General features: G+C 38.4%; 3 protein-coding genes, 1 long non-coding RNA gene, 1 other non-coding gene and 3 pseudogenes across 14 annotated transcripts; 3 read left to right on the forward strand and 5 right to left on the reverse strand.

Annotated features, from left to right (window-relative positions):
• Positions 1–108367: 108367 nt before the first annotated feature.
• Positions 108368–605064, forward strand: B3GALT1 (beta-1,3-galactosyltransferase 1). 6 transcript variants are annotated; one of them, XM_054678792.2, is made up of 4 exons: positions 108368–116266; positions 227662–227762; positions 549836–549957; positions 600142–605064. In XM_054678792.2, exon 4 carries the CDS (start codon positions 600371–600373, stop codon positions 601349–601351), a length of 981 nt encoding a protein of 326 aa, XP_054534767.1. In that variant the 5' UTR covers positions 108368–116266; positions 227662–227762; positions 549836–549957; positions 600142–600370; the 3' UTR covers positions 601352–605064. The 6 variants fall into 6 exon arrangements, 5 of the variants coding, with proteins under 5 accessions (XP_054534767.1, XP_024210408.1, XP_024210407.1 ...); XR_008546520.2 differs by lacking the exons at positions 108368–116266; positions 600142–605064 and adding exons at positions 378222–378279; positions 591515–597071 and having other exon boundaries at positions 227731–227762; XM_024354640.2 differs by lacking the exon at positions 108368–116266 and adding an exon at positions 378222–378279 and having other exon boundaries at positions 227731–227762; positions 549836–549973.
• Positions 281096–282323, reverse strand: LOC459709 (hsc70-interacting protein-like; annotated as a pseudogene).
• On the reverse strand, positions 362812–362873 carry LOC112208470 (U7 small nuclear RNA). The gene has a single exon (XR_002942950.1). It is a non-coding gene; the product is annotated as a U7 small nuclear RNA (small nuclear RNA).
• Positions 444515–447213, reverse strand: LOC470576 (cTAGE family member 9-like). The gene is given in 2 exon segments (XM_054679928.1): positions 444515–444900; positions 444902–447213. Coding segments are annotated over 2 exon segments (2346 nt in total). The 3' UTR covers positions 444515–444866.
• A 79630-nt stretch (positions 605065–684694) lies between the features above and the next one.
• On the reverse strand, positions 684695–980874 carry STK39 (serine/threonine kinase 39). Of its 3 annotated transcripts, XR_010149776.1 has the most exons (19): positions 980495–980801; positions 915166–915278; positions 900445–900553; positions 896903–897044; positions 895061–895116; positions 873954–874063; positions 873593–873694; positions 871391–871524; positions 863009–863057; positions 862840–862905; positions 805512–805634; positions 805385–805414; positions 795722–795784; positions 793903–793973; positions 770595–770719; positions 747513–747565; positions 743135–743203; positions 695321–695385; positions 684695–686243 (listed from the first exon to the last, which is right to left on the reverse strand). XR_010149776.1 is itself a non-coding variant. In XM_515880.6 (18 exons), the coding sequence occupies exons 1-18, from the start codon at positions 980700–980702 to the stop codon at positions 686169–686171; spliced, it is 1638 nt and encodes a 545-aa protein (XP_515880.3). In that variant the 5' UTR covers positions 980703–980874; the 3' UTR covers positions 684695–686168. The 3 variants fall into 3 exon arrangements, 2 of the variants coding, with proteins under 2 accessions (XP_515880.3, XP_063646614.1); XM_515880.6 differs by lacking the exon at positions 770595–770719 and having other exon boundaries at positions 980495–980874; XM_063790544.1 differs by lacking the exons at positions 770595–770719; positions 795722–795784 and having other exon boundaries at positions 980495–980874.
• LOC107973816 (uncharacterized) lies at positions 702757–715963 on the forward strand. Of its 3 annotated transcripts, XR_010149778.1 has the most exons (8): positions 702757–702822; positions 706114–706281; positions 706675–706847; positions 708037–708188; positions 712406–712437; positions 712896–713090; positions 714800–714968; positions 715807–715963. It is a non-coding gene; the product is annotated as an uncharacterized LOC107973816 (long non-coding RNA). The 3 variants fall into 3 exon arrangements; XR_010149777.1 differs by lacking the exon at positions 714800–714968; XR_002942828.2 differs by lacking the exon at positions 714800–714968 and having other exon boundaries at positions 706114–706249.
• On the reverse strand, positions 939057–967309 carry LOC104005253 (PHD finger-like domain-containing protein 5A; annotated as a pseudogene).
• Positions 980875–991163: 10289 nt separating the features above from the next.
• On the forward strand, positions 991164–996432 carry LOC134808031 (uncharacterized; annotated as a pseudogene).
• Positions 996433–1001579: the final 5147 nt, after the last annotated feature.

A 1001579-nucleotide genomic window follows, 5' to 3' on the forward strand; every position in this document is an offset into this window, starting at 1 on the left:
AGCCACCGAGTCCTGTTAAATTGGAAGACAGCAGAATAATAGTAAACAGGTGGAAAAGTGTTTTGGGTTTAAATAATCAGTCTTCACTTTGTCATAATTTACTTAGTTGTAATTATGTGATTGTGGATTCTATGATACACAATCAAGAGTCCTCTTCAGGAATGATTTACCGCCACATATGATCAAAGCGCTGGCCCCAGAAGGGTATTAATTGTCAGCTCCCTGCCAGGATTGCTTTAGCTAAAATAACTGACTTTCCAAGGTGGACTATTTTCGTTTTTTGTCAATGGAAGGACAACTCAGCACAACTCTTAAGGCTCACTGTCACTCCAGCTCAGAACTCCCTATAGAATTGGCTGAGGGTGCATTTCAGGTCAGCTTCTGCCAAATCATGCTTCTTTCCCTTCCCTTTCTTTCCCTTGATACCAACAGCATGCTCTAATAAACCTCCTACACCTTAATCTCTGGCTCAGAATCTACTTCTTGGAGAACCCAACCTGGACTAACTGGTATTAGGAGTGGCCCAAAAAGCAAAGACTTGAATGGTATCTTGGAGCTGAATTCTTTTCTGCCTGGCTGGCAATGGGCACAAGGTGGCAGTGCGATTGTTAAAATTCTCAGCAGTGGTACACTAGCATGACTTTACTGGGTGAAGCAAATGCCTAGCTGGTACCATGTATCAAATATCTGAGACATGCAGGGAAAATAGCGATTACAAAGAAAGTGGAACTCGGAAGTCGTTGCTAAATGCTGAGAAAAAAATTAACAAAAAGATGAATAATTAAATCAACAATTAAAAGTAAGAGTGGCTGAGCTCCATGGAAAGTTAAACTCCCTAACACAGTCAGGGACTTTTTTGGGAAAAAATGGGATTTTGAACATGGATGGTTGTATGTTGGTTGATACAACCAAAAATATTAAAATAGCAGATTCCTCTGAACCTACAGAAGTGGCCTATTCCTCTCTTTATTATTATTATCGTTGTTGTTGTTGTACTGCAGCATTATCACCTACACTTTTACTTAAAGATGCTAAAGATGCATCCCCCCCAAATCAACTGGGTAGTTCTGCTGGTCTTTGTGGGCCTCACACAAGCATCAGCACGTCTGCTGGGAACTGTGTTCTAGGCTCTGCTTGGTTGGGGCACATTACCTGGGACAGCTCTACCCTAGGTAATTTCATCATCCTCCTGTGACCTGCAAGTTACTCTGAGCATGCTCTTTTCATGGCAATGGAAGAAGTAAAGGAGAAGAGCAGTGACACACTAGGCTCAGAACTGGCACACAGTTTACTGCTGCCTCATTCTAATAGCCAAAGCAAGCCTTATACTCAAAGAAACAAAGTGAGACAGCACTGCCAATGTGTGTGAATGCAGGGAGTCGTAAAGAATTGAGGCCATCAGGGCAGTATAGATCGTAATTATTTAAAATCAATGTGTTTTATTACAAATACTAGTTCAATATACAGTTAACTTTTTGTCTGTTTCACGATGTGGCTGGGTTGTGCTGTAGGATAGAATTTCACATAGGTGCAGCCCATGTTAAAAGGCAGATAAAGCCCACCTAGGAAGAGACCAGTAAATGATTCAAAGTTGCCGAAAACAGATAACATGCACACCAAGTTCAGGTGCTAGAGTATTTACTTACAGCAATACAGAGAGAGTACACAAGATTCAGGCCCTTGCAATGTTAAGGCTAGTAGGTCCATTTTGAAGATGACAGTGGCCCTTTGGCTGCGTGCACCCCACTTCTTGCTGCGGTAGATGGATCCAAACCCTTTTCCTGCGGTGTCCGAAATACAGGATTTGGGGGAAGAGGAGGAATGTGCTGAAGGGACACAGATAAACACATAACTAAGCAGTTCTGAGAAAGGTTTTCATGTGTCAGATATAGAGGGAACAGGGATGTACTGGCTGAGCTGTTTGCATGCAATTAAAAGCACGAGTTAGCCAGCACATCCTGTACCTAAGACTCTTTGGAAACACAGTAGAGGTGTTGGGCTATACTTGGACACTTCCCTCACATTATCATATCAACTCAATATCACTTCTAATAAATGAAAACTTAAAAGGCTCAAAGACGCAATAATTGGTAATGACCACTACTGTATTCACCCTCTTTTTTGCTGCATGTTTTGTAAAATGGTGACAGATTTTTATTTACTAGTCTTCAAGGTAGTCCAATAACCCCTGTTAAATCATTTCCTTCAGGAGGAGGGCAGACTGGTTAAAGAATACTTCTGGTGAAAACACCTTTCTACGTTGTTATTTGTCCATATAGAAGTTTCCTTAAACAAAAATTAACCTAAAAGACAATTCCAAAATAATTCGTTATTTTCTGAACTCTATCTAACCTAAAATATTTATTGCTCAATAAAAGCTTCAATGGCTTTTAATTGAGATGATATATAAAACATAATTAACACTAGAAATATCTAAGAACAAATAATGAAAAAAATTAGTAAATGCCATTCCCTAGCTCATTAGCTGATTTCTTTTCAATCTTAATCCCTGAATTTAATATTGTGTGTGTGTGTGTTTGTATGTGTGAATGTGAGCATGTATGTGTTCAATAATGTCCAAATTATAAAACCATCGATATTAACAATTTTCAATGCTGTCCAGCCTGTTTTTAGCAAGCCAACATGTTCAATCTTCATGCTATCAAAATCACCAATTCTGAATACACATTTGTTATAAATTAAAAACCTTAGTTGGATAAATATATATCATCAAGTGAGTAATGTTTATGTTACCAGTTGCCGTTCAGATTATTCAGTTTACTCCTCTCAACTATGTTAATACCTGCATTGATTTGTTGTTGTTAATGTAGTCATTGTGCTTATGAGCAAATGTACATCCGTTAACATAATTTCCTATAACCACACTATAGTTGTTCAAAACATTTCACTAACCTCTGTTATCAACTATACTATTCCTAGCAATTTTATTCACATCCAAGGCTTCAATTATCTCTTTAATACCAGTAGCTCCTACATGTATATTACCTTCTGGGAGCTCTGTTCTGAACTCTAGAATCATATAGACAACTGCCTACTTGATAGTTTCTTATGGCTATTTCAGAGGAACCTTAAGTCCAACATGTCCTGATCAGAGTGTCACCCACCTCTAACCTCAAATTTGGGTCTCTGTGAGCATTTTCTTAGACAATCTAGTTGCTAAAACCAGAAAACCAAAAGTCATATTTTATACCCTAATTTCTTTCATTTATTCACAACTTAAATCTTGTACCAAACCCAGTTGATTTTTACTACTTAAACATCTCTGACTCTCACTTTTCCTTCCTAGCACATAGTACATTTGTAATTACACATGGTCTTGCAAATTATTTGATTAATACCAGTGACATCCGCTTACCCCCGATACGGTTTGGCTCTGTGTCCCCACCAAAATCTCATCTTGTAGCTCCCATAATTCCCATGGGTTGTGGGAGGGATGCAGTGGGAGAAAATTGAATCATGGGGTCGGGTCTTTCCTGTGCTGTTCTCATGACAGTGAATAAGTCTCACGAGATCTGATGGTTTTAAAAAGGGGAGTTTCCCTGCACAAGCACTCTTCTCTTGTCTGCCATCCATGTGAGAGGTGCCTTTCACCTCTTGCCATGATTGTGAGGCCTCCCCAGCCACATGGAACTGTAAGTCCAATAAACCTCTTTATTTTGTAAATTGTCCAGTCTCATGTATGTCTTTATCGGCAGGGTGAAAATGGACTAATACAGTAAATTGGTACCAGTAGAGTGGGGCACTGCAGAAAAGATACCCGAAAAGGTGGAAGCAACTTTGGAACTGGGTACCAGGCAGAGGTTGGAACAGTTTGGAGGACTCAGAAGAAGACAGGAAAATGTGGGAAAGTTTGCAACTTCCTAGAGACTTATCGAATGACTTTGACCAAAATGCTGATAATGATATAGGCAATGAAATCCAGGCTGAGGTGGTCTCAGATGGAGATGAGGAACTTGTTGGGAACTACAGCAAAGGTGACTCTTGCTATGAGTCACCTTTTTGGCAAAGAGACTGATGGCATTTTACCCCTGCCCTAGAGATTTGTGGAACCTTGAATTTGAGAGAGATGATTTAGGGTATCTGGTGGAAGAAATTTCTAAGCAGCAAAGTGTTTGAGATTTGACTTGGGTGCTCTTAAAAGCCTTCAGTTTTATTCATTTACCAAGATATGGTTTAGAATTGAAACCTATGTTTAAAAGGGAAGCAGAGCATAAAAGTTCAGAAAATTTGCAGCCTGACAATGCGATAGAAAAGAAAACCCCATTTTCTGAGGAGAAATTCAAGCCAGCTGCAGAATTTTGCATAAGTAATGAGGAGCCAAATGTTAATCCCCAAGACAATGGGGATAATGTCTCCAGGTATATCAGAGGCCTTTCAAGCAGCCCCTCCTATCACAGGCCCAGAGGCCTAGGAGGAAAAAATGGTTTCGTGGGCAGGGGCCAGCATCCCCCTGCTGAATGCAGCCAAGGGACTTGGTGTCCTGCATCCCAGCTGCTCCAGCCCTGACTGGAAGGGGCCAAAGTACAGCTCAGGCTGTGTCTCCAGAGGGTGCAAGCCCCAAGCCTTGGCAGCTTCCACGTGGTCTTGAGCCTGAGAGTGCACAGAAGTCATGAATTTGGGTTTGGGAACCTCCACCTAGATTTCAGAGGATGTATGGAAATGCCTGGATGTCCAGGCAGAAGTTTATTGAAGGGGCAGGGGTCTCATGGAGAACCTCTGCTAGAGCAATGTAGAAGGGAAATGTGAGGTGGGAGCCCCCTCACAGAGTCCCTACTGGAGCACCACCTAGTGGAGCTGTGAGAAAAGGGCCACCATCCTCCAGACTGTAGAAGGGTAGATCTACTGACAGCTTGCACTGTGTTCCTGGAAAAGCCACAGACACTCTATATCAGCCCGTGAATACAGCCAGGAGGGAGGCTGTTCTCTGCTGAGCCACAAAGGTAGAGCTGTCCAAGACCAAGGGAACCCACCTCTTGCATCAGTGTGACCCGGATGCAAGACATGGAGTCAAAGGAGATCATTCTGGAGCTTTATGATTTGACTGCTCTGCTGGATCTCGGACTTGCATGGGGCTTGCAGCCCCTTTGTTTTGGCCAATTTCTCCCATTTAGAATGGCTGTATTTACCCAATGCCTGTTCCCCCTTTGTTATCTAGGAAGTAACTGACTTGCTTTTGAATTTACAGGATCATAGGTGGAAGGGATTTGCCTTGTCTCAGATGAGACATTGGACTGTGGACTTTTGAGTTAAGCTGAAATGAGTTAAGACTTTGGGGGACTGTTGGGAAGGTTTTGAAATGTGAAGACATGAGATTTGGGAGGGGCAGGGAGTGGAATGATACTGTTTGGCTCTGTGTCTTCACTGAAATCTCATCTTGTAGCTCCCATAATTCTCATTTCTTGTGGATGAGACCTGCTGGGAGATGACTGAATCATGTGGTTGGGTCTTTCATGTGCTGTTCTCATGATCGTGAATAAGTCTCACGAGATCCGATGGTTTTTAAAAGGGGAGGTTCCCTGACCATGCACTCTTCTCTTGTCTGCCACCATGTGAGATGTGCCTTTCACCTTTTGCCATGATCGTGAAGCCTCCCCAGCAACATGGAACTGCAAGTCCGATAGACCTTTCTTTTGTACATTGCCCAGTCTCAGGTATGTCTTTATCAGCAACATGAAAACAGACTAATAAACTCCCATACTAACTAGAAGCTTTACAAAGACAGTGACTGGGTCTAATTTTACTCTCCAAATTTCCCCAATTATTAGCAAAAAGTTTGGCATGTGGTAGGCATTTGATAAATTTTGTTGGAAGAGTCAATCAACCTATAAATCTAAAACTTGAAACACAATACATACTGTCTTAGAGTAACATATGGAAATGGGTAAGAATATCTTCTGGATTTTTTTTAGATTACTGTATATGCAAAGTGGCACACAGACCATGCTGATATGTCTAAGCAATAACTCCAAGAGAACTAACTGCAGTTCTACTCCCAGATTGCATATCTAGATGCTAATGGCATCCTTGGGCTGATTTCTAGAAGAAAGGCTGAATGTGTAGATTTCATTATTACAAATAAGGATAGGCAGATTTTACAGAAAAATATGTTTATTATCATAAAATTGCCAAAACAAATTCATTAATTAAGAATAGACAAATTTATATATATATAATATACACATCTATGAAATTTGTATTAATGCCCAAATAAATTCATTAATTTAGAATAGACAAATTCATATATGTATTATATACACATATATACACACACCTATGAAATTTGTATTAATATTCATTACAATATCCTTTAAAGTATACATTTCCCACATATTGGAAGTTAAGACTTTCTGCACATTAAGTTGTATATACAGCACATTTAAGATGGATAGTCAAAGGTTGCAATGATGGTAAGTTTTTATTTAGAGCTCACATTTCAAAAGATGTACCTGTATATAAATAAAATGGTATTATAGATAGAATTTTAAAGTATAACAACTTCTTTCAATTTTTTAAAATGTAAGAGCCTATATGGTAACAACTGTATTTTTAGTGGCTATAGAAGTTTATATAATTATAGTTTATATCGCATGGTAACATGACTTATGTCACTGAATCTTCACAAAAACACTACATTGTAGGTAAATCTTTACCTCAGTCAAAATATGAGGAGACTGAGGCTTAGATAGTTTAAGTATTTAACCCAAGATAACCCAGTAAATTATACATAGAAGAGATGTTACTATCTCTAGTTTATATTCAAGAAAAACAAGATTCAGAGATATTGAGTTGTCTGAGATCAAATGTATAATAAGTACTGAGACACAACAAAGACCTGAAAAACAGCTATTGTTTGAAGTTCCATAGTCTTTCTTCCAATTAAGCAACCTCTGTGGAAAACAGTGTAATTTTCTGACATGCATTTAATTTTTATTCACAGGCTTTATTTGTATGCTCTTGCATTTGTAATTGCATATAGTTGTGCTATATACATATGCATATATTTCACTTATGGATATATGTATATATATGTGTGTTTGTATACATGTAAATGTATTTACATGAATGTTCTAGAACTGTATGAAAGATCCAATGCTTAATCAAAGTCTTATTCGTAATTTGGCTGAAAAATGTCATAATTTATATGTTTTTGGACACATGTAAAGGCAATATATTTAGAAATGTAGCATATTGATAATTTTAATGAATTTAGAAAACCCACAAAGCCCATAAGTTTGATAATACCCTTAACAACAATTAAAAATGGGGAAAAACAGGTCTGGATACATGTCCATAAATGAGTAGTATGTATTCAGCTTCACTGTGTTCCAAGCTCACAGCAAGGACAAACAATATAGGCCTTGATCTCACTTAATCCTCACAAATATCGCATGAGTATGGTATGAGATAAGGTTTTATTATTTCTGGTAAAGAGTCTATGGATTAGAGAGATTGAGTTACTTGACTAAGTTTACCTAGGTTGTAAGTGCTGAGACACAGACTGAAATTAGTCATAGCCGACCAATAAATTCCATTATATATGGGATTTTCAACATACATCTGTCTTCTCAATACTTCATCATGTGTGAAAATGGATTATATATATAAAATGTTCACATATATTAAAATATAAGTTTGCAGCAGTAGCATGCCTATGAGCATATACATTTATATATTATACTAAAGACCCATATATATATGCTGTATATACACATTGCATTTTGTGTGTTTGCATGTGTGTGAAAGGGTATCTATGTGCATATGTGTTTTTGTATACACACACACACACATATTGTACCATGAGTATAACCGGGTATCTATGCCTATACATTCCAAAGATGTATTTATAATGAAAAGTAGAGACAAAAAAAATAAGATCACTTATTGAAAATGTCATCAACTGCCTGGAATGGAATGAAAGAAATACATCAATCCTCCTAACCTTAAAGGCAAGCAGAAAGTAGAGCTGCTCTTTTCAAATCGATGAAATTAACAAAAGCAATTGAACATGGCAAAGAGAAGATGTCAGGTAAGAATCAGCATATGTGAGAACAGAAGACTGAATAACTTAGAGAAAGACATCAATGTCTCTGCTGCTAGTGATGACCTCACTCTCCATGAAGCTATAAAACATGGCAGCGGTTGTCCCTGTGACAGGAAATGCCAGGACTTCAAAGCTTCAGCCCTGGTTATGTGAAACAGGGCAGGAACTATTTGCCCTAAATACTAAACCTTTTAATTTTAAAAGTTTTGAAATATTTAAGCTAGAAATACTTCCAGCACTGGATGATGTTTAAATGGTTACTTTATAAAGAAAAAAAGAAGAGTGTGTGCCTATTTTTTAATTCATAAGAAAATTATTAAATCACTAGCATTTCAAAGAACCCATTTTCAATTACCCAGAGAGAGATTGCCTACAGAAAATGTTCAATTCCAGGCTGGCGTCTCCAACCTACCCAGACCACTGCCTCCCTTCCACCTTCACCTGTGTCCTCAGGGAATAAGGAACTTCAATATCAGCAGAAGTAAAACATAATGGCCACATTTACAGAATAATTTCCACTGATATTTTTATTCCAAGGCAGAAGGAAAAGAGTACACTTGTGCCAGCAAGTATATCTGGCACACTGTGGATTTCTGCTGCTCCTGCGGTCAATTGCAGTTTTTTTCCGAGATCCAGCTAAAGGTTTCCTCTATAGTCCTCCTTTTCAGCTTTCTCCTGCCCTCAGGGCCTGCAACCACCTACTCCCATGCCAGCTTTTCCACTTGTTTCATTAGTTACATCATCTTGCCTCTGTCTACCTTAACACTAGCATGTGACAAGTACTGAATGAATGAATGTCATAGGTTTCCATGGGCAGCAAATAGCAGCACTATGCAAAAGATTCTTCAATCCTTGTGCCCAAATGGAGCTACTAATAGAGGGCAATGGGATAAGGAAGATGGGGGAGGAAAGAAATATTTATGGAATGCTTACATTTTGCCAAAGTTCATGTTTTTGAAAACAATAATGTATCAATAACCACTTGATATGTACTTATGTTAAAACATGTGGGATCTATTTTAGTATTATCATTTTGTAATTGAGGTAACTGATGTTCATTTACTTTTGACAAGATACTTCTGAGATAAGGTGTTTTTATCTCTATGCAAAAAAACTTGTCTTGAAGAGGTTAAACTACTTTACCAAGGTCACCCATCTAGGAAGTGATGAGCACAGTAAGATATAAGACCACTGGGAAACTAGCTAAAAATTAGTATGCCTTAATCAAATCTGGGGGATCTGGGAAGTAAAGATGTGTGGAAAATGGTAAAAGAGAAAGTCATCCAGCGTAAAAGTAGGTTGTTTTTTGTTTTCATTTAAATGAGGGTGGTAATGAATAGATGGAGGAAAAGTAAATTGAGTAGCAACATAAATAGGGGGCTCCATTAGTGATAACAGGTGAAAATAGATGGGTTCAGATTCTGGGACTGAAACCCCAGAAACAAAGATGGTAAAGAACATACAGGTTAGATTCAGTAACCTCAGTTGTAACAGATAAACCCTGAAAACTCAATAACTTAAGACAAGACTATTTTAATTATTGCTCATATCCCAATTTAACAAGGGTTGGTGAGGAAGAGGCTCTGCTTCATAAACTCCTTCGGGAACTCAGTCCTTCCAAATAGTGGAAATCCTGTCCTCCTCTGGGGCCCTGGAGTCTTCTCAATTGACAGGCAGAGGGTAAAATGAATGAGGCTCACCTGTGGGAGGCTTCTGTGGGCCAGGCCTGGAAGAAGTGTGCATCACTTTTACCTGCATTTAATTGGCCAGAACTCAGTGACAAGACCACACCTACCTGTAAGGGAGCCTGGGCAAGGCAGTCAATCTCAGGCCCAGGAAGAAAACAGAAACATCCACATAAGTGAACCTCTGCCACAAAGAGACAAAAGGAAGGCGAGGTTTGTTATCTTTTTTTTTTTTTTTTTTTTTTTTTTTTTTGGAGACGGGGTCTTGCTCTGTCGCCCAGGCTGGAGTGCAGTGGCGCGATATCGGCTCACTGCAAGCTCTGCCTCCCGGGTTCATGCCATTCTCCTGCCTCAGCCTCCAGAGTAGCTGGGACTACAGGCGCCCGCCACCATGCCCCGCTAATTTTTTTTTTTTTTTTTTTTTTGTATTTTTAGTAGAGACGGGGTTTCATCGTGTTAGCCAGGATGGTCTCAATCTCCTGACCTCGTGATCCGCCAGCCTCGGCCTCCCAAAGTGCTGGGATTACAGGCTTGAGCCACCGCGCCCGGCTGAAGTTTGGTATCTTTTAACTAAATACTTATTATTCTTTAAAATTTGTAATTGTCTGGCTTATAGTCTTTCATTTAGTAAGCCCTCATAGATACTTTTATATGTATGAATGAATCTGAGTGAAAGCAAACATGGGGATAACAACTGCAAGGTTGAGCAATATGCACCAGAAGGATATTCTAGAAGAGCAGCCGTGCATAGCTTCAGGAGTTTCGGGAGTTAGCAACAGGTGAAGTCAAAACCAGGCAGGCAGGTACTTTATATTACAGAACTGAAAGTAGGAGATCAGGCAGGGGGGTTTCAATCAAACCTAAATCTGTAGAAGACCTAGGAGTTCAAAGCAGCCCCCAGCTGTAGAAGGGTTGGGAGCTGCTCAAAAGGATACACACGGCAAGAGAGAGGCTCCAATAAGGACTCAGTTACGCAGTTATGCGAGCAAAGATCCAAAGCACAGAATTGCTCCTTTGGAACACGTGAGGATCCCAGGTGTGAGACCCGAGGAGATGACTGACTTAGTTACTCTTCTCAGCCTTATATTCAGGAGTTTTTCAAAACACCCTGCCAGAAACTAGAGAATTCCTGCTAAACCTACAAGAATGGGGAAAGCGGAAAAATGAGAATAGAAATTACTAATGGGTTGGCAAAAATATGGCTCCAGCCTCAAATTCTAAGGGGGGAAGGGATAAGTTGCAAAGTCGATAATTAGTGTTTTCAGATAAATGTGCTGGGGAAAAAGCATTCTAAATTCAAACGCAAATGGGTTTAGCATTGGCATTTTCTACTGCTTTGCATTATCTGTGAACTCTGTCTCTTTGCTGGAGCAGAAGATGGGAAATTTCACATTTTTGGAGCCAGACAATGGCATGTGACAGACCCATGGATTACTTAACGTTATAGCTGCCATTGCTACCACCAATGCTACTATGCTGCCTCTTCTCCCTCTGCAGGGACAACTCTTGGTGTGTGGCCATCTAAAACAATTTAGCCCTGCCGTTTTCTCCGTATTTTGCATATTCTCTTATGTTCTTCCTGGCAATTATTCAAATTGAGTGCCTATTTAAGCTTTAGAGATGGAAAAATTTGGGAATACTTTGGCAGTTGTGCTCTTTACTTTCAATCCATGTCTTTGTGTTATCAAAAGATGCATATTGTGTTCTTGTTAAGAGAACAGAAAAGTGGTCTTTAGGGCTTGGATTCATGGAATAGAATATAGATATTGTTACTATACAAATGGGTATATATTTTTTCTTTCAAGTATTAAAATGCTATTTATAGAGATACCTAGCTTTGATGTCTAATCAGACACAGATGTTTTCTAAAGTCTGTTTGAATTCTAATTGTTGAAATACACTTCAAACATATTAATTAACAAGTTAATTCTATTCCATTAGATATAAAATTACTAGTACCTACAACGAATAGTATGTTGAATGATTAGGGAAAACAGGAATGGTTTCTGGCTGTGGAAGAGAAACTGGAGGTTTGTTTATTTTCCCTATCAAGTACGTGATTTATTATGCACTAACCAGGAATATAATTAATAGATTCTGGTGTCACCTTATTATTCTAAGAGTTGACTTTTTCAGTATTAATTTTAAAAATACACTGTTGGTCTGTTATACAAAATGAGCTTATACTTTTGAACACTTTGTTAGACTATATTTAGAGGTATAAATGTGTTGTGCATAAACCCCTCTAAATAGTGTGACAAGGATCTCCTATGCCTTTAAATTTTACTTCATTTTATCATTATTCTGGGTAAAATACAGGGGTCTCAGAAGCTAAGTTGTGGTTAAATTTGCCTCATCTTTTCTGATTTCCATCCTCCTGCCTTTTTAGGGACCTTGTTCATCAATCACGCTTCTTGTCTCCTGGAACTTCCACCCATTCCTTTTGTCTTTCTTCTTCCCATCACTTTTATTTTAAAGGAAAACAATAATCTCTAGATAAAGTATCCTCCTTTAGCTACACTGTGTCTCCTCTCCTTCCCAAGGAAGCAGCCTGAAATCATATTTTTTGTTGCAACTGATTCCTCCTCGTTTTTCATACACAGGTCCACCAACTATAAACTGGAATAGCCCAACCTTTACAAGTGGCATCCTAATTATTGAACCTAGCAATCACTTTTCAATCTATTTGTCTCTGGCCCTTTAAGCTTGCTTCAATAACACTCTGTTTCCAGGTCCCATGAGTATTTTCCCTTGTTCTCATGACTCTAAATTGAATTTTCATATACTCTACTGACCTGCCCAGACTTGATGATCTTTCTCATGCTCCTCTTGGCATTTGGAACTTCTGTGTTTTCTGTCGTCCTTAACAGTATCTCCCCTTTTGTCTTGAGGATCTTGGGCATCTTCCTGCATGCTGGAATCCCTCAAGCTGTGGAGACTCTTCTTAAATTTGGTCACCCGGAAATAGCCCCAGAAATGGGAGGACTGGTTCATTTCAATTCTATTTTCTGCCATGTCTGACATCATTGACTACTACCACCATGAAACCATCTTCTGCCTTAGTTTCTATGATACACACCTCTCCTGGTTCTCTTCTGATTTTCTAGTTGCTCATTATTTGCCTTTCCCATGTGCTGCTTCTCCTCTGTCCCTCCCTGAAATGTCTATTCCCCAGACGTTTCTTTTCAACCCTCTCTCATTCAGTCATTACACATTCTACCTGGGCAATTACATCCACATGCATACTCACTTTGTATAAAGAAATCCTACTATCATATAACTAACTCTCAAGGCCGGACTCTTGAACTCTGGCTCTGTTTTCCAATTGTTTAACTCTTCCAAACACACACACACACACACACACACACAAATCACAGTATGTTGAAGTGTTCTCCACAAACATTCCTCTTTTGTATGTGTATCTGCATGTTATAGTGTGTTAATCTCTCTCTCTCTCTCTCTCTCTCTCTCTGTCCTTTCTCCCTAGAAGCTTTGTCTTTTCCTTTGACAAGGTTAACTCATATCTCATATGTGTCTCTCAACATCAATTTAAGCGTATTTTCTCACCACCCTAGACTGACTTAGGTTCCTATCCTCTACATTTCCTAACAAATTGTAAAACATCTTGAGGTTGCAAATGTGTCTTTATCATGTCTGTATCCTCATTTACAAGAATAAAGAAAGACAAGGATAGAAAGCGAGAGGTGCGGACTTGGGATTCAGTCATACAAATGGAAGTGGATGTGAATGAAGTTTTCTAGACAGAATATATAAGGACTAATGAATTGAAAGCAACAGAATTGTACATGAGCATGATAATATGTTAGGTTTGCAGAATACATTATTGAACTTTGTATGTGGTACCAGTGAGCTTTGGATTTAAGACAGAAAACATTTGATGCTGACAAACTAGTAAACAACACAACAGATAAAAGAGAAGCAGGAAAATACTTGCTCAATGAGTAACATAAGTCAAAAAAGTAAGAGCAGCCCAAGAGGCTTTTAGAGATTACTACTCTGGTTTCACACTGACAAAATAAGCAGGAGAATTTGAGGAAGTATTTAAACATCAATAACAAAAAAGAACTGGGTAAAATATTGGAGAGGAGGTGTAATGCCAAGAATAGGATGGTGCTTATGGAAATTGGAGTAGGATAATCAGATAAAGAATAAATGTGCTCAAGTAGATGTGCCAGAGGCATGTGGGACGAGGATTAAGACTGGAAGAATCAAATGTCTGAATAAGAAAGAAAAGATATTGCCAGTGGCATATTTCCCTTTTATCTTTAATGTTTAGACTCGGAATGAGTTATGAGGATGTATCAGTATCCTATTGCTGCTGTAACAACTTACCACAAACTTAGTGGCTTAAAACAACACAAATTTATAATCTTACATTTCTGAGAGAAAAAACTCCTTAAATCCAGATCTCCACAGGACTGTGATCCTTGTGGTGTCCCTAGGAGATAATCAGTTTCCTTGCCTTTTCCAGCTTCTTGATGCCTCCTGCAATCCTTGGCTTATGTTTGCTGGCAAAGTAGCAATCACACTATTTCACCATATTTATCTTAATCACATCTGCAAAGTTCCTTCAGCCATGCAAGTATTAATTGTATATTCACAGGTTCTGGGGATGATAACGTATATATCTTTGGGAAGGGCATGATTCTGTCTACCACAGAGAGTCAAAAGGTAATAAAAATTAGACAAATATCTACATTTCATTAATTCATTCATTTAGCATTGGAGAGACTCTTGTACATTTAAAACCCATCCTTTATAAGAAGAGGTTCATGCTAAGATTTTCACACTCATAATCATACTTGAGTCTTAACCCTGTGAAAGAGAGAAAAGATATATCCATTTTATAGATGTTCACACATGTGTTTATAAGAATTTAGTGACTTACCCAAAGTTGCACGGCTAGTGAATACCAGATCTAAAACAAAGCCATGTGTTCTAACTACAAATCAAGTGTTCTTTCTATAACTATAAAACATTTCCTTGTGATTATAAAAGACATAAAAAAAAAGATTGGATTCACCAGAAGTTTGACAGCAGAAAGAAATGAAAAGGTAATTTTGATATTAATCCATCATTATATCTTTCCTAAATACATTCTTCATGTTGAATGAAAGTGAAAAAGTTGAACACGTTTCCATTTGTTTCAAATCTTGTATTTAAGACAGATGCTCAGAGTGGTCTAGGAAGCAGAGGACATAGAAACCGCTACAGTCTTGGTTTACTGCTTGTCTTTCCCCTTCAGGTTTGAAAATACACATTATAAGGTAGCAAGCACAAATGCCCAGAGAGTCCAGCAGGGTCTCTAAATGAGATAAGCAGATTGGATATTAGAACACAAGCTCAATCATAAATAGTAGCTAATATTCATCTTCCAGAACAGAGAACAAAGTGGGGTGGCAAGCCTGTGGCAAACTTGAGTGTGCTTAGCTGATCACTAGGGGATGGCTTTTTCTCAGCACTAGGTGCAATATTGTTGCTTTGTAGAATGTGGACACAGTATTGGCAGATAATCATCTTTTTTAAAAGGGATAAGCCAGAAATTAAAATTTTTGTATTGAACCACCCAGATTTTAATGGTTAGTATTTTAAATCGTTTCAAGACACTAAATGGCCAGAGAAAACATATATGAAGACCAGAGTCCACAGTGTTGCAAATTTATAATTTCTAGCATAAGAATATTGATTGTACTAGACTTATTCATCCAAAAAAGCATTGAAATAAAAGAATGAGGAGGCATTGACAGGTAGCCAATGAGAGGTTGAGAATGAATTATTGTTTATACTGTCCTTTCAACATTCCAAAATATGACATCTGCTCCTTCAATATCCTTTTTAAAATTTATTGGTGGCAATTTTGATGCCATCAATAATTATTATTATTTCAAAAGAAAGCAAACAAATGGAAAGAAAACAGAGTGAGGAATAGATGCAGTAATAAGACAAATATTCTTCTTTGATTTTTTTTTTCTAAAAACTACACTCACACAAAAAAGTCAAAATAACCAAAAACAAACAAACAAACAACCACGTTTTACTCTTCAAGATGTGATGGGAGAATCTGGACAATCTATCCTTCAGTATAGTGGGAGGATATTCTAACATTCCAACACAAGAGCTACATCATTTTTAAGAGATGACAGCAAAATAGAAGAAAAATCAAATGAATCCTGTGTCCTGTAAGCCAAGCTAAGAGGATATGTAGGATTAAGTGAGGATCCTCTCTGCCAAAACTGCTGGGCAGTCAGGGCAGATCAGGGCGGGGAGAGGTCCAGCAGCTCTGGCGCCAGTGAAAGCTTGGATGGCCTTGGCAACGGCAAGTTGCTACTGTGCAGCAGAGGAAGCTGGGATCCTGATAAGAATTTACTTACTAGGCTGGACGGAGGGACAATGGTTCCAGTGAGGGCGAGTTGGCAACAGATGGAGGAAGACCATTGTTGTAGTCCATTCTCACGCTGCTACAAAGAACTGCTCAAGACTGGGTATTTGCAAAGAAAAGAGGTTTAATTGACTCACAGTTCAGCATGGCTGGGTAGGCCTCAGGAAACATACAGTCATGGTGGAAGGGGAAGCAAACACAGCCTTCTTCACATGACGGCAGAAAGAAGTGCCAAGCAAAAGGGGGAAAATTCCCTATAAAACTATCAGATCTCCTGAGAACTCATTCACTATCACAAGAACAGCATGGAGGTAACCACCCCACCGGGTCCCTCTCATGACACACCGGGGATTATGGGAACTACAAGATGAGATTTGGGTGGTGACACTGCCAAACCATATCAATCATTTCCTGTTTTTTAACTTCTGACAGTGTAGACAGAAATGAGTGAAGAGTGCAGTGGCTGTAATGGTGGAAACTCACTTTGCGTGTGTTGGTCTTCTTGGTGAGGAAGGCCACAGAGTGGTCAAAGGCTTGGATGTTCATGGGGCTGGGGTAGTCTCCACAAGCCAGAATTTTCAGTGGTAGAAGTTGTGTCGGCCAAGAAGTGCTTCCACCATGGTTTGGAATTTGTATAATAGTGCCCATTCCTCCTATTTTGATATAATTTAAATAACTTTCATAGAAAATCAATGTAATCCCATCATCAAGAGATAATCACCGCTATTTACAGAATATATATATATAAAATATATATTATATACATACATACTGTAAATCTTATATTAATATACTATGTAGTTTTATTTGAAATGTGTTATATGTAGTTTTATTTATATAAAACATCTTCTGTAAGTATATATAAATATAACTTTCATATATTTTTCATATATATCTTATCTATTACCTAACCTATTATATATTGTATACATATATAATATATAAATAAATGAAAGCATTCTGAGATCTGCTGACATTTTAAATGACTTCTTTTTGGTTTGCACATATTGTTTCACTCTTTCTGCTGTAAATTTACAGATTTGAGAAATGCACTATGTCATGTAACCACCATTGTAGTATCATGCAGAATATTTTCACTGTCTTAAGAAATCCATTCTGCTTCAGCCGTTCAGTAACTCCAATTTGAACTCCTGGAAATCACTGTTGGTTTATTATCTCTGTAGTTTTGTGTTGTCTTGAATGTCATACAAATGGAATAGCACAGTATATAACCTTTGCAGACTGGCTTCTTTCATTTAGCAGTATGTATTTTAAGATTCATCTATGTCTTTGTGTAGCTTGTTAGCTTATGACTTTCACTTTTCATTGTTGAATGATATCCCATTGTATGAATATACTATAGTTTGTTTATTGATTTGCCTATTGAAAGACATCTTGGTCACTTTCAGTTTTTCTGATTATGAATAAAGTTACTGTAAACATTTGCATGAAGGCATAAACATTTTGGGCAACCATAACCTTTCAAATCAGTTGGGCTGATACTGAGGAGCCTAACAGTTAAATCATACGGTGAGACTACATTTAACTTTGTAAGAAACTGCCCAACTGCCTTCCAATGTGACTGTACTATTTTTGCATTCCCAACAGTAATGAATGAGAGTTCCTGTTGCCCTGCACCTTCACCAGCAGTAACTATTGTCAGTATTTTGGATTTAATATGTATGTCGTGGCATCTCGTTGTTGTGTTAATTTGAATTCCTTAATGACATACGATGTTGAACATATTTTCATGTGCTTGTTTGCTATCTATTTATCTTCTTTGGTGAGATCTTTTGTTTCTTCAGCTCTTTTGTTCATTTTAGATTTTTTTTAATTGTTGAGTTTTAAGAGCTCTTTGCATAGTTGGGATACAAGCCATTTATCAGATATGTGTTTGGAATGTATTTTCTCCCAGTTTATGACTTGTTTTTTAATTCTTTTTTACTGGGTGTTTCACAAAGCAGGGTTTTTAATTTCAATAAAGCTCAACTTATCAATTTTTCACTGTCATGGAACAAGTTTGTTTGTTTTTAACCTGCTGTTTCCACTTAACAATATGTTTTAAACATATTTCTTGCTAATAAATATATATTTATAGTATCAAAAAGCAGAAAAAATACTTTCAGACACAGAGAAAAACAAGGGAGAAAGAAATGTTTTCTAAGTTTATTAGGCATGAAAGTACAAAAAACATTTATTTTATGAGTGAATAAATATGTTATTTAAAATTCAACCTATATTATATTCTCTCTATTTTTGATTATCTCTTTTTAATTTAATTTCTGTCCTGCTATCACTGTTGCAATGTCAAGGTGAATGTTGAAAACTGATCAGAATGTTAACATGTCTTTGGTTATGCTACTTAAAGTATAGCCTAGTTCTTTGTAATATAAAATAGAAAGCTTTAAAACCTAAGAATGGACTCCAGAGAGAAAATGTGTAGTGTGGAAGTGAATTTGAATCATAGAATCCCTGAATTTAAAGATAAAATGTAAAAGAAAGTTCAAGACTCTGGGTTGTTTGAGTCCTTTGTATCTTGGTAATAATCAAGACATGGAGGCTTATTACTAATAAAAAGGTTGCATTTAGTGTTCTGTTCTAGAATTTGTACACAAGCTGTCTTTCATTTGCAGTAATGTTAATAAAGTAAATTAGTATGTAATATGCACCCAACAAAAAAGATACCTTGCCTTATGCCATTATCTCTTTAATCTTCTCAGTTTCCCTTCAAAGGAACTATTATTAACCTAATTTTACAAATGAGAAGACTAATGCTCTGAGAAGTTAAGTAATCCAACATCACACAGCTAATAGGTGATGGAGCTGGGTTTTTAACCAAGGACTGACTGATTGAAGAGCCGAAGCTTTCTCAGGTACTCATACACAAATAATTATCATGCAAACCAAGTGTGTCATATATTTGACACAAGCACTTCTCATTTGGGTGGGAGATAAGGCAGAATAGACATAAATATAGTGCCTGGTATGTGACAAAAAATAACCTCATATGATATGATAATGAGTATAATGAGAGATCAGTAAGAACTGAAATAAATTGGTGAGACAGAACTAGTAAGCTGATCAACAAGTCAACTTTCCTTTCCTTCTGGACAGCCGGAGTTCATTTTTCAGCATACTTTCTAGTTATTCTGGTCATTACTATATATCATTTCCAGGCCTGGCCCATAAGAATCACCTATATAATCTTTGTAATCTTATAATACAAGCTGATAGATGTGCTTCTATCAGCCTGTATCCTTGAATGATTGAGTAAAGTAACAACTACCTACCCTCAATTAGATTTTATGAGTTCAAGAAATAAACTTCCACTATATTGAACTAATGATATTTCTAAGTTTACCTGTCACAATCAGCTAGTATTCTTCTGACTAACACATAAATTAGTACCAGAAGTGGGGTGCTACAAAACAAAAACCTAACATAGGTAGCACTGCTTAGAAAATGGGCAGCAGGCTACAAGCAAATTAATCTTATGAGTTGGAAAAATGTAGAATAATAATACCATGCACAGGCAAAATAATTGGAAAAATTGTCTGCAATAAAATTTAGGTGCCCACTGAGCATTTAGAATTAGGAGAAAAAGTTGAAAAACACAATCATAATACTGTACATTATTTGTTAATAGCTAAATTTAGGAAGGTATTTGTAAAGAGAGAGAGGAAGTCTGTTAAGAATTGGTCAGTTTACAAGCAGTAGTGAAAGGGAATAGTGAAAGTCCAAAAAATTGGAGGTTAAAGTGTTAAAAAAAATCATACTGGTTCTAGTCTTCACATATCAGGGATTACAATTTAAAAACAGAATGAGCAACTTGGTCCACTAAATTAGTTTAAACATGTGTTTACCCCACTCATTTATGCTGACCTCAAGGAACCTTCCATTGGGTCGAAAGCTAAGGGCAGAAGGGTAAGGATAAAAACATATAAATAAGGCTTGAGGATTATGTCTAAGAAGAAAACTTCAAGAGTGGATACTAACAAACACAACTGTCTGGAAACAACAGCATAAAAGCCTATTACATTTTTGATAAGTTGTATCGTCAAAGAAATTAGAAGCTCACGCTTCTGAAACAACTACAACAACAACAAAACTTTGACACTTTAGTTTTTAAACAACCATCAAGCTCCCAAACCTGCACCAGCAAGAAGGCTGCAAAAACAGGACAGACATATGCAGCATCACCAGCTTCAAATGGGATCATAGAGAATAATTTACAAGGAAGAACTTCCTGCAGGTGGAAGCAGGGCCATACAGAAATATGCACAAAAGAGTTCCTCCCAGAAAGTAGAATCAGGGCCTCATTAAGGAACTTCCCCTCACCCAGGATCAGGAATTTCACAAGGTCCACAGTAAAGTTTTCTTGACTGCTATGTACCAGTATCTCCTTAGTATATCCCATTATAACCCTTTCTAAAAAGATAGTTTTCAATTGCTACTTTATATGCCATTGTTCATTGAGTGTTCATGTCAGATAACTTGTCTTTTAGTTTATAGTTAATGAAGAGGCACATTAGATTCTGGTAGATAATAATGTGCACATCTTGATTTTGAGCCAGATGCAGTATCTAGTTGGGAACTGGTTTGTTTCTGACCATAGAGGGCTTGAGTGAAATGAAAAAGGACAGCAGAAACTGAGGAATTGTTCACTGAAAGCATTTCTCTTTCCTCCTGGGTACATAGCTAGTCTGTCACCCCCAAATTCTCTTGCAGTTGATGTGGCCATGTCTATGAATTCTGGCCAATAAAATGTCCGTGTAAATGACACATGTCACACCTAAATGATCCTTCTTGCTCTTGCATGCCTTTTTCATCAGTATATTGAGTTCCAGAATGAGTTTGAAAATTATATGTTGAAGATGAAAGTGCCTACATGACTGTGTGGAGCAAACCCCTTTGTCCTTTCTCCTCATATTAATGGAAAAAGAATGAGTTTTTAAAAATCCCCTTGTGTTACACCCTTGATATATTATAGTTTATGTGTTGCAAGATAGCTACACTAATGAATACTTTAGAAAAGAGTTTTTGAAAAAAGAAGGTGGTGAAATGAGCCATGAAATTTACTTGCGATGACGAAACATATCTGCTTTAGCGGAAAACACATGAACAAAAGTCTGAGACTCCACTGAGCTTTGAAAGGTTATATGGAAGTTGAGGCAAGTTAACCACCTCAACTTTATAATTACTGCTACTATAATAATTAATAATAGTGTTTATCTACAAACCTAATGTATACTGAACAATAATCTTCCAGATACTGAACTAAGTACTTTGTACATATTATCTCATTTAAATTTGAAAGTACTTCTAAGAACTAGATATTATTATTATCTTTATTTACATAAGTGAGGAAAGAGAGACATGAAGATATAAGAAACTTGCCTAGATTTCACATTTCATAAGAGGTAGACCTAGAATTTTAACTCAGGTTGATCTGTCCCCAGAACCTACATTTTTAATTCATTCTATTGCCTAGAAAGCAAAACACTTTAAAACTTCTCTGTAAATACTCATTTGATATAAATAAAAATTTGCATGGAATGGTTGAGGTTTTGAGGTTGAGTATTCCAAAATGATCTAAATCATGCTTCTGTTAAACGTATTTTCAGTTGATCACCAAAACCAGGATCCATCTTATTGTAGCTCTATCATGTGTTTATTGTTTAGATAACCCGAAAAATATATAGCTCACCTGTGTTTGTATCAATTTGTACTAATCACTCCACTTAAGTGACTATAGACATAACACATTAATGACCCAATGGTTAATTTTCATTAATTTCTCATTAAAAGTCAAGCACAAAACTGTATTTCATATATTTTAGTTATTTTATTTCCTTCTTTTGACTAATCTGAAATTGTGCCTAATTCAATTACTCTGTTACAATCTAGAAAATTGTGATGTTCTTGCCTTCAAAAGCTAAAGCCCAACAAAGAGGATCTATAGTCCAGTACCAGTATCAGCTGTTGGAAGTTATCTTCTAGCTCTAATGCAATCATTTCTTCTAGATTTCAAAGATTCCTATTCACTTCCCAGAAATAAAAATTTTTAAGGCCAAAAAGACATTAATTAGTTACATTAAAATACCTGATTCAATGTACTATTAAGAGATTTCCAATTTGCTGCAACCACTTGAGATTTTCTGTAACATCTAATGGATAGCCCTGTTATAACATCTTTGGTAAACTTGACTGTGGGATGTAAACCTGGGGGTGCTGTTGGCTTAGTACTGGATTTATTCAAGGATAATTGCATAAAAGACTTAAAAATCACGGGATAGTGGCTCTCTTGAGAGCTGACCAAGCAGGCTGAAGGAGATAAATACAAGCAAAGTAAAATACATTGTCATCTTTCTTATATAAAATAACATTAATTTGATATAACATCTTTCTAGTACCTAAAGCCTAATAGAGATGTTAAAAATATATCATGCCGGGAATCTGACTTATCTTACCCTCTGCAGTCATGTTTTGTAATGCCCTTGTTATAAATATTTATAATTAATGTCTTAATTGAACAGTGCCTGATAATAATCAGAACTGCTTTTCTAAGAATGAAGTACTCAAGTCAAGTACTATATAGGTTTAGCTGCTGAGTATAATTTTAAAAAACTTAATATGATATATACAAATAAAAAATCTCAACCAAAACATTGAATAATACAAAAATAGAAGCCATTATTACTAAATTTTTAAAAATTAAAGACAATAACGGTTTTAGTATTCGGATACTCACATAAAATTATTAAGAATTCACATCTCTTGGGAGATAAGAATAATCTATAAAGGAACAGAATTGTAAGTAATTTCAGAAAGGATTGCAAACCTTGGACATAAAGATGTGGACTGTAAGATCTTTAATGTTCACATAATCTAGATTTTTAAAAAATTGTGAAGTGTGAAACTGTATTTTCATTTTATAATTAAATGAATATTAAGGAGATTAATTTTTTTCTACCATTAAAAAAACATATCCACTTTTTCTAATAACTGCTAAAAATCCTTTCTGTTAACAGATAAAGGCAATTAGGCACGTTTGAGTCTACATGCAATATAACTGGTACATTATACGGTATTAAGCTCATAAACATGCTGTCAACTTTCTGATTTAAGGGGTCAAAAATTCTTCACATAGCAAGTATATAAAATATTTTTTGAGCATTTTACTTTAAGGACTTCAACAGGGAGATGTGCAAGTCTGTTATATTTTTCCTTGTGAATGTGAAAGTGTTCTATGGTGCTCACTGGGTCTCTGCGTAGCCAGCAGGCAATAAAACAGAAGCAACAATGGCTTGCATGCTTCACTTACCAACTAAACAACATAGCCTATGCCCCCCTAGCATCACCAGGTCAACAGCCAGTACTAACCGACTACATCACAGGTATTGAAATATTCTTGGCGACTTGATGTTATAGACATTTAGAGAAGTGGATTTAAAATATCAATCCTGTTATGAAATATGATCCACTGTTAAATAGACACCAAAGGTTACTGAATATAAAATATGCATGCAGCTAACCTCCATAATAATATGACAAACAACAAAAAAAGAAATTGCTAAAGGAGAACACTATAGGTTTATCTTCCATACGGTACAAAGACTAAGGCAGACTTTCAGAGCAGATAACATTTTTTTAAGAAAAAAAAGCTTGGCAAACTTAATTTCTAGAAAGTAATTATCAAGCTGCATGGTAGCATAAAGTCCTATTGATCCAAATTTCTCTTTCTGTATGAACTTCACAGACTTGCATGACTTGGCATCAGTAAAAGCTAATGATGATTCATGCTATTAGCTTCCATAGCTCCAGTCCCTAGGAACTCAGCTTTGACCTTTTATTAGCAGTTTTCTCCCGAGGCAAGTAGGATTATTCTCTAGGCTCACTGCCTAATCACCCTAGAACACCTGGAGAATTTGTTAAAAGCCAGACTGAGTGAGGGTCTGGGATGCTAAAAGAAAGTGAAGATTCAGTCTAAGGGAAGAACGCTCTTGCCTGTGTAATCTGGACAACAATCCTGGGATACCATAGAAAATAAAATTACTGTTAGAATTCAACTTATGTAAAGTTAAAATAGTCATAATTGCAAAAATTCATGTTAAATATTATAGTTTGGTTTCAACTTTTAGCATCATTTCTCCCTGCTCTTCCCCACAAAACCCCATGTAACATTTATACATTCATTTTTCCTTGACCAAACATTTATTGAGCTCTTATCACTATGCTAGACACTTAAATAGCATTCTGTTATGGTAATACAGGAGTCATTAATTTTTTAAAATTAATTTTATAGTGTCCTATGCTTTAAGTGGCTTCGGAACCTAGTATTGACTAATGAAGCCATAGAGAATGCTTTACAAATAACTTGAAAACTCTGCTCCTTTTCTCCTTCCTTACTCCTTCTTGCCTCTCACTTCTTCCTTACTCCCCCTTCCCCGACACACACAAACACACACACAAGCACATGCCTTCCTTCTACTTTTCCATGTCATGCTGCACCAATGTCATATGTAGCTGCTGTTAAGTAATCACAGCTTAAAGAAAAAAAAATTCATTATTAATAGACGTTGGATTTTCTTACTCAAGCAAATGACCAAATTTTAAATTATAAAAATTGAAAATGGAATCTAATAAGGTAAACAGGTATCTTTTCCGCAATTTTGGTAATGACTTGATTTCTATAACATTATAAACAAACACTCAAATGAAGGATTGCATATCTTTAAACATGCTTTTGTTTTAAACATAACAGTAATAAAGACTGTCAATAATTTAAGACTTTATGAAACTATGTCAATTCAAGTTTTTTATACAGCCTTCTGCATAAATCATGACTCTACCTCCATTTTAAAATATTGAACGTAAAGAAACATAACTCTTTTCTAATGTAAATATCCCACTTGAATTATCCTTTCCCCATTCTGCGTGGATCAAATGGTTGTCACCCTAATCGCCCCACCACAATTCTTTTTAAAGGAAACCAAAGATCTTCTCACCCATTCTCACCATCTCTTGTCAATACTTACAGTCAAGAGTTGATTTTCAGATCAAATTTCGCCCCCGCTCCAAAATAAACACTATCCTTACTTTTTCTTAATTATAAATGATCTTCTAGTCTTGTTGCCCTACTATACTCTTTCCTTCGAAATATTTTACATTATCTTAGTTTCAATGATTTCCTCTTTATTGGTAACTCTCAAATCTCAGTAGCAAAGAGTATGTTGTGGTGGTAAGAGTACAGGGCTAGGAATTTGAACACTTGCCTGTTTGGAGTCCTGTTTCCTACAAAATTTTGATGAATGATTTTCGTCTTTTACTTATATTTGTGTGTGTGTGTGTGTGTGAGATGTGTGCGTACACACAGGTCCTGGTATAAAGAATATTTTTAAAAATGCTAGTTATGATTAACTTAGTAGAATCTAATCTATTCTGTTAGTTTTCATTCTTGTCTTCTTGTTTTGATTTTGCTTCAATCTTTCAATGCAAAGAAAACCTAATGTAGCAATCTTATAATATGAGCACAAATATTTATTTTATAGATGTTTTATAGTTTTTAAATATGATAATTGAGGTGTTCTGTATTTGAAATTATCTAACAAGTTATATTATTTAGGGAAATAGGCTTTATTTCAGGTGTAATTTACATCCAATAATAAAACATAAAAGTCTGCCCTTCATTTAAATTAAGATGCCAACCATTAAACTTGCATATTTTAATAATATTGGAAGTGGCATAGTGAAGGAACTAAAGGAAAAACATTCTAAGCTGGGCAACATCAACAAATAAAGTGTAACTGATAGTCAATTTATCCTAAAATTGGTAAAGGAACTCTTTGAAACTTAATATGTTCATCTTTAGAAATAGATATTACATATCCATAATGAACAGTGCCATTGTAAGAATTAAACTAATTCACATTTGAGAGAGGGTAGTATTTATCATTAAATTCCAGTTCTTCACCTTTTTAGAAGGGCTTTTCTGCAAGAGTCCATTGTGGTTTGTAGTTTCAATTATAAGTTAATCCTCATCTCTAAGAAAGGCAGCTATAGGTTTTGTTTTGTTTTTAATCTCTACTTTACAGATAAGGAATACTGGGAAAGTTTAAGTGACTGACCTGTGATTACTCACCCAGACATAACCAGAGCTGGAACTAGACCAATTTCTCTTACTTCTTATTTAGTTTTCTGCCTGCTAGATGTAACTTTTGTCATAATGGATCCCAATGAAGTATTCAGTTCCTATTCCTAATAACTATAGATTTTCTACATCAATTAATATGAAGTTATTTTACATAATTTCAGGATTAGGTCAATCATTATTGACCATTATTGCTGGTACTGACCAAGCCAATTTCTGTCTCTATTAACAAGTGGAATGAATTCTCTCATTGCACAAGGAGAAAAACAGACATATCCGTAGGCCAAAAAAAGTTATTAAATTATCTTATTAAACAGTCATATAATTAAGTAACACTGGACTTTCTGTCCAATACATCCCATGAAATTCATAATAATGCATGAAAACCTACTTAACATGCAATCTTTTCAGATACTTTAAAAATTTTGTCTTGGTTTTTCATCTTTACCGATTTTAAATATTTCATGGTTTTCACCATTAGTACGTTGTTAATTATGAAGTTTTTTTTTCTCAGAGCTGCTTATACAGCATTAGTGATATGGTAGCAACAGTGATATGAGATGTCAGTGTTATATCTGTAGGCAGACTGTTGATTTTCTTTAGCTTTTTTGCTTCTGTAGGATAGTCATTTAATTGTCTTAATCTCTAAAAACATGGTACATAGGACCCATGTATTTTCAAGGATAACTGTTGCAAAATATTGAATAACATGGAAAGATGATATAAAATACTGGAAAATAGCATAATTGGCAGGGCATGGGAGAATGGTTAGAAAAATCATATTGATACTTGTGCAAGCACATTTCTGCAAGTTTCCACATAGCTTACAACATTCTAAAGTCAAAATCAGCTTTTAATGGAAAATCATTCAAAACTTACCTTTTATCAGGCATGTTTCTAAATTGTCATTGCATTTTAATTTTGATTTTGAGATTTAAGTTTTAAGATTTCTACATTTTGCAAATATCAGCTCCTCCCCATGAATAAAATATATTTTTGAATAAATACATTTTTCTTTCTCTCCTAGATTTCAACTTCACTCTTTTATTCCTTCATTATTCATTTTTCCCCTTTATTACCTCATATAGTCAATTAGGGTGCTGATTTTATGTCATTGCACAATAATAAAGAACTACATATACAATTTCTGAAAACAAAACAACAAAAACCCCTCTCTAGATTAAAAATCTAGTGTGGTGTGGTCCATATTCTCTGTTTTTAGCCTTAAAAAAATGAACTTATCTATTAGCACAGCCAGTTCTTTTAAGAAGAGATCATCTGGCTCCCAAACTACATTGGTCAAATTACTGAAGGGGAGGAAGGCATAAGAGAATTGGAAAAAACAGTGATGATATGCACGTACTTTCTATAGTACTAAAAGATGGCAATACACATCTATTTTGCAATCAAATTTTCCTCATAATGCTAGTAAAATTTAGACAGGGTTTGTTTTGGTGATCACAGGATATATGGAGTTTTTAAAGAGTAAGGTAAGTGAAGAAAAGGGTGATTATTATTGCAAACAAAAAGGATCCCTTAAAAATACAATTAGCAAGAAGAGCTTCAGCATCATAGCTAAGACACATTGAATTCCAGCAATTTGTCAACTATGTAGCTGATATACACACTTGATTTTTGACCCTCACAACAACGTTGTGAGGTGGGTATGACTATTTATCAGAGAGGGTCACTTTGGGAAGGTCCCAAGCTTATTAAAACCTTCATGTACAACTTTTTTTTTTTTACTAGAACATTGTAATATAAACTTATTGGTAGAACTCTGAGCCATTCAAACATATTTGTACTAAAGAAACTAAAAATGTTCCATAAGGGAAGATCATTACAATTTAGGGGAGAGTGGTGCAGAAAAACATTTTGTGGCTTTTGTTTTCTTTTTCTTTTATTGCTAAATAACATTACTTCGCTAGTGTTTGAGTCAAACACACATTAAAAATAAAAACTATTAGAACATTCAGACTTGATTATCCAAAGAAAAAGGAAAAAATGAAGCAAACCGATTAGGTTGGCTGCTTAAATTATCTTTCCCCATTCTCAAGGTTTTTTGTTTGTTTGTTTGTTGCGTTTGGGGTGGGGAGGTGAGGGGCGTTTATTTGGAGGGAAGATGGGGAAGGTCCACTCTGCCTACAACTCCGACATTTCTCCGTGTGCCTCTTTGCTAGCTGGGGACACTTCGTGGCTGATTACTATGAGGAGTGGTTCGAAGCCTAAGAAGTAGTACTCTTTTCAGCTGCCAAAGGGAGAAGGACGGGGGCGCTGTCTGGTGACTGTTCGCGTGATTCCTTCAAGGCGGCGACCACCTCCTGGGATTCGCTCTCCAGCCGCGCCGTTCGTACTCGGGTCCCGCGACCCCTCCCCGCTCCCCCCTCGCCCCAGCGATGCCAAGACGCTGAACCGCAGGGACGAGGCTCTGGGGACAGAGTCACCCGGCGGCGCCCTTTCCTGCCAAGCCGCGGGCTCCTGGCGGTCAGAAAGCGCCCCAGGCCCACCCCTGCGGGCCCGGCTTTCCCTTCTCACCTAAGGCTACGGGGCCACGAGTCCCCCATCCTGCGCCCCTCCCGCGCCTCCCCCATCCCAAACCCCAGCAGCGTCGCTGCCTCTCCCGGAAACAAGCCCGCTGAGCAAAGGCGGAGGAAAACCTTGGGCCTTCCGCTCTGATTGGTCTCCCCCCGCCGAGCGGGGCGAGGCAGCGATTGGCTGCCGGGCGTTGTCAGTCGCCGAGGCCAGAGCCATCGCCGGGGAAGCGCAGCCGGGCTCGGGTGCTTCGGCTGCCGCCGCGGCTGCTCGGCTAGTGCAGCTGGGCGAGCTCGCGCGGGCGCCGCCGCCGCCTCCGCTGCTGCCCACCCCGCCGCGCCGCCGGCGCTGCCGGTCTTGCAGGCGGCCGCCGGGGAGGGGCGGCCGAGAGAGCGGAGCACGAGGAGGCGGGGGCGGCAGAGAAGTGATGCTGGCGCCGGGGATCGGGGCAGCGGCAGCGGAGCAGCAGCATCTTCGGGACCCTGGCTGCAGCGTCCCTGTGGCCCGCGCGCCAGCCCAGCGGCCGGAGACCACGCGCCCCGCGGGTAAGGTTCTGTCCGGCAGCGCCCGCGAGGCCCCCGGGACGGCTGGCGTGGTCTTTGGGGGTTACGAGGCGCGTGGTGGCCGGGGCATCCCGACGAAGGTGTTGGGACCCGGACTGTGTGTCCCGACGCTGGGCTGGGCTACTGCCCGCGCCCGTGCGGCTCCAGCTGGTGCGTTCTCCCTTCCGCGCTGACAGACTTTGACAGCGCGGGGATGGCATTGTGTGAGTGTGGATGTGGATGCGTGTGTGCGCGCGCGCGGCTTGGGGCACTTTGCAGCGAGAACAGTGGGTCCCCTCTGCGTGGCCCGACGTCCTTCAAGGACCCAAGCTGGGCTGGAGTGAGTAGGATGCTGTTGGCTCGGCGGGAGGTAGAACGCACGGAGCGCACGGGAAAGTCCACCGTGGCTCGTAAAGAGCCGAGCAAATTGAACTTTATTGCGGTGATTAAAAGGAGCTGTGGACCTGGCGCGCCAGGGGAGAGGCGCGTTCCACGAGGCTCCCCAAAGTCCCACTTTGCCCCGGGGACTTCGGAGGGGAAGGGAGGAGAGGGAAAAGTAACTGTTGGTCCACATTGCTGAAGAAAAGGAGGAAAGAGAAGTTGGGGGTGGGGGTGGAGGTTACTCTTGGGGGAGTGGCGACTTTTAGGTGTCTGAAGCCCCGCGTGGGAGGCTTGCTACACTTTTCTGGAGCGCAGACTTGAGGATGGAGAGTCCCACTCTGAGGTACTGGTAGCGGCTCCTCCTGCCTGGTGGCGGCGTAGGGCGCAGCGGGACAGCTTGGTGGAGGCAGAGCGGGGCTCGGACGCCCGACGGCCCGGCGTCCAGGTGGGGCCACTGCCTCCCCAGGCCGCTTTGGCCCGCTGACCTCCCAGGTTGAGACCCGGCCTGGTGCGCCTCTGGCAGCTGCCAAATGCCTGGCGGCTCCGCCTTCCGACAAAGTTCAGGCCCGCTGGGGTCTGGTCCATCAGACCTAGGGCACGTTAACCACGCAGAGTAACCAGGTTAGGGTACCCAGCTGCCTCCAGAGCGTTTTTGTTTCATATTAGATTATCTTATTTGATAAAGCTGTTGAGAGTTCCACCCGTGCTGCAAAGCCTTCCGCAGAAGGCGAATTCTGTGCGCTGCTGCAAATGGATGGTGCTACTGGGCCAGATCCGAATCTCCGTAGTTCAGTGCAGTGGCTTCTCCATCCCTGCTCAGGACGCACAAACTTACTCTTGGCGATTGTTTTCTATGTGGCTCCTTGTCTCCGTGGGAGTATCTGCTTAGGAAAGTTCTTGAAATACCTCAATACTAAGGAGCTCTCCCCACTGTCTCAGATGGGGCGAGGCTCCGGTACTTGACTGGCGTTGGGGTTGCAGCAGGGAATGGAGGTGGAACATCAGCTCCCTGCCTGCCAGCTTTGGTAAAACAAAAATTGGCTCAATACAGGGAGGCGGATCTTGAACTGGGGACAGCATTTTTCTTGTTATGTAGCTCCGTAATCTCTTTCACTAGAGGGATCTTTTGTCCCAAAACAAAACAAATCACAACACAACAAAAATACCCAAAACCAAACCGCAGAAACCACTTTGATTGGGCTCATTTCTGATTTGGTAAACCAGAGAAAATGAAAGTAAGGCACGTAATAGAAATGCTATAGAAAATCAGGAGGGAGCTGTCCAAATATGTCAGGCATTTTTCGATAGTTATTTTTCATTGTAAAGATTCTATTTTCTCCCAATTTAACAACTAAGTTATTTTAAAGCAGATGAATAACTTACGATAAACTAGTAGTGATGTTAGTTTTGGGTCCAAGGATGGTCTCATGGTTTTCATCACTTAATTGTTGTGCTGTAAATGGATTTTTTATTATGATTTTAGTCACACATACTGCATTTGGACTAGTAAAAAATTGGTGCTAAGTATTTTCTTCTTAGCATTCATCATGTCTGGCTTAAAAGTGTGGTTTTCTGATATGATTAAAGAAAGTATATAGTTTGTGGTGGTTGTTCTATACAAAATTTACCTGCTTCCAGGTGATTAATATTGCAATATTGTAGTTATTGAAACCTTCAGGACTTTGTTAAGGTTACTAAAACAGGCTAAGCAGTTTATGTTAGTTTTGTGTTTCTTTTATGCAATACTATGTGCTGGTAAAACTTTTTGTTTTCCTCATAGGTTAATATGGGGGAAATAGGATTAAAGTGTGTTATACTTATTAATTAACAATTTTAAAATAAACTTAAATTAAAACTAAGCTATCAGTAACAGCCAGTACTAAAAATGGAACTTCTAAGGAAAATTTTAACGACTTGGCTAAGAAAGTGCTTTTTCACCTTGACATCAAGTAACATTTTATATATCCACTGCATTATGTATTGGAGTAAGCCACAAGTCTTAAAATGGAATTAAGAGCCTTTGTGCTCATTTTAAGGTTGTGTGTGTACGTGTGTGTGTGTGTGTGTGTGTGTATGGAACTTTTACTTGGAGGAAATCTTTTTTTAGATAATTTTAAAACGAGTAGGACAAATATAATCAAGTACAGAGAATTGTGTCAATGGTCATAAATATTAGGAGAAGGCCATAGGAAATATGTTTAAGCATAAACAGAAATGATGCAGAGTTGGGGTTGGGGGTGGGCACAGGCTTTAGGGAGCTAATGGGTAGTGCCAGCCACTTAATTTATACAAGCAATTCAAATTGTACCATTTCTGCGAATGTACTTAAGCTTTAACTTGTTTTGCTTCAGGGCAGCCCATGAGCTTATACTGCCATATATTCTAGATGAATTTTAGTAATACAAGTAATGTCAACTTGTGAAGACCCTAGGCCACTAAATTCACTTATTGACTTTACAAAATTTTAATTTTAATACTCATCGGATAACTTTTCTAAGAAGATCACATCAATATGAATAGCAATGCTAATAGATACAATTATTTTATGAAATAAAACTTATTTAATTTGTCAGATAGTCACGATTAGTGTTTGTACGTGAATAGGTAAGAAAGTGAGGTTTATAGCGATTTGTTTTAATTAATAGTGAAATCATTCTTTTTCTAAAACTAACAATGTTAGGGGAATTAAAAACTTCAACTGGTTAGTAAATCAGAAGTTCATTCTCATTTTTTCTTTGTCTCTTTAGTCTGTCTCTTTCTTTCGCGCTCTCTCACCACACAAAAACACATGCATACTAGAAAGGTTCTCAGAAGGAATTTCGCCATGCTGCATTTGAAACAAATTGACTAATCTATTCTGAATGATGAATGTGCGTCATAAAGGAATATTTTCGTTCTCTTTAGTAATCTATTATTATGATACTGGTTTATTCAAATAACATTTAACAAATTGTACTGTGTTCTTACTATGTGCAAAATACTGTTCTGTTTGCTTTGACTGTGTGAATGAATACATACACTATTGTATGAATTCAGTGAATACTTGTATGAGTAAATCACACAAAGATCCCCACCCTTTTGCAGTTTATATTCTATTGGGGTGCAATAGATCATAAAAATATAGTGATAACTTATATAGAATATTTATCTCCTACCAACCTATTTATTCTAATATCTACATCTCATGGACCAATCTCTTTCCATCTCATTTTCTCTTGAACTTATACATCCCCACTCATATATACCTACACAAATTAATTTAAGAATGGAAAAATAATACATATTGATCCTGAAGCTGTGTATGAGAACAATAACACTGCGTAATATGTGAGGGTTAAAGGCAAAAAAGAGAGATCTAAAGATGATTATTCAGCAATAACATGATATGATATCTGTCCTTTAAAATATCTTTAAAATCAAATTATATTTTCGGAGGAACTAGAGGACAACATTATCTTTTAACGTAATGGTTCCAAATTAACAACATTTAAACAAAATAACAGTATTTATGACTGTGCAAAGTCAAATCTACAGAACTTCATTCAAAAGGGATGAGTGAATTTTAGTAGTTAGGAAAGATTCAAAAGCATGTTTGTAATGAGAATTCTTCTTTCTCTTCCACATTGAAGGTATCACATTTATGTACCTCTGTAAAAACTGATTAAAAAAAAAAACTAGGTTTTGAGGTCAAAGTTTCCTTAAAGTTTATGCATCAAAAAAATAAAAAGACTCATGATCTGATCATCTAGTAAGAAATGCTGAAACAACAATTTTCAAGTAAGCTTGTCTTTAATTAAAAATAGATTTGCGTATGCAGTCAGTCCAATTACAGATCAAACTTTGCTAAATTTTACCTAGATCCCAGGTTCTATTCCTTTTTGCAAAAAAAGCTGTACAATTATGATTCCAGTTTCGCTTTCTGTGCTTCTGTTTCATTACTTTCTTTGGGGTCTTTAGCTTACATCTCAGAATTATTACTTATCCTCATATGAAGAATGGAACCTAGCTTGACTTTCAAAAACCAGTTTGTGAACAATATTTTCATATTAGACAGAAGCTGAAATTATACTCCGAAGAAGCTATAGCACATAATGAATTAGTGCCAACTTATTCACAGGTCGTATGATTACAGGACAATAGTGCAGGGTACATCATTCAAGAAAAGCCTTCAAGATTGCTGCTACCCACCCCAGTTTTAGGAGATGGAGAAAGACTTTCTGATATTGTCAACTCAGTATTTTATTTCTCCAGATTCAAGAATGCATTCAGCACTCATTTAAGCCTTTATCTTTTTTGCCCTAGTTTTTCTTCTTTCTGCCTAAATGCAAAACTTCAGGAAAACAATGTTTTTTTTTTTTTTGAGACGGAGTCTCGCTCTGTCGCCCAGGCTGGAGTGCAGTGGCGCGATCTCGGCTCACTGCAAGCTCCGCCTCCCGGGTTCACGCCGTTCTCCTGCCTCAGCCTCCCGAGTAGCTGGGACTACAGGCGCCCGCTACCACGCCCGGCTAATTTTTTGTATTTTTAGTAGAGACGGGGTTTCACCGTGTTAGCCAGGATGGTCTCGATCTCCTGACCTCGTGATCCGCCCGCCTCGGCCTCCCAAAGTGCTGGGATTACAGGCGTGAGCCACCGCGCCCGGCCCGAAAACAATGTTTTTAAACCACAAGTAAACCAACAAATGGTTACCATATCTAGCACACTCCAGCTGATTATGAAACTGTTAATGAGAGCTAAGCAGAAATCAGGTATTTAGAGCTGGGAAGAACCCAGGTGATTCTGCAACTTCCTCTATGTGTAAGGAAGAACTTTACTCCAGGAAGTTGATATTTATTGCCAGTTCATTTGAAGTAGAAGATCTAGAAACACTATTTGTTAACGATGAAGTATATAAGTTAACACTTTGCCAGTTGCTCATTAAACAGTTCTACATTTTGTAAAATAAATAATAGAAATGACTGCATCTACTAGTTTGTGCATTTTATTATTTTAATATCTGACATACTATTACATTGTGTTAATATTATGTTGGGACCAAGAAAATAGATCATAAATAGATCATAAATAGACCAAGAAATTGGGATACATTTAGAGATGTCATCTAAGATTTATAAGGCTGGAGGTAACTTTGCAAGTAAAATATTTGTATTTACTTCATTCTTTATGTCTATAGCATAGAGATGTATATATTCTATATACATATATTTATAGATTCTATAGAATTTAGTTTATAGAATATAATGGATAGAATAGAATTGCTAAAATAGGATTTCTTATTTCCCTTTTCTTACAGGACCTTTTATTTCCCAAGGTCAATCACTTTGGACTTCAATGTGATTGACAGGTGAACTTCAGGGACTCCAGAAAATACCAAAACTGTGTGCAGTTTTTTGTTACTGTTTTTCTTGAATGTTCTAGAATGAGAAAAAAATGCTTAAGAAAATTTAAAAGCTACTGCATTTTTTTTTTATAAAAGAGCAACAACAGAAAAACAAAAAAACTAGGTAGAGAGGGATAACTTGCATGGATAATGAGAGAATTTTAAACAATTAAAAACCTCTTTCTTGGTTCTCAAAGAAAAGAAGAAAACAAACCTATTGCTAGATTCTCTCAGAAAACACCTTCCACAGGGGTTTGAAGAGACATGTCATTCTCCTAAAGTACTAATTTGAAACAGAAGAGATGGTTTATAACTGATATACTGCACTTAGTTTTAATTGTACTTAGTGTTTTGTTTAGTCTTTGGCTATGAGATGTTTCCTAGACACATATAGATGACATCAGGGCTGAATCAATTCCTCACTGAACAGTAAGTCATGTGGGTAACTTTTCTAGGACCCTACCACCCAGGCAAAAACAACTGCCAGAGGTAGAGGTTGTTTGCAAACAATTAGTTGTAAATTTAGATACTACTAGACAAGAAGAATTATACTAAATGTTCACAAATACACCATGGCTTTGTGAATAGGGCATATGAACTAATAGTTAGGCCTCCTCAATTCTGTATCTGTCTATGCCAGTCATAGGGCTTGTGAGTATGTGTCACAGTTCATCACTACTTTAGTTTTTATTTTTATAAAATAGTGATAGCATCACTGATTGCTTGAATTCCAATTTTTGAGGAATTAGATGAAAAATATGAGTAATGCATGTTGATTTCTCCTGAGTGAACACAGCTAATTATAAACAGGAAAGGTGCTGTATTTTAAAATAAGCAACAATTAACAAATAATAGATTGCATTGATAAAATTATTTTAGTTATTATTTTGGCCTAATTTCCTTTATGCAAAGAAATAAAAGATAATCTTTAGCTGACTAAAATACAAAATAGGCAGATCCTGAAATTATTGAAGGCAGCTAAAAATAGTCATTTTTTTCCCTCTGTTGGTTCCTTCTTTCTCTCTTGGTCTCTCTCTTTTTCCATATATATATATTATTTATAAACATATATATATATGGAATTTATATAACATATATTCTTTTTTTAACTTTATATATTTTATTTATTTATTTATTTATTTTGAGATGGAGTTTTGCTCTTATTGCCCAGGCTGGAGTGCAGTGGTGCCATCTCGGCTCACTGCAACCTCTTCCTCCCGGGTTCAAGCAATTCTCCTGCCTCAGCCTCCCGAGTAGCTGGGATTACAGATTCCCGCCACCACGCCTGGCTATTTCTTTTGTATTTTTAGTAGATTCGGGGTTTCACCATGTTGGCCAGGCTCATCTTGAATTCCTGACCTCAGGTGATTTGCCTGCCTTGGCCTCCCAAAGTGCTGGGATTACAGGCATGAGCCACTGTGCCGGGCTGAACTTTATATTTTAAATGTTATAAAGAGTTATTTCAATGCTGCCTGAAAATTTCTCCTGATTTTATGTCATTGTAAGCCAGGAATCAGAAGCTATTAAAATTCAAAAGCTTCCTAAGGGACATTTTTAATAAATGTAAATAAGTAGAGAAAAAGAGTAATACTAAATGTATATATATATTCACATATGTACATACAGACAATCACAGTTAAATTCCAAAGAGATTGTTGTAAAATTTACAGATATTCTAAAGTTCATCTACAATAACAAGTAGGTTATAACAGCAAAGGATTTTAACATAAAGAACGCATTAAGGGAAGTTGCACTTTCAAGTATTTAAAGGTATTACAAGTGATGATTAACATGCAGAAGAGAATAAATGACCTCAGATGCAAACTCTAAAATATGCAAAAATAAAGCACAGTATGAAATAATCACAAATATGTGGGGAAGTACAAAGTGATTAATATATGGTTCTGGGAAAACTGAATAATTATTTGTGAAAAATGTAAACTCCCTACCTCACACTGCATTCTAAAATATCAGATGAAGGGAGGGTAAACATAAACTCTAAGACAAGCTAAGAGCAAATAAAGACTCTATAAACAGAAACATAATGGGGAAAATATTTTACCTTATAAAAGTTAACAACTTTAAGTTAAAAATACCACAATTACAAGTAAATGGAAAATAGAGGAAGTACATTCAACATCAGTGTCTTCTATTAGAAGACTTCTCTCAATATAGAAATTCCTAGTTCATGTTCATCTCCTTTAGTGGACTGAAAGCTTCTTGAAGAAAGAGGCTCATATTCATCATTTTATTCTGAGCGCATTGAATATAATTTGGGCACAGTAAGCATTATCATTGGCTACTAAAAATTATAAGTATCCTATCTAAAGGTTGATCAAGACAATGAAAACAAGATGGACTACAGATACTCCTAAACTTCTGGTAAGATTCTTCATTGATGTTTACAGAATTCTTCAGTTGCATGCTATAGAAATCAGTCATGACTAAATTAAGGAATAAGATCCACAACAAAGGAAGGTATTTTGAAGCTTATAGAATCAAAAGAAAATGAGAGAAAACAGAATGGCTGCAGAGAATATAAGAGGAAATGATGAAGTCCTTTCTGGGTACCATCACTGATGGGCTAAATCAGCATCAGTACTTTTTCTGATCATGTTTCTGTGTGCTTCAGGCTCAAATTCCTAGAATAGAAAGTGTGACTTTACTAGCTTTGGTTTCATGACCATGCCTTAGTCAGTGGATCATTGGGCACTTTGATTACCAGTCCTACCAAGACCACATTCTTTATGTTTGTTTGTTTGTTTATTTATTTATTGAGATGGAGTCTTGTTCTGTCATCCAGGCTGGAGTGCAATGGCACACTCTCAGCTCACTGCAACCTCTGCCTCCCAGGTTCAAGCGATTCTCCTGCCTCAGCCTCCCTAGTAGCTGGGATTATAGGCATCCGCCACCACACCTGGCTAATTTTTAATTTTTATTAGAGATGGTTTCACCATGTTGGCCAGGCCAGTGACAAACTCCTGACCTCAAGTGACCTACCCACCTGGGCCTCCCAAAGTGTTGGGATTACAGGTGTGAGCCACTGTGCCCAGCCAAGACCATAGTCTCCTGCCCAGTCCAAGATCAAGGGACTGTAAATAGCAGAAGGGAAAAATGTCTCCTCAATAGGTAAAAACAACAGACATCCACAGGGTGTATGAAGATACTTAAAAATACTCTTTGTTTCATTAATATCTCTTGTAGGAATTAATTCCATGGAATTAATCAGAGACATTTGTAGTAGTGTGATGGTAGAAATAAACTATTTGGCCAACAAAAGGGGAATAATTAAATTGTGGCATACACTATTAAATCATTGATTTTCAAATGTTGATAACATTGGAAAATGGTGATGAAATAATAGTGAAAAAAGCAGAATACAAAATTTAGTATGAAGAAGGACTCTTGATTTACATATATAAAAAGGGTTAAATAAAATATTAACATTTGTTATTTTTGCATAGTAGGATGATAGGGATTTCATTTTTAAGTATATGAAAATGTTTTTGCTGGGAACAGGCACTACTTTAATAATCATTAAAAAAATCTATACTAAAAAAAACTGTAAAAACGGGTGAAATGATAATGGCTTTGGGCTCCAGACAGCTATACTAGAAACAAAACATTGGAGTGATATGCTTAATTTTGGAAGGAAAGGACTAAATTGTACAAATTTCTGTTTTCTACATTGTTACTATATATTCAGTGATATCTGGTTAATTTCATAGTTGGTAACTTTTCAGGGGTAATTTTAGACTTTGCTTTTCACATCTTTATCTTAATGTAATTGAACTTAAGATGTATTTGCATTTTGTAATTAAAATAAAATTTTTTATTGTCATATCAGGTTAAAAAAACAATAAAAATAATTGCATGTGTTTGTATATACGTGTATCTTATCAGTTGTCCTAATTTGTATTAACTCAAGCTTAAATTGAGACAATATGAGCTATTCTAGTCTAGCCCAGTTATTTATTAAATACAATTAAAGATTCTGTTAAATATGATTATAATAAAGCTAAAAATCATGCTTCCTTACATAAATCCGAAAACAAATATCATGGAAAGTTTTGATGTTTTTTCTCTTGGCTCATATCTGTAGCTCACAAATTATAACTGAAAGAAGAACAAAGGGTTTGGACAGAGAAATAAATGGAATTTTTCTAAAATCATAAATACGTTATCTTGTAATATATTTTTGAGCAGCACTTTGGTATATTGACTGAACTCTGCACAGAATGATTTTGATGATCTCATGAACTATATTTGAGCAAATAATAAAAATATTGGAAAAGAATAAAAGAGGAAAAAGAAAATTGGTTGATCATTGGTTGCCTTGTAGCCATTGCCCTCTTCTGGTTCATGAGAATGTACAATCTGACAGCTGGTTTCTTTTCAGAACATAAGGTAGGGCCAACTTTGTAGTTATTTTTTCCTTTTGTGAAATTTATGTGTTTAATTTTATAATAGATAATGTATTATACAACTGGTTCCAAAAACCCACAGTAAAAATTCTCCCTCTCGTATCCTTCCCCATATACTTAGTTTTCATTCCTCAAATAGGTAACCACTCCTACCAGTTTCGTGGTGTTTGTAATTGTTAACTTTATGTGTCAACTTGACTGGTCTAAGTTGCCTAGGTAGCTGGTAAAACATTATTTATGGGTATGTCTGGGAGAATACCTCTGGAAGAGATTAGCATTTAAATCATTAGACCAATTAAAGAAGACTGTCCTCATCAGTTTGAATGGGAATCATCCTGAAGGAAGCAGAAAGGTAGAGGAAGGGCAAATAGCTCTTTCTGCTTGAGTTGAGACATCTGTTTTCTCCTGCTCTTGGAAACACACACACACACACACACACACACACACACACACACACACACACACAGAGAGAGAGAGAGAGAGAGAGAGAGAGAGACCTTGTTGCTGCCGTTTTACTGGAGAACCCTAATACAAATTTTGGTACCAGGAGTGGGATGAAGCCTCAGGATATTGAGCATTATCTTGCATAGTCATGACTTCAGGGGAAGTCATTTTTGTTTCCATGAGCAATTCAGAGTTTATCCCCTCAGACTGAGCTGGAAAGGCCAATGCCACTGTGGGTTGGGAGGTTGTTACCAATAGGAGTGAGAGGCTGCTTCTACTGGAGATGGAAAGGATGCTTTCACTGGGTTGGGGAGACCTCTTTCCCTGACAAAGAAGACTCATCAGAATTTATAAGCTTACTGTCCCCAGCTTCATCAAGGTCTTCCATACCTTCCCATCCCAATTTACAGTATTCCATTCTTCCCCAATTAATAACCTTACTTTACTAGTAGATACTCTGAAAGGCTGGAAGTTGAACTTGTAATTCAGCTAATCCCAGGATGAAGTTCTGTGTTTGATTTTCAGCAATTTCAGCCCTGCAGATACAGGAGATAAAGCTCTCCTTCATGGGAGAAGAAGAAGCTCTTAAGTCATTTATGCAGCACTTGAGCTGGGAATTCAAACCCCAGAGCTCACCACTTTGTCTAGCAACATGATTATATCCCTTAGTTTTCAAAAATATTTGAAAGTATCATGTACAGAGTCCCTTAGCTCTTTGTTTCTTGTAAGTGGTTGATTGGAAGTATCCAATGCAGTATTTTATGTATTGTTATACTCAGTGTTCTCTTTACCAGTGGAAATAAGGCATTAAATTAGCACCAATAAATCTAATCAGATTAGAGAGCTAAATCCAGAGATCCCAGAACCAATTCAGAAAACTTATCCTTAAAATTCTGTTCCTCTAGAACCACTCTTGGCAACAAAATCTGTTATTCAGGGCTCTCTAGAAACAGAACCAATAAAGTATGTGTATGTGAGCATACAGAGAAAAAGACAGAGAGAGGAGAGAGAGAGAGACAGAAAGAGGGAGAGACTATAAGAATTGGCTCAGGAGAGACAGAGAAAGAGAGAGAGATTCTAAGAATTGGCTCATGTGGTTAGGGGACCAAGAATTCTCATAATCTGCCATCAACAGGCTGGAAAATTAGGAAAGCTGGTAGTATTCAGTCTGAGTCTGAAGGCCTGAGAATGTGGGGAATCAATAGTGTAAATTTATGTTGAGTTTGGAAGCTCAAGATCTAAGAACATCAGTGTCCAAGGACGGGAGAAGATAGCTGTCCCACCTCAAGCTGAGAGCAAATTCACCCTTCCTCTGACATTTTGTTCTATTCACACCCTCAAAGGATTGCATAATGCCCATCTAGGTTAGTGAAGATGATCTTTGTTACTCAGTCTACAGATTCAGATGCTCATCTCATCCATCTGCACAGACACACCTAGAAATGTTTTACCAGCCACCTAGGTATCCTTTAGCTCAGTCAAGTTGGCACATAAAATTAACCATCACAGTATCTTTCCAGATACTGTGCCTATGCACATACAGACACGAAATATTTTCTCACCAATTTTTAGACAGTTGTATATATATATATATTTTGCTTCCTAATTTTTAAACACAGCAATCTTGGAGGACTGTCAAAGTTTACAAGAGCTTCCTCTTTCATTTTCTCAACTCCATCATATTACCTTTGTTGAAAGTGCCATAATTTATTTATTATGAGACAGTTCCCACCTGATGAACAATTAATATTTTTTCTGATATTTTGGTTAACACAACCAATGCTGTAAAGCTCTTGTGCATATTATTTCACACGTGTACAAGAAACTAAAGGACCTAGAAGTGGAGTTGCTAATTTAAAATGTATGTGTGCTTGTTCACTGTGAAAATGTATGTGTATTTATTTTCACATTTGATTATCTTGCCTTCCTTGTCTTCAGTTGCATGGTTAATAATGCTGAATAAGGCTGGACCAAATACCTGGTTTCATGGCATTTGTCTAGAGGCCCCTACCCAGGTTTGCACTTATCTATTAGCGTGCTTTGTGTGTATACACATTTATTGTGAACTAATCTCATTTGGTGATCTTTCAGCATCTGTTTAACTATCTTGACCACAAAGATAGCCATGAGAATAAAGAATTTCTGTTAAATTGTTGCTTAATTTCAGATTTTCTCCTTTGCCATCCTGCGGTCTACTAGACTAAATTATATGAAGAATATGAGGACTAGTTATTCACCTACTAAATAACAGTATTAAAAATAATCATGTTCTGTGTTGGCAAGTATGCTGTGAATCTGGTGCTTTCAGATACTCTTTGGTGCAATTGAAATCGGTATAGCCCTTTTGGAAAACAATTTGGCAGTATGTGGGGAAAATAATTATTAAAAAAATTCTTACTGTCTAATCCATTAATACTACTTCTAGGAATCTATTCTAAGGAAATAGTACAAAATATGGAAAAGGTCATATGTTTGAAGATGTTGATGAATGTATTATGTATAATAAAAAATCAGAAATAACTCAAATGGCCAACAATAGACTTATGTACATACATTTGAGAATAATATGCAACCATTAAGAGTAAATATGTGATTATAATAAAATATAAAATGATTATAATAAAATATAAAAATGCACATGCTTTAATGTTTCTTGGGGATAATATGGTACAAAATTACTTACAAGTCATACTTTAAATAGGCAAAATATACACATATGAACACTGAAATTATAAATATGTTGTAAAATGGTGAAAATAGAGATGATTTCCTCTTTATTTTTATGTCCAGTTTTCTAGAATATTTTATAACTTTAAAAAATTTTTTAATGAAAAAACAACTATTTTTCCTTTTGACTTTAATATTTTGCACTGAATATTAGTCATGGTTTTTGATAGTTTTAACTTATTTCTCACTATTCAGTAGTGTGAGATTTTTCATCTCCTTATATAGGTGAGTTTATCACAGAGTTTGCATGCAATACAGTGCATGTTGTCTTCAAAACTGTTCTCTCATTGTCTTCTATGTAACAAAGTGCATCTTAATCACGGAACTTCCTTTCAGTCTCATTTCTCATGATATTCTTTTTCTTTTAGAAGAACAAATTCAGACATTTTGAACATTCTCAGCTAGCTTCCTGACTTCTCAAATTAATCTAACACTCTTTGCCCTGCTCAGTAAGCCCTTATGCTGGTCTTTCTCTTTCTTAAACCCACTAAGCCTCATGGTTACTATTTAAACATTTTAAAGAGATACTGTGTCTCTTATAATTGGTATTCTCTTTTAGAATAATTAGTTAGAAAAGCAATTATGATCATATTTTGTAAAAGTTTACCCAATTGGACCATCTCCTAATCTTTTTAAAATTCTGCATATTTCATTGAAATAAATTCAGGGAAAGTTATTAAGATAGCAAAAATATTATATTTACCCCACAGATTTGATATATCCTAAAAAAGATTACCGATGGTAGTGGTATATCTTCAAAAGAGCAAATAACTAAAATATAGTGGAAAAGTTCCCTTTATACACGAGTTAATTTGAAGTGAAATAGGAAGAAACAGTGTGAAGTATATATGTTTCTTCACTGTCTCTTTGGGGAATGAATGTGGTAACATTATCTCTCTTTATTGAAATGCATTTTATATCATAGCCTATCTTGTTCTCTTTGTTTAGTTGATTATCACATTATCTTCAAAGTATTAAGCTCATAGTTAATTTCAGAGAGACTACAACAAGAATATGAGTGTCATCTTATGTCTGAAGCATAACATTTTATAGTTCTATGTACTTATTTTTCCTGTCAAGTGAAATGATTTTGGATTTCTCAATAATAAAGATGTTATTTTCTAAGAGTGCACTAATAAGTAGATGGAATCATTTTGAAGTCATGGTGAACAATGAATGGTGAGGTGGTTATCAAAAGGACTTGCTTCTGCCCCAGCCCCTGTTCATGGTTTGCCAGGACTGTCATCAGAAAATATTAATAGATGGAATGTTAAGGAACCCATTCCGTTTTGCTTATATAGTGCTGAGCCTCTTTCTTTTTCATCTGCTGTACCGTTTAGGGATGTCCCTTCCAAGATCTTCCCTTCCCTTTTCCTGTTCAAATTCAGAGATTTCACTCTCTACTCCTCTAAATTCCCCACTCATACCAGTTGATAGTTAAAATAGTTGTGAGTCTTGTTACTAAAAAGACCTTCAAAAGCTTTCCAAGATAGAAAAACATATTCATTTAAAATTGATTTTATTGTTCAATGTTGAGTCCATGATTAGGAGTAAGTATGATATAATAAAACTTGAAAATAAAGTTAAAATATTAATTTAGTAAATGGGAAAATAGTAGCTATCCCATTAAGCATTTTGTGGAGAGTAATATTAGTAACACAAAATAATTATTGGAACGTTACTGTGTGTTAGAATTGTTAATCTTTTTATAGGCATTATATTATTGAATACTTAATAAAACCTTAGGCAGTAGATGTTACTATAATAATATCTCTATTTTATAACTGTTGGGACTGAGAAAGACATATAGGTTATATAATATTTACAAGCTCAAAACTGAGTTTTTGATAGAACCAAGAATTTAATACCAGAACCTCAAACAAAACTTGTACTCCTTTTGTTTATTAGTTTTTGAAGTAGAATGGTATCTATTACTAGAAAGGAGATGTCAACTGAGCAGGCCTAGGGTAGTCTAATAAGGGAAAAAACTGCCCTATCTTTCTTAGACATCGACTGTAATTTCTGTCTGTATTATTCATATCTTCTGTCATATACTTTACTATGCTATTTTATTATTTTCCATTTCAATATAAAATTGAGAAATGAAGTAACTGATACTTTAACATTCCATGTGAAAATCCCTCCAATAAGATTCCTTCTATGTAGTCAGTTGAAAAATGAAGAGATTTGGCTACTACTATCTAATGTTTTTTTTGAAGGGTATAGGTGAAGAGTAAGGAGTTGAGCACATTTCTTCTAGGATTTTTTTTTTTAAAGGCTCATTTCCTGTTAGCTTTTTCCCCTTTTCTTTAGTTGGCAATGGGAAATGACATCCTGTACTTAATCTTCTCTTTAAATCAGATAGGATATGAGAACTATACAGCGCCATCAGTGGCCTGGCAAGTAACTTGATGGCTGATCCTTTTCATCTGTACAAAATCCTGAAAATAACCAAAAATATCTAAAACAATGATGTCAGTATTCAGAATCTCAGTGATAAACTCCTTTTGGACTGTGGCATTATACTTGGACCCTTGTTTCCTAGATGTTTTTAGTCATATTCATTGTCATAGTGATATCTGCAACTTTACCAGTTGCAAATGTAACATATTCAGTAATACCTGGCTTAATATCCAAGGTGCCATGAGTCTCAAATGAGTTCTTTTCTGTTTTTTTAAAAATTAACCCTATTAATGTTTTATGTCAAGAAATTGACTTGTCATAGCTCATAACTGAAGGAAATCATAGCAGAGACTGTTATAAGTAACTTGGTCTATATTTGGTGCTAGATGCTCTAGAGCAGAAAGGTTAGATTTGGCATTAATCATTATTCCTCAATTTTTCTTTCCTCACATTTGTTTTGCTTTCTTTTCAGTTACTTTTTATACATTCAGGGCTAGTTCTAAGCTAAATTAATGTACTGTAAAGTTTCAAATAAATAGCAAGAGTTGAGAATTTCTGAGAATGAAGAAATAGATAATATACAAAAGATAGAAACTTAGAGTTTATGGACCTTAAAATTACATACCTACTTCTTTAGTATTATTCTATGTTTATGAACCACTTTTTGTGTATGTGGCAGAATCAGGATATATTGCACACAAAATTTCATGTCCTAGTGGGACTCCATAGCTACACTGATCTACCTCTTAAAAATTATTTAGGCTGTTTACTAATCTCAGTCATCTAATGATTTAAAACATATAGCATCTGTATTCTCTTTTGCTTTTGAAATCACATTTATAACTCTAAGAACCGAATTCATTAACAATGAAGGGTAAAATAATCTGCAAAAAAGTTAAGTTGATAGTTTTGACAGATTTCATTAGGCAAATACATATTTGACAAAGTTAATAATATGGTACTTTCATTTTGACTTTTAAAATAGGTATTCAACAATGTGGAAAAATATTTAGATAATTCTTATTTATAAATTTTATTCAAATGTTGGTTTTCAGTAAATGGTATTGTCCAAAACAGGCAAAAACCACAAGTCTACTAAACTGAATATTTGGATACTGCATGCATGCAGTACATACTAGTTTTAACAGCAATGTCATGTACATACCACAAAAGAAATAAGGAAGAATATATAAAAGATTTCTGAGTAGAGATAACAAGCAAACTGTTTTCATTTATCAAGTTACAATTAATTTTTTACACAGGATGCATTATTTTCACTGATTAACTTATATTTGTATTGGTGAGCCAGTATCTCAAAAGCAATAGACAAGAATATATAAAAGATTTTCTGAGTAGAGATCACAAGCAAACTGTTTCCATTTAGCAAGTTACAATTAATGATTTTTTTTTCAACAGGGCACATTATTTTCACTAATTAACTTATATTTGTACTGGTGAGCCAGTATCTCCCTTGACAGTGTTTATTTATTTACGTTTGAGAGAGAGAGAGAACATAAACAGTGTTACATCTCAGGTAGTATGATTGCTGTGAATAAAAACAAGACAGAGAAAGGGCAGAAACACTGATGGAAGGATAGGAAGTGTATTTTTGAAGGGGTGGTTAAGAAAGATTATTTGCAAGGTGTGCTATTTGATCAGAGACCTGGGTTAAGTGAGGGCCAACCCATGATAATAATTTAAAGAAAAATCTTCCAGGCGGGGTTTTTGGGGAAAGAATCAAACCAGTATCCTAGAGGCACCTCAGGCAATCTGGCTCCTGGAATGGCCTAAGTGGCAGTAGTGGTTGGAGATAAGAATTCCCTAAGTGTGGTTGGGGAGGTAGCCAGAGCCTGCTAATGAGCCCTTTGTAGAATGTAGAAAGATTTTAGTGTTCTATTTAAGGGTTTTGAATGGAAAGGTGGGGTAATGTGTTCTCTGGCTGACATGAGTAGAATTGATAACAAGAAAAAAAGAAAAGCCTGCTGGAAGATGAGTTAAAGGCCATTTCAGAGACCTTGAGGCTTAGACTAGAAACTCTTCAATTGTGTTCAAGCACTTCTGGAAGTTATTTATTTATTTTGCTAATGTCTCACATTTGATTCAACATTTTATATAAGGACAGTGGCAGAAACTAAGGTGCTGTGGACTGATTTGGGAGCAGTTTTGTCCATTTATCATGGTTGTGCATTTTAGTTTTCCTAAGGCAACTTATCAATAATTAGGACATTAAAATATTTAACTACATAAAAGTTAAATATGCTAAGTAACATTTTCATTTTCTCTTTAGATTTAAGTCCTGCTATAGCATTTATCATTTTATTTGCCTTTTCTTCATTTGATTATTGCTTGCTGACATGCAAGTATTGAGAGGAGATATATGCTATAGTTATACACAGAATGTTATTGTGTACATAGATTTTTAAAGTTTTGTGTCAGTTCAAAATTGGAGTTACAAAAGACAGATATCCAGTTAAAAATAGCTTGCAAAGCTGCGTAATACAAAGGGCAAATTCAGGCATATCTGGATAAAGAGTTTGAACTAGGGAAAATGAGATCATTCCATAATTATCTATGGGTAAAATGGTAAAACAAAGAGGGAAATGTAAATATTTGAATCAAGGAAGGATTATATGAGTGTTCTATGTTCTGTTTTTATTCTTGCATCTCTTTTGTAATTTTAAAAATTTTTTCGAAGTGAAAAGTTAAAAAAATGTAGATGCACCAGGACTTAAAATATTTAAATAATCATATGTAAACTATAATATAGCTCTATAAAAATAAATATATACTTGTTATTTTTATTGAGATCAAAACTCAAACTTGAAAATGTCTGTAAAGGTGACATAACATACTTGAAAAAGAATCATATTAAGATTATGAATTGAAAATGCTGTAATTGAAACTAAGTATTCACTGAATGAGTTTAATGGTAGATTAGATCCAATAGAGAGATCAGCGAGCTGTAACTTGAGGCAGACAAAACACTAAATATTATAGCAGGAAGATATAGCAGGAAAATTAAAGGAGTGTAAGAGAAGAAATAGTGGGAGGACCTTGTATATGCATTTAATTGTAGTTCCAGAAAAACAGGAGAGAGGCAGAAGCAGTATCTGATGGGATAATGCCTGAAAATTTTCCAGAACTGTTTTTAAAAAGTCAGTTCAAAAAGAAAAGAAAAATAAAGTAAACCACACTTAGGTACATCATAATAAAATTCCAAAAACAAAAATAGAAAAAGAAAAATTTATGTTGATGGATTTGGAAATGTTCTTAAAGCAAAAAAAGTAATAAAGCCAGTTTCAAACAAAACTAAACAAGAATCCTGAGTTTATTAATAGCAAACCTATATTAAAAGAGTTACTTTATGTAGTAGGAAAATTACCCCAGAGACGTAGGAAGCAGTAAAGAGCGAAGAAGGTGGTAAATATATGGAGAAATCTAAATGAAATTTGGTTTCATAAAATAATACTGAAATTGAATAAATTGAATGGAGAGAATAAAAAACAAAAATAATATGAATCAAGGGGAAATTAAGTGAAGTTAAACTGGTTCTTTGGCCCTTAAATTATTTGAACAAGGACGTAAGACTTTGATAAGTTAAGGATGCATGCTGCAATTTTTAGAGTAAATCTAAGAGAGCACAAAAGTGTATAAAAATAGACAAGTAAAATGCTCAGTACAAAGAACACTCAGTCTAAAAGAGAACAAAAAAACCGAGAGAAACAGTAACATAGAACAACAGGCACCAATAGAAAATGTAAGATGGTGAAGTCACATCATAATATTTTGATAATGACATAAAATACAGATTGATTACATGGTCTTGTTTAAGGATATAGACTGTCAGATTGCATTTAAAAAAAATTAAACTATAGCCTGTTTTCAAAGGAATATCTAAAACATTAGGTTATGGACAGTTTGAAAGGAAGAAGGTGGGAAAAACTATCACTCTTCACTTTGATTCTGTTTGAGCAGTGACAGTTCTTTTCAAGATAGCACAACAGTTTAGGCATGGCTAGTTGTACCACCATAAATCAGGGAGAAATGTCATGGTACTGTTACAATTTTTTAAATTATTCTGATAAAACGTAAGATTCAATTCACAAAATATACATAAGTAGGATAATTAAAAATACTACAAAGAAGGGGTATAAAACGTACCATTACATTACGACTACAGTTCTATTTTAGTAGTTTTATTCTATTTATCTGGAATTTATTTTTCCCTCTCACTCCCTCAAAATATACTCAACTTCATTAAGCAGTTTTCCAGTGTAATAATCTGATAGAGTAATTTGCCAAATGCTACAACAACTTGGATTAAACAAGTCATGATTTTCTGCTTATTCATGGAAAAGCCAGAGTATCACCACTTTTGCCATCTTCTGTGGAGATCTTACTAACTCTCCCCTTGGAGTAACTTGTACATTTTTGCCTGGCTGTTCCCTACTTTTTATAGAAGAAGGCAGAGGGCATATTTTGAGGTCCACATCCCAATCCCTAAGCTATCATTGAGTAAATAACTAAGTGTTGATTCCAGTAGCCTTACCTAAAAATTTGACAGAGTATTCTTGACTATGACCAATGTGTTAAATGAGTAATAGAATAGTTTTAATTTAAACATAAAGAGATACCTGTATATAGAAAAACTAAGGATATTTTCAGTATCTTAAGTCCAGGCTGGACCTCCCAGTCCAAGGGGATTCTACATACCCTAGTTCTTTGAAGACCCTAGTCTAAGAGGTCAGATAAAGTGTCCCTCCAATACAGATCATCCCATTTGTTTCTTGAACTGGTTAAAGCAGAAAGAAAAACCAGTTCTCAGCCCAGTGTTTGGAAGCTGTCATATGGCCTCTCTTGGTTTGAGACTGTCTATCAGTGCAAGGTGGTCTCTGGTCCTATTTCTGTTAATCAGTTATGTTCTCCATCACTGTGATCCTGACAGATGCACAACAAGCTAGTTTTCCAACAGAAAATTTCCTTCCTTTAGAGACCTCTCAAAGTCCAGGTCACTGGGAGTCACTTAGGTTTTCTTTTACCATTATTTCCCCTTGGCCAAAGAAAAGTAAAACTTGTCTCTTGATTGCATTTATTTAAATCCTGTATTATGTTAAGAGTATGTCTTCCCACTCTGCACCCAGTAATAGTAACGCAGGTTTTTCAGTAGGCTAACATCCTCAGCAAGATCATATCGTGTTATGAGCATCACTGGATGGGAGATTGGAGGGTCTTAATACTTTATACACAAAAGACTTTGTCAACAATATTAATGTGATGTGCTTTTGAACCAAGCTTAGCAGTGAACATTTTCAAATGCTCCCTACTCATGTATATATAAATGCTGCTTGGCACAGGTTTCCAGACTTAAAATGTTGAAGAATAAAATAAAAAAAAAAGTTTGGGAAAATTCACTTAGCTGCTGGGGAATGGAAGAGTCTCCCATAAAGGGAAAGAAGATTGCTCAAAGGATGTTTTGCCCTTTAATAATTTAACGTGGCTTCCTATCAGCACTAGACTGAGTCTGTCACAGTGACTAGCATATACAATGTTACTTTTACTTGTATAACATTATAAGCTAATTGGTGTGTTCCAGTGTTTTCTTTAACAAGTGTTTCTCTGCTCATATATGTTTGCCAGCTCCTCTGATAAAGACCTAATTTGTTCCAGGAGTTGATGTACCATTCATGGTTTTACCAAATTAATTGTTGGTTTGGAATCATACCATGGATTTACTTTGTTGTTTTCAAAGGCGAAAATATTCAAAACTATGAATCGTCATTTATTTACCATTTTAAATTTGTCATTTTATTAAGAATTAATATTTTGTCTTAGCTTGCATGCAAATAAGACACATTTTATGTGGACACATTCTTTTTCTGAGTGTGATAAGGCTGTTAACTTGGATGCAGACATGTTTTGGTACATTTATATGGACTAAAATAATGACTCTATTTTGTATTTTAAAGCCCTTTGAGATTCTGAACTTCCTTCTTCTCACAAATAAAGGTCATAGAAAAGATATTTTACATAAGTTATATGGATATATAACCTCATAGCCTAATAAAACTCTCTTAAATCTACACAAATGGGTTGTTACATATTGACTATCCATTTCTAATTAGAGAGCTGTTTCATGGCTCTGTTCAATGTGTCCATTAGATTACCAAACATCTCCAGAGCAGGAATGTTTAATAAATTATCTCTTAAGCATTATTAAAATAAGTCATACATATTTAGTAAGAACTCTTTTATAATAGTGTGATATATATTCACTGATTCTTACAACTTAATTGAAATATTAGTTAACTCTTTAAGAAAAGAAGAGCTTGTTTGACATAATAAAATGTAAGCCAGAGAATAATAAACTGTTTTTTTGCTCCAGGTCAACCCATATTTAAAATCCCTGTTCAATATTGTGGTAAGTGTAACTCCACCTCTTATGAAGAAGCTCCTGGAAGAGTTGTTAATCTATACCCAAAATAAAGTGAGAATTATTTTCATATAGACTTAGTTTTTTCTGTTTGTATGTCAACAGAAAACACTAATTTTTTTTTTAGCTTGGGTTGGACATTTTCAGAGTGTATTAACCTATGGTCTGTGACATATTAGGTATTTTTTTGACAAAGGTAGGATAAGCAGTAGTGGTTGTCACCAACTTTATTATCCTCCACTTGAGAATTCCTGCTTTTCAGGGCTGGCAGGGAAATCTTCCCTGCTCATCACAGTTCTGTCTGGAAAATGGAAGTAGCATCTTACCTAGCTCAGAAAAGTTGAAGATCAAATGAGGTACTTGTACCTTGAATATAATTATTATGAAATTCAAAATGTATTTTCTCCCTCCTCTTATCCCTCCTATACCAAGTACTGTGCCATTTAACTCAGTAAGTTGAGCAGAATTAACTCCATCTCAGAGACCTGACTTCACAGTCTTCATGTTTACTTCCAAGGCAACAAGTTTATGCTGGGAGAGCTTTTGAAAATGTAATGATAGTTTTATTTTCACACAGGTAGAAAAAATGTTCCACTTGGCTTGATACAATAGGATATGTTTTGAAGCATTTCTATCCGTTATATTATATTTCAAAGTATATTTTGTATATTTGACCTATTAATAAAATGCAGATGTTTTTCAACACTCAGTCTTTTACATATTTACATAATTTTTCATAGTGTAAGGAGAAATGTACTGACTAGAATTTTCTTTGACATTTAACCAAGGCTTGGAAATAAAAATAAAAAATCCTGTTGAATTTCTAGCAGTTATATTTTTTTACCACTACTGTGAGAACTGATAGAGATGGAGGGGAAAATGGGAGAACTAGGGTATTTGGTGCAAAAGGAGCCATGCTAACCTCATTAGAATGTTTTCTTTTTCCTTGGGAGGAGATGGTAAGGAATGCTTTTTGCATGCCTAAGATATGAAAATGGCATGTAGAAAAAGAATAATGAAAACTACAATGGGGTGTGCATTCAACTCACAAAAACCTTTACTATAGGATTTTTGCATAGCACAATGTTGCTTGGCCTGTAGTAGGCAATTGAAAATGAATTTTTGTGTAAATATCAGTCTTGCTAATTTTACTTAAGTATGACTTAAAATATTTTGCCATCACACCTGCTATCTAAAGAAGAGTGGTATCTACCCTTCTGAAAATTTTCCACACATAACCCACTCAGCATCAGCCATGCTGTCACATGTCATTGCTGCAAGTCTTGTCACTCTCCAACTGAGGGCTTTTCCTCAGCCCCCATGCAGGGCAGGTTGGACATGTCCAGAGGTTAGGTCTTGGCTAATAACATATTGAAATTGGAAGTAAATATCCAGCTCCCTTGTCCCCAAGATGAGATAAGTCTGAGGCATGTTTTATGTTGTCTGCCAGCATTCCCTAGCTAGGCAGTTGCCCAAAGTAACAAACTACTCAGCAACACACGCTTGATTGGCTTCCACTCTTCTTTATCTTTCTTCTGCATTTCTTATGGGTGCTTCCTGAGATCAGCTCCCAAATAAACTACTTGCACTCGAGTCCTTGTCACAGGGTCTGATTTTGAGAAAGTACAATCTAAGATACACACCTTCCACAAAATTTGGAAGGCACTAACAAAGGGAATATCATAGCACAGATACTGAAAGGATAAACTGGTTTTGTTTTGTGTGTGTGTTTAACAATTTTGAGTTTCTGTCAATCTTTTGAGACTTGGCAATGTAATGATTCCATTTTCCTAAGCCATTAAGGATTGAGTGGGGTGGATATCCTAGGTTGAGAGGTGTAAACAATAAAGAGAACAGCTCTAATTATTTCACAGTGAAGCACTATAGGCATTTAGATGGCTACATAAATAATGTGTTTATGTCGGAGGACAGACTGGAACATGTGGGCTATTTCAGCATTGATCGAAACATAAATGAACATTGCAGACAATGTTACAGGATCCAGATAATCAGCTCAGCCACTGGCATGGCATTTGAATAGACAAAGGAGTGGACAAATCAGGCTTTGAAGGGAATCATGTGCAAATGGGGCTCAGCGAGCCTCTTGTGGGCTCCAAGTATGGAGAAGGAAAAGCCAGGCTCTTCAGCTCTGCCACCACAGCCCAGTCACATTGTTCCTGGAGGTAATTTCCGAAAACACTTAAAAACATGTGAGCTTCCTGAGCACCCATACCAAGGCGGTCTGGTGAGCTTCTTACAGCCATCATAAAGAAGCCTAGTCACTTATCTGATTTCCAGAAGACCCTTCTATATTCTCCTTGAGTAAGGTGTTTACAGTTTTGTGTGGATATATATTCCATATTTACATCCAGCATATATTCTTCCTTACAAAATCAAAAGTCAGATAATTAAGAATAACTTTTATCACAGTAGTTGTAAGTAAAGGAATCATTGCATCATATGATTTTTATACAAAAGGTCGCTGCTTCTTGTGCATAAAGGGAATGATAGTTTCTTTCCTGACACATTGCAGAATTTAATCTTGAGACTATTTCATGTAAATGTGGGAAAACTTTATTTTCAGAATTTCTGGAAGGTGAGTTTTCACATTGCAAATAGATAAATTCCAACATGAAGGCCTAAATTTCATCATTAGAAGCTAAATATAACCTGATACAAGTTCTGCGAGTATACTCAAGATCATTTGCTTAGTTATACCCAATACCAAAATAATTATCCCATGTGACTGATTTTTGCACTTTTAATATTCTGATCCTTACATTAACAAAATAAAGGGCCGGACGCGGTGGCTCACGCCTGTAATCCCAGCGCTTTGGGAGGCCGAGGCGGGTGGATCATGAGGTCAGGAGTTTCAAGACCAGCCTTGCCAAGGTGAGGAAACCCCGTCTCTACTAAAAATACAAAAATTAGCCAGGTGTGGTGGCGGGCGCCTGTAATCCCAGCTACTCGGAGGCTGAGGCAGAGAATTGCTTGAACCTAGGAGATGGAGGTTGCGGTGAGCCGAGATCACACCACTCCAGCCTGGCCAACAGAGCGAAACTCTGCCTCAAAACAAACAAACAAATAAATAAGCAAAATAAAATACTACTGAAGCCCAAATAATAGCAAATGTTTACTGAAGTTCCATTCCCTAAACAAGTCTGGATGTAAATAGGATTTCTTCCTATTTTTATGAGTGTGTCCCATTATTACCTTCTCTGAAACTTTCTGCAGTCAGGCCCTTATCTTATTTAGAAATTTGTTTTTTAGGAGGGAAGGAAAAAAAATCCACCTTAAGTTTCTGCACTTATTTTCTATATAAGGTTATAAAGTTATTCTTTAAAAACGAGTTCATTAAGATTTCATAATTATTTAAGCTTAACATTTGTTAATCTTAATTATCCTTTTTGGGTTCAGGAATGCGAGCCAACTGCACTCGTTGGCTAAGGAGAGGAAAGAAATTCCTTCTCTAACATCCTGGATTCCCTGAGGTGCCTGGGCTTTTGGCCAGCCTCCCTGGGAGAAATGTTCAGCTGCTATGGCCTATAGACTCCTTCTATACAGAAGCCCAGAAATGTCTCTCTCACAGGCTGAAAATCAGCCACAGAAAGCCAGCTGTGTACAGGATAGTAGGATCCCAGCAACCCAGAGGATCAAGCCTATCAGAGCCTGCAGGGGCCCATTCCCTGAGGAGAACACCTTTCTTGTTACCTTTGCTCTCAGAGGAGCTCCAGCCACTTCTATTTATGTTGTGAAGGAAGCTTACTTCCAGTGGAGCCTCAGCCAGGTCAAATGGGCTTTAGAGAACTTCAGCATTAGACACCATTGTCTTGCTCTGAGATGGTTTTTAGGACTCTTTGTGGGGAATGGTAATGGCCAGGGCACACTGGAGGTTGACCTCCTTTTGCTCATGATGGCTGTTTGGAGCACATTAACAGCAAAGCCAGCATTAATCTCCATGTCCTTGACATCGTTTCTACAATAGGCAGATCTGCATGTAAGTGTCTCTAAACATATAAGGGAGCTTTTCTAAATGTTCCCTGCTTTACTCACTCTAGTTTACGTGTTGCAATTTTCTTCTCCGATAGCTGAAATTCCTTTCTAGGAAGCCTACATCGGGTATTATCCTTTACTAGTCTGAAGATAATAATCATGCACAAATGCAGCAAAAGCTTGAAATGGTTTTCAGTTATCAAATACCTATGCAAACACACAAAGAATAATAAAATTTCTATAAGCAATGGCCACTGTAATAAGAGAGAAAATAGAACAGTGTAAAGAAACACCCATAAGTCACTTATTGGATTTTCTAAGAGTTATCTGATGGGAATGATACTATTGGCTTAATTAATTTTTGACATGAAAAACAAGCAAAAAAGCAAAACACATTACCATAGTTGTAACTCAAAAGAAGAAACATTTTATTATTTAAAAGAGGGGCAGAAAAAGATATATATAATGTTTGTAATTCCTTAGACATAGATACTTAATTATATACAAAAACATCCTATTAATGATTTAAAATCATGACTAATCCCTCTTAAGTGTTTACTGCATGCCAAGGTCCTGTTCTAAGCCTTTTGTTATGATTACTGCCATTGGATCCTCCAGTAAGCTAGTGAATTAGTTCAATATTCAGGCGAGAACACAGGCTCAGTAGTTAAGTGACTTGGTTATTACTTACATACCTTAAGTGACTTAGTTATTACTTACATACCTCAGGTTTCTTATGCTAGAAGTGATAAAGCCATGATTTGGACCCAGATCAGTGAGAATCTTGTGTTGGCATGATCAGTCACTGCCTTACATTGCTTGACTTCTTTTTGAAATAAAATAAAACCTGCCTTTAACAGTTAAGTCAAAGAATACTGATATTATGAATTTATTAAGTGTTTCTCCCTTTATGCAATTCAACATCCTGAGCTCCTGAGCTATCTTCTTTTTTTTTTTTTTTTTCCTGAGATGGAATCTTGCTCTATCACCCAGCCTAGAATGCAGTGACATGATCTTGGCTCACTGCAACCTCTGCCTCCTGGGTTCAAGAGATTCTCCAGCCTCAGCCTCCTGAGTAGCTGGGACCACAGGAGCACACCACCATACCTGGCTAATTTTTATATTTTTTGGTAGAGAGGGGTTTCACCATGTTGCTCAGGCTGGTTTTGAACTCCAGACCTCAGGTGATCTGCCCGCCTTGGCCTCCCAGAGTGCTGGGATTACAGGTGTGAGACACTGCACTGCCCTGAACTATCATCTAAGACTCTGCCTCTGGTGGTCTAAATCTAGGCTTCTAGATTCATTGTAGAGCTGGACATTGCCATGTTTCTGTTAAAGAATAAAAGCCACTATTACCTCTTTGCTCTTTCTCTTTTCACAGTGCCCTCACCCCAGTTCATAGAAGCATAAAAACATTTTTAAGGCACTTTAAGTCATGTTTCCTGTATAGATTACAAACTGATTATCATTTGGCTATATTTTAAGAAAACAACATGTTTTTAAAAAACGAATTGGAAACATTTAACTGGATAAATGGAAATTAAGCAATTCAGGAGTAGTCATTGCCACTATGTAATGGCTGTTTAAGAAAAATAGTTTACCTAATGTCTACTTTTTAAGTTAAAAGGAAAATTTCTAAGTTTAAACCTATTAATCACCGTGAAAACAGCATCCCTCCCCTCAAATATCCTAAAAATGAAAAAAAAAATAAAGTCACATCTTTTTAAGGAATTCTGGTAATTGAGGCAGAAAGGAAATCATTCAGAAGACTTTAAAGGAAAATGAACTTTGTTTGAAAAGTTAGTATGGGTTAGAAATGGGAAGAAAATCTAAAATGTAAGAGTAAAAGCAAGGCCTTCATGGCATTCTCTTTTAATATGGGCTTTTCTGTGTTAGTTAACATCTGATAATATGACCCCCCAATCTATTAATATTTATTATACTCATAAAATTACAGAAAAAACCTAAGAAAAGGTATGTATTGAAGTGGAATGAATAAATGCAAAAAATGTAGTACTTACAACATTTTGAAGAAAATAAATCTTTAAAAATTTTTGTTTACACAGAAAATAATCTTAGAAAACAGTTCCAGCATATATAAAATTATTGGTTTAGTATGCCAACTGTTAGACTGATTGTTTTAAACCAGGAAGCTAAATATTTGCTATATATAATGTCTGTTTTTTCCATTGTACCACCTACTTAAACAGCTTTGAATTCCACCTCCTCACCATTCTCAGCTTATAACATCTCCTGTCAATGCACAGAGAAAATCAAAACCAGAGAACAGAGGATCTCCCTGAATATCCAAGCACCACATCTAATGAGACACCTGCATTCCCAGCAATCCATTGATTCTTTAACCAGGTGAAGGTGGAGAAAACGTCTCTCTACTTGTGCTGTCAAGATTTTTCTTTCATTATTTTCTCAGGAATCTTACCTCCTTCTCTATTCATGCTTCCCCACGTGCATTTAAAAGATTTACTTTCTGTCTTAATAACAAAACCAAAAGTGACTCAGTACCCCATATCCCATTTTAACTGCCACCCTTTCAGCTCCTATTCCACTTATAAACTTCCCAATATGGTAATCTAAACTGGGTCTGTTTTCCCAACTCCCATTCACTCCTCAGACAATTTGTAAGCTTTTTAATAAAGAGAATACCAATATTGAGCAAGTAATTATAGGAATATTTCATTTGAGGAATGAACTATCTCTTACAAAGTAGAATCTAATTTTTCAATGTTAAAATTTTGATTGACTCCAAAAATCCAGGCAGTGACATAGTTGATTCTAATGAGGTACTAAAGGTGAGACCTTCTCCTCTTGTGTATTACCCATGTGAAATAAAGGCGCACTTCCTCAAAGAAATTTAGGATCTGGTTATTTTGAACATATAAACAAATTAATTTTTTGGTTAAAATGTATTCCTAATTTCTATGAAAAAATATTTCGAAAATACTATTCTTCAACATGTTGTTAAAGGGATTATTCTGATAAAATTGTCCCATAATTTCCAATTAAAACATTCCTAAAAATATATTTAATAGTTGAGTTTCTGAAAAAAAAATAGACCAGTATCAAAAATGGGATTCATCTCTCTGAACGAAAAAATGATAAAATTTATAATTATTTTATAATTATTGAACATTTTTGAAGTACAGTTTGTAACATTTTAAAAAATTAAAACTGGATTCAACATTAAATTTAGAAAAATTCATGTATAAAATAATAGTTTTTCTGATCGATTTCTGAACACATGAATGTGCTACATTTTTGCTGTAATAGACTAAATAATTTCACAGTTTATTTGAACGACATTTAGTAAAATTAAAATGAGTGATTTGGATATTGAAAAGTATTTGGTAGTGATTTTGCAAGGGAATGAATAAGAGATTCTGATCCTTACTTTGGTGGATTCTTATCAATTTCCTTGAAGAATTTGTCAAAAGAAGTGTGAACTCTAAGTTTTCTTCTCTTGGTAAAGGAGCCTGTAATAATCATGTAACTACAACTCTAGAACTGTGAAGACCTCTCTGAATCTGAATTACTGGTGAGCTTTTTAGTCTTGATTTTAAACTTATAATTTAAAATGCTTGTTTGTTTCATTCATCACTAAATGGGGGCTTTCAGACAAAATCTTCAATGGTAGAAATCTGGCAGTTCTTTTTGATATTTGGACTGTGTTAGTTTTCCTCATAATTGAAAACAGAGCCAGTCAGCTTAGAATTTATCACTTTTGGCATGACTAACCATTTCTATTTTGTCTCAATTTCATTATGTCTAAAACAATGCCTCTATTTTCCATTTTCTGGCCTTTTTAAAAAATAAAGGCAAAGCACAATAAAACATTATTATGATTGCTCAAACATTCGTTGCTGCATAGACAAAAATGTACTTTATATGAGAGCATAGCCATGCAAATCAGGCAGGCAGGTAGTCTCACTGTTTAATAGCAGCTGATAATGTAAATGTCATAATTTAGCAAAGAGAATAACATTTAAAAGTGTGAGTATATACGATGTGGCATGCATATTGGATATACGAAAGATTCATTTTAGGTGATATCCTAAACGCATGTCTGTGTCTGTATTATAAAATCCTTAGTTGAGGTCTGTGTATTCTTATTTCTACATATAGGACTATATTTAAAGATCACCTTGAGTAGGCAGGTATTCAGAAAATATTTAATGCATTATTAAATAAACAAATGAATGATTATCTTTTTGAAATGCCTGCTTGTTAGGAAACTCAATAATGGAGCAAGATAGGCAGCAATATTAAACTTAGAAAATACAGAGGGGATACTAAGAATGAGTATGTATAGTCAGAAGTTGAAAGAGTGATAGAGCTTTTTTAGGAGAGAATGTGATGCAGCAGAAAAAGTACACTTTGCAGTTCTGTACACCTGTGATCAGATTCTGCTTATGACATTTCAAGCACTGAGAATGTCAGTATATTACTTATATTCTGTTTCCCATTCATAAAACTGAGCCTTAGCTTTTTCATTACTAAAATAAGAATGATTATATTTATCCTATTGAATTTTGTGTGTAAAACACTTCTTAACTCAGTACTTCATGCTTGGTAGACATTCAGAAATTCTTATTTTTTTTTCTTAACTCGAGGAGTTGTACTTGTCCACTCCCTATGACATCTGTGACCTATTACTCCAAAGTTATGCTTTTTGAGTCCAGATTTTGACATTGGCTCAGTTGCCCAATCCCATTTTGAAATTTGGTCAATGTTGCCTTGCTGGTGGGAGCTTCATGGAAGCAATTCAGGCCACAGTCGTCTTGATGGTGGCTTGGTGCTGTGGGCTCACATGTGACTGTGATTGATGAATGGTGCTTGAGCAGGTGCAAGATTTGGCTACATTATTCTGGTTGGAAATGCACTAGCACTCTGCTTCAGAGTGAACACTAATATTGATTCAAAATGCAATTCAAGCTATCAGCATAGGTTCTGAAATTCCTATAGGGTATGGGCCAAAATTACCATACATACAGTTCTTTTTTCTTTTTTCTTAGCTTAATAGTTGAAATTTATAATAATATTTGTTTAAAGTTTTCCAGGTATATAGATAGAAAATCTGTATCTCTGAAATTCTCTACTTGTTTTGATTGTCTTAGTTCATGACATTAGTTCATAGTGCAAGGCACATTACTTTATAATAGATGGTAGAGTGTCAGGCTGATAATCATGAGTAATCAATTATTTATAGATTGTCCACATGGCAACAAAAAATGTGCTTAACATTGCTGCCTGATGCTGGCTTCTATTTGTTATTGTTTAGAAATTTTCTGTGGTAGGTTTTAATTTACTTATACTTAAGGCTTTTTAATGTTAAATTTTTGATATATTAGATTTGAACATATTTATGGGATACATGTGAAATTTTGTTACGTACATAGATGTGTAATGATGAAGCCAGAGTATTTAGGGTCTCTGTCACCTCTTTATCATTTCTATGTGTTGGGTACATTTCATAGCTTTTCTGGCTATTTTGAAAAATGTAGTATATTGTGTTAACTGTAGTCCTCCGACTCTGCTATCAAACATTAGAACTTACATCTTCTGTCTTACTATATATTTGCACCCATTAACCAACCACTCTTCATCACTCCCTCTGCCTCACTACCCATCCATCCTTCTCAGCCTCTGGTATCTCTCATTCCACTCTCCACCTCTACGTGGTCTACTTCTGTAGCTCCCACATATGAGTGATAACATGTGATATTTGCATTCCTCTACCTGGCTTCTTTCACTTAACATAATAATCTCTAGTTCCATACATGTTGCTGCAAATGACATGATTTCATTCTTTTGTATGGTCAAATGATATCCACATTTTAAAAAGTCCCATTTATCCATTGATAGGCATTAAGGTTGATTCTATATCATTGAGATTGTGAATAGTGCTACAATAAACATGGGAATACATATATCTCTTTGATATATTGATTTCTTTTTTTTTTGTTTTTTGGATAAATATCCAGAGTTGTGTTTTAGTTTGTTCTTGCATTGCTATAGAGAAATATCTGAGACTAGGTAATTTATAAGGAAAAGAGGTTTGATTGGCTCACAGGTCTGTAGGCTGGTCAGGAAGCATGGCTGGGGAGGCCTCAGGGAGCTTTTACTTGTGGAAGAAAGCAAAGCTGGAGGAAGCCTTTTCACATGGCTTGAGCGGGAAGAAGAGAGAGAGAAGGGAGGTGCTATGTACTTTTAAACCACCAAACTTCACAATAACTCACTCTCACCACACCACCACCAAGGGGGATGATGATAAACCATGAGAAACTGCCCCCCATGATCCAGTCACCTCCCACCAGGCACCATCTCCAACATCGGGGCTTACAATTCCACATGAGATTTGGGTGAAAACACAGATCCAAGCCATATCAAGTGGGATTGCTGGATTGTATGGTAGTTCTGTTTTTAGTTTTTTGAGAAATCTCCACCCTGTTTTCTTTTTTTCTTTTTTTTTTTTTTTTCTTTTTTCGAGATAGATTCTTGCTCTGTTGCCTAGGCTGGAGTGCAGTGGTGCGATCTCAGCTCACTGCAACCTCTGCCTTCCAGGTTCAAGCAATTCTCCTGCATCAGCCTCCTGAGTAGCTGGGCTTACAGACGTTTGCCACCACACCTGGCTAATTTTTCTATTTTTAGTAGAGATGGGCTTTCACCATGTTGGCTAGGTTGGTCTTGAGCTCCTGACCTTGTGGTCCACCCGCCTTGGCCTCCCAAAGTGCTAGGATTACGGGCATGAGCCAGTGTGCCAGGCCTTCCCTGTTTTCTATAGTGGCTGCACTAAATGTCTAAAAGTTCCTTTTTCTATACATGCTCACCAATATCTGTTTTTTTTTTTTTTCTGTCTTTTTAGTAATCACCATTCTTACTGGAGTATGATGATATCTCATTGTGGTTTTAATTTGCATTTACCTGATGATTAGTGATGTTGAGTTTTTTTTTTTTTTTCAGTATACTTGCTGGCCATTCGTATGTCTTCTTTTGAGAATTGTGTATTTATGTCTTTTGCCCACTTCTTAATTGGATTGTTTGTTTTTTCACTGTTGAGTTGTTTGAGGTCCCTGTATATTCTGCATATTAGCCCCCTGTTAGATGAGTGGTTTGTAAACATTTTCTCCCATTAAAAAGGTTTTCTCTTTACTCTGTTGATTGTTTGTTTGGCTGTACAGAAGCTTTTTAATTTAATGAAGTCCCATTTGTCTATTTTTATTTTTGTTGCCTGTGATTTTGAGATCTTAAAGATAAAATCCTTACCTAGACCAATGTCCTGAAGAGGTTTTTCTATGGTTTTGTCTGGTAGATTTATAGTCTTGAGCCTTATGTTTCAGTCTTTAATCCAAATTGAGTTGATTTCTGTATATGGTAAGAGATAGAGGTCCAGTTTCATTCTTCTGTATATGGTTATCCAGTTTCCTAGTTTTCCCCTGCCCATTTATTTATTTATTTATTTTTTGTAGAGACACAGTTTCACTCTGTCACCCAGGCTGGAGTGCAATGGTATGATCTGGGCTCACTGCAACCTCCACCTCCCGGGTTCAAGCAATTCTCATGCCTCAGCCTCCTGAGTAGCTGGGATTACAGACATTCACCACAACACCTGGCTAATTTTTCTTTTATTAGTAGAGACAGGGTTTCGCCACGTTGGCCAGGCTGGTCTCTAACTCCTGACCTCAGGTGATCCTCCTGCCTCAGCCTCCCAAAGTGCTGGGGTTACAGGCATGAGCCAGGATGCCTGGCCGCAGTACCATTTATTGAAGAGGGTGTCCTTTCCCCAATGTATGTTCTTGAGAGGTTTGTTGAAGATCGGTTTGCTATAAATATGTAGATTTATTTCTGGGTTCTCTATGCTGTTCCATTGATCTATATGTTTAATTTTATACCAATTCCATGCTGTTTTGTTTACTATACCTTGTAATATATTTTGGAGTCAGGTAGTGTGATGCTGTTCTTTTTGCTCAAGACTGCTTTGGGCATTCTGGCTCTATTTTGGGTTTCATACAAATTTTATTTAGGCTTGTTTTTTCTCTTTCTGTGGAAAAATGACATTGGTATTTTGATAGAGATTGCACTGACTCTATAGATTGCTTTGGGCAGTATGGTTATTTTAACAATGTGAATTCTTCTGATCCATGAATATAGGATGTCTTTCCATTTGTGTCCTCTTCAGTTTCTTTCGTCAATGTTTTATAGTTTTCCTTAGAGAGATCTTTATTCCTTGGTGTTTTTAAAACTATTGTAAATGGTATTGCCTTCTTGATTTCTGTTTTGGCTATTTCATTATAGGTGTAGATATGCTACTGATTTTTGTATGTTGATTTTGTGTCCTGGAACTTAACTGAATTTGTTTATCAACTCTTAGAGATTTTTAGTGGAGTCTTTGTTTTTTTAAAATATAAGATCATGTCATCTGCAAAGAAGGACAGTTTGACTTCCTGTTCTCCCATGTGGATGCTTTTTGTTTCTTTCTCTTGCTGGATTGCTCTGGATAGGACTTCCAGTACTATGTTGAATAGGAGTGGTGAAAGTGGGCATCCTTGTCTTGTTACAGTTCTTACAGGAAAGGCTTTCAAATTTTCCCCATTCAGAATGTTGTTAGCTGTGGGTTTGTCATACATGCCATTTATTATTTTGAGTTATGTTTCTTCTGTGCCTGGTTTGTTGAGAATTTTTATCATGACATGATGTTAAATTCATCAAATGCTTTTTCTGCATCTATTGAGATGACCAGGTAATTTCCACCTTCCTTCTGGTGATGTGATGTATTACATTTATTGATTTGTGTATTTTGAGCCATTCTTGTCTCCCTGGTATAAATCCCACTTAATCATGGTGTATTTTCTTTTCGAAGTGTTGTTGAGTTAGGTTTGCTAGTATTTTGTTAAGGATTTTTGTGCCTGTGTTCATCAGAGATATTGACCTGTAGTTTTCTTTTCCTGTTGTGCCATTGTCTGGATTTGGTATCAGGGTAATGCTGACCTTGTATAATGAGTTAGAAAGGATTCCTTCTTCTTCAATTTTTTGGGAAAAGTTTAGAGAACACTGGTATTAGTTCATCTTTATACATTTGGTAGAATTTGGCAGTAAATTATTCTGATTCTGGGTTTTTCTTTGTTGCGAGACTTTATTACTGATTTAATCTCACTACTCATTTTTTATCTATTCAGGTTTTCTTCCTGATTTAATTTTGGTAAGTTGTATGTTTATAGGAATTTATCCATTTCCTCTAGGTTGTCCAGTTCATTCACATATATTGTTCATAATAATCTCTGAAGATCTTTTGTATTTCTGTGGTATCAGTTGTAATGTCTCCTTTTTATTTCTGATTTTATTTGTTTCTTCTTTCTTTTCTTGGTTACTCTAGCTAGTGGTTTATTAATTTTATCTTTTTGAAGAACCAACTTTTCATGTATTTGATCCTTTGTAATTTTCTTAGTCTCTATTTTGTTTAGTACTCCTCTGATCTTTATTATTTGTTTCCTTCTGCTTATTTTAGGTTAGGTTTGTTCTTGTTTTTCTAGTCCTTTGAGGTCTATCATTAGATTATATTACATTTTTCTACTTTTTTTATTTTATTTTTTTTAACCACGTCTCACTTGTCACCCAGGCTGAAGTGTAGTGGGATGATCTCAGCTCACTGCAACCTCCGCCTCCTAGATTCAAACAATTCTCTTGCCTCAGCAACCCAAGTAGCTGGGTCTACAGGGGCGCACCACCACGCCTGGCTGATTTTTGTATTTTTAGTAGAGACGGGGTTTCACTGTGTTGGCCAGGCTGGTCTTGAACTCCTGACCTCAGGTGATCCACCTACCTCGGCCTCCCAAAGTGCTGGGATTACACGAGTGAGCCACCACGCCTGGTCACAGTCTTTATACTTTTTAAATGTAGGTGTTTTTTGCTATAAATTCTCTCTCAGGGAATCTTTTGCTGTACCCTACAGGTTTTGGTATGTTGTGTTTCCATTTTATTACAAGAATTTTTAAAATTTCCATCTTAATTTCTTCATTGACCCAGTGGTCATTCAGTAGCATATTGTTTAATATCCATGTATTTGCATAGTTTCCAAAGTTTTTGATATTCAGTTTTAGTTTTATTCCGTACTGGTCTGAGTGTATTTCATGTTTTTTAAATCTGTTGAGACTTATTTTGTCACCTAACATAATGTGTATCCTGGAGAATGTTACATGTGCTGATAAGAAGAGTGCGTGTTCTGCAGTTGTTAGACAAAATGTTCTGTAAATGTCTGTTAGTTCTGTTTAATCTAAAGTCCAGTTTAAATCCAGTGTTTCTTTGTCGATTTTCTGTCTTGAGGTTGAAGTTCTCCACTATTATTGTACTGCAGTCTGTCTCTTTCTTTAGATCTAGTAATATTTGCTTTATAAATCTGGGTGCTGCAATTTTGGATGCATATATATTTAGAACTTGATTATTTCTTGTAGGGCTGGTCTAGTAGGGATTAATTTCCTTAGCTTTGGTTTTTCTGGGAAAGACTTTATTTCTCCTTCATTTCCAAAGAATAATTTTGCTGGATATAGTATCCTTAACTGGCAGTTTTTGTTTTTTGTTTTTTCCTCTTTCAGCCTTTGAATCTATGTCCCATTCTCTCAATGGCCTATAAGGTTTCTGTTGAGAAATCTGCTGTTAGTCTGATGGGGGTTACTTAATAGATGATACTTTTGTCTTTCTGTTTTTAGAAGTCTGTTTTTGACTTTAGGCAGTTTGACCATAATGTGCATGGAGAAGTCCTTTTTTTGCCTTGTATCTGTTTGGACACATCTGTGCCTCCTGTATCTTATTGTCTAAATCTCTTGCTAGACTTGGGAAGTTTTCATCCATTATTTTGTTAAATAGGTTTTCTAACCCTTTCCTTCCTTCTTCACTCTAGGACCCTGATAATTCATATATTTGGTTGCTTTATGGTGTCCCATATGTCACAAAGGCATTGCTCCTTCTTTCAGATTCTTTTTTGTTTATTTTTGTCTGACTGGGTTATTTTAACAGACCTCTGTTCATGTTCTGAGATTCTTCTGCTAGATCTAGTCTATTGTTGAAGCTTTCAAATGTATCTTGTGGCCAGGCATAGTGACTCACACCTTTAATCTCAACACTTTGGGAGGCTGAGATGAGAGCCTTGCTTGAGCCCAAAAGTGTGATATCAGCCTGGGCAACACAGTGAGACCTTATCTCTACAAAAAAATATTTTAAAAATTAGTTGGGCATTGTGGCACGTGCCTGTAGTCCCAGCAACTTGGGTGGCTGAGGTGGGAGGATCACCTGAGCCCAGGAGGTTGAGGCCGCAGTGAGCCATGATCACACCACTGCACTCCAGTTTAAGCGACAGAGCGCGACCCAGCCTACCCGCACACTCCCCCAAAAATACAGATATGTTTTGTATTTCTTTCAATGAATTCTTCAGTTCCAGAGTTTGTTTGTATCTTTTTATGATGTCAATCTCTTTGGTAAATTTCTCATTCATATTCTGAATTGTTATTCTGATTTCTTTGTATTGTTTTTGGAATTCTCTTATATCTCATTGAGCTCCTTTAGATCAATATTTTGAATTCTTTTTCTGGGATTTTGTGAATTTCTTAAATTGGGTTCTGTTGCTGGATAATTATTGTATTCCTTTGAATGTATCAATTTGCCTTGCTTTTTTATGCTTCCTGTATCTTTATGTTCATATCTGCACATCTAGTGTGACAGTGTTTTTTTCCCAAATTTTAAAATTTACTTTCATATGGACGGACGTTTTTTCTGAAGTTGTATCTGTGGTGTTGAGTGTAGCACTTGGGCTTCAATTCTGGATACATACAGTAGTACAGTCTGGTATTATGATTTTTTGGGGGCGGGTATGTAAATAGCCTCAGAAGGGTCTATGATTTCCTTGGTGGCTTAGGCTGTGATTGTTAGTAGAGGCTGTGGCGAAGTTATTCTGGGGACTGGGATGACAGGTAGGCCAGCTTTGGGCCCTAATGATCACAGTGGGCTGAACATGCTTGCCCTTGAGCCCCATGGCAGCATATTGCTGGTGATGATGCTAGTAGGTCCAAGCAGGCTGATTCTTGAGCCTCCAGGTAGCTTGCTTGGGTGCTGGGGATGATGGCAGCAGTGGGCTGGGTGGGCGGATGGTTTCCCAAGTCCTTGGGCAGTGGTCATGGCATGAGCAGTAGTGGTAGCAGTGTTGGGACAACCCTCTGGGACCCATGTGGTCCATGCTGGTGTTGGCAGTGTATGTGATGGGTTGTACAAGCTGGTCCCTGGACCTGCAGGTGGCATACTGGAGTGGGTGCCAGCTGTAATAGTTGTGGCAGGTTGAGTGGGCCTGGCCTCAGACCCCAGGAGGCATGCTTAGGTGCTACCACTAGTGGGCTGGGCTGAGTGATCCCCAGGCTTCTGGATGGTATGCTGTAGTATTGGATTGGGGAGGAGGGCCAGAAACAGAGCCAGGCTGGGGCCCCCTGGTGGTACCTGAAGACACTGGCTGTGATTTGCAGGGATGGGGTGAGCCCCAGGCCACTGGTAAGGTGCTCAGTTGGAGGTAGCAGCAGCTGTGCTGCAACCCTGCTACTGAGGAAGGCAGAGTTGCTTTCCCTGGGAGCAGCCATAGGCGGGTGGCTTCCCCTCTGCCTTGCTCCACAGCAGTCTGCAGTTGCGGTGGTTGTAGCAGTGGAATTTGTCCTTGAGGCCTCTGAGCATGCGCAGCTGCGTGGGATTGCAGCCCTGGTTGCAGGGCAGGATGCAGTCTGGTGAGGTGGGGGCTATGTTCGCTAAATGGTGCCATGCTGCTTCTGCCCTAGACTTGGGGGCTTGTGAGACCCAGTGTGAACTCTCTCTCTGTAGAAGTGACTTTTCATGGTTTCCAGGATGTTCCCTATGTTAATCTCAGAGTACACAATAGTCAAGGGGACCTCCCATGGCTAGGATTATAGGAGTCCACAGCAGGAATGTGGACTGCTGGGGGCTCTCACTTCCCCTTTTCCTGCAATGGGGAGTCTCTCCCAGCTCCTGGCCGATTCTGAGGCTTTTATTTTATTAGGATCCAAAACCAACAAGAACGATTTTTACCTAATAAATGTAACACACTTATTTGTTATGCAGAAATTACTGAAGCAATATATGAACATGTAGAATTATGTAGTTACCTATTGCACTAATAGTGTCAGTTAAACAGTGTTAGGTTGCTAAATAAGACCTACAGTATCAGCAATGACAGTGCACACAAACATATATTTTATTGCAGGAAAATGATACGATATAGCAACAGCATTTAGTTAAGGATATGTGTCACATCCAAAGGCTGTTTCACAGCAGGAAGTCAGGAAAGGTAGGTGCTTGCCCCAGTTGCCCTCTTTAGTAAAGATCATACAGGATGTACTTTCTCTCTCAGATCAGAAACCGCAGATGTGTGCACAAAACACTTCGGAACCAGGTATGCCCAAGTGGAGTCTTGGCCCAGATGACTCTGCTGGACATGTTGGCAGATTTTTGCCACATAGCCAGCCCCACTAACAGGCCCTCTAAGGATCTCACAGAGAACAAATGCAAATCATCAATCTTACTGTTATCAGTTAAGCAGTGCTGACAAGCTGGTACAAATCTTTCCAAACTCCTTGGACCCACGGTTATAAAGCAACACTATTAATCAGTACATTTCATGCCTTACCTGGGTGTCTGCACTGTGCAGATATATTTTTTATTTTCATGAGACAGCTCAGGCAAATTCCAGGTCTGCTGGATTGCTGGATGTAGCTTTCACAAGCATACCTTTCCTAAAACAAGTTTCAGAAAACTTAATTCTAGGTAATGATGGCAAATTGAACCATGTGCATTTACTTTCACTCTTCCATGAAATTCTGTTAAAATGGTAGTAAAAGGAAGCTTTTTCAAAGGCATAAACTCACAAGGACAAAAAGAAAAGAGGAGACAACAGCAACCCAATTTTGGAAAACAAAATGTGGATGAACAAGCGATAACTAACCTAGCAGTACTGAAATACTTAAACCCTAAAGTAATTATGCAGAAAGCCAAGAAGCTCCCTAGTTTACTTCATGGAGCCCAAAAGACAACAACTGGTGCCGACAGGTGCCTTTGGAAGTTAGTGTAAAGCAGGGCTAACACCAGGAGAATTGGTCAAAATTCTCTTTAAGAATTAGTTAAATCCCCAGACCTCTTACTGCCTCTGCTGATACTATCAAAGTACTGCACAGAGGCAGGAGTTGACAGTCTGAGTACCAGTGTTAGATTGATCGTTGAATCATGATTCTAAGGTGGCTTCCTCATGCTCACATAGCTAGTTAGTGACTGAGGCTTCATAAGCACTGGGTTCTGCATTTCTTTCTACCCACATTGAAACTACCTGATGACCTAGAATGGCAGTGTCAGGGAACTGTATAGGTAACAGGATAAAGCATCTCAAGATGCTGGAACTGGACAATATCGTAAGAAATAATTGGCTTACAGAATGCGTTAGGTGACACTTAGAGAATTAGAAAGCAACGCATTTAGGTTATTGCAGTACTTCAGGGAGGAAGTGAACTAGATTAGCCCAAACTATGGTGAAGTTACTGAGAATGGAAGCACAAGGACAGATTTAAAAAGGCTTAGAGAAAAAACAACCTGTCTTCTCAGAGTGTTGTTTGGTGGCACCGAGAAACCTTCTTATTTAGGCTTAAGAAGCTTTTAAAATCTTTGCATTTTGAGAGCTTTGCACTTTTTGTGTCATTACTTTTTTACTTTCCAGATAATACCTTATAAATTTTTATTCAAGTTCTTTTTAAAAAATTACATCAATTAGAATTTCATTATGTCAGTTACTATATTATAATTGAATACAATTTAGAACATGATCCTATATATATATTGGATAATAAATATAACACACTGCAGTTCAACACATAATTTAGTTAATTATAATAATTAGTGTACTAGTGATCCTCAAAAATGACTTTACTCTGCACAAAAGAACTTAATGATAGCATGGACCATTTGACATCTGACTGCCTTTAAGATTAGTATGGATGGAAAACTAACCATCTGGTATCTCCTCCTAATCTTCTAAGAGGAATAAGTTGGAAAGTAAAAGGACTCTATTCACTTTTAAATAGTCCCTGCAAGGTGGTTTAACCATGCTTTATAATTCATTATGTTAAAGACAGTTGATGAAGCATGAAGCAGTCATATCTGAAGTTCGTTTTAAAGGAGGTCATGAACTGATTCATTCAAGTTTGTAATTTCCTGTGAAATCAGCTTTAAACTAAAGATGTTTTGGGCCATATAAATGTGGACTAACATTGAAGCATATTTTCTCCTGTTACTTCCTTATTGAAGGAAGAAGTTGAAATGAGCAATAAAAATAATAAAAAGTTTACAATCCTTAAATGAAAGATGATTGTGTTTCTTCCTTAAAGAAAAGGAAGCTATTTTAGCATGCCATTTGTTATGAGGAATTTATAAATGTATAAGAACTAGGCAAGATATGGTGAATAAGGGGAACACAGAGATGTTTTAACAACAGAGAGTATTTTACTATAACCAAAAGTTTATTTATATAAACTAATTCTGGACTCCTCTCAAGAATTATGTTATAGACATGAGGTTGCTTTTCTTCTATTGTGGCAAAATAATTTTCTCAGGACTGTTCTCTCAAGTTCCAAGTGATTGTGTTTTGTAATTTAATTTTTTTAGTATTTGTCCAGAGTTGGTTTGTGTTCTTGCTTTATTCGATTTTCTATTGAAGCTGTACTACTATTACTTACTCTCTTGCTAAGGCATTCATGCTTTTTATTTCCTGTTTTATATTTTAACTTTAGGTGTAATTTGTAGCTTGACTTACATGAATGGTTCTCTAGGTCAAACTCCATTTTCTTTAAGTAGCACAAAATATTCCTCTTTCTGTCTTAGTTCTTGATCTGTTTTTTCCAAAACTTTCTCAAAAGAAAAAAAACGGTGGGCGGGGAGGGGGGAGCGGAATAAAAAACAGTAGTAGTACAGCTGAATTTATTCTAAAAAGTAGATTGGCTTACCTTTCTAATGATCTTTCAATTTTGTCTGACTATGAAGCTAGGTTACAGTTCATCCACAAGGACTCAAATATAGAAGTACGGAGTCCTTCTTAGGCCATATTTAGTTTGTTTTAACGGAGGGGATTCCATAAAGTAAAAGCAAGTTTATTAAGGAAGTAAAGGAATAAATAATGGCTACTCCATAGGCAGAGCAGCAGCATGGTCCACGCAGCTGCTTAAACTTATTGTTACTTCTTGATTATATGCTAAACAAGGGGTGGATTATTCATGAGTTTCCGGGGAAGGGGGTGGGCAATTCCCAGAACTGCGGTTTCCTCCCCTTTTTAGACCATATAGGGTAACTTCCTGACATTGCCTTGGCATTTGTAAACTGTCATGGTGCTGGTAGGAGTGTCTCTTAGCATGCTAATGCATTATAATTAGTGTATAATGAGCAGTGAGACAACCAGAGGTCACTTTCGTTGCCTTGGGTTTTAGTGGGTTTGGCTGGCTTCTTTACTGCAACCTGTTTTATCAGTAATGTCTTTATGACCTGTATCTTGTGCAGACCTCCAATCTCATCCTATGACTTAGAATGACTAACTTCCTAGGAAGGCAGCCAAGTAGGTCTCAGCCTCATTTTACCCAGCCCCTATTCAAGATGGAATTCCTCTGGTTCAGATGCCTCTGACAGTATCAGATACTGATTCATTTGATTGCTGGGGAGTAAAAATGGGAGAATAAGAAAGTTTTGATAAAAAAAAAACGATATTTTGCATGCATTATTGCTTTTTCTTGCTTTATCTCAATTATGGTTGCCAGATAGTGGACTACTGATTACTAATATCTTGGTGGTGGGGATTCCAGAGGGAACCTTAGTGGAGTTCACTCTACTTCCACAAATTTACAGCTGTAATGACCCTTGGGTTGAAGTAGTTTTCTACATATCAACCTGAATCCTACTGTTTTATGTAATCTAAGATGATGTGGAATCCTTAGTAACCACATACATTATCCCCACCCTTTCATTGGGTGGACATTGGTGTGGGCATTGGTGTTCATGCTTGGCAAGTCTTTTATGGTTTACCCAGGAAGACAATTTACTGTCCAGAAGGCACTTACTGTAATGGCCATCAACAAAGATGGTAATTAGTTGTCATTCAAATTCATCTCTGAACGACCTTGCTGCTGCAGCACTCTGAGCAGAGTGTTAGGTCAAGGGCATTCTTACATAAAAGCAGGTTAGATTAGTCTGGCAAGACAGGCTGAGTATTACTCACTATTGATTACTGATTATTTTTTCTAGTCCTTTTCTTCAGGTATAGAAATCAAGTTAGGTGTCTTCATTTCCTGACTCTTCTTTATCTACTTATAAAATATAGATACTTATTAGTAATTGTTTCCCATTTTGTTGTTTCTTAGCTATTTATCAGTCTACACGAAGTCTATAAACCAGAAGATGCAGTAGATATAGTATTTTATTTATTTATAAATTTATTTATTTATGGTATATATTGATTTTTTCTTAAATCAGTAGTTGGCCTATAATAACTTTTACAGTTCTAAACATTTCCCTCAAGGGCCCATATCCTGAAATGTGTCATGAATTTAACCCAATAGGCCCAGCCAATTGTAATTTCAGTTTGTAGCCACAGTTGAGATCGAGTTTTACCTGGAAATCTCTACCTCAAACAGAGGTAGAGGATTCTACCATTCAGCTGTCCGAGGATTACATGCCCTCCTTACCTACCCTGCCCCTCTTCCATGGAGGGGATCAGGGTGTGGACAAGCCAGGGCTGGTTAGAGCAAGATCAGAATGTTGGACAATACCAGTATTACTTGAGGGCTGGTTCAAAACTGCAGTGGGATGTGAAGTTGTTCTTCAATTTTAACTGAAAAATAAGCTTCACTCCAGCAGAGCCAAAGGATATATTTTTTTTTGTGGCTTCCTATAATGCAGGTACTTACTAGGGGATATAAGGTAATATGCTGTGAGGATTTCAGCATATAAAATTATTTCTGGAGAGAGAATATCCGTCTATCTTCCTTTGCCACTCTCTCCAAACGCGTGCTCACACACACACACTCTCACACCATACACACACATGCACACGCACACACACCCACACACACCACAATAAAACTTTTCCCCAAATACTTTGGCTTTCTGAGGAAATATCTGACCAGCTGGGTTTCCTGTATAATTTATTTTCTAGCAACAACTTTAGCATTTGAGATGTATAATTAAATCTTTCAGACTGCTGAAATAGATTTGTGTATTCATTTGCTAACTGTCATGCTAACAGTTAAAAAAAAACACAACAAAGAATGCACCTTTAGTTTCAAGTGTCTTTTCCTTGAGCAGTTTCTTTTTTCTAGAGACAGTGTTGTTAGTTGTGTAGTTGCTGCACAGGATATCTGCATTTAAATTCTGAGCTTTAGGTACTTACAGCCATGTAAAACTAATATCCCTTTGTATCCAGTGGCTTTTTAGCACTTACTGTGTAAAAGGCACTGAAAAGTAGATTGCTTAAAGAAGCAATCATTTGTATGCATTTGTTTCCCCCAGTTATTAATTATAAAGAATAATCAATATTATTACTCATATTGGAACCAATTCTCTGGATTCCGAGAAACCAGTTAGAGGAGCTTTCTGGAGTATATATTGCCTTCCCTTCACTGCCACATGGGAACAGCTCTGAAACCCAAGTGGTGAATGGGTCTGGAAATTCCATTACATTCTTCTGTGTGACTGAAACAAACACTGAATATTATAGATTGAAAAGGTGATAAGATTGCATATTTCCAAGATATTTTTTAAGGAAGTGTCCTAATTTCTCGTTTTAGGAAAATTTAATAAGGTCAAAATGGTCACACACAACAGCCAATATCTGTTATTTTCTTAGATTATATGTAAAAGTGTACAGCAGTCATTAAAAGTGTTAAGCTGGAGTAAACAGACTTTTAGTCATCTTAGTTTTTGGTCTTGCATACAAAGCTTGGCAGATATTAGATACATGATCAAAGTTTGTGGTGCGAATGTATCAACATACAAAATTAATCACGGTAGAATGTAGCCTTACTTATCTGGATCACTAACATAATACTAAAAGTATATACAAAGCAGTAAAATGTCAAGAATATTCCATAATTTTGAAGACAAACAGATACATGGTCAGAGAACAAATAGATGACTGGAATTAAATAGACATTCAGAAAAGAAACACATGAATACCCGAAAACTTAGTAGATGATATAAATGGCATTACAAATCAGTGAGAGTGCTGAGACCCAGTGCTACTCATATGAAAAAAAGAAAATTCGATACCTTTTTAAGATAATAACTATAGTTGGATTAAAACCCAAAATGTATAAAGCAAGCATTTATGACTCCTAGAAGAAAATTGAGAGAAGGGAATTCTTTCTTAAACAAGGCAAATATATATAAGCCATAATGGAAAAAAGTGATTAAAAATGAATACTTTGAAGTTTTAAATGTCTGCACGTTAAGAGACCCAATAAACAAAGTATAAAAGAAAAACCATGAAGAGGAAAGAGGTTTTGCAATACATTTAATCAAGAAGTCATTGATATTTAGCATATATAAAAATCCTCCAATAAATAAATATTTAAATTTAAAAAATGAAATGAGATGTCAGTATAATTAGATTGGCAAAATTACAGAGGCTGATTAATCTTAGTATTTGTGAGGCTGTAGAGGAGCAGAACTCCCTTAAAATGTGGATGACATTTAAATTAGAATTATTATCTTGGAGAACAGTTTGCTCAAATTAAAGATATGCATATACTTTGCTCTAGCAATTCTCCTTTTAGGTGTGTACTCCAAAGTAATTCTTAGACATGTGAAAGAAGAAACTCACATAAGGATGTTCATAGCAACATTGACTGAAATGGCAAAGAACGGAAAGCATGCAAATGCTCAGTGAAAGTATATAACAAAAATTGCATATATCAACACAATTTAAATTTCAAAATAAGAATGTTGAATTTTTAAAAAGCAAGTTGTGCAGGTAATACAAATGTATGACACAACTTATATATAGTTTAAACATAATACAAGAGCAAATAGTAAATTATGAATTTGAATGCATATGTGTGGAGAGTGTGGGGGTGAGTGTGGATGTGGGGGGATGTAGGGAAATAATGTAAAGCTGTGTATAAGAAAAGTAAATACTAAATCCAACATAATGAATAATTTGGAGTGAGAGACTTATGTACAAGGACCTTCAATTTTACTTGAAGTAGTTTATTTATTAAGTTGGGGAACTGGTTGATTTATAAACATTTACTTTTTAAGGTGGGTGGATGATACATTGGTGTTTGACATGTTAATCTCTATACTTTATGTATTTTGCTAGTCTAACATAAGCAAATGAGTGTTTCAGTTAGGTAACCGAAATTGAAAACAATATAAGCTTCCCATTTCGAAGAAGGATAGAATAGTTCACAGTAGGGTAAGCCTTAACTAAAAACAAAAAGAAAAATTAATTAATTACAAAAATAGCAAGCAGAACTTTTCAGAAGTGAGCTGAGAATCTGCAGTGGTCCCTCAGGGGCAGTTACTCGATCTCCACACAGGTTACAAGTTGCAAATATGGACTAGGCCCAGATAGAAGGTCACTGTTAGGAACAAGAAACAAGCAGAGCTTTTTATAACCCTGGTGGGCTGGAGAAACAAAAATGGAACTTGAGGGTTTTCAAATGCATGTACATTTTTCAACTCTGACATTTCATGGATTCTAAAGCTGCACAAGATTTGAACAAAAACTTTGTGAAAACAGAGTGCATTTCTTGCATGTATGCACTGTTCAGTAAATAAATACCTGCCAAGGGTTGGAGCAAGGGAAGGTACATGAGATCAATAAATGGGAGTTGAAAGTACCAGTTTGACCTTGATCATCTCCTCAACCTCTTTTTCCCTAGGTTCACTTAAAAATCTGAACGTATTTAGAGGGTGATAAAGCAGGCTTGCACCTTGAGGGAAGACCATTGCTGTGGTACAGGGAGAAAAAAAAAAAACAAAAAAAACAAAAAACCAGAGCTTTTGGCAATGGAACAAGGGTTGGTGTGACAAAATCTGAAACTTGAGGGACCTCTAAAGAACATGCAGTCTACCCCTGAAGACATTAGTCAAAATCTGAAGCTACTCAAAGCAGGAATTGAAGAGGTAGTTCAAAAAGGACCAAAAAAAAATAGTTAAATTTTTGCAGTCCTTTATTGCTGAGGAGACAAATATTTACAACGATTTCCAAGGAAAATCATGAAGGGCCACTCTCTCCAGGAAAAAGGCAAAGGAGAGATAGACTTAATCTTCCAAAAATGGTCATGTCACCTTGACGTAACTCTTTTCATGGCTCCTTTAAGATTATCGGAGTAAGTTCCCACCACGCCATTTTATCTGGCTAGCAGAAGGAAGAGCAAAGATCTTCTCTAGACAAAGTGATCATCATCTGGAGCCTCTACCATTTCATATTTTAAATTCACAATGTCTTCATTCAACAAAAATTAGCAGATATGGAGAAAGAAAAGATAGAAGCATGAAATTGATAATGTAAAGAAACAGGCACTCAATGAGTCAGTTTTTGGTATTGGCAAGAATTCATTTGAAAATAGCTATAATATTATGTTCAAGATTACAAAGGAAATAGGGGAAAAAGATGAAAAGATGGAAAATTGCAACTCAAAACAACAAAATAAATAAAACAATAAAATCAAATGGAAATTCTACAACTGGAAACTGACATTAAGAACTCAGTGGATGGATTTAACAAAGAGCAACAGAAAATAGGATCATAGAACTTGAAACAGGATATTAGAAGATATCCAAACTGAGTCACAGATTAAAATTAAGACAGATAAACAGAAAAGATGATTTAGACTATGGAAACAAAAGTCCTCAAAACAATTCAACAAGGGAAAAACACATGATCTTTTTGGTTGAGTACTTTATTCCAGGGCTTCAGTGAGATGTGAGGGTATTATGATCAGATGAACTCTTTGGAGTTTGATGCACTTCAAATATTTGTTTGCCATTTATTTAGAAGAGAGTCTGATAGCAGAAAAAGGTAAAAATAAAGATTACTGGCTGCGTGTGGTGGCTCATACCTGTAATCCCAGCACTTTGGGAGGCCACGGTGGGCAGAACACTTCAGGTCAGGAGTTTGAGATCAGCCTGGCCAATGTGGCGAAACACTGTCTCTACAAAAAATGCAAAAATTAGCCAGGTATAGTGGCTTGTGCCTGTAGTCCCAGCTACTTGGGAGGCTGAGGCAGGAGAATCACTTGAACCCAGGAGGAGGAGGTTGCAGTGAGCGGAGATCACACCACTGCACTCCAGCCTGGGCAGCAGAGTGAGACTGCATCTCAAAAAAAAAAAAAAAAAAGATTACTGCTCAGCCTTTTCTCTTACAAATGAACAATTCAGCTTTGGCTCCAAATGTGCCCTCTTCACTTGACCCTATAAATGTCCTTCATCAGACTCATTTTTCTTGGAAAGATATTTCCTGTTGTTACTTGGTATGACTTTTGTAATCTTATTTATCCAATGAGCTTATCAAAATATTCATTCAAATTACTTGGAGTATTCTTTCTGAGAAGCATTCTGATAATTACCAATTTCTTCACCTTATTACATTCTTAGTGAATTTGGAAATTTTAAATAAATTGATGGACATTACTTGCCTGGCCGGACCATCCCTCTTAGCCCAGTTTATTTTGAACTCAGTGTTGTTACATGGTCAAGCCGCATAAAAATTATATTGAGACTCAGCAGAGAAATAACTAAAATAATCACAGTTATAAAGTCTTTGAAGGCATCCAAAGAAATTGCTCTAAGCAATGGAAAATTGTAAGTTTTTTAAAATCTAAGGCTCCATGGGGAAATAGAGTGAGTAACATGAAGAAAATATTAAACTGAAAAAAAAGACACATCTTGAAAATGTCGAAGAAAAGTCAAAAGATCTTGGAATCAATACTTCCCAACATGAAGTGGAGTTTATCAAAAAGCAACTCAGACTGGATGCAGTGGCTCACGCCTGTAATCCTAGCACTTTGGGATGCAGAGGTGGGCGGATCATTTGAAGTCAGGAGTTCAAGACCAGCCTGACCAACATGGTGAAACCCCGTCTGTACTAAAAATACAAAAAAATTAGCCTGGTGTGGTGGCACACATCTGTAGTCTCAGCTACTCAGGAGGCTGAGGCAGGAGAATCGCTTGAATTCGGGAGGCAGAGGTTGCAGTGAACTGAGACTGTGCCACTGCACTCCAGCCTGGGTGACAGAGAGAGACTTCATCTCAAAAAAAAAAAAAAAAAAAAGAAAAAAAAAAACAAAACCAATTTTTACAATACTGCTGGAAATGAGTGCATGCCACATTCTCTGGATATTTAGTTCCCATTTCCCCTCCCCATCCTTGTTCCTCTGTAATTCCTTTTCTGCATTTTTTTTGTCTGTTTAACTACAATTTCGATTTCCGTGTACATGGCCTTGTATGTATTCTAAACATACAGGCTTTGACTGGTCATGGGGACACCTTTTTCTGTGGCCATTATCACAGTGTGTTACATCTGTGTTTACTGATATCTTTTATTCTCAAAAATTATGCTTCTTGGCTCTTAAGTATTTGCTGAAAGGAAAAAAGCGTAACAAATGCAAGTGAGCTCTTACAGTGGCCCAAACACATATCACCTCAAGGGGGCATTCAGGATTTATTCATTGTTCTTTCTTGAAAGAAGGTCCTTGTCCTGCCCACTGAATTGAGTGTCTGTGAACATTATAAAATTTGAAAATCCTGTAGTAGTCAGAAGTAGCTTCGTATTTTTCTTTAATTCTTCCATTATAATGGATGAATCTTAACACTTTAAGTGGGAAGCAGGTTGAGTGAAAAATGGAAATAGTAACCAGGGAAAGAGGAAAAGAGGAAACTTGCTTTATGACATTAGATAAGTTGGGGTCTGTTATAGCCATTTATTCCAAACATGCAAAGAGTTATTTCTTCTGTTGACACTCAAATTTTAGGAAGATGTTTATTATAAAGCAGTAAGGTGATATAATCAATGTTAAATAAAAGCAATTTATCACGATGAATATATTTTTCTGAGTTTGACAAATTGTAACACTCAGGGAATGTCTTTAGTTACAAACATCAGAAAATCAGTTACAGGTGGTTTAAACAAACATGGACTCATTTTAAGCAACGACACTGACATGATGGCTAAGCAATGTCAGAAGGAACCAGGCTTTTTCTAGCTCCTGATTAGCCATTATTATGATTATGGGGAAAGAAAAACCTCTTTTTTCATGCTTAGGATGATACTCTGCTCTTAACCTGTGTAGGCTGATATCTTCAAAGAAAGCATGCCCATTGTCCTCCCTCATATTCCTCCCCCTAGAACCCCAACTTTAATTTCTTTATGTTTTTATTAGTAAATATAGGAGGAAGAAAAAAGATATAGATTATGAGCTTGTGATTACCATTGGAGTTTTTATTGTTATGCTTGCATGATGACCTCTGTATCTTCAGGTTTTGGTTCTCTTTTTCAGGCTGTATTAGAAGGGGAAAGATGGAAGAAGCTAAAAGGCAAAAGGATAGGAAAAGATCTGCTTGTAAAAATGCTTGCTCAAGTCCTTTGCCCACATACACTCTGATTTGTACTCACATAGCATTGGCTAAAGCTGGATCACGTTTTAAAACCTTGCCTCTGGAGAAAGAAAAGGGAGAAGGGAGTATTGGGTGGCTATGGGGTGACTATTGTCTACCACACTTATTTCCATCTCTTTCTTTTTCTAGACAATGACAAAAATACTCATATAAAATTATAATGGATGAGTATGATTAATAAGTAAATACAATATCAATGTAACAAGTAGACAGTGTGATCCATGGCCATAATTGAAATAAAACAAACAAGGATTTAACTTGTGAAACGGAGATGAGCAATTGAACCAGTTTGTTCCCATATCTTCAGAACAAACTTTTATCTACTCGCCCCCAAAACAAACTCACCTTCACTTCCAAAAGTGAAGGGAAGGGACAAGAAAAGAAGCAAAATTGAGGACATATTTTTTATCATTTAAATTCATTTAACATTCTATTGTGCTGATTTTTTATTTTGATCATGAGCTCATAATCAACATTTTTCTTCTCCCTTCTTATGGTAATCAAACACTCTGGAATTAAATTAAACTTGACGCTTTGGGTAGATGAATGCAATGACAATTTGTGTAACTCTTCTTGGGAATGTTAATCTATATAGGTGCAGAGCAACATGCCAAGTAGAAAAAAAGAGAGATTGTGTTTTGTTCTCATGGATAATAAAATTTTTCAAATAGGCCCTCATATTAAGTGAAAGAAGACTTTTGTGTCAAGGTAAGTGTTTCATTCTTTATCTATGTGAGCTCTGGTGTGGCAAGCGTGAGGAAAGCACTTTCAAGCTCTTCCTTAACCTTTCAAATAAACACAAAAGTTTACATCTCATCCCATTTGGTAAAAAATATAAATGAAGTTCAGAGAATGTTGGAAAATAATTCAAGACCACATTACTAGTGAATGTCATAGCCAGATTTATTCTCAAAATCTGCTTAATTTTCTTCCAGTCATATGAATGTGGAGACTAAAGGTATTAAGCAAGATAAGGTTAGTGATTTCAACACTGGATTTACACAGACTATAAAAGTAGTTCTCATTTGGAGCTGTCAATTAAGGGATCTTGTTAAAAAATGAAGAAATAAAAAATCCTAATAAAATATTTTAATTTTTATTTAATCAACAAAATATTTATTGAACCCTTACTATGTGCCCATTACTGCAGAGTGTTAAGTAAATGATGGCCACCAGTCTGGAGATCTCACTTGAATCAAGAATGATTGTCTCTGAGGAATGCATGAACTGTCCTTACAAGCATCTCTCAGAAGGATTTTTCTATAAGTTGGCCATTGATAGGAACTGAAGCTTAGCATTCTTATGATAGATTCAAACACTATAGGCTCATGAAGTGTATGTAGGTGGCCTGGTTAATTTTCATCTGTGAGTCTTGACATCTGAGCCCAGACTATCACAGCATTTTTTTCTAATGGAGATTGCTACTGACCACCCTAAAAAAAGATAACTGAAGTCTTTAAGCACAGGGAGTTGGCATGACAACTTTGGTAAGATCAGGGCCCCTACTCAAGATAGGATTTTTGAAGTTTTGATTAATTTTGATAAATTTGACAAAATTATTTTTTAAAATCTATGTTGCTTAATCAGAGCAGTTGTGAACTCTGTTATCAGACCAGCTTAGAAGAGTCACAGAGTTTATGTATTTTGAAGGAAATATTCCAGTAGTATAAAGCCAGGCGTGTTCATTATCCATAATGCATTTATTTATTCCACAAATATGTGCTCGCTGTTATGTCAGTAGGTGAAAATAAGACACAGTACTCTCATGAAGCTCTTAGTCAACTAGTAGAGACATGTGATCTGTTAAAATATAGTGTGCTGTGGTAGATGATTACTTAAGTGCTCTAGGACAACAGAGGAAGAGGCAATTATGCTGGGAGTCTTATAAATGGCTTCACTGAGTGGAGTCTTAAAAAACAATTCTTTGTGGGAGTTTTCTTGATCTTCCTATATCATCATCTGAAAACAAAGTTAAATGGCTTTTGTCCATTTTCACTGAGGTAGACCTGATTCATGGTATTTTTTCCAGCTTACTTTAGCACAGAGGTGGAGTCCCAACTCTTGGTCATCTTATCTAGATACTTACTTGTTGGATTTTTTTTTTCTTTCAAAAAGCATTCTATGAATGGTAACTTAAAATGATGTAGTAGTTATATATTTTAAATAAATATATTGTACACTTTTCTTCCTAGCAGTTTCAGTACAAAAATAACCATTTTGTGATTTGGAGGGGAAAAAAGTATGTCATATCAGTATATTCCATGAAAGGCAAAGGTGACTCCAATGCAGTTCACCCATTGAGTATGCCCCACACCCACTCTAGGGTATAGCACCCTCAGGCTCAGAAAACAAGTACTGGCTCTAAGATAAATGTTTTAATTTACTTATGTATTTGCATTTGCCTGTTGTATATCTATTTACAGTATATATCTACTCTGATTTACTTAAAATAATCCAAAACCACAACATCAAGTTTTTCTCCCAGCCTTAAGTATCACCTAATACCAACTTGCAGAGCCATCTTTAAACTGATCCCTTATGTCAATGTAATGCAAAATTCTAAAATCCTTGAATAATAAGAATTAATGCAAAGTTAAGGAGATTTTGGAATTAAGCAATTTATTTGTACAATGCCAAGGCTTGATGGAATAATGTTTTATTAACTACACAGGAAAGAAATATTAAAGTTATCGTAAGTTGGATTCAGTATCTTGAGGGTCCATTTTCTTTGGGTGTGTAAAACTACCATCACATAAAAAGTATCAAGTCTGCATGATTAATTTCTGAGTTGTTTGTGTGTGTGGGGGGGTGCGTGTGTGTGTGTGTGCATGTGTGTGCGTATACCTGTAATTTAGTGAGATCTGATTTTGGGTCCTTGTCTGAACGAATCATTCTGGTTATATGGAGGGGAAAAAACAATTTTCTACACACTGCTCAAAATTATTGATCCGCTGTTTATCAGGCATTATGACTAAAGCTCTGATCCACCTTTCATTATGTTAGCCAAAAAATTGTAAAAGTTCATATAAATGTAGTTATTATTTTTGTCATTAAATACAAAATATATTGTGTTTTGATAGTGACATTTAATATCCCAATGCAATCATTAAATCTCTCTGTAGTTATCACCAACTAAATATTAGGTAATCTTAAACCAAATGTAAATAACTAATAATTGTTCTAATCTTATGGATTCTAATAAAAGTATTCTGGGCACTTGAATGTTAAATTTATAAAAGAGCCTCATGGACCCAATGCAGAGTCATCCCAGGTAGGTTATTACCTCACTCTAATTAACTTCAGTTCTTAATTATTGGTCGAAAGGGGTATCTTTAAGAGACTTAGGAGCCACTTGCACTAGCTTAGAGCAAGTTGATGCTTAGAAAGAGTGAGCTTAACTTGATGAAACTGCATTAATCCTCTTTTATCTTAATTGACCATTAGGAGCCTTTCAATGGAATTCAGTTCTATAATAATTGTCCTTTCCAAGGGGGCTTGTGAGAGATTCCAATATCTCTCTGATTATCAGATCATCTTTCCAACTGGTTTCTAGAAATTGTGTGAGGTTCTGCATCAGCAGGTTTCATTTGTATTATTTAAAATGAAGGAAAATTAAGTTATATGTGGACTGTATTACCCTTTAGATTCTATGTGACTTGGGATTCACCAAAACTGCTTATACCTGAAAGTGGCTTGACATTTTTCAACATCAGTATCAGTGTCAGTATATAAAGTGTAGATAGGATGGAATCCAACAGAATCTGCAATTCTATCATTCTTGCTTCAGTAACCATGCGTTTGTTGCTTTTCCTTATGGAAATTTAAAAAATTATCATTTTCTTTCTTTGACCATGTAGAAAAAGGAAACAAAATAATTCACTTACTTTTTAACCTGGAAGAGTTGAACTGTTGTCTGAAAAACCCAAATGTATTAATATCTTCAGAAATCAGCATCAAGTTTACCTTTAGAAATATTAGTTTGGTGTTTAGGTTAGTAGAAAGAAGTGACACAAGTTTTATAGTTTGGCTGAACTGTGTAACCACCCCATGTCCAAAACTTATTTACTGTGTGACCTTGGGCATTTCCGAATCTTTGTTTCATCTTCTGTGAAATATTAGTCATTTCCAAATTATGGAACCATTGTGATGATCAAAGATAGTGTATATAAACCCAAATTGTGCATAGCACCTGGCACATAACACATATTCAGTAAAGGTTAACCCTCAAAATATTATTATTAAAACAGTATATACTTTTTAAATATGAAAATTTCAGGAAGTTTAGTACAAGCTATTGACATACATGCGTCCATTTAACCAGTTGTATCCAGATGTCTTTTCAGTAATTTTTATATTGTTTCATCTAAATTGTGTGAAACATGAAGTTTCCTTCAGGCAGTGTTTTAACAGTAAATTTATTTTTTATATTCTTTTTGAGCATTACTACCTTTAATTGCATAGAATATTTTCATGCATAGATAAAACTTCGTAATATAAATTTTATTTATGAAAGTCAGGGCTTAAGATTTGCCAGAAAATTGAAGTAATTGATAAGAGTCTGAGATGCTTAACCATATTAAATGACCTAAATTCAAACTTCTTAGTCTGTTATTCAAGGCCTTCTATGAACTAGTTTCATCCTCTGCTCTAAACTTATGTTCTACTAATCTGCTTCTCCTTATGTGGGCTGAATTTCAGTTTCTGGCATCACAGATTTTTTTTTTATTCATTCAGGATGTAAGGCATTTTCACCCCTCTCAATATGTTCACATATTCATTCTGAAAGTTACCTATTACAGAAAGCTCTCCCAGATTACTCTCAGTTAAAAGTGCTTGCCCTTCCTCTGAACCCCCATTTTTGTCATCTTTATATAGAGGTTTTATAAGATCTATCTTTCACATGGTAATATAATCATAGCCCTCACGTCTTATCTTTTCTATTATATTATAGTAAAAGTTCCTTGGAAATGGGATCTGGGCTTGATTAATCTTTTGTGTAATTGCAGTAGTGAGCAGAGGATTTTGCACCTAGGAGGCACACTGTATATATTTGTTAGAAACTGGTTATGTTTCATATTTTTCAGTTCAGGATAGTGTATTGAAATATGAAATAAGTGGTGAAATAGGTAACTGTATACAGTACTTGCCCCCTGCCATTCATGGTTTTATTTTTTGCAGTTTCAGTTACTCATGGGCAACCATGGTGTGAAAATATTAGGTGAAAAATTCCAGAAATAAACTGTTCCTAAGTTTTAAATTGCACTCTGTTCTGAGTAGCGTGATGAAATTTCCCAGCTCCTCAATCCTTTTTGCCTGGTACCTTAATCATCCTTTTGTCCAGCCTATCCACACTGTTGACACTTCCCACCCATGAACCGTCTGTTATCAAATCTGTTGTTGCAGTATTTCAGTGCTTGTGTTTCAAGTAACCTTTATTTTACTTCATAATGGCCCCAACGTGCAAGAATAGTGATGCTGGCAATTCGGATATGCCAAAAGAGGCCATAAAGTGCTTCGTTTATATGAAAAAGTGAACGTTCTTGACTTTAAATAAGGAAGGAAAAAAATTGTATGCCAAGGTTGTTGAGGTCTATGGTAAGAATAAGTTTTCCATCCATGAAATTGTGTAAAAGGAAAAAGAAACTTATGCTAATTTTACTGTTGGACCTCAGACTGCAAAGTTACAGCCACAGTGCATAAGTATATAGCTAAAATGGAAAAGACATTAAATTTGTCAGTGGAAGACATGAACAGAAATGTGTTCTGATTAATGGCAATCAGGTTCTCCATACTATACAGTTTCAGACATCCACTGGGGGTCTTGGAATGTATGCCCCACAAATAACAGGCGGATTGCTGCACTTAGTATTCCATAAAGACGTAGTGTGTATCTTCTCCCTATAGGAATTTTTAATGGCGCATACTTACATCAATAGCAATTTGTGTTTAAATTTTTCTTTGTAAATAATGTTGAGGAATGTAACCCCAATCAATATATACAGTAAACGGAATACAAAAATGGAACTCCAGTTATAAAATACGTTTTATAAAAGGTCTGATGTCAATGCAAATAAAGTAAATGTATTTTCTTATTTGTAATAACCAATTGGGGACTAATAAGCATTTTCATGGAGATAACAAAGGATTTTTATGTGTAATCTTTAAAGCTTAAATAAAAGGTGATCGTTGAAAAAGATTTTAATTGCATGCCAAACTGCCCAGAATCATAATGCTAAGTAACTGCCATACTCATTTACAGTGGGCTTTTTGGTAAATTTTGTAAATCTCCTTGAAGTACAGTTTATTCATCATTTGAAGATGAAGATAATAGCACATAGCCTGCCTACCCTGTGTGTTACTGAGAGGATCAACTATGATTATATAAGGAAAGGAACGTTTAATTTCTGGATTTCTTATAAAATACAAATATTATAATTGATTATAATGCTTGTTTGTAGTCTTTTAAGAAAAATGGTTTATATATCTGAGCAAAGGGTTCATCCACAGGCTGACGACACCTCCCCTGTGTTCCCAAGAAGATCCTTGTGCTCAGCGTGGATGTGTTAGAAAGCTCACAGATTGCATTGCATGCAGATAACTTAGAGCACATCTAGTACACCCCTGTTGCCTCTGCATCCAGCGTATGAAAACTTTTCTGGAAAATGCTTAGGTATGCATGCAACAGTGACCCTTGGTCATCTCCCAGGATTCTGTATTTCAGTCCCCGTGGGGCAAGGGTTGGTGTCGGTCTACTGCAACACAAAGTGGCATGAATGCAGCCACATGTTCCGCATGGATATAGCCACGTGGGACCTACACATTGCAAGGAGCTGCATCTTGTGCCTACACTCCTTTCTCCTATGTCAGTGCTCTACCACTTGAGCCTGGTATGCATGTTGACTGTTCTCAGCAACCTCAAATCATGCACTGATCTCTTCCCTGGGTATTCCTTATCTGCCTTTTAACCTTGGCTGCATGCATATGTTATTCCATCCTGTGGCACTACCTGACCACCTGGTGAAACAATATCATTTTCGGCTGGGCGTGGTGGCTCACGCCTGTAATCCCAGCACTTTGCGAGGCCGAGGCAGGTGGATCATTTGAGGTCAGGAGTTCGGGAGCAGCCTGGCCAACATGGTGACACCCTGTCTCTACTAAAAATATAAAACTTAGCTGGGCATGGTGGCGGGTGCCTGTAATCCCAGCTACTGAGGAGGCTGAGGCAGGAGAATCGCTTGAACCTGGAAAGCGGAGGTTGCAGTGAGCCGAGATCACGCCACTGCACTCCAGCCTGGGCGAAAGAGCGAGACTCCGTCTCAAAAAAAAAAAAAAAAACAAAAAACCACACACAAAAACAAAAAAATGTCATTTTAAGTTTTGTCCTACTGGAGGTGTTTTTGTACAATCTTTCTTACAAGTTCTCCATGATATTGCAGATGGTATTCCTGTAGTTTTTTCTAAACAAAAATGAAATAAAGTATACCTCCTGACAATAAAAATAAGCCTTGGCAATTTTGCATTAATTACTCTTCATGGCATCAAAAATAAGAGAGAATTTTGCCTCAGAAAGCTGACATAGCTTTGTGAGAAAAGATGTGGTGTAGCAAAGCAACTAAAGTACACAAGTGTGTGTAGAGGAGTGGTCAGGATGGAAGATTTGTTTGATGTTCAGTGATGTTTATATTTCTGAATTTTTCATGTGTAATGAACAACATACTAGTAAAAGAAAATAAGATGGAATTTAAAGGGACTGAAACATTTGGAAAATATGAAATGATTCAATTTTCTTTCTCTCTTACTTTTCGTGCCTCCCTCCATTATTTGAAACTGTTCTCATCTAAGTTTACTAACAAGGATACAAAGACACACATGACCACTACTGTCTTTGCTTTTCACTCTTGACACAGGTAATAAACTAATGTGGTTGTGAATTAATAGCAGTGACTACAGGTGAACAACAGAATCTTCCAATACTGTGAAAGGAGAAGGCTGTTTTTGATTTTTTTTTTTTTTTTTTGAGTCAGAGTCTTGCTCTGTCACCAGGCTGGAGTGCGGTGGCACGATCTTGGCTCACTGCAACCTCTGCCTCCCGGGTTCAAATGATTCCCCTGCCTCAGCCTCCTGAGTAGCTGGGATTACAGGAGTGCACCACCATACCCGGCTAATTTTTTTTTTTTTTTTTGTATTTTCATAGAGAAGGGGTTTCCCCATGTTGGCCAGGATGGTCTTGATCTCCTGACCTCGTGATCCGCCCATCTCGACCTCCCAAAGTGCTGGAATTACAGGTGTGAGCCACCGTGCCTGGCCTGTTTTTTTTTTTTAAGTCCTTTGCTATTTGCTTCTCTGCATAATCAATTTATTAAGAGATATGTGAGCAGTTTGTTTCTACATTTGACATAGACCTGTCTATAGAGTTTGTGTAAGTATATTGGGAGCATGTGAAATAATTAAGATATCTTGAAACTGTAGCCGGGGGCAGTGGCTCACGCCTGTAATCCCAGCACTCTGGAAGGCCGAGGTGGGCGGATCACAAGGTCAGATCGAGACCAACCTGGCTAACACGGTGAAACCCCGTCTCTACTAAAAAAAAAAAAAAAAAAAAAAAAAATGCTGGGCGTGGTGGCGGGTGCCTGTAGTTCCAGCTACTCGGGAGGCTGAGGCAGGAGAATGGCGTGAACCTGGGAGGCGGAGACTGCAGTGAGCCAAGATCATGCCACTGCACTCCAGCCTGGGCGACAGAGCGAGACTCCATCTCAAAAAGAAAAACAAACAAACTGTACCAAGAACTGGAAGGACTGTTACAATAAAAAACACCAGTAGTCACACTCAGTAACCTGAAAGAGTGCCCCAGAGAATGGTGAAATTGGTAGATTACCCAGTATCTCAAAGGAGAGCACACTGAAAGAAGACATGTCTCATCTTCTGGGAGATTGAATCTTAGGATAATGATAATGAGACATAACACTGTACATAATAAACCCAGTGTGATTTGAGGTGCCAAGAGATTATTGAAAATATATGTTTAAAACAGAAGCCCTGTGGGGAAAAGTTAAGAGTGAGAAAGTAGAAGGGAAAGAGACCTATCTCTGTATTGTAAGTATGTCATATATTGACTGGTTTATTCAGTCTTGACCAAGCTATAACAATCAATGAGTGTTCTACAGAGTTGCACGGAGATGGTAGTAAGGTAAAAATAGTTCCTCCTCTTTTATTTCCTGTCTCAACTGGAAAAGAAAACTGAATATATACAGGATAATTGGGACACAGTTATTTCCTAAAATTGTATTTGGAGCTGGTGATTTGAGGTCTTGAGGTGGTGTATTTTAGGTACAAAATTAACAGCCAGGGTTCCAAGAGGAGAGTCAATAATTTTTTCAAGAGTGTCCACTAAGATTCAAACCCTTCTGCAAGTTGGATGACTTGAGCTTTTTCTAATATTGCCAGGAGTTGAACCTTAGTGGTATTTTTTTTTTCAGTAATCACTTTTTTTTTCAGGTGGCCAAATGGCTGTTTCGTGACATTCAGCTATTTTTATATAAGCATTCTCAATGTTGCTGGGTAGGATATTCTCTAAAGTCTTGGGGTGTCTTATTTATTCAATGTATATACACAACTCAGCTAACAGAGCAAGTACAAGTATCATCAGGGTTAATACTTTTTATTATGTAGTTTGTATCATTGCAGAATCCTAGTATGTTAGACAAATAACAGTATAAAATTTATATTATAAAATCATATTGAAATATGTCAGTTTAGGAGACTCTTGATTTTTCAATTTCCTGTACCTGGCTGAGTCACTTGGAATACCAAATACTTGCCTAATAGGTGCTGTGTTTGTTGGTTATCTGATACCTCCTAGAGTTTTGGGAAAGGAATTTAATGTTGCTGTTCTGAATGGTGAAATACAAATCCTCCTTTTCTTTTTTCTTGTGGTAATAAAGGATGATATAAATATGGTTTATTTATGATCATTGTGAAATCTTAAGGAGCTAAATTCATAAATGTACAACGTATGGATACTAGTAGCATTTTCTAGTTCTTTTCTTGTTCTGTAAAGATGCTACCATTTTGGCACACTGACTCACCTGCGGGATGCAGTAAGTCATAAGGAAGCTTTTACCACTTATGTGTCAGCTCCTTTGTCTGATAAGCACATTTTAGAACAATATCCTGCCCAGGTTGCCAAGTTGTATAATAGCTTTCAGTTTTATATACTTCTTTTCCTGACTTATCATCAGGCAATAGTGCCATGATCTCTCTAAAATAGCTAAAGTCTCTCTTTCAAGTTATTACTAACTTTTCTTATTTCCTTCCCTCTCACAGTGATACAGCCACAAGACTAGTAGACTAGTTGTTTCTTTCCTTGGTAAATCGTTTTTTTTTTTTTTTGAGATGGAGTCTCACTCTGTTGCCAGGCTGGAGTGCAGTGCTGCGATCTCGGCTCACTGCAACCTCTGCCTCCCGGGTTCAAGTGATTCTCCTGCCTCAGCCTCCTGAGTAGCTAGGACTACAGGCATGTGCCACCACGCCCAGCTAATTTTTGTACTTTTAGTAGAGACGGGGTTTCACCATGTTGGCCAGGATGGTCTCGATCTCTTGAACTCGTGATCCACCCACCTCGGCCTCCCAAAGTGCTGGGATTACAGGCGTGAGCCACTGTGCCTGGCCAAATCTCTTATGTCTGTTTTCTTCTTTCCACTTCCTTTGCCACCACTTAGGCAACAACCCTTATAACCTACTGCCCAGATTGTTAAGATCGCATTTAAAGGGCTTTATACTTCAGCCTATCTTGATATTCCATACAAGTTATTCCCTGCCTCACAGTCCTTCAATTGTCTTTTATTGCCTGCACCACATTTATTGTCTTCCCGCGCAGTCTAATTCTAACTTATTTTTCATCTTTATCACTCATATTATACATCAACCATGAGTTCTCAGCAAATTGGTTTGCCAGAATGTGCTATGCAGAGTCTAGACTGACACCATGTTTTGCTTATTAGACACCTCCTTATCTTCCTCTTCCTCAAATATCTTAATTCTTTTCATCCTTCATGGCCAGCATCAGGTGTTGTCTCCTCCATGAATGCAGACCAACAAAAGCAGCATGCCTAATAGGCTTTAACTAAGATAATGTGGGACACTAGTTGCAGTTGCTACCTATAAAGTGGTCATTAAGCATGAGTTTCTTTACCTCTTTCTCTTTTCAACATGTCTCAGGATGATGATGCATTTCCAGTTTAACCTTACAGGTCACCATCTCCAGACTTTCGATCGCTCTGAGAGCCCTACAAATAATTTGAAAATTACAGATAATCTAAAAGTGAGCTAACTTTCTTGGTTCATTACTGCAGAAACAGAATTGACAAAAATTGCATTACATGGGTGAGGAAGTGAGGATTGGTGGGCCCAATGCTTTCATAGAGTATTCTGGGTGATCCCAACTTATACAGTTGAACTTGATCAAAACTGTCAAACTCATATCTATGTATTGTATTTAATAACTTTGCAGGATCAATAAATACAGTAGGTTGTCTAGAAATACAGTCTTTTAAGGAATCTGAACTATCTAGGCTATTTAAATATAGTGCCATTGTATATACTCTCCTAGATTTATTGTTCAGTATTAGCCTTTCACCATCTATTGTCCATGAAAAATATTTATTAAAACTAGTCCCTGTCTTATGTTTTTTATATTCCTGAAATTCAGAATACTTTTTAAAATTATGACTTTTTAAAAAATCCATTGTGTTTTTTTTAGACTGACAAATTTTCACAACCACTAAGTTTAAAATATGTGCAATTACTTTGAACATTTGCCCTTAATACCAAATATCCGTAATGGGCATTTTTAATAAAGTGTAGAAAAATTAACATCTACAGCTTTTCTTTCTTCAAAAAGGATAATGGTAAGTATACTGAGTCATTACAAGGGTGGTAAGGATGGGAGAGTATTTTGTTTCAATATGGAAGAAAGAGATCAAACCCTAGTGCTAAAGATGATTCATACAGTTTCCTAGTTCTACAGTAATGTTTACAGCAACTGAGCATATCAAGTTCTTCAAGGAAAATGAGAAACTAAGCACAACTGGTGGAGTGTGAAGCCCAAGATTGGTTAAATCTCCTCTGGCAAGATAGTTACTACCCTAACTTCTCTCCCCTGCTCACTGCAGGAACTGCTCTTGATTAGGTGGTAGGTTGATACTTCATTTATGATACAATATGAACAGTGATGTCTGAAATGGAGATATTTTGCATGTATCTCAGCAACTAAACTTCATACTGACTACACCAAGTAATGAAAATATAATAGATCCTAAATACATATATATGCCCTTGGCCATAATTTGAAGAACGATGGATGGATGAAGATGCAGATTAGAGTGATGTATTTATTTGATTTTTGTGATTATTGTTGTCTTAAAACTGTAGCATAAGGCATACTGTTTTTCATAGTAGACAAAAGTGCATAAATATAATTTTGCTAAATTCCCTCACTTGCTTCTATTATTCTAATTTTGAATTTCTGTGTCTGCAACACTGTGAAAAGATTGTGGTATATAAACAAACACTACATACTAGTGGGAGTTTGATATTTAAATAAAGCTAGCTGCAAATCCTTTTGTAAGATGAAGTTTTTGGTAATTTAAAGAATTATATTTTATTTAATATATGCCAGAACTTTAGACTTTTCTAAAAGATTTGCTTAACCTTGGCTTCAGGGTAAATGCTAAAAGGTGGTTTAAGTAAAATCTAAATAGTGACATATATACATATATGTACACACACATATAGTTATTAAATATATATAGTAATTAAATTTGTATATATTTAGACAGCAACATATTGTTAGTTTCCAAATAATAATTGAGTCAAGCGTCATTAGTGTGGCTTCTTGGTTCACATATAGTCAGAAAACAACTCTCAAATGGATTAGTAATTTAAATGTAAATGAGGAAATTGTAAAAATGTATTTTTTAATAGACAAATCATTAACCTTATTTTTAACATGACTGTTGCAAATGATTTTCCCAGTTTGTATGTGTGTGTGTGTATATATATGTATGTGTGACAGTACACATATAAATGTGAATAAACATTTATGCAGAATTACTTTTCTAGTGCTTTCTAGAACTTGTTTACATTGCAGACAAGTTATGTAAAAAGTGTATAATACATAACAATATTTATGTGTAATACCATTTTAGGTATATATTTTTAGTTTTATCTTGATAAATTTTTTGTGCCTTCCAAGTTTTCTCCAATTAACTTACATTTCTCTTATAGTAAAAATGTTTTTGAAGTAGAATTTGTTCAGAATGTGTAATTAATTCATATTGCAAATCCAGGAGAAAAAATATGTAGTTAAAAAACCAACAAATATTTAATTAATTTTAAAAAATATTATTCCTTTAGAAAATAATTTAAGTGTTTTAATTATTATTACTACCAAAAATGCCAACATATAATTGTACTGACATTTGTCTTAGCTTACTCCAAAATAGAATTTTTGGTATACTAAGTTACATTTGGATATAGTTCGTCACTTGGGTAGTTTGTTAAAGAGGAATTTTCTTCCTCTTTTTAAAAATCCCTGCCACTACAACTTTGTGTCAAAAAGCCAATCTATTCTGTCAGGGACCAATACGGTGCTTAAGAAATTGAAAACATTTCTGCTGGCAGGTTCACTATTCATTTCTGACACTGGCTGGTACAATATTGAGCACTTTAATTTATTGAAGTTGCTATTTGGAAAATAAAAGCCATACATTCTTCTACATGGAACCTATTTCAACATTTCTTTATATCTGTTTGGACACAGTTCATAGCTTTTTAATAAAACATTGCACATTCATCTTTTTAAACTGCAATATAAATGATAGGTAAAACTATAAACAAATTTGAATTCAGGATTAATTTTTAGCATTTGCAGAAATCATAGGATATCAAATAAGAGCATTTTGAATGTGAGTTTACAGTGAATTTCTGTTTCATTTTATTTGAATATATCTTCACAATTTGAGTATTTTGGATAGGATTTCAAATATAAATGCCTGTTTATAAAAAGCCCACTCTAATTGTTTTATGTCAAAGTTACTACTTACTTATTTTTGCAAGGGATAGAGCAAACCTATAAATGTGTTGATCACCTGGATTAATGCTTGGAACCAGAGTTCAGATGGCCAGAAATGGAGTCTGAGCCAATTACATTAGAAAGAGCCAAAGGTCAAGGCAGAAAACCCAAGATAAGTCCAGAAACCCAAAGTCCTAGAGGTAGAAGCATGTATGAGGAGCAAGTGTAGTTTTAAAAAGGAGTGAAGAAAGAAGGCTTCTGGGTGTTTTCAATGACGGACATTGAGTTTAGGATTTACTTTTATGGGCTATTGATTACATCGGCAGATTAGGATGGCCTAATGGTAAAACATCAGGCACATTCTACTTGATAGATCTTGTTTTGTCTTGTTGGAGGCAGCTATACACTTATCGTTAACAGTTTTTTTGTGTATGAATAAAGCTAACAACATCTATCCAATTTTGTTGAGCATGTTTGTGAATTTTTTTTTAGTAGTAACTTTTTTTTAGTAATAATGACTATTTCAAACAGGGCTCAACTTGAAATTGTCAAATCTTGTACTCATTAAATCTTATAACATTAAGAATCCTTTATTTCAGTGTGATATTTGAATTAACACTATATACTATACACTATATTGGAATTATTAACACTGTACAATATAATGTGATAGGATTTTATTCAATTTTACCTATATGGGTTGCTAATTTCCAGCAGTGAATTAGAGGCTGTAATTCTTATTAACAATATAAGGCAAAAGTTTTTTATTTTTTTGAGACAGAATCCTGCTCTGTCACCAGGCTGGAGTGCAGTGGCGCAATCTTGGCTCACTGCAACCTCTGCCTCCTGGGTTCAAGCGATTCCACTGCCTCGCCTCCCAAGTAGCTGGGACTACAGGCATGCACCACCATGCCTGGCTAATTTTTTGTATTTTAGTAGAGACGGGGTTTCACCATGTTGGCCAGGATGGTCTAGATCTCCTGACCTCGTGATCCGCCTGCCTTGGCCTCCCAAAGTGCTGGGATTACAGGCGTGAGCCACCGCGCCTGGCCAAGCAAAAGTTATTTTTTAAAGCAACAGTCATATTGTTATGTTTAATCCATATTTTACATGAAAATACCTGTTAAAAATATCCTTGTAAATTAAAAAAAAAAGCTCAAAAATTTTGTTGTCATTGCCATTAGTGTCTTCTTTGAGTGCACACTAGGTCTGCATAACAGATTTTAGAATATATCAAGGCACATCCTCAATCTGCTGAATCTAATATGTGTTTAACACACTCCCTAAATACAAAATAATAGCTGCATACTGCTCCCTTCTGTAATACCCACAGTAAGTCTCTGCCATTACCCACAACTGCAGTAATTCTAAAATTTTAGGGTGTAAACTTTCAATTACAGTTTATAAATGTCCCTTCCAGATACAGTAGGTCTTATATATACACATTTTTTAATGTACATTCTAGGTGATTCTAATACAGGATATCCATAGATCACATTTTGAGAACATCACAGTACTACCTACGGGCAGCAACTAAGCTGCCCTATGTCAACAGGGCCTCCTCCTGGCTAACCATGACAATTTTAATCCAAGTTTGAATACTTAGCACCTTTTTATTTTGTCCATTCAAGAATGCCATCTTCACAACACCCCAGAGAGTCTGGTTAAATTCATCTTCAGAAATACAGTTTATTGGTTTATACAGGCTTTGCCCTTCATCTTTTTTTTTTTTCCTAAACATTTATCTAATTAAACTAAGAAAACTAATTTCCAGTGGTAAAGAAAAACAACCCCTACCACAGCTGGAAAGTATAAGAAGTAGTGTTATTACATGTTATTAGGAAAAATATAAAGCCCCACATTTTGAAATAAATTAAGATATAACAATCAAGTACTGTGATGAAAAACACTCAAAATTCTCTTTCAAATTTTTATGATAGATTCTATTGACATTCTCCATGTACCATGTATATCTGCTTTTCTCATAATTTTAGATAATAGAAAATCATGGCTGAAAACGTCCAGACAGTTATTTGTATTTAATTTTTAAAAATTTTTCTCTTTTAAGTCAAAATCAATTGTAAAATTAAAGTATTATATATGGGAAAATGTATTGTGACATGCAAACTATTAATATTTATATACTTTGCATTTTTATATACATATTTTGACATGAGGAATCTGTAGGTTAGGAACTGTTATATTCTGCCAGTTCAACCAAGTGTATAGTAAGCAACTACATACCTCTGCTATTGATAGTAGTGGGGAGTATTTTAAACATTGTTTCCAATTAATGATGTGAGCAGAGAACATCATTCTTGATCAAGGAACCCTAAGTTCATTTACTTTTGTTGTAGAAACACAACAAAGTCTTTGAGAACATCTAGTCAGTAGGAGCGATCTGCATCACTGATTTCTAAAATGTAGTCTGCAGACCAGCACCGTCAGTATCATCTTGGAACTTTTCAGAAATGCAATTTCCTGGGCCTCACCTCAGACTTACCAAGTCAGAAACTCCAAGTGAGGCCCAGCAATCATCTTTTAAAATATATTTTTATTGATATATAATAGTTCTACGTATTTTGGGGGTACACGTGACAATTTGATACCTGTATACAATATGTAATGATCAAAGCAGGATAATTTGGTTATCTTTTCTTTATGTTAGGAACATTATAGTTCTTCTTTCTATTTTGAAATATACAATAAATTATTATTAACTATAATTTCCTTACTGTACTATCAAATACTAGAACATATTCCTTCTATCTAATTGTATTTTTGTACTCCTTAACCAGCTCTCCAATGCCTCTTCCTTTCCCTCTCCAGCCTCTGGTAACCATCATTCTACTCTCTAACTTCATGAGCTCCACTGTATTAGCTCCCACATGAATGAGAACATGTGGACATTGTCTTTCTGTACCTGGCTTATTTCACTTAACGTAATGGCTTCTAGTTCCAAGCATATTGCTGAAAAAAATCACAGGATTTCATTCTTTTATGGTGGCTCAATAATATTCCATTATGTGTATATGTCAATTTTCTTTATCCATTCATCCATTGATGGACACTTAGTTTGATTCCATATCTTGGCTATTGTGAATAGTGCTTCAGTAAACATGTGAGTTCAGATATCTCTTTGATACACTGATTTCCCCCACTAGTTTTTTTTTTTTTTTTTTTTGCAGTGGGATCCAGCAAACGTCTTTTAAGAAGTCCTCCATGTGATACTGGGTATATTTAAGTTTGATAACCATTGATCTGCATACATGGAGGTGTCACATGTGATGGGGAGTATATGACCAGTCGTATCATAAGAATCCAAGAAAATTCTCAATAAATTATCTCTCCTTAATTATTACAGAAAAAAATGTTATTAAAGAAACAATCAGGTGATCCAGCAAAAGCTGACAATGCACAGTAGTTTAGAAACCATAAGATGCAAACAAAACAGATATTAAAGTCAGGTGTTAATCAGAGTACTGGCAATTGCATTGCTTCCATATGCACAGCAGATTGTAATCCACGAACAAAAACTCCAAAAGGACAAATAGAAAAAAATTCTGTCTGCTTTTCCTTTGTCAGAGCAACTTACTGCTTAGCATTCTGGGTGACGGTTCATCTGTTACCTTCTTGTCAACATGCTGACAGCCAACACCAATCAACACTTATTCCTGTTTCCTTGTTTATCTCTTTTTTGTTTTTCTTTGTAAAACCTTGTTTGTCCAAAATCAGAGTTTTGGGCTGGGCACGGTGGCTCATGCCTGTAATCCCAGTACTTTGGGAGACCGAGACGGGTGGATCACATGAGGTCAGGAGTTTGAGACCAGCCTGGCCAACATGATGAAACCCCATCTCTCCTAAAAATACAAAAATTAGCTGGGCATGGTGGCAGGCGCCTTTGGTCCCAGCTACTCAGGAGGCTGAGGCAGGAGAATCGATTGAACCCGGGAGGCGGAGCTTGCAGTGAGCTGTGATCACACCACTGCACTCCAGCCTGGGTGACAGACCGAGACTCCATCTCAAAAAACAAAACAAAATCAGAGTCTTGGATTCTAAGAAAATTACCTGTCATGGTAGCAGAGATTTTTTTAAAAAAAATATGTATTCTACATTTCAAAGCTATATAATATTTTGTAAATTCTTCCACCCAAAACTACTGTTTTTCCACTTTTGACTTTGAAAACTCTTTGGACATAGCATGACTTACAAGGTAGGGTGATACATCAAAATATAAATGGAATGTAATTAGTCCCATGAAATATATGTATACATCCCCCACTTTTGCTATGCTAGCCTTTATTCACTTTCCTCATTTCTGCCTTTCTACACATTTACTTCTTGTCACTCTGGGATGTTATCTTTCATTTTCATTTCATTATCTTATCCTTTATTCCCCTCCTTTTCCAACTTTCCTGTTTTAATAAGAACATTTTTCCCAAGTATGAGATTCTGTTTTGATTCATTATTTGATTTACTTAGTCACATTTTCACTTTTTATTTTTTCAGGTTCGTTCATTCCCACCCCCATTCCTTCATCCATGTCCCCGTTGTTTCTTGCTGTAGTCCACCTTTTTCCTTCTGGGCCTTATTTAACTGTCTTTTGATATCTCCCCTTCCTGAGGACCTTCTGTTTCTTAATTTTTTTTTCTCTTGTCTCCTTTTTTGCTCTTTTCTTAATAAAAGGGTGCTCTGAGTAAAACGCATGTTGTGTGCAAAGTTCTAAATTTTTCTTAATCATAGCAAGATGAATAAGGCATGGTTCTTGCCTGTAAAGAAGGCAGCATTCACAAAGACTTTTATTTTTATTTTATTTTTATTTTTTTGAGACGGAGTCTCGCCCTGTCACCCAGGCTGGAGTGCAGTGGTGTGATCTCGGCTCACTGCAACCTCTGCCACACGGGTTCAGGTGATTCTCTTGCCTCAGCCTCTGAAGTAGCTGGGATTACAGGCATGTGTCACCATGCCCGGCTAATTTTTGTATTTTTAGTAGAGATGGGGTTTGCCATGTAGGCCAGGCTGGTCCCAAACTCCTGACCTCATGTAATCCACCCACCTCAGCCTCCCAAAGTGCTGGGATTACAGGCTTAAGCCACCACGCCTGGCCTAAGGCTTTGTTTTCTTATTGTCTAGTATGCCAACTTTAACTGTGCCACCGCACCCAGGAGCATTCAAAAAGACTTCTGACGCACGCCTCTAAAATGTATCCTGTTCGTTTGTCAGCTGGGCCCTTAATATTTTGTGATAATTATTTTACTCATTTCTAATTGTTTCACTTTCACACTTGCCTCATTTTCTTTTCTTCCCTGAAGCCCCATCTCAGTCACCATTGTGTTAGAAGCTGGCTTGCCTCCAGATTCACACACAAAAAAGATACCATTGATCATACATTTTCTCAACTTTTGATTTCCTCTTCTCTCCCTTCAAGCCCCACACTTCACCTGGTAAATCGTCCAGTACATCTCAAGTTGCATACATTCCTACCTCATTTTCTATTTCACAAGGAGTGGCTCACCTCCTTGCCTGTGGCATAGTAATTTTTATATGCCCAGTACCTGGCTCACGAGAGGAACTTAAACATCTGTGGAACCAAATTAAGGTACATTTTCCCACCCATACTCTTGAAACCATTTCCTCCACTCTTTATGGCCCATCACTTACTTTTGCCATGTTTTCATTTCCTTGACTTATTTTTGTTAGTTTTTGAGGGCAGAATTTCCATCTCTGATTCCCAACATCTTAGTAAGTAGCAGAAATTCTCAAAACAGTTTTGCAATGAGAGAATAAACACTGAATCCATCATGTTGTCTGCTATGAAAACTGGTAACAGGCTGGGTGCAATGGCTCACACCTATAATCCCAGCACTTTGGGAGGCTGAGGGAGGCGGATCACTTGAGGTCAGGAGTTCAAGACCAGCCTGGCCAACATGGTGAAACCCCGTCTCTACTAAAAACAGACAAAAAAATTAGCCAGGCATGGCGGCTGGCACCTATAATCCCAGTTACTCGGGAGGATGAGGCAGGAGAATTGCTTGAACCCAGGAGATGGAGGTTGCAGTGAGCTGAGATTGCGCCACTGCATTCCAGCCTGGGCAACAGAGTGGGACTCCATCTCAAAAAAAAAAAAAAAAAAAAAAAAAGGAAGAAAAGAAAACTCCACTTTCAGCACCTCTACCATTCTGCACACTTATATCAAGGTTAATGGGAGTGATGCTAGGGCATAGTTTGCATAAGCTCAAAGACAAAAGATTTATAGCAAGGTGTTCTCATACTGTTTTCATATATATATATAGTTTTTTTTTCATTTTTTTTATTATACTTTAAGTTCTAGGGTACATGTGCACAACGTGCAGGTTTGTTACATATGTATACATGTGCCATGTTGGTGTGCTGCACCCATTAACTCGTCATAGGTATATCTCCTAATGCTATCCTTCCCCGCTCCCCCCACCCCACAACAGGCCCTGGTGTGTGATGTTCCCCACCCTGTGTCCAAGTGTTCTCATTGTTCAGTTCCCACCTATGAGTGAGAACATGCGGTGTTTGGTTTTCTGTCCTTGCGATAGTTTGCTCAGAATGATGGTTTCCAGCGTCATCCATGTCCCTACAAAGAACATGAACTCATCCTTTTTTATGGCTGCGTAGTATTCCATGGTGTATATGTGCCACATTTTCTTATATATATACACATACACCCAGATAGAAGTTGTGCTTTACATTTAGCATAAGTGTTGATATGAACTCATTTCTTCTTTTTCTTTACTTTGTCCCTTCCAGTTTGCATATCATGTATATTGCAAGACTATGTAGAATCAAAATATACATGAGATCCTCCTAAAACCCACTGTTATCTCTGGGAGTGTTAAATATTGCTTCAATAAACAAAATAGAGGGCCTTAAAGTGCTTCTTATAAATGATTTATTAGTAGGTGGACGTTTTCTCTGTACTTTAAACGTTTGAAATATAACAGCAAGAACAATAAAAATGTGTACTGTAAGAATCCACTTTTCCGATGGGCGTTGCGTTTTCTGATTTGTGATATTAGGTCACCAGCAGACTCCAGAACAGTTTGGGAATTTTTTGACTACACGTAGTTTCCTGGGTTTCTCAGAATGAATTACAGTCAAGGATATGGAACTAGAGACTTGCATTTAGGCTCTTTGCCCACCTCTCTTCATAGATCAGAAACTGAAGTCTGAGAACAGTCTCAGAGTGGGAAGAGATCAGAAAGAATTATGTTCTTCCTGCCCTTTCAGTTTGGAGCATTTGGTAAAGCTGCCTGAAAACCTGGCTTTTAAAACCAGGCATAACACTTCAGGTTATGTTTCATTTATTCTCACTAAAATATGAAGAGCTTATTCCACTGTGAAAGGATCAGAGAAATTGGCTCTAGCATATCTGTTCTTGTTGTTGCTGCTGCTTCTGCTGTCATAATGATATTTTTCTTAATCACCCCTAGTTTGCAAGATGCCAAACAGAAGATATAAGAAGATCGTATCTTTTCTTAGGGAATGCATATTCATAATAGAGATACAAATACACACACACACACACACACATACACACACACACACACACACGTGCATGCAAAATGCCCTTTGCCAAATTCTCAGGGGGAAAAAAATTGTGCCTTGTTTTTGTTATTTTTGTTTTCTGCCATTTTATTTCTTCTGGGTGGGGATATAAAAAAAGATGGTCCTAAAATCTTTAAACCATAAAAATGAAGACACACCTACTGATACAGCACATAAAAGAAATCAGGATGATAATAATGACAATAATTATTGAATGCCTCTATAGTACCTCTAACAAGTACTTATACAAGACAGCAGGGCAGAAATAATTGTCCTTAATTTATATAGAAGGAAACTGAATCTCTGAATGATTAAATGACTGGCCAAAGGCTACAGATATGTAAAGTACCTGCGCTCTTTTTGTCTAACATTTTGGAAGACATCAGAATGAAGGCGGCAGAATTGCTTGCAGAGAACAGTATTAGGAAATGTATTATCAAAGATGCACTGTAAAGTTTGAAAAAATATTTGAGAGACTAATAATTTTGAAATACTTGTAATTTATTCTCTGAAATTAAAATTGGCCTAGTATGTGTAAAAGTATAGCAACACTTGGTTTATGAAGCATTTAACTGGTGGTGACTGTGGCTTACCAACTTAAAATTATATAGAAAATCAAGTATATTGATGAAAAAAAATTAAGTTACCTGTTTGGCTCCAAAATTTTCTTTTATATAGGTAGTAATAGATAAGAAATTAGAATCTGGAGTCAAGGGAAATATGCTAACAGTGAATAGGCTCAGATATATAGAATAGTTTTGAAAGCACAGTAATGTGTTTTATGTCACTTGATCTGTACAACATCCCTGTGGGGTTGTCAGGATTTGTACACGGGAAAACTGGGAACACCAATAGCCAAGCAACCTGATTATAAATGGTGAACCCACATCTTCTGATATCTATTGGGTTCATCAAAACATGATAACCATGAGTCATTAGAGTCATTAAAAAAAGATCAAATACAATGTTTCAGTTGTCTGTTATCCCAAAAACGTAGTGGCCTAGAACAACACTAGTCTCATTATTTTCTCATATGTCTGCAACTTGGGCAGGGCACTAGGGAGTTGCTCATCTCTGCTTCGTGGAGTGTTTCAGCTAGCTCAACTCAGCTGAGCTGGAGGATCCACTCATAAGGTTATTCACACATATGTATGTCTGGCAAGTTGACTTTGGCATTGGCTAGAAGCTTATCTGGGGCTATCAGCTAGAAACTTCAGACCTCCTCCTCCTGGAGCTCTCCATGAGACTCAGGGCAGTTGGACTTCTGACAGGGCAACTGGCTTCCTCTAGAGCACAAAGGCAGAAGGTGCCAGGCCTTCTGAAGTCTGAGGCATAGAAATGGCTCAGTGCCACATTCACCACATTCTACTGGTTAAATATCGTCACAGGCCAATCCAAACCCAAGTGGGGAAGACTACACAAGGGCATAAATCATAGGTGGTATGGTTCATTGAACGCTACTGATGTAACAGACTATTACATCACACTGAGTTTAGAATATTCTGATCAACAAAGACAGAGACGTATACATTTTTTGAAAGATTTCCAACAAGTCACGTATTTACAAAGATAAATTTAAGTTAATGGCAAATATTACTTACTTCCTCCAATAAGCCTGGGAAAAAAATCAAAAGAATAAACTAATTTCAAGAGCATTCTAAAATAATGGAACTTAACTATTTTTTCCCCTTAAGCAATGAAAGCAAAATTTGTAATCTGACCTCAACTAGATCTTTCCAGTGAGGATGTGATGGACTACCCATTGCTTAGCATTGGATCTTCTTAGGGAAAGTGGTCAACATTCCCCAGAATTCTCCACTGGATAGAGAGACAAGAGAATAGCCTCTCATTCATATTACCATATTACCTTGTAGAAATCAATTCTATTGCATATAGGACACATTTTTGAGGATTAAGTGAATAAGATATCTTAGAGATTAGATACAGGTTTGTCTGTTATGTGTTCGGCTCTGTTCAGCAAGAGGCATCTGCAATTCTATTAAGAATTGAAAAATCAACCACTGTCAACAACTTTACATCTGGGAAAGGCAACACAGTTCTTTCCATTTAAGTACATAGACTGACCCTGAAGGAATTTGATCAAAAATTTGAGCAAGTCCTTGCCAAATAAAAAAAAGAAAACACCGCCCTTTTCTCCCCTGAGCAAGACTAGGATCCTTCATGGGATATTTATCAAATGCAATGTCTACCTTGCTAACATCCCTTTACACTAGTCTAGTCATTCTTTAAATCATAAATAGGACTCTCTGGAGTGTTTCAAGGTATAGCAAATCAAATATAACAGGACTTCAAAAGCAAGAGTTTTCCAATTTATTCTTCTACCAATCTTGTGAGCCAGAAAAGAATTTTCTGTCATTTGGCACTAAACTGTAGCACTCTGCTGTGAATGCTCCTTCCTTTAGCAGCCAGGCTAAAAAGCAAGAGGACCAAATAGCTATGAGGGACATGTTTTTCTAAGAATGAGAAAGCATGACACCTTCATCTCAAGTAATCTATAGACCAGAAAATGTGAAAATTCTGGAAGCCATTAAATGAGAGCCAAGAAAAAACTAATTTGAGAGAAAAATTGTCTTCTGGAGTGTGTGACTGGAGTGCTCAAGTTCACTCAAGTTTCATCCTCAATTGCCTTGGAATTTATCCCAATTTTTTTATTGCTTTACATAACAATGTAAGAGATGTGTAGATTAAATACGGAAACTATTAAGAAAAATGAAATTCTGTTGAATTCATTACTTGGGATAAGACATAAATCCTGAGGGTTTAAATTTTGGAAGCCTTAAATCCCATTGCCTCCAACTCATGGTTTCCAAGTACCTTGTCCCTAGTCCCTGGGTCTGGCTCTCTAGAGGGCAGAAGTAACAAAGACTACTATGATCACTTCATGGTGACACAGAGGTTATGTAAGTAAAATAGCATTTTCAGCAAGCATTTGCTGTACATGATTCAGGCACCCCTCATTTTGTAGTTTTGCGTAGGTCTGGTACTTTCGTTGCATCTCTTTAAGCAGATTACAGAGAGGAATCACATTCACCTGAAACATCTGATTAGGTGCTATTATTTAAAACGTTATATGATTCACAGTGATGTCTCTAACTTTAACCTTGTGTATGTTCAAATGTTATCCTTACCATGTTGTCTAACTATTGATAGGCTGCTATGTGTCCATGCTCTTTTGAATCTTAGGATCCCTCTACCAACTCAGTCCCAATGCAAAATGCAGCAGTATTTTAATATATCCATCAGTTATTGCATGCTTTCCCCCCCCATGTGAGTATTCCTAAGATAGTAGATGGGATGTAATAATAGCCAGATTAAAGTAAAGAATTCAGTGGCTTAATTATAAGGAATTAGCTTGACAGTTATCACAAAATTTACATTTTTAATCCAAATAAAATATTTTTGTATTGAGAAGATAAAACTCTTATTTGTGTGTGTGTGTGTGTGTGTGTGTGTGTGTGTGTGTGTATCTTTATGTTTCTATGTCCAGTATCTTTGAGTGGAGAAGGGATTAATCTATTTTATATGTGCCCAGCTTTGCACATATAAAATATGTGCAGGCCCCATCGTGTATGGGGCCTCTGTATGCTGACATGTGCATGACAGAATAGGATTGAAGCTGTTTTGGAGGCCTTGCCTCTTACTATCTCCATATTCAGAATAGTGGCAATGAGCAAGGGGTAGAATATTCCATGATTTGAACAGTGTGGGGAAATCAAAGCAAAGTTGCTCAGAATGATAGGCTTGCAGTATTTTGTATTTACTAGATGTGTGAAAGATGAAAGAGGTTTTTCAGGAAAGGGTTATAGTATAGATGTTTTATTTTGAATGGTAACAGATAAGGTTAAAGTTTGAAGTATTACACTGAGTAAACTAGAGATTGAAAATATTTTACATCAACTCACTACCAAATCAACTGAGCTGCGAAATAGTTGAGTAAAAATATATACCTTACAAAGGTGGTGATAGTAATACTCAATTTTGTTTTAACCATCCAGGCGTAGATTGGAGTACATTAAGTGGGGGAAATGAGGCTAGGGTGATTTTGCAGGTCCGGAACAAGATGGCTTTTAGTTTCAATACGGCATGTGCAGCAGCCAACAAGGAAAGGGATATGTGATATTAAGTATAATCATGGTTATGATTAAATAAAAACCAAGTTTTAGAGAGTATTTTAGCAGCGTCACATTGAACTAAAGAGCAAAGTAAAATTCAGCACAGTGCAGATAAAAAATATTCTTCATGGCACTTCTACTTATTTATTTATTTAGGAAGGTGCTATTAAAAAAAAATGTTCCAGGTCAATTAAATATAAATAGTAAGCCAGAAGACACTGAATTCCATTACTGACACTTGGTAATATTCTGTATATTTGTTTGTTTGTTTGTTTCTAATGGAAGCAGTGATGCTTGAAATTAACTGTAATTAAATGCAAAGGAAGTTACTCTTATTTTTTTTAAGTCAGAGTTTCTATTGCTATACAAATGTTAGTGTATTCTCATTGCTTGTACTATGAGATTTTAACATACTTTATATAATTAAGCAAATACTTTATTGCTGTATATACATAGGAGTTTAGTTTAGATTCCCGCCTCTTAAAAAGCCAACATTGTGTCCATTGAACTGTTGTGCCTGTACACAAGATGGTTCATTTTGTTGAGCACATTTCTTGCAGGGGCATATATAACACCTAATGGCAATGTCTGCAAGGATTGAATGACAGAACCAAGAGTTTCTTTGATGATTTCATTCAACAAATATTTATTAAACACATACTCTGTGCTAGCCTAGTGCTAGGCCCTGGGGTAAAGAAAAATGAAGATGATACAGCCTTGCCCTCCAATCCAGCATACACAGACGCAGGCCCCATTTTGGTGACTCTGAGATGGCAAGATTAGTCTACTGGAGCAATTAGAGAGTTAAAGGATAGCTACTTCTGATGGAAAGACATTGAGATGGAGTACGGGAGTGAAAAACATAAGTAGGTATAACTAATTGGTAATTTTCTAATTATTTGGTTGGGCTCTGTCTCCATGGTGTTTATTAGTAGACCGAGGTGGGTGGATCACGAGGTCAGGTGTTCGAGACCTGCCTAGGCAACATAGTGAAATCTCGTCTCTACTAAAAATACAAAAAATTAGCCGGGCATGGTGGCGGGTGCCTGTAATCCCAGCTACTCAGGAGGCTGAGGCAGGAGAATCACTTGAACCTGGAAGGTGGAGGTTGCAGTGAGCTGAGATCACGCCACTGCACTCCAGCCTGGGCGACAGTGCGAGACTCCGTCTTAAAAACAAGCAAACAAACAAACAAAAAAACCTTACTGATCAATTGCATGAAACAATAAAATTGCATTATGAACCATGGATTATAAATTCTGTGCATCTAAAATTCTCATAAGGAAGTAGGGCAGCAGTGATGTAGTAGAGATTGATCCCTTGGAGAAAAAAGAAGGGATAGCAATCAGTGGAGACAGCTATTACAAAATTTCTACTCAGAGTCAAGAATATCAGAGCTTCTTTACAAAAAATGTTTGTTCTATGAGGGCAGGTGATTTTTTTTTTTATCACTGCTATCCCCAATGCCTTGTTGTACATAGTAGGTACTCAAAAATATTTCTCAAATGTTGACATAGTATGTCATAAAACTCTTTAATCTTTATAAAGTCACATCTTTAATTTCTTTGAAAAATTACAAAATAGGCCCCTGTACTAAGGAGTATGTGGCTAAAATGGCAACATTTAGATTTTAAAGATCTCCTGTGGCTACTAGTAGTAATGTGGTGAAATAGAGAATACTGAATTTCCACTTCATATATAATGAGAAAGCCGAAAAATGCCTAAAATGTTCTTGTGAAGTACTTTAGAAATTCTTACAAATAGATTTTATTAAGATTATTGACAGCTTAAATTTATTCAAACTTTGGGTAAAACATTTGACATCTTATCTGAAGAAGGTAATAATGTAACTTGGGATGAATAAGCTATGGAGCTGGATGAATTCTTAGAGATTATCCAATCTAATCCTTATATTTTGTAAATTTGGAAACTGAAAAGGAAGATGGAAATTATGAATTCCCAAATTACACATACTCATAAGTGGGGAAAGCAAATTAATTGATCTATATATGTTTTTAATGGATCAGTTCTGAATCTCTAATAAGAAATAATAAGATGATATTTTTTGCTATAGCAATTATAAAATTTTAATCAGAGGTAAAATTTTTAGAAAATTAGAGACTTCTTAAAACATTTGCTGACATAAAGGGAGTTGATCATATAACTTTAAAATATATTTATAATAATTTTTTCAAAATTAGTAATCTATTGAAATGTGGTTAAAAGATATGGTTAAAATTTCAAAAAATATTTATTCAAACTATACTAAGGAAAATAATTTTATAATAAAAATATTTTCACAATGTCTAGATAGTTTCATTTGTTAGCACATTTGAGTTGCTATTGGTTAATTTTTATACTAATAATGAATAAAAGGGTAAAATACCATGGTTATGTGGGATTTAGCCCAAAAATGAAAAGCTAATGTAACATTCAAAAATCACTTGCTACAGTTTTCTGTATTTACAGAATAATTAGAAAAATAAAAGGATCATCTCAATTAATGCAGGAAAAGCAATTGACCAAATCCAACACACATTTATGAATTTTGTAAAAAATTTCATAGAACTGTCAGAAAACTGAAAATGGATGGAAGCATCCTCAATATTATAAAGGAAATCTGTGAAAGACCTGTAACTAATATGTAGGATGGTGAACTATTAGATGATTTTCCTAAGATTGGAGATGAAGCCCAGAGGCCCCGTTCCACCACTTCCATTCCCCCTTTTGTTGGAGACTCTAGCCAGTAATATTAGGAAAGAAGTAATAGTAAAAGGCCCACAGATTGGAAATGAAGAAAGAATAAAAATGTAATTGTTTATTTAGAAAACCCTAAATAGTCTAAGGACTAACTTCTAAAATTAGTACATGAATTTGGCAAGGTCACAGTTGAAACGTTAGCATACAAAAATCAGTTATGATTATTGATGCCAAAAGCAAAGTTACAAAATGAAATTTGAAGGAATAATTTATAACAATATCAAAGCAAAAGAAATCTAGAAAAAAATAACAAAAATTGTAAAAGGCCTATAAACTGAAAACTAGAAAATGTTGCTGAATAGAATTAAGGAAGACCTAAATAAATGGTGTGATATATCATGTCTATGGATTCGAAGACTTGATATTGTTAAAATGTCAGCTCTCCCCCAGATTGATCCACAGACTCAGCACAATCTCAATCATAACCCTAAAAGACTTTGTGGAAATTTATGAGTCTAAAATTTATGTGGAAATAAAAATGCCCTGACCTAGAATAACCAAAACATAGATACATACATCAGTGGAATATAATAGAGAATACAGAAATAGGCCTATACCTATATAGCCAATTGATTTTTACATAAGGTTCTAAGATAATTCCACTGAGAAAAAGAACATATTTTCAAGAAATTGTTTCAAAGCAATTGGATAAGTTTATGAGAAAAAAAGAATCCCACCTTTGTACTGCACACCATATTCAAAAACTAATTCAAAATGGATTATAAACCTAATTTTAAAAAACAACAGTATGAAGCTACTAGATGAACACATATAAATATATTTACAACTTTTTGGATAGACAGGACACATATAACACAAACAATATAAGAACATAATAAGTAAATTGTTTTTTATCTAAATTTAAAACATCTGCTCTTTGAAAGACAACACTAAGTAAAATGTTGAAAAATAAGCCACAAACTGAGAGTATTCTAAATACATATTTCAGTCTAAAGACTCAATACATATATCAAACAAAGGACTGGTATTCAGAATATTTAAAGAATTCCTGTAAATTTCTAAGAAAAACAGGAAAATAAAAAAGAGGTAGAGCAATAGACTTGAACACACACTCTTATGAAAAGAGGAGCTTAAAATCATGATTATGGTTTAGGGAAACAAAATGAAGATATTAGCATTTAGATATTGACTAAATGTAATCTCAGTGTTCTGAGTAGCTGAGATTACAGGCATGTGCCACTATCCCGGCTCATTTTTGTATTTTTAGTAGAGATGGGGTTTCGCCATTTTGGCCCAGCTGGTCTCGAACTGCTGACCTCAAGTGATCCATCCGCCTCGGCTTCCCAAAGTGCTGGGATTACAGGTGTGAGCCATTGCCTCTGGTCCTTAACTTTTTCTTATAGATTCAGGGGGTACATGTGTAGGTTTCTTACCTGGATACATTGGGTGATGTGGAAGTTTAGGGTGCAAATTATCCCATCACCCAGATACTGAACATAGTACCCAACACTTAGGTTAGTTTTTCAACACTTGACTCTGTCTCTTCTCCCCCTCTAGTAGTCCCCAGTGTCTGTTATTGCCATCTTTATGTCCATGAGTACCCAACGTTTAGCTCTCCTTTTCAAGTGAGAACATGCAGTGTTTGGTCTTCTGTTACTGTGTTAATTTGCTTAGGATAATTGTCTCCAGCTGCGTCCATGCAGCTGGCAATGGATATGATTTTGGTTTCTTTTATGACTGCATAGTATTTCATGATGTTATGTACCACATTGTCTTTATCCAGTCCACCACTGATGGGCACCTACGTTGATTTTATGTTTTGCTATTGTGAATAGTTCTGCGATGAACATGCAAGTGCATGGGTCTTTTTGGTAGAATGATTTGTTTTCTTTTGGGTGTATATCCAGTAATGGGATTGCTGGGTTGAATAGTAGTTCTGTTTTAAGTTTTTTGATAAATCTTCAAACTGCTTTCTGCAGTGGCTGAACTACTTTACATTCCCACCAACAGTGTATATGCATTCCCTTTTCTCTACAGTTATCACCAGCTCTGTTTTTTATCTTTTTAATAATAACCATTCTGACTGATGTAAGATGGTATCTCACTGTGGTTTTGATTTGCATTTCTCTGATGGTTAGTGATGTGGAGCATTTTTTCATGTTTGTTGGCTGCTTGTGTGTCTTCTTTTGAGCAGTTCATGTCTTTTGCCCATTTTTAGTGGGGTTATTAGTTTTTGCTTGTTTAAATGTTTAAGTTTGTTATAGATCTTAGAACTTTGTTGGATGCATAGTTTGCAAATATTTTCTCACATTCTGTAGGTTGTCTGTTTACTCTATTGATAGTTTCTTTTGCTGTGTAGGAGCACTTTAGTTTAATTAGGTTCCTCTTGTAAATTTTTGTTTTTGTTGCAATTGCTTTTGAGGAGTTAGTCATAAATTGTTTCCTCAAGGCCAATGTCTAGAATAGTGTTTTCTTCTAGAATTCTTATAGTTTGAGGTCTTAAATTTAAATCTTTAATTCATCTTGAGTTAATTTTTGGATATGGTGAAAGATAGGGGTCCAGTTTCATTCTACTGCATATGGCTTGCCAGCTATCCCAGCTCCATTTATTGCATAGAGAATCCTTTCCCCATTGCTTATTTTTTTTGTCAACTTTGTTGAAGATTAGATGCCTGGAGGTGTGTGGTTTTACTTCTCTGGGTTCACTATTCTAGTCCATTAGTCTAGGTATCTGTTTTTGTGCCAGAACCATGCTGTTTTGGTTACTGTCGCCTTATAGTATAGTTTGAAGTCAGGTAAAATGGTATGTCTGGCTTTGGTCTTTTGCTTAGGATTTTTGTGGCTATTTGGGCTCTTTTTTAGTTCCATATGAATTTTAGCATAGTTTTTTTTCCAATTCTGTGAAAAATGGCATTGGTAGTTTGATAGGAATAGCGTGGAATCTATAGATTGCTTTGGGAAGTATGGCCATTTTAATGATGTGATTCTTCCAATTCATGAGTATGGCGTGTTTTTCCATTTGTTTGTTTCATCTATGATTTCCTTTAGCAGTATTTTATAGTTCTCCTTGTAGAGATCTATCACCTCCTTGGTTAGATATATTCCTAGGTATTTTTTGTGTGTGTGGCTATTGTAAATGGGATTATGTTCTTGATTTGGCTCTTAGGTTGAATGTTATTGGTGTATAGAAATGCTACTGATTTTTGTACATAGATTTTTGTACCTGAAACCTTGCTAAAAGTGTTTATCAGTTCTAATAGCCTTTTGGCAGAGTCCTTAGGGTTTTCTACATGTAGAATCACATTGTTAGCAAAGAGAGATCAGTTGTCTTCTTCCTATTGCAATGCCTTTTCTCTTGCCTGCTGCTCTGGCTAGTGCTTCCAGTACTGTGTTGAATAGGAGTGGTGAGAGGAGGCATCCTTGTCTTGTTTCATTTCTTAATTGTCCTTCCAGTTTTTGCCTGTTCAGTATGATGTTGCATGTGGGTTTGTCATAGATGGCTCTTACTACTTTGAGGTATGTTCTTTCATTGCCTAGTTCTTTGAGGGATTTTATCTTAAAGAGATGTTGGATTTTATTAAAAGCTATTTCTGCATCTGTTGGGATGATCATATGTTTTTTCTTATTAATTTTGTTTATGCAGTGAATTACATTTATTGATTTATATATGTCGAACCATTCTTGCATTGCAGGAATGAAACCTACTTGATCAGGGAATGAAATCTACTTGATCATTGTGAATTAACTTTTTGATGTGCTAATGGATTCAGATTGTTAGTATTTTGTTGAGGATCTTGTGGCTATGTTCATTAGGGAAACTGGCTTGTGGTTTTCTCTTTTTTGTTGTTTCTTTGCTAAGTTTTGTTGTCAGGGTGTTGCTGGCTTTGTAGAATAAGTTAGGGAGGAATCCCTTCTCAATTTTTTGGAATAGTTTCTGTAGAATTGGTACCAGCTCTTCTTTGTGCATCTGGTACAATCAGCAGTGAATCCATCTGGTCCAGGGCTTTCTTGGGTTGGCAGGTTTTTTATTAGTGATTCAATTTCAAAAGTTGATATTGGCCTATTTAATGTTTTCATCTCTTCCTAACTAATCTTGGGAGATTGTGTATTTTCAGAAATTTATCTATTTCTTTTAGATCTTCTAGTTTGTCTGTGTAGAGGTGTTCATAATGGTCTTTGAGGATCTTTTGAGTTTCTGTGAGATTCGTTGTAATATCACCTTTGTCATTTCTGATCGTGCCTATTTGGATCTTCTCTTTTTTTTACTTTGTTAACCTAGCCAGTGGTCTATCAATCTTGTTTATCCTTTCAAAAAACAAACTTTTAGTTTTATGGATTCTTTGTATGGATTTGGAGGTTTCAATTTCATTTAGTTTTGCTCTGATTTTAGTTATTTCTTTTCTTCTGCTAGCATTTGGATTAATTTGTTGTTTTTTGTAGTCCCTCTAGATGTGATGATAGACCATTAATTTGAGATCTTTCTAACTTTTTGAGATAGGCACTTAGCGCTATAAACTTTGTTCTTAACACTGTTTTTGCTGCATCCCAGAGGTTTTCAAAATGTTGTGTCTCTGTTTTCTTTTATTTCAAAAAACTTTTATTTATTCCTTGATTTTGTTGTTTACCCAAGTCATTCAAGAACAGGTTGTTAAATTTCCATGTAATTTTGTGGTTTTGAGATATCTTGGTATTGATTTCTATTTTCATTCCACTGTGGACTGATAGTATGGTTGGTATAATTTTGATTTTTTTGAATTTATCGAAATTTGCTTTAATGGCCAAGTATGTGGTAGATCTTGGAGTATGTTCTGTGTGCAGATGAGAGGAATGTATATTGTGGTTGATGGGTAGATTATTCTGTAGATGTCTGTTAAGTCCAGTTGGTCAGGTGTTGAGTTTAAGTCCAGAATTTCTTTGTTTTGTGCCTCAGTAATCTGTCTACTGGTGTCATTGGGGTGTTGAAGTCCCCCACTATTATTGTGTGGCTAAGTCTTTTTGTAGGTCTAGAAGTACTTGTTTTATGAATCAGGGTGCTCTAATGTTCAGTGTGTATATATGTTGTATAGTTAACTCTTATTGTTAAATTGAACTCTTTATCATGATGTAATGCTCTTCTTTGTCCTTTTTTACTTTGGTTTAAAGTCTGTTTTATCTGATATAAAAACAGTGACCCCTGCCTTTTTTTGTTTTCTGTTTGTGGGGTAGATCTTTCTCCAGCCCTTTACTTTGAACCTATGGGTGTTGTTATATGTGAGATGGGACTCTTAAAGACAGCAGACAGGTAAGTCTTGTTTTTTAATTCAACTTGCCACTCTGTGCCTTTTAAGTGAGACATTTAGGTCATTTACAGTCAAGGTTAATATTAATATGTGAGGTTTTAATCCTATCATGAAGTTGTTAGTTGGCTGCTATGTAGTTTGTACTGTGTGGTTGCTTTATAGTGTTTGTGGGCTATATACTTATTTGTTTTTCATGGTAACAGGTATTGTTCTTTGGTTTCCATGTTTAAAACTCCCTTAGGCATCCCTTGTAAGGCCAGTATGTTGGTAATAAATACTGTTAGCACTTGTTTGACTGGAAAAAGATTTTATTTCTCCTTCACTTATGATTCTTAGTTTGGCAGGATATGAAGTTCTTTGCTGGAATTTCTTTTCTTTAAAAATGCTGAAAATAGGTCCCTGATCTCTCTTGGCTTATAAGGTTTCTGCTGATAATTCCACTGTTAGCTTGATGGGGTTCCCTTAGTCTGTGATGTGCCTTTTTTCTCTAGTTGCCTTTAATAATTTTTTCTTTAGCATTGACCTTAGGCAATCTGGTGCCTATATACCTTGGTGATGTTCATTTTTTATAGTATCTCGCAGGTGTTCTCTGGATTTTTTGTATCTGGATGTCAACCTCTAGCAAAATTAGGGAAGTTTCCTTAAATTACTCTCTCAAATATATTTTCTGGGTTGTTTACTTTTTCTCCTTCTCTCTCAGGAATGTCAAGAATTCATGTTTAGTTGCCTTAAATAATACCATATTTCTTAAAGGCCTTGTTTATTTTTTAAAATTCCTTTTCTTTTATTTTTGTCTGACTGGGTTTATTCAAAAGACTTGTCTTCAGGCTCTGAAATTCTTTCTTCTGCTTGGTCAAGTCTATTGATTAAAAGCTTTAAATTGTATTTTGAAGTTCTTAAATGAGTTTTTAATTCCAGGAGCTTTGATTGATTTCTTTTAAAGATATCTATTTCTTATTTCATTTCCTGGATTGCTTTAGAAGTTTCTTTGTGTTGATTTTCAACCTTGTCTTGGATGTCATTGAGCTTCCTTGCAATCCATGCACTGAGTTCTTTATCTGTCATTTCTGAGTTTCCATTTTGGTTAGGGATTATTGCTAGAGAGCTAGTGCGATCCCTTGGTGGTGCCACTACATTCAGATTTTTCAAGGTGCCAAAATACTTGCACTGGTTCCTTTTCATCTGGAGATGCTGGCACTTCTAATTATTCTTATTATTTTCATGTAGACAGGATTTTTTTTCTTTCTTCCTGTAATAGTCTGTTTTCACACTGCTGTAAAGAACTTACCCGAGACTGAATAATTTATGAAGGAGAAAGGTTTAATTGACTCACAGTTCAGCATGGTGAGGGAGGGCCTCAGGAAACTTACAATCATGGTGGAAGGTGAAGGGGAAGCAAGGCACCTTCTTCATAAGGGGGCAGGAAGGAGAATGAACACACAAGGAACTACTAAAACCTATAAAACCATCAGATCTCGTGAGAACTCTCTATCATGAGAACAGCATGGGGGAAACGGCCCCCATGATTCAGTTACCTCCACCTGATCTCTCCCTTGACATGTGGGGATTATGGGGATTATAGGGATTACAATTCAAGATGAGATTTGGGTGGGGATACAAAGCCTAACCATATCACTTTCTTTCCCTATAATATTATTATTATCATTATTTTCTTCCCCTTTTCCTTTTTCCCCATTCTCTAGGGGGTGTGACTGTAGAGATTGCTGTGTAGGGTTTTGACTTTGCTTCTACAGCCCTGTGCACTTCTCTTGGCAGTGCTGTGGAGTTCAACCTATAAACCCATAGATGATGCTTAAAGGTAAGAGTTGGCTACAGGCAATGTGGCTGGGCATGTATTTGATTCTTGTTTACTGGAAGAAGCTGATTGTTACCTCAGACAATGGGCTTAGTGGAATGTATAGTGGTCTGAGCTCCCTGCTCAGTCCCAAGACACTGGGGGCCACAAAGGGCAGGGCCATACTGGGCAGGTCCACCTATAGGTCCCCCAGTGGTAGGCACAGGCACCAGTGCCAAGGTAGAGGTGTGCGTAGGCATAGAGCTTGGAAACCACCTTGTCTTCAAGTTCTCTGCACAGGAATGGCCTAAACTTCTAACACAGGAGAATGGGAACTCCAGATGTCTGGAGATCTGCCTGTGCATGTAGAGGAGAGGGCCCCCCTGTACCAGGATCTCTGCTTAGGAAGAGTGTGGTGGCTCAGGCTCCTGATCCAGGTGAGCTGGTTCTCTGAATGCCTGAAGATCTGCCTGGGGGTAAAGTAAAGCGGGTCACACTGCAGCATGATCTATGTCCAGGAAGAGTAGGGTGGCTCAGGTTGCTGATCCAGATAAGCTGTACTCTGAATGCTTGTAGATCGGTTTGGACATGTAGTAGAGGGTGTCCTCCTGCATGAGGTTCTCTGCACAGAAGGATGGATCAGCTCAGGCTGCTGGTCCAGGCAAGCAGGTGCTCTGAATGCCTGGATTTCTGCCTGCAGGTGGAGCAGAGAGGGCCTCACTGCACCCTGATCTCAGGAGAACAGAGTGGGTCACCCAGTGATGGCACAGGCAGCTCAGTTCCAGGTTGCCAAGCTGGACCTCGCTAAAAGTCTCATTGCCCAGGAGAAACTGCAGCTGTAGCAGCTCTGCTCCTGCCCCCAGACTTGTGATGGGGGAGAAAACAATTCTAGCCTTACTGCTGAGGCACTTGCCACAGCTCTGGCTGTGGAAGCCCCTATTCCACTCCAGAGAAGGCATCCCAATCTCTGGCCCCAAACTAAAATGCCTACACAGCCACACTGCCAGGTTGCCAAGGAATGGCTGACTTTGTATGCACCCAGATTAAAAATGGCATCCTGTTCTCAGTCCTGGGTCTGGGAAAACGTCTGTAGTGTTTCCTTGTGTCTTTCCCTCACAGCATCTCCAAGCCTCTCCCCAAGTTTGTTCCAGGGCGTGGGAGAAACAAAGTGCTCTCCCTTGCCCTGGGTTGTTCGGTCCTTGGGGAAAGATGAGTCACAGAGGGAGGCTCTCTGCCTCTCTCACATACTGAGGCTTTACTCACTTTTATTTTACTTTCCATCAATCAGATGCTATCATGGGAGCTGTTTGTTGGCATTCTCGTCTCTGGGATCTGGGGTGTCTTTGACAATTCTGGTGGATTCCCATTTTCCTTCTTGAATTAAGAGATCACAGAGTTGATCTTTATGTACTATCTTGCTGTTTCCAAGTGGTTGAGGCATGCTGAAAGCCTCTAATTCATCATCGTGGGGAAAAAACAAAACAAAATAAAACTTCTGGGTTTTTTTACTTGTTTATTTGTTCAGACAGGGTTTTGCTCTGTCATCCAGGCTGGAGTGCGGTGGTACAATCATGGCTCACTGCAGCCTCAACCTCCCAGGCTCAAGCGATCCTCCCACCTCAGCCTTCTGAGTAGTTGGAACTACAGGTGTGCACCACCATGCTTGGCTAATTTTTTTTCAGAGATGGAGTCTCACTACGTTGTGTAGGCTGGTCCCGAACTCCTAGGCTTAAGCAATCCTTCTGCCTTGGCCTCCCAAAGTGCTGAGATTATAGGCGTGAGCTACTATGCACCTGGACCTGCTTTTGTTTTCAATGGAATTTTATTTCAAATTTTACTCTGATTTATTAAAAATATCAAAACCAGTAATTTTCAATCTTGGCTGCATGTTAGAATCACTTGGGATCGAATACTCAGCAATACACTAAAGCTCAGCCTCCATCACCAGAATCTTTGGTTGAAGGTCCTGGAGACAGCAGCATTCTTCGCATTCTTTTTGGTGATTCTAATGTGCAGCCAAGGTTAAGGGCCAATGATCTAAGTGATACTTAAATGCTGTATTATACTTCAGACTCTAGGTTTGAAGAAAGCGTATGTAAACTGCACTGAATTTGTGCCATGAAAATCTGATTTACCATTGCCAACTTTATGAAGATATGTTAGTTATTATACAACAGAAACTATGGGGAACAAGTAATACCAGCTGTTAACTGGAGAGGGACTGTTGTTTAAAGGTTTAAATAAAAAGTCTTTGTGGTGTTGAGGCTGAAACATTTGCAACCAACATCTCATTTAATGATCTATTTACCTACAATTTTGATCAGTGTATCTTTCTTCTTACTCTGATGATGTAGACAGCGAGATCCTTTTACATTTGGATTGGATATATTGGGCATAACCTACTACTTCAGTAACCAGTACTGCCAACTGTGTTTTATTGGAATTTAATGGTGCGAACCAAAGGTGGCTGATTGTACAATAGAAATAAGTTATTGGGCTTAAACTGAGGCCATTCATTTAAAACCCAATAAATGCAGGATGTAATTTTCCTGTATCTTTGTTTACAGACTTATCAAGTCACTTCTTAATCTCATTTATATAATGTCCGTGATTCCACCATCAAATAATTTCCCGCACGTGGCAAAACTTCATTGGTTTGGAATTGGTAGTCCAATCATAGTTTTGGCATGAAAACTCTTCTCATTTCCATTTAACCTTGCTTTCTAAGTTTTTTTCTCTCTTTTTTGTTTCTTTTTTTCCTGATTTTTTAAAAAATGAACTTTTTCCCTCTTTACTACTTTTTCATTAGTTTTTTCTTTAGTTAAGGATGTTGCTTATGGTTAAAAATTGTATTTGCACTGTTTTGCACCTCTCCCTATCTCCCTCCTTCTGTTCCTCCCTCTCTCCCTCCCTTCCTCCTTTTCTTCTTTTCTTCATCCCCTCTGTGTACTTATCAAGCACCCCCTTATGAGGATCTTTCAAGAGCTAATTGAGCTTTTACTTTAGAATGGAAATCAGTACTTTTCAAAAAACAACCACTTATAGAAATACAAAAGGCAGAATAAACTGCAGTGAACTACACACCTTGAAATTAAACTTGGTGAATACGGCATATAGAAACCTAGCCAAGTTTTCTTTATTGGTGAAATGAAGAGGTAGGGCAGTGGGGGAGGTGGGCGGAGCAGGTCATGTCTGAATTTTCATGGATGCCAAATATTACTCTAAATAAATCACCAGGGAGAATTTTACCTACCTTAACTTTAGAGGCTGTACTTTATGCCTTATTCATAGATATCTCCTACCTTATTTATAAACACCTCCTAGGTTCCTTATATATTTACTGAAAGAGTTGGATTCAAGGGAGGATGAAGAGAAATGTGTTAAAGGTACAAACCTACAGTAAGATAGAAAGAATAAATTCCATGTGTGATAGCAGAGTTGGATGACCATACTTAATAAAAGTGTACTGTACTTGGATGATGTACACCTTGAATACCCTGACTTGATCACCACACATTATATATGTGTAAGAAAATTTCTCATATATCCCATAAATATACTGAATTTTTTTAAAAAAAAGTTGGATTTGATTCCCTTCCAGCTCTGGCTGTTGATAATTCTATGTGCAGTGCCTTTTTTTTTTTTAAATTAGAGTTTATTTGTTAACCTCTTTACCAAGGTTTGCCACCAGAGAACAGGGGTAATAGTGATTCAATTCTGAGTAACTTCTAATTGTAACAGAAATAGTTATTCAAGAAAGGAGCTCCAAAGAAAGTCAATATGAGGAGTCCAAATCAGAGACGTCATGGAAGCAGGAAGTTTGCAAATAACATGAAGTAGGCCTTGACTGTTCCCACTGTTTAAGATATGCTTGTCCAACTTTCATCCTGGTTAACGCCTACACATCCTGTAGAGGTGGTCACTGACCTTCCTGAGCTCTAGAGCCTAGATTTGGAACTACCGCCTCTGAATTTCTTTCCATCATAAAAAATAACACATGATAGGAAAATAATAATTTCTGGGATCATTTTCTGACTCCTCCACTGAGATGGGATCAGGGATCGTATTTTTCAGCTCTGAAACACGCATCTAAGAAATTATGAAACATTATGAATGCTCAATAATTTTTTAAGCAAATGCATGAGTATCTAGATACTTAGTCTGGCTGGTATAACTGTTCGCAGTTCCCCTCTGCAGGTGGCTGCTTCAGTACTGATGAACCAAGCACCTCACAGCCGTTTGCAATATAAACTTTCAGTTATTGACATTGTCAAAGTTTTTCTCAATATTTCCCTAATGTAGCTTCTTCCGCATTTCAAGTTTTATGATTAACGTTTTATATTTTATGGCTAAACTTTTTATTGTGCATTTTAAAATGTAATATAACACTACTATAACACTTTCTAAAGTTGATGTCATACTTTTAAAATGCAAACTATTTGCACATAGGTTACACATACATGGCTAGAGACTGTGGATTAGAGTAAAGAGCACCAGTTACTTCAGTAACCAGCGATTTGAACTAAAGCAAGCCTTTCCATTTTAGTTTTAAAATAGTAGCGAAAAACCGCGATTCCTTTAGTGGGTGAGATGTGGTGCATCTTGTATGAGATAATGTATTAGAAGAGTTTGAAAACTATATTTAAATACCACACAGTGTTAGCTATTGGTAAAATGGTGCTGTCTAATTATCTTTTCTGGATCCTTAAAGATAAGGAACTCTACTAGAAAGCATTCTTCCTCCCTGGGTGGTACAGATGCATGCCAGATAAACCTTGTTTACTGACACACCTCTCTTTTCCCTGAAAAAACTAACAAAAACATGGTAAGCATCATGTGCTCTCTCGGAATTCTCAAGGGATCTTAAGGATAATTTGGGCAATTTAAATTCTAAACTCTTATTTTTGAAACCCCTTCCTGATCCCCATCCACCCACTTCCTCACACATACTTCCTATATTCCCTGATTTACTTGGCAGAAACCATTATCCAGTCAGTTGCCCAAGTTATACACCTCTGATTTCTCTCCTCTCCCTTCCCTCATGCTGTCAGTCACTGGGTTCCTCCAAAATGTCTATCGTCTTGTCTCACCTGCTCCATCCTTACTGCTGCTGCTCTCAGGCCAACCCTCAGCTTGTCTTTCTTGCATTATTGCCATAGCGTTTGCTCAGTATTCCTCCTAGCATCTGGCCTTTTCTTTCTCTCATTGAAGCCAGCATTCATGCTGCTGCTTGGATGATGTTTTGATGTGATCATCCCTCTCACCTGTTTAAAACCTCCATCTCACCAATTTTTCGGGGCTAAAAACCCAATATCCTCCATCTTGTCCCAAAAGTTTCCAAAAGGAGGTTGGTCTCCTTTTGTTTTTTGAGCCCCATCTCTCTCCAAATCATCAGCAGTGTCCTCAGTCTCCTCCCACCACCACCACAGTAGCAGCTCACCATATGCTAAGTATTGTGCCGAGAATCAGTCATCTCATTTAACCTTTACCACAGTCAGGTGCAGAGGAAGAAATTGAGGCTTGGGGAAGTTTAGTAAAATTTGGGAAGCAAGGCTGCCAACTCAGCACCACTGAGATCTCAGAACCTCTGCTTTCTTGTCATTCTCCCCAAAGAACAGGAGCTCTAACTCCCAAGTGTTTGCCTATGCTGTTCTTTCTACCACAAGTTCTCTTCCACCCACTCTGTTTGTCTACTTCCAACTCTCTTTTAACATTCTGCCCACATTCTGCTTCCCCAAGAATTCTTCCTGAACCAGCTCTTCCCCGACACAGAATTAATCACTCCCTAATAGCACTTTAGTGTAACTGTATTTAAACTTACCACCCTGTTAAGAGTTATTTACCTGTCTTCCTCTCTTAGGCGAAATTGTATCTTTTTTATAACCAGCACTCCCTGGCACTAATAGAGTACCCATTACTTGGTACATGCTCAGTAAATATTTGAATTTATTGTATGTAAAATTTCTCCTGGCCTGAAAAGTCAGGCCTGTGATGGATTGATTTGGGTAGCAATGGTAGGAACAATGACTAGCTTTCACTAATAACTTGCTGATCAGGCAACTGAGGGGCAGAGGGTTTATGGAAGCTTCCAAAGACCATACTGCTAGGAAATAACAAAGTTGGGACTGGAAACAAGAAAGCATAACTTCAGAGATGCTGCTGTATTAGACACCTTTTTTTTCACCAAAATTGTTGCCTTGGTGGACACCACTAGCACAGGTTTCTATCCAAAACAACCCTTTGACTACCATAGAATTCCACTTTGCAGCTCGGCCTCAGGTTTCTTGGAGGATGAGGATTAAAAGTGTTCTATCAACCCATCTCCCCAATTTTCCAGCATATAAACACAGTAATGATTGAAAGGAGAACTGTTTATAAACTTTCATTTATATTCCTGGGAAACATATTTCAAGTAAAACAAATAATACCCAGTTTCTTAGCTCTTTTAACTTTTTATCTTTCTTCATTGTATTGCATATTGCAGTTGAGAAGTCAAAACAGGTTAATTCCCTTCAAGGAGATGCTAAGCCTTTAAGTGGCTTTTGCTAACTGACATAGACGAGACTTGAGATTGATACACAGTAGGAATTCTGGTTATCTTTTCTTCAGCAGGAATTTAGCAATGCCTTTCCTCAATAGCACTAATGAAGTTCAGCTATGGTTTGAAACTGCTCTAGGTACCTGAGCAGGCCTTTTTTTTAAGATTGCACTGCTCACTCTTTATGAAGAACGTTCTTTAGGGTAAAAAAAAAATTCTGCTTCCCAAACCCAGGTGATTAGATTACTGCAAATAGTGGTATTAATTTTATGGTGGGAAATCAAATAGAAAATGAGTGAAAACACACAAAACAGTAGTATAAATAATGGTTCTTAATTGAAGGTGAGCAACAGAGTAACCCAGGAATATGTTTTCAAAATATGTAACAATGCAGCTATCTCCTGTTTTCTTTAGATTCTCAGTACACCTGGGATATCACCAGGTATTGAAATTTTGTTTTTTCTGAAAGTTTTTGAAGTAATGATGACATACTATACTGGATTATAAATGTAAGTAATAGTCTCAAATCATGTTACTAGCCTTATACTGCTGTGAGATTTTCTCCTCTCATATCAAAGTCCATACAGTAACAGTGTCTGACATGCAAATTCAGCTTTCCAGTCAGGCTTGGGTCACACAAAATAGGAACTTAAATCTTATTGTAAAGTATCCTTCCACTTCTGGAATTAGAGAAGACTTTAGACACTCTTTCTTCTAATGGTGTTTCAAACTAGTTTTAGAAACTTAAACCATTTTTCCCCAAATAAAAGTAGCCCTAACTGTAAAATAGATGAACGAGAAGACTGGATGAAGTGGAAGCTGTGTAACTGTCTCTTACCTCCTCTGCCGCTTGAGTGACTTCTTGGTTGCTTTAGGGCTCTGTGGAACACAGATTTCAATACTGGTAGGTAGTCTCATCATATCATTTCATGGGTAAGGAAACTGCCTTAGAAACCAGTGTTAGAACCAGGGAGTCTTCATTGCTGGTCTAATGTACTTTGCATTATTGTATTTATTTAATTCTGCCAAGAGAGGGCATTAAAAGATATGGTAGGCTGTCATTGTTGTCATTAGCATTTTGATCAACAATATGCCATCCCTAAACTCAGATTTATGACACTGCTGGAATAAATAGAAAAATACATGTAAAATTAAATTAGTTTTATTATTGCATTAAAGAAACCATTTGATTTTGTCAGTTGGGAAAAATCTAATAAAATCAGATGTTACATTAATTAAGTAGAGTCATATAATGAAGCTTCAAAATTGTAAAATTGGATCTGGATAAGGCCCTGTAGAGGAGGCGATATGTTATCTCATCATATAAAGTCTCATTGTGGCTTCTCTTTTATACATTCAACTGCAAAATATCTTACTCTCTTCCTCCGCCCCGTCCTGCCAAAAAAGACTGAGGGAAATTACAAAGGGAAATGATGGTAAAGAAAACTGAGCCATTTAACTCAACATTATCTTCTTACTTTAGTAACCACTAGACTTGCTGTAAAAACTTCGAAAGAGGGTCTGAATCAATTCGTTACTAATGAATCAATTTGTTACTTGCATATTTCATTTTAAATACACCTATTTACTAGTGAAATCATAGAATGTGCTTATTTACGTGCATTTAATTTAGGTTAAATAACTAAGCCATACAATACTGTGGTCATATTTTGTTTGGAAAAGGAAAAAAAATAGTGTTAATCTCTACTGCCAGTCCTCCCACAAAAGGCTAAAAAGTTGCCTTACTTTGTGCATCTGGCAGAATACAGACTATTGCATTTCAAAATTTTATTTTCTTTATTTCATAATAGCATTGAACGATATTTGAAAGGAACGTATGTAACTTAATGGAATGCCACCTATTACATCACTAATGGCATTTCCTAAAGAGCAAAACTTGAATAAAAATATAAAACAAATATTGAATGTTTTTGAATAGCGGGTGGCATTGGGCAGAGAGATAGCTTTCCCGTCGGCAGCATTAAATATCATTTCTCTAAAGGAGCATTCTAGAGATGGAGGAGACCTTCGGAGGCATTAGAATACTAAATCCTGCATTTATTGGGAGATGTAAAATGATGAGTGATATAGATATCACATATCCCTTAAAGGGAGAATGAATATGGTGTGTAATTCACTGATGAGTGTAAAATAAACTTTACCTGGTAGGATTTAAGACTGCCTTGAAATCCACTGAAGGTTTATGTGTTATCTGAGGGAAGAATCTGGCCTTAAATCATCAAACAAAAATAGCAAAATGTTTTGTTAAGACAAACCATCTGTTCCAAAGCGTCGGAAGGAGAAAGACTGAAGAAGTCTCTAGGAAGGCTCCTGGAGGTTCAGGGGTGGACAGATAGTCACATGGAGTTGATGCTCCCCTGGGCCTCACTCACGTTCTTTTATTCCAGCCTAGTCAGCTTGAAGGGACTACCTGAGAATAAGAGAGTGAAAACACCTGAGGGTAAATATTCGTCCAAGTAACCAAGATTCCAGTGCTTAATAGCAAGGAAAAAGGAAAACAAATTGAGAACCTTGGTAGCCAAGGTTCTCAAGCCTAGCTACACAATAGAATCACCTGGGGAGTTTTGAAAAAAAGACTTAATGCTTGGCCTCACCCCAGGTCAATTAAATCAAAGTCCCTGGCAGATGATGAATAGGCAATAGAAGGATTTGTTTAAAACTCAGCAGGTGATTCAGTGTGTAGCCAGTCTTGAGAACTTCTATACTATAATAATAATACAATAGCAATTCTTCCACAAGAACCAAGAAAAGCCATCTCTACAATAAAACCATATACTGATATTTGACACATTTGACTTCTGCAAATGTAACTAAAGGACATGGAGGTCTTAACCCCTAAGGAAGAATCCATCTGTTTCTTTTGTGGACAAAATAATTTCCTAGAGTGTAAATTATCTTTTTTTTCCGTTTAAATTCTGGGAGAGACATTTCCAAGAATATATCAGCTTTTTGGCTGGCAGGAAGAAGTCACAATCTGGTTACAAAGACAGCCAGTATATTATATAAGAACAACTTGTCATAGACTAAATTCTGTGCTTCTGCTGTGCACATGAATATTTTTGATGGTGAAGCCAAGGCTTAGATTATTTTTTCCCATAGCCAAAAGTGTTGGATAAAAGATTTTGTCTATGTTCAGTATCATAGTTCTTAAATTTGCAAGTCAGAGAACAAATTCAGATGCATAGACATCAGTAGGTTCATTCAGTAGAAAGCAAAGAAAAATAAAAATGTCAATGAATCAACCACTAATTGGGCCCAGGTGATTATTAGTGGCTTGGTGCCATTTTGTCATTTCAATGTGGGTATGAGTAACTGCAATGCCTGAAGGAAACGACTACCCTAAAAAGAGTGTCTGCTGGAGAATGCCTTCAATTACCCAACTTGCTGATGCTACCACTGTTAGGGAGGTCAACCAAATACTTCAAGGCACAATAGAGGGCAGCCTAAGTACCAGGAATATCCAGTTCCACGAACAGGCCTCCAAAATGGGGAATTTTAGGTGATGGTAGGGTGAACTAGAATTGCATGACAGTTTTAGGAAATTTGTTTATTTGCCAGAGGACCCTAGTCAGAGGCCCATGGTATGAGATGCAAAGCCTAGCCACCTACAGAAAAAGAGGATGGCCAGGTGAATTATCAAGAGAACATACTGGCCGGGCAGGGTGTCTCATGCCTATAGTCCCAGTGCTTTGGGAGGCCAAGGCTGGGGGATCGCTTGAGCCAGAAGATGGAGGCTGCATGGAGCTGTGATTGTGCCACTGCACTCTAGCCTGGGTGACAGAGGGAGACTCTGTCAAAAAAAAGAAAAGAAAAGAAAAGAAAAGAACTATCGCATGAGAAGAGGTTCTGGAAATGGCCTCATTGTGACTGAGAGGGACATGAGCTGTATTAAGGAGGCATCAAGGCAGAAGCCCAACTTATATACACTGGGCCATCATGGAGGAAAGAGGAGAAAATCTCAGCTACACAGGATCTCAGGACGAACCCTTCACTGCACTCTATTGATAGCTTCCAAGTCCTGCCCCAGCTGGGATTTATCTGAGAGGCTGAATCCAGAGCCATGTGCAGGTGGGGTTAAATCATTGATTCAAGTTTGTGGGGGCTACAGAAGAAATGAAGCAAGAGCTGTTAGAGTTGCTCCTGGTGTGGATGATCCTGATCTTGTCCCTTCCAGAAATTGTCAACTGTGGTCTACTACTCTTCAAAGAAAATGAGTTTGTTCTCACCTGCCAAAAGAATTTACTTTTCTCCTCCCCTAACCTCCCCATTGCCAATGGAAATGGAACATCAGACTTGCTAAGAGAAGAAGCTATTTTTAAAGATCTCAGACTTGGACTTAGGCTCTAGGCAAAGGCTCTCAATTAGAGTGCATGTATTAACACTACCTTTGAAGCTTTTTCAAACTAAATACACCACTACCTTCTCTTTATCTCCATGTTTTTTCCAGAAATTCTGATATGCCCTTTCTCTCCCTATCTTAGCCCTCCTACCTAGATCCTGGACAAAACGCAGGAATCTCCCGTTTAAGATCTTTCTTCCGCATCATTCTCGATGCTTGTACTTATTTATTTAATGTTTCCTCTGCTAGAATGTAAGCAAGCCATGTTACTAATGTCTCTTGAGGGAAGGTTCTGTGTCTGAAGCAGATAAAGCATTTAGTAAATATCTGAATGAATGAATGAATGAATGAGTCAACCAAATTACTCATCTATTCATTTTAATCTAATGTAGTCATTGATCTCCCTTCCTGCTTTAACAACTACCACATATAGAGCATCCCATCTTTTTATTTATTTTTAAATTGCATGATACCTTGACCATCATTCTCATTTTAAATGACTCTACATAAGGGAGAATAAGACAGGTCTATATTTATTCCCAAATATACTATGAAACTTGCTTTAAGATTTCTCACCTCTGCCACCTAGAATTATTGAAGGGAGAGGAATGTGGAAAGTATGTGAAGGATTCTAGTTTGCTGGATTCCCACAGATGGAGGTTGTACTTTTAGTCCTATCACCCACTGTCATGGGCATAACTAAGTAGCTTAATTGTATTGTAGAAATTCCATTTCCTCAGAACACAGCAGTACTAGGCAGGTGAGTGATGAACTGGATAACAGTACATTTTTGTGGCAGGTTTGATCGTAGTCCCACAGTTTCTGCATTGTGATTATTTTTTAACTATGTGAGCTCCCTGAGGCTTGTTTTTGTTCTTTTATTTTAGCTCATTTGTTATTCAGAAGCTTTCACATAACAGTTTCGCTGCTTTGATAAGATTTAGAATTACCTTTTAATAATATTGGATTTTAAGCCTAATAAATCAGTGATGAAGAACACTTATATGAATCATGGGAATAACTGATGAATGAATAATGAATGCTTTTCCACCCACTGCTGGTTGCTTTAATGATAGCTCTCATTAGGTAGGTATAATTTTGCTAAAGCTCCATGTAGATTTACCTGATCTAATAGACTTTTATGGGCAAATGTGAGGTTTTAAAGTTTCCTTGTTTTAGAGGATCGATAATGTACAAGCATTCTCCTCTCAACTGTCTTTACATTTTTTGTTGCTTGTCTATTAGAACTTTATCCCTATTTTCTTTCTACAGTCCCAGTTTTGGTGTTTATTTTCCATCCTACTGTAAAGGGATTGTAACTTCTATAAGGAGAGCAGGTTGCCTACTTTGTCTCAACTTTCTATCTCTACTACCTAAAGCCAAGCCTAGGACAATAAAGATCCTCAATTAATACCCATTGTATTCTTAAATGATATAACTTTACACTCCCACTTTTAATAAGTCAAAGGTAAATCTGAATGGCAAATGTACACATTTGAAAGTGACTAAATAATGAATCTATCTTGCACCCTTACCGGACTTGACTTCTTGGTCTCTGTAGAACTCTGAAGGCGTCATCAGTTCTGGGTGTGTTTTTCTCCTGTATCATTTGCATGGTCCAAGCAGACCTGTTTTTACTTTCATGTGTCCGTATTTCTCTCCTCTTCCGCTTGAGTCCTACGAGTAAACTAGACCAGAAATATCTCTTTCTCCTCATTCTCCAAATTATTCTTTTAAATCGTTTCTATAAACGTTTAACAATTATCTAACTTGGGAAGTTTGCCCTCGATGACAAAATCATTAGGAATATGGAAGAATCTGAAGAAAGGCCAACCCCTACCAAAAAACAAAATCTAAATAGGGTACTCTTTAACTTTAGGGATATCTACTTCTCAGCCTGTTGATTTGGTTCTTTTATCAATCTTATTTTTATAAGCCCATTGGGCACAAGAGTATCATACAATATATATAAAACTGCTCCAAGTAATTTTGATACTCAATTCATGGTAAAAACAATATAGTCTCAATTGTAATGGCTTTAGGACTGTCCATGCTAGGAAAGGTCAGAGTTAAGAGAATTATTATCGATTTCAATTTTTGAACCTTGTCTTGAGATGTATTAAACTGTATTATTGCTGTTTTAAAGTTGAATTATCTTTTAAATCAAGTAAAAATAATTAAGATTACTTGTCTAATAAATATTTTTAGGTAGCTACTCTGGCTGAAACTTCAGTGTTTTTGGGGAAAAAACCCATAAATTATCACAAAAGAAGATTAAAACGTAAAGACAATAGCAGAAACAGTGTTTTAGTACATTTATTTGACTTAACATATAATTTATTTTAATTTACATAAATCATTCATGCCAAGAACAATCTATAATCCATATGATATTGATGGATGTATCATAACACACTCTCCTCTAGAACGAACACTTGTGAAAAAGCCGTACGTTTCTGGGCTAAAAGTGTACCATTAAGAAATGTTTAGCCGGGCGCAGTGGCTCACGCCTGTAATCCCAGCACTTTGGGAGGCCGAGGCGGGTGGATCACGAAGTCAGGAGATCAAGACCATCCTGGCTAACACGGTGAAACCCCGTCTCTACTAAAAATACAAAAAATTAGCCAGACGTGGTGGTGGGCGCCTGTAGTCCCAGCTGCTTGGGAGGCTGAGGCAGGAGAATGGCGTGAACCCGGGAGGCGGAGCTTGCAGTGAGCCGAGATTGCACCACTGCACTCCAGCCTGGGCGGCAGAGCGAGACTCCATCTCAAAAGAAAAAAAAAAACGAAATGTTTATGTTGTTGGTGAGTTTTTTTTAAAATTATATAATCACGCCTGTGATCTAGTGGAAACTATCTTAAGCACCAAGGTTCATTAAAGTAGATTTGGGCAACACCAAGATACTCAAGAGCAGGGAGAGTGTGGATGCTAAGAGGAGGGATTCTGGGGTTAGGAAAGGACCCTGAAAGCAACATGGATCTCATTTTGTTTCTCCCCTAACAGGAATACAGTGTGAAACAAAGACATATTAGAAAACGAAACAGCTAATATCAATCTGCATTCCCTTATTTCTTTTTAACAAAATAAATACAATTGTATAAATACTTTTTAAAAAGGTAAATTATGACAACAATTTAAATTTCTACATTCCTCCTTTTAAAAATAGGGTTTATTCTCAGTAAAGATGATCTGTTTTCAATAATATACTTCTTTACTGTGTAACCTTTTGGAATTTCATCTCAATTCAATCTTTTGACATAGTATGGTAGTTTTTTTTCAACTGCAGGCTTTTATATGTCACCTCTTAATACTTATCACACAGGGCAAGAGTTAAAGGCAATAAATGGACCTGTACATGCATCATGTTTTAAAGCCCTTATCCACTTGTCTGACTTTGCTCTGACTTATCCAAAAGCGGACATGGAGCAAGCAATATTGTCTTTCATCATTATATTTAAATATAACAATTTAATTTTTACAATGTATTACTCTGCATACATCATACAGAGCTAGCTTGTTGAATTAGAGGTGAGGATGGCTCACATTGCAGAAACGTCTCAATTTTGTTCCAGTTACCAGAGTTCTTATCTAAAATAAGTAAGCCATTCTTCATATTTAATTTTAGCTGTGAAATTAATCCAAAGTATGTAGCAAAACACATTGCTGCCTTAGTGTATACCTTTTAACAATGAAATGTCCATCCACCTCTGAGTTATGAAGATTTTTGATGAAGTTCTATAAAACACAAATTTCTGATAAAAAATGTAAAACCAGTTATGCCTTCTACTGACTTAAACATTCACAGTTTTAGGTCAAACACTCTTTGTTTTCTATATCTATACAGAAGAGTTTTGACAGTTCTAAATTATATCTGTCATTACAAAAATCAGATTATCTCAAAATAATCGTTGCATTTAACTCAGAAACAAAACTGCCCTAACCAAATTTCCACTACACAATGTACTGTGCTGTATTTCTAAAATATAATAGATAATTGTAGCAACAGGATATATTTATATATTGTTCCAGATGTGTACATGATATTTTGATGCTACAGCTTTGATGCAACCCTAATAAAGGGTTGTTTTTTCTTTATGTTGTGGATCCTTTGAAGTCATCTTTTTACTAGGAGCAATTTGATGTGGGAGCATTTTAATACAATTTAAAAAGCATTATTTTCCATATTTCATAACTAAGCGATAGGCAAAATAGGCATTTTCTCTCCATCCCTGAGGCACACTCCACTCAATGCTCCCTATGTCTCCCAAAGGAAGGTGGAAATGAAGTGTTTTATGGGTGGAAGAAGAGACCAGAGGGCGAAATTGTAGAACACAGAATATTATTCTCAGGCATTGAAACCTAATAGAGTTTGTCCAGTTGGAAGTGAAATTACTTAGAGCCAGGGATTCCTTTTTTCTTTCTGTCTTCCTCCCTTTGGAATGAGAATGTCTGTATCTGTTATCTTATGCTGTTCCACCATTGTGCTTTGGGAACAGATAATTTATTTTCTAATTTCACAAGTTCATAAATGGAGGAAGAATTTTGCCCCTGGATGTCTCTTACCTACAGTCTCACCTGCACCTAATTTATATGATTTAGATGACATTTGGGACTTTTGAGTTGATAATATTAGAGGATTTTTATTTTAAATTGATGCTGTGATGGGTTGAGACTTTAAGGGGTAGGTATTAAGATGGGTGAATGCATTTTGCACGTGAGATGGATATAAATCTTTGAGGGCCAGCAGGTGGTTGAATAATGGCTCTTCAGACATGTTCATGTTCTAGATCCTGAAACCTGTGGTTACTTTATAAGGCTAAAGGAACTTTCAAAAGTGATCAAGTTAAGGATCTTGAGATGGAGCGATTACCCTGGATTGTCTGGGTGGGCCTGATGCAATCACAATGGCCCATACAAAGAGGCACAGGAGGAGTCAGAGTTAGAGTAGAAAGTGACATGATGATGGAGATTAGAATAATATGTTTAGAAGATGCAGAAAAGAACCATAAGCCAAGGAATACAATGGCTCCTATTAGCTGGAAAAGGCAAGGAAACTGATCCCTCCCCAGAACCTCCAGAAAGAACGCAGCCCTGCTGACATCTCAGTTTCAGCCCAAAGAAACCGATATCAGACATCTGACTTCCAGAATTCTAAGATAATAAATTTGTGTTGTTTTAAGCTACTAAGTGTGGGTAACATTTCAAGCTGCTAAGTGTGGGTAACGTTTTACAGCAGCAATGAGAAATTAATACAAGGTGTCTACATGAAACTGCTTTATAGTGATGAATTCTGGTAGAAAACAGATGCTTCCTTGGATATTAATTCATACTTCTTGAAAAAAAAATCAAACAAATACAAAAATAAAACTCTTTGTAATGGGGATGGGAGTTGGAGATGAAGTAAAGGTGAGGAATGTTTATTACATACATTGCTGGTTAATAACTAAGAGGAATTTCACAGTTTGACAATATTGTTTTGACTTTTATCCAAAAAACTACACCAATAACCATTTTCATCTTGGTTTTCCTGGATATTTTCTCACCGGTGCCCCTACCCTCACCCCTCCAGAGAATTTTAAAATAGACCTGCAGAGACTCTTCTGAAGGTTAAATGAAGTTCAAGGGCTTCAATTCTTAGTTTCCCTGCTGAGACAAAAGATACACTAATTAATGGCTTTTAAGAAGACTTGGCTTTACTGGAAATACAACCAAATAATTCCTCTGAAGAGCTTATATCTAATTGCTATTTTGCATAATTTGATTTGAATTTCTCATGGGAAACCGTTGAATGGAAACAGAGTTGATTATGAATCCAAAAGTTTTTTCATCTTAAGTTTATCATGCTATTTAGGCAGTATGTCATTTATAAATTTGGCAACACACTTCCTGTTTTGCTGTCCTCTATGTGTAGGAATGCTTAGTAAATAGAGTGAGCCTTTGGGGAATAGAGGGCTTATTTCATTAAGTAGAATAAAATCTTTACTATTTAGAACTCTCAAAAAAGTAATTTTTTTAGATTGAAACATTTTCTGAATAGAATTATTTTCTTTTAATCAAAAGTCTGCAAATATATATATATATGTGTGTGTGTGTGTTTAAACATTTGGATGGAAAGGTTTATAATATATAAATTATATTTATTTTTGAATTTGAAACAATATATAAAATAAAACTTAGCCTTTACCCATTGATACTGTATTAACATGAGACATCAACACAGAAGAGCCCAGTGCCTGCTGAGATGTGTAAGACCTAAGTGTACATGAAGCCCAGGACATGACCAAGAAGAGCCACAGACAAGGTGGTAGTATTTCCAAAAACTAATGCAAAAAGTATAATACTATCCCTCACACAGTTTAGGGAAAGGAAAAACAACTTCTCCTGTTATTACCAAGTGAAGAAGGTCCTCATAAAAATGGCATCCTCTAATGCAGTGAACAGAGTTCTCAACAGCATCCTTGTGGTATTACTACAATTATTTAAGAGAAGTTTTTCAAATAGCCTTCAGACTGGCTAATGTAATAAAATTTGAATGAAACAATCTCAAGCAGAATCTGCCAAGTCTTCAAATCCAACTTCTCGTAAAAGGTTGTGAAATTGTACCATTTGAAAGGCAGTATGGCTTTTAGAGAAAGATTTATATTTCTTATATACTCTTAGGTGAAATCTGATTTTTGTATCATTGATGATCTCTTATTTTGCTTGAAGTTACTTCCTTCATTCATTCATTCTTCCCTCTCTCTCCTTCCTTTCTTCCCTCCTTTCCATTTTCCCTCCTTTGCTTCCTTTTTTCTTTCTTCCCTTCTATTCCTTTTTTTCCACCTCCTCTTTTTAAAATTTCTTTTTAGATTCCTTTGAATCCAAAATGCTGAGCCCATTTTTCCTGAGGCAAATATGAGGAAAACTATTTTTAAATAATTCTCAAATCTTTGAAAAAGTGAAAGGAGAATCTTCTTCCTCTCAACTCAGAAGGCACTGTATTGAAATGTTAATATAGAAAACCTCTTGGCACATTCTGTTCTCACTGGCCCTCTAGTTCTACTGACCAACCCTGAATGTAAACAGATTCTTGGACACTAGGGGAATGGAAGAGAATTAAGGGAGAGTGATCATTTTCTACTCAAATGTTTTATATTGCATATGTAACAAACGAATTATTAAGAAATGTATTGGTGTCCTGTCTTTTCTTGACATTATAGAATAATCACCTAAAGAATGAAAAGCTTTTTCCCCTGTATACCTTTGTGTTCTCAGGTTCTGAATTTTCTTGTCCTGTGAGTAGATCGGGCTAACCCTTATTCCACCTAAGAACATCATCATCAATTAAAGACAACAGAACTATGAACAGAATTCTGTCTCCACCATTCCCAGGCAGTGTAATTCAAGCTGCTGCCAGAACCTAAGAAAGAAGGCAAGAAGTGCCAAGATAGGACATTTTGTTCAGCTAGGTGAATGACTTCAGCCAGCCCTGGATTTGACTTGATTGGTAGAAAAGCAAAGTAATATGACATTGCTTGCACCTCAAGTGTTGTGGAGCAATTAATCTTTGTTACCGTACAAAATAATAGCATGAAACATTTTTATATGCCCCTGAATTTTAAATCCTATTCACTGGCCTATATCTTATTATATATAAATGCTTTATTCTTTAACTTGAACAAAGTTTTTGTTTCAGTCTCTCAGGATATAATCAAGATTAGTTCATGCTAGTACTGGAGTTAGTGGTTATGCAATTAATTGGATCAGGATCCAAGGAAAGACCAAAAAGCTTTGTTTTTCATACTGTCAGTCTAGGTCTAGTGATTACAAATTCCATTAGGTAGTGAGAAACAATATTTGATTTGTTTTTGCCCCTTTCTAGTCTTTTCTCTCTCCCTTCCTTCTTCCCTTCATTGATAGTGCTGTCCCTCTATCTCTACCGTTTTCTTTATTTTTATCTCTATTGCTATCTCTCTATTCTCCAACATTTTAAAAATGATATAGCTAATAGGTCATCTTTATTGAGTGTTTAATGTGTGCCAGGTGTAAATCTTACATTCATGACTCTTACTTAGATTTGGAGGAAAGGTAAAATGAAGAACAAAGCCATTGTATGTTAAAATGTTATGAAAGACACATTTTGATATACATTTTAAAGTGTTAACAGTTCATGAGAGGAATACCCACCAAGGATATTTATGAGAGAATCCACTGAGGTATAATAGGTCTGACTAGACTTAACTGCTCAGAGTATCATTCACTGAACCACTCATTTAATTTATCCCTCCCTTAAGCATGTCTTAGGTGCCCACTATATATCAGGAGTTGGACCAATAGTTGTAGCTACAAAGCAAGGGAAACTTAGTTCTCATCCACCACAACCTGCCAGTGTCCTATAGAGTGTCTTGCATTTCTGTGATGAAGCTCAGTCTTTAGGGATCTCAGTTCTGATGCCAGTATATTTAATGCCAAGGTGACATCTGTCAGCACAGACCTCATATGCCAAGACCTTACTGACTGAAAATAATCCACAGGGTTCACAGCAGTTTGAGCAGTTCTAGATATGGCAAACTGCCATGGCCATGTCTGTCTGGCAGAAACATTTTTACAGCCATTACAGGGCAACTTCTCATTTAATTGAGATGCCTTGGATAGCAGTGGTGCAGGTGGCTTCATTAGGTGCGTGATAGAATGCAGTTTGCTGCAGCCTTCTGAAATCCTAGGAACATGTGAACCAAGAGGAGCAGTACATACCAATAATTGAGTTAGAAGCCTCCGACTAGAAAACATCTTCAAAACATGTGTCAAGTTTCCCTTAGAATGCATGCACTGTGTTATGTTTCTTAGAGCTCAGAATAGTTGTTAATTTATAGGATGGATAGAAATGAATTGGATAAAATTTAAATTTAAATTATTCTGTAAAATGTAATTACAGCCAGTGTAAGTGTAATGTAATAACACCTGTGTCACTAGAAAGTGTATTTTTAGCATCAAGTCCAGATGGCTTGCACTCATTCTCTCTTCATTCTTTTTTCTTTTACATCCAGTGATTTAAAGTCATGACATGTTATAATTTAGCATTTATTGTATTGCTTTCAATTCTTCCTAAGTTTTTTATTTTTGTTTTTTTCTGATTCATAGAAGCAGCATATTCCTTTACCTATTCTTCACATTTTTCATTTTTTCAATTATATAACAAATCCCCTTTGCTCCCAATGAGATCTCTCCTACACTCCTTTATCTCCTACTTTAGTATGAATAGTTTGTTTTCTGGGCATGCTGTAAAGTTGTCCTTATAAGACTTCTCTTAACTTTACTTCTGTGTTGGAGACACTATTTTCTGGGATTTTATATTTTCTTCTGTCTTGTTTTTACCTCATTTTGCTAGGGTATATCCTTAAGTTGCTTTCTCAGAAGGAGGAATTAAAGACTAAAAAAGTAAAAGTCTGATAGTTGCATGCCAGAATGTGTCTTTATTGTGCTCTTATTGTTGCTTAATAACTTTTTGAAACATAAAATTCTAAATCTAAATTATTATCCTTTAAAACTTGAACATATCACTTCAGTATTATGTAGTATTTACTTTTGCTCATTAGAAGTCTGATTCCAGAGTGAAAGGTTCTATTACAAATGATCTGATTTTTAGTCTCTGTAAGATTTTCTCTTTCTTCTTGGAGTTATGAAATTTTATATCTATGTCTGTGTGTGTGTGTGTGTGTGTGTGTCTGTGTGTGTGTATGTGTGTTAGAACAGTCCTTTCCTCATTCATTCTGCTTGAAGCTAGGTGAGCCATTTCAATCTAAGGACTTGTTTTCTTCAGTAATGTGCAATTTTTTGGTCACATCTTTGATAATTTCTTCCCCTTTTATTTCCTCTGTCTTCCTTTTCCTAAAATCTTTTTAGTCAGATCTCAGATCTCCTGAATAAATTCTATTCATTTATATATTTTGCTCATATTTTCCATCTTCTTTTGTATTTTGATATAAATTATTCCATTATGTTTTATCCATCAGCACATCTCTGTCTATTTCCTATCTGCTTTGTTAGCTGAATCTCTGTTAGACTTTTTCAATAGGGAGTACTATGGGTTCCTATACCATGCCTAGACCCTGAAGATACATTAACTTGCAGAAATTTGTTGCAGACTCATTCACTGAAGATCTCCCTCTCAATTCTGTTTTATTCACTGTTGTAGACTTAAACTTTTCCTTGTGCATCTTCACTGCCAATTCAGCGGGATTTGGAAAGGGCTGGAGGGAAAACCTGTGTGACAATTTGGCCATCTTGAACTGAACAGGAGGCACATTTTTAATAGCTTAATTGGGTGAATAGCTTACTAGAAAATCTGGCTTTGTGTAGGAAATATATCCCAAAAGACTGCATTCACAGACAGGAAACAGAAACTGCAACCTAAACTTCCACAGACAAGAATTAAATAGGAAATTATTATACTCAGTCCAATAGCGGGAACTTCAAACAGACAGCTTTGGCTGTCTATTTTTTAGTCCCCTTTTTCTCTGCGCAGATATGTAATCAGCTTAATTGAGTAGGCAGGTCTCAGATGATATACTTAGAAATCATCATTATTTTTATCTTCTACTTTCCCCTTAATCTGCTTGGGGAGGGACTGTACATTCTTGCCTCTGGAAAAGCCTATGACAAACCAATAGTCACTTTAAATTACCAGAGAGTCTCAATTAAGTAATTAAAATAGTTTGATCACAGATAGAATAAAAAATTCTGAATTTTATTTGAAATTAACCTTCCGTCTTTCCTTGTCCCTCTTCCTTCAGCAGGATAACCTAAATTTTCAGCTCAATTGGAGTTTGAAGAAAGCAAGAGAATGATAGTCTTGGATTCTCTGAGTTTAGCAGATGTTTGAAACTGACTCTCTCAATGGAAACTTTTGTGAATTCTGTGTAGAGTTCCACATTGGGTCCTTCTGTCTTCCACTGCCTTGAGATAGGCAGTGTTTCTCCTTTGCCAGACTTCTCCTGAGCTCCCTACAGTGTAATATACAGGCTCTTACCCTTGGAGTCCTCTTTCCCTAGCAGGCTGTCTTCTTTAACAAGACCTTTTTCACAATGACCCTCACTAATTCACTGCATCCCCAACTACAGGAGATCCATATCAAGTTCTCTGAGTTATCCCATAGAATTCTCTGTCACTTTTGTTTGGGATTAGAAGTCTCAGCTCCATTCTCTTCAAAGAAATCCTTCTTTAAAATTTCAGCAGTCATGATGATCTCTCACAGAATCCTCTTTGGCCAGCATCAGCTATGACCTTCAAGCCTCAGCCAAAACCGTGAAGGGAAGAGTCACATTTTAACAGCCTGTTATGTACAGGCTAATACTTCTTAGGACACAGTATTGAGGACAAGTTTGAATTGCTTTTGGGAAATTCTGTGAACTAAGGAAGATTATTTAGGCTTGAATGCCGTAACTGGAGTAGAAGCTCATTAAAACAAGAAATTAAATGGAAATGAATGGGTTGTTGCCAATAAATGGTTTGAGACAGTCCCTAATTTTGAAATAAAAGGTTCTGAGTGAGCACTAAGAATGGACTAGCTTTTAAGAAATTCAGATGGCATAAATTTGAGTAAGAATTGGTTGGGTCAAATTAAATAATAACAATATTATAGATAATTTCATTAAGGGAGCTAAATGTTAAAATAACTACTAATGTTATGATAAAATAATTTTAATTTCTAAAGAGAGTTCATAAAGGACAATGTTTGATTTTGATCTTCATGAATAGTGGAAAGTCATCAACTTAAAAATAATAGCGTGTCATCAATTAAAAAAATTTAGAGTAATATTTCTAATAAAAAAATTTTAGTTTGTCTTATGTGGCAGAACACCATATTTTTTTAAGTCAAAATACCTATCAAATGAAGTGGAATCTGGAAACATGCATTTAGGCAAGATGATTTTGTAAGCTTAGTAAATTCTGAAAAACTACTCTCTGATAGAATAGCTAAGTGAACCTCTACTCTGGTCTCAATTATGAGAAATTGGTTGCAAGTTAATAGCTAAATATCTACTAAGGCTTATTGTGCACTAGGTACTTTCTTAGTTATGAAGGTTTTTTAATTAAATTAGTCTTCACAAAATACCTAGGAGGTAGGTATTATTATTTTCATTTTATACATAAATAAATAAGGCATAGGGAGTTAAATAACTCTATGATAATACAACCAGTAAGCAGCAAACTTAAATCTCAAGTCATCTGGCATCAGAGCTCTGCTTTTAATAATTAGGCTGTTGGAAGTGACCAGACTTTTGTGAAAAAATGGAAGTTATCGTGGTGTCAGATTTCTGAAGTTCCTGAGTTAGTCATGTTTCCATGGCATTAAATTTTGAAAGATGATTTGAAGAGAATAGGAATTTTTCAATAATGCAATCCTGATCGTTCAATTAAAATTCAAAACTTTTAAACAAGCATAATGCAGAATAATAGGAGGACACTCCCATCCCCACTCCCCCACCCCCGATTGCATTCACCTCTAAATAATGAGCAAGATTTGGCTAAAGAGCACCATGTTTGTTTATTTATTTTTATTATACTTTAAGTTCTAGGGTACATGTGCACAACGTGCAGGTTACATAGGTATACATGTGCCATGTTGGTTTGCTGCCCCCATCAACTCATCATTTACATTAGGCATATCTCCTAATGCTATCCCTCCCCCCTCCCCCCACCCCACTACAGGCCCCGGTGTGTGAAGTTCCCCATCTTGTGTCCAAATGTTCTTATTGTTCAATTCCCACCTGTGAGTGAGAACTTGCGGTGTTTGGTTTTTTGTCCTTGCGATAGTTTGCTGAGAATGATGATTTCCAGCTTCATCCATGTCCCTACAAAGGACATGAACTCATCCTTTTTTATGACTTCTTAGTATCCCATGGTGTGTATATGCCACGTTTTCTTAATCCAGTCTATCACTGATGGGCATTTGGGTTGGTTCCAAGTCTTTGCTATTGTGAATAGTGCTGCAATAAACATATGTGCAGAGCACCATGTTTTAAAAAAAAAAAAGACTCAGAGTTTTGGTTTGTACAAATATGGTTTTGGTTGACTTAGTGTGAGGCCAAAGAGTTATCTGGTCAATATTATGATTTGCATAATCTGATGATGGCATGAGGAGTAGTGGCAAAACACAAGGGAAGGGAAGCCCTGCTCTAATCTGCACTGATATGGCTAGAATGGAGTACTGCGCACAATTACTGACAAACTGGGATATTCATAAAGGAGACAACTCTGTACAACTCTATAGGGAAAGAACGTGAAATAAGGTTGGTGAGGAATAGTCGACTATTATCATGGAAAGGGAAGGGAAGGAAAAGGGAGGACAGGATCTTTAAAAATAATGTAAATGTTAAGGCCTGATCTTGAAAAGGGACTAGGGTTAGGTTTTGTTTGTTTGGGTCCCAAGAAGCAAGGACAGATGCATATAAATAAAAGGTTTTAGGTCAATATAAGAAAGTTGTGTTAGTATGTTTGTGTTGCTGTAAAGGAATACCCAGGGCTGAGTAATTGTGAAGAAGAGAGGTTTATTTCGCTCACAGTTCTTCAGGCTGTACAAGAAGCATGGCACCAGCATCTGCTTGGTTTTTGGTAAGGACCTCAAGCTGCTTCCACTCATGGTGGAAGGTGGAGAGCCAGTGTTTGAGAGATCACATGGCAAGAAAGGTGGCAAGGAAAAGGGGAGGCAGGTGCCAGGCTTTCAACAGGTTCCATGGGAACTAATAGAGCAAGGACTGACCTTACTGCCAGGATGACACCAAGTCATTCATGAAGGATCCGCCTCCATAACCCAAACACCACCACCCCGTTAGGCCCCACCTCTTACATTGGGGATCAACATGAAGTTTGGAGGTGGTAAAACAAACCAAATGATAACAGAAATACACTGTCAATGTCAGAGCTGACAAAAATAAAATGGACTATGTTGTGATTAGTGATTGTACTCAGCTGGAGAAAATTTCAGTTAATTAACAGGTTGTAGTGTTTTGGGCTTTGTTTCCTTTCTATTCAGTATAACTTGTTTACCTGGTACTTTTTGACTGATATGCTCAACTTGACTAATTATTTTGAAACTGTGAAGATGCATCACAGTCAATATAAATATGTTCACTATAATGTAAGTCCTCTTTTCATAGTAAAATTGATGTAAGATGGCACAGTCATTCTTCATTCAGTACAGTTTGCGTGAAGACATCTCTATTAACAAGAGCATTTTACCTTCGCCTAGATTTCAAATGCTTTGGTAATTTGTACTGTGCTTAAATAAAGCACATCCTGGCATGAAAATGAATGAATGCCTCCTGGCACTCTGTGCGTGTATTCCTCAGAGTTTATGATAATTAGGATGCTTGTTTAATTGCTGTCCCTTTATTTCCACTGGGTTGTGGCAGCTAAAGAGCAGCTTTTAAACCATGTGTGTTACATACATAGGTAATTTATAAACTCATTTTGCTGTTATGAGCACAGGAAAAAATCCCGAATGTCAATAAGCCAATGTTTTAATTATTTTATCCCCACCATTACTGCTGATTGTACATTTGTTTTCGCTTCTCAGACAGGAAGGATGGGCCTTTGAGTTACTGCCCTTAAGGATTGACTCATTTGAGCCATGATGAGTAAGCATCATATTGCTACAATAGTTTTTACATAAGAATTCTTGAGATTTTTAATAGGTATAGCCAGTTTATAAATGCTATTATTTAAGTATCTATAAGTATAAAGTAGCTGTCAATCACATCAGGAGCAAATATTTAATTCTATATCAGTAGTAGTAAATAATTACTATCATTTAAAAGGACTATGTTTTAATAATACTTTTAATAATCCTAAATGTGTCCAATTTATTAAATTAAGAATGTTTAAAGGATATTGAACTTCCATGTGTTGTTAATATTAACTATAACAGTGCAATAATTATTTTCCAAATGCTATTCTTCTTATAGAAATCTTTCCTTATTATAATGAACTCAGTTTCCTGGCGTGTTATTAGGTCAGAATAGCTCAGAAATTGAGGTGATATTATTTCTTATAAGGAAATAATTTGCAAGTTTATGTTAAAGAAAATAAGAGATCAAGATAAAGAATATCTCACTGTCTTTGTTACATGTTCAGACAAAGGGTTTTCTTTGTGTATATATATATTTGAAGCTATGGAATGAATTACTCATTAGATTCCTTATGCCTTCCCTTTTCATGTGAAATGTAAAATTTTAAATATAGTACGTGGTTTTATTTAATCCCATTTATCTTAAAACTTACTTTGCTTTTGGCTGTGATTTAAATTGAATTTCCCCGTAGAGAATCATGAAATAAACAAATCCAACTATTATCCAGAGAAGCTCAAAAAAGTCATAGAGAATTATATACTCTAAGGACTCAGAGTTATATTCAACAAATACTATTGAATAAATGAAGTATGTAAACATGATAGATGGGTAAATAGAAGAAAATAAAAGACCAGAAAGAAATATTAGAAAATAAAGCAGCTGTTGTGTAAGGGTAGATGGTATTTGGGGAAATTTTTTTTTTTTTAAGTTTTAACATAATTGAAATATTTTAAAGTAATCATTTAAAATGGGCACCCAGTGCAATTTCTTGGTAAGTTGAAAAAACAAGTGTTTTGACCCTACTTTATACCATATGCAAAAAGCAATTCCATAGAGATTGTAGAAATAAATGTGAAGAGAAAAACAATAAAGCTTTTAAAAAGAAATTATAGGGGAAACTTTTCATGACATGGGGTTAGCAGACATTTCTTAATCAGAATATAAAAAGCACTAGACTTCTGGTTCCAAAATGGCACTATAGAAGCAAGCTTCATTCACTCCCCACCACAGAAATCCAGAAACAAATATAGAGCACCAGAATTTTTCACCAGCAACAACCCAGAACTCAAATATGGGATGAAACAATTCCCTGGAGCCACAGAAAAGTGGAGAGACTCCAAGCAGATAGTAAAAGAATCCAGACTCCCACATCCACAATGCCCCTCCCCCAAATTCTTCCCAGCGCCAAGCACACAGGAAATAAATCTCCCCTCAATTCACAGTTTATGTACTTGAAAAAGTGAGATTGAGATGGTCAACCAGCTTCCCCACCTTCTTGGGTTCCCAGCAGGAGACTTGTCCTTGCTTTAACCCACAGGAATCATCATGACTGAGTGAAGGAAGAAATATCCCTGCGGACAGGCAGAGACAAAGGAGGGGGCAGGACTGACATTCCCAGCCATGGAAACTCTGTGACTCAACCAAAGGAGACACCAAATCAGACTCAGCAACACCATGCTGTCGGATGGTACATTCCACAGATACAGATCCCCTGGGGATGGACACCAACTCAGCCTTCCCATCCTGCTGGGATAATCCCTTTGAGACCTCCCCATTCAGGACTGACAGTACTTCAGTAATTTGCTAGTGCTGAGGTGAAACTGGGCTTATAGTGCCAACCAGAGCTGAAAAGGAAAACCTTGGAGTTTAAACGACATACTCTATCTAATAGGCCAAACTGGCATTTATGGAACATTTCAACCCACTACCACAGAATACACGTTATTTTCATTAGCAAATGGAACATTCTTGAGAACAGACCATATCTTAGACTACAGAACAAATCTGAATGAATTTTAAAAAATAGAAATCATATCAAGCATCTTTTCTGAACACAGTAGAACAAAACTAGAAATCAATAGCAAGAGAAACCTCAGAAAATACACAAACACATGGAAATAAAACAACATACTCCTAAACAACCAGTGGGTCAATGAAGAACTCAAGAAGGAAATTAAAAAATTATTGAAACAAATGAAAATGGAAATACAACATACTAAAATCGATTGGATACAGCAAAGCAGCACTAAGAGCGAAGTTGATAGCAATAAATGCCTATATCAAAAAAGTAAAAAGACTTTAAATAAACAACCTAAGAATGCATCTCAAGGAACTAGAAAAACAAGAACAAGCCCAGCCTATAATTAGTAGTAGGAAAGAAATAATAAAAATCAGAGCAGAAATAAATGAAATTAAGACAATACAATACAGAATAAGAACCAAAAAAAGTTGTTTTATTGAAAAGGTAAAAAAAAAAAAAATCAACAAACCTTTAGCTATGCTAAGGACAAAAGAGAGAAGACCCAAATAAAATCAAAAATGAAAAAGGAGACATAACAACTGAGACATCAGAAATACAAAGAATCATTAGACACTATTATGAACAATTATACTCCAACAAACTTGGAAACCTAGAAGTAATGCATATATTCCTGGACACATATCACTTACCAAGATTAAAACACAGAGAAACCTCAAAAAACCAATAACAAATAACAAGATTTAAGCCATAATGTAAAGATTCTCATTAAAGAGAAGCCCAGGACCTGATTACTTCACTCCTGAATTCTACCAAACACTTAAAGAAAAACCAATGCCAGTCCTACTCAAACTCTTCAAAAAAATTAAAGGTGAGGCAATACATTAAAACTCATTTTATGAGGCCAGCATTACCCTGATAACAAAAGCAGGCAAAGACACACACACACACACACACACACACAAACACACACACACACACACACAAGAAAACTACAGGCCAATATCACTGGTGAACATAGACACAAAATCTTCAACAAAATGCTAGCAAACCAAACTCAACACATTAGAAAGATTATTCATCATAACCAAGAGGGATTCATCCCAGGGATGCAAGGATGGTTCAAAATACACAAATCAATAAATGCAGTGTATCACATTAACAGAATCAGAAAAACCTTATGATTATTTGAATAGATGCTGAAAAAGCATTGATAAAATTCAACATCCCTTATTACAAAAACCCTCATCAAAATGGGTATTGAAGGAACATACCTCAAAATAATAAGGGCCATATGTGACAAACCCACCGCTAACATCATACTGAACAGGAAAGTATTGAAGACCTCTCCTCAAAGGAGATGAACAGGACAAGGATGCCCAGTTTCACTATTTTTATTGAACATACTACTGGAACTCCTGGCCAGAGCAATTAGTCAAGATAAAGAAATGAAGGATATCCAAATTGGAAAGGAAGTTAAACCTAGAAAACCTACCTAAAGACTGCAACATAAAAAACTGTTAGAACTAATAAATGGATTTAGTAAAGATACAGGATACAAAATTAACATACAAAAATCAGTAACATTTATATATGGCCAACAGCAAACAATCAGAAAAAAATCAAGAAAGCAAGCCCATTTCCAATAGCTACAAAAATATGAAATACCTAGGAACCAATCTAACCAAAGAAGTGAAGATATATACAAAAAAACCCAAAAAACAAAAGACAAACAAAAAAAAACACTGTGCAACTCTGTTTAAAGAAATTGAAGAAGACACACACACAAAATGGAAAGATATTGCATGTTCATGGGTTGGAAGAATTAATATTGTGAAAATGGGCAATACCAGCCAAAGCAATTTACAGATTCAGTGCATTCTCTATCCAAATACCAATGACATTATTTACAGAAATAGAAAAAGAAACTCCTAAAATTTATCTGGAAGCACAAAAGATCCAAAAGAGCCAAAACAATCTTGAGCAAAAAGACTAAATCTAGAGACATCCCCATACTTCAGTTTGTTTTAGGTAAATATAAAACTGCTCTTTGTAGGTAACCTGACCTTTCTCTCTGGCTGTTCTTAACATGTTTTCCTTCATTTCAACCTTGGAGAATCTGATGATTATGTGTCTTGGGGTTGCTCTTCTCAAGTACTATCTTACTGGTGTTCTCTATATTTCCTGAATTTGAATGTTGGCCTGTCTTGCTAGGTTGGGGAAGTTCTCCTGGATAATGTTCTGAAGTGTGTTTTCCAACTTGATTCTATTCTCCCTGTCACTTTCAGGTACGCCAATTAATCATAGGTTTGGTCTTTTCACATAGTCCCATATTTCTTGGAGGCTTTGTTCATTCATTTTCATTCTTGTTTCTCTAATCTTGTCTTTGCAGCATATTTCAGTAAGTTGATCTTCAAATTCTGATATCCTTTCTTCTGCTTGATTGATTTGGCTATTGATACTTGTGTATGCTTCACTAATTTCTTGTGCTGTGTTTTTCAGCTCCATCAGGTGAGTTAGGTTCTTCTCTAAGCTGGTAATTCTAGTTAGCAGTTCCTGTAACCTTTTATCAAGGTTCTTAGCTTCCTTGCATTGGGTTAGAACATGCCCCTTTAGCTCAGAGTTGTTTGTTGAGATACCATCACATGCCAGTTAGAATGGCGATCATTAAAAGTCAGGAAACAACAGATGCTGGTGAAGGTGTGGAGAAATAGGAACGCTTCTACACTCTAGGTGGGAGTGTAAATTAGTTGAACCATTGTGGAAGACAGTGTGGCGATTTCTCAAGGATCTAGAACCAGAAATACCATTTGACCCAGCAATCCCCTTACTGGGTATATACCCAAAGGATGATAAATCATTCTACCATAAAGACATATGCACATGTATATTTATTGCAGCACTATTTACAATAGCAAAGACTTGGAACCATCCCAAATGCCCATCAATGATAGACTAGATGAAGAAAATGTGGCACATATACACGTGGAATACTATGCAGCCATAACAAAGAATGAGTTCATGTCCTTTGCAGGGACATGGATGAACCTGGAAACCATCATTCTCAGCAAACTAACACAGGAACAGAAAACCAAACACTGCATGTTCTCACTCATAAGTGGGAGTTGTGGCCGGGTGCAGTGGCTCACGCCTGTAATCCCAGCACTTTGGGAGGCCGAGGTGGGTGGATCATGAGGTCAGGAGATCAAGACCACGGTGAAATCCCATCTCTACTAAAAATACAAAAAATTAGGCAGGCGCAGTGGCGGACGCCTGTAGTCACAGCTACTCGGGAGGCTGAGGCAAGAGAATGGTGTGAACCTGGGAGGCGGAGCTTGCAGTGAGCCGAGATCACACCACTGCACTCCAGCCTGGGCAACAGAGCGAGACTCCATCTCAAAAAAAAAAAAAACAAAAAACAAAAAACTGGGAGTTGAACAATGAGAACACATGGACACAGGGAGAGGAATATCACACACTGAGGCCTGTCAGGGGCTGGGGGGCAAGTGGAGGGAGAGCATTAGGACAAATACCTAATGCATACGGGCTTAAAACCTAAATGATGGGTTGATGGGTGCAGCAAACCACCATGGCACATATATACCTATGTAACAAGCCTGCATATTCTGCACGTGTATCCCAGAACTTAAAGTAAAAAAATAAAATAAAATAAATAGCTCCAAAAGCACAGAGCTATGAGGCTTTTTGGCAAAGGGGCATGCAAATTATACTCCCCCAAAACATCCTTGTATAATTGAGGTTCTTATACAGGTCATTAAGATTGACCTTGTGTAAGTGTCACTTATGACCTCTTAGGTCATAAAATGAGGTTCTTAATAGACCTAACAGAAAATGTTGATGCTATACAAATGTATTTTACCTTAAGAAAAGGGAGCATATATCAAATAATTTTATAAAGATACCCATACAAAATAAAGTTTGAATCAAAAAATATATATAAACCTGCTCTAAAAATGTCTACACAAGTGTTACCAAAAACAAAAACAAAAACAAAAACAAAAAAAAAAACGTTGATTGAGGAAACATTCCAGAACATTGGTCTAAACAAAGATTTTTATGGAGAAGACCTCAAAAAAATCACAGGGAACCAGAGCAAAAATAGACAAATGGGATTACATCAAGCTAAAAATCTTCTGTATAACAACAACAAAAATCAACAAAGTGAAAAGACCACTTACAGAATGGGAGAAAATATTTGTAAACTATCCGTCTGAGAAGGCATTAATAACCAGAATATGTAAGAAGCTCAAACAACTCAATAGCAAACAAAAAACAAACAAAAAAAAACACACAAATAATTTGAGTTTAAAATTGGCAAAAGATCTGAACAGGCATTTCTCAAAATAAGACAAACAAATGGCCAATAGGTATATGAAAAAATGTTCAACATCATTAATCCTGAAATATCATCTCACCCCAGTTAAGACTGCTTGTATCAATAGACAGGCAATGACATCTGCTGGTGAGGTTGTAGAAAAGGGGAACCCTCATACACTGTTGGCGGGAATGTAAATTAGTACAGCTACTATCAAGTGTATGGATGTTCCTCAAAAAGTTAGAAATAGAACTACCATATTATCCAGCAATCACAGCACTAGGCATATATCTAAAAGAAAGGAAATTAGTATATCAAAGAAATACCTGCACTTCCATGTTTATTGTAGCACTATTCACTGAAATATGGAATCAACCTAAGTGCTCATCAATAGATGAATGGATAAAGAAAATGTATATATACAGAATGGAATGTTATGCAGCCATAAAACAAATGAAATACTGTCATTTGCAGCAACATGGATGGAACTGGAGGCCATTATATTAAACGAACTAAGTTAGGTACAGAAAGACAAATATTGCATGTTCTCACTCATGTGTAGGAGCTAAAGTGTGGAGCTCATGAAGACAAAGAGTGGAATGGTGGTTACCAGAGGTCGGAAGGGTAGGGTGTGGGGATGAAGGAGAAAAAAGGAATTTAAATGTATTTATTACCACAAAAAGGTAATTAAATGGCACAGTAGAACAAATAAATAAGTAAAACATTAACCATAACAACTAAATACCTATATATTTTGAATAAAATGAATCACAATGTCTCTTTTCATCAAAAAGTCATTAAACGTGAAGAAAAGTAATAAAGAAGTAAATCGAGTTATAATAACAAATTTCTATTCATCACATGACATCAAGTAGTGAAAAAGTCTAGCCAGAGAATGGAGAACATACATGCAAAACCTTTATCAAGCAAAGGACTCTCATATCTAGAATACACGAAGAATGTTCACAAATTGATAATCAAATGCAGACAGTCAAATATAGAAATGAGCAAAAGTCGGGAACAAGCATTTTGCAAAAAAGGGTATACAAATAGCAAATAAAAATATGACAATATATTCAACTTCATTATAAAAAGAAGACTTGAATCTACAACATACCATACCAAATGACTAAGATGAAAAAGAAAGAACTTGTAAGTGTTGACAAGGATGTGAAGCCACTGAAACTTTCATTCATTGATAATGAGAGTATAAGTTGGTACAACCACTTTGGAAAACTGCTTAGAATTATTTACTAAAGTTGAACATATTGTATATTCCGTATGACCCAGAAATTGCACACCTATTATAGAGACAAATGTGTACATCTCTTCACCAAATGGCATGTATAAGCATATTCATGGAATCACTAGAACTGGAAATAGCTATAAACAACTGAAATGTCTACAAATATGTTGTGGTATATATTCTCATATTTGAGTACCTTACAAAAATGAAAAGAAATGGGAAATAAGACACAAACTTAATGGATCTCACCAGCACAATGTTGAACAAAAGACATTATACACAAGAATACATATTGTAATTCCATCTATTGTGATAGAAATCAGAATATCTCTTGCTGAGGGATAACGTCTAGAAGAGTAGCAGAAAGGGGCTTCTGGGATTCTGATAATATTCTATGTCTTGTTTGGATGACTGGTTACAATAATTTATTCACTTTGTGAACGTTAATTGGGTGTACAATGATTGTGTACTTGTATAGATTGTCCTGCAATAAAGCTGACAAGGAGAGAGATGGGGGGATAGAAAAAAATGGAGAACATAAGACATTATATTGATCCTTTAGATTGTACTGAGGCTATTTTATTGACCTAATATATGACCAGTTTTGTAAATGTTTATGTGTACTTAAACAGATTGTGTATTCTGCTTTGAGAGACAAAATTTCATTTATGTCTCATGGTTTAAACATAACAGTGGTTGTTAAGTTATATTTTCGAGGTTTTCTTATATCACTGTATATTTTTTCTGCATGATCTATATTTTCGGAAGAGGGTATGATAAAATCCTCAATCCAATTTTTAAATTCATAAATTACTTCCTCCTATTTTGTCAGTTAATCCTATATATTTTGAAGCTGTATTGTTGAATGCATATGTATTTATAATGAATGCATTCTGTTCATCTACTGTTCATTTTTAAAGTGTATGGCATTTTTATCTCCCATTCTTTGCTTTAAATTTTATGTTTTCAAGTGTCAATATTACTACAGATTTCTTCAGGTTTATTTTCACCTGATATATCCTTTTTCATTATATTAATATCATAGTTTCCATGTCTTTTGGTTTATGTCGTTTACATATATTGTAATTGCTGTTTTATTAGGGTTTTTTCCTGTATTTTTAAGTTTCTATACTATCATTTTGCCTCAGTGTGATTAATTTTTGCTTTCTTGGAATACTTAAAGTTTTTTCTTCTTGGTTTAAAAGGAATACATTCTAATTTCACATGTTATGGTAGTTACCATATACTAAAGAGCTATGTTGAGTTTATTTACCGCAATTGATATATTTAATATATCAGTATTGTAAAGGAAAGCAGATATGTTTCCTTTCTCTATTAGGTTCATGGCTAAGGCCCCATAACAAAAGACAGATTAAAAAGACAAAAGTATACAGATTTATTTAATGCAAGTTTTACATGACATGGGGGGCCTTAATAAGGAAATGGAGACCCAGAGAAAGAAGTAAACCTGTGTATTTTTTATGCTTAGGTTTGATGAAGAGTAGACAGCTGTGCGAAGTATGAATGGAAAACCCTGAATACTATTAGTGTCTTTACTTCCTAAGAGAATACAGCAAGAGGAATGAATATTAACTTTGAATCAGGAAGACTTGTGCTTTTATCTTGACTTGGCAGTTGACTGACTATGTAATTCTGGCCAAGTGACTCTGAGATGTAAAAATTTCTATTTTGGTAGTTAGTTCTAATTTATAAGGTGCAAGAAACCAATTAGGTTATAATGTTCACTTTATGGAAGTCATTTTTGTTCACTATGTGTTACATTACTGCTAAAGTACCACATAATTAACCATGTGTTCCCTTCTTGGTTCAGTGCTTTTTATAAGATCCACAATAAATTAACAGTGCTGAATCCTGTATTTCAATGCAGAAAAGTAAAGTGAACTTTCTCCAGAAAAGCCATTTATAGGAACTGTGGAATCTTAAAGAGATGAGTTATATTAAAGACACATTACGTTTGAAATGAATGCATACTCAATCTTATGAACCTAGGGTAATGCCCACTGTAAACACTGTTGGAAACCTTCAATCAACAACTCTTTGATGCCACTAATAAGTTCGCAGTAATATGGATTCATTCAAATTTGCTTCCATCTTTTATCAGTATTTCACAAATATTGTGAAATATTAACAATCTCAGTAGCCATAGGTATGATGTTTATGAGCTATATTCCCCTAACCCATGGCCCAAACTTCTGCTTTAATTCTTTAACAGATATTTTTCAAACTTAATGTACGTTAATGCTTTTCAAGTGAGAAGGAAATTCACATTTACTGAGTGTTTATTAGATGTCTTACATGCATTATCTCATTTAATTTTGTAGCAACTCGAATGAGATAGATATGTTATACCTCCTTTGCAAATAAGAAACTGCATCTCAGAGTGTGCTATGATTTGAATGTTTGTCCCCTCCAAAACTCATGTTGAAACTTAATCCCCATTGTGGCAGTACTGACAAGTGGGGCCTTGAAGAAGTCATTGGGTCCTGAAAGTGCTGCCTTCATGAATGGATTAATGGGTTACCATTGAAGTGGGACTGGTGGCTTTATAAGAAGAGGAAGAGAGACCTGAGCTAGCCTACCCAGCTCCCTCATTATATGATACCCTGAGCCATCTCAGGTCTCTGCAGGAGATCCCCACAAGTAAGAAGGCCCTCCCTGATGTGGCCCCTTGACCTTGTACTTCTTAGCTTCTATAACTGGGAGAAGTAAATTTCTTTTATTCATAAATTACCCAGTTTCAAATATTCTTTTATAAATGATGGAAAATGAGCCAAGAAAATTGGAACTGAGAAATGGCATGTTGCTGATAATAAATACGTGAAAATGTAGAAGCAGCTTTGGAACTAGGTAATGGGCTGCAGCTACAGGAGTTTGAAGGAGCAGGCTAGAAAACACTTATATTCAGGGGAGGGCTTAGAAGATAAGAATACTAGGAAATGTTTGCAACTCCTTAGAGATTGGTTAACTAGTTGTGACCAGAATACTGATAGAAATAGGGACAGCAAAGAACGTTCTGATGAGATTTCACATAGAACTGAGGAACAAGGTATTGGAAACTGGAGAAAAGTCCATCCTTGTTGTAAACTGGCAAAGAACTTGGCCGCATTGTGTCTGTGCCTTAGTTAGGGCTTTATGGATTGTAGAATTTAAGAGCAATGAATTAGGATATCTGATGGAACAAATACCTAAGCAGCAAACCATTCAGGCTGCTGCATGACTGCTTTTAACCACTTACATTAAGCTGTGAGTTAAAAAAAAAAAATGACTTAAAGATGGAATTTATAATCAAAAGAGAAGCAAAACAAAAGATTTGGAAAACTCTCGGCCTGGCCATGTAAGAAGTGAAAAAGCTTGTTCAAGAGAGGAAACCAAGTAAGTGGCTGAGCAACTTTTGCTAAGATTAGTAGAGAGAAGGAACCATCAAGGTGGTAGAAGAAGACCCTGGAAGCATTTCTGAGATCTTTGAGGCTCTCTCTTCCATTACAGGCCCAGAGGCTTAGGAGGACAGAGTGGCTTTGGGGACAGACTCAGGCCTGCTGCCCAGGGTTACCTCAGGTCTCTGCTCCCTTCATTCCAACATAGTCCTCCTCAGCCACCCCAGCTGTGGCTCAAGTGGCCTCAGGCACTGAGCAGCTCACTGCTTAAGAAGATACAAGTCGTCAGCCTTAGTGGCATCCATTTGCAAATTCTGTAGGCTTGCAGAAAGAAAGAGTTGTGAAGGGTTGGCAGCATTCACCCAAATGTCAAAGGATGCTGCAGAAAGCCTGGGGGCTCAGGCAGAGACTTGTCACAGGGGCAAGGCCCCCAATAAAGGGCTCCAACTAGAGCAATGCTGAGTGGAAATGTGGGGTTAGAGTTGCCACAGAGAGTCTCCACTAGGGCAATGCTGAGTGGAGCCATGGAAGCACCACTGGGACTCCAGAGCTGTAGAGTCACCAGTAGCAAGCAACATCTGCCTGGGAAAGCTTTAGACACTGGATTCCTACCTGTATGAGCTACCATGTGATTGGCATGCAGCAAAGCCATAGAGATGGGGCTACCTGAAGCCTTGGGTCCCAATTCATGCCCCAAGATAACCAGAAGGTGGAACATGAAATCAAAGGGATTATTCTCCAGCTTTAAGGTTTCATGTTTATCTTTCTGGGTTTCAGATTAGCTTGGGGCCTGTTACTCCTTTCTTTTTGCCTCCTCCTTCCTTTTGGAATGAGAATGACTGTCTTAGGCCTGTACTATTATTGTATCTTGAAAGTAGATAACTTGTTTTGATTTCATAGGCTCATAGGTAAGACCAGACTTTGGACTTTTGAGTTGGTGCTGGAACAAGATAAGACTTTCAGGCTATGGGGATAGAATGAATATATTTATGTGTTAGAAGGACATGCATTCTGGGAGGCCAGGGGTGGGATGCTATGGTTTGAATGTTTGTCCCCTTCAAAATTCATGTTGAAACTCAATCCTCAATGTGTCAGTATTGAGAGGTGGGGCCTTTAAGAGGTGATTGGGTCATGAGCACTCTACCTTTATGAATAGATTAATCCATTCTAGGATTAATCGATTAATGGATTGTCACAGGAATAGGACTGGTGGCTTTACAAGAAGAAAAGAGGCCTGAGCTAGCATACTCAGTTTTCTTATGGTGTGATGTGATGCCTGCATCACCTTGGGACTCTGCTCAGTTTCCACCAGCTAGAAGGTTCTCACTAGATGCGGCCCCTCAACTTTGCACTTCTCAGGCTCCGTAACTGTAAGAAATAATTTGTTTGTTTTTCCTAATTACTCCTTTTTAGGTATTCTGCTATAAGCAACAGAAAACGGACTAAGACAGTGTAGTTATGTCATTTGACCAGACTTATGTTAGTCAATTGCCAAGTCAAGATCTGTGCTTTCCTAAGAAGTAGTTAAAGGAAACTAGTATTATTCAAAGTTTTCATGGAAATTTCTGGGACTCATTGGCCCACCATTAAGAGATGGCTTTAGGAATAAGGGTTAGTCTACGAGTGAATAGTTTTATAATTTCACTTCACCCATCAGGCCCAGTGAGTCACAGACTATTATAATAATGGTCATTGAAAGTATTAACTACTCACACAATATTGAGTTCTCTGACAAAATGAGTTTTCCCATTGCTCTGGTGACTCAGATGCTATAATGAGCATTGATGAGCAGATCTTGATCTGGTAAGCTGTACAATATAAATTTTATAGCACAATCAGTTGAATATTGCAATAGTAGTTCCTAACTCTTTTATATTAAGTACTGTTTACTGCGTTGCAAAAGTTCCGCTGTGTTCTGCAGCTTAGAAGAGTTTCTTAGCCCTTAAAAATGGCAGACTTTGGTCATAGTTTTTAATATTCACTTAGAGATTGCATGTGACTTTTTTGTTTTGGACCTCTACCTCATGGCCATGTTATGCTCCTTCGTTTGAAAGCAATTTTAGGAGTCACTTGCATTTATTGTTTCCATCAAGCCACTGACTCTCAAAGTTACAGATCCCAGTCCCTGTGCTTTTCTAGCATTTCTTGAAAGCTCAGATCTTCAGAAATTTGTGAATTAACTCTCTGACTTCTAGTTTCTTTCACTTTCTCTTCTTAGATATGCATATAAGAGACTTGAGGGAAAACAGCTTCATGCAAAGCATAATGTTGTCCTTAGTACCTTAGGGGAAGCAGAGGTAGGGGCATAAGGCATGTGTGGGGAAAGGATGATGAAAAAAAAAAGAGCTCATGTTTTTCTAGGTGATTGAAGGTAGCTTACCAGAAGGGAAGCCAGTTGCATCAGTGCCATAAAAAAACAATTTTCCATTGACTTATCTTAGACCTTCCATAGACCCCAACAACCCTGAAGGCCGTTGTAGAATTAAATTTGTACTCAATAGTGGTTCCTCAACCTTTTCTCATAAACAGGACTCTGGTTTTATCAAAGGCTGTGGCTGAAGCCACTTTCCCAATTTCTTCCTTTATTTATTCCTCTTTTTTTTTTTTTTTTTTGAAATGGAGTTTCGCTCTTGTTGCCCAGGCTGGGGTTTCAGCATGTTGGCCAGGCTGGTCTCGTACTCCTAACCTCAGGCAGTCCGCCTGCTTTGGCCTCCCAAAGTGCTGGGATTACAGGCGTGAGCCACCGTGCCCAGCCTCTTCCGCTTTCTTCTCTCTTTTCCACCCATCTGAGCAAGAAGATGTGGGAGGATTAACTGGGAGGCTCTGACTTCATTGGCGAGTACTGTTATTGCCTTTGGTAAATGCATGCAGCAGCACAGACACCACTTAGCCCCAGGCTGCTTCATTAGAGTCTCACTGTAGGAATGAGATGGCTCTGTGTGTAAAATGATTTTTTTACTATACCAGAAAAAAAATATTATTAGGGAAGTGACTCTGAATCCTCTAGTTTAGGAATAGTACATTGAAATTAAAAACAGTTTGACCATAGCTTAGGAAAATGTATTTAAATGATAAGAAAATCCATAGTCTTATCAAATAAAGAACTGGCAAATAAGTACTAGAATTTAACCTGTTGAGAACTACTGTGATTTCAAATATTATTACACAAAAAGACAACTGCAAAGTTATTTAAAGCATAGATTAGCTTACCATCAGTAAATGAGGTATTAGAGTTTAATCACTGCCCTTAAAAGATAAAAACCTTTAATTTGTGTTTTTTCCTTCCCAAGAATGATTGACATTATACATACCGCTGATAAACAAGTATGTATTAGATGCCTTCTATTTGTCTGGTGCTAGGCACTATGAAAAATACAGAAAATGTATGAGGTATATCCCCTGTCCATAAGCACAGTCTGTATTTGAGAGGCAATAATGGAAGACATCATTACATTGTCATAGGAACTTAGAAAATATAAAAGACAATTATGAGGTAAAGCATCTGGGATGATATTTCAGGGAAAGTAAGGACAGAAAGCCTTTATTTGTATCATCATTCATACCCAAATAATGGAGAATTTTACATCATCCCTGAATTAGTGTCTTAATGCACGAAGAATCATCTGATAGTCTCTCTGCAACTCTGAAAATGCACAAAGATAATTATGCTTGCTATTTTCAGTGGCTGTTTACTTTATTCACCACCTTTATTCAGAAACAGTCCCCTGGGCCTGTCTGTGTCAAAACCAGTGAGTCTCATAATAATATTATTTCCCAGTAGATTTCAACAATACTGTATCAGGTAAAGTTATCAGACTGGACTAAAGCCACTGCTATAATGAGAGTAGTTCATGCTAAGGAAAACATATTACTTTTCCTTTGGAATTTGTTCTAAGTATTTAAAACATAATTAAATATCAGCTTGATGGGATCCCTCTTATAAGATTAGTCCAGCAAACTGATATTTGGCTTTTCTCCATCCCTTAGAGCATCATTCCAAAGTGAAGCTCTAGAATGAGCTGAAGGTTCATTTTGCGGCAGTCCAGAGTGCTGTATATAGTGCAGATTTAGTAATGCATCAAAATTCATTGATGACTTCTGTGCATTGGCATCAGTATTACCTCTGTGTCATCCGTAGTTTCAAATGACAGGATTAGTAACCAGAGAAATGCTGGAATATGCCCATAAGACCCACTGAAGCTCAATCTCAGTGACATTCCACTTAAACTGGTGAAAAATGGATAGCAGCTGGATTGCTTGGCAAACTAACAAACGTAACTACAAGAAAAGAAGAACAACTGTAAATTTATTAGATGAGCTAAAAATAACCTGGGAGCTCCTAGTAAATCTCGGCAGTAGCTAGTTCAACATACAGCTACCAAAGATGGTGTGGTTTTGTTTTTATAAACATTGTGTATTTCAAGAAACAAGGACAGATCCATAAATCAGAAAAACTCATTACACATGGGGCTAACCTCAGAAAAGACTAGTGAACACCTCATGATATAAGGATGTCCTTTGAATATCTAGGGTGTTTTGAAATAAATTTAAATTACCTCATGCCTAGCATGGCCGTGGTAAGCCATATCATCCATGAGATTGGCCTTGGAAACTATATGAACCATTGTACTCTTGCCCATTTTATCAGTTGCACCTAGACTCATTCTCAGAACATACATAGTCATTGCCCCAAAGCTGCTTTTTTGAGGGACAAATGATGCATACTTTGTTAAGGTCTACCTTCTAAACTTAACTTGATTGCATGAAGTAGAGGGAGGACATAGGCATAGTTGTGGTGGCAGATAGAAAGGGACATTATTCGATATTGGAATATTATCAAAAGTAAGTAGCTAAAAAATGTAAGTGACTTATACTAATATCACCAGCTAGACATATTTAAGTGCTAATATTTGCTAATGTGAAAATGATGAAATAACAGTCATTCACTATTTACTGAGTGGAACAATATAATGCATTATAATAGGACATCATTCTGAGTATTGTTCAAAGGAAAATAATTAAAAATCAAGATACTAATTGTCTGGTATTTCACTGTCTGTTGTGGTAAGTACTAATGACATATGGCTGTTTAAATTTAATTATATTTCTAATTTAAATTAATTAAACTTAGATAAAATTAGGAATTCTGATCTTTAGTTGTACTAGTCACATTGCAATTGCTCAGTAACCAAAAGTGGATATTGGCTGCCACATCAAACAAGGAAGAACTTTCCGTTATCACAAAAAGTTGTATTGGACAAGTGGTTGAGCCTAGGGTTAAATGGTTTCTGTATACCTGAAGAAGACAGGAAACACAAAACAGTCAAGCAAACACAAATGGTTAATAACAGTGTAAAAATATTTAGTAAGCTCTCAGGTTCTGTTGAACTTAATGTAGTTACTCTTTGTATGTAGAGTTGTCCTCAAATCCTTCGTGAAGGAGCAGATGAATACTGGAATTTTAAAAATGAGACAAAGCTTTACAAATGGAAGAAAGGGGTTAGTATTTCAAGCATTCACATCTTTAAAAGGGTATTCAAATGTCACTCTTCCAGTCTCATTATTTCAGCTAAATCCACAGAGCTGATAAAAATGAATCTAAGTGCTCCCACCAGAAAGGGAGGTACTAAATTGCATATGCAGTTCTTCCAAAAAAGTGGCCAAAAGATGATGATATGAATGTTGGCTCATCAACCTCTGCTATGGACTGAGGTATGAAATAAAAACAGCTTGACCATAGCTTAGGAAAATATATCTAAATGAAAAGATCCACAGTCTTATCAAAGAAAGAAGTAGTAGTAAAGAAGTAGTAAGTAAGCACTAGAATTTAACCTATTAGGAACTAACTCTGCTTTCAAATATTATCACACAAAAAGGCAACCCTAAAATCAGGTTTTGAATTTCTAACTCCCAGTGTGATGGTGTTTGGAAATGGGGCCTCTAGGAGGTAATTAGCTTATGAGGGTAGAGGAGGAGGAAGAGGAAGAGGAGGAGGATGAGGGGGAGGGGGAGTGCAAAGGGGAGAAGAAAGAATAAGAAGGGAGGAGAAGGGAGGAGAAGGGGGGAGGAGGAGGGAGGAGGAGGGAGGAGGAGGGAGGAAAGGAAGAGGAAGGAGAAGGAAGGAGAAGGAGACGACAGTGACATAAGAGAGCATTCTCTCTCTCTGTCTCTCTCTCTCCCCCGCCCGCCCTTCCCGTCTCCCTCTCTCTGCCTCTGCCCCTCTCTGCTATATGAAGATATAAGAGCACAGCAGCCTGCAAGCCAAGAACAGAGCCCTCACTTGGGAACTGAATCTACTGGTACCTTGATCTTGACTTTCTAGCCTCCAGAACTATGAGCAATAAATTTCTGTTGTTTAAACCACCCAGTCTATGGTATTTTGTTAAAGCAGCCCGAGTTGAGTAAGACAACCCCCTTTTGACTTGCAAGTTGCTGAAGCATGGTTACATAGTCAGGATTTCTTCAGAGACAAGCTGATTGTAATGCTGTGGCCTGTCGTCTCTGCAGTGCAGGGCTCACCACTTTATGCCAAGTGAGAGGCAATTCCAAAGAAACCATGAGTGTACTTGACTTGAGTCTCCTGGAGATTGGGAGGGAGAGTGGTTATGGATACCTGATTCATGCCTGTAAAAGTGTAAAGCTTGGTGGCTGTCAGCTGAATGGAGTTGCCTATGACAGCAGAGCCAAGACTGATGTTCTGGAAATGGCCTCCACTTCCAGAGATTAGAAGGACAGAGGTGCATTTTTTTCCTGAGCCTTATGTGGACTCCACAGAAGGGAGTCAGGCTTAGGTCATCCTGAAGTGGACACCAGCCAAGAGTCCTGGGGTAGATAATCTTTGGGGAAAAGGTGATCTTATGGAGGATATCATGGGGTGAACTACTGAAATACAGAGCTGAGGGGAGCTATAGAAACATCATTCAGAAAAGACATGATCCATGCCATAGAATTGCAGCTGGGAGATTCCCAGCAAAGGAATATGAAAATTCCTCAAAAGTTTCTCAAAGGAGAAGAATACAGCATTTGGGCATCAGAATCCACAGAGCACCAATATTAAGTCATACCCATACCAGTCAAGTAAGACCTGTCTGCTATTTACTTCTCCTTTGTCTCCCTACTCTAACCTGGAGGATCAAGAGGCAGTATTGTAAATGAAGGTAAAAGGCTAGAGGAACCAGAGAGTAAAGAAGTTAACTATACCCCGATCCATATGGGGGTACTGAGCCAGTGTCAGCCCTGAGCTGGGAGAGTAGAGAAATTTTCAGCTGGATGAGTCATTACATTTAACTGGACTGTTTTTTGAAATACCAAAAGGCAACTTTAAAAAGCAGAAGGGAAGAAAGATGTTAAACAGATTGTTTGAAAGGGCCTTGGTGAGAAAGAATCTGTGGACTTTCTACTCGCAATCCACCAGGACCGATCTATGCAATAAACCAGTTACCAATACCAAACGTTTCTCCCCAAAACAATTAGTACTATATTTTAAAATAAAGAGCTGTAAAAATGCACACGATACATTGTCAGGGACGAGCAGATGATTTCCATTCAAATTAACAAACAATATTTCTGCTCATGATTTGTTGTCATTGTTCTTTGCAGCAATTAGTCCCAATCCAAAGAGAGGTTGTAAGTAGCCTGGCAACCAAGAGCAGCACCCAGAAGACTTGATTGCTAGATATAGCAATCCCTATAACTGCTAACTAGAGGCCAGCCTTTAATTCTTGGTACTTCTGTTTCCACATTTTCATATTGGCAATGAAAACCTCTAGAATATAATTCCCCCCACTTCCCCACATAAAGCAAGGAGGTTTCTCTTTTTATCTCTCTATGCCTAGTGCCAAGAACAGTGCCTGGGGAGATACTCAATAAATATTGAATGGATGCCTTTCCTGCCTAGCTCCAGGAATACTGTGAAGATAAGATGAGGTGGTAGACATGACAACATGTTTTTTAAGCCTGACACCAAAGCAGAGATACACACAAAGTATCATTACACAAGACAGAAATGCTTTCAAATGTCCAGATGCCATTCTTTTCCAAGCAGATTCAACGTCTCTAATCATTCAACCGCAATTTATTAAGCATCTAACATGCTAAATTGTTTGCTTTGATGTTTTCATTCCAGTAGTACACATGCCGTAAGTGAAAGGCTCTTGAAAGGAACCAAAGAGGTAAAGAAAAAGAAATTTTGGAACAACAGAAAACAATGTCTTCCTAAGAAAAGAATAAAAAGGATTTTGGGATAACTCTCATGCTACAAAATGAGGAAAGGTGCCAGAAGACCTGGTTGTTATAGGCATCTAAAAATGATGCTGACAATAATGTAATTTGAGATCAGTGGACTGGCAGACTAGCATAATATACAAGGAAGCACAGATGCTGGGGCTTCATTGATCACTGAAATGCCACCTGCTAAAATGCCAGAAGGAAGACATAATTAAAGTTATGTAATCCAAGGAAGAGCTTTTTTTCCCACCTTGAAACTTTCAGAAGTGTTCTCTACATTAGTGTGTGTGTGTTTGTGTGTGTGTGTTTGTGTTTGTGTGTATGTGTGTGTGTGGTGATTTCCAAAATGATGAAGCAAAATAGTTTGCAAGCCATATTTAGATTGAGGCAAGTCTGTAAGTCCTGGGGCTGTCTCATCTCCTCTCATATTTCTATAACTGACAATGAGAATGTATACTTTTGTAATAGCCATTCCCTTTTATAGCCAACGGGGTTCTTGTGAGAGATTATAGAATTATAACAATCATAGAAGACTTACATATACTACACCTGATTTCCAGCAGCAGACAGACAATGAAATTTGAAAGTATCCCGTTTAGATTCTGTGCCTTGGGGCGAGCATAGGAGGAGAAAGAGAATTTTTTTTCCCCATCATTTCGAAGTCAACATTGTATTTTAACCAAATGCACACACATATGCCTGCACTTCTTTCCCCAGCTGCTCCTTCTGGTTAATTTGTTTACTCCTGCAAGCTACATCTTACCAGTGGTTTTATCAGCCTCTCCTGCTACTATAAATCTACCCTATTACCTCATATGCAGCAGTAAATAATTTGTATTTGTGACTGTAAACAGTGCTGGCAACCTCTCTGGATGATGGGCACTTGACAGAGCCTGCAGAGTCTTTGTTGGTAGCAGACAGAACTCTGCTGTTTGTGTCCTGTGTAGAGTGCAAATCTAAAAATGTGAGCTTTACACATTCCTTTGGCAGTTGCCGCTTACCGCTTTAATGTTGAAGTATAACTTCTTTGGTTGTTATTTTGTGTGTGACTCATACTTTTGTCATATTTGTATTGAATAATGCAGTGACAAGCGACATAAAATACAAGAGATTCTGTACCATGGAGTATTAAAGAATGAATCCCAGCAAAGGAAAAAAAAATCACTACACCTATTTTTAAAAAGCATTTATCTCAAATAACAGGTTTTAAAGGATTAATAAGCGTGCAGTAATATAGTTGAGAAAAAAATTACTTTTTCATACATCTCCAGATGATATGTAATTCTCCATTTGCAAGCTGTGCAGACCACTGCCAGATTTGGGTTATCAGAATTAACTCCTTGGCAAATTAGTATGGGAATAAGAGAATTGTTATGCTCCACAGTCTTTTTTATTTGATATTCAGTGCCAGCTTTTCTCAGGTTCTTTTTTCCTTTTCTTTTCATTTATGCACACAAATATATATTTGTACCTGAATATCAGGCTATAATGATTTATTGACTTTATACATGACTTATACACTAATTTTGTAATTACGAGCACAGAAGATGCATGTGCGAAACCAGAAGCACTCAGAAACCAGTGTCCATTGAATTTAAATGAAATCAAAATTCCTACTTAAAAGTCGAACTGAAAAAAATATTATTCTGACATCAGGCATAATATACCATTTTTTGCTGCTTTAAAGCACCTTTTCTTCATTCCCTCAGCAGTTTTTCAAGCTAAGGCATGTAACCTATAACCTTCAAAGAAACAATCCAAGGATTATTTGTTATGACTTGAGAGAAAAATATCCTCCATATACAATGCACATCTTAAACCAATAGAATAGGAGGAAAGAAATTTGAGCTGCTGTTGAATGTGATCTCCAGTTATTACCAGGATGATACATTGGATTCTTTGCCTCTACAGAAGGATTTTCCTGAAAAATTTTGTTCATAGTTCATTGGCTCACCGGAGTATGATAGAAATTTGAAACTTGAGGGGCATTCAGGATTTGTTTATCATTCTTTTTTTTTTTTTTTTTTTTGAGACAGAGTCTTGCTCTGTCGCCCAGGCTGGAGCGCAGTGGTGCAATCTTGGCTCAATGCAACCTCCGCCTCCTGGGTTCAGGCAGTTCTCCTGGCTCTGCCTGGCGAGTAGCTGGGACTACAGGCGCCCACCACCATGCCTGGCTAATTTTTGTATTTTTAGTGGAGTTGGGCTTTCATCCCATTTTGAGGAGGCTGTTCTCAAACTCTTGACCTCAGGTGATCCACCCACCTTGACCTCCCAAAGTGCTGGGATTACAGCCATGACCAATTTATAATGGACACAGTGAAGAAGTGTCTGCTGTATTTACCTTTTTGTTTCCACTACCCAGCACATTGCCTGGAACATAGACAGTCTTAGTAATTATTAAGTAAGTAGATGGATAAATAAATGCAAAGAATGGCCTATGTAACCTGACAAATTTACACAGTTAGGCAGTGACAGAGCTCTCAAGGATGCACATGCACTGCCGATAAGTGTATAAACTGGCAAAACCACTCTGCAAAATGCTGTAGCATTATCAAGTTAAGTTGAAGATGCACATACCCTGTAATGTATGTTGCATTGCACCCATAGGTATATATCCTAGAGAAAATCATGCTTATGTGCTACAGAATATATACGTTCATTGCAACATTGTTTTAATATATCCCAAACTGGATTCAACCTAAATATTCCCCAGCAGCAAAATGGATAAGTTGTGGTATGTCATAGAGTAGAATATTATATAGCAATGACAGTTAAAGAACCACTATGGCTCAACTTTTCAGACATTATATTGAGCAGAACTGAAAAGTACAAAGGGACACACAGTATGATTTCATTTATCCAAAGCTCACAAATAGGCAAAACTAAACTATTGTTTAGGTAAGTTATACAGAAGCAGCAAGCTTAAGATAATAAGGAAATTAGTACTCTGAAGTGAGGACAGTGGTTACTCCTATGGGAAAGAAAGAGAGCTGTGGTTGTGGAGGTGTACATAGGGTGAGGAGAGCATCTGCTTGTTGGTGAAGTTCTATTTTTTGACTTTATTGATTGCTACACTAGTGACCACTTTAAAATTTGTGATTAAGCTCTCTATGAAGGTTTTACATACTCTTATATAAATACAACATATTTTACATTAAAAAGATAAAACAAATGAAAAGTTTAATCTAACTCGTACTTAACAGAATCTATTTAAAGCAGTTGGAAATTATATTTGTCATGAACTACCTGGGCAAGGCATTGTTGGCAAAAAGTAGCAGATCACTAATAACTTTCTCTTGATAATTCATGCTGTACTATCAAGTCCTCGTGATCACCTTTAATGTTGGAATCATAAACTATTAATGTAATCAGTCAGGTAGTCCCAACTCTTTATGTCACTATCCAGATGAGGCCACTGAGACCAAAAGGACTTGGTTAAATTTAGATCAATCTGAGTATTAAAGATCAGAAATGCCCATCTTGTCTCTCCCCCTAATACTATGACATGTTATTCCTAAATTTTTCTTTGGTCAGTGATGTTATAGGAAAAACGTTCACCCCTCATTTGATGCCTGACTCCAGGTTTCTTCCCTTTGAGGCCACATGGCTATGTATCTTGCAATATTTCTTATTTTCTGAACTTTTCTTCCCTCTGTTGCCTAGCCGCAGTACTGTGAATAGGATAAGGTTGTGGCTTAACAGTATTTATTGATTCTACTATGAACTAAATTGTGTGCAAAATAAGTAAGATGAAAAATAAGATGTTTTTGCACAGATGGTGTTCAGGTGGAAATTTTGGTGAAAGATTGAGATTGGTGCAGAAGTTCTTGAACAATGACAAAAGCCCATTAGACTACCAAGAGCCTAAGGTTACAATAATAGATTAAGATGAGGTCCCACAACCTGCCTTCTTGACAAGCACTCATAAGATTCCGATGCTGTGGCCCAAAAGAAACACAAATTGGGTGGTATAATTGACGTGAAAAAGAGTGGGTTTAGAAACCCATTATGAACAAAAAGTTTCCCAGTCTCTTAAGTTATTGGAAGTTTTATCAGAGATTTCTATGAAGTTACAGATTGACCTTAATATGAAGAATTTAGCTTTTTTTTTAGTGTGAATTTTGACTTATTTTTGATCTTAAAAAAAAGTATATGACCTTGTAAATGTTAGTATTTATAAAAGGTTCATACCATGGAAGCTACCAACAAAAAATGTCATCTTTCATGACCATAGCTCCTTCAAAGTTTATAAATGTATAAGAGAGTTTAGGCCTAAAATTTTTAGCCACTTTGGATACTTTCATATAGTCTTTATGTAATATTATTTAGAGACAGAATGTCATTCTGTTGCCCAGGCTGGAGTGCAGTGGCATGATTGCAGTTGACTGCAGCCTCGAATCCCTGTGCTCAAGTGATCCTCCCCTCTCAGCCTCCTGAATAGTGAGGACTACAGGCAGACACCACACCCAGCTAATTTTTTAAATTTTTGTAGAGATGGAGTTTTGCTATGTTGCCCAGGCCGGTCTCAAACTCCTGGACTCAAGCAATCCTCCAATCGCAGCCTCCCACTGGCCATTATTTGGTTTCTCTCATCTCTTCCTTGCACCATGTTTCTCACAGCTTTTGCCCACAAATATCCTTCTGCCTTCTTTTTCCCTCTTCCACAAAACCCTCTAAGTTATTTTAAAGATACAGATATTTGGAAAACAAAAGCAAGAAATATTTGCAAGCTGTTCCTTTTCTCTGCCATGCCCCATGCCTCTCCTAGTGCAATAAAGTGCAGAGTCTGCTACCTGCTAGAATGAATGAAAGGGAAACGGGAAAACACTGGGAGGAAAAACATTGAGTTTTTGCCACTAAGTGTTATCGAGCCACACATAAATACAGATAATACTGTGGGATAAAAAAGAAAATCAATTAATGATTAGAGACATGAGAAAATAAGGATAGGCAAACAAATGGAACTAGAAATAAAATTAGCACTTTTAAACAGGATCTTACCTAACTGTGAGAGGTAGACAGAAAATTTGGTTTTGAATAAGAGCAAAACATAAGCTGTGAATCCTCATGGGAGAAAAGTATATCACTTACTTGGAAGGCCCTGTGGCATGCCAGAAATTTTTTCTGTCATTCCTAATTCAAGAGAATACTGGTGTTAAGTGGACAAGATCCCATAGCAGCTTACGCCAGTTATTCCAGCACTTTGGCGGGGCTGAGGTGAGAGGATCACTTGAGGTCAAGAGTTTGAGATCAGCCTGGCCAACATGGTGAAACCTCGTCTCTACTAAAAATACAAAAAAATTAGCCAGGCATGGTGGTAAGCACTTGTAATCCCAGCTCCTTGGGAGGCTGACGCAAGAGAATAGCTTGAACCTGGGAGGAGGAGGTTGCAGTGAGCCGAGATCGCCCCACTACACTCTAGCCTGGGTGACAGAGCGAGACTCCATTTAAAAAAAATGTGGACATGATCCAGACAACAATTCTTTTGTATATTAAACATAAGCAAAGGTGATGTTTACTTGTTTTTATTGTTGTTGTTTGAGTTTCATGGCTGCTCCTTAGAGTATTTCACACACAATACAAGCTGAGAGTGTAATACTAAAGGACTATTGAGAATCAGGCTATTTTATAAGAGGCCAAAATAATCTGATGCAAGAACACAACTCTAATTTAATTAATAAATATATTTATCGACATACCATCTTATTCTAAAGGGGATTCGAGGAGATTACACAAATACAATACACTACAATAAAGAAATAAATGTTTTGGCTGGGCACGGTGGCTCACACCTGTAATCCCAGCACTTTGGGAGGCTGAGGCAGGCGGATCACAAGGTCAGGAGATCGAGACCATCCTGGCTAACACGGTGAAACCCCGTCTCTACTAAAAATACAAAAAAAATTAGCCGGGCATGGTGGCGGGCACCTGTAGTCCCAGCTACTTGGGAGGCTGAGGCCAGGGAATGGCGTGAACCCGGGAGGCAGAGCTTGCAGTGAGCCGAGATTGCGCCGCTGCACTCCAGCCTGGGTGACAAAGCGAGACTCTGTCTCAAAAAAAATAAAATAAAATAAGAAATGTTTTAAAAATTGGAGGGCGTATGGGAGCAGAAGCTTTTGGAAAGTAGAATAAAGCCAAGGTTAACATTAGCATGCTAAAATTTATTAACTGAAAATTTCTGAGTTTCCTAGTGAAGAACCCAGATGGAAACAAACATTTTAAACACTCTAATGTTCAAAAGATAAAAATGAACCAAGTATCTAGAGAAACATAGCTTAAGACATGTGAGAAATTTTACCTATGGGACAGAAAGGGTAAATTATCTCAAATAGTGAAAAATTTTTTTTATTTAAAAGAAAAAATAAGCACAGTGGCCATATGAGTTTCTGATAAAAGCAAGGACAGTGTTGTAATTTAAAAAGCAAAGGCTTTGAGGATGAAGAGACTAGATTTGGATTTCAGGCCTGTCACTTCCACCTGTGTGACCTCAGCTAAGTTTCCCCCAAGGCCCTCAGTTTCCCTTTCTGAAGAATAAAAGTACCAACGTCATAGGGATGTGAGGCATAAATAATTCCTGTAAAGAACAATGCCTGACCAATACCAAGTGACAAATTTATGTTAGCCTCTAATGTTACCATTATTCTTCACGATCATTTATTTAAAATAGATTTATTAAACACTTGCTATATGCAGGATGCCATTCTAAACACTGGGTATACAACAGTGAACAAAACAGATCAAAATCCCTGCACACAGAGAGCTTTATTAGACTAGGGAGAGGCAGATAACAGACAAAATATTTAAATAAAATGCACAGTATGGTAGGATACCATTAAATGCTGTGGGGAGAAAAATCAGAAATGAGGATAAACAGTGCCAAGGTCAGTGGTCTCAGTTTTAAATAAGGTAGCTGAAGGAGGTCTCTTCAGAAGGGGTTAGAGAATAGGCATGAGGCTCTTTGGAGGAAGACACTCCAGAGAGAGGGAGCAGAATGGACTGTTTATGATTGTCTAAGGAACCACGCGGTGACCAGTTTGGCTGAAGAAAGGGAATTAGGAGGAGAGTGATAGATGAAGTCAAGGAGTTAATGAGGGACCAGACCCAGTAGGACCTTGTAAACACCTTGTCGCCTTCTGAATGACATGGGAGCCCCTGAAGAATTAGAGCAGAGGCATGATATGATCTGACTTGTAATGACATACGTTAATTTTTCAGTTGAGAACTGGCTGTGTGTTAGGGATGCAGAAGAGTCAAAGGAAATCAGGAAGCTTCCAGGTGAGTAGTAATAGTAGCTTGTATCATGGTAGTAGCAGTGGAAGTGGTGAAAGATAGTCAGCATCTGGAGTTTTTTGAAGTTAGAATCAACAAGCTGTGATGAAGGATTCCATGTTGGATGTCAGAGGAAAAAAAGAGGAAGTGATGACCCCAGTGGTTTGAGCAAATAGAAGAATGGAGTTGATACTAACTAGATGAGGTAAGAGGGGCATTATGGGAAGATTGTAGGAGCCAGTTTCAGGGAAATTAATATTGGCATCAACATTATCATCATTATTATCAATAGTAGTGCTATTTTCTTCAGAGCAAAAGTGATGGCATACCCCCAAATTATGATCTAGAGAAAACACTTCAATGAGGATCTCAGAGAATGCAGTATACATGTGCAACTTATTGGTGGCCTAACTAAAGCAAGGATAAAATTTAGGTTATTAGGAGGAATAAATGAACTGCTTATCCTTCGGGCAGTTTCCCATATTATTTCTTGTAACTGCAATTCTTATATTTGGACAACAGAGAATTCTTTGGCATGAAACTGTAATGTCCTTTATGCTGCTGCCTAGGGAAAATCCATGTACTTTGATAGCCAATTGAGTGGATAGTACAATTAATTATCCACAATGAAAATGAAAGAAACAGTCTCGGTTGAATAATCATCCGACCTTCACATAGAGTAAAGTGAAGTAGTAAATGTCAGATTTAATATTTTCCTCAGAAAACAATACTTAGGTAAATGGGAAAATAAAAGCCCTGAAATTCTCTTCCATGGAGCATTGCTCTAATAATTTTAGCCTGGCAAAATTTCAGAGAACCATTATGAATCACTGACCATAGAAAAATTTCAGTAATGGAGCCATGGGAGTTTTAATTTTAAAGTAATATAACTTCTTGATGAATTCTTCAGGAATAATTAAATGGCTAAAATACATCTCTGAATAGCTAAGTGGGTTAACTTTTTCTATAAGATGTCATGTTTAAATGACAATTTAGTGTTGGAAAAATATCTCCCCCAAATAGATATGTTTTGCTTTTAGAATGTTAGTCCTTAATTCATTTTTCTTGACAATAATTGGACATCATGTCTGTCTATTGAGACTTCTCTTGCTTTGGGATATTAAAAATATAAAATTGTCCACATTCTATTTACTGTGAAGGAGGTGCATGCATGCAAATCAGCCCAAATCAGTTCAAGTCATTAGGATACTTGTTTTAAAAGGATGGGCAAAGCATCCTGCTCTTTCAGACCACTTAAAATTATTACGTGAAATTTGGTCAGTTTTCTAGGAAAAGAAGATAGCTTGGAATTGGGGGGAAGGGGATTATCCCCCTCTATTCTAAGAAAAATATCTAGAAAGTGTAAAAGTAGGAGAAAATCCACAACACAACATTGGAAACTCCAGAATAAAGCCTCAAAACTACCACTAATTTAAAATTCTTTCTACTTGAATAAGTGGAGCTGGAGCATGAACAAAGAATTTACTCTTAAATCATGGGCCTAGAAGAGAAGGATAGTCCTATAGGAGTATGCAGTAGATACCCTGGGGGACATAAGCCTTGCTGAGCTTGGAAAGTGAACTGTGAGGCTGATGAGGCAAACTCTACATAGGACCCTATTGAGTCAGCAGAGATCTTGTACACTGCAGGGGCGCCGGATCTGGGGACTCAGAAAAGTAAAGGAGCAGGAAATCTGCAGTAATGATGACTGCAGAGAGTTGGCTGAACACTCTAGTGACAGACTTCCAAGATGAAATAGAATTGGGACACCAATGGCTGTTGATCTGTAATAGTGGCATTCTGATACTGAGTGGGAGGTTTTGTTAACTGAAAAAGAAATAAGATTGGTCCAAAGAAACAAGACAATTGGTTCACCTGGAAGGATTCCAGGTCTCACCAAATCCAGCCACTGACCCAGAGGTTTCTGCAAAGACAGGGAAGAAAGCATGCAGAGACAAAGTTGGCCTGCTGGGATCATTCATTGCCTTAGCAGCTCCACTCACTCGTCTTACTTACTATGTCAACACATGAGAAGCAAGTCCTTTAGATTGGGTTTTAAAAGAACTTCTCTAACAGCATGAAAGTAGAAAATGAGGAAGCCTACAAAGAATCTCCTGCCCTATTTTTGTGGAGCTCTTATCAGGCATAGATAGTCCTCCACCTTTGAAAAAATTTTTAAAAAGAATGTCAAAGTGGAGCCTATGAAAAGATTTTACAATAAAATGGAGAATAAAGTATTCAAAAGGCAGAGGAAAAACATTAATTTAAAGTAGACTTTATCTTTTAGAGCAGCTTTAGGTTCAAAGCCAAATTGAGCAGGAGGTACCCAGAGTTCCTGCATACCCTGGTCCCCACACATGCATAGATAACCTCCCCATTATCAACATCTTGCAGCAGAGTGGTACATTTGTTACAACTGATGAACCTACATTGACACATGAATATCACCCAAATTCTATGGTTTACATTGGGCCTCACTCTTGGTATTGTACATTCCAGGGGTTTGGACAAATGTATAATGATATGTATCTAGCACTATAGTGTCATAAAGAGTAGTTTCACTGCCCTCAAAATACCTCTGCGCTTGAATAGTCATATTCATCCCTCCTTTTTCCCAACTCCTGGAAACCACTAATGGCTTTACGGCCTTGATAGTTTTCCCTTTTCCAGGATGTCACATACTTGGAATCATACAGTATGTAGCCCTTTTAGGTTGGCTTTTTTCACCTAGTAATATACATTTAAGTTTCCTCCATGTCTTTTCATGACCTGTTAGCTCATTTCTTTTTAGCACTGAGTGATAATTCCATTGTCTGGATATACCATAGTTTATTTATCTGTTAACTTACTGAAGGACATCTTAGTTGCTTCCACATTTTGGCAATTATGGTAAAGCTCCTATAAACATCCAAAAACTTATTTAAAAAAATTATATGTGTGGCAAAATGTTCTAGATTCTATCTGCTTCCTCTTTTTGACAAAGGAAGAAAATGTAGAATACATAGGATAAGAGTTCATAGGTTAAAAAAGAGAGATTATTAAAATGGAGCCCTCTCAGAGATCAGTAATGTAGGAAACTAAGGTTCTGAAGTTATGGAAGAAATTTCAAAATGTTTTAAAAGCAATTAAGAGCAAAAACTACACAACAGAAAATTAAAGAGTGTATAGATTTCAGAATGCAGATAATAGCATTTAACTGAACAGAAAAAAAATGTGATATGGAAAACAACAAAGAATTTCTGAAGAAATCAGAACAAATTAAACGAAAATTCTATTAAAACACGTAATAGGCCAGGTGAGGTGGATCACGCCTGTAATTACAGCACTTGGGGAGGCTGAGGTGGGAAGAGATTGCTTAAGCCCAGGAGTTCAAGTTTACGGTGAGGTGTGATCATGCCACTGCCCTCCAACCTGGGTAACAGAGCAAGATTCTATCATAAATAAATAAAACAACCATGTAATGGAAGGAAACATGTCAAAGCTTAAAGATATAATTTGGCACATCACAAACTGCTCTCCAACCTGGGTAACAGAGCAAGAGTCTATCATAAATAAATAAAACAACCATGTAATGGAAGGAAACATGTCAAAGCTTAAAGATATAATTTGGCACATCACAAAATTTATAAAATTAATTTTAAAAGACCAAGACATGGACATAGTCAAGATATTGAAATTTAAGCAAAAAGAATCTAACATTTTGGCAGGAAATAGTGAATAAATAAAACTGCTTGCCAAGAAAACCATATATTCTTAGATCTCTTTCACAGTTGTAGAAAAGAATAAATAACTAGCTTTCCATCCCACATTTGTTCTACAAGAGAAATTTTCAGATATATACAAAAGTAGGAAGACTTCCACATCAACCTAAATATACCCATTCCCCAGTTTAAACAGTATTGACTCATTGCCAACTGGTTTCATCTATATCTCTGCCCACTCTCCCACCCCCCAATCTTGTAAGCAATTCTAAACACTGTATCATTTCATTCATAATTACTTCAATATATCTCTCTAAAATGTAAGTACTCTGTAAAAAAAAAAAAAAAACCCACATAACTACAAACCATTACCATACGTAAAATACACTTCTGTGTATTAGGGTATAAATCGTTCCCAGTTTATATGTTCACTTCTGGTTTATTCAAATCAGCATTCCAAATGTATTCACAAATTGTTTAGTTGATATGTCTCTAAAGCATAACTTAATCTATGAATGACCCCCCCCCTTATTTTTTCCCTTCAACTTATTTGTTGAAGAAATAGTTATTTCTAGAGTTAAAGAGCCAATGCTGTAATTTAAAAATTCTAACTTAGTTAACTCGTCATTTATTTGTTCATGAAATTAGAAAATGTGTCACCCATATATCTCTCCTGAAAAGCAGCAAACAAAACATATGTAAAGAAAGAATCTCAAAGTGGAAATGTTGTGATATAGAACTGGCAATGAAAATAGGATTAAGTTTTAAAATTATAATGTAACTTACAAAGTAGAATGAAAATACTGGGGCTTGTTCTTAAAGCAAAGATACATAATGTAAGAGTCCATAATCCTTAATGATTTTGATAAAACCATATTATTAAACTGATTTTTTCATAGTCAGTGGTCAACACATTCTTTATTCTTGAAGTGAATAACTTAAAAAGGCAAAGTTTAAGAAACTGAAGACATTTTAAGAAAGATACATACATTTTTTAGGATTTACAACAACCTTTGCTTGATACATAATCACAAGTATAAATATATTGAAGAGGATTTATCTACTTGTTTATTACTTCTTACCAAATTCTGGACTCAACATTTCCAAGAACATTACATCTTTATTCTAACAGTCAATTTTCTGTTCTATATAAGAACAGAAAATTCTTACCTAGAATAACACCTAAAATAGGAAAAAGGGAAGAAAAGCCTTTTTCTTTAGCGTGCTTTAGAAACATATGCTTGCAAAAAAAAAAAAAAAAAGCAGAGAAATATATGCTTTTTAAATACTGGGAGTTAGGATGCGAGGAGAAATCACAAGAACCTTGGATATCCAAAAATGTTTGTTCTTAGATGTATATCTGGGAAATGTAAGACTCTTAGTTTTGCAGTCTTACTCTACCTGGGCAAACAAGAGGAGACTGACTATGTGGTGCCTGGTTTAATAAGAGCAAGATAATAAGCTCAAAGATACATAGACGACTTTAAAATGTTTCCATGGGTTAAACTTGTGTCTAATCTATCATCGTTAATTTTGAGTTTAGTTTCATTGTGATTAAGGAATGTTGCCTGTTTCTATTCTAGTTTTTAGAATTGGCTGAGTTTAACTGACATCCTTGTAAGTGATTCAGCTTTATAAATGACCCATAATTACTTGAAGAAGAACATTTAGTCCCTATTTGGTGGGTATGAATTTCTCTGTCTTTCTATCTTGATCTCTGCTTTTCTCCATCTCTACCCTCCACACACACACAAACACACACACACACACACGCACGCACTAGTCCAAGTTACTATTATATCCCTTCTTGCCTACTGCAGTCGACCTGAACTAATCCCTCTGCCCAACATATGACCCCCTGTGACCCTCGTCTAATGGTGAGAATAATTTTGTTGAAAACAACTCATGTAACATCACTTCTCTGCTCAAAACCTTTATTTCGAAAGTAGATTCAAAGTGCTCACCAAGGCCTAGAATGACAAGTACAATCTGGCTCTTGATGACACTTCTGGCCTCTCCTACGACTTCTTACTTTTTGGAACTGCTCTACTCACGCTGTACTCCCTGTTCTTCCCTCAGCCTGCCATGAAGAGTTCCACCTCAGGTCTTTTGCCTGCACCACTCCCCTCTCTACTACACTTTTTCCCAGACGTATTAATGACTTGCTCCCTCATTACTTTCAGGTTTCTACGAATACTTGTCCTTATTAAGGGGTCCTTCCTTAGACAACCAACCAAAAATAATACCTACCCATCCCCTTACCCTGATTGAATGTCTTCATTGCTGTTAGTTACCACCTGAAACACTAAATGTTAATTAATTCATTGACAAATTGTGTTTATTACATGCCTTTCTCCATTGGGATGAAAACTACATTGTTATATCCCTAGATCCTAGAACAGTACATTTACTTAATAAATATTTTTTCAACAAATGTGGCCCACTTTCATCTCTTACTTTGTATACAGGTAAAATCCATACCACCCTAATACAAGATACGGTGTGGGCTTCCAGTAGTCATCTAGTTTGCTCATATCCTGCAGTCCCCCAGTTAAGAGGGTGCTGGAATTCACTATAGTGTAGTGCCCATTGGTTAAATAGCCTAACTACTACATTCATAGTCAGAGGTATTATTTCTGAAATTTGCCCCTGAGGTTAGTGTCATGCTTTCTGGATATAGAATCTTGACCATTTACACTATGGAGACATAAATGGGCAGCTGAGATATGTTTCCCAAGGTGAAAAACTGAGAGGCGGGGAGCAATGTTAAAGTTCTTGTGGCATTATGGAGAAACACTCTCTATGCCCCTTTCTGGAGGAAGTGTATCCCCAAGCTCCTTTCATTGAATTTCTTTTGGTGAGGGTCTTTCTGGAGATGCAAGGTGACAGCTGTGGATTTCTGAATTCCCACTAGGTGAAGCATTTTCCGTACCAAAGTGTTCTGGAAATACTGTCCCTAACGGAGTCAGAAGCTCATTTAGTCTGGTAGGGTAAGTGTGTGTTGTGGTCTGGGATGGGCTAAGCTTAGGCCTGAAAGGTGAAATGTTCAGTCACTGCAAGTATATTATTCGCTAGTTTTTGCCTACCCTATTTTGAGGACAAAGGTATATGCACACTAATTTCAATTCTTCCTGTTTAAATTGTCTTTAAGTTATGCTTCCTGTGTGGGCAGAGTGTTCTGCTAGAAGCAGCAGGCACAAGTTTTCCATTTGGATCTGATAACTTCTGCAATTTGGAGGGTGGGGTAGAAATCACTGTCAAAAGTAGTTTTAAAATTTGTGTCCCCTTCAGAAATCTAAAACACCATGTAATTTTCTCAGAATTGGGAGGTACTCATGGATAAAGCCACTGTGTTCTCTGACCTTGAGCTGAAAGAATAATACCTTATTTATGAATTCACTACCCAAATGAAATTTTGAGGCCCTGGCTCATCTGTTCAAACAGCTTATGGCTTTTTCTCTTCCTCTTTGTCACTTGAAGTGATGGAAGCAATGCATATTTTTTCTAGTGTCACATATTCGTTAGCCACAGAAAATCCCCAAATGCTCAGCCATTCCTTCTTTAAGACTGTCTTGTGTTGCCATTGAGTCCCAGATTAGCTTGACTGTCATGGAAAACAGTTTCCATGACCTGAACTGGAGATATTCACATCTTCTCTGCTGATATCTGATCTATAATGGCCACTGGAAAATTAAAGTCTGTTAAGGTAGACCCATTGACCCCAATGCCAATTCATTGTGTAACAAAATATTAAAATGGCACTTTCTTCCCTCCTAGTGAGGCTAAAAAGAGTAGAAAGCAATAGTAAACAATTTCTATCATGTTCTAAAGTAACAGGCCACCTACACATACTACAAAGGATGTTTTTAACATCCAGCTCTCTGGCCACCTATAAAAGATGACAGAAAAGATGAAAAGGAATTCTTAATTAAAGAGATAATTTCTTTGTAAAAAAGTTGTTGGAATGCTGTGGCATATCCCCACATAGACCACGAGAGGGGCAAGATGGATACTTGCCCTCCAGCCTCAAGTATTTTAAGAGAGGTTTCAAAGAGACCATTCAGAAAACAAGAAGTTTCTCTGGGAGCTCAAGTGACACACTGTTGATTAGTGCCTGACATGCTTGGAAAACCAAAGGGCAGGAAATGGAAGTGACTCATGTCAGCTCAGTAGAAGGCTGTGATTGGTGAATGACTGTTTGGTCAAAGGTTGCTTTTAAAGAACGCATGTTCCCTTGTGGATATATGCAGAGAGAGAATTACTTAATATTGTCTATTGGGATTTTTGCTAAGAGTGCAACCTGGATATTTGGTGGAATTCCAAAAGAAAACTTTTTGGATGGGCATAAATTGCTGAGAACCAAAATCTAAAGTGGTAGGGAATGGGGATGAGGTCATCTCATAAGCAGCCAGCTGGAAAATGCATCAGAGAATTTCAGTGATGGATCCCAAGCAACAAGTATTCTTCAGGGGCCCCACAGGGCAGACTGAAGAGAGAAATAATTAAGCATATACTGAGCTAGAAAACTACTGATTCCAGCTTACAACTCTTTCAGTTTAGGAATCTGTTCTCATCCTTACTTTTCCCCACCACATTTCAAACTTCTCAGAACATTGGCAGTCTAGTGGATTGATACTGGGAGAAAGACAGCAGCTTCAGGTGTAGTCAGAAGAGAGGAAGTGACTATTTCCCCCTCTCCCATGGAAGTGTGTCCATCTATAGCACATAGAAAGATATTGTATTATCTAAAAGTGAGCAAATGAGAGATGGGCTCTGCCTGACACTTCATCCAAGGACAAAGAAAGGCCTGGCTCCCACAGAATAAATGTTCAAAGGCAATCATGAGAAAGAACAAAGTTGCCTTATTATTGCTTCTTTTTTCTTGACATCAAATGTTTGTTTGTTATTAAAATCTTGTACGTCCTAAGTAGAGTTTGCCTTCTCATTCTTTGATACCTGAAATAGTAGTGATAAATTTAGTAATATTGTTGTTCTGCAAATTTTCTCCTACATTAGCAGATTTTGCTTTCTATACTTTAAATTTATGTTGTCTGATTCATAAAGGCTTGTAGTTGTTATATCATCTTAAGCCACATCAATTCCTTTGAATCCTATTTTTCACATCAATATTGTCAACTGTTCTTTTTTCTATTCATATTTTCCTAATATGTCATTTTGTATTTACTTATTTTCAAATGCATATGTTATTTGTTTTACTTGCTAGATTTGGGTGTATATGCATATACTTTTCCCAGTCTGAGAATTCATGCTTAAAATTATAGAAATGTTATGGTCTTATTATTGCTATATTTTTCTAGCTTATTTCTCTTTTTTTATTTTATTTTATTATTATTATACTTTAAGTTTTAGGGTACATGTGCACAATGTGCAGGTTAGTTACATATGTATACATGTGCCATGCTGGTGTGCTGCTTATTTCTCTACTACTGAAAATTATCATTAAGTTTTCAATAGATGTATTTAAATACAAATTTTGCTATTGATGAAAACATCTAATCACTATCTATTAACTTTCCTGTGAATAGAAGACATTTAGCAAATGTTTATCTATTTCTTCTTCCTCCCTATTTACTTTTCAGATTTTGTAGTTTTTTTTTTTTTTACAGTTTCAGCCTCAATGTGTTAAACTACATTTTTCCATTATCCCTCTTTCATGAATCCCTATGTAATAAAAGCAGGATACTTCACAGCTACATTATAAACAATAATTTGGAGTTAAATACATTTTCCTGAACTCTTGGTTTGCCTTTCTTTTACCTCTTATATTCCTGTATCTTGGATTTTTGTTTTGTTTTATTTTGAAAAAATCAGTAAGAAATAATTTAAGGCTGGGCGCAGTGGCTCACACCTGTAATCCCAGCACTTTGGGAGGCCGAGGCGGGTGGATCACAAGGTCAGGAGATCAAGACCATCCTGGCTAACATGGTGAAACCCCATCTCTACTAAAAATACAAAAAATTAGCCAGGTGTGGTGGCGGGCACCTGTAGTCCCAGCTACTCAGGAGGGTGAGGCGGGAGAATGGTGTGAACCTGGGAGGCGGAGCTTGCAGTAAGCCCAGATTGCACCACTGCACTCCATCCTGGGTAACAGAGCGAGACTCCGTCTAAAAAAAAAAAAAAAAAAGAAATAATTGAAAATGTTCATAAACCCTAACATTTTGAAACTTTAAATACATGAATATAAATATGACTTCCAAATACTGATTTAATGTGACAGAAGAGCTGAGGTTTGAATTATTCTTTCCTCATGCCTTATAGAGATTGTACTATGTTTTTTTGTAAAATTATTTCATGTTTTAGATTAAAAGTCTGATGCAAGTATGATTCAGCAAATTTTTAATTTTTGTATGGCCCTGTGATTTTTTCTTTATTTGGTTCTGAATTTAGCTTAGCTATGTCCAAGTGTTTTTTTTAATTTCAATATTTCTCCCTATTTTTTTCTTCAATTATTTTTCCTCTCTGTTGGTTCTGTTATCTCTTTCTAGAATGACTGTTTTGCTAGTTATTTGATCTCTTAAATTGATCTTTCTTATCTCATAGTTTTTTAAGTAAGTTTTCCTTTACATTGTGTTCTAAGATAATTTCTTGTTTTGACTTTCTAGATTCCTAATCTAGATGATCTTTTTTCATTTTTTAATCAATTTATTTTCTCTTTAGCCTTCAGTATTATTAGATTCAGCTTCTTTTTTGAACCTTTAAAATAATGATCAGTTTAATTTTTGAGAATTCTAATGGAATATGGTTATTCATTTGATATTATAAAGAATAGAGTCTAGATTGATCTGTACTAGTTGCTAGACTGGGTTTATTTTTGTCTAATGATCCTCAGGGACAGTGAACCTAGATTCTGATTATAGATTCCCTGGCTGTCAGGATTGGATGGGGCATGTGTTTTGGCCAAATGGTCTCTAGCATTGTGTGCATGACTAGTTCACATTCAAGGTTCATGAAGAGATCCAAAAGTTGCCTGGGACATGATTGCACTTTTGACTTGGATTCCAGCACCCACAGTATGAATCTCTGGTAGAAGACTGATTACTTTAGAGGGTTGTTCTTTCATCTTTAGCTGGAGCAAACTCTGAAGTGAGAAATTTTGAAAGCAGAGGAGTTAAACAGGTATTTTTTTGCAGCCTTTTTATTAATGGGCCCACTGATTGCCCACCCTTCAGCCTTTCTCCCAGTCTCTGCTGCCTCAGGTCTTGGGTTTGTTACAAGGATCTTCTGAGAAGGCTCATTTTTTGGCAATCCTGTTTTTATACTGTTGTGAGTTCTTACATTTTATATGGTTTCTCCACCAATGTTACATGATACTCGTGTTATCTTCCAGAAACTCTTTAAGATTTGATTTGATAGCACTCTTCCTTAACCATTACTATACTGGGTTTATTTTTACATTAATTTATATTTTTAACAGTGGGTTTAAGAAGAACAAATATATTCAGATGCTCTCTGGTTTTAATGACCTGGATTGTTGCATTTAAATATCTGATTATTAAAACACAGATACAGAGCTGGGCAGGGGGGCATGCACCTGTAGTCTCAGCTACTCAGGAGCTTGAGATGGGAGAATCATTTGGGTCCAGAAGTTCGAGCCCAGGCCAGACAGCATAGCAAGATCCCATGTTTTTTGTTTTTTTTTTTTTAATTTATTTTTTTTATTATACTTTAAGTTTTAGGGTACATGTGCACATTGTGCAGGTTAGTTACGTACGTATACATGTGCCATGCTGGTGTGCTGCACCCACTTACTAGTCATCTAGCATTAGGTATATCTCCCAATGCTATCCCTCCCCACTCCCCCCACCCCACAACAGTACCCAGAGTGTGATGTTCCCCTTCCTGTGTCCATGTGATCTCATTGTTCAATTCCCACCTATGAGTGAGAACATGCGGTGTTTGGTTTTTTGTTCTTGCGATAGTTTACTGAGAATGATGATTTCCAATTTCATCCATGTCCCTACAAAGGACATGAACTCATCATTTTTTATGGCTGCATAGTATTCCATGGTGTATATGTGCCACATTTTCTTAATCAAGTCTATCATTGTTGGACATTTGGGTTGGTTCCAAGTCTTTGCTATTGTGAATAATGCCGCAATAAACATACGTGTGCATGTGTCTTTATAGCAGCATGATTTATAGTCCTTTGGGTATATAGCCAGTAATGGGATGGCTGGGTCAAATGGTATTTCTAGTTCTACATCCCTGAGGAATCGCCACACTGACTTCCACAATGGTTGAACTAGTTTACAGTCCCACCAACAGTGTACAAGTGTTCCTATTTCTCCACATCCTCTCCAGCACCTGTTGTTTCCTGACTTTTTAATGATTGCCATTCTAACTGGTGTGAGATGGTATCTCATTGTGGTTTTGATTTGCATTTCTCTGATGGCCAGTGATGGTGAGCATTTTTTCATGTGTTTTTTGGCTGCATAAATGTCTTCTTTTGAGAAGTGTCTGTTCATGTCCTTCACCCACTTTTTGATGGGGTTGTTTGTTTTTTTCTTGTAAATTTGTTTGAGTTCATTGTAGATTCTGGATATTAGCCCTTTGTCAGATGAGGAGGTTGCAAAAATTTTCTTCCATTTTGTAGGTTGCCTGTTCACTCTGATGGGAGTTTCTTTTGCTGTGCAGAAGCTCTTTAGTTTAATTAGATCCCATTTGTCAATTTTGTCTTTTGTTGCCATTGCTTTTGGTGTTTTAGACATGAAGTCCTTGCCCATGCCTATGTCCTGAATGGTAATGCCTAGGTTTTCTTCTAGGGTTTTTATGGTTTTAGGTCTAACGTTTAAGTCTTTAATCCATCTTGAATTAATTTTTGTATAAGGTGTAAGGAAGGGATCCAGTTTCAGCTTTCTACATATGGCTAGCCAGTTTTCCCAGCACCATTTATTAAATAGGGAATCCTTTCCCCATTGCTTGTTTTTGTCAGGTTTGTCAAAGATCAGATAGTTGTAGATATGTGGCGTTATTTCTGAGGGCTCTGTTCTGTTCCATTGATCTCTATCTCTGTTTTGGTACCAGTACCATGCTATTTTGGTTACTGTAGCCTTGTAGTATGGTTTGAAGTCAGGTAGCGTGATGTCTCCAGCTTTGTTCTTTTGGCTTAGGATTGACTTGGCAATGCGGACTCTTTTTTGGTTCCATATGAACTTTAAAGTAGTTTCTTCCCATTCTGTGAAGAAAGTCATCGGAAGCTTGATGGGAATGGCATTGAATCTATAAATTATCTTGGGCAGTGTGGCCATTTTCGTGATGTTGATTGTTCCTATCCATGAGCATGGAATATTCTTCCATTTGTTTGTGTCCTCTTTTATTTCGTTGAGCAGTGGTTTGTAGTTCTCCTTGAAGAGATCCTTCACATCCCTTGTAAGTTGGATTCCTAGGTATTTTATTCTCTTTGAAGCAATTGTGAATGGGAGTTCACTCATGATTTGGCTCTCTGTCTGTTATTGGTGTATAGGAATGTTTGTGATTTTTGCACATTGATTTTGTATCCTGAGACTTTGCTGAAGTTGCTTATCAGCTTAAGGAGATTTTGGGCTGAGACAATGGGGTTTTCTAAATATACAATCATGTCATCTGTAAACAGGGACAATTTGACTTCCTCTTTTCCTAATTGAATATCCTTTATTTCTTTCTCCTGCCTGATTGCCCTGGCCAGAATTTCCAACACTATGTTGAATAGGAGTGGTGAGAGAGGGCATCCCTGTCTTGTGCCAGTTTCCAAAGGGGATGCTTCCAGTTTTTGCCCATTCAGTATGATATTGGCTGTGGGTTTGTCTTAGGTAGCTCTTATTATTTTGAGATACATCCCATCAATACCTAATTTATTGAGAGTTTTTAGCATGAAGGGCTGTTGAATTTTGTCAAAGGCCTTTTCTGCATCTATTGAGATAATCATGTGGTTTTGTCTTTGGTTCTGTTTATATGATGAATTGCGTTTATTGATTTGCGTATTTTGAACCAGCCTTGCATCCCAGGGATGAAGCCCACTTGATCATGGTGGATAAGCTTTTTGATGTGCTGCTGGATTTGGTTTGCCATTATTTTATTGAGGATTTTTGCATTGATGTTCATCAGGGATATTGGCCTAAAATTCTCTTTTTTTGTTTTGTCTCCTCCAGGCTTTGGTATCAGGATGATCTTGGCCTCATACAATGAGTTAGGGCAGATTCCCTTTTTTTCTATTGATTGGAATAGTTTCAGAAGGAATGGTACCAGTTCCTCCTTGTACCTCTGGTAGAATTTGGCTGTGAATCCATCTGGTCCTGGACTTTTTTTGGTTGGTAGACTATTAATTATTGCCTCCATTTCAGATCCTGTTATTGGTCTATTCAGAGATTCAACTTCTTCCTTTTTAGTCTTGGGAGGGTGCATGTGTCCAGGAATTTATGCATTTCTTCTAGATTTTCTAGTTTATTTGCGTAGAGATGTTTGTAGTATTCTTTGATGGTAGTTTGTATTTCTGTGGGATTGGTGGTGATAATCCCTTTATAATTTTTTATTGCATCTATTTGATTCTTCTCCCTTTTCTTCTTCATTAGTCTTGCTAGCGGTCTATAATTTTGTTGATGTTTTGAAAAAACCAGCTCCTGGATTCGTTGATTTTTTGAAGAGCTTTTGTGTCTGTATCTCCTTCAGTTCTGCTCTGATGTTAATTATTTCTTGCCTTCTGCTAGCTTTTGAATGTGTTGCTCTTGCTTCTCTAGTTCTTTTAATTATGATGTTAGGGTGTCAATTTTAGATCTTTCCTGCTTTCTCTTGTGGGCATTTAGTGCTATAAATTTCCCTCTACACACTGCTTTAAATGTGTCCCAGAGATTCTGGTATGTTGTGTCTTTGTTCTCATTGGTTTCAAAGAATATCTTTATTTGTGCTTTCATTTCGTTATGTACCCAGTGGTCATTCGTGAGCAGGTTGTTCAGTTTCCATGTTGTTGAGCAGTTTGGAGTGAGTTTCTTAATCCTGAGTTCTAGTTTGATTGCACTGTGGTCTGAGAGACAGTTTGTTATAATTTCTGTTCTTTTACATTTGCTGAGGAGTGCTTTACTTCCACCTATGTGGTCAATTTTGGAATAAGTGCGATGTGGTGCTGAGAGGTATGTATATTCTGTTGATTTGGGGTGGAGAGTTCTGTAGATGTCTATTAGGTCCACTTGGTGCAGAGCTGAGTTCAATTCCTGGATATCCTTGTTAACTTTCTGTCTCATTGATCTGTCTAATGTTGACAGTGGGGTGTTAAAGTCTTCCATTATTATTGTGTGGGAGGCTAAGTCTCTTTGTAGGTCTCTAAAGACTTGCTTTATGAATCTGGGTGCTCCTGTATTGGGTGCATATATATTTAGAGTTGTTAGCTCTTCTTGTTGAGTTGATCCCTTTACCATTATGTAATGGCCTTTGTGTTTCTTGAGTTTTGTTGGTTTAAAGTCTGTTTTATCAAACACTAGGATTGGAACCCCTGCTTTTTTTTTTGTTTTCAATTAACTTGGTAGATCTGCCTCCATCCTTTTATTTTGAGCCTATGTGTGTCTCTGCATGTGAGATGGGTCTCCTGAATATAGCACACTCATGGGTCTTGACTCTTTATCCAATTTGCCAGTCTGTGTCTTTTAATTGGAGCATTTAGCCCATTTACATTTAAGGTTCATATTGTTATGTGTGAATTTGATCCTGTCATTGAGATGTTAGCTGGTTATTTTGCTTGTTAGTTGATGCAGTTTCTTCCTAGCATCAATGAACTTTACAATTTGGCATGTTTTTGCAGTGGCTGGTACTGGTTGTTCCTTTCCATGTTTAGTGCTTCCTTCAGGAGCTCTTCTAAGGCAGACCTGGTGGTGACAAAATCTCTCAGCATTTGCTTGTCTGTTGAATATTGGCCCCCACTCTCTTCTGGCTTGTAGAGTTTCTGCTGAGAGATCTGCTGCTCCAAGACAATTATGTGTCTTGGAGTTGCTCTTCTGGAGGAGTATCTTTGTGGCATTCTCTGTATTTCCTGAATTTGAATGTTGGCCCTTACTAGATTGGGTAAGTTCTCCTGGATAATATCCTGCAGAGTGTTTTCCAACTTGGTTCCATTCTCCCTGTCACTCTCAGGTACACCAGTCAGACATAGATTTGGTCTTTTCACATGGTCCCATATTTCTTGGAGGCTTTGTTCGTTTCTTTTTACTCTTTTTTCTCTAAACTTCTCTTCTTGCTTCATTTCATTCATTTGGTCTTCAGTCACTGATACCCTTTTTCAGTTGATCAAATCGGCTACTGAAGCTTGTGCGTGCATCACGTAGTTCTCGTTCCATGGTTTTCAGGTCCATCAGGTCATTTAAGGACTTCTCTACACTGGTTATTCTAGTTAGCCATTTGTCTAATCTCTTCTCACAGTTTTTAGCCTCTTTGCGTTGGGTTCGAACATCCTCCTTTAGCTCAGAGAAGTTTGATCATCTGAAGCCTTCTTCTCTCAACTCGTCAAAGTCATTCTCCATCCAGCTTTGTTCTGTTGCTGGTGAGGAGCTACGTTCCTTTGGAGGAGAAGAGGCACTCTGATTTTTAGAATTTTCAGCTTTTGTGCTCTGGTTTCTCCCCATCTTTGTGGTTTTATCTACCTTTGGTCTTTGATGATGGTGAGGTACAGATGGGATTTTGTTGTGGATGTCCTTTCTGTTTGTTAGTTTTCCTTCTGACAGTCAGGACCATCATCTACAGGTCTGTTGGAGTTTGCTGGAGGTCCACTCCAGACCCTGTTTGCCTGGGTATCACCAGTGGAGGCTGCAGAACAGCTAATATCGCAGAACAGCAAATGTTGCTGCCTGATCGTTCCTCTGGAAGCTTCGTCTCAGAGGGGCACCTGGCCATGTGAGGTGTCAGTCGGCCCCTACTGGGGGGTGCCTCCCAGTTAGGGTACTCGGGGGTCAGGGACCCACTTGAGGTGGCATTCTGTCTGTTCTCAGATCTCAAACTCCGTGCTTGGAGAACCACTACTCTCTTCAAAGCTGTCAGACAGGGACATTTAAGTCTGCAGAAGTTTCTGCTACCTTTTGTTCAGCTATGCCCTGTCTGCAGAGGTGGAGTCTACAGAGGCGGAGTCTACAGAGGCAGGCAGGCCTCCTTGAGCTGTGGTGGGCTCCACCCAGTTCGAGCTTCCTGGCCGCTTTGTTTACCTACTCAAGCCTCAGCAATGGTGGGCACCCCTCCCCCAGCCTCTCTGCCCCCTTGCAGTTGGATCTCAGACTGCTGTGTTAGCAATGAGTGAACCTCCGTGGGCGTGGGACCCTCTGAGCCAGGCATGGGATATAATCTCCTGGTGTGCCGTTTTCTAAGACCGTTGGAAAAGCACAATATTAGGGTGGAAGTGACCCGATTTTCCAGGTGCCATCTGTCACAGCTTCCCTTGTCTAGGAAATGGAATTCCCTGACCCCTTGTGCTTCCTGGGTGAGGCGATGCCTCACCCCACTTCAGCTCTTGCTTGGTGGGCTGCACCCACTGTCCGACAAGCCCCAGTGAGATGAACCTGGTGCCTCAGTTGGAAATGCAGAAATCACCCATCTTCTGCGTCGCTCACACTGGGAGCTGTAGACTGGAGCTCTTCCTATTCGGCCATCTTGGAACCTCCTGTATCACAATTTCTTTATCCACTTTTTGATTGGTGGGAATTTGAGCTGCTTCCATATTTTTGCAATTGCCAATTGTGCTACTATAAACTTGTGTGTGGAAGTATCTTTTTCGTATAATGACTTCTTTCCTCTGGTTAGATAACTCATATTGGGACTGCTGGATTAAATGGTTGTTCTACTTTTAGTTCTTTAAGGGATATCCTCACTGTTGTCCTTAGTGGTTGTACTAGTTTACATTCCTACCAGCAGTGGAAAAGTGTTTCCTTTTCACCACATCTATGCCAACATCTGTTTTTTTTAATCTTTTGATTATGGTCATTCTTGCAGGAGTAAGGTGGTATTACATTGTGGGTTTGATTTGAATTTCCCTGATCCATAGCTTTTTTAAAATATGTTTGTTGTACATTTGTATATTTTCTTTTAAGAATTATCTATTAATGTCCTTAGCTCAATTTTTGATGGGATTGTTGGTTTTTTGTTGCTGATTTGTTTGAGTTTCTTGTAGATTCTGGATACCCGTCCTTTGTCAGATGTATAGATTGTGAAGATTTTCTCTCACTCTGTGGTTTGTCTGTTTACTCTGCTGATTATTTCTTTTGCTGTGCAGAAGCTTTTTAGTTTAATTAAGTCCCACCTATTTATCTTTTTGTTTTTGTTGTATTTGCTTTTGGGTTCTTGCCTAAGCCAATGTCTAGAAGGGTTTTTTCTGATGGTATCTTCTAGAATTTTTATGGTTTCAGGTCTTAGATTTAAGTCCTTCATTCATTTTGAGTTGATTTTCGTGTAAGGTGAGATGAGGATTCAGTTTCATTCTCCTACATGTGACTTGCCAATTATCCCAGGACCATTTGTTGAATAGGGTGTGCTTTCTCCACTTTTTGTTTTTGTTGGCTTTTTCTAAGATCAGTTGACTATAAATGTTTGGCTTTATTTCTGGATTCCCTGTTCCATTTTATTGGTTTGTATGCCATTTTATACCAGTACCATGCTCTTTTGGTGACTATGGGCTTATGGTATAGTTTAAAGTTGGGTAATGTGATGCCTTCAGATTTGTTATTTTTGCTTAGTCTTCCTTTGGTTCTGAGGGCTATTTTTTTGTTCCATATGAATTTTAGGATTTTTTTTCTAGTTCTGTGAAGAATGATGATGGCCTTTTGATGGGAATTGCATTGAATCTGTAGATTGCCTTTGGCAGTATGGTCATTTTCACAGTAGTGATTCTACCCATCCTTGGGATGCATTTTCATTTGTTTGTGTCATCTGTGATTTCTTTCAGCAGTGTTTTGTAGTTTCCTTATAGAGGTCCTTCACTTCCTTGGTTAGGTATACTCCTAGTTTTTTTTGTTTGTTGTTTGTTTTTGAAGCTATTTTAAAAGGTGTTGAGTTCTTGATTTCTCAGCTTGGTCACTGTTGGTGTATAACGGAGCTACTGATTTGTGTACATTAATTTTGTGTCCTGAGACATTGCTGAATGTATTTACCAGTTCTAGGAACTTTTTGGAAAAGTCTTTAGGGTTTTCTAGATATATGATCATATCATCAGCAAACAGCAGCAGTTTGACTTCCTCTTTACTGATTTGCATGCACTATTTCTTTTTCTTCTCTGATTGCTCTGGCTAGGATTTCCAGTACTATGTTGAATAGAAGTGGTGAGAGTGAGTATCCTTGTCTAGTTCCAGTTCTCAAGGGGAATGCTTTCAACTTTTCCTCATTCAGCATTATTTTGGCTGTGGGTTTGTCATAGATGGCTTTTATTACATTGAGATATGTCCCTTCTATGCCAATTTTGCTGAGGGTTTTATTCATAGAGGAATGCTGGATTTTGTCAAATACTTTTTCTTTGTCTATTGAGATAATCATGTGAATTTGTTTTTAATTCTCTTTATGTGGTATATCATATTTATTGACTTGTACCTGTTAAACCATCCCTGCATTCCTGGTATGAAGCCCATTTGATCATGGTGGATAATCTTTTTGATACGCTTTTGGATTCAGTTAGGTAGTATTTTGTTAAGGATTTTTGCATCTATATTCATCAGGGATGTTGGTGTGTAGTTTTCTTTTTTAGTTATGTCATTGCCTAGTTTTGGCGTTAGGGTGTTACCAGCTTCACAGAATGATTTAGGGAGAATTCCTTCTTTCTATTTTGTGGAATAGTGTCAATAGGATTGGTACCAATTCTTTGAATGTCTGAAAGAATTCAGCTGTGAATCTGCCTTGTCCTGGAATATTTTTTGTTGTTGGCAATTCTTTTTATTACCTTTTCAGTCTGGCTGCTTGTTATTGGTCTATTTATAGTTTCTGTTTATTCCTGGTTTAATCTTGGAGGGTTGTATATTTTCAGGAATTTATCCATCTCCTCTAGGTTTTCTAGTTTATGCATGTAAAGGTCTAATAGTAGCCTTGAATGATCTTTTGTTTGTCTGAAAAAGACTGTGTCTTTCCTTCATTTATGAAGCTTAGTTTTGCTGAATACCAAATTCTTGGCTGATAACTGTTTTGTTTAAGGAGCCTGAAGATAGGGCCCCAATCCCTTATAGCTTGTAGTGTTTCTGCTGAGAAATCTGCTGTTAATCTCATAGATTTTCTTTGTAGGTTACCTGGTGCTTTTGCCTCACAGCTCTTAAGATTCTTTCCTTCATCTTGTCTTTAGATAACCAGATGAGAATGTGCCTAGGCGATGATCTTTTTTCAATGAATTTCCCAGGTGTTCTTTGAGCTTCTTGTATTTGGATGTCTAGTTCTCTACCAAGGCCAGGGAAGTTTTCCTCAATTATTCCCCCAAATATGTTTTCCAAACTTTTAGATTTCTTTTCTTCCTCAGGAACATCAATTATTCTTAGGTTTGGTTGCTTAACATAATCCCAAGCTTTTTGGAGGCTTTGTTCATTTTTTCTTATTCTTTTTTCTTTGTCTTTGTTGGATTATGTTAATTCGGAAACCTTGTCTTTGAGCTCTGAAGTTCTTTCTTCTGCTTGTTCAGTTCTATTAATGAGACTTTACAGAACATTTTGCATTTCTCTAAGTGCGTCCTTTTTTTCCTGAAGTTGTGATTGTTTTTATTTATGTTATTTCCCTGAAGATTTCTCCCCTTTTTTCTTGTATATATGTATTTTTAATTTCCTTGAAGTGGACTTCACCTTTCTCTGATCCCTCCTTGATTAGCTTAATAACTGACCTTCTGAATTCTTTTTCAAGTAAATTAGGGATTTCTTCTTGATTTGGTTCCATTGCTGGTGAGCTAGTGTGATTTCGTGGGGATGTTAAAGAGCCTTGTTTTGTCATATTACCAGAATTGTTTTTCTGGTTCCTTCTCATTTGGGTAGGCTATGTCAGAGGGAAGGTCTAGGGCTCAAGGCTGCTGTTCACATTTTTTTGTCCCATGGAGTATTTCCTTGATGTAGTACTCTCCCCCTTTTCCTATGGATGTGGCTTCCTGACAGGTGAGCTGTAGTGATTGTTATCTCTCTTCTGGATCTCGCCGTTCAGCAAGGCTGCCAGGCTCCAGGCTGGTACTGGGGGTTGTCTGCACAGAGTCCTGTGTTGTGAACCATCTGCAGGTCTCTCAGCTATGGATGTCAGCACCCCCTCTGGTGGAGGTGACAGGGGAGTGAAATGGACTCAGTGAGGGTCCTTAGTTTTGGTTGTTTAATCCTATTTTTGTGCTAGTCTGCCTCCTGCCAGGAGGTGGCTCTTACAGGAGAACATCAGCTGAGGTAGTTTAGGGAGGATCAGGCAGTGGGCAGTGCCCTAGAGCTCCCAACAGCTTTGTCTTTGGCTACCAGGGCGGGTAGAGAAAGACCATCAGGTGGGTTCAGGGTGATGTATGTCTGAGCTCAGACTCTCCTTGGACAGGGCTTGCCGTGGCTGCTGTGGAGGATGGCGGTGTGGTTCTCAGGCCAATGGAGTTAATGTTTCCAGGGGGATTATTGCTGCCTTTGCTGTGTTGTGCAGGCTGCCAGGGAAGTGGAGGAGAGCTAGCAGTTACACTCACCTCCCATGGAGCCCAAGAGGCTGGTCTCACTCCCACCATGCCTCCCCAACAGCACCGGGTTTATTTCCGGGCAGCCAGTAAGCAGAGCTGAGAACTTGCCCCGGGCTACCGGTTTCCCAGCTGAGAAAGCAAGCTGGGCTTTCAGTTTTCACACCTTCCCTCCTGCCATGGCTTCTGTGCTGTGTCTGCACTCCTGATTCACTCCCTCCCTCAACTTCTGTCTTGAAAACTTTACATTCTGTCAAAATTGTTACAAAGTTCAGCTGAAAGTTTCCTTCTCCCTGTGGTCTTTTCCCAGTTCCTCTGGCAGCCCTCCCCAAGGACCTCTGTGGGACAGTCAGAAATGGCTTCCTTGGGGACCAAGACAGCCCACAAGTCTCTTCCTGCTGCTTCTTCTATCCCTGTATTTCACTCGGCTCTCTAAATTTGTCTCAGCTCCAGGTAATGTCAAATCCTTCTCCTGTGATCTGAACGTTCAGGTTCCCCAGTGAGGGTGTGTGTTTGGGGAACAGATGATCCCTTTTGCACACTTTCACACTTTGGGCACTCACAGTTTTCAACTGTCTCCCAGGGCCTGCAGGAGCAATCCACTTCCCTTGAAGAGTCTGTGGATTCTCTCGGCTTTCCTGGTATGTTCCTGCATACTTGGAGCAAAAGTACACGATGTGAGTCTCCACACGTTGCTCTGTTCATCCGAGTGGGAGCTGCCATTTAGTCCTGCCTTGTATCCATCATTTTCCTCCCAAAAATCTTAATTTTGCCAAATCACATTAAATCTGATCAGGAGGAAATGATATACAACAACCAAAGATACAAGAGGCTGATGTAGAAGCCAAATTGCTAGTTTAATATAACTCTGGTTCTTAACCCTGGGTGCCATGAGAGTCACCTGTAGAGTGTCATTGCTTAAGTCCAATCCCAGGGAATTCTGACTTGATTGGTCTGAAATGGTGCCTGATATCAGTAGTTGCTAAAATTTCCCAGATCATTCTAATATGGAGCCACTTTGAAGATCACAGAATTACATTGGGAATTGTAATGCCAAGTAAAGTAGGTATCTTTATTAGCTAATCAGCACATTCTCAATCCTGAAGAGATGTCTACATAGGCAGTCAAGAGGAAGTTGGTGGCTTGCCCGAGAAACACAGAATCACAAGAGAAGGAGTCAGATAATCTGAGGATCTAGCCTAATCAGGCCTGATGTGCACACCTTCACTATAAGATAAATGTGCTGGCGAGGCTAGCGTGCAGGTATGCCCTCCAGGACCCTTTGCCAATGGATATATTATTGCATTCTGAGCCCCCATTTTCTACACTAAAGCAGGTAATCCCACCTCTGTTCTTTTCCTTAGTTATTTAAGACATAGTTTCAACATTGTTTCACACAAAGATTATAATTCTCTTTATTCCCATTTATATTTCCTAAATCATTTGTTTTAGTGTCAATTAGGATAATGTATGATATTAAATGTATATATTCTACTAATTATCACAAGGTTAATGCAAGAGCTCTAATATTTGAAGACAAAGCTGAAACATGGTTGTTTAGAAGATATTTTGGTTTTGTATTATAGAATAATACTACATTTTTCTGTTGTTTAGGAAAAAGTGTTCAATGTAAAAGGGAAATTATGTTTACAAAAGCACTTTCTTACAAAGACACATCAACTTAAAAACTGAACAAGTGCCAATGAAGTGTTTAAGGGACTCTATTTTAAGAAAATGGTTGACCAAGAATTATCCTTCTTTTCAGGTAAAGTTTTATTAAACTCAGTAGAAATTTAACAAGATCATTTTCAAATATGTAAAAGGAGGAAGGTAGTGATCAGGATTTCTTTGTGAAATTCTGTCAGGCTCATTGAATTTTCCTGTCTGTCAGAATGATAAGACTGATTGATATATCGGCTAAAGTAACAGCTGTAATTTACCTTGACTTTAAATGAGCTTGGCTTCTACTTGTTTGGCATACAAATTATAGATTTTTTAGATTAGACTCTTGCATGGTTACACTTCTGTTTATCCACATCAGAGACATATTTAAAGCTCTCTGATTTTTGTATCTGTGCACTGAGATTTTTCATAATCATGTCTAGGTTATATTTGTATATTTGTAAATTGTATATTTGTATATTTGAATATTTGTATATTCTCTATACAAAAGTGCAGATGAACCAGTTTTCCAATACAGGAATAACAGGAAAGTGTGTGTGCGCGTGTGTGTGCATGTGTGTGTGCACGTGCACGTGTGTATGCCTGTGTGTGTGCGCGCGCACGTGTGTGCATGTATGTGTGCACGTGCACGTAAACCATAGGCAGAGCCAACTATATGCGAATAGAATGTCAGCTTGGTTTGGAACAGTAGGACTGACCTGGAGAAGCCATAGTACATAGCAGGGAATAGATAGCCACTTCTCCCTCAGTCCTTCTCATTTTCCTTTCACTCAGTTATCTGCTGGCCTGGAAGACTTAAAGCCAACCTCAGCATTGTATAAAAGCAAAAAGAAAAGAAAGAGGAGTCTAGGGAGCTGTACAGTAGGATAAATACTTTTAAAGTTTGGAGACCAGTTTCTCAAATACAATTGATATAGCAGGAGAGACGTGGTTCAGAATATGCCTAATGTGAATCTTATTTGCTTATTTAAATAAGCAAATAATGTCAACCTTGTTCTCCTGGAAATCTGAGTATGCTAAGAGAGGAAAGTAATGTTAGAAATAATAAAGCCTTTAAATAGAAGTTTCAGTAATAAACAAAATTCCCATCTCTTATCTCCTTTGCTACTCAGAACATCTCTCTGAGGTGAGATGGCAGTTTTTACTGTAATACCATGTTTTCATATGAGAAAATCAAGGTCAATAAATGTGAGTCTTAACCATGCTAAAAACAATCAACTTAACAAACATATATTGAATGCCTGCCACTTTCCAGCCAATGTTTGGGCCTCAGCCATCCCTGAGGATCCAGAAGTATATACAGGGACCTGCTGGTTGTGCATTTCTGTGCCTGGGATCCATTAAAGAGCAGCAGTAAGCCCAGGGACACTCTCCCTGAAGAACATGTTTAAAATGCCAAGCCTTTAGTTCAATTTACTGACTAACTTCATTTGCAAGAATTCCATGTACGTAAGTTCAACATTTCCAAATAGAAACTTATCCACATATGGATTTCCATAAATGGGACACTCCATACTTTTCTATGTCCCATGATTTTCCTAGATTGAGAACCTCTAAAAAATATGCTCACACATTGGACTTTATGGAATGATGACATTTACTTTTAGGGAAAATTCAGACCAATTGGAACGAGATTAGCTTTTAGTGTTTTCCTAGATTTGAATCCAAGTTTCATAATATTTTAAAAATCTTATGAAAAAGATTATGAAAATCTTATCAGTTTGGGAATGAGCCCATTCCTTGCTTCATTAAATATAGATATATCTATTTAGTTCTGTTTATTTTGCTGGACTTTAAGGAAGGGGAGTAAAATAAAAGTGCCATTTCTCCATCATCTTGAAGTAGCTTTCTCCATTACTTTTTGTTTTCATTAGTTTTTATTTTCATTTTTATTTATGTGTTCTTCTGAGATGGAATTTCCCTGTGTCACCCAGGCTGGAGTGCAGTGGTGCGATCTCAGCTCACTGCAACCTATGCCTCCAGGTTCAAGAGATTCTCCTGCCTCAGCCTCCCAAGTACCTGGGATTACAGGCACACACCACCACACCCAGCTAATTTTTGTATTTTTAATAGAGATGAGATTTCACCATATTGGCCACACTGGTGTTCAACTCCTGACCTCAGGCTATCCACTTGCCTAAGCCTCCCATAGTGCTGGGATTATAGACATGGGCCCTCACACCTGGCTGGATCTCTCCATTATTTTTAATGAATCACTCTAAATGCTGTACTCTTAATAAATATACATCGAATTGTAGAGTACAGCATGTTTTAGTCCCTTAAAAATGAGGCCCAACCAACACATATATAATCACCTAATTTATGGCAAAGAGACCTACAGAACAGTTGAGGGAAGTGACCTTCATATAAATGAGCAGTTGGATATAAGAGAAATGAATATGACCCTGTATTAGTCTGTTCTGCATTGCTGTAGGGAATGTGTGAGACTGGGTAATTTATAAAGAATAAAGGTTTATTTGGCTCATGGTTCTGCAGACTGTACAGGAAACATGGCACCAGCATCTGCTTCTGGTGAGGGCCTCAGAAAGCTTCCAATCATGGTGGAAGGCAAAGGGGAAGCAAGCATGTCACATGGCAAGAGGGAGTGAGAGAGAGAGGTAGAGGTACAAGGCTTCTTTTAAACAATCAGTTTTTGCATGAACTAATAAAGAACTCACTTATCACTAAGGTGATGGAGCTAAGCCGTTCATGAGGGATCTGCCCCCATGATCAACACCTCCCACCAGGCCCCACCTACAACATTGGGGATCACATTTAAACATGAAATGTGGAGAAGACATACATCCAAACCACAACAGACCCCCTAACACATACCATACATATAAATCAACTGCAGGTCATTTCAAATCTGTATATCATATGTAAAACAATAAAACTTTTAGAAGAAAACTAAAAGCATCTTCAAAGACCAGTTGCAAATATCAGGTCCCCAGGTTATTCATACTTCTGTCAGTCCTGGCTAGAAAGTCAAGGGTTCCCTCGAATCCCCCCTCAGGTTTGATAATTTTCTAGAACGGCTCACAGAACTCAGAAAGGCACTTTACTTATGATTACCTGTTTATTATAAAGGATACAACGCAAGAACAGTCAAATAAAAGACATTCATTAGGGATATGGGTGGGGGGCATGTGGAGCTTCTATGCCCTCTCCAGGCCCACCATCCTCTCAAGATCTCCATGTGTTCATCAGTCCAGGTACTCTCCAAACTCCATAGGTTAGGATTTTTTATGGATGTGTCATTATGTAGGCATGATTAATTAAATCATTGGTAATTAACTCAAACTCCACCCCCTCCTTCGCTCCTTGGAGGTCAAAGAGTGGGGCTAACCTCGCTTTCTGGCAACCAGATCCAATCCTGATCCTGATGCTTCTTAGGAGCTCACAGCCACTAGTTATTTCATTAGTATGCAAAAGACACTATTATCACACCTGAGATTCCAATGTTTTTAGGAGCTGTGGAGCAGGAACTGGGGACAAAGGCCCAATATAGGATTCTTATTTATCACAGTCAGTTTCATCAACTTCTTTTTTATTATTATTTTTTGAGACGGAGTCTTACTCTGTCACCCAGGCTGGAGTGCAGTGGCGCGATCTCGGCTCACTGCAGCTTCCGCCTCCCAGGTTCAAACGATTCTCCTGCCTCAGCCTCCCACGTAGCTGGGACTACAGGTGCACACTACCATGCCCAGCTAATTTTTGTATTTTTAGTAGAGACAGGGTTTCACCATGTCGGGCAGGCTGGTCTTGAACTCCTGACCTCAGGTGATCCACCCACCTTGGCCTCCCAAAGTGCCGGGATTATAGACGTGAGCCACCATGCCTGGCCTTCATCAGCTTCTTTACAGAATGGCCATTGTACTCCTTGTTTTATATTTACAAGCAGATCAAAGGCAGAGAGAGTGACTTCCAAAAGTTGACTCATTATTGTACTGTAGCAGCTTTTCCATAATCCATCACCAATTTTGTCTTTATATGTTTTTGGGCTGAAATCATCATATACTAATTTCTCAAGCAAATTCTGAGGACCAGCAGAATGGCTGTGGTGTAGGCTGCTCATCTTGATTGAATCACTGGGGCAAGTCATTTGGTGTTACTGTGAGTAAATTAGACTAGCAGTTCTCAAAGCATGGTCCGTGAACCAGCAGCACTGGCAGCACCTGAGAATTTATTAGAAATGTGATTTTGTGGCCCCATTCTAGACCGACCGAATTAGAAACTCTTGGGGTGCTCCCCAACAATCTGTATGTTATCAAACACTACAGAAGATTCTGTACACACTTATTTGTTTCTCTTCTGTTTTCTATTGTGGTAAAATACATATAACATAAAATTTGCCATGTTAACAATTTTACAGTATGCAATTCAATGTTATTAAATACATTTATAATGTTGTACAGCCATGATCACCATCCCATCTCCATTACTCTTTCACCCTGTAAACTAAATTCTATACCAATTAGACAATAACACCCCATTTCCCCTTCTCCTCAGCCCCTAACAACCACCAGCCTACTTTTTGTCTATATGATTTTGACTATGCTAACTACCTCATATATAAGTGGAATCTTATAGTATTTGTCTCTTTGTGACTGGCTTATTTCATTTAGCAAAATGTTCTCAACTTTCATCTGTGTTGTAGCATGTGTCAGAAGTTTCTTTTTAAGGCTGAATAAGGTTCCAGTGTATGTACATAACCACATTTTGCTTATCCATTCATCCACGCTTGGACACTTGGGTTGCTTCTATGTTTTAGCTATTGTGAATAATGCTGCTATGAGCATGGGTGTACAAATATCTCTTTGAGGCCATGTTTTCAATTCTTTAGGGTACATACCCAGAAGTGGAGTTGCTGGATCATATAGTAATTCTATTTTTAATTTTTTGAGGAACTTCTCTACTGTCTTCCACACCAGCTGTACTATTGTATATTCCTACAGTGTACAAGGGTTCTGATTTCTCCACTCCTTCATAAACACTTGTTATTTTCTGTGGTTTTGATAGTGGCCATGCTAATGGGTATGAAGTGGTAAGTTTCACTATAGTTTTGATTTGCATTTCTCTAATGCTTATTGATTTGTGGCATCTTTTCATGTGCTTATTGGCCATTTGTTTATCATCTGAAGAAATGTCTGTTCAAGTCCTTTGCCTATTTTTAAACCAGATTTTTTTGTTGTTGTTGATTGTTAGTATATAGAAATGCAACTAAGTTTTTTGTATTGACTTTGTATCCTGATACTTTGCTGAACTTATCTATTTGCTAAAATCAGTCTATTTTGTCTAGTATTAGTATAGCCACCCCTGCTCTCTTTTGGTTAGCATTTGCCTGGAATATTCTTTCCATCCTTTCACTTTCAATCTATTTGTGCCTTTGGATATAAAAGTGAGTCATCTGTAGACAGAATGTAGTTGGATTTTATGTTTTCATTTATTCAGCTTATCTCTGTCTTTTGACTGATATTATTTCATTTACATTTAAAGTAATTAGTGTCAATGAGAGAGTTAATTCTGTCATTTTTTCACTTGTTTTCTATATACATTAGTTTTTTTATTCCTCACACCCTTATATTACTGTCTTTTATGTTTAGTTGATTTTTTGTAGTGAAATGTTGAAATTACTTTTTTATTTCCTTTTGCATATTTTCTATCACTATTTTCTGTGTGGTTACCACAAAGATTACAGTTAACATCCTAAAGTTACAATATTATAACTTGAATTTATACCAGCTTAACTTCAGTAACATACAAAACTCTGATATAAAGATAACTTTGTTCCCAACCCTTTTCCTGTTGTTGATGTCATAAAATTACATCTTTGCATGTTTCCTGCCCTAAAACATAAACTAATGGTGGTTCTTTTAAATACATTAGTCTCTTCAAATATGTAGAAAACAAAATGTGGAGTTACAAACCAAAGTTATAAGAATACTAGCTTTGGACTAATAATTTTTTTCAAACGTACTTGTCTCTTAGGTCATGTGGAGAACAAAAAGTAGATTTACAAATCATTATTATAATAATACTAGCTTTTACAATGGTTCATGGATTTACCTTTATTGAGTTTTTTATTTTTTCATATGGCTTCAAGTTACTGTCTGGTGTCCTTTCATTTCACCATGTAGGACTCCCTTGAACATTTCTTGCAGAGCAGGTGCAGTGGTAATGAACTTTTGTTTATCTGGGACTATCTTACTTTCTTCCTTAATTTTGAAAGACAGTTTTGCTGATATAGGATTCTTGGTTGACAGGGTGTTTTTGTTTTTGTTGTTTCTTTTTAGCCCTTTGAATAGGTTGATTCACTGCCTTCTGGCCTCTAAAATTCTGGTGAGAAATCTACCAAAAATCTCATTGAGAATCCCTGTATGTGAGAAGTCATTTATCTTTTACTGCTTTCATGATTCTCACTTTGGAATTTAAAAGTTTGATTAAAATGATTCTTGGTGTGACTCCGTTTGAGTTCATCTTACTTGCAGTTCACTTGAGTTTCATAGAAGTTTATATTCATGTTTTTTATCAAATTTGCAAAATTATCCATTATTTCTTTGAATATTCTCCCTACCCCTTCCTCTCACTTTTCTGGGAGTTCAACAACACATATACTGTTTTGCTTGATGGTGTCCCACAGGTCTCTTACGGTCTGTTCACTTTTCTTCAGTCATTTTCTATCTGTTTTTCTGGCTTGATAATTTCCTTTGTTCTGTTGTCAAGTTTGCTGATTTTTTTTCTTCTCCCTGCTCTGCCTTTGACTCCTTCTGGCGAATTTTTCATTTCAGGTGTTCTACTTTTCAGCTCCAGAATTTCTTGTTTCCTTTTAAAAGATTTTTTTATCTCTTTCCTGATATTTCATCTTCTTCATACATGATTTTCTTGATTTCTTCGAAATTTTCCTTTAAACCTTTGGGCAACTGTAAGAGAGTTGTTTTAAAGTCTTTGTCTAATAGATCTGCCATCAGATCTTTTTCAGGGACAGTTTCTATTTTTTTTTCCTTTGACTGTGCCATACTTTCTGGTTTCTTTTTATGCCTTGTGATTTTTTTGTTGAAAACTGAACATTTGAAATTAATATTGTGGTACCTCTATAAATTGATTCTTCCTCTTTCCCAAGATTTTCTGGGTTTTATTGTTGTTTTTGTTTATTATTTTGTAAGTTAAAAAAGTTGTAGGCTATCTCTGTGCCAAGTACTAAACTGAAGTGTAAACTTAAGATCTTCTTAGGTCTTTTCTGAGCCTGTGCCTTTCCCTGAGCTTGTACAATTGCTTTCTAATTTTCCCTATATATGCAGTTGCTTTTTAATATTATAATCATTAATGCCTGGTTCCTAAAAGGGGTAAAAAGAGAGAAATTAAGGGGAGGAAGGTCAGTGGTCCTTTAATTCCTTTGGAAGCCACTTCAGCTGGAGGAGGAAGGGCTTGCAACAATGGGAGGGGATACAGCAATGGCCACTCATTTGATTGTCTGCACGTCTGTGATCAGAAGCAGTAATCAGTAATCAGAGCACAGATTCCTGATATTTGGATGACAGAGTTCATTCTGCCCACTCTGGGCCCCACAAGCCATGTACCAATTGCTTCAAGAACACATGCATAGTTGCCTGCCATAGGGCTAGGTCTAGGGGTTGGGTAGCCAGTACTGTGCTAATAGCCAAAATTGACCAAAATTAACCACAATTTGCCATTCGGTCATCCCTCTAAAAGTGTCAAACCTTCAATAGACGCCAGATTTCTAAAACAGTTATAGCAGACAGATTCTGCCAGTGCATTTGTTTTCTAGGTGGGGAGACAGATTCCTGGTGCTTCCTACTTCACCATCTTTCTAGAACTCTCTCACCTCTGTGCACAGTAAAATTTGAGAACTACTGTTTTTGACTAATCAGAGGCCACCTCTGTACCTAGAGTCAAACCCTCATACTACATGGCAAATAATTATAAAGGTTTGGAATGTACATATAGCTATAAAAATTTATAAATTATATTTATTTGATAATGAAAAATTTTCAAAAGCATTAGGTTTAGTCAAATGAAGTTGTAAAATGTAATTTCTTTGAGTATATTTTAAATTAGCTAAATTCTTATCTATTTGGATTATTTACACCATTGTTCTTCCAATTTTGGATTGTGATTCTTTTAGGCAATTACATAATTATTTTAATCACAGATATTTTAATATTTTATATGTAATGTAGAGAATATAATAGAAAATAGAGTGTAGCAATGTGACCTTTCTTTCAAATACATACCTATGTGTATGAACATGTATGTTTTACCATGTTGCAATATAAAATGTTTAACAACTATTTGTCTGGGGGCAAGATGCCCTAGTTGTAGTATTTGCCAATTTCTGTGGAGTAAATAACCTCCCTCACACCACTTCATAGCAGATGTCAAGCTACCAGTGTGTCATCACTGAAGGAGAATTTGGGCAAGATGCACAATACACACCATTGTATATTTCCACAATAAAAATACTATAGACATAAATAACCTCAAGAGCATATAGTAAAATGTAGTAAAGGAGTTAGGCAGTGATATGTTTTGAGTGTTTATTACTTTTATTTTAATATAATTAATTTAGAATTATATAATTGAATCTTTAATAATGGCCATCTTTAGCAGCTGTCTTACGAGCTTCTTGAGAATATAACAGTTGGCTCTCAAGAGCTGATATAAACCAGCTTAAGCACGCAATTGTACTGCGCCATAAAATTTGAAAGTCCTTGATTTAGGCTATTCCTCATGGTCCTTACTGCTGACTCAAAATTTATGAGAGAAAATGGCAAATATAATAAACGATTTCAAGACCTTTATCCTTTCCCTGGACTACATAAGCTTCTTTATTAGAAGAAGAAAATCTCATTTCCATCCATTCCTCTTTTCCATAATCAAATTATTTTTCCCCTAAAAATTGGCAGCTGTATCCATCTTTATCTTAGTATACCCGATGAATTGGATTGGGGCCCTGAAGGGAAGAGAGGAGTTGAAAACCATCTGACATTCAAAGGTTGGTGTAATTTTGCATCATTAGCTTCAGTGAGGAGACAGGAATCGTAATAATTTAAATGCAGTTAGCTTCTGTTGGCTGGATCACTTTCACCATTCTGAAGATTCTTTCAGTATAGATTCTTCTCATAGTAATCTTTAGCTCATTATAACACATTATATATTTTTTAAAACTAATGGTAATTATACCCATTCTGTCTGCATTTTATTTCTGTTTCCTGTAAAGGATACCAAAGGAAGCACCTTTTTCAGAGAATAAAATTTCAAATATGACAAAAAGATAAGTGCCATATAAATTTGTTCTGTGGCACTTTTCCTCAGAGTTTTTGAGATTGTTTATGATAAAATAAATGAGAACGTATCTGTTAATGAAATTTGGTTTCTACTTAAGCTTCTGGAAAACACCATAAGCCTTTTCCTGAAGATACAACTTAAGTTTCATCTTTCTTGCAAAATCTTTCCTAATGAGTTGTCCTGGTTATTTATTTTGTCTGTTTCTGATATCTATTATAGTTATTTTCTTGGTGGCAAAATTAGGACTTCATTGTTCTCTCACTATCTTCTTATCTGGGCCAAATTTTAAGATCTATAAGGGCAGAATCTTTTATTTTACTAATATCTCCATAATGCCTAGCAGTATCAGGAACATAGTATCATGTTGTGCCTTTTAAAGTTTATCAGAAAGAAGTGTAAGGTTCTCCACGTGAGTCTATACGGTCATCTCCTCCCTCATAATATTACTAATACACTAATAGCCTGTATTGTTTACTGCTTACTAAATACTAAGCACTATTCTAAGTATTTTACCTGTATTGTCTATAAAATTCTTCTTACAAACCCAAGGTGATAGGAAAAAAAGATATCCTGTGATCCCATGGGTTAAGGACTGGCACCCAGAAAGTTTGACTCTAAAATCTGGACCCATAATCACTTACTTGACCATTTCACATACCTATATGATAAAGCAATAGCACATGTTTCAGATGTCTGCCAACAAAAGTCCCAACTTTGATGGATTTCAATGCTTTCAAGATTGTGTAAAAGTGGAATTTAGAATTTCCAAAGTACTCCAAGAGTAGCCAAGTAAAAGATATGAAAATGGAAAGTGTAAGACCAAATGTAAAAATAGATATGAGAATAAACTGAGTAATATAGACATTTGATTTGAGCTTCTTTGAAAGTGAGAGATAAGAGTTGTATGGTAATTCATTGAAATTTTACTACAAAGACAGGAGGCATTTTTAAGATCAGACCTGACATTTTGGAACTATCGTTCACATCGTTGGCAAGGCCTATCTAACCCCAATGATCTGAGCAAGAGCTAAGACAAGCTGTGCTTTGGGCTATGCCATCCTTTCAGAGCTCTGCCTTACTCAGGTCTGAGAAACTAAATTATTCCATCTTTAATATTTTATATAATTTCGAACAAAAATCAAACTGAAAAGGACTTTCTGAAGCAGTTAATTTAAATGATTTATATGAGGATTTCATTGCTAAAAACCAAGAATCCTGTGCAATTTTTTTTTTTAAAGGATCTATTTTCACTTAATGATTAGAAAAACCCAAAGCATCAAAGGTATGATCAATGTCCTCATGGCCCTGCTTCAGTAGTATCTTGAAGGGGTCACCTGAAAACAAAACAATGGAAATGCAAGTTCTTGATCTGTATGAAATATAATCATTCTTCTTTTCAGACAAGAATTGAGTTTACCCTATTTTAAGTAGAATTGTTTTTCCTGTAAGAAGTTAAAATTGTTGTTTGCTACAGCAGATTTTATTTGATCAACTGAAAGTTTCTTGACATTCCAATTAAGAAGAAAAATATAATCCAAACCATTTCTAGAAATAAAATGTATAGTGCTAATAGTGGTCAGTCGTCTGTTTAGTAGAATCAGAATTCATCCAATATAAAGTAGAGCGAGGCAACACAAGATAGTGGTTATGATCATAGGGGTTTGATGTGACATTTTTTAAATTAAAAACTCAGCTTTTCTGATTATTAGTTGAGTGAACTGAAGTTACCTAAAGTTTCCTAACCTCCACTTGCAAATCTTTGATATGGATATGAATGGACATATTGACTCAAAATATCAATGTAGGGAGGAATAGATATGAGATGCTGAGTGCAATGAATGAAGTTACAGTGATATCATATATACTCAACCCTCTGCTTTTTATTTATGTATTATCCACAGTGTAATTGATCACAAGAATGTTTTTCAAATTTGTATTGGCATTGTGGTCATTCTGCTCAATTGTTTATGTGTTCACATAAATAAGATGCTAGTTTAAAGTATCCAAGTTGTTCTGGAAAGGGAAGGTCTTTTAATAATAAATAAGTAAATAAATTTATTTAGATTCCAGACAAGGCATCCTCACAAGTTACTTTGGGGGTGCCTGCTACCTGCTGTATTTTAATCCTTTGTATGAAACTAAGATTTTCTTTCTAAGCTGTAATGTGAAGAGGAAAGCATTAAGTTTTAAGCAAAAGGAAAATAGTTAATAAAGTAAGAGAAAAATTAGTCCATTGAACTTGTTTGAGTTTGTGTATTTATTTTATTTTATCTTATTTTATTTTTTAGTGACAGGGTTCCAACACTCTGTTGCCCACGGTGGAATACAGTGTGTATGTTTTTTAATATTGCATAAAGTGTTCATAAAAACATCAAACATATTGTCTCAGTCTGTTCTTACTGCTATAACAAAAATACCTTAGATTGGGTAATTCGTAAATTATGGAATTTTTTTCCTCACAGTTCTGGAGGCCGGAAATGCTAGATCAAGTCTCCAGCAGATTCAGTGTCTGGGAACAGCTCACTTTCTGCTTCAAAGATGGTGCTTTGTTGCTGTGTCCACACATGGCAGAAAGGGCAGACAGGGCAAATAGCTCTCTTGCACCTTGTTAATAAGGTTATAATTTCCATGCATGAGGACTCCACCCTCACGACTTAATAACCTCTTGAATGTCCCATCTATTAATACTATTACATTAGTGATAGGTGTCAACATATGAATTTTGAGGGGATACATTTAGACCACAGCAGATATATATTTAAATGTATTTCAAAAAGAACGCCAAGAAGCAAATATACGTTATTTTACTTATCTAAAACATGGTCTAGTAGTTGAGATTAAACTGTTAAACACAATAGCACCAAGTGATAAAATATAACTTCATACACCTGCAGGGAAAGTGGACAATTTGAGGAAGATGTGAGTTGATTTTCCTCTTCTTTTCAATAAGGTTTTTTTTTTTCCCCTCCATCTCCAAGGGCCTTTCTCACAATGACTTTTGTGAAAGAAAAGCTCAGTGACATTGTCTGCAGATATCATCTGCTACTTCTAAGTCAGTCACAGGTTTTGCTTAAAGGCAAGGAAACACATTGCTCCCAATCAGACCTTGGTGTCCCCCCCAACTTCAGAAGGCTCACTCTCCTATAAATGCAACCTCACGCCTTATAGTTGGACTGAAATATTTCAATGAATTCTTCTTAAGGAAATGTTAATAATGGCCTAGCTTCATTGATGTATCCTGGGAGCCATTTTTGTTTTTGTTTCATCCTGAAAAGACATAAGATGCTAAGATAATATCAAAAGAAACAATACATTTGATAATCAGATTTGGAGCTATTCAGTATACATTAAGAAATTTTCATGTTATTTATGAATATTTCAAGAAAGATGGTCTTGAGGCCGGGCGCGGTGGCTCACACCTGTAATCCTAGCACTTTGGGAGGCTGAGGAGGGTGGATCACCTGAGGTCAGGAGTTCGAGACCAACCTGGTCAACATGGTGAAACCCTGTCTCTACTAAAAATACAAAACTTAGCCAGGCATGGTGGCACATGCCTGCAATCCCAGCTACTTGGGAGGCTGAGGCAGGAGAATTGCTTGAACCTGGGAGGAGGAGGTTGCAGTGAGCTAAGATCCCGCCACTGCACTCCAGCCTGGGCGACAGAGCAAGACTCTGTCAAAAAAAAAAAAAAAAAAAGATGGTCTTGAAAATAAAAGCTGTTAACTTGTTCTCAGTAAGCTGTGTACCTTGTTTGTATAATTTTTAACTATTATCACTTTTGTTTTTGGAGACAGAGTCTTGCTCTTTTGCCCAGGCTGGAGTGCAGTGGTGTGATCTTGGCTCACTACAACTTCCGCCTCACGGGTTCAAGCAATTCTCCTGCCTCAGCCTCCCAAGTAGCTGGGACTACAGGCGCCCGCCACCATGCCTGGCTAATTTTTTTTTTTTTGTATTTTAGTAGAGAATTGGATTTCACCATGTTGCCCAGGTGGTCTCAAACTCCTGAGCTCAGGCAATCTGCCTGCCTCAGCCTCCCAAGGTGCTGGGATTACAGGCGTGAGCCACAACTCCTGGCCTATCACATTCGTTTATAATAAAAAATGATACAACTGTGTTGTAGCAGTAGGCCTCCGGATGGATGCAAATTTGTCTACAATTTTTTTTTTTTAGTCAACGTAATCACCAGCAGGGTAGGAGACATTCACATTCTGGAGCTGACGGGAAGGGATGTTAAGAAAAAGAGCCAAGCCGACTGACCCACTCAGGACCTCATTAATACTAGGCATCTTTATCTGTGTTTAACTATAATTTATTCTCCAGAGAAAAAGTGAGAAGAAAACCCAAGTATTCTTTTGGGTTATTACTTCATGTAGGGCCTCCCTCGAGCATTATTTTTAACTCAAAAATAGATTTTTAGCAACCATGTTGTTATAATAATAATAGAGCAAACAGTAAAAAACAAAAATGTCACATCAAGATTTTTAGAAGAAGGCTGCCTTATTTCTTTGAGTTACTCCTACGTGTTTGTAATCCTTATATTATAAACTGTTGGCTGCTGATTGTTTGTTTTGTCCTGTCAGCCAGAGTCTGACATGATGACATATGACTGGCAGAGTTGTGTTCCTTGTAGAGCAGGGGAGCAGAAGGCCATTCCGTGATTAAGACAATGAGGAGATTAACAAATTGGCTTTTAAATCAAAATGCCATTTTGTGTAGAATTTGTATTTTGTTTGTCAAAAATACTTGTTTTCCATTCCTAGGAAAAAATCAATCAATCAAGCAAATTAATTCAACACACCCTTTATGAGCTTGATACAACATACAAACATAGATACAACCTAGAGTACATAGTGTGAGATTAATGTATTCATTGATTCATTTATTCATTCAAAAATATATATTAAATATCTAGCATGTGCCAGACACTGTTTATGACATTGGGGTAAAGCAAAGACCATACATTGTAGTCCAGTAGAGGAAAGTAGATAATAAGCAACCAAAAATATACATATATAATATGTTAGTTGGTGATAGTGCTTGAAAGAAGTATAAAGTTTAGTAAGGGGGTGGAAAAGGATGGGTAGTGATGCCACTTGTTGTTCAGTAGGAGTCTCCAAGGGCCGTGAAACGGTAAAAGAGCATATTTTTCTGGAGTGATACCAATTTTGGAAAAATTCTATGGACTACTAATGTGCACTATCTGAAGGACTGTAATCTTATAGAAAAGGATCTTATGACTCAGGTCTATGATAAACAATTTTTCAAAGTAAATTACTTTTGAGAGTGGGCCATAAAATGGTTTTAAAATCAAATCTAATCAGTGTTGGACAGGGACACTATAAGAAAAGATAAATACATAATACTCTTTCTCATAACATAAATATAAAAAATCTTACAAAATAGAACATAATGATCAAGTTGGGTTTATTCCAATCATGGAAGATTAAAAAGCAATATAACTTACCACATTTACAAAATAAAAGAAGAAATGAATGTTTTTCTAAGTAAATACAGAAAAGAAATTTGTTTGAATTTAACATTTTCCATAATTTAAAAACACTCAAACTTGTAATAAAAATGAATTTTTCCAACTTGACAAAGTGTGTCTGACATCATATTTAATTATGAAATACTTGGCCAGGCGCGGTGGCTCACGCCTCTAATCCCAGCACTTTGGGAGGCTGAGGAGGGCAGATCACCTGAGGTCAGGCGTTCAAGACCAGCCTGACTAACATGGTGAAGCCCCATCTGTACTAAGAATACAAAAATTAGCCGGGCATTGTGGCACATGCCTGAGTCCCAGCTACTTGACAGGCTGAGGCAGTAGAATAGCTTGAACCCGGGAGGCGGACGTTGCAGTGAGCCGAGATTGTGCCACTGCACTCCAGCCTGCACAACAGAATGAGACTCCATCTCAAATAATAATCATCATCATAATGAAATACTTAAAACTTACTCCATAAAATCAGGCATAAGGCAAGAATACCATTGTAGCCACTTATATCCAATATTGTACTGGACCATGTATTTACTGAATAAAATAAAAGGACACAAATATCAAGGGATTAGAAAAATAACATGGTTGTGTATTAAGGTGCAAGGACCTCCTGTGATGCTATTCCTGAATAGTCTGAAACACTCATTCTACAATAACAGAATTGTAGAAATCAAATATGTAAGGTGAGCTACGTAGTGGTATTCTGAGAAGCAGCATGGTGTGGTGGTTAAAATTATGGACTCTGGAGCCAGGCTGCTAGAGTGTAAAAACCCTATGCCACCTCTTGCTAGCTAAGTAGCTTTGGGAATCTTACTTATTAATCTGTGCCTCAGTTTCTCATCTGTGAAATGGGAATAACATTATCTGCTTTATGGGATTATTATGAGGATTAAATAAATGAATGCTTGTAAAACACTTAGAATAGTGCCTGACACATAAGTGGTATGCATTCATTTAATAAATAATGACTTGGAAAAACAAAATTTGGACTATGAAATTTTGAAATTTTAAGTTGAAAATTAAAATGGTTTTATTCACTTATACTGTCTGTCCAAATAATCAGTATCACATGGTTACACTTAAGTAGTACATGTTAACAAATGTGCCCATGGTAAGAATACATTCTAAATCTTAATAAAACGCATCTTAAATCACTAGTAATAGTACTGAAAATGTGACCTACCAAATACTTATGATTGTAAAGTAAAAGTTAAAACTAGTATTATATAAACAACTTCGATAACATACTGTTGAATGATAATTGTCATCCTGGAAACATGAAACTACACTGGAAAGCGGTTTCTAATTATCATTCATGTCTTTAGGTATAACATGTGATTTAATTAATACATACAATCATTACAAAATCATGACAGATAAGAAAAAGCTATGGCCAGCATTAAAAAGTGACTAGCCTATTATGTCAGATGGTATGCAGATTGTCAGATATTATGTTTACTTATTAATAGCAAATTGTATAAATTTTTTAGGACCTGAAAGACTGTCTTTCCCACAATGTTGATTCTCAAGAATAGAATCGTAATTTTTTTTCTTGAACACTCATTTTGTCTCCTTACAATAATAAACTCTCATCACAATATCCTTCCTCTGAATCCTCATCCTGATATATATTTGTGAGTTCTAGTACCAAGGGCTCAGCAGTGCATCTCACCAGCTTCAAACCCCATGTCTCTCTATTTGATTTCTGCTATACCCATAGGGTGTGTGTTTGATGCCATTAATTTAATAATATCAAGAAGGTCCACTAAGTTCACTGGCATAAGCATTCCCAAGAATGGTCCCAGTAATCATTTTCTACTGTCAGATCATTCCAGAAAACACTAAAAATCTGTTAACTCATTTTTCTGGGTTTAGCAATTAAAAATTAAGTAGAAATAGTAGTTTTTATATTTTAGTCTTCCTTTTCTTGAATTAGGAAATAGATTTTAGTCTTGGCATTCTAACTTTAAATTTTAAATAATACAAAACATATTGTAATCCAGTGCAATTTATTGGAATACTGTAAAGAATTGGATTTTAAATAATAGTGTATGGAGTGCTGTGAGGTTATTTTAATAATTATATGGTAGTCCTGTTTGTTTTTTTCAAAATGTTGATGTCTAGATTATATTTAGAAACAGAAGGATCTTTCCTGAAGCAGAAGGAGGGCCTGGGACTCATGGTTATGATTTGAGATTGTCCCACCCCCATAATCTCCACAGCTCACTGCATAGTATGCTCATGATCCATTCTCTCTGTTGAAAATGTTACAATATTAGTTAAGATTGGGTTCATCTTTTAGTTTTACTTTGAGAGATATAGCAAACCAGTTTCTGAGAGCTGATTTCTATTTAAAGAACTGTGCAAAGCACTGAGGAAATGTAAAATTAAAAATAAAATATACACCTACTTTTCCACATACCTTGATCAATTTCATATAGCTATTATAGGGGCACATTCAGAGCTGCTGCTCTAAGGATTCCTTATTCCACAAAGAAAACAGTTTCCGTGGGTTTTGGCAGCCTAATATTTTGTTATGCTTTATACAGGTAGGAAGGAGACTAGGCTGATTGAAGAGATTCATTATAATATAGTTTCAGCTCCTTCATCCTGTCCAATGGGGAAAAGTGAAGAAGAATCTGCTAAAAATAGATAAGCAGAATGCTGGATCAACAAAATAAGGAGACCTTTTCTTCTTTAGGTTTGTTTCCTAAAAAGGCCTGTGGGAACTCTTATTTCTAAACAAGACCTGTGAATTAATTAGCAGATAGTAAAAATATGTGCATTTCAAAAATAAAAATCGACACTTGATTCATTTGTACCACATAAAAAGAGCTAAGACTTGGTGGGAAGAAGCATTCTTACACACAAGCTATCCTTTCACAGGCAGAACAGTTTTATCCTTTCAAAGTTAGCTGAAAAGGAAAAAAAAATCTATATACCAAACCCCATCTTCTAAATTACCCCCATTGAAAATGAAAGATGGGTTTTGGAGTTGAAGATTTCAGAGAGCAGATGTAGAAACTGAGATTTTGGCAGCTTCTATCAGAAACTAATGAGCTTTGGGGAAACCCAGCTGATGCAGAGTTTGGTAGATTACTATAAAAGCTACAGGGTGTCTAACACCTGTAGTGAACCAGCTTCAAGATGGAACATGGAAACTGACCAGAGGTAGCCTTTCCAAATTACTTATAAGATTATTCGACAGTATAAAAAAAAATAAAAAGAAAACACTGCCTAATGTAATATTATTCAATATATCTAAACTTTACCTTCCTATTAATAAATACACCACATATGCATATTCCTTTAAAGTAGGAGGGATGATACTTTAAATTCTTGGTGGGTGGCTTACATTGTCCATTAGTCACCATAACACTGTGGCTGGGCTTTTTTAGTGATTGCTACCTAAGACAATCAGTGGATAATACAATGGCTCTCAGTGAGAGGCCTGGGGCCTTTGGCCAGGTGGTAGGAGAGCAGAGGGGTAGTGTGAAACACTGTAGTAGAAGAAAGTGCTGGCAGACCACAAAAGCTCACATTTCTTATACTCTGTAGTAAGGAACTTCCTTTCTGTGGCTGGTTCCTCTTACAGTTTTGCAGTTTACTTTCTTGCCATGAATGGTAATATACTAAGCAGCTAATTTCAGTGTGTTCATCCTAAATAAAATTAGTACATGTTTGGCTCTTCAGGAATCTGCACATCTGACTGTAGGTTTTACAGGGATATACAAATTAGACAATCGTCATGTGTTGATGCTGGTAAGATGCTGTTATGGGACTTGAAGTCAATATTCATACACATGTATTTTTCAGTTGCTCAGTCCTGCTGTATCAATATGTGTGTTTGGAAGGGTATGAATAAAAGTGGAGGTGGGGGCTATTAACAAGAATGGACAGAAATACCTGTGCCAAAGATTGTGGCCCCCAAGTGTATTAGACCTTTCCAAACCATCTCAGCATCCTACCAACACCTTCCCAATTCATAGGTCTAATTCAGTGTTTCCCATAAACTCTAATCTCACTGTGGGCACTACCCCTTGAGTCCAGTGGATCCATCTTGGTAACTCTTAGCCTGTAGAACCTCTAATTACTTACCATTAAATTTTAGCATAAAGTTCAAGTCTCTAATCACAACCTAAAATATTCTATACAAGTTCATCTCATCTACCAAATTGTCACTGTTGTCTGGAAAACATTCAGGTATCCTTTCTCTTCTCTGAATGTTCCATGCTCTTCCTTTGTCAGAGTCTTTGCCTCATCCTTTCCTCCGCTTGCTGTGCTCTTCCTCATTCTTCATTTTTGTAATTGAAGTATAGTCTTTATTTGGCAGTATCTAAGGAGCAGAGCTGTCAGATGTTAAGTGAAACATGGTGAAAAATGGCAACTGCAGTGATATCAGTATTTCCATTTGTTTGGATTTCTTTATGACAAATTATCATATACATGTGGGAGAAGTCTAAACGTCCTTCTGATTTTTTTGTGAAAAAGTGAAGGAATGTTAAGTCATTTTCCATGTGGCACATTAAAGCTGCCAAAAACAAATCTAGCCTGAATTTGGGTACTTAATTATATAATTAAGAAATCTGTATCGGGCACATTTTGTATTCAGAAATCTGCAGTGATTTCCACTTAGGACCTTAACAGTGTGTTTGCAGAGATTAATGATTCCCAAGTTCAAATCTTGTGAACTCATCTCTTAATCCATAAATACTTATTGGACAACTACTACATGTAAGTCTTTCTAAAAGTGAGCATGTCAAATTTCTAGTTATTGTGTAAACATGTCCTGAGAGAATAGAAGCATTAGAATCAACCTGTGAAGATATTTTACTCTCTTACAAGGGTTACTTAAGAATGTATAGTGTGCCCATCACTGTGCTAGGCAACAAACTTTGTTGTTCCTTGAGAATTAAGAGTTCCTGATCTCAGAAAGGTCACTTTCTGGCAGAAAAAGTCTTAAAAATTAATTTCAATGTATTATCATAAATACAATAAAGTAAACATGTTAACGATACAAAATAATTAATGGTGAGAGAGGTGACAGTGGATCATTAGGAAGGTTTTCCTGAAGTGCCTGAGTTTTGAAAAAAGAAATAACTCATATTATCATCATAGAGTGTTCCCAGACTCCCCCTGCCACCTGGAGCCAAGGTTCTTTTCTTAGTTTCTTTCTCTCCATTGCCTTGCTAGAAAGGGGCTGCCTTTGGCTGATCAGTTTTTTGATTATCACAATCAAGAGATGGAAGAAGGTGACCACATGAGTGAACCAAGGCTGGGAAAGGAGTTTGGGGTTAATTTAGGAGGACAAATAGGGGATGCTATTGTCTATCAGAAGAATAAACAGGAGAGAAAGGTACAGACTTTAAAAAGTGTAGCTCTTCTACATGATGTATCACATTTATTGCTTCAAGAACTTAAATGTCGTAGAGTAGTGTAGAGACACGTGAAGTAATAAATGTTCCACCCATTATTTTCAGATCTGGGAGTGAACCATATGGGACACAGAAGGGTAAGTGGATATTTACTGGGAAGATGAAAGTGACATCCAACCAGAGAAATCGGAATGGCAGAGGCATAAATACATGAAATAGCATGGGCTTTTAAGCTGACTCTAAGAAAGTTAGTATTGACAGCTGTACAGAGGGAAGGGAAATGTGATGGCATGGACATGTCAGTAGATGCAGCTGTGTCTATAGGATACGCCATCTTAATATGGATAATTTCTAATCAGTCTAATGGTTCATAATTTTAACAGCTGTTTGACTGACTCTTAGCATAAATTGCCACACTACCAGCTAATTGACTTGACGTCTGGTGACAGAGTCTTAATTGCTTGTAAAGAAATGATGATTGGATATTAGGCTGAATTGATCCATTTAGCACATTTACAATCTTTTGGTATTGTCATCTGTCCTTTCCCTTGTGTTTCACCTTCTATCTCTTTCACAAATAAAGTGTAGCAAAATGGTATTGATATTAATATCACTTCATTCCTGTGAAACGGGTTGTATTGTCTCTGGTCTGTATTGTTACTGTCTTATCTCCAGAGGTAGATTCAAGGTAATATTAGTCAAGACTAAGCTTCAGGACCTATCACTTCCCTTGGGCTCATTTCACATGGATCTAAATTTTGATGTATAATCATATCTTTTTTCTTAAACAGGAACCCCAAAGTTGTATAAGATTCAGGCCTTATAAAACCTGATTCTACTCCTGCAGTTATCTCTGACACCAAAGGTGCATCACAAGGTGAAATAGTTGTCAACAGTATTTTAATAAGTCCTTGAAGCCACATTCTAGTTTCTTATTATTATCATTTGGTAGACTCCTAAAATTTGATGTGATTTTTGACCCAGATGTTAAAATGTAAATTATTCAAGGTGTAGTTTGCTCTCCAAAGGGAGTACATAAATGTGATTATAAAGTGATTCTAAAAATTCTGTATTGCCGATTCAGATATAATTACTGGGTGATTGAAGACTTTGTCTCCTCATAATAATAAATAAATATACATGCGATGCATTGTAAATATTAAATCAGATTTTATACATCTTTCTACTAAACAACTTTATTAGTTCACTAGGGCTGTCATAAGAAAGTGCAGTAGATACCCCTCTATTAGCAATTTTGCTTTCTGCAATTTCAATTACCTATGGTCAGCTGCAGTCCAAAAATATTAAATAGTAAATTTCGGAAATCATCAAGTTCTAAGTTTTAGATTGCACATCATTCTGAGTAACATGATGAAATTTCATGCCATCCTTCCCTGTCCCATCTGGTACCTGAACCCTCTCTTTGTCCAGCATATCCACACTGGAGACACTCCCCACCCCTAAGACGCTTAGTAGCCCTCTCCATTATCAGTTCCACTCTCAAGGTATCACTGTGCTTGTGTTCAAGTAACATTTATTTTACTTAATAATGGCACAAAAGTATAAAACTAGTGATGCTGGCACTTCAGATATACCAAAGAGAAGCCATAAAGTACTTCCTTTAAAGGTGAAAGTTTTTGACCTAAGAGAAGAAATTTTTTTTTTTTGCTAAAATCTACAGTAAAAAGAAACCTTCTATTAGTGAAATTGTGAAGAAGGAAAAAGAAATTTTTGCTAGTTTTGCTGTCGAACTTCAACTACAAAAGATACAGCCACAGTGCCTGATAAGCACTTGGTTAAGATGGAAAAGGCATTAAGTGTGTGAGTGGAAGACATGACCAGAAATGTCTTCTGATTAAGATCTACTGGGGGTCTTGGAATGTATTCCCCACAGATAAGGGGGTACTACCATACCACAAACTGGCGGGCTCAAACAGTAGAAATTAATTGTCTTACGGTTCTGGGGTCTGAAAGTTTGCGATCTAAGTAAAGGCAGGGTGGGTTCCTTCTGAAGGCCATGAGGGAGAATATGTTCCAGGCCTCTCTCCCAGCATCTGGTGGTTTGCCTGCAACTTTTGTTGTTCCTTAGCAGCAGCAGCAGCTAAGGCAACAAATCTCTGCCTTTATTGTCACAAGGCATTCTTTCTGTGTGCATGTCTGTGTCCACATTTCTTCTTTTTACAAAGACACCAGTCATATTGGATTAGGGGCCCACCCTACTCCAGAATGACCTCATCTTAACACAACTAATTCTATCTGCAACGACCCTATTTCCAGTTAGTTCACACTCTGAGGTCTTCAGGGTCAGGACTTCAACATATGAATTTAGGGGGGCAGTATATACAATTCAACCCATAACAACAATTCATGATAGTAAATGGTTCAGAAAGAACACTGTCAACATTCATTAATTGGTTTGCTTCTGCTGTAGACAGTGCTTAGCATTCAAAAAAGCAGCTCTAGGTATTTATCTTCAGTAGTCACAGGCAGATTTGGGACAGCTAAAAGTATTGAGCATTTGTTTAATGTCAGTAGACATGAATATAAGCGTTTATTATTTTTATGGTCTGGAGTTTAGAAAATATCATATTTGCCCACTGGGTTGCAGCCTCAAGTCACATTTCAATTCTGGGGCCTGCAGCAGAAAACTTTTAAAAAGCAGCTGATGTTGAAAGATATAAATTATGATCCTTCTTGTCCTATTACACCTTCACAGCTTCTTGGTTTTTCCTTTCAAGGGGGGATACTGTGGACAGTTTTGGAATTCTGTCGAATATTCAGGGTATCTGTGTCTTAATAAAACATCCTGTATTGAATCTGTACTCACCCATTAAAAACAAACTATAGATACTTCATTAGAAATAGAATTTGAAAATTCCATCCTCTACACCTCTCACTGAGATAATGGCTTCCTTAAATTTTTGAGCAAAGTTGAACAATTCATTTCATCATCTATAATTTATTCTTAATTTTAACTAATGAAATGGAATCATTAAGAAGGAAATTAAGGGGGAGACAGCAAAGAAGAAAAAGAAGAAAGGGGGATCACCAAATATGAAGAAAAGAGAAAATACTTTTTTTCTGAATTTTCAGAAAGCCTCTCTTAAATAAGTATTGAAGTTCCGTAAATAATTCTGTCTGCAGAGGATAAAAGGAGCAGATTGACCAATTACTTTCAAAGTGTTTGATCATATCCATGTTTTCATCAATTATTCAAGCTTTAGGAGTCATCAAAGAATCCTAATGCGTAACTCAAAATGAGGAGCAAAAGCTAAGATATTGGCAAATGCTTTTCATGTTTCAAATTCCTCCCACTTATAAGCATATGTGCTTTTGAATGTTGGGCAGATTTAAATCTTTGTGCGTGGGAAGGAGGTTGACAAGTTAGCCTTTTGGACAAAAGGGAAGAAGGACATAAAGATGTTAAAAAGCCACGTTGGCAAGTAGAGCTGGAGGTACAGGATGAAATGACACCCTTGGGGTAATGTGACCCAATCTCAGGTTATATTCTATTGTGCCCACGCCCTGTGCCTGGCTACACATTTGCCACTCCAGGCCATGCAGTGATTCACCATATAGAATAGTCAGACCTGAGTCTTTGAACAAAAACTAGCTGCCAAGAACAGTTTAAGAATCATAAGAAGAATAAAATTAGGTGATTAGACAGAAGAAAGAGGAAGGATGATACAGTACGATCCTATAATAATGCAAAAGTAAGTTCCAAAGAAACGTTTCTACTAAGTCTGAAATATATTACTTAGTTTTATCCCGATTGTAAGTTACCAGACCATTTTATGAGCGCTATAATGTCACTAGAAGTGCATGTCTAACAAAATAATAGAGTACATTACCAATTCTGCTGTGATGGCTACTGCAGAGAAACTATTAGACCCATTTGTCAATGTACCTTGGTGTCTAACAATTTTAAAGAATAAGTAGTTGTGGAAACTGTTCAGCATTTTAAAGACATCATTTCTCCTCAGACACATTCCATTGAATCATCAATTTTGGGTACATCTATTTGTCCACCCATGCTTTTCCTGTAAAGCTGATTGAAAAGAAAACAACAAAAACACATTTTGAATGGCAGAATAGAAAATACTAACGATGTATGAATTTGAAAGGTCTATTTATTGTTTCAAACAAGATTGATATTTTGTTATATTTTGGGTATTGTGCAAGTTGGCACAAAACATTAAAATAGAATATATACAAAATAGATCTTCAAAATATGAAAATCTGCTTTGCAATGAAATAAATTTGAGGTTGGAGATAGCAGTATTCGTGCCATTATAAAGAATTTCTTTAGAGTGGATACATTTAGCAGGCATTTTCAAAGCATAGCTTTAGGAACAGTTTATAGTAATAGATTAATGCAAAGGAGTTTGCTTTACCTGCTCTCCCTTCAACCTTCATTCACTGATCTTGTGTTCCCAATCCTTTATAATCCTAAACACCAACCCACTTCACCTTCCAACTATTTTAACAATTATTAAATGGGTGAGTTAATAAGAGGAAAGAAGAGAGCATGGCGATTTATTCCAAAAGAAAGAACTCCTTGTTTGCTCTGTGCCCTTGAGGAAGTCAGTTCTGTCAATCATTAGATAGGGGGCTGGACTCGGTAATCCATGAAGTCCCTCCCAGATCTACTGTGTTAAGATGCTAAGTGAGGACGCTAAAATCAAGGCTCATAAAAAAACAAAAGCAAATGGCAGTGTGAAACCAACTTTCTTTTTTTTTTTTTAGGATTATTATAGTTTTTTTTAAAATTATACTTTAAGTTCTAGGGTACATATGCACAATGTGCAGGTTTGTTACATATGTATACATGTGCCATGTTGGTGTGCTGCACCCATTAACTCGTCATTTACATTAGGTATATCTCCTAATGCTATCCCTCCCTCCTCCCCCCACCCCATGATAGGCCCCGGTGTGTGATGTTCCCCACCCTGTGTCCAAGTGTTCTAATTTGTTCAATTCCCACCTTTGAGTGAGAACATGTGGTGTTTGGTTTTTTGTCCTTGCGATAGTTTGCTGAGAATGATGGTTGTGTGAAACCAGCTTTCTAAATTTTCTTCAAATATTTGAAAACAACTTTGCAGATATAAGCTTCAGCATTATAATATTTTGGATTGTATGCTACTTGGGAGGCTGGGGCAGGAGAATGGTGTGATCCCGGGAGGCGAAGCTTTCAGTGATCCTAGATCGCGCCACTGCACTCCAGCCTGGGCAACAGAGTGAGACTTCAGCTCAAAAATAAATAAATAAGTAAATAAATAAATAATAAATAAATAAAAGAAATGCTGTTTACTAGTTTTGGGACATGGAGTAGATCACTTCACCTTTATAAACCAAAATTTCCCACTGTGTAAAACAAGAATACTGATATTAGTGTATAGGTAGTTGAAGATTAAATGAGGTAGTACAGGCAAAAGTTTAGTTCCAACAAAATGTTCAGTAATATTAGCATTTATTATTATTATCTAGATGTGTATTGGCAATAATTAATGTATTCAGTTACTAATTCAAAAATGTGCATGTATATTTTAGATCAAGCATTGCATTAAATGCTAGGGACCCCACAGAACAAGCTCTTCTTCTCCCTGTTAGTTACTATTTGATTATTTAAGAGTGAACTGATATATGTTTGTGGGAGAGCATATATTTTGAATGTATTAGCTTTTGTTTTAAAACTCTGTATGACTGAGATGGAAATGTAACAAGATTCAAGTGAGTAAAACATAACTTTCATATTTCTGCTAGTAAGCACAATTCAACTCTGGTCTTCTTTTTATTGGTAGCAGAAAATTCAGTCTTGGAATTTGAGATAACTTGGCTACCTCCTATCTCAAAGTGATCCTCTTTGGGTTCAATTCAGGATATCCCACCACTGTAATCACCCAATGGGTTTTTCTTGCCTGCTGCACAGACAAAACCAGTTCACCGAGACCGGTATTGTAATAAAGAAAGAGTTTAAGTAATGCGATGCTAGCCACGTGGTAGAATCACTTAAAACAGTCAAAAGGCTCAGAGGGTTAGAGGCTTTCAAATAGTTTTGTGGGCAGAAGACTACAGAATAGGTGCTGCTTATTAGCTGGGGAACCAATTTTCCACATCATAGGGATGTGGAAAATGGCCCTCATGCGCTGAGTCTGCCTCTGGCTGGGGCCACAGGATGATTGTGGATTGTGTCTGGATGGGGTCAGTCAGTTGCCGGAATGCGAAAGTCTGTAAAACATCTGGAAAGAGCAATCTTGGGTTCTACAGTCATGATGTTAACTATAGGAGCAGTTGATGAAGCTATAAATCTTGTGACCCCTGGCTACATGACTCTTGAGCAGTAAGGGATTATAGAAACCATGCCTACATTTTAGCAGACTTCATGCCCCTCCCACCTAATCTTGTAGCCTTCCATTAGTCTTACAAAGGCAGTTTCAGCCCCCAGAGAGGGATCAGTTTTAGGGAGGGACTATTACCATCTTTGCTTCAAAGTTAAAGGATAAACTAAACTCCTCCCATGCCTAGCCAGCCCCACACCCAGGAATGAGCGAAGCCAGCAGCCTGCGAGGCTAGAAGCAAAATGGAGTCAGCCATGCTCAATTTCTCCCACTGTCGTAACCTCTGCAAAGGAGGTTTCACAGTTAGGGCTGCCCACTCTGCAGCTTTGTGCAGCTGTGGACTCCCATGACATCAAGCTGGAGTGACTCTTTAGGCTTGCTGATTGTCAACCCTTAACTCTGTTTTGTTCCTCAGCCATGGTGTTGAGAACTTGTGAGTGCTAACAAACAACAAACAAACAAACAAAACCACCACAGGTGGGGCAGGGACTATCTTAGGCCTTCTCTTTACCCAGAGCTGCCTTGCTGACATTTCCACCTATTGCAGCTTAGTTTGTTGAAGGCAATCATCAAGGTTATTTTCTTCTCAAGTTTCAGAGTTCACTGGGAGTGAGTCCCCAGTACAAGAGTGACTAAATATTTTGGGAAGTTTCTATCACCCAGCTGGCCAGAGTTTCAACCCCAGAGCAGGTTCAGGGAAGAGGGCAACCCATACTGTCTACACTCCTTTTGTTTCACTTTCCCTATCCTCTTCAGTGCTGTAGAAAAACTGCTCATATGGCATCACTTATCTTTTCCACCTTCACTGTGGCCTTGAACCCTTTGCTCCCAGTCCTATAAGATTTGGTTCTTGATATTTAAATCCAAGCTTTTGGAACTTTTTTTCTCTCCAGCAGCTGGTACTTGCAATTCAAAACCATGGTTTTAAAGACGATTGTCTGCACTGTTGACTTACAAAGGTCAAATTAGTTGCTCAAAGGCCAAAAATGTGCATCTTTGTTCTCTCTGAATCAACCTTACCCTGAGGCATAAAGTCCTTTTTGCTGCTTATATATGGTAGAAAAACATAACTAAAATAAATTGAAAAATTCTTCACTTACTTTAATATCAAAATACCCCACTACAGAACAAACCCACAGTGGAATAAAATGATAGTTGTCCTGTATATTTATCTAAGTTTGCCTGTATACTTATCTAAGTTTAGCTTATCTCCATAAGCTAAAATAAAAACAAAACAATAAATGTTTTAATTATATACCTCTGTAGTCTAACTTAAATAATGTTCCTCCATTAAAACAAAATTAATGCTAAAATGTTTTTGCTATAATAGAGCTGCACATGCTGTCACTAAATTTGCTTTTCCAAAATGTTTCAACACGGCCATGCTGTCTTGGTACAATCTTAGCTATAAACATGATTCATTTATATATTGAATGCCTATGTGCCAGGCACTAAGTGTAAGCAACTGAGAAAGAATGATGGTCATGTCCCTAATTTCCTAAATGCTGAGAATTCCTCTCTGACCAAATGAATATCATTTTTCAAACAGTAACAGCCTCCTAAAGCTTGCCTTTCCAGGAAGTTCACAGCCAAACCTGGAATCTTCACCTGTTCTGTATGGTGGTAGAGTTAATTGTGTGTTTTGTATTTCTTTCTCCACCACTGGAGAGAGCACTCTGTTACATGCCCAAAAGAGTTATTTCAGGATACACAATTTTAAGGCAGAGTTAAAAAGTTAAAGGCAGAGTTTAAAATCCTTTTTTTGAAGGCAGAGATTAAAAGTCTCTTTTAAGTGAATAGTATACAGAAAAACAATGTATTTCTTTTTTTTTTAGAAAACAATTAAAACATATTTCCAACCTAACAGCTGTTATTTTCCCAAGATACAGTTAGCTGTAGAAGGGTAGGAAATGATTCTGTAAGTTTAAACAGCACAAATTTTGTGTCATTCCTTTCCTCCTGCCTTCTTGCTTTCAAATGGATGCAGCATAAAGACATCTCTCCTCACAGTTCTTGGTTAATAAAATAATCTCATAGTCTGACTCTAATATTACTAAACTCAAATGAATAATATATCAAAATCTGAAGAGATGAATCATATTTTTTGGCTACACGGGGGCTTTCAAATCTCCATTATGTCTAGGTTTTTAAAACAAAAACATTTATTTTGAGCTTTCTTTATTCTTATAGTACATGATCTGATGGGAAGTTAGTATGAATTAAAGATGATCATGAGATTAAAATAAATTAACTCTTTCAGGACACCAGAGTTTTATAACTTAGACACTACATTTTCACAAATGCAAAATTTGAAATATACATTGTTCACCTCCTCCAGGCCATTGTTTCTCAAACTTCTACAATATATACTGTGTCTTTAAGACAAAAACAAAAACTAGTACAAAAATCTTCTCTTCGAACCCCAGTGTTAAATCATTTTTATTACATTGTTACTTAAAAATATGCAAACAAAACCAAGCATAAACCTGACCAACACAGTGAAACCCTGACTCTACTAAAAATAAAAAAATTAGCCGGGCATGGTGGCAGGTGCCTGTAATCCCAACTGCTAGGGAGGCTGAGGCAGGAGAATCACTTGAACCCAGGAGGCAGAGGTTGCAGTGAGCTGAGATGGCACCACTGCACTCCAGCCTGGGCAACAGAGCCAGACCCTGTCTCAAAAAAGAAAGCCAAGCATAAACACTCTGTGCTTATATCTCTCACAAAACATAATTATAACGCAGTGTGCTGTATTATGATAATTCTAATATTTTGTGGAGCCTCTGCACAGTATCGTTGTTTGCCTTTTACTATCTCTGTTCTTTTCTCATTAAAATTTCTTGAGACCAATGGCCAGGCGGGGTGGCTCACGCCTGTAATCCCAGCACTTTGGGAGGTGGAGGCAGGCAGATCACCTGAGGATGGGAGTTCGAGACCAGCCTGACCAACATGGAGAAACCCCCTCTCTACTAAAAATACAAAATTAGCTGGGCGTGGTGACGCATGCCTGTAATCCCAGCTACTCGGAAGGCTGAGGCAGGAGAATCACTTGAACCTGGGAGATGGAGGTTGTGGTGAGCTGAGATCGCGCCATTGCACTCCAGCCTGGGCAACGAGAGCAAAACTCCATCTCAAAACAACAACAAAAACAACAAAAACTTCCTGAGGCCAAAACGATAGTATCTACAAACATAAACACTGGGTTCATATGGCAGTACTTGGCTAAATTATTATGGGAAATCAAAACACAAATAAGAATATTCAAAGATAATTTTCCAAAGGGACAAATTCAAATATAAAAAACTATCAAAATGTTATTTAACTCAGTTATTAACAAGGAAACCAGTAAAATGTTAACTGGTTTAATATAGAATTCAAATTAATACACATATATGGTTGAGTCAGGAATGTTGAAATGAATCTACAAATAGATGAAAAACTGGCTTTTTCCCCTAGGTTGCAGTGGAGAGAAAGATCAGTTGTTCCTCCACCAAAAGGAATTTACATGTCTTTGGATAAGTATTATTTTAATTGCTACCATCTATATATAATTTATAGCCTTGTAAAATAGCTCAATCAGCCCTCCATAGAATCAGATAACTTGAAACTATATGTTAAATATATGTTAAATAATGCCTGCTTTTCCAATGAAGATACCTGGTGTTCTTTTGGTTCATTATTTGGCTCATAATTTGTTCATTCAGTATATTTAAGAGGAATGTACAGACCCTATAGAACCTATCCATGGATCGTATGGAAATTCCGAAACCCTCTGTCTCTATTGCACACAACAAGCATCTTCAATGGAGCTATCTCTGTTAAGAACTGACCTCTAGCCACATATAGAAGCTCCATATGAGCCCTATTGTCTTTAAGGAATATATGGCTCTTACTTCAGATATAAACATAAGCAACCTCTTTTAATAAGTTGGATGACCTCTTCTGAGGGAATAAGTATGACAACTAATCTCACATCTTTATATGTGAAAATTTTTGCCTAAGGACAGATAATTACAATGATAAGCCAAGCCTTCAGTAAAAATGTATTGAGTTTTGTTCTTTCTTTTTTTGGGAGGGAGTGGAGTGGAGAGCAATTACTATACCCGGTACTGTACTGAGTACTTTATGTCAACAAAAAAAAAGTCAAACTCTATAAAGTATTTAAAAAGGTTTATTTTGAGCCAAATACGAGTGGCTAAGGCCCAAGACAGTCTCAAGAAGTACTGAGAACGTGTGCCTAAGGTGGTTGGATTACAACTTGATTTTACACATTCTAGTGGGACAGAACTTACAGGCAGGCGTCAATCAATACTATGAGTTATACATTGTTTCAATCCATAAAAGTGGGACAACTAGAAGCAGGGTCTTCTAGGTCATAGGTGGATTTGAAGATTTTCTGATTGGCAATTTGTTGAAAGAGTTAAGTTATTATCTGAAGACCTGGAATCAATAGAAAGGAGTGTCTAGGTTAAGAAGAGATTGTGGAGACCAAGGTTCTATTATGTAGATGAAGTCTCATAAGTGGCTACCCTTAGAGGCAATAGGTGGCAAATGTTTCCTATTCAGATCTTTAAAAGGTGCTTAACTCTCAGCTAATCTCTTCAGGCTCAGAAAAAGAACTAGAAAGGGAAGGGGATTCGCTGCAGAATGTACACTTCCCTCACAAGAGACAGCTTTGCCGTGGCCATTTCAAAATATGTCCAAGAAATATATTTCAGGGTAAAATAATTTCTTTCAGGGCCTGCAGTCTGTCATGTGATGCTAGACTAGAGTGAGTTAGAATTCGGTATCTTACAGCTGTAAAGATACTTTTACATTTTGTCATTCTTAAGATCTCTGTTTCAGTGCTAATGCTGGTCAGTTGTGCCTGAATTCCAGAGGGAAGAGAGTATAGTAAGGCATGTCCAACCCCCACTTCCCATCATGGCCTGAACAAGTTTTTCAGGTTTACTTTGGAATCCTCTTGGCCAAGAGGAGGGATCCATTCAGTTAGATGGAGGGCTTAGAAATTTATTTTTGGTTTACATGCATATATATTATTTCATTAAATATCAAAATATAATGCTATTAATGTGTACATTTTATGGGTGAGAAAATTCTGCCTGAACCACCCACATGGCAAGTTTTGAAAAAAAGATTATTTGAATGGAAAACAGGACAAAACCAAGTGTGTCCTGTTTGTGTAAGCATTTAATGAGGTCTTCTGTAACTAACAATCAGGATAGTATCTTAATTAGATTAGATGGAACAACTGGTTTGCTATCCCAAAGTCAGATGTTCAGTCAATATTTATGGAACGTGTCCTAGTCATTCTCACTTCATCTGGGAAATTGAGTGTCCAGGCTACATATTTCATAGTGCTATGTATACAGTTGTCATAGCACTTGACAAATGGCATTAAGTTATCTTGTATGTGTTTATGTCTCCTTTGACTTCAATGGCTAAGCTATGAAGTTAATTTAGAGGAATGGCCATGTGTCCTTAGTACTTTGCATGAAGACTGCCATATCCTAGGAGCTAAATATATGCTTTTGAATTAATCTAAACTATGCATATGCATTAAAGATAAGCCGTAAATTTGAACCTCTGGAAAAATTTACTCCCAAGTCACTAGTTCCAAAGATTTCACTTCTGTTTTCAAAATGTTCAGTGCCGTTAGTTAGATTTTAGTGTCAATAGATGCATTAAGTTATAGCTGCTTAAAATTTACTCTCAGGACACAGAGGAAAGGCTTGTCTTAGCATTAGATACAAGCCCTGCAGACTGAAGGTTGTGATATCTTTGGGCGTTACTGGAGAAGAAAGCCATGGCCATGAAAAACCATTAGAAATCATCTAGAATTCTGTACCACAATTATGTATCTAATGGATTGAAATTTGAGAAAGTCTTAAGTGCAAATATTTATGAGATTCTTCAGGCCGGACGTGGTGGCTCACACCTGTAATCTCAGCACTTTGGAGGCCAAGGCAGGTGGATCACAAGGTCAAGAGATCAAGACCATCCTGGCCAACATGGTGAAACCCCAACTCTACTAAAAATACAAAAATTAGCTGGGTGTGGTGGCGCATGCCTGTAGTCCCAGCTACTCAGGAGGCTGAGGCAGGAGAATTGCTGGAACCCAGGAGGCAGAAGTTGCAGTTAGCCGAGATCGTGCCACTGCACTCCAGCCTTGTGACAGAGTGAGACTCTGTCTCAAAAAAAAAAAAGAAAAAAAAAGAAAAGAAAAGAAAAAGAAAAGAAAAGATTCTTTATATCTCACAAACTAAATACCACATTTCCTTTAAAGTACCGTATTTAGGCCGGGCACAGTGGCTCATGCCTGCCCAGCGCTTTGGGAGGCTGAGGCGGGCGGATCACTAGGTCAAGAGATCGAGACCATCCTGGCCAACATGGTGAAACCCCGTCTCTACTAAAAATACAAAAACTAGCTGGGTGTTGTGGCGCACGCCTGTAGTCCCAGCTACTCAGGAGGCTGAGGCAGGAGAATCACTTGAAGCCGGGAGGCGAAGGTTGCAGTGAGCCGAGATCACACCACTGCACTCCAGCCTGGTGAAAGAGTGAGAACAAATTAAAAAAATTTAAAACAAGTACCATATTTATGAGAAAGTAAATATGAAAGAATGACGAGGAAATACAGAGAACTGATACTCACATTGGCCAAAAGAAAGAATAGAAAGCAAAAATATTAAAGTGGGATTGGGAGAGTAGAAATTGGAGAATTAGAAGGAAATATCACACAAGAATGTTGGGAAAATGTTCTGTTATGTTAACTCCTTTAATTATCAACCATTTGGCTGTAGAATAAAAAATAAAACATGAGATTTAAAAATGTTTATATTTTTGTTAAAATATGTACTTTAAAAAAATATTAAATATGTGAAATGTATGCAAACAGGAACTATAATTCCTCATCAGTAATAAAAGATTTCTTTTGAATTTATCACTGACCAGAGTGAGAAAGTAATGAAACTGTCCTTGTAGAGTTAGGATTCAAATCTGACCATGTTTTCTGAGGGTGTAAAGTGGCTCATCTATTTGAATTAGTTGTTTCAAGTCCCACTTACTTTGTTCAGAAGGCCACTTTTTGTCCTGCCAGTAGACTGTAGCCCAAACCCTAAATTGTCTGGTCAGAGACTGGGAAGGTAATGTTGTGCATGTTTTGCTGATTAAATATAAAACATTCAACATCCTTTATGGCCTCAGTTTAAAGTAAGCTTCTCATTCCAAAGCGTATTTTTTGAACTACCCACTGTTATTAGCATGTTTCCTCTTAGAGTATTCTTTAACAGATATTGGTTTCCTTCTAGACAGTTTCACAAAATAACAATAGGTTAGCCTTCCTTAGAAGGCTTAAAAATCCAATAACTCTTTATATGGTTCATATTTTATTTATTTTTCTCATGTTAATAATATTCTTTTATCTGTTTAATCTTATGACTCCTCTCATTTTGGAGAGATTTTGAACAAATTGGTTGGGAAACCAAAAAAGAAACAAGAGGATTTTTTAATACTAGTTAGACTATAAAATATTTTCATATGCTTTAAAAATGGGATTGCCCACAGAAGGACTTCATTTTAAAGTGTGAGTTTGGTAGTAGTGAGGGGGATATATGTATCTGAAAGCATTTTATATTGGAAAACGGGTCTATTTGTGGTTATACTTTGTTTGTATATCAAATACTGCACCTGTCACAAGCTTGGATTTATCGTGAGTATGCATAATGCTTGCTTTTGGGAAAGCCTGCAAATCCCCCATTGGCAACAGAATGACCAGAAGTAGATGCACCTGTCTTCCCAGCTGGGACTTGCTCATGGAAAAGAAGGTCATTTAACACCATGTTATTCCTGTGGACAGCTGTATATGTAAAATGCCTTAGGACATAGACGACCTAAATTCTGTTAAAAAAAAGGTCTTCAATGGCCAAATGAAATTTGACTTTGAAAAGTATTTTAATGTTTTGATTCATTAGATTTGGAGCATATATAGGGTTGGTTTAATAGAAAAACATTATTTGTTTTGCTTTGGTCTAAGCACTCTATCAGCTTTTAATGACTCAGCAAACACCAATATTTTCAGCACACATTGGCTTAGGGTTTAGTATAAAGTAGTTCATTCTGTTTTGATGCAACTCTTGGTTAAAATATAGGCCTTCTCCCAATGCTACAGTGATAATTCTTTGTTTTTGTCTACTTTAATTGTCTATTTTCCCCCAACAGACTCTAATGTCTGTGAGAATAAGGGCTGTGTCTATTTTGCTAACCATTATTTTTTCTAGCACACTGCCATTGTATTAATTCTGGGTATATTTGTGCTTAGTAAATCTTTCTCAACTGGATAAATGAATGAAGGAATAAAGAATTGGTTTTCACTGTACAGTTCATCTTAAAGACTGTCACTCAAAATCATACCAAAACTTGAGAAGCCTCAGTCCTATTGTTTGTCTGTTTGTTTTTTAATGTAAGTACAAGTTGAGTTACAATAAAGTATACAGATTTTAAGGTCACAGTTCCGTGAATTTTGTCAAGTATATACACCCATGTAACCATTATCCAATCAAGATAGAGAATTTTTTCATTATTCCAGAAAGTTCCCTCTTGCTACATTTCTGTCAATTCCTCACAGCCACTGTTCTGATGATCATTATAGCTTATTTTTGCCTTTTCTAGAACTTCATATAAATGTAACTATATAGTATGCACTTTTTTGTGTCAGGCTTGTTTCATGCAACTTTAAGATTTTTCGATTTATCCATAGATGTTTAATTGAATTCTTGGGAATCAGGAACTTAGCCATGTTAAAAATAAGATTAATAATGAAGGACTATGATATTACAAAAAAAAATACTTTGTGTCTCCTTGGAGGATTTATTGATGACATTTTCCCCAATCTACAACTACGTGCTTTTAAGAATTCTAAAAATATACAGAATGATTGTTAGAAGTAGAGTTCAGAGGTGCCATCAAACTAACGTCATTGTACTATGAACTTCCATAGGCAGATCATTTGATAAGCCAAGCAGATCAAGAGGGGCACATTTTAGAGCAGGTAACTCAGCCCGGGCTTTCTGACTTCTCCAGTGTTATACATCACTACACCATTGGCGTCCTTTTTCCACAACACACTTCTGTAGATAATGACCTATGCATAACAGTTTGTAAAAGTTAAGGAAAGGCTGCAAAATTAGGAATTCCACTGAAAGTCTTCTTTAAAATAGATTTTTCAGTAACAGATAACTGGGGTGTAGAGGTGTTTGGGTTGAATTGCAACAAGGTTTACAAAGAAACAGTCAGTTTGCAGGCAGTGGAAAGAAGCTTGCCAAGTAAAGCCTGTAGAAAATGGCTTCATTGGCCGGGCGCGGTGGCTCACGCCTGTAATCCCAGCACTTTGGGAGGCCGAGACGGGCGGATCACGAGGTCAGGAGATCGAGACCATCTTGGCTAACACGGTGAAACCCCGTTTCTACTAAAAATACAAAAAATTAGCCGGGCGTGTTGGCGGGCGCCTGTAGTCCCAGCTACTTGGGAGGCTGAGGCAGGAGAATGGCGTGAACCCGGGAGGCGGAGCTTGCAGTGAGCCGAGATCGCGCCACTGCACTCCAACCTGGGAGACAGAGCAAGACTCCGTCTCAAAAAAAAAAAAAAAAAAAAAAAAAAAAAAGAAAATGGCTTCATTGAATTAGAACAGTCTGTGATCAACTGCCAAAGCCAGCTTATTTTCCTTGCGAGTTCCAGAAAAGAATGCCTGAGACTTTGTGTTGTTGGAAGGCTATCTTATAGAACATGCTGGCAGAACACACTTTTTCACTGGCTCACGTCAGTATTATTACAGACTTGATGGGGTACTTTGGGATTTGGTAGGGATTTTTACATTAGAAAAACTTAGGCATAGGAGATTAGGAACCAAATGTGTTAGTTTATCATAGCAGAGTAAAGCAACAAGACAGTATTAAGGAAGCCACAGACAAGACTGTTTAGAACTAACAATATTCTACTTCTCTTGTGGAAATACTTGCTATTATAAGTGAGACCGCAGAATAAAATTAATGTCTAGGGAAAGTAAGCAAATAATTGTGGAAAATTGTTAAAATGACTTTATAACCAGTAAAGACATCGTTTATTCAAAGACAAATGTCTTTGAATAAACGGATAAGGAGGAGATTATAATGATATAAAGGGAGAAAATTCCTTTTCAAATTAAGTGTTCCTCAAGTGCTGATTGTTTTGTGCAGAATAATTTGATGTAAGATATGTGGAAATTTTATGAACTGGTAAAAAGAGAATCTGAACAACTTGAAACAAAGTGCTAATGTCAGCTGAAGTGCCTCCAAAGTTACTCATATATTTTTCTTTCCTTTTAGACCCATTAGAAACGCTTCAAGAGCTGCTCAGTCCAGGAGTGGAGGGATTTTGTGAAGACACAGATGCTCCCTAAAAGGAGTGCAGAAATTTTCATCATAGGGTAATAGCCGATTCCTATTTTTGATTTGATAGTCTTTGAATATTTACAAAACTGTGATATAAAAATAGATGATATTATTCAAAATGTTAAGTATGCTCTGAATTTGCTTATAGCTTTGTAGTATTTCATGCTTTATACCTTTCATGTGAAATATGATCAGAAATAATTCCTCACCAAATATTGTCTTCACATTTGGAGTAGGATAATATGTAGAAACAAGAGTAATTGCAAAGCATCAGTCTGACCACTTTGGAATAGAAGCACCATTAGCAGAGATTGCAAGGTGTTTTGTCAGGCTTCTTGCCATGACACACATGGAAAATGGTAATATTCCTAGGATACACTGTGAGGGGCCTGCTCACAAGCAGAGATGACTGGCACTGCTGAGCAGCTCCAGGGCTGAAGCCTTGGCATCTTATTAGCACATCTGTAAACCCTTGTGTTGGGGAGCTGTGCTGCTGAGCAATACAACCTTTCCTTTTGGAAAGCCCTACAGTGTCTGCTGCTTTTTATGCATGTCTGTGATTGAAATCTGGACTTAGAGGAGTTTTTCTTAGGAAAAAATGAAGACATTGGGTTCTAGATTTTCAGTGGAAGTTAATTTTACCTAAAGATTGACCAGTATTCCTGATCTTGTGTCAAGAAACTTGAACTTGGAATCTTTTCCTTTTTCTTCTCCGTTAACAAAATGATAAAGAAGCTCTTCCTTCGAGGACCCAGGGGCGCATCTCAATTCTGGCAGGATCCCTTGTTTTCTTAGGGTTCTGGAGAAATTTACACAAGACAAAATTTTGCCCCCAGGGTAATGAGAACTCCCCATAATCTGAGGTAGGTGTGTATTTTTAGGCCTCACTTCAATATTTGGACTAGGCCGGGTAACTCCTGATTCTGTTGTGTTAGTAGTCATTCAAAAAATGTTTACGTGCTCAGCAGGTTCTGCACCTGACTCAAAGCCAGACTGAATATTGAAGAGTTGTAGGTTTCAGGCTAATGGGGCCTGAATACTCTGTGGTATTTCTTCTGTACCTTATTCCAATATCATCACAGGTACCACCTCGGGAATAAGAAGTAACAACTGGGAAACCAGGGGTATCACCATAAAAGGCTGCAGTTACAGTTCTAGAAGTTGTCTCATCTGACCAGAATTGTAGTCTTTGTTTGGTTTGGTTTAATTTTAACAACTTCTGTGTCTTTGGTTTTACTTTTGCTTTTTTTTTTTTTTTTTTCCATTAACAGACTTTTTAAAGAGTAGTTTTATGGGCTGGGTGCAGTGGCTCACGCCTGTAATCCCAGCACTTTGGGAGGCCAAGGCGGGCAGATCACGAGGTCAGGAGATTGAGACCATCCTGGCTAACATGGTGAAACCCTGTCTCTACTAAAAATACAAAAAAATTACCCAGGCGTGGTGGCGGGTGTCTGTGGTCTCAGCTACTCGGGAGGCTGAGGCAGGAGAATGGCGTGTACCCAGGAGGCGGAGCTTGCAGTGAGCCAAGATCACACCACTGCACTCCAGCCTGGGTGACAGAGCAAGACTCCATCTCAAAAAAAAAAAGTGATTTTATGTTTTCAGAAAAATTAATTGGAAAGTACACAGAGAGCTTCCACATAATCCTCTCGCTCAATCCACACTCAGTTTTCACTGTTATTAACCTCTTGTATTAACATGGTACATTTGTTACAAGTGATGACTCAGTATTGCTAGAGCCTTATAAACTAAAGTCCATAGTTGCATAAGGTTTCAGTCTTTATATTGGATATTTTGTGGGTTTTGACACACATATAATGACAAATTTCCATTACTGCTGTATCACACAGAATAGCTTCGCTGCTCTAAAAATCCCACATCTTCCTCTGATTCCCTCTTCTCTCCCTCCACTGAAACCTGGCAATCTCTGATCTTTTTACTTCCTCCATAGTTTGACCTTTTCCAGAATGACATATAGTTGGAATAATGCAGTATGTAGCCTTTCAGTTTGGCTTCTTTTACAAAGCAGTATGCTTTTAAGGTTCATCTATGTTTTTCTGTGGCTTAATAGCTCATTTCTTTTTATCACTGAATAATATTTCATTGGACGGATGTACCATAGTTTACCGATTTACCTAATGAAGGATATCTTGATTGTTTCCAAATTGGGAATTACTTTTTTAAGTCACTGTAAATATTTGTTTGCAGATTTTTGTGTGGACAGAAGTTTTCAACTCATTTAGGTATATACAAAGGAGTATTATGACTGGATCAAGTGGTAAGAAAGTGTAGTTTCATAAGGAACTGCCAAACTGTATTTCAAAGTAGCTGTAACATTTTGCATTCCCACCAGCACTGAAAGAACCTTCCTGTTGCCTCACATTTTTACAAGCATTTGCTTTTGTCAATGCTTAGAGTTTTAGCAATGCTAATAAGTATGTTGTGGTTTTTCATGGTCTCATGTTCTAACATAATAAACTGTAAAAGAGAGTGTGACTGCCCAAAAGACTCTGAATTCTTAGCTACTATGAATTTTTTCAGTATGCACTTTGTAATAACAGTGATCAAGAATCTGAGGTTTTCCCTGACAGCACCAAGATTAGTGTGTGTTATATCCAAGTGTGTGTATTTAGAGATGTGTGTATGTGTGTGTGTACCTAGTATTCTCTGTTATAGAAAGAGGTCATAATAGGCAAAGACTCTTTTAATAATACACCATTGAAATAAAAATATGCAGAAGATATAAAAGATTCTGGCTTGTTTAAATATGCATATTCTATAGATCTTGATATTAAAATAGGCCATGTTTGATGCTGTTCAAAGTTAGCTTTCTGGCATGAACTACAGTGTTATATATGAGCCACATCAAATTAGGCAGTCTCAATTTTTGCATTCAGTTAAATTTGGCCATGCAGATATAGTCAAGAAAAGAGATTCTTCATGAGCCTTTCACATTATAGTCATTTTTCTGTATGTTTGATGCATGCTTTAGATTTGGTTATATTATTTTGTAAACCTTTCTGATGATACCAACTTCACTGGTAGAGGGCTACTTTCTCCAGTGTAAGGACCACTCCTCTAATATTTCCATTTTCAAATACATCAGAATGCCTGACACATTTATTTTTTGAATATATACAAAGCCCTACATCAGTTACTATAGAAATATTTTAACAAAGTTCCAAAGATACCAGACAAGCTTTATAATTTAAGAAAAAAATAGGTAAACCATTTCAAGCCATGCAAGTAATTTTGTGTAATGATCAAAACTAACTTCACAGGGTATGGATCTGGTTAAAAATTAAACAACTAACATTCTTATGCAGTTTTTATGTGCAAAAGAGAGTCTCAACAGTGACAGAAATGCAAAGATAAAATAGACATGTTCTCTATTTTCTATAAAAGATGGACTCCAGTGCAGGAGGGTTGGGTGGGGGAAGAAGTAGGATGATAAGAAGTGTATTGGCATTGGAAATACCTTAAATCTATGCTGCAGATTTGCTGATGACATGGTATATGGAATGCTGGATTTTCAAACATTAGTATACAGAAGAGTTTCTTTGGATCCTTGTTTAAATTTCATTTTCCTAGACTTCAGAACTAAATATCTGATTAATTTTGTAGTCCATGATTCTCCACTTTTATCAAGCTCCTCATGTTGTTGTATTACTGGTGATCTATAGGCTACACTTTAAGAAACTGATATGTACCAGTTACAATTTTTATCCCTTCAGTGTGGTTTATGTTAGAAGTACTCCTGAGACAGAGTAATAGGGAGATCTGGGCTAAATATAGGAAACCAAGAGAGTATGCCAACAAGATTGAGTAACTTTATGGCCCATTATAGTTGTATACTTGATTGCAGATTGTCCTAAGAGTCTGAAAATTAGGAAACAAACTCATTGGAGAGACTAGCAAAAAATTGTGTCTAAGATTACAGCATTTTTAAAAAAGAATGAAGTGTATAATTTTAAAATAGAATAAATAATAAATAGATCAAATGCAATACAGTTGCATCTATATTCAATGAATTGTTTATATAAAAGATATCAGTTATGGGCGACAGAGTGAGACTCCTCTCAAAAAAAAAAAGATATCAGTTATGATATTTATATTTTAGGGAAAAAAATAAATACCTAAGAAGTCCAAAATAGGAAAATGATGAAGTAAGTTAGTACCCTCATTCCAATGGAATGTTATTTTCACTGTTTTAAAATATGACAACACGTAAGAAGTATCTAAAATAAAACTATGTCAAAGAAAAATGAGACTGGGATTACATACAGTTATAGAGATAACTATGTTTGATATGATTATATCTACATAAAATAGCATATGTGGTGAAATTTCAGGTAGTTTTAATTCTAAAATTTTCCTAGATATTTTATGGTACTCACAAAATCAAATGTTAGGTTTTAAAATCTAGATGAGGCAAATTAATAATCACAAGCTTTAGTCATACGTTTTTAATTTTAAAGTAAATAATTTTAAAGTTGAAAGGTGTTTTGAGATTTCTCTACTTAATGAGCCCATGGTAAACTCTGTAAAGCAGTGATACCCATATCTGGCAAATTATCAGAATCATTTGGGAGACATTTTGAAAACATAGATTTCTTACAAAAGCTAGACAAGTAGTTCAATTTCTTCAGAACTGACTTGGGGCCCTGGTATCTGATTTCTTTAAATGTTGTACCATTGGCTTTACTGATAAGGGAAAGATGACAACCACTGCTGTGGGGTAGACAATTTCTGTCTTCAGGAATTTCTGTAATGTATATGTATATGACAAAAACAAAAAGATAAGGTAAAATGTTGTCAAATTCTAAACTGTTTAATGTTTGTAACACAGTAAAGTACAGCAGAAATTCAGAGTAGAGAAAGCATAAATGAGGATTATTTGGGAGGGCCTTCTAGAACAATAATCTCATAAGCATTGGTGGCAGACGTAGGAATGCAGAAACCAAAAGCTTCATCATCATTTAACAACCTTCATGTTGATGGGAAGTGATGAGAAAGTGAAACTTTGATACACTTAGAGAAGGTGGTGAAGAAGAGGTGCCATTTTGCTTTTTTCGCCAGCTTGCTTGCCTTTTTTTTTTTTTTTTTTTTTTTTTTTGTGATGGAGTTTTGCTCTTGGTGTCCAGGCTGGAGTGCAATGTCACAATCTTGGCTCACCGCAACCTCTGCCTCCTAGGTTCAAGTGATTCTCCTGCCTCAGCCTCCCGAGTAGTCGGGATTACAGGCATGCGCCACCACGCCAGGGTAATTTTGTATTTTTAGTAGAGACAGGGTTTCTCCATGTTGGTCAGGCTGGTCTCGAACTCCCAACCTCAGGTGATCTGCCCGCCTTGGCCTTCCAAAGTGCTGGGATTACAGGCGTGAGCCACCGTGCCCGGCTTCGCCAGCTTTCTTACCAATCAAAAGTATAAGCCCTATACCCCTTCCCCAGAGTCCCAGATCTGTTCCTAGGCTTTTCCTTCCAGGTTTTTTCCTAGCTTTGAGGCAAGGGATGCCTTCAGGGAAAAGATGGTGCTTAGAATTTTGGGATGGGAAGGCCTATGTAATCCATAAATCAATGTTTCGTATGGTGAAGGGAATGAAGGTGAGGAAAGGCACCTCAGAATATTTGTGGAAGACAAAACATTTATTATTAATGTTTATTAAAAGGAATTATGGCTTTTAAAAGGCATAGAATCAATCACAGAGCAAGTTAAACTCGAACCTTTAAATATAGGTACAATTTGCTTTTCCAGAACATGAAAGTAGAAGAAAGAAACATTTCAGTCATGGGACCACATGTACCTGAGTAAATCGGCCAAGTGTCTTTCTTCTGTGGTCTCGATTTCTTTTTTTAGTACAAATGTTGTTTAAGCTTTTATTCTTCCAGTTCATTTGCCTAAACTGACAGTAAATTATTTTTATCACACATAGGACCTAGGACTAGGAGGTCAACTATTTCTTAAATGAAAAAGTCAATACCAGCTTGGCTAAAGTTGACTGGGGAGTGGGTGCCCATGAGGCTGGATGTGATTGGTAGTCATACTGAGCAGGGCCTTAAGTTCCAGAATAAGGAATTTTGACTTGGCCTTACAGTGAAGGTTTCTAAGAAGGTTAATGAGAAGATAAATTTGGGCTTTGAAGAGGAAAATCAGCCAACAGTAAAGGAGATGGATTAAAGAGAAGAGTAGAAAGAAATGTAATTAGCATGCTAATTGGCTAATTACCGTGAGAAGAAACTTAGACTAGGCTGTTGGCAGTGAAAAGAGAAAGAAGGTAGTGGATATTATAAGGAAGTTTTTAAACTCAATTAGGGTAATAGTCATTGATTACCTTCAAAGTGCCAGTCACTGTTCTAGGCCTTTGTGACATCAGTGAACAAAATAAAGCATATTCTATCAGGGTGTTACGGACTGAAGTTTTGTATCCCCCTCAAAATTCCTGTGTTGAAATCCTAACTCTCAGTGTGATGGTATTAGGAGGTGAAGCCTTTGAGAGGTAATGAAGTCATGAAGGTAGAACCCTCAGGAATGTTATTAGTGCCTTTATATGAAGAGGCCAAAGAGCCAGTTCCCTCTCTTTCTACCACATGAGGATATGATGAAACATTGACACTCTGTAACCCTGAAGAAGGCTCTCACCAGAACCCAACCATGCTGGCACCCTGATTTCAAACTTCCAACCTCCAGCACTATAGAAGTACATTTCTCCTTGCGATAGTTAAATGATGAGTTAATGGGTGCAGCACACCAACATGGCACATGTATACATATGTAACAAACCTGCACGTTGTGCACATGTACCCTAAAACTTAAATTATAATTTAAAAAAAGTACATTTCTGTTGCTTATAGGCCATCTTTTAAATGATATTTTGTTATAATAGCTGGAACTAAGAAAATGGTAAACAAAAAGAGCAATATCTAATAAAGAGAATTAAGAATGTATAATGTGAATTTAGAAATGTTGTACAAAAATACAAAGTTGAACAGAGGAAGGGAAATGAGGGGGGATGGGCAACGGTTACAGTATTAAATATGATGGTTAGAAGAGGCTCCATGAAGCAGGAGGTATCTGAGCAAATATCTGAAAAAAGTGAATGAGCTAGTATCCTAAGGGAGAGTATTCCAGACAGAAGGAAAAGGAAGTGCCAAAACTCCAAAGTGGGAATATGCCAAGGGTGTCTCAGCAAAAGCCACATTTTAAATTTTAAATCAATCTTTAAGCAAGATGCTCAATTGTACCAATCACCAACTACTAAAATAGAGGATTTTTTCCTGGGAAAGGATGTTCCTTCTTAGAAGTTCTGCTTCAGGCTGGATTGAATTGGGACAAAAGAGATAAAAGGAAGAGTTATTAAGGAGTCAGCCTTGGGCCATGCCCATAGCTAAAGAACCTGAGGGAGATTGGAGAAGTCAGCAAAACCAGCATTGTGCCTGTCCTTGAAACTATATGAAGAAGGCTTGGCTAAGAAAAGGAGACTCTGAGGTGACAAATGCAACAAAAAGATTAGGAAGAAGAAAGACTGGAGAAACAAGAACCCGGGGCTTACAGAGGCCATTGATGACCTTAGAGAGAGGCCATTGATGGAGAGCACAGGATTCCCAAGTACCCAACAGCTCATGTTTTCTATACTAGATACAGTGAAAAATCTGTACTTTTAAGAATTAGTAGTATACTAACCAAGGAGTATATGAGTTTTCAACCACCTGTTAAATATTAACAATGTTTTGAAATCTGTCTTTGGTTAAAAAAAAGTGCCACCAAGTTTGAAAGCCTAAAGTTAAATGTGTTAGGCTTCATACTTAAGGTGTGTGCAACTTCTGTTCCGTTTTGCTCTTACCATCTGCTCTGATTTTATAACAAAGCCCAGTACTGACATGTTGAAGAACTGAGGTCTACACATGCTTTGGCAAAGTGATGTTGCAGGATTGCTCAATTTACAGAAATTCCCTGGCCTGAAGTATGGCTTTTGTCAGGTCATCACCAAAGCTTGTGCTTTATTAATGTATGAAGGCTTTTTATAGGACACGTTGATTTTTTTCATTCAAAAACCTGGAAGAAACACATGGTTATAAGATTAAGAATGGAGCCTGTCAATTGAGAGTCTCTTCGACAACTCCTTATTGGATTTTTTTAAGTTCGTAAGAATTAAAACGTAGCAATAAGTAATAACTCAGTATACTTCTAATAGAATGTTAATAAAAAGGTATGCAAAAATCAGGGATTTATGAAATTGGTACAGTAAGCTTTGTTTCCTGCTTTCTCTGCCATGACCTAAAATTCATTTTTTAAAATATCTTTCTATGTTATGTAGCAAGCATACCAGAAAAAGTACTTTGAAAGAAGTAGGAGATCAGACATTTAAAGAATGGGAACAGATCTTAATGTAAGAAAAGAGGCGGGCTTGTTATTCTGGGAAACAAATTGAGAAAGTGTATTAAAGTTGATGTGATAGATGGTAGGAGTCATCTGGAATTTCAGGATTAGTTATATGGGACTTTCTGAAAAAGATTCAATTCATATTCCAAGTCAATTCTTTGCCCCCATTCCCTTTCTTCTCCTTGCAGATCCCCATCATGCTGCCCCTATTAAAAACCACTGTCAAGAAAGGACCCACTCTCAGTCTTTTATAACTTCCTAACTTCATATGAATTTAAATCAGTGTGTTACTTCTCTGAAGAGTGTTTACATTTTCAACAGGAAAAGAGGCTGGTATCTCCATTTAAAATAATTACAAAAACAGCCTGCTTGGTCTGTATGTAAGACCTGGGGAATTTTGTTGGTCGTTTTTTGAGTTGGTGGTTACACTTTTATATTTATTTTTGCTTCCATTTTATATTAAAAGAATTCTGTAGTTCCTGTAATTGCAACATGATGAGATTCTCATTGCTTTTAATTAACCTGCTTTTTTCTTTCTCAACTCCACAATTAACTTGGCTAAATTTGTTAGCAAATGAAAAATTCTGACTGCGTTAGTTGCATGTTGATTTTACTGTCTAGTATTTGATACTTACATCATTATGTTTTAAATGAAACAAATCTTAAAATCAGGTCTAGATTTTATATTCTGTGATAAAAATCACCACATTTTCCCCTAAGGCATTGCCCCAGAAATGATTTTTTTAAAAGATAGCACTATTGGTTTTATTTCTTGGAAGGGAAAAAATGTCAGTCAGAGTAGTAAGGTAGTGATCCAGTTTATTTGGTATCATGAGACTCAAGGATTTAGCAGTAAAACGAAATCTTTGTTAAAGAAAAAATGAGCATATCATATTAAGAGGAAGAGAACTGAATTTCTATATTTGATGGCAAATCTGGCAACACTAGAAGTGGTTACCTAAAATTAAAAGCCTTTTACAAACTTTTTATTTCAACTAGTCACTGTAATTGCATAAAAAAACAGAATTCTTAATTTTTATAAGCACAGAAATATGCATGGATTTTTTCCCCCTTTCACCGTCCCCACCAAATCCATAAGATGTATGCTTGATACAAGCAGAGTTAGAGAGAACATAACACTTAGGAAACACCTCAGTGCCCCACATTAAAGACAAAATAAATTACAGTTCTTCCTTTCCCCAGTAAAGAGAAATAACAATGTAGGTAGAGGAAATAAGTGAGCCAACTGAGAGTATGTGGCTGGGCTGGAATCTGGAGATACCACAGTTAAATTAACTTGATTTTCCTTTCTACTACTATAAGTAAAATACTGGCAGGTCAGGGGTGGTGTGTGTATTTGTGTCCTGTGTGCGTGTGTGTTTGTGCATGCGAGAGAGACAGTCCAAGAGAGATAAAATGGCCTTTGTTCCTTTGAAAACATCATTTCACCTTCTTGGTTCTGAATTTTTCTGAGAAAAACATCCAGTTAATGTCACAATAGCCTCACAGGAACAATTTAATAGTCCCTGGTAAAAGCCTATAAGGACTCTCAGGATAGAAGATGCAGTTTTGCAAAGGAGTTCTCAACCTCTGTCAATCTTAATTGAACAAATTGAAAACCAGATGGGCTTATTTATCGAGACATAGGTCCCAAAAGGCAAGAAAATTTATTTAGAAATTATTAAAATGCTAGTCAAATAATGACCAGACAATTACAGGTTGATATTCTTCAGTGGCACTTCTTCTAAAACATGGGTTCAATGTGACCAGTTTTATATCACCACTTTAAATGATAACTAATGAGAAAAAAAATTGTGTGGGGGTGTCATTGAAATGACCTTTGCAGCAAATTCTCTTCCTTTGTATTTGTTCTATGAATCGGGGGACTGGAGTTGGCACTCCTCTCTGTTTGGCCATATCCAGATTTTCTGGTTATGTTCTTCCCTAGAGTAACCGCAGATAGATAAGAGGCTCTGTGCTACACAAGGATCTCAGATAGAACTTGACTTATAAGAAAAAAAAAATGCACATATTGTGCTCATTATTAAGGCAGGAGTGTTTGCCTATTGCTATATTTTTATGAGCATCAATAAGTCTTTAACGATGAATAGTACTAATCATCTTTTGGCTAATGTTATTGAGACTTTCAATTCATGTGCTAAAGTACTTACTCCTGGGGTAAGAGTAGAAAAATCTTTGGAAGAATGATTAATGGGAAGAAGTTGGTGCCAATGAGGTAATTAATTATTGGTTATTTAATAACCTTTGATTGTTAGAACCATAATCCTTTACTGATAGCAAGTCTACCATACTATCTGGGATAGTGAGACCATTAAGTATAAATTGGATAATTTGGATTTTTTTCATTGGTTTGCTGTTAAATTCCTAGAGTAGAACAATAGAGAACCCATTTAAAATAGACATTTAACGAATCAATGAGACAACTAACTTCAGGATGTATTTTAATAAATTAAAATACAGCCATAATAAAAATGACTATTCTTTTAACTAACCGTATAAGATGTTGTGTGGTAGAAGTAAATGGAAATGGACTTTGAATTCACAAATCCAGAAAACTCTTTAAAGTGGGTATGTTGAACTCCTAATTGATTTTTATTAGTATGATTGAGGCAAAATTTGTTTTTTTCTTTCTGATTGTGTATTATTAAATAGCAAATGAAAGCAAATAAAAAATGTGTATTAACTCAATATTTAAAAATATATTAATATCACTTTATAATTTTAAATAATTTGGTAATATTTTAGCTATAATAATACATAAGATGTTCAATTGCAATTCCTAGTGTTCAAATCTCAAGTTTTCAGTTGCTTCCACTTAAGCTTTTAAATATGCTTTTTAAAAAAATTTCTGATTTTTGTTTAAAGTTTAAACTTAAAAGACAGCAACAAAACCAAGATAAAAACAATACATTTTATTTACAAAACACAAAAAATATTTTTAACATTATGAAACACTTTGCATTAGACTTCTAGTTGTAATGTAAATATAAAATCAATTCGGTCATTTCCAAATTTTGAAAACTTTTTGCTCCTAAAGGCAGTTCTCAGAAATGTTAATTCACACATCTACAGTGGCAAAAAAAAAAAAAAAGTCAGTGAGGCTGAGCAACCATGGGGCTACTCTTGGAGTAATTAAATACCTTGAACTTTATCTTGAAGTACCTACTTGTTTCTTGGCATTAAGCCTTTAAAGTAGTGTTGAGTTTGAGACAAGTACATGAATGAATTGCATATGACATTTATGGCAAGACTTTGTGTCTCATTTTTGTTTTACACTCTTTAAAGTGTTAATTCATTTCATGTTTTAAGCATATTGGTGAAATAACTGTAAATGAAGTCTTACATAACTTCTACATCCTATTTTTATCTCTTTATAATGGAAACGAAAAATAAAAGACCATGGTGGTTCATTCATTCATTTAACAAATATTAACTGAAAGTTTCCTGAAAGGCACTGGACAAGCTATTAAAAGTTTACATTTTAGTAGGGCAGATATGCATTAAACAAAAAATTTCACCAATCTTTCCATAGTTATAATTATGAGAAATGCGATAAAGAAAAGAACAAGGTAAGATGAGCAAATATAACAGAATGCCTTTTGACTAGCCTCTGACATAGTCAGAGGGGTGACTCCCCAGGAGAAAGATCAGTGAAAGTAAGGGGAATATCCAAAGAAAAGCAACCACAATATTCTAGGGATATATTCACTTGGATGCTTTCTGAAAAAACCTGTAGGACCACAAATGTATAGGATTTTAATTATTACTTGTATTAGTCTGTTCTCACATTGTTAGAAAGAACTACCTGAAACTTATAAAGAAGTTTAGTTGCATCACGGTTCCACAGGCTGTACAGGAAGCATAGCTGGGGAGGCCTCAGAAAACTTACAATCATGGAGGAAAGTGAAGACGTAGGAGGCACATCTTAAATGGCTGGAGCAGGAGAAAGAGAGCAAAGGGGGAAGTGCCACACACTTTTAAACAACCAGATCTCATGAGATCTCACTCACTATTACAAGAACAGCAAGTGGGGGAATCCACCCCCATGATCCAACCACCTCCCACTAGGCCCCTCTTTCAACATTGGGGATTAAAATTTGACATGAGGCCGGGCACTGTGGCTCACGCCTGTAATCCCAACACTTTGCGAGGCCAAGGCAGGTGGATCCCTGAGGTCAGGAGTTCGAGACCAGCCTAGCCAACATGGTGAAACCCGGTCTCTACTAAAAATACAAAAATTAGCTGGGCATGGTGGCAGGCGCCTGTAATCTCAGCTACTCAGGAGGCTGAGGCACAAGAATCACTTGAACCTGGGAGGCGGAGGTTGCAGTGAGCCGAGATCACGGCATTGTACTCCAGCCTGGGTGACAAGAGCAAGACTCTGTCTCAAAAAATATATATAAAAATAAAAAATAAATAAAATTCCACATGAGATTTGAGCAGAGACACAAATTCAAACTGTATTATTACTTTATGACATATAAACTATTTCATGATACTTTTAAAGTTAAGATTATTGACACACTGAAACATCTTAAATTTTCCCTTCATAATCCTTTCTACCCAATCATGGACTCACTCAACTATTATAAAAATTATTACAAGCAGTGAGTATACCCGACAGGTATTTATGGATGACTTTTTGAGAAAATTTCAAGGGTGCGTATACTTTAAATCAGTATCTACAGAGTGTCTGGCTACCACAAGGATTCCCTTCACCTGACCACCAGCCAGGCTTATGCTGGTTCCTGAACACTGGCAAAAAGTGAAAAAGCTTAGTGTTAAGCTTTCATCTTGTTAGACTAAAGCCTCCAATAACTGATGTATTTTATGAAATAATGTCAAAATAAAGACGCTTAACACTAAAAACTCTTTACAGTAAATGTGATCGCCAACCTACATTTCCAGCATCATTATCCACTACCTGCTGACACAAATTCTACGTTTTGACCAAACTTACTCTTCCCTTGAGTATTGCATTTCCAAGAAATTTCCCTCAACTAAAATGCCCAATTTCTCTTCTTGAATAGCTTATTCATTCTTCATATCAGCACTGACCACCTCACTCCAGATCACTCTTTTTCTAAATTGCAATTTTAAAAATCACAGGAGGTCTCTAATGCCATTCCATATTCCTTGATGTCCATCCACTTGCTAACACTTATGAAATGGTCATTGCCTTCATTGTATTAAAATTTCAAGTGCAATTTGTTATCTTTGCTGTATGCATGGGTTCCATTTACACATTAGACCCATATATTTTCTTATATTCTAGGTGTCTTTTTTGCTTCAAATTCATTTCTAGCTTTTCTTTAAATCCTTACTTTGCCCATCTTCAGTGCTGGGTTGGTAAAGGAGACAGAAACTTAACAATATCCACCAAGCAACAGAACTACCACATCAACACCAAGAACTTCCTGGCTTCCTGGGCAGATATGCAGTGGGCACAATTTCATAACAGATTAATTGCTACCAATCATGAAGAAGTTAAAATACTCTCAGAATTTAGAAGGTATACTTGAATCACAATGAAGTTTTGTAATTCTGTGCCAAGCCCATAGATTGAATGTCTTCTATTATTTAGTTGGCCTTGTTTACTTAGTGGTAATCATTTCCTGAGACTTTACAGAACATTAAATTGGAATGGATACAATTCTAGCCTAGAGTCTATAGCCTAGAATTAGTTATAAGTAGCTCAAGATTACGTAGTGTATGCAATTATATGTCACCCATGAAAACAAACACTACCCAGTTTTCAGGATCTCAAAATAAATCACCTCAAAGGTCCTGCTTTGATCTGTTTTGTGATTGGGTTGCATGGGAAAGCAAATTATAGGACTATGTGACCATGAAAATGCCTCTTTTCCCTTTAACTAGTGATAAAGAAAAAGTGAAAAGAAAATTACTTATCAGAAAGGAGTAGCATCCTTCAATCTTCATTGATAGCTGACTGATTAATGAAATGATGCATCTGTGCAACATAACACAGTCATACACTGCATGACAGTTTGGTCTTTGATAGCTGTATATATGATGGTGGTCTCACAGATTATATTTTTACTGTACCTTTTTAATGTTTAGAAATGTTTGAATACACAGATACTTAGCATTGTGTTACAATTGCCTATAGTATTCAGTACAGTAACATGCAGTACAGGTTTGTAGCCTAGGAACAACAGACCATATCATAAAGCCTGGATATATAGTAGGCTATACTATCTAGGTCTATGTAAGTACACTCTATGATGTTTGCTCAGTGACAAGATCACCTAACAATGCATTTCTCAGAATGTGTCTCCATTATTAAGTGATGCATGACTATATGTACAGCCATAAAAGAGAATCAGTATATAGTTCTGTATGTATTGATATAGAGAGATCTACAAAATATATTAAGTGAACAGAGCAAGGGCAGATCAGCATGTATGATATGCTACCATCTGTATAATAAATAAAAAGGAATATGGGTGAATCTATGTATACAAAGGATGTATTGGGAAGATTACACAATGGACTGGTTATGCTGGATATCTTTGGAGGCTAGTGGAGCTGATTAAAATGAAGAGATGAGAAGAAAATTTTTCACTTAATCCACTTTGTATCTTCTAAATTTTGAACCATGTGGATGTCTTAACTATTAAAAAATAATCTTTAAAAATTTTTAAATAGAAATAAAAGGGGAGGAACAAAAGAAAGGAGTATTTTTAAGTGTGATAGAGCCAGTGTAGGTTTTCTAAAAACAATAGACTTGTGTGAAGCCTATAACAATCTGAAATACATCTTCAAAGCGCCTCTTCTTGATATTAACACTCACAAATTTATCAATGGCCAAGTTACAGAAATGTGATTAGAGACTCTAAGGAGAAAAGACTCTAAGGAACAGGTAAATTATTTCCTACATGAGGGCATGAAAGTAGATATTTGGAAAGCTTATGCAGTTGATCATGAGGTGTTCAGTGTATGTGGAGTTTGAGCACATACTCAAGACATGTTGGAGAGCTACCTAGAAATCATTGATACCCTGTTCACAAAAATGTATTTTAGATCCAAGTGGGAAAAAAATAATACAACTGGGAAAAAAATCTAGACTCTTTCTACTGAGTAAATGATCTTAAAGACACAGATACTAGGCCCAGCACAGTGACTCACACCTGTAATCCCAGCACTTTGGGAGGCTGAGGCAGGCAGATCACTTGAGGCCAGGAGTTCGAGACCAGCCTGCCCAACCTGGTGAAACCCTGTCTCTACCAAAAATACAAAAATTAGCTGGGCGTGGTGGCGGGCTCCTGTAGTCCCGGCTACTTGGGAGGCTGAGGCAGGAGAATCACTTGAACCCAGGAGGTGGAGGATGCAGTGAGCCAAGATCGTGCCACTGCACTCCAGCCTGGGTGACAGAGCGAGACTCCACCAAAAAAAAAAAGACAGAGATACTAATTCTGTTCATTCATGGTTCAAGCAACACAACTCTATGATGTCTTTCCTTATACCCCAAAGCAAATGTAGATTCTCCCTCCTCTGTATACCAACAGCAAGCATTGCACACCTCTGTTTTCATATAAGTCGTGCTGCCCCTGCTGGCAGATTTTTTGATGTGATTGTTGTCTTTAAAGAGTCTTTATTTTTCACCATTGTATCAATGGCATATAATAGAGTACAATGTGTAGAGATTTAGTATCTGTTCAATGAATGAATGACTTTGAAGCAAAAAGGAGACTATCTAAAATTAAATACTTCTTAAAAAGATGATTTAGAATACAATTTGGTTTTGTGAAAAATAGATTACCACCCTAGAAATAGAACTTATGGCAAATAAAGTGAATGCTTAGGGAAAAGTGTTATGTAGGAAACTCGATGAGCTGATAAAGAAAACTTTAAACTTTGTGGGGTGAGGAAAGAAAGAAGTAAAACCACATACTATGATTTATGACAAACATTACATATACTCAGGCATTCAGGCATGCAAGTGCTAGTATTTCTGGGAGGTGAATAAGACTTAGAATTTACAAGGGCCTTATATTCTAATACAGGAGACACATTATGCAAATAAATATCCACAATATAAGTAGCATGTGGCATAATAGACACATAGATAAAATAATCATGTTGCTTGGCCTTCAAGTATGAGTTGGATTTGGATGGTGGAGAAAGTTAATCCATGTAGGGGAATTAGAACAAGTGTATGGGTGAATGTTTAATGGTATACATTGCAAACATCAAATTTCATTGACTGGAATGTAACATGTATAAAGTGAGTGAGTAGAACATGAACCCTAAAAGATTAGGCGGGACAAGACTATGGAAGCCTTACATACCCTGCTATCACTCTAAGAAGACTCTATTCAATAGAAAATGGAGAATCATTAAAAATTGAAGGGCATGATTATAGTGTGTTTTGTCAAGACTAAAACCGTAAAACTGACATAAAAAAGAATAATAGAAAGTTTGCCAAATATTTCTTAAAAAAATACATTATTAAGAGAATGTGGTTCTGCCACAAGAACAGAAAGATGAGTGGAATAGAGGAGAAATTCCAGTAACAGATCTTGGTGAATATTAAAAAGTAGAATAAGAGGGCGGGTGCAGTGGCTCACGCCTGTAATCCCAGCACTTTGGGAGGCCGAGGCAGGTGGATCATGAGGTCAGGAGATCGAGACCATCCTGGCCAACATGATGAAACTCCATCTCTACTAAAAAAATACAAAAATTAGCTAGGTGTGGTGGCACGCACCTGTAATCCCAGCTACTCAGGAGCTGAGGCAGGAGATTCACTTGAACCAGGGAGTTGGAGGTTGCAGTGAACCAAGATCGCGCCACTGCACTCCAGCCTGGAGACAGAGGAAGACTCCGTCTCAAAAAAAAAAAAAAAAAAAAAAAGAAGTAGAATAAGATAAAGGTGGTATTAAGAAAAGAATAGTTGGAATGAAAATAATTTTTTACTGAAACTTAATAGATCAAATGTTTATTAACTTGGGGGAAAATTACACTAATATATATTAGTAGCTAACCAACACCAAGAGACAGATACGTATTGTGAAGGGATCATGAAACTATGTGCATAAAGCCCTTAGTTATTATATTTGGTAATTGAACATTTACGTTACTTAATTTGTCTTAACATTGTAAGACAAACCATAATTGTCTTAACATTGCAAGACAAATCGTAATTGTCTTACTAATGACAAAACCTTGTACTTAGTGAATGTCTTAGTTCAGGCTGCTGTAATGAGGTACTATAGACTAGGTGGCTTATCAACAACTGAAATTTATTTCTTACCATGCTGGAGGCTGGAAGTCCAAGATCAGAGTGCCATCATGGTGGAGCCTACTTTCAGGTTACAGACTGCCGACTTCTCTTTGTGTCCTCATGTGACAGAAAGAGCAAGAGAGCTCTCTGGGAGTCCCTTTTATAAGGACACTAGTCCCATTTATGAAGACTCCACTCTCAGAACTCTAATTCACTTTCAAAGCTCCACAACCTAATACCATCACATTGGGGTTAGGATCTGAAGGTATGAACTTTAGGCGGACATAATACATTCAATCCATTTATTCAAAATAGTTCTTACTTCGCAGATGTTTCTTTCTTTCTTTTTTATTTTTATTAATTTTTTTTTTGAGACGGAGTCTTGCTCTGTCACCCAGGCTGGAGTGCAGTGGCAGTGATCTCGGCTCACTGCAAGCTCTGCCTCCCAGATTCACACCATTTTCCTGCCTCAGCTTCCCGAGTAGCTGGGACTACAGGCACCCGCCACCACTCCTGGCTAATTTTTTATATTTTTAGTAGAGACGGGGTTTCACCGTGTTAGCCAGGATAGTCTCGATCTCCTAACCTCGTGATCCACCTGCCTCAGCCTCCCAAAGTGCTGGGATTACAGGCGTGAGCCACTGCACCTGACCCAGATGTTTCTTAATAGTGTTTTCTCAGTCAATGAATACTAAAAGTTATGCTCTAAAATTGAACTTTTTTTTTTAGGGTTTCTAATACTCAAATTTTGGAAATGACTGGCATACACCAAAATGTGTTAAAAGTATTAAATAGTTTAATACAAAAATGAAGTTATTACACAATTGGGAGATGATACATAGTAAGTACAATTTATTTTCTAAACTTTTCATAAAAAAAAAAGAAAGGAAAAGTTTGGTAGAATTTAGCAAACACACATTCAACTTTCTGTACACCAAGTACACCAAAATAAATTCAAAGGTACATGACAAATTGAAGAAAAATGCATTGGCAGATTGTCATTAACATGTTTACATAGGAATTTAACATGTTTATTTTTTTCCTTTTCCAATGGGTTAAGGGAGAAAACAGATTAGGCATCTGCTGCTAACCCTTTTGTTCCCAAAGAGTCAAGATAAGTTTCAGGATTTTGACCTTCACAACAGGAGGATGGATGTCAATTAACTGAGAAGAAGTGAGAAGAGCAGTCCCTTTGGAGCAAAAATACATTGCAATTTAAGAAAGATTTAATAGCATTCTTATGCAGAGAGTTCTTACTAAGCAATAGTAGAAAGTTAGCACATAGGAAAAGAAATGAGCCAAGTCATAAGTAATTAATTTAAAATAAAGTAAAATGGCTAATAGACATATAACAAAATTGAACCTCATGCATAATAAATATCAAATGAAATGACACATATGCATTCAGCACTTACTGTGTATCAGGCACCTTTGTAGAATCTGGAAACAACAAATAATAATAAACAACAAATAAAAATTTTCTGGTTTCAGGAGCTTAACACTAGTGGAAGGAGACTATATATATACATATGTGTGTGTGTGTAATAAATAAGGAGACTACATAGGTATTTTAAAGGGTGATAATTGCTAAGGGGGAAAAACAACATAGGTAAGATGAATAAGAAGTATTGGAGGTAGAATTGCAATTTTATTAAGATGACCGAAGAAGCCCTTTTCTTAAGTCCTGAAGTAAATTAGACAGTAAACAAGCCATGCAGAAATCCAACTAAAAGCATTAGGAGGTACAAAGACCTTGACACGAGAGAATGCCTGGCATGGTCAATGAGCAGGACATTCAGTGTAGCTGGAGCAGTGTGAGTTAGGGGAGAGGAATGGAGGATGAGATCAGCAACGTTAAGGGGAAAGACTTTGCAGTTCATTGAAAGGAACTTGGCTTCAACTCAGAGAGATGGGAAGCATTTGGAAGGTTTAGAACAAAGGAATGACGTGATCTGTTTACATTGTTAAAGGATTTATTACTCTGGCTGCTGTGTAGAGAATAAAATGAAGGAAGTTGAGAGCATTTGGAAAACAAAAGAAAGTGCCAGAGAGAGATGAGAATGGTGTACTGAGAAGCGAGAAAAGTAGGAGACAAGCAGATATGATGTGAAATCCAGTAGTGCTGAGTATTAGATGTTGAAAGATAAAATTAAAAGTCAGATCATCAAAGCAGACTCACAATGAATTATAGGTCTTACCCAATATCAAATTTGCCAATAAATTATGGATACAAATAGTAGTCAGACACGAGCCAAGCATTCTTCCCTTTGAAAGGTGTAAAACCATCAGGTGTAACTCTCTGTAAAATGTCTTCTTCATGTATGAGGACATGCTCTGGTTCAAATTTAACATGAGAGATTAAGAAATATATGTGATACATTGCTTGCACAGAATGAGTCATTTCAGTTATGAAGCATCTTCTTGTTATATTTTTTTAATTACATAATTTATGTGATTTTTAATGGAACCATGCCTTATAAATTCATAGATTGCAAGTTTTGCTTTGTTTTTGTTTTTTTTCCAGCCTAAGTTATCCTAGACTAGACCAGATACATCCTGCTGAAAGCATTCCATAGATAAGAACTCCCCACTAGTAAATACTATTTTTATGTTTGGTAGGATTGTGATTGGCATGTTTACAGAGGAGTCTAACTGGGTTATCTCATTCTTTCCCAGATATGTTACAAAGGCAAACAAATTGCAAGCCTGCTGCTAACCTTTGGCTTCCCAGAGTATCAAAGATGATTTTCAGGGTTTTCACCTGGAAAACAAGAAAGATGGAATTGTCATTAACTGTGATGGTAAAGACAGGAAGAAGAGCAATTCCCGTGGAGTAGAAGTATAGGAGCTCAATTTTGCACAGTTTAAATTTGAGATGCAAATTAAAGCATTCAGGTGGAAATGTCAGTTAGATAATTAACTTTATGAATTTGGAATTCAGGGAGATATCTGGAGTATAGGTATAAATATGGGAATCATTAGCATATAGACAATATTTAAAGCTATGAGATGGGATGTGATCATCAGGTGAATGAGACTAGATAAAAAATGTAAATTAAAATAGCAACATTAGAATCAACAAAAAAAGAGAAAGTAAAATATTAATCATGATCCTTAGTATGTGCATACTATTTCAGTTAGAAATTTCCATTTCAGTAATTTGCTCTATGGGATAATCATGGATATACAGAAGGATGTTTGTTTTAGTGTTTGTTTTCTTTAATTAAGGAGATATTGAAAACAGCCAAATGAGAGAAAATAGTTAAATTGTGTTCATTCATCCATTAAGTAATTAAAACAATATGGAAAATGATATGATTTGGCTGTGTCCCCACCCAAATCTCATCTTGAATTGTAGTTCCCATAATCCTCATGGGAGGGACCAGATGGAAATAATCGAATCATTGGGGTGGTTTTCCCCCTTCTGTTCTTGTGATATGGAATTCTTGGTTCTCAGGAGATCTGATGGTTTTATAAAGGGCTTCACCCTTCACTGGACACTCATTTCTCTCTCCTGTCACCACGTGAAGAAGGATGTGTTTGCTTCCCTTTTCACCATGATTGTAAGTTTCCTGAGGCCTCCCCAGCCCTGTGGAACTGTGAGCCAATTAATTAAACCTCTTTTCTTTATAAATTACCCAGTCTTGGGCAGTTCTTTATAGCAGTATGAAAACAGTCTAATACAGAAAAGAATAAAATAGATTTAGAATCAGCTTAATTTTAGATATACCAAAAGGATATATTTTTGCATAGATTTTTTTTTTTTAATTAGGAAAGTCTTCCAAATGTTAGCAAGAAATTGTCACTGAATGGTAGGTTTTCCTTTTCCTACTTTTCTGTATTTTGCAAATTTTCTACATAAATTATGTACTCAGAAAAATGTCATCTAAACAGAAGATGAAAATGAATTTCATGAAAAAATAACTAATAAGATGGACTCAGATTTTAATATATAAAGAACATTTTTGGGCTTGTTACTTTTACTCTCAAAATACATTTATTATTGGGCATCCACCATGTGCCAGGCACGGGGAATACAGCAATGAATACAAAAGACAAAGTCCCTTCTCTCTTGGGGCTCCCATTCTGACAACAGGAGATATAAAAATAAATATATGATATGTTAGGAAGTTAGAAAATTTGAATATTTTCTTCAAAAGTACTATGAAGAAAAATGAAGTATGATAGAGGGCAAATTGTCAAATTCATGGCACACTTTGTATCACAGTAAAAGTATGATTTGAAGTAAATGTAATATTGAGCATCCTTTTCTCATTTGCAACATTAGCTGAAAAAAATTCAGTATTCCACCATTAAAAATGATGCTTGCTAAAGATATTTTTAAAGAAATTCTTTATCAGTTATAGCATATCTCTTATATTCCTAGGCTGCTATGAGTTATGAATACATTTTGAATTTTGTCAAATTCTTATATGTCTATTGAGATTATCCTATTTTTCATCATTATTCTATAAATATAATAAAATGTATTGAATGATTTTGTAATGTTAAAACAACAATGCTTTTCTGAAATAAACCCACTTTTGTTTATGTTAATTATACAAGTCTGTAACTTATATATTTGTATTTTGTATTTATATTATCAATGCATATATACATATGTGTGTGTGTGTGTGTGTGTGTGTATATATATATATATATTTTTTTTTTTTTTTTGAGATAGGGTCTCATTCAGTTGCCCAGGTTGGAGTGCAGTGATGCCATCTTGGCTCACTGCAACCTACAGCTCATGGGCTCAAATGATCCTCCCACCTCAGCCTCCTGAATAGCTGGGACCACAGACCACAGATGCATGCTACCATACCCAGCTAATTTTTTTATTTTTTGTAGAGATGATGTTTTGCCATGTTGCCAAGGCTGGTCTCAAACTTATGAGCTCGTGTGATCTGCCTGCCTCAGCCTCCCAAAGTGCTGGGATTACAAGCATGATGATTCTACCCAGCCTATATTTTATATTTATATATTATTTGTGTAAATATTTATTATTTAATATTTAAATATATTTACATTCAGTGAGGCAATTGCTGTTTGACAGAATTCACAACACTATATATGGGGTATTCATGCCACACAAAAAAAACAAAAAAAACCTGGAATCACTCAAACCTCTAGATCTAACTACTTACAGAAAATTTGGGGGACTCAGGGAAGTTAAATGACACATGAAGAAGTCATCAGCCATGTATAAAATAACAGAAATTTTACAAAGTAAATAACCTCACTTATTCATATTTAGTGCTGAAATATTAAAATCTCTTCACCTAACCTGGAGAATGGGAAAATAAGGATGCTTGCTATCACAGCTTCGATTTCCAGTTGTACTTTTTACGATCTTTGTAACTGTACTTTGTAAAAGGGGAAACAAAGGAAAGAAATAGAGACATACAAAGGACAACAAACGCAAGTGTAGGCCATTTCGCTTTAATGTGAACAAATCAATGGCAGAAGACATTTTTGAGACAATATGGAAATTTGAACATCAACTGGATATTAGAAGACATTAAGAAATTATGGTTAATGTTAGATATATTAAAGATTCTATAGTTTAAAAAGTTACTGTCTTTTATGTTGAAAAGAAGTGAAATGTCTTCAGGGATTAAAAAGCTTCAGAAAATAAGTAAATAAAGTAAAATACATAGTATGGATGGGAATAGAAGAACCAAAATTAGCAAACTCTTACTGAAACTTATGTGTAAGATATGGGTTTATTTTATACTGTTCTTTTTTATTTTTGTGTATGTTGAAAACACCCATCATAAAAAGAGTTTAAATATTTTTTAAAAGAATAAAAAAGAATTGCTGGTTTACAGATGTACACTCTTCAGTTTTATTTTTACTGCTGCTATAAACTTATCTGCTTTGCTTTTCCCTATTACATGTAGTTAATTTTATTTGTATGTATATTTATTTATTTATTTATTTTTCTTGAGACAGAGTCTCTCTCTGTCACCCAGGCTGGAGGGCAGTGGTGCAGTATCGGCTCACTGCAAGTTCCGCCTCCCGGGTTCATGCCATTCTCCTGCCTCAGCCTCCTGAGTAGCTGGGATTACAGGCGCCCACCACCACGCCCAGCTAATTTTTTTGTATTTTTAGTAGAAACGGGGTTTCACCATATTAGCTAGGATGGTCTGGATCTCCTGACCTCGTGATCTGCCCACCTCAGCCTCCCAAAGTGCTGGGATTACAGGTGTGAGCCACCACACCCGGCCCCATGTGATTTAAACTTTAAAATAATTTTCAAAATTAATAAATATTTTACAAGGTACTTTTTAAGACATTTAAACCACATTTTAAAGAGGATCTCGATTATCCCATTTTGTAAAAGAAAAATGTTTGGAACTGAATAAGCAAAATCATTGCAGTTTTCTATGAATAAAATGACATTAATTTTTGAACATTAGATGATTGTCAGACAGCTGTAATATCCTACAAGAGAACAGGAAGAATATCCCTTCTCTGTCTTCCTGCCTTGCAATCTCTCTTTAATGTCCCCCATTGAAAGAATCTCAATGGATGCATATGGCTAAGGAGAAAGTTAGTTTACAGTCCCAGCCCCAGCATCAGAGCCAAGTATAAATGAGTTTATTTGGAGCTGAGACCTAATAACTGCCAAGCTGAGTATTAGTGATTCTATATACTAAAGTTTAATACAGTTTTAGTTTTTGTTTGTCATCAAATAAACTGCACAGAATAATGATTAATAATGTAGACTTTAGAATCAAGCAGCTAATCCTGGCTTCTAACTGGAAATATGGATAAATTCCTGAGACTGTCCAAGCCATAGTCATTTCATCCTTAACATGAAAATAATAATTAGGTTGTTATGAAGAAAAGGTGAAATGTAAAAATAGGTAATAGGATCTGGTTAATAAATATAAACTACTATAATTTGTTATGAGGAAAAGGTGAAATGTAAAATAGGTAATAGGAACTGGTTAATAAATATAAACTACTATAATTTGTTATGATCATTATCTTATTATCATTATGATTTTTATGTTTTACTTAGAAATAGACCAAAAGTTTAGTAAAAAATTGAGTATAAATATTTTGATAATTTTGAAACTAATTTGTCTATTTTTAATTATTGTCATTCATGCATTCATTTTACAAGTCATCATCTTCAATGATATAGCATTTAGTCATCAAAATAATATTGGGAAACAAAAATAATGTTTTCAGCTGGAGCTAACCTAAAATAGCTTGGAAAATTCAGAGAAACATTAGAGATTTTCCTCTAGAGGTAAGTAAGTATATAGATTTCAGCTAGAGACCTCTAGAACTGATGCACATATCTACTTCAAGTGTTATTATTACATTCACTATGCTTAAGGCCAATCAAGCATCCTTCAAGAAACAAATACTTCAGATGGAGAAGGTCTTTACTTCAAATTGTCCTCCTATTTGTGTTGGAGTTTGAAAAAGAATTCTTAATGATGAGCCACTGAATAGTGTTAGTTAACACAGTCCTACTGATTAAGCATCAACTGATAAACCATAAAATTATAGGGAAGCATAAAGCAAAATGCTGAAAAGTTCCTCTGCCAACAGATTACAGCATCAGGGATGATGTGTTGCTAGTATTTTGTCTTTATACTGAGTATAAAGCCACTTCCATTATTGTTTGTCAGTATGGAATATATATGTATATTTTGTTTTGATCTTAAACTACCTTCAATTTCTTTATTTTCTTAAGGAAATGACACCCATCATAGAGCAAGTTTATCTGAAACCTTTTTTGTAAAATCATGATGTAATGACTTAAATTTGAGACCCTCTTCAGAACATATTTACCTAGTGAACCTTCTCACTTTACTAAGCAATCAAGATATTTTTATTACAAAGTAACTTTTATGTTATATGATTAAAGAATACTCTAGCCAAACAAATGACTTGTAAAAAACAACGTGATTAGGTCACAACACAAACCTTCCTAAATTTTCTAGGCCTATCTATGTATTCAGCGTATTCTAGCAATACTATTCTGAAGCAAGGATTAGGCAGAATCAGTTTTGTCTTCTGAACAAAATTTACCATCATTTTAAATTATATTTGCCTATTTGTAGTTTTTCCCATTTTTCTTATTTTTTAGACACGCCTCCCCCCCCACCACCGCAATTTAACTGGCTCTGATCCTACCTCTAGCTAGAAGATTCTGTTGAAATGCTGCAAATTTCAACATAATTTTTTTTTCTGCTAAGAGATATTTGTCATCTGCCTTTTGCTTTCTATCAGGCCCCTGTGATTTTTTGTTAGGACTGATTTAAGAACTTACCAATGGCCCTGACAGTATCTCATTTCCTTACAAGCCATCCTCAACACTTCTGCCTAAGCGAGTTCTCTAAAATATAAACCTGAGTTTTGTTTTTGCTTTTGTTTTTGTTTTGCTTAAGTTTTTTATTTCTTCTATATCATCCTCAGAATTAATGTCAAACTTTACTGTGATATACAAGATTATACTTACCTCTTTAATCCTCAACTCTGACCAAAGTGTTTAAGTTCTAGCTCAATAGTTAGTTGGGTTGCCTTTGGCAAGTCACTTAAGTCACTTAAACTCTATAGGCCTCTATATACTCATTTGTAAAATATTAGAAATAATAGTATTATTTTCAGAAGTTATTGTTGAGAAGATTAAATGAGTTAATATAGGTTAAGATGCTCAGAATGATGCCTGGCACAAAATAGAAACTATATAACTTTAGCCACTGTTACTATTTTGTTGTTGCTGTTTTGTTGTTGTTGCTATGTTTATTTTTCCTATCATAGCCTTATGAAACCAGTACAAACACATGTAATGCTGCAGCCATAATGATCTGATCATACTTAGTTAGCATTCCTTTCTCTCTCTTTATTACTTGTTTTTGCTCTTCAAGATTTACTTCATGTTTCAATCCCGTGACCAGCCTCCACATAGATTACCTGCTCATATGACATATAAGTACTTCTGTGTGTGTGTGTGTGTGTGTGTGTGTGTGTGTGTGTGTGTGTGTGTGTGTATAAAACACTTAAGCTTCTTGGTTATCTATATTAAAAGATTGTAAATATTTTTAAGTCAGGAATTGGTTTGTTGTGAGCTTTTCATTTCTAATCCCTGAACCTCTAACAAAACAAAGTCTAGTGTATACATATATTAAATATTTGATGAATATTTGAATCGTTTTTGTGAAATAGAGACAAGCAGACTCTCCTCAGTTGAGTTTTCTTCTCTCTGTTAAAACACCACTTGCTAATTTGGGGTTTTATTGTTAAGGTTTTTTTTCAGTGCATCTAGAAAGAAATCTAATACTCAGAACCTGCCTTTCTCTTTAGGGCTAAAAGATTAGTAGCAGCAACCTCAGGTCAAGTACAAAACAAGCTTTTGTATTTTTGAATGAAGATACAATTTGTTGAGAGGAGTTATAAGAAAATCTTCTCAAAGCAAAATAGTTTTTAGTAAAGAAGGAGTTAAAAAAAATAGCAACTATTATACTGAACTGATTTCTACTGTTAACCAATTTTAGCCAGTTAGTATACTGCCCATGTAATCAAGAACTGCTTTTCTGAAATTTTATATGCACTTTTTATTTTCTGTTTTATAAGTAAGCCTCATCTTTTTCATTGATTACCATTAGAGTGAGAAGAGCAGTGGTCCAGAAACAACCCATGAATTGCATTATCTAATTTAATTAAGGTGAAATGGAAGTTTCTCTGAAGATTGAACAGTCAGCAGACAACTAAAAATGAAACTTTAAACTAGCTTTGTAGTGGACATAAGCGTCTGCCATTTACCATGACTGTCTACTTTTACATTCTTTGACAGGTTTATGAATAATTCCACAGACAATACAGTGCTGGATTTGTATGAGCAACACAGGTGTTTCCATAAATTAATCTATTGCTTAGTCCCAAACAATCCTAGGATAAAATCCTTAACTCTAATTTTATGAACTATCCTTTTGATTGTGTGCCACTCAAGTCTATAAAAAACATTTTATAGTATCAGTGTAATCTCATTTGATCCCAATATCCGTGAACTCTCCTTGCCATGAGATTTCCTGGTCTAAATTTACAACAACAACAACAAAAAATTGTATTTGTTTTCTTTACCTGAGAAGTAAAGCCAGTTTTGCCATGAGCTCTTCACAACTCATATCCTCATTCTCCTTTCATAAGAATTCCATCGAGGATCCAAATTATGGCCTTTGAATGGTTTTCTTCCACATAAGACTAATTGCCCTATACAGGAATCAAACCTGCAATTTTAATCTCATTAGCACCATATTCTAACCAATTTAGCTGACTCCTATTTACTTATTCAAAAATCAGCAAATGGAAAATTATTTTCTTAAGCTTAATGTAAATTCAAACTACTCATTTTATTCTTTCTGGCAAAAGGCTCACAATAATAGATATTGAAGTTACTAGACCCTTTCATAAACAGTATGAAGTCTTACAAGAAATAAATCTAAAAATTGATTTAAAGAATAACTGAATAAGAAAAATATTTTAGACATTAGGGTAAAATGTGAGAGAATAAAACAAGTAATACTGAATACTGAATATTTGCTCTATTTAGGTAACAGAAAGCAAATCATTTGGTAAGAATTCAGCATGCAATAGCTGATATCAGCATCATCTCAGGAACTGTTCTTACAAAGTTTTATCTCTGTTCGAAAGATGGGCGTCTATTCAGATGCAAATCCAGAACCAAGTCTCGGGATGTGCAGTCAATGAATCAAGTTCTCATCCTCTATTTGTTAGAACTTCAACGTGTGCCAACTTGCTACAATGCATTTGAAGGAAAACAGTTAATGCCTGGTACTTTCCTTACAACCTTAAACTTTATCCTTACCCCAGGAATGTATCTTTTTCCTGAAAGCCACTTATGGTCAACGTTCTACTGATGGAAGCACATTGGTTAGAATATGGTGCTAATGAGATTACAATTGCAGGTTTGATTCCTGTATAGGGCAATTAGTCTTATGTGGAAGAAAACCATTCAAAGGCCATAATTTGGATCCCCAATGGAATTCTTATGAAAGGAGAATGAGGATATGAGTTGTGAAGAGCTCATGGCAAAGCTGGCTTTACTTCTTAGGTAAAGAAAACAAATACAATTTTTTTGTGTGTGTGTAAATTTAGAGTTTGTAGCTTGTCTACTGGAGAGTAGCATCATTTTATATGATGTTACATATAGTTATGTAAGTGGACACTTAAATGGAATATGGACTCAGCGCATTTCTCCTTTAGCTCCATGCCATTGGAAATCACTTGGAATTGGCGGGCATACTGAACATAGATCAGAACTGCAGAATGCAAAGAATAATTGAGAAATGGCCCCCTGCTAGAACAATTATTAAGACTCATTATTTAATTGCTATAAATATTCTATCAAACTGAGCAATACCAAACTTAAAAACACATTCATTTAGATACATTTACTAAGATAAACAATTAAATTTAATTTAATTTTATCCAGTTTGCTTTGTATATTGCAAATCTTTGCTAATCAACATGGATTTTGGAAGTATATTTTATATGTGCCATATGTTTTCTGCATATTAGCCAGTTGTTGGTGTATTAAAAGTAAGGTTAAAAAACTCAACCTGTTTTTAGGTTTATTGTATATATTAAATTACTTTTCACATATTTGATTGTTTTAATAACTCTATAGCATTTTTAACAGGAATAAGTAGCTACCATAGGGAATTTGGAAAATATATAAAAGTGTAAATTAAATGAAAATATGAAGTATTCACATTTTCTGCCAATACACATAATCGTATCATTGCATGTCCTTTTGTTCCTTTTCTCTATACAAGAAAAATATATTGGCCATGCGTGGTGGCTCACACCTGTAATCCCAGTGCTTTGGGAGGCCAAGGCGGGTAGATCACTTAAGGTTAAGAGTTTGAGACCAGGCTGGCCAACATGGGGAAATATCATCTCTACCAAAAATACAAAAATTAGCCAGGCCTGGTGGTGGGCACCTGTAATTCCAGCTAATCAGAAGGTGAGGCGGAGGTTGCAGTGAGCCAAGATTGTGCCACTGCACTGCAGCCTAGGTGACAGAGTAAGACTCTATCTCAAAAAAAAAAAAAAAAGAAAAGAAAAGAAGAACATATTAATATGAAAGATGGAATCAAATACAACATAAAGATACTTTCAAAAGTTCATGTTAAATGGAATTAAAAGATAAAAATATAAACTTTATTTCTCAACATAAACCCCATCAAGACACTATTTAAAGCAATGATACCAGCGTTTTAGTCCATCCCTAAAGTACTAAGGACTGTGGGAATTTAACCATGTAATGCAGTCTTTTTTACATTATAACTGAAGAAAATTAAATGCCTTTATACATTTTTTAAGATTAGGAAACAAAAAGAATTCAGAAGAAGCCAAATCAGGACTGTAATATGGATGCCTAATGATTTCCCATCAAAACTCTCCCAAAATTACTCTTGTCTGATAAGAGGAGTGAGCAGGAGCATTGTTGTGGTGGAGAAGGACTCTCTGGTGAAGCATCCCAGGAGTTTTCTTCCTAAAGCTTTGGCTCTTTTTCTCAAAACACTCATAATATGCAGCTGTGATCATTCTTTGGCCCTCAGGAAAGTCAACAGCGAAAATGCCTTGAGCATCCCAAAAACACTGTTTCCATGACTTTTGCTCTTGATTGGTTTGCTTTTGCTTTGCCTGGATGACTTCTACCTCTTGGTAGCCATTGCTTTGATTGTGCTTTGTCTTCAGGATCATACTGGTAAAGCTATGTTTCATCTCCTGTTACAATTCTTAAAAGAAATGCGTTAGGATCTTGATTCCACTTGGTTAAAATTTCCATTGAAATCTCTGCTCACATCTGCAGCTGATTTGGGAGCAATGGGTTGGCACCCATCAAGTGGAAAGTTGGCTCAACGTTTACTTTTTCAGTCAGAATTGTATAAGCTGAATTAATTGAGATGTCTATGGTGTTGGCTGTTGTTTCTGCTGTTAACCATTGATCCTCTTCAATTAGGGCACAAACAAGATTAACTTTTTTTTTTTTGTAAATTGACATAGATGGTCTGCTACTGTGGACTTCATTTGCAACATCTTCTTTTTCCTTCTTGAAATAAGTTATTTATTTGTAAACTGCTGATTTCTTTGGAGCATTGTCTCCATAATCTTTTTGTAAAGCATCAGTGATTTTGCCATTCTTCCACCCAAGCTTCACCATACACGTGATGTTTGTTCTTGCTTCCATTTTAGTAGAATTCAAGTTGCTCTGATAGAAGCTCTTGTAAAACTCATGTCTTATCTTTCTTAGTGCCTCAAACTAGATTCTGTTCAGAGATCTTATAACAAGTGAGTGAAAGTTTTTTGTAGTGCAAAAAGTACATATTTTCCATGATCCTCTTGAAGATCCCTTTTACAGGCAAAACTGTAGCCTACTTTTTCCCATTTCATGATTATTTTCTATCAGTTTTTTAAAAATATCACTTTAATGGCTGTATAATCTTCCACTCTAGGAATGTACTTACTTAACTACTTAACTACTATCCAAATCTTGGAATTTATTTTTTTATATTAGAAATAATATGACAGTGAACATCTTTGTCTACAAATGTGGCCTAATTTTTCATTGGTTCTTTAGTAAGACTAAAGACTGACATTGTTACTTTAAAATGTTTGAATGTGTACAAGTCCTTTGTCATAAATTGCCAAATTTCTTACACCTTTCCTAAATCATTCAAATTTATTTCGCTACTATCACAATACAGGACACTCAGTTCTTTACAGTCTCACTGCCTCTACTACCATCATTTTAAAACTAGGAGCACCACAATTTTATGTAATTCCTAGAACTTGCTTTGTATAACTCTTTTTATTTCTAAGCAAATTTACATGGTAAAAGACATATCATTCGTGTGTTTTTATTTTATTACCCCAAAATCATACATATATTATTTAGAAAGATATATTCTAGTCACAAAGCAATATTAATTTTTTGTAAATTAATGAAAATAGACATTACCAACATATATGTGTGTGTGTGTGTATATATATATATACACACATATATATATAATCTATATATATGTATATGATTTAAAAGGTAAAATTGTTTAAATGTGGCCCAAAATATATTAGGAATTACTAATATGGCCATTAGACCACAAAAATTATAGATTGTAATGTGACCTCTGCCATAAGGCTTCTAGAAAGGAAATGGCAACCTAACTTTTATGAGACCTTCTTTTGGTATCGTTAATAAAGTGTCGAGTCATTACTCAGCCTACTGGAGGCTGGGTTTGAAAATTCTACTAGGATTTTTTGAGAAGACAAACTAAATATACAAAATCTTCTCCAGATTTAGTCATTCATGTGTGCCTGGGTTTGCCTCTTCTTCTCCCAGCTTTGTTCTTTCTTTATTTTTGCCCTGAAAATATTATCCCAATTCTGGTCAAATATTCCACGTGCACTTAAAACCATATACCAGTAAAAATACTGAATTAGCAGCAGATTGACACATTTTTCTAGATTTTTCTAGAATTTTCTCTTGCCAATATCCGAGATGATCATGAAAGTCTTGGCTTCCATGTTGGGCTAAATTTTCTCTATCAAAAGACATATTTAATTATAAAAAAGATGTCTTCCAATGTTGGTTGTGTATTTAATTCACAAATTAAAATACACTGCTAATTAGCAACTTCTAGATTTCTTTCTATTGAAAGTTAAACAGTGTTTTAGAATTCAAGGTACCAAAAAATCTGTACACATTGAAAAAGAGTAGGTGAAATCCCTATCTAACCTTCCCAAGTCCAAAATAAAATGTTTTTCCTTAAATTGATATTAATATGAGATTTAATGTTTTTCAATTAAAGAATGAGTGTTCTTTATGAACCGTAGACTTCACTGGAGTCTTTCACCTGTGCCTATACATTCCTATAGGATGTACAGTAAAAGCGTTCTAAAGCATGAAGGTGCTTTCAAACAGGAAGAGCCCTGTAAGTACTTCAGAAGAATTTCCAATCTAGGACCAGCCAAGAGCATAGTAGTATAAGTGGTAAACCAGTGATTTTCATGTTGGTGATCTCCCTCTCTTTAGATGCCACTGGATACCCATGACTCCCCAGAAAAGCATCTGCTGTCCCATAGGCACCCATCCTCCACACCTCTTCTGTTTTTTCTTATCTTTAATTCTAGTCTGGATTTTATTTCATTCACAATTCCATGCAGTTAAAACTAAAATTGCTGATTATGTGTCAGATTTTTGGAAAGAACATCTTAATCTGAAAGAATGACTTCTATAATGGAATTGGATCAATGCCTAAAATCACACAAGTTTTATTAATTAAAACTGTAATGTTACAAAATCCCAAATTACTAAAGGGTATGTAATGAAAAGTCTCCATTCTGCTCTTGCCCACACATTCCAGTCACCCATTTCCCCTCCTCAAGAGCAACCACTATCAAAAGTTTCTTGTGTATCCCTTTTTTTTTTTTTTTTTTGAGACGGAGTTTTTGCTCCTGTCACCCAGGCTGGAGTGCAGTGGCACAATGTCAGCTTACTGCAACTTCCGTCTCCCAGGTTGAAGCAATTCTCCTGCCTCAGCCTCCCAAGTAGCTGGGATTACAGGTGTGCACCACCATGCCCAGATAATTTTGTATTTTTAGTAAAGACGGGATTTCACCACCTTGGCGAGGCTGGTCTCGAACACCTAACCTCAGGTGATATACCCACCTGGGCTTCCCGAAGTGCTGGGATGACAGGTGTGAGCCACTGCACCCAGCCTTATTTGTAAGCACTTCTGTCAGTTCCTTGTAAGTTCTACACAAACAAGAGCAGTATATACACGATGTCCTGTACTTTGCTATTTGAAATATAGTGATATCACAAAGACATTTTATTTTCTCACATATAAAGTTGCCTCATTTTTTAATGGATTCATAGTCCATTAGATGGGTGGAGCATTATTTCTTTTATCAGTCACTATTGCTGGATATTTAGCAAATTTTCAAATTTTTATTCTTATAAACAATACTGCAAATGATTATTCTTTTATATATGTAGAATTTTCTTGATATAGGATGTGAACATTTTAAAAACTTCTAACATTTAGTGCTAAATTGCCCTCCATGGAAATTGTACCAGTAGTTCACCAGAGTTTATCTTTATCCTTACCAGCATACTGCATCATTTTTATTTTTGCCCATGAGAAGCAAAAATTGTATCTTGTATTTTAAGTATGAATTTCTTTTCATGAGGTTGGACATATTTTTGTCATATATATTGCTTTTCTTCAAATCATACTAATTTAATACCTGGCCTTATCTATGCACCCCTAAGAAAAATATTCTGTGACCATTAACCACTTGAGAAAAAATGCAGATTTATTGTAAATAGCAGGTTAACCACTGTTCAGTGACCTCTTTATAACATGAAAACACTGTCTCAACATTTCCTTCTCCAGGGTAAATAATTCCTTTCCCAATGGCTATAAACTGCTAAACTCAGTTCATAGCTAATTAATTAGTTTAGGCTGTTAAAAACCTCTGAATGTTTTGTAAAAATGTCAACTCAATTGATTATCTTGTTAGCAGAATACTAATCAAAACTTTGTTAAATGAATTGCATTTTTGAGAGATTGTGTTGAACTCTTCAGGTTTTAAAATAGATAAACCATGAACAATCTACAAAATTCACATTCAAAACAGTATACAATGAAAGTAACTCATCTATGCACCTCGATCTGCCATCAGACAGTACTTCTCCCAGAAGACAAACACCTTTAACTAATTTCTTTGCAAGAGAGAGGCAGAGAGAAAGCTCACAAGTATATACTGTTATCAAGCCAAATAGTCACACTATCAGCACCTTGCCTTTGTTCTTCCGGACAACATATCAACATGTTTTAGAGACGTTTTCATATCAGTATGTCTAAAGTCATATCATTCTTTTTAGCAGCTATGTGGTATTGTAATGGGTAGACATACTTTAGTCCATAATACTGGATATTTAGATTATATGCAGCACAAATTGCCTACATCATCAAAAATGTTGCAGTAAACTATCATGTGCACATGCCATTTCCCATATATGCAAGAGCATCTGCAGAATAAATTATTAGGAGAAATCTTTGATAAAATGGTAGGTATATTTTCAGTTAACACATGTTGTTGTATTGCCTTTCCTGGCAATTGATGCCGATTATACATTCACTTCAACATGTCTCTATATCAGAATGTTTCTACACAGCCTGCACAACCCAGTGTATTTTCAATATTTTTATATTTGTCAGTCTTTGAGAAAGGAAATTGTGTTTTGCTGTAGTTTTTTTTGTTTGGTACGTTTTCCTTTTTATTTTCTAAATTGGAATCATATTGTCTATTTCATTTTTTAGTCTGCTTTTATTCATTTAGCAAAATATTTAGAACATTTCACATTTATTCTTTATAAACAATATTTTAATAAAATTATTTTGTAATATTTTTAAATTTACATAAATATTTCAGAGATAACACATTTGTATTTTCTCTCTCACTTATATACTTATTCAGTCATTTATTTATATTGCTATGGACTTACGTATATTATATAACTTTAGGTTGTAATCCAACACTCTGCTGTTTATTTTGTTGCTCAGATTGTTTCAGATGTAGCCATTGGGAGCTCTTTCATTTTTTCGTTTTTTATTTGTATTTATTTTTGAGACAGGGTCTCACTTTGTCACCCAGGCTGGAGTGCAGTGACACGTCACAGCTCAGGTGACCCTCCCACCTTAGCCTCCCAAGTAGCTGAGACCATAGGTGCATGCCACCACACCTGGCTAATTTTTTTTTTTTTTTTTTGTAGAGACAGGGTCCGCCTATGTTGCCCAGGTAGGTCTCAAACTCCTCAGCTTAAGTCTTAAGTGATCCTCCTGCCTTGACCTTCCAAAGTGTTGAGATTACAGGTGTGAGCCACCTAGCCTGGTGGAAGCTCTTTCAGGTTGGCGCCTATGTCCTTTTGATCACAGTCCCCAACATTTTGTTCCTTGAGCACTTCTTTATTTTCTGGTTCAAGATGCTCCTGGATCATCTTGTACTTCCCTTGCCTACACCTGCAATCAACCATTTCTCCAAGGACCCCTGGTTCCCTTTATTGGAGAATGGTATTTATAAATGAAAATCTGGATACTGTTTATGTTTGTTGCTACTGGAGATTCATTGCTTCAAAGCCATGTTAGTGCACAGAGTTAGGTAACACACACACACACACACACATATATGTATAAAATTATGTCTGTATCTATCCCTCTGTTTATATATTAAGGTAAACATGAATTCCTGTTTATGTCTCCAACCCTTATCCAGTAGTACATTCTAGTCTTCCTTTTTTATTTCTCTGTAACTTCCATCTCTGAGGGTGTGAACAACATGGCTGTCTCCATCCAACATCCGTTTACTTATTCATTCAACCCCACAACAAACACAAAGCCATTTCAGAATTATAACCTGTATCCCTATAAGAATATAACCTTATCAACCCCTGTATGAGGCTATTAGACAAATTCAGTAAATAGAAGTTGAGATATACATGTTTATAAAAAACACTAATTAGGCCTATTTCTTCAAGTCCTCATAAATATGTGTAGTGTTATGTCATTGTGTCATGCACAATTTGTGTGTGTGTGTATATGCACACCTCTCTCATAGGCACGAGTGCCCAAGAACTCATGCATAGGTGTGCTTACACAAATGTAATTTGCATTTTACAGTATCAAAGCTTAGAATATTTTAACAGCTGCACTTTATTTCATAATTTATAGTTACAAATTGTTGTTTCTTACTAATTGTAAATTCAATTCATGGCCTTCGTCAGTATTTTAGAAAACAGCAAAGAAAGATAATATAAATTACATATATTTCTACTACCTACAAATAGTTATTATTAACATTTTCTTGCATTTCCTTTCAGAATTTTTTCTATGACTACGTATTTGAATGCAGATTATTATAGAATTTGCATTCAACTATATCACTAATATATACTGTATATACTGTTTCTAATTCATTTAAATAAAGAACATTTCACCATTATCTTCTATTTCCTTAATATCTGCATTTATTACAACTTATGAATTTGTCATAACTTATTTAATCATATCCTATGATATGATGTTTATAGTCCTTCTACTTTTTCTTTTTTCCTATTTCTCATTTCTTGGGAGGAATTCCTAAATATGAAACTACCACAGTAAATGATATGAAAGATTAATGTCTTTTTTATATAGATTTCAAGCAACCAACCTGATATCAATGATATTTAAGTTGCCCATCTCACACCACTCTCTCAATATTGTGAACTTGGAAGAATCCATTATGTCCTTTGCCCATTTTTTTCCTATTGGCTTTAGTGCTTGGTTGATTTTAATCAGTTTTCTTCATATTAAAGATATTCAATCTTTATCCATTATCTTTGATACAAATAAGTTTCTCCCTTATGTGATTTATACCTTCATTTTATAGAAATGAAAAAAAGCTAATACATTTGTGATTACTTTTCTAGACCAGAACTGAAAATCATATTGTGCCATTTATTTATAAAAGATGTATACTCAGATAACTTTGACTAATAATTTGACTTCCTTTTCACAAAACCATAAATAATAAAACTTTATTTTCAAACTCAAGTGTATTCATCAAAAAAATTATTTGACTCCATATTGCATGCTTTTTTCATAACATAATAATCGTGTGTACTGGTATACAATTTTTAAAATATTATTCATAATTTTATACAATCCCTCTAAACCTTGTGCTTTTCCTCTCTAAAAGTTGAAGAAACAGAGGTATTATATGGTCAAGTGGTTTTCTGAGGACTAGCTGCATATGTAACGGCAATGTCAAGTTTAGAACCTGAAGTTTGTCTACTCTAACCAGAAAAAGAATATTAAAGTTATTTGTTTGTGTTAAATTTTTCCCAGAATTGTTTTTCAAGAAGGGAGCAATTCAATAAACTGTTGCTGTTTTTTGATTTTGGATGAGGGAAGACATTGGATAACATTATAAAAGATAAGGTTAAGTCAGATTGGACATTTGAAGAGAAAAAGCATGTTGCAATATACCATCAAGAGATGGGCCATACATTTTGCAGCCCTCGTGGAGCATTAAAAATGATCCTTCACCTGCACTTAGAATAAAAGCCACACAGTTTACTGTGGCCCAATGAGACAGACATGATCTGGCTTCTGCCTGTTTCTCTAACCTCATTTGTTTGACTTTCCTGCTCTTTGTGCTTCAAGCATCCTGGGCTGGCCTCTGCTGTATTGCAAGAAAATGTCAGGTTATTTCCATGTCAGAGACTTTGCATTTTGTATTTCTTCTACCTAGAGACTCTGCCCTTTGGCCTCTGAATATCTGGGTTTTATTTAATTCTTGGTCTGTTTTGTGCCTCTGGAGTTCCTGGTCCCCTATTTAAGGGTGGCTCTCCTCCATTTATTCACTGTCATATTGCTCTGTTTATTTCCTATAAAGCACTTTCCATGACTAGTTGGTGAGGGACCATGTTCACTTCTTCAAGGAGACAAGAGTGTATAGTCCATAGCCAGACAACCTAGACCAAATTCTACTTCGCTACTATGGTTGCATGACATTAGGCAAGTCTCTTAGTCTCTCTGTCTCTCAGTTTCCTTATGTATAAAATGTACTTAATGAAATACTCTTACAGGAAATAGAACTACATGCTCTATACAGTTTTTTCATTAATTCTTCTCTTGTTAATGCAGGTCTGTGGAGTAATGGGAGGATACAGAAAGGAAATCTTATTCCATTTTACATCAAATAAGGCATTAATTGTTGTAATACTTTTCATTTATTTTGTTTTGTTTTCTAAACATAGAGATCTTAGGAGTCCAAGGATTCCTAGGAGGTCTCCTGTTTCCCAGCTTTGTGCCCTTGATCTTGGGTCTGCTTCTGGCTTCTCTGCTCCCTTTTGTGTTACTAGTAAAACTCCTCTAGAGCTCTGTCTGTGCTTCCTGTTATCTCCCTTTGTGTATTGATCCCGTTTCAGTAGCATTTTCTCTCCTATCACTCCATTGAAATGCTTCAGTTGACATTGCAGTCCAGTAGTCTCCCATCTCACTGAAACTCATGTCATTTCTCATTTTTCATTTACTTTATGTGTCAAAAAAATTTGACACTTTGATCACTCTGTCCTTATTTAACAAATTTTCTGCCTATCTCCTGGAACACATACCTTCCTGGTTTTCCTCCTATCTCACCAGTAGTTTCTTCTCAATTTTTATTACTGGCTTCTCATTCCCATAACCCTAAATGCTGGCATATCTCCTTCCAGACTAAACCTTTGATCCCTTCTATATCTGCATTCTTGCAAGGCGATTTTCTTATCATATGTACCAAAATACCATCTATATACACTGGCAACCTCTGAATTTATACTTCCAGCCCAAACCTCTACACTAGTGCCACATTCTTGACATTTGCCTCTTTGGCACTCTAAGAGGGCAACTAATAGAATTAGGATGAATCTAAGAGTTTTGGTCTGAGCTACTGAAAGGCAGAGGTGCCAGTAACTGAGATGGGGACAGCTGATAGAATTCTCAGACTCAGCATATGGAAAACTTTGTTTCCGATCTCACTCTCCTCCCACATGAGCACCACCATCAGCTGTCCCCATCTCAGTTGCTAGCACCTCCGTCTTTCAGTAGCTCAGACCAAAACTTTTAGATTCATCCTTGATTCTTCTCTTTTTCTTGTAGCTCGCATCTCTTAGTAAATCTTGTTGGTTCTATCTCAAAATATATCGAGAGCTTAACCACTTCTCACCCCTCTTTGTTGCTACCCCTCTGGTACAAGCCACACCATTTCTCACCTGAATTATTTCAGTAGTCTCTTATATCATCTCCCTGACTCTACCCTTCCCCCAAATCTATTCTTGACATAGCAGCCAAAGCAGTTTTTTAAAAAATCATAAATCAGATTATGTCACTCCCCTTCTCTCAGTTCTCTAGTGGAGTCCTGTCATCTTTAAAGTAATATTTCAAATCTTTACAATGGCCAATGAGACTCTACTTGTCTAGCTCCTGTTTACTTCTCTGAGCTCACTTCCTACAAATCTCCCTGTGCCTATTTCTTCCTTGATCATGAGAGCCAATCCAATCTCTGTGACACTGATCTCTACTTGGACTCCTCTTCCTTCAGATATTTGCAGAGCTTGCTCCCTCATTTAATTCAGATCTCTGTCCAAATGTTCTCCTCAAACAGACTCTACCCCCTATTGGCCAGTGTTAACTAAAATAGCACTCACATCTCCCTTTGTCTCTTCTCTAAATCTATTTTTGTTATTATACTTATATATTACATATTTTTGTTTATCTCTTTTTTGTCTGTTTCACCCACTAGAATGTAAGTTGCATGAAGGCATAGGCTTCCTATAACTCCCTTGCTCCTAAGATCAGTGCTTGGCAGCCAGTAGGTGCTTGCTAAACATTTCTAAAGGAAAGAATGAAAGAATGAATGGTCTTCATACAATGCAGTATATACATGCTGCTGGAATAGTTCCTTAAATAAAATGTTAATCCTCTTTTGTGCTGGATTGGACTGAATAATCCACTTTCTTTGATGTTTGATGTTAAAGTGATGCCATAAAACAGCTATTAAAAAATTGAGAATTAAGGATCGAAGAGAATCCAAATGCTCAGCTGACTTAGCTACCACCCTGTAGCCTGCATGGCACTGAGGCAATCATCCATCTTTATTGAATGCTTGTCTTATTTTTACAACTCTTTCAGCCATTCACAACCTTGATGGGAAACCTTTTCCAATATTTAATTATTCTTTCAATTGAATATCTATTTTTTTAAATCAAGTCAGATTTAATCACACCAGTTTAAGCTCATTTCTTTTGTAGATCTTCTGGGGAAATAGAAAATTACTTCTGCATACAATCTGCTTAGGTAGATTAGCCTGCATATTCAGTACAAGGGTACATAATAGGTGCACTAATGCTTGTTGTATGTAGTTGAATGGATTGCATGTGAACAAGAAAGAATCGTTTAGCCATTTCAAGTACTTTAGGGTTTTTATCTTGAGACTGTTTTTATCCATTTAACTATTTTTGTTATTTGGCTTTAAATACTGTTTCATTCTCCTACCAAACACAGACATCAACGTTCACATAGCAAATGAGCAATGGGAACTTTAAAATATTAATCCCAAGGTCTTGAATGTCAAAGTAATAATTACTTCATCTCAGTGACATGTGATGCTTTTAAATAATAGCTCTTCTGTTTGTCTGGTGATGGGCATAAATCTCAGCATAAATCTGTGTGAGGGTGGATTGGGGTGGAGTTGGCAGGGGAAAAGGAAAGGGGATAGAGCAGAAAGGATACTGTCGGGAAATTAAATGAAGGACGGGACTTCTTTAATAATGTAGTCTTTTCTTTTTTTCATAATATGTTAGAGTAACCCAAATGATCAACCACCAGGTGTGAAGATTGAACCTGCTGTGGTGAGTAGGACTACCCTTTGGACAGCATTATTAAAGCCAGTCACAAAGGCATATTTCCAAGATAGGAAAGTCTGATTCAATTATTTCTTTCTTTAACTACTACACAGCTTACTTCTGATCATAAAAATAATATATATTGTTCTAAAAAGTTAAAAAAGAAAGTAAAACACTGTGATACCACCATCTAGATAGAATCATTATTATTTCTGCACTTTATTTCTTTCTCCTATCTTCTATGCATATTTTAACGTGTTACTGAGAGTCGTGTGAACTATATAATTATGTATTATAACTTTTGACTATTATGACAATATATGCCCATTCCTTGCAAACATCTAATTTCAATAATCAAATAATATTTCAAAATTTATCAAGATATTTTAATTTACTTAGCCATTTGCTTATTGTGAATATTTTGGCTCAATGGGTTTTTTCTGCGCAAAACATTTAAATTAGTTTTTGGATAAGTTCATTTTTACAAAGAAGAATTTGGGGTCAAATGTTCTGAAAACTTGCCTTTTTATTAGTAGTGGTTGTTTTGGTCCCATGCATTCCTCATAATTTTATTTTAAATTGCTAAGTTGAATATGTAAATTACTAATTGGATCTCATTGTTATTTTAATTTGTATGTCTTTGCCATAGCTGATGTTGAACATTTTCTCCTGTTTATTAGCCACTTATGTTTCTTCTTTGGGGACTTGTGTCATATAATATTTTAATTTGTCTATTGGGATGCTAGCATATGAATTTTTTAATAAATAATTTCTGCAATCAGGACAAAACAATCAGGTTCACCAGCCATTCGATTTTAGTGCTGTTTGGTTTAACTTACTACTATAGCATAATAAAGAAATGTTCAAGGCCATTGTACCACATAATGTCTTAGAAAATATTCTTTGTTTAGGCCCTGTCCAAACATTTTCTAAATAAAATATTAAGAATTATTTTACTTATAGGCAATACTGTTATACACAGATTCATTTTCTGTATTTTTTGTTTGTTGCTTTAAATCAAGGAAATCAAGTAAAATGTTTTTCTGTATCCACACTTTCATATATTTCTTTACTTCACTCTGTTCTCACCCACACACACACTTACACATACACACACACACTCACTATTTATCATTCATTAGCTTCTCTTAGTTTTTGGAAAAGGAGAAAAAAATAACATTCATACTCACATATACATACTCACATATACATAAGCATATGTTATGCTTATGTATAACCTATGCATGTTGAGTGCTTATTTTTAAAGAAAACAATGCAACATTTCATTTTTAGGTCTTTTTTAATTGCTAGTAAATAAAACTACAACTGAGTTTGTATATTTTGTTTATATCCTGTTTTATAGCTTTCTTAGAGTATTTTATATAGATAATCATGTCTGCAGATAAAGACAGTTTTACTGCATCTTTTTTTTTTTGGGAGACAGACTTTCGCTCTTGTTGCCCAGGCTGGAGTGCAGTGGCGTGATCTCAGCTCACTGCAACCTCCACCTCCCGGGTTCAAGCGATTCTCCTGCCTCAGCCTCCAGAGTAGCTGAGATTATAGGCATGCGCCATCACGCCTGGCTAATTTTGTATTTTTAGTAGAGACGGGGTTTCTCTATGTTGGTCAGGCTGGTCTCGAACACTTGACCTCAGGTGATCTGCCTGCCTCGGCCTCCCAAAGTTCTGGAATTACAGGCATGAGCTACTGCGCCTGGCTACCTCATCTTTTTCTGTGTAAATGCCCTTAATTTTTTCACTTGACTCATTTCACTAGCTAGGATCTCCAGTGTAATATCCACAATAAGAATGATCATCTTTGCATTCTGTCTTTCACCATTACGTTACCTGTAGGTTTCTCATATGTACTTTTTATTTCTACTCCTAGTTTTCTGAGAGTTTTTTAAAATTATAAGTGAGTATTGACACATCAAATACTTTTTAAGAATCTATTAATAGTGTGACTTTTCTTTCTACTAATAGGGCATATTATTTTTGATATTGTATTTTAGATAATTTGATATTTAGATATTTGATTCAACCTTGCATTACAGTGGCAAACCCCAACTGTCATGATCTATTATCCTTTTTTATCTTGCTGTATTCATTTACTAGTATTTTGCTATGAATTTTTGTGTCCCTGATGATGAGGGATATTGGTCTGTAGTTTTCTTATGATTGCTCTATCATTATACATGTAACTACGTATTGTTTTTGTACTATTTTTAACCACTCTAATTGGACATTATTATTGTTGTGCTTGATAGTTATTGTTCAGATTCCCTTACGTTTTACCAATTTATTTGCTCACTATTCCTTTTTAATTTCAGTCCTTCTCTTTGCAACCATGTTTCTTCCTCCTGGAGTACATCCTTTAAAAGGTCTGGTAGTGAGTTATTTTAGTGATAGCACTTTCAATTTGTTGTTTGCCTAGAAATGTCATGCTTTGAATTGTTTAGACAGGTGTACTATTCAAAGGTAATGGGTTTTTTTTCCTCTCAGCACTTTGAAAATGATATTCTACTGTCTTCTAAACTCCATTGTTGCTGTTGAAAAGTTTGTTTTATGATAATTATTCATTTTTGGTAATTTGCCTTTATTCTGACTGATATTAATGTGTTTTCTTTGTCTCTGAGCTTTTACTGTTTCATTACAAAATATATATGGTGTATTTCTTTTTATTAATCTTGTTCAAAGCTTATTTCTGAAGATACTTATCTTTCATCATTTTTGGACCATTTTTAGCCCTTAACTCCGAAGACATTGCTTTCTCCCATCCTCTCTTTTCTTTCCCTCTGGAATCTCATGTTGATTTAGGTTGGGCCTGCATATTCTGTCATCTACATCTCATAACTTCTCTTTTATATTTTGTATCTTTTTTCTCTTCTTTTGTACAGTAGGTAATTTCTTCATATCTGTTATCTAGTTCAATTAGTGCTTTTTTTAGGGGAAAGAGGGAATACAGGCAAGACATTGAAACTTTTGGGGATTAGGGAATGGAAGAGAATTTGTTCACGGTTTGCCGTGTTTTTATGTAAAATATACTAGTTGGAAATATTTCTGTGGGTGGACATTTTTAATGGGGAAATCTTTGCTAGCTATGGAAAATCAAAAATATTTTTCTAAATTAAGATGTTTTAAGTACAATGAGTATCACAAGGAATGGATCAAAAAGAGATCCCAAGATAGTAGTTGAGCTGACTCATAAGCTACCATAAGAACCTTTAATTTCTCTGCCAAACAACTATGACTGTAAACATGAAGAGAAAGTATATAGATATTTAGATATTTATATGAGGGGAGGGCACAGCTACAGTTAAATTATGTCATCTTAGGTAAATTTGTGAAGCATTGTTAGTACCACTGTTCTTACAATTTTAGTAATCAAATCTGGACTGGCAAATATGTGGGAGAAGGAAACCAATATTTATTAAGCATTTGTGATATTCTGCATTAGGCACTAATTATTCTTACAATGGTCCTGAGGTTAAGATTTTGTTATCCTCATTTTAAAAAAGAAGAAAGTCATCTTGGAGGAGTATAGCCACTAAGGTTTACAAAGCTAGCAGGTGGCAGAGCCAGACTCAAACCCAAGGGTCACTTCTAGGACCATGATCGATTTCACAAAGCCATGCTGTTTTATCAGAAGTCCCATTCCCTTGATGAAGCTAAGTCATCAAGGGAACAAATGAAAAAGGGTTATCTTAGAGTAAGTCATTAGAAAGTATAAGGAATAAAAGCAGTAAATCATAGAGTTATAGATTTTTTTTAAGTGGAAGAGACTTCCATTTATGGTAGGGATGAGTGTGCAATAAGGCTGAGCATGGCTGAAGAGATGGAACTGTGTACAACTTTAGGGAGCTTATGAAAGTGGTGACCCTGGAGTTGTTCAGTGCACAATCTATACTGTGTACCAGCCCATCATGGGAAAGACATGTCCATCTGGTCTTCCTAGCTCTGAGATGCCACCTGCAGTGTAACTTCAGGAATACCTCAGATGTGGGGATACTGAATCTTAGGGAAAATTCAAGCTTGGTCAGCTAACAGAGTTAATCTAACTGCTTCAGTATTATACTGGCATGCCTTGCAGAAAGAGGCAGCTCAGTCCTTTGAATTTGTTGTCTGAGAAGAAGACAAAAAGAAAAAAAAAAAAACAGAACAGGTAGGCATAAAAAGGAGAGGCATACCATGTTATCCCTCCAATTTAACAGATGCTCTGTTAATACCCAAGAATAAATGGCTGGCATTATTACGTTTTCAGAGTAATAAGATTGGAAAAGTTTTCTTCTGTATTAAAAAAAAATGTGGTTTTTATCACTTCTATTGAACAACTCCTGTTATATAGAATACAATAATAAAAGCCATTATGAATCAAACTGCATTTTGTATTTAAATAGTGTACAAGGTCAAAAAGTTCAGTTTCAAAAGTGTCTTATTCAACAAAATTGGTTGTCTAGTGTAGCAACATTGCAATTAGATTTTTGTTTGTTTGTTTGTTTTTTGAGACAGAGTCTCACTCTGTCACCCAGGCTGGAGTGCAGTGGCGTGATCATGGCTCACTGCAACCTCCGCCTCCCAGGTTTAAGCAATTCTCGTGCCTCAGCCTCTTGAATAGCTCCACCATGCCCAGCTAATTTTTGTACTTTTAGTAGAGACGTGATTTCACTATGTTGATCAGGCTGGTCTCAAACTCCTGACATCAAGTGATCCACCTGCGTCGGCCTCCCAAAGTGCTGGGATTATAGGAGTGAGCCACCGCGCCCAGCCAAGCATTGCAATTAGATATTGCAGTCCATGCCAGATACACACTTTCTTAAATGTTAGCCAGAAAGAGAGAAAGAGCAAGAACAGGAAATAAAGAAAGAAGGAAAGGAGAGAGGCAGGGAGGGAGGGAAGAGGGAATAAAAGAAAGAGAAAGACATGGAAATAATTAAAGAATTATTAACTCACATGGAAGCAACTGAGGCATTGGTGGTTACAAAAGACAATTTCTTTTTATAATGCAGACTGGGAAACATTTTATTTGTCCTAAAATGGTAAGTGTGCAAAAAGAAACATAAATATACGATCTTATTCATCACTGCTCTGTAACTTCTTTCAATCTGTATTTGAAGGCTCACTGCCCTTCTCTTCCTGCTCTCCATTCTCTATCCTTTAACCAAAGCAATTATTGTATTAGAGATAAAGATATATTTCTGTGTTAGAAGAGAGAGGAAAATGTGAAAGAAAAGCAGTAAACATTTCTGATCCCTCTTACGCAGGATATGTCCCCCTAAAGACTCCAGGAGAGGTAAGACTCCTGTAGGAACCAATGTACCCAGGCCCCTCCACTCTGCTGCTCAGACATGGAGAAGGGAAAGGACCTCCTGCCAGTTGTGGAGGAACATATTGACTAAGGAACTAGAAACTGACCCACTAAAGTTACAGAAGAAAATTAAAATTGTAGCTGCCCTTCAACTCCAACACTCTGAAACTCTATTTCAGAAGGTAAACTCCATTTGCTTGCTTCTTGCCCAACATGGATTTCTGAAAGCCTACTAAAAGTCCCAGATCCCTGGGCCAACTAACTCTGAAGCCTAACATGGTGATTGTATTAGTCTGTTCTCACGCTGCTAATTCCAAGTCTGGGTAATTTATAAAGGAAAGAGGTTTAATTGACTCACAGTTCCACATGGCTGGGGAGGCCTCACAATCATGGCAGAAGTTGAATGAGTAGCAGTGTCAGGTCTTACATGATGGCAGGCAGGAGAGCTTGTGCAGGAAAACTCCCATTTATAAAACCATCAGGTCTCATGAGACTTATTCATTCACTACCATGAAAACAGTATGGGGGAAACCACCCTATGATTCAGTTATCTCCACCTGGCCCCTCCCTTGACACATAAGGATTATCACAAGTCAAGGTGAGATTTGGGTGGGGACACAGCCAAACCATATCAGTGATCAAAAAGGAAAAAAAATACAGTATCAATATGTGCTGTATGTTTCTGAGAGAATCTAGTAAAGACAGCATAGAAAGGGATATAATCAAGAAAAGGACTTAAAATCTAGAGATGGTAGTTAATCATATGTATGCTTCCTTCAGTTACCCCTCCCAGATTTCTGTAAATAGAACAATAATCCATGTAGATGCTGAAGCCAAACATAGGAGTCATTCTTAATTCCTCTCCTTCCTTGTTTTCAAGCCCCTTCCCTGATACCATCACAAAGCATCAGCAAATTCCCTCATCTGTACCTCAGAAATTTTCTGACCTCCACTCCGCCTATCTAAACCTTTTCCTTACTTCTGCTCCTACTAGTGGCTCAAAGTGATCCAAAAATCTATGATTTCTAAAAGTCTGAAGCCTTTTCAAACATTCATCTTTAAATTCCTGGATGCTTGTTCTTTTTTTTTCTTTTCTTTTCTTTTCTTTTTTTTTTTTTTTACAGAGTCTCACTCTGTCGCCCAGGCTTGAGTGCAATGGCATGTTCTTGGCTCACTGCAACTGCCTGCTTCCCTGGCTCAGGTCATTCTCTGCTCAGCCTCCTGAGTAGCTGAGATTACAGGCAAGTGCCACCACGCCTGGCTAATTTTTGTATTTTTACTAGAGTTGGGGTTACATCATGTTGACCAGGCTGGTCTTGAACTCCTGACTTCAGGTGATCCACACACTTTGGCCTCCCAAAGTGCTGGGATTGCAGGCATGAGCCACCGTGCTTGGCCCTGGATCCTTGTTCTAAAGTCACCTGTTCCCCCAGCTTATTACTTTGTGGTGGCTTCCTCTGATTCACGTCATATTAACTTAGATCTACTAAGATTTATGCCACATCTGGATACTAGAAAACAAACAAGCAAAAGATTTTAAACACTATAAACAAACTTGGTTTAGCTGAGTAAATTACACACATGCATGCATACAAATACATATCTGTGTATATGCTTTTAAAGTATGTATCAGTATATATGTATATGTGCATGTATCTACATATATATATATATATATGTATATCTATATTTATGTTTTTAAAGTCCTGAGAATAGTAGGGTGGTTGAGGATATAAAACCTGAAATATTGGTGAGGACGCATTAAGGGTGTGATTTTAATCTCTGTAAGTATTGTTTCACCTTTTTGCTTCTGTATAATATACCTGACCTCTGTAGACTTTAAAACATTGCTGAGCAAATTCCCTTTGAATCACCCTGGGTGGAGCAGCGTACATTACTCTGTTCACAGGAGATGTCTTTAGTTATTCTCCAAACTCGGTCTGTTTTGCTCACCAAAATGAAAAATTATAAAGAAAATAACTACAGTTTATCTTGGTATAACTCAAATAGTTTAGAACATTATATAAATCATAGAAACTACTGGATTTAATATGAAAGTAAACAGATTTTTAGTAGAAGATTCTTTAAAATACTTAACTGTGTCTTCTTAGTTTTCACACACAAAAACTATACCTGCTTCTAGAGCGCTGATATACCTATCAGCGTAATACAGTGTTTAAAAATGTGAAAAAAAAGAGTAATTTATCTACAAGGCCTAATTGTACCTCACGTTCTGTGATAAATATTTCTTGTGCTCCAAATTATTGCCTTGTTACTCGTATAAAAAATTCAAATGAAACATCCGATTATACTTAGTTTATAATAGTTAATGTAAAAGTTATAAAAAGATAAATACACTATTTGTTAATTGTTAATCTATGCTAAAAACTAATGACAAATGAAAGCAGTCCAATAAGAGTAACAAATAGGTTAATTTCCTTAAACTCATATGAATTATGTTATGCTCTACTTTTTCCCCAATAGTGTAAACAGGATTAGAATTCTCAAAAAGAGCTTTAGCAGAAAATAGTTATTTCTTTTTCTATTTAAAAAAAAAAAATGGACTGGGACAGAGTTAGCTTTATCAGTGAAAAAAATCTTTGTAATTTAGTAAAAGAAGAAAAATGACACCTCCAAGGACAAAAATAAAGTGAAAATACCTGTAATTTCTCCGAATGGTAAAGTTATATACATCTAGCAAAGGTGAGACAACAATTATTCTTTATCTCAGATAAACCCTGAATAATGCATTACTTTGCAAAAACAGGTTGCCCTCTTTCAACAGAGTGATATCTATTTTGAACCTCAAATTGATCTTACTTTTGGTACTGATATATTTTGTGAGAAGACAGGATAGTGCTGACTATTCTTTAACATTACAGCATAAATTGTAGGTCACATAAACATGCAAAATTGAATTATAGTAAAATCACTTGCAGAGCTATACTCAGTCTCTTCTCATATAACTCTGTTTTAGTTAACTAAAAATAGCCTTCTTTCTATTTATACAGCTTTATTTGAGGTTATTAGAAGGTAATATAAGGTGAAGATAATATAATTTGGTATCCACAAAATATTATTGAAAATAGGAAATAACGAGATATAATTTAAATATAATTTTTAATTTAATTTAAATGGCTTTCCTGTAAGCTTTTAATTATTTTCTGTTTTCTGAACCTTGGCTAATAATCAAATCAATAATAATTTTTTTCTCTCCAACAGTTAAAAAATAACTCTATTCCTTCAGGAGAAAAGGCATACTGAATATGATTCAGATTTTATTTATTAGGAACAGGTAGAATCTATTAAAATGAATCAATTTAAAGCAATTACCAAATGATCATTTTCTGTCTTGTGCTTGGGAAAACACTAGTCATCTTTCTCTTCCCAAGAGAATTCTGCATATTCTGTTCTTGTCTCCCCTCTGAGTGGCCTTGTCACTCTAGAGTGACATCCATAGGAAAGAGAACCAGCTAGTCCAGGGGTTACCAAGACTGTCTCAACTCCCGGACAGCTTATTCAAGCGTGCACCAAGAAAGTGCCTGCACCTGTTCCTACTCCAAACTATAGGGCCCTGCTATTCAGAAAGTGGTTTCCAGACCAGCAGCATCCTTATCTCCTGGAGCTTGTTGGAGACGGGAAAATCTCAGGCCCCATCCCACAACTACTGAATTAGAATTTATGTTTTAATAAGATCTCTAGATGATTCACAAGCATATTCATGTATGAGAGGCACTGCTCTAGGCTACTTATTTGATGCCTGAGTACTCTTCCTGGTAGTAAACCTGATACTCACTGGTTTTCTTCTAAGTATTGAAAACTATGTACCATGCTTCTTCTTTCATTCAAATTCTGCCAAAAACCTGATGCTTACTTTCTGTTCTATCTTAGAGATTCCAGTTGATGTTAAACAACTTGTCTCTTTTTCATTGTTGTTTTTGGTTGTCCTTATGCCATTGGCTCCATCTGGTAGACAAGCATGCCTCACCTCACATATGTTATTTCTAATGTACCATTAAATCTACTTTTATATTTTATCTCACTCCCTATTAAGTCTAATTCTGGAGAATTAAATTAATTTCACCATCAAATCTTGAAAAACAGAAGGTAGGGATGTTGGAAATATAAAAGTGACTTCATTCAAACAAGGCTACCAACCAAATGGCAACAGTGGATGTTAATATGAAATTATTGAAATGATCACTTTCCAACCTTGGCACATATAAATCAATCATTACAACAACCCAAAATAAAAGCATGCTTTGTTTGGATGAAGTTCTGAAATTACTTTAAAATGGAATTTTTTGTTCTAGCCAAGTGGTAACCTTTTTATAAATAATGGCTCCTTCTTACTTTTTTAAAGTCTCTTTATGCATAAGCTTTTTTACTGAAGAGTAAGTTCTGAGTCTTACTTTTCAAACCTCCTACTTCTTTTTCTATCACTGCATTCTTCCCTTTAAGGTGGAAAACAATATTCTCCTTTCTGATTTTACCGATCATATGATCAAGAGGATAAATCGTCAGTTTTAGCTTTTCTGACTCACTTTGATTAAAGATGCGGTTTCTTGCTCAGCCTGTATTTCTTTCATTTCTATTCTTCTCCTCACATCTAAATACTAATTTATTTTACAATGTACATATAAATGACATCAGATGAGAAAAATCCTTTTTAGGTAAATTGAAGTTGTAAAATTTTTGTGAGTGGCCTTTTCTCCGTACCACTTTTTTCTTATGGATATTTGAAAATGTCTTGCACAAGGATTTAAACTATGTACACATGATGAAACGTGAAGATTTTAAGTAATTCAGATTTTTATAAAGTAATCTCAATATTTCAGTTGTGATTTTAGGAAAAGTCTAAAATATTTAGAAATTGCCTCAATTCTCTACATTCTTTTTATCTGTACAGATAGATTTTTTTTTTTTCTGGAATCACTGCAGTAGTGCCAGCTGAACATTTACTGGGGGCCTGTCTATTAGATTTTTATATTTTTATGCTGATTATATTGTCCTCCATGAATATCTTTCAGCTCACCCCAAACTCCCAACAGTGGCCACATAAGGATACAATTATTTAATTCATTATTCCTAATTAACCTGTTTTGCGTTTACATAACAGTTAATCTCTTGAACATGACCCATTCCCATGAAAGACAAATCATCTAGTTGAAACAGTTCAGAGGTCACAACATGAAGCTTTTGGTCCTGAAGCTGCTATTTGATGAGTGAGTTTCCTAAAAGGAGCTACCTGTGCTCCACGTTTGTATGGCAATATTAATACAGACACTGAACTTAGAGGGATATTTTGAAAAGACGTTAAATTCTTTTTTAAGTCCTTCTGAACCTATTTATTTATTTATTACATGTTTAAATAAATCCTATCACTGTTTTCTTCTGCTTTTATTGAATCCCATCACATATTTTATATATTTTTTAAAATGTTTCACTTATCTTGTATAAATAATGTAAGATGATTTTTCTGCCTGATAGAAAGGAAAGGACCTGTCCTTTCATAAGTTATCGATGTTCTCTTTGTGTTTTCTAAAATTTCAGTCAGTTGTATTCAATTTTCTTTTCTAACATGTTTTGAGATTTAAAATAAGGCTTAAGTGATTCTCCTATGAAGTATCCTGCAAAACACTTAACTTTCTACAATGGGGAACCCAGATGGTGGTGTGAGTGTGTGTGTGTGTGTGTGTGTGTGTGTGTGTCTATGTATGAAATAAAATTTTGTCTTAAGTCTTAAATTAGATTACTCTTATTTGGGTTTTCTGTCTCATGCAGACAAATCTGTCCAATTAAATTTCAAGAAGTAAAGCAAACCAAAAAGAACTTGAGGTGTCTTTTTTTTATTATTTGTCTTTTTTAACTAATATTTAATCTCTTCTGTTCAGGAATATATTTAACCTGGTTCAACTTCTACCTCTCATTTTGTATTAATCTACAATCCATATATACTCTTACTGGCATATGATTTTATATTAATGTTTATTGATGCCTGAATATGTGTTGACTATCCAAATAGGTTGTAATCTCCTTGAAACCAAAGTCCAATCACTTTTTAGAATCACTTATAGTTTCTAACTCATTACTGACAACACATAAACCTCTCAAAAAATATTTAGAGAATTGTATTAAATGAATTATCAATGTTTGTTAGCTATTTATAACAGTTAAAAATAGCAATGCATGTACGTATGTTGGCAGGGGGCTCACAAACTTAGGCAGGTGTTAGTATCCCTATTTTGCAAAGAAGGAAACAGAATCAAAGAGGCTCGTAACCTGCATACTAACCTTCCTTGGATGTCCATCTTGGAAGAGATAGAGCAGAACCAAACCCTGGCCTGCAGAACACATGTCGACTTTCCACAGTGCCCTGCTGCCTCACAATCATAAATAACAGTATGCTCTTCACTCTGTATGGCATACTTCAGACGAGTTCCTGACAACAAGAAGCTTCCCATTAAAGTCATTAATAAGGCATTTCCCTCATATTAGCAAATAATCATTGCTTTCCCTTCCTATGTTCAATTCTTACCTACATCTTTTTTTTTATGTTTGCCTCACACTAATAACTTTTATTTCACTCAGAGCAGTAATCTTCCATACATAAGTATATTCCCTGCCAATAATTCAAAGAAAAAAATCCAAAATGATTAGTAAAGAAAAATATAAGAATTAACAGACCCTTTAAATTTGTTTTAAATATTTTGGAGATTTAAAAAGTGTTTAAAGTTTGTAATTCCTAGTAGGAAAACATTATGTGAATGAATACCCTAATGGCAAACCACTGTAAAATGCTTCAGCTGCATTTGGGGGAGAGGGGTAGGGATTATCTTCAAAGCACCCCAGCTCTCTTGATGAGGTCAGAGGTACACTGGTTTGTATTATTGCGACATCCATAAGGTGATCTAGGTTGCTTTTCCTTCAGCAAGGGCTTTATTTATCAGAAGGACATTACGCTTGACCTCCAAATTTGGCTGACAATTTACTGATGAGATTCATAACCTTTGGGTTGCTCTGATATTTTGACATATTTGCTGGGTTCTGAGCCACATCCTGGAAAGCCACCATAACTTCTGGATCCTGCATGGCTGCAAGAACCTCTGGATCACTAAGAATTTCATTGAGTCCAGGCATTCCGGCCGTTCCAGGCATGCCCCCTCCCATTCCAGGCATTCCTCAGGGAAAATTACCAGGCATTCCCCCAGGAAAGCCACCTGGAAAAGAGCCATACTGAGCTCCTGACTGTCGTCTGGCTTCTTCCTCCCTCTGGGCTCTCTCATGCTCTTCTCGAGCCTTCTTAACTCGTTCTATTCTTTCTTTGATCTCTCGCTCTTCACGTTTTCGCTCATACTTTCTCGGATGTTCTGCAATTTTCTGTGCCCTAGGTTGAACTTCTTTCAGCATTGCACTAGCATCTTCATCATAATCCAATTTACAGGCAAGGGCAAGATCATGGGCTGCTTCTTCCCAGTGGCCTAGAAGTCTGTGTGCTTTCCCCCGCCACTTGTAAGGCTGAGCTGAATCAGGATTTATTTCAATGGCTCTGTCACGGTCTCGGATGGCAGCATTTGGCTTCTGTAATTTGACGAAGACACTGGCCCTCTTGGCATACAAAATGGCCAAGCGAGGATTCAGCTTGATGGCATCTGTGAATAAGTCAATGGCTTTCTGGAGTTCACCATCATTTAGGGCTTCAATAGCAGCCACTTTTTTATCATTTGCCGGATCCATCATCTCCTCCGTTATCTCCGCATTTTCATCTCCCATTTCTTGAGGAGCATCAGTGTCTGGTTCAATCACACCTTCTTTATCAATTTCTAGATAACTTTCCTCACTTGATGGTTCGTCTGCCTTTAAGTCTTCCTCCACCTTCTTACTATCAGGTTTTTCTTCCTTGGTATTTTCTTCTGATTTAGCTTTCTGAGTAGCAGGTGGTACTTTACCTCCCATGCTCTCCACCCACTCCCTCAGGAAGCACATTTCCTTGGTGTGCAGAACGCTCGGATCCTGCTTACACATTTTCACAAAGGCCCGAAGCTCGTTCACTTTGCGGGGGTCCATGGTAGGGAGGTGGTGGGCGAAACTGGGGGGCTACGGCCCAGTTCCAGGCCCAGGCGCTGGCTCGGCGTGACCGCGCAGAAGGGGGTCTTACCTACATCTTTATGAACACTGGCAGAAGTGGCTTACCTATACCTGACAAGTGTGCCTCCCCTTCCCTGGTGTGGAGACATCACTGGGTAGGCATAAGCAGCCTCTCTACCTGCCCACAGCAGCAGACTAAATGTCATTCAGTGAGTATTTAATATAGTCATAAATCTGAGTCTAGATGATTTGAAAACTTTACAGAAACTTGCTGCCTTCTCTCAACCTAATGTTAGCATCAAATATTATTACCATTAAAGGCATGTAATTTTATTTTTATTTTTCCTTTTAATGTTTGTATTGGGTTATTCCAGAGCAAAAGTAGTTTTGAGGAAAAAAAATACTTCGGAAATATTCTTTTATACTCTTACTCTTTGATCAGATAAATAGCTATACCAGACCTACCTTGCAATAGGATATTCTCCATAATATTTTTTAAGGTTTTTAGTTTTCAGGTCTCAATTTCCAATTCTAGTTTTGATTATCTACAGTAGTATTTCATACCATTTTCTACTTTGTTTTAAATGTACTTAGCTTATCACTAACTCTACGTTAACCATAACAGTTGGTTCTAATCTCAAAAGTCAACATCCTTCTCATCTCTTTGCATTGCTATCCACTGAGGGAGTTGGAGAAAGCAGATGGAATATGCAAGCTAATCTCAGATAATGAGGTAATTTTGTATAGTGCATGCATTTCAAAAAATAATTAACTACATTTATTATCCTTTAGTTGAAAGTCTGAGTACTTGTGAGGGAAGTGGTGGAGTTTAAAAGATACACTCTAGACTTTGTGACCTAAAATGCAATAAGTCTCCAGAAACTTACTTTTCCTTTAAGAACCTGTGGCATTTTGACTAAGAGCAAAAAACAAACTCCACGTGTTCTCTTCCAGCAGTAAAGTATCTCAAACCCCAAGCCCAAATCCATTCTATGATAACAACTGGGAAGGTAGAAATTGCATGATGATCTCTAAAATTTTGATAAACCAGAGCTACTTTTCACTTTACTGTAGCCTTGATGTCTTTGGATGTAGAGAGGAAACATGGTAGCATTGAATTTCCTGTACCATATAAAAATAGTGGCCTCTAGTGGTTGTCTGACTTCTCACTAGAGCCTAGCAAATGGAAAGTGGTGCATTTTTCAGTGGGCTTTGGTGATGCCTTTTTAAAGACGTTCTGTTGAAAGAGGGATGAAAGAGAGGAAGTTGCATCTGAAGAATGAGAATGAAGTGACATACACTTAAAAGATGTTTTATTTAGTTTTTGAATGGTAGAGGCTTGAGCACGTGCATTAAGTAGGGTAGGCCAGCTTCTGTAAAAACCACCAATTTCAGTGACTTAACCCAAACACCGTCTCACTTATGTTACAGTCCAGGGAGGGTTGGCATGGCTGGTCAGCTCTGGAGTTTTTCAGGGACCCCGTTCCTTCAATCTAGTGATCCTACTATCCCCCACAGCCCACAGACCTCTACTGGATATTCTGCACATGAGAAAAGATGGTGGTGATGTTGGATTGCCCAGGACATTGTATAGGCTAGTCCCACATGCCTCTGGTGTTTGTCCATTTGCCCATCTACCAGATCTTAGTCATAAAGCACAGCTAACTGTAAGGGAACCTGAAGAATGTAGTCTACCTGTGTGCCCAGGAGGAAAGGGGAAAAGTTTTGGTGAACAGCTAGCCAGCCTCTTCCACCAAATTACTGTTACCTGGAAGGTAGTTGTGTTTTCAGTGTAAATAAAAAGGTGAAGATAAATAAGCAAAAATATGTTGTTTGATTGAGTTGGCAGAAGATGAGCTAGAAGGCATTGGTGGAGATGTTGCCTTTGGATAAGGGGGTAGAAAAATTTGTTCTTTGAGACTAGAGAGAAGGCAATGTAAGTGTTGATAGGTACCCAGTAGAGGACTCTGCAACCATGAAATCACATTTTAGTCTTCATGGAACTAATGAGACAGACAACAGATTCAAAATCAAGATCATTGTGTAGACTTGTGCAGTTTGTGTTTCACAGAAATGTCATGCCAGGAAAGCAGGAAATGATAGAAATCAGCCAACAGCCTGCTCTCTAAGCAGTGCCCTCGGGGGTTGTCTGTATCCTCCTGGATGAGGGGTGAAGTCATCTCCAGTCTGAGGAAATGCAGATTGCCCAGATGAGGTGCCTTTTTCTAATTTAACCACCCAGACGAGGCACATTTTCTTAAATTCACACAGAGGCACCATATGGGGTAGCAGCAGCCCTGCTCAAGAGTAGGGGTGACTTGGACCAGACCGAAGTAGATATGTGAGAAGTGGTACTATGTCTCCCCTGTTGGAGGTCTGGGAGCACACTGGAGGGGGAATTTGAGAAGGGTTCTGGAGTCCTCAGAGCTGAGTCCTTACATTATAACTTCGCTATTTCACTTGAAATAATCCTTTTCAGTAGATTAAACAGACATGGAGCATTTCTGTCATGTTCTAGGGTTTTAACGACTTATTGTAAAGAGGCTGTTTATTTTTCTTAGAGCTTTATTCTCATTGCTAGTTGCTGCTAAGAGCTTGCAGCTGCATCAGTTTTGCTTGCAATGGAAAATTCTCAGTATTGGAAGCAAGGAGAATTGGGTCTAACTTTCCCCCTAACTAACTGGATGACCTTGAGAGTCTTCACATCTTTGACCCTGCATTGTCTCATCTGTAAAATGCACTCATTTTGTTAATACCAATGATTCCTTGATTATATGATTACCAACCTCTCCTTCAGTTCTGACACTTCCAGATTCTAGGGTAAATAGCAAGCACAGCAGTTTAGACAAAGATATTTCATATAAAAATTTAGGAGACCCAGATGTGTACAACCTTGCATTTATCTGTTTTTATGAAAATAAATGCAAGTATTTATTTAGAATATAAAAATAAAAATACCATTTAAACTTCCATAAACAACTTAGTTATACTATAATAAAGCAGATAAGTAGTAAAACAAATTTAAAACATTTGATATGTTTTTGTGTATATTTTAGAATACTGCTTGTCACTTAGCAAATGCAGTGTAGGTATATGTTATTGTTATTATTATTGTTACTATTATTAACACTTTTTTCTTACTGGGACCAATAATATAGAGTAAATAGTCTAACTGTAATCAAAAAAATTCTTCCAAACGGAAGTTGCCTTTCAGTGACTTTGGAATAAGTTTCTAGATTCCTTCATTCTGATGTGGCTTTGACTTTCTCCAAGGATACTAGTGAGCTTTTCCTGAAATACTTTTTCCTTTGGGAAAACTAGTGTGCATGACTACAAATATTAAAATGGCATGGGTTTCCAAACAAGATATTCTCTTTGTGTTTTTAATCATACAGTGCATCCCATCTTGTTGTTTTTTGAAATATGTTTCTGGTCCTTAAATTTCTCCATTGGTCACCTTTATCATCTTCTTATTTCTGATTCCTTAATAGGAGTTTTAATCAAGTCTTCAGTACTTGAATGTGTTGGTACACATCTTCGGGGGGTACTATTTTATCCCTGATTATATAATCAAAACGTCATCAAATATTTATTGTATCATCATCATTAAAATATTTAATTCCAATCCAGAGAATAATTTTTAAGCTACCTGAGCTTTAGATAAGAATGTCAGATTTTTAAAAAGGCTTCAAGGATAACCAAATCTAAAACACTTAGATCTTAGCATAAAAGCTGTTCATATCAGAAAAGCAAATGAGAGGAGTATTCTGAATCAGCATCGTGGTAGGCTTAAACATGAGTAAATAATAACAATGTTTATCTGACATAGCCAAATTGACTCTGATGTAATAAAACTTGGGTTAATAAAATGTTAGGAGCAAGCTAAGAGATTCAACAGTAAGAAGAACCCCTTCTTTTCACATGAGGAAATTGAGACCGAGAAAACCTAAGTGGCTACCCAAAGACAGCACAGCTGTGCAGTGGCAGATCTCGATTTATGGGACCCCTGGCTACTGATCAAGATTTCTTTGTATTTTACCTCCAAGAAAACATGCAGAATCCCATGGCTGCATCCCAGTCTCAGTTCCACCTAAAGGTATGCCCTAGGAATTATACAATCCAAGACCACTTCTGAGCCCTCCATTTCATCTATAAAATTGTCAGCTGGACCATATAGGGGCTTAGATCTTTTTTAGACCTAAATTGCTGTGTTTTCCCACCATGGTTCGTTTTTCTTAGTGATAGAAACAAAATCTTTTTCTTGGGCACAATTTAAACTTGTAATTTTGGAACTACAGCTATGGATATGAAGCTCTTAATCATCAAGGCATTTTTCCTAAACACTTAAGCTGATGCAATTTTCAGAAATTCAGAAAACAAATTTTGCAATCACTTTTCCCAGTGATTAAAAAGAAGGTAAAAGGACAGAGATGAGAGGCATAATTATATGGTACATTTAGTCAACAACTGTACAGGCAAAATGTCAAAAAAATAAGGCACCCATCAAGCATTTCAACCGTACTTGACTAACCATGTTATGGATTTGCCTCCTGGGGATCTGCGTTTATTAGGAGAATAACAGAATAACCTAGTTAAGAGCATGACCGCTGGTCACTGGCCTAGATTCCAATTCTGGCTCTTCCACCTGCAAACTGTATGACTTTGAACAAGCAATTTCCCTAAACTTCAGTTTTCTCATATTGAAAATGGGAATAAGAGCTGTACTTAACTTATGGTGTTTAAGAGAAGATACAGTGATAATGTATTGATACATTTATCATCATGCTTAACATGTAGTAAGCACTTAAGATATGTCCTTTCTGAATAGTTAGTTGCTATGCTGTACAAGTTGTTAAATTTGTACATCTCCTTCTATCTATAAGGAAGAGTGATTGATAAGGAAGACATCACTAAGCCAAGTCACCTCACTCAGTAAGTAATGGTGGATGAACCAGCGGTAGGATGACCAGGTAACAGCCGAAGGTAACACTAAGAATTGTTTCAAAACCAGCATTATTTTAGAAACCAATGTTATGCAGATAATCTGCCTGTTACCTTCTTTCCTAATCGATATACTCTTAGTTTTCTTCTTTTTCCTCCCCTTCTATTGCAGAGCTGGTGTGAAAAATACTAAGTGTATGCAATAAGAGTAAAGACTATTGTAGCCATTTAGATATCACATCTCATTTTCATTGCTATTCCATAAAACTCATAGCACATCTTCCACAAAAGATTTTTTGCCTATTTGCCTGAAGATTATTTTAAGCCTATCCAAAATTTAAGACTAAATTGCTAGTCCAATTAAGCAAAATTAACGTTTGGATTACTTGTAAGGTACCTACTAACTTTAGTAGACAAAGCTAATTCTTTGTGTCCTTTCATATTATTTATTTAGATGTCTTGCCATTTGATCACCATAGAAAAGGACATGTAACTCATCATAAAACATGTTAATTAATCATATACATGGTATCAGGCAATGAAATATAAGGTAAGAAGGATGGCTCTGTCTTCTGGGTCTTCAAACATAAAATAGATGACACAGAAATGACGTATGTGCTGAGTGATATACAAATCCAAATGTGTGTAATAGACTTATATTTCAGCTAACTGAACTATATGCCATGGGAATGCATAGGACTGCTATGTATACGCTTCACTTTTCAAAGTCACAGTTTCTATCCAATCTATTGGGAAAATCTCAGGGAAACAATAGAGGATAGAGAAGCATAGGAATAGACAGTTATTGAATGCATTGCACTCTAACTTTGTGCATGGCATCATGCTTTAGGAATTTTGCATACATTATCATACACATAAATCTCACCATAGTCTCACATAGTGAGTGTCCTTATCTCTGAGTTCAGAAGTAACTTGCCCTCAGGTCACACGACTCCTCATAAGCTGAGATAGAACTGCAGAGTCCCTGTTCTTTCCACTATCCCGTGTTACTAGGATAAAGTAAAATTCAATCTTTTATGGGTATTTTCTTCTTACCAGCATATAGCTCAACTACTTGTCACTGAATTACCACATCTGGAGCTATCTTTTTGCTTACATTTTACTTTTATACACTGTTATAAAAGCTGCTTTCCAGGAAGAAACACAGGCTTTTATTCAGACATAAAAATAGGCTAATGGCAATGACAGGGATGACTGTGAAGGGGAAAGAAAAGCAAGAGTGATATTGCCAAATCTATGTTAGGAGTTACAGTCTTCATTAGAAAAGAACTTGAGCATGTCACATTGTGAAATAGCATGTGATAGAAAATACAATGTGGTACCATGATGGGTTCTACTTACCATATGGCGTGTTAATATATCCTATTTCCTTGGGGAATGCACTAAGGATGAAAGGAGAATGGAATCCTTCAAAAGTGTATTGAATAATCATCTGAGTCTGAATGGATTTTGATTATACCAACATGCACAATGACTCAGTGAGGATAATGAAACACCAGAGGCTCTGAATACATGTCTCACCATTCTGTAGCTATTGACTTTAGCCGAATATGAATTATGCCAATGGGATGGAATCTCCAAGGATTTTTCTATGGATCTCAGGGACAACTTGGAAGGAACCAATGCCAAATATTACTGACTTGTGAATTGCTCTTTTTTACAATTATAGCACAGTAAAGCATCACATTTTCAATGGTAATCAGAAGGACAGGTAATGAAAGGAAAGATCACTCTATATGGAAGGATTCAGCAACATGATTAAGAATATATTAAATATAATTATGGAGGCTTCACATACTCAGAGGTCGAATTAAAAAAATACTGCTGTAACTATGATGCTTAAAACTGAGCACAAATGAGGCATTGGAATAGAAGCAGGTAAACACTTTCGAGGACTAAAGCACTTTAAAATACTTTCATGTAGAAAATCTCTACTTATCTATTTGTCTATAATGAACAATAATGAGAATGTACAAATTTTTAGGAAACAATTATTGGCAAGCATGCAAGCTAAAGTATTAAAAATGTACTATAAGGACACCATGGGGAGATTAAGTAACATGAGGAAGCCTTTCTCATGTTAAAAAAATTCTGCTGTTTTTAAAACTTGTCTTTTTAATTTCAATAATGAAGTTTTATTTTGATCAAAATATTTAAACTCAAGAACCTCGCTGCTTTATTAAAATCTAGAGCTAAGACAATGAAGTAATATTTACCAAAGAGTTGTAGGAAACAACGCAGTGAGTAGACTATTCATCCCTCATTTTCATTGGTCAAGGATGCCCTTAGTTGGAAAATGTTCGTTCACTGCAACTTCATAGAGGAATGAACATTCTAGGTATGTATGCTACACTATTCTCATTTAAGAAAAATTATTTTCTTGTGGAAAAACTGATTACTTCTTACTGTGTGCCATCTTCCTGCAATGGAATATTTATTTCTCACAATAAACCTAGGAGGTAGGTAATGTTGTGTCTGTTCTACAGAAGAAACTGAGGAAAGTGAAAAGACTGGAGAAATAAGGAATTGTCCTCTTGGGTCCAGCCAAAGTTCATTTATGGATCTCTGTGATTCTAAAAACCTGTCTCTTAAAACTAAACCTTTTGGCTGCATATTATAAATCACTCTACATTGTAGAAAAATAATATACTGCCTTTTACAGAACTACTGACTATAAAAGCTGGTTATCTACATAAGTACATTAGTCTTTTTTTTTTAATTCTGTTTATACACCTCAAAGTAAATTATTAAGTGACTTGGAGATGGGTTGTGTGATCAAAGACGTTTTCATTTAAATATCTTATTTTGTATACTTTTATGAATTACAAACACTGACCAACAAAGTGTTCTTTGTTGCCAAGAATGTCACCTTTTCTAATAAAAAGTTATGGATATTTTTACCTTCTCAACTAAAACCTTATCATTTTGATGCAAAGTAATAAAATACTTGGCTACAGAATGGAAATTACCTGATTGAAATTTTAGGTTTGTTATAAATTATTTAATATCTAAAGTGTTTGGCTCTTAAAGTTTCAGTAGAACTTAGAAACATGATATCTTGGATTTCAAGAACAGTATTTGGCAGGACACAGGGCAACGCTCGTTCTTTCTTTCTGCTCTTTGGAGGTCAGAATGTAAGAGGAGAGAACCCTGTGTGCATTCCAGCCCCAGCTCTGCCCTGGATTGTCAAAGTGGTCATGGACTGCACCCCATCCCACAACCCTCAAATGTATAATATGTTTTTCTTGGTAGCTGGTATGAGAGACCAAAGGCATATGTCGGTTTCTTTAACTCACCCAAAACAAATGAACATTATGTACTTTTCTGTTCCACGTAAACAGACATCATTGGCTTGACTGGAGACCAAGAAGGGTACTTACCGAAATTGCATCCTGGGAAAGGGAGAATCCAATCTGTTTGCCAGCATCACTTATATAGTAGTTTTATATTCAGTCTAAACCTTTGCAAACTGTGAGATTTCATCTACATTGCCCATTCAAGGAAAAGGGAGCAAAAGCCCAGCCCACAATGCATTTAATCACTTTTCTTATGTTTATTGTTTCCTGCTTCAGAATGCTCAGCCTTGCTTCTGGACTGGTGGTCATTCACTGAGCCAGGGATAAAAGCAGTAATACTGAGTTCCGGTTAAAATTGAGGTGCTCTCTAATTTTTTACATTGTTTTTGTCTTATCTCTGAAGGAGAATGAAGACAGTGTGTGACAACCTGAAAAAGACAAGTCTTTGGTAATCAGAAAAACTACCTTTAAAGCTAATTTTGAAAACAGATCATTTAGATAAAATAACATGGAGAAGATGAAAAGAAAAATCAAGTTTACAACAGATTCAGAGAACCATGAAGTTGATTATGATTTTAAGAATAACAGAGGAGCCAAGATGGCCGAATAGGAACAGCTCCGGTCTACAGCTCGCAGCATGAGCGACGCAGAAGACGGGTGATTTCTGCATTTCCATCTGAGGTACCAGGTTCATCTCACTAGGGAGTGCTAGACAGTGGGTACAGGACAGTGAGTGGAGCACACCATGCGCCAGCTGAAGCAGAGTGAGGCATTGACTCACTCCGGAAGCACAAGGGGTCAGGGAGTTCCCTTTCCTGGTCAAGGAAAGGGGTGACAGATGGCACCTGGAAAATCGGGTCACTCCCACCTGAATACTGCGCTTTTCCGACAGGCTTAAAAAACAGTGCACCACGAGATTATATCCTGCACCTGGCTCGGAGGTTCCTACGCCCACGGAGTCTCGCTGATTGCTAGCACAGCAGTCTGAGATCAAACGGCAAGGTGGCAGCGAGGCTGGAGGAGGGGCACCCGCCATTGCCCAGGCTTGCTTAGGTAAACAAAGCAGCCGGGAAGTTCGAACTGGGTGGAGCCGACCACAGCTCAAGGAGGCCTGCCTCCCTCTATAGGCTCCACCTCTGAGGGCAGGGCACAGACAAACAAAAAGACAGCAGTAACCTCTGCAGACTTAAATGTCCCTGTCTGACAGCTTTGAAGAGAGCAGTGGTTCTCCCAGCACGCAGCTGGAGATCTGAGAACAGGCAGACTGCCTCCTCAAGTGGGCCCCTGACCCATGACCCCTGAGCAGCCTAACTGGGAGGCACCCCCCAGCAGGGGCAGACTGACACCTCACACGGCCGGGTACTCCTCTGAGACAAAACTTCCAGAGGAACGATCAGACAGCAGGATTCGCGGTTCATGAAAATCCACTGTTCTGCAGACACCGCTGCTGATACCCAGGCAAACAGGGTCTGGAGTGGACCTCTAGCAAACTCCAACAGACCTGCAGCTGAGGGTCCTATCTGTTAGAAGGAAAACTAACAAACAGGACATCCACACCAAAAACCCATCTGTACATCACCATCATCAAAGACCAAAAGTAGATAAAACCACAAAGATGGGGAAAAAACAGAGCAGAAAAACCAGAAACTCTAAAAAGCAGAGCGCCTCTCCTCCTCCAAAGGAACACAGTTCCTCACCAGCAACGGAACAAAGCTGGATGGAGAATGACTTTGACGAGTTGAGAGAAGAAGGCTTCAGACGATCAAACAACTCCGAGCTACAGGAGGAAATTCAAACCAAAGGCAAAGAAGTTGAAAACTTTGAAAAAAATTTAGACGAATGTATAGCTAGAATAACCAATACAGAGAAGTGCTTAAAGGAGCTGATGGAGCTGAAAGCCAAGGCTCGAGAATGACGTGAAGAATGCAGAAGCCTCAGGAGCCAATGCAATCAACTGGAAGAAAGGGTATCAGTGATGGAAGACAAAATGAATGAAATGAAGCAAGAAGGGAAGTTTAGAGAAAAAAGAATAAAAAGAAATGAACAAAGCCTCCAAGAAATATGGGACTATGTGAAAAGACCAAATCTACGTCTGATTGGTGTACCTGAAAGTGACGGGGAGAATGGAACCAAGTTGGAAAACACTCTGCAGGATGTTATCCAGGAGAACTTCCCCAATCTAGCAAGGCAGGCCAACATTCAGATTCAGGAAATACAGAGAATGCCACAAAGATACTCCTCGAGAAGAGCAACTCCAAGACACATAATTGTCAGATTCACCAAAGTTGAAAAGAAGGAAAAAATGTTAAGGGCAGCCAGAGAGAAAGGTCGGGTTACCCACAAAGGGAAGCCCATCAGACTAACAGCGGATCTCTCAGCAGAAACTCTACAAGCCAGAAGAGAGTGGGGGCCAATATTCAACATTCTTAAAGAAAAGAATTTTCAACCCAGAATTTCATATCCAGCCAAACTAAGCTTCATAAGTGAAGGAGAAATAAAATACTTCACAGAGAAGCAGATGCTGAGAGATTTTGTCACCACCAGGCCTGCCGTACAAGAGCTCCTAAAGGAAGCACTAAACATGGAAAGGCACAACCGGTACCAGCAGCTGCAAAATCATGCCAAAATGTAAAGACGATCGAGACTAGGAAGAAACTGCATCAACTAACAAGCAAAATAACCAGCTAACATCATAATGACAGGATCAAATTCACACATAACAATATTAACTTTAAATGTAAATGGACTAAATGCTCCAATTAAAAGACACAAACTGGCAAATTGAATAAGGAGTCAAGACCCATCAGTGTGCTATATTCAGGAAACCCATCTCATGTGCAGAGACACACATAGGCTCAAAATAAAAGGATGGAGGAAGATCTACCAAGCAAATGGAAAACCAAAAAAAGGCAGGGGTTGCAATCCTAGTCTCTAATAAAACAGACTTTAAACCAACAAAGATCAAAAGAGACAAAGAAGGCCATTAGATAATGGTAAAGGGATCAATTCAACAAGAAGAGCTAACTATCTTAAATATATATGCACCCAATACAGGAGCACCCAGATTCATAAACCAAGTCCTGAGTGACCTACAAAGAGACTTAGACTCCCACACAATAATAATGGGAGACTTTAACACCCCACTGTCAATATTAGACAGATCAACGAGAGAGAAAGTCAACAAGGATACCCAGGAATTGAACTCAGCTCTGCACCAAGCGGACGTAATAGACATCTACAGAACTTTCCACCCCAAATCAACAGAATATACATTTTTTTCAGCACCACACCATACCTATTCCAAAATTGACCACATACTTGGAAGTAAAGCTCTCCTCAGCAAATGTAAAAGAACAGAAATTATAACAAACTGTCTCTCAGACCACAGTGCAATCAAACTAGAACTCAGGATTAAGAAACTCACTCAAAACCGCTCAACTACATGGAAACTGAACAACCTGCTCCTGAATGACTACTGGGTACATAACAAAATGAAGGCAGACATAAAGATGTTCTTTGAAACCAGCGGGAACAAAGACACAACATACCAGCATCTCTGGGGCACATTCAAAGCAGTGTGTAGAGGGAAATTTATAGCACTAAATGCCCACAAGAGAAAGCAGGAAAGATCCAAACTTGACACCCTAACATCACAATTAAAAGAACTAGAGAAGCAAGAGCAAACACATTCAAAAGCTAGCAGAAGGCAAGAAATAACTAAAATCAGAGCAGAACTGAAGGAAATAGAGACACAAAAAACCCTTCAAAAAATTAAGGAATCCAGGAGCTGCTTTTTTGAAAGGATCAACAAAATTGATAGACCGCTAGCAAGACTAATAAAGAAAAAGAGAAGAATCAAATAGACGCAATAAAAAATGATAAAGGGGATATCACCACCGATCCCACAGAAATAAAAACTACCATCAGAGAATACTACAAACACCTCTATGCAAATAAACTAGAAAATCTAGAAGAAATGGATAAATTCCTCGACACATACACTCTCCCAAGACTAAACCAAGAAGAAGTTGAATCTCTAAATAGACCAATAACAGGATCTGAAATTGTGGCAATAATCAACAGCTTACCAACCAAAAAGAGTCCAGGACCAGATGGATTCACAGCCGAATTCTACCAGAGTTACAAGGAGGAACTGGTACTATTCCTTCTGAAACTATTCCAATCAGTAGAAAAAGAGGGAATCCTCCCTAACTCATTTTATGAGGCCAGCATCATCCTGATACCAAAGCCGGGCAGAGACACAACCAAAAAAGAGAATTTTAGACCAATATCCTTGATGAACACTGATGCAAAAATCCTCAGTAAAATACTGGCAAACCAAATCCAGCAGCACATCAAAAAGCTTATCCACCATGATCAAGTGGGCTTCACCCCTGGGATGCAAGGCTGGTTCAATATATGCAAATCAATAAATGTAATCCAGCATATAAACAGAACCAAAGACAAAAACCACATGATTATCTCAATAGATGCAGAAAAGGCCTTTGACAAAATTCAACAACGCTTCATGCTAGAAACTCTCAATAAATTAGGTATTGATGGGACATATCTCAAAATAATAAGAGCTATCTATGACAAACCCACAGCCAATATCATACTGAATGGGCAAAAACTGGAAGCATTCCCTTTGAAAACTGGCACAAGACAGGGATGCCCTCTCTCACCACTCCTATTCAACATAGTGTTGGAAGTTCTGGCCAGGGCAATTAGGCAGGAGAAGGAAATAAAGGGTATTCAATTAGGAAAAGAGGAAGTCAAATTGTCCCTGTTTGCAGATGACATGATTGTATATCTAGAAAACCCCATTGTCTCAGCCCAAAATCTCCTTAAGCTGATAAGCAACTTCAGCAAAGTCTCAGGATACAAAATCAATGTACAAAAATCACAAGCATTCTTATACACCAATAACAGACAAACAGAGAGCCAAATCATGAGTGAACTCCCATTCACAACTGCTTCAAAGAGAATAAAATACCTAGGAATCCAACTTACAAGGGATGTGAAGGACCTCTTGAAGGAGAACTACAAACCACTGCTCAATGAAATAAAAGAGGATACAAAGAAATGGAAGAACGTTCCATGCTCATGGGTAGGAAGAATCAATATCATGAAAATGGCCATACTGCCCAAGGTAATTTATAGATTCAATGCTATCCCCATCAAGCTACCAATGACTTTCTTCACAGAATTGGAAAAAACTACTTTAAAGTTCATATGGAACCAAAAAAGAGCCCGCATAGCCAAGTCAATCCTAAGCCAAAAGAACAAAGCTGGAGGCATCACGCTACCTGACTTCAAACTATACTACAAGGCTACAGTAACCAAAACAGCATGGTACTGGTACCAAAACAGAGATATAGATCAATGGAACAGAACAGAGCCCTCAGAAATAACACTGCATATCTACAACTATCTGATCTTTGACAAACCTGACAAAAACAAGCAATGGGGAAAGGATTCCCTATTTAATAAATGGTGCTGGGAAAACTGGCTAGCCATAAGTAGAAAGCTGAAACTGGATCCCTTCCTTACACCTTATACAAAAATCAATTCAAGATGGATTAAAGACTTAAACGTCAGACCTAAAACCATAAAAACCCTAGAAGAAAACCTAGGCATTAGCATTCAGGACATAGGCATGGGCAAGGACTTCGTGTCTAAAACACCAAAACCAATGGCAACAAAAGCCAAAATTGACAAATGGGATCTCATTAAACTAAACAGCTTCTGCACAGCAAAAGAAACTACCATCAGGGTGAACAGGCAACCTACAAAAGGGGAGAAAATTTTCACAACCTACTCATCTGACAAAGGGCTAATATCCAGAATCTACAATGAACTCAAACAAATTTACAAGAAAAAAACAAACAACCCCATCAAAAAGTGGGCAAAGGACATGAACAGACACTTCTCAAAAGAAGACATTTATGCAGCCAAAAAACACATGAAAAAATGCTCATCATCACTGGCCATCAGAGAAATGCAAATCAAAACCACAGTGAGATACCATCTCACACCAGTTAGAATGGCAATCATTAAAAAATCAGGAAACAACAGGTGCTGGAGAGGATGTGGAGAAATAGGAACACTTTTACACTGTTGGTGGGACTGTAAACTAGTTCAACCATTGTGGAAGTCAGTGTGGCGATTCCTCAGGGATGTAGAACTAGAAATACCATTTGACCCAGCCATCCCATTACTGGCTATATACCCAAAGGACTATAAATCATGCTGCTATAAAGACACATGCACACGTATGTTTATTGCGTCACTATTCACAATAGCAAAGACTTGGAACCAACCCAAATGTCCAACAATGATAGACTGGATTAAGAAAATGTGGTACATATACACCATGGAATATTATGCAGCCATAAAAAATGATGAGTTCATGTCCTTTGTAGGGACATGGATGAAACTGGAAATCATCATTCTCAGTAAACTATCGCAAGGACAAAAAACCAAACACCGCATGTTCTCACTCATAGATGGGACTTGAACAATGAGAACACATGGACACAGGAAGGGGAACATCACACTCTGGGGCCTGTTGTGGGGTGGGGGGAGGGGGGGAGGGATAGCATTAGGAGATATACCTAATGCTAAATGACAAGTTAATGGGTGCAGCACACCAGCATGGCACATGTATACATATGTAACTAACCTGCACATTGTGCACATGTACCCTAAAACTTAAAGTATAATAATAATAATAATAATAATAATAATAATAAAAGAATAAAAAGAAAAAAATCAGCTCAAAATAAACTTAAAAAAAAAGACCAAAAAAAATAACGTAGTCCAGGCTCCTTATTTGAATAACATGTGGTTTAGTGAAGTTATGGAGTTTGCTAATTGAGCCATATGAGTAGTTAATACCAATGTTGTAACTAGCACCCACGTATCCAGGCTGAAAGCATGCTTGAGCATGTATAGAATGGGTCTAAAAGAGCTAATGAAGTGCAAAAGGGTGGTAATTTCAATGCTCTCCTGAGTCACTCAGTCCTTTAAAAGGCAGTGCCAGTGACTGTGCCCTCTGGGGGTAGGAGGGTTATTGAGTTTAAATACAATAAAATTGGTCTCTCCCCTTAACATGTTCTTCAACAGCAATTTTTGAATATTAGATCATGAACCATCATCTGAATCCCCTGGGTATTTATTAAGGGTAGAGATTCCAATACCTCTTGCAATCTTACTGCATCTGAATCTCTGGAAAATAGCACAGAGAATTACATTTTTAACAAGCTCTTTGGTAATTCATATAGACTTAGGTTTGTGAAAGCACTTGTGAAGAAGTTGAATTTTAAAGTGGAATGATGATCTCCTTCCTGCATAGTATATGAATCTTCTCTCTCTTCTTCTTTTTCTTGAAGCTGAGGAGAGTGTGGCTGTATAAAATTGGTATTAGAACAGTGACTGGTGATTAGAAAACTGTATCTTAAAACTCAAAAAAATAAGAAATAGAATTAATCGCAGGAGTGTAGATGACAATACCTGATTATATTTCAAATAGTGTTCAAATGAATGTAATCCTTTGATTTAAATATAGGAGTTGTCTTTTATTATGCATGGAATTTTTATTTAGTTTTGATAATCCAAGGCCATCTCAAGGATGTATTAAGCTCTGTACCATTGGAAAAAAGGAATCATTCTCAAAGTTTTGTATTTTAAATAAAGTGAAATGATAGTGACAGTGATGTTTAAATTGGCTTTTGAAAAAATATCTACTGTCACTATGCCTGTTTTGGTTGTTTTATTGTGGTGTTCTTTGTTTTTAATTCACAACTTTACTTTTTTAGAGCAGTTTTATTTTCACACCAAAATTGAAAGGAAGGTACAGAGATTTGCCATGTACTTCCATCCCCCATACATGCCAGCCTTCCCCATTATCAACATCCCCCACCAGAATGGCACAATTGTTACAACTGATGAATCTACACTGAAACAACATTATCCCCCAAAGTCCATAGTTTACATTAGGGTTCACTCTTGGTGTTGTACATCCCATGGGTTTAGACACATGTACAATGACGTATATTCACCGTTATAGTATCATGCAGAATAGTTTCACTGCCCTAAATATCCTTTGTGCCCCACCTATTCATCCTCACTCCCCCTTAGCCCCAAGCATTTATCTTTTTACTGTCTCCATAGTTTTGCCTTTTCCAGAATGTCATATAATTGGAATCATACAGTATGTAGCATTTTTCAGATCAACTGATTTTACTTAGTAATATGCATTTAAGTTTCCTCCGTGTCTTTTCATGGCTCAATAGTTCATTTCTTTGTAGCACTGAATAATAGTCCATTATCTGGTTGTACCACAGTTTATTCATTCACCTACTGAAGGACATCTTGGTTGTTTCCAAGTTTTGGCAATTATGAGTAAAACTGCTATAAGGTCTTTGTGTGGATATTAGTTTTCAACTTTTTTGAGTAATTACCAATGAGCATAATTGCTGGTAAATACCTAGGAGCTCCATTGTTTGTATGGTAAGTGTATGTTTAGTTTGGTAAGGACCTGCCAAACTGTCTTCCAAAGTACCTATACCATTCTGCATTCCCAGTAGCAATGAATGAGAGTTCTTATTGCTCCATATCCTCATCAGCATTTGATGTTGTCAGTGTTCTAGATTTTGGTCATTCTAATAGATAGGTAGTGGTGTCTCACTGGTTAGTATGCCTTCCCTGATGACACATGATGTGGAGCATCTTTTCATATGCTTAATTGCTCTTGAATGTCTTCTTTAGTGAGTTACCTGTTAAGGACTTTGACCCATTTTTTAATTGGGTTGTTTGTTTTCTTATTGTTTAGTTTTTTAATATATATTTTAGATAACAATATTTTATCAGATGCATCTTCTGCAAATATTTTCTCCCAGTCTGTGACTTGTCTTCTCATTCTCTTGACATTGTATTTCAGGGAAGTTTTAAATTTTCATGAAGTCCAGCTTATCAGTATTTCTTTCATGAATCATGTCTTTGATTTTTTTTTAATCTAAAGAGTCATTGCCATACCCAAGATCATCAAGATTTTCTTTCTCCTGTGTTATTTTCTAGGATTTTTATAGTTTTATGTTTTAGATCTATAATCCATCTTAATTTTGGGGAAAGGTGCCATAAGATATGTGTTTAGATTCATTGTTTTGCACGTGGATGTGCAGTTGTTCTAGCACCATTTGTTGAAAAGACCATCATTGTTCCATTTGTATTTTCATCGTTCCTTTTACAAAGATCCATTGACCATATTTATGTGGGCTTTTTCTGGGTTCTTTATTCTGTTCCACTGATCTATTTGTCTTTGCTTTTACTAATACCACATTATCTTGATTACTGTAGCTTTACAGTAAGTCTTAAAGTCAGATAATGTCAGTTCTCCAACTTTGTTCTTCTTCAATATTATATTTGTTATTCTGGATTTTTTGCCTCCCCATATAAATAGTAAAATCAGTTTGTCTACAGCCACAAAATAAGTTGCTAGGGTTTTGATTGAGTCTGTATTGAATCAGTACATCAACATCTTCCTATCTTCCTGGTTATTTACATGAAATATCTCTCCATTTATTCCTTCTCCTTAGATATTTTTATTAGAGATTTTTAGATTTCCTCATATGGATCTTATACAATTTTTTAAATATTTGTACACAAGTATTTCATTTTTGGTGGTGCTAATTTAACTGGTATTGTGTTTTAATTCTAAATTCCACTTGTGCCTTGCTAGTATATGGTAAAGCAATTGACTTTTATACAATTGCTTATCAGTTCTGGAAGTTTTTTGTTGATTCTTTTGAATTTTCTAGACAATCATGTCATTTGCAAACAATGAGCATTTTACTTCTTCCTTCCCAATCTGTATACTTTTTCTTTCCCTTTCTTGTCCTATTGTATCAGCTAGAACTTCCTGCACAGTCTTGAAAAGGAGTGATGAGAGGGGACATCCTTGCCTTGTTTCTGATCTTAGTAGGAAAGCTTCAAGTTTCTGTCCACTAAGTGTAATGGTAGCTGTAAGGTTTATGTAGATATTCTTCTTAAGTTGAGGAAGTTCTCATCTATTACTAGTTTACTGAGAGTTTTTATCATGAATGGGTGTTGAATTATGTCAAATGATTATATTGATGTGTATCATGTCTATTAATATGATCATGTGATTTTTCTCTTTTAGCCTCTGTATGTAATAGATCGTGTTAATAGGTTTTTGAATTTTGAACCAGGCTTGCATACTGGGGATAAATCCCACTTGAACATAATGTATTCTTTACATACATTGTTGCATTTGGTTTGCTAATATTTTGTTGATAATTTTTGCTTCTATTTTTATGAGAGATATTGGTTTGTACCTCTTCTTACATTGTCTTTCTCAGTTTTTGTGTTAGTGGAATGCTGGCCTCATGGAATGCGTTAAGAATTACTTTCTCTGCTTCTGTCTTCTGAAAGAGATTATAGAGAATTGGTGTAATTTCTTCCTTAAATGTTTGGTAGAATTCATCAGTGAACTCATCGGGGCCTGGTGCTTTCTGTTTTGGAAGGTTATTAGTTACTGATTCAATTTCTGTAACAGATATAGGTCTATTTTTTCTTGTGTGAGTTTTGGCAGATTGTGTTTTCAAGGAATGGGTCCATTTCACCTAGGTCATCAAATTTGTGAGCTTACAGTTGTTCATGGAATTGTAATATTTTCAATAATGCTATAAATGTTTTTATGATTTCATATGTTTATGCATTATTTGCTTCTAAGATATTGTAGTGGGTAATAAAAAAAGTGTTATAGTTTTAATGTAGTGGATGATATATTAGCTCTTAATCATTATTTTGAATACTCAGCATTTTTTTAGCTTTGTGCTTCTTACCAGTTAAGTCAAAAAATAAATACAGAAAACTTACATATGTTCAAATTCATGTCCTTTAGTTTTTTTCTTTAGTGCTTTAGAAAGATTTTAATCAGTGTTCTTTTGTTGCTATTGTTTTACCACCCCCCAATTTAAACAGTGTTCTGAAAACAAGGGGTTATATCATATAGTGAGCTTGGAAAATGTGGCTGCTAAAATCTTCTTTTTGGAGCCTCTCAGTACACATTAGCAAATCTAATTCTTGAGGACATCATGCAGTTAAAAAGAAATCTGTTCAATTTTTAATCTTGGTTCAATTGTCAAACAAATTTAGTTTCGCAAGTATAGACTTTTCGATTCTCATACATAATAACATCCTCCACAATAATTTTCTTTTAAAACTATTTTGGAAACTGTTAAGTTACATAATTCTCATTCTGGTGAAAGGAAGATTCTATCTTCAAGAAACACATTTCTTCCAGGTATCACATTCTAAAAGAAATTCACCATGGAGTGAAAGAGGGCTTTTGTAAGGGACATTCAACAACACCACAGATGGGAATTTCAACAGAAAATTTCTTTGAATAATCATTTTGGGAATCTGCCCTTAATGAAAGTCTCTGCATTCACATTAAAGCATAATTCTGTTTAGGTGATTCTGTAGTGGGGGAATCCCATGTGGCTCAAACGTGCCCCTCTCCAATGATCTAGGCACAGGCTAGAATTCCTAGTTCACCTAGAAAAAGCATTTTCCTTAATTCTCTTTATTAACTGTTACTGTGGCAGCCACATGTTTGATAGGCCTGGAGAGAGCAAATTGAGGATTATACTCCTTGAGTATTCTGTGTTTCTAATCGAAGGGCAGCATGTAGACAGAGGCAGGTTCAGCATTTACTTGGAAAAAAGAGAAACCTTGCTTGGATCTTACCCATAGCACCTCACACAGAGGGGTGCTGCAGAGTTCCCTCCAGAAACACATGGGTTCTGATCAGTCACCCAGTTTATGGTTCAACTTATAAACCAGAGTTCCAAGCTATGGAACAAGAATTTTAACCTGGACTTTCCAAAGGTCAAAAGTAACTAGCAGTTCTAGTAAGCCATAAGAATTATAGTACCACTTTCTGTAGCACTTCCGAAGTTAAGCAGGTTTTGTTTGCAGTATACATGCCGGCATGAGTTAGCCAAAACATGCAACTCCAGAGAGCTGAACATAATTGACTTGCTGAAGTGAGTAATTTAGACACTTGAAATTTTATGAAATTATAACTATGGAAACAATCAGTGAAAGGAAGGATAGAAAGAAAAGAATCCAAAATTAGAGTATAAATTATACAACTTTTACAATCAAACAAAAAGATGCCATAATCTAGTTGTATCAGAACCAGAACCATCAAGAAAGAAAATGTCTCTTATATTGATGCAATGTTAAATCAGTATGGCGTCTAAGTCTTGGCCAACATCATATTATGTTATTAGAAGTCAATAATAAGCATAAATGCAGTTAGTAGAAACAGAAGTAAAGGGAAAAACAATAATTAAAATGAAAGTCATTTCATTTACATTATTAATACATACAGGTTATTCATGTAGTATTCTTTCCTTCTCCAAATGTCTGCTTGCTAGTAAATTCCTTCACTTTAATAACTTTCCACGGAAAATATGTAAATGCTATCTGTTCAGGAATATTTCTAAATAAGTAACTTTGTTATATCTGTTCAAGTTGTAAATTATAGGCTACAAACCTCCACTTTTTCAAGTTATCGACATTTTCAGCTTTATGGGAAAACTTCCAGAAAACGTTTTTCAGATTTGGGATGTAGAGTGAACAGATGCTTTGCTTCCTTTCTTAGTTTGTTGAGGATTAACTATTCCAGTACATTAAATTTGCCACAAACTGTAAGCATAGAAAATGAAACAAGACTTTCTCATTTTAGCCATGTCTCACCAACAAAACAAAGATTGGAAGTCATGAATATTTAAGGAAAGCTGTGTGTCTGCTTGCATATCTGGTACACATCTGCCGATTGAGGTCACTACCTCCACTTTGCACCGAGTGTTTCATTTGTCTGGAATTGGATCTTTTGTTATTAATACTGCCCTTGATGTGATCATTTGGTAGGTGACCTAGCTCACTTTACAAAAAATATGTCCGTATTTTTACTCCTAAGGTGACTACCTGGATGCCAAAAGGAGCCCTCCAATGACTTTTGAAGGGACTAGTAGGTTGGTGAGAGATGCTGATGTATGGATGCCTTAGGTTAGAGGGGAAAAAATATTGCTAGTTGCCCTATTAAATTAGAAATAATGAGAGAAAGTAAATTAAATCCTGCTGCCTCCTTGCCCCAATTCAAAGAGACATTGTTGAATTGAAGCTTCTAAAGTTCCCTCTCAAATTATCCCAAGTCCTTAATGATGTTTACTCAAGTTCTTGCTCACAAGAATTTCTTCTGCATGTGCAATTCCTGCTGTGTGCGAAGGTGATCTGTCAAAAAGATGTGCTGAGATAAGACAGGTATGAGGTGAGATGAGGAGTGTCACCAAGGTTGTAAAGAGATAGATTTCTTCTGAAAATAATTTCAGAAGAAAGATAAAAGCTCTTTTAACCAAGAAAATACAATATTTATATTTTACAGAAATAGTCTTTGGGTGTTACTTGATTATCCCAGCAAATTGCTTTTGGTTTCTACTAAGTGAGTTGAAAAATAAAAGGTATAAACTTTTAAGAACTATTTAGAAGATTATTGAATTCTGTTTGACACCAGAGATGACAGCAAATGTGATTAATTGCCACTCATAATTGCAGTTTCATTCCAGTGGTTATTGCTTGTCAGTATCAATTAATAGCTCAATGAAAACCTCATTCATTCCAGAATATTAAAGAATGATGGCTTGTGGGAATTATGCTAAACTAGCACTTTCAATTAGATTTTGGATTTTATAGGATACTGAATAATAGTTTATGAGTTTATAATAGTAAGTACCAGTGAGTTATTGTTGAATTGTAATTGCTGTAATTATGTATGTTTATCTGGAGAATTGTAATTAGCATTTTCTCATGTTTAAAAATAGAACTATTGTACTTAATTTTTCACTTAATGTATAGATTTTGAAGTTCATTACACAAAGAATAGGCTACATAAATAACCTATTCCAATAATCCAGAAAAAAAAGTGTGCTTAGCATGACAATTGGCTTATGGGGGGCAGTCAGAGGGATAAAGAATAAATAATCTGACAAGGTGCAATTCAAGAGATGAAGCTCGTGTGTATCCTACACACAGTCCGAATTCTATGTACAAGTTTCTTTTTTATTGTGCACAAAATTTGCCATATGAATTTATGAAAACAGGGATATATAAGAGTAACAATATGGGATCCAATACAACTTCCTAATTAAGAAGATTAAAATTTAAACTTCAGTTTGCTTCCAGAATCATTTTGAATTTACTTTCAAAATTATTTTGTTTACAGAACTTTACCATCCATCAATCCTCAGAATATAAGAAAGAATATAAATTTCAAATTCAGTACCATAAAATACAAGCTTTGCACTTAGTACTATAATACTATATTTAAAAAACAGTCTACAAGGGCATTTGCATTCAAATGATACCTTCAAAAAGGAGCAGAGAGGTCAGCAGTCCAATCTTAAATTTAAAATCCAGAACAAAAGTCTGATAAAATTGTTAGTTTTGTATATTCAGAGTAAATTGAAGCCACTAAATCTACATCCAATTCCCTTTTTCTTAGCATAAACATACCAGTAGTAGTCAACTAAAAATAAGACAAAGTAGGGACCATTTGATCAAATTAAGTGAATATTGAAAGAAGGGCTGATTATTTGGGAAACATGAGGGTCACCCAGTTGATTCAATTGATGATGTGGTAATTGTACATTAACATGTTTGAAAAAGAAATGAAGGGACTAAGTCACAGGCTACAATTTCACTTGGATATCTAGATTGCTGCCTTCATCAACTGGATTTATTGAATTTCTCAAATTTTCTCATAATTTTCTGTATTGAGCTCAAATTATACCATGTTTGATTTTATGTTATTGTTTCTTCATTAATGAATTAAGAATCTTTATCAGTTCCATATAAATTTAGGAAGTGTATAGGGCATAAAATTAGAATATGAATTAATTTGAAGCAAGATGACACCATATAGAAGAACAGAAATGTTCTCTCTTTAATTCTAGATACATTTCTTCCACAAATGCTGCTTGAGATAGCATTAACCATTCTGGCAACAGTGATGTCTCATACTGAACTGTCAAAGAAAACTTCAACTAAGGGCTTTTAAACCATGTCTCCCCTAACATCCTGTGCTTATGTACTTGTTTTTGGAAACCTAAATGCAGACTTTACAGCATAATGTCTCTAGAATTAGATGGTCTGTACTTTGTTCACACCTCTTCTCTATTTACTGGCTTTACAACTTACAGAAAGTAGCTTCCTTCTCTTTACCTTGGTTTTCTCATCTGTAAAATGGGAATGATAGGAACTATCTTATAGCCCTGTTATAAGGATGAAATAAGTAATACATGTAAACATGAAGAAGAATAGCTGAACACAGTAATGGCTAAAATAAAACATTGCTATTGCTTTTATTCTTTTATATGAGGGATTCAGTTGTCAAATACTGACTTTACAGTCTGGGCTTAAGCCTGGATACGGATGTTTTCTGGCCACAATTACATTCCTGCTGATATCAGCCCATCATTCCAGCCTACCAATTTGCTATAGAACTCTAATGCTGTTTTACAGTTTTTAGCTCTGTGAGGTCTGCAAATATGACAGAATTTCCTTCTGTGTCTTCATACAGGTCATTCATAATAATGTTCATCAAGACATGGTTGAGTACAGAGCTCTTTGGCACACCAGCAGAGGCTCCTTGCCAGGGTGAAACTGATGCACTAATCTCACACTCTTCATACAGTGGATCAACTAGCTTTCCATCTGCTTAACCAGATTATCATTCAGCTCACACATCTCTGTCTTGTGTCTGAGGATATCATGGCAGATATTGTGAAATGGCTTTCTGAAATGCATTTTTATAAAACTAACAATGCCTCTCTCCAAAGCACCTTTTAATTGAAGTTTTATGTAGGCAATCTGTAGGCTTACTCAGTTATTTCACTCTATCTCTGTATCTTCCACATACAAAGAACAAAAGAGGGTGAACCAATGGAATAAACCATTATTATCATTATTATAACCTGATTTTTATGGCTTCCCCAAATGTTTTCAAAACAGGGAGTTCACGTTTTCAATTTCCAGGGTACACATGAAATAGAGCCATTTAGGCATATCTCTTTGTTTCACAGTTTTGCCTCTTCAACAATATATAATTATCTCTCAATAATCTTATACCCTTAATAAACCCCATAAATAAAAATCCATATACTCAGTACACAGTGAATTAAGTTAGGACTATGGTTCTCAAACTTCAAATTTTATAAGTTTTGGTGGAGCCCAGGACTCTGATTTTTGTTCCAGGTGATTTTTGCTCCAGGTGATTTTTGCAAGTTGTCCATAGGCCTCTTTATTTAAACACTGAATTAAGGACTTTATTTACATTTCTGTAAAATACTTCCCTTTTCAAAATGTTTCATTGTAGATCCTTTTAAGAAATGTGCTTTTCTATTACCTTAAAAATCAAAATGTCAAAACTTACCTCAAAAATATTTTTCTGATCACAGAAATATTGTATATAGAGAAATGTCTCTCCAATTAGAATAGTGTACTTTGAAACTTTAATTAAACTGCTCTGATTGCTTTAGCTAGATAATTGCTGATCTCAGTTGTACACTGAAAAGGCACAGGCTAAGGAGAATTTTTTAGTGAGGACAGGTTTAGTGGTTTCATGGAGGAGTAAAAGTAACTCTTTTTTTTTTTTTTTTTTTTCAGTTCACTGAGTAACATTTGATACAATTCAGGGCAAAGGCCTTAGCAAAGGGTTTCAGATCCAATCACTGTGACATACATAAGATAGATAGTCACTAAATATGTGACTAAATAAATTATCAGAGGAGCAGTGTTTATTAGCAATTGACCATTTGTCCTGGGTTTATTTCTATTCTGTCTTTCTAAAGGTGTGTGGTCTCCATTTGCATAAATCCTATTTGTTCCAAGTCTGCCTATTCACTATTAGGGAGAGAGGATGAGGGAAATTAATGCGACTCTCACCACATTTACCCTGCCTTATCTTCTTGCCACCCTTGTGTGATGGTACCTACCCTTCGACTCCAAATATCACAGCTTTTAAGGAGAAAGTAATGGAGAAAACAAAAGAGAAATCCTATCCCTGATTTCTCCCATCTGTCCTTATTCCAGGTACCCAGGAGCGCTAGGCTTAATGTACTCTAGGACTTTCATCACATCATTGTCCTCTCTCTCTTTTTTCCTCCTCTCCCCATACACTAAGCACTTTCTTCTTGAACAGGCAACCTTTTGGTCATATTAGCGATTGGTGAAACGGATGGCTTTTTGGTATAACTGAATATGAAGTCTTAACCTCAGGGAGCAATTATGAAATCCCCTTCTCTGTCTTTATGTGATGTATGATACTTCTACCACTTTCTGCACCCTACTCATCATACTACAATATTAAGAAATGCCTTAGTACGTAAGACTTGTAAGACAGGAAGGCAATTAAATTGAAACCAAATGACTGGAATTCTAATACTGATGCTAACAATTACTTTGAAAAAGTCCCTTCTTTGTGCCCCTCAAGGTATTCATTTATCAAGTGGAAAGATAGGACTAGATTAATAATGGTATATAGATCAATTGAAAATGAACACCTTTATTTTTATTTTTATGATGAGCATTTGGATAAAGTAGCAGAATGATATATGTTTAAGAATGATAGACAATAAGGCATTGCTTTCAATGAATTAATCCAGATGCATCTGTTGATCACTTACCCCATGCTGCATGGATTCATAATGAACAGGTTTCTTTCATAATGAATATTTTTTTTGCTGACTCACTGTACTTCTTTAAGCTCAATCATATTTCTGATTTGTATGTAACACAGTGGCTTATTTTTGGTGTGGAAAATGGCTTCAGGGATTGCAGACATTGAAATAAATTTCCTATAGGTCATGCAGTGTTATGGAAGAAATATCAAATAGCATAGAAATATTACTTCATTCAAGAACATTCTGAATTACTAAAATTAACCTAGCTACTCTATAGTAATTTACTGAAAAAAAAAAGTTAAGAGAAGTTAAGAAAGATGTCTCTTAGTGAATATGCACATGAGAAAACTCTGCCCCTGTAGTCCTATTAGACACTTAACTTGTCAAGTTGTCCTTGAAATTGAGTATATTAAAATCTTGCATAAATAAAGCAATCAAAAATTTTTTTTACCCTGCACAATTCTATTCAGAGATTTATTATAATCTACCATAAACCTTGAACAACAGGAATGTTAGTGAATGGATTTTATTACTTTTTCATTTTATGAGTGCTCTGCATTATATTGGCATGTGAGCAATTACTCTTGTATGGTTGTAAAGCATAGTATTGAGTTCTGGAAAGGGCCATTCAGATATCACCTAGCCTAGCTCTCTAGCAAGAGGGACATACCCAAATCATTTCAACAGAATAAGAAGAACCATTTCCTGATTACAGATGTGAAAACTGGTTAGTGAAAAGTTCTAGGACTATCGAAGGACAAACCGAAATGCCATGGCAGTAGGTTGTGCTAAGGCTGTAGATTACCCCAGACCCACACTGTGTTCATTAGTGTTACTACTCTAATGAGAAACTGCATTTCAAACTGCTGCTAGAATCATGACTAAATGAGTTCTAGGCCAGGATTTTCCCTGATTGCATCAATATATTCAAAATGAATTTTCTTTGAGGTTTTCTAGGGGGTGTTGGAGGGTAGGGGAGCTCACCTTTGAAAATGTAGCCCAGATATCTTCAGCTTCTGTAATAAATGTATTTTCATCAGAGACCAAAGCAACCAAAATGTTCTAATAAGGGTTCTAATAAGATGTTCTAATAAGGGTTCTCTTAAAATCATAACAGATGTCCTGATACAGGTAAAGAAACAAAAATAGCCTGGGTGGGAATGTAGTTAAGCTCTTGAGCTTTAACATAATATTTTTGTCATTTAAACATGTTCCAGGGAAATCCCAGAAGCTGGAAGTCAGTGGTGCTCTGGAACTTAACAGGTACCAAGAGTTATGGGGATATTTGGAGGTCAAATATTCTGCTTCTTCCTTGCAAAATTCTAATATTCAAACCACAGAATGGAGCGTGTATAATAGGAAACCTAATAATATAGTGGGAAGCATTTCCTTTCAGCAGAAAAAGAGGAAGATACAAAAGGAACAGATGGTGATAAGTTTGTGGTAATAGGGCGAAGCACTAAATAGTCTTTGACAGAGCTTGCCCCCAGATAAAATGGCAGTGGCAGGGCTTAAATCATTTTTTACATTGCTCATTGACTTTCTTTGCCTACTAATAAGTCTTCAGAGACTGAATTTAGTTTGCAGCTTGACTTTGCCTTTCTCTGTTAATGTTACATGTGCTATGCTGAATTTGTTCAACCTTATGACCCCAATCTTGATTTCAGTACCCTCTTTTCAATCCTTTCCTCTTTTTAAATAAATTTTTATAGAAAGAAACTCTTGCCCTCAACTATTACTATTCTCTATTAAAATTTTTATAATAACCAGAAATACCTGGAGAAGGAAGTGGTTCTCAATTCTAACTACACATTAGAATCAGTTGGAGAATAGTTTGGTTTTGGTTTTGTTTTTTGTTTTTTTTTTTGTCTTTTGTTTTTGGTTGGTTTTTTTTTTTTTTTTTTTCATTTAAATTCTGATGTCTGGTCTCCACCCACGAACACTTAAATATCTAAAAATCTCTAGATTTCTAGCCCGAGCATTCTGGACATAGGTATGTTTTCAAGGTCGCTGACACTCAATGAGGCCTGATAACTGCTAGGTTAAAGTCCTCAAAAGTAGGAAACATTGTACACAGGCTACTCTAAAGAGCCATTTGATGCACTGTTGAGAAAACAAGGAATTTAACTTAATTGGAAGCCATTCCCTCTTGATACTGCAGTCAGTACCTTTGGTTCATCTTATAGTGTTTACCTCATTTTAGCAAAATTGTTGCTCTTTTTTTGTCTCTCCCTCTCACCTTTAGAGAAGGCAGGGATTAGATTTCATTAATCTGTCTGTCTTTAAAGTCCCTCGCCTTTACACAGTCAGTTGTTAAAAATCAATTCCTAGATGTAGAGACTAGATTTTTAAAAATATTTTAAGTTCCTAGCCTTTACATAGGTGATTGATAGTGATTGATAGATGGTAGAGTTCAATTTTTTTAACTGAACTTAAGCTGTTGAAATTGACAAATTAGGTTAATGCTTCCCAGATGCCAATCATTCTTGCATCATCTTCACGATATTGGGAAACACGGTGTTGGATAAAATAATGATATTTCAGTGTTCTCAGTACTGTATTGCATCTTCTGCAGCAAGATAAGTCCTGTGGTAAGCCACAAATGGGCTCATGAAAGAATACCTTTTAAAATATGCTTGGGCTCTTACTGAAATTAAATAGGGCATTAAACTTACAATCTTTTAAGATGATAAAATTGAAACAAAAATACTTATGGAAATACATTTTGCTTTAGTTACTCTAAAATAAACCCTATTGCTAAAACAATAGTAGCCTCTTGATCCAACACTTTCTCTCCCCTCCAACCCCTCCGACTTCTCTTGTCTAACTTGGCACTTAACTGCTCAGTTCTTTCTTTTTCTTGGAAAAAAGGCCAAATACCAATCCTCCTTTAAAAAAATAAAAACCAAAACCAAACAAGCAGAAAACATCCCCCAGCCTTAGGACTTTAAGGAGAAAATCATTTTAGCCCCAATGAGAAACTGTATCTAACTTCACAATGATACCAAAGCCCCTGTGTCCTCCCTACCCAGCCTCCCTGAAGAAATGCAAACCACTCTCTGTTGGGCCTGACTCTATGTTAAAATATCAATAAGCTTTTGGAAATTTCACTGCTTTTCAGTTCTGTTAGTGTCATGCCAACTGATAAAAAAAAAAATTATTTACCAACATCCAGGAGGAAGGAAGGTGGGGAGGGACTGGGTTTTGTTCATCAAATGTCTATAGTCTGTTTGGAGGATACACTACTGGTCTCCGGTGAAGATAGAGTAAGAGATGTTTCTAGGAGCCGTGTACCCTTGCAGTGGTCAGATGATCTGAGGGAGGAGGCTTCAAGGGCCTAAAGAGACAGGTGTGGAGAGACACTGATATGTGTTCACTACAGTTTCTACTATTATATATTTGACTTTTTAAAATTTGGGAGAAACTCAGAATGGCCTCTTAAGTCTTTTGTTATAAACTGTATTCTCCTCCTCCACTCACCCCATTCTAGGCTCAATATAAGAAATATCTTATTTATTGCAAAACATTTCTTCCCAATAAGCTCTTAAAATTATTTGATGGCATTCCAATTTGATTGATATTAAAGGTTTTCTGTTCCTACAGAGTAAAGGATCATCCATTATCAATTCAACATCATTGATTGCATGCCAGCATCATAAAAAGATTTAAAAGACTGCCCATGTCCAAAGCATGCACACATTTACCTATGGAAAGCACTTTGTAAATAGGCAATTTCAATATAATATATGAACTGTGTGATGTGGTAGAGGTACCTACCCAATGTTAAAGTGTAATGTGCCTTTAGAAACACTATAATAAATTGCTAATAGTCATTAGAATCATACTTCTCCACCTGACTGTTCCATTATTAGTCAACAACCTATAATCATTTCCTTATACTTCCTCTGAAATTTTTAATCCACTGTAAAATGAACTTGCCTCTAATACAACTGAAACAGACTAAGTATTTCTGCTGGGTTGCCTGTTGCTTTAAAACACTTCTTAAACGGATATATCTGGACATCACCAGATCTCCTAGTTCTTGTGAACAAGTGTTTTCTGATTCCAGCTCTGACAAGCCTCCTGTGCCATTCATGCAGTTATATCAAGTGAAAATCATAAATAACAAAGTAATGACAGAGAACTGTATTGCAAGACCAACATAATGTCCATTAAATCAGAACATTAATTTCAGTAATGCAGAGGCTGTTAAAAAACCATAAAGGGGTTTGCACATTTTTTTGAGGAATCACATTCCAAATATTTCCAGAAGGTAGCTATCCTTTTTATTTATGTATTTGTCTGTTGGGAGTCACATGGGTCCTTAAAATTAGAGTGCCCAGAAATAAATTTTTAGGTCTGCTTTCTGTTTATTTTGTTAAGAATGGTCTAACTGAATGTGCCCTGTCTTCTGTGCATATGTGTACTGGTGATACTGCAGTGTTCTTTCTCTGCTACAGGTTATCAGCAGCTTGCAGAGTGACAGCACTAAGATAGAAGAATAGCTCCTCTCCAATGAACTGATCTAAAATGAAAGGAAAAACCAAGCCCATGTTTTTTGGTCCATCTCCCAGATTATAGAAACTGACTATCTCATTAGTGATTAAAACACCAGCTGTTAATGTCTTAGAGCCGGTTGACCAGTTTAATTATCTTGGAATCTGGCTAGATTCCTCTTCTTTTAGCCAACATGGGAATTTTATTCTCTTCAAACTCACCCTGAAGCAAAGAAAAAAAATTCAAATGGTTTTGAAAACGGAGTGTTGTTGTCTGCCTTGGGTTTCCAGACTTGGCATGCAGTTGTTTTAACAATAGTAATAAGCGTTATGAGACTGGCTTTGTGGTTAGCACTGCAGTGGCATCATAAGTTTACTCACACTGTACTCAGATATGCCAAGAAAATATAGTGTCTATTCTCTAAAACTGCTCTTATGTCTTTCACTAGCTTCCATGCACTAAGTAGTAGGAAGTAAAGACATACTAAAGATAGTCCAAACATAACCTGAAGCCAGTAATTTAGTCTCTCTAGATTTAACTGTTTCTTTAAAAAGATAACTTGGTTTTCTCATTTTTCCCTTTTTTATTTTGATCCTTCATAAGATGGTTTTTGGTGATGGGGCACGGCTTAGGTGATCTAGTGCATTGGTTAGGAGCGGTCCTCTAAGCCCCTTGCTGGTCCCTGAGTCTGTGCTGGCAGGAGTCTAGAAAGGATTCATCCAAGCCCATCCCTGGGCATTCTACAGCGATGTGCTGCTGGATCTAGAGGCTGATGTAATCCATGGTTTCACCTCTCACGTCTAAATCAAGGCCCCGCACTGATCCTGGCCAGCTCTGTCTCACACTCATGTTGAGCTTCTGCCATGCTCCTCAAGGCAGCCCAAGACCTCACAGCTCAGCATTCCTGCCATATTGGCACTGAAAGAGCCATGGGCTACACACTGGGCTCTGTGCTTAGCCATCCCACCCCACCCCTAGTGACTTGGTTGAACAGCTCCCTGTTAGTAAGCATCTACCCCACACTACAGTCTTTTCTCAAGGCCCATGAGGGAGAGGGACAAGAACTCCTCTGCTCTCAGTGTTACTTTAAACTTTTGTAACACATCTCCAGCTGCAGCCCAAAGAAGCAAGATTAAGCCTCATGAGTCAGACATTCTACCACCCTATTGCTGTATTGCTGTATTTTTCCTTTCTTTTCCTTTTGTCCCCCCTTGTCCCTTGGATGGCAGGGGCAGACATTTCTTTTATTGCCCTATGTCATTTCCTCTTCATGATGTAGCTGCAAAAAAGCATCTTCTCTACATTTTGGGGAAAAAAATGCTGTGATCTGTCATTTTCGTGATTAGAGGTTCTTGTTTATATGTTAAAGAAATTTAAGAAATTCATTTTTTCTCCCTCTCTCCCTTTTTTTTACCTGCTTCTTCTCTGGGAGTTAGACAACTCGGGGAATGTCTTTTACAAGGTAACTTACAGTACAGCTGTTTATATTTACAAACCTTATATCTGTTACTTTAATTTCAACATTCATCTTTACAGATCAGTATCTCAGACTAATATGCATTTCTCCAGATAGTGTGAACATTATTGGGAATATTTGAATGTCTTAAAACTTGATGTCAGCATTCTTTAAAAATTGCATTTGATATTGATCATATATACTCGATTTGTCAGATCTTAATCACTTTACATGTCCAGGGCAGTAATTCTTAAATTTTTTAATTTTACAGTGTTTTTAATAATCTGACAGAAATTTTGGATTCACTGCCCCATGAATATTTTCTGACTAATGAAATTCTGCTTAAATTTTGGAAAAAAACCCAGGCTGCAAGCTCCACATCTAGAGTCAGCTCCTGCTGTAACAGAATAACTTAAGCCAAACTAACCATGCCTCTAAAAACAACTGTAATAGCAAAATTATGTTTAGACATATATACCAAATACCCAGCTGTCCAAAGGCATTGGAGAGTAATTCAAGATAGCTAGAGACTGGAGATTGGGGGTGGGGGCAGGGTGGCAGGCTGGGGGAGCAGGGAACTAAGATCCCATAGAGAAGAGAAATGTAGTCAAGTGGACCTGGCTTTTTTTCCCACTTTTCATCACAAGATACTTGCTATTTCTTAAATGGCATGGAGCTGAGAGGCTGAGTAGAATATAGCAGTTCTGGAGTTTTCAGCAATTCTTAAAGTTAGGGAGATGAAAATTATAATTAAGAGTAACAATGAAACCAGTGTTAAGGGGCCAAGATTTCCAGGTAAAAGGAAACACAGAGATGCGAGCCCTTTATCCCCTTGAAGCATTTGCTAGTAACTAATTTTTCTATGGGGAAAAAACTCAATTTTTCCCACTATGCTCTGAGATATGGAAGAAAACCCTACGTTTTTCCTATTCTCTACTCTCAATTCAGCACAGTCATACACTTCTGACATCAGATGTATGGGGACTTCTCCCTACCAAGCAAGCAATCAGTTTCACAGCAGATACCAGCTGGGTGTTCTCTAGTTCAGTTCTGACACTATCTGGAGATAGCATCAGTTCCCACAGGTTGGGAGCTCAGTCCCCAAGACTGCCCACCACTTCTGATGCTAATCGCAAGCCCTAAGTTGTTTTACCTGTGATACTTTTGACTGACTGGCTATAAATCGGGGTTCCTACAACCCCCTCCTTGGTTTGACTAATTTGCTAGAGTGACTCACAGAACTCAGGAAAACACTTTTCTACCCGGTTGACTAAAGGATACAGAGGAAGGGATGCATAGGGCAAGGCATATGGAAAGGGGCACGGAACTTACTTGCCCTCTCCAGTCGCACTACCCTCCAGGAATCTCCATATGTTCAGCTATTCAGAAGCTCCAGGAACCCTGTCCTTTTGGGTTTTTATGGAAGCTTCATTACATGAAGACCATTGATTAAATCATTCACTGTTGGTGATCAGCTTAACCTTTTGCCCCCCCTCTCATCCCCAGAGGAGGGTGCTACTGGAGCTGAATGTCCCAATCCTGTACTCCTGCCTTGATTTTTCCTGTAAACAGCTCTCATCCTGAAGCTACCCAGGGGCCTCCAGCCACCAGTCATCTTATTAACAGGCAAAGACACTCTTTTCGCTCTTGAAATTCAAAGGATTTTAGGAACTGTATGCCAGGAAACAGGAGAAAGACCGAATGAATTTTACAATTATCACAGTAAGCTAAAAGGCTAATCAGAGCTCTTGGTGGTGTCATGGTTCTAAGCAAACCGAAATTGGGAGTTCAGTACCTATATTCAGGATGGACAGAAAATTCATGTCCAAAATTTATATGTTGGTCCCAGAAATCTGTTAAACAAAAACGTTAGAAAAGCCCCTTAATAATTGGGCAATCAGTTTAACCAAGCACTTTACAAGAGGCTATCCAAATGGACAATAAACATACAAGAAGATGCTCACAGTCATTACCTCATTGGTCATTAGGGAATTACAAATTAAATCCAAATTAGATATAACTACACACCCACTAGAATTGCTAAAATTTAAGAAAATGACAAATCTAAGGATTTAGAGCAAATTGAGAACTAGTGGGAACGTATATTTGAACATTCGCTTTGGAAAACTTTTTTGCCAAGTCTACCAAAACTTAACATCTATTTTTTACGATCTAATAATTCTACTTCTAAATTTATACCCAATATAAATGAATATATGTGCTCCAAAAGGCAGATGTAAGAACTCATTAACACATTCCTATTAAAACATTGGGAACAACTCAAATATCCATCAATAATAGAGTAGATAATTTTGGGAATAATACCTAGAAAATTTAGGAATAAATACTATGGAAGAATATACAAAAATAAAAATAACATAGATGCTTGTCTTAAACATACTATTATGCAAGTTAAGCAGGCACAAAAGAACGTATATGTGTCCATTTTTATGGAACTCAAACAAAACTGATCTATGATGAGAGGTCAAAATAGGCATTTGCCCTTTTGAGGGCTTAATACCTAGGGCAGCACAAGTGAAGTGTCTAGGTAAAGCGCCATTTTTTGGAGTGGCTGGTAGGTGTATTCACTTAGTAAACACTAATGAAGCTGTGCACTTTGATTTATGCATTTTCTTATATTTTCATAATACTTTGATTTTGTAAAAGTTTACTTAAAAGTTAGATTCAATTTATAAGAGACTCTGTTTTGAAAAAAATTCTTCAATCCTTCCTTATTCCAGGAAGCAGCAATGTGCAAAGTCCAGGAGGCCTCTTTGGGGGCATTTTGCCCAATAATGAAAAAAGTCATATTTTCTTTTTTTTTCTTTTTTTTTTCTTTTCTTTTTTTTTTTTTTTGAGATGGAGTCTTGCTCAGTCGCCCAGGCTGGAGTGCAGTGGCACGATCTCGGCTCACTGCAACCTCCGCCTCCTGGGTTCAAGTGATTCTCCTGCCTCAGCCTCCCGAGTAGCCGGGACTACAGGTGCCCGTCACCATGCCTGGTTAATTTTTTGTATTTTTAGTAGAGACAGGGTTTCACCATGTTAGCCAGGATGGTCTCGATCTCCTGACCTTGTGATCCGCCTGCCTTGCCCTCCCAAAGTGCCAGGATTACAGGTGTGAGCTACCACGCCAGGCCAAAAGTCATATTTTCACAGATACCTTTCAACTGCACATTTAAAGTTCATTTTAACAGAGAGCTGAGTGTTTGAAGTTATATGCTAATCATATGTCACATAGAATTAAAGTGTCGGAATATTGATAACCAGTTTTAAGATAAGTTAAGGAACATAGTGTTTCATTATACTATTTTTCTACTCATATTTGTTTGAAAACTTAATATGTAATTTTTTTGAGAAGGAAAACACAAGGGCGTGCCTATTCAAAAGAAACTAAAACTCAAGAGAGTAACAAAAAACAAGTTATATCCCAAATGGATTCATATAGGAGAGGAGAAAGAAGAGTCAGGAAATGAAATCATATACTTACTAACATTGGATGATAAAGCTTGATTTGCTTCACCTATAAATTTCAGTTAAACATCTTGTACTCCTACCTTCATCCCATCAAATTGAATTCTATTCCTATTTCTAGAGCTTATTTTAACCCCTCCTCTCTAAGAAGTCTTAATTACTACTCTTGTGTCTAAACTCAACTAACTGCTCAATTATTATTTGTTATCACTTAATTGATCCTAACTATATACTGTGCTGGACCAGTTATATTTTTATGCATGTTATTTTTCTTTAAAATATTTTACTACTTGCCTAGGTACCTTGTCATGTCCAGGAAGTATTATTCAACATATTTTTACGTAAAATGTATCAAACCCATATTATCATTTTATTGATTATTTAGCCAATAGTTATTTGTCAGCACCTTTGTAAACACGGCTTCTTCTTAGCTGCTACAAATTAAATATACTCATTAACTTATTTAGTCCTTGTAAAACTCATATAAACTTATTATTATACTCATTTTATAAGTTAGGTAATAAGGCACAGAGAATAGGTTAGAGGAAGTCACAGCAAGTGTGCTAGCTCCAGACCTAAATTTTTGCATCTACCAAATGCTGTCTCTTGTTTATTGAAGCCAGCTTAGCATAGTAGGAAAAGGACACTCCCAAGGTACTCCAAGAATCTAAAGCATTTTCTTCAGCGTTGACTTTTTAACCATAGCAAAATTTTCTTTACTTCACAAGATATGGCACATAAAGTCTATTCTCCTTGAATACTGAGTTTGTATTTTCTTCACAAGACCATTTGAATTACATCACCAAAATTTGGGCCTGAATTCTTGCAACTGGTGTTGAACTGCTCACCACTAATTATTCTGTTTGCAAATTCTTCAGTCTAGTAATTCAATATATTTATTTTATCTCTAAAAAATATTATACAACCTTTTGGATCTAACTGGAGAGACAATCTTAACTATTTTACTGTCCTTTAGAAACAGAATTCAGGTTCCGCAGCTTGTGGAGACAGAGAAATTGCTGCCATGTTATATCACACAGGCTCATTTGATGGAAACTGAGTGTACTGTTAAATATTTGAGAACTAGAAATTGACTGGCACTGATGAAAATTTGCTTACTGATCCTGATGAAATCATTGCACCTCTTTAAACAGGTGTTGCTCTTCTTGGCTGCCATGTATGAAATGTGTTCAGGAAATCCACCATGCCTCTGAAAATAGCCAGCTCAGGACTATGCCTTTTATTTCCAACTAGGGCTTCTAGTCGAAACATATGGAAATGCAAATACGTATTTAAATCACCTGTGAGCTCAAAAAAACTATGATTACCACTGATAACATTGTGGTATATATTTCTTGTCTTCTTTTCATCAACAAATTAAGCTGTTTTGCTAATTAAAGCAAAAGGAAAAATAAGGTACTAGTATAGATTCCACATTTGCATAATTGCCAAATTATTATGTATATAAAATGCTGAAAGACTTGCTGAAGCTAATACAACTTTAGACATTTTATACATATTATTAAATCCCTTTCTTGAAATTTTGAACTAATTTACACTCCCCACAATAGCATATAAGGGTGACAGTTTTCCACACTCATACGAGCAATGGTTATTATTTTTCTATATTTATCAGATTCAGTAGCATCTCAATATTTTACTTTGCCTTTATTTGATTACTGAGATAGATGAGTGTTTTTCATGTGTTTATTGGCATTTGAATTTCTTTTGGGAAGAATTATTTCTTTATACTATTTGCTTATATGTTTTTTCTATTATGCTATTTATATTTTTATAATTTATAAGGTCTCTGTCTATATATGTATATCCAAAAAGAAAATGGTTATATATATATATATATAATTCTTTTTTATATAACTATTCTTTTTCCTTCCTTCCTTCCTTCCTTCCTTCTTTTCTTCCTTCTTTCCTTCCTTCCTTCCTTTCTTCCTTCTTTCCTTCCGTCCCTCCTTCCCTCTCTCCCTCCCTCCCTTCCTTCTTCCCTCCTTGTTTTTTAGAGGTGGGTTCTCACTCTGTTGCCCAGGCTGGAGTGCAGTGGCACAATTACAGTTCACTGCAGCCTCAACTCCTAGGCCCAAGAGATCCTCCCAACTTAACTTCCCAAATAGCTGGGACCACAGGCATGAGCCACCATGTCCAGCTATCTTTTAAAATTATTTTTTGTAGAGATAGGGTCTCCTTATGTTGCTCAGGTTGGTCTCAAACTCCTGGGCTCAAACAATCCTCCCATTGCAGCCTCCCAAAGTGCTGGGCTATTAGGCATGAGTTACCACACCCAGCCTATAACCATTTTCTAAGTATGTTAGATGTGTTTCTTTACTATATTTTTCTTTTTATGTTTTTGACATGTAGAAGTTGAATTTTTAAGTGGTTGTACATATTAGTCTTTTTCTTTTTAATGGTTTCTGCCTTCAATATTATTTTTAGGACAGCCCTACTCCAAGTATTAATAAATGTGAATATTATTTATAATTATTTTTACTTTCAAATTTTAACCTGGCTAAAATGTACGTTCTTACAAGGTGTAAGGTAAAGATTGAAAAATTTTTGTTGTTTGAAACAACTCTGTTTATTCTAATAACATTTGTTAAATAATCTACACTTTGCCCACAAATTTAATATTCCAGTTTTATCACATGCTTCTGATATAATTGATTCTCTTTCTGAACTTTTATTTATTTTCATTAATCTGTCTTTTATGCTGACACTAGTACTACTTTTAGGGATTTTTATTAGGCTACATTAAAATTATATATTATTTTGAAAAAATCACTGTTACCTACTTTATATTTTTATTATAGATATAATAAAACATTGGCAGTTTTCTAATAGCACAAAATAGAGACTTTTTATTATTCTTATTTCATTAGTATTGACAGTTATAATGCTTTGAATAATAAGAAGCTCAGCAACAAAACTTGGGTTCATCTCCAGTGACTCTAGAGGGCTTTCAGGTACACATTTTATATAGTATCCCTATCCTTAACTTTATCATTTTCTCCCCATCTCCATTGCCTAATGTGATTATCTTTGAAAATCTTTTGTATTGTGTTGACAGCTGCTAACCACCTTACATCCTGTTTAGAAATAACATTTAGTGGGCCAGGCGCGGTGACTCACGCCTGTAATCCCAGCACTTTGGGAGGCCAAGGCGGGTGGATCACAAGGTCAGGAGATCGAGACCATCCTGGCTAACACAGTGAAACCCCGTCTCTACTAAAAATACAAAAAATTAGCAGGGCATGGTGGCGGGCACCTGTAGTCCCAGCTACTTGGGAGGTTGAAGCAGGAGAATGGTGTGAACCCGGGAGGCAGAGAGCTTGCAGTGAGCCGAGATCGCGCCACTGCACTCCAGCCTGGGCGACAGAGCAAGACACTGTCTCAAAAAAAAAAAAAAAAAAAAAAAAAAAAAAAAAAAAAAAAAGGAAGAAATAACATTTAGTGGATGCTGGGCTTAATACCTAGGTGATGGGTTGATCTGTGCAGCAAGCCACCATGGCACGTTTATCTATGTGACAGACCTACACATCCTGCATGTGTCCTCCAGAATTTAAAATAAAAGACGAAGGAAAAATAAAATAAAATAGAACCCAAGGGGGGAAAAAAAGAAATAACATGAAGAAATATGTAAAAGCTTTCAAGAGAGTCTCAAAGGAATTCATGACCATAAAGATTATGAGCAACTGTCCTAGGCTATTTAAGATGACTTAGTGGCCAAAACTGAATGCAGTTTTACACATTTTCTAACACTAAGCTACTTTAAAAATCCATGTTTCCCAAATGACTCTTGATATTTTTTTGAAGAAATATATGAAAAATTAAAATGTTAATGTGTAAGAAGGCTGATGCCAAAATAAAGCACCACTCACCAAGTCCAAAACAAAATTCTTATGTTTCAGAATAACTGCAATAAAAATGTCCAGTTGAAAAAGGAGAGGGTATAAAGTAACAGAGAATGGTATCTGCTCTATACTACATTCCATAACCTGCTGGACAGGCATTTATTCATTCATTTTTTATGCATTCTTAAAACACATTGAGCTCCTTATGTGACAGACACCACAATAGGCACTGGAATTATAACATGAACAAAACAGGCCAAAATCCTTGCCTTCTTGGAGCCTACATTTTTATGGGGAGATACAAGCAATAAAAAAGATAAATAAGTGAAATAAATAAATCTGATGTTGCTAAGTACAGTGGAGAATTAGGAAGTTGATAGGATCTGTGTGTGTAAGAACGTAAAAATTTGAGAGAGAATTATTGGGAAAGTCTTACTGTAAAGATGATACTTGAGTAAATAAAGACTTCCCATTCAAAAGTCATGATCTGGGGGCATGCCAAGCAGGGAGGTAGTATGGCTCAAAGTGCGGGAGAGAAGAACAGTAGGCGATGAGGTTACACGGATAGTGAGGTGGGCCTTGTAGACCACTGTAAATCCTTTAACTCTTACAGACACATCAGAGGATGTAGGACAGAGGAGAGATTTGATCTGATCCATGTTTTACTTTATTTTATTTATTTATTTATTTATTTATTTATTTATTTATTTATTTATTTTGAGACAGAGTCTCACTCTGTCTTCCAGGGTGAAGTGCAGTGGTGCAGTCACGCTCACTGTAACATCAGACTCCTGGGCTCGAGCAATCCTCCCACCTCAGCCTTCGGAGTAGCTGGAACTACAGGTGCATGCCACCAAAATACACTGCTAATTTTTTTTATTTTTTGTAGAGATGAGGTCACACTATGTTGCCCTGGCTGGTCTTAAACTCCTGGCTCAAGAGATCCTTTCTCCTTGGCCTCCTAAAGTGGTGGGATTACACGCATGAGCCACTGCACCTGGCCTGACCTGTTTTTGTTGTTGTTGTTGTTATTACAGCAGTTGTGTTGAGAGTAAATAGAGAGGGACAAGGTCAGAGGCATATCCACCAGTAGGGAAGCTATTTCCATGACCCAAAGGAGAGATGATTGTGCTTGGTATAGAGTGATAGCAGGGGAAAAATCAGGTAGTGATAGGTGGTCAGATTCTGAATATAATATTGAAGGTAGATCCAATAGGATTTGACAGTGGGTAAGGTGTAGGGTTTGAGAGAAAGAGAAGTACTGATGATAGTGATAAGATTCTGGCCTGAGCTAGAAATGTTACCATTATCTGAGATGGGGAAATCTATGGGAGGTGCAAGTTTGGAGGCAAAAGATTTGGAACACCAAGTGGAGATGTCAACTATGTACTTAAATATGTGTATCTGGAATTCAAAGTGGAGATCTAAGATAGCAATATCAATTTGGGAGCTTTCAGTGTATATAGTCTTAAAACTATGAGGCTAATGCAGTCACTGAGGACTCTCTGCCCCAATCATGAAGTTTCCATGGTCAGTCAACCTTGCTGCCCCTAATCTAAGAGGATCTCTCTCACCCTTTGCCCTCCATGAAACGGGCATTATGGAAGATGCTCCTAGGCATAGGAGGGAGGTGCTGCATGTCTTTATCAGCCCACTTTCTATTGGTGCAGGTTTGTGGACACAGAAATTTCATTGAGTATGAAATAGCAGACCCATCTTGTTTGAGAGAGAGTGATTTTCTGCAATTACAGCTCTTTCAATTGTTTAATGCTCTATCTCTTTCCATTCACTGAATTCTATGAGCTAGTTATCAAAGCCAGAAATGTTGCAGAGTCATGGCTTTGGAGGGTAGAACCCTTTCTGTGAATGTCTGTGTCACAGAAAAAGGCTCTTTGTTCTTCAGTCCTCCAGTCATCAGTTTAATGGTTTCTATCTTGGCCATTGTTTCCACCCTGGTTTCTGGCTCTAGACAAGTTAAAACACTAGGCTTGAGGGGAGGAGCATGGTTAATCTTATCCTGGAAAAAGACATTTGCAAGATATATTACAGGAAAAGGGCCAATTTCCTTAACTTATGTATAGAGTACTGCAAAGGATCAGAACAGAGACTACACAGCAAAAGAAACAGAAAAGAAAAGAAAAAAGATGGTCAGTGTCATGCGTAATAAATGCAATGGGAAGTCATGTCACCTGTCAAACTAACAGAAGTTCTGGGGAGGGAGATCAAGGTATAGGAAGACTGTGAACAAGATACAGGTAGTGTATAACTAGCATAACCTTTTTGGAGGGAAAGTGAAAAATGAAAATATTCATACCATACACTCTACCATTTCCTCTTGTAGGTTATCTAAACACTTAAGTACAAAGATAGCTGTGCAAGAATATTATTTTTAGCATTCATCATAATAGAAAAAATAGCAAACAACTGAAATACATATAAATAAGGAAAGGCTAGGTAAAATATACTGTACTCATGTGATATATTATACAACAGTTTAAAGAAATGAACTATTTCCATATATATCAATATAGATCCCAAGATATTATTGACTGAAAAATGCAAGTTGCAGTAATACATGTATAAAAGACTATTATATATTAAATGCATGTTTTCCTAACCGCACACAATAATTCCATTTGTTTTGTTCAGTGCAAAGTTTGTGTGTTAGAAATAATGTTTAAAAGTCTAAAATTATATCCACAAAACTCATAACAGTGGTTACAGGGAATGGGCAAGGAAACTAGAATTTGGATAGCAGTCAAATGATTTCAGTTTTATAGATATACTTCAATTTTTTAAAGAAAGAATAATGAGTTATGTGTGCTTATGAAATTTAAAATTATAATAAATAAAATTACTGAGATAAATTAATATGGTAGAAAAAAGAACTGAACACAGCCATTTGAAATGAAAATCCAACAGCATGAACTGAGGTGGGTGAGGAACAAGGGCAGCCAAGGTCCCAGCCTGGGTGATGGGTGGTGCAGTTCCACAACACGGAGCTCAGTGGGAGGAGCCAGTTTGGCAAGGATGCTTTCAGGAATGATGGATTTAAAGTAATAGAGAAAAACTGAAGTAGAGTGAAGGTGAGAGAGGGAAATATTGGACATATAAATTGAGGACTTATCAGGAGGAGATAGGCCAAAACTATGAGAGTGGATAAACCACCCAAAAGTGAATTAAAAGCAAGCAAACAAAAACACAGAAGCCTAGATATTTACAAATTCTGTACTTACTTTGCTTTGGCCTTTTCTATATATTTATAAGGTGAAAATGAACTCTTTTTATGTACCTGGCTTACAAAAAATAGCCACTTAATTACAGGTGTTCAACACGACAAGAGGATTGGAAGAATAGGGTGCAATATATTAATAGTGGTTATCTCGAGTGGAGGTAGTTTTGCTGTGGGAGGCTACGTAGTGTAGATGTCAAAGTCACAGACTTAGCTCCATCCTTTGGGGGTGGCATTAGACAAATCAAGGCACTGCATGTCCTTCTCACATAGTGCTCAGTAAACCATAGGTCGTTTGCTTTCACTGAATATATTGTATACTTCTATAAATTTCTTTTAAAGTCAGGATGGCACCATTATTAAAAATAAAGAAATAGTATTCCAGATCAATTGACTGACTAAAATACTGTATCACCATAGAGGATTACTAAATACACCATACAGTAAAATAATGCATATGGTCCCCATTATGTGGCATGACTAAACTGGGGTTTGAAAACCACTTGTCCTGTCAACAACATTTTTTCCAGAGTGTTTTTTTAAACTTTCTGGAATCAAGTGGCCACTTAATCACTTTTGGCATCACAGCCTTGAATTACAAATGTGTATAAAAACCTGGATAGGGGCCTGGCACGGTGGCTCACACCTGTAATCCCAGCACTTTGGGAGGACGAGGCGGGCAGATCACCTGAGGTCATGAGTTCAAGACCAGCCTGGCCAACGTGGTGAAACCCTGTCTCTACTAAAATATTAGCTGAGTGCGGTGGCAGGTGCCTGTAATCCGAGCTACTTGCGATGCTGAGGCAGGAGCATTGCTTGAACATGGGAGATGGAGGTTGCAATCAGCCAAGATTGGGCGACTGCACTCTAGCCCATGTGAAAGGGTGAGACTGTGTCTCAAAAAAAAAAAAAAAAAAAGGAAAAGAAACAAAAACTTGGATAATGGACAAACGTGTGGGCAGCTGCTTGTTCTGAACTTCATTTAACAATCAACTTAAACCCATCCCTATATATTACTTTGGCACTTGATCTGTCCATCAAGGAGCCAAGTATTTGCTTCTAACTGGGTAGACTTCTAGGGTGAACATTTGACAGGAAAGCAAATGTGGAGCTGGAAGTTCAGCCTACAGGAGAGGATGCAGCAGGCTGGGTATGACACTTTGCAGGGACATTAGGATGGGTGCTGTGTTGTGGGGACCAGCAGAGCAGTCATGAAGGAAATGACAAGGAAAGAAGGTCAACACTAGGGGGCTAACACTGATTATAAAGTTCTCTGGGGGTAATAGAGCAAAAATAGACAAAAATAAGTCGTTTTGACTGTCTGCTCTGCATCGCCCACCCATAACATGTGCTGTCTCATTAATCCATTTTGGTGTCATAATTCTTCTTGGAATTAAACACAATTAGAGCAACATGGTCCCGTTAAATCATAGGTGACTAAAAGCCTTCAGACTGTTGGATAAAATTTTGAAATATTGTGCCTTCCTCCACATGTGTGTATGTATATGTTCGGGGGACTTATAAAAATAATCTACTCTTCATTCTGTTTTACATTTTTTAAATAAAATGGAGAATCACTGAATCCCAAACTCAGAGTACCATGGCAACCCCTAACAATGCCCAATGTCTTTCACAGATGACTTCATCATGGGGACAAGGGGTGAGGTTAAATTATTCACTTTAGAAATATAATGTTTAATATTAATTCCACCAAAATGGAATGAGAACACAGTCAATACTTGTGTGAATTAAAATATGGGCTTTTATACTTTGATAAAATGAAAATGAAAGTTGTTTCTCTGTTTTAAAATATCAAAGACTCATGTGAGAGAGATTAAGAGGGCTGGTTTGTCTCTTTCTGTGTTAGCATCTGCATGTAATGGTTATTCTCATTTATTCCAGAGGGATTTAAGCTTTTCAGTTCTTATCACTTTATCTTCTTACCACCTAATACTGCTATTTTGTAAGAGAAAGGCAAAGCTCCTAGGAGCCTTCCTAGAAGAGAGAATTGTGCAGGGTTCCCTGGTCTCCCTCTTCAGCAGGTAGTGGTTAATTAGTTTGTGCACTTACAGATTGGTCTCCCGAGGAGAGAAATTAAATTTCTTCCTTTTAGCCTAGAAGAGCATAGATATTTTGAGAATGTTTTCATCTTATTTAGACTTCAGGGTAATGCTTTGAGCTGCTTTTGAGAGAAATGGAATGAGAACAACCTAAGCTCAGAGAACGATAGGTCATTTGCTGAGTGTGCCAGTCATCCAATAACAGGAAGTACCTAAAGTGTGGTGCCTTATTTGACTGTGCCTGCTGACTTAACACTGGACTCTAGATATGGTTACATTTTTACATCCTTGCTCATTTGAGTGAAAAAGAGAGGCAGTGTGCTATAGTTGAGAGAACACCCATTTCTAAGTTCCAAACACAATTCTACCATTTATTAAATGCACAACCTTAGAACAGGTACCTACATTCCAAGTCTCATTGTTCTCATCTGAAAAACAAGAATATTCCTACACACTTTAAGGATAATTAGAGATACTGTGTTTACAACACTGAGTATAGTATAGGCCACATAGTTAATTTTCAATAAGTGATAGAATGTCATTGTTATTATTATTGAAATTCACCTAATTTCTCCGTCTCTTAAGTTTTTCCCCAGTAATATAAAAATAGAGGATTTTTTTTGTAGAAAAGCCTAATACCCTTAAATAATAAAGCATGCATTAAGATGGCTACATAATTAATTTTCAATAAGTGATAGAATGTCATTGTTATTATTATTGAAATTCACCTAATTTCTCCGTCTCTTAAGTTTTTCCCCAGTAATATAAAAATAGAGGATTTTTTTTTGTAGAAAAGCCTAATACCCTTAAATAATAAAGCATGCATTAAGATGACCACATTAGTGCCCACAGCAGTTGAATAATTTTAAAGGAAACGTAGATGGCACATTTATTACAAAGTTTTCTTAGGGAGCCCTCAATGTCGTGACTGGTAAAAGAGGAATGACATAGATAACAGAGTGTGAATTAAATGGCATAAGTAGAAATTTTTTGCTAATTATAGATTACACAAATGTCAAATTGGTTCTGGAAAGCACTTTAGAGTTTATCTAAATCCCTTATGTTAAGGATGAGAGAAGTGAGAATTAAAGAACTTGCGACTTATCCAAGGGCATGCAATTAGTGAGTGGCAGAGCAAAAGCCTAGATTTAGTGGCTATTCCATCTACTGTGGTTGCTTAATGTGTATCCATTGTCATGTTTTTTGGTTTTTGTTTTTTGTTGTTTTTTTTTTTTTTTTTTTTAGATAGAGCCTCTCTCTGTCACCCAGGCTGGAGTGCAGTGGCGGAATCTCAGCTCACTGCAAACTCCGCCTTCCGGGTTCATGCCATTCTCCTGCCTCAGCCTCCCGAGTAGCTGGGACTACAGGCGCCAGCCACCATGCCCGGCTAATTTTTTGTGTTTTCAGTAGAGACGGGGTTTCACCATGTTAAACAAGATAGTCTCGATCTCCTGACCTCATGATCTGCCCACCTTGGCCTCCCAAAGTGCTGGGATTACAGGCGTGAGCCACCGTGCCCAGCCCATTGTCATGTTTGAATGGGCCATTTGGTATCCTTCTAGTTCTCTAATACCCTATTGGTATAGCTACCATTCAGGGGCAGAATGTGTAAAATCAGAATGAAATAGTGCTGCCAACTGACACTCAAGAGGGCTTGATTCTGTCTTAGAGAAATGAGGGAGCTTTGGGATTTCCATATCCTACCACATCACCTGTTTCCCCTGAACTAGCTCCAGTCTGCAAAGCCCTACGTGTTGCCTGATACATGAATTAGAATGAGGTATTTTGAAGCAAACCCCTAGGGTTTTCTCACTTTCTTCAGAAGAAAAAGTTGATTCCAAATCTAGGCAGCCATTTTGTAGATGTAGATATAGATGTAGATTTCTGCTACTGGGGAAAACATGTAAAAATGACTCTCCAATAATGCCATCTTTGAATATAAGGAACAGCTTTGCTTCCCCCAAAATAGTTAGCAACTTAAATCACATCAGATTTGTAGATATTATATGAGGGAGAAAGCAGTGGTGAGAAGGTAAGATATGACATAAATTAAACCATAGATAGACCTGCTTACCCAGAACTGCCTTCACAAACTAAAGAAATGGAAAGTCATTTCACCATGTACTTACCAATCTGAGGACAGCTTTGGTATCTAGTTAATCTTTAGGTTTGTTCCTGGAATCTAGTACAGAATTCACACGTGTTTGTTGAACTAAAGAATTCTAGAAGATATTATGTGGATCTAGACTGAAAGGTGGAACTACATTTATTCTGTTATTGAAAAATTGAAGCAAGACTGAAATATATAGCCAGAGAAATCAGAAATTGTAAGCCATGTTTATGTTCAAACCCTCAATTCTGATTGTGTGTGTGTGAGAGTGACATGTACACATACATACACTATATCTAGTATACATGCATTTATATATACATATTGCATAATATAGAATATATTTGTTTTAATATCAAAAGGAAGTTTTTAAGATAAACTGTTAATTTGTCAAAATCAGGGAGACAGCCAATGTGAGTGACAAAAGGACTCAATATGAATTGCCTCAGATATCAGGTGCTGTGCAGAATTTAAGTTTTGTCACTGTAGAGAAGTACTTATAAAATGGAAAGAGAAAATTCTCCCAAAAAAACCTCAAAAGCAGTATTTGGAAAATATTTCTATTATAGGCTCAAATATAGGCTCAAGTATAATTAACTTAGTTGACCCTGAAGAACCGGAGTAAACTGGTTTTCTCTAACACATTCTCACGTGGCGTGTCCATCTCTAACACATTCTCATGTGATGTGTCCAGTATCAGTGGCTTGTGGAATAAGGCTTCCTTTATTAAATCTAGGTGTTTGTTACATATATAATAGGGCTCTTTGCAACAATACCTGAAATGGCTTCAATTATTCCATTTTTATTGGCTTCAGATTATAATTGCTTAAGGCTTTTCACAATAAACTTGATAGTAAGAGTGGGTTAATTAAAATGTGGTAGAAAAGGACATTCTATTATCTTTCTTTACTATTTTCATTCTATTCTCTTTCTTTATCTTTTAGACTATCCAGTACCCCAGAATATCACAGAATCATAGACTTCCAGAGATTTGTAAAATATTAGATATAGAGAGATCATCTGGTCCAAACCTTTTTCTGTATAAATGAGATGAATGAGGCTCAGAGAGTGGTTGCTCAAGGTGAGCCAACAGCAAGTAGAATTAGGTCTCCTGGGTTCACAATCCTCACTGCTACAGTAAGCTGCTTTTCTCTGCATTTGCTTTCAGTAGTGGCTGTTAGCTACAAAATACGCAGTTCTCTCTGATTCAGAGATTACTAAAACCAATAATATTTTATGATGAAAAGGATTTCATTCTTTTTTATTATGTTTTGTTCGACTTTTTAGAGTCTGGAGTTTAAGTCATAATAGAAGATACAAAAGAAGTGGAAAATAGTGAGATTCCACTTTATGAAGATAACAAATCCAAAAACATAGATAACAAATCCAAAAACAGACAGATCACATTTCTGGTTTTGGTTTCCAGTGATATTATCAAAATCTCCATCTGCACATCACATTCAAGAGCCTAGTTACAAGCTCTGTTATAGATTAGGCTTCAGATTGCATAGGTGGCAAAAGACAGACAGTTTTTCATGATGCATGTGTTGGAGAAAGCTGTGATTTTTGTGGGCGTTTTCTTCCCATATGTCATAAGAATATCATCAAATTAAACATTTTTGTTGTGTGTCACCAAACTATGTGTCAGTTTGTCAGTTTGTGGTAGAACATTTCATTTTACATCTTATACATTCCTAACTTTAGATAAACATAAACTAAATTCAGATTCTTTATCACAACATATACTGTTTTACTGCCAAAATTGTTATTGCTTCAGAATTGAACAATTCTGATGCATTGCCAACTGGACACATGTTTTTTTTTCCATTTCTGACAGATTATTTGTGTGGGAAAGTTAGTTTTATCCAGAGTATTTAACACTTGGTTGTTGACGATTAATCGTAGATATGGAAATCTATAATGGAAAAAGACAGCAATAAGCAAAAATGAAACATTTATCATATTTTTATCTGTACTGGAGTAGGAATGTGTCTCCCGTATGCTAAATGCCTTTGCAGACACTTGATATTACACATTACCAATCTACTTTTGTGTTACTTGATGCATTATTTCTTTCTTTTCTGATGGAGACAGCCCATTCAGGATAATATAAATCCCTAAAAAGAGGACAATTTTACAAGTATGATCAAGAGTGAAATGACCTTCAAAATCAAATTAGGACAAAATCCAGCAAAAATCTGAGCCGTAACCACAATGGTAGCATCCCACAATCAGTCATCACCCCTCTTTTACAACTCCAAGGCCACCATGTTATTGAGAACGGCCAGTAGTCTAGCAAAGTATTAAGGTTTTGTGGATTTTGTAGCCTTTTCCAATCTATAGTCGCTATTTATTTGCTAACAATTTTATTGAGATATAATTCTTATACCACAGAGTTCACCCATTTAAAAGATATGATTCAGTGGTTTATAATCTGTTCGCCGAGTTGTACAACCATCAACACAATCAAATTTAGACAATTATCATCACCTCAAAAAAGAAACCTGTACCCTTTTGGTACCGCTCCACCATCCTCCCCACCCACTCCTGTTCCCCCCAGCCTTAAACAACAACTAATCTGTTTTCTATGTGTAGATTTACCTTTGCTGGATATCTCATATAATGGAACTGTGTAATGTGTGATCTTTTGTGACTGGTTTCTTTCACTTAGCATAATGTTTTCAAGGTTCATCCAGGTTGTGACATGTGTCAGGACTTCATGCCTTTTCATGGCTGAAAACATGGCTGAATAATATTCCATGGTATGGATATATCATATTTTGTTGGTTCATTCATTAGTTGAAGGACAGTTTGGATTCTCCTCCGCCCCCCAACTTTGGTTATGATGAATAATGTTTTATCAACACTCATTTACAAATTTTTGTATAAACGCATGTTTTTATTTTTAATTGTTTTTAGTATAAACATAGGAGTAGAAGTGCTGGATTGTTTAGCCACTTTTAGATTTTAAAATGAAATTTATTATTAAATTGAACTAGATTATTATACCGTCAGAGTGTTGTCTTGACTTCTGTAAAGAACAACTAGATCCTCCGTTTGTTTGTTTGTTTGTTTGTTTGAGAAGGAGTCTAGCTCTGTTGCCAGACTGGAGTGCAGTGGTGCAAACTCTGCTCACTGCAACCTCTGAGTCCCTGGTTCAAGCGATTCTCCTGCCTCAGCCTCTCGAGTAGCTGGAATTACAGGCACATGCCACCACGCCCAGCTAATTTTTGTATTTTTAATAGAGATGGGGTGGCCAGGATGGTCTCCATCTCCTGACCTCATGATCTGCCTGCTTTGGCCTCCCAAAGTACTGGGATTACAGGCATGAGCCACCACGCCCAGCCTAGATCCTCCTTTAGAGTTGGTTCTCAGGTCATAGGCAAGATTACATTCCCTCTTTGCCTCAATTCTAGATTAAGTGATTTCAATTCTCCAGATATTTCAGATTTTTAAAATCTATTGCTCTGGTCATTTAGCCCAAAACGCTCTAATATCTCCATTACATGTTTTTACACTTCTGATGAACAAACCTTCCACTGATAGACTTATGGTGTCCATTTATTGACCACTTTACAACCATATGAGATAAATATTATTATTCCATTATTACAGGTGAGGGAACTTCAGTTCAAAGAAATTAAGTGACTCATTCAAGGCCTGCAGCTAATCAAGTGGCAGAAATGTATTAGAAAAAGCCCATATGGCTCAGACACCTGAGTTCTTCTCACACACCAGGTGATTCCATATTGAGAAGTGCTTGACTAGTGACACCAAATAAAATAATTTATCCACAACTGTATGTGATTGCGTCAACCCTTCACTTCAACATAGACACACTCAGCAGTGAACATGAAAAGCTTATGCATAAAAACCTCAAATATCTGTAAATAATTGAATACTTAATACTCTACATTAAATAGCATAAAATGGTGACCTTCAAAGTTCTTTTTATCACAGTCCAAAATAAGAAATATGTTTTATATCAAAACAACAGAACACTACTTATAAACAGAAGTTTCAATCATGGCTGTATATTCCATGCAGATTTCAGGACCCATAGGTTTCTAACCACAATTTTTTAAAACATTGATATAGAGTATCTGCAATTGAAACAGAATATTTTTTAAATTCCAGACTGACCTGAAAGCTACTATGAAAATAGCTAGGAACTGTGAGAATCCTTCCCATTACCATAAGAGCATGAAGCTGCTGAGTAAAAAATAGCAGGCAAATTGGAGAAACAGCAGTGTACAGAGAGCTGCAGCTATCATTTTTCAGAGCTAAATGAGCTCCCAGCAAAGAGAGCATATAGAGAGACAGAGAGCTGCAGTGCCACACAATTGAACAGTTCCGGAGTACTCAATACCTAGTTGTGGGCAATTTGTAGAACATATTTAGAGGAATTAAAACCACTTTAGAAATATGGCTGAGATTCTATTTTCAAATGACTGCAGAGTTAGAGACAAATAATTGCAGGATTCTTTGCAATTTATGGTACAGGCCTTGATACAAGAAAATGGTTTTCTAATATATCAGTGTAGGACTCCAGCAAGCAGAGAGTAGATCAATATTTAGGAATAAAAGCATAATACTAATACTAGTCTTGATAAGCTACTAGCCACATTTTTTAAAGATTTCCATAATTTCTAGGAACAGTGGATTAAATATTTTGGCCTAATGATATACATGTTACCTGTGGTTTGTTATGACTCAAATAGTATTTGTATCTTTATTAGAATTCTCAGCCCATAGTAATCATTTGCTCATCCTGGTCTTTCTATTGCGTTCACAAAATCTTGAGTTTAAAAAAAAAAAATCAATCTATTTTTAGAGATGGCTATTTAGTAGGCTGGTCCCAAATGACAGTTTCTGAAAACTAGGGCACATGAGATCAGCAGCACCCCTTGTATAATATTTCTTTAGTGAGAATTATTCTTGTTTGGCCCTGCACTACATCCACATGAGTGAAGCCACCACCTTACTCAATAATGGCAGGATCAAATAAAATGGCACCATTGCCAGATCTCCTGCTTGGAGAACTTTCTTAGCTTTTCTCCTGACAGGAAACAGGGATTGCACACAAGTGTAGTTTCCAGCATATAGGTCATCAGGATTTTAATAAAGAGGACTTTACAAACATGTTTCCTATTAAGATAACCAATTCTAGTTCTTTGTCAGTATCAGGCAGATGTCATCTTTCATGTGACTTCTCAGCTTTTCCACCTCTACTCACAACTTTATATATCTCAAAATTAGAGCCACAGAATGATGCAGTGGAAGGACCCAGGCGCAAGAGTCAGAAGATACAGATAAATGCCAACTCCATCTTCTTTACTGTGTCTTAGATTGTCTCTTATTGAAACATAATATTAGGAAATTCAGCAATCTTTTTGAAAGCCTCAGTTTCCTCCTGTGTAAAACAGGGAAAACATTAGTATCCTGGTATCCATCATGGGATTGTTGTGAGAGCTGAATGAAACAAAGGAGATGGAAGTTCTGTGTAAGCTGAACATTACTATAGAATGTAAAGATGAGGGGAACCTCATTAGGCAGCCTCTTCCTTTGCACTTGTGATCCTTACATGCTGGTTATCTAAATATTCCTACCCAGCATAATAACAAATTGTTAGAACTGCTTCCTTTGCCTGTTTGTTCACATCCATATTTGGCAGCCAGTTGCCTCTATATGTGATTCTTACCTTTTTGGCTTTCTGGCTCTCAAATCACATCTTCTTTCCCTTGAAGTTCAAATTGTCCTCATTGGGAGATTTTACTATTGTGAAACACAAGAGACTGTCATCACATAGATGCAGGCAGCCGAGAAACACATAGCTAAGGAGTGAGATGTAAACATTTCTTCAAACTGAAGTCTTTAAAAGAAAAAGTTCTTTTTTTTTTCAAATCACATAGAACAAAAACGACTGCAATTTTGAATAATTTAAAATTTCTATGGCTTAATTGAGTTATCTCAATTAAAACAACACAATGAGAAATGTTCTATAGAAAAATTGCCAGAAAAGAAATAATTAAAATAATTACTATGTCTAAGAAGAAATTTCCTGAACTGAATGTACTTTTTATACTAAAAATCTTAAATTATTATAATCTGCAGTAATCATTTTCTTCACATTGCACATACACAATAAGTATTCTGTTCCTAAATTGATCGTGGCCTCTTTGGGTAAAGGAAAGGTAGCTCCCAAAGACAGGGAAACTTTAATATACTGATGCCAAGTGTGCCATGATCATTGCTCAGCTGCCCCCATGTGATTATATGTGATTATAAAGCTCATCAAAGATGACAAGAATTTGCTCCACGGGAAGTAGGAACTTTCAGAGGTTTCAGGAGTTTGATTACATATCAAAAACAAGGGACATTATTGGTTACTGAGTATGCAGTTGTGTATTTTGATACTGTCACCTCTGTAAGGAAATTTACATAGAATCACATAATCACTTTGTTTTGTAGATTACTATAATTTTCATTCACTTGTGTTCTGGGGAAAGACTGTGTACATTTGTAACCTGCAATGCCGTATCTAGTACCACACTGGGTGTAGCAACAATGCTTCAGGGCAGAGAAAGAAAGGCCCAAACTGGAAATCTAAACGGAGTGTCCCTTAGATGTCATAGACTTTGAGGAGATAACTAGTCAAGGCCAAGGGTAAGTGGGTTGGGAAGCATCAGTGATCATAAGGAGAAGCTTAAGAGAATACCGAAAAGGAGAGGCAGGAAGCCTACACAGGCAGGAAATGGGGACAGGCATGTTTGGTGCCCAGTCTGTGATGTTCACAAAGATAGATGGGAAGAGGAGAAGGGAAGCAAATAGAATATAAATCTGGGAAGATCATAGGCAAGGAAGAGTGAGCCTTTCAGGGCTACACCCTTTAAACAGGTTGTAACATCTGATTTGAGGGCAAATATATTCTCTGTCCTGCTTTTTATAGTCATTTAAGAACTCACAAGAGGTTGTGATGTAATGAGAGGATGCGCACTGCAGTGTGTACAATGGAAAGAGAGCACTAGTTCTTCTAGATGTCTTGTATTCAAGTCAAGTTTTCCTTCTTTTTGGCAAAGCGCCTACTTCCCTATCCCCCTACCCCAATGCTTTGGCACTGGATGGCAGTGTGGGACATATTGTCCCTAAAGCCTCTCAGTAGAGCAAAGAAAGAAACATCAACATATGCTTTTTTCCACATCACTGGGGAAAAATAATTGCTTCATTTATTGAGCATTCTTTTGGATAATTTTGCTGTGTAACAAACTACCCCAAATGTAGTGGCTTCAAAAAACAAAACTCTTCTTTTTTCTTCTGAGTATGTGGATTATGTAGGCACAGCTGGGTGGTTTTTCTCTTCTGCATGGTGTTGGCTAAGTCTGTAGTTCTCTTGAGGGTTTGGCTGGCTTGGAGTGCCCATGGTGGCTGACCCACGTGGTTGGTGGTTGGTACCGATTGTCACCTGAGGGCTCAGATGGCATTGTCAACCCGAGTGCCTTGTGTCTCCTCAGGGTGCCTGTTGTATGTCCTATGGGTTTCACATGGCTTGATGGCTGGGTTCAAAAAAGAAGTGTTCCCAGCATGAGAATGAAAGCTGAAGATATGTTAAGGCCTAGCCTTGGAAGTTACACAGTGATATTCCTGTGATATTCTTTTGGTCAAGGCAAGTCTCAGGAGAGAGTTGGAAAGAATTTGCAGCCATCTTTATTTTACTGCATCTTTATTTTATTGTTCCAGGCACTCTAGTAGGTACTTTATATCTTTATCTTCTGTAAACCTCAGAACAAGGTTAACAGAGCAAGTTAAACATTATATGCTCAGTTTGTCAATTAAGAAACTTGATGCTCAGAGATACAGTTTATAGAGTTAATAAGTGAATTAGATGGGATTTGAGTATAACTCTATCTCCATTGCCCAAATAAGCCATAGAGAAAGATTATAGGGATGGTAACAGGCTGTGTGCATGTATCAGGTCAATTGGATGGCTCTATTGGCAAAGACTGTTGGTTATATCCTCCCTGCCCCATTCCTGTCACCTTAAAATCAAGATATTTTTTAAAGCGTATAAGGCTAAGTTGATTAAATTGTTTCAAAATTTCATTGGAACAATTTTCTGTACTAGCTTGCTTTGCTCCTCCTAGTTCTTCCAAAGAAATGGGTGTGTTGAGTTCTTGCCACTCATGGAATTACAAAGGGAGATTAGGGCAAATCATATGCCGCTAAGTTTTTCAATTATGTCCAGTTCTGGCCTGATCAAATATACTTAATTGAAAGAAACCTATGGGGGAATGTGCTTAGCTGAATTGAAAGTAACTATTATCACAACTAAATTTAATCCAAATGAATTGAACTATAAAATATGCATAGACATCTAACACTTTAAGTCTCTGAAAAAATTATATCATTAAACGTATTCATTATCATTTTCTTTGAGTACTCAGTTTCAGATTCTGTTATTTAAGGCTACAGAAACTATGTGAAGAAAGCATTCAATCAAAAGTAGTTTTGTCTATATAAACAGCTGGTTGAATGGGTTTCTTTTCTGCTTCCATTTACTTTTCTACCAAATAGATCAATTGTGTGACTATGGCTTATGAAAGAGAGATATAGAAAAGTTAGAATTGTTTGACGTTTTGAAACTCATTTGTAAGTAAAGATTAAAAAGCTGTTGTGATTTAGTTTAGCCAGAGAAGAAAAGATTGGGGCAAACTTAAAGTGTTCTCATGAATAGGAACTTCTACGCTCTATTGAAAGTAAGACAAATAAAAATGTGTTCAAAGAACAGTTATGGGATGGGTAGACTTCTTTACAGGTAAATTTTGCCAAGAACTTTGACTTTGAAATAAGGATTTTGAAATAAGAACTTCAGACTTCAAAATAAGGATGTAGAATCTTTTACCGTAAGCTCCTTTAAAAGCAATGAAGAGTCTCAGTTTGTAGCATATAGGGGGATGGATTCTACGTGAAGGCATGGAGGTGGAGCAGTTGGCCTACAAAAGGTCCTGCAGGTTATGATTTTATGAAATGCTTGGTATGTATCCCTGGATTTGTGATTGAGAACATGAAACCCCAAAAAAGTTAATTAGCTTAATCAAGGTTAAGCTGAATTAACAAGAAGAAAACAGATTATTTGAAGATGATTATTTTTCTTCTTTCAGTACATAGGTTCTACCTGAAAAGGGAAAATGAAAGAAATAAAAAGAAAAGAAAGCCAGGATGATCTAACTGCATTGCAATGAGTCCTACATTCTTAGAAATGTAATGCTATCGTTTTCCTTTTTTGCTCAGTCATAGTTCAGTACAAATATTCAGCAAGCATTGGCTTTTGGAGTCTCTCCTGGGTCTTTTGTTTTATGCAAGAAGAATATGTAGAATTATGGAGTAGGTTTTCTGGGTCACGACTTCTGCCTACCTGCAATTAGTCAGAACTCAATCATATGACGCCACCTTATTACTTACGATCTTACTGCTAGTGCATATAACTTAGCTGTATGCCCAGGAGTACTGTGTGAGTGTGTGCGTGTGTGTGTGCACACGTGCACACACGTGCATACACGCAGGCAGGAGAAAGGAACAAAGAAAAGAATTTATCTATATGTACTTTCTTTTAAAGCACTTGTTAAGCATGAGTTTTGGCACTACCAGGGTAATACTACAATGCATTAGTGCTTCAAGCATAAGACCTTTTTTAATCTTTTAAAAATATACTTTGAGAACAAATGTTGAATTTTTAGTGTGGACTCCTACTATAATTTCACTTGAAAATCAGACTTGCTGCAAATTCCACTAGAAACTCTTAGGGCTGAGCAATGAAAGAGTGTAATTTTTAGCAAGTGCCAACAATTTCCATGTGAATGGGGCCTTTATTAAACATACTTTAACACTCCTGTGGATTAATAATGTGTTAGCAGAAAAAGACATGTTGAGCTTAGTGCAATTATCCTTCCATCCCAATTATACTGTGACATTAAATCTTGTGACATTTAATAAGAAAGGCCATTTCACCCATGGCTACCTCTAGTGCAGACGATTTATGCAACAGTGTTCCCATAGACAAAATTATGAAAAGAAGGCATTCCTACATGCTGATATGTCTAACGGCCCATGTAAATTAAATAAGGTGTAGCAAAATATATAAATTGTTAATATTATGATTACTTGGTACCTGAGACAAAAGAAAGACGAATTAACAACCTTGGCTTTTAATCCATTACCAAATTAAACAAACATAAGTGGACAACTAATAAGATAGAGAGTTGCTTAGTAAATAGGGAATCAGGAAGCTATTTCTGTCCCACGGGAGGCATTTTAGTTTTTGTCATAATACGTATTCATCTGACGTATTTGGCGTATAGCATAACTTAGTATTTGTGGAGATTTAAATTAATTTGATGTTAGAGTTATAAAATGCCTATCTTTGAGAGTTTAATATGCTTGTATTTAAGATTTAATTCTTAATCTTTTAAATTTAGGTGTTTTGATACCTCACATGTCTAAGTGTGAGTGTGTGTGGTGTGTACTTTATCTGTCAATGGTTATATAACATATTTCTTTCAAACAGTTGTTATGTTTAACACTTATTCTGAATTTACTAGGATTTTCCTGTGAAGCTATTTGTTTAGCATAGGAAGTTCTGATCCAATATTTGTTAAGGTACATATGGACTTTTGTTTCTGACCTTCACACTGTTGACATGATGGAAAAACCATCAAATGCGATGGAAAACAAATCAGCAAATCATACATTTGGAGGGTTACATTAAATCTTGAGTGACCAAGAGGAATTTTCCAATTGTTTTTGGTTTTAAATACAGAAACATAAAGTGTTTAAGAGAAGTTGCCAGATTTCTTACCAAAAAGCCATATTTTTTGGTAAGCTGAGAGGTTTGTATTATGCTACTATGGCCTCTAGACTGATTTGGTCTCATCTGCCTTGTAAAAGTCTCTCATTGACTCAGTGATGGGATCAGCTCCTAAGGCCCCTGGAATATATTATCATTAGAGAAACAAATATTACACTTATTGATGTATCTGTTGCTCATTTCCATTATAAATGTTGCTTCTTGAAAATGGGACCCATGATTTACTTATATTTATAACCTCTTGGCTACTTTCTAATTAATTGTTGTTGATGTAGTCAGAACCACACCAACTGTCATGATCATATAAATAATTTTAGATATTTAAGCTGTTTAGGAACACAGACCAATAATAACATATTTGTTCTATGTTTTCATGACTTAGATTTAAAGGGAAACCTTAAAGAAGGAAAGCTTTAGCTCCCAACTGGGGACAGTCTTTACCCATGTGACCACTTTTACTGTTCCAACCAGTAATGTGGAGAAATTGTGTCAGTTTGGATCCTTTTGGCCATAAATAATAGAAAAGCCAACTTAGGCTGATTTAGGCAATAAGGAAACAGAGCATAAGGTAGGGTGGGACCAGTGGCTCAATAGTGTCCTCAAGGTTCTACAATTTTTCTCTCTTCCGCTCTACCACCCAGAGCATCATCCTCATCCTGAGGCTAGTTCCCCTGTGATTTAGGACAACTTCCAGTGGTTGTTACATACTGCATTGTTCAAGTCAGTAGGAGGTAGAGAGCTTAGCTTCAGCTGATCTCTCCTAAGAGCTAGGAAGAACTTTCTTACAGGTCACCAGCAACTATCTCCTGTATCTCATTGTCCATTATTGTGCTACACACTGTTCTTGAGAGGGTCACTGGCAAAGAGGATGGAATGCCCAAAGGCATATCACAGAAAGATCAATTCCCCTAATTGAATTTTTGCTTCCACATGGAAATGAATGGGAATGATTGTTGCATTACCAACCACCATGTTTACCACAATGGTGTAAGTGCAAGCAGGAAGAGAATAAAGAAATAGATGTGGAGCGAAGGTATTGTGGGGCTAATGGAACCACCCTTTCACTAGAGAGAAATAGAACAAATACAAACCAAGCAAAAGAGTGAAGTTAGAAGAAAAGAACAAATCAAAGACAGTTAGGAATATTTCATTTAAAAAATATATAGTGCTAAACTTTTGCCAAAAAATATTTTTTTGAGAGGAAAATGAGGATATAGTTAAAGAGGACAAAAGGAAAATGAGACAGTGCTATCTTTTAGCGAATGTTAACTCATGATTTAGGATGAAGGTTAGTCGTAAGAAAGACTAACCTTTTGCTCCTGCTTGAATGGATGTATTTTGTCTGTATGTAAAGATTTAACTACGTAAATGTTGACATATTAATTAGATGGTTTGTTTCAAGCAGGCAGAGCACAGCTAATGAGAAATTTAACCGTGCTTAAAATCAATGGCCTTCTTTTTGTAATAGGTTGTAATAAGCCTTCTCTTATGCACATTGGAAAACATGTTCCTTGTAGAAAACCTATCTCCATACTCCTTTCTGGATTTTTGTTTATAGGGGAGATTTTACCGTTTCACAATCAAGATTGTGTTCAGATAATAGTTTCAAAATGTACACTATTGCTATCCAAACATGTCAGTACAGAACCCTAGAAGACTGACAGATTCTCCTGCTTAAAGGTGGAACTATCACAAAAGCAGGCCATGATTAAATATTGATAACCATAATATTTATTCTAATGGTATTTCAAGCAGGAAATAAGAACCACACCTGGTAGTGGTAGTTATTCCAAAATGTCTGCCTCCTTAAGTTTAATCCTGGACCAACCCAGATCTGAAATCTAGGATGAGGAACAGGTATCTGTGTTTGGAACAAGTGTGCGTGTCTAGTAGTGGGACCAAAAAACCATATAGAATCTAACAACCAAACCTGTGTCTTAAGGCGAGTAAACTATAAGGTATTGGGGGTCATAGGACCAACCTTAGAGGAGAAGTTGTTTGGGGAATAATTCAGGAAATTCTCTTCCTGGTTTATTTGTACAAAAAAAAAAAAAAAAAAGAGAGAGAGAAAAGCCAAACAACAAGAACACCTGGACACAAAGAGGGGAACAGCAGACCCAAGAGCCTACTTGAGGGTGAAGGGTGGCTGGAGGGAGAGGATGAAAAACTACCTATTATTACTTTGGTGACAAATAATCTCTACACCAAACCCCCATGACACACAGTTTACCTACATAATAAACCTGCACCTGTACCCCTGAACCTAAAATAAAAGTTAAAAAAAAGAAAATCCTACTATCAAGAACCAGTTATCTGATTAACTTCTATTAATTTTTAATTTTTTAAATTATTAATTTTAATTGAGAAGTTGCTTCACCAATCATATTGCCTATGTAGAATAATTCTAGGCATATGTACACTTTCCCAAAATATGTTCATTTTTAAATAACTGAGCTTTTTACAATATAATATTTTATACTTGTTAAAATATAGCAAACTGCCCTTTCTGGAGGTTACCTGGAGCCCTTCGTCGTTTTCTTTCATTTTCTCAAAATTCTCCCTCTGGCCAAATCTAGACTGTATGTTGGAGTTTCAATTATGAAAGTGTTGAAAAGGCACAAAAAGTCCTTTTTGCATTAAACGCAAAAACCAGCTATCACCTGGCAAGATAGCTGATTTCTATAGAAATATAAGTATAAAGATTATTTATGGTGTAAATAGACATTGCCAGCGAGTTGTAGTTAAGAAATGATGTCCTTGCATTGCCCAGTAAAAGGGGTATATCTGTGAGTATTTCTGTGTACCAAGCAATTTCTAAGGAAGAGCAGCGCCTTGGGGTCACATAGTTACATCTCAGCCAATATCCACCCTTAGTTCTCTCCTATTCCGTTGATACGATGGTAAAATACGATGCACCTGGACCACATTACTTTTGGCCTTAAGGATGACTTTGCCTTATGAAAAAAAAAATTCCTTGTCAAGTTTAAGCAGAAATATTTCAGACATCCAGACTCAAAAATCATTTACAATGTGAGAAATAAAATCCATCATATTTATTCTCCTATGGAAAATAATATCTAACAGATTGTTTAATTTGAAAAAGAGAACAAGTGGCCTGTTGATGAATTGCTTTAGTTCCTAACATTACTGGCAGATAGCTGATGAAAATGTCTTCATATATAATCATTAACAGTAGGACTTTTTCAGAGTGTTGGTGATAGCCTGTGGATAAACAAAAGAATTAATGTACTTCAATCTAAAGCAGCATGCAAATCCATTTTTCACTGTTAAAGGGCAGTTAAGAAAATTACCAATTTCTTTGAATGATCTAGTTTGTAGCTTTTAACACTAGATGGTTAATTCATGAATAGTGGACCTAAAAAATTTAATATTTCTCTCTTGTGATAGTATGTTTGCAGTAAATGAGACATTAACCTTTTTAAATCTTTTGCCTAAAACCAGGAGTCAAATGGTTTTAGCAGATATTATTAGGCCTTTATTATTATTATTATTATTATTATTTTGTAGCATGCTTCCTACTACAACTTGTTCACTGTACTTTTGCATTGTGTATCAGCATAGAATTCCATAATACAACTACCCAGTTCTCTGGTAATCCTGTATGTTGTAATTCCCTTTAAAACATTGAGTAAACTGAGCTGTATACTTGATTTGCATAGGATAGGTGATCGAGGTTTCTTTGTGTCTTGAACTCTGATATTTAAAATTCCAACATTTTTTTATTTGCTTTTTAAAAATATGAAATTTTTTGCTATTTTCCAAATATTCTATAATTACTTATGTGTGAGCTTTACAATGGAATTTTAAAAAATTGTAAAGAATATCCTTTTTGCATTGAAGAATAACATGTTAGTACTGATAATGATGTCAGAATCTAACCATGGATCATGGGAGAAATTGTGAAGATTTACTAGCTTGAGCAATTCTAAACCTTTCTGCACTTTCTACAACAGCTTCTATTTTGGTTCATCTTATTGAGAAAGCAAGATTGAAATAATTGTTTGTCCTGATGAAGAGTTTGTCAAAATTGATTGCTATTGCTAAGTTGTGTTATTGGAAGTCCATATTGTGTGTCAAAAGTAAATGTAGTGTTTTGTTCAATGTATCCTATACATTTGAGCATCTGGCATTTCCCCAAAAGAGGAGCATTGGGGACAGGTAAAGAGAGAGGGAAAAGAATCAGAGCCTTGTGTTCCTGAGAGAGAGGAAAAAGGGAGCTAGGGCTAGCACACTCTACAAAGTCTTATAAATGTTCACATGCTCAGCATTGCAGTTCAGTCTCTAAGATTTTTATCCTACGTAAATAATTGAAAAAACGTTTTAATGTTAACGAAGTTTATCACAGGATTATTTTATAATATAAGAAATGTATATACTACAGAAATGCCTAGTAATAGATAAATGATCAAGTAAAATGTGGTACATTCATATAGTATAATATATTGGAGGCTAGGACATGAAATTGTAGTTGAACATTTTATGACATTGAAAGCTATTCATGGTATGTATTGTTAAGTCAACAATAAGGATAAAAATATAATTATATTCTTAAAATATTTTATATAATATACTAGAAAGAGGAAACAAAACATATGAAAACCCAATACCAGATATCAACTACTCATTGTCTCCTGTTTATAACATGAGTTTTGTTTTTCTTTAGTCTTGTTTATATTTCCAATTTTTAAATTAATGGATGCATGTTACTTCCACCATCATTCTCAGTAAACTATCGCAAGAAAAAAAAACCAAACACCGCATATTCTCACTCATAGGTGGGAATTGAACAATGAGATCACATGGACACAGGAAGGGGAATATCATACTCTGGGGACTGTGGTGGGGAGGGGGGAGGGGGAGGGATAGCATTGGGAGATATACCTAATGCTAGATGACGAGTTAGTGGGTGCAGCGCACCAGCATGGCCCATGTATACATATGTAACTAACCTGCACAATGTGCACATGTACCCTAAAACTTAAAGTATAATTTAAAAAAAAAAAGAAAAGAAAAGAAAAAAAAAAAAAAAAGAAAAAAATGCTTAAAAAATATACTTAAGCACTTTCCCTCTGAGGATGTTGGGAAGAAAGCCCAGATTTCTGTGCTTTATCTCTTAGAAGCCAGAGTAAAAATAGGTTAAGATACCACAAAACTTCTCTATACTCTATATTTTATTTTCTGAAATATTTATTGTGTATAATAGAACTTCCAAAATATGTGGTTTTCCCCAAGAATATAAAGATATTTAAATATCAAGAATGTTTTAAATTATTTAAAAAATCAAGCATCCACTTCCAATACATTTTTCAGTCAACTAAGACTGAAGGTTTTTTTCCCTTGACATTATAATCTACCAGAAATCAAGAAACAAGAAAATATTAATGTCATGTTTATTAAAAGCTATGATGAGACCAAGCTTCCATGAACACTACTCTCGTTTAATATTTTTCTAGATGTTCTAGCAAATGTAATAAAACAATAACACTAAATAAATGTATACATATTGGGAAAAAAGAGAAAAATTAACAAAATTACTATTATTTGTACATAATGTGTATGACACCTAAGGAAAACGTAAGTAAATGAGCAAATAAATGCCTTATTTTAAAAATTTAGTAAATTGACTATGCTTGTTTATACAAAAATTCAATGTCCCACACTATACTATATGTCATTCATAATCAATAGCAAAGAAAATGGAAAAAAACCCCATTCAATTTAAAATAACTTGACATATGAAAAACCTAGGAAGATACTTAAAAGAGACAAAGTCTTTGTGAAAAAAAAAACTACAAAATCATGAGGACAGACATTAGAAAACAAAACTGAATGGAAAGTCTAAATGTTTAAGAGTTTTCAACTGTCTCTGAATCCATTAGTAAGGAAATCTCTGTGAACATCTTAGTAGAATTGTGAGGAAATGTAAAGTTCTTAGAAAAAATGATTCTTAAATTCATCCAACCAAGATCAATATTCAAGAGCAGCTAAAAACAATCATTTTGAATATAAGATAAATGCAAGTAGGCTCATTAAAATGTATTCTAGAGTTCTTATATTTGAAACAGTATGGAACGAATAGATATTTCAGAAATTTATATGTCAGTGGGACATAGTGCAACATCCAGAAGCTGACTAAAATTTAAATGCAAATTGGATTTATAATTATAATGCAAATGCAAATGCAAAATGTGATAAACATATTTCAAATACATTAGAAAAGGATAAAATATTCAGTAAATCAAATAGAGACAATTGGCCAAAAATAGATCAATAGATAGATGGATGGATAGGTAGATGGTAGGTAGGTAAGTAGATAGATAGATATATTTACTCATAGGTTACTCTTAAAAGAAGTTTCAGGTTGATTTGAATGTTAAAAATAAGAACATATAAATACTAAAAGAAAACACAGGAGTTTAAAAATAAATAATGTTTTGAAAATGGACTGCCTAAGCATAGTACCAAAGCAAGAAGTAACAAATGAAAATAATCTTGGATTAACCACATGAAAATGTAAAACTTTGAGTTACATGACACTTCTTAAAAAGTTAAAAAGCAAGGTATGAATAGATGAAGAAATTGTAGTGTATATGCACAACAGAATATTATTCATCCTTTAAAAAGAAAGGAAATCTTGTCAGTTGCCACAACATGGATGAGCCTGGAAGATGTTATATTAAGTAAAACAAGCCAGACACAGAAAGACAAATACTGTGTGATCTCGCTTATATGTAGAACCTGAAAAAATCGGATTCATAGAAACAAAGGGTAGAATGATGGTTACCAAGGGGTTGGGGCCTGGTGGAGGGTGAGGAGAGTAGGAATTGGGGAGATATTGGTCAAAGGATACAAAATTTCAGTTAGGACAAGTAAGTTTAGAAGGTCTACTGTGCATGGTGACGACAGTTAATAATAATGTATTGTATGCTTAAAAATCACTAGAAAAGTAGATTTTAATGTTCTCACTACTAAAAATAAGTATACGAAGTAATGAATTTGTCAATTCTATTTTGCCATTCCACAATGTATACATATATCGAAACGTGTTGCATACCATAAATATATACAATTTTTGTCAATTAAAAAATAAAAAAAATTGAAAAGCAAACAATGTTAAGATTTAGGACAGAATACTAATATCTCTAATAAGAGTAACAATAATAATAACCAGGTCTTATGTAGTGTTTAGCACGTGTCATGCACTGCTCTAAGTGCTTTAATGTAGTAACTCACTTAATCTTCCTGTGAGCCCCATGTGGTAGGGTACTTTATTATCCTCATTTTACAAGCAATGAAACTGAGGTGTGGAAAGGTTTTTAGTTGCCCAAAGTTAGACAGTTCTAAGTGGTGAAGCCAGAATTTGAACCCAGCACACAGGTAGATTGGCTGTTGAGACTGTGCTCTGCTCATTCTGACATATGCCACTCAACATTTATGAGTTATTCATGGTCAGGAAGCTCAAGATAAGCGTTCAGTAGAATAACGGAACAAAACAAAAAGCACTTTACAAAGAAAAAAGAGGAAGGGAATACTTTAGTTTATAAATCCTTAGAAAATGTTAAACAATAATGGTTATCAAATACTGAAAAAGAAAAGGAGATTGAATATCTAATATTTCAAAGCAGTAATGATTCAAATGTTGAATAAATCTCCTGAAGAGTGTGGTAATAGGAACTCTTATGTTGATAGATAAGTACATCTCTAGAGGGCAAATTTGCAAACTGTATAAAAATAACTTAAATCACATACTTTGACCCAGTAATTACTGCCCTGGGGAAACTATTAAGCAAGGGTGTGTGTGTGCGTGCGTGCACATCTGTGTCTCTGTAGGAAAAATATATAATAAAATGTAGGCCAGGCACGGTGGCTCACACATGTAATCCCAGCACTTTGGGAGGCCAAGGTGGATGATCACTTGAGGTCAGGAGTTTGAAACCAGCCTGACCAACATGGTGAAACCCCGTCGCTACTAAAAACACAAAAATTAGCTGGGTGTGGTAGTGCATGTCTGTAATCCCATCCACTCAGGAGGCTGAGAATCGCTTGAACCTGGGAGGCAGAGGTTACAGTGAGCCGAGATCACGCCATTACACTACAGTCCGGGTGATAGAGCAAGACCCTGTCTCAATAAATAAATAAATAAATAAATAAATAACAAGAATATATACTGAAATGTTAATGGTAATTCTGGTTGACAGGAATCTTTATTTCTCCCTGTAAACTTTCTTGTATTTTCTGGGTTATTTGAAATTAGGGTGTAATTCTTATAAAATCAGAAAAAATTACAGCTACATTTTTCTTGATAGTACTTTGAATTGATTCAGATCTCCTCTATCTGAGAAGGTTATGTATTGCTTAAAGCTTTGAAGCAGACAATCATGTCAGTTAGCAATGCTTCTGGCTGAAAGAAATATAATAACCAAACAATGGTCTATTATAAAATAAAAGTTTTTGATTACATCAAGTAACTTGACTTTTGGAAGTAGGCAGTTTCAAGCTTGATCTAGTGACTATATGCTATCATTAAGCACACAGGAACTTTTTGTTTTCCTATGTCCCACCCTCCATATGTTGTTTTTTTCTCCTTTAAACTTAAAGCCTCATGGCCATAAGATAGCTGCCTAAGCTGTAACCATCACATTCATCATCCACATTAAAGGCAGAAAAAATAATGGAAGAGTTGAGGAGAAATGCTTTCTTCTTGTGAGTTTCCATCTTTTTATCTGAAAAGAACATCTGTTTCATAATTGTTCCATCTCAGCAAACTTCAGCTTATTATAGGCAAAACTCACATATTCACTCTTAAACCTATCAATGGCAAAGAGACATGGTATGCTTAGAACAATTATGAGTCACCACCTGGAGCTGGGAGAGAATTCACCCTCGTTGTGATTAAGGAATAGCCCATTATTCCACTCCCGCCTATACAGAATTAGGGTTCTATTAGAAGTGAAAAGGGGTGTTAGGCCACAAGCAGTGTCTGCCATAGAAACTGAATTTTCTTGTTAATATAGTAAAACAAAACAAAAAACCTTTGTAAAACTTTTTTTGGAGAAATAGGCTAGCCCACATTTCTAGTTAACTACATTCTTTTATCAGTTCTAAATTGGGAGGTACAGGATCATAGAAATTTAGAACCGTAAGGAAAGTTTTAAATCCTTAAAAATCACCCAGCCTAATTCACTTAATTAATTAATGAGGAAAGTGGGGGCATCAAGGTGCTGATCTACTCCACACCACTTGGCTATAATTAAAGAGCTGGGCCCAGCCTCCTGATTTCCTCTTTAATGCACTGTCTCCCATGGTTTTGCCTTTAGCATATTTGAATCTAGATAATTAAAAGGAATGTTATAATGGGCTTCTCTTCATTTATTGTTTTGTCAGATCTTTTGCTGTTGGATTAGAAGTTTTTATTTACCACTTCCTGGCTTTCTCTTACTTTAGTTCTTGTTAAATCTAAGTGGAAACCTGTCATATTTTACCATGGCAGAAAACAAACCAACAAAAACAAACAGGAGCGAAGGTAGAAAATGCTTTAGAACTTAATTTTCCTTCTTGTTACCTGTCCCTCTATGAAAATCTCTTCCTTGAACCTTTATTTCACTTCCTTACTTGAGATATTAACTCAGTTTCGGATTCTTAACAGCTAATGCTACAATAATTTCTCTAATACAAAATTTCTGAGAAACATATTGGACCAGAGAATATTTGTTAAACTTTTTATTAAATTCAGATTTATGGAAATATTGCAAAGACAGGACAAAGAATTCCCATGTACATTTCATCCATAGTACTCAACTATTGACATTTTAGCATGTTTGCTATATTAGATATGTGTATGTATAAATTTTTCTGAACCTTTTGAGAGTACAGATATGACATGCCTTTATTCCAGGATACCTCTATATGTATTTCCAAAAACAGAGACATTTTCTTACATAACCACAAAACCATGATCAAAATAAAAAAAAGGTAACAGTGAAACATTAGTACTATCTAATCTACAAATCTTACTCAAATTTCATTAATTATACGACTAATGTTCTTCATAACAAAAAAAATTTCTAGTCTAGGTCAATTCAGCATCATGTATTTCATTTCATGTCTTTTTAACCTCCTGTACCCACAGCAGTTCCTTAGACTCTTGGTTGTTTTTGAAGAATACAGGTCATTTATTTTGTATTAAGAGAATGTCTGTCAGAGTTAGTCTGTTACTTATGATTAGATTCAAGTTAATATTTTGATGGATATTTCAGAGCGATGGAGTTGTATCCTTCTTAGTGCATCAAGAACCAAATTATATCTTTTTCCTTTCCTGATGATGTTAACATTGATCATTTGATTAAGATTTTTTGCTAGCTTCATGCACCCTAATGTTACCTTTTTTTTCTTTCTAGTTAGTAAATATCTTATGGGAAAATACTTTGAGACTGTGTAAATGTTTCTCATCTACCCTACCTAATACTTTTGCCTGAAACAATTATTACTATGGTAGTTGTCAAATGATTTTCTAATTCCATTATTCCCAATACATTTATTAGTTGCCATTCTTCCATTAAAAAACATCTTTCTCTTCTCTCTCATTTATTTTTATCTGTATGCATTCCTAGATTTTTGTTTTATTCTTTAGGTTATACTATTGATGGCTCTCACAAGTACAACTCCAACTCAGAAATATTTTTGGCTCCCCCCGTCCCCTCCCCATTGAATGCCCTCTTAGCACTTTTACTTTACTCTCTAACACATATCACAATTTGCAGTTATATATGTATGTATAATCATTTATAGTATGTATATATAAATTTATATAATCATTCGTCTAATGGCTGCTCCCCAACATACTAGAATTAAACTGCATGGGGACAGGGACTAGGTCTATTTCATTCATTTGACATCCAGTGGAGTGCCTGACCGTAATAGCTACTTTTTGAGAGAACACTTCCGTATCTGAATATATTTTTAAAGACTTAAACATATATATTATATAGTACATTGTGCAGAAAGAAAATAAAGCATGAAGGTTAACAAACCAAATTAAGAAATAATATTAACTGGTTTCATGATTTTGATAAACTGGCATCTCTCAGATCTTTTATGGCAATTCTATCACACATGTTTATATGCAAAGGTCCCAATATAAATGGTTTAGGTCTCACATAGGTAAGTTTTGTCCAGCTTCCAGTTGTCAACTGTGAAATTTCTGTGTAGTGAAAACTAATTAACTTTTAAAAGCACTATTCATTCATTTAGTCAGTCAGCTAATATTTATTAAGGCGCACTGCAGTGGCCAGATATGATGTTAGGAATAGGTATGCACTGGTAATCAAAAAGGAACTATTTTCATAGAACTTGCAGTTTAGTAAGAATGATAAACATTAAACAAACAAATACTGAACTATTTTAATCACATTAAGCTATTTAAAAAGCTCAAAGACGATCTTATGAAGGATATTAACAGGAGGCACCTACTTTAAAGTGGATCGTTAGGAAAATCATGTCTGCAAAGAGTATGATATGTTCGCTGAGATCTGATGGACAAGAAGGAACCAACGGTGTGAGGAGTGTGTGTGCAGTTTGTGTTACATGTGTGTAGGAGAGAAAGAGGAAAAGGGCATTGCAGTGTGTAGGTAAAAATGTAAAAAAGTGTGTGAGAGACTGCAGGTAGGGAAAACTTGGGATGTCCATAGAATTGCTAAATAGCTCATATGGCTAACCCATAAATACAAGGAGAAGGTAGCTAGAATTGATAAATAGCCCATGTGGCTAACCCATAGTATACAAGAGAAAGTAACTAGAGAACAGGCAGAGGGAAGGGCTGGAGTCAAGTTATACAGATCTTTGTAGGCTGTCTTAAGGATTTGGGATTGTATTTTTTTCTGAGCAAAATACAAAATCATTAGTGGTTTTAAGCAGAGGCATCATGGGATTGAAAGTACAATCAATTCTTAGTATTTGCAAATTTTGTATTTATATTTGCAAATTTCATATTTGCAAATTCACCTACTTACTAAGATTTATTTGTAACCCCAATATGTGCCCAAAACTTGTGGCACTTTCACAGTCACAGAGTGGTGAAAAATTTGAGTCACCCAATCAATGCGCACATTCCCAGCTGAGACCTAACAAGGTAATGCCCTGTCTTCCTGCTTCAGCTCTCATACTGTAAACAAATGTCCTTTTTATGGACCATTTAGTGCCATGTTTTCAAAACTTTTAGTTAGATGTGGGCTTAATTCATTTATTCATTTGACATATATTTAATTGGCTGTCAATGGCTATTAAATCATTATCTGTCAGAAAATGTCTTGTTCACCAACTTGTAATATTAATACTAATCAGCCTATAAATGCAAATTTTTTAACCTTATCATCATCCAGAGAGCCTCAAAAAGATATTCCCTTCCCACCACCATCAAGCTGAAGGATGCTTTCTTTCATTTTCATAGTGAGAGTTTAGTATATTAAAATACTTAATGCTAGCTGCAATTGGGATATTTATGAAGTTCCCATCTTTTATATTTTTCAGTTCTTTTTTTTTTTTTTTTTGAGGCAGGGTCTAATGTCACCCAGGCTGGAGTGCAGTGGTACAATTATGGCTCACTGCAGCCTTGACCTCTGGGGCTCAAGCAATCCTGCCACGTCAGCCTCTTGAGTAGCTGGAACTACAGGCACACACCACCACACCTGGCTTATACATTTATTTATAGAGACAGGGTCTCCATACGTTGCCCAGGCTGGTCTCGAACTCCTAAGTTCTAGTGATCCTTCCACCTGAGCCTCCCAAAGTGCTGGAATTACAGGTGTGAGCCACCTTGCCTGGCCAGTGAGTTATTTTCAATCAATTTAACTAAAATGTTATTATTTTATCAGAGGGATTTTTAAGAAGAAAGCAGTCATTGATGAACCTTTCTGCCACTAATCATAAGACTTTTTTTCACTTCAAAGGAACTCCAAGAGCTTTCCATTATAAAGATTAAGCAACTGAGGCAAAACATATTACTTTAGCAAAGAAATTTCTTTAGAAGTTGATATGGTTTGGCTCTGTCCCCACCCAAATCTCATCTTGAATTGTAGTTCCCATAATCCCCACATGTTCATGGGAGGGACCCAGTGGGAGGTAATTGAATCATGGGGGTGGTTACCCCCATGCTGCTGTTCTCGTGATAGTGAGTGAGTTCTCACAAGATCTGATGGTTTTATAAGGGGCTCTTCTCCCTTTGCTTGGCACTTCTAACTGCTGCTGCCTTGTGAAGAAGGACATGTTTGCTTCCCCTTCCACCTTCCACCATGACTGTGTGTTTGCTTCCCCTTCCCCTTCCACCATGATTGTATGTTTCCTGAAGCCTTCCCAGCCATGCAGAACTAATTGAGGGTCAATTAAACCGCTTTCCTTTATAAATTACCCAGTCTTGGGTTTGTCTTTATTAGCAGCATGAGAATGGACTAATACAGAAGTATATACATCAGCAGAGACATACATAAACATATTATATCATACACATTCATTACCTGCTCAAATTGTTACCCTTTTCTTCTTAGCAGTAGTTCAGTATTGTTCACATAATCTCCTCCACATGTCTGTGTTCTTGGGAAAGACAATTCTATCACCAGCCCCAGTAGTTTGGCAATTGAACCACTTTAGCCAATGATGATTATTTCATCCCCTCTGCTTGGGAAAAGTCATGTGATCCAACTCTGGCCAAAGAACCCTGAGTCTGTTGTGATAACATCTAAGAAAGATTTTCCAGATGAAAAGAGACACATGGAAAAAATACGTCTCTGAATGTGGGGTTAAGTGAGCCAATGGTGCCAGGAGATGTCTAAGCCATCTTGCAGCTATAGCAGTTTAAGCATGAGGACAAAAGGCAATGCCCTGAGGAAATATATTAAAAATCTAGGTATATGATGCCACCATCTAATGACCGAATTAACCAACCCACAGTGGAAATTGTATCTGTAGCTTATTGCTTTCAGCATTTAAGACATTTTGGGTTGAGTCTTCTATAACTTGGAGTCATAAGCATCTTAATATGAACCACCATTAGGAAGTTTATTATTTCATACTTCATCATTTGTAAGATACACATATTTGTACATTTTAATATCTCTAAAAAGGAAATGCATCTTACAATTGATGGCACCTCAGCTTCAATGAACTAAAAAATTATTTCTATGAAAAGTTTAATATTCAACATTAAGATATGCAAAAGCATTATGTTAAGCAAAGGTATCCTGATGACATTCTAAGGTATCTAGTCATTGGTAGAACCTAGGGCATTCAGTATTAATCTGATAAAAAATGAAGTAATGCATCACCCATTAGATTAGTTACAAAAATGACTATGGAGTGTGAACTGTAATCGTGGACTCAAGATGAAACAGTCAAGATTATAAAATCTTTTGATTCTCCTCAAATATATTGTTACATATGGTTAGCATTCTTTCCACTAGAAAAAAAAAGGTATTTGCTTTGAAAATACATAGTCATATCAAAGCCACAATGAGATACCATCTCACGCCAGTTAGAATGGCGATCATTGAAAAGTCAAGAAACAACAGATGCTGGAGACGATGTAGACAAATAGGAACACTTTTACACTGTTGGTGGGAGTTGCAAATTAACTCAACCATTGTGGAAGAGTGTGGCGATTCCTCAAGGATATAGAACCAGAAATACCATTTGATCCAGCAATCCCATTACTGGGTATATGCCCAAAGGATTATAAATCTTTCTACTATAAAGACACATGCACACATATGTTTATTTGAGGCAATGACTTAGAACCAACCCAAATGCTCATCAATGATAGACTGGATAAAGAAAATGTGGCACATATATACCATGGAATACTATGCAGCCATAAAAAGGATGTTCATGTCCTTTGCAGGGACATGGATGAAGCTGGAAACCATCATTCTCAGCAAACTTACAAAAGAACAGAAAACCAAACACCGCATATTCTCACCCATAAGTGGGAGTTGAACAGTGAGAACACATGGACACAGGGAGGGGAACATCACACACCAGGGCTTGTCAGGGAGTGGGGGGCAAGGGGAGGGATAGCATTAGGAGAAATACCTAATGTAGATGACGGGTTGATGGGTGCACCAAACTACCATGGCACATGTGTACCTATGTAACAAACCTGCACGTTCTGTGCCTATATCCCAGAACTTAAAGTATAATAATTAACAAAAAAGAAAACACATAGTCATTTCTGATTAATTGAACATAAATTCAATTGAATGCCAACTGTGAATATTGTGTAGCAGGATGTTTTCACTGGACATAAGGGATGTATTTAATATATGAACTCAACATTTTAGGCAGGATAAAAATGCAGACAAGTAACTATAACACATGGCCATGTTTAATCATGGTATTAACTGCTACCAGAACACCAATGAAGTAAAAATGGATACTTTTCTAGGGTATTGGGAAGTCTTAAAGTAGAGGAATCATCTGATCTCAGTTTTGAAGGGTGCATATAATTTAGACAAGTCAAGATTCAGTGGGCTAAGAATATTCCGAACAAAATCATAGAATCTGCAATGGCCAGAGTATTTTCCAGAAACAGGCCTCAAACCAAGATGTTAAAAATGTTAAAATGATGGGAAATAGAGTTGACAGGTAAGCAAGTTTAGATGCATTTTCACCACCAAGTTCTTTCTGTCTGGTTTTCTGGAAAGACATGTTGATGAAATTCTAATCTTAGACCCCTGGAGATTGAAATCCCTCATAAGCAAGAACTGACCTTCAGCTTTCTTTAATAGGCTTCCTTACAGTTTTCCAAAGTAACTTAGGACAGCATGGTAAAGAACAGGAAAGGAAATTGTAGCTAAACACTCATAGGAACTTCAGTTAAAATGAAACTCAAAACAGTTCATCTATGTTACATGCCAGCACTGTGCTAAGCATTTTACATATTTTAGCTAATGTTCAAAGCAACTTTGTGACAGACATGAGCGTTTTATTTGTGAGAAAGCTGAGTTTAAGTACCTTGCCCAAGGTCAAACAACTAGTTAACAAGAGCTAGAATTTTACTGCAGTCTAACTCCCAAATTTAAATTTATATCCACTATATTATATGACTACCAATCACTTTTCAAGTACAGATTTAAATAGATGGGATTAGCTCTTTGGTTTGCCATGTGAAAGGAGGGATTTGGAGGCATTATTTTCTTTTAGTTTATTTGTTCTTTTTGCAAAGTTATTTCTGTTTTAGAATGCTGTTTGCATCAAACCATATGAAGAATGCTCATGAGGAGCATCCAGTATTTATAACTAGGAAATAACCTATAGTTACCTACTTTATGGAAAAAATTACTGAATAGCTGTCTAAAGATTGGTCAATTCTAACTGATCAACTGGCTAGTGATTTTCTATCAGCCTGAAGTATTTACCATTCCCTTGTGTCAAATTTCATTCCAGAAAGAATAGAGGGCTAGGCCTAATTGGAGAATAAATCTCAGGCATGCATCCTGAGAAATATAGATTTTATTTTATCTTCTACAAATAACTTGTCATGGAGGTGCCTGGAACTTCAGGAAAAAATTGGAGTTCTACAGACTAAAGTGCAGGTAAATTGGAAAAGTAGAAACCCTTCCCTCTTTTTCTTTCAAACAATTTAAAATCCAAGTCATGTGCTTTTTGATTTTTAAAAAAATATAGACTAGTCTGCAACTCCAAATGCCGCAAAATGCCATAGAAATAAAAATGGATGGCTAACCTTTGAGAAAGTACTAACATGGCCACAATAATTCTGACCTTCACCAGTTCAGTACTTTGATAACAGCTTTGTCATTCATTTATTTGGAGTACTTTTAAATATTATGTAATGGGCTAAAAAATTTTCTTGACCAAGCAGTATTTAATGGAGCAATACAAACAGGTATGTGTTCCTATAAGATGATTATTTGATTAGTAAAATAAAAATTTTGAAAAGGCCGACTGTCAGAAGAAGAAATTGGATATAAAACACTAAACCAAATCAACCCACACCCTGATATTTATTTTCACATTCAGAAGGGAAAATCCACTAATACCCGATTATTTATTTTCCATGTCAAAGGAGAGCTTTAGATTCGTGTTACAATTAACTGTATGGCATGATTCATTGCAAACTATACTTTCTCTGCAATTTACTTGTAATTAATTTTCTTCTTTTTAATCTTTGGAAACTGGCTTTTGTTTCTGTCCCCCCTTTAATTTATGTAATGATTGTCCATTGACTGCAGAATTATATTTGGGTGTGGCACATTAAAATGAGGCTGTAGTAATGTGTGTAGAGATATTTGTAATGTCTGCTTTCTACTTGAAGCTAGGTCATATAAATTAGAAACCATCCTAGATGACAGAAAAATCAACGACTAGGCCATATATATATATATATATATATATATATATATATATATATATATGTATATATATATATGTACATATATATGTGTGTGTACATATATATATATGTGTGTACATATATATATATATATAACCTAAGCCACAGCAATATTTGCTGAAAACTCCAAAACAATTTCACTTTGAAGGGAACAATTTTCAGCTCAACTGAAAGTACAGCAAAAGGGTTAGGAAAAAGAAACAGAGAAGGTGATTTGAAAAGAAACATGAAGTTGGTCATGAGCAGAATAAAAACTATTTAAGTAAATACCATATTTATTTTTTGGTGTTAAAGTGACAGTGGACCTTAGCCATATCAAGATTTTTTAAATTTTAAATTAAATAATACATTTATAAATAATAAAATCATACTGAAATCTCGAATTCTAATCCAAACCCACATAGATCTTCTTTGCCTTCCTCCATTAAATATGTGTATCTTCTTTATCTCACAGTAAGAAGCTTTGCACTCAACAATATCAATGTATTTACTCATTTGCTCCATCCTACAATATAGGACAACAAACCTATTAAGTAAAAGTCGAAATTGCGTTATGATTCCATGTCAAGAATTTAGGTGTCTGGATAATGTATTTTGAGGCTGAAAATGTTGCCAAACAGGCAGATTTCATCAGAAATAGATCTGGAGAGAACATACAGTTCTTTTTAGTTCCTGATTCATTCTCTTATCCAAAGACCCAGAAAAAAAACCAAAACAGGGAAATATATTTTTCCCTCTTAGTGGTTTTGGATTGTTTGCTATCTTTCTGTTAATATCAATTTAATGAAGAAAGTTAAACATTGAAAAAATATAATATGGTTATTTATTCCTATGTCTCTGTACATGTAGTATTAAATATTCTGTAAGATGCTAATAGGAAAATTTCACAACCAAATACATATAGTAAATATTCAATTAAACATCTTTATAGTCACAGCAGAGACTCTTGGGATTCTTAACTTATTAACATGCTAATAAGGTGGGGGAGAGAGTGGAAAGGGGTACAAAGTCTCTTGATCCTAAAACTCTTTACTCAGGTAGTTTTCTTTGAAACACAAAGCAATTATCACAGTGTATGTTTTCACATTTGCACAGTGACTTCATTAATATCTGCCTAGATGAATGCTCCAGGAAGGCAAGGGCTATGTGTATTTTTCCTCATTTTATTTCCAGTGCCCAGCATAATGCACTTTAGTCTAATTGCAATTTGGGGTCACCAGGGCTCAGGTCTCCATAATTCAAGTTTATCTAATCTATAATGTGTGTGTGTGTGTATGTCAGTTTTTTTATAATGTTTGCTTTTTAAAATATATTGTCCTGTGAATTTTAACAGACCTATACAGCTGTGTAGGCATCACCACAATCAAGATGTAGAATATTTCCATTACACTGAAAAGTTTTCTTATGCTCCTTTGTAATCAGTCTCAACACTTCTCCCCTTTGTCCCCTCCAGACAATCAACTGATACCTGATTTCTGTCTCTATCAGTTTGCCTTTTCTGGAATGACATAAATTGAATCATGCAATATATAACTTTTTGAGTCTGGCATATTTCTTCTAGCATTATGCATTTGAGATTCATCCATGTTGCTGCATGTATCTGCAGTTTATTCCTTTTTATTGCTAGTAGTATGCCCTTGTATGAATGTACCACAGTTTGTTTTTCCCTTTTCTACTTGATGACATTTGAAATGTTGCGAGATTTTTGCAATAAGGAATAAAGCTGCTATAAATATTTGTGTACAGGTTTTATGTGAACTTATATCTTTTTTTATTTTGGGTAAAGACCTGGGTCGTATGAGAAGTATATGCTAAATTTTTAAAATATTAAACTACCAAATCATTTTCTGATGTGGCTGTACCCATTTGTGTTCCCACCAGCCATATGTGAAAGTTCCAGTTGTTCTACATCCTTGCCAGCATTTGCTATTGTCAGACTTTTAAACCCATTATGAGTATTCATATGAATATATGACACATGCTAATAGGTGTGTGGTGGTATCTCATTGTCATTTGAATTTGCATTCCTCTGCTGACTGATAATTTTGAATAATGTTTGATGTGCTTATTTTCTACCTGCCTCAATTCTTTGATGAAGTGTCCATTTGTTGCCCATTTTAAAAAATTTGGATTATTGTTTTATTAATATTGCAATTCGAGATTTCTTTGCATATTCTAGTGAAAAGTCCTTTGTCATATATATGTTTTGCAAATACTTTCTCCCAGTCTGTGGCCTGTCTCTTCATTTTCTTAACAGTGTACATTGTGTTTTTGACCCCAAATGACTTTTTTAGCTGTTGTTCCGTTGTGAATTGGAGAGAATAAACTAAAACCCTTTACATGAAAGTGGCCTTTGTGTATCAGTATACATTATGATTTCACTTTAATTCCATTTAAGGTCTATGAGAGTAAACTTTTAGAAGACAGAGTTGAGATGATTGCTTCTACAGTCATTCTTCCTATTTCGAAACATGGCTTGTAGTACCATTCAATAAAAACTCAGATTGTATATCTAACCTCTACCCAAATCATAGATGGATATGTGGCCAATCTTTTAAGATACAAACTTTGAAGATGAACCTACCTGGCCTCCCGGTTTCACCTTGATCCTCAGCCACCAGTAGGATTTCTGTAGAGTGGTAAAAATAAAAGATAAGCAAGCTAGTGGATTTAATAATTCTCATTTTTAAATCAGTGGTCTGAGTATAAATCATTGTGAGAATTCACTCAAATTCTCTTGTGTCTCTAATATCACTGAACTAGGTAAAGATAACAAAAAAGTGGAGGGTGGAGGCATGGGCCTGGGGATAAATTCTCTAAACTTTATGGGACTTCGGGAGCAAGCTGTCAGGCTTCCATCTTCATTGTATTAACTGTAAGCAGTAAAGGCCTATATTTTGCTAAAAATATATATATTCAATGGAGTGAGGTGGTGATATGTCATATCATAAATTTTATAAGTTTCAGATTTATTAGTGTGGGAAATTTTATTTGTTCTGTGGAAGTTACTTGCATAGGGCACATGGTATAGAAGAAAATGTGCCAGAATCTAGCAATCTAGGTCAAGGTCACTAGTATCTACCATTAATATTTGGAGCCTACCGTAAATTGGACATAAGGGAAGTAAAAATAACCTCTCTGAGTTATATTGTATAGCCAACAGAGGACGGATTGGAGCAGAGGTATGTAATGATTCCTTAGAGAGGCAAAATGGCTTTTCAGATATGGTTTTCCGGTAACAATATTGAATATCAGCATACCTAATCAACCAGAAGAGAAAATCGGTGATCTCATAATGTCTAAGAGATAGGTACATTTTAAGAGAGGAGCTTTGGTGTAAAAGTCCCATTGGCAAGGCCAGAACTTTTCTGAACAGGGATGAACTGGACATATTTGGCCTGAAGTTATTAAACTTTGGAATCATTTAAATAATTTTCCCTTGTTTTAATTTTGACGTCAGCCTATGGGCAGATAATTTATTCATCACATAGATGAGTGTTCCAGCACACACAACTGTTTTATTTCTCGTCATGAATTAATAAATATACACTCCATTTTCATACATGAATTAAGTTAACATAAGCTCATCCTAAAAAAGGTCCTCTATGGATTCATTCTCTTCTGTCATAATTTTATTGCTCTAACTATATAATATCCTCTGAACCTCTGAACCATTGTTTTATTAACATTTTTCTTTAAATTAACTCACCCCTTTTTTAAACTGAGCCTCAGATTAAAGATTAATATCTGAGGTCAGTGAACTAGTTATGTTATTTCCCTAAGATGCATTAGAATAAATTACTACAGAAATAAAAATTTTTTGTGCATGGATCAAAAATTACCTTGCATGCCACACTTTGTAAACACTGCTTTATACCTTGGCAGATTTACAAATGTAATGCCACCCTGTGAGAAGCCAGCTGACCTTTTATGGTGACACCAGCTCATTAAGTGCTTTTTGCATTTGAAAATTATGTACTAAATAATTACATGACTAACCATATCACACAATTGGTCTCTCTGGGCATTTTTTTCTTGGTATGTAAAATTAAGTATTTTCCAACTCTAAATGTTATGACACTAGACAAAACTATATGTGACATACATAGAAAGAACAAGAAAGAGAACACAGACAATATTTGACCTTAGATAATTGAATTGACCTCTCTAACCTCCATGTTCTTATCAGTAAAATAGGTGTACTAGTATAATTAGCATCTCTGGGTTGTTGTAAGGATTAAATGAGATTAGATACACAAAATACACTTACCACAATGCATTAAATGTAGGCATATTGGTTAGTTATGCAGAAGATGAGGGAGTAGAGGAACAAGTTAAATGACATCCTGAGGAAACAACCAAACAGGGTTGATCTCTTCATAAAGTCAGTGTCATCCTTAAAAAATGTATGAAGAAGCTCATTGTTCTAGATTATGAGAGATTTTAAAAACTTGACATCCAGATTCAAGATGTCATCATTAATTAAATACAAGTTCTACAGAAATCAATTGATGACAACTGTGAAATAATTGGAGACATTTTGGTAGTCACTGGGTATTATTAATTATTATTATATTTGAAAATTATTGTTAATTTTTTTAGATACAGAAATGGCTGTACAAGATGATATTCTTGGTTTTAAGCAGTAAGTGCTGAAGGATTTTGGAGTGAAGTGTCATGATATCTGCAGTTTACATTGAAATTATTCAGCAAAAAAAAAAAAGCTAGATAGTTGAAAGATGGAATCATCAAATAGGGCAAAATGTTGATAATTTTAATCAAGACAGGGTGTATGGGTGCTTATTGTACCAAACTTTGTAATTTTCTGTATATTTGAAAATTATCATAATACAGACTTTGAAAGAATGATCCAAATGCATTGATAGGGAACAGATTCCAAGAAATACTGTAGAACAAATATACCAAAATGCCAAGGAGTGTACAGAATAGTCCCATTGTGTACAACTTTCTTGCTCCTTATTTCTCTCCTTCATTCCTGCCTTCTTTCCTTTTCTTCCTATTTTCAAAGAATGAAAAAGAAACTATCAACCATCATTTATTTTTCAGAAGAGGAACTAGGATTGAGGGTAAAAAAAAAGGGGGGGAGGTATTTTACTTTTCACTTAACTTTGCTCAACATTATTTGAATTTTTTACCATATTCATATGTTGCTTTAACTCTTTTTTAATGTTTAAATAAAAGTCACAACCAAATATTTTTAAGTTAATTATTATTAGCTATTTAGCCAAAATTATTAGTGTTTTTCTGAATGAGACTCTTCTTTTGAATAAACAGGGCATCATGTTCTGAAACCAATGATTCTGTGCAGAGTGCCTGCTGAAGATGCTGATTTGACCATAAGGAAAACAAGGGTTGATCAGGACAAAACACCTGGAGAAGAGAAAAGTTTGCCATACACACCTGCCATTCACATGAATAGAAGACATATTCAGATACCTGCTCTTTAGATTCTACAATTTGCCCTTTTAAAAACTCTAGATTAATGTTAGAGCTTTCTAAGATTTTTGTCTAGCAGGATAACCCAATAGATAAGTATTTTTATGGTTTTCTGGTGGAAACTGGAAAACCTGCTAGACAAGTTCTAAAAGAGGCCTAATACTAATCTGGATTAAAAAAATTTTTTTACTAATCTGGATTCTTAATTAATTAATTAAAGTACAGATTGTTTAAATAGTCATGTTCACCCTCATAATGTAATTTTAAATTTTTGTATTGGAATATATTTTTCTTAGTTGTCTTAGTTGAATAGTAGTTTTTTAGAATAGGATAACTACAAATACTAGCTTTCTTTCCTCTCTCTCTCTCTCACCTACCTCTCCTTTTCTTTTCTTTTCTTTTTTTTTTACTTAATCTCTTTTTTTATTATTAATATACTTTAAGTTCTGGGATACATGTGCAGAATGCGCAGGTTTGTTACATAGGTATACCCGTACCATGCTGGTTTGCTGCACCCATCAACTCAGCTACATTAGGTATTTCTCCTAATGCTATCCCTCCCCTAGCCCCCCACCCACTGACAGGCCCCAGTGTGTGATGTTCCCTACCCTGTGTCCATGTGTTCTCATTGTTCAGCTCCCACTTATGAGTGAGAACATGTGGTGTTCGGTTTTCTCTTCCCGTGTTAGTTTGCTGAGAATGATGGTTTCCAGCTTCATCCATGCCCCTGCAAAGGACATGAACTCATCCTTTTTTATGGCTGCATAGTACTCCGTGGCATATATGTGACACATTTTCTTTATCTAGTCTATCATTGATGGGCATTTGGGTTGGTTCCAAGTCTTTGCTATTGTGAATAGTGCTGCAATAAACATACTTGTGCATGTGTCTTTATAGTAGAATGATTTATAATCCTTCAGGTGTATACCCAGTAATGGGATTGCTGAGTCAAATGGTATTTCTAGTTCTAGATCCTTGAGGAATAGCCACACTGTCTTCCACAATGGTTGAACTAATTTACACTCCCACCAACATTGTAAAAGTGTTCCTATTTCTCAACATCCTCTCTGGCATCTGTTGTTTCCAGACTTTTTAATGATTGCCATTCTAACTGGCATGAGATGGTATCTCATTGTGGTTTTGATTTGCATTTCCCTAATCACCAGTGAGGATAAGTTTTTTTTTCATATGTTTGTTGGCTGCATAAATGTCTTCTTCTGAGAAGTGTCTGTTTATATCCTTTGCCCACTTTTTAAAGGATTCGTTTGTTTTTTTCTTGTAAATTTGTTTAAGTTCCTTGTAGATTCTGGATATTAGCCCTTTGTGAGATGGACAGATAGCAAAAATTTTCTCCCATTCTGTAGGTTGCCTGTTCACTCTGATGATAGTTTCTTTTGCTGTGCAGAAGCTCTCTAGTTTAATTAGATCCCATTTGTCAATTTTGGCTTTTGTTGCCATTGCTTTTGGTGTTTTAGTCATGAATTCTTTGCCCATGCCTATGTCCTGAATGGTATTGCCTAGGTTTTCTTCTAGGGGTTTTGTGGTTTTAAGGCTTACATTTAAGTCTTTAATCCATCTTGAGTTAATTTTTGTATAAGGTGTAAGGAAGGGGTCCAGTTTCAGTTTTCTGCATATGGCTAGCCAGTTTTCCCAACACCATTTATTAAATAGGGAATCCTTTCCCCATTGTTTGAAAGTGATGGAGAGAATGGAACCAAGTTGGAAAACAGCGTTCAGGATATTATCCAGGAGAACTTCCCCAATCTAGCAAGACTGGCCAACATTCAAATTCAGAAAATACAGAGAACACCACAAAGATAATCCTTGAGAAGAGCAACCTCCAGACACATAATTGTCAGATTCACTGAGGTTGAAATGAAGGAAAAAATGTTAAGGGCAGCCAGAGAGAAAGGTTGGGTTACCCACAAAGGGAAGCCCATCAGACTTGTAACTGGGCTAAATGCCCCAAATAAAAGACACAGACTGGCAACTTGGATAAAGAGTCAAGACCCTTGAATGTGCTGTATTCAGGAGACCCATCTCACATAGAAAGATACACAAAGGCTAAAAATAAAGAAATGGAGGAATATTTACCAAGCAAATGGAAAGAAAAAAAAATAGCAACAACAAAAAAAAAACCAGGGGTTGCAATCCTAGTCTCTCATAAAACACGCTTTAAACCAACAAAGATCAAGAAAGACAAAGAAGGGTATTTACATAATGGTAAAGGGATCAATTCAACAAGAAGAGCTAACTATCCTAAATATATATGCAGCCAATACAGGAGCACCCAGATTCATAAAGCAAGTTCTTAGAGACCTACAAAGAGACTTAGACTCCCACACAATAATTACAATAATAGTGGGAGACTTTAATGCCCCACTGTCAATATTAGACAGAACAACAAGACAGAAAATTAACAAGGATATTCAGGACTTGAACTCAGCTCTGGACCAAGCAGACCTAATAGACATCTACAGTACTCTCCACCTCAAATCAACAGAATATACATTCTTCTCAGCACCACATCACAATTATTCTAAAATTGATCACATAATTGGAAGTAAAACACTCCTCACCAAATGCAAAAGAATGGAAATCATAACAAACGGTCTCTCAGACCACAGTGCAATCAAATTAGAACTCAGGATTAAGAAATTCATTCAAAACCACACAACTACATGGAAACTGAACAACCTGCTCCTGAATGACTACTGGCTAAATAAATAACGAAATTAAGGCAGAAATAAATAAATTCTTGGAAACCAATGAGAACAAATACACAACATAGCAGAATCTCTGGGACACAGCTAAAGCAGTGTTTAGAGGGGAGTTTATATCACTAAATGCCCACAGGAGAAAGCAGGAAGGATCTAAAATCAACACCCTAACATCACAATTACAAGAACTAGAGAAGCAAGAGCAAACACATTCAAAAGCTAGCAGAAGGCAAGAAATAACTAAGATCAGACCAGAACTGAAGGAGATAGAGACACGAAAAACCCTTCAAAAAATCAATGAACGCAGGAGCTGGTTTTTTGAAAAGATCAACAAAATTGATAGACCGCTAGCCAGAAGAATAAAGAAGAAAAGAGAGAAGAATCAAATAGACACAATAAAAAATGATAAAAGGGATATCACAACTGATCCCACAGAAATACAAACTACTATCAGAGAATGCTATAAACACATCAATGCAAGTAAACTAGAAAATCTAGAAGAAACTTATAAATTCCTGGACATATACATCCTTCCAAGACTAAACCAGGAAAAAGTCGAATCCCTGAATAGACCAATAACAAGTTCTGAAATTGGGGCAGCAATTAATAGCCTACCAACCAAAAAAATCCCAGGTCCAGATGGATTCACAGCCTAATTCTACCAAAGGTACAAAGAGGGGCTGGTACCATTCCTTCTGAAACTATTCCAATCAACAGAAAAAGAGGGAATCCTCCCTAACTCATTTTATGAGGCCAGCATCCTGATACCAAAACCTGGCAGAGACACAACAAAAAAAGAAAATTTCAGGCCAATGTCCCTGATGAACATCAATGCAAAAATCCTGTATAAAATACTGGCAAACTGAATCCAACAGCACATCAAAAAGCTTATCTACCATGATCAAATTGGCTTCATCCCTGGGATGCAGGGTTGGTTCAACATATGCAAATCAATAAACGTAATCCATCACATAAACAGAACCAATGACAAAAACCACATGATTATCTCAATAGATGCAGAAAAGTTCTTGGATAAAATTCAACACCCCCTTTATGCTAAAAACTGTCAATAAACTAGGTATTGATGGAACGTATCTCAAAAAATAAGAGCTATTTATGACAAACGCACAGTCAATATCATACTGAATGCACAAAAGCTGGAAGCATCCCCTTTGAAAACCGGCACAAGACAACGATGCCCTCTCTCACTACTCCTGTTCAAAACAGTATTGGAAGTTCTGGCCAGGGCAATCAGGCAAGAGAAGGAAATAAAGCGTATTCAAATAGAAAGAAAGGAAGTCAAATTGTCTCTGTTTGCAGACGACATGATTGTATATTTAAAAAACCCTATTGTCTCAGCCCGAAATCTCCTTAAGCTGATAAGCAACTTCAGCAGTCTCAGGATACAAAATCAATGTGCAAAAATCACAAGCATTCCTATACGCCAATAATAGACAGAGAGCCAAATCATGAGTGAACTCCCATTGACAATTGCTACAAAAAGAATAAAGTACCTAAGAATACAACTTAAAAGGGATGTGAAGGACCTCTTTAAGGAGAACTACAAACCACTACTCAAGGAAATAAGAGAGGACACAAACAAATGGAAAAAATTTCATGCTCATGGATAGGAAGAATCAATATTGTGAAAACGGCCATACTGACCAAAGTAATTTATAAATTCAATGCTATCCCTATCAAGCTACCACTGACTTTCTTCACAGAATTAGAAAAAACTACTTTAAATTTCATATGGAACCAAAAGACTCCATATAGCCAAGACAATCCTAAGCAAAAAGAACAAAGCTGGAGGCATCACGCTACCTGACTTCAAACTATACTACAAGGCTACAGTAACCAAAACAGCATGGTACTGGTACCAAAACAGATGTAGACCAATGGAACAGAACAGAGGCTTCAGAAATAATGCCACCCATCTACAACCATCTGATCTTTGACAAACCCGACAAAAACCTACCTCATCTTTTCTAAAGAGATTAAAAAAGAAATTGAACTGAACTAAGTAATGAGCACAGTAAAAGCAACTTTGTCAGCAGCTGAGGAGATTAAGACTCTCAGAGCAATATTAACTTTAACCATCACTGGTTCTACTCCTGCCTGGCAGGTGAGCATGGCAGGGCAGGAGCAGAGCACCTCTGATAATGGTGAAATAAAGGGGATTAGTTTACCCCCACCTAGAAATTCGAAAGACCCTCTCTTCACCAAGCTGAAGATATGCTCTGTAAGAAGGTAGGTACTCAGACACTTCTACACTGTTGGTAGGAGTGTAAATTAGTTCAACCATTGTGGAAGACAGTGTGGTAATTCCTCAAGGATCTATAACTAGAAATACCATTTGACCCAGCCATCCCATTACTGGGTATATACCCAAAGGATTGTAAATCATTCTACTATAAAGACACATGCACACATATGTTTATTGCAGCACTACTCACAATAGCAAAGGCTTGGAACCAACCCAAATGCCCATCAATGATAGACTGGATAAAGAAAATGTGACATATATACACCATGGAATACTATGCAGTCATAAAAAAGGATACGTTCATGTCTTTTGCAGGGACATGGATGAAGCTGGAAACCATCATTCTCAGCAAACTATCACAAGAACAGAAAGCCAAACACTGCATGTTCTCACTCATAAGTGGGAGTTGAACAATGAGAATACATGGACACTGGGAGAGGAACATCACACACTGGGGCCTGTCAGTGGGTGGGGGGCTATGGGAGGGAAAGCATTAGGAGAAATACCTAATGTAGGTGATGGGTTGATGGGTGCAGCAAACCAACATGGCATGTGTATACCTATGTAACAAAACTGGACATTGTTCTGCACAAATATCCCAGAACTTAAAGTATAATAATAATTTAAAAAAAAAATAGAAGGTAGGTACTCAGTAGTATGCCCTTATGGCTGCTCCCAGCTACCCTGATTAGTTAGTGCCCATGCTATTCCAGTTTGTTAGATATTTTGGCTCTCACCCGTGTCTGCAGGAATATGTATGGGGAGCAAATTCAGACACCAACTCCTGTTCTGAATCAAGATGGATTTCTGTTGCTTTCACTTCGACTTTGTGGTGCACGTATGTGGTGCTTAAGTGAAATAGAAGGGCTTGAAATCACTCTGCTACTCTTTAGGAGACTAAAACATCATGGGGATTCTTCTGTCACCAATGTTCTGATGGCCACAGCACCAGCACCGTTATACTAATGCCCAGAGAAGTCAGATGCCTCTACCTGTTTTTTTGTTGATACATAATATTTGTACGTATTTATGGGGCACATATGATATTTTGTTACATGCATAGAACATGTCATGATCAAGTCAGAGTATTTGCAGTATCCATCACCCTCAAGTACTTCTCATTTGTATATGTTGGGAAGGTTTTAAGTCCTCTTTTCTAGCTATTTTGAAATATACAATACATTGTTAGCTGTAGTCACTCTACTCTGCTATTGAACATTAGAATGTATTCCTTCTAACTATATGCTTGTACTCATTAAGCAACCTCTCTTAATCCACACTTCCATCCTCACACCCTTTCTAGTATTTGGTTACTGCCATTCCACCCTCTGCCTTATATGATCAATTTTTTCAGCTTCCACATACAAGTGAAAACATGCATATTTGTCTTTTTGGGCCTGGCTTATTTCAGTTAGTATAATGACCATCCATGTTGCTGCAAATGGCATGATTCCACTCTTTTTTTTTTTCTTTTCTTTTGGATACATCCACTATTGACTCATTCCTTGTTTGTATGCCTCACCTCTCTGAAGTCTCTGCCCATAGTTGCTGGGCCAATAATAGAAACAAATTACAGAATACATCAATAGTAGTGGCTATAGTGAACAAAGCAGGAAGTCAGAATCAGCAAAGCTGCTTCCTTTGTCAACATTTGGCAAGTATTTGTCATGCACAGAACACTATATAATACTTCTTTGGATATAGAATAAGACCAATAAGTGGCATATTTGAAAATTCTAGCCCTGTAGATCTGCTATTGAAGTGAGCTCATGGACAGAGCAAACCAATGAATTTTAGATAATCAATTTGAAAATTAAGCTCAGAGATCCATAATTTCATAAATATTTCAATAAAGTTTAACCAAAATGTGTTTTAGGCTATTGTATGATATTGAAACATTTTCACCGTGAAGTAGCACTGCTAAAACAAACTAGCATTGGCATGGCAGTCATATTTCATAAATGAAAACACAGTTTAATGATATGACATTGTATGAACTTAAAAGAAAACTGATTTTTCAATGATCTTGTTTAAAGCAAGCTTTAATGCCCTTTGGCTTTCCATAGTCAGCAGTCTGCCGTGTTTCATGTGTCACTGTACCACGCAGTGAGATTTGTGTTTGAAACTTCTTAAGTCAGAGAGAGGGAACTAAAAGAGAGAACACATACTCCAGTGACTCTAAGGAATGATCTGGTTGTTAGAGCTCAGAATAGGAAATTTTACCCAACATGCAAAATGTTAGTGATACAGGAACTGACACTTATACTTTTTGGAACAATAAATTTGATAATAACACTGGATCTATTAAGTTGTATAATTCTATTGTGTTTTTGTGCCTTCATTAAAAAAAGAGGGGGTTAGGCTATATTCATGGTAAATAAGAAAAAATTTAAATAGAATCTTATTGATGGTTTTCAAGTCTTTCTTGAATATCAAACTTTTAGTGTTAATAGAGTCCATTAATACAGTAAGAAGAGCACCAATCTGGGATTCTAGTTGCAACCCTGACATTGATTAGCTGTGTAAACTTGGGCAAATTACTTTTCTGGTCCTTGATTTCCTGGTTTGACAATTCTGTCCCATCATTCTGTGCTTGTATTTTTTAATTCCATTGGCCTGCCTATTGTGAGAGCAAGGAGTATGCTTAGTTAATACTTTCACAAGTTTGAACTTCTAATTAAGATGTAAGTTGTACATATGCTCAAAAATGATTGGAGGTAAAAAGTAGCCATAGGAGCTCAAATATAAAGTATGCCTGTAATCTCCCCTTCTGGAACATACATTGTCTCCGGAAGAAATAAAGATAGAAAGTTACACATTATAAACCAGCATGGGTCATTAAGACATAGAAAGTTACATAGTGTAAGCTACAATGGATCATTGTAAAATCCAGCCTGAGAAATGTCATGTTGCAAATTTGACTATTTCCACAGTACCCTCCTAGATGTCTGATACCTGGTTTGCCTGTGATTTGAGAATTAATCTACATTTTAGTAATGAGTTTGTATTCTTAATCTAAATGTTGAAGTTTATAGAAATCATTTATTTTTTAAATATCCAGTAACCTGCAAAGATTCTTCAGTCCAAGCAGAAACACATTAAGGAAAGAAAGCCCATTCTTTTGGGTAACTCCTTCATAACTGTTATTCATAGTAAATTTTTTAGTAAATTGAAATTCTATATACCTTAATTTAATCCAGAAGCTATATATTAGTGATTACTGGAGACTTAGATAGACAGAGATACAGGGATGGACAATATTATGGCAAATCAGCTCCCTTCTAACATATACTCATGCAGATAAAGTAACCTTGAAGCACCAATACACTAAATTTTTTTTTCTTTTGGTCTATCTGTGTGTAAATGATGTATCATTCCACAGATCCAGACAACAAAGCAGTCTGCTGCCATTGTTGATCAAAAGAAATAATTAAGTTGACATCCAGATCATTGAAGTATTAACTGGCCCCTGCATATGGTTAGCACCTCAATTCCATACTTCCTTGATGTGAAATCCCAAAGACCCTACCAGGAGGAACGATGTCACTTGTGAAAGTGGATCACAGAAAATTTCTTTTGAGGTTATCTGGGACACATTGTAATTTGAGATGCTAAGAAAATTATTTTAAGATTAAATGATGGATTTGAATATTATTTGTCAGCACTGCTACAGGCAATAGTTTTGTATAATATGATGTTCCAAATAACATCTCTGTAGATAACATTCCTTTGATCTAAGCAGTATGTTGTGAGATGTGCCAAGCAGTTATAAAATATTTACTGACTATAGAAGATACTTTTTTTCCCTTAGAAAAAAATTGATCTTGCATTCTCCCACTTCTATGAATGCTGCCTAAGGCTGTCACCTCAACTATTGCCTCAGAATTGGGAAAGTGTGAGCAGTGTAACACAATGTTCACCTTAACAGTAGTCCTCAGAGCCACCCCCATGCAATGGAGTTTTCCTTAGAGCACACAGTTTTTCAGACAGATCTGTTGTAAATATTAATGATAACAGGTTACATATGTTTTTTCTTCTCTACTCTCATGAAAGGCCTTGGAATATATTTTTTTCTCTTACGGTTTTATTTTTAAACTATCAGCTGCCTTGCTATCTAAAATTTTAATAAACTATGCAAAAAGTCTTTAATTCACTTGTTTTACTGTAAGTTTGATTTTTTTTCTCCCTCAGAATCAACCCTCTGCATTAGCTGAGTAGATATTGTGCAGACCAGAAGTCTGCCATTGGACCAGGTATATCCCATAGCCTTGTTTATTTTACACTGAATAGTATTATTAAAAACATTGAATTGGATGCCAGCACTCTAAAAAATGAGGCATATTTCGCAGGAAAATTCTTGACTTCTGGCTTTTCTTTATTATGCCCCAGTCTTCTTATTCCAAAGCTTAAAACTGACTCATGGTGCTCATTTCCATTGCAGCCTGGTCTCTGTAGGCTTTTGAGCTTTGGACTTTCAATCTAGACAGACAGAGCTATCATCCCATAAATGAACATTTGGATAAATTATTGACTTAACATTTCATAAAATTTTATATATTGAGCTCAACAATGGTCTGAATATCCTTGGGACGTTATACTTGACCTTTCTATCTATTCAAAGCCTACCTATCTATAAAAGCATCTCAAAATGAATCTCTTCCATTAACCTCTTCCTAATCCTACACCTAGTAAACAGTAATTGAGAAATTTGGGTGAGGGCTAAAATATAGAGGTTAAGAAATACAAAGTATGCTGTCAAAGTGCTTATGGTTCAGCAGGAAAGACAGTTATCAGAAATAATAATTACAATTATCAGCACTATTTTAATAACCTCTATCTATGTGGAATATTCTAAGTGCTAGGCATAGTAATGTTTTACATGTCTATACCTGATATCTGTACTTTCTCACTTCCCATTTTCCCTTCAAACCACTTCATTCACTCCAGGTGCTTCACTGCTCTACTGAAACAGCTCTGTTGAAGGCCATCAACGTTATCCATCTTCCTAAATCCAGTAGTCAGACTTCATGACCAGGGGCAAGTTATTAATATTTCCTTCCACAGTTTTCTCATCTCTAAAACTGTGACTAGAACATTACTGACCATATGGGTATTGTGCACAGTAAATGGGAGAATCTGTATAAACTCTTAAAACAATGTTTTGCAGATAATACAGGTATAACACATGTTAGCTGCTATTATTTTTATTACACAATCACTGCTTATTTTTGCAGTGGCATTTGACACAGTTGGGCATTCCATTCTTCTTAAAGTGCTATCTTTTCTTGGCTTGCCTTCCATGACATTACAGTCTCTTGGTTCCCCTGTAATGGGACTGGCCTTGGTTTTCTCTGCTGGCTCCTTCTCTTGTCAGCCCTGCAAATGTTGGCGTGCTCAAGGACTCAGTGGTGGGACCCCTTCTCATTCCTGTCTACTCTTTCTCCATAGTAATCATAGATTTAAGTGCCATCTGTGCTCTTATGACTATTCAACTTGTATCTCCATCCTTGACTTTTCCTAAGTTTTAGGCTTGCATAGCCAAGTGCCTTCTCAACATATCTATCAGGCATCCTTCATTGGAACTCCTAGTTTCCCTCACACATCTGTTCCTTCTATTTTGACTCTTTCTCCAGAGGTTTTGTTCTCCATGAAATAGCACAATGATTGTTTCTAAGTTTCAAATCACTCAGTCCATCTCTGTTGGTTGACAGATAGCTGTGAGCACCATCATCCCTTTGGTTGTGTGATGGCTGATTACTCTCACTGCAGACTTGGGGAGACAGAGCTCAACAGCCATCACAGTTTTCAACTACTCCCTGGGTTTATCACTTGCTACTCAAATTCTAGAATGAAAAAGGGTGATAATCAAGTATTTTTCACCATCGGGGGGTCCAGTCAGGGATTTTATTTTGCCCTAGAAGATAGTTAACCTAAAGCTATGTCTTAGTTTGTATTCATGTGCCGTAAAACCAGCCAGTATAAAAAGTAAAAATTTTGGACTATAAAACCAGTTGTTTTGTCCATGTTCAATGGACTAATTAGTTGAAATAATTTTATTTTCTGATTGCCTTCTTGGATTAGTGCTGTGTAACTACAATCTATCAGAAGAAAAATCATCTCAAACTTGTCCTCCTGAGAGCTCCATTCAAATCTCTGCTCAAATGGCACCCTATTAGGAAAGGTCCTGACCTGATCTGACATTGATCTTAAAAAACATTTTATGCTGGGCGCAGTGGCTCATGCCTGTAATCCCAGCACTTTGGCACTTCATCACTCTATACTCACTCAGGAGAGGAGCAAGGCTAAATATAGCCTATAACCTGCCTTATTTTTCTTCTCATATATTATATATTTACTTGTTGAGTTGTTGTGGTGGTTGTTGTTGATATCTGTCTCCCTCTTCAGGAGTGTAAACTTTGCAAGAAGAGGGACTTCATATTTTGTGCTCCTATTTTATTCCCAGCACTTAAAACATTGGCTAATATAATATTAGGCATCCAATAAATAGAAATTTATAAGTGAATGAATCCTATTAATGTGTAAAATGTATAAAAATGTATATTTTTGTACTTTCAGAGGACTCATACTGCATTATTTCAACAAAAAAACTAAGACCATAGTTATGTGTAAGGATGTAAAGAACCTGCCAATTATAAAGTTGCTTGGAGCTGCAGCTTACTTCATAAGAATTTTAAAAACATATAACAATGGAGTAGGTTAACTTTTATGAAGATAATTCTTCAAATAAGTAAGATAAGCTTTGTGCACATACCATCTATGAAATTCTGTTACAAAGAAAAGATAAAACGTATACATTAAATCTGTGTTTGAATTTACCTACATTAAGAATGAGACATTCAGAGCCTTCTTTTACTCTTTGTTGATGATTCAAATATTTTTGGGATATTATCTCTTTGTGTATATGCTGAAATTGATCATGTTATAAGTGGCATTTAATAATACATTTTGGGATTGGATCAAAAGCCATCACAACTGTGGTTTACATCATCCATCCATTGGCATTGCTGGCCAGAGAGGTGCACTGGCATGACTTGGGATCTGATGCCACCTTGTCATGTTAAGTGGTAGGGGAAAGAAAAGAAAAAACGCGAAACCAAAGTAGTCTATGAAGAATTGGAGTAATCATAGAAAACTTGAATTTGGAATGCTGACCCAGACCACTGATAATAGAAAAGGAGAGGAAAAGAAAAAAGCAAAAATCCCAAATGATTCAAAACATGCCATAACCTCTTTTCCCATAGTCATCATGATAAATGGGAGAGGTCTCCATACACCCAGCCCTCCTAGAATTAACACATTCTTCCTAAAATCTTCCCTTTTATGAAGTTTGTTTAAACTGAACAGTATCTGTTTACAAATCTATAAGGTGTGGGTAAACTGGCAGTACGATTTATATAGGTTGGCGAACCTCAGACACAATAGGCAGACTGGTCTGTGGGAGCAGTAATACTCCTGATTATTATCATACAAGTTATTTATGGGGATAGCTCTTTTTGCCAAGTGAACCAGAGAACTGAAGAAGCTGTTTGGAATTGTCTTGTCTTTACCTCTCTCTCTCTTTCATGTTTAGACAGTGTCAATGTCTGTAAATTGGGTGGGATTAGCAGTGCAGAAAAGAGAGAGAAGAGGAGCAAAATACAACCCAAAATTAAAAAGTAAAGTAAGATAAAAGAGCAGAAAATAACCATAAGAGTTCAGTTCTCACAGTTTTAAGGAGGTGTTTAGAATTGTTAGAAATAATTATTTTTTAACCTGATAGTTATTAGTTTCCATACTGGCAGAAGTGGATACTCATTGGAAGGGCAGTTTTGGAGTAAATGGTCAAAAGTCAGAGTTGGGTCTAAAGTAAGAACACAGATGAATGTGTTTAACTAAGGTGTTTTGGATGAGAGAAAGCAAGTTCTTACCAGTAGAAAACAAACAAAAAACCTCATTATATCTTTAAAAAAATGGGAAGGGACAATTTCCTGGAGGACTTGAAAGGAGCACTACCATTTATTTGACTGACATAATTTTCCAGTAAAAAGCCCTGAAAACCCTGTACCCAGAGTAGCTAAAGGAAACATTTTTCAAGCTCACCTATTTAATTGATATTAAAAAACATTTTACGCTGGGCACAGTGGCTCATGCCTGTAATCCCAGCACTTTGGTAGGCTAAGGCGGGTGGATCACGAGGTCAGGAGATCGAGACCATCGTGGCCAACACGGTGAAACCCCATCTCTACTAAAAATACAAAAAATTAGCCAGGCATGGTGGTGGGCACCTGTAGTCCCAGCTACTCGGGAGGCTGAGGCAGGATAATGGCGTGAACCCGGGAGGCGGAGCTTGCAGTGAGCCAAGATCGCACCACTGCACTCCAGCCTGGGCAACAGAGTGAGACTCTGTCTTAAAAAAAGAAAAAAAAAAAAAAGAATTTACTAGCTTTTATTCTGGCTAATACATTCCTAATAGATTTTCCTTTGCACTTCCAAACAGGAGCCCTCTTTCCAGAATTTGCCATATTGTTATCTAAGCTTAGCACCATTCAGACTCAGAGCCATGTTGATCTAAAGTGCTTAATTGCAACTGAATATTTACTGGAGAAAGTCTGAAACTTCACTTTCAGAATATTTTTCAATATATTTCCCATTTATTCTGAGTACAGCACCATAGAGAGTACTAGGTCAAGAGCTTTCTTTATCTTCACCATAATCCACCCCTCTTGTTATCTTTAAAGCAAAACTCCTAGTGAGGCCAGCAAGAGTAAGGGTGCTGACTTTTGAATGGACTCAGCCATCCACCATTGCTCAGTAAAGGATGCCTGCAGAATTGACCACCAAATGCTGCCCAACCTGATTTATTTTTTACAGCCCCTCCAGATCTTTTCTAGCAATACTTTTATGAAACAAGAATTACTCTAATGGAAGATGATTTTTAAATTTCTTGGCAATATTAAATTCTTCTCCAAAAAGTCATTAATAGCTTTTTGGAGGAGCAGGGTGATGCAGACAAGATAAAATATTTAACTATCAAATTATGAACACAGAAAGGTAAAGCTGTGGACATTATCAGAAATCAAAAGCACTGGTTGACTGAAGACTAAATTGTCAACACATCTCATGACACTTCACTGGTTTTAGAAGTGTTTACACTTGTTCTACCCTTGGCCACTGCCAATAATTTTTTTTTTTTTTTTTTGAGATGGAGTCTCACTCTGTCACCCAGGCTGGAAATGGAATGCAGTGGCATGACTTCGGCTCACTGCAACCTCTGCCTCCCAGGTTCAAGCAATTCTCCTGCCTCAACCTCCTGAGTAGCCGGGATTACAGGCATGAGCCACCATGCCTGGCTCATTTTTTTTGTATTTTTAGTAGAGATGAGGTTTCACCACGTTGGTCAGGCTGGTCTCGAACTCCTGACCTGAAATGATCTGCCTGCCTTGGCCTCCCAAAGTGCTGGGATCACAGGTGTGAGCCACCACACCCGGCCCAATAAAAATGTGTACTTGGGGTGGGAGTGGGTGATTGCGGTGTTTGTAAAATGTCTGTGTGAGTTTACCGTAAGGAGAATGGCTTCAAAAGCTATAAATGGAAATGCAGAAGTGACTTCTGAGTAAATTGTGTCAGCCTGAATGCCCTTTCCTGGTGAACAGTTTTCTATACCTTTTCTGAAATCACAGAATATTAAGTTGAAAGAAAGCATAGAGATGATCTCTTTTGACCCCTCTTTTTACAGGCATCTGAGGTTTGGTGCAAAGAAGTGATATGGTACAAATTAAACTTCCTGAGGATAAATCAGGAAAGACAACTACAAGCTCAAAAAGCATTACCACAGACCTAGTAAAAATGTGGGAGCTGTTCTAAGTGAACCAGCAGGTTGGGTAAAGGAAGATAAGGCCTCCTTGATTTAGCCTTCCAGGTCACTCATGGGTAGGACCCAGGGTTTCTGCCAAACTCCCCTCTTTCTAAGTCATCCAGATCAGAAAGTAGTTCTTTCCTTGCATGAAGGGAGCGAGAGAGAACTATTTTACTATTACCCTGTTCCTCTTCCTTCTCCTAGTGCCTACCCACCTCAGATCCTCTTTGTCCAACTCACCAATGTAGTTGCTTACATAGCTGAAACTACCTTTTTGTGAGTTGCTGTCTTTTGCTCTGTTTCCCCCCACCTGCCATCACAGGATCTTCTAATGATACTTGTAGCCACAGCAGTGGAAAATCAGATACTTGTAAAAATGCATCTAGCAAACAAAGCTGAATTGGCACAGTTCTGAAACCATTTATTCCCTGAGGGTGAGTAAGGACCCACTCCCCCTTGTGAGAAGAAAAAGAAATAAAAAATGACAAGAAGAGAAAGTAATGGCCTGACAAATGATTGGTCAGCAATTATTTGTTAGTGAAATGCACCATTTTTGTGACAATAAATTTTGAAAGTGGGTGTATATTATTGTAAGATTTGTATAGGGCTTTTTTATTTGCAGCATTTGTAAGATTTTAATCTAAATGTATTTTTTTCTTCTCTTGAAAAAGTTCTCTTGCTGTGCTGCTGGGTCCTCAGAAGTGTTCTAGAGATCGCCTCTTTGAAAGCGTAAGTGTAAAGTTTATTTGGCTTACTGTAGTTTCTTATTTTGGTTGCTTTTGATCCTCAGTGGTCTCATCTCACCTTCCATACTAGAAAATTGCCTTTATTAGAATAGAGAAATCACCTGCAAGAAAAGCCAGCTTAAAAATTAGACATGAACCTTCTCAAGTATATTTAATGTACATCTCAGAAAGGAAGTGGCCATGTTCCCCATGAAGGTATCCACACAGCTTACACAATGAGGCTAGTAGGGACCCCAGATGCATGTATGCACAAATTTTCCTGAAAATCCAACTCGACTATTTACTTTTGAGTTTATACTTGACTTGGCTTATATTTCTTACAGCACCAAGCTGAGCATGAACAGGAAAGGGAAGCCCTGAGGGGTATACTTCCCTCAAAGCAGCAGCTTACATGCTGTGTGGTACCCTGTAACAGCATTTCTCTCATCCCATAAGTCTTTGTTTCTTCATCCTTCTGCAGAAATAGACAAATGCAAGAGGAAAGGCAGAATCCTTCCATGAAATAATGATGCAATATGCTGACTAATTTTTGCAGAGTATCCTTAACATTTGAAACCCTTAGAAAGAGTACTAGAGGTGGTCAAACAATGACTTTCAAATCTGTATTTTCTGACCTGGATTCTCTCTTTACTTCCTGTTCTGGATGTCTTCCCTAAAGGAAATCATTAAGATATGCATCTGGGCTCTCAAACTCAGAATGTCCAAGTGGACTTATTGTTCATGCCACAGATCTAGTTTTTTTTCCCAGTCACTCAAATTTTTATAGTGTTTCTGCTCTCCTTTTATTTATCTTTCTTTATTTTTTAAATTTTGTGGGTACATGGTGGTTGTATGTATTTATGGGGTACATGAGATGTTTTGATTCTGGCATGCAATGTGAAATAAGCACATCATGAAGAATGGGGTTTCCATCTCCTCAAGCATTTATCCTTTGAGCTATAAACAACCTAATTTCGCTCTTTAAGTTATTCTAAAATATACAATCATCTACTCTCCTTTTAGTTTCTCATCTTACAAACCTTTGAATCATGATGAATTTTTCAACTCTAACTCATCCTTTTAATTAATCTGCCACTAAATTTTATGCTTATATAATCTTTTCTTTCAGTCTCAGTGTAATCATCCTAGCCTCATGATAATGTTACCTGGATTACCACAAAAACCTCCTGAACAGTCATCTCCCTATTATGATATCTCAAATTTTCAGTTCATTATAAATACCATTAAATTTATCTTCTAAAATTCTGCTCTTATCATATGATGACCTTGCTCAAAGCATGAAGGATAATGTCCAAACTCTGCACACAGGCATTTAAGAACTTCGTTGATCTGGTCCCAAGATTCATATCCAAACTCAATTTTTTTTTCTGTGCAACATAAACTATTACACTAAACAAAGTCCTTACTGTCTCATGTATCCCCTTTCTCATGTCCATCTCATTATGCTCCTTACTTACAAGAAATGTCTCTACTCATCCCATCTCTGTCCAATTCCTACCCATTTCTTAGGATACAATATCAATCCATTGAAATATTCTTACCCATCTTTGCCCCACACTAATGTATAGATTTCTCTTGTGTTCAGATAAAATTAAGTACAATTTAACACCAAATTATTTTCTACTTCATGTGTATTTGTTGTTCAAGCTAAGTGGGTGCTTTTAGTGGCATTTTGTTTAGCCATCAAATGCCACATAAATGCCTTTAATTACCTTATCTTTATTTTTCCATATGCCACCAACTCATCCTCTTTTATGGGAACTATTTCATCCGGTAGCCCCCATTTAATTGCTTTGCCTCATACTTCTGTTTTTCTTCCATTAGATTGACTACTACTGGATGTGTTCCCTGGATTTCAGCTTGGTTTTCCCATTTATTATTCCTTTTAACCTCCATTAACCCACTTCCATGCCTGAGTCAGACTCAGAATATTCTTTCTAAGTCAATTGTATTGGCTTCTGCCTGCCTCCATGACAGGCAGAGGAGATGACAGTAGATTTTATAGCCTTTCACTTGCTCAAACTATATAGTGTCATGCTGTGACCATAGTAAGAGCAAATAATGTTTTTTTATTGACTCACTGGGCCTGTAGAAAAGATTTTTGTTTTTATCAACACAGCTTTACCACCCCTACCTTATCCACAGATAATCCCTTTTTATTTTTTAAAAATGTTTGATTTACTTTTTAATATTAGTCAATTTTTCAAAGATAAACCTTGGCATTTTTCATTTGCATTCACTCTAATTCATGCATAATAAATGTAACACAGAATTTCCTTCTTCTCTTGTTTTTATTTTTATTGAGGCAAAATTCATATAACATAAAATTAACCATTTTAAAGTGTATAATTTAGTAGCATTTAGTACATTCACAATGGTGTGCAATCATCACTACCTTAAAGTTTTAAAATATTTTTGTCACCCCCAAAGGAAACCCAGTATCCATTAAATAGTCTCTTTACATTTCTCTCCTTCCCCAGCCCCTGACAAACACTAATCTGATTTCTGTCTCTAAGTATTTACAAATTCTAGATATTTCATATAAATTGAATTATACAATACAGACCTTTGTGTCTGGACTCTTTTACTTAACATCATGTTTTCAAGGGCCATCCACACCAGTGGAGATGTATCAGTAATTTTTTTCCTTTTTAATGACTGAATAATATTCCATTATATGGATACGCTACACTAGCATGGTTTTCTTAATTTGATTTTTGATTATTGCTTTTATACTGAAATACAATTGTTTTTGTATGTTGATCTTGTATCCTACAAGTTTACCAAATTTGTTTTTTGTTTGTTTTCTGTGGATTCTTTAGGATTTTCTATAGATAAGATCATTTCATCAGCAAATATTCTTGCCTCTTCCTTTTTAGTTTGAATGTCTTTTATTTCTTTGCTTGCCTCATTGATCTTACTAGAATTTACAATACAGTGTTGAATAGATGTAATGAGTATGTGCATCTTTGTCTTTTTCCTGACCTTAGGGGGAAAGCTTTAGTTTTTTCACCACTGTATATGATGTTAGCTCTAGCTTTTGCATAAATGCCCTTTATGTGCTTGAGGAAGTTCCCTTCTATATCTACTCTGTTGAGTGATTCTGTCATGAAATAGTATTAGATTTTTTCAAATACTTTTTCTGCAGCAATTAAGAAGACCATGTTTTTTCCTCTTTTCATTCTACTAATGTGATATATTGTATTGATTGGTTTTGTTTTGTTGAACCACCCTTGCATTTCAGGGACAAATGAAATGCAAGGGTGGTTCAACAAAAGAAACCACTTGATCTATATATATATGTGTATATATATATATATTTATTATATATATAGTGAGAATATATATCAGAGAACCACTTGGTCATATTATATATACATAATCCCTTTGGTAAGCTGCTGGATTCATTTTGCAAGTATTTTGTTGAGAATTTTTACATGTTTATGCATATGTCATATTGGTCTGTAGTTTTCCATTTTTGTGATGTCTTTATCTGGCTCTGATATCAAGATAATGTTGACCTCATAGAATGAGTTAGAAAGTGTTCCTTCATTTTTTGGAAAAGTTTGAGAAGGATTAGTATTAACTCTTCTTTAAGTGTTTGGTAGAATTCATCAGTGAAGATATCTGGTCAGGGACTTTTCTTTGCTTGGAGGTTTTTGATTATTGACTCAATCTCTTTACTTGTTATAGGTCTGCTCAGATTTTCTATTTTTCTTTAAGCAAATTTAGTAGCTTCTGTACTTCCAGGATCCGTTACTATTATTCTTCATCACATTTTATTTCTTCTTCCATCTTCAAAGATTAAATAAAGCTGAAGTTCAAAGAAGAAATACTCCCTCTTTTGAAAGTAAATCTAAATGGAAATATGCTAACAGAAGTAAGCCAATTTCTTCACCAAAACAAACCAAATGAGACAAAAGAATATCTCTTCCTTTTGTATAATAAATGCTCCTTAATTATGTGTTCCCCATGCTTTAAAACAAAATTCTTAAGGAAGCAGATGTTAGATTTGACCTTTCAAAGCCTTTTCTAAACCTGTTTGTTTCTAGAAAGATAAATTGTCCTGAGATTCTTGGTGAAAAAAGCATTCAGTATTTATGCAATGAACTTTTGTTAGGGAACTCAGAATACTATTGCTCCAGTCCTTCTCATGTTGCCTTCCCTAGAAATTCTGCAGCACCTTTGTATGAGTATCCAGATATATTCCTGGAAGAGCAGAAAGGTTGTGTGTGTGTGTGCACGTGCACACATGTGTGCGTGAGAAAGAGAAAAGTAGACACTTTATTTGTGATTATTAGTCACTCTAAGAATAGGTAGAGTTTAGTCCAGACAGTACTACCCATACCCCGAAACTGTCTTCTGATAACTTAACATCTTCATTACTTTCCCTATATATTCGTTACCTCTTATAACCTGAGTCACTAAATTATCTTTTAACGTGTGCGGTCAACATAGTTGTTTCTTCATTCAGAGAAAAAAAGAGGTAAGTGCTGAGATAACCACACACAGCCAGCTGCTTCTATTCCAAGTTCATTCATTCAATTAACTTTTATTGAACACCTACTATGTGCCATGTATCCATTATGTTGGACTTTGAGTACACAATGTTTAACAAAACAGACATGTTCTGTAAAAGATTCAGCCCATGATTCCTTTTATCAAAGACTCAGTTCATGAGAATCTTACTTTTACCACGTGCTGAGTTCAATAGTGCAGTTGAACAACAGTTGAAGGCTCACATACCCTTGGAAGTTAAATAGTAATTCAGCAATGACCCTAGAGTTCTGCTCCCTGGGAAACATTTAATGGTGTTACCCAGGAAGTATCATGACACCTTACAAAGGGGCATCTGTTTGCAACTCTAACCCTGACAAAGAAGCAATTCTTCCTGCCAAAGGGAGTAGAAAAATCCCTTCCCTTTGCCCCAGCACACCCCACACCACTGATCAAGCAGAGAATTCTGAATGCTTACAATAGACAGAAGACTGCAGGGTCAACCAAACCCACAAGAGCCACCCCAGGGGTTAACAAGGAAAGCAGGAAGCCAACATTTTGCTGAACATATTGGGGGGAAGCAAAACCTTGTAGCCATTGACAGAGGCTGTACCCAGCACAATCTCAACAGCCAAGAGTGAGATAATCTACCAACGGCTAAGAGCACAGAAAGGAGAAAGCAGCCGATCTCAGAACAGACAGCCTGGGAAAAGAGTGGTCCTGGCTCAAGAAAAGATGACCAGCAGGGCCAAAGGCAGACAAGCTTGTTCTTGTTTTAGTGGTGTGGAATTGTGGCTGGCCCTAGGATTGAATTCTAGCTCTGCCACTATCCCACTGTGACATTTTGTAGCTCACTGACCCTCTCTGAAACTTAGACGTTTTATCTGTAAAACAAGCTTGCAGCATTGTGAGAATTAGAGAAAACAAATATAAAGTAGACATTCAATAAATAGCAGCTACTTTTATTCTGAAGTATGTGTTCATTCATCACAAATGAATTCCTCAGTAGTCTTCTTAAAGTTCCAACATTATCTTTTGTGGTTAAGAGTCTGGTGTGAAATCAGGATGCCTGCCTTACAGATTCCTTTTAAATGATTTATCTCTGCTTAAATGTGGTACATCTTATGATGCCCTTATTACCTTATTACATATTAATATTTATCTGTGTACTTCATGTCTCCCACTTCCTGCACCCTCTATAATAGGTGCTTTTTCAGGCCAGACCCATGTCTCATTCATCTTTGTCCCCAGTGACTGTGGTAGTTTTTGCACATAGTAGGTATGCTACATATAAATATTTAACATTCTGTATGTCTTTCTTTTTATCACTAAATGCCACATTTTCATACATCTTTTAACTTAAAAAGTCATACCATAAGAAAAATGAAGTTGTTTGTGTGTTTTTATGGATGTGTACCTATGTATGTACATACGTGTGTGTCTTGTGTGTAGAAAAAGAAAAACCACCTCACCTATTAATACCTGAGTGCCTACACATCCTAAGGATTTGTGGAGAATACCTTTCTCATTTATTGAAGGTAATATCTACAAATGGGATTTGTAAAAATATGTACATATGTTAAATGCCAATGATAGTAAAAGCACATAAAGAAGACTCTTCTTCTGTGCTTCAAAAATAAAATGTAGTCATTTAATTTGTGTGGCAGTTGTTGATTTATCACTTAAAAAGTATTTAGTACAAAAAGGTCTGAAGAAATTAGGATTCAAAACAGCAGGCAGCTACCCAATTGTGGTCAATGTGGACATTAACCACAGTGCTTTATTTCCTAATGATTATTGCTAATTTTAGTCTTCGGACTTATATATAGCAGTTTTAAAACCCCGAAAATTCCATGAGTTCTTTTGTTAAAACTCAGCCGTGCCCATGATGATCTCACTGTTAATTATTTTTTAATAAGTAGCTTCACTCCAAGCATCTGAGAACCTGCTTGAGCTGCCAACGTTAAAAGATAGAAATTGCAGAAAGAGCAGCAATATCTCTCTGGAATCACAGAATTATCAAGGCTTCCAAAATGAAAGGCTTTAGAGGTCAACAGGCTCAACTTGCTTCCCTGTGCACTGCATTCCTTCAGCATGATATTTACAGGAGATGTTGCAGGCTCACACTCCTAATAGGCTTCCTCATTTGCTGAGCAGTACCTGCACCCAGTGTCGAGGGTCTATGCTTGAGTCTCCTTAACACCACAAGAATTAAAGTAGCAAAACCACCTCAGTAGCTAAAAGGTGCAAATATATGTGCCACCACTGCCAGTGCCCTGGTGGGAGTTCACTGGTTGGCTCCGTTTAGTCCTCCTTTGTATCACCAGCAGCCATCCAAGGTCCCACCATGCATTCTTCAGTCTTATGAGTTATTTTTCTGAGCTGTTGAAGTTACCTATTCACAGTAGATCTGTGGAGTTGGTAGGCAAAGTCTTGGATGTGGCTCCAGTTAGACAAGAAACAGGAGATGCCAACCTGGCTACCTGAATGGACCATCCTGAAGGGCAGTACAGTGGTGGTTAAAGTGTGGCCTCTGGAGTCAGGTTGGCTGGTTGACATCCAGGCTTCAGTGCTTATTACACCTTGGGTATGTCACTTTTTGTGCCTCTGTTTTCTCTTCCAGAAAATGGAAGTAATAAGAGCACTTAATGGATTATGTGAAGATTAAATGAGCTAATACTCATAACACACTTAGACTGCAAGGCATTTAGAATATATTTGATAATAATACTATCTACTATTAGTCTCTCATCGGGTAGGACTAAAGACAAAACTAACTCCTTATTACCAGCTTCTGCTGACCTCTGAGGCCTCACCCTGTGAAATCTATTCCAGGCTTTCTGCTCCCCACTTCTCCCAGCCTAGGAATGAGTGAGAAGGGGGAGCTAAAAACTAACTCTGAAAGTCTGCGTCAGAATGTTCTCTCCTTTGCCAAACTCAACTGCTTTTTGTTTTCTCTCTCTCTCTCTCTCTCTCTTTTTTTTGAGACAGGGCCTCACTGTGCCACTCAGGCTGGAGTACAGTTGCTCAGTCATAGCTCACTGCAGCCTCTTGGGCTCAAAGGATCGTCTTGCCTCAACCTCCCAAGTAGCTGGGATAGCAAGTGTGCACCACCATGCCCAGCTAATTTTTAAAATTTTTTTGTAGAGACAGGATCTTGCTTTGTTGCCCAGGCTGGCCTTGAACTCCTGGCTTCAAGAACTCCTCCTACCTCAGCCTCCCGAAATGCTGAAAATAGAGACATAAGCCACAACACCCAGCCTCTTTCTTTTTTTTTTTTCCACTTAACTTTAGACTCTAATTTTTGACTCTCAGATTCTGTAATATGACCTTTTATAGTCCCTCTCCCCCAGGTAACTACCCACTAAATCAGTAGTTAGTGTCTGTAATTATCTGGGGAGGATAATGAAGGCCCACGTAAGAGAATTAATGACAAAATTCCATGAATAAAATGGAGGTAAGGGGAATTGATTAATATTCCCTGTAACAAAATTCCATCATATAAATCTGGAACTACACTTCTCCTTAGAGATTTATACTAATATCTTATTCTTTGAACCTACTTAATCTTGATTTTTTTTTTAACTATACTTAATGAGATACACAAATTCCATTTGAATGCAGCACAAATTATTGGCTACATATGTTTTTAAGTTGGATCTTGAAACAAGCAGGAAGATTAACAACAAGACTGCCTATCTCTGTTATCTATAGTCTCAACTTAAATAACATACAACTCTAGGGCTGGCATGTGTACTGCAATTTCATAATATAGCTCATCAGAGCAGAAATTAATTCAGTGAAGGAGGTGAGAATTCAAGAGTTCAGAAGAAAAGTAAAACTGAAGAAAGATCCTGAGCATTTGACCTCACACAAATCAACCACAAATAACACTGACTAAATTTTATCATGCAAATTTCAAAATTAACAATTTAGAGCCTGAAAATCAACATCTTATTACATGTACATAGAAATTATGGAATCATATGGAAATAAAATAACACCCATAGCAAGGGAGCTCAGAAAGTATATTTAGGGCATTGGAAATTTACTTTCAGATGGAACGTGAGAATTCATTTAAAATTGTTCATTGACAGTTTGTAAATCATTTTTTCCTATCTTTATCTGTGTGGTACAGATGGGAGGCTAACATCTTCCAAATTCATTTCTCAGTTATACATATGTGTAAATTAGCCTGTGAAAACTACACATTTTATTTGTATGCCTTATTAAATTCTGTCACAGCTGTTATTAGTACTGTTTTATATTGTCTAGTACTTGTAGAAATTGACAATGTAGGCCTGTGAGTTAGTCAAAAGACTTTTAAATGTCTGATCAAATGTCAGCAAACTAATGAAAATGCCTGAGTATATAAATATCCATGCACACACACACCACTAGCATTTTTATTCATGTAAAAATGTATTCAATTTAGAAAGTGTCGAAGTATTCCATACGTTGTGTCAGCCCCACTGGAAGTCCTCATCTCCTGATGACAGTGACAGTCTCACTGTCTGTTTAGGTATCAGTCTAGTGGACTGAGATGGGGTGTCCTCTTCCCATCCCATAGACATTTTCCAGATTTATGTGAGGACAGAATGTTGGGATTTCTAAGACAGTAGAGGCCTTCAAACTGAAAACCACTTTGTAATCTTCCTCCTGCCCATAATTTTCCTATTTAGAGAGTGCCCTCCCACTCTCCCAAGTTCTAATAGAGCTCAGTTTCACTTCTGAGAAAGTAATCATTCTTGGGTCTTCCTTATGTTTCAACACTTGTAAATAATCACAATAGATCCATGGAAACTTGACGACAAAGAGCAAAAACAAGCAAAGTGACCACAGCAAATTTAGGCATAATGCTCATTGTGGAAAAGAGAAATTTTCAGGACCTTTTTTTCTTTAAGAATTGTACTTAGTAGAGTTGAATTATTTTTACAAAGTATTAATAACTTTTTCAATCCTCTTTTACATGCATTTTCCTGAAAACTCTAAGGAATCTAAATTTAAACTGCTATGATATTAAGGAAGAAGAATTATATTTACTGTATCTTGTGCTTCCAGCATGTAATTGGAAAGAAAAAGGCATCAAAAATGACAATAATGACAAGGCATTCAGGCATTGAATTGGCATATTTGAAAGTTGTGACTTACACTGGATTAGCTGTCCTACAGCTTATTGTTGGTGAAGCAAAGGAAAACTGATTATAGTGTATAATCTATACCAAATTGGACCATATTCCCTTAATAAATACTCGATTTTGGCACTTTCCTAATAGATTGTGTCTGGATTTGGGGGAGAGGTGGAACCCCTAAAGGATGAATAGATTTTTTTGTCTAACTAGAGAAATAATGGTATTCAACAAATACTGAGAACCTATATTTGTTATGCACAGTGCTGGCAGCTGTAGATGCCACAGTGAAGAAGCCAGAGCTCACCCTCTAGTGAGGAGAGAAATCAGGAAAGAGGCATCCCTGAGAAGAGTATAATAAAGGGCAATGATAGGGGAAAAAAATGGTTTTTCAACTGGTCAAGAGTGGTATCATTCTCTGAGATAGGCAACATTGGGAAATGGAAGTGTGCTTACTGGGGAGTGCAGAAAGATGTATCCAGTTTGAGAGCGGTTCCTTCAAGATACCCAGGGGATATTCAAATGGAGATGTCTGGTGGACAGTTGAGTTTGCAAACTTTAAAGCTAAAGAGATATTTGAGCTGAAGAATAAGATCTAGGGAATTATCAGCTTTTGATCATTGAATCCTCGGGACTGGCTGAGTTCAACAGAGGAGAGTATACAGAGAGAGAAAAATAAAGGGCCCAGGAAAGAAACCTTAAGGGTCACTACCATTCAAGGGGTGTGCTGGGGAAGGGAAGCCTGCAGGACAGCCTGAAAGGGGTATTATCAGTGGTGAAAGACACTGCCAGCATGTCCCCACAGTACAGAGGGAACAGGGATCACCCTGCTGATATAGGTAGCCATCTATTACATCTGCTTGTAATTCACAGAAAATTTTATCAGATAAATTTAGTTTCTACTGTGAAATATATGATTTATCAAATTGGGACAAACATCTAATTATTCATTTACCAAGACTTTATAACCAAGGAACAAGTAGTATTCTGTTTAGGTGTCAGTCTAGTTGACTGATAGTGATCAGTACCTATCAATAGTGATAGGTACTGTGGTGTGTAAGGTTTTTTTGAACCCTTCCTAAACATTGTCAGGACATTTACCAATAAACATCAATTTAAATTAATGTGGTCTATTTTATAAGAATGTATAATATAAAAATCATTAAACATTATTTTATTAGTTTCAAACTGATATGAGTCCCTCAAGTATTTTGATGATCCAAGCATACAGTATTATTTTTCATACTCTTTAAATGAATCAAAATCTATTCATTTGTCTTAAGACCCAGGGAATATTTGAGACCAGTGTGTAGAATTAGGAAGAGATTCATTCCCACCAACATAAAAGATAAATTTCTAACAGTAAGTGTTGCCAATGATAAAAGGCTCTTTTACGAAGTTCCCTATTGTTTTCATAAACCAGCAACTATTTGGTAAGTATGTGCTATGTGCCTAGAACTATTATAAGTTCTGGAGAAAAGGGTATGAACAACATAGACAGGGCTCCTGCACTTGTAAGGCTTCCATTCTATTTGAGGGAGACAGAATATAAACACAATTAAAAACCTAAACATGTAAGAAAAAAATATCAAATAGTAAATGCTATTGAGAGAATTGAAAAAGAATATTGTGATTATACATGGCTTGTTAGATGCTGGTAGAAAAAAAATCCTCCAAAAATGAAGAAATTGATGATTTAGTGAGAGGGGAAGTTTAATTAGGAATGAAGTTTTTAGAAAATTAAAAGAGATTGGATCCAAATCCCGAGTTGAAGAATTTATAGAACAACTTTATAGAACGACTTCATCATAATAACGAAAGAGAACTATTTGCTCCTGAGAACAGATTATGTGCATCTCTTCCTAACTCCACTTTAGAGGCTTCATGTTGGTATCCTGAGATTAGTATTTATACCACTGAAATTGGCAAATGATAGAAATAAGGGCTTTTAATTTTTTTGGACTACTGTTTGTTATACATTTACCAACACATTAATGGAAACTGTATGAATAGGTTGATACAGTTCATCATAGGAAGATGGGGCATTTACTGCCTCATATCTACTTATTTCTATGAAGTATAATGCAAGGTAATTAGCAAAAGGAGAACTGATTATAGTGTACAATATGACATATAGGAGTGACATATAGGATATTTGAGGCATTTAAATAAAATCTGGATAGTTGCTGTTAATCAAGGCCATGTAGATTTGTGTATCTGGTAAAACTTTGAACTAGATGATACCAACAGACCTAAGACTATATGATTTTTATCATAAAGGTGATTGCTAAGAAACAACAAATTCTAGTCCACTTTTTGTCTCGAGTTTTATAAATATGAATATAAGAATCACTTGCCACTTTTCTTATTTTAGTTATCACTACTATTCAATTGCACACTAAGTTTCAGTTTGAAAAGTCTGTAATTCTATGATTTAGAACTTGACTGCAATTTGGAAAAACCAAAAAACCAACTCAGAGATATAAACAAGATATAGATACCTGAACAGTTGACATTATGAAACTGATATAAAAGCTTTAATTAGAAAAGCATCTTGAGCTAGTTCCATGTGTTTTTTTTTTTTGGTGGTGGGGAGGGGTGTTGTAATTAATTTTTTAAATTGTTACCCTTTGTCAGTAGTTATTCTGTTATGTTCCTTTGGCTCCACATTGCAGTGCAAGTACTACGGGGTAGTTCAATATTTATTATTAGGAGCCTTTTGACAAGTGACTAGATAGATGAAAACTTCAATACTGAAATCTTACTAGATGAAAACATTGAAGTTTTATCAAAATAAAATTTGTAGAATATTTATTATTTCACCAACACTGTCTAGATGATCTTTATTCCTCAGTCACATACATTGTACGGAGTCAGGAGGCAAAAATGTAATACCAAATAGTGTTTCATGTGGCTTGTGGACAGTAGATGCAAATACTGAAAAGTCCACCTGTGCTGGGCTCTGTCTTCATGCTTCATGATAAAGCCAGAGAAACATTTGTAAAGAGACCATTTTAGCCATTCCAGTTGTAAAATATTTCTTTAATCTCTTGTGACTTGCTTATGAGAGGGCTCCTTTGCAGGGAGACACTAATGTAGCTGATATCCCTGCCAGATCACCAATAGTTGAGTCTTAGGGCATTTCAAAGAGAGAGAATCTCCTCTCTTCTTCCTCGAGTGGATAAAATAATTTTACTCCTACCCTAGAACCAGAGTACCAGCTGACTGTCACTGTGTAGTAGTGATTATTTCCCCCAATTCCAGAACTGATTCGTATTCAGTTCAAATTTTTATCCCAGTTTCAGGTCTGTCGTGATCTGCATCTGGTCTACCCCAAGAAGTATTTCCTAGAAAGGACCCCATAAAACTCTTCGTATCACTGCCCCAACTCCTCATAGAAGGTGTGCCAATTTGTAAACTAGGTGACATTTCATAAACATATCAGGATGTTTTGGCAGGAAAATTTGAAGTTTATGCAGCATGTTCAGGAAGTGGATTTTATCACTCGAGCATTGAGAGCTGTATCTTTTCATAGCTCTTTCTAACTAAAAAATGCAAACCCTGGAAGTTATTATAGGAAGTTGCCTCTAATTGCTGTTTTGCCCTCTTTCTTGCTTGTGTGGCTCTCCACTTTATGGAAATGGGAATAGTGATAGGTACTGTGGTGTATATTTAGCCTGTGCTTTAAGGGTCTAGAAACAGTCCAGTATGTCAGGGAATAACTTTAATGCAGTTAAGATAAGTTCAAAGAGGATTCAGTAGAAGGAACAAGCTTAATGTTCTCTAAGATTGCAAAGGTATTGTGAGGGAAGATTCTATTATTGTAATTTGGCTTTTAAGGTCTCAGGGGCCTGAGTATTTTACATATCCTAATTTCTTGCATACTGTTTCTAGAATAACTCATGAATGGACTGTGCGAATTAGTATCTGTGAGGAATCTTTCAAAATACAAATCATAAGGGTCTGGAACCTCCTTTCAATATGCACGTGAGTCTCACTGTCACTAGAAGGTGTTAGCCACACCCCTATAAGCAGATATTTAGGTAATCCTCCTTATTTTATTGAATGTAGGATGCACTGATGCTGACATTTTCTTTAGCTTATCAAACGATTTTCACATAACTATAGGTTGACAGTGATTGTACGATTGCATTGCATTGCAAGATAAACCTTGTTTCAGAGAGATTAAAAAGTGAAAATATGTGCAGCTGAAAATCAATAGAATAAAGTAATGAGAGAGAATTTCCTGGACTACCCTAACACATTTACAAATTTGATAAATAGCCTTTGAAGAATTGTTGCTGATAGTTTGGGATTGTTAATGAAATTTGTAGTCTTCAGATGTGTGTTTGATCAACTGGAATGAAAAGAAAGAAGGGTACACTGTAATCTCTGGATTTTCTTCGTTGTGCAACGGAGCTTAAATCCTTAATACAGGATGGACATTCACCACCATCATTCATCCTACAAAAGAAATTAATTGAATAAGTAGAAAAATATTCCTTTAAATCTTGGAGGCAACGTTGTCACCCTCTTATCCCTCAATTACAGTGTGTGAAATCTTGTTAGTATTTTATTGAAGATGCTTTTATAGCTCTTTGTGATGTATTAAGCCAGAAAGCAATTTCTATTATATACTATGGTAGGTGCTGAACTGATGCTTGAGTTACTCTTTGGAAAAGCCCATTATGGAGCAGCTTTAACTGTCTCTAGCCCCAAGAAAACCAGTCTTTAGAGGCTGATTTCTTCAAACTGATGAAAATTCTGCCTGCTTAGAATGGTAGCCACTCCATTCTAAACTGTTATTCGAGAGAAGTTTCTCAAACTTAACTTACTGACATTTGGAACTAGATAATCTACCTAGATGGGAGCTATCCTGTGCACTGTGGGTGTTTAGCAGCATTGTTAGCCACTAGGTACCAGAAGCACCCATCTCCACAAAAGTGACAACCAAAAATATCTGTAGACATTGTCTAATGTCCCCTGGGGCACAAAATTGCACCTCTGGTTGAGAATAATTGTTCTGGAGTGCTCTTTTCCAAGTTAAATATGCCCTGAGAGAATAAGGTGCTTTGAGAATTAGTTCTCATCTATGTGATTATAATGATCAAATATGAAACCAAAGGATAAATTAGTCAGGGGTTATAGAAAAACCATAAAAGCAGTAAAACAGATGCTTTCAGGTTCCGGACTCAATATCACAACATGAAGCACACTATGAGATAACTAAGTGTCAGGGGTGGGTTTGAAGACAAGTAGGACAGCATATACCTATCTCACTCTGGGACATTTTCTGTAAAGAGAAATAAAACCTTTAGAAATGTGAAGAAACTTCCAAAAGAATACAAAACCTACTTTCTTTATTTTTGACTCTGTCTTGATCCTGTATATGTTTTCAGAGATGTTAAAAAAAAAAAAGCAGCAAGTTTTTCAACAAGACAGAGAATTACAACAAAGAGAAACAACAAATTCTGTGGTATAATTCAAATAAAAATATTGTTATAATAACATTATTGTTGCCCCATGAATGGTTTCCATCACATGAAAATATTTGTCATCCAGATGCTTGTCCACAAGTACTTTTTTTGTATATAAATAGCCTGTTCTTTAGTAATTCAATAGTTAAGCCATGATTGATTGTGGTTTCTCATTTTATTTAAGATTTCTTTTTACAGCAGCTTTAGTTTCACAGCAAAATTGAGAGGATGGTATAGAGATGTTTCATATGCCCTCTGTCCCCACACTTGCATAGCCTCCCACATCATCAACATCCCACTGTCCCTAATGCTGTGGTGTGAAAAACTAAGTTTGTCATCCCCTCCAACAATCAGTGCCCAGTTGGCACCAGTATGGAATGGCATCATGTCTCCCAAAGACTGTTATGATAGCCGATTTACTACCTCCCTGCTTCCACCTTGTCCCTTAAGGTCTATTCTCCACTGTAACAGACAAAAAGATCCTGTTAACATCACAGCATCATGTAACTCCTCTGCTCACAGCCTTCAGTGGCTCCCCATATGACGTAGAGGAAAAGCGAAAGACCATACAATGCTCTGTAGGGCCCCACCTCTCTGGTTTCATCTCGTATCACCTCTCTCCTTTGCATGCTCCTCTCCAGCTACATTGACCCCTTTGGTATTCTTAGAACATACCAATTTTGTCTCAGGAATTTTGCATCTGCTGTTTCTTTTGCCTGTAATGCTCTTCCAAAGATATATATGCATATGACTGCCTTGTCTTCTCCAAGTCTGCATTAATGTCACTTTCTTTTTTTTTAATTGTATTTTCTTTTTTTATTATTATTCTTATACTTTAAGTTTTAGGGTACATGTGCACAATGTGCAGGTTAGTTACATATGTATACATGTGTCATGCTGATGCACTGCACCCACTAACTCATCATCTAGCATTACGTATATCTCCCAATGCTATCCCTCCCCCATCCCCCCACCCCACAACAGTCCCAAGAGTGTGATGTTCTCCTTCCTGTGTCCATGTGTTCTCATTGTTCAATTCCCACCTATGAGTGAGAATATGCGGTGTTTGGTTTTTTGTTCTTGCGATAGTTTACTGAGAATGATGATTTCCAATTTCATCCATGTCCCTACAAAGGACATGAACTCATCATTTTTTATGGCTGCATAGTATTCCATGGTGTATATGTGCCACATTTTCTTAATCCAGTCTATCATTGTTGGACATTTGGGTTGGTTCCAAGTCTGCTATTGTGAATAATGCCGCAATAAACATACGTGTGCATGTGTCTTTATAGCAGCACGATTTATAGTCCTTTGGGTATATGCCCAGTAATGGGGTGGCTGGGTCAAATGGTATTTCTAGTTCTAGATCCCTGAGGAATCGCCACACTGACTTCCACAATGGTTGAACTAGTTTACAGTCCCACCAACAGTGTAAAAGTGTTCCTATTTCTCCACATCCTCTCCAGCACCTGTTGTTTCCTGACTTTTTAATGATTGCCATTCTAACTGGTGTGAGATGGTATCTCATTGTGGTTTTGATTTGCATTTCTCTGATGGCCAGTGATGGTGAGCATTTTTTCATGTGTTTTTTGGCTGCATAAATGTCTTCTTTTGAGAAGTGTCTGTTCATGTCCTTCGCCCACTTTTTGATGGGGTTCTTTGTTTTTTTCTTGTAAATTTGTTTGAGTTCATTGTAGATTCTGGATGTTAGCCCTTTGTCAGATGAGTAGGTTGCGAAAATTTTCTCCCATTTTGTGGGTTGCCTGTTCACTCTGATGGTAGTTTCTTTTGCTGTGCAGAAGCTGTTTAGTTTAATGAGATCCCATTTGTCAATTTTGGCTTTTGTTGCCATTGCTTTTGCTGTTTTAGACATGAAGTCCTTGCCCATGCCTATGTCCTAAATGGTAATGCCTAGGTTTTCTTGTAGGGTTTTTATGGTTTTAGGTCTAACGTTTAAGTCTTTAATCCATCTTGAATTGATTTTTGTATAAGGTGTAAGGAAGGGATCCAGTTTCAGGTTTCTACATATGGCTAGCCAGTTTTCCGAGCACCATTTGTTAAATAGGGAATCCTTTCCCCATTGCTTGTTTTTCTCAGGTTTGTCAAAGATCAGATAGTTGTAGATATGTGGCGTTATTTCTGAGGGCTCTGTTCTGTTCGATTGATCTCTATCTCTGTTTTGGTACCAGTACCATGCTGTTTTGGTTACTGTAGCCTTGTAGTATAGTTTGAAGTCAGGTAGTGTGATGCCTCCAGCTTTGTTCTTTTGGCTTAGGATTGCCTTGGCGATGCGGGCTCTTTTTTGGTTCCATATGAACTTTAAAGTAGTTTTTTCCAATTCTGTGAAGAAAGTCATTGGTAGCTTGATGGGGATGGCATTGAATCTGTGAATTACCTTGCGCAGTATGGCCATTTTCACGATATTGATTCTTCCTACCCATGAGCATGGAATGTTCTTCCATTTGTTTGTATCCTCTTTTATTTCCTTGAGCAGTGGTTTGTAGTTCTCCTTAAAGAGATCCTTCACATCCCTTGTAAGTTGGATTCCTAGGTATTTTATTCTCTTTGAAGCAGTTGTGAATGGAAGTTCACTCATGATTTGGCTCTCTGTTTGTCTGTTATTGGTGTATAAGAATGCTTGTGATTTTTGTACATTGATTTTGTATCCTGAGACTTTGCTGAAGTTGCTTATCAGCTTAAGGAGATTTTGGGCTGAGACAATGGGGTTTTCTAGGTATACAATCATGTCGTCTGCAAACAGGGACAATTTGACTTCCTCTTTTCCTAATTGAATACCCTTTATTTCCTTCTCCTGCCTAATTGCCCTGGCCAGTACTTCCAACACTATGTTGAATAGGAGTGGTGAGAGAGGGCATCCCTGTCTTGTGCCAGTTTTGAAAGGGAATGCTTCCAGTTTTTGCCAATTCAGTATGATATTGGCTGTGGGTTTGTCATAGTTAGCTCTTATTATTTTGAGATGCATCCCATCAATACCTAATTTATTGAGAGTTTTTAGCATGAAGCGTTGTTGAATTTTGTCAAAGGCCTTTTCTGCATCTATTGAGATAATCATGTGGTTTTTGTCTTTGGTTCTGTTTATATTCTGGATTACATTTATTGATTTGTGTATATTGAACCAGCCTTGCATCCCAGGGATGAAGCCCACTTGATCATGGTGGATAAGCTTTTTGATGTGCTGCTGGATTTGGTTTGCCAGTATTTTATTGAGGATTTTTGCATCAATGTTCATCAAGGATATTGGTCTAAAATTCTCTTTTTTGGTTGTGTCTCTGCCCGGCTTTGGTATCAGGATGATGCTGGCCTCATAAAATGAGTTAGGGAGGATTCCCTCTTTTTCTATTGATTGGAATAGTTTCAGAAGGGATGGTACCAGTTCCTCCTTGTACCTCTGGTATAATTCGGCTGTGAGTCCATCTGGTCCTGGACTCTTTTTGGTTGGTAAGCTATTGATTATTGCCACAATTTCAGATCCTGTTATTGGTCTATTCAGAGATTCAACTTCTTCCTGGTTTAGTGTTGGGAGAGTGTATGTGTCGAGGAATTTATCCATTTCTTTTAGATTTTCTAGTTTATTTGCGTAGAGATGTTTGTACTATTCTCTGATGGTAGTTTGTATTTCTGTGGGATCGGTGGTGATATCCCCTTTATCATTTTTTATTGTGTCTATTTGATTCTTCTCTCTTTTTTTCTTTATTGGTCTTGCTAGTGGTCTATCAATTTTGTTGATCCTTTAAAAAAACCAGCTCCTGGATTCATTAATTTTTGAAGGGTTTTTTGTGTCTCTATTTCCTTCAGTTCTGCTCTGATTTTAGTTATTTCTTGCCTTCTGCTAGCTTTTGAATGTGTTTGCTCTTGCTTTTCTAATTTTTTTAATTGTGGTGTTAGGATATTTCCTGCTTTCTCTTGTGGGCATTTAGTGCTATAAATTTCCCTCTACACACTGCTTTGAATGCATCCCAGAGATTCTGGTATGTAGTGTCTTTGTTCTTGTTCGTTTCAAAGAACATCTTTATGTCTGCCTTCATTTCATTATGTACCCAGTAGTCCTTCAGGTATAGGTTGTTCAGTTTCCATGTAGTTGAGCGGTTTTGAGTGAGATTCTTAACCCTGAGTTCTAGTTTGATTGCACTGTGGTCTGAGAGATAGTTTGTTATAATTTCTGTTCTTTTACATTTGCTAAGGAGAGCTTTACTTCCAACTATGTGGTCAATTTTGTAATAGGTGTGGTGTGGTGCTGAAAAAAATGTATATTCTGTTGATTTGGGGTGGAGAGTTCTGTAGATGTCTGTTAGGTCCGCTTGGTGCAGGGCTGAGTTCAATTCCTGGGTATCCTTGTTGACTTTCTGTCTCGTTGATCTGTCTAATGTTGACAGTGGGGTGTTAAAGTCTCCCATTATTAATGTGTGGGAGTCTAAGTCTCTTTGTAGGTCACTCAGGACTTGCTTTATGAATCTGGGTGCTCCTGTATTGGGTGCATATATATTTAGGATAGTTAGCTCTTCTTGTGGAATTGATCCCTTTACCATTATGTAATGGCCTTCTTTGTCTCTTTTGATCTTTGTTGGTTTAAAGTCTGTTTTATCAGAGACTAGGATTGCAACCCCTGCCTTTTTTTGCTTTCCATTTGCTTGGTAGATCTTCCTCCATCCTTTTATTATGAGCTTATGTGTGTCTCTGCCCGTGAGATGGGTTTACTGAATACAGCACACTGAAGAGTCTTGGCTCTTTATCCAATTTGCCAGTCTGTGTCTTTTAATTGGAGCATTTAGTCCATTTACATTTAAAGTTAATATTGTTATGTGTGAATTTGATCCTGTCATTACGATGATTGTTGGTTATTTTGCTCGTTAGTTGATGCAGTTTCTTCCTAGTCTCAATGGTCTTTACATTTTGGCATGATTTTGCAGTGGCTGGTACCGGTTGTTCCCTTCCATGTTTAGCACTTCCTTCAGGAGCTCTTTTAGGGCAGGCCTTGTGGTGACAAAATCTCTCAGCATTTGCTTGTCTGTAAAGTATTTTATTTCTCCTTCACTTATGAAGCTTAGTTTGGCTGGATGTGAAATTCTGGGTTGAAAATTCTTTTCTTTAAGAATGTTGAATATTGGCCCCCACTCTCTTCTGGCTTGTAGAGTTTCTGCTGAGAGATCAGCTGTTAGTCTGATGGGCTTCCCTTTGAGGGTAACCCGACCTTTCTGTCTGGCTGCCCTTAACATTTTTTCCTTCATTTCAACTTTGGTGAATCTGACAATTATGTGTCTTGGAGTTGCTCTTCTCGAGGAGTATCTTTGTGGCGTTCTCTGTATTTCCTGAATCTGAATGTTGGCCTGCCTTGCTAGATTGGGGAAGTTCTCCTGGATAATATCATGCAGAGTGTTTTCCAACTTGGTTCCATTCTCCCCGTCACTTTGAGGTACACCAATCAGACGTAGATTTGGTCTTTTCACATAGTCCCATATTTCTTGGAGGCTTTGTTCATTTCTTTTTATTCTTTTTTCTCTAAACTTCCCTTCTCGCTTCATTTCATTCATTTCATCTTCCATCGCTGATACCCTTTCTTCCAGTTGATCGCATCGGCTGAGGCTTCTGCATTCTTCACGTAGTTCTTGAGCCTTGGTTTTCGGCTCCATCAGATCCTTTAAGCACTTCTCTGTATTGGTTATTCAAGTTATATATTCTTCTAAATTTTTTTGAAAGTTTTCAACTTCTTTGCCTTTGGTTTGAATTTCCTCCCGTAGCTTAGAGTAATTTGATCGTCCGAAGCCTTCTTCTCTCAGCTTGTCAAAGTCATTCTCCGTCCAGCTTTGTTCCATTGCTGGTGAGGAGCTGTGTTCCTTTGGAGGAGGAGAGGTGCTCTGCTTGTTAGAGTTTCCAGTTTTTCTGCTCTGTTTTTTCCCCATCTTTGTGGTTTTATCTACTTTTGGTCTTTGATGATGGTGATGTACAGATGGGTTTTTGAGGTGGATGTCCTTTCTGTTTGTTAGTTTTCCTTCTAACAGACAGCAGGACCCTCAGCTGCAGGTCTGTTGGAATACCCGACCGTGTGAGGTGTTAGTCTGCCCCTGCTGGAGGATGCCTCCCAGTTAGGCTTCTTGGGGGTCAGGGGTCAGGGACCCACTTGAGGAGGCAGTTTGCCCGTTCTCAGATCTCCACCTGCATGCTGGGAGAACCACTGCTCTCTTCAAAGCTGTCAGACAGGGACATTTAAGTCTGCAGAGGTTACTGCTGTCTTTTGTTTGTCTGTGCCCTGCCCCCAGAGGTGGAACCTACAGAGGCAGGCAGGCCTCCTTGAGCTGTGGTGGGCTTCACCCAGTTCGAGCTTCCCAGCTGCTTTGTTTACCTAAGCAAGCCTGGGCAATGGCGGGCACCCCTCCCCCAGCCTCGCTGCCACCTTGCAGTTTGATCTCAGACTGCTGTGCTAGCAATCAGCGAGACTCCGTGGGCTTAGGACCCTCCAAGCCAGGTGCGGGATATAATCTCCTGGTGCGCCGTTTTTTAAGCCCATCGGAAAAGCAGTCTTCGGGTGAGAGTGACCCGATTTTCCAGGTGCCGTCTGTCACCCCTTCCTTTGACTAGGAAAGGAAACTCCCTGACCCCTTGCACTTCCCGAGTGAGGCAATGCCTCGCCCTGCTTCGGCTCGCGCACGGTGCGTGCACCCACTGACCTGCGCCCACTGTCTGGCACTCCCTAGTGAGATGAACCCAGTACCTCAGATGGAAATGCAGAAATCACCCGTCTTCTGCGTCACTCATGCTGGGAGCTATAGACTGGAGCTGTTCCTATTTGGCCATCCTATCCCATTCTCTAATGTCACTTTCTAATGAGGCCTCCTCTGCCTTCCTTATATAAAGTTGCTGTCCCCCTCCCTCCCCATTCTACTGCCTTTCTCTTTATCTTTCTCTTACTTTTTCCTCAAAACATGTAGCTTCTAATATATTAATTCCTTGTTGTGGTCTGTATCCTTCACTCCTCCTAAGAACAGAATTGAATGAAGACATACTTTTTACTGTTTTTTTCTCCTATTATGTCACAAAAGCTTCATAAGGGCTATTGATGTATACTTATTGAATGGTTCCATAATAAGTTTCAGGGTAGGCTAGTGGCATCATTTGAAACTCATGAAAATAAGTAATGGATATTATAATCAAAATTTATTTTCAAAGTGTAAAATTCAAATGAGTTCTTGAAGTTTCAAGATATCTTGAGGACAGAGTTTCAAATTATATTGAATATGGTCTGGTTTTTTTCTCTGTTTTCCCAAGAAACGAAGAAATGAGATATGGAGAGGAATAATGGACAATTCAAGGAATTTCCCAGTGTGAAATACGAAATGTGGAATTTATTGAATGGTTTTAAATCATCATGATTTTGAAGTATATGTATACTTTATAGGAAAATATCAATCATTAAATTTAGCTTTTGGCTTTAATCAAATTGAGGAAAAAGAAATGTATCTAAAATTTATCATATATTTTGTACATTTACACTTTAGAAATGTATGTAAAATGTATTTCAAATATTTTATTCTTTGAAAAACATATTCTGAGAAGATAACCAATTTTTTTCATCTATATATTATATATATAAGAGAGACCCCCTTGGCCTACAGTTTATCTTATCAGGGAAAATGAGACAGTGCCTGGCTTCCCAAGCCATGTGGGACACTGCCCAAGAAGCCCGCCAATTTCTCACCCCACGCAGAACACTGAGGGGATAAACACAGCTAAATAGTCTGTAGGCAGCTAGGAGCAGTGAAAAGGGGCATGGGCTCACAGGAACCAGGGTTCAGAACTCAACAACAAGCCGCAGATTCTAACTACCTGAGAGACTTCATGAAGAGGCTCATTGAAAAATCTCAGAGGATACATCACCTGCAGACTCCCTCCAAGCTAGCCTATCCATGCTTTCAGTACTCTGCATGTCTTATACAGCTGGCATCCTGTGTGTACACTAACTGATGGTGCCTATGAGCCTCTGAAGATTGTGCATGAGTTCATACAGACAGGCATGGCTCTGCTAGATTGGAAGAAGGTGTCTAACCTGGAACACTTCAGAGCACTACCCTAGGAAAAATAAACAGGAGGCTATCAGCCCCACCCTGGCTTTTCAGGATTTAGAGAAAACATGCAATCCTAAGAATTATCTTCCAAAAAGGAAAAAGGAGAGTAGGGTAGGCACACCCGTAGAAAAAGTCTGAGACCTCCAAGTCTTTAGCCAAGCTGATGGTAGAAGTCTTTCTCTCCCAAAACCAGTCAATAAAGACTGGTAGAGGTGACTGCGTCTTTAAATGCAAAAGCAACAATGCAAGATTTCAGGGAACATACACACAAGAAAAATCAAGGAAGCATGATACCACCAAAGTAATAAAATAATTTTCCAGTAACAACCCCAAAGAAATGGAGCTCTATGAACTGTCTGGCAAGTAGTTCAAAATAATTGTTTTAAGAAAGTTTAGCAAGCTGTAAGCAAACACAGATAACTCAATGAAATAGGGAAAACAGTATACAAATAAAATGATGTCTAAGAAGATAGAAATCATGAAAAAGAACCAAACAGAAATTCTGAAGCTGAAAAATAGAGTAAGTGAAATAAAAAATACAATAGAGAGCTTTAATAGCAGGCTAAATTAAACAAAAGAAAGAATTTGTGAACTCAAAGACAAGTCACTATTCAATCAGAGGAGAAAAAAAGAGTGAAGAAGAGTGAATAAAGCTTCTGGGATTTTAGGACACCATGAAGCAAACCAATATACAAATTATGGGAGTTCCAGAGGAAGAGAGACAGAGAAAGAATGTATATAGGCTGAAAGTGAAGGGATGGAAAAAGATATTCCATGCAAATGACACCCAAAAAGGAGCAGGGATGGCTACACTTTTATCAGACAAAATAGTCTTTAATTAAAAAACTGTGACAAGACCAAGAAGGTCATCATATAATGACAAAGGATGTAACAATTATATATGCACCCAATATTGGGACACCTAAATATACAAAGCAAATATTAACAGAATGGAAGAGAGAAATAGACAGCAATACAATAGTATTAGGGGACTTTAATAACCCCCATGGAAAAATGTATAGATCATCCAGAAAAAAAAATCAATAAGGAAACAGTGGGAGGAATAACACTGTGGGCCAAATGAACCTAACAGACAAATACAGAACATGCTATCCAACAGCAAAAGAATACAAATTATTTTCAAGTGCACAGGGAATATTCTCCTATTTAGATCATATGTTGAGCCACAAAATAAGTCTTAACAAATTAAAGAAGATTGAAATCATATCAAATATATTTTCTAACCACAATGGTATAAAAAGACAAATCAATAAGAGAAAAACTGGAAATTTTACAACTGTGTGGAAATTAAACAACACACACCTAAACAATATGTCAAAGAAGAAGTCAAAAATGACATTTAAAAATATCCTGAGACAAGCAAAAGTGGAAAGACTATGGGATGCAGCAAAAGTATTCCTAAGAGGAAAGTTCACAGTGATTAACACCTACATAAAGAAAAAGGAGAGATCTCAAATAAACAACTTTAAAGCTCAAAGAATTAGGGAAAAAAAGAATAGACTTAGCGCAAAGTAATTACAGAAGGAAGGAAATAATAAAGATTAAAGCAAAAATAAATTAGAGACTAATAAAAATAAAAATGATTGACAAAACTAAAAGTTGGTTTTTTGAAAAGATTGACATTTAGCTAGACTATTTTTTAGAAAAAAAGAGAAGACTCAAATAAATAAAACCATAAATTAAAGAAGAGATATCACAATTGATACCACAGAAATACAAAGGATCATAAAAGACTTCTGTGAACCATCATACACCAATAGATTGGATAAACTAGAAGAAATGGATAAATTCCTGGAAACACAGTATTGGCACTGTTGCTGAATTTGTCATAGAAATTTTTTCTGTTATTTTTTAAAAATATTCCAAACTAAATAATGTATTTGAAAAATTTTAACCTGAAATTTTTCAGAAAGTTTCCAGCTTCCCTTTTGGAGAAACCTGCCATTACCTCATTTCATGGACACCCTCCTTACGATCCCCAACTACCTTTCAGATATTGTCATGTTAGCCCTATGAACCATGGTGCCAGCTGCATACCAACACAACCTAAATTTAAAATATTATTTTCTCAATTTACTAAAAACATTTCGTGTACCAAGAAAGCTAGTACTACACTGAAATTAAATAGGAATAAGAAAAAGCTTGGGTTTACATCCTCTGATCTAGCCCTAAAAATGCACAGCCCTAATGGAAGATGTTCATCTTCATTCCTTCTTCTACATGACTCAACATGAGACTCAAAAGATCTGAGGAAATAACAATTGCACTGATTTTTAGAAAGAACCTGATACAGTGATTAAGAGCCAGATACTCTGGGGTGAAGCCAGCTTTGCCATGTACTTGTGCAACTTTAGACAAAAGTCTAATCCCCCTGTGGCCAAATCACTTCACTCATAAAGTAGAGATCATCAAAAGTACTTACCTTTAGGGTTGTAATAAGGATTAAATAATTGAATACTTGTAAAGCACTCAGAAGAGTGCCTGGTACATAGTAAGTGCTGTATAAGATTTGTACATAAATTAATTTTATAAACTCAGAAATGGTCACAAGGTACTAACCCTAATTTATAAATATAGATAAGGGACTCAGATTGTCCAATTTGAATAATTATAACTATATTTTATGGCAAACCTATTAATTTCACTGCAATTATTCTTCAGACCTCATTGAAGGCCTGTAAAACACCAGTAGATTCTACTGAAAATTGACTAGGAGTGTAAGAGAGAGAGAGACTGTGTGTGTGTGGGAGGGGGGTATCTGGGGGTATCTAATAAAGGTGCAAAATAAAAAGCCCTCAAAAAGTAGACTCAATTAGGAGTTGAGAAAAAGGAGTTGATATAGTAGATAAAATGTGATTCCTATGATAAGGCATGGGAGAACGTTATAGAGCATCAAGGTGGGAAAGATTCCTTTCTACCAGAAAATCTCAAAGATGGCTTTGGGCAGAAGGTGATGACATGAAGTATGAGAGGGAAAGAGGAAAGTTAATTAAAAAGCAGGTTTCTGATCACCTTGTTGTGAGTCATAAACGATAAACCAAAGCACTGTACTTGTTAATGTGCAGAATAAAAAATTGAAAGATAGAAAATGCATTATTTTTAATGATAGAAATGCATTATTTCTAAAGATAGAAAAGGCAGAAAATAATTAGGTCTTGAAATAACAGAAAATAGCACCAACTCTTATGAGAGATCAAGGTGATAATTATTAGATTCTGTAGCTTTGGAAAAAGAAATTGCTGTTAATTAGATTAAATCCCTTAGTTCTACCCATTTACTTCCAATGATCCAAGCACTTAGGGATATACTTGAATAAGATTAGTGTTTGCATACTACCTTGCCCATAGTAAACAAATATTTTATAAATATATATTTATAAAATCAACACTAAAATCCTTATATTGAGAACCCAAAAGGGTCTTAAACAAATACTTTTCAAGATAGTATTAATATACCAAATTATCCAATTAGTAATCATAACAGTTTAAAAATTATCTACTTCAGAATTATTTAGTTAGATATTTAGAATATATTTGGAATACAGTTAGATTTATACAGTTAGCTATCTAGCAAAGCCTTTTGGGGTGAAATATTTTCACGGACCTCTGACTAATCAGAAAATTTGTCCCCTTCATTACATTGCTGAACAAAGATATAAAGTAATCACTAATTATTGTAACATTAGCTGTGCATGATTAATCATATAGTTATATCATTTGGAAGTTATATATTTACTGGTTCTCAGTTAAGCTTTGCTATTCTATTTATTCATGCAAATTGTTATTTTAATTAAATACACAACCATAGTAAATTGCAACAAGTGGTCTCAGGATCTACATGAACTAGTAGTTATCAGAATTTAGTGTATATTAAATACAACTAATATTGGTATTAAAAGAGGAAATTTATATTTGTATTTAGGGCCTTTGCAACTGTGAATCAAATATTTTTACTTGTTATTAAGATGGTGCCTGCCAACAATCTGTTCAGAAATACCCATTAGAGTTATAAAGCAAGAATTTATTTTAGCTTATTAATGGAAAGTTAATGGAAAAGCATGGTCTTTGTCTCCACCTCTCCCTGCTTCCTATCCCATTATAGCTACTACATTTTTTTCATTTACTTCAGAAAAAAAAGTTTATTAAATGTTCCAATTTGTTTCATGTAAGCAAGAGATTAAATAGAAGTATACTTGTAACATAAATGGCTAGTTATGAGGCAAGGGGCCATGTCTGGACTGAAAAACATTTTGATGCAACCTTCAGATAAGCTTTTCTCAAAGAATAACAAGCATATGACTTAACTAAATAGTCCATCCAGAGTTCAATTTGTTCAGAGTTGTATAGACCCAGGTATCTCAAAGGGAGCCTACTACATCCTGTTTTGGACATATGTAAATGATATTCTGGCAAATGCATTGATAAACTGAAAAGTACTTGATGAAAATATTAAGTCAAAGACATGAAGGACCAGGGAAGAAAAATCAAGCTTTGTCTGTTTTTTAAGAAATACAAATTTTTTTAAGAATTTGGATTCTGACTATTTTTAAATACTGGGAAATCTGACATTAAATCTGATGAATAGTTGCATATTTGTGATATGTATATAAAATATATTATCAAATTATTTTTAAAATATTTTTTCTTCAATACAAAAAGGCAAAACTGTAATATATCACCTTCTGAAATTATTTTTGACTGGGTTTCAAGACAAGCAGCCAGCATGGGACCTGAGCCTGGAAGTATATTTTCCAAAATTACAGACACATAACAGCCTTAAGCATCTTGCCCAGGACTGCGGTCTGGACTTCCCAGATAAGCCCCTGTGCACCTTGATGGCTGAGCTCTTGTTTAGCACACACAAGGGTCTTCTTGCTTCTGGTGTGCTTTATCATCCTCAATTTTCCACAGTATGTGAATTAAAATGGCCTCTACTTGGAAACGTTAAAATCAAATCAAGAAATGAACTGGATTCCCATTTCACCATAGTGTAAGAGAAACTGAGTGGTCTGAAAACAGTTTTATGTTACTTTGTCACATTGGCTCTCAACGCTGTCATACTCCAAGCCCCATTTTTATAGCAAATATTTTATGACACACCTGTATTCTCCTCAAAGAAATTCAGATAAAGTACCTGCACAGACTATTTCAAAGAAATAAATAGAATGCCCTACATGCAATCTAAAGGAAAAATATATAAATGCCTCGGAGCAGGACAGTGGTGACATAATGAAATAATCAGACGCTTGCATCCGTTCAGAGGTAGACTGGCTGTCGCCTCATGGTGAATGTGGCAGCTACACAGGCAGACTGATACCGGTGATTGGAATGGGAATTCAACTGCTATGAGCAGTGTTACTGTCCTGTGATGTTATTTTCCAAAACAGTGAACAACTGCTAGCAAAAACAAACCCCAAAAACTCTGACCAAGGTACAGCCTTTCCTTTCTTTACACAGTAGCTCCACTACTGAGAAATTCAATATACATTAAAATCATGCTTTTAAAAATACTTTGTGATTTCATGTGAAAACATTAGGTTTACAGCCTTCTGTAATTACAGCCAGGTATTTCACCTGAGTGCATATGGAAACCCATGCAGGATCGAGGAATATTCTGTATATTACAGGGTATCTAGTACCCCTAGCCCCCACCCACTGAATGCCAGTAGCACCCTCTCCATTTTGGTGACTACCAAAACCATCTCCGGAGATTTCCAAAGCAGCTCCCAGAAATGGTACCGAGGATGTTGAGAGCCACACCTGGTTCTCCGCATGGCACAGGATCGCCCACTATTTCCACCCTGTGTTGGCCCCCTAAGGCGTTGGCCTAGACCACGCCCCTCCCGATGCAGGACGGAGCGAATCTCATGGTTCCAGATGCTGTGCTGCTCCTCCCTCTCCCAGAGGCTGCAGCACCCCGCGCTTCCTCTCACACACGCTGTTCTCAACACTCCCCTCTCTTTTTACGAGTAATTCTTACCAAGTGCAACATGCAAACTCATAAATAACTTTTTTATCCCAAAGGTTTTGTTTTGTTTTGCTTTTTTAACATACTCACAAAAATATGAAGAAAAAAATGTAAGGTTTCAGAGAAGCAGAAAGTACTGACAGTGACGTTTATTTTTTAAGTGAATACGTAAAGGCTTTCAGAGCTAAAGATGCATCAGATGAGTTGTGGAGAGAACCCCTTGAATTTTTATCAACTCTTCCCATCTAACCTCATATATATATATATACACACACATGCACACACGTGTATGTTTATATATATACACACACACACACACACATATGTGTATGCATTTCTTTTGAGACAGAGCCTCACTTTCTTGCCCAGGCTGGGGTGCAGTGGCGCAATCTCAGCTCACTGCAACCTCTGCCTCCTGGATTCAAATGATTCTCCTGTCCCAGCCTCCCAAGTAGCAAGGATTACAGGCGCCCACCACCAGTAGAGACTGGGTTTCTCCATGTTGGCCAGGCTGGTCTCGAACTCCTGGCCTCAAGTGATCCACCTGCCTAGGCCTGTGAAAGTGCTGGGATTACAGGCATGAGCCACCGCGCCTGGCCCCAATAATTAATATTTATAATGTTTAGAACCGTGTATGCACATTATAAGTTCTATATAGTCTTTACTAAGTAACTAAACAAGTACTCTCAAAGTTATTTTAAAATTCAAATTTGGTCCTGTTTCTTCCTTGATCAAAAACTTCAGTGGATTTTTATTTTAAATTCAAGTGTTTTTTAAGAAAGTCAAATATGTATACATAGATAGAGAATAAAATAGTGGTTATCAGGAGCTGGGTGAGGGGTAGGAAAAAGGGGGTGTAGGTCAATTAATATGAAGTATCAGATATGTAGAATAAGCAAGTCTACATATCTCATGTACAACATGAGAACTGTTGTTAACAGCAGTGTATTCAGAATTTTTGCGAAATGAGTAGATTATAGCTGTTCTTACAGAGGAGATGGGTAACTGAAATGATGGGTATATATCTCATAACACCATGTATGCATCTCATACTGCCACATTGTATACCTTAAATATACACAATAAGACTTAAACTATTTTTAAGGAACAGATTCTTTTTTTCACATGAAAATCTTACATGAAAACACACTATATAAAAGAGATAAAAGCAGTTTTGCTCTGGCTAGAACTGGCGTAAGCACCATCCCACTCTAACCTCTTCTTCACAGTGGCTAAAGCAATTCCACAGGACCCTCTTTCTCAGGAAACTGCTGACCCCAAGATTCATGAAAGATTTTTAGCATGGCCCTATAAGGCCCCCAGGCTCTGATCCCAGAACCCCTCAATCACTATAGACACCCTCACACTGTAGCATCCCACCTTGCCCTGCTAGGGGCAGTTCACCAAGTGCCTCAGAATGTCTCCTGCCTTTGTATTTTTTTTTCACTGCTCCCTCTACCCTGGACCCCGTGTAGTAGTCCATTCTCATGCTGCTCTAAGGACCTACCCAAGACTCGGTAATTTATAAAGGAAAGAGGTTTAATTGATTCACAGTTCTGCATGGCTTGGGAGGCCTCAGGAAACTTACAATCATGGCAGAAGGGGAAGCAAACAGGTCCTTATTCAAATGGTGGCAGGAGAAAGAAGTACAGAGTAAAGGTGGGAAAAGCCCCTTATAAAACCATCAGATCTTGTGAGAATGCATCCACTATCATGATAATAGCATGAGGGAACCAACCCCATGATCTAATCACCTTCCAGGAGGTCCCTCCCCCAACACATGCAGATTATAATTCAAATTACAATTCAATATGAGATTTTGGATGGGGACACAGTCAAACCATATCACCCCCCTTATCCAATCACCCAGGTAAATACCTACCCACCTTCTATCTGCTCTCTGGGATGTTTTCCTTCATATCTCTAGATAATTAGCCTTTCTATCTTTGTGTCCCCATTCCACACTATTCTGACATCCATCACAGGTTTCATAATAGCAACTGCTGTTGATAGATAGTTTCCACTGTACCGGGGCTGTTCGATCCGCTTTCCGTTTTAACAATTCTTCCTCATAATAATCCTATGAGATAAGTACTGATAGTGTCCCCATTTTACAGATAAGAAAACTGAGGCCCAAAAAAGCTAAACAATTTCCCCAAGGTTATTCAATGACTAGGAAGTGGGAGCATCACAATCCGAGCTTAAGTAGTCTGCCTGATGAGATGACTGCACCTTATTATTTTTCTTAGCACCTATTGCCTTCTACACTGTGACCTTCCTAAGCACCATTCCCATCTTATACATTTTACAATACCCACCACTCGGAAATGCTGTTGAAAAAAATCAAATGAGTGATTTTTTCATGGGCTCAGTCCACGGATAAACTTTAACTCAAAAATTTATTAAATGTTTGTTGGCTTTTCTATTAATTTCCATTTTCCAGTTTTCCTTACCTTCTTATAAACTGATAAAACTAAGAAGGCTAGATCACAGTATAGCAGCTTGCAGCTCAAATGGTAATCAAAATTTAAAAGATTTTAAAGTAATTTCAATTAATAGATTTATCATTGTTTTCTGGATATACTTTACGTAAATATGTTAAACATCCTTATTTGGTAGACAGTTTGCTTCATGTAATGTATATTTTCATGTCATGATATTCAAGTGGCTTTTTTCCTGTAAAATATCTTAAAATGAGTAATGTATGCACTTCTATTTCTATTTCTATTTTTCCAAAGACTTGGAGGTTTTTAAATTAACTGTATGTAATTTGAACCTTTCCAATCTTTTTATACCTATTCTTTTGTACCTCTTCTGTTCACCATAACTACATTTCTTTTTCCCCAACATTGTTTTTTGTTTTTGTTTTTGTTTTTTTGTTTTTGTTTTTTTTTTTTGAGACAGAGTTTCACTCTTGTCACCCAGGCTGGAGTGCAATGGTGCAAAATCTCGGCTCACCGCAACCTCTGCCTCCCGGGTTCAAGCAATTCTCCTGCCTCAGCCTCCTGAGTAGCTGGGATTACAGGCATGTGCCACCACACCTGGCTAATTTTTGTATTTTTAGTAGAGACAGGGTTTCTCCATGTTGGTCAGGCTGGCCTGGAACTCCCGACCTCAGGTGATCCGCCCACCTCGGCCTCCCGAAGTGCTGGGATTACAGGCGTGAGCTACTGCACCCGGTTTCAACATTGTTCTTAATTCAGAACATTGTAGTGGCCTCTGAGAATTTTCCAGGTCTTGAGAAATCAGAGCTCCCAGTAGTTAAAATTGTGGATCTCAGAATCCATCAGCCTCTAGATCTGTCTTTTACTAACTGAATGACAGTGAGCAAAGTCACCCATCATCTCTGAGTATTCATTTTCTCACATGTAAAAGCGAATTTTAATAGTCTCTACCTCAGCATCTTCAAAACTCTTAACTCAATGCCTGGCTGATAGTATATACTCAACAAATGTTAGTTGCTTTTAAATTTCATATTTATCTTACGGGCAGAGGCTGCTTTTTAAAAATAAATGTCTCAACTTTCTGTTAGATATGAAAGTGAGTACCCTTTCACTTCTCTTGGTGATATACTTATTTCATGGTTTTCCTTTACTGATAGAATGAGTTATCTGATATTGGTCTTTCCAGTTCATAAACATGGGTTTTTTCTACTTAATAAACCGTATCAATGTCTAAATTACTTTTTTTTCCACTACTCTTTGGTGAAAACTTACAGCCTGGCATTTTCTAAATGCTAATTGCTTTCTTTTCTCACTTTGGTAATTCATTCCAAACACACACTTCTGATGTAGGATTAGTTCTACATAAATATTTTGTAAATGGAAAATATAACGTAAAAAGTTAAACCTTTGCTTCAGATGCACGGAACAGATTTATAAATATGCATCAGTGATTTGGAGTCACCACGTTGCTAAAAGCCCAGGACAGGGGGATTTGTTTCTACATTTCAGTAAGCTGATACATAAAAAGTCATTAACAAAAAGTCAATCTGTCAAAATGTTTTGTGTTGAAATCCAGAAATAAAGATTTCAAATAGAGAAACAGATTGACAGAGAGAGAGAGAGAGAGAACTTTGTATGCACTCACAAGTACACATCAAAATCTCCTGGTGGTTTGCATGACATGGAGTGGGAAGGCAGCCTTTCTAATGACCAAATCACTAAAGAACCAAGCCTCCAAAGCATTTGACACTGGATGAGAATTTTTTTTTTTTTTTTTTGGTAGGAGGGAGCTAAAAACCTATTCCCTCTATTTTTATCCTGTTTTTAAGTAGTCAAACTGTTTTCCCAACATTCTCTAAATTCACAGATTCTGAAAGAGCTAGCTATTTGTGATTCATGTAGTTTTTAGCAAGCGAAATGGATATCTCAAGAGGTTAAGGGATTTGTCTAAGCCAAGGCTGTTGAAAATGTAGCACTAGAATGAGGACTTGGAGACATTCCTCATTCTCTCCGATTATTCGCGCAGAAATTTTTTCTTTCAAAGAACTGAAACCATTAAGAAATTTTTATTATACTTCTGATAAAATGAAATAGATAAAATAAAATGACATACAATGCAATGTAAGTTGCTCATATTTGCAAAAATCTGATCTGATATCAGAAATAGAAGTAAGGCACTTTTTAATTTTTCTGTGAATGTGTTCCAGTCATTTAAAAAATTCTAAAGCTGATTAATTCTTTTAAAATTTGTAATTGCAAGGTTGCTATAATTACTGTTGTTGTTTAACCAGAAAGCATAAAACATGACAACAAAGGCTGTGACAAGGAGCTCTGTATAACCAGAAATGAGGTTAGGAAGGGGATGGAATAGAAATGAGGAGAGGAGCTCATGTCAACCGCGCTGCAGCAAGCACACAGCTTGGGAGAGGGCCACGTGATATAGAAATATTAACTCCCAGCATAGCATTTTGCTTTCAAGGAGTGAAGTTGCAGCCATCAGATATATATATATATTTTTTTTATCTATCCCAAAAATCTGTTGTAAGTCAAATTATTATTTTTGCCCTGTCTCTGTTTTAACGACCCAAATCGTCTGTGTAATACCTCCCCATCCTTTCAACCCCAGTGGATCTTATAGGTCATTTCTCCAAAGTCAAACTGATGGTTGCTGTTAACCAGGAAAAACATCTGGAAGCCATCTGCTACAGTTCATGCAGGGAATCTCAGACTCAAACTAGTCCCTGCTGTGATATACAGTGTCCTAAATAACTGTGTCACTGACTGAAGCACCTTTAGTTTGGATTTTCCAGTATAAAAATATAGCAAGAAGACAACTGATTTCAGTGGTTGATTTACATATCACCTTGTTCGAAAGTAGAGGCATGCACTAAGTTTCTCTAGAAGTTATTTTAAGCCAGAAAATTCTACTTCCAATCAGTACCACAATTAATTAATGAGTTCGTATATTCTAAACCCATATATGTAGGGCCTATTATGTGCAAGTCACTGTAGCAACATAAGAAGAATGTGGATCCTACAGCCAAGATGCTCATGGCACCGTGCAGGCCCTAAATCTAAAGAGGATACACAAAGCCTTTGTCAGTAGTGCAGGCTGTTTTCAGTACAATGAAGAATTATGCTGAGCTGTCCTGTTTTTGGCTTGCTTTCCATCGTCCCACTTCTGTGAAGTGATGTCATTAAGGCAAATCATATTAAATCAGTTCCATATTCCAATAATTCTAAAATAATGAATTTTTGTTTTTTTAAGAAAATGTCGCAGCTATTTTTGCTCCTTGCCTTTCCCTTCTAATTGGAGAGCATGTCCTTTAATTTTCCCCTTGTTCTATGACTCACTTCTCCCCATCCTGTTCCTATTGCCTTGGTGTCCAACCTCTTCACTCTTGCTTAGACTGTTGCATCCTCCCTGTCTTTATTCCCGGCTAGCTCCAATTTACTGTCTTTTTTTTGTTTGATATTTTAACTGTGGCATTTTGATCCAATGGAATGAGCTTTTACAAAAGAGAAAATAAATAAGATAATGACCTTTCAACGAATTAAAATTATCAAATAGCTATGAAAATAATTCTTCATCCAAATTCCAAATATTATTTGATATCTTTGCATCTCTCATCTCGTAATTTCTGCTGCCATGTTATCAAAATGGTCCCATTTGCATTGCAAAATTAAAGTGCTCTGCCCTCTTCTGCACAGCTAACAGAGCATTCCTTCTAAAAGGTTTAACCTATTATCCCTCTCTCTTGCTTAAAAGTCTTCAATGACCTATTACTGCAGCAGATTCTCAAACTTGAATATGTGTGAGAATAACCTGAAGAGCTTTTTAAAAATGCAAATTCTCAAAGCCAAGCCGTCCCAAGATTCTGATTCTGATGAGTAGAGGTGGGGATCCAGCCTAGCATGGCTGGGGTGCCCTCTGTCCTAGTGTCCTTCTTTCCTGGCAGCATCTCCACTTCCACCCTCCCCACCTAGTCTCTCCCTCTATCCCCTTGCTGTAAATTCCTTGCAGATAGGAATCTGTGTCCCCAGAACCCGGTAGAGCCCTTAGGGAATGGATGGCTCTTCATAATTACTTTTAAATGAAAGAAGGAAATAATATGTATACTCAAAGTAACTGTCTGATTTGATAAAATTAGAAATCTGTGAGTTTTTGACAACTGTCTGAAATGAATGCATCAGTTGTTCAAGACTGAAAGAAATCATACAGAGCATTCAGCTTTGGCTCTGATTAATATTTATTTCTGGTTACCCTTAGAGGAGGAAATTCTAATTTATTACTGTTATGATTTATTATGAAGATGACTCATAAACATGTAGATTTTTAGAAAAACAATGGACCTGCTTTTAATTTTCAGGGTTGTTCATTGACCAAGGCACAGATTCCCTAAATAAGCAGTTGGAGCAAGAATAGAATATTCTTGATCATTTGTGACAGTGTGTTAGTATTATTAGGTACAGTACTTCCTGGATATCTGTACTTCTTTACATTACAGGGTGGCAGTAGACACCAAAGACCTTCCAAGGAAGGTACAGGGTGATCAAAATAACTATGCACGTAGATGAACGTAGTCTTCTTCAAAGTTCATAAAGCCCTGCCCCTCGCAGTACCAGCCAGTGGAAGCTGTCTGTAGCCCACTTTGCCAGGGCATTGGATTTGGTATAAAGTCATAGCCCAGATAAAACACATCCAAGGGGCCAGGCACAGTAGCTCATGCCTAGCACTTTGGGAGGCCTAGGTGGGCAGATGGCTTGAGCCCAGGAGTTCAAGATCAGCTGGGGCAACATGACCAAACTCCATCTCTACAAAAAATACAAAAATTAGCTGGGCATGGTGGTGGGTGCCTGTAGACCTAGCTACTCAGGAGGCTGAGATGGGAAGAACACCTGGGCCTGAAAGGTCGAGGCTGTGGTGAGCCGTGATTGTGCCACTGCACTCCAGCCTGTGACAAAGTGAGAGTCTGTCTCAAAAATTAAAATTAAAATTAAAAAGAAAACACACACACACACATCAAAGACAATCCAGCTTCTGAAGTACCTTTTGTGATTCCTTAGGAGGAAGTATGTTTCAAAAGAACTTAGGAGAATAAGCATAACTGTTATTTTATTTTTTGTGTTTTGGCCCTGTTGGATGGCAAGATACACTAATGCATTCACATGGACATCCATGTTCTTCTCTCTATCTGGAACACTTTCCTTCTTCACCCATCTCTTTCTTACTCATCCTTCACATGTTAGCATAGAAGCCATATGGTCCAGCAAACCTTTCTGTCTTCTACAACCTAGGTTAATTGACACCCTCTGTGTCTTCCAGAGCCTGTCTCTATCACAGCACCTAATGCAAGGCATCAAAATTTCACATTAACTGGTTAGTCTCTCCATTTAACTATGAGTTCTTGAAGGGAGAAATGCTACTGCAGTCTCCATTGTACCCCCAGTATCTAGAAAAGAGCCTCCAATAACATAGGCAAGGAATAAACATTTGCTAGGTGAATCAATGATTTGTGTATGTTTATTCAATAAAATCAGTGAATATAGTCACAGCCTACAAATTACCTAAATTTTTCCCATGTTCCTGTTTTCTTCCCTCCAAACCTGAAACATTACCCAGTGTCTGATTTAATTTCAATAGAGGAATAAATTGTATAGTCTGGAAAGCCAGACAGCAACAATCTGCATTCGGTCCTGGCTCTATTACTAATTAACCCTCTCACCTTTTTTCAGATCATTATGCCTTTCTGGTCCTATTTTTGTTACCCCAGAAAGCTGATTTCCAGCCCAGAGATTCCATGAGTCCAAAAAGATAGTCTTCATATTTCAGGAAAAATACCTGCTCCCATGATAAATATAAGCCTCATTTGTTCTCCTAGGGTGTGATAAAAGTTTTTATGGTGATATTTTGTAACACTAATCAAAATCCAATGGCTTTAGCCACATAGCATTTTTCCTCTTTATTCTAAGCAGAATTATTATTTTAATAATTCTCATTATTGGAATTCTTTAATTTGAATGTTAAAGAAAGAAAAGGTAACTCGTACCTAATGGTGATGGCAACAGCTTGGCAGTCAGATCAGATGGCAGTGATGCCACATGTTGAAGGATCAGCTAACAGTCCACACTCCTGTCCCATCAGTTAATCATAGCCACCTGGGGCTCGTGAAAAATAGACACATGACAGTTAGGGGCATAAACAACATCAACCACAACCACTTAAATCTGAAAATGAGTCCCAACATAACTACTTCCTACTCCAAACTGTGGAAATAAGGATAATGTCACCTTACTTTAATTGCCTCTCAGATTGTACAAGAGTCTAAGGATATAACAAGATATTGTACATGGAAATCTTGGTAAGTTGTAAAATTATGCTGCAAATGTTAGTTCTTAGACAAATTCAGACTGCCATGGAGCCTCCCTTTAAAATAACCTGAAAGTCTGTCAGTCTGCAAATATTTATTAAACACATAAGTGTCAAACACAGCACTTGGCATGGTTCTAAAAGAATGTTATCCATTATTCTTTTTTTAAAGAGATGGGGTCTTGCAATGTTGCCCAGGCTGGTTTTGAACTCCTGACCTCAGTGATCCCCCAACCTCAGCCTCCTGAGGAGCTGGGATTATTGGTACATGCCACAGTGCCTAGCTATCCATTATCCTAGTTAGAGTAAATAGAAAACAAGCACATAGGAAAACAAACAAAGTATTACAATTGTTTTCAGCGCTTCTGAGAAGGCCTTTAGCAAAGAAGCTCAGGAAAGGCCTGCGATTGGAGTTGAGAGCTCTGAACTTGAGGAAGAGAATCCCAAGCAGATGCAGAGGCCCTGAGGCACAAAGGAGCCTGACATATTTAAAGGATGGAAACAGGCTGAAGGTAGAGAATAGAGAGTGATGCCCAAGAGGTAGAATATGAGTCAGAGAGAGAGCAGGGGCCAGATCTTATAAGGCTTTGTGGACCAAGGTGAAGAGTTTGGATTTTATTCTCTGCAGTGGAATACTATCAGAGAATTCTAAAGCAGTGTAGCCACGTGCTCAATGGCCCCCAAACCCTGCTCTTTTAGCTACTTTTTTCCTTAGAGGAACGAGCCGAAAGGCAGTCTCTCAGGCAAATTTAAATCAGCTAAGGACACGCACTGTTTTGTTTGCTTTCTTAAACCTGTTAAATATTTTACTTTACCTGCTTTACTTAAATAAAAAAGGTCACTTTTAATTTATTTATTATTGGTTTGCTTTACTGAAAACTAAAATAAGATCAAGAGTTATTTGCAATAAGCAGTGACTGTCAGTCTGTGAGCCTGGAATTCAAAGAGAAGGACTGTTAGAGTTCTTTAACCCTGCTTTGACCACCTGCTCATTGTTTTTAGTATTTCATTTTGAGAAAAATTAAAGATAGAAAGATTAGATAGTACATTATGATTTATAAACAGCTGATTTTAATAAAATCTTTTAATACTTTATGCAAAATTTAGGTTTACTAACAAAATCATGTGCTGCATTCATCTCCACGTTCCCACACATTTACCCACAGTTATATACTAGGTTACAGTTTTGTAACGTATTTAGAACCTGATTTTATAGTTCCCACCTAGGCAAAAACCTCACCTATTTAAGATTTTTACTGGAGAATGAAACATAATCTTAGAAAATTCAGCAATGCTTATTCATTCATGTGTATTTTTATCTGATTAGCCATTAGAGGAATCTAGATTGTTTTTTGTGCTTCCAAATATCATAAAATTTAAAGGAAGTGCCATTTTAAGCATCTACTGTAAGTTCTCAAGATCAAACCAATTCCTTCTCCTTGCTATATTGTTACTTATTTGATGATTTCGTTTTTGTTTTCAATTGAAAAGAACAACATTTTAGTAAGTTTTAACTCCTCCTCAAAGCCAGTCAAGTTTTCTAAGAAGTATTTAAAGCTCACAATCACTGTATTATTTCTATTTCGTGCTCATGCCAACATGTCCATGTGCACACTTACACGCATACACACACAGTATATTTCTTTAGTTTTTAATATGTAAGGCTCCAAGAGAAGAGGAGACCAAGCATAAACTTGTGGGTACTGACTATTCTTCACGTAGAGCCACTGCTTTCTCTCTCTGCAGTGCTCATTCCTGAGCAGCACGTCAGGCCCTCTGCTGATTCCTGCAACGCGGACAGTCACACCTTCACACAGCCAGAGGATGAAGTGGACCCACATCCAGAGAGACATTTCTTAATCTGCCAGGAAGAGATCTTTATTGTCATATAATACTTTTCAATATTCTGCCGTGGGTGTGTTTCAGAGGTCTCAATGTCAACCTAGACATCTTGGAATTTAGGAGAAGCTCTCTGATTTATTTCACAACACACATAAATTGTGCTCTGACCCTGAGTGACAAATTCCTGCACAGAACCTGAAGAGCTCTCTTAGACAATAGTTGGACTTTTTAGCTGGCTTTGAAAGAATTATGGAAAATAGATGTTTCATAGCCAGCAACTCTCTTGCATTATTCTCATTGAAAGAGAGAACTTGAGGACTTATCAGAGAACTAACATTTTAAACAAAAATTATAGAGTATCCTAAATTGCTGAAACCACATCTCTAATTTAACAGCGAACATATTTAAGTGAAGATAAGCTAAAGGGTTTGGTAGTCATGGCAACATGATGTGAAAATATACCATGTCATTCAAGTCTATTAGAAAAAAATAAATTATTATGCCAAAGGTTTTTGTTGCTACTTTAAATACTGACTGTAAAGGAGGAAAGAAAATAAGAAGAGAAGAGAGGGGCAAGGATTATATTTAACAATTTTTATTAGGAAAATACTGGTTTGAAAATAACATGATCTAAATTCTAAATAAATTTGACTAAAAACAAAATTGATATTAAAAATAAAGAACATGGAAGAAAAATAAAAAACAAATATGCTTCCTTACAAAAAAGTGTTAAATCTGTTTCCTTCAAAAAAAGAATCTAGAAGTGGAGAATAATTTCATGTTTTTTACCATTTAAATGAATTGCTTTTAGAACACACAATTTTTGACTATTCATATGAGAAACAAAACCCCAAAAGCACAACTTTAAATAAGTTTAAACAAATATACAAACTAGTCAGAGCCTTATTCAAAATCATAAGATAGGCGATTAAATTGAAATTACTGCAGATAGTTTAAGGTACCGAGAGTCAAAAATAGAAATCATCCAAATTTTATATTCATTAAAAATCCCAGCTAATATTTTTGAGGTCTGTTCTTAACTTTTTTCTATGCTAGAAATTCATAGCTAGCTGTGAATTTTTTTCTTATAAAATATGATCACACTATACATATTTGTCTACAGTTTGATAGCTTAAAAATCTGGCTTTGATATCAGATACACTTGGATTCTAGACTCAGCTCTCAGTCCCATTTCTGAAGGTGTGTTTTGGGGCCCATCTGAGCCTCATTTCCCTTATATGAAAAAGAGGACATAATAAAAGCACCTTAGCAAAGGACCTTTGTCAGACCAAAATATATCAAACGGAATGAAAAAGACAATCAATAGATACCAAAACAGATCTGGCATAATGTGAGAATTTTCTGCCAAAGATTTTAAAGCAGCTGTCATAAAAATGCTTCAACAAGCAATTATGAACACACTTAAAACAAATGAAAAAATAAGAGTCTTGGCAAAAAACTAAAAGTCTCATCAAAAAATATAAAATATGAAGAAGGGCTGAATGGAAATTTTAGAACTGAAAAATACAATAATGAAATTTTTAAAACTCGATAGGTGGCTTAACAATAGAATGGAGGGGACGGGAAAAATCAGTTAAAGGTGGAGCAATAAAAGTTACTCAGTCTGAACAACAGAGAGAAAATCAACTAAAAAAAATGAACAGAGTCTCAGGGACATGTGAGACTAATACAATAAAAACTAACATCTTTATCATCAGAGTCTTAGAACTAGAGAAAAAAGGGACCCAAACTGAAAAAGCATTCAAATAAATAATGGCTGAAATTTTCCCAAATTTGACCCAAAACCCCACAAACCTATAGATTTATGAAACTGAGCAAAACTCCAAATAGGATAGGCCTAAAGAAATTCATAACACTGTAGTCAGCATCCACAAGTTTATACTTGTTCACCTCTTTTCTGGGAGCCTTGTGTATTTACTCTGTGTGTGTGTGTGTGTACATGTGCACACAGACATGTTGACATGAACCTGGAACAGAACCAACACAGTGACTTTGCACACTCCACATTACTTGAATACTTTTTAGAAAATTTGACTGGCTTTGGGGAGGAGTCAAATCTTACTAAAATATTGCTGTTTTCAATTGAAAATAAAAACAAAATCATCAAATAGAAATGCCATAGTCAAACCTCGCCCCCAAAAAGACCAAAAAAAAAAAAAAAAAATCCTTGAAAGCAACAACAGGGAAATGCATTACTTACAGAGCAAAACGGTTTGAATGACAGTGGATCTCTCATCAGAAACCATGGAGGCCAGAACACATTGTGAAAGTGCTGAAAGAAGAAAATAGCTAACAATCTTGAATCCTATATCCAGCAAAAATATCCTTCAGGAATGAAGAGAAAATCAAGACATTCTCAGATCAAGAAAAAGTAAGAAAACTTGTCACCAACAGACATACCTGAAAAGAATAATTACAGGAGGTTCTCCAAATAGAATGAAAAGAATAAAAGGAGGAATAGTGGAACATCCAGCAGGAAGAAAGAACATGGCAAGCAAAGATACGACTAAATACAATAGACTTTGCTTTTCCTCTTGAGTCTTCAGGCAAGGGGTAAACGACTGATCACCTTAAAAGGACTTCTGGATTCCAGAAGATAGGGGGAGCCATTTTAAGGTTGGAAGCAGAGGACTGGTGTGATCTGATCCGGCCTTTAAGAGGATCTTCCTGGCTGCTGTCGGGAAACCAGAGTCAAAGCAGCGAGACAGGCATATGATCACCCAGAATGAGATGACAGGGACCCAGACCAGGATGTCTACAGAGAAGGGGATGAGACATGGTCTATTTCTGGATATATTTTGAGGGAAGAATCAACAGGATCTGCTGTTGCATTGATTGTAGAGGAAGACGGAAAGAGAGGTTTTGTTAAGGACTGTGCCAGGATTTCTGTTTCAACAACTGGAAGCATAAGGTTGGCATTACTTGATATTGAAAAGGCTTCTGGTAGAGCAGAAATGGGAATAAGGGAATGAGCTTCGTAAGAAGACATCAAGAAGTAAATTTTGATAAAATTTAAATTCCTTAATTATGTTCTTATACAGACATGCAAAAAGCCACATTTATCTGTTTGCATATTAGAGACATCCTGAAATTTGGAGATTTGGAAATAGTCCAGACCATTAACTGTGATTTGAGCTATAGATAAACAATGATTTATTACGAGAGAAAAATGACAAAAACAATCATTTTAAAATGTTGAAAATTTATGATTTAAAAAAATCAAAATAAATAATACTATAAAATATGAACATTTATAAACATTATAAAACATCAAGTAAAAGTTAACTATAAAATATAAATGCTAAGCATAACTTAACATTCCAATGAAAATAATTACTCAGTAAAAGTAATTACAAAATAGTTCAAAAATAACAAATTATAAGTAAAAATAAATAACGTTTAACAAATAATTTTTAAAAAGAAAGTGAAGTAATATTTATTTTTCAAAAGTGAAATCCTTAAAAAACATAATTGTCATTGTCGAGTTTTATTTTTGGTGCAGATTTTCTCACTATTACAAAAAAGTCTTTCTGAACATAAAAGGGCTTAGGGAAGAGGGAAAACACAGTTATAAACCAATTCCAAATATTTTCCTGTGACTCCATTTTCAAACAATTCTGTGTCTTATTTGATACCTTTGGCAATCATTTTTAACAACTTTCTGTTATTTACAAGAGCTGAAATAGTTTTATTGAGTGAAAGCTGCAATTGTGTTTCAAAGAATGTATTACCAATCTATCGTCCCTAGTTTCATCACTATTCAATGCAGGGTCTACTTTTCAGAAAGTCTTTGATCTGAAGTAAGAATTACTTGTTCAATAGAAGCTTTGCTTTGCCAATTTTCATTGTTCTCTTCCCTTTGGAAATTATTTGCATGCAGAAGAATGCTTTCTAAGCAGGTGCGCCTTTGTTTATATAAAATTTTCATCAGTTTTTAACTCTCTGGCTGAATTGCAACATGGAAATGAGTCTTAATTTCATATTTTTTTAATGGGAAATAACAATAAGAATGCAAACAAAAATATCAGTATTTCAATTATTTAAAATATACAAAATACCAGAACATTTGAATGTAAATAATTGATGTTTAAATTCAATGATAAGTAATTTTCCACTCTAGTATATTTTTAAGCAATTACAGCTAAACTTTTCAAAAACTAAAATCCTTATAAGTAGGTCTAGATCACTTTCCTGTTTCATTTGTTTCCTTCTTCAGAGCTGGTCAGAACTTTCATTTCTGTATGCATATAACCTTTGCTTCAAAGTGTATTTAATTTAAACTGGCTTCAAATGGCCCATTTAGTCCTTCCCGTGTGGAATGGGCCTCTTTTTCTAATCACAAATAAACATCTTAAAGTGTTTTTACCTGTTTTGCTCACAACTAACATTGAAAAGTGACATTTGATTTTAACTGTGCAATCACTTTGTTTTCATCATCAAAACATATAATTAAAGGTTTACCTGTATTTTTTCACATTTAGTAAAAAATTAATACCAACAAACTAAGATCATCACAAAAAAACTTATACAAATGGTATTGTGTCACCATGAATGAAAAGTTTTGACCTCTCAAAATTCACTAAAATCTTCAGGAAGACAGTTTTTGTCTGCTTTGTTCTCTGCTGTATCACCAGCACTTGCATTTTGTTGGTGCGTAGCAGATTCGCTAAATAAATGTTGGGTAATGTGTATTTGCTGTATTTGAGAATATTCAGTTCTTCTATGGAAGACTAAAAAATGAGATGAATGTGTTAAACATAAATAATTAATGTAGTAGCTTAAAAGGCATAGATAAAATGTATAAGCTGTGTTAGATAAAGATAACAAGTAGGCAGCTTGTGAAGCACAGGCAGGACCTATAAGATGTGCATATATAAGTAAACAAGTAACCTACGAGGCATATTACTCGTACATAAAGTAAGTAGAGCTTGTAAGTACCTAATGTGCATCACATGCTAAATATATATGAGGCCTATGTGGGACATGTGCTCAATATTCATGTACATATTAGTTGGCCTTCCTTGAGTGGCACACATTTTAGCAAATAAAACCCATTGCTGCTCATTAGGCTAATTAGTAACCTCTAGCTGTGGCCAGGTGTATTTGCCTCTGTTGTAAGATGTGTATGTTGGTCTAGGCACCTTCCGACTGCCAGGTACCCTTTGCTCACACCTCGTCCTTGATCCTCATGACCACACAATTAGCAGGAAGAGAGAGAGTGGATATATAACATCGTATAATCCAAAATTAAGGCAGCAGACTCCTGCTCTGCTTGCACTTTTCCTACCCATCTCTTGCCTCTTTCTTCTATGTGTTTAAATTGAGTCAATGAACCAAGTGAGTCAGGCATCTTAATTTGGTCTATGAGCCTTTCTATTCCATGGCCTTTGGGGTAATTTGCTTACTCATGTACTTAGAGTCTATCTTGCATCATATCCCATATGGCATAATTTCCATGATATTAGTATATATGTAAATATGTATCGTTTTGTAATAAAAAGAGCATGCATACTCATTTTTAAAAAATTTTAGAGCTCAGCACAATTCCCCCTTATTTCCACTGAATTGGTTTGAGAACTAACATGCATTTATTATTAACTTGGTGCAAGCTTTGTAAGTGCCCTGTGGTTTAAATTTTATGTCTTTCTTTGCACTTAAACAGATATTTTCACTTTAATGGGCTTGGATATATTTCTGATTAATAATAACAATAATAGAACTTTTCAAGAGTTTTAAAATAACTCCAAATCATAAAAATCAAATGCCAAGTGTCATCTACTCAGTAACATAACTACAAATAAATGATTTTTTAAAATTATCTTAATTTTTTTAATCACTGGGGCTCTGCTATTTTAACTCAGTGAATTCTTCATGGCCTGTGGATAATCTGGGAGAAAACTGATGAGATGGGCTCTTCTTTCAAGTTCCCCAGATATGCAATTCAGGCCAATTTCCAACAAGTTTGATGAGCCAAGGAAATGAAGGAAGACTGCAAGAACTCAAGCTGACAGCATTATAAGTAAAATTATAGCCCTTGAGGAAGCAAGAGCAACATAAGGGTTGCTGAACTCGTGATTGAATCTTCTGGGGCTCTCAGTGGGAGCATTGAGATGTTGGTAAGCCAAATGAGAATTCACAACACAAGAGTGCCCAAGGTCCCAGTGCAATACCCTTTACAGAGTATGGGGAAATGGTTACCTAATTTCAGTATTTCAAGAGGCTCTTTTTGAAGAGCCAGACTTGAAACTGAATACCAACTTGAAAAACAGTGGGAGATAGAAACAAAAAAAGAGATGTCAGCAGATGTTGCACCAGATGCCAATGAGTGTGGCAGTCTCTCAAAATAGCCTAGGAAGCAGGAACTTGATGTTAAAAGGCAGAGACCCTTGTGCTTTTCCCATTTTAAAGCCCCGTAGGAAAAGATTCAGTGAGCTTCAACAAGATTGAATAGACAAGGGAATCAATAGAACTGTAGGCTTCATCCAACCTCATGAGAGTGGCAAACACTGTCTGCTGTAAGATGCTCAATCTACAATCTTTTGCAGAAACTGTTATTTGGGAGAAAGAAATTCTCAGAGTGATGCCTCATAAATAGGAAAAAAGAAAGAAAATGCCCCTTTTACAAACTCAATACACTAATGATAAGTTCAGATATTTCACTTTGCTAATTGACACTATGGATGTCTACACTTTCTAAATTTGACGTGCTGTCTGTTCTCTTTACAGCATTTGGTACTATAGATTATCCCCTACTTGAAATGATCTCTTCCCTGTTCTTCTATAACACTCCATGATTCTAAACCATCTCCAACCCTCTCAGATTTCTGTTTCTTCTACCATATCAGTTAGCTATTGCTGTATAATAGACCACCCCATAACACAGAGGCTTAACACAATTTATTACTTCTCCCAGTTCTACTAGTTAGCTGATCTGAGCTGGGCAGTTCTTCTTTTCCGTGTGCTGTTGTCTGGGGTTCCTTATGCAGCTATATTCACTGAGAGCACAGCTGGGACTGGACCATCAAAGATGGCCTCACTCACATGTTTGGAAAAGCTATGGTGACTGGAGCAGGTTAAGGTTGGCTAGGTTCTTTTTGGCACCAATCCCATTCATGAGGGCTTTACACTCATGATCTAATTACCTCCCAGGGGCCCCCCTCCTAATACCATCACATTAGGGGTTAGGGTTTCAATGTATAAATTCCGTAGGGATATAAACACTTGGTTTATTGCAGGCATAATACTCAGAAATTGTATAGCCAGAGACTGAATAAGTAGATAATGGATTATTTTGCCAGCTTTTTACTTTCTGTGGAGTTGAATGATAATTTAAGTTTCAATTAATAGATCATTTAAAATTTTGTTGTTAGATATTTATTTTTGGCTTATACCTCAAGAGAGGTCAAATAATCAAGTGAAATTACTGTAACAAAACTTCCTCCATTTTGTTAACTATGTAAACAAGGCTCTCAATGTTTTCTATCTAAAGAACTAAAAATCAGAGTAGAATTGATGCTGAAATTTATCTCATTCTAGCAAAGAATAATTATTCAATAATCTGTGAAATAATAAATTTTAAAGAAAAAGTAAGAAAAAAAAGTTGGCTAGGCCTTTTCTGTTCATCAAGGAGAAGGCACAAGCCACTAAGATAACAAAAATGGAAGCTGCATGACTTTCCAAGGTCTAGGTATAAAGTTCTTTAGTGTTATTTCCACCACATTCTGTTGGTGAAAGCAGGTGGCCAGATTCAAGGGGCAGCCGAGATTCAAGGTCAAAGACCCTACCTCTTAATGGTGGTAATGGCAAAAAAATTTGCAGTCTCTTTATAAAGCACTTTCATCTACTCCTTTTTGTCTTTCCAATCAATATGTATTTCCATTGCTGAAGAGTTGAATCTTAACTGTCTACTTCTCTCTTTTTAAATTTCTTTGCTTAGATAACTTCATCTGAAAACTCTTTTAAGTATTCCCCAACACCTCCTGCAGTCTGACCATTCTGGATTGCTCTTGTTCCCATGCTCTCTCAATTGAGCTCTGCCCAAAACCTTCTCTACCTTATCACTCCTGTCTTCTCATCTGATTCATTTCTAATCTTCTTGTAGGTCTCAAATTAAGCATCAGTTCTTTTAGAATGATCATCCAAATCAGAAGTAAGTTTTACTCTATGGACTCCAATAGCATTCCATTTTCTCTCTTATTCTCAAATTCAGTTCACTCTGGGATGACAGGTTCTAATTTGTATATCAGCACTCCTGATCTAGATTATTGGATAATCTTCTACCTTTTGTTCCTATTTCCTGGCTGTTTCTTACTAATCATTCCCCAAGTGATTAATTATTGGTTATCTTTAGTCAATCTTTAATCTTTGAGAAAAGAGTTTTTACCATAACACTCAGAGTAGGTAATGAACATACATTTGATGAACAAGCAAGTTAATGAATTAATAAATGTACAAACTCTTGCTTAAAACTCTTCAGTTGCTCTTGTTTACTAAAGTGTAAATCTGTACTCCTCAGCCTTACCAGGGAAATCTCTTCATAACCTGACTTCCCTATACGTCTAAGAATATTTCCTGCTGTTTATCAAATGCACCCTTAGCTTTCATTTTCTTTCTCAACACAATTATTTTTATTACTGCTTCTGCCTTTTAACCTTTGTGATCCCACTTGATGAATTCTTTCAGATACAGGTCAGAATCCAAATTAAAGTCTGAAATGACAGTGACTTAAGTTGGGAAGCTATTTCTTTCTTAAATAATAATCAACACATAATGATTCTAGGGCTAATACTACCAGCCCATGGTGTTGGAAACTTCACATCTTCCTATTCTCAACCAGCAGCTTTCATCTCATGACCTACGATGACTACCGTTGCTCCCACCGTCATGTCTGCATACCAACCAGAGGGAAAGGAGGCAGGGGAAGTGACAGTTGTATACTGTCTGTTGTGTATTTTCTTTTTTAAGAAGTTATACACATCCCTTAGGTCATATTTCACTGGCTAGGATGCAAGCACATGGCCACACGTTGCAACAAGGAAAAATAGCCTTTAACTGGCATCCATGTGCCCTACCACATTTTGAGGATTCTATTCCTAAAGAATGAAAGAATGGACATTGGAATAAAAAGTTGTCCCTGTCACACTTTTAAAAATATACTTATTATATATAGATTTCAAAACCTAACTTACATTCTGGAGTTGGACAGAGTAACGTAAAAATGCCAGTTCTGCCTCTTATTAGTTGTGAGACCTTAGGCAAGTTATTTAACATCTTAGTCTCATTGGTAAGAGGCAAAAAAAAAAAAAAAAAAAAAAAAAAGTACCTACCTGTCAAAGCTATCAAGAGGAATAAGACATGTAAAATACCTGGCACTGTATCTGACATGTAGTAGGTGCTCAATTAATGATGGTTACTATGGTGATTATGTTGTACTACTTTCTTCATTAAAGCTTTGCTGACTGTCTTAACCCTCAAGGAATGCCTTGTCCTTATATTCCAGTTTTACACATTTAGCAATCAGTTCCATGCCATCAAACAGGTCTGCCCTAGTTTCCTATGTAGTGTTACTCTCTCTCCAATTAAGAACAGACATGATATCATCTCAGTTCTATAGACTTTTCCCATTTTGCCAACCTCACATATAATAAAATATTTGGTCAAATTATATCCGAACTGAAGTTAATGTAGGACAACCTCAAGCTGGGAATCAAAAGACAAGAATGCATCATGATGTAAATGGTAACATAAATAATAGCAGTATTGTATAGCAGGTTTCTATAGATATTGACACTTTCAAGAAGACTCATCCATCTCTTCTATCAAGAGATAAGTCTTGGCAGCAACAGCTGTTGATTGATTGAATCTGAGTTTGGGGACTTAGTATCCCTGGGCCTCTGTTTTATAATCTACAAAAACAGGTATAGTGATTGCTAACACATTGGGTTATTGTGAGGATTAAATCAGTGAAGGCACATAAATTACTTTGCATGCTGTCTTGAACACAGTAGGAGTTTAATAATCTTGAGCAGTTGTTCCTGTTTCTGTTGTTCATGCATTGCTCTCAAGACAGATATTGCCTTGACTGACTGATTCAGATGTGGTAGACCTCAAAAAAGGCACAGCATTGCCCTGGATTAAATAAAATTGAACATATTATATAGAAATAACTATGTTGTGAAAATAAGTGGTTGTAACAATTATATGCCCACTTGCAAAGTTTGAATACAATCAGCGACGTTGCTCATGATTAGAGGATTGGTTGAGATGAATAAACAAGGAGTGAATTAGCTGGGAAAAGAAGCCATGCCATGAATGCCCATGCAATTGTGAAGGACCAGTTCCTTTCATCCTAGCATCAAAGCTCCACACCTGGGCTGTGATGGTTGTTTGCATTCCAATAAGATGGCTGCATTGGGTAATTTGTGGTCCTGTTCAACAAGGTAACCCAACTGTCTCTGGTTTCCCATTTGAGAAATATGCTCAGTCTCCTACACTGATGGATTCTTCCACACAACATATCAGCTTGCTATCACTTACAAGGAGTTTGTCAGTGAGTCCTAGTTGATGTGCCCGTCTCAGTAACAAAACCTTCATTTACAATTAAAATTAAGACTTAATTTCTGTCCTCTAGGAGCTAACAGATAGTGAGAATTAACCAGGAAATCAAGTATTATGATACCTAAGTATTCCAATGGAAGTAGGTACTGATTGTTTGAAAAGGAAAAAAAGTATCAGCTGAGAGATGCCACACATTTTTCCCATGAGAGCATAGCTCAAGAAGCAGATAAGTGAAAGCATTGATTAGATTGATCCTTGAAAACAAACAAACAAGCGAAGTGGAAGTGAGCTAGGCGGTCATGAGGAAATCACAGTTTTACCATTTGAATTGATATTTTACCCATCAAAACATTTGCCTCAGAAACACTTAAGTTGTGCAATTTCAGTTGTGTCTTATCTCCTAAAGAAAAGCTTTTAAAAATTTAAATTATGTAGCGTTGGAAATGTATTTATTTTCTGAGTATTATCATGATTGCACTTCATAACTGTGAATTTTAAAAAGACCATGTTTATTTATGCCAGCGCTATGGTTTCTGGGCTGGTCTTAGGAAGCTTGATGGTTCTGTAGGGAGTTAGTTACATCACTTAACCGCATGGTTTTGCAAATTAGTAGTTCTGTGGAAAGAAGGAAAGTATTTTGAAACATCTTGGTCATTGTGGATATTTTGTTTATAAGCATCTCAAGGTTGTGGTTGGAATTTTATTTATGGCTCATTAAGCCATACTTTCAGGTTCAAAAATGCTCTGAGAAATAAACTTAGTGAGGAAAAGATACAAAATTATTTTTAAAGCATTTATTTTAAGATCATCTCCTTCCTATTTTGCAGTCCGTTAGTGTGTTAATGGATTTAAATGAAAAAAGATGTAAAAAATGGAGATTAGAGATTATCTCCCTCAAAGTCCCTCACTTTACAAATGATCACGGCAATTCAAAGTTAAGGTATCTACCCAATCCAGGCAGAGGCAGGAACCAAGCCGGAGAGGTCACCCAACTACCAGTCCCCTGTGCTCTTCTCCACACCATATTGTCATTTCTGATTAAGGGGCAAAGAAAATGAGATGGACTTACTGGCTTTTATTTTAGAGCTTCTGAAAGTTACATGAAGCACAAGACTTTGACAAGTTTGTTCAAGGGTAAGCTATTCCAAAAAATCTTGTTGAAATAGAAATGTTAGAGGATGATTATGCACAATAAAATAACTAACAAACAAAACACTGCCGTTCAATAAGTCTTTGGCCTCTGGAGGTTTGACATTTGCGTTTTTGACCCTGATGGCCCATCACATGCTCTTAGGCAGGAATTTTGAACTTTTCAGAACGGCTGAATTTATCCCTACTTATCATTGAATACATAATAAATCTTCAGAGGATACTGTTTGTGGAATTTCCATCCCCAAAGGGAAGCCACCTTTAATGTTCAGAACAAAAATGACGAGAGAATAAAGAGATCTTAAAAGAAAATAGTTTTTCTTAGTATTAAAATAATTTTTAACATATTTTATTCAATATCTAAAGAACCCATCAGGAGCCAAAAGGGAATTTCTAACTTTTTCGGTTACGGGAAAGATACCACAGAATTACTGTGAATTGGCAAAGATCTGGAGGGTTTTCCCCACTCTGAGGTATCAGTAATAAGTGGTTTTTTAATGGTATTAAAATAATAATTGATTTTGTTTTTTTCTCACAGTTAATAATGACTCTTTAGCAGAGGCATATCTTTATAAAGATAGGTTTGTAAACATTTATATAACATCGCCTTAAAGAAGTTGTTGCAGGAAGGGTACAATACATGTTTGGGGGAGTTTTTGCCATTATTTCTATTTTTTTTTTTTTTTTGAAGAAAACCTATTAACTAAAACCCCAATTAACCACAACATTATATACTCTCCTTTAGTTGAAAGGGTAAATGACATTTTTGGTGAATAGAAAATTTTTGCAAAAATTAAAGTAAATTTCTCACATGTAGTATTACAAGTATGTATTTAGTCTCCTACAATTTTTATGTCTAAATGTTTAAAAATATGAATTGAATTTCATGAAAATTACTTTTAGTTATTATAGCATCTGAGTCATCAATAAAATGTTAGGGAACATAGAGTCCACTTACCTTACATAGGCAAGAATATGAACCAATATATTTTAGACAATATATATTTTTTCAAGACAGAGTTTCATTCTTGTTGCCCAGGCTGGACTACAATGATGCGATCTCGGCTCACTACAACCTCCACCTCCCAGGTTCAAGTGATTCTCCTGCCTCAACCTACTGAGTAGTTGGGATTAGAGGCACCCGCCACCACACCTGGCTAATTTTTGCATTTTTAGTGGAGACGGGGTTTCACCATGTTGGTCAGGCTGGTCTTGAACTCCTGACCTCAGGTGATTAACCCACCTCGGCCTTCCAAAGTACTGGGATTATAGGCGTGAGCCACCATGTGCAGCCTAGACAAATTTTTAGTTAGAGTTTAATATAGTTATTGCTAGCCTTGGCAACATGGTAAAACCCCATCTTTACCAAAAAATTTTAAAAATTATCCAGGCGCAGTGGTACACACTTGTTGTCCTAGCTACTTGGGAGACTGAGGCAGCAGGATCCTTTGAGCCTAAGAGGCTGCAGTGAGCTATGATTGATTCACTGCACTCGAACCTGGGTGACAGAGTAAGACCTTGTCTCAAAAAATAAATAAATAAAATATATAGTTATTGCCATATGACATTTTATTAAGTAAAATATTAGTTTAGCAATCTATATGGGAAAGGTTACCTTTTCTTGATCTGTTAGAGTTTTTTGTTATTTTCCTATTTTATTACCACTATAGAAATAATCTAGAGAAATCACTCCTTTTGATTGAAAAACAAAAGGATACGGCCACCTATGAAAGAGATAAAAATTTTTGGAACATCAATTTTGGGAACTGATCTGCTTAGAAAATGTGCATTTTCTGAGATTTCAAGTCTAATTCTCGATGGACTAGTCTCTAAAGTGTATTAGTATGATAGAAATGTATGTCTTCAAAGAGAAGCAGAGGGAATAAATTAATGGAACACCCCTTTGCTGCTATATCTCAAATAGTTTCAGAAAAGCATATTGGATTCTCAGTACAGTCAAACAAAAAGAAAGAGGAGTAAACTGAAAATAATGGTGCAGTGCGGGTAGGGTTGAGATTGAAGAGCCAACCACGCGTGGAACTACTATGGCGAATAGTGTGACCCACAGGCTCAATCAGATAGCAAGCCTGGGCCCAGATTGGCACTCATATCTCCGGGGTTCACCTAGGGGTAGGGGAGGGGTAGAGAGTGATCAAGAAGAAGATATCTCCAAGAAAGTGTGACATTTGTAATCACATAGGATCGTGATTCAACAGATTGTACTTTCTCAGAACCAAGATCCTAACACCTGCCCTCGTAATAATAGTAACTTCTTGAATGTTTACCATGTACCGTGGATTGTGCCTAGCACAATATAAATTTAATATTCACGTCAACCTTATAAGAAAAGCACTATTTGTTGTCTTTATTTTACAAAAGACAAAAAACAAATTAACAAAAAAGATGAAACCACCTCACTCAGCAGCTTGGCAAGACCTCACTGGTGCAATGAGTTCTACCAAGACTAAGAGTAGACAGAAATGCAGAAGTGTCTGGAAGCTGTAGGAGAATGGAGATAGCAAATGCTAAAACACTAATTCCTGAAGCTTTCTTATGGGGGGAGGAGGGGCGTGACCACCAGATATGGTGAGGGGGAGTGAGTTCCTGGGGAAGAGTCTTGGTGCTAGGTGTGGCGGGGTGACTAGCTGAAGATTTCCAGTGCAGCAGCCTGTGGACAGAGACCACAGGCACTGAAGCTTAGAGCGGCCAAAGTCATCAACATTTTTCTTTAAGAAAATGATCTGCATCCTATAAAGATACCTATGATGGTCGTAAAGTTTACTCTCTAAGTGCATCAGCAGAGTAATGAAGGCTGGGTTTCATAACAATAAAAATAAGTTATGTCTTGCACCTGATTTTTTTCCCCCAAGGATTGTTAAATTGACAAAAGTTTTAAGATCTATGACTTCTTTATGCGCCTTTGTTTTTACTAAGGCAGATGTCCTTGATCAAAAATTAATTAGTTATAATATAAATCAGTGGTTCTGCATAATTGCAAATAAAATGCAGTATGCAAGGCTATCTTTTTCTTTGACTAACATTCAGATAAGCTTTCAAATTTGACATAACGTTTCCTGGCCAGGCATTTTTGAGGACAGATGCTATTTGGCAGCCATCAACATGCTACATCAAGCGTCTTTCAAGTCCTTTGTGAGCTCTTTGGTGCTTTACTACTGCACTGCATTTGGACCTGTTAACACCTGTGATAATTTCTCATCCATTTCAAATTATGCCCACTAAAATTTGGCGTGTCAGCTACCGCCCTGAGTTAAGTTTGAGTTTTAAAAGAGTTGAGACTTTCTGGAATCCTTTGCAGAAAAAACATTATACATTCATAACGTTAGGATCTGTAATTCTTTTAACTAAACCCCAGAGCAGTGGCTTATAAGTATCTCTGTGTGATGTAGCCCTCCACCAGAAGTCCTTCCTTCATGGCTTCCTGAGGAACTCTTATCCCACTCAGTATCCCAACATGCCAAAAGCCCAAAATCTTCCTTGGTCACTCAGCAGCAACTCTGTGGAAAAGCAACCAGGGAAGAAGAAAAAGGATCTCATATAGTCAAACCTAAGTCAGAGTCATTCCTATACCTGCCAAATATTGTATATTATTCCTGCATTACATTATTTCTCTGAGAAATGTTCTCGATGAAGCAATATTCTTCCATCTTCAATTTCTGGATGAGGATGATTAAAATAATGTGCATATATGTTGAAGGGCAGAGGATGGTATTGCACAATATAGATGAAATAGTCATTGGTTTGTTTTACATTCTATGCATTTTTAATGAGCAAATTCCCATTTACAGGAATTAAATGTTCCAGATATTGATTTCAGAGGGACAATATATAATATGAAAATAAAATTCAGTAACATTATGTGATGATTACATGATGTGTAATTCAATATAGCTAGAACCCTGGAAAGTGAATAATATAACCATTCCTATAAAATATTTCAGAAAATCAAATTTATTCCCTGAAGTACATTATAATAAAACTGAAACAATGTTACTTGATTTATAGTCCTCTAATTCAGGCTTTTAAAGCTATTTTCACGTCAAAAATCAGGGATTCTTTCTCCCCTTGTCCCCAGTCTTGTGCATAGTTTATAATGACAAGAAAAGCTACAAAAGAAACATTACAAAGCAGATGTGCTCCCAAGTTTGTTCCAGTTTAAACTTCAGCTTTAAGCATCTTGTGGCTATGAAATATTCATGTAAATTATGTAAGTGCATCTAGTTTAAATCCCAGTCACTCATGGGTTTTCTCACAAAGTAAAATACCATACTTGATCCTGTCTATTTCTAGAGAGTGAATGCTCACCTGGTGGATTTGTACCAACCCCTTAGGGCATCAGGGGGACAATCAATTAGGTTCACTGGGTGTTTTACCTGACAGATACTCTCCTAAATACTTTCAAATGCCCTCTCATTTTGTTCTCACAGGACCTGAAGAAGTAGGTGTCATTTTCATCCACACTTTGCAGGAGGAAACAAATGAGGCTCAGTAAGGTTTTAGTAACTTACTGGTTGTCATACATGAACAGCCAGGTTTCAGACTCAGGAATCAACAGGGCTGCCCTGACTACTGGGCTACTCTCCCTACATTAGATGCCTGGAAGGTATGCAAGTGGCTGGAGTAGGGGCACCAACTTCCATGAATGGTTAGGAGTTTGGTGTATGAGCCCCTGACCCATGCTGAAGTGACTCAGGAAAAGCCTGGTCCTGGGAAACTTACGTTTTGTATTTTTTTTCTCTTTAACAGTTGGTACTGAAGGATTAAAATTATCTTAAGGTTAAAAACAGGAATGGTTGAGCATTGCAAAAAGCTTTTGCTGTTAGAATAGATGACATCTGCTGCCTGGCTACAAGTCATTTTAAGATGACACAAAATGATGCTATGGAGACCACAGAGCTTTTGTAAGAAAGCAGAAACGCTTGGTCACTTTTCCGCTAAGTGACTTCCCTTTATTGGAAGCTGTACTAAATCTGGAATGCTTATAAATGGTTGCAAGGGCAGATCATTTCAGAGTAAGAGATATTTAAAAACAAAGGGCTAAGGGAAACCTCAATTGAAACTAGAGCAATACAAAATAAAATCTCCTACTGAACCCTAAAAGACTCCTGCTGACTGACCCCTCAAAAGCACCCCATATATCTTTCTCTTCTCCTCTGAAAAGGTAACTCAGGGCCCGGCGTGGTGGCTCACACCTGTAATCCCAGCACTTTGGGAGGCCAAGGCGGGTGGATCACGAGGTCAGGAGATCGAGACCATCCTGGCTAACATGGTGAAACCCTGTCTCTACTAAAAATACAAAAAATTAGCCGGGTGTGGTATCAGGCGCCTGTAGTCCTAGCTACTCGGGAGGCTGAGGCAGGGGAATGGCGTGAACCCGGGAGGCGGAGCTTGCAATGAGCCGAGATCGCACCACTGCACTCCAGACTGGGCAAAGGAGCGAAACTCAGTCTCAACAAAAAAAAAAAAAAAAAAAAAAGGTAACTCAGAATTATAAACTGGTAAGTCATGGAATTATGAAGTTTCTATCCTGCCAACTGTGACAGCCTGTCAAAATATTAGAAGTATAATGATGTAGTTTTTATTTTTAACAACTTTTTGTCATAAAAATAATGCCTGCTTACCGAATAATATTCAAACAATATGATAGTATGTAAAGGAAAAAGTGAAAATGAGACACCACTAACACTCCCTAGAGATCATCTAACCTTCCTAATCCTTCTAAGCAGATATACACATATATTTATTTGCAAAAATAGTATCATACCATGCACACACACACATATACCTACATATTATTCTCTAGCCTACTTTTAAAAAAAAACTAGGAATGCCTCATTTATATTAAAGATCTGGCCTCTAAAGATTTTAAAGGATTAAACTGAGCTGGAATTACTGTAGACAGATGCTGTAGAGCTCCAAGTGGGTAGTTCCAGAGAGATCAGTGGTACATTAGTTAGTCTGTTTTTAAGTAAATGAACATGAAAGTTTAAGAAAAAGAGAAAATGTCATCAAATTGATGCATTAAGATGAATTATCCCATCCACATTCATTGGAATATAAAATAGGTTATTAAAGATCACAACTGGTAATCTAATTTCCAGATACCCCAAGTCACTGATTTATTTACTATAAAAGTCAAAGCATCATTTTTCCAAGGATGGAAGCTTTTTAAAAAGCATTGATTTTATCATCACTATGATAAAATAAAGAGGGAGAGAAAGAGAGAAAGTTTGGGATAGGTGTGATAAATTGAGTTATTCACCATAAATCTTCACTCTTATTCATCGTCCATCCCTCCTAGTGGGAAAAGCATGCTATCCCACGCTTGTCTCTTGGCTTGGCTATGTGACCTGCTTGTGTATTTGACTCTCTATGAGAACATGCCCTGAGATACACAGACATAAGCAGACCTGAGCAACCTACAGCCTAGAGCCAAACTTCATTGTACTCAGCCTAGATGAGCTGAACCCAGTCAACCTATACTTGTTTGAGTTGTGAGCCACTGACTTGTGGGGTGATTTGTTACACAGCATGATGTTGCATTAGCTGACTTATGATAGCTATTATAGCAGACCCAAAAGAAAAACTTATCTCAGCTTTAATCCCTGAAGAACTCTTCTTTTGCAGTATGCAAAGCTATTCATCATGTTAGAAAAAATGGGAGAAAGGCAATACAGGCCCGGGGCAGACTTAATCAATGTCAAGGCAAGGCTTGGGGAACCTTATAAGAAGAATCAAGATGCTTTTTTTAAATTCTTTATTTTTTTCTAGTAAAGTGCCTTGAAGTCCATGAAAACAAGATAATTGGCATAGCTCTGTCTTTGGTAAATGCGGCTAACCTCATAAAATAAAACTGATCAGATTGTAAAGTCAGAGTCCAGTTAAACTCTTCATGCCTTTAATTCTGTGATGCAGCTAGAGCTGTAACAATATATAATAGACCCACATACTCCTAAATCTAATTGGGACTCTAATTGCCTCAAACCTTCTTCTTTGGCTCTAGGCAGTTTTCAGAAACTGAGGACATAAAAGTCACACTCATATTCCAACATCCAGAGTCACATTCTGCAATATGGTAGCTACTAACCACATGTGGCTATTTACTTTTAAGTTACATATTCACTTTCTCAATCACACTGGCCACATTTCAAATGCTTAATAGCCACATGTGGCTATTGGACACCATATTGGACAGCACAAGTATAAAACACTTTCATCATTGCAGAAATTTCTGTTGGATAGCATTGACTAGAGGCAAGAGGACCCATACATTAGTTCTAAAATCAAGAGCCTGAAGCAATCTAGGTTTGGGATTTTAAACCCTTTTTAAGGGGGTCGGGGGAGGCTGAAAAGAAGAGACAATCAGTAACTGAACTCTCTATACAGAAGCTACTTTAACTGATATAAAAGAGCACAAGATACAGAAAATTTTAGTTCCCTCGTTTTATCTACTTATTTATCATTCAACCAAGCTTAGTCTTCCAGCTAGGAAACACAGATATAAAGAAATTGTGGCAAAGAAGGCAGAGGACACTAATCTTTCTAATTGCAAGTCGGCTAAGACTATGTGGGATGATGTACCTTGAGTAATTAAAATTTCCAAAGGTTATCTAAATCGTAGTTTTGTTATTGTGAGTCTGAACCTAATGTATATACTCCAGAGTTCAATTAGGTCTGGACTCGCTAGACTCTATTTGCATAAGACATTGAGGACCTTCAAAGAAAATGTCCTATTTGGGTATTCCTTATCAGAGGAAAACTAAAAGCAGAGAGACCAAGAGCTGCCATTCCTCTTTTGTTACAGCCTAACATACACACTCCTCAATGGTGATAGTGAGATGGGAATAACAACAGACTTTTCATTATGCAGAAGACACAGCTGTAGTCAGAAACAAGTGTTAGAAGCAGGAGATGAAAACTAAAAGTGCATGTAGGTGGTAAGTGCAAAACTTACTTTGAAGTACACATGGAATATCCCCAGTGGTCCCCCAGAAATGATTTTGGGATACAGTGCACAAGCAGCTGAGGTTTCACATAAGTGAGTATTGCAGATTGTAACTTCCAAAGATGGCTTCACAACTGTCTGCCATCTCACATGCTTTACTAAAAACTTGCCATTCCTTACCAAGGGATAAATCTCTGTCCACTCCTCTTTAACCTGAGCAGACCAATAGAATCTGACAGAAGTGAAAGTGTATTACTTCCCAAGCTAGGTAATAACAATGTCACATTTTGGCCTAAATCCTCTCCTTTGCTCTCTTGGAATGCTTGATGTTGCAATCATCTTGCATCATGCTGTGAGGAAGTCCAAACAGCCTGTGGAGAGAAACATGGAAAGGGAATGAGTTCCCAAGCCCACAGGCCCAGCTGAGCTTCCCAGCCCACCTCCTGGTTGACAGCTAGTGCACACCTTTCAGCCATGGTAGTGAGCCACCTTGAGAGTGGACTCTCCATGCCCCAAAAGAAGCACCCAAGATGATGGTATGTAGCACTGAGACAAACACCCCTATTGAGCCCTGCTCAAATTATAGGTTTCCAGGCAAAATAAATGATTCATTTTGCTTAGGCCACTTAATTTTGGGGTGGTTTATTATGTAGCAATAGATAACTATTGACAGATATGCGTTTGCTGCCATAATATTCTTGGTGGTTTAAAACAACACAATTTTACTATCTTTCCATTCCGTAGGGTAGAAGTCTAACATGAGTCTCCATGAGCTAAGGTCAAGATCTTGGCAGGTTTGAGTTCTTTCCTGTATACTCTGCAGAAGAATTTATTTTTCTTATTTTTTTTTTTTTCCGGCTTCTAGAAGCAGCCCAAATTCCTTGGCCCGTGCTTTCCTTTCTCCATCTTGAAAACCAGAAATGGTGGAGTCCTTCTCTCACAAGACATTGCTTCTGCCTCTCACTTCCACTTTGAAGGCTCCTTGTGATTTCATTGGGCCCACCCAGATAATCCAGGATCATCTTCTCTTTAAGGTCAGCTGATTAGCAACCCTAATTCCAGCAGCAACCTTAAATCCCCTTTCCATGTAACCTAACACGTCCACAGATTCCAGGGATTAGCATGTGGGCCTCTTTGGAGGGCCATTATTCTGCTATCACAACACGTAAGGGCAAGAACCAATGAAACCTGCATTATAATTATAAAATAGCAGTTACATTGGTAATGGCCTCTAGATATTAGCCAGGGTACCACATCCATTGAGACATAAATAAAATTGGTTCAAACATCATGCATAGTGTGGGTTTCAATGTTCTTTCCAGTCACTTCAGGAATTCCGGTGGAGGAGAGGATGACTTACATTGTTCCCAGTCACCTCTATTTTTACACTCCCATGCCTCCTAAATTTGTTAAGTTTATGGATTTTTTCACCATCCCACACATGGTGTCTCTGCTCTGTACTACATCTCACTTAGATACAATTTCTCTCCTTTCCTTGATTGCCACAAAATAGCAAATCAAATATAGGAAATAATAAAGCCAACAGACAAATTTTACCTGAAGTGTGAGGAGACAGAAGGTGTGCATAAGAAGAACAACTTAAAGTTATACTTTAGACATTCTGATTAGATACCAGTTCTGCTAACTCTGCTCAGCCAGCCACCCTGCATGGTTCAGTGGTTTCTTCTGGAGCAAAACACAAGAAAATGGAGTCAGGCCAGGTGCGGTAGCTCACGCCTGTAATCCCAGCACTTTGGGAGGCCATGGTGGGTGGATCACCTGAGGTCGGCAGTTCAAGACCAGCCTGACCAACATGGAGAAACCCCGTCTCTACTAAAAATACAAAAAATTAGCTGGCACAGTGGCGCATGCCTGTAATCCTAGCTACTCAGGAGGCTGAGGCAGGAGGATCACTTGAACCTGGGAAGCAGAGGTTGCGGTGAGCTGAGATCACACCATTGCACTCCAGCCTGGGCAACAAGAGCGAGACTCCATCTCAAAAAAAAAGAAAAAGAAAATGATATCATCCTATCACTTCATGCAGATTGAACCAGGCAGCTCCTTCTAGCTCCAGCCCCAAGCTCAGCTCTAGCCCTCCCATTGTATACACCAAGCTTATTGATGTGCCCAGTTTCTCATTTCTCCTTCCCTCACCAGTGTCTGCAAGAGGAATGGAGAGAGAGAGATTTATTTCTAGAATAATATAAATAATGCCACCACCTCCATCTCCCCCAGTAAGAAGGCAGAAAATATTACTGTCTATTTTGCTTTAAAATATTTTTTCTCCTCCACTTGGTTATAGGACCATAAAATATTTATGTAACTTTGATATTTGGGGAATTCTGTGAATTCAGGAGTCTGGAGACCTTAGGATAAATGTTTTGTTGGGTATTTTTGCTTCTGCCCATTTCATGCCCTGCTGTGACCAAGAGACCAAAAAGCAGACAAAGCAAGCAGACTGAGAGGCTGCTCATCAACAGGGCAAGTACCTGGTGATGTGTGCTTGAGAAACAAAAGGAGATGTTTTTGCCATGAGCTGGCCTAGGCCCAGAGCAGTGTGGTGCCAAAGGGAGGAAGGATAACAAACCCAGATGGAATCCAGAGTCTGCAGCAGTGCTTTAGAGTTTCCAAGGAAAATTAAAAACTAATAACCAGATAATACCTTCTGAGCACTGTGCCCTGTGGACTTCTGCTGAATTTTGGATGAGGTGAGAAAGAGAGGGAAGGAAGGTGACTAGGGAAAGAAACAAACCTTTAATAAAATCCACAGGTGTAGCATAAACCCCTATTCTAACTGGTGCCCCAGGGCTCAAGATATCATTGGGTTTTTGAGTATGCTAAAATTGTGTTAATATTTGTTTGGGAAGATGTACTAAGCCTTGATAGGAAATGTGAGTGGAGCAGAGTTATGAATAATGAGAGAAATTTAGAAAGGCTACAGCCTCAAATAGCACAAAAGGCATAGTGATGGTTGTACATCAGAATGCTACATGGAACAGCTGGGTTCACACATTGTGTTGTGATAAGTGATTTTCACATATCAACTTATTTAATCCTCGCCATGAGAAGTGGTAGGTATATATCTCTCATTTCCAAAGATAAGAGCCTGACTAAGAAGTCTGGCAGAACTGGGTGGAAATTCTAGCTCTACAACATGCTAAGACTCAGTTCACCCATTTATGAAATGAGACAAATATTCCTACAACTTCTTCTTGTGAGGATTAAATAAGTAAATATGTGAAAATCACTTATCACAACACAAAGTGTGACACATAGCACATGCTCAATAATAGCAAATATATGTTTATGTATATATTTGTGTAAGTACAGATAATATGTTTTTTCTACTCAGGGAAGTGACCCGGCACACTGGGTACCCAGAAAAAAAAATTATTCAAATAAAGGAAAGCATTCTAACTGTGGTTTATTTACCCCTAAAGAGAAGAATTTTACCCCAGGTGCAAAGGGTAGACTTAATGTTCAAGCAAAACTATCTTCACTTGCTGTCACTTCAGAAATACTATAAATACTCAACCAAGAAAAACTTATTTTAAATACAGAATTAAGTGTAGGAATGAAACAATTTTTTTAAACCCTGAAGTATCTTTATTACTGTAACTTATTGTGTATGGCTTATGTACTCAAGATCCCTAGAATAGACCCAGTAGGGTGTTAATCCACAGAATTTTTAAATTAGAAGCAACCTTAGAGAACATCTAATTTAAAACTTCTCATTTTACAGACGAGGAAACCGTGGCTCTTTTGCAGTGAAAATCCTGGCTGTGCTCCAAAGCTACCCAAGGATGGTGAAACTGCTCGGGAAGTTTCTGTTAGGAGTTTGGCCTGCCTTTCATTTAGAATTGGTTGTGCTTCTCAAAGCATTGTCTGCAGGTCCTCCTCGATGTACGATAGACCAACCTCCTAGGGCATTAATGTCTAAAAGGAAATGCATGTATCTACTGCAATCCAGATGTTACTTCACTGGAATTTCATCAAGTGAGCTCCCTGTTTCCCATTCATTTTGCAGAGCTGGGAATATTTTTGCTGAGTTTTTAAGTCTATTTAACGTGATCATCCTTGGTTCCTCTTTTCCTTTTGCTCCTGGCCCCTTCAAATCAATAGGCAAGACCTGCTAAATCTGCTTTTAAGACATACCATCCTGGTCTAAGAGGCCATCATCTCTCACCTGGGCTAAGTTAATAAATAGCCCATAGCTGGTCTCTTTGCTTTTATCTTGTCTCCCTAATGGCAGCAATCTTTCAAGTGGATCAGATTAGTGGCCCTGTGTAAAGCCCTCCAGGGTTTTCCACTGCATTTAGAATGATATCCAAATGCCTCACTCTGCCTACAAGGCCCTATGTAAGATGATCCCTCTCTCCCCACTCAAACTCATCTTTTACCCATCTTCCACTTGGGCCTATGCTCCAGCTACTCTTGCCTTTATCTCTTCCTTGAACATCTTAGGGCCCTAATACTGTGTTGCATCTACTTGGAATGCTCTTCCACCAAAGCCTCCAATATCTAATCAATCCCATCTCCACTTACATGTCACCTTCTCAAGGATGCATTCCCTGATCCAATCTAAACAAGACCTCTGGTCGCACTCCATCACATCACTCCTCTGTTTTATATTTATTGTAGCATCTAATATCTTCATACTTTATTTACTTGTTTGGTTTTCATTGTAACCCAGCACCTGCATTAATGTCTGACAATAGCAGATATTCAATGAATGTTTTTAGAATGAACAAATGGGTGAATGAATGGCACTGCAGGTAGAAAAAGGTAGTACCTGACGGTCCTCTGAGTCACTGAAGGAACTACTGACTGACAAGATTACAGAAGAAAGAAACTTAAAGCACTAAATGCTATTCTGACTTAAGGTCTAAAATAAAATCATTCAGTATTTTTTTTCTGAGTCTGAATCTGGTAATTTCCAAGTGGTAAGAACTTTCATCACTACCAGTTCTACATAAGTAGCCTAAGTCTTGTAAATAAAAATAATAATTTAAAAATTCCAACTGGGAGTGGTGGCTCACGCATGTAATCCCAGCACTGTGGGAGGCCAAGGTGGGCGAGTAGCTTGAGCTCAGGAAGTTGAGACCAGCCTGGGCAACATGGCAAAACTCCATCTATCCTAAAAATACAAAAAAATTAGCTGGGCGTGGTGGCTCACACCTGTGGTCTCAGCTACTTGGGAGGCTGAGGTGACAGGATTGCTTCAGCTGGGGAGGTGGAGGTTGCAGTAAGCTGAGATCATGCCACTATACTCTAGCCTGGGTGACAGAGCACAACTTTGTCTCAAAAATAAAAAATTTCCACCATTTCCTTGGAAATACAATGCAAAACTTATTAGCTTTAGTGTATAGATTTTTTTCCCCAATGTTCAGTTTATTTCTGTGTTTTTGGCTTTCATTCCTTACTTCTTTTAAGCCTTTTGGAAGCTTCTCTTTCTGAATGGTTATGTGGGTTGATTCCCAAATTTTAATCCAAACTTTTAGTAATGGAGCAGTGGGAAAAAAGACAGTGATCAAGGAAATATGGTCCAGAACCTGGATTTACCTCTTCAATTTAGCCTACTACTGTATTTGTATTTTTTAAGAGAGCCTCTAAATATGCTGCAGCATGACATAGCCATGGTAGGTAGCCATACCTGCCAGATGGTTTCCAGAGTACAAACACATGTGATTAGTGTTGGATGAAGAAATGGGAATAAAAATAATGTGGAATCCAGTGAGTCCACATACCTGCAGATAGCAACTCACACTCACAGCATCTAGCATGCCGTAGAGCACAGCCAGACGGCAGCCTGGGGGGAAGCAAAACCCAGCATTTCCTCCAGGAGCCTGATCCTCAGCTTGGCCCATGCTTGAAATGTTTTAAGTAATGATTTTTTAAAGTTTTGCGGGGTTTGTTTTTCCTTTTTAAATCTGAAGGTGCCTTGCTCACTAACCCTGTTGGATTAAATCTCTAGCAAATTGGATTACTCTGTGCTTACTTGAGAGAACTTGGACTTGAAACAAGACCCATTTTCTTTTGTTCTTCTTCCAGATCCTACTGTGGATTCTACTGCACTTGGAATTCTTTGAGCCATTGAAATTACCTGGGGCATCTGTTAGGGCTATCTCCATTTTAAGCACTAGGAAAAAGTGTTGCTTCCTATTGGAAGTGACCCCATCTCTAATAGCAGAGATTTAGAAAAATAATGCGTTCAATGTTAAATTTATTTAAATAGCTGCAATGATTAGTTTCTCTACTGTCAATAGGGGGAAAAATACCATGTCAAGGGGTGAAATCAGTGACCATTTTGGATAATGTCCATATGGGAATATTAGATAACAATGAGTCTTTGGAGAAAGAGGCCCATGGATTTTGCAGGTGCACACATGGCAATTATTATCCCTTCTGAGCAGAATAGACAACTGAGTGCATCTCAAAATTTTAGTCACAATTCTTACTACTAATGAAACATAGATCTATTTACAAACTCTTGTGCCCATTTCCAAAATCTAGAAACAAGTAATTACACAACTTATTAGCTTACTACAAGTTCACTGATAACTCTACTGCAAGAACATGTATAAATTCCAAGAATAAAATATAAATAAGGCATTACGAAGGTTTTCTTGGAAGGAAGATCTGTTTGAACTGAGAGATGAAACATGAATTTTAATTGTTTTAATTAATTATTATCACAAAATGAAGTGAAAATTCTATAAAATGGAAATCACATGGGAAAACACACTTAATTGCACCATCCTAACAAACTTATCTGTATTGTATATCTTTCAGACATGTTTCTACATCACTATACATTTTGGTTTTGTTTTTTTCATATTTAAACCATCTTTATTTACAAAATACTATCCTGAGAACTGTAATTCCATTAAACTTCAATTTGAGAAAAGTGTAATCACTTAAGTAACAGCAGTTACTTAAACTGAAAATGAGATCAGTCAAAATTGCTTTTGAAGAAAGCAAAAATATTGTCAGATTTCTTGCTGTGGTTCTGGATGTTCAGTAGCAGGCTCCTTTGAAGGTGGAATCAACCCTCAAGGGAACTTGCTTCTACCTTCAGAATGTGGGGTTGGGGTAAAATCCAGGTCTTGGATGAAAGTAAGGAGGTAAACCCCTCGGTGGATAGATGTTTCTCATTGCAAATGGAGCATGTGGTGGACCTGGGAAATCCCTTGATAGAAAATAACCTCGTGAAGCTCCAAACATGGTTCCTGGAGGAGGTTGGGGGAAAGGAGGTCCTCTTCTGGTGAACAGGCCCCTTGTATCCACTGGAAACAATGGACCACTGATTGCAGCAAGAGGTGGAGGAATAAAGCCAGGGCCAGTTGCTTCATTTTCAGCAGGGAGAGATGAATCAGGCACATTTAAATGACCAGGATCATCTTTGGCATCATTTCTAGTGGATTCCATTTCTGAAGGCATTGACCCATCCATTTTATCCAAACAAGGCATATTAAAACTTCTGAGTTCTGCTGGTCCAGACAGTCTATCAGAATTAGAATAAAATCTGTCTTCCCTTTGTGGAGGAAGAGCTGAATCAGGATATGATTGTCCTGGTGGAGGAAACATCATCCTACGGTCCTGTTCCCATGGAGATGAGAGGGACCCAGTGTCAGAAGGAGCCCTGTGAGCATCAGTTGACCTATCACAGCTTGGTTCTCCTCTTTTATTGGTAATCTGATGGTCCAGAGGATTCCCTGGGCTGCTTGGGCTTCCTCCTCCCCCTGGAAGCACAGGTGAGAGTCTGAGTGGATCCTCCAACAAAGTTTGAGGAGAGAGAAAAGCTCTCGTTTCAGATGAAGGCTGACCCAATGGTGAGGGACCATATGGCGAAAGCTCTCTGCCAAATGCTGTATTTGAAACATCAAGTGCATTAGGATCTTTTTCTAAAAGTTCAAATTTAAACTCTGTTTCAGTTAATTTTTGTTTGTTGTGAGCATTTTCTTTCCTTAAATCATTGAGGTTTCTTTCAGCAGTCCGAGCTGCCAACCAATTATTATGTCCTTTTTTCTCGTAGGAAATAACCTGCTTTTGATAAAAATGAACAGTTCTCTCCAATTCTTCTTCAAGATCTTTGGCTAGCTTTCTATAGGTCTCCAGCTCTTCAGTGACATGGCTGATCTTTTCTTCCACTTTAGAAAGCTTCTCTTCTTCCTCTATCCGGTAATTTTCCTCTATTGTCAATTTCCTGTGGAGTGTCATTTCATTTTCTTGATATAGTTCAGTCATTATTTTAAGTTTCTGTTGAAGCTTCTGATTCTCACTTTCAAAATATATGTTTTCTGACTGCAAAGATGCTTGTTGAGTCTGAAGATTTTTAATATGCTCTGTAAGCTCTTCCTTTGTTTTGTCCACTTCAGATAACTGAATAATAATGTGGTTTCTTTCTCCTTCTAAGGCTTTTAAAGAAACATTTAACTTAGTAGCATGAATCAGTTTCTTCAAAGCTCGTTTGGGAGGATCATCTAAGTAAGCACCATTTTCCGATTGACTGTTCACTTCTAATTCCAAGTTATCATCATCCGTTGTGTCTTCTTCAAGCATAGCAGCCTGATCTTTCATCTTTAGCAAGTGTCCAGTCAGAGTCTTGTTGTGATTTTCTTTATCATTTAGAACTTGTTCTGCGTACACTTTGGAGTCTTCAAATGTTATTTTCTGTTTATTAAGTTCACTCACTTGTTCTTTCCATACTTCAGCTTCTTGCAAAAGCTGTTTCTGGCTTTCCTGAAGTTGAGAATTTTCACTCAAAGCATCTTTTATTGCTATCGCCCGTCGTTCTTCAGTCACTGGAAGAATCTTGCAGATGATTCTGGCTTCAGCTATTTGTGATTTGAGGGATTTTGACTCATCTTCTAGAGATTGTATCCTTTTTGAAATATCCGCCATCAGTTCATCTTGTTGAGAATGTTTAGATTTCTCTTCTTTTAACTCTATTTCTAGACAGAGGATTTCATCCTCAAGTTCAGAATTGGACCTGTTCAGCTTTTCACAGGTTGCCTCCAAACTTCGTGCTTCTGCTGCCGCCTTCTCAAAGCTGGCATCCTCTAAAGATGACTGTACTTCATAGCCTTCATACTCTTTTTGAATAAGGCTAAATTTTTCAAGTAGTTTACATTTTTCTTCAATTAGTCCAGAAAGCATTTCACCAAGTTTTTTCTCTCTTCCCACATAAAGCCGATTCCTAACAGATCTAAAACTTCTCCACAAAAAAAGGAGAACAACAAAAAATCCAACAACAGCTGCACATACCACCAGTTCGCACGGAAAACCATAAGGATTCGAATCTTGTCTCATACTCTCAGGTAGTGCTGCCACAACTCTGCGTAGCTCCTCCAGGACCAGCCCCAAGTAGGGCCGAGGGGTAGCGCCAGGCTCCTCCATAGTGCCAAGCTGCTCTGGCGGTCACCGCAGTAACACTGGCCACAACAAGCGGTGGAGAACACGCAGCCTTGGGTCTGGAACCCGCATCCGCACGCGGCAGCCAACCGGAGCGGACTACTGCGGAGCCGGCTGCGGAGGGAGCTGGGGAATGCGGGCACCCACAGGCCTCACAGGCCCCGCAGGCCCATGCTGCCCCCCGCACCCTCCCCCGGCCCCCCTGTTACACTTTACATCCTGAGGCAGCGCTGGTCCGAGCCCGACCCACCTTAGTTCTGGCAGTTTTCACATCATATATTTTGAAGCTCTATTTTTTGGTGAATACACTTTTAAAATTGCTGTCTTCTTCATAGATTAAACCTTTGATCATTATATAATCTCTCTGTTTCTGGTAATTTTCTTTGCTTTATCTGATATACATACAGGCACTGTTGCTTTCCTTTCATTAATGTTTGTGTAATATATCTTTTTTCATCCTTTAAATTTGGCCTGCCCTGTATTGGTAAATTTCAAGTGAGTTTCTTGTACACAGCACACAAGAAACATATAAGAAAGGGTCATAGTTTTAAATACACTCTTCTATTATCTGTCTCTTGGTAGATCATTCATAATTAAACTAATTGTTGATACTTTAGTGCATAAGCCTGACATTTTTTGTTTTCTGTATCAATTCTTGTTTCTCTGCTTATTTTTGATGACTTCCTGTGGGTCACTTGAACATTTCTTTTAGAATTCCATTTTGTTATTCATAGTGTTTATAGTGTATCTTCTTTTTTATAGTTTTTTTGGTTGCATTTTATAGCTTAGTGGTTGCATTTTATAGCTTAGTGTATATTCCTTTATATATACATCATCACAGTCAATTGGTATCATCTTTATTCCAGTCTGAGTGAAGTGTAGCAACCCTCTGTCATATTATGTCTCTTTACCCTCTCAAATTTGTAGTGTAATTGTCTTACATACATTTGGAATAACACTAGACAATGCTATGATTTTTGCTTGAAACATCAATCATATAGGAAATTAGAATCTATGAAAATAAAGTGAGTATTTTAGAGCTGCCAGAAAGAAATCTGACACAACCTGTTTTGTCTTTCATTTTTTCTTTCTTTCCTTTATATTGATCATAGATATTATGATGCCCTATCTATTAACTCCAATATCTGGATTATCTATGAGGTTTTTTTTTTATACTTTAAGTTTTAGGGTACATGTGCACAATGTGCAGGTTTGTTACATATGTATACATGTGCCATGTTGGTGTGCTGCACCCATTAACTCGTCATTTAGCATTAGGTATATCTCCTAATGCTATCCCTCCCCCTACTATACATGTTTTATACAGTGATAGTCATGTTGTTATACATAGTTTTTTTTAACTTTTCAACTTACTTATTAAAAGTACGTTCCTTTGTCACCACACCTGTCCTCATAATTGTCATCTTTTTTGGTTGCAACATAATATTCTGCTTAACATAATTTAATTAGTTTATTCACTATTATTTGACATTAAGTTATGATATTAGAAAAACAGATCTTTATAGGTAAGATTTATTCCTCCTCCTTTGGTTTCTTTATGTAGGATAAGTTTATAAATGTGGGATTATGAGATCTATGCTTCTGAACATTTTTACAACTGTTAATATATGATGCCAATTTATTTGGCAAAGGCAAGATAATTAATTCTTTTTCCAGCCATACATGAAGTTTCCAGATTCACCTCAATATTGTCAGCAAAGGAATGTCTATCCATCTGTCTCTATGCAATTTAATAGGTTAAAAAATGCAATTTTCTTCATGCTTTCATTTTTATTTGTTTACTAGTGAAATCATTTTAACATGTTAAGGAATAATTATATTTCTTCCTTTTGTATGATCTGTTACAGTTTTTTTAAATGTGTTTGTCCAGTTAGGGGGAGGTCTTTTCATCAGAAAACTCAGGTTGATGAAGGCAGAAATGCAGAGCATTTTGATTTGTTTGGATTATAGAGTACACAAGAGGGGAGAACAGAAAAACAAGCATGAATCAAACTGTGGCCAAATTACAGAAGGTCAGGAAAGGAAGAGCAACTTTCTCAGCAAGAATTAAGATTCTTTTCTTGCAAGAGTTGTGTTAAATGTGGATTAACAGTTATTAAACAGGATTTATCCAAATTGGTTCATAAACAAAAAAAAAATCCCCAATTTCAAACCTCTCTTATGATTCATGAAACAATCAAATATCATCTTTGTTCTGCAGGGCAAAGACATGATATAAATATGTTAGTGTCATTCTGCATATGCCGAATATATTCTTAAAAAATATTGCTTTTGAGTGTCAATATTAGTTTTTGCAATCACTAAGTTTTAAGTGTAGAACAGTGGAGGGGAGAAAAGCAATATTTTTCTTCACCAGTTGCTAGGTTCATGGCTGAGACTCCTATAAAAAAGATAGATTAACAAGATACAAATCTATTTGATAAATTTTAAATTATTTCATACAAATGTATTTATTATGTTTTATGTGACACAAGGCCTTCAAAATTGAAGACCCAAGAAACAGGAAAACTGTGTGTTTTTATAAAGAGTTGCGCAGAAGTGTGACGGGAGGACAAAAGGGCATGATCTAATGGTCATCAACTGGGTCAGAGGAGATTTAGCAAGGCCTGTTTGTTTAGATTCTTTGTGTCCCTGTGTGACATTCCTTCTTTTCTGGTAGAGGGTAGGACACCTGTCACATGAGGGTGTTCAGGGGAGAAAGGAGGGAGAAGGTCAGAAAATGACCTTTCTAATAAGTTTTATGGCCTGCTTCAGGGGAGGACAACAGAGAACTTCCTGTTTCTGCTGTTTTCTCAAATGCCAAGGTGCCTTATTTTGGGGTAGCATATCTGGAATGCTGTCAATAGGTAGATAGGAATTCTAGTGTACAATTTAACAACGTACACTTCAGTAGGAAAGATGTTTGATTCATGCAACATCATCTCAGTAATAGATTTATTATCAATACACAAATTAATCTAAAAAATAGCATTAGTTATTATAGCAGTCAAGGTCAAGCAAAATAGTGACATATTCAGCTTGACTACCAAAGCACGCTAGCATTTCTATTTAGAGAGTTTGAAATTATCCCAAGTTTCATGACTATAATTTTGTTTGAGTTTACTCATTTTCTATGTTTTTGTGTCAGATATGTGTTCATGTATGTGCATTGATTTTTTGAGATGCTTTTAAATGATATGTAAATACCTTTTTAGTTATGAATTTTGCAAATAATATGCTTGACGTACAGGCAGATTCCGTGAATGCGTGCTTGATATGCTACAAGAGTAATAATAAATACTAAATGATTGCAAGTGCTCTTTTTGCACTAAAGTTTACCTAATATAATTTAACACAAGCTTATCAAATTTATAGAAAATAGGATTTCATGTCTGTGATTGCCATCTGTTATAATAGAATCCTAGTCCCAACTTTATACCTGCAGAGGAAAAGCTTGTTGGTCACTAGATACAACTGCTTTGTTTGAGAGGCTTGATTCTTTGTTTATCAGAGCAGTAGATAACAAAGGTGATAGATAAGAAAGTGCAGGGGACTGGGCGTGGTGGCTCACGCCTGTAATCCAGCACTTTGGGAGGCCGAGGCAGGCAGATCAAGAGGTCAGGAGTTCAAGACCAGCATGACCAACATGGTGAAACCCCATCTCTACTAAAGAATACAAAAATTAGCCAGGTATGGTGGCACGTGCCTGTAATCCCAGCTACTCAGGAGGCTGAGGCAGGAGAGTCACTTGAACCCAGGAGGCAGAGGTTGCAGTGAGCTGAGATCTCACCATTGCACTCCAGCCTGGGCGACAGAGCGAGACCCTGTCTCAAAAAAAAAAAAAAAAGAAAGTCCAGGAAGCCTGGCCCAGTAACAGGTCCTTTGGTGAATGGGGAGTTACAACCGCTGCACTTGAGCAAACTGAGTTGTACCATGTCTAAAATTCTAGCAAACTAGTGTGTGGTTTCCTTTACATCATATGTTGTGATTAAAATGTTATATATATTTTTTTACATAATGGGCTTTCTCAGTAATGCAACTCTAGAGATAAAGCAGGATTGAACATTTTGATAAAAGCAGTACTTGTTTTATATCAACATTTTCTACTTAGGAATTGGCTTTTATATGGTGAAATTGATTTTTATTTATTTAGTTTTGTGGTTTGATGCTGTCTACTAATTTAATCACTTATTTGGTCTTTGCTGGTAGAGGGGATATTATGATGACACTAGCTAAAACATCTGGGGGGAAGTTAAAACATTCCATTATCTGTCTGCTTCACCTACAGCATGGCAAACATCTGGACACTGGAATTTTTCCCAGTTTTTGTATTCAGATGATTACAAATGGTGCCAAACTCAGTCACTGTCAATAAACACCACTTGCATTAAAGTAACACGGTCACACAACTTGCAAGATCCATGAAGAGGATCTCATTTCGGGAGTTCAACAAAAAGAAGGTTTTTACACAGCTGCATAGTCACCAAAGAAGAATCCCAGGGACAGGACATGTGACAACCTCATTTATTCATTCATTCATCTACTCGGTGTCATTCAATACATATATGTCAATGCTGTTGAAAGAAGACTTTGGTTTTGGAAATGGTGCATTGGAGTGTGGTGTTGTTTAAATGTCCTCCAGGAGAAAATACCTCTGCTACACATTGATGCTCTTTGTAACCATTCTTGAAATTTTGGTTTGGTTAATTGTTTACTGAGGATATTACATGGGGCTTTCTGACTGGCATGTTTCTGCCTTTGGAACACTGAGAGTGTAATATTCTCAAGTTTCCCCTAGAGAAGAGGTACAAAAGATGCATTGGGAATCTCACATGAGCCATCCTATGAAATCAACTTTCTATTGTATGTTGTTGTTATTGTTATTGTTACTGTTCAGCATTCTTTCTTCATCTCCCTCCTTTTTTCTCTCTCTCTCTCTGTCCCCCGTCTCTCTCTATATATCTCCATCTTTCTCTCTCTTCCTTCTCTCACTCCTTCTCTTCTCTCTCTCATCTCAGCCAGAAAATGCTGTGCAGGTGTTATTCGTCATTGAAAATACACTCCGTTACAGACAATTTAGTTTATGTGCTAAAGCAAATACACAGTTACAGATAATTTATTTAATGCAACCAGGAAATGCTGGTATCTGATCAGAGCTTCTATTTGGACAACACGAAAGAATTTAGCAGGTTTATATGCAGTTAAAGCTGAGGAAAGGGAAACCATTTGTGAGCAATTGAAGCAGTGCAGAAAAGGGAGAGTTGGTAGATCTCACTGTATTGCCTTTGATTATTCCCTGCTGTAAAAATTCCTCTTTGTGGACAGAGGCAGAAACAGGAAATAGCCATATAAGTTAGATTTTTTTTTCCCATCAGAAAATGCCAGATGTATCTTAAGAGAGGTATAACAGTGTTGTGTTATCTTTCTGGATGCACTGCCTATGGGAACAAGAACACAGACAGCAGCTAGAAATTGATAGAATAAGAATCAGACCTCAAAATAGAGAAAAGAGGAGAAAACTGGGGAAAGCTGTGCAAAGCGCCAGGGCACAAAGCCAATGTTTCAAAACAAGAAACATCCAACTCAGAAAAGAAGAAGAAATCAATGTAGAATCTTGGAGACCTGGCTGTGGCTGACACATCCCAAGGAGAGCTACCTAGGGCTCTGAGCATACCCTGGCCATCAGGCAGCAATGGCTCTGAATCTGGGGAGGGCTGGTCCTGTAGGCAAATGAAATTCCAGCCAGGTAGTAAACTAGAGGTTGAGAGCAGTCAGGGACTGGCATTTGCCACTTCAGTGGCACTATTTTCTTTTCATTTTCCTGAACTCTTGGAGGGTTCAATTATTTGTCTCTAATGATAAATATTCTGTAATGATGAATCCAGTGTTTTTCATTTATTTTGATTGTTTCTTCAAATTATCACCCTTGGCTGTAGTATTCTCTCCAAATTGCTTTTGTTGAAGAAATTTATTCTGTGTAAAGAGGATAAAGGAGTCAACTAATTAGTCTTCTCAAATGTTAATTCTAGTACCAGTACTCGTTTACTTGGAATCTTTGTATAATGATCATAGGCTTTGAGGTAGGCTATAGTATAAATGCACTGCAATGTAAGTATAAATTCCATTTGTAGTTGAGAATTCTCTGCACAGATACTCCGAAGATAATGAATCTATGTAATACTTTATGGACTGAATACTTTTTTCTCCTTTTGACATAACAGTGAATTACAAATTATATAAACAATTGACTGCTCTTCTCAAGCAAAGTCAAGAGGCTGCAATTAACCCAAGAGAAAGACTTTAGTGTCTGTGACCTGACATTGACCACAGTTTTCAACTTTCCAAATGCACTGAATAAGTAGAGAATATCAGATATTCAGAAATCTTCGTTCCTTTTAATTAGCTTTTAATTAACTTTCTATGTCCTTTAATGAAGATTCAAGTTTTTTATAATCATACAGAGTTCATGACTCCTGCGTATCCTTAATACCGCTGAAGCCAGAATTTTACATAATAATTTACTTAAAATGCAATAGCATGGTAGACAAACCATAAGCTGATGGCTTTGAATTAGCGTGGTCTTTGATAAGAGCTTTATTCCACTGCCCTGGGAATCATATGCTTTAGGAAAGATTTGTTTAGAATTGGACAAAAATCAGAAGTAGTAAAAGCTCAAAATTCCTAAATCAAGTGACATGAATTTTAGTGAACCAGGGACATAAAACTGAATTGGCCCCAAAATTATTTCTTCCTTTGGCTTCTATCTCTACTCCACTGTCACCACCTCCAAGGTAACCCAGAAAAAAAGTGTAAAGGAAAAGAGAAAGTTCAATGATAGATGAGTCCAAAATTATTTTATTGAAAGGTCTAAATTCCTTACAGGTAAAAATTCTACTCTTTCCTGAAATACTATAATTTTCTGTGAAGATAGTCTCAAAGTTTTCTGTAAAATACCACTTAATATCACTTAACTAGTGTCAGCAGTCACTATTTTGGGTCGATCTTTTCTAAGGTTGTGATGAATTTCACTGTAGAACTTCATAGCAAATATAGTTTATAGGACAAACAAAAAGAAATAAAGCACAGCAGGTGACATGTTTAAACTACCTGAGAGAACAGACTCTACTTAAGAAACCTACTCTGTTTATGGCTTACATTGGAATGAATGTTAGAACTGGTGATTATTGATGCAGTCTTCTCATTTAGTAGATGTAAAAACTAAAGAGGAGTGAAACTACAGGACTTAATGAAAATTTCAAAGCAGAAGTTTTGCTTTCATTAAAATAAGCCCAACAATAGATGTATTTTAAAATGCTGTTATTTATTAACCAGAAATTTGACATATACTTCAAAATATTAAGATTTAATTCATTTAAATGTTTTATTTGAACATATTACCATTCTCAATTTATTTTCTTTCTTTCCTTTTTTTTTTTTTTTTTGTTTTTTTGAGACAAAGTCTCACTCTGTTGCCCCCAGGCTAAAGTGCAGTGGTGTGATCTCAACTCACTGCAACCTCTGCCTCTTGTGTTCAAGCAATTCTCCTGTCTTAGCCCCTCGAGTAACTGGGACTACAGGTGCATGCCACCACACCCAGCTAATTTTTGTATTTTTAGTAGAGACAGGGTTTCACCATACTGGTCAGGCTGGTCTCGAACTCCTGACCTCAGGTGATCCACTCACCTCTGCCTCCCAAATTGCTGGGATTACAGGCTTAAGCCACCGTGCCTGACCCCATTGTCAATTTATTTTCATATATTTAGTTTGAACTTCATCTCATTAGCCTAGTTTGCTGAGATTGGCCTATAGTCATAAGTCTTTTTGCTCTGAATATAAAGCTTAACAGTATTGTTTACTGTTTCCTATAAATTACACTCTAGTGAAATATTGAGTGACAGTTTTTTTACATATGATACATCTAAGTGATGAAGATTCAACCAGTTACCTAGAGATAACATTTCAAAATGGAATATTTGGCACCAACATCAATAGACATTCTCCTTGCATTTATGTTAAATTTGTCTTCAGTCAATTCAACCATGCCTGGTTGTGCAACACTCTCTTTGATTCTTGGTTTACTCCAGAGGCTGAAATGTAAGTGAATATTGTAATGCCCATCAATATTATCTACAAGGTTTATTCCAAAGCTTAAATCCAGTCCACAGTGGAGGGACTCAGAGTCCTACAGGGGAAACCTCACATGCCTGATGAGCCAGCCCCACATCAAAACAAGTAAATAATCTAAACACCCCAAGGGCAGCGCTAGTATTTCCCAGACAACTTAACATCTACAAACTCGGAAACCAAACGTATTTGTTCACCTTTAAGCTATTATTAAAGGACTGGTTACTTATTCAGAAGAACTTGAATTCTTATGCCTCTATAGTAGTTTTGTCAAACTTTTTGATCTCTGACCCTTTACTCTCTTAGAAATTATTGAAGACCCCAAAGAGCTTTTTACTATATGGGTTATATTTATCAACATTTACCATGTTATAATTTAAAGCTGATAATGTTAACACCTTTTATTGAATTTTAAAGAAGCAATACATTCGTTATATATTAGAAATAAATCATATCTTTTTAAGAAAAAAGAGAATTATACTTTACAAATCAGCGAGAAGATGACAGTGGCTGGCCCAAAGGAAAACAGCTGGTTTCTCATATCTGCTTTTGCAATCAATGTGCCATGATCTGTTATTTTAGTTGGAGTATAAGAAAAAAACTCAGGCTTCATGGAGATACGCAGTTGCAAAAGGACCTCCTCAAATAGTATCAGAGACCTACAGGTGTCCAGGGACCACACTTTGAGAATCACAGCTCCAGAAAAGACGATACCTTTTTCCATTCAGTGCTTGGAGAACATGACCACTGGAGAACCCCAGTTTTATTATTCAGAAATGACAATGAGACTCATTTGTCCAAAAGAATGTAAAAACTATTAAGTCAAACACTTCATTGTCAGAGAGGTTCCTATAATACAAAACCTGTGTGTTCCAGCAGGGGCATTTTAGCCCACAGCTCTCTCCTGTATTCTGATGTACTGCCCTTCAGCATTTTGAACTTATAAAACCCTACTGTCTGTCATCTAGAAGCCTCAAAACTTGGAGGACAACTGTCAATTCAAAGCCATATATGAAGCCCATATTTCTACCAATTCTTGTCCTAGAAGCACTGACTGGCTTCTATACTCTTGTCCCAGTTCTAAGACACCATGGTACTTTGCAACCAAGCCAGTGATACCTTGATATATATTTTGTGTGTGGTCCTGGAAGTGCTTGGTTGAGTCATGATTATTTGGACTTTGGCAGTTCATTTTCCTCAGGAATAAATGTTGCATCTCTGGAAACCCTGAACTAATAATGTTAAGCCAAATACTCCAAATTTCTTATCTTTTATAATAAAATTTCTTGTCTGTTCCTAAGGTATTTAAGTTCAGTCCCTTCAGTTTTTAGAAAACAGAAGCTAAGAAGGGCTAAAATACTTTCCCAAGGGTACATGGAAAGTAGGGCAGAATTTAAGTCCACTTCTTTTTGAACCCTTAATATAAGTGTGGTTAGACTGTCTAATGGACTGAAATAAATTTGGCCCTGGAAAAATATACCCCAAAACCCTCTTCCACACTCTGACCTCATCTAGTTGAAACATTCCACAGTTGACCCCATGAACCCCAAACTCCAGCATCATAGTAGTGTTCAAGGAGATGAAGACCTTCCTGACAGAACCATGTGTTAGTTCAGGATCTCTAAGAAGGAAGGGTAACCCTAAGTCAAACCAATTAAAGTGACAGTTGACTTCTTTCTCTGTATAGAAGAACCAATTCAGAAGACTTCTGTGCAGATATTATGCCACTGCTGACCTATATTTTCAAATATTTATGGGATTAAAATTTTCTCTGATGTTGGGGATCAAATATGCTTTAACAGATCTTGGGCCTTTAAGACAGGGATATGTTGGTTTCTCCATAAAATCAGTTCGATAAGTCTGAGTTGTCTCCTTTACAGGCAGAAAGAAATGGCTTCCCTTGGAGCTATCCATGGAACTTATCTAAGGGACTCATGTTTTTAGCCTGCTTCTCCAGCTTAGGTCTGCCCTGCTTCCAAGTATTTCTAGCACACCAAGCTTCTTTGTGAGTCTTGCTATGACTAGTTTTTGAAATGGAACCTATGTTTTTCAAGCCCAGAGGCCTTACACTGCAGGTTAATATTTCCAGTCCTACCCTCTACCTATTCATCGCCTTCTTTGTGCTAGCCCCATCTTTGCCAGGAATCCGCCCACCTGCCCCTGGTCCAGGCATATTGCCCTGCCCAAGACAGAGACTGACTTAAAGAGTAACCAAGACTAACCTTAAAAGCAACCAGTAAGCATGATTTAAGGATGATTGGAAAACCTTTCCTGCCCCCAAAGTATTCCTCCGTTTTAGACTTGGAATGTGACAAACCTCCTATTTGGGAATGTAGCAACAAAGAACAATGTGACTGGATTTGCACAGGGCACCAGATTAAATATTTTATATACTTTGTCTAGTTGACATTCATAACATCTCTATGAGATAAAAATCATTATCCCCAGTTTACAGTTGAGGGAATCAAGGCCCAGAGAAATTAATAACATGTCTAATTTAACACAACTGGTATGTAGCAGAGGCAGTTTCACACTTCAGTCTAACTGGCTGTATACCCAGTGCTTTCTGCCTTGCAGAATAGAATCTGAAATAACCTCAAGCATCCTTAGATTCATTGTTGTTTACATGTAAGCAACATTTGGCATCTGGCCTTTAATATCTCTTTGCTTTAGGCACTTCATCATTTTTATGTCACATGCTCATTCACCCTTGACCAAGGCTAGGGAAGATATATGTTCTTTGCAAACTGACTGATTGAGTACAGGTGTAAAGCTATGTCATGAAAAACCTTTGACCCCTTTCTTTGTCCCAGGTAACAGGCAATTAAATCAGAGTAGTTTGCTTCAGGCCAGAAGATCATTGACCAGTACAAGGCATCTTTACTTTTTTTTTTTTAGCTTAGAGATACCATTAATGTCACAGAGCCCCGTAGCCAAAACGAAGGACAGTTTTGCAAATGATGGATTTAACCTTTGTCTTTTGGAAGCTAGATGTGATTATCTCCATCAGCTTTTGTTCACACTCTTATAGCTCATTTTCTAGTGTTTTAATCTTCAGTCGTTCTCATTTCAAAGTTCCAAGGCTCAGAGAACTAACTCACTCTGCATTAATAACTAACTTGGCCAGCCAACTAGTTAGATAATCGCTTCTTCTAAAGACCTGAATTTAATCACATATAAGATAATACGCATTGGCTCCTAGGATTAGAAAGAAAACAGACCTTTTGGGTGGGGGGGGCACTGTTTAGCCTACCACAGTCCATCTTCTGATTCCCAAAGATTCATGTTCATTCCACGTGCAAAACCCATTCACCACATTCCAGCATACCCCAAAATCTCAACCCATTACTGCATCAATTTAAAATTCATCCAAATCTCATCTAAATATCAGCACCTAAGAAGTCCAAGATGATTTAGAATTGTCATCAAAATCATTGAAAATAAGGTATATTTGAGAGGCTGGGTACATTCCATCCTACGGCAGAATTCCTCTCCTTGTTTTTTCTCATAACAGGCTCTTTATCAAGACATCTTTCTTACATTCGGGGTTGATATTAAACTTGTGAGGCAAATCAAAGAACTTCCAAGGCCTCACAGGAATTTTTTATTTGGCTAGATTCAGTTTCGTTTTCTGCTTAATTGTATTACAAATGGATGAAAGTTAAACAGCTTGTCTTGAAAGTCAGCTAGAAGCTTTTGATACATTGGTGTCTGAATGAGAGTCCTTCATGTTGTCTGAATCAGTCACACTAGCTTCTTCTGGTTTTGAACCTTCTGCAATCTAGTCCTGGAGATTTGGCTATTTCTAGTACCTTTAATCGCAGTGTCTGCCATGTGACAAACACAATCTTCTGTATACACAATATTTTTCGTGTCAAAGCTGCACCAGGCCGGGTATGGTGGCTCATGCCTATAATCTCAACACTTTGGGAGGCCAAGGGGGAGCGGATCACCTGAGGTCAGGAGTTTGAGACCAGCCTGGCCAACATGGCGAAACCCAGTCTCTACTAAAAATACAAAAATTAGCCAGGCATGGTGGCACCACCTGTAATTTCAGCTACTCGGGAGGCTGAGGCAGGAGAATCATTTGAATCTGGGAGGTGAAGATTGCAGTGAGGTGAGATCACGCCACTGCACTCCAGCCTGGGTGACAGCGTGAGACTCCATCAAAATAAATAAATAAGTAAAGCTGCACCAAAATGTATTTTAAGACAGATTGACAAATAAAATGACAATTAGAGGTACAAACAAGTGAAAATTAAATATATATGGCTATACCATTACAAATAACTGAGGTGAGACACAGATAAACAGAAACTTTTCTTTTATAGCTACATTTGCTCATGCAGGCAACCTTTTATGTCACGACTTTCTGATCTGCTTAGTAACTGTTGACTTGTTTGGGGGTTTGTTGTGAAATATTTCCCAGTTTCATGAATGTTAAAAAGCAAACCTTATGTATTGTAGACTTAAGATTATGTGGTATTTCCATATCATTAAATATCCTTTCATAGAGTCATTTTTAATGATTGCATATTGTTTAATTGTATACAGACAACCACTTTTTATTGAATATTTAGGTTTTTTTCAAAATTTCTCTAATTGGGGCTTGCAGTGTATACCTTTGTACTGAAATGGAGTTCAGATGTTTTAACATTTATTCCAGAAAGTATCTTACTGTGAATTAAGAAGATACCCTGGATTAATACACAAATGGAAATGCTTTTTTTATCTCAGATTCTGACATGTTTTCTTCTTAGCCCTTATTTTAATGTATTGGTTGAATAAATTGACTGTCTATCCCATTAAGTCATGATCACCTTACATATATACTTGTTTGTTATATGTGTTTCAGTACACTGGAAAGAAAGACTTGAGGAAGAAGGCTCAGCCCTGGTGAACTGTGAGGGAGGGAGTGGGGATGATGGGGAAAGTCCTGGACCATGAGTGAGTATCAGGGAAAGGCAGTCTTGCTCACTCACAGGGACACCTAAAAATCATTAAGGGGTAACTTGTTGAATGGGCAGGTGAGGACAGGTGCTAACAAGAATGATGGAGGATGGTGGAAGACAAACATTGTCTGCTTCTTAATTTACCCTAGGGATTCACCTGAATGGCACACTCATTACTATGCTTCCCCTGCCAAAGGGCAAGTACAAATAGTTAACACTAGGACGATGTCAAGGAATTAGAGAAGAGCTGTGGGGAAATGGAGGAGCACGTAGGTCCCTGAAACACCAGCTCAGAGACTGAGTGTTCATAATTATGGAAAGGCGATAATAGCCTGGAATTATGTATAATGTCACACCTCACCAGGGCCTGCAGTGGGAACTTCTGCTGTGAGTAAAACTTGTCAATTCTGTGTATTTCTTCCTCTCTCTATTATGTAAGATTTTTATTTAAATCTTTAATGAAGTCTGGTTTCATTCTTCAACGTGTTTCCCTACCAAATTTTAATGATACATTTCTATCAATCATCACATCCATCCATCCTTTCTAGTGCATTCCCAACAGTCTCCTGTTTCCTACCCACTGTCTGTATGCTTAGACTCAAAATAGATTCAAGCAGAACCAAAAGTCATGTGAAGAAGTGAAGTGGCCAAAATCCCTTTGATAAAAGCATGAAAAGAGCTAAGGGGCATCCTGTTGACCTGCCAAGCTGCAGGTGGTGGCCAAGCCCACCGCAGGTCTTCCTCCTCCAATTAGACCCATTTCTCCTTCATAGGGGGAATTCCAGGGGGTGTGAGTTTGTGTGTGTAGTATGTGAGCCATCTTGGCTTATAGCTGACCTGCAGTGCCCAGAAGGGTGCACCACAAGCATTGTTCCAGCTCCAAAAGAAAGAAAGGAGTCCATTGTCTCTTTATGACAGCCAAAAATAGAACTGCCCTTTTAAATACCGCACAACATTGTAAATGGTCCAATCTATTTTCTGGCTTACTATATCCACCGGGGCGCTCATCCACAATGTTCCTCTCTAGGCTTCTCTCAATCTGTTTGAGTCCTTTCCACACATACAGCAAGCTACATTTTTTTTCAAGGTTGAATTGCATTTCATTTTTTTGTTTGTTTTAAACTAAATTTAGCATAGTGTGTCTCAATTCTTAATGGTGTCTGCAACAACTCCCAAATTAGAAAGCTCTTCAAACTTCACTAGCAAAGTGTTGTTTTCTTGCTTTTTTCAAACCTTCTCACGGTGCTAACATAATAACTAATATTTGTCTAGTACTTTACAGTTTACAAAATACTTTCAAACCCATTATCTCCTGAGAGGTAGTACTATTATATTATCAGGAACTCTCTTTACCAAGGCAGAGACAGACTCAAAGATATTAATTGGTTTGTCAAAAGCTACACAGCTACTAACAAAGTTGAGACTGAAACTGGTTTTCTGGCTCCAGACCCCATGTCCTTTATACCACTCAGAGCTGGCGCCCTTCTTTACTAATTCCTGTCTATGTATTTCCACACAAGCAGTTGCCAATGGCAAATATTATTATTATTTAGCAGGAAACTGAATAAAATTCAATAACTTGAATAAATGTCTAGAAAGATGCTCTGACCATAGATTTTGGTCAGAAATATTGTCTTATGTCTCTGCCAACATGAAAACAAGACACAAAATCAGTGGCAGGTACTTTTAAAGATATTTATAATTGTCATTTATTGAGTACTTACAATGTGCCATACTCCATACGAATTTCCTTCCAAATACTATCTCAGTTAATTCAAAGAATAAACCTATGAAGAAAGTACTAGTATCCTCCTCAGTTTGTAGATGAGGAAACTGAGTTGTAAGAGATCATGTAAGCCCCTCAAACTAGTAAGTGGTGCAGTAGGGACTTGAACCCAGGAAACATGGCTCCAGCGAGCATACTCCTAACCACTAAACCATAAGGATTTAGAGTTCTGGTTCTGTAACCAGCCTTAAGGTAAAATTTCAGCTGCACACTGACTAGCTGAAATTTGGGCAAATATTTAATCTCTCTGGAGATCAATTTTTCATCTGTGAAATGATTAAATAAGTGAAAAAAAATTGGCACCTAGCTAGTCATCAGTAAATGTTAGCTTGTATTCTACTGATGCTACACATTCTTCATTTATTTCTTTATTCCTCAACTAGGTATTGAGCCCTTCCTTGCTGTGTGTGCCAGACGATATTTCTCTGCACACTTAGTTTTAAAAGATTTCATATTTTGTGTACCCCCAGGATCATCAGCGCCCAAGGCTAACCAGGCACTTTTCCTTCTTTCCTGTGTTTGAACACCATATGGAATCAGGATTAGTCACTTTGAGCCTTGTGTGAGTTGCTGTTGTTTCAAATGAGTTTGCAACTGCAGCATCTTTTGTTTTGTGACAGTACTACCAGTCTATCTTTTCCCAATATCTTTTTCTTCAAAATGCTGGAATTCATTTGATTATTTTCTAGGGCTATTTGAGCACACCCTCTGTGTGAATGAAGGAAACCAGGTTTTACTGCAGGCATCTCCCATTTACATGGCATAATTTAAAATTAAAGGCTTCCATTGCAAGGCAGCCTCTGTTTCGTGTTCCACCGTCTTTTCTGCTGATAGGTTGGATCATGGACTGTCCTCTCAAAGTCAGAACAGTGGTGCTTGATGGCTCTGTACACTTAAGGAGATTTGTTTCCAGACCCCCCTTTCCCCAACTATTAATTGTCTTTTCCAAGATACTGTTTTTCCCATTCCTCAACCCTTAGAACTTATTCTACAGACTTTCACTTTGCTTTTGACTTATGACGATTTGGTGAAACACTTTTGTTAAGCCAGGCTGTACTCACTTGGAAGGGCAGTTTTTTATACACAGTATTACAACCTACATAATACATTTCTATGTGAATATGGCCAAGAACAAGTACTCTAAGCTCAATGTCAAACCTGATGCCATTGTGATAAAACAAATACACAATGCCTTTAATTGCAACAGACGTTTTATGATCTCAATATTTCTGTAAACTCAGTCCACGCAGCCAGTGTAGCCAAAATTAGAATACATTAAGAGGCATAAAATTGTAAATTGGACATGTGGATAAGCTTTATTGATATTGTAAAATATTATGGTAAGACTTTCTGTCGAGTCTCCTCATTTTTGGCACCACATTAAAAAACAGAGTTGTGAGTAGTACTGACGTAATTAGAAGTTGAACCTGTTTGGATTCACAGTGGTCACTCCAGACAATTACATTTTTAAACCTTCAGCAGATGGCCAGAATTAAGTCCTGGTGAGCCTTTTCCACAGGCCTGGAGCCAACATGCAGTGGATATGCCACTGGCACAGATTTAACTTCACCTGGAAATAAGCTAGTGGGACGGAAACTGCTGCAGAACAACTGCTTCCATTGTGAGTTCCCACTCTCAGCATGGAACCAAAACAATGGCTGATTGCAAGGGAAACCAATAATTGAATAAGGTGGGGGAGGGAGTAGAAAAGGGAAGTAAATGTTTCCTCTGAACTGGTTATTTGTGTAAGCAAAGTAAAATGTTCTTTAATGAAAGGTATTTCTCTTATACATGTAGTAGTGGTATTCTGGTAACATAACAGTAATCTATCAGGACCCTACATTGAAGATAATTAAATGGAAGGAAAAAGAAGAGCAAAGAATATTCTTTTGATGACTTAGGAAGATTATGCTTTGTTAACAGCCAGCACTTTGAGTGTTTACAGTATGTCAGGGATGGTGCAAACTCTTTAGATATGTTGCCTTGTTAATCTCCACAATATCCTATGAGACAGGTACTGTTTTTATTTCCATTTTACGCTGAAAGAAATAAGGCAAAAGGTTACACAGCTGGTAAGTGGCAGCTGGACTGAAAAGCATCTACTAAATCTAACCATCGGGGGTTTATCTGTGACCCCTGTGAGGGCAGTTTTAGGAGCATTGTTTGTTGGGAGTGGGAGGAGAATCTGATCTTCTTACTAGCAGGATGTCTAGAGGCAGGGACATGAGGGGAACTTATGGATACCTTAACATTCTCTGACATGGATGGCACCCTGGATAACTTCTCATCGGGCTGTTTAGTTCCAGTGCACTCTTAACCATTATGATACCTACCTTGTGATGCCTTATTTGTTTAAATCAAGCTTGTTCAACCCATGGCCCGCAGGCCTCAGGCAGGTCAGGACAGGTTTGAATGCGGCCCAACACAAATTCTTAATCTTTCTTAAAACATTGTGAGTTTTACTGAGATTTTTTTTTTTTTTAGCTCATCAGCTGTCTTTAGTGTATTTTATGTGTGGCCCAAGACAATTCTTCTTCTTCCAGGGTGGCCCAGGGAAGCCAAAAGATTGGACAGCCCTGAATAGTTTCTCACTTTCTAAAACAAGTGTCTCAATTTCTAAAACAAATTGCCTACAATTTGATCGCCTCAACAATCCTGTAAAACACATAGCTCTATTTTACAGAGCTAGCAGCAGAGGCACAGAGAGGCTCCGAATGACTTGCCAAGAATGGAAGGCTAGTTGCTGATGAAGTCAGTATGAGATCTCCGTAACAGTGTTCTACTATTAAACGACCCATGGAACTTAACATTCTTCAAAGCCATTTGCCTTTGGCTCAGGTTTCCACAGATGAGGCTAACAGGAATGCTTCACTGTGTCTCTGATGGTCTTAAGGAGATGTTGTGTGGCAACTGACAGGATCCATGACACACTGTCCTCCTCCAATAACATGGTGATGTTATGACCAAATTCACTCGAAAGTACCAAGCACGTTGCCATTTCCTGGTTTAATCTAACTGCGGCTATTCAGCTTTCAAGGCCAGGAAAGTAAGAAGCAGACAGTTTAAGTTCAAGGTCATAGAGTGAGTCAGAGAGGAGATCCCAGGCTGCTCAGTTCCAAAACAACATGTCACTTTCCCTGTGCACAGGCAGGACATGGAATTAACGGGTTTATTGACATCCAAGAGTCATATTTACAGGTCTATAAAAAATATTGGTTGCTATAAAAATTCAGTAACATAAGTCCAGGGAATGTTCTGCAGAAGAAACTCCCTATGATACTTTCAGAGTGAATCAGTGAGGAAGTAAATGTATGTTGGTCTAGTCACTATTCACCCAAGCCAGGATGTACAGGGGAAAAAAAAAAAGTAGAAGTAGTCTTTGATCTCATTTCCCCCCAGTTGACAAGTTTGTTTGCTTGTGGCTGCCACTGTAACACCAAGTTAAATCAATTTCCAGGCCACTTTTGCTGTAAGGCAATAGCAACTTTTCAGTTTCTGTGGACGTGGTCTGAGTGTGTAGGAACACAGAGATTACTCAGAGAGCCAAAAATGAATGACAAGAATGAGACCCCTGTGCACCATGTGAGTCCTTGGCCGTGAAATCAATGCCATGATCCATTTGCTCCTGAGGACACCAAAAGATGTGCAGGTAGTCCCAACAGCCTTGGCAGTCACTTTTTTAAAGTTCTCAAATACGGATTTCAGAGGACAGAGAATAAATTATGAAAGTTTCTCTTGTAAAATTTCCTTCTAACAATCTGATTCCCCAAGTATCGTTCCTGGACTGCTTTTCTATTAAGTTGATAATGTAAAGGGGAGACTGAGAGACATGTTCCAAGTATGTTGACTTCTGTTCATCATATTTTCTCTGCATCTTTTATCTTCCAATTTTTCTCTTTTATATCTTTTTCCATCCATCTTTCTTTGCTTGATTTCTAACTGTTTTCAAATACCTTATTCATAAGTCCCATTTTTCTGCCCCCTCCTCATTTTAAATATGTTCAGTCTTTTATTTCTCTTCCCTTTCTGCTTATGCTGCCATCATTTTCTCACTCTCTGTTCAAGTAACTGGATTTGCGCATGGTTTTATATTTTAAACAATCACTCCAACAATATTCCAGCTGTCTCTGGGGGAAAAGGAATACAATCGTAAATATAAATCAGCTGGAGCCAAGTGAAAGCAGGCTTAAGCGAAGCATTAAATCCCCCCTTCCAATTTCCAAAACCACACAGAGAAATAGCTTAGGTCAGCTACAGTGAATGTGGCAAAGGTGAAAAATGATAGTGCAAAGAGCCCCTGGTTATATCAAATTCTGCTTTTTTATTACTTTGGACTTGCCAGTAAATTCTGGGGGCCATTCTTTTTTTAATATATTTCCTAGATCTCTACTAACTCCAGCATTTGGCAGATGAAATTTCACTAGACTGTTTAGAGACCTCCTGCTTCTACAGCAGCTAAACATCTCAATGCGCCAACCACAGAGGGAGAGCAATGAGTGTGAGAATTCCAATCTATTTCTCCCTGTGCTTTGCTGTCTTAGCAGGAACTGCTTATGTTTGATAATGTGTAGAATAATATTTGAGAAGCATCTTCACTGGCTCAAAGCTAGTTGCCTAAAAATAGGGAAACAAATGTATCTCTTCTGCATATATTCCTACAGATATAGATATATATAGATATAGATTTGTATCAGTAAAGAATACAAGAGGGGTGGAGGACAGCAAGGAAACGAAATAATGCATAATGATTCATTGAACCTCTACTCTGTCCCAAGTGCCCTAGATACATTATCTCATTTAATCTCACAATTATCCAGTGAAGAATACATTAAAATAAACATTTTTAAAAGATAGAAAAATAGAGGAGCAAGGTGATTGAGTAACTTGCCAGTGGTCACCTAGTAAGTGGTAGAGTTATCTATGAATGAATCCACATGATGAAGAAGGAGAAGGAAGAGGAAGAGAAGGATGAGGAGGAGGAAGAATGTTTATCAAGCCAGACCCTATACTAGCATTTCATATAAATTATCACATTTACAGAAATTCTCTGAAGCAAACAATATTGATACCTCTATTTTATTGATGAAAGACCAAAGCGTAGCATAGGTAAAATAATTTGTCCAAGTCACAGAGCTAGTGGGTAGAAATTTCAGGATCTGAACCACAGTGAACCACTTCAGATTCCACAGCATCAATCCCAAATCCATGTTTTTTCACTATATAACCATGTCTCTTGAGATATTCAAAATGGAAATCCAACATCAAAATTATATTTTAGTGCCACATTTAAGAAAAATGATATGTCTGTAATGATATTATAATAGAAATCCTATTTCATTCAAAAATAGCATTTCAGTGTAGCCCAAATACTGAAAGGCTATGTCAAAAGATAATTCAGCATGTCTGGGAAGTATTCATCAACTTCTTTTCATCACTATAGAACATGTAGGACTCCTTCAGAATGCCTTAGGGGTTCAAGGCAGTGGTGGATGGGGGAGAAGAGAGCAGTCTTTAAATGGCAAGCTCAGCATATCCAGTAACTCTGTCCTTCATGCAGAATTAGATTGCTATTGAACTGTACTAATACATTCAAAAGGTTGCAAAAATTCAGCTAGAATAGATTTCAGATGTTAGGACTCCCAGTAGAATTAAACCAATGAGGCTGGGTGCAGTGGCTCACGCCTGGACTCCCAGCACTTTGGGAGGCTGAGGCGGGTAGATCACTTGAGGTCAGGAGTTTGAGACCAACCTGGCCAACATGGCGAAACCCTGTTTCTACTAAAAAAAAGAAAGAAAAATATGTATATATATGTACACATGAAAAATTAGCCGGGTGTGGTGGTGCATGCCTGTAATTCCAGCTACTCGGGAGGCTGAGGCATGAGAATCACTTGAACCTGGGAGGCAGAGGTTGCAGTGAGCCCAATTTGCCACTGCATTCCAGCCAGGGTGATGGAGTGAGACTCTGTCCCCCCCAACCCCCCCAAAAAAAGAATTAAACCAATGAATTCATTCTGATAAATCCCTTTTACAGCATTAAAGCAATTAATGATGTCAGTATTTCCTTTGTTAAAAGTAGGCTTTCAAGCAATGCAGATTTTAAAATCTATTTTTTTCCAATAATTACCTTTCCGTTTAATTGTTTAGATCTCCTTGTCTTTCACAATAATAATTTTGAGGAGGTGAAAAGAGTATGGCCTTACAGGAGCTTACATTCATTGAATATTCGCCAGGCATCATGCTAAGTACTTTGCTTGCAGTTAAGTTTTGTGAAGTGGGTACTTTTTAATCTCTATTAACTGGATGAGGAAACTGGTTTAATGACATTAGTTAATTTTCCTTTATCACATAACTAAAAAGAGCTTGACTTCAAATCCAGGTGTTTCTGACTACAAAGCCTGAGCTCTTAATCAGCATTCATTGAAGTCATAGCTGATCAAATAATTATATTCAAAAGCTGTGATTTAACACATCATTTCCAGCATGGAAGGGCTGTGTATTGTTTTCAGTTCTGGATCTTGCTGTCTAAAAGTAGTACAGATAAATTGAAGTGTGCTCAGAAAAGAGCAACTTAAAGGGTGAAGGGCCCACAACCACTTCAGTTGAAGAGGAGTCTTAGGGGCCAGCAACATTTTGCTTGAAGAAGAGAAAAATCAATATGGTCCTGTCTTCAGACATTTGGAGAACTGCCCTGAAGGAGGTGAAATGAGCCTGTCAATGGAGGGAACTGTAAGAGACCATCTCCAAGGTTCTTTGGCAATCTGTGATTCTCTGTTGTATTTCCTCATGAATCCAAGGAGTAGAGTCAGTGGAAGCTACATGTTAGCTGAGCATGAGAAAGAATTTTCTGCTAGAGTAAGCTGATGATGGCAGTTGTGCCTCAGACTTAACCCATCAGTGGAGTTTCTAGCATAGGCCAGAAAAACACTTGGTGGGAATTTTGGGAAGGAAATTTAAATATAGAATGATTGATTAAACTAGATGCCTTTCCCCAACCTGAGAGCCGTAAACTGACAAATAAATGCTCCATGATGACAAACGCCAAGACTATCTGCTGAAGTTCCTCAGAGCCTGAGATTTATGTTTCTTTTGCTCTTCCAGAGAAGGCTCTCATTGAAAGGGAAGATTAGAGAGAAGAACTTACAATGACAGTAGTGCAAGCTCTCAGATCTTACACTAGAGTTCTAAAATGGCAGACAAGGTTGTAAGAAAATCCATGCAAGAACTAATGAGATAACTCCTAAGAAAATGTTTCGAGAAGCACAAAACACCATTGAAATTATAGGGAATAAAAGTAATATTAGCAAGTTAGGGAGGCAAAAGTCCCCATTGAAATTATAGGGAATAAAAGTAATATTAGCAAGTTAGGGAGGCAACAGTCCCCATTGATAGGGAATCTTTCTTGGTTAAATGTCATTGTGCATCTATATATGGAGTGGGCCAAGGAGTGGAAAATTCAAATTAAATGAAAGATCAAAATCGTGTTTAAAGTGCAGTAAAATCAGTCAGTATTGGACAGAATGGCAGTGACAGGACCCACTCAGAAAATACCGTGAAGGTGGAATCAGTTTCATCTTTATCAAATGATATTTTTTCTAAAGACAAGCACAAACAGTTGTTAGAAGTCACCACAATGGAGTTCTTATGTTTTTTCCTCTTTCAATCTCAAATACTACTAGTATCTTCTGTGTGAAACATGAATATGGATACACAAACAAACAAAAAAATACCGTAAGATCCGTGTCAGAGAGACAGGGTTACAATTCAAAACTGAAAAGAGAGATTTCAGATTTCAAGTAATGCCTCAAGATTCTTAGCCTTTTAGAATAACTAGAAGTTTCAGAGAAAAGTCAAACTCTCCCTTCTGATGTTCATGTTCTTTGTATACTTTCTTTTGTGGGACCAACTCTTACTACATTTGAAACCAAAAAATAGTTGCACGTTGAACTTCATGTATCCTGGATATATTCCATTTTCTGACATACATTATCTTTCCAGGTTTCCCTTGACGGCACTTAGATTGAAATGTACAGCTATTAAGACAGTATTATAAACAGTCATTCGTTTATGATTGGACATGAAATATTCTGTCTCCCTATGCTACACCTACCCTACATTTCAGTTTTATGGTGGTCAATTCCAGTACATATTCCATTCCCTCTGCCCCTCTGCTCTAGATTGGATTGATATTCTTTCAGCTGCCTTAGCTATAAGAATTGGAATTGTGTAATGAAAAATAAATTGGCTATCATTCTAAGGTGCACCCTGTTGAATGGGGAGATTTTTAAATTAAATTGTTGTTTCTAACTTTTTTCCAAACACCTGTAATTTCTGAATTTAAGACTCACATGTAGCTCTGCTCTAACTTTCAGGATAGCTTGGTGAAGTGATGAAAAGTTTAAATAATCCCTCAGATGAAAGCCCAGAAACCTATTCATAAGACGTAACAGCTTCCTTGGTCCAAGGAAAGAAAGCAGAGGGGAGGATGGATGGAAATGGGAATTAGGAAATATTTGTTCATAGTGCCAAGGTCAAAGATTCTTCCTGAAGACTGCTGTTGGAAGGACCATGGTCCAAGTGGTTTTATTTCTCATATTTAGAAAAGCATGAGAAAGTGACTTGTGCTGCCTTCAATTACATATTTTTGGGTATTTAGCATTAGCATTTTTCTTTCTTCTTTCTGATTCTAGCCTATTTTATTTTCTCCATAGTGCTTTTCTCTACCTAACATATTATGTATTTATGTGTTTATCAGCTTTCATATCACTGGACTGTAAGTTCCCCATCATTCCAAAGATTAACCCATAGAAGTTCAATAAATATTTGTGAAATTAAGGAATGAATGAATGAATAGTGATACAACCTTTTAAAATATAATCCACATTTCTTTAAAAGCAATTCTAGGCCAGGCACAGGGACTCACAGCTGTAATCCCAACACTTTCGGAGGCCAATGCAGAAGGATTGCTTGAGCCCAGGAGTTTGAGACCACTCTGGGCAACACAGTAAGAAGTTGTCTCTACAAAAAAAAAAAAAAAATCTAGGCGTGGTGGTGCATGCCTGTAGACTCAGCTATTTGGGAGGCTGAGGTGGGATGATCACTTGAGCCCAGGAGTCCAAGGCTGCAGTGAGCCATGATTGCACTGCCACACTCCAGCCTGGGCAACAGAGTGAGACTCTGTCTCTAAATAAATAAATAAATAAATAAATAAATAAATAAATAAATAGAAAAGAAATTCTACTAGAGAAGCTTATAAAGCAAAATGTTTGGTGCTGCTCAGATTAGGATAAATGGAACACATTTAATAGGTTCTCTGAGGGGTCTACTTTTTTACAACAGTGAAGGTAGATGGTACCTACCATCTCTAATTTCATGCCAGAAAATGAAGCATATATTTTAATTTGTAAATACAGAATTTTCAGAGTTCTTTGGCCTATTTCTCTCCAGGAATGTTGGTACATGCTGTTCCTGAACATCAGTGAAACCACCTTTAATGAGATGTCTTTGGCCCAGCTGGCATTCCTGACTTGGATCCAAAATGATATTGAAGAAAGTCTTTTGTGGACTTTATTTTAATCAAATAAATGTGGCAAATAAAACAATATTGTTATAGGATGATAATAAATAACTATATTATTTTGCAGATACTTGGCAAATGCATTATAGGAATGGCCCACATAGTAAATTATAATAAAAAGAGTATAAAATAGAAATATATTTCCTGGCCACCCCTCTAAATGGTAGTAAGAAGCAGATGAAATTTATCTTTGTGCAAATACTCTGAAAAGTAAAATATTACTAATTTAAATAAGTAATAAAAAATTTCTAGGAATAGTTCATATACATTGGGTCATATTTAGATTTTGTTCAATATATCATCATAAGCTCTATCCTAAGTCAAAACTTGCCTTCAGACCCCACTATACAACCAACCACACTTTAGTCTTTTGGCAGGCACTGTGGTAACTTCTCAATTTCTGGGCCCACTTCAGCTGGTAAATAAGCCAGTTCCTTTCCATCTCTGGGAGGAGCTCCCTCCTTCCCTGGCACTAGGTGTCATTGATTCAGGGGTAAGCACAGGACTCAAGCCAAGACAATGAGAATAGAGAACAGAAATTGGAAAAGTAGCTTCCTTGCTCTTCTGAGAATGCTTCTGGAATCACTTTTCTTTGTCTCTCTCTGTCATGGACAAGGACTTCTGTAGCCTCTGGTGTTGTTGGCAGCCAGTTTGTATCTATATAGGCCAGATGACACCCCAGAATGTAGGATGGTGAGGCAAAAAAAAGTGGGCATTTGATGACTTTGTTAGTCATTGAACCAAGACTCTCATGAGTCAGTATATCCACTTTATTGTAAATATCAATGTAAATTGGGTGTTTGGTTACTTACCACCGAGCACATTCTAACAAATGAAATTCCTTTCTTCAACAAACATCTACTAAGTGCTAAACTTTGGTATACAAAGATAGTTAAAACATCTTCCATGCCCTCAGAGAAGTTACAGTCTGGTAGGAAAAGCCAACAAGAAAATACCAAGGTTGGGTGGATATAGCCAGAGTGGTCCATCACAGGTGTAGGAGATAAGGGGGTGCATTGTTTCCAAATTATTTAGAATATGATAATAATAGAGATTTGAAATTTGCATACTTTTTATTATCACCATGCATGCCAATTCTAAACAATGCCAGTGATAAAAATACTCCTCCCTGCCAGGGTGGACCATGCCACTCCCTTCAGGTCCCCAGCCCTTGTAACCACAATGGTTGTTAAATAACTATCTATAAATCACACTAAACATCTTTGACCTTGAAGTTCACCTTTAGGGAGAAATAAACTCCCTAAAGTATGCTGTTCTTTGATCATACTGGGAACCAAAATCTTGACTACAATAATGGAGTTGAGCTATCTAGATTTTATAATGTTGGCAACAGAGAGTATATAATTCAGTGCTATGTGAAGGCAACTTCATAACTTACTGAGAGTATATGAAGATACATAAGAGAATAAGGAATATAATATACCACAAGGTATTAATACTGTAAAGTGGGAGTTGATATGAACTTTCAATTTGCCCTTACTGAGAAACTGATGACACCTCTCAGTCAGGTGTGCATAACAGACTCTAACGACTCCAAATGACTCTAGAAGTTTCTACTAAAGTAATTTAATTTACTGATGCTCTTCTGTGCATCTACCTTTCCAGGTGTAATTGAGGAGTCCTTACCGGAAGGTCACTTTACTATATCAGTGTTTTTCACTCTCAGTTTTTGATGAAATACTTGCTTTAAGATTGCTTTAAGTGTAGTCTTTATCCATTGTAGTATGAGAGACAGTTGCTTCACCATTATTGTTTGCTTGGCTGTTTCCTGCCTGATGGATGCAGAGTACACTGCAGTGTAGGGACAGGTAATGTGTAGTGGGAGTTCTGAAGCTGGTGAAGTCAGTCCTCACTGGGCAAAAGAGCATATGTGGTTCCTGAGAGATGAGAAATATTTGTGTAGAAAATCTTTAAGAAAGGGAAGGCATTGAAAGCTTAGGAAATAGTTTAAGAAAAAAACACAAGAGCATAAAAAATGTGTATTCAGTAAAGACAGTGAAAAAGCAGCAAGTCCAAAATATGAGTGTGTAGCGGCATATGGTGGGGTAAAGAAATCTGTTCTATCACAGCAGAAAGATGACTACGTAGCAGAAAGAAGATGCATCTAGAACTTCATGCTAACCACTTAGGACCTTATTTGTTAAATAATAAGAACCCATTTTTTTTAAGTATGAGCACAGAAATGATGTAATTCTGTTTTTCAGATTTTTATTATATAGTATTTGAACATTCAGAAATCTATTTCAAATATGTCATGAATAATATGATTAGTATCCACGAAATTGTTGCCCAACTTAAAGAACTAAAATAATTCTAATACCATTGTGCCTTTCTTCTGCTTCTCCTCTAACCTGCTCTTTACTTCCTGCTCAAAGTAACCTACTATAATGAATTTTGTTTTATCATTTATTTGCTATTTATAAACAAAAAAGTGTGTCACATATATATCATAAACAATATGCATATTGCTTGGTTTTCCTTGGTTTTACACTTCATAAAAACCATATCACATATAGCCTTCATGATGTACTTTTTCTATGAATATTATTTTTAAGGAGCATCCATATATAATTGTTATTGTAGCTATAGTTCACTCATTTTTTCAATGTATAACATGCCAATATGAATATATCACATTTATTTACCCAAACTCCTACTAATAGATTTTTTCCTTTTTTGTTATAACAAGCAATATATCCTGGCATGCATGAACAGAAGTTTCTCGAGTATGTACCTAGGAGAAGAATTGCTGGGAGTTAAGTTTATAAAGGTTCTGTTTTACAAAATAGTAACCAATTTTTTTCTAAAGAGGTTAAACCAATTTAAACCCCCATCAGCATTGAGCCTCAAGAACAGCAGTATTTTGTATAGTCAGACTTCTTGTCTTTTTGCTAAATAAGAAAACAATAGAATATTTATCATTGTAGTATTAATTTCTATATCTCCAATTACTAATGAAATTTTAAAAATATATTTGTGTGCTATTATTTCTTTTCTTGTAAGATATGTCTGTTTTTATCTTTTGCCCATTTTTCCATTGAAATGTTTTTGTAGTTATAGAACTATTTCACTTTTCTATATTTTAAATCAGTTTTGGTAATAATATGTTTCTCTTTATTTTGTCTAAATCTCTGATATATTGGTAGTTTATGTTCTCATTTATATCCCAAGTATTTTCTATTTGTGTCTTCTCTCTTTTTCTGTTAATCAATCTGGGCACCATTTTATCTATTTAAACAGTTTTTACAAAGAAACAACTTTGGCTGTGTTGACCATCTATTTTAATCTGTTTCTTATTCCAGTGGTTTTTTGAAAAACTCATCTTTATTACCTCTGTTATTCTGCTTTAGTAGGACTTCTTCTGTTTTTCTAACTTCTTAATTTGATGGCTTAGCTACAAACATTTAAGACTGCAAAATTTTATTGAGTATTATTTCAATATAACATTATTGTTCAGCTGAAATATTTTCAATTTCCACTAAAAAGGTTTTGATTTATGAGTTATTCAACACTATATGTGTGCCTAATTTCCAATTATGGGGGGATTTTTAAATTAATCCTTTAATTATTAACTTCTAATTTATTTGAATTGCAGTCAGAGAAAATGGCCTATGAGTACCAATGGCTTACTATGTGAATAATTTTTTAAATGCCTCATGTTTCTTGATAAGAATGCAATATCACTAGTTGTGTGCAGGAGTCAATAAATCAAGCTGGTTAATGGTATTGATCAAATCTTTCATATAGTCATCATTTTTATCTGCTTCATCTATTAATAATTGAAAGGGTTGTATTTGGAATCTTTCATTATAATAAGAGATTTCTATTTGTAGTGCTAGCAATTTTAAAATATATTTTCATGTTATTTTATTAGATTAATGTAAGTTTGCAACTATTATTATAGATCTCTCATGAATTAAACCTTTTTATTAGTTTGTAGTGTCCATTCCTATTCTCAAAGGCTTTTTGTCTTTAAGAATACTTTTTATTCCTCAGCTTTTCCTTGGTTAATACTTACCTGTTAAACCTTGTCTATCCTTTTATTTTTAATTTTCTGTTTTCTTATAGGCATATCTTTTTTTCTTTTTTTTTTCTGAGACAGAGTTACACTCTTGTTGCCCAGGCTGGAGTGCAGTGGCATGATCACGGCTCACTGCAACCTCCACCTCCCGAGTTCAAGCGATTCTCCTGCATCAGCCTCCCAAGTGGCTGGGATTACAGGCACTGACCACCACGCCCGGCTAATTTTGTATTTTTAGTAGAACAGGGTTTCTCCATGTTGGTGAGGCTGGTCTTGAACTCCTGACCTCGTGATCCGCCTGCCTCGGCCTCCCAAAGTGCTGGGATTACAGGCGTGAACCACCACACCCGGCCAGACATACCATTTATACACAGTAAATGTCTGATTTTGTTTTTATATTCAATCAAATAATCTCTGATTTTTTTATTGGCAATTTAAGATCATTTACATTTATTTTAATTGCTAATATACTTGGACTTATTTGTGTAATTTTGCTTTATAATTTCTCTGCCTCTTTTTTTTTCTCTTTTTGTCCCTTTACATTTTGAATTAGTGAAAACTATTTTTTGTCTTATTCCATTGTTTTCTATCAACTGGTGTGGAAGTTATCTTTATGAATTTGGTGGTTGCCCTAGAAGTTTTAATATGCATATTTAATAAAGTCTGATATTCCTCAATATATTAATTCTACTCTAAAACCATACAAAACCTTGAAACATGTAATGTAGATTGTTGCTCACCCCCTCTCCTAACATTTACATTATTCTCTATTTGTTTTAATTCCCTAAACTAGACACGATTATGATTATCTATGTAGACACTGTTTATTATGATTTATTTGTTTATTAAACAGTTTCTTCTCACTGTTGCTTCTTGCCTTTCATACTATTCTTTTGAGATCATTTTCCTTCTATGAAGTATATAACTTCAGTATTTCCATAGTGATTGCCTATTAGAAACTCCATTTTGTTGTTTGCTTATTTTTAATGTAAATGCCTCTATTTTATCCTCATTCTTAAAAGATGGCTTTGATATTTATGTTTAAAACTATTTTTTTCTCAGCAATTTGAAGATATTCTATTGGCTTATGATTCCCTTGTTGTTGAGAATCTTACTATCATATTTTCATCCTTTTTAGCTGTTCGGTTTTTTTCTCTCTGTTATGTTGAAAACCATCTATTTATCTTGGTGTTCTGCAGTTTTACTGGGTATGTGTAGCTGTAGAATTCTGAAAATTTATTCTACTGACGTATAGTGTGGTTCCATTATCTATCTGTGGATGCATGTTTTTCATCAGTTCTGGAAATTTTTTAATTAATTATTGAACTTAAATATCATATCTCCTCTGTTATCTCTAGTCTGTCTTACTGGCACTTGAATTGTATATTTATGATTAATATCCTCATATTATTCTTCATATCTCTTAACTCTCTCTAATAATTCTCATTTTCTTATGTCTACATTATGGTATCAGATCTAAGTCTTCACCTTTGTCTAATCTCCTGAGTCAGATGAATTGTTGTGGTTAGAAAAGGAGAAGTAAGGGATGATTTAGAAAGTGGTAAAGTCATTTCAAAGGTAAAGGAGACAAATTAAATTCCTCTATTAGATAACTTACATTAAAACTGTTATTATTATTGTTCTGTTGGTTGTGAAATATCTATAAAATTCATGCTGTGCAACTGATTTGTTCACTTAAAAGAAATTTAAGTGCCCTTCCAAGTATTATATGAGGACATTAATTTTTCTTTTTAAAAGACAAATAAAATGAGATCTTTATTAAGTTTCAAAGTTTAGTTAAGAGACTTGAAAGTTAATGCAGTAACATGCATTTGCAATCTTACTGCATTGATTTATTTGACATAGAATCATCTTCCAAGCCCTTTCAAGCCTTTTTTCTCACATCTATGATAGGGCATGCATGACCTAACCAAAGATCAGCATCATGTTGCGTGAGCATGTGATTTGTTGTTTTCTAAAAAAGTCATAAGTTCAACAAATACAGCTGAATTCTTTTGCTATTGAACAAATTTATTTTATTGACTTGCTTCAGAAATATGTGACAATGGAGCCGCTGTCCCACTCTTCTTAGCAATGACAAATTGGTCATACACTTCAATTAATAATATCTGGTAAATAGCCCTGAGGCACTTGTTTGTAAAAATTAGTATTCCATGTTATACACTAATTAAAAATACAGAGCTGCCATTATGAAGTATGTTTTTAAAGCTCAACATATTATGTGTAATAGCCCTTAAGTTTGCTATGTCTTTGCAGTCTGCCTTTCCCACAGATTCAATCTCTTTTTTCATTTTATAGAAAAATTGGGTTAGTACATATAATTTGATCTCACAGAGGTGTTGAAAATGCATGCATTCTATGTATCTAATAATATATTGTGATAACATTCAGATTAAAGAGATAATTCTTTTGTGCCCTATGTTGCTGCCCTTTTTCCCTCTCTTTCTGCTTTTCTTTCTTCCCCTTCCCCATATTGTACCTCCAACCCACTAAATTCCGATGATTTAAAGCATTGTGTCGACATTTTTCCCTTTTATAATGAGTTCAGCTTTTGCCACTGTCAGTGTGTGGGGCTTATATGTAAAATGACTTGATTATTCATGGTGATAAAGGGGGAGAGCATTGTGGGAAGGAGAGTCTCCAGTACTCTTAGAGCAGGCAGCCAAGATGTTGGGGTTGGAAGGCTGTCTGACCCTTGATGCCACCTTTGAAGACTTAAAATTCTACCAATTGCAATTTATTCTTTGGATTAGGGCATTGCCCCTTATCAAAATGCAAATCCTTCAAGGCCAGAAAATGCCTAAGCTGCTATCATTCATTAACATCATACAACTAATTCATGTATTGGAATCATTCCAGCAGAATTAGGCTGACAGCAATTTTTAAGAAAAATTAGACAGATACAGCTTGAAAGAGATTCAGAACTAGATGAGGTCACTAAACATCCAGAGAGCAGCAGAAGGCCATTGTAGACAGAGAAGAGGGAGAGGAAAAACAACTAGAGGTTAAAGAGGCTCAAGAGAAACTCATCTAATTCACAGTTTTGCCCAACCTTGGTCCTAAGTGTGATTTTATGTTTAAGTGAAGAAAGCAAACATCCACATGAATACCGTGTGAGTCTAGCCCAGGGAACATAGTTTCCTGCGGAATTTCATCTGGGATCACTATATACACAATAGTCATGGAGAATGGGAAGTACCTACAGAAATTAACTTGTAGATGATCAAAAGTATGAAGGCGTCAGAATGGGCTAGAGGTTGTTTATTGCATTTGCAAAATTTCAAAACAAATGTGTAATTCTGATCATGACTATTAAAACTGAGCAGAGCTGGTCAAAAGTCTCATTTCAGGCCAATGGTTAAGTATTTATTTCACCAAATTTTAATTATATATGTCTGCATATGCTCTCTTTTCCTCTTCTTACATTTAGTAAGCATTTCTAGTATCCATATTTGTACGAAGTTTACTGCCAGCATTCTGGGGAATACGAAGAATAAGAAATACAAAAAAGCTGTTTCCAAGTAGCTACTACAAAGCTGCAAGAAGAAAATAAAACAATAACTATAATGCAAGTTAGACTATGATATGAGCTCTCTGGGAAGCACAGATGTAGCACAATGAGATATGTGGGGAGTGTTAAACAATGCTCGATGCCACCATTATAAATAACTTATTCAGCCATTGCTATAAAGATTGGCAGTTGGGGGTGACAATTACTCTCATGCAGATCACCTAAGGCAAGCCATCAGTTATCCACCGAGATGAGCGATAACTTGCAAATCCTGGGATTCATCATTGATGAAAAGAATTTCTGTTCCCCATTTCACTAGAAGTTTCCACAGATTCATTAAATCTTCAAGGAAGAAAATGGAAATTAAAATATCTCTTGAAGCTTTTCCTGAGATTATTCTTTTCAGGTCAGGATCTCTCCTTGTCATGGTAAAGTAGGATTGGGGGTTGAGAGATCTCGCAGTCCTGTAGGGACTTTTGAGCTGAGGTATCAGAAGGCACCAAGTCAAAAGGAAGGTTCAAAGTGGGCAACTATGTGGAAGTGCATGACTCGGAATGTCAGGCAAAACTTAATGGACCACAGATTAGAAGAAGCCAGAGGCAGGTATTGAAGTCAAAGTATAATGCCTAACTGAAGAATTCTGTTAGTCACGTTGAACAATGAATTTTAGTGTTTGAGACTTGCTTTTAAGGAGTCTGTGGGAGAAAGGCCACAGACTAAGTAGATATTGCCAGACAAGCCAGTCTTCCTTGGACAAATCAGCATCTCTGTCCTTGTGTTCTCACACTGCTCAATAATAAGTGATGAGAATCATTCTCGCAGTCATTCATGCCACACACATTTATTAAGCAACTACTATGTTCCAGGCTCCATGCTGAGTGTGCACAGAGATTCAAGTAGAAGTAGTTGGTACTCCAGAATGTAGAGTCCAAAGACACCTATAAATAAAAAACAGACAAGCCAGGCATAGCTAAGATGCATGTATTTTTGTGAGGCTGGCCAAGGGTTGGCCTTAGAACTAGCTTCAACTTTTAAATAGTCATGACTAAGCATCCCACACATGTCATATGATTAATCATGAAAGTCCTTTGGTTCACAACCTTTTCATAGACAGATATTGTGTAACAAGTTAACCTTAAGGACACATGCCTTAAAGGACTATTGAGCAAAAAAAAAAAACTAAGCTCTTTCCAGGTAACACTCAGGGAACTTTTGCAGTGTCATATCCCTTCTCTGGTACCTATGTGTCCGATCTTCCTGCCCATCTGTTTCTTTCACTCAAAGTCCCAGAATCCTATGCCACGGGCAGGATTTTCACCTCTCAATATAGACCCATGTACCTTACCCCATGTTCCAACTGACTTCCTGAGAAATAGATCATTGTCCTTGTATTTCATAAGAGACAACAAACATTGATTTTGTTGTTAACATATGTGAGGCTTCGTTCATCCAATAGACTATATATTTTAATCACCAATAAGTATCCTAAAATTTCAGATGCTAATGCCCTGAGGGATCAACTTTTAATCAATTATTGACTACAGTTTGAGGGGTGCTATGTCCAGATTAAATGCAGTATGATTTATCCTATGGTAAGTAAATCCTCTCCACTTGGAGTCTTGAAGTTGTTTTAAATGCCTTAAACTAAGTTTCTCCAACAGCAGTTTCAAGATTGTGACATTTAATGCTAGTTTTATAGCAAAAAGAATTCTCTAGCAATGTGCTGAAAGACAACATGAGTTCATTCTGAGTCTTTGATTATGTTTAATAAGCTTTGCTGTCAGACGCTGAGTCATGATCTTTCTCTTCTGTTTTACAGTTTGTATTTACACCTATTTGCATTTGATAAAAGCAATGTAACAGCTCTGCCCTTTGGCAGTGATGACTCCTTTATTTTAATCAGTGCAAAGAAAAAAATAAGAAAATTTGGCATGAGAGTGTGTAAAACCCCTTCCTTTGGCCATTTTAAATTTTAGTAGTTATGTATGTATTCTTGTAGAATGACTACTTTGTGACATTAACTGTCAGCACATCCATCATTTGATTTACATTAGAAATTTTGCTATCAGGTTCAATTTAGCAAATAAGGCTAAGAAAAGTTTTTGTCTTGTCTATTTGCAAGCCTGAGTGATGTAGATATTTATAAGCATGGATTTATAATATTTTACTTAATGGGAAAAAAATCTATGCTAATTGTATTTCCAATCCAATAAAGCGAAATTTGTCTAGCAGCAGGGTGTGGCCAGAGTAAATAGACTGTAAGGAAAACACTCACGAAGGAGTGGGGTTGGTATTTCTGAATCCCCACTGGACAACAATAATTATTAACAATTTATCTCAAGCTTGCTCCTCTCTTAGTGGCATTTTTTAAGTCGTTTCTTCTAGAAGTCTTTGAGCCTAGAAAAGCCAAGTTTTGTGTTTATTTCTTTCACATACACTAATGTCTTGAGTCAGATATCACTAATTTGAAAATGGGTTTCATCCTTTTTGGTGAAAATAATTTGGAGTTCAACCAGGTTGGTACCTGGGTACCTGGTATTGTCCCCTCAGGTGTCATATGACTAATCATGAAAGTCCTTTGGTTCACAGTTCACAACCTTTTCATAGACAGATATTATGTAACAAGTTAACCTTAAGGACACATACCTTAAAGGACTGTTGAGCAAAAAAAAAAAAAAAAAAACAAAAACTAAGCCCCTTGCAGGTAACACTCAGGGATCTTTGGAGTGTCATATCCCTTCTCTGGTACCTACATATCAAGTCTTCCTGCCCATCTGTTCCTCTCACTCAAAGTCCCAGAATCCTATGCCACGGGCAGGAATCTATTTAGGATCCAAGCAGTGAGATGAAGTAATGGGTGAGTGTAACATGGAAGTAGGCAGCCTTTTTCTATAAAGGGCCAGATGGTAAATATTTTTGGCTTTGTGAGCCATACAGTCTCTGTCACAGCTCCTCGACTCTGCTGCTGCTGCAAGAAAACAGGCGTAAACAACATATAAATGAATGAGCTTGGCTGAGTTCAAATAAAACTTTATTTACAAAAATAGCAAGATAGATTTGGCTTGTGCATCATGGTTTGCTGACCCCTGGTGTAAGATATCACTCCTCTGTGGATTATATTTTGGCACATTACTAAAGAAATAGTGACAATACAAATTTTCCTGACACATAATACAGAGAAAGTGTTGTGGCTCCTTTGGATACTGAAAAGTTATTTAAAATGTGTCATAATACCAGCAAACCCTTGCTCCAAGGCTTAGAAGACCCTAGGCAACAAGTACTTGAGTAAAAGGCAGAAGAGGACCAGATGAGATTGGACAGAGGCACCAGACAATCTGCCCTGGCATGTTTTCCCAGGTGTTAATAATGTGGAATGGAGTGGAGGAAATAGTCTGGCTGTGGGAGAATTTCAGGACAGAGAATTTTTTTGCCAATATGTCCATTCTAAATAAGACTTCATCCAGGGGCTTAAGGAATTAGGAGTTATGAGGATAATTGGACCCTAGCCTCATAGTCAGTTCAGAAAACAGTCAGTCCCAGTAGAGATGTTGGGCTGCCCACCGGGCACCACTTTGGACTGATAGAAGGTATGTGTGCTGGGTCAGTGGAGGTGAGGGAGTGGTGGGCGAGACATTCAGAAAAATGAAACTTGTGTTATTTCACAGCTCGTTTAGTCATCCAAGTTTTTCTCAGACAATTCCTGGGGTACTGCAAGATTTAGTTAAGGCACCTCTGGAGTGTGTGCCCGAGTTTCTGATCAAACGATGAGTAGGTGTCAGCAGATACTGCTGCAGTCTAGGAAAGGAGATCTTCAAGACCTAGGAACCAAGTAGGGGCTGACCACATTACTACTGTAGGCATTTTGCTCATATATGGCAAACACTATGAGAGCCAGAAATGAACTCTTTCTTTATAAAGTCTCATTTGTACCTCCACAGGAAAATCAGACACTATGCATAACACTGCATTGTTCCAGGAGAGTCTTAGCTACTGAAAGTCGTATTGTCTACCTTTTTTTTTGACACATAAAGAACTTTTACATTGTAAAAAGATTTTATGGGATGCAGTGAGAATTTAACTTGGGAATTGCAGCGTTTTCAAGGTGAAAAGTGGAAACAAAGAGCAGCACAATAGCTATTATGCACAGTAGACACTTCCGGTTAAGATGAGTTAGAGTGATGTAGACTATTTTTTAAAAATAAAAAGAACAATACTTTTAACCTTATGTGTATATTTAAACACTCATAAAACATTTTTACGATTTATGACAAGAAGTCGGGAATTGCAGTGTACTTACAAATGAAAGTAAAGGAGAATACTTAATAGTAATTTTATAAAGGCCGTGTAAATGTAAAGCATATTGCTTTGGTAGCCATGAGGAGACCTACGTGATGTTGCATACCATTTATGTAGATTTATTGTAAACTTTCCAAAAAGAGGTACTCTATTTGTTTTTTTAAATAAACTGCAGACCTTTCCATCAGTGCAGAATAATAGCATCCTCCCCCCCGCCCCCCCCCACACACCCCCCTTCCCCGCTTTAATGTCACAGTTAGTGGCTTCTCTAGATAAGATTTGTCTGAGAGGAAAAGTGCACTCGGATTCTTAGAAATTAACATCTCCTAGGTGAACAAAGCTCCGAAAAGGAAAAAACAAAAAGCCTCAACTCAGCAACTCACAATTGTTGAAAACTGCAGGACTGTCACCTTTAGTCACATCGCTCTTTGGCAAGGGCATTTGGGGAGCTGCGGTTGAACTGACAGAGGCAGAGGAAGTGAATTTGAGATAAACCTGACTGAACTGTCTCCTGAGTGAGCCAGGAGAGATGCAACAGCTGAGTGCATGCAGCACTCATTGTGCTTGGTTCCTTCAGGAACAAGGATAACTCTGCATGTGAATAGTGGAATGTGGAGAGGAGACATGATAGAACATCTGCCCGTAGGTCCACAGTGATTCTGGGAAATAACCATGAATGGGGCAGCCCACCAGTGTTAATGAAGGTCCTACTGCATTCAGAGCATTGCACTGGAGAGAGGGGCCATTGCCATGGAAACTGAGAGCCCAAATGCAATCATACACCTGAGTTTGAAATTTAGGATTATGAGCAGTACTCATTTTAAATAAAGGAAAACATAGGAAAATTAAAACTAAGGTAAACAGCAAAGCCTCTCACACTTGTCCAGATTAGAGCAATACCCAGAGCCATGCCCCTTAGCGGAAACTGTGAGCAAGAGACAGGCCCGTCAGTCTGCGCTAGCCATGGGACTAAAGCCATGCCAGGTTGGGAGAGTCCCTGACCAGCAGGTGAAACCCAAGCACACAACCTGCTGAGGAGTGAAACCATAGTCAGGCTCTGAGGTTCCTGGTCCTTAAGCCATTTGGTGATCCTCCCACTTTCCATGCAGAGAGAATTCAGACATCTAAAAAGCCCTTGTGAAGCTTTTTTCATTTCTGGGAGCTCTTGTGTCTCCACTGAGAAGGCATCCTGGGGAGATTCTGTCCCCACAGCCACCTCATTCCTCCTCCGCCCTGCCCGTGAACATGTGGAAAAATTCATGGACTCACCAAATGGTTTGTCTTGATTCCAGACAACCCACTTTTGTCATTGTTTTAATCGCACAAAATTTGCTTGCCAATGATTTCGCATGTTACCGTTCTACATTGCAGACCTTTCATTCACACTGCTTCACCACAGCCCAGTGTGGGGGTTCTGAGAGAAGCTAAACTCCTCTGGTTGCTAATCTGAGGGAAACCCACCAGATTCATTCACTTAGCCTCTCCACTCAATTTGCACTGTGATAAACTGGGCTTTGCTAGTTCTATGCCTGCTTTATTCAATAGGGATAATGGAAATAAAATGCATACCTCAGAACAAAGACAATGAACTGTTATTATGGCTGATGAAGGTCTGATTTGTTTCGAATGCCAGTTGCTTAGAGGCAAGGATTTTGTAAAAATCAAATAATAAATGGTTACCATATTGGCAATGTAAATATTCCCTTATTGATCTTCTATGAAAATCAGATTTCAGACAGAAAAATGCCTGACATGCTTAAGAATAGATTCCAGGGCAAGTATCTGTGATGAATTGTTATCAAGTTCTTAACTTGCTTACATTACATTTTCAGAAGCACCCTGGTACTTCGACTTACAAATTTTCCTCTGTTACTTGATTTCTAGATTCTACAGGTTAATAAAATTGAAAAGTGAAAGTTTTCATGACTCAGAATGAGGCTATAATGCAGCAGTTCTCTTAAGTCTGCAGTTAGACTCACCTGGGGAGTTTATTTAAAAGACCGTTTCCCACTACCGTATCCTCTAGAGGTTTTGATTCAGTAGTTAGAGGAGGGCCTAGCAATCTGCATTTCCACGAAATACCCCATGTATTTCTATGCTGGTCACCCTTGATTATAGTTAGATACAACCTGCAATAGAGTGCATCCTACTTTTGAATCAGATTTCACAGAAAGAGGAAGGGAAGTTAAGAGGCTTAAAATAGCTAAAATCAACGGAGATCAAGCCTCTGGTTTAGAGTACCAAAAGAGAGGAAAAAGATAAAAAAGAATATATATAGCCAGGCCACTCACCTTGCTACCTTTCCACATCAAGTCCACATCTTACAAGAGAACCCAGCACTAATCCCCAAGTCTAGAAGCACCCACTGAGTTCAACAGTCTCTGCTTCTCAGAAATAAAGACAGGTTTTAGTAAGCAACCCTGCAGTTACAAAGACCAAGGCTACTCAACACCAAAAAATGAAATAAAATAAAAAATAAAAATGTCAATCACACAAATGTGTTGTCTGCCCTACCAATTATTTTAAAACATCTGGCTAGCATACTTAGTCAACAGTTTATCCAGATGTTTTGGCTTTGTGTGCAGAGCCGAGCCATGCATTCAAGCCTTCTCTTTTGATATGTGTTTTCATTCTTGAGCAGTCAGTGTCTAATGAGTATGTTGTAGGGGGCGGGGTGATGGTGCAGCCTAGAGCCATGCACAGGTAGCCCCCAGTTTCAAACAGATTCTGTCCCACAGGTTGGTTTACAATTCAAAATTCGAAGCATAGTTTCCTCTGGAAACCATTTTATGTGCAGTGGTTAACTACTGAGGCCAGCCCACAGAAGGCTTTTTAATCCATAACATAGCTAAAGTAGGATACGGATTAAAATACCCGGATGAATGCTAGAAGTACGATGCCCTTATGAAGCACTGAAGGAGAGGAGGAGAGGAAGAACTTTTTCTTTCCTGGATTCAAGGAGGACCCTGGGCAGAATGTTGACTAGAACATGATTGGTTGATGTTGCGTTGTTTACCCTCCTAGTGTTGCATCCCAGGGCCTCCTGTACTCTCCTCCCTCCAAACTTGCCCTTCCATTTCTTCCCGAGAATTCTATGCTCCAAAATATCCTGCCTCCCTTCCTCACCCCTCCAATCAATGAGGGGTGAGGAAGGGAGGCAGGATATTTTGGAGGGAAAGGGAGGCAAACCTCACTCACCTAACTGCAGTTGGTCTGAACTAAATGTAATGAAGAGAAATGTGGACAAATTTGATTAAGTAACTAAGTGGCTGAGAGTCCCCTAACCTTCCAGGAGCTATTTGCCTTTCAAAAGAGACAATTGGCTGGGTGCAGTGGCTCACTCCTGTACTCTTAGTGACTCAGGAGGCCAAGGCAAGAGGATCAATCGAGGCCAGGAGTTTGAGACCAGGCTGGGCAACACAATGAGGCCTCATCTCTACAAAAATAAAAACACAAATAAATTAGCCAGGCATGGTGGCACAATTTTGTGGTCCCAGCTACTGAGGAGGCTGAGGCAGGAATATCATTCGAGGCCAGGAGTTTGAGATTGCAAGGAGCCATGATGGAGCCACTGCACTCCAGCCTGGGCAACAGAGTGAGACCTCGTCTCTTAAAAAAACAATAAATAAAATAAAAGAGACTGCTTATTTTTATAAAATGAATCTCTAACTGTTGAAATGGGAGGCAGTGTAGCATAATGTTAGAACTACATGAACATAAAAGGGAAATATTCAGATTCTTTTGAGGAAAGGGACATTATAGATAGTCCACACTTACTTAAGAATCCTCCCCTAGCCTGCCCATTCCCACCCCCCCAGGATGCTTCTCACATTTATACCAACAACTTCTAATTCTCTACTTCCAACTGCTAAGATATTCCAAAGGTTATGCGTTAGGTTTTGAGGTAGCCAATATGAAGGCAATGAGACCACCCATAGGTGTGTGCCAAGCAGGGGTTGGGTAGAGCCAAAGGGACAAACATTTGAACATACGGATCATTTGTAGGTGAGCTTCACCACTACTGAAAAACATGTTGGTCTATGTAGACAAATAACTCTTGTTGATTGCATATAAATACATTGAGTGTTGATGGCAAATCATGTTAATTAACACAGACCAACACTTCTCAGCGATATGCTACGATCAATACTGTTCTATTATGATATTCATCTCTAATTAATTTTGGCTCGGCAGGCTAGAACAGCAGACTGTAGCTACCCAGGGAATGGAATTTGAAATATGCATTGCTTTACTTGCGGACCAAACTAGTGAATGGCTAAGCTTCCGGGGGTGGATAATTCATCTCACATCACCGCTTTCTGTTGATGTGTTTCAACCAGAGAACCTCTGCAGAGAGGGAAAAACATAATCACTGCAGGAGAAGAATTTCAGAGGCAGAAAGACAAAGAAACTATGTGGATGTCCAAGAGAATCTTGGGACTTAGAGTAGAAGTCGTCCAGAAGGACTGGCCCATTTACTGCCATTTACTGCAGAAGCTGAACACTCATCTGGTTTCATTCCACTATCTTTGTAAGAGGATGAAATACCTCTTTTTAGTGTTAGGAGGTGGTGGGATGGAGCAATAAATAGAGGGGGTTCTCAAGTCCTCAAGTCCAGGTGAGTAAATTCAAATCCTACCTCTTCTCCACTTCTCAACCATTTTGTTTGGGACAAGTTACTTATTCTCTCAAGCATCCTTCTCCTCATCTATCATACGGGACTCATAATAGTTATTATCATCCACTACATCAGAGGAAGTGGTACAGAAGAAGATATGCCTGAAGAAGCCTGGCACTCTATCAGCATTCACCAGGTCTAAGCAGTTATTAGGTTGAAGGAAATAATTTGCTGCCGTGCCCCATTCAGTTCAGTGTAATAATGGGCTGTGTGTAATAGCATCCTAGCCCACCCATCCAGACATAATCATTACTCTGTATGCCAGCTCTGCCACCCCCATGATGGTGGGTGTCCAGGGTGACAAAATCCACTGTTTCTCAAAGCTGCCTTTCAGTGACCTCAAGTTTCTGAAAGTACAGGTACCTTGCAATGTTCAATATTTGGTTAGGTGAGCAACTTCTAGATGGGTACACACTAGAAGTCTAACCCCCACCATTACACTGTAATATCCATGTAACAAAGTGCAAGTGCCTCCCTAAATCTAAAATTTTTTTAAAGGGGGGAAAAAGGCATAGGTACCTTAGTCTCAGGCTGGACTTTTTTTGACCAGTTAAGTTTCTGGAAGGATGTGGCCATCTTCATTGTAATCTTAGGACAGGACTGATCACAATCTGAAAAGGAGAGAAGGTCCCCCCTCTTATCTAGGTCATATATATATATATATATATATATATATATATATATATATGTCAGCCTATGGCTGATTTGATTTGATTTCCTATTTGCCTTGTAACTGTGGGCCATGTCCAGCATGAGGACATCTGGGGTGTACCTTATAAAGCCAGCCCATAATTCAGGGTATAATTCCAGTTCCCCCAGATGAAGGAAAAGAGCAAATTCCACAGCTCAGGACTGAGGAAGCCATGCAGGTTCCCTCTTCATTATGCAGTGTTGTAACTCATTTGCTATTTGTCCCTCACTCTAATGAGCACTGAACTCACTCAAAATATACTAAGAGATCATTTTTATTAAACATGATATTAAGAAAAAGTTTAGCTTCTCTTTTAGCACTGCAGGCAATTACTGAAATGTATGAATTCCAATGGGAGTAGCATTATAATAGGTTTTTGGTTTTTTTAGGCTTCCCGGATTCCACCCTTTTTCTTTCCTCTCCTTTCCCTCCTTTCTCAGCTCTGTCGAATAGGACTGTAATAAGAACATATAACAATATCCCAGGAGTCTCTTTTAGAGAGCTCTCTGATAGATAGGCCAGCCCAGCCCAAGCATAGTCTTTGGTTGTAATCACCTGTGAATATCTGCATCTGCCTCATTAGATCATAGCTCCTGTAGACAGGGATGGTGTGTTGGCATCATTTTTTTACTCCCAGCCCCGAATCTTCCCTGCCCCAGTCCCGGGCTCAGAGACATTCTGAGATGATCTCAGCGATAGGACATAGTGCTGGGGATACAAAGAAAGGAAGGAAGCCCAGGAATGGGCTCAGCAATTTGCATCCTAATGGGTCATGGAGCACTGGATCCTCAGTAAGGACACATCAGCACCTCTGGGCTCCAGTCAGTGACTCCAGCCTCCTCTTTGACGTTGCTGCCTCCGATGCTGCTCCCCACCACTGCTCTGCTTTCTGCCTAACACTCCTCTTCCCTCATGCCTGTCCATTGTCTCCTGGCCTGTTTCGTGCATTTTTTTTCCCCTATGAATCTCTTGGCATCAGTGACTTCTCTGTGTGTGCCTCATATTTGAACTCTCAGGGAGCAGATCGATTTGTTATATTATTATAAAGGGTTTTTATATTAAGTCATCTCCCTGGGCTGCTGGCTGGTCTACAGGTGGAAAGGCTCAGATCCCTGACCCAGTCAGCTGTGGCCCAGGGTAACTGTTACTTGGGACAAAACGTGTCCACCAGGCCCAGTGTGTTTCTGGTTACTCTGTATGGAAAGAAGCTTTCGTGATGGTAGGTCCTCAGCCTCGCAGCACCTTTCCTCCAGCCAAGAAGATAAGCTCTCCAAAAATGTTTTCTGGATGGCCAACTGGTGTTGGGGGCTGGCCCTTTGCTTTAGGCATGGCAAATAATCGACCTCTTTTAAAGACAAGCACAAACCAGAATACATTTCCAAATGCCAACGCTGTGCAAGACATAGAGGAGAGAATGACTGACGAAACACTGACCCCATTCTCGAGGTTTCCACAGACCAGCAGCAGAAGACGGTAGGAGTGCCTAAGACCAGCAGCATATGACTGTGGCTAAGAGTGTGGGCCACTGAACACCACTCCAAACTATCAGTTTTCTACTTGATCTTAACTTGCCTAGACTTCAGTTTCCTTGTCTCTAAAGTAGGGCTTTGCACTGGGAATAAATAAGAAAGGAAAGATACCAAGGAAATGGGTTGAACCGCTACATAGTCTGATGCTATGTGGAGAACTAGACTATGGGGGCAATAATTCCTAACTTGCATGATGTTTGCACATAAATCACTTAGCACAGTGCCTGGAGCACAGAGAGATCTTACTGAAGGATAGCGATGTATTTTCCAATGCAACCTAAAAGTTAAAATGAAAGTAACCATAAAGTGCCATGGAAGGAAAAAAAGAGAAAATGAGGGCCAGAGAAGCCCCTACTGAGAGCTAGTTGTTAGGAGCAAGCCGGTAATTGGCAGGGTTGATGATGAAACTAATGGGCAGTGTTGATTTTTTTCCACTGTGCTGTCCTGAGCTGTTGCAGCTTCTCTCCCCATCCTGATGGGGAGCCAGAGGCAACTCTGCGGGGAAAAACTGAAACATGCCACTGTGCTAGGGGGCAACTGCAGCCATGTCTGTGGTAAGCTACTGTGTTATCTTGCAAAGTGTGTATCTTGTTATAATAGGAGAGCTCAGAATTTCTATAGATTTGCATGGATTTTGTGTTCATCTAGGCTTTTTGGGGTGTCGTTATAGCTGAGCCACGATTTTGAGGGTTTGTTTACTTAAGTTTAACTCCTCCTAGGGAAAGCATAGAATGAAAAATACATGACTATGGTCTTGGATTTATTTAGCTCAAGTTTTTCTATCATTGAGGGAGTCTCAACCCAAGGTACTAGTTTGAACATCTAATTAACAGTCAAGAAGGTCATTAGAGAAGAACTTGAGAGTTCAGTTAAGGATTCTGCCATACTTAGTTTACTCCATGTAAAAAAAAAATTAAACACAAAACTATTAGCCAGAAAGATTCATTTTTTGCTATGCAATTGTTTTAGACCACATAGGAAAACTATACTTGTTTAAGCTTTGGACTAAAGTAAAAGGTCCCCTGAAATTTTCATAATAAATGAGAACTCATTTTTGAGTAGAGGTCACAACTTATAATATTAACTTGACCAGAATTATGATGGCAGTGAATTTTTGTGAATCACTGAGTATAAGGATTTCCATACACTGGGTATGGGAAAATGCATTGTTTTGATGAATGAAGACGCCGGATGTCACAGCAGCAATTGTCCTCTGTAATAATCAGGCCAAGCCACTACCTGCAACATACTGAGCAAGTAGGTAATCAGAAACAGTGCGATGCATTGAAATGACAAGAAGGATCTGCTAAAAATCAGGCCCATAACATCACAGTCACCGTCTTAGTCTGAGATAAAATGAAATTGCTGAACTTTTTACAGTTCTTGTCATCTTCCTTCTAAACATAAGAAAATTATCTTTTGGTATCAGCTCAATCTTACCTTACACATTTCTTAAGACACGGGCTGATCTAAAGAATAGCAGTTGGCCCTTGCTTGACTTTGGCTTCTTCGTTAGTTTCTCAAGCTACCTACTAAGTAGAACTCTTATATGTGCGTTAAAATGCTTAATACATATCATGTGGCACTAGAAATTCTAGAAAAGGAAGAAAAAGAGGATACAGATGTCACCCATATCTTTGGCATTCATCAAAGAGTTTATAACATTTTTACTGTATGCACCGTTGCATACATCAGAGGCAGGATTTGGAACACAGCATATGTGAGCCTGGAGTGCAGCAGGGTGCTTTGTAATTCAATATTACATGTGCCTGTTTGACCTTAATTTCCCTGAGAACAGACTCTATGGTGGGGCATTCATTGGCAGCATGGTCTCAGGGTTCTAGATCATTTTTCCAAGTGAAAAAGTAATAGAAAATACTTTACCAGCAATCACGTACTGATAGTTTAGCCTGTTATCAGCACCCTTTTTGTAATAATAAAAACAAGTCCAAGTTTGAATTTCAGTAGCAGGTCTTTTTTCTGCAGCTGAAGATATATTTTCAAATTATGATGCTGGATTATACAAAGCATCATTTCCCTCAGAACATTGCTGCAGTTGCCATTATCAGATCCTCCCTCGTTGGAGAAATGTCATACATGAAAAAGGAGTATATTTATAAAAGTTAGAAATAAAATTACAGGTTGGGCACATGTTCCTAGGGTAGCATGCATTCTAGCTCAGTAGATTCACAGCATTATCTCCTTCTCTATGTATGTGTGTATGTAATTTTACCCATTCTTATGAGGTTGTTTGGCAATACTATAAATCAAGGCCTTTTTTTCTTTTTCATTTGTCAACTGGACTTTAAGGGGAAGCATGGGAAGAGGAGAGATTGTGTGAAAGAGCTGATACCTGGTAACCCAAGGCAGTGAACCAGTACTCCTAGATTTGTGACTATCCAGGGCAAGTGAAACCCTTACTATTTCTTTAAGCAGCCTTCTGGCTTTTTGTTCAGAGGTCAAAGTCTTTCCGAAGCTGTGAAGTTCACCATCTAGAAATAGAGATAAGAAATTGATTATCTTCCACTTCCAACATCTCCACAGGATAAAAAGACTCTTAAGTCCTACAAACACATTCAACCAAGACATTTAATCTAAACACATTTAAGGACAGGGTCTGCTCTCATGGTCTCTCATGTCTGTTAAATGTCCAAGTTCTAAATAACTCACCTCTTTTTCGTTATTGACTTCCCATCACAATGCCTGGCTCATAGCAGGTATGCAAATAAGTATTAGTCAAACTAAGTTGGAATTTTGAGAGAGTAAGAATTCCAGATTTGACTTGGAAATTATCAGAGGGTGTAACTTCTCTTTTTCCTTTTTCTAATTAAAAAATATATGTAGATAGGGAAAGGTACATAAAATATAGAAATATGCCATTTAGCAAGTAATTAAAAAGTGAACACCCAGGAGTTTTCAACCTCTTTGTTTTGGCTTCAAAGTGGTTTGGTTTTATTCCCTACAGTTCTCAGCACAATGACATGTCACTTGATGTTTAATTGAGATGAAAATAAGATTTAAAACAATATCAATACATACAAGAAATTCAGATTACTAGACCAAGAATATGGCATTTTGAATGAGAACTATTTCTTCTTCTACTCTGATTCCTTTGTAATTACAATTATATTTTGAGAGAAAATTTACCATTCCTATGAAAATGCTGGGATTAACATTTCAGAAACATCTGAAAGAATAAAAACAGGTCCTCTTCCTCTGGAGCAGGCCACTACTACCTCTGCGCTCAGGTCAAACAGATACCTTAGGAGTCTTAAGATACCTTCCAAGAAAGTCAAAGAAATTGCTTTGTGAATACAAAGGAAGTCTGGACCAAAAAAAAAAAAAAAAAAACACTAATGAACTGAAAAGATAAAATTGAAAAAGACAGCTAATTCTTGCTTAATGATTTATTTGGGTGCCGATGGGACTGAAGCTTCTTTGCACTTAGAGTTTGGGGTATGACTGGGCTCCTTTCTGGAGAAAAAACTCCACCAAATTTCCTGAGAGGCTGGAGAGGAATTTGAATTGAACATTTTGTATGAAGGACTTCAGAAGTGGCTCAATTTAGCTAACTTAAGGTTGAAATAGTGAGAAAACAAGTAAGATCCCAAAGGCAACATTCTTCCTTCTGTAAAAACTAATCTTTGCCAAAAATGCTTGCTTTAGAGCACAAAAAGAATGCTGTTAGATTTGTGATTCTGAAACAGTTACCGTTATTCTTGCCCAGAGGGTGAAATAGACCTGAAACTCATCAGCCAGGTAGGAAAAGTACGTCTGTTTGAAATAAAATGCATTTTTTCTTCATAGAGAGTCTTAATAAATACTCCGTAAGTGATCTCTAGGCTTCAAAATTATTAAGTGTTTTTATTTATTTATTTATTGTTAAAACAATTTTAAACAATGAACCTTTATGAAGTACCCAGAATGTATACAGGGTTATACTGGGTATCTGAAAATGCCGCAAATGAATAACTATGCAGATTCTGTCTTGAATTATGAAATAAATGCTAAAAGTATTCATGAAAGTAAAGATCAGAGAAACTAATATTTTCTTTCAACCTTTAGTTGGCCTTTTCTCTAATTAGCAGTTGGAAGGGCATAAAGGGACAACTTTGTTTAATCAGTTTATCAATAAAAAAGTAAACACTTTGGAAGGTAGATAAGAGCTGCATGTTTTAAACTAAACATAGACTGGACAGCATCTGTTGAGACAAAAGAGGAGAAAAATTATGGTCCATTCTTCCTTCACTAGAGCCTCCTCTATGTCCAGCAGACTCATTTTAAGATCTCTAGTAAACGTAGCCAGGTATGGTGGCACGCACCTGTAATCCAGCTACTCGGGAGGCTGAGGCATGAGAATCACTTGAGCCCAGGAGGCAGAGGTTGCAGCGACCCGAGATTGCTCCACTGCAGTCTAACCTGAGTGTCAGAGCAAGACTCTGTCAAAAAAAAACAAAAAACAAAAAAAAACCTCTAGGAAACTATTCAGGTATGAAAATAGAAGCTAGTCTATTTGTGTTCAAAATAAAATAAAAGATTTTTGATCACTGGAATCATCTCTAGCCTATAAGGAAAAGTACTACATAGTCTAAGAGCGTCAAAGGAAAACATGGCCTACAAGCATCTGCTGGAAGACAGAGGACCCTCATCCTGATGAGTATTCAGATAGGACCAAAAGTATGAGGTAAAACATGACCTAGAGGCATTTACCTGGAAGTATAGTTGATGCTTTTGGAAATGAAATCACTCCATGCTTAAAAGTATGCAATATATAGGTCTCAGATTTTTAAGTGCTATAGGAAGTGGTAGAGTGCATTTAGACACAAAATTACTTTTATCTCAATTTTCAACAGATTTGCTGCAATAGAAAAGTTATCTTTTTTTAGATTTAAGGGCTCCAAATAGCACTGTAGCCTACATTAAGCATCAAGTGCCCCGTTCCCTTCACAAAAGTTTTCTGGTTCATTCGAGTCACTGAATTCCAAATAATGCACATTGGGTTACCAACATTAGTCCCCATTGTCATATTCAGAAATTAATCCTAAATGGTTTACAGTCCTTCTCATTTTTTCCCTTTCAATTATGTGACATAGTCCACACTTTTCATTAAAGTTATTAATAATATAAGGATCTTAGGTGGCAATTTTCTGCACAGCTGGGGAAAAGTTGCATATTCAGTGTAGGTATGCAGATGCTTACTGAATCCCAGAGACATAAATGGTTTATTCCCAGGAATAGTCCTACCTTGCTATTGTTTAATAAAGGTCTAAATTAGATTGGCATCAGTACAACAAAGCATTCATTTTTATTTATGCATCTCGAATACACTTTTATACATATGTAAAATGAACACATTTTGAGAGTTTAATAAGTTTTATAGTTATATTTCTAGATAAATGCACTTTTTGAGAAAGACAAGAAAAATAATTATTTTCTGATGTATTTCACATTAGCAAAAGGGCCTAAAACATAACAGTGCAAATAATGAATGCAAATAAGGAAGGACTCCACAGATTGCTTTCCTTCGGCCACAGAACTATTAGAACGTAAGGATATGAAAATAACTAATGGCTTTCTACACTAGATCTTGATCCCTGCTAGTAGTAGACTGACTGCTTGGGGGTAAACAAGGGAAGCCTTGGTAGTTCTTGCTTTACAAAGGCCAGAGAAAAGGAAGTTCGGGATAGGGTAGAATGAGCTCTTTCTTTAGGTATTGCTGGCACTCCCTGCCTTTAAGTGACTCATCTCCAGATCATAATGGAGATGGGAACCTTTACCCACCTGCATCAGAAAACCGTTCACGCTGGCATTTTGGAAGGAGTAGGGACTCCGTCCAGTTCTAAGGTCACTATTTTTGGCTTACTATTACCCTTTGACCATTATGATTGTGTAAAGTGGCTTAAGTATAAACGCAGCCTGGAGACACAGCAGTTACTGCCTGAGACCGGACTGCCTTCTGACTGGTGATTCACTGTGGAATTATTATTTGGCTGATTGTGTGCACTGTTTATATGGATGGATGGAAGCTCAACAGTTGCTTCCATACGTGTATACAAACAACAGTCCACAAAATCAGCCACATAATAATTTAAAAGGAAACTGAAGCCCAGGTAGAGTATAACAAGAATCCTCTTGTTCCACTCAGCGCTATGGCAAATTTGTGAGTCCAGGAGGAAGTGGGAGCCCCTCAGGTGTAAGTTCTGTCAAGGTTGGTTGGAGCAAATGACACATTGCTAGTGGGAAAATAGAAATAGTCAATAAATCTCTTGTTCTTGATCAAAAGCAATTCATAATAGGTTTTATTTCTAAACAATTGGGTTTATAACTAGAATTTGCCTATTGGCCAAATGAACATTATTCTTTTCTTATTCGGCTGTAATTAATGAATGAATTAAAAACCAGCATTAATACAAGGAGCAAATAAATTTTCATGACAAAAGGATACCAAATTTGACTATAAAATACGTAGACATAAAAATTCTTTTTACCCCAATTTTTAACTCTGATAATGTGTGTTAGGAAATGTCTTTTCTTCATCAGATGAAGATAAATCATGAACATTGACTCTCTAAAGTGTATTATACCGATAAACCTTATAACACCATAATAAGCTTGCACTCTCTTGAGGCTTTCCTCATACCTGGCTAAGGATCTTCCAGAAGCATTTAAACTCTGTTGCCATCTATTAATACACTATTTGAGAGATGAACAAACCTTTGTGACCAAGTGAAAGCATACTTCCTTTACCGAGCTGTCAGCTAGTTTTCTAAACATTCTGGGGTGTTTGAATTCTCCAGACACATACATAAATTTACGGATTGGATGCAAAATTATTTGATTCCCATAGATTACAGATGCCCTAAAGATTTTTCCAACTACTTGGTTTTGCATCCAAGGAAGAAAGAGTCACATGGCTTGCTCTGACAAAATACCAATGGAAAATCAAAGTTGGAACCAGTGTAAAATAAAGGACTTGTGAATGGAAGGAGGATCATGAAAAATTCAGTGATCTGAATGCACTAATGGCACAAGTCTTCTAGCATTACTTCTACTTGTCACTACTAGAAATTGCGACGAAACTCAAAGAAAAACCTTTCTGTAGAAATCGTAGCCACATAGGAAAATCACGTGTACTAGGGGACTCCAAAAAGTTCATGGAAAAATGGAATTGAGAGATGAAAATTAAAAATGTAAACTTTATTTCTCAACATAAGCTCCATGACGTTCAAGACACTTTTATATGCAATAATATCAGCCATTTATTCCACGCCTAAAGAACTGAGGGTCCTGGGAATTTAACCATGCCAATGCAATATTTTTTACATTATTAATTGAAGAAAAAAGGAATGCTCTTTATAGACTTTTTAAGATTGGGAAACAAAAAGAATTCAGAAGGAGCCAAATCATGACTATAAAGTGGAATGCCTAATGATTTCCCATCAAAACTCACAAAATTGCCCTTGTTTGATGAGAGGAATGAGCAGGTACATTGTTGTGGTGGAGAAGGACTCTCTGGTACAGTTTCCCAGGAGTTTTTCTGATAAAGCTTTGGCTAACTTTCCCAAAACACTCTCATAATAAACAGGCGTGATCACTCTTGGCCCTCCAGAAAGTCAACAAAAAAGTGCCTTAAGCATCGCCCCAAAAACTGTTGTCATGACCTTTTTACCCTTGACCAGTCCACTTTTTCTTTGCCTGGATCACTTCCATCTCTTGGTAGCCATTGCTATGATTGTGCTTTGTCTTCAGAATTGTACTGGGAAAGCCATGTTTCATCTCCTATTAAAATTCTTCAAAGCAGTGCTTCAGGATCTTGATCCCATTTATTAAAAATTTCCCTGGAAAGTTCTGCTTTTGTCTGTAGTTGATCTGGGTACAACAGTTTTGACACCCATCAAGTGGAAAGTTTGTTCAATCTTAAATTTTCTGCCAGAATTATCTAAGCTGAACCAATTGAGGTGTTGGCTATTGTTTCTGCTGTTCTTGGTCCTCTTCAATTGGGGCGTCAACAAATTTGAAGTGGATGTTCTGCTGCTGAGGGCTTCTTCTTCAACATCATCTCATCCTTTCTTAAAATGAGTTATCCATTTGTAAACTGCTCATTTCTTTGCGGCATTGTCCCCATAAACTTTTTGTAAAGTATCAATGATTTCGCCATTCTTTCACCCAATCTTCACCGCAAATTTGATGTTGTTTCTGCTTCAATTTTAGCAGAATTCATGTTTCTCTGATTGGGGCTCTTTTCAAACTGCTGTCTTATCCTTCTTCATGCCTCAGACTAGATCCTACTCAGACATGTTATAACAAGTTAGTACAAGTTTGTATTTGTGCAAAAAAATTTGAAATTCCTGTATAGTTTTTCATAATACACATTTTCCGTGGGCAATGTGAAGACACCACATATTTGTTAATGTGTCAGGTACGGAAGAAATCTAGCAGTTTCTTTGAATTTAGCCTTAATTAAGTAAATTTTATTATAAAGTATCTTCTCAAAGGGAGAATTGTATGAAAAATAGTTACAACACTTTATAGTTCTAACTAGGAACGTTTTCTACAGAACGAATACAATATATATAAAGAAATTTATTATAAAATTTTGACTCACAAAATTATAGAGGCTGAGAAGTCCCATGATCTGCTGTTTGCAAGCTGCAGACCCAGGGAAGCCTGTGGTGTAGTTCAGAGAGCTGAGAGCTGACAAGATGATGGTGTAGATTCTAGTCTGAGTCTGAAAGCCTGAAAACCAGGAGATTGATGTCCCAGCTCAAGCAGTCAGGCAGACAGAGAAATCAACTTTCCTCTGCCTTTTTATTCTATTCAGGCCCTCAAGTATGGGGCCCACCCACTTTGAGGAGGGCCATCTGCTTTACTCAGTCCACCAATTCCAGTGCTGATCTCTCTGTCAGAGCATCCTTACAGACACATCCAAAAATAATGTTTAACCAGCTACCTGGCATCCCTTGGTCCAGTCAAGTGGACACCTAAAATTCACCATTACGAAAGGTATTTGTAAAATATGTAGAGAAACTTCTTCATGCTGTAGCAATATATTTACTCCATGCTTCCCAACAACAAAAATTTTTCTCTACACTGAATAGTAGGACTAGATTTATTATGCATCTGGCTGGAATTCTTTCTTCCTTCCTTTCTTTTTTCTTTAAAGAAAATAGTCATCATGGTCTGAAAAATGGTAGGCAAAAAAAACCCTCCTTACTCAGTATTTATGATGCTACATTCTGACGGAAGCCTGTTAACTTGCATGGCATATCCACTCTAGTGCAGAGGCTATGGGATGATGTAATTATAAATTCCACTGATAATAGGAGGATGACAGGAACACATTTATTCTCAAAGATATCAGAACATAAATTAAAATGTCAGATACTCAAACTGACATCTAGAAAAACAAAGGTTATTCCCACTGTGTAAAGTAGAGATTTGCCTCTGACAAGTTCATAGAATGCATCCTTTTCTTGGCATCGTCACCAAAAACTCATGCAGACACCTGAAATTTCCCTACTTTTTAAATGCATTTAAGGTTGCCTAAAGTGTATGAGAGACATTCGGAAATCACAAGGTCTCACTGTGCTTGATAGCGATTATGTGAAGATTCTAACAATAGCCAAGGTGCCTTTGAATCCTATTTGCTTTTCCTAATGCCTTGTCCATAAATTAGAATCTTGTTACCTTTGCTATTCCATTTAGGAAAGTATTGCTTAAGAGGATCCTAGTCATCTTAGAAAAGTAATATCCTTCCAGAATTACTTAATGTTCTCACCTTTAAAGGACTAACATAAGAAATTTTTCTATTGAATCTATCTAATGGCTAGGCAGAAGAAGGAAAAAAATGTATTTGAAATTGCACTCAATTAGTTGCATTCTCCCCTGGGTACCTGGTGCCCAGGGCCAAGCAATCTCTCTGGGGTACTGGGCCACCCTCAGCTGTGGCAGAGAAGCCTCTGAGCTCTGAGACCTCACAGCTGTTATTTCAGCCTGCACAAATCCTAGCGGGCACAAGATGTAGTGTGCTGCAAGAAATATGACTAAAGCCAAATCCTAGCCCCCTCCAAACACCTTCCATGCTTCACCAAAGCTAACCAAGGAAGTCTTATGCTGAGTTACATCAATCTCGGTGCCTTCTTTTTTCGGTACTTTGAATTTTTATTTTCATCTTTTTGAAGTATATGTACAGTAAAATTCACTTTCTGGTATATACTGTTATGAATTTTGACAAATGCATGAAATTCATAACCACAATCACTATTAAACTACGGAATAGTTCTGTCATTCTGAGACCCCCAAAATCCATCAGGCAACCCCTTTCTAGTCAAATCCTTCACCCATCATTAACAGTGAGCAGAACTAGTCTCTGTTCCTATAGTTTTATCATTTCCAGAATATCATATAAATAGCATCATACAATATATAATCTTTTGAGTCTGGCTTCTTTTGCCTAGCTTAATGTATTTGAGATTAACCCATATTCTTGCTTTTATTAATCATTAGCTCCTTTTTATTTCTGAGTAGTATTCCATTATACGGATGTGCCACAGTTTATTTATCTATTCCTCAGCTGAGGGACATTGGGTTTTTGCCAGAATCAGACATATAGGAACAATATATTCAAGATTTTGTGCAAACATGAATTTTAATTTCATTTGAAATATGTAGGAGTAAAATGTATGGGTCATATAGTAAGTGTATTTAACTTTGTAGGAAGCTATCAAACTGATTTCTAGGTGGCTATACCATTTGGCATTCTCACCAGCAATGTATGAAATTTCCAAGTGGTCTACATCCTTCGCTGTACTTGGTGTTGTCTGATTATTGCTTGCTGTGTTTGTATGTTTATTTAGGTTTTTGTTTTGTTTTGTTTTGTTTTTTAAGACTGCGTCTCCCACTGTCACCCAGGCTAGAATGCAGTGGTGTGATCATAGCTCACTATAGCCTTGAACTCCTGGGTTCAAGTGATCCTCCCACCTCAGCCTCCCAAGTAGCTGGGACTGCAGTCATGTGCCACCGCACCTGGCTGTTTCGCTTCATTTTTATTTTAGCCATTCTAATAGGTGTATTGTGATATATCATTGTGGTTTTAATTTGCAGTTCCTTAAAGACTAATGAAATTGGGCTTAAATACTAATGAAATTGGGCAGTCTTCCATATATTTTCCATTTGTATATTCTTTTTGGTAAAATATCTGTTCAACTGTTTTGTCCATGTTTTAATTAGGTTGTTTATTGTTCAGATTTGAGGGTTCTTTAGATATTCTGCGTATAAGTCGTTTCTCAGATGTATGATTTGGAGATTATTTTCTTTCAGTGTATGGCTGGTCTTTTCAGTCTGTTAGTGGTGTCTTTCTCAAAGCAAAAATTGTTAACGTTGATAAAGTCTAATTTACAATTTTTTTCATAGATCATACTATTTCCACTAAACCTGAGAAATCTTTGCCTTACCCAAGTTCACAAAGATTTTTTTCTTATATTTTCCTCTAAAAGGTTTATAGTTTTTCATATCAGTGTCCTATTTTAATGAGGCCAGGAAGTACTCTGTGAATTCTGAGTATTATAAATAGACATAGAAAATTTAAGATGTCAGGGAAATTTTTAAATGCCCAATTAGATTTTTATTTCAGTGAAGGCAAAGGTTGCATCTCCCAGTGATATCGCTGTGCCTTGCCCTATCTCCATTTTCGATAGCAGCTAGATGTTCAATAAACACTTATTAAGAATTAATAAATCCTCTTGGAGAAGCTAACTTATTATTTAGCATTGTGTAGTACAGAAAGAATAGGCTTTTAGTCAGCTGTATATTCAAATTACAGCTCCGTGTCCTGCTGGCTGTATGTCCTTGGGCAGGAGCTTCATAATTCAGTTCTTTGGGCTGGGTTTCATGACTTTAAACTATGGACTAATAATGTATTTTGTGATTTTAGTGAGGATTAAATGTGGTAACGTGAAAGCGTCTTCATAGTGCCTGACATATACTGGCATCCTGTGAAGAGTTATTTTCTCCCTTTTTTCTCTTCTTCCAAATCCTAGATATGTGTGTGTTTAAACAGTCAAGTAGGCCATGTGCAGTGGCTCACGCCTGTAATCCCAGCACTTTGGGAGGCCGAGGCGGGCAGCTCACTTGAGGTCAAGAGTTTGAGACCAGCCTGGCCAACATGGTGAAACCCCATCTCAATTTAAACAACAACAACAAAAAAATAGTCCCAGCTACTCGGATGGCTGAGGCAGGAGAATTGCTTGAACCCGGGAGGCAGAGGTTGCAGTGAGCCGAGATCGCGACATTGCACTCCAGCCTGGGTGACAGAGCGAGACTCCGTCTCAAAAAAACAAAAACAAACAAACAAAAAACAGTCAAGTATCTCTGGTTTAGAATAACTGAAAACTATCATATCATGAATGAATATATTCCATATTTGCCCTTTGAATGTATTGTTTCATGTATACATGCATTTTTAACATGAGAAGACTCAGATAGACATAGCCGTTTTCAATAGGTTCTCTTCTTAGGATTACCCTTCTACTGTACAAAAGTAGAGGGAATGAAAAGGGGCCAGGTTGGGATGGGGACGAGGCAGAGGGGAAATCCTGAAGTGCAGCATCCATGGGAGAGTCCCTTCTCATGCATATTGGCATTTGGCCCAATCAGGGCCAGGAAGCAGATACGCTAACCAATAATGAAATACAGACTGGGGGAGAATGGTTCTGCTCATGTTTGCTTACCAGATCATTACCATTGTAAGTTATGCTGCATTTTATTTTAAAATACCAGAAACTGTTACTGAACTAAGAGGATTTTTCTAGTTAGAAGGGCTCACTAATGACTGACCGGGGGAATCCAAAAGGCTGCCATGGTTTCTAGTCCCAGACATTATGTTGGTAAACTAATCACGTGCCTAATTGACAAGGTGCAAGTAAACACCAAAATTAGTTAGCACAGAAGCACAGGCTGATTTAATGTCTTGAGGTACTCTTAAAATTGATTATTTTGAAAAATAACCTGAAAGGAAAGTCACAACGATATTTTCCCTAGTAATAATGCTATTTATTAAGTGCATGCTCAATGCCAGTGTCATTGAGGGTTTTTGTGTATTATCTAATTTAGTTCTCATAACAACCCTGTGAAGTGAGTGCAATTAGCCTCCTTATTTTATGAACAGGGAGACTGCAGGCTTAGGTAAAATATCTGCCTTAAAGTTGCACTACTGAAAATGACTAACTCAGAATTTGAACTCAAGGCAGTGTAACTGGAAAGCCACTGTTCATAACTGCTATCCTTTATCACCTTACCCCACATGGTTAATAGCTTGTAGAAATGCTCTAAAACATGCAGCCTTCATTTTGGAGTCTTGGTGAATCAGTAGTGTTCCTCATTTTTAGATATGCAGCACAAGGCCTTTTGATTAGGTGCATATATATTTCAATTTGCAATTACCAGATTAAAGGTCACTCTAGTTTTATGTTTCTTTATTAATCTTCTAAACATTTTAGCACTTTCAAATGTATGACACACTATGTTATTCTTCCCAAGCTCATATAAACATATCCAGTGTTGCTGATTAAACATTACTGACACCTGTCAAAAGGTAATTATCATTTAACAGAGCTGTCCAAATGTTTCCTAATTTACTAAGTGCAGAATTTCCCCAGCCAAAAGTAAACATTTCCTTTACCCCTTAGGCCAAAGGGATCTGAAGCCTCTAATAACACTTTCATCAAAAATTTCTATGGGCTTCATAAGGAAAGGAAAATATCCTATTAATTGTGGCACATTGCATTACCTTTCAGGAGAGAAATGATAAATGTTTGTTGTGTTGGTAAATGAATGAATGAATGAGTCTGTTGGAAATTTTTAATTCAATAAGTGTTTTTAGGATGGATGAATTGAGAATTTATTAATCTACTTATAAATTTTAGCCTATCAAATAATAGTTTAACCCATTTAGAATGAATTTTAGAACGAGATAATTTAGAAGCAATCTTTGATATTATATGTTGTATTTGAATATAAAAATGCAAATATGTATTGTGTATATATGTATGTATATACATATTTTTAAGAAAAACAGTATCGAGTTTAATTTACCCTAATTTACTATGCATTTTCATGATATTACATTTATAGTTCATGGATATGTCCTCATGACTAACACTTCTAAATGGTTTACTATAAACTAGATCACTTTTATAAAAGAGCTGCATAAAAGATTCATAAAATAATAAGCAGCAGTCACACGTTAGGTTTGGGACCTTGTATAGACTAAAGATAAGTTAAAAATATAAGAAGGAAGAAATTAACTGCAGAAGAGCAGGACACTGACTATATTGTAGTGGCAGACCCTTCAATTCTACAAGACCCTCCCCAGATAAAGTTACAAAAGTCAGAGACCCTATAATTCTGGGCTCCATTGACCTGGCAAAGTGCTCACTGCATGGAGACTGCTCAACTACTATACTTTCTGTGTTTCTCCCAAAGGCAGTGGGAGCCACATGCAACCACATGTAATCTGCTCTCTCATCTCTCTTTTATATGCTTGTTAGTTGGCTCCGAAGTAAAACAAAGTGGGAGCAACCATAACCAAGTCCAAGTGGTCATTCATTCTTGCCAGTCTACTAATCTGGACAAGACTTTGTCTTCTGACGTAGAGGATGGCCAGCCCAAGCCTGGATGTGTTTTCAGTGAGCTAATTGAAAGGTTAAACTGATAGCTAGTTATTCTAAATGCTCAATTTAGAGAGCCATGCTTCAGATATTCCAACTGAAGTGGTATTCCATTTTTTACAGTATTTGAAAGACAATTTATTATGCCTAAATGTAAAGCACGTTTTTTCATAACCTGATATTCACTTGTTAATTTATTGAGCCATTCTGTGGATATAATGCAATCACCAAAAAAGTAATTTCTATTTGGTGTAAGAATCCCATGTTACAATAAATCAACCATGTGACCCACCCAGTATGTTCAAATTCTATAATACTCATTCTTTGAATATTTACTATTAATGTTAAAATACATATGTATTTAAGAGTCAAAGTCCCCTATGTTTCTTTACCCTGGAAAACACCAGTAATCCATATCAAAATGAGAATATCACTGAAAACAGGTAAGATTGAAGAATCATTTTCTTTGGCATTGTCATTCCAAGACTATTTTCTTTCTATGTGAACCTGAAGGACCTAGTATCCTTTGCATATCTGCTTCTGTAGTTTTTCTGTGTTTGTTGTTTTTTGTTTTTTGTTTTTTGTTTTTGGAGACAGAGTCTTGCTCTGTAACCCAGGCTGGAGTGCAGTGGCGTGATCTCAGCTCACTGCAATCTCCGCCTCCTGGGTTCAAGTGATTCTCCTGCCTCAGCCTCCTGAGTAGCTGGGATTACAGGCATGTGCCACGGCTCCCGGCTAATTTTTGTATTTTTAGTAGAGACAGGGTTTCACCATGTTGGTCAGGCTGGTCTCGAACTCCTGACCTCATGATCCACCCGCCTCAGCCTCCCAAAGTGCTGGGATTACAATAGGCGTGAGCCACCACACCCGGCCTCTATGTTTATTCTTAAAATTTGAACTTAAGCTAATGAACCAAGTTTTCTTAATTACATTAATAAACTTATTAAAAATCAAACTCACTAACAATCAAAGGAATGCAAATTAAAGTAGCAATAGAATATTATCATTTGCCTATCAGAGCAGAAGCACTTATTTTTAAATGGTAATGTTTAATGCTGATGAGATTACCTTTAGATAATCACTCCCATGTGTAACTTGTAGCAGTACATTTAACCCCTTGGAAAGTCATTAAAATGTTTCTGCCTTTTGATCCAATAATCTGATTTCTAGAACTCTATAAGAAGGAAGATAAATATATATTTTCAGACAAAGATTTGTTAATAAGAAAATTCTTTATACTGTTATGTCAGACAAAAATTTTAAGCTAGCTAAATGTTCACAACATGAAAATAAATAAATTATGGTACATCCGAATGATGGCATATATTTCATGCAATAAAAGGTGTGTTTAAAATGTAATGAAATGGGCTGGGCGTGGTGTCTCACGCCTGTAATCCCAGCACTTTGGGAGGCCGAGGTGGGCGGATCACGAGGTCAGGAGTTCGAGACCAGCCTGGCCAGTATGGTGAAACCCCATCTCTACTGTAAATACAAAAATTAGCCGGGTGTGGTGGCGCGTGCCTGTAGTCCCAGCTACTCGGGAGGCTGAGGCAGGAGAATCGCTTGAACCCGGAAGGCAGAGGTTGCAGTGAGCCGAGATCACACCACTGCACTCTAGCTGGGGCAACAGAGTGAGATGCTGTCTCAAAAAAAAAAAAAAAAAAACACACACACACATAATGAAATGGTTATGATGATATAACATTTTATAAAAATATAGACTATGAAAAGTATAACTCCAATTTATTTTTGAAAGTATACACACACACACACACACACACAAAAACTTAAACAGGTGCTTCCATATTCAAATGCATGAAGAAACAGTATGGCGTATATTACCAACTTCTACACAACTGATTACATGACCAGCAACATCTTTACATAAATCAGACAATAATAGGAAATGTGCTTTCACTACATACAGAACTCTACTCCAGGAACTGTCAAATACAGAGCTGTACTCCGGGAACTGTCAAAAGACACGACAGAGACAGTTAACAAAGTCCTTAATCTTCAGGGACCTGTAACTAAATGAAATACACCACAGTACCCGAAACAACAAACAACCAAATACAGAACATGTATTAGGTAACTATATAAGTAGATAATTATGCAACTGTGCACACACACACACACACACACACACAATTATAGGTATTTGGAATGTTCTCCCATTTTCACAGAGACTTTTCTGACCTCTGTACTCAGTACCCAGCACTTGCAGACCTGGATATGGTCTCTTCAATCTTTGAGCATTTATGCAATTAACATAACTTGAAGATACTTTGATACTGAATGACAGGGGACTCCGGACATGTAAACTACGTGAGGGAGTGTTTAGTGAGGAACTTCCACACTATTTTTCCTCAACTATGCTCCCACAGAAATGGACATGGTGTAGAGGAAAAACCGTGACCTTAGAATTCAAAGACTCCCACCCACTCCGAGTTCTGCCACTGGCTGAACTTACTTAAATTACTTTACCTTACTAAACGCTTTCTCTAAAGTATGAAAGACAGAGCTGATGACATAGGGTTTTCTGAGCGGTAAAGCAGAGAACACGAGTGACTGAGCTAGGCAGAGTACCGACCTATGGCAAGCACTCAATACGTTTACTTGAAATTAGATGCAGAGCCTAGATGTGGACTAATGAGGAGTGGACAGGCCAAGAACTCCACTTTGGTTGCTTCTGTGTATCTGACACACTGTTTGGCAAACATGTCATAAGAATTTACTTTCATGGGCCCCTGCCTTGAGGTCATCCGGGTCTATGAAATGGGAACTTATATAACTTCAGTGTCTGTGTTTTAAACATCTGAGGAACTACAGTGGCAAATCTGAATTCAATCATAAGAGACTTGAGAATAACATTTAGAAAAACTTTCTAAATAACTTCTATAGTTGTACACCTTGAGTTTGGTGTTATCTAGCTTCGTTTTGTCTTTGAAAAAAAACCTTACTTTTAAAGTCTTATTGGTTTTGGTCTCCACTTATGTGTGTTGCTTCTCTGTGTGTACACAGACTAAGGTTTTTTTTGTTCTGCTTTGTGTTTGTTTTGGTTTTTACGGTCAAGTAATGATCTATTAACATAGAACAAAGTATATCACAGTAACTTGTCAGTGACTGTTGGAGAGAAAAAGAAGAAGAAGAGACAAACTCTCTAATTTTTCTAAGTATCAGGCATATAGTTGACTTTCTTGCAACTAAAAATATACAGCCCCACTGTTTATTAGAGTTTGGAAAAAATAGAGTTTATAATAGAGTTTTATAATAACACAATCATAAAATGAATAAATAACCATATATTTAATATGAAAATGACACCCAATAACACTTATCAATATATCAATTATGAATGATCATTATGAAGCATCATAGTCTACCAATAAACAATTTTCTTTTCAAAAAACTTCTTATATTGTTGTTGTTTTGTTTTTTGAGACAGAGTCTTGCTCTGTTGCCCAGGCTGGAGTGCAGTGGCACGATCTCGGCTCACTGCAACCTCTGCTTCCTGGGTTCAAGCAATTCTCCTGCCTCAGCCTCCCAAGTAGCTGGAATTACAGGCACCCACCACCACGCCCGGCTAATTTTTTGTGTTTTCAGTAGAGACGTGGTTTCACCTTGTTGGCCAGGCTGGTCTCAAACTCCTGACCTCAGGTGATCCACCCGCCTCAGGCTCCCAAAGTGCTAGGATTACAGGCATGAGCCACCACACCTGGCCAAAACCTATTATATTGTTATACCATTCTTGCAAAGGAGTACATTGTCAATCCCCTGAGACCAAATAACCTAGTTTCTCAATTACAACGTGACATATTTTTATCCTGATGTCTAAATATCTCATTGTCACTAATTACCAAGTACATTTCATAGCACTGAGTAGATATATTACAGTGTGACATAGGACTAGGACAGTGATTCTCAACAAGAAATTTTTTGCCCTCAGGGGACATATGGCAATGCCTGGAGACAGTTCTGGTTGTCACATCCGACAGGAAGCATGGTGCTATGGTATCTAGTAGGTAGAGGCCAGAGATGCTGCTAAACATCCTACAATGCACAGGACAGCCAGTATCACAAAGAATTATCTAGCCCAAGTTGTCAATAGTTCTAAGCTTGAAAAACACTGGCTTAGCACAAGAATGAATTTCAGGGTAATCTGTAACATATCCATTTATTCAGTCCATATGGAGTTAACAGCAATGCAAAGTGCCACAAATAGTTTAGACATTTTGCAGATGAACATTTGCAGTTAGAGAATAAGATAGTAAGAAGGTTTTCTCCTTAACTCTGAATTGGTTTATCACTTTCTTCACTTTATCTTCCTTGTGTTCTACTGTCTCCTCTGTGTTTTATTTTCTCTTTTCCTCCCCCTATTTCTCCCTTCCACCAACTCCCCCATTTCAATTTCCTTTTGTTTCCCTACCACCCACCCTATACCTTTTGTCTTCTTTTCTTCTATCTTTTTTAATTTTTAATTTCTTAATTTTAAAGGGTGTATTGTAATCCTCTAAGATCCAAGTATTTAAACATTCTTTCCAATCTATGCATAAACTATGTGGAAATGCAAAGCCAAGTTGTATTTGTAGAGATATAACTACAATTACAACTCCCTCTTCTCACAGGAAGAAGAGACTGCAGACTTCTTTCATCAGCACTCAGAATAGAGACCCAATAGCTATTACAATATTTTGGCTATTCTCTTCTTTTGTTAGTATTTTGAAAAAGCTTTGGATTTATAAGTAACTTATGTCCTTTTAACAAACAGAATCTTATGTTTTCTTTTAGACCACATGTTCACAAGGAAAAAACAACTTATTTATGAGTCTGTACAAATGTGTGTGGGTGGCAAATCCTTTGGCATGAAATCCTCTGGGAAATGATAAAATATTAAAGCAACCCATTTTCTCTAACTCATCCCATTCTGCTGGACTGAGGGGAGGGGACCACACAGAGCAACTCTCAGACCTCAATGGAAAGGTTAAGATACATAGGATCATTCTCACAGCCAACTTCTCTTTACCTCCCAGTGAGGATGTAATAAGGTTTTTCTGTGACACCTGTCAATTCCTACCCATTAACAATGACATTGAATGAAAATATTTTGACCACAGAATTGGAAGGAGGCTAGATCTATGCAGATGCACTCTACTGGAAAGCCCAGGAAAGCATTAAGAAGAATTTACAAAATAGAAATACATCTTTCTTTCATTCACTCACTTTTCTTCACCCATTCATAGAATGTTACTACATATATGCCAGATGTAAGTGAAGTATTTGGATAACATGTCTTGGTTTTTTTTCTCCCTTTTTCTCTCTTTCTACACATTTTTGGAGGCTGTTTAAACAAGCCACGTAGCAGAAGAAAGACATTCGGAGCCACTTGGAATTGCTTACCATACGTAGATATAATCTGAATTTAATGATCTGCATGATTAGAAGGGAATGACAGACTCACCAGGAAGCTAGTGGAAATGTCTCAGGCTGGTAAATATTTTAAGGCCAACAGATTTCTTTAAGTTACCTGCTATGACAGGTGCATTTTCTTTCCACTGTAATATGGCTCTGACTTGCATAAAATATATCCACAAGTCATTTCCTGTTTTTCTGATGCAGTTAGCCCTGATCAATAAATAAGCTTTTGTTGGGTTGTTGTTTAGTATTTATTGATCATAGCTACTACACTGAGAATGACTGTTGAAATACAAATCAAGATGCATGCTCTGATGGACTATTAGTGTCTTGCACTAATTTGCAGGTACTGGTCATTTTATTTGTCTAGATGCTCTGCAGTTCAGTGCACAGGGCCAAATTTGAAAGTCTGTTCATGAAAACAACCATCAAAAAGAACAGTAAGAACTGGAGCATTACATATTGCATTGTTCTCACAGTGCCACTCAAAACTCCCAAATGTTATTAATTTCAGAGTAATCGCTGAATGATAAGAGTTCTATCCATCTGTTCAGAGAATTGAGGAAAACTATTAAAAGATTTACCACATATGCAGTCTCTTCCATTTGATATAACATATCCTAAAAACATCCAGCATTTTAAAATGTATATCAAAATGTCAATGTGAATGTTAGAAAGATTATTTGCTAAAGCCATTTGTTAACTGCCAAGGTCTATTTTACTGCCCATATCGCAAATACCAAGCAGGTTTGAAAGAGATTCAAGAAAATATATTACAAGTGTTTATTTTTTATCTTTGCTGTGTAACCTCCACCGTATTCTAGAGAGTGCCTCAAGACAGTGATTCAAGAGTTCAAATAAGTTTTGGCAAACACGAACTTTATGCACCTGAGAGAATCTTGAATTACAAATACTTATGGAAGGTATTGCATTGCACACAATGTTTTAGATTGGAGCTTCCAAGCTGGTATGCTGAGAGATTGAACTCTCATTTCTTGTGTGTGTATTGGCAAGGAAAAGGTTGAGAGTGCGCTTTCAACAATCAACTTTAGTAATCATAAGAAAAGCATTTTGTACTTTGCAAGGTCCACTGAAATTCTAAGAACTCACTAACAAAGAGAAGACAGCTATTATGATGGCATCTAGACACACTTGTTCATTGGCAGGCACTTTCAAATAGGTAGTCAATTCCAACAACACTACTCTGCCCATAAAGCTTCTAGGAACTGTCATACCTTTCTGTTAGCACATCTTGACAAACTCTTAGAGATGCACACTTTGTTGGTAAAGCCCGAATTATTGACTAGATTGCTATATTTTGGATGCATCATTGTCCTCTGGAGTTGTTTCCTGACACCACCAAAATGCTACTTTTCTGGAATCAAAGATGTGATCCATGCTGAAGTTTCAGGCATGGACTTTATTGATTCAGGTATTTCACTTAATGAAACTTGATTTCTGCTCTGCAGATGTTATTGTAACTGACAGGCAGCATGAATTAATGTGTAAAGTGTCACTCTATGGTCATTGACAGAATACACCAAGAGGGGTTCCTTTTGGAGTGATGAAAATATTTTGTAAGTCAATAGAGGTGGTAGTGCACAACATTGTGAATGTACTAAGTGCTACTGAATTGTTCCCTTTAAAGGACTTAATTTTATGTCATGTGAATTTCACTGCAATTAAAAAATTTTTTAAACATTTGAAATCAGAGAAATGTAATATTAGAGAGGACTTGGAGCCCACCTAGTGCAGCACATAATTGAGGAAGAACACCCCTCAGAATTACTAAAGTTATATGCAAAATTTCTGTTAATTGGTACATAAGCATAAGAAAGTTTATTGGTCATCTGTAGTGAATGAATGACTCTAAATAAGCCCTACTAAGAATTTTTAGTATTTTTTCATACTCAGAGTTCTTTAATACTATTAAATTTAAGGGTGAAAAAGAGAATGATGGACCATTTTTTGGATCCAGCACAGCAAAGAATGTTTTTAAAATATTTTGGGCAGTGACTCCTCCTAGAAAATATGGCGACATCCTCTCTTCCCTGGCGAAATCTAATTGGTTTTTTCACAAGAACTTTCTCAAAGCCAGGGGTTCATCTCCTGTTTCTATTTAAAGTTAAAGGCTGCCGGATGGGTGCAATACTACATTTAATAAGGCACATTGTGATTCCTCTGAAAGTTATATCTATATGTAAAGCTTCAGGAACCAAAGAGGAAAATGAAGACATAAAGCATATTAAAAAATCACAACGATGTTGGCTCAAAGTTTGGTGTTATTTCCTCACGGTATTTCCAGATTATTTCTGAGTGGCTGATCCCCTTTCCCTCTCAGGCAGGGAATGGACCATGGTCAGTTTCTTCCAGCCTGGGCTCCTGGGCTTGTGGTTGGAGGTGGGGGGTGTTGGCTGCCTCTTTTTTTGTTTGTTTGTTTTTGTTTTTGAGACAGGGTCTCACTCTGTCGCCCAGGCTGGAATGCAGTGGCGCAATCTCAGCTCACTGCAACCTCTGCCTCCTGAATTCAAGCAATCCTCCCACCTCAGCCTCCTGAGTAGCTGGGACTACAGGTGCGTGCCTCTACGCCCAGTGAATTTTTGTACTTTTTAATAGAAATGGGGTTTCACCATGTTGGTCAGGCTCGTCTCGAACTCCTGAGCTCAAGCAATCTGCCCACCTCGCCCTCCCAAAGTGCTAGGATTACAGGTGTGAGCCACCACACCCAGCCAGCTGCCTCTTTTTTATGGTTGTGATGGAGGAAGCCAGAGATAAGAGACCAGAAATTGTAATTCTGACAGAGAGCTGACAGCTAAAACTAGAATAGTAAGTCTCATACTGTGTCCAGGATGCAGGTACCTGGGTGGAGTACACTAACAGAGATTCCATGCTTAAGGAAGAAGCTGAGAAGGTGAGCAGCACCGACAGAGCAGGTGAATGAAAGTGGCCTGGGAATCCTGAAGAGGAACGGCGATGCCCCTGGTGACTTTATTGAACATCCCTGCATGGGTCTGGGTGGGTGTGCAGGGTTGAGGGTTGTCGAAAAGGACCGCAGTGGTACAGATGTGGGGAACTCTTAAGACCCAGCAAAGGGGCCAGGAGTCAAGACCTGGCATCATCTAATACACCTCAAGAAATGTCAGCATCTGTCTGATAAGATGGGGCACAACTCTTGACACTCTGGGTAAATATTTCACATTTTCACAAAAGAAATCTCACCTTACAAATATTCTTTTCAAACAAAATCACCTTCAGTCTTTTAAATGCAACAATATCACAGAAGGATTTGCTCATCCAAGTGAATGTGGCATATTTATCTCAGCTATTCCATAAATAAAATAGGTAATTATACACCCTTCCCAGCTCCTGGGGGGGAAAGTTATTTTAACAGGGTGTGCATGTTAAGATTCTTAGTAGAAAAGTATGCAAGCATTTTTCTAAACGTGATTTCTAAAAACCTTAAATTGTTTACAAAACCTTCCTAAATATGTACAGTTATATTCTCTACCAAAGTCCCCTTGAAAGCCATGTTTATAAGGTCATGAAATTATTTTAGTATGAAGAGTAAAAAGAGAATAATAAGAATATATTAAAGAAATAAACATTTTAGATAAAATACTAGACACAGCATCTGACTGCATGATTTATTGGATCGCTAGGGAGCTCTCACAAATGTATGGGCACAGAATCTGGTGAGATGTTTAATTTATGGTGAATCGGCAGAGAACAAGAAAATAGGCTATCTGCTGTGAATTCTGAATTCATGGGGGAATAAGGTGGATAATTTTAAACTCACCACTTCTGCCTCCTGTGATGCCCCCAATCTCATGGCAAACAAGTGAAGTCTGAAAGAAAAACAAAAGTGATTAGAAAGAATAAAGAGGTATTTAAAAAAAAAAGTAATGCCTCTTTCAATAAGGCTAATCATTGAACTCAACAAGAGTACACGGAGGGAAAAAATGTCAAATGTTTGTGGCCCACATGAGGACATTTTTCTGTTTATCTTCGTGTCAACTACAACTGGCAGTGGTGAGTGAGGAGATGGTAAAAGCTCAGAGTCCATGCAATTATTATTTCCTTGAGCCAAGTGAGGTGCAAAATCCATTATGTTCCCTTCCCACCTCCACCTAACGCCTGACTCTGAGTCACTATGTGCTGCTCCCACCAGTAGAGTGGGAGTTATTTTTCTGGAATCTGAAGAAAAAAAGGAATAGACATTTTCCACACAATTTTTTACCCTGAAGCAAGTTGGGAATTTATTTTCTTATCTACAACAGAGCTGACAACTTTAAGAGCAAATAGGAAAGAAGGGTGAGGTGACTATTAAGCACAGGCTGGAAGAGGAGGAGGAAACTGTGTGATCCTGTCCATATGGCTCCCCAGTGACTCGGCAGGGGGCAGGGGGAAATAGAGGTCAAAGAGACAGTGTGCCCCTCTAGCTAATCTCGGTTTCAAATGCCAAGTCCTGCAGTCAGGTGAAATGGAATTCAGCAAAGTTGCTGTGGTCATTAACTTACTCTGTCTTGAGGAGAACACCCATCTCATTAGATTTGAAAGCCATTTTTCCAGGCTAGTAACCTCTGGGGGAATCCAGGGCTGATGACTGTGTAAAACAGAAATAAGCATGATCATCTGCAGTGACCACAGTGGCAAGGTCTGGGGAGGAGCCAGCAGTGGTGGTTGTAAAACGCTGTGAAATAGATGGCTTTGAGGAATTTGAATCTGGGAATGCCAGAAGAATTCCAAGCAACCTTATCTAGACTTTTATTTTTTTCAAACTCCAAACCATTGCCCCCTGACTCTGTCCCCTGCCCTTCGCTGTCCCCAGGGTACTGATTTCTAGCAGGTCAGCTAAAACACACAAAGGGCCTGAAGCTGAATCATCAGAATACCCAGCCACCCCGATCACTGCATCTGCAGATTGCTGGCTTCCGATTACCAGGAGATGTGCACCCCTGCAGAGTCCTGTGACCATGCTTGGCTGCTGAAGATGCTGTCCACAGACCGTTGTTTTTGTAGAGATTTGCAGCCATGTCATTTTTTTCATGACAGTGTAAATGTTCATCGAGGTAGTAAAAGAATAGAGATCCCCAGGTGCTCCCATTTATTAATGGCAGCACTGCTAATCATTGTTATTTTTCAAGAGTATACTGGCACTGCAAGAGCTAAATAAAATGATCATGCCCCTTAAGCTAAGTATTCCCACCTTGGGGAATTGTCTAAAGAAAATAGCATTTAAGCCTACTTGTACAAAGATGTTTATAGCCACTCTATTTGTAATAGCACATAACTGGAAACAACCCAAATGCTCAACAATTAGGGGGTTATTAAGCAAACTTTAGAACTTTAATATGGTAATAAAGTCTGTGGCAATGAAAATGATGAATATCTGGACTATGTAAATACTTAGAAAGCCTATGTAAAACAATGCTGTATTAAAAAGGAGACCACACAAATATTCCAAGTATAATATAAAATGTTACTATGACATGAATATCATAGCTTAACAATGATAAGAATAGAAAAGACCCAAGTCTCATACAATTAGTTCTCAGAGCGAATGAGGACTTTGAATTTTTAAGGTAATTTAAGGTGGTCTTTTTTTCACATAAAAAATAAAGCTACTTTAAAATGTAATATTTCAAGATAGTATCATTACTTTGGCATGGAAAGCATTGAAAGTGTCCATATAGTCTAGCCACTCATCTGCCGTGTACATCTGACCTATACCACAGGATCAACACAAATTGGTGACCCTGGAGAAGTCAGTAGGTTAAAACGATATATAACTGGCCTTACCTAAAAGTAAGACCTAACATTGCCTTCGGTAATAATATTCACCATTTGAATCAAGATATAAATCAAGGCCAAGAATTTTATAGACAAATAAGCAAAGGGAGACTCAGAGTCGGAAGACTGGATCTGAGTTAGAAGCACAGGACAGGTCAGGGATCTGTGGGAAGATGATTGGGATCGTAGAGATACAGAGATCAGGGAGGGAACAGCCAGACCCAAAGACTGGAATAGAGAATCGACCGAGAAGCAGACCTCATCCAGGGCTTTATGCACTGGCCTATCCCAGGGGCAGCTTTATTCTCCTTAGTATTTGTTTTCAGATTTCAGACAATAGTGCCACAGCTACCCCTTGGAAAGGACCCATCTTAAGTTTTCTAGAAAGGATCCACATACCGTTCTAATCAGGTTGTGTTGCAGGTAAGAGGCCATGTGAATTCTGAGATTCAAATGAACAGTATAATTTTCAGTGATGGACACCGTGGTGTATGGTCTATGTCATGTTATTAGCAATATTTTATTTCCTACTCCTGGAATAAATCACATAGCTAATTGGAACAAAATGCATAAAACCTTTAAATGTCATGCTTCACTGAGCATTTAGCAGGAGTGCTTGGATCTAGAATTATTCGTGCAGGGATTTCCTTATGAATGCAGTGGTTAGTCAGACTCCAGATTCCCTCTGTGTGGCTTCTCCTCTGGGAAGCGGCACGCATTTTTACTCTGCTCTTTGTTCGTGAAGTCCTATGAGAGAAGTGAAGTCAAAGCCCTCTGTTGGAGGTTGACAAAGCTCTGTTCACCCTTGGGGTTTTTCTACTACTGCTTTTCCGATTTCATAGCAGTAAACTCTTAACAACTGTTCAAATCAGCAACAACCATTGATTCATGGGTGCTACGTTGAAAGCAATTTCCCCTGCTCATTTCCAGTTGTTCCCACTAGTCAGATTTTCTGAGTCACTATAGCTATTAAATCAACACAGATGCAAATGGCAGGTCTGCCTCCTACCCTGAATTTGGATCGGCTTTGAAATTACAAAAGATCTGTTGACCCTAGACCATTCCTGTTAGTGTGAAGTAGTATAAAAAAGACAGTTTTTAGAAAATCTGGGTTTTAGTTCCAACCTTGGGTAAGTTTTTCACAACAGGGAATCTCAGAAACCTCGCCTGTTACACAGGAATAATAGCATCACTTGTCTTACAGAACTGTGATGAAGGTCAAATGAAATAAATATGGGGAAGTGGTAATTAAACTATATAGCATCATTTGATTCTCTTTCAGAGAATGGTGCTTTGGTAGCTACTGTGTTCATTTTCTATGTTGGCTGCAATCGTACTACCCTTTTTCCGAGCTTACTTAATAATGTGACCTCAGGTTACTGACAGAAAATTCTACTTCTACTTTTGGTCTTCTTTCTATGCTATAATAATGATTTTAGTAAGTTAAATGGTAACTTGACATAGTTACGAGACAGGCAGTAATCAATATAACCCACTGTATCTTTATTCCTTTGTCTCATGTTAGCAGAGTAGCATTTAGGCACATGGAATATTTGTAACTGAAATATCAAGGATGTACTGTTTGGTAACTTCCCTTTTGATTGCATAGAAGTATATACTAGTATTTCTTTACAAAACCTACTTTCTTAGCAATGTTAATTCTCACGTGCAACCCAGAAAGTACTGAAGTAAGCAGGAATGGTTCTTACCCCTGGCTGCAATTAGAAATATCTGACGAGCTTGGCACACTCCACGCGTGAGTCCGTTCCCAGACACAGAGATTCTGATTTAATTGGCTTGGAGGAGGTCTCAGGAGTGGTGTGTTTTTGTTTGTTTGTTTGTTTGGTTTGGTTTTTTAACCTCGTCATGTGATTCAAATATACAGTTAAGACTGAGGCCCACTACTTTGCATTTTGATTAACTAGAAGTAGGAAATCCCTGGGATCTGATTATGGCCTGGTCAGTCTGTATTTTGACCAGCTAGAAGGCCATCAGTAGCCAGGATGCCTAAATTCAGCTGTGGACAGGCAAGTGTGAAATGTCAGGAAAAACACAGACTTTGGAGCCAGCATGGGATGAAATCTGGATTTGCTCCATCCTAACAGTGTTGCTATGGACAAGTGACCTGACCTCAATGTGTCTTATCTGTCACGTGGAGATAAGAGCACCTATCTTGTAGGGCTGCTGTGAGGTTTATATCAGGAAGGATATGTACTAGCAGGTACTAAAAAATGATAGCTCCTTAGATAAGTAATGCAGCAAACCAGGTCCCTATTTCCTCATCAGAAATGAACAAACTGAATAAGTAGGTCAGAAAAAAATGACCTCGATGCTAATGCAAGGGAGTAGGATGTACCAGCCAAATTGAATAAAAACTTTCTGGTTCTATGTATTTGATTCTATTTGTCTTGAAATAATGAGAGCATAAATGGTACTTCTCTTTTTGTCTTAAGTCTCTGCTGAAGCCTCAAAGCTGACATATTAAGACTCACCATCACATTTTCAAGAGAGGTGCTTCCCCATCCATTCTGGACATGCCATGGTAGAGCAGACTTAGTTCTATGACCCCTATCCCAGCACCATTCCAGGACAGGGCATGCTGCCAAATGCTGCCGAACCAGAGCCATCTTTAAAGGATCTTTCCCAAGACAACTCCCTTGAGGGTGGAGCAGCCTTAACCCAAAGGTCAGGAGCAGAGAGGAGGTCAGCTGGAGAGTCTGTCACCTGTCAGAGATGAGTACTGTTCAGGGGATCCTGGGGATGCAGAATCGAGTGGGTGGTGGTAGGCAGAGAGGAGACCTTGAACGTGCCCCAAGAGCCAAAGAGCCAGCATTTGGGCAACTTCCAAAAATGTTGATACCAGATTACGGTAGCCCCATTCAGGTTGGACCTTGCTGTCTTACTTGAATGCCTAGACTTTTTCCTGGCCCTGGTGGAGCCAGAAGTGGCACAGAGAGTAGGGTATAGCGGAGAGGAGAAGAGAAAAGTGGAATCGTGGTGCAAAAGGAGATGCCCCATCCCTTTCTGACCCCTGACCAGGTCTGAGCTGGGAAATAGAGTTTCTTTAAATTAGATGAGAGATTGGAGTTTTAATTTAGATCAGTAGTCCCCAACCTTTTTGGCACCAGGGACCAGTTTCATGGAAGACAATTTTTCCACAGTCCGGAGGTGGGTGGGGGCGGGGGGGGTGTTTTCGAGATGATTCAAGCACATTACACTTATTGTGCACCTTATTTATATTATTATTACATTGTAATATATAAGGGAATCATTCTACAACTTGCCATAATGTAGAATCAGTGGGACCCCTGAGCTTGTTTTCCTGCAACTAGACGGTCCCATCTGGGGGTGATGGGAGACAGTGACAGATTGTCAGGCATTAGAGTCTCATAAGGTGCATGCAACCTAGATCCCTTACATGCACAGTTCACAATAGGGTTCATGTTCCTATGAGAATCTAATGTCACTGCTGATCTGACAGGAGGAGGAGCTCAGGTGGTGATGCGAGCGATGAGGAGCAGCTGTAAATACTGTTGAAGCTTCACTCCTTGCCCACCACTCACCTCCTGCTGTGTGGCCAGGCCACAGACCGGTACCAGTCTGTGGCCCAGGGGTTGGGGACCCCTAATTTAGATGATACTTGGCTTTCCCATAACTTGAAAATGAGACCCTTCTAATGTCCCAAAGTGACCAGAAAATTTATGGGATGAACCTAAGATAATGACCAAGGGAGAGGAAGGGAGAACCAATAGAACAGATTCAAAGCAAAATAGTGTCAGAAGAATTAATCATATTTTGTGACTGTCTTCTACCCAGCCTAGTCCATTCCATATTCCTGTGTATATTTTCTCCCAGGCAGAGGGTCAGTGGTCCCTTGGCACTTCCAGAGATGACTTGAAATGGCATCAGGACTCTTCTGACACATATCATTCTAGTCCTGTAACAGCTCCCTCGATTTCTTTCAAGCTAAAGACTTCCCTGACATTTTTTAAATTGGTGCGAGCCATTAACTCGCATGTCACATAACTTATTTAATTCTTACTTAATTTGAGGCATCGGAAGACAGGTCACTACATCACTTCTAGTTTTTTTCTGCAGCCTAAGCAGAAAGATATCACCATGTCTTTTTGGCTTTGTCATATAGCCCTTTTCTCCTGATGACAGTCCTGAGCTCATTATTTATACAGGTATGTAGAGAAAGTTAGAAGCATAGGTTTCAGAGTCAGACTGATGTGAGTTTTAACCCTGACTCTGTCACTAATTATGTCATACTAGTATGTTCCTTAACCTCTCTAACCTTGGCTTTCTCACCAACAACACGAGCATGATATCTGCTTTATAGGATTGTCTTAAGGATTAAATGATAAGAGGATAAATAAAGCCTTTGGCACACTCTATGGTTCATAAATTCTAGAGAACAGTGGATTCCAATATAATAATGATGATGGTGATAGTTATAATAATAACAATTATTATTGAAAGGATGTTGCCACAGCAAACTGCTGTGTTCATTATTGAGGTAATAATAACACCAATACCAAATGCCAATGCCAATACCCAATACCAAAAAAAGGCACTTTCCTTTAGTACATACTGGGAAAGAGGAATGTTATTGTAGATCCCTCCAGAGTTTTCCATCCCTTTCCTCCTTTCCTCCCCCACAGCTTCTCCGCCTTTCCTCCTCCCCTACAGCCCCCAGCTCCACCATGGATCAGCAGTCACTTATGCCCAGTGGTTACAGTCTGGAAATTATAGACACGGGCCCCTTGGAACAGTGTCTTCAAATCTGCAGAGAGAAGGGTGACCGTGCGGTAGGCCCACTCCTCTTGTCCTTATTCTTTTATTCTCTACACAACCACCACCCCGCAAAGACAGACAAGTGGTTCAAACTTCTCTGGGGGTTAGTAATAACTAAAGACAATTACAAGAGACAGGAGTTTTGTTTTGTTTTGTTTAACCTAACTGTTTATTTCATCAGACTATCCCCTAGTCCGATAAATCTTTTCACTGCTGCACCTTGATGGCACGCTCAATTCCTAGTCTTGCTCTCTTCACTCAGGTTGTCTGCCTCTCCTTTTACATATCTACTACCATGTCAACCCCGCTTTTGAGAAATATAATTCTACCCAGTGAGTCAGACTCACCTTTTTCTGAAGCTTTGTTTCCCCAAGCCTGGGTTGTTCACTCTAGAATTACCCTCCACTGGGACTCAAATTAGGAATTCAGGATGGGCTTTGGTAATCTACATCTGCTGGCACAGAATGTCCAGGAGGGGCACTGTGAGTCTGGTTTCATCTGAGATGTCTCCACCTGGGTAAGCTGTGGCCACAGTTTCCTATTCTTCTGTGACTCTAACAGATAACTATTTGGACTGTCCGTCTCTACCATCATCCCCATCCTACTCTCGACACACAACCACACGCTTTCCACGCACAAACTAACATTCCCAGAGGCAAGGCTTGGAAAGCGTGGAGGAAGTAAAGCATTTCTCTGAAAGGTGAAAGACCCATCCCTCCTATCTCTTCTTCAAAATGGAATTAGCGTCCACATTCTTGTGTAAATCCTGGTTAGCTCCTTCCATCCAAATCTTTTCCTCCTTTATCTAATTGTGCCATTCATTGTTTGAAAGCCTGGTTAGCTCCTTCCATCAAAACCTCTTCCTCCTTTTTCTGTCTAATTTGCCATTTATTGTTCTAACAGGATTTTTTAAATATCAATTTTGCACCTTTTAATGGCTGTTCCCTAAGCTACAAAAACACCAAGCCAAACTTTGAAATTATATTTTGTATTGACCTAATTAAGTCTTAAACAAGGCGCTTCCCTTTTTTCCTAATTATATTATTACATTATTTTCTTCTAGTTGCCCTTTTATGTTGATGCGGCAAAATTCAAGGCTCTACTTTAGATTTCTATTTGCTGGAACCCTGTCAGGAGATGAATACAAATTATTATTTATCCACCAAACACTTACACAGCACTTCCTATGTGCCAGGCTGTGGTCTAAGTGTTTTATAAACATTAGCACATTTAATCCTCATGAAAACTCTATAGATAGGCATTATCATCACCCCCACTTACACATGAGGAAACTAAAGCACAGAGAGGTTAAGTAACCCAACTAAAGTCACACAGCTAGTGAGTGGTAGGATTCAGGCAGCTTTGACCAGTAGACTATCTTGCCTGGCTTTGTCATACAAACTACTTTCGCAGTTTTTATCACACTGAAAAAAAAATCCAGATGTAGGTAATTGTATCATTGTCTTTAGATATGGAAGGAAATTAGACTCCAAAATGGCTACCTGGTTTTTCCAAGTCACAATTGGTCAAATCTCAAATTCAGAAAAGTGCTTGTATAAATCCATGATCTAGCTATAGTAGACTGCCTTCTGCCTGCCTGGGTCTACTCAATGTAGTCTCTGAAGATAAACATGAAGGAATTTTTGCTATAGAATTTTATTTCCTCACTTGACTTTGCTATCAATGCAGTCATTTGATCAGACCTTTAACTAATGCAGAGCACATGTGCCCAGAGGATCCTGTAATGAATCCATTTTGTAAAATATAGAGAAAACTATAAATTATTTCCACATAAAGTGAGCATAGATCAAGGCTGCTATATTCCTATGAGCATTGTGGTTTACCCTTAACCAAAATTGTATTTTCTCCTTGTAAACGAGGATGAAAATTACATTGTTTTGACCTTTAGATCACTAGATCTTGTATTTTATTTATATATTTCTCAGAAGAATTCACAAAGGTATGCAGTCATTTAACCTGCTCCTAGAAAAGAAAAAAAGATAAAAAAGCAAAAATACTGGGCATGTAATAGACATGCAGTAACTACTTCTTTATGGATTGAATTATTGAACAGTTCATACTTTGATCATTATTTAGTGCAATTTATGACTTTTAAGAGGCCATTTATCAATAATTCCTGAACGATTTTCCAAAACAAGTGCAAATCAAAAAAAAAAAAGAACAATATAACCTCTCTGACGGAATCCTGGTTATTGTGGTATTGATCGTACCTGATCATGATACAGGTATTATTAACTAAAGGTGAAGAAAGCAGAGATACTATATACATTTCTCACATTGAAACTTAAGCCCTCTTGAGCTAAAGTTTCCCACCTTTGCCCTGTAGACATCTCTCCAAAATCAATCACAATGTACTTGTTAAGCACCTACTGTGAGCAGATCACTAGATTGCATATTACAGATTCCAAAATAAGTAAGTCATGGCCCCTGGCTCCAAGGCATTTGTAGTTTACTGAAAAAGACAGAATTACAAACAAATACCAAGGATATTTTGATACAAGTACTGGTAAAGTTACCTATAAGATACTGAAGTGGTACAAAGAGGGAGTAATCCATTGACCAGAATGGGTCAGCAGTAGCATACAGGGAACTTCTTTCTTTTTAATTAGGTCTTGAGGGATAAGTAGGAGCCAGTTGAACAATGTCCTAAAAGAGCATTTTAGGATACAAAACTTGGCAGGAACCAGATGGTAGAACACCTTGTAAATATCATGAAAATAGTTTGGACTTCGTTGACCATTTCTAACAGTAAGACGCTGTTAAGGAATTTGAGTGGAAGAATAATGGGATTTAGTTTCCCTTCTGGAAAGGATATTATGGTTACAATTGGCTGGATAGACACAGAGCCCCAGCCTGCAGACAGGGAGGTCAGTTAGAAAATATTCTAAAAGCTCAAAAGAAAGACATTCAGGAACAAAAGCAAGATGGGGAACAGAATTTTTTTTTTTTTTTTTTTTTTAACTAAGGTAAAATGGATAGGATTGGGGAGATGAAGAAGGAGGAAATAAAGGAAGATGACTACTCACTTATGTGGTTCTGGGAGAATAGTGCTATTCTCTGAGCTTAGGACAGAATTTATCAGTTAAGGTGCTTTCAGCACCAAATAACAGGAATTTCAATGAAAATTATATAAACCAAAAAGGAGTTTATTATCTCAACCACAAGTGTGGAAGTCAAGTAAGCCCAGAATTAGTCAACTGAACAAGTCCACCAGGGCCCAGGCTCCCTTTCCTTCCATCTTTTCACTCTCCATGCTGCTCGCAGGCACAGGATAGTGCCCACAGTTCCAAGCATCAACACGTGGCAGCATAAAGGAAGCATCGTGCACCTAGTGCTTCTTTTTCAGATAAAGGAAGCCATTTCCAGAATCTCACAGCAGATCTCAAGTCACAGTGCCAGAATGGAGTCAAATGCTCCTGCCTCACCCAATTGCTGACAGAGGAAACAATGCCCCCAGAGTGGCTTAGATCACTGTGACTGCTGGGGCTGGGTTCGCCCCGTCCTGGATCACGGGGAGGGTACAGATAGGAACAAAATGCTGTTATTACTAAGGAAGGGTTAGAGAAGAATAAAACCAGGTAGGAACTAGAATTAACCTGGTCTACTGCTGGGAAGATGATTAGTTCGGATTCTCTTCCACATTTCCAATTGTGTAGGCAAGGTGCATGGAGGAAAAGGAAAATTCTAAGAGTAAAGTGTTAAGTAAAATTTCCTCAATATAAATAACCCACATGATCAATATTTTGGAGACTCGGGAGATAAAGCAGACATCTTCAATCATTTTTATTTTTAGAAACAAAAAATTCAGCCCCCTAACCTAATGTTTGGCTTGCGCGGATGGCATCTAGTCCCAAATACTTAGCAAACATATGAATAATGGACATTCATTTGCCTTTTGCAAATGTTACAGGCCACAGACTGTGTCTCTCTATAAATTCCCTGAACACATTTCCTCTTTCAAAGACTCTCCCTTCATGCCCTCCGCATAGGGAAGAGATGAAGCAATCAGACCTGACACTTTGCCACTCAGCTGATTCCCTTTTTACTTCACAACCAGCCTATGTTTCAAATGAGATTTTCCAAAAAGGAGAAATTTAGGATTCTCCACCACCAGATATCTTAGTGGAAGAGCCACAGCAAACATATGATGCACTTTTTGCTCTTCAAACCCCACATGCACCTTGGAATTCTCAGTCCTCTGAGCCGTTCTCACATTCTAGGACTCTGCTTCTAACTGCTTTGAAATATTTCTAGTATTTCTTGAAACACAAACATGTTCTTCTGCGTTTAACACTAGTCTGATTCAATTATTTTTCAGCTTTATTATCACTGAATAAACTAAAACCTTACAGTGAGCCTAATGAATGTATGTTTTATTCAAATAAGTCTGGTTGAATTTGATGTTTTTAATAAAGAAACACACGGTCTGGAACCTGTTGCTTTAGTTCAGGAAGTAAAAGAATAAAATTCTTTCTGTTGATTTACTGTTGCATAAAAAATTGTAGGAGAAGTGCCAGCTACTTTGTTGTACTTCGTATAACAATAACCAGAGCATTTAATAAACCAAAATTCCCTCATTTAGCAGGAAACCAATTTAAGTGATAGTTTAGAATCCTGACTCCTCCCTAGCCAACCTAACAGAACAGAAAACCAGAAAGCTTTGCTGCATACCCGTTATTTTCCTCAACCTTGAAATTTATACATAAGGCATTAGTAAAGCCCCTTTGATGTAATAGAAAGGTCAATTGCATTGTCACTGTTTTTCTAACATGCTATTTGTTGAGCAAATCCTTTTTATTTCTCCTCCAAAGAAGTTTAGTTTGGAATGCACTAATGTGATAAGCTGTTGACTTTCATCCTGGTCATTTAATTCCACAAAGTCAAAATGATCAAAGACGAAGCGATTTCTCACCTTGCTTTAAAAATCTTGCTGCCTCCATGGAAGAGGGAAGGTAAACAGTCACACAGAGCTCCAGTTACCAATATCAAGATAAAAAAGAAATAGCTTTCCTTTTCCCATCTTTGAAATTATATATGGATGTATGTAAAATACATTTCATAGCCTCTAGTCCTTTCTTTCTGATTGCAAACAATTGATTCTGAACAAGAACAAATAACATGGATGAGTAGAAGGAGAGGTAACCCGGTTACTAGGTAGTCTCAGTTTCTACTACCAAACTCAGCTGCCCTTTGCTTTTTTGTTATTTCAATTAAAGTTCTATTGGAAAACTATCATTTATACTTTCCCATGAACCTATGTAGAAGATATGTGGTTAAGAGAATTAAAGAGAGCCAAAACTCTAAGGCAAGACAGAAATACTTTCATATTATTTTCTCCAAAACGGAAATCTGAGGGGAAGAGTATTCTGTGACCACATAACACCAATGGTCCCTTTTGAAAATTTTAATTAGGAAAAGTCACAAAATAACTCACTTTTGCCTGTGGGTTGCTTCCTTTCTGCCCTGGTTAAAGTCATCATTGCTTTTTTGGCAGAATTGCCCTTGTATTTGCCTGAAGTCACTAAAATAAGCAGTTATTTTATATCTGCCTTAAAAATAACTCCCTCCCCAAACCATTTTTTTTCTCTGTTCTTTGGTAATATTCAGGACATTTCCTCAAATCTTAGAATCAATCCAATGCTGTACTCTGAGGAGAATCCTGATGCCTTCACTCATTTCTGTGCTAAGATAGGTTGCCCCCACAACCTCTACCAACAGGAATCCATGCTGGTTGGTTTTCTCATTTTTCACAGGAAACTGACTGTCCTACCACTGGTTGATTTAAATTCTAAAGCTTATAGATCCATCACCAATCAGCATTATAGAAAACTAGCTCTCCAAGGTTTCCTCCAGAAAATGAACTTTGAATGGTCAGCAATGCAGATATTTATAGCGCCAGATAAAAGAGTGATTTAAGAGAAAATGGAGGGTAATTGATTGATTCATGTATTCATATCCTGGGCAGTGCATTCATATCATAATGATCTGGTTTCTCCTGGAACTGCCTTCACTAAATTGTGCTTTAATGTTTGTTCATGGCTTTCAGTTGATTTAATAACTGGTTGTGTAAAATACACTTCAACTTTTAGATAGTGCTCATTATATAATTTAATCTTCCCTCTTTATGCAAAAATCATTCTAGAACTTAATGTCAAAATAACTTAGTCTCCTGTGAGAAACACGTTTATTACTTTCAGATTTTTTTAAAAATATGTGACTAACTTGTCACATTTCTCACCTTTGTACTGGCTGCCAGGAAGCTCAATGCAAATCTAAACAAGGCCTGTGGCCATTCGTGACAATAATAATTTTTATGATTAACTTATTTGATTGTTTCATAAATCGGATCTGATTTTTCACTTTTTTATGTGCCTTATGATTATCTCTTCTGCCTTATATCCTTGAAATATTTTTTGGTAAGAGATGATGTGTCTGAAAATCCAAAAATTAAATTATTCTTATCTTGGCATAATAACATTATCCCATTCTAAAACATATGAAAGTTTTATAGGACAGGTATGGTGGCTCACACCTGTAATCCCAGCACTTGGGGAGGATGAGGTGGGAGATCACTAGAGGCCAGGAGTTCGAGACCAGCCTGGCCAACATGGCAAAACCCCATCTCTACTAAAAATACAAAAAAATTAGCCTGGTGTGGTGGTGCTTGCCTGTAATCCCAGCTATTCGGGAGGCTGAGGCACAAGAATTGCTTGAACCCAGGAGGCGGATGTTGCAGTGAGCTGTGATTGTGCCACTGCACTCCAGCCTGGGTGACAGAGTGACACACTGCCTCAAAAAATACTAATAATAAAATGAAACATATGAAGGTTTTATAAAGAAATTATAATCAAATATTTTATCTTTTATTTTAAAAATATTGAAGAATAGAAATGAATATGATAGATTATAGTAGACATTAACAAGCAATTAGTAAAATTAAAGATTTTTCTCCAGTGAGGCTAGGTTGATGAGGGAGACTGCAGGAACATTTTCTTTTCTTTTTAAATCGAGCATTTTTTTCTTCAGCTTTTAAGTTTTAAGGTACATGTGCAGGACGTGCAGGTTTGTTACATAGGTAAACGTGTGCCATGGTGGTTTACTGCACAGATCAACCCATCACCTAGGTATTAAGCCCAGCATCCATTAGCTAATCTTTCTAACGCTCTTCCTCTTCCTATCCCCCAACAGGCCCCAGTGTGTGTTGTTCCCCACCTCCTGTCTCCATGTGTTCTTATCATTAGCTCCCACTTATAAGTGAGAATATGCATTATTTGGTTTTCTGTTCCTGCATGAGTTTGCTGAGGATAACGACTTCCAGCTCCATCCATGTTTCTGCAAAGGACATGAACTCATTCGTTTTTATGGCTGCATAGTATTCCATGGTGTATATGTACCACATTTTCTTTATCCAGTCTATCATTGATGGACATTTTGGGTTGATTCCATGTCTTTGCTATTGTGAATAGTGCTAGAATGAATATACAAGTGCATGTATCTTTATAATAGAATGATTTATATTCCTTTGGGTATATACCCAGTAATGGGATTGCTGGATCAAATGGTATTTCTGCTTCTAGATCTTTGAGGAATTGCCACACTGTCTTCCACAGTGGTTGAACTGATTTACACTCCCACCAACAGTGTAAAAGTGTTCCTTTTTCTCCGCAACCTCACCAACGTCTGTTGTTTCTTGACTTTTAATAGTCGCCATTCTGACTGGTATGAGATGTATCTCATTGTGGATTTTGTTTTGTTTTGTTTTGTTTTTTGAGATAGAGTCTTGCTCTGTCGCCCAGGCTGGAGTGCAGTGGCACAATCTCGGCTCACTGCAAGCTCTGCCTCCTGGGTTCATGCCATTCTTCTCAGCCTCCTGAGTAGCTGGGACTACAGGTACCCGTGACCACACCTGGCTAATTTTTTGTAATTTTAGTAGAGATGGGGTTTCACCACGTTAGCCAGGATGGTCTCAATCTCCTGACCTCGTGATCCACCCGCCTTGGCCTCCCAAAGTGCTGGTATTACAGGCGTGAGCCACCGTGCCCGGCCCCTCATTGTGGTTTTGGTTTGCATTTCTCTAATGATCTATGACATTGAGCTTTTTATCATATGTTTGTTGGTTGCATGAATGTCTTCTTTTGAAAAGTGTCTGTTCATGTCCTTTGCCCACTTTTTAATGGGGTTGTTTTATCTTGTAAATTTGTTTAAGTTTCTTGTAGACTCTGGATATTAGACCTTTGTCAGATGGATAGATTGCAAAAATTTTCCATTCTGTAGGTTGTCTGTTTGCTCTGATAATAGTTTCTTTTACTGTGAAGAAGCTCTTTGGTTTAATTAAATCCCATTTGTCATTTTTAGCTTCTGTTGCCATCGCTTTTGGTGTTTTCATCATGAAATCTTTGCCCATGCCTGTGTCCTGAATGGTATTGCCTAGGCTTTCTTCTAGGGTTTTTATGGTTTTGGGTTTTACCTTTAAGTCTTTAATCCATCTTGAGTTAATTTTTGTACAAGGTATAAGGGAGGGGTCCAATTTTAATTTTCTGCACATGGCTAGCCAGTTCTCCCTGCACCATTTATGAAATAGGGAATCCTTTCCCCATTGCTTGTTTTTGTTGGCTTAGTTGAAGATAGATGGCTGTAGGTGTGGGTCTTATTTCTGAGTTCTCTATTATGTTCTATTGGTCTACGTGTCTATTTTTATACCAGTTCCATGCTGTTTTGGTTACTGTAGCCCTGTAGTATAGTTTGAAATCAGGTAGCATGATGCCTCCAACTTTGTTCTTTTTGCTTAGAATTGTCTTGGCTATTGAAGCTCTTTTTTGGTTTGCAGGAACATTTTCAAGAGGCCATGAAGTAAAGGATAGTTTTGGCAATTTTTTCACATCACCTTAAATATGCCATCATTATACCACTAAATTACAGTCAGATTGTCTATATTTCTGACTTTTCTAAAAGCTGTTGTCTTCTTGAGGGTATGACCCGTTATTTAGTCATTCCCAGTAGATACCACAATATGTGACCCATAGTAGGGCTTCAATAAATATTTCTGAATGTCAAGTGAGTTTTCATATATTCAGAGGCATTCCTGTCTTAATGTTTCGAGGTGCTTTCCAATCCTGTGATTTCAATGAGTACCCTCTTATTTATGTTGCCATAGATACCATTTCCTTAATATAGTACTTGATGCAGCCCCTTGGTTTTGAAATCATTTCACCTGTGAGCAAGACATTATCAGATTTTTGTATTTCAATAGCTTTAGGGGTACAAGTAGTTTTTGGTTACATGGATGAATTGTATAGTGGTGAAGTCTATACAATTCCAGTGCTCCCGCCGTCCGAACAGTGTACATTGTACCCAATAGGTGATTTTTATATCCTTAGCCCCCTCCACCCTCCCCCTTCCAAGTCTCCAAGGTCCATTATGTTACTTTGTATACCTTTGTGTACCCTTGGCTTAGCTCCCTCTTATACATGAGAACATTGCAGTAGGACATTTTCAGATTAAAAGAAGCCTGCATCCAAGCATTTCTCTCGTTGTTGATGAAATATACCAAAATCAACTCTTGAAGACAGACTGTCATCTTCAGAACCCAAGAAAAATTAACACAATATATCGCAAAGAATTGTTTTTACTATACTAACTTTTCCTAAAAATAGTGGTGATTATCCAGCACATATAAACAGAGAGTTTGAACAATTGTTTCAAACCAAATCATTAAACCCGATTTTAAGTTTTGAGAAGTCATGCTTTCTAGAGCACTCTAAATGGCTCTTAGTGGTTTTATTTCTTGTGCTTGGCTTTATTTCTTCTGTTCCTGTCAAGCTGTGAAGAGGTTGTAATCTCATTAAGAAATGAGGGGCAAGTTTAAAGCAAATGTTAAAGGGCAATCTAATTACTTTGTGAAATGTGAAATGTGTTCAAGACCCACAGACAAAGGTTCTTAGTTTTAACAAAATTTCTGTCTGACTTCAATAAAAGTTCTATTAATGCAATGTGTATGTATACACATAGTTTCTCTTCGCTAGAACGTATGCTTCACCAGAGCAAGGATTTTTATCTGTTTTGTACACTAACTTATTCCAAGTGCCTAAAATAGGACCTGACATGAATCTATTCTCAGTAGACATTTGTTGAATGAATATAAAAAGTTCATGCTGAGTGAAAGATAGAATTTCACTATTAGCTCTAATGCAGTCCAATTAAACTTTTCCCATCATTTTATTTCATGGACATAAAATCATTGGGACAGGAAGCCCCAGAGGAGAAACATGGAACATACAATTAGCTCCCAGAATAGCCAGTGCTCAGCATCCTTGTATGATGCCTCCAAAAATTTGGAACCCCAAGATTATTTATCCCCACAATCAAATAATCTCTGGAACACTGTCTTACCATTAAGTAAAATGTTTAGGGAGGAAAAACTCCCACCTGAAGTACCCTCCCCACACCCATTATCCTTCTGCCCTGTTCACAACCTTCCCCTGAAACTTTCTTCCCAACAGAGCAAAATCAAATAAAGCATAAAGATATACAAATACAATTAAGTTCCAACCTAAAAGAAAGTACTTAATACACTAAAAGTACTATCTGCCTAGTAGTATCTGCATCTCAGCTTCCCTACCTGACCACAGATCCTTGAGACTTTGAAATGATTCCTCACTATTGGACAGCCTTTGGAAACTTGGCCTCACACCATTTAAACTCATCTTTTCAGTTTCACAAAAGAGAGGTTTCCACTGAGGAACCAAAAAAAGTCTGTTGATCCTTGTCTCTGTCAGTGACTCGGGATGGGCACTTGTTGTCTGAATAAGACCAGTTCTTGGTGAGTCCTTAGAGACCATAAAGAGCGTAGATGGACAGCTTTCACGTCTTCGCCTAGAAGTCCCAAGCTCATTTAGCTTTGACAGGCAGAGTCTAGAGAAAGCATTTGTAGAAAGGAGACAGTGTCTAAACACCCATGTTTGGAAGCCATACATGAGAAATGATTTCAAAAGAGCCACTCAGTGAATATATCCATTGAGGGTTGTTTCTATTTGACAGAAATTCATCAGGGTGAAAGGTGAAGGGGCCAATCAGACATGTAAATAATGAGTAAATGCATTATTTAGTACTTGACAAAACAGGCTCTTGGCTAGAATGCATAGTTATAGACATAGTCTTGAATACAATACTGCAAACATCCGGGCCTGAGGCCCTGAATATAGATCCTTCAGAGCAATAGTGAAAACAAAACCAGTTGATGTGTATTTGTCATCTATCAAAGAACCCATCCCTGGAAAATTCACCTCATTTTGTTTGTATTCTCTCTGAATGAATAAGAGAAATCACTGTAGACATAGGAGATGGAAGAAAAAAATGTGAATCTTCATTTTAAATAATTCATTTCCTCCAGACCACACTTTAAATTTAAAGATCTAGCTTAAACATAAAATGAGAAACTTGAGTCTTATATTTGTGATGTTTTCATTCACTTCACGTCAAAGACCAGTCTCATTCAACTGGCTTTATTTTCACTATTGCCCTGAAAGACCTATATTGTCAAAGCCCCAGGCTCTGATGTTTGCACTACAGTATTCAAGACTGTACTATGACTATGCAATCTAGGTAAGAGTGTGTTTTGTCAAGTAGCAAATAATGCATTATTAAAATCTGACTGGATTCCTCAGAAAAAAATAATAGTGCATTTGCTTTCCATTAAATTTTCTGAAGGACATAAATGTTTTAATCTATGATGAGTTACCTGAATGTCATGCCATAATACAACATGACAACACTTAACCTGGAGTAATTCAGCATGGCAACATTTGTGGGGAAAGAATTTCAAGTATTTTAGATTGATTTACCATATTAGCAAGTGTTGCATGGAATTTGCGACAGCCTCTCAAGTTTAAAGGCATTAAATGTCACATGATTTCGGTGCATCCCTAACACCAAATACCAGCTCTCGTAGAGTTACACTGAGGAGAAGCCACCATGGATCAGCCAACTACAATCTCCTGGTGTCTGACAGACTGGGATTTTATACAAGCTTTGTGGGGTATCCCTTCACATGTTTGGAGGCAGGAGGCAAGAATCATTCTTTCTCTCTGCACACATAGGCAGCTGTGCCACAGGGCACAGTTGGGTGGGAATATACTGTAGACCTGTATTCACACTACAAGTGATATTGAGATGACAACTTGTACTGCAGTCCTCCCTGTGAGCTCAGACAGACTTCACTGTGAAGTGTCCAGCGCACGGACTTAGCATGTGGTGAACATGATTGTCAATTTGGGGGGCAGCCTCTGAAGTTACAAGGAATGAAAACATTCTCAGCATCTGAACTTAAGCCTTGTGGAAGAAAACAGACTGAGAGAGGGGCCCTGGAGCCAGCACCTCACTGGCCCCCAAATAGGCTATTGATCTCATTTTGTGTGGTTGTTTTTCATCATTTTTTAAATTATAAAGTAATATTTGAATGCATGATTGTTGTAAACACCTCAAACAATACAGAGGTCTAGAGAATGAAAAGAAATCCCTGTGCACCACCAGCTCCTCGCACAATTTCACTTTTATCCCCAGAGTTAATACCTATTGTTTTGCAAATGTTTTACTTTGGGGCTAAGCCTACACATTTCATCTTAATATAACCAAATGGCTTAATGATTCTTATAATGGAACTCATTCGTAATTGAAAATCCTATTATATCTATTATATCTCCATCGTATTACATGTCCCTATTAAGCCCTTGTTACAATTATTTTATTAGTAACTCTTGAAATACATTACCCCAGGTTAGAGCAACGCATCTAATCCAAGAAGGACAGCTTTTTCTTAACGTTTAAAATGTTCTGATTGCCCATAGAGAGTTGCTATGTTTTTTTAATCGATGGATTGAAAAACAGCAATAACAAAAATGTACAATGAAGTTGACAACACTTTTAAATAAATTAGTATTTTTTTATCACAAAGGTATATATTCACATTGGAAAAAAATAATAGTACCTACACATGTGTTATTTAGGCTGCAAAAAATGATTGATGTGCAGATGGATTGTGAGGTAACTTGAGGAAATTAATTAATTCATCACTGCTGACAGTGTTCATTTGACCCTAACACACACACACACACACACACACACACACACACCTTGGTTGGGCTGGGGAATGGTTTCAGAATACAGAAACTTTCCATCAAACAGGAAAGTCTACTTAGAGCCAATCCTTTAAAAAATTGTGGTGAAGCAACAGTGCACTAAACAAGATGGCTAAATGGGTCATCATTTAATTTTTAGATACTTATGCGTTTTGAAGAACAAATAGACTTCCTATTCCAAAATAGCTCAATTATGTTTTGATTGCAACATCAGATTTTCCAAGGATCTTGGATCTCAAATACTGTAATCATTTATACATAAATTGATCATTACTTTACAAAAATAAAAACTTGCTGTGGCAGTGCTATAGTGTGGGCATATGTGGAGTTTTCTGTCGCCCCTGAGATTTCACAATAGGCGTAGCTCTATTGTTTTTGGAAAACATGTTGTTGGATTCTGGATGATTTAAGGCATCTGCAGTCTTCCAGGTAAGGAAGAGGAGAAATATGCTGGTGCAGTGACTCTGCAGAGCCGCATCAAAACAGGGTCTTGTATGTAGCAGCTCACCCATCCCTTTGACCTTTAGCAGATGGTTTTGCTGTGCATACTTGGCATCACTGGCTTCCTGAGCAAAAGCCTCATAAATGAAAGAACATTCAGTCCATTTATCCAAAACTCTCCTAAGGAATACTTTTTTTATATAAAGTACACTCTTACTGACCCATTCACACTCTCGTTCTGTCACACTCAGCACAATCCTATTGAGTAGTGAGCAGTTCTAGGGTAGGCATTTAGCCCCATGAAAGAGTTGTATTTTACTTTAATGGAGGCATATTTCACAGGTCCTTTTGTATTTATGATGACTTTTTTCCAGGGGAATATGTATTGCACGAAGTATACACATATTTGCCCTGATTTATGATTCTTCTCAAAATGTCTTTTGAGATGGAGTCTCACTCTGCTGCCCAGGCCGGAGTACAGAGGCGTGATCTCGGCACACTGCAACCTTCCGGGTTCAAGACATTCTCCCGCCTCAGACTCCCAAGTAGCTGGGATTACAGGTGGGCACCACCAAGCCCAGCTGATTTTTGTATTTTTAGTAGAGACGGGATTTCACCACGTTGCCCAGGCTGGTCTTGAACTCCTGACTTCAAGTGATCTGCGAGCCTCGGCCGCCCAAAGTGCTGGGATTACAGGCATGAGCCACCATGCCCAGCCTCAAAATTTCTTTTTTTATTTTGTTTTGTTTTTTTCTTTTTTTTTAATTATTATACTTTAAGTTATAGGGTACATGTGCACAATGTGCAGGTTAGTTACATATGTATACATGTGCCATGTTGGTGTGCTGCACCCATCAACTCGTCATTTAACATTAGGTATATCTCCTAATGCTATCCCTCCCCCTTCCGCCCACCCCAAAACAGGCCCCAGTGTGTGATGTTCCCCTTCCTGTGTCCATGTGTTCTCATTGTTCAATTCCCACCTATGAGTGAGAACATGCGGTGTTTGGTTTTTTGTCCTTGCGAAAGTTTGCTGAGAATGATGGTTTCCAGCTTCATCCGTGTCCCTACAAAGGGCATGAACTCATCATTTTTATGGCTGCATACTATTCCATGGTGTATATCTGCCACATTTTCTTAATCCAGTCTATCATTGTTGGACATTTGGCTTGGTTCCAAGTCTTTGCTATTATGAATAGTGCCGCAATAAACATACGTGTGCATGTGTCTTTATAGCAGCATGATTTATAATCCTTTGGGTATATACCCAGTAATGAGATGGCTGGGTCAAATGGTATTTCTAGTTCAAGATCCCTGAGGAATCGCCACACTGACTTCCACAATGGTTGAACTAGTTTACAGTCCCACCAACAGTGTAAAAGTGTTCCTATTTCTGCACATCCTCTCCAGCACCTGTTGTTTCCTGACTTTTTAATGATCACCATTCTAACTGGTGTGAGATGGTATCTCACTGTGGTTTTGATTTGCATTTCTCTGATGGCCAGTGATGATGAGCATTTTTTCATGTGTCTTTTGGCTGCATAAATGTCTTCTTGTGAGAAGTGTCTGTTCATATCCTTTGCCCACTTTTTGATGGGGCTGTTTGTTTTTTCCTTGTAGATTTGTTTGAGTTCATTGTAGATTCTGGATATTAGCCCTTTGTCAGATGAGTAGATTGCAAAAATTTTCTCCCATTCTGTAGGTTGCCTGTTCACTCTGATGGTAGTTTCTTTTGCTGTGCAGAAGCTCTTTAGTTTAATTAGATCCCATTTGTTAATTTTGGCTTTTGTTGCCATTGGTTTTGGTGTTTTAGACATGAAGTCCTTGCCCCTGCCTATGTCCTGAATGGTATTGCCTATGTTTTCTTGTAGGGTTTTTATGGTTTTAGGTCTAACATTGAAGTCTTTAATCCATCTTGAATTGATTTTTGTATAAGGTGTAAGGAAGAGATCCAGTTTCAGCTTTCTACATATGGCTAGCCAACTTTCCCAGCACCATTTATTAAATAGGGAATCCTTTCCCCATTTCTCATTTTTGTCAGGTTTGTCAAAGATCAGATGGTTGTAGATACGTGGCATTATTTCCGAGGGCTCTGTTCTGTTCCTTTGATCTATATCTCTGTTTTGCTACCAGTACCATGCTGTTTTGATTACTGTAGCCTTGTAATATAGTTTGAAGTCAGGTAGTGTGATGCCTCCAGGTTTGTTCTTTTGGCTTAGGATTGACTTGGCAATGCAGGCTCTTTTTTGGTTCCCTATGAACTTTAAAGTAGTTTCTTCCAATTGTGTGAAGAAAGTCATTGGTAGCTTGATAGGGATGGCATTGAATCTATAAATTACCTTGGGCAGTATGGCCATTTTCACGATATTGATTCTTCCTACCCATGAGCATGGAATGTTCTTCCATTTGTTTGTATCCTCTTTTATTTCATTGAGCAGTGGTTTGTAGTTCTCCTTCAAGAGGTCCTTCACATCCCTTGTAAGTTGGATTCCTAGGTATTTTATTCTCTTTGAAGCAATTGTGAATGAAAGTTCACTCATGATTTGGCTCTCTGTTTGTCTGTTATTGGTGTATAAGACTGCTTGTGATTTTTGCACATTGATTTTGTATCCTGAGACTTTTCTGAAGTGCCCATCAGCTTAAGGAGATTTTGGGCTGAGATGATGGGGTTTTCTAGATACACAATCATGTCATCTGCAAACAGGGACAATTTGACTTCCTCTTTTCCTAATTGAATACCCTTTATTTCCTTCTCCTGTCTGATTGCCCTGACCAGAACTTCCAACACTATGTTGAATAGGAGTGGTGAGAGAGGGCATCCCTGTCTTGTGCCAGTTTTCAAAGGGAATGCTTCCAGTTTTTGCCCATTCAGTATGATATTGGTCATAGATAGCTCTTATTATTTTGAGATGCATCCCATCAATACCTAATTTATTGAGAGTTTTTAGCATGAAGGGCTGTTGAATTTTGTCAAAGGCCTTTTCTGCATCTATTGAGATAATCGTGGTTTTTGTCATTGGTTCTGTTTATATGCTGGATTACGTTTATTGATTTGCATATGTTGAACCAGCCTTGCATCCCAGGGATGAAACCCACTTGATCATGGTGGATAAGCTTTTTGATGTGCTGCTGGATTTGGTTTGCCAGTATTTTATTGAGGATTTTTGCATCGATGTACATCAGGGATATTGGTCTAAAATTCTCTTTTTTTGTTGTGTCTCTGCCAGGCTTTGGTATCAGGATGATGCTGGCATCATAAAATGAGTTAAGGAGGATTCCCTCTTTTTCTATTGATTAGAATAGTTTCAGAAGGAATGGTACCAGCTCCTCCTTGTACCTCTGGTAGAATTCGGCTGTGAATCAGTCTGGTCCTGGACTTTTTTTGGTTGGTAAGCTATTAATTGTTGCCTCAATTCAGATCCTGTTATTGGTCTATTCAGAGATTCAACTTCTTCCTGGTTTAGTCTCGGGAGGGTGTATGTGTCGAGGAACTTATCCATTTCTTTTAGATTTTCTAGTTTATTTGCGTAGAGGTGTTTATAGTATTCTCTGATGGTAGTTTGTATTTCTGTGGGATCAGTGGTGATATCCCCTTTATCATTTTTTATTGCATCTATTTGATTCTTCTCTCTCTTCTTATTAGTCTTGCTAGCGGTCTATCAATTTTGTTGATCTTTTCAAAAAACCAGCTCCTGGATTCATCGATTTTTTGAAGGGGTTTTTTTGGTCTCTATTTCCTTCAGTTCTGCTCTGATCTTAGTTATTTCTTGCCTTCTGCTAGCTTTTGAATGTGTTTGCTCTTGCTTCTCTAGTTCTTTTAGTTGTGATGTTAGGGTGTCAATTTTAGGTCCTTCCTGCTTTCTCTTGTGGGCATTTAGTGCTATAAATTTCCCTCTACACACTGCTTTGAATGTGTCCCAGAGATTCTGGTATGTTGTGTCTTTGTTCTCGTTGGTTTCAAAGAACATCTTTATTTCTGCCTTCATTTCGTTATGTACCCAGTAGTCATTTTGGAGCAGGTTGTTCAGTTTCCATGTAGTTGAGCGGTTTTGAGTGAGTTTCTTAATCCTGAGTTCTAGTTTGATTGCACTGTGGTCTGAAAGACAGTTTGTTATAATTTCTGTTCTTTTACATTTGCTGAGGAGTGCTTTACTTCCAACTAAGTGGTCAATTTTGGAATAAGTGCAATGTGGTGCTGAGAAGAATGTATATTCTGTTGATTTGGGGTAGAGAGTTCTGTAGATATCTATTAGGTCTGCTTGGTGCAGAGCTGAGTTCAATTCCTGGATATCCTTGTTAACTTTCTGTCTCGTTGATCTGTCTAATGTTGACAGTGGGGTGTTAAAGTCTCCCATTATTATTGTATGGGAGTCTAAGTCTCTTTGTAGGTCTCTAAGGACTTGCTTTATGAATCTGGGTGCTCCTGTATTGGGTGCATATATATTTAGGATAGTTAGCTCTTCTTGTTGAATTGATCCTTTTACCATTATGTAATGGCCTTCTTTGTCTCTTTTGATCTTTGTTGGTTTAAAGTCTGTTTTATCAGAGACTAGGATTGCAACCTCTGCCTTTTTTTGTTTTCCATTTGCTTGGTAGATCTTCCTCCATCCCTTTATTTTGAGCCTATGTGTGTCTCTGCACGTGAGATGGGTTTCCTGAATACAGCACACTGATGGGTCTTGACTCTTTATCCAATTTGCCAGTCTGTGTCTTTTAATTGGAGCATTTAGTCCATTTACATTTAAAGTTAATATTGTTATGTGTGAATTTGAACCTGTCATTATGATGTTAGCTGGTTATTTTGCTCGTTAGTTGATGCAGTTTCTTCCTAGCCTCAATGGTCTTTACAGTTTGGCATGCTTTTGCAGTGGCTGGTACTGGTTGTTCCTTTCCATGTTTAGTTCTTCCTTCAGGAGCTCTTTTAGGGCAGGCCTGGTGGTGACAAAATCTCTCAGCATTTGCTTGTCTGTGAAGTATTTTATTTCTTCTTAACTTATGAAGCTTAATTTGGCTGGATATGAAATTCTGGGTTGAAAATTCTTTTCTTTAAGAATATTGAATATTGGCCCCCACTCTCTTCTGGCTTGTAGAGTTTCTGCTGAGAGATCCACTGTTAGTCTGATGGGCTTCCCTTTGTGGGTAACCCGACCTTTCTCTCTGGCTGCCCTTAAAATTTTTTCCTTCATTTCAACTTTGGTGAATCTGACAATTATGTGTCTTGGAGTTGCTCTTCTCAAGGAGTCTCCTTGTGGCATTCTCTGTATTTCCTGAATTTGAATGTTGGCCTGTCTTGCTAGATTGGGGAAGCTTTCCTGGATAATATCCTGCAGCGTGTTTTCCAACTTGGTTCCATTCTCCCCATCACTTTCAGGTACACCAATCAGACGTAGATTTGGTCTTTTCACATAGTCCCATATTTCTTGGAGGCTTTGTTCGTTTCTTTTTATTCTTTTTTCTCTAAACTTCTCTTCTTGCTTCATTTCATTCATTTCATCTTCCATCACTGATATCCTTTCTTTCAGTTGATCAAATCAGCTACTGAGGCTTGTGCATTCGTCACGTAGTCCTCGTGCCTTGGTTTTCAGCTCCATCAGGTCCTTTAAGGACTTCTCTGCATTGGTTATTCTAGTTAGCCATTCGTCTAATCTTTTTTCAAGGTTTTTAACTTCTTTGCCATGGGTTCGAAATTCCTCCTTTAGCTCAGAGTAGTTTGATCGTCTGAAGGCTTCTTCTCTCAACTCGTCAAAGTCATTCTCTGTCCAGCTTTGTTCCATTGCTGGTGAGGAGCTGCATTCCTTTGGAGGACGAGGGGCACTCTGATTTTTAGAGTTTCCAGTTTTTCTGCTCTGTTTTTTCCCTATGTTTGTGGTTTTATCTACCTTTGGTCTTTGATGATGGTGACGTACAGATGGGGTTTTGGTGTGGATGTCCTTTCTGTTTGTTAGTTTTCCTTCTAACAGACAGGACCCTCAGCTGCAGGTCTGTTAGAGTTTGCTGGAGGTCTACTCCAGACCCTGTTTGCCTGGGTATCAGCAGCAGAGGCTGCAGAACAGTGGATATTGGTGAACAGCAGATGTTGCTGCCTGATCGTTCCTCTGGAAGTTTTGTCTCAGAGGAGTACCCAGCCGTGTGAGGTGTCAGTCTGCCCCTACTGGGGGGTGCCTCCCAGTTAGGCTACTCGGGGGTCAGGGACCCACTTGAGGAGGCAGTCTGTCTGTTCTCAGATGTCCAGCTGCCTGCTGGGAGAACCACTACTCTCTTCAAGGCTGTCAGACAGGGACATTTAAGTCTGCAGAGGATTCTGCTGCCTTTTGTTTGGCTATGTCCTGCCCCCAGAGGTGGAGTCTACAGAGGCAGGCAGGCCTCCTTGAGCTGCGGTGGGCTCCACCCAGTTAGAGCTTCCTGGCCGCTTTGTTTACCTACTCAAGTCTCAGCAATGGCAGGCGCCCCTCCCCCAGCCTCGCTGCCACCTTGCAGTTTGATCTGAGACTGCTGTGCTAGCAATGAGTGAGGCTTCGTGGGCGTAGGACCCCCTGAGCCATGCGTGGGATATAATCTCCTGGTGTGCGGTTTGCTAAGACCATTGGAAAAGCACAGTATTAGGGTGGGAGTGACCCGATTTTCCAGGTGCCGTCTGTCACCCCTTTGACTAGGAAAGGGAATTCCCTGACCCCTTGCACTTCCTGGGTGAGGTGATGCCTCACCCTGCTTCGGCTCACACTCAGTGCGCTGCACCCACTGTCCTGTACCCACTTTCTGACACTCTCCAGTGAGATGAACCTGGTACCTCAGTTGGAAATGCAGAAATCACCCATCTTCTCTGTCACTCTCGCTGGAAGCTGTAGACTGGAGCTGTTCCTATTCGGCCATCTTGGCTCCACCCTTTGTTTGTTTTTTCATTGAAAGAGAAAAGTGAACAGATTGGTATTTAGGAGCCAGACAAAGAAGAAGGAACAGATTGACTGCTTAAGGTATCATATCTTTGGGGTTACTGTTGTGCCAAGTTCAATGAATGTAGGCAGCAACAGGAATCTTAATATAAATTTTAACTCCAACATTGACCATTCCAGCCATCTGTGTATTACAAAGTACGTCATTGTTTACTACCTAAGTTTAACATCTAACTAAGCTTGCTAAGCCTCATAGATCCCACTGCATGCCCCACACAAAGAAAACAACACACAGACCCAAAGGCAGCTTATCAGATAATTTTTAATACAACTCCAGAAAAACTCTGCACGTACTGCCCCAAGTTGTCAATTGTTATCTCGGCAGAAAAATAGTTGCTTTTCCTCCTATCTGTCCTGTTAAAATGTACAGCTTCCTCCTGGGAAGAAATCAGGTAAAAGTAATAATAGAAGAAGAAAGCAGGAGGATGTAGCTCATTCACTGTGTTCTCAGTACCAGAATGGGCTGCCTAAACATCAGAGAAGTTCGAGGCAACAAAGAGTGGCAAGCTGTCCAGGTGATGTATTGCTGTGGAGGTAGCAAGAAGTGGCATCCTATACGCTTAGCCAAGAAGAGATTCTAGATCAAAAAACCTGGAAAAAATAGCATTAATCAAAGTACTGAATAGGTATAAAATTGCATTCATGTCACCTAATTGTAATGAAAATTGTAAGCCTTCTTTTACAAACTTATTTCTTGAGTGTCTGACATTCAGATCAAGTTCTTCTGGGATCTTCAGTCTACAGGCTTTACCTATCTTTGTTTTCCAATCAAAGGACTTGTGTTTTTGAGCATGAGTTCTAACCATTTCTCTGTCTACTCATGGCATTTCTAAACTGATTTATCTCACAACTTAGCCAAGGCATGGGAAACACTTTCACAGCGGCAGATTTAACTCCCTTTTTCTTTTGAAGGTCTACTAAGGAAAATATGTCCAATTTGGAAGTAACAGGTGTGCATTTTCTGTTCACTTTCTAGTGCTCATCAATAAAAACCTATGGTGAGAAAAGAACTTTATGCTTCAGAGGAAAGGGCACTGTGCTCTTATACTAGGCCTATTGCTTGCCATGTACAACTTCAACAAATCTCCTTGATCTTGATCAATTCTCATTCAAGATCTCATTGATCTCATTGATGTTTGCAAAATACAAATCCCCATTTAGTACGATTGATTAAGGGCAAAGGGTGGCTTCTTTGTAAGCACCACCTCCCAATCTCCTACCTTCTGGGGGCTGCTGCAGCTTCCCTGTTATGCCTCTCTGGTCAATACAGCTGCCAGCATCTGTACCAAATATTCCTGGATATATAATTCCTGGATATATAATGGAGAACCACTTAAGTCAGGAGGAGGATTGTTTTCCCAGCACATATCAGGTCAAGATGCCATCCTTTAAATTAAGAGATACTATTGCTGTTTCAACTGTCTATAGGGCATAATCATTAAGCTCTTGGTTTTGTTTTGCTGTTTTTCAGTGGTGGTGCTATATGTGTACAGATGTTGGACTATTCTCTCGCCCATTTTCCCTATCAACAGATAACAATATCCATTTCTAAAAAGACCGATCTAGAACAAAATGCCTATAGAAAAATAAGCAAAAGCAAAACAACTGCCCCCAGATGGCCAGTGTCATTTCTCACTAGAGCTAACTGGCTGCAGAGAGCCTGTGTTAAAATCAGAAGCCATGTTCAAATTCCATGAGCTTACAAGGCATAGTTTCCTATAACAGTGTTTGCAAGATATGCTGAGCATGACCTGAGAAATCCAGCTGGGCAGAAGTAGACTCTGTCAATATGTAAACTTTCCAAAATTTGTTTGTACATACGCCCTGGAATGGACTTAATTTTAAGAACTAGTTTCTTCCATTTGTAAAGGCAGAGACCTAAAGCTGTATGTAAAAAGTTTGACAGCCAGACATGAACAAGGATCTATCCCATTGTTCTGTTTGCTTGTTATAAAGGTAAATGCATGTTCTACCAAAATTATTTGTGAAACAACTCATTTATCTAGGCTAAAATTTTATAGGTAGGTATCAATTAGAACATTTATATTCCTGAATGGCATTATAAAATTACATCAAAATTTTAAAAGGCTCATGGTATACCAGATATTTGGAATTTATTGCTTAGTAAGACTTTGAGAACAACTTGGGTTTTCTCCATTCCTCTTTCAGTCCTCAGCACCTAGCATGTGAATTCCATGTAAAAGGAAAATAAAAATATTGCTGAATTGTTGAAAGACTGGCTCAGATGTATTTCAGTTTAAAATCAGGAAAAATAGGCCAGATTATTTTTAGGGCTCCAGGCTACATTCCTTCATCCTCTCAATATCCCCTGTTTGATCAGCAGAAACAGTAACTGGGTTTATATTTTACAGTCCAAAAAAGGTAAGCTTTGCTCTTAATTATCAATACTCTGAATACCTCATTCAAGAGAAAAATGCATTTAATCACACACCAAGACATACATGCATACACACACACACACACACACACACACACACCACCACCACCACCCCACACACACACAGTTCAGGGTCCCTGTTTTTTATTATCTCCATTACTGTACTTTATTATCTGGATGATATCTGTCTTCAGAAAGACACAAGATTCTCTGTATCCCTAGCCCCTAGTAGAATATCACAGTACAGAAAATAACACAGTTTTTTTGAATGAAGCAATGAATATAACAGGAGAGGAAATAAGAAACTGATTACAGAATCCAAATGTGGCCCTAGCTATATCTCATCAATTCATTTAAGAAGATGATATTGAAATAGACTCTGTGCTGAGTTGTGATGTATAAGACAGTTTGCTCCCAATGATTTCATGTCATGGAAGAATATTTGATGGAGTCCTCACTTTCTGTCTTCTTTGATGCTTGTTATAGAAATGTGGTAGCCGATAGAATAGATATAGTCAACACTGAGTCACTTTTTAATCGCTAAATTTCAGAATCATCCATGCTTGTCTTACTGAGTTTCCACATTCTAGCCTTATTTAAAATCAGGACAACTTCCCCCCCATTTTATGCCTATTTATTTCTTTTTCATAAATTGATTGCCTAACTAACTGATGTTTTTGCAATTACTGCATTGCCAGGAGTTAATATGGGTATAGGATGTAAGGTGCAAAGCTGAGAAGAAATTCTGTATAATCTGTGCCTGTCAAATCTTGGATCTTCCTTTAGTTGCCTTTTTCTATAAAGAGCTCAGAAGAAGAAAGAACTCTGATACATGTGCAGCTTTGTTCAGAATAGTACCCTTAAATATTTCTGCTACCCAAACTAATGGTGAACTCTCCCATACCAGCTCTCTGAGTTTCTTAAAGATAATAGTATTTGCATACAGCAATTGGATATTGAGTTGCATACAGCAATATCCTTCTCAGGATGGACTAAGTTTAAAATCAACTTTTAAAATAGCTGGAGTGATTTTAACTGAAATTCTTTGGTTGAATTCTTGGCTAATGTATCTAAAATCTTCTCCTACCTTCTGCACCCTAAACTGGCTGCAAAAATATTTTATGACTTCATTAAACAAATACATGCCATAATTATTGTTATTCTACTTCATTAGTATGAATGACCATGTTTACAAGTAAAGGCATAGCAATACATTTAAACAAAATCATTTCAGTAATCATTTCAGCTGGGTTTGTTTTTTCTTTCTAAGTACTTTATTCAGGATATTGTTTGATCGTTCTAGTACTTATTAAATACTTCTTTGATAACTCTGTCACTTGGGCTTTGGAGGTCATATCACTAAGTTGTATCTTAAAGAGATTGTTCCATTTTCATGGGAGCTTAGTTGCCTCTTTCAGAAAGGCAGTAAGAAAAATCACTGATAGCATGGCAGGGATAGAAATCCTGAGATTAGATTAATACTTGGTAGAACAGAGGAGGCTTGGCCTAGAGAAGCTATAACAATACAAGACTTAGGATTATTGTATAGAATTCCTTCTACTGTGGCACTGCTAACAATTAAGAATTTACTGGGGCCGGGAGCGGTGGCTCACACTTGTAATCCCAGCACTTTGGGAGGCTGAGGCAGGCGGATCAGGAGGTCAGGAGATCGAGAACATCCTGGCTAACACAGTGAAATCCCGTCTCTACTAAAAAAAAAAAAAAAAAATTAGCCAGGCTTGGTGGTACACACCTGTAGTCTCACCTATTCGGGAGGCTGAGATAGAAGAATTGCTTGGACGTGGGAGGCGGAGGTTGCAGTGAGCCGAGAGTGTGCCACTGCACTCCAGCCTGGGTGACAGAGTGAGACTCCAACTCAAAAACAACAACAAACAACAGCGAAGAATTTATTGCATGAATTTGGGCACAGAGATATGGAAGCAATCTTTCTTCACTGTGGCTTTTCTGGCAAACCAGCTTTCTAGGCAAGGGAAATGGGAGAACCCCTGGTTTCTAGCATTGCCTATTTTTGTGTTATAAACGTATGTGCCACCAGTTTCAAGATATCAACATGATGTCATTGAATGCGAAGTTGGGAAGAAGTGTGCACCACCAGCTCTGCCCAAGCCCATGCAAGCTGGCCTGGCACCCACTGGACTCTGCAGAACCATCCCAGCCCCAGAGCTCCCTGCAGGGTCAGCTCAGGTCTGTGCTGTGACTGCATCAAGGTTCAGACTCTCCCTTTGCCTTCTTCTTTCTCCTCTCACATTAGAGACAGGTGTTGTTCCTAAGAACATGCTCCAATAAACTTCCTGCGTGAGAATCTCAGAGTCCCAAAGCGACCCCACCTATAGTGAAAAGAAATTGAAAGTTAAGTTCATGATCATTGAAAAATAGAGAGCGAAAGTCCTCTGTTCTCTCTCCTAAATTCATTAACTAATTGGATCAACTGTGGCCTCCACCTGGTTCCCTAATGAGTCATAGAATTTACCTTGATAAGTTAATAAATGGGCAACTCAGTGGCGCTTTGTGTTTTGTTCTGTTGGTCTTTATTTAAGTCCTTTATCTCAAACAGACCACACACAAACCAGGATCAAATGTAGCCAGATGCTGACATTAGAGATCCACAGTACAAAGTCCTTTGTTGCCACAGAGGGCTGTAGCAAAACTGGGAAGACTAAATCTCATGTCCAAATATTATTACTGTCTTGTTTATCCTATTATGTCACTAAATTCTCCCATAGCTAGCACTCATAAGTCGGTATACAGAAAGAATGGATTTCTCAGCCATAAACAGCACCGGCAAAATTCCTTTTTGCCACATGAAGCGAAAAAGAAGGGGTGATATTAATGAAATGTAATGGAGTAATGTGCTAGAATAGCTATAATTTTTAGACCTGGTAAAATTGTAAACTAGATTAAAATGTGGGTGACAAATGTTGAGTCTAAGCTATTTCCCCAGAAAAACACAACAATTTCTATAGTCAATTTTCAATTATCTGCCCAAGGAGAAATAGCAATAATGGCAATTATCCAAAAGAGTAGATAATGAACAAATTCATTTCTACTTGACTTTGAAATATTATTTTGTATTCTGAAACCAACATTTGAATGTAGATGCATTTTATATTCTGGAACGTTGCAGTGCCTCTAACTTAAGTACTAAAATTACACTTTAGAAATCAGACTAAAGAAAGTAGCTTATATTTTTCATCTTTTCTTGTACAATACGTTCCCACTTTCTATATTATTCCTGTGAATAGATGTCATTATCTCTTAGGATAATGTTCAGTTCATTCTAAAGCAGAGAAAATTTGCATGTATATGTTTTCTAGTTAATATTTTCCTGCACTGATGGCAATTAAGTATTTTGATTAAAAGGACACCCTCCTTTCCTGCCTCTGCTTTGCTAAAATTATTTTTTAATGTGTGAAAACAAAAATCCCAAAACAAAACAGAATGGATATTCAAGATAAAAGTTACATCTAAGTAAGATTTAAGTTTTAAACCTGCATCTGCCCATGGAAAAATGACTTAGCTATTTACACATTTTCCACACCTTTTTTTTGGCCCTGGTTTGGTTATTTTTCACTCAGTGAATGCTATGATGACTATAATAATACCTAGGATAGCGTCTGTCTCACGACAGCGTTCAGTAACTTCTCATTTCTTTCATTCCTTGCTTCCCTTTTCTTTGTTCAATAATATTTTATAGAAGATGCTTCATATTAAGGCTTCATATATTTCAATAATGTTTATGGTTTTTTCCACTCTTTCCATAGTAAATTCTACAAAAGCAAGGAAATGTTTTAAAAATATCGTAGAGTAAAATCTTTCAGGTGCTATTTTTCCAATGTCAACATTCAGTACGTGTTTAAATTCTTAAAAGCTACCTCCATTATTTTATCAATATTAAGCAAATAATCTAGTAAGTAAGAGATATAGCACTTTAAAGAGCAGAATGAGGGTTCATGCAGACTAAAAACTGACTACATGCTCTCCTGTCTTATGCTTACTTACATGGTACACTCCCATTATTAGAATAAGACATTTTTTACATAAGGCAAAGGATTCCCAAGTGTTGCAATACTTTTGATTGTTTCTGGGACTCTTTTGCTTTGGTATTTGACTTGATAAGCAGTTGGTGTTTGACTTGATAAGCAGTTGGTGTTTGGCCAAATAGACGTGCTCTCCTTTAAAGTTCTAAAATTTGTCTTCAATTGAACAAATGACAAGGCACTGGAGAGGTAGGTTAAGCAGCTGTCTAGGCTGAGTAGATCTAAGTTCAAACACTGGCTCCACTAATCCCGGGATGACATTGAACAATAGACTTGCTCTCCCTCAGTCATGTTTTCTCATTATTAAAATGAAGGTAATAATACAAAACTAAGAGGATTGTGGAGATGATGACAGATAATACGTATAAGTAACTTGGTGTAGGCATTCAGTAAATGTTGGTAGTTGTTACAAATACTAGCTAACGTTGATGACTACCTATGCAAGCACCATCCTAAGCACTTTCTATGTATTCATTTATTTGAACCTCATGACAACTCTAGGATTCAGGTACCGTTATCATGATTTTGCACATGGGACCTAGAAAGGTTAAGTATCATCAGTGGCTGAGTCAGTCTCTAAACCCAACCCATACACTTACCCATCACACAACAGTGATTATCATAGAAACAGAGAGTCTTTTAACAGAAACTGGAACCAGCAAATGGATCCACTGGAACCCACTTGTGCCTCTGTCCATATTGTTCACATGGGGCCACACTGCTTAAACACCATCCCAAACAAATGCCTTTAATAAGAGTTTTATTTCATATGAGGACCCATCACATTTCAGTCACTCAGCATTACCCAGAACTTACTCTATGATATACATGAACAGTTAGAATAGAACATTCCACCTTTTATTATGAAGCTTTGTATACATATAGCTTGAGACCCAAGAATCTGATCAATAGGAGGCAGGTCTAGTTGGCTTCCATCCTGTTATTTAAACAGGTCTGGATCAGATTCAGCCAGTGGCAGAGTGGTCATAAGTGACACTAAAAGGTCTTAAGTGAAAGGGAAGGTGCGCATGCCTAAAATCCCAGCTGTGCCGTGAATGAACCAAATGTCTTTGCCCAAAGGCAGCTTCAGCCCTCTGGACCTTTTTTATCACTTGGAAAGTTAAGATGTTGCAGAAGACCTTAGGTAAAAGCTGGCCATCCATGTGCCAATCCTGACCCCTCACATGGACTTTGGTTTTAGCCTTGTCTGACCTGTGCAGTTTTGTTTTATTTTTAAAATTAATTAGATCCTAAAGTACAAAACTCAAAATATTTCACATTTAAAAATCTATATTTCTGTTTTTCCCTAAAAATTAGACGTTGTGACATCATTGGGCCTGTTTATCTTTGTGGCATCAGTCAAAATCATCAACTAGACCTGAGCAGTAGCTGCCCCTTCAGATGGGGCATGGGCTCAGTAGCTCATCACAGTACCAACCATTCCTTATTATCTCACACCCAGTCTGCTGGCTCATTGATACCACCTGCATGGGCTTGAAGGCATCTGAGTTTGTAATCCTAGTACCAGTTGAAACCCTAAATGAGGTTAATTTCTTCATTCTTTTTTCATTCAGTCCACCTCTATTCAACGCCTACCCACATGCCATTCTTTGTATTGTATTGTCCTTAAATAGAAATATTTTTTTAAAGTGGCAGTTCTGTTTTCATTTCTCTGAACCCAATTCATTTCCGTTATTTCTAAATTTTTCTCTCTTCTTGGTGTCCACTTAGGGCTACGCAGCTTGCTCCTGGCACGGGCACCTTGAATCTCCTCCTCACACAGATGGAGACCATGCTTGATTTCCTGAACTTGTAGTAAGAAGAAGGAAAACACAGCACGCTGGAGCCAACAGGTAGGCGAGAAACCAGGTAGGCGAGAAACACATTTCTCAGTTATGCAGCCCAGCGTCGAAAAATAACAGCAACTCTACAAAATCAGAAATCAGCGTCTAAGGACTAATGAGCAGAGAGAAAAGTCTAGGTTTTTTTCTTTATTAATGTTTACCTGCTATAGTATGCAAAATATCCTTGCCATAAAAGCCTTATTTCTTTTTTAAAATTTTTAATTTTATTTTAAGTTCCAGGATACATGTGTAGGACGTGCAGGAAAAAGCCTTTATTCTGAAAGATATAGGAGAAAAAAACTCATAGCTTAAAAAAAAGTGTCTTTTTAAAAAATTCATACTTACAAGTGTCTATGAAACATTTTAGTGGTGACCTCTTTTAAGATAAACTATTAGGTAACTAAAGATATGCTTTAGATGACCTAAGACAATTCCTATTTAAAACCCATTTCTCCAAGGCCATCACTAATTGATTCTTGAAACTTCTTTGCTGAAGTAAACTCATCCCACAGGCAATTGTGCGTCAATCATTTCTTACTTCAGTTGAAAATAATAGGATTTTGCATAGAAAATGATGGTACAGTTATTAAAAGTCTCTAAAATAGTGAATAATTGTTAAAGTGTTTTTATTTAAAGTGATAAAAAGCAAGATAAATACTTAGAATATTCCTTTATACACTAAATGGCACATTAAATAAATAAAAATGATTGCAGCCTATCCGGACTGTGATTCAGGGAAAGAAGCACCATGCTGGCAAGAGGTCACCTGGATGACACTCCTATCTTTCCCATCATAGCCTCTGTGACTTTGGGCCACTTACTTAACCTTTCTAAACTACAGTTTCCTTGTCCGTGAAATTGACAGTTATTTCAGAGTGTCTTCAAAATGCCAAGCAGAATCGGACCCTGAAATACAATTGTTAGTGGAAGGTGGCAGGTAGCTCTGAGCCAATTCCCTGTGAGCTATTTTTCCAAAAGCAAGTTCAACAAAACTCCAGTTCACCAAATGCCTCTCTCCTGGTTCTTATTTACAAAATTCATAGTAATTTGCACTGGATATGTTGGTTTTCACAGCCTTTGGAGATTTCTGTAAGGTTTCAGTTGATAGTTTTCTCCCTCCGCTTACTGACAGCATTGGAAGGAATGTGCAGTTTGTTTCAGCCCCTGACAGTGAGTAGCAAGAGGACCCTCTGATGAGGAGCAGTGGAGCAGGGTCAGCACACAGCCTAAACGGGTGGACACAGACTAAGAGACATGAGATTATACTCATAAGGATTCTCCAAGTTCAAGACAAATATACTGAGTATTTTAAATATATGAAGCCGATTGGGTACTTTTGAGAACAGCTTTATGGAATCAGCCTGCTGGTATAAATAATACTTCTTTCCTCTTAGGGATCTTAGCATCCAATGGAGGAAACAGACTGAAAACAAAACAGAAGATAAATAAATAATACAATTACAAATTGCAATAAGCACTATGAAGAAAACAAACAGGGTGCTCAGGTAGTGAAGAGGTGGAACCTGCTTTAGAAAGGGTGGTTAGGGGAGGTGTGAGAGTCAAGAGAGCTCTCCCTGCTTCCCTTCCCTTCTGGGCACATGAAAGGACCAGGTAACTTGGGGCCATGGGATGTGGGATGACCAGTGAGTTGTGAGTAGAAAGGATCTATGGCACTTCCATGCTGGAGCATTTAATTGCTGTTGCAGGACTCCCTGGCTCCCTTCCCCTGTGGCATTCTGACTGGTGATGTGGCTCAAGGTGTGGTTTTCTCCTTCAGCCTGGAGCCTGTGTGACTGCAAAGAACAGAGTGCCCCCCTCCGTCCCCCCAACCCATGGACCCACAATGGACCTGTAACCTGAGCAAACAACAAACTTTAATTGTCTTAAGCCACTAAAATATGGAAGCTATTTGTTAGTGCAGCGTAACTGAGACTATCCTGACTATTTATTATTATTAGGGGCTTTAAGACAAAAAGCGTTAAGCTTCGCTGGTTTGTAAAATTGAAAGATAGCCATTATGGCTGGATTACAGCAAAGCAAGAAAAAGTAGCAAATTAGAGTTCTTCTTCTACTACAGGCTGCCTGCTTCAGGCTGTTCTGATGTTTATATTCCTGGCGATGCTTTAAGACAGATTAAGTAGCTTGACTCTAAATGCTTTTGATTTGTTTACACAAATCAAACTCTCATATTTTATCTCTGCCTCTAGATTATGATAGTTTTTATCAAGAACTTTGCATGTGGGCTATTGATATGATAATGCAATCCTAATGCCTTCCCAAGAGCTAAGAGCCTCTATCCTTTCAGTCAATACTGAGATGCACTTGGGTGTATAGGCCATTCATAGCTGAGGCTTGGGATGGGCAGTTCACAGCACTTTGCAATTGAATCATATGTAATACTGTGCAGTTTTTAAGCTCTCAGTTTTTCATATCAATTTCTAATATTCTGGCAACAGAAGCTAGTGAAAAGCCCAACTTTTATGGGACTCATCATAGGCCCTTGAATGTTTAAGTCTTTTGCACTTAAGATCTTGTTTGCAAACAAAACAAAACCCCCGAGCAGAAAGCAAATTGCATGATATCCAATTTATCTTCTTTGGAAGAAAAGAAGAGCTGAGTCAGCCCTCATGAGTTTTGACTGACAAGGAAGGTACTTTTTTTTTTTTTTTTTTGAGACGGAGTTTCACTCGTGTCCCAGGCTGGAGTACAATGGCGTGATCTCTGCTCACTGCAACCTCTGCCTCCCGGGTTCAAGTGATTCTCCTGCCTCAGCCTCCCAAGTAGCTGGAATTACAGGCATGTGCCACCATGCCTGGCTAATTTTTATATTTTTAGTAAAGACAGGGTTTCACCATGTTGGCCAGGCTGGTCTCGAACTCTTGACCTCAGGTGATCCACCCGCCTCATCCTCCCAAAGTGCTGAGATTACAGGCGTAAGCCACTGCACCCAGCCTAGGAAGGTATTTTTTTATCCTTGACACTGCTCAGATAGAGCCACTGATATTATAACTGCCTTTATTGTAGTTTGGTAGCTTTACAGGAAGTACACCTGTCGGTTATTACAGTCATTCTTATACAGTTCTTAAAGTGTTAAGGATTTTTATTTGAGATGAGTGAACTCTCACTAAAGAAAAGGAAAGTTGGGAAGGGGAAAGGAAATGGATCTGTGAAATCTCACTAAAGAAAAGGAAAGTTGGGAAGGGGAAAGGAAATGGATCTAAAATTAAAATTATATCCTTAATATAGTCTAGGCTTAGCGCTAGGTGCTTTCATATGCATTACTGTTCCCCTATCCCCACACAGTGGAGGAAGCAGCTCAGAGAAGTTATGATCACTCAGCCAGTGAGTGGCAGACCAAGGAAGAGGTCTTCTCCCTCTAAAGACCCTGCTTTTTCCTCTTTATTATGTAGACTAGAATGTCAAAGTCTCCTGTACCATCCCCATAGTCAAATCCAAAATGGCCAAATCTCACATTCCAAAAATCCTGCATTACCAAAATTTAAGAGTTCTCTAAAAAAATAAATGCTAGGTCACTACTACATATTGATTTATTACATATCCAGGTTCAGAAGAGGCTCTAAACAGAGCTGGTTATAATAGGCTGTACTCTGCTAATTGTGCATCTTCCCTTTGTTCCGCCTCATCCTGTGTAATTAACACAGTCTTGAAAGTAGAAGTTTCCATGACATTAAAATTCTTACACAGCGCACCCTCTAATTATTTCATATCTTCACATTAGGGACCAAGATACTCATGGTTGAGGGTGGAATTCTGTTATTTAATTACTTAAAGAAGGAGCACAGGAAAACCAAGACAAAGAGATTATTAAAATAACGTTTACACTTGACTCTGAGTTGCCTACACACAGACCAAGGCACAGGCATACATTTCTTTTCGCCTTCTCACTCCCACCTGGCTTCAGACCTCCTCTCTCTTGGCACCGGTTTTCATCTCAGTTATGCCTGTTGCCATCTCTTCCTATCAAGGACTTGCTTATTCTTCAAGCCCCACTCAAAATTCACTCCTCCACATGCCTTTTCAGATGTCCACAGTGAAAATTAAGCTCCTTCTTCCCTTACCCGAGGGCACTTTTTACTAATCTTACAGCATCTCTCTGCATTGTACTGTGAGGACAAGGGTGGGACAGAGAATGCTGATGATTCAATCAAATGTGTTTTCTCTTTTTTCTTCCTGGACATGTAGATAGACTGCATTTCCTAGCCTTCCTTAGAGTTGGGCATGGCCACATAATAAATTTCTAGCAATGCAAAATGAGTAGAAGTGACATGCTTCATTTGGAAGCCAGGGTTTTGAGGAAGGAGGTATGCCTCCTCTATGTTTTTTGCCTTGCTGCCATCAGTAAAGGAACTCTGAGACCCCCCCCAGGTGGGGGCCCCATGGGGTGAAGAAAGCCTGGGTTCCCAAATCACCAGGTGAAAAGCTTTCTGGCCAAGCAGCAAAGCTAGGTTGTTACACAAGAAATAACCACCTATTGTGTTAAGGCTTAGAAGTTTAGGGCTTATTTGTTACAGCTGCTGGTGTGGACCTAACAGAGAGTATGCATCTTTCTAAGTGTGTGCTTGAGTGTGTGTGCTTATAGAAGCCCCAAAAGGACTGGAACTAAAAAAAAATCATTCTTAACTGTGTGTAAAATTAAACTGAGTTGGTGCCTCATTTGGAAATGGAGCAGATGGTCATTAAAATGAAAAGTGGAGGCTACTCTAAAGCATCTCCAATATTAGGAATGCCATTTTCTCATTTGCAAGCAGCTGTCTAGAATTTTGTAAACAATCTCATAGGTGACTAATTTGGTATAGAGAACAAAAGGAATACCCAGTTAGTTTTCATGTTAAAATGTGCCCTGGTTCATTTCTCATTTGAATATTCATTATTTCAATCAACAAGTACATATGGAACACATTCTACATGCCAGGCAGTCCTCTAACAGTGCTGATCCATGAACAGTGGCCTCAGCTCATTCCAAGTACACAGGCCAGTGGGGGAACCAAATATCCACTAAACTCATCACACTGCTGAATATGCTGTCAGCATATCACCCAGGTTCTCTGGTTCCTCTCTTGGAAAATAAGAATGATAATACTGGCTATTTCTCTAATTTTAAATTAGATATTTAGATATAACAATTATAAAATATTTAGCAGTGTGCTTGACACTTGAACTTGGCAAGCACGTGATAATTCTTAGCTATTATTATTTGCTTTGATTTAGAGAAATACTATGAGATTGTGTAATAAAGGAATCTGAGTAGGCTGAGGAAGGGGTGTGTGGAACACAACAGTTTCCTCTGGAAATGACTCCTGATATGATAGCTGAGAAGTTGGGAAGAATATTCCAAATTCTTAAAACTAGAGTAAAAACAGTATATTCAAAGAACCCATGATGGGGACTTCATTTTCAGGAATTAAAAGAAAAAGCTAGTTTAGCTGGAGTCTAGAAAGCAAGGGGAAAACTGCAGCAGGATAAGACCATGTAGAGCCTTGGGAACCAATCATGGTATGATTTCCAACACGTAATGGCACAGAATGATAGGATCAGACTTAGTTTTTAGAAAGATCACTATAGCTGGAGTGTAAAGAAAGAGAATTAGAGGACAGACTGAGAATAGGCAGCTACTTGCAACTTGCAACTTGAGAAGTTAATATAGGAGTCAAGATAAGAGATACCCATAGCTTGAGTGGTGGTAGTGGAGCTTGAGAGAAGTAGAGATATAAGAGAAATTTCTGAAGTGACATTGGCAGAATGTGGTGATGGATTAGGTACAGAGTTAAGAGGGGAAACCGGGACTTGACTCCCGGTCTTGCTCTCGGTCCTCTCTACCACTCCACCCTCCAGGGCTCATGGCTTGATCCTCTCCAGCCTCAACCTGGCCAGGTTTCCCCTCAAGCCTCCAGAGCCTAAGGAAGAGGAGTTGACAGGAAGGACAGGGACCAGTGTCATTTGGTCCCTGATCTCTCTTGGGACAGGTCCCCAAGCAGCTGAGCCAGAGCTGTTAAGAATGGCTCCAGGTCTTTCTGATACAGAGAGGTACATTTCACAGAAGTGGGGAACCATGAAAGAAGATCAGGGTTGCAGGATCATGAATTTACCTTTGCATATGTTGCATTCAGATGCCCTTCAGATATCCAAGTACACAATTAGATGCATGGGTCTGGAGATCCATAGAGAGAGATCTCTGAGCTAGAATATAAACTTAAGAGTTATTCACATGCAGATGGCAACTGAGGTCATGGGCAGAAAAAAAATTGCATAGAAAACAAGCAAAACTGCCTGTAATCCCAGCACTTTGGGAGGCCGAGGCGGGCAGATCACCAGGTCAGGAGATCGAGACCATCCTGGCTAACACGATGAAACCCCGTCTCTACTACAAATACAAAAAATTAGCTGGGTGTGGTGGCGGGCACCTGTAGTCCAGCTGCTCAGGAGGCTGAGGCAGGAGAATGGCGTGAACCCGGGAGGCGAAGCTTGCAGTGAGCCGAGATCGCGCCATTGCACTCCAGCCTGGGCAACAGAGCAAGACTCCGTCTCAGAAAAAAGAAAACAAGCAAAACTTAGAGTGAGAAGAAAAGAAGGCCTAGGACCTTGCCTTGAGGAACTTGTTAGCAAAGGAGACAATGTTAGTCAGGGCTCTCCAGAGAGAAAGAACCAATAAGATATATGCAGGGTGTGTGTGTGTGTGTGTGTGTGTGTGTGTGTGTGTGTGTGTGTGTGTGTGTTATATATAAATTATATATATATAAATTATATATACATATATAAAAAGGCTACCAATAGAAGACAATTCTCTTACTACTTCCACGTTGTCAGACTCAGAGTACACCATAAATAATTTTTCCCCTTAGAGCACCTTTTTCATTTTCACTTCTGAGATAGGGATCGATCCCTTTTCTCTGACCCACCCAGGGCAGTTGTTCAGAAAGCACACCACTCTTGACTCCAGCTCCTGTAGAAATGAGAGACACTGTGATTGTGCATCTGCCCCTCTGACTTTGTCTCGGGCTTGGGCAGGGAGTCTGTGCCACAGCCCTTGGCTCCACTCTTCTATCTCTGTAGCCTTGCATAGGTGTTTAACAACTTATCCAGCTTGTAATTCAATATCCACTGTGAGGTTGCCAGGTGGTTTTATTTTTCCTTTTAAATTAAATACTGATAAAGATCTTAGACCATGACAAATTCAGAGCAAATGTTACAAATGTTTTCCCTCTGATTCCTTCTCTTTCAGTCCGATAAGCTAAGGCCTTAATTTCAGCATCATTTCTTTTTATTCAGAGTAGAGATTGGTGCCATACAATTTCCCTCAAGATGGGCTTTCCTTGACATTCTTCAGCTGAGCAGAGTAGCAGACCCTCACCTCTGCATTTGGTTTCTACATCTTGCCTACATTTCCTAAAGTGATGTGGGGTGAGCCTAGGTCACACGGCAGGGAATGGGTCAGGTCACTTGACTCCCGGTCTTGCGCTCAGTCCTCTCTACCACTCCACCCTCCAGGGCTCATGGCTTGATCCTCTCCAGCCTCAACCTGGCCAGGTTTCCCCTCAAGCCTCCAGAGCCTAAGGAAGAGGAGTTGACAGGAAGGACAGGGACCAGTGTCATTTGGTCCCTGATCTCTCTTGGGACAGCTCCCCAAGCAACTGAACCAGAGCTGAGAAAGAGGAGGCAACAGGAGATGGTGGGCTAGACTCAATTCCCTGCACATTAGCATAGCAGCCTGGTGCTCCCTATGCCCCTGAGGAGGTCTCTGAGGCTTAAACCCTTGAAGAAACTCAAGAACTGATTAGAAGACACCCTGTCAGGAATGGGGTGAGTGTAAGGGATCAGGTGATGACCAGTATTGAATAAGGCTCAAAGAAGGAATGAAAGTCAAAGATGGGGTGAGAGTCAGGGATGTTTATGGCACATATGAATCAGCCCACTGTATCCACAGGTTCCACATCTGAGGCCTCAACCAACCGTGGATTGAAAATGTTTGCAAAAGAGAAACAATAAAACATAACAATACAACAATAAAAGATAATATAAATAAAAAATACAGCATAACAACTATTTACATAACATTTACATTGTATTACGTATTATAACTAATCTAGAGATGATTGAAAGCACACAGGAGAATGCATGTAGGTTATATGCAAATCCTGCACCATGTTATATAAGGAACTTAAGCATTTGCTGATTTTGTATGGTGGAATCTTGGAATCAATCCCCATCAGATACCAAGGATGACAGTATTGGTAAATAAATCACGTATTTTTCCACTGTACTCTACCAAATGTCCTCGACACCAGAACAATCATGCTTCCTGTTCAGAGGCAGAACTCCAGGCTCCAAGAACACCAGTGGGACAGAATGTACAAAGGTCAAGACTCAGACACCAGCACAAATGGCACATGTTCTCTGTGCCAGATGCCTCACAAGCTATTTCATCTACTGCCCAAAACAGCCCTTCAAGTCAGTGCTTTAAGATTCACCTGCCAGTTAAAGAAACAAGGCTCCAAAGGTTGGGGTACAAAGAACAAGACAGGTGCCAGTCACGGTAAGCAGGGTACAAGGTGGTCTATTTAGTCACAAAGAACAAAACAAAATGCAGTTTGCTCAGCTCCTAAAGGCTGAGCACACGGTCAGTTGGAAATATGACGAGATCCTTGCCACTGTGTTACTGCCCTTGGGCCCCCTAAATTCTCCCTATCTAGGGAACTGCATTGGTCTAGACTGGCACCTAGGTGAGACTGAATGGGCAAGATGAAGCCAAGCAGCTCTCGCTATGGGCAGTAGTGAGCTAAGGAGCAGGGAGTCAGGCCTGTTTTCTGCAAATAGCGCCCACCCCACCCCTTCCCTCTCTGGCAGTCCCTGCTCAGTGCATGGCTGCTGCTCAGAGTGCACTTTCTGATGGCGTGTTTGCTTATGGCCTCGGATGCTCTATATCCAAAGTCCTTCGCAAGCTGTGCTTCAGCCACTGAGCAAACTGGAATGGAAACCAGAGCATTACACAATTCCTGGGTTTACAGACTTTGAAAGGCACCAAGAGTGGTTTGTTGGGGTTGAGATTGGCCACATCCCAGTGTGCTTTTCTGGGACTTTGTAACAGTTATTTCTGAGAGGGTTTCACTGAGCCCTAGAGGGACTGCTAGAAGGTCAACACAGAGGGCTCTCGAAGCACAGCAGAGACAGGCAACAAACCCGTCACAACCACAGCATTCAGCCCCCTCCCCTGCCCTCTTAGGGTAGGTTGCTCTAAGCTCTCTAAGAACACACAGAATTAAGTAAGGGTTTATTTCCCAGTTGCCTCCACAAATATTTATTCAGCTGTGTATAAGACCTCATGTTTCTCACCAGACTGTGATGCTGTGTAATGCACCTTTGATTCCCTGGCACCTATTCCTGGGCCTAAAAGAAGTGGATGCTCTACAGTTGTTAGTCAAATGAATCAGCATACACCATCTAGTCCCAGAATTTGGAAAACGCCCTATAATGTGAAACGGTCAACAAATCCCCTGTCACCAATTGAGTCTACCTGCCGTCCCATAAATGACTTCTCACATCTTTCCTAATAGCACAAAATTGCTCTCAAGCTCGAGTGAAATAAGTCTAACCTGTGATGAACTGCCGAATGAATTAATAAACACCACTTCATGGAAAGTGTTCTGTGGGAATGTGACATGGTCAGAAATATGATTGGCAGAGGTCATAGAGTGGATGGGAACCTACCAGTGTGTGGTTTCTGATATTTTTTCCTGCATAAGAGATGAGTTTCTCATGGCTCCTATATTCCCAACAGGCACGTTTAAACCATGTCCCTTTCTTTGTCTCTCAGGAAAGCAAATCAATCAGTAGGCAAATGCATAAAACTGATATCTTCACAAGGACAAACCTGAATGTGCTCTCTTTTTAAAAATCACAATCCTAATAATGGACAGCCTTTACTGAGTGCTTACCCTATGCTAAGCACTGTGCCATGAGCTTTGCATATATGATCCCATTTGAGCTAGAAACAACCAACCCTGTGTGGTTTGTTCTGTAGGATCTTCATTTTGCAGATTAGGAAATGGGCCTATAGAGGTTACAGAACATTTCCAGGAGTAATATGTGTGTGGGACTGAAATGCAGGTCTTGACATTAACACTGTCCTGTCTCTAAAATTATCATACTCGAATTTCAGTACTTGGTGACTGTCATCATAAGTTGTCATGCTGTCCCTCACAACTGACTGCCACAATCTGTGTACTATAACAGAGAGAAACGTTTACCAAAAGTACGGTCTGGCTTTTATCAGAACTAACTTTTTGCTTCATGGTTTGAACCGAATTGTCCAATACTGATTTGAGTTACTTGGGTCTTAAAAAGCAATACGTTAATAACTGTCTCTTACTGATTGTCTATAATGTCCTACTCACTATATCAGACATTTTTCAAAAATTATTTCTAATAAAAATAGATATCTAGGCCAGGTGCGGTGGCTCACACCTGTAATCCCAGCACTTTGGGAGGCCGAGGTAGGTGGATCATGAGGTCAGGAGTTCGAGACCAGCCTGGCCAACATAGTGAAACCCCATCTCTACTAAAAATACAAAAAATTAGCTGGGCCTGGTGGCGGGTGCCTGTAATCCCAGCTACTCAGAAGGCTGAGGCAGGAGAATCACTTGAATCTGGGAGGCGGAGGTTACAGGGAGCCAAGATCACACCATTGCACTCCAGCCCGGGTGACAGTGCAAGACTCCATCTCAAGGAAAAAAAAGAAGAAGAAGAAAGAAAAAAAAATAGATATCTAAAGTATGATAAATAAAGTTGGAGCAGGACAGAAAGGGGAACCAAGTCTTTCCCCACTTATGAGTTTCATTTTTCAGGCTCCAGAGGCCTTTCATGTCTCTTTTTCCCACTCTTGAAAAGTCTCAGTTGATGCCTTTCCTTCTCTCCTCCTTTGTTGATATCCTTCTCCACTGGCATCATCTCTACCCCTCCCCTTGGCTAAGATGTGAGCTGTGACTTCTTCCTGCTGGGCAGGATGAGATGATCTGGGAGAATAGTCCTCTGAGATGCACGGAGAATGGGGTGGGAAGTTATGTGAGAAAGAGAAGCCATAGCAGGGCGAGTGCTCCAAGGAGGGGTGCAAAGCCCATGTAGGTAAATGAAATGGAGTGGTGGTCCTTCTGAGGAGAAAATGGAAAGGCCAGGCCAGGAGAAGGGGCTGACTACAAGTAACCACAGTCTTTTGGGAGGAGAGGAAAAGGCAAAAGAAATGTCTAGAAAGCACGGATGTTCTTTATGAAGAAGAACCACACAGGAAGATTAAAAGCAGTGTTTTCCTCACCAAGCATTGACATTTGTGTGGAAGTCCTGTTGACCACTGCATCATTTCTCTCTGTCGTTCTCACCAATGCCCACCAGAGTCTGGAAGTCAAGCCCAGAGAAATGTCTTCAAGGACTGAGCAGAAGTGAATTCTCTGCAGCCCTCAACACTTGAGCAGCTTCCTGAATGACAAACCTCACTAAGGCCAGGTCTTTTTCGCAGACCTGGGAGCAGGGGTCAGTAGTGGGCAGGCTGTGCGGCAAACATACCATTGTCATTTGGATGAGGAAAGACATTAAGTGGGAACAGGGCAGGGTAGGGATTCATTCATACTTTAAAAAAAAAAAAAAAAAAAGTTTGGTTAGACAATCAAGGAGACATGCAAATGTTCCCTAGCCTTCAGTGAAATGCTTTCAGGCTTTCACCTGAAAAGTTTGTACATTAATTTACTTCAAACTTGTCCATAATTGTGAACTGTCAATATCAATATGGGCCCATGTGCTGCCTATTTGAAGATGATGCTACCAGTGTTGATTATCCTGGATGTGTATGAATTTAGTTGAAAAAACTGCTGCGTGCTCAGCTGTTTCCTCTGTTGCACAAAGAATTGATTTCAAACTGTAGCCGTTTGAAAGTATATACCACCAAAAAGTTTGATGTAAAAATAAGCAAGTGCTTCCTTAACCTGTGTTTTCACAAACAGCTGACTCAATCACTTTGATTTTAAATTAGCAAGTCAACAAGTCAGTTTCATTAAAAATACATGCACAGTCTAATTCATTGGTTGACTGAACTGACCGTTCCCAGGAAGAAGCAGCGTGAGGTGATGCTAAGAGAAGTGGCTTGAATATCAGGATTCAGGGCAGCCTTGCCATGGGTCTGGACGCCACTGCACACCAGTTGTAAGAACATGGGTGAGCCTCTGAGCCTCTAGACATTTGTCTCTACCTCCTGGATTCTGGCGATAATCATAGTGTAAGTAGAAATAAATTTGTATGCTACCAAGTTCTCTACAAAATCCAGTTATTACTATCAATAACTGTCACATAGCCCCAAAGCCAAGTATTCATCAACTCTTTGAAATGTCAGCATTATATTTGACACACTTATTCATGGGAACCTTCCCATGCTTAACAACTGCTGTCCCTCTCCTGTCTGAATCATACTTTCTAATAGTTCTCAACAGTGCCCTTTATTAACAATTTAATTCAGCACTCCCACAGTTAGTTATAAGCCCAACTACAACTGCAGTTAATGGAAAATCTCCTTTATACGAGGTGCATCTGCTGTGACATCTGTCTGGAACCCATGGAGAGGATTCAGTGTTCATAAGCAAATTGAGTAATTACTATGTAATCACACAGTAAATTGTGTAGTCACTGATTTGCTCTCAAAATTCATATCTTTGGGACATACTCAATATTAAAACCACCTGGGTTCTTTCAGAATGGGCAGGTATGTTCTTAAAATGGCCAAAATAAGGATTTGAGGTAAACACTTGTGGCCAAAAAATTAGAGTATTATCTCCAGAAGAGAGAAAGAGAAAGTGGTGCGGCGGGAAGCAATGAGAATGTGGAAAGGAGATATGAATAGAGGGAAAAAGAGATGGGAGGGACGCTTTAAAGGTGGATTACTAAGTGCTTTCTCAGTCATCTCATGAAATCTGTGACATTTTTGAGCCTCACTGGTTGGAGAAAACACAGAGAAATATAAATGAGGAAGAGAGATCAGAGATGCAAGATTTTACCTGTCTCAGGAAGAGCCCATCACTGGGGACAGCTATTTGGACTTTGGAAAACTGCAACATATGTAGAGAGGAGAGAAAATAATGACTCAAAAGATAGTGTCTAATAGTCTTTTATAATCACCGAGATTTACAGTGGTAAAACCTGAGACCTAATAGTTCGCCAAATGGTTACAAAACATGAATCTGTGGCACTCTCTAAACTCCCTTTTAAAAAGCCAGTCAACAGACAGTAGCCATATATATTGTGTGTAATGTATACAAGGTGAGATTCTTGAAATAAGACAAAATATAAATAAATAAGGCAGCAGCGTGGCACCATGGAAGGAAGGCTGACTATAGATTGTAGCTGACACTAGTTTGAATCCTGGCTCTCCTGAAGTGCCATAGAGAGCTGCTGATGTTCAACCATTTTTAAGCTGCTACATAAATGACAATTTCATGTGCTTCCACCAAATGGAATTAGAAGTCTCTAAATACTCCAGGCTTCAGTTTCATTATTTCTAAAAGTAAGGATGATAACTTGAGAATTACAGAATAGTTTCTGACACCAACATACTATACATTATTAGCAAAAGTAGTATTGTTATCACAAGTTGTAATTACCATATACACACATGCCAGAAGAGGTGTACAAACCTCCCACTGTCAATCCCCCAGCAAAATGACACCATTACTGTACAATGGGAATGGGGACAAAATAAGTCAATGCAGCAAAATCCAAAGTTATGAGAATCTCACTTTTAACCACCATATACTTAAAAATACAAATTTCACTGAACAGTTAATATGGGGACTTTCAATTAAATATGAGGACTCACTTGTTAAAGCAAAGGCATTTGCATAACTATGCAAACAAATATATGTCCAGTTTCTAAAACCAAAATTTTATGCTGAACACCCACCCTCAACAAATGCTCTATTAAAAATTAGTTACTATGCAATTGCATTAACATCAAATGGTTAGATTTTAAACAGCGAAGTGCTTTCCTAACAAACATGTTCCTTCACAATCTTCCAAAGTTCTATACAGGGGCAAGTGGGGGTAGTGCAGTGTAGTAGTTAAATGTACAAAGCAACGTAAAGTAAAAATGCAGCCCAAAGCAATCCATTACATGAACATGGGTTCCTTCCTTTGGGGGAAGAGTGGCTGCACATGGCACCATTAGAGGTGACAGCAGGGAACGAGCCAGGGCCATTAGTCAGTTTGCTAAGTAGAAATGGGAAGCAAGTTCAATGGAGCAAAAAGGTTTCTGCTCTGCAGAGTTGATGGAGAGCAGTGTGATTGGTTTCTTAAGGGACAGGCAGAGGGGCAATGCATAATTTCTCCTCCCCTCACTGAACATGCCTGTTTATCAGAGATGATCAACACCTTAGATAATACATTATGCAAATGACTGTGGCAGTTTGGCACCTAATGCAGTCTCCCTGCCAGAGTTTCGATTCACTCTCACTGTGGTCTGGGAAAAGTGAAAATAAACATGCCTCCCCTTCCCTCCTTGGCTTCTTTGTCCTTGAAATAAATATTCTTCCAAGCCCACAGCTCGGAGGCTTAGCTGTATGGCAGATGGCAGTATCTCCTGCAGAGGTTATGAATATGAAACTCACAGGCTAGGAAATTAATTTAACAAAAACAAAAATAGAGGCACTAGGGATTATTGCAGGTCATACAGTGGGTATCTCAGGGAAATTCAATTCCTTAAGATTCGGAAAGATTCCAAAGATGTTTCAGTGATAATGAATCAGATGACAATCACTCCCCAAGGTAGCTATTTCCTGATTTGCTCATTGAAAAGTGACAGTGGGCAATAACAGAAAAACTACGCGTGATGTAAATTCTTCTTTTCTCCCACCATTGAAATGGGCATGTCTTAACCTGGAGAAAGGAAAACTGAAAGTTACCCATCTATCTAAACATAGTTACTATAAAAAGATAATTGATTGGACCAAGTCCCAAAATAAAACTGGAGGATACATGCTCAAACTACACAAATAGCTATTCTATCCATGAAAAAAATGACATCTTTAAGTAAATATGATCAGATCTGATTACAAATTTCCAAAGGAAATACTGGAAGCTCCTGCTGTAATTCCTAAGATACATCTGTATCTAAGGTACTGTTTACACCTAGAGTAGATAATTTTCCTAAATTATCTCTAAGACTACTTCCAACGCTGAAATTTGAGGTGTAAGGATAAAATCAGAATTTTTGATTTAAAAAACAAGCTCAATGTTGGATTTCTATATCAGTGAGGAGTAGAACTCTATTGCAGAGTAGATTCTTATCTAAAAAAGGAACTTTGCTGCACAAAATAGGGTGTGCTGGTCTCTGTTTCAAAAACAGTCTTTAACAAAAGGCAGAGTTCAAAAATAAACAGAATGAGATCAGAGCTGTGGTATTTCTGTGGGTCATCATGTCATTACACTCATAAAAGGAGCCTCCATTTTGTATCATGAAGACTGGGTACATGTAACAGTCTTCTGTATAAACATCTGTGCCCACAGCAGAAAATTTAAGCTTGAAGTTAATAATAAATAGCACCCAAATGGAGCCTAGGTTTTTCCTTATAAAAAGCAACCAGTGTCTGAATAATGGTTTCCTTATTGTGCATCCTTTGTAAGGTCATAAAATGAAAAGATGGAGAAAGATTGGCTTATCCTGGCTTGTCTGCCCTTGAAAGCCATTGTGGTCTCTTTTCCAGAAGATGACAAGTCTCCTAATAGAGACTTCAGTTCTAGGTTAGATTCTGCTGGCTCTTTTACTTTGGTTACAAATGGTTAGACTTTCTACAAATGTTCTCCCCATAAGATATAGTAATAAAGTTTCTAGGCCGGGCATGGTGGCTCACGCCTGTAATCCAGCACTTTGGGAGGCCGAGGCAGGTGGATCACCTGAGGTCAGGAGTTTGAGACCAGCCTGGCCAATATGGCAAAACCCTATCTCCACTAAAAATACAAAAACTGGCAGGGCACAGTGCCACACACCCGTAATCCCAGCTACTCAGGAGGCTGAAGCAGAAGAACTGCTTGAACCTAGAAGGTGGAGGTTGCAGTGAGCCAAGATTGCAACACTGCACTCTCGGCTGGGCAACAAAGCAAAACTCCACCTCAAAAAAAAAAAAAGTTTCTAAACTGGTTACACTCATAAATATGTTGAGATCCTCTGATGCAAGCACTGTGCCCGAGGAGAGGGCTGACATTTTTATGCAAGCTAAGAAACTCTGCCTCTGTCTTACATCTTGTCATTAATTTCACTGAAAATGACAACTTGATAGATACGCCTATGTGATAGTCATAACCTCCTTGAAAAGCCTTTTTGAGGGGAGGAACCAAGCTGGCCAAATAGGAACAGCTCCGGTCTGCAGCTCCCAGCGTGAGTGACGCAGAAGACGGGTGATTTCTGCATTTCCATCTGAGGTACCGGGTTCATCTCACTAGGGAGTGCCAGACAGTGGGCGCAGGTTAGTGGGTGCAGTGCACCATGCGTGAGCCGAAGCAGGGCGAGGCATTGCCTCACGCGGGAAGCGCAAGGGGTCAGGGAGTTCCCTTTCCTAGTCAAAGAAAGGGGTGACAGACAGCACCTGGAAAATTGGGTCACTCCCACCCAAATACTGCGCTTTTCCGATGGGCTTAAAAAACGGCGCACCAGGAGATTATATCCTGCACCTTGCTTGGAGGGTCCTACGCCCACGGAGTCTCACTGATTGCTAGCACAGCAGTCTGAGATCAAACTGCAAGGTGGCAGCGAGGCTGGGGGAGGGGCGCCCGCCATTGCCCAGGCTTGCTTAGGTAAACAAAGCAGCTGGGAAGCTCCAACTGGGTGGAGCCCACCACAGCTCAAGGAGGGCTGCCTGCCTCTGTAGGCTCCACCTCTGGGGGCAGGGCACAGACAAACAAAAAGACAGCAGTAACCTCTGCAGACTTAAATGTCCCTGTCTGACAGCCTTGAAGAGAGCAGTGGTTCTCCCAGCACGCAGCTGGAGATCTGAGAACGGGCAGACTGCCTCCTCAAGGGGGTCCCTGACCCCTGAGCAGCCTAACTGGGAGGCACCCCCCAGTAGGGGCAGACTGACACCTCACACGGCCAGGTAGTCCTCTGAGACAAAACTTCCAGAGCAACGATCAGACAGCAGCATTCACGGTTCACGAAAAACCACTGTTCTGCAGACACCGCTGCTGATACCCAGGCAAACAGGGTCTGGAGTGGACCTCTAGCAAACTCCAACAGACCTGCAGCTGAGGGTCCTGTCTGTTAGAAGGAAAACTAACAAACAGAAAGGACATCCACACCAAAAACTCATCTGTACATCACCATCATCAAAGACCAAAAGTAGATAAAACCACAAAGATGGGGAAAAAACAGAGCAGAAAAACTGGAAACTCTAAAAAGCAGAGCACCTCTCCTCCTCCAAAGGATCGCAGTTCCTCACCAGCAATGGAACAAAGCTGGACTCAGAATGACTTCGACGAGTTGAGAGGAGAAGGCTTCAGACAATCAAACTACGAGCTACAGGAGGAAATTCAAACCAAAGGCAAAGAAATTAAAAACTTTGAAAGAAATTTAGACAAATGTATAACTAGAATAACCAATACAGAGAAGTGCTTAAAGGAGCTGATGGAGCTGAAAGCCAAGGCTCAAGAACTACGTGAAGAATGCAGAAGCCTCAGGAGATGATGCGATCAACTGGAAGAAAGGGTATCAGCGATGGAAGATGAAATGAATGAAATGAAGCAAGAAGGGAAGTTTAGAGAAAAAAGAATAAAAAGAAATGAACAAAGCCTCTAAGAAATATGGGACTATGTGAAAAGACCAAATCTACGTCTGATTGGTGTACCTGAAAGTGACGAGGAGAATGGAACCAAGTTGGAAAACACTCTGCAGGATATTATCCAGGAGAACTTCCCCAATCTAGCAAGGCAGGCCAACATTCAGATTCCGAATATACAGAGAACACCACAAAGATACTCCTCAAGAAGAGCAACTCCAAGACACATAATTGTCAGATTCACCAAAGTTGAAATGAAGGAAAAAATGTTAAGGGCAGCCAGAGAGAAAGGTCGGTTTACCCACAAAGGGAAGCCCATCAGACTAACAGCTGATCTCTCGGCAGAAACTCTACAAGCCAGAAGAGAGTGGGGGCCAATATTCAACATTCTTAAAGAAAAGAATTTTCAACCCAGAATTTCATCTCCAGCCAAACTAAGCTTCATAAGTGAAAGAGAAATAAAATCCTTTACAGACAAGCAAATGCTGAGAGATTTTGTCACCACCAGGCCTGCCCTAAAAGAGCTCCTGAAGGAAGCACTAAACATGGAAAGGAACAACCGGTACCAGCTGCTGCAAAATCATGCCAAAATGTAAAGACCATCGAGACTAGGAAGAAAGTGCATCAACTAACGAGCAAAATAACCAGCTAACATCATAATGACAGGTTCAAATTCACACATAACAATATTAACTTTAAATGTAAATGGACTAAGTGCTCCAATTAAAAGACACAGACTGGCAAATTGGATAAAGAGTCAAGACCCATCAGTGTGTTGTATTCAGGAAACCCATCTCACATGCAGAGACACACATAGGCTCAAAACAAAAGGATGGAGGAAGATCTATCAAGCAAATGGAAAACAACAAAAGGCAGGGGTTGCAATCTAGTCTCTGATAAAACAGACTTTAAACCAACAAAGATCAAAAGAGACAAAGAAGGCCATTACATAATGGTAAAGGGATCAATTCAAAAAGAAGAGCTAACTATCTTAAATATATATGCACCCAATACAGGAGCACCCAGATTCATAAAGCAAGTCCTGAGTGACCTACAAAGAGACTTAGACTCCCACACATTAATAATGGGAGACTTTAACACCCCACTGTCAACATTAGACAGATCAACGAGACAGAAAGTCAACAAGGATACCCAAGAATTGAACTCAGCTCTGCACCAAGCGGACCCAATAGACATCTACAGAACTCTCCACCCCAAATCAACAGAATATACATTTTTTTCACCACCACACCACACCTATTCCAAAATTGACCACATAGTTGGAAGTAAAGCTCTCCTCAGCAAATGTAAAAGAACAGAAATTATAACAAACTATCTCTCAGACCACAGTGCAATCAAACTAGAACTCAGGATTAAGAAACTCACTCAAAACTGCTCAACTACATGGAAACTGAACAACCTGCTCCTGAATGACTACTGGGTACATAACGAAATGAAGGCAGAAATAAAGATGTTCTTTAAAACCAACGAGAACAAAGACACAACATACCAGAATCTCTGGGACACATTCAAAGCAGTGTGTAGAGGGAAATTTATAGCACTAAATGCCCACAAGAGAAAGCAGGAAAGATCCAAAACTGACACCCTAACATCACAATTAAAAGAACTAGAAAAGCAAGAGCAAACACATTCAAAAGCTAGCAGAAGGCAAGAAATAACTAAAATCAGAGCAGAACTGAAGGAAATACAGACACAAAAAACCCTTCAAAAATTAATGAATCCAGGAGCTGGTTTTTTGAAAGGATCAACAAAATTGATAGACCACTAGCAAGACTAATAAAGAAGAAAAGAGAGAAGAATCAAATAGACGCAATAAAAAATGATAAAGGGGATATCACCACCCATCCCACAGAAATACAAACTACCATCAGAGAATACTACAAACACCTCCACGCAAATAAACTAGAAAATCTAGAAGAAATGGATAAATTCCTCGACACATACACTTTCCCAAGACTAAACCAGGAAGAAGTTGAATCTCTGAATAGACCAATAACAGGAGCTGCAATTGTGGCAATAATCAATAGCTTACCAACCATAAAGAGTCCAGGACCAGAAGGATTCACAGCCGAATTCTACCAGAAGTACAAGGAGAAACTGGTACCATTCCTTCTGAAACTATTCCAATCAATAGAAAAAGAGGGAATCCTCCCTAACTCATTTTATGAGGCCAGCATCATCCTGATACCAAAGCTGGACAGAGACACAACCAAAAAAGAGAATTTTAGACCAATATCCTTGATGAACATTGATGCAAAAATCCTCAATAAAATACTGGCAAACCAAATCCAGCAGCACATCAAAAAGCTTATCCACCATGATCAAGTGGGTTTCATCCCTGGGATGCAAGGCTGGTTCAATATATGCAAATCAATAAGTGTAATCCAGCATATAAACAGAACCAAAGACAAAAACCACATGATTATCTCAATAGATGCAGAAAAGGCCTTTGACAAAATTCAACAACCCTTCATGCTAAAAACTCTCAATAAATTAGGTATTGATGGGACGTATCTCAAAATAATAAGAGCTATCTATGACAAACCCACAGCCAATATCATATTGAATTGGCAAAAACTGGAAGCATTCCCTTTGAAAACTGGCACAAGACAGGGATGCCCTCTCTCACCACTCCTATTCAACATAGTGTTGGAAGTACTGGCCAGGGCAATTAGGCAGGAGAAGGAAATAAAGGGTATTGAATTAGGAAAAGAGGAAGTCAAATTGTCCCTGTTTGCAGACGACATGATTGTATATCTAGAAAACCCCATTGTCTCAGCCCAAAATCTCCTTAAGCTGATAAGCAACTTCAGCAAAGTCTCAGGATACAAAATCGATGTACAAAAATCACAAGCATTCTTATACACCAATAACAGACAAAGAGAGAGCCAAATCATGAGTGAACTCCCATTCACAATTGCTTCAAAGAGAATAAAATACCTGGGAATCCAACTTACAAGGGATGTGAAGGACCTCTTCAAGGAGAACTACAAACCACTGCTCAATGAAATTAAAGAGGATACAAACAAATGGAAGAACATTCCATGCTCATGGATAGGAAGAATCAATATCGTGAAAATGGCCATACTGCCCAAGGTAATTTTTAGATTCAATGCCATCCCCATCAAGCTACCAATGACTTTCTTCACAGAATTGGAAAAAACTATTTTAAAGTTCATATGGAACCAAAAAAGAGCCTGCATTGCCAAGTCAATCCTAAGCCAAAAGAACAAAGCTGGAGGCATCACACTACCTGACTTCAAACTATACTACAAGGCTACAGTAACCAAAACAGCATGGTACTGGTACCAAAACAGAGATATAGATCCATGGAACAGAACAGAGCCCTCAGAAATAATGCCGCATATCTACAACCATCTGATCTTTGACGAACCTGAGAAAAACAAGCAATGGGGAAAGGATTCCCTATTTAATAAATGGTGCTGGGAAAACTGGCTAGCCATATGTAGAAAGCTGAAACTGGATCCCTTCCTTACACCTTATACAAAAATCAATTCAAGATGGATTAAAGACTTCAATGTTAGACCTAAAACCATAAAAATCCTAGAAGAAAACCTAGGCATTACCATTCAGGACATAGGCACGGGCAAGGACTTCATGTCTAAAACACCAAAAGCAATGGCAACAAAAGCCAAAATTGACAAATGGGATCTAATTAAACTAAACAGCTTCTGCACAGCAAAAGAAACTACCATCACAGTGAACAGGCAACCCACAAAATGGGAGAAAATTTTTGCAATCTACTCATCTGACAAAGGGCTAATATCCAGAATCTACAATGAACTCAAACAAATTTACAAGAAAAAAACAAAGAACCCCATCAAAAAGTGGGCGAAGGACATGAACAGACACTTCTCAAAAGAAGACATTTATGCAGCCAGAAAACACGAAAAAATGCTCACCATCACTGGCCATCAGAGAAATGCAAATCAAAACCACAATGAGATATCATCTCACACCAGTTAGAATGGCAATCATTAAAAAGTCAGGAAACAACAGGTGCTGGAGAGGATGTGGAGAAATAGGAACACTTTTACACTGTTGGTGGGACTGTAAACTAGTTCAACCATTGTGGAAGTCAGTGTGGCGATTCCTCAGGGATCTAGAACTAGAAATACCATTTGACCCAGCCATCCCATTACTGGCTATATACCCAAAGGACTATAAATCATGCTGCTATAAAGACACATGCACACGTATGTTTATTGCGGCATTATTCACAATAGCAAAGACTTGGAACCAAGCCAAATGTCCAACAATGATAGACTGGATTAAGAAAATGTGGCACATATACACCATGGAATACTATGCAGCCATAAAAAATGATGAGTTCATGTCCTTTGTAGGGACATGGATGAAATTGGAAATCATCATTCTCAGTAAACTATCACAAGAACAAGAAACCAAACACCGCATATTCTCACTCATAGGTGGGAATTGAACAATGAGAACACATGGTCACAGGAAGGGGAACATCATACCCTGGGGACTGTTGTGGGGTGGGGGGAGGGAGGAGGGATAGCATTGGGAGATATACCTAATGCTAGATGACGAGTTGCTGGGTGCAGCGCACCAGCATGGCACATGAATACATATGTAACTAACCTGCACATTGTGCACATGTACCCTAAAACTTAAAGTATAATAATAAATAAATAAATAAATAAATGAATAAATAAAAATAAAAATATGCCTTCACCACAAAGAAAAAAAAAAAGAAAAGCCTTTTTGAAAAGCCATTCAAGAGCCATCTCTTGCCCCACGGTGTTAGAGCACAATACAGGTCAGCACAACATGCTCAGCCTTACAACAGGAAGATGGACTTTCTGGTTCCTCAGATCTGACATTTAATCATTGTGACCACCTCAGGGTCTAAATGGAGACCGAAAATTTGGGTTGGTGCCTTTCTATGCCTTTGGGCCAATAAAGACAATGGGATTAAACCTCCTATTTCACAAATTCTCCAGAGATACTGAGATTATATGTATACTCTTTCACATTCTCCAGTTAGCAAACCTGGCTGCAATGATGTGACCACACTTGCCTGAGCAGCATCTGTGAAATATACAAATGAAATGTATCAACCACCTAATGAGGAGAGAAGGCCCCTTCCAGCCTCCCCCTTCTCCTAAGAGAGTAAGGAGCACGTTCCAGGCTGTTTTGTTTTTTTTTTTTTTTTAGCCAGAAGCCACTGAGCCATGCTCCTAATTAGGAAAGTAAAATGCCCTAACCAAGATACTAGAAATCAGAATGGTTACAGTGAATATAGCTTTTCAGATTCTATATATGCCAAGTGAATATTTCATGGAAAGGGGAAAATAAGGTTAACCATAGGAAATAATGATAGAAAGACTATATTTAAGTAACTTTTCATACAATAATGTGCTTCCTTTAAAATAATAAAATTTTGTGCTTATTTTTACTTCAACACTATTACCTATTAACTTGACTTCATCCAGGTTTTTAAGCACTTTATTAGAATGCAGTTTAGCATAAATATTAATAAAGCTGAAAAAAGACCAAATGAATTAAAATGTATTCCCTGAACTGGGCTATATAAAGACACATATTATTACAAAAGTTACTTTTCACCTATTATGGTAGGGACCTATTTTATCATATCTTCCAGACAATAAAAGCCAATGGTCAAAACAAAGCAAAATAGAAACACATGAGGTCTCTCCAGTTCTTTAGATTTGAGCCTGAGTTTAAAATCCTAGAGAGAAATAGCAACCACAAACTTTCAGTTACCCATGCTGCTGCCTGGCCAAGTAAAACTCCACTGCATGTGCCTTTTGACTCCAGCAATTCTTTCCCACATCTGTTCAAGCTGAGCAATGCATCTTCACATTTCATACTTACTTCTATGTCATTATTTCATCAGTTTCTGTAGAATGTATACTGAAATAAATCGTAAGTGACTACTGTTTAGACTTCAACTCCTTAGAGGACAGGAGCACCTGCACTTAGTAAAGACAATAGTAATAACAGCACCTAGATTGCTAATAAGTTGTATTAAATATTTAACTGTATGTATAATTTTCTTTAAATGTTAAAATTAATAATATTAATATTTGGCTGGGTGCAGTGGCTCACACCTGTAATCCCAGCACTTTGAGAGGCTGAGGCAGGAGGATCACTTGAGCGCAGGAATTTGAGACCAGCCTGGGCAACATGACGAAACTCCGTCTCTACAAAAAACTATCAAATTAGCTGGGTGTGGTGGCACACACCTGTAGTCCCAACTGCTTGGAAGGCTGAGGCGGGAGGATTACTTGAGCCCAGGAGGTGGAGGTTGCAGTGAGTAGGATCACGCTACTGTATTCCAGCCTGCACAACAGACCCTGAATCAATAATAATAATAATAATAATATGTATTAAGCACTATTGTGTGCCAAGGCTGGCATTAAGTGCCTTTCTGACATTTATTTCTTTCATTTTCGTGAACCTGAAATAGGCACACTTTTCTCATGTTGAAGCTGAAGAAATGATTGCGGAGCAGTGATACAGCTAGTAAATGGCAGGATTTGAACCCAGGATGCCTGACCACATGGTCTGTAGTTTTAGCAATTCACAATACTGCCTCCTGGAATAAGTCCCTTAACAAATGGTCTTCAAAATTACTGACAAAATTAAAAATCCTGATAAGTAAAAAGTAAAAGTTTGCAGCTGTAAATTTTCGTAAACATTTGACACTTAGAGAAAGCTGATGTATTTTTAGTCTAATTTGACTGCCTTTATATGAAAGATTATTTCAAGATACTTCACAGTTCAGGAAAGTAAGATGAAAGGAAATCAAGATAACATACCTGGAGTAGAGCTCCATTTAGACCAGGGCAATCCAGCCTGTCAGACTCCATCATGCCACACTTGACCAGATGCCCAGAAGGACCTCTGTGGTGAATCCCCAGATAGGAATCCTCAGTGCTTGGCAGTCAGGTCAAATCATTATTCTATTGGCTAATCAGACAGACTGCCAGGATTGCTGATTTCAGCCTCTTAATAACTGCCGCTATGGTGCTGGAGACACTACCTAGGATAGAAGTGATGTGTCTTTGTCATTCCTGGACAAGCTCCGAGATAAATAACCAGGAAGACTTCAAACCAAACATGGTACTGTCTTATGCTGCCACCCTAAAGACCCCAGATCACATACCATTGTCATCCTAACATCAGAAGGGTTGACTTAGTGCCGTTCTGTGTACTTGACCCATAAATTGCAGGTTTCAATTGCCTGTATTGTTCCTCTGAAATATTAGTGGCCTGGGAATAAGTTGTAGTTGCAGAATGATGAGCCGGGTTGGGAAGTTATGACTTTCAGTGGCACTATGAGTATGATCTGAGGACTCCAGACAGCAGATCATTGTTAGTGCCTTTGTTCTCTGACACCAAAACTGAGGCGTGTGAAGTTTCTAGGACAAGGCTTTACAGAACCAAGAACAATGTCATCTGTCCCAATATTCATACCACTGGATTCTCTGAGAATGCTCACAGAGTAAATGTGGGAAGAATAGGAAGCCTATTAGACGAAATATCTAATAACAGTGGAGAGATGCTTACATGATTGGAATATGGCAGTCATTGAAAATGAATGGCACAAGAGTACATAGTCAAATGCAAAAGTGTTGATGATGCTTGCTAAGTGGGAGAAAAGCACATGAAAATCTGCAGACTACATGATCCCATATTAATAAATGAAAATATATAAGAGGAGGCAAGGATCATCATGGTAGACGGGAGGCAGGACTGGATTGCAGCTCCACACAGAGCAGCATGCAGAGACTCGCATTATGAATTTTAGCTCCAGATCGACTGCAAGAACAAACCAGAAATCCCGAGAGGAGCCACAGACCCTCTGAAGGAAGCGGACTGCTCCTGCAGGACTCGGGAGACATCCCAAGTACTATGAGTGCCCCAACTGCGGTAGTGGGAAAGGGAGACCCTCCTCTCCCAAACACACACCCCTACTGGAGAAACTAAAGGTCTGTTTGCAGGAGAAGCTTCAGACCTTACCTGGAGCAGAGTCAATTTAGAGAGCCTAGCGAAATACAGGGGTAGAGGAAGCAGCAGAAAGGCCTTGGGAGCTCGCTGGGTCCCCAAACAGGCCCTTCCTGCTGGGCACCACAAGGATCCATCGAGAGGGCAGCCAGAGGAGCAGGAGGTAAAACTCCACAGAAAGAAAGAAATCTCTAGCTGAACTGTATAACAATTTGAATGGGGCGAGAAGCCTCCTGGCCAGAACTCAGGGGAGGGCGCAAATCCAGTGTGCAGACTCCACAGGCAGGAAAAGAACCAAGCCTTGTTCTTTCCCAGCTGGGAGGCAGGTAGCCTGGGGCAGGTTTTCAAGCCTGGCTTGCCCTCTGCCTGGAAACAGACTGGGGGCTGTTAGGGGGCACAGTGGGAGTGTGACTGGCCCTTTGGTTTGCATGAGAGCTGGGCAAAGCCTGTGACTGCCGGCTTTGCCCCACTTCCCTGACAACCTGCATGACTCAGCAGAGACAGCCATAATCCTCTTAGGTAGACAACTCCAATGACCTGGGAATCTCACCCCCATCCCCCACAGCAGCTGCAGCAACACCTGCCCAAGGAGAGTCTGAGTTCAGACACGCCTCCCCCTGCCCCCACCTGATGCTCCTTCCCTACCCACCCTGGTAGCTGAAGACAAAGAGCATATAATCTTGGGAGTTCTAGGGCCCCACCCACCACCAGTTCCTCTCCACACTACCACAGCTGGTGCTCTCTGGAAAGCGCCACCTCCTGGCAGAAGTCCAAGCAGCACAAAAACAAAGCATTAAACCACCAAAGGTAAGAACCGTCACAGAGTCCATTGCACCCCCCAACCACCTCCACCAGAACAGGTGCTGGTATCCACGTCTGGAAGGCCCATAGACGATTCATATCACAGGACTCTGTGCAGACAACACCCAGTACCAGCCTGTAGTCAGGTAGACTTACTTACTGAGTGGCTAGACCCAGAAGAGAGACAATATTCACTGCATTTTGGCTTGCAGGAAGCCACATGCTTAGGAAAAGGGGGGAGTACTACATCAAGGGAACATCCTGTGGGACAAAAGAATCTGAACAACAGCCTTCAGCCCTAGATCTTCCCTCTGACAGAGCCTTCCCAAATGAGAAGGAACCAAAAAGTAATCCTGGTAATATGACAAAACAAGGCTCTTTAACACCGCGCCCCCGCCCCCCCGCAACAACAAAATCACACTTGTTCACCAGCAATGGATCCAAACCAAGAAGAAATCCCTGATTTACCTGAAAAAGCATTCAGGAGGTTAACTAGGGAGGCACCAGAGAAAGGCAAAGCTCAATGCGAGGAAATCAAAAAACAATAAAAGAAGTGAAAGGAGAAATATTCAAGGAAATAGCTTAAACAAAAAAACAAAAAACAAAAATCAGGAAACACTGGACACAATTATAGAATGCAAAATGCTCTGGAAAGTGTCACCAATAGAATTGAACAAGTAGAAGAAAAATTCAGAGCTCAAAAACAAGGTCTTTGAATTAACCCAATCCAACAAAGTCAAAGAAAAAAGAATAAGAAAATATGAACAAAGTCTCCAAGAAGTCTGGGATTATGTTAAATGACCAAACCTAAGAATAATCCGTGTTCCTGAGGAAGAAGAGAATTCTAAAAGCTTGGAAACCATGTTTGGGAGAAAAATCGAGGAAAACTTCCCTGCCTTGCTAGAGACCTAGACACCCAAATGCAAGAAGCAAAGAACTCCTGGAAATTGATCGCAGAAAGATCGTCACCTAGGCACATTGTCATCAGGTTATCTAAAGAGAAGACAAAGGAAAAAATGTTAAGAAATGTGAGACAGAAGCACCAGGTAACCTATAAAGGAAAACCTATCAGAATAACAGCAGATTTCTCAGCAGAAACCCTACAAGCTAGAAGGGATTGGGGCCCTATCTTCAGCCTCCTCAAACAAAACAATTATCAGCCAAGGATTTTGTATCTAGCGAAACTAAGCATCATATATGAAGGAAAGATAGATAGTCTTTTTCAGACAAACAAATGATAGAATTCACCACTACCAAGCCACCACTACAAGAACTGCTAAAAGAAGCTCTGTTTCTTGAAACAAATCCTGTAAACACATCAAAACAGAACCTCTTTAAACCATAAATCACACAGGACCTATAAAACAAAAATATAATTTAAAAAGCAAAAACAAAAAAAAGTACACAGGCAACAAACAGCACAATAAATGCAACGGTGCCTCACATTTCAATACTAACATTGAATGTAAATGGCCTAAATCCTCCACTTAAAAGATACAGAACCACAGAATGGATAAGAACTCACCAACTAACCATCTGCTGTCTTCAGGAGACTCACCTAGCCCATAAGGACTCACATAAAGTAAAGGTGTGGAAAAAGGCGTTTCATGCAAATGGACACCAAAAATGAGCAGGACTAGCTATTCTTATATCAGACAAAACAAACATTAAAGCAACAGCAGTTAAAAGAGACAAAGAGAGACACTATATAAGGGTAAAAGCCTTGTCCAACAGCAAAATATCACAATCCTAAACATATATGCACCTATCACTGGAGCTCCCAGATTTATAAAACAATTACTAGTAGACCTAAGAAATGAGATAGACAGCAACACAGTAATCATGGGGGATTTCAATACTCCACTGACAGCACTAGACAGGTCATCAAGACAGAAAGTCAGCAAAGAAACAATGGATTTAAACTATACCTTGGAACAAAAACAACATTTCATCCAACAACCACAGAATACACATTCTATTCAATGGCACATGGAACTTTCTCCAAGATAGGTCATATGATAGGCCATACAACAAGTCTCAATAAATTTAAGAAAGTTGAAATTATATCAAGCACTCTCTCAGACCACAGAGGAATAAAACTGGAAATCAACTCCAAAAGGAACCTTCAAAACTGTGCAAATACATGGAAATTAAATAACCTGCTCCTGAATGAGCACTGAGTCAAAAATGAAATCAAGACAGAAATTTAAAAATTCTTCAGACTGAATGACAATAATGACACAACCTACCAAAACCTCTGGAATACAGCAAAAACGGTGCTAAGAGGAAAGTTCATAGCCCTAAACGCCTACACATCAAAAAGACTGAAAGAGCACAAACTGACATTCTAAGGTCACACCTCAAGGAACTAGAGAAACAAGAACAAACCAAACCCAAACCCATCAGAAGAAAGGAAATAACCACATTCAGAGCAGAACTAAGTGAAATTGAAACAAACAAAAAATACAAAAAATAAATGAAACAAAAAGCTGGTTCTTTCAAAAGATAAAATTGATAGACTATTAACAAGATTAACCAAGAAAAGAAGAGAGAAAATCCAGATAACCTCACTAAGAAACAAAACAGGAGATAATACAACTGGCACCACCGAAATACAAAAGATTATTCAAGGCTACTATGAACACCTTTGCATACATGAACTAGAAAACCTAGAAGAGATGGATAAATTCCTGGAAAAATACAACCCTCCTAGCTTAAATCAGGAAGAATTAGATACCCTGAACAGAACAATAACAAGCAGCGAAATTAAAATGGTAATTTAAATATTACCAACAAAAAAAAGGTCCAGGACCAAATAGATTCCGAGCAGAATTCTACCAGACATTCAAAGCAGAATTGGTACCAATCCTTTTGACACTATTGCACAAGATATAGACAGAAGGAACCCTCCCTAATTCATTCTGTGAAGCGAGCATCACCCTAATACCAAAACCAGGAACGGACATAACCAAAAAAAGAAAACTACAGACCTATATCCTTGATGAACATAGATTCTAAAATCCTTAACAAAATACTAGCTAACCAAATCCAACAATATATCAAAAAAGATAATCCGCCATGATCAAGTGGGTTTCATACTGGGGATGCGGGAATGGTTTAACATATGCAAGTCAATAAATGTGATACACCACATGAACAGAATTAAAAACAAAATTCACGTGATGATCTCAATAGATGCAGAAAAAGCATTTGACAAAATCCAGCATCTCTTTATGATTAAAACTCTCAGCAAAATCAGCATATAAGGGACATACCTCAATGTAATAAAAGCCATCTATGACAAACCCACCACCAACATAATACTGAATGGGGAAAAGTTGAAAGCATTCCCTCTGAGAACTGGAACAAGACAAAGATGCCCACTCTTACCACTCCTCTTCAACATGGTACTGGAAGTCCTAGCCAGAGCAATCAGACAAAAGAAAGAAATGAAGGGCATCCAAATTGGTAAAGAGGAAGTCAAACTGTCATTGTTTGCTGATGATATGATTGTTTACCTTGAAAACCCTAACGACTCCTCCAGAAAGCTCCTAGAACTGATGAAAGAATTCAGCAAAGATTCTGGATACAAGATTAATGTACATGAATCAGTAGCTCTTCCATACACCAACAGCAACCAAGTGGAGAATCAAATCAAGAACTCAACCCCTTTACAATAGCTGCAAAAAAAATAAAATACTTAGGAATACACCTAACCAAGGAGTCAAAAGACCTCTGCAGGGAAAACTATGAGACACTGCTGAAAGAAATCACAGACAACACAAACAAACGGAAACACATCTCATGATCATGGATGGGTAGAATCAATATTGTGAAAATGATCATACTGACAAAAGCAATCTACAAATTCAACAGAATCCCCATCAAAATACCACCATCATTCTTCATAGAATTAGGAAAAACAATTCTAAAATTCATATGGAACAAAAGATGAGCCTGCATAGTCAAAGCAAGACTAAGCAAAAAGAACAAATCTGGAGGCATCACACAACCTGATTTTAAACTATACTATAAGGCCATAGTCACCAAAACAGCATGGTGCTGGTATAAAAATAGGCGCATAGACCAATGGAACAGAATAGACAACCCAGAAATACACCCAAATACTTACAGCCAACTGATCTTCAACAAAGCAAACAAAAATATGAAGTGAGGAAAGGACACCCTTTTCAACAAATGGTGCTGGGATAATTGGCAAGCCACATGTAGGAAAACAAAACTGGATACTCATCTCTCACCTTATACAAAAATCAGCTCAAGATGGATTAAGGACTTAAACCTGGCCGGGCGTGGTGGCTCAAGCCTGTAATCCCAGCACTTTGGGAGGCCGAGGCGGGTGGATCACGAGGTCAGGAGATCGAGACCATCCTGGCTAACACAGTGAAACCCTGTCTCTACTAAAAAATACAAAAAAAATTAGCCAGGTGTGGTGGCAGGCGCCTGTAGTCCCAGCTACTCGGGAGGCTGAGGCAGGAGAATGGCGTGAACCCGGGAGGCGGAGCTTGCAGTGAGCCGAGATCGCGCCACTGCACTCTAGCCCCGGGGACAGAGCAAGACTCTGTCTCAAAAAAAAAAAAAAAAAAAAAAAGGACTTAAACCTAAGACCTGAAACTGCAACAATTCTGAAGATAACATTGGAAACACTCTTCTAAACATTGGCTTAGGCAAGGATTTCATAACCAAGAACCCAAAAGCAAATTCAATAAAAACAAAGATAAATCACTGGGACCTAATTAAACTAAAGAGCTTTTGCACAGCAAAAGAAACAGTCAGCAGAGTAAACTGACAACCCACGGGGTGGGAGAAAATCTTCACAGTCTGTACATCTGACAAAGGACTAATATCCAGAATCTACGACAAACTCAAACAAATCAGTAAGTCAAAAACAAACAATCCCACAAAAAGTGGGCTTAGGACATGCATAGACAGTTCTCAAAAGAGGATATCCAAATGGCCAACAAGCATTTGAAAAAATGCTCAACATCACTAATGATCAGGGAAATGCAAATCAGAACCACAATGTCATACTACCTTACCTCTGCAAAAATGGCCATAATCAAAAAATCAAAAAACAGTAGATGTTGGCATGGATGCTGTGATCAGGGAACACTTCTACACTGCTGGTGGGAATGTAAACTAATATGGCCACGATGGAAAACAGAGTGGAGGTTCCTTGAAGAACTAAAAGTAGAACCACCATTTGATCCAGCAATTCTACTACTGGATATCTACCCAGAGGAAAAGAAGTTATATGAAAAAGATACTTGCACACGCATGTTCATAGCAGCACAATTCACAATTGCAAGATTGTGGAACCAACCCAAATGCCCATCAATCAAGGAATGGATAAAGAAACTGATATTGGAGACTATTATTCTAAGTGAAATAACTCAGGAATGGAAAACCAAACATCGTGTGTGCTCACTGATACGTGGGAGCTAAGCTATAAGGATGTAAAGGCATAAGAATGATACAATGGACTTTGGGGACTTGGGGGGAAGAGTGGGAGGGGGCCGAGGGATAAAAGACTACAAATATGGTGCAGTGTATATTGCTTGGGTGATGGGTGCGCCAAAATCTCACAAATCACCACTAAAGAACTTTCTCATGTATCCAAATACCACCTGTGCCCCAATAACTTATGGAAAAATAATAAATAAATACAAAAATAAATAAATGAAAATATATAAGATACAAAAAAAGCAAATTATCTACATCTACTTGTCAATAGTGCCTATATATACTTGATAGGATTATGGGTGATTTTTATTTTCTTCTTTTTATTTGTTTTTATCCTTTAGATTTTCTGTTTTTGAACATGCATCATTTTTGTAATACTAAAACAAAAGCTTTCTCAAAGGCAATAAAGTCGTCAAATACACTGTTAGAGAGAGGTTAAAAAAATCAAGAATAATAAGCTACTAAATTTACAAGAATTAAAAAAAATACATGTGATTAGGTTTACCCCATAAGGCAAACCAAAAGGTGATAACCAGCCCTACCTTTTATTAGAACTCGTTTAAAAAGCAAAAAACACAATAACAAAAAAGTGATGATAGTCATTTACAATTCCAAAAGGGAAGTCACACAACATCTTAACTGTCCACTAAGGCCTGACACCCCAAACTGTCTTCTCAAGAAGCTGTGAGTGAAAACAAAAATCTGTGAGCCATGTTATGTCTCCGTCTTGAGTTTCTCAAAGGAATGGATCATATTAAAGACTCTAAGCAGTCTTTCCATAAATAAATCTGATGAACATTGTTTAACTCGTTTCTACCCATTAGCACCTCACTACCCAAAGTAATAAGGGTATTGGAATACACTCTGGCTGTAAGCCAGCATTAGAAAAACTTCTTTCAGAACTCCATGAATATTTTACTTCTATTGAGCATTTACTTATGTGCTTAGCTCTCCAGCCCAAGTAGAAGATAAATAATAATCCCGATTTCTGACAATTGTTCCAGGAACCATCGCCTAGAGTTCCTGGGGGAACCAGAAGCATTGGCACTTCTCTACTAGTCTTCTGAGACTGACATGTGCCTGGGGAGACACGGAGCACATTATTGCTGTTGTGCATCATGCCTTGAAAACTTTCCAGTTGCTGGAGGGTTATTCTTCACCCTGCTCCTATTACCCAAAAATGCAATTTATTCTCTTCAATCTGGCAGTAAACAGCCTATGTAAAGAATTTTCAAGCATTTTAAAACCAACTTACCAATAGCTCTGCTGATAACTTCTTGGAAGGGCAATTTTGGCAGTGAAGTTATGTTGTCTTCAAACTTTTCAATGTATATATTCTTATCAGTAGCTTGGGTGTGACATGAGTTGAAGCATCTTGTTAGGAGATTTCAGAGAACACAGCGCAGCAGCTATTGCAAATAGTGACTGTGGCTATGGTCACCCGAGGTGAAAAGCACCATTTGCACCACTTTATCACTTCTTAGAGATGCAATTTACACATTACTGCTCTTACTGGATAAGACGGATATAATCACAAATGACCTACCACAACAGCAAATCAGAAATTTATTAAAAATCAGCTCAGAAAGACATTTAGGAAAGAATAATTCAAGGATTTGGCAGTTGACAACCATTCATCACAGAAAAGATTCAGATTTTGTATTAGGTTTCCCAACTGTCTCTTTTATTCGTGATGGGGTGTGTGTGTGTGTGTGTGTACGTGCTTATCATCTTCCACTAGGATTATTTTCCTGAACACAGGAACTTTTATTTTATTGGAAAATTTATTTTTATTCTAGAAACATAATGAAGTTATATGAGTTCAAGAATTAAATCAGAGGCAGAAATTTGCCTTGAATGGCACAGTGAAAAGGGCTAGGCATGGGAAAAGATACTGTATACTCAAAATATGAATATAAAACATCTTTTGATACACCCACACCTTTCCAGCACATCACATAAAAACTTACTCTAGACTATAGTCCACTTTTCTATGATATCTCAGCAAAGGACTCTTGTTGAAGCTAATACAGGATGACGAATTACTGTTTATGGCTATCTGGAAGCCATTTACTCAGATTATTTCTTCCTCAACAACGCTTCTTGCACTGTGCTAGTATGCTAAGGCAAAAATGATAAAGATAGAAATAGTAATGAGAGTGACAAAAATAATGATAAAACCAGATTAAATCTTTGCCCTTACAGAGGTTAAAGTTTATCAAAGAGTCACAGTTCAAAGCAATTGAAAAATTAACCTATTGATTGAGTCATTTTCCCATTTGAGGTAAGGAAACAACCAACCTAAAATACAATCAATTGTAAAGCTACAAAGGATTACTGAAGGAAAAAATGATGTAGGTATGGTGGAGGAAAAAATATTCAGATGATCAAAACCTCCCTTCGCATTCTCAGTTTCAACTTTATTCTACCATGAATCCAGCATTCTCTCATACTGGACAGCTCCCTACTCTAGAAATAAATCAAATAATTTAACACCTTTGTGTCTCTGCAAATGTTCTTAACTTAGCATTGAATGTCTCTCCCCCACAATCAATTTTTCTCCTATTGAGAGTTCTCTATTTTTTAAATTTGAGAACCAAGTCAAATATTGTCTCCTCCATGAATCTAACCCAATTATCCTTATCAATAATTAACTATTTCAATTGTAGTATCATACAAGTGGTACCATTCATGATTCCTTATTTTTTCCCATATAGATTATAGTTAATATAACTTGAAGCTCCTTAAAGGTAGGAAATTTGCATTTTAATTTGTATATTTATTATAATGTTAACAAATGTTAATAGTGGGATTACCAAATATGATGAATTAATAAATGCAAACAAAAGCATAGTGGTTTTGAGTACCAAAAAATGGAAAGAGAATAACAAGTTGTCAGCATGTCTCCAGACTCACCAACAGGCACGTGTATGTTGGCACATGTAATTATAAATAAAAATTAACACATCACAATAAATGAACCAAGTAAATTCTCAGCAATTTTTGAGAGTACATTTATGGTGGCCTACTTTAAAAATGAAGATTCTGTGGTTTTCAGTTAATTCACCTAGGGGGAGGGCGTGCAAGTGTTCCCTGAGAGAGATAATCAGTTGTCATCCAGGACAAGTTCACAAGAGGGCCATGTGACATCCAGTCAAAAGACACATGCCATTTTTAGACAACATGAAAAGAGAAATAGGGTTTTCAGATATCATCTTCAATTCAAAGTGCTGCTCCTCACATGGGCAATGCTAAGTAGCATTTTCCAGGATGAGCACAGTAGGGATTGATTTATTTAGTTTATGGTGGTTGATATTTCTCTTGGACAATGCCAGAATGACCAGCAATTAGTAATAGCCAAAATTAAACTCTGTACCATATAAAGTTTATGATTTACCTCACAGCCAGCCTGTAAATTAGATTATCTTCATCTCATTTTATACTTAAAGAAATAGAGACAATGGTGTGTGGCTAAGGGTTGTAAACAGGGGAATCTATTCAACCAGGCTAAGGAGAAAGGGACTTATCAAATAAGTGTCAAGGAGCTCATGGACTCTCTTGAAGGGCTTGACCTGGATTTATTAACTAACCAGCCAGAACAACATGGCCATGAACAATGCAGCCCAAAAAGTACCTGATAATTCTTTGGAGTTGTTTTAGTGGACACGTTATTGCTTCTATTGCCTTTACTCACAACTGTGATGTTCACATTTGGAGGCTACAAATTCTATCATAGCTGCTTCAGTAGAACCAGGGACCTTTGTCACTCCATGTGTTTTCTGGAACATCCAAATAACCAGAAAACAGCTGCCATCTCATGCTGCTCACTTCTCCATCTATGTCTCGCCCAGAGGTATCTGATGGGTGGAAACTAGGTCATTTACTTTTATCCTAGTTGTAAAGGAGCCTGGGAGACTTCATTATGGATGTCAGTTTCTTTTACAACTGGCCCATTTCCAGGAAGAAAAGCTAAGGGGGAATTGGAACAGGAGATGAGTTGGCTAAACTGCCAAATCGGCCATGAGTGGAGAATTTATTGACCATAGTCACATCGCTAGTAAGGGGCAGAGCCTTCTGATGCCATCTCTTAGGTTCTTCCCAAGATAAAATGAGTGCCTCATTGTAGCAGAGATGAGCAGCTCACCTGTCTCTCAGAGCTTAATTGAAAGATACCTTAAGAGCAACTGTTGCCTTTTAACCTAGGATTGCATGAACTGCAAGTGTCATTACTGATTTGGCTTTGTAGATACCTTAATATTGTTAAGGACGTAGCCCAGCGAATGGGGATGAATTCTTCATCCTCTGTCCAGTTTTCATTTAAAAATACTAGCACACCTACACTGTGAAACTGAGAAGCTCAGAGCTAGACGAACCCTTAAGCCAAGGTGAAATGCATAGCAGCTGGACTACATTTTCCCTACCTGTCACATTAATTCATGGATAATTAAAGGAAATAAGAAAATAAATTTGATTCTGACAACCATGTAAAAAGTGAAATGCAGAATATGGTGTATAGACCTACATATTACAGTTTGATAGACTTGTATTCAAATCCAGGTTTAATCACTCATTAGCTATGTAAAGCTGGGGCAAGTTGCTTAATCTCTCCAGGCCTCAGCTTTCTCTTCTGTAAAATGGGAACCATGCCTACTTCTTAGTAGAAGTAATTATTAGTGAGATTGTATACATTATTTGTAAAACACTGTATAGACTGTCACATACAGAAGGTACTGATTAAATAGAAGTTACCGTTTAACATTACTTTAAAAGAAGTAATTACTAAATGTCACAACATTGATTTAACAAATCTTTAAAAATATGTGCTGTAGTAATCCATCCAGCTATGAAAATGGTTACCTATTGAGTGTACAGATATAGAGAATGGCAAGTGAGATATTTTTCCTTTGATTTCTGATATTTTGTATGGTTTCATGTGTTTAAAACAAGGACTATTTCCTTTCACGACTGACCTGTTTTCAGTCATACTTAGAGACCTTCCCTAAATTCTACTTCTACCAAACTTTCAAACTGTCTGATGGACTTTCAAATTATGTACTAAGGGAAAGGGAAAGCAAATAGCTTGGAATTTCTTAGAAAAATCACCTATACCATCTGTTCAGAACTTACTAAAGAAATGACTATTAAAATGTCATTTCTTTAATAGTCTTTAAACAACAACAACAAAAATAGCCTCAGAATTTCATGGAAAGTCATCTCTAAAGGGCCAAGTAAAAACATCCTTTGAACGGGACTTTACAACATTTTAACAATTTCAGAAACAGGCTGACAGCTAAAATATAAAGAAAAATAAAACACATCTGTGTCGATGAACAAAAACTACAGAATTGTTTTTTGACCTTTTGTTGTCATTAGCAAAACCTGTCCTATATGCCTACTAAGTTTGTCTATGATACAAATATCCCAAGAAATTTAACTCAAAACACTCATGTTCTAAAATATGTTTTCTATTTACGAAAAACAAGAGCAAAAAGCAGAAGGAAGGCAAACTTCTCCTTCCTTTGATATAAACTTACATATATACCATTTAAGAGAGAAAGAAAGCAGTGCTGAAAATGTGCAGGGCTATAAAGTGCATTGGTCTCTGATCCACCTTCTGGTGAACATAGTTGGAGAGTCAATAGCAGAAGTCTTGTTCTCAAGAGCATGAGTACTCCATGCTGATGAGACTGGAAGGAGGGATAAGCACTGGTATGGAGGCTGCAAAAAGCAGGCTGAGGAGGTGTGAAGAGAAGAAAACACACAGGACCACCAGCAAAGTGAGCAGAAGGACATGAGGGTGCAGTGAGAAGGAATCCAAAGCGGGAGTGAAAGAAGAGAGTGACTCAGTGTGTCCAAAGCAGCTGACACCAGGAAAGCTTGGACTGGGAAAGTTGTATGCTTTACTGAGAATAGCATCAAGTGCCATGTTGATCTATTGTAGGAGTTAAATAGGTAAGGAAATGGGAAAAAGCAGGAGAGAGTACCCAGTTAAGGCCCCTAGCTATGAAACCTAGGAGGAAAGCATGATAGTAATTGGCAGTGATGCCAGGGTCAAGAGAAGGTTTTGCTGTTCTTGTTATTTTTCTAAGCAAAGGAAGACAAGCACTTCTAGAGACAAAACAGGAGTCAATGGAAATGGAGAGACTAAAAACACAGAATATAAAAGAGTCCTTTGTTAAGGGGGCTGAGAAAGCATGTACTAGTGACAGGATTTCTGATCCGTGAGGATTAATGTGATTTTGAAACTAAGAGATATTTTTAAGGGGAAAACATTTCCAAAGAGTTTTTATGATTTTATAACAGAGCTACCACCAGTTTTCTGTTGACTGACAACCCTATGCTTTGTCCAGGAGACCAATTTACCTTAATGTTTCTTTGATTATGAGACCTTAACCCCAGAATATTTTAAGGCTCAAGAGTAAAAATACAGGTGATGGACAGTAATGGGAATTGATGCAGTGGGGAGGAGAGCATAGAGAAGTGATAAAGGAACAGGAGTTCCTTTGCTTTGAAAAGCAAAGGCCTTGGGAGAGATTAAGATTGTAATCCCTCTTCACAGAGTCTAAATGAGAAGAGTCCAGCATAGCCTGAAAGAGTTTCAAGAGCAATGTGAGTAGACTGTGGCAAAGAGTTCAAGGCACCAGTAGGATGAAAACTGGCAGGCTGAGTCTCTAGCCATAGGGGAAGTAAGAATCATGAACCAAAAAGAAATTGTAAAAGAGGAGAATGCCTAGAAATAGAAATCTCAAGCATAAAATGGTATCCAGTGAGAGTGAAGCTGAGCAAATGTTTGGTGAGTAGCTTGTGAATCCAAGCAATGCTGGAGATTGGCAGCGGGGAGGACTGTGGAGAGCCAGCATAAATGACTGAGCATGGGAACAAAACAAAACACAGCATTTTCATCTGATTGGCCAGTAAGTACTAATTTAGGAAAATTGTACACATAACCACAGATTTCAGAAACAAAAAGGCTTGGTTAAAAAGCTACTCTGCCAAATAAAACTATCTGTCATTGTCACCCAGGCATTCCTTTGGGTGCATTTCTAGAACAATTTATAAATCTGATTCTAGCGCTGAAAATTGGTAAGTCCCTCCATTAAGTGATTAAATGATGATTCTCTTGGCAAGATTACACTTCGGATTAAGTTTCATTACAACCTTGACAAGCCTATGAAGAAAAAAAAAATCACAAAATCACAAAGTTATATTTTATAGTGGCTTTGTCTTAAACCTCTGTAAAATAATCATGGTATAGCCATTTCAGGCTGTTTTCGTATACACAGAATGTTAATTATGGCTATGTAAATATTATTCGGAAGGCTATTTAAATCTGGTAGATTTTTAATATCCTAAAGTTATATTTGAGAAAAGCAAAATTCTGTGTCACATTAGTGCTAGTAATGACAATAGTCATGACATTTCCTCTAACTTGTATATATCCTCCCCATTTTTTTTACAACAGTGCAAGACTTCTTAATATAGGCTCTGTCAAGTAAAATTGAAAGCTTCTTATGAAAACGGTCAACTGGAGGTGCCAAGTTTTTGTTTTTCTTTTGAACAAGAGCGAAGTAAAAAAAAAAAAAAAAAAAAAAACTGCTTTTGCACCAATTAGTCAAGATGCGTTGACTGATCGTTCCTTATGAAACATCTTATAGGCAATCCTCTCTGAATTTGTCTTTATTTATCATGTTTACATTAATAATGATAATACTTTATGTTCATGTAGCACCATTTGACTTATATAGTATTTTCAAATACGTTATCTCATTTGATCTTTACAGTGATCCTTACTGGCAAAGTCTGGCCAGACATTATCATTCTCATTTTATAGATGAGGAAACAAAGGCATAGAGTTGCACAGGCTTCAGAGCTGATGACTCCAAATCTAGAACTTGAATCTGGGTCTTCCAATGCCATAAGGCTGACTGCCTACAAAATAATTTCCACTGACAGCAGCTACATAAAATTATGTTTGGCTATTATGGATTCCAGTAAATCGATATTATATAAAGGAACAATTGAAAACAAAAGAAAAATCGCCAAGTCTGTTCCATGTATTATCAGTCGCTGCATAGTACCAATATCATTCTTTGAAATATGATCTAAAATAATACTACCTCTCTGTGGTGAGCTGAGAAATACCTCCCTAGACTTTGTAAATTTTAGATGGTGAATACACTAACAGCTTTCTGGTTTCTAAGAATATCCATTAATATCAGCCTCCCCCAAAATAATGGGCCGAATGAATACTCTTTTTGTTATCACATAGTTCATCATTTTTAAATTCTCCCAGCTGCTGTTTGTATTAGTAGGATGTCTTTCCTCTCATTCTCTTCCACATTTCTAATAAAAAATACTGGCATTTCCTTTCCCAGTGGAGAAGCCCCACCCGAAGCCCAATCACATTGCCGGGCTTCTAGGCTCTAATGATTAAATAAGTGATTGCTCTGCCTAGCTTTAAAAATGTGTCTTATATAAGGCAGTCAAGACACAATATCCATCACTGTAAAGGAAGCCAAGCATTTATTTAAAATAATGAAATATCCTCATTTTCATTTTTCCCTGAGAGGATTGTAGTGATGTTAAAAAATTCTCTGAATTCTAGAACTAGGGCAACACATTGATTTGAAGAAAGCTATAATCTTCCCTTCTAATTTGAAGTATACTTTCTCCTCAGTGAAATAAAGTGTGGCTTTCAGAATAGCAAGAGCCCTAGGCCCACACACACAAAGACATCCTCATCCCAACCACTCCTCTTTCAGGTCGGCCCCATTCTTCCCAAGGCAGGGATTTATAAAGACCTTTTCAATAAATGTCAAGGTATATTAAACTAAAAAAGAGAAAGGTTCAAATCATTTCTTCCAGATTTGGGAGGGAAATGATTTCAACTGCCAAGTCATGATGAATATTACCTCTTGCTTTACACCACTGCCTCATTGCAAATGAGTAAGTTGGGTAAGTTCAATTATGGGGTCTCTTAGAAAAGATTCATAATTAAATTTTTAAAAGGAACAAATTAGCTCTTTGTCTATCTAAGGCAGAGGAGTCAGAACACTTATTCCTATGAGCGTTCAGGGATTTCAACATCTATGGGTAGATTTCCTTAAATAGCCAAGGAGGCTGACTTAAAAGAAAGGCTAGGAGAGAGAGCCAGCCCTCTGTGATTTGGAGAGATAATAAGTTAGCAAACTGGATAGCATAATGGTTTATGAAATTCTTCCTTCAAGGACCATTATCTAGTGCTAATAGTGTTTTATGTCTTCCTCTCCTGTGCTTATTTACAGCATAATTATAAGAGTGAGAAAAAGGGGAGGAGTTGGGTATCAAAATAACCATATGCCAAATTAATGCAGCCAGCTAGAATCTCTGGCCCTTGGGGCTTGTTTATCAATTAGTTCTGTTGCAATTTGAGTTTCTGTTTTTCCCCACAGAATGAAGATACTTTGATTTCACTCATATGCCATCTCCAAGGAAAGTCATTTGAGATCAAAACATTTTTCAGAAAGGATCTCTTTTCCCCTTCTCAATATCATGATGTACTGTACAGCCAGCTCCTCACTCATTTCAAGACCATTTCATAGCACAAATAGTTAACCCTTTCTCTCTGTCTCTCTCGTGTGCTCTCTTTCTTTCCCTGTCTTGCCTCCCTTTTAGCTGGTTAATGTTGGGTTTATTTTTTTTCAACTGCTTTATCTTTCTTCACCATGTTTTTAAAGTTACTATGCAAATCTCTATGTTAAAGCCACTTGTGTATGCCATATGTGATCTGTAAATATTTAACAGAAGTTATTCAGAGTCAATTAATAACAGAAGTTATTCAGAGTCAATTTTAACAGAAGTTATTCTGAGTACTAGTTTGAGATAGTATAAGATGTAGTAGTATTTTGCAGTGAGACAGGAGAATTGTTTGTATTCTCCAAAACCAAGCCAGTACATCAGGAGCTGCTGGTTTGGGAAATGTGCCTCAATCCCAGCTTGAGTTTCTCAACTAATCTGAGTTTTTAAAGGGATCAGAGAAAACAAGTTGGCAGGAGCAAGGAATTGCCTTAAACTATGATATATTCTTCACATGGTCTTAGGAAAAGAATCTCAACTGGCTTTTCTTTTTTTTTTTTTTTTTCATCTAAAAATAAAACAAATTTTGCATCCCTTTTCACACTCGTGCTTCATTCTTCTTTGAATGCTAATTACAAATTTTTCAACCTTTGAAAGTTGGTTTACCGAAACCCAAGAAATTACTTGCTCAAATCAGGAAAATTAAAATGTAAAGGAGTGAAGTCTTGCGGAGCAAAGTACAGACAGTTCTCCACTTTGATGAGCTGACTTAGGATTTTTTGACATTACCATGATGCCAAACCATCATGATTTCAAGTAATGTACAGCATTCAATAAATTATGTGAGTTGTTCAACACGTTATTAAGAAATAGGCTTTGTGTTAGATAATTTTGTCCAACCAGGCAGCACATTTAAGTTAGGCTCGGCTAATCTATGATGTTTGGTAGGTTAAGTGTATTAAATGAATTTTCAACTTAGGATATTTTCAATCTACAATGTGTTTATTGGGATGTAACCCAATCATAAATAGAGGAGCATTTGTGCTTTGTTACTGTAGCTATAGCAAACTAATACAGTAGATAACCTGTGGCTCTGGAGGCCGGAGGAATTTGCAGGAGTGGGCAGAATGGCCACAGCTAGGAAACACAAAGATAACAGAGCCAAAAAACAGTAGGGGTAGAAGTCAAAAACCACAAAGATGCTCTCCTAATATAGCATGAATCAAAAAAAGCCAAGCAAAGGAGACAAAAACTTAGTAAAAGATTCAAAGACTGAACCAGAGATAGCAAGTCATTCTGTTCTCAGCTCAGATGTCACCTCCTTAGAGAGTGACTAATTTAAGGTAGCCCTTCTCCCCCATCCCACCTTTGTTTAGTCTCTATCCGATTATCCCCCTTACCACTACCTGAAACTGTTTTTGCATTTGTTTATCTTCTGCCTCTGTCTCCTAGAAAGTGAGAGAGAGGAGACATTTGCATTCCCTTTGCATTTCCAAATCTACTTCATTTATAGATTTGTTTTCAACATTTTTCAGATGTCTTACCAGCTCACTGCCTGGCACCTAGTAGTATTCAGTGCATCCTTCATGAACAAATAAAGTAGATTTAGAAATGCAAAGGAAATAAGAAACTGGAGACAGTCCTTGAGACACCAGAGGATGGAAGCAAGCTGCTTGGTGAGGCTCCTGCAACCTTGCCCATGGTGAAAGGAAGCTCAAATGATTGCCAAGCCAATTCGGTGTAACTGGCAACCAAGACATAAGAAATCAGTGTTGACTTGTATTTGCCTATACTTAGGATTCTCCAGAGAAACAGAACCAATAGGATATATTTAGATATAGAGAAAGAGATTTATTATGAGGCATTGTCCCATGAGATTATGAGGGCTGAGAAGTCCCATGATCTGCTCTCTGCAGGCTGAAGGCCCAAGAAGAAACCAGTGGAATAGTTTCAGTCCAAACCCAAAAACTTGAGAATCGGGGGAGCCAATGTTGTAAATCGCAGTCTGAGCCCAAAGGCTCGAGAACCAGAAGCACTGATGTCTGAGCTCAGGAGGAGATGCATGTCACAGCTTAAGCAGAGAGAGCAAATTAGCCCTTCCTCTAAGTTTTCGTCCTGTTTAGGCCTTCAGTGAATTAGGTGATGCTCATTTACATTGGTGAGGGCAGTCTTCCTTACTCAGCCTACCGATTCAAATGCTAATCTTTGCCAGAAACACCCTCACAGACACACCCAGAAGTAATGTTTCAGCAGCTATCTGGGCATCCCTTAGCCCAGTGAAGTTAACACATGAAATTAACCATCACACTGCCTGAACCATGAAGATGGACATGAAGCTGGCACCCCAAACAATGCACAGGTCACCAGAGACACACTACCCACCCGCTCCTAGGCCTTACCTCTGGCTGTACAAAAGAATTTCAGCAATTCTGTGGGTTTCTTGAAATAAATTATTCAGAATAACAGACAATCTACCGTGCAGTTTCTAGGAGAAATACGTGCTTCTTAAATTGAAAATTCTGCCCCACTAACTTCCTGAAAGATGAAGGTGGATAGTTACTGAAGAGTTCTGTGAATGAGGTAATCTGAAATACAGTAAGGCCCCTGGGGAAAAAGTCTTTCAAGTGTTCCAGTTGAATGTGTCTATTTAGAGGGATTTGTATTTAATGGATGACAAGTTAATGTGTCATCAGTGTCTGTGGCTGTGGTGAAGCTGTTAGGAAAATGACAAGTGTTACACGTGCAACTTTCTATTTTACTGATACACTAACTGGTCTGTTAAAAAAGATTTTTTTTTAATCTTGTAAAACTGAAAGAACTTTCCAGAGGTTTCTGCTTTTGTGGTATTCTCTCTTGTTTTTTTTCTTTTCAGTGGGCTTTTGGCTTTGAGTTTTCCAGGAAGGAGACAGATTTCTTAAGCAGAAAAACCTGTACTCACTAAGCTGGATGAACAAACCAAAACACTAACAGCAATACTATTTCTTTAGAAGAATGGATCAATATATGTCCTCAGGATCTAAAACCATAAACTGATGAACTGACATAATCCCCTCACTCACAATAGATCCTGCACCTTGTATCATAATACCATCTGCCTGGACAGAACCCTTTCCCCGGAAGCTCAGATGATTTGGCAATGGTTGTTAATACCTGTGATGTATTTGGAGATAAAACAGATTTATTTGTGCCCTCTCTTTATGTTTAAGGCTACTGAGACACAGAAAATCCACACCACAAGTCAGAATTACTCAAGGAGTAACCACAGACATACTGACCCATTACCAACTACTTTATCCAACTTACATGAAATGAATCTTTAGAGTTCCGTGCATCATGCTACTCTTTCTTGTCTTTAGTTACATTACTATTTCTGGCCCATGGGCATATTTTTGTACTGTTTTGCCACCTGAGAAATCTGTTTGGTTATAAGCAAAAAGGCTATTTTTTAATACCCCTTGCTATGAGTTCTTATTGTCCTTAGCCACTCTTTAGGTTTTCAGCAAGTTTCTTTTCACACTTCAAATTCTCTGTTTTTTCAACAGAGGATTTACTAGATTCTAACTTGCATTCAGTATTGTCTAAGATGTAATACTGTGCCTACTTTTGTTCTCACGTCTGAAGACAACAGGAAAAAAGGTCAGTAGAAATAGTGATTCTGTGTGCATGCATGTATGTATGTGTATGTGTGTATGTGTGTGTGTGTGTGTGTGTGTGTGTGTGTGTATGTTTCAGGTCTTCATAGAAAAGAACCTGCAACGTGTTTCTAAACTTCTTTAACAGTTTCAGCTTCCCCACCCTGCTCTCAGCATCTTCAAGCTTTAATGTGCTCTTTGCAAATCATCCCTTTTTGCACTTTTTGATTATCAAGAATCCCTACAGAACTGGTATAGCACAGTGTGTAGGAAACTAGAATGAACTAGAAAAAATCCAAGCAATGGAACCACATCTAAGAAAATAAATGCATGAGGACAGGAGTGGTGGCTCACACCTGTAATCCCAGCACTTTGGATGGCCAAGGCCAGAGGATCACTTGAGCCCAGCCAAGGTTGAGACCAGCCTGGCCAACACAGTGAGACCTTGTCTCTACTAAAAATAGAAATTTTTTAAAAATTAGCCAGGCATGGTGGCATGTGCCTGTAATCTCAGCTACTGGGGCAGCTGAGGCAGGAAAATCACTTGAGCCCAGGAGGTCAAGGCTACAGTGAGCTGTGATTGTGCCACTGCACTCCAGCCTAGGTGACAGAGTGAGACCCTGTATTAACATGTTAATAAAAAATAAATGCATATATCACTGGGCGAATAGCAGCCTGAGATGCTCCCTGACACCCTGGGCTTTCCCATCCAAGATACTGCCTATGTCTCAACAGGCCTTAGGAAGCTTGGAAGTGGCTATTTATGTAGTCACTCACTAGCTGTGTGATCTTGAGCAAGCTACTGAATGTTTCTGAGTTTCCATTCCCTCATCTGTGAAATGGAGAAAATTGTACCTCTCTTATAACACTGTAAGGAATGAAACTCTAAAATATCAACAGAATAGAATGGCATGGAATGCACCACACAGCACAGTGCTTCCTACAGGCCTTTTAAAATGAGAGCTACAGTAATAATGGTAAGAAGTATTATATTTATTACCTGTCCAGAAAAGAATGCTCATTCTTCTGTTAAAAAAAAAAAGGTGTTTATAAACTTTTTTCATGTTCTCCTCTATTTCTGTTATATTTCTCCTTTTTTAGCTCCTTCTAAACCTCCCAGCTACCTATGTTTATGCAGTCCCTTCCCCCAGAAAATCACGCGGAAAAGTATCAGATAAAACAAACTCTCAGCTGGGCAAGGTGGCTCACGGCCTGTAATCCCAGCACTTCAGGAGGCCGAGGCAGGAAGATCAACTGAGGTCAGGAGTTGGAGACCAGCCTGGCCAACATGGTGAAACCCCATCTCTACTAAAAATACAAAAATTAGCCAGGCATGGTGGTGCACGCCTGTAATCCCAGCTACTCAGGAAGCTGAGGCAGGAGAATCGCTTGAACCCAGGAGGTTTCAGTGAGCCAAGATCGCATTGTCGCACTCCAGCCTGGGTGACAGAGTGAGACTCCATCTCAAAAAACAAAACAAAACAAAAACAAATTCTCACTCTTCTAAGAAATAGAACTATGCAAGAGGAGAAATCCTTACTATGAATGAGTGAACTGCTATTGAAATAAATGGGGCCGGGCACAGTGGCTCACGCCTGTAATCCCAGCACTCTGGGAGGCCGAGGCGGGCAGATCACAAGGTCAGGAGATCGAGACCCTGCTGGCTAACACCGTGAAACCCCGTCTCTACTAAAAAATACAAAAAATTAGCCAGGCGTGGTGGCGGGTGCCTGTAGTCCCAGCTACTTGGGAGGCTGAGGCAGGAGAATGGCGTGAACCCGGGAGGCGGAGTTTGCAGTGAGCCGAGATTGCACCACTGCACTCCAGCCTAGGCAACAGAGCGAGACTCCGTCTCAAAAAAAAAAATTAATAAAAAATAAATAATAAATAAATGGAACAGGATTTGGGGAAGATAAGATCCTCCTTCACACCCTTTAGATTTCACAGATGGGTAACTAGCTACTCAGCTCAGGACGGTGTCTGAGAACCACTCACCATCTGACCCCTGCTAATCTCTCAACCCACCCTCCCCCATCCTCCTCCCCATCATCCTATCCTCTTCTTTTACTCAACTAGTCCTGGTACACACCATGCTCTCTCTCATTTTATGCCCTTGCATATGCTGTTTCCTTTGCCCAGAATGCCTGACCCCCATCCAGATAATTTCTAGCCATCCTTAAAGATTCAACTTGGTTCCCCTTTAGTGAACTTGCCATAGCATCTTCCCCAGGACTCCCTCATTGTTTGACTCTGGCATGGGTGGAGGAGTGAGATTCACGTTACGGCTAGTGTGAATGGCACCCTCTGGAGTGGTACTGTGGACAGTCTGCAGGACTTAACCTTGTTCTCCCACATTCTGCCCAGCATTCTTCCCCTGTGTATTCCAGTAGCCTCCTAATGTAAATTTTTATTCCACCGTTTTATCCATTTACTTGAAACCTTTCCTCCTAGTCTAGCAGTTTCTTAAGGGAGGAGTATGGATTCTGTTTCTGTTTGTCCAATACTTCACATACAACCGGCACTCAATAAACATTTGATTAATTGGTTGATTGATGGATGCATGGATTAACAAATGAATGAATAAATTCAAGAGTTGAATGGAGGCTCAACCATAGAGATAGAGGATAATAACTTGTGAAATGAACTCTGTAGAGATGAGGAAGGAACAATAAAAAGGAGATCAAAATGTAAAGTGGAAAAATCCTCCATTAACAGCCTGATTCCTGGCTCCCAAATATTACCTGACAGGAGCCTCTTCCAGGAGAGGCTTTTGGGGAGGCCCTTAACATCTTACTAATAGGTGGCTCACAATGGAGTAGGAAAGTATGCAAGAGGACAGAGCAATATAATGACAAAAGTAGACTAAGAATCAGATACATAGCCTAGGACAATGGCAGAGAAAGTTTGCTTTCTAGTACCATCTTGGGACTTACTTACAACCTTTTGTAATTGAAATGGAGTCCATGTCTGTATATCCCAAGTTGGGAAGCTCTTTTTTTTTTTTGAGACGGAGTCTCACTTTGTCGCCCAGGCTGGAGTGCAGTGACGCGATCTCAGCTCACTGCAAGCTCCACCTCCTGGATTCAGGCCATTCTCCTGCCTCAGCCTCCCGAGTAGCTGGGACTACAGGCACCCGCCACTACGCCTGGCTAATTTTTTGTATTTTTAGTAGAGACGGGGTTTCACCGCATTAGCCAGGATGGTCTCGATCTCCTGACCTCGTGATCCGCCCGCCTTGGCCTCCCAAAGTGCTGGGATTACAGGCGTGAGCCACAGCGCCCGGCCGAGAAGCTCTTTTTTTCTATTCCTAGTTTCTCTCACTTCCTTTTGCTTACTGTTTAAAGTTTCAAAACTTGCTGCACATCACATCCTTCTTTTTTTCAGCTTTGGTGCACCTTAGAACAGAAATTTCTCCCGGGAGGACAGGATACAGGAGCCTATATTTAGAAAGTACTTATTATGGGTTGGATGAAGGCCTAACTATGCCTAGAGTCAAGCTGCTTGAAGCCATTCTAATATTCATTTAGTTAGAACGGTAACCACACTGAGTTATTGCTGGTCTCATATGGATCATATATTCACAGTCAGCTCTTGGCTTAGACAAGAAGATATATATTGTCTCTGCTGTTCACATCGTGTATTTTTATTTCATTATGACTATTGTGCTTAGAAGCATGATTTTCAATCTATATTCCCAATTAAATTATTTCTACACAGTCTGTACATGTAAGCACATGGTTTTCTTTGAAGCAGACTTTGTTAAAATTGATATCTATTCTCTACTATCTCTGCCTTCCAGGACTACCACATTCTGCTCTAACGAGACAGGAAGAAACAATTTTTTACATGAATGGACTTCATAACCAGGCATATAGGAACTGGCACGAAGTTTTAAAAGTTCTAGAAAGCAGTAGAAGTTCTAGAAAGAATGAGAGTTCCAGAGAAAAATTAAATTTGAACACCAGCTGAAGTCTCCATCACATCTTCATTGGATCTGTGGCCCCCAAACTCAATTGTCCCTCTCATTATACTCATATTGGGTTTATAGGCAAATGTAACTAGGTAAAAAAAAATTAAAAGGGCCAGTATAATTTCGTCAAGGGAACACATGGGTGAATTGTTGAAAACCATAAAAAGTGACACCGTTTAGATCAACTCCAAAATAAATGCTGCCAGATGTCTGAAAGGTCACTTGGGTGATGGGTTCCATGCTTGAGAGGTCAGCATATCCTCTGCATGAAGTTTCATAGAAAACTAGAATTAGAGCTCAGAGTTGTGGAAGCCAAAGTAAGGAGAAAAGGAGGAACAGTTGGGAATTACTTCTAAGTCTGAACCAAGAGAGACACAGCATTAGCAGAGATTTTCCAGTGTGATAAACACATATTCAAATAGAGAGTTAGAGAAAGCAAGGAAATGTTGAGAATCAATTCCTTCACCAGAATCAAGCAAACAAAAGCTCAGACTCGGAAACTGGAAAAGAGATATGAGGCCATGGGTGAGATTTCCTATCTTGAAAGAAGACTTTAGTGCCAGAAAGTATGTCACTGTTAAAAAAAAAAAAAAAAAAATACCTCCTGTGAAGAGGGGGAATTCTTATTTAAAAATGACTAATGTTCCGCTTACTTCATCTTCATCTAGAATTTATAATCTATGTATTTCTTAATTGGGTATTAATATACATACACAGCTTCTATCAAGGAGAGAGGAAAAGGGGAGATGGTTATGACAGGAAGTTTTTGGTACTGATGGAAATGAATGATCATGTGTATTTTAATCCTTGAGGGCAATTCTTATACCCTTGTTATGTTTATTTCAGGATGTAGAACGATGACATAAATCTAAATGACAACTGTACTTTATTGATTTTGCAGAGTTAAGAGGAAGATTTATGAGTCATGGAACCCTCCATCAGATTTGGAAGAAAGTAGAATGAGCGCAGAGGTGACAGACAGCCACTGAGGCCCATGGACAATCTCCACCTCACGCTTCTCTATCAAACTTGAAGATTTATTAGTAATATGCTGCCTTTGGAAGATGAAAACAAACTAGTGCCAAGGAGGCGTATTCTTCAATATTTGGAATAGACGTGTTCTCAAGACAATGGCTTCAAAGGTCTCCTGTTTGTATGTTTTGACAGTTGTGTGCTGGGCCAGCGCTCTCTGGTACTTGAGTATAACTCGCCCTACTTCTTCTTACACTGGCTCCAAACCATTCAGCCACCTAACAGTCGCCAGGAAAAACTTCACCTTTGGCAACATAAGAACTCGACCTATCAACCCACATTCTTTTGAATTTCTTATCAACGAGCCCAATAAATGTGAGAAAAACATTCCTTTTCTTGTTATCCTCATCAGCACCACTCACAAGGAATTCGATGCCCGTCAGGCAATCAGAGAGACGTGGGGGGATGAGAACAACTTTAAGGGGATCAAGATAGCCACCCTGTTCCTCCTGGGCAAGAATGCTGATCCTGTTCTCAATCAGATGGTGGAGCAAGAGAGCCAAATCTTCCATGATATCATCGTGGAGGACTTTATTGACTCCTACCATAACCTTACCCTCAAAACATTAATGGGGATGAGATGGGTGGCCACTTTTTGTTCAAAAGCCAAGTATGTCATGAAAACAGACAGCGACATTTTTGTAAACATGGACAATCTTATTTATAAATTACTGAAACCCTCCACCAAGCCACGACGAAGGTATTTTACTGGCTATGTCATTAATGGAGGACCGATTCGGGACGTCCGCAGTAAGTGGTATATGCCCAGGGATTTGTACCCAGACAGTAACTACCCACCTTTCTGTTCGGGGACTGGCTACATCTTTTCAGCCGATGTGGCTGAACTCATTTACAAGACCTCACTCCACACAAGGCTGCTTCACCTTGAAGACGTATATGTGGGACTGTGTCTTCGAAAGCTGGGCATCCATCCTTTCCAGAACAGTGGCTTCAATCACTGGAAAATGGCCTACAGTTTGTGTAGGTATCGCCGAGTTATCACCGTGCATCAGATCTCTCCAGAAGAAATGCACAGAATCTGGAATGACATGTCAAGCAAGAAACATCTCAGATGTTAGGATTTTTACCAATGTAAATATGTTTCTTTTCTTTTTTTAAGAAATGGGACCTAAGGTGTTGGTATTTTCCAGGTGTCGGGGGAAATGAACTGGTGAAGGGGTTTTGTAAAGTTTTTGCTTCCTGCTATAAGTTCTTTTCTTGGATTACCAATTTATGAATGTTAGACTCTGGTCATAGAAACAATAAATGAGTTAGAAGGGCCAGATTTCATTCTCAGTCCCAGAGCATTGCTATTTATCTCAAAAAGTGACTTCCAAACAACTCTTAGGATTGACGTACTGTGCATCTGAGATAAAAATTTGGTTCTGGGAAACTGAAACTCACAGTAATGTGTCATATCATCCCTGCAAAAATTAATACACAAATAGAAACCATTTTCAAAAGCAATTCAGAAAGGATGCACAGTCAGGAAGACACACTGGATGTGATTATTAATATCGTGTGTGTTGTTACATTATATTTTTACATATATTCCCATATAATGTGTACAGTATTTGCAGTTCCACCAAGAAATGAACTTGGTACCTGCAGAGTGGCTGCAGTTAAATAGATGGGAGTTTAAATTTGAGAATCAAACATTCTATGTGTTTGGAAGACAACTCTGCTTGCTCGTCCAAGGATTAAATCTGGTCAGCAGGTGGAATGTGTATAAAATGCTACTTAACAAAGTAAACAAAAGATTTTTTTTTCTTTTTTTTTTTCTTTCTTTTTTGTTTTGCTCTTTCAGAACAAACATTAAATGGTGCCTCCAAGGAAACTTTGCCAAATGTAATCTCACCTGCTTCCTTCCAGACAGTGTCGCTAAGTGCATTTCACAGTTTTTGGATCTGGAAGGCATATGTCTCTATGTAGAAAATAAGTTGGTTGGAGGCCAGAGAACAATAAATCACATTGAGAAAATACAAATTTAAGTATGCATTATAATTAACATAAGCTTAGCAATAGTATAAGATGCCCCCACACACAGACATTTGCAAAGCACATGAGAAAATCTTTAAGGGTGTCAATATTATTGAAAGACTTGGCCCTACTTGCTAACATCTGAAAACACCAGAGCATGTTCAGCAGCAATGCTGTTATGAGGTATTCTGGGGGCTCTGTGATTGAGGAAGGATGGGGAAGGCCAGGTTCGGGTCCCGTTGATGCCACCATACTTATTGGGCCATATGAGTAGGCATCGTAATCTTGTGCTTCAATGTGTTCATTTATAAAAATGGCTGTAAAAAACACCTACCTCACAGGTGCTGTGAGAGCAAATTGCATTTGCTAAGTATTTTGAGATCCTTAGCTTAAAAGGTGCTACGTAATGCAATGTATCATGCATTATGCTAAATGCTAAAATAATTGCATAATTACAATGATGGTCATCAGTAGCAGTAATATCATCTTAATATAAAATCTGCTGAAATAAAGATCAGCTGTGAACTATCACTGCACCTAATTCTACCAAGGCTTGACTTTTCCTTGGCTGTAATTTAGGTGTTTGGGAAGGCTTCCATTTCTCTGAGATTTCTTCTGGTTTCAATGAATAAGTGACTAGGTCAGTGTGTTGCCTTGATATCCCAAGGTGCTGAAAGTAGAGGCAGCTGCCTTTCTTTGGGAAGGAACCTCTGGTTGGGGGTATATTACAGTAAATGAAGCATATACTTTGCAAAATGCATCACGACAACTTAGATCTCAGGAACCACTGAATCTGAATTCTCTCTAAGAACTTTGAGCGCAGGTAAAGCTAGTTCACCTCTTTCAGAAGCAGCAGAATAGGCAGTCAGCAAACCTGCACATTGCACATCTTCTACCATTTATTAGAAAACACCTGTTTGTTCTCAAAGAAAGCCCCACAGCTGAAAGAGTGTACCTTTTTTATTTATTTACTTATTTTTTAACCTGACCCCTGGAGCCCCCCGTAGGAGTTGATAGCAAACAGATAGACACAATGAATAAGTGGAAGTCATGGCTTGTTTCTGCAAAACACGATCTCTCATCCCCCACCCTAAAGGACCTGATATGAGACAAGACTTCCCATCCCTTAACACATCTTCATCTTATGGTCAGCAGGACTGCTGGTTTTGATTAGACAATAGCAATTAGGTAACCTGGGGAGAGATGGATCAGCACAAGGTGAACCACCCTCCAACCAACCTGCAGCCTCAACTGCTGTGAGTTCCAATCACTGGGAAAGTCTCATGACTTCTTACTTGGTTTACCTTCGAGTTGTGCAGCTGAATCAAGCCTCTGTCTCATACTATTGCCTTGCATCTACCCCATGCTCAGTCAAACCACCTCTGGTGTCAAGAAATTACACATTATAAACATCATATATGTACACCTATGAATCGTTTTATATGTGTGTGCATACATTATGATACAGCCCTGATCTTTAAAAGGAGCAAAAATCAGAGAATCATATGTCTTAAAGAACTATTTCCTTACTTTTTTATGCTAGGTAATGCCCATGTGACAAACATGTAAATATTCATCAAAGACCACATGTATATATTTTAAAGGCATTTTTTCTTCTCCCCAACTGTATGTATAGCTAGAATCTGCTTGCTGTGTAACCTTTTCTTCTGCATGGAGCTTTTGGTGAAGCAAGGCCATTTGTCCAGTGTTTCATAGCCTTAAGCATGTTTGCCCTTCGTTTTTTGAATGTTCAAAAAATGTTTAAGTGATCAAGAAAAAGCTCTAACTTTCGACTTTTGTTAATTTTATGACATGACACTGGCCAAAATATTGTTTCAATTACTGTTGAGCCATTCTTATCATTTCCCTGACATAAAATATGCAATGTTTTAGACAGTATTCTACCAAGAGTCTCTCAGACAATTTTTACAAAAACTCTTTTTTTCCATTATGCACTGGATAATAACAGTATCAGTGTCTATGTTCTTAAAGTTCCTTTTTTTAATTTACTTTTTGGAAAAACGTTTCTCTTTGGTGGCTAGTTTCGGTGGCTTGGTGTCTTCTTATATTGGAACAAGTGTCCATTTCAATATATAATATTGTATTTTTAAATAACCAGAATCAACAAAATGAAGATCACTTTTAATTTGGATTCAATTCAGAAGAATAAAACCCCTTTGCGTGACACGATATGGGGAAAATAAACTATTTACAGAGGAGCCAAGGAAGAAGTTTTTCAATCAAATCTCTTCTATCAAAAGACAATGGAATATTTACCTAAAGCATCTGGGATTCATTTTTTACCTTTCCTAATATGTGGGTTTAGTGGGAGAATTGATTATGTCATTTCTTCTGTAAAGGTGAAAATAGTTTTTATAAACAACAAAGTAACTTGTGAATGAAAGAAGTAATTTACTAGAACAACGCTTGTTGATGATAATTGACATTTAGGTATAACGTTATATATGAATGATTGTATTTATGTATTTATTTGTCAAAATTGTACATACTGTTTCGCCAAAAGTAATTGTCTGTAAAAGTGCACTCTCCAGGTTTGTAGTACTATTTAGGGTTACATGGGTTGCCAATCAAGCTGCTAATCAGAATACTATTTTTTTGTATCAATGTTATAAAACTAAAAATGACAGACACTGAAGATATCTTTACATTTTCTTCACCTTCCTCTTGAAATGTAAACTGTTGACTGAAAGCGCGATGCTTATGTACAGGCCCATCTGTCATGAGGAAGATTATGGTTCCATAAAGCTGATTTTTTTAAACCATTGGGACAAATAAACAGAAGGAGAACAAATGTGTCACTTCTCTTCTTTTAGAAAGAATCTCTTTGGTGAGACGTGATTGTTAAAAGCTGATGCCCTGCCATTTACCATTAACCTTTTCCACAATCTCAATGTAGGTAATAGTTCATGCCATTCAGAGCTCATCCCCAAGAGCCCAGTGCAACAGTCAACACAGAGACTATTCCATCTAGTAAGTAGACCAGTGGCTACTCTGGGATTTAGGAAACAGGGATTCACTTGCCCCTTGGCGGCCTCAAGGAATCATTTTAACCAGCCTCTGTATTAAAGTCTGTGGGTTAAACATGCCAACAAACTCCAACTCAGTGGGGGAATGTGTTTGGCAAATAATGTGTTTGGCAAATTAGGACATGTTAAATCTAAGGCAAAAATGTCATTGTCCTGTTTCATCTGCATGTATCCTTTGGAATACTGCATGTTACTTTAGAAGTTTAATTGGATCAGAAAAGATTTATTCAGACATCCTTCACAGCAGCCAAGTAGATGTTGATTGCTGATCCCTGATTGTGTAAGCAAGAGACTGAGAGCTATTTAAGAGACAAAAGTTCCTTTTATTATCAGTCCTGATCTAGCTAAACAGATATTCACTTTTTTCTTTGTTTTCTTCAACTTATTCTAAGTTCAGGGGTACACGTGCAGGATGTGCAGGTTTATTATATAGGAAATCGTGTGCCATGGTAGTGTGCTGCACAGATCATCCCATCACCTAGGTATTAAGCCCAGCCTCCATTAGCTATTCTTCCTGATGCACCCTCCCCTGAACCCCTCCAGACAGGCTGCAGTATGTTGTTCCCCGCCATGTGCCCATGTGTTCTCATCATTCAGCTCCCACTTACGAGAACATGTGGTGTTTGGTTTTCTGTTCCTGTGTTAGTTTGCTGAGGATAATGGCTGCCAACTTCATTTATGTCCCTGCAAAGGACATGATCTCATTCGTTTTTATGGCTGCATAGTATTCCAGATATTCACTTCTTAATAGAAATTTAACTTTTGATTTACTCCCCATATACCTTGGAGTTCAAAAAGGTAAAGTTTATCAGGTGAGTGGAACTATGTGAATTAACAATAAAATCATAAAATATACAGATTTGTATTCCACATAACTTCTTCAAAGGACCAACATCAAGAGCAGTGATCTAAAAATATAGTCTCCAGGTTGGGCACAATGGCTCACGCCTGTAATCCCACCACTATGGGAGACCGAGGTGGTGGGTCACCTGAGGGCTAGGAGTTCAAAACCAGTCTGGCCAACATGGTGAAACCCCGTCTCTACTAAATGTACAAAAATTAGCCGGGCAGGGTGGCACACTCCTGTAATCCCAGCTACTTGGGAGGCTGAGGCAGGAAAATCGCTTGAACCGGGAGGCAGGGGTTGCAGTGAGCCAAGATTGCACCACCACACTCCAGCCTGGGTGACAGACCACAACTCTGTCTCAAAAATAAATAAATAAATAAACAAATAAATAAAAGCATAGTCTCCAGACCAAGAGCACTAGACTCATCAGGGAACTTGCTAGAAATGCAAATTGTCAAGTCCCTCCAGAAACTTCACCGTGTGGCTCAGCAGTCCATTTTAATGAGCCCTCTAGGTAACTCCAATGCCCGCTGGAGCTGAGAACACTGACCCAGAGCAGAGATTGGCAAACTACAGTCTGTGAACTCCATCTGGCCTGCTGTCCATAAGCTAGGAGTGGTTCCCATGAACAGCTGCAATGACTTAATGACAGCAGATGCTAACATGGAACTCCAACTAAGCAGGACGTTAGTCCAACACGAAGAATGCCATTCCTCTCATTAGTAGATGTGTATGAGCAATAAACAAAATTGTACTCAGTTATTATTTTATTTTGAATTCCATCAATACAAAAACAGGAAATTTATTTTTTCTTTTGTTATGTAATGTACTATTTTATATATATGTGTGTATACATATGTATATATATGTGTGTGTATATATATATGTGTGTGTATATAAATATATATATATATATATTTTTTTTTTTTTTTTTTTTTTTGAGATGGAGTCTCACTCTGTTACCCAGGCTGGAGTGCAGTGGCGCGATCTCAGCTCACTGCAAGCTCCGCCTCCCGGGTTCACGCCATTCTCCTGCCTCAGCCTCCCGAGTAGCTGGGACTACACGCCCCGCCACCACGCCCGGCTAATTTTTTGTATTTTTAGTACAGACGGGGTTTCACTGTGTTAGCCAGGATGGTCTTGATCTCCTGACCTCGTGATCCACCCGCCTCAGCCTCCCAAAGTGCTGGGATTACAGGCGTGAGCCACTGCGCCCGGCAAGTACTATCATATATTTTCAAGTTTGCTTCTTGACCTGAAAAGCTTAAAATATTTATTGCACTTTATAGGAAAAGTTGGTCAACCTCTGACCTAGAGAAACAGGAAAACATCTGAAAACGGTGCTACACACAAAATGTTTCCAATATTTATTGCACTTTATAGGAAAAGTTGGTCAACCTCTGACCTAGAGAAACAGGAAAACATCTGAAAAAGGTGCTACACACAAAACGTTTCCAGTTACGGATGAAAATCACATCAGCATTGGAACTGTCTTCCCATGCAGCCAGGAAAATGACGATGTAGTCATGATAATGAATTGCATTAAAAACCAACAGCTGCATATATTTTTGAACTATTTCCTTGTTTTCTCTGAGTAATTTTTTAAAATTATAAAAGCTTGATTCTAATTGTCACAATTACCCACATCTTAATTAATATATTGCTTAAAGATGTGTGCATATTAGACCTAAAAGGGTGGGTTTCATATAGCTTGATTATCATAATTGCAAGTATTCTATTTTCTCATTTACTTAATTGATTGTCATAGATTTCCAGATGAACTCACACTGCTGAGAGAAAACTGAATACATTTTTAAGAGAAAAAACAAAAATGAACAAAAACAGAAATGGGGATATTTAAAAGAGCAATGTGCCCCACAATATAATCCATGTGAGCATGAAAAATCGCCCTCGATAAGATCTCCTCACCTCCTTGCTGGTTAAAATGGGCATTTTTGTGAAATGAAAGAGAAATGAACGAAAAAGTGTTATTGATTCAACCACATCGATAATAACGCTGGCTCCACACTCTCTTCAGCTAGAGGTGCCTAGTGCTCAAGAAAATTTTTCCATTTAGTTTACCTTCTAGAATCTATCAGTTTAGTACATTATGTCAAGTATTTGTTAGGCCTGTTGCAATGACCTCAGGCCTCACCTGGAGGGAAAATGGCACAAGAGGTGATTTATTCTCTCTCTAGGTTTATTCTAGAGTGTTTACTCAGCAGTGGCTGCCTGATACAGCAGGCTGGGCCGAGTTACATGTGGGGGTTTGTAATGAAGACTATTTTTCAGCAGAAGTGAAGATGACCTCACCAAGCATAAGGTGAGGGGGAAGAAAGCATCAGAGAATTTCTCCCATTGCAAAACCTTAAATTTTCAGTGCCCATTCTTCTGTTTTGTCATTGTTGTTGCTGAATCCTAACAATAGCCTCATGAGGTAGATGCTGCTCTTATCTCCAATTGGCAGATTAGGGAATTGAGGCAACAGAGGCTTCTGTAACTTACAGGGTGAATTCAGGCCCTCTGGCTCTAGAGGCCATGTTCATCACCAACATAGCATTTTGCTTCTCAAAAATAAGGACACATACCACGCCCCACCTCCACACTGCCCCAGGCCCCAGTTCCTGCAGAATTCAGTGTAGCTATTTTAATTTGTTATTCAGTTTGGAACTTTTGCCCTGTTTTTACTGAGTTATAATTTATATACTTTAAAATTCTCTCTTTTTAAATGTGCAGTTCTATGAGTTCTGACAAATGTGTACATTCAGGTAACAACCACCATAATAAGAAATACAACAGTTCTAGTACTTTCCCAAATTTTCTCATGACCCATTGTAATCAGCCCCCTCCCCCAGCCTCTGGCAATCACTGGTCTCTTTCCAAATTTTTATTTTACTTGAGATTTACATGTTATTTAATCATTATCTATAATGTTTAATGTATAGAAAAAGTTGCTTCAAATAACCCATCATGACCCCTTAGCATCCAACAAGGCAAAAAATCGAAAAGAAGAGAATAAAACAAGAAAACAGAAATCTTAAGAAAATAGTTAAGCAACACATAAATACAGATAAAAGTTTCAGGAATTTAAAAATAAACCCCCATTCATTCAATAATATCCAAGTCTAATAAATATTAATAAGAAGATGCCAGTCAAAAATCTACCACCTCACTCAAAATTTAGACCAGCTCACTAGGAACTTTAACAGAGTTTCTCTGCTTCAGAGCTCACATTTCTATAGAGAGAACGATCTATAAGTTCAATTATGCCTTTTTCCCTCTTGGAAGCAAAGGATCCTCTGGAGAGGTGTCCATCACTAGCTAGCTCCTTAAAAAGGCAGGCCCTGTTTACACTCAAGGCTGTGGCTCCACACCTGTCGCAAACCACACTCTGATGAGCTCTCCCTCTGTATCTGCCTGTGCTTTCTGACTTACTGTTGGTTTCTTCGACATATGCTAGTCCAAATTTTCTTTAGAAAAAGACAATTTCACCACTACGAGCTTCTCTTCAAACTTTATCAATAGAATCATCTGAGTTAACTTGGAAAGCATGTCATTTATAACAAAATGCCTCTCCGTCCTAGCAGGAGTTGGAGCCATAGGCAGCATAAATATGGAAGCAAAATAGTATACTGGAGCAGGAAGGACAGGATGAGGGACACATAGACGCTATAGCAATGCTTCTCAGACTGGCACATGCCAAGTAATTACCTGAGAATCTTGGTAAAATGCAGAATTGTAGTTCTGGAGTCTAACCCACAGTTCTTTCTTGTGAGCTTCCAGGCAATGCTGATGCCACTGGTGCGTAGACTGTGTTTTGAGTAACAGGGCTCTGGAATTCAAGGCTAGATTCTAGACAGGGTTACTAGTTTTTTGGTTTGTTTGGTTTTGGTTTTGTTTTGAGAGAGGGTCTCCGACACCCAGGCTGGAGTGCAGTGACATGATCTTGACCTCCCAGGCTCAGGTGATTCTCCCACCTCAGCCTTCTGAGTAGCTGGGACTGCAGGCTAGAGCCACCACGCCCAGCTAATTATTTTGTTTTTTTTTTTTTAGAGAGAGAAGGGGTTTCACCATGATGCCCAGGCTGGTCTCAAATCCTCGGCTCAAGTGATCCACCCTCCTAGACCTCCCAAAGTGCTGGGATTATAGGCATGAGCCACTGCACCCAGCCTAGGGTTACTAGTATTCAATAAGCGTCTATACCAGAGATGCTTACCATACCAGAGACTTTTGCCTATATTACCTCTTTAAATATTCATAAAAACTTGTTGGAAGGGATTATGGATTAAAGTGAGGTTTGAGTCTGTAGTACAATTTTAGGTTAGAAACTCACTATTTTTATTTCTTGTATGTAGCTTTCTCTAAGACCTTATGGGAGAAGGGTGAGGTCCTAGAGGAAGCAATACATCAAAGAAACAAAAACAATGGGAAGCAAAATACCACACTATTATTTTGCTGATTCAGTACCCGGTAACCCAATATAGGATTCTATGTTAAAACCAAGTTGGAGCTTATGATGTAGCCTCAGGTCAAAGTCAGACCTGATGGCTTTATCTTCCCACCAGCCACCATTTACAGTATGTGGGCATACTATATAGCACAGAAAGGAGACAGAGAGAAGTATGTAGAGCCAGGCTACGGTGCTTCTGGTACAAGACAATGGAGACAACAGGAACAGAAGGAAAGCAGCAGAGAGAGCCACGCAAGTATGTGATCTGCAAGAAACAGCAACCCCACATATGCATAAATGATGCCAAATTATTGTCATAGGATATGACCATTCAGATTTATAGCCAGGCGCGGTGGCTCACATCTATAATCCCAGCACTTTTGGAGGCCAAGGCAGGTGGATCACTTGAGGTCAAGAGTTCGAGACCAGCCTGGACAACGTAGTGAAACCACGTCTCTACTAAAAATACAAAATTAGCCACGTGTGGTGGTGCACACTTGTGATCCTAGCTACTCATGAGTCTGAGGAAGGAGAATCACTTGAAACCAGGAGGCAGAGGTTTCAGTGAGCCAAGATTCTGCCACTGCACTCCAGCCTGGGTGACAGAGCAAGACTCCATCTCAAAAAAAAAAAAAAAAAACGTTTATAATCTGACCTTTTCAGAGGAACATCATTAGGATGAGAGAAAGGAAGTTTTTTTGTTTTGTTTTTTGTTTTTGTTTTTTTGGCATTAGTGAGAAACTAAGTGGTCCCTCCCAAACAAGGAATCTAGCATTTATTATTGTCACCATTTTGGGGTTGAAAAATCCAGGAACCAGAGAAATCAAGAGACTTTTTCCATGTAAAAAATCAATAACTGGAAAGATACTATTCAAACCCCAGGTATTTTGACTGGAGTCCAGTCTTTTTATTTTCCATTATGTCATATTGCTCTAAATTTTATTTGCAATTCGCAAACAAGTAGGGGCAAACCCTCCCTGGTTTTAAAGGTTAGAATCAGCAATACATCCAAGGTCAAATGAGCAGTCAGTGCTTGAAGTAACAGACAAATCTGAAAAGTCAGCAGAAAAAAAATAAGTAATCCCGAGTCCAGATATGCAGCTCAAAGAATGTGCAAATAGCTAAGACAACAGGGTCAAAACCTAGGCAAGAGTCAGATAAATAGGTTCAGAACAGGCATCAGGTTTACTTAATATCAAATGGCACAACACAGTGAACCTGATTTTTCAGGCAGAGCTCTCATCCAGGAAAACTTTTAATTACCATAAATTGGGTTGACTACAGGATCCGCAAAGGGAAGGCTGTACCTCTGCTTTGGAATCTAGACATAACCTAGATCAGATGTCGCCACAAATAAAATAAGTGTTCAACAAGAACACAAAACACACTTTACAACAGCTTTGCATGCAGTTTATTTCCAAGACAAAACTAACTAAGAGAACTAACTAACCAAGAGAAAATGACTCCAAAGTAACAAAGGAGAAGAATAAGCAGTAGAGACAATGAGAATTTAAGGAGACAATGAGCAAGAAGCAGGAAGACCAGGGAAGTAAGAGAGCAGAAGTAACTAATTTAGGGGGAGATGGAAGATGGGATAAGAGCCACATCTGCTTTCAGATTATGTTGACCAATGTTTCTCTGCTTTTGCCATTGTAAAAATTATCTATCATAAATTTCAATCCACTTTCCATCAAATTGTCTTTCAGTTACAGTATAAAAAAAGGTAGGGGGAGGTGTTTCCCAGAGGCAGACACCAACCCATATTTTCTCATATATCAGCTTAGTTTTTTGTGGCCTGTTTGTTTTGCTTTTCTTACATTTTCCTTATTATTATACTCAGTTGGTTCTGATTCCCATTCCAGAAACAGTACATTCTTTTGCATGAAATTTTGCAGATGTCCTACAGATTAGATCCCAGAGGTTATACATGTTCGGATTTCCAAGGGCATAATAATAAGCGAAATCCCTAATTTAAGTGAAGAAGGAGATTGAAGAAGGAGATTGTTGGAGACCTTTCTCTCTACAACATTAGAGGGCTGTTACAAACTAAAGCAATCTCACTTTAGAGTCTAGCTTTAAACTTAGCATTGAAGTCAAAATAATGAGATTCACATTAGGTTTCTGATAAACTATAAAATCAATTTCAATTGAGAAACTTGTCATTTTGCTTTTATTACCTTGGGTACATGGCAGAATGTTGATGGAAATCTATGAAGGCATATCCATTCATTCATTCATTCATTCAGCTGTTCACTCATAAATATTCCTTGAAGGTTGACCAGGGACCAGACACAATGTTAGCACCAACTGTTATTATATATTTAGGAGGTGATTGTTCAATATTCTTTTCAAAGCTGAAGTTTTTTATTATAATATTCAAAATCAGAAATTGCTTCCTAGAATTCCTAATCCCTGAATGTCTTCTCAGATGATGCTTTATGCTAATAGGACTTGTGATCCCAAGTTTACCAAGCCAGAATTTTTTATAACTTGGTTCATGGAATCGACATTTTTTTTATTTTATGTATAAACCTAATAGATTAGCCTACAGGTTAAATTAGTGTCTGTTAACCAAAAAAGAAAAATAGTAACACATATTTAGTCCTATATATTTGGGTCTCCAATTACTAAACCCGTTTTCATCAAAGTAACTTGTGTTAGAGATCTAGCCCCAACCAAGAACCAATAGGTTCAATTACATTACGTGGTGATGTTTTTGTTTGTTCAAACAAATGGAAGATTATGCAGAACACTAGACAGGTTTCGTGATTTAAAATAAAAATGCACTTCTGTGAAATTAAGATAAGCATATAGCACAATGAGCAATAGAATTTGTTGAAAAGCTTCAGGTGAGCAGATCTATCTCCGTCACCTATCCGGAGTCAACCTCTATGTCCAATCTGCACTCACAGCCATGAATGTGCAGCTGAACATGGTTGAAATGTTTAGACCTTTCAACAATTGCCCCAATAGGACTGAGGCATCTCTCACTTAGCTTTACTGAACTCCACATGAATGCTCAATAAGGGCTTGTTTAAAGTCTTCTCCCCATACAAGGTAGCAGCTCTGTGGTCTGCGATGACCTCCTCACCCCACATCCCCGTGTACCCAAATTTCATGACCCAAGTCAAATGCTATTCATTTATGAAATTCTTTATAATTCCACGAAAGCATGTGTGTGTGGGCACTCATATGCTATGACAGTTGTAGGGCTTCTCACGCATTTGTTGAGGCCCCTTACTCTCTAAATACAAAGTTTACCAGATATAATGCCAAAGTCACAAAGGTCCCCTGATGTCAATCCTTTGGTGTAAGGGAAGGATTTATTGAATTATTTCCCTTTATGTTTAAAGAGTTGATGAGCTCCTTTGGAATGGATCAAAGCAATGATTAGCAACCTTGGACTTTGTGGACATTACTTATCTTCTTCCAAAATCTACTTTTTGCCCCGTTTTTCCATCTCAATAATTGGGCTCTCAAGTCTCAGTTGCTCAAGTTAGAACTCTGGGAATTCCTTCCACCTGCAACTGGAATCTGCTTCTACCTTACCCATAGCTAGAGTTCCTCATGAGGCCCTCTCTTTTTATTGTTAGGATTGGTTTTGATTAGTTAGTAGCCTGCTTGCTCATCTTTCTAATCCCACTTTCCCTTCTCCAATCCCTCATCCACACAGCAGCCAGAGAGGCCTTTTTAAAACAAAAACCAGACCACATCATCCCCCCACTTAAAACATTTCACTGATTTTCCAATGTAAAATCAAATACAAAATCCCTAATATGGTCTTGCATCATGGGATCTCTGATGACATCTGGGACCTCATCTCATCCCACCACACCCTCCTCATGTTCCAGCCACACTGACCCACTTCCATTTCCAGGAACTTGCCCAGCCTTCTCCTTCCTCAGCCCCTACTCTGCTCTGCTCGCATGGTCTTCTCCCTCACGGTTCTACTCCTCCTCGATTTCGAAAACTCTTCCCGGCCATCCACAATCTGGTGGAGGTGTCATTTCTCAGAGAGACTTACCCAGACTCTCCCACTTTAAATTAGTTCCTGTGTCACTCATTTGCATAGTACCTTATTATATTCCTTTATTGCATGCACCCATATTTATAATTGTCTGTTTATTTTAGTGTTTATTCGTTTAAAGTCTATCTCCCCCGCTAGCCCACAATCTCCATGAAGGCAGAGACCAGATCTTCTTAGCCCACATTGTATGTTCAGCACCAAACACAGAGTCAGACAAAGAAGGCACTTGTTGAATAACTAAATTAACTGTTTTCTGTTATTTCAAGAGTAATTCCAAAGTCTCGAACAGTTCTCAAAACGAAGTCAATTTTCTTGCACTCTAATTCTTTTTAATTATTCCATTCTTTAAGAGTGATAGGAAAAAAGTTGTAAGTCATGAAATCTAAGTTGTTGGAAGGGCCTTTTGTGTCTTAATTCAACAAATTCAATATCCAGATAATGGCACGTCCACTTTTGATTAGTTAACTCCAGATGCAGGGAGCTCATTCCTTCCTAAGGATATGCTTTCCCTTTCCAGGTAGATCACTGGCTTTCTTCTAGCTATTACAAAATAATGTATCATTTTGACCCTTAGTCTTCTTTTTTTCCCATAAGCCCCTCCTGTGAACAGGGTCTTTTTCCCTGTTCAAAGGTTCCCCATGGCTGCACAAAAAGAACAAAGACCAAATGCCTTAACAGAGTTTACCTGGCCATTTAGGAGCTGTCCCCTGCTTTCTTCAAGTCTCTGCCATCCGTCTGTGCTCTGGCCATACTGAATACATGCTCTATCTCTCCCAGGGCTTTTCACATGTTATCCTCTCTGCTTGGAACTGTCCTCCTCCCTCCTCTCTCCCTCCTCCCTCTTCCATTCTCCCACCTCTTCACCTGGTATCTGCTTCTCAATCTTTAGTTCTTAGCTCTAAAGACCTTCCTTCTGGAAGCCCTTCCTGACACCCTCTCCACTCATTCTAAGCTGCATTCTTTTTCTTTGCTTCCAAAGTACTCAGTCTGTCTAAATCTGATGATCACACTTCAGCTGTTTAACTAGCAGATCCAGTATAGCATGCATATATGTATGTCTCCTGTAAATAGATTTTTATTTTCTATATTGAGAAAGGATACAGCAAGTTCTTTCCGTGTCCGTTGAAGTCAGTGAGTAAAAGGTTTTTGGTTTATTTTTGCTAGGTTCATATCACCCATCTTACCCTTCAATGACATCGGCTTCTAAACAATCCCTGATATGGAACTGATTAACTCTTGCAGGTCTGTTTGGCCTGTCTTTGAGTGGGGAATTGGGAGTGGTGATGCTGGAAAAAATCCTATTAAATATAATTACACATTGCAGTAAGGGATATATAGGAAAGCGCTATGGATGCTATGAAGAGATATGTTTCAGATTAAAGAGTTTGAGGTGGACTCTGAAGAAGTGATATAAAAACAATCAAATTTGGGATCCTACCTGGAGACTCAGGCTGCATGTTGCCCCAGAGGTGTGCAGATCTTTTGGTCTGGACACCATTTTTAAAATATGTGAATTTGACTGCCACCCAATCCCCTCAACATCTGAATTTCTAGCCTGCATTATAAAATTTTTTTAAATTTTTTTATTTCCATACGTTATTGGTGAACAAGTGGTGTTTTGTTACATGAGTAAGTTCTTTAGTGGTGATTTGCAAGATTTTGGTGCACCCATCACCCGAGCAGTGTACACTGAACCCAGTTTGTAGTTTTCTATCCCTCACCCCCTTCCCACCCTTTCCCCCTGAGTCCCCAAAGTCCACTGTGTCATTTCTATGCCTTTGCATACTCATAGCTTAGCTTAGCTCCAACTTATGAGTGAGAACATACGATGTTTGGTTTTCCATTCCTGAGTTACTTCACTTAGAATAATAGTCTCCAATCTCATCCAGGTCGCTGTGAATGCCATTAATTCATTCCTTTTTATGGCTAATATACCTTCATATGTGTGTGTGTGTATATATATATGAAAATCCAAATAACCTCAATGAGAAATAAAATGGGAGATATTACAATGGACACAATAGAAATACAAAAAAAATCATTCAAGTCTACTATGAACACCTTTACGTGCATAAACTAGAAAATCTAGAAAAGATGAATAAATTCCTGGAAAGATAAACCCTCCTAGCTTAAATCAGGAAGAATTAGATACTCTGAACAGACCAATAACAAGCAGCAAGATTAAAGTGGTAATTTAAAAATTACCAACAAAAAAAGTCCAGGACCAGACGGATTCACAGAAGAATTCTACCAGACATTCAAAGAAGAATTAATTGTTACCAATCCTATTGACACTATTCCACAAGATAGAGAAAGAGGAAACCCTCCCTAAATCATTCTGTGAAGATAACATTCTAGATTATATATATAATATATATATTATATTATAATATATAATAAATAATATACAATTTATAAATTATAAATATAATGTATATAATACATAATACAGTATTCTACCAGATATATATATGTGTGTATATATATATATATATATATATATATATATATATACACACACACATCAGTTTTTTTAATCCACCCTTGATTGATGGGCATTTGGGTTGGTTCCATGTTTTTGCAATTATGAATTGTGCTGCTATAAACATGAGTGTGCAAGTATCTTTTTTGTATAATGACTTCTTTTCCTCTGGATAGATACCCAGTAGTGGGATTGCTGGATCAAACAGTGGTTCTGCTTTTAGTTATTTAAGGAATCTCCACACTGTTTTCCATAGTGGTTGTACTAGTTTACATTCCCACCAGCAGTGTAGAAGTGTTCTCTGTTCATCACATCCATGCCAACATCTGCTATTTTTTATTATTATTATTATGGCCATTCTTGCAGGAGTAAGGTGGTATCGCATTGTGGTTTTTGATTTGCATTTTTCTGATCATTAGTGATGTTGAGCATTTTTTCATGTTTGTTGGCCATTCAGTTATCTTCTTTTGAGAACTGTCTATTCATATCCTTAGCCCACTTTTTGATGGGGTTATTTTTTTCTTGTTGATTTGTTTGAGTACATTGTAGATTCTGGATACTACTCCTTTGTCAGATGTATAGATTGTGGAGATTTTTTTCCCATTCTGTGGGTTGTCTGTTTACTCTGCTGACTGTTCCTTTTGCCATGCAAAGGCTCTTTAGTTTAATTAAATCCCAGCAATTTATCTTTGTTTTTATCTTTATCTTTTGGGTTCTTGGTCATGAAATCCTTGCCTAAGCCAATGTCTAGAAGGGTTTTTCCAATGTTATCTTCTAGAATTTTTATAGTTTCAGGTCTTAAAGTCCTTCATCCATCTTGAGTTGATTTTTGTATAATGTGAGAGATAAGGATCCAGTTTCATTCTCCTACATGTGGCTTGCCAATTATCCCAGCACCATTTGTTGAAAAGAGTGTCTTTTCCCCACTTTGTGTTTTTGTTTGCTTTGCTGAAGATCAGTTGGCTGTAAGTATTTGGGTTTATTTCTGGGTTCTCTATTCTGTTCCATTGGTCTATGTGCCTATTTTTATACCAGTACCATGCTGTTTTGGTGACTATGGTCTTATAGTATAGTTTGTAATCAGGTAATGTGGTGCCTCCAGAATTGTTCTTTTTGCTTTGTCTTGCTTTGACTGTGCAGACTCTTTTTTGGGTCCATATGAATTTCTAGGGTTTTTTTTTCTAATTCTGTGAAGAATGATGGTGGTATTTTGACGGGAATAGTGTTGAATTTGTAGATTGCTTTTGTCAGTATGGTCATTTTCGCAATATTGATTCTACCCATCCATGATCATGGGATGTGTTTCCATTTGTTTGTATTATCTATGATTTCTTTCAGCAGTGTTTTATAGTTTTCCTTGTAGAGGTCTTTCACCTTCTTGGGTAGGTATATTCCTAAGTATTGTATTGTATGGTATGGTATGGTATGGTATGGTATGGTATTATTTTCATTTGCAGCTATTGTAAAAGGGGTTGAGTTCTTGATTTGATTCTCAGGTTGGTCGCTGTTAGTGTATAGAAGAGCTACTGATTCTTATACATTAATTTTGTATCTAGAAACTTTGCTGAAATCTTGTATCAGTTCTGGGAGCTTTCTGGAGGAGTATTTAGGGTTTTCTAGGTAAAGGATCATATCATCAGCAAACAGTGACAGTTTGACTTCCTCTTTACTGATTTGGATGCCGTTTATTTCTTTCTCTTGTCTGATTGCTCTGGCTAGGACTTCTAGAACTATGTTGAAGAGGAGTGGTAAGAGTTGTTCAACAGAGATATTAGTCTGTAGTTTTCTTTTTTCATTATGTCCTTTCCTGGTTTTGGTATTAGGGTGCTACTGGCTTCATAGAATGATTTAGGAAGGGTTTCCTCTTTCTCTATCTTGTGGAATAGTGTCAATAGGATTGGTGCCAATTCTTCTTTGAATGTCTGGTAGAATTCTTCCGTGAATCTGTCTGGTCCTGGACTTTTTTTGTTGGTAACTTTATAATTATCACTTTAATCTCACTGCTTATTATTGGTCTGTTCAGGGTATCTAATTCTTCCTGATTTAAGCTAGGAGAGTTTATCATTCTAGGAATTTATTCATCTCGTCTAGATTTTCTAGTTCATGCATGTAAAGGTGTTCATAGTAGACTTGAATGACTTTTTTGTATTTCTATTGTGTCCATTGTAATATCTCCCATTTTGTTTTTCATTGAGATTATTTGGATTTTCTCCCTTCTTTTCTTGGTTAATCTTGCTAATGGTCTATCAATTTTATTTATCTTTTCAAAGAACCAGCTTTCTGTTTCATTTATCTTTTGTATTTTTTTGTTTGTTTGTTTCAATTTCATTTAGTTCTGCTCTGATCTTGGTTATCTCCTTTCTTCTGCTGGTTTTGGGTTTGGTTTGTTCTTGTTTCTCTAGTTCCTTGAGGTATGACCTTAGATTGTCTGTTTGTGCTCTTTCAGACTTTGGATGTAGGCGTTTAGGGCTATGAACTTTCCTCTTAGCACTGCCTTTGCTGCGTCACAGAGGTGTTGATAGGTTGTGTCACTACTGTCGTTCAGTTCAAAGAATTTTTGATTTCCATGTTGATTTCATTTTTGACACAATGATCATTCAGGAGCAGGATATTTAATTTCCATGTATTTGCATGTTTTTAAAGGCTCCTTTTGGAGTTGATTTCCAGTTTTATTCCACTGTGGTCTGAGAGAGTACTTGATACAATTTCAATTTTCTTAAATTTATTGAGGCTTGTTGTGTGTCCCTCATATGGTCTATCTTGGAGAAAGTTCCATGTACTGTTGAATAGAATGTATACTCTGTTGTTGTTGGATGGAAAGTTCTGTATGTATCTGTTAAATCCATTTGTTCCTGGTTGTATTTTAAATCCATTGTTTCTTTGTTGACTTTCTGTCTTGATGACCTGTCTGCTTCAATCAGGGGAGTACTGAAGTCCCCCACTATTATTGTGTTGCTGTGTATCTCATTTCTTAGGTCTATTAGTAACTGTCTTATAAATTTGGGAGCTCCAGTGTTAGGTGCATATATGTTTAGGATTGTGATATCTTCCTGTTGGATAAGGCCTTTTATCATTATATAATGTCCCTCTTTGTCTTTTTTAACTGCTGTTGCTTTAATGTTTGTTTTGCCTGATATAAGAATAGCTACTCCTGCTCACTTTTGGTGTCCATTTGCATGAAATGCCTTTTTCCACCTTTACCTTAAATTTGTGCAAGTCCTTATGCGTTAGGTGAGTGTGTGAAGGCAGCAGATGGTTGGTGAATTCTTTCTGCAATTCTGTATCTTTTAAGTGGAGGATTTAGGCCATTTGCATCCAATGTTAATACTGAGATATGAGGTACCATTCCATTCATTGTGCTATTTGTTGCCTGTGTACCTTGGTTTTTTGTTTTTAGTTTTTGTTTTTTAAATTGTACTTTTGTTGTATAGGTCCTGTGAGACTTATGCCTTAGGTTCTGTTTTGATATACTTCCAAAATTTGTTTCAGTATTTAGAGCTCCTTTTAGCAGTTTTTGTAGTTGTGGCTTGATAGTGGCGAATTCTCTCAGCATTTGTTTGTCTGAAAAAGATTGTATCTTTCCTTCATATATGAAGCTTAATTTCACTGGATACAAAATTCTTGGCTGATCATTGTTTTCTTTGAGAAGGCTGAAGATAGGGCCCCAATCCCTTCTATCTTACAGGGTTTCTGCTGAGAAATCTGGTGTTAATCTGATAGGTTTTCCTTTATAGGTTACCTGGTGCTTTTTTCTCAAAGTTCTTAAGATTCTTTCCTTCATCTTAACTTTAGATAACCTGATTACAATGTGTCTAGGCAATGATCTTTTTGCGATGAATTTCCCAGTTGTTCTTGTGCTTCTTGTATTTGAATATCTAGGTCTCTAGCAAGGCAGGGGAAGTTTTCCTTGATTGTTCCCCCAAATATTTTTCCAAACTTTTAGATTTGTCTTTTTCAGGAGCACCAGTTATTCTTAGGTTTGGTCATTTAACATAATCCTAGGCTTCTTGGAGGCTTTGTTCGTATTTTCTTATTCTTTTCTCTTTGTCTTTGTTGGATTGGTTAATTCGAAGACTTTGTGTTTGAGGTCTCTAAATTTCTTTCTTCTACTTGTTCAGTTCTATTGCTGAGACTTTCCAGAGCATTTTGCATTGCTATAATTGTGTCCATTGTTTCCTGAATATTTGATTGTTTTCTATTTATGCTATCTATTTCCTTGAATATTTCTCCCTTCACTTCTTGCATCAATTTTTTATTTCCTTGTATTGGGCTTTGCCTTTCTCTGGTGCCTCCCTGATTAGCTTAATAACTAACCTCCTGAATTCTTTTTCAGGTAAATCAGGGATTTCTTCTTGGTTTGGGTCCATTGCTGATGAGGTAGTGTGAATTTTAGGGGGTGTTAAAGAACCTTGTTTTGTCATATTACCAGGGTTAGTTTTCTGGTTCCTTCTCATTTGGGTAGGCTCTGTCAGAGGGAAGGTCTAGGGCTGAAGGCTGTCGTTCAGATTCTTTTGTCCCACAGGCTGTTCCCTTGATGTAGTACTCTCCCCCTTTTCCTATGGATGGGGCTTCCTGAGAGCTAAACTATAGTGATTGTTTTCTCTCTTCTGGATTGCGCCACCCAGCAAGTCTACCAGCCTCCAGGCTGGTACTGGGGGTTGTCTGCCCAGAGTCCTGTGATGTGAACTGTCTGTGGGTCTCTCAGCCATGGATGCCAGCACCTGTTCCAGTGGAGGTGGCAGAGTGGTGAAAAGGACTCTGAGTGTTCTTAGCTTTAGTAGTTTAATGCACTATTTTTGTGCTGGTTGGCCTCCTGCCAGGAAGTGGCGCTTTCCAGAGAGTATCAGCTGTGCTAGTATGGGGAGGAACAGGTGGTGGGCAGGGCCCTAGAACTCCCAAGAGTAGATGCCCTTTTTCTTCAGTAACCAGGGCAGGTAGGGAAGGACCACTGGGGTTGGGTCAGGTCTAGGCGTGTCTGAGCTCAGACTCTCCTTGGGAGGTTCTTCCTGTGTTGTGGGGGATGGGGGTAAGGCCCCAGGTCAATGAAGTTATGTTCCTAGGAGGATTATGACTGCCTCTACTATGTCATGCAGGCTGTCAGGGCAGTAGGGGAAAGCCGGCATCACAGGCCTCACCAAGCTCCCATGTAATCTGAAGGGCCAATCTCACTCCCACCATGCCCCTGCCAACAGCACTAAGTCTGTTTCCAGGCAGTGGGTGAGCAGGGCTGAGAACTTGCCCCAGGCTACCCACCTCCCAGCTGTGAAAACAAATATGGGTTTCCTTCTTCCCTCACCTATGGAGTCTGCACACCAGACTCACACCCTCCCCCGAGTTCTGGCCAGGAGGCTGCTCTATGAGTTCAAATTTTTACACGTTTAGCTGGAGATTTCCTTCTTTCTGTGGCCTTTTCCCAGCACCTCTGGCTGCCTTGCAGAAGGACCCCTGTGTGGCCAGGCAAAAATGGCTTGCTTGGGGACCTAGTGAGTTCCCAGGGCATTTCCCACTGCTTCCTCTACCCCTGTATTTCGCTCAGCTCTCTAAATTGACTCAGTTCCAGGTAAGGTCAAAATCTTCTCCAGTAATCTAGGCCTTCAGTTCCCCCAGTGGGGTGTGTGTGTTTGGGGGTAGACAATCTCCCTTTCCCATTTCCACAGTTTGGGCTCTCACAGTATTTGTGGTGTCTCCCAGGTCCTGCAGGAGTAATACGCTTCCTTCAGGGGGTCTGTGGGTCCTCTCGGGTTTCCTGATTTACTCCTGCAGTTGAACTGGAGCAAAAATTCACAGTGCAAGCCTCCACACACTGCTCTGTCCATCCGAGTTGGAGCTGCAATCTAGTCTTGCCTCCTGTCCGCCATGATCCTCTCCAATCCTCCACATTCTCTAGCCTGCATTATAAAATTTACATGAGTCAACCCTGCCTGAGCACTTTGCATAATCTTAGTAGACAGGAATGAGTAGCTGCTGTGTCCTTTAGATGAGCTGTGTGTTCTCCCTGATGTCATCCACCCCAGCTCACTTGATTTATCTCCATTACCTGCCTTCCGCACAACTTTGTAAGAGATGTACCTCTACAAATTTGTCAGAGAAGAGGAGGAGTTCTCCATGTGAAGAATGGTGGGAAGAGTGTTCCAGGCTATGGAAACAGCATCTAGAGAGCTCCTGGATCAGGAAAGAGCCTAGACATACAAGGAAATGGAGGACAGACAATGTGGGTAGAGCAGAGTACACCAAAAGTGGAATTAGAGATGATGCTGGAGCAGGAGGGAAGACCAAGCCATACAAAGCCCTGTAAGTCAAATTAGTAATTTTTAGATATAAGTTTAGATCAATGGTTCTTAAAACTTAGTATGAGTAAGAACTAAAAGAAGAGAGTCTTGGAAAATGAAGATTCTGATGAAAATATTCTAATCTATCAACCTGCATTTTTAATAAGAATTCTGTTTGAGAATCTCCATTTTTAATAGAAATCTCAACTGGGTACAGACCACACTTGAAAAGCCTCTAAAGGGTTTTGAGTAGGGGAAAAACATAACTTGAGTTTTAACCACGTGGAAGGCTGTGTTGAAAATGGACTCAAGTGAAACAAATATAAAGCACTTGAGGTTTTTTTGGAGGGGTTGAGGGAGGCCTTTATTTTCCCCATTAATTTTGTTATAGTCTTGTGAAATTCTTATCAACATAAAATTCATATACAATAAAGCTGGCCCCTTTACAGTGTTCAATTCAGGCCTTTTAGTGTATTCATAAAATTGTACACTAGTCACCATCAACTAATTTCAGGACATTTTGGCACCCCTTAAAATAAAACCTCATATTCATCAGCAGTCACTGCCTCTTTTCCCCTCCTTTTGGCCTCTTTCTAAACCATGAATCTAGTTTTGATCTCTCTGGATTTACCTATTCTGGACATTTCATATAAATGAAATCATGAAATATATGGTCTTCTGTGTCTGGCTTCTTTTACTTAGTACAATGTTTCAAGGTTTATCCATGTTGTAGCATGTAAAAAAATAATACTCCATTGTATGGATGTACCACGTTGGCATAAATTTTTCTTAGTATTCTCTACAAACCTTTTCAATGTCTGTAGTTTGGGTAGTGATGTGTCCCTCTTTTATTCTTAATTTTAGTAATTTATGTCTTCTGTATGGTCAGTCTAGATCAAGATTTATCAGTTTTGTTGATCTTCACAAAGAACCAAGTTTGGGCTTCATTAATTTTTCCCTATTGATTTTATTTCCCTATTTTATTAATCTTCATTTTGGTCTGTATTATTTCCACATTTCCGTTTACTTTTGGTTTATGTTTTTGTTTTGCTGTTTTTCTAGTTTCTTATGGTAAATGCTAGATTATTAATTTTAGACCTTCTTTCTTTTCTAATACAGACAACTTTGGGCTATTTCACTTAAATGACTGTGTTAGCCACATCTCATAAATTTTTATATGTTTCATTTTCTTTTCATTCAGTTCAAAATATTTTCTAATACTTCATGATTTTTTTTCTTTGACTCATATTTTTTAGAAGTGTGTTGTTTAGTTTTTAAATATTTGATGATTTCCCAATGTTCTTTCTATTGCTGATTTCCAATTAAAATGCACTGGAATTTGTAAGTATACTTTGAATGATTTTATTTCTTTTAAATTTATTGTGATGCGTTGTTTTGTAGCCAAGTACACGATCTATCCTGAAAAATGTTTTGTGTGCTCTTGAAAATAATTACCATTTGGTTCTTTCTTATAATTTTTCTTTTTTTTTATTGGTATTCTTTATTTGGTATGGCATTGTTCTTTGTTTTGGTTTACTTCTTTATACATAATTTCCTTTAGTTCTTGAATATATGTATAATATTTAATAGCTGATTTAAAATCTTTGCCTAGTATATTCAACATATGGGTTTCTTTGGGGACAGTTCCTATTGACCGTTTTTATTCCTCTAAATAAGCAATACTTTCTGGTTTCTTTGCATGTGTCATAACCTTTTATTGAAGCTGGATATTTTAAATAATATACTGTGCCAACTCGATCAGATTTTCCCTTCCCCCCTTCCCCAGGGTTTGTTGTTATTGCTGTTTGTTGTGGTAGTTGTTAATATATTTGTTTGTTTAGTGGCTTTCCTGAACTAACTCTGTAAAATACTCTATTTTGTGGTTGTGTGTGGCCACTGAAGTCTCCAATCAGTGAGGTTAATGGCCAGCTAGTGATTGGACAGAGCTTCCCTTAAATGTCTTGAACCAATCAATATACTTTCTAGACTTTGTCAAGGACCTTTGTGTATGATGGGGCATGCTTTCAATGCTCTGGCAGTCAGTTTACAGCTCTGCCTTAGCCTTTACTTTCTGCTTATTGAGAGCTTCAAAGTTATCCAGAGGCGTGATCATCAGGCCTACTTGGGCATGTGCATAGCCTGGTACATGTATGTGGCCTTTTAGATGCCAAGGAATATGTTGTGCTTTTTTTTTTTTTTTTTGAAATGGAGTTTTGCTCTTGTTGCCCAGGCTGGAGTGCAATGGCACGATCTCAGCTCACTGCAACCTCCGCTTCCCAGGTTCAAGCAATTCTCCTGTCTCAGCCTCCTGAGTAGCTGGGATTACATGCATGTGCCACCATGCCTAGCTAATTTTTTGTCTTTTTAGTAGAGAGGGTTTCACCATGTTGATCAGGCTGGTCTCGAACTCCTGACCTCAGATGATCCACCCACCTCAGCCTCCCAAAGTGCTGGGATTACAGGTGTGAGCCACCACACCCAGCCATGTTGAAGCTTTTTAAAGTCTCTATGGACATTTCATTCTCAAGGTTTTCCTTTGAAGATTTTTGGTCAGACTCTTGTTAGTCCCAACTGGTAACCCTGCCTCAGGCAGCTGTGTTGTTAAGCAGTTGCTACTGATTGCCTTTGACAAATGCTCTGTAGGTAGGGCTATTTGCATAAAGTGAGAACTGTGTCAGGTCTAACTAATGCAAGCCCTGAGAATGGAGCCAGAAAGATCAAATAGTGACAATTCTTTGGTGATTGGATATTTGGGGAGCTTCAAATTCATTATGTCTCCTCCAGTGACTTCTAGAATGCTTGTGTCCATAGCGAACATAGTTGTGAGGATGCTGGTTTTTAAGATTACTGCAGAGCTAGGAGGAAAGAGATGGGTTGAGGCTAATTAAAACCCTACAGTGCTCACTGTTCCTATCAAGAGTCAGCCATATTTCCTAAATAAACAGTCCTCAAATTGTTGCAAGCCTTTAGTTAATTTACAAAGTTCTGACAAAGTTAATTTTGACATTTAACAGCTTTTGCTAGTATTTTCATTGCTTTTATGGAGAAGCAGCTTTTCTTTTTTTTGAGACAGGGTCTCACTATGTTGCCCAGGCTGGTGTGCAGTGGGCAATCATGGCTCATTGCAGCCTCAAACTCCCAGGCTCAGGTGATCCTTCTGCCTCAGCCTCCTGCGGAGCTGGGACTACAGGTACATGCAACCACGTCTTGCTAATTTTGTGAATTATTATTTTTTGTAGAGACAAGGTCATGCCATGTTGCCCAGGCTGGTCTCAAACTCCTGGGCTCAAGTTATCCTCCTACCTTGGCCTCCCAAAGTGCTGGGATTAGAGGCGTGAGTCACCACACCCAGCTGAGCAGATTTTCAGAGGTCCTTATTCCACTATTCTGGAAAATGACTGCTGCCATTTCATTGATTCATTCACTCATTCACACAGTGACTGATAAATCAATGCTTTTTCATTCAACAAATATTTATTGTTATTTGTTGTGTGTCAGAAGTATATTCATAATCTGGTTATGCAAAGATTAACAAGGTAGGGTCCCTCCCGAGGGGAGTTGAATGTATGGGAACAGAGGAAACAAAAACACTGGAAGTAAATCCTGGTGGTATAACATGATGATTTGTGTAACAGCAATATGTAAAGAATATAATGGAAGAGTAAATGGGGAGCAAGTCACTCCATGGTAGCTTTGTAGTAACCACTATAGAATGGGTAATTTCTAAGCTAAGTAAATGAGTAAAAGCTTATCAAGGAGGCTTTTTACCAATGAGTAAATGAGTAAAAGTTTATCAAGGAAGAGAGCAGATACACCAGATAGAGAGAACAGTGTGAGCAAAGACAAGAGATGAAAATGCCGTGGAAGTTCATTTGACTGAAACATCGTGTTGAAAGTTGGCTCCTGTAGAAAATAGGTAGTATTGAAAGATTTCAAAGCAGAGTAGGTAGTATGGTAGCGAAGACTGGATTAGATTAAAGAGCTATATTTGGACTCGAGTAGAATGGGTTTAGGTGGTGACTCAAGTGCAGGACCAAGTGAGCAGGTAGAACAACATTTTCAGCATTCATGTCTCAGAGTTCCTCCTTGTCAATATAATTTGTTAATATTCTTTGTGAGATAGATGAATTCATGCTTTGTACAATTGTCTAGGTGTGCTTAGTGGTCCATCACCCCAAAATCACCTAAGCTCGAGAACGCCAGAATCATATTAAACCTACGGTCAACTCAAACCCCTAAGTCTCTTTCCCATATAAGAGCAGTTGTGGCCTAGCACAGTGGCTCATGCCTGTAATCCTAGCACTTTGGGAGGCCAAGGCAGGTGGATCACCTGAGGTTGGGAGTTCGAGACCAGCCTGACCAACATAGAGAAACCCTGTCTCTACTAAAAATACAAAATTAGCCAGGTGTGGTGGTGCATGCCTGTAATCCCAGCTACCCGGGAGGCTGAGGCAGAAGAATCGCTTGAACCCAGGAGGTGGAGGTTGCAGTGAGCCGAGATCGTGCCACTGCACTCCAGCCTGGACAACAAGAGCGAAACTCTGTCTCAAAAAAAAAAAAAAAAGCAGTTGTCCTGTTCCTTTGTTTCTCTTTGACTGAAAGACTGCATGAGGAAAGATGAGACACGGAGGTAGAGATGGCTGCTGAGACCATTAGATGAGCTTCACTTAAATACCATTCATTGTTAATTAACCATATGATAAATTTTTTAAAACCACCTTACAGGGAGTATGAGAAAGGCAAAACCTATTAACGCTACCATTCTCATGCAGTTATTGTCCTGCACAGTCCTTTCAAATAATTTTCCTTCGTCTATTTTTATATATTAGCAACATTTTCCACACTATCTTGAATCCCATTTTACTATTTGAAGACAAAAGCATTTCATATATTGATCCACTGTTTGTATATACAGGTTGCATATCTGTTATCCAAAATGCTTCAGACCAGAAATGTTTCAAATGATGGATTTTTTTCAGATTTTGAAATATTTGCATATACATGAGATATCTTAAGGATGGAATCCAGGTGTAAATATGTAATTCATTTATGTTATATACATACCTTAAACATATAGCCTGAAGTTACCTTTATATAATATTTTTAATAATTTTGTGCACAAAGTTTGTGTACCTTCAACTATCAGAAAGTAAAGGTATCACTGTGTTAGCCACCCATTTGGACAATCTGTGGTTGTTTGGTCTCACCATCTTTCCTGACTCTGAATTGATATGCTAGCAATAAGCAATCATTTTCTTACCTTTTCACACACAAATACTTAACAATAAAAATAAGAAATACCATTAATGCAATGAAAAAAAGAATGCATTCCAGGTAACTAAGCAGCACAGTTGCATTGTCACCTGTGGTGTCATGTTAGCACTCAACAAATTTCAGATTTTGGAGCGTTTCAGATTTTGGATTTTTGGATGCTCAACCTGTATTATTATTATTATTATTTTGAGACGGAGTCTTGCTCTGTGGCCCAGGCTGGAATGCAGTGGCGTGGTCTCGGCTCACTGCAACCTCCGCCTCCCAGGAGATTCAAGCAATTCTCCTGTCTCAGCCTCCCGAGTAGCTGAGATTATAGGCATGTGCCACCACACCTGGCTAATTTTGTATTTTTAGTAGAGACAGGGTTTCTCCATGTTGGTCAGGCTGGTTTTCAACTCCCAACCTCAGATGATCTGCCCACCTCAGCCTCCCATAGAGCTGGGATTACAGGCGTGAGCCACCACGCCCGGCCAACCTGTATTATTTTTAGTGGATACATTATGTTTCTGCTGGGGCACATGTTATAATTTAATCAAAATGTCTACTACTATCAGATATTTCTATCAAATAAAGTGGTTTATCAGTTCAAGAACACTGAGAATCACTGGGTTAGGAAGCTATATGTTAAAACTATTTATTATTTTCCTGCCTTCAAAATAAAATCGCTACCTGCCAAACGATAGCACCAAGTTCACTGGGGATCCTTGAGTAGGGAAATAAGAGTCTGCAGTTCTACTTGGAGAACATCCCTTGTGTCACAAACTAGGCTTGCCTGGTGATAGCCTGATTTAGCAAATACTGGCCTGTGGCATCCAGATAAGGCACTCTCTTCTGGCATTACAGAGATCGTGAGCATTTTCAGAATATTCCATTGATCTCAGCTTCCCTTTTAGAGACCTAGGTGGGTCTTTATTTCTCACAGACAAAGAGGAACGCAATGCCTGTATTTGAACAGGAACATTTATGTGGCCTAGGCAGTTATTTGCCATACTTTCCTCAAGTTTATTTCATTCTGTTCCCAGAAAAACAGACCAGGGAATTGGTTAAGAGGAGTCCTGTTTATAGTACACCGTGTACCCTCTTTGCAGGCAAGGTCTCATTTAATTTATTTTTAAAAGTAAGTACATGCTGGGAAGGACTGCTTTTCTAAAGCTTGGGAAATAAGAAACAATAGCAGACATTCACTTGCAGGTTTGGAAAGATAAAGAAATCAAAATACACTGCTAGCCTCATTTATTAGATAAGTGGCAGTATCTTACCTATATCAATTATCAGTCAGCCAAAAACGATGTAAATTTTATTTATCCAACTCCCATTTCTCATTAAGTTCTTCACCCTGGGGGGCACACGCAACCTCAGTTTTATGTGACTACACAAAAATCAAGCCAGAAGCTGCCTTTTCTTTTCTCTGAATAGCTACATTTTCAAAGACACACTCCCCACACAGAGGCTTGGAGTAACCGTGGGTGCATAACCCGAAGAGAGTTTCTCTTTTGTTGAGAGGAATGGAAGAGAATCAGGTTAGGACTGAAAGGGGTCTTTGAGATCATCTAGTTCAAGGATTATCAAATGCCTTCTATTTACCAGTGCAAACTCACTACAAAAAATATATATATATACCACCATTGAAGCTTTTACAAACACAGATTACCACAACTCAGACCTGGGGATTCTAACAACAGGACAATGCTCATAGTTTATTCTCCTGCTCAGCCAGGTTTGAAAACCAATAAAATAGTCCAACTTTCTCATTTTACAAACGAAAAAACAGAGAGCCAGAGAAGATGACATTCAACTAGTTACTTACAGAGGCAAGATCAAAATTTCTAGCCCTAGTTTTTCCACTCTATCACACTGCCTTCCTAAAACTATAACTACATGCTAAGTGCCCTCAAAAACAATTTGAGGGTTCACCAGGTAAAATGCGAATGAGCTAAATGTTCACTCATTTGGAGAGCAAAGGAGTGTTCTCCTAAACAAAGAAAACCCAGGTAACTGATTACTTAGAGGGAGAATGTTAGTTTCAGTGCCTTCCATGTGTGCTATGCACTCCCTTTTACCTCAGCACAGCCTCACCTACATGAGATGAAGATCCATAAGAGCAGGAGAAGTTTACTCACTTCCTTTGCAAATATTTATAAATGAATCTAAATACCTCTTATCGGACTGTGCTAGGCCTTGGAAATATAGCTGATGAACAAAAGAGACCTAGTCTCTACCATAATGAGCTTACAGCTTAGTGGTGGTTAAAGATAATGAAGTAGGTAATTTGTAATTTGGTATGGCGAGTGTTATGATGAGTGGATTACAGGAGAAACCAAACTTTTAAAGCCTTTATATAATCACAAAGGAATGGTTTTGACCAAGAGGAATTTCCTATTGATTCAAAATCGTAGGAGAAATTAAAGATATGAATATATTCATGAAGTAGATATAATTTTAGCATTTCAAAACACCCAACCAACTGACCAATGGCTGTGGTAAAGAGGTTGGCAAATACATTCCCCCACAAAACAACTAAATAAAGAGGTTGGCAAATACATTCCCCCAAAAAACAACTATAATACGGGCTAAAATTCTCATAGACAACCATTTCAGAGCTCTGGTAATTGACTAAAGGTAAACAACAAATTGAGAAATGCTTATTCATAAAAGCTGCTAGAACTCTATATAAGAACACTAGGAGTCTGTGGCTTTCTTGCCTATGGTGGCTCACATTCCCTCCTTCCTTTCCCCAGCTCAGTCAGGGCAGTAATTGTGCCAGGGTGAGGCTGACCATGAAAAGTGAGAGCCTCATTGCTGGAGGGAGGATGACTTGATTTGGAGTAGAACATGGAAATCCACATCCCACTATGCCATCAGTAAAAAGTAACAGCACTGGTGATCAGTGGCTCTGCTAATGCCAAGTCAGCAACGCTGGCAGCCTAAAGTTATAGTTCCAGTTGGAAAGAATCATGTGACCAGAGGATGGTCCAGAACTTTAACAGGAAGTTATTTGAAATGAGAGTGCCACAGAGGAGCCACATAAACTCTCCACATACCTCTGGTTGACTGGAAGGATGTGTGCACTCACACGGTAGATCTGGGAGGACCTAGAAAGGAATAAAAATTGAGACTGATTAGACAACTGACTGAAATTTAAAAATGCTTCCCAAGTCCACATACAGACCCATGAGCCGAGGAGGAAGAATTATAGGCTCGAAGTGTCTGAGTACAATCTCTAACAAATCATCAGCTGACCACTAAGCTATATAGATATAGATGTTACCCCTGAGAACCCTGGATGAAAAAATAACAATAGCTGAGCAGAGACATCAGCAGCCACAAATCACAGGAAAGAAAGATTCTAAAGGGCTAAATCATCCAAGCAGACAAAATATTACCATCAACAACCAGCAGGGAAAAAAAAATCATCATAATCCAGCGTAGTTAAAATATTATTTACCATGTCCAGTGTTCAGGTAAAATAATCATAAGAAATGAACAGAAATAGCCAAGTATTGCCTACAATCAGGGGAAAGGCAATCAATAGAAATTGACCCTGAGTTGCGTTAGGTGTTGGATTTAGCAGAAAGCTTCAAAGCATATAAATATAGGCAATAAATTAAAGAATTAAAGGAAAATGTGATGGCAATGGTTCTTGAATAGAAAAACTCAATATAAAATATAAAATTCTACAGTTGAAAAATTAAAAAAATTAATAGCAGATTTGAGATGGCAGAAGAAATAATGAACACTAAAATAGGTTACTCGAAATTATGTAACCTGAAGAACACAGAGAAAGATTGAAGAAAAATGTCCCTCGGAGACCTGTGGGACAACCCTACTACCATACATGAAATGGGAGTTCTAGAAAGGGAGGAGAAGGGAAACCTGTTTTTAAAAATAATGGCTAAACCTTCTTAAATTTGATGAAAACAATCTACTGATCCAAGAACCTTAAAAAAAAAAAATAGAACAAATACAAAGAGATCCACATTTAAACATCTCATAGTCAAACAGTTGAAAGACAGAGACATAGAAAAAAATCTTAAAAGGAGCAAGAGAAAACTAACTCATCACACACCAGGAACAACAGTATTGTTAATTAACGGCTGACTTCTTATCTGAAACCAGAAAGCACTGTTACAACATTCGAAATTTTTAACTGTTGGTGAATTCATCTATATTGAGCAAAACTATTCTTCAAGAATGAAAGTAAATACATTTCTGGATAAACAAAAACTGAGATATATTGCTATCACTTCTGCCTTACAATAAACACTGAAGTTATCTGGATTACAGGAAATAACACCAGATGTTAAGAGGATTCTACAGAAAGAAATGAAAACCGTTAACACCTTGTATTAGGTTGGTGCAAAAGTAATTGCGGTTTTTGCCATTACTTCTAAACCGAAATTACTTTTGCGCCAACCTAAAATGGCAAAAACCACAATTACTTTTGCACCAACCTAATATAAATGTTATCTTTTCTTTATGATGTTAAAAGATATGATTGCATAAATAATTGTAACACTATTTTATTGGGTTTGTCACATATATTGAATTAAAATAAAGTCTTACATTTATGGTGCATTGATATTCAACAATGGTGCCAAGGTGATCTAATGGGGAAAAGACAGGTTCCCAAAACATAAAGGGTCTGCAATAGTTAGGCATCCTCCTCCCCCACCAAAAAAAGAAAAAAGATTTTAGACTGTTACTTCACACCACACTCGAAATGGATCATAGACCTCAATGTAAAAGCCAAAAGTATAGTCTGAAAACATAAATTTCAGAATTCTCAAACTGGGATGAAACTTTGGTTTTGTCAATATGATCTTGTCACTAGGGAATTTAAGAACACTCAAACCCTGTCCCCGTCAACCTGGGGAAGATATAAACACAATGAAAAATAGCTGAATAAATCAAAGCACCATTTAATAATTAACTGGGGATGGGCCCCAAATCTGAACAATGAAAACTCTAGTAAACTAGAGAGCTTGAAATTGCATTCCCCTTCTTCAATTGGTATTTTCCCATTTTAAGTGACAGATGATCTCTAAGCTGGCTTAAGAAAACAGAGAATATACTAGACTGTAAATGAAAAGTTCACAGGGGGGCCAGACCCTGTGCCTCATTCCAAAAATCTCCGCACTTTGGGAAGCTGAGATGGGCAGATCACTTGAGCCCAGGAGTTCGAGACCAGCCTGGGCAACATGGCCAAACCCTGTCTCTACAAAAAATACAAAAATTAGCCTGGCATCATGGTACACACCTGTAGTCCCAGCTACTCAGGAGGCTGAGGTGGGAGAATCACCTGGGCCCAGGAGGCAGAGGTGCAGTGAATGGAGATGGTGCCATTGTACTCCAGCCTGGGTGACAGAGTGAGATCCTGTCTCAGAAAAAGTTCACAGGGGCCTGGCTTCAGGGGTACTTCATCCTTAGCTCAATGGCACAAGACCAGGTATCTTTCCATTCATACCTTAACACAACCCTGTGTACTGGCTCTGTTCTCAAGTAGGCTGTCTCCTTGTGATTGGAAAATGCCTGCCAGAAGTTCCAACACCACATCTTCCCAGCTCAAGTCTAGTGGAAAAGAGCATTTGCTTAACAGCCCTGAAAAAAAAATTACACTGGTTTCTGATCCCTGAAACGAGTGCTGCAGCCAGGCCGATGTAATGCTCTGATTGCCCAGGCTGGAGTCACATGCTCCATGAACACACAAAGAACATGAATCGAGGGTGGGGAAGAGGGTAGTTTTCCAGACACTGGGTAACTATTTCCAGATGAGTAAATGGGTGCTAGGAGGTAAAAACAACAGAGGTCCACTATAACCGTATCTTTCTAAGCTAACAAATCTCAATTTGTTTCATGCAAAATACAACTAAAAAATATTCATCAGATCCAGAGGGAGAGAGAGAGAGGCAGTAGCCAAAATATACATTTAAATACCAAACTGAGAGACAGAAAGAGAGAGAGAGAAATGGAAGGCTGAATCTCTGCCCCATGCAAAGTGGGCCTTTGCCCTAATTATACCAAGCATGGGGAAGAGAAAGAAGGAAGTCCAGGAAAATTTGACAACAACCAGATGGTGGTGGCAGCCAGGTCTACTTGGAAGTAGTAGGCCCTCGAGCAGCTAATCAAGCCAGCTGCGTGGAAAGAAGAGACAGAGTAAGGTGGCAGAGCCTCCTCTCATGAGTGATTGAGTATTGGTCTTTAATATTCAAGCCAAGAGAAAGGAAGAAACAAATTAAAGAGGCACTCTCATGACCTGATCTTTCAGTATGCAGTGATTCTGCCTACTTTGAAAGGGGGCCAGCCATCTGATGAGCATCCATCTGCCTTGGAGAGGAACAAGGAGAATTCTTTTCCAAATACCTACAAATTTAGAGATGATTTCTGAAGCCATGGATGTAAGTATAGTTCTCAGGAGTGTTAACGGCAGAAAGGGGAGGAGAGGGAAGAGGAATGAAAGGAGATAGAGAGGTGTCTAGGACACATGCTGGAGGAGCCCCAGACTTTAAGAGCAGGATTTCTCTTCCTTCACAGGTTTTGATGGCTTTGGTTTTCAAAGTCTCTGAAGGTTAATACCACGCTGGACACCGTCTTCTCTTCTTCATTCCTGATTAGCCAACCACAGGGAACTTGAGCTTGCCTAGAATTGCACAGAGAAGATTTAACAAATGGATGAACCACCTTGTGTGTTCAAGACTGAAGCCACGGTAGCCCCTACAGCTAGTGCAGAATACTAGTTATATTTTCTGAGTTACTGAGGAAGTATTTTCTTTGAAATCTGGCTTCAGCATTACAAATCTCTTAATAATGTAAAATTTTGAGAAAGTTACCAATTAAATGCTTGCCAGAATCCTTGAAACAGATTTTCCAAGTAGGTATTATGAGAAAACAGCTAGGTGCTGGGGATAAAGCAGCCCTAGAAAGAGAAAGGTGCTCACTCTCCTACAAGGAAGAGTGTGGCAGCTAAGGGTTTAACATCAGCAAGGAGAGGGAACCTACCAGACATGAGGCATCTGAGCTGACTGCATTTCCTAAGGGGATTCAGTGTGTGACCAGGGAGAACAGATTGGAAATGAAAACTGATTGCTTTTCAAATCCGAAGTCGACATGTAGATGAATTGTGCCGGCCTTTGGGAATCTTTTATTTGAAATCTTGGGGTGAATTATATTAAGGATAGAAAAACATGGTAAAAAGAATATCGGTGAGGAAATCATTCCTTAAAACCCCAAATCACTCACACCAGGGTTCTCATTAAAATCCTACAAAGAAGGGGCTATTATTATCTTTCCTACTTTACGGAAAGCCAAGGCACACAGACGCTAAGTAAGTTGTCTAAGGTCTAGGTAGAGGTGAAGCTAGGATTAGACCCCAGGTGGTCTTGGTGTCAGAACCAAAGCCTGAAGCCACTGTGCTAACCAAACCTGAGCTTGGTATAGGGGCTGATATCAAACCTAACTTCAGGGAGGCTGTGGACTGAGCAGACATCTGTCCACACCCTGCAAATCTCTCTTGACTGAGTACCAAGCTTGAGCACCTTGAAGCTGCTTGCCTGAGCAGTGACAGGCTGTTGGGAAAGGAGATGGGGGGCGGGATGAAGTGCCGGGGAGGAAGGACAACATCGACCCCCAGCTTTGAAGAACGGGATGCATTTCACACACAGCTCCAGAAAATCAGATCTATCTTCCTTCCAAGATCCGTTTTCCCCTCACTAAGCACACTTAAAGAGGAGAAAATGAATTCTGCCCATCGAAAAAGGGCACGCTGTAATGAAAAACAACTTTAAAGACACTTCAGCACATGAAGTCTTCGAGCTACATCACTGACAATGGTTTACAAGTTTATTTTCAATTTGAGGTTATGCTGAGCAGACATTTTGCTCCGCGCGGCAGTAATTCAGGCGCCGCGCTGCAGCGTCATCTGCTGAGCCCCCATCTGTACAGGAGTGTCTTGTCACAAACGATCAGGTGCAGATTGATCCAGACACATCATCCGCAAAATGGCCAGACAAGAGAGCTTTCAAAATTATCTTCCTCACCGTTTTTGCTAAGTATACAATTCTAAGAAAGTAGATTTCTTGGCAAATACTTTTTTCTCCCTGCAGAAGAGACCACTTTGAGCAGAGCAAAGAAAGTATGAGCTTCTAGTTCATGTTTAACTTCCAGACCTGGCATTTACTAATTGACAAGTTATGTAAACCCTCCGAACTTGACTTTCTCATTTATAACATGGGAAGAATACCTCATTTATAAAATGAGGCTGTGGGCAAAATTAAAGGAGATAATAGCCATTATCTTCTTATGTTTCACAAAAAGGATATTTTTGGTTCACTATTATGTCTCCAGCACTTACACAGCAAAGGCACATAGTACTTGCTTAATAAGTAGGGCTGAATGAATAAATGTGTGAATAACACTATCTATGGAAACATATTTAGGGACGTATTTCTTCCTAATTATTTATCTATTTCCTATCTCTTCCTAATTATTTCTTCCAAAGGAAAAAAACTAGTTATCCTTCTCAGCTTCTGTTCGTTTCTAAGATGACAGTTTTCCATGATTGTTGCAGGTCTGCTATCCTAGGAATTTCTTCAAATGCTTTTTTGGTTTGGGTGTTTTGTTTCCCACATCCTGTGCCTTTCGCTTTATTAGCTTATTTCCTTGTCTTATAATAAATCAACTTCCTTGAGTTCCCTAAAAAGAACACATTGAAGCTAAATTCTTTCAGTAGTTTCATGTCTAAACATGTCTTTATTCTAGCCTGCTATTGATACATAATTGGATCATAATTACTTGTAATTACATAAGAGAATTCTAGGCTGAAAACTTTTCCCTTTGGAATTTTAAAAGCAATTTTCCATGACTTTCTATAAGCTAGTATTTCTTATTATAGAAAATTTGGAAATTGTAGAAAATGATAAGAAAGAAGATTAAAAGCATCAGTAAGTTTACCACCCGGAGACAATCCTATTACCATTGTAGTATATACTCCTCCAGGACACACAACACACACACATCATATTGTATATGTAATTTTACATCGTGATTTGCTTAATTTCATATCATGCTATTCTCATGTCATTATATATAACTGAGTTACTTTCAAGGTCCTTCTCAACCCTAAGGATCGAAGATTCCATGAGTTGTTAAAGAGAGATTGTGACATATGGATGGTTTTGGTAAAAGCAGCAGATAGTTTAGGAGTTGGTTTCACTGACACAAACATGAAATAGAACTGTGGCAAAGGAAGGTAAGGTTAACTACCTGCCAAGTGCTTTTCATTTAGGGATAGGGAAGGTTCTCAGAGAATCAAAGACATATTACAGATGAGGCTCAATAAATCACCTGAGTATAAACTATAGCCAGGAAAACACATTAGATTTGGAGAAAAGGACACACCTGGAACCCCTGGAAAAAAGTTGTTGTGTTCAACATTTAAAAAGAAAGAGGGCTACCTATAAGCAAGGTATTCAAGGTCCTGAATGGGAAATAGGTAATCAGTGCCAGTTTCAAACATTTCCAATTAAAGACGACAAGTGATAAGAGAAATGGCTACCCAGCTAAACACAGAGCCTTTGGTGCTGTATAAGCACATAGCCTAAGTGAGCTTCAGAAAGAAATGAAGAAGAGGAAGGTAAAGGAAAATAGAGCAATTAGCTAGGAATGGAAAGTGGTATGCAGCGATGATGGCTTCAGCTGAGGACAAAAATAAGAAGCACTTAGACAAACCTATCTTGGTGGTGCTGACTTCCTGTTATGGTCCTGGTACCAATTCACCCTCCTCAACCTTCTATTGCAATAACAATGAAAGGCTATAATGAGTTACAAAGTTGTGTCAGCACTGAAAATTAGAAATACTTATCAACAATTTGACACTCTGGAAGGAATTTCTACTAGACAAATCCCAGGTGAGGTCAAGTAGTGGAAATGACAGTGGAAAACAAATACTTTACCAGGTGAGATAGAAGAGTAGCTCCAAATTGAAGAAAGAGAGAGAGAGAGGAAAGGATGGGGAAGGGGGGAAGGAGGGAAGGAGGGAAGGAGGGGAGGATAAGGGAAGGAGAGAGACTGCTTCCTCATCTTTATCCAAATTTAGTTCCAAAAATGAATCAAGAGATTTCTAGAGAGACTAGTTGGAGTTTAATTATTTTGTTCCCGGTCATCTCTTCAGCCCACAGTCATGGTATCCTACTACTGCTATAACAAATTACCAAAATGTAGCAACTTAGAATAGTACAGATGTATTATATTATCTTCCAGTTTTGTAGGTCAGAAGTCCTGACTGGATCTTACTGGGCTAAAATTAAGGTGTTCGCAGGTCTGCATCCCTTCTGGGGACCAGTGCAGGATCAATCTCCTTGCATTTTCCAGCTTCTAAAGGCCACCTGCATTCCTTGGATCACAGTCCCCTTCCTTCATGTTCAAAGACAGCAACAGGCCAGGCATGGTGGCTCACACGTGTAATCCCAGCACTTTGGGAGGCCAAAGTGGGTGATCACTTGAGGTCAGGAGTTCGAGACCAGCATGGCAAACACAGGGAAGCCCCATCTCCACTTAAAAAAAATACAAAATTAGCCAGGCGTAGTGGCACACATCTGTAGTCCCAGCTACTAAGGAGGTTGAGGCACAAGAATCACTTGCACCCGGGATATGGAGGTTGCAGTGAGCCGAGATCGCACCACAGCACTCCAGCCTCAGTAACAGACTGAGACGCCATCTCAAAAAAAAAAAAAAAAGCAACAGTAGGTTGACTTCTGTTAAAGCAAACTAAATATGGCCTGAGAAGGACTCCCTACCTCTATATTTGAGTCCTTGCAGATGAATCATAACCTAGTTTAATAGGCAGACAACACTAAAAACCTAATTTAGGAGTATGCACCTGTAACAATGGCTGAGTCTTGGCCAATCCCAGCGGTCATACTTCAACCATTCATAGATTGCTGAGTATTCAAAATGTGTTCAAATAAGGCAAACACCAACCTGTAACCAATCCAGCGGTTTCTGCACCTGACTGCCGTTTTCTGTACATTACTTCCCTTTTTTTGTCTGTAAATTTGTTCTGACCACGAGGCATCCCTGGCGTCTCTCTGAATCTGCTGTAATTCTGGGGGCTGCCGGATGCACGAATCATTCATTGCTCAGTCTCCTTTGAATTTAATTCAGCTGCAGGCTCAATTAGTCTCCTTTAAATTTAATTCAGCTGCAGTTTTTCTTTAAACACTTCTCACATTGCATCACTCTGGCCTCCTCTTCCACCTTCCTCTTCCACTTTAAAGAGCCCTCATGATTATTTTGGGCCCATCAGATAATCCAGAATAACCTCCTTGTCTTAAAGTCAACTGATTAGCAATCTTTACCTGCTACCTTCATTCCCCTTTGCCATGTAAAATAACATACAGTATTCACAAGTCCAGGATATTAGGGTCAGGATATCTTTGAAGAGGGGGCCGTCATTATTCTGCCTACTGCAGACATTAAACAGGTTTTATCAGTAAAAAGAAACGTCTTGAATTCTGGGTATGGAAGCTCCAAAAAGCATCTCCTCACTATCAGATACACAGCCTCTCTCACTGGGAAGTGGGAGATTGATTTCTGGGAACATAAACAACAGAACCATATACTCATGGATTTGATTTGTTGCTTTGTTTTAAATGAATTACTGATCTATTCTTATAGTTGGAAAATAGAATACAACTACTATTGGCATATTCTTGTGCATACTGTACAGTTTATGCATATTTGGGTACACGATTACAAATATATCTATGTTTTATAAATAGATTTTATATGCTTACAGATATGTTACGTTCACAGCAAAATTGAGCTTAAGGTATAGAGATTTCCCATAAACCTCCTGCCCAACCCATGCATAGCTTCCCCCATTATCGCATCTTTCATGAGAGTGGTACATTTGTTACAAATGATGAACCTACATTGACACATTATATTCACCCAAAGTCTATGGTTTACATTAGGATTCACTCATGGTGTCCTGCATTCTATGGATATTGATGAAAATATATGGACATGCATGCAATGCAAAAATACAGTGTCATACAGAGTAGTTTTACTACCCTAAAAATACTCTGTTCTCTGCCAGTTTTTCCCTCCCTACTCCCCAGTACCTGCCAACTAGTGATTTTTTACTCTCACCATAGTTTTGCCTTTTTTGGGAATGTCATGTAGTTGGAATAATATCATATGTGGGCTTTCAGATGGGCTTCTTTCACATAGCAATATGCATTTAAGTTTCCTCCATGTCTTTTCATGGCTTGATAGCTGACTTTTTTTAGTGCTGAATAATATTCAATTGCTTGGATGCATCGCAGTATATTTATTCACTTACTGATGGACATCTTGGTTTCTTCCAAGTTCTGGCAATTGTGAATGAAACTGCTGTCATTGTCCATGCACATGTTTTTGTGTGGACGTAAATTTTCAACTCTTTTGGGTAAATACTAAGGAGCACAATGGCCGAATCTTATGGTAAGAGTATATTTAGTTTTGTAAGAAACCACCAAACTGTCTTCCAAAGTGGCTCTACAATTTTTCCTTCCCACTAGCAGTGAACAAGAGTTCCTGTTGCTCCACATCCTTGACAGCATTTGGTGTTGACAGTGTTCTGGATTTTAGCCATTCTAATAGGTGCATAGTGGTATCTCGTTGTTTTAACTTCATTTCCCCGATGACAGATGATATGGAGCATCTTTTCATCTGCTTTACTGCCATCTGTAAATCTTCTTTGGTGAAATAATTCTTAAGGTCTTTGGCCCATTTTTAAATCTTGTTTGTGTTCTTATTGTTGAGTTTGGCTTTCTGTGTATTCTTTGTTGTTGTTGTTTTTGTTTGTTTGTTTGTTTGTTTTTGGGGTCTTGCTCTCTGTTGCCCAGGCTGGAGTGCAGTGGTGCCATCTCAGCTCACTGCAACCTCAGCTTCCTGGGCTCAAGCGGCTGTCCTACCTCTGCCTCCCAAGTAGCTGGGACTACTACTTGCACCACCACACCAGGCTAACGTTTGTATTTTTAGTACAGACAGGGTTTCCGCATGTTGGCCAGGCTGGCCTTGAACTCCTGGGCTCATGCAATCAGCCCACCTGACCTCCCAAAGTACTGGAATTACAGGCATGAGCCACTGTGCCTGCCTTTATCGTTGTTTTAAGAGTTCTTTGTATATTTTGGATAATAGTCCTATATTTGATATGTCTTTTCCAAGTACTTTCTGTCATTCTGTGGCTCATGTTTTCATTCTCATGACAGTGTCTTTTCCAAAGCATAAATACTTAATTTTAAGGAAGACCAGCTTATTAATTCTTTTTTTCATGGATTGTGCCTTTAATGTTGCAACTAGAGAGTCATCACCAAACCCGGGGTCCTTTAGATGTTCCCATGTTATCTTCTAAGAGTTTTATGGTTTGGGTCTAGATTCTTTTTTTTTTTTTTGCATGTAGATGTCAATTGTTCCAGCACCAGCTGAAAATTTTATAGCCCATTTTTGACTCCTAAATTTGCATACTCTGTACCATAATTTTTACTGTGGTAAAAAAAAATGCATCAAATTTAAGTTAAGTATTTCTAAGTGTACAGTTCAGTAGTGTTAAGTATATTCACATTGTTGTATAACCAGTCTCCAGAATGTTTTCATCTTATAAAACTGAAACTCTATCCATTAAACAACAACTTCCTATTCCCCCTCCCCTCAGACCTAGGACACCATCATTCTACTTTATATTTTTATGAATTTGACTATTCTAGTGCCTTATATAAGTGGAATCATACAGTATTTGTCTTTTTGTGACTGGCATCTTTCATTTGGCATAATGTCCTCAAGGTTCATCCATGGTGTAGCATGTCAGGATTTCCTTCCTTTTTAAGGCTGAATAATATTCTACTGCATGTTTATACCACATTTAATTCATTCACTCATCCAGCAATGGACACTGGGGTTGCTTCCATCTCTTGACTATTGTGCATAGTGCTGCTGTTAACATGGACATATAACATACTGATGCTTTCATCTCATCAAGGTTATAAAGTGGAGATTTTTCAATATGATGGGCAGAGAGCTTTTTGGTTTTCTTTTTTAAAAATATCGTCATCGTATTTTTTTTGTAGTTGATGGGCCACTATATAGTTGACTAATCCCATGCTAAATATATCTATGCTCTTTTTACTTAGCCGTTTTTGAAGGGAGAAAATTTGTATCCCCCCTAAATCTATTCATTTCCAAGTTTTCTAAGGAGAAATAAACAGTAAGAGATTCTCAGATATTTTAACTGAACTCTGATAAAATTAGATGCATATTTGTGTTGATCTAGAAAGAAATAAAAATACTGAATTCAAGGTTGTAGAAGTCTTGATAGTTAGCATTGAAAGTGTTTAAACAAAAGATTACATAAATATAGTTGTCATAACAAGGCTACATAACTAAACATATTTCAAAAATAGAAGTCGAAGGAGAAAATCTAATATCAGTTAATAATGATTTGAAAATGATCTGAATGAAAGAGTTCAGATTTTATAACAAACACTAGAATGTGTTAGAAAAAAAAATAGAGGAAATAAAGATTTGCTAGAGTTTTTAGCCTGTGTAAAAAAGAGTCAAAAGTCTTTATCCTTTTCTTGTTTTTGACAATTCAAGAAATATCAGTCAAAACATGTTTGACATAAAGATTACTACTAACAGAATTTAAAAGTATATGTATACATCACAAGTAATCAGAGAAAAATGATGCCTCTCTACCTGAAATCCTTAGAGGAGGAAGAAAAGGTAACAGCATTGAGAAAAATATGAAAGAAAATGAAAGTAATAAGACAGACAAAAGAAATTCAAGCATGAAAGAAGAGAAGAACACGGTACCCTCAATAAAGCCAAAGAACCCATGGAGTCAAGAGAAAAGGGTTAGGTCAAAAGAAATCTTATCTGAATAAATAAAAATTACCCAAACAGAAAAAAATAATTACAAATAGGTTAAGGAAGCTCAAAACTGCCCATGCTATCAGGCCATAAGAAAAAAAAAAAAAGGCAAGTGCTATATTTGAGATAGGAGACTGAGAACCATGTACTTGATGCAAGGGAACTAGAAATGGGGATTAGCACCTCCTTCAACCACATACTAGGAAAAGAGGAAGCTCAGGGACTTATTCCTGAGTGAGGCTGTGCATAAAAGTCAGACACTGAGAGATCCATAAGCTCCGTATTAAAACTAGAGCACATAGATATAAACTGGGAAGGACTCATGGTCAGTTTGGTAAAATACATATACTCCCAAAAGAAATGTGCAAAGAAAGTTATTTAAGACTCTGCTACGCTTTCTGCATACAAGAAAGATGGCAGAAGTCCACTGCCTTGAGAAAAACCTGGATGGAAACAAAAAAATCTCCAAAGTTAAATATTGAAGTGTAAGATACATCTTTTAGGAAAGGACATATTTTTAGGTATCCATCTTAAGAGTATAGAATACAATTACATAAAAGAAAGTTGGTTAATAGTATTAATATAGTTAACTTACAAGGTAGGAGAGAGGTTGTAAAATGTAAAGTGAAAGGCATGATCTTTTTTTTGATGATGCTATGAAAAAGACGAAAATTAATTTATTAAAAGCTGAGAATTCAATCAACGTTCATATGGAGGAGGAGAACATCCTTTGTAATCATCATATTTCAGAACTAAAGGAGACCTCAAAGGACATTCATACTACTACTGTATTAGAAAATGAAGACATAAAACAATCTATGAGAAGTAATGAAGGGGAGAAAACAAATCAGTTTTAAAAATATTTAACAGGTGTCTATTATTTCCACCCCCCAAAGGGGAGAAGGTGGGAAAAGGGTGAGGGTTGAAAAATTACCTGTTGGGTACAATGTTCAGTATTTGGGTGATGGTTATGCTAGAAGCTCAATCCTCACCATTATGCGATATACCCATGGAATAAACATGCAGATGTACCCCCTGAAACTAAAATTTAAAGTAAAATTTAAAAAAATAGTCAACAAGCAGGGTGGTGGTGTGCACCTGTAGTTCCAGCACTCAGGAGGCTGAGGTGGGAGGATTGCTTGAGCCCAGGAGCTCAAGGCTTTATTGCACCTGTGAATAACTACTGCACTCTAGCCTAGGCAACATAGCAAGACTGCATCTCTTAAAAAAAAAAAAAAAAAGAAAAAATAGCCAGCCCGGCATGGTGGCTCATGCCTGTAATCCCAGCACTTTGGGAGGCCAAGGTGGGTGGATCACTTGAGGCCAGGAGTTCGAGACCAGCCTAGCCAACATGGTGAAACCCTGTCTCTACTGAAAATACAAAAAAAAATTAGCCAGGCATGGTGGTGGGTGCCTGTAATCCCAGCTATTTGGGTGGCTGAGGCAGGAGAATCGCTCGAACCCGGGAGGCAGAGGTTGCAGTGAGCTGAGATTGCGCCACTGCACTCCAGCCTGGGCAACAGAACGAGACTCTGCCTCAAAAAAAAAAAAAAAAAAAAAAAAAAAAAGCCAACAGTGGTTGATAATGTTTCATATATCCAATTTTCTCAACAGAAAGAGTAAAGCAAAGGCTTAGAGGAGTGAATTAGTTATTCTTATTTCCAAGTGAATTTATTATGTGGATAAATAGAAAATATAAATGAAGAAATTTGAGAGGAAATGAAGACCTTTTAAAAATAGGAAGTATTTTTGTTTATAGATTGCTACAAAAAAAGAAAAAGAAAAATCAGAGAGCAAACAAAAACCAAGGTTTTTACATTTAGACCCTGAAAATCAGAAGAAAAAGAATTAGGGGGCAAATAAAGAAAAGTAACTGATTTCAGATTGTATGGAAGGTGAATCTACAGATGATGTGGGAGGTTACCAGCTAGCTTCAGTGAAGAAGAAAAGGCCCAATGAGCAGGGAAGATATGCAGCTGAACTGAGCCTGAAATGTCAATGATCTGATCTTCCAATTTGATATCTTTTTTTTCTTTTTTTTCCCCCCTAGCAATGCTCAGCAGCCCGGAAACTAAAGTAGAGAGAAATTAAGACGAGTTGCCAACATACCACTGGGATTTACCCCAGAACAGGAAGATTTCAAAATAACTTTGCCACTGCTCCCCGATGCAGCCTACTTCATTAGGGCTGTTGGATCCCCTCACCAGTATTGGTGGTTCCTTCTCTCCTGCTGCTTTGGAAACAATCAGCCTCTCAGAGGTCATCAGAATAGGCGCTGGTTCCTTGGAATAAAGACCAGGAAGCTCCCCAAACCTGAAAGACCTCAGTCTCTGAAATCTCATCAGAGATTCATGAATTTAGATCTGGGAGGCAGCTTTGCCTAGCTTCACACATGCTCTTCCTACAACTTGGGAAGCTCCCCTCTCCTCCCTTATCCTTCCTAGCTTAGCATGATGTCATTCCTCAAGGAAGCCATGCCTGAATTCTCTTCACATCACTGTCACAGCCATAACTCCATATCTGTGTACCAATTAAACAAAATTGTGTAATTTTGCCTGATTATCAGGACAAGAACCATATATATTTGATCACTGTTGAATCTTCAATATAGAGTAAAGCACATTATAATAAATATGGTATATATCAATGAATGAACATATGATATCCTTCAGAGGAGTAAGACATTAAAGCAGTGACCCTCAAAGTGTGGTCCTTGGACTAGCAGTCACTGCATTATCTAAGAACTTGCTTTAAATGGAAATTCTCAGGCCTTGTCTGAGACCTACTGAATCAGAAACTCTAGGGGTTAAGCCTAGCCATCTGTGTTTTAACAAACTCCTCAGATGATTTTACTAAATGCTAAAGTTTTACAAGTACAAATTTAAAGTTAAGTCTTAACCAATTTCTGTATTAAGGCAGAGGACACAGACCAAATGCCTACAAGGATAATGAAAGTTTTATAAACGAGTGAGTATAAAGGAAACAGGTATGAAACGAGAAGGAGTGGTGGGGACTGTGGCAAAGTCCATGCTCAGCCTCAAGGGTAAACTGCTATTCTGCACTCGGAGTTCTTGTCGCTGTCACCAGGCCAAATCTTTACGTTTTCTAAGAGATTCTGGATAATTGAGTTTTGATGTGACATTTACCCATTATTAACCTTGTAGAGGCTACACAAAATATATCTGTCAGCCAAACCTGTGGACAGTGCTTGCTTTAGGGTGTCATCCAGGGCATCACAGATGCTTCAGGTTTATTGGTGGGGACCCCAGGCAAGGGTCAAAATAGGAGGAGAGGCAGTTACACCTTGTGCCTATTTGTTTTATTTTGTTTCTCAGGATCTGGTCCTGGTTACAAGACAAAAAAGAAGGAAGTACTTGGTTTTCTCAGCTGGGCCAGTTTCATCTCAGTCTAGCAGTAGATTTTATATAAAAACTTAATACAGTGCTTGCTCTAAGAATTTACAGGAGAATCGGTTATAGAAATTTCACAAGAGGAAGCAGTATAATAAATTTTCAACAAAATTACAGGCTTTTGCTTTGAATGTCAACTCAATGCCCAATTATACTGAGAGATGTGGAGACTAATGGTTTGCGGATGTTCATTTTGTTTTGTCAAGTTTTATTTTCAGACAGTTCTTTTCCTTTACAGGTTACGTAATTGCCCAAACCTATATGGAAATAGCTAGATCTTTAAAAACAACAACAAAAGCAAAACGAGAGCAAAAAGCAAACCAGCAAATAAGTGAATACCGTGAGTGCTTTCATGCCCCTCTCAAAATTTGAAATTTCATTCCAATGAATTTCCTTTCAGCTTCAGAAACTGACAAATGAAGAATTTAATCAAAGACAAGTCCTGCCTGATATGTAAAACGCAAATTGAGGGAGTTCTTCAGGAGATTGTTGCAGAGAAATAGGTTTAATTTCTTAAGAGGCTTTATAATGATAGCTTGTGTCTCCACATCAACTAGTAAAAGAACAACAAAAACTCAGAGGAATTCTAGTAAAACCCACACATAAAAACACTAATGAGACAGTTAAATTACCCATTGGAAGAGGAGAAAAGCAAATTGAGAGATTTTTAGTCAGAGGAATGTTCATGTTGCCCAAGTAAACAAAGACTAGTGAGCGAATAAAAGGAAGAAAAAGAACTTCTCATTCTCCTGGGAACTATTCTGTGAGGAATTCTTGGAAATGAGCAGCTACAGAAACCTGCAGGTAAAATGAGGCTATATGCCTGCAAGAAAACATGCGGAACCTAGGAGAGGAGAGAGCCATTGCACCCCATTCCAGGGAGTCAGGCCCAGACTCAGGAGGAGCAAGGACAGTGACTAGGTTTCCTTCAGGTGTCAAAGTCTTCAGGATTCCACTCAAGGAAAACCATATATCTTGTAGACCTCTGCCAGAGCACTGGGAAGAATGGTAGGTAATAAGGAGTCCTATCCTTTTTTTTTTTTTTTTTTTTTGGATGGAGTTTCGCTTTTGTCACCCAGGCTGGAGTGCAATGGCGCGATCTCGGCTGACTGCAACCTCTGCCTTCTGGGTTCAAGCAATTCTCCTGCCTCAGCCTCCCGAGTAGCTGGGATTACAGGCACCTGCCACCACACCCGGCTAATTTTTGTATTTTTAGTAGAGACAGGGTTTCACAATGTTGGCCAGGCTGGTCTCAAGCTCCTGACCTCGGGTGATCCACCTGCCTCGGCCTCCCAAAGTACTGGGATTACAGGCGTGCGCAACCATGCCCAGCTGGGAGTCCTGTCCTTAATTGATGCCAGGATTTTAGTGTCAAATAATTAGAGCTTTTAAAAGGTTTTTCATTTTTAGAAAAAACATCATTTTTTGAGATTATAAAAATGATATATGTGAATATTAAAACTTCAGAAAATATAGAAAAGCACAAAGAAGAAAGTTAAAACCATCTACAATACTACCACCTAGGTATAACAACTACTAATATTGTATACACGTCTTCCAGTTTTATGTAGTTATATGGGTATGATTAAAGATATGGATATTGATATTGGGATCAAACTATACAACCTATGAGGGGTCTTCAAATGCTTATGGAAAATGCATACTATAAAAATACTATGTATGGGCAGAGCATGGTGGCTCACACCTATAATCCCAGCACTTTGGGAGGCTGAGGTGGGAGGATCACTTGAGGCCAAGATTTTGAGACCACCCTGGCCAACATGATGAAACCCCATCTCCACTAAAAATACAAAAATTAGTCAGGGGAGGTGGCACACATCTGTAATTCCAGCTACTCGGGTGGCTGAGGCATGAGAATTGTTGAACCCAGGAGGCAGAGGGTGCAGTAAATCAAGATTGTGCCACTGCACGCCAGCCTGGGTGACAGAGCAAGACTGTCTCAAAAACAAAAACAAAAACAAAAACAAAAAAAAACTATGCATGAATTCAAACATTTTTTTGCACCAAAATAAACTCATACTAACTTGTTATAACGTGTCTGAAGAGGATGTAGTTTGAGGCACTAAGAAGGATAAGACATCAATTTGAAAAGAGCCCCTAGCAGAGCAACATGTATTCTGCTAAAACTGAAGCAAGAACAAACATCAAATTTATGGTGAAGCTGGGCTGGAAGAATGGTGAAATCACTGATGCTTTATGAAAAGCTCATGGGGACAATACCCCCCCACCAAAATCAGCAGTTTACAAGTGATCATTTTGAGAAGAGATGAGATCATATTGAAGATGAAGCCTGCAGCAGCAGACCATCCACATCAATTTATGACAAAAAAATTCATTTTGTTCATGCCTTAAATCAAGAAGACCAAAGATTAACAGCAGAAACAGCAGCCAACACCATAGACATCTCAATTGGTTCAGTTTACACAACTGACTGGAAAATTAAACTTGAGCACAGTTTCCACTTGATGGGTGCCAAAATTATCGCACCTAGATTAGCTGCAGACAAGTGCAGAGCTTTCAGTGAAAATTTTAAAGAGGTGGGATCAAGATTCTTAAGCATTTCTTCAAAGAATTCAACAGGAGATGGAATATGGCTTTACCAGTATGATCCTGAAGACAAAGCACAATCACAGCAGTGGCTACCAAGAGGTGGAAGTGGTCCAGGCAAAGCAAATGCAAATTGGTCAAAAGCAAAGGTCATGGCAACAATTTTGGAGGATGCTCAAGGCATTTTGCTTATTGATGTTCTATAGGGCCAAAGAGCAATAACACCTGCTTATTATAAGAGTGTTTTGAGAAAATTAGCCAAAGCTTTAGCAGAAAAATGCGCAAGAAAGCTACACCAGAGAGTCCTTCTCCACCACAACAATGTTCCTGCTCATTCCTCTCATCAAACAAGGGCAATTTTGTGAGAGTTTAGATGGGAAATCATTAGGCATCCACCTTACAGTCCTAATTTGGCTTCTTCGGAATTCTTTTTTGTTTCCTAATCTTCAAAAATCTGTTAAAAAGCCCATTTTTCTTCAGTCAATAATGTAAAAAAACTCCACTGATATGGTTAAATTCCCAAGACCCTCAGTTCTTTAGGGATGGACTAAATGGCTGGTATCATCACTTACAAAAGAAAGAAGAAATTAGCCAGTAGTGGTGGCACGTGCCTGTACTCCCAGCTACTCGGGAGTCTGATGTGGGAGGATCTCTTGAGCCCAGGAGGTGGAGGCTGCAGTGGATTGCATCACTGCACTCCAGCCTGGGTGACAGTGAGAACTTGTCTCAAAAAAATAATAAAAATAGAGGTAATTCAGGCAGATTGAAAATGAAAATGAAAGGAGAACATCAGAGCAATGCAAACAAAAAGAAAGCAAAGGTCACAAACTTAATATCAGAAAAGGTATAATTTGGGACCAAAAGCTATAAACAAGACACAGAAGCATTCTTTGTGTGTATTCAAGGTGCATAAGAAAATTGTAGTAAGTATGAATATCTATGAAGCAAGCAACTTGGTAGCAACTTTCATAAATCAGAAACTTCAGGAATTTAAGGAGATAAAGGCAGAAATACATAAATAAGAAGAAATTTTAATTCATTTCTCTCAGGCAATGACTAAATAAGTGGATAAAACAATAAATATTAATATCAAAATCTGTATCCTGGAAGCAGAGAATATTTCTACTTTTCAAGAATCTAAAGAATATTTTTCATAAAATTTAATTAGATCATAAAGAAAAACTGTGTTCCAAAGGTAGAAATGGTATAATCACTGACCAGAAATTAATAACAATACCAGAAAACTAAAAGCCCTACTAGCTGGAAATCTACACACTGTGTCTTAACTATTGCAACAAAGAGAAACTCCAAAATGAATGTTAGAATACTTTGAAAATAATAAGAATATAAATACTCATGTCAGAATCTGTGTGATGGACTAAAGCAATACTTGGGGAAAATGCAGAGATTTCAATACTTGTATTAAGGGAAAAAAATGAAAACAAGTTCATTAAACATTCAACATAAGAATTTAGAAAAGGAGCAGTGAAATAAAACAAAGGAAAGCAGAATAAAACAATCAATACAGATGAATGTAAAAAGTAATCAATTAAGGAACAAACGAATAATAGAACTAATGAAGAAATACAAATAGGACAGGCGCTGTGGCTCACACCTGTAATCACAGCACTTTGGGAGGCCGAGGCGGGCAGATCACCTGAGATCAGGAGTTTGAGACTAGCCTGACCAATATGATGAAACCCCGTCACTACTAAAAATACAAAAATTAGCCGGGCATGGTGGCATGTGCCTGTAATCCCAGCTACTCAGGAGGCTGAGACAGGAGAATCGCTTGAACCCGGGAGGCAGAGGCTGCAGTGAGATTACGCCATTGCACTCCAGCCTGGGGAACAAGAGCAAAACTCATCTCAAAAAAAAAAAAAGAGAGAAAAGAAATACAAATGCTTCTTATTTGAAAAAATACATAAACCCATAACAAATGCATTAAGAAAATAGGAATAAGCATAAATACACAAAATAAGAAATAACGAGGAAGAAGACATTATATTTACAGAGAAAATTAAAGGAATCATGAAACGTAACTTTGCTCAATTTCAATTGTTTAAAAATTCAGATAAAATAGATAAGTTTCTAGGTAAATATAATTTACCAACACAGACTCAAGTATAGATAAAATAAATAAACATATTAATTAAATAGAACAAAATAGAAAGCCATTTCATAAAGCTTCCCTGCAGTCTCTTCCCCCCAATAAAAGCACACACACAAAGGACCAAATGGTTTTGTGGGGATTTCTGACAAATCTTCAAAGAGCAAATAATTCTGTAGCACAGGAAAAAGAGAAAAATTTTAATGTTTTCTTTATGAAGCAATAATTAATACCAAAATTCAACAAAAATTTCAAATAAAAAATTGTACAGGCAAATCTCTCTTATGATTATCAATGCAAAATACTCTAAATAAAATATTAGCAGACTGAAGCACCCCATTAAAAGAAAACTACATACTGGCCAATTAAGATTTTTCCAGTAATGTAAGAATTTTCAGTATTAGGAAAGCTATTTATATTAATTCAGTACACAAATAGATCTAAGCAGGAGAAAAATGATATAAACACCTTCAGATTTTCTGAAAATGCATGTGAATCAGTTTCAAAGTCCATTTGTGATTTTCAAGAATCTCAATCAACTAAAAATAGCTGAATCTCTACTTGCTGAAATACTTCTTCTATCATTAGACCAGTGAAGAAATACTAAAATCATCCTCATTAAATTTAGAAACAAAACAAATGTTTTCATTATCATCATTATTATCTAACTTTTTTTGTAGGTATTAGACAATAAAATTAGAGATTCAAAATAAACTATATGTATAAAAACTATGCAGTAAAAGATAAAACTAAATGCAGATTATATAAATTATGCCTAGAAAACACAAGCTAATCAACAGAAAATTAGCTACAAAAATAAGAGGATTGAGGGAAGTATCAGACATAAAACTAATATACAGAAATTAACAATCTTTGGATAACAAATAAGAGCTAGGCATAAAATACAATGGAAGTAAAGATGCCATTTATAATTTTGACTTAAATTCAAAATAATTAGTAGTAAAATTAAAAATAAATGTATAAAATCTCTATGACTAGAACTTGAACATTAAGTAAAACAAGTAAAATTTTGAAATGATAACAAAGTATAACTTGTTCTTTGATAGAAATTGAACATCATAAAGATACCAATTTTCCTTTAATTAATTAATAAATTTAATGTGATTACAATATAATTTGAGGGAGAGAAAATAAATAAATGAATTTTATGAAGTTCAACTGGAAAAATGAACAAGCAAAAATATCCAAGAAAAGTCTGGGAGAAAAAAAACCAACAACACAAAGAATAGTGAGGAGCAACTAGCTCTATGAGACACATAAAGACAAAAATTATAATAATGAAACATTATGTGATGTATGGACAGTTGAATCAAAGTGATAGAAATTCAGAAACAGAAGGCCAGGCGCGGTGGCTCATGCCTGTAATCCCAGCACTTTGGGAGGCCAAGGTGGGTGGATCACGAGATCGAGACCATCCTGGCTAACACGGTAAAACCCCGTCTCTACTAAAAAATACAAAAAAATTAGCCGGGCGTCGTGGCGGGTGCCTGTAGTCCCAGCTACTCGGGAGGCTGAGGCAAGAGAATGGTGTGAACCCGGGAGGCGGAGCTTGCAGTGAGTAGAGATTGTGCCACTGCACTCCAGCCTGGGTGACAGAGCGAGACTCCGTCTCAAAAAAAAAAAAAAAAAAAAGAAAAGAAAAGAAAAGAAAAAAGAAATTCAGAAACAGAAACTAATACAGAAAGAAATTTCATATATTATAAGAGTGGCATCTAAAATCCATGGGGAAGGAAGTTTTTAGTAAATGTCATTTAAACAACTGGTAAGCCAACTAAAAAAAAATTAGGCCTGGATTCATACCTCTTACCTTACACTAGGATACATTCAAAATCCGTCAAAGATTTAAATATAAAAATAGAAAGAAGAAGCAGCAGCTATGACCAGGCACAGTGGCTCTAACCTGTAATCTCAGCAATTTGGAAGGCTGAAGCAGGAGCATCACTTGAGCCCAGGAAGTCAAGATCAGCCTGGGCAACATAGCAAGAATCTATCTGTACAAAAAAATAGAAAAATTTAGCTAGGTGTGGTAGCAAGCCTATAGTCCCAGCTACGGGGGAGGTCAAGGCCACAGGATCAGCAGGAGGTCCAGGTGCTGTGATCGTGCCACTGCCCTCTAGCCTGGGCGACACAGCAAGACCCTGTTTCAAAAACAAAAAAAGACAAAAACAAAAAAAACCTTGGAAGAGTAGGCAAAAGAGCTAATTTTCCTAACAAATAAAAAGCGCACAAATCAATTTTTTAAAAGACACAATAGGCTGTAAAGAGACTTTGCAGGAAAAAAAATTTAAGTAACTCACATGAAAAGATATTCAGAGCTGAGTGCGGTGGCTCACACCTGTAATCCCAGAGAAGGCGGCTAAGGCAGGACTGCAAGAGGCTGAGGCCAGGAGTTCCTGACCAGCCCAGGTCACATAGTGAGACCATCTATAAGTTAATTAATTAATTAATTAAGCAGTTCAACCTCACTCAGAATAAGACATGAACTCTGGAGCCAGTCTTTCTAGCCGTGGTCCTAATCCTGCTTCCACGTCTTTTTTTTTTTTTTTTTTTTTTTTTTTTTTTTTTTTTTTTGAGACGGGGTCTCGCTCTTGCCCAGGCTGGAGTGCAGTGGCGCGATCTCGGCTCACTGCAAGCTCCGCCTCCCGGGTTCACGCCATTCTCCTGCCTCAGCCTCGCGAGTAGCTGGGACTACAGGCGCCTGCCACCATGCCCGGCTGATTTTTTATATTTTTAGTAGAGACGGGGTTTCACTGCGTTAGCCAGATGGTCTCGATCTCCTGACCTCGTGATCCGCCCGCCTCGGCCGCCCAAAGTGCTGGGATTACAGGCGCGAGCCACCGCGCCCGGCCCCATGTCTTCTTACTAGTTTTTTGACCATGCACAAGTTACTTAACTTTGGTGTGCTTCAGTTTTCATATCAATAAATTGAGGACAGTAAGTAGTAGAAGCTATCTCTTCGGGTAGTTCTGAAGATTAAATGAGTTGATATTTGTTGGTATTTGGAAAATGCTTCTGACAGTTCTAGCATATGCTAAGAATAGAATACTAAGAACACTAAGCCATATAATGTTATAGAAATGAAATAAATAAGTGCAAATTAAAATTGTACTGATTTGTCATTGTTTTACCTATCAGATATGCAAAAGTGAAACCATTTCATCGTGCGTTGTGTTGGTGAAGGTCCAAGGAAACGAGCATTCTTCTACATTGCTAGACTGCATGGAAGTCAATTTAGCCATAGGCATCAAACTCAAAATTACAGGTATACATACCTGGTGGATTGTCAGTTTCACTTCTAGGAATTTATTCTACATATAGGCCCTCATAGGGATGAAATAAGGCAAGCGCAATGGTATTTATTACAGCAATGTAAGAGCAAGTGATTAGAAACAACCTAAATATTTACCAATAGGGAATGGGTTAAATTGTTATACATCCACATACAATGCAGCCCTTAAAAATTATTTTAAAATGAAGAACATTCCTTAAAAAATTGACATGACTGAAAACCAAAGTATTTTAAATGAAAAGAACAAGAATCAGAACAATATGTATAGTCTGCTACTATTTGTGTAAAAAGGAGGAAAATAATATCTTTGCATGTTTTCTTAAATATCGTAGAATATTTCTAGAAAAATACAAAAGAAAGTGATGACACCACTTACTGCTGGGGGAGGCAACTTTGTGCCTGGGGCACATGAGTAGGAAGGAGATAATTCACTGTGTAACAGGAGCAGATGCTGTGGTGAGCCATCACCTGCTTCAGATCAGAGGCACTCATTTCCCCACCTGCCACAAGTGTCAGGTTCTCAGCTGAGTCCCTCCCTGGGAATTGCCCTCAGCTGGCCAGGGCAGCCTGCCCTAATGAAGATGATGGGGAGAAGGAGCTATAAAGGCTGGCCCCCTTGCCTCGGGACAGGACAAATCTGAAGTACTATCTCAGCTCTAGGACTCCTCACAGGTCACAGGTTGTGCTATCAACTGAAGCCTTTATTTTTCATTGCATCACAGGTCAGCTTTTCCTTCTGCCCAGCTCAATTTCCTTCACACCCCCTCTGATGGAGATACCCAGGGCTCTCCCCAGTAAACTTCCTACATGCAAACCTCCATTCTGTTTCCCTCCAGAACCAAACCTAAGACAATGCTCTTTCGAACCTTTTGAATTTTGAATCTTTTTTTTGAACATTTATATAAATGAATAAATAAATTTACATTAAAATTCTTTTAAGTCTTTTCCCTTTATGTTACTGACATTAATGCTTTTCCTTTTCAATGTGACAATAAAGTTTCCTTTCAAAATTTGTCTTCTAATTTTATGAATGGGTTATCACGTTTGGGTTATCACATTTGGATTTTCTTATTTTGGGGCAGCATATCTTTCCATCAGCAAAATTTTTTAGCACTGAATATGTTCAAGATCTGTGCTGGGTATCCTAGAGTATACAAGGAGGTAGAAAATGGACCATTGGCCTCAGGGTGGTAAAATACAGATAAAATACTGACTTGTCAAGATTATTGTTAAAATAAGGTGACTTTAAAGTACCTAATATAGGGCCCAGACTGCAACAACTGCTCCTGTTTAAAAATATAGTTGGGGAAGAAATACATATCACATGAAAATACAGGCAGGAAATGCTAAGCACTAAATTGATAGCATCGACAATCATTACTACAGAATTCAGAGGAAGCAGATCATTTCTAGGGGAATGTGGCCATAACATATTGATTGAAGAAATAAGAACTAAAGCTAGATCCTGAAAGGTAAGTCATCTGTGGAAAGCAGTTGGAGTATCATTCCAGTTAGGGAGAGCAATGGGGTGGATGCAGAAGTGAGCTGAAAATGTTTGGATATAAGCAAGGGCCCGCCTGGAGTGGAGGACATAGAGCTGGAAAGATAAATTGTGGTCAGATTAGAGAGGGCATTAAATGCCAGGCTAATGAGTTTGGGTTTTGCTCATAGAAAGCTTCTTTAGATTTATGGAAAGGATAATAGCATGATGGAAATAGTGTTTCAGATTGATGACGTTTTGGCAGCCAGCCACATAGCCTGGGGTCAGCATGAGAGGCAAGAAGGTCAGAGACTGGCTTAGGCTGTAGGCCAAGCATTAGCTAATAAGGGGACCTACTAGTGTGCTAGCAGTGAAAAGAGAATAAATAGGGGAGACTGATATGAGAAACAGAAAAGAAAGAACTGAAAAACACATAATTTTGATCAGATAGTGCTGACATGATGATGATGGGGGAGTCTTCAGAGATGAAGTACACATTTGAAGGCCTGGGTGGCTGGACAAGTCATAGTACCACTGAACAAAAGCAAAGATGGAGGGCAGAGGAGAACAACATCTTAGCACTTTGGGGGAAATGTGAGTCAACTGTATTAATTCATACTAAATTTGAAGTGCAGGTGAGATAATCTAGTGGAAAAGTTCATTGTGCACTTGTAAATTCTAGCCTAGCACCACAAGGGACAACAGGGTTGGGGCTATAGAACCGAGATTCATTAGCAGATGACACCACTGGAGGTATGAGATGAGCCAAGAGACTTCGTGTTGAGAGTGGCAATGTTTCAATGACGAACACTTGGATCATGATCATATTTATTTGAAGGAAATAGAGCTAGTGAAGAAGACAGAAAAAGAAAGGTCAGAGAGAGTGGATAAGAACTATTAAGAGTATGGTAGTATGAGAGCCAAATGAGTGGAGAGGGTCAGAAAGAAGGTAGGGACAGAAGATCCACATACCAGATACTGCAGAAAGGTCAAGGAGAATGAGAAATTGACAATGTCAATGGATTCAGCTCTTAGGAGATCAGTGCATTTTCTGCATATGGGTTCAGAATACCAGGAAGGCTGATTGCAGAATGGGATAGAGAAGCAGTACAAGATAGTGGCGTAAGCAGCAGGCCCTGAGATCAGACTGTGTCTTGGCCCATTTTCTGTTGCTTATAACAGAATACCTGAAACCGGGTAATCTATAGAGAAAAGAAATGTATTTCTTACAGTTACGGAGGCTATGGTGTTCAAGGTCAAGGGGGCACTTCTGATGAGAGCCTTCTTGCTGATGGGGACCCTCTGCAGAGGCCCAGGGCAGCACAGAGCATCACAAGGCAACGGGGCCAAGCATGCTAGTTCAGGTATCTCTTCTCCACCTTTGGTGTTTTTTTTTTTTAAAGAAATGGGGGTCTTGCTATGTTGCCCAGGCCGGCCTCAATATCCTGGGCTCAAGGGATCCTCCCACCTCACCATCCCAAGTAGCTGGGACTACAGGCAGATATCACCATACCTGGTTCTCCTCCTATGCTTATAAATGCACCCCAGTAGTTCCCCGCTCATGATAACCCATTAATCCGTGAATGGATTAGTCCATCCATGAAGACACAGTCCTTAAGACCCAATCACCTCCTTAAAAGCCCCACCTCTCAATACTGCCACATTGGGGATTAAATTTCAACATAAGTTTTGGAGGGGACAAATATTTAAACCACAGTAGACTGCCCGGGTTTCAATCCTATCTTTGCTACAAGTGTTCTTTGTGATTTGTGCAAGCTGCTTAACTCTTTCAACCCTTCATTTCTTCATTTTTAAAATGGGGATGGCAATGGTAATAATAGTACCGACCTTATAGAGATTTTGTGAGGCTAAAGGACAATGCATGCAAATTGCTTAACAGTGTAGGCACAGAGTAGGTGCTCCATATTATCAGTTCTTGTGGTTAGTATTACTTTCATTATAAGTGAATGCTTCGTGGCTTTTGGCCAAGGATCTTGATAGGAAAAAGCAGAGGTAAACTAGTGGGATAGTTTGGCCTATCATCCCAGGCGGAGGTTTGTACATAGCTGGAGGCAATTGGGAAGGAGCCAAGGCAGGAGTAGAAGCTAAAGACGCCAAGGGGAAGAAGAAATGTAAAGGAGCAAAGTCCCTGAGGGGAGGAAGAGGAGAACAGCAGTTTCAGAACTCAGGTGACTGGGGCCAGGCACTGCGGTTCATGCCTGTAATCCCAGCACTTTGGGAGGCTGAGGCGGGTGGACCGCTTGAGTCCAGGAGTTCGAGACCAACCTGGCAATGTGGCAAGACCCCCATCTCTAACAAAAAATACAAAAATTAGCTGGGCGTGGTAGCATGTGCCTGTAGTCCCAGCTGCTCAGGATGCTGAGCTTGAGCCCAGGAGGCAAAGGTTGTAGTGAGCCAAGATTATGCCACTGCACTCCAGCCTAGACAACAGAGCCAGACTCTGTCTAGAAAAAAAAAAGAAAACAGGTCTCAGATGACTAATCAATCTGGGAAAGAAGGGTCAGACACCATCTGAGACGAAAAAACAAAAAACAAACAAAAAAAACAGGAGAAGAGGATTTAGATGAAGTTGGAAATTTGAAGAGATCAGAGAGAGGACAAGTCCCAGTAAAAGAAGCAATGAGGCCATTGGCCCAAGCAAGAAGAATTGAGTGGGATGGGGTGTCTCTGCAAGCATTTGCAAAGATTCACAACAAATTCTATTTTCAAGTTTAAACTGCCTTTCGAGACTTTTACTCCATCATGACTCCAAGTAGAAAGCAAAGAACAAAGGAGAGTTAAAAAACACAATCAGGAAATATTGTAGGATTAATCTAGTGCCACCCAGCAGGACTGATAGGGAGCTGCAGTGTAAATCAGCCCTCAACCTGATAACTCCACTCGCTTCCTGACGGGAGGCAAACTGAAGAGAACATGCCACAGCAGAGGCCAGGACTCCATCCAAGACCTAAGGGAACCACACAAATACCTCTCGTGAATGGTGAGCCTATGGCCTGGAAAATCTGATTTCTCAAGATCCTTTTAGATCTATGATATGAGAAAATTTTTCTTTTCACCTAGAATACCATTCAATGCTCAGTGGTCTTCTGGGTTTAACTTCTTTAGGAAACCACACATCATCGAAAGCAACTTTCCCTCTCAATTAAAAAAAAAATCATTTTAACCAAAGTTCGCATCAGATGTGAACGAGCCAACTAAATCTGGTGGCTTGGTTCCTTGCTTCCCAAATGGTTTTTGGCCAATGGGCGGGGAGCATACGATCAATCTCAGAAACGGTTCTAGTAGAGCCAAAGTGTCGTCCATATGTGCCTTTGTCTGCCTTCTGAGTTCTCTACCCAAGATTTCTCTTGGTGCAACAGCTTCAAATATTAACCCAGAGAGGGTATAGGAATGAGTCTGTTTTGCAGGGCTACAAGCCTGTTTGATCCTAAGAGAATACGGGGACTTCTGATGCTTTAAACAAGCAGAGGGAAAAATCTGATGCAGATAAAGTGCTGTGTGCCATAGCTCATTATTCTGAGCAGCATTGAGGCTGCCAGTCCATTATACTTGATTCTGTTTTTGCCATCAACAGCACTCTGGAGATGGCTTATTTGTAAAAGGAGCAGGATCTAGGATATGCATTAATTTGCAAAAGATGCCACCACACACATTCTGCAGCTAATACTGTGTTCATGAACTTCACCTGTGACTAAATACATTTCATATCTTACAGCTGAGCTTCAGTAATTGGTTTTTGCAGCCTCGGACACATCCAGCAAGGAAAATATGAGAAGCCCAGATCTCTCCCTGCTTTTTTGAAATGGCTTATTGCTGCAGATGGGAAAAGCTATCTCAGCTCTGAGTTGGCAGTTCCCGAAGGTCAGATCTTAGAGAGCTGACACCTGGGAACTCAAAGGCAAGGAGCAGGTGGTTTTGGAAGAGTGAGTGACCCTGAGGGTAGACAGCCGGGGAGGAGAGAAACAAATGACAATAGAAGGGAAGTAGTGGTCAGTGAGAGGGATGACTGGAGTCCCTGCAGACATTAGCCTCACATGAGCAGTTCACAGCAGCTCAGCGTAGTTTGTTTTCCCAGGTCTAATGCAGTCATAGCGGAGCTTAATAAGCCACCAAATCATATAGCACAATCCATTCCAGACCCAACTACCATTGCAGGTTGGAGAATCATGATCATATCATGTGAGATTTGGCTGTGAAAGGAAAATGTGGTCTCATCCAGTAGACTAATTTATTCAGAGGAAAAGAAGGCTAAATGTGCAGCATGTACTTTGGCCTTGAAAGCACTGAATTATACACTTCAACAGTATGGTTCATTGGGTCCCACAATGCTAGGAGAATTAGACTAGTTGGTGTACCTCTGATATCTACATGCAAACTTGAGACCAAAATAAGCACCAGGATTCTAAAAATGCATTAGAGGGATGGGCAGATTAATCATACTTTTCCTTTTGGGGCCGTTCTAGACACAATAATGATGTAAGGAAATCTGTCTGTAATTCTCCCATCCCTTTCCTTTACCTTTCCTTCCTTTACTTGTCCAGACACTTAATGTCTGTGGCTTTTTCCCTTCCACCCGGGACTCCCCATTGTGGGCACACTGAAGTCCCCATCTTTCACAAATCCTCTTTTCCCTGAAACTCACTTTTTAAATCATTCTATCTTATATTAATAGATAAGTGCTGATGACAAATTATTTTTTGACAACTCCTTGATTATAGTACAATGTCACATACAGAAACAGGGCCAGGAAGGCGGACAGAAGGGTTATTCCCAGGACATCTTTCATCTTGAATCATGTCATAAAGTGTGTTAGCACCATTATCCACCTCTCATTCGCCTTTCATTCTTCTGTTTTTCCTTTGTCAACCATTGAACCTACTCTGTCACGCCCCTGTGCTCGGTGCAAAGGCCCAAAGATGGAAGAGGCAGAGTCCCTCTTTTAAGCTCACAATCTGGTGGAAGAATGAGTACATAAACAATCAATTGTAATGTAGTTTAGCAGATACTAAAATAAACTGTGGTCCAAGTGCTGTGAAAGCCCCAGGAAGGGGATTTTGCCTATTGGAAGAGAAAAAGGTGTCACAGAGTTGGTAAGGTTTAAGTAAGCATTTTTTAAATGCATAGAAAATTGTCTGGTGGCAAATGGCGTTAACATAGATCCAGCAAATGTAACTCCCAATCTTTCTGGAAGAAAAGTATATGGATGGCCTTTGAGCAACTGTGCCAAAGTCTTTCCTATTTATCAAGAAAGCCTGGGGATTCTAGGTCTTTAGCTACCAGGCAGATCCCCAGTGGGGAGAGAGCGCAAGACTTTGCTGGCTTCCTCAGAGTGCACAGGTATGACAGCAAATGCTTCCAAGTGTCTGCCCTGGTGACAGATTCTTCTCTATGTGATGTGTAGTCAGAAGCCCAGTAGCAACCTGGAACCAGGCACTCTTTCCCCTGCTGTTCTGCAGGTTATGAAAAAAAAGCTTCCGATTTGATTCCAAACCAATAGTCCAGAAATCCAGACTCATCACTTAAGACTTGTATTTAATTTCATTCTGTCTCCAGCACAGGAGGTCCTGATGGATTTGGGCATGTGGTGTAAATGCATAGAAAGAGAATCAGATTGATTTTGATCCAGTTCTGTTTGTTTGGGTGTCAGGTACTCTGAATAGGTATATGAAATCTATCCCTCCCTTTGCTCACACTCTTGGAAACCACTCTTCTCCAGAACTTTTGTCACTATATTTGAGATGGTAGAATGCTATGGTTAAGACTTCATGCCTTTGGAGACAGGTGACCTGGTTCAAATGCCAACTTTTCCAGTTATTCGACATATGACCTTGGCAAGTGATTTAATGTCTCTGTGCCTAAGTTCCTTTATCTATAATAAGGGGATATCAGCACTTGTCTTAAATGGTTTTTATGAGATAGTACCAGTTGTAAATAGATTACATGGTGCAAAGTACATAAAAATACTTAAAGATGTACCCAGAACATTACACATTATCTAGACATGTTAGCTATTATTATCCTTCCTATTGCCAGGCACATATTGTCCCCTTCTTACACTTCATTCCAACACTCAGGAAGGAAGGGCTATGGTAAGTGCCAAGGACCATCAAGGATATCCCGGGATATATATAGGGGCCACCCAGGGCAATGACCCCCTTGTTCCCTTCTTGGGACTGGAAGGCAGACCTTTTGGTGGGATTATAATGCAGACAGCCTGTAGGGGCAACTCTCTTTTCTCTGCTGCCTACTGAGTGGCGTAGTGTGGCCAAGTGTGTTCTCTGTTCCACATGCCCTCAGCATTATGAGGTAATTGGGTCCTGGGAAAAGGAAGATGAAGCCTTCCTTTATGCTCATTGGAAAAGGCTTAAAGGGATCCTTGATGTTCCTGCATGGCCCAGGCCAACAGGCAGGAATCTGAAAATAAGCCACAAAAAGGAATGGTCTGTGTGCAGAGTTGGGGTACGCTCTGGGTTATGGCTCTCAGTAGCTATTGCTGTGTAGGTAATAGAAATTGGAACATTAATGTTTTTAATTCACTCACTTCTCCCACCCAGCACCTAACCTAGACTCTCATTAATTCTCATAGAATCTAACAGTGGCCTTACAGCTGCCCAGCTCTCCCATTGCTGGCCTCTTTCCCTTCCAGTCCACTGCCCCCATGGCTGCCAGATTGACCTTCCTGAAGAACTGCTCTGATGACTTCACTTTTCTGCCAGAAAACTTCCACTGGCCCCCAACTGGTTCATGTACCTACTGGGCCAGCAGGTATCATAAATGAAGGAAGTGGCTACACTAAGTGAAACAGGCACCCTTGGGATCTGAAAGCCAGGAAACGTGTAACTTCTATAAGGAAATGTGCTTCTTCCCATTTATCTTGAAAACGAAGACCTTCTGGATCTACAATTGGTTTCCTGTCTTTAGTCAAGGCTTGGTACAAGAAGTAACTCACTTTCCTCTTTACTATGTAACAACCAAACGATTGTATTAATTAGCATGTTGGTTTGATCGCTGAAACAGAAATCAAAGTACAATGCCTTTCATAAGGTAGTAGAAGGTTTATTTACAATTTATACGAAGACCTATGCTGGTAGCTCGTCCTAGGGGTAGGGAGTGGGGTGGTTAGAGGGTTCTGCTCCATGCAACCAACTGGGGACCCTGGTCTTTTCTATCTTGTCCTCAGTAGTGGTTCTCAAAGTGTGATCCAGGGAGTACTCAGGGGTTTCTGAGACCCTTTCAAAGGCCTGTAAGGTCAAAATTATTGTTACAAGAATACTGAGACATTTTGGTCCTTTTCATTTTTATTCTCCCATGAGTATGCAGTAGAGAATTCCAAAGGTTCTTAAAAATAATGGGAAAACTTGAATTAGTAAGTTTTATTTCAGTATATGTGTATGTATCTCATTCATTTATTTAACCACCATCTATTAAGTACTTCTAGAAGTGCTGTTGACATTCATTCAACAGATATTGATGGCACATAATATTGGCAAAATCTAGCATGAGCTGCTTGAGGATACAGGGAAGAACAAGAGACATGGCCCCTGCCCTCAGGAAGCTAACAATCTAGTGAAAAAGCCAGATACCAAACTGCTAGGAACACAATCAATTACCTAATTATAATCATGATTATGTTCAGAAGAGGGATAGAGCTATAAGAGCAAAACACTGGGACCGGAAGAGATACTAAGATGATTGGGAGGTCTGATATTGGATGTGTCACTGCAGGAAGCTGCACAACACTGACATTAACGCTGTGAGATTCTTTTAAAACCCTCATTCTGGGATGTGATTGATGGCAGCCAGTCCTATTCAGTTGCTGAGACAGAAGACCTGGGCAGACGGAGTAAGGAGCTTTCAGTGTCTCTACACCTGGCATGTTATCTTATATAGCTAGGGTGGAACATGCATCCCAGTTTGCTTGGGACATGTTTTTGCTCCCTGTCTCAGTGAGTATTACTAAAATTTAGCCTCGTAACTGTTTCGACTTAATAAGTTATATGGTTATCCTACTTATTGCTTTTACCAGATTGTTAACTCGAAAGTGATTTCAGCCAAATTATTATCGTTACATCTGTAGTGTGATGGGTCCCCCACCAAGTTACTTAAGGATGTATGTCCACTGCCTGAATTCTGAAGGCTGGGCAGTGAGCCAAGTCCAGGGTGCCCAACTGAGGAGCAGGTGTCTCTAAGAACCCAAACATCCCAGTGAGTATCTGAGAACCGATCAAGAACAACAGTCTCATCACTCAAACACAGTAGGCAAAGAGCCAGGAAATTAATTTAAAAGCAGTTTGGAGTCGGGAGGTGGCGCAGATCTCCAGCGCCGTCCTGCCGCTATCCAGGAGTGCCATGTACATAAGTCCTGATAGACTCATCTATTCGTCAAGCTGGACTTGTCTGAATCATTCTTTGGTCTCTTAGCTCCTTCCCAGTTTGCAGGGGGATGTTACAGTCCCAAGTTTTTCTTGTAGCATTGCTTTGAAACAAGGAAACTCCTGTTCAGTTTCAGAAGGTATTATGAGTTGAGTTGTGTCTCCCCACCAAAAAATATGTGGGAGTCCTAACTGTCAGTACCTCAGAATGTGAACTGAAACAGGGGTTTTATAGAGGTAATCAATGTAAAGATGAGGTCATTAGCTGGGCCTAATACAATAAGACGGATGTTCTTATAAAAAGGGTAAATTTGGGCCGGGTGCGGTGGTTCATGCCTGTAATCCCAGCACTTTGGGAGGCCGAGGTAGGCAGATCACTTGAGGTCAGGAGTTTGAGACCAGCCTGGCCAGCATAGTGAAACCCCACCTCTACTAAAAATACAAAAATTAGCTGGGCGTGGTGGTGGGCGCCTGTAATCCCAGCTACCTGGGAGCCTGAGGCAGGACAATCACTTGAATTTGGGAGGCAAATGTTGCAGTAAGCCAAGATCTCACCACTGTACTTCAGCCGAGGCAACAGAGCAAGACTTCGTTTCCAAAAAAAAAAAGGGGGGGTAGATTTGGATGTGGACACATAAACAAGGAGAAAACCACATGAAAATATAGGCAAATATTGGGATGATATATCTATAAGCCAAGGAATGCCAAAGATTGTCAGCAAACCACAAGAAACCAGGACAGAAGCATGGAACAAATTCTCCCTCACAGTCCTTGGAAGGAATCAACTCTGCCAACACCTTGATCTTGGACTTTTAGTTTCCAGAACTGTAAGGAAATTAATTTATGTTGTATAAGCCACCCAGTTTGTGGTACTTTATGGCAGCCCTAGAAAACTAATACAGAAGGTAAAGTGGCTTAAGAAAATTGCCCACTCAACTAATGAAAATGACTATGTGGCAGAAATGCATTGGTGGAGGCCAGGCTCGATGGCCCACACCTGTAATCCTGGCACTTTGGGAGGCTGAGGCAGTCAGATCATTTGAGGTCAGGAATTTGAGACCAGCCTGGTCAACATGGTGAAACCCCGTCTCTACAAAACATACAAAAAATTAACTGTACATGGTGGAGGGTGCCTATAATCCCACCTACTTGGGAGGCTGAGGCACAAGAATCACTGAAACCTGGGAGGTGGAGGCTGCAGTGAGCCGTGACTGTGCCACAGCACTCCAGCCTCAGAAACAGAGTGAGTGAGATGAAAGAAGGAAAGAAAGAGAGAGAGAGAGAGAAAGAAAGAGGAAAGAGAGACGGAGAAAGAGAGAAAGAAAGAAAGAAAGAAAGAAGGAAAGGAAAGAAAGAAAGAAAGAAGGAAAGGAAAGAAGGAAAGAAAGAAAGAAAGAAAGACAGACAGACAGACAGACAGACAGAAAGAAAGAAAGAAAGAAAGAAAGAAAGAAAGAAAGAAAAGAAAAGAAAAGAAAATAAATATGCATTGGTATCCCTGCTGTCATGGTTGATTTTCTCTGCCAACTTGACTAGGTCGTGGGGTGCCCAGACATTTGGGTGCCCAGATATTTGGTCAAGTGTTTTTCTGGACATGTCTGTGAGGTCGTTTCTGGGTGAGACTAACACTTGAATCAGTAGATTGAGTGAAGCAGATGCCCTCCCTAATGTGGATGGGCCTCATCCAATCAACTGGAACAGAACACAAAGGGAGTAAGGGAGAATTCACTCTCTCTGCTTGACTGCTTTCCAGCTGGGACATCGGTCTTCCTCTACCTTTGGACTCAAATGGAAACGTCGGCTTTTCCTGGGTCTTGAGTTTATTGGCCTTTGGGCATAAATATACCAGCAGCTCTGCTGACTCCCTGGCCTTCAGACTCAAACTGGAAATACACCATTGCTCTCTTGATCTCCAGCCTGTTGATGCAGAAATTGGGACTTAACAGCCTCGGTAATTGCATGAGCCAATTTTATAATGAATCTCTTTATATGTTTATCTCTCTCTGTCTCTCCTACCCCCACCCTATTAGTTCTGTTTTTCTGGACAACCCTGACTAATATAACTTCCATGTTTAAAAAACAAAAACAAAAAAAGGCCGGGCGCTGTGACTCACGCCTGTAATCCCAGCACTTCGGGAGGCTGAGGCGGGTAGATCACGAGGTCAGGAGTTTGAGACCAGCCTGGTCAACATAGTGAGACCCCAATCTCTACTAGAAATACAAAAAATTAGCCGGGTGTGGTGGCAGGTGCCTGTAATCCCAGCTACTCAGGAGGCTGAGGCAGGAGAATCGCTTGAACCCAGGAGGCAGAGGTTGCAGTGAGCCGAGATCATGCTGCTGCACTCCAGCCCAGGTGACAGTGTGAGACTTGGTCTCAAAAAGAATTAAGGCCAATAGGCTTTGTTGTCAAAAAAAGCAGCTGAGGATCATTCCACTACCAGCCATGCATATTTACACTTATGTGCATTGTTTTGCTTTTTCTCTAGCTTGCAGACTACGTATAAGTGCAGGTATTAGAAGTCTCTTTAAGAATCCATTTATCTGTGCTCAATTCCCTGTCAGGAATATAATGGCTGACACATGCTAATATATTAACTGCTGTCTCACTATAAACATGTTATGCTAAACAAGCATAATAGAACTTCCAAACGGGGGGAGGGAAACAAAAACAAACAAACAAAAAACCTCTCTCCACATCAAAATGTGCCTGGTAAAATCTTTCTTTTGCTACTTTAGAACTGTCAGTCTGCATTCATAATACCCCTTAACAAAGTGTTTTTTAGGGGATTGAGCCTTGGAAAATCACAAGCCACTATAAAATGTTTACCATGTAGTCAGCTACAAAAAGCAGGTAAAGTGTCCAATGTCGTGGGCCCATTCCATGACCCGTCAATATTTGGGGCTCTGGAAGATTCACAGCTAACATGATGCATAATTGCTTGTACCCCTAAAGCTTTTACTGGTACCTTAGATGATTTCGCATTTCTCCAAGCCAGCGAGTCACTGAAATAGTATCAGAGGGATAACTGTAGATAAGGCTGACACCCTGGTGAAGGCAAAGAGGAGGCAGTATGGCACGGTAAGGGAGCGTGAGCCTGCGAGTAGTTATTCGAGTTTAAGTCTTAGCTCTGCCAGTAACAAGCTATGTGTGATGCAGGCAAGAAGCTTCCTTCTCTCTGGGCCCAGCTTTCTTCATATGTGGACAGACATGACTGGGGCACAGGATTTCTTAAATTTGTGACTTCTGTTGGAATGTTCTAACTCTAAGTGAAGCTGTCAGGTATTATGATGCCCATTATTTTCAAGACCCAAGAAATGAAAAAAAAAAAAAAAATTAAGAGCTTAGTCAGCCTGGCTCACACTTGTAGTCCCAGATACTTGTTAGGGTGAGGTGGGAGTATAGTTTGAGGACAGGAGTTTGAGACCAGCCTGGGCAATAGAGCAAGACCCCAGCTCAAGAAAACCTTTTTTTAAAAGACCTTGGTTTGACTCAATAATTGTACTTTTCCATCCCTTCTTTAATTCACAAATATTTGTTGGGTGTCTGTTTGTTTGGTTTAGTCTCTATTCAGGTTAGGAAAACTTGATTACTATGTGAACAATCTACATTGTCTCCAAAGTTCGCTCCAACTGTGTTGGTAATTGAGATTGTGGATAGGAAATCATCTGTCTAGCTTCAGCTACATTTAAGTGAGACTCCAGAAAGACTACTTGAAGATAAACAGGTTTATGGTGGAGCGTGTACATTTTGCAATTATTTCTTTTTCTCTTGTTTCAGCTAAAACTGAATATCATGATGTTTCATGTTCCTTTTAGTTAAAGGGAGAGTTTCACTAGCTCATATTCTCTATTTCCTAAGGCTTTATATATTGGTTTCATTGTAAACATCAATAATTTCTGGTACTCCATTTGGGTGCTATAATACAAATAATTCTTGCTTACATAGTTTGTAATATAAGCAACTAAAAAAGCAAATATCGACCAAGACATACTTGAAAATATTGTTGCAAGCTAGCAATATAATATAAGCAACTAAAAAATATAAGCAACTAAATATAATATATTTAGCAATATATAAGTAACTAATATAAGCAACTAAAAAAGCAAATATAATATAATATAATATTTGTAATATAACCAACTAAAAAAGCAAATATCGACCCAGACATACTTGAAAATATTGTTGCAAGCTAGAATTGCAAGAATAATGTAGAAGTTAAAGAAGTTATTCATTTAGGATTGCAGCAGAGACAATGAGCTTAATGTCATCACTACAGAACAGTATTTCACTAGCATCTGCTTACTTTGGCCATTTGATGGAGTTTAGAATTGTACTTTTTATTTGTTGACTTCTCAGAAAAATTAGCATAGCTGCAAAATATAGGCTTTACTTTGGAGTTGTAGACTTTTGTGTCTTTAATTTTGTGGCAACATTTTTACAAAAACTATCGTAGACTGGTTTTTATGACTTTTGTTAGTAGTAAAAAAAGCATTCTCTGGCAGCTATACAGCGTAAATAGTAGCAAAAGAGGCATATGGAGGAAAGAAATTCTTTAAGAAATCATCAGATGGATCTAGGGCATTTAATGGGTCAAGAAAAAATTAAGAGAACACTTTTACTCTTTTTTTTTTCTTGCTTGTGTGTTTATTGACTTTCTAATTCAACTCTCCTCCTGTGATACCCAATGGCATAAGTACTTATAAAGTTTACCATAAAAGCCGAGCATATACTTAATTTTTAAGCCCTTGGCTCTTCTCCAGACACCCTTCCAAATCACAGAGCTCTAAGGCTGTTATGTCTCGTCCCTGTTCAATCAAAGAGAAGCATTTTTCTCAGCCATTTCCCCAATTTTTACCCAAATTATTCATTCACATCCCCAAAGGCATTTGGCAACAGAGAAATGTGATGTTCCTTCACATTAACCCATTTTAAAAACACTTAAGGAGACAACGTGAAGTCGCCTAATCCCCATATCAGTGCTGCCGACTAATGACAACTCTCTGGGTTCTTGCTTTAGAAGAGAAAACATTTGGTTCATTTTGTGAAGGAAACAAACCAAGACCTTACCTTCTCTGCATTGCCTTTTATTCTTTGAAGCTTGCAGGGACCAACAGCGAGGGTGCTTTGTTAAATGAGAGGAGAAAGATGGCTCTAGGATTGAGCAAAAGAATTTCATTTCTCACTGGGGAAACCAGACACACCTTCCTGACTATGGACAATCTACCCTGGGCTAAATGTAAACATGTTTATTTCAAAAGAAATTAAACTTTAAAAAGCTCTTTATACTCTTCCTGTATTCGTGGCATATATACTCCAAAACCTGACACCCAGCTCAAATGAGGGAGATTTCTCGTGTAAAATAATCTCTTGAAACCCTCTGTCCGCAGACAGAGTCAAGAGACCTCAGTATCCCGCCTTGGTTTTTGTGTGGAGACAATGTAACAGAGGGAAGGAGGACCTGGGTGTTATCATAGCCACTGGTTTGGGCTCTTGCTCTACCACCTCCTCACTTTGGGAGGTGGTAGAGCATATGGGTAACTCATATGGGAAGTTACCCAATGGGAGGTAACTCATGTGGGAAGTTACCCAATAAGCTAATGAGGGCTATTGTGAGGATTAAGTGCAATCTTGCTTGTACAGTGCCTGGCAAGGAGTGAGCATTCAGTAAATGGTAGCTATTGTTATTTATTGTGAAAGGCTTTACATCCAGAAGGGTTTTTAGGGGAATTTTCAGCATTTCTGTAAAGATTTCCCTCCATTTGGCTCAGAGGGATGTGATGCCCTCAGAGTCCTGTGTTTTCTCATTCTATCATCTCTCTCTCGTTTGCTCAAAAATCTCGTATCATACCACAAACAGCCATTTGGTTTCCAGGAAAGATGGAAAGGAAATGATTTCATTAAGCTTCTCTAGCTCTACAGAGTGTGAATAACTATAATGATCACAAACTTTTAAGCCTGAGCTCTTTAATACACCACTGCTTATGCCAACCCCACAGCCCCTCACCATCATCCCAAAGCTGTTTGGTTCAGGTCTGTGATTGTATTTGAGGACATTACACAATGATGTGTTGACTCTGAAAACAGCTTGACCATCAACAATCTAACAATCATAAAATAGCCATAAAATGGTGTTTGTGTGGGCTGTAATATTGGTATTATTCATGGTGGCCAAATAAATTGTGGAAGTGCCACAGTGTTGGGCAGTGACATCTGAATAGCTAATCAGCTGGACCAGCCTGTAGAGAGCTGCATGAGAAACTGAATCATTCTTTTTAGATGAAGCAAATCGAATAAGCATTTCAGTCTCCTGGCAAGAGACACATGGAGCAATCCAGGAAATCAAATGCTCATCCCCATTGCCATTTACTCCTTTAAATAAGTTCCTGCTGGGCACATTTTGGGACATAGACTTACATATACTTGGCCAACAGATGTTATTGATTTAAGGGAGGCGGTCATTGATCTAAACAAGCTTTTCTTGGAGGGATTTTTAAAAGATCATCTCAGCAACTAAAGATTAATATGTAAACATGGTTTTACCATTCCCATCTCTCCAGGCTGAATCCTATTCTGCTGCCTTAGGCTTTCCCACTCTGGCTTCCACCCAGGATTTCCATGGTGCCTGAAGTGGTCTGTGTTCCAAAATATCCTACATCCCTCGGACATTCTCATTCTCATCAGGAAGCTGGTCTCTACTAGAGAGTGGATGGCAGTGATTACCTTAAATGGATTCACAATAATGTGTTAGTAATTGACAGTCTTTAGCACCAGTACCATAGTATTTGTATTTTAAAAGAAACATCCATTAAGTCAAATAAACCCATAATTGATTAAATTTGAGGCTACATGAAAAGGAGTGTATTAGTCCGTCTTTACAGTGCTGATAAAGACATACCCGAGACTGGGAAGCAAAAGAGGTTTAATTGGACTTACAGTTCCACATGGCTGGGGAGGCCTCAGAAGGTGAAGGGCACTTCTTACCTGGCGGCAGCAAGAGAAAATGAGGAGGACACAAAAGCGGAACCCCCTGATAAACCCATCAGATCTCATGAGACTTGTTCACTATCACGAGAATAGCATGGGAAAGACCGGCCCCCCGTGATTCAATTACCTCCCCCTGGGTCCCTCCCACAACATATAGGAATTCTGGGAGCTACAATTCAAGTTGAGATTTGGGTGGCGACACAGCCAAACTGTCACTGTTGTTTCACAGCTTTCCCTGTGTTTTTACTTAAGAAATTATTCATTTATTCATCAGTAAGTATTTACTCAGAGCCTGTAATATCCTTGTTACTGTTCTGGGAGCTTGCATACCTCAGTTGACAAAACAAAGGTCTCTAACCCTGGGGAGCAGCATGAAACAATATATATCGGACATAATCTAAGTAAATTTTATAGACTTTTAAAGACAGTGGTAAGCGCTTTGGCAAAAGAAAAAGAAGCAGAGTAAGGGAGATCGAGAGTACTGGGTAGGTGGGTTGAAGGTTAGAATTTTAAATATAGAATTCAGGGAGGCCACATTGAAGAAGTAGTATGTGTGCAGCGTCTTGAAGAAGGAGAGGTAATTAGTTAAGGAGATCTGGAAGAAGCCTGTCTCTGAAGAAACCATGAAAGCAGTGCTTGGTGTGTTAGAGAAACAGCAAGGAGGCCAGCACAGCTGGCGTGCAGAAGCACAGAGGAGGAGCGAGGCCATGGTGGTGACCGAGAGCCAGGGCACTTCAGGATCCTCAGCTCTCCACCCCACTTCCAGCACAGCGAAGGGGTCTTCGGCAGAAAACAAGGAGGGAAAGGGGACACAGGATTCGACTTACATGCAAGAGCTTTTTAGAGGCTACAGATGGATTGTGTTTTCTCAAAGTCAGCACAAGGTACGATGCTCCATATTCAAATAAGAAAAGGAAGTTGAAAAATTGTTGAAAAACCTACACTGCCATTGTCATGTGTTCTGAGCTAGGTGGACAACATATTTGAAGAAAACGTTATTTTGGAGAGGGCTTGGCTCTCCTTCAACCTGGATGGACCCGGGGCAAAGGGTTCCTTGGAGGCTGAATGAATACAGAATCTCAGCCTCAAACGTCTTCAGCACAGGAATGTAGAGAAAGTTCCCTGGCTCAGTCATTGTGGAAAAAATAATCATTTCTTTGCAGCTAAGGACTTCAAGGTGATTTGATAAAACTTTAAGTTTATGCATCCAATATCTGCTTGTATACTCAGGTGTTTTTTCCAGAGCAGGTGTCTCTGGGATAACATTTTGGGGATTATCATACATTTAACATATTCTCTCTATGATTAAAAGCTTCAGAAACACGACCTCTGGCTCCACTCAGAAAGCTGTCTGATCTCATATTTGCATGATCTTTCTCCTTTAACAGAAAGGGAATTTCTTTCTGTGCAGAGCATAAGAAATACAAGGCTGAGGGTTAGAAGCATGAGTTCCCAGGAAGACTGCCAGGAGATCAGATCGGATGATCTCTGAAATCCTGTGATCTTTTCAAAATTATGTTTAATGACTCTAAATTTGAGGGAATTAGTATAAATCAGCCATGACAATAATTAATTAATTCAACAATTATTACATAACTGTAAGCTAAGTGGTATGTGTATGGTTGTGGATAAAATAAACATGAGGTTCTTGTGTTTTCACAAGTGCCAACCTCAAATGGTCAAGGTTGTCTGGATTGCTGTAATGAAAAATACTCAGAGTCTCAATGAGGATTAGAACTGTGATTGATTAGCCATGTCTGCCATGAGCAAATGCAGTCTCCTTGAACAAATGGAGCATAGACAATGGTAACACTCTTCTTAAAAGGCAACACTGAGCTGCTTTCTGAAACTCAGAGGACCCTACCTGTATTACCTGTATTAGTCAGGGTTCTCTTAGAGGGACAGAACTAATAGGAATATATACATTATTAAGTATTAACTTACACATTCACAAGTTCCCACAATAGGCTGTCTGCAAGCTGAGGAGCAAGGAGAGCCAGTCTGAGTTCCCAAACTGAAGAACTTGGAATCCTATGTTTGAGGGCAGGAAGTATCCAGCATGGGAGAAAGATGTAGGCTGGGAGGCTAGGCCTGTCTCCCTCTTTCGTGTTTTTCTGCCTGTTTTATAGTCGCTGGCAGCTGATTAGATTGATCCACCAGATTAAGGGTGGATCTGCCTTCCCCAGCCCACTGACTCAAATGTTAATCTCTTTTGACAACACCCTCACAGACACACCCAGGATCATTACTTTGTATCCTTCAATCCAATCAAGTTGACACTCAGCATTAACCATCACACTACCCAATAGAGTCCAGCATTATATCATTGTTTAACAGTAAGTCTCCCAGCCTGGGCAATATGGTGAAACCCCTCCTCTACAAAAAAAAAAAAAAAAAAAAAAAAAAAAAAAAAATTAGCTGGGCATGGTGGCTTGCACCTGTAGTCCCAGATACTCTTGAGGCTGAGGTGGGAGGATTGCTTGAGCCCTGGAGTTTGAGGCTGCAATGAGCTGTAACTGTGCCACTGCACTCCAGCCTGGGAAACAGAGTGAGCCCCTGTCTCAAAAAAAATAAACAAATAAAAATAAGTCTCTCTTTCTGACAGAAGGCAAAGAGCTACATAAAACAAGACAGGAAGGATTTGGACTCAGAGGTAATCCCCTTATGGTAGTGAGCATTATCCAGGTAATACTTAAAGTAGTTTAACCTTCTTCTTCTATATCATTCTGGTACCAAAAAGTTCAAGGAAAAATTGACTGATCCCTAAGACAGGTCTAGTCAAGGACAAATCAATTCTTTTTCTCTTTAACCCACAGTAAAGTATCATTCCATGTTTCACAGCTCCTGGCTGATCTTTTCAGCAATTTGCTGCTTAAAGTCTACTTATCTGTCAATCACTCTTAACTTCATTTTGCACAGCTGACTGGTGCTATCACAGCATTCCTTTTATTAATGCATTTAATAGTTGTGGCTTTGAAAGGCTGCCAGCACAGAGGAACAGCTGCAAATATTACTACCCAGCCAGACTGTCCTTTTCTTGAGCTGCCTCCAACTACCATTTGCAATTTTTATAGTCTGGATTCTCTGCTGGTCTGACTGTAATCATTGGTTTTCAACAATATATTTCTCTCGGTAGATTTTTTGTTTCTTACCAGTTGTATTATTGGATTTTCCAACAAATGTTAAATAAAGGTCTATACCACATTGTTTACCATTTCAAGCTTCATATGAAATAATTCCTATAAGAAGCTTACACTATATTGGTGGATTGAAAGGCAATCAAATAGCATAATAAATAAGGGAAAATGGAGATTTAACTGGGAGACGATTTGGCGTGGTGGGAAGACACATGTAAGTTCAAATTCCAGGACTGCCATTTACTGGCTGTGTGACCATGGATAAGTTACTTAAATTCTGTGAGTCTCATTTCCTTTAGCTGTAAATTGGACACAGGAATACCTACTTTGCATGATTTAATAACAACAAAATGCATATGAAAAGCAACTGGAATATGGTAGGCACTCTGTGGTTACTATTTTTAGTAATGATAACTATCTTTTAATAGTTTTAATTAATCATTAACAATTCACAAAGGAAAATGCTAGAAATACTAGGAATATGCAATTTCCAAGATTTGGGTTTTGACTTCATTCCTAGGAATCAACAAGAACAACATGGCTGCTTTTATCCACATGTTCAGGGTAAGTGGTGTAAACTAAAAATAAAATTCTAAGTCCCCCAACTGACTGAACCAACCATCTCTTGGCCAAGGGGATCCGAGAGTAACCTTAAAAACTGAATTCTTCGCCATAATGGTGTCAGAGGTGTTCAAACCAGAGCGACTCTATCTTGAATAGGAGCCGAATAAAATAAGGTTGAGATCACTGGGCTGCGTTCCCAGGAGGTCAGACATTGTTAGTCACAGGATGGGAGAGGAGGTGGGTAAGGCCTGGTATCACAAGATAAAGGTCACAAAAACCCTGCTGACAAAACGTGATACAGTAAAGAAGCAGGCCAAAAACCACCAAACCCAAGATGGTGACAAAAGTGACCTCTGCTCATCCTCCCTGCTCATTATATCTAATTACAATAAATCAGCATGCTAAAAAGACACACCTACCAGAGCCATGACAATTTACAAATGCCATGGCAATGCCAAGAAGTTACCCTATATGGTCTACAAGTGGGAGGAACCCTCAATTCCAGGAATCGCCTGCCCCTGTCCTGGAAAACTCATAAATAATCTACCCTTTGTTTACCATATAATCAAGAAATAACTATGAGTATACTCAGTTGAGCAGCCCATACCACTGCTCTGCCTATGGAGTAGTCATTCTTTTATTCCTTTACTTTCTTAATAAACTTGCTTTCACTTTACTTTATGGACTTGCCCCAAATTCTTTCTTGCATGAAGTACAAGAGCCCTCTCTTGGGATCTAGATTGGACTCTTTCCAGAAGCAACAGAATGGGGGGAGTAAGACACATCTTGTTGAACCCCATCCCTTGCTAACTAAGCTGATTAGCTTAGTTAATAGCTAAGAAAGCTATTGGGCTTTCTTCCCTAAGGGCTAAACAGAAACCAGACCTTTTCAAAAGACTCCTCCTCTGATACGACCCAACCACCTGACCCTGCCTCTCCTTTTTCGCCAGATGAGAGACTACCAACCACTGAGTGGTCTTGGCCAGTCCACAGAGAATGTGCAGAAAGGGTTTCCACGTCTTCGGCTTCACCTTTTGACATCAGAGGGGTGAAAACTTCACCCTCAGATCATGTTGAGGCCGCCATTTCTTGAATATGGGTCAAATGAAGGGGCATGAAGCTCAATCGCACATGCACCTATTTCTCCTCTTATAAATATTCATAACTCCTCCTATAGCTTATTGAATATGTATATTTGGCCACCCTGTTGATTATAAATTCCTGTTCTCTTTGCCCCTCCCTTAAAGTGTCTGTTCCTGGCATCTGGCCAGAGGCTATGCTTCCTAGCCTGTGAGAAGGTCACCCTGCAGGCTGCAACCGTTTATGAGAAATAGAGCTCTCCTTTCCAAATTCATGAACCTTATCTTTCTCCAGTTGAGAGTGGGTAGGACTATTTGTCAGACTCTTTCCTCCTCACTTCTCGCTTCCTCAGTTATGCCCACTGTCTGTTCTGGCCATTCATACCCCGATTCACAGCCACACCCAAAAGAAGGGGAAAGCTCCAAGCAAGAGGGATGGTGCCACCATAATATCCACAAAAGCAGCCCAGATCCTGAGAGGAGCCCTTAGGGCTATGCTCACCTGATGCCTAGAGCTGTCTGCAGATTTTTGCAGGATGAAGATGAGGCTGTCTCTTTCTCTCCCCCTCCTCCTGCCCACCAGCTTTCTTTAAGAGGCTCCAGGGGAAAAAGCAGAAAGCAATAAAGCTGCATTGTAGAGCAATGACCCTCCACCTCTTTGTAACCTCCAGTAGATTGTCCCTGACTCTCCCTGTACAATTCTTTGCTATAACAAAAGACCCTAATTAGCTGATTGGAATTTCTAAAGCCCTATTCACCAACAGCTCAACTGTTACAGCTGAATGGATGGACCAGTTCAGTCAAGCAGCAACCGGTTTATTCCTTCCTCTGCTCAATTAGGCCTCTAGAATGTTCATGTTGGAAAGGAAGTTAATAATCAACTAATTAATCCCTCTCAATCTAAAAATGAGTACACCGAGGCTTAATGAAGTAAAATGGAACTTGAGTGAGGTCACACAGTCAGCAGCAAAGCTGCAGCAGAAGACATTAGGGTTTTACATGTTACTACCACAGAATGTAATTGGTTTATTTTTATTTAAAATTTTTTAGTTGTATTTTTTAAGTCTATTTAAGATAAAGAATCACACTGAAATGGTCCCTTTTCATACAACTATTTCTTGTTCTTTGATCTTGGGAAAATTACTTACCTTTCTGGATTTGTAAGGCATATCACAAAAGGGACTGAAGAACATAAAAGCTAGTTATAATACAAATAACAAAATAAAAAGCAAGTGCAATGAAAAGCCTATGGCACGGTGGTGGAGTGACCAGCAATAATCTTCAAGGCCTCTTCCAAGACTCTACCTAATTTTCTGCAAATAATTTTGTACCCAAAACGTTGAGTCTCTTACTCCAAAATGTATAAACTTTAGGCTCCACAAAACCTGGATTTGCCCTTTGAAAGGCAGCATGGTATAGTGGAAATTCTCTCGAGTCAGACTGAATTAGGTTCAAATCCCCTCTGCCGTTTACTAGCTGGCTGACCTTGGAGAAGTTACTTACAATCTCTGTACGTCTATTTCCTCATCTATAAAATGCAGATAGTGAAACCAGTTTCCTAAAGTTGTTGGAAAGGCTTCAGAAAGGTAATGTAGGAAAAGCTTTTGGCTTAATGTCTGGCCCACAGCAAACCTGAAGTAAAGTGTGTCTTGTCTTATATTAGGAGGTTGTCTGATATAATGATTAAGAGCATGGGCTTTGGAACCCCATAAACCTACATTCGAATTCCTGCTTCATATTGTAGTACTAATTTTGTTATCTTGGGCAGCTTAGTCTTTCCAAGACTTAGTTTTCTCCACTTTAAAATGGGAGTAATAACACTTAACTGACAGAGTTAAGATTAAATGAGATAGTATAATGTGCTTAGCAGAGTGACTGCTTTGGGCTGCAAGTAATAGCCAGAAAACATTCAAAATGGCTCAAAGCAGTGGCTTTCAAACTTTTTGGTACAACACACAGTAAGACATAGATCTTAATACTGTTCCTTAGTGCACGTATCCACATTATCACAGAACTACTGTGGGACTCAAACTCAATAATGTATAGGACCAAGCTTCATACAATGCTCTAGAATGGGAAAATAGTGTGGTGGACCTGAATTCAGCCTTTCCCAATAAGCATGAACAGCACTGGCATCTCGGTAGGCCGTGTGGTTGTGCTTTTCCTCAATTCTCCATTTCATTTTGATTCACTGAGTTCCTTTTTTCCCACAGAGTGTGGAAGAGAAAAAGAAGACTTAAGTATATAAAAAACTACCTGAATGTACTCAATCTGATTCTGATCACATGTTGATTTTGAACTTAATATTACCTAACACATCTACATCCTGCTGCTGAAATAGTTCAATACCAAATTGTTCATTTGGGTCAAGGTTGGACCACAGTATTATCTCTTCCACTTTTTGAAGAAAGGCACTATCCTACTTCTCCGATTATGGACCCATTAGTTTACTGAAGATTCTTTTTAAACAATAAGCCTGTTTCTTCTGTGATAAATTTCCTGTGTGATGTAAGCTTTTGTTTCTCAAGCCAGTACTTTACATGAGGGATAAATGCACAGTAGAAATGATCATTCTATTACTGACCTTTCATCATTCTGTACCAAATTCAATCAACAATAGCACAGGGTAGTAACTTTTAATAACATTGCTTGCCCTTTGATGAATTATGAGTTAAAGTATATGGGTTCGATAAACCTCTTCAGCTAATGATGCTTGTTTTGTAGGCTACAGTTCATGTAGGGGGAAGTTTTGTGTACATTGCTTCAGTATAAGATCCTTGTTCACCTGAAGATGCTCCATTAAGACATCCATTGGTTTGTTAAAAAATGCACAGTTGTTGATAACCTGATTGTGTCCATTTTATTTCCATTGCTCTTAGAGCTTCAACTAGCCTGGGTAGATTTGGTGGGCGAGGCGCAAGATGGTAGATAAAGGGACATCACTCTTACTTGACCATGCATTTTCTCTGCAGCAAAATAGCATCGGGGCAATCACTGGGGCATTTTCGAGACCATCTTTTATGGCTTGTCTAGTGGGTTGGGAGAAGCCCTTTTCTTGGTGGTGTTTGATGTTAATTGGCAGATATTTTGTGTAGGATGTTGACAGAGTCAGCCACTTTATCATATTTTAAACACATGCTCTTCCAATCCTTTCACTTTAGATGCATTGAACATTTTAATCATACCTGGTAGTGTACACCCCAAGCTGAAAACTCCAGGAAGTACGGCATCAACATAAAGGAAATCTCTTAAAATCAAACTCATAGCACTTGATTTTTTATTTCATGCCAATACACAATGGAAATTGTCATTTGAAAACCGTTTGTTTATGGCTATTAGGCCTAGTAATTGGATCTCTTGAAACTTAGAACCCTGGAAGGCATTACATACCTCCTGGTTAGAACCTTCTGGTCCTGAGGGAATATTGACATATCACCCACCTGGTGCACCACTGACACCTATCAGAATTCATAGCTAGGATCTCCTAACAAGTTGGACAATAAATGTGTGGAACACAAAAACAGGGGTATATTTAAATTGAATCTCAATTATATAAAGCCATTTTGGGATGAGCTGGAAGCATACCCTCTGTGTAAAGAATGGATAAACATCCTATTTTATACTGATAGGATTCTATGATGAACTAAATAGGCCTTGCTAAGCAACAGCTTCTCCTGTCCAATATACTTACAAGAAAAAAGAAGACCGAAGATCACTTATTATCAATTGCAAATGCGAACTTAGGCAGAAGTCCTCCGATGTTCATTGACTCATATTCATCATCTCTGTATGGACTGAATAATTTAATTACTTAATGGTAGATTCCGTTTACTAGTTCAACTTGGTGGGTTCATCAGGAAGGTATATTACTTAATACTAAACAGACCATAGGTACAATATTTAAATGAATGAATGGCAATCCTGATGTGAAATTTTTCCATGTTAAGGTCATTGCATATAGTAGATTTTTTTTTTTCATGGTCATGGAGATGAGGTGGTCATCAACCATATTTATCAGCACATAAGATATATAACATATAGGTAACTTCCCAGCTTTATGAGGGAAATTTTGGGGAAAAAAATTTGTAAGAACTCTTCACCACACGATTTATAGGTTTAAAGTTCTCTAATGTTTTAAAAGCATTTAAAGTCTCTCTAAAGTTCTCTAACATGTAAAAAACAACTAAAGTCTCTTTAAATGTTTTTTACATACAGAAAACCATTTTGTTCATATAAGAACTGCATATTGGTGTTAGGCCAGGAGTGGTGGCTCACATCTGTAATCCCAGCACTTTGGGAGGCTGAGATGGGCAGATCACCTGAGGTCGGGAGTTCGAGACTAGCCTGGCCAACATAGTGAAACCCCGTCTCTACTAAAAATACAAAAATTAGCCTGGCATGGTGGCAGGTGCCTGTAATCCCAGCTACTCGGGAGGCTGAGGCAGAAGAATCGCTTGAACCTGGGAGGCGGAGGTTGCAGTGAGCTGAGATTGCACCACTGCACTCCAGCCTGGGTGACAGAGTGAGACTCTGTTTCAAAAAACAAACCAACCAACCCTGTATATTGGAGGTAAAATGAAATGAGAACTTCCTTCTATTTTACATCTTTTTGAGTTGACCACAGTATAGGCACACTAGAGGCACAATAGCTTTTGTACATGTTTAGGCATGAGATGTGGGTGCCTTGATTTTACTAAGAGGTCGTGAACCCTTCAGTTTCTCAAAGCATGTGAATCTGTCCAAATAAGTAATACCAAATATCTGTGTTTAGGGAAGTTGAACAGAATTACAACATTCAATTGTGGCATGTCATCTTTAATGAAAAGCCTGGTTAAGAAAAACAGGCACAGACGATTTCTTTAAGGATATGTAGTCTACTCATTCCTTTAAACTTTTAGCTTTGATGATTGTTATCTTTCTAGATCAAAAGAGAGAGTCACTCCTTGGACCGTGCTCCTTCAGCTCCTTGCTGACCTGCATTTCTCACCACACAGTTTAACTCTAGGCCCCTATTGAAAGATCCATAAAAGAAAATTGTCCACAACTTGCTGTATATGTATTGTATGAAGGTTTTGAGAATTTAAAAATTTCTGAATACACAACTTCTACTTCCTAGAAGAATTTTTAAGAATTTATGCCAGAAAAAGTGTTTCTCCTAATTTAACTTTTTAAAATAAAAATTGCTTATTTTTAAGGTGTACAAATGGATGTTTTAATACAGTGAACTGCAGTCAAACTAATTAACCTATATATTTCTTCAGTCACCATTATGTATATGGTGAGAACATTAAAATATATTCTTAGTAAATTTCAAGTACACATTATTAACTACAGTACCCATGCCGTACATTTGATCTTTAGAACTTATTCATCCTGTATTACTGAAACTTCATACCCTTTGATAAACACGTCCCCATTTCTCCTGCCCTCCTGCCCCTCATAACTACCACTTTCTTAGATTCCACATGAGATCATGCAGAATTTTTCTTCTGTATCTGCTTATTTCACTTAGCATAATGTCCTCCAAGTTCATCCATGCCATTGCAAGTGATGTTATTTTCTTCTTTTTAAAGGCTGAAGAGTATTCCATTGTATGTGTGTGTATAAAACAATTTCTAGGCTGAGGTGGGAGGATCGCTTGAGCCCAGGAGTTGAAGACCAGCCTGGGCAACATAGTGAAACCTTGTCTCTACAAAAAAAAAAAAAAAAAAAAAAATTAAAATCAGCTGGGTCTGGTGGCACATACCTGTAGTCCCAACTACTCGGGAGGCTGAGGTGGGAGTATTGCCTGAGCCTGAGAGGTCAAGGCTGCAGTGAGCTGTGATCATGCCATTGCACTCTAGCCTGGACAACAGAGTGAGACTCTGTCTCTTAACAAAACAACACAACAATTTCTTTATCCATTCATACATTCATGGACACTTCAGTTGTTTCCATTATCTTGGCTATTGTGCATAATGCTGCAATGAACATGAGAGTGCAGGTATCTCTTCAAGATATTGACTTTTTTTTTCTTTGGCTATACACCCAGAAGTGGGAGTGCTGGATTATATGTTCGTTCTATTTTTAATGTTTGAGGAACCTCCATACTGTATTCCATATGGCTGTACCACAATTTACATTCCCCCAACAGGCACGTAAGTGCTCCCTTTTCTCCATATCATTGCCAGCACTTATCTTCAGGTGTGAGATGATACCTCATTGTGGTTTTGATTTGCATTTCCCTGATGATTAAATTATGTTGAGTACATTTTCATATGCTTATTGGCCATCTATATGTCTTCTTTGGGAAAATACCTATTCAAGTCCTTTGCCTATTTTTAATGTTTTGTTGTTGTTTGCTCTTGAGTTATATGAGTTCTTTATACATTTTGGATATTAACTCCTTATCAGATATATAGTTTAAAAATATTTCCTAAGTCCATAGATTGCTTTTGCTCTTTGTCTACTATTTCCTTTGCTGTGCAGAAGCTTTTTAGTGTCAATAATCCCATTTTATTTTTGCTTTTGCTCTTTGTCTACTATTTCCTTTGCTGTGCAGAAGCTTTTTAGTGTCATACAATCCCACTTTATTTTTGCTTTTGTTGCCTGTGCTTTTGGTGTCATATCCAAAAAAGTCATTGATAAGACCAATGCCAAGGAGATTTCTTCCTGTTTTCTTCTAGGAGTTTTAGAGTTTCATGTCTTATAATGTCTTTAATCCATTTTGAGTTGATTTGTAAGTTGTAAGATAAAGGTCCAATTTCATTGTTTTGCAAGTGGATATACAGTTTTCCCAACAAAATTTGCTGAAGAGACTGTCCTTTTCCCATTGTATATTTTTGGCACTCATGTCAAAAATTGCCATACATGTATGGGTTTATTTCTGGACTCTAGTCTGTTCTACTGGTCTGTTTTTATACCAGTACCATGCTGTTTTGATTACTATAACTTTATAACGTAATTTGAAATCAGGAAGTGTGGTGCTTTCAGTTCTGTTCTTTTTCGTCAAGATTGCTTTGGCTATTCAGGGTCTTTTGTGGTTCCATACAAATGTTAGGATTGTTTTTCATATTTCTGTGGGTAATACAATTTAAAAATTTTGATAAGGATTATACTGAATTTGTAGATTGCTCTGCATAGTTGGGAATTAAGGTAGTATGGTGGGTAGGAAGCTCTAGTCCACATCTGTGTATTCTAGCAATTATATAGGCCCTCGTGGTGATTTTTATGTACTAACTTTATCCTTGCATTCATCTTGTAAGCCAGTTCTTATTGTCCCCTCATCCTAATTTCTTTATGCATTTTTACATCTCTATCCTATTGTATGAATGTATGCAAACTACCTCAAATGCCATTAGGATGGATATGAAAATATGGGTGGAAATTTAATACAGATATTAAATGATATTTATAACCATGTTTAAATACAGATATTAAATGATATAACAATTATGACAAGGCAGTTATAAATAACTTTTTTTCTTAGTAATATATATTTGCTTTTTAAAGTACATTAAACAGCTACCATATCTAGGGTTAGCTAGGAAAAAGCAATGGCACCATCCTGGGAGTCCACCCCTCTGAAAGATTTTTGATTAGTCTCCATGTTGCAAAGTCCTCCAGTTATTCATGTATATTTTATCCTCTTAGTAGAAGATAAGGGTCTTGTCTTTTCACCCACAAGTTGTACAGAAGAGTGTAAAGAACATGCTCTGAATGTCAGGAAATGAGGATCCTGGGAGTTTAGCTCTGCAAGTAGTCCTGTAAAGGGCCTTGGACAAGTCATTCAACCACTCTGAGCCTCAGGGACTAACAGCATTAAAATGAATGAAGTGGTTGGAAGGAATTATTCTCTCTTGTCCCCTATAGCCCTATAGGGGTTTTAATTCGAAGACCATCTGTCTATATGGAGTAGAAATGTTTGCCTTTCATTCTCTCCTCATGCTAATTCAAGTTACTTGTCAAACCCAGTTCTCTGTACTGGATGCATGATGCCTCCTCACTCTGCCTCTAGGGCACTTTCACTAGTTAACTCTTACTAGGCATTTTATGAAAGTGCTAAATGCCATTGCAGTAATGCAGATGATATCTAAAGGAGGAAAGAAACAATGCAAAACAATCTCGTTGTGCAATACACTTTTATTTTCCTTTTACCTTTGCAGTCATCTTCGAGTAATCGTTGTGTAAACAATAGAATGGAATGAAATTACATTAAATTGTATGCAAATGGCTCTAGAACACCTTAACAATTATGACAAGGCAATTATAAATAACTTTTTTTCCTTAGTAATATATATTTGCTTTTTAAAGTACTTTAAAGAGCTGCCATATCTAGGGTTAGCTAGGAAAGAGCAATGGTACCATCCTGGGAGCCCACCTCCCTGAAAGATTAGACTCCAATTTTCAAAATCCTAAGGTTTACTAGTTCCATAATATACAGTCAAGCAGAGCGCTACTTGGGTTGAAAGTATTGATTCTTGAACCTTAACAGCGTTTTACCTTTTAGTCACTGCACAAAACCCTTCCAATTTTCACTCCACCTGGGTATTCTGCAAAATTTCAAGTAAAACTCAGATTCTGATATTTTCAAGTTTATCACCTTTAGAATAACAAACCCTATCACTTAAGGAGAGCCAAATCAGAGATGGGTATATAGTTAGCAATCTAACAGAATGGCAACATTTTACATAGCATTCTAAACGGTCCAATGAAGCAAAACTTAACATATGCCACCTTATATAGAGGAAATTTTAGATCTGAGACTATTCCAGAGTAAAGCAGCCTCAGGCACATTCTTAATGTGAAAGTTTGCAAGGCACCTCCCTCTCCCAAGAGACAGTCAGATTGTAAATTGGTTTTTAGGCAAACAGACTAAAAGAATAAGCATCCAAATTCCTAATTCAGTCATTTCAAAATTTAGAAGTTACAAATACTCCAAAGATAGACCCAAAACTTTTTGTTTAAATAACAAGATTAACTGCAAGAAGCATATAATCAAAACCCTTTTTTTCTTATAGCTAAGGTGTGTAATGCATAAATATATGAAAAATAAAATTCACAGTCAGTTTTAAAACTAGAATTCAAGTTTGGCTAATAAATCTTAATTTTATAAGTATATTAATTTCTAAATACAACATAAAAGAGGCAGTATTGTCAGATGTACAATTAAAGTATTATAACAGAAATAACAACAATGAAAGGAGAAATAGGCTTCTGGATAGAAAATTCCTTTTGTTGCCAATAAATAAGACCACCTGAGTGTATTTCAGATTCTTTTCACTTAAGGGATATCCAAATTGATTGCTAAGAATATTAAATAGCTTTTGGAAAAATTAGCAACAGTCGTGCAGCTGTGGCATTTGCTTGTTCTTGTACTGTGGATTGCTAGAGAATAAAGCAGAACTCGGAGTGTAGTAAGTTTTAAAAAATTATTTTTTTATCCCATTTTGTTGAAGCCGGCCTCTTCACAATCTTCTGAATTTGCTAGGAAATGGGAGTGAGGGGGTGGGACGAAATGGGCAGAAAGAGGGAGGGTTGAAGGGAGTAGGGGTGGGGGTGGGACATGACAGATCAGGGTGACATCAAGGGACATACATCAGCTGACACTCAACTGAGCAAACCCAATCAGCTTCACTTCATCAGGAATCTCCGAACCATCACAGCCAGAAGCCTGAAAAGGGAAAAAGAAAGCCTCAATGCTGGTTTGCTGCTGCTGCTGGTTGTTAAAGTCTTGTTCCTATGATGGCAGATCTAAGCAAAGGCACAGTTGGTATGGGACCATTCCAGAAGAGAGATGCCAGCCTCTCTCTTGAATGACTACTGGAAGCTAAGTGCTGTCAGCACTGTGGCCATCATGCTATGAAGTACAGAACAGAGGTGGGAAGGGATTTGTTATCCATTAAAATACCATGCCCAGGCTGGAAGCTTTGGAACAGTCAGTGAAACACCACTGCTAAGAAACCACAAACAAATTTTTCAAAAACTAAATAAAATTATTTTAAATATACTTTCTAACTAAATCACCTTAGTAATCATTCTGAGAACAACATGAAAATAAGCAGAAGAGATCTAACAGGTCACCCAGGAGTAATTTACTTTTTACCAAACTCATTTCTTCTATGAAACTTGCCAGGAAAAAGTCATCACCAAGTACTGCGATGGGCTCATTAGAGAGAACTGCTATATAAATACCAGTGAATAAGTTTTACAGGGAAAGGTATTATAACAATTCTTTTCTATAAAAGAATTTTGTTTATAATATTTTCAGACATATTAATTGCCTAAAATTGGCGAAAATTATGGTGTGTCAAATACTTTATTTTTCTTACTTCAGAATCAGAAAGAACTGGAAAAAAGCCATTGCCTTGGCCAGGCATGGCGGCTCACGCCTGTAATCCCAGCACTTTGGGGGGCCGAGGCAGGTGGATCATGAGGTCAGGAGATCGAGACCATCCTGGCCAACATGGTGAAACCCCGTCTCTACTAAAATACAAAAAATTAGCCAGGTTTGGTGGCACACACCTGTAGTGCCAGCTACTCGGGAGGCTGAGGGCTGAGGCAGGGGAGTCACTTGAACCGGGGAGGCAGAGGTTGCAGTGAGCCGAGATCGTGCCACTGCACTCCAGCCTGGCGACAGAGCGAGACTCCACCTCAGAAAAAAAAGGAAGCCATTTCCCTTCAAACCTCTCACTGGTCCTAATTAATAAGTTATTTCATTTTTCTTGTGACCTCTCCCCTTTGCTTGCTTTTAGACACACACACACACACACACACACACACACAGACTCTCACTCTCTCTCTCTCTCTCTCTCTCCCCCCCGCCCCCCTCAGATCCACCATTCTAAGCTGCCTCTCATCCTATAGTACATAAATCAGAATTGGACATTACATAAGAACAACATGGAAGGGAGAAAAAAGTATGATGAATGACTGGGAATGGGCAATTAATTACCAAAGGATCATACAACCCTTTTCAGAGCCTAATTCCTGCCAAATTATTGTCACAACAATTAGTTTCCCATGGAAAAGTGCCCTTTCCAATCACCACAATTAAGCTGCTTAGCACTGCTTGTATACATTTAGAATATGTACTATACTGTTTTTTGAACTGTACTGTTCATAGTGTACTGTTTTTTGAACTGTTCAAAAAAACAGTACAGAAAACCAGCATCAACTCTAGCATTTTCTATTAAATAAGCAGCTAACTATAATGTTTGTACCTTGAATATTTTCAAATGATTATCTTTAAAATAACATCCTATGTAAGTAGTTATGCTTATGTAAAAAAGTCACTAGCCTAAAGGATAAAAATATTAATCAGTATTTAAAGAAAGGAATTTACTTTGTACCTATCCAGTGATATCTCTGGTTTCATCTGACAGATAAAGATGTTCAGTGAAGTAAAATTGTCATTGTTTGTGTTGACAGGGGCGATGAGGTCTGAAATGCTCTTCTCCTTATCACTTTCAACAAAGTAGTACAGGCATAGAGGGCATTTTGGCTGAGGTATTTCTGGTGGTGTCACACTGACACTGTAATATTCACCTTCCCTATCCATTTTCTCCTTGTGTTATCACTGTTTCTTTATCTACCTTCCTAAATCATCCCTTCTCTCATGTGTAGCTCTTGTTAACATCATTTACTCAACCCACTGAATAATGGCAGACAACCTGTGTAATTAACAGGCAACTGACAAACATCCAAAGACAAACTATGGCTGCTGGTGGTGACAAAAAGGTCAGATTGCCAAATGTGAAGTACACCAATGTACTCCAAATCTTCATCAGAAATTTGGCAATGTGAATATCAGGAGGTTAAAATGACTAGAATAAAACTACAATATCCAATAGTGGTTGAACTGACTAGAAATGAGAATATTAAATCCTTTCTTGTGAAGAGTAATGGAAATGAGAACTTACTAGAGTAGGTGATAAACCAGTGGTTACGGTGAGAACATCACAGAAGGAGTCTTCACAAAGTCCCTACCCACCCTGGGTCCTCAGTGCCTCCCATAGCTACACTGAAATGTCTGTCTCCTGGCCAGGACCTTTGGCTGTGTTTGCTTCATGGCGCTCAGCCCTCCTTCCTCTGCTACCTGGGCTCTCACTGCTGAGTCCAGGGCTCTCTCAGCTTGCAAAGCACAAATGAGGGTGATATGCAAATGACTCTGAAATTCAGAGAAAGGAACCAATGACCCTTCAAAACAGCAATGTTCAAACTTCGGGGTCTTAGGATCTCTTGATACTCTTCAAGAATTACTGAGGACTCCAAAAAGTGTCTGCTTATGGGGGTTATATTCGTTAGACTGACTGTCTTAGAAATTAAAGCTGAGAGATTCAAAAAGTATTTTAAACATATTATTTGAAATTATGTCAAGATATTGAAGTAATATTATAAACAGTACATTTAAAAACATAAAATAGGTTTACATAAATTAATTATACTATCTTAAATTAAAACTAAAACATTTTAAAAATATTCCTTTACTAATTCATTAAACTTAACAATAATAAACTCATTACATACAAACATAAATAAAATCTTCATGGAAAATAACCATAGTTCCCCTACCCACTGCAAGAAAACTCAAAGAGTGGCCTGACTTCTACATTTCCTCTTTAATGTCTTGCTTAATAAAAGACAGCTGGATTCTCATACCTACTTCTGTATTCAATCTACTGTTTTATGCTGTTTTCCTTGAAGCACATGAAAAAAAAATCCAGCCTCATACAAATATATATGAAAGAGGGAAGAGTATTTTGATAGCTTTTCCAAATAGTTGTGGATATCATTTATTACTGCACTAGAACTTTCCAAGTGGCAATTTCTTTAATGTTAGTTGCAATGTACACTCTGAAACCACAGTATTGAAGTTTTCATACCCTGTTACCTTAAAATCTATTGGTCTACCTTGCACTTTGAGTGGATCTTTTACCCATGCATGACTTTAAGCATCACTGACTTATGCAGATCTTCTAAATGTTGACATGTTTCATTATACAATATGAACAATTCATTATACAATGTCAACAAATCATACCCATTAATATCACCCATCATCAATCTCATCAGAAAAGTCTTTAAGTACTGGGTTACTGTCAAGCTTACAGTAGCGATACAAGTTTTCCAAAATCCTATTTTTGCTTGAAAGCTTGAATTTATTATCAACAACAAATATTGTCAGATTTATTTATTTATTTATTTATTTATATTTTTTGAGACAGTCTCACTCTGTCACCCAGGCTGGAGTGCAGTGGTGTGATCTCGGCTCACTGCAACCTCCGCCTCCCGGGTTCAAGCGATTCTCTTGCCTCAGTCTCTCGATGAGCTGGGACTACAGGTGCCCGCCACCATGCCCAGGTAATTTTTTTGTTTTTTGTATTTTTAGTAGAGATGAAGTTTCACCGTGTTAGCCAGGATGGTCTCGATCTCCTGACCTCGTGATCCACATGCCTCGGCCTCCCAAAGTGCTGGGATTACTGGCGTGACCACCGCGCCCGGCCATCAGCTTTTTGTTTTGTTTTTTTTTTTAAGTGTCAGTCTTACTTTCTTCATTCTGAAAAAAATGTCTGCCAAATATCCGAGTCTGAAAAACCAGTTTGTCAGCTATTCTTTCAAGTAAAAATGATGTTTCATGAAGAAAGAAAAAACATGTAGGTAAGCTCAAACCAAACAATTTCACAAGTGCTCTTCCTGAAGACTGTCAATGTACACCCGTATAATGAAGGAGGGATTCCCACTTCATAGCACTGAACACTCAAAAGATGTGTCCTGTAGCTGAAATTCAATAAAGTCAATAATGTTTCCTGCCTTGTTAGGAAAATTCTCAAGTGAAATTGGCTTGGCTTTTTTACAGTGAGTGACAGTGCCTGGCTCTGAGGAACACAGTGACTATTAGTGCAGTCTGATGTTGCTGCATGTGTGCCGACATTACCAGTTTTACCCACCATGGCTTTACACCAACGTCAACACAGTGGAAAAGGCAAGTCACAAAGAGTTTTGACATCCAGGATCCCCTAGAAGGGTCTCAGGGAAACTCAGAAGTTTGAGGCCCATGCTTTGTGAGCCTCAATTTCAAAGTGAAGGAGAAGTTCAGAACATGCTACCCCAAAATATGCCACTCTTCTATTTCATGGTTTTGCGTTAAAGACACTTTAAAAAACAACAGCAGCAGATGCAGGAAGGGCCCTCTGACTTTCCTAAAAGCAGGAGTTAAAACTCCCAAGTGGAAGCTTTCCTCCCTGCACCTGGAAGAAGAAAGCTATTCTGATCACCAGAGATGGGGAGCTGAAGCCCCTGACAGACATCTACACAAACAAACCTTGTTAAACTCATCTTCGTGTTCCTAGTCACTTCTCCACGATGAACCCTCATCCCAGCCCCCCACTGCCTTGCCCCCTTTCATCATTTATTGCTTCATCCAACTCAATATATGTGCTAAATTCTAACAGCTTCTTTGGGTCTTCATTTCTTTATGAGGCCTCTCATGTCATGTAAAACTTAGATTAAATAAATATGTATGCTTTTCTCCTGTTAATCTGTTTTATGTCGGTTTACTTCCAGGCCCAGCCAAAAAACCCTAAGAAGGCAGAGATAACAGTTTGCCTCCCCTGCCAAAGGAAAATGTACACATTATCAGGGACCTAATGTGACAGTGTATGACATCATGCACGCTCTTACTCAGGGTGTATTCTGATTCCTGAACACTCCATCTCCTCACCCCTCCCGCCATGACAGCAGGTGTGGCCTGCACCCCATGGAGGAGCTGAAGTTATGGTTACCTGGCGTCACTGAAAAGGAATGCCTCCACCCCAAATGCGGGTGCATTTTGGAATCACTAGGAGAGTGTGAGGTGCCCCCACCCCCCCACCATAGAGTCTGAGAACCACTCGTCTATCCCAGTGCTTCCCAGTATGAAACTACAAGTTTCCTTTAAAGCACTGGTTCTCAAACTTCAGCCTGCATCAGAATCGCCTGGAGGGCTTGTTAAAACGGATGCCTGTGTCCCACCCCCCCAAGAGATTCTCATTCCTTAGTCCTGAGATGGGGTCTCAGAATTTACATTGTAATCCAGTTCCCAAGGGAAGCTGACACTGTCAGTCTGGGGGCCACATGTGGACAGCCACCCTTTTAGGCTGGGAGTAGGAGGCACAGAGACATGGACCTTCTGGAACTGGAAGTTTCCTTGAAGATCTTTGTCTCACTTTTCTACCCCTTCAGTAGGAGGAGAAAGTTAAAACGCTTAGGTAGTTTTTACCCAATTTCAGGCTTGACTTTACCTGCACTTGGCAAAATGTTGCCTTAGTCATACAGCCTCCAATTATGCAGAAGCTAAGAACCTCTAAAAATAAGTCCGTTTAGTCACTGTGAAAATGCTTATGAAATTTCTATCTGCAATACATATAATGCTATTAAACTTCAGTAACTAAAGTCTATAATGCTCATGTTAATGTGTACCAATTAGATGTTAATTACATGTTCTCAAAATTTGTATTCTATCTTCAAGGGCAAATTAAGTGTATCTTATTTCATGTTTTTTCTAATGCAATTTCAAAAATTCCACATTGAAAGCAGGAAGATTCACCTACTTACAAAACTGCCAAGTAGTCCATTCAAAAATGGCTTAAAAATAAAGACCTGTCTCAAGGTTTACAACAATAAAACACTACTAAAAAAAAATACATCAAACTCAAAGCACATAATAGTTGAGCTGAAATGCCCTCTATGCCTGAACCACTTTGTTAAAAGTGAAGAGAAGAATCTGATCTCCCAGCCCCTGGCCATACCAACAATGGAAATCCTACTTATTATCTTCCCTGTGGAATGCTTCTCAGGGTTTGCTGAACACTGGAACCACCATGAAGTCCTTTTAACATTCCCAAAGCCCAGGCTGCACCAAGAGCAGTTAAATAAGAATATCTGTTGTAAGACCAGACATTAGGTCCTACAACAGGACCCATTTCACATCTTGGGAACCCCAGGCTCTCTGGGGTTAATTTGCCCAGGATCACACAGTGGAGGCTGCAGACTCACCCCTGGTCTAGACTCAAAGCCCATGCCTTCAACAACCGTTCATTCCTGGAGGCACACCCCTGCGGCCCTAGGCATTAATTTTTTAAAGTGTCCCAGTGCTCCCCTGAGTGAAACCACTGTGCAGGGAGGTAAAGAACCACAGTATCATGACACTGCTGTTCTTTAGACAATTTTCAGGCCCCTGACGTTTTCCTTTAAAGAGTAACGAAAGGCACTGAGATGAAAATAATGATAAACAGCTGAGAGATAAAGGGACTATGCGCAGCAGCAGCTTACCAGGAAAAACGCTGCTGAAATACTTTGATCTTTTATTCCTGAATAAAATAACCAAGTTGATGAATGAAGGTAAATACATTTGAATCTCTGCAGTTTATCGGGATGTTAGTGTCCTATGCAAGATCAGGCCAAAAACCAGTTCAAATTAGCTCTGCCAAGTGGATCTCAAACCGGCTGGCAGCTGATACCAACAAAGAAACCCTCCTGGGGCCTAACAAGGGCTGGACAGAAAGTTAAGTGACAGAAATAAGGTCCCTCCTGAGTTTGGTTTTCGTTAACCATCTTTATCTTTGGGGAGAATAAGCCATCAATTTCCATTTACTGTGAACACCACACTACTACATTTTCAAGCTGTAATGGGAAGGAAAACACGGACTTGTTTCCAAAACTCTTCTGTGCCTGACAGGCCACTATTACTCAATCTCCTGAAGGTACAAAGGAGATTCAGTCTCAGCCAACGGAGATTCAGTCCCAGCCAATGTAAATGTACCCAGTCATCCAAAATGAGGAATCTACAAAATGACAGAAAACTGTACAACCCTAAGGCTGCAGGGGTCTGCCTCCAAGATTAATGGCTGTTGAGAGCATGGGCACTGAGGCTAGACCAGGGGGGAGTCTGCAGCTTCCAGACTCAGGATCTGTGTGATCGCTGTGTGATCCTGGGCAAATCAACCCCAGCAAGCCCGAGGTTCCCGAGATGTGAAATGGGCCTGCTACCAGAGATAATGGTAAAGCAGGAGAGCTGGAGGAGTGGGGGCAGACCAGGCTTCATTAGCCTGTCCCAGTGTGCGGTTTACAACAGGGCAGTGGAGACACTGTGTCTACCACATTTTGGGATTGTAGGAGGATTACTCTGGCTACAGGCACAGGGTGGTAAACAGAGCCAAAAGCTGACAAATTGGTGGCAGGAAGATTAGTTTGTGAAGATGAGAGAATCCTGCTGGGTGCAGGAAATGGAGATGCAGGGAAGAGGACAGAATCCAGAGAGAATTTAAGAAACATATAAGCTGATTAGGAGATGAGGGAGAGTTTTACATTATTCTTATGGTTTACCTAGAGATTGTACAGCGGCTGTTTTCACAAAATCTTCGGTAGTAGGAAAGGGCCAGGGTTACTGTTCCTCTTTCATAATAAAATGAGAAAAGTCCAGCATGAGAGTTTCAGACTCTTATCTCTGTTTGCATATTACAAATTAGGAAAATGTTCTTGAGGTGGTATTAAAAAAATGAATAAAGGGACATATATTGGCTTGAAATGCTGACACAGGCTGCCATTTTCTCATCAATATACTCTCACATTAAAAAAAAAAACACACACACATTAAGAGGTGACAGTGTCATCCCAAACCAGAAAAGGGATTTTCCTATTTGTTAACCTAGCACTCTACATCTGAATAAAATGTTACTTTTTTATCAAAGCAAAAAGAATTCCTTCAGATATATCTTTTCTGTGAAAATCTTTGTGTTTTTCTTTTATCACACAGCCTAGCTATCTAAAATTAGATGGGAAGCAAGACCCAGGAAGTTTTAATTAGCACCAGGCTCACATTTACTGTAACTAATCATTTAGCATTTTTGGTCACCCACATTTTCCATTTAATTTCACAAATATAAAAAAGATCATCAATATATGTTGTGCACAGCAAAGTGTTGGTCATCTAGATCTAAAATTGCTTCTGGGATTCTGACCAGCCTTTGATAAAATTAACTTACGATTTTTAAAATGTACCTTAATGTACTGTTTGCTAAAATTTTTTGGAAAACGGTCACTTTTGACTATCTGGACTTCTCTCCATTTCTGACCACCACCATCTTGGTCTCACAGTGACCCCAGAATGTCCAGCACTCTGTATCTCTGTGGCCACCTAGTACTTAAGTTTACAATCTACTAGTGAAGAATAACTGTTGAAATATCTCCTTTCTACAAAAATCTGTTACTGTGATTTGAAATGTGGAAGTAAATTGTTGTGTCTTTGTTCGCCAGCCTTTGGTGAGTTGTTCTACAATTGCTTCCAATTACCTAAACCATTTCTACAACAATCAGCCTCTATTTTTAAAAGTTAGAACCACTTGGCTTTTGTCTTAGGAAAGCTTTATTAAGAGTGTTGCTTTGAATTCAGTGTAATTTTGTCTTTATGGTCAAGTTGCAATACAAACTGCAAGCAAAATGATCTAGGCTTCAAGATTCTTATATGGCCACTCTTAGTCAAAGGTGTGATGATAAAAGAAAAAGCTATGCTCATAGAAGAGGAAATTTCCAGTCACAATCAGAAAATGTTCCCTAACATTGCAGAGTCAAATGCTTCCAAATGCAAAAATTGATTCTAAAAGAAAACAACAACAGCAAAATTACAGAGTAGGTTATTAAACTAGATTATTATTCCCCGCTGGAACAGCATGGCAAAATATTACCTCCTTCTTTCCATAACTTTCCACTTACCAACTTAAATGTCAATGTTTTTAAAGCTTTGGGATCATCTACAATCTTCTGTAAATTAGCAGCCACTGTAAAATATAAACATAGAGAGAAAGTTTCCAAATTATTTCCAATAACAGTGGATTTTCACATCAATGACTCTGAAAATTTGACTAATGATGCAATAAACTGCAAAATCATTTTTCATAAACATTGCAAAGTCCATATAAATGACCAAATTACTCTCATACAGATATTTTCTACAACAATTGATATCATTTCAGCAATCTTGTATCTATGCACATCTGAATTAATCACTGTATGTCAACTCTGCATTTCATATAATAAAATCTGAAATTTCTAACGGAAAGTAGAAATGATAGCAGCCCCCAGTGTTTCCGCCACTTGGCTTCTCTAAATATTCATTACTAAGAAATTTATTAGCCAGAAGAGGGCAGTACAAAACAAAGAGGAGAGGTAGTGGGGAGAAAAAAAAAAAAAAAAGCCTTTCTCTGGAAATAGAAGGTCAGCACATTTGAACCCCTGTCCTATAAATTCACTCAATTCTCTGAACCCATTTTTATCAAGGCAACAAAATACAGTGGATAACCTCTACAACTCAAGCGCATGTTTTAAGGCTTTCAGAGCACAATGATCTGTCAAACCAGGGAAGCGCCACCTTGAATAATACCCAAGTTTGCTGAACAGGGTCAAGCACTAGAGTAGACGCTGTCAGTTTGGAGCTCAGTGCTGCAGATATGTTTTCAGTATTAGCTGGATTCATTGGAGATCTGTCCTTGTTCTCCAAGGTGTAATGATCTATCTGATACCCCAGTAGAGAAGTCAGTTTTTTCTGCTTACTCCTCTGGCTCAGGGTACTGCTAATGAACAGAATTATCAAAAGCTAATGATGATGGAAACTTAAAACTTACTTTTTCCATGTCCACACCTGAAGTATAAAGTCCTGAAAGTCAAATAAGGGCTATTGCTTAGGGAAGGAGAAGTTACTGCTGAAGAAATTATGGGAGAATGTCGTGTTTGTCATTTTTATTTTTTTATGAGTAAAATTATCTGCTGCTTCAGTAGTTAGGTATTGAAGTTACCTGAATTTTTTAAGATAAAAAATTTTAAGATAAAATAGTACACATACAAGTATTTTGAGAAAAGTGTTTCAAGTAGAAAAATTTAAGTAGAAAGTAGTAAGAAATCTGCGCAAGTTTTAATTTTCTCTAAGGTCGACTGACAACAACCTAGATACATGGATTTTCTGCAGATTAGTTTATTTCATTTAATCCATCAGCTGCAGAGGAGAAAAAAGAAAAATTATGTACTCAATATGGCCTATTTCTCTTTATAAACCATAATTGCAAGCATCATTTTATCTTCATTTGTTGCCCTTTTAATACTTCCATTCTGAGTGATCTGCAGTTTCATTTTTACCAACACTCCTCCCATCTGCCTCCTCTTTTTCTCCTCTTTCTTTTGCCCACATAAGCAAGCACACACATATCAGGTACACCCCAAGGCACCAATTCCAGAATAGTTATCATCACAAAGCTTCCTGTGGCCTTTCAACAGTTTTCCGAACATATTTTAGACACTAAAATCATCAAGTCATTTATGCAAGAAACATTGGCTCATGGAGTGCAAAGCTCTGCTGTAAAATCCTGTCCACCAAAGCCAGTATTTATCATGTCAGGGCACTCTGACTACATGCAAATTACAGCAAATGAACACAGTACCCGTTTTCTTAAAACATCAAAGTGTTCTAATAGTTCCTCTGATTTGGGCTGATTTCATGAGTGGCCATAAATTCTTCGTATAAATTTCAGTCCTTTCATTAGTTTCTCGGTTAATGTGGATGATTTACTGCCTTGTTCTGGGTCATCTATTTCCAGTCTGCTCTCTAATGTTCAGTCAAAAGCAGAGCTCTAGCCTACACTAATTCACAACCCTCTCTCCAGTGTACACGTGTATATACAAGGGCCAATTTCCAGGGAATGTGTCAAGCAACTTGGAGACCGAAGGGCAAGATGGAGCTGCCTGCATCTTAAACAATCATCCCAGAAACCACACTCCCCAGTTGTGAATCTCACACCTCTGGGACATTAAAAATTCAAATTCTGTCTTCAGCTCAAAGTAAAAATAGCAAAACTGGCCACTTACCTGATTACTTATCCCAGCTGCTAGGCTTATTTTCAATTTGGTTGATTCTAATTTGTTGTAAAGTGCTATAAAACACCTTCATTTAACTGACATCACATAAAATTCAGGGTGATGCTAATTTCTTTTCCAGTAGCAATGCTCATTAAAAAGATGGGTGTCACTGTTTCCTCCCATCTCCTGACTGTGCACCTGGATTTCAAAAATAAAAACGCTCCTTACCTGGAACGTGAGCTGAGAAGGAAGGGCTGGGTAGGGCTGGCTGTTGCTTTAGAGCTGCCTGAGCCTGTGCTGAGAACACTGACCTTTGTGTTGTAAGACACTCGAGTTTCTGGAAAATGTGGGACTTCTGAACCCTGCTTGCTCAGTAGCCACTGACTCATTTCAAATCCCTCTTGGTTTTCCCAAATAAAACTCATGCCCCTTGGTTTCTGCAGCAGACATTGTGCTATCTTCTTTGAACTAGTCCCTCCCTTCCCAGCCCACACTCTCTGTCATTTGGGCAAACAGGGACACCAATAATATGCACTGAGGCCCCCAGGGACTGTGGCCCTCAAGCCCTGTCACTAGGGCTTTACCAACACTCCTCCCACCCGCCTGTCCCTACAGGGTATCTTTATGTGAACAATTACTTTTTTTTCTATTTTTTTGTTTCTCTGTATCATACTTTAGGCTTGAATACCTGTCAGGGCTGGAAGTTTCTATTTACTTTTTTTTTGTTTTGGAGAACATTTGGCCTAAGGTATGATAAGTATTGTTCTTTATGAAACTGTAACAATATCATTAACAGCCACACGGAAAAGACGCTGATGCTCAGTACTTCCCTGAATCTAAACAGAAAAGGAAATAAGATCATCCTAGGGGTAATCCACTGGAGGCAAGGCAGCAGAGCCGACACTTTTTTGGCAAACTAAGTCAGGCATTCTCCAGACACTGTTTTCTGTATACATTCCTTGCACTATTCAAATTCTCCACATTTTTTAAAATATAATTTCAACTTTTATTTCAGATTCAGGGGTTCATATGCGGGCTTTTTACCTAGGTGTATTGTGTGATGCTGAGGTTTGGGGTATGACTGATCCTGTTACCCAAGTACTGAGCATAGTACTCAATACTTTTTCAACCCTTACCCCCCTCTCTTCTTCCCCCCTCAAGTAGGCCCTGGTGTCTGTTCCCTTCTTTGTATCCATGTGTATTCAATGTTTAGCTCTCACAAGTGAGAACATGCGGTATTTGGTTTTCTGTCCCTGTGTTAGTTCACTTAGGATAACGGCCTCCAGCTGCATCCATGTCACTGCAAATGTCAAGATTTCGTTCTGTTTCATGGCTGTGTGGTTTTCCGTGCTGTATATGTACCACATTTTCTTTACCCAATCCACTGTTGACAGGCACCTGGGTTGATTCGATATCTTTGCTATTGTGAATAGTGCTGTGATGCACATACTATGCATGTGTCTTTTTCGTAGAGCAATTTATTTTCTTTTGGATACACACCAAGTCATGGGATTGCTGGGTTAAATACTAGTTCTGTTTTAAGTTATTTGAGAAATTATTCACATTTTGACAGTTAGAAAAATAAGTTATATGACTATTTACAGTCTACGTCTATATTCTGAGTAATCAGTCAAAAGATACACTTTTTCCTGAGATACCAGCTTATTTCACAACAACCCCATGTTCTGGTAACAGTGAGTTAATTCACTTAATTCTAGCTGTTTCCAAACACAAGCTATGGGGAAAAGAGAACCAGTGAACACGGAGTCTAATGTACTACTTCCAATAGTAAGAAATTTCTAACATTAGACAAAAGCATGGTCTTGGGTTACCTGACAAGGTGATGACTTCAAAATATTGTTTTATCCAAAGAGACACCCTGAATAGATTGATGCAGAAAGGCAGCATGAGATTGCAAAGAAAGAGACAATCCAAGCTCTAAGTAAGGAGAAAAGGAGATGGACGAGGGTAGGTTTCTTATGGATACTGCTAGAACACTAATATAAAATTAAAATTTTATTTTAATTAGATTTCTTTGAAATCCAGCCACGCATACAGAAAACTTACTAACTCAGTTTGGGACAAAATAAAAGATTCACCCCATTATTTTCCCTAAATCTCCAGGCTCTTATCTTCATGGGATGCACTGTAGCACAGTGTATAAGAACCTGAATTTGTGAGCCAGGGTGCCGGGGTTCAAATCCTCCTCCTGCTCACAGCTGTGTGACCTTCCTGAACGAAGTTCACTTAGCCTCCTCTTTCTGCACAAGGCCATGCATTGGTCATTGGTGAAATGAAGATATTAATGGTGCCTCACTGATAGGGTTTGTTTTGAGGATTAATTCACACACATAAAGTGCTTAGAATAATGCTTGATGTATAAGCAAGTGGTTAATAAATTATTCCTCTCTGCCCTGGACAACTGCAATATCTTATCTGGTTTACCTTGCCTTTGGTCTTACCTCCTCCGAGCCCTCTTTCTAATACTCGCCAGAGTTACTGGATAACCTAGATTGAGAATTGGAGTGTGTTACCTCCTTGAGCAATGCTGTTTAACTGTTCCCATCAACTTCGGGATAAAGTCCAAATTTTTAACATGGTCAGTGAGACCCTCCATGGTCTGGCCTCGGCCAACCACTCCAGCTTATCTTTTGCCATTTCCTACCCTGAATCCTCCCAGGAAAGGTTCCATAACTCCATTCTCCTCCAGCTCTCTACCCCTACACTCTTATCATCGGGTACTGAAATAATCTGTCACATATCTGATTTCCCCACTAGATTCAAACTCTGAAAACCCAGAAAAAAAAAATTTATTCATCTCTGTAAAACATTCATCTTTGAAATATATCCACATATGCAGAAACGAATGACTTCTCACCACCTCCGCTGCTGCTCCCCAAGTGAGGCTACCACCAACTTGCCACTAGACTCGTCCAGTAGCCTGTTGTCTCACTGCTTCCACCCTGATCCCTCAATGGCCTAGACTTCACCCAGAGGGCAGGGGAGGCTTCTAACAGGTAGGCAGACCATGTTACTTATCTATTCAAAACCCTCTGTTGGCCTTCCATCTCAGAGTAAAGCCATGGTCTCTACAATGGTCTACCAAACCCATCTGATCAGGCCTCCTGCTCCTTCTCTCCTCTTATCCCTCACCACTCTCTCCCTTGCTGCTCCTGCTCCAGCCACACAGCCTCCATGCTGACCCTGGAGCATTCAGGGCAGGGGCTCGCCCAGAACCTCTGTACCTGCCATTCCCTCTCCCAGAAATGTTCTTCCTCCATGACTCCATGACTGCCTCCCTCCCTTTCTTTCAGTTTCTGCTCAAATGTCCCTGGCTACCCTATTAACACCCCCACCATCCCCTCACTCTCTCGTTACCCAGAATTTTTCTTTCTCATAGCACTTATCACCACCTGATATGCTATATATTTATACATTATTTCTGGATGTGGCCCTTTACCAACTGCACATACCCAGAAAATGAGCTCCAATGAATACAGGAACTGTTTTGTTCACTACTATGCTCCCAGTGCCTGACACAGACGGATATCAATCTGTGTTGAATACATGAATATATGGAAAAATGAATCTTTGTGATATCAGTGCCCAGCACAATGTCTAGTACACTGTATTTGGTAAATATTCTCAAGGCCCTCTCCCCAGGCACAAGCTCACAAAAGTTTGCATACAATTTAGAGGATTCTAAGACACTAAGAACCCCAAATTGAGACTCTCTGAAAGAAGAATTATTCCTGTTTTGGAAAGTTTCTACAAACGTTTGTCTCCTAAGCAATAATCCTATTCGTTTGCCCTGTTAAAGCAAAGTAAATACGGCCTGAGAAAGCCTCCGTACTTCTACATTTGAGTCCTTGTGGATGAACTGCAACCTAACTTAATAAGCAGACAAGATTGAAAACCTAACTTAGGAGTATGCGCCTGTAACAAGCTCAATCTCAGCAGCCATACTTCAACCAGTCATACACTGCTGAGTGTTCAAACTGTGTTCAAATAAGGCAAATGCTGAGCTGTAGCCAATCCAGTTGTTTCTGTACCTCACTTCTGATTTCTATATGTTACTTTATTTTTTTTTGTCCATAAATTTGTCTGACCATAAGGCACCCCTGGAGTCTCTCTAAATCTGCTGTGATTCTAGGAGCTGCCCAATTTGCGAATCATTCGTTGCTCAATTAAAGTCCTTTAAATTTAATTTGGCTGAAGTTTTTCTTTTGACAGATGGTGTCAGAAGTGGGATCTGAAGAAGAGCTTCTAATGACCCCCAGGAGCACTGAGAGAACATGCAAGGTAACTGCAGGACCCACTTGTATCCACTAATCTCTTGGAGCAGCTGGAGATTGTGGGTAAGTTCTCTCTCAGATTTTGGAGGTCCAGTGGATTTGTGTTTTGAGTTCTCTGAGTTTCTTTGAGCAAATTTCTGATCCAAACTGGGTTTGGAAGTCATGACACAAACTGGACTGGGTCTAGGAATGGATTTAATCTGGTAACTAAGTGGCCTGGATCCAGTTAGAGGCCTCTTACATCTGACTAGGTCAGAAAGAAACTGGTAGCAAATGATAATATTGTAGGGGTGTAAAATTTGGCTTTTAAAATTTTGTGGGGATTTTTGTGTTCTACCCCTTTGTTTCATTTTTCTTCTGCACGTAGGTAGGAAAAAAATTATTTGCTAAGTTAATCAAGGGAACCCAAGAGAAAAGCCAATATTTTAGGTAAAAATGAGATCCTTAATTTCTGAAAAACTGAGTTCCTTCATGCTTATACATTAGGTACAGAAAGCAGTGGAGTCTTACAGAAATGGCTTACTAAAGGTAACTTACTGTGGAATGTTCTGAATAAACAGCAATGCATGGAAGTGCATTTAAAAATGAAAAATTAAATCTGCTAATCTTTCAGCTTAGTTACTATCCCAATACAAAGGAAAAAGACTGCAGCACCAACTGGCTGACTTTGGATAAGTAATGGGGTACATTTTACCTGAGTAAAGGAAGGGATAGGGTTAGAGGCCCTCCCCTCAGTAAAGTCTCTCTCAGTTAAAAATGGATTAAACATGACAGGGCCCCACCAGGGGCAAGTTTGAGCCTTGCCAGTTCAATGCTGAGTGGCTGATGTCTGTGTTTTGTCTCATGTATTTTACTCTGGCCAGAACAAAAAATGTTAATTGGGTTACCCCATGCAACGCCTTGGGCAGCAACTTGCAAATTGAGAGGCTTTTTGCCTGTGGTTGATGAAACAAACAAAAAAAAGATGATTTTCCTTTATGATGTGGCTTGGCCCCAGGGCTACAGTGTGGCAAGCAGGGTCACTAGGGCTGCTAAGGGAAAGGGAACCCAGAAGCCTGGCATGATGGCAAAAGGGTAAGAATTTCTTACCAGTCAGACTCTGGCCTCTCTCTGTGCAAACTGGTTTAATGAGTGGTAAAAGTCACTGTTTATCTCTCTTGTAAAGTTTTAATTACCACAAGAAAAGAATTCTGAGGCTGATCTTGAGCTATAGTAAATCTGGTGTGTTTTGTGTGTCTTTCTGCTTTGTTCTGCCATAAAGAGGGGTATCTTAGCATAAAACGTGTGCCTAGGACCCCATAAGCCTGCTGATGAAGACAGCCCAGCAAACTGGTCAGTTAGGTTCTTGGGAGCTTGACCTTGTAATCATGTGGCCTTGCTTTCTCTTTTCACAATGGCAGCCCGGGTTCAGGGTTCAATTCCTGGCTTCAGGAATGAGTACTTTCTGGTATGATAACTGTGTGGCCTTTACCATTTGTTAATTCTCTTCCCCTCCACGTACCATCTTAAATTTTCCTTTTTCTGAACACAGAAATATTGGCCATTTGGCTAGCCAGGGTTGGGTAACAAAAGATTTAAAAGGACTTTTTATTAAAAAGCGCTATAGTTGAAAGTCAGCTTAATAAAAAGTAGATATTATAGCTTTAACAGCCTGGGACTCCTTGGGAAAAACAGGAGGTGCCAGAGACCTCATTTGGAAAAAAATCTGTTTTCCTCATGGAACCCCAGGAATTAGATATGGATAAATCTCCCTCAAAATCTAAGGCTCTGGTCTTTTTGGGATCCAAGATCTAGTATAAAAATAAGACCCTTAATTTTTCGGCAGCTGTTTTGCCTTCCAGCTCTGCCTGCTTATTAGGCCCTAGAAACTGCATGCTTTCCTGGCCCTGTTCTTCCAAGGACTCCACCCTAAAGCCAGTAATCCAATTTAAAAAATTAAAAACTGACAAATAAAAAATTTGTCTGTGTAGTTATATGTGTTATGTGTGTAATGTTTATATAAAAGAGCTCTAATTAATTGGCTTCCAGAAAAATAAGTGCTTAAATATTTTGTCAGAAAAGTAAAAACTGTAATGTCTTAGTTGATGTAACTTTAGTAATCTTTGGGAAATAAAAACAGCTTTAAAGATTATTGGTAAAATAAAGACATTTGGACTAAATTAGGCAGGTCAGATATTAGGTTTGCTAAATGCTTTAAGGTCATAAACTGCTTCTTAGGCTTTTGAAAATTGTTCAGTTTACCTATTTTGGAGCATTAGATTCTAGATAAGGCCTGAGGACATTCAGAATTAGCCATGCCCCCTAGCTATGCAAAGAAGGTTATAAAGAAAATGGATTTTATACCAGAAAGGATTTTGTATAGTAAATTCTTGTCCTAAAGTAAAATAACTGGCTGTTTAAAAACAGGGATGTTCAGGACAAGTCAAGAAGTCCAAACATGGTCTGTGTAAGTCGTGAAAAGATTTGTGAAAGAAAATTTATGCATCAAAAGTAAATGTTGCTGAGTTACCATTATAACATATGATTGAGACTACTGAAAAAATGGTTTTACATGCAAGGTGTGTGAGGAGAATGAAATTCGTTTGTGGTAAAAGACTGTAAGATGGCATAGGAATGCAAATTTTTGCCTAATTTAGAGGGTTAAAGGATTGTTTTAAATTAAGTAAGAATAAGCTAAAGGTTTGAACAGTTATGGAAGGTCTGCAAAAATTAATCATGTAAAAAAATTCTGTGTGTGAATATATTGACTAAATTTAAAGGTGTATTTTCTGTAAACTGAACACTGAATAAAAGCACAAACAGGATTTTCTTAAAGTACTAATATGCTCTTTAACAAAAATTTGTAAAGGGTTATAAAAGGTTTATGAGAATCTCACCTTATGGTTAAACTGATTAAGACTGGAAAGATTTGTCTATAAGGTTTTATTAAAAATTGGGGTGGACATTAATAGTACACTAATGCAAGGATGAAATTTGGCTTTCTCTCTTAAACAAATTTTCATGTAATATTAAAAGATAATAAAAGATTTTTGTTTGCCTTTTGAATAAACTACTGACAAAAAAAGAAGGCAAAGAGACAGACTGTTTGAAAAGCTAAGTCTTCCCTCTATCAATGAGTAAAAGTTTTTGCCTTTAAAAATTTTTTGAGTCATCATTTTGGCTAAATGAATGACTTATGGTAACCTGGAATTCTATTTCATAATACCAAGTGTTTTAAACCTTTAATATATTTGATAGCTTTTCCAAAATCAAATTTCAGCTTCAAAATGGTCTTTTCTGACCTCTAACTTTGAGATGCTACAGAGGGCCCCTGAAGCATCTAAAAGAAAGGCAAGCAATTATTTAACATGTTTAGTTACACAGGAAGCATTGTCAAAAATTTAAAAAAGTTTAATCTTCTTCAGGTTATATTTTAGTGAATGATATTAATATATGTTCCAAAATTGTATGGGATTTCTAAAATTCTAATATGTCTGAGTATATGCTATCAATCGTAATTATGGTTATTATGTTGTTATTGCAGACCACAGAAATAACTAAATTTGTCAATTGTGTTTTTAACTATAACTATTTAAAGTCATTTCCACGGTTAAGTGCTTAATGCTCATGCAGTTTCTGAAAACTTCACAAGCATGCAAAATGCTAGAGTATAGTGTCTTTTAGGAGGTTCACAAAAGGATGGAAAGGACCCTAAAAGCACTCTTGAATACAGGTTTCTAATAACTTTAGAATCACATCATTCAAACTGGGTAAGAATTCCTGGAATTTTAATGAAAAGACTGACTGGGTTATAAAACTGCTAACTGAAGTAGAACAAAAATTGATTTTCATGCTAAATCAGCTGATATTGAAATTGTTTAGATATACAATTTGAATGAACTCCATGGTCTAAGTCAAATTACCTATGGTAACCCATCAGTTATCAGTGCTATGCACCTAATTTGGAGAAACAACTGGTATTCAAAAGTTAATATGTCTAATGTTAATTAAGCATGGACTCATGGAGAACCATGATGGCCACCTTGTCCTTCCTGAGTCTTTAAAGCTTTTGTTATTAAAAGTTCTGCATTTTATGACTCATCATGGAAAAGACAAAATGCAAATAAATTACTCTTGGTTCACCTCAGTTGAGTATTTGGTATCATATCCTAGGCGAACATGATTTCAAAGACTGACCATTTTCATTCAGTTTTTTTCAAGGATGAGAGTCTAGGCCACCCCAACCACATAACCCACTGAGACGAGCAGAGGAAATCTACAATAGAATGTAGATGATGGGGATGAGGAGTATCAGAGAGGCCTCAAGACCAGGTGTAAGGACTATAACTCACATTACTAACCTTCCCTCTTAAAATTTCCCCCCAGGAAAAGAGATCAACCAATCCAGAAGAACCATTCCCAGGTGGATCCAAGTAGTGCAAAAGGTGGACTGTAGGCCGGGCACGGTGGCTCACGCCTGTAATCCTAGCACTTTGGGAGGCCGAGGTGGGCGGATCATGAGGTCAGGAGATCGAGACCATCCTGGCTAACACGGTGAAACCCCGTCTCTACTAAAACACAAAAAATTAGCCGGGCGTGGTGGTGGGTGCCTGTGGTCCCAGCTACTTGGGAGGCTTAGGCAGGAGAATGCCGCAAACCTGGGAGGCGGAGTTTGCAGTGCCATCTGCTGGCATTATTGGTGGCTGGTAACCATCAGTTTAGTTCTTCTTTGGGAATTCTCCATGACCACAGAAAGCTGGCTTAGCCAAGGTCATGCCCTCTCTTCAAAGGACTGGTCATGATAGGAAAAAGGCCCCATCGCCTCAAGGCAGGACAACGCTAAGGGTCATCTCAGCTTCATTCCTCCCTTTGCTGAAGGAGGCATTTGCTGCAGTTCAAACACAATTACTCTATCTGCCAAATTCTGCTTCCTTTATTCCCTCACAGATACTGATCTTAAAAGAACTCCTCAAAAAACTATCTGCATACAAATCTATGGCTCTCCAAATTTTTCCTCGGAAACCCTAAGACTCTGCCTATAGGGAAGGACACAGTATAGTCACCTTAGAAGATATTTCTCATGATCAAATTTATAAAAGTGCAAATAACAATTAAAAGAAGTGAGTATACTACATGCAATTTTCCTGGGATTTCACTTAGAATTAGAATTCTGGATAGTGAGAAAAAACAGTAGTTAGAAAAAATTCTAAAACTGCCTTTCCAAAAATTATTAAGAGGGAGATCTGATCTAGTCAACCCCTCCTCTTGCCTTTAGCTTTCAAGCTGCCTTAATTTTTTCTGGGCTTAGGCCAGCTAACTTTGGAAGACAGTTAGGTTATATTAATAGTTTAAATGATAACAGGCCTTCTCAAAAGCTCAACCCCCTTTGTAAAACCACCAGGCTAGGGGGAGAAGAGGAGCCTGAATTCTGGTAAGGTGCAGAAATAAATGATTGCCAGCCATGCCTGTAGATAACATCACTACTGTAGGTTGGCCTTTTGAGATTTTCAGGTTTTTTGCATGTCTGACACCCATGGCTCCACCTGGACCCGCCAACCTCTGCTCCTATGGCCCCACTCAGAAGCAAGTGAGTTCAAGAGGACAACTTTGACCCCCTATGATTTTATCTCTGCCCCAACCAATCAGCAGCAAGCACCCATTTCTACCCACCCACATCCCTTCCTCCAAACTGTCTTTGAAAAACCCCTAGCCTACAAGCCTTCAGAGAGACTGGTCTGCATAATAACTCCTTCTCCTGTGTGGCGTGGCCAGCCTCATGTCAATCAAACTAATTTTTTTTACTGCAATGCTGTGGCCTTTATTTGTGCAGTGGGCAGGAAGAACCCATTGGGATGGTTACAATTCTAGGAATGTTATAGGTACTATGGATATGCAGACTTTAAGACTAAAATGTCCAACAGACTTGAGTATTAGTATTATTTACATATAGAAGGGATGTATGAGAAATAAAGAAAACAGAAATACACCTGCCATTCTCCTTACAGTTCAGGTAAATTCCAGTTTATTAGTATTATTTGGTCCTAGTGCAAATGTCTGATTCGGTTTGGCATAAGAAAACTGGCTGATACTGGATCTGTCCTTTAAAATATTACCATAAAATTGGTATTTTGACCCTGAATTTCCTTTAATGTGTTTAAGGTACAGTTTTATGAACTAGCTGACAGTGTGGTAATGGGAAGTGTCCAATAATCATTATGTTATGGGAAGTGTCCAATAATCATTATGTGATTATTGCTCATTTTGAAAGCAATGAAATGGTATAATCAATAAAACTGTATCCTCTTTTAGCTTACAGAGGTGATGCACTGGTAAGCTTATAGTTTAATTTCTCTTCAGAATGAGGATGAAGAAAGTAGAAATAACAATGCTATATGAAAAATGGCTAAACTTGAAATAAAGTCATGTTTACCAGGAATACCCAGAATTCATCTGAGTTGAAGGTAAGAATTAATTTACTTGCTTCGGAAAAAAAAAAAAAACAAAAAAAACAAAGGGGATTGTTGAGTGGCAGCCACAGCTGTTGAAAAGTACTTTGTTTCTTTGAAAATGATTAAGAATTCTATAGGTGTCTTAACCAGAGGTTTTCAGTCTTGGAACCCTCTGAATTATGGGCAAAACTTTGTGTGCACATTTCTGGGGAGAGAGTGTATGGATGTAACTGCCCAGTGGGTTCACCCTGGCCACTGCCTAGACAGAGCCAATTTATCAAGACCAGGGGAATTGCAATGGAGAAAAGGTAATTCACAGAGTTGGCTGTGTGGGAGACTGGAGTTTTATTTCTACTCAAATCAGTCTCCTACAGCATTTGGGGTTGCAGTTTTTAAGGATAATTCTGAGGAAGGGGCTTGGAAAGTGGGGAGTGCTGACTGGTTGGTTTAGAGATGGAATCATTGGGGGTTGAAGTGAGGTTGCTGTCTTCTGTTCCTGGGTGGGATCGCAAAACTCACTGAGCCAGATTACTAGTTTGGGTGATGCCAGCTGGTGCACTGAGTGCAGGGTCTGCAAAATATCTCAAGCACCGATCTTAGGTTTTACAATAGTGATGTTATTCCCAGGAGCAATTTGGGGTGGTTCAGACTCTTGGCAGACAGAGGCTGCATGGCCCCTAAACCATAATTTCTAATCTTGTAGCTAATATGTTAATCCTACAAAGGCAGACTGTTTCCCAGGCAAGAGGTGGTTTTTTGGGAGGTGCGGGGGAGAGGGCTTTAACTCTGAAACAAAATTTTCAGAGTTAAACTATAAACTAAATTCCATCCCACGGTTAATGGCCTACTCCCAGGAATGAACAAGGACAACTTAAAGGTTAGAAGCAAGATGGAGTCAGGTCTGATCTCTTCCACTGTCATAATTTCCTCATAATTTTTGCAAAAGTGGTTTCATGGCATTTACTGGATTATCAGTGGGGCCACGACCTTTGAAATCTTAACAATTACTTTCCTAAATGCTTCCTAACATCTTTTCTTATACTAATGTAAGCAGCTTAGGGATGAGGCTTTTTGTTTGCTTAACAGCCTTACTGAAGTGTAACTAACATACCTCAAATTGCATGTTTTTCAAGTGTGAGTATGAACATGTGTACACACTCATGAAACCATCACCACAATCAAGATAATGAATATGTCCATCAGTTTTCCTGTGTCCCTTTGTAATTCCTCCCATCTTCCTCTTCCTGATCCGCTGCCTTCTCAAGGAAACCAATGATGTGTTTTCTGTCACTATAGATTAGTTTACATTTTCTAAATGCTACACAAGCAGAATCATCTAGTACATACCCATTTTATCTAGTTTCTCTCACATATCATAATTATTTTACTTAGCAATAAAAAGGAATAAATTATTGATCATGATTTTTTATTGAGCAATAAAAAATATGATCATGGTCCATGATGGAACATGATCGATAATTCATTCCTTTTTATTGCTAAGTAGTATTCCATTGTATGCTATACCAGTTTGTTTACATATTCACCTCTTGATGAATATTTGGGTATTTCTGAGTTCTGCTGTTACAAAAAAGCTGTTATTAACATTCATGTACACATCTTTGTATAGATACACATTTTCTTTTTGCTTGGGTAGATACCTAGGAGTGGAATGGCTGGATCACATGATAGAAGTATTTTTAATTTTTTAAGAAACTGCCAAAATGTTTTCCAGAGTGATTGTACCATTTTTACATTCCCACCGGCAGTGTATGAGAGTTCTATACATTAGAACTTACACACTTGCTAACATTTAGTATGGTCAGTCTTTAATTCAAGCCATTCTAATAACTCTGTTGTGGTATCCTGTAATAAGTTTACTTTGCATTTCTCTAATAGAGCATCTTTTCATGTGCATATTTGGTGAAGTCTTTTTAGGGCTACTTTCTGACAATAAAGGTCTTAAATGTTCCCATAAATACAAGTATTGTTTTGCTGAATTTGGTAGAAGGCTCTTTCTAAAAAGAAACAGAAGTTTTCATTAGGGAAACACAGGTATTTCTTAATCCGAGAGGTAAAACGTTCCAAGAGTGCCTATCAGGCATTCTTGCAGGTCATCCAGTAGATGAATAAAACATACATAGAGGCATCAGGCATAGCTCAAGCAGCATCATTCTGCATCTTGGAAAGTGTGCTAGAGCTTTTTGTACAGTTCAGAAACCCTGACTTTCTTCTATGGATTTTAAGTGTGTAGGTCATGAGTTTGAATATAATTAAATAAAGCAGAGAAGGAACTGATCACGTCATGGAGGGAAGAAGTGATATGACACAGGGAATCCACCCAACTTTGATTTCTAGAGGCACAAAGCAAAGTCTTCCCAGGTCTTTTCTGCCTACAGCAAGAAGGTCTTATTTACTTATGCTACATGTCTGGATGCCAAGAGAAGAGTCTTACATCCAGGAGCACATTCTGGAAATATTAACAAGATGATATGCATATAAGCCAAAATACTCTAGGACTCTAATGACAATCTCACAACCACTGTTGAGGGGAAGGCTCACATGCAGCTAGTACTACAAATTAAAACAGTGGGCCAAATGTTCTGCAATATAGTCTATGTATAAGATCAGAAATAATTTGTGTCTCCTTCAATGCATATAATCACTTGATTAAAAAACAAACACTTATGGAAATAAGCTTCAAGCTCTCTTTACGATCTTGTCACATGAACCATGTGAATTCCAGAAAAGTTCTAATCAGTGAGAAGAAATATGCCAAAGGAAAAGAAAAGGCAACACATAACTTCCCAGGATCAACTTTTTCGTACCGTCACTCTCACTTTACTTTGATCCATTTAGAGAGGTGCTTTGATAGTCACCTATTAACAGGACACACACAGCTTGAGATTTAACCTAGTGGCTTCTGGACTGGGAAAAGCTTTGGAAAAGTTAAAATTAATGAGATAGTAAATCTACGGATATGAGGAATGCTACGTAAATTATGGGCCAACGCAGCCGACTGAGGCAGAGCCATCTGGCATAAGCACAAAGCCCAGGGAAACTGCAAGGACTGTGAGCCCAGCACACGGTGGCAGTCCCAAGCAGAGGCTCTCTCACACATGTGGCCAGTCATGTGGAGGAGGAGAGAGCTAAGCCTTTGTTTATATTATGCGGCACTGCTCTGGGGAAGGACATCTACTTTACCTTCATTTCTTGTTGTTGTTTTTTTTTAAATGTGTAGTAATTTCCAAAGCCTTTAAAGTAAAGGTTTTATCTTCATTTCTTCTTCTTTTTTTAAATCTGTAGTAATTTCCAAAACCTTTAAAGTAAAGGTTTAACAGCCAGTGAAAGGTACAGAGTAAGAGTGAATAATTCACTTCTTGAATAATAAGAAATGAAATCAATTCAAGGATGTGAACTAAGACTTCACACTAGGTTAGGCCACAGAGTAAAAAAAAAAAAAAAATGAAAGACTTGAAATCTAATCCTGTTTATAATATTTAATATGAGACTTTAGAAAATCACCTTATTTTTGCCTTAGATCAGTGAAAACTCAAAGCAGCCAGTTGTCAAAATATTCATTGCAGGTCCACGTAAGGTATGGAGTGTGCACCAGAATGTAAGTCAATCATTGCTTCCTTCATTGAGAAAGTCTTGCTACCAAGAAAAAAAGTCAGCTGAACTGTACAACATGCTTAATAATGTAGCTGGTTGACAATGTGGCTCAAGCCAGTGCAGGGATCACACTGTAAGTGGCACTGCTTTAGACTTTTCTGCAAATAATATTATCCTGCTCTTCCTCCTTCTCCCATTCTTGATGGATTGGTTTGGATCAAGTATAAGAAAACTGGCTGAGTATTTTATATAGTTTCTCTAACAAGGTAAAATGTTTAAAGGAAACTTTTTGCAGAAACTTCACAATCAGTGGTAGAAGAAGAGAAGAATTCTAGGAAAGTGAAAAGAACTTATGGAATACAAAAAAATCAAATGCTTCATAAAAAAGTCTCTTGTCCCGGTGTCGTATTCAATTTAACATTTGTCTTGTATTTTAAAATTTTAAACAAATTATTATTAATTGCTGCAAGAAAACAAGCTGGGATGGGTTTGGCGGACTTTTACTTTGTACCTCCAGCTTCAAATCTTATTTCACTGTGCAAAGGTCTCATTTTAACACATGATTAAATCTGAAAGATCATCCCAATAACCTTCTCCTTCCTCTACCCCTCCCACAGCCACTGCCATCATCCTTATTCTCTGATCCAAGGTAAGTCACACCTCTCCTTGAAAGACAACCTAGAGAGATCTTGCAGATAACACAAAGGGTGGCATGGGCAGCTAACTGTTTCTAGTTAGGGTGGTGGTGGGAGAAATATTCAGTGCCGACGTCCTTGCCAGAAACTTGACATACTGGCTAGTAGAGCTGAGACCCACTAGGCAGCCTGCAAGATACAGTTCGTGGAGTCATTGTGAAATGAGAGGTTAGTAAACATCAAATCTGTATAGAAAGTCTGACCAGTCCTGCCACAGGACGCAGAGAAGTCGGCTTGAACATTCTTGTTATAGGCGTCCCAATATTTGTTGTATGGTATAAGTCTACAACTATTTATTTATTTTCTTGATTAGTCATCCTTTTAGTTTGCATTAAACCCCTCTGACACCAATGAGCTTTTAAAAAGTGCATTCTAATAAAAAAAAATTAAGTGCTGAATTTTTTTTCTCCAGAAAGGCATGTAACCTACATAAAATGTCTGTCAATATTTTCCACCCATCTTGGAGGCTACAGTTATAGCAGTGACCCCTCCAAAAACAGGAGACACAAGTTGGCTGACGAAGCATCAGAATCTCCTTCAAGAGGCAGCACTTACTTTTGATAGGTTATTCCCTAAGAAGGTGATGTAACAGGCACAGCTGCAGGAGGTATGTTTATATCACTCTGCAAGAGGTGCCTTTTTATTCTACACTCTCAGAAATGCCCTAGTTTGGATGATAAATTGATGTGGTCACTCTACTTACAAGGGAGCTAGACTGAGGCTCCTTCACAGTAGACCCATCTGTCACCTCTAGATTCTCAGTCACTACCCAACACTGAGCTGGCATCTAATAGGCACTGATGAATTAACAAATGAAAGACCTGGGAGTACCTGGTAGCCAAGAATAGGAAGCACTTTTTCAGAAGCTGCTATTTTCCCCCCACAAAGATGAAGATAGGTAGAGCTGATCAGGGTGAAGTTATAAAAGCTTGTCTTCAGATCTCCAGCTTTCACTTTATGTTACTCACCCCATCTCACAGAAGTAATCTTCCTGACCTTATTAGATGCTTTAAAAATTCTTTCCCTTCTCAAACTAGTAAAGGCCAAGGTAGCATGAGGACAGAGACACAATCCATTTGGCTCACTGCTGTACACCCAATATTGAGCGCAGTGTCTAGCTCTTAGGAGGTGCACATAAATAATTATGCAATGGATGAATGAAAATAACCTAGCAGCATATTTTTGTTGAGGATAATATGTTAACTCTTCTAGGCATCTGCAATTAAACTTGAGCCTTAAACTCTCATTATGGTTAGAAGAATGTACTTCATAGCATAGAAATTGTAGGAAATAGGCCAGGTGTGGTGGTTCGTGACTGTAATCCCAGCACTTTGGGGGGCTGAGGCGGGTGGATCACCTGAGGTCAGAAGCTCGAGACCAGCTTGACCAAGATGGTGAAACCCTGTCTCTACTAAAAATACAAAATTAGCTGGGCATGGTGTCACATGTCTGTAATGCCAGCTACTTGGGAGGCTGAGGCAGGAGAATCACTTGAACCCAGATTGTGCCGTTGCACTCCAGCCTGCGCAACAAGAGTGAAACTCCATCCAAAAAAAAAAAAAAAAAAGAAATGAAAGGAAGGAAGGAAGGAAGGAAATTATAGGAAATAGAAACTGGTGGTGATGAAATTATTCTCCTTTATTGGGGAAAGGAGGGATGGAGCCTCTCTCTTTTCCTAAAATTTGACTATTAAGGGTTCAGGCATGCTAGTGTGCCTTCTGATCCAGTGCACTGAATTTGAGACATCCTTACCTGTCCCTTCTGCAGTCTGTCTCTCTGACACTGGACGCTGGGAATGCAGCACTCTCTGTAATGGATCACTTCTATCCTGACAGCATGCCCCAGGTCTTTCTCCCTAAACTGAAATATGGATTTAAGCTAGGTCATCCTACCTTTCTGTGCCTGCTCCCATCCCAACTTGAATACACAAAGCCTTCTAGATCCTAATTTCTGCTGTTTCCAACTCTCCAAGGGAGGTAGGCAGTAGTACTTATTCAAGATCCTTCAGATTATACATTTTATCATGAGAAAGCTTGTGAGGAAACCACAGAGAATGTGGCCCCTCTGTGCTGGGGGTCAAGATTGGGGAGGTGAGCGGGATGGCATGGTGAGTGGTTGCATAGGAGGAAACTCAAGCTGTTGCCTATTAAGATCCATGACTTACTTTTTAAGCAGGTGTGTGTTCTAATACGTGGACTATGATTATTCAGTTATTAAACGAATTCTTACAAGTATATGCTATAAACTAGTGTTCCTATTAGATGCTGAGGAGATATAAACACAAGTAATGCAAATCTTGCCTTGCATCTCATACAGGCAGATTCATACACAAATGATTACAACATATTCTCATGAGTGCTGTTGGAGGGGCAGGAACAAGGTGCAACATCAGCACAGAGGCAAACCACCTGGAGAGTTCTGGGTAGGATTTGAGAGGGAGGTGACACTCAATTTACATCTTAAATGAGGAATGGGAGCTTGCTGGGTAAGTGGGAGCATTCCTCGTAGCCAAAGAGCATGTGAGACACAGAGCAAGTCTGAGAGCTGCACTGAAGCGGTGCAGCATGCAGGAGCGAGGCTGAAGCTGGGCATCAGGGACAGAGAGGAGGATGCTGGTAGAGGCCAATCATCTAGGCCTTATCCACCTAAAAGCACAAACATTCTACCATAGAAAAGGAGCTTTAATAGGACACTGGTTAATAATGATGTTTATACATGCTAAAAAATGTTAGTGTTTATATCAAAGTTTGGGGAGGAAAATATAAAATTTTGGCTTGGCTTTGTAAACATAAAATATTTTTAACAGTTGTGTGATTTGCTGATTGGGACTGAACATATTAATAAGTCAAATTAACTTTTAAAAATACACTTAAAATAATAAATATTTGTATTATATTATTTAGAATGTCAAATAACATTATAATAGGTCAAATTAACTTTTAAAATACATTTTCAAATGAAAAGCTTTATGCACATACAGCCAGTCTTCACGAACACCATCCACATAAAATGATGTTCTCACATAGAATGTAAAAAAAATTAATGAAGTACATTGCCAGGATTAAGACAAATTAAAGTGGACATTACAGTACCTGGCTTTACTACTCTCAGGCAGGCAGCTATGTCTCATATATTCTAAGACACCTGCCTGCATGGGGTATGGGTTTGAATGCAACTAACCATATGTAGACCTCTTTCTCTAGATGATTCATTAATTGAGAAATCACTGTATCTCACTATATTAGTTGCGCTAATTGAACAGATAAGAAATACTTTATCAGGGAATTCATTTTTCTTCCCTGATATTGTTCTCTTACCACCAGGGTAATGAAGAAGGAAGAGTTATTATTGCAAAGAAGATAAACAAACAACACTGGAAAAAACCTTTCTTCAGGGGAAGAACTTCTGAATTGATTTGTTGTTTGTGCACTTGTTTGTTTCACACAACACCGCATGAATAAAATTAGCAGTGGAAAAGCAGCTTGTAATATGTCCTATGTTAGAAGGGTCATGCCAGGGTTCCCAACTCCATCCTTTCTTCACCAAGCAGGATATCTGCACATCATCTGAGATCAAGAGGAAGTTGTTCATCCTACATTTGAGAATGTCTACAGAAGGAAGTTCCAATCTTCCTTCATTACCTATTTCCATAGTACACTGGCTACAGCTTCATTACCTGGCAGTGCATCTTAATGAAACCACTAGCCTTACTGAATTTGGTGGACACATGACATTATTTTAGGGGAAAAGTGGCCATTTATATACTAAGACACAGTCTCAAAGACTCAACATATGCATTACTATTACTAATAGTAAATAATAATAAATATTAATTTGCATGCATTAGGAAATCAAAACATTTATTCAACACCTACCACAAGCCGTAAGAAGGCATTTTAAGGAAATAAATATCCTAAAAGTTCAATAGCTTTAACAACAACCTTATACTTAAAACTCTTAGCAGCCCAAGACTGGCTGTTGTAATGGGCTGCATGTCTATCTTATTCATTAAACAAAACACGGTATTTTGGGAAGAAAGGAAATTCCGAATATGCCAAATACTTGTATCATAGTGTCCATAGTCACAGTTTTTCTAAGTCTCCACTAATATTTCTCTAGGTTGGAATTCACCTGTTATATGTACATGGCCAGCACTGCCAACTTGTACAACACAGTGATTTATTAGAAATTCCAATCTTAGTTGGGGTGGGGGAAGCAGAGACAATCTTAAACATACACTTCAGGAACACTGACTGCCCTTAATGCCAACTACAATTGTGATGATTATCAAAAAGTTTTTTTGCTTACTGTTATCAGAAATTATTTGAAAGAACGACAGGAGAAATAAGACAGCCTGCAGTGAGGATGTACTGGGCTCTAAGGACTAGAGGGGAATTAAATCATGCTGAAAAATTTTGATCCAAAGCAATCCAGGGAACAGCTACTACAATTTTTGCTTTGGTCCTTGCAATGATATTACAATTTCTAAACTTGTAGATTACCAAACTCTCAGAAATGTTTTATATTTATGAAAGGGTCACATACCACAAGTTCCTCACGTGCATATGAAACATAAAAAAAGTGTTTGACTTTCAGATTTCCATTCCTTCCCTCTTAGATAAAGAGAGAGGATACCAATTTGCTGTCTTTCAGCCTCAGATACCTGGGCACCAGAAATGGATTTAGACTTTTAAGATAAGTAACAGGTAAAAATGAGTGAAATCGATGTCACATTGATTTGGGAAATAAAAAACAGAAGGAGACAAACCAAACACTTCTGGTAAGAAAACAGACAAGAAAGGAACACCGTGAGGTCATTATGAGGTGCAGGTAGCTTCCTACCCATGTAAATAAAGCTGTTGGTTACCTTAGGGAAGGCAGCCATTTGTAGGAGGATGTGGAGAAGGCCTCATGCAGTGTGCAGTAATGAGGCTGAGTACGAAGACGAGTCACAAGCAATCAAAAGACAGAAGACGAGCCAGAAAAGAGTGCTGACTTAGGGATGATCATCAATAATGCACTAAGGAGTAAAAATCAGAAGAATGTTTGACAGCAATGAAAAGGGCCAACAAGACTGTGGGCTGTATGTGTAGTCTCCAAGAGAACAAGTTAGCACTGCTTATTCCAATGTTATTTGAGGCAGCAAGATCTCATTAACTGTGGGCAGGACTGGCTTTTCCCTCCCATTGGAAGAAATCAAATGAAAAGCTGTGATTTCTAACTACAATCAATTCATAGTTCAAAAGACTGGGCACGAGCAAAGACAATGCAGTGCCAGACCCACTGTAGTTTCCCTACAAAACTGCCACCCTCCCTTCCCCTTCCCCTTTTCTCTGGCTTATCATAATCCTATACTTTTAGAGTGTTAAGAAGAGGATTTACAGATTTAGATTAGCCAACTGTGAGAAAAGCGAGGATGCATATACTCAGAAGCTTTTTAAAACTCTGTGATAGCATCACCCCTCTTCGTAGAAACCTCTATGGTGGCAGAGTATACTTAGAAAAGTTAACTATGGAAGGCTGTAGAGTATTCATGAAAAAATAGGATATACTAATGCTGGGACAAAAAATATATATATATAATACTTCTCTTTCTCACTGATGTATTCTGTTCATGGCTGTCCAATCATTTAATAAGACAGATCATTAAGATGATTCTTGAAATTCTAATCAGATCCTAGGAAGGGCGTGGCAGAGGAAACCCCAGCTGGCAAAATCCTAATGTTTTAACAAAGACCATACTGTGCTAAGTTCAAAGACCAGGCCTGTACTAAGCCACCCAAGGAACAGCGAAACCTCCAAATAACCCCCAAATAACCCCATCTATCTGTGGTCCTTTTAATGAGATTTTAATTTCACTGTTGAGCAAGTCCCTGGGTTGACAGTTCCTCATTTTGACTTTGAGAAATCCTACAAACTAGAGTAATAAAGCAGTTCAGAATAAATAAAACTATTATTAATGATTAATGGTAACGTATTTACTGAGATTTACTATGCAATTTATGTATCAAATTTTAATCCTTACAGCTATTCTATGAGGTTGGAACTAGTATTTGCTCCATTTGCAGAGGAAATGGAGGCACACAGAGATGAAGCAACTTGTTCAAGCTCACACAGCTTGGGAGGGACGGAGGCAAGATTTGAATGCAGGCAGTTTGGCTCTCTGGTGCTTGTATACACAACCACAGTGCCTTCCGCCTCTCAGATAGCATTTACCTCCTTAAAATAGATTGTTACTGCTTTTAAGGCAGGTGCTTAAAATAAGAATTAGGACTAGAGAGGCACTGCTGGTGCCCCTTATGCATGGAGTCCCCTCCCCTATATCAGACAGCAGGGGCCAGTGTGACTTCTATCTCATGTAAAAGCTGATTTTTTCCCTGCAAAGAAGTCGCAGGCATATATGAAGATCCCTTTGGGGACCCAAATAGTGAACCGAGAGAGAATGAAACACACATCAAAAAGCTCTCCATGTTTTCTAGCAAGACCAGTTTAGACAGAACTGGGGCTAATGCTTCCCAACATGAAATCCCATCATCTTGCTGATCTTAGTGCCTTTCAGCCATGGTTTTTCAAACACCTCAACACTCAAGAATTTGACAGCTGGTCCCAGTTAAAGCTGTAGAAAAGCAAAGCTGTTTTGAGGATTATTTTGTTGTGGATGCTTCCATGTCTTTTATCCTGCTTTAAGAAAAAAAAAAAAAATCCTTCTTCCATAGGTGAAGGCTTTATCTTGTTAATATGAGGAAAAAAAAAGTGTTTCTGGAATCAAAGGTGGTGATAGAGCTGATTTAGTTTACATTAAATGTTCAGTTTAGAAATTTACATATAAAATTCCTGAGATCATTACCACAGTTAAACCACCTTTAAAAAATGACTGTATTTGAGTATATTCAGAAACATGCCTCTAGAAAGCATATGGAACAAAGAGGACGGAGAAGACTGGCAGCTTATCTGCCTGCTCAGAGTCATGCTTTATGGGAAGGGCAGCAACAATGATAGATCGAGAGCAATCAGTGACTGAGAGCTTCAACCAAGAGAGGCGTTGAAGGCATCCTCAAGCCCCAGACCAGAGTGCTCAGCCCCCACAGAACAAGGGTGAGCGGCATTCCCAGCTTACATCTCTTGCTGTTATTTTTCTTTCTCCATATAGATAGCCATTGGTTGGCACAGATGAAAGATTAGGCCAGGGTAGGGATGAGGTGGGTGATCAATGTTCCACATTCATCAGCTGCTTCAGGGCTTTAAGCTCACTCCCAGTGGTCTGTACGCACCTGGGGCATCCTTTAAGCAATAATGCTAGTCATTCCCCAAAATGAAGAATAATAAACTGTGGTGAATGGGGGACTACACATGGTGGCTTCTAAAAGTCCAACACTTAGTAAGAACATCACAAAGTAGATCCTTAAGATGAACTATCATGAACATTGTCTTCACTAAATAGCTGTTCTCAGATGGAGTCCATTTTCTCCAAAGAACCAGTTGTACCTGGTTCAGGAATTTCATTTCATTTGTATGCAAGAACAAGATAAATGAAATCAAGATTTTAAATATTCAACCAATGCTGGAAGAGAGCTGGTAAATTTGGCACCTGAGGGGTCCCAGGTGAGGACAGCCAGATAGCAGTGGGTGATAGAGTTAGCAGGGCCAAGCTGATGACTTCGACTCTCAATGCAGAATAATCAAGAAATTTAAAAAGAACATTAGGTTTGTAAGTCTTCATCCCTATTTACATATCCAGAATAAGGGATGTTTTTCCTAGAAAAGTAAAAATGAAATATCACTTAGTCCAATTAAGTGTTATTTATGTTATACACATTATAGACAGGAAATTTTTAAAATTGCAGGAAATTCTGAACTAAAAAAAGAAAACACATCAATCACCCAGTAGAAGCATAGCTAAGCCAACAGTGATAAGCAGTAATAAAAAATCATGATTAAAGTTGTCTACCCATATGCAAAAGTGAACATATTTTTAAACTTAGTAATGGTAGATTAAAATTTCCAGTTGGCATCAGAAGAGAACTTAATGTGAGCTATAACACAAGGGCTAAAACGACCAATAATAATAATCATCATCATTATCAAATGGTTATTAGAAACTAAACTGTAAAAAAAAAAACTTCCTGACTCAACAGATAATTCAATAAGGTGAGAAAGAAGTTCATGACACAGGTAAGGAGGACAATGAGATTTTTTTCACGAATCCACATTATCAAAGATGCAGCTGCCTGGGAGAAAAAAGAAGAGCAGAAAAGCCTGCAGTGGCCTGGCACCTGATACGCAGGCTCTCCTAAGACAAATGAAGGGCCCTGTTCACAACCAAATGACATTTTGGCAAGATTATGCAGAGGATTTATTTCTGGCTGGCTGGAGGTCAGTCAAATATATATTTTTTCTATTTCCAAAGAGTCGATCTGCCATAGGTCTACAGTGTGCTGTACAAACAGATATCCAATTCTTCATTTAGCAGAAGGTGAAATTTGGCACTATTCTGAACAAGATATTGGCATTAGGCTTTTACCGAGAAATGGTGAAATAAAAATGATGAATTAATTCTTGCCCGGGTAATGTAGTAAAAAACGATTGCACATCCAGCTTCTGGTTTCTGAGACATAACTCTAGAAGACAGAAACCTCTGGAATGCCCATCCTGCTTAATCTATAAATCTGAACAGTGCAAATGCAGAACCCCAATTTTTGCTGCTAATAAACGCCAGCAATTTGATTAAAACCCAACAGGAAAAAGAACCCACATATCTTTATAATATGTACAGTGGTATGTTTTAAGTTGTCAACAATTCATTCACTCAATAATATTTACTGGATGTCTACTAGGCACTAGTCATTATTCCAGTGCTCTAGGATTCATTGGTCAACAAACTCCTGCGTACATGGAGCTTAGTCCTGTGATAGGTGAACTCTGTCTCAGCAAAGTCACTGAATGACCCATATTTCCCCAAAATTACATTTCACCAGGCATTACTAGCCACAGTGCTCAAATAGAGCCCAAAGTGGCAAAGACACACTAGGAACCTGGACTTCAATGGGATGTCACGGTAAAATGGTGTAAATAGCTTCAATTTTAGGGACAATCCAGATTACCCAGTTGGGCAAAGTAACAAACACCCGATACACGGGAATGTCTGGCAGATACAAACACTTTTCAAAGCTTGCTAGTCTGCAAAATCCTATTCATCACAAAAATGTTGTAATGGCCAACCAAGTCACTATTGAAAGCACACATGTGCTTTCTTTCAACTTACACCCTTCCCCAGTGATAGGACTGGTCATGATAAACATCTAAATCAGACTGGAAAAACTAAGCCAAGAAGAGAACATTACATTGTATGCCTGTGATTGTCATTAACACTGGAATACCCAGCCCCGGGCAGCACCCTGGTACTTAAAAGGGAATGGAGGGTGACCTAAGGAGTCTGCCCAAAGAGAAGACTAAAGGCACATGAGTTAGAGCTGTAAAATGAATTTATCTGACGGGGGTGGAAGAGGTCCTAGAGTTGGGTTAATGGGAATATTCAAGAGCAATAAGGGGACATTAGGATGACACTGTAATCATCTTTGAGCAAGAACACCCTGTGATGTTGCTGCTGTTTTATTATCCAGTCCTATGAATACAGTATGTAGGTCAATGCTGCAATTGTACATTTTAGGAGGGGAGCACATACTGAGTTTAGTATTAATAAGGACTATCAATAAAGTCTTAACAAATGACCAGGGAATCCATATTAGAGACTGAATATCAGCAGGAATGACCCTCACAGTTGGCGTGGAGTCAATCCTTCTGGATATATGACTTCCCCTCCCTTAGAGGAAACGGGTTAGGACTTTATATCCTAATGATCTTGTATTAAACCTTTACCAAAACTGGACAATTAGGTGTACACTGAATTCTTCTGCTGTTCCAAGGTCTTGTCTAAGGATACTGGTGATTCCAATGAGTTATCAGGAAGACAGGAATCTTTAAAAAGCTGTAGAGCCTTACATCTACAGCCTGATCAGCTTGAACAATCATATTTGTCTTTTTGCTTACAGAAATATTCTTAAACTGCTTTTATCTAGGTCTGCGGAGATGACGTGCTCTGTTTGTAGGAAGAAAACAGGATGGCACCAGTTAGCACTAATGCACTCTAAAGGAGTCTGAAGTTCAAAAGTCTTCAGGGGCCTGGGAGATAATATAACTCAGTTGGAGAAGAGGGGACAGAATTTTTGCCATTCAGGATTTTATGCCAAAAATTGTTTTCAGATCTTTGGATTTTTCCAAGACAAGCCAGAACTGGATTCTTATGTCAACTCTCCCACTTTTCAATTGTTGTCAGATAATCCCCAAATTTTGTTTGTTCAGCAGCTCCCCCAACCCGCCCCCCAACAACAACAACAAAAAAACCATTTGCAGGCAAGATCAGAGCTGTAGGCCACTAGGCTGTAACCTCTGCACTATAGCAAAAACCTGAAGAAACTGTCTGGAACTGGGGTCAGAGCAGAAAGAAGGATGTGGGATGAATTATTGACTAATGTGGTTCAGAGGCTTTGTGGTAAAACTTGAAGCTCAACAAATGTCAATTTTGGTATGCCAACAGAGGAAAAGAATTCCACAGGCAAAGAGGCACTCAATTATGAGTGCCTAGGTTCATTCCTTAAGAACTGTGTTAAATTAAGACTTGAGACAAAATATGGGCTGAAGTAATTTTAAAACTCAGTTTTTCACAATTTGAGATTTATCTTTTTAACATATTCAAACAAAAGGAGTCATGGTTTAAAGTCAAAGAAAAACCTGTAATATATAATTAAGGTTGAATTTCTGCATACCAAATATAGTTATGAAAATGGAACAAAACAACATAATCAGCAATGAAGCACCAAGGGTACACCAACTATAAAAGACCATTTGTCTATTAAAAATAAACATATATAGCATACATAATCCAAAATAAAATGCATAAACAATCTAGATTTTGCTTTCCTGTTAAGTATGAGACACTCACCAATGACATGCATGCACCAATGAAAGCAAACTTTGGTTTCTTCTCTGCTTTAATATTCCTAGCTTTTGAAAATGGGCTGCAAATAGCACATCTCAATAGTACATTTGAAAGATATGCTACACTGCAGTGATGTAATATAAAAGCAACGTAATAAGTTTTCTGAAGAATCATCTGCACCCAGAATGAGCGATTTATGTAAGACATTTAAAAAGTTCTAAGACTATTTAATTGGAGTATTATAGAGCTGGCAGTGTGCATGCATTACAGCTGAAGCCCCACAATGGGCTCATGGAGACTCAGCCTTCCACCCCAATGTGCCTGTTCAGAGATGGGCATAAGCCAGTATGGACCAATCACAGGGGAGGAGAAGATTGTTGGGGACTTTCAAGAGAGAAACTTTCTTGCTCCTTATTAAGAATCACTAAAAGCCAAATGTGAATTAGGAAACATGCAGTTGGCCAGGTGTGGTGGCTCGTGCCTGTAATCCCAGCAGTTTGGGAGGTCGAAGCGGGAGGATCGCTTGAGGCCAGGAGTTCAAGGAAACATGCAGCACTGTTTCACTGGCAGCCTTCTAAGACTATGAAGGGAATGAGCCTCAGGATAAAATCAACACTGTGGAGAGCCGGGCTAAGGGAAGGAAAGACCCCAGGTCCTGGCTGATACCACTGAGATGCTAAACAACCCTGAAACCTTCCTTTCCTTTGGATATCCAGTATGTGAGCTAAAGTCCTTGTTTAAACCATTTTGAACAGAGTTTTCTGTTACTTGTAGCTTAAACCACTCTAATTGAAAGTGCAGTTTCTCCTGGAGAATCATTCCAATTCTTCAAAATGTTAAGAGTCGAGTTTTACACCGTATGGTTTTCTGGTAGGCATTGACTGCATTCATATAAAAACATACAGAATTGGAAGAAAAGATTCTCTTTGTCTTCTTAAGTTTCATAAAATACTGTCACATACTAGGAATGATATATTCCATTTTGAAAGGGATGTTAATAGGCTAAGGGCAAATGGAGCAATTTTTACACCTGGGTCCAAGAGACATTTCAATGGAGTCTCCTTAAAGGAAAACTTTCTGGGTTTGCTCCAACCACTTTCATATGTCATTCTGGAATATAGTCTTATACCAACCAGTGAACAGTTTAAGTAATGTAAAGGAAGTACATATCGGTACCCAAGACACTACTACTGAGTTACAGAATTTTCCATTGTTATGAGTAAATAAAACCACCATCTCAAATATAATATAAACTTAATTGGTTCTTAATACAAAATTTATCTATAAGGATTGTTCCACCATCAATTACCATCTTCCTGGCTTCAAAGAAGTAGTAGTACTTCAAACTGAGTATACAGAAAATAATACTCATGATGTAGTTACCAGTGAAAAAGAAAAAAAATCAATACTACTGATTTTAATATGTATATACAATGCTACAATGCAAACATTTAAATATTATTTCATAGAATTTGTTTTTTGTGTGTGTGTGGAGATGAAATTCATATAGCATAAAATCAACTCTTTTAAGTGAACAATTTAGTGGCATTTAGCATATTCAAAATGTTGTGCAACCACTACCTCTAGTCAGTTCTAAAAGATTTTCATCACCTAAAAGGAAAACTGTGTACCGAGTAAGCAGTCACTCCCCCATTCCCACCTCCTCCCAGCTCCCAGCAACCACAAATCTACTTTCTATCTCTATGGATTTAACCATTGTGGATATTTCATGTAAATGGAATCATATAATACGTGACCTTTTGTGTCTGGCTTCTTACACTTAGCATAATGCTTTCGAGGTTCATTTCATAGAATTTTAATAAACTTAAAAATTATGCCAGAAAGAGTTGGTTTTAGTTTTAGGGCTCCCTGGAGAGAAGTCTCCAGTACAGCTACAGAGACTCTGGATGGGCCCCAACAAAGTTAAATCCTTCAGGTCACAAAAATCAACTATATAAATACAGAATAACCGTAAATTGGGTAAGTAGAAGCCAGATGGAAAAATATTTTAAGAGGAGTTGCAAAGATGATGGGAGAGGTATTAAGCAACAATGAAATCTCAATGATGACTGCATGAAGTCTACAGTATTTTACACTTTTCTATATATTTGATTTCATCATTAAAACATTTAAAATATATATTATATATATATATATTTTTTCTTTTGTTTTGTTTTTTGTTTTTGAGACAGAGTCTCGCTCTGTCACCCAGGCTGGAGTGCAGTGGTGCAATCTTGGCTCACTGCAACCTCTGCCTCCCGGGTTCAAGCGATTCTCCTGCCTCAGCCTGCTGAGTAGCTGGGACTACAGGCACGCGACACCACACCCAGCTAATTTTTGTATTTTTAGTAGAGACGGGGTTTCACCATGTGGGCTAGGATGGTCTCGATCTCTTGACCTCGTGATGCACCTGCCTCGGCCTCCCAAAGTGCTGGGATTACAGGCGTGAGCCCCCGCGCCCAGCCAAAACATTTAAAATATTTTAAACAGGGTAAGTGATTTTCTTTAAGTTCAGAACAAAACAGTGTATCCAAAATTCCAATACAGTATTTTCATGAGGAGTCCCCAAGCTTTCAAACTCCCATAACACATCAGGAATTTGGAGTTTATACATAAGAATGTGAGCACTGCCCATCAGAAGGATACAGAAAGAACAGAGAGTATCAAGAGAGAGAAGATGGAGGTGGTTTTAGAAACTATACTGCCACCCAAAAAGGTACATTAAGAAAAAGAGATTAAGTGTGGCTTTGGGATTAGGTATGTTCTACATCAGAGAGCAGAAATTAAAGGAGAATGGATTTAGGCTCGGTATAAAGCCCTTCCAAGCAGTAATTCAACAATGAACAGGTGTCTCTTACAAGGGGAAACTCTTTGGCACCAGAAATTGTCAGAGAGCTGGGTGACATGTGAAACTACCTCTCCTTCCCAGCCCTTTTGTCTGTTGCTGGTGCCAGCTTCATGTCCTGCAGCCCGTGCAGACACATGGGGCCCAGGCTCAGAGGGTGCTGGGCTTGCTTTAATGCTCTGTTGTCACCGTATTGAAATTCTTAATTTTTGAAGAAGGGAATTTGTATTTTCATCTTGCACTGGGCCCTGCAAATTATGTAGCTGGTCCTGTTAATATGTACAGAAGAAATACTCTTATCTGATGAAGTGGGAGTGGTATTTGCTTGGGTAAAAGATACAGGCAGTTTAAGCAGGGAAAAATAAAACTGTGATACAAATAAAGCTTAAATTTAATGTTTTAAATTTACTATCCACTCTCGTGATGTAGGGCCAAGAACATTTAAAAAATCCTAGATTTAAAAAATGTCTCTATTTTCTCACAGTATCCTTCCAATATCTAACTTAGCAACAGTTTTTAATAATTTGCCTTTATCAAGATTTTCTAAAGCATCCCAGTTATTTTTTGCAGACACAATTCACTTTCTGAACTCATGTTTTATCAGTTTATTAAATGACACCATTATAAGAAGAAGTCTGTACAAACGAGTTTGTTAAACCTAGAACCTACCTGGCAGGGGCAGCCATGGGGCTATGAAGGAGGATGCACTAACATGTCATCTCTCATAGCTTAGCATCCAGCCCGCCCCCCAGGCATCACGGGTACATTTTACACAGGGAATTTAGAACATCACCTAACTCGGTGGGTCAAGTTCATGGTGGTTGGCTAGTCCTCTGTAGAAATAGAAGGCTTATTGCATTGTCTCCTGTCTGGGTTGTCCTCTTGAGGCCTATAAGCATGGCTGCTCTTCCATGGGAAAGAAGTATGAGTTTACTTGAGGTAGTGTAGACTCCCCCTGAAACTGGTGGAGATTCTTGTTATCAAGTATCAAAGAAAGAGGTAAGTGTTTGGCAAAGAAACTAGAACTCAAAGAGGTTGATCACTGACTAAGGAACTGCAGAGCAAAGGGTGAGCCTGAGGAGGACAAGGGGATTTGCATTTCTCTCTCCGACTTTCCTCTTAGGTCTAGACTTTGAGGCTGGATGGTCCTCCCAGGCAGTAAGAGAGGGTCATTTCAGTTACTGGAAGCACGCAGAAAACGAAACCAGGAGGTAACCCTAGACTTACCTCCAGGCTCACTATAAGTGAACTATTTGGTTAGACCGATTTATCTAGTTGCCTACACCCTTCTGAGTGTCTGTATTTATTCTGTTGTTATTACACTACTTTCCAGCTCTCTTTGTGCCAGAGAAGTAATAGGAGAAGGTTTTCCCACTGCTAGTGTGGAGGTGGCAGAGGCAAACACAGTGAATCTTGTGGACTATAAGTAGGACAACAGTGATTCAGTCATTCTTCCCTACGTGGAATTTCTACCTCCATTCTCTGCCAGGAATCTGGGTCTCACTGTATTTGGGGAAACTGCAGGGTGGCTTTATATTCTCTGACTGATATGGCATTTTGTAAAAGAAGCTTGATGTTTGATAGGAGGCCAGGTGAATTGATTTCAAAATGGAAAGAGGGAAGAACTACCCCTTACTGAGTGCCTCCTGGAGGCCAGGCATCCCGCTAACCCCTTCATGTAATCCAGTAATTCTCATAACCATTCCATGAGTTAAGTGGGTCACTCTAGGGTAAGGAAGAAATTGAAGGCCTAGAGAGATGAACTAACTTCCCCAAGTCACATATCTTCACTGACAGAGCTGGGATTTGAACCTGCAGCCATCTGATTTTAAAACCTGTGTTCCTTCCCTACATCACATAGCTCTACAGCAGTTTCAGATCCTAAAAGTCTAAGAAATAAGATGGGGATATTTTTAAAAGCTAATCACAAAAAGTAATATACAATATGGAGTCATACAGCTCCTCAAAAGAGACACAGAAAAACTGATTTTACTAACATTCATCCATAACCAACCAATCTGAAAACAGTGATTTAAAGAATTGTGGGGGATGGTATTTAATGGCGACTACAGTGCTGTATGAAAATTTCTATGCCATGAGACATAGAAAAACCGATTTTACTAAAATTCAACCATAACCAACCAATCTGAAACCAGCAATTTAACGAATTGTGGGGGATGTTATTTAATGGAGGCTATACAGTGCTGTATAATAATTTCTATGCCATTCTATGTTTTTGTTACCTCTACTCCTCAAAAGATTGGAAAGCTCTTTCCCTTAAAAGAAAGTATTACATAGAGAATAAACCCAATTAAAGGGAAGGTTAAAAAAAAATAAAGGAATGACCAGAACTATCAGATGGCTTTACCAATGCATAAACACTCCCACTCCAGAAAGCACCACTGTGGGAAAACACTGCCCCAGCCCTCTATCCGGTTCACCCGGACAAAGGTTAGCTAAACAAGAACTTACTTTACTGCACCTGCATTCTGAACATGAAACCACTTAAACGCTCACTTTAATTTAGATAATTAGAGTGTTGGTCCCTGAAAAAAATATTCACTAAATTCGACTGCAATTAATGGACTTGAAATGGCAGGTTTGCTTTAGCCCAATGAACATGAATATTTTACGTATTCTGTACTCTATTATAATGATAATAGTTCTACTTTGTATGTAGTGCTACCTTAGCCCACACCATAATTTGTGTGAGAATAAGGCAATATTGTGAAATGGAAATATATTTCATCTGTTTTGGGAATGTACATGAAGTGAAGGCCCTTTGGTTACCAATTAATATAAAGAAGATGCCCGTGATTAATGCCTAAGTTGGTGTTTTTTTTTTGTTTTTTGCCTTTTCTAGGAATCCTAATTTCCTTTTGATAAAATAATTGGATTCAGAATTACTGGAAGGTATCTCTGCAGTCCTCCTGGCCCCCAAACATTACATTACAAATCGCTTTTCAATGTCCTTTGCACATAAATGAACCCAGAACACTGGGACATCATCTCAGCTTTTATTTCTCAAGTCCTCCAGGACGATTTGCTTGTCTATCTGTGGTTCCTACTCACCTCAGTCAAGTGAAAATCAAATTCAGGCAGCAAAGGAGTCTAATGAAACGCATCTGAAGGAAAGCATTTATTTGCCCTCTTGGAGAGGAAAAAGGCTAGAGAGGCACAAGATTTATACTTTAACTACAAAGGGACCCAATCGAGTTGAAACACTAGGATTCAGTTTTTGCAAGTCATTATGGCTAATGGCTCTTTACAAGGTCCTTTGTGATCTGGCCCCTGCCCCCTCCCCATCCTTATTCCCAATCCCACCTCCTCATTTGCCTGTTCTGGCCATACTGGTCAGCTTTTACAAAATCCATTATTTCTACACATGCCTATCTACGACTTCACTCAAATGTCTCCCTCAGAGGGGCTTCCCCTGCTCTTGAATTAGATGAAGACCCCATGTTTTTTCATTATTGTCTTTTTTTATAGCACATCATTTTTCCTTCAGAATGCTTCTCACAATTTGTAATTTCACTGACACCTGTGTACTGACTTGTCTAAGGTCTGCCTCTCGAGTTGGACTGCAAGCTTCTTGAGGGCAAGGACCCTGTTTTGTTAATCAGGTGTACTCAGCACCACAGTAGATGAGATGCTTTATTTATTTTATTTTATTTTTATCTTTTTTGAGATAGAGTCTCACTCTGTGGCCCAGGCTGGGGTGCAGTGGTGCTATCTCGGCTCATTGCAAACTCTGCCTCCTGGGTTCACGCCATTCTCCTGACTCAGCCTCCCGAGTAGCTGGGACTACAGGCGCCCGACACCACGCCTGGCTAATTTTTTTGTATTTTTAGCAGAGATGGGGTTTCACCATGTTAGCCAGGATGGTCTCGATTTCCTGACCTCATGATCCGCCCACCTTGGCCTCCCAAAGTGCTGGGATTACAGGCATGAACCACTGCGCCCGGCCCGAGATGCTTGCTTTATTTATTGAATGAATGAATGAAGTACAGTTGCTTAAGGGCCTGGATGACAAAGAGTGGTAGAAGGCTCCTCCCCCTACTTCTGCACGGAAGCAGGTACCACTCTGGCCCCACATAGGTAGTGCCCTGTGACCTTCTGGAAGCAGCACTCCCCTTGTGGGCACTGGTGTCCTCATACTGGCTGGTGATACAGGTGAGGCTTCTTCAAGCAGTCTTTTGGGCAGGGAGCTAGTGAGACCACCACATGGTAACCAGCACTGAGAAAGTCATTTAAGGACCCCTGGGACATCCCTTTGGGGACTCCCAGTAATATCCCAGGGAAATACGCGTTATTACTGGCTAATCACTATTTAGCCTGCAAACAGTTGAACTGCATGGATATTTCAGATTATGCCTATAAGATTAAACTTACATTTAATTATTGCTAATTGAACACCTAAAGCCACTGTTCAGAGTTATTCTAAGTGCAGAGTTTCTATATTTTTGACATAAAAAGTTCATCATAAAAAAATATCAAAAATTAATTTCTCATACTCATTCCTTATCTAATAAAAATTTTCATGAGCACTAAAGAAGAGCCAATTTTTCTTTTTCTTTTTCTTTTTAAAAGAAATCCTGAGAGCTCCAGCAAGCCTACAGTGCCAGAGGCTGAGAAGCCCATTAGAATAACCGATAGCATTTTTATGCTTCCCCGGAGTAATGCTGTCCAAATCATGTCCTCTAACCTGTATTCTACCTTTCTATTAGACACTGAGTTCCCCTTGTATGTCACTCTCATCTTATTACTCAATACCATGAACAAATACAAGAATTAGAGGCAAAATAGTTAGAAGGATATGTGAGGAATTGATAGTCAACCCTGAAAGGAAAGTCAGGGCAGTGGCTGAGAAATTCAGATGTCCTTTCTTGTCCTTCTGACCCTACATATCGCAGAAAGACAAGAAAGTGCAGAGCTCTGACAGCACGATCTTGACCCCAGATCTATTCAGCCAATGAAGAAATGAGCCATGAACGTGACTTTCTAAAAATCCAGTCAACAATCACAAACTGGTAAGGAGTCTCAGAAACTGTAATAAATTAGCCCTCCAAGGGGTGTATTACTGAAAAGATGCTTTGAATCTGATGGTCTGATTTTGAGTAACAAACCTCTCATCGCTGACCAAATTCTACAAGGATAAAGATTAAGGCATTAAATCTATTTCTCAAGTTTAATGGACAGCTCCCTCTTTACTTGTGTCAGAAGGGTACACTGGCCAGGCCCATGCGTTTGCACCTAAAGCTGTTCAGATGGTTTCCTGACTATGAATTCCTGCTATCTGGTTCTATAGCTCAGCAGACACAGAATCTGGCAAGAAAATTTTCTTTTATGGAATGGTTACCGTGGGTTATGCAGTATAGTGGGTGATTCTGAAAAACATTAGCCCAAGAACGAAATTGGAAAATATCACATGTATCCCCCAAATATGTGCAACTATGATATATCAATTTGAAAAGACACCAAAAAAAAAAAAAAAAAACAAAGGAACAAAATTGGGCACAAACGTTGATGATACAATGGGGACAGCATAAACCTGATGACAAGGACAAGTTTCTAAATGTATCGGCAGGTGACCAGTCGAGATATCTCCTTGTTTTAAAATGAATCTGGGGTAAATGTATTTTTACACAACCTTTTGGATGCTAAACTTAAGTAGTGCAAGATTAAGAACTAGGCTTTCTTAGGATTGGCAAGAAAGTCTTTTTTTTTTTTTTTAAATGATACTATAAGATGCAGGATCAAATTTAAGATTATAATTAGATATGGAGCCAAAATAGTGATTATAAGCCCACAATGAATAAAAAATATATGGATTTAGTTTTCTTCCTTAACTTTCAAATTTTTTTGATTGGGCAAACAAGGAGCGGTATTACCTGTTATATAAGAAATCATGAGGCAGTGACTTCTCTTTTATTTTAACCAATGAAGTAAAAAAACAGCAGAGAGATTTCATCTGGGACTGGGAGACTTGCCTGTCAGGCTATTAACAAGTAGACTGTTCAACAAAAGAGCCATTTAATTTAAATCCTACACACTTGGTAATGTTAGAAAAATGTAAGTCATCACAAAGACTAGGTTTCCTGCACCAAACTAAGCCTACTTTACTTCCACTAGAAATATATTTTTGTCTTAAGTAGGGACTGATCAGAAAGTGTGGCGAGACTGAGTGTAATCTTCAAGCATATTTGATTCTGGAGTTAAAGGACAGATTAACATAAATTAAAACAAGGCAATCTAAAGTAATTGAAAAAAGCAAGACTCTACTGACTTAGTAGATATCTACGACTAATCCACCGGCAAGCTCTTGTTTCACCCAAGTGAAGTTAAGTACAGGTCTTAATTGGATTCTATCTCTGTACTAATGGTTTTAAAGAGGATATACAACTCTTAACTAAATACAAAGTAACAAAGTTAATTAGAAAATCAGGGCTTACAGTGTGGTTTACTGCTGCAATGAGTCATAATCATGTGACACAGAAACTGAGAACGTCTTTGGGGAAATTACAGATGTTATTTTATGCTAGAACTTCTTGGAAATAACATTTGCCCACATTTTGAAAGGTGGTTTTCAATCACTCCTTTCCCCCATCCCCAAATCGGAAGTTCTTTACAAATGACAGGTCTACCAACACTTCCCTGGAGAGCTGGTCATTCTATGTTAGAATCTGCAGATAGATAAGCACAGGGAGTGGCTGGGCTGGCAGAGGATTCAATCCTATGAATGGACATCACAGCTTAAGCTTCTGATTTAGTTTTCTAGGAGTTCTTTCTTTTTTCTAGGAATTCTTTCCTCCGCTTAATTCCTCTGAGTTTGGCGCAGAGGAGTATGGGCACTCTCTTGTGCTTTTATCAGATTTAAAAAATGATATTCTGTCAAAGCAAGAATTCTATGCATTTTACTTTAGTCTGTCTTTCTTAAATAAATTGTTCTTAAATAACTTCAAAAAATATATGTAACCCTTAGGTGTGTGATCAAACTAATGCTGAATCTGTGTGCTCTGTCTGTGCTTACGTTTGTGTTTGTGTGTGTGTGCACGTGTGCTCTCACTGCACATTCATTTGGGCCTGGTTTCCCAGCATTCTGCAGAGCAAACAGCTCTTTGGATGTTTAAAGCAACACTGTGATTCTACCACCTCTCAAGAGTTCAATTGCTGAATATCTTTATTTATTTATTTTTATTTTTTTGAGATGGAGTCTCGCTCTGTCGCCCAGGCTGGAGGGCAGTGGCACAATCTTGGCTCACTGCAACCTCCGCCTCCTGGGTTCAAACGATTCTCCTGCCTCAGCCCCCTGAGTAGCTGGGATTACAGGCACGCACCACCAGCTAATTTTTGTATTTTTAGTAGTGATGGGGTTTCACCATGTTGGTCAGGCTGGTCTTGAACTCCTGACCTCATGATCCGCCTGCCTTGGGCTCCCAAAGTGCTGGGATTACAGGCTTGAGCCACCATGCCTGGCCCAACTGCTGAATTATCTTAATTCATCTAGAAATGGTAGTCATTCATCTGCATGGAATTAGAATTATTATACAACACGGATGATACTTTTATATTAGATAGTCCAGCCTATCATTTGTGAATATTTAAAACATAATTTTGCCAGCTTTTAATATTAATGTCCAATTTTTCTATTTAGGGAATAAATATTATACCTCAGTAAAGATTTTTTTTAAAGAAAGAAAAGATAATTGGGAAACCAGGAGCAATGAGTTACAATCAAATAGGCTGCGGTGCCTTTTTGAAAACAGAAACCCTACGTCATATCTAACAGGTCAACATTTATTTCTGGTAAAAATATATAAGAAAAGTAATCAGCACAGCACCCCCAAAGTACTTATAGTCCTAATTCCCTAAGGTATTAAACTTAACACATAGACAACTTTTAATCAGGAATCACTCAGCTGTATTTATTGACATAATTCAACTAACCACAAGCCTGTCTAAACCCAGAAAGGGCTTAAGGAGTTTTCTTCCTTTATTCCCTGCCACCATTTCAAAATCATAGTACAGTTGTGTAATAAAGACACTATTTTAATAATGAATGCTTTTCTTCACTGAAAGTCAATATCAGTGAATATCACAGCATAATCACTGAAATGAATATGAGATGAAATATGTTCACTGTTTTCCAAGACTTTCATCGTAAAAGTGTACTGCTGCTCAGTAAATTGTGGATCACTCATAACAGACTTAAATATCCCTGACTGTAGCAGAAAGAACAGAGCACTTCGCACATCTAACCATATGCTCATGACTGAGCAGAGAGATTCTGTTGCTCCCATACTTGAGAGCCTAAGCGTACTTTGCCATTTTGTAGAGAAATAAAAGCTGAAGGCCATCTGGAGGATCCACTGCCTCCTGAGCAGCAATGTTAGTTTTAATCAAAACTGTAACTACTCATTTTGGTAAAAATTTATACCAATGCCATATATGTGGCATCTACACCATTCATACACATAAACACAATTTTTAAAAGTTAACTGGCACAGTTTTAAAACAGACTCCTAAAGACAGCAGAGAATCAAGTAAGGCAGAAAAGCAAAGGAGATTAGTGAGACTGGGAAAAAGGTATAGATGATGAAATGAGCTGAAGGCATCTCCAAAGATTATTATAAGCATAAAATAAAGTGACTATGGGCTGGGCGCGTTGGCTCACACCTGTAATCCCAGCACTTTGGGATGCCGAGGCGGGCGGATCATGAGGTCAGGAGATCGAGACCATTCTGGGTAACAGGGCGAAACCCCGTCTCTACTAAAAATACAAAAAAATTAGCCTGACATGGTGTTGGGTGCCTGTAGTCCCAGCTACTTGGGAGGCTGAGGCAGGAGAATGGTGTGAACCTGGGAGATGGAGCTTGCAGTCAGCCGAGATTGCACCATTGCACTCTAGCCTGGGTGACAGAGTGAGACTCCATCTCAAAAAAAAAAAAATTAAAATATAAAAGATAAAGTGACTATGAAATTCCAGTGTGTATGAGAATCACTTGGGATACCTGTTGAAAACACAAATTTCCACACTCTATGCCCAAAAGACAGCTGATGCTATATTTCTGGGCTGGAACCCAGAAACGTGCATTTTTAATAAGCATCCCAGATAAGACAGGCATCTCACAGCTCATACTTTGAGAGACACTCAGAATACTTAACCTTAGCAAGCACTAGGGGACAGAAGGCCTTTTTTTTTTTTTTTTTTTCCGAGACAGAGTCTCGCTCTGTCGCCCAGGCTGGAGTGCAGTGGCGTGATCTCAGCTCACTGCAACCTCTGCCTCCCAGGTTCAAGCAATTCTCCTGCCTCAGCCTCCTGAGTAGCTGGGATTACAGGTGTGCCCTACCAGATCCAGCTAATTTTTGTATTTTCAGTAGAGACAAAGTTTCTCCATGTTGGCCTGGCTGGTCTCAAACTCCTGACATCAAGTGATCTACTTGCCTCAGCCTCACAGAGTGCTAGGATTACAGGTGTGAGCTACCATTCCTGGCCAGAAGGCTGTCGAGACAAACCATATTCCTTTCCCAAGAGACCAGACTCAAAAGTCATGTGACAATTCAATTTCTGAGAGAAAGGCAAGGAACGTGGGAAAACGCAGAGAGGAAAAAAAAAAATCAATCATAGTGAATTACTATTTCTTTTTTGGAAGATACAACAATATTTACATTATCCAAATCATCAATTCATGCAATAATCCAGTACTGAATTTGCATATGGTATACAATGTATTCATTTATCCAACATATTTATTTATTAAATGCCTATGTGTGTCAACAATGGTAGGGATGCAATAAAATAGAAGACAAGCGTTGCCCTAAAGATGCCTTCAACCTCCACACAAAGGAAGACAAGCACGCAGTAGTACAGCAGGATGGAAGCCATACGTCTTGAGGTGGTAAAAACATGGTTCGCTGGCATTCTAGACAAGGAAAAGCTGTCCTCCAAACTGTGCAAGGAGTGGGGTGTCAGGCAGCAGAGGAGGCTTCATGATGGTGACATGTATGGTAAGTCTTGCAGGCAGACAGGTTTTAAACATGATTCTTCATGTGCAGGAAAAGAGCATCTCATGGGGGCATGAACAATAGTCCAAAAGTCTACTGAGAGAGCTTTGGGAACATCTATCACTAAAGTAAGTTTTCCTTCCAGTGACAACTAGTCAGTGACGCTCAAAATCTGTCAAAGGAAAACTACAGAAATGAATGCAGGCACACAGCTCCCTTCTCAGGAAACAGAAATTCCAACATCTGGTTCTAAACTCCACTTAAAGGAAACAGACATATGTTGCTACAAGGCTAGGGAAGGGTGGTATAAAAACACAGCAAAGGGCAGTCAGTGGGCACATTTCTGAAAGGCATCTGTCAAGCAGCTTCTCTTCCGGTGTTTACACACAGTCAAACCCTGGCCTCTGTATTGAGCCGTGCAGATTGAAGTTCAGCAGCTTTGTAGGAGTCGGTAAGCAGGCCACATAACTGCTTAGCCTAACATACCCACTGGTGTTCCTTCTTCTATAGCTGAGGTTCTAAAACTTACTAAACTAATTCCTCAAAAATTTATATCACCAAGTCTGGAGAGAACTTAGAACTTTTGTTTTCTTTTGTACATATGAATTTTGTGTTTTGCATTTTTCCCCCGTGCTTCCATTGCAGAGAAAACTTATTTCTTGCCGGCTGCTTTCTCACCAGGAAGCAAAGGAAACAAGGAGTTTCTCTGCTGTCTCACTATCACTCATCCTTGGGAATCCTCTGAAACAACTAGAATAGGGACTCAGATTTGGTCTCTTTCCATTTGTCAGCCAACCCAGCCAGGCAAGATAAGCAAATTTATGCATGCATGTCCTCTAGGTTTTCATCTTGCAAACTTTTTTAAACCAACACCCACCCACGAGGCCTTGCCAATCTTATCAACGGCTATTTACACAAAGCCTAAAAATGTTTCCTGTTTCTTGCCTAAGGTAGTGCTGAGTTTAAGCACAAGTCAAGTGGGTTTATGATTTCAGTCTACAAACAGTACATTTCATTTCTGCACTGCTTTGCTTCTGCTCGAAAGAAATCACTTCATGTCACTATACTGGCCCTTCTTCAATCCAGATTCTGATTTGCGAAGGTCGGCACACTAAAGGCAGGCTACCCTGAAGCTAGGTATTGAAGACTTTTTGTAACCCGTGTTTGCCATATTCTAGTAAAACTCATAACATTCACTTATCCATAACATATGCTATTGCTTTTTCAGCCTTTCACAATGCTGTAAGCATTTACTCCAATTCAAAAGAAAATGCTGATGGGAAAGAAACAGATTTTTAATCTATTTAAATGTTAGCTATTTTATATTATAGAAGCAGAAAAAATACACATGTAAGAAATCATTCAAACCTCTATATAAACTGGACTCTTTCTTTACACAGCTTTCCTCAGGTGAACTTATTTCATATTTGCAAACACTTTGAATTTTGCAATCTTGAAAGCAAAATTCTTAAAACACTAGAATCCTATAACTCAAAGTATCCTTTCTTTCTAAAGTAAATGTTATGATATATCTATATATATCAAAATGGGATTTGTTTATCTCTAACAAATGTTTATGGAGGGCCTGCTATGTGAAATGCAGTTTGGGGCACTGGGAATGTGGCAATTAACAAAACAGATTAAAATCCTGGCCTTAAAAAACTGATGCTCAAGGGGAAGTCCTATATAGCTGACAAAATAAATAAATGAAACATACAGGCTATTGAATGGGGGAGAGATTAGGTAGAATAACAAAATAAGAAAGAGGGTAGAGAGTTGGGGATGGTGTGCGATTTTAATGAGGCTGCTCAAGACCATTTTGTGAGGTAATATTTAAGCACCAGGGGGTGGGCATATATGGCCCTAAAGAAGGAGTGTCCTGGAAGAAGAGCAAGTTCAACAGCCGGGGTGGCTGGGGTGGGGTGAGCAAGGGGAAGAGCAGGAGAAGAGACATCTGAGAAGTGAGAGGGGACACAGTGCAGAGGACTGGAAGCCATGGCGATTGTGGGTGGAGAACCACTGCAGAGTTTTGATTGAACTATGAACACAATCTGGCTTACTTTTAAAAAATCGAACTAAAAGTCACATATTATAAAGTTTGCCCCTTTAAAATGCACGGTTCAGTGGTTTTTAGTAAAGTTACAAGGTTGTGCAGCCATTACTACTTCTAATTCCAGAATATTTTCATCACCCCAAAAAGAAACCCCATACTTAGTAGTCACTCCCCTGCCCCCCTCATTGCCAGCCCCTGGCAACCACTCTTCTGCTTTCTGACTCTATGGATTTGCCTACTCTGGACATTTCATATAAAGAATCACACCATATGTGGCCTTTTGCATCTGATTTACTTTACCTGGATCTCTGGCTGTTGAGATGAGGACAGGCTGAAGGGAGGCAAGTACAGAAGCTGGAATGGCAGCAAAGGGATGAATACAAGAACTCAACTGGGAGTTGAGAGGGGCTTGAAACATGATGGGATGTGAGATGGTGAGCAAAGGCAGGATCCTGGGCACATTCAGATGAGTTGGATGTGAAGTATGAGAGAAAGAAAAGTCAAGGACAATGCCCAGGGTTTTGGCCTGAGCACCTGGAAAGGTGGAGATGATGCCTATGAAGAGTCTAAGATTCCTGGAGGGGCAGGCTGGGAAGAAATACCAGGGGCTGGATTTTGAAGCTGTGGATTAAATCTTGGATGTCTATTACCTTTCCAAGTGAAGATGCTAAAAGGGGAGCTGAATATAAGTCTGGAATTCAAAATAAAAGTCTGGATCAAAGATATAAATTTGGGAGTTAAAGAGTGGAAGGTATTTAATACCACGAAACCTGATAAGATCAGCAAAGGAGCAAGTAGAGAAAGAGAAGAGATCTAAGGAAAGGGTCCTTGGACACATCAAGATTTATAGGTTAGAGAGATGAGGAGGAACCAACAAAAAAGACTGAGAAGGAAATACCAGTAAGATGGGAGAACTAGGAGAGGGTGGAGACTTAAAACCAAGTGAAAAAGCTTATCATGGAGAAGGGCATTGTCAACTACGCCCAATACTGCCAATAGGTCAAGCATGATAAGGACTGAGGATGAGCCTCAGGTTTAGGAACATGGCAGCCATTCACAGACCACGTGTCCTTTACCTTCTTTCTTTCTCCCCTCACTCCAGCCACGCCTACCTGTGCATCTGCCACTCCCTTTTGCAGGTGTGTTTTCCCCAGGTACAGCTTTGAAAAGAACAATTTGAGTGGAGTAGGAAGGTCAAAAGTCTGACTGAGGTGAATTTAAGAGACAGTGATAAGAAAGGAATCAAAGCCAGGGCAATTGTCTTTGATAAGTTTAGCTGTTAAGGGGTTGGACAGAAATAGCTGTAATGGGAAGTGGGGTAAAGACAGGGCTTTCTGAAGATAAGAGAAATAAAAACATATTCATATGCTGGTGGGACATATCTAGTAAAGAGGGAAATGAGGAGGGAGGGAGTAGAGATTTGCTAGGATTGGTTAGAGGGAACAAGATCAAATACATTAGTTTGTCAAATAATCAGCAATTAAAATAGAAAACATCCACTGGTCCATTGAAAAACAAACAAGGAAAAGCTATTTTTCTCCCAGGGGACACAAGAACCACCATCATTTAAAATTACCTGGATCCACTTTTTAAGGGTGAAAGTATAAATTATATGCAAAGTGTCAACACTGGGGAGTCAACAAGACCCAAGCGCGAGGAACATTACCAGTTGCAACAGTCTAGATACTTCTTCGGACCTCAGTTTTCAGTCTACAAGGTAGTGATTAAAACAACCTGTCCTCTTTACCTTATAGAATTGATGTGATGATCAAATGAAATACATAAACATTGTCTGTAGACACTTAAGTGTGATGTCCATGTAAGGCATTTTTAAGTGCTACTATATCAAAGAGTTAGATATGCCTGTTCTTACTGCAACACTCTCTAAATAGAAATAATTTAGCTCCAAGAAGGGGAAAAAAGGCAAGCTGAAGAGTTTTTGGAAGAATAATTAACTAAAGCATAGAAAAAGAAAAGCTTTATGGTTATATATTGTATTTAAAATACACTCAATAAGTTGTACATGAAGTCTGCCTTAATTTCCTCCTTTTAAAAATTCAACAACAACAACAATAAAACCTTCCTAACTTTAGCTGAGCCTGGGGCAAAAAAAGAAGTACATTAAACTTGACTGTAGGTCTGAAGCAAGGACTATGCTTAAAAGAAGATGTGACCTAATGCCTTTCCGTGAAGCTCTCTTATTTTCTGTGTTCCTAGCCACCTGCCAGGATCAACTCCAATAAAAGAACAATCTGATCCTTGGCTTCTTGCCCAATAGGAGACATTAGTAGGTGTTTCAAAGAAGTTTTTGATTATTATTTTCACTTGCTGATTAATTTTCTATTCTGGATGCTTAGCATATGGACCATAGCTCTCTTCAAGGAAAATATATTTTGCAGGGTCTCCTGATCTAGCCATTAATTAACTGTTCTATTTCTTCTGGTAAACTAAGACACAAAAGTGTATACTTATGTTTTCTAATGAAGGAGAGTGTTCATCTTCATCAAGGAATTGGTAGGTGAACATAATGAATTCTTAGACAGAATTTAAAGTAGACACCAAAGTTGAATCAATCTTTTTTCTCAGCTTCCCTCTCACATTTGATTAGAAAATTTAGGTGAGAACTTAGCTGGCCTTAAATCTCACAAGATTGTAAAGGAAAACGTGAAAGACAAGATATATAAGGGAATACAACTCACACCACATAAATGCACGTTAAGTCACTTTCCTTTAAAATATGTCTGTGTCCCCTCATGTATGGAGCCACTTGGCAAAGGAGTTGGAGCTTCATTGTGAAATCAATGTGTAGAGTTGATGTATAATCAGTAGGAAAAAATCTATTTTTTTCTAATTATAAAGGTATCTTTGTATCTGCATTTATGATATATCATTTATAGGTAAATAACATATTGGATATTATGTCTTTAGTCAGAATTCTAATCTCCCACTATAAACTCAATTACTCTTATTTACATAAAATAATTCACTTTGTAATGATTTACATTCCAAAGTTACTAGGAACAAATTATTCTGATAGGTGTGTGTATCTACCTTAAACTCCCTCTCAGTCATATACTCTAGCATTATTGGGGAAGGACTTATTTTGAATAAGTTATTTTTTAAAGTAAAACATATCACTTAAGGGGCTGGGAGTGGTGGCTCACGCCTGTAATCCCAGCACTCTGGGAGGCCAAGGCAGGCGGATCACTTGAAGTCAGGAGTTCGAAACCAGCCTGGCCAACATGGCAAAACCCTGTCTCTACTAAAAATACAAAAATCAGCCAGGCATGGTGGCACGCGCCTGTAGTCCCAAGCTACTTGGGAGGCTGAGGCACGAGAATTGCTTGGACACGGGAGGTGGAAGTTGCAATGGGCTGAGATTACACCACTGCACTCCAGCCTGGGTGACAGAGTGAGACCCTGTCTAAAAAAAAACAAAAACAAAAACAAACATAAAGCATATCATTTAAGGGGAGCATGTCATTTCAAAAATCAGTTTTGATTTGAATATTTTTAATAAGACATTATCATAATATATATTCCAAGTAATACATTATTAGAGTTAATATAATTAATAATTAACATAATTATTAATATGCTAACTAATCTTGATTACTTAGGGTTATTATGATTATACAGTAATACATCATAAAATCTCTATAAAGTCAGAATTTGCTGAAGAGCATGGAGCTATTCATCCTCACCCTAGGTGGAACCAGGCTACACATTTTCTCAGATGGCTATGTCTGCCTCTTAGAGCTTTTCTGCCTCCTTTGCTTTGTCAGGAGGTCTATGGGTGGTTGCTTGCTCCTATCAGCAGGCCTATGTTGAGCAGGCTCCCCTATCTCCGTGCAGCTATCTTATGATTCTAAAGGAGGTAGAAAGACCCACAGTTTCAAAGTGAAATCCTTCTGCCACAACTCAGCTGCATGGTTCTAGACACACCACTGAACCTCTTTAGGAATTCATTTCCTTCTCTATACAGTGAAAGAACCGGCCTGAATGATCTTTAAGTTCCCATCCAAACCTGAGATTTTATAATGAATATTGCTGAGGGCTGAAAAAACGAATTCTAAGTTTATTAGAACTGTGTCCAAAAAGAGAATATAGAAACTCTGAGTAAGGGTCTCAGAGGTTCCTATGCTTTAGTGCACAGAATTGATAGCATCTTATTTTTGTTACATCATGGACTTTGGGGTCTTCTAAGTTCTTTGTTATATTTCCAATAAATGAGGCTCCTCATTGGATAAATCATGTCCAGATATATGAGACAGGATTACATTAAGAGCTTTTGAAAAAAAGAAAATTAAATATGACTTTTTTTTTTTTGAGCCGTAGTTTCACTTTTGTTGTGCAATGGCGTGATCTCGGCTCACTGCAACCTCAGCCTCCCAGGTTCAAGCGATTCTCCTGCCTCAGCTTCTCGAGTAGTTGAGATTACGGGCGTACACCACCCATGCCTGGCTAATTTTGTATTTTTAGTAGAGGCAGGGTTTCACCAAATAGGCCATGCTGGTCTCTAACTCCTGACCTCAGGTGGTCCACCCACCTTGGCCTCCCAAAGTGCTGGGATTATAGGCGTGAGTCACGGCGCCCGTCCAAATATGATTCTTAAATATACTTCTACATAAAAGATAAGAATTCAAGAATTATATTCAGAGTGAATTATTCCTTAATGAATACTTTTGCTTCCAAACACATTTACATTTTATATACCAACAAAATGACAGTGCATACTAAAAAACAATTTACCTATAACTACATCGTGACCATCCACCAAGCCAGCAGAGAAGAGCTCCTGAGATACACCATCTGCTGTATCTGTCCAAATGTGAAATGAATATGTATTAGTAACCATAACATAAAAATCAACAACCCAGTACAATGTAAAATATATATTTTTCATTTACTAAAATCGCCCATGAGTTTTAATTCAACAATTCAGACTCTATCAGGAGAAAATCAGAAGCAACATGAAATACATTTTGCCACATGCCATTTGCATCTTGCTATTTATTCAACAGAAGTTATGCAAAAATTTTTTTCTATTTTTGGCGAACTAAAAAACTTGTGCCCTCTGGCTACTATCTGAATTAATCTTCAAATGCACCTCCAGAAGTTATAACTGTTTCCTATGACACTGCTTTTCTTTCCTGCCAAGGTTAATCCCACCTACCATCATCAATCCTTTTTTATCATTAGTAGCTATGGAGTGAATTACAGCGAAGGTTGAATGGGTAGCATCTGATATAACCTTGTATTTTGTACAAACAGCCTATGAGCTTGTTGGACTATTAAGATGAGCTATTTAAATGTATGCTATTAAGAAACTCCTTTAACATGACATTGATCATTTGATAGCAACAGATTCATTGTCTTAGAAAAATGTGGTTGAATAAAATACCGTACTTTCTCAATGATAAGTGACAGGAGTTCGCAATCTCATAAGGATGGGCTAAAGAGGCTGCGGCAAGTGAATACAGCTGGAATTACTTAATTGAAAGGTTACGAATGAACATGATAACACTGTAATCTTCTATTTGGAGGCTTTGTAAAGAGAAATTGATAAATTGCAAGTTGCTCAGAAGAACTGTTATAAGCCCCCACGTTTTTACAAGGGAGCTGACTCGGTTCAAGGGAGCTGACTTGGTCCCCAGGGACTTCAGATATTCTCACAAATATTTAGAATTGTAGCTTGGTAAGAAGAAACTGGCTCAGCAGGCTGTAACACTCTAGATGGGGGTTTGACAGAAATGTCTTCCAAAGTCAGGGGGCACCTGAAAGTACAGCTGCTAAATCAAATGAGCATCTAAACGAAATTGCGGCTTGTGACACCAAAAGCTGCCCTAACCATAAACTGCATTTCCTTACTTCATCTGTGCTTCAGATGTGGTGACTATGTAAGTGGGCTGGTGTGTGTGTGTGTGTGTATATATGTGTTTGCATGTGTGCATATAGGTGTGAGTGTGCAGCTGGAGGTACATTTCTGTTTCACAATTCTTGGGGTTTAAAGAGCTTGCCCAGTGTCTGACACATAGTAAATACTCAATAAATGGTAACTATGATGATGATGCAGCAGCCAAAGATCATTTGAAACACACCTTACACTTTATACTTCCAGAGAAACTGTGGCATTCTGCCATTTTACTGATTCCATTTCATAATGAAGTCATAATGAAATGGAATAAAATGAAGTAAATGGCAAAGAAATATATAGGAATCTTACTAAACTATAAAGTTCCATGTAAGATGAGCTTGTCTTAGGCTTTGCCCTTTTTGCCAGCAGTACAAAAAACACCTTGGCCCAGTGCAATGGCTCATATCTGTAATTCCAGCACGTTAGGAGGCCAAGGCGAGATGACTGCTTGAGCCCAGGAGTTACAGACCAGTCTGGGCAACATAGGGAGACGCCGTCTCTACAAAGCGTAAAAAATTAGCTGGGCATGGTGGCATGTACCTGTGGTCCCAGCTACTTGGGAGGCTGGGTGGAAGGATCACTTGAGCCTGGGAGGTCAAGGCTGCAGTGAGCTCCAGTCAGGGTAACAGAGTGAAACCCTGTCTATTTTTTAAAAAAGAAAATAAAAAAATAAAAATAAAACACCTTATAAAGTCTCTTCATGATAAAATGATCCCATAATAATGGAAGTTGGGGTAGCATAATAAGAGGCTCTACTCTGAACATGATTTAGCTTTCTGAAGCTGCTAGAACATTCAGCCTCATAACTGGCATCTTCCTGGATGTTACTCAAATCTTTAGGGAAATAAGTGAACTGAATCAAAGAGCCTAACACCTAGTAGGCACTGAGCAGATAGCAGGTAGTCATTCATTATATTTCTACTGATTGGTCATCTGCTGAAGCATCTGGATGTGTTACCCATCATTTCTAAAGTATCAGTAAGATCTTACACTTAAGTAAGGAGCTGTAATCACAGAATGTAGCCAAAAATGAAATAATCAAAGCTGCATTGAGGGATAGCACTAAAACAGTACCAAAATGATTGACATTCCGAAATGATTAAAGCATACAGCATGTCCTACTGTTTTCAGGACTTCTGGGCACCAGATGAGTCATACCAAAATGGCAAACAGGTACTGCTGGCTGATCCAAATGGGAAATATTCCATATCTGCATTTGTGCCATTAGGCAATTATTTTGTATGCATGTAAGTAAGATACTAGTGGTAGTTTAGAACAGAAGTGTGAAATAACTTATTTCATGTTTCATTAGTAATCTATTTTTCTTTAAGCTGTTTAACATCCCTGGTGCCTAAACAGGATAAATATTCATGTATTAATTTCTGGTTTCCAGAGCACATGGGGCACACTAAACACAAAGGGCTTGTCCTCAAGTGAGGAAAGAGAATATTTTATGTTATACATTTTGTGCCATATATATTTATTCACATGTATATACAGCACAAGCATAATGCATGTGAACTGCACACAGATTTACTGTAAGCAAAGTCTAGAATACAGACAGCATCAATAGTCACAGAGGTGCAGTGATATATGCACATCGCTTCCTTTAATAATGGGCCTGTGCTCTGCCGCCCAGCGAAGGCCGGCTGTCATTAGGCAGACAATGCCATGGGTTCTGTCTGTGCAACAGAAGCAGGGACTGTTAATCTAAATGTGGCAAAAGCAGCTGCCAAAGCCAGTGCCAATGGTCCAGTAATGCTGACAGGGCCATGTTACCCACAAAAGTCCTGAGCTCATATTCACTTCTTTGTTACCTCTTAAAATTAAAATTGATTTTCATTGCCATAGTCAATTTTAAACAATCAGATGAAAAGAAACAATCTTAAAATAAGAATCTGTTCTTTCTACTTGCTGTACTTGAAACATTTATTATATAATTACTAGATTTTATCACAGCATGGCCTGGTCAATATTTTTATATTATGACAAAATAGATAGCTTTTTGACAACACTAGCTGGTGCTGTACAATTTCATAAACCAACTCTAAATTGTCAAAGATGGATACCTCCGGAAAGAAAGATCAATTAGCAAATCCATCAGGGCCTTATGTCCATTTATTTATTGAGACAAAGTCTCGCTCTGTCACCCGGGCTGGACTGCAGTGGCACAATCTTGACTCAATGCACCCTCTGCCTCCCAGGTTCAAGTGATTCTCTTGCCTCAGCCTCCCAAGTAGCTGGGACTACAGCTGTGCACCACCACACCCGGCTAGTTTTTGTATTTTTAGTAGATATGGGGTTTCACCATGTTGGCCAGGCTGATCTCACACTCCTAGCCTCAAGTGATCCACCCACCTCAGCCTCTCAAAGTGCTGAGATTACAGGTGTGAGCCACTGTGCCTGGCCTGTACATTTATTTTTAAAAGATACTTCATATTTTAGTTTAATTCAAATATACCAGGAATCCTGAAATCTTTGCATTTACAGAAGACTAGCAATCAGGGACCAGTAAGCCTATGGCCAAGTATTGCCCAGGAATATTTTGTTTGGCTGGTGGCCTTTGTTCAAAAAAAAAAAAAACAACACTACTGAACATGAGTGAAATTAGATAGGAAATCCTCCAGTTTCCTGAAGTGCTCACCATTCACTTTGGCTTCAGATGTGGACATCTGAGTTTGTGTCTTCCTGCAGGTAATAACCGCAGAGGGGGTCAAAGGGTTTACTGATGGACCAGCTATCAAGCTAGAAAGTTCTTGTACTTCAGAGTTTTCAAAATTTTAGTAAACACTCCCCAATAGAGGCTTCACGTAATCTGAGCTGAGATCACAGAAGCAAAGTATGTTACCTTTTTGTATGATCCCACTGCTGCTCAACCCTCATTAGGACTGTGGTATGCTTCTCATCACATTCACCATCATTTCCTTTAGGGCCTGCATTACCATAGCAATACTTATTTTCATGGTTGAGCTAATATATCTAACTTATATTGGTATGTATACTGTGCCGCATGTGTCACTGAGATTCATGTAGTCAGCTGTGGTTTGGTTTGGAATCCTTAGAAGTATCAAAAGTCCTTCCTTCTATCTATCTCTCCTTCCTTCCTTCACTATTAAACAGCAGTTTTAAATAGCAGATTATAACCACATGCTTGTAATCAATTTCTGCAATGCTCTTTGAGGCAATAAAATAATAACTTCAATTAAAACTTACCTCTTCCTGGAGTAAACTCGAATCGGATGTCATTAAGTTCCTTTCTGGAGTTTCTGAAATACATAACATATAATACATTAAAGCCTAGGGAAGCAGAGTTTAGTCAAACTACATGTATTCAGATTTTCACAAGATGCTACTAACATGTGGATAACATTTTACAGTTTGAGGTTACCTCCAAGTATTTTGTTAACTGGAAAAGATAGTTATGACAGTAATAATGAAGAGATTTGTTTAATTTGATTGAATTTACCTTATATAAACATGCTTATATCACAAAATTCCAAAAACAAAATGTTCATTTTATAAAATCTGCACTAAACAGGAAAACTTAAATTTTTTTTTTTTTTTGAGACAGAGTTTCGCTCTTGTTGTCCAGGCTGGAGTGCAACGGTGTGATCTCACTGCAACCTCCGTCTCCCAGGTTCAAGCTATTCTCCTGCCTCAGCCTCCTGAGTAGCTGGAATTACAGGCATGTGCCACCATGTCCGGCTAATTTTTTGTATTTTTAGTGGAGATGGGGTTTCTCCATGTTGGTCAGGCTGGTCCCAAACTCCCGACCTCAGGTGATCCCCCCAGCCTCGGCCTCCCAAAGTGCTGGGATTATAGGCATGAGCCACCACACCCGGCCAACATAATTTTATTAAAAATTTCAGAAGCCTTTAGTCTAAAATAAATGGTATCCATTGCATTTTTCATATTTTTTCTTGAAAAATACTATTTTATTAAATCATTTTTAAAAGTGAAACAAACAGGGAAGACGGTCTCAGTGACAGAATTCAAGAAGCACTACACATTAAATCATGTAGCACAACACCAAGAAAAAGGTATGCATTTGGTAGCTTAAAATTTTATCTAAATTTAAAAGTTTTATATATTCAGTGGGCAATTTTGCAACATTTTGCCCCATGAATATATAAAACTTTAAGTAAATGTAAAGGCTTACACAAAACTGAAAAATATACATGTATATGCAATTTAAAAATTAAATGGCACTGGGGAGATATGAAATACATAAATATCTGAGACACAAGTTTTCCATTCAAATTAATTTTAAGAAATGATAATAAGGGGCAGTGAGCTATAATTAGAATAGTTTCAAATTCTTGTAAGAACACTAAAATATTATAAGTATCAACAGATGCTAGAATTAAGGTTAATAAAAACATCTTAAGAAATTGCAGTAGAAGCCAGGCACAGTGGCTCACGCCTGTAATCCCAGAACTTTGAGAGGCTGAGGCAGGTGGATCACTTGAGGTTAGGAGTTTGAGACCAGCCTGGCCAACATGGTGAAACCCCATCTCTACTAAAAATACAAGAATTACCCGGGAGTGGTGGCACATCCCTGTAATCCCAGCTACTCAGGAGGCTGAGGCAGGAGAACTGGAACCCGGCAGGTATTGCAGTTAGCCAAAATCACACCACTGCATTACAGCTTGGGTGGCAGAGCAAGAGTTCATCTCATTTTTAAGAAAAGAAAGAAAGAAATTGCAGTAGGAAACATGAACTAGTATTAGCTGAGCCTCTGAAAGTGTCTAAGACAGAGTCAGAGATGGCCTGAATACCCAACCCTGAACATCCTCCTGAGGAGCTGGGAAACTGAGCATTCGCACTGTAAAGCTCTGTGTAAAACCTCCTGGTCTCTGTGAACTGTGCCCAAACCACAAGGAAGCTGGTCTCTGGGCCATTTTTGGTCCACAGCCTGATTTTGGTTCTTTATGTCCTACCACATCCAACCACACTAAGAGCGAGGAGGCCCACAAGGATGCACAGGGCATGGCACTTGCTGAAAGAATGCCCTTTTCCTCAGTGTCTAGAAAGCCAGCCCAAGTCTCACACCTTTCCATAAACAAAACAGGGAGAAGTAAAGGGCCAATACCTCAAGACACGTCCAAGCCCACACCCAGATATGAGAGCCTTGGACCTTGAACTTTGTATCTCCCTTCAGGTTTCCCCAACCTTGACTTTATCACTACTCCCCTCAGGGCTAAAATGGGACCAGGGACTGCCGCAGTTCCTATAACTGTGCTTCTTTTAGGACCTGTGGAAATCTGAAAACTGTGAAAATTGTGGATCCTCACCCTAAAAGAAAGTAGATACAGCAGTCCCCCTTTATCCGTGATTTCACGTTTCATGGTTTCGGTTACCCATGTCAGTATAATAAAATATTCTGAGAGAGAGAGACCACATTCACATATCCTTTATGCCACTATATTGTTGTAATTGTTCTATTTTATTATTAGTTCTTGTTGTTAACCTCTCACTGTGCCTAATTTATAAATTAAGCTTTATCATAAGTACGTATATATAGGGAAAAACATACTGCATAGATGGTTCAGTACTATCTTTGGCTTCAGTTATCCACAGTGGTTTTGAAACGTACCCTTGCGAAGATATGGAGGGATTACCGCACATAACTTATGCACAAAATTGTAGGTAACTACAGAGGATTTAGAAATCATGTTGGACCCCAGACTAAAGAACCCTGCCCTGGAGGTGGAGTGTACCATTCACAACAGTGCCTGCAGTGGGAGGATGGTGTGTGTGCTGCACTGTTTAAATAGCTTAAACTTTCTTTTTATTTATTTATTTTTTTGAGATGGAGTCTTGCTCTGTCGCCTGTCTCCCAGGCTGGAATGCAGTGGCAAGATCTTGGCTCACTGCAATCTCTGCCTCCCGGGTTCTAGCAATTTTCCTGCCTCAGCCTCCCGAGCAGCTGGGACTACAGGAGTGTGCTACCGCGCCCAGCTAATTTTTTGTATTTTTAGTAGAGACAGGGTTTCACCATGTTGGCCAGGCTGGCCTTGAACTCCTGACCTCAAGTGATCCGCCTGCCTCAGCCTCCCAAAGTGTTGGGATTACAGGTGTAAGCCACTGCGCCTGGCAAAGTTTCTTAATAAACTACCAATGTCACCACTGCACATTTACATAGTGCTTTCATATATATTAGCAGTTCTCAAACTTTTTGGTCTTAGGACACTTTTATGTTCTTAAAAAGTATTGAGGACCCCTAAAGAGATTTTGTTTATGTGGACTATATCTATCAAAGTTTACTATATTAGAAATTAAGATTGACAATTTAAAAAAGTTTATTAATTTGAAAATGACAACCCCATTATATGTCAATATAAATTTTATACGAAAAATTACTTTCCTTTTCAAAATGAAAACAAGTCAGTGAAAAAGAGTCCATTGCTTCACAGTTTTGTAAACCTCTGTAGTATCAGGCTTAGGATAGCTCGAATCTTACAATTGTTTCTGCAAGCTGTTGCAATGTTGAATGTTACAGAGACAGGAATTGAAAAATTCCACTGAATATGTGTGAAAGAGTGAAAAAGGCAAGTAATTTCTTGCTACTATTATAAAAATAGTTTTGACCTCATGGGCTCCCTGAAAGGGTCTCAAAGACTCCCAGGGTCACTGGACTACATTTTAAGTAACACTAATATATAAATGTATACACATACACACATATGCATGTACACATAATATACATATATATGTATATATTATATATAATTAAATGAGATTATGTATCATATATAATCATTTATTATATATCATATATAATCTCATTTAATTCCAATAATTAATCTTTGAGATATGCAAAGAGGTATTATTTGTTTTCCATTTTTTCCATGATTGTGTTCAACGGCTTCTCCAAGTTTACAAATTTAATGAATGGCAGAGTGAAGGCCAATAATTCCATACTGAAGGTACCAAATACAAACAGAAATGCTCAATTCCTTTAACTTTTAAGAGAAAGCAATATTATTCCCCAAGATTTTGCATGTTCTCATAAAACAATCACCAAGCATTCATTTCCTTAATAGTCTTGGTTTTATGTGCTGTATATGAGCAATGATTCACTTCAAACTAAAGTAGTCCAATAAGAAAACAACCATGAGGAAAGCAAGTATTTATAATGTATTTAATAATAAAATGACAGGAAAAAAATGAGGAATTTGGTTGGACATTAATTTGTGTCATTGTTCATTTCCTCTCTTCCTTTCCATCGGTCTTATTTAAATATATTTATTCTAGTAAGGTCATGAGAAGAGAGGTGTAAGAACTGTACCCAGAATATCACTATGCATATCCTGATGCTTCAAATATTAATAACACAAAAAGTAATATCCAACACCCATAATCTCTGCCTATATCAACTGTGGTTCAAGTTATGGAGGCTGCATAGTCAAGTCATTCTTTTATGACTCTGAACCTAAAATACTTGCCTTTGAAAAGATCACAGTGATTGATTGTGAGTAGTAGACTTGTCCCATCAAGATTAAATATAGTTGGAAAAATGCCTAATTGGAGCAAACTACTGAAGGTCATCTTTTTATAAAGAATTAATCTTTTCAGACTCATACTTAACACCTTTAATTGAAAGTACATTTACTTTAATTGATATGGCACAGGACACTCTTGATTTCAGGGAAGCTGAAAATAGGTATGATTTAAGGCCAGAAACTAAGTCTGAGCAACTTTATAGAGGAAATGATAAAAACTTGAGAGTAACAGTTTCAACACTCGGCTGCCTTTGATAATTTTTATTAAAAATCCTTTTAATCCTAAAATAAAAACTCTTAAATTTGGTAAGGTACAGCCTCTTATAGCTCATTGCACTGAAAATGCAAATACATACAGAACTCAGAAAGGACATTTATTTTTTTTTTTAAGTAGGTGATACAATCATATGGCTTAAAAATTAAAAGGTACAATAGGGCATTAAATATTCTGTGAAAATTGGCCCTCTCACTCCTGTCACCCAACTACCTGGTTGCCCTTCCAGGGGCAATCAGTGTTTTATGAATTTGGTGCATACTTCTTGAGATGTTTTAATGCATGTACTAGCAAATATACATATATATTGAATACAAATGATAGCATAGTATATCCACCATTCTGTATCTTGCCTCTCTTTTAACATAATACCATCTTGGAATTTCTCCATGTTAGTTTGTAGAGAGTTTTCTCATTCTTTTCTTTATAACTACATAGTTTTCTCTGGGATGCTACAGCCTTTTTTCACCAGTTCCCATTCTATGAACAGACTGTTTCCAATCTTTCACTATTGTAAACAGTGCTTCAATAAGTAACCTTATTCTTAGGTCATTTTGCATAAATATAAGTATAAAAATAAATGTCTAGAGGTGAATTGTTTGGTCAAAGGATATATGCATTTGTAATTTGACACAAATTACGAAATTCCCCTTCATTTAAGTTGCACCCATTTATGCTCTTACCCACCATTTGTAAGCACTATTGCAGGAACTTTGAATAAATCAGAATGTATTAATAACCAGGGAGATGTGGGGACTGTGCCAGCTGGAAAGCTTCTTCCCCATCTAAAGGGGACAACCACTATTCAGTGCCTGCAGGTTATGGCCAGACAGGATTGGACTCAATGTTGCTCAATATTCAGATTTGTCAGAGAAAAAAGAAATTCGAAATTTTATATGACATTCCATAGTTGTAATTGTTGATACTAATTTTAAAATGTTCACACTAATGTGTGGGCCAGATTCAGTCTATTACCATTCATTAGTGAGGGCAAATATAAAATATAACTTCTGCTGATAGTAATAAACCGATTTCTGGGGATGAAGTTTTCTGAAATGGTAAACTTCAAAGTTCTTTTTAAGGATCTACTAAAAAGAGTCAAATAAATGATACACAGACCCACAGACTGAAGGCATGGGAGAAATTAATCATGGGAAAGAAAAATAAAGCCACAGAAACCTAACGAAAAGAAAATACAATTCATAAACTTATAAAACTGAAATTCATTTTTTTCATTTTTTGGATTCTTTTAGAGACAAGGTCTCACTTGGTTGCCCAGGTAGTACAGTGGCACACTTGTTGCTCACTGCAGCCTTGAACTCTCGGGCTCAAGCAATCCTCCTTCCTCAGCCTCCTGAGCAGCTTGAACTATGGGCAAGTGCCACCATACCTGGCTAATTTTTTAATTTTTTGTAGAGACAAGGGTCTTGCTATGTTGCTGAGGCTGGTGTTGAACTCTGGACTCAAGTGATTCCCCCTACCTCAGGATTCCAAAGTGCTGGGATTACAGGTGTGAGCCACCATGCCCAGCCTGACTTTAAAAAAATGTTTAGTAATTGATGTTCAGTGCTGACAAACTTTTTTTTTTTTTTTGCTATGTCTATTTAACGTGAGAAGTTTAGAGATACAGATCGGCATGCATAAAGTTTTTCTTCTTGTTCTTTCAGTTCATCTTCAAGTGACACAATGAACAATCAAACGAGGCAGCTGGCTAAGAGGCTGGTAATGCAGAACACGAACGGACACCCATCCCTTCCCAGTGGTGGAGGTGCAGAAGGCAGGTGTGATTGAAGTATATATTTTACAGGATGTAGCTTTTATCTGCACCTCTTAATGTACCGTGTCAGGACAATCTGACAGAGTTATTGCTCCTGGAGGGCTCCAAAGCCAAAATGCCAGCTCAGAACTATTGGCATCCTTCAGCCTCACATCACTGTCTCTTAGCCCATGCCAGCAGCAGTATGAGGGCACTCACACTCTAAGACCCAGATGTGATTAAAGCGGTAGAAATCCAAAGACCACTCATTGTCAAAGAGCATCAGAAACAGTAAGTGTCACTGGCATTGTATACCCTCCACCGCAGGGATGCTCTCAAACGAAGATGAAAGGCAACTATTTCCCCGAGCTTTGAGGTTGGCAACACCACCAAGGGTCTCTGTAAGAGTGCCAGGGACAGTGTTTCCCAGGGACCCAGGAGCAGCTGCTCCCTCCTAAGCAGCAGAGGATTTCTCATCACAGCCCTCTTCTTCCTTACTTTTACCCGAAATTCCAGGTGAAGGTGCAGCTGTTAGTGTCCAGGGAATTTCAAAGGGATACCCACACACTCAATTCCTGGACTATCTCCCCGCTATCAGGACTAGGAAGGGGGCCTTTTAAAAAGGCTAAGCCAGGAATTGGTCAGGACATCATTTTTAGTTCAGCTTGCCTCTTGTCCTACTCTGGGCACCAAACCAAAGTCCATCCCCACAGTCTTAGGAGAAGAAATGGATGGACTGTGGCTCCCAGTGAGCTGGGCAGATACTTCTGCTTCACACGAGGAGGCCGCCTGGGGCAGGATGAGGAGATAATGTGACCCGTGCAGATGGGGATCTGAGTTCAAAACCACACACTACTTATTTGGCCTTCTGTAACCAGTTTCCTCAACTGTGAGAGGGGGAAATAATAATTCATAGCTGCTATGGTTTGAATGTCTCCCCCAAAAAGGATGTGCTGGAAACTTCATCCCTGATGTCACTGTGTTGGGAGGTAGGGCCTAATGAGAGGTGTTTAGGTCATGAGGGCGCCACCCTCACAAATGGATTAATGCCAATTCTAAAAGCGCTTGAGGCTGTGAGTTTAATCTTTTGCTCTCTCTCACCCTCTCTTTGCACTTCTGCCATGGCATGACACAGCAAGAAGACATTAAGATGGTGCAGCCCCCAACCTTAGACTTCCCAGCCTCCAGAACCAAGAGCCAATACATTGCTGGTCATTACGAATTACCCAGTCTATGGTATTTTGTTGTATCAGCACGAATGGACTAAGACAACAGCATTTCCTATCTGCTGGGACATGCTTGATGTTTTACATATGTTATCTCATTCCAAACTCAAAGCAACTCTTAAAGCAGGAACTGCTCTTATCCTCTATTATTTTAGAGACAAGGAAACTGAGGCTTAGAAAGGATAAAGAATAGATCCAAAATCACAGTCTGAACAACAGAGCTGAACTAAAGCTGGAACTTTAAAAAATGTTACCCATTATCTTCACCAGTGCACATCCCTTACCCGCCTACTGGGTACACAGATAGTATTTGTTGAATAGATGAATGAATGCAGAGTTTACAAGTCTGGCTTTTATAAAGTGCCTCTCCCTGGCTTCTGTAACACCACCTCCTTCTGGTCTCCTCCAGTCCCCCAGCTGCCTTTCTCTGTGTGCCCCAAACACTCCTCTACCTCTGTATGGCTGTCTCTTCAGTGTTAATGTTCCATCCCTCACCATTTCCCCTTCTCATTCTCTCCCTTGATGATTAATTCCAAATCCGTAACTCAATCTCAGGTACTGCCCCAGAGCTGAAAATTCATTATCAACTACCTATATGGTATCTCTCAATGCAATGTCCAAAAAGACACCAAAAGGCACAGCATCTCCAAAACGGAATGTATCACTTTTCCTCTCAGATACATTTCCCTTCCTTAGCTCCTTATGGCAGTAAATGATAGTGATGGCCCACTATCAGGACCTGTAGGTTACACCTCCGTAAGAGTTCTCGTATCATCCGTTTCTCTCAAACTTCACTGCTACTGACCAAGGTCAGGCCACCATCATCTACCACAGATGAGAAGAAATGACTGAATAAGTAAAGAGTATTTCACATGCACTCACATATACACACATATACATGGCTTTTGCTAAGGCTAAAGACATACAACAGCAGGAAAAAGGGCTGTAAAAGGTTGAGGGAGCTGCTATTCAGGGAATAGTCCTTGGCAGACGAATGTGCAGCCCTCAGGGAAAATTGCTGTACTTAATGAGACATGAAAAGATTAGGCAATATGAGGATACACAGAAGGAACCTACAAACGAAGGCCAGAAATAAAAGAGCCACGAAGTGAAAGGGGCAGCTTCCTGTGGCCAAGCTGACAGCTGCTCTGAAGCAGTATTCCTGCTCATCCCGGGGCCTTCCTATGGCAGTGTCTTTACGTCAGAACTGGAGACTCCTTCGGGAATTGAAGACTGGTCAGCTGAGCCCAATTTGGAGTTAATCCACTTACCAGCAATGACATTCAGTAAGCCACTTCACCTCTCCAACATTCGGTTTCCTCTGCAGTAAAAAGGGGAAATAATGCTTCCCTCGCAGATTTAACAAGCTGTGTGGAAACACTGTATGAACTCTGTGCTACTGCTATAAGCCATTATTAGGCCTCATATTTTGAGGCACATAGAAATAGGGAGAAAAAGTCATAGTTCCAGTCCTTAACAAGTTTCCGATCTTTGCAGAAAATGATGCTCAGTTTATGTAAACTACAGGGAAAAACAATGTAAGTAAGTGCTTAAAAAATACTAGTAGCGAAGGAAATCTTGAACTAATTCAGAGAAAGGTGTATTCCCCTCTCTTGGCTCTCACTCTGATCCATCCTTCACACTCCTGTCAAATTAATCTTCCTCTGAGGTAAAGGTCCAATCACAGAATCATATAATTTTACAACTGAAAGAGGCCTTAGAGGTCACCTAATCCATTTCTCTGATTCTTTAGGTGAAGAAACTGAAGCCAAGGAGATTAAGTGGCTTGCCTAAGATAACACAGCTGGTTAATTCATGCCATTCTCCATAAATCATTATTGATCACCTACTAGGTGTCAGGTTTGTGCCAGGAGCCATTAACGGCAGAAATGACAACAGAACCTGGGACTCAGGACCTCTAGACCACTGCTCTTTATTCTAGACTGATGGCTCTCAAACTGCAGGCAGGGTGAGGGGAGGTGCAATCTCTAAAAGGAAGACTTTTCCCCCAGTTATACCCCTGCACTCAGTTAAGAATTGCTGCATGCAGTGAGAGGCACTATAGATGGGAAAGTGTCTTCCATGATTGATATGATGGCAGAAATTAAAATTTATATAATCAGCTCTGTAGTCAATATGACACAATGTTACCATTTAACACATTCTAGGTCAGGCCCAGTGGCTCATGTCTGTAATCTCAGCACTTTGAGAAGCTGAGGAGGGAAGAGCACTTGAACCCAGGAGTTTGAGACCAGCCTGGGACACACCATGAGATCTGGTCTCTACACACACACACACAAAATTCTAGATGGTAGATACATGTGCATTTATTACTTTGCACATTCCTATATGTTGAAATGCTTTTTATAATTTTTGAAAGTCTTATATACTAGAGGAAAAAAGAACCACTAAGTTTGTTGAGGTTGGAGGGTGGGTAAGGTAGGGGAAAGGAAACAGTTTGTGCCCTCTATCTGTGGCTCTAAAGGTTGAGAACCACTGCTGAACCTATCAGCACTGTGGCCCACAGCCTTGCCCGAAATCGAAGCTCTCCTGGATGTGTGTATCTCCAGCTACCATGGGCCATATGCTCCAAGGCTGTGAGAATAACAACTGAACCACATACTTTCCCCTCCCCTCCAAACCCTTGCCCTTACATTTAACTTACTGCAAAAGTGTCTTTTGGATCAGTGAGTCTTCTAAAAAGTGAAAATTCCTTTCAGCGTGCACCTCCACACATGCAGAAATATGCCCCTGGCCTAGAAAATGTAGTTAGTAGCATCTGGAATTCTAGTCTACATCAAGCCATGCAGCATCACACAGCCCCAAATCAATGTCAAATAGATCAGAAAGTCACACTGTTCCCTTTAACAACAACAAAAGCAGAGACTAAGTGATATACATACATGCATGTACACATACACATGTATGTACACACACGTACACGCACACGTGTGTGCATGAGCACACACATACACAAATACGCACAAGGTTTTCTTCAAATAAGATATCTCTACATATTTTAAAGAATTTGGCCTCACACACTGGTTGACTGCAGGTTCTTCTGCAACTGGAACCTCAGACTTGAGACTCTGACAGTTCCCGCTGGCTACTTGACAGCCTGAAGGACCCTTTTAGGTTTGCGGCCTGCAGGGAGCAAACAGTCTGGCTGCATAGGATTTCACACAGCTGACACCGACACTAGCAGTGCACATGTCAGCCTTTCATGGAGAGATCTCTAATACTCAGTCCAGGGCTGACACATGAATAAATCACATGCAGAAATATAAATAACAGACTTCTTCCCTAGCTACGAAAAAGAGTTTTCATCTAGAAGTAATCCAAACTAAGTTAAGGTGATATTCTCTGACAGAATCCTCTGGAAAATCTCCATGCCTGCCAGGTGAAGGGCATGGCTGTTTCCTCTCCCTAACCTTACCCACTCTTCAACCTAAACAACCATGGTGGACTCTTTTTTTTCTCTCTATTACATAATAGTTTCAAAAATTATAAAAAACATTTCAACATACAGGAATGTGCAAAGAGTAATACAATGAATACACATGTGCCTACCATCCAGAATTTTAAAAATGGTAATATTTTGTCATATTTACTTCAGAGCTGAATACATAAAATTTTAAGAATGTTTCACCTACACAGCACAAAGTCACTTGTGTTACATCCCAGCTATAGTAAATCAGGAGAGAACAGGTCATTGTGTAAGGGTGCTGCTTCCTGTCAAGATTATGGAACTATAATGTCACATGTAGCAAGCAGTCCTTTTCAGCATTTAGGATGTCTAGTGAATGTATTTATTGAACTTATTTTCACCTATGGGGCAAAGGGGAAAAGGAGTAATCATATAAATACCAGACTCATGTTAATGGCAGGCAGGAGCAGAAACATGATAGTCTGGTCAAAGTTCACACTTTTGTTGTAGCAGGAAAAAATGTTAATCATGCTTACTATGTAAGGGTCTCTGTAGATCACTGTTCTTTTCAATCAACTGATACAGGACCAGCCTTCATTAACATTATTTGTGCCTTTAAGTTTAGGGTCTGGTGGGTTTTACTGCAGAGAACTCACAGACTCATCATTGTCTCTGTGATGTATACCTCTCTCCCATGCATGAGGCTCCCAAACCAACACGCTAAGTCCTTTCTAACAGGAATGTAAAGGCATCTATAAGACATGAACCTAATATGTGTCCATTTGGGACCCAGACATCATGTCTTAGTAGGTGTATTTATACAAACTGAACAGTATATGGCGAGGTGGGTGGAGCTGCACACATTGGTACATTCTGAGATAAATGCATTTTTAAGACAATAGAAGTTTATATCTTTAAGGCACAAACTGTTACAAACTCTAACTATTAAGGACAATTATGGTTTTTGCCAACTAGTTATTTGGTTTAATTCTTGCAAGAAGGATGTTAAATAGTTTCAAAATTAAACTAAATATATAACTGAACATTTTGTTGTTAAAAATAACAGACATTAATTAAAAGGAATGCAGAAAGAGACATTAGTACATACTTGAGATGTCAGTTACTCCAACTGAGCACCGGATTTAGCTTTACTTGCCTGAAACTAAGGCAGAAAAGGGAAACTGTTGCATAGTATAGTTCTAACTTCATCAAAAGAGAAACATGCAAGGCAGATTTTGTTTATCTTGGCATTAATTTCAAGGAAAATTTTATTATGGAAGACCCTTTATAAGGGACACTGAGTAATGTCTTCAACTTATGTTACAAAAGATGGAAACCTTTTTCATATAAATGTCTTCAACCATATGGTGCAAACGATGAAAGTTTTTTTCTCCCAGGTGCTGAAGACACAATATTAAATCTTGCCTGAGTGATGGCATTTCTGCTGGGAGCTGAAATAATACATCAGAAGTACATTGTTTACTGATGATTTACCTCAACAGAGGGAGCTCAAAGAACCTGGAGAAATGGATGGCCTATACACACTTCTTCCTGAGGCCCCAAAAGTGTCTTGTCAAGTGCTACAAAGGGCGATTTCATGACTGCTTTCTCCGACGGGTATTTGAAGGGGTCTGAAAGTCTATGTACTGATTAGACATAGATCTTTCCCCTTAGCTAAACCATCTGTAGGAAGCAGAAGTAACATTCTACCATGAACATGCAGGAGACTGGCTTATGTCCTCTCTTGGAAAGCTGGTTGCTAACACCTAAGAGAGTGGGTTGCAGGATGTGGCAACTTCCAAAGGAAGTTCTGTGTCTGGCCAACACCTTGGACATGTACTCAGCTAAATCTCCCAATTTTGGGTCGGGTGCGGTGGCTCACGCCTGTAATCCAAGCACTTTGGGAGGCCGAGGTGGGCAGATCACGAGGTCAGGAGATCGAGACCATCCTGGCTAACACGGTGAAACCCCGTCTCTACTAAAAAATACAAAAAATTAGCCGGGTGTGGTGGCGGGCGCCGGTAGTCCAGCTACTCGGAAGGCTGAGTCAGGAGAATGGCATGAATCTGGGAGGCGGAGCTTGCAGTGAGCCGAAATCCAGCCACTGCACTCTAGCCTGGGCAACAGAGCAAGACTCTGTCTCAAAATAATAATAATAATCTCCCAATTTTGTTGCTTCAGAATAGGGAAGAAGTAATTTTTTTTGCTTAAAAGTTTTAAAGATTGTGTGTGACTAATCAAGTGAGTTAGCCATAGAGAACCAGCATAAATCACAAAAAATATAAAGTGAGCAGACAATACATTCTTTAAACTTTAGCCAAGAAATCACAGAAATAGAAACATACTTTAATTTTGCTATTCCTGTAATTTTACTATTAATGTATATGTGTAATCGAATCCAGGGGAAATTATATTAAAGATTAGCAAATTTAAAAGGAAAATGATCACTCATCAAAGGAAAAAACTGTGAAGAACTAATTAATAAGAAGTGTTAACACCAGTGTCCTCCAGGGTAGCAATGTAAGCAGAATCCCCCTGACTTTTCCACAGGCGGTATTGCAAGATAATTAAATTTGATGATGAATGAGATGGAGCAAGTATTTCCCCTTTTGATCCACTTCAGGTAAAAGGCCTGTAAGTAACTGCATTTACAGTCTAGGATGAACGACCCTTGGGCAAAGCCACTATAAATCCTCAAGTTCAACTTTTCTGAAATTACTTCAGCAAATGATTATTTATAAAATACATAGTTGCACAGAAAGTAACATTGTTCCTAGGCATTTGCTAGGTTGTTAATGTATATCAGAAGGAAACATCCATGCACCAGAATACATCAGGGCACACTTGCCAGGAGACCGGATGAGGACAGGACTTTTCATGCAGAATGTCTAAACAAACCAAAAATCCAAAGATTCTCTCAAGGCAAAAAGAAAAAAAAAATGCATCTGCTTGTTTTTGGAGGTTGGGGTTACGTGGTTCTCCAATGACTAACACTCACAGGACTGAAACTCCTCTGGCCCGCCCTGGAGAAGAGCGGAGTGGGTGCCTGAGAGCTGAGAGCAGAGCTTGGAAAGCCCCTTTTAGGGTGACATCTCCCAGAAGGGCAAGGGTACCAGAAGGGGTATGATTTGCATGACAGTATTTAAAGAGACGACAAATACCTGACACTGTTTCCAGGTCAGTTTTTTACAAAATCTATTTTCTTTTTAAATCTGAAGATTCCCTCAAGTGAGAGAAGGGAAATCTGAAGCTCAGCCTTATCTGCTTCCCAGGGATGCCCCTTCTTAAGCCCCACTGCTGTTCTGCCCGCACAACTCTTATTAACACAGAGTGGCCCTGAGAAGTGGCCACCACATGAAGCCTTTTCCCTTCTCATTTCTTATGGGCTGAACACACAGTTCAGATTCATGTTGAAAGCCTAACAGCCAGTACCTCAGAATGTGACCGTATCTGGGGACAGGGTCTTCAAAGAGGTAATTAAAGTTAAGTGAGATCATTAGGGTGGGCCCTAATCCAACAGGACAGGTGTCGTTATAAGAAGAGATTAGGACACAGACAATGTGCCCGCACAGAGGAAAGATCACATAAGAACAGCAAGAAAGCCTTCTACAAGCCATAGAGAGAGACTTCAGGGGAAGCTAAACCTTTGGGCACCTTCATCTTAGACTTCTAGGCGCCAGAACAATGAGAAAATAAACTCCTATTGTTTAATCGACCCAGTTTGTGGTTCTTTGTTAAGGCAGCCCTAGCAAACTAATATATTATCTGATTCTGACAAATATTTAAAAGTCAACATTTGTCCCTTTGGTAAAAACTAAATTTGTTCTTGGCCTCTGGAACACTAACTTATACCACTCATTATTACAATGGTTTGGGAAGAAATCATCCCTTCAACGGTTCCAAATAAAGTAAATAAAATGAAATCAATCCCTTGGCATAGATACCAGCCACCCTAATTGGAAATTTCCAAGCACCGGAAGTTTGCCAAAAGTAGAAAAACCCTTGTGCTTATTCATGAAGTATAGTCTTCAATGGTGCAATGTCAACTCCACCATGAAGGATATATCCAAGGACAAGACTTAAAAGCAGACTGGTATAATATGTAATCTTATTTCAAACGCTCAAAACATTTTCCTCAGTGTTTAAACACATGCCATGATTATCAAATAATAAAGCTGATTTTTGTGTATGAGTCATGGAATCTGTATGATTAGAGCCATAACTCACATTTGGATGATTTGAAAAACTTGTTCTTTGAGAATGTTGAATAAGCAACACCCAGGGGTGTAACTGTACCACCAAGTTAAGGACTTAACAAGACTGTGGGGGTAATGTGTTTTCCATACCTAAGAATAACTAATGAAAAAGATACACCCAACAATTTCCTTCATAATGGTTTCTTCAATGACTGTCCTTTACCTAAACCGTTGACTTCTGACAAGTTTTTAAGACTAGCTTATCTTTCCTGACCTCTTGAGTAAAAATTTAATAAAGGATGTCAGGCTGGACAAAGACAAGTTCTCACTCTTCAGAAGTGTATATACAGTGCATCCTGCAAACAACCTGCTATTTGCCTCTTCACAGTAAAGTGACAGATGTGCTTTTCAGAAAGGAGGTACAAAAAAACAAAGCAAAACAAAAACCTAAAAAACAGTGCCCCTGCGACTGGAGAGAGGAAAGAAGCTCTGAAGGAAAAGATAAGAGGGCCCTTTCCCCGATGGGTAACATATAGGAGAGCTTTCCTCTATGTCTGAGGCAAAATAAAATAACCATTGATTCTCTGTCAACTTTAATTTAAGAAAATTACTTGGTTTAAGAAGAAGTCGAGTTGCTGAATGTTCATTTGAAAAATAAAAGGATGGTAAAGGTTAACAATTATAAGCCTTTTTGGCAAATACACAGAATTCAAGAGATGGGTCAGAGGAGCTAAGATGTTGGGTAGTTTCTCTCCCCTAAAGAACCTGGCACAGGGTCTGCCAACATAAGTACATTCCCAATAAATATTCATGAAGTTGAACTGAATCAAGGGATACAATAGTCGTCCTTACCTGCTGCATGGCAGTATATTAAATGTAAGTATACTTGACAATATTTCTAGGTACGGAAGTCAGCAACCCTTAACCCTTAATAAATACTCAAGTAACACCAGCAAAAAGAAAAAAAAAAAAGAGTTTCTGGGCTGAGAGCATTTAAGGTGCTTTGCAGGTCAGAGCTATGCTCAATAGAGGAAATATCGCATTAGGACAAAATCTAAGAAAGGTAAAGGGCTCTGTTCCATTGAAGAGACTTCCGGCTACGAAACTATTCCTCCTGAGCAGTGAGCCAACAGTCAACATTTGGGATGGTGGGTTCAGCTCAGACAAGACTCAATATATAGAAGCTGTGGCCTACTCTGGCCTTGGTATATGTAGCAGAGCTCTGGGTGGCTACAAAAGCTTTACATTTATGGCTCTAAAACGCTGTTCCTGAGCCACCTGTGCACTGAGTTTCAGGCTGTTCTGAAGTGTACAACACACTTATTTTATTTGAACAGAGAAGGCAGGGGAGCATAACTCCTTGTAACAGCCTCTTTTCTGACTCCTTTCCTATCCTTTCATCAAGAGGAGTCAAAGGAGAGCACAAAGTACTTGGTTGCTTAGGCTGACTCAGCCTGTCCTACCTTGGTTTCTGGAGATAACATTCTGGAGTTTAAATACGGATTGTAACACTGACAAGCTATAAGACCTTGGGGCAATTTACTTAACTTTCCAAGTCTTTCTCTCTTCATCTATAAAATAAGGTAGTGACACGAACTACTTCATGGCATAACTATGAGGAGAAGGCATGGACAGTGCCTTCTGCAAGCACTCAGTATTAGTGAAAAAACATCAACAGCAATATGTATAATCTTTAGGTGTTGTGTTTTACAAGTCCAATCTTAGTCCCTGCCCTGAGATCTTTTCTGTCTCATCCCTTCACCTACTAAACAAGAGTGTAGGTATCAAATCCTCCACTGAGTCCTATAGCAGCTTCTAACAATGAACCCAACATACATAACAAGATTTGGGGGAGGCAGGCCCCTGCATGTCCTCAAGCGGCCCAGCATTGCTTGAGCAAACAGGTCCTGACCATGTGGAGGTGGAGACTGACACTCTGGCTTGGGGTTTGAAACAAAGAGACTGGGATTGACTTACCTTGATAATTGTCAGGGAGTGAAATAAGCCCATGAGAATCTGAGAAGTTTTCTGATAATCCATCTAATAATTGTTGCCCTTATAAATAAATTTAAAGTAAAGCAATGGCTTTGGTGAAATCAAAGAGCCCAGTTTATGTGAAGTTAGAAGATATAGAAGACTGAAACATGCTTAAAGTGTGTGATCCTGTCAAATCAGAGGAAGTCTCTGACGAAAAAAGGGATGGAAGAAAAGCACCCATTTTGCCAGTGGCTGGCCACCATTGCTGGTAACTCTCTTCCTCTGCACCAGAAGACAGAGCACACATGGCACTGATGTTACACACTCTCCAGCATTCAGGAACTCACTGGACTAAGGGATACCTGAAGGACCAGTGCTCCAAACACAGGGTGCTATTTAATTGTGGCTCTCATCATCGCTGTTATTATGGATCGGTCACGCAGAAACGCTCCTGGCAACCAGTGACAGCAGAGAGCATTATGAAGATGGCCCTGCCATGTTTTGTATTCTGAACATTAAAAACCAGTTTGGCTCAACAAATGAGCAGCGGGTGCCATGCTAATTATATAACTTCTTAGAGCACTAATAGGATTTCCCACTGAGCCAACTGGGAGAAAAAGACCATAATACTCATTTTTATCTGCATCTCAGCATAGTGACCTCCTTCAGCCTGTTGATGTGGTCATTAATAAAACATTTAAAAAAGACCTGAACAGAGAAGTGAAAAGGCTTTTTACAAAAATAGAGCTTGTATCTGACTGCCAAACCGCCATGTATTTGAAAGACTTGGAACCAATATCAAAGTTGGTCGTTAATGATTTGAGGTTGGCCTGGGAACCTCCTGTATCCAGAAGGGTTGTTCATGCTTTTGACTGGTTATGAATGAAAAAAGATTTCTGCCTTTGAGGGGTTTTAAAAGATGGAAATAAAGATGTTTGTGATGGTGCTCTTGCTTTGCTTGGGACATAAAAGATGATTCAATTTCACTTCAGCACCTGACACGTCATCACCAACATGCTTGCTTACAAGTTCCTTTCAATTTTAGAATAATAATTAAAAACAAATATATAGCTACTACTTCAATTCTAAAATATCCCAAAGGGTAGTTATTAAAAGCAAATCAAAGAATTTTATCTTCTTTTAGTTTTTCCTTCCCTTTCTCTAACAAAAATAACATAAGTAAAAATATATACAAACTGTACCTTTTTAAACTTCAGCAGAATGTCTAATAGGACATTTAATTAGGTAGACGTGATCAAGTCCATCTAGGAAGTAAGACATGTTACACTGATGAGTGAGTTAAAAATGAAAGAAGAAAAACCGTTCGGCTCAGATACATACAGGGCAAATACTTAGCACAAGGCAATGTGTTAGACTCCAAAAGAGAAACCACGTAGAAACAAAGTACCATACTGACTGTGCTCAGTAAGGTTATGATCAATCATGGCATTCAGAGCTGGAAGGAAACTTTGTGGGTGAGCAGGATAAGGTGAGCAAAAAGGTGTCTAATGTGCTGTCCTTAAGATAATTCTCATCTCAGCTGTTGAAATCATGAATGCCTCTTTCTTTACCTACAAAATCCCTACGCCATCACACCCTGCCACTCTCCTTCTTCAGCACCCTCTCCTCGAACATAACACATTGTAAGCACAAAGGAGACACTTATACTATAAAGCAAGCAGTAAGAGAACCAAGACTTCCCAGCCTTCACATTTCCTAAAATTAACGGGTAAATAAATGTATAACACAGTGAATACGTGAGTCTGTCAAAGATGGAGGGGAGAGGAATGACTGAGGAATTTCAATGTTACTTTGCAGATTTCTTACATTAAGTCAGACATGGCCAGATTTACCAAAGAAAAATGCATAACTCAATATATTTTTCTCTGGGATTAGCCCAAATCAGCGTGGGTGCCAATACCAAAACCACAGTACTGTGAGTCCATACAGGGGAAAAAAAAAAAACTTGCTGGCCATGGTTGAAAGATGAGAAAGCTGGTGAAGAAGGCTAAGGCAGTGGGCTCCTGACCCCCAATCACTCTATTCATTTTTAACCTTTGGGAGGATATACTACAAGGACTCCATCAGAGTCAGAAACATGTCATGATGTGCCTTTGGAGGAAAACAGGTGCCACATTACTGACTGCTGCCTGGCATCACATAAACCTAATTTATCTTCATTCTAGCCCTAGGGATGAGAAAAGGATAGCAGTTCAACCGCTCTTGTAAGCTCTCTCTAGAAATGAGCTTACTGTTTTTGGGTAAGATTAAAAATGTTTATCCATGTAATTGGACAATAGGTTCAGGAGTAGAGATTTTAAAGGTCGAAGGCAACACAGAGCTTCAGACTTGTCTAGATATCTCTGGCTGGATGAGGTTCAGAGGAGCAGCACCCATTGCATGCTCAGAAGTCAAGGGCTTCACTCAGATACCTGCTTCTGCTTTCTAAAAGCCAGTAAGGAAACATAGCAACAGGATTCCTAGAGCTTAATGATAGAGCAAAGGGTGAGGGTAGGTGCATGCTCCAAGTCTTTCCAGAGAGAGGTTGAGAAAGGAGAAGAGACAGAGAGACTTGTAGGAAGAGGCTGCTCCTCAGCATTTCATTATAAAGGGATAATTTGAGAGTTACTCGAAAAAGGAAATAATCACCACTGGACTTCAGCAGGTAATCACTAAGAACAAATACGTTCAGAATAACCTAATTTCTTTCTTTGCTATTATAATAAACATTTTCATTTCAAGGGAAAGCCTTAGGCTTGCTTTGTTACGACTAATGAACATTTTGGGACATGGTGTGAATTCTTTTAGAGTAAAAATAGAAAAATCAATGTCTTTTTATATAAGACTGAGTTACTTTATTGGGCGTGGAAACCCTGTAACTACCAAAAGGTCTTTCTGTGCCCTCCCTCACTTTGTCCACCTGGGTATTTTGAGATTTGGCTCTGCAAAGATGCAAGATACAAAATTCAATCACTACTTTCTAATCTACCAATTTAAATTAGCAAAGATCACAAAATGATAAGAGGAAACCAAATGATAGCAAGAATTCAGTCTATTAGAGCTTTCTTCACTGCCATCAAGAGTATAAATTGATACTAGCTTTTGAGAGAGTTGTTTGGCAATGTTTCCAAATTTTTAAGAGGGTTATACCTACCCATTGACCTAACAATTCAACATCAATGATCTATGATGTGAAATAATTAGAAATCTGACAGTTTTCTGTATAAGACCAGTTTTTAGGTCATTGTTTATGGTGGCGAAAATCTGGAACCAAATTAAGTCTCCAGTGATAGGAAGACACTTAAATAAACTACAGTAAAATAACCACAAGATGCAATCCTAAGTGTAAAAATTACCACAAGATACAATCATCCTAAGAAAAATAACCATAAGATGCAATCTTAAGTGTAAACAGCATGGCACAAAACTGCATATATAGTATAATGGGAACAATAAAAAATATATGCAAAGTAAAAGAAATGGAAGGAAATATGCCAAAATGTTAATTATGCTCATTCCTGAGTGATGGTCCGATGGGTAATCATTTTCTTCTTTATAACTTTCTGCATTTTCAAATTTCCTCTGATGAACATATATTACTTTCATAATGAGGGGGAAAGAGTTCCTTTAATAAGATCCACTAATATTTGAAACAGAAGCTGTGCTGTAATGACTCATCCTCATTTGAGCAAAAGACTTAAAAGAAAAGGCAGAGAATTGAACTAAAACTTACACTATGTAAATGTGTTTTGTCAGTGATTCAGACCAACAAACACACAGAGTGAAATAGGTGTGGTTTAGTTGAAAATCTGAAACATTTGGAGAAATGTTACCTATAGTTAGATAGACTAGGATACAAAGCCGAGTCTATGGTATAATTAAAAACACACATGTAAACTTGGAGAAAGTGCTTGGAAGAAAGAACAAAATGTTAATACATGTATTGCTTAGGTAGGAGACTACCTCTGAGTTTATTTTTTGCATCCCCTCAAGCCCACGAAAAAGTGTTTCTTTTATTATGACAATAAAACTTATTACAAATGTTCAGATCTTCTAACAAATGGGGTTGGCACAAGTGTGTATCTGGAAGGAAACAAAAAAACACTGACCTTTGCCTTACACCACTGCACAAAAAGTACGTAAAATATCCATAGACCTAAATGTAAAGGCTAAAATGATTTAAAAAAAAAAAAAAAACCTCAGAAGAAAACATAGGAAAAAAACGAAGAAAATCTTCGCAACCTAGAGATAGGTAAACATTTCTTAAATAGTATACAAGAAAATACAAATCATAAAAAGATATTTTTAATTTTTTATCAAGATTTAAAACTTTTGTTCTTTAAAAGATACCATTAAGAAACCAAAATGCAAGCCACAGAGTGAGAAAAATATTTATTATCCATATGTATCTGGCAAAGGATTTACATTCAGATTATATAAAGAATTTATGTAACTCAGAAATAAGACAATCCAGTAAAATGCTGAAACAAGATCTGAACAGAAGACATACATAGCTAAGAAACACATGAGAAAGGTTCAATGTCACTAATCAGAGAAATGAAAGTTAAAACTATAATAAGATACCACTACACACCTATTTAAATGGCTAAAATTAAAAAGATTGACGATACCAAGTATTAACAAGGATGTAGAGGAACTAGAATTCTCATACACTGCTGGTGGGACTGTAAAATGGAAAATCCACTTTGCAAAACTCCTTAAAAAGTTAAACACACACCTACCACCTAACCCAGCCATTGTACAACTAGAAATTTTTCAAAGAGAAATCAAAATATAGACCACTGAAAGACTATACATGAATGTTCATAGCAGCATTATTCATAACAGTAAAAACTGAAAAAAAACCCCAAATGTCCATCAACAGGTAAGTAAACAAAATGTGGTATATCCATATTCCTCTTTAATCAAAGGGAATGCAACAAAATAGATCTCAAAATAGTTGAGTGAAAGAAGACGGACACAAATGAATACATATAAAAGTCCATAAAATTCAAGCTGATCCATAGCTTGAAAAAAGCAGATCAGTGACTGCCTTTGCCAGAGGTGGAGGGAGGAATGGACTGCAAAAGGGACACAAGGAAACTTCTCAGGGAGAAGGAAATGTTCTGTATCTTGATGACTGTGATAGCTTCACGGGTGTACACAGCTGTCAAAATTCATCAAACATACTGTACTAAGTGGATGCAATTTATTATATATAAATTATACTGCAATTAAGTTTATTTTAAAAATCAGAAGGCTAAAAGAAAGGTAAGAAACCTATTATTCACCACCCAGGAATTTATTTTTAGATAAAAGTATTGCTGATATATTATACAACCAAATAAGAAATGTCCCATTCAGGCACTGCCTCCCTTGGGAAGCCTCCCTGAGCCTCTCTATCCCTACCTCAGACTCCCTACCCTACTCTAGGTAGAACTCAGTACCATCTTTGTGCTCTGGTCCTCAATCATCCTGTACATTACAATGCCTGTCAACACCGCACTCTGATCTACAAATTACTCAATGACTTCCTCACAGTGAGCCGATTGTATGCTGTGGTTTTTGCCTTGTTCATCTTTATATTACTAACATTGAGAATAAAACTGTTGCTCTCTCTCTCTCTCTCTCTCTCTATATATATATATATATTTGGATAAATGTACAGTTGGACAGATATAGAAAAAATAAAGGAAGAAAAAACTAACCACAAAAGGGCTGAATCAACAAGGATGCCAAAAAAATTACCATAGGTTCCAAGTATTTCTTTTTACACAAAAAAGGAAAATATAAACCCTTAAGTTGAAAAGCGTCATAGTAGATAAATCACAAAAATTAGGTAGCTCTTGCCCTGAGTAATGGGCTTCAACAAATGCTTTTCGCTAAGTTCTCAAGTGTAATCTTCTTCATGTGGATGAAAAATGTAATACATACCTTCTTCAAAATGGGATAACTTTAGGAATTCCCTACTGGAGAAAATTACTGCCATATAACCTCACTGGACAACAGTTCAAAACATGAAATCCTTCCCAATAAATTTTTTATCCAGATTTCTTCACCTAGAATTTTAAGTGAAATATAGACTTTAATTAATAATTATATGAAGTTTCATTTTCATAAGGAAGTAATACAAGCATATGGCATCTTCATACCTTTAATTGACAAAATGTTTATATTTCTGAAACCCCAGGATTATCAAGGACTTAACCCATAACATTGAAACTATCTCTGTATATGTTTATCTTCTCTCCAAAGCTAAGGGTTCTTTTCCCTTGACACTTAATACAGCACTGCCTTGTTATAGAGTAAGCACTTAAAAAAATAGTCACTGAATTACATAAAGTGACGTTTCTCTCTTTTTTAGTACATGGAACTGTTAACCCATTAAGTTACACAGGTCCCATACTCATGCCTCTTTAAATTTTGTGCATTATGGGAATCAAGGGCACTGTGCGAGGCATGGAACATAGAGAAGTAAACAAAATAGACCTGGTCCTTGCCCACTTGGAACTTACCGTCTAGGGAGAAGATCATGGGATCTGACCTCAGCAGGTGTGTCCAGGAGGAGCTGTGTTTTTAACAAGTTTAACATTCATATGCTAAAACTAATATTATTGCTGGTGAGAAATATTTGCTATAATTAAAAAATATGCAATCCTTCCAACTCCTAAAGTCCAACTCTTGGAGAGGTATTAATAATATTATTCTATTTATTATTATAAAATATTATTATATTATTTAAAATAATAAAAGTTCCAAAGGATACACAAGGTTTATGGGAAAGGAAGCCATTGATCACACCTACTTGAAAAGTAATTTGCCCAGGCTAATATCATTTCTCCTATACTGTATGGTTTACAAGTATGCTGTCCACTGTATATTTGGGGAAAGAATTATTGGCTCTTTAAAAAAAAATGCATGATCTATCTCCAAAGTTCCTTCTCTACAGTATGTCTGCAAGTGGAGGCTCGTCTGTCTAAGTGACATCAGATTTTTGAATTTTCCAATGAGAATGGTAATGCTGCTAGTTACTCATCTGATCTCTAAACCTAAGAATTCCCTTCAGTCAACATACAGCAAATGGGTACTTTAGATGGTGGTCAGAACGCCTAACTTGGACTAACTGCTATTCTTTCCCTGCTAAAAACATTTCCTTAACTTTAAGCTCAAGATCTTCTCTCAGAGTTGATCAGTGGAAAGAAAACAGACCTGAACTTGGTTTAGGCTCTGAAGAAATTACTTTATGTTGTATGCTGTAATGCAATGAAGACAAGCCCTTGACTTCTAAGCAGTGTCAGTCTAAGAAAAAATAACTCAAGAACATTTTTTGCAACAGTAGGTCAAGCTCTCTGCCATGTTATCCAAGGTTCTTTATAGAAAGAACCAAGAGATAAATTCCGCTTGAATTTGGTTTCAAGCAAAAGCTTGCCTCGCTATATAATCTTTTAATCCTATAGGTCTACTTTTGTCAAGAGAGGAGGACTAAATAGACAACTATAATTTCCTGGTTGCTAACAAGCTGAAGGCTAAATTTTCTTCTCAGTGATTGTAATTATATCACTCTGGGTTCCCTGCCCAATTCTCTTTCCACTCTCAAGATATTTTTAAAATCTCATTTTAGCTTCATTTTACTTCACCTACTTTATGCTTTCATACTGTAAGTCACCTTAAATCTTCTCTGGAACAAGGCAAGGTAAAAATAAATCATTCATTTATATCACGTGGTTACATCAATGCTTACTCAACTTTCAGTTCCTCTAAATATTTCTAGGGTATCTCTCTGTCCATCTCTCTACGGAAAAGCCCTCCCTTTAAAAGTCATCTTCATACTCAACCTAACTTTCTACTGTTACTTTGTATATTAAAAACAACAAAGAGATAGGTTATGGCACAATTCCTATTTAAGTCCGGTTAGCCCAGTTCAAAGGTAGGTGTTACAATGGAGTCTGGGCATTCCTGGAAAAACAGTAACAACAGGTTTGAAGGATCTTAATTCTATCTTCCTTCCTTCCTTTTTTTTTTTTTTTTTTTTTTTCTTGAGATGGAGTCTCGCTCTGTCACCCAGGCTAGATTGCAGTGGCATGATCTTGACTCACTGCAACCTCTGCCTCTTGGGTGCAAGCAATTCTCTGCCTCAGCCTCCCGACTAGCTGGGATTACAGGTGCCTGCCACCATGCTCGGCTAATTTTTGTATTTTTAGTAGAGATGGGGCTTCACCATCTTGGCCAGGCTGGTCTTGAACTCCTGACCTTGTGATCCACCTATCTTGGCCTCCCAAAGTGCTGGGATTACAGGAGTGAGCCACTGCACCCAGCCACCTTCCTTCTAATTTTGGAGCTTTGCAGGGTCCATAGATGGGTTTCTGGGGATCAGTAAACCTATCTAAACCACCTGCAAAATACTATGTAAATGTTAAATATGTATTTGGTGGGGGCAGGAGGGGGAAGCTACAGGCTTAATCTGAGTTTTTAGGTCCCTAACACCCACAGTTAAGAACTATTATCTACCTGGCCCCTCCGTCCCCACCGCCCAACTTTACCCAGTCAACCTTCAACTACCTGACTGACGGCTATGAATACAAAATACAGTTCAAAGCCCACCTTTTACTCAGAAATCAGAGTATGTTTTCCTTTATCATTTAACTTGGTTTATTCATTTTATACCCCCAGAACAGTGTCTGAAACAAAGGTCAATTCAACAAATGGAATTAATTAATCTGAGGTGTTCTATTTATTAGCCATTGATGGCAAAAAAAAAATATCACTCATCAATAACTAATAGAGGCAAGTAATCTGGAGGCTGATGATTCCTAATTTTTAAATTGAAAATAAATACAAACCCCAGTAACAGAATCAATTAAGTGTGTATATACAGCAAAAAGGCAAACAAACAACCCCCAAAATGTAGTTAAGCGATATTTCCCTGCTTGATTAAATCATGTTGCAGCTGCTTCTAAATTTTAAAACACAGAAGCAATGCAAATGTGAATTTTCTCTGCAAATTCTCCTTGCAGGAGTGACACAGCAAAGAGGAATATAATAGGTTACAACTAAGTCAAAAGTACAACACAGGCACAATTTCTGGCCACCAACAAAGATGTAGGCGGCTGCTAACACAACCATAGCCCTTTCTCAATTCTTTTCCTGGTTTCTGACCTGAACTTTGTCATTAGCACATATTACTCTGTGAAGATTTTGATCATCTCACAGTTTCTGACTTCATACTTGCAGCAGCCTTATTATGTATGCTTCAAAGCTAGAGGATTTTAATTTCCATTTTTTATTTGCACTCAGGAGGCTGCAGATTATCCAGTATAGAAATTCCCTAGAGTGAGAATCTCTTTATATAAAATAATTCCCTACACTCCCAATTCTTTATATTAGAACAATAATAGATGTAGGCATTATTATTGAGGATTTAGCTAGTGGAAAGCAACCTCTCAAATAGAACAGCACTTTATCAAAATAATTATTATTCCTTTCTCTGGGGAGGTTGTGTGAAAGCCCTTGTTCATCTCTGCAACATGTTAAAATGTATCATTTTTATATGGCTCCTTTTTTTCATGAAGTAGGCAGCAGCACAAGTAAATAACAATAGCTGACTTTTGAGAGAAAGGGGAAGATCCTTGCAATACTGTTGAGTATATCACCGGTATTGTCACTTTAACAGCAGAGATAACCTCCCTTTAAGGTAACCTTAGACTTAATGGACCTTTCTACAGTTTCAACACCAGTAACATAGTAGAGATTAGGATGGAAAAATAGATATATGGTCCTTTCCTTATCACTCAATATGCAACTTGAAGTCCAAGGCCACTATGATAAGTTTGGAGTCCTTAAACATGGTGATTTACTGAACATCATAAAGTCAATTCTAGCCCAAGAGAGGTTACTGGGCATCAGCTTGATTTGTCCTTAAAGTAAGCTTGATAAAATACTGAAATATGACCCAAAGGCTGTTTATAAGAAAGATGCTAACACTGAAAAGATCAGCCTCTAATAATTATCTAAGAAACAGGAAGGAAAGTATAAAAGGACCAGGAGTTTAGAAAAAGAGAAGAAGAAGATTAAAATGTACACTGCACCAAATCTACAAATACCCAAATTCATGCACTTTGTTGCACTGTGGTGAGGCAAACCCAAGGGAACCAGTGACAGCTTTTTGGGAAGGTGAGCGAAGACCTGTTTGTCTGCAGTGGAAGGAGAGGCCAACTGCATGCTGGGCAAGGGTCACAGAAGACAAATAAGATTGGGAAAGGAGACCAAGAATGCAAACCAACCAACCATGACTAAGGGCCAAACAGGTAATAATTCCAACAGACCCACTGCCAAAGAGAGTGGTTAATTACATTCTCCTTTCAGGTAAGTACAGGAAAAAATGAGTAACTATACTGAAGAGGAATCAACCTGATAACAGAGAAGAGAAAGAAAAGCATTCAGTGAACAGCAAGCTCCTTGTAACTTCTGTTGAAAGTAAAGGCACAAGTCAAAAAAACAAAAAACAAACAAACAAAAAAACCAAAAAAAACCCAACATTGTTCATTTGCATCTTATAAGTGACCCAAAAAAAGTTATAAACAAGAATATAATGATGTTATTTCAAAATTTAATCTGGTTAAAAAAAAAAAAAATCAAGTTAGTCCTAAACCTGTGCCTTTGTACATTTTCACGTTTCTTCTTCCATTCCTCCCACACCCTGGGTGTTTCCTCTTCTTTTAATCTGCAGAGCACAGCTAGAAGCTACACAACAGAGCTGGAAGGCATCCTCTAGAACAGAAACACTCAGGCCCCCTGCCTCACCCACCCCCACACCCCCTGCAGCAGGCCAGAGGCAGTCTTAGCCATCTACCCCAGTTGACACTGATATTTGAAAAATGCCACCATTATTCTCAATTTAATTTATTTGAACAATTCTCCACATGCTGTCTTATATGGTTATTCAATATTTTCTCTGTTTATATCCTTATTTTCTTAAACCAAAATATAAGATCCTTCAAGGACAAAGTTTATGTTTTAGAATATTCCCATGGTAACTTGCCCAGCAGGAGTTCAATAGACTTAGAGATGAATGACTGTGACAGTGGATATTAGGTGAATCTTTTCCTGTCACCCTAGCACTGTTCCTAGGATGCTAAGCTAAAAATAACCAGGCATCAGCTACCCCATATTCTAAAGATTGATGCAAATATCATGCTACTCCTTTAAGGCTTATTAACAATTGGCCAAAATGGCTATGCTAGCCCCAACCACGACATCTGACTCCTCCAATTCCTATCTTTATAAAGAGAATATGGGGAAGGGGTAAAGAATGACAGGGAACCCTCAGGAATTATTGGTCTAGGGTGTGTACTGAGGCTCCCCACTACCAATACAACTGCAGGAGTCCCCCAGAGAGGCACTCCACAGGTCAAAGGAGTGGGCAAGGAGGCAAGGCTGGCATCTCATTCCCCAGATCAATATCTGCTTAGGGAGCAGACATATCGATCAACCCTACCCCTACTGCCTGAGCAAGGAAAAGAAAACTAGCAAGATGGCCAGGCATGGTGGCTCACACCTGTAATCCCAGCACTTTGGGAGGCTGAGGCGGGCGGATCACGAGGTCAGGAGATCGAGACCATCCTGGCCAAAATGGTGAAACCCCGTCTCTACTAAAATACAAAAAATTAGCCGGGCCTGGTGGTCCGTGCCTGTAGTCCCAGCTATGTGGGAGGCTGAGGCAGGAGAATTGCTTGAACCTGAGAGGTGGAGGTTGCAGTAAGCCAAGATCGTGCCACTGCACTCCAGCCTGGCAACAGAGGGAGACTCCTCCATCTCAAAAACAAAACAAACAAACAAAAGAAAACTAGTGAGACACGGCAGAGTGCAGAGAAGGAGCAGCCATTCAGCATCCATGCACACCTACCCCCGTGTCTTGGTGTGGTGAAGGGGTCGCCTGGAAGGTGGCCCACATCAAGCCATCTTGCCATCACCCCACTCCTCCCAAGTGGAGGTGAGTCACTTGCTCACCTCCCTAGGTGAAAGGAAGCAGAGCTGGCCTATATCTCTTCAGAGAGTCCCACCAGGGTCACCACTGAAGAGCTGGCCTTTGGACACCAGCCTCAGAGGACACTGGCAGCCAGTTAGTTTTAGAGAAGCAGTGGCAACCAAGAGGAAAAAGCAACCCAAAAAGGGGAGAAAGGGTAACTGTGTTCCCTCCTCAGGGAGAGGGGTCAGGTGGGTGATGGGAGGGGATAAAGGTGAAACTGCATAATAAATTGAAGCTTAAACCAAACTTTTTTACATTCCAAGTGACAGGAAAATTATGGCCTAATGCCAAAGATGCCATTAAAAGATGGGAAGGGAAGATCTGACAACTCTTTAAAGGCAGTAACTAAAGAAACATAAAACTTCTGTTTTGTTTTTACCCAGCGAGTATAGATTGTACAATAAACTGATTAAAAAAGAATGAAGAAAAAACAACTTAAAAAAAAAGGAAAAAAAAGAATGAAGCATTGTTAAATATCTTTTAGCCCTGATATTTTTTAAGTTCCCCATTTTCTTTCAGATGTTGGAGAAAAGAGGTAAAAGAGACAGAATGTTTTAAGAAATAAAAAAAAGATTCTTCTTAGCTACTTGGATATTGCTAAAAATACTCTATAAGCAAACAATACACTTCCCTGCAACAGAACAGCTAGGCTAATGTAGTCAAAAGGCCAATCTGACTAGGATCCTCGGTGTGATTTACAATGTTAGAGTTTAAAATGGTATAGCCATGCTGTGGTAATACACATTCATTTTAAGTGCTTTAGAGGCCTAATAATTCATTTGAACATTCTCAGAGAAAGACTTCTCTTTCGGGGGAGGGAGCAAAATGGTGCAATCAAACCATAAAAAGAGAAAGGATCAAAGGACAAAAACCCCATCAGCTTTTTGACTGAGCTGACCTTGTATCTGCTCCACAGCAAGAACTCTAGAACGAGTTCCAGACAAACGTACAAAGTTTGGTTTTACAAAATCCCCAGAGCTTCTCCATTAAGACAACAAAGGCCATTGGTGGGCATGCTGGTAAATTCTCCACGTAGGGACTGAAAAGTCATCTTCAAGTAGCCACTGCAGCATGCTCCGAGGTAAAAGATTAGTATAAACTTATGGGGACAGGAGACCAAACCTCCTCCCCAGGGCCCTCTGTGTCAGAAAGGTGGTTTGCTTTCTTACCCAGGGCAGAAGCCCTCCAATGCTTTTATGAAACAAGACGTATCTCTGCAAATAAAAATGAGTCAAAGGGTTTTAAAGAGGATTTACATTAATACTTTGTGGCCAGGTATGCTTGACAGCATCTTCCATATCCAAATTCATTAAAAACTCAACCAAAACTCATATTTCCTTTTGGAGATTAAAGTTGCTTAACTACTTACCTCACTGGGGAAACTCACTGAGCTAAGCAGATTACCAGACGACGGCGCAGAGTTTTATTTTCTGAAAATTTTTTAAAAGAGTAGTTCTTATATTTGATAGTCCCATTTCTATATGGCCCAGAGGGTGAAAGCTCAGGAGATAATCTCTAGTTACTCCATGCAGCCAAATTCTGATTAAATTAAGATCCTTATCAAGTGATGGGTTTTATTTTGCCATAGTTCCCTAAAATACAGTTATTTTCTACCACCTTCTTGGCCTATGCTTTTTTTTTTTTTGAGAAGGGGTCTCATTCTGTCGCCCAGGCTGGAGTATAATGGCACAATCTCGGCTCACTGCAACCTCCGCCTCCCAGGTTCATGCCATTCTCCTGCCTCAGCCTCCTGAGTAGCTGGGACTACAGGCAACCGCCACCACACCCGGCTAATTTTTTGTATTTTTAGTTTTTAGTAGAGACGGGGTTTCAGCACGTTAGCCAGGACGGTCTCGATCTCCTGACCTTGTGATCCGCCGGCCTTGGCCTCCCAAAGGGCTGGGATTACAGGCGTGAGCCACCGCGCCCAGCCCGGCCTGGCCCGGCCTATGCTTTTTAAGTTCAGGTAAATTCACGTTCTTGTCTCTCATGAACATTGGGCCAAACTGGGCCACTTCTAAGAGGTCATCTGCAGGCCCCAGGCACAGTACAGGACCTGGGTAAATGGAACCTGCTAGAAAACACTACCCGAACCACTCAAGCCTCCAATAATTGGCTCTTGCTTTATTCTTTCCACCACCTTTGTTGTTGACTCTTCAGGTTCTCTAGCTACCTTCTGTAATTAGCAACCCCGCCACCTGACACCAGTTACTGGCATCAAAGCTAGGCGCCATATCCAGATGGTCATATCATCTCGTTCCCCTAGCTCTGCAATGCCTCTGATGTGACCCCAGACCTTCCTTTACCCATGTAATACCCTCAACAGCATCACACAGACTAAATGTGGTCAGCTCTGGCAAATGCCTAATGCATTTGGTGCTGGTGGTGTAAAACCACCAGCCCTTTGCCCAGATGCTCGTTGGATTGTCAGTTGATGTAACAGTCAAAGAAAAACAGTGTGAAATAAGCACTACACAAGACTCAGGATCTCTGAAAGCGAACTGAAGAAGATGAAGACTCCCCTGAGTTAATCAATTCCCTCCCGGCTACCACCTAACATCCAGAACACACGGCTAATGCTGGATAATGACAAGAATGGAGGCAGAGAAATAGATAAGCTCCAATTTCTGAGTGAACAAAAGTCCTGGTAATTTTCTTACCAGGTTGCCTCCTGTCACCCAAAAGATATTTTTATTACTTTCCATTGCCTAGAAAAGAAAATCCCAATTCCCTAGCACAAAATCCTTAACCAAGTATCTGCCAATCAATATTTCTGGACTTTTCTTTCATTGGAAGCTATCCAGGGCATCATTTAAATGAGGACCTACCAGGATCAGATAACACAAGTTAGAATTCCTGCTCAGGTACTAAACAGGAGTGTTTAACTCTCTAGGCAAGTAAATTAACTTTGGTGCTTTGGTTGTTTTTCATCTGTAAATGAGAATAACATTAATATCTATTTCACAGTGTTGTCAGAAGTAAAAGAAACAAGGCAGTGGGCATTTAACACACTGCCTTGCATATGAGTAGCAAGCAGTAAATGCTATCCATAATAGTAACTATGACTCCAGCCACCAACTGAGAACTAGCAATTCTCCTTGCCTGTGCCCTGCACTTGCCTGACTTGTGTCTGTGTTCATACTCTTCCTTGGGAAATAACCAGATGCATGTAAGGTGGCATTGTTTGTAATAGTGAAGCGTTAGAAACACACTACTCATGTACATCAGGAGAGAACTGGGTGTCCGATTCTAAAGGAGGGGGCTACATGGGAACTACAGATTCCAGATCTCTACTTGAAAGATTTCATAGGAAGGCACACCTTCCAAATTACCTTGTACTTTTAAGTAATCCCTCTTATCAGCTGAAAGGGATAATATGCAATTTCATACTTCCATATGATTGTCTCAAAACATAGAAGAAAATAAGCTTCACACACATGTGTATCTTCTTTGTAACATTTGGCGTACACTGGGCACTCCAAAGGTGCTCCATAATGATAATCCAAGCTCATGAAAGTTCACTGCCCTACTTCAGGGAAGCCTGAATGTAAGGAATGTGACAGGCACTGCATCAGGCCCTGTAATACCAAGAAATGTGGGACCAGGAAGCAAGCATAATAAAAATTAGAAATTATATACCACGAATAAGGAGAGACACTTAAAATCTTTCTTTAGTGTCAGAATAATAGCTCCCAAATATGTCCACAGCCAAATCTCAGGAACCTGTGAATAAGTTAACTCTTCATGGCAAAAAGGGATTTGGTAGATGTAATTAAATTAAGGACCTTGTGAAGAAAGATTATTTTGGATTATCCTGGTGAGACCATTCTAATCACAAGGGTCCTTAAAAGCAGAGAACCCTCCTGGTGGTCAGAGAAAGAGATCTTGCTTCTGTGTTAACAGAAGCAAGGCCAGAGAGATGTTAAGCTGCTGGCTTTGCAGATGGCAGAAGGAGCCGAGGGATGCAGGCTACCTCTACAGGCTGGAAAAGGGAAGGAAACAGACTCTCCCCAAGGGCCTCCAGAAACGAATGCAGCCCTATAGACACCTTGATTTTAGCCCACTGAGACTCCTGTTGAACTTCTGACCTACAGACTGGAATACAATACATCTGTGCTGCTTTAAGCCACTAAGTATATGGTAATCTGTTATAGCAGTGATAGAAAACTAATACAAAGGCCAACCAATGAAATTCACTGGACAGCAGAGATTTCCCACAATACCATCAGTTAACAACTGTATGAATTTTACCAAGGAGAATAAAGTTTTCTAGCACTTCGGGGATTGCAAAATAAAGTTTAAATTACATTCCAAGAAGTCTGGTTTCAACAGGAAAAGAAAAGTTAATGCAAAGAAAGTCCCCAAACTGAAATATACTTGTTACCTTTCCAAGACTCAGCATCTTGAGGAAGAAATCTTACCACTCATTATCTTCAGGGATATGGTAACGGAGAACTGAAATAACTCTGCAAACAGTCTCCAGAATTATTCATCTCTGATCAAGAGGACAAGTCCTAAGAGACAACCTTCCCTAATAAAACTGGAGAGGAGAATTTTTAGAATGCTAAGAGCAGCAGGTTACCTCATCAGCAGCCAGGAAAGGTGGAATATAAAAAACGATGAGGGAGACAGGCTCTGCACAGCGACAGGAAGGATAACTTAAAATACAAAGGCATTTGTTAAAATTTCAGGCTACTACCAGGTAAGGTATCAGGTAATTAACATTGACTTAAATGCCACCAAAAAAAAAGCTGTTTAAGGTACTGACTATTTTTAAGACATTTTCTCTTCACGCCTATCTGTGTAATGACATTAAAAGGCTCATGAGAAAGAAGCAATAGTTCACAGAAGACATGAGAGTCCCCAAAACATAACCAAGCAATTGGTCTACCACGCAAGACTGACTCCTGGCTACAGTGCTGTGGAACTTAAGATGAGAGGAGAGCAAGGAGGCCCTCCACTCTACTCTTTTTTAATTTTTTGAGACAGGGTCTCACTTTGTTGCCCAGGCTGGTCTCAAATGCCTAGGCTCAAGCGATCCTCCTGCCTTGGTCTCCCAAAGGGCTGCAATTACAGGCACAAGCCACAGCGCCCAGCCCCCTCTACTTTACTCTTAAGGTTGATATTGGCATTTGACTCCTGGGGCTGACACTGAGTAGTCTTGTGACATGGCACAATTCACCCCACTTCTCCGACCTGAGAGCTCCCCTGAAAATGCCCTGCCTCAGAGAGACAGCCATGTTAAGCTCCACAGAGGCAGGCCAGCTTCCATCCTCTAGCTGCTGATAGGTGTTTGGCTTCACTCTTCTTTTAGCGGAAAAAAAGAATGAGGAAAACTTTTTTTTTTTTTTTTAACTAGGAAACCTCTTACCAAAGAAGGCTCTGTGGATAGAAACATAGGACATCCACACTTTCAAATGTGAACGATGAGAGTTTGTCCTGAGACCTAGAGGTGGGAACTGCCAATAGACACTGTGCCAAGCCACAGTAACACAGCTGGGTCTCAATGGAGGGCAGGGAATGCTCGCGCAAGGCCCTTGTTTAGCATCCCTTCTTTTGGCCAGGCACGGTGGCTCACGCCTGTAATCCCAGCACTTTGGGAGGCCGAGGTGGGCGGATCACGAGGTCAGGAGATCAAGACCATCCTGGCTAACACGGTGAAACCCCTTCTCTACTAAAAACACAAAAAATTAGCCGGGCGCGGTGGCAGGCACCTATAGTTCCAGCTACTCGGGAGGCTGAGGCAGGAGAATGGCGTGAACCCGGGAGGCGGAGCTTGAAGTGAGCCAAGATAGCGCCACTGCAGTCCGGCCTGGGCGAAAGAGTGAGACTCCGTCTCAGAAAAAAAAAAAAAAAAAAAAAAGCATCCTTTCTTTTATTCTCTGACACAGAACCTGCCTTGCAGTTCTTGCCTGCTGGACTGATCGTTTGGTCGTATTTCCAGGACTCTCCACACCTTCTATGAACTTTTGCTCTATTCTCATGAATCTTTTCATGTCTTTATATAGATAAGCATGCAGAGAAAATATCTTTAAAATAGTAGGTACCTTAAAAAGTCCATTTTTGTCTTAACAGAAAAGTATTTAAAAGAACAAAATATAGGAGATTATGTCAAAAGGATTAATTTGCCTTGGAAAAAAAGCAATCTAGCAAAGGAGTATTTTCTGTATATGTTTCCACCACAATGTCAAAAATAAAGAGCTGCAAACAGCATCTTGTGAAGCATCTTGATAGTTTGTAAAATACGCCTTTCATTAAAAATCATTCAGTTGGCACCTGTGCAGTACATATTTATTCAGGATCTGTAACATGCTAGCCATTGTGTAAGGCTCACAGAGCATAAAGGTGATCTCTCATCTCCTCCAACTGTTAGGTCCAACACAGGCTACTTCCTCTAACTCCTGGGTGCTCACAGCAAGCAGCTAAGGGAGGATTCTTTAAAGAATAAGCTTTCGAAGGAAGTATCCAAAAGAACAGCTTCAAAATGGAACCCTCTTACATTAAGAAATCATTCAGTTTTGGAGCTTCTTAGTGCAGGGACCTCGTTAAAACCCTGCTGCAAGAACTCAGCACCAACACAGAGCGAGGAAGCAGTGTCTGCTGCTACACAGATGATGACAACCTCTGCTGACCCAAGAGCCAGAACCAGCTCCTAAGTAATCTCCATGTGCTTTGATACTGGGCTTACTCAGTTCTGTATCTTCAGGCTTCTCAAAGTCTAAGAGCATTTCACTAAGGTCAAAATTCAAAGCTAAAAGAGATTTTCCTACTGGGCAGTTTTCAAACACCATTCTTGTACATTTAACCTTTTATATGATACAATACTGAAAAACTGGGAACTCCCTCAATATCAAATAACACTTTTTCAGTAATATAAGTTTTGGTGCATTCAATCCAAATATAAGGAAGCCATTAAAAAGGATTCTATAGATTTGTATTCATCGATATCAAAAGGTATCCAGGACATACTACCAAAATAAACAAAGCAGATTAGAAAACAACATGTGTTGTTTTATAATAAAAGTTTATACAATAACATTTAAAAAATTAAAAATCTACATTAACATGTATGTAGAAAAAAGTCTGGAAGAATATTTACCAAGAGGCTAATAATTATTTCTGGGTGGTGAGATTATGGATGATGTTATTTCTTTAATTTATGTTGACTTTCTGAATTTCTAAGATGACCATTTACAGCTTGAAAATAAAGAATATCTTTAAAGAACTCTATGCATCCTCTGTTGCTGAAAGTATTTGTACTCACAATGTCCTCTTGCTCAGTTGTCAAGGAAAAAACAGTATTATCGCAGAATGAATGATTTTTCATTCTTCTATTTTGCTTCCCTTATACCAATTTTTTCTGAATACAAACCTTCTTTCCTTTAGCATGTTTACCAGCAGAAGGATTTTGTATATGCCAAAGGCAACACCTTACATGACCCTCTATCACCTATATGTATACTATCTCCCTATACCATATCATCAATAACATTGAATTAGTGTCAGAAGACCCAGATGCTAGCCAGCTGGAGAATTACAGCTGTGACTGCAGGAAAGCCACTTAACATCTCCAATCTTTCTGTTTCATCTGTCAGCAGCAAATGTAGGACGAAAGGAAAAACTAAATCAAGCAAGTGATGTGACAGTGCTTGAAAAATTATTAAAACACGATAAATGCCAGTTTCTATTTGCAGCAGCATCTTTAGCATCTCCCCCAAGAAAAATATTTTCCAATATTCCGTCATAACATTTAATGATGAGTTTGTTGGGAAACATTGTTAAAAGAATATTTATGTGAAACGTTAATGGGAAGACAGGTAAATTTAACAATCTCTAAAGTACAGGAGTTTCTGACTGCATTCAAAACAGGACTGAATAGAGCAAGGCCACAGGGTCAGGGAAGAAGAACAAGGACCAACATGTTAAACTGACCTAGCTTCAAGACCCATCTCTGCTTCTTGTGAGCTTTATGGTGTTAAACAAATTATTTCATGACTTTAAACCTTAATCTCCTACATGTGAAGTTCTGGTAACAATAGGATGGATGCTATGGTGGTTTTATGATGATTAAACAAGACACAGCAAACAACGTGCTTATCATCATGCTTGGCACATAGTAGGCATTTCATCTTTTTGAAGGATACCACTAATAAAGCCAAGATATGCATCAGGGACTCAAATTCTCAAAGAAAAGAAAACAACCAAAAGAGAACACCCAAAAAATGAAGTAAAATGCCAGACATTTTTTTGGATCAAAGCACTGTATTTCTATTAATTTGGTACCCACGTAATAACATACACTACTCTACTGAAAAACAAATGTGGTCTTTTCAGAAATAAGTTAAGATGGGTAAACCCCTTACCAAAGACCACAGCATGACACTGACCCTGGATTCGTCCTATCCATTACTCTTCTCAAAATTTGGTTGTTGAAAAAAACAAAACAAAAAACACACACACACAAAAAAACACCACCACTGGTTACTATGGGAACAAGCACACCAAAGATAACATCCAAACAAAAGGGCTTTCACCTTCCTCTAACTACCCATAGCTTCTTAGTTTTATCTCTCTTCTTACTGCATTTATCACCTTCTACCTTATATTATGGTCACTTGTGTGGGATCTGATCTCTCCGCCTATATGGTAAGCTCTCTGAGTGCAGAAACCTTGCTTTATTCATTTTTGAATTTTCAACAAAGACTTGCACAAAGAAAGCAGTAAATAAGTAGTTTGCTGTGGAGGGAAAAAAGAACATGTACTAAAAAAGCATTGTATAACTGAACACTATGCCTACACTATTTAACCTTTCAGGGAAAAAATTAGTCAAACCTCCCAGCCACTTGACTGGTAAGAATTATACAAATAACCCTATTTTATAGGCTGGAGAACAGTTTAAGAATTCTAATTCCTCCTGAATAATGATGGAATTAGAATTCTGGCATACTCATGCTAAAACAATGGTCAACATCGTTTCTAACAGATTTAGCTTTCTTTATGAAATCATAATTTACTAAGTCTATTCTTTACAAATAGCTAAGTGCATCTTTTAATAATGAAACTAAAATAATAAATTGAATTATGCAACAATTGTCATGCTGAGTTAAAATAAGTATCCCATGCTAGAGATCATTTTTCCCTACCAGCAGGAAGCCACTGTGCTGATCTGGGGTCTTTAACTGGTCCCTCAAGGTCCAATGATACTGCTACATAATAACAAGATAAATTCATGATGAGCAAGTTGATGGGACATACCAGACCAGCATATCTATGTATGGCAATTGGCAGGGCTGTCTTCAGTAAAACTGTAAATGCTATCCATAGGGCTGAGCTGTCAAAGTATGAACAGCATCTAATATAAAGGAATTAATAATTTAAGTGATAGATTTACCATTTTCCAAATCACTGAGCCTGATTCTAATAAACATGTTTTGTGTCAAATGCATGACTATTTTATTTGATGAAAAATATACTAATGGAAAAATATTTGTATAATGTTTGACTCAAAACAGAAACTGTATTACCATCTACTGACAGTATATAAATTACAAGGTGGCCCACTTGGTATTTTTCTCCTGAGTTTAGCATTTAGGAGGATTTCCTTATCTTGTACTGGCTTTATGATAATTCAATTTTTTTGATATCATAGATGACATTATCATATATACTATGGACAAAAAAAATTTGCAAAAAACATAAAAGAAAAAGATAAATCTACATTTTAACCATCTCCAGCATTTAACCTTGAGCCTTAAGGTCTAATCCTGTTCTCTGATATTGCATATAACAGCAAATTAAAGCAACACTATATTTTTTTCAAGGAAGAAACTACCCTTTTGCCTCCTCAGACTTTTGCCTATGATCTCCAAGAATAAATAAATAGTGGAGAAATACACTACCTGTAGCCACAACGTATTTGTCTTTTCTCCTAGAGTGTGACATTTTGAAAAGGAAAATATTTCCCAGTTTCCTACTTACAAAATAAAGGTGAGCTTCCGGGGGGAGGGGGAGGGGCGTGCAGTGAAGAAGGAAGCCACGTTCCCAGCAGGTAGGGCCGTAAAATGCTATGTCAAAAAGAAAGTCACAATGACCTTTCCAAGAGGTGGAGAGGGCAGCCACCCACACAGCATTAGTTAAGGACTGATGAAGGGCTGGCCTGAACTAAAGTCTCCTACCTACTAGCCTGTGGAGCATAACACACATAAATGTCACGCCCAGATAGGCTCGGGGATAAGAAATGCAAGCATACTACTTCCCAATATCTGACAGCCACGCATCACATCGAGGAGTGATTCACAGAGAGTAAGGGCATATACAAATATACGTGTATGTGTAACATATGCAGGCGTATATGTGTGTGTACATGTAGATATGTATATGTACAAATGCATTCACATATATCAGAGTCTTGAATGGAGATGGAAACAAATGAGGAAGGCACAAAAGTGGGCATGGATTTTTAAAAATCTGATCAACACCAGCCAAAAGCAGCCTTCCAGCTCCCTATCACACAGGATGGTTTAGAGAATAGCTTGTTCAGGCCCAGAGATGATGCAAATGATCCAAAGTAGACTTCAAATGGGGAATGGGTATGAACAAATTGTGTGGCAGGGAACAATACTGGATAGTGGGTTTTTGATACTCAAAGAGCTTGTAACTTCAAAGGCTATAAAAGAAGGAAGTCAGACCTTTGAGGGGTGCTGGGGTGAGAGAAGAGGACAGGGGACTGCCACCTTGCACACAAGAGATCAGCTTGATAGCAATTCTATGACTCATATTTATTTATGACTTAAACAGTGTTTCTAAGATGGTGGCCCATGGCTATGCTCACAGAATCCTCTACGAATGTTTTATTTATTTACTTACTTTTTTGAGACAGAGTCTCGCTCTGTCACCCAGGCTAGAGTGCAGTGGCATAATTTCTGCTCACTGCAACCTCCACCTCCCGTGTTCTAGCAATTCTCGTGCCTCAGCCTCCTGAGTAGCTGGGATTATAGCCATGCACCACCACACTCAGCTAATTTTTGTATTTTTAGTAGAGATAGGGTTTCACCATGTTGGCCAGGCTGATCTTGAACTCTTGAACTCTGCCTGCCTTGGCCTCCCAAAGTGCTGCAATTATAGGCGTGAGCCACCGCACCTGGCCCTCTATGAATGTTTTTAAATGTTGTGTTTCGCGCCTGGCACTCTATGAATGTTTTTAAATGTTGTGTTTCCTTAATTATAATCACATGCACATGCACACACACACACACGCATGCACGCACACACACACACACACACAGACACTTACATGCTGGGTCATTATTAACCTCCAGTGATCCCTGTTCCAGCCTGTTAATCCTTCTGCATTTCCCTAGAAAATTTACTCTCCTGCTCTCCTACACAATTATTCTCCTCTCTTCTAAAACCTCTATCACCTTCTTTTCCTTCCACTCCCAACTAATGACATTCCCTGTTTTACTGGGAAAATAGAAACAGAAGAAGACTTCCAGGCACGGTACAGTCTCCTTGCACCTCTACCTGCCACCCCTGCCTGCCTTCCCCTGATGGTAGCTGCACCATCCAAGAGATGACCTCTCCTTTCTCCTATCTAACAGATGTCTGGGGATCATCCCTGTTCACCCATCTGAGAACATCAGTCTGGCACTGTCCCCTCCCTCATTCAATTTTTCCTTCTCTATTGAATCATTCCCATTCACCTGTAAACACGCTTTTTTTAAAAAAAATCTTCCTTTACCCAATATTCTCATTGAGCTATCACTCCACAGTTTTGATCCCTTGTGTTGAGAATTTCTCACAAGAGTTATCTGTACTAACAAGTTATCTATTTGTTATCCCCTGTTCTCTCTTGCCAATCTCTTGAACCCAGTTGGACCAGGCTTTTGTCCCCATCACTCCACTGAAAATATTCTTGCCAAGGTCAAGCATGTGCTTCATTTTGCAAATATACTTCATCTATTGATAGCATTTGATGCAGCTTTTCACTCCTCCTTTCTTCAAACACTTCCTCTATTTGTTTTTTAGGAACATCACTCTCTCCTCTACCTCACCAGCCTCTCCTTCTCAATCAGTGGATGCTTACCTATGCAACATCTGTGACAGTACCAGCCCACTTCTCTTCTCTACCTTCACTTACTCCCTAGATGATTCCACTCATTTCATAACTTTAAATGCCATAGGCACCAACTGTTCCCAAATTTACATCTCTAGCCGAGACATCTTTGAAATCATGCATCCAAATCCCTACCTGATACATCCTCACAGACAACTCAAGCTTAACATGTGCAAAACTGAGTTCTTTATTCCATCCCAACCTGCAACTCAAACTCTCTTTTCCATCTCAAAAAATAGTAACTCCATTCCTCCATACTTTCAGGCCAAAACCTTGAGTAATCAAGTTCTTTCTCCCCAACCTGGAATCCAATAATTGCTTACCACTTCCGTTAATCCTCACTCTGGTCCAAGTCACATTATCGTCACTATGTCATGGCAGTAGCCTGCCTAGGGACTCTCACAGCCACCTTATATGCTCTCTACATGGTCTGTTCTCTATAAATTAATTGCAGCTCTCTGTTTAAAATTTTATTCAGATCATATCACTCTTTTGCTCACAGGCCTCCTGGTTTTCTGCCCTCTAACAGTAAAATCCAAAGTCTTCACCACAGGCTACACAGCCCTACGTGATTTGGCCCCTGCTAACTCTCTGTGCCCATGACCTTGGCTCTGCCTGCACTGGTTACCTGGCTGCTTTTCCAATTACTTATAACATGCTTCCTGCTTCAAACGTTTGCAAGTGCTGTTTGCTCGGCCTCGTGGCTTGTTTCCTCACTTCCAATAGGGGTCTGCCTATTCAAATATTACTTTGTTTGGAGAGGCCTTCTGTGGTAGGCAGAATTCTAAGATGACCCCAATAAACCCATTCCTTAGTGAACTTGCCCTGCAGCATCCTCTCCCCTTGAGTATGAACAGGACCTATAACTATAATGGGATGTCACTCCTGCGATTAAGTTATGTCACATGGCAAAGGTGAAGATGTAATTAAAGTTCCAAATCAGTTTGATTTTGAGTTCATCAAAAGGGAGATTATGCTAGGTGAGGCCCGCTTAATCAGGTAAAAAACCTTGAACAGAAAGACCGAGGCCTTGGGGGTGAGGGTGGAGTAGGGGAGATGGTCCACAGCTGCTCCTGAAAGGGCAAGAATCATGTTGTAAACTGCTTGTGGCCTATAGGAGCTCAGGGCCTCAGTCCACAACTGCAAGGACCTAAATTCTGCCAGCAGCCCAAAAAGGCTTGGGAGAGGACCATGAGCTCCGATGAGCATGCCTTAATTTCAGCCTGCGAGACACTGAGCAGACTATCCCACTCAACTGTACCCGGACTTCCAACCTACAGAAACTGAGATAATAAATGGGTGCTGTTCTAAGTTGCTAAGTTTGTGATAGCTTTTCACACAGCAACAGAAATCTAATATACCTTCTATAATATAGAATACCATCCCCCTTACTTTCTATCCTCCTCACATACCTTTTCCTTCAGACAACCTGGTATATCATACATGCAATTTGAATATTTGAATTTTTCCTCTCCCTGGCTCTAGAATGTAAGCTCCTTTAGGGCAAGAAGTCTGCCTTTTCTTTTTTCTACTGGTACATTACAGCACCTGGAACAATGCCATGCACATAGTAAGTGCTCAATAAATATTTATAGAATGAATGAATGTATTTACCATTTTCATTTACTTTAGAACACAGTGATCACAAAAAAGTAATACTGTTTAACTTAGAACTTTCAAAGGCTATTTCTCAAACTGAAGTACAAGGACATCCCCCCCTTTCCACCCCACTCCAACAATAATTTCTGAGAGATTCATGAGTTCACAAATATGAAAAGTAATAGTCTAAATAACTAGCTTGTAAATATTTAGCGAAAAAAAAGTACACCAACTGCTATGTACTGAATCGTGGCCCACCCTGAAAAAAATTCATATGCTGAAGCCCTAACCCTCCATGTGATGGTATTTAGAGATGGAGCCTTTGGGAGGTAATTATGTTTAGGTGAGCTCATGAGGGTGGGACCCATGAGACACCAGAGAGCTTGCTCTCACTCCCTCTCCACCATGTGAGGACTCAGTAAGCAGACAGACAGCTGCAAGCCAAGAAGAGAGCCCTTACCAGAAACCAGCCATGGTGACATCCTGATCTCCACAACCATGAGAAAATACATTTCTGTTGTTTCAGCCGCCTAGTCTATGGTATTTTTTTTAATGGCAACCTAACTAGACAAATGTACCAACAATTAGATATCAACAAGTGTTCAGTGAAAATAAGTCATACTAAAATACATTTCTATTATTTGAAAGTGTTTCTATGTCATTACATTCAGGAAAATGCCATTAATGTGGTACATATTAACTTCAGCAACATATATAATAGATCCCTTTATGATATCCTTCTGAATAATTGTGTTAGATGTACATTAAAAGGCACTGAATTTGTTGCTGGTTGAACAACTGTATCAAAGAACACTAGTTCATTACTGAAAGTCACTCCGACAGTGAATGGTTTCCAACAGATGTCAGAAGACTCTTCTCCCTCAAACTACTGAACACCTTAATCAATGTTTTGGATAAAGATTAAAAGGCAGGTTAATCAGACTGGCAATGGACATACATCTAAACACTGGAATATGACACACTGATGGTGATGATTGAAACACACAGTGGACAAGAAATTCATCAAAACTATCAGGTTAATTATTAGTGATAAATGATAAATTTTATCTAGAGTTGCAGTTCAGAATTAGGCTTGGTAGCCCTTTAAAAAAATCAGCTCTTTTGTTTGGCTGCTGAGTCATGCTGAACATGTCACCCATGTGCATGGATATTTCAAAAGGCAATGAAAACTCAGGCTGATTTAGGAGAAATATAGAGTGTGGATTACAAAAAAAAAACAAAAAAACACATTATCTTAATACTGTATTCCAGCCTGCTCAGACCACATCTGGAATCCTGTATTTAAATATGGGCACTACATACAAAAGGAACACAAAATAACCACATAAAAAGAGTTATGAGGTCAAATAGGTTTTAGATTAAAGAAAGTTAAACAAACTATCTTCCTGTAGAGCTTCTTAAAATATTTAATGTTAATATTCCTTATGATTTCCAAAAAAAGTGTATGTGCGTGTGTGTGCGTGTGTGTGCACATGCACAGATTGATGAATATTGTGCATTGTTTTTTAACTTATTTGAACATAGAACCCTTTCTTCCTGGAGCATCATGTAGGACTAGTGATCTAAGCCACAAGCTTATGAAAACAACCTATACCCACAAGAGAAAATATAACAAAGGCAGATACAGACTAAATATTAATAAAGGTGAGCAACTAGGATTGCAAGAGCAATATAGAAACTGTATCATGAGAAAAAGACTAAAGATTCTTATAGTATTTTGTCTAAGAAAAGAGAAGAACATTCCTTGCAAATATACAAATGGCTCTCAGAAAAATAAGGGAACACATTTGTCTTATATTGCTCTAGTACCCAGGGCAAAATAATATCTAAAGTTAAGGTTCAGTAGTACGTGTTTTGACACATTTTCCAGGAGACTTTTATCCAGACAGTCTGATATTTGCACTAAGGGGGAGAATTACAGCCCATAGGAGCCCAGAACAGAAAAGTCGGTTTAATCTTCAGGAGGAGGAAGAACCATCAATCAATTAAGGCTTTTATTTAGTATTAAAGGGGCCATCATGGAGAAAATGTGAGCTTTAGTATGCACAGAAGCTAGGTAAACATCCAGCAGGGACACTAAAAAAAAGATTCCTGCATATATAAAGTGGGCGATTAGACTGTTGGATTCTAAAGGTCACTTCCAACACTGCATGCTCAGTGGGCTAGACTAAAACCTTGGTAGTCTTGCTCACCACTACACCTCAATGACAACATGAGCCTGGCACAGAGCTCCTGGCGCAGAGTGGGCCCCTCATAAATACGGGCTGAATTAATGAATAACTGAACAAGTAAAATATAAATGAAAGAAGTACCTCGTTCGAAAGTCAAACAAAAAGGGAATGGGCTACCTCATTCTTTAGTGATTGCTAAATTCACGAACTGTGAATAATAATCAAGGCTACTGTCAAATATAAGGAAAACAGCCTTGTGATAATTTCACTTCTTAACTCTGAATTGAATCATACCAAGGGTTACTGTGAGGTTCCCTTGACAAATACGTGAAAATGCAGACTATAAATGACCATCAGAAGTGAGGGGTGATTATGGTGCCAATGGTCTACTTAGATGGACTATGATAACTCAGAGGGGTGGAAACTAACCTTAAGGATGAGCCCACTTTTTGTAGCTACAACTCTGAAAATCCCTAGTGGCCAGAAACTAACCTTGCTGATGAACCCGCTTTTTGTAGCTACAACTCAGAAAATGCCTAGTATATGCACGTGTTTTATTTGTTTAATGGTCAGAAGAACATATGTATAACTTCTTTTAAAACATCTTCAAAGATGTGACAGTATTCTGATAGAACTGGTAAACTAAGCTGTTTATAATTCAGTTTAAACAGTTTTGTCTTGAGATATCAAATTCTTAGCAAAGAACATCACAAAGATGAACCTTTAAATAATTAAAAAAAAAATCCTTAAAACGGAAAACGCTTTCATTCACACAACTGCAGACAAAGACCATACTGTCAGGCACCATATTTGTATCCATTTCCTAGAAGACTGAGATTTCTTTCAAAATATATCTGTCATTTCTCCACAGTGGCTGATCAAACTTGCCACTGAAAAATGTTCTGAACAGGCAACCTGTAGTACAAGCATGGTTTATTTCTGTCAGAGACCGACTGCTGAAGTGTGAAAGAAACTCATTAAAAATCTCTTACTGTGATCTTACATTGTAAAAAAAAGAAAAAGGAAAAGAAAAAAAAAACCTAAGAAGGAAAAGGCAAGGAAATAAAACATAATGAAAGGTACACTGAGCCTGCAGACACACTCATATGGTGCTTTTCTTTCTTACTCTTCTTTAGCAAGCAATTAGAAGAGCACAATTAGCCCTGGGAATACAGCATACACTCATGGTTCGGGGAAATCAAATAAGCTAACAATTCTATTTTATGCTAATATTATGAAAAGTTAACGAAGGAGATTTAAAAAATTGTACTATAGGAAAAACAATGCAGAATAAACAACAGTATTATTTACCTTAATCTCAAAACGAGGTTCACGGCACAAGAAGAAGCTTCTCTGTAGTCTTCATTAGCATTGGGTGGGCCCTTTAAAAAGAAAACAGCAAACAGTGTTATAAACTGTATCAGGAAAGGAATGAATAAAATCACAATATCACTTGATTCATATAGCCATTTCTTTCTGGAAATTTCAAAACTAGATCTTTACACACGCAGGCCTTCTTTGGCATCGTAACACCTCCATGTAAAGGTTGTAATGGTGCCTAATTCCCATCACAATTGTGGATATGAATGTTTCATATGGAAGGCCTCAGTTCTAGGATGGGTATCATAAACAACTTGTATAAGCTGTAGTAAAGTCCAGCTACCTAAAATGGCACCTCACAACCCACACATAGACTGCTACTATTGAAACTTGGGGATCACAAAGGCTGGGCAACTTAAACCCTGCAATGCAGAGGAAGGTGGGGCCCAGAAGATTCAGCCACTGTTTATCTTTCCTGCCTTTCTCACCTAGAGCCCATTTTCTTGAATATTGATTATTAACCATGAATGTCTCCAATACACAGCCTCTCCCTGTTCTCAGGGAATCCCGGGACATGAGTAGACCTTATTGTTGGAGTAGAAAAAATAAGGCATTTCAGGTCAAGACTTGGCGCTGCCACTGACCTGAAATGCAACCATGAGCAAGCCATTCTTTGAATAACGCCTGCCGTAAAAGGTTGCAGGGAGAATAAAATGATATAGATGAAAGTGAGTCATAAAATGCTCTACAGTACTAGTTATCCTAATCCCTGTTCCTGTTTCCTTTACTCTCTTTGCCCTCTGATCCATTATTATTCTTAACTTGCCTTTTATCATTCAACCAATCCCTACAGTTTATCTCAAGGTCTCTTACTGAGTTGCCTGATATAGTGTAAAGACCTAAACCGAATCCTGACTTGGCCTCTAACTAGTGGTGTGACTATGGGGGAGCCACTTCACCTCTGCAAGTCTTTACTCCCTCTATATATAAGCTATAAAATAAGGGCCCCGCATTAGGTATCTGACCTCAAACAGGCTTCCTGAAGCCAACAAAATCACTCTAATTATCTCTCCAATATATGGCTATTTTATAAAACACAGACCAAGTAAAACAGAAATGAATTTAAATTGAATATGCAGAGTTTGAAAGAAAGAAAATTATGATCCTGACAGTGGTGACGCTTTATAGTACAACCACTTTGAGAACAAAAGGGCTTGCCTGTTAATTATACAGCAGAACCAGAATGCGGGCCTGTGCTGTGGTTCTATGTCCCTAGGCCTTTCCCTGGATTGCTCAGCATCCCTCAACACCTCCCACCATGGCTCACAGCCACGTCTTCTGTCCCATAACTTTAATAAATATGCATTATAAATGCATGTCACAGTTACCGGACTATTATTTTTACAAGGCAAGTTGTAGAGACGAATTGGCCCATAAAATTCAATGATAACAGAATTATGAAAACAGGTTACAGAAATCCAACCAGGAGCAAAAAATAAAAGTATCAATTAACCACAATGTTCTGTGGCTGGAATATAACAGAATGGTGTCATTTTCTTTCCTTTTCTTCTTTTCCACAGTACCAGCAATTTCAGGAGCAGTCTGGTAATCAATTCTCACTCTTGAGCCTATCATTTAAAGGTTGGAGGTCCCACAAAGCACAGTCAATAGCAACCTATTTTAAAAGACAGCTTATAAGCCCTTGATTTGGAGGCACTACCTTGAAATTGTCTATCTTTCTAAAATGTTGGTTTTTTAAAGGATCTGTCTACAAAGCACCTCAAACGGAATGACTGGCAGAGAAACATACCTGAGAGTCGTGCACAGAGAGGGACTGTATTTGTTCGGGGATGGTGCTGGCATTCACTGCAATCTGTTACGAGAGCCACCGTTACAGCATTCAAGAAAGCCAAAGGGAGACACGGTGAGTGTGGTTACATTAAGTCCCAATTATCAGACCCAATAATTTCCAAACGATCATAAAGCAATATTTACCAAAGTGTGGCTCTTTGACTACCTGTGTTGGAATCACCTAGGACAAGTGTTAAAGACCCCTAGGCCCCTCCTGGCCTGTGACTCAGAATTCCACAGAGATGGAAGAGAATCTGTGTCTTTACCAAGTTCCCCAAATAACCCTCATTATACTGTTAAAGAACCACTAAGCTAAAGTGAAAAGGCATGAATTATTTGATGTTTTAAATGTGATAACCAAAAGATGTCCTAGGATAATTTTTTCTTGTTGCATAATTTCATCTAAGGTTAACGGACCCTCAATGAAAAGACGTTGGGGTTAATAAAACCTGCCCCTTTAATCTAACTATGAGCAATTATTCACTGTATTTAAAAAATACATAAGGATAGTTGCATTTTCAAAAGATAGTAATGCTAAAGTGATAGGTTATACTCCTCTCTCAAAGTTAGAAACCCAACTCTAAGGTTACCCCCAAATTATTTTTGCCTTGAGCTCTACTTTTGGGAACTCTGCCCTGGAGCAAAACTTGAAAGACAAACAACAACAACAACAACAACAACAAAAAAAACCTCAAAGAGAAACAGCAATGAAAATGAACAAAAAGGATCTCCTATTTCTAAACTTACTATCAATTCTAAATCAGAAATCATCAAAAATTATTTGTGAGAAGAGCTTTCTAAAGTTTAAGAGCATAAAATTCTTACTCTCCATGCTTCTTCCAAAATAACTATGGTGGTAGTGAAGTAATAGGGAAAAGTGTATTGATGTCTGCAATTTACTTTGAAATGCATCAAAAAGTTAAGATAGACTGAAGGATGAATAGATGGATATATGTGATAGAGCAAGTACAGTAATGATGATACCTAGATTATAGGTATACGGCGTTCACTATAAAATGTTTTAATGTTGCTGTATTTATTTTTACAATAAGATGCTAGGGGAAAATGACTACGTTAGAAGAACAAAACAACCTGTATTCATTAACCAGCCAGAGGGTCTGGGCCTACTTCAAATGATCTCTTGCAAAGAATCTTTCAGGGTGATTCCACAATCTTAATTTAAATTTGTGATACAACCAAAGGCCACATCAGTACTTATAAACATTATTGTGACTTCCTTTAGTCAAAGAACTACTGTAACCTGAAAAACCTTAGTGGCATTTACTAAGAGGTGAAAACTTCTCTTTCCCCTGGGGAGACCCATCTCCTGCCCTGCAGAATCATCAAGATGGAGGGCTAATCAACTTGGCAGGGGGCTGGAACCCCACACACACCCTGCAACCTTACTGTGTAGGTGTAACCCTGAATACAACGAGGGGACCACAGCCTCCACTCTGATGCACAGCAATATGGTAATTCCTCAGAAAATGTGCAGAGATGCACAGGAGAGCTGGACAGGGAGGGAATACAGTTTGGATATTTGTTTCCACCCAAATCTCATGTTGAAATGTAATCCTCAGCTGGGCACGGTGGCTCATGCCTCTAATCCCAGCACTTTGAAAGGATGAGGTGTGGGTGGGTCACTTGAGGCCAAGAGTTCGAGGCTAGCTCGGGCAACATGGCGAAACTCCATCTCTACTAAAAATACAAAAATTAGCTAGGTGTGGTGGTTTGCGCCTGTAGTTCCAGCTACTTGAGAGGCTGAGGCACAAGAATCACTGGAACCCAGAAGGCGGAGATTGCAGTGAGCTGTGATCACACCACTGCACTCTAGCCTGAGTGACAAAGTGAGACTCTGTCTCAAAAAAAAGAAAAAAAATGTTATCTCCAATGTTGGAGGTGGAGCCTGATGGCACACGTTTGGATCATGGGGGTGGATCCCTCATGAATAGTTTGGGCCATTCCCTTGGTGATAAGTGAGTTCCCACTCTGAGTTCACACGAGATTTGGTCATTTAAAAGTGTGTGGCACCTCCTTCCCACTCTCTCTGTTGCTCCTGCTTTCACCAAATTATGTGCCTGTTCTCACTTCACCTTCCACCATGAGCAAAAGCTCCCTGAGGCTTTCCCAGAAGCTGAGCAGCTGCCAGCATCAGCTTATACAGCCTGCAGAACCGTGAGTCAATTAAATCTCTTTTTTTTCTAAATAACCCACTCTCAGGTGGCAATGCAAGGATGGCCTAATACAGGAAGCCACCGTACAAAACATCTTCCTTGACAACGAACTGCATTCCTCCAAATGTCACCACTACAGATCCATTCTATGGGATTAGGGCATGGTCTTTTGGGTATACTCTTCTAAGTGTAAAAACTTGTAAGAAAGCTAACATATTAAGCAGCTGTCAATTTATCAGGGTTTTTCATTTCCTTTTAAACAATTTGCTATAGGATGGACATTTGAGAGAATGAGTGTTTTGATGGGAAGGTGTATTAGTCCGGTTTCATATTGCTATGAATAAATACCCAAGACTGGGTAATTTATAAAAAAAAAGGGGGTTAATAGACTCGCAGGTTCACATGGCTGGGAAGGCCTCAAAATCACAGCAGAAGGCGCAGGAGGAGCAAAGGCACAGCTTACACGGTAGCAGGCAAGAGAGTGTGTGCAGGAGAACTGCCCTTTATAAAACCATCAGATCTCATGAGACTTATACACTATTATGAGAACAGCATAGGAAAACCTGCTGCTATGATTCAATTACCGCTCATCGGGTCCCTCCCATGACATGTAGAGATTATGGAAGCTACAATTCAAGATGAGATTTGGGTGAGGACACAGCCAAACCATATCAGAGGAGGAGGCAGGAACAATGGATTAATGTTGAACACCACCATGGCAATAGACCCTGATGGGGATCTAGGACAGGATAAGAGAGGAAAAGATCTCAGAATGGAGACATGAAAGAGACAACATCTGCTTTCCAATTTTTCGTAGAGCTCTGCCTAATGAACTCCTTTCCTGTTTTCGCAAATATTATAGCTAAATGCAATGTACTATCCTGGATTGGATCCTGGCAAAAACAAGGGACACTAGTAGGCAAACTAGTGACATGGGAACAAATTCTGGGGCTTAGTTGACAGTCACATGGCAGTGCTGGTTTCTGAGTTGTAACAAATTTGTCAGGAATACATAAGAAATCAACAGTGGGGGAGACTGCATAAGGAGTATATGGGAACTCTGCACTGTCTCTGCAACGTTTCTATAAATCGAAAATTATTCCAAAATCAAAAGTTCATTTTCAGACATATTGCAGATTTCTGGATTTCTGATAACATATCTATCTTTCCTCACAACTACTCAGAAGGGCAGTCACCTGCAATAACAACACCTTTTAGAAAGTGGTATCATGAAAATATCAGGTTAAAGCAGTCTGTGATGGCTAAGGATAACCATAATAAAAGTGGAGGGAGAAGTTAAATCTCTCTCTCCATCTCCATATGGGTATAGAAGAAACACGTTTGACAGCTCACAGGCATTTGGAAAACATGTTTCGTAGAAATATTTTTTTTTTCTGAGATGGAGTTTCACTCAGTCACCTAGGCTGGAGTGCAGTGGCATGATCTCAGCTCACTGCAACCTCCGCCTCCTGGGTTCAAGCGATTCTCCTGCCTCAGCCTCCTGAGTAGCTGGGATTACAGATGCACACCACCATGCCCGGCTAATTTTTTGTATTTTTAGTAGAGACAGGGTTTCACCATGTTGGCCAGGCTGGTCTCGAACTCCTGGCCTCGGGTGATCCACCCGCCTCAGCCTCCAAGTGCTGGGATTACAGGCATGAGCCACTGCGCCTGACCCACAGAAATAATTTTTAAAAGCTAACAGCAGTCTTAAATGACATGTGACAATAGCAATAAGTAATATAAGGAAAAAAATTAGTTTTCACATTGCATCTAATCTCTAATAAAATTAACTCAATTTAAATACCAAATGTATTTTCTCCTCAGAGCAAAATCCCAGAATTAGGAAACAGAAATATTTCCATAATTAGCCAAGTCTAGATTCGTGATAACAAAACTTTTCAATATACCTTTTGTGAGCCCTACTGGGCTTCAGCCAGAAACCTTTCCCACCTGCTTCATTACCCTTGATTAAATAAACACAACTTTCCCAAAGGATTTCTGAAACATTTTCTTTTTTCTTATTTTTATTTTGGAAATTTCTGATAGACATTTAAAACAAATCTTCAGGAATTTTGAGCACACCAGCTTCCTGGATTCCAGTCTGGACTTCTGGATTCCGAGGGATTTGTGCAGTTTTCCTAGCCAGTCCTTGATCCTAGCTGTGAATCAGAATCCTGTGAGCAGCTTTTTAAAAATCAGAGTTGCCTGGACATCACCCCAAATTACCAAATCAGAATCTGTGGGTTGAGTCTAGACATTGCATTTTTAAAGGTTTCCAGCCAGGGTTGTGAATTGTTTATTTTCATGTCACCTAACTGAGATGCTACTATAAAAAAGAGTGTTACTTTAATAGAAGCCTTAGCAAATGCCCTCCTCAGTTAAATGAACCCAAATGAAACTATAAATTTAAAGATAAAGTCAATTTCACTTTTTATGTAGAAAATTAGGATATAATGCAAAATTGACAGAAAGTCATAAAACATGTACTTATTATTTTTGACAAAAAGAGATTCCAAAACCACTGGTCAAAAGAAGATCAATAATGGGATAACAGTTGAAAAGTTTTATATAACCTAAGAAGCTATATAAGCTAGGAAACATTACCTAAGGAAACTGTCTTTGCAAATACCACCCCTTCCCTGACCCCCAAAGAGATGAAAAGCATCCAGCTAGCGAGCTGTCTTTACTTTTATGAAATTCCCACAGTGCCTAACACAGTTCCACGTGGAAATCAGGCACAGATTAAACATCTGTTTAATTAATTAATATTATTAATAATAACATTTAGTCTTCACTGGCTTCCATCAACCAAGTAGAATATGATGATAAACAAATGAAACAAGGATGAGCTATCTACTTGTTATAAATTATTAATTACTAGTGGGTGACTAATACTTCGATATTTCTTTTTTTTTTTAATTATACTTTAAGTTCTAGGGTACATGTGCACAATGTGCAGGTTTGTTACATAGGTATACATGTGCCATGTTGGTTTGCTGCACCCATTAACTCGTCATTTACATTAGGTATATCTCCTAATGCTATCCCTCCCCCCTCCCCCAACTCCATGACAGGCCCCAGTGTGTGATGTTCCCCATCCTGTGTCCAAGTGCTCTCATTGTTCAATTCCCACCTATAAGTGAGAACATGCGGTGTTTGGTTCTCTGTCCTTGTGATAGTTTGCTCAGAATGATGGTTTCCAGCTTCATCCATGTCCCTACAAAGGACATGAACTCATCCTTTTTTTAATACTTTGGTATCTCTAAAATATCAGGTTAGGAACACAGGGCCAATTTTTCAATGTGATGGCTATGAATCTCAAGCCAGATCTGAATCCCAAGATAAGTAATGCAATTCTAAAATCTTACAGATTATACTGGAAATTCCCTTGGACTTAGAAGGATCTCCAAATATGACCCAGGATGAGGTGGATCTTCTCAATGTCCCTCTGACAAACATCCCACTCTGGCCTTCTCAGTCTTCTTCGATTAATACTGTAATACTTGGTCATTCTACCTCATACTTCCTAGGAGGTCAAATAGCCCCTCACTCATTAAGCTTTCCTAAAATATCCCTAGTTTACTGTAGCACCTTACTCTGTCTAAACATGGTACTAACAAAGCTACTTTTCTGAACTTCACCTCAATTATATGTCTTCTGATCCCCTGAATCACTTCTGACCTACTCATAAATACTATATGCCTACTCATGCACTTGTTTAATATTCGACTTGCAGTGCATACCCAATTCATGTCATCAGTGAACATGTATAGTGTCTACTAGATGCAAAAGAAACACAAACTTCCATGTTTTTCATTTTTTTCATAAAATACTATCTCAATCTTCTAGTGGCTTATAGTCAAAAAACAACTGAATTGCAATGTAATGACAAACATGAAAAAGCTTATTAAAATGTAAACACTCTGGCATTTAAATGTGTTATTTGGCACAGATAAGCATTTTCACTCTCAAAGATGTTTACAGGTATAAGGTGCACTGTCAGAAGCTGTATATATTGATTGGTACAGCTATTGATAGCAAATACCAAAATTCAAAATCAGGCCGGGCACGGTGGCTCACGCTTGTAATCCCAGCACTTCTGGAGGCCGAGGCTGGCAGATCACGAGGTCAGGAGATCGAGACCACGGTGAAACCCTGTCTCTACTAAAATTACAAAAAATTAGCCGGGCGTGGTGGCAGGCACTGTAGTCCCAGCTACTGGGAGAGGCTGAGGCAGGAGAATGGCGTGAACCCAGGAAGCACAGCTTGCAGTGAGCCGAGATCGCGCCACTGCACTCCAGCCTGGGCAACAGAGTGAGACTCCATCTCAAAAAAAAAAAAAAAAAAATTCAAAATCAGCAGACACATAAAATAATCACAATTCTAAGTACCTATAATTTACTTATCTATGTGCCCCCTGAAATACATACACAAAAAAGTTAAGGGAATGATATTTGTAACAGCAGCTTAAGTGCTCGCCAAGAAGGAAATGGTTAAATAAACAATTTTCATTCATCTAATACAATACTATGTGCCGGGAAATAAAAAAGAGGCAGATCTATAGTTCCTAAGGTGGAAAGATTGCCAAAACAATCAAGCAAGTTGCAAAAATATTTTCTAGTTTTTGTAATTCCATTCATGTTTTAAAAATGACATGCTAGATTTTTTAATGAACGTATTAGTATGGAAAGAAACAGAAAAGGTCTGGAAGAAAACTCTGTTCAAACTGATGACTTCTGTGGAACAAAGTGATAGTTACAGGGGTGAAAAGGGGAGCAGGATAAAAGTGGTCTTTCAGTTTTTATTATATGTCATTCTCCTATGTTTTTCAAATCATTATTCTATGTCTCTTCTCAGTAAGGCCTATCCTGACCAACTCATCTAAAATTACAACTTCCCACCACACTCCCTGAAGCCCCCATCCCATTCTGTTTCTATCACTCCTATTTCATTGTAACAAACCACATAATTTACTTACTTATTAAGGCTATTATATATTGTTTACCTACTCCCATAAGAACGTGAGCTCCCCAAGGACGGGGATTTTGCTCTGTATTTCTCACTGACGTATCCCTTAAACCTACTAAGACAGGGCACATAGTAGGGACATAATACGTATTTGCTGAATAGTTACATATTTAACACTTTTTAATTTCCTTTATAATAGATAAATAAAATACTTCATGCTTTGCTTACAGAAAGCAGTTTGGGGTAGTTGGCAAATCAGAGGGATACTTTAATTAAAAGCTGAAAGGACACAGGAAGCATCACTGTAGCATCTCTTAATACAGCTCAAGATAATCAAATGTCAAGGCTGTCAAAGGAACGGGTGTCAAAAAACTAGCCTGAGAAGCTGTGCAATAGCAGGTGGGGCCTGTTATTCCTAAAATTTGGGGGAAGTGTTTACATGCAAACACATGTATCCTTTCACAGAAATAAGAGTTCTATTCATATGCTTCTTTAATTATAAATCAATATGTTAACAGACATATGGTGCTGAGAAATCGAATGAGTCTAGATGCAGTAAACCACCTATGACTTTCATATCCCACTTAAGAAGGTCAGTACTGATGCCTGACGATCAACTCACAGCACGCTACATAGTCTTTCCCTTCCTGTCTGTGCAGAAAATATTCTTGCCAAAAAGATACTGCTATTCTCCAAATAACAAATCAGCTATCAGAGCAATTTCAACAAGCACACAGTAAGAGATTATCCTAAATCCTTATGACCTGCACCCATCAGCCTTACTAGCAAGGCAGGATCCAATGGATATCGTCCAATGAAGATTTCTTGCAGTGAACAACAAATGTTTTGTGAGTCAATGATGCTACTTTAACCATGTTATGTTGTTCTATTTCTCAGCAGAACTGACACTTTTAGTAAGAAATACTCTTAGAAATAGCAGAAAAGCCTAGACTCTGCACCTTAGATAAAATGAGAGAAAGGAAGGAGAAATAGAGTTCATGATACATGGTTAAGATCATTCTGAAAACTTAGCACAACATCTGTGTAGTCAATGTGTTCCATGTGGGGCTCATCACCACTGCTCCTAACAAAGGGGGATGAGGTCTCTGATCAAAGCTTATATATATATTTTTCTGAGGTGCAGTCTGGCTCTGTCACCCAGGTTGGAGTGCAGTGGTACAATCTCAGCTCACTGCAACCTCCACTTCCCAGGTTCGAGCAATTCTCGTGCCTCAGCCTCCCTAGTACAGATGCCTGCCACCACGCCCAGCTAATTTTGTATTTTTAGTAGAGACGGGGTTTCGCCATGTTAGCCTGGCTGGTCTCGAATTCCTGACCTCACGTGATCCACCCGACTCGGCCTCCAAAAGCGCTGGGATTACAGGAGTGAGCCACCGCACCTGGCCAAAGTTTATATTTTATGTATGAAATTGAGAGGTGAATTAAACGATAAACATAGGAGAAAACAAAATCTGAAGGAGAGCTACTATGGGGAGGCAGGCAAGCTGAAAAATGCCTAGGAAAGGCCTATCCATATGGCATGCAAGATGGAGAGAGAAGGATGAGAGGAAAGAAAAGGAGAAGAAAGGGTGCCCTGTGGCTCTGCTGCCCTCCTCCTTGCAAGACCCAGGCTGGCTACTGCCACTTCAAACTCCATGATGACAGGTACTACATTTAATCAAAAGGAAATGTCTGCTAATTAAAAAAAATTGGGATGGATATCGTTTGTAGTCCAAAGATTTTGTTTTCTTAATGAGAATTTATTAAGGTATACATTAATTACTAGGTCTGTAAAATATTTGGAGCTATTTAAATATGCTCAAATTTCCTCTAGGAGAATTAGCAGGTCTTGTGAACTACAGTTATCATTAGTCATTAGGCATTAGGATAATTAATCAAATGGAGGAAGTAAATCAAATATGATCTCTTAATCAAAAGATGACCAGGCCTCAAAGGGAAGCTGTTAAAATTTTTTGAGTGCTCCTTAACCTACTAAGGTATTATCTGGAGGATTTAAAAACCAAGACCAACAGACTCAACCAAGAGTTTCTAACCATTTTAATATCTACTTTATTGCAAACAAAAAATATGGAAGACATTTTGCCTGTATGGTTACTATGTTTTCTAAAGGCAGTAATCCTAAGAGTTAAAATTAATGGATTGCCTAGTCTGTGCCAAGGATTCCATGGAGGGTTTTGTGTACAGGATTTTGCCAACCCTCATGGCGACTTTCTTATAAGTACTGGGATCATCCTCATTTGACAGATGAGGAAACAGGCTCAGAAAGCCAAGTAATTTGCCCCAATTTATTCAGCCCAAAGTAACTCAGACAGAATTAGGAGCTGCAAAGTCCACGTGCCTTTCCTTTTTCTTTCTACTCCATGAGATTTTGAAGCATCTCCCCTAAATGGATCAGACTCTGATACTGCAAGAAAGGAATGAAATGTCAAAATAATAAATAAATAGCCACAGCTCACCTCTGGATTTTCTTCTTTTACTCTTCGTGACTGTAAAACAATTATGTATCCATTAATATATATATACACACACAATCACAAAAATAAAATTTACACAGATTAGCTCATCATCAACGATGTCATTTACCTTTTCCTGAGAAAAAGCTGCTTTCCCTTCTTCGCTCTTCTCATCCATCTCGTCGTCACTCCACTCCCAGTCCCCGTCTTCGGTTTTATGAAGGTGACCACTTGACCCAGGAACTCTTCTTACCTGAATCAAAACAAGCCCACACAATTCTTCACTAGTCAAATGTGAACCATTTCACTGGTGCTGCAACTTGGGTTATACAGCATACACACCAACCTGAAAATAAGCTGAGTGGCTGTGAATCCAGGGATAGCTAGCGGTTAAGATCCAAAAAGACTACACAGCCTCCAGACTCCCAAACTCATCCTCTTTCCAAAAATGCTGTGTTTTTTGAAATGCATTACTATACACATGAAGAACAAAATATTTTGGAAGAACATTGCACATATAAGCAATTAAGGATCAAGCTCATTTTTCACGTTTACTTCAGTTAACACTTTATTAGTTGCCATATACAAAAGGCCATGTGGTAGGCATCAAATTGCCTAAGGAAGTGCATGCAAGCAACATCCTGCTGACTGAGCAAAGGCAGAGAAATCAGGAAGCCTAATGACGCATACTAGACCATGGGTATTGGCAATCTAAAAACCTAAGACAACAAAGCACACCCTTCTATTGCCACCTCACTCTCTTGCAGAACCTGACAATTATGCTTATTTCCCCAGGATTCTGCTCAACCTATTTGAACAAAACAAAACAGCACCAGACCATTCTTAACACACTTTGTAGCACTTATGAGACCTGTGAGATTGCTAGGAACACAGCTTGATAATCAGCAGCCATGCTAGTGTCTAGATTATAATCAGTCTTCCTCATTATTTCAAATTGTTTTGAGCTAGGGTAGAGATGTAATCCATAGGGCAAGCTTTCCCAAATGTCTTTGTGGTTGGAAAAGCAAAACTTTTAAAAGGACAGGATGACTGAGAATGAGCCTCTGAGACCAAAGTAATTTGCTTAAAAAATGTACTAAGATGTAATTAAACAAAGCACTGTAGCAGATGAACATGATGTGAATGCAACAGCCGTGGTCCAAGGATTCAGAGAAACTTCGTGTGGAAAGGGAGCTTCCAGACAATCTAGTCCAACCTCTTCATTTTACAGATGAGGAGATGGAGGCCCAGAACGTGACCCAAGATCACATAGTAATGAAGGCAAAGCAAGGCAAGAAACAAAGCCTTAGACTCCCACTCAAATGTGACTCTCCTTATGCCACTGAACGATAACCGCCAGCAAGAAGTTATCTAAAAATGTCATTTGAAGACTGAAAGACTATGATGTGAAGAAAGCCTACTTTTTATAATAGACACTATTTAGTTGTATCACAGGAGCTTCAGTAAAACCAAGGGAAACAACACAGAACTTAAATTTAAATATTTAAGTTTAGTATACATGTCAGATCAATGCGAAGTCATAAAAAATGCGTGCTAGGGGTTGGCTTTGATTTGAGGGCCTTACCATCTAGAACCTGTAAAAGTAATCCTGACCAGTTGGTCTAGAAGATTTGAGCTCCAACATAGAAAGTCAGCAAGAAAGTATAAATAATTGCAAAGAGTTATGCTCATTTTTTTTAAAAAAGCTTTTTTCTCCAACCCCTACCCCCCAAATTTTTCTTTTTAACTAATTTATCTTTGAAATAGTACTTAGTAAAACCTCTTTTGGGCTTGGCATCAGATATTTCTTCCGCTTGCATTTTGAGTTGCTCTAAAAGTCTTTTCTAATGACGGTGATTTTAATGGTGCTTATAGATGTTGGCAAAGTACTATAGAAAAAATGCCAAAATGCACTTCAGGATTTGCAGAACAGATTGCTCATTTTAATGCTTGCAGAAATAGCTAAAGGAAGAGAAAATAATTTTCTGTTGACATATACAATAAAATTAATTATTTTCTTAGCAACGCTGATCATGGTGGTAGCAACATAGAGAAACATATGTTAATGACTACATTGAAAAGGAAGAATTTAAAGCCACATCTATTACAAAACATACTGTCAACTAAGAAGTGAGAAAACAAGTAAAGTTATCTATCAGACACAGAATAAAACTCTGTCTTTACTAAAATTGTAGAACCCAAGGATAGCTGATGAATTAGTATTCTTTAAGTACTCACCCAAGAGATTACACTAAGGAAATCTTCTTTTCCAGAGAGAGTCTAGATTAACATCCTAAAATTTAGTTTACATCCTTTCCCCCTCTGGCTCTATGTTTACAAGCTCTGTCAGTTTCATTTCCACAAGCAGAATCCAACTATAAACAATAAAATGGCCCATCTTCTCCCATTTTTATTTTATTTTAGAGCCCTGGCTCTCTCTCTGTTTGTTTTATTTGCTGGAAGAGAGAAAGATAAAACAAAATGTCTAGGATTATAGCTCTAGACATTGAAAGAAATGGTGGGATGGGCCTTTAAGCAATAAACATTGGTTAAACAAATAAATATACAAATGTTGACCAAATTAAGAGAAAGAACATTCAAAAACCTATGTAGGGAATAGTATTGGTAAAATTGCCACTAGAATAAGAATACTAACTTGTCTTTGAGAATGTCCCCTCAGCTTACTCCTAGGAATAAACTTGCAGCATAATTTGAAACCCAGGTTTCATGGTGGATTTATGTGACATTGACGTCTACCAAAGAGACGGGAAATCAATTTTACAAAGTTACGTCCTTGTAGGGAGTTTGTAGGGATGATGAGAAACAACTTTTATCTTTTAGAGCCATCTAAGTTTCACACAGTTTAGCAAATGGTCTTATTTGGGAATTGAATAATACCTTGCAAAGTTAAAACTTCAAAAAAAAAAAAAAAAAAGTGCAGAAAAGCTTCCATCTTCCCCCCACCCAATGATGAGAATGGAGATTATTTACCCTTGGAATTCTAATTTCATTGATTATTACATTGCTCTTGTTCTACTAAATGATTTGCTCATTTAGTAAAGCCAAGAGGTGGTAGAAAGAATTTATTCTCTATTTTCTCTTTCAGGGATTTTAAAAAATCCATTGCTTCTCAGAGAAACAAGCTCAGTTTAAGTGATACCTAAAGGAATTCATAATCTCACAAATTCTTCAGGTCATAGTTGGCAGTGGTGAGGTTAGAAAACGTTTTATATTTTCTTCTCTTTCTCTAAATGTTATTTTTAATGAAAACCCATTAAATAAATGAACCCAAGTTCTGATTCCCACAAGAAAAGAAGGCAGGCTCAGCCAGATGAACAAAGGAGAAGCATGGTTCCTGGCCAGTGCTGGTGGCCACCAGGCAAGATGTAGGTGGCCACTGGGCAGGGCTAGGATGAGCAGCCACAGAGAGGAGATGGCAGCAATGTGGACAACAGTCCCTAGAGTGGTCTGACCTGTCACTCCAGTGCTGCACCTCTAAACAGGAGCTGTCTGCAAATCTGCAAATACAGTTGTACCGTCCCCATGCAACTCAAAGGAGGCACCTGGCCCCTGACACAGGAATCGGGAGGAAGGATGTGAAGAACCACCAGGTAAAGTTTCTACAATAGCATGCTAAATGGGTCAGAAATGCAGGTGTGTGACTCTAACACTCTACTGAACAAAAGAAGAATTTACTGACCCAAAGAAATACTGACCAAAACTTAGTAGAATTTGTCTCAATCTGGCATGTCCATCTGTCCAAAAAAAAAAAAAAAGAAAGCACCCACTAGCCTCTCCCACTGCCACATTAACTTCTCCCTGGAAATGGGATTTGGGAATCTCCTTGGAGTGATTTTTACCCCTTCGGTGGGAATCCTGCACTCAGCCTCTCCTCCACCTGCTGAACATATGGCATGCTGACTACAGTCAAAACCCGAGTGATCCAGGGAGCCCACCAGCCTCACGTCCACCTATCAAGAACCTACTGCACCAGCAGAAAGCAACACATAGTGACATTTCTGTTACCAGGCATACTACTGATGAGAAGTATAAAAAATATTTCTAATTAATTGCTGTTTATCATGTACTTGAGGCACTGCCAAGCAGACAAAAAGCCTTCTAAATCATGAAAAATTAACAAAATGTGACTCAGTAAGATGTTAGCAATAAATATTTTACTGTCTCCATAGTTTATACACTGACACTGCTCCTCTCTGACCACCACCTCTCTCGGCACCTCCATCCTACACCTACTGCCTGGCCCCACTGTCCTCTCCAGCCTAGGTCCTCTCCTGCTCTTCCACCAGCCCCCTCCCGGCTCTCCTCCTCAGCATGCAAGGCCTGGCACCCACAGCTGACTCTAGATGCTGCACTTACTAGTACTCAATGTCCCCATGTCCCCTGGCCAGATGAATCTTCCTATCCAATCCACACTTGAAAAGCAAGCCCTGGGATCAGCCCCAACATGTACTCTCTAATCCTGAACTGCCAGCCAAGAAGAGCACCAGTCAAGTGCGCATGATGCCTGGTGCCATTACAGATGACCACCAGCCACTCCTAGATGGAGCATCAGTGCTGCTACAACCCTGCCCCTCCAAGTGAGGCCCATAGACTGGGGCAACAGCAGCACCTGGGAGGGAGCTTGTTAGAAATGCAGAATCTTGGGACCCACCCTAGACTCACAAAATCAGAATCTTCCTTTTCAACAAGATCCCCCAGGGGTCACAGTCTCATTCAAGTTTGAGGAACACTGTGCTAGACAACACTTTCCCTCATTGCCAGCCTAGCCCCTTGCCCCTAGCTGGTCTTCATACAATGTTAGGTACTATGTTCTACGGATTTTACATGTATTAACTAATTTAATCTTCATAGTAGCTTGTGAGCTGAGAATGATTGTACTGCCCCATTTTTCAGTGGTAAAACTGTGACACAGGGAAGGTTAAACAACGGCCCAAGCTCATACAGCTGGGAGGTGACAATACTAGGAGATGTAAGAGCAGGATTCAGACCCCCAACTCTCCATTCCTCTCTCTGCTACTGCAGCTTACAATAGGGCCTCAGCTCACCAGCCCCAATCATTTAAAATAACTTCCTCTGCTACCCTGAGAGCAAGTCCATCCAATGGAGCAAAGGTGGCTCTTGTTATGTTTCAGCAAAGAGACTGGTGGCATTTTGGCCCTACAGATTGGTGGAACTTTGAACTTGAGAGAGATGATTTAGGGTATTTGGTGGAAGAAATTTCTAAGCAGCAAAGCATTCAAGAGGTGACTTGGGTGCTGTTAAAGGCATTCAGTTTTAAAAGGGAAACAGCATAAAAGTTTGGAAAATTTGCAGCCTGACGATGTGATAGAAAAGAAAATCCCAGCCTGGCACAGTGGCTTACACCTGTAATCCCAGCACTTTGGGAGGCCGAGGCGGGCAGATCACAAGGTCAGGAGACTGAGACCATCCTGGCTAACACGGTGAAACCCCATCTCCACTAAAAATACAAAAAAATTAGCCGGGTGTGGTGGCAGGCGCCTGTAGTCCCAGCTACTCAGGAGGCTGAGGCAGGAGAATGACATGAACCTGGGAGACGGAGTTTGCAGTAAGCCGAGATGGCACCACTGCACTCCAGCCTGGGCGACAGAGTGAGGCTCCTTCTCCAAAAAAAAAAATGTTAATCACCAAGACAATGGGGAAAACATCTCCAGGGCATGACAGAGAACTTTGTGGCAGCCCCTCCCCTCACAGGGCTGGAAGTTTAGGAGGAAAAAAATGGTTTCTTGGGCTGGGCCCAGGGTCCCTCTGTTGTGTGCAGTTTAGGGACTTGGTGCCTGGCATCACAGCTGCTCCAGCCATGACTAAAAGGAGCCAAGGTACACCTCGGGCCATTGCTTCAGAGGGTGCAAACCCCAAGGCTTGGCAGCTTCCACATGATGTTGAGCCTGTAGGTGCACAGAAGTCAAAAACTGGGAACCTCTGCCTAGATTTAGGAGGATATAGGGAAACACCTGGATATCAAGGTAGCAATTTGCTGCAGGGGTGGAGCTCTCATGAAGAACCTCTGCTTGGCCAGTGCAGAAGGGAAATGTGGGGTCAGAGGCCCCACACGGTCTCTACTGGGGCACTGCCTAGTGGAGCTATGATAAGAGGGCTGATGTCCTCCAGACCCCAGAATGGTAGATCCACCTACAGCTTGCACCGTGGGCCTGGAAAAGCCACAGACACTCAACGCCAGCCCATGAAAGCATCTGGGAGGGACGCTGTACCCTACAAAGCCACAGGGACAGAGGTGCACAAGACCATGGGAACCCATCTCTTGCATCAGCGTAACCTGGATGTGAGACATGGAGTCAAAGGAGATCATTTTGGAGCTTTAAGATTTGACTGCCTCACTGGATTTCAGATTTGGATGAGGCCTATAGCCCCTTTGGTTTGGCCAATTTCTCCCATTTGGAACAGCTGTATTTACCCAATTCCTGTACCCCCACTGTATCTAGGAAGTAACTAACTTGCTTTTGATTTTATAAGATCATAGGTAGAAGGGACTTGCCTTGTCTCAGATGAGATGTTGGACTGTGGACTTTTGAGTTAATACTGAAATGAGTTCTGACTCATTTCAGAAGGCATGATTGATTCTGAAATGTGAGGACATGCGATTTGGGAGGGGACAGGGGCAGAATGATACGGTTTGGCTGTGTCCGCACCCAAATCTCATCTTGAATTGTAACTCCCACAGTTCCCACATGTCACAGGAGGAACCCGGTGGGAGGTAACTGAATTATGGGGACAAGTCTTTCCTACACTGTCCTCATGACAGTGAATAGATCTCACAAGATCTGATGGTTTTAAAAAGAGAAGTTCCCCTGCACAAGCTCTCTTTGCCTGCTGACATCCATGTAAGATGTGACTTGTTCCTCCTTGCTTTCTGCCATGATTGTGAGGCCTCCCTAGCCACATGGAACTATAAGCCCATTAAACCTCTCTTTCTTTTGTAAATTGCCTAGTCTCGGGTATGTCTTTATCAGCAACGCAAAAACATACTAACACATACTCACAGCCCCTATCTTCCTAATAAACTTCACACTCTCACCCTCTTTCCCTGCTGTGTGCAAAGACAATGGATTCCTTCTTTTTACAAGACCAATGCCTCTGGGAGCACTCCTCATGTATCTGTTCACTTATTCCTTCCTTCAAGACACTTAAAGCCAGACCCTGCCTCCTCTACATCATCTGTAAATATGCTTAAGTCTCTCTTATACTTCTACCAAAAGAGCGCCAGGGACCCCACTGATTTTCATTCTTCCTTAAGAATTACTCCATCACTCTTCTCTTTCACTGTCAACGTTTTGCTAAAGATAGTCTCCAACTGTGGCCCTCACATCCTATCTTATCCTCACACTTTAATACCGTGCAAAAATGGTATCTGTCCCTACTAGGCCACCAATGCTATTCTCTCTCCCTTTGAGATTTAATGACTTCCTAATAGTGTAATTCAATGTTCTTCCCTGTGGCCATAACACTGTCTTGTAGTCACTGCTGAACTCCATTCTTTTCCTTTAGCTCTTTCCAAATCTGTGTTCACAATATTTCTCCTCCTACCTCTCTTGTCCTTCTGTGTCCTCCAACTGTTCTTTGCTCTGCCTCCACGATAAATGTGACTGCTCCCAGCCCAGTACACATTCTCAGCTCACTAGACACTGTTGCCCTGAGTGAACACACCTTCTCCATGGCCTCCCTGACCTCATCTAAATTGAAATCCTTGGAAACTGCATTTCTTAGTCTTGTTTTCCAAGTGTTCTGTTGGATATAAACACCTCATCTGTTTTCCAAAGTTGAGTTTGCCACCCCCAACCCATTTGTTAATCCTCCATCTCCAGCCTCATTCTGACACTTCTCCAGTGTTGTCTTAGTTAATGCCTTTGAATCTCATCCCAACCCCCATTGCCATCATGTTCACCAGGGGCATGGTCATATAAAGCTCCTAACATGATGCCTGCCATATAATAAACACTCAAAACACGACAGGTGCTATTATCATGAATATCCTCAATGCTTCTCCCAACCAAATCTATTTATCTATTTATAATCCAGCCCCAAATTATTTATTTGTTTATATATTTTCTACCACATCCCTTTAGATACCCTACAATCCAGTTATGTACATGTCACATATTTTTGTGACTCTACCATTTCCCATATGCATTACCTACATCCTTGGCCTGATCTGCCCTTCCACATTCTCCTTTTTTTTTTTTTTTAAGCTAAGAAGCTTTTGTCGATCCAATTGGAATTTTGCCTATACCTCTATGTCATTCTACTTTGTGTTACACTGGACATATAACATATCAAACTGTATACTCCTTCAGGGCAGAGAGCTTGTTTTAGACATTTTTTAAAAATCACCTCTTACTTCATTTGGTCAACAAAGTTTTATTGACTATCTACCTTTGTCTACCAAGTTCTAGACCAAAGATGAATAAAACAAAATCTTACACCTTGGAGTAGTTCACAGTCCAGACAGGTGGACAGACATTTAAGCTAGAAATTTTTTTAAAAGACATAAATACTATAAAAAAGATACAAATCATGGGAATCTGCAGAAGAGAGGATGACTGTCTATCAAGGGACAGTATGGAAGGGTAGCTGCTAGAGCATTAGCCCAGCATGCAGAGAAAGCAAAAACTTAGCACATTCTACTGACTCATGTAATGTGGCTGGGTCACAAGATACTGGGATCTAGGGGGCTGGTTTAAGAAAATGGCTAAGAGCAAGGCTGGAAAAGTTGTGTAAAGAATCTTGTACAATCAGAAAGGCAAATTCAAAGGCCTATAGGAGGCAAGCAGAAAATGCAAAGGAAAAGCTGGCCAAGTGAGGACTTGGGTGACCTGAGGAGCACCTGTCCCACCATAAGAAGGCACCCAGCATTGACTGACGGCTGCCACAGGGAGACAGCCCCAGCATAGCCAGATCTGCTGATTCTTCTAGAGAAGTGGATAACTTTGATTTTTATGTGAATGCTCTTGACTTATTTTAATGTTAACATATCAAGTTAAAAAAAAAACTTTCTCTGTGCAGCCTAAAAATTAATGTCTTTGGGACAAATTTGGCCTGTGAGTTCACACCCCTGTTGTACACCAGTCAGAGGCTTAGAATTCAGACAATGGGAAAACATGGAAAGCTTTCAGGTGGGCATGGTGGCGGGAAGGGAGAATGAGAAAATCTGGATTTCTGAAAGCAGAGCAGAGGATGTGCTAGGACTTGAGGATAACAAAGGCCTGAAAGAAATCAGCATGTTAATCACTCCAGTCACTACTGACATGTAACTAATCACCCCAAAACTGAGTGACTTAAAGCAACAATTAGCCCTATGACAATCAGACTTGCTTCCAAGATGGCTGACAGCAAGCACGAGAGACCCCGAGTCAGGACAAGCCCTTTCTGAATGCCTGACACATAGCAACAGTGCGAGATAATGAAATGACTGTTGTTTTAAGAAGGTTGTCAGTGAGGGCTTAAAGAAAAGTGAGGGAAATGTTCCTGGAAGCTAGAGGAAAGGAGGACCCTGTTGTGCAGTGACAGAGAGTTTAGCAACACTGACATCTACAGTAAAGTGGGAAGCGGAAATGCACCTAATGAACTCAATGATCTATCTAAAGAGATGTCCAGGCAGCCACTTAAAGTGACACCTGGGTTCTGCTCACTGCCTATAAGATGTGAGCAGAGAGAGATGAGCTAAAGAATAAACTGTTAAATATAAACCTGTTTCTCATTCCCAATCTCTCCACACATCAAACAATTCTTGAGCCAAGAAATGGTTTCAGAGCAAAAATCAAACCCAGGGTGAAACTATACAACCTTTTAATAATTCAGAAAGGTCTAAGGTGGTGCCTTGTAGACACCTTCAAATGTACCTAACACCTTCTGAGGATCTTAATAGTTTGTGTTGCAGAACCTCTGCATTAAATAACAGGGATTCCAAGAATCACAGGGCACTGCCCCTTAGCTGTCTCACAGGGAACCCATGGTAGACAAAGCATCTTGTGGTCATGGATCTTCACTAATGGAGTGAACCCAACAAGATTCACAGAAAACCCACTACCTTTTTTGATATCATACTACAAAATACTGCCAGGTTAGACAAAAAGAAGCAGAATACAAAATAAAAAGAGGCCTTCAGATCCTAAACTTTTGCTGGCAGGAAGCAGTCTGAGAAGGCTCCTTAGCTGCAAATACTGACTCTTTCTTGTGGAAAAAGAAGGATGACTTAAAGAACAGAACTTGAGAGGGGAGCCAAGAGCCTTAGAAAACAGCAAAACTGGACAGAGCCCTGATCAAGGAGCTGGCCACCCACGCCTGGCTAGACTCCAGAACTGCCATGGACCTGTGTGCTCCCGTTTTCCCCCTTTTGGGCAAATCTTTAAGATGTGTGTCCTCCTGCCGCATCCTGAGTGTATGTCCAGCAGATATTTGTCTCTTTAGTTCACAGGCTTTAAGACTGAAAAATCAAGGAGCTGTGCCCATGGCACCAGTCCTGAGGAGCCTCCTCTGCACCCAGATCTGATTTAGAGGACAAGGTCATGATTTTGAGCCTAAGCCTGGAGCTGCCACAGGATGAAACTTTTGGAGAGTCTTAAAAGCTCAAGAGCATATTTTAGACATGGAAGAGATGTAAGTTGTTGTGGCCAGAGCGTAGACAGATAGCAAATTGTTTTTTCCAAAGATGCCCGTGACAATATGTCCTGCCCCACATGTCCAAGAATCTTGCCACTTCACTACCAACAGACAAAGTCCAATGCCCTCTCCTTGAATCTGGGTGGATTTGTGCCTTACTTATAACCAACAGAAATGAGGCAGAAGTGAGGGAAGGTCAGAAAAGGTGACGCAACATCTATCTTGCTCACTGGAATACTCAACGGTTGAAGTCTTTAAGTGTCATGTAAGCATTCCAACTGCCTTCAGACCCCTGTGCTGTGAGGTAGCCCAGACTAGCCCCCAGGTGACCTGACCATCTGACGCAGTGGCATGACACTAGAAGCTGAACAGCCTGAATCCCTGACCCACAGAAACTGGGAGACTTACTAAAGGAGTGCTGCTGTCTTCAGCCATTTGGTCTAGGGTGATTTGTTACACAGAAATGGATGATCAGGATAAAGATGGTGATAAGGGATTTACTGAATGTGTTTTCATTTTGTATACTTAGTGATTCTTTGAAAATTAATAGGTCATATTTGGCAGCCCTTGTCATACCAGATAACAGACTCTACGACACACTTTAAGTCATGTTTTCTAATTGTGTATACTCTAGGCCTCTGAACATTCAGATTTTAATTTATACTTACAAAGTATCTCCATCTGACTATGTTATTATACACTAAAATTTACCAAGAGGAAAAATGCCCATTTCTATTAATCATAGGCAAGTGGCAAGAGCTAAATATTGGACCTTTTAGTCAGTGATTCCCATTAACATTTTTTTTTTACTTCTTGGAATTTAAAGCTCCACCAGTTCTGCTAAAATTAGGCATTTCCTTTTTCTATAACGTAAAGGAATAGAACAAAAGAATGAGGATATGAAAAAGTTCTATAGGCAATTAGAAAAAAATTCTAGAGAAACAAAGACTTTATAATTTAATAATGATAATTAAAAATACTCAGCTAGTTTGGTGAAAGACACATTTATAGCAACTTCCTTATAATGCCTGAATATTTTCTAACGGGAAGAGAAGCAAATTTGACAAACGTTGCTCTTCAGATAATGAGAATGGAATATTGTAACTTTGGAAACCCAACATGAAAGGGCAATGTCTTGAAAGAGAATGTTCTGGAAGTTGGAAGGGAACTATTCTGAGGAGGCAGCACAAAGCACAGAGAAGCAATTAGATTTCTTATTCTGCATCAGTCCTATCAAACCTCCAATATGGCATTTCCCCAAGTGAGGGCAACAAAGAACAACGGCAACAGCTAAAAGCCACGAAAGCAGAATCCAATTTTGCAACTACTGTCTTTGAAAACTAAAGCTCCTGCTGGAAAGGGTGCCAAGCTGATCCGTAACTTTAGCTAATAAAGAGAACAATAGGAACACTCTGTCCTGGTAAGACAAATAGCACAGAAGAGAAAACACACATCATGTAAGACCAAAGGAAAATGCAGAAACCAAATGTTTGGCTCCAGAGCAGAGTCGAGGTTGCTTAGGATACAGCAATAAGTTAAGAGTTAGCTTACCTGCAGAAGAAAGAGGGGTGGCGAAGAGAAAGAGAAGCACACAGCCGACCAAATATGGCTCCAGGCAGGGCTGGAACCAGAAGATTTCTGACAAGCAACAGAGAAGCACACTGCGATGGTCAGTTCTAGTTGTCAGCTTGGCTGTGCTACTGCCCACAGTTACTCCCCCCAACACTAAGCTAGGCATTGCTGTGAAGGCATTTGTTAGACGTGATTAAGTCCATAATTGACTTTAAGTAAAGGGAAATTATCCTTGATAATCTGGGTGGGCCTGAATCAATACGTGGAAAAGCTTTCAGAGCTGAGCTAAGGCTTCTCTGAAGAAATTCCATCTGGGGACAACAGCTTTAGCTGTGCCCTAGAGCTCCAGCTTGCTCTTCCTGACAGCCTACCCTGGGAATGTTAGGCTTGCCTAGAATGCCCCCATAAATCAAGTAAACCAAGTCCTTGCAATATATCTCTTTATAGGTCTCTCCTACTGGTTCTGTTTCTCCTGTTGAAGCCTGACTAATACACTGAAATCCAGCAGCCTCGCTATCGGTATTTATAAACGAAAGGCAAATTAGCTAGCAGAAGAGCAATACCCCCCATAACAGAATATGTTAATGTCTCTAAGTGAAATATTAAGAGAAACTGAACTGAAAGGACAAAAAATGAAAACTAAGATGATATGAATTACCATAACTTAAGAGAGACTAAATTCTTACCTTACAAAGACACCTGAAATAAAGATCAGGGGTTAGCTACTGGTTAAACATCATTTATGTTAGGTCTAAGAAATATAATCGACACCACCACCTTGGAAAACCTTCTGTCAAGAACTACGTCTGCTTAGGGATTAATGACCCGAGAAAAAACCTGGAAAGACACTCAAATGCACTGATTTTTGTGGAATGGAAACTCCATTCAGACTCACAAGATGTAATATAGAAAATATTCCTAATATTCTAATTTCACTAAGATATCTGATTTTTTTCAACATACAAATGTATGCAAACATTTCAGAATAACTTTTAAATGTCACTACCAAGGGGGTTCCTTCATAAAAATTATTACTAACTGCCCTAAAGATACATTTGGTCTATTACTCAGCTTACAGTTCCTGGATAAATGGCAGCAATAGGCTCTCTGAAAAAGTAGGTCAATACATAGTCAATTTTCAGTGTGGTCGCTATTATCAAGGACCAAGTCAAGTCTATCACCTGCATAGAGAGAGAGATATACATGATATGCCTCTTCCATGTGAAAAAGGAGGCACAGAAATCAGTTGCTATCCTGTTCCCCAGCAGCAGAACTTCACAGTTCCTCACTGTTGATCAGAGTGTGAGTTTCAAATAGAAGCATGTTTTTATTCTTCCTGGTTAGAAAATTAATTCAAATCCATATTATGGAATAGTATGTAGCCAGTAACAAGTATCAGAGACCATCAAAATATAACAAGTAGAAAAGGCTAATAGAGAACAGCATCCACCACTGTGTAAAAGAAAATGAGGAGAGGCACACATACACATTTCTAGATATGTTCGTATATGCACATAGCATTTTGGGAAGCATTTACAGGATGTGGTAATGCCTACTGGGTTGGACACTTTTTCACCATGTTGTACACTTCAAGGAGGCCCAATAAATAACCCTCTCTCCTCCTATCACTAAACTAACTTAAAAATCAGACCAGTAAGCATAAAAGGAACAAAAATCACCCTTATTACTTATAAAGGTGATATCTGAGATTGTGGCTTAAACACTGAGTAAACAGCCTTTCTTTCTCAGTTGAGGAACTGATCTCTAGATTTCGAAGAGACTCCCCTAGGGCTCCCCAGCGATGTTAATCAGCACATTCCTCCCTCACACTGGTGGTCCTCAGTGACCAAGGGCACCTCCCTGGGTGAGCAGGCCAGCTCCAGGAGAAAGTGAGGAAGACGGGGTGCGGCCACACTTTTGTGCCTGATTTTTCCCTCCAAATTCACTAATCAGGTAAGTTCCTAGGCAAAGAGTGTCCTAGAATGTTTTGCTAAAGGAACATCAGGAGTGGAAAAGCAACATTCTCCCTGCCTTCTTCGCCCAGTAAAGGTTTTGCATCATTTGAATTTTTATCATTATGAGTTACACTGTCAGTCAAAACAGAAGTATCTAAAAATTAAAAACATACTTCTTTTAAAAAACACAAACAACATGGAAGCAGATAAAACAGAAAGTATAAGTAACCACTTCCTGTTTCTAAACAAGGTACAAAGATGTGACTTTCAATGGAAGGATAAGTTGCCTAATAACTTTTCAAGAACTAAAAAATGAAAAATATTTCTAAAACCTTAACATGACAATATGGTCAAATCAAGAATGTCAACTTATTTTCACCTACATTTATTGCAATACATGTTAACAACTTAGGATTTCTAACATTTTTAATAGATGTATTCTTTGAGACAGTTTCGCTCTTGTTGCCCAGGCTGGAGGGCAATGGCGCAATCTCGGCTCACCGCAACCTCCGCCTCCCAGGTCCTAGCAATTCTCCTGCCTCAGCCTCCCGAGTAGCTGGGATTACAGGCGCCCACCACCACGCCCAGCTAATTTTGTATTTTTAGCAGAGACGGGGTTTCTCCATGTTGGTCAGGCTGGTCTCGAACTCCTGACCTCAGGTGATCCACTTGCCTTGTCCTCCCAAAGTGCTAGGATTATAGGCATGAGCCACCGCACCTGGTCTAATATTTTATTTTTATGCAACAAATTCTGGAATGAAGACTCACTGTTATAATAAGCTATTTGGTTTGGTCAATGAAACTGCCATTAAGTTTTTGAATGCATAGTAATGTAAAGATATGAGTTCATGTTTATTAACACTCTGCTTTTCCATTCCTCTCAGAGGTAGCTGAGTTTGTGTTCTTCTACATTCTGTCTACAGAATAATGGATACTGTTGTTTTTGTTAAGGTGGCATTTGCTACAAAATTCCAAAGATATTGAGAAAATGTTCTAGCATATAAGAAAATTTGGAAGTGGGAAAGCATGTATCCCGAAAGTAAGATGCAGTTACATCTGTTCTGTGTCCCTATATTTAGAGTATCCTGCATTTAGTAGGGACCAAACATACATCTGCTGAATGAATGAATGAATGAATGAATGAATAACAATTTTCTGCTCCCTGAAGAAGGTCTTGCCAGAGCAAACCTGCACCACAAGGAAACTTCTCCCCATTTTCCCTCATGCTTTCCCCTTAGAGAGGGATGTCAGGAGCTAGTGACATTGTATCCTAGAACTGCTGAAGGGATATGAAGAAAAAGAAAAGTAAAGAGGACTCCATTAGTTTCTGAAACTCTTTAGTTCCCCATATCCAACATAACTGAAACTCGAGCAGTCAACAGAAAACCTTGCTCTGAAACTGTTCACCTCTGTGAACCAGCACTCAACACAGACACTACTAGTGCACAACAGGTACTGTAGAAATATTAGTTGAACAAGTCAAATAAATACCCTAGGCTAAAACGTAAGACACAGGAACATTCTGGGCCAAGAGTCTCACCCTGAGACTCAAAGGCATTTTACCATGTCCTCAGAAAACAACCATCTTTTGCCATCACCGGCCTTTTCGCTGTAGGGATGTGGTTAATAGTGATGAGTATAGGGAGGCTGAGGGGCTTAATTTATTCCATCTGCTTAAGCAAAGTAGCAGCTGGTGTCAAGAAAACTCTGGGCCTTCCTCTAAGTATCTTGAAGATACTGCGAGGAAAGGCATGGTTCTAAACGCCAAATAATGACAGAGCTGATGATCAAAATAGATGGGCCCATCTGCCTCTGAGATGACATATTAACATCCTATCGTGCTGGGAATAATTCAAAGAAGCAAACAGACCCATGTTGGTTCACTAAAATCATTTTCCCCTTGTAATCAACTCATTTCACTATCATGCTGTCTGCAAAGGGCAGAGACTTCAGATGTGAGGATAGAAACACAAACAGGTGCACACACACACACACACGATACAGCACAGACTTAAACTCTGGTTTGAAAGATTGAAGGGTCTGATTCCAGCACAAGTTTAAATTGACAGGAAAGAAGAGCCAATGACTGCATCACAAGGTCCCTATGCAGAAACATGCCTCACATTTAAACTTGTACTCTCTCCATCTCTACAGCTCACTCCACCCAAGTTATCTTCTCATGTCTCTCTCATTCAAAAATCACAAAAATATAAGGAGACAAGGAATCCCCTGAATTCCCATTGGAGGCTAGAGCCTCTGAGGGAGATGAGATAGGAACTGCCAGAAAGCTGCCCCAAGTCCTGGTGGGACAGTGTTGTCATCACACAAACTGTTTAGCTGTGGTGTCAGATTCCTCAGTTATTGGGTCAGAAAGGCAGAAAGATTATCATCCTATGTGCAGAAAGACTGACAGGTGTGACACGCTGACATTGTGTGTCAAAATGAGAGAAAAACAGACCTTCAACTTTCTCTTCTTCTTGGCTACTACATTCATTTTTGTTACCTTTTTTTTAATGGAAATGTTCATAAATGCATAAAGTGAAAATAGGATAACAAACCTCTTTTACTCACCTTCAACATTATCAACATTTTGCCAATCTGATTTTATCTATACATTCCAACTCTTTTGCTTCAGTATTTTTAAACTAAATCCCAAACATCGTATCATTTTACCTGTAAATACTTCAGTATGCTTCTCTGATAAGGACATTTAAAAACATGATCACAATATCATTTTCCCAAAGAACAAAATCACCAATAATTCCTTAGAATCTAATATCAGTCTACATTCAATTTTGTCCTACTGTCTCAAAAATGACTTTTTCAGTTTACTTATTCAAAACTGGATCCCCCCAAAATCCAAATGTGGTCCACACTCTGAAATCTATAACCATTGTTGTCAGGGTCTCTCTTAGAGCCATCATATCCACTTAAACAAGCTCCGATTTAGATGCTGCTGTTTCAGCCAAAAGGACAGAGTAGGAACGTCAGTGTTTTCCTATTGCTAACAGAAAACACCATCTTCACAGGGATCAGACACCTGTTCCTTACATCATCAGGACAATTCTCAGTCCTCAAGGAAAGCAATAATGGAAGCTCCACTGTAAAAATGCTCCAGACAGGAGTTTTATTTCAGGGGCAATGTCTCAACTGTGATCGAATTCAATACTAAAAAGGGCCATAAATTCTATCTTGTTAATTCATTTCATACTAACAGGAGACTGCTAGAGCAGCAAAATAAATAACACAGATTTACCTGTAAATGGTTCTCAAAGACTATGTATTCTAATTCATCTATTTTCCTAACAAGGGCCAGCCACCGATTTTAAAAACAAACAAGAAATAACATAGCTGCATATGTATATTCTCACACGGTGAATAAAGATAAAATACAGTTTAAAAAATTCAAGCTTCAGAATCCATGGTAAGATAGAGGAGAACAGGTATTGAGAAAAACTGAGTTTCACAAGTAACCCAGGTCACACTGCAGGACCTAAGCTTCTTTATCTAAGGATCTAATCCTCTCATCACATCTGCTCATCGTTAGTAATACTAAGTATATTTGAGTACCATTATTTTTTTTTCTTTTTCTGCCTAATCCCAATAAGAGTCCAATGGCCGCATTGTAGATGGCTAAAAGCAGAAGGGCGAAAGGCACTCAGAAAATTCAGAACACGGAAGAGAATCAGTTCTTGAGTTAAGAGGCTGTGTGCAGGCTACACACTCCCAGGGTACGGAATCTTTTGCACACAATGTTCTCAGCTGTCACTCCCGTGGTTGGACACACATGTTTCTCTCTCCAGGCCACCCTCTCCTGTGATTTGCAGCCATGCATATTGGTCTCCTGTGCATCTCCCCCTGGAAGCCCTGCAACAATCTCTCGCTCAACACATTCAGAATGTTCAGCATCTTTCCCAGGAAATGTTTCCTCCCATCTTCCAAACAGTCTGTAAGTCAGAAAGCAGGGAGTCAGTCTGAGCTTTTCCATAAAGCTCTCCTTATCCTTCACCATCTTCTCAAACTCCCATTCCCATGAAAACCTTTCAAGACCTAAGCTGTACTAGTCCATTCTCATACTGCTATGAAGAAATACCCAAGACTGGGTAATTTATAAAGAAAAAGAGGTTTAATGGACTCACAGTTTCACATGGCTAGGGAGGCCTCACAATCATGGCAGAAGGCGTGGGAGGAGCTAAAGCAACATCTTACATGGCAGCAGGCACATGAGCATGTGCAAGGGAAGTGCCCTTTATAAAACCATCAGATCTCATGAGACTTATTCACTGTCACAAGAACAGCATGGGAAAACCCGCCCCCATGATTCAACTACCTCCCAACGGGTCCCTCCCACGACACATGGGGATTATGGGAGCTACAATTCAAGATGAGATTTGGGTGGGGACACAGCCAAACCATAAGTCATGTCAACCCTGCCTCCTAAATATCTCTTCTACCTATTCTCTGCCTGCTCTGCCTTTGTTCCCACCTATCCTCACTTGCACAGCACAGTCTGCCAACTACCAGTCCACCAACCTGACCCCTGCTTCCAGTCTTATCCCTCTAAACCACAACACACTGCCACACTGCTGCCTCAGAGCTCTTTCTAAAGGCAAACTGGTCGCTGCATGTCTCTGCTGAAATTCTTATCACAGCTCCTCATTTGTGGGTGGTGGGGGGAAAGCCCAATCTCCTCATCAAGACACAGGGACACTTTTTGCTCTGGCTCCTGCCCACCTCTGCATATCTTCCCTCTATTTCAATCACACAAACAATTACTCTCCAACACATTTGCAAGTACTTGCCCATGCTGGTCCCTCCACCTGAGATGGGCCTCCTTGCCTCTAGGGAAGGAAGACTACCACATATCTTACACAGGACAACTATAGGACCAAGTCCTTCACAGGGTCCTCCCCAGCCCTCCCCAGCATGCTGTGCGCCATTCCAACCCAGCATTCATCCTGATGCTCAGTGGTTGTTTCCAGGCCAAGTCCTCCCCTGATCTGTGGGGACCACTACCCTCCCAGTCATCCAGGCTCAAATTCACACTGCCAACTTTCATTCTTCTCTTGGGTTACTTACAGAGTGAGTCTTATCTCTGTAGCCTCGACACAGTCCTGGTACTTGATATATGAACAATAAATGTGCACCAAATGAAAAGTTGTCTTTGTGCATTTTCAATATTTTTCTCCCCCTCCACACTGAAATTTTGAATAGACACAGGTCTCCACTGACCTCAGAAGCCTCTGCACATCCCAAGCTATGTGTGTCTTCCTGCCCTTTACAACCAAACTTTGAAAAATCACCCACTTGCACTTCTTCATCCGTTCACTCATTAATTCTGACTGTCCAACTTTTTCTCTTACTGTGAAAAACAAGCTAAATCCAATGTCCTTTTGTGAGTCTTCATTTTCCTTCACCTCTCTGCAGCATTCAGAACTGCTGACCACCTTCACCTTCCTGGTTCCTGGGACAGCACTTTCTTTTCCTCCTCTCATAGTTCTCTGCATCCTCCACTTGTTCCTGTGACTGTTCCCCCAGGACTCCCCAGGGCTCCTTTGTTCTCTCTGTCATGTCCTCTGTGGCAATCTTATCTTATTACATGGCTTCCACAATCACCTCCATTGAGAAGACACCTTCAAATGGAAATCCCAATGGAACTTCAAACTCAAATGCGTCCTAATGAACTCCTGATCTTCCCTGCAAAACAGGCCCCCTCCAGTTCCCACCAGTTTCAGAAAAGGTACTACCATCCTCCTATTCATACTGCCTCAAATCCTTCCAGTTGTCTTCCCCCTTCTGTTTTGCCTTCCATGTCCAATCACTTACTAGGCTATGCCAAGTCTAGCACTTCAATGTCACTTGTCCCCTGTCCTATGCCTCTGCCACAGTTCTAGTTCAGACCCCTATCACCTCAGGCCTAGCTGTCTTTAACAGCTTCTTCCAGCCTGATCTCCTCCTTCAGACTGTCCTCTACTGTTCACTCCTGAGCCAACTTCTACAGTTGCTTCTCTGCTTACAAGGCACCTGTCATGGGCTCCTTACAGCTCACAGCACCGCATCCCAACCCCATGGCTTAAGATCTAAGGCTTCCACACTCTGGACTCGATCCAGCTTTACAACCTAACTTCCTACTGCATTTTTTCATGCAAGCTTTATTCTAGCCCAGTTCTCAAATATGCCTGATCATAAAATTCACCTAGGTCATGTGTTAAAAATGCAGATTTCTGAGTTCTACCCAAAACTCACTAAGGAAAGACCTCCAAAGAGATCTAAAGAACAATCTTCAATTCTCTGATTCAATGATCTACAATTAGTCTCCCAGAACACTTTTTTTCCCCTTCAATCACAAATAAAATTGTGGCATTGAAGGGGAAAAAAAGGAAGAAAAGAACACTCAAATCCCCACTATCATCAAAAGCCTGCGCTGAATCTGCTAGCCACTCGTGTATCTCTTTTTTTTTTTTTTTTTTTTAAGACGGAGTCTTGCTCTGTCGCCCAGGCTGGAGTGCAGTGGCGCGATCTCAGCTCACTGCAAGCTCCGCCTCCTGGGTTCACGCCATTATCCTGCTTCAGCCTCCCGGGTAGCTGGGACTACAGGGTATCTCTTTCTTCAATCACCAAACTTCCTCAAAAATCACCTATGACCTTCCTATATACATAAATGTCTACCAAGATGAAGACTATGCTTTGCTTTTCTTTTGTTGAAAGACAAATCCCCAATTATGTTGACAATGAAATAAGAAAATCAATTTAGAATCTGGGACTAAGGATCTTAATAGGTGTTATTTTCCCAAGAAAAATAACTGAAGCAGAAACCTTAATATCCATATGCCTATTGCATTTTAAAAAGCATTAATTATAATATCTATATAATTGCTAAACATAGGGTTACAGTGTTCAGGTTCATGTAGTTTTATATTTTCTTTTTTTTTTTTTCTTTTTTTTTTTTTTTTTTTTTTTTTTGGAGTTCCAGTGGGCTTTTATTGAGATAAATTAACAAAAACCAAGATTTTACCATATTTTTTGAACCTTATAAACTCAGCAGACTCTGGTCCATATATGTGTACATACAACATAACACATCCCAACAAAAACAGAGCCCCCCCCCCCCCACTGGAACATCTGCCAATTAAGAGAAAGCCAATTTTCCCTTCCCTCGATGTTTCTGAAATTTTGAGTTCCCACTGTTCACTTCTCAGTGGAACTGGTCCCTTGTGGCTAGGGACATTGGAATTCTCTACCATTTTTACTGAACAAAAAATAATTTTTTTTCCTGTTTCAAAAAAGGGAACAGTGACTTTGTTTTCTCCAGGCTCCCCTTACCCCACAACCAATGGTTAAAATACAGCAGCCTGTATCTTAATAACCCAGCCCTACCCCCTCCCTTGCCCAGCATTGTCTACTGGAGAATTTAAATACACTTCTGTTGGAATCTGTCAGCTGTGGAGGAGCAGAGTCTAGGTGCCAGGCTAGCTCCCTCTGACCTCATGAACTGTGACAACCTTTGGACACTTAACTCTTTACCCCAAAGATGAGTTTTTAGATCAGAAAGGAGAGTAGATTTTCTTTGGGAGTTTTAAAAAACTAGAGATACAAAGTACAACTACAATCTCACGGAAGTCCACTAAAGTTCACCAAAAAGCTGACTTACTTCAGCTCTCATGAGGCCAATAATTTTGATAAAGGTATTTGGCAGGAAAATGATTCCACAATAACAAATTTAAAGATACCTAGAACACTGAAAAAAATAGCAAATTAAAATAAATGGCTTAATTTCCAAGAACTTATTTCATTTTTTTGTTACTCATCTAGAAGGTCAGGAGTGTGGCTAAAGGCAGTTTCTGATGAGGTTATGAGCTTCCAAAGTGTTTCTAAATCCTTAGTGCAGACACCCTCCCTTTTGGGGCAAAGTACCCTCCCTCCCACCCCTATTAAAAAAAAAAAATTAAAAAATTAAACCACGTCATCAGAATGAGATGTTTTGATTCCAACAATTTATACTCAAGGCTTTGTGCTGAGTTGTCATTTGAACCAAGCATGATGTTATCAAGCACAAAGCACGTGGCAAAGGAAAGATGCTCCCATCTCATTCTGAAAACAAATACTGATAACCAAGCCCACCCTCCAACCCTTTGGGGCCAACCCATTTTATGCTGCTGGGACCAACTTCAAACAATTTAGAGGTATATTTAGGTTTCCCTCTCTCTTACTTCTGTGAAAGATCATTTTAGAGTAAATGTAGTCCATTCCTATGGGAAAGGCAAAACAGTATTTATCCCCATCAGAATATATGGGGAAAGAAAAAACATAGGCCTAGAGGTGGTAAGGTGTGTAACAGTCCATAGCCCATTACACAACTGTACAACCAAAGGCTGAATGATGAGTTGGATGTAGTTTTAATATTAAAAATAGGGGGTAGTTCTCATCCAAATGAGCCACTGGAAAATATTATCATTACTTAAAAAAAAATACATATTTAATATTGGAAAGAATGTGAAAACAACTTCCAATAGTAACAATGCTTATTATGAGGGCCCAAAAAAGAAAGAAAAAAAAAAAAAAAAAAAAGACCAGGCTTTGACCTAGTCCTCAGAGCATCTTTCCATTTAACAATTCCTATTCAAGAGTCAAGCACCAAAACTGGACAGCTGCCTCTACAAGACCGTGTCCAGTAGTGGTGTCCCAGATAGTTTAAGTGCCACTCCTCATTAGAGGCTATACTTCCCTCCCAACATGCTTGATGTTTGGCCTGATCTCCAGGCAAAAGGAGTGAGATGAATCAAAACCAGTGAACTTTTTTTTTTAAATGTTTTTAATTCCCTTTTAACCCAGTGTACTAGGTCAATCAGGAGGCATCTGGAAAGGGGGGAAAAAAGCAAAAAACAAAATTAAAAAAAAATTGATTTCCATATTTTGTTTTTCAAAACCCTAAAATATTACAAAATAAGTCCTGCATATACTTTAATGTTTTAACTCTTTTGGACAAAGGAATCAATTACTTGAAGTTGCTTTTTTGACTCTGCCTACTTCTGAGCAAACTATTTGCCACTCACCCACAATTCCTTGGAGATCAGAATCCTACAGATGCCTCCTGATGGGACATAGCCCTAACTCCTTAACAGCTGTAGCAAGAACTGCACGGTACAAACCCAAAAAAGAACAAGCTCATCTATTTGGAACCCAAGCCTCATATTTTCTGTCCAGTCAATGTTGGTTACTAAATAGAAAACCTAATTAAGGAAGTAACTTTTTTCCAGGGAGGGGTGGGAGAGGGAATTTAAAAGGTGTCAACTTTTGACCAAAACAATTTTGCCCTTGTACCGATGCAGCTCTCTTTCTCCCCCACCTCTTGCGAGATAAGAGGGATCATTCATGTAGAAGAAAAGAGTATAAATGCAATTCTGTATCTTGCTAGAGAACATGTGGGTGACTAAACAAAAAGTGCAGTCTCCTTCGCCAACTTCAGACTGCGTGGTGCCACATGCCTGTGGGTCCCTCTTAAAGCACAGACTTAAAATGGAAAGTATTACTGAAGTAGTTTTATATTTTCATACCACACACACAAATATATGTTTTTGCAATCTAACTGCATTACCTATTTTAAGTTATATTGGCTGAGATTTTTTTTCAATTTAAAATTGATTCATGTTTATTACAGAGAATTTAGAAAATAAAGACTAGAACAAGGATGTGATTAGAATCCTTCCACTGGGTGACAGTACAGCACAGTGTTTACCAACAAAAGGCCTCTGCATCAGACTTTGACACTAAGTTCCAACCTGACTGCTTGCTAGTCATCATGACTTAACCACGAAGTCTCAGTCTCTTCACCTGTAACACACAGTGATAATACCTACCTCATCAGGTTATTATGCAGATAAATGAGATCATGTGGGTGAAACAGTCCAGTACCCACAACTTAGTATGTGTTCAACAATTGCTGATTTGTACTGAATTCTACCCTGGAAAAACAAAACCCAGGTGTCTCCTCAGCTTCAAAAACTCTCAGGGAATGAATCCCTGTGTCCTACACCCAAGTATGTGGAATTTAAAAACCTGCTGTGGACCTACCTATTTTCTTAGAAATATGCAGCTGAATATAACCATTTTTGGATATTTGAGATCATTATGTACTCTATGATAAGTGAATGGATGAAGACATCAGGCCACAATTTTTCCCTAAGCTCTCCATCCAGGAAGAAAAATGTAGCATTCAGGTCATAATGGTATAATGATATTTGAAGTATTAATGATAGAATGTCTGAGTTAAAGATAAACTTCCTTATGAAACTTGTTCCATATTTATATTCTGAATTATACTGTTAGATAGGCTAAATCAATAAGCATAGAAAAAAAACCCTGCCTTTCAATGGGTATAAATGTGCCCAAAATACTATAGGGGAGAGAAGAAAACGCTATTAATTTACTGTTCTATGGCCCTTTCTTAACACATACTACTACGGGTCCTTGTCCTACTAAACTTCATTTCCTAGCACAACCCAGGGTTAAAGTTGGCAAGTACCACCAAGTATATCACTTTTACCAACACTCTGAAACAATTCAGGCAATACACCACACTTGGAGATGACTGCTTTGAAAATGCCAGAGTTCTACTACATCATGGCTGTTTTTTAGTCACTCAAATCCTTTAATATTTCAGACAGATGTGGTATGTAAAGTGCCCCTTGTGCAAATGCACAGTTGACTGTATTTGTTCATGTATCCATTTTACCAAGTCTTAGGCATTGCCACACCTTTTCATGGAGGAGCCCACCTCATTTAGGTTCTACAGGGGAGGACTTTATCTGACTTGCTCATCCCTGAATCCCCAGCACCTGGCTCACTAACTGGCCCATTCCAGGTGTTCAACTGAGACTAGTGGAATGGCTGGGCATGGTGGTTCACACCTGTAGTCCCAGTACTTCGGGAGGATGAGGCAGGAGAATGGCTTGAGGCCAGGAGATTGAGACACACCTGGGCAACACAGCCAGACCTCATCTCCCCCCACACCCCCTCCCACACACATAGTTAGCCGTGCATGATGGTGCATGCCTGTAGTCCCAGTTACTCAGGAGGCTCAGGTGGGAGGATCCCTTGAGGCCAGGAGTGCACGCTTCAGTGAGCTATGATCATGCCACTGCATTCCAGCCTGCGTGACAGAGCAAAATCCTGTCTCAAAAAAAAAAAAAAAAAAAAAAAGAAGACGACGAAGAAGACTAGTTGAATAAACAGATGCAACTGTTACATGCTTGAATTTATCCAAGTATATCATGTGATTCTGTTATAGAACATTTGACTGAATTACAGCCTTTAAAGGAACTAAAAGGTAAAAATATTTAGCAGTTATTAAATACTTCCTGTGTGCTTTTAATTTTACAAGAGCCACACAAATAGGTATTACAGATAAAGTCTGTAAAATAGAGTCTAATAGAAGCTAAATGATTTTCTAGAAGCCTCATAGCAAACGAACACTAACCCTTTCTTAGAAATCATATGGGGTAAGTGAAACAACTGTGTAAAACAATACTAAGTAATCACTAGGTTTACTCTTCTTTATCGTTCTTCTTTAGTCAAATATGCAATCTGGAATAGCGCCTATCTAGTGCCTAGCATATTTTCGGCACCCAAGAAATATTTGAGGATTTTTAAAATAAAGTGCACATGTACTTTTAATAATCAAATATCTGTTGCATGGGAAGGGGGTGAGAGAAGACAATTGCAAGTGCCCATTTTCTCCTTCAAGGTCAGCACAAATCGTTTTATACTAGCATCCTTTACTTCCCTCTAAAGGAAAGAAATCCATAACACAAGGTGGTTTTATACCTATTGCACTTTACCATATGCTACCCTGGCCAGCTTCTTACAGCAACAAAAGAGCGGCCCCACTGCCTCCCAGATGCTGAACGTGATCAGTTAATGCACCACGTATGCCTGACTGGGATACCGTCAAAGCCACAATGTCAAGTGCAGCCCAATAAGCATCAGGGACACCCTATTGACAGGGGCTGCTTGTCCTGCCTCTCCCACACCTCCATCAGAACTGTGCTATCCCCTGCTTTTATTTTCTGCTCCCATTTTTGCCATCTGCAGCTGACTGTTGTCACTCTGCTACCAAACTCTGGGGCTCCTTTCCTCCTTTCTTTTCTTGTCTCCTCTTCCTAACATTACCTTTAAGTCAAAAAGTGACTGCATAAGATTGTGTTTTTCAAAATAATAAAAAAAAATATCCCATCTCACACACTCTTCCAACAATGTATTAATATCATTGACACTCTACTACTGATGGGTAGAACCTATTGTTCCCTCCCCGCCAATATGGCGAAGCCTGTAACACCACCAGAAGTGGAGCTACATGGCTTCCAAGGCTCCATCGTACCAGGCCATAGAGCATTGCCTGGTCTCCTTAGGAAGCTCACTCTTGGAATCCAGTGACTACACTGTAAGGAGGAGAGATCATGTGGAGAGGTCAGGTGTAGGTGTCCAGCTGACATCTCAGTTGAGGTCCCAGCAAATGGCTATCTACAATTGCCTCCAGCCATGTAAGTGGCAAGCCTTGAGAAGCCACCAGTCACTCACAGCTACAACGCCATGAGAGAGCCCATGCAAAGGCTGCCCAGCTCAGCCCAGCCAAGCCCCAGAACCAAGAGAGACAATAATAAAATGGCTGTTGCTGAGCTAAGCCAATAAGTGATGGGGTGATTCGTTATGCAGCAATAGATAATGATCATCAATAGTGATCTAATACATCAGAGTGTTTAACATCTAGAGAGCGAAATCACCAATCCAAACACAAAAGGGGTTGTTAGGTTGAAGAGTTAACTGCTTTGTTAGCTTTTTATTAATGTTTATTACCAAGTGGCTACTTTTATGGTCCCAAGAAGAGTCCTATGGCTTCATTCCCTAACTACTTCCAAGAAGAGAAAGCTATTCTGGAAACCTGGGTATTCCTGACATCTAATTATCAGAAAGCTTAAATTTTACCATAGTATTTGTCAGTAACCTCAGCTGTACCTACAGGGGACTAAACTTTTGACAATGTAAGTTAAACATACATGTTTTTCAGGTTGTGACAATTCATACATTTCTTAACACCAGTTTAGAGAAAATTAATATAATTCAAGTTATAAAAAATCTTGTCAGTTTCACTGAATTGAGAATACCAGGTTGATACCGACCTTCAGAATTTCTTCATGTCACAATAATTTGGCAATGCCCATGTGCAGTGAACAAAAAAGCATGTTTTTAGCAGCATAACAAAAACATACCAGAAAAAAACCATAATAGGAGACCCAAATTTCACTTCATAGCAACAATGCAACTTCAAAAAGTTATGCCAGGCTTGCTACTGAGAAAACTCAAGAGACAAGAGTCTCCATTGCTTTTGAAATGGAGACCCATCTGTCCAGCCTATTTCAAGTGGAACAATTTGAAAGTCAAAGGGCCAAAGACAGGCCACATGGGAAAAAAAGGAAAAAAGCAAAATGCCTGGGTAATTCTTAGATGGGCTAATAAGTATCTCAAAAGTCAATAGCAGGCAGGGCCACGAATCAATTTTTCATACAGTTTATCATGGCTAATTACAAGTTTTGCAGACTATTTCAAGGTTTATATTGCACTCACAATTGGGAAACTTGAAAATCATTACAGCAGAAAGGCTCAAGACCAAAGGAAGGCCAATCAAAGTCAAAACGACGGAGGGTCACATTCGAAAAAAAAGTAGACGCCTTGCCAGCCTTTGTAACTGTGCTGCTGGGGGAGAGCATGCAGATTTAGACTGCAGGGGATCTGGGTTCTAGTTTAGCCAAAGGTAACCACATGATCAGGATACATCATTTTACCTCTCTGAGCCTCAGTGTCTTCATTTATTTAGTTAGTTAGTTAGTTAGTTTTAAAGATGAGGCCTGGGCTATGTTACCCAGGCTGGTCTCGAACTCCTAGGCTCAAGCGATCCTCCCGCCACGGCCTCCCAAAGTGTAGGGATTACAGGTGTGAGTCACCTCACTCAGCCTTTTCATTTGTCTAATTAAACTACAGATCTTCTGCATGGGAAAAGAAACTAGCATCAGAGTGAATAGGCAACCTACAGAATGGGAGAAAATTTTTGCAATCTATCCATCTGACAAAGGGCTAATATCCAGAATCTACAAAAAACTTAATGCTGGAGAGGATGTGGAGAAATAGGAACTTTTTTACACTGTTGGTGGGAGTGTAAATTAGTTCAAGCATTGCGGAAGACAGTATGGTGATTCCTCAAGGATCTAGAACCAGAAACACAATTTGATCCAGCAATCCCATTACTGGGTATATACCCAAAGGATTATAAATCATACTACTATAAAGACACATGCACACGTATGTTTATTGTGGCACTATTCACAATAGCAAAGACTTGGAACCAACCCAAATGCCCATCAATGATAGACTGGTTAAAGAAAATGTGGCACATATACACCATGGAATATATGCAGCCATAAAAAGGAATGAGTTCATGTCCTTTGCAGCGACATAGATGAAGCTGGAAACCATCATTCTCAGCAAACTAACACAGGAACAGAAAACCAAACACTGCAGGTTCTCACTCATAAGTGGGAGTTGAACAATGAGAACACATGGACACAGGGAGGGGAACATCACACACCAGGGCTTGTCGGGGGGTTGGGGGCAAGGGGAGGGATAGCATTAGGAGAAATACCTAATGTAGATGATCGGTTGATGGGTGCAGCAAACCACCATGGCACATGTATACCTATGTAACAAATCTGCACGTTCTGTACATGTATCCCAGAACTTAAAGTATAATAAAAAGAAAAAGAAAAAGCAAAAGCCTACATTTGAGAGCTTACTTGGTATACTACTTACTGCACTACACTAAGAACTGTGCTATGTTTTTAAAAAATATATACATTGGCCAGGCGCTGTGGCTCACACCTGTAATCCCAGCAGTTTGGGAGGACAAGGCAGGTGGATCACTTGAGGCCAAGAGTTCAAGACCAGACTGGCCAACATGGTGAAACCCCATCTCTACTAAACACACAAAAATTAGCCAGGCATGGTGGCGTGCACCTATAGTCCCAACTACTCTGGAGGCTGGGACACAATAATTGCTTGAACCTGGGAGGCAGAGGCTGCAAGGGGCTGAGATCATGCCACTGCACTCCAGCCTGGGCAACCGAGCAAGACTCTGTCTCAAAAAAAAAAATAAAAAATTAAAATAAAATATATACATTTTTATTGAGAGATAATCCACCGTAAAACTCAACTATGTAAAATGGGAATGTCAATTGTTAGTATATTCACAGAATTGTGCAACCATCACCACAATCAATTTTAGAACATTGCTGTCACCCCAAAAAGAAACTCCTATCCCCATTAGCAGTTATTCACCAACTTCCCCCTACCCACCAGCCCTAGGCAACCACTAATCTACTTCTATCTCTGTGGATTTGCCTGTTTTGGGTATTTCACATAAAAGGAATCATCCAATATGGGTCTTTCTTTCCATTCATTAGTTGATGACAGTTGGGTTGTGTCCACTTTGGGCTACTATGGATAATACTGCCTTGAACATTCATGTACACTTTTTTTTTTTAATGGACATACCTTCTCATTTCTCTTCCATTTGTACCTAGAAGTAGAATTTCTGGGCCATATGCTAACCTTCTGAGGAAATGCCAGACTGTCTTCCAAAGTGGCTGCACCATTTTATACTCCCACCAGCATGGGAGGGTTCCAGTTCCTCCACATCCTCAGCAACACTTGCTATTGTCCATCTTTTTTATTAGTGCCATCCTAGCGGGTATGAGGTAGTAGTATCCTGTTGTGATTTTCATTTGCATTTCCCTCCCTTGCATGATCTTATGAGGTAAAAACCAATCCGTATTCCTGTTTGGTACACAAGGAAACTGGATTGGAAAGGTTCAGTGACTGATTAAAGATAAAAGTCATATGCAGATTCTGTACTCTCCAGAGCCCATTTCAATGCACAACTACAAGGTCTCACAAATTATGAGAAGGCTGTACAAGCCAGACCTTCAAGATTCTTCCAGCTATGACATTCTGGGACCATGAATTTATACTGTTTAAAAATCTCTTCTCAGCCAGGTGCGGTGGCTCATGCCTGTAATCCCAGCACTTTGGGAGGCCAAGGCGGGCAGATCATGAGGTAAGGAGATTGAGATCTTCCTGGCTAACACGGTGAAACCCCGTCTCTACTAAAAATACAAAAAAAATTAGTCTGTGTGGTGGTGGGCGCCTGTAGTCCCAGCTACTCGGGAGGCTGAGGCAGGAGAATGGCATGAACCTGGGAGGCAGAGCTTGTAGTGAGCCAAGATTGCACCACTGCACTCCAGCCTGGGCGACAGAGCGAGAATCCGTCTCAAAAAAAAAAAAAAAAATCTCTTCTCTGGGTGAATTTTCTCTTTGGATTCAATATGAGGACTATTTGGACTCCTTCTGTGTAGGTTTGTGTTCCAATCACAGGGATGATGAGGCTACATCCCTGTCACACTGGCTCAGGGTCACATCTGAGGTCTACCTTGAGCAAGTATACTGAACTTAATATTTTGGCTGCACCAGAAAAAATCACCCATATTCAAGCATTCTGGACTGCTGATGATGACAATTTCGTGTTTCATGTGTATTTCATAAACTAATCTCACTCCTGGCTTTCTATTTACTTTCTTATCCTTATGTTCCTTTACCTTCCTTTTTGCATTTATCAAATAAATTTTACCCAGCTACACTGTTTACATCTTTGTAAGCCATCTCAAATCTTTTCTGAAATAGAGTAGTAAAGAAATAAACACATCAAAATGTTTTCAAGTAGGCTTCAAAATAGCCCACAGCTGCGGACCCTTTCATTAGACTGTGTATTTTCCTAAGCAAACTATTCTCCAAGAAACAGAAAACATTGCCCTTCTTTGTACCTTAGTAGGAGGGAAAATGCTTTTATATTCTAAATTACACAAGCATTCCAAAATAATTTGGGGAAAGAGAAAGATAGTTAGGGCCCAGCAGGATAAAGGAAGAAAGCAATGATTCTTTGCACATTCATGAATACATGGAAAGGTTATTTCTCTTAGACTATCTCTTTAACATTTTTTTTCTTTTATATATGTGTAAGATTTCTCAACACTTTTTGATGGCTGAGTGGTGGTACCGGAGGCTATGAATACCAATTTGAATTTGACAGCTTCCTAAGAAAAAGGCTCAACATTTCTGTAAACTTTCTTCTCTTTCATAATTACTTATTTAGATCTCACAATCTGTGTATCCACACTTTAAAACATTTCTTTCATTTCTAAGACTTTAACTTATCTAAAGAGTTAGGCACTAATGCCAAAAGTTGTATTCACCCAGACAGAAAACTATAAACCACAAATGTCAATCAGTTCAGCACCGGTTGAACTATGGTATGTGCATAGAAACGGCTACCATATAGCCATTAAGAATTATATAAAACCACACCAGCCGACATGGGGAAAGGTCTGAGAAAAGCAAGGTACCCAATGGTCAGAATAGTATAAGGTCATGTGTAAAACTGTGTACACCTATCTGGGGATATATATGTACATACATTCATAAAGAGATGGCTGAAAGGATGTGTAATGAAACACTAAGAGTAATTATTCCTGGATGGCAGTATTTGAGGGAAGGTTTACATATCTGAGCACTTTTATTTACCAATTGATTTTTTCTCATAATAAGTATTATTTTTACCAGAAGAATAAATCTATTTTCCTCTAATCATTAGGAAAAAAAATCCCACAACATGCAAAACACTGGCCTAGTCATCAAGCAGGAACTCACAACGAGAAAAAGACATTGCCAAAGAAATCATTATTGCAAGTAGTATAAGATTGTCAAAGTGAGTACAGTGTGAATACACCACAAAAATTCAGAAAAGAAAAGCAACAGGAACTGTGAAGGTGTGAGCCCATAGGGGGAGTTACATGTGTGTATGTATGTGTGTTCACCTGCACATACTTAGGGGTGGGTAGGATAGAAGGTATAGAATGGAATGGAACGAAAGAATATTTTCAGAAAATGAGTGTAGGGGTAAAAATCTACATCATGTTTTCCAGGGCCACTAATTAGGGCTTCATTGTAGCTGAAGCTTACCATTCTGATTGGTGAGTAGTAAGAGATGAGGGTTTTAAAAACCATGACATTCTGGAAGACAATTCGCCAGTATCTACCCAAATTACAAATGTATATACCCTTTGACCTTGCATTTCCAGTTTGAAAAAGCTAAACACATGCAAAATGACACATACACAAGAACAATTAATGAAGCAATGTTTGTAACTGCAAACATTTGGAAACACCTAGCTGTCCAACAAGGGACAGATTAAATAAATTATAGTATATCCTACCCAGTAGTACATTAGGTAGTAATAAAAAGGAATGAGGAAATCATGTACAGATGTGGAAATATAATCAGTGGAAAAAAAGCAAGACAAAGAACTGCACAGTACATTACCTTTTGGAGTTAAAATGAATAAATACTAAGACTGTGTGCTCATATTTGAGCAGATAAACAACATGTGAAGAACAATTTCAAAAAGGTGATCCTGACAGTGGTTAGGCAGGTTGAATTTTCAAAGCACTTCTTTTTTTATAACCTCTAGTTTTTGCCTGAAAGTTTGTTAGCATGAGAATGAAAGAGAACTCAGTCCACCATACTCAGTCTGATGAACTTCACAGCTTCTCCACACTCTCCTCCAACCTAATCTTCACTGGGAACAAAAGGCCTGTGCTCTCTTAGGGACAAAATAACTCAATGATCAACAAACTCAGAACCAGCTCCAGACCATGCAGGTAACTGGAAGTCATTTGATAAAAGAACAAAGTCTGTAGATCAGACACAATCTGAAAGGCAGGCTCCCTTGTTTCAGGGGGCCCACTTCAGAAAATTCCCACAGTGTGATGTTATCTAATTGGCATAGGAAGAAAGGGCCTTGTGAAAGGGAGCCTGGGCTCGAAAGTCAATTTCAAATGCAAGCTCAGGCGGACAAGGTGCAGCTGTACACCCTGGAAAATTAAAGGGAAAATGTTAAATAAGCAAACACCATTTCTTAGAGAAGCTTATATCCATAGGAAATACCAATTGTGTCTTTTAGAAGGATTGCATGCACATTTAATTGAGATTTTTTAAGCCAGAGTTTCAGGATTAATAACCAAAAGGGCAAGACCTTGTGTGAAAAATGACTCCAATTCTGGGAGAAATGAAATTGGCTGTGCCCTACTGAAGGGCTATATTTATTCCAGAACTTCACTTTAGCACTGAAATTCAAGATAAGAACCCTTGTGTTCCTTAAAGAACAATGAGGGTTTCATTTAAGGCAGGGTTACCTTGCAGTTCTAGTGTACAAACCCTGAAAACAGGAATACATCATGACTCCTACATATATATTTTGAAATGAAGTCTTGCTCTGTTGCCAGACTGGAGTGCAGTGGCGCAATCTCAGCTCACTGCAAACTCTGCCTCCTGGATGCAAATGATTCTCCTGCCTCAGCCTCCTGAGTAGCTGGGACTACAGGTGCGCACCACCATGCCCAGCTAATTGACTCCAATATGTTTTTAAAGTAATGATACTCAGTCAGGAGGCAAGATTGCAACAACTGCTTCTGTACAAATCCCTGCTCTAACACTTACCAGATGTGAGCCTCTGGATAAATTACTTACATTTTATGCACCTCAGTTTTCTCATCTGCAATTTTGAGATATAACAGTATCTACCTTATAGGGATTCTGTGATGATTCAATGAAAAGATATTGATCAAGCACTTGGCGCAATCTCTGACTTAGTTTAAACTTAATAATTATTGTTATTACTTGTGTTACTGTTATGGCTATTATTCATACCTCTTCTCCTACTGGCTATATATACATATATTAAAACTAAAATTTAAAAGAACAGATTATGTACTATATTAGTTACATGTGGGGTACAGCTTCAAATATAATCCAGGCTGGGCACAGTGGCTCATTACCTATAATCCCAGCACTTTGGGAGGCCAAGGCAGGAGGATCGCTTGAGCTCAGCAGTTGGAGAACAGCCTGGGCAACACAGAGAAACCCCATCTCTACAAAATGTACCGAAAAATTAGCTGGGCGTGGTGGTGCGCATCTGTAGTCTCAGCTACTCTGGAGACTGAGGTGGAAGGGTGGTTTGAGCCCAGGAAGTCAAGGCTGCAGTGAGCCATGTTCACACCACTGCACTCCAGCCTGGGTTACAAAGTGAGAACCTGTCTCAAAGAAAAAACATTTATGTAGACGTACATATATGTATACATAAATACGTATGTATGTATTATGTGTATATATGGTATGTGGATATAATCTAGAACTACAGGGAATACATAATATAAAACTCATTCAAGCAAAACTTGTTAATCAAAAAATGTTTTGAAGATTGCTATTTTAATAACAGATTAGTCTCCTGGAGAAGGGTGGTTGCTTCATGTCACATAATTTTAAATTTAAAAAATCATCTCAGTTGGTTATTTTACAACAAACATCTACTTAGCATTAATGGCACTGCTTACAAAATACTTCCTGCTTTTAAAGTAATCATTAGTTAACTTCATAGCTATTAAATCGAAAGTCAGAAGGTGACTGCGATTTTATCCTCAGGTGTTATTCTCAAATATTCTCAACTTTGCTTTCTTCTGGTCCTAATTCCCATATGAATAACTTCACAACATGATGAATGGGTCTTATAAAAACCTTTAGTCTTGAATTAGAGGACTTTTCTGTAACACACCTTGATGCAGGGAAATACTTTGAAAGGTTTGGGAATTTGGAGTTTCCCAGAAGGATGTCTAACCTCACTTGTCACGTGCCTTCTTGAAAGAAGAAAATACCTCTCCTAAAAGATGTTAGGATAATTATATTTAGTGCATGACAAGCACTATTTCTGTTTGTCATCCTCTGTAAAGCACTTAAATATGGAATTAGCTCAAATATCTCTTATCAGGGAATTGCCATCACATAAAGGAAGTCTGGACTGACTCATTACTTGACCTTAAAAATATCATTTCACATCTATTTAACTTTGTAAGACACAGACCACCCCATAAATAGCCAGCCTTTTCTCTGCTTCACAGGTACACTGAAGAGTAAAATGAAAATGCATGGGAATATGACCCAAACTCTGGGACATTATTGGAAAATTTACTCATTTTCACATTCCCTATTAATTCACCAAGTGGTAATAGCTACTGTAACACTGTTCATAGTGACTGTGTCCTCTGACAACACATGTGAAAAATGTTTATAGTGTCCTAAACTTTGGGTAAAGAGCTCAAGAATCACTCACTTTATACGGACACCTGCTTTCGCATCACTAATGGCATTTACCGAGGAATCCAGTTAGTGATTCTCAACGTGTATGGTCAAATCATTTCCAAGCCAACCAAATTTTAAATGTTCTCATCCTAATTCCAAAACAACTGTTTCAAAAACCCTGGCAAAATTCTACTTACTACAGAATATGTATGACATTATAAATTGTATACTGGAACAACAAGCTTTCTAAAATGTTTTCTGGGGTTATTAAGCCTAAATCATAACTGCTGTAATTGTGATTACCTCTATGTCAAGAGCACAGTTTGGGAGATGTCTTGACTCGACGGTATAACAACTTGTGACAAACTTTTGAAAAACTGCCTTTCTCCGGTGTTCTCTCACTGCAGGCAAGAAACAACATAGGCTGGGTACAGTGAATGACGCCTGTAATCCCAGCACTTGGAGTGGGAAGATCGCTTGAGCCCGGGAGTTCAAGACCAGCCTGGGCAACATGGCAAAACCCTGTTTCTACAAAAAATACAAAAATTAGCCGGGCGTAGTGACATGCACCTGTAGTCCTAGCTACCTGGGAGGCTGAGGTGGCAGGATCACTTGAGACTGGGAGGTCAAGAGTGCAGTGAGCCATGACTGCACCACCGCACTCCAGCCTGGGTGACGGAGCGAGACCCTGTCTCAAAATTTAAAAAAGAAAAGAAAATAAAAAAAAAAGAAACGATGGGGTACTTTTGCTAATGTTCCAGAATTTCACAGACATGGAGTCCATAAAGGTCATTCCTCCCTTCCGCAGGCCTGTTGTTTGGTCTGTCATAGGTAAGAAATCTGTACTAAACTCACTAACCCTTCTCAATGAATCGATAAGCAATATTCACGCATATTTCAATTCATCTTGCCAACACCTCATTTCTATCGTATCATCAGTTTAGAAGTGCATTTTGCACAGGAATACTATCTACTTTAATTCCAAGGGAAGTACAAACCATCACACTTCATGCTTTAAGAAAAAGACAACAAAAGCTAAATTTGCTGCACTGTAAATTTAGTGTACTAGGCACTAACTTAATCCTTGTGGAGTGTCCCATTTAATAGTCTTAACAACTCAATGTGTAGGTACTGTTACCACCCTACTTTTCAGTTGAGGAAACTGAGCTTTGAAGAGGTTAGGTACCTTGCCCTTTGTTGAACCTCTACGGAACACAGTGTCATGAATGGAACCTTGGAAGTCTGACTCTTCATGTTGTTGCGATGTAATATTCAATATATACAAACAACATACATTTATATATGTAAGTAATGAACTGGAACAATAACACCCAACTTAAAATATTGCTACATGGCACATACCCTAGCCTCAGTCATTACCATGAATTTTGTGTTTATCATTTACCTGCTTTTAAAAAATATTATCTCAAATGTATATCCTAAAATAGGACATCACTTAGTGTTATTTTTTAGCTTTACAAAAATAGTATCACTCTGACTACAGTCTTCTATAGTTTGCTCTTTTTCACTCAGTATTACATCTCTGAAAGTCATCTATGCTGTTCATTTTCGCTGCTGTATGATACTCTAATGTGTGGACAGACAGCATTTACTCATTCTCCTCTGGGCTATTTTCTTGAGTTTATACATTGTTGTTTTGAAAATTATTGCAAATATCTGCTGGCATGGTGTGCAAAAGTTTCTCTGGATATAGATTCTCGAAGCGTAAAATTGTGGGGCTACAGGATACAGAAATACCTTTTACAGGAAGGTGCCACATTCTTGTCCAAATTGGTTGTGCCAGTTTTGCCAGTTTTCACTACTACCAGCTGTTGTAAGAGATGTGACAAGTCTACATCCTGTCCAAAATATGGTATTACCAGGCCTCTTAATTTTTGCTGATCAATTAGGGGTAAAATGGAACATGTTTTCTGATATACATTTTCTTAAATACTAATGATGCTGCACATCCTTTGATATAATCCTGAGCCATTCATATTTCTTCCTCAGGGAAGTACCTGTTTTTTCTGTGTTTATGTTCATTTTTCTACTGATTTGAAGAAGTTCTTTATTTCAGATGCCAATCATTTGTTGGCTGTATGTCTTAAAAATGTCTTTTCCCAGTTTGAGGTTTGTCTTTCTATTACATTAACGGTATCCTCTGATGAACAGTTGTCCTTAATTTCAATGCGGGTCACTTTAACAGTCTTTTCTTTTATAGATAGACCCTTTGACTCTCATTTAAAAAAATCTGAGCTCCAAAGCAATAGGTTTTCTTTATCTGAACGATTTAAAGTTTTGCCTGTTACATTAAGTTTCTAATCTATTAGGAATGAAGTTATATGTATGTATGGTGTGAGATTAAAATATTTATTTATTTTTGTTTATTTATTTTTGAAGACAAGGTCTTGCTCTGTCACCCAGGCTGCAGTGTAGTGGTACAATCAGATCTTACTGTAACCTAAAACTCCTGGACTCAAGCAATCCTCCTTCCTCAGCCTTCCCAGTAGCTAGGACCATAAGGATATGCCACCATGCCTGGCTAATTTTTTATTTTTATTTTTTGTAGAGACGCGGTCTCGCTATGTTGCCCAGGGTAGTTTCAAACTCCTGGCCTCAAGAGATCCTCCTGCCTTAGCCTCCCAAAGTGCTAGGACTAAAGGCATGAGTCACTGTGCCTTGCCAATAATTATTTTTCATATAGATTGTATATCTCATCCCGGAACTATTAACAGAATAGTTCCTTCTTTTTTCCACACAGATCTATAATACATCCCTGTCATACATCACGTTTTCCTTATACCCGAGGGTCTACTTCTGGGTTCTTTATTTGATTCCCTTTATCATTTGTCTATCCCTAATATCACAATGTTTTATTGAGTTACAATGTATATTCTTGAGCCTAAAATCTTCAAATAAATTTTAGAATCAGCTTGTTGAGTTTCTCAAAAATCTTTGTGGAAAGTCTAATTTGGAACAGCATTGAATCTATCAATCAATTTGGGGATAAATGGTGTCCTTCCTATATTGAGTCTTCTTATCCATGAGCAAAGTTTTTCTGTTATTTATTAGGTTTTCTTCAATGTCTTCCAATAAATTTTATACTTTTTCTGCCTAAAATTCTTATATACCTTTTGTTAGATTTATTTAATAAAAACTACAAATAATAAAAACCTGGTCTTATAGGACTAGTCATCTTTCTATTTTTTCACTTGTCTCAGTTTTGGTAAGTTATATTTTTCTTAAAATTTATCCATCTTGTCTAGACATTTGGCATACAGTAATTCATAGTTCATTATAGGGTTCTGAAAATCTCTGTTGAAGCTATAATTTATTTGCAATATCCTTTTGGTTGTTGTTTGAAATTTCACTAATTTTTGTTCATACCTTTATCAACTTCCTTCCACTTTCTTCAGATTAAGATTGTTCTTTTCTAATTCAAGTTAGATGTTTAGCTTGTTAATTTTCATTTTCCATCTTCCTGAAAGTTATTTTAATACAGGCCCATTAAATATAAATTTTCTCAGTTTTGTTAATCTGAAAATGTCTTTTCACTATCCTCAATCTTGAAAATTTTAACTTTTTCCCAATACTTTGAGGATATCAAGTTATTCCTCTGTTTTCAGCCACTGGTTGTTGCTACTCAGATACCTGCTGTCAGTCTAGTTATTATTACCTGATAGGTGATCTGTTTTACTTCTCTAGCTGATTTTAGGATCTCCTCTTTATTTCTGTGCTGTTGATAAAATGACCCAACTTATTTTACTTCTCACATGTATACAGTGAGGGGAAAAATCGTCTAAAACAAGCAAAATTCATTACAAATACAGCAATTTTCTCCTTATAAATTCAAAGAAAAGTTTGCAATATCAATTTGCATTCCACTTTTCAATTCCTCTGTACTTCCTAAGGCTCTTGGAAGCTTAAATGTGATATGCAATGTAAGAGCTTTTGCTATTCTCAATTTCCACAGAAAAAAACCTGCCCACCCTCCATCCAAATACTGATAAATATAAAAACCTCACTGGATCTTTATTGGAGGAATCTTGAAACACATCTGGCCCAACCTCCCAGTATGGACAAAATAATTCCCATCACAGTCATTTTACCTGACCTACAACTACTCAGCAACTATTTTGGCATACACCATGTTAAGCATTGAAGAGCGAGGACCAATTAGGATGGTCCCTGCTCTTTGATTAACTTACAATCCATTAATTCTTATTTTTATCATCTAGTTTCAGCTTAAGCAACATTTAAAGAAAAAAAAAAAAAAACACTGAACCAGGAGCCAAAAGTGGAAATCCAGATCTTAGTCACCTATTAAAAATCCATTCAATCTCTACAGAACTCAGTATCTCCTCTCTACTCCAAGAGGACAGGTTCAGAGCAGTGGTCTTCACACTGGACTCTTGGGACTCCTAAGGTTCTTCAAAAACCCCTCACGTGGTTTGGCTCTGCAGCCCCACTCAAATCTCATCTTGAATTGTAATCTCCACGGGTCAGCGGAGGGGGCTGGTCGGGGGTGATTGGATCATGGTGGTGGTTCCCCCCATGCTGTTCTCATGACACAGTTCTCACAATATCAAGTTGTTTGATTAAGTGTGTAGCTCTTCTCCCTTCTCTCTCTCTCCTGCTGCCATGTAAGATGCGTCTTGCTTCCCCTTCACCTTCCACCATGATTTTAAGTTTCCTGAGGCCTCCCCAGCCATGTGGAACTGTGAGTCAATTAAACCTCTTTTCTTTATAAATTACCCAGTCTCAGGTAGTTCTTTATAGCAGTATGAAAACAAACTAATACAACCCCTATATTCAAAATTTGGAACTTCCAGTAAGATTTTTTTAATGGTTCACAGAATTTTAATACCAGCGGTTTGGACCATTGTTTTACAACCTTTGTCTACCTCATGGCGCACATAGAAAATGATATTTATACAGCATACTAGAATCAAATGATGAAGTGATTCACAGCAACTGGCCCCAGAATGTCATTCGTCCCAGGCCTCATCCAGCTGCCCTGAGGGATCAGGGGATTACTCTCCTGGCTCACTATACCTACTCACCGTCCACCAGTGTGCTCTGGCCACTGGGTGGCAAGCTCTGGTTGAAAGGACAAATAGGGTATCTTCCAGTTCTAGAGATCCTTTGTGATTGCAGTTCCAGTCTATTTCATCTTTGCCCGGCTTCCATGATTAGAAACTCTCCTATAAAATAAGCCCTAAACTGTTTCCCAGCCCTCTTCTCCACTGTCTAAATAGAAACTCTCCACACCATTCTACGTCCATACCAGGATATGTCAAAGGCTCATTCATCCATCTTGCCTCCTCCACAAGCTAGAATGTCACATCCCCCCCTCTATTATACATCAAAGAAAGGAGCATAATGTCAATGGTAAATGAGTGCCACATTAATAATGCTAGTAAAGTCAGAGCTCTCTGGAGACAGATATGCCCACTTTAATAATGAATATAAGACCTATCAAACAATACCAAAAGAGGCCATGGTTTAAGCAGATAAATATTGCAGCTCTGTTTCACACGGTGTAACACAGCGAAGACACATGGAATATTACCAGATAAGATACATATTACATGCAAACTAGGAAGGGCTGCTCCAGTGACATTCAGAGTGAAAAAAGAGAATTATAAATGACAGTGAGGTGGGCCAGTGGGCAAAGAGAGGAAAGTAGCTTGTGAAATATAGGCATTTTTGTTAAAGCTATATAATCACATGGCAGGACTACCAGATTTTTCTTTTTGTAAAGTGAACTTAGCAACATGGCTTCCTCTCCAACAAGGAGACAAGACAAAGAGGCTGTCTCAGTCACTCACACCACTCTCACTTGGCTTGCTTATTAAAAATGCAGAGTCCTGAATCCTGTCCCCAGACCTATAGAATGTGAATGTCTGGTTAAAGGGCCCAGGTATCTCACAGTAAGTTTCAGAACCACTGAACTAGGCATGAAGCTTCTGTCAGGAAAAGGGGGACAGGCAAATATCTCTTGATAAGGTAAAGAGAAAAGCAGGAGAGACCCCATAGAAATAACATATCACAGAAAACTTCAGAGGAAGACGAGCTGATTCAGATGTCATTTATTACCGAAAATGTTTACTTTGTTCAAACAGATGCATTCATTGTAACTGTTTAAAAAATACACTCAATAGGCTAACTTTCTAATTTCAACTTAAAAATTCATCAGCAAATTAAGAAATCAGAAATCATACAATTAAAACAAAAATAAATGGTAGAGTTCCAAGTAAGCTTCAGTAATTCAGAGTCCTTAAGAAAACTTCTAGGACTGTGTATGTTGGCAGAAGAGTAAGAACAGTTTTTTTTTTTTTTTTTTTTTTTTTTTTTTTGAGACGGAGTCTCGCTCTGTCGCCCAGGCTGGAGTGCAGTGGCGCGATCTCGGCTCACTGCAAGCTCCGCCTCCCGGGTTCACGCCATTCTCCTGCCTCAGCCTCCCGAGTAGCTGGGACTACAGGCGCCCACTACCACGCCCGGCTAATTTTTTGTATTTTTAGTAGAGACGGGGTTTCACCGTGTTAGCCAGGATGGTCTCGATCTCCTGACCTCGTGATCCACCCACCTCGGCCTCCCAAAGTGCTGGGATTACAGGCGTGAGCCACCGCGCCCGGCCAAGAACAGTTTTATCTAAAGCATGAGGTTGTAGCTGTTGGGTTATTGTGCTCTACAGAGACAGGAAGGAAGAACGAAAGAGCAGGATGAAATTCACTAACCTTAGACAATAATTTCCTTAAGAAAATAAAAGACAATTCTCACATGACATTTAAATACTTCCTTATGCTCACTTGTAAAATACACAACTCCTTCCTTACAAAATGTTCCCTGACGCACAATGAGGGAAGGGAGAAGAAGGCAAAAAAAGCATTTTTAGAATCTCTGTTATAATCTGCATAAGTGTTTTATATAAACTGTCACATTTCAACTTCATAAAAACCCTTGGAGGTTGGGAAGGTGGGGAAATTGAGGCTCAGAGAAGCCATGTGATTACATGATGTTCAAAACCAGCCCAGGGCCAGTGAGGCTGTAATCTCAAGGTTATATGTTCTTTTTAAAAACAATGCAATGATTCAGGAAAAAAGAAAAATAGGGTTCTCAACTCTTAAAGTTATGAATGGTTAAGATCATAGGATTATGGAAACTGCAGTGCTATCCTTGAGTGTAGGCACTGGTCATGACCAACACCTGGCACCGCATGAATGGCTGACATCGGACCTCATAACAAGCATCTACAACCAGAAGCCAGGGGATGATGAAAACGGCGTGGTCTTACTTTCAGGCAGGCAGCTGGTTTATCACTTGTTTGTTCTGGACAGAAGAGATTACAGTGACAGAGTAATGGGCAAAACACCTTGTAACACTGCACACTCAGTCTGTGTCCAAGAACAGACTGCAGAACAAAACGGCTTCAATACATTTTACTACCAATGGCTCTCTCCTAACTAACTTTAATGGCCCCAAGAGTTCAGGACCCTAAGCTGGGATCTACACAATAGGCTCTAGGTCAATTAGCCTGAAGTACCTGGTATAATCTAATCTCTCCTAAAGTACTGAAAGTCTCAAGGTTGCAGAACTGCCAGAAGATCTGCAATTCTCTCTACAAAACAGCTAACTGTAGATCTAGGGAAAAAATGAAATAAAGTAAGTGTTCATGGATAACATTCCAATGCCAAAAATAAATAATATTACATACCATATGCTAGGCACTGAATTAAGCATATATACGCATGCACCCATGTGCATGAGTGTATACATAAGTAATATATTATTCTACAGATGATGGACCTGAGACTCAGGCTGGGATTTGAAACATAACACCTCCCACTTTAAACATATGTAAGGTGATATGTGTCAATAATTATAAACCATATACTCTTTGACCAAGCAATCCTGTTTCTAGGAAATAGACTAACAAAATAGGTAACATCTATGTAATAATGCAAGTACAATGATGTTCATCCCAGTGTGGTTAACAATTTTAAAATTGGCAACAATCTAGTATTTATCAAGAAAAAATTGATTCTTAATTATAGTCATTCTTGCAGAATTTCATGCAGCCATTTGATTACGCTAATCTATGTTTGTTGACACAAAAAGATGTCCAAAGGTATATCTTAAATGAAATTGCAGGTAGATTGCAGGGCAATAAATATGGCATGATTCCAACTTTGTTTTCTGGAGAAATGACTCTTTGAGCTGAAACTGAGGTCTGCTCAGGATGAGAAGAGCTGACACTTCCAGGGGGAAGAGCAACATGGACAAGGGCTATGGGCAAGTGGACAATAGAGAACTGAGGGTGGAGAATGCAAGACAAGGCTGAAGAGCGAAGAAGGGACTAGACCATGCCAAGCACTGGAACCCCGGTTAAAGATTTTAGTTTTCGCCCAAGAAGAACAAGAAGCCACTGAATAGTCTCCATGTCACAGACAAGGCACTGGGGAGCTCAGCTGCCACTCAAGGTTACCCCATGAGTGGGTGGTAAAGCCAGGGCTGGCTGGAGTCTGTCTCAAGAGCCAAAGCTTGGTCTTAACCTTCAAGCATAGATTTTTATGGTCCCAGCTTCCTGACAAGAGTTACTCCTGAGCCTTTCTCTCCTTCATCTGCCTCTCACAGCTTTCCACAAAGTCACAGAGAAAGCCCACCCCTCACCCAAAACAACTTCAACTGGCCTTTTCAATCTGGGTTAAATTAAAGGCTACTGTTTGCATTTCCCAGCTCTATGATTGCTGTGAAAGTTGTACAAGGGCGCCTTTATTTTGTATATGTCTATATGTGAAGAACAAAATTAAAAGTCATTAGACACTCTTCTAAATCGGTATTTGAATGTGTCAGAAGTAATTCAATGGAAAGCTTAGAAAATTCTATATCAAAGTGCAACCTTAATCAAGTCCCTTGAATTTTAATTTGTTTTAGAACTACTGGATTTCAAAGTAAAAAAATAAATTTTTAAAAACAAGATATTTCTGGCCTTTTAAAATAAATAGAGCCCTGAATCTTTGTTAAGTCAATCAAGTTTGATTAGCCTAAAACAAGCGGACTCCCGACCCCCAGCAATGATGTCTCAAACATATGTACCACACCCCCTGCTGGCCTCTCCACATTCCCTGTGATTGAATGACCACAACCTAAGAGGCCAGGGCAGAGGGGCAAACATTTGCCTTCCTCCCACAGATGACAGAACCCTTCCTTTCCCCGTGATGCATAAAAGTTCCATTACTTTCCATTTCCTTCACCTTCCCTACTCCAAAACATCTTACTCACTTTAAAGACTTGCAGAATCATGATATAAAAAGTTTAAATTATTTCTCCTAAGTGAGGAAATAAGTAAGAGGTAATCCAAAAGTGGAGCGTACTAAAACCTAATTTAAAGCTATTTTTGGAATATCTTCCTAATTAAATGCAGCTTCAGGTAACAGGAAAACGTATGTGCATCCTGGCTCAGAGAAGAAAATGATAATAGTCAATATATGCTGAGTGGTGGGGACTACATTTTTGTTGTCAAATAATACAAAGTGCATAATTCACAATTATTACCTAATAAAATCTAACCATTCTATTCTATGATCATGTGGCAAAGGTGAATCAAGTTAATGGCTCACTCAAGACTCTCAACAAGTTGGTGCTAACAAAGTTGATTTTAAATTTAGGGTCGGCTAAACCCTGAGTCCCAGACTTCAAATACAAGAATACAGCACCAGCTGAAAAATATCTTTACTATTCCTCTTTAAAACTAAAAGCAGATTTCCTCTACCTCCCCTTGCACTCTCAAACCAGCTCCCATGAAGACGATCCTCATCACCATCTTGCTTGCTAAACTTCAATTTGAAAAATAGCTACTAATTGACCAAAATACTATGTTGGGTACTGAGAACACAGAGATAAAAGGACACCATCCATGCTCCACAAGAATTGACAGTAGGCTACAGAAGGTAAAACTAGCAGAAAGTAAGCTATAAATGACACCAAGTGCAACAACATATTTAAGCTCAAGGTAAGGAGTAGTACAGAGAACAGACTGATGAACCTCCTGGGGTGCTGGGAGGGTAGTATCAGAAAGCTTCACAGAAAAGATGCTAGGCTGGGAGAGATACAAGTGTAGGGAGAGGCCTTCATGGTGCATGTGGGGATTTCAGGAGTGTACTGGTAGAAAAGTACAATTACCAAACACATCTAATTTGGTAAAGATGTGTTGAAGGCCGAGGTGGCCCGTGGCTGAGAGAAAGCCTGGAGACATAGACCATGGGACCCTGGAGTGATCCCTTACCTCCAAGTGATGTGCACCTCATCTTATAAGTGGCGGGAACTTGTATCTTATCCTATTAATCACAAGAAGCCATTGAGTTTTCAATCAGGGAGAAAAGACAGTACAACCATAGTAGAGTTTTGACAAGATCAAAAGGGCATTTACTGATAATACTTTATATTAGTTTTTCCGCAACTCTAGCCAAATTCTTTTCCTTTCGGAAGAAAGGAAAGAAATGGTACGCTAGGATTAGAGGGAGCTGAGAGGCTGAATAAAGGCCACCTACCGTAGGGAAGGTCAGCACCTAGTAGGTTACCAGGATGCTCGGGGAGCACTGCATGGACAGATGGAGGAGGAGGAGGAGGCAGTCGGGAGCTTCTCTCAGCAAGTAACACGCCACTTCCGTTCCAGAAAAGCTAGCTCATGCACGCAAGCTTTTGGGAAAAGTTAGCAAATTTCCCAAAGGCAAAAAGGAAGCACATAATATGTCTGAAGACTATCCAGACCTCACAAATCTAACTGGATGAGATTTCCAGTAACAATTAGTTTTCTACAAACTAAATTTGTAGAAACAGTATCTCTTACAATAATTTCAGAGTATGTGTCATTATTTCTAAATATCCAAAACTGGGCCTCCAAGTCTGTGAAAGTTTACACAGCTCACTGTCTTTTGAGATCAATCTAAAAATAAAGACATTCTCCCTAAATGGGGATCAGCAAATTACAATTTCCAGAGTGGATCCTCTCAGCTCCCAGTCAAAGGCAACCAGAAAGGAGTCACTTTCCCAGAACATATGCTTTCAAAAAAAAAAAAACTCAATTCACCAAATGAATTGAAAGTAATTCTGTAAGATGCTTTTCCCCCTTGCTCTTTCCTCTACCCTCACCTCTGCCTAATTCACCCCCAGCGCGAACACCAGTCAAGCCACAGACACAGAGCAAAAGGAAAAAATCTACGGCTGCAAGGCTTTTTACAGACTGGTAAGCAATTCCTGTCCAGATTCTTAGTCAATGAACTGTTCTAATAGCACCCCCTAGTGACCAAAAGCTCTTTTCTGACCAAAGGAACTCTCAGTTCTCAAATAACTAAAAAGCAATGCATTTAAAACAAAAAAGCAGTGAAAACACCAATGAGCTCACACTCTGTGAACGCCTGTCCCTATAACAGCCCCAGTGAAATCAGTAACTTTAACCTCTCTGGCCTACTGTTCTCTCAGCTCTAAAATAGGAAAAATAATATCCTCAACCACCCTTGCCCTCCTCCCTGTGAGCATGTGAGTTCCTCAATGAGATTTATTCCCAAGGCACATGGTCGGTTTTAAGTGAGAGGATGGGAAAAGGAAACACAAAGTGGGGAGAGGACATGTGCACTCAGGCCGATGTGGATCACTGGGAGTATTTTATATTAAACCCATAATATGCACGGTAACTGCGGAAGTGGGTCCACTTCTCCTTCACTGTTGTTGTTGTACACGTTGACTCTCCTCTACCTGTATTTACCAAGCTCTAAGGAGAACTGCAGAAACCAAAGAATTTTCTAAAAATAGCTTGAGACCACAAAATACTGGAAGCTCTCCAATCCCATCTTCAAAATTGAGATGTTTGTTTCTGACATGAATTATGTAAAATGCAAATGGTAGATTGCTTTGATTTGCTAATAGAAAATATAACTTAAAAATAGTAATAGTGAAAAGTCATTAAACCATCACCCTTCAATCTCCTGCCCAGTAAAGTAACACCCCAACTGACTAAGGTGTCTCGTGTTCATGGCTCAGTAGGGACCTAACACCCCTTTGATCCCTCAACTCCAAGTCTGAGACCTTCGACAAAGCCAAAACTTTTGCTCAGTTAGCTTTCCACAATGGCACAGACTTAAAACCCATTGCTGCCCTCTACTGGGAAAACTTGGAACAAAACTAACATCATTCCATCAAGCATTTGAAATCACTCTCTCTTCTCTGCTTTAATGATAATGCATAACCTTCAATATTTTATAAGTTAATTATAAGATTCCAGGAGGGGAAAAAAGCAATTCTGTAGAAACTCAGGGTAATTTTCCCTCTTTATCGACTAAAAGAAGAAACTAAATGGTAACAAACTGGGATACTGGCTTTGGACTCTGTTAGGACATGATGATGCAGTTGGCCTTGGTTAAGGCTCGACCTCCTTAGGCCTTAACTTTCAGGCCTGTACACAGAAGCATGGCAAACTAGGAGATATTTGTGGTTCTTCTCAATTTTAAAATCCTGTAACCCTTTAGGGATAGCTTAACTCACTTTTAATAGACGGTTTTTCCTTTTCTGTTGGTATTTCAAAATATTTATAGCTTTTTAAAAATCATTCTTAATAGTCTAATGTATCTTATCCTCTGGCCTAACCTATTTAACATATCTTATACTCAGAACTTTACTGATTGTTGTATGGCTGCAGTAATTGAGATAAATGTGACATAAGCATCTAGCAGGATGCATAAAGGTGCACAATAAATATCATTTTTCTCTTCCCCCTTCACACGTCCCCCATCTACCAGCTTCATGACCTTTCCTGTAGCTGTAGCACAGATGCTATGCCCACATACCAAAGCACTTATTCTCTATTACTCTTTGAGTTTTGCATGTCTTGTGACGTTTGTGCGTTCTTCACAGAAAGGTGAGTTTCACTGTCTGTGCTATGTCCTTGTATCACGTGCACCTGAGTGCCCACTACTGGTAGCAGTGGTTGTAATGGAAACAGCTGTTCTAGCAGCAGCAGAAATGGGAACAGCAGCAGGGGTGCCCACAGCTGTGGCAGCAATCATAAATGTTACAAAAACAATCTTGACTATAATAACTATAGTAATAAAAGCAATATATGTGATTATAAAAAAATTTTGCTATAACCTGTGCCACTTATTATTTTGTCCCAACCACTATTATACTATGTATTATCTAATTTAGTCCTCCCAAGCTATTATTACCGTTGCCACTTCATGAGTGAGAAGCTGAGCTTCTGACGGTATCTAACAACTGTTGATGCTAACCAAACTCTCACTAGCCATCTCTCTCCCCAACATAATCTCCAAAGCCTCTTTGTCACCTCCTTCCCTCTACACTTGCTAGAACCCTGGCAAACTTCCCAGATTCCTGCAATGATGCCTGCAGCATCTCCTAGTGCCTGTAGCATCTCCTAGTGCCTGTGAATAGCACAGACATCCTCCTCACACAATTTAAATGGTGGCCGACTCACTCTGAGAATGACAAATGCGCTCCCATTTTCCTGTGTACACCACTTAACTCTGCCTACCTTCTCCATCTATATTTCCTTCCTGTCCTCTCCGTTCTCTTCTTCTTCATTCTGAGGTATGATTTGGTGGAAAGAGCATAGATTGAGAATAAGAACTGGAGTTCACTCCTGCTTATTTGGCCATGTGACTTTGGGCAGGTCCTTTTCACCTCTCACATTTCCATCTGTAAAGTGTGACAGTAACACCTGCTCTACCTGTCTTCAAGAACGATTGTTTGGGACAAATATGGAAGCATAAATGAAAGTGATCTGAAAGCTGTGAAAGAATATTGGCTGTGTTTGTATTTAATTCTCACTACTCTTAGGCTCTTCACACATACACGCCCCTTCTCAGGGCAGGGAGGGTTTACTGTAGTGAAAGAAAGCCCTGGTTCTCACCCACTGCCAGCACCTTGATGGATCGGAAAAGAAAACATGAAGACAGGTGAATAGGCAATGGCAATGAACTAACTACTGTAATTATTTTCCTTCTTTCTGTAGGCATCCATAGGCTTTTCCTCCATTTCACCCAAATTAACGGCAATGCAGAAACAACCTTCAATACCCATCTGCACCCCACCCCACCTACAGGACACTCTCTTCACTCCTGATTTCACTACATACTTCTAAAATGTCCAGTCTTCTGTAGCCACAATAATCATTCTCCTTATTTACATGATAATCACACTGCCACTGCTGACTGAGCACCTGCTGTGTGTCAAACATAGCACCAGACATCCTGCACAGACCATCTCTCATCCTCACAGCAACACAATGTAAGTATTGTCAGCTCTGCCTTACAGGTTAGGCTCAGAGAGATTAGGCAGCTCACCCAACAAAAGATATAGATATAGCTCTTGCTGTTTCCAGACCAGGCATAGAGACTGGGGCAGCAGGTGCACCTCCACTTCCTGCCTAAATCTGCTAGCAAAGTGGTTTGTACTGTTTTGGTTTTTGTAAAATTTTTATTTTAGTTTCAGGGGCACACGTGAAGGTTTGTTTTACAGGTAAATTACGTGTTGTGGCGGTTTGGTGTACAGATTATTTCATCACCCAGGTAATAAGTGTGGTGCCCAGTAAGTTGTTTTTCGATTCTCACCCTCCTGCTATCCTCCACTCTCAAGTAGGCCCTCATGTCTATTGTTCCCTTCTTTGTGTCCATGTTTACTCAGTGCTTAATTCCTACTTATAAGTGAGAACATGCGGCATTTGGTTTTCTGTTCTTGTGCTAGTTTGCTTAGGATAATGGTCTCCAACTCCATCCATGTTGCTGCAAAGGACATGATCTTGTTCTTTTTTATGGCTGTGTAGTATTCCATAGTGTATATGTACCACATTTTCTTTATCCAGTCTACTGTCATTTTGGGTTTGATTTTGTTTGAGATAGGGTCTTGCTCTGTTACCCAGGCTGGAGTACAGTGGTGTGACTATGGCTTATCGCAATTTCAACCTCCTGGGCTCAATCAATCCTCCCACCTCAGCCCCCTGTGTAACTGGCAGCACAGGCACACACCACCATGCCCAGCTAAATTTTTTTTTTATAGAGACAGAATCTTGCCATGTTGCACAGTCTGGTGTTAAACTCCTGGGTTCTGGCAATCCTCCCATCTCAGCCTCCCTAAGTGCTGGGATTACAAGTGTGAGCCACCACACTCAGCCAACAACGTGTTTTTATACACAGGATTTCTATCATTCTATCTATTAATAAAATCCTCATTAATAGCCTATGAATATACAGCCATGACATAAAGTATAAATGTTTCCTTGAAAAAAGATTAATGATTCAATACAGTAAATATATTCACTTTATCTTTTAATGTTTAATGTAATCAGTGAATGTAAATAAATCCATCCTATTAAGAAGTAATACTTATGTTTTCAAAAAAGAAACTGGAAGGTCCCACCTTATGCATATGATCAAAGTGAACGTCGCCAGTAAAGGAATAAATCAATACCATGTGCCTCTTAATATGATAGAGAAGAACCCAACATCACTTCTGAGGTATGTCTATCAAAGAGTGCATAAACTGAATCTGATCATTCAGAAATATCACACAGACCTAAACGGAGGGACATTCTATAAAATAACTGGCCTATACTCTTCAAAGGAGTCACAGTTGGGAAAAGAAACACTGTTCTAGATTAAAAGAGACTACAGGAGATGTAACAACTCAATAATTCTGAACTGAATCCTGGACCAGATACATGACATGAATGGGAAAATTGGCAAATGTAGCAAAATTCAAATAAGATCTAAAAAATAATAGTATTACATCGATGTTCTTTTCCTAATTTTGAAAACTGTACTGTTGTTAGGTAAGAGAGTATCCTTGTTTTTAGGAAATATACAGTGAAGTATATTTAGAGGTAAAGGGCATTCTGTCTGCAACCTACTGTGGAATGTTTCAAAATAAAGAGTAAGAGAAAACACATACAAAAATTCTTGGCACTATTTTTCTAACTTTTTTGTAAGTCTGAAATTATTTCATAAGAAAAAGTAAAAACAAGCCAGGCACCAATGGCTCATGCCTGTAATCCCAGCACTTTGAGAGGCCCAGGTCAGAGGATCACTTAAGGTCAGGAGTTCAAGACAGCCTGGCCAACATGGTGAAATCCCGTCTCTTTTAAAAATATAAAAATTAGCCGGGCATGGTGGCGGGCACCTGTAATCCCAGCTACTCAGGAGGCTGAGGCAGGAGAATCGCTTGAACCTGGGAAGCGGAGGTTGCAGTGAGCCGAGATCACGCCATTGCACTTCATCCAGCCTGGGCAAAAGAGCGAGATTCCATCTCAAAAAAAAAAAGGTAAAAACAAACAGGACAAGTTCTCAACACTTATAAGTATTAAATGAATGTGAATTGAAATATTCCTACCCACTGATTCCTAAGCATATCAGTGGATCCAGTGGGGCCAAGGGCCTTGGGGCCTTGGCATGAAACCAATCTTATAGCCTAATATTAGAAATTCTGGGACCCACAAATAACATCCCAGTCTTTCCACTTCACAGCAGTTCCACCCAAAGACAGCAGCGACGTGATACCCTTTACCTCCTTCTGATAATGACTAAATATTGTACTGTTTAGTTAATTGCTTACTTAATTTCATGATTAAGAAAGTTCAAGCAATAACCCTCCAGTAAATCTACTTCCAGTGAAAACACAGGCAACCATAAGAAGGGAAAGCACTGCCTATTACATGTCTCCTCCTCATTCCCTCCTATGGCCAATATGTTTTTTGGATGAGCAGTGAGCATTCAGACATTTGCATAGCTACGAGCCCCTTGCCCTCTGTCCTGCCATATGTGGGTTATATTTTTTATTTCTATTTTTTTGAGATGGTGTCTCGATCTGTTGCCCAGGATAGAGTGCAGTGTCACGATCCTGGCTCACTGCAACCTCTGCCTCCTGGGTTCAAATGATTCTCCTGCTCAGCCTCCCGAGTAGCTGGGATTACAGGCAAGTGTCACTATGCCTGGCTAATTTTGTATTTTTAGTAGAGACAGGGTTTCACCATGTTAGCCAGGCTGGTCTTGAACTCCTGACCTCAAGTGATCCTCCCACCTCAGCCTCCCAAAGTGCTGGGATTACAGGTGTGAGCCACTGCGCCCAACCCATATCTTGGTTTTAGAAAGCCACAGAAAGCATATGAATATGAGTGTGAGTGTGGTGCCTCAAGTATGTTATCACTAACATAAAACTCAGACATCAGCCAATTCTGAGGGTTAAATGTTCCTGTAGAAGATGCACACAGATTATGAGACCATCATTCTCAGCAAACTAACACAGGAACAGAAAACCAAACACTGCATGTTCACTCATGAGTGGGAGTTGAACAATGAGAACACATGGAGACAGGGAGGGGAACACCACATACTGGGGTCTGTAGAGGGGTGGGGGACTAGGGAAGGGATAGCATTAGGAGAAATACCTAATGTAGATGATGGGTTGATGGGTGCAGCAAACCACCATGGCACATGTATACCTATGTAACAAACCTGCACGTTCTGCACATGTATCCCAGAACTTAAAAGTATAATAATAAAACAAAAGAGTTGATGTGAAACATGGGTAAAAATAGCAAGATACTGTCTGTAATACAAAGAAAAGGATATAATAATAACTGATTTTGATAATCCAAAAAAAAAAAAAGAAGATGCACACAGCCCTAAGCATCTACATTCAATTTTAACTGAACCATTGACTCCCTTCCCCACCTCATGAATTCAGTACAGTAAAAGATGGAACACCACATGGTTAAGCTTTCAAACCCCAAGAGATGGCTGGAGACAGGCCCCTCAGAAAATCACAGGAGAGGCAGTGATGGCTACAAAGCCTTTTATTCTCATGCACAAAGATAGTGAAAACTTGAAAAAAAAGTTATACAGCTGCACTTAGCTCTGTTCTCATGGGTCATTACTAGCATGTTCTCATTTAGAATATATAGAGTGTCTTGAGGTCCAGGAACATCCAATCTTATATTACCCTTCACCACATGCCTGGGCCCCTCAGACTAGAGCCAAAGAAAATCAAGATGATCCCTAAACAACACTGTCAGCAAAACAACCCAGAATGGACCAAATATTCTGCCTGTAGGAAGAAAATAAATATCCTCAGTTTCTACAATTACCACACACCCAAAAAAAATGTTTTGCATACTAAATTACCAAAGAGGCCATGTCGATCTTTTTCCATTTTCTATTTTTTCGTGATTTAGAGGAGTCAATCCGGATGAAGACAAGATCACCTACCCTCGTGGAATTATGTGGCTCCCAACAAAAACATCACATTTTGGCCAAACATGAGTATGACGGGCCTCTGCTTCTCTCCTGCTAAAGGGCAGCACTGGTGGGCTCCATGGGGCTTTCTAAGAACAGCCACAATACCAGCCCCTCTTCTCCTTTCAATATGAAAATTGTTCACATTAAAGAAAAATGCACATTGAAAATTATCTCTTAATGTTGGTTAGCAGAAGAGAGAAGAGAATGCTGTTTATGACAGCAAATTTCTAATCAACATGGTTGCCTCCATGCCCAAGAGCCCTGCTCACAGGCCCAGGTATCATTTAAACACTCATGTATCAATGGACTGTCTGTTTCTCTTTGAAAAACAGCGAACTGATAAGACAAAAATCAATGGATCAACATCAACGAGTAGCCTCTGAGGAGCAATCTATACCACAGAAGCCAGAGCAAGATCAACTGGGAGGCGCCATAGTGAAGAGGAGAATGGCTGAGATCTCAATCAAGACAGTCTAAGAACAAATAAATTAACGACTCCCCTGAACCAATTCTTAAACAGAAGTTACTTAAACACTGGAACAACCTAAGACAAGCAGAGAATCCTACAATAAACGTTTTCATTTCATTGCACAGGGTGATTAAAATCACATTTACTTTCCAGCAGTCATGTCTGCACGAAGTTTCCCATAAGGATGATCATGGTTGTTTATCAGAATCACAAGCCAGAGCGGGGCTTGCGGGGAGACTACCCACTATTAACAGGAATCCTAGGAACACGTGTATGCCAAGCATTGTGGGGGTTCAAATGAGTGGAAAACAGTTTCAAAGGGCTTTTCCTTGGCATGTGATCATTTGGTCAGTAAACATTTGTGGGCACTTACTATGAATGAGAAATGCGCCATGATCGATGCTGTCCCGGGCAGAGTATGTCAAAGAACCTACAGGTGAGGGGTGGAGTGTAGCTGATAACCCAATTGCTCATTAAAATTAGAATTATGATCGGAAAACAGCCAATATTATGAAACTAGAGAGCCAGGATAACAGCAAAACAGGCCACTCTCTTTTCTCTAGGATGCTTAAAGAACTAATTTGCATTCTCCCTTCACTCCTATGTGACACTGAGCTGTGCGGCCACCTTGCATTTGAAGGGATGGATGATGGAACAAGACCTGAGGTTCATCTAAAAGCAAAGAGCAAGTAAATGGCAGAAGACATGGTTGAAAAATCACATCTCACAAAACTCTAGTTGCTTATTGTTTAAGATAGATGCAAACTGGGGTTTGGAATGCACAGCACACTAATATGTAATAAGTTTTTTGTTGTTGTTTGTTGTTGTTGTTTTGAGACAGGGTCTTGCTCTTTCGCTAGGCTGGAGTGTAGTGGCACAATCTTGGCTCACTGCAACCTCCGATTCCCTGGTTCAAGTGATTCTCCTGCCTCAGCCTCCCAAGTAGCTGGGACTACAGGCGCCTACCACCACGCCCAGCTAATTTTTGTATTTTTAGTAGAGATGGGGTTTCACCACATTGGCCGGGATGGTCTCGATCTCCCGACCTTGTGATTCACCTGCCTCGGCCTCCCAAAGTACTGGGATTACAGGTGTGAGCCACCACACCCGGCCAAGTAATTTTTTTCTTCAAAGAAATGAAGGTTACAGCCTGAACAGATTCTTCATTTTTTCAAATTTCAAAAAGCTCCAAAGGAAAGTATGGGTTACACAGTGGGAACCACAGATGGTTCAGTTTGGCTGGAGGTTAGAATATAAGACTGGAAGTTGAAATAGTGCCATAAATTCGAGGCTAAGGATCTTGGTCTTTATTAGACAGGAACTATTTTTTAAATTTCTATTTTTTCATTTATTTGCTCTTCTGGTTGTTTTTGTTTAATTTTGGAAACCACTTTTGAGCAACTAAGACCAGAAAGTTAAATCTTGTTAGAAATGCCTAAGAAAGAATAGAAAGGGGGAATGGAGGGAGAACAGTTAGAAATTTATTGCAATTGTCCAGTTAAAAATAGTGGAGAAAAAGGTTTCAACCAAAATTGCAGAGGGAATCATAGGGAAGATGTGGAGAGTGGTTAGATGGGGAAGACAAGGTAGGGGAGGGGGGCTCACATATAGTCCCAGGGTTCTGAGGCTGGGGGGCTCGGAAAGAAATACAGAGCACAGGAAGGTTAGGCTTGGGAGGGAAGGTGGGCCCTGTGGAGTCACTGTGATAGGGAGGCTGGCAGGCCACTTAACAAGGAGCTGGAGTGTGAAGCCAAAGCTGCAGAGAGAAAGCAGCCTAGAAAACACCTCTCAGGGACCAGCTAACAGGATGGGATCAGATGACACTTCCAGCAAAAGAAGTGTGGGCCCAAAAATAAGAAAAAGAAAAAGTCCTTTGAGGACATGTACTATATAAGCTAATGGCTTCTGAACAGCTTTCTCAACTCCGGCTGACATTTTAAATACCTGATCAAAAGACCCCACGCCAGACTCCAACACTCCTGGGAATCTAGATCTCCAGGCATCTCTTTCAGCCTTCTGATAGGAGTCCTCAAACTCTGGTGCCCTCAAACTGAAGATTTAGCTTTTCTGTGCTTCCCCTTCAGATATTCCACTCTGATGGACTGTCTGCTCAGCGCTCCTTGTCCCCTCAGAGACCAACTGGGCTCATATCTCCAAAGTCAACACATCAATCCTCCCCAGCCACAGCCCAGAAACCAGCCCACCCCACAGAATTCTTCTGGTCCAGGAGAGAAGCTCAGATACCTTCACAGAGTGGGACATTTCTTAAAGTCCACTTGAAAATCTGTTTAAAACAATTCTAAAGCATCAGCTAATGCATTTTCTACAGAATATTTTAGAAAAGGCAGTATCTGGAATTTAATATTCAGTTATGTATACCTTGGCAAGATGAGATACAATCCCTAAAGCACATTTCTTTGCCATTTTTATTTACAGCACAGACAACACAGATTCATGTCAGCTTTCTCTGTAACTGTAAATGGGGGTGAAGAACCTCCTTTTTAAAATACGTGACTATATACATATTTTTAATTATAAATATCTAATACAATTTAAAAACCAAACTAAACCAAACCAGAGATTAAATTGTATTAGGTTTCATATCACGATGAAATCTGTAATTACAAATAAATAAGTCTCTGGAAAAATACATAAATAAATAAATACATACATACATGCCATTTTAGAAATCTAAAACCTAGAATGGAAAATTGTTCAGCTAATCATTACCATAATTTAGTTAACATAAGGTAAACTAAAAAAGGGACCATAGGTCTTTCATGAGGAAAGAATGCTATCTCACAGCTATTCAAACCATTAAAAGTTGTGCTTTTTATCTTCATCGTTACAAACTGTATTTAAAAAGTGAGCATGCCTCTTCTGTAAAACCCAAAAGAAAGACGTTCAAGGATATTTTACCTCTCCAGTATTTAAACCTCATCACATCCCCTCCTTTCTGACCTTCTTTAAGCAAAGCTGATAAAGGGAAAAATGAAATCATTTGAGATTCAAATTGTTTCCACACCCAAATGTATAACAACCAGCTGAGATAACGAAAAGGCAAATGCAGTTATCTGAGTAATCACTAATGAGATATAGCCTCTGAATAGTATATCCTGCATATGTGGAAATCTTTTTCCAATTTTTCTATGGGTTTCATTTCCCTGGGGATTGGTTCCTACAGGGTCATGAAGGCTAATGGCACTTACCTTTTTGGCTCTTTGGGCTATGTCTGGTGTTCTTGTAAGCAGCTTCTCAATCAGGTACTCTCTGTTCTGCAAAACAAATATTCCCAACAGTTTAACATCAAATATGATACATATAAATTCACAGTGATTTCAAAAATAGCAGATTTACTTGGGTTTTTAAGCATGTTACCTTGGCTTTCTGGAAGAATTTGCATTTTAAAAGTTCTGCTGCTGTGGGCCTGAAAGATCAATAATAAATTAGAGTTGAAACAATGACCACTTAATAAATGCACTGCCTTGATGAAACAACTTAACCTTAAGAGTATTTCTGGAAGACCAATTTTAGGAATAGCAAAACTGGGAACCAAATTAATCATAGGCTGGCACCAAATAAAATAGTGCCAATTTTCCAGTTCTTTCCAAATACCTCTACTGCAAAACACATAAACTCCTGTACATTAAGTGCTTGGGGCGTAATCAATTTTCCATCCTTCATCCTTACACTTAACTAAGTGAATTTAGTGTTTCTAAAAGGAGGCAGACTGACACATCTGTGAGCTAAATTTCTATATTTATTAAGAAACCATACAAGCTACCATATGACCCTGTCAAAGAAAGTATACTCTACTATGCTCTATGCTTCCCCAAGAGCAGCAGGTACTGCAAGGGGTCCACCATCGTGTCCACGCTCTGTTTGCCTGCTCAATAAACCTGTCTCAAGTGCATATGGACTGCTGTTTGCCAGGTGAAGGTAAATGTGATCGTGATTAATAAAATGCAAATTCATTTAGAAGCATTACCAGATGGTGTGATTATTTCCTCATGGTGTCATTCAACTTGCTTCTCTAGCCCATATTTCCTGTAAACTCTAAGTTAGGTCTGAAGGCTTGAAGAGATTTAATTAAGCATTTGGGGCAAGAATACTTCATAGATGATGGCACACACTTCTTACAGCAGCACCTCAGAGGCAGGTCCTGTTAGGTCATTCCACTGTTAGTGATGCTAAATTTAACCATCAGTCCCCAGGCACCAAATCTCTCCCTTGCAAAGGTCATGTTTTCCCCCACTGCAATTAGCAAGTGTTCCGTTGGGTAATACTTTGACATTTTATGAATATCCTGTTCCTGAAAACCTTTCTGCTAATTGTGTTCATATCTTTGCCTTCAATAGTTATTTCATAGGAAGTAGCAGAATACTGAGTTCCTACTTCTATCTTCCTTGTTTACTGACTGACATTCTTACACAAAGAATAGCTTCCTTCATCAATAGTTCCTTCCAAAAAGGCAGCCATGAGAAAGAATCAAATAACTAGAGTATAGGGTTGGTCAGCAAGACAACTGGCCTGATCTCTTTCAGGGAGATTGAAGGAACTGTTCTAGACTCAACAGACTTTACAAAACATTAAAACCAAATGTAACACACAGCCCTGGACTGGATCCTGGGCTTGAGAAAGAAGCTACAGAAGCTATAAAGGACATTTGGGAATAATTAGAGATGTGTGAATAGGCTAAATATTAGATAATTTTAGGAACGTACTCTTCATTTTCTTAGGTGTGGAAAAGTACTGTAGTTGTGTAGGAACATGTCCTTGTTTATAAGAAATGCAAGCTAAAGTATTAAGTCTTTTACTTTCAGAGTTCAGCAAATAAAACATAGATAGATATCACAATTATAGAAAATGTGACTACTTGTTTAATCTGGGTGATGGTATAGAAGTAAACAATGCACTACTTTTTCATTTTTTCCATATGTTTTAAATGTTTCATAATAAGATATTGGGAGAGAAAGGAGGAGGGATGCATTATTGAATATCATTAGGTATTATCTTAGGCAACAATTACCAAACGCACAAATAATATTGTAGCAGGGGGTGGGGCGGGGCAAGTTGAAAAGGAATCCTCATGCTTGAAACAATTGGAAACTGCTGCTTTGGAATCAGGAAGCTCCACTAAAATATTCCCAGGGATCAAACCCAAGCATAGAAAGAATTAGAAAATGTCATTACGTGCATCAGTACACAAACTGTGTAAGTCTACAGGGGCCCCAGAAACTATTTCTGTGCAAAGAAATTTTCTGTGTAAATCATTACTGCTTTTTTCCTCAGATTTCAAGTGGAACACTGGTTATGGGTAGGTACATGACAAAGAACCCTGGATCTCCGTATCTACCTGCTAATTGCTTTGAGTAACTAAGGGTCTAAACAACAGGTAGGCCATGAATCTGCACCTTGTTAAATAGGCCCTAGAACTAAACACTACAGTATAACTCTTTCAAATGATTCAACTTTAGTTGTTATTTTAATGTAAATATTTTATCACCAGCAGATGTTTTTGCCTCTAGCTGTTCCAAATTCATCCTTTCACTCTCTCAGTAAATATTAACTAAGCACCCACTGTTTGTCAGGCATTATGCTAGGTGCTAGGCATACTATAATGAAGATGGCAGACATAAATAATCCTCCAACAAGTCACAATCTAGCAGGTAAGAGCAGTGTGCTGCTCAATGGCAAGAGGGGCAGCAGCACATTCAAACACCTTGGAAGGAGAAGGGCTCCTGAGGGAACATGTAGTAGAAACACTTTACATTGGACTCAGAAATGGACCAAAATGTCATGTTTGGGAACCTCACAACATGAAACAACATTTTAAAAACTAAGAAGCACAGAAAATAACTTGGATTTAATTTTTTTAATGTGAAAAGAACCCTAAGAAAATCAGAATGATGAAAAAACTCAAGGCCCCGGTTCTGTTTGAAGCCCTCATCATCTCTGGCTAATATAGTTAAATAAAACAGCCCCTCAGCTAGTGTCTCACTACTTCTCCCTTGCTATTTCCAACCCATCATCCACCATCCCCACTGCTTCGCAAATTAGCATCTTAAAAAAAAAAATCTGATCCTCTTTTATCTATCCTGATGCATTTCAGTGGCCTGAGACAGAAGCAAGTATTCTAGGCCCTGACTCCTCCATCCTCATCTCCCCACACCCGCCGGAGATGCCACTCTTCAACTGCAACGATGTTCTCACTCATCTCTTGATCTTTCGTGACAAAGCACACACTGCTTTTCTTGCTTCCAAATTTTTCATAACCAACTGGCACACCCTCGCTCATCAGTCAAGAGCCAATTTAAATGTCATCTTCAAAGATACCTCTCCTAGCTCCTGCAAGTAGAAGGCATTGCTCCCTACTGGCACTCATGCACCATGCTACCCACATTCCCATCATGTATTTTTCTGTTCCTATGTCTCCCTGCTTCACTCCACTAGGATATGAGCCCTTCCAAGGCAGGGACCTCATAGAATTCCTTTGTGTGTTTCCAATACCTAGCACAGAACAGAAACTGCTACAGCTCAATTTCATACTATAATCAAATATGGGGGAAAGTGATGCTGCTACACATTTGGACACAGCACTACAACTCCTGGAGCTAGATTCAGTTAGCACCAAAATCTATGCATCTGTTCAATACAGCGGGGAACAGGAGAAAGACTTAATGAAAATGAGACTCGTGCTAGCAAAAAAAGAGGACAGAGGAAGTGCCAACGTAAGGAGGCAAAGTGCCTCCCTGTCTCCTCTGCACCATACCCCCACCAAAAATCCTCCTCCCCACACAGGAAGGGTCAAGTGTAGGATGCTGTAGAGAGAAAGCTGGGAAGTACCAGGGATACCTTGAGATACAGGGCTGGGAAAATACTTTGCCTTCTCCAACAAGGTCATTGCCATGGTAACCAAAAATGTAAAAGGGAAAAGCACGCTGCAAAGAAAACTCCTTTCTCTGCACTCCACTCCACTCTCAGCCTTCATCAGTAAGTACAAAAACACAATAAGGTAACAAAATAGAATTGGTTTAAACAACCCACCTTCTTTTTTTTATCGGCTTAATTGTTAAGTAATAGGTAATTCCAACTTTACACAGAGAATAACTAAATAGCAGATTAGAGGTTTCTCTTTGCTCAAATCAGCTGAAGTGTTTATCACTTTGGGATAAAATCCTACATATGCCAAACTATCTCCATGAGAAAGAATGAAAGAATGGAACTGGAAGAAATTAAGAAAATGACAGAGGGGCCAGGAGCGGTGGCTCACACTTGTAATCCCAGCACTTTGGGAGGCTGGATCACTTGAGGTCAGGAGTTCAAGACCAGCCTGGCCAACATGGTGAAACCCCATCTCTGTTAAAAATACAAAAATTAGCCGGGCGTGATGGCGGGCACTTGTAATCCCAGCTACTCAGGAGGCTGAGGCAGGAGAATCACTTGAACCCAGGAGGCAGAGGTTGCAGTGAGCCGAGATCATGCCATTCCACTCCAGCCTGGGTGACAAAGCAAGACTCTGTCTAAAAAAAAAAGAAAATGACAGAGGGAAGACAGTGATAGGAAGTGTGAGAAAAGCTGAGGTCCTGCTGCCCATTTGATTTTAGGGGTTTTTTTGGTTTTTATTTTCTCATTTATCTATTTTTATTTTATGCCATAGCAACTACCAATGCCTGGCTAATGTGGAACCACCAGTACCGCCTACCTTTTAGCTGAGTACTACAGAAGAAAATTCTGCAAGCACAGTCATGTCTTACATGGCCACTAGCAAACATCAAACAATTCAGCATAATGTAAGTACAAACAGTTTTATGAGAAATGCTAAAATGTTACCAACAACCAAAATAATGGTCCAGGCTTTGAACAATGATTCAATTTTAAATCCTTAAAAACAATGCAGCAGTCTGCAAGTAACAACATTCTCTGAAGAAAATCTCTTAAAGGATTCAGCTAATACATATGGATGAACCAAAGTCCACTGAGACTTAAAATAATTTTCAAAAGATTCAAGATGAATATGATATAGTTTAAATAGTTCTAACAATTTGCATTAATAAGTTCCAACAGCCCTTTGACCTCAAGCAGAGCTGCTTTCCTCCCCACACCACTCCATACAAAAGAAATATTCAAGTCATATTCCTTTCTTAAGGATTTATCAATGCAACATCATCCCCCTTGTTGCAAAAAAAAAAAAAAAAAGTTGGTTCTTTTTACAGTTGCTAGCCATACAAAGCATGTAGTCTACAAGATTAAGGCTCTTTTATTTTTAAGGAATAGCAAGATGCTCTGGTATGCAAATATAAGCAACTCTCTGTCTACGTCAATGCAGAACACAGACTCAGACGAACCAAAGGTCTGCAACACCCCAGCTCCCTTTTATGAGGAAAGTCCCATGAGCTCTCATCGTTGACAAAAAAACACAGCCTACTCTCAGCGGCCTGAGAGTTGATGCATATGAGTGAATCTGTCCTGGTCACTGTTTTCTCGCAATATTTTTTCACTCATTGCTCATGAGGTACTCAGCAATACCAGGGCTTTGGCACCAGTAAACTTTCAGGTTACAGGTAGATGATCTACATTTAGGCAAGAGAAATAATAAAAATTGGCAAAAATTTTGCATTCACTCTTCAACCTACTCAAATCTGATTTCTGTTTATGCAACATTCTTCAATGGGTCCAAATCACCCCCAAATTGCAAGCTCCCAATCTCCAGTTGTTCAAGAAATGGTACTGAGTATATAATACAGACCAGACACTGGATATAAGGATAAGTGGCACAGGTTCTCCCAAAAACACTTATAAACTTTTGAGGAATTGGGGTGTGTAAATCAATAAGAGTACACAGTGTAATAAGTGCTACAAAAGACATATTTTCAACATACTGTAGTTATTGTATAAAAGTTTCAACAACTCCACTTGGTCAGAAAAAAAAAAAGGCAAATAATGAATGGCAGTCTTAATCTCATGAGTACTTAGAGACTCCCTGGGCACTGTGCTATGTGTTTGAAGTGCCCACAGCACATTCTCTCTTCCCATCCTCACAGCAATCCTATGAAGTGGGTATTTTAAGGCCCACTGTACAGACAAGAAAGCTAAGCCATGCAGATGTTGATAAAGTAGAGCTAGGAATCCCACCCACAGGTATGTAACTCTAGGAGGATGTGGCATCTGAACCAAGCACAAAAAGAGGGATAGAAAGGGGACAGACGAAGGGCAAGAACTCTTCAATGACAAAAGCAAAGGCAGAAAATATTCCTGGTTTCTTTTATTATTGTGCAGGAATTCAATGTTTACTTATCAAATTAGTCATGAATTCATATGTTGAAATTGCATCCTATCTAAAAAGTAATTCAACAATGTTGCTTTTTTCCATTCTTACATTGCATAGATTTTTCCCCCCCCAAACTCAACCTATGTGTCTTTTCATTATAAGAAAGAGCTACCTGGGAAGGTGATGTGCCACTAACAGTCTATAGCAGCTTGGTATAGAGAACAATTGCACAATAGTGAGAACAAATTAAGTTACGGAGAAAATATCTAAAAGAAGACCTTAAACGATTAATACTTTGTACATCAACAGTTTTTTTAAGAGAGTGGTCTCCGAAGAAAAGATTTGAAGATTTTGAATATATGATATATGACGCTCTTCTAAAGGATTTTTTTTTTTTTTTTTTTTTTGGTGGAATAGAAGGAACCTGATATTTAAGCTCATATAATGAATACAATCCGGAAAGACTTTCAAGATTATTAAGAAATAAAAATGGACCGGGTGCGGTAGCTCATGCCTGTAATCCCAGCACTTTGGGAGGCCAAGGCGGGCGAATCACGAGGTCAGGAGATCGAGATCATCTTGGCCAACAGAGTGAAACCCCGTCTCTACTAAAATACAAAAAAAATTAGCCTGGCATGGTGACACACGCCTGTAGTCCCAGCTACTCGGGAGAGTGAGGCAGGAGAATCACTTGAACCCGGGAGGTAGAGGCTGCAGTGAGCCAAGATAGCGCCACTGCACTCTAGCCCAGTGACAGAGCAAGACTCCGTCTAAAAAAAAAAAAAAAGAAAAGAAATAAAAATGGTTTGTTAAATATAATGTATGTCAATCTAATTTGCTTTGACCAAATCACATACAAATCTCCTAAAGAAATATACTATTATATCATTAAGTACACTAACGATTCTACCCTACAGAACAATTTTCTTAAAAAACTGGAATTGTGTGACATTACAAATCACAACCACTAGGTGGAATCTCAATTACTGTCGTTCAAGAATCAGAAAGACCATTTGTAATAACCTAGTACTAACTGGAAAGACAAGAACTTCTCTTGCTGGGCTATGAAGGATCAAATTCTGTTTTCTTGAAGATGTCAAAAATTTTACTGGAGATGACACCAAATTCAAGGGGAAGATAAGCAAATGTTGGAAAACAAAATTAGAATCTAAGAGCATTTCACCCAAATGGAGGTTGAAGAAATAATCTCAATGAAAGATTTAAAAGTTTTGGAAGGAAAACAAGCCCTCGAATCAAACATAAATAACAAATGAGATGTTTACATAGAAATAGTACATAGGTATGACAAAATAATCATCCCTTTTACAATAAATAATTCAAGATGGCTAATAGCAGTCTTCATTCCTGGCTCCATCAGAAAAGTGATTGATATGGAAAAGATTCAAGGCAAATTCAGCAAATGTAAAGGAATGAAGTGAGCAGCTACAAAGAATGGGTACAATTATGGAAACTGTGTTTAAACTAGAGAAGGCTTGCCTACTCAAACTGTAAGTTACTGTGTAAAGGCTTAACAAGTTTCATAAAAATTTAAGAACAAAATAAAAGAATCATTTCTAACAGCAGAGTCCTTCCCTGAAAGAGAAAGTTTCAGAAGAGAAGTCAGTTATTACGTTTTAAAATATAAGGATCAAATTGGATCCTCAGGTGGATTAGGATAGATAGGAACTTCTCAGAGGCCTCTCCTGGTCTATGCTAGGATAATGCCACATACAACCAAGAACCCACAAAGGGACCTCACCCAGGCAAGGCCATTCACATAATTAACAATCTCCTCTAGGTGACAAAGAACAGTGGGCTCCATGATCACTAACCAGGATATTTCAAAGTCACAGAAATTAAGAAGGAAGAAAAGGAACTCAGAAAACAGACACACTACAGTGCAGGGCAATAACCCAAGAATAAATAGGAAACACTAATGTTAATTTAAAGCCATTTGCTTCTGTTTACATGACTAATCTTTTTAAGGTAAAAAATCTCCTTAATCTTCTTTACTGATAATCTTTTAAACAGCACCAACAACTTGTTCTGCAACTAACAGGAAGCTCATGCAAAATTCAATAGCTCTGCCTAGTTTAGACTGGAGCTAGCAGGATATTCAAATCCTGAGAGGTCAGTTCAACCTACACAGTGCAGAATATTAGCTCAGCTTCTGAATGCAGCACTGCCAATTTCTTTTGATTTCTGTTTTACTTCATTTCCTTTGATGACAGAGCCCACACTTAACAAGCACAGTGAATCTTATTAACACCACAATTTTTCCTCTGCCTCTCCTTCGTTCTTCACCCACTTCTTTCCCTCTTGGACCCACACTGTCTTTCACTAACAGGTTGGAAATCTGGGGACCACAGCAGGGTTTCCCAGACAAGAAATACCTTTCCAGTGTCCTCACAAAGCCTTTCCCCATCTACAAACAAAGCTTTGTCATGGCTCAAACCAGGTCATTAACTCATCCACTAAGTTTCACTTACCTTTTGGAAGGATCTTTCTGAAGACACAGTGAAAGTAATTTTCTAAAGGACTTGCCGTACTTTTTCATCATTTCTTTATCCTCTACCCCTGTTTCCAAAGTGGGTGGATCATTTTGCAAAGTCAACATTAACACCTGCAGCAGAAACAAACATGAAGACAGAATCTCAGTATAGCAATTGCTACAATCTAGTTTTGAATTTTTCATAAAAGTGTAAAAAACCATCCTTGATTAGATACAAAGTGCTTTCCCGTGATTTTAACTTTGCAGAAATTGTGTATTTAAAGTATTCATTACCACTGCAAATGTGTTCATGCCCCCTTTAACCTTTTTGTTATTCCATTGACAGAACTTACAAAACTTGCTCTATGTGTTAAGAATGATCCCGGACAGAGCTTTCTGGGAACTGGCTCGTGTACTGCGTTGAGGAGCACGTAGCTCCAGCACAGGCTGGTTGGGAAAGCGGGTGGAGGAGAAGAGAGAGGGCCAGAGAGGCAGTGACTGTTCATGTGTACAGGTCATTCATAAGTAAGGAACTGCCTGTACTCAAGGCTTCTGTAACACATTACTAGCCCTAAAAATAAAACCACAACATCCCAGGAGGTAACATGATTTCCTTTAAAAAAATGAGAAAACATACAGAAAATTGCTAAAAGGCTTGGCAAAGCTGAGAGAGCAAGACACTGAAGGATAGCCAGAATATAACTGAGTTGCTAAAAACTGTCATCAAATCCAAAGTCCTTGCTGCTTTTGGAGGGGGACAAAACAAAATAAAATACAACTTTAAATCAAAAAGGTAAAAATTCCACTCTTTCATACTAACTTCAAAATTATTTGCTTTAAAAAAAAAGTGGAAAGTGTAGAAAACTACTAGCCTGTACAATCAATAAAACTCATTAATGCATAATTCAGCCTTAATTTATGCAAATGCTATACATGTCAAGCCTCTTTTCAAACACTTTCAGATGTGTGAATAGATGAAGCGTGAAAGTGACGGCTTATTGTTTGTGGAGGATAATAGCCCACAGGAGAAAGCGGGGGACTGGGAACTCTGAAGAAAAGTCCTAGAGGACATCAGGCTGGGACAAGCAAGTGCGACTTTGAATTCAGGTGGGAAACACTAAGAAGAGGCAAAAGAAAGAAAATGAAGAAAGAAAAACTGAATAAAAGACAAAATCCTTCAGCATTACTTCAGTGCTTTTTCTCCAAGAGGTCACTTCAATTGTTTACGCTTCAATTTTAAATTTTCTGCTAGCAAAATCCGGTATATGTACCCACACACACACAAATACACTAAAATCCTAACTATGTTAAAAAAAAATTTATATATATATATATAAAAACAATAAAATGAATTACACTGAAACCTTAGTAGAGATTGTCTGGTTGATGAGATTACGGATGATTGTTTTTCTTCTTTAGTCTGACTTGCACATCCAAACTTTCTAGAATATGAGTATACTACTTCTTTTAATCAGTAAAACTCACTTTTTATTCTTGGGTTTTTAAAATAAATCCTCCCAAATTTTTCCAGTAACCATGAAACAATCATAGACCATACTCTATGTAAAATAGCATTATAATTTCACTAAACTATTTCAGCCTCAAAACAAAATCCAGTTGGGTAAATAAACCCTGATACCACTATCTCAGAACTAAGAGAAATAACGAGGTATAAACCACTTAAAAGAAGAGCAGAAACGTGAAAATAGCATCCTAAAAACACTGTGGCTCACTTATATCAGATCAGTTGCCAACATTACACTACGAGAGCAGGGGTAAAAATGTTGTAGTCCACTTAAAAAGAAAGAAAAAAAAAAGCCCTGAAAATCTGGGAAACCCATTTGCAGAGATGACATCACTATAATCTATTTTGAGATATTCTCTGGGAACCTGGCGTTGTTCTGCTATCAAAAGAGTAATGACCAGCATTTGTCATAGCTATCAACCTCCATCAACCAATCTGATCACATTATTTTCTCAACTCTGTGCTGAGACTATAAAGCAAGCTTCAAAGCTGGGAATTATGCTACTTTTGTCCTATTCTGTCCACTGAGAAAATCAGACAACGTTCAACTTGGCTGCGTTCCTCCATTAATTCTCCTCGGGTCTAAGAGAAGAATGAAGATGTTGAAGAGAATTAGAAAACAGATTCCGTCCAATCACATTTCAACCCCGACGTAGTATTTCCAATTGTAATTACTTTCATGGGAGGATATTTGTGATAAGGCGCTGCTCCTGTTGCTAATTCAATGGCAGTTATTCCAAAACTCCACATGTCAGCCTTGAAGTCATAGCCTCTCACCTAAGAAAGAAAGCAGGAAAAAAACACAATCATACAGCAGGCATGTTACACATCATCAAGTCCATGTCATGTCAGAAATCCACAGCTGTTGATGTATAACTTTCACGTTAGTTTGCTAATTAGCTAGCAATCGAGAATTAAATCTTAGTTGCATGATGCATTCTACTAAAATGCTAGATACAAATGAAATGTTAGCATATTAATGATCTGTACGATTGTACTATGTCCATCAAAAAGTCACTTTTTTTTGTTTTTTTACCTGTTCCATGACTTCAGGAGCCATCCAACATGGGGTGCCAACGAACGTTTTTCTTACTTTATTTCGGGTAACATCACCCCCTGTTGCTAGGAACGCACTTACCCCAAAATCTGAAAGGCAAAAAAAAATCACCTTTATTTTATGTAAGACATTATTGCTTATAAATTGTGATTTTTTTAGCATGTCTCTTCTTTGTGAGCTTTACAGTGGTGATGAACTATTCCAAACATGTCTACGGTGCTCTCTCAGGAAAAAAAAGGAAGACCTGCCCTCTGCTATCCCCTACACCTTGGAGAATACCATCGCTGGTAATGGGCCACAAGCCTGCCGGTCCAAAAGCTTAGCATACCAAATTAAATATAAAGGGTGTTAGCTTTTAGCTGAGGTATATAAAGATAAGATATATAAAGCCAACATGCCCGAGTTTGTCCATATGCAAAAAAACTTAGTCAGGAAAGACTGATTTTCTGGACAATTTTCATAAGTACAGAGGCAATGGATTGTACAAGTAAATAATATTTTTCTTAACTTTAACTCATTATATACTAGAAGTTAATTTTATAAGAAGATGAATTAATTAGGCATACTGTACAGATTGAGCATCCGGAAATGCTTGCGACCAGAAATGTTTTAGATTTTGGATTTTTTCTCATTTTAAAATACTTGCATTATATACTAAACTAGTTAAGTGCCCCTCATTCGAAAACCAGAAATCTGAAATGTACCCGTGAACATTTCCTTTGAATGTCACCTCACATTCAAAAAGTTTCAGAATTTGGAACATTTGAGATTTCACATATTCTGATTTAGGGATACTCAACCTATATATACATACGGGCACATGTGTAAAAATTCTATTTGTATGTACAGTACAGAAGGGAATGCCTGGCAATTATTAATGTACTATTCTTGCTTTCATTTTTACACAATGGTTAAAAGTAGTTGATAAGTTAAATTACCAATTACTCAAGACTAGTGTACCTATCAACGATAGCCAGGTCAAGGACTACTTGATAGCGAGCTGGTGGGTAGTAATAAAAACAGGTAGTCAACACATCAAAACACCACAGCGCACTGTGTAGTCTGAGCCCCTGCAAATCGCTCTCATACACTTTTCCTTTGCTAGTTCCCCTTGTTGGCTGTCAGGGTGACAGCAATTACCAAAAAACACCCTCAAGTACAAACGAAGGTCAAAATGTATTAGCATTTGCTGTACGCCTATAAGGTTAGTTTATGCAATTGTGACTTAATAACATTGTAACTGGTTTCCTGAGTAGAAATACATTGAATGTTGCATTTTATTTATATTTAAATTTACTCATACTCCCAACAGGATTTCAACTACAAATAAAAGGAATGAAAATTGACAAATGGAGTCTTTCTTCCAACTGCTACTCTCATGTTCATATTGAATAAAAGTATATATGTTTAAACGGCTATATAACTTAATATGCATATATGTTTCCAACTCTAAAGCCCTTTTAATTCTTATACTGCAGCCAGAAAACTGAAGTCTTGTGAAAAGAAATCTCTGGAACCAGTCAGTCTCCTGTGGGTGGGAGAAGATACAATTCATTCTCTTAGAGAAGAGTTAGGTGAATTAAAATATTTGTAAGCATCTACTATATCTGCTGGAAAAAATATATATGATAAAGCTTTGAAAGCTACTAATTTCAACTTAATTTATATTTCTAAAAAGAAGTTCAACGATGAATCCAACATTTCATTTTTATTAAAATGATTTTATAATATAATATGAAATAAATACATATCATCTATAAATTAAGGATACAGGTAAAAGCTGCTTTAAGGAAAAATTGATTCTTTTAAATGCAATTGAAGCAACTCTGCACCCTAAAGTCTCTTCCTAAAAGACATAATCCAGGTAAAAATCCATAGTTAACACTAGATATATTTCCACTTCCTTAAAAATACTACCTGCTTACATTACACATTTTAAAAAGTTAGAAAACAGCTGAAAAAGATGTATAGTAGCCATTTATTATTGACAATACGCTTTCAATATATCTGTCATGATTCATATATTCAGAGCCTCCACTTTGAACACTCACTTTAAAGTCATAAACAGATGGTTAAATGTCTTTAAAACTCAGAACAAAAATTTCAGGAGCAGAAAACACCAATCCTAACATCTACTCCCTCTATGACTACAGAATAAATACACAATTTGCTCCTATGTACGGCTGATGTGTATATAGATTATATGTACTCAGTAACAGAACATTTTGAGCAAAGTACATAGTGTGCTTATGTTATATAAACAAAAAATTGGTATATTATATTGAGATAGCTTGCATATGAGAGTTAGAACAAGGTGGCAGAACTGTAACAGTGAAAAGCTGTCCTTGTTTCCTAAGGGGTACATCTATACAGCCAAAGGGAATGCAGCCAGATTCACTTGGGTACAAAACCACAGACATTTCTCTAGAAACACAGAATCAAAGGCTACACATAAAGTTAGCCAGTCCATCTCCCTGCCTCCAGGAATAACCGGAGGATATGGGTAAAAGCTGCTTTAAGAAAAACAACAACAACAAATAATGCTGTCATCCGAATAACAAAAAGGCTCTAAGACCTTCTGAATCCATCTACTTCTTTGCTCCTCCACAGCCACTGCCTTCATTTAATCCACCATTACTTCTTGCCAAGATTTCTGCAGCAGCCTCCTAAGTTCCCATCTCCCTTCTTTCCCCAGATCCAGGCTCCAGCAACCAGGCCTTTCTATGTCACAGGCCTGAGCCCTCCTTAAAAGTCTTTCAGGCCAGGAGCGGTGGCTCATGCCTGTAACCCCAGCACTTTGGGAGGCCAATGCAAGTGGATCATGAGGTCAGGAGTTCGAGATCATCCAGGCCAACATGGTGAAACCCCATCTCTACTAAAAAATACAAAATATCAGCTGAGCCTGGTGGCACGCACCTGTAGTCCCAGCAACTCTGGAGGCTGAGGCGGGGGAATCGCTTGAACCCAGGAGGCGGAGGTTGCAGTGAGCTGAGATCATGCCACTGCACTCCGGCCTGGCAACAGAGCAAGACTTTGTCTCAAAAAAAAAAAAAAAAGTCTTTCAAGGCTCCCTGTCCCCTCAGGAAAAAGTCAAAATCCTTCAGCATAACACGTAAACCTATATCACTACTCTCAGATTCAGACAGTAAGCTCCAGCCTACTGAATGACTTACTTTTTATTCCCTGATCCCATCACCTCCTTGGCCTCACCAGCATTGCCCTTGCACATGATGCTTTGTCGTCTAGGTACATCAACCTTCCATGCTGAACAGGTGCACCAGCAGAAGGCTTTCTGCATGACCTTGTTAATGACACAGCATCTCCGGCACCCTGGCTCTTGGTGAGTAGTTTGATGTGCATTCATCACCTTTGCGTAATTTGATTTCAGTAACATTGGTCATGGTCTTGTTTTGATGTGTGAATGCTACTAAGCCTTGAGGAGGATCTGCAGGTATGGTTATCTGATTTGGAGAGTGGCAGATCTACTAGGAAACATCACAGGACTAATGGGCAAGATCTGAGTGTTAACAGTGATTAGGCCTAAGGCTAGACTATTACCCAACTGTATGACTCCAGAAAGGGACTTAAACTTTCTGGGCCTTATTGGGCTTCTTATTTAGGCCTATTTTTATTTATTTATTTTATTTTTTTGAAATAGAGTCTCGCTCTGTCGCCCAAGGTGGAACACAGTGGCATGATCATGGCTCACTGCAGCCTCAACCTCCCATGCTCAAGCGATCCTCCTACCTCAGCCTCCCAAGCAGCTATGACTACAGGCATGTGCTACCATGCCCATCTAATTTATTTTTATTTTTTGTAGATATGGGGTCTCTCTATGTTGCCCAAGCTGTTCTCAAACTCTTGAGCTCAAGCAATCCTCCTGTCTCAGCCTCCCAACGTGCTGGAATTATAAGCATGAGCCACCATGCTGAGCCTCAATTTTTATATTACTTTCATATTTATAAGACTCATTTTTTTTTTACCATGTATGACTATTCTTTATAACAACTGTTAGGTAGATCGATAAGCTACTCACTGCCTTTTCATAAGCAAGGCAAGTAGGCTGAGGGGATAAGCATAAATATTTTACAGTGGCAGAGATAAAATAGGAGAAGACATGTTTCTTGACTTTAACAATATTTGTCGGGCATGATAGTTCATTAGGTGGGTGCGGTGGCATGCAACTGTAATTTCAGCTACTCAGGAGGATGAAATGGGAGAATCGCTTGAGCCCAGGAGGTCGAGGATGCAGTAAGCCATGATCATGCCACTGCACTCCAGTCTAGGCAACAGAGTGAGCCTGTCTCAGAAAAGAAAAAAAAAAAAAAAAAAGAATATTCCCACCTAAGTAGGATAAGATGTATAAAATCAAATACTACATTGTCTGTGTAGAAGCAGAGGAGCTATAACCATAATGGTCATAGAAGACTATCTCCAAAGTGGGTCTTGGAGCCAGCCTTCAAGATGAGGTGAAGACTTGGATGAGCAAGTCCAACAGGAAACAAATTCCAGACAAAGAAACGGCATGAGCAAAGCACAAGTGTGGAGCCAAGAAGAAAAATTGACAGCTGCAAGGGTCAAAAACTCAAAACACCTACAGCAGCCAGGCAGGAATACAATGGAGAAAAGAGGGTCCTGAAAAACAACAGCTACAGTCTCAGTGACAAGGGCCCTTGATACTTAGTCTCTGTGACCGGAGACTTTAGGAGTGCTGGGCCCTGTGTGAAGCCCTGGAGAACACTGTCAGCACCCTCCCACCAAGGTCCAAGGCAGGCCCCTGCTGCTTGGCACCAGAAGAAAGCTGCCATAGAGAAACGTAGACCCAGGATTGCTGGATATCCCAGTCTTCCCAAAAAAGCCAAACATTGGAATCTTTATGAAAAAGCTCCCTTTCTTACTGTAGTTGGCAACAAATTCATTTTTAAAAAACTGGAAAAGCGATTTCTCCTGCCTAATTTAGTCCACGAAACTAAAGTCTGCCAACTGTGTGGTTATGATGTCTAAAATGTACCTAAAATACTTCAACATATGCCATGTGATATTATGTTTGTGATACCACAACCTAGGTGGTCAGCTGGCATTCTAACCAAGAATGTCCAGTGCTGGGGGGGTTCCAATAGCACTCGACTCAGGATGCCAGAGGCAGCTGCTGGAAGTATTTCTATTATCCAAATCTAAATATAGATGAGCATAAGCCAGGTGACTGACTGTCCAAAGGGGTTATTATTAGGGAAAACAGTGACCTGTTGAGAGGTATAATACATGTTAGAAATGGGCTTTCACTGCTGAAAATAAAGGTTCTTAGCACCAGAGAGTGGCTAAAATATTTTAGATATACTCCTTACTCTTGCATGAACAGAATAAAACAATCCAGTCCAGCCCAACTGTAGACTATACCCCAGCCAGTTCTGTGGATGGTTGGATTCCTAATAGCAAGTATAAGGATAAAACAAAAACTGCATCTGGAATCTTGGCATGTCTGCCTCTAATGAATTTTTCATTCACCTATGAGGAAAAAGAACTGGGATTTCCTTGAGCTTACAGAACAAATTGTGAGAACTGCTTAGGGGCTTGCTTGCTAATGAAGGGCAAAATTTGGTCTGAAAGTTGATTTCTCTAAAACCTGTAAGGGAAGCTGTGGGTGAGTACCCAAGCCTCACCTACCTCAAACTTCTACAGTATCTGCTATTCTCTTTGAAAAGGAAGCTGAGTTGTGCATGAACAACATTGACTCTTTTTGATCAGAGAGTAACGGGATCAATGTTTGAGAGTTCAGAGCTTCCTAAAATGTAGCTACAATGAGTTAAAAGAGACACTGATGCCTAAGTGGCTGGGTGGGAGTCTGGAGCAATAGGAGCCCCCATAGCTTCAGGGGACCCTGAGAGTTCTTTCCTACAAGCAGCTTCTTTTCCACAGAGGCCGTTATTTTTAAAAGCAGGGAAGTACTGGGTGAGATTGTTCAGGGGCCCAACCAACCACAGAGTCTGAGCACCAGGTAAGGGAATTTGTACCTGATTCAATTAACAGCTGTTGTTCCCTGTCTCGTTAGAGAAAAACAACATTTGGAAAAAGTGACCATGCAGGGATGTTCAAGAAAGGAAAAAGACTAGAAGCAGAGAAGACCACAACCATAGCCCAGGAGCAAAATCAACAGAGCCTGTATATGAATAGAGAGGTTGGAAATGGAGAGGATTAGAACAATTCTTAAGAAAATACGATGATTTAGTAGATATTGGAATTAAGAAAAGAGGAAGGAATAAAAAAGATTAGATGACTTGCCAAGCAACACACAGCAAGTTATTGAAGGTCTGAATAAAACTCACAGTCCTTCAGAAAGGAGTCAGCCACTTACCCCTAGTCTCCTCTTCCGGAAAGTTCAGTGTATTTTTCTTTATTGAGAAGGAAATGCAAAATGCAATAATGGGGTTAAGATTCCACAACTCCTAAGCTCTTCTCTGAGTAAAGATCAAGTTGTGATTACCCAACACAGAAAAACTGGTTTGAGGTTTACTGGTTAATCCTAAATGTCATATTTATATCATCAAAACCTATCTCTTTATAATTTGATTCCCAGTTGTTTTTTTCTCATGAGAGACTCTCAAGACTTGACTGACAAAATTGAAATGTTCTTCTAAACACCCGGGAACATTTTCAGGGCTGCCACCATCCAGCCTTCCCGAGTCCCACAGGTTTCCTTAAAATGTTATACCACCAACGCTGGATGATTAAAGAAGTACATTGTGACTTCGGTTATGCAAACTGTATAATAATGAGTAGAAAACAGAAGCAAATATTTTCTTAATTCTGTTGGGAACAGACTAAAGAGAGCTTTTTTTTTTAACCATGTATTTCCTTATTTTCATATTATTTTTGTACTAGGATGTGTGTCAGTGGTGCAGCACCTACTTATGCCCGGTACACATGGGTGTGCACAACTGTGTACATGCACGGTGTGGGTTTAGATACCATGGGCTAACAGAGTTTTGATTTAGACATAATCCTGGCTTTGCAGTGAGAGCTAACATGGGGGAATATATTAACTAAAATAGAATGACTATGACATGACCTAAACAACATAAATACAAGAAACATGCTAATGGGCCCAGTATACTACACTCAGCACTAAACGCACCATCTTCTGCTGCTAATTCCCAGGGCCCTTTCACCCGATTTTCTTGGTGAAAGAAGAAAAACACAGACCAGGGAAAGTCAGGGCTTTAGCAGTTAGCAGTTACAGAATCAGAGGCATGCCTCTTCCAACTGCAATCCAGACTTACTTACTACATCCAGATTAATCTTCCTAAAGTGCAGTTTCTGATCATAGCACTCTCTGGTCAAAATCCTTCTCCCTCCAGGGCATTTGAGAATAACAAGAAAGCTCATCCTAGGCCATAATTCAGCATTTATATGGAAGCCAACAGGATTCTAGTATTGTTTCCTTCTGATTGCAATGCTTATTCAATTATGGTATACTTTAGCAAAGTGCTTTCGCTCCTTTAACTGACCAAATCACCATTTCTGCTTTACGTTTATGTATAATTAAATCCAGCCTTTGGATACTAATTCTTCTGTTTGTTTTCTTTTTGTTTATAGAGGAAATAGGCACAACTTTTTTCCTGGAGCCTGACCATCATCAGAATGTCACCAGACCTCTGGGCACTGAAAGCCAACTCTGAGTGCAAACTGGGAGGGCCACCCCTTCCCTCCAACCTACTAGGAAACCCTGCAATCCAAAGCAGGAGAAAGCTTTCTGCTGTCCTGACTCAAAGGAGGCAGAGGGATAACTTAAGTCTTCCAGGTGGACATTGCACTTCTGGGCACCTGCGCTGTGCTCAGCAGAACACAACATAGCTCAGAGCAAGAAGCGGAGCAGAAAGCTCAGCAGGACAAGTCAAGATGCAACAAGACCTGGAGCAGCAGCCACCCACACTCACTGAGCTGGCTTCCTTCTTGAAATAATGCCACTTTGCACATAGGAGTAGTTTTCCTTCTATTATTATAGTGGTATTCCAGCACACCCACGGCCAAAGAGGCCAGATAGCAATGTGTGTGATGTAACATATGTGGCCCCTATTCAGAGGCATACTGTGGGATCCCGATTCTAGTAAGTCTGCCATCAATAATCCCTAAAACTAACAGAAAGAAGACAGGCAGCAAGGGAAGACACAGTGCATACAAAGGAGCCATGTTTCCGCTCCAAAGAGGTGCTTTAAAATTGAACAGGCCTGAATGTTAAGTCCCAATGACACTCCCTGCTCGTTTCCTTCTTTGAGCAACAGGTCCTCAAGCTTTACCATGAGGAGCTTAGAATATGATAAGTTCTCAGTATCAGTTCTTGGAGCACACACTGTTGGCTGACTACCCAACATCCATATCCTGTTCTTTCCTACCAGAATCTTGATTTTGTTTGCCAGGGCTTGGGAGATTCACCTTATTGATCTAAGCCAATAATGGCATATGGTTCTTTTTCACCAGTGAATGGTCTGTGGCTCTGCCCTAGTCCTGACCTGTAAGATCCAAAGGTAATACAGTACAGGCCCCTGTAGTGAAGTTTTTCTCCTGAATAAAAGAACCATCCTACAGGGCTCCTTTGCTCCCCATTCTCCTTCCTGTCTGAGAATGGTCATGTGAAGAGGTGATGCTGGCAGTGATGACAGCCCATGAAGATGTGATGTATGGGAGTGATACAGCCCATGCTGGCAGGTGCTGCCCAATCCCCACTGGCAGTGCAGAAGGGGAAGAAGGAAAGAGTCCATGACCTCTGTGACATCTCTAGGCCCCCTGCATCAACTCTGAAACCAAATGCCCAGACTTCTTGCTACGTGAGATAATTAACGTTTCTGCTGCTTAATCTCCTTTCAGACCAGTACTCTGTTATTTGTACCCAAAGCCTTCTTAACTCTTACAGTCTCCTGCCTTTCCTCAGTCTAGCCACATTGATTCACACTTCCTGACTGCTAAGGGTTAACCATTGCATCAGAGGCCAAAGTCACTGCAATCCCCAAAAGGACTTGGTAAAAAATTAGCAAGAAAACCGTTTAGCACACAGGCAATTTTGGATTTTAAAACAGCTCCAGTATCAAGCATGGCTTTTCATGCCAGAAGCACAAATTAAAATAAGTAAATGCAGAGGCATCTCAAGGGGGAAGAAAACATACTGCAAGAAGAATCTAATTAGCTTTTTTGCCAGTAGTTGCTGCTGGGGCTATATTTACATAAACCTACAACAAAGAAAATAGCACACTTCTAGGAAAATAGGAAACAGAAGTTAAGTTCGACATCCTAGTCTAGACCCTTGTAATTCAAAGTGGGGTCCATAAACCAGACCAGCATTACCTGTGAGGCTTTAAATGCAGAATCTTGAGTCCCACTCTAGACCTACTGAATCAGAATCTGGATTGCAGCAAGATCCCCAGCTGACTGAACACACATTGAACAAGAGAAGCACTGCTCTAGATTACTGTCCTCCTAGCAGGCACTATGGCGTGATTCCGTGGGACTGGAAGATCTCAATGCACAGCCAACTCCACAGGTTCCTCTTTCACCTCTCAGATGAAGAGAACCATGGCAGTCGAGAAAGAGTAGCAGGAAAAAAGTAGTTAAGTGTGCATGTTCATGTATCTTATGACACAGTTAGTCCAAGGGCAATTCTAAAAACATAAATCATATCCCACACAGAATTGTCTAACCCAGCGATTCTCAACTGTGTCTCATATGTGCAGTAGAATAAATTCATACACATGGCACACCTCTTTGGGAATACACAGATTTTTATGAAATCTTTGTTAAGTGCATGAAAATAATTTATAATCACAATACTTACTAACAGTTTATCAGTAACAGTTGCTCACTGCAGGTGTGATGGTACTGGGAGAGAGGCTATAGGTAAACATGATTCTTTGCACAGATTTATGTGGCACTACTCCTTTCTCTGTCATTTGTGAAAACCTCTAATGAATTGTGTAAGGGTGATATCAGGTTGGTGCAAAGGTAATTGCGGTTTTAAATTAAAAGCAATGGCAATAACCGCATTACCTTTGCACCAACCTGATATCATATTATTAGAGTGATAACCTTGAATTTGCTTATCTTTTAAGCAAGTCAATAAATATGTTGGCACTTTACTATTAGTAATCAGTTATTCACACACCACTACATATTGGGACACACCACCCATCTTGCTTGGGAGAGAACCTGGTACCCCAAGAGGAACCATGTAGAACCAAAGAGGTCCTTCTGACAACTTCACTCCCACCCAATCCCTTCCCCTCACCCCACATCAGGCTCCTGGTTTTCATTTCTATTTATTCCTTCTTGAAAGCAAATGGTGCTCAATGGCCTTGTTTGGCTCTATATGCCATGGGCCCCAACCATGGCATGGTGTCCAAGTCATTCACAGTCAAAAAAACATAATCCTACAGTATTTCCTGAGTCTGGGCCCTAGAGAGTCACTTATCAAATGCTCTAGACAAATCCATCTTCCCTATCTATTAATGAGGGAGCAGTAGTCATAACCTTCTTTGAAACATCAGAGAATGACAGTTTCACAGCCTTTTCTGACAACAAAAGAAGAAATCATAAGACAGTCCATAAAGGTAGAGTTTCATCTTTTAAAATAAAAGAAACACAAAGAAGCAAGCCTTCCCATGACTGGGGTCTCATATGTAGACTCTTGACATTGCCATCAACCAGTTTCCTTCAAATAGGCTACATCTTTTACACCTTCTACAAGGAATCAAATCAATTCACAATAGAAAAATTGAAAGAAAAATTCAGGCCAGGCATGGTGGCTCAAGCCTGTAATCCCAGCATTTTGGGAGGCCGAGGCAGTCGGATTGCAAGGTCAGGAGATCGAGACCATCCTAGCTAACATGGTGAAACCCCATCTCTACTAAAAATACAAAAAATTAGCCAGGTGTGGTGGTGGCACGTGCCTATAGTCCCAGCTACTCGTGAGGCTGAGGCAGGAGAATCGCTTGAACCCAGGAGGTGGAGGTTGCAGTGAGCCGAGATCACGCCACTGCACTCCAGCCTGGGCGACAGAGTGAGACTCGGTCTCAAAAAAAAAAAAAAAATTAAACAGGATTCTTGGTAAAAACACAGAAGCTGCTACTCCCTCCCCAATTCCTCAGCCATTCTCTCAATCAAGACACCACAGGCTTAAAAGGGACAAAAAGAATAAGTGGTGGTCAATGCCAATTATATTTGGCTCAAAGTTCAGTTGACTGATACAGTCAATTAGCCACAGCAGTGGAGAGGACCAGTTGAACAAAACAGTAAACCATAGATAATCTGCCCGTCTATGTCAGAGCTACAGAACCCTTGCCCCGAAGCAGGTGAATTTTCAGTAAGAAGTAGAGTCACTGGTCACACCTGGAGCAGCAACAGAAGGGAAGGCTGGAGCAGGAGTCCCAGCCCAGCTGTGCTGAAGGTTCCAGGCCAAGAGACAGCTTTTTCAAGAGTTCACTAGTGGTCAGCTTTCTATTAAATAAGATAATTACACTGAACAAAGGAAAAACACAGATAAGTCCCACACCACATATCCATTCTTCCCTGGATCCCCAATGTGGGGTGGGAGGACTATTTTTAAAGATGCTCTGGTAAAAGCAGCCACAGGACAGAGGCTTGGCTTACTCTCCTCTCTATGCCCAAGACAATCCTCTGATTTGAATTCTTTAAAATAGTACTGAGAATGTCTTTAAGTGACTGCAGCTAATGAAGGGTTATTTGAACATTTTGATGCAAGATAGGTCCTTGGAGAACATCTCGTCAACCTTCCTTACTTTACAACGGAAGGAACGGAGCCCCGGCGCTCCTCAACCATCAAAAGGCATAGAGTTAAGAAGTATATTGGTGGGGTAGGGGTGAAACCTAATGGCAAGAAGCGAAAGTGAAGTCTGAGGAGATTTGAGAGTGAAATGCTTTTATGACTTTCAGAATGACCTTAAACAAGTCCACAATTGCTCAGCAGTCCTCAGATGCTTCATCTGAAGGAACTATTGTGCTGAACTGACAGAGTTGCTGTAAGGAGAGCACCAGGTAAGTATATTATACAGGTATTATTGTTTCCCAAGCCAAAGGCAAGCTTCTAAAGTCAGCGAGGGCTCCTGGCCGGCCATATCCGCAGAGACAGGCACGAACAACTTACATCAAATATTAATAAGTCTAAATTTCCAATGCAATATTCATATACCTGCAGGTGATCTTTTTTAAACAAATCTTCACTCAACCAGCCCTACTATCAGAAGCTTCCATTAAGCCACAATAGCCCATCTGTACATGTTAAAAATATGATCCCTATGGGAGAAGATTAAAATAACACAACTCCAGTTGCTACAAGTATTTAAAGAAACAATGCACACCATTTTTTTACAAAGTTTTCAGAAGGATTAGTTGAATCTTCAAAGAATCTGCAGATTTCCAAATCTGTGATAAAAGAAAACCTCACACTGAAAACTCCTAACATTAAAGAGTCACTGAACTACTGCTCAATATTCTTTTAATCTAAATTTACTATATAGTCAGATGTTTATTAATTCATTTGACAACTATTTGCCAAGATCTTACTAAGTGCCACTTCCAGTTCTAAGTACTGGGACTGTAGACCAGAAACCCCTGCTCTCACGGAGCTGACTTTTAAGTTGGGGCAGGGGTAAGGGGGAGAGGTAAATACAGATAAAAGCAAAATTACAAAATATAATACATAGTAGTAGTTCTCAGACTTCAGCCTGCTTCAGAACCCTTAGAGGGCTTCTTAAAACACAGATTGCTGGGCCCTACCTCTAGAGTTTCCGATTCAGAAGGTCTAGGGTAGGAGAGCGCAAGAGTTTGCATTTTTATCAAGTTTATGCTGCTGCTGCTGCTCTAGGAGCACACCTTGAGAGAGCCACTGATAGAGAGTACGCTGATGTGTACAATAAAGAAAACAGAGCAGGGCAGGGAATACAAAATATGGGGTGGGGGGGTTACAATATGAGGCCTGGAAGTCTCACTGATGTGACACTTGAGCCAAGATCTGAAGGAGGTAAGGAAAAGAGTATTCCAGAAAGAAGGAACGGCCCATGCAAAGATCCCGGGGCAGCAGCATGCAAGGTAAGGAGGCCGATTTGACTGAAGAGGAAGATGTAAGAGTTGAAATCAATGACATAATGAGGGGTCAGATCTTGTAAGGCCTCACGAGCCACCTTAAGGATTTTGACTTTCACTCTGAAATGGCAAGGGGTTGGAGGGTTTTGAGGAAAGGCATAATATAAGTCAACTTAGTTTAACAGCATTAATCCAGATGCTGTGTAGAGAACAGACCACAGAGGGGCAAAGGCAGAAGAAGAGGTCCTTTTAGGAGACCACCATAATAATCCAAACAAGAACTGATGGGTCTGTGGACCAGGATGACAGCAGGGAGCTGATGAAATATGGTCAACCATAGGATTTACTAACATATTGGACAGGATGTAGGGTCCAAGAGAACGACAAGGATCGAGGAATATCAAGATTTCTGGCCCATTCAGTAGAAGAATGGTTCTCCCACTAAAAGAACTGGGAAAGACTGTGAGAAGCACAGTTCAGGAACACAGGGGTTATAGAGTTCTCTATTGAAGTTATCCACTTGTTAGAGTTGAAAGGAAATTTGAGAGCCTAAGCACATCATTTTACAGGTGATACAAACTATGGCCAGCAAACGGTAAGGAGAGTAAGTTAATGACCACAGGGGGCCTAGACTGGCTACTGTGTCCTCAAGTGTACTACATACAATCAAGTGTTAAATCATATTCCATAGAATGTAAACACAGGTTAACACTATTTAAATGTCCCAAAAATCTGTAATCAACATATGATACATGCAGTAACTTATAAGATGTTATTGACCAAAACCTATTCCTATTTACAATACATATTTAAAATTTATCCCCATTATAACCTATTCAACTAGTCCTAATGTGGATAACTTAAGTTACCCAGGTATAGGCATTCCCTTCACACTTAACACATTTTTTAAATTTATATAGTTGACTGTTTAATGTGTCACCTAAACTATAAACTCCATGACAGTAGACACAATGTCTCCATTGCTTACCACTGTGTCAGCTCAGCGGACTGTGCCTAGAACATAGCAAATGCTCAATAAATACCTGTCAACTAACCACTGAGGATACACTGAAACCAAACACCCAATGTTTACCTTTTCTCCCATAGAAGGAGCAGGCTATACAAATGGAGGTTCTGGCAAAAAGAAAAATAAACGAAAAAATAAGCAAAGGACCGAATTGCTCTGCTTTCAAGTCTAAAAACTCTTATTTTAGGCAGACCTCCGTAGCTTTTGGTAATATGTGAAATTTAATTTAATAATGAATTGCAGGCCCTTACAGGAAGGAAAAAAGAGAGGGAAGGAGGGAGACTGAGTCCCATCTGCCTCATGCACCCCCGCCCAGACACTTCTGTGAAGCTCAACCCTGTCCCCCCTGCAGCTAAACGTGCACAGCTGAGCAAAAATTCCAGCACGGGAGTAGAGCAAAGTGGTTCTCCTCCACCGGGTTCACCCAGTAACATTTCCTTAAGCTGTTGCTCAAACAACTGCTAGCAGCTGTTAAAGCATGAGAAGCTGCTTACAATCTCCCCAAGTATTTCTCACTGATGGTGTGCAGCTGGAATGAAAAACTCAGTTTCCAGAACTGACTACATTCTTGGTTCATTCTAGAGCTTTTATCAAATGTTACCATTTGTCGAGATACCAAAAATCAGGGAGCCACATTAATTTACTGTCCTTATTCACTTATGCCAAAAAAAAATTCATGTATGAGAATTTTGTCATAATTCATCAAACCATAATTCACATAGTTATAAACTGTTCCTGAAACTCAAAACAAATATTTCAGTTCACTATAAAGCACTTGCACCCCCCCACCCCAACAGATATTAATTTTCATGTGTATTCTATTTTCTGAGTATAACCAGTGCCTCTTCATTCATGTTCTCTGCTTCACTCTTCCTTAACTTTAGCCTCATGGCTTGCAGGCTAGGGCAGTGCTTGTCCAAAATCAGAAGTGATATTCCCCATTAAAAACTACTTTCAGCCTTTAAAATATGCAGTAGTATACATACCTAAATATTTAAAATATTTCTGCCTCCCTCCCTGCTAAGCTGATATATTCTTACTCATTTCAACTCTCAGCTATGCCTTACATCTGTTCTCTTTGCCACCAACAGGCACATGTACTTGCATAACCTGCTGCTGAGACAGGGTGTCTCGCGTGCCTCTAGGCAGAGTGCACTGACCCAAAGTTCAGGAACACCTGCCATGTGTCAGGTACCATCTGGGAATGCTGCGATGAACAACACAGTTTCTCCCTCTGGGAAGTATCCAGTCTGAAGGGAAGATGGGAAAGTAAAGGCCCAATGTCAGTGCTGTGTCATAGGCTAGCTAGAGGATGGCCAGAACCCTTGCAAACCACCAGGGTGAGGGGCTTAACCCGGTGCAGGCGGGCATGGTGGAGGAAATGATCATGAAAGGTTTCTCAAGGAAAGAATTCTTCATGAATAAGTCATGAAAAGAAGTTACTCAGGTAAGAAAGGGGAACCCTGAACAAGAAGCTATAAGCATTTCAAGTCACAGCAGAAAGCACTTGCAGACATGACCAGAAAAACAGGCAGGTCCCTCATCTGCCATTAGTAGGAAGCTGGAGCTTTATTCCATCAACAATGCTTTATTCCATCAACAATGCTTATAAACTTTATGCAAGAGGAAGATACAGTCAGATCTACACTGCAGATTCTTCACTCTGGTGATATTGAGGAAACTGATGGGAAAAAGAAAAGAGCAAAACAACATGGCAGGAGGTCAGATGGAGTGCCTAAGGCCTCGCACCTCCCTAGCCACCGTGAGCTTACCACACCCTAAGTAATTAGAGGACACCATCCCAATTTCAATACGAAAGCAATGAGTTAGCAAATTCTAAAATAAAATGTGTTTTAACTCCTTTAATGCTGTAGTATATTCTCATTACACAAACGTGCAAAATGAGGCACAGAGAAGCTAAAGCTATAACTTGGTTACACAGCTAGAAGGAGCAATGCCAGGACTGAACTATGGCTGTCTGGTGTCAGAGCCCATGCTCTGGGCCAAGGTGCTCATAAATGTGATGACATCATTTCCTGATTGGATGCCTCCGGGGCTTTCAGTGCTTTCCCACACTAATCAGAAGCTGACTCCAGGGCTGCTCGGGTGCCTTGCTCAAAGCAGCAGCCTCTCTTCCCTACCCTCCCCATCAAAGTGCACTTTATGAGGGCCAAAGGCCACAGAAGGAAAATGAAAGAACCTAGCAGCTATGGGTGTAAAAACTCAACCACCTTGCCCATCTTCCTCTAGCTCCTTAATGGATAACGTCTAAGTGACAGAAGCAAGTTAAGTTTCATTGCATGTTTTCCTAGCACTTTTAGTCATGGGGTTTTCAGTGTTCAAGATGCAGACTTAAAATGAAGATGTATTCAAGGCTGATAAGGATATTATCTCCCTCCCAGTAAATAAGAGATGCTACCCAAAGTTCTACCAATGTACCTTGGACAGTGAAAAACCCAGGGCATAAGCTTGATTTGAATGGATGCACATACGTGAGGCATTTTGATGGTAACTTTCTAGAGTTCCAGGCTGCTTTCGCTCAGTACCAGTTTTTATTTCTGTTATGTAAAACCAGGGAAGGGAAATTCACATTCACACACATAAGCACTGTCTTTGTGTATCGGGCCTACTATAACAAAATACCTTAGACTGGGTGACTTAAAAACAACAAAATCTTATTTATCACAGTTCTGCAGGCTGGGAAGTCCAAGATTATGGCATCGGCAGATTCACTATCTAGTAAGGACCCGCCTTCTTGTTTACAGATGGTGCCTTCTGTTTGTGTCCTCACATGGTAGAAGGGCACGGCAGCTCTCTGGGGCCTCTTTATAAAGGCACTGGCCCTACTCATGAGGGTTTAGGCCTCATGATCTTATTACCTCCCAAAGGCCCCACCTCCTAACACCATCACATTGGTGATTAGGGTTCAACATATGAATTTGGAGGGCACACAAAATTCAAACCACAGCACACACACACCTAAAAGGCAAACGTAAGTGAAAATGAGCATGAGATCTACCTTACATAATGTAGTAGTAAGCTTCTACAAAGTTCTTTATAAATCAAAGGTGTTGAAATCAACATTTTTATAGAACATCAAGAGTAGCCACTATTTTTTTTAAATCTTAGATTAAAAAGATTAGCAGAAACCACCTCAAAGTGATCTGTTTCATATGAATTTCTGTTTGCTCAAAATAGTGTCTCTCATTAATTCTGGACAAACAGGCTTAGTCATTTGCCAAAGCACTAAGCTCTTCCTGACAATATGACAGGGCATCAAATTGGAAGATAAAATGCTATGCCGTGGGAAGAACATGACTTTCGAGTAGCCACTCCCCCTTCTATCACACAGTGCAGCAAAACCTATTACATTTTCCAAGGCATCCAAGTTGATTATCAGGAAGTTACACACACTGGACCTCTAAGCATAGAAGGTACAGTAAGAAGGAAAGCATTTTCTCTTAAACCCTGAGTAGGCTGTCCTCAGGTTCTAATTCACTACATCAAACCTGAAGTTTTCCAGTCTGAAAAGAGTGTGGTGTCATTATTGAGCTTAATTCTATACCAAATGACGCTTAGATGGCTGCTTCTCCTATGCCCTGAAACCTTACCAGGGAAACCCTTGTGTTTCAACCTGAAGGAGCAAGGAGGAAGAAGGTGCTGAATATGTTCCCTGGCCCAAAGGGGAATCGATTTATGCAGAGACACAGAAGAGCTAGTGATCGCTGGGGTATATTCCATCTGAAAGTGAGGTCATTTAAATCCAGATTTAAGGTCCTCCTCCTGGAAATCCCACAGATGTGAGTTGACAGTTTCTAGAGTCAGACTGTCCAAACCCAAAGCATGGCTACACCGCTTATTCTACGTGTGACCTGGGCAACTGACTTCCCCACTGTAATTTAGTTTCTCCTATGTAAAATGGATGCAATAGGACCTTCCTCATGGAGTTGTGCTGAGGACTGAATGAGACTCAAAGCATTCAGAATCCAAAACCTAGCCTGACACACAGGAAGCACTCAAGACACATTAGTTCCTGATTTTATACCCACGTTCAATAGAAATGTACATTCTTCCCAGAGAATCTGGACTGTGTTCAACAGAAGCAGGCTCATTATCCTATCCACCACACTTCTAGCTGCATAATAAAGTGAGGGTTTCTCATGGTCTAAGTCAGGCCCTTTAATCTTCTGTTTTCTGATAAAAAGTTCTGAAAAAGGGAATTTATACATATGTAAAAGTGAGTGTTTCCCCTAAAAAAAACAAAAATCATTATGTTTTCTATTAGGATAGCAAAAATGCCCTTTCTTAAAAACAGTGCACACAATAATACTCTCAAGGTGGGCAATGTATATTACACTCAAAGAAATAAATGCAAACTTAACTTCTCCCCTGCTTAACTTTTATTTCAAACTACAGGGCCTCAGAGGCATAAAGATACAAAGGGGAAAGAGCAAAAACAGACTGGGTAAAAACAATGTATTATTTGTCCAGGTAGCAACAAAAAAGGACCGTCTCACCCCTGCCGTTGCTGAGTCTCCACGTTCCACTCTTCCCCCCGACCTCGCCTGTTTCACCCACCGACAAGGATGCCAGTAAAAGACCCAGAGACTCCTGGTCCTCATTTTTGCTCAGGCAGCAACCAAGTACCTGACCAAGAAAGTCAATCTCCTATAAAATGGGGACAGCAGTAACATCTACCTTTCCAAGGAGACATTAAAAATGCTTTAAGGCAATAACCTTATATTACAGTGAACACTTTAAAAATTCAAACTTTAAATACTGTATTAGTTGGATGTTATGATCAGCTCAGAGAATATGGGAGAAATTAAATGTGAATTCTAGAAAGCGATAGTTCCAGAGATGCAGAAGCTGTACATTTAGGTGCCTGTCAAGCAGCCACCATACATCTGGGAAATGGCCATTCCAGTTTGTGTTATTACACAAGCATGAAGTCGCATACTCAAAAAGATACCAAGGAAGCCCCGGATGGCTGGAACACAAAGTCCTCAGCACATGCCAGGCACAGAAAAGGCACAGCCCTCTCTACACATCAATTCACTTAATTCCCACACCTACCCTGTGCAGGGGCTTCCTGCCTGAGCCCTTCTGAACTCAGCAGCCCGCACAGTGCAGGCACGTACTGGGTCACAACAGACTCCTCGGCAGTGAGGAAAAACCCAAAGGCCTGTGATGGAAGGAAAAAGCCAGGAAATCTTACCTCGGGGATTCTTACTGGGAAAAAGAAAAGGACAATGTGTTCCAGAAGGCTCAGGGAGAGGCTCGGATCATTAATCTGACAAGAATAATGGGATGAGATGACTGGCAGAGGACCAAGTAACAGAATAAGGCAGGGGCTGACTAGCCTTCACATTTCAAAGGCAGTTCACTGCTATTTTGACCCTTTTAGTGAGAAATCATCATTTCATCATAAAACAGAAAATTAGTTGTACTTCCTTATCATCTTAGAGCAAGATTAATGGCAAGTTAGCTTCCAAATTCCATAATTAATAAGTATTACCTTTTGATAAGTCATAAACTCTCCTCAGAGCTGAAGCTCTTGCAGGACAATCTGAGGGTCACATGATCTCCAGTCAGTGCAAGGGAGTATCACTGTGATCCTGTTAGTCGTAGTAACAGAAGTAATAGTAGTAATAGTAGCAACAGTAGTAGCAGCAGCAGCCATGGTAGAACAGCAGTTATTGATATTTACTGCTTGCCTATTATGTGTTGGCCACTGTTAAGATCACTGGACCTTGATTTCATGAAAGAAGATGAATTAGTTTATATTTTTATCCCTCTTTAAGGAAACTGAGTCTTAAGAAGGTTTGGTAACTTGCTCAAGGTGGTACAGCTACTAAGTGGTGGCCTCAGAATTTCGATCACGTCAGCTGACACCAGAGCCTGCACTCTGAACAACTAGACTGCTTGGGGCTGGACAGTTTGAAATTTTTGCCCACAGATGTTTCTTAGCTGTTACTTGTTTAACTGAAGTACTTTTTCAAACTGTCCCTAGCCTATGGGATAAGGTCCACTCATGAGGACAAGATATGCACACACAAAGCACTAACTCAGATGGCTCAAGAACAAAATCCAGCATCCACGATGAGGAGAGGCACCAGAGTCGGGGGGTGGGGGTAGGGGGCAGCAGATGAATCAAGAATTGCCAAAGATTGATAATTATTGAAACCAGGTGATGGGTACAAGTGGGCTCATCTTACTCTTCTCTGCAATGACAGGGTCAGTCCAGTAGAGGGAATGACTGTCTAGCCAAAAAATGCCAAGAACACTCCCCCAAGAAACCATGAAAGCTAAAAGGATTGCTGAGACAGACTTTCAATGACATGGGTAAAGTAAGAGTTAATATGGGCGTGGCTACATCTTATCCCAGGCCTTTAAGGTTACTCTAGGGCCAATAACAAAATAGAGGCTTTGAACACGAAAGGTGCTCACCTGATAGTGCGTGTTCACGTAAAAGACATTCATTGCATCCCCAGCCTACCAGCTTTGTCAAGAATAGCCATGATGGGTCAGAGTTAAAAACAAAATAAGGCCCAGATTTTTAATGTTCACAATTCTTTCAGATACCTCTTAAGAAATAAATTAGTTTTTAATTGATGTGTATGATGTTTTAAATTTTCAAACCTATCGAAAAACGTTTTTACAAGTGCATTTCTTGAAGTTATATGAGTATTACCATTATAAAATGTGAAAGGTAGAAAACATAATAAAATTGAAAATAAAATTATTCTTTATCAAAAAGCTATGTACTAAAATGGCATTTTTCACAGGATGATCTAATGACTTATCAAAACAATAAGGAAAATATGTTATCCTTCGGACCCAAACATTCTGTAAATATCGTTCTGAAGAGAGATTACATGCATTTATTCATTTCTCAGGAATGATTCTACATTCCTTGAAACTGTAACACTTCCGTAATCAAGTAAAAAATTTTTCTATTTATCAGCTTTACCTGCTATTTGTACTGAACCATCCTCACCCAGAAGAATATTACCAGCTTTCAAATCCCTATTAGAAAAAAAAAATAGAAAATAAATTGTAGGGTACAGACTTTATAGTGTATTGATTCACTCAGGAAGATTTTAAAACATATCATACAACGCAGCTCTTTGACATAATAATTTCATAAATATTAAGATTATAGCACAGATTTTAAAAGTTATAAGGATAGGCTGGGCACAGCGGCTCACGCCTGTAATCCCAGCACTTTGGGAGGCCAAGGTGGGTGGAGCACCTGAGGTCAGGAGTTCGAGACCAGCCTGGAAAAAATGGTGAAACCCCATCTCTACTAAAAATACAAAAATTAGTTGGGCATGGTGGCAGGTGCCTGTAATCCCAGCTACGTGGGAGGCTGAGGCAAAAGAATCACTTGAACCTGGGAGGTGGAGGTTGCAGTGAGCCAACGCCGTGCCACTGCACTCCAGCCTGGGCAACAAGAGTGAAACTTGGTCTCAAAAAAAAAAGGTATAAGGATCTACCTGTCATTTTATAGTTTACTCGTGGGGGAGAGTTAGGATTTTAGAAAGAAATATTTTCTATGAAATAATTATCCAAATTTAATTAAATCATCAGTAAGTAGACTCTCTATTTTATGCTTCAGAGTCAGACACTGCCCATAAACTCACACTACTGTCATTCTATCAAGTATTAAAGCCCAGTCTATGTAAAGCTCCTCTACTTCCACTTAAATTTGGGATGCAATTCCAACTTAATTCTCTTTCTGAAAAATGAACTTCTCTCTGGTGAGAGACTGATTATAAATACTAATTATAATAATAGATATTACATTTCTTCACCATATAAAACCTGTGTAATCTTAGTACTTTGAAAAATGACAATTTGCAATTTATAAATTTGATTTCTAAAGTAACTTTTTTCTAATTATTGAAAAATATAGGCCAGCCACAGTGGCTCACGCCTGTAATCCTAGCACTTTGGGAGGCTAAGGTGGGCAGATCACCTGGGATCAAGAGTGTCAGTCCAGCCTGGCCAACATGGTGAACCCCATCTCTACTAAATATACAAAAATTAGCCAGGCATGGTGGCGCATGCCTGTAATCCCAGCTACTCGGGAGGCTGAGACAGGAGAATTGCTTGAACTCGGGAGGCAGAGGTTGCAGTGAGCTGAGATCACACCATTGCACTCCAGCCTGGGCAACAGAGCAAGACTCTGTCTCAAAAAAAAAAAAAGAAAAAGAAAAATATAGTAGAAATAATTAAATATAAATTTCAGGGTAGGAGAATTACATTATTAGTATTACTGGCAAATGGCTATTTATTTGCAATAATTCCTAAGAGCCCAAGTAGCACTCACTCACTTGAAACATCAAGCACTCATATTCTATGTGATTTGACTATGTAAAGAATTAACATTTTATGTCACAAAAGAAGATAAGTGCCTCTTCCTTCCCTCTCACCACCACATCAAAAATAATTCACATAGTACAATGTTTGGATAGTCTTGCTTGTATTAGAAAGATAGAGATGCTGTCTAGTTCAACTAGTATAATTCAAGAGTAGTTACCAAAACTGATTTTTTTAAATGAGTCCATGTAGTCCTTTTTAGATTCCACTCTTATTTCAGTGAAAGCAACTGAAGCAATCCCAAAGATACCAATATAATTCATCAAAATTTATTCTCTTGTTTCTTTCTTAAGTACTTTTTTCCCATCTATTTAGCCTAAGTTAAAGTAATGTCAATACCTGCCTGCAACATGTGTTTCCTTAATATTCTTTACAAACTAGGGCTGAAGATATGAACATCTGAATTTAAACATCTCTGCAGAGGTCATACCTGTGAATCTGACCGTTTCTGTGTAGATAGTCTAAGCCTTCCAAAACCTCTTTAAGAATTGTTGCTATTATTGCCTCTTCCAGAACTCCATTCTTGTGTTCTCCTCGGTTGACAATGTATTTTATGATATCCAACATTGAACCTAAGTAGACAAACAGAAGAATTAAAACATAAGCACCTTCATCACCTTTTCAGAACAAGACTCCATTATGTATAAAATTTAATAGAAACATCAAAATATGGGCTTTATTTAATGCAAATATTCCCAAGGCAAACAAACAATTGAATGGGGGCCCCATGACCAAAAACACTAAATCCAAGTTTGCAAGAGCACTTTCAGTGTGAATTTAACGAGAAGGATTCTGGGTCAGGGACCAGAAGGCTGTTCATGGCCGTTCCATGGTTGGTTCCTTTTCTGGTTACAGTATTTCTCACAAAAATTCCTAAGAGCAACCCTCCAAAGAGGGTGCAAAAAGTCTGAACTGACAAAGAAAGGAGTATGAGGCCAGGAGAAAAGGCAGAAGTGAACTGCTGAGAGAAAAAAAAACACACTCTTTGAGGACCTAAATCACAGGTGGGAGGGGGAAAGAAGTATGTTGTTTCTAGACCTCTGCTTATAACCGGAAGATTCCTTCCTGTGACACTACCTGATCTTTATTTTCTTTCCTTCTTTTTCTTTTTTTATTTGAGACAGAGTCTGCCTCTGTCATATAAGCTGGAGTGCAGTGGAGCAATCACAGCTCACTGCAGCCTCAACTTCCCAGGCTCAAGCGATCCTCCCACCTCAGCCTCCCAAGTAGCTGGGACTACAAGTACGTGCCACCACGCCTGGCTAATTTTTGTATTTTTTGTAGAGATGGGGTCTTACCATGTTGCCCATGCTGGTCTTGAACTTCTGGGCTTAAGTGATCTGCCCACCTTGGCCTCCCAAAGTGCTGGGCTTATAGGCATAAGCCACTGAGCCTGGCTGATCTTTATTTCATTTACCTGATATATTTGAGGCACTAACACAATAAACAAACAGATACCTAGTACTTTGTTACCATATACAGATTAGCATCCTTGGCACTGTGAATTCATGTTTCAACACATATTAATTAGTATTCCAAACCCCTGGGTCAGTTTAAAAGCCAAAATTACCTGGGGGTTTGACATTTCTGAAGAGTTAACAAACGGCTTACCTCAGGATCTGAATTTGGCTCTAGGCTCTTTATAATTAACTAAGAGGATTGAGCTTCCCCATCAGATACAGCTGCCTGCCCCTCATTAAGAGATTCAATGTAATGAAATAGAAGAAAACAAACGCATATTTTTCCCCAGAGGAAAAAAAAAACCTCTGTTTATTTGTTGACTCTTAGATTTTTGTGTCATTTAAAAAATGATAATTCCAAAAACATTTTCTTTTTATTGTATAAGGATATACCATACCAGGCATGCATGCATTTCTGTCCTGCTAAAAGAAAAATGAACAAGAGTCCATGTCTGCCCATGTCCTTACCTGTGGAAACCTGTTTAAAATCTGTTCTTACCTAAAGCCCAGAGAGGCTAAATTGGACTCTTAAAAAGACAAAGAAATTTTCTGTCAGATCCTCCTCAGAAAACAGAAGATTCTCAGCTTCATAAAAGCAAAAGGTAAAATCTTCAGCTTGAGCAGGGCATTTGGGACTATTCAGGGTCTCAAGTCATCAGAATTTCTCATTTCCTCAGAGTTGGTGGAACCTCACAAAAAGAGAATGCCTTAAGATCATCTTGTTGGCAAAGTGCAAGTTCCTCTGCTGAATAAAGGGGCAGTCCCAGCACTCAATACTGCAGTCCAGCTCTGGCAGGCTTCCTTTTTCTTTTTTTCTTTTTAATTAAAAACTGAAGTAGGCACTCAAGGAAACAATGACTAATAAGACTGAGGAAGACTGAAAACAGAACAGAACTAAGCTCTCCAGGGCTCCCCACTGAGACCTACACAAGCAGATCCAAGCCAATTACAATGCCTTCGTCATCTCATTTTTGGGCTTCTGCTTGATCCAAGAGAGTTTCTTTTTTAAAAAAGGAAAACATTAAAACACCTCCCTTGACATCTGCAGATTAAAATAGGCTCTATCATATAAATTCTGCTATGCTAGTTTTGGGTTGTCCAGGCACAGCAAAATGTTCTCCTCTGATCCTAAACCATACTTCATGTCTCAGAAAGATACACAGAGAATCAAGCCCTCGAAAGAGAACACACCAGAGATGTGGGTATGCTGGGTGTTCCCAAGGAAATCACTTGGGCTTTCTAAGCTTCAGTGCCCATGTCTGCAAAACGAAGGTGTAAATACTTGCAGCACAGCATACAAATTTTTAAGTCAACAGATGTTAGAGTCACAAATTCCAGCACCAACATTTACTATGTGTGTGACCTTGGGCAAGTTGCTAAACTCCCTTGAAATTTGGTGTAATTTCTGAAAAACAGGGATGGTGACACAGGCCATTCAGGGATACTGTGAAGATTAAATGGGATAAGGTCAGTAAATTGCCTTGGACAGGATCTAGCCACAGAGTAAGTGTTCAAAAAAGGCAACGGTTATCATTATCATTCCCTCTCTGATACTGATGTTAGAAGATTAAAAGAAATACAGGATGTGAAAGCACCTTGTAAATTAAATTGTCAATGGCTTGCATCACTGCAGGGATCTGAAGCTAGAGAGAGGAAGTGACTTTCCCTTCCCAAATGCAACAATAGGATGACAATAGTGCCATTTCTGATCAACACTGCAAGTGAATATGTAGCACACATTTCTCCCCATGTCAACTGAAACCACATTTAGTGAGCACCTACTGGGCGCCAAGTTCAATGAATTCAAAGTGCATTAGACAATCTTCACAAAGTCCACAACCTAAATATGCACTGTCCAATACTGGAGCCATACAAGGTGATTTAAATGTAAGTTAATTAAAATTGAATACTCAGTCCCTCAGTCACACTAGCCACATGTCAAGTGCTTAACAGTCACATGGGATTAGTAAAAAGTAGATAGCAGCACCTCAGAACATTTCCATCATCACAGAACATTCTGATAAATGGCACTGAGATAATTCAGCAAACTGCAATGTGTTAAGGACCTGAACAATGTAAAAAGAAAGGACTCAAGGAGAAAGGACTGGCTAACTTTTTTTAAGAATAAGCGGTGACTGTGGAGAGGATGTGACCTTTTAGGCCTGAGCACATGGAAAACAAAGGAGAGATGCAAGGCTGAGAAAGAGGACAGGTCAGGGGCAAAGGCATGAGAGCACATAATACATTCCAGGGGCTGCCTCTCAGCCTAGAAGGTCGGGCATTTCATACCTGGAGAAGAGGATATACACATTCTCGGAAGTTAAGCAAAATTATGAAAAGCTTTGAAGGTCAATCTGAAGCAATCTGGACATTATCCTCTAGGCAATGAGAAACCAAACAAACTTTCAAACACAGGGGAGAAAGGATTCAATCTAAAGTCTTCTCCAATATGCTGGTCCCAACAAAAGGAGAGAAAACAAGCAAATAAATAACAACAACAAAATCCACTTACCTCCACTTAGTAATTTCATGACCAGCCAAAGTTCATCTTTGACCACAAAAGAGGTGTAATAAGTCACTACGTTGGGATGGCTGCACTGACTCATGGCTTGAATTTCTTTCTATAAAAAGAGCAAAACATGACATAGTACCATGGGGTGAAAAGTGGCAAGCAAAACACAAGTGAATCACAGTTGAGTACCTGGGTAACTTTCCTACTCGAAAGCCTACCTGAGGGGCTGCCTAAGCCATTACTTCAAAGAAGGTATATAAGGACCAATTCTCTCACCCACATTATCAACTCAGATTAGAAAGTTCTCTACAGGAGACCACAGAGCCCTGTGGGCCAGCTACCAGACATAGGAACTTCAGATCACTGTTATCACCCAGATGACCCCTCAACTCTGCCAGCAGAGAGCCCTGCCACATAGGACTAAGAGCCTCATACCTGAACCGAAGGCTTGACAGGGAGATAAAAGACTGGGTGAGTTACTAGGACACCTGCATCCTGGTGCCAGCCTGAACTCTGGTGGATCTTAGCTCCTCCCTCATCCAAAAAACGACAACAAAACTGTCCCTGTTTCTCAGGACTGCTGTGATGGTAAATGAGAAAATACATTTGAAAATGCTACAGTATTATTTCCCAGCTATCTGCCACAGTAGATATTCCATTAACTAAAAAAAGGAGGTGGCAGGGAAGAGAGCGGCAGGCGAAGTAAAATAAGCTTGGGAAAGATCAGATAATATATCTCATTCTAAAAGAATCACAGGGAATATTAGTACTGTCAAAGGCTCTGAGAAGTCCTGCAGTAGATAAACTGCCATAGTTTAATCCATATTAACAGAGCAGGAAAAGAATGCTTTGTGGGTCACATCTTGGAAACACTGCTGTAGAGAATAAAATATATTTTATTCTTTGTTGTTTTATATAAAGACATAAAACAAAGCTGGGAAATAAAACAAATGGCAACTTTCAATAAACCACATTTTTCTGGAATATTCAGTTTCATATTGATTTCAGTTTCTCGTTTTAAGTTATTGTCGGATGACTCCCATAAAAGCTTCAGTCTAATGTAACTCTCAATCAAAGGTACCAGACCAGTGTAACTCACTTACAAGGTGCCATAAAAAGGACAAGAATAACCTAAATGATCAAAGAAACCTCATTTTTGCCATTATGTATTGATGAAAGAAGGGTACATTTATGCATCCTATGAATATATTCAATAATAATGAGCTTCACATTAACTCAAAGTTACCCAAGCAGAACATCTCAATTTGGACGTTATCTTTGCTTGTCCAGTACTGCCTAATCCTCATACTACTAAAAAGATCCTATATATCCGACAACTTGGCCAAAATTCTGTAATACGTAATACTCATACTTTCCTTAACATATATGTTTATTTAAAGTGCTTTTGGCTAGGGGCAGTGGCTCATACATGTAATCCCAACACTTTGGGAGGCCGCAGCAGGCGGATCACCCGAGGTCAGGAGTTCAAGACCAGCCCAGCCAACATGAGAAACATTGTCTCTACAAAAAAATTAGCTGAGTATGGTGGTGTGCGCCTGTAGTCCCAGTGACTGAGGAAGCTGAGGAACGAGAATCACTCGAACCCGGGAAGTGGAGGTTGCAGTGAGCTGAGATCGTGCCACTGGACTCCAGCCTGAGTGACAAAGCAAGATTCTGTCTCAAAAAAAAATTTAAAAATAATAAAAATGAAGTGCTTTTAACCAAAGATAAACTCCTTAGAAACTACTAATTTTTCTTTTTTCTTCTCAGTATATAACAATGATTTTCCTTCATCATTCCCCTCATCCATTTGACTGATTACAGGTTTTCTAAATCTGACACTTTTCAATTCAGCAACTCTTATCCTTTGAATAAGATCTGAAACCTGAGGTTCAGTTTCCATCTGTTTCCGGTATTAGGTTCTGATGCCATAAGACACTTCTGAAGGAGAAATGGAACCCTGCCCTGGCCACTCCTATTTCAAGTCAATAGCATCTGCTCAGTGGGGGGATGGCCCACATTGAAGGTCTGTAGCATTAGGTAGGGTCCAGTTTAAACAGATGCCTAGTGTTCAAAGAAACGAGAACAATGTCTCTTAAATGCAGCTGCACTCTAAATGTAAGTGAATGCTTTTCTAGTGCTGTAACTCCAAACTTTTAAATAATTTATCAAAATGCACAAAACAACTAATGGTCATACAAAAGGAAATTCTTTTACATTGAAGGCAAGGTTGAGTCAGTCTAGAAAAACACACTTTTTAGCCCTTTGCATTTAGATGGCCAGTATCACTTCCCACCCAAAGTATCAGGTTCTCTGACTTTGCAGTGAGCGTGTGTGTGTGTGTATGTGTATGTGTGTGTGTGTGTGTGTGTGTGTGTGTGTGTAACTCCTTTAGAAAACCTGTAGAACCTATAGATATAACTTAGCAAATTCTATTCCTTCAAAACTCTGAGTCTTAGAGACACCATCTGGACATTAAAAGGTTCCAGAATTTAAATGAGTGGGGGATGAGGGGTCACAGATACTGCCACACCAACACAACCACAGGAGCAGTATAAGGACAGGTAAAAGAAGGGGCAGGGGGCCCAAGAGTGGCTTTCCATCAGTTTGATCACTCAACCTCACATTCTTCTTCCATGCAGCTGAGCCGTCCCTCTTCACTTCTTGGCTAGGGGGTCCATGTCCCCAACTCCTGCACCATCCATTGTCCTGCACAGCAGCTTTTCCACAAGCATTAATGCTTAAGGACATGATGAAACTCGCCTTAGGGAGAAACACTGTTGCTCCGTCTTGAGCTATGACCTGTGCTATCACTGATCCCCAGGATAAGTAATATTTCCACATAGAAGAAAGTTAAAAACCTGAAAACTAGAAATCTTTCCACAAAACTATCCCCTCCATTCTTCTCAAAACAATGATGGGTGTTATTTGAACGCTCCCTTGGTAACAATCTATCAGTTAAATTATCTAAGCTTCTCCTAATGCCCTAACCGCATTCATATGGTTAGGAAAAGACATTCATTACCAAGCATATTTGTTTGTCCCTATCCCTAAAAATGACTAAACTATTGCCTAAAGACGAACAACTTGAAAATATAAAAATGTTTTAGCTGATTCTTTCGACAGAATGAATGGGTTCTAACATCCTATTCTCTTAATTAGGTCACAACCCAAGGCAGAAGTGTGAGTTAAAGCGGTGCTTCCCTAATTTGGATGGGCATGCAGATCACCTCAGCAATTTGCTAAGATGCAGATTCCCATTCGGAAGGGCTGCAGTGCGGCCTGAGAATCTGCATTTCTAGCAGGCTTCCATGTGATGCTGATGCTGTGGGCCCAGAAACCAGACTTTGAGTGGCAAAGTGGTAGACTGAGCTTTGAAAGAAGGCAGAGAGGAAGGTTGGGGGATGTGAGAGGAGGGACACAGATGACTGCAAGGAAGCCGACAGTGTCAAAAGTGCCCAGTAGTGGGTCTGGCAGACAGTACTGCCTGGCTGAGTCTAACTGGAGGAGAGTCTAACTGGAGGAGAGGGGTAAGAAGCAAAGCTGGAAATAAGGGAGACTGTTGTACTAAAGTGGTGTGAATTTCACAAGGACAGAAAAGGGTAAAAACTTCATTGAGATTTAAAAAAGAAACGCAAGCAAACAAACAAACAAAAATCCCACGAGGTCAAAGATGGGAGAAATTACAGAACTCTGAAATGTAGGCAACACATTTGCCAAAAATACAGTCAAGGAATTGAACACAGTGGCTCCCTTGGAAACCTAGGAAATGAGACTTAGACATGTCACAAGCGCCAAACCAAGCTATGGCACAGTAGCTAATCTTCTCTGAGGCTGACAGAGCTGTTCATGCAGCTCCATCTGAAATGTATCACAAGTGAAATTTCACAAGAGTGGGAAGACCAACCTTAAAATGGGGTAGCATGGAAGATCCCCTATCCATCTGCTAGAACTGAAGTGGCAGCCACAGCAGCACCCCTCTGCAGGGAGCCATGTGCAAGAAAGACATATCAAAGAAGGACACCCACACACTGCTGTTATGCCAGCCCTGCAAAATTTGCCAAACCAGACATTACGTGCAGCATGCTAGGTGTGGTGAGGAATACAAAATAAAGTATCCTACCCTACAAATATGAGGAGTTGGGAGGAAAAAACTTCCCCTTCCCCCCAAAAATAACAGAACTGAAAAAACAAAGGGAAAAACAACTTAATTTTTTTTTTTTAGACAATCTCATTCTGTGGTCCAGGCTGGAGTGCAATGGCGCAATCATAGCTCACAGAAGCTTTAACCTTCCTGGCTCGAGCAATCTTCACACTTCAAGCCTCCTTGACTTCAAGTAGCAGGGGTGATGAGCACATGCTATCACATCCAGCTAATTTTTTAAAATTTTTTGTAGAGACAGGGTCTCACTGTGTTGCCCAGGCTGGTCTCGAGCTCCCAGGCTCAAGCAATCCTCTTCCTTGGTCTCCCAAAGTGCTGAAATTACAGCTGTGAGCCACTGTACCCTGCCATAACTAAATATAATAAGAGATTTTCTCATATTGCTATATGGCCTTTCATTTCCGCACCCCCCCCCACCCCCGCCCCAACACACACACACAAAACATTATTTCTCCTACAAATAGTACTGAGGCCAATCAGGAACTGTGACTAGCAAGGATCTGATCCTCCAGGATCTACTACAGAAGGGCCGCACTCTATGTCACAGCTGGCTTGGAAGCTTGGCCTTGCCATTTACTGGCTTGATTACCTGGGCAGGTTATCCAACATCTTTGAGCCTCAGTTTCCTTTTCTGTAAAAGGAGATTACTACTATCTACATGAGATTATTGTGAGGTAGGGGAAATGAGATGTATAAAACTCCTTGCAGAATGCCTAGCACATAACACAAATGTTCAAAGTTAATTCAGTCTGTTCAATGTCTCAGTTTCTTCATTGCGTGTGAGCATCGCCCTAATCTCAAGTGTCCCAATTCCTGACTAAGCCTCAAAGGCACAGAGACAGACTATGGCAGCAGCCCTCACTTTTTCCAACAGAAATGTCACAGGACACATCTGTTGGCCCCATTGGCTCAAGGAGTTTGCTGTAATGCATGGATAGGTCATTTGGTCATGAATTTTTAACCTCTACATTGTCTCAACCCATGTTTTTCCTAATTCACCCTGTATTTAATTTATACTACCTTGTCATACTTCATGTATCCTGGTAAACTGCCTCAAACTCTTTCGGAATAAGTTATCTAAATAGATACTTATGCAAAGGGTTCAGAACAAAGAGAAATAGTACAAGTTTAAAGATATAAGAATTAGGAAAAAGTTAAAACCTGATTTCTTTTGTTCCTAAGACCATGAGATTCATAAAACACTAAAAGGAAAGAGATTTTGTTACTGAAAGGGAAGAGTTTAAATGATTCTGAGTTCAAAATATTAAACTATACTTAACCAAATTTGCGTATTTTACAACTTATGTAAATCCTAAATAAATTCTTCTTTATCCGATAATGATGGCAAAATATCCTACTCAAGTACTTAGTTAAGAAATCAAACCTACTCAAGCTCCAAAATTGTATGCAGTTAAATCTGAGGAGATACTTCTAACTTTATTCTAAAGCAATGGATCGCAACCTTGGCTGCATATTGAAATCACCTGGGGAGCTTTGAAAAATACCCACGCCTGAGTCCCGGCCCCAGGGAGGCTGCTGTAAATTGGTTTAGGAGACAGCCTGGGAATGAAAATTTTCAGAAGCTCCCAGGTGGTTCTAATGTGCAGCCACAGCTTAGAACCCCTACTTGCGAGCTAAGTGCTGAAATGTATTTTTCTTTCAATGAAATGGTGAGAGAAACATGTAGCTCCCAGGCAAATTTCCCCACTGCAATGTAATCTACGTATGATGTACAAATATTATCAAATAAAACATCTACTTCCAAATGCAAGAGATGACCAAATACATCTGTAAAATGTATGCAATACCCTCGAAACATTTAAAGAATTCTTTAAATGGTATAGGAGTAATCTTGTTAAATAAAAACACTTTTCAGAAAGTCTTTCTCCAGCATGCACTTCTTTTAGCAGCATTATGAAAGGTAACCTAATCAATATTCACAAATAACCAAATACTGTTAAGTAGCAGGTTTAACCAAAAACAAATTTCAGTGATTTCAAACGTCAACCAAGGCATGGAAGAACAGGATTAACAAGGTCTTAGAAGAGCAATGTATTTTTCTGGACTGTCATTTTCAATCATGAAAATGTCATTGTGAATTTTTTTATTTATATTTATATTTATTTATTTATTTATTTATTCATTTTGAGATGAAGTTTTGCTCCTTGTTGCCCAGGCTAGAGTGCAATGGTGAAATCTCGGCTCACTGCAACCACTGCCTCCTGGGTTCAAGCGATTCTCCTGCCTCAGCCTCCTGAGTAGCTGGAATTACAGGTGTGTGCCACCTAATTTTTGTAGTTTTAGTAGAGATAGGGTTTCACCATTTTGGCCAGGCTGGTCTTGAACTCCTGACCTCAGGTGATCCACCTGCCTCAGCCTCCCAAAGTGCTGGGATTACAGGCGTGAGCCACCGCACCCAGTCATGAATTCTTTTAATTGCAAAAAATGATATACCATTTATACAGCAAACTCTTGCCTCCTTTATAAGAAAAGTACCAGCAGAGAAAAACCTATTCAAGGAAGTCAAACATTTTGTCTTGTACCACTTACAAATCAATCAACGAATGTCCTTTGCCACTTAACTTTACAATTATTTTCATGTGATTTGGTATCTGAGTTTAACCAAGTATAGTCCAATGGAAGGCAGGTTTACAAATGGGAACTAGGTATTTTGAAGAAAGAGAAACATTTTTAAGAAATAGAAACATTTTTAAGAAATCAGGAAAAGGAAAGCATAAATTTTGTGATAGCCTTAATTGGTGTTTGTAGAGAAGTTTTTAAAACTAGGGAGAAGCAGTTATAAAAGTGTAAAGTGTCAGGGCAATTGAAGGTCTGGAAAATCTCTCAGAAGTAGCAGAGAAATCCCGATGGGCAAACGTCTACTTGCTAACGGAACAGAATGAATATCCCAAGGCCTACTTGCTTCGTTATAATGTCATGAAATTGCGTGCTCTGCAAAAACTGTCCTAAAAAATTAAAATTTGCTTGGAAGTGAAGAAGCCACTTATTTTTTTCAAATGAAACAAGGGGGAGAAAGCAAAAAATACAGTAGTGATATTGAAATACTATATGAAAACTCAATAGGAAGATGCCATTTTCTTTTATAGTTAGCTAAAAAAGTTATTCAACAAACAATAATGATGTCTTTTGGGCTCTACAAGTGCTGAGGGTGCCACAGTGGAATCAGACTCACACTCAGGTATGAACAATCGCTTTTTGACCATGAAATTGTGACTGGGAATACTGAAAAAATTCAAATTGAAGATGTCATTAAAAACAGAAATAGATGGCCGGCCTGGTAGCATGCACCTGTAATGACAACTACTCACCAAGCTGAGGTAGAAGGATCACTTGAGCCCAGGAGTTCGAGGGCAGCCTGGGCAACATAGCAAGACTTCATCTCTTAAAAAAAAAAAAAAAAACACCCAAAAAAACAGAAACAGAAACAGGAAGAACTTTTCTTGTCAGCCAAATTGTACTGCTGGAAACCTAGAGGCCAACTTTTACCACTGCTGCTGTATTTGGGTTCACCACCACACAGTGACAATGTAGGGTGTAATGTGTCTTCTTTTTGTGGTATCGCCTGTGGCACCCTGGATGCTGTGTGCCATCTGGGGTTCTGCCAGGGAACAACCCTCCTGCAGCCTCCTCTTAATACTCTCCAACCTTCCTCCTGAGGATTCCACAGCCCTCCTTTTTCAGCAACAGCTTAATTAATTATGGAAATAACGAAACCAAAATAAGAACGACAATAACATAGGAAAGAACTAAAGCATTTGTCTCAACCTAAGCAACATTTTCCTGAAGTCTAGAAGAATGGCAAAAGTGAGATATTTAAAAAGTGAGATGTAACTAAAATTATATTCAATCTGGGCATGTTTTCCCCATTTTCTCCTACTCTGAAAATGAGTATGTGCTGGGTCCCTGTTACTGAAAACATATAAGCCCCAAAACATAAGTGTTTTTGCAATGTTAATTTTTGCTTACTTTTTGAAAAAAAAGCATGAGAGGTTAGACATTTTAATGAGCTATTTCTAACAAATGTAGAAAACAATTAAAAGTAAATTCAATTAGTATATTTAATTAGTATCCGAATAAGCTACATAACTTTTAAATTTGATGTTCCAAAAATAAAAGTTGTTTTCTCCAACCAAATTATACATGTTCCTAAGCTAATACAACTTTAGTGCTCTAAAAATGTTAGTTTTGCATATACAGTATAGTATTTATTCTCTAATTCGTTAAGAATGTTTTTGTGCTTTCAAAATATCCAAAAATTTTCTATTTCCAATCCTGCCCTCATTTGGACTATACCTGGATAAACATAAACACCAAATTATGTGAAAATAGTTACAAAGCTAAGTTGCAAGAAAAAGATAACAGTACAAAATTTAATGGCCGAGACTTGAAATGCTCGAAATAGTACTACAAAATATATTAAAATAATTACAAAACTAAGTGGCAAGAGACAGATGACAGAACAAAACTTAATGGTTGAAACCTGAAATGCTCAAAACTATACTATATTCAGTGAAGTAGGCTTGCATGCTAATGCTATATCCTTAATATAAAAAACTCTACAACAAATAGCTAAATGCAATTTGTTACCACATATGATGAATGAGCTGGGATATGAATTATTAATTTACTAATTAGAAAATTCTTAACTTCAAAAAGAATGGAAACATACTTTCGTTGATGCGATAAAACACACACGTACAAAATTATACTGTTTTAGGGTCAAATTAAAAAGATGGAAGTTTTTTAATCACTATCTTTCTAGAATAAACAAGCTTTGCAAAAGTATTAACATAATTCCATAAATTTGCTAAAACACTGCAAACAAGGTTTTGAGAGTTTCTCCCCCCCCTTAAACCTCAATTAAAAGGAAGAGAAAAAAAAAAAACTTCTGACTGGAGGAACTGCTCAGAGGTCACCAAATCTTTTAATTTAAAAAGGATGAGAGCAACCTGCATCAGATAATGGTTAGGAATAACAGTTCTTCTCAAATGATCATCAAGCCACGAAGATATCTAGAGCTTTATTCTCCAATAACCCACAAATCATAGCTAACTCATTTTTCTAAGGAGAGGGAGGGAGACGGGGAGGGGAGGTGATGGAGGGAGTGAACAGTAGATCAAGAGAAAGGAAAAACAACAAAACAACGCTACAGCAGAAAGCAAAATGAGGGCAGTGGCTTTGTTCTGAGGAAAAAGTTCTTGATTTTATCTATAAATATTGTCAGTGAGTTAGACCAAAATCCCTAGAGAAAGATGATACAGGAAGAAAAAAGCAGATGCCAGTTGAAGACTACTGAATGACAGAGAAACTCTTTCATTATGTTCATAGGAGAAAAAAATGATACACTGTGTACCCAAATCTATGAATTTACAGTAGATTTCTGCTATCATACCGTAATGCTAAAGTGACTTGACTCTATCCTGAATTACCATGCATGATTTGCTAGTAATTAGTATTTTTATTTAAGTGAATTGAAAAGGGGGTTTTGTTAATATACTTTTAAATACATAGATTCATAGCACTTGGGTAATAAAAATAAAATTTTGCCAGAATTTGTCATCACACAAATAAGGACCAGTGGTGAAACTGATTTTTCCAGAATGAGCAGTTCTGTAGGGGAGTCAAGTAAAGAAAGCAAGTCCCCTGACCCAGGGAGTTCCTTTCCTTCTATCAAAGGATCAACATTCATCACTTTTTTATAGCCATGGTTTTCTTGAAATGACTTTGTTCACATATGGAATTCACATATGGAAATTATGGAATGAGCATTCCATAATTTCATAACGTAATCACTTAATTATTTCTTTCATTTTTTTAATGACACAAATGCTTTGCCTCGTCCCCGGGCCATGATTTCTCCTATGACTCTCCTGCCCCTGAGAATTAAACTGTAAATTTTGACGGCATTGATGTATGTGTAGGAATGAGCAAATGAGGCTGAATTTTCTGTGAATGGGTACCAAAGGCAGACTAGAAATATGAGAACTTGAGGCAATAGGAAAAAATGGAAAGGGATCTATTTAAAGTCTAAAAGTCATAAAGTCAAATAAGGTGATGAACCAAAATGTTCATCAATCCCTGAATAAAGTAGAGTAACCTGAACATCACAAAAAGTGGGATTAGGGTAAATAGAAGGAAGGACTGTTATATTTATGGAGTTCATTTTGTCACCTGGTGATAGAGGCTGAAAAGACACATGACTTCAAGAAAAAGCACTCAGGCGATGGATTTTAAGGGAAGTCAAGAGTGCCCCAGGGTAGCATCCCTAGCCTTTGAGGTTGATCACAAACCAGAGAGCCAAGCTCTAGCAGGAAACCTCAAGGCCATCTTGACACAGAATATACTAGTTTGCAAGACAATGGGTCAGACCCATTGGGCAAATCTTAAATTCCTATTGCAAAGCAGGAACTCCCTGAAGGGAATACATATTAGACAAAAGTAAACTGTCTAGTCATCTGCTAAACCATTTCTGGGCAAATAAAGACAAAAGGTCCAGAAAAACATCCCTTAGTTCAAAAATCTCACCAACCCAAAACAAAAATGAAGAGACTCATTCACTAGTCCATGGTCTCCCCCAAAAATGGGAATCCATTCTGTTTTCCCATCACCAAAGTCAGTGCCTAGCATCTAAGGGGGTTTGATAATTCTGGTGTTAACAAGTTCTGCTCTAAAACTGTAAGTATCTCCTAGAGAGCATTAAACTAGTTATAATTAGTCATTTACACCACGATGGGCTTGACAAATGTGCAGTTAACAACAAATGTGGGGTTAACAAATTTCAGAAATTATTAAAGCATCTATGTTGGCACAGTAAGGAATACAGAACAAACCAGAACATATCCTTGGCTCCTGGAAAACTAAACACTAAGATCATTATACCTTCAGAGATCAGAGTACAGTTAAAAGGCCAAACTCCAAAACATACATGAAAATTCAAAAGAATAAATAAAAAAGGATTAGATTAATTGCTATTCATATCATACCAAGAAAAACATTTATTTGGGAGTGTTCTAATCTAATTGCTGTTAAACTAAAATGAATTTTTAGTGGGCATAAAGCCTTGTACTCTCATATACATACCCAAAAGTCATCCTTTTGATGGGCTTAAGCATAATACAGAAACTCAGTAAGTATTTACCAAATAAATAAATAAATGCCTATTTGATGTGTAACTAACTTATCTTTACAGAATATTACAGTACTCATTTCAACAGTATAAATCTGAATCATCAATTATTTAGCACCAGTGAGCTCATCTAACACTTCTTTTCCTCTCCTCATTCACAAAGAAGCTGACACTGTAATTAGCACTTCCCTTCAGAAATGATGACCGCTTGACTCCTTCTTCAGCAAACCCTGGATCCAGCTCTGTGACCTACAGGAAACTCAACTGACAGCCCCTACCACATAAAGAAGTCGAGTTCTGGACCAGTTGTCTAAAACTGTTGTGTGCCATCAATTCTGACCTGTGTGTGTAAATCCCCCTTTATTATGGGACAAAGGGAGTGGGGACAGGACGGGGACAGGTAGTCAGTGGGGGCTGAGCTGGGAGTGGGGGTCAGGAGGTGTTACAGTTTCATCAAGGGAGAAACATGTCCCAGTGGCCAACAAATAGTTGATAATTGTGATTTCTATGACATAACACTCTCACAAGAAGAGATCCCAGTGGCCACTGTTTCTTCTAGGAACAACAGTTTCCAGTTAACACATGGCACAGTCTGTGAGATGATGCAGTGCACTGACCTGTATATAATACACACTCATGGAATTAAAGGATTATTAGGATACCGGATGTCCAAACACTGCCAAAATGTGAGCCCTCTGAAATAATAAAAGTGCAAGCAACAGCAGTATTAGACATTGAAAAGATGACAGCAACTGTGCTCCACAAGATCTCATGTGCCAATAACTGGGCCACAGAAGCCTGGCAAATCAGGCAGGCTATACTCTGTAAATTCTATTTATTTTTGTTTGAAAACGACCTGGGAGTTGTACATCCTAAAGAACCATAGCCATTTCCCCCCTCTCTAAATATATCAACACACCAAAAGGTCAAAGATTCAAGGGTAAGGAAATATCAAAGCAATAAATCAATATAAAATGAAAAATAAATAATGCAAATATATTATACTCTATTGCAACACGGGCATTAAGGAAAGAAAATAAGAATGAGAAAATAAATTAACTCCTAATAAGCAAACTCATAAATCCTAAGACCTCAGACGAATGGAGCAAAGCACAAAGCCACAAAAGCACCAGTCCTTACATAGACAGCTCTACCTAAGTTACAAGTAGCTCCAAATGACACTGCTATGCTTACTGGTTCCAGGAAAACAAAGGAAAGAAACCAGAATGACCAGCCTCCCTGCTGACCTCCACCCAGAAGCTTACACGGTTACCATCACTGGACACTGTGGAGGAAACGCTAGCAGAGGGAAACGTGAAGGCTGTGGGCAACTGAGGGCTTGGTAGAAACCAGAGACCATAGCATCAAACCAGAAGGCAGGCTCCAGAACTGTCAGGCACAAGTACACGCAAGCCTTACACATATTCTGTATCAATATTCTGCTAATGGCAAAAAAATGGCTGAGACCTCTAACAGAATACCACAATCAAACACAAGTATCAGTCAGGTGCGGTGGCTCACATCTGTAATCCCAGCACTTTGGGAGGCCGAGGCGGACAGATCACCTGAGGTCAGGGGTTCGAGACCAGCCTGGCCAACATGGCGAAACTCTGTCTCTACTAAAAATACAAAAATTAGCCGGGCGTGGTGGTGCATGCCTGTAATCCCAGCTGCTCGGGAGGCTAAAGCAGGAGAATCGCTTGAACCCAGGAGGCAGAGGTTGCAGCGAGCCGAAACCACACTGCTACACTCCAGCCTGGGCAACAGAGTGAGACTCTGTCTCAAAAAAATACAAAAAACAAAAACACAACTATCATTGGCAAATTCTTGAGTGATACATCCAAACAGTACATATATTTAAATGCATACTCCAAATTTTTTTTTAAATGTTAAAGTACACTTATGCATAGCCACAGAATTTCAGGATTCCTAAAGGGATCTTAGAAGAAAACTTCCAATTCAACTCTTTTTAAATCGCACAGAGCTGTTGTGTAACTCTACTAAAGTGAAAACAAGTTTAGTGGCAGAAGCAGGACCCAACTCTCCCCACAGTTTATAAAATGCATTTTCCAACTCAGAGAAAGTGACCTTGAAAACTGGTTGGGTGACAAAGGCACAATATTACTGGTCACTAAGATAGCAAGCAACAGACAAGTAGCATGCAGCAGGAATTTCAATAAGAGCAAAGCACAGCTGAAATTTCAAGGCTGTTAAAAGCCTTGAATGTATGCAAATTTCAAAAATTAACATTAAATTGTGGAAGCCCTGGTTCTCTTCTGAGTTTTAGCCGGCAATCCATTGCTTCAATAAAACCCAATGAAATCTATGCATTGTGTAGCCTAATTTAAAATGTAAGGCCAAACAGATCTGGAAAAGTACAGCTTTATCCTTGTACTTAATTTATACTATAGTGTACTGTAATTAAGCCTAAAATAAAAGCTATATTCTGAGTAAAGACAAAAAGCTGTTGTTAATGACATTCCATTCTCAATGTAGACTGTAACAAAAGGCTTCTTCATTTGCAGCCAACTGTCATTATACTTTGTAGCTTGTATGGAGCTACTGGACTAATATTTGTACTGGGATTAGTGTGGGGATAACCAATCAGTTAACTCCTCCACTGCAGTTTTCTATTATCCTCAAATAAATGGCCAAAAGGGCAAAAAAGAAAATTGGCCGGTAGAACAACAACGATATTTATGAGATTAAACCCTCAAACCCTTCACAGTTTGCCGGGCAACTAATAACCATTTGCCAAGCTGTTCATTTAATAATGAGTCAGCTAAGCCAAAAGCAAATGTTCCTTCAACCAACCATTGCTACTATAGTCATATCCACACTGACAAGCTCCAATTATTTATATAAAGTACTCATTTAGAATAAGAAGTACAAATTGCCACGTTAAGAAAAACAAACTCCTCTCATTAGCCAAATGCAAGCTACAGAGCATTTAAAAAAAAATAACTCAAATTTGTGTGATGCTATAATTTATGAAAGCTAAAATGACCAACAAATAGTTTGGGGGACAACTTCCATTTGTGTCACACATTCTAGATGGAGGGCCAGAAGCTCACCATCCAAAACTGCAGTCAGTAATCCTGTCATGTTAGGTCACGCCACAGTGTGTGCCCTTGATACAGCAAGTGGAGTGCCAACGCTGAGGCCATTCTCACCTTGGGATTATTCGAACTGAGCAAAATACTGTTTCTCAAAGCAAGGGAAGGTGTTCATTATACAACACAATCATAAGGTACAGTCCCATTAATCTGGGGAGCAGGAAGTGGTAGGGGCTGCTTTCCAAGAAATGCATACGTCAAAATTGGAGATAACACCTTGCTCTTCTCCCAACCATCCCCATATACCCGTAGATTAAGAAAAGCAACCAGCAGGTATTCCCTGCACTGTTACTTACTAATAGTTCATCCATACTGGTCTGGCATTTTTCCAAGTTGATCCGTTTTATTGCTACACGTTCTTGCCTGGGTTTGCATAGGGCTGCCTGAACCACAGCAGTAGCTCCACTGCCTGCAATGAAATAAAAACAACATCAGCGATCAAATGGCACACTGTGAGGTTACTATCTGTAACTATTTTCCTAAAGATCAATTTTTTTAAACTCTTCTACTCAGGGTATTCAGAACATTACCATTTGACATCTTTTTTTTAAAGAGTTTCTTAAATCCTAAAATAATTATCTGGAGGAGAAAAAAAAAAACTGCATTTTCCAGACAATGTATGTCTGAGGACACAGGGGACAAGGGACATGAGCAACTACATACAACCTTGCATGAAAGCCATTTCCATCCTCAGTTCCTGGTATTTTCTAGCTTGAGTGCCTTCAAAATATCTCAAGCTCTTCTTCCACCTCAGCCCAAACCAAACCACTCTGGTCTAAGCTACTTCAGCGCTTTCATGAGAAGCTGAGATAATTGATGTTTGAACACTCTTTGGGCTTATTTCTTCAGAGCTTGCTCCACAATGAGAAAAACAAGAATCAACCCTCGTATTCTCATGTTGAAAGCACAACTGTCAAGGATGCCAAGCAAAATGATGCAAATGTGTAATTACAAAAGCTCTTGACATTCATATAAATTTTCTATTTCTAAGGTTTCATGATCATTAGCTAATGCACTCAGACTCCTAAGAGACAGAGTCATGTCATTATCCATATTTTATAAGAGCAAAATGTAGACATGTAATGATTTGCGGCAGAGCACCAAAGAACTCCTAATCGGCTTTATACTCCATAGGGGCAAAAAAGTTTTCAGGTTAAGGCATCTCAATTCTGCAAATAATACCAAAACTGCCATTCTCATCACATAAATCCTCTACCACTGCAAGATAGCCAACAACAGAAACAGCCTGCACTCAGGATTGTGCAAAGGTGGTCAGAGGTGACAATCTTTCTCCCTAAAGTTTTTCTTCAGGTAATACTTCTCAAATGATTCATCAAATAGCATCATAAAAGGGAAAGCAGGGGAGTATTTGGCAACAAGAGAGATCAGTATTAGCCTTCCTAATTTATGTGATAGAAAGGCATGACATTTCTAGTGCGAATCAGGGCTTTCCCACCCCAAGGAAGGGCCCAAATGGGTGTTTACAGGGGTGAAGCTCTGCCCTTTCTTCCGCCCTGTGGCCTCATCATCAGGTTTGGCCCCCGACTTGGCAACCCCAGCAGATCACCCTACTCCTCCAAACCCAGGTCTCCAACTTAAAGACTACCATTCCAGGGAAGCCCAATTTGTGTTCACTGGAAAAGAAAATCCACACACACATACTGACCACCCACTGCACAGTAGACACTTGACTCCTTATGAGCCTGTACATTTTTATTACTAGCCTCATTTTACATGTGAGAAAACCGGGACTCAGAAAACTTGCCCAAGGTCACATAGAGCTAATAAGTACCTGAGCCAGTATCAGCATCACGCCTGCCAGACTCCGAGATGTGTGCTTTTGTTCTACTTCCCACAAGCCAGAGCACATGCTTCCCTTCCTCACTTGTTTTGGCCTTGCTAGGAAAAAACTTTGTTCCATCCTATATGGTTCAACAGAAGACAAACAACCCAGACGAGGGTCTGCATGAGCCTCATTTGCTAGAGCTGTTTGGGAAGAGAGTGCTATGGACAGGTTGCTTCAAAGGGCCTTCCTCTCCCTAATCTCACTGCTCATCCATCAGCTGCTACCCCATTGGCTGCTACTCCAGGTCCCACTAGTTTGACTTCACTGGCCCTGCAGATCACAGCCCACTGGGTTCAATCCAGAATGGTCCAGATGGCAGAGCCAAACAATACAAAAAGTCTGCTGATAGCAAAGTATATTTTCCAGTCTCCGGAACAAGACACTATCACTGAAGGGAGCCACAGAGAAAGTGCTATGCAGCTGGTTAGCAATGGGCCTGGTACCCAGCAGAGAAATCAACTAACATCTTTAGCTGCTGGTGGGAAACCATCCTCAGCTCTACCTGCAATAAATCTCCCCCCAGCTCAGCTCCTCCATCCTTAATCTACATTCCAGAACATTCACAAATCAAGGAGTTTCAAAAACAGGAAAGAATAAATTAATTCCCAGAAAGGACAAAACAAGCATATGTAATACAGAGATACCTCTCATAGTTAAGTCCTTGACAGTAAAAGTCTCCTAACCTCCAAGGAACAAAAAATAAGAATTCTAAAAACATGGAGGGGTAGGTGGTGAGACAAATCTTTTATTAAAGCTTTACAGCTAGAGAATTGTTACTGCTTTACAACTACAGCTAACTAAGGAACAACTGGCTACTTCTCATCTCTAGACAGAATTATGAAGCTTTGTGACCTGAGATCATTGTCACAACATGGATGGATTTAATCATTCATTAAACAGTTTGGGAGATTCTACTCTAAATCCAAAGATTTCCCTTCAACTATAGAAGAGACCAAGAACAAAGTTAAAGGTGGAAAGGCACCTTAGAGAGCATCAAGTCCAACCCCCTCACTTTATGAATGAGAAAACAGGGTCCTGTGAAGGATAGGGATGTGTTTCCTGCAGCAATTGGAAAGCACAGGATTAGGACCCTAAGCATCCTTATTCCTTATCTACCATTCTGTGCACCAGGTTGGTGTTTTTTCAAATTGCCAGTGAGGATCCACTGGTCACGAAATCAACTTACTGGGTGGAGGCCAGCATTGTTTAAGGGAAGCATCAGAATGTAATAAGGGTAAAAACTGCTTTATGAAACTTTTGTTTCACTTACGCCCAAGCTTTAGTATGACATGTTTTACTGTAAGTGATGACCAAAAGTTTGAAGTCTGCTAGTACTAGATTAGGATTCCCAGGATTAGAGTAAATCCATGCTTTGAAAGGAAAGGAGGTGACCTAACTGCATAATTCTAAAGGACATTTAGAAATAATACCAAGACTGTCTTGCTTTAAGGGTTTTTATGCACTTTGCTGATTAGTTTAGAGGAAGCTAAAAAATGTGGGGCTTGTAAATACAGGAATTGGACAAGTGTTAGCAACATGAAATAAAATAAGAGCAATTACTATGCTGAACAGCACCTTGTATTTATTTTGAACAATATATGATACTGACACAGGACTCATTAACATTAGTAGCATATTTTCAATGAAGTATCATGCACCGCTTTTGGAATAAGAGTTCTTAACATTTTATGAATTTCTCATTTTATTCCTGACTCCTATTTCAAGTGCAATAAATCATTCAATAGGATTATGGCCTGTATGCACATATGCACAAGTTAAGTGGGCACGGCTTTAAATCTTTTCAGTTCACTCTTTTAAGTCACTCTATCTCAATTCACTTTTGCTAAGTAATTCCCGACTAAGAACAGCTACTTGGAAGTTTTAGATAGTGATTATGTCAATGGCAATCAGAGGTAAGAGATTGCTCACGTTCATTACCATGATGCAGATTTTTCCTTTAGTTGACACCTCTTCTCATTTTCCCCTCTGCACTGCTGCTGGTATTAAGGTAAATAACCAGAACACTGCATACCTGCATTTTATACTTTCAGTTATCCAAAGAAATATTTCATGGAAATATAATTTAGTATTATAACTTTGCATTTCACTAAGGTCTATGTGAAATTAACATGAAAAACTACAGTGTTTATTTTGCAAAAATCACTACTATTGTCAAATGCAGTTTCAACAGTATGTTCAAAGTCCCTACTCCCATGACTCACACAATAACTTCCTCTTTGCATTTAGTGCATTTAGTGCAAAAAAGCAGCAAAAAGATATTTGCTTATATTAATTCATCAACAAACAGTAATTAAATCCCTGCCATGTAGCAGGCAGTTCACTAGATAATAAAGTGCCAAAGGTGACCATTCCTGCTTCAAGTGGAATAAATCCTTCTATAGGATCACTTCCTCTGCAGAAGTTAACAGGGATGACTAAAATGCTGTTGTGGACTGAATGTCTGTGTTCCCCTAAAATGTCTTTGTTGAAGCCCTAATCCCCAATGTGACTATCTCATCACCTTTATGGAGGTAATTAAAGGTTAAATGAGGTCATCAGGACAGAGCCCTGGTCCAATAGGATTAGTATCCTTACAAGAAGAGACAATAGAGAGCTTACTTTCCCTCTCTGTCCTATGAGGACACAGCGAGAAGGTGCCTGTTTACAAGCCAGCAAGAGAGCCCACCAGAAACTGAAGTGGTCAGCACATTGATCTGGACTTCCTAGACTCCAGAACTGTGAGAAATACATTTCTGTTGTTTAAGCCACTCAGTGTATGGTATTTTGTTACAACAGCCCAAGCAGACTAATACAAAAGCCTTGAAATGTCTGTTCAAAGTCATTCTTCCACTAACACCTATGGCAGAGAATGCCATACTAATTAGAAGTTCTTAGAAGCTTCCTGATTAAGTCAACAGCAAATGGCAAGATTCAACTGAAAGGCCTCTGGTAGCTCATTGTAGTTCCCATCTTAGGTTAGTAGGAGCCTTGAAAAGAAGGTTAGACAGGGATTCTATCCAAACGTGGTATTGATTCCCTCTGTGACTTTCGACCTAACTGCTATCTAGACTTCAGCTTCCTTAATGGGCATAATAAAACACACCTTTAAGGCTTCATAACATAATATATTTCACATCCCTGGAAAACATCAACTCAATAAATGTTAGGCTCTCTCTCTGGGACTCATTTCTCCATCTGTGACATAAAGGAGGTAAACTATATCTACTGTTTATATGGCACCCAAGGGAAAAGAGGGCAAAGTGGCTCAGGGTCAGAACTGAGTTTCATTTTGCTTAGCACCAGGAAGATTAGACTGGTTTAAAAGAGAGGCTAGGAGAGCTAAATTTGGAAACCAAAGAACTAAATGATTTCTAAAGTCTGATACAGCACGATGAGCATAAGAGTTTAAAATATAAGAGACAATCCAATTCAGAAACAGCTGTGAATTAATATTCCATAGCAAAGATTGTCATGTATAATGCACTTTGATATCTAACCTTAAAAAGTTATTTTAAGGCCGGGCATGGTGGCTCACGCCTGTAATCTCAGCACTTTGGGAGGCCAAGGCAGGCGGATCACAAGGTCAGGAATTTGAGACCAGCCTGACCAGCATGGTGAAACCCCGTCTCTACTAAAAATACAAAAATTAGCCAGGCATGGTGGTGCATACCTGTAATCCCAGCTACTCAGGAGGGTGAGGTGGGAGAATCACTTGAACCCGGAAGGTGGAGGCTGCAGTGAGCTGAGATCATGCCACTGCACTCCAGCCTGGGTGACAGAGTGAGACTCCATCTCAAAAAAAAAAAAAGTTATTTTAAAATATCTATGTCAATCCAGATTGCATGGGTTCATATCCCAGACCTGCCACATACTAACTGCTTATGCTTGGATGACTTGCCTAACTTCTTCATGCCTCAGTTTCCTCATTGGTAAGATGGCAATAATGCTACTTCACTCATAGAGTGGTTGTGAGGATTAAATGAGTTAACACAAAAAAAGCCTTTGAAACTGTGCCTAGCACATAGTAAGCACTAATTAAATCTTAGCTAGCGTTGCTCCTTAGGGAAATCCCTCCAGGTCAACTGGTGTCCTGTCAATCTGTCATTTTAACACCACGTAATATTTCATAGTATTAATGTACCATAATTTATTCAGCCCTCCTTCTGTTGATGAGTATCCCCTTTATTTCTAGTTTTCATCCCCATATGAACAATGTAGCAATAAACATCTAGTACTTTTTTTAAAAAAATTAGTCCATAAGAACTTTATGTTAAAGTTAAGACGTCAATTGTCCAGTAACCCCTTCCCATAAATGGCAAGATTTTTTTCAAGGCATCACATTAGCCTGTAACATTAGTTATGGCCCCTGGAAGGAAGTTCTAATCACCATATTATATTTAAATGAGAAGCACAAAGTTGGAACTTTAATAAGAGTTTGACCATCTCTTAGCACATGCAAGAACTCCTTAAGTATGCTCAGCTGTCCTTTGCCAGTGAACAGAGTCAAGAGTGGGCTCAGGCTTTCTTTTTAGAGGTGCTAGCTGGTGATGGATAGTAAACAAAACAAATGGCTTTGGTTCAGCTGATTTATTCTAATCCTGCCTTTCCCCAGCTTACTCTTTGAGCTCTATTTATATCATGTGTCCAACCTCAAAGCCCACAGGCCAGTCAGTCACATGAGGACCAGAAGCTGGCCAGGAGAGGACTTGGACGAATGGACACACATGTGAGCTCTACAGGAGTACAAGTGCCACTCTGCTTCAGCCAACTGTCACCATCTGAGATCGCTGACCTGGCATAGCAAGACAGTCAGAATTTTGCAGAAAGGCTGAAAATCCAGAATTCTGTGTGACATCTCCTAATATAATAAGGTTGATGATTAATTTTTTAATTATAAAAGCATTGTGAGTCTAATAAAAGTTGACCACAGACTGTTATTTTGCCTGAGTGTGTTACTGCTATTCGCCTTCAAAGGTACACCCTTCCTTACTTGATGGTCCCAATTTTAAATTATTAGATTGCAAGTGTGAAATTGCCATTTTTCTACATCAAAAATGTTCATGTCATATGGTTCAACATAGTATGAGCATGTACTCGGCACATAGACCCAAACTGATCTACTACATGTCACCATCCTCCTCGTCTTACTATTTCACACAGAAAGAACACCTTATCACAGCGACTCTTCTGTCATCTGGTGCATTCTATGTGGCAGGAACATGTGCACAGTGCAATCTCAAGTCAAAGACAAAGAACAGTAACGGTGAGACACACACAACTTGCCCTACGCATTAATTTATAAAACAGACGCTCCTGCTGGCCTGTCTGGATAACAGTGCACAAACCGCTCGCCTCCACTGAGCCCAGTGCAGCAAGACCATGTTTCTCAAGGCAGCTACAAACTGGTGACCCTCCTAAGTGACCTGGCTTGTGTCACCACCAAGCTGACTGAGTTTTGTCCTTCTGCCTCCGTCAAAAGAACAGGTTAGTAGAGCCTCCTTCCAGGGTTGCTGGAAAAGATTTAGAGCTTACCAAAAAAATAAAATAAAATAAAACATAAAAAGCAAACAGTAGGATGAGGTGGATTAATGGCCACTCAGTGAAATGTACTTATGTTTCACCACTGACCTGGATAAACTATCTTACCTGAGAAAGCCTGTTAAAACATTTAGAGGTCTCAGACCTCACTGAAGACAAGCAGCCCTTGTATATAACTCATCAAGAACCATCTGATAATACCACAGAAAAATAAAAAGTAGTCCTCGGTTCTGATTTTAAAAGAGATAGAGGAATCAAACCAGAACAAATGTAAATAAACTCACCTTGGACCACAAGCTACATCTCAAGCAACAACTAAAAAAAAAACCAAAAAACTCTACAGTGAGTACACTTACTGAACATGCAGAAAGTATGTGGATTGGGATACCTAATATAAAGAAATTCAATAATTTACTAATTGTAATAACTTTCAATGATAATGAAAATTATTATTAGGGAGTCTAGGTAAATTCAAGCCAGCCACCAGATGAGTTGCATGTGTGAGATAAGGAGCTAAAAAAGAACAGACTCTAATTTCCATCTAATTCAACGTGATTAATATTGGAATTTACTTCTAGGCATTTTTGTTTTCTTAATGAAACACAATAGATTTTTTTAAAAATCACTCTGGGAATATGATTGCTTGCCGGTTTAAAAACAAAAACATTTAACATTAGTCTCAAGAGCACTTACTCAGAGGTTCAGCCCCTCAAAGCTAAAACTCTATTGTAGGATTTTAGTCCTAATATTGATACTGACGAACATGCAACCTGGAGTAAAACACATAACCTTTCTGCCAGTGAAGCTGTTTACCTTCTAAGAAAAAGATTACTTCATTTTGATGGGGAGTATAGGGAGAAGAGAGGACAACCTAGCCCGCCCCAGCTATGAATGAATCACTTGAGATGTTGCCTTCTTGAACAACTCCAAGGAGAATTAGTCACTTCCTCACCATTCCCAGGCAGGGACTCTCTACCTACTTCATCCTAGAACTTCTATGCTTGTGGAGCGGTCTCCTCCGGCCTTATTATTCCTAGAATCAGCCCTTCCACCTAGACCACTGCCTGGAACACAGGAGGCCTCCAAGAGTGTTGGCTAAGTGAATGGAATGCACATCAGCCCATCACTGGGGAAGACACCCGCAGACAAGGCAGATGAAGTGTGCTCCAAGTTGGGTCTACACAGAGGAGAGCAGGCACTGGTGGGCTATGTAACCTAAAGCAAGGGGAAGAGCACTTTTACTCAATGTGTTATCTCTAAGGAAGTCGCTGTGGGGGATGTGGCAGTTAACTTCAAGGTACAAGCCTAGGGAAGCTCTCTGCCTTCAGGCATTTCTGATTCGCAGACCATCCAGTTCAATTCTAAAGTCAGGTCTCATAGGAGAGCTCATTCTGAAGAGCAATGTTCCATCCGAATTTCAATTTTTAAAAACTGAATCCACTGGCCCCCGCTCAGCATGTAGGGCCACACGAAATGTGGCAGGCTAATATAAACTAGGGACTTCAATAATTCTATGTGAGCATAGAGAGATGATATAAAACACTAAACAACAACATGAAGGACAGACAAGAGCCCACAACAGCCCTCGAAATCCATGTCAGGGAACACTGCATCAGGCACTAGACTGTAGGCTGGACACACTCCTACTGAGAAAATCTGACTTTTATAGTCAGTAAACGGTCACTTTGAAGTCCTTGCCCCCTGCAAACTCAAAGTCCAACGATCTGGCAATATTGAAAAACTTCCTGTTCTGCTTGGAAGGGATAATCCACCTCCTCCCAGCAAAACCCACTTGTTTTACTGATTAAATCAACCAAATGGAAGCCAAACATTCCACAAAGAAATGTCTATTGCTATTCACACAGATAAACGGATACACCCACTGGCAAGGCCAAAAGGCACAAGTGTCCTGGTTTGAATATGTATGCTGTGGTGGTGGCTTCTGATTCCTTAGTGCTTCAACCTCAAGCCACCTGTAAATGGGAAGGGCTCTATATGCAAAAAGAAGAGCCAGTTCCTACTTCCAGGTCAGTCCCACTCCATCCCTTCTTTGCAGCTATAGGCACGTTGGCTTTGCATAAATAAGAAAAAGGAATCCCTCTGACTGGACACAACGGAGTGCAGGGCCTGACATGAGGACAATACCCAGTTAGGGGGAAAAGCTCTTTTCTCCCAGCTAATTGCATCAGAGCTTTTGGGCTAAACAAGGGTTGGATTTTCAGCCTCCAGGGGCAATATACAACCTTGGTGGTCTTCAATCAAAGGTTATTAGCATATCCACAGCCCACGCCCTATTAAAAAAAAAATTAAAATTGGTGTCTAAGCCCCAGTACAACAACTCCAGAGTCAAGAAATAACCCCATGGGAAGGCCCTGGATTTGGGCAGATTTTTTCAAAGCCTCAGGAAGAGGATAACTACATCAGCCACACCTAAGATGTCTGTTTAAAAAGCAGATTCTTAACCCTATATCCAACCTATTGAATCACAATTATTGCAACTGGAGGCCTGGGATCTGCATTTTTAATTAGCTTCTCCAGCAATTCACCCATATCCTTAGATTTGAGAACCATAGTTCCCTCCTGCGTATCAGCTTCTCTCGCCACACCTCTGCCAGGATTCTAGGGCTTGGGGAAATTAATCAGTCAGGGGCTATTAGGAAAATGGAAGCAATACTATGTAATGCAACATATTATTTAATACGAAGATCTTATTCAACAGGTGCTAGAGAATGGAAAAGACTGAGTTAACACAGAGTTACTCAGGAAGCTGTAGGAAGCAGCTACCACTCCTTGGGTAGGACTGTAGGAATCAAAGGGAGGAGGTGGTGGTTATTAGACTCTACACATTTAGGAGGAAACCTGCAGGGCTGGGACCCTGACCTCTGAAGAGGAGCCCTTTCTGAAGGTCTACATGGGACTGGGATGGCATCTCAGGGGGTGGCAGAAGGCTGGTTCCAAGAGGTAGAAGGAAACTGGAAATGGAAACCAATTACTGCTGGCAGAGGGAAAGACCCTTTCCGAAGCTAAGCTGACAAGAACAGTAACAGGATGAAGCGTGTCCCTTCTCCCTCCCACAGCCTTCCAAAATTCCCCTGGTGCCCCCATTAGCACAGCTTAACAGGGAAACAGCAGGCAAAGAAGGAACATGGAAGGAGGTCTGCTGACTACCAACCCAACACCACAAGCAGATTCTAGGAAGGTCTATCTGGAGCTTAGAGGAAATCACTTAATAAGGAACCAAGGGAGTGTGACCTCCACCAGCTCCAAAACGAGGCTGGGGCTTTTCCAAGCTCCATTAACAATAGCCAGGCTTTTAAAAAAAATTCTCATTTCACTCTGTTTTCCAACACAATTCCTAAAATGATCCTTCTTAATATCTAACACTTTCCAAATGTTCGCTCTGTACTTCCAAACCCCGCCCCATTCCACCCCAATCTACTTCCTCTGGATTGAGTGATGGTTATGACGGAGGGTCTGGGGTCACACAGCCCCAAGCTATGTGACCTTGGGCAAGCTGCCTGTGTGCTTTGTGCTGCACATTGCTCAACTACAAAAAGCAAATGACAATAGCATCTACCTCACAGGAGGGCTGTAAATATTAAATGAGACTATACATGTAAACATAATAATATAAATGTACATGTCTAGCACTGAAGTGTTTAAGAATGTTGACTGTTGGGGTTAATAGTATCCACATGATTATCCCAGACACCTGGATAGAAACTAGAACCAGGTCCACTACAACCTTTTGAGAAAATGCCTACTTATCCCCACCTCCCTATGATCAGCTCTGCTCCCACTCAGCCCCAGCTCCTGCCAGCTTCCTATTAACTCCCCCTCTTCAAATCCCATTCCTGAGGGCCAGCACTGACAACTTTTATATGGTAATGATTGGGCACAGAGAAAATTATGCCAGGAAAGTGACTCACTGTTCAAGATACAATTAGCCCCACTTCTCAGGTAATTAAACAGCCCTGGCTACCACATCCATGATGCAGCAAGTAACTAAAACATTTCTCCTACTCACAGACACAGGAAAAGAAAATCCATTCACTTTAATGCCACCTCTCCATCTGATCTGATTGCACTTATAACCCAACTCCTGCTTTTCCTGTCTCCTCTGACAACCTGAGGCCCTCCCCTAAGTTACAACCGCAATACAGGAAGTCAGGTCACCCTCTGCATGGTAGAAGTCTTTCTTCCCCCTCTCTTCACACACTCTCACCCAGAAGCAGGGGCACGATGCCATAGTCTGAAATGATGGCAGAAAATAAGAGCCACAAGGGAAGAGGATATGAACTGCAGGAACACAAATGTCCAGTGCAGTGAAAAGCAGTGTCTTGGCAACCCCAGGGGGCCCTGAGAACATCATTGAGTGAGAAGGAAAATTAAGACACACCCTCATGAAGGGCACAGAACACCTGCTAAGCCCCGGTGGAAGCAGCAGCATGCTGCAGTCTCTGCCTCCAGCAGCCCCAGCCCAGAGTTTCTCCTAAGCGAGGCCACCTGCAGATCCCACAATACCATGAGTCGGAGCCTGGCAGGTCATCAGGAGAATGTTCCCTCCTTTAGTCTTGGGGCTGGGGGCTAAAGTGTTAGGACTGTGTTGTATTGAAAGATGTGGAGACAACATAAGGGGTCACCTGGGTGTGCTGTGAAAACGTTGCTGCTTATTTAGTTAGTATGGGACGGGGGTGAGTTCTACATTTCTCAAGCTCCCAGGTGATGTGATGCTGCTGGTCCATGGGCCACATTTTCAGTCGCTACCACAGAGGTGGCATAGCTTCCCTAAATTATCCCCGAAGGGGCCAGGTACCCACCTCCTAATAAGGGAATAGAGTTTAGTCCCCTATGGAAGGAACTGGAAAGGAGGCCTGAAGCATGGAAAAGCAGATGCCTCGGCATCAAGGACAAGAGGTGCCAGCCTGGGAAGGGTCTCGCCCGCCTGCAAGCATCCAGAAGGAGCAGATCCACTCCAAAGAATAATAATTCAGAAATGTATGTGTATTGGGCTATTCAAAAACGAAGATTTGGCCTAGCATGGTGACTCATGCCTGTAATCCCAGCACTTTGGGAGGCCGACGTAGGCAGATCACTTGAGGTCAGGAGTTCAAGACCAGCCTGGCCAATACAGCGAAACCCCTTCTCTATTTAAAAAATAAAAATAAAAATTAGCTGGGCATGGTGGTGCAGGCATGTAGTCTCAGCTACTTGGAAGGCAGAGGTGGGAGGATAGCTTGAACCTGGGTGGCAGAGGTTGCAGTGAGCCAAGATCACGCCACTGCACTCCAGCCTGGGCAACAGAGTGAGACTCTGTCTCGAAATAAATTAATTAATTAAAGTAAAATAAAAACAAAAATGAAGATTCAACATTCCCTCTATCTCATAACATGTAAGTTTATTATTTGATTTTTTGGGTGGGTTTTTCAGAAATTCACTATAAATGAAAGATGAAGACAACGCCTGCCTTAGTAGAAATTAGTAGAAAAGGCATAATTAAATTTCAGAATTATTTCCAGCACCTAGGGTTGAAATTAAGTTGGACTTTATGTATCTGGAAATTTATTTTATTAATCCAGAAAACATGATACCTCAAACATTATGGGTAAAGATATAAACAAAGCTGAACAGCCAGCTGATTGCATCTGCTTTTATTCAACTTATGTTGAGCCTCCAGTCATACTCACATTAAATAAATTTTATAACGCTATGTCTAAATTCAACCCATACAAGTTACTGGGTATGATATTATAAGAAAGAAAACCATTACAAGTATTGATTTTTTTTTAATTGAAACTACTTTCTTACAGCCTGAGGCCCAGGTCCCCAGATGTATGACACATCTCTAACTAGAAGCAGATGGAGAGCTGCTTAGGATAGCATGAGTTTCAATATGACTTACAGTCACACATTTACATTTTTTTTAACAGCTAGGCTGATTAGATTGATAAGTACTTGTTAAATTGACATTTTCACAGATGAACTTTATTTCCTCTCTCTTTCATTTACTCAAATGATAGGAAGTATTCACTTTTACATCCTCGTTGTCAAGTTTTTGTAACTAACGTTTCTACCTTGAACTCTAAGCTCTCAGAAGACATAACCTGGGCAACATAATGAGACCCCGTCCCTACAAAAATTTTTTTAAAAATTAGCCAGGCATGGTGGCACATACCTGTAGTCCTAGCTACTTGGAAGGCTGTGGTGGGAAGATCGCTTGAGCAGAGGAAGTTGAGGTTGCAGTGAGCCATGATGGCACTACTGCACTCCAGCCTGGGCAACAGAGCAAGACCATGTCTCAAAACAAAACCACCAAGACAGTTACCTACCATTGATTTGCCTCATTTGCTGCTAAGATAATTCTCCTGCACATAATTTAATAAAGTCTGGTCGGTGGCCATGCTTTTCAGTTTCAACTCTAAGCTGTAGCCTACTAGCTACAGTATGTGAATGAAAATCCTGTAAAAGCCCAAAATTCAGATTCAGTCTCTGTAAAAGCCCAAGATTCAGATTCAGTCTCCTGATGTGTCAATTAGCTGCACTGTTACATGTCAAAGATAATACTTAAGTCCATCCAGTTAGAGTAACAAGAACAAAATGAATGGATGAGTGTAAGAATTCCACCACTATTGGCTGCGCGAGGTGGCTCACGCCTGTAATCTCAGCATTTTGGGAGGCCTAGGTCGGTAGATCATCTGAGGTCAAGAGTTCAAGACCAGCCTGGCCAACATGGCAAAACCCCGTCTCTACTAAAAATCCAAAAATTAGATGGGCGTGATGGCGGGCACCTGTAATCCCAGCTACTCAGGAGGCTGAGGCAGGAGAATTGCTTGAACCTGGGAGGTGGAGATTGCAGTGGGCCAAGATCATGCCATTGCACTCCAGCCTGGGCTACAAGAGCAAAACTCCATTTCAAAAGGAAAAGAAAAGAATTCTACCACTATAAATGGGAATGGAGTGGGAAGAAGTTATCAAACACATATGATCTACTGATTATGTGTAATAATTATAATAATGCCTTCCTCACACTAAGAATAGCAGCATCTTGGAGTTGCAAAGAACCTCAATTTATGGTTTACATGATCACCTCAATTTACATCTTATACAATAATGAAGAATATGTACTTGTTTATTCATTGAACATATTTCACTGAGTTTCTAGTATGTGCCATGTGCTATTTAGGGTGGTAGAAAGGAAGCTCAGAGCAAAAAGTATCTGCCTTCCTAGAGTTTCCATTTTATGTGAGAGGGGATATAGATTTAAAAGTATCATAAATGGCTGGGTGTGGTGGCTCACGCCTGTAATCCCAACACTTTGGGAGGCCAAGGCAGGTGAATTACCTGAGGTCAGGAGTTCAAGACCAGGCTGGCCAACATGGTGAAACACCATCTCTACTAAAAATACAAAAAATTAGCAGGGCGGATGCCTGTAATCCCAGCTACCCGGGAGGCTGAGGCAGGAGAATTGCTTGAACCTGGGAGGCAGAGGTTGCAGTGAGCTGTGATCATGCCACTGCACTCCAGAGCAAGACTCTGTCTCAAAAAAAAAAAAGGGTAATATAAACAATTTCAGATTGCAGTTAAGTGCTATGACAAAAATAAAATAGGGGGAAAATATTTGAGCTATGGTGGTCAGAGAAGCCTCTCTCAGGTGGTGACATGTGGGCTGACAAGAAGGGGCTGACCATGCAAAGATCTGAGCATTCTAAGATGAAGGGCAGCATGGGCAAAAGGCCTCAGATAGGAATGGTTTTGGAGAGCTCAAGGGACAAAGACAGAGGCGGTGTGGCTGGTGCTTGTCAGCTAAGAGGCAAGTGGAAAGAGGTGGTAGGACAGGTTGGCAGGAGACTAAACACAGGGAGAGAGTCCTGTAGACCAAGGTGAGTACTTGAAAGGATTTTGAAAAAAAGAATTACAGAATCTGGCTTACATTGTACAAAGGTCACTCTGGCTGCTATGTGTAGATAAGATTGTACGCAGGGCAAGAGTAGGTACAGCCTGGTTGTTTAGGGTGTTGCTGTAGATGTGCGGGAATGAATCAATGATGGCAAGTGCTAGGGTAGACAAAGTAGAGAAGAAGAAAAGTAAAGTGGTTGGATTTGAGAATATATTTGGACGTAGAGCCACAGGACTTGCTGATAGATTGGAAGTTAAATGCAAAGGAGGAGACATTTAGGTTATAAAACTAAATATGTAATCGCCTCTACTATAATCATCACTCCATTTTATAATGAACGGCCTTGATTCTCTCTTCATCCATCCCAAAACCCTGCCAATGCTGGCCCATCCACCAGAATATGTTCTGCGTGCTCCAGATGTCAGTTTGAAAGCCTTGGGCTGCCACATATTGTTCAATGAACCTCCAACATCAGGAACAAGGAAGGGTGAGGATGCAGGGGAAGGAACAATAAAAACCAAGAAGGGGACGTGCTTCCCCGTGTTCAAGAGATATTTCAGGGGGAAAGAACTGTCCAATCACATCTTACAAATAGGTATTCGTGTGTACTGCCCTCCTATAAAGAAATGTTACATATAACTAAAAAATATATATGTAAATAACCAGTATTTGTAGGTATTCTTTCCATTCAACTCTTTTTCTTGTAAAGGCTTAAAAGAAATAATTAACTTGTTCCTTAAAATTAAACCATACTGGCCGGGTGCAATGGCTCACGCCTATAATCCCAGCACTTTGGGAGGCTGAGGTGGCCGGATCACCTGAGGTCAGGAGTTTGAGACCACCCTGGCCAACATGGTGAAACCCCATCTCTACTAAAAATACAAAAAAATTAGCCAGGCATGGTGGTGGGTGCCTGTAATCCCATCTACTTGGGAGGCTGAGGCAGGAGAATCACTTGAACCCAGGAGGTAGAGGTTGCAGTGAGCCGAGACTGTGCCATTGCACTCCAGCCTGGGCAAAAAGAACGAAACTCGGTCTCAAAAAAAAAAAAAAAAGGTAAAAATAAAACCATACTAAACAACAATGACAAAAAGTGTATTAGAAATCCCATTGCCCAAACACAACTATTTTCATGATGCATATTCCATTGCAATCTTTACTCACACACACACGCACATGAATGTACTCACATTTATAGCCACAATAATTATGACTTTCAATTCTGCTATTGTCACTGAGAATTAGATCCCAAACACTTTTCATGTTTCTAAAACCTATTAATAATTACATTAATTGTGGCACAACATCCCAACATGTTATTGAACCATAAACTATTGCCTTTAGCCCTAAGACTGAGCACTTGAATTCTCCTTTATCTCAGTGTTGTGTAATAATTTCAAAGGGATAACCCAACTTTGGTGTAAATTAAAGCTAAAACAATGTCAAGTTTGTAAGCTTCAAGTGTCTTGAAAAGTTGCTGTATTTGGCAACTCATTACATTGCTTATAAAATCATTCACCTGTCAATGACTTCCCAAACCAAGTAAGTAAAAAAGAAATACATAGATTTCATTTAGGAATTATTTACCGATGATACTAGAATGACTCACAAAGCACAGTAGGAAATCATCTGAATCTGATCTAAACCAGAGTGTGTGCATTTGTCCTCACTGGCAAATCAAATACGGACTTAGCACATCGCACTCACTGGCACTGTAACTTCACCGAAGACTCAGCATTCACTAGGTGGCTAAGTGCTATTGGCAAGAGTTCACAGATGAAACGCTTCAAGAGACAACTCTCTGAATGTTTTAAGGATAGTTTTACATTAAAACAGTTTACTATATTTAAACATGTTTGAGTAAATTTAGAACTGTATCTATAACATACAGATAAATGTTACAGGGAGAGAGATTACTATACTGTATTCTAAAGGTGTCTTTCATTTAAGGCTTGCTAACTCCTCAATGCACATCTAAAAAAGTTTCATATGCTTATGCAATTGCTAGTTTCCCTGATGTCTCCAGATTCTTTGCTATGGCATCATATTTTGGGCAATGCTAAAAGTAGCAGGGGGCGGGGGAAACTTCAGGGACTTCAGGCTTCAGGCAATGTTTAAAAGAAAAATCCTATATTCCTTATACCCTGATACTTAGGGGGTTACACCATTCGGTGGACATGAGTTAAAACCACTGAGGTTTGCTCTCAGCTTCAAAAGAAAGCCAGCAGCAGCCTCTCTATGAAAACTCTCAAACAGCCCTGGAGCAGCACGTCACCTCTTCCCTGTTTTTATTTGCTAACCTTAACTTGTGAGTCCCAACCTTTTAGGAGAACATCTGAAGAAGTAAAAGAAGTGGCTATCTACAGATCAGACACCATCACAGGAGAAACTGGACTCCATCCTGGAAAACTGGGAAAATTGTTCCGTTTTGCAAAATTGTATCGTATTTCACAGCCACAAATGAAGAAGTGCCACTTCAAGGAATTCCATGATAATTTACTTTGTAAAAGGAAATGGTAATCCTGTATTTTAACTTTTTTTTTTTTTAGACGGAGTCTCGCTCTGTTGCCGAGACTGGAGTGCAGTGGCACGATCTCGGCTCACTGCAACCTTTGCCTCCCAGGTTCAAGCGATTCTGCCGAGTAGCTGGGATTACAGGTACACGCCACCACGCCCAGATAATTTTTGTGTTTTTAGTAGAGATGGGGTTTCACCATGTTGATCAGGCTGGTCTCAAACTCCTGACCTTGTGATCCGCCCGCCTCGGCCTCCCAAAGTGCTGGGATTACAGGCGTGAGCCACCGTGCCTGGCCATATTTTAACATTTATATCAATGCAGATTTTCACATCTTTTGGCAAGGCTTACATTGAAAAAAGAGCCCAAAAGGACATCCAAATTCTTTGGACAACAGGTCTTCAGCCATATCAAATATTGCTTGAAATAATTAAGCTGTCAGCAAAGCCTTGGAAATATTTGGGCTATAAGAGTATCTGGAACTCATATTTGATTTCAAGATAGTATCTGACCTGAATCACAATCTCTCACATTCTCCAGCAACAACCAGAACGACCAAATAGGGCCAACAAAATAATGTTCCATTTTCCATTCACCTTCATCTCTCTCTTGAACATTAAAGTAACATTTTCATGAACTTTTAAAATCTATGCATCAAAAACTATACATCAAAACACATGAGAAGTGGGAAAGGCTACGAGTGATTAGACAAAAACATCCATGGAAATATTAAATGCCATGAAATTAGCCTTAGGGATCAGCACACGTTAAACTTACAAGACACATACATGCCAAACTACTATCTTACTTCACTCTCAACCCTAAAAGAAGCATATTCCAAGGAAACCACCAGTTAAAATTGAAACTTAAGCTGGGCATGGTGACTCACAACTGTAATCCCGGCACTTTGGGAGGCTGAGGCAGGTGGATTGCTTGAAACCAGGAGTTCAAGACCAGCCTGCCCAGCATGGTGAAACCCCATCTCTACTAAAAATACAAAAAATAAATTAAAAATTGGCCAGGTGTGGTGGCATGCGCCTGTAACCCCGGCTACTTGGGAGGCTGAGGCACCAGAATCATTTGAACCCAGGAGGCAGAGGTTGCAGTGAGCCAAGATCATACCACTGTACTCCAGCCCGGAAAACAGAGCAAGATTCTGTCTCAAAACATAAAAATAAAATAAAATAAAATGGGAACTTAAAAATCTATTCTGTTAAACACGTTCTCATTTTTCACTACCATTTAACCATTACATGTTTACCTTTTATTTTTGTTTCAGTTTATAAAGAATTATATGGCCTTTAGTTTTATTTTTATGAAATCCACAGAAATGTCCACCTGCCAATGGGCTCAGGGGCCCATCATCATCAGACAGAACACTCTCCTATTATTAACTCAGGTACATTAAGACTTATTTGACAGGCATCTTAAACGCAGGGGTGGAAAAATTAGCAACCCAGAACAACCTAGCTCTTGGGTTCACATTTTTCATCTAAGGTTTACATTCACAGCTTAGAATTCATTAAATTCAACCGACAGGACTTTAAAGGAAGTTCTCATGGCAGAAAATTGCCAACAAGGAGTTCAAACTTAAAGGCACATCTCATATGGTTTACATTTTCCAACTACACTCCCCAGTGGACTTTTAATTTCTGCCTCACACTTTCATTTATTAAATATATGATGGGACATTCCTTCCGAGATTTTCTTTTTAAATATTTAAATTCGCAGCCCACGCTGCAGAGGCCAAACCATAGCTGGCAGTGAGACACTGTGTCTGGCAGAAAGGTGTGGGTAGAGCATGTCCCACAGAAAAAGACCTCTGAGAACACACGCAGACCCAGCATTCCAGCACAGAGAAGCACTGATGCATATTTATGGGCAGGCCTGGGCCATTTATTTTGTCCCTATGTCAGGAAATTACAAACATTCATTTCAGGAGCTAGCAAGCTCTGGCCATCATGGGTCCACTCAGTGAGCCGGCCTCACACCCCTCAAACCACAGCTGCAAAAAGAAACTCCTTAAAATCACAAAGCAGTCAATATTATAGATTGCCAGGCATAATTCAATGAAAGGAGAGATAAACTAGACATAAATAATTTATGAGTAGAAGGAATGCGGCCATTTTTCATCCCATTCCTAAAGGAATTCAGTTTAGAGCTAGGAGGGATCCTGTCCATGTTTCACTTCTGGTTCCCAAACCCTTCCAAGACCCACTGAGAATCAAAACCACCCCCCTTCTAATCTGCCCTTCCTCACCCCAAGTCACAATTCCCTCAGCCAATGAACAAGGAGATTTCTCTACCCTGAGTTCCTAAGCTGGTTCCCAAAAGACTTCTTAGGACACTGAGTCAAAATAATGTTGAAGGAGACAATCCAATAAAAAGATATCTCTAGTTGTCATTAAAAGCAAGAACAAAGAACAGCTTTGTCCTGCTTGAAAGAGCTCTGAAAGATTATTCTCTGTCAGTGAGCCCAGAGAAACAGAAAACAACGAGCCAGAGCTGGGGCTTCCTGAGAAGTTTGGGCCCCCCACCCCGGCTACATGCTCACCTGGTTGCCATAAGGCCAGGATTTCTCCAAGTGTTATCTGTGGACCACCTGCATCAGAACCAACTGGGTTACTGTGACAAAGACAAATTCCCAGACTCAGCCAAACTTCCTAAACAGAATGTCTAGGGATGCAACCTGAGGACATACATGTATAACAAGCTCCCAGGAACTCTTCTGCACAGTAACATTTGAAAAACCATCATCAAATTCAAACTATACTTTTATATTTCCCAGAGTTCTATTTTCTCCAACAGAAATCATGGCTACAGTACAGTAAAACACAAAGTCCCTTCTTACACGTGCTACTTATCGTTAGTACAGACACATTCACTTTATACTCCTGACAACCCTATGAAGTATTTTAACCCAATTTTATGTCTGAGAAAACTAAGGCCCAAAGTCACACGTTTCTTAAGTGGCAGAAGAAAGATTTGTTTCCAGGTCTCTCTGACATGAAAAAGTTTTACTTCCACATGACTCCCTCTAACAAGCAGGAGACATAACTGCTTCTTGCTTTCCTAGTGGTCATTTACAGATGGTTGGTCATGATGCTCTGTCCAACCCCAGCCCAAAGATAATGACTTCCCTCATTTGCAGCAGCGACCAAACTGCTAGAATGCTGTGCCTGGATTGGATCACTACAACTTCAGAAACATAATATGTGAAGAATCTGGGAAACATCTAGAGAGATTAAAAAAAAAAAAGAGAGTAAAGAGGCTGTAAAACAATAAATTTTAAAAGTGAACTGAGACGAAGCTGGGAGAGTATGATCATATGCAGAGTATGGTGAGTGTGCATTTCCATTTCCCCTTAAGAGCAACAAATGGAAGCACGCAGGACTCAAGTCAGATATACTGATGAGTGCAATGCTGCCATGGAGGTTACAGAATGGTATTGACAGGAAGACTTTCAACAGAGCACCTCTATCAGTAGAACAGCGTTTCTCCACCTTGGCAATACGGACATTTTGAGCAGGATAATTCTTCGTTGTGAGGTACTGTCCTGTGTCCTGCAGATGTTTAGCAGCATCCCCGGCTGTAGCATTTCCCCACATCTCCCCAGGCGCAATAACCAAAAATGTCTCCAGACACTGGAAACTGTTTCAGAGGCTCAGGGAAGAGAGGAAAAAATCTCCCTCAGCTGAGGACCACAGCTCTAAGAGTTGGAGGGGTTCTGCCTGAAAGAAGAAAGAGAAAGGGGAGTGGGGTAAAGGAAGAACCAGACATCCTTTCGACCCATTAAGGTCCTGGCTAGCTCAGTCATGGAGAACTAAAACTGCCTGAAGGAAACATGGAGGAACATGGATTATCCAAAAACAAAATAATCTGCCTAAGATGTCCAAGAATCAACTGCCCTCAGGAAAAGAAAAAAAAGAAAAGATGAAGACAAAAGGAAAAAAAAAAACAGGATCATTTTGCCTTGGTCATATAAAGTTGGGGCTCCACAGACACCCACTCCTAGGAAGGTGCTTTATCCAAGGTAGAGTTTACGAGAAAGAACATGTCAGAGTTGTCACCAGCGTCAGAGTTGAGTCTTGTTTTTTTTGAGACGGAGTCTCGCTCTGTCGCCCAGGCTGGAGTACAGTGGTACAATCTCGGCTCTCTGCAACCTCCGCCTCCTGGGTTCAAGCAATTCTCCTGTCTCAGCCTCCCAAGTAGCTGGGACTACCGGAGCCCGCCACCGCGCCCCACTAATTTTTTGTATTTTTAGTAGAGACGGGGTTTCACCATACTGGTCAGGCTGGTCTTGAACTCTTGACCTCAGGTGATCCACCCACCTCAGCCTCCCGAAGTGCTGGGATTACAGGCGTGAGCCACCACACCCAGCCAGAGCTGAGTCGTCTTATCACTTAAAATGGTGTTGACGTGATAGTGAGACTGAACACCCTGGAATGTGAAACATGGGAAAAGAAAGGGGGAAAAACACAGAGGCTGCTCTATCTTAAGGGCCTCCAGCCACTTGAAAACACAGTTAAGATTATAAGGTTTGAAGAATGGATATGTGTTCTTGAAATGTTTGTGAAAGGCACCAGGTGCTAGTTGGCAAAGTAGAACAACTACAGGGATTCTGAGGGTTTAACAGGGACAGTCTACTTGTCAAGGGACATTTACTAAATGCCTAAATACACAAGGTGCTATGCTGGGAACTGCACATAAAGCGAGGTCACCCTACCTTGCCGCACCCCGTGGGACAGGCACCTTAAGGCAACTTTAAAAGGAGGTGGTAGAGAGATACAAGCAGGGGTTTCCTCAGCCCACCAAGGTTATCCCACCACCTCACTCCCCATCCTCCACCAACCATTGCCAATACAAAGGAAAGAATCTGTCATTCACATAGGAAGACCCGGTAAACTGGCGGGAAATCTAGCCACATCAAAAACAAGAGTCAAGTTACAGACAAGACCAACAGTCCCTCAACCCCTGCCCAGGGAAGGCAAGACCTGGATCCACAGGACATTTAGGACTGAACTGTCCCACTGGTAGGCTGGAGGAAACGATTCTGAAGTGCTTTTCCTGCCAACAAGTCAATCCATGTTCACAACCTACCAAGCATTGAGGTCTCTAGCAGTGAGGAAAGCTACAGAAAGTATGATTTTCTTTCTGCAGCTTTTTCTTTCCCTCTAAAGATTTTCCTTGTCCCCATGCTAGAGTCTGAATTAGGCATAACAGCAGGTAAAAAGGAGATGATCGTTTTTAATGGTTCTTTTGTGCTATCTCAAATGCTAATAATGCATACATTTAACTCTATTCCAAGGCAAATTTTAAATCCCTGGATGTCCTTTTTCACTACACCCAACAAAATACTCTCCGCAAGTTCCCTGGGCTGTCAGTTGTATATGCTCAGAGAATACGAATTCCTTTGTATACTGGTGTAAACCAAAAACAATTAAGAAGGCAAACCAGCTTGGTTAAACATAATACACTGCATTGAAATTTACTTTGAAATGTACAGAAAAACAAACAAGATGGATCAATGGATGAATAGAGGGGGTGGAGAGATGAATAGGTAAGTGATAAAGCAAGTATGGTAAATATTAATGGTAGAATATAGGTGATGGAGAGATGGGTATTCAGTACCAATTTTAACTTTGCTGCATGTTTGAAAATTTTTAATGAAAATGTTGAAAGCAATTTTTAAATAACACTGCATTCATTTTAGAAGGAGAAAATGAATAATATATTAAATTAAAACCAGTTATAAAACATTATGTACAACTTAATTGCAAATTTGTGAGTATACAGGAAACACCAAAATATTAATTATGGTTATCTTTTGAAGATACCATTATGAGTGACTTTTACTTTCTTCTTTGTCCTTTTCTGTATTTTCCAATTTTTCTTCAATGAGCATATATTGAATTGCAATTAAAAAATTACTTTATAATATTAAATCTTAAAAAAATAAAATTTCTGAAGCCAAATCTAAATCACTTGCTATGGAAAATTATTTTATATATGGGCTGGGCACAGTGGCTCATGCCTATAATCCCAACACTTTGGGAGGCTGAGGAAGGTGGGGAGGGACGGGGATTGCTTGAGGCCAGGAGTTCAAGACCAGCCTGGTCAGTATAGCAAGACCTCAACTCTACAAAAAATAAAATAAAATTAGCCGGGTGTGGTGGCACGTCTCTGTAGTCTCAAGTACTTGGGAGGCTAAGGTGGGAGAATAGCTTGAGCCCAGGAGTTCAAGGCTGCAGTAAGCCATGATGGTACACTCCAACCTGGGCAAGATGGCAAGACCCTGTCTCAACAAAATAAAAAAAAATTTAAAAATAAAGAAAAGTATATCAATTATAATACATTATAACGAATTTTTTGTATATGAATTCAACTCCCTTAGTGGCAAATTTTTGAAAAAGTGTCTCAGTAGAACACAATTCTATAATCCCTTATCTTGGCAATTAAGGCAAGAAAAACAACGAAATGTGTTTTAGCAATCAGTTCCCTTTAAACAGATTTTCAAATCAAAGCCCCCAATTCATATAACTCTACTAGTCCCATAATATTCATCTGGTCTACCACCAAAGCATAGCATACTCTCTGTAGTTACCACAATCGCTGACAGCAATGTCCTCATGAGGGCCTCCTTTTGCCTCCACATAGGCCCACAGCTGGCATATCTATCCACATCCAGTGCATACAGCACAATTCCTACCTTTCTAGCACAAGCACAGAAAAACACCTGATGAGTCAAGTGTTGCAGCAGAAACAAGATCCAGACTCTTTTTCTTTTCTTTCTTTTCTTTTCTTTTTTTTTTTTTTTTTTTTTTGAGACGGGGTTTCGTTCTTGTTGCCCAGGCTGGAGTGCAATGGCGCGATCTCAGCTCACCGCAACCTGCGCCTCCTGGATTCAAGCGATTCTCCTGCCTCAGCCTCCCAAGTCACTGGGATTACAGGCGTCCGCCACCACACCCAGCTAATTTATGTTATTTTTAGTAGAGACGGGGTTTTGCCATGTTGGCCAGGCTGGTCTCCAACTCCCAAACTCAGGTGATCCATCCGCCTCGGCCTCCCAAAGTGCTGGGATTACAGGCATGAGCCACCACGCCCGGCTGAGATCTAGACTCTTGATTCCCTGTGTGACTTTGGACAGATCACATAATCCCTAAATATAAAATGGGAGTACTTTTCTCAGCATAGTACATCCTTTAACATTTCATGGTGTTATGGATCTAAAAAACAGACACCCAGTATTCCACTCACTTCTGGCAGAGAATTAAAGAAATGAAAAAATAAGGACTTCTTAAAAGGGTATTTTTAAGGGTCCAGTATTCAAAGACAGTGATCAATTTCAAGTGATTAAGGAAGAGAAAGCTCACACACATCTTCATGCTTCTTATAATACCCTGAGAACACAGGCAGGAAGACTAATGGAAACCTCCATTAAAACAAGCTGTGTTCACAATATGAACACAACTCCAGGTAAACCCATTCACTGTACAAGACTCCAATTTCAGGTGAGATTCATTTATACCCCTGTTTTGCCTTATCAGGCATAGCTTTACACATGCAGAACCAATCCTAAAGTTGTGAACCTTGCAAGCAGCTGAGCATAAAGATATGAAAGCTACCTTTTCAGCAGTATAAATGACCAAGATCACACTAAGGTCTCCTCTGAGTTCTGGTAAACTGCTACCCTATGATAGTGATTGTCTTTTATAACATTTGCATTATTTTTATTATTTCTTTAATTCTCCTTTTTTGTTGTTGCATTACAGTTTCAATTACATAAACATTGAGAAACATACACACACCCTAACGAGGGAAGTAACTGAATACTATTCCGAGGGTAGTTATATTTCCAGCTTATGAGAATTCACTCAACCAGGTGGACTGCTTTATAAATATATGATAGGCCTCCACCCTTATGTCTCATTTTGACTCAATTCAACTTTGAGTACATATCATTTGCACCACCTAAATGAAGGCAATGCAGAAGATACAGCAATGAAGAAAGGATATCCACTGCCCTATGGGATGTACTCAAGTATATTTACACACAAAGAATACAAAATGTCAGAGGAGATATAAAGTGATTTCTGAGTTCCATGGAGTAAATCATATCCACAGCCTTGGTGAAATACAAAAAAAATTTTAAAGCTATCACGAAAAAATTATTTGAGATGAGCCTTGAAATGAACATGACAGTGATGCTAATGGTTAACTAAAATTTACTGAGCAATAAAAACATACCAGGTACTGTGTCTGGTGTTTTTGCATAAATTACAAGTATTTAGCCTCGTGTTACAGATAAGGACACTGAGGTTTGGACAGTGATTTTTCCAATGTCAAAGAGCTAATCACAGGAATGAGATCCCAACTGAGGTCGGTCTACTCCCAAAGTCCACACCTTAATAAGCGAAAGTGGAGGGAAGAGTAAACTGGAAGAATAGCCGAGAAGGAAGAACAGTAGTGGGAAAGGCAAGATCAGAGAGGAAGAACCAGGGCAGTAAAACCCACAGAAACTGGCTCATGATTTGACTCAGCAGGCTCCTTCTCCGGAGATGTTCTGGGGATAGAAGCAGAAATATGGTCATACATTCCAATGTCAAGGTCATGTAATGAACACTCCTGAGAAAAAACGTAATAGAAAGTGTCCTCATAATGTTTAATATGTATAAGAAGATATATAAACTCTCTCCTAATCCCATTGAGATTTAAAATTAGGCATTTTCACCAGCTTATCACCTAAGCTCTGGCCAATACAACCTGTCACCAACAAGATTTAAGGATCTGCTAACCTATTGGACTATATAACCCTAAAATGATTAAGTGAAAGTACACTTTTGGAGGCAGACAGTGTCCACATAGCACACAAATCAACAACAGAACCAACAGAAACTTTCTGACTTTTCTGACAGTGGCTACGACTATCCTTATATTTTTAGTCCAGGGTAGCATATTGCTTGGGTTGTGAATAAAGATACATGCAGAGACACCATCATGGAAAACTGTACCCTCCGTAATTATGTGCTTTCCCTTATGAATCCACTCCACCATTTTCTTTTCTGTACATAACATCTTTCACATTCTCATCTCTAGTTCCAATGTCTTCTCCAAGATTCCAATTCTCATTTAGACACGTATGATAGACATTACTAGGGCTTACAAATGTCTCCTTCTTGAGCACAAAAGCACTGCACTACCCTGCAATAGGCAGGACCACGTGACTCGTTCTGGCCAGTGAAATGTGAGCAATGATGAGCACCTCTCCATCACTGAGGCGGGGAAGCCCCTGAGCAGTGCTCCCATGACTCTTCCCCTCCTGCTGCTAGAGATAACAGAGCATGGAGCCACAAGACTGAAGCTGACTGAGTTGCTGCAGGAAGGACAGCTGACTTAAGATATCTCCCACAGTCACAGGGAACTGCAAGAGCAAGAAATACACTTGTGTTGTGCTAATCTCCTGTGATGTGGGGTTGTTTGCTACCATACCATAGCTCAGCCCAGCCTGACTGGTAGAACAAGCTTAGTGGCTATCCCGAGGATAGCACAATACCACCCAGAATCATATTCTCCACCTTCTTCCACCTAAACTCAGAGAAGCCTACAAACCTTTGATTTTGGTTAACCCTAGAATCTTAGATTCTACCCCTTTCCTTTGCACCCCTAGGCCCATAGGAAGCAAATGCACAGAAGCAGTCTCATAAATTTTTACTGATGATGATGAAAGTCTTAAGCAAAAGTCAAATAACTTTTAATAAGTTAGATTTTTTTAAAGTGATGGAAAATACAGAGACCACCAGAAAAACATGTATTTTGGGGAAAAAAGCTCAACTATGAAGGTAGGTGTATTCTTAGATATATATAACTTTGAAACCTTGCTCTTACTATAAGAAACTAATGTAAGGCCTGGCGCGGTGGCTCACGCCTGTAATCCCAGCACTTTGGGAGGCGGAGGTGGGCAGATCCCCTGAGGTCAGGAGTTTGAGACTAGCCTGACCAACATGGAGAAACCCCATCTCTACTAAAAATACAAAATTAGCTGGGCGTGGTGGCACATGCCCGTAATCCCAGCTACTTACTCGGTTGGCTGGGGCAGAAGAATCACTTGAACCCGGGAGGCAGAGGTTGGAGTGAGCTGAGATCAGACCACTGCACTCCAGCCTGGGGCAACAAGAGCAAAACTCTGTCTCAGAAACAAACGAAAAGAAAGAAACTGATGTAATTAGGCTGGGCGCGGAGGCTCACGCCTGTAATCCCAACAGTTTGGGAGGCCGAGGCAGGCAGATCACTTAAGGTCAGGAGTTCGAGACCAGCCTGGCCAACATGGTGAAACCCAGTCTCTACTAAAAATACAAAAACTAATCGGGTGTGGTGGCAGGCGCCTATAATCCCAGCTATCCAGGAGGCTGAAGCAAGAGAATTGCTTGAGCCTGGGAGGCAGAGGTTGCAATGAGCCAAGATCACCATTACATTCCAGCTTGGGTGACAAAGTGAGACTCTATCTCAAAAAAAAAAAAAAATAGGAAAGAAAGGAAGGAAGGAAGGAAGGAAGAAAGAAAGAAAGAAAGAAACTCATGTAATTAGAAAAACCTCAATTCTCACCCATGCTGCAAAAATGGCACACCAACTCTGAAGACATCCACTGATAAAATAGGCATATATGTGCTTACTTCTTTTGAGTCATACTATCACTAATGTGAACATACTGGAAACTGACACTTTTCACAAATATCACCTGCAATTTTAAAAATTAAAAGTGTAAACCCAAAGAATTGCAATGCAAATATCAAAAGTTCACCTCAAAGGTCATTTATCACCATTTTTTTCCCACCCCTTCTTGAAATGCTGGCTCAGAGAATTGCTATGAAAGAAAATATGTTGTGGTTTCATTAAAATTTCTAACTTAGAGATGTTGCAAACTTCATTATCAGTTCCTGGATCATACAAACTGCACACACATCAAGACACCTACTCCCATTAGTTAAGCAAACTATCAAACTTTGTTGTTTTGTTTTGTTTTGAGATGAAGTCTTGCTCTGTCATCCAGGCAGGAGTGCAGTGGCATGATCTCAGCTCCCTGCAACCTCTGCCTCCTGGGTTCAAGCGATTCTCCTGCCTCAGCCTCCCTAGGAACTGGGACCACAGGCACCTGCCACCACACCCGGCTAATTTTTATATTTTTAGTACAGATGTGGTTTTGCCATGTCAGCCAGGCTGGTCTCAAACCCTCGACCTCAAATGATCCTCTCACCTCGGCCTCCCTAAGTGCTGAGATTACAGACGTGAGCCACCGCGCCCAGCTTCAAACTTTGAATAACGGATTTAAAATCTGAACAGGAAAATCTTTAATCTCCTCTTTGTTTTCAGCAGGAACACTAGAGAAGAGACAATCTACACAAAATAATATACAACTTAATTATAATTTCACTTGTCTTTCTCTGAAATAAGGCAAAAAAAATGCTCATCAAAATTTCAATGGTGAGTAGTCATTATATGGTTAAAAAGAGAAAGTATAACGTATTAGTCCGTTTTCTCTATTTACATAATCACAATGAACAGACTGAAACTTCAGTTCCTCTAAATCCAACTTTAAAATCTTGCACCCTCAATATTCTAGGGCAAAAAAAAATTATTAATTAGCTATAAATCTAGACAATAAAAATATTTTAACTTAGATCCACCCAAAAGGCAAAGAATGACTGTTATCTCTCCCACCCCATCTATCTCATCTCAAGAGTGTTACTAAATATGGATGTATTGCTCAACTTCCCTGCTCCACACAAGTATAGACTGCAACTAGAGTGACTGTTCTTCATTTCAAACACATGAGTCAAGAGGAAGTAGTATTAATTATTTATTGGTCAGCACACATTCATCAGGTACTCACCACATATGTGCACCTGTTTATAAGGGTCATTTCTGTTCTAGAGTTTACCAGAGTTCACCAACCCTGTGAAGAGACAGGCCAGGAGTTCAGCCTTCTCAACCATGCTTTGTGCCTTCAACCTCTAAACCAGTGAGTTCTGGGTAATATTTGATGGTAGGAAGCATTCCTGCCTTAAAGATGGGACTTTATATCTGCATCTGCCTTCCAATTTATTCTTATATTTTAATTTTACTTAGTTGTGAGTAGCAAACATACTGTCTACTTGATAAAGCATCATCAACGCCCTGTCTTACGTCTCTGAGGAGCTCATGAGAGGAATCTGTACTAGTCACTGTGGAAGAGTGGAAAATAACCTGTCAGTGTAGCTGTGTGCAAACACCTCCTCCTTCTGCACAGGGCGTTCATGTATAAATTCCTATGCCTGGTTCTGAAAGCAAAATTCTGACACAAACACTCACTGGTTCTCTTATTAACTAAGTCTATACCATAATCAAGGTGTGCGTAACCAGGTGCTGGGAATGGAGAGGTGGTAGTTAACTGCCCCACTCTGTCACAGTTACTTTCAAAAATGACTTACTGATCATTATTCGTTTTAGTTCCACAGAAAGAATGAGACATCTCAGTTGAAACTAATACCCAAAAGGAACCTGAATGGCACCTTTAAAAAATATCTCATCCAGTCATCCAGAACCTTTGTTTCTCTCACTTTAGAAGAGGTGAAAGAAGAAAGCTTGAGTCGTAAATTGAAGACCTTCCTGTTACCTTCCTTTTACAGAAACAAAAGCAGCTTGTCAGGCAAAGATTATCTGAATACCTTGTGCTTAGCAAACAGACCAGACGAATATATTCGTTCAGTGGAGTGTTTGCGTAAGGAAGCTACTGAAACTTACTGTTCTTGAGAATGTTTCCTCCCCGTCTCACCTGCAGGGAAAGAGCACCGACTTCCTCCCCAACCTTAAGTACAGACCAACAAGCCCTCCTGAACAAGCCTTCATTCATGAAGTTGTCTGTTCTGACCCACCTCTCCACATTGCCTTGGCCAACTCTTCTGACCCTGTGCTCCTGGGAAAATTACTCAACCTCTCTGAGCCATGTGAGATGTGAGAAACCTCAGTTAAATGTCTGAAAAGGGCTCACTGGTATAACCTGATAACTGTTTAGAGCATGCCTCAAAGAGCACTAAGCTGCAAAGAAGAACTCATTCCATGCTCCATGACTAACCTTAACCCAGGCATTCACAACTTGAAATGTGTTCATAGCATAGCCCTGTAAACTCCAGGTAAAGGTCACATTTCAGACCTTTTTTGTAAACAGTAAATTATAATAGTAAGTTACACGTGAAGACACTGTCCTTACAACACATCATATCATGACCAGTACAGCCTAAGGGTCCTCCGATCATCCTCTCCCTCCTGGGTTCCTTGTAAATGTTCCCAGTGCTACTGGTTTGGTATATCTCTTTCTGGTCCTTTTTCCTAGCCATTTATACATACATCCTTGAAACCACAAAAAAGATAAAGCATAAGAGTATAGACTCCAGGATAGCCATTATGGAGGAGAATCTGCCTCTGCCAATATTTAGTCATATTAAGTACATAAATATCCCATGATCCATTCATCCTGTTGTTGGATGTGTCTCCCAGTGACTCGACCCACAGATCCATGAGTGCATGTTCACAGATGTTCCCTGCAACGCTGTGTGTGGAAACTGGGAGTTGCAAGAAGAGATAAGGAAACCCATGGTGACAGCAAATGTCTAACAAGGTAGATAGATGGATTAATCGTAAGAATATAGCGCTGAATTTAGAAAGTGAGAAATACTAAGTGCTAGAGCACAAAACTATTTGTGTAGATTTAAAAATACACAAATCTCATCTGCCATAATAACCACATACCTCAAATGATTGCCATGAGTAGGGTAAAACATGAAAATAGTCCCTGTCATGTGTTAAGCACTTAGTAAATATTCACTATTGTTAGATAAAAAGATGTTCACAGTATACTATAAACTTTCTACTACAAAACTTCATTTATGACATCGTCCTTTCTCAAGTGCTTTTTTCCTATTAAAAAAAAATATAGAGAGGACCAGCCTGGGCAAAATAGCAAAACCCTGTCTCCACAAAAAACAAAAACATTAGCCGGGCATCGTGATGTGTGCCTGTATTCCCAGCTACTCGGGAGGCTGAGGTGGGAGGATCACCTGAGCCCAGGAGGTGGAGGTTGCAGTGAGCCAAGATCACACCACTGCACTCCAGCTAAGCCTGGGTGACAAAAGCCAGCCATATTTAAAAAAAAAAAAAAAAAGTGTAAGACAAACTGGAACACCATGTGAAAAACTGCATAGAGCAGTTAACCTTGGGGAGAATGTTTATATGTTTTTAGCTTATTTTCCTTGCTTGCTCATATTTCTATAATGAATATATATGACTTTAGAATTTTCTTTAATCCTTAATGTTCCTTTCAATATGGTTTATGACAAACAAAAATTAGAAACATCCTAAAAATCCATCAAAGGCTAAGTAGTTCAATTATGGTATATACGAATAGTAGAATATTCTATAGCCACTTTTTATCAACCTGATAAACAGTATAATGTTGTGTGGAAAAAGGCAGGCTCTGAAATCGCCCACGTGAAGACCTGAGAGGCCGGTGGACAACAGTGGTGGAGCAGCATGGACTCTAGAGCCAGCCTGCCCACCTCCACATCCTAAGCTGTCATGCAATCCCAGGCAAGTCACTCGGCATCCCTGAGCCTCAAGCCTCATCTGCAGAACAGGGTGATGACGGTGCCTGCCTAGTGGGGTTGCTGTAAGCAAATGTGAAAGATATCAAAAATAACAACAACAACAACAACAAAAACAAAAACACAAGGTCCACTAAAAAGTGGGTACATTTTATCTATGTAAATTAGATCTCAATAAAGATTGATTTGAAAATACATGCATGTGAAAGATCACATATTGTTTAATTCCATTTATATTCTGGATAGTGTATCCAGAATAGGTAAATCACATACTGTTTAATTCCATTTGTATTCTGGATATGATGTATATCCAGAACAGGTGGTTGCCAGGGGCTGGGAGAAGGGAAAATGGAGAGTAACTGTTTCATGGTATGGGGAACGGTGGAAATGTTTTGGAACTAGACAGAGGTGATGGTTAAACAACGTTGTGAATGTACTAAATGCCACTGAATTGTTAATCTTAAACGGATAATTTTATGTTATGTGGATTTCACCTCAGAAAAAGCATGTAAAACAATAACATGTTTTACAAGAATATATACAAAGGATATACATAAATATTCAAAAGGTTGACTACAGGGGAAAGGCACGAGTAAGGGAATAAGGATAAAAGAAAGTCAAGAAATAATGTTGTACAGGATAATTCTGAAAAAGGTCCTGCCCAGACCACTGATAACTGTGTGCCACGAACTGAGGTAAGATTTTCCTCTACACTGGAAATCCAAAAGATTGTATTGGTTTGCTGCCCCTTTTTGGTAGCAACTCTATTCTTCATTTTGTCATTTGCTGTTTTTACCCAGTAGTATATCTCTTGGAGCTCTCTTCATGTTAGTACATACCATCTTTTATCAGTCTCTTTTACAGCTCTAGGGATGTACCATGATCCATGTGTTTTCAACACCGTATTTGCGCTGACCTTATATAATATGCCAATGAATGAAGGTTTCATAATGAAGGATCAAAAATGGCTTGCAACAGTGTGTGCCAAACAAAAAGCCCTTTTCTGAAATAAGTTTAAATTGTAGAGTTGTTTTTTATGCATCCTTCATAGCCAGACTGCTCCCACAAACCACTGGCATTACCAAATGGCCAGGACTCCAATCATACTCTCCCCCCATTTCCACATCCTCCAAACTGAGGTTGATTTAATTTGATTTTACAGGGGAGAAAAAAAACGTTAGCTGGATAAGAGTTCATTGTGTGGTTCTTTGCTTCAAGATGACCCTTCCGTAAGCCCCGTGACCACCTGGCCTGGCTGTTTGGTATTAAGTTTAAAAGCCTGGAATTAGTTCAGAGAATACACAGGGCGTTAGTAATAAATAAGTTTGTGAAGCTCTCCTTGGACCTTCTGACTCCTCCAGCTACCATGCTAAAAACTCTACTTTTGCTGGATCTGTTTCCCAAATCCCAAACATCAACATGTCACCTGCTCAAATACAGTGTATCTAACAGAGTTCTCTGAGACTTTTTCATCAAAATAAACTAAAAGGCTGCCCTTTCTAATAATTAGTCACGAATGTCAGTTGCCTCAAGGTGACACAGGAGAAACAAATCTGACATTTGTAACGGAACAGCAGCTGGAAATAATCAGACAAGAGGAAAGGGGGAAAAAATGGAAATATTCCTTTCTGGGCTAGGTGAGGAACTGTATTTTAGAAAACCTAAAATAGCCTTTTATCAGAGCTGGGATAAAGGTCATCACCATGGACCATGGTACTGGGGTAGAGGACAAAGCCACCTCTCAAGTGCACCTCACCCTGCTCTCTAGGGACTGACCAGAGAGTGGGGTCTGTGAAGGTGCCAAGGATGCTCTAGCATCTCTAAGGACCGGGCAGTTATGCAATACATTTATGTTTTTGCATAGCATCCCTCCCACAGGGCATTCCAATAAGCTTGACAAAGGAAACCTTTCATGTATTGGGTAAAAGCAATGTGAGGAGAAACCTCACATTGGTGGAAGAGAGACAGGAAACAGAGTTCAGATATGGATAGGCCTCCCGGGCGCTTCCTCCTTAGGCCTGCAAACCCCAACCCAATATGAGGGGCAATGGGAGAAATGGGCAAGGTGACCTGACCAGAGGTACATGGAAGGTAAGGACTGAGTCAAATCAGAGGGAGACAGATGAAGGCTTCCTGTCTCCCAGAGAAGGTACGTCCTCACTCTTGGCAAAGGCAGAATCATCTTCTGTCAATCGACTTGAGGTTGGTTTGGGTTTTTGTTTTGTTTTGAGGCCAGCTATTTATTCTACTTGCTAAATAAGAAACACAAGTAGCAAAATATTTTCCTAATTTACGACTTAGCAGCCTAATTTATTTTGACAGAAACAGAAGCACGCCTGCACACCAAGGCAAAAGTTGTGTTTGGCTGTTTGAAGATCTCCTTGGCATTCCTGCAGGAAATTCCTAGGTTTGGATAGTCCAGGAGAAGGGGCTAAATGTCTTTTTTCAGTGACATGAGTCATCTACTGAAGTGGCAAATCGCCATCCTTAGCTTGAGCAAACCTGACAGAAATATGAGTTTTTAGGCAAAGAAACGTTGTTATAAGCCACCTTCAAAAGAAGACATTATTCGTGTGCTTTCAACTTTCTAAAGCCAAGGCTAATGCCACCGCCACACCTCTTAGGCATGGATGATCTCATGAACAGCAGCGGACTTTCATCTCCTGAGAGGTCTTGGTTACCGGCTCTGTGCCAGGCACTCCCCAGCTTGGTGACTACCTGCATACCTGCCCCTTTCCCATACCAGGAAGCTTTACCCAACCAACCTGCTAGGAACAAGGCTTTTTTAAAAGCCAGCCCAGGAGCCCAGAGGGGCGCTGGTTGGAATATGGTGAGCTCTAATCCTAGGTTCTTAGCAGAAGCAGACATGCTCTGTTGGGAAAAGAAGACTGCTCAGACCTACCAGGGTTGTATTTCCACAAGCCATTATCTTATGACGTGAATAAACTCACAACATGAAAATCAGTGATTACGTGTTTCCCTGCAGCTCTACCTGTGTCTTCAAAAGCATCCCACTCTCCCATGTTATTGAAGAACATTCCACCAAGGGTGCCTAGAAAGTAATGAGTCTGAATTCCTTAAGTCACACAGGGAACATGTTCCATTACAGATCCACCTGGTAGAATTTCCTATGGACCTTCATTATTGGAGGAGGAGATTCAGATTCAGCATGAATTAGAAAACCCCGATTTCTATCAATCAGAAAAAGGCCAGTATCCGGATGCAGGATGGGGAATACTCTGTTTCTTTATCATAACCTTTATTACCTTCCTATACCACAGAAATATAGATCTGGAAAAATCAAAGAATCATATAAACTGACATTTCAGAATATTTTTATTATGTGAGGATCACAGATTATCCGATCCTTGGCCCCACTTCCCACAAAAGAAAAAAGATATACAGTTGCCCCTCAGTATTCGTGGGGGATTGGTACCAAAATTCATGGATGCTCAAGAACCCTGTATAAAATGATGTAGTATTTGCATATAACCTATGCATATCTTCCTGTATACTTTAATCATGTCTAGAGTAATACCTAAGACAAAGTAAATGCTATGTAAACAGATGTTATACTATAACATTTAGGAAATAATGGCAAGAAGAAAAGCCTGTACATGTTCAGTACAGATGCAATCATCCATTTTTTTCCAAATATTTTCAATCTACATTTAACTGAATCCACAAATGCAGAAGCCATGGACATGGAGGACTGACTGTAGACATATTTAATAGTCAAAGCCAGCCCTAGAAACATAATCTCCTATGGAGGGGAGGAAGAAAAAAGCATAACTACTAATTCTAAGATCACGTCCATGTTATCATGATTTAGACAGAAATAGCCTCCTAGCAGTAAATCACTAAAAGTCTCTTTATTTTGAAAGTACTAAGATATGTAGGATCATATAAACATCTTTTAACACCATGTCACCATTAAGGAGGCAATAAATGGAAATTACTGGCATAACTTTTGCTAACGGGAATTGTAATGGAGAAAGAATTTAAACAGAACTAGACCACATAAATTGGAAGAGAGTTCCCAGATAACCCCACACTCTAACAAAGCTTCTCTACTCTGAAACATCCGCACTGCAGCTGTCACTTGCCAAGGCCCATGGGACAGCAGAGGTGAATGTACAAATTAGACAAGTAACTTGTAAAGAACCACAAAAGCTCAGAAAATTCCCCAAAAGAATATCTTGGGAAAGTTCACTTTCGCAGTGTTCAACATGTATGATCTTTTCCGCTAAGCTGACTGGACAAAGTCCTATCATCAAAAATAGTGACCGTAGGGCACAGCACCATGCATACCAGGGTCAGGTCATAGGACAGCGGTATTTGCGTCAACTGCTCTCCCACTTCTCCTACCCAAACGCTCAACCAAGGTAGGCTTGCTACAGCAAGGGCCAAGTCACCTAAAGAACATGACTGTCCTGAGAGAAACTCCTGTGATTTGATTTTGTCTGAGTAAAAAGGCTCAGAGACAAAATCGAAACAGTGTCACATCTTTCCAAAAGTAATTCCAGCCATAGAGAACAAACAGAAGAACACAGAATACACTCCTCCTCCACCCCCAAAAAAATCAAGTGCAAGAAATAAAAGCAGATTCTAAAAGCTCTAGACTCTGAAAAAGATGTGGGGAAAGCCTCAATTAAACACAGAGAAAGCTATTAGGAGAATCAAAAGATTGACAGAAGTTCACGCATCCATTCAACAAATAACAACCAGCTCCCAACTAGTGGTACGAACCATGTTAAATCTTACTACATAAAACTCAGGACAGGCATGCTTTTTATTCTTCAGGAACTTAAAAAGCTACCAGACGAAATAAGCTATAATTATGCCCAAGCTGCTACATTACACAGCTACAGGTGATTTTCCCTAAGAATCATATGAATCAAGAATTTGGGGTGGGCATTTAGGTGGAACCTTGAAAGATTCACATAATTTGTATATTAAGGAAGAAAAAGTGAGATGATAGCACTCTAAAAAGTAGGCAGAGGGTCAGGCATGGTGGCTCATGCCTGTAATCCCAGCTACTCGGGAGGCTGAGGCAGAAGAATCGCTTGAACTCAGGAGGTGGAGGTTGCAGTGAGCCAAGATTGCGCCACTGCACTCCAGCCTGGGTGACATAGTAAGACTCGTTTCAAAAAAAAAAAAAAAATCTTCAGATATTTTCGGTGTGTTCAGATACTTTCCACATACACTTAACTCTCAATTTATTGCTCAAAAGCCTAGCAGAATACAGGTAAGTCAGGCACTATGGGGACTTCCTACCCTGGACGGAAGAGGTCTCTATCTCTGTCCACTTCCTCAGGGAGAGGGAGGCTTTTCTGTGACTTCTTTTACTTCCTTGCCTCCTACTAAATCACAGAGAGTTGTGTGTAGGTCTCCTCTATCCCTCTACTGTCCAAACCCAATGCCAGTCAGACAGATGCCCTTAGCTAAAGAAAAAGAAAACATATTTAACCCATTCCTGACTTTCTCTCCAAGTGGTCTGGGGCAAGCAAGCACTCCTCTCAATGCAACAAAACTCTTGTCTCACAATTGCTCTCCTACCAATCTCAGTGTTGTCTAATGGTCCAGGTTTAGAAACTAAAAAAGCCATTTATTAGAATCACCATTTAAAAAGATGAGACAGTGTTCACAACTTGATAGATGCCTTCCAGGCCCTGACAAGTTACCTTGATATTAAAAAGGAGACGTCAAGTTCCTTTAACCTACTTTTCTTGCTATCTTTTTTTTTTTTTTTTTGCAAATTTTGATTTACAAGTTTACTTTAAACTTTATCATCCAAGCATTATCTGCTCATCTTACTATAGAATGCACCTTGAAACATAATGGCATGCTATGAGGCACTGTCCAAGGAAAGAGATGAAGAGCCTTCCTTTGCTTGAGTATTTGAATAATGATGATAATCAAAGTTGTTCTTTGTTAACAAATTTTAATGTGAATAATACATACATTTATAAATAGAGATAAAGGTCTCACTATGTTGCCTAGGCTGGTCTTAAACTGCTGACCTCAAGCAATTCTCCTGCCTCAGCCTCTGAAGTGCTGGGATCACAAGCATGTGCCAATAATGAAAGGAAACTAAACAACTCAATTCGCAACAGCAACAAATGCCCAACAAAGCTGAGAACTTCTCTGCTGAGAAGCAACACACATGTACTGAATATGCTGTTGGTTTATCTAGTGAGAGTTCTCCTGGGGCAAAGAGAAAACCACTCTAAGCAGCACAGCATAATGGTTAAGAGGGGATTTACAGACTCTGGAGAGTGAGAAACTCAATTTGACCCTAGAAAATATTTTAAATCTTCGGCTTCATTTTCTTCATTGGCTTGATATCAATCTTAAATGAGATGTGCATGTAAAAAGTACTTGGCAGAGCAGCGATTAATAGAGCACTGATAGGTGAAAGAGATGACTAACATGGATACAGCTCTCCTCTCCCAAAGAGATGACATGTATAGTCAACGCCAAAAGAGATGTCAAAATCAAAGGGAAGTCATTTCAATTGCATCAAGAAAAATATTCCATAAAATCAAAGGCAATATTTCTAGGGAAATTTTGGTTCCTAACAGTTCTCCATTAAATGCTTGCTTAGTTTCTTCTGGATGCAATAAAAACTTTTTGTCAAAGATAATATAATTGAACATGTGTCCGACTGAGGAGATTAAGATTATACACACTGCCCTCACTTTCAGTTAAATACCACCTTCAATTAAATCTAGGCTGCATTGCAGGGGTCATTTTTTTTAAAAGTGAGTCACTTCATTTAGTATTTTTCCAGTAAAACGTGGAAATCTTTGGCTTCGAATGCTGATCTAGGAGACAGAGTCAGAAATAATGGTGATTCCTTTTGTTTCCTGGGTTGGTTTCTTTTGCATTGCAGTAATTCATTTACTTGGTTAAGTCATACTGAACTGCTGGTGATTTCAGAAGAGGCAGGCAAGTGAACACATGAGCAGGATGATAGGAAGTAAAAAATTCCACTATCACTAGGATACCTTTGTTCAAAGGCACAACTCGATTAAATTCACATCCTGTGGTCATTTGTCGAGTTCTTAGAACAATGGTAAATTTAGTTACTGGGTACAACAAAAAAACCATTGTTTCTTTTCGTTATTTCTCTTCCTTGTTGAAAGTTTAAACACTGATTGTCTCAGAGTCCAGAGTTTACATATAAGCTAGAACATTATGTTAATCCATGCATATCAAAAAACAAATACACACACACTTACATGTATATTCAGTTAGTGTTAGCATTTAACCCATGTTTGTATAGGCAGCACTAAACTTCAAAAACTTTTTATGAACAAAATTGCAAAGTAGTCCTGTCTCTCACTACTAGTCTATCTTGGAACAAGACAACTAGTCCGCAAGACAGAATAGATGGCTGGAATTTCCAAGTTGGAATTGAAATCCCTTCCTTTAGGATCAACAGTACAACTATATAACATGCTACTGATGAAAGACAGAAGGACTTTGGAGATGGAACGATTAGTTACCACACCTCCACCAGAGAATTACCTCAAAGGGTATAATCATTTCCCTGTTTGTTTCTCTCCTGCAGACTTTCCAAGTTCCTCAAGGTCAGACCGTAAAGGGCACTTCTTCTTTGGATCACCAAGATGTAGCAACGCTGGCACTCACCGGAGCGCAACAAAGACCGAATAAAGAGATGGAGGATAATTAACCCATCGTCTGGTCAAGAAAAAGCAGGGAGATTTAAATTCTGACCTTCAGCCAGCTCACAGTTGCTCAGGTCTTTCTAAAGAATAGACTCTCCACTCTTCCCACCCTGTTTCACGATTTAATAAGTATGGTTCCACTTTCTCTAACATGGAAGGAAGAACTTTCCTAACCCACATGGCGCCTTGCACTACCAGCCAGGAGATGACAGGCATGTTTATAGAGTAGTGTATTTGCATCTTTTTTCCTTCTTTTAAATATCTAACAGTCTGCTGTTTTGGCTGAATATTCCAGTCTGGTTTCAATGGTGGGAAGCACATGAGCGAAACCCTACAGTGTTTTCACTTGGTGTAGGAATCTCTCTCCCTGCTATAATGAACTGTGAGTCCACTGCCAGAATTCCTCTGTGCTCTTTTCAGCTGTCAGCACTTTAGCATTAATGCTAATAACTTTTCTAAACCTCCCAATGTCCCCATCATTGCTCTGGAGAGATGACAGGCCATGAGGATTGCTGCTTTATGCAACTTATTTTATCAATTGCATTTTTAGGTACTTTGCGTGATGGAAGAAAGAATGAGAGGAGTAGTAAGAGGGTATTTTTAGAAGATTCCTCATCTCCTCATATCTTCTGAGCCTTTTTACCAATGTAGTAGCATTAATTATTTTGAAGACACACAAAAAGTGGTTTGGAAAGTAAGCATTTCCATTCATGATTTCCCTGTATGTATTATGTTTAAGTGCTTAAGCTACCATAAGATTAATCCCTTTTTAACACCACAAATAAAACCAGTTAGAGGATAAATAGGTAAAAAGTAATCACTAAAATATAAGGTTTGAAAAGAGAACTTTTATCTATCTTAATTACCCTATAGGAGGTGCTTAACTAATGTTTATTGAATGACGGTGAATTCTCTAGTCAGTGAATTCTCAATTAGCCATACCAATGGAGGGGTACACTGATGTGGAAAATATAAATAACAAGAGACTTCACACATTGAGTTCTTTCCATGTAAAACAGAGACAGTAATACCTGTCCATTGGGTTGTTGTATGGACTAAATGAGCTAAATATGAAATGCATTTAGCCCAGGAGCTGACAAGTAATAACAACTCCTCAGTGCTAACTGTTATTATCATAATCATCATTGTCATTTACTATGTATTGCATATTCATGATCTTTAATCCTTAAAACAACTCTGCAAGGCCAATATGATATGGTCCAGATTTGGTGCTGAAACACCACAAAACACACTGAGCCAAGTAACTGGCTCTCAGTCATAAAGCTAGCAAATGATGCCACTGGGCTCTGAACCAGGGTCTGCCTGGAGTTTCCTCCAATTGCCAAGTGATGCTACTTTAAAAATAGGGACCTTTCTTCTAGAAATTCACTTCTTGGCCAGGCGCAGTGGCTCATGCCTATAATCTCAGCACTTTGGGAGGCCGAGGTAGGCAGATCACTTGAGGTCAGGAGTTCAAGACCAGCCTGGCCAACATGGTGAAACCCCGTCTTTACTAAAAATACTAAAAAATTAGCCGGGTGTGGTGGCGCGTGACTGTAATCCCAGCTAATCAGGAGGGCGAGGCAGGAGAATTGCTTGAACCAGGAGGCAGAAGTTGTGGTGAGCCGAGATTGCGCCACTGCACTCCAGCCTGGGTGACAGAGTGAGACTCCGTCTCAAAAAAAAAAAAAAGAAAAGAAAAGAAAATTCACTTCTTATCCTGAAGTTTGAGAATCATAAAGCTAGGTCAGACAGCAAAAGTGAAGGAGGCAAAGAGGACCATAGCAAGGGTGACAGCTTTGCAAACAGCCAAGACTAGGTTCAGATCCAGCTGCGTGACCTTCAACTGACTGTGATCATCCAAGTCTCTGCCTCCTGATTTGTAAAACTGAGATAATCACACCAACCCTCGCAGGAATGAGGAACGGATCAGGCATCAAGTATGCTGAGTAATTGGTCCAGTCCTTGGCACACGGCAGGTGCTCCATAAGTGTTTGTATCAGAATTATCTGGTCGACTTGAATTGCTTTTAAAAGTCCTCCTGGTATGGAGGAAGAAATCCCTCCCAGAATTTTGACTTTGAATATTTTTTCTAAAGGTTGCTCTACCTCAAAACGTAAAGTAAAATTATCCCCCGAGTCAAATTACTTCTATTACACATAATTTTTCTTTTGTCATGTATTACTTTACACACATAAACACACAAATATATCTTTTGCCTCTGTAAACATAAAGAAAAAAAGATTATATATAGTCATATGTTCTATATATAATCATATTCACATAAACTTTGGCACTTATAAGGGGAGAAAGAAAAGAGTAATGAAAATTAAACCAAAATAGAAAAGAATAGGAAATTCTTAAACTAAAAAAACAAACAACAAAAAAAATTGCTTTCTTAGAGCACTGTTATGCTACAAGATAACTGATGAAGAGGCTCTATACATACATATGTACTGATAATAATGCTGATAATAATGCTTATAAAGACCCATCAGCATTCAAATAAAAAAGGATAAACAAGGGGACACAGTCAAAGGGAATATGGTTCAACTGTTTATTTAAATCTGGTAATCAGATAAACCATCAATCTATAACAAAATAACAGTAGGAAAACTCATTTCATTATTGCATGAAATGAAAACCAAAAGAAAGCGCATTTACAAATGCACACTAAGCCAGGCATTAGGTGATTTTCAACTCCTCACCAAAGCAATCAAATAGAGATTAACATACCTGTCAGCTGAAACCAGGCTGTCAAAATGAAAGCCTTAAATTACACATGTCCTTAACAAAAAGGATTTAAGAGATTTTTCTCCTAACTAATAAGGAGCACTGCATAGTTTTTAATAAAACAATAATGTTTAATTTTGCTTATGTGCTAAAAAGGCATTTTTAAGGAGATTAAAACGCAGATTCAAGACCACCAGAAGAAACTTTCCAACATGAAATCAGACCATTTGGTCATCTCTTCTGAGTACGTTGTTCATTTGTCTTTTACCCAGCAACAATTCCTGCAAAATGATAATCAAAACAGCCTTTTGGTAAACAGGAGCTTAAACACTGTCTCTCAAATCAGATTACATTTCAAGTGATCTGAAACTAAGACAGCACTTCATGAACATAGTTCTCATTTTAAAAAGTCACAGGGAAACTGCCCTTTGAGGTTCTGAGGGACACAGACACCAAAGTTTAGGACTCAGCAGTTCATGATCACTGACATATCCAACCCTCTAGCCATCGTTTTGAAAGTGAAGCAGAATGGGGTTCAGGAGGAAGAGAACAGGGCAAAAAGGGATACTTAATAGTGACCCTGAAGAGGAAAACAAAGCAACCTTGAGAAATCTTCCAGGGGATATTAACAAACTTGCATCTCTGAAACACTGGACCACCAAATACATCATAAAATTTGGGAGGATCAGATTCTCTTCTCAATATCCGTGGAGAAGATACTGCTGATAAAACTATTGACATAGGAAAGTTAGTTCCTCAAAGAGTATCAGGTTCCAGGTATATTTTTCAGTATTTTATCACCATTACATAAACAGGATGAACTACTTCATAGTACTTTAAATCCAGCAGAAAAGGCAAGACCAGACCATATCTCAGGATTCGGGTATCATTATTTCAGAATTTAAGACAATTTACAACTGAAACTGGGCATAAGATTTCCCAATTTACAATCCATAAGGGAAAAGGGAGGTTCTTCCTAGGGAAGAAAGTTATTTATAGACTCAAAACAATAAACTGCTCTTTAAACACATTGTAAGTATATATTTTAACAAAGGAAGTACATTAGATCAGGATTACATTTTGCTGATTGGGGTGACATGTCGTCTCTGTCTCGTGACCAGTTACTTACCTAAGAGCAGTATTACATAAAACACTCACTAGTGGTGCCTGCCACACTTGTGATTCCTTCCCAGGCAGGAACTTCCGATGCTACACCCTTCTCCAAGGAGGGTGTCTGAGTTTAGGGCAGTCAGGTGTTCTATGAAGAGACTCACTAAAAACTAGATTCTCAATCTTTGGGATTAAGATTGGGAAATACAGACAGAATCCAGCAATTAGCAGCCATAGTTGCGGCTAACAGGGAAAGAAAAGAGAAGCTGGATGGGCCATAAGGAGCTATGAATGAGCCAAAATTCTGACTAAGTAGAAACAACATGACAGAGAAGACATGCACAGATAGTAGGTAAGAAAGCCAGGTAAAAACAGCCAGAGAAGCAGGTGGGCATGAGCAAAGCAAACACATCCTGAATGGCCGGTTACACTAAGGTTAGAGGATCCAGAATAGTGAGGATCCAAAGTTTCCTGCTGCTGAGGTCTTATCCACTTCCCAGTCCATATGCAGACATTTCACTGCAATTGCCAAGACCAAGACCCTCAACTTTTCCAGGGATGCTAGAAAACCCAGGATTATGGATGAGATTCCTGTCCCCCTATTCCCACATCTACCTTTATAAAGAATGCCCCATTATTTGGGTAATTTTAGTGAGTCCCTGTTCCTTACAACCTAAAGGGCAGATTAACCAATTTTGTTATATTCTATAATCCAGACTGCTCATCAATTCAAAAAAATCTTTCCATAAATTTGCTCATACAAATAAACTTCATCACACTTCATTTTTTAGACCATAAGTGATGCAACTTTCATTCCCTAAACTGAGGCAATAATTTTTTCTTTTCCAATCCACAATTACCCAACCATCCCACCCCACCTCACCCCACCCACCATTTTCTCCTGACCTTAGATATTTTAGGTCTGGGTCAAATCGGGAATAAGGCAAGAAGCCTTCTCACTATAACTCCCTCTTACCTTTAAGGTCAGTAATGGGAGCAAATAAGCTAGCATTTAATTAGTACAACTGGAAGAAATTTTCACAGTATCTATCAAAAGTATAAATGCAATACCACTGGCCCTGGCCATCTGAAATTCTGGATATCTATCCCACAGAAATAATAAAAACTTGGAAACAATCAATAAGTTCATCAATAAAGGAATTAGTTAAGTAAATTCAGCTGCACTCATAGAATAGCAATGGATCCAGAATACACATTTTTAAAGGAGGTGGATCTCTGAGAAATAGCCTGGAATGACAGCTGTGAATATTTATAATGTGTATACTTTACTAAAAATATTTACAGAAAATATACAGAAGTAAAATACCCAAGTAATATATATATATTACTTTGAAGAAGTAAAATTTACAGATTGCAGAACAATACGTATAGTTTCCACATTACATGTAAAATTATTACATTTTGGAAAAATCTTTATGTAGATGTATACATAGAAAAACATCTGCAAGGATATACACCAAACTGGCCATACAGGCCATCTCTGGGCAATGAAAGTTGGGAGTTATTTTCATCTACTTGATTCATAAATATTATACATTTGTAACTTAAAAAACTTTTAAAATAAAGACTAGTCATGCCAAAAGCTATTTTGTCCTTTTGTTCTAAATACTATAAAATCCTTAAAATTTAGCAGACCACAAAATTCAACATTCATATCATCAAATTAAATTCCTGTTCATTTCTCCCACATCCACATGAAATCACACAGCTAGTTCTACAAAAAGATACCACATATTTAATTCATCTAGAAAATCCTCATGCTGCCAGCTCTAGGTTTGATACGAAGTCACTATGAAATCCAAAAGTCACTACTCTGTTCAAACACATCCACAAACAGTAAGAAAGTTACTGACTCTTAACTTCTCTCTGTGCCAGAACTTTTTGTAAAACACTTTTTCTTTTTTATTTATTTATTTTTTTGAGACGGAGTCTCACAGTGCAGTGGCACAATCTCAGCTCACTGCAAGCTCCACCTCCCAGGTTCACGCCATTCTCCTGCCTCAGCCTCCCGAGTAGCTGGGACTACAGGCACCCACCACCACTCTCGGCTAATTTTTTGTATTTTTAGTAGAGATGGGGTTTCACCGTGTTAGCCAGGATGGTCTCGATCTCCTGACCTAATGATCCGCCCTCCTCAGCCTCCCAAAGTGCTGGGATTACAGGCGTGAGCCACCGCGCCTGGCCAAAACGATTTTTCTACCAATCAACGAAGTGCCAAATATCAGAATAAGGTGATCCAATAGTATCTGGAAGACAAAAGGCAAAGTATAATAGATACTCCTAAGAAATCTAAGTCGTAACACAGACATTAAGAGTAGATTGTATTAGATGTATTCCGTGATTCTGAAAACATTTAAGTATGAGAAAAAATACACTTAACACACTTTGCAGTAATCATAAGGCATGCTTGTCAGTGTATGCCAAAATCTCAAGAAATAAAATCACTTTTGCCAAGCAAGTATTAATCTAAGACTAGTTTATTTTACTTGCTGTAACAAATTAAATGTGAAAGTACTGGGAATACAAAAAAGGTAGACATTTCTAAAAATATCAATTTATACTTTTTTTTTTAAGTCCTATGCCATGTAAATATATACTCCTACATCAAAATTCAAACAGTGTCTAGCCTTGGGTGATGAGGTTACTTTTCCTCCTTTTCACTCATCAGTGTTGTATAAATTTTCTACAATGACCTTATATTATTGTTTGTATAATATTTGAGAAGTTTAAAATAGGGGCAGGATCAGTGGCTCACACCTGTAATCCCAGCACTTTGGGAGGCTGAGGCAGGTAGATCACCTGAGGTCAGGGGTTTGAGACCAGCCTGACCAACATGGTGAAACCCCATCTCTATTAAAAATACAAAATTAGCCTAGTGTGGTGGCACATGCCTGTAATCTCAGCTGCTTGGGAGGCTGAGGCAGGAGAATCACTTGAACCAGGAGGCAGAGGTTGCAGTGAGCCGAGATTGTGCCATTGAACTCCAGCCTGGACAAGAGTGAAACTCCATCTCAAATAAATAAATTAATTAAATAAGCTTGGAATTTTTAATAACCTCAGAGATCCAGATAACATCTTTTTCTCAGTGCTTTTTCCTTACATGAGAAAGGAACCCAGGCCAGCCACAGGAAGGACACTCCACAATTCTAATCCCACGTCCAGACCTGTCTTCCAATGTAATAAACAGGTCACTTAGCCTTTAAATCTCTAACTTTATAAAGATAACATTTAGCCCTCTTCCCACATCTAAAAGCATATAATATTTTATGATAAGGGCTTTTACCAGAAAGACTTTACAACTTAATAAAAGGTAAAATAGGCCAGGCGTGGTGGCTCACACCTGTAATATCAACACTTTGGGAGGTCAAGGCGGGTGGATCACAAGGTCAGGAGCTTGAGACCAGCCTGGCCAAGACATCAGCCTGGCCAATATGGTGAAACCCATCTCTACTAAAAATACAAAAATTAGCCAGGTGTAGTGGCAGGTGCCTTATAATCCCAGCTACTCCAGAGGCTGAGGCAGGAGAACTGCTTGAACCCAGGAGGCGGAGGTTGCAGTAAGCTGACATCGCACCATTGCATTCCAGCCTGGGTGACAGAGCAAGACTCTGACTCAAAAAAAAAAAAAAAAAATTAAAAGGTATAACAGTACATCTCCCTTCCTTCTATTATTTCTAAACAAAACAAAAAAAAACTAAAACAAGAACTAAAAAAAATGAAGAAGGGCAAACTCTGTAATTCTGTCAGTAACTATTACAAAGCTTCTAATACTTCTATCCTAATAGGCTAGCAATTCTTTTTGAAAAACTGTGAAACGGGGAATAAAATATTGCTGGATTGACTTCAAAGTAAAGAAACTTTCTTAATTAAGCAAAAATCTACCTTTAAATTGAGTGATGCACAGACAACGTGTTATTTTTTGGGCTGTGACAAATCTAGCTCATGACTTGTAGGTGGCAGGAGAAACAAATACATATGCATGCAAACAATCTATATTTTTAATGTGGTGTTGAGTTTTAAGAAAGTCAGTCTGGAATAAAACACCTCAAGGCTAAAAAAGGATCAGCATTACACACACACACCCTCCCTCCCCTTCAAATATCACATTGGAATCAACATCTTTAGATTGTTTAGCAAGCGATATACTCCTGAAGCCACTTCTATAGCAAAAATCACTCTGATGCTTAGTTCATACAGCAAATTAGTCTATGAAACCTATAATCAATGGCACTATAACAACGAGAGTGTACACAAGGGTAGTTGGGTAATAGTTTCCCCTAATACGTGTGAAAAACAAAAGTTAGATGAATGACAAATATTGTATATTCATCTTCCTTGTGCTAAATTGAGCTGCTGTGGCAAGGAATTTACAAAATGGCAATAAGAATTCCTTCCATCCTTGTATATATATCCCTCTGCCATGGGATTTTACCACTCCTCCCAAAAAGTAGAAAAATCTATTTCCTTTCCCTTTGAATTTGGGCTGGCCTTGTGATATGCTTTAACCCAAGGAATGTGGCAGAGTGGCATTGTGTGACTTTCCAAGACTAGGCCTCAAGAGTCTTTGCAGCTTCCACTCCCACTATCTTAGAACACTGCTGCAGCTAAGAAACAAAGTACAGGCAAGTTTCTTCCAGGATGAGAAATCAGTGGAAAGTGAGGGCCAGCCAACAGCCACCACCAACCACCCAACACGCGAGCGAGACCATCTTAAAAGAGCCCCAGCCAAGCTGACCATGGGTCTGACCCCAAACTGAAGAAATGCCCAGCCCAGCCAAACCCAAATTGCTAACTTGTATTATAAGCAAGTACAATGGTCCTTACCTTAAGCCACTAAGTTTTGGGATGCTTTGTTACACAGCTATAGATAGCTGATACAGGGAATGTCAGAATCCATGATGAGAGAACCGAGCCTTTCAGTCTGTCAGAGGCACCCTCGCTGGCAAAACTTCAAAAGAGGCACCTACCTCAACAAGAGGCTGCTGCTGAATCATCCTTGGAAAAATTACACTCTCCCTCCCTATCAATTCCCTTGCCTTGACCCCTTGTCAAGTCCTGCAAATTGTAAACTTGGAAATGCCCCCAAGTTCTTATTCTCCCCCTTTCTCAGACCTGCTCAGGTTTGAGGTCTCTTGCTCCTGTGTAGTAGTCTTTGCTTCGGAATGAGCCCGTCCAATTTTCTCCCTGGCTTCACAGACCTGACTACAGAATCCCACCCACCACCCTACCAGACTCCTCTCAGCCACCATCAGCTTTTACTTTTGCAATCCCTACCTCTATGCCAACAGCTCACTGTAATCTCCAACCAAGTCCTAGTCTTATCACTTCTATGAAATAGTGATCCAGAATTTACTACAAATAATAGTAAACAAAACTGATGGTAAACAACTAACAGCACTGTCATGCTAAAGAGTCATTTTGTAAGGTTACATACTTATTCCAATACAAATACCACTGCTTAAAACATTTTTGGAAGTATTTTAAAAGCAAATTAATGTCACCTTAGAAAATTAGTCTCATTTCTTCATAGGAGGACTGACAGAAATGGCTAAGTTTTTTGCTGCTGTTGTTTTTTACCAGAAAATAACCACTACCTTTGTTAACATAATAACAACAGAAAGGATTTCCAATTTCTCAGAAGGAAAATAACATGACGCCAGCACAAGTGTTAAAAGATGTTAAATGGTTAAGTGTTAAATGGCTACATTTCTTATTCTGATAGCTTCCCACCACACACCGAAGGTTCCTCAAGGACAGCTGCCACCAGAGCTGCTGCAAGAACATGTTTTTCACTGGGTGTAGCTTCACAGTCAACTCCTCAAGCAGAAGACTAAAATATTATTTCTTTTTAGAAGATCTTGGTTGAGGGAGAACATATCAATATGGAGAACAGATCTTTGCTTCTCGAATTCAAGAAAAACCACTAACTAATCTATCAATTTTTCTCTGATACGGTGTGCCAGAGTGCTCTGTGAAGAATCCTTTTCCATCCCTACCACGTGTCTGGGTGAAGGGAGAGGAGGGGTGGCAAAGTGCCAGTATACTAGCAGGCACTCCTGGTGATGCTCTGGGCTCCGCTCCCTCTCTGCTGGTAATAGTAGGCATCTTTTCTGGCAGCTGCAGCAGCTTGATGTGGGGGGAGGAAGGGGCCACCCACCAATCACCTCTTCTTGTAGCCATATTTTTTGCATTCACAGAAGAGATCTGTCTTAGAGCTCCTCAAATTGACAATCTTTGGCAGCCATCTCTATTCTCCTGGATGGTGCACTCCTTACAATAATAGGCATCAGAGACTCCAGGACCTCCAGAGACCACACAGTGCCCCTGGTAAGATCCACAGTTACACTCATCACATCACCAGAGTGCAGGGACGCACACAGGAGTCACAAATCACACACTTGCTGTCACGTTTTTCACATAGTCTTCCGATGGCAACATAAGCCTGCCTGCGGCAAAAGATCTAAGTTTTCATTTAATATAAAATGTAGCTATAAAGTAAAAATGGACACCCTCCCACACATCCCCCTGAAGGAAAGAACACTTTCTGTACATAAAAATTCTGATATGATTAATTGAAGGTCAGTCATACCTCATAAAGATCATCTTTCCTATTTTTGTCACTCCCTTTCTTCCAGGTAGCTCCAAAAGACAAGGAAATATTTAATTTTAAACAACTACATATGGCTAAAAATAATTTCATTTTTTAATATGACAGACGAACAAAACGAGCATCCAACTGTAACTTTTACCTGTCCTAGTCACTGGAACTTCAATTATCCTCCTTTTCCATAAAGACTGTTTAAGCAAAAATATGTTACAAAGCTGCCTATATTATCTATTTCCAATGGGCTTTAAGGAACAGGACGTGAAGGCCAGGCGCGGTGGCTCACTCCTGTAATCCCAGCACTTTGGGAAGCCGAGGCAGGCAAATCACGAGGTCAGGAGTTTCAGACCAGCCTGGCCAACATGGTGAAACCCCGTCTCTACTAAAAATACAAAAAATTAGCTGGACGTAGTGGCAGGTGCCTGTAATCCCAGCTACTCAGGAGGCTGAGGCAGGAGAATCACTTGAACCCAGGAGGTGGAGGTTGCAGCGAGCCGAGATCGCGCCATTGCACTCCAGCCCGGGCGACAGAGTGAGATGCTGTCTCAAAAAAAAAAAAAAAAAAAAAGAACAGGACATGAAATTAGAGCCTTCAGAAAGTCTTGCAGCATTTATGAAGACAATCACAAAAACGGCTATAGATGAACTGAGAGGCTCATCATCTCTTGGCCCTAGAGATCAGAGATCGTCACTTTTTAAACAACTGATGGGTATTTACTTTACTAAAGATAAACACTCTAGCCCCGATCTTGACTTATGCCAAAAATATTACTATTCTTACGTTTATCCTAATGATCACATTTTGAAACTACACAGAAACACTTTTCCCTAGTCCTATTTCAGCCACCCGACTCCTCAGGAAAGGTGCCACATTAAAAATTTTTCCACAACAACTTGTGTTTAAGGTCAGGCACTGGGTTTCAGACTTCAGAAACTTGAAAGGGCATATACAAGGAAAAATTTTAAAGGGATTACATAGTAAAACATTCTCTGTTACAGCTCCGGTCACTCAAGGGACACTAAATGTGAGAAAGTACACACTGTTCCTGAGTTGCCCAAAATTAAACCCACTTAATCTCCCTACACAGAATTTTTTCCCACCCCTCAGTCATTAATTCCTTCTCCCAAAAGAGCAGGTATCCTACCCAAATAGTGCTTGCTGAGTTAGAATTTCTATTAAGGAACTGGCTTAAATGATGTTTTACTTGCTTTGTGATCTATAACTTAGGATAAACTATTAATCCTTGACTCACTCAAATCCCAAAATGTTTCTAACTCAAAGGAAAAGAAGGGACTATGATTCAAATTCACCGTTTAAGTGATTGAAATTAATTTTGGTATTATTTTTCCTAATTAGGGTTAATTTCAGAACTTCTTTGTAATTTCATTTTTTAAACCTTATAATCAGTCCCTTCTTCATAAGACAAACTGAAGTGATTCTGACTACGATATCCAACCAAAAGACTCTAAAATGATCTTTTTTAAGAAATGACACATTATGATATTTCTGAAAATATTGGGTTTCATTTGAACAGAATCTGTGTTTAGTCATCACAAGAACATTTCCAAAATGAGGTAAGTCAGTAAGATAAAAACTTATACTTTAAAACTATTTTCCTACGTCAACAGGGGTATCTGTTTCACCACACACAAGAATACTCTTCTTCTGAAGAGATGAATTGACTAGCTTGCAAATAGGCACGGAGTGAAAACAAAACATTTTTTAAAAATCAGGTGATGCCTGTCTCCTTTTTGTACTAAGTCAGTGGCAATACCTTTGCATGTTATTAAAAGGTGGCCTCACACTACTTACAGCCATCATAACAGTATTTAGCCAGTCTTTGAACATTTCCGAGAAGTTACCATCCAGCACCACCCCATGTAACTTTCTGTGATGAGGGAAACAGTCTATATCTGCACTAGCCTGTAAGGCAGTCGTAGCCACAGTTCATTATTGAGCACTTGAAATGTGGCCAGTGTAACCGAAGGACTGTATCCTATTTCTTTAACTTTACTTAATTAATTTAAATGTAAATAGCCACATATGGTTAGTGGCTACCAAGCTGGACAGTGTGGTGCTAGCCCCTTTCTTCTGGGAACACTGCTGCTGCTCTGATTGTTATAAAATATCAGCCCCGCATAAGGGACCACCTCTCTCCAACTAATGATCAGTCATGGTGTATGTCTATTTCACGTACTTTTCTTCAACCCTCAACTTCCTGTTCCTCCACCTTACTTTACAACACACACCCACCTCCACCTCACTGACAGATTATAACCAAAGATTAAAAACATAATCTACTGTAATAGACCAGGCAAAAGGTGATGGCTGAAATGAAGACATTGTACATTTACATATAACCTGGTTACATGTTACATAAACATGCCCTGATGAAGAAATAAATATAAGTAAATAAAAATCATTTTAATGCCCCTAAAGACGTAAGATTTTTACTGATTCCTACATATTTTTACTCTATTTATTTATTCAGACATATTTTTACTCTATTGAGTCACAGGCCAGATGCAGTGGCTCATGCCTGTACTCCCAGTACCTTGGGAGGCCAAGGCAGGAGAATCACTTGAGACCAGGAGTTTGAGACTAGCCTGGGCAACATAGTAAGATTCCATCTCTAACCAAAAAAAAAAAAATTTTAGTAGTACCTTAAAATTTATTGAGTCAATAATTTTTTTTTTTTTTTGAGACAGAGTCTCACTCTGTTACCCAGGCTGGAGTGCAGCGGTGTGATCTTGGCTCACTGCAACCACCGCTTCCCGGGTTCAGGCAATTCTTCTGCTTCAGCCTCCCAAGTAGCTGGGATTACAGGCATGTGCCACCATGCCCAGCTAATCATTCTGTATTTTTAGTAGAGACGGGGTTTCACCATATTGGCCAGGCTGGTCTCGAACTCCTGACCTTGTGATCTGCCTGTCTCAGCCTCCTGAAGTGCTGGGACTACAGGCGTGAGCCACCACGGCCGGCCCAAGTCAATAATATTTCTAACATCTGCCTTTCCACCAACAAGGAAACAATGTGATATAAGTGGAAGAAAATACTGAATTAGGGCAGAATCATGAGCCTGGGATTTTTTTTTTTTAAATTATTATTATACTTAAAGTTTTAGGGTACATGTGTACAACGTGCAGGTTACATATGTATACATGTGCCATGTTGGTGTGCTGTGCCCAGTAACTCGTCATTTAACATTAGGTATTAGGTATATCTCCTAATGCTATCCCTCCCCCCTCCCCCCACCCCACAACAGGCCCCGGTGTGTGATGTTCCCCTTCCTGTGTCCATGTGTTCTCATTGTTCAATTCCCACCTATGAGTGAGAACATGCGGTGTTTGATTTTTTGTCCTTGCAATAGTTTGCTGAGAATGATGGTTTCCAGCTTCATCCACGTCCCTACAAAGGACATGAACTCATCCTTTTTTATGATATTCCATGGTGTATATGTGCCACATTTTCTTAATCCAGTCTATCATTGTTGGACATCTGGGTTGGTTCCAAGTCTTTGCTATTGTGAATAGTGCCACAATAAACATACGTGTGCATGTGTCTTTATAGCAGCATGATTTATAATCCTTTGGGTATATACCCAGTAATGGAATGGCTGGGTCAAATGGTATTTCTAGTTCTAGATCCCTGAGGAATCGCCACACTGACTTCCACAATGGTTGAACTAGTTTACAGTCCTACCAACAGTGTAAAAGTGTTCCTATTTCTCCACATCCTCTCCAGCACCTGTTGTTTCCTGACTTTTTAATGATCACCATTCTAACTGGTGTGAGATGGTATCTCATTGTGCTTTTCATTTGCATTTCTCTGATAGCCAGCGATGATGAGCATTTTTTCATGTGTCTTTTGGCTGCATAAATGTCTTCTTTTGAGAAGTGTCTGTTCATATCCTTCGCCCACTTTTTGATGGGGCTGTTTTTTTCTTGTAAATTTGTCGGAGTTCATTGTAGATTCTGGATATTAGCCCTATGTCAGATGAGTAGATTGCAAAAATTTTCTCCCATTTTGTGGGTTGCCTGTTCACTCTGAGGTGGTTTCTTTTGCTGTGCAGAAGCTGTTTAGTTTAATTAGATCCCATTTGTCAATTTTGGCTTTTGTTGCCATGCTTTTGGTGTTTTAGACATGAAGTCCTTGCCCATGCCTATGTCCTGAATGGTACTGCCTAGGTTTTCTTCTAGGGTTTTTATGGTTTTAGGTCTAACATGTAAGTCTTTAATCCATCTTGAATTAATCGTATAAGGCCTAAGGAAGGGATCCAGTTTCAGCTTTCTACATATGGCTAGCCAGTTTTCCCAGTACCATTTATTAAATAGGGAATCGTTTCCCCATTGCTTGTTTTTGTCAGGTTTGTCAAAGATCAGATGGTTGTAGATATGCGGCATTATTTCTGAGGGCTCTGTTCTGTTCCATTGGTCTATATCTCTGTTTTGGTACCAGTACCATGCTGTTTTGGTTACTGTAGCCTTGTAGGATAGTTTGAAGTCAGGTAGCGTGATGCCTCCAGCTTTGTTCTTTTGGCTTAGGATTGACTTGGCAATGCGGGCTTTTTGGTTCCATATGAACTTTAAAGTAGTTTTTTCCAATTCTGTGAAGAAAGTCATTGGTAGCTTGATGGGGATGGCATTGAATCTGTAAATTACTTTGGGCAGTACGGCCATTTTCACGATATTGATTCTTCCTACCCATGAGCATGGAATGTTCTTCCATTTCTTTGTATCCTCTTTTATTCATTGAGCAGTGGTTTGTAGTTCTCCTTGAAGAGGTCCTTCACATCCCTTGTAAGCTGGATTCCTAGGTATTTTATTCTCTTGGAAGCAATTGTGGATGGAGTTCACTCATGATTTGGCTCTCTGTTTGTCTGTTATTGGTGTATAAGAATGCTTGTGATTTTTGCACATTGATTTTGTATCCTGAGACTTTGCTGAAGTTGCTTATCAGCTTAAGGAGATTTTGGGCTGAGACGATGGGGTTTTCTAGATACACAGTCATGTCATCTGCAAACAGGGACAATTTGACTTCCTCTTTTCCTAACTGAATACCCTTTATTTCCTTCTCCTGCCTGATTGCCCTGGCCAGAACTTCCAACACTATGTTGAATAGGAGTGGTGAGAGAGGGCATCCCTGTCTTGTGCCAGTTTTCAAAGGGAATGCTTCCAGTTTTTGCCCATTCAGTATGATATTGGCTGTGGGTCTGTCATAGATAGCTCTTATTATTTTGAGATACGTCCCATCAATACCTAATTTATTGAGAGTTTTTAGCATGAAGGGTTTGAGCCTGGGATTCTAAGGACTTTGGGACCATAGGCAAGTTTCTTCAACTTTGGCCATTAGAGAGTTTTCAGTTACAAGACAAAGCAGCTGGGATGGATTTTTTTTTCCTTTGGTCTCTTCTAAAATTAAATTTCCTAATTCTCTCTATATTCTTGTACCACTTCTCACTTAGGAACTTACTTATAAAAGCCAGCCATGACCTGCCATTCCTTCCCCAGGAAACCCCGTCTGCTGCTCCTCTTCCTTTGCTTTCTTGAGTCACCCCATAATTAAACAAACAGAGATAGTGACATTGCCTGAGAGAAAGAAAGAGAACCAGATGATTCAAATTAAAATCTAAGCTACACAGGATAGGTCAATAGGCACCAACCCACCCAAAATGTAATCCTTTTTCAATCCCCAGACTAAACAGAGTAGGAAATAAAGCAGTTGAAATACCCTTAGTACAAACTCTGGTTCAAACTGATGCAACCAGTTCAAAACAAAATCATTACTTCTTCTAAGACCCCAACCATCCACAGAATGATTATGAGAAGTCTCACAACTGTCACAGGTCGCTGGCTCCAAAATACTCCCTGAATGAAGATCTATCATTCACAGGGCAGAAAGTCATCCACCTCTACTTTCCATCTACTTTTTTCTGACAAATAGCTCCAGTGGTAACTAAAGGTTAGAAACCTAAACCCATAAATATTAATAAAATATATATTTTTTACCTAAGGGAAGAATCACATGAGCACCCCCAATACTAGGCTTCTGAGAGTTATACTAAATGCCACTTACCTGGAAGAAGTTTGAAAATAAAGTCAGGGATAATATGAATGTAGAGGTCTCTACCATTTCTATCTTAAAATGTTTTCCCATATATCAAAATACACAGTCAGTTTAAAAGGTCAATTCATCTCAATCCTCAATGTTCAAGAAGTTTCTTAAAGCTAAGCCAGAGTTTATTCTCAAATAACTGTTTGGCAAGTGAGAAGAAATGTGAAACATATCATTTACTCACATCGGATTCCAAAGTATTTATCTAAATCGACTCTAGAAATAAAGTATGCCAATCCATTCTCTAAAGGATTTTTCTCTTCTGCTTTTCAGTTAAGCCAAGTCTGTAATGCCTTTTTAATTAATATATTGAATTCTTGTCTAGTATCAAAAACTTGGCCAATTAATGGCAGATAGGGAAAAAAGAAACACTTGAATCACTTCAACTAAGAGCTGTTTTGGTATAATCTAAACAAAACTATCCTAGAGGAAAACGTATGACTTCACATGATTACATGGAGAATTTTATTTAAATAGGAAAAATAAACTTTCCCAAAAAGTACACTGTAAAGGAATTATAACATCTATTAGAATGACCCAGTTCTATGGTCTTAGCAGGTACCACAGCCATCCTATCATGTCAGTCCCTTATAATTTATAAAAATAGAACTCCTGCCATCCTAACAACCTTTGAAAGCCACTTGTTCTGCAATTCTGCTCCTGTGTTTCACCTGCATCCCTAATCGTCTCCAGCAGCCCTGATTCCTACACAGGAAGAGGCTCCACAGAACTTCAAGGTGAGTGTTATATATAAATACATGAACAGCAAGAGAGAGAGATCACTGATATACAAAAGAAAAGAAAGCTCTAGAGCTTTTGAAGGGCAGTGTGGGACCTCCCCACTCCACCCTACAATGTCTACAGATGCCAGAACTGTGGCAGGGAGCTCTGGGTCCTTTAATCCAGCCAGAAAGGCCAGCTCTCAGTCCTAAGACCTCAGGAGAGCCAGACCTCTGCCTGCCTACCTCCACAACACAGGCAGGTGGACGCACTCAAAGTGCTTACTCTTGATCTGTGAGGATTAATGAGCTAATTTCTACAGAGCCCTTTAAGCTGATTGGCCCAAACGCAACTAAATAAGCACCATCATTAACCACGGGCAAGATCAAATCCTCAGGATCCAGTGAGGCAAATTTTTAGACGTCAGGCAATTTTCCTCCTCCACAAGGTGAGGAAGGAGTATTTATCCCCAAAACTCAGACCTTCATCCAGAAAACATTTATTAAATATCTATTATGACATACAGGGTATGGATATGAGAGACCCTGTCCTCAAGGAAGACTTAACAGTCTAGAGCCAGGCTGGCAAGGAAAAAACAATTTGCAGACAGTGTGACAACTGCCAGGGAGCGAAAGACCCAACAGAGCCTGAAGGGCAAGGGGGGAGGGGGGCTCTAGAGGCAGAGATTGTTTGTGGTGACAAGAAATCACTTGTTCAGGGTATGAGAAGAGAGGCCCAGTCAGGGTGCTGGTTACATGGTGTGTTCAATTCATGAACATGCACCAAGATATACATTTTTTATATGTACACTTTTCCACATGCATATTATACTTCAATAAGGGCAATATTTAAAAGAAAAGACAGAGCTCTTTGCTACATAGATGAAAAATGGAAGGGAAGGGTCTTGGAATGGTATTCCAAGCAGAGGGAAATCTTGCCGAGAAGAGGCATTTCAGCAACTGCAAAAGGTTCCCACTGGCTGGAGAGTCTGTCCTGAGACTGGAAATGACAAGATGTGGCTGAAAAGGGAGGCAAGAGACAATTCCCAAAAGACCTTAAGCACTGTGCTTCAAATTAAGTCTTGAGGGTGACGGGAGAGCTACTAAAGGCATTTCAGCCTGGGAGCAACGTGATCAAGAATTTTGGTATAGCAGCATCTTTCTGGTAGCAATGCACACTACAGCCAGAAACAAGAATGGAAAAAAGGAACCTGGTTAGGAAATTATTACAATAATCCAAATAAGAATCGATAAGGGCCTGAACTAAACCAGTGGTGGCTGACATGAAGAGTCAGAGTCAAATCAAAGAAGATCTCAAGGACGTGGAGTATTTAGGACTTGGTGACCAAACAGATGTGAGAGATGGACGAAGACAGGAAAGTATAGGATGGCCAGCAGGTTTTGCCCTTGAGGGCTCTAAAGAAGATGAATATAGAAGAAACAAGATTAGGACTGAGGCCAGGGTGGAGAGACAATGAGTTTGACTGTATGAAGTTCCTGTGAAACATTCAAACGAAGACATTAAAAAGGTAGTCCAAACACTGGTATATAGTCAGGAAGACCCTCAGCATTTGATGTGGTAATTGAAGCTTCAGACAGACAGAGATGTGGATCCTGCATCTGGGGCAGGCAAGGGAGTACAGGAAGTCCAGAAGGAAGGCATGGCATGGAAGCTCAAGCAAATGCCTTTCCAAAAGGAGAATGAAAGATGGCACCTAACCCTGCAGAGAGCAGAGAAAAGGACTGCAGTGTCCACTGGATCTGGCCACAGAAGAGTCACAGTGATTTCAGAGAGTAACTTGGGTTTCTTAGGGAAAGGGCAGAAGCCAGACTGCAGTGGGCTGAGAGGGAATGGGAGGTTCCTTCCAACAGTTTAGCAGTGAAAGGAAGAAACGAGATAACCGAGTAGCCAGAGGAGAAAGAAGTAGGGAGAGTGTTTTGTTTTGTTCTCTTTTGTCATTTAAAGATAAGAGACAGGCTTGAGAATATTTATAACTGAGGGAAAAGCAAAGAGGGAAAGAAGGAGACAGGGAAGCAATGGTGATGACTTTATCTGAAAATGAAGGCCTCTGTCCTCGCACCGGCTGGGACACACAGGGAGCGTTTCTTTTAGTCAGCAGCATTTCCTGCCAGCATGGCAGCCTCTGGGCAAACTCAGAGGTGGAGGAAAAGTGCAGCCCTAGCAGGTTGTTCTCGGAGCCCTCTCATAATGGGCTGCTCCTCTTCAGCAACCTTCCCGCAGGATGCTCTCATCACTTGTCAGGGGGCCATTTGGCACCTAAACCCCTGAGCTGTCCAAATTGCCAGGAGCTCCACAGGTCTCTTCAGTTTCCTCCCACAGCAGTGGAGGTGCAAGGGGAAGCCAGATCCCCAGGGGCCTCTCCCCTTGTAAGCCCCTTCCAGCAGCCCAGCAGAAGAGTGGGAATAGGGAACAACCTCTCTTTCCCACTTCCTCCCTGCTAGAAACATAGCACAGAAATCTTCAAGCCACTCCAGAATCCTGCCAAAGATAGGACTGTGTTCTCTCCTGATAACTTGCATCTGATTAGCAAATGAAGTCTATAGAAGTTATGGCTAAGACTAATTGAAAGCATGCTGTGTGCCAGGCACGATTCTCAGTGCTTTACATTCTCTCATTCCTCACAACCCTATTTTTATCATCTCTATGTTACCAATGAGGAAACTGAGTGCAGACACATCTAAGTCATTTGCTCAAGGTCGCAGCGTCAGTGACCGCCATTGCAGGACATGAAACAGGCCAGGCTGTCAGACTCCAGAGCCGGCACTGCTGCAACTTATTTTCAAACACCATCAGAAATGTACTATACAATAAACCATAAAAGTCAGGGAAGAATTCATAATATCACTAGTTAAAAATCAAATGCATAAATAAAGGATTGCAGTCACTTTACCATAGTTTCAAGAGAGATCTTGAGATCTCTCCCCCCAGCCCCATGACAGCACATTTAAAAGAGTATTTATCTTGTAAATATAATTAATGCTACTGAATTGCACACTTTAAGAACGGTTAAAATGGTACAATTTTTGTTGTGTATATTTTACCACAATAAAAATAATACAAAAGAGGCCGGGCACAGTGACTCACGCTGTAATCCCAGCAACTTGGGAGGCTGAGGCAGGCGGGTTACTTCAGACCAGGAGTTCGTGACCAGCCTGGCCAACATGGTGAAACCCTGTTTCTATCAAAAAATACAAAAATTAGCCAGGCCTGTAATACTAGCTACTCGGGAGGCTGAGGCAGTGGCGCCATGCAGTGAACTGAGATGGCGCCACTGCAATCTAGCCCAGGCAACAGAGCAAGACTCTTACAAAAAAAAAAAAAAATATATATATATATATATATGTGTATATATATATATACACATACATATGTATATATGTATATATATGTGTGTGTATATATGTATATATATGTGTGTATATATATGTATATATGTGTGTATATATATGTATATATATGTGTGTATATATATGTATATATATATGTGTGTGTATATATATATGTGTGTATATATATATATATATATATAAAAATAAAAAAGAGGCCAGGCACAGTGGCTCACGCCTGTAATCCCAACACATTAGGAAGCCAAGGCCGGAGCATCGCTGAGCGGAGGAGTTCAAGAGCAGCTTGGGCAACATAGTGAGACCCCCATTTCTTAAAAATAAAAAAAGAAAAAAAAATTAGGCAGGCATGATAGTTTGCACCTATAGACCCAGCTACTCAGGAGGCTGATGTGGGAAGATCACTTGAGCCCAAGAGTTCAAGGCTGCAGTGAGGTATGATTGCACCACTGCACTCTAGCCTGGGTGACAGAGTGAGACCCTTTATCAAAAAAAAAAAAAAATACAAAATACAAAAGAACATTTCTATATACATTTTTCTATTTATTAAAAAAAAAAAGTGAAATGAAATGAAAATCAAAGCCCTGTCTTGAGACAAAGCATTTCAGGCATCATTTAGTATTTTAAAAACAACAACAAACAAACTAATCAAGATCAAAGAACCCACTGCAGCAGCAAGGCAGCCTGGTATAAAGGTCTGGGAGATCAGAAAACACATTCAGTGCTCCAGCTCCCTTACCCTAGCGCCAGCGAAGGTACCACTGTCCTCAAACTGCCTCTAGGATATCTATAAAAACCAATTCTAACCCCCAAACCATAGAAATCCACAGAAACTCTGAGAGCACAGAGCAAAGTGGGAATGCCCAGGTCTATTTACAATCTCATTTTACGAGAGGCTGTTGCTCCTTAAAGACCTGGCCATATGTGCTATTACCTGGACCTGACTAAAACGCACCTGAATGGATAAACAATGCCTCACAGGAGAGAAATAAAGCATTCAAAGGAACCCTCTGTCAAACCATGTCCAGGATTCTAGAACTCAAATTCTTCGTGTTGACTAAGATGGCAATTTGTTACTTTTAGGTCATTCTAAATGACCACCCGGGACAAAAGTGAAGCAATGCTGAGAAATCTAGTATAAAACTACATAAAGAAAGGTGCATCCTGCAAAAACCCTAAGAAAATCAAACATACGCTGAGGCAGGAGTCTAGGGTTTCTCAGAAGAAATTCAGCAAAGATAACAACATTGCTGGAATCACCTAATTCAAATACAGAAATTAGTACTTCAATGACTACAATTCTTTGAATGAGAAGTTCATTGAGGCTGCTCCATTCCATTACGGATGGCCAAGTAAACACCTATATGATTCACTTTCATTCCCTGTTTAACAAATCTAGGTAATATTATTAACACCCCCAACAAATAAACTAAGTTTTCAACTGGCATAGCTTTAAGTGCCCCTTATACTTCTAAAGGTAGGGGTACCTACCTTTGGGGGCTCAACTCACCCCCAAATTCCTTCTTTAGAGAGGTAAGGAACAAAGATTAACAAGGCTGAAGAGTATAAACAGGTCGGAAAGCCTCCAAAAAGACAGAAATATTTGAAATCTACTAAGACAAGGATATCAATGGCTGGAAGAAGGAATTTAATAATTTCCAACATTTTTAACCCCTCTGTAAATATAAAGCTCCCTCCCATCGATTTTACATCATTTCCAGGTCATGAATAAACTTCTGAACCAGAAAACTCCTAAGAGCATTACAATTTCTCCACTGACGTTTTAAAACACAAGAACAACAATACAATAAAGAGAAAACTTTATTTTTAGGTTTGCAAAATCCTGTGTTTATTTTTCTAAAACTGAAGTCAAACAACTGAACCTGCTTTGTTTGGATTTTAGTAAACTTATTCTCTCTTAATCCTGGGGGACCAAACTCTGCCCAGAAGGAAATGAAGAAAAAGTCCTCCGTGCCCGTGCCACGCTGGAAAGTTAAAACACGGTGCCTCCTTTGGTTTTCTGTTCAGGCACATCTGAGCCTCCTGCTGCTGGTCACGGTTCACACTGCTGGAGTCATATCATATGACACCTGCCGTATGGCGGGTAGAAGCAAAGGCTGTCAACTGGCATTCATGTTGAAACTGGTTCAGTGTTTGAACTGCTAACTTCTGCGTGTAATGTTTAAGCAAAAGTGCTTAACCACAAGTTCAGTCTTAATCTCTCAACTAGCATTAAACCCTAAATGGAAACAGGTTTGTAATTCCTTATAAACATTAAGCCCTTGCGAAAAACCTATTCCAGCAATTTGACTTTTCAATAACAGGGCCTCCACACAGGCCAACTCTTTCTCTTTTAGTTGGGAAAATATGAGATAAACTTTAAATGTAGAAAAGCCCTTCCCACAATGCAAATGCACAAAAGTCAGGGTAGAATAAGCAGGTGTTTTTGTTCTCAAATTCCTCAGGTAAATTTCTTTTTTTCCACTAAACTGACCAACCATAATTAACACTGCTGGGACTGCAAACAGAAAGAAGTCCTGCCATTAATCCCACTCAACTTGAACTAAGATTTTATTAGTTCACAAAAAAATACTGTTTTCAAAAGGCAACGTTTTTATTTTAACCCTAATAATTGACCAAGTAGGTATATAAATTGATTATAACTTCTCCCAATCCTATGGACTCTATGGAGAATTATGTGGCAGATACCATTATTCAACTTTTATGGCCCACCTCTTCCTGTCAGAGCTCACAGCTGGTTAGTGAAGGCAACAGTGGAAATAATTAAGCACCTTACAAACTCAGACTTAAAACCCAGCTCAACTATGACCTCTACTAAGAAATACTCTGCTTCCTTCTCTTTCCTGGCAGTCACTCCCTCCTTCGGGCTCTCCCAGCACTTACTCATCACATCCTATAGGATCCTTTCCCTATGTCTCCTAACAACTTAGGGCAGGGATCACTTTTGTTAATTTCTATATTGCTAGCAAGTGGGGCAATGCTTGGGACACAGCAGGCCTTCAGATCTTGTTGCGCAAATAACAACTATGAGGTTACATGCTATGAGGTCTGTAAAAAGAGGGGCAGAAGAAACCACGGCATTTTGCCTTGAAAGAAGCAGAAGGCTTCTCAAGGAATATTCACACTCACCTTGGAAGCGGAGTGAGATTTAGTACACAAAGATGGGCACTCACAGGAGGGAAGAGCCTCTGCAAGGCAGCAAAGAATGGAAGACCAGATGTGCGGAAGACAGCGGTGTATTCAGGAAGCAATCACTGAAGAGTAGACAATGGGAGGAGGCAGGCAGGTTGAGGGTACAGGGCCTATATGCCAGGTTAAAGAGGTTTCCATGGAATATTCCAGGCTTTGAGAAGCCCCTGAAGCTATTTCAGGCAGTGACATGAAGACTCATCCCTTTAGAGTCTTTGGTCAAAAATTATGAAAGATCTGGGTTTTCAAAGAATTTTGTCTACAGATGCCTATTATAGGTTATCTGAAGCTTGTATATATCCTAGGTTACTGACCTGCCCAACATTTTCTCACATATTTTTATGTATATATTGATATATATATTTCCGTCTATGCTGTTTTATTCCACAATAGCAGGTGATAAAGGCTCATTTAAACACCTAGTGAAATTTTTATATCTGTTTTAATTTTTTTAAAAGGAGGTGAAAATTTTTTTGAAGTGAAAGTTAGAAAAAATACTTAAGATAAATATTCTGAACTCCTTTTTCATCGCTGTACTTATATACCAAGATTCTGGGAAGGCAACATCCCATCCCTGCGTCAGTAAGGTTAGACGCTGAGGGCCCACTTAACCTGGAGGCTTCCCTAAGTGACAAGACCCTCAAACTGGATGATCCAATAGGGAAGGTTCTAAGTGAAGGGACAAAACAAATCTCCTGGCCCTTCATGTGCCAAGGAAAAGTAACGCCGAGCCCTGCGACTCTGCCAGGTATTTAAAAATGTAAGATAAGGTGATATTTGTGAGCCGGCCAGAAGGCAACGAAAGGCAGAGAGCAGATCACCGGCAGCCTCGGATTTCACTCTTGCAGCTCGGCCTGAAACAGAGGGAAGCATCGGCCCGGTGCAGGGCAGGAGGCCAGGGCACCCGCTTTCCCCGGGGGGCCGGACTGGGCGGCAGGCGGCGCACCCTGGCACGGAGGGAGGCGGGTACCCGGGCGCGCCGAGTGGCGCGGAGAGCCGGGCTGCAAGGCGGGCGTGGAGTGGCGGCTGTCAGGAAGAGAGGCCAGCATCCTCCCCGGCCTCAGGAAAGCACCGGGGCCTCCGCGGCTTCTACGTGGCCCCGTTACCCACGACGAGAGGGTCACGACGGGAGGCAGAGGAGCGGCTGCGCCCGCAGAGTCCCCCAGGACGCGGCCCCCGGGGCACTGGAAACCCAGGGCGGCGCCCCCGCAACCACACCCCACCTGCGGCTGCCTGTCCGCGTGGCCACCGGCCACGGGCTGCGGTCCCGGCACGCGGGGGGAGGAAGATGCGGCGGCGGCGCCGGGTCCTCCGCTCCACCGCCCCGGCGATCCCGGAGATAAAAGTTTGCAGCATGCGGCTCGTCTGCAGTGCGAGTCACATCCGCCGCGCCGCCTCCTGCAGCACCAGCGCTCAGAGAACGAACAAATACATTAAAAATTCAAAACAAAACAAAACAAAACAAAACTGTTGAAGCCGGTAGGCCCCGAAGCCGGCCTCTCTGCCTCCAGGGCGTGCATGCAGGCTAGCCCACCATCCCGCGCCCCCTCCCGCCCCCGGCCGCGCCTCCCGCCCGGCCTCGGCGCCCGGCCTGTGCCGGCCCCGCCGCGCCCGCCGCACTGACCGATAACCTCCTGCAGCTCGTACGCGTCCCTGCAGATGGGCCAGCCGACAGCCTGTGCCGCCGGGGCTGGGGCCGGGGCCGGGGCCGCGGGAGCTGCCGGGGCCGGCGCTGCTGTCGCGGCCGCTGGGGCCGCCGCCGCCGCCGCTGTCACCGGGGCCGCCTGCTGGGGAAGCTGGACGTGCACGGGCGAGCCGCTCGGCTCCGCCATGATGCTGCGGAGGAGAGCAGGAGGACGCGCCGGCCGACGGACGACCTTCCACTTGAAACTTCCTTTGCCTCGCCGCCGACACCTCTCGGCCGGCGCACGCCCTCCCCGCCCGCCGCCGCCGCCGCCGCCGCCGCCGCCGTCCCCGCCGAAGCCAGCCAGGAGGGGAGGGAGCAAGGGAGGCCGAGCTGGGCGGAGGGAGGAGGCAGCGCCGGCGGAGGCGGGGAAGGGAGGAGGCGGCGGCCGCTGCGCTCGCCGCGCGCCCAGAGCCTAGCGCGCGCTGTTCTCCGCCTCGGCGAGGGGAACCGCCGCCCCCTCCCGCTCCCGCTCCGCTGGCGGCCGGGGAAGTTCCCACCAAAGGAGTCAGGCCGCTTTGTGTGTGCTTTCGGGGCCACCGGCCCTGGTTCTCCTCCTCCCTCCCTGCTCTCCCTGCGCCTTCGCCCCAGACAATCAGGCTTGCCGGAGGACGCCCCCTGGGGACCCCGAGGGCGGGGTCGTTGAACGGCCGCCAGGTTCTCACATTCAGAATTCTCCTGCCACCAAAGAGAACCTGAAGTTCATTTATAAGTTGACGAGCGGGATACCTACACGGTGTCCCTTTGCAAGACGCCAGTTAGAAAATAACCCAAGTTGTAAGTTTCCGGCGCTTTACCTGCCGGTATCCCTTTCCCACCTTGCCTAATCTAATCGCAGTCCTTCTAGTTTTTCTTAGTAAATGAAACTTGATTCCTTAGGTCTCTGGCTGTTCAGACTTCATTTTTTCCAAGCCGCTTGGATCCCAGGGAGGCGATTTAAGGGGCTGTGGAATTAGAATAAGACATGCAGGAGAGGTTTAGAAAGTTTGCTCAAATTCTACACCCTTAATAATTGCCACATTAGCCCGTGAGGACACTGAGGCCAGACATCAGGCGTTTCTTTAAGAGCGTATACTTGGTGGGGAAATAATTTATTGGGGCATGAATAAACTGTGTTGGAAACTTTTAATTGCTGCTTTTTCAACACCCCAAAAATAACCTCGTCTGTAAAACTGCTATGGTAAAACCATAGGTTTTCCTAATTATAGGTGTCATATTTAACAGTGAATGTTCTCTGTGTTCCTTCCGTGGAGGTGACCAGGATCCACCGTTCTTGTCTCCAACTGAAACGGGGCAGTAAACCAATAGTATTGGTCGTTTGGCCAAGATGGTCTTGTCTGGTTCTCATTGCTAGGACTGCTGAAGAAATAGGTAAGAATAATGAGGATGTAATAAAAACTCTAGGGATATCATGATTTTGTCTCCCGAGTGTATGTACAGAAATCTCACTAAAATTTTTGAAAGATTATTCAGAAGAAGCCCAGAAATTTATTAGGAAAGTTAGTTGTCTAATCAAAACATTGATGTCCACTGAAGATGAGGGCACTTAATCTCTTGGAGCATTACAAAAGTTGGAGTAAAGCAGCTACCTCGCTCTGGTCTTGAAGCAGAAGTTCATGCTGAACTAAGTGTACATTCTTTGATGCGGAGGACTTCAAAAACTGTGTCTTGTCATGTCTGTCAAGAAACAGAGCCCTTCATAAACAAATTCTAGGCCTCTGAGGAACAGGGGAGCTCTTTATACCAAGCCATGGCTGCTGACCTCTTCAAATGCTGCCTCCACCCTACCCCAAAGAACTTTTAAGGACTGTTTTTAAAGGAAAAGAAAAATGATCAAATGAATATGACTTCCATTTTGTCATATGAATTTCTATTTTTGGCTTTCAAACCATGAAGTGGGATTATGAAGACCAGGAATGTTCTTGGGACTTAGTAGGAAAACATGATACTGTCAAGATCAATATCACAGAATTGAATCAAACACAGATCAATTAGTCTCCCACAAAAAACAACTGTTCCCCAGTCACAGACTACATGTCGGTCTCTAGTCAACCGCTTTCCAAATGGCTACCAGGATGAAGACTTGCTTGAGCGGATGACTCAGTGCACATCCATCATTTCTACAGTAAATCGGTTTAAAGAAGAATGTCCCCTGGCATTGCTCTTTGGCATCATTTTTATAAATGAAGAACAGAATATGAATAATATTTTAAAATTATACAAAAGCATTAGAGTTAATGTTTCTGTAAACAATTGGGTAAAATGGTACTTAAAACTTAGAAATATATGTTTTTTTAAAGTATTCAACTGATATGCACTTTTCCCGGAAAATCCATTACTAAATTTAAATTGAAAGATGGGGATGGAGGCGGGTGCCTTTAAAATATAAACAAGGTTTATTTCAATGCATAAAGAGTACATTCAGTGAGCGATGTTAAAAATAGAAAGGAAAAATAAGGGTCTAAATGTTTTTAAAGTGTATCCAACTGCCTCATGATGTGTTCAGGGTTTCTCAATCTCAGCGCTGTTTTGTGTCAGATAGTTCTCTTCGTTGTAGAGGTCTGTTCTCCTGTGGTATGGTCTGAATGTTTCTGTCCCCCCAAAATTCATATGTTGACACTTAATCGGCAGTGTAATAGTATTAAGAGCCTTTAGCAGGAGATTGGGTCATGAGGACAGAGCCCTCCTGAGTTAGATTAGTGCCCTTATAAATGAGGCCGGAAGGAGCTTGATGACTCTTTCCACCTAATGAGGATGCAGCTAGAGGCATTAGCTATGAAGTAGAGGGCAAGCCCTCAGTAAATACCTAATTTGCTGGCACCTTGATCTTGGACTTTCAGCCTCCAGAACTGTAAAAATGAATTTCCGTTGTTTGTCAGCTACCCAGTCTAAGGTATTTTGTCATACCAGCCAGAGCAGACGAAGGCACCCTGGCCTCTATGCACTAGATGCCGGTAGCAACCCTGCTGCTGACATTGTGACTATCAACAATGCCTCCAGACATTGCCAAATGTCCCCTGGAGGGTAAATAATGCTTTAGGTGAAGTAAGTATACAACATTTTCATTTTATAAACAGATTATTGCAATGGTTATTTGTATTACAAAGAGGTTTCGTAGAGTTCCATTATTTATTCATAAACCCTTTGAACATCTAAGAGAGGATGTGTAGTGAAGTGGCCAACGCCTTGAAGAAAGAAAGTACTGGATTCAAATCTAGGCTTCGATGTTTTGTTTTGTTTTTTGAGACAGAGTCTCGCTCTTGTTGCCCATGCTGGAGTGCAGTGGCACAATCTCAGCTCACTGCAACCTGCACCTCCCGGGTTCAAGCGATTCTCTTGCCTCAGCATCCCAAGTAGCTGGTACTACAGGTGCCCACCACCACGCCCAGCTAACTTTTGTATTTTTATTTATTTTTTTGTTTTTGTTTTTGAGACAGAGTCTCGCTCTGTCACCCAGGCTGGAGTGCAGTGGCGTGATCTCGGCTCACTGCAAGCTCTGCCTTCTGGGTTCACGCCATTCTCCTGCCTCAGCCTCCTGAGTAGCTGGGACTACAGGCGCCCGCCACCACGCCTGGCTAATTTTTTTGTGTTTTTAGGAGAGACGGGGGTTTCACCGTGTTAGCCAGGATGGTCTCGATCTCCTGACCTTGTGATCCGCCCGCCTCGGCCTCCCAAAGTACTGGGATTACAGGCGTGAGCCATTGCGCCTGGCCTATTTTTGTATTTTTAGTAGAGACGGGGTTTCGTGTTGTATTTTTTTGAGACAGAGTCTTACTCTTGTCACCCAGGCTGGAGTGCAATGGCATGATCTCGGCTCACTGCAACCTCTGCCTCCAGGGTTCAAGGTATTCTCCTGCCTTAGCCTCCTGAATAGCTGAGATTACAGGTGTGTGCCACCACACCAGCTAATTTTGTGTTTTTAGTAAAGATAGGATTTCACCATGTTGGCCAGGTTGGTCTCAGACTCCTGACCTCTCAGGTGATCCACCCACCTTGGCTTCCCAAAGTGCTTGGATTACAGGCGTGAGCCACTGTGCCCAGCTCAACAGTTTTTCTAGAGACAAGGTGTTGCTCTGTCACCCAAGCTGGAGTGCAGTGGCATGATGATGGCTCACCGCAGCCTCGAGCTCCTGGGCACAAGCAATCCATCTTCCTCAGCCTCCCAAGTATCTGGAATTACAGGTGTGTGCCACCATGCCCAGCTAATTTGTATTTAATTTTGGAGAAGCAGGGTTTTGCTATGTTGCCCAGGATGGTCTTGAACTTCCTGGTCTCAGGGGATCCACCTCAGCCTTCCAAAGTGCTGAGATTATAGTGTGAGCCACCATGCCTAGCCTCATTTTTTTTAAGTCTCTGCCTTTGGACTTACTTCACTCTCTGAGTCTCAGTTTTCTCCTGTGCAAAAATCAGTACAATAATAGCTTCCACATGGGTTGTTATAATGGCTTAGGATAATGGATGACACATAATAGAAGTTTAACAAAATGGAAACCACCACCACCATCATCATCATCATTCCTGTCTGCCAAGATTTGTAGCAAAATATATAGTGCAAAGATATATAATTACAAGAATGAACTTTGCAGAATATAAGCTCCCTGAGGGCAGGATTTTTTGTTCCTTTGGTTTACTGCTGTATCCCAGTACCTAGAAAAACACCTGGCACAGAGGACACTCAGTAAATATTTGTTAAATGTTAATATAACACTTTTTAAATATATAAAACATGCTTTTAAGCATCAGAATGAGTCAGCACTGTCAAGGGTGGATTTTATGGGAGGAAATTGGAGGCAAGGAGACCTATTTGGAAGCCATTGCAATAGTCAAGTTAGAGAAATGTAAATATTAGCTATTATATGCAGGATAATGATGAGGAAAGTGGCTTTAAAAATTATTTACGGAGCAGAGAAATAGAACTTGACGACAGACAGATAAGATTCTTTTAAAAGTCAAATTGCCCCAATGCATTAAAAAAGTGGATGTGCACAAATGCAATTTATAAAATGTTTTAGAAATGCATCCGTGGGAGAAGTGAGAGGTTGTCTTGACAGATGATCATTTTCCCATGGCTAAAATGTAATCTAACGCAAAAGCACCATCATTGCATGGTGGAAAATAGTCAGCTATTCTAAGGTCTGAAGAAAATCGATCACCGTCATTTGTCATGGCCAACTCTTTCATACCCACTATTTTGGTAACTCGTTTGAGTGAAAAGTTGTGAAAGAGCTGGACTTGGGTTATAATAATTGTTTCCAAAGACAAAGATTAAACTTTTTTTGAATGAGGGTAATGGTAGGGCATGATGGAAAGGGCATGGCTGAATTGAAATCCCTGTACTACACTTTCTAGCTGGTAGTCTAAATTTTCTGAGCCTCTGTTTTCTTAAAATTGGGACAATTAGCCCAGGACTGTAAGAGCTATGTAAGAATTAAATGAGCTGGTATGGGCAACACGCCTGACCCACACACACGTTGTAGTGGTACAGTGGATGGCTCCGGAACTTCTGACTAGGAGGGCCCAGGGGTAGTAGTCTCAGGGGAAGGTAGGTATTAAGGTTGAATCATGTCCCCTAAAAGAGTTGAAGTCCTAAGCTCAGGTAGTTGGGAATGTGAACTTATTTGGAAATAGAGTATTTGCAGAGGCAAAGACTGGATTAGTCTGGGCCCTAATGCAATGACTGGTATCCTTATAATAAAAGAGGAAATTTGGACACAGAGACAAATAGAAACACACACACACATACACACACACACACACAAGGAGAATGCCATGTGATGATGGAGGCAGACATTGGAGTGATGTGTCTACAAGTCAAGAATGCCAAAAATAGCAGGCAATCACCAGAAGCTAGGAAAGAAACAAGGAACAGATTTTCCCTCAGAGCCTCCCATAAGAAATCAACCCTGCCAAGGGTTAATTTTGGACAGCTAGCCTCCAGATTGTGAAAGCATAAACTTCTGTTGTTTTAAGCCCCCCAGTATGTGTATTGGTTACAGCAGCCTGTCAACCTAAATAACAAACACAGAAGGAGACTCTAAAAGAAAATGATGCTTATTTTGGAATAGGGTTCTTGTACATAGTAAACTGTGGGTATTCAGGGAGATAAAGGTTTTTTGTTTGTTTGTTTGTTTGTTTTAAAATGAGGAGTCAATAATTGTTTTCAGATAATTATCCTTGGCTACAAGGATGAATAACAGGGGTAATACCAGTCTGAGGTTGGACAGTTGTTGGGCGGTTGTTGGGCAGACGTCCTCACAGAAGTATTGTGTGCCTATATGTGTGCATATAAAGTTGCAATGGCCTTTTTGCAAGGTTGTGGTTTTTGCAGCCTTTTGTGCATGAGAGCCCTCCCTTCCTGTCCTTCTCAGTTCTACTTGTCAGGGTTTTCACCACAACTCCATTTTGATTCTGACAACTTTCAGAAGCCTTAGGAAACTAGACAGTGGAATTATGGGATTTGCTCTTTAGCCAGTTGCATTTTATTTGAACTGGCTTTAGCAATGAGCACTAATGAAAATTAGCCACTGCTGGCTGTGTGCAGTGGCTCATGCCTATGATCCCAGCACTTTGGGAGGCTGAGGCGGGTGGATCACCTGAGGTCAGGAGTTTCAGACCAGCCTGGCCAACATGGCGAAACCCCGTCTCTACTAAAAATAAAAAAATTAGCCGGGCATGGTGGTGGACGCCTATAATAGTCCAGCTACTTGGGAGGCTGAGGCAGGAGAATCGCTTGAACCCAGGAGGCGGAGGTTGCAGTGAGCCGAAATCATGCCACTGCGCTCCAGCCTGGGTGACAGAGTGAGACTCCATCTCAAAAAAAAAGAAAAAAAAGAAAAAAAAAACGAAAATTAGCCACTGCTTTAGAACCGACTGTCTACCAAAGCCGTGGACTTTACAGCTTGCTTTTAATATTATTGTAAATGAGAAGAAAACTGCAAACATAGTAACTATCTGAATGAATTCTCAGCAGTGACAGCAAATGTCCATCTGAAAAATGCATTTGAAAATGTATGACCCTTTCCAACTTTGAAGACCAAGCCATCTCGCACTGAACATAATAACAGAAGTGTCGTGTGCCTTCCACTGACACAACTAATGCTATTACCCAAAGTCCAGAGCTGGTGTAACTCAATTTTATTAGGATTAGCACAATTTAGTGTTCAGGTGTCATTACTACCTATTTCCCAACAATAAACAGAAAGAGGATTTATTTTAGATTGAATTATTGCAGAGACATTGCATTTTAAATTCATCACATGGATTTAATGGGTTAAATTTATAAGAGTTATAACTTCCAGACGTGTTTTCATTTATTTCCCAACCAGCTATGGAAATTGACTTTCTATTGCATTTTATATTACACACAAAATAGCTCTGGTGACAGTTAATGTCTTTTTATTAATCTCAGAAGTTTCTGACCCTGATTTGGGTACTGATGGAGTACTCACTAGAAGCCCTACTATCTCTACCCATAGGGGAAGACTTCCATATTTAGCAAGGATTGCCCTTGGCTAAAACACCAGAGGGCATTATAGTCATCTACATGGCATACATATTTCTTTCATGCTGTCATCTGTCTAAAGCCTGATAGTCCCGTCCCAGGCAGAATGACATAAAAATATAATTTAAAGCAATTGATTTTTTAGTGCAATCTCTGTGGAAGAACCACTTCAAGAGGAATCCATTCATTACACATGAAACAGCACTTTCTGAAAATATTTTGTTTATCCCTCTCACCTTCAGATTCTTACAAATACCAAGGATGTCTGAAAGCCTTTTACTTCTTTTCTATTCAAAAAACTTCCCACCAAAACCACCATAAGCCCTAAACACTCTTCTATCTCTGCCCCGGGCCTCCCCTGCCAGGCTCAGATCTTCATCTGGAGAGACAGCTTGGGTTGCATGTATTCTGAAAAATAAAGGAGAGCCAGGGACTGGCCTGGCTTATTAAAAAGGATGTATGTAGTAAAACACAATTTAATTAATATTCATTCATTCTATAAATACATTCTTAAGGATTAAGTGTGTGGCACTTTGCCAACTGCTGTGGGTAAAATAGGCAAAAGGATCTCAGCCCTTAAGAACTCTATATAACCTAGTGAAACTCCACTTTATCCAGTGTCGAGGCTTCTGGAGCTCCAAAACATGTGAATAACACTTAAACTAGCGAGAGTGGGCCAGGTGAGGTGGCTCACGCCTGTAATCTTAGCACTTTGGGAGGCCGAAGCAGGCGGATCGCTTGAGGTCAGGAGTTCGAGACCAGCCTGGCCAACATGGCGAAACTCCATCTCTACTAAAAATACAAAAATTAGCCGGAAATCTCTTGAACCCAGGAGGCGGAGGTTGCAGTGAGCTGAGATCGTGTCACTGCACTCCAGCATGTGTGACAGAGCGAGACTCCACCTCAAAAAAAAAGAAAACAACAAAACTAGGGAGAATTGTCCAAACCAGAGGTAACAGAGATGTATTATGATGGGTCAGGTTTACTGGTCAAAATAACTTCTTTTACTATCGATTGACAAAGTCTTTAAAACAAACAAACAAACCCAGGTCCTTCTGGTACTAAAGTCAAGAAAAGAAATGGCAGGGCATGGCAAGAAAATAAAAATGAAAACCAGAGAAAAGAGAGAGCAGAAGGAGAGGCAGCAAGAGATAAGAGTGAGAGGCAGACAACTTTGGCATTTAGCACTTAGGAAAGGACAGCAGAAATGGCCTTGAGGAGAGAAAAGAATTGGAGTGGAAGGAAATTCAGTATCAGGGGCCAGATCCGCATCAAAGGAGACACAGTCCAGGTGCATGCACATATGTCTACACAGCGTGACTAGTGGGACCATGTCACACCAAAGAGTCTTGGCCCAGTAAGGCACATTGTCCTGCCAGAAAGCTAGTCCCGCATTGCCAGACCTTCCTGTTGTTTCAAGAGAAGCCAACAAATCTGATTTCATGTGAAATTTCTCAGCTTTAAAATATCGGCCCATCTTTATAAAATACTGTACAGAATCTGATACCATACACTTAATGTTTAAAAACAAGAGAACAACACTAAATGTAGTCTTTGAATAAATATTTAGTGAAAAGTGATTGGAATGATAAATTCCAAATCCAGTTGTTACCCCTGGAGAGGGAGGGAGAGAAGGAAGGAAGGGGAAAGGTACACAAAGGGCTTCTATTGCATCTATGATGTTTTATTACTTTAATAAAAATGTGTAATAAATAGAGCAAAATAATAAGATTTGTTAGACTGGATGGTAGGTGTGTGAGTTTTTATGACATTATTCCCACTGTTCTGTAGGTTTGAAATATTTCACAATCTAAAAACAATAATACTTTGCAGGACAAACAAAACGTCTGTAGTCCACATCAGGCTTGTGGAGCACTATTTGCAGACTTTGCACAGCATGTTTTAATGGGCATAGAGCCCATACTTACATCAGACCAGGAAGAACAGCCTTTTGCTTGTCCCCAGAGTAAGGCGCAGGTGATCCAGGTGTTCTTCAGCCTAGCTGAGTATCAGAGTCACCTGTGCAGCTTGTCAACAATTCTTATTCCTGGGTCTCACCTGCATTCTACTAAACTATAGTCTGCAGGTAGAAGTCAGGCATCCAGGTGACCCAAAAGTTTAGCCAGAGTTGAAAATAACTATGGTAGCCCTGAGAACATCACTGTGACACATGAAAGCCACACCAACTAGCAAAGCACAGGGGTCAGAGAGCTCCCAACAGGGTGGCAATTTTAAAAGGCTCAGTGGTCATGGTGGCTTTCCTGAATTAGACATAACAAATGACAATTAAAGCAAAATGACAAAAAGAAGTAAACTTGTGATGGTTAATACTGAGTGTCAACTTGATTGGATTGAAGGATACAAAGTGTTGATATTGAGTATGTCTGTGAGGGTGTTGCCAAAGGAGATTAACATTTGAGTCAATGTGCTGGGAAAAGCAGACCCACCCTTAATCTAGGTAGGCACAATCTAACCAGCTGCCAGTGAGGCTAGAATATAAGCAGGCAGAAAAATGTGAAATGAGAGACTGGCCTAGCCTCCCGAGCCCACATCTTTCTCCCATGCTGGATGCTTCCTGCCCTCGAACATCGGACTCCAAGTTCTTCAGTTTTGGGACTTGGACTGGCTCTCCTTGGTCCTCAGCCTGCAGATGGCCTATTGTGGAACCTTGTGATCATGTGAATTAATAATAAACTCCCCTTTATATACACACACATGCACGCACGCACACACACACACACACACATATATATATTTCATTAGCTCTGTCCCTCTAGAGAATCCTAATACAGATTTTGATACCAAGAATGGTTCTAGAGGAACAGAATATTAATGATGGAGTTCTTTCATTGGATTTTGGGTTTCTGGAGTTGGCTGCTTAATATGATTAGACCCAGAAATGCTACAGACTCTACTTCTAATAGTATGGAGAACACTGATAGTCCTTGGTGTGAACTGCTTAGAGAGTTATGCAATATAAATGCATTTGACACTCCTGATTCATTGCTCGTGAGAGGCAAGGAGTTTAGTGACTCTTTACTTAATACCTTTGACCATATATGGTGAACCAAGGAACATAATGAAGCTGGTTGGTTGCTCCTAAGTTCAATGGACAATGTGATGAAAGAAAATGATGAACTCATGGATTCTATCTCCCAGCTTCAGAAGCAGATACTGAGCCTCAAATCTGCTAAGAATGCCCTGAGTGAGAGTCTTATCTTCTGTAGAGAAAGAGCTGAAATTGTGGAAAAACAAACACAAGAGCCCTTATCATGCGAGTGGCTGACTTGGAATGAAAGGTACATGCACAGCCTCGCTTGGTGTCTACTGTTAAAGTGAGGGCATTGATCAGAAAATAATGGGACCCTGCAACTTGGAAGGGAACATTTGGGAGGACCCTGATGAAGCTGGGGACACTGATTTTGAGTTAGTAAACTCTGATGAACCTTTTATTTTGTTTGTTTATTTATTTATTTACTTAATTTTTGTTTTTTTTTTTTGGAGATGGAGTCTCACTCTGTCGCCCAGGCTGGAGTGCAATGCCACAATCTTGGCTCACTGCAACTTCTGCCTCCCAGGTTCATGTGCTTCTCCTGCCTCAGCCTCCTGGGTAGCTGAGATCATAGGCACCCACCACCACACCTGGCTAATTTTTGTATTGTTAGTAGAGACGGGGTTTCATCATGTTGGCCAGGCTGGTCTTGAACTCCTGACCTCAAATGATCACCTGCCTCAGCCTCCTAAAGTGCCGCGATTACAGGCATGAGCCACACCTGGCGTGATGAATCTTTTTTTGCCAGAAGGAAGAGCTTCCCCATCCCCAGTAGTGGCAACATCCCCTCCCCCACCCATTCTGCCATCAGCCTTTCCACCTTTGTCTGAGGAGATAAACCCTGCCTGCCTAAGGCAACAGTGATGGCCTCCCCTGAGGCAGTTGCCAGGCAAGATAATGTTGATTCTCCTCAGGAGCCACCCCCAACACCCCTGTTTGCTTATAGACCTATAACTAGACTAAAGCCCTGGTGGGCCCCTAGAGGTGAGATTGAGATTGTGACCCATGAGGAGGTGTGCTACACTGGAAAAGAAAGGCTTGAATTTTCTAATTTATATAAACAGAAATCTGGAGAATGGTCATGGGACTGGATATTAAGGGCGTGGTATAATGGTGGAAGGAACGTAGAGTTGAATCAGGCTGAATTTATTGATTTGGGTCCACCTAAGTAGAGACTCTGCATTTAATGTTGCAGCTTGGGGAGTTAAAAAAGGTTCTAACAGTTTATTTGCTTGGCTAGCTAAAATATGGATTAAAAGATGGCCCACTGTGAACGAGCTGGAAATGCCTCATCTCTCTTGGCTTAATGTAGAGGAAGGGATCCAAAGGCTTAGGGAGATTGGGATGGTGGAGTGGATTAGTCACTTTAGACCTACTCATCCTAGCTGGGAAGGTCCAGAAGATATACCCCTGACCAATACCTTGTGAAATAGATTTGTGAGGGCAGCACCTGCATCTTTGAAGAGCCCTGTAATTGCTCTTCTCTGTATGACAGATCTAACAGTGGGAACCACAGTCACTCAACTACAAAATTTAAATACAATGAGAATGATTGGATCCCAAGGTGTCAGGGGCCAAGTGGAGACACTCAACCATCAAAGGCAAGGTGGGCATAGCTACCAAAATGGACAGCAGAGGCAAAGCAGCCATCAGCATAGTCTGAGTTGTGTAGAGCTCTGGCGTTGGCTAATTAATCACATTATACCTAGAAATGAAATTGATAGGAAGCCTACTGCATTCCTACTTAATTTATATAAGCAGAAAACTTCTAGGTGGAATGGACAAGAGACTAATTTGAATTATAAAAACAGAGAATGATGGCCCCTCAGTCAATTTCAGGACTTGAGCCAGTTTACAGACCCAGAACCCCTTGACTGAAGGGGAGGCTGGGCCCCCTTGAGGAAGGACCCCACTGCATTACCAACAATTTATGCAGTGAATCTTTCTCCCATCCTCCCCCAGGTAGACTTTTGGCCTTTTACCAGGGTAACTGTGCATTGCGGAAAGGGAAATTATCAGACATTTTGGAGACTACTGGACACTGGCTCTGAACTAACATTGATTCCAGGGGACCCAAAACGTTACTGTGGTCCTCCAGTTAAAGTAGGGGCTTATGGAAGTCAGGTAATTAATGGAGTTTTAGCTCAGGTCCGACTTACAGTGGGTCCATTGGGTCCCTGCACTCATCCTGTGGTCATTTCCCCAGTGCCAGAATGCGTAATTGGCAGAGACATACTAAGCAGCTGGCAGAACCCCCACATTGGCTCCCTGACTGGTAGGGTGAGGGCCATTATGGTGGGTTGCATCCCTGGAGGGATTGCAGCGATTAGTGTCACCAGCAAGGACTTGAAAGATGCAGGGGTGGTGATTCCCATTACATCCCCATTCAACTGTCCCATTTGGCCTGTGCAGAAGACAGATGGATCTTGGAGAATGACAGCGGCTTATCATAAGTTTAACCAAGTGGTTACTCCAATTGCAGCTGCTGTACCAGGTGCGGTTTCATTGCTTGAGCAAATTAACACATCTCCTGGTACCTGGCATGCAGCCATTGACTTGGAAAATGCCTTTTTCTCCATTCCTGTCCATAAGGCCCACCAGAAGCAATTTGCCTTCAGCTGGCAAGGCCAGCAGTATACCTTTACTCTCCTACCTCAGGGGTATATCAACTCTCCAGCTTTGTGTCATAATCTTATTTGGAGAGACCTTGGCCACTTTTTGCTTCTGCAAGATATCACACTGGTCCTTTACATTGATGACATTTTGCTGATTGGATCCAGTAAGCAAGAAGTAGCAGACCCACTGGACTTATTGGTGAGACATTTGCATGCAAAAGGATGGGAAATAAATCCAACTAAAATTCAGGGAACTTCTACCTCAGTAAAATTTCTAGGGGTCCAGTGGTGTGGGGCCAGTTGAGACATTCCTTCTAAGATGAAGGATAAGTTGCTGCATCTGGCCCCTCCTACAACCAAGAAAGAGGCACAATGCCTAGTGGGCCTATTAGGATTTTGAAGGCAACACATTCCTCATTTGAGTGTGTTACTCTGGCCCATTTATTGAGTGACCTGAAAGGCTGCCAGTTTTGAGTGGGGTCCAGAACAGGAGAATGCTCTGCTACAGGTCCAGGCTGCTGTGCAAGCTGCTCTGCCACTTGGGCCATATGACCCACCAGATCCAATGGTGCTTGAGGTGTCAGTGGCAGATAGGAAAGCTCTTTGGAGCCCTTGGCAGGTCCCCATAGGTGAATCACAGCAGAGGCCTCTAGGATTTTAGAGCAAGGCCCTGCCATCTTCTGCAGATAACTACTCTCCTTTTGAGAGACAGCTCTGCCTGTTACTGGGCTTTGGTGGACACGGAACGTTTGACTATGGATCATCAAGTCACCATTGGACCTGAACTGCCTATCATGAACTGGGTGCTTTTTGACCCATCTAGCCATAAAGTGGGTCATGGACAGCAGCATTCCATCATCAAATGGAAGTGGTATATATGTGATCAGGCTTGAGCGGGTCCTGAAGGCACAAGTAAGTTACATGAGGAAGTGGCTCAAATGCCCATGGTTTCCACTCCTGCCATCCTGCCTTCTCTCCCCCAGCCTGCACAGATGGCCTCATAGGGAGTTCCCTATGATCAATTGACAGAGGAAGAGAAGACTAGGGCCTGGTTCACAGATGGCTCTGCACAATATGCAGGCACCACCTGAAAGTGGACAGCTGCAGCACTACAGCCCCTTTCTAGGACATTCCTGAAGGACAGCGGTGAAGGGAACTCTTCCCAGTGGGCAGAACTTTGAGCAGTGCACCTGGTTGTGCACTTTGCATGGAAGGAGAAATGGCCAGATGTGCAATTATATACTGATTCATGGGCTGTAGCCAATGGTTTGGCTGGATGGTCAGGGACTTGGAAGAAGCATGATTGGAAAATTGGTGACAAAGAAATTTGGGGAAAAGTTATGTGGATGGACCTCTCTGAGTGGTCAAAAACTGTAAAGATATTGTATCCCATGTGAGTGCTCACCAAAGGGTGACCTCAGCAGAGGAGGATTTTAATAATCAAGTGGATAGGATGACCCGTTTGGTGGATACCACTCAGCCTCTTTCCCCAGCCACCCCTGTCATCTCCCAATGGGCCCATGAACAAAGTGGCCATGGTGGCAGGGATGGAGGTTACACATGAGCTCAGCAACATGGATTTCCACTCACCAAGGCTGAGCTGGCTACGGCCACTGCTGAGTGCCCAGTTTGCCAGCAGCAGAGACCAACATCAAGCCCTCCACATGGCACCATTCCTCGAGGTGATCAGCCAGCTACCTGGTTGGAAAGGGCAGAGGTTTGTCCTCATTGGAATAGACACTTACTCCGGATATGAGTTTGCCTATCCTGCACACAAAGCTTCTGCCAAGACCACCATCCCTGGACTCACGGAATGCCTTATCCACCATCATGGTATTCCACACAGCATTGCCTCTGACCAAGGCACTCACTTTATGGCTAAAGAAGTGAGGCAGTGAGCTAATGCTCATGGACTTCACTGGTCTTACCATGTTCCCCATCATCCTGAAGCAACTGGATTGACAGAATGGTGGAATGGCCTTTTGAAGTCACAATTACAGTGCCAACTAGGTGACAGTACTTTGCAGGGCTGGAGCAAAGTTCTCCAGAAGGTCGTGTATGCTCTGAATCAGCGTCCAATATATGGTACTGTTTCTGCCATAGCCAGGATTCACGGGTCCAGGAATCAAGGGGTGGAAGTGGAAGTGGCACCAACTCACCGTCACCCCTAGTGACCCACTAGCAAAATTTTTGCTTCCTGTTCCCATGACACTACACTCTGCTGGCTTAGAGGTCTTAGTTCCAGAGGGAGGAATGCTGCCACCAGGAGACACAACAATGATTCCATTAAACTGGAAGTTAAGATTGCCACCTGGACACTTTGGGCCCCTCCTACCTTTAAGTCAACAGGCTAAGAAGGGAGTTACAGTGTTGGCTGGGGTGATTGACCCAGACAATCAAGATGAAATCAGTCCACTACTCCATAATGAAGGTAAGGAAGAGTATGCATGGAATATAGGAGATCCATTAGGGCATATTACCATTCCCTGCAATTAAGGTCAATGGGAAACTATAACAGCCCAATCCAGGAAGGACTACAAATGTCCCAGACCCTTCAGGAATGAAGGTTTGGGTCACTCCACTAGGAGAAAAATCATGACCTGCTGAGGTGCTTGCTGAGGGCAAAGGGAATACAGAATGGGTAGTAGAAGAAGGTAGTCATCAGTACCAGCTACAACCACGTGACCAGCTGCAGAACCAAGGACTGTAATTGTCATGAGTATTTCCTCCTTCTTTTATTAAAAACATGTTTGTGCATGTATAAACTTGTACCAAGAAAATAACTTTTTTATTTCCTTTCTCCTTTATCATGTGACATAAGATTTATCGACTTCACATCAGCATTTAAGTATTGTTAACTTCATGTAATAGTATTTAGGTTAGGGACTGGTGCGTTTCCAGTTGTACGAAGCGTAATTGTATTATGTTAGGCGTAATTATGACCTTATTATTGTCTTTCTTTGAAGATTATATATGATCTCAGGAGATTTGTATGGGTTCAAGTTGACATGCGGTGGACTTGTGATGGTTAATATTGAGTGTCAACTTTATTGGATTCAAGGATACAAAGTATTGATCCTGGGTGTGTCTGTGAGGGTGTTGCCAAAAGAGATTAACATTTGAGTTAGTGGGCTGGGAAAGGCAGAACCACACTTAATCTGGTGGGCACAATCTAAGCAGCTGCCAGCATAGCTGGAATACAAGCAGACAGAAAAATGTGAAATGAGAGACTGGCCTAGCCTCCCAGCCTACATCTTTCTCCCACGCTGGATGCTTCCTGCCCTCGAACATCAGACTCTAAGTCTTGAACATCAGACTCTAAGTCTTCAGTTTTGGAACTCGGACTGGCTCTCCTTGGTCCTCAGCCTGCAGATGGCCTATTGTGGGACATTGTGATCATGGGAGTTAATACTTAATAAAGTCCCCTTTATATATACACATACACATATATATTCCATTAGTTCTGTTCCTCTAGAGAACCCTGACTAATACAAAGCCTTTTTGAAATAAGAATGTGAAATAACTATCTGTTTAAAAGACTTTCATTTTTTTAGAGCAGTTTCAGTTTCACAGCAAAATTGAGAGGAAGGTACAGAGGTAACCCATATCTCCCCTGCCCTGACACATGCACAGCCTCCCCCATTATCAACATCTCCCACCTGAGTGATATGTTTGTTACAATCAATGAACTTACATCACATTGTTATCATCCAAAGTGAAAATTCTGTGTATGACGTTATAATGGTGGCTACATCTCATTATACGTTTATTTAAACTCATAGAATGTACAATACCAAGAGGAAACCCTAATGTAAACTATTTTTTATTTTTATTAAATTTTTGTTCTTTTGAGACGGAGTCTTGCTCTGTTACCCGGGCTGGAGTGCAGTGGCATGATCTCGGCTCACTGCAACCTCCGCCTCCTGGGTTCAAGCAATTCTCCTGCCTCAGCCTTTCAAGTAGCTGGGATTAGAGGCACCAGCCACCACGCCCAGTTAATTTTTTGTATTTTTAGTAGAGATGGGGTTTCACTATGTTGGCCAGGCTGATCTTGAACTCCTGACCTCGTGATCCGCCCACCTCAGCCTCCCAAAGTGCTGGGGTTACAGATGAGAGCCACCGTGCCCGTCCTAATGTAAACTATTTTTTTCATCAAAATGGTTAGGATGAAATAATATTTAGTGCATTATTTTAAAGAAACAAACTCTTCATCTACCAACTACCATGTGTAAGCTTTCTGCATGGGAGTGGGGAATGATGGAAAAATGAATGAGACAATGTCCCTACCCTCAAAGGAGCTTGACATCTAATGGGGCAAACAGACATGTAAACAAATAATTTGTGTCCTGGGGATAAGAAAAAAATTGCCATATGCAGAAGATTACCATTTTGTCTTGAAGACTCCAAAACTAGAAATTCAAGTTATTTGGCCCAAAGGTCCTATTTCAACCATTCTCTCATGGCCTGGGCTGGGTAAAGAGACCACTGAAGTCAGCAGAAAAGAACAGACTGGGATGGAAGAGCCACTGAAAACAGTTTAGACTTTATACAGTGTTAATCTAAGAAGGATTCTAAAATGATGCATTTTGGGAGAATGTTCTTGCCTTAATCAGCTTTATCCACAAAAATTAAGCTTTTTTTAATATAAAGGTTTTATTTTCTTTTAAAGGAGCCATCAATGTGATTTTGTCTTTGGGAACCCCACATGTGAATGAATCACCGAATGAATGAAATTTTAATCCTTATAACAAAGATAAGGTTGGATCCTAATATATTGCTTTAGGATGATTTTCAGGAAGCTCTACAATTCCAAGCATTTCCTCTCACAACAATTTAATAAAAATAGTTAGAGTTTATGGAGACATTGTGGTAAGTATTTTAGATATGTTGTCTCACTGGATACTCACCTACAACCAGATGATGGAGATCACATTATGTATATTTTTAACAGATGGAGAAACTGAATTTCACAATCGGTTAAGTAATTTAAACCGAAACTTAATGTTGGTTCACCTGCAGCAGAGCCAGGATTCAAATCTGCTCTAACTCTGCACAGCACTTCTCTATCTCTTCACAAAGGCATATGCATTTGTTTTTTAAAATTAAACATTTTTAACCAAATTGTATTAATTTAATTAAATTATTAAAATGACTACTGATGTGCTATGCAGTTCAATGCCATCTAAAGCCAGGAAGTAAGGCTACAGATAGCCAGAAAACAATCTCCAAGAATGAAGTATTCTTTTTTAAAACAATTTGTTGGTGATTGTCAGTTTAGAGATAAATGTTCCATATGTGCCTCTGTTTCTCCATCAAAATATTTTAAAAGTTAGCTCCAAAACTACCTTTATACACCCTTCACAATACTCTGTGAACCATAGTCACTGTTAATCTGTGTTTTAAAAGTGCTAAAGTAACTGTTAATTTGAATAATCAATATAAATAGTGTATTAGTTTGCCCCCCCCCCCCCCCCCGCCAAAATCAAGTACAAGCTACGTGACAGTATTTCATGGTTCATTAGCTAAATGGAACAGTTAATTCGGTCAAATAGTGAATAATCTTTAAATCAAGCCTTCTTCAAATACAAAGGATAGTGGCGTATATAAGAATTCAAGAAAATGGAAAAGGCCAGGTAATACTATAGAACTTTGAAATATCTTTCAATAGATAACCCAACAATTTTTTCATATTTATTAACTTAGATTTTAAAAAATTACATAAAAACATGAAAGTCAATTTTGAAAAAAAGCTATTTTTCCGTGTTATTTTTAAGTCATGAATGCACACATTATTTGCATATTGACAATTGTAGCAGGCTTACTCTTTTGTGTTCCTATGGCAGGGCTGTTAAAGTAGATCAGTCCCTGCCTTATCTAGCTGTATGCATAAAGAAAGAACATTATTTATTCATCTCTCATGAACATTTTTGGCCCATCTTCTAGTTCCCATAGATGTTGTATGAATTTAACTCTGCATGTGAGATATTTGCTGCACTAAAAGAAAGACTTATGGAGGTAAGATCATGTGAACAAAAAGAAATTTTGGGCACCATTTTTTGTTGTTGTTTTCTTTGGTTTTTGAGGCAGGGTCTCATTCTGTCACCCCAGCTGGAGTGCAGTATTGCAATCACAGCTCACTGCAGCCTCAACATCCAGGGATCAAGTGATCCTCCCACCTCAGCCTCCCAAGTAGCTGGGTCTACAGGTGAATGACACCACACCTGGCTAATTTTATTTATTTATTTATCTATTTATTTATTTATTTATTTATTTATTTATTTATTTATTTATTTATTTTGAGACGGAGTCTTGCTCTGTCACCAGGCTGAAGTGCAGTGGCACAATCTCAGTTCACTGCAACCTCTGACTCCCTGGTTCAAGCAATTCGCCTGCCTCAGCCTCCCGAGTAGCTGGGATTACAGGCATGCACCACCACACGCAGCTAATTTTTGTATTTTTAGTAGAGATGGGGTTTCACCATGTTGGCTAGGATGGTCTCAATCTCCTAACCTCATGATCTGCCCACCTCAGCCTCCCAAAGTGCTAGGATTACAAGCGTGAGCCACCATGCCCTGCCCATTTATTTTATTTTTTGTAGAGACAGGGTCTCACCATGGTAACCAGGCTGGTCTCAAACCCCTGGGCTCAATTTATCCTCCTGCCTTGGCCTCCCAAAGTGCTGGAATTATAGGCATGAGCCACTGTGCCTGGACTATCTTTTAAAAGACAGAAAGAATGTTTACTATGAGGTGGAAAGCAGTATGCCAGTAGTCCAAAGGGTTGATAATCTACTGAAAGAATTAGAGATTTGTTCTTTCAAATAAGCCATTAACCATGGGAGTACTGGCTAATGACAAATTTAGAGTAAGAGTTTCTTTTTTTTTTTTTTTGAGACAGTCTCACTCTGTCGCCAGGCTGGAGTACAGTGGCATGATCTCGGCTCACTGCAACCTCTGCCTCCCGGGTTCAGGCGATTCTCCTGCCTCAGTCTCCCAAGCAGCTGGCACTACAGGTGCGTGCCACCATGCCCAGTTAAGTTTCTGTATTTTTAGTAGAGACAGGATTTCACCGTGTTAGCCAGGATGGTCTGCATCTCCTGACCTTGTGATCCGCCCATCTCGGCCTCTCAAAGTGCTGGGATTAGAGACGTGAGGCACCGCGCCTGGCCAAGAGTTTCATAAAAATTACTTTCTTTTTAAGTATTTATTACATATACTGTAATAAACATTAAAGGTAGAAAAGAGTATAGGGTAAAAATTAATAATCTCTCTTCATCCCTTATCTTCCAGCCACCTGGTTCTTTCTCCTAGAAGTAACTACTATTATCCCATTCTTGCATCCTTCAAGAGATACTCTATGCATATACAATTACGTTCATATTTTTTCTATATTAATAGTAATATATTATACCTACTGACACATAGCCCATTTTTTAAACAAAATTATTGTCTTTAAAAAGGTTTCATGGAGCCCTATGTTTTTTAACCCAATTCTACACTGTCCATGTTTCCTTTTTTAAAAACCTAAGTATAATTTACTTTCACTAGCATCACAGATCCAGTTTGATATATTTTGACAAATGAATACACAGGTGTAACCAATGTCCAAAGCAAGATATAGAACATTTCAGAACTTTCTATTATTTTAAGAGCTAATTAATATTCCATTTATTTAGCCAAATCTGTTTTAATGGACTCTTGCTGTTACAAACAGGGTTGCAATGAATATGTACACATATGATATTGAGTATGTCTAAGTATACCTATGGGAAAATTCCTAGCAGTAGGATTGCTGGATCAAAGAGTATGTGCATTCTTAATTCAGAAGGAGAGTGGCAAAGTTCTTACTATAGGGGTT

This window comes from Pan troglodytes, chromosome 13, assembly GCF_028858775.2.
Source record: "Pan troglodytes isolate AG18354 chromosome 13, NHGRI_mPanTro3-v2.0_pri, whole genome shotgun sequence".
Taxonomy (NCBI): Eukaryota; Metazoa; Chordata; class Mammalia; order Primates; family Hominidae; genus Pan; species Pan troglodytes.

What these genes read in the sequence shown, in the direction of transcription:
- B3GALT1 (XM_054678792.2), top strand. Translation starts at nt 600,371, where the DNA reads ATGGCTTCAAAGGTCTCCTGTTTGTATGTTTTGACAGTTGTGTGCTGG.
- STK39 (XM_515880.6), bottom strand. Translation starts at nt 980,702, where the DNA reads ATGGCGGAGCCGAGCGGCTCGCCCGTGCACGTCCAGCTTCCCCAGCAG. An exon ending in CAGCTTTTTCTCAGGAAAAG is followed by an intron (nt 805,415 to 805,511) that starts GTAAATGACATC and finishes ATTGTTTTACAG; the next exon opens with TCACGAAGAGTAAAAGAAGA. An exon ending in CGAGTTTACTCCAGGAAGAG is followed by an intron (nt 743,204 to 747,512) that starts GTAAGTTTTAAT and finishes ACATTTGGACAG; the next exon opens with ATACAGCAGATGGTGTATCT.